The sequence below is a fragment of the Chamaea fasciata genome, unplaced genomic scaffold (genome assembly GCF_029207755.1).
Source record: "Chamaea fasciata isolate MVZ Bird 193981 ecotype frontalis unplaced genomic scaffold, bChaFas1.0.hap1 SCAF_1, whole genome shotgun sequence".
In the NCBI taxonomy this organism is placed as follows: domain Eukaryota; kingdom Metazoa; phylum Chordata; class Aves; order Passeriformes; family Sylviidae; genus Chamaea; species Chamaea fasciata.
In genome coordinates this window covers 102,684,937-103,819,140 of record NW_027094086.1, presented here as the reverse complement: position 1 = coordinate 103,819,140, position 1,134,204 = coordinate 102,684,937, and the positions used below count along the sequence as shown (strand labels likewise).

The 1,134,204-nt window shown below is 37.3% G+C and overlaps 6 protein-coding genes and 1 long non-coding RNA gene across 16 annotated transcripts; 2 read left to right on the top strand and 5 right to left on the bottom strand.

Annotated features, from left to right (window-relative positions):
* Nucleotides 1–6,988: 6,988 nt before the first annotated feature.
* CRTAP (cartilage associated protein) lies at nt 6,989–26,930 on the bottom strand. The gene is made up of 7 exons (XM_066191539.1): nt 26,414–26,930; nt 22,807–22,956; nt 22,019–22,190; nt 19,449–19,577; nt 18,345–18,490; nt 16,258–16,341; nt 6,989–7,691 (listed from the first exon to the last, which is right to left on the bottom strand). Exons 1-7 carry the CDS (start codon nt 26,849–26,851, stop codon nt 7,632–7,634), a joined length of 1,179 nt encoding a protein of 392 aa, XP_066047636.1. The 5' UTR covers nt 26,852–26,930; the 3' UTR covers nt 6,989–7,631.
* A 4,695-nt stretch (nt 26,931–31,625) lies between these two features.
* LOC136294076 (serine/threonine-protein kinase PAK 3-like) lies at nt 31,626–45,491 on the bottom strand. 3 transcript variants are annotated; one of them, XR_010722303.1, is made up of 13 exons: nt 42,579–43,097; nt 41,933–41,970; nt 41,375–41,494; nt 40,664–40,814; nt 40,266–40,329; nt 39,526–39,574; nt 38,414–38,526; nt 37,709–37,826; nt 37,025–37,124; nt 36,396–36,592; nt 35,026–35,163; nt 32,490–33,520; nt 31,626–31,709 (listed from the first exon to the last, which is right to left on the bottom strand). XR_010722303.1 is itself a non-coding variant. In XM_066191529.1 (12 exons), exons 1-12 carry the CDS (start codon nt 45,424–45,426, stop codon nt 33,386–33,388), a joined length of 1,245 nt encoding a protein of 414 aa, XP_066047626.1. In that variant the 5' UTR covers nt 45,427–45,491; the 3' UTR covers nt 32,086–33,385. The 3 variants fall into 3 exon arrangements, 2 of the variants coding, with proteins under 2 accessions (XP_066047626.1, XP_066047614.1); XM_066191529.1 differs by lacking the exons at nt 31,626–31,709; nt 42,579–43,097 and adding an exon at nt 45,405–45,491 and having other exon boundaries at nt 32,086–33,520; XM_066191517.1 differs by lacking the exon at nt 31,626–31,709 and having other exon boundaries at nt 32,086–33,520.
* A 10,242-nt stretch (nt 45,492–55,733) lies between these two features.
* On the top strand, nt 55,734–68,680 carry PDIA4 (protein disulfide isomerase family A member 4). The gene is made up of 10 exons (XM_066191503.1): nt 55,734–55,889; nt 61,154–61,331; nt 63,047–63,252; nt 63,917–64,055; nt 64,574–64,779; nt 65,454–65,612; nt 66,523–66,674; nt 67,088–67,244; nt 67,339–67,572; nt 67,997–68,680. The coding sequence occupies exons 1-10, from the start codon at nt 55,787–55,789 to the stop codon at nt 68,410–68,412; spliced, it is 1,950 nt and encodes a 649-aa protein (XP_066047600.1). The 5' UTR covers nt 55,734–55,786; the 3' UTR covers nt 68,413–68,680.
* A 47,149-nt stretch (nt 68,681–115,829) lies between these two features.
* On the top strand, nt 115,830–166,134 carry EZH2 (enhancer of zeste 2 polycomb repressive complex 2 subunit). Of its 8 annotated transcripts, XM_066191488.1 has the most exons (21): nt 115,830–115,934; nt 117,499–117,564; nt 136,889–137,012; nt 137,507–137,635; nt 140,432–140,548; nt 141,913–142,051; nt 144,196–144,339; nt 144,893–144,995; nt 145,563–145,726; nt 152,237–152,328; nt 153,269–153,509; nt 153,923–154,092; nt 154,472–154,566; nt 160,300–160,340; nt 161,473–161,598; nt 161,971–162,149; nt 163,015–163,110; nt 163,739–163,820; nt 164,614–164,694; nt 164,807–164,891; nt 165,790–166,134. In XM_066191488.1, the coding sequence occupies exons 3-21, from the start codon at nt 136,896–136,898 to the stop codon at nt 165,848–165,850; spliced, it is 2,262 nt and encodes a 753-aa protein (XP_066047585.1). In that variant the 5' UTR covers nt 115,830–115,934; nt 117,499–117,564; nt 136,889–136,895; the 3' UTR covers nt 165,851–166,134. The 8 variants fall into 8 exon arrangements, with proteins under 8 accessions (XP_066047585.1, XP_066047559.1, XP_066047568.1 ...); XM_066191462.1 differs by lacking the exon at nt 117,499–117,564 and having other exon boundaries at nt 115,858–115,934; XM_066191471.1 differs by lacking the exons at nt 115,830–115,934; nt 117,499–117,564 and adding an exon at nt 131,109–131,127 and having other exon boundaries at nt 137,507–137,608; nt 141,913–142,033.
* Nucleotides 166,135–168,135: 2,001 nt separating this feature from the next.
* CUL1 (cullin 1) lies at nt 168,136–221,929 on the bottom strand. The gene is made up of 22 exons (XM_066191412.1): nt 221,846–221,929; nt 205,060–205,352; nt 192,626–192,800; nt 191,790–191,957; nt 190,665–190,715; nt 189,655–189,745; nt 188,780–188,943; nt 185,353–185,515; nt 181,595–181,725; nt 178,861–178,968; nt 178,654–178,760; nt 177,466–177,514; nt 176,945–177,076; nt 176,265–176,382; nt 175,245–175,321; nt 174,344–174,475; nt 173,414–173,506; nt 172,190–172,237; nt 172,018–172,100; nt 170,451–170,556; nt 169,594–169,707; nt 168,136–168,688 (listed from the first exon to the last, which is right to left on the bottom strand). Exons 2-22 carry the CDS (start codon nt 205,197–205,199, stop codon nt 168,608–168,610), a joined length of 2,331 nt encoding a protein of 776 aa, XP_066047509.1. The 5' UTR covers nt 205,200–205,352; nt 221,846–221,929; the 3' UTR covers nt 168,136–168,607.
* Nucleotides 221,930–261,781: 39,852 nt separating this feature from the next.
* CNTNAP2 (contactin associated protein 2) lies at nt 261,782–1,027,638 on the bottom strand. Its single transcript, XM_066189178.1, has 25 exons — nt 1,027,584–1,027,638; nt 1,027,398–1,027,427; nt 973,615–973,725; nt 944,580–944,773; nt 843,581–843,728; nt 802,268–802,471; nt 799,800–799,984; nt 796,479–796,622; nt 790,389–790,653; nt 720,297–720,446; nt 665,542–665,713; nt 616,311–616,417; nt 589,045–589,164; nt 567,107–567,307; nt 452,218–452,374; nt 427,907–428,034; nt 372,100–372,270; nt 352,236–352,454; nt 349,470–349,706; nt 336,476–336,721; nt 334,893–335,026; nt 322,212–322,305; nt 282,668–282,898; nt 268,090–268,161; nt 261,782–267,063 (listed from the first exon to the last, which is right to left on the bottom strand). Exons 1-25 carry the CDS (start codon nt 1,027,636–1,027,638, stop codon nt 266,864–266,866), a joined length of 3,975 nt encoding a protein of 1,324 aa, XP_066045275.1. The 3' UTR covers nt 261,782–266,863.
* Nucleotides 749,842–754,795, bottom strand: LOC136294039 (uncharacterized). Its single transcript, XR_010722288.1, has 3 exons — nt 754,626–754,795; nt 751,055–751,093; nt 749,842–749,956 (listed from the first exon to the last, which is right to left on the bottom strand). It is a non-coding gene; the product is annotated as an uncharacterized lncRNA (long non-coding RNA).
* Nucleotides 1,027,639–1,134,204: the final 106,566 nt, after the last annotated feature.

Here is a 1,134,204-nt window from a genome sequence, read left to right as displayed (position 1 = left end):
CTTTTAATGCATTCTACACTATGAAATAACTTAGAATTTCTGTTGTAAACTATTTTTTTAAAGCAGTTAAAAAAGAAAAACCCAACAATGGATTTCACACCAAGCAACTTTATGGAGACTGTTAACTAAAACATATAATCTGTAATCCCATGGAAATATGCTGAAAAATAAACACAGGAACATCCATTAAAAATATTGCTCAACTGAAAGGTACAAGTAGGTGTTACAGTTCTGTGTAGCATCATTAAAACGGAAAAGTCAATTCTATTTGTCCCAGGAACTGAATGTGTAAAAATGAGACTCAAACTATAATTAAAAACAAATTGTACGAGGATCTTGTTTGAGACTTAGAAACACTTGTTATTCATAAACCAGAAGAAAGTGTACATTAACATAATGCTTTGGAGGTATTTAAATAAAACTCAAGTTACAAAAACACAAGGAAAGGAAGTGTGTGTGTGTGTGTGTTCTTGTGCAAATCATCTGGTTTGCCCATAAGTTTATGGAGAAAAGATAGGCCTGTTATTTTTATAATTCTTGTAGAAGACACTTTGATAATAAAAATATTAGCTAAAAAGTGTTTAGCTTAAACTGTCAGCCCAACTCTGCTTTAGAACATCTACTCTCCTTTGCAGCATCATCTGTTTGTATTCACAGTATTCACTTCAGAATGATTCAGGGAGTTTGGAAAAACTAATAAACAGATGGGGATAAACAGCTCTTCAGTGATACATTTGGCTCAGACTTCGTCTGTGTGTGAAACCTGGCTAATCACAGATAATGGGTATGGCAAACAATATATACATTATACGATGAATACAAAATCTTAACATGATAAGGTAAAAATAGAGTAAGAGATGAATTATTTAGGAATCAAAGCTGAAACTGCCGGCTGCATGCTGAGATCAGGAGAGGAAAAAAAAAAAAGGGGGGAATATCAGAAGTGCTTTTGTGATGGTGACATCCAGCCATTGATCTGTTATTCTGTGATAAAAACATGTATCAATCGTTCCCTTCTAAGGAAACCACATATTACAACAGGCTGGTCAGAATTTGCCCACTGGGGTCAAGACTGAGATATGATCTCCCTTTCCTCTCCTTTCCTTTGTTAACCTATTAACTTGGCCCCCATTTCATACAGACCTTGTGCTATGGTGTCCGAACAGACTGTACAAATTCACTTCAGCAGGCTGAAGAGTGACACAGTGGGGTGTAACATCACAGCTACTGGCAGTGTTTGGGGGTTCAAACCCAGGCAACCAAAAGGAAGTTGTTCCCCCTTGTACAGAAACACTGGGTTCATGCATTTTAGGTGTTTGCTAAGTCCTCAGGCTGAAATCCCCTCAATTTCTGTGTTTGTCCTAACAATATATGGTTATTGTGTTGTACTGCCTTATTGCTTACTGTACCTCAAAAGCTATTATGCTGGAGATTAGTTGCCACGGGCTTTAGACTCAGCATAGATAGACTTTTTTCTTCAATGATTTACCTTTTTTTTATACCAAATAATTTGCAATCCCAAGATACAATCTGTGAAAGATCAGAGTATGTAACTATGAATGATTCATTTAAAATTACCCTTAAGAAGAAATTATTACACCATCATAAGACTTGGCAAACCATAGGGTTTCTACCCACTCAGGATAATACTTAAGTGTTTAATCCTCTTCCAGATAAGTGATAGTGAGAACAGGACAAAGGCAGAAATGCCCTTTTTATTTTCCTTTAAAGTTAACAGTCATATAAAATTACTTTTCTGACTCCTGTATTTCCACTTGAAAGTAGGTAAGTTCCATTACTTTGCAAAAGAATCAATCAGGAAAAAAAAGCACATTTGTTACTTCATGATGTTGAAAAGACTTACCATGAGATATATCAGTGGGAAGAAAAAGTTAAAAATAATCAAAGAAAATTTAGAAAGTTTTTCTACAGGAAAGGTTAGCATTTATAAACTTCAAAATTTGAACTCTCTATAGAATTTCATTTCCATATAACATCAGTACTTTAAGGAGAGAGAAGAGGGGAAGGAGGAGAGATGGGTGCCTAAACCACTGAATATTTCCTGGCCAAAAAAAAAAAAAAAAAGTATCTATTTATTTTAATATATTCTCCTAGGCACTGAAGAGGACTTAAGATACAAACCTCTGATTCGCTGGGATGCGCAACCCAACTTACTTCGGCTATTTCTTACTTAACCCCTTTTTTGTATACAGCTTAAACTCTCCACACTAGGTCATTCAAGTCTTGAGTCACCAGGAAAAAGAAGTCGCTGTTTAAAGTATGGCAGACGACCAAAAGTTCAGACAGCTGCAATGAAGGATTAGTTGTGGGTTTTTCTCACTGCCTTGCTACAAACTGCATCACAGCTCTATGTTCAAACATTATTAAATGGGAATGTTTTCTCTGGCACTGACTACTCCTCCCCACAGTTTAAGTATTGAACTTTTTTAACTGAAGTAGCTTTGGTTTACAGCTCACATTAGATCTTAAAAACATATTTCCATAGTAGCTGGCATATGCAGGCAATTGTTTATTCTCAGTACTAGCCATAATAAACACTTGTACTTTTATAATCCAACAAATCTTTGTCTAATCACAACTACATTTTCAGAGCTGTAAAATTTGCATGCTATTTAAACTGTTTTTCATGCAGACTCTCTTGAAATGGAAAGATCTTCTAAGTGTGCCTCCTTTATCAATACAGACCAATAATTCACTTAAAGGATGTGAAGATGAATAGTGGGTATTAATGGCAACAGCCTGCTGAGAAAGAGCTTTATAAAGGAGGACATGCTATCAGATTTTCAGGGGGATAGTTTTTCTGGAAAGTATGGAGAAATGGCACCTCGTTGGTTGGATGGGCTCTTTGGGTGAATTAAGAACAGCAACTGACTGACTTTTGGGTTTATATTCCAGCATTCCAAAGCAGTAAAACTCTGGAAAATGCAGCAATTTGAATTTGCTTTTGGCTCATGCCTTGTCAACAGAAGTAATGAAGGTCTGCTTGCAGGATTGCTACAGCAAATGAAAGGGCCCAGCAGGACATATGTATTCCCATTGAATTTGCCAGAACTGATCATTCTAAAAGTATTTGTTTTTCATAGCTGATTTTACTGGCAATAGGAATTGCCAAGGCACAGAAGTATGGAGCCTGAAATGCTCTTTTATGGGAGCAAAGTTAAGGTTTGAGGAGAAAAATCACTACCACCCTTCTTCCTTTTTTTAATGAATGTTGCCATTTTTGAGGATGAAGTCACAAGGAGCCAGTAATAAAAAGAATTGCTATCAGTAAGAGTAGGCATTAATTTGAAAAGGATTATACTCTTAGTAGAGTCTGTGAAATGCACTGATCTTCAGCCTGTGCATGTCCTCCCTTACCCAAGTTTTAATTTTTACATAAGAAAGACTTCCCTGACAGCCAGCGGTTGTGTTTTTCATCCAGACAAATATCCACCTCAGTGTGACACTATTTCTGACTCAGTTTTATCTTCAGTTTCCAAGCAGTTCCCAATCATGCAGGACCCTATTCGGCAAGAAAACAAGCTCAGGACTCACATGCATGCAGCCCCCTGTGCTACAAATCTGCCAGAAAATGGGCTTCACCCACCAATTGCCTCTAAGTGGTGAGGGAACGACATGCAGATGGAATTATTGCAGACTTGCTTGTGAGCACAGACAGAGCACCAGAGGCCAGCAGCAGTTACCAGAATAGTCAGCTTTGTTATTAGAAATGTGAGTAATCATTAAAAGGTGTAGCTGTACAGCTCTACAACAGGCAATATACTACCGCCAAGGTAGACAGAGACACAGTACCTATGCTGAATTCAAACCTGCCACATGAACACGGTGTATTCAAGAGGATGCTTTTCCCATGAGCATCAGTGTCATACTGCAAAACTTGCCAAAAGTGGAGACAAAGCTAAATATTCCATTGGGTTAGGCAGAAGCTGCTAACATCTAAGGCAGACAACTCACAACTGCAGGAATTTGGGGTGGCAGAAGGGAGGCAGAAATATTCCCACTGCCTCCCAAGAAGAGTTGGCAGGATCAGAGAAGTGGAAGAAGAGACACTAAGTTATTGCAGTCACATGCAAATGTTGGCATTTAACAATAGCAGCAGGAAAAGAAAAATCAGTTAAAAGAACCTGAGAATACTGAAAAAAGCCACAATAAATACTGAAGAACTGGAATAGGAGCTATTCCTCATTAGAAAAGAACAAGGGTTTGAGAACTACTTGTACTTATTAAGATGGAACTGGCTTGGGACTATAAGTAGTGGAAATTAAGGAAGCCAGAAAAAAATCCACAGACACTTAAACGAAATGAAAAAAGGATCACGATGCCATCTCATGAGGCCACAGGAGTACCAGTTGCCTCCTCAAGTTAAACTGAATGGTAAAGCACATCAGACTTACTTTAAGGAGGCTTAAAAAAGTAAATTGTTGGCTAATGGACATCTTTGAAAACCACAAAGTCCCCACCTGAGAAGGTACAAGGGGGGGGGCGGGAGTTTAGCTGCAATTCCCCTAAAGAATTACAACACAAGATCAAGAGCTGAGGAAATGAGTGAATGTGAAACGGGATTAGCTATGGAAGCCTTGAAGATCAAATCACAAGTTTGCCAGAAAATTGGTCATACCTGAGAGACTTGCAACAACCACTGAAAAATTGTTTGATGAATAGGAAAAATCAGGGTTCATGGGCACCAAATGTATTCCCACTGTAATCCGTGGAAGTCAAATGAATCACAAAACAGGTAACTCTGGTGTTTAGTTTTGACTGGTGGAGAGGAAATATGGCAGTATTTTACCATGTCCTTTGCTCTTTAAAAACAATAATACAAATCTCGAACAATTCATGCTGGAAAGGGGAACAGAGGTCTTTAACTGGAGAGAAATAATTCTGAGTGCAAAACAAAGAGGTCCTGGAAATTATTTTCTCTCATCTTGTACCTACTGCAGTCTATGCTACTTGCTCCAACAACAGGCAACACCTGACGAGGAGCTTTATGCATGTGTTATTTCCACAGGGGATGCACAGTCATGGAACACTTTGGGCTCAGGAACCTGAATTACAACTATCGCTCTTGGAGCCTTTGAGGCTTTGCACTGCAGTACCTACAGACAACAGCACACAGGAGCTGGGGCACCACAGGGCAGCACAGAAACAAACAGCCAGGCAACAGCCAGAGCTTGGCAGAGTTCTGAAGTCAGTTTGGTAAATGGTGATAGCAAAAAAGTGAGCTAAAAATGGTGTAAAACAAAGGCAATGTAGATGGATACATCCATCTCCAACCACCTCCACATCCTTTGATGGTGGGATTTCTGGATTTGAATGCTAGAGTATCAAAGATGAAGCTATTGGCTATCACGGAATCATGGAATCACAGAATCACACAATATTATGAGCTGCAAGGGACCCACAAGGATCATGGAGTCCAACTCCAGGCCTTGCACAGGACACCCCAAGAATCACACCATGTGCCTGAGAGCACTGTCCAAACGCTTTTTGAACTCTGTCAGGCTGGAGTTGTGACCACTTCCCTGGGGAGTTGCTCCAGTGCACAACCACCCTCTGAGTAAAGAAATCTTTTTCTAATATCCAACCTAAATCTTTCATGACACAGCTACAGGCCATTCCCTCGGGTCCTACCGCTGGTCACCACAGAGATCAATGCCTGCCCCTCCCCTTCACAAGGAAGTTGTGATTGCAACAAGGTCTCCCCTCATCACTGGTTGAGCTCCTGAGGACAAAACTTGGAGTTGTCCATGCAGGCTGAAAGGCAGAAGGACAAAAGGGGACTACTCCAGAGCAGTAACCTCTCCTTTGAGCATACCTGTACCTCCAACAAGAGAAAACTAAGGATAAACTGGAGAAGCTACCCCAGTAGGATATTACACGTATTTCATGGGGTGAAGTGATAGTTTACAATCAACTGCTTGTAAACAACTTCTAAAAGCAAATGTCAACTCTTACACAAAATTCCAAGGAGCGGAGTGCTAATATTGTGTAGAACAAAACCATAAGGAAATGTGATACCTACAACCCTCTGTCCGTTCAAAGCACACAGCAAGCCAGATTCTGGTCTCCTTACCACAAGTTGAACTGGGCAAATCTCCTAAAGTTAAAAGGCTCTTGATAGATTTTCATTTTGAGATTGAAACAGTCTGCCCACCAACTTCAGTGGATTAGTTGTGATTTATATTAAAGCAGTTAGAAAAGCCAATCTGATCTTCCAAACATCTTTCACACTCAATTTCAAATGATTCATTGCTGCCATATGCTGAAGGACACAAACCTCATCCTATGGATTCTCCTTCTTATTCCCTGTAGACACTCAATAGTGTAGACAACTACAGCTTATATAAACTATAGCAGCAACAACTTGGGAAGTTAATGTAGATCACGCTTTGCCTTTTTAAAAACTCAAAGCAAATTAAAAGTCTGTAATTCACTTTCATTCAGCTGAATTACAGTTCCATCACAGGAGGTGAATGCTCACCTGGATGCTCATATGCACTGAATGCTCATCTCCCCTTGATGCAAGCAGGATGAAACCACTTGCATGACTTGATCCTTGAAAACAAAAGAGGAAAGCACAGGATGAAATTCTGTATCCTCCTCTGAGTTCAAGGGGATTTTTTGCTCTTTAGTAGACTTAGGCACTAATTCATTACTCTTCTCTATCACATCTTTTTTGGTCTGTGCCAATACTTCTGTATTGGACTATGCTGTACAGTCAATAAAAAGGACAGGAATTCACATGTAAATATTTTTCATTATTCCACTGAAAAATCACCTGAGTTTCCACCTGTACTTACCTTTGGACGAAAACTATGCAGATAGTCCCACCAGACTAAAAAACCCACACAAACTATTTTTTTTACAGAAGAGAATACTAAATACATCAATCATCAGTATTTCATACAAGACTGGTCCCTCCTCAACAGGGATCACAGGCTGTTTCAACAGAAAGAGTAAGAACTGGTTGGAAGAAAAAAATATTTTTATTCAGTTTCACATAGTGGAATTTAATTTAGCATTCAAGAAAGATCGACACTGCTTTCAGAATTCTTAAAGCAATGTTTACAAGATCATTAGTTGTGCTTTGTTAATCACCTTATTTCAGCTGTTTAAATGTACCTTAATATCTTTCAGGTGCACTGGGATTCATTATCACTTTATTCACCGTCACGTAAAAAGACATATATAAATAATACAATTCATAGCTCAGAAAGAGGAACTGCAATGTCTTCCATAATTCATAACCCGACAAAAGTTCTTGAGAATTTAGCTGTACTGCTACAACTTAGTAGAACAGCACCGAAATGAGGAACCTTAGTGTAATCCCAGAAAACAGAAATAGTCTGTTTTGTTGTGTTTGTGTAAAGGAAAGAAAGCTCAAGGGGGAAATTCATGTGCACCAGTTCTGCACAGTGAAAAGCCATGCTCACAGAAGAGTCAGTGCAGCACGGAAATGACCTTTCAGGAGTGGATCTTGGGACAAAAGGTGCAGCTTAAAGAAGCACCTTTGAGGTATATCTAACTGGAACTACAGGTGATCAAAAACAATAGTAAGGAGCAATGGTGAGTCTTCACTTCTGTAAAATACTTTGTGGTGGTTTCACTCATCAGGATTCCTTCGTTTCCTCCACTTCTAACAGATCATCAAGGAATTCCACAACTTCACCCTAGAAATGATTAAATTCAACAGAAAGAAATTAACCCCCAAAATTGGTGGGAAATTTCTGCTATTTTAACCAAAAAATAAACTGTAATAATAGGTGTCCAGATATTTTTAACACCCTTTATACAGACACTAGTATAACAAACCTATAAAATGTAGGTAAATGGCCCACACAGGCATAGCACATAACTTGAAGTGACACAGACCTTTAAAGGAGAAAATGTTATACACTTCACAGTAAATCCTCTCATACTTTTATAGGTTACTTAATTAGACAATGAAATCCTCAGAGAGGAATAATTGTTTAAAGCACCTGTTAAATTAGGAAATTGTTAGAATATCTTAAAACATTAAAAAATTTTAGAAAGTTTCAAAATCCATAGCCAAGGCATTTTGTAGAACCATAACTTTGCCTTTGTATGTCTGCTGTAACAGTTTATGTCCCCTGTCACACCCTTCAACACACACCTTCTCCATTTTCAACCACAGATCCTCACAAGCCATGCTTCAATGCAGCAAAAATGTGAAGAGCCAGAGATACTAGAATGTTTTCCATACTGGAAACAAATATATTGGATGTAGATTCAGACCAGAAAATTTACACTCTGCTGACACAGGGCACCAACACAATGTAACCATCCAACTTTATTTAAACTATTCCTAACGTAGTTCTATGTCCTCCTATACCTTAGTAAAATATCTTCCTTCTCATATTTAAATTAATGAGAACTTATACCAGTTGTTGAAAGCAAGTCACCCTTGTTTGGATGATCATTTTCCCTTTTTTCTTCACCACCCATTCCAAGTCTCTGTGAACTGTATTAGGCTTCTAATTGAGTCTGTTCAATTGATGTTTACAATCGCAATTACACTTATAGCACATTTTTGTCTAAATAGGCATTCCTTAGAAAGCCAGCATCTTCTAGACATTTACATTCTATGACTCAAAATTTTACTGTTTTCTATTCTGGTGAGAAAAAGGGCATCGAAACTCTATCAATGAAAACAATTAGAGAAATTTTGTCTATTTTGAATACAATAATGGTATTATGGATGTTGTGATTAAAAAGTATTAACATCACACATTTAGGAAGTATAACTAGTCAGGAGTGAAATAATGAAACTAAGCAAACAAAAATAAAAGCAGGAGGAAAGCTGGCTGAAATAACTGCTGTCCTTGTTCCCAGCTTCACAGTTCCATCTCAAAAGACCACTGAGATTTTGCAACTATGAAGTGATTTTAGCAAGTCCTGAAGGATGGCAATTTGTTGTGCTTTGAATTTGTACAAAAGATTTAAGTATCCAAATTCGTATTATTGTCACACTCATCACTAAGATAGAATTTTTCAGAAGACACACAACATACAGACAAAATTTAAGGTTTTTATTTCTGGTATGCTTTCAAATCCAGAAACATGTAAGAAATTAAAAAGGATATTTAAATGCAACAATATTAGGAAAACACCCCAAACTGAAATATGAAATCTCTAGTGTCTGAAACTGAGGTCTAAAGGAAAGCATTGCAGAAGTTGTTGCGGTCTAATTAGATGTACTAAGGAATAAGAGAGGTTGAAATATGGCAAAAATATAAAAACAGTGGCGGAAACGGTGTACATAAAATATGATGCAATACAAGTGAGTAATTGCCTGGATGTTGGTTATTTTGGAAATGGCAAAACATCCGGATTAAAGACAAACAAAACCCCAGATAAAAGACTTTTGCCTGTGCCTTCACTATCAAAATATAAAACAGTTGCAAGTTGTCAGGAGAGTGGCTGGCCGCCCAAGGAAAAGGTGATAACTGCCTCAGTGGCAGCCGTGACCAGTTCAATCACTGCCCTTGTCCCATTAGCACTCGCTTCACACTGCACTAGACATTTAGCATGGCTGAGCTCACTACATATTCCACAGGTGTTCATTCCAGGGAAAAAAAAAAGCCTTCTGTCTGCTGATATCTGGTAACTTCGTGCTGATCTATGCCTGCAGACCTGGAGTCTGAAATGAGTCTTTGATACGATTTACTCCCTCGGTGAGACCGAGACCCTCCTGGCACCTGCTGTGCTCTTTGGCTCCTCCCTACCTTGACGGAAAGAACATCCAATTTTCCATGCAAAGTCGGCTGCAAACCCGTAATTGTATCCGCTGCCAGCTACTCGAGGGCACAACAGCCACCAGCTCCGAGGCAGGCAACATAAATACAACACAAATACACTGCTCCAGCCTGGTGCTGATGTGAATCGTGGTGAGCAACTCATGACCCAAAGGGCGATGCAGACGTCTGGCTGCCACGTAGGAGATCAGGACATGAAGTCTGGCTAAGCTTGGGAAGAGAAGAGTTTGCTGCCAGACCAGGACATGAGTGATAGTTGGGCAGCCAACAGGCAGAAAATACACACACACACACACACACACACACACACACACACACACACACACACACGGGCTGCTTGGTCAGCTGCAGGGAACCATTTCCTCTGCGCCTGGCCCACAGTTGTGTCCTCCAGGTTTGCCAGGTACAGGTTGAACAGCTTAGTGGCACCCCACAACCTCTCTCCCTGTGCTACCAACCTCCTCCATCCTCTCCCAGCCCAAGCATGACTGTCAGACTAAGGATATATGGGAGAAGATGGAACAGGTATAGCCTGAAATATGGGAGGTGTGATACTGAGCAGAAAAAGGGGAATGTTCCCAGACTTGTGTGAGTGGTAGGAGGAATCAAAGAAGCTGATCTGTCCAACTGGAACCTCTAATTATCTGTTAGATATGCAAAGTGAGCACTCTTGGTGTAGATTAGCAACTGAACAGAGGCACAGACAGAAAGAACAAGTTTTGTGCCACAGTAATTAATTCAAGAAGGTTTTACAGAGGGTATGTGAGTAGGTGGATTATAATAATATTAAAAAAAAACTAAAACAGAGTTCTTGGTCCATTCTGAATAAGCTAACCCAGTGAGATTGTGGCACCATCATAAGAGAAGCTAGAGCACTGGAAAAAAAAAAAAAAAAAAAAGACCTACAAGGAGAAGAATGCAAAACTCCTCCCTTAGTAACTCAGAGTACTGAGTGTCCAAGACCATGATATACATTGGGCCAGGCCCTTCCTTATGCAACATTAAATGTTGCATTCACACTCACAAGAAACAACTTTTTTAGAGAAACATCTGTACTTTGGAGACTCCTAGCCAACTACTAAAATAAAACTGCAAAGAGAAAGAGCTACGACTACCTGGCTCAGTGATGGCACACTTGAGGCTGATGGCGCAGCACCAACTTTTCTTTCAGCAGCATCATTTAAAAACAGCGGCAAGCAGCACCTGCACTGCCCACTGACAGACCCAGACACTTAGCCATTGCTTGCAGTGATTGCCTTCTGTAAATGCAAGCATTTATCATTCATGGGTCCTTGCCTCAACCCTGTCTTTTCTCAGTGTGGATTGGAAAAGTTATGGGAAACAATTAGCTTTTTTGTAATAATCCATTTGGAGATGGGATATTACATTAAATTCCCAACGCAGATCTGCTGATGGCCTCTCCTATAGGGATTCTGTACATACTGCAGGGGGATAGGCCATTCTTTGAGGAAGCAACAGAGAAGATAATAAAATATAGTGTTCTAGAATGAATTAAGATCCACAGAAAATTATTATTCTGGACATGCTTTTATGTGTAATGACCAGTGAATGAATACGAAACAGCTTTTATTCTAACTCATCCAACAAAGAGCCTTAAGAGACAACACACAGAGCATGAAGAATTGGCTGGATCTTTGTTTCCTTATAATCTGTGACCTAGAAGGAAAATAAATATCTCACAAAATGTCCCTCAGTTGTCCTTCAGAGCAAAAACTGAAAATTTTGCTAAAGTTTGAAGACCTCAATGATTGAAAACTTTTTCAACAGTGAGAGCAACAGATTTGATTCCCTCATGTACTGGGTGTAGGTCATCAGGTTGTGGTAGTGAGAAGGGTGGCCTCTAGGTGAGGATGTAGCTGCCCTATAATTAATTATTGTCCTGTAACTGCCCTAGTAATTAATGGGAGTAGTCACAAGGATTAGGCTATGAAACCAGCAGATTTTGTTCAAGAACAAACAATCACCTTGCAAGAATGAAGACAAAGGTTTGATACAGATGACTCTGGAAGACATATGCTCCATGGACCTGACAGAGCCTGCACACACACACCACACAGCCCACTGGCCAGCAATGTTTTGAAGGGGGGAAACATTATTTCAGGATAACAGTAAGGCATGTGTCAACGAGTGGCTCAGCCTGAAAGGTTTATTCAGCCTTCGACCCAGAGAAAGTTTCTTGATCTTTCAGTTAAAACCTGAGAGTTCACTGTAACCACCTCAAAGCCCCGCCAGAACTTCCATGAGCTGTACAGTCCAGGCTGGACATTCCTCACATTCTAGCTGGGGAAAAAATAAGAAAATCCCTCAATTCTTCGTGCAGAAAAATTATTTGGCCCTTAACTTATTTCTTTTTCAGATACTTAGTCCACACTGTGACCAACTGCCACATGCTTTTAGGGCTTCTTTTTTTTGTTTCAATATTAAGAGAACTTAGTTGTTTTTTACACGAATATTAACTACTTTCTCAAATATTTTTCCATTTCATTTTAACGATATATTCTGAACTTTTAACTGGTCTTTTCCCATCTATTATGGGAGATTACAGTACACTCCAGTTATTACAGTAGTATTTTACAGTAAGTCAGTAAATGTGCTTTCCTTTTAACATACTTATAACGCCCGTAAAACATGAGTCAACCCAACTGCAGAGGGACTTCAACATCGCTGCAATTGCAATGCAAGCAGAAGCCTTCCAGAGGCCTTGTTTCTGAGCTCTGATTATGCTCTCTTGCCTGCTTTATGCTGCATGCAGAAGCTTAAGAGAATCTGGGCAGTAGAAGCTCTACCTAATGCCAATACCTGCAGCCTGGGGCCATCCTGCCATTTAAGCCCAACCATGCTGGCAGTTTCCCATGCAAAGTGGCATAAATGAGAGGGGGAACACCAAGACACACATCCAGTGGTGCAGAAGCAAGAGGAGAAAGCAGAAAGACCCAGCTGTATGGGAAGAATCTCCACTAAAAAAATGATAATGGGGAAAAACAAAACCTCATCCTCTTTTTTCTTTAAAAAAGTATATGTTGGACAGGGACCATAACACTGCCCATTAGCTGGCAACTCTCTCTGAAACAGCTGCCCACTGGCTCTTCTCAGGGCAGCAGTGCTGTGGAGCTGTGCTGCTCTGAGGTCACAGGCAGGGCAGGGTTTACAGGTCTGCACTTAGAACTTGCTGTTATAAGCATACTTGTGTAAATCATTTGAACATATGCAAGGAGTGAGTTAATAAAGCTCAAAGTACGTTGTTAGCAATTCCCAAACAGAAAAATAGGCTGAATTCAGATTACTACTTGTTATCAGTACTCCACAGGAGTCCTTGTGTTTTGATGCTATTCCATATGTCCTCTTTCCACCAGTCACATTAGTTCAGTACTTACTCTTCTTTGCATTACATGGATGTGATGAAACACAGAGCGTTTTAATTTCAGCCACTACACAAATGGAACACACACTATATACAAATAAAAAGAAAGATGTCAAAAAAAGTGGGTCAAAGCTGCCAACAGCTTTTCACCTACTGATTAAGTACAAACAAAAATCACATTGTAGGCTCATCCCCACCAAGTATTTGTGGTTCTTATGTAATTTAGAACGACTAAGAAGCTTTCCCCCAAAAAAGAAAAAATTCCATAAGAACACTGATTTTATGGGCCAAAACCATGTCCCATACAATTAGTGTGGTGCAGGAGTTACATCTACACCAGCTGAGTGTCTGACTCTTAACAGCATTTCAGTTTGCCACTTGAATCTGTGCTGTACCAGGAGCTGTATCCATGATAGCCTCGATGCATTACACATCTGAACAGAAATCAAGAAGCTTGTCTATCCATGGCCAACTAAGATGACAACATTGTAATGTTGTTTTAACTTCCCTGTGGAAAACTGCAAGGATATTTAAGAATAATTACTTTTTCTTAAAAGTAATTTGTAGCTAGCTGGCACTAATATTCTGTCACCTCTACTGTGTTAAATGTTTGAATTAAGAATTTTTCATTTCCTTGTGGAAAAACATTAACAGGGTAACACAAGCAGGGCAGTATTTCTTGTAGTAACATATGCAAAAATCATTACTGCCAGTTCCAGCCTCTGCAGCTACTGCTATGTATTCCTGAAGAAGCCAAATGCCTTAACTCGCTTTGCTAATGAGATTTAGAAAGACACATGGATGATCTGGGATATGGGAGCGCTGAGAAGTCCGGATAAAATGAGATTCTCCACTTGAAAATAATGACACTCACATAGGACAGAATCCTCTTGCCACATCAATCCTTGTGCTTCCATCAAAGAAAAAAGATTTTTTTTTTTCCCTGCAGATTATCTTGTGGGCTACCTTACTGGCCCACAAGCAACTTCACAAACAGCAAACACGGACCAGAGAAACTCACAGAAGGTATGGCCTAAGGCCCAAGAAGCACATGGTTTAAATAAACAGAGAGCACTTAGAAGAGAGCTTGCCTCCATCCTCAACAATTTTTAATAAAGTTTTTACTGTAATGCCTTATCTGGGGTTTTCATCAGTTTTCAACATTCCTATGGAACAAACTTTTCTATCCGTGCTAGAAGAAATATTAAACAAAATAAAAAATTCCACTTATACTACCAGGTCCTGCCCATAGAGCAGAAACTGCACGGTAGTGGTTTTACCTTTGTGCTATTCCTGCTCTGTCTGCACTCCCTGGAAGTCTTCTGCAGTCAAAGACAAGTTCTGGTAGCCAGGGATTTATGAGTTCACTACCAAAAGCCAGAGCCAAGCCAGAGGTATGGGCAGCCTCCATCCCTCACAGGTTTTTGGGCCCTAGCAAGGGAGGGCACAGAAGTCCTACAGCTTTTCCTCTGAGAAGAAGAATGGTAACTTTCCTAATTCAAAGAGAGTGTGAGGTAGGAATATCTGTGGCCTAAGCAGGCACAGCAATTTTGGTTGGTTAATCCAAACATATAATCCAGTGTAATTTGACTTCCTTGTCAGCCCAAAAATTTAACTGAGGTTTACACTGCACCACCCTCCTGCAGATTGCAAGGTCATTTGTAATCGCCCTGGTGAAAGGGCTACAGGAATGAATGCCAGCAAACGAATAGTTGTTTACTCCATGCACAGTGCTGGGGGCTGAAGATTGTTCTGTAACCCCTTCTTCTAACAACACATGGGGAAAACCCTCAAGATGGACTTCTTCACCCCCTCCTTAATTACTCATCGCTGTGTTTTGAAGCAGCAGATAGGCATCAACTTAATTTGTACTTTTTTTCCATCTTTCCTAACGTAAGAAAACATCATGGACTAAGCACGAACCAACAAGGGATTATGAAAAGTGCTCAGGTATTTCACACTTTGATGAAAATCCATAAAGACTAGTCCTCATCTAAGCTTAACCTTAAAGCAAGCTTATTAAACTGTCTTTCAGGGGGTTTTATCACAATGGAAAGTCTTCCTGAAGTCTGGTAATCTTGCAGTGGAATTTCACATAGAGTTGCTTTCAGACCACAAGAATACTGAAGGCAGCACAGACATTACTTCTCTGCTGTAAAATATTCTCTCTCCCTATGTGTTGGATAACAAAAATTGCAAAGGTGTCTTCATTTTTTAACATAAACCATCTTCATCTTTTCTAACTAGAAAAAACCTCAGCAGTGCTCATTACCCAAGATACCTTTGGCTCATGTCATAACTGAGCAGAGCTCTTTCTTTGTCAGTGCTAGCATTGACATTTCATCATTTGAAGATTTGTTTAAACCTCTAAATGAAAGAACCCAAAAACAAAGCAAAAGGCAATCCAAAACCTCCCATGAATTATACTTAAATTTCAGTTGTGGAAGGAAATGCCCTTTCAACAACTAAACTACTTTTCTTGCACCAAAATAAAAAAGCCCTTTTACATATTTTTCAGTGTCAATAGTAGTCATTATATGTTATTTGACCATGAATTCCAACCATTTAAAAAGCATGACTAGGTGACCAAAATGCCACTGAGCAGAAAAAAAAATAACAGATAACAAGACTTCCTTTGGACAAAAATTACAATTTAGGTGGTTACTTCTGGACAAAATGGTAATTTAAACAACATTTCAGAAAAAAAAAAAATCCACCCCTGCCTTGGCCCCCCTCAAAACATCAAACCCAGAAAAACATTTGGTTTAAATATATACACCATTTCTCTGCCCCCTGGTGTTACAACTCAAAAACTGGGCTTTCTTTTTTTTCTGTAGGCTCAGTGCATTATATATTTACCTTTCTGTTAATTCTGTCCATATTTTTTAAGTGGTACATGATGTTCTTTGGGTCTGTTCTTATATTCCACTTACCAAACAAAAATTTATTATAAATTGGTCGTGTTTACAAGAAGATTTTTCCATATTAGTGAAATCCTGGAATTACAGCTACGTATCATCTTCACTTTAAATGTGATTGCTGCTTTTTTGACAGTGATTTTATTTCTATAAAACTCACCTCATCATCATCCATCAGATGTTCCTTTGCGAATTCATACATTTCCAGCTGGAGTGTGGTAATGTTGTGGTATCGAACTGCCTCCTATCAAAAACCCCAACATTTCTGTTACTTTAGGGTAGCAAGACAGGGGAGCATCATCACATGCCTCCTGAAACCATCCCAGTGAAGACAGACCCAGAGCTAGCAAAGGTAGATCCCAGGTAGGGTTCACAGTGTTTGAGAAAGGAAACAGCAAAACAGGAAACAGCCTATTCCAAACTCTTCCGTGGATCTTCCTAAGCACTGGCTCCCTCATTGCAAGAACAAAGCACTCTCCTCTTTCTCATGTTTCAAAGCATTGGCGAGTCTGAGAGTAAGGAATGAGACTGCCAGGGCTGAGTAGAAGCCTGTGCCTGCATTCCAGTGGGCTTTGGACGGGAGAAAGCCTGTCTCCCTGTGCTGGCGTATGGCAGCAGGCAGCTCTGGGAAAGAGACACACTGAGCTGTTTTGCATGATAATGACTCACCAGCCCGGCCTGAGCCTGGGCTAGCGACACTCTGCAATGTCACTCACCTGTCCCTGCTCACTCCCCGGCTGTGTGCCCTGACAGCACAGGGCAGCTCACTCACATACTCTCCTATGTGAGAGTACCAACTGTCATCTGCTTGGATTATTTAACTCCTTTTGGGGAAGAAAACAGGAGACTCACTCTTTCACAAGAGCACCTAAAGGTTAGTGCCAGAGCCAAAGGTTGCTGTTACTCTACTACCACCTTTTGAAAATAAACCAGAGGCATTATGGTTTTCGAGGCAAGTGATTAGGACAGCGAGCAACTTCTGTTTATAGCTACGTAGATCAAAGTACAAGAAAATACAGCTGTGTGCATTTAATATTTTATATTTTAAAATCAAATTATCTGTAGTCCCCAGCTCCAGAAGTTATCAATGAAACATTCAGAGTGCATGTGTAGGGCCCTTGTTCTGCCCTCTCTGCACACATATGCCAAATTGTCTGCGGTTTGCAGTTTCATACTGTTGCTACCCCTCACTCTCACCCTACCACCAAACATTGTCTTCAATATGGTTATAAAGCACCATTCTGTTCCCAAAAGCAGTGACAAAGGAGTAGTCCCCTTCCCCTGTGAGCTCAGACTTGCTGCTGCTGCTGCTGCCTGAAAGAACCAAATGCATTTTTGCTGGCTTTTGTCTCAGTTGGCCCTGCAGGGCAGGCCGGGATTCCAGCTGTGCCAATAAACTGTGTCCTCTAAGAGGCATGACTAGAAGGCCCTAAATTTAATTTGTGGAACATGTATTGCTAATGACTAACTGGTTGTACAGCCCATATGACTGATGCCTAAGCAGTCACTGAGTGTCACAATTTAGCTGCATGACTTAAATCATGGTAACAAGAAACATTGGAAAATCCAATTTGATGTCACAGTCCAGGCTGTAAAATTTCCTTGGACATGGAAATTTAAGAACAGCATGGAAACCCATTTTTAAAATAGTTTTCCAAAGCCAGATGACAATTGTTGCTGGATGGACTGGTGCCTTCTTTGTGGCAAGCATTTTAATTTAGATAATTAGATGCAACACAGTCCTGAGCCTTTTTCCATCCTCATCCACCCAACTGTGTTCTAAATGGAGTAAGTGGAAAGTCAGTTTAGCTGGAGTTCCCATATTCAGACACATTCCAATGCCCACAGAACCTGAAATAACAAGCGAGTGGGCAACTATGTGTTGGCAAATAATGATTCACAAAAGCCTGAATGTCACTCAGAGATTTCATCATCAGAGATTTCAGAGGCCAGCTGCTTTATTTATAGAGGTACATGAAGATATAAATATGCCTAAGTGTCAGAGAAGTACTAGTTACTTCTCATCATATATTATATGCTATCGTAGTATATTTCAACAGAAAGGGAAGAGTTAGATGACATTCACTGTTTACACGACACACTACACCTCTGTGTACAACTTTTTATATGATTTTAATAAAACAGGACGTGTTAAACTCCAGAACCAGCAGATATTCCACATTTTCCCACTGAGTTTCAGAGAAATATTTGAATGTGTCTAGAAGGCATTTTAGGTAATTCACCTACCGATCTGGGCTGAAAATCCTCCTCTTTAAGTCCCCATTTGTCTTTGTGGTACTGGTAATAGACCATGTTCTGTTTCATTACTTCATCTTTCTCATCAAACAGAAGGTAACTAGCAGCACAAGAAGCTGCATTCTTCATGTCATTCACTAATTAAAAAACACACACCAAAAAAATCCAGGTAAGGTAAATGAACAAATTCTTACTATCATCTAAGCTCTGGAAAACTCAAATGGAAATACAGCCCGTACTCTACCTCCTCACCAGCTGCATAGAGAAAAAAAAATTGCTCCCCAGAAATTACATGCTATTTTTGTGTTCAGAAACACATAAGGCCATGATTCAAAAATCAACTCGTTATCAACCTCTGTAGGTTTTCCATGAAAATCCTAACCAAATGTTCCTCCCAGGTACCTCAGTATCACCACAAAGCTTGGTGATACACGCTGGGGCATTTATTTAAAACAAACAAACAAACAAACAAAAATCTATTAAACCTCTACCTACTTCTCTCTACAATTAGGATTGATAAAGAGGGAAGAGTCAAGGTGTAAAGTGTGTAGCCAAACAACTCAAGCAAGAGTCATTAATGGCTTGATGCTACATGGCTGATGTGTCTTCCCTTTGATATTGGAGCCTGCGGGAACAGCTGTAAGGGCTACGTGTGCTCTTTACAGTGCAAGCAGCTCCTCAAGAAACCACAACTTCCACTGATTAATTTACCCATCAAATATGCCATCACTGAGCACTGAACACTACCATTTCTGTTCAGTGGTCCCCTCTTTCTTCAAAACCCATTTAGCCCCATTCTAACAGGAGGATAAGAATCCACTAGGAAAAAAGCAAATAGTATGAAATACTCTGTAGGTTTGTCTGTGGAAGAAATCCTGTCCCATGTCTGTTAACTACAGTGATAACAGGGAGCAAAAGACACCAGGAAACTTAGGTTTTCTGTCCCGGAACAGTTTAAAATGCAGATTCTGGAGGCATTCTGAAGCATTCTACTTACATTTTGAAGCATAAAATTAGAGGGAGAATATTATGAATGGAATCTGTCCCACATCATCCAACATCAGTGTTACTTAAGCACAGTAAATCACTACTTACATTTATAATACGCAAACTGCAAGTAATGGTACATGGTGGCCACAAATTTTTCAACGACAAAGCCTCCTATAATGGGTGTCAGATTGCTCTCACACTGCACTTTGCATGCAAGGACTTCAATATAATGATCTGAAAGGAAGGAAACAGCAACAGAGGAAGGATATGGATGGCTCAGAGTGAATTGTTACAATCCCTCCCATTAGTCACCCATTAAAATTTGGCCCTATAATGCTCTCCTGAGTCCTGTGCATCAAGATCTTCCTGCTTGGAAGTACTGAGAATCTACAACTCCATCTGATGTAGGAATCAAGTGTTGGTACTAGGCCCTTCTGTAAAAATCTGTGCGGCTGACTTTTAAGGCATCAAAGTGGGAATTCCAGAGAACTAAGCACTTAGGTTTCACTGACACCTAGAGGCAGCATGTGGTGGAGGGTTTTATGGAGAATTACACAGTACTGCATTATTTCCTAGCTGTAAACTGAACAGTGCATTCTTTCCTTTTCTAAATTTTGTAAGCCTTCGTAATTTAATTACATTATTGCACAGATAAGGTCCCCACGCTGCTGAGTACAGTTGTGTCACAGACAGATACAGCAGGTAATTGCAAAATAAACCTCCAGAGATGGCTGCATTATGGGCCCAGAGTTTGGATGTTTTCAGAGAGAAGGAGAATATGCTGCTCACCACAGAAAAACTTTCAGCCAGGAACATGTAAGTTCACAAGCTTATCCAGTCTAAAAATTGCTACATATAATGCAATATAGGACTATAGGTGATTTTATCTTCAAGAAAATACATTTCAAGAAAACCTTTCAGCAAAAAGTTTCAAGCATTTTCTGGATATATCACATTCATCAACAGCACAGAAAAGAAATATTTTGAAGTCTTAGTTCCCTGTTAGCCACATTTGGCAGGTGAAAGCGAGTTAGCTAAGCTTGTGCAGCAAATTTCTGACCAAGACGAATACTTTTCATCCCTGACAACTCCTAACATGAAGAACAATGAGGTTAACTAAAAATAACTGCTGAAACTAACTAAAAATAACTGGCCAAATGAAATTACCAGACCCATCTTTTATAAGAGCAGTGGAATCTCCAGACAGAGTAGTGTTCAGTTGCAGCCTGCAGTTAAAGCCAGAGATGTCAGTCCCTCAGTGAAGTGATCCCAAGCAATGAGGACAGCTGGCTTCCTAACATAAGTCACTGCTCAGTGATAAATACATCCCTAGTGCAAGACCCAAATACTTCTGTGCAACACTTACTGCTACATCTCCTTCCTGCAGACCCTTGGAGGTAGAACATCTCTCCCTGGAACATGAGCACAATTCAGTCCAAGCAGTGCAAATAAATTTGAATGTTCTTACCTCAAGAGCAAAATACTTGCAATGCATGAACATGGCCATGGTGACATCATGCAGTAATTCCTACCTTTCCTTCCCATCGCTACTGCTGGGAATTGTCCTTCCCTTCCAAGGAGGAAGAGGGAGGGTGGCAGTAAGTGTCAATCACAGCTGAGCATAGACACTACTCTTTACAGTGGCTTGGGGATTTTCCTGATGTCAGAGTTCTGACCCACTGGGGAATAAAGTCTGTGCTTCTTGCTTTACTGCCTGTGATTTGTGTTTCACTCCATATTTGGTGTCCTGGACACCTTCCTGTTTTGCCCAAGAGCAAGCCAAGGCTTGAGGAATAGCCTGCAATAGCTGTTCCATGTCAGCCGTACTGGTGGATACCAGCTGCACACCATGAGAAACTGAAGCTGCTCATCTATAAACATACTTCACAAGTTCCCCCTCACCAAGACATACAATGGCTTTAGGACAAAAAGTTGGTATGTTTTTCCTTAGGGAAACTAAAAACATAAAAAATGCAAGAGAATTTCTAAGTTTATTGAGAAGACATGCAGGTGTTCTCCACAAAAATACTGTCAACAAGACTGAGCTGTCAGAGCACTGGAGAAATTAATTACTTGTCTTTCACTGCCAAAGAGCATAGGAAATGTGTATGTGGCATCTTGGCAACAATCCAAAAGGTTGATGATCCTTTTCCTCTGCAAAGCAATGGATTTATGTTTGGCTACAAACACAAAATATAGATGTTACCTACTAATAAAACTCAAATGTAGGAAATATTAAAAATAACCAACAGAACCTTGTCATATTTATGAGAAAGGAGATACAGACCACCACACCTACACAAACCACAAAGCTGATTTCAAAGGCAGGCTAACCATTGAGCCTCAAAGGTGGCCAAACTGATACTGAAATGATGGTCAAGAGACCTGGCTGGATGGCCACTGCTACCCAGATGGGGCAGTTGTTATTTACACATCTATGTTGCTCTGACACAGAACTTCCATGCTAATGTAAGATCTCTGTTCTGATTTCCTGATAGATCTCGTTCATGTTACCAAAGAGAGCGAAAAGGTAAAGTAGAATTGAAGCAGTTTTCAGTGAATCTAATAAACTCCTATTGGCCTAAACGGAGGAATAGGACTTGAGTAACCAATCCTACAAATAAACTGAAATGCACTTTGGGGACATCTTTCTTTCATGCTTCCTAACCACTCACCTGCAATGGAAAGATAGAAGTCTTTAAAATCTGTGATCTCTCGGGAGCCCTCACAGGCTGCTATGCAGTCATCGTAGGCTTTGAAGAAATCAGGAAGAGCCAGTTCCATGTCCGAGATGGATGTCCGCCAATTGTCGCCATTGTACGCTCTCACAGCCCTGACAAAGAGATTCTGAAAAATTGGCAGGAATGAATCAGCAGTAACTGACCCGTGAGAAGAGTTGTGTAAACTCAAACAGGGTATGTGATGTCTCCACATTTCTGGATGACTGTATGAGCTGCTCTCCAGATGATGCAAGAACAACAAATACAGGAGACCAATGGATTTTAACAGGTATTTCCTAGACAGCAGAGTATGTAATTCCATTTCCAATCAAAAGAAAAGCCTGTTGGAGAGAAGTAACGGTGAGAACCTAAAGCACAGGCTGTGACAGCGGTTTTCAATGGACTCTTAAAGCCAAATGTCTGAGCTATTTTCAGCTGTGCCACTACAGCACTTATGAATTTGGATAACTACACACCTGCTTAGCTCCAGCAGTGATGTGCATGTAGCAGCTTTCAGGTACAACACCGTCTGAATTGCTGTGACTCATTTGTGGAACAATGAAGTGCAGGAGAGGTGAGAATTACTGAATGCATCAAGAAGGCAGAACAAAGACTACTGAGATGACAAAAAGAGGGAGATTAAGAGCTGAGAACACATAAGAAAATTAGATCCCTGAATCTCACCCAATAAAAGGAGTAATTGAACAGTTCCAAGAGTAGACTCTCCTGAACAAAAAACATACCTCATAAGGCTTTGTCTCCAAGTCTTTAATATGCTCCTCAGCATCAGGTATGCTCTTATAGTAGGCCATATTTCTTTGCATCATTTCATCATCTGGATGCTTCAGAAGAAATGTGTGAGCTGCTGCAATAGCTTTTGGAAGATTATTAGCCTAAATAGGGATAAGGAAAAGAAGGTGCTAAAAAAGACTAACTGGAGAAAACAAACAAACAAACAAACAAAAACAGTTCAAAAGTTCCCAGTTTTGTCAATGAATTTTCCTACATTCTCTATATTCACAAATTTACTTCTACGAGAGCCTCAGCAGATACAATGGTACAGTAAAACTGACATAATTCTTCTCAGTTTTACTCCTAGCTGCATCACTAAGAACGATTTTTTTTTTAACTTTAGAAGTCTATTATTTTTGCAGAAAGCATAGATGATTGTTGTAAATCAAAAAGATTAGGGTTTGTTTTTTTTTTCCCTTGCCCTCCCCTGTTAATAGAACTGACAAGGCAAAAGTCTATACCAGGGCTCCTGGAAGGGATTAATCTCACAGCAAGTACTGATGCTAACCTAGAGATGCTGGTCAGGAGTCATCACTGTTTAGATATATTTATGTCACTTATTTGCCTAGCAGAACAGAGGACATTACTACAATAATATATTTTCCTGGTGGCATTACAAAGCTAGAGCATACTGCAGAGACTTGGACAAAAATTGTGTCCTAAAGCAATTTTCTGTGCCCATTTTTAAACTAACTTTAATCCCTGTTAGATATCATTTGTGAAGTGCACACTTCTCATTTACAACTGCTTGTACCAAACACGTATGTCCTTCTGTATGTATGCATGCCATTAATGACTTTTAAAAAATTTATATATAAACACACACACGCATATTTTCATAAATTATATATATGCACATATTTAGGAAGAGTGAGAGAGAAAGCAAAAGTGTGGGGTATTTGTGAAGCGTTAAAACCTTTTTCTAGGCCAAGATCCACATGAGCCTGTTCAGTGTATTGATGTACAAGCGATACAGAGCTCCACCTCACACGTGAAATATCTCCTGGCAGGGCATATTTGAAACCAGGAGCAAGAATCCCAGGCACGAATGCACACACACCCTTCTGCTCGCACCCATAAAAGTTGCCCTCTCATTTCGAGAAGGAACCTGAGGGACAAACGCACAGAAGCAAGACTTCAACCCACCCACTGCTGCTGTGCCGCTAGGAGTGTCCCAGCACTGGAGCTCTGCCAGCTGCCCTTCCTGCCTGTCCCAAAACTGCGTGTTTCCAGGCAGCCCAGAGCGTGCTAAATGCAAAGGGAAATCTCAGCTGCACTTTCGTCAAATGCCTGGCTTCTTTCGTGCTGCAGCTCTAACCCTGCTTCTTTGATAGGCTGACAAGTCTCATTTTTACTTAGGTCCATGATTCACTCTTGGTTTCAAGTTTCACCTCTCAGGAAAAAAATAAAGAAAGGTTTTGTAGAAACTCCTAAGTGAACTCAGTGGCTTTGAGAAAGCTCCCTCCAGAGGAGCAAGCAGCAGCGCAGGAACAGCTACTCCCAGAATCTTACAACGTGGCAAATTTCTCTGTGGAGCCCACCTGAATACACACATGGTCACTCTAAAAAATTACATAAAGCATTTCCCTCCCGCTTCTTCCTCTACTCTAAATGCTGTTGGGAGGGGGGTGGAGGGGTGGGGGAAGGGAGATTCCTTTAGCAGAAACCACCAGCCAGGAAAAAGTCCTTTGGATGCAGCAGTTTGTAGCTCTAGAAGGCCCATTCAGAGCTCCCCAAGAGAGAGATAAGGGCTCGGAGCTGGACTACAAATCCAGTATGAAACACGATTATCAACAACAGACACTAAAGCCAAAGCCACCAAACTACGCTGCTCAAACTTAATGCAAATGTGATTGAAGAAAGAGGTTAAAGGGAGGGGGAGGGATTCCTCTAATTTCTCTCTCACACTCCAACCTGGCAGTTACTTGACTGCATTCGAAGTGGTAAGAAGAAATTATATTTGGCGTTATCCGTACGTTGCAAACTTAGTATGTGCCACAAGGGGGGAATTAATAGTTAAGATAAGAAGAGGAAACATTTGTGGTGATGTCATTTTGGTATCCATACATGGCTTTGAGAACTCGAGGAATTCCTGCCCTCAGTCAAAAGAAAAGGCAGGGGCTTTAATGTATTAAGTTCTTTTGTATGGTCTTAGAGAAGGCATTAGACGCCAGTGTGATCCTGTGCATGTGGATACTGTTCTGGTTTTATGAGAACACATTTCCCTGTGTCTGTCTGGAAAAACAGCTGAGAAAACAGCACTCCGAAAAACAGGACACAGCAACAGTTCTTTAGAAGATGTGTTTTCAAGAGGCAATCTCAAAATAATGCACAAGCATACAACCCTATGTGATGTACACTGGGATACATTGGAAGTGAATTCCTAAAAGAGAAAACAATCTAACCAAAGAACTCAGCTTGTTTCCTCCCCACAGAGAGGCCCTGTTTATTTCAAATACTTGCAGTATCTGAGGGGATGGCAGATACATCCTTCCGATGGACCCTGATATAGAGAACAGAAGGCAAAGGTGAGAAGGGAGAAAATAATCAATTAGATCCTGGACAGAAGAATGACAAGAAGCTGGAAAAACAGGATGAAATCTGTTAAGAGCAAAAGGTAAATACCATTCCAGGGTTAGCATTACAGTGCCCCGCTTCAGCAGCCAATTTTTGCTTTGTTCCTTCTCACGGCTGTAATGAAGCTGGAGTTTTCCAGGCATGAGACTACCTGCAAGTCACAGGCTGGGGGTTGCGAAAGAGCTGGACCAGAAACAAGCAAGTGAAGAAGGTGGACACACTGAAGGAGAAGAAGTAAAGATCGTTTGAAATAGCAGAGCTGTGACATGAAGAGTCTGAAAAAGGTTCCAGAGAAGGTTAGAAGGTAAGGCAGATGGAAAGATGAGAGAGGCAGGAATGACAGCTACTGGACACAGAGGCAGCGTTCAGTGGCCAGGTGTTTAGGAAGAACTGGAAGGGCTGATTCTAGGGGACATGCTGGATGATTTGTAAAAAACGGGTGAAGAGTGAGCTGGACGGTGTGTGGGTAAGCAGGGGGAAAGACAAGGCACATACTAATCCCACTGTGGGTTACAGGAGTGGGAGGAAACAACTGAAAGGCTTGTCAAGGAGAGGATTACAAAGTGTAGGGTTGGCAGCCTAGCGGGGCAAGGACTGACCACGGGACAGGGAAGAAACAGAGGTGAGGCAGATGGCAACTGGTGTGGAGGAGGTGATGAGGAAGGAGCTTGGGGCCCAGAGTAACCTGCTCCGAGGGCCAGGTTAGAGTTCGGCCTGACAGCAGGTTTTTGTAGCGTTGGGTGCACCAGGCATTTGGGGTCTGTCGAGACTGTCCTGGGACACGCCACGTGCAGGGACACACCACGCTGTCCCCCTCGGCCACGACACTGACAGGCACGCTTGGCGTGACTGGAGGGTGGCGCGGCACCAGGCGTGACTTTAAGGAGGAGAGCCTGCGACAGAGGTGGGGGAGCGGAGGCAGGGCAGAGAGATGGGAGGAGAAAGGAGGAGGGACCAAGGAGCGGGGCGGGGGGGCCTCACCTTGAAGTAGGCGAACTGCAGGTACTTGTAGGGCTCGCGGCGCTGAAACTCCTCGAGCAGGTCGCGGCCGGGTTGCGCCTGTCGGAAGGCGGGCAGCCCCTGCTTGCAGCGCCGCAGGCACTGCGCCCGCCGCAGCACCCCGGACAGGAGGCGCAGCTCCTCCAGCGCGGCGCCGGCGGGCGCGGGGGGCGGCTGCCCGGCCGTGCTGCAGTTGCGGTGGCAGAACGCCTCGCTGTCGCGCAGCAGGCGGTACAGCCGCATGCTGACCTCCAGATAGCTGACGCTCTCGGGCCAGTTCTCGGTGCTGTACTGGTCCAGCCCGTAGCGATAGGCCGACTCTAGCGGCATCAGTTCGTCCCGCGGGAAGCTGCGGAAGCTGTAGCGCTCGTACTGCGCTCCCGCCGCCGCCAGCAGCGTCGCCAGCGCCGCCACCCACATGGCTGCGCCTCCGCCAGCGCCGCCGCACAGCACCACGTCGCTGCCGCCGGCGGGGCGCAAGGCCGGGAGAGACGGACCCGGGGCCGGGCGGAGGGAAGGGAAAAGCGGGCGGGCCGGGGCGAAGGCAGGGCAGAGGCGGTCCCGGGGCCGGGCGGAGGGAGAGGCGGCCCCGGGGAGGGGGCGGGGCGAGCGGGGAGCGGCGAGCGGAGCGCCGGCTGCTCCGGCCGCAGTCGGCGCTGCTGTCCGGCTGGAGCCGGAGCTGGTGCCAGCAGCAGTCGCGTCTGCAAGGAAACTTTTCCTTAATGTGTTTTCCCAGTGTCCACGAGAATTGCTTTTGCTTTTTCTTTTTTTTTTTTTTTTCCCTCCATCCACAATTTAGAGGTTTTGTTTGGAAAATATATGTTCTAAATCAATCTCTTGTACCCTTCAAATTTTTTGGGGGTGTGTGTGTTTATCTACAAAACATGTGGCAAAGGTTCACCCATTCATATTGTGATGAAGAGCAGTAAGTACGTTGTTGGAACGCTCCTAGAATTCTGGGGATTATTTCCCTTGAAATTGGAGTTTTAGATATGGTGTTGGAAGGTGTTGCAGAATCGTAAGTACTATTTCTGCCTCTTGTTGCTGTTTGATGTTTGGTTTCCTGAGAAAAAATAATGTGGAAGATCTATAAGGAAAACGGTTTTGCATTTTTTTGGATACTTGCCAGATAAGTATACTTCAAATGTGAGCCATAGAGCTATAGAATGCCAACAGTGCATCCTCCCCTTGATGCCTTAAGCTTTAGCTTTCGTATTTGCAGATTCTATGTTACCTAGGGATGTAGCTTTGAGCCTCATATTAAGTGTCAGTAAGCTTTCTTCACAGGGTAGGTAGACAAAACAAATCCCTTTTTGCTGAACACCAAGGACAACTCTCAGGCTCGAAAAACATAAACAATGGTGGACTGAAGGGAGGAACAAGAAGGATGAGACCTCACAACCTGAAGCTGTAATTGAACAATTAAACCCCAATATGCAAGGGGACCAAATCTGATAAAAATGTAAGACCTCGTGCCCGGGCGGGTTTTTTGGTGTAGCGTTTTTGTAGTGGACTCGGGGTGCAGCTTTGGTTGGGCTTCGATTGTGTTCAAGGTGGATCCTGGAGGCCTTTCAATAAATACCTATTTTATTCTCTAGCTCTGTCCGGTCTCTGTTTCAGGTCAGCCTTCTAGGCAACACCCTGATTCTGTGCGGTGCTTTGGGGCATTTTCTGATGTCCAGCTACATTATTAATAATGATTAGTAAGTGGGAAAAGCTGTGGCTGTAGATCTAAAGAATTTAAAAGTTCCTAATCTAATCAAGCAATTCTTTAGAATTGTTCTTTCAGTCTGACACGTAGAGATTATTTGCATCATGACAATATACAACCTCCCAGATTTCACAGAGTTGGACAGCTGCTCCCTCTCCACTGCTCTTGGTGGACTCATGTGCTGATCAGTGGTGATCTTGGGGCTGGAGAACCCTCCAGCTTGGAAAAAACTTGTGTAGAGCCATTCAAAAATGCTAGCATGGCTTCAAAACTAGAAAAATAGCAAAGGCCCAAATCTTTGTCTACGCTTTTTATTTTTAAACTGAGAAGTTACAGATAATTAAAAACAAAACAAAAAACCACACCCCACAAAATAACAAAAAAATCCCCAAGCCCCTGACAGTTGCAGTATTTACCATTCCTTTAGATGACATTTAACCCTGTGCTTTCTAGATCTAGTAAGAATAGTTCTCTATTCCTTTGCTTTCTTAGGCTGAGTATCAGTGCTTATGTAGGTGTGTGACTTAAATGACCAATCATGAAGAAAATGATTCCTTAGAGACACTGAATACTTGGACTGTTCATTTACATTTCTCAGCAGAGGCAGCCACAGGATGGAGACTGGTGAACTGCTCAAGAATTCTTCATTACAGTGGCTGCCTCTACAGCAGGGGCTCTCATAAGCTGAGCCTGCCCTTCTGAGCCCAAAATCACCTGCAGGGTCAAGTGTTGGAAATGTTGTATGTATGTGGTTGTTTTTATTTCACACTTCAGGCTTGAACAGCTGAGAAACCTGGAACGTCAGATCCTCTTTCCTGTGGGAAGACAAACACCAAAAGCTAAAACTACATCAAAATAAAATATCAAGGGTCACTGGTGTTTGGTTCCTTAAAACAGGAGGGCTGAGCACCAACAGGCTTTGAACCTTGGCTTGTTGCCAGCCTTTTGTGTCAGCTCTGCCAGCCTGGACTCTGCATTTTGTCTTTGCATGGAATAGGGATAATTTTCCTGGCAGATGGCTGTAAGCACCATTTTTAAACCTTCTTGGGTAAAAAAGATGCAGTTGGGAGCTTACACACCACGGGAAAAACCCCCAGGAGGAGGCAGAGTCTGACAGTCTGGTTTGCGTGTGCATGTGGATGTTGCTCACTTAGCCATCGTTCCTGCTGAATGCCTGTTGTCCTGCTCCCACAGTAACTCCTGCTCTTACTCACTGACAGTTTCTGGAGTTTTGCTGCCAGCTGATTCCCAGAGACTTGCCAGTATGTTGCCAAAAACGTCAGGATGAATGAAACTCTCTAACACTGTTTTTGTAGCATTACGGAGTAGGCATTAGTTTATTCCAGGCTGGGGTGCTCCACCAAGATGCACACGACTTTCAAAACTTGTCACTTATTTATACATTTTTAGCAAAGAAGTTAATGTTCATTATATCTAAATTACATAATTTTTCACATAAATTATTATCCTAACTTCTACTGGTTATTGATTTCTCACTTCTCATGCTAATTAGTCCATATCTTTTAGTTCTTTTATTATCTTTTTCCCAGACAGGGAGTCTCCAGCACATGTTGAATCATCTTTGTTAGTCTCTTCTTTAACATCTGGTTACTTCAACATGTCCTTGGAGGGCTGTAAATTCTGGATTCCAGGTGTCCAGCCTTTAACTCCCCAGGGCTTTGTTCATTGAAGTTGATCAGGGTTAGCTCATCATAACTTAAAGTTTTTGGGGATCTAATAATCACACTCTAAGAATAACAGTCTGTAAAAAAAACTTAGCTACATGCTGGCTAAAATGGAAATTTACACTGCTAAAGACTAATGCACTACTTATGGTTATTAAAACAATCAAAAAGTTAATTAAAACCATTGATTAGGCAAGTTATTTCCAACAAGTATAGGCAGGAGACCATGGATGGCACAGTGGGATCTGGGGCTGACTCATTCTGTCTTGCTGGACTAAAACCTGCTGCTTGTCTTTGGAGGGCTGAAACCTGAGTGCCATGTCCTGCCAAGTCAGATTCTCCTGAGTGAGGGGAGCCACAGAAGCAGGGGCTGCAGCACCACAGAGAATACTGGGAGCAGCACAGGGTGGTAAAATAAACTAGGCAACACCCTGGCATCCACCCCCGGGGAACCCCATGGCAAAATATTTGAAATAGCAAAATGAAGGAAATGTTTACATTTGAACTGAAAAGCAAAGGAGCTTCCATGCAACAGCAAGTTAAACCTGGGTCAGTCCCCAGGCTTGAAGGGTTTGCTGTTTCAAGCTTATGTTTCAGAATTCTTAGGAATAAATGACAAAATCCCACAGGTTGGAGGAAGAAGGATGCACCTTCACACTCCCCAGCACCGAGCAAGGGGCTGGGTTCTTTCCAGAGGAAAGAACGTCAGTGCCTGCATTTTTTCCAAATCAATGCTGCATTTGGAGCATAAAGGAAGCAAACAAATTTAGGGTTAACTAACAAAAAACACATTATGAAACTTAATAAAACAAATAAAAGCCATAGTAAACCATATAATAAAACATATTATAGAACATTATAAAAACACATTATAAAACATAACCAACACCAACCTTCTTCCATTCATTATTCAAAACACAATTACATAACTTAAGTAGAAAAAAGAAAACAAATATTGAAAAAACAGGGCAGGTGACATCTGGAATGTGGCACATAAGTTTGACAAAAGCAGACAGTAATACTCATTAATTTCCCTATTCCATCTTTAAGTCCTGTTAGCCCCAAAATTCTTCTTTAAGTCTTGGCAAAAGACTCTTCCTTGTCCTGCAGGTGATGGCTTCTCACAGAAGTGTGTTCCTTCCTCTCATTGTGGCAGTCATCCTGGAAGTGAGAAAACAACCCAGGCATTTTAATTCCTTTATTTCTAATTCAATTGGTCAGTTCTACTTTTCTGAATTTCTGTCTGGTTTGAGTGTGACATTTTTTAATTTTATGATTTAATAAAGGCAAAAATACCAAACATAGCAACCCCTAAACTCTTACATTTACTAATCAATAAGCCTTGCTAATAAACTAAGTAGAAAAGCAATCTCATGAGTTTCCCTATCAAGCTCTTTCTACCCTCCAGTAAACCCCCAAATTAAGCTTTAATCTTGGGGTGAGACCCTTCCTCCTCTCCCAGGCAATGGCTTCTCATGTACATGTTCCTTTCTCTTGTGTCAAACACCCTGGAAGTTAGAAAAAACAAACCTTCATTCTTAATTCCCTTAGTTCCATAAATGCTGTTAAACCCAGAAGCGTTATTTTGACCTTTATGAAATGTTGCCACTGTGGGTTTGCCAAAGTTTCCTTCTGAAGGTTGAGCTTTCAATAAGATGTTTGGGCTGTGAGAGGTGATCCTCCAACTGCCCTCAGCATCATTCAGGTGGCTTTGGAAGTTTAAATCTGTTTCAAGCCAAAAGCAGCAAGTTTCTAGCAGAAAGAGGAACAACTTCCATATGTCTCAAACATCCTGCAGAGAAATGAGGGGCATTCTTTGACCTCTTTGTCTCCCTGTTTTCCTTCCTCGGTGGATGGCAGCTCCTCTTTAGGCTACAACAACCTGGAAATCAAAGTCTTTAATTATTTTGCCTTCTGTTCAGAAAGGGGGAGAACTAAAGGAAGAAAATAAGCTTGAAAACTCTCAACAGCCCATGCAATTACAACATCCAGCACAAACCCGGATCAGCCCATGCCAACTTTCCAAACACTGAACAGTTGAGAAAGAACTTGGATTTGGCCACAAGGATGGGCTGTGAACACCGAGCTTGGAAGAAAACCCCCCTGATTTGTACTGCACTAAGTGGTCAGATAAATAGGTAAGTGTATAGATATACAGTTGTATATAATGTATGACTACTCACCTCCTCCTGCAGCTCTGGCACTAAATGGAGGAGTTCCTGAGCTCAGCTCCCACAGCTGTGCTCACTGCTGCTATCTGGGACTGCCCTGAGAGCAGGGCACAGCCTGCAGCTGACTGCCGGGTGGCAGCAGGATCCCACTGGAGCTCTCTCCAGACAGCTTGTGTCAGTCCTGGTGGGTGCAGAGCTTAGAGAGGCTGTGGCTTTCTCCCCATGGGGTACTGCTGCTCCCTGGTCAAGCTGGCAGAGCTACAGTGCCCTTCCTGCATGCACTTCTGCATGATGTGCCATAGCCTGTTTTCCTGCCCTGGATACTGGCACACCCCAGGAGCTTCTTACAGGGCTGGGGGGATGGACACTAGGCCACCACTGCTCCCGAAACATCCAAGTCCCATCAGCCACTGTCATGCCAGCTGCAGGCTCCTGGCAGCTCCCTCAGCTTCCCCTGGGGATCCCCTGTTCAGGAAACCAGACCTGCTCACCTCAGCAGCCATCTGAAAAACCAGGCCTGTTATGCTTTCCAGGAAATCCAGGACAGTTATTTAATATTTAGCTCCAAGTCTCCCAGGAGAGCAGCCTCGTCAGCAGTGACACCACCACTCCTCTCCCTTTGGCGCTTCTCTACGCCTGCACAGACTCAAGGTGGCCAATCCCACCAGGCTGCGCAGTTCACAGCACGGCTACGATTTTCCTTGGGAGCAGCCCACTGCCAGTTTGGCTCTGATATGGGATGAATGGTCTGGCTCCAGGAAGAGGCAAGCATCCAGGGCTGGTCTGCTTCTGCTGCTTGCTGCTACAAACTCCTTCTTCCGGGCTGAGAATGCTGAGGCTGCTCTGTGCTCTGCCAGGGCTCTGCTGCGGCTCAGCGCTGGTGTGGCTGGCCCCGCTCTCACCTCATGTTTACTTTGACAGCTTTGCATCAGATGGGCCCTTTCAGAGCACACAGATTGATCTTGCTGCTTTTTCATTTGAGTAAGACTCTCATCCAAGCAAAGAGATTGATAGGAGTTGTACAAATCCAATGGTTGAGAGCTGAAACCCTCCAGAGGTACAGTTGAAAGCCTGCATCTCCACATGATATTCTGTTGGTCCCACTCTTTATTCATGTCTATTTGGAAGTGCAAATGTGCTTTCTTCCTTGTCTAGGAGGACCATGACTAGGCAAAAACCATCCAGTGGGCTGTATTTCAAAAGCAGTGCAGTCTGGAGTTTAGGAATGAAAGACACCCTTCTCCAATCCCAAACCATATCAAAAACCCCCATAAATGGGACTTTGCATCTTTAAGAAACAAGTGACAATTAAAAAGGGGATATAGAGCTTAATCACAGGGTGAGAAGGAAGGCTATCTTCCAACTGAATTGAGGTTTTAAATAGTTTTTATTCTGAGAGCCACCCATTGCTGGCACTGGAAAAAGCAGTTCCGTCGCGTAGCCTGTCCTCCCTCAGCTGTCTTGCTGCAATGATCAGATGGGTGATGCTGCAGAGAGGCTTCGCTGAGAGTAAAAATGGATGCTGTCCAAAGGAAAAGAAAACAAATGAACCACAACTTTTCAAACTATTTTCCTCATGGTCTCAAGCCCTATTCCTTGCGATACCAGAAAGATGCAGAAATAGGTCTGAAGGAACTATCTGCACCTCCAGCTTCAGGTACCTCACTATCACATGTCCAGTACCTGGAATACTTGGCCCATAATTCTATTAATCCATTTATCAAGGTGTCTCTAGCTTGATGCAATATTTGCCCTGCCAAGACTCTGGGAATACTGCTTGCAGTCCAGGAGTTTTCTGCTTTCAGGAAACACAAAATATTGACTTAGGGGATCCTCTTTCTTGTAGGCATGGGCTATTTTAGTTGTCAAAAGAGATGAGGAGCATAAGGTGCTCTTCAAGAAACTGGAGGACAGCTAAGAAATGTTCATCCCAATAGGATCTGGGTCCATGTATTCATCTGAAGACCACTGAGGTTTTCAGCACCAAGAGCAAGGAGACAAGGGGTGGAGCATTGATGGACTCAGCTCTGGCTTGCAGGGAGAGCAGTGTCAACCTTTGCATCTCCTGCACCTCCTATGCTGGCTGGCACCTTCACAGCAGGGACAGGCAAGTGGCGCATTCTGCAGTTCCCAATCTGTCACAAAACCTGGCAGCAATCCTGCAGCAGATCTCATCTACTCAACTGTGCCAGGCAGCAAAAAGGGCTGTGACAAGTCCCGCTCAGCTGTCCCTGTTTTGGTGTCAGAAACCTCTGAGAGTGGGGTAGGAGGGACAAGCTGAGGCCCTTCTAATACTCCAAGGGAGCCCCCCAACAACCCCTTCCTGCCCACAGCCAAGTTTTGGACCCCTTGGCTGGAACGGCTTCATTGGTTTCCTTCACCACAGCACCATTTCAGGCCTCCATACCTGGGATTATCCTACTGCAGTTCTTTTGCCACCAGAGAAAACTGAACATGCTACCAAAACACAGAACAGGGCCACAGAAATGATCAAAGGATAGAACACTTCTCCTGTGAGGAAAGGCTGCAACACTTGGGGTTGTTCAGCCTGGTGAAGGCCCTGGGGAGGCCTTACTGGCTTCAAGGGGGTTCTAAGAAAGATGGGGAAGCATTTTCTATCAGGGCCTATGAAAAAGGAGAAATGCTCTCAAATCAAAAGAGGGTCCATTCAGATTAAGTCTGAGGAAGAAACTGTTTATGAGGAGAGTAGGGACACACTGGAACAGGTTATCCAGAGAGGTCCTACGTGCCTAATCCCTGGAACCATTCAAGGCCAGGTCAGACAGGGCTCTGAGCAACCTAATATACTTCCTGATATCCCTGCTCATAGTGGGGAAGCTGGACTACATGACTTTTAAAGGTGTCTTCCAACCCAAACTGTTATATGATTCTACTCAGTTTTCTCTTGAAAACCACCCAGACTGGGCATTAATAGGAGAGGAAGTTCATCTGATGCCCTTGAGTTAGCTGACGAGAAAAACCGATCCATTGGACAGCTGTTTCACTTGCAGCTGCCTCATACTGTACCTGCAGAAGCTGCTCAGCAGACCATCGAGTGTCCTCATCGAACTGCAAGCAGCAGTTCAGAAAGTCCTGGAACACAGCAGACAGCTGCTCAGCGTTCTCCAGCTTCGGTATCCCTCTCTTAGCTATGAGATTCAGGGCCTAGAGAAAAAGGAAGCACAAGACTCCACCTGTTTCTTTCATATCCTAACTGCTCATATAGACCCCATTTTTTAAGCTCCAGCCTCTAGTGCCAGTTTCTGCCCCAGTGGAGGGTTAGACATGATTTTTTTCTGTACCAATAAAAAGACCTCACAAAATAGCAGCCATAGCTATTCCAACATGCAAATGATCTTGCCTTGACAGTTGATTTCATGGGCTGGCCAAGTTAGTAGGAACTACATCAGCCAAAAGCATATTTTGCTGCTCTGAGGATTGACTTTACAGGATTTGCAGGCTCTTTTAAAGAGTGAATTTGGTCTAACCACAATTTCCATGCACTGTTACATACAATTCATCTCTGCAGTACTCACTGGTCTCTAAAGCACAGCTCCCATAAAAAGAAAAAGAGTGTCAAATTTTTTGCTCTCTTCCTAATAAAAATGGGAACCAGATGTCAAAAAGGAAATCCCTCAACTTGCTAAAGGACCTGAAACATTTGGAACCTCAGTTCAACACAGACACATGTAGTTACATCCACAAATATTTTGACGAAAATGGCTGGTCAGGCAGACAGGAGCCATCTGCAATTATTTTATCAGACTCCAAATTCTGAATCAGCTTCACTTCCACGGTCAAAGAAGAACCTTTAATGGTCTAATCAGAAAAAGGAACGTAACTCTCGAGGTAATATCCCCATGTTAACTCTCTGCTAATATTGATACTCAAGTGAATGCATTAGTGAAGCTAATCCTAGTGCTAAAACATACTTTTAGAAAAGGATTTGGTAATGAATAATTAAGGCATTCCTAGAACCAGAGGCACTTCCTGAAAGGCTCAGGTAAGCAACTGGCACTGTTGCAAGACTGAAAAGGGTTCTGTGTCTGCAGACACAGTTGAAATGCTTTTCATACAAATTCCCCAGTTTGAGAAACTTGCCACTGAACATTTCTTGTCATTCTAGGACACAGCTCAAAAAGAGTTCAAAAAGTTCAAAGAGTTGAAAAGAGAAATTTGAAGGCCAAAATGGGACATTTTTTAACAGGAACGTGTCACTCCTCTTCTGAGGTTCTCCCGTTGATGCAGCCAAACCTAGACCAGATGCTAATGTGCTCCAAGGACAGTTTTTGGTAGATGGGCCTTGGTTTAACTAGTCCAAGCTGTTGTGAATGGGATTTTGTCTTATGGGAGACAGATTAGAGAGACAGTGTCATCTGCTAGTATTTGCACCTTACCTTGAGAGGCATTTCTTCGGAGTAAGGTGGTTCTCCTTGCAGCATTTCTATTACCACAATGCCGAGGGACCAAATATCTACTTTGGTCCCATATGCATCCTTATTAATGAATTCCGGTGCCATCCAGTGAGCTGTCCCAACCAGTGAACTCAGCTTGCTCTGCTCAGAAGTCATCTGAGCACAGAGGCCAAAATCGGCTGAGGAAGAAACCCAGTGCTGTTAAAGCCAGATTGAATTAAGAAACCAAGTTAAAGAATTTCCCACTCCAAATCTGAGAATGTGGTGTTGAATCTAGCTGGAAAAGTGGCCATGCTCTGTTTCCTCAGGGCTGCAACTGAGGAAATTTGGAATCGGTCACTTACAGAAACTTACATATTTCATTCAGTGGCTTTTATTCACTTGAAGTTTAAGACTGTAACTCCCACCCTCTGGAAGGATCACACACAAACCAAAGCCACAAAGACACCTAGCTTCTCTCAAGACTTCTCTGCACAGGGCAGAGGCACTCCTAGCTTGCAGCAGTGGACCGTGCATTCCCACAGGCACTGCTCTTGGGGAACTGGTGGTCAGTCTTAAGCAGCCCCACACCCCACATCCCAGGAATGCTGTGCCTGACCAAGAATACCTACCCAGTTTGACAGATCCATCCATTCCAAGAAGAATGTTGTCACTTTTTACATCTCTATGAATCACGAGTTTGGAGTGAAGGGAATTTAGTGCTTTCAGGCACTGAAAGATAAGAAGCAAATAGGAGGGTAAAAATTAATGACCTGATTTCATCACCAAGAAAGGAAATGGCTCTAAAGGACCTCAGTTCTAGCTGAAAGGTGAGTAGTGGCAGAACATGGTGTTGTCAAGAGGAAGAGTCTTCTGCTTCATCAGTAGTAGAACAATATCTTTCTAGGTGAAGACATACTACCTCTTGAAAGAGAAATGGCAAGACTGTCCCCTGCAAACACAGACAGAATGACTGCTACTGCAGGGCATGGGCTCTCTCTATCCAAGTGACAAACAATCATTTGCTGTCAGTTAAAAATTCTGCTACCAGCATGTTGCTTTTACAGGCAAGGAATGCAATACAGACAGGCAATACAAGACAGGCTCCAGGCAAATGTTCAAAGAGGCAAAGTAAATAATTTTTTTAAAAAAGAGAGTTGTACTGGTGGGCCCTCCACCTAAGACACTCTTGCTTCCCCATACCATCAAATCAACACAGAAACAAAGTTCTGAACATGAAATCACTCCTGTTCTTACCATCTGTCTAGAGGTACCAGGCTGCCCAAATAATCAGAAGCACCAGTGGCATCCCTTACCTCTCGGCAGATGGCTGCTATCTCTCCTTCAGCCATTTGGACTTCTTCAATGACACAGCTTAAAGGTCCTCCATCCATGTATTCCATAATTATCCAGAGTTTATCCCCAACAAGGTAGCTGAAAGAAGGAAACAAGGGCATGGAGATGAATGTGCTTAGCTAAATTACCTTATGAAAAACACTAGTTTATTTCTATTTCCAGGGCACATGTAAATGAACATGGAATAAAAGGAAGAAGCATTCCTCCTAGGTTATACAGTACTTGGAATTTGGGCAGTCTAATGAGAACGGCCCATTCATGAAAACTGAGATGTCTTAGATGGCAAGAAAGTGAAAAATGCAGGGAAATAATTTCTATGATGAGTTACCAGCACTTATCATAAAATACAGAAAATACAGTTGACTTAAAAAAAGAAAAACCCAAACCAACCCCAAACCAACAAAACCACATGGAGGTAGTGAACTTAAGGACTGGTGTTTTAGTCAGATAGGGCTGGCCCAGGTTTTTCAAAACAGGCTTCCAACAATGCATGCCAGAAAAGACTAATGCAAACAAAATTCACACTCCTCCCATATATTGTATTCAAATAGATAAATAAAAGTAAAAAGCTCAATTCTCCAGCAGTATCTGTAGAGTTGTTTTTTTATAACCTTTGTCTTGCAGAACATAAATGAACATTCATGCAATTACACAGAACTACTTACCTGTCTAAATAGTTAACAATATTGGGGTGCTTATTGTCCCTTAAAACTAGGAGTTCATTGACAATTAGTTCCTTTTGGGACTGTTTGTGGAGACTCACTTGCTTCACAGCCACCTAAAATGACATTGAAAACCATTAACCTGAGAAATCTGTTGCACTTGATCAGAATGAACATGGAGTGAACTCCCCTGGAATGAGATCAGAATGAACACGGAGTGAGCATTTCTGGAGTAACAGAGCCCAGCTATGCCAAACTTCCTTGTGATTACACATCACAGTTTAGTCATTGATAATACAACAGCCCATGTCTCTGCCAGCTCAGGTGCTAGTTAGGACACATGGCCATAAACAACTTTTTTGCCTTGTCAACTTGGTTAAAATGGTCTTTCTAGGCTATCAGTCCTAGAGCTCTAACAACACCCTGTGTCTAAATTCTTTTCCAATGGCCTTAGTTTATCACCACTATAATCATTCACACATGGTTTGCAAGCATAAAGCAGTTTTGTTCCTGTGAAAATAATACAAAATATCTAGGAATCCTTTAGGAGTTCTATGGAGTTTGAAAAATTTTTCAAAGGCAACTGTTGCTCTTCTTGATGGCAAAACAAAGCAAACACAAACAGACATTATGGAAAAAATGCCATCCTAAAAGGATCATTAAGGTTATCCCCCAAAAAACAGAATCCTACTACTTCCTAACTTGTCGAATTTTGATTTTACAACTCTAAAGAACATTCTTGAGCAGTTTAGATTTGCAGCTGTTTCCTGGCTTTAAAAATAAGTAATCCACTCAGTGGCATTTGACGGCTATGCCCTAAGTCCCTTGTAGACTTCTGTCTAAGCACAGTTACAAAGCATGGTACTCCAAGGGGATTAGAAGCTACCAGGAAGAATCAGATGTATTTGCTGTTAGACAGATAGGAGCTTTCAGAAATCTTAAACTGTAACCCCAAAGAGCTGTCCAAACTGGATTGGGCTGGATGATGCTAGTCTGTGATTTGTAGGAGCAGCCTTCACAGGAGAGATCTCCTGGAAACCCAAAGCTCCAGCCACAGCTCACATCAGAGGGAAAGGCACTCAAGAGCTGCAAAATCTGGGATTACTGGCACTTACCACTCCTCCTGTGGCAGTATTGGTCGCTGTATAGACTGTTCCGAAACCCCTGGAAACAAAACAGCACGAAAGAAAGGAGAAACTGTTGAGTTCCGGCAAGTGAAAGCCAGCCCAGACAGGAGGTCTCTGCTGCCTGAAGTGTTTATAAAACACCTGGCATCACCTACTCTTCAGCCAAGAGCACAGCAGCCCACCAGCTCTCTGCCATGTAGGGTATCCAAAAGAAAATTTAGGTGCAACAAGAAGGTCTAGTACAAATCTCAGATGCACACATTGGATTTATTTTAGTTCCAAACCTTTGAGGGGCCTGGGGTGGGGCATGGAGCAGGTCTACAAAAACTGGAAAGTAGTATCTTTCATTCTTTTTCCATTTTACATTGCTGAATCCTCAAGAATTCTTATTGGTCTGCTCTCAGATCTCTTATTTGAATCCATCTAGGGTCCTATTATTCTGAGGGGAAAAAAATTGATTTCTCCTAAGAAAATAAGTAAAGATGTGCCAGGAACTAGAGGGACAGGAGATCTTCCAGGTCCTGCTCCTTGCTGAAGGCAAGACACCATATGAAGTTCTTTGACAACACCTTCTGATCACAGTTATAAATTCTGATCAGTACTGAGAGACAGAAGGATCTAAACCCCGTGTCTGAACATGTTTGGAGCTTGCCTGACTTCACACTTGATCTTACACCAGCAAAATAACTGGCCTGTGGTTCTGGAGAAGGAACTGTGGTTTGACTTACCCTTTGGCAATTTTTTCCAGTCCAGCATATTTTGTCACAGGGTTTCCCACACTCACAATGCCCCCTGAAAGGAACAAAATGAAAGATCACTTCAAAATGAAGATATAACCATTCAGTGGAACAGAAATGCAGCCCCACTCTCTGGGGCTGTGAGCTGTAGTCATTTGGGTAACAATAACAACAACAACAACAACAAGACAGGCAGCTCCACAGCATAGATGGCCTGCACAATGATTGGTTTTCTACAGTCCTTTGAAGAGTTACCTTGACAGGACACCAGAAAAAGGGAGAAACATCCAGAGGAGACAGATAGAGGGAAACAACAGGTACCAAGGCAAGTGTTTGTTGTCTATGAATGTTAATACAGCTCTATCAGACAAGAACTGCAGAAGACCTACTTAGTTTCCCTAGACTCTCCTCGTTTATCCGGTTTTCCTCCTGCCTGGTGCTGCTACACAAACCGCTGGTTCTGGAGTTTTCAGGTGTGGGAATGTCTTTTTCAGAGGATCCTGATAAAGCGTCAGCTACTTTTCCAGAGGATGCATGGATCTGTGACAAGAAATCAGTTTGTGTCAGAATGGTGGCTGGCACAGATACTTCTCACTAGTATTTCAGGCTTTAGGAAGTGTCCATGAGGAACCGTGTTTCAGCCCTTCAGAGGCCAACCTTCTCTTGACAAGTGAGGACTATATAGGCTCTCCTCATCAAATTTTGGTCACATTAAAGTTACAGGTGCAGTCTAAGCTGCTCATTTAGCTACTTAGTCCGTGGAGAGAGGCAGGAACCTCCTGTGCCTTTGGACTGTTGGCTCTGCTGATGACCGGGAGCCTGCACAGATACAAAGTAGCTTCTACACAAGTAGCATTTAAAGACACAATGCTACCTCTTATCCAATGCTAACATAAAAGTCATGGTCCCTAGCAGAATGCCAGGAAAATGATGACTAAACTTGAAAGTTCAGAGCTGATTTTCCAGGTGTCAGTGGCTGGGAGTGGAGGAAGCACTTTGTCACAGCAGAATTTTCAGCCATGAATGACCCATGCTGCCTGATTAAAAACAGACAGGTCTGAATTATAACAAACACAATGCTAATCAAAGCTGGCCCTTACTGATTCTGGATGCTCAGGTTCTGGTCCTAAACCAGGTGGAGCTTGGTTGTCTTCCTCTTTATCATCATCTTCTTTAGAAACAAAGGGAGCCCAAGCACCTTCTGATTCTGGTGTTTTGGTCTGTGGACAGACAGCAGTGTGAGTGATAAGGCGTTACACATGATTAACAATCTTATTAATATGCATCAATCTATGCATCTTTCTCTTAAGGAGAATCATAAACTTGGATAGAAATGGGATTCTGAGTTGCTAAAACTAACTTTGAGTGGGCCAATTAGACAGCACTGCATATTGTTGTGAGCTATATATTCCACCATGCCAAAAAACAAACACCAAGCAACTTTCTGTCTGCAAAACCAGACTTCCATCTACTTAAAAGCTCCTCAAGAGAAAATGAAAAATTACAAAAAATAACAGTGGTTTTTTTGCTGATGCAAAGACACTGAAATGGACTTTCTTTCAGCCTACAAGGCTGGCTCCTATTATAGCAGGCAAAGTTCACAGCTTGCTCCATGATTCTGAAATGCTTGGAACACTAGAGGTTTCTTTGCCACTCACCAAAGCATGGGCTTTTCTGTATCCATGTGCAACTTCACCTGTAATGGGCAAGGGAAAATAAAACAGATGTTGTTAGAAGACTGCCTGCTGTGGGGAATCCCACAGAATGAGCCAACCCAAATAAAGAGCATTTTTCTTCCAGGATGTCCCTCCAGTAGCAATAATTCTTTTATATGGCAAGCAAGAAAACAGCCCAATATACTAGGCTATTCTTTTTCTCCAGCCAGTGTAAAGTCAGACCATCAAATCTTTTAATCATGAAATTTAGAAAATAAGTTGCTTTCCCTCAGTTCTGGCGATAACTGCAGAGTCTTTAGACTGACTCCTCAGAAACTCTGCCAGTCTGCATTTTGGAAATTGTCTTTGTTGAACCAGAAGCTGAGGAAATTACAGACCCCACTGCCACAGGCCAACCCGTGCAGGGAAAAGAACCCCTACACGGTTAATTACAAAAGCTGCCCACACCCCTTGGGAGAGCTACAGACATCCCCTTTTTGGCTGAAGCTGTTGACATGAGCTTTACCCAAGTCTTAGTATCTTAATGGCATTTTCATTTCAAAATCAACTCGGTTACTAACGGATGGCAAGAACAACACATGGATACAAAAGCCAGCTGAGATGCACCTAGGAAAAAACCTCTACTTACTTGCTAGGTGAGTCACCAGCCAGACTTTGTCTGGGCAAGAATATAAAGAATATGCCAGTGGAAAAAATTTACAACCAGCAGAAAAGATTTGCTTGAACATCTTAGTGATGTGGTGCAGCAGTTTCACAGACTGTGCACTGAAAAGGGAAAATATAAAACTCCTAAATCCAAGGGGCAGCCTGTCAGCTGAGAACCCTTGGATCAGGAGAGCCCTCTTGCAACAAGCACGTCAAAGAGGTGCTCTGGACTGCCAGGCTTCCCATGCACCACTGCAACGATCTGTTGGCAGTAACGATCTGTTGGCAGCAACGTTCTGTTGGCAGCAACGTTCTGTTGGCAGCAACGTTCTGTTGGCAGCAATATGGCGTGACACCTTTCTGCTGACATCTCAGTAGAAGCCGTTCTTGGTTGGTTTACAAATTCATGCATGGCAACTGAATCTTCTGAAAAGCTAATGAAAAAAAAAAAAAGCATTTCTGAAAGGATCCAAGAGTGTTGGAGGTTAGGTTTGTTCCTTCTTTCTCTAAAGAATTTTTTCCCCATAAGTTACCAAGGAGACCAAGTGTTGGATACTTGAGAGTACTTAACCGAAACAAAGAGGTGGACAAAAGTGGAAGAGGGAGGTAACGCAGGTAAAAGACAAAGCTTGAGGCAGCTGCGGGCTTTTCTTTTTTCCGGCATTCGGGGAGGGAGAGAACGGCTGTTGCTGGCTGGAAGAGTTTCACTGTGGCCAAAGGGATCCAGTCCTAGGAAATCTACTATCACCGGGTCGGCCTGAATCCTGAGTTTTCTCTGCCATCCGTGGGAGCTGGGCCAGGCTTCGCCGCGCCTTTGGCTTCTTCGGCGCTGCTCCTCTTGCTACAGTGTGACCCTGCACACCCTGCGCTGCCGGGACATCCTGCCCCTGCCTGCCGGGACACCCTGCCATCCCAGCTACCAGCCCGGGACTTTTCCACTGTTTCAGCTTAGTGCTCTGAAGATCCTGCAGGGACACCGAAACCAAACAGCCCTGGGTTTTGTGAAACAAAGCCCTCAAGGTTCTTGGTACTGTTTTCGTTTGTTATTAATGCCGTAGTTGTTTGGTGGGGGTTTTTTTGTGTTTGTTTGCTTTGTAATACATACTAGTAAAGAACTGCTATTCCTATTTCCCAAATCTTTGCCAAAGAGCCTCTGATTGTAATTTTACCTGGCAGATACCTGTCTTCCCAAACCAAGACAAAGAGTACAACACACCAAACAATTATGCTCTCTACACCAATCTGAACACTGAGAAGAAAGAAGGACATGAAGGAACAAAAGTAAACATAACTTTTGGTCACTAATGCTTCCAAGAATAGGAATGCTTCTCCCATTTTTGTTAGTTCTGAAAACAAGCAACAAAGGAAAGTCACCATTTCAGTGATATTTAGGGGCCAGAAGGAGAAACAAAATTTATTTCAGGAGTATTCCACAAGGTGGAATGGTGTCAATTTACTTCTTGCCCACTTTGATGTTGAACTTTGCTCTGACTGCCTATGGAGCCTTTTTGGCAGCAAGATGTACCCCCTGACATAAAGCCCCCACATTTCTGATTGCTAACTCATTCTTTTTTAACATTTGAGAACACCCAGGACTGCAAGATTCTGCTACAGTTTTGTTCTGTTGGAGCTCTGTAGCAGCCTGGCCCACTGCCCCTGGAATGCCCTGCAAATGTCAAGCCCAAAGAAAGCAGGTTTAGAATAGCTAAAAGTTGCAGCCTCACAGATCATTGCCAAGACCCCATGCTACCTTGTAAGATGACTTGCAGATATTTTGGCCATCTGCTTCATACCCAGACTGGCTGGAGAGCCACAGAAATGGAATCCATTAGGTGATTCCTACTTAACAGGCATTGGAGTTCAAAGAGTGAGGATTCTTTTAAACCTGCCTGTAGTACACAGGGATAAAAGCAGTGGAGTCACTTGCCCTTTATCCTGAAAATTCAGTGGATTAAAAGAGCAGAATTCCAGTGCTGTTGAAGCACTTTGAGTGGATGTTCCACAGTGGATATTTGTGATTAATTGTACCATTGTGAATTATTGTGCTCTTTGAAATAACTGTACTATTTTGAAGGTGGCTGTGATTTTGAGTCATGTGTCTTACTCTACTGCTGTGAAGTGTGAGTGGAAAATGTCGGAACAGGGAGTGAGCTCAGTTTTGTAAAAACAAGGATTGAGAATCACAAAGGATTCCTGCTCTGGGCTCTCCCTGAATTGTTTTTCCTTAAGAATCATTTGCAAAGGACTTTGAGGATCTTTTGATTTGTTTTGTTTTGTTGGGGGGGAGAGTTTTGTTGTCTTTTTTATTTGTTTTTCACAGGAAAGAGGACCTGGTCTTCCAGGTTTCTTAGCATTTCAAGACTGACAGGTGAACTAGTAACTACTAGCTACATTTACAACACTTGGGTCTTGACTGTATTTCAGTTCTGCCCTTTATATTCTGCTTTCCCAGACAATCCCTACAGATTCACTCAGGACTGCCAGACAGCACCAATAAAGATTATTGGACAGTTTCTGTGACTGCAGTTCAGTGACATGTAGAGCAAACCCTGCATGTAATTTGTAAACCACCTGGGGATCCTTTGAGTTGAAAAGCAGGGTGTGAATTGAAAATATTTATTTTTATGATTATTACTGCAAACAGACTGGACATGCATCCATTGTAACATTCACGCTGTCAACACCTAGACCAGCAGTTATTTTAATTTTTTAATATTGCCCCTTTACTTTTCAAAGTGTAGAAGACTTCGCATATTTTCAGGAAGCTTGTTTTTATTAAAGACTGCATCAAATTACACCAAATACCCACCCAGTCTGCCAATCTCCAACATTCATGCTAGTGGAAGTTGTAAAAAACCCAGGCACCTGTAACAAACAGATATGCTCTTGTTTCAGTTCCTAACACAATTAAATTTTACAGGAGCAGCAATGAATTTAGACTTCACGCACCTGTATGCTTGTGTAAAACTTGTCCATGAACAAAACTAGGATCTTGAATTCTTATCTTTTCAGAACTGTCTCAGATGTTCTAAATCTGCTGACAATCTGACTAGGAATAATAAAAACAAAAATACAGCCCTACCATGTCAGACCAAAGAACTATGTGTTCTATATCAAGCTCTGAATAATATCTCAGTCACTGCCCAAAACCATATACTAGTAAAAAGCTAAAGAGGCTAAAAATGATCAAGAAGAAAGTGAGCTGTGGTCATATTAGAGGTCCAGTTAGTCAGGATATTAAATAGGCAGGTATATGCATATGCTGTGATACCAGATTTTGGTTTGAGAGCTGCCACTAAGATTCCAAACCCTGCTCCAGCCCACTAGACAGAGATGTAAGTAGAGACTCAGCTTGATGTTGGACCTAATTATCAACAAAGCAATGGCATCAATGATCAAAAGAGATCAAATCCTCAAAGAGTGGAACTGGAGCTCATAGCCATTTCTTTAAAGGATTAGCTGAGTGTGACCTGAGGCTTGGCTGGGCCCTTGGCTAAGTTTAGTCAGAAAACTTTCCTGTCAATGGTGCAAACTAAAATGAGCAAGATAAGCAAATGAAAAAGCCCCAAAGAAAGAAGCTGTGGAGTCAGAAAGAGTCATGTAAACATTCCTGAGTAATGACAACCAAAAAAGAAACAAATTCCTCAGAGAAATGCAGAGGGTCAGAAGATGGACACCTGGATCAAGGACTGACCCACTCCAACAGATGGTGGGAAGTACCTCATAGCTGCACTGGGATAGGGAGCACATTAATGCTCAGCTCAGCAGCAGGTTACTCCCAGCCACCCACTCTGTGCCTTAGCCAGCAGGAAGGATCATTGTCTTAAACACAGCCATAAACTGTGTATACTCCTGCCTTCCAGCGACTACATGTGGTTAAGGATACAAATCAAAAGTGACCTGAAGAGCTGAGGTTTTTAAACACAAAGTGTTCCTGCTCTCACACCTTTTCTGCCTTGCAACACACACACCCAGCTCGTTCCCGTTTATCTTACAGAACCCAGCTAATAGCCTCATTAAGTTCCTTGCTGATTCCAAGTAACGTTTCTGCTGCAATGACTCCAGTTAGCACCATGCAACAGATTTGAAACAGGGCACAAAGAGCTTGACTTTTACTGTAAAAAAAAAAAAAAAAAAAAAAAAAAAAGCGCACTATTCTCAAACGAGCAAAGGATTTTTTAATTTTTTTTATTGGGGGATGGCAAGGGGGATAGGTGGGGGGGGGGGGGGGTGTGGGAGGGCGAGTGGGCAGGGAATGTGACCCTTTCATTGCGGAAGGGAATAAAAAAAAGTTGTAATATGTGAGACCCCCAACAGTGCCATTACTTGGACTCACTTCCAGGACACAGGCTGCAGCCTTGGATATGTTTCAGTCCAAACGGTTTACATTGTCAAAGCCAGACTTCTGCCCTAGTTCCTTGTCCAGGCTTCTCTGCACTGAACCGATATCCCAGCTACAAGCACTGCCAACGAGGCAGTCCGAGTACCAAAGCTTTACCACCAGCCCGCACAGACCTATCGCGGCCCCCACCTCAGCATTAGCCAGGATACAGTATTCGTCATCATTCGCCTCCAACAAAAGACTAAAAATTCTCCGTTTGCCGGATGCTCCCCGTCCACCGCCTTCCCTCGAGGCTTCAGCACAGCGGACAGCGGCGGCCGGCGCGGGGGTCCCAGTGGGGTCCTGATGCCCGGCCGGGCCAGGGCCGAGCTGGCGGAGCCTGTTAGCAAACTGCAGCCTGATACCCCACTTCTCCCTTGTGTCTGGAAAGAACCCTCTCCTTTCCCAAGCAGTTCTGTTCCTCAGTGCTCACTGCTTCTTTTGTGCCCTTACAACGAGATCCAGAATAATTGCAAAGCTGACTTAAAAAGCTGTGAACGGGAATTTACCTCCGTAATTGTTCAATTCTTTGTTGTTGTCTCCGTGTCTCTACCTGTATTTTTTTCCTTGATTTTTCATGCAGGGAAATTAGTTTCAGCACAAAGTAGCAAGTTAAGTTAAAAATGCCTCACTCTCCAGTGATGTTGCTTGATCAGGAAGGAGCTTCCACAAGAACTAGAAGAAGGGACTGGAAATAAAAAGCTTTAGCCTTTCTTACAGAACAACCTTCTCTCCACATTTTCTCCATTTTCTGTGTGTAGAAGGTTTTACTTAAATATTCATTTGCAAATAGAGAATACTTAAAATTGAAGGAGTAAAAGTATTTGTGATGTACAGCATTGTAAGACTGAAATACAGCCACAGAATTTTAAGAACTGCAAGGCACTTTGATGGCCCAACATGAAGCCAAATTAGACACAGGCACTGTATTTGCATCTTTATCTGTATGATCTAGTGTGTGGTTTTTATTTCCTCCTGGCATCACCAGTAGGCTTGAAGTATAGGATTTCCACACAGTCCCTTCAGGTATCTACAGATCCTTCCTATGCAGGTCCTGCTCAAACAGCCAAAGAACAACATAAAATTTGTTCCCAAGCTGGACCATCTCAGACTTCAAGCAGGTACATGACAAATACTCAGTTTTGATGAATCAGCAGTTAAAAGCTGCCTTACAATCATGAGGCCAATGTAACAGCAGGTTATACAACGCCAATACTATCACAGATGTTTGCCTCCATTCCTGGCTCATCCACCAAAACAATTGGCTCCTCCCATAGATGCCAGGTGAGGTGAGGCTGGGGCTCCCTAACAGGAAGCAGGCAGGATTTTGAAGAAAGAACTGTTTTCAATAATAGTCAGAGAGTGGGAAAACCAAAAGAAAGGAGAAGATGTACTGCAGGGCACTTTCTTTTTGAAGTGTAAATGCCTAACACTTCCAAGCCTACATGTGACTGATTTTAGACACTCTCACTCACAATCCACCCGAGAATACTGACTGCAAATTGGTACCAGCTGCCACTCACAGAACGAGGTGAGAGAGCAATATGCTTTCTTATGGAAATAAACATAAGAATGGCTTTTCCACCTGTATTCACATACAGCCAAAGTGTTACTGAAGTCTGTTCAATTACAGAGGATCACTCCTACTGTACTGCTCTGGTAAGAGGCCCTGAAAAGGGAGAAGTGGAAACCACTGGAGCAACAGTCACATAAACTATAGTGTACAGTTCTGCAGGCATGCAGGGGAAAATTCAGACTTGCTTATGCTTCCAGTAGCTGTAAGCTGCATGGTGTTGAATCTGGATCAGGACAAATTGCAGAAGCCTTGCCAGGGTTTTCACACTGGCAGTTTCTCAACAGCTTTGTCACTGTTGGTACGCAAAGCAGTGAGCTTGGCTATGCCCATATGGGCTGGAACAGCAGCTCTGGATAGCAGGGAGGGAATTCTCAAGGCAATAATGCAACTTCTACATATTTTGCACATATATTCTACATATATTGCACATATTTGAGAAAAAGGATGTAAGCTAGCCAATGTAATTCTTTACGAATTTAATTTTTCAGGATAGCTTATCCCTTGATTTTGTTTGAAAGCAGAAGACTAAGAAGTAGCATTTCCTGGTGCTTTTACTCCTAAAAAAGCTAGAAGCAACACAGGAATGATGTGGCTTTTAAACATATAATATACAACAAACGACAAATACAAGCCTGTGCTTGGGGACAGAAATAGGAGGAAAATACTCTAGGTTGAGCCTTTAGAAAATATGAAAGTAAGAGCATCTTGGAAAAAATGCTAATTAGAAAACAAATATATCTCACAGTTCAAGGAGTCTAGTTCTGATTTGCTATAAATAGAAGGAATTCTTGATCTATAGCAGTGCATGTTTTGTTACTCAGCTTTAGTCAGTGGTAGAAGAGAGAGAATTAAGACTTCTACTCTTCTTTCATAACCCTTTTGAAAGGTTTCTCACGGAGAGAGCATCTAACTGAGCATCAAGGAGACCATATCCTAACTACACTTCTGAAAAATTATGTTTCAGTGGAAACCATTAGTTATCCTGACATGTTTTTCTTTCTGGAAAACAGCTGCTTCCAGAAGCTCCTGGGAATCCCAGGTAGGATGGGCCAAAATCATGGTTTCAATAAACCAATATAAGAGTGGGCTTCCCATGGCCCCACAAGCTCCCCTGCCCTTCAGTCCCATGCAGCAGTCTGAGATGAAAAAGCTGTGCCATGTTGTACCAGCTACACACAGCAGTGTTTGCAAAGAAGTATTTCCACCGATGTAATCTGGAACAGACCACAGCAAGCCAGATCAGTCTTAAACCCCTTGCCTCATGATCCTGGATAAAAAAAATACAGGTTGCTCTTTACAGGTGACAACCTGGAAGACCTGTGCTTTGACATGTCAGCTGAAAGCACAAGATAGATGTCCAAGGGGCAACAGCCTCCCCCTCCATCCAGAACCTGCTCCTGCTCTTAATCCTATCTGCTTCCTGCTTCTACCTTGGCTCAGAAAGTTCTCAGCTTTCTGCTGGGTCTATGCACAAACCAAACCAAAACCACTCTGCAAAGAGCTGGAAAGATTCCTGACCTGCACTATGGCATCAAGCCCCAACAATACTGCAACGGTTTCCAATGCCAGGGGCCAACGCAGCAGATGTTCCCTGCAGCATTCCCAGAATGGGGAACTGGGAGATCTCAACTTCCCAGGCCCTTCACTCCAATTTGCTCTCTGACACTGACATCTTGTGACCAACTGTGCATATGACAACTCACTCTGATGGAGATGGGACCTTCACTTCAAGGGGATGCTCATTCCATGTTACATCCCCTTCTTTTTTTCCTGTAGGATCAGTGGATCTCTTTGCAGGCCAAAGGATCAGAGTAAAGACAAATTAAGACCAGAGACAAATCCACTCAGGTGTTGAAGTGTAAACGGACAATCTTGGGAAATCTGTATTTCCATCTGTTTCCACTAACCCCCCAAAACCCCCAAATGAAACCAGTGTTTCCAGTGACTGGTGCACAGCACCATTAGCCCAACTGCTCCTCCACACATCCCTCACCAGCACCTTTGCTGAGATAAACACAGTTCCTCTTCTCCTCTACCACCTGCTTAAGATGCATCCTTCAATACTTGCTTCTCAGAGCAATGTTTAATTGTCCTTTACAGGAGGCAGGACATTCTGTCACCTGTACAAAAAGTGAAAAATGATAATTGAAAAAGTAAGGTATTCTAGCAGTCACTGTCAAGATTCTGTTACATCCACCCTGTTACATGAAAGCTGTAAGAACCCTGTAGGGTTGGCACTGGTAAGACTGGGTTTGCACACAGAAAACACTGGAATGTGACTGCTGAAAGTTCTGAAGTTTGTTCCATGTTCATTTACCAATAAACTCCACGGAAGTGTTCTATAGGTGTATATTTAATCTGAAGAAAAGAAAAAGTAGATATAAACTACAGTTTAGATATGAACTATACACTTACACAGCTGTATTGGATAGGTGGTCATCCAGATTTAGGATGTAACTTCACAGACATCTGAAGTAATCTCATTATCCATTGGTTCTTACAATGTAGAACTCTAAGGAGAATATAGTAAGGGTCAGCATTCAGTCCACTTACCTCAGTGAGTACATGTTTTCCTGCGTGTTCTCTGCTATTCTTGGCAGCAACTTACACATCGCTGAACTGCTCCACCTATACCAGTAAATTAGGCATGTCTGGGATATTCCCAGGCACTCAGTCCAACCAATGTGGAGGTGCTTGTGCCTATGCTAATAAATTCTCACATTCTCCAAGCAGGCTGGCTGCACAGAAACAACTTCCAAGAATGTGCCAGCTCCAGAAGAATGTTCAGAAGTCCTTGGAAGTGCTCTGCTTGGCACAGGCCAGCATTGTGCCAGCCAGCATCTCAATTCACTGAGAATAAGTAATCACATCCCTTTGCCAGGACCTTGGTTAACTTACTACCACAAATGCTGCCCAAATCCTCCCAGCAGGGAGGGTCCAAATACACTTGATATGCCAGAACGACAGGATCCTATCCAGAGGGATCCCCTTTCTTTGCCATGGTGGCTTCACCTGAAACACTGTGTCCAGCTTGGGAATCCTGCTCCTTTCTTGGAGCACAAAAAAGACATGGACCTGTCACAGCAACTCCAGAGGAAGGCAACAGGAATGAAGACAGGACTAAAACATCTCTCCTTTGAAGAAAGACTGAGAGAGTGGGCATTTCTCAGCCTGGAGAAGGCTCCAGGGTCACTTACTGCAGCCTTTTAACATATGAAGGGGTCTTGTAAGAAAGATCGAGAGAGAATTTTTACCAAGGCTGGTAGTGACAGAACAAGGGGTAACAGAGAACCAAGAACTAAGAAGCAGGTCCCTGAAAAAAAAAAAAGGCAAGAGAAAAGGCAAAAAAAAGAAGTCATCCAGACAGACACTCAAAACCATTGCAGCAAAACAAGAGAGCAACACAGGAATCAATAGTATTCATAGTACTGTGACTTCCCATATTTAATTAACTTACAAGAATTCAGTAGGATTGAAGTGGAACATTTACACATCAAACTTTCTATCATCTTTCTACAATGATGACTGAAAATTATTGAAAGGTATTTTAAAATAAGCATCATAGTACAGGAATCAACCACTGAGCAAAAAATGACAAGTTTTACAAGTGTATCTCTTGCTCTAAATTGTTTTTAGATTTAGGTGAAATGCAAATCAGGATGGATATTTTAAGCATTGTTTTGAGCTTCACTGAAGTAATCTACATGAGGATTATGTGCAAGGCAACTCAACATCATGTGAAAGTTCAGCTATTATGCAAACAAGACAACTGAGGTTGACAAAAAAACTACCAGAAAAATCATTCAAAACACTTGCGTGCCACTGTGCCATTTTAAATATTATATTTTTACCTCAAATTTACTCTTCGATTCTTGCTGTGAGTTTGTGGTTGTCCCAGCTGCCTGCCTGCGTTGACTCACAGCCTGTGAAAGGCCAAGTAGGTCCACATTTACTTTTGAGACGGCAATACATTTTAATAGCAGAAATTGCACCTATATAGCTTAGTCTGACATGCCTTACCATTTTCATGATTTTTGTGGAAGAACACTGGCTTTTTCCTTTTTTATATTTACTGCTGAATATGCCTCTTCTAAGACCAACAGCTGTACCCCACAGAATGTGCAGAGTAAGGTACAGGATTACTAGTGTCTGGGCTAACTTTTGAAGGAGAAAAGTACAGTGTGATATAAGGAGAGATTTACACAGTCAACAACTTAATGATGTTGGAGAACACAGGTGCAACCTGTGAAGACTTTAAGGTAGCCACTGGCAACTTAAACCAACGGGAAAAAAACTTGCTGAATATTCCTGAGGAGAAGCACATTTAAGAACTACAATCATCCGCTTGTTCCAGGTCTGCCAATAGTGATGCTAACACCTTATCAGGATATGAAAGCACAGCATCCACAAAATGTGATCCACTTTCAAATAACCAGTGTGCACTAATACCTGGATTTTTCTGCAGCAACAGCAGATGTTATCAGGTAGAAATGCCTTTTACCCAGAAAATACACCATAGGTGCTCTCTGAGGCCTCATGCTTTCCGGGCCCTCCGGAGTGTCTCGGGACAAGGGATTTGTATGGCAAATTTCTCACAATCAGACAAGCTGCAAGAGACCTGTGCCATTCACTTTTCTATGCACCTAACCCATAGATGACTCTATTCTAGGCTGTATTCCATCTGCCTTCTGCCCAGAGACCCTCCTGGCCAAGAGGAGAGTGTTTCTGTTATTAACTTACATAAGGAATGAGCACTCAACAAAAGGCAGCAGTACTCTTACCAGCAGTGCTTAGCCCAGAGGATTTTCAGTTCCATATGGCCAGTCTCATAGGTAACTAGCCCTTTAGAGAGCAGGAAGGAATCCCTTGGAAGAGCTGCACAGCTGGCACACTCTTCCAAGTGCCCAGGATACTTCACAATTTTCACAATTTCAAGGAGCTGGCACCCCAGCTGGTCCCTGAAGAATCACATATCTGCTTCGTGTCCCATTTGCAGCTCTATATTTGCTGTGCCATCCTGTGCAACCCTAATCTAGAAAGACAGGCACAGCCCTGCTGGTTTGAAGACAGACCAGACTATGGTCTCGTGCCAAGGCCCTGTTTGTCTAGTGGGACATGCATAAAATCCATCCGGGCTACCAGTCTTGTAACTACCCACACAATGAACTGGCGATTCAGCAAATTTCTCAGTCAGGCTGTCCTTGGCTGAACAGGGATCACAGGGGTTCTACCTTCCAGGCTTTCTTCCTGCAGCTCAAATCAGTAATAAAAACCCCACTTCCCCTATTTTTGTACTTTCTATTCACTGTCTGGCAGGATGTTGGTACTTGGCACCTTTGACTGCCTAGCAAATTTACTGATCTCCTTTTTCAGTTGGTTAACCTGGATAGACAGAAACCACAACAACCATAAAACTCATCATGAAAGAAAAAGCACTTAATTAAGGAGACAAAAACAATACTGACACCACTTCCCCATTTTACATGCTCACTTTTTCTGCAAGCTATTTTAACCAGTTTTGCAATGGCCTAGAAAATGTCTGTCATGAAGAATTAGGCCTGACAGTACTCCTCTACCTTGACAGATCACTGTCAGTTGGAAAATCCACAACATAAATTAGAAAAAAAAAAACAAACCATGGATTACAATAGCCACTATCTCTCCTATAAACTCAGAGGACAAAGACAGTAAATATTTCATACACCAAGATGATATTCAAATGAAGGGTTGTGTTAAACAGTGGATGAGACTAAATAAAAACCTTCCATACTCTTAATTTTCCCACTGAGAACACCGAGTGTCCAATCTGATTATGTGCTATCATCAAATTAGTGAACATCAATGTTAATCAGACTAATTTAAATCAATACCAACACCAGGATCGGAATCAGTATTTTGGCAGGATCCAGATGGCTTTAACTTGGTTCAGATCAGGTCCCACTCCATTCTGGCGATATACCAAGTAGGCTAAAAAACTGCCCCTGTATCAGCTGCTGTATTTTCAAGATAACTTTTGTGGCAGCTGAGTTGAGGAAAGGCACTCTAGGCTATAACCTAAGAATGTAGAACACAGCATGCCTTTTAATGTGATATTTTTACAACCTGCAGACCACTTACAAATGCCAAACTGCAACTGATGCAACAGTGGCCTTTCAGAGCAATGCAACATCTTAATCCTCTAGAATTGAGGAGTTTATATTTTAAGCTGGCACTTCAAAACCTTGATGATATTTGTTTATCATAAACTACTACTACTCTTTTACAGCGTAACTGCGGCACACTGAACTTCGCAGTGCTTTATGATTACAGCCTACCAACTCAAAAGTCAAAAGTTTTGTAAAAACTAAAATAATTGCCCCACGAGTCTATGAGTAGCTGTGATTTGCCCAAGCATGGGTAAAGACTGGTAATTCTAGCACCAAAAGCCCAGGTTTTAGCGCCGTCTTGTTGCATCTTAGACGTTCACCAGATAGGGACAACCACGGACAGAAAAGGTGCCACGACACCTTCCCGTGCAATCACGGCGCTACGGGTGGGCTCGCTGCGCCACACCCTCCCCGGCCCCGTCGGGAGCCCCCAAGGACGACGCCTCCATCGCACCCTTCCCGTCCGCAGCAATTTACCGAAAACCCACTCCCACAGAGCAGGAATTCAAGCAGCCCCAGCGCTGCCCTCAGACCGCCCTCACCTCCCCCCGCCCCGCCGCACGCGGCGCGCCCTGACAGGCTGTCGCGGGCCGCTAGCCCCGCCCCCCGGCGCCCGTCCGCCAATCCCGAAGGGCGATGTGGCCTCACTCGCTCGGGGCGGGACCGCCCCGTCCCTCCCTCCTCCCGCCCCGGGAGCGGCCGCGCGCTCCACGCGTGGCGGCCTGCGGTTGGCGGCGACGGGGCGGCCAATGGCGGGGTGGCACCTCAGAGCGGCCGAGCGCTTCTGCGCGCGGCGGCGCCGCCGCCTTTCCGCCGCCGCTCTGGCCGATGGCGCCAGTGCCGCGCGGCGGCGCCGCGGCCGCTGCCGCCGGGGGTCCCCTGGGGCGCCGCGGATCCCGCGGAACCCCCGCGTCCCGCGCCGGCCGCCATCGTGACGATTGTTGATTGGCTGCCGCGCCAAGCACGTGTTGGGGCGGCAGCCAATCAGAGGGCGCGGCGTGCCGCCAGGGGCGGGGCGGGCGGCGGGAGCGCAGCGTAGGGAGCGGACGGGCCGGGCCGGACCGGACCGGACCGCGAGCGGCGGCGGGATGAGGATGCGCGGGCTGTGGGTGTTGGTGGTGCTGCTGGGGCTGGCTCAGATTGCCCTCCTGGCGCGGGCCGCTGCGGCACAGGAGGAGGATGGCGACGGAGGTGAGCGCGGGCAGGGGCCGGGCCGGCAGCGCACGCTGGGTTCCCCCGCGGGAGGCGGCGGCGCGGCCCCGGCGCTGGGCGCTGCGGGGAGCCCGGGCTGGCGGGCGGCGCTGGGGCCGGGGTGCTCCTCGCAGGCCTCTGAGCGAGGCGCCCCGTGAAGGCGCTGAGGTCTGTGCGAGCCGCTTGTCCTGGCGCTGCTCGTCCGTCCTGCGCCGTGGGGCGGCTCTGCCTCGCCTCTTCCGAGCACAGTTAGGAGTTAACAGCTAGGTATCAATTAGCCATGTTGGCAATGCCCGGCTTTTAAATCTCCGGGGAATTTGCTATTTCTTTATTCCGACTCATATCGGACAGATTGCGATTTCATTATCCGGAGAGGGGTTCTTCATCGGGAACTGTGGTGATAGCACGAGGAGTAATGGGTGCAGATTGAAAGAGGAGAAATTTAGGTTCCATATGAGGAAGAAATTCTTTACTCCGAGGGTGGTGAGACACTGGAACAGGCTGCCCACAGAGGTTGTGGATACCCCATTCCCGGCAGTGTTCAAGACCACCAAGCAGTGATCTAGTGGGAGGTGTCCCTTCCCATGGCTGGGGAGTTGGGACTGTGAGATCTTTAAGGTCCCGTCTAACCCTTCACATTCCATGATTCTGTGATTGAGCACTCTCTTCCTTACTCCTTTGCTCAGGAACTCTGTGCATTCTTCGTGTTTCAGACTGATTTTTTTTCCCCTCACAGAAGGAAGGCCCACTGTTACCATCTTCTTGGCGTTTCTTCCCACCGTCTTTGAATTTCACTTATGTGTCTCCTCTTTTCCAAAACTAGCTGAAACAAAGCTGCCCAGCCTTATTGAATATAGTGTCTGTATGTAGGAGGCAGACATTTGAAGGTGTTTCCTTTTTTGGTTTTAAGTTTATTTCATGTGGATTTTGGTAAATTATGCATCTTTCATATTTCCTACATGAACCCTGCTGTATTTTAAGTATGATAGGGCTTTTAGAGTGGCTGGATTATGGATGACCTTCTGAACTCATGTCCTGCACCTTCTTGCTCGCCTAACGGGGCACTAAAACTTGCAGAAGCATATTTGAATTGGTTCCCCTATTTGTGTAACTAACTGTGTGGCCTGTAGGATAAAGGTGAAGAGATTTGTTTTAAATGATATGGCATCTGCAGCAAGGAGATGGAGATGCAAAATCTTCCTGTGAAGCTCTTTTCTTTTTTTCCTGTTGTAAACTGGAATGCAATTATTATGCCGCTTCCTCTGCTTTTAGCTAGATAACATGGTTATGGTTTCTTTGTAACATGTGACAAAGCCGTGTACTGATTTCACCTGCCACCTTCAAAGGGTGAAGTAACACCTGTGATGTTACAGTGTTACCTGAGGCTGGCAGCGGTGGCTCAGCTTGTTTTGGGCCAGGCTCTCATCAGTATTTCCCATGCTTGCTGTTCTTCTCATTATAGGAGTTCTCAGGATCAAAGGTACACAGTGATAGAAGTATCTCCTGCTGTGTGGAGTTGAGCACTAATCCGCTACCCAACTTGAATCGTTTTCCAGGTTCTATTGTGTATCTTGAATTTGTGTATAGATCATGAGCTAGGCTTTACAAAGCCTTTGCCTTAAAAGTGCACATAGTTGGGGACTTCCATTTTTTGCCCTTGGAATGCAGACTTGGGTGAAGTGGAATAAATTTACTTGGCAACAAGGGAGTAATCTTATGCACATTAATTTTTGGGGAGATGAAAAGTTCCGAGCAAACCCAGCTCGTTGCATTGCATGATTTGGGAGGTGAGGGTTGAGCAGGACAGGGAGGTGAATATGCTGGAAGTGAGGTTAGCCTGGATCCTGACCACTACACTCTTAACATCCTGGTGATGGGAAAGGAGGGATCATGTAGAGGATCCTCCACAGAAAAGGTTGAGGTGAGTTGATATTATTGAAACTCTTTTGAATGCTTTATTAGCAACACATGATGGGTTCTGGGTTTCTGAAAACTGTGCCCATCCAATTAGGGAACATTGTGCTCCTCAAAAGGAAACTTTCAGGCAGAATCCCAAAGTCATCGGTGTCTGGATGCAGCTCTTTTATACCGGATCTGCTTTGTTTTAGAAAATGTTACTAGGCCATATTTCTGATAAACGCTGAGTGTTCAGTGAAGTTACTGTAAGAATTAATTTCAGAGTAGCTGTCATCCTAATGAAGGCCTGCCAGCCAGCATCATGTACTTCAAGTCTTTAAAAAAGTACATTCTTGATCACATTTTTTGATTTGTGTAGTAATGTGTTGAAATTTGTGATTTTTTTTTTTTTTTTTTTTTTTTTTTTTTTTTTTTTGGTAAAAGCAGGTTATCCACATTTTACCAGAGGGCAGGTTTTAGCCACCGTTGTCGCAACTGTTGGTTTGTCCACTGGCTTTGCAAATCACTTGACAAAACAAAGACACTTCAGTTTGGGGGCTGTTTTATTTTCATGTGCTGACTTATACAAGTATTTATTAACTGCTTCTGCCACTTCAGGTGTCGCAGTTAGACTCATTCTGTTCTCTTTAAATTGTAAATCTTTAATGCAGAGGAAAATTTCTTGCTCTTAATGGGCAAAAAATGTCCTGCTTGCTTCTCCCGTGGTTGGGTCACTGAAACAGGTCTTTCAGTCCCAACAGCAAAAGGATGGCACCTATGAGAGCCCTAGGTGCTGGTGAAGCTGGAACCTACACAAAGTATGTCTGCACACTTAAGGACCGATATCTAAGTGAAGTTAACTTTTTTTTATGCACTCCCTCCTTAAGCCACTTATAGGAAAAGGTGGAGTCCTGCTGTTCCAGTGCTGTTGTCCTGCCTCCATCTCCAGGGAGGAGGAAGTGGGTGTGTGTAATGCCCATGACAATGTGTCACTGTCAGGGAAGTTTTACCTTGGCAGGCTGTACAGCCACTTGCAGGGAAAGATACAAAATTACTTCAGTGAGGGATGGTGAACCTAATGGTTACGTTTTCTACTAGTGCTGGATGTTTTTGCAGGTGATGCCTTGTTCTTGGTTTTCTGAAGAAAAAAAGGTGTTTCTGTAGCTGCTGTGGTCTTTGTCTCTCTTGGGGGTGGGTAATGAGCAGAGTGAGGGGAACAAAGGTCAAACCTGGTGGATAGTTTGAGGTGCAGAAGCAAAACTGGCCGGCTGGTTTTGCTCACATTCCTTTGTGTGAGGAAAAATCATATCTGAAGTAATTTGCCAGGAATGCAATGGCTGGGAATTCAGGCACAGGCCAACCAGGAAGAGCCTGCAGTGAAACATAGCCCTCAGAGCTGCTGAGCACCCATGTAAGGCACGAGTTTTGCCTGCTGAAGGCCCCTGAAATCCAGCTGTTTCACCAGGGTGGTTCTGCAGGTATGTGATGGCCTAGATTCATTCAAGGCTGAGCAAGTGCTGCAACACAGGAGGCATTGTCTGCTTGCAAACAGAGCTTTTAGCTGCTTCAAAGATCAGGTGGAACACTAGTACTTGTTAAAGAAACCTAATCCAGCTGACTACTGTTGTGTGATAAATGATCTCCTGTGATCTCTCCCCTCATCAGAAGCTTTCGTATTTTCATGCTACATAAAGTTGACCTTTAATTAAAATCAACATATTTTCACCAAGTGCTCATACTGTTTCCTGAGAGCATATAGGCTTGTTTTTGTATGCTTTCTTCTAAAATAAAAATAGCTATTGCAATTTAATGGCATAACTATCCGTCGTGAGGTTGTTCCTATTGTCTGCTGTTGGTCTGAGAAAAGTGGGCTTTGTTTTTTTGGTTTTTCATGCCTGCATACCACATATTTATCGTTCTTAGCTTTCAAGTTCCTGATGAAATCAGAGTATTTTCAGAATACTGTTGCAGTAACCCCTCTCAGCTTTGTCAAAAGCCATTTAAAGTTAAATAGAAGATCATTTTGAACAAGAAACCTTAATCCTATTTCCCTTTCTTTAATTTTTTTCCCCCATCCTGCTCCTGGGATTCCCACTGGTCAAAAGGGACCTAAGCTTCATTGTTTTACAGTTTTCATTTGGGTTGAGATGTTTTCATTACTTGTTCTGTAAATGAAATTCTTTTAAAGTCCTTCAGGAAGGTCTGATTTCCTTGAAAGAAAGCAGAGTTTAAAAAAAAAAAAGTTTAAAGGAACATGTGGAAGGTCAGATATTGAAAAAACATTTCAAATTCCAAGCCAACAAAGAATGAACCAGTAGAAATGTCCTGGCTTTAGCTTTCGCATGCTAATTTTGCTTTGGTAATTTAACAAATCTGCTTTCTCCTTTAAAGGCCTGCTATGAACTAGTGCTTTTGGTCTTAAATCAAAGGTCTACCCAAAAGTTCTTTGAAAGAAGAAGCTTTCATTCCCTTTTTTTTTTTTTTTAAGACTAGTACCTGGCATCTGCCAGGTGCATAGGAGTGGGTTTTCATGGCACTCCTGCTGTCAGTTTTGATTTTACACTGAGATGCAGCCTGGTGCTGATCCAGAGCAGAGTGATTGATGCTCCTGTGAGAGGAAAGACTCCTCAGTGAATAGCAGACCTGGAACATCACTGTAACTGAAAGCAAAAGTGGCAGAGGTGGATGGAGCAGTCAGGAAAGAAGCACAGTTTTGACGCGCTGCCTCCAAACCACCTTGCTAGTAGAGAAATGGTAACATTTGGGTTTATAGCAAGTGTGTCTGTTTATTAGACCTTCAGACAGGCAGCACATAGCTATTGCTGTGGCGTTACAGGTCTTGTGACTAGGGATACAAGGGAAGCACTGGGGACAGATAGCACCTGGTTTTTTTTGGTGTAAGACACTAATTTTTCTAACCTCAAGTTGGCTACACTCAAAGGACAGCTATTCTGTTGCATGGTGAAAGGATTCTGTTGGAAGTTCAGGTATCATTTGTGTGCCCTTCATGTCTCACTGCCCACATTTCAACAAGATGTTCACCAAACCTTGGTGGCAACTGTTGCATAGATTTCTGTGCTTTAACTCTTCTTGTGTCCATTTTGTTAGTTCACCCTGAAATCTCAAATACCTGTTGATCCTTTACTGAAATATCAATATTGTTAGCTGGTGTAGTGTGAATAAAATTGAAATGGTCAAATATCTGAGTCCAAGCTCTTTGCAAACTGAGATAGCTGTCACTGGATGTGGAGCAGAAACTAATTAGTGTGGGTACTTTTCTTAACCACAGAAATCCATCTTTAATCTGGTACTGTCACTAACATTAAACTTGACACAATCTAATCTGTGTCATATCCTTACTTTTCCAGAATCTGTTACACAAGAAGCTGATGATGATGGTGATGATGATGACGATGAAGAAGACGACGAAGATGATGACGATTCTGTAGTTAAAGAAGAAAATGGTGTATTAGTCTTGAATGATGCAAACTTTGACACCTTCACTGCAGACAAGGACACCGTGCTGCTGGAGTTCTATGCCCCATGGTGGGTTCACAGCAGTACCTCCTCGGGTGCAGCATCAGGGAGCTTCTCAGCCAGGACAAGCTCCTAAAAAGTGAGCTTGGGTTGCCATTTTGAAGATGACAGAGGAGTAACTTGCCTGCAGGAGATGCCTTGGACTCTGCTATAGTCCAGAAAAAGAGATGGTTCTGGTGGTGGGGAAGAACCTTTGCTCCCACCCCTGTAGCATGCAATAACCAACAGCCTGCTTCTGTCCCACAGATGTGGGTCATACTGAAGGATCCTATGCCAAGGGGAGCACAAGCCTGATTCTATCCCTATTTTATGTCTGTCAGGGAACAGAAATGGTCTCAGTGAGGCCCAGAAAAGTCATGCAGTGTGGTCTTGCAGTGCTGGACCACTGAGAACGTGTGTATTTGCTCATCTAGGTGGGGTAATGAAGGCTTCCCTATCAGGGGAATTGCCAGAATTCCTTTCCAAATTCACATTTCTGTCCTTGCCAGAAGGGTGTGGTGTGATCAGGGACATGGCTTGTTTGTATTATCAGTTTAAGCAGTGTCTCATACATCTACCTAATGATGGCAGTTCTGCTGGCATCCCAGGGTATACAGCACCACTGGTCTGCTCCAGGGAGCTACAATGGACTAACCTGCCTATAACCAAGACAAAGGATTTAGGCCAGGATTTGTCTTCTCTTGCATTCTTATGTTCAACAACATTAGGGGTGGTTACTGGGGAAAAACAAGAGTAGAAGATATTTTCAGTAGACTTATTGAGTTGGTGTTGCAGCCAGAACCTCTTTTCCTTTGTGGCTCAGTGATACAAAAATGACTTACTCATTGGTCCTTCTCCAGCCTTTGGATAGAGGGGGAATATGATCTTGCTTGAGGTGGAGTTGCATTTTAACTTGTGCCTTTCTTGTCACACAGAATCCCATCCCTGCTTGGCTGTAGGCACTAATTCTGCAGCTGTGGTTTGCCTACATGAAAGCTAAACATGAAGTTATATTCATCTGAGCAGAATGATGTGTGTCATTGTAGACTAAACACCTCTCCTATTTTTCTGCTCCCCCTCCTGGCAGCTGAGAGGCTAAGAAACACAGGCTATCTGCCACACACTTCCTTCTGTTTTCCTACATTTTCCTGTTCTCATCTTTAGCTTGTCAGGCTGTATTTAGCATTTCTTATGCTAGTATCCTCTGTCATGCCTGCTTTTGCAGCAGGAGACTGTTCTTCCCAGAGAGTTCTGGTGTGGCCAGAGAGGGAGCAGATGCTGTGTTGCCATGGTGGGTGAGAGATTTCATTAGGCCAACTTAACTGCTGGTTCAATTTCTCTTTAGTTCAGTTTAGGGTACTGGGAGAGAAGGTGAACCTTGGTTAGGGAGAAGCTGGAGTTGAATTGAGACCATATCTGTGGGGGGAAGAAGGAGCATAATACGCAGCTTACAGCTTTGTTGTAAAAGCAGTTGTTGAATTTTTTTACAGCGGTTTTATAAAGCATATGGCAATACATTGCACATTAAATGAAGATTAAGGGAAAAAAAAAAGGTTTTAATATGAACGAGCAGTACATTAGCTACAGTTGCTCTCTATCTCTCCATGATCTGAACATGCAGCAAGACAAACATTTCTGTGTTGGTGTGAACATCTGTCAGCAGGCATCCTGGAAATGCAGAGCAGCAGAGCACCTCTGCGTGTCTGTCGTGCATTCACATACCTACTTGTGTCTTCCTCTGACAGGTGCGGGCACTGCAAGCAGTTTGCTCCTGAGTATGAAAAGATAGCCAAAACTCTGAAGGAAAATGATCCTCCTATTCCTGTAGCCAAAATAGATGCTACTGCAGCCACTTCACTGTCAAGTCGTTTTGATGTCAGTGGCTACCCAACCATCAAAATACTGAAAAAAGGCCAAGCTGTTGACTATGATGGGTCTCGGACGGAAGATGGTAAGCACTAGTCCTTTGCAGTTCCCTGTAAGACAGCAAAGTAGCATATGATCTTGTTTCTTGATATGTGACTGCTTTGAAGGACTCTGATCTCAAGTTATTTATCTGAAACTGAATAATACTATGAATGCTGAAATTTTCCCTCGTTTCTCAACAGGCTTGCATGCTAGAGGACAGTTTTGCAGGTAGTGGGTAGTGCTGTTACCGGCAGAAGGTTTCTAGAAATATGGCTTGACTAGAAGAGGAGGCAGTCTCAGCAAACTCTCAGTTTGCTGAAGGATCAGCCAATAAACATTTGATCTATATGTTGACTGTATAGAAACCTGCTTGTATTTTGTTTAATTAATATGCCCAGCTCCAGTCAGAGAGGGAATAAAATACCTTTTCTGTCTCTTTTGAGATGGAATTCAGTGCTGTTGAGTACAGATCTGTGCTCTGCTCTATGGGGTGAAGAGAACACCACCTTTGCAATGCCAACAAGGGATAAGGATATGGCATAAAGGAGCTTGATTAAAACAGTGTTCTCATGTAAGCTTGATGTGTAAGCAATGGTCCAACACTGTGCTTGCTGCTCTGATTCTCTGATTTCAAATTCTTGTATTTGACATGCTACTGCTATGATAAAATGCATGCTTGGTAATTGGGTTATTGAACTGTATTTCAGCTATTGTGGCCAAAGTCAAGGAGGTTTCCGACCCCAACTGGACGCCTCCACCTGAAGCTACTCTGGTATTGACCCAGGATAATTTTGATGAGGTTGTGAATGATGCTGACATAATCCTGGTGGAGTTCTATGCTCCATGGTAAGCAAGAAGGCAGTCACCTGTATTTGTCTAGCCTAGATGGCCTGAACACACTTGGTGAACCTGTCTTGTGTTGTTATGCCTCTTTACACACCTTTGGCTCGTGCAGGTGTGTGTAGCTATGGTGTACCTCAGCTCTTGTCTGCACCTAGGAACATGCTGCAAATCACTTGCAGACTAGGCTGGATCTATGTCTCAGCAAGGGGTGTGGTGTCCAAATCTTCACTGGAGGTTCACAATATTTACTAATTTGGCAATACACTGAGATACTGAAAACTAAAGAGAATTGCTCCTTAGTTTAAAAATAGCGTCTAAAAAGGAAGCTACCTGTACTAGTGTGAGGCCACAGAGGCCAGCTTCAGGTTGCAGAGACGCATCTTCCTAGGCTGAAGTGTCGTCTGTAGATTCAATGATCCCATTTCTGCATTCTGGAAGACTTAACTGTTCCACTTCAGAGACAGAAGGTACCTGGCAGGCTTAATGGCTCGTAGAAAGTGCCCTGTCCTCTCCCTCCCTAGGTGTGGACACTGCAAGAGGCTTGCTCCAGAGTACGAGAAGGCTGCCCAGGAGCTCAGCAAGCGCACGCCTCCCATCCCCCTGGCTAAAGTCGACGCCACAGCTGAGACTGAGCTTGCCAAGAAGTTTGATGTTACTGGCTACCCAACGCTCAAAATCTTCCGCAAGGGCAAACCTTATGACTACAGCGGGCCACGGGAAAAATACGGTACTGAAGCTTAGACTTTTCCTTGTTTTCCAAGGGCTTGGCCACAAATATTTTTATGTATCTGTAGGCCTTGCAGACTTGTTAATATCACAGCTGCAGCTGTTGGGGAAAACTGAAAAATTCTGCTCTCATACCCACAAAGGCTATTTAAATTTGTCTCTAGTCTTTATAACATCTTTTGGTGGTAGTGTCAGCTCCTTTCAATATCAAGTAAGTTAAATACACATGGTGTAGCAGTGGCAGTATGAATAGATGGGCAGGTTTTAATTGTACTGGAATGCGCCTTGAGGGCTGGCAAAATGCTCTATCAACTTTTTATAAGGAGGACTTAAAACTATTCAAGTAGCATTTTGGCTCATAACAGGTTCAGGAGACAGTGAAGAGTCTGGAATTTCAGAAAGGAGCATTGCTTGCAAGATCAACTGATATCCATGGATTGTGTGCTTGGTCACCTCTTCTGAAACCAACCTGAAAGGGAATATTCAGAACAACAGATTTAAAAACTTGGGCTGAGGTCTTGCTGATTTGGTCTTTAGGTTATTGTGGGAGGGCTGCACAGGAGGAAAGCTGTCCTTGAGAAATGTGTTATTAAACAATGTTGTAGATGGAATGCCCGGATCTCTTGGTGCAATAAATGTTCTAAGCAACTTTTTGGGGGCGGGTTTGTCTCACAGGTATTGTCGACTACATGATTGAACAGGCTGGTCCTCCATCCAAACAGATTCAGGCTACCAAGCAGGTACAAGAATTTCTGAGGGATGGGGATGATGTCATCATCATTGGTGTCTTTAGTGGAGAGAATGACAAAACCTATCAGCTCTATCAGGAAGCAGGTAAAGAATGTTTTAAAATATTAATGAAATATTTGTTTTATTTGGATTCTGCCTAGGACTTTGGGCATGGGGAGATCACTTATTTCTGCTCATAGTTCAGTAGGGAAGGTTGGAGAGAAGAAGGAGTAAGAAGAGGAAGGGTGATCTTCTATTTGTATTCAAAAATAAGCTTACACCAGATTTTGAGGGTGTAACTCAGCCAGTCATTGAATATATCTCTGCTTGGTAATTGCATCCCTAAAAACATGTGGACTAGAGAGGAGAAAAAATTCCTTCCTGTGAAACAAACCACAATTTCTTGGCTTAAAGCCTAGATATGTTTTCTGTCTTTTACTCTTGTTTCATATCTGGCAGTCCAGAGTTAGTCGTCACCAAACTCATTTGGGGTGAGAGGCCTGGAGAAAGAATCATCACCCACTTCTGGGTCAGTGTAGCTAGACCATTTCTGGCAATCTGTCTATGTCTTATTCTGGGGCTGCTGTCATTGTTGGATTAGGAGCTGATTTGTTTGCCTCAGCGTGACAAGGTACAGAACTGTTTCTCAGGCTGCCCCAAGGCAAATAGTTTGGCTAGCTGACCTATTTAGGGGGAGGCCAAGAGGCAGGAGATGGATAAAAGAATAACTGTTTTGCTGTATATGTTTTGGAAGCTGTTCAAGATGTTTGAGTGTGTAGAATAACTCGTCAAGTGGATGGGTTGTTGAACAGCATTCAAATAGTACTACTAGAATTGTATGTATATTCAAATTCCTCTCACCCCTGGATGAGAGCTGTTGTCTAAGACTGGGTTGTTCTGTGTCACTTTGAGAACAGGAGGAGAGTTTCCTTGTAGTTACAGTCTCAAGATCTCAGTTACAGGCTGTCAGTTAATTTCTAATGACTTTTTCTTCACCCTAACCCTAATTTTTCAGCTAATGGTTTGAGAGAAGATTATAAATTCCATCACACCTTCAGCAACGAGATTGCAAAACTATTGAAAGCATCTCCAGGAAAACTGGTTGTCATGCAGCCAGAAAAATTTCAGTCAAAGCACGAGCCCAAGATGCATGTTCTGAATCTTAAGGTGAGTAGATGGTCCAGAGCTAAAAAGTATGTGTGTGGGACTGAAGGTTCTCTTTCTCTGTAATTATGATCAGTTGGCATCTTCCTGTTGGAAGTACTCCCACTAGATATTTGAGTCAACCTATTTGTCCACTGAAACTGTATTGCTTTGTACAAAAGGACTTTATGAAATTAGTCTAGATGTTATGTTTTCAAATAATAACTTGTCGTTACAATATTCAGTGCTCAAAGGTTTGAAGAATGTGGTGGCAGCCTTGTTTTTATAAAGTGCCCTTCCCTCTTTTGCATTCATGTGTGTACCAGTATTGGGTTTTTGGTAATGTGTAGCAGAAATGCTGCTTACACATTACCAAATGCTTAAATTACACATGCTTAAATCTGTTTGCTTGAACTTCTTTCACAATTTCTTTACAGGACTCTACAGATGGATCTGAGATTAAAGAGCACGTGGTAAAACATGCTTTGCCTCTAGTTGGTCATCGCAAGCCTTCAAACGATGCCAAGAGATACTCCAAACGTCCTCTAGTGGTTGTCTACTATTCTGTGGACTTCAGTTTTGACTACCGTGTTGGTAGGTTTGCTATGGCTACCCTTCTTCCACTTTGAGAGGAAGCAGGCACTAAGTAACTAGAAATTACCAATTCTGACCTGTTCTGGTTTTTCAGCTACCCAGTACTGGAGAAGCAAAGTCCTGGAAGTGGCTAAAGACTTCCCTGAATATGTGTTTGCTGTTTCTGATGAGGAAGATTATTCTTCTGAAATAAAAGACTTGGGCCTGCTTGAGAGTGGAGAGGATGTCAATGCTGCCATTCTGGATGAAGGTGGCAAGAAGTATGCCATGGAGCCAGAAGAGTTTGACTCTGATGTACTCAGGGAGTTCGTGCTGGCATTCAAAAAAGGTAGTGTTTCTAAAATAGGGTTCTCTAAGCTATATTGTTTATCCTTCCAAGAATTCTTTCCTGAGGCAATGGCTCCAGTAAACAGAGTCTGTTTTACAAGCCTAAAATGTTCCTGTGGCTTTGAAGTGTGAGCTGGTCATTCATATTTGGGACTACTGTATTAAATCGTGGGTTAGTACTTTGTGGATGGACAGCCATAAAAAGAGGAGAAGGGTTCTAGGGTATTGCTGTTGCCCATATTTCATGAGGTTATTGGGCCTAAAGGTCACCAGTTAGCTAGCCTGTGTTTCATGCTGAGGCAAGTTCATTTGCTGGTGCAGTGGTTTTTCCCTGGCAGGAGGATGTACCTCTGCCCTTTCTTAGTGGAGATTGTAAGGACTGCTCTTGCCATGTTCTAACGGTGTTGTGTTTTGCTTCCTTCTAGGAAAACTGAATCCAATTGTGAAGTCCCAGCCAGTGCCAAAAAATAACAAAGGGCCTGTGAAAGTGGTAGTGGGTAAAACTTTTGATACCATAGTGATGGATCCAAAGAATGATGTTCTCATAGAGTTCTATGCCCCATGGTGTGGACACTGCAAGAAACTAGAACCAGTGTATAATGAGTTAGGTAAAAAATACAAGAATGAGAAAAATCTGATTATAGCCAAGATGGATGCTACTGCCAACGACGTGACGAATGACCACTACAAAGTGGAGGGATTCCCCACCATCTACTTTGCTCCAAAGGACAAGAAGAACAACCCTATTAAATTTGAAGGCGGGGACCGAGATTTAGAGCATTTGAGCAAATTTATAGAGGAGCATGCAACAAAACTCTCCAGAACAAAAGAAGAGCTTTAGATAAGATGAGGGTGGAGAAGAAAAATTGTTTGTACGATGTAGTTAAAATCAAGTTACTGACAAAACTTTTTGAGAGAAGAATTAAGCAGTTTTGAGCAAAGAGATTCTTGAGCAGTAAAAGCAATTGCAGTATCTTTTTTTTTTTTTTTTTTTATATGGCAGATGAGTTTTTTTCTGGACACTGAACTTAATACTCTAATATGAATGTCTTATGTTAGTTACGGTTTTCATCTTTGGAGAAAAATACATCTTTTATTTTTTGTGACTATCTTGAGCTTTATTCTTTGACTCCAATGCAGCTGTTTTTAAGTTAAAAGATACTACCAAAAAGAGAGAAGCAGGTCCTTCAGACAAACAGATTTCTCTTATTTGTTGTTATGGTTACTGGGGGGAGCAGTCTTTTCAGCTAGTCTTTTCTGTTGTGTTTCTGTGTACTCTATCACTGTATCACATCTTCATGTGACTCTATCACTGTATTCCTAGCTGAGGGTAAGAATGGAGGTTTTCTAAAGTGTGGATGAATTATGTGGTCCTACTGAGATAAGACACAGGGACTTGCTAACTAAGTATGCTCTAGATCTGTTTTAGCTTTGTACCTCTCTGTAGAGAGGGTGATGCTAAAATAGCAATTTTTTCTAATGTACTAGTCTCGTTACTAGTCCTTATTGACCCATTTACATCTTAGTCTTCCTAAATATGTTTTGGAGTTACTGGAGTATGGCAGAAAAAGAGCATCTAGTGGGTGGAAATGCTGGGTTTCTGGTGTTAGATCTATGTGTTACTGTCTCCTTTCCTTTTGCAGAGAGGAAAGTTTGATTGTGATTCTTCTTTGGGTGAGCGGACTGAGACCTTCTAATGGCCTTTATTCCTCTAGCAGGTGTTACTGGTACAAAGAATGATCACATCCTTCCTGTGCTCCCCTTGGGAGTATATGCATTTAAAAATGGGTTTTTATCTTGAATGGTCCAGTTTAGATAGATCTATACATTTATGGGCAATGTTGAGGTTGCAGACTTAGGTGCTCTGGAAGCATTGTCTGCCTCTTCTCAGAGCTGTGATGCTGTGGTGTGTGGGACTTGAGTGTCCCTGAGGCAGTTTTGATTCACATTTCATTTTACAGGTAGTTCTTCTCCTAACCAGCGCCATTTTCTGTCTTGCAAAATATCACCAGTCTTCCTTCAGTGATTGCTTGTTGCATTAGTTTTTAGATTTTTGGAGGGTGTGCAAATCTAAAACCACCACCCAATCTTTTTTTTTTCTTCTGGCGAGACCCATGGTGCATTCTTCTGCATAGCAAGGACAAGCCCATGTCTAGGAGGTGCTGTTCAGGTAGAGTTTGAGGACCCAAAAGGAGCTGCAAGGGAGTACTTAGTCCTTATACTTTCCTACTGCACTTGGCATCCCTGTTGAAGGGATGTGCTTCCCTTCTGCCTTAACAGGGGATTGTCTCCCATTGTTAACACCCCACACAGCAAAGCAAAACTATCAGATTATTCTTGCAGAGGTGTATGGGACTGCATGAAGGCTTTCCCTTAATTAATGGTTTAGCCAAAGATAGTGAACAAAGCTCACCAGCAGATTATGAGTGAGAGGGACGATATCAAATCTCCTGAGAGTGCTGGGGTGTGCCTGAATGCTATTCAGCTCCTGTTGTTTATCAGCAAAAGCTGGGAAATGCTAAGCAACTAAGTGTTAGAGCAGTGTCATCATTTACCTCAGGCCCTGGCATTGTCTCCTCTTTTCACATTAGAGGGCTTTGTTTTTCTACGGTTCTTAAGTGGACAGATACCTGTTAAGCTTAGGCAGTATTTCATCTCTAAGACTCTTACCAGGTAAAGTGTGTTATCTTCCCATCTACTGTAATTTCTATTTGTAGCTCTTCTGTAAAGCTTTCAAAAGCTATAATCTATTCTAAATGTGTTGTGCAGGCAACAAGAGTGAGATCAGATTTAGCTGAGCACCAGAGGTGATTTTTTTTTCAACTTTAGAAAATATACATACAAGCCAAGTAACAAGTTCTGTCCTGTCTGCTAGTGTTACCAACTCTGTTCTTCAAAGAAGTAGGCACAGGCTTTTTAAATCAGACCTTAAAACATAGTTGAGGTTCTGTGCGTGAGCAAATACCTCACACAATGCTGTGGGGAACTAAATTTCTCCTCATTAGTTGGTTGCAGGCTTAAAAGGTTTTATTCTAAAACAGCTGCTGTCTAACTAACAGGGGGATATGAATAAATATGGAACATGTTAAAGGGAGGGTGAAGAGTCCCTTATTGGTGGTGAAGGAGTACAGTGAGGGCTGAAGCACCATTCTCCTTTGGACAGTAAGGGTTAAAGTTGAGCATAAGCATTTCTTGCCTCTCTTCTGACAGGTGCTAAATTATTAACATTGCCAGTGCCATACTGATTCTTTAAACTGCTTCCTCCCAGCAGGAACCAGCACGTGTCTGGGTTGAAGCCTCTCCAGCCTCCAGGGAGCTCCTGTGGCAATAAAAGATACAAGGCTCGGGAGTGTCCTAGATGTGCTTGCTCAGTGCTCCTGCCACCTTTCTCTCTCTTCCTTGCCTCCACAGGTGGAGGCAGCCTGGTACATAAGCAGTTACTTCAGTACTGTGCTGAAACACCTGACTCTTGCTCAGGAGCAGTAGTGCTTAAGTCAGAGCTGAATAAGGAATAGGAATACAGTAAATGTAGTACTGCTTTACAATTTCTTGACAACAGTGAGCTGCAAGAGCTGGTAGTGTTACCCCAAGTAGGTTTTGGGTTTAGGTTATTAGCAGTAGAGGGAATGAGGATTTGTTCCATCCTTACACTGGTGTCACCTGGCCACATTTACTGTGAGTCTTTGGCTGTGCCACTACCTTGACACCTGCATGTCATAATAAATGCATTTATAACTTCCCAGCAAGATGAGGATACTGCTGCCTCTAAGCTTTGGGCAGAGTCATAGTGGAAAGCAAATTGATTTCCTTAGTTCAAGTATCCTATCATTTGTTGTGTGCACTATCAACATCACATGAACCCTCTGTAAATCACCAGGGTGGATACAGCAGGAGGTCTGTCATCTCTGTACAGAAAGTGGTATTAATATGATTGATGCATTCTAAGGAGAACAGGTCATACCATCTTTTGGAATTTGTTAAATGCATTATGCATGCCTGCGTTTTTCTTCCTGAGGCATTAGGATGCTTTCCTAAACATCCCAAATTCCTTTATTAAAGAGTTACCTAAATGCTGCTGATTAGCCTTGGTGTTCCCTCCTTACAGAAGAAAAAAAGATGCACAGTGCAAGAGAATAAGGAAGCTCCCTTCACTTGCTCTTGGCCACAGCTGCATGAATACATGGCATAGTTTCTGATTATGGTTCCAGGTGGAAGAGATCTGCAGTTTATGCTTCAGCACAGGACTGATTTCTGTAATATTAAAAGTCCATGGAGCCTGGCCTGGTGTATCTCCCACACATGCATCCTCTTGAAAGCAAATTTATTTCTGTAAACTGTAGTACATCTTAAAGTAGTGAGACTTGGGACTTTTTCAGGACCCTGAAGGGTTAAGAACCAAGGTAGGCAGCAACTGTAGCACAGCTGGTGCTCCTTGAGGAATGAGTTTATCTGTACTGTGTCTGTGACAGTAAATACTGGCCTGAGATCTTGATATTGCACTAAGTGATAGTTTTTTTGGTACTGGAAGAGATTTGTTAACAGCAGAGTGTTTGCAATCAAGGCTGTTACCTGGTTTCTACTCTCTGCAATTCTGTATGTCCAAGCTGCTAATTATGGTAGTGCCTGGGTATGGCCCAGGATTTGACTGGTGGCAAGCAAGAAAGGCATTGCAGAGCTGGTGCCACAAAGTTCTGTCTGCCCTCTTGTACGTAAGGCTATGTGCTGAGGAAACAGGCTTCTGGAAAGTAGAACATGAATAAATGATACAGGTTAAAGGCTTCTCAGAAAGTAGCATTTCCTGTAGTGATCAGACTGCTGTCCTTTCTTTTTTGGTAGACAGGAGAAGCCATGCAAACTGTTGGTGCTCCAAAAGGCCTTTTGCTGACAGCCTGCATTGGTAATGGACACTGGTCAGAGGGTTGAGTGTTACAGTCTGTATACTCAGCCCTTGCTGTGAGTAGTGAGTAAGTCAAGCCCTGTGCAAACTGTGTAATCTGCTTAGTCAAACTGGTAGAGACCCTTGTATTTGTTATGCAATTTTGGCTTTGGTTTCCTGTGCTTGAGTTGCAAAACTCCCTTTGTCAATGCAGATCAGGGATCTATGAGCAACCCAAGGCAAACTAAATGTGGTAGCATCTTGGATCAGTTTCCAGACATTTCTAAGACTTCAGCACAGCTTGAAGTGTCACAGGAATCACTGCACATCACTGCAATATATTTGCCAGGGGAGGGCTCTCAGTTGCTGACTACAAAGGGCTCCCCTTCTTTTCCTGCCTGGACCTGTGGTAGCTTGTGTGAAGCCATGCAACCATGGGCAGAAGAAATGTTCTTCCACCATGCATGACCTGTCTCCATATCTGCCAAGAATCCCACTCACAAGTCAATTGTTTTCCTTCAACATCCTTGGAGGTTGCTCTGCACTTGAAGCCAGCCAGTTCCTTTGGATAGAGCTCTGCCTGCTCTCAGGCCACAGACTGATGTCATGTTAATTTTCAGATTTTCTCTGTCAGGAGCAGCTGGTTTTATGTGAAGCCACTGTGCTGTAATCTGTCTGAGCAAGCTCCATATGTACCATGAAAACTAAATTATCATGTCTTTGTAGAGGCTAGATGAGGCTGCTTGGGTCTGGAAGGACATAACCACTCTACAGTTTCATTTTTGCATCCAGAGAGAAAGGCATCTGATCCGTGAACTGTTACAAATCCTTACATTAGAAAGGTGGGAGTTTCAGTTTCAGAAATGTGGTTCGCATCTCAAGCTCTGTGTGACTTGGTTAACAGAAACATGGAGGAGATAAGCAATATTTAATCCAACCATGCAAATAAAATCCTTATCACAATCAGTAACCCAATCTTCTGAAGGATTTCCACCGGCTGGGGTTTTGAACAGCCAATTGTTTCTTCATAGTGAAAGCTGACACTTGACAGCCTGGCCTGCATTAATACCCTTCTACTTGCCTTTGTCTAAGTTATAGTGGCCTTCCTGAAATCTAGGATGTTTTGCCTCACAACAGGAGAGAATTGTTCTGCAATACAGCCTGGTAAAATGCTGCTCACAATGATAAAAGCAGAGTAAAAGAAAAATACAGCAGAAGGTGATCTTAATGGAGGAGAAAAAAGTCATAAATTTCCCTAATGATAGAGAAATCAATGCCAGACAGGGGCCATTAACTCAGCTAATCTTGTTGGTTTACATATCCGACCACAAGTTCTCAGCTCTTTGCCTTCCATATTCAGCCTAATAACTTGCATTTAACCTATGGGCCTATTCCAAACAAAGTATGCAACACAAACAAAGCTCCACAGCTCTGCTGAGTGCTGCTGCTGCACTAACACTGGTTTCTGAACCACAGAATGCATTCAGGAAATGGGACGTGCCACTAGAAATTGGTACTACTGCTTTGAGTAAGGAAGGCAGTTTTGCGTTCACTTGCCGTATTTCATATGTAACTTTTGCTGATGCTTTTGGACGGTGGACTTGAGTGGTGGTGTTTCGTGTGGGGGTTGGCTCTTGTGTGATTTTGAATTGGTTTTGGTCTTTTTCAGTCTCAAGATAGCTACTAAAAGATAGCAAGTAGAACTCCACTAGTTTAATTAAGTTGTAGCTTTTCCCAGCCAGCAGATTTTCACAGAGGGCCTAGTGACCAGAGGGTTGATTAAACTCCTTTCCCTGAGCCTGAAGGAGCAGTAATAGACCACCTGACTTCAGCAGATGCAAATCAAGAGAGCTGTTTACTGGTGTACTAATGAGTCCAAGGAAATGTAAGTGGCCTTACTATAATCTGCCTGCCTCTTTATTTTTCTCAGAGATCACCCTTAATGTTCAATTTGGACAAACCAACCAATCTTTAAATAGAAAAATCACATTTTAAATAAAAAGAAGGGTCACAATGGGCTTTGTTTTTTTTCATTCTTTCACTCCCAAAGTGCACTATAAATGTTAACGATCTCCTTGAACCATGCTGTTTGCCATAGCTGCACAGCAGTGGCTGTAAGAGTAGTGCTTGCTCACACAGGAAAATGTCCAAAAGAATGGTAAGGATCAAAAAGTCCTTCTTTGATCACAGTGCTATGGTAACAGCTTCAGTGGTAGGATAAAATCAGTGTTTGTTTGCAGTTATTTTCCTAACAATGCAGCTTGTTCTGCTGAGAATTATAGAAATGGTCAAACTTCATTGTCACAAGACATCCAGTACTTGAACACTTCAGTCTGAAGAGGAACTGTGGATATATAAGGAGCAAGTTATCCTCTTGTGCATGAAGCACTGCGTTTTCAAAGGCCAGACCTAAGTCACTGGTGGAAAACATACTCCTTGGAAAGGAAAGAAGAAATTAGGACAATGTGTGAAGATTACTACACATGTGTAAATGAATCACAGGCAGTACCAGGCAACACAGCCAATTTATGTGTATTTGCCACTAGTAAATACAGATCAATAACTATATGAGAGCAAAAAAAGAAAAGAAAACATTTAACCTGAGACATGCATCAGCTCAGATATAAAATAAGTAGAACTGTACAAAAATGTTCTAGTGAGAATTGTAGATCTTGGGATATTGTTTGGAAGGGAAAAAATAACATTGCCACAAAATTTTGGTTTGAAACATTTCTTGCTTTCATCTGGTGACTGGCTGAAATCAATAACCAATTTAGACCATGCCCTTTAATAGTGATAAAATGATGAACGTTTTCTGACTCAACAGAGTCTAACAGCAAAATTTAGTTTTTTCAGGCATTGTGACTTCAGAGAATCTGTCAAATGCATTCATCAGTATCTTGCTGTACTCGTTTGCCACTAGAAAGGAGTGGTTGTTATATGGTTCTCTGCTGTCTATGACATTTCCTTTTTCCTAGATCAGCTTTTCTTCCTTCTACTAAATTGAATCCAGTGTTAATCTTTCAGAATAAGCAAGATCCATCCAGCATGCAACTATGCATGCAACAAAGTTTTTCTCATCCCAAGCCATGATTTATTAATTCCAGTAAAAGATTCAGTATCAAAAAATTAGGTGCCTGGCACCTCCACTGGAATGTAAAGCCTGGAGTTTGGTATCTGGGATGCACATACAGAGTAAAAATCTGCCTGGAGGGAGAGAATCGGACAAGATCCAAACCAAACAGGGTGGTGAGTAAAGCCCAGTGAAGCTCCAGTCTGCAGAAAAGGGACTGAAAACCATCCCTCTTTCAGACTTAAACGCATTTCTTGAGGTCACAGAACTGCTTGCAGTCTGTTGTGATCATCAGCATAAATCTCCCTTTTGGAAAGCGAGTGCCTGACATGCTCCATCAAAGAATTTATCTTTGAGCAGCAGGTGTGGCCTTCCATGCTTTTACGACAGTGGTTAGACCTTCTGCCCAAGGCCAAGGAGATGCCTCTCTCTTCCCAAAAATGCTAAGATGTGCACCTTTTCAGACATGTTTTAGCTCTGTACCCATCAGAGACAGCCAGGCTCTCCCTTCTGCAGCCTCTGCTCTGCTGCACCTGTCTGACCAGGTGTAGTTTTGAAAATGAGGTTCCTATACTACTCAAAAATACTTGGCAACACTTTTAATTGTGCTAAGTGGTATGTACTTACAAATGCATGTAGCCGGTCCTATCTCTATGGGACACCTGCTCAGAGCACCCTGCTGTGCCTTTGGCACATCACCAGGTTAATCTAAATCAGCCAGGTTCGGTTCAGTGCTTTGGAGGCTGCAGGGAGCGCCTGGCAAGCTCGACCACCAAGAATTTTGCTGGAAGTGTGGATATCGGAATAGCAAGCACCGTTATAAACACTTTTAAGAGGTTTGAGGGCGGGGGGGGGGGGGGGAGTGTTGGTGTGCTTTTCCTCGCACTGAAACTCGGAGAACTGGCGGCGGTGATGAACAAATGCTGAACAAATGCTGCGGGAGGGTCTGCTCGGGGTGCAAAAGACTAGTCAAGTGCAGTAGTGGGAAGGGGGGAAAGAGAGAACGAGGAGATCAATCTGTAACTGACTGTGAACAATCAATTGAGATACCCCACTACCTTCGGACCAGCCGAAGTACATTTGCTACTCCAGTGCTATTTATACCTCCCATGAAATCACACTTTCCAGTTATGGCTACCCGTGAAACGGTGTTCTTCGTTTTCTACTGCACCAGACATTCGGATCTCTCTTCCCGACAGCGCGGTGAAAGCCGCCGTTGCAGAGACACACTTTTATGGACCGGAAAAATCCTTTCCCTCCCGCTGGGAGGCCCCGCCGCATTCTGGGAGAGCAGTATGGAAATCGCTAATCCCGCCCCTGGTCCCAGCGCCGCCTCCCACAGCCCTTCCCTGGGATCGGCGCCGCTCTGCGCAGTTTCTCCGTGAGCCTCCTAAGAGCCCGCTCCCCACCCCCCCCCGCCGCCCCCCTTCATCTCTTTGCTGTGTTTTCCGAAGAAAATTGAGCTTCCAGTTTATACATACAATGACCGCTCGCTCGCATCTCCCTCCTTCGGATTCTTTTAATGGCTTTAATCGGTAGAATGGCAAAACTAATTCCATTTCCGACAGCTAAGGGAAAACGGGAGGGAGGAAGGAAGGAGCGGGCTCCTAGGCACCCCGCAGTTTCCAGCCAAGGTGTTTCAAATATTGGCCTGAGGACAAGCTTCAGTGATTCAATGTGTCCGTGCTTCGGGGCCAATGCTGAGAATTTGTACAGCTCGCTGAGAAATTTGATGAGCACTAGAGGCAGCCCAAGGGGAGCACTGGCAGCGCATGTTTAGGACAAATTAGGAAATGAGAGTATCCCCGCGTGCCAGAAGTAAGCTCAGCTACGGAAAGGAACTTCATGTCTGAGACTTTTCCTTCAGACTACTTTTCAGTTTCTTCTGCATGTAATGAATGCGAACATCAATAAGCATTGATTCATCTGATTTATTTTCCTTGGAGCTTCTCTCTCCTTCCTCAAGAGGGCTGCTAGTGTTATGGAATTCAGAGTCTCTTCTGCCTAGGAGAACCTGACCCAGGCACAGGAGCATTCTCTTTTTAGGTAATAAGCAGAAGGAACTGGTAGTTAAACTCTCTGATTGCTACCTTTTTCCTTCCCCAAAGGCTTGTCATTACTGAAGGAAGCTAGGTTTTCTTGGACTTGGAGGAATTCTTGGGTTTTCTCTCAAGGCCTGTGGGTACTTGTCTCCATAGCTGTTGGTATAATTCTTCATTGGAACTGTTTCCAAAAAGTTGGAAACAGTTTGACTTTGGCAAATGTTTTGCAGTTCAGTGTCTCTTCAAACTCTTGAAAGTTTCCTTAGTGCCATCACACATGCTGGGGAAAATCTGTCCTGGTTAAATAATTACCAGGGGAACATAGTTTTATCCCCATAGTCCTGCTGTGGTGAGTGTATAGTGAAATGTAACATGCTCAAGCTGTGTGAGATTTTAATGCTCACCGCAGAAAAGACACAAGTATTTGGTTCTTGAGTTTCCGAAACATATGCAGGAGGAGACTATCTGTCTCTCACCCACTGCTGTGTTTCCATCACATCTCCTCCTTAACCCTTCCCAGAGACATGGCATCAGGTGCTCTTTTCCTCCAGTGGCCTTGCCATACTGTCGCTAAAATTGCTACAGTGTGACCCTTGGGGAGAAGCCCCGGTGAGAGTGGTGAAATAGGTTGGGAAACAAACTGGTGGCTGCCTTGGATCTGGAGTGACGCGTGATTATGAAACCTGAGATAGGTAAAACTGCCTGTAACAGGAAGGAAACTCATTACTCTGTCACAAAGACAGCTTTTAGAATGGTTCTGTGTCACCTAAGGAAATCAGCTAGATGCACTATCTCAGCAGCAGTAAAACCTGAAATACAGAATGTGTAAAAGCAGAGAGAAATCCTCCGGGGGCGTTTTCTCCTGAATGTTCATTTTTTGTAATGTTGAGGATACCCACCTGTAAAGAGGAGAAGTAGTGATAGGGTATGGATTAACGAAGGATAGATGTTTAAATGTTTGGATGGATTGCTGGTAGCAATGTTTTTTCTTGTGTTTTTTTTGGGGGGAGGGTTTTTGAGGGTTTTTTTTTGTTGTTGTTTTTGTTGTTGTTGTTGTTCTGGTATTTTTTGGGTTTTGGGGGTTTTTTTTGTTTTGGTTTGGTTTGGTTGTTTTGGGGGTTTTTTTTGGTTTTTTTGGGTTTTTTTGGGTTTTTTTTTTTTTGATTTTTTTTTTTTGTTGTTGTTGGTTTGTTGGGCTTTTTTAGCAGGAACAGCAGCATTATTTGTTATCCAAAACCTAAAGCCTTCCTATCTGATCTTTATCTTGTATTTTCAGAGCATGGGTGACAATTAAATATGGTCACAGATGATCGCTGAGATGTTGAGTTCCTGCTCTTTGATATCAATTTATTCTTTCTATTTTTTCATTAGAAGATCATGGACTCAGATTTTTGTGTGATCATCTTTCTCTTTTGGAACCAGTTAGAGAAACACAAAGAAGATCACACTTGCGGCCTGGTCCTCCTGCTTAGGGTGAGAATTCTAGAACAGCAGGAAGTACTGAAACTTATTTGGAGTCCACAGTGCCATTCATTGTGGCTATAGAAATTTCCATGAAAAAAGAATTGTTTGCAAAATGGTTTATTTTATCCATAGTTTGGCTTCTCTGAAACTTGGGGATTTTTTTCAAGGGGATGTTCTACTGTACTGTAGCTGTTCTATTCTAGCTAACAGATATGATAAGTTTCCATTCCATTTTATTTTTATGCTTGCTGATATTTGGGTCCATGCCTTCAGTAAGTGTGAGAGTATTGCTTTATTAACATCAACTACCGTTAGCTATTATTCACATCGAAGAGCACCCACATGTCTCAACAAAACCAGCTCCCCCTCTGACAGATGAGAGTACCAACAGCAGGCAAGAGACATTTCCCTGCAAGCTCCTTAAGGCATAGAATTAATGCATTCTGATTTACAGCAGCTACAGTCCTTGGAGTATTCACGGGGCTAGGATAGTGACAGGGAATGATATACACTTATTACAACACATGCTGAAAGCACATCTCCTTTAGATGTGTAACCTGATGTTGTTTTAAATTGGTTGGGAACAACTTCTTAAATTACAGATCTCTTTTTCAAGACAACAGAGAAAATTATTTCATGTGACACTGTTAGCAGCACTTCCTTCTGAGGCCGAGTGAGGCATGGTTTTCCCCTTCTCAGGGTATCAGTCCTAAGAGAGATAACCTGTATCACCAGGAAAACATTTTGTGTTTTCTGGGGTGGAAAAAACTGTGAAGTATCTGAAATTACACACCATGTCTCTTTTTTTCTTGCAGAGCTTCCATACAATTTAGACATTGGGAAGACTCTCTCTTCCCTTTGGGAATTAATTAAAATGACTTTATTTAATCTCTGCAGACTATAGGTATTTGTATATTCAGTTTTCTAACATTTCTCCCTAGGGAATGCTTGCTAAAGAAACAGCTCAGCTTTTTCAGCAGCGGTAACAATGTTGCATATTTGCAATTATTATTTCTTACACTAAGCATCTAAGTTAATACTTCCAGAATTCATTTTAAACAATAAAGCACACTTCTAGTGAAAGGATAGCTCTGCCCAGAGAGAAGATACTATCTCTAACTGTACTTTGAGCTGTGTTCTCTTCAAAATGTTTGTTTAGCTCTAATGAGAGAATGTTGCAATCTGTTAGCCTTACAGTACTTTTGTAAAACTCAGCTAAAAGAAATTGAGCAAATTTCACAAGAAACTTGGTAGTGTTGCAAGGAAGATTATTTTTATACACTTTCATTTATCACGTTTGACTCTTGCAGGTCTATGGTATAGATGTGGCCAAAATGATGGTGTTTGTTATCTAAAGACTGATTTGGAAGCTGGGATGGCAACAGTTTTTGTTTTGCAGCTTATTTTGGGGACAATCCTCTTCCCTACTGCATAGATGTAAACAAACTTTTGACAGAAACACAGCACTGTTTCTGTCACAGACTGTCCAGCAGAAGGTAAAGGTACTGTGCCAGGTGCAGCAGGGGCCACAACTGTGCAGGGGGACAGGGATGCATGGAAAGCATCAGCTGCATGTCTGAGGAACCCATCACACTACATAAGGGCTTCCCCCAGGGAGTTACTCTCCCAGCAGGCAGAGTGGCTCTGCTGCAGTGTACTGCAGCTCCCTGGTGCTACAAGAGGCAGGATATGTCCTCTTCTCCAGAGGGAAGGAGCTCTCTAACGTACACCACTGGGAGTAATTGCTGATAACTGGATTTTGTCTTCCCAGTGGAAATTTCATTGGTCATAATTACGTTACCTTAATCTTTCTTTCTTGGTCTGTTGAACTCTGTGGGCCTGAGACGTAGAAAAACAGTGACTCCATAGAGAAGCTGCTCTGATCATAAAAAAGAACTATAAGCCTGGGAGAAGTGATTAAAAATTCCTAATGAAAATTCCACTTGGGTGATCCAACTAAGAATGGATGGCTGCTATCACTGTCACTGACCTTTCTATCGCATTCATTTATGTGAGACTTGGCTGTTGCAGTTTATATCACATTAATAAAAAGTTCACTAGAATTTGCTTTACGATGTTCTAGTAACTAATATTCTAATAATTGATACCCTGGATGATTAATAAAACCAGCCTATAAAATTTCATTTGAAACCTAGCACCTTTATACAAACCTCGTAGTTAAAAGTGGTATGAAGACAGGGAATCTTCTAGGAAAAAAGTCATCACATGTATACAAAAGTACTTGACGTCATTTTTACTTCCTCACGTTGGGTACAGTGTTTTAAAATGTCTTGAGATGAGACTTGTATTTAGTAGGAATTTATCTACTGATCTAATGACTGCAAAGCTAGCCAGGAGACATAGCAGCAGAGCTGACTGACACATTCTTATTGGACTCCCAATACTTCAAGTCAGAAAGTCTGCTGAGTCTTGCTTATTTAAAAGCTTTCTTTAAAAATGATTGTGTTTGCTTGGAGGATGCAGTGAGTGGTAGGAAGAAGTGGTTAGAAAAGAGAATCAAGATTGGGTTTCCAAAGCAGGAAAACCGAGAGAAAACTCCTCATGAAAGCAGAGCAGACTAGGATCATATAATGTAAAATAATAGAAAAATAAAAATGTGTCTGGATGAAGTGATGAGTAATGGAGGTATCTTTCATGCAGGACTGTGAGGAGTCAGGCAGTTCCTCAGCTTGGACAGGCCCCAGCCAGGGTCGAAAAGGAAGCTGAAAACTGGGATGAGGCAGGGAAGAGAAAACGGCATCGAGGCCTGGCTGCCCAAGAACAATAGGGGCTGCCAGCAGGACAGGTGGGCTGCTGGCACAAGCAGGGAAGAGGCACGATGGCAAAAAAGCCAGGTCCAAAAAAGAGATGGACACTTCCTGCAGCTCACAGAGAGGCCCCTCAGCTCCCGGCTGCCCACATGTGGGTCTGGCCATCGGGCCCTGGCTGCCGGCAATGCTGGGGTGAGGAGGGGCTTTCCCCAGGCATGTGCAGCCCTTCCTCCCCAAAAACATGCTATGCTGAGTTTGGAACCAGCGTCAAAACTTGTGCCCACTTGGCAAAATGCCTTCCAGGACACCTGTTAAGCAGAGGTGGATGTCCCAACACTGAAGAAACAGGCAGGCTCTCTGCTGGGATCCCAGTGGGAATTTGTGATGAGTGGTTTGGCAGACAGATGCCTCACATATTAATTCTCATAATTTAACCCAGCTTTCATCGTTCTCCCTGGTGTGCATATCCCTTGAGATTTGGAAGGGCTGTGTCCCTGTGGTGGGGATGGGAGGGCTCATTCTGTGATTCAAACAGAGCTGAGTGTTTGCAACCATCACACTCACTGAAAGGAAAGGGAACACAATTAGGAAAGGGAAAGGGAGCACAACTATTACCACGGTGATTAAGAGTGTTAAGTTAAATACTAATATGTGACAAAGGAGCGTTATTGGAAAGTTATGTTTAGTCCTCATTAGGAAAATGCTTCTACACCCTTGGAAAAGTGCTGTAGTAGCATACGTGTACCAGGGAAACTTGGAACTGATAAAGAAAATCCTGGGGGAAAAAAAAATTAAATCAATTACAGCATGCAAGTTTATAGTGGCATATTCATATCATTTGGGTTTATGGAGTGGTAGATGGCTCTCGATTTCCAGAGCTGTGCCTGCAGGTGTGGTGCAGCGGCAGTGTGTGGAGCACAAGAGAGTGGTTACCGCCTTTTCATGTTCAGCCTGTGGGCATGGTTGGAGACAGGTTGTGGAGGTGGTGATAGGAGTACACAGTACAGCTTTGCCTCTGCAGCTCAGTCCACAAATGAAGCCTTTCTTTAGAGGCTATGTGTTGTGGGGCTGTAAGGCATTTATGAGGTAGCTGTAGCTGAAAGGGAGGCAGTAGAAAAAAACCAAAGGAGAATGGAAGAGAAAGGTCAAGAGCAATAGCACTTTACCCAGAAGGATTTAATAGTTAAACAATAGATGCAGATTTCAAATCGATAATAAATGTTGATTAAAGAACCTACAGGAAAATGAATCTGTGGTGGCTGAGGATATATTCCTCTCAGCAATTAATATCTCACAGCTGATTTAAAAAAATCCACTGCACGTTTCCCCCCAACACGAAAGAGGGGCTTAAGATGGCTCAAGAAAACCAGGTTTGAGCCATGACTTGTGGGAGAGATCATTAAAAGAAATATTTCAGGCTCACAACAACAGAAAATTAAGTACCTTTCTGCACAAAACAAGGACCTCCACCTCGTTCAGTTGCTGTGTTCTCCAGTAATCAAATAGCATGTTGGCTTAAAGCACCTAGAGCAGAAATTCTTGTGTTTTATAGGTGAAAGGTTTAGGCAGTCATCATGTGTTCTTGCAAAAAATCCTTTTGACTCTTTCATTAATCTGTGTATTAGAAATGAAAACCATATACTTAAAGCAGAATCTCAGGTAAGTGACTCTTCTTTCCTCCTCTGCCCTCAACAGTGAGTGTTGCACAAATGCCTTTGAAGCACAGTGCCTGTGTTGTGAACAATGGCAAAAATCGAGCAAGAAGCAGGTACTGGCTGTTCTGTTAGGCATTAAGATTAAAATACATTTGCTTGACTTGATCTGCATTTATTACAGAAAATCAGAGGTTAACAAAAGAGACAGTCAGCTTGCAAGTTAAAGGGATGAAAAAAAAAAAAAAAAGTGGACTTTCAGCAAGAAAAGACTAGTCAAGTGCAGCAGTGGGTGTGGAGAAAGAACAAAGAAATCTGTAACTGACTGTGATCAATTATAAATACCACTGCCATCGGACCAGCCGAGTGTGGCTTGGGCAGGACAAGTATTTATAGCTCTGACAAAGACACACTGTCCATGTTATGACGGTGGTGTAAATAGTCTAAATCGGCAAAACCAAATGTTTGTGAGTTTCTCTTTCGAAAACCACGCGCTATATCGCTCCTAACGTCCTATACGTGTTGAATTTCATGGGGGAACTGTCCTGGAATCATGCCCGGGCACCGCTGCCTGCTGGGTAAGCTCTATGCAGATGAAGCACGGAAATACGCGGGGGCTGCGGGGGGAGGCGGCTGTGCTGCGGCTCTTCCTCCCGACATCGCAGCTCATCTCTGAAACGGGCAAAAAGGCTGCTCACAGATAATCTTTAACAAGCGAAATGTGCAGAGATTACTGTGTGAGTTAACTGCGTGGGCAGAGACAAACAAGCCGTCTCGCAGATATATCTGAACTATCATATTTTTTCAGTTGCGTCTGCTGAGGCTCGGAACAAACAGCACACACCTTTCTCTGTTCGAGAGGGTATGCCGAAGCCTTGGCTCTCTGCTGCACACCACATCGATGCTGCAAATGAGGTGATCGAGGGGCCAGGAGCAAATGGGCATGGGTGGGATCCGGATCTCAACAGCTACTAAGAAACTGATGTTGCAAAATTGAACTTTTATATTAGGGGTAAAATAAACACATTATAAAAAAAAAAAAAAAAAGTCGTGTTGAGTTTTTTTTTGTTTGATTGGTTGTGTTTGGTTTGTTAGTTAGTTTGTTTGCTTTTTCTTTTCTGGCAATATTAGAGCCAATAAAGCATCAGTGAAAAAGCAAACACAAAAGGTAGAGTTTCAGTGTAATGCTTCCCTTGCAAACAAAATCACCTGAAGAAGACTCTTCCTCCTGCCCCAGGCATTTCCACATCCACCTGTCCCTCAGCAACTACTTCTGCAGCAAACCCTCACACCCTGGGAGAAAGCAGTCTCAACTTTGCACACCAAAACCCCCATGTAATATGTGGAAGGTCCTGGTTAGTGCAGACCAGCTCAGCCACACAATTTAAAGTCCAAAAGGACACAACTGCAAGGGCAATGCACTGCAGCACTGGGTGTAAAGGTTTTGATTGGGATAGAGCTGATTTTCTTCCTTGCAGCTAGTACAATGCTACGTTTTGGATTTAGGATGAGAATAAAACTCATATTTTAGTTGTGGCTGTCCAGTGCTTACCCTAATTCAAGGACTTTGCAGCTTCCCATACTCTGCTGGGGAGCAGGTGCACAAGACTCTGGGTGGGAGCATGGACAGGACAACTGACCTGAACTGGCCAAAGGGATATTCCATAGGATAGAATGTCATGCCCAGTAAATAAACTGGGAGGAGTTGACAGGGAGCCACTGACCACTGCTGGGGGATGGGCTGGGCACCAATCACTGGTGAGTGAGCAATAATGTGCATGACTTCTTTCTCTTGGGCTTTTTTCCCTCTGTCTCTCCTGTTTTCCTTATCATTAACTTTATTTCAATTATTAAGCTGTTCTTACCTCAACTTGCGTGTTTTATTTTTCCCATTCTCCCCATCCCAGGGGAGGGGTGGAAGGGCAGGGGGTGAACAAGCGGCTGTGTGGTAGTTAGTTGGCATCTGAGATTAAACCACAGCACTGGGACAGAAGCTCTTCCCCCTTCCAAAATCAGCATTTCACTCACTGCTGTTGCATTGTGCTGCTGTTCTTTTTGCTGTCCCCTTTCTGCTAACCTCACAAAGGAGACCTTTTGAGCAGCTCTGCAGCCTCTTCTGCTGACTTCCCTCTGAGGTCCTGAGGTCACTCACACCTTTGGTTCCAAGTTTCCCACCTGCAGTCCCACCCTCTCCCTCACATTACACAGCCTACCTTGGAAAGTGATACAATGGCAAAGAGCAGTTCAACTGTTACCTTTTCAGCCCAAGAGCGCACAGCAGAGGTGAGGAAAGAAGGAATCTGGAAAATCTTCAGGAGCCTGATTTTAGGTTGTCTTCAAATTACTGTGTGCAGTAGCTCACTGTCTCATCTCAGGAGTAGGCTTAATAATCCTAGAGAGAGTAAACGTTGAAACATTGCTCCTAATGACTTCAGAGAATGGCTTCAAGTATTCCAGAGACCCAATTCAGCTTGATATCTGTGATCTATCAGGCTTCTTTGGGCTATAAAAAGGGGAAATACAGTCATTCTTTGCTCCAAATGGAGAAGAGAAAATGGAGGTATTTTCAAAAATTTGGAATAATGTCTGAATTTCAAGATTTGGGCTATTCTGCCTCTGTATTTATAGTTTGGAATAATTTGGAATCAGAAAAAAAAAGTTTTCGTTTCATTTGTTTGTTTGTCTGTTTTGTGGTGAAGGATTTTTTGGGTTTTTTTGTTGTTGGTTTTTTTTTTGGTTTTGGTTTTGTTTTTTTTTTTGCTTTTGGTGTTTTTTGGGTCTTTTTGTTTTGTTTTGTTTGTTTTTTTTTTGGTGGGGGGGGGGGAGTGTTTTGGTACAATACTGGTATCCTGATGGCACCATGATATATGGATGAATTTCTTCAGAACAGTGCTGCAATTTCATTCCAATGCCCATTGGGTGTCAGAATTTTTATATTCTGAAACCAGATAAACCAGGAAGTGAAGAGTGAAAACTTCATCCAGTTTGTTTTTTGAAGACATAACATTCTGTTGTGCTTGAGACTCAGCAGGTTCAACCTGGGTCTGAGAAAGCTTAAAATAAAACAAGTTAGGGGCACCAAAGCAGTGTTTCTTTCATGGGAATGTAGTTTCCAGCCTGCAACAACAGCCAAATCTCTGGTCTTCCTCCTCAAACTGAAGACATTATTACCTTTCCTGATTTATCAGAAAATCAAAAGAGGTGTTTGGATTTTTGGGGGGGGAGGGGTTTGGTGGGTTTTTTTTCTTTTTTTTTTTCTTCCACACCCCCTCCCCCTTTTTTTTTTCTTTTTTTTTTCTTTTTTTTTTTTTTTTTTTTTTAATCCTGCAGAGTTCTTTTTGACTGCATGAACCTACTGAGCATAAAGGGACTCAGGGGAAAAAAAAAAGAGCATGTCACTGTGGAAAATTAGTTAAAATGCAATGCAAGGGGTGCACACACAATTTGGAATGATTCCTGAGATTATTTGCTACCTCTCATTTTTGTCAAATATTTTGGTAATGCTGCAAATATGTTTGGTTAGGGATTTGTTTATACAACTCTGTCTGTTTGCACATGTTTTACATCAGTAATATTGTATCCAGGCTTCTTCAAACAAGTTTCTAATCTGTCAACAAGTTTTTGGACTTTATCACAGTTGGAATCCATCTCACTTGCTACTACTTCAAAATCTGTGTAGGGTTTTCATGGAATTTATTTTCTTCAAAAAGTTGCAAAATTGGGCCACTCTCAGTTGTCTTTCAATGCTTTTTGCCATTGTTATAATGAGTTTAGCCAGTGAATATAACTGGAAATTATCTCTTTTCCCCCTTAAGAGGGTTTGTGTATTTTCCTTGAGTTATCATACCCCTTTTTTCATGTGTATTGTTTTACAACAAGGCCCTACCTTCACAGACGCATCTTTTACCTATTGTAGAGATTCACAAGGGATGAAATCCTTGAATCTAATAATCCCCTATCATGGAAAAAACCCAAAATATTTGTAAACCCTGGCAGAAAATGGGAACTTAAAATCAGCCCACAGGGTTGTTCCGAGGCTTCATCTTTGTCCTCCTTCCAGCCACATCCCTCAGGCCTCAAATTTGATATTATTTTATCAAACTAATTAGATACCCAGCAGTATGAGCTGGGCTTCAGGGCTAGACTTTGGGGTATGTGTCCTCTTCTATACCACCTTTTCGAATGTACGCTTGGAAAGCCAGGCTGGAGCCTTGCTACGTGCTCCAGAAGAGCCCATCTAGAGTGAAGACCCACTCTGAATGTATTAAGATAGGGGTTTTTTTGATAAGAGCTCAAGAGGATTTCTTTATGTGGCTTGTGTAATTTGCTTGCTGCTAACAACTGCTCCTCTGAGGCGCCCTGTTTAATGCTGGCCTCTTCTCTCTTGTGACCCAGTCTCTCTGTGTTTAGCTGTGTCTAAAATATTTGACATGTTAAGTCAGAGGGTTAATGTTGCTACAGGAACCTTTAGGAGCACTTCTGTAAGGTTACTTTTAATTAATTTTAACAGACTGAAAAGAAGGTGACAAAGATTCTACAAAGTGGTTTAAATACAGTGTGCTACACAGCACTCAAAAACCTAATGTTAGTGATAGGGGTACAGACATTTGCTAAAATTACCTCATTTGACACTTCAACACACACTGAAAGCAACATTCCTAGGAGTGTTTGAGGAATGCAAGAAGACACACACTTCAATGAATATATTCACATCATCTTTACACCTGCCAACATAATGAATGAGAGGTGTCTCCTTGCACCATGTAGGAAGGGAAAAGTAACCTGCATTAGTCAAAGCATTTTCCTCAATAAAAGTAGATGCTTGAGAAGAAATGCTTGATGAATATTGCTGATTTTAGCAAACAATAGTACAGCTGGTATCTCAGAAAGGAATTCTGTTAATCAGGATACTCATTCAAAGCACTGAGAAGTAAAACTTCCTTGATTTCCATACAGCTCTAATCTATCTAAAGAAAATAAAGGAGTCAAATGACCCTGCCAAGGGATTTATTCTGGATTTTTCCAAGTGAACTGATCTGGCAGTAGTGTTGCACTGGGTGGAGATAAGGTCCCCAAACCATCTCTTTTCTCCTTTACCTTATAATTCCTAAGAGAAACACGGTTCGATTTGTGGGTGGGTTTTTTTTTTTGGTTGGTTGGTTTTTTGTTTGTTTGGTTTTTTCCTGAATGTCCCTGGATTCATAAAGTTTTAAAAAACATCATAAGTGTAGCCAGGAAGCAGTAACAAAATGAATGTTTGGTGATACAAATTTCCCACTGATGGCTGCACTTCCTGGTTAAAATCAACTAAATATTACAGTATGACACTCATTTTCTTTGAAAGAACTTCTCTTTGTTCTCTGTAGCATAAGCTCTCTAATTCACTGCAGACTTGCAAGTGCCCACTGAAGACAAAGAGATTTACTGAATAACTTAATTTTTGCTAGTGTATACTTGCCTCTGCCTTCTTCCCTGGGGTTTTAGTCAGACCATAACACTACAGAATCATCAGAAGCCATATGTAGCAGCAGAACAACTGCTCTGCTGTTCTGCTTTTCTTTGTGTCTATGAATGCAGTAGTAAATGGCAGGATATTTCAGAGATTGAAAGAGTGATCAGACAGGGGCATGATGAGTTATGGGGGCAGGGTTTGTTGTTTCACCTAAAGGAAATATGTGTTAATTGGCATTTATGTAATTAGAAATTTGAATACTACTTTTCAAGATTTTTCAGACATGGGGGAAAATTATTTTCTAAGTTCTCTCTTTCTGTTTTAAAGGCACACCATAATTTAGTCAGGTGAGTAAACGAACTGTTGCAATTTATTAAGAGTATTAAATGGAGCAACAAGTTTTTCCACCTCTACAGGCAAGAGATCACAAGCAAAATATTTAAAGGCTTGTGATGTTCATGATTATTAGCTACTAGACAATTATCTTCTCAAGGATTAAACCAAATTTTCTTCTGTCCAGGCAACTTTACAAAATGTCACCTGAAAGTTGGTTTCTATCAATTTCAAACAGGAAAATGATTTTGCTCTTTATTTTCTTCTGGCAGCCCTGGCCAAGTCCACTCAGAAATTTTATTGCAGTTTAAACTGCCTATCAAGAAGTCGCTTGTTAGTCTCCATACTTCATCTTTCTAATCCAGCTTGTTCTTCCAAAGCTAAATTGATATTGCAATTTCCTAATTTATGGTGTCATGTCATCTTATTCAGGAACTGACAGATGCTGAAATCTCAATGTAGTGGTAGCGTTATGCCCTGTATAAACTGGTACACCAATTACATTTGCCATTTGGAACATCTCAGCTGAATTGCTTTGGGTGGGCTTGATCAGGGAATAAGACTCTGTTGTGGTGAGAATAGGTATTTAACTGCAAAAAATATAAATGATTGGCAGGGATGCTAATAAAATCATATTTCAAAATATCTCTGTTCCAGCTAATTAAGGTTTAGGGCTGTCCTTGAGAAGTGCTTAGTATATAATGGTTTTAACTTAATGTTTCAAATAATTTCCACTATCAGTACTTGGCACTCAGCTGGCTTTCAAGTAAAAAAAAATAAAATGAATGTCTCTTTGCATTATTTACTTATTTATTTACTGTTTTATTTACAGTACATGTTCTTATTAAAGTTGCCACCTTTTACTGTACAGGAAGCTTATGACTGTATGCAAACCCTTCAGTGTTTATGGCAAAGCATTGCTTAATCAAATCTCATTTAGCAACAGTGTCAACTGAAGTCAGCAAAATATTTAAATATTGGCAGTATTGTAAGCATGCATCTATTCCTTTCAGTTTTGAAAATATTGTGCATGAGCTTAATCCTGAATCAAGGCCTAATAATGTTTCCTCTGTGTTGGTTGTCTAGACTCTGTTACAGATGTTTTCCTGTGAAGGCTTTGGCATGTTGCATATTTGTGCTACAAGTGGAAACCAGTCCTCCTCCTGCCATTTTCACAGCATCCCCTCCCCAGAACCATAGTGTTAGAAAAGGCCAAAGTTTAGACACACAAGAAAATTAGGATAATTCAGTCCTTAGGAGGCAGGTGTGGAGTCCCTCCTAAATTTTGTTTGTGTAAATGTCTCTGCAAAAGTGGGTCCCAATGATTTCCTGAGTAGCTGTAATGTAAACAAAACAAAAATAACTGTTATTTCTCCTTTCCTCTTATCTCGCCTTGCAGCTTAAGTTTAATGTTGACATCAAAAATAAAACATCCTGTATTCTAGAAACCTAAATTACAGCTACTTTCTACATTTCAAAAATGCACTCTGGAATATGCAAGCAGTTTATTTTGACAGACGGCAGTGCACTAGCAAGGAAGGATTCAAATTTTTGGAGGATATGAATGTGCTTTTGTATCAGGGGAAAAATAATAATCAGTATGTTACCCTTAAAATAGCATCTTCATTTTAGAAGTTTTTATTCCAAGGAGTCAGTCAAGGCTAATGAGGAAATTTAACATTTGTTGAAGGTCCCTGAGAAAGAGAAAGTTGTGTGATCCTCGAGTATGTACTTTAATAAGGCATTGAATGGCACTGGGCGAGCACATAGAAACACATTACTGCATATATTCAAGCACAAGTAATGTTTATGTTGCGACTACACTCAGGAATGACCTAAGGAGGCCTCATTTGGATTCAGTTTACTTTTATAGTAATGTAGACTGTTATCCAAGTTTGAGCGAGAGATTCTTACTCTGAAGGTTTTCCTTCCAGACTTTCTTTCCTTGTATTGTAAATATTATTTTTTTTCCAGATCAGTTACATTAAATAGAACGAGGAATTGAAGTCTCTTTGGAGTTACAGGATTGTGATTTCTGCTGTCTTGCACCACTGCAAGGGGAAAGAAAAGCCCCCAAAACTTTGAGATATTGGATATGTTTTAGATTACTCACCTCAAGTAATTTTCCTTTATGTGTTTGTATTTCATTTCCCCCCCCTACCTAGCAAATGTTACCTGACACTCAACTGCTGTGAGGACATCCAAGTTAATTAAATAAATATACTCAGCTCATTCTACTGATGGTTGGAAATTTTCATTAATTTTACACAGTGGTCCCTGAATCTTCCCAACTTCCGGAGAACAATGTCAGGAATTCTTAAATGCTTGCATTCTTAAAGTTTGAGGAATTTTTCAACTAAAAATCACTGGGAAAAAAAAATCAAGATGTGTCTGAGAAAAGAAAGATATTGAGAAACAAGCAAAGTTTTTCTCAGAGATCTGCAGGGAACATTTATCTCATATGGTAACTCATAACCCAGGAAAATAATCTAGAGACCAGTTCCTACAGAAGCAGGTAAGAATCTTTAATCATTTAAAAGATTTTTTTACAATCCTCAGCTTTTTGTTGTTGTATAAAAAAGATTATCTTCTGTGCAAGATAATTACCCACATAAACGCCAGATCAGTACCATACCCCTGATTCTACTTTGGTCACAAAGCCAGATTTATCATCTCTGTTTTTAGGTAGTCTCCTTTACTGACTATTAAGGCCTAAGTACCTAGAATGATCGAGTATTTACTTCCACCAAAAAACCCACAGAAAGTTGGAAATTCAGTGCTCCTTGAGCCATATGAAGAACTTTTATTTGTTTTTGTTGGAAAGGCAAAACGTATAGTGAACTTCTGCATTCTGTAAATATCACAGTAGGTAGTGAGACTTGACACTGGCAGCACAGAATTTACACCTGAGAACGTACAATCTCAGTAAAACTACAGATTGATAAAACTGCCCTGCAGCTGTCGGGAAGAGTGGGTGTCTGGAAGGCTTGGAAAAGACCAGTCAAGGTTAGCAGTGGGGTGGAATATAGAAAGGTTAGTTTAACTAACAGCGATAATTTCTGTGTACCCACTACCAGCGGACCAGCCGAGGCTTGGGCTGCACTGGTGTTTATATAAATCCCTCAAATCTCTGTTCCTCTCTACTTAGGATGATATGTGCAACTCATGGCAAGCAAAGAGAATGATCAAAGGTGAGTATATCCTTTGTGTCCTGAGCACCGGTAAACCACGTCTCTGTCCCCTCTCCTCATTTCTTTGGCAGGTCAGAGAGCAGAACTTGTTCTCGGCTTGCAACAAATTTGCATGATGGGAAATATAAGCAAATGACTGAGTTGTACACTCTCCTGTCCGTGCTGCGGAAATATCGTTTGGGTTGGAGCGAGGTTTAGTTACCGAATTAAAAAGAATACAGGCTGCTTTGAAACTGCTGCGGAGAGACGGATTTTGTGGGGCTCGTTCTACTTTCGGAGCTCTTCCGCGCATGATTAATGCAAAAAAAAAAAAAAAAAAAAAACCAACAAAAAAACCCAACCAAACCGAAACACACTCCACGAGCCTGCTGATGAAATGCAGCAGATGGCAGCAATGTACAAAGGAAACATGGCCCTCGGGTTATCTCAGGATTACTCTGAGCACACAGACTTCACCCTTCCTCACAGCGACTGCCTGGCCCTAGAGCTGCTAAATGTCTCCATTTTACCGGTCTGGATTTCAGCTCGCCCAAGTCTATTTGTCAGCAAGTGTTTTAAATCAAGAGCCAGACAGGAAGATACAAAGCTGAACGCCTTTACATGTTCAAAAGAACATCACTGAGAAGTTGTTATATTATAAATAAATAACCTGAAAAGAAGGAGCTGGTGATATCAAGACACACCTACTTGGAAAAAAAAAAGTCATCTTGACTTCATTTTAGTAATATTTTTAAAGCACCTGGACCAGCAATTAAATGGGTGAAGCAGATAAATGCAATTTTATGGCTCTTAAAAAGCAGTACTTCATGAATTTATGCCTATTTGAAAAAGACCAGTACAGCTCTCTTCAACGCTGTCAGTTACAGAATTTCATCACATATTTCCTGCAAAAAAAAGTATAATAATTTTCAGCAAAATAGGGTAAGTCTTACAGAGAAGCATTAAGTATTATTGACAGGTGTTAGGGAGATTATTACATAATTTTTGGAAATATTTAACTCAAAATGAAGGGAGAAAAAAAAAATCTCTTTTTGATGCCACTCAGAAGACCTTCAGCAGGGAGGTGTCCGAAGGCATTCCCACTCCCAGTTTCCATGCCGTCCCTGCTCATTCTGTATTCTGTCAGATTAATAACTCTGGGGTCCACCTCGCAGCTTGCACTGGAGCAGCACAAGGCCCAGCTTTATGTGATAAACAGGTTTGAAAGAACTAGCTGAATGGTGCTGCATCTGATTTTCAGCCACTGCTGAAATATGTATCAAACCTGAGATCAGTGATGTTCTGCATTTAAATGCCAGGCTGTGACCTGTGACAAGGGCGTTGTGGCCACCCTGGTGATTTGGCTGTGGAGAAGGCAGAGCCAGCCATTCCAGAGGTGATGAGCTGCAAAGTAACTTGGATGTGAGTTGTGAGGACTCATCAATTATGGGCTTACGTGTCCTCAGATTTCAGCCACTCTGTAGCAGCTTTTTCAACCACCCACGATTTACACCCTGGCAAATCTCACAGCACCTCCGACCTCATTGCACATGGAGGCATTTGCCTTCAGCACAGCGGTGCCCAAAATTTCCCACAGAGGGGTCCCTGCAGCCAGTCCCAGAAATACAAGCATCACAAATCTGTCTCAAAAAAAAGCTCAAGCATGGCTTTGAAATCAGGAGTTAGGAAGGAAATGGGTTAACTGTATATACTGCAGTTTTCTGACCTCTTTGACCCAATGATTTTATCTGCGTTAAGGATGGAAATAAACTGTTGTGAGCTAGCAAAGCCCAGGCAAAACGTAATGCAGAGTTCTGAAGCTCCGTTGCTTCTTCTCAATGAATCTGCCCTTGATTTTAACCAAGAGGTCAAGAAATGAGCTTTAAAAAAATAGGCAGATGAGATTCACTGGTAATCGCAGCTCTCATTAAAAAGCACCCACGAGGAGTTAATTTTCCTCCCTGCCTCTCTTCAGTGTTCCTGTGGCCCAACTGCAGGATTTGCTTTGACTTTCCTCTCTTGGGAATGCCATCAGTTACCAGTGTTTGGGTGAAGTGTCTTAATACCTGGAACTGAAACCAATTTTGGTTACTGTCTTTCTTGAGAAGATTTTTTTTTGTTTTTAAGGAACAGTGGTTCCTCTTTCTCTTTTATCAGTGGTCAGAAAAGTAAATGAATAGAAAACAAATGGACAGTAAATGAATACTTAGTTTCTTTTTCTTTTTAAAACGATATCCAGAAATCTTTGCCTCAGCCAACCAACTCCACTGCAAAATACATGAACTAATTAAAATCACTAGATGATAACACTCATCTTCTGCAACCCAGTGGTGACTAAGATGTGCTAATAGAAACTGTTCTGCAGGTAAAACTTACGAGTATGGAGCACATTTTCATTGGCTTTATCAAGGCTAGTAGGTGCAATGCTTACAATTAAGTATAAGCAAAAATATTTTGATGGAGAGAAGCTAATCTGGAATAGTTGTGCAGAATTCAATGTCTGTCAGAAGGGAACTAAGCAGAACCCTGTACCAGAAACTCCAACACAGAAAACCATGTATCTTCCCTGGCTGTCTGACATCAGCTCAGCTCACTGACACTTCAGCTTGTCGTGGAGTGTGGACACTTTCTTTATCACAATAAAATAAAAAAGGTGTTCTTAAAATGAGTCTTATTTTTCATAGATCTACATATTGGTTGCAACTCATCAGGAAAGCAATTTCTGGAACAAATTAGTCAATGAAAATGAAAGTAATTATTTCATGACTCTAACAATAACCTGGAGGCCAGCCTGTTGGCATCCCATCTAATTACTTCATCTAACATCTTTTATTCTTTGGAGGTTATTTGCTTAAAAAATTCACTGTAATGTTATTCACACTTAGAGAGAAGCAAAGCTCTAATTTCTTCCACTATTGTGAGAGACGTAAAGCAACACTACTGGCTGTGAAATAAATTAATTGAAATTATGTACAACGCTGTCTTGTTCAGAGCTGTATTCAGAATGAATATCTAAGCATTTATGTAAAATCATCTACAGGCTTCACAGTAATTAAACAGCAGCTCTTTAGCCTTTACAAGAAAGATATTACTATACCATGTGTATCCAACAAACACAGAGAGGATATGAAAATTACTCACATAACCTCAGCTATCTTGGATATGTCCTTAACATAAAATTTACTCTTCCCATTTTTTCTAGCCAGCGAGGCATATAGAATATGATCTGCTGCTGCTAGGCAGAATGCTGAGGTACATCTGTGTTAAGAGAAAATGCTCTTCCCGTATTTTGGGGATTTTAATTTCAAGTTATGCCTGTCACTTAACTTTAGTGTCCTTTTATGGCCTATTTTTTATTTTTATGAAGGGTATGACATGATATTTTCTCAAAACTCCAAACCAATTATATTCAAAGAGGTATCTGAGAAAAATTCATAGTCTAAATGCTCTCAATTTTTTTTTTTAATAAAAATTTCTTAATTTAAGCTTTCTTTCGAATATGGTAAAGCAGAAATGATCTGCCAGTGATAAGCCATACTGCAGAGTACGTTCTCTGGGTCATTCATTGTGTACAAAATAAGGCAGTGCTCAATTTCCTCTGCAGATGAAGGCAGAGATACTAGAAAGGATAATTACAAGAAATGGTGACTCAAAGAGGCAGAATATATTCTCCTAAATACAGCAAAATACCAAAAGGACAATAAAACCCCCCAAACAATAAAACAACGCATGTCAAATAAACAAATAGGATTCTGGAGTGTATATTCTTCTTGTATTTAAAATTATTTATTCCCTCTCTGCAGGAAGCAGGGAAAGATAATAAAAAACAGGAAATGCATTGGCTTAACGGGAGTTTGTTCTGTGGGTGTAAAAGGTAAGCATCATATGAAAATTTTACCTGCTTATTTTATTACTATTTTAACTATAAGTTAATTATTTTAACAATTTTACTTTAAATTATGGCATGTATTATTTATACAGGCTTAAACAGAATATTAATCAGAAGTGACGGTTAAGCCTGAATATAAATCAAGATGTTAAGTGAGTAGTCTCAGTGGACATTTATAATTAGCATTTGAATGTATAAGTAGATATCAATTGCAAGGGAAGAACTGCAAAAAAAAAATCTATAGTTTTGAGCAGGAAGGGGGTTGGATTTTATACGACTGCGTTCTCCCATGCAACACATTGGGATAAATATGGATCCTCTCGGCTCTCAGTTCCCCCGAACCCGCAGCCAGCAGATCAAGACAACGGCTGGGGCTCTCTCTCAAAAGAGAAAAAAGAATCCGGCCGGGATTCCCTCCACCCCAGGATGCTGGATGGCCTTTTCACGAACGCTGCTGTGAGCGCAGCTCTGCCTGCGCCAAGCGGCATTCGAGCGGCACGTTCCGATAGCGCCCGCCGCGGCCGGCTGCGCCCCGAGCGGAGCCCGCAGCGCCCCGGGCCCCGCACGGCCTCGCCCGCCGCGGCCTCGCAGGGAGCCCGGCGCTCTCCCTGCCTCCCCTCCTGCCGCTGCTGGGGAAGGCACGGGGGTGGAAATGGCAATTTCATTAGGGATTCCTAAGTCTCGGTTAAGCCCGGCTGACCCTACGCTCTCTTAAGTGCTAACACGTAGTTAAGGGTGTAGTTTTGTCAGCAGTACAAGCATGCACAATTCCGGGAGAGATGAGATACCCCATGTAGTAAAATACCGTTTGTTTCAAAATGTCGGAAACAAATACTTAAAACCCTTTATATTGTCTAAATACCTATATTATAAATACAGTATTAAAAAACTTATACTTTAGTTATAAATACAAACGTTTTAACTGCATTTTTTGGAAAGTATTCTTTTTCCAAGTAGAAACGTGCTTCCCAATCAATTTTTAACACTATATTTTTGTCTGCACTAACAGAACTCAAACCAGAAAATAACATTGTTATTAATTTATTCCCTTGTCATTATTGCAGTAACTCACTGTATATGTTAAAAAATCTACTTAGTATAGAAGGAATAGATAATACTGTTCTGCCTAATTTTCCTGAATAAACTAGTAACCAAAATTTATATGAAGACAGTCTGAGCATTTGCATTCTGACATGTATCTAAATTTTACTTTCATTTAAAATAGACAAAAATAGCACTAGGAAAAAAAAATTAAGTGCAGTGAGCTGTGAATTTTCATCATCATCATTGCTATTACTACTACTACTACTATTACTACTACTACTACTACTATTTTTGTAGGGTATCATTTGGTATTAAAAAATCATGTTGGAAAATTAAAATTTTTTTTTAGCTAATAGTTCAGCTAATTTTTAAGCTAATTATATTTCTGATGTTCTGCCAGCCAAGGTTTAGGAGGTGTTTTATAAAAGTCTGCATTTCATTGGTATTCTCTGGTTAAAAAAAATAAAGAAAGAAGTGTTAAAACTGCGAATTGCTCCAAGAGCCAAATTCGTCTGGGAAAGTGAAGAAAAAACTCAAAGCCTCTTGACTTGCATCCATCTCCTTTGTTGTGTCAGCAATGAAACAGAACACCAGTGAGAGATGAAAAGGATATGCAGGCTTTACCTTTCTATGAGTGAATTTGAACAGGAAGTAATAGTAAACTTATTTTGCTGGAACTTATTTTCTTTATGCTTGGTAGATAAGCTGGTAGTTTTCTTAAGGGCCATCAGCACAAGCATTTTATTAGCTAGAGAAAATGAGACCGAAAGCAAAGAGAAAAAAAATCAAGCAGTGCTATACCCCTCAAAGTAATCCCCCAAGACTGAAGTGCTACTAAGATGCTGTACTTAGGACAGAAGTCTTCGAGGTATTTTCTAGCTCACCAGGTCTAGCAGTGACTACCACAAGCACTACAACCTGTAATTGATATTTAAACCCTAGCTGACTCCATAACACTTTCTCCTTTTGCCTATTTACAGGCTACATAATATCTCAATGCCTTCCCTTCCCCGTTTTCTGCATGCTCCCTGTTCTCAGGTTTTCACTGATTTACACTCAGCTAGCTATTTGAATTTCCTTCTTCTTTTCCACACTGACTTCCTGACAGGGGTGCAGGGAAATCCCTCCCTTCCTCCTGCTTCTTACTTCTCTCTTTTGTCCTTACCCCTTTTTGGTTGCACCAGGGCAGCTCCGTTTCAGGGAGAGCTTTGCATTACATTTAACACTTCAATGTATTTGAGGAATACCACAGTCACTGAAAAACGCTGAAGCAAACTGGAACCCTGGAAATTCCCAGCTACATAGATAATTCTTAAATGTGTATTTGTACTAGACAAAACTTAGGTGGCTTTCCTTGCACACCTTGCAGCTGAAGTGACATCTCAGCTACCCATGGGCTCACCAAAGTAGGGGTCACTTCACATTTACCTCAGAAGAGAATCTTATGATTTATCAAATGAATTAATTTACTTTTAAAAAGAGTTTTATTCCATCAGTTAGACTTTATTTAGAATTTATTTGCATTCATACTAAATTAGAAACTGGACTGCTAGTTTATCTACTAATTATAAAAATAGGGCCTATAATAAATGTCCTTTACTGTTTATACCTTCACTGATATATGCAGGTACACAAAAGCATGGCTTCTGCTAAAAATAACTTCTCTCTAACATTAAGACCCAAGTTTTGCTATTGTTCCCTGATGCCCTACAAGTATGCAACTTTCCTGTCCTCTCCTGATCAGTTTGGGACCAGCAGAGATCTGGGCAGCTCTCTGCTTCTGGAGCCCAGAGTCTGGGCATGTGAGTAAGGAACTGGCTGGCCCTTCTTAAAAAAGGGCTGAAGGCAAACAACCTTGATTCTGTAACTTAGAATGCAAATCAAGTGGTAAATACCTCTTCTATTCTCCAACCAAATCTGACAGTCTCCAACTGTTTTACATCCTCTGCACAGCAAATGTGTGCTTTATACTGCAAATAATCTTTACAGTTTACACACTTTGCAAAATATCAGAATTGACCAGCTGTACTACAAACATCTTCAACCCTTTCTGGTCTATTATACATTTTATTGCATATTTTGAATGTAACAAGTAATAGGTGTTGGCTTCTTGTTTCAGGCCATGGTGTAATCACATCATTGTGGTCCTGAAGGCCTTGCTAAGCCTGACGCGCAGCGCTTAAGACCTGACTGTGAGGATGCTCTGGCAAGAGAAAATGAATTAATCTATGCTCATGTAAGCTTAAGTAAAACATATCAGAAAACAAAATCAGGGAGAAGTAACTGGAAACCAATGATTACAAAGGACAGTAATTCAATAAAATAAGCAATCAGTGAAAAGTATCAGTAACTCTAACACTCTATCTATCATCTTCTTTTAACACTAGAATTAAATACTTCCTGAGATCATCATATAATCTGACAAAGCCATAGCTTTCAAAGTTTCAGACCAGACTGGTTTTGTAAATTGTATTTTTAATGATAAATGCTGTTCCTCTTAACTCTTCCTCTGGTACAAAACAGTGTGTGTGTGATTTGCACAGGTGTGACAAGTCTGCCAGGAAAAGGGTCTAACAGTGAAAAAGCACTTGAAGAGATTAGTATATTAAACAAAATTGTCAAAGGGTAAATCCTATTAAAAATACTTTTATTCATAACTTGGAAGATATTACTGCTTGCTATCCAAAAATTTTAAATTAGTTAATACTTATAAAACAGGCGTAGGCATTAGCACAAACCACTTAGCCAATAAATCCACAAAGCATTTGGGTGAAGTGAAGTATTATATTCTTACAATATAAAAATTCCTGTGACATATGAAGAAAGACAAGTATTTTATATTGGACACAGAATGCCTGTCATTTTGCAAATTTTGACATTTCAGCTGGTTGATCTCCTTCAAAAACTGAGGCATTTGGAAACAATCCAGAAAATTATTAGGATTGCTCAATTTACACAGCACTATGGCTTAATTGAAGCAAGGCAGATACCAATAATTAAATTAAATTTTGAAAGATGTTGAACTTAACTGCTGCATCTACTCTTTTCCAGTAATATGGAGGTGCACAGTCCTTTCCAGGGTTCGTCTTGGTATCTTTGACTAACAAATATCTTGCTTTCTTTTTTTTAAAAACATAGGTTCTGTAATTAGAAATAAGCTGCCCCTTTTATTACAAGATATGCAGGCTTCAAAAAATTGTCATGGACCCTAAGGATAGAAAACACGATTTTTTTTGATTATTCCCAGTGTTAACATTTTGGTCTAATCCATTTTAGATTGCTGGCGGACATTCTTTCCTAAATTAGGACACTAGCAGCTTATGAGGTAGGATCACATCTCAGGGTCACATGCGATGCTAAATGAATTTAAAGTCAGACTGTGATTTCATGACAGCGTAAACTTGAATTTAACATGTAGACCAGCACTGCATGGAAACCACAGTGGCTACTGCAATTTGAAACACCAGCCCAATATAAACTCTCCCAATGTTTCAAATGTGTTGATGGTCTAGGGTGAAGAACTTTGCAGTGGAAGGCTTTTGTGCCAGAGCAGGGCACCAAGCATTACAGCACAGTCAGATGATGATAAAGTTATGGCTGGGCAACCACTGCTTCACCAAAAAATATACTCAGTTCAACTGCTGCTTTTCTGAAAATAAGATTACAATCTCAAGTGATTGCAAGTCTTTCTGCAGCCTCTGCCAAAAATTGCAGCATTTGGGGAAAAAAAATTGTTTACTCTTTTTTTTTTTATATAGAGAGGAAAAAAAATAAGGCCAACTGAATACAATCTGTCTGGAGTTAAATTTTGCAGGGCAGATGTTCTCTGCCCTCACTGGTTTTTACTCATGACAGACAGCTTTTTAATATAACTGAAAAATGGAAAAATATCCTGTAAAACTGCAGACTACTTTCTGCAGGCCTACACTATCTCTATATTGCATATATTACATATGTCTAATGTGGCAGATGGTTCATAAAGAAGTCACAACAGGGCCCTCTATAATTTTTCAATTGCACCCAACTATCCACTTTTACACTCATATTTGATATTGTATATATACTATTGATTTTGTATGGCACTGGGACTAAGTCTGAGCATTTTTCAACCCACCAAAGCACTGATGATACAATCTAAATTTCGGCTACTCAATAACTGGGACTAAATCCTCTTCTGATCCCTCCTTCTGCTATTCTGTGGATAGCAGGAGTACTGGCTTTAGTTTTCTTTTCTTTCAATAAATGTGAATTCTAGATGTTCTTTCTCAGGGAAGATAAGATTAAAAAGATCAGATTTCTGAAATGAAACAGAGAAGGAATTGTTGTTGTTGGTAAATTGGTGTATTCCATAGCTTGCACGCATTAAAAAAAAGGAACTGACTCCTTTACACACTCATCACGTTTTGAAATATACAGGTAATTAAAACTTTAGAAACTGTATATATGATGCCTAAATGGAAGATAAAGTGCTCTTGTACAAACTCTGACATTACTAATCCCATGGGAAATGATCAGGGTTCATAAACATTTTTACTGCCATTGGTTATGGGCAATGAATACCGAATGGCCAAACAACAGCCACTCAAGGTCTCCACTTGCTTTTGCAAGCTGCATTTTTCTTTACTCAGCACTCACAGCAGACTTACACAAGAAGCTTGGGACTAGCTGTTAATTTGAAACATTCACATTTTCAAGGTAGGCTTATTTGCAAACTAGGTTGCAAATCCAGCTCTAACATATGACTTTTTCTTCTAAGCACATCAAAATTATGTGATTCTTGGCAGACTTGATTTCAGCTAGAAGACAGGACTGTGAGTAGGTTTTGGGATCAGCAGAGCAGTGTTTATCCTAATGTAATTGGGGAATTTTCGTACATGGTATTTCTATTCGTCCTTTCAGTCAAATGAAATATGCACTATCAAATTCAAAATAATAGTAAATAGTAAAGGTTCAGGTGTTTAGTCTCTTAAAAAAAATTAAACCAAACCAGGGACCACAGTCTCCCAGGGGGCACCCTCCCCCCAGTAACTTCTTATAAATATACAATATGGACTGGACTAAGCCAGTTTAAATTGTTTGTATACTTAGGATTGTAAAATATTGGTGATCAATCATATTATAAACATGCTTCAGAAAGATTGTTAACCAGTTAGCTTGGGTCTCAAACATTTATTTATACATTATTGTGTTTGAAAAGTTGTTCAGATAATATATTGCCAAATACCATACATTTTAAAATGAAGAACATGCTAATTAATAAATGTATTTCAGCAGTCCTTAGAAGGATATATATTTTGAAGTTTCTTCAGCAGAGAGAAGTGCTGAAATTCCTCTCTTTATTAGTAACTAGCTGGATGTTGGTCACTTTAGGCTAATGAGTAGAAGATAATTAAAAACCTAAATCTGACAGCACGGAATTTTTCTCTAATTCACTAATGCAGGATGTTAGCAACCACAAAATGCAAATATCAAGCTTCTACAACAATATTAATTTGGTCACAATGTACATCTGGTATATTTTATGGCACATGTTAAACAGCAGAAGTATAGCAATTAATGTATTCAGTTAATTTTATTAGAGTTTTGTTTTATTATTAAGCAAAGGCTTAATCACATTTTTACAAACAAGTGGGGGCAGTCTACTTGGTTTGATCCAGATGTTACTATCTGTTTCTCAGAAATCATGAAGTTTCTGCAGTTTGAGAGGGGCCACAATCTTGAATAAATATAACAAGGAAAACAAGAGGAGAAAACTGTCTCCATTCAGTGCAGTATTGCTAACATAGGAATATCAACTTTTGCATTCCCTGACTTCTTGCATTTTAACTAGGTAACTGTATGTGTGTATGAATGTGGGGCTTCATTTATTTATTTTTGCATGCAATTTCGTAAGTTTGATTTTTTTTTAAATAAGAAGGAAAGCAAATAAAACCACAAAGCCTTCTGTTTATGCAGTCTAATGAAGCTGATTTGGTGGTTTTGATGTGGTATTCTCTATGTGCTGGGTAAGGCACACAGGAATAAGTGTTTCTCAGCTGTGCAGTTTAGAAAAGCCCTCTGAACTGCCAGTGTCCTTTGAATACAGCTTGAAACCCAGGATAAATAAAGTTTTGCTTTACCTGCCTTCTTTCAGTTTCTCAGGAAAACACTGTACATGCTATAAATGATTGAGCTGCAGCTCTGAGAACACACAAAAAAGCATGAATCTGAAGCTGTTTGCACTGGACATTCCTGCAGCATTGTACAAATGGGCTTTAATGATGCAGCTTCTGTAGCAGTTTTCTTGTCCCTCGACTCTATACACAGAGAATGGCAGCAAAAGCTGGTGAAATAAATTTGGATACTCATAATATGTGTCAATGAGCAGCTGTCAAATGACAGCAGTTCTTTATTATTGATCCTCTCTATCTTCACAGTGATGTGAACTTTTTGACCTGTGATAGGCACTTTGTGAAAGAGGGTCTGCGAGAGAGTATGTGATGTGCAAAGCCTACGCATGCAACTTCCACACTCTGAGAGAGCACGAGGAGAATCCTGAATAGGCTCCATGAAGTATGGGCTAAGAAGGTGGGAAAGTGCAGCACTTCCAGATGGTAGTCCATAATCTTTAGTGACCTCATGCACAAAAGTATTCATGAGGTTTTGTGCAAGCAATAATATAAGGCCAAATATAAAATACAGAATTAATTATTCCGATTTTGATTTATTCTTGTCTATTAGTCTACTTTAAGAAACAGAGTGCAATCTGATAGCTTGTCACCAGAGGGGGAAGTAACATGTGTTGGAGAGGCCCCATAATAAATTATCTGCATACTAAATTACCAGAAAGAAAGAAGCAAAATGCCCTGCTTACTGATGAGTCCTGTCATATTGTAGGGAAGCATCAGAGATGGAAAGTGGTTGTAGGGAGTTCCCTACGACAAGTCACAGAAACTGCTGAAGGAGAAGGTTTGCAGAGGTGAAAGCTATCCAGCTGGCTTTAGACATTGCTGAATGAGAGAAATGGCCAGCATTTTATCTCTACGCTGACTCATGGATATTAGCAAATGCCCTGTGGGAGTGGTTGCAGTGATGGAAGCAGAATAATTGGCAGCACTGCCATTGTGGCATTGACACTGCAGTGGCAAGATACTGATACCTGGCTGGAGACCCTGGGTTTGAAAATACATCATACATATGCTCAAGTATCCAAGAGCTGGGTAACTGAAGAAAATCAGAATAACCGGCAGATGGATCAGGCTGCTAAGATTAAAGTATCTTGGGTGGATCTGGATTGGCAACAGAAGTGTGAACTATTTTTGGCTCAGTGGGCCCATGACACCTTGGGCCATAAGGAAGGGATGTAACCCACAGACAGGCTCACGACCGAGGGTTGGAACTTCTCCATGGACACTCTCACAAAGGTTACCCATGCATGTGAAACATGAGCTGCAATTAAGCAGGACAAGCTTGTGTGCAGGATGGTGCCTGCAGTATAAACACGGGAGGGCCTGGCAGGTTGGCTGTAACACACCCCCACCAACCCACCAGGGCCAGGGCCATGTGCTTACAGTGGTGGAAGCAGCCTCTGGATGGCCAGACACAGATCCTGTGTCCCAAGCAACCATCCAGAACACTGTCCTGGGCCTTGAAAAGCAAGGCTTATGGTGACATGATACTCCAGGAAAAAAGTGAGACAATGGGACTCATTTCTGGAACAACTTCATGGACACCTGGGCTAAAGAACAGGGCATGGAGTGGCTGTGTCACATCCCCTACAATGCACCAGCCTCCAGGAAAATCTACTGATATACTGGACTGTTAAAGATAAAGCACAGCAATGAGTGGATGGGTGGTGGGGCCTTCAAACATTGGGAGCTGCTGATCACAGCTGGGGGATGTGCTGGGCATCAGTCAAGAGGGGGTGGGCAAATATGTTGTGCATCATTTGTTTCTCTTGGGTTTTATTCCCCACTCTCCCTCTCTCTCTCCTTTTCATTATTGTATTATTTTTACTATCATCATCATTATCATCACCATTATTATCAGCTTTATTTCAATTCTTTAGTTGTTATTAACCCACGGGGTCCATCTTTTTTTTTTTTTTTCCAATTCTTCTCCCCATCCCACCAGAGAAGCAGGGGAGAGTGAGCGAGCAGCCGTGTGGTATTTAGCTGCAGGCTGAGGTTAAACCATGACATAACTGTATGAAGCAAATGCTCTTCAGTTAAACTCCATGATCCGTGGTAGACGTCAAACCACGGCCCAAATGCAACCTTTTGAAGATCTGCAAGAATTACATGCAGACAAACTTTTGATTGCTCTGTGGTGTAACATTGCCCTTTCTTATCTGAAAAGTCAATCCAGCCGTGGGCAAGGTTTCTGTCTCCATGTATTTGGCCACCCAAAATAAATATGGCATGATTTAACTCCTACTTATCTTCCAATACTGTATTTCAATATTGCATTCAAACCATCCAATATGGAATGTACTTTGAAAATAATTTAAATGTTTCACAAGTAAGTTTCCACTCTAACAATCATATCCTGAGATCTAAAGCCTCCTTTTCTCTTGGCATGAAAAGCACTTTATGAACACTCATTAATCCCATCCTTATTTTGAAAATGTGAGAATTAGCTCATGCAAACGTAGTCGCAAAAAATCACAAAGTAAACTAAATGAAGAGTAAATCACATCTGTTCCCTGGACAATCTACTCCTCACACATCAAGTTCCCAGCAGTTAATCATAAACTGAAGGACTAGTTTGAAATAACATATAAACCCTGTTCTTTGAAACACAGGACATTTCATAAAAATGTTGTTCAGCATTTTCAATTCAGTAGCACTGTCTGGAATTGGCAGGAAGAGACACTTCTCTCAGAAGAACATTAGACAATTTTCAGTTCTTAATAAAGTGACTGCTAACAGTAGCCTTAGATAGGAATACATGTTTTGACTGAAGAAGGATTTTAATACGTTTTAACCAGTTTAAAACACACACTGGCATTGGGCTTGAGCACACATCAGTGATAATTTTGCTTGTAAAGTCAGATAGCTCTTTTGGCCAGGAAAACCCACAAAAATCCTAAAACTGTTACTCTCTGTAAAGCTAGCCACATAGTCTAAGGCATTCAAATCGAGACCAATTACACTTGGAAAAGATGGCAGCATATGCAGAACATCAGCATTTTGCTAAATGACTTTGTTTGCCAAATCATGTCCTTCTCTGGAAGACTGCCATCCAAACCTGAAGGATGCAAAAAGCAAAGGGTTCATGCTTTTTAAAGAATGGCAAAATGTTGTCAGATCATAAGATATATGAAAAAAATACTGCCAGCTGCTCAATTTACAGAAACATTCTGGGAGAGTGTAGTGCAGATGAGACGGCAGAAATTGGCTTAGGATCAGGAAATATCTTCTGGAACTATCAGCCAACATGCATGAAATAGCCTGAAAAAAGTGTAGGATTAATTAAGTAATATACATATGTTTCCCATAAACTTGACTTTCAAATTCAGAATAATTTACAATAATTAAAAGCATTCTCCAACTCAGGTCAAGACATCAGAGCTGTTGAAATACTGGTAACGACTAGTGCTTGATATATTTTCTTTGACCTTTTCTACTACTGGAATTTACGTTTTTCCTTTTAAAAAAAATTAAATTTTTTTGAGAAAAATGGAAATATATACAAGTCTTCAGGAAGAAACAAAAAAGCCCTGGGGGAAAAAACCTCTAAGTTTTTCAAAATTCTAGACTATTTCTTTATATCCCTGCATCACACCTACGATTTGATTGAATTTTAGCATAGTGTTGACTAGTGTTCACTTAATTGCATGCAGCTACTGAATGAAAAGTGACAACAGAACATGATTTATATATGACATAATAGAACAAGGTTTTATTCTGCTTCTGTTTGTGCTATTTGAAGGAATAAGCTTTTAGGGTGCCAAAATTACTGCTAGCCTTGTTAACTACTTTGGAAGCAAAATAGTTGACATAAGGATAGCCAAATCTGTTCTTTTATGAAAGTGTAATAAGACAGAAAATCATTTCATTGTCAGATAATGCTTCAGTTTATACGACACAATTAGATTTGCAATAAACTACGAGCAGATTTGATAATGTCACTTACAACAATAACCCTGGAAGAAGCAATAGTGTGGCATTCAGCTCCCTGAAGCTGATGAGCAGGAAGCAACCTGCCAGGGAGCAGCTGATTACCCAATCCAGAGTTACATGTTTGAAACCTAAAACAGACTTTGACAGGCTATAGATCATATTTTTTTAATTTGTCTCCCAACTACGTAACAAGTTTAGCTCTACTCTACAGGCATTAATATTCCAAACACTTGGCTCATTAGTCTAATCAAGGGATGGGAAGACCACACAAATGTATGGATTGTTCAGCAACCCTGACCCCACTCATTCACACTCATGTAATAGCCCTGCCATTCACTCATGCATAGAAATGATCACAAAAGCAAACAATGCTGTGCTCACTCATTCACTTAATTAGTTAGTCACTGTTTCACTCACTTGGTTGACTCAGTCCCTCATACTTACAGCCTTAGAATCTCATCTCACTTTCCCAGTGAGTAATGCCAATTAAAATTCACTTAAGGCCCACATAGATTGAGAAAATCAGAATTACACCCTCAGTCTGACAGATACTCAACTTCATGAAGCAATCCCTCAATGTGGCTTGGAGCATTTTAAGATCTTAAGTAGAAATTTAGTGCAGCACAGGCCTTGCCTAGCCTTCTCTTTTTCTCCTCTTTAACTCTCTTGCTTTGAAAGCAAAAGACAGGTTACTGCCCTCAGTATTATTTAAGCTCTATTGAGAGCAAAATCTGACTTTTTAAATGTAAATTATAGACTAGGTTTCAACACTTATGTGGTTGTCTATCTATCCCTCAAAAAACATTTCCCAGCATCATAGACACTCAGATTATTTAATAATTTTCTTGGCTAAGGTCCAGTTCCCTTAATTTCTCTTAATTGTATGTTTCACACCCCTTATGAAGGCTTCAGAGAGGAAAGTGATATGCAACATTTTAAAATTGTTAAACCAATGACCTTTTTTATTCTATGATACAAGTTGGATACAAATTCAAATTGGTCATTCTTTCTATTACATATCTGACCAGCATATTCAGCTGACACCTAAAATGGAATGTTGTCTGTCAATCTCATGACCAAGCCTTGCATCACGGCATGACAGAGTTTAATGTACAGGTCTGTCTGTATTCATACACATGAATCACTGCAACGGTGATCCTTTCATAAAGCATGGTCATAAAGCAGGAAAAGCTTATCATCTTCTGATTTTAGAAATAGATTATTTTCCCAGTAACAGCTTTCTCAGACCAGCAGCATACTTTTTTTTTACCATTTTGATCTTCAGAGATGTGTATATTACAAAGAACTGCATATTTGGCAAAAAATAATTAGAAATAACTGGAAATCCTTATAACCTAGGAAGTAAACTCATTGACACAATGTCACAATAGTGAATGGGTCTGGGTAATCCCTTTTCTAAATTTGCATTGATTTGTGGATATTTTTATCGAGGGCTAAGACCAGAAACGAAAAAGTCTGGGGTGCAAATGTGATAGGTATTTTGTACTTTGTACATCTCCATAAACTTTTGTGAACATTTTATTTTTATGGCTTGCATTAGTTTATTTAATGGGTGGACGAGTATCATTATCTTTTTACTTTCACTGTAAAGTCTTTACCATACATCTTCTTATACTGATTTTTGACAATATAACTTACCAGTCCTGGCTAGATTTAACAGTTTGTCAAATACACTTTCAAACTGTGGGTATTCCTAGTCTTCTTCCATAAAGGCATTCAGTTTTTCATTCAGTTTAATCAAGTCTATGTTGACAAACATTATTTTCATTTTTACATTTATGAATTTACTGACCTTGAATACATCAGATCTCATGTGTATATACTTAACATAATATGCATTACTTCAAAACAGGCATGTAGGGTTGCCTTAAGTGCAAACACCTCCCACTGTTTTAGATGTCAGGACTACATAACTTTAGGACAGAACAGGACAGGACAGTACCTTTTCAAAGAAGGAGCTGAAAGCAGACATTACATAAATATGAAAGAGAAAATGAGGAGCGGTAAATGATGCTAAAAATGGAGGCATATGAACGGCAAATTCACACAGAGATGGAAGGATGGTTACATTTGAAGGTAATCCTTTGGAGGGGAAATGATGAACAGAGGAAAGATATTTCACAACTGAATTTGCTTTTGCAAACAATCTGACTTATCGCTATTTGTCTGTTGCACGTGGATGTCAGAAGAAGTACCTTCTGCAGCCAAACATGAAGATTTGATTCTAGTCAGTGAACTCTGTCCATCTGCTAGGGTAATTTAGCCCCTGCCTCTGGAGAACTTCGACATATCAGAAACACAATATTCAAACAGAGCTCAGGCTTTTAATCTCAGATTGGGCCTGATGGGAGACCATCATCCATCAACACTGATTGAATACCCACTTGAACATTTAAACTTACAGCAAAATTCTCCCCTGTGAGTGGCACACTCAGCAGTATCATACAGCTACATTGCCAAACCCACCTGGAAATGGGGCCAGGGCTTTGCAATTTCCGTTTTTAGGCATATGTCTTCATGGCAATTTGTGATATTATACCATTTAGACCTTTAAGTCGTTTGAATATAAGAGTAAATGCAGGTCAGGTAAGGAATAAAAAGAAAAGGAAAATGCAAACAGAAAAGGAAGAGAAAGTATTACTCTCACACAACTTAAGCAGCTTCTGTGACCACAAAAATAATCAGAAGTGAATTACTTGAGGTGAAAGAATTTCCTATAGATAGTTTTAAAGACAAGTTCATTTCCTGTTGAAGGTAGGGGAAGTCAATTAATCCCTTTCACAAATTGAAATGGATGATCACATGCAATAAGCTTAATCTCTGCATGTTAGAGAAAGTTAACGGGAAATCACACTGCTTCAGCTGTTGTATAAAAACAACACTGGAGCTTTCCTTTCAGCAACATTTCTCCTTAGGCAAAAAGATATTCTCCTGCATTTAATACAGAACCACAGTTTGTGTCAGTCATTTGCATCACTCTTCCTCCCATCTTTGTCTTACCCCCCAGTAAAATGTCCTTGAATACAGTGTGACAGAGCTGAGGTGGCCCAGCATAGTGAAAACACTTATAACCAGTATAAAATATACTACATACCTTTGTCATGACACATGAAGCAAACACTCAGTGAAAAGTCAGGTAGCTTTCTGTTACTTGGGGATGTGTGTGAGATGTGTGTGCACGAGACTGATGCATTCGCAGAGCTAGGAACCAGCTGCATGTGTTAAAATTCATGACACTAGATGAAGGCAGCCCACAAATGGTACAGAAATCTGTGCATTTTCCAGTAACAGCACTGCATCAAATCCTGGCTATGTTTAGCAACGTACTCTCTGTTACACCTTTTTTTCCATGCATGCAGACTGTTTAATTGTCATTGTTAGACAATATACCCATAGTTGCCACTGAATGTGTTCGGCACCTAAACTGGCAACATCTCCTTTGGTTGGGTGAGTTTCCAGGTACCGGCTCTTGTGACAAGTGCATCAATTGAATTGGCAGCCACTCCTTTAGTTGCACAGCGTGCAGAGTCCACAGCAGGAGTAACTTCTGCTGGCAAGGGACCCTTAAAGCACAGTGTGCTTTAAGGTGCTTCTTTCGAGGGCACACCTTTGGCAGTGGGTCTGTGCTGCTGTCCTTTCCAGCCCCCAGGCCCTGTGCCTTCAGCCCACAGCACACTACTTCTGAGTGTAAGGGAAGCCTGGAAGGACAGTGCAGGACTCTCAAGCACCATTCCTGAGACGTGGCAGGTCTGACAGACATGGTTGTATGTGTTATATCTTGCAATGATTCATCTCCTCCTCATTAAACCTAATGAACACCATACCCAAAGTTACATTGGCCTATTTTCTGATTATTAAATTCAATTCTGCAGAGAAGCATATGGCAAATGGGGAAAAAAAGAGGTCAGAAAGGATGTGCAAAACAGTTCATAAGGTTGCACTTCTTTCAGGGAAATTGGTCCATAAGTACCAGTAAGATATTAATGTAAAACATTCTAAAACATAGCTGATCTTAAAGTGGCTAGTTACCAAGCATAATAATTAATTGCTTGTTAAAAGTTAACACAAAATCTCTGCTTTTTTATAATAATGTCTGTTACAAGAGGCCAATACTTTAAAAAGGGTAGGGCATATGCCGATTTCTTTGTAATCATTGCTATGCATAAGAGATAAATGTTATAACAGATTTAGACTGTACCTACTTTAGATTTTAGATTGTACTTACATTTTCATGTATGTAAACATTTTGCAAAATCTCATTAAATTCACATGGATCAAAATGCAGAATTTCAGACACACAACGAGCTGGGGTCTCAGGAAAAGTACAGGGTTAGGAAATGAATGATTAATGTATGGATGGCACTTCTTGAATAAATAAGATATATGAAAAAAACAAAGGAACAAAGATGACGCTCGTAAACATTCTGTTGGATGAAACATCACTTGCAGTGCTACCGGCTTTGTAGGGATGGGTGCAACCAGGACAGGGTGTGCATCCTCCCTCCCTCCCCTTCAGCGAGCAAGGGAGCTCAGACACAAGCAGGCTGAATCTCTCGAGGCTGTGTGTCTAATCCGTGGAGCCCACCAGCCCGGCCACAGAGGAGACCCAGCCCGAAGCTGCACACAGCTTTGTTACGCTGCCATTCCCGAGCACAAAGGAAAGCGACGCTGCCATCAGCAAGTCACCAGCTTATCTACAAGAATTACAGATGCAGCTACCGGTGTGTCTGCTCCGGGCTGCTGGTGCTGGGGGCAGCTTTGCTGTGCCTCTCCTAAAAGAAACCGGGTGGGCAAGGGGAAAACGGATCAACATCTCTCGTTATTCCAGGCCAAGGTAGTCCCCAGACAGGTCTTGATTGGTTCCCCCAGTCAGATGGATAAAATACCATATGATTCTGACTATAAGGAAATCTTAGGATAATAGTGCATAAAGAATAACCTGTACTTTGGAAATACCACCTTATTTCAGATGTTTAAAATATCTAAAATAAACCACTTAACTATTAATTTTGCTTTGTAGCAAAATTTTGTTCGCGCCTTCTTTTTCCTGGACTCAAATGCCACTCTTTGAAGGGTGAAAAGAGGCACGTAAGTATTCCCCTATGGAAGCAATCATAGTTAGGAACATTCTCTGATGCTGTCAAACAATTATTTTTATGTCTAATTGATGCTGGTGATCTAGCACTGACAAATCCTTATTCTACTATTTTAGTCATAAATACAATATGAACATACACGCTACATTAATGTGTTGGAAACACGGAAAAAGCTCTTCTACAGTGTGTTAGCTATAAAAAAAGGGCAAATGCTTTCAACAGTTCCAGAAGGGTTTAAAACTGATACCTTTCTCTGGAGCCTGATTCTATTTCATTGTCATGTAACACGTGCATGCTACTCCAGTGTTAGCCTCTTTTCTCAAAAGCACTGTTCCAGGCTGCCACCAGAATTCACTCCTTTCAGAAGGGATCCTCAAAATACCAGGTTTTGTAATTCTTTCAAAAATTGCTGCAATATTTTCACCTAAAGATCCAATCTGAATGTCTCTGCATAACACAGATCCTTGTTCAAATAGCTGTTCTTTAATCACAGAAGTACAGCAGAAACAGAAAACCACTTGGGTGGTTTATTCTGTGAGAACAGAAAGTCTGTATGGAGCTCGTTGCAACATTAAACTCCTATGCAGAGAATCAAACAGTTGCTAAAATTCTCCGTGATGTTTGAGACAGCCTGAACTATGGATCAGGAAATCAGCACCTCATGGAGTTTCTTGACAGGAGTTCATCACCTTAAGAGCCTAGAATGGAGCCTTGCTGGAGAGGTTGTTTTGTACAGTGCAAAGGAAAAAGAGTAACTCAGTTCAAAGCATGTGAAGTTTTCTAGTAAGCATCAGTTTCAGGTATAGCAGATGAATAATCTTCTGTGCAAGAGAGGAAAAGGATGTGATCAGTGCTGAGGTCTAGTTCAGAGGGTAGGTTGCACAACGCAGATCTTTCCACCTTGCGGCTGAGTGTACCTGTTACAGTAAGTTACCTCACCCTTAACCAACCATTGTTATTTTTCTTGTTGACCAAAACCAGATCTCATGAAGTGCAACTTGAAGGATCAAAATAAATTACAAAACCTAAATTGTGAAGGGACTAGGTAGCCATTTTGGTGGTGGCAGCCATCTTGGGGCAGAATAGATTCAAAATAGCTGAATTTCCATAAATGACTAATATTTTTCAAAGGTAATATTTTAAAGATCATCTTCCCAATTATCTAGAATTAGAGGAAGGTTATGGCTATCTACCATGATATGACATGTAACCACAACAGGAAATAATTTCTGGTGCATGTTTTTTGCTTGTAACTCATGAAACCCCAGAGATTTTTTTTTTTTTTTTTAATTAGCTACTATTAGAAACCCCTTTTCAAAGCCATAAGATAAATCAAGAACATACAGTACAGGAATGCCCACACTTGAGACCTCACTCCAAATTTAATACACAATGAAGTCTGGAAATTTTAAGTAATTACATATAGAAAGAGACTATAAAAACACACAAGCATGTCGCCTTTAAGTAGAGGAACACGGACCCTCACTTGACACATAAGCCAACTGCATTATTTGGGAATGAAGGTGCATTTGTGATTTATTTCCCTTCAAGAGACTTTGATTACTCAGGACCTCATTACAGTGGCCGCTGCTCAGTTTTTGAGCTTTGACCCTGAAGAAGCACTAAGGTATTCACAAGGAAGAGCGGAGCTGATATTTGGTGAGGAAGGATGACGGAGGCAAGGATGTGTCGACTGCTCCAGTGCACATCGGAAGTGTGTCCGCACTCGATGTGGGACGAATGGGAAAGGGATCTGGTCACAAGGGAGGTGCATAGTACCACTAGTTAACTTATCTTGGCAATTTTATTTTTCCCTGCTGAAGAGGACTAAAGGCAGGACGACAGCAGAGTAACGGTGCACGAATCCTCAAGGTTTAAATACAACCTCGGCAACAAGATTGATGAGCACGGCTCGTGCATTAGAAACGAGGGAAAACGATAGCAACCTTAGAGGCTGGAGACAGCACATAGCGAGCAACAGGATACGAGCCTGATGCGGAGCGAGCACTTTACTGCCGCTGCGATTTATGACATCCCCCCACGACAGGGGGAAACCGCGCTGGATGCGGAGCAGCGAGGGAGAGGAAGCCGCCGGCGCGATGCACAAAAGGAGAGCTGGTGGCGGTAAAGTGTGGCCAAGCAAAGGTCAAACACGCGGACACGAGGCAGCAGCGCAGCAAAGTGACTCAGCCGGCCGAGACATCCGCCGGGGAGCGGCGGGGCTGCCCCGCGGGCGTGGGCTGTCCCCAGCCTCCAAGGCTGAGACATCCTCGTTTTTCCCTACGCGTCAGATCTGTGAGCCACCCTCGCAGACCTGACACGCAAGCCCACGGCATGATTTGGCAATGAGGGAGCGTTTGTGATTTATTTCCTCCGCCAGAGACTTTTACCAGTTTACAGCGGCCGCTGCTCATTTCTGCCCCTGAAGATGCTCTGAGGTAGCCACAAGGAAGAGGGGAGGTGATATTTGGTAAGGAAGGATGCCGGGACTTGTGGAAGTAGGGATACGGCGACCGCTCCACCGCATCTCGGAAGCAGCACTCGATGCGGGACGCATCGGAAAGGGATGCGGTCACAAGGGAAGGGCTAAGTACGCGCTAGGAAAACTTATCTTGGCAATTTTATTTTTCCCTGCTGAAGATGGAGAAAGGCTGGAGTGACCTCCAGCGGCGGAGCTCCCACGCCGGGGCAGCAACAGGCGGAGCGGCGGCGGGGACAGAGGGCCCGCTCCGGGCATTCCCGCCCTCCGGGACCGTTACGGCCGTTATGCCTCTCCCGCTCTCGGACCGATTCAAACTCGGCAGCGGCGCCGAGCGGGAGCGCGGCCCCTCCCGGTGCCCGCCAATCCTCTCGCCTGCCTCTCTCGCCTGCCTCCCTCCCCTTTCCCCTCCCTCTCCCCCCTTCTCCACGTGAGGCGGCCGGAGAGTTTCAAGCCTCCCCGGCGCGGCGCAGCCCCGGGCCCGGCCCCGCCGCGCGGCGCGGGGGGGCCAGGCGCGCGGGGGGCGGGGGGCGGCGGGAGCGGGGGGAGCGCGAGCCTCCCGTCCCCCCGCGCGGGCAGCGCGAGAACAAAGAGTTCTCCCCACCCCTCCCTGCCCCCCCCCCGCACGTGGGGAGCGAGGCCGCGCCCCTCGCCCCGCCCCCCACGGCGCGCGATTGGCCCGGCGGGGCCCCGGCCGCGTCCGGCCGTCCAATGGGGGCGGTGCTCGGCCCTCGCCAATGAGCGCGATGGCGATTGGGCCGGCGTGTTTGGCGCTCGGTCCGGGAGGGTGAATCCGGCAGCCGGAGGCGGAGGGAGGCAGAGCGGGAGCGCCGAGCGGAGCTGGCGGCGGCACCGGCGGGAGCGGCGGCGGCGCGGAGCCGGGGCGGCGGGGGAGCGGGTGAGTGAGCGGGCGAGCGAGCGACACCTCGCGGGCTTTAGGCGGCGGCGGCGCCGGGAGCGGCTATTTATACCCGGGTCCTTTGTCATGGGGGAGGGGAGGAGGGGAGGGGGCGGCAGGGAGGGAGGGGAGGATGGGGGCAGCGGCGGCGGCTCCTGAGGAACAGCCGCCCCCCGCGTCCCCTTCCCGCCGGGCGCCGGCGGGCAGACACGCGCGCTCCCGGCCGGTGACAGCTGGAGGGGGGAGACATGGAGTCTGGAGTGCCCTTTGTCTAAGTTGGCTCCGTCCAGCCCGGCCGGCGGCTCCGATCCCCGCCCGGCGCGGCGCAGACCCGGGCTGGGGGCGAGCTCGCCGTCACTCCTCCGAAGGGCGGGGGGCGGCGGGCGGGTGGCGAGAGGGAGAACAGGGGGCAGACCCGGCGATTATCTTCCCCTCCTCTCCGCTCCAGCCGGCGGCACGCGGCGGCGGCTCCGGCGCGGGCAGAGGGAGGTGTGTGTGTGTGTGTGTGTGCGTGTGTGTGTGTGTGAGCCCGGCCCACGCCGGGCGGGGGAAATCCCTGTGCCCGCCGTGGGCAGCGCGGCACACAGCTCGTCTCTCTCCTCCCGGGTGGCTGGGACAGGTCCGCCCGGGCTCCCGGAAGCCGGGGCGAGCCGGACGGGGAGGCTGAGCGTGCCCCGGGCCGCCCGCCCGCACCCGCGGCACGGCGGGGCTGGGCTGGGGACTCCCGCCCCGGCTTTGCGGCGCTCCGGGCTCAGGAAGGGAGCTCAGGAGGGGCCAGGGGGGAACTCAGTCTGGCGGCCGCTCCGGCGAACTTCCTAATCGTGGAGGACACCGTGCGATCCCGATCTACCAGAGCCCCGCGAGAAAGTTCAAAAATAGCTGAAAATTCTGGGGGTTTGGGTCTAATGTCGCCAAGCACGGCGATACGGAGCACCTAAAATCTAAGGTGTCTGGGGAGGTGCGAAGGAGGGTACTGGGCTGAGCCGTCCGTGAGCAACAAATATGTGGTTGGATCTTTATCCAATCAAAAAAAAAAAATTGGTGTGTTGTGGCATCATGCACATTTATTTAACATTGCCAGGTCTTCGTGGTGATTCCAAAATGGTTATTCTTACACGAAAGAAAAGCAGTGCTTGCACAAATGTGCGGCAGGAATGGGATAACAAACTTGTACATTACTCGAGGTGCTTATTTCTAACTTACAAAGCACCACACTGATTTTATTGGAGCAAAAGAAAAGTGTTTTACATTTTTAAAGCTGGAACTTCAGATTCTTGTTCTCTCTGATGAAAAGCATTTAACAGTTTGGGGAAGGTAATTTAATTCTAGCAAGATAGGTTTGTCTTTGCTTAAGTGTACCAACTCTGGTTTCAGCTATTGTGAGTTTGGTTCTTACTAATACAGATTTCAGTGAAGAGTTTTTACCAGCACGTTTAGTGTAATCTTCACATCTAAGTGAGGATTTTTCTCATAGATAGGTTAATATTTTTTTTTAGGGGCTGGCACATTCAGATCCTCTATGCAATTTATGAAAAATTAAAGGTCATTCTTTATTTGTCCCCAGTGTCTATATCAAATTGAGAGTCCGGGGAGTGTTTATTTGTGGTAACAATAAAGCATCTGCAGAAGGGTGAGTATTTCTTGTACATAGTGTACTATAACTAGTCTCATTAGTGATTATTAAAATATGAATATTTGAAAGCGACAAAGTTTCAGAAAACACACTCCCAGTATTTTAGGAGATGTGACTCAAAAATTTTCTCTGATGTTTTGAATGTTTTTAAGAGCTAGTACTTTATGAAGTACTGGATAAAAACCGTCGCATTTCGTGTTCTGGAGTTTCCTTTACAAGAAAAAAAAAAGAAAAAAAGGAAAAATATTTTTTTCCTTCCTCTGCCTTCATGAGAAATGAAAGTAACAATTAAAGTTAAACAACCTGTGAAGAAGTCTGTGACAGTATAATGTTCTCTGAGATACCAACTGCTATTTTTGTCTAGAACTTTGGAAGGATTCAAGTCTTTAATTTAGGAGAAAAATTGGGAAGAACTTTTGGGTTCTTTCATAGATTTTTTAAAATATGTAATTTCACCTTGAAAAGTGACAGACACTGGAAATCTGCACCTTCAAAAAAGTTACAAAATGTCGCCACTCAGTTTAAAATGAGCCAAAGTAGTGGTGTGTAAACTTAGGCCAGAGACTTGAAATTCAAGCTCAACTCTTTCTCCCCTGCTGTGTTTTTTCCTTTCTTGCTAAAATTGCCAACAAGCTGAAATATGGTGGTTTCTTTGAAGATGGTTTCAAGATGGTTTTTGTTTGTAATGTTGCGACTTTCATAGGTGAAATGTAAAAATGTATCTGTAAAGAAACTGGCTTAGGGAGAAGGGAATTTTTTAGTGCATTATTGAATGCATGAGCTGTATTAGATGTAGAGAGAGTGCAAGCCCCTTTCTGTAAAGCAGTTTATGTCAGAATAAGCTACATCTAGAATCCAGTGCAGGCCACCAGTGCTCCCAGGAAAGTTGGTGCACTCTAAAATTCCTCTTGCAATTAGGCAAAAGAAGGGTTCTGTCACCATTCACAAGACAGTTCATCTCCCTTAGCTGTATAGATCGTGGATGCATTTTCATAAGTTCACAGCTGTAATGTTTAAACTGAAGAACAGTTTTAGGTGATGGTTCTATATTTGCGTGATTGAACAGTGAGAGTTATTTTTAAAAATGGCTGCAATGCTGACAGAAGGCACATTTAATAAATGTCTGCTTTACGTTGTGTTTGAGCAAAAGTGCTATGGAAAAACTTTAGTGTTGGCTGTAATCTGGAAGCTCTGTAATTCTACTGTTAGTACTTACAGATGGATCTTAGCTGACTTGAGGAAAAGTACCCGTGAAGCTTTAGGGGGAATAACGTTTTCCCCAGCAGGGATGCTGAAAATCTCAGAAACAGAACCTGGCCTTTGCTAAGCAAGGAAGTTCACTGAGTCGATAAAGTAATTTTGGCAATATTACTTATCCAAGCAAAATTCACTTTACCAGATTCTTTTAAAGAATGAAGGAAATGGGCTGCATACTGTAAATGCAATTCTTAATGATTTGATGGAGGCGTTTTGCGTAATGCTTACATTAACAAACAAGACCACTGTTAACAGAAGCTGTGGTACAGTAACAGGAGGTTTATTTTAATGTTGAAGCTGCTTCCAACCTTCTGTTCCTTCCGTCAGCAAGGTCCATGGAGAGCTGTGCTGGGCCCGTTGAAGTGGTGTCTGATTGAAGACAGCATCTGTAAATGTATCTATCTTTAAATGTATCTACACATTTAACACCTAAGTGTATGACTTGTACAACTGTTGTGGAGTGGCTAAGTCAGTCTTTAAATGGATGAGTTACTCCTGCACTGACTTAGTTTAAGGAATAATTTTAGTTAAAGTAGCTATGTCTGCGAGGAGAACTGTGAGGCAAGCTAAACTCTTGTATAAAATGTACCCCAACCAGCAAAAACTTGTATAAATTGTATGCAGAAGACAGAGGGATGCTTCACAGGAGGGTGATGACAACACTTGTTACAAGTTAATCAAATGCTCAGGTTTGTTTTTCAGCTCTGAGTATATGCCCAAGGGTTTTGTTGAGCTAAAGATTAAAAGGAAAACAATGTACAGAATTACTAAGTAGGTATCCTATCTGTTCTCACAGAGATCAGTTAAAGACTTTGGGATGATGCTCTCTAGGTCTGTTTATGGATGAGGTTAAACTAAAAATAAAATTTATTGAGGGATGGTTCTGTTGAGCTCCAAGCAAGAAACAGGGAAGTTTTCTAAAACATACTGCCTTCTGTAACTGATAGTAGTAGGCAGTTTGATTGTCACAGTCTTTTTCTAACTGTACACCTAGATTTCCACTGAGATGGGTCAGACTGTGGACTTGGTTCTGAATTAAGAGGTAAAGTAACACTAGTAAACTTGAGTAGAGGCAAGTATTAAGAAGAAGACTGAAAGGTGTAATTTGCACATAGAATTGACAAATTAAGCTTCTCTTAAAAATGCTAAAGAAGAAAGGAATTTCTAAATATATAATGAATAATTTAGCCACAGGTTTGTAAATTGATTGTAATTTAAAATTATTGGGAGAGAAGAGGATGTCTAATAATGTCCCTGCTGTGTCCAGACAAAAATATAAACAAACAATGCTCACCCCCAAATTAGCATGGATCACACTCTAATTTAAGAAAGCTTTTGGCTACCTGGATGAAGCTTGGACATAGGATTTTTCATTTAATGTTCCTCTGCTCTACTTGTGAAAGCTGCTGTTGACTTGGAATGATTTATAATGCCTTTTCTGTTTCCTATCTAGTGTTAAAATCAGTAGTACTCTTAAGGTAAGAAGGCCATTTGGACATTTAGATAGATACTGCGCGTGATCTGAATGCTGTGGATAAAAATAACAGTGTAATGATGTGAGTGGATCAGCACCATCTTGTCATTTGCTTGAAAATGTGATGTAGTACTTCTAAATGTTCTAATTGGGATATATATGATTTCATTAGCAAATGAGGTAAAACTGGTGCCTTACTGTGTGCAAATAAAGACTTCCTTGATACACAATTACAGTATACTCCAGAATTTGCTATTAGTTTTCTTTTTCTGTATATACATATGGTGCCTGCTTGAGTAACATTGTATGTATAATTATGCAAGCAAAGTAGTACAAATTGCGGTTCACATCCTAGGCTTTTTTAGATATGAACTGAAAATAAATCTTTACAGGAGGGTATGATTTCTTTATATTTTTAAATTGTTTTTTGATCTAGAACCAGGCCTATTTCCCTTGTCAGTTTTTTGTTGTATCTGGCTCCTTTCCATTCTGCCTTTTACATGGTTAGTTCAGTTTTTCCTGCCATGCATTCTCTATTCACAGCCTGCATGTTCAGTTTAAATCCCAAAGCCATCAGATGTAATTTAAAGAAACAAAGTATTTGAAAGGAAGGAAACTCAAATCTTATAACTCGTATATAATTTAAATTTTTTTTTAATGTGTGCTGGTTTCCTTTCCATGTTTCTTAGCCTGAGTGGATCTGGCAAGCTTTATGTTTTTGGTGCATAGTCTAATTTCGTTTTTACTAATAAGATAAAAAATTCTAGAGCTGGAATTCATTTTTCTGCTTCTGTAAGAAGTCGTTTGGATGTGTGTTATAGATACTTGATTTACCCGTGGAACTGCACCATGGCAAATGGATTAAAGTCATTATTATCGTCTCTCTTTTCGTGTTACAGTATATAACCAGGACAGCATAAATTCTGTCCTTTGTGGTAACTTCTTCCTGTTGTACGTCCACTAGTTTGTGCTGTGTTTCTAGTGAGTATTTATTGCCAATGTATTTAGTGCAAAGCTAAATCCAGTAATTATTGGAAGAAGAGATCGACATATGTTGTTTTATTCTTAACATAGTTTAACCATTCCTGGTGTTCAGTGCATGGTTGCTTTGAAACTGGGAGGCATAAAGTCCAAAGACCTTATTTAGTATTTGTAGTTCTCTTCCACAGCCTAAGGGAGATGTTTTCTTTTTCACTGAAGGGTGGCAGTTTTTTGGGGTTGCATGGTGGGGTTTGTTTTGTTTTGTTTTGTTTTGGCTTTTTCTTTGTTTGGTTTTTTTTTTTTTCAAGATAAACTGTTTCTAATTAGTTTTCTGTATTTAGTCAAGCTTCTGGAAAGGTAGTATCTGTGTATTTTTTTTTCCTTTTTAAGCAGCTCCTAATACAATGTGCAGGTGGATTTATTGCTGTATACCTTACCGTACAAGGATGCTATACATTAGACCCAGTTATTTTGTGAAATTAAAAATGATCGTTTTTCTAATAACTCTTATGGTTACTTTCGTCATTTGAAGCTCATTTTGGAATTATTCAGGCAAATGGCAAATACCAGTTCAGCTTCAAATTTGCCAGACTTCTCTACAGTAAGCTCTGCATATGTGGAAGTGTAATGTCTTTTAAAGTTTAGGCTATTTGACTAAGCAGGGAAAGAGTATGGAATAACTATAGAACCTAAATTGTTGTGCATCAGGGTTTTTCCTGTGTGGAGTGTGTGTTGCTTTTGCAAGTACAGGTTGAACAGAAGAACCTGTGACTATTTTAGTTTTTAGAGTATAAAAGGTGTGTCCACAAAACAAGTTCAGGTAGAGTAATCTGTGCTTTTACAATTTACATCATAAATTATTTTGCCTGTGGAGACGTGTCTTAAGTGTTCCCAGCAAGTGTTACTTTTTCTGCCAGATTTATCCAGGATATCAAAAAGCTAAGTTTTTAAGAGATAGAGGTGTTAGGCAACAGAGGTTAATTGGAATGTGTGTGGGAGTCATCCAGCTCCTCTGGGTGTCTGTGAATGAGTGTGAAGAGAAATTCTGGAGGTACGCATTTGAGCAACTCAAAGGTGAAGCTCGTTTTATGCATAAAACTCTGCTTTCTCCTGACAAATAGCCAGGCTTGGTTTGCTGTGAGGAGCGTGGGATGGTTTTAATTGTAACTTGTAAAAAGTATGATCAAATTCGGGCTTGAAACTTTTTGTTGCTGTGGTTGCTGCTTGGAGTTTTTAAATGTTTTATTTGTTTTTTGAGCCAAATAATCTTACTCATTCATCCAAATGTTAGAAGTATTTATAGATGCAGATATTCAAGTGAAAAGCAAATAGTTGCATTACCTGCTGCATGGTGTTCTGCTCATGTTGCCCAAAGTGAAGTGAGATGTCAGTCAGTTTCATTACTGCCACTTTGGTTCAGTATTTAATATGAAATATTTGGTATGATCTCCTTGTTCTCTTTCCCCTCCCCCCACCCAAGTGGACAAGTACTTGAACTTCTTATTTTTATTTCCAAACCGGTATTTTTCTAAAAGTATCAAGTGTTGAAATGTGCTGGAAGAAAGTGGTAATATAGGGAATTCGGAAGTTTTTTTCCTTTAAATGGGTTACTCTTACTCCTTGAATGGTATTCAGTAATGATTTCATGTCTGGTTTTATTTCTCTAAATCCTGAAGTGGGGACACAGAAAGATTTTTTTTTTCTTTTTTTTTGAAGGGAAGAATAGCTTTGAAAGTTGCAGGCTTGCTTATACAAATAGAACATTCCAGTACAGATTTATCTTTTTCTTTTAAGGACTACCGCAATACAAAATATGTCGAGTTAGTTACTTTTTGTATTCCACTGTTGTATTTGTTTAAGGAAATGTATTGAAAAACTAATTATTTGTATTGAAATCTTGTTTTCTTATTAACAGACATAACATTTTTTTCTCTGCTGAAGAGAATGAAACTGAGAAGCATCCATACCGGTGTTTCTTGATGAGTAAATGTTCTAAATGAAGAACTCCCACAAAATGAGATAATGTCAAAATAAATCTGAAGGCAGTGTGCTATTAGGAAAAAAGAAGTCATCAAATTGATGCCCTCCTTCTTTGTCTCACAGAAAATCTGAAATAAGCTTGATTTCTAGAACAGTGCTGTTGTGGGATCTTGCTCAGGTACTTCATGTTTAAATCAACCTGTAATTAGTTACAAAAACTTTTAAAATTATTTGGGGTTTTGTCATGACCAGATAAGTTCTTTTGTCTTTTCTTAATTATTATTATTCAAATTTCTGAAGCAGATTGTTTAAAATTATTTTAGATGTTAAGGAACATAAATTTGATTATTTTCTGAAATGCTTCTGGAAGATCAAGAGTTACTTATAAACTCTGAGCTGCAAAGTTTTTAATGTGTTGGCAGAAAGAATAAGCGGTGTTGAATACTGGCAGTTGCTTAGCTTTGCTGGTTTTCTAATGTAGAAAAATAGAAGATTCTCATTTTAAAAGAGCAAGAAGATAAATTAAGATTTCTCATGTTTTTCCAGGAAGCAAAAGGGAGTGAAGCACCATTTCTTTCTATTTAATATCCAAGAGCTTCTTGACTCCTCATTCTTTCCTTTCTTTCTTTCTTGTCTGTGGGAGTTTTTGATATCAGCCTGGTCAGTATATAATAATGATAGAAACTCCTGAGAAAGATTTTAATGCAACAGTGTTAAACTATGTATGTGAATGAACTGTTAGGGGAGAAAGCAAGAAATAAAATGCTGTAGGAGGTAAACTAATATTTGTACTTAAAAAAAGAAATCAGATGGGGAGCATGATTGAAGAAAACTTGAGTTCTGTGAGCCCTCGAGCTGACATGTTTCCCTCCTGTCTTGTATGTCAGTAAAACTGAACTGCTCTGGCTTACTAAGTGAGGAGTGCGTTTCAAATAATAAGTAGTATGAACTGAGCACATCCAGAAGCTGATCTGCAGATGTAGGCATTTAGTACTGTCACAAGGAGCTGAAAATTGGAATGCCTAAGGCCATGGGTCAGTGTCTTTAGGTGGGGCCAGAACGACTGGATGCTCACTTTCTTCAGTCAAAAGCAGCAAGGTATTTTCAGCCAGAGAACTTCCTTGCTTCTGTCAATGGCTGCAAAAATGCTCCTGCTGTCAGGAGGGAAATGATAGCACAGGTGCAAGTAAAAGGGCTTCTTTTTGTAGCAATGCCAGCATAAAGTAGGGGTGATGCTTGAAAGTCAAAGCTGGCAGTTTTTGTCTGGTAAGTTTGGGCAGTAATGAGGAACTGTGTTTGGAGAGATTACTTCAACTGTTAAAAACAGACTGGAAACAATAATTGATGAAGGAAAGTACATGTTGTGATCAAGGCAAGCCTAAGTCAGGAGTTAAATATACAGAGGGGAAACAGGTGCTCCTACCAAATCTGGCATGAAGGTTAGAATTCCTAATATCTAAGATAGGAGCATTCCTTAGCAACGTCTAGGTGTACAGTGCAGGATTGTAGCTGCTGTAAAATACGGTATGTAGTTATGTTACGTACTGGAGCAGAGAGCAGTGACAGTGAGTTTTTGGAAGGATGGTTGGCTGCAATGGCATTACTTGGGTAGGGGCTCCTCTCTGTTGACACAGCCCTAAGTGGTGTTTCTCCCTAGTAATTTTCTTTTTAATGACTTCCCTAATCTGTAAGGTTTTTATTTTTTTACAGAATATATGTACATACTGGAGCTTTTCATAATACCAGAGCGCTTGTAGTCCTTCATGAATCTGTTGCAGATCATACACATAACTTAGCAGACAGTAAACCATGTCACATTTGGTTTGTGTTTGCCATTTGCATCAGATGTTCCTGTAGAGTATATATGCAGAAGGGTTCATCAGCCTTGTTATCACAGGCTAAAAATCAGCCATTTAGAGGAAATTCTGACACACTGCTTAGCTTAGATTCAAGGCATTGCCTACGTTATAATATTTTAATAACCCCTCCAGTGGTAACTAGTTTTGGTTTGGGAAATATTCTTGCAAATAAAAGTAATAACCCTTATAGTTTATAAGCTAGTTTCATAGTAGTACTACTACAAATAAGTAGTTTAATTGGATTAAATATGTCATGAAACTGTACTCTTAGTTCACGGAGATGGCCACTCATACATAGCTGTAAGAGAGAAGGCTGTACATAGTCATTTTGTATATGATAGATCAAGGTAGCACATCATGGCCAGGTGTGAAATTGCCACGAAATGGGGATTTTTTTTCTATAAGCCTGTTTTGAAATTAGCTGAAATTCTTACTCAAAAGACACAGGAAATTATATCATTAGTCTTGAGTATCTTGAAGTATCTACTGGGGGCTATTAGCTTAAAGAGCTAGTGGGGTAGTAACAAGGCCCAAAAAGACAGTGTGTTTAGGAAGAAATAAATGAGGCGTCACATGTTTCAAGTTTTGGGGAAGCAAATCATAGAATAGTTGCTTATTGTGAATGTGTGTACCACTCGACTCACTTAGTGGTTTCTTCTAGAATATGTTTAAGTTTAAAAATGAAAAAAAAGGAAGAAAAAAAAAAAGCTAAAACAAACCCTGAACCAAAAGACAACCAACCATTTGATATACCAGGGTAGAGAGCAGCCTTCTGATCTTAAGTATGCCAAGTGCAAGCTAAGGCTGTAGTGACTTAAATGGCAGAAAGTAAAAGGTCTGAAAAGAGTGACGCTTCAAAGGCGCAAAGGTTGGGCTGTAAGAGAAGCAGAACCCCATTAGGATAAGAAGACAACTAATTTGAAAATAGCGGCCCTTATATGTGATCTTTTTATTTATTTTAAACATAATGTTCAGTAAAAGCATTCTAGTTAGACTGCTTTCTTATTTAGTGAAGAGCTTTCCTATCTGTCTTTTTAAATTACAGTTTCCAAGAGAGAGAGCTGAAAGTTCGAACTGTACTGTTAACAAGACAAGGCATCTTTCAAATGAACCTACACATGGAGTAGTAGTGGAAAGGAGTGTGTGAACTAGCTAGTTGATGGAGTTGTTCAAGGAGACTAATGTTTCTATTGATTGTAAGAATCAGTGGTTGCACACCAAACTCAAGAGTTTAGTCTGATTAAGCCCTTAAGCATTTTAATTCACAAATTATTGTTCCTTTCATGGTAATGTTTTTCACATTGTGTCTGAAGCAGATTAAAATACTAAGAGTGTTAGCGCTGATTGTTTTCATCTTTTGAATATTAACTGAAATTTAAAAGGCAAACAAACCTCTCTGGCATGAGCTTTAGAAATAGTGTGGTCCTTGTTTTGAGATGGTGGGCCCAGCTGAGAGATGTGTTGACTCGTGGAATAGTTTTAGACCTAGAGGTCACCTGATCCAGTCTCCCACTTGGGTTAGGCCAACACTGAAATTGTATTTTCATATCATAGACCACTTTTAAAGTATTTTCAAGAGTAGAGATTCTGGCACTTCTGTTTAATACATTCCTATGCTGGACCACAGTCACTGGGAAGAATTTCCTTCCTATATTGAAATGAAATCCCTTACTGAGTCTTATCTGTTGCCTCTTGTATTTTCATTTCAGCATAGATTAGCATGTTTCAGTAGAAGAGCTAGAACGGTGCTCAAATTCTGTGATTGTCTGCGTTTAGCTCAAATTTGTGTAGGAAAAGCAAGCTATTCTGGGAGTTAAATCCATTATGTAGGGCTTGAAATTCTCTGAGTGACTCGTCTAATTTTGTTAAGGCCCAGAACCAGACAGAAGTATAACACATTCTTAAGAGTGTGCTCAGGAGTTTGGGGAGCTTACATGTGGTATTCTAAAAGAATATTTGTAAGAATGAATAGAACATGCCTTGATGCCTTCGGCGTGTGCTAATACTCGTTGAGTGGTTGTAGTGGGATGTGAGATGTATGAGGCAAAACGCAATTGAAGGAACCTACAGTAGCTTTTCATTTGTCTTGCACTGGCAGGTGATGTAGACAAGTTTGCTGCTATTGTTTGCCACTGACTACATCTTTTCAGAGCAATCTTTAGTTGATCAAGAGATAGAAGGAAACAGCTTCCTGAAAGCTATTCCTGTAGAAGTACTTAACACATTAACTGCATTGATTGTGCAAAGTGCTGTAAAGAACAAAAAACTACAGTGTGACCGATATGTTTTTACATGGTGTGGAAGATAAATGTTGTAGTCTTAGACAAGTGGATGATATGCTGGAATGATTTGCTTGCATTGAAGAGAAGAGGTGTTTTTCTGCTTTCCCTTGCCTCTGGTTTCATGTTTCTGCTTCTTGCTTGCCAGTTCGGATATTTATGATGCCAGCATGAACAGCTTTGGCCCAGTTAGATAACTGTGCATCCTTTGAGTGCAGAAAAAATATAATTTGAGGTAACTGATGAGCACAATCAAACTTACCATATTTGCTATGTAAAGTCGATCTGAAATGCTGACATAGTGTAGACAGACAATGAAGAGAGGAAATGAATGCCATTTTAAGATCCCACTTCCTTTCCTGGTTTTAGTTGAGAAGTACACCGGGATGTATTTGTCATCAGCTTCCAAAAGCAAACAGGTAAATGAATGTGCTGTTTAGTTTTGGTTGAAATGTTGTTCTTCAAAGTGAAATTCTGTTAGGTGATTGCTAAGAAGCTAATAACAATTGTTTGTATCAGGAAGGAGAAAGTACACTGGCCTTGGATTTAACAGCAGTTCCAGTGGAGACAAAATCTTCAGGTTGTTGGTACATAAACAACCCCACAACACTGTAGTGACAGGGTAGTGTAGAAGGGATTCTACTAATTGAAATGTATTTTAGTGTTGCGTATAGCAATTACAGATAAATAGCTGTCACAATAATAGGAGCTTACTTATAATGAGAGTGCTCATAATAAAAGCATGCCTATTTATAGCAGCAGACCTTCTGCTTTTTGGAGCTGCATATTACCTGGAAAGCCTATAGCCACCACCAGTTTGTGTTGATGTGAGGGCTGGCACTAAAATGTCTTGGCTGCGGTTGTGACCCACACTGCAGAACAGGTTTTTAATTCTACTTGCAAGCCAGGGGTTTTCTGCTAACTTGAGGTGGAAAAAGAGGAAATATTGTGAATTTTCACACACAATCATTGCTCCTCAGTTTGGGGCTGGCATTGGTATGTCTGAGGCTATTGATGGTTCTCCTCCTTCCATCAGATTAGTTACAGTTAATAGTTTTGTCTTGATAATAGCCTGTAAAAAATTCCACCTCTTCAGTGATCAAGACCATTCTTGCCAAACATGTAATTGTCAGAGCTGATCGTGAGTGTTTTGTTAACCTACATCGTCCACAACCACTGATGCCTGTCAGAGTGAGGAAGAACAGATGAAATGTTTGGGGTTACCTGCTTAGATCAGTTAACAAACTGATCTTTTTCTTTTAGATACTTCCAAAGAGAACCTGGTACTGGTTAAGCCTTTGTAGGCAAATACAAGCTGCTGGCCTTTATCTGCACAAAGAGTGGCGCAGCTGGCGTGGATGGCTTAATAAATGTTTCCTGTTTCTTTTTTTTTAACAATATTTTTTCTGTACCAGCACAACTGAGTGTCAGAGAGATGGCATGGTTTGACAAACACTTGTGTTGAAGCCTGAACTGTTGCATTCTCCAATTTTAGTTCTTTGCCTCTTGTTTCTGCCCCAATGTTGCCCTTCTGCCCCTTGTGTGGATTCAAGAATTCATGGCTTGAACAAATTGAGCAAATCTGTGGCTGCTGAGCAAACCAGCATGTGGAGCTGATTTCGTTGAAAAAATGTATTTAAAAACCAAGTACGTTCATTTTCTGGGCTGTTCAGATAGATTTTTTTTTTTTTCCCTCCTGACCTAGTTTGATTACAGAATCATAAGCACTTAAGCGCTCACAGTAGAAGGCTGTGTAGAAGTAGAAATAAGTGACCACTGATACAGTGGACAGGTGATGTCTTTTCCAGGTCAAACTGACACCAAATAGCATTTAAGGAAGGTGGTTGAACTGATGGTAGCATTTGATGTAAGTTATTTCTTGAAATTTAAGCTGCCTTTAATGATATAGTACTTCAGCATATGGAATAACAACATGATTCAAATTTTAAAGCATATATATAAGTATTTTTAGATATTTTTTCTTTAAAAAGAGGTTGAACTGTACTACAAACTTAAAATACCACATTTCTGTGGTATAAAATAATAAAAACCCACTACAGTTTATTCCCATCTGCATTTCTGATTATTTCTGTAGAAGACTATATGTGCTGTAGTTGTTTTTGTAGTGAAATATTATTAATAAACTGTATTAATCTTGTCTATGTTGTATTCCAGAGATTTTTGTTAGTTGGTCTAGTTTGGGCTCTGAAATACCCAAGCTGACAGTGGCCTTGGGAATATTTTTCTTCCCATGGAAATGAGAATGTGGTATTTTACTTAGATAAGTTTGAAAGAAAACCATGAGGTTTTTTGCTTTAGAAAATCCAGAAAGCAGAATGACAACTATAAAACTTCTAGTCATATCTTTTTGTGTGTTTGCTGTAATAGCATAGGTAAAAAGCCCTTTGAGCTTCTGTAAGTGTCATTCCTCTCCCCCCCACACCTACAGCTTGCATAACTTAATGTGGAAAGACATAGCAGCTCTGAAATCACAACTAAACAATTTTTCTTACTTAATCCAAAAGAAGAATATTGGGTTTCAAACTTTTTTTTTAAATGTATCTTTCTGTGTTATTAAAAAAAGTGTGATATACATGCAGAAGACAGATCTGATAGATTAGAGCATTAATTTTCAAGTTAGTTTTTTTGAAGTCTGGTTTTATGTATGTGTTTTATTGGTTTATTGGATTGTTTTTTTTTTTTTTCAGGTGCTTGATAGTTGTAGTAAGAGTTCTGGAAGCTGCTTACTCTGGAAAGATTTAGGATAGGTTCATGGACTGTATTAACTTGTTTTGCATTTAGGGACACGAAACAGAATACTAAAAGGAAATTTCTAAGAGTTTCTAAGCAGTAAAGTTTAGTTAAACGTATCTGAAAAACAGCTGCAGTTGAACAATCGTTTTATTGTATTGTGCTGTGTAAAATCCTGTAACAAAAATATGAGTTCTTTGTGAGGTAGTTTGGTAAAGTTAACAACTTCAGGTCTAAGCTTAGCTCATTGAATTTTGATACTTGAAGTGCATTCTTTGTGGGGATATTTGGTTTTTTCCTGTTTTCTAGCAAGTACTGTACTTTTGCAGGTGGAAAAATGTTGTTAATCCCTTCTGTTGCTAAAATTCTGCAATTTTGGGTTGAATGTGAAAGTTGTCCTAAATTCTGCTGCCCAAGTAAAATTTTTTTTTTTTGTTTGTGAAAAAACATAAAAGAGTGTGGTGGGGTGTGGTTGGTTTTCTTTGGTTTGGTTTTTTTTTTTTCTCTTTAAGTTCTGTAGATGCTTGAAAGAGTTCTGTGTTGACTTCAGGTAGGGTTTATTATATAATAATTTGTCCATTAGTCAGGTTACATAAGCTCAGGCTGAAAGACTTGTATGCTGTCTGGATCTGATAATGGCTTACAGCTGAAGAGCATGCCTGCCACTCCAGAGCAAAATGATGTACAAAACCAGTGCCTGTTTGTGGTTTCACTGCCTGCACTAATTTTTCTCTAGTGTTGGCCTGATTTTCTGCAAAATTCTTCCTGCTTTATAGTTGTGCAGAGGATGCCACAGCTGTGGATGGGTTCGTGAAACTCATCTGTGTTTCTGAAAACAATTGCAATTGTGAGTTTTATTTATCATTGGTCAGTTGAATCTAGTTAATGAGCTGTCCTGGGGTGAAAATAAGGAGTTGGGAAGGGTGGGATAGTTGGGGAAGGTGGGTTAGATGCCATTGCTGCTGAGGAAGTTACTTCGGTGAGTACCTTCATGATGTAATATTGATTCTAAATTAGTGAGGGTATAGTGTTTGACATGACAGCGCAGGTGCAGGCTTTGAGCTTTCCAGTCAGTGGCAGCAGGTCACTGTAGACAGGGCTGTGGGCATGCTGGAGGTGAGCTGGAAGGAAGATGAAGCAGCACTGTGGGATCATCCATTGAGCAGGGTCCTGCAGTTAAATACATTCCTTTGGACCTCCAGCGTGTGTGAAAGCATTTGGCTTTTTGAGAGGTAGAAGCAGTACTTCTCCCCTGCCCGCTCATGCCCCCCCATCTGAACTATTTTATACCTTCATTGCTCTCCCACTACTTTAGGCATTAAAAAACCTCATGATTACTTATTTCATTATTCTGTTTGCATCAGATTTCAAATGCAGTTTCTCCGCTGGGTTTTACATTCTCCTCGAATGTTGCTGTCCTCCCACCCCCTGCACTGAAACTGGTGGTTAAGAGTGCTCTGAAGTGCTGTATTATATTAGTATATATTTAAAGTATGTGAATAACCTTATGAGTGTAGATTAATTAATTTAAAAAAAAAAGAACTTGTAAACTATACTATACTGTACAAAGTATATTTTTACTCCTAAATATCTCCAAATAGGAATCCTGAGTAGTGGGAAGATAATGTAGCATTTTTACAGTTTAAAATACTGTGTAATATTAAGCACAATTACAAACTAATAGTGTTCTTTTAAAAGGGCAAGCTCCCTCATTTGTTCTCCCATGGTTCTCAGTTGAAAATTTTCATTAATTTATCTTTTTTTCCTGAAATTTGGCATGGTAGCCAGAGGAGCTTAAATATAGTTTTTGACAGCCGTATGACTGTTTGAATAGGCTGCCTAATTTAGAGAATTATGTGTGTTCTTGTCTGTCACTGATGGATATTGCCAGAATGATCAAAGAAAAATAGGACGTTGTGTTTAAATAAGGCTGTTTCTATGTTCTGTAGGCAAAACAGGCGCAATTTGAGCTGAAATTGTTCTACACTTCTTTGTCTCATTGTGAATCCTAGATGTATTGTACGCAATTTGTCTGCTGAAAGTAAGGGTTGCCTGATTTAAGCATACGGGCATGAATTTTCTTAAAAACTTACTGTAAAGATGTGGGTCTTGTAAAGAATTATGAAATGCTCAGCAGGGTTTCTTTAAGAAACAAATGTATATGCTGTAAGACGTGGCCATTTTTTGTTTATAATTTCCAGATATGCAAGTATGAGTAGAAACTGAAAAGAACAGCTATGTCTTTGTTTCTATTTTCTTGTAGTCTTTTCTTTTAAATCAGTGTTTAGGTGTCTTTGTTGTGTCTCATTCCTTATACCCCCTTATTGTTGTTACACCCCCTTATTGTTCTCCTTAAGAGGGGTTAGCTTTGTTAGTTTTTATTTGTTACTTGGTTCAGGTCTGCAATAACATTCGTCCACTTGTTAGTATAATTATTTCTCTTTTTCTCATGGCATTGGGGTGGTTGCCCAGTGTGGAATGCGGCAGTTCTCAGCTTTCCCTCTTCTGCAAAGAGGATGTGGGGAGTTTCCCTCCCTACTGTGATGCCAGGTGAGATCAGGCCGGGCTAGCTGAGGTTTTGCTTGGAAGTCATAGTGAGCTCTGGGAGAAGAGTTTTCTCTAGAAACAGTATCACTGCTTTGGAGTTTTGCCTGCTTTCTTTGTATCTCTTCTGGAGAGGCAATATTCTGCCCACAAATAACTGAGTTGTCTGCTACATAGGTGGTGGGTTTGTGGGGTTTTTTTTGGGTTTTTTTTTGTGTGGATACAACTTCTCAGGACTTGGCTCTTTGGCAGTTAGATGGTTTCTCTGGGTCATTTTAATCAAAAGAATTAAAAAAAAAAGGGAAATAATAAGATTTTAAAACAATACAAACAACTGGTGGGATTCAGAAGGGGAAATGGGGACGGAGAAGAGGGACAAGGCCTAGGGGCTCTCGGAATCAGACCATTGAGCTAAGACAATCAGTATCATGTTTTATTTATTAAATGGAAACGATTTCAAACTGTGCTGTCTTAAGACAGGCTTAACTATTCTCAGACAAATGGGATTTAGCTTGTGCCACTTCAGCTGCTGTAGGGAATATTCTGAAACTTTGTATGAAAAGTTGACTATTTCTGACAAATTGATCTTAACATTCACTAGCTTCTCTACTCTGCAGTCCTACCTGTGACTCTGATACAACGTAGTTTAAGGAAAAAGTGCAGGTTTTTTGTCTTATCTAGCAAAGTGGGAACTGTGTAGTGTGTTACAGTTCAGAGTACTTCCACCGGTTCTACTGTTTATGTGCACAAGAAAGTGATTTGGGTGGGGTTTGTCTTACACACAGGTAGCAGGCAAGTAGACCACTAGTAGGCTTGAGATAGCATCTGCAGCCCTGAACTTGCCCCAGAGATTGAGTTTATATTGACATTTCCCTGAATTATTTTAATTCTCCAAATTACTTTTGCTGTCAGAGATGGGAAGTAGTGTACAGTGCCCTACTTTCATAGTTCTTGATTTTTGCTCCACAGCACTGGCTTTCCTTGCCTGTGAAACTTCGTATCTCAGTTTCTCAGGTCTAACTTCTTAAATTAAAAGTTTTGGGGACAGCCTTTGAACTGACATGAGGAATCATCAGTGACATTTGTCTCTAGTCCTAATGTGAAGATGGTAGATCAATTGCAGTATGAGAATTAACTCTCTGAATATGCTCTTCCTGCTCTGGCCCCCGCTTTGGTTTATTTTTATTCTGTACTTTTCTTCTTAGATTTGGTACACAAAACCAATTGTCTCCTACCACAGTACATGTAATTCTACTTTGGTTATGTTAGGCTGCCCAAAAATCTGTAAACAAGGTTCACTTGGATCTGCTGCTCAGAGACCAGCAATATATTAATTTTGACAGTCTCTGAAATTTTTTTACAAACATGCATCCAGGACACTTTTTTTCTTTAGATACAGTTTTTCTATACTCTCTGTGCATATGTGTCCTTTCCACAAAGTGCTTTTTCTCTTAATATGGGCTTACCATTTCAGATGTAGTTTCTAATTTGTTTATACACATTGGACTTAATGTATGATGTATATTCCACTGACTGTTGCACATTAACATCATGGATTTATGTAGGAGAACTTTTTCTTGCTGTAACTTAATGTAAGCAGCAGAGGGATGTTTTTTTTTTTATATTTTATTTTTATTTTCTATGTGGTATTTGGTGCCTTGGTCATTAAGTTGTCTGTGCTGTACCCCAGATAGCAACTTGAAAGTACTGCAAGAGGAGACTGTTCTTATGTTTGTTTTCAGATTAATTACCCAAGTGTAAGTTATGCTGTTTTAAAAGGAAGTACTAATTTTCTTATGAAGCACTGTTTTATTACCATTTTCACACAACACATAACAGTGATTTTCATTACTGGAAAATTGAATAGATTAGATTTTTTTTTTTTAATGGGGATATATTTCTCTCAGGTCTTAAATCCCTTGTTTGTGGGGTCTTCTTGAGGCTGTACTTAAGTTGTAGGAAAGAAAGATGGAAATTCTGTTGGGTTTGTCTGTTTGTTGTTTTTAATCCAATTATATGTGATTTCTTTATAGATCTGCTTCTGATGAGCAGGGTTTATCTGGCAATTTAATTTCAGTTAAGAAAGCTCTTTTTAAGCCAGTGTCATTAGTTATTTTCCAGGAAACTAGAATAAGAAGGGCTGTGTTTGGGACAGTATTAGAGTAAGTAAATGTAATTTGTGTTTCAGTTTTATAGGCTATGTTACTTCAGTATTGTCAGCTGAGCTTTCATTTATCATTTGAGTTCATTGATACTTTTTCCATGTCCTTTGGCTGAATAGTAACTGAAGCAATTTTGAAGATCTGTACTGCTTACAAATTGAGGTTGTCTGTTCTTTAATGGTAGTTATTCTATTTCTAATTTATTTCCAGTTAACGGGTTGTTTTTCAATATTTTTACTTTGCTTAGTTTAGCATATGATGCAGTGTATTTTCTATACTTTATAATGCTTTTATGCTGCTCTTTAATCACTATCATAGTGCACTTTGAATCACTGATTTTCTTGTCTGAGTTCTAACATGAATGGTCCAGGATTTTTTTAAAAGTATCATTTTATTTATTATCTTTTGTAACCACTAGGGTTGTGCTGAATGAGGTACAGGTGGAATTTACTTGCTGTCTTGTGCATGGAAGCAGGGTAACTGTGTTTGATGCTTTATTCTAGATTTATCTCCTCATGGTGGTTCTCCATCCCCACCCACTGTCTAGTCAGGTGCATTATGTAGCTATTTGTATCCTGTGTCTTTTTCCTCAAAGGATATTTCCCATGATTTGGGTTTGCAATTCTGCTATTTGTTTGTATATTATGTTTTCATCCTAAATCTAAAACCCCAACATTTTTTCTTGCAAAATATTATTATTAAATCTTATTAAGTCTTGCATGAAAATGGGTTCAGGCTGTTGTAGACTTAGAACTTTTTTGTTCACTGTAAATGAATGCATAGTCCTGAGAATAAACAGGTTCTGTATTGATTTCTTCCTCTCATCATCATCATCATCAAGTCGAGTGGAACTTAAATCTGACCTCTGCAGAACTGCTGAAAATAGAGCAGCAAGCTTCGAGTAACTTGCAAAAAGCTGTAGTTATGACTGTGAGGGGAGCTTTAGTGTGGGGCAGTGAAGGTAGCACTGGGCATTGGATTTGAGCCCAATGATGACACTTCTGTTCACTTTGACCTGCCTTGATAATTAGGAGGGCTGGAATTGTTTCTGCTGAAACTGATTATGCTTGTTTGAGAATGTATTAACCCTGGACAGCTGGATGTTTTAGCCTTTTAGTCCATGTGAATGATATTTTGAGCTATTCAGTGGAATATTGTAGGTTTTACAATGCAGCTCTTGAGAAGGAGCCAGTCTTTGATGTAGCGGTTTAGTTTCAGGATGCTGTCAAAATAGTCATTGCCAGCATAACTGTAGCATACGGTCCTTTATTTTGAAAAATACGGAGCAGATTGGCATATTCCAGCAAGGCATTTGGATTATAACATAAAAATACAACTTCATTGCCAACAGTCCTGTAACGTAAAAATGAACCGCTTGGCACTAGGAGGGTGATCAGTAAAGTGGAATCAGTGGGCAGCTTGCGGTCTTATAGAATACTTGAAAAAAAGAGCAAAGTCTCTTATTCTGGCTGTTTCAAAACTCATTGTTTGAATTTCTACAATTTTTTCACACTTGAGGGGCTGGGTGGAAGGACTGAGTACTCCTTGGGGGACCTCTTTCTACTTGACGTCAACTCCAGAAGTCTATTGTAGGAGTTGGTGTCTTAGTGAAGGGGACCCTTCATGCAAGGAGGAAAAGGTTTGTCTGCCCTGAACATAGTTCTCCAAAAGTTAACTTGCAAGGCTACTTGCAAGGATTCCAGTGTGTATCTTTGCAGTGGGAATCTTGATTTATTCCTCTTCACCCCTTTAAATCCATCAGATACCTTTTTGTATAGAGGCATTAGAAGTGCAAATGTGAAGGGTCCACTGATTTGCAATTAGAATTACTGTTTGGTGGTTCCTATCACTATGTTTTCCTTTTTTTTTTTTTTTTTTTCTGTTGGACTGGGATGATGTTGCATGTGTGTGATTGGAAGGAATTAAAAGAATTGGATATGAAAGATCTTTAAGGAATGTTGTTTTCCTATCTAACTTCTTCTGTAAGCAGTGGCGTCAGATTTGGTAATATAAACGTGTCATTGTCTCTTGTAGGATAATCATGGGTCAAACCGGAAAAAAATCTGAGAAGGGACCAATTTGCTGGAGAAAACGTGTAAAATCAGAATATATGAGACTGAGGCAGCTCAAGAGGTTCCGACGTGCTGATGAAGTAAAGGTACTTTTTCTTTTGATTCTATTGCTTATAAAATTTTGAAAGTATTGATTATTTTCTGAAGTATGTGTCCTACAGTTAACACTTGCTATAACAATTTCTTTGAATACAATGTCAACCTACTGAGAACTTGTCTTAACTCTGTGGTCTTATAAACAGGTATGATCACATTTATATGTGATTGGGTCAAGAATGTTAAGTATCGGAAGAGGTTGTGGAGAGCTAATATGGTAACTTCTTTAGCGGCATACTCTTCCAAATTCCATTTAGAATTTAGTTGCATGCTAAGTGTGTGAGTCTAAATGCGAGAACATGGTATGAATTGAAGAAAGGGATAATGAACTATATTGCACCTCACTGACATTTAAACTAAATTTGTATGTTTTGAGTACTTTTTTTTGTTATAATGTGTCTAGTTAAATATGAGAATGCCTTAAGATGCTAACAGATGAATATAGAGTTTTTAATTCATTTATAATGTTGTGGTTAATTTTTAGAGTATGTTTAATTCTAATCGTCAGAAGATACTGGAAAGAACTGAAATCTTAAATCAAGAATGGAAACAACGTAGGATACAGCCTGTTCACATCATGACTTCTGTGAGCTCATTGCGCGGGACCAGGGAGGTTGGTTAACATGTGTTGTGGTAATTCCACTTACAAGGTTGTTAGCACGTTTTCGTTTTATTACTGGAAAGTTGGCTGTTCTTTATATTTTTTTTTTCAGCATGATATGACTTGGCGGCTCAATGTGTTTTGTGTGAGTGTCTTAAAGAATTTATTTATTGTGTACTTTGATCGTATGACTTCTGCAAAGCAATAAATATGTAGCAGGCTACCTGGCTTTGAATGACACACAAAAGTGAAACTTCTTTATTTCTGATAATGATTGGATCATACCTCGGCATCCTTTAATCAAACTGTTCTGTCTGCGTGGTACTGGGAGTTTACTCTTGCTCTTGTTTGAGTTAGATTAATGAATCCTTGCGTTGCACAAGCAGATTGGATGCTAAATTTGTGAAAAACACTTCCATAATTGTGGCATCATTTGAGCACCTAAACTGGTTTCCACAGAATTGCTAAGGTTGGAAGGGATCACTGGATCTCATCTAGTGCAGCTTTTCTGCTCAAGCAGGGTTTTTCCTAGAGCATGTTACTCAGGGTTGTGTCCTGTGTCATCGTAGCTTCAACAGTCATTTAAGCCCATTCCAGCTTTCTATATTCATCTCAGCTTGATTTACCTTATTTCTAAGTTGCTCTTTAGGCACTTCTTCACACTTAACAAGTTTGAAGATGTTTTATCTGTAATCTGAAAAGTGTATTCTTTGCAGTAGGGTGAGAATGAAAAGACTTTACTGTGAACAGGTTAAAAAAGCAAGCCAAGGTACTTTATCCTCAAAGAAATTTGCAGCTTTTTCCTAAAATTTTAGTGGCGAACTGGGGAGTTGGGAGAGTGTCACAGAGGTGCATTTGTGTGCATGCATGTTCAAATGCAAGGAGTTGAGGACCTTCGGGTGTTCTCTTTTAAATGTTCTTGAATATGCAATTACTCATGTACAGCTCTAGCTATTGTGTGGGATCAGAACTGATAATAATTGACACAACTGACACACAAATTGTACACATCCCATTTTCACTTTTTTTGTTAGTAGAAGATTGTTCCTCTTTCTTTATTCTTTTCTTTCAAGTGTGGTGTTCACTATTCTTCGTGTTCATTTCCTGGCTGTATTGATAGAGCACACTAATTACTACAATCAATCCAGTCTCTGTCTCATGAATCAGAACTCTAATGCTTGATTTGAGGTTGCCATAGTTTATAGTGAGAGAAGTGAGATGAAAAAATGGTGGAGACTTTAAAAGATTACTTTTAAATCTTCTTCTCTCAATATGCTGAATTTCTTCAGAGTTGCATAAGACTCTGGCTAGAAATAGAAAGGTTGTGTGAGAGCCTTCCTGTGTTTGGTGGAGAGTGCAGGGCATTGCTGCTGACAGTCAGCATCAAGTGGCGAGCATGCCCTGTGCAGGCCTACCAGATACTAACCTGAGTTCCATACCAGAACAACAGAGCAGCATAACTGAGGCTTAGTACCAAACACTGAATCACTTCGACATAGTCCATTTGTCAGCCCGAGACTTCTAGTTCCAAAGATAAAAGAAGTTAAAGCTTTTACTTTGGTATTTTGCTTTAAAAATGCATGAAAAATATGCTAGGTGGCTGCTAGTTAGAAAATTAAACATTAACCTGAAATGGGAATGAAGTGGTAGCATAGGACGGTGTCTAGAATATTAATATACACAGCAGAAATCTAATTTCATTTGCTGCAGATTAAAAAGAAAAGAAATAAATCTGGCTTGTGTCATTCTGCCAGAGTACTGTCTCTGTATATTGTTTGTTACATTACTTTGTGTATTTCTTTAGAAATGTGAAGCTCTGTTCATCTTTCCCTTCTGGAAAGGAGAAAGATCTTTTGTCTCCACTTCCTTTTTTCCTTTCAGGTAGCTATGATAGCTGTTCTAAACTTTGTTTTACCTATCTCCAAATCTTTGTTGTACTTCCTCTAGCTTTGTATGTTCCTGTCTGCTTTTGCTTGTAACTTTTTTTCCTGGAGTTCTTCATACTGCAGTCCAAGTATTTGAGAAAAGTTGATCTATGTTTGTTAACCATTGATTATTAGATGCAAGAATAACTGACTTGTTGTATTTCCATGCATTGTTTATCCTTTGGAGGCTACATAAATCTCTGAATATCCAAAACAGAAGTGCTGTAACTGAAAAATTCATTGATGTATCCAGTGTTACATGTTAAGAGTTAATTTTCATTTTTCCTTTGCAAGCAGTGGACATAATGAAAGGCCTGAGGATAGATAAACAAGACAATAATTGGGAAACAAAGCAGGAATTGAAAAGACATGTGGAATTTTTATTTATATAAGGTGTCTTGCTGGCATTAAAGTAAAATTATATTTATTTTTATAACATAAATAATATGTGATTTCTGCAGTGTATTGATCTGAAGCTAGGGGAATTCACTTGCCTCTCAGATGGTCTGAGTAAATACACTAACCTCAGAGTAGCAGCAGCAACAGGTACTAAATCTGTTTTGAGATACCAAATCTAATTTGTACTGCAGTTTGAATAGTCTGAGTAAAATACTATCACAACCACTTATTATTAAATGGAAAAACCCCATCGTGATCTATTAGCAAAGGTATTGACATAGAAATAATTTTTGAGGTCCTTTTCTCTTGCTAAAACTTATTTTCCTATTATGCCTTAAAATTTTGATTCATTTGTCAAAGGTTGGTATGGCTAATTTTGAGAAACTCTTTGAATTTTGTACATTGTAGAGTGTTCTGTGTTTATTTTGTTTGGTTTTTTTCCCTGACGTTGCTATGTAAGTGTAACTTCAACTTCTTTTTTCAGTGCTCTGTTACCAGTGACATTGATTTTCCAAAACAAGTCATCCCACTGAAGACTCTCAATGCTGTTGCTTCTGTGCCTATAATGTATTCTTGGTCTCCCCTTCAACAGAATTTTATGGTAAGTTTAAGCAAGTGTAGGGAGAAGAAAGGTGGGGAGAAAAGGGAGGTGTTAATTTTAGAAGTATGCCAGCGAGATCTTTTGCCAGTTACCCTCCCTACTTTAGGTATTGGTAATAGGGCAGTAATAATCAGAAATAAGCTCCCCCAAATAAAATAAATAAAAACGTAAGTTTGCAAACTGAATCTCTGTCCTCAACGTACCTAAGTATCTCTAAAATCTTGCTGTAAAGTTTATGTAATTCAAGTGACCTATTGTCTTTTGTGGCTATTAACAATTAGAGCTTTATGTGAAAGTGTTTAATTAGTGTAGTGAGAAATTATTTCTGGGGGATATGAATGCATTAATATAAGGCAATCAACCAATGTAACTGTAACAGAATAGTAGTTCTTGTGGAATAAAGGGAACTAAATCCTGAAATAGTCTTCCCACATAATGGTCATTCTCATATCTGAGTATCCCCTTTTATTTTTTTCAGATTAGCTTCACTAAACCATAACATTTGATTTCTGATATACGTATTTGACTTTTTGAAAAACTCAGCTTATTGCAAATCTTTGTCACATCATTTTGTATATGGCCACCTTTGCTGACTAGTTATTTTGATAATAATTGTTACAAAGTAGTTTAAACAACAATTTTATTATCAGTATACATACAGAGCGTTTCCACGCATTTTTCTTCTTGCTTTCTTTCAATTCAACAGTGTTTGGATATTTTGGATTGCTACTGAATCCTGATCAGCAGGAAAGTTTGTTTTCTTAACAATAAAAGGTTCTTTTGTAGCATTGGAAGATGCAGCTGAATATCAAGGTCCAAAAATTCTATTGATAAAACATTGGAGTATTAATGCATTTAGTCTCTATGCAGTCATAAAAAAGGGACAGTGGAGTTCAGATTAAATTGTCAGGCATGTTTCTCTCTTTGCTCTTTAAACAACTGTAATTTAGAGACGTTTTGCAGCATATTTTCTTATCTCTGGCCAAACAATGAAAGGGTGGTTCCTATTGTGGTTTCCTACATTACTGTAAGAGAGAACCAAGGGGGGACAAATGAATTTACCAAATGCAAGCTTCCCAAAGCCAGGTAACTTAATGGGTTTCCATATAAGAAACTTCATGAAAACGCTCTGCTAACCTTAAGATTAGGAGCTAGTGTTATTTTGAGCTAGCCACCAAGAATGCAAAAAAATTGTTAAAAGTCATTGAGGGATTTGTTTTTCTAGTTAATGGTAAATGGGCTAAAGCAGTGAAGCTAGTTAATTTACTGTTATAGGCAGACTCCTGTAGATAGTGAAAAACAATGCAGAATTGGTCACTTGACAACAGAATTTAAAATTGTTTGCTTATCACTGTTGTGCCCAGGTAGAGGATGAAACTGTTTTACATAACATTCCCTATATGGGAGATGAAGTGCTTGACCAGGATGGTACCTTTATTGAGGAACTGATCAAGAACTATGATGGGAAAGTGCATGGAGACAGAGGTGAGCCCAAACACTCAGGTATACTAATCATTTCTTCCTATATAAATTATTGTTGTAGTGTTGCTTAAGGCCTGATGTGTGATTGTTACAGTAGTATCTCTACAACCTCTACATTGTGTAAACATTGGGTATAACAAGCTTCCTGATTTAAATGTATTGTTCTGCTTTTTCATTAGGCTGCTAAGTTTTGGGTAGTAGTGTGGAGAAATTTAAACATACTAACTTTTTTCTTATTCCATACAGTGATTTGTGGTCAATTTTGTGCTTAGGGCTTTGGAATATGATACTGTAATGTCTGTATGTTTCCTGCCTAGCAGAAAGTGGCAGGAGGATTATGCAAAACTCTGATAATGACAATATTTGCAGATGTGGTTCAACAGAATAACCTCTTGTATGTTTGTGGGGTTTTTTCCCCTTCCTTTCTTTAAGGAACTTGCTAGCTGTTAAAAACCCCCTCTCTGTAAATCAGCTTACAGAGCAAAGTTGTGTCCTTCTGTTGGTACAGGAGTATTATATATATTTATTCTGAGGTGTAGTTTACCTGTTCTTCTGTGTGGGACTACCTGCAGTATAATCTCTCTCTCACTTTGCTGAAGTCTCAGTGAAGTGGCGACCTTTCACTTGCTCTGTGCTCCCTCAGAACTGGTTTATACAAGCCTCAGCTTCACAGTTGTAGAGGTTTTTCTTGACTACCGTGATTCCCCTTTCACAGAAATATTACCCACACACTCCACCCCTTCACTCAAACAGAGAATATCTTCTTGAAATTATTCACATTCCTGTTTATGCTGAAGTGTCTGAGAAAGGGAACCACATTTTTGAGTTCATCGTGTACCATTCATGGAGGTTAAACCTATGATTCAATAATAAATGCTATTCAGCCCTACACTGGACTTGTTAATGTCCTCAGTATAGCTGCTGTCTTTGTATTTCATAAGAAACATGGAATGCTTCGTTGGCTTTGGCCTTTGGATAACTTTACACATTTACTGATTGCTGATTTTCTTGTCAGAAAACTGGATATGTCAAAATTAAGACATTAATACTAAGTGTCTTCTGTTATTGATTTAATTTATTGTTAAAGGAATTCAGCTTTAAAAATAATGCTGTTTGGGCATCTTGAGATGCAAGTTTATGATGGCAATTACTATGTTAGGGGTTCTCCATAATATATAAAATATATTAGAAGTAGAAAGACTTTTTTAGTCTCCCAATAACTAGTATTGTGTGACTGTAATTAAATGTAAATACTGTGGGAATCTGCAATCCAGAGGCATTCCCATGAAATAGTCAGAATTCTAAACTAGCTCTGTAATTACACTTTTGGGAGATCATTTGTACTAACCTGTGTGTATATATTAAGAGTCTGTTTAAAACATCTGAATGCTATTTTTATTGTCTACATAGTAATAAAACTATTATTTCCTGTCAAGTTATTTTGACATCCAGACCAGTCCAGGTTCAAAAGGATTGTAATAAGCACTACAGTTCATGGTTGGTTTTTTTTTTTGAAAAATAGTCTCTATCAGCACTAACTATGACTTTTCCTTTGTGCAGAAACGCCTTATTGTTTAATCTGTTCTGCCATCTGAATTTCACAGCAGAATATAATTTAATAAATAGATATATATGCCATTGTATCTTTAAATTTTCTCTTGAATTTTTTGTATATAACTATTCTTTTTTTATCACCCGGCCAGTGGGGTCTATTGTGGGAAGTGGATACCAACCAAAAATCTCTCTGGAGATTCTGTAGTTGCCTAAGGATTAGTTTATAGACCATTAGCATGAATTTCCAGACTGGCTTTGCCGAACCATGTTGGAACTGGGATTCTGGCATAAAATCTCTTAAATAATGTAGCTGCTAGTATTTTTTGTCTTCTAAGGAAGAGAGATTTATATACGCATGTATCACAGGGAATTGGGAAAAAAATCGTTGGAATTTTTCTTCTTCACTTCCCAGTTGTCAGTCTAAGAAATGAATAATGAACATTTTTAACTTGTCTTGGTTCATACACTGCAATTTAAGAGGGGAAAATGACAAAATTGCTTTTCATAAATGACGGCATTTGCCCTAATTTAATTAAAGTGTAGAGAGGATTAAAAATATTTCATATACAGCTTGTGCTTTTCTGTTCACTCCCAATTTTGCTGGATTTCAGAATGTGGATTTATCAATGACGAAATATTTGTTGAGTTGGTCAATGCCCTTGGTCAATATAGTGATGATGAAGATGATGATGATGGAGATGACAATCCTGATGAAAGAGATGACAAGCAAAAAGATCGGGAAGGTAACAGGATGGGTATGTCTATCTTTAGATAGACTTAAGTCTTTACAAATTAAACCCAAAACTTTTTTTTAACACTCAATAAGTTTGTTCAAACCCATCTTCCTATGTGATGGTTTTGAAGTCTAAAGTAGCATAATTTTCATAATCTCCTTTGTCATTTAGTTCAAGATTTGTATTGAGAACACCATGAAAGGCACTTTTGCTCATTTTTGTTCATTGGCATACTGAGGCAGTCAAATGCACCAAGTATCAGTCAGGTATCTGTCTAATAAATGCTTTGGTACTCCTCAGAAAATGATGTATCATTATTCTAAAGCAGGCAGAGTCTTGAATTTCCATCTCCATCTGCTGGTGAAATAATGGTTTCTCTGAATTTTACTAGTAGATTTTTTTCTCATCAGGAAAGATCACTTAAAACAGTTAAAATTGTAAGTGATTTAAAAATAAACTTCTTTTTTACATTAGAATTTTGGCAAACTCCCCCTTTCTCTGAACACCTTCTTGAGGTAGCAAAGGAGCGGAAATACATTTTTTTTCTTTTCCAAATTTTTTACTTCCTTGACAGATAAAGAAACCCACCCACCTCGGAGATTTCCTTCTGACAAGATATTTGAAGCCATTTCCTCAATGTTTCCAGACAAGGGTACAGCAGAAGAATTGAAAGAGAAGTAAGAACATTTTTCTTAGGGTATACTGCTGTGTTGCTTAATGAAACAAAGATTCCTCTATGAAATAAATCCTTCATTAAATATTTGTTGATTAAGAATGGTCCCCTTTGCAGCTAGTTCTGTGGCATTTGTGTAACTTCTGGAAATGACACTGAAAGGCTCTTTCCCTCCAGTCAAACAATACAGAAGTGTTTATTGGCCTTCCTTTTAAACTGTTGAAAAGTGGGTGCTTGTATGTCTCTAATAATCTGGGTGTTTTTTTGAGGTGATAAAATAAAAGCTACTGCTAAAAAAAAAAATCTAATCTCCTTTTTTGGATCTAGTGATACTATGTATGAGGTCATGATGGTCTTGAAAACAAATGCATTATTTCCTAGTCAATTTGTATTAATGAGCATGGAATTAATAACTTGTCATATCACTAACAGATTGGCCTTTTTAGCTGGCACATATTTCTTACGGTTTTTTTTAAAGTTGTCATTAAAAATGCAGAGTGGTACTGGAATAAAAACCACTTTTATAAAAAAAATTATACTTAATAAATAATTCTACTATTTTTCTTTAAAGATACAAAGAACTCACTGAGCAGCAGCTTCCTGGAGCTCTTCCTCCTGAGTGCACACCGAACATAGATGGACCAAATGCTAAATCTGTTCAGAGGGAGCAAAGCCTGCACTCTTTTCACACACTCTTCTGTAGACGCTGTTTTAAATATGATTGCTTCTTACATCGTAAGTACAATTAAGTGTACTTGTATGTATCTTACTTTTTTTTCTAAGTCAGAAAACTTAAAAGTACCATAAGATCCAATGCAGAAGGAAAGAAAGAGGAAAAAAAATAAAAGCAGGAATATCTCTAAAAAATTATGAAAACAGCTCATACATGTTGACATTTTGCAGTGAAAACTATACCTCAGAGAAACAAATGCACCTGTGTGGGTAGTTTGTTATCCTTTTTGCATTTAGGACTTTGTATAGAATTCCTGACTTGGACCAATCTGTCACATCTCTTCTCTTTTTATATAGTCTGCAAGAAAATGGTATTATTTTCTACTATTGTTTCTGTGTTACACTTTCTTAGTTTGTGCATGGAGATTGGGATGTATTTTTCCGTAAAAAATCCTGGTTATTCATTAGACTTACTTCATTTTCCAGTAGGGAGAATGAACACTCGTGAACAGTTTTCTCTTTTATTCTGCCATGTTACTTTCAAATATTGGTTATTTGAAGAATTGTTTCAGAGAGTTGAGTTTTAGAAATTGTGATGTCCTTTCCCCTGAACTGCTTTCATGTTGCCCCATTGTTTTGGGCCAACAAGCTGACAAGAGCTTAGCAGTGATGTTGGCTTTCACTAGCAAAGTGCGAAGAGATTCTGAAGTGCTACTTGAGACAATTATTCTGGACAGAGAATTAAATGTAAAGGGGAAGCTAACAGTCAAATATGAAGTGGTTTCAGCTTGTAGCAGTATACTGCTACAAGTATACACTACACTGGCCCTCTATATCCAATTAATTTTTGCTTTTGACTGAGCTGTTCATTTGCATGTTCCACCGTGAGTGCGCGTGCATGTTCATTTGGGAATCCTTGTGCTTTGTCAGCAGCTCCTCATCCAGCACACATGCAATCTGCCTGTATTTGTACTCCACACTCAAGACTTTGCACAGTGCTGCTGTTTTTTCATACCCCTTGGTTGCCTTTCAGTTTGAGGAGGAATTGGAGTTGTTCTCAGATGATGGGGAGGGGGGAAGCTTTTCATGTTCCTAGTTCCTTTAGTACTTGAGCATTTTGGAGTTAGGTCTGTTAGTTTCACTTTCTCCTTATATTCTGTTGACAGGCCTTGCTAGAAAATACAAAATAAAAAATAAAAGGGAGCTGTTACTTCTGCATAACGTTTAAGAACAGTAAGTTTCTGGAGTAAGTTGCTGCCTTGACCAGCCAGCTTCAACACAGTATGTTCTGTGAAGCTGTTGGTCTTATGGTGTCTTAGTTGCCTGGACACTCATTCCAAGAAGTGACCTGTGCAGGCCTAGTCTGTAGGACAAGGAAGTGAAGCTGTATGCTGATTCTTGGCAGTCCATTTGTCTGGCAGGGGTTTTAGGAGTTCCTGACACTCTCAATAGTCTAGCAGAGAGATTGGGTGCCAATTTCGATTCTTAAGTCAACAAAAAAGCATTGTCTGGATGTAGTGAGAACAGCCTTATTCTAGTGGCACTTCTGAAGACTTCAGATATGTCTACTGCAGTGATTTTAGGCATTTGTCTCAATGATTTTATAAACTTTTAGGAATTCTTCAGTGGAGATGATGGTTCCTCTAAAACACACTACTACTCTGTTTTATTAGTCTATGTAGATTTGCCTATATGGTCATTTTTGCAGACTGACAGAAGTAGAACTGAAAGGTTTAGCTGACTACATGTTGGGTACCTGGTATTTTACCAGACTACAGTTTAGAAGCACCATTTCTGAGAGACTTTTTTTTTATATAAATGCTGTGAATGGGTTCACAGTCTTGGACTTTTTGTCATGTTCTTGGGTGCTAGAGTCAGTCAGTGAGAATGTCCAGAGCCAAGTCACTGCTTGAAGGACCTCAGTTCTCACATGAGCGGCATCCTTTGAGCCAAAAGCACTGTGCCTCCTTTTTCTGTGTTTGATATCTTGAGATGGAAGACAAAGTGTTTATGCTAAAAGATTACATAAGTTCTTATTGCTGGTGATTTTTGATATGTCCCTTAAGCAAGCTGGTGTTCTTTCCAAAGGGGTGTATGTCCAAGGCTTTATTTAAATTGTGCCTCGTACTTAAAAGTGCTCAAACTTCAAATCATCCCTTCAGGATTTCAGAGCCATGATAGAAAGAGGGATGCATAGCACTCTCACTGTGGAGGCATTCAAGATGTACTATTGTGTCAGATGGAGGGTAAAATTACTGGTTATGACAGTGCTCTTTGTGACAGCCTATGCAGCACATTCATTGTCTGGTAATAATGTATTTGATATGTAATCACTGCAAAGAGATCTCTTGACGTTCACTGTGTGGGCTCAACACTGGACTCTGAATGTAGTAAACTGATGCTTCAGTTGCTATTCCCTGAAAATATACCCGAATTCCACTGCAACAGTGACTGCTCACTGCTTTGGATGCATTACTTCCTTTTGCTTTTGTCTGTAGTTACACCAAGGAAAGAGGATTGTTTTCTGCCTGTGTGTCTGTCTGTCTGTGTGTCTGTCTAGAGCACAGAACTTATTTGTTAAAAACTGAGTCAGTTGTTTAGCCTCTATGTTTTCTGTGAAATCTTAAGACTGTTGGTCAAAATTCGCCAGGCTCATTGCTGGGAATAAGTAACTCATCAAAAAAAAAAAAAAGAAAAAAAAGAAAAAAAGAAAAGAAAAGAAACCAAAACTGCTTTGGTTATTGGAAGGCTGCAGTAGCAATTTTCAGTGTCTCTGAAACAATTTAACAATTTAACTTTTATTGCATTTCTACAGTTGCCTCTATGTTCTCTTTCATGCACTTGCCAAGTGCTGTGGGATGATGTCCTGGCTTCTGCAGATGACATTTTTGATGAATTACTTTGGTAATATGGTGGGCTACAGTGATCAGATTTGTACTTTGAAAGGTGTAAATCTCTCGAGAAGACATAGTGAATTAAAAAAATACAGGAATTCTGTTAGGTGTGGTTTTGCTTCTTGTATTTCCCCCTCTTAGATTCCATTTTTGTTAAGATTAGCCTTATTTTGTGGAGTTTCCAGTCTTTGTTCTAGAACATTTGAGTTAAATATAGGAAACGTTATCATTAGATTTTTAACGTGTCAAGTCCCCTTGACGACCTGGCAATCCCTTTATGTGCAGGTGATGACATAACTGAAAAAACTTGTGTACCGACTTCATTTGCTGACAGCAAGGAATTATGCCTAAATGTCTGGACTAACAAAGAATTTAGAAGAAGGAAAAATATCAGGTAGGGAGAATTTCCCAAATAGCTTGACTGTGAAGCAAATGTACATTTCAGGCTAAGCTGTTGCCTGTGTACTTTCACATTATTGAAAATGAGAATTGAGCCCATTGGGGATGAGACAGATAATAAATCTTGAAGACAGAAAACATGCTTAGTGACACCATTTTAGAATTATTTCTCTGAAGGAAATCATTAAAGATATACAGACTTCAGGTGTTTAGGAAATTCTACAAAGTTTTCTGTGTTTTTTTTTGAAAAAGATTACTACCAATATTTTAAAAAATTCATAATACAGCTATACAAATAGTTTTATTCTTGGCCTGGGTCCTTTCTTTATAACAAACTTCCCCAAAAAATACCTTGCTATAGAGGTGGTAGATTTTGACTGTAGTTGTCCTTACTGTACCATGTTTTTAATTAGTTGAACACAAGATATTATTTTAATTTTAAGTATCAGATGTAGCTTATTTTTGAGGTCTCACAGGTTTAAAAATAACAAAAGTTGGTTTGGTTCATTATATTACAAATTAAGCATTTCTTCATTTTCTAAAGGAAAGCAGGTTTTTAAAAAAAACACTGATTTTAGGACCTTGCACAAATGAATTTGTGAGAGAAATGATTGCATCTGCAAGTGACATAAAAAGAATAGCTTTGATTTTTGTACATTGCAGCAGTCTGGTATAGATCATGGCTTGCAAATGTTTACTTTTCTTCTGCATTGCTGAAAAATTATTTTCCTTTATGGTATGAAGAGAAGGTAAAAAAAACCGGTCAAGTGGAAAAAACCCTGAATGAAATGGTATACTGTGCAAACTTAAAGATGCAGTGTTGAAAAACATGAGAGTTTTCCCACCCCCAATTTTGGGCAAAGGGCTCCCATCATCTCATTGTTTCTTAAAAGGTGGAGTAACTTGATATTAAATTGCATGGTTTCTTTGTTATTGTAACAAAGTGTAATATATTTTACCTACAGAATATATGAACACTTGAAGGATCTGTGAAACATGAGAAGTGACGTAGCAATGAAAGCTTTTGACTGGAATCTGGGGAAAGAAAGAGCACTTATGGCAACAATATACATAAATTACATTCCTATACTTGATTGTAAAAAAAATTTACATATCTATATGCCCATATATAGCAAATTAAAGCTTTTTTGTGATTCCAGATTTATAAAATAGAACATAGTTGTCTGGAGAAAGGGATATAATGTTTACTTAGTGTTGCTTTTATATTGTTTATACCATTTTGAGAAAGCCTTGGAAGAGATCATTGCTTTCCTGGAGGGTTCCCATGTGCTGCTATCATTAATACAGGCACAATATTATAGAACTTATGATTTGATTTTTCTTATCACCCTCCTTTATGGGAGGGAAACATGAAGTGATGGTTCCAAGATGGAACTGGTCACCCTTCCCACTGGTCCTGAAACAAGTGTTTGCAGAGCCATGCTGCAAACCAGACAACTGTAATGAAGTTTGCTTTTAAAAGCCTTGTCTGTGAAGACATGGGCTCTGCCCTCATGCTTTAAACAGGGAAGGAACTGCATTTAGAAAGCTGAGTCTTTAAAGCATAGTGGACACAGAGGGAGAAGCCTCGAGCATGATCTGGAAATAAGATGCATAGGAAATGGATTAATGAAGGAGAGGTGTGAGGTGTTGGTATGGAACAGCCCTTTTAGATTAATAGATTTCTTTAATTTTGAACATATTAGCACTTTTTATTCACTGAATTTTTATAACCTTCACTGTCAGTTACAGTTGCCCAACTACAGCTGTGGTAAAACTGCAGCATAAGTGCTTCTGCATAGTTTGGAAATTGCACATTTTAAGTTGAGCATCTTCATGGAGCATTAGCAAACAGACAGCTAACACTGAGTAGTCTCTTCTTTTTTAAATTTCAGTCCATTCTTCATTTTTGTTCCTCGCAGTTCTGTATGCCACTGTTAACACATTTAGAGGGAAAAGGTATTTATTGATATCTATCTCTCTCTATAAAAAACAAAGTAATTTTTTTTCCTTGAGCACAGATGAGTTGTTTTTAAAAAAACAATTGCAGAAAACTTATGAAAATATCTCAAAAAGCTCCTAATATAATGTGGGAGCATGAGTGTATGAGTTTTGGTGAGAGTCTAGTGGCAGGGTTCAGAAGAGCTCTCTAAGGGGTACAGAGGAGCTCCCAAGACTTCCAGCAAAACTGTGAGAAGTCGGTCTCTCTGAAGTCACCCTGCTGGGAGACAGGGATTGCCTGGGAGGAGAGCTGGCTCTGGCAAAGAGAATGGGGAGGAAACTCTGCCCTCCTGTTATCAAGATGCTCGTGTTGCATGTGTAACATACCCAGTTCTGCTCCTTTCTGAGTCACTGTCCTGCAGCTTTCACAGAGCTATACAGAGTCTGTCAGGGACAGGAACAGACACTTCTCTGCAAGGTGCAGACTTGGCTCACTTATCCAGAGTGACTGTGCAATGCTAACTTATTTTTACCCTGCAGCTGGGATACAGGAACTGAATTCTTATATCCTGTCAGCTTAGCTGGAGTGCTGATAAACTAATAGAGCAAAAATGCTTATGTGTCCTTCTCACTGATGAAATGTAAAGTGGGTACTATTACCTTTCCAAAGCGTGAATGGGGTCAGATTTTTTGACAAGATAGAAATTTAACAACTGAATCTTAAACATTGAACAGATGATCATTAATAGGAGAAGCCCTGAATAATTCTGTTTAACACGACAACAAAGTCTGTTCTTTTGTTGGAAAGGGTGATACACCAAATCTTCCTTGATACATTAAACAAATGTGATGGTTGTCTTTGCTGATGTAAATAGGCATATAATGGCTTTCAACTGGAAGAGGATAGGTTTGCATTTGATGTAAGGAAGACATTCTTCACTATGAGAGAAGTGAGACACTGGAACTGCTTGCCCAGAGAAGCTGTGGCTGCCTCATCCCTGACAGTGTTCAAGGCCAGGCTAGCTGAGGTTTAATCAGCCTGGTCCTGAGGAAGGTGTCCCTGCCCATGGCAGAGAGGGGTTGGATGGTTTTTAAGGTCCTTTCCAACCCGAACCATTCCATGATAGGTGAAACTGACCTATGTGCTGTCTCTGTGTATTTAAATGGTAAGTTCTATGTCACTATATGGGGTTTATTTTATTTTATTTTCCATTTGTTTGTATTTTTATTCTGGTTTTAGTAAAGTCTTGGTAACCTTATGTTTTGGATACAGTTTGAGGTTACATATTTAATGTATTTTCATATGAAAACTTAAAAATGTGATGTTTTGATTCAACAGCATTCCATGCAACTCCCAATACTTACAAACGAAAGAATACAGAAACAGCATTAGATAATAAGCCTTGTGGACCTCACTGTTATCAACATTTGGTAAGATAATTTTATATGTCACAATTCATTGAGTGCTAGTGCTGGCTGTAGTATAGTCCTTAATCTAAGGACAGGCTGGATCTAGGATAGTGCATCTGGATGTGGGTCATTTGCAGTCAAGTATGTTACCTTCAGATGCTGCAAGAGAGAAAATTTAACTTCCAGTCACCTTAAGTAGGAATACTTGTAGATGTAACCTGAGATATTTGTATGGAAGAAATATTACTATCCCCTAATAGTGGTGTTGCTGCTATTCTGGCCAGTCTAGTCACGGAACTGCAGACTTCACTCTTTTGTAAATTATATCACAACTAAAACTTAAAAAGGTTTTTTTAGTTTGCCAAAGGCTGATTCCGTCCAGGACTTGTGATCTTAAGAAGCAATAGGATGGAAGCTAATAAAGTGAAGTCTTTAGTAATATAATTTCAAATCTCTCTCATAATTCTCCTAAATTTTTTAGTATGAGAAACTAGGCAACTTTCCCATCTGAAAACTTGCTACACTATGTCGTATCACTAGAAAACAAGTTACCAGTGGTAGCATTTTAAAAAATGCATGCCATTTATTATTTAAGTGCCATGTGCAAGAAGAGTTCTTGTATTTTTATGGGTGCTTTCTGTGGGAAATTTTAATATTTTTTTGTCATCTAGGAAAATAGAAATTTTCAACTGAATTATTTTTCACTTGGCAGCCAAAGTAAAAGGTGAACCGAAATACTGACATGAGTACTTTGTAAGTGTAGATTTTTTTCATGGTAGCATCAAAAGTACTTGTGTTCATAGTTGGAGTGCCTTTAACTGGAATTTTGGGGCACGTAATTATTTTGTAGAATGATGGGAAGCTACTCAGTGTGCAAGTAGAAGGTGTTCTCCCATCAGCCCTGAGTGAGTGAGGACACTTCTCGATTGCTTTGCTGTAAATTGGGATGTTTTGTGTTCAGGAAGGCGCCAAGGAGTTCGCGGCCGCGCTAACGGCGGAGCGCATCAAGACGCCGCCGAAGCGGCCCGGCGGGCGCCGGAGGGGCCGGCTCCCCAACAACACCAGCAGGCCCAGCACGCCCACCATCAACGTCCTGGAGTCCAAGGACACGGACAGCGACCGAGAGGCTGGCACTGAGACCGGCGGGGAGAACAACGACAAAGAGGAGGAGGAGAAGAAAGATGAAACGTCCAGTTCCTCTGGTAAGGCTGGTCGGTGCTGCTTCGCTCAATGAGCTGCAGCGCTTGAGAGGATGAAAGAAAATCAAAACTGCAAAAAACCCAACGCAACGAAAAACAACAAAAAGCCAACGCGAGTCAAGCTGTGCAATCCTAGAAAACGTGTGTTTGGAATGTATAGAACTGAGTGAAACGACAGAATAATGAGAGTTTAATCAAACTCTAAGAGAATGTCTCTATTTATGTGTAGGTCATGTAATTTGAGTAGCTACTGTACAGTAGCTTCTGTAAGAGGCGTGTGAAAAGTGCTTATTTTGTCTGGCACTTAGGAAACAGCAGAAAACCTGGGATATTTTTTAACTGCAGTTAATGATTTAACATTGTGAAGGGCAATGTAAATTTTGAAACGTAGCCTTACTCTCTATTATTTATTACAGAAGCAAATTCTAGGTGTCAAACACCAATAAAGATGAAGCCAAATATTGAGCCTCCAGAGAACGTGGAATGGAGTGGTGCAGAAGCTTCAATGTTTAGAGTTCTTATTGGCACCTACTATGACAACTTCTGTGCAATTGCCAGACTGATTGGGACCAAAACGTGCAGACAGGTAAGAAGGGAAACTACTTGCTAAGAGTCATAGTGATTAACTTTTAAAGCTAAAGTATACAAATACTAGTATTGATTACTAAAAGGGAAAAGTAATTAATTTTCTTGGTTTTCCCAAGAATGCTATGGTCCAGAATTCATACCACAAATACATAAAAGTTAGTTTTAAAATTGTTTTTAAATTAAATTTACAGGAGGTTTAAATTAGAGTATCACTTCTTAAATGACAAAAATAATCAACTTTAAATGTATTGAAAAGAGACTATGACTGGATATAATCTGTAAGTTGTTGGTTGGAGGAAATCATACTAACTTAGAATATGAGCAACTTTGTACTAGTGAGAGATTTATCGTGGATGTGTTATGGTATCTCTTGTTAGGTGTATGAGTTTAGAGTAAAGGAATCTAGTATTATTGCACCAGTCCCTGCTGAAGATGTTGATACTCCTCCCAGAAAGAAGAAAAGGAAACACAGGTAAATCTGTTACTAAATACCCTTAGCATAACAATAAAGTGGAGATACAGGGGATCAGAACAGAAAGTGTTTTGGAGGAAAAGTTGTGCAGCTCTTCTTTTGCTTCCAAAACCAAAAGTTGCAGCAATAAAACAAAATGGTGTTTTAGTTTCAGACAAAAGTCTTACTGCTTTGGCAAGCATGCCTTCCTCTTCTCTTTCCCTTTCGTTTCTTTTTGAGCTCTTTAACAGGCAGGTTCTTGTAGGTGCATTGATACAAGTAGTCAAAACTCTGTTTAGATTAGAAATCCCCTATGCAGCTTGGTGCAACGTTCAAGGTAGTGTGGTATAATTATTTTTTACAGCGATAAACATTAAATTTAGAAGCGTTTCAATAGGACTCAGTAATGATTAGATGGCATTTTAAAATAAAGTTACGGATTTTTTTTTATGATGAAGTGTATTCTAGTAAGCTTCAGGTAGCAGGCTAGTAGGCTTGCCTTGTTTTTCTTTAGGAGAGACTATTCCTTTGTAGTACCCCAGTTCCATTAGCACCTAGTACACCAACTAAAGAATGAGGTTAACAAGTTTATTATTTGAAGTGAAGCTGCAATGAAGAACAGAATTATGCTTTTCTGGAGCCACAAAGATAATTTGACACAATTTCTATTGAAATTGCAAAGCTTGGTGGCTACTGTCTGTCATTGAAATGCTTTTTTCTTTGAGAATTCCAAGGTTTGGAAAATGCAGCTTTGCTCTTTTTTTTTTTTTTTTTTTTTTTTTTTTTTTTTTTTTTTTTTTTTTTTTTTTTAAATTCTGAGGGATAAGAACATAGGAGATAAAAGCTGACTGAAAATTTGAAAAAACGTTTCTGTAGCAAGCAATAAGTACACTTTTTTTTCCATATAATTTCCTATTTCTCCCTTTAACTTTCTTTAATTTCCCTCGAATTTCTCCTTCCAGTTCTTCTCCCATAATACTTCTTGCTTCTGTCTTAGCTTGTCTATTTATTATTTCCAGGCCTAGTGAAATTCCTGAACTGGTTCAAAGATCCTGTTGACGTGGAGTAGAATATTTCTGTTTTGTAGCATAGAGGCAGGCAATGTGAGCTGGGAAAAGACTGAGTGAGCATCTGGAAGAGATTTTGTTCTCAGCAAAAGCTATTGATTTTAATGCTCTTGGCACAGTTTTCAAGTGTTTGGGCATTTGGTGGGCTTGGCTGTTTAAATTTAGGTTATTAGCCATGGTGCAAGTTTGGAATATGCAGCTGAGAATTAGCTTGCTGTCAGATTCACACAAGTTGCTGTAAAAATGGTGCCACTACATCTATTCAAAAAGAGCAGCTAAAAGGCTCAAACTTATTTTTTCAGCTGAAATGGATTGTATGATTACCAGGCTAACATTGTTTTGGAGGAGTTCTCAAGACTTTTTTTAGTTTAGGAGTTTGTTTTTTTTTTTTTCCCAAGTAAATGAAAGCACACTCAATTGCATGGGGTTTCTTGACTTTATTTTCTTTTTTATTAGTTGCCAATATAAAAACTTTAAGGATAGCAATTTAGTTTTGAAATGCCCTTTAATTCTTTAAACTCTCATTGAAGGAAGGAGATAATTTCACAAATTTCATGTCCCAGAATAGGTGGCAGTCGAGCTGTCTCCATTCTTCTATGGCAGTAGCCTTTTTAAAAAGGAGGGCAGTTTCGGCTGTCTACATCCTGCTGTAACCTGAGCACTCTGAAGATCTCCCACAGCCAGCAATTGGGACAAACATCTGGGAATCTTTCTCTGTTTCTTCCCTTTCTTTTAGTTGAGTTTACTCACTTTTGGAGTAAATCCAGTCCTAGAGCCAGGAAGGCCCTTCCTTTCCTTTTGCCCTTTTCCATTGCAGGGCTCTTACCTGCCTGCAGGTTTTTCACGTGTGCGTGTGGCTTTGAGCTAAAACAGTGTCACCAGAGAGAGAAGCAGCAGCAAAAGGCTGCTTTTGCTGGCCTCTTGTAACTGATTTGAGAGCAGATGAAGTCTTCTCTTACAAGATTTTGCCTATTTCCCATGTCATCTTGGTGCCCATTTGGGCATACTGAGCAACTAGCTGGCAAGACTCCACCCCTCTTGGACAATGGAATGTCTTGTCTCCCTCCTACCTGTGTCATTTTTGTTAAGATAGGTGTAATATGGCTGATCAGTGGGAGAAGTGGACTTCAAATATAGTTTCTTTTTGGAGATCCAGTAAGTGTCAGAGCCTGGGCTATGTATCAGATTGACCTGTTATTTTGAGAAAACCCTGTCTTGATGAGAAGTGAGTACTTTGCGTAGTAAAAAAACCTGATTGAAGAAAGAATTCTGAAAAGCATGGGTGTTTGCTGGAGGGAGAGTGCACTTCAGTACTGTTCATTCTTCCATGTGTACGTTTTCTTCCATTGCTGGGAGCTGAGTTGAATTTGCTTTAACTAATCAGCACTCCTTCCTCTATTTCAGTACTGATTTTAAGGCCATATAAAGCTACTTCTTTATTGTTTTGGTTTTCCTCTTCTCCCTCACCCCCTATTCAGAGGCCAGTTTGTGATTTTATTTGAAAGTATTTTCCCCCCATGTTCTCATTTTCTTTCCCCTGTACTTGCCTTCTGCTGGACTGGTGCTCATTGCATGTGTTTGAATAGCTTATGTAGTTTTGCCAAGAGTTCAGGATGACTTTTTGTTGGGATTTAAAGTCTCACTGTTATCAGGCAAAAGGTGCACCTGAGGCATTGGTGCAGATATTCTTATATGCTACCTGGTTGGAAGGCTGAGTCTTGGAGTGGTGGGGAGGGGAGGCTGTGGATAAGAGAGACAGAATCTTTGAGTAATGCCAGAAAATCAAAGACTGCAAAGACTCAACTACATATTTGACATAATTGGCATGTATTTTGAATTTTTAGTGCTCTTTCTGATAGCAGAGTATCCCTGTGCAAAGCAAGAAATGCTGGAGCAGGTTCTTCCGAAGTGTTTTTAGTGCTGGGTTGGCTGACACTGCTGATGCCTAAAACCACTGGCAAAGTCTAGTAGGTTGTGAGGAGAGAAGAGCAGTATCTTTGGCAGCTTCTGTCATGATACTTTTGGAAACACTTGTTTTCTAAGCTGGCTCTCCTGCAGATGTCAGCAACAAGATGTACAAATCCACTGGCTTGCTTGGAAACCTGCCATAGAGTTTGCAGTTGGCTTTTTTTAATGAAGCAATGAAGCTTCAAGTTGTGAGTGCTTTCTCAACTTTGTCTTTTCCTTGCTTTTGCTTCCTGCTGCATGGGACCAGGTCTTGCCTTCAGTTTCTGTTTGAGATGGCAGATTTATATAGGGCAGATACAAAAATGACTCTGCTTTTAGTATGGTGCTTGCTCAGGCTTTAGCTTTGTGCACTAACCAGGGGAACTTGCAGTGCTTTGTGGCAGTTTTTGGAAGCTACAAGGCAGTGAATGTATTGGATTGTGCCAGTCAAAACTCCTGTCGAGTTGGTCAGAGTTGGCAGCCTGCTTCCTGTTGTCTTGTGCCATTCCCCACAGTTCCTGTCACTGCCACTGTCTCCAGCCCTGATCTCCCTCCTGTGACACCAATCTCTCCAGAAGAGGGGCAGAGCAGATGGATGCCCTTCCCATTGTGACTGCCACCTGTAGTGTTCTTTCTGCTTTGACTTGTTACTATTAATGGTTTGTTGATGTGTGTGCACATTTGTGTACATTTAAAGTATTAGGATAGGGCTTACCTTAGGAGAAAAAGTAGAGCTGCTAATTGCTAATGAAAGAGTATTTTAAGAAGTCTGGCCACAGAATGCTTTTAAGGATTTGCTGTGCTAGACAGTTCGTATTATCTTGGGGTGACAGACAGTTTCTGTGAAAGATTTGTTCAAAAATATGGTATGTTTCATCTTCCAAATACCAGGTAGACAAGAAAGAAAGAAAGTAGTTTGGTGTACATTAGAGTAATTTAAGTCAAAATTATACTCCTTTCAGGTATATGGGAAGTGTCTTCTTCCAGAGCCAATGTCTCATAATTCATAAATATATGTTGGTAGCATTTTCTTCTAGAGTGAATCACTCTTAATAGGAATTTCATCTATTTATTACAGTACTCTGTGTTGCTGGGCTTCTTCCTTCCTCTCAGCCTTAATTACTTGGACAAATCTGCCTTTGTGGGTTTCTAATTCCTATGGGGTCCTTCAGTGCTTTTAAGAAAGCTGGTTGTTAAGTTAAATCTCATAGTAATGCTTTAGAAGGGCAATTTCATAGAGAATCTTATTTACCTGAAGCTTTTGGAGGGCGCTGCACACCATTTGGTTGAAGTAAAAGCTGCTATCCTTTTATGAAAGAAGCAGCAGCTAAAAAGTTCAATTAAGTAGTTACAGTGGGAGATATTTTTTCAGTGTGCAAACTTCTAAGGAGTGTTGCATTCACTGGAAGGCAGAATAGCTTTTGTAGGTGCTCTGTGCTGGGGATCTTTTAGTACCTTTGTGCATGTGTGTTTTGGGCAGCTCAGTAAATCTGCAGAGAAAGTGAGGTTGCTTGATGCAGCTGGCAATGTTTTATTTGGCCAAGGAATGAGGCTTCTCCCATATTGTCTTGATGTTGTTACATGATATAGTAAGGAAGTCCAAGAAGCAAAAACTTTGAAAATCCTTAATCTATTTTTTAAAATATGTGTTCACTGAAATACAAGAGGTAACTAAAATGCACAGAATTGAAGAAAAAAATAAAACAACTGAAATTAAGTCTGGTTTTGCTTTTTGGTACTAAAGGTCCAGACAGATGTTTTTGCTTGATTGTATCTGTATTTATGGAATGACTGACATTCCCTGGCCAAAGAGCTTGCAATCTGAAATGGATACAAAATAAAGGGGTAAATGTAACTTGCAAGAATTTTCAAGTATAGTGAGTTGTTATATGCTAACCAAAATCATGTTAATCTTAAAAAAAAAAAAAAAAAAAAAAAAAGCACAGCAAATGCAAACAATAAAATCTACCACGCAACAGAAATACCACTTCTGGCAAGGGGTATGCTTGGCTGAGCTACCTGAGAGAGGTGACACAGAAGGAGAACTGTAAAAGACAAAAGAGAAAGGAATGTAGACTTAGAAGCAGAAGGGGAAAGGCTCAGTGCAGCACCACCAGCCAGGACAACCGGGGAAAAGTGTCCAGCCAGAAGGAATACTGAGGTCCCATCAGTGTGGCCGTGCCAGGCAGACACTGTCTCCTATCAAGTACTTGGAGCTCCTGAGGTGAAGAGTAGGACCTGGCTGTGATCTGTAGGTGACAGCCAGAGTGGTGCTGGGGCCAAGTCCTGAGAAGCAAAAGGCTGCCCCATTTCAACCCCCCTATTGTGGCATGACCCTCCAGGTCTGCAACTTCGTATCCTTCCTTTGCTGCTGCTCCTGCCTGCCGGCAGCAGCTCCAGCAGCCTGCTCTCGGCAGGGCTTCCTGCAAGGCCATCTGAATTTAGGCATCTCTAGGCTGGGCTGGGTGGGGACTGCTCACCTGTACAATCTTGGGACTAGAGGAATGGTGTGGGGAGCGGGGGGAAGCAGCCTGCAGAGTTCTGGTCTTGTCAAGCCCAAGAGACTGGGACAGGGTGGTTGTGCTGCAGCCCCGTTGACTTGTGTGCAGTTAGCAGCTGTTCATGTCTCCAGAAACTTTCCCGTCTTAAGTCAAGTGTGGGTGCAAGATGCAGCTGCCTTTCCCAGCCCACTGCAGGAGGAGTTCCTGTCAACCTTCTTGTTTGTTTTGTGTTTTTGCAGGTTGTGGGCTGCTCATTGCAGAAAGATACAGCTGAAAAAGGGTTAGCATCTTTCCATTCAATTTATGTCCTGAACTTTTAAGATTCTACTATTGCTTTTTTTGGTTTTGGTTGTTTGTGGGGGGGCCTGGTTGTTTGTTTTTTTAATGTTAGGCCATTATATAAGTTCTGTGGGAAACTAGAAATTCTAGGGGAATGAAAATTACAAAACATTGACTCTCGCTACACGTATTGTAGGGACAAAAGGTACTCTTTGGTTTACATAGCTGGAAGAGCTCTGTATAATACCACAAAAAGGAAAGGAGGCTGAGTTTACAGTCTTTCCAGTATGGCCTCGTTGAAGCACAGGTAAAAGTGGTATTAAGAATAGGAGCTGCAGTAAAAAGTGCCTTTTTTTTTGTAAGCCAGCTTAATTTAGAAATAGTTCTCTGAAAAGTTGTTGAGAGCCGTTGGGACTTGTAGCAACATAAATAATTGATCAGTTTGCCTCTCTCCTTTTTTGTTGCTGATTGCTAACTTGAACATTTTTACAAATTTGCAAATTCATACAAACCCAAAACAAGCTCAGGAGTATTAATGGCAAATATAATTTATATAGCACCAAATTCTCCTAGCTGCTCTGTGGGTAAAGCTCTAGACTTGTCCCAGGTAGTTTCTTTCTTGCCTAGAAGATTTCAGCATTGTCTGTACTGGAAAATTGACGTGGGAAACCACAATGGTATAATAATAAAAATAAAAATAAAGGAATTACATGGCCAGTGTTCCCTGTTTGAAAGTTGACTTGTTCCACATTAAAAATTGCTTTGAGTATTTAAGCAAATTTACTTTGCTGAATAATATCAGTGCTATTCCAAAACATGTTCAGACAGGAAATTATACCATGATTTTCCACATAAGCAACTTTCAGCCCTGAATACTCAAAGCAGCTGAGCAATGGCAGAGTGAGGTGCACTAGGAAGGCAGGTAATGGTGTAAAACACCTCACTAATGTTACAGTTCTGGTTTTGTGTCTTTTGGGTTTTTAACCCCATTCGTTGTAGGTTTGGGTTTTTGTTCATGTTTGGGCTTGCTTAGTTAAATGAGTAAAAGGGAATTTCTGCCTTGGAGTGAGGGGGAACTGTATGTGGTCTGTTTGCAACTTTCAACTTCACAAAATGTTGCTATTTTTATTCAGATGGGTCATCGAATCACGTTTACAACTATCAGCCATGTGATCACCCACGTCAGCCTTGTGATAGTTCATGCCCATGTGTAATTGCTCAAAACTTCTGTGAGAAGTTTTGTCAGTGCAGCTCAGAATGTAAGTAAAACATTTAAAAGTTGTCTATAAACTTTTGTTTCACTGTCCCACCATTGAGCTGTGTACTACCACTCTGTCTGTACTGCAGACAGTTACAGGAGCAGCAAATTGTGTCAAACAGTGCGAGCTCATTCAGTTTAATTGGCCCCTGTAATTGGCCATTGCATGAAGTCAGAAGCAGTCTTCAGACTTAAAATTGAGGAAGAGTAATTAAAATCAGGGAAGGAAAAATTTGCAGCACTTCTGAATGTCCTATGCAGATATCAATGGCTGTGTTACCAATATTGTGATATGCTATAACCTGCACAGTCTTAATTTTATGCTGTATTTTTTCATACTTGCTCTTTTTCTTTCCCACACATTCCTTTGCAGGCCAAAATCGTTTTCCTGGGTGTCGTTGTAAAGCACAATGCAACACCAAGCAGTGCCCCTGTTACCTGGCTGTCCGTGAGTGTGATCCTGACCTCTGCCTGACTTGTGGAGCAGCTGACCACTGGGACAGCAAAAATGTTTCTTGCAAGAACTGCAGCATTCAGAGAGGATCCAAAAAAGTATGTCCAGAGTTATACAACTTGCATGTCTGTTGCCTGGGTTTTGAGGTGTTCTTGTATTTTCAAGTCAGAGAATGGAATTTCTTTGCCTTCGTGCTGTCAAATGGGAAAACAAAAAAACCCAAACCAAACAGCAAGGAAGGGAGCTGTCACTTACTAGCTTGCTCATGTCCTGCTGTTAATCTCTATCTACATTTTGTCATGTACCAATTAGTGTTTTCTGTGCAGCACTGCAGCAGGATATCTCCTTTTCCCCATTCAGGCTTTGCTTCTTAATTGCAAATAGGCTGCTGTTTTAAAGTGATACCTCAGCAGTCTTTCCCCAGATCAGCATAAAGAAGTTTATCCCAGAGTCTAGAAGCTGTTTCTTCAGTTGTTGATTCTAAGGCATAAACTTCTATAGAATCTACTAAGTCTTTACTTTTCTTTTACTGAAAGCCCGTTCTGTTCTAGCAAATAAATAAATCAATGAATCAATAAGCCAAAGTTTATTTCTACTCTGGAATATCTTCTCACAAAATAGTTGATTACTGAGCTAATCAGCAGTGTCTGCAGACTTTTTGAGGTTGAAGTCTTTAGTAAATGAATTTTTATGTAACCCTCTCATTTCAAGGTGTCTTGGGGTAGTTAAACTAAAATTTTTAGTAGTTTTCAAGTATTTGGTCATTTTTTTTACATACATCTTCTGATCCACAAGCTGTAATTTTAGTGTGTGTGTGATCATTAGAAGACTCTGGATTTGTCTGCTCTCCTGGAGTCTCAGCATATACATTTCACTAAGTGATACAAAACAACATGGGGAAAAAAACCTGAACTCAAATCTATTTGAGGCATATTGAAACTTTTTGGGTTTTTTGTTCTACAGCACTTACTATTGGCACCTTCAGATGTGGCAGGCTGGGGAATTTTTATCAAAGATCCTGTACAGAAGAATGAATTCATCTCTGAATACTGTGGTGAGGTAAGGATGGAGAGCACTGGATATGAGCTGAACTGGTGAAATTATGCATTGACAGGGCCTGACCATGGGATACCACTGTCTGTAACCTGGTGTCACGTTCAGACAGAGCCATGTGGCTGACCAAGTGTCACAGGCTGTAACTGCTGTCACAGGCTCAAACTCCAGGAGCTACACAATTGAAATGTCACAAAAATTTTCAAACAGATTCTTGTGAGAAGGAGAGGCTGGAAAGTGCTTTTTCTTTTAGATGGAATTTCAGTTCAGACATGCATGGAATTTGGTGGCAAATCATTTAGTATAGTACTGAAAATAGGAGCTTTCGCTAAGCTATAATATTCTGTAGCAGTAAAACCCAGAGTTAGGTATGCAGTCCTGATTTTGAGAGGAGAAGCAATTCTTGCTTTCCTTCTGTTCTGAAAGTTTATTTAAGCTAAGAGCAAAGCATGGATGTTTGGTAAGTGCAGAATGCTTGCTGAAAACAACACTTTGTTTGGGAATACTTTGAATCCCAGAGAATAAAAAAACTCCCGCCTGTCTTTCAGAAGGTTGGGGGGTGGTTTGACATTAAGCTGCTATGGTTACACAATGGAGTAGTGCTTCTCTTTTTCACAAGTGGTGTTTCTTTCAGATTATTTCTCAGGATGAGGCAGACAGAAGAGGAAAAGTGTACGACAAATACATGTGCAGCTTTCTGTTTAACTTGAATAATGGTATGTATGCATTAGCTGCAGCCCTTGGTAGCATAAGTAAAGTATGTATGCTCAGCCTTTTGTTCAGCCCTGTTCTTCTGCAGACAGCAGGCAACAATGAGAATTTTTATCCACACATCTTTCCCTGTCAGTGTCTAGATTCATCCTGTTGACAGCTAGTCTTTGGGGTTTTTTTTCTCTAAATGCTAGTCAGCTAGATGTAGTGATGGAGCCTGTTGCACAAGCTATTATACAAGAGGAGTAGAACTTCATGGATTAAAATTATGTGCAGATATTAAGTAGACCGAAGAATGTAGAAGCAGGTGTTGTCTCAAGTAATTTTACTGAATTACATCATCAGTAAGTTATGATAGTAATTGCATTTGGCGGGGGGAAAAGCCACATACAGATATGTGGTCGTGTCTGCTGCCACTAGAAGAGAAAAATATAAACTGCACTGCATCAAGCATAAAATACTAGAAAATGGTTGAAATGAGGGAAAAAAACCTGCTGCTTTATGTCAGTGTTGGCTTAGCAGATTCATGGAGCTTATCCTTTTGGAATAAAGGTAGAGAAGCTTCAAGGAGAAGCTAAGGTGGTGCCACTGTGGCGGGAGGTAAAGGAAAAGCAATGTTGAACAGCGGAGTTCAGCTGCTGTAGGGCAGTGGGCCAGCTCTTCCACCAGGGAAGCTGTGCAGTTACCTTCTCCAACTGCTAAGATCCAAGCATACTAGAGCACATTAAACTCAAAAATGTGTTTCTAGGTGACCCATCCATCATTTGTCGGTTTTGTTGTTTTTTCTGCCCCCTGTAGATTTTGTGGTTGATGCAACACGCAAGGGCAACAAAATTAGATTTGCAAACCATTCAGTAAATCCCAACTGCTATGCAAAAGGTAAGTCTCACATTTACTTTCCTTTCATCAATGTATGAAATACTGTGAGATATTTCTTTAGCATGCATTTTATCAGTATTTGTACTAACATACCTAATTTCTTTTTAAACAGTTATGATGGTTAATGGTGATCACAGAATAGGAATATTTGCTAAAAGAGCCATTCAGACTGGTGAAGAACTGTTCTTTGACTACAGGTGGGTAGATGGATTTCAGATGGGATTAGTTTTCAGTATCTGTGCAGATCAGAGTTAATTCCTGGGCGTGCCTGGTCCCTGCAACCTCAGGTCTCAACAGCTGAGAAGCAGCACTCCCCACACTGGTTTTGTTAAGCCAGATGTCAGAGCAAGACTGATTTGAGCTAAGCAGCTGGTTAAGAGCCTGCAAACTTGGAACAGCAGCTCCTATACTGCAAAGTGTAGTGACAAATGGGGACAGACTCTCTGGTTGGGTTCCCAAGTTAACTCCCCCATCATTCAGAAATAGGCAAGAATTTCAGAGAATGAAATTACAGAATTACTACAGACAATTAGTGCTTGCAAAGAATGTGTCCTTTCCTCTACCATCATCTCACTTGACAAAAAGTAAGCTGTCCAGTGGCAATACTGTGTATGTCAACCTTGAGAAATGCAGTTTTCCAGTACTGAAAATGAACTTCAGGACTGTGAGATTCAAGGTGAAAAAGTACGGAATTTTAGTGATTCATCTCCTCTTGATCAAACATCTCTGACAGTAGATTCTTGAGTGGGTCAGCAGTGTTATGCACCTGCAAATTCACACAAGAAGGAAACACCCCAGCTGGTGAGGAAGTGATGGGAAATCTGAGAATATAATATAATATAATATAATATAATATAATATAATATAATATAATATAATATAATATAATATAATATAATATAATATAATATAATATAATATAATATAATATAATATAATATAATATAATATAATATAATATAATATAATATAATATAATATAATATAATATAATATAATATATATTATAATATATATTATAATATAGATGGTTGTGGTGCTGAAGCTGAAATGTTCCATGATACTGGATTGTGATTTTTTTTTTTTTAATTTCAGATATAGCCAAGCTGATGCCCTTAAGTATGTGGGCATTGAAAGAGAAATGGAAATCCCTTGACACCAGCTACCTCTTCTTTTAAACAAACAGCTGCCTTATCTTCAGGAATTTCTAGTACTGTGGGCAATTTTAGAAAAATAAAAATGATGCAATTTGAAATTCTGTATTTGCAAAGTACTGTAACAGTAATTTATAGTAACAAATTTTAAAAAAAACCCCAACTTTTTATTGCCTTCTCACCAGCTGCAAAGTGTTTTGTACCTATGAACTTTTGCAATAATGTGGTGTGGTACATTTTTCAACCTTGAATAAAGGATACTTGAACTTCTTCATTTTTACTGGAATTGAGTTGGAATTTTGTGTCAAGCCCCTTGAGAAAGCAGTGTGGATTTAACCTGTAACTTCTGTGCAAGCAAAGTCAGCTCCATACTTGCCTCCCTATGTTACTGTTACTTTGGGTCACATTTAACATCAGTGTGAAGATGCAAACAGTGTCGCTCTCAGTCAGGTGATTATGGTGCTGCAGTGCCTGGAGTGAGAAAGGAGTGGTCTTGCAGCTTCTCAGCTCCCTGGGCATGCAGCTACACCCATGTTCTCTGGAGGAATGGCTGCAGCCCAGAAACTCTTAAAATTGCCAGAATAGCTGGGATTTCTGTGACAAACACTACTTTCAGGACAAAGCTGTGCAACAAGCTGCCCTCACTGTGGTTCCTCTGAACGATGAATACAACAGTAATTACACATACATTTAAAAAAATAGGAGATGCAGAAGAGAAATGTATAGTTTTATCCAGATTCATTTAGATTGCAGCTGGATGTCTGTACAGGGCTACCACATTTATTTCTCACTTGCTTGTGGATTGTGAACTCCGCAGCCTCTTACGAAGTAGAACACAAATCAGCTGCAGTGGGAGGGCAGGCACAGGGTGAGTCCAGTAAATTCTGTCCAGAGTGACCATTTACCTGCTGGGCTGCGGGGGCTCCAAGCCTGGGGCTGAGTTCAGATCTTCCTGCTTCCACACTCCATGTACAGCAGGCAGCTGCCACATGCCCTCCACCTTGGTGGTGGCCCAGGTAAGAACTAAGAGTTCATGAGGAAAAGAACAGTCCAAAAGTAAAAACCTGATTTTCTCCCTCCCCAGGCAAAGCACAGGTCCTGGTTCACAGTACACAAAGCCCTGCTTTAAGCAGCCCAGGGCTTTGAAAGGCAGCTCAGATCAGGTGCAGGTGATTTCTGGCCTTCCAACTAAGAAAGGAATTCAGGCTACTTCTTTGTCATCATAGCACACACATCCTGCTAAAAACTATTAGCCCTGAACTTCCTGCAAGAAAGGTGAACAAAGACAAAACAGCATCTTAGAAAAAAATAAAAAATTTAAGAGGCATCACCAGCTCCACTCTTCTAAATTTCCAAATGGAACTTCGAGCAGCGAGATGCTTCTATTGCCCCTAATGGCAGTCTTTAGCTCTCTCAGAACAGAAATAGCAAGCATACAAAATCTCAAATGCGGATGACAACCTTCCCTTTTTCCAAATCAGTTTGGATCACATCTGGTACTGCTCCATAATGTATTTTTTTAAACCCAGAGTTCAACTGTAACCATTAGTTTCCCTCAAGAGGGGAACATTAACAACACAAAACCTGTCTCCTTTCCTGCAAGAAGAAACACTGAACAAATCATAATTTCCATAAAGGGTAGAGTGGCTAGGGAAGTCCTTTTCACGATCAAGATTAGAAAATAGAGATTACCAAAACCCAGACCTGTGAGGATGACAGCATTTTGCCTGTAGCATGTGAAAAACCAACAGTCATTTCATAAAACGTGAGAACAGAATGAGGCCTGGTCAATCAAGGTATGTGTAGTAACACTTGAAAGTATTTTAATTCCCATCACAGGTTGCATTTAATGGGAACTGTTCTTCAGGAACACACTCAATTTTCTGCTCCAGTCAAAGAAATGGGCAGCCTAAACCTCCTATATTCCGCAGCATTTATGCAAGTGTGATGCACTTTATAGCACCATGAGCAATATTAAAACCAGCTCAAATTTCAGATGACCAAGCATTGCCACATATATTCTGAGTAGTTTCTGTTCTGCGTATCTTGTGAAATCATCACAAATTTCTTGTATTTTCAAAGCACAGACATTTCCTCTTCAAAAAGAAATAACATGCACAGATAATGATAGATGACAGTATCTTCAGAGAACAAAATGTTCTTAAAGCACCAGAAAATGGGGAGGAAAAGCAAAACGAATATCTAATAGCTTTCATAACCATTATACCTTTTATTTACATTTAGAAAGGTAAGTCATGAAACTTAAAACAATAAAACCAAATGCAACTTGTACAGAAATCTTTTAAATTTTTTTTATTATTTATCACACATTAAAAAATGAAACACACTATACAAATGGTTTTTCATAGCAGATTACACATGGGTCCATTCAGACTCGCTTTCCAAGTGCTGCCAACATGTATAAGTGCTGCCTGTGATGGCAGCTGTTTATCATATAGCCAATGTATTGATTTAAATGCAGTAGCATGCAACCCTTAAACGAGAAGGGTCTGATTCCTTTCTGTTCTTAAATTAGGTTAAATGGCATTGGTGTCCATATTTACATACTTGAAATGTATCAATCCTGAGCAGTTCTGATGTAAATCTGAGACTGGCTGATGGAGTCCTGGTCTCAGTCATTAAAAAGGGAGGTCCAAATGGCAGCAGGGTGGCTGCTATGAAGTTCTGTCGCTTTCATTCTTTCCATCACATACCTACTTGCTGAGTGTCACACAGTCAGGTAATTGCTAATAAAAATGCTAAGCCAAGTAACTGTAGGTGTCCTTCTCACCATCTACACGTTCCAAGTACTCCTTCTCAATGAGGATGTCGATGCATTTCTGTGGGAGGAACAGAACACAGCCAAGTGGTGGGACACAGGTGTAAAACACCTCTGTGGAGTTGCTCCAAACTTTGATTTTGACCCTCAAGGGAGTCCCTGCCAAGCAAAGGATGGGAGTGGGCAAAGGACACACCACAGCAGCTCACTCTCCTCCTGACCACATCCAAGCAGAAGGCTTTGCTAGTCCACTAAACTGAATTACACTGGATGCCATTCCAGGGGTGTGACTGGGAGATCATCAGTATGCTGAGCAACTTCATAGTAAGGCAGCAAATAAAGAATTACACCAAGATGCAGAGAATTTATGTAAGGTCATGGAAGACAGCAGCAGCAGTGAGGAGCTGCCTGTGTCACTGCCCAGCACTGGTGCTAGTTCATGCAAATGCTCCCACTGCCTGTCCTTTGCCCCACCTACCCTTGGTTGTGGATGTAACTGCTGGTGAACTCACTTAAACAAACTGATGAAGAAATTAATATACATAAATGATTAATTAATATAATCAATATAATGATGAGTAAATAATTAAATATAATGCTCCCCTTCCCAACGTTTTTACTGTAAAGGAAAGCAAGAAAAGGTTTTATCGAGCCAACCCCAAGACTGACTCCTGTCCCAGAACTGGGAGAACAGGGACAAAAGGTAAGCCTTGGGCTATGGTAAGCTGACACTGATGTGAAAAGATGCAATCCAGCTACTATTTTACCACCAATGCGAAGCATGGACACTACCCTAAGAGAAATGCAGTATTTATGGTTAAAATGTTTCCTACTTGCAACTCAAAAAATCTGTCCTTGCCCATCCCATCTCCTTAGCTTTCCTTTTTAATTCAGAAGCACGTGTTTTATCTGTGTATACATCCTCACCTCCTGGGATCCAGGTTCAGAGATTAGGGTCTCACATACCTTAATTACAGGAACTCGTGGCTTGAACCTTGAGGACAGCTGTGTTAGCACTTCTCCAAGCAGTTGCTGGTGTTTTAGAACCTTCCTCATTTTCATGATTCTCACAATAGCAGCCTGCACAGCAAAGTTGGGAAGGTGTGTTTAGGAGCAAAGCACTTGTCCCTCTGCATTTAACTCCCCTAGATCATGTCTGCCCATGCAGAAGCACCACCACAACCAACTCAAGCACCAGCTGGGAAAAGCTTGCCCATGTGTGTCAGCCACTCACAGAGACTTCAAGAACTCAAGAGTCTCCATAGCACAGAGCAAAAGTTGTTTTGACACATGAACTTTTAGAACTGTGCTTACAGTCAGTCATAATAATAGCACCAACTGGTAACAAGAGCCACACAGAACTACTTGTGTAGCAAAAAGCCTTCTTAATATATTTAACCTTACTGCGACACTCTCTTAGTGGTAGATCTGTATCTCCTTCCCCTGCCTCTCAAGTGGATTCCAAATGAACTGATATAAAACCACTGTTAATTTCATACTACTTGGGTTTGACTAGTTTTTTATTATTCAGTTTTCACCCACGACAACGTCTGGTGAACGTGTGCATCCGAGGAACCCACTCATCAACATCAACAAATGTGAAGAACACATCCTGTCTGTAGAAATGACTTCCTCCAGTTTCTACTACAGACTCCAATCACCTTTAAGAACATTTTAAACACTTTTTTTAAACTCTTAACGTAGTGCACTGCTATGCCATGTTGTCTTCTAAGAAAACTTAGGAAAACCCTACAGTAAGCTTCATTAAATGATTACAAAGTTGTGGTTCTGAGTTCATGACCGCATTCTGCAATAAAACTCACCTGAATCAGTAGTTTCCTATCTTCCTCTATATTTTTGTGTGTAGTTTCTTGCTCCTGCTTCTGTTCAGTCTTCATTGGCACATTGATGTTTACCCTTAATTTTTTGCTGTAAAGAAAAGCAGAAGTTAATGAAAAATTGACTGTTTAAAACCCAACGAAACACAGAAAAAACTCCAAACAAAACCCAACTCCAAAACAAAAGCCACACCACCATAATTACTTTACAACAACATAGGACTTTGGCTCTTCTGAAAACTTTAGACACTCTTTATTCAAGTTTAGAAAAATTAAAATAAGACCAAAAAATGCCCACAACCAACCAACAAAACAAAATACCTTTCTGGTGGGTGGCTGTGTATTTCACGACTTACTGAATCCATCCTAGTGATCTGTGAGGTCTAACTACTGTACAGGCACACTGTATTCAAAACATTTCTGTGTAGTAAGAAGCTTGGAGTCAGTGAAGAGAACAAAGGAAGTCAATGGAAACAGAATCACCTTTCTGGTTTACAGACTGGATTCTGACCATACTGTGGAGAAATCTGTTTGTTCTGTAGGACTGAGCTCTGCCTTCCTTTCACACACTCCCTGGCACTGATGGCTGTGCTGAGGTGAGCCCACTACCACACGTGGCCACTCTCACGACAAGGTCCTGTGTCACAAGTGGGGAGAAAACCTCAGCATCAGAGCACCAGGGAGCACAGGGCTCTGCTTAACCTCTGAGCTGCACTGGGGAGAGGATGTATGAGTTATTTAGCACAGTGCTCTCCATCATAAATTGGGAACGAGCAGCTGCACAATGCAGCAGCACTGAGCTGTTTCCATCACTGCATTAATGCAACAGACCATGAATTCTCAAACCCTTAATTATTGGTAAAGGGGGATAGAAAGCAGATAAAGGGTGAGGTAAAGGAAAGGTTTTAAAATGTTTCTTTCTCTTGAGATCTTATCTTTGGGAAGTACCGAACTCCTCACTGAATTTATGTGTGTTTGTATGTATGCTCTGGTAAGCATGATAAAAACTACCACAGCGCTGTAAACAGCTTAAAATACACAACTGTTTAATGTAAGTAATAAAACCTACTGGAAATTGTTTTTATTAAGTCTTCAAATCACTGTATACTCTGTGGTTATAAAATGAGCCTGATCTTCTCGTGTTGGCAATAGTGGATGAATATTTATGCCTTTGACCTTTGCTGGTCACTGGACACTACTGTAACCTTATGAAATATCATGGATTTTGCCGAGTGCATGCAAGTAACACACCTTGGCAAAACGGCAGCAATTGAATCAATTATTCAAGAATTAGACAAGAATCAAAGAACAAAAAGAACACAGGAAAATAGGTCAGATTTTGACAGATTTTATGACAAAGTCAAAGAGCTGAAATCATCTCCATCTCCCACCACTCGCCAGCCCTCTTCTCTAACGCTGGTACACACTGGATCTACATTTGTATTGGTACTTGAACCCTGAAGCTTTCATCCCAAGTACATCAGGTTTCACCCAGATTTTCAAAGCAAAGGAGGATGCTACCCATTACATCTAAGTGATATATGCTGCTTACTTTTTGTAACCAAGATACAGTTTTATTAAAGTATCTGGTTTTAACTCCACTTCATCAACATTTGCATTTTCATCTTCCAAAACCTGCAAGAAATGAACAAACAAATAAATAAATAGTCTTTAACATATTTCACTGTACGTTAAGCAGGTCATAAGAAAGCAAGAGTACTTACAAGCAATTTTGATTTCAACAGTATCTGTAGAACTTGTGCCAAGATATCCTACAAAATTACAGAAAATATTATCAGAGCAGATAGACAGCACCTTTGTCTAACTTAAAAACTTGAACAAGAACGCACATATTTAGACTAAGAACTAATGAGTGCACAACACTGCAAAATGAAGGGGTAAAAAAAAGCAGTAAAAACATAGTTCACAGAAATAAAGCAATGTCCTTTTTGGGTGTTATGACATATCCCCCTTGTAGTTGGTCAAATAACATAAAATTCTTAAGAAATACTAATTCCAAACAAGAGATCTTTCCAATAGCTGCTTTAGGAACTATTTTGCAAGCAGATTTATATGCCTAAGAAATCATTTTCCCCAAACCATGCAAATGTATAGACCATGGCAAGCTTAAACTTCAGAAAGCAAGTACTCTCTGTTTTCTGATTAACATATTTTTGTTTTAATGGGGATCCATTCTGGTTGCTGTTGCTGGTTGGTCACCCAGAAGGCTACTGGCAATATCCTGTGCAGCCTGTAAAGCTTCTGTTTTACCACAGTCTGTAATAAAGGGCAACCCCCTAAGATTTCAGGATTTGCTGTAATCCATCAGCAACAGTAACTTTCTAGATATGCATTTCCAGAAGTAAAGATCCTACTGAATAGGAACACCTAACTTTCCTGAAGTCAGAACAGACCTGACTCAAACCTACTACTAAAGGTCAAATAAATGCCAAATTGTGGGCCATAAAGCCTGCTTGGAAAGAAAAGGAAGGGAACCTTTTCCACAGGAGAGAGTTAGCCAATGAACTGCAGATTTACTATGTTCATGTAAAAAAAACCTTGAGATATAAAAGAATGACAGATGCATGGATCAATCATATAGGGAAAATGCTGTTTGAGCTAGAATGTTGTTTTTTAACATTAAAATATATGCATTGAAACACAGAAATCTTCTAACTAGAGCTCAGCAGGAAGCTAGACAATGCACTCCATTCATGAACAGGAATGTACATGCACTAAGATTCATCAGAAGACCAGGCAATTATGATTACAGGAAAGTAAACCAGGAAAGTGAATTGACCAAGAATAGAGCACATCTGTCTCCTTGGGGACAGAAACTGATCCTGGCTCCAAGCAGGTGTAATCCAAATTTCTTATGATAGCAGGAAGAGCTCTGAAGACCAAAACACTTGTTCACAAGAGTGTGCTAAAATGTGCAAAGTCACTACCATTTTTATTTGAGTACTGTCTGTCAGCTGCTGCACGGTGTAGGCATCTTCTGTGTTGTACTGCAGTAAAATCGCCATCTGGAATGTGGATGCCTGACAGATCCAAAAACAGAGAACACAGGGGAGAGGGGGGAAATCAGAAAATGAGAACTTACAAACACTTTCTGAATCTGAATAACCTGAAATCAACCAGTTAAACACACACACTGGAATATTTGGACAACAGAGAATACCCAAGTGGTGCTAATAAAAATAAAAAAAAAAAAAAAAGAAACTAATGTTGCTTTTACAATCAGAACTCCCCCTTCCAGCATTATCTAAACATAAATCCCAGGATTAGGATCATTTGGCATGCTTCAGACACTCCATCAAATCTTCTATTATAGTATCAAAGTATTATCCTTCTACTTGCTAATATAGTTTTGTTTTCCTCTGTCACTCCAACTCTTACCCATTTAATCTTCATTAAACCCAACACAGACTACTGAATTCAACCTCACAACCTTCCCAACTTCAGTAGAATAATAGAAGTAAATTTATACACCAAGCAGCTATCAGTGGCTTATCCATGTCTATCACTACAGGGTTAACATATGTTGATGACAAGGTCAAAGTCTGACATTATCTTGTTTCTTCTCACTGTAGTGAACTCCCCATCCCATCTACTTTTTGAGAGAAAGCAGACAGGAAAATATAAGCAGCATGAGGTCCTAGGCAAAGAGGTGGTATTTGTCTCACAAAATGCATTGCAACACCTCTTGAAACCACAGGCAATGTGTTCTATTTTTAAAGTTGATTTTCTTTTAAACACATATCTTCAGTATCAATACAGTAAATAAAATAAACATACAATAAAGATTCTACTGGCTGCATCCAGTCCTCTGAATACAACCATCACCAAGTGTTTCTATTGGCATGACTCCTCCTTACCTGTAACGTGTATCTGTTTTTGAAACAGTTGGTAACCAATTCCCCTTTGGACAGCTGATACAACCATGTTAATTTTCTTCCACTGTGACGACTGGCATAAAATGCAGTAAATCTCTGGTAACTCCGTTCTAACTGTATTAAAATATCAGTAATAAATAAATAAATAGATATTATTTACCTTCATTTACCCTTACTAGAACACGTTATGGAAGCAACAGAGCATCATCAAATCTGATCACGCTCAACCGCTGTGTTGTCTAAATAACTCAAACAGAAACTCAAAGTATTCAAATTCAGCAGACTGGTTGAAAAATTTCCCTTGGTTATGAGTTTCCCCTTTAGAGTATCATTAGAGTACAAATGTAAACAGGCATTTAAGGTTCATTCTTGCTTTTAGGATACATTAAGCATGCCTAGAAAAGTGATTTGTTTTAACCACCTTCATCCTCCAGGTAACATCATTAAACTTATTTCTCATGTTAAATATTCATGTCTCGTCTTTTCTGGATAAGCACTCAGCAGAAAACAAATGATTTAATATCTAAAGATTTTACTGGGCAAAGCTGAAGCAATGTATACTTAAAGTGTACTTAAATTAAGTATACTCAGAAAAATGCAATATCAAAGATTTGCTTTAGTTGCTGTTGAGTATTTTGAAGAAAGATCCATTAACCAGCGAGTTTTCATGGGAAAGATACAAAAACATGAATTACACACAGTTCCCTCCTACTACCTTACTCAATTATCTAGTTCCAAATATCCTCAGGCCAAATAGGCAAATACCAGAGACACTTACAGTCCTCTGTGATACACAACAGAACAGGAGGAGACACCAGCCTTGTAAAATAAATTTCTCTCATGATCATTCCATGTTCAAATGAACCAAGTTCGAGTGCCTCACCTCAGATGGCAGAGCAAACGTGCAGGACTGCTGGAACGGCCACGATCCAGAACTCAGCACCTGGATGCTGAAATCCACTGAAAGAGAGGTGAAGAGGATGAGCTGCATCATCCCACTTTCTTCTAACCCCCTCTTGAAACACAGTCCCAGTTCTAACACAGAAATACTTCTGGCCTTGTGGTCAAACTAACATGGCAAAAAAACATTAAGTACTATTTTATTTTTGTCAGAGCATAACCAAAGCTATTCATAGGAGATGTCACTGCAGTTGGAGAGCTTTAGATTTATTGTTACAGGCACTCAATCTTCTCTCATATGGAGAAGTTACTACTCTGTTTCTATCCCTACAGTCGGTTTCTCTTTTAACAGAACTGTGAAAATTTTAAGTGTTCATCCTCATTCCACAGTACACAACTGCAAGAACAGACCTTTCACACCTATACTCATAAGGCATTTTAGTCAAGTCAAGTACAAATAATAGAAAACTAAGTAAAATATAAGCCTGACAATACACAACTCTAATTATAATCCAAGAAATAACTATCAATTCTTGACAGAATTTGACTCAACGTGCTTCAATTGAAAAGAAAAGTATAAAAAGGTGATAGGGGCATCTAACAACCTGGAACACAATACACTTTTATCCTTAATACTTTCACATAAGTCAAAGTATTAAACAGTTAAAAATCAAAACTGTTCAAAGAAAAGCATCTCTCCAATCAAACATAAAAAAGGAAGAAAAAAAAAAAAAGACAAGACAGTATTGAACTTAGTTATGTACCTAAATGCGAGCTGCAAAAATCAGGAGGAGGCTACTCACAAATACATAAAGAGCTACTAGAAGACAAAGAACAGACCTAGAAGACTGATTTAAACATCACAGCTATCACAGTCAGAAGAACACTCACCCTAAGTTGTGGCAGTTTGAGTAAGTCAAATACTTCCCTCACACACTTAGTTCTGCAGAAATAAGAGGAAGCCATACTATGCAACAGTAACTTAAGTAAAGGTATCACTTACAGTCTAGTGGTTCTGAATTGGTCAGGTGCTTTTTAAATTGCTCATTCAAATCCTTGCTCACACCAATATCTTGGAACATCCGCTGCAGCTTGGAGGTATACTCAAAACCACACGCTTGCTGTATTTCAAAAGCACAGATATATCAGCAAGACAAATTTTTGACATTGGATAATGAGAAGAACAAAGTGTTGGAACTTATTTTCTTAACAGAAGATGTACAAAGTTCCAGATTTCCCTCACTCAAAATGCTGATCCCACTGGAATATTCCATGGAATATTCTGAAGGAAAACCCAAGACAATTTTATTTAAAAATTAAGCAAAACACAATGAAACAGACTACTCAAAGGGTAGTTGATTGTATTTTGCTTAACTCTGCAAAACTATGGGTTAACAAAATTAAGTAACTCTCCCTTGCACAATTAAGTAACTCAATCCCTTGAATAATTAAATCCATGTCATTCATTTGGTTAAGAATAATTAAGCTTAGCTCCATCAGACAGATATGCCATCGGAACTAGAACTTCCTATGATTAAAAAAAAACAACCCAGAAAAAAAGAAGTAGGTTGTGTATTTTTCTGTGCATAAAATAAACAAATGAAAGAATGTACATCAGTGCTTTCCAAAACAGTGTGAAGACTTGCATGGCAGTAGAACATTGGACAACCATGGAATACTCACTTTTAGTTTGGAGATCATGCTTGCCTCAGCATCATCACTAGCACTGTTTTGATGTACAAGTCTCTTTGCCAGCATTTTAGCATAGAATTTTTGAAACACATCTTTATCCTCAATGTACTTGAAGACAACCATCTGGAAAAGCCAACATAATTTGTAAGGAAAAAACAGTTAAACATTCGTCTGAAAAAAGATGTAGCAGGAGCTTCTTAATTTGCACCTAAACTTTAAAGATTAGGGATTTTGTTTGGCTTTTTTGGGGGAGGGTGGAGGGACTGGTGGTGTGTGTTTGCTTTAAATATGGTTACTATTTTAAAACAAGAACTGTATATTCCACATGTAGAGCATATTATATGTATGTGGATATATAATGATATAAAAAGATGTAGAAATGATGTATTTTATATGTATATACAGATTAAGTAAAAGCATAGCATCAACACAGTCACTTTAAATCTGCTGTAAAGGGGTTTTTAATAAACAAAATATTTTTTATATATTGTATGTATTTATAGACATCTTACCACTTGATTGAGTGTATCTTCCAATTCTGCTTCTTCTGGATTCTTTGAGCTGCAATTAAAGAAGTGCATTTTTAATGAGTCCCAAACAGGCAAAATTAAACCAACATACGGATGCAAATGGAAGCTTCAGAAATAATGGAATGCAAATTTCAGTAGTTCTGGGATCAAAGGCTCTTTAACGAGGAAACAACGTAATGAAGTGAACAGTTCACTGCTCCACCTTGTCAGCAATTCTGAAGTTCCCAAATGTTACAGGTTGAAGTCCTGGACCATGACTTGCTTGGGCCTTGTTGGTAGCCTGGCACTTCTCAGGATTTATGAGCTTAAACATGGAGCTCCCTCTTCCTGCTGCTAAATGCTATCTTTATTTCTTATCTTAGATAGTACTGTGAGAAGAAACCAGCTCACAGAGCTAGGACTTGACTGGGTGAAATCTCAGGCGGCACCTGAGGTTTCCTGTTTTCCTCCATTTCATGCTTGTCCAGCAGGCAAACCCCAAACCTACCCTGCACACAGTCAGTATTTGTAAAGGAGAAAATAAACCCTTTTCTGAATGAAGGAGGGGATAGGAAAGGGAAAAGTGAGCAAGTTCTCCCATTTTTGGGCTGTTTGGTGTGGCTTTTTTCCTCCACCAAAACCACTAGAAATGTTGCCAGGGACAAAACTGACACCAATCCAGTATGAATTGAACTGATACCAACTCAGCATATGAGCTGCTGAATCATTTAAAGCCAAATACCTTGAATTAAAATATGCGGTATGAGTGGTTAGAAAGCAGTTTTTTTCCTCCTCCCAGATGAAAGAAGGTATAGAAAAAACAATAGGAAGAAAGTAACAGCTTTAATGGAAAAAGGGAATGTGCATCTCTTTACAACATACAAAAATTTAAGTGTTTCAGTGTAAAAAAACCCTACCTAAAACCCCTCCTTCAGTTTTACTGAAAAACAAAAACTTGCAATTCCCGTAAGGCAAGAAAGGTTTCCTTATTTCCTCCACTTTTCCTTAAAAAGAAAAGCAAACGACACAACCTGTAGGAATGGGCCTACTGAAATTTTTATATCCAGATTTTGATACAATTAATTTTGTGCAAAATGAAGTTCTGTTTCTGAAGTCACTAGAAAACTTCATAGGCTAAACCTTTTAAAATAAAAGCCAACATGAAATAATAATTTGTCTTTGAGGACATACCTTTTCTTTAGTAAAGAGTCACAGTATCGTGCCAGTAGCTCTGGGGATTTACTGGATGATTGAGCCATTTTCGTCACTGCATTGTTATTTATAAATCGACCACAAGCCTATAAATCCCAAAAGACAGTGAAATTTTGGGAGACAATTTTTTTTTATTTTGCATGGAGATAAAAAAGAAGTCCAGCATCTGCCACTACATGCACTTACTTTGTCTAGTGCAGCCACGAAGCCAGCATCATTGTTGAATGCAGACATGACTAAAGCGTTGTATTTCTTATGGACATCCAACACTGTCTGTACATACATTTTTGGATCCTGCAATGAGGAGAGACTGGATTTTGTAACTTGTTGACATTCTGCTTTCTACTTTCTCCAAAATGGAGCTATTCACTGGCCCAAGTAAATGTGTGTGGGGAAAGTCTGTGAAGTGTTAGAAATATTTTAAAGGTAAACTAGTACCCAGACTGATTCAGGTCCTACATGCTACTGCAAGCTTTCATTTACAGCAACCAGAGTGCAGAGTGTACCACATAACACAAAAGAAAACAAAGTATTTACTCAACCACTGCAAACATTTTCAAGGACTTAAACTTATTTCAAGTCTCACCTGAGAGAGCTGGACAATCATAAAATGGCAGCTGCTATAAAGGAAAATCTCTGTAGTAAGGATCTGACTGGTGTATATCCAGTAGGGACAACTTAGTACAGACATCTCAGTCATGGGCAGTTCTTAAAAATTATCTGCTCAACACCCAGTGGCAGCCAAATGCCAATAAACATCAAGTTTATTGTACTCAGACTGAGCTCTATGTGCAGTTACTGATCTTTGCTTCTCAGTAAAGATGGAGTGGAGTCAAGGAGTAGGGACAGTGATGGGCAAGTAAATCATCAGGCACACAGGACAGCTACTACACAATAGACTAAAAAAGGCTGGAAGTCTTCAATTTGGAGATCAGAAGGTCTCGTTGGCAAGAAGTGATGGAATATGGGCAGGGTTTTATCAGAATACTGAAAAAGATTTCCTGCTGCCACTGAGGACAGACATAGACTACCATGGACCACCAATCTAATGCCATGCTGGAGATAAAGAACTGAGATTATTGACAACTTCTGAGACAAGGAATCCAAGTGGATTTGAAGGACATTCAGAAAAGTACTGATTACAACGACTAAAAGAACAACAAACCAAAGGCACAAAAAGCAGCAAATCTCCTGACCGAAAAGCAATCTTGTTAATACAGTTAATGGAGACTAGAGCACAACTCCTTCCGCAGTAAAAATCTAAAATAGGTGAAATGAATCGAGCTGGCATGACTATTTCTGCACTGACTACAGAGAAACTGAGAACCATTTGTTCAGCTGATTGTGTGTTTAGACACAGTACAGGTAAATGAAGTTGGGAAGAATCAGTGTGACAGAGGACTAACGATGAACAGCAATACAGTAGTGTGAGGGATATTGGAAGAAAAGGCAAGATGGTTCCCAAGGGAAACAGCCAGAGACACTGCTATGAAAATGAAGAACAATTGTGTGGAATAAGGAACAAAAGAGGAAGATGAGGAAACAAGAAAAAGTGACAGAGGCATGAAGAGTTTTGTAAATGGTCGCAGTCAACTAATACATACAAATCTTGGACCTCCCCTCTCCGAAAGATGAAATAATTCCTGGAGAAATGGCTTTCTTTTTTTTTTTTTGGCCTAATTATTCAAGGCCTAAACAGAAAAAAACCTCAAGAGTGACAACCACTAGGGGTATGTGCCAAGTGTAGACCAGATCTGATTTCAAAATTTATGGAGACAACTACAAATGAAACCGAAGATTCCTGAACTTGCTTCATTATTACTTTATGATTCACAGAAGATCAACACTGCTATAAAGCTATGCACTTAAAACTATAGAAGTGAACAACAGACACTACACCCTTCAATACAGATTACTGCTTTAGTATGAAGGGGTCAGGAAAGCAACAAGTTAAAATAAACTTCGTCAAAAATCAAAGTTAATCATAGAATCATAGTGTATCCTGAGTTGGAAGGGACCCACGAGGATCATCAAAGTCCAACCCCTGACCCTGCACAGAACCACTCTAAGGATCACAGTGATGATGCTATTATCAGTGACAATGCCTGAGAGCATTGTCCAAGTGCTTCTTGAATTCCACTTAAAGTAAAATTTACCAGAATCTATATTCTATCCTGATCTTGCTTTGTGCAGTGTTTCATTCTTTTTTTTTCCCCCGGAAAACATCATATTGTCTATATAGAGAAGAAGATCAGCAAAGGATTTAAACAACTTCATCTTGCCAAGATGCAACCCTAATCAATACAAAACTAGGTTTGAAATTACAATTATGGGACAAAAATAAAAAAAACAGCCTTTCCAAAGACCTGATCTCCTCCTTATATTGTGACCTTTCCAACCATTTCAGTTCTTTCTTCTTCTATTTCTCATGGTTTTCTAAACAGAATGAAGACACTATTAAAAACCTGAAATCAACAGAAACTTTCTCTAGAGAGTCCCATCCAAGTCAGAATTCCTTAAGACAATGAAATAAAATACAGTAGACTGGAGATAATGTTTCTTGAAACAGTGGACTTCCAGGTGTACCTGTGTTGTTTAGTTGTTGGGTGTTGTATTTGCACAGCCAGCTTCCCAAGCAGCATGACATGCTGACAGAGAGCACAACCTCAGAAGGAAACTCAGCCTTCCCTCAAAACCAAACCAATCCAAACCAAAAACCCCACAACCTGCCCAACCCAAACGAACAGAGTGATGTAGGTTTTAAGCCTTCTACCAACATCTGAGAACTGCCAAGTCCTTACAAATTAAATTAGTGAGAGAGGAAACAAGCAAATTGGAAGTTTTATCAGGAAACATTCACTATCCTCTAATATAAAAGTGACAGCAACCACACAGAGACTCGTTTTGATGGGATACTTGCATTTAGTGCAGCTTCTCCACATTTCTCAATTGCAGCTAGACCCTGATTATGAATGTGGGTTTCCAAAAGTTTTTTCAGCTCTCCAAGGCCATCCTGGATTCGAGATACAAGGTTATACATCCGACCCAAGTCTGTAAAAGACAAAAAAAAGGAAAGCTAACATCTCTCATCTGTACTGGCTATTACTTCAAATTCTCATTTGCAAGTTGTCAACAGGCGCTAAACATCCACTGTCAACAAAAACACACATGAAACTGCTCCTGTAAAAAGCAAGGAAAAATGACAGTAAAAGATTATACAGTACAGCAAACCTTTGCACTCACCTAGAAAGCTAACACTAGTTAAACAGAAATCATTCTGTTACATTAGGATCTATTTTTTACCTTCACAATGCAACAAATCTCAAGAGTAAAACCCCACCCTTTGAATGGTAGAAAATTTACTACTGATTTTTAGTTTTCACAGGTTTAAAGCAATTATTTAAAAATGGTGTTAAACCTCTCTTATTTAAATAACATTCTGAGGCACTGCCATGAACTTGAGACTGTTATTAATGTTACTGCTGGCTGTGCTACAAGCATTTTATTTTCCTGCTGACCAGACCACTGTCATTTAAATGTTATTCTGAACAGGACAGTACCCAGAGATCTAACATTATTTTTATCCCTTTGCATATTAACCCTTTTACTTTGGGCAGCATCAGTGGTAACAGCTGGAAATTTATGGCAAACTGTTATGTATTGATATGACCTTAGCAGATAAATTGAAACATTATATATCTAATTTCCTTCAATAAAGCACTGCCATTAAAAGACATCTCTTTGAAAAAAAAAAACCAACTTTACGTGACTGGTTACCAGAAGTAATAATTGTATCAGAAAGAAAAAAGAGGTTCTGAAAAGCATTACAATAGAACTAACGAAGGTAAAATAACTTGCATGTTATTTCACATATGTTAAGGCTTCATATTAAAATCTCACCAGTTTTCAGTCAAGACTTTCCAAACCAATTAGCAATTTTGGAAAGTCTAATACCAAAGAGGGGTTTGGTTTCTATTATTTAGTTTCAACAGGATAGATGCTTGGGATTTTCTGAGAGCAAAACTCTTTAAAAAAAACCCCACAAACTTTGAATTGTCCATAAACCAGGTCCACAAAGCTACCAGTCACCTCCTGCAATCTTGCCCTACTGAACAGGCAAGTGAAAAAGTAAACAAGCAGATTATTTACTGTAAACGAAGGAGGATATTTCACCTTGTGGAACCTATCTAGAGGTTGACAGCTGCATCTAACTCTTCTGAAGTGCAAAGACTTCTCTGAAGGGCTTGTGTGCAACTTTTTACCACCAGAGGATTACCAGAATAAACAAAACAGAGCAATCAAAGAGCTGGTACTCTACCTAACTCCAAAATACAACACAGAGAGTTTGATGCCTTTTAATACTGAAGGGATGACATTTCAGTTCAGTTATGTTTCTGTATAACACTCGTCTTTCCTTAAAACTTTGTCAAGCTTAAATTTACAGATTTGAAAATGAAACTTTTTTTTCTCTCTGTGAAAACCACAGACTGCAACCTGATGTTAACTTTTATAAGAACATAAGAATACCATACAGAACTTTAGAAAAAAGGTAGGAAAATAATGCCATGCACAGATACAATAAGCTGCTGCTCTATCTACCCACAAACGAGTGTTCACAAGTTGGTTTACCAGGATGTCTGTGTTAGGTAAAATAAGCAAGAGATGCTACAAAGTCTCATGGAAGATTTGAATGGTAACTCCGTCTACAACATTACAGTCTTCTCCCAATAAACCCAATTGTTTCCTAGAGGTATCATATTGATATATGTAACACATGAGGAATGTGTCCCACAACCTTTATAACCAGTTTATGTATTAGCTGCACAATAGATTAAGAAGTTACAGAACATCAAGAGGAGTGGCCTGTAATATCATATGCTCAAACACAGTTTGCATGGGAGGACCTCAAAACCAGTGTACTTTCAAGAGCAAAGCAATAAATATTTTAATCAAGAGCAATCTTTTATTGTAAGTTTAGGATAGTCTACCAAAGGCTATGTTAGTATATCACAAATTGGAGAATCAATTTATTACAAAGAGTGAAGTATCAGGCTATTATCGAAAACAGATTTTCTAATCTTGAAACTTCATGAATCTTAAAAAGAAAGAGGAAACTGCTACAATTTCCGTAAGTGAAGCCTGATAACAGCAGAGAAAATATTTTGAAAAAAAAAAAAGAGAAAAAAATTCAAGTGTTTAAAGAAAGTCTAGGTAATCTTAGAAATAACCCACATGAAAGTAAACCCAAAGATAAGTAACTAGACAGTGCCCAAGACACAGGATACTAATCTTCTTTTTTACCTGGACAAACTTATGGACTTGTATCACTATGGCAAGTGATTGCACTAAGGGCTCACATAACTCATGAGCTTGATAAAGTAGGAGAAAAAAAGAAAATTCTGTGAAGGCATCCTAAGTCCAGAAATAAAAGCTTTCTTGCTTGTTCTATTGCTATTTCAACTGGCAGAAGTCATTTAATCATTTATAAAGTCATTTCACAAACTAACACCCATTAAAATCTCTTCCAATTACAGAGTAAATATTTACAAATACAAACAACATCTGACTCAAATACTAGTACAGATTATTTACATTTGAATCAGCTAACTTCTGACCTACTAATCACGCTGAATTGCCCTTTTTGATTCTGAAGCATCTCTTACTTATCAACACGACTATTACAGATAGTAATAATTCATAGTTGCTATTTTAAGATTGATATACAATGAGACAGAATCACAGTTACAATTTAAAACTCTCAAACAAGCAATTCCTTCATTAGTAACTTAACCACAGCATCTCTTGCATTCTGCCACTTTCATAAGAGCAGTATTTCAGCTATACAGACTTGAAATACAGATTTAATTAGCTCCCCAACGGGGAAATCACAATCATCATTCATCGTTATCATCTCTATGATCCACAGGAATTAGTTCTGGCTGTTATTTTGTGCTTTCTATTAACTCCTGAAGAAACTCATACAAACCAACACAACTGACAACTCCTAAACTGAAAATCTTCATTTATTTCAGAGGAAGTGTTGAAGAAATCTTTATTCTACATATTGTCTATGACAACATAAACTTGATCCATTAGCAACACTTAATCATTTTCGCAGCTAAAATTAACTTATCAAGTAATATTCTCCACCCTTCCCCTGTGCTCTGTATGCAATATTATGTATTTTATATACTTTATTTTAAAAGCTACTTATTTGCAACTATTCCTCTTTTAACATTTCCTATACATACTTCTGAACACTTTGGATTTTAAAATTCTCAGTGCTGACTCCGGAAGATCCACAGATTAAACTGAAACAGCTGGAGAGAGTACTGGCTTGTTTTTCACCTCCCATCTCTCTCACACAACCTTCAGCTCCTGCTGGAAAGATGGCTCAAGTGTTCTTGAAACTTTTCCAGACACATTAAGCGAAATCAAACTAGGGCTGTTCTGCCTTAATATCTGAGACTGGGGTAGGGTCCTTGTAGCAGTATCATCAGCCATCCTGATTTCATCAAAACCTGCTTGTCCATCAGTGTCCATCAGTTTAGTGACTATCTTCTTTCTTAATCTAATTCCTGAACAAATGACATTTAACTAGCACCAGATTTTACATCATTCACATATCATCAGGGAGGAGGAGCTCTAAGCCTAAAGCCAGTGTTTGAAACTCCTTACCTTCATTTTTGTCAGCATCCAACAAATTCTGAAATTCTGTATGAAATATCTCCAGGTGTTTTTCGATAAGTACTTGCTCACACTTTCGTGCTAACTCATCTTGTGTGCTCTCATGGAGATACACCTGAACTCTGCGCTGCTCCTCCAGAAGGCGAGCTTCAGCCTACAGAAACACAGAGATAAACATGAAACCTGCAGGGGAGGCAGAACAGGAATCCAACAGCAGAGAACAGGTGACTGTACAGTAAATTCTTCTAGAAAACAACAACAAGTAAAGCTGTCTCTAAGTTTGGTGTTATGGGCCAACTACTTAAGCAGTTATTTTTCCAGAAATGATAATATACATTTGAAATTGATGTTTAAGTTGATGAAAACACTATGTGTTATTTAAATGGTGGGGGAGAATCACAGCAAGACTGTTTTCCTGCTGCTTGTGAATAAAGAGTTTACAGATGAAAATACGCTGTCAGAAAAAGAGAAAGCCGCTGACATGAGACGCTGGCAGTTTTAGGATCAGCAAGCTCTCCAGCTACAGAGGTAGTTTTGTTTAAGACAAACATGAATATATTTCATAGCTCCACAAAACTAAAAGGCAGGAAACTACAATTTAACACTATGCCCATGACAAATTTATTTGAATATTCTCATCTACATTCTTACATGGAAAAGCTTCCCAATAAACTACAGTAATTTAAATTACACTAGCATTTAATTTGGCATATGAAATGCTACATACGCATATCTTCCTAGCAAACTAAAATTCTAAATGTCACTCAAGGAATAGAGCTTATGCTGAAATGTAAAACTGAAATTGTTTACATAACAATTACCTCTATTTTGTTTGCAAAAGTGTTAAGGATTCACATTATAAACCATTTGCAACTGCAGCACATTACTAGGAATAAAGGGTGTATATCTTCTTATAAGCCCAAATTATTTAAATTAACAACATCATCAAGAAAATGGAATTAAGTTAATTCATTTTTCTAGTATGCCAGAGTAACAAGTAAGCATGAAAGGTCATATTCCGGACAATAAAAAAGGAACAATTACACTGCAAGTGCACTGCATCATACATAGACAGCTTTAAATCATCTCAGCCACTGTTAGCTTCACTCATTCTGTAATGATTTTGCACTTAGGTTTTGTGAAATGGTCCTGGATTACTGTCTCCTAGAGCCAAACCAGTACTGATCAAAATATAGGAATGAAATCAGCAATTTGAGAAGGGATAGAAGGTCCAGCTCCAAAGTACTTGCCAGTTTCTTACCAGTACAGAGTAACAATCAACTTCCTTACTGACAGCAAACAGCAGCAAATCTTTCTTATGAACACTGGAACTACTTATCCTGTATTTAACCAATTCTGTATTTCTGTAATTCAGGAGATTCTGCTGCTTCTAATGCTGCTTCTTAAAACATCCTTAGACCTACACTTTTAATCTTAACAGTCACTGTGAGCTCTTTTATGAAAAGAAATATTTACTCTAACTTCATGTTTCCTTACACTATTTTTTTTTTGTACTCTTATAACTCCATTTTCCTTTAAAGCCACATGTCAGAAATAAGGGAAAAATAATTAGTACACACAAGAGTATCTTCACTTGTTTCTACTATAAAGATGAAAATGTCAGTGTAAGGCTATATTTCAAGGCATAGTCTTAAGAAATACTGACCTTTTTCCCTACAGCACATCAGGCTATGCCAGCTTTACTCATGAGGTCTGGCCTGAGAAGAAAAATTCACAATCCTTCTAAAAACTCAGTAAGTCTGCCTATATAACTACATGCACAAATCCTAGTTCTAGTTAAGATTTCATTGACTATTCTACAAAACACTACCACAATTCTACTGCAACACGGTAACAGTCATGCTCTTCTGGTGTGCCCTGGGATACTCCAAGGTTTCTTTTTATTTTGCAATGCTATTTATTGCCAGACAGAACTCGAAGTACAGTGCTCCAGTGAGAATGTCAAGGAAGTGTACTAACAGCAGACTACTCTGTTCACAGTTCATGCTTCCATCAGATTACTTGTAAGATCTTACAGCCACTGGTCTGTAAGGAGATGCCAAGAGTGCCCAAATGGCTTGTATAAATCTCTAATACATTAATTTGAGCTGATACATAAGGCTAAACACTTTCCTGCTGAACATTTCCCTTGCTGTCTGCCAACTTTGTATGTGCTTTCACCTTCAGCTTCAAGCAAAGCAAGTTGCTGTTTTGTGGATTTCTGAAGCCTTGAGGATTGTTTGGGGTACTAATCAGTTATTTCTACTTGCCCATAATCTCTAGTTCTTGAAATAGCAATGACCTTCAGACAGCTTCTTACTGTCCAGTACCAAGAAGTCTGGATGAGCCAGTCCTTCAGGTTCTGAATGACTGAAATTTCCCTACTTTCTCTTTATTACATAAGGATGAAAGTTAAAACAAAAACTTGAAAGGGAAGTAGAAAAAAATAATTAATTCAGTAACAGAAAAGTAAACATAGGTTGGGCCTAGTAATTATTGGGAAACTACTAAAGGCACAGTTCCTTTTACTGTGTTATTGCTAGGACTTCCCCTCCCATTATTTTTTTTTTCTTTTGGGGTAATTCATTGACTTTAATGTCAAGAGTTAAGAAAGTATATGCTCTCTGGTAAAAAGCATTACACAAAGAATACTGCAGGGAGGGATGTGTATCTATCTGCATATTGCATACTTGAAAAGCTCTCTCATTTTTTAACTAAACTGAAAGGGAATAAACAAGCAGCAATTCAGAAAGTGACGAAATTTGCTGAGAAAAAAAATATATAAAGCATCACTTGTCCAAGGTGGAAGATGACCTATCTACTACTGGGAATGTAAGACTGACCTAATAACCAGGCTAGAAATAGCCAATGTTTATCCTGCTTGCTCTTAGTTGCCCTGTCTGGGAACCCCAAAACCTGAGACAAGTTAAGAATTTAAATCTGGCCTCTATGATGAGAAGTACAGTGTAGGGGTTCATGACACTAAAATATTCTGAGAGAATTAAAGCTAATTAATGATGTATTTCCTCAGCCGGCTTGCTCAGGAAGGTATTTCAATAAATGTGTCAACACACTGTTCCTTGCAGGGGAATGGTAAACTTGTGGTATTAAAGCAGAATTATTGTTTGGGTGTCTTGAAGTCTAAAAAAATCTGAATTTATTTTAACTTAATCTTCTGTTTTGACTGTTCAGAAAGTTCCATACTTTCACTGTCCTCACTGAAATGCAGTAAGGAGACAAACTTCAGTCCAGATAAACACAGAAGCAAATCACTACAGGGAAAACCAGATATCTGTTTCTGTAAAATAACCATCATTTTAAGAAACTGATAATAAAACCCTAGAATTTATATTCCTTACCTCGAAAAAAAACAGTATCCAGAAAAAAGAAAAATCACAAAGCAGATTAAGTAATTTACCTTCTTCATGTACTCTGTGACTGGGTTCTGTTGCAAGAATTCAGTACTTTCTCGTGTATAAAATCTCTCTGTGTCAGCAAGAAACTGAGATTCAAAGGATTCTTTATAGACAGTTAGTGTAGGCCCTTTTGCAAATGCATCATCTTCATTCAGCCCCAGCTCCACTAAAGGAAAAAAAACAAAACCAAACAAAAGAGACCAAGAAATTACAAAATTGGTTTTTATGAAGTGCTCTCCCGCAAATAAACAAGGACACCCCTTCTAACTTAGATGAAAGCAATCAATTGGGACTGTATCAGCACCATTTTAAAAAAAGTACATTTATTTTGCATTTAAAAAATATCAGTACAAGACATTACTAATGTCAACTACACTTTTAGATACATTTCTAAAATGTAGGATTATAGGATTTGAAAATATTCACTATCTCAAATGCTAGTTCAAATTCTCCTTTCATTTTTCACTCTTAAATGTTCCAGATTATATGCTTTTGTTTTTATTAATGAAACTAGTTAGTAATTTGGATGGTAATGCTCTCAATATTATGCAAAAGGGAAAAAGCAACCCCACTCTGCTATGCAAACTACCATCCTTCCCCACTTCCAGATTTAGCTCCTCAATAACTGATTTGTACATGTTGAATATTCGTCTATCAACTGCACTCTCAAGATTTACAAATATGGTATAATCAACTGTTATTGTATAAAGTATCAGTATAAATGTGAAGCTAAACAATATATAACTGCATTTATGTGACTAAAGAAAGTCTTTACTGGACATCTGAGGAGGTGGGATGTTACTTCTAGGCTCTGATAGGGTACATAAATTTATTTATTTTTAAGAAAGTAACAAAATCTTAAAGAAATCACATTTACCATAGGATTGTACAACTCCACTGATCAGCCTTGTATTGATAGTCTCACCATTTCTTTCCTTTTCAATCAATTTCAACACAGCATTTGTTACCTTAGAAAACAGGGATTAAAAGTTAAGTCAAGCACAGAGAAAGCAGCTGGTACATCAAGCACCATACTTAATTAGGAGTGTATTTCCATATTCAAGAAAGTCAGGCATCTTGAGAATAACTTTTAAGGAGATCTGAGCATATAAAGTTCCTATAGAGAATGACACACCTTTAAGTTATACAACATAATGACAGTCTGATTAGTGGCAAGCTGTATATGGGTATCAAAGTGCTTAGTGTTTTTTTTTTTAATTTCAAAAAAACCCCCACCTTCTAAACCAAACCTCTCTTTGTTTTATACCTGAAATACAAAACACTGTAGCAAGAACTGAACTAACCACCTGTTCTTTGGACAAATGATCTGCTGCAACTACTTCATCATGAAGTACTGGTAAGAAGCGAAATCAACATATACACGTACCTAAGAATTGTGATGGAATGCCTTTGTGCCAATTCACTAATTTTAAACATTTGACTGACCTGAGTCTCCCAGGCATCAGTGTAAATGTAACAACTTACAGTAACATTAGAAGAGACCAAAATCCCAGCCTTTCACTATCTGTTTTCATCCAATCTTGACTCCCAAACCTTAAGGTATGACTGTCATCAGCCTGTACTCCTGCCTAGCTTACTAACCACTGAAATTGCTACTTCAAGTCCCCTTAGCTTTTTTTAAAAAAAATTAAGGGTCCTCTCAGCAGAGAGAAAACAGAACAGTCTTGGTACCAAGGTTCAATCACACACACAAAAGCCTATTCCTTCAAATATTTATCTTTTTTTTTAGTATCACAAAGGAGAAGCAGAAAGTTCCAGGTCTGTGCACAATGCCCCCCACCCCAGACTCCTTCAAGTAGTTACTAACAATATATGAAATCAACCCTATAAAGTAACACTGTAGTTGTAATATATTAATGTATATACCTGCTTATTTAATGGCCTGAATAAGCAGTCTCTCCAGGTCACCAAGGCAAGCTAGAAGTAAAAGAAGGGAGAAGAAAGATGGAATAAAGAAAATATTTACATATACACATACACATGTAGGGTAACTCCTTTTAAGGAAAGCTGATGTAATATGCTAACTAATCAGAACTTCTAAAACTATATTTTGGCACACATTTTATCAAGAAATGAGCAATGAGTTGTTTCACATCGACATTACAACCTGCTTTACCATTAACTTTACTAAGTTGTTCCTTTTTCTACTAGGGGATCCACTGCCAACTCTGGAAACTAACAAAACCCACTTAGAGTTACTTTGAAAACATACAGCTATTTTTGTTGGCAGTTTCCAAGCTGACATAGTCCCTTAGCATCAGGCTACTAAAGAGGAAGGGAACTAAGGATACCAACTGTTTTTCTACCATATGCAAAATTATTTTAGTGAAACAGGAAAATAGCATAGCACTTCCCTAATGCTTCACCAGTAAGGACAGTAATTATCCTTTATTTTAAAAAAGCCCTTTTAGTTATCTGAGATACAGAAGTTCCGTTAAGTTCTTATTTATATTACTTCACATTAAAAAAAATTATCAAGATCACATATTAATCTTTCAGAACGGTACAAAAATAACTTACACTACAAACCAAATGTTGTCTGAATCTTAGCAGATTGGATGCTAAAAAATTTTTAGGAATGTATTGAAGTCATCAGGAAAAAAATACTATTTACGGCTTCATGTGGTGTTTGAAACGCTTGGCTGAATTCTAAGTGGGATGACAAGGCCACACTGAGGCACACAGATAACATTAAGCAGCAAATATTCAGAAACAGACAACCCTCAATAGTCAGAAACAGACAACCCTCAATAGTCTATTACTGGAAGTACCAACACATACAAGGCAGCTTAAACATCTCACAGACTTAAGACCTTGAAATTTTTACAAATATACTGGGGTAGGACTAGGGAAAGGAGGGAGAATACCACTTTGCTCACTTCTTCAAAATTTCTATGAAACTCCTACAAGATTCAAGGAGTGATCTGCAGGATGACTACGCAAACATAGCAGATGGAATGGACAAACCACTCACTTCAAAAAGCTACTTACTGAATAAATTTCATATATTCCTTTACGACCTTCATCGCACTCACGACGAACCCAATGTCGATTGAGGTAGGCACATATCCCATTCAATACTTTGCTTGAAAACCTATAATCTTCCCACTGTTGAGTGTAGAATTTCAGCACACTCTCATCCATCAAATCTTCACCATCCTGAAATTACGAGTTTGCCAGTACTGTTACGCAATTTTAAGGTACAACCAAGACATACCAGGGCATACAAACTACGTAATAAATCCACATCATGCAATGTATTTACAGGTAACATACTTCTAATACATTTAGTTCTACTTTAATAAAGAACAAAGTCAGTATGAGATTTTGAAATTAAAAGGCTGGTAAAAATGCTCAGCACAGATAAAGCTCCAGAAGACATCCACATCCCTCAAGACAACATCCAGCTCTATTAGTAGTTTATTTATTAAACTAAAATAAAGGCTACTGTAAGGCATTTTCAACATTAAAGGCATCTGTTTTTTTCAGCATTCCTAATATGCTGTTTAATTGCTTGCAAAGTCTAGGTGTTCTTGCTCAGGTACAGGACAGCTTAAGATGCCATGTAACATTACTTCTTTAAAACACAGGAATGTTGTTTCAGCCTGAAGAGGAAAAGCAGCTCACAGGTACAAGCTTAGGGACTGATCTCTGTCTGAAGTAAAGCCAACAAAACATTCTAATGGCTATGGAGACAAAAGCACATTTTAAGATCATTCAGTTTACTTTCAGTGGCTGCATACACCTCTAGGCTTGTTGACACAGCTTTTCTTCTCAGCCCAGTTTATGTTAATACAAGTGCAGATTGATCTCATACTCCATCTTACCTTAAGGAGATTTGTCAAGTAGTTCTTCAGAAATTCTTTTAGCCGTTTGTACAATTCCAAGCCAACAAACTGAGCACCTCCAGGTGCCTGGCCCTTTTTCGATTTAGAAGGAGGTACTCCAGCTCCCCGTGCTTGATTAGACTGGTGTACACTGGTACAGTAGTTATAAACATGACTGACAGCAAAGTTAAGGAATACATTTGCCACCACAAGACGTTAAAAAATACAATGAAAAACAATGCTAATTTCAATAAGCTATTATTTATACAATTGTGAGTGACTTAAACATAATGCATTACAAGATGCACCAGCCCACATCAAATCAAACCACAGCTAAGAAAATTAAGAATTTTCAGCAGAATTATCTGCAGCAAAATTATGTCACACTGCAAGTACTGACCGCAACAACACCACCAAGAAAACAAAGCAGTGGAATTTGCTGATAAGATTATTTAAATTGAATTTATTTGATCTATTATATTGGTTTTCTACAAATACATAAGCCTTAATTGAACAGAAAGAAATTTCAATACTAGCCTCAAGCAACATTCAGTAGTTGAAAACACAAGAGAATATTTTTGCATTCTCATTCTCTCAAACACCATCTTCTGTAAAAGATTTGGTCACTTAAGACTGGCACACTGGACAAACCTGGAAAGCAGTAACGGTGAGACACACACATTTCAATGAACACCATAAGATGTGATTCACTAAAACCCAATTGTAGGCTACAAGTTGATCCCAAAATTTCAGTGTAAAATCACAGAGTCATAGAATTGTTTAGATGAGGAAAGACTTCTAAGATGAGTCCAACCATTAATATAGCACCACTAAACCAGCACCCTAATCCCCATATCAAAGGGTCTTTCAAATACCTCTAGAGACATTGATTCCACCACCTGGGTGTACCATTCCAATGCAGGGTAACATTTACAGTAAAGAAAGTTTTCCTAATATCCAAACTACATCTCCTCTGATGCAACTTAGGGCCATTTCCTCTTGTCCTGTTGCTTATTACATGGGAGAAGAGGATGACCCTCACCTTGCTCCTTTCAGGTAGTTACAGAAAGCAATGAGGTACCCCCTGAGCCTCCTTTGCTCCAGGCTGAACACACACAGCTCCCTCAGCCTCTCCTCATCAGCCTTCTGCTCCAGACCCTTCACAAGCTCCTTTGCCCTTCTCCGGACATGCTCCAGCACCTCAATGTCTCTCTGTAGAGAGGGGCCCTAAACTGAGCACAGGATTTGAGGTGTGGCCTCACCAGTGCAGGGTACAGGGGACAATCACTGCCCTCGTCCTGCTGGCCACACCATACAGGCCAGGATGTCACTGGCCTTCTTGGCCACCTGGGCACACACTGGCTCATGTTCAGGCAGCTGTCAAACAGCACCACCAGGTCCTTTACCATGGGGCAGCTTTCCAGCCACTCTTTCCCCAGCCTGTAGCACCGCCTGGGACTGTTGTGGCTGAAGTGCAGGACCCAGCACTTTGCCTTGCTGAACCTCACATCTCGGGCCTCAGCCCACAGGTCCTGCTTCTTTGGACCCCTCTGCAGAGGCTACCCACACTCCAGTAGATCAGCACTCAGCACTCTCACTCAACACGGTGTCCTTTGCCAAATCACTGAGGGTGCACTTGATGCTCTTGTCAGAGTCACTGCTGAAGAGATTAAACAGAACTAGCTCCAGCACTGAGCCCTTGGGAAGAAGGCTTGTGACTGGCTACCTGCTTCCTGCCTGTGCTGCATGCATTCATACAGATGCACTTGGTTGGGCTGTTGATCCCACCAGCTTTTTTTTCAGCTAGAAGCCCTAATTTCTATGTGACCAGGTAATTCTGTGGTTTCTAACACAGGGACCCTTTTTTATTTGCTGCCACATGGATCTCCACCACCTACCTCCACTGAGATACCAGGCTGAAGGATCTCACTAGCACACCATCCCTCAAACACTAGCACACCATCCCTCAAACACTGGCATGCTGCCCTCTGGTTTTATCCCTTTTCCTTTTTAAATCTAGTTTAAAGCTCCCTCTACAAGACCTGGTAACTCTGGTATTGCAAAGGTACTTCTCCCTTTTTGAGACAGGTGTACCTTGTCTATCACCAGCAGGCCTGGTGTGATATAAACCTAGCCCTGATTAAAGAAAAAAAAGAAAAAAAAATCTGCCACTGACACCAGGCTCAGAGCCAAGTATTGATCTGTCAGCTCTTTCTGCTTCTTCCTTCATCATTCCTTGCAACTGGAAGGAGAAAGGTGAAAACTACTTCAGCTTCTGATCTCTTAACCAATTATCGCAAGTCCCTGAAGTGTCTCTTGATTACCTTCAGAGTTCTTGTTGCAACTTCACTGCTGTCTACCTGAAAAATCTGAGAACTGTACCAGGGTAGGAAGTTTGCTCTTTACACCTTTAAGCCAGGTATCAGAGAGGCAGCAGACGACCGTAGCAAGTGGCAGCAATATTTTTCCTCTTATTACTACTACAGCCTGGAAGACTTGCTGTAACTGTTAATGTAACATTTCAAGAACACATTCTGTTTTCTGACCTAAAAAATCAAATATTCAGAATTCTTCCAAAATAGTAAGTGGAAGTCACCTTGCCCCAAACACTTCAGAAGGCAACCTTAAAGAAGCTGCATTCCACAAGCAAGAAAAATAAACTAGCTAGGTACCATCCAAATTTAACTTGATGAGGACTCAAATGTGACAACAAAAGCCACCCTAATGACTCACACAAACAACAATCAGCCAACAGGAATGAAGTTACTGAGCAGTCACTCTTCTACTCACAGTCCAAGGACAGGCTTTTGAGTCACATCCCTTCTTAGAAAACACTGTATTAACCAATCCAGAAGGTTTAATTTGGCTTTGTGTTTTCACAGAATCACAAGGTCGGAAAAGACCTTCAAGATCATTGAGTCCAACCCATACCCTAACACATCAACTAAACCATGGAACTGACTGGCACATCCAGTCTTTCTTTAAACACATCCAGGGATGGTGACTACACCACCTTTCTGGGCAGATCATTCCAGTACTTTATCACTCAACACAAGTGGACACAGCTTTAACCACTAGACAGATTTCCTCCGCAGCACACCATGAACTAGGAAATTAATATATTGCAGAGACTTGACTTTTATCATTCCCTTCACAAAGTTCAGCACAATAAAATGGGAATACAACAGCACAAATAAATACCAAGAGAATTATAAACCACAAGTGTATGATGCATTACAGTCATTATAAACAGACTTCCTTCTAAGTAGTAAAGCTCAAGAAGAAAACTGTCTTCAAATATCTAGTTATTTGTAACTAGATATTTGTAATTAATTTTATAAAACATTTCATAGACAAAACATACCCTTAAACTGGGTTTAATGATCAGAGTATCCTGCATGCTACCAGGATCAAGGCTCAGGGTCTTCACATCAAACTGCAAGGAAAGCTTACTCACAGTCTGTATTTACATGCTTGCTCAGAAAGTCATTGCATTCTGTGCAAAGGAGTAACGCTCTTTGCCTAAGACTAACCCTTTTTGAAAAAACACAGTGTACATTTATTTCTAATCTGTTACCTCATCCAGATGCCAAATAACTAAATTTCCCACGATGTCAACCAGTAACATAAAGCCTTCATTTGTATTGAACTGAAGCAATTGAACTTTTAATCAGCCTCTTATCTCAACCAGCCACTGATTTCCTGGACATTAATGATTTCTTCCACCTTGCAGTCATTTGTTTGTTCAAATTCCCTGGCATTGTTGCTACTTTTACTGTCTACACTTTGATTTCAAAATTCCCTGTTCAGGTCAAGAACATCACACAGCACAACCATTTTCCTCTAGATATTCAACTTACTTTCTTGCCACAAACAAGAAAAGCAGGTTTACCTCACAGGTTAATTTTAAAATAGCTAATATATAAATTTCTCTGAATTGTTTATAGAAAGCCTCCGCATCATGATACTAGGAATTTAGGACTGATTAATAAATAGCCCCTTGACAGTCTTGCCTCCTTCCTGTAACTCTCTTATCCCAAGTGGCTTTGAGCAAGCCTGAAAACATGAAGATTGTCCAGATGAAGGGCAATTCTTGCAGTTTTGCGAGTGCTACCTGACAAAAACATTCTATTCATCTCTACAAACAATCACAACAGCCTTCAGAAAAATAAAAGGCCAAGATTAGAAGATATAAGCCTTTTTCTTACCCCATACATTTTACTATTAAACCCAGGATTCGTTGTAAAGTAAACAAAGAGACTGAGACCTTTCGTCCATGCCTGTCAGCAACCACCTCAGAGCGGCAACAAAAGTAATTCCAGTAATGCTCATCTTTATCTTTAATTCTGGCTTGAGATTTGCTAGCCAAAGGGTCCAAGACAGCACAAGTGCTCTAGTTTCGTTGTTCAGTACAAGTCAAACTGAAGTTAGCTTGCAAGTGTAACTCTTTGACATATTCCACATAAAGCATGCTCTCTCACACTTTGTTTACAATCTGTCCCCCCATCTGCTAGAGCCAGCCACTGAAAAAAAGACTGACATATTCAAAACAAAATTAGATTTGCGTTGCTTACAACAAAGTGTATGACAGTCCATCTGAGAATCACAAGGGGAATGCTATGAAAAGGATTCTTAGTTGCAGAAGGCAAAATAAATCCCTCCATGCTTTGTATGCTGGAAGCTATATGCATATGCCAAACAGCTACCAGGAAACATTTCTGGGGGCGTTTGCACAATTCTGTACAGCAATTTGCATACCACAACAAGCAGAGAAGTTAATTCATCAATAGGAAAGTTTGAACCACAGGGAAGCTATGCTGATCCCCAAGCTTTGGGCTGCTGAACTTCAGATTTGGCCCAGGAAACAAACCATCCACAGGAGGAACAGATCAAGACCAATCTCCTCCAACCTCTACACCTTCCCTACAGTGAAGGAGAAATTTAATTTACTTGTTTAAAATAAATTTGAGGTAGAAAACTGCAGGGAAATTTATAAAATAACTCAGCATTGTGCTGTTCAAGATGAAAAAACCTTTTCAGAACTTTATTGTCCTCCAAAGGCTTCAAAACAAAAAACTGGCAAAGACAAATTGATTTTACCACCTGTTACCAATATAATTTACACTACTTTTGACAGCCTTGGCTCAGTTTCTAACGATGGGCAACATAAGAAAAAAAATCGTGGACTGCCACACCCTAATGGATTCAAGGCCTTGTATAAGATCACTTTCACAGAAGGAAATGGCCCTAACACACAATCCAGCTGGAGAGCTTACTTGCCACCTGGTTTCCAGTAGCATGGGAGTTCATGCAGGCAGTCAGCCATGTGGACTGGGGAAGTAACGAACACTACAACCAACTGTGGTCCCTGTCCCCAGACCCTTTGGTGAGCAGATCTGAATTTCTGTGTCCACACTAAGGAAGTGAAACAGGCTCGCTCAGCAGCACTGCATACTTTTTTTGAGCAAGTATGCCAACAAAACACAAGTTTGAGCATGCCATGGTCAACTGTAATCTACCCTCTGCCCTCAGAAAGTACCGAAGTACTTCATACAGGTTTTCTCCTCTGGAAGCAACTGCAAACCTGAGTTATACAAGAAAAATTATAAGTGCTGTAATTCAACACACAACAAGAAAGCACTCAGCCTCTACACTGCTGAGTGTAAATCGTTCAGTTTTGCCTATGTTTTTAAGTTTTTAAAAGAAAACAGTTCTGCTAAGGTGATAACTGATTCACCTTTCAGCAGCACAGCCGGGTCCCCAGAGTTCTTCCATTTTGATATGAAAAATTAACATAACTGGAAGAAGTCTGCGTAAGGAAGAGAAATGTAAAATTAAAGGAACTGAAAGGGAAGCAGAATTAACACAACACAGCAGAAAACTATAGTGCAGAGATGCCCACAACACAAGCCAAACAACTGTCCAACTACAATTTTTCTCTCATTATTTCTAGTCTCCTTATTATAAAGATCAAATTTAGACATACATTTGTTATTGCACAGATCTTAAGCAGTAATTAACTTCATGCTCAGTAGCTGGACTACAGGACTAAATCGAGATTAGTTCCACTTTTGTCAAAAACCTGTATTTTCCTAGATTACAGCAAAGGTATTCAAGAACATCATATAGAGTTACTGAAAACACTGATATAAAAATTGCTGGGGAAGATTATAGAAGCTTTGTATTATTGTAGAACCACTTTTAATACAAACAACACAGCTAAACTACTGAAAAACAGCTTTACATATCTTCTTCAGAATTAAAGCCATTCAAGTCCTTTTGCAATCCAGAAGACTACGCTGGATTACCCCAGACATAAGAGCAGCCACTAAGAAACTCGACTTTAATATTTTGTGAGTCAAATGAATGAAAGAATTTTGCATGAGTTTTTTGAAATGATAAGGTTGTCAAAACTTTTCAGAACAAGCGCCTTGAGCTCGCTTTAGCTTTGTAAGGAGCAGCAGTAAAACAATCACTCCAGAAACTTTCCTTTTTTTTAGGGAGGTATCAGTAAGAGAGCTCATGTATGTTCAGTTCATCATCCAGTAAGTAAGGGTTACCCCCACAAAGCAATTCAGAGAAAACAAACAAAATTAAGATCCTGTACCCAACCCCACACATTCAGCACTTGTGCTGAAAACCGATTAAGTTTTAATTGATACATTTAAGTCTTTAGATTTGCTCTGCTAAATCACTTCATTTTAGACAAACCATTTCAGTCAGGGGAGGACTGAGGCAAGAGAATGAGGAGCTATTACAGCATCAGCCATGCAGCTGCTATGAAAATCCAGGCATAACTCAGCTCAAACATGTTTCTACAAGTCTGAGATCAGACACACTTTCAGCAAAAGCCAGATGAAGATTAATAGATAAGTTCTTGTTGCCCTCTCCACGGCATAAACTCAAGAGAATCACAGAGAAGCTCTGAGTCACAAGGAAAACACAAACTTTCAAAGCCAAATTCATAAACAAAGTGTACAGTCTTTATGCCAGGGAGTGTAAGAACCTCTGTAACTGAGGTTGCTTTTAAATTTCTTTCTTTGCATTGACAGAGGTTGGTTCTGAACAGAATATTACTGGTTACTACAAAAAGCAAGTAGAACAGCAAGCAATCATTGTGAAAGAGTGCATAATGAAAGGAAATGATTGCACAAATAGAAACATATTCTGCCCTTCTTTCAAACTGAAGATGCAATCTTTGTAAATACACACAAATGCATACAATTATATGTACCTTTCCACACAAAAAAAGTGTATTATATACCCTTCAAACATGTCAACAAATACACTTGCTTCTATCTCCATGTTTCACACAAACACTAACTGGAACATAAGAAGCCCTATGAAATGGGATATTGAATATATGCAGGACTAATACTAGCAGACAGAAGAAGCTGCTGTGATGTATTCAAAGTGACCTTAAACAATTTGACATTGAAGTGAAAGGATGGCTTAGAGTGACAGAATCTTAAGAGAAAGTGGAACAGTGTCTGAAATGTAAATAAAAAGTGCATGCTCTAACACCTCAGTATCTTTTCTGAATAGAATCTGTTCAGAAAGAAAAAACAAGAACATACCGTGCTGCCTGGTAACAAGATTCATGTGATTAGAAAAATAAGACATTTTCACAGTTTTAATATGCGTCTGCTGATCTAAAATCCTACTAAATTACAGGAATTCAAAAAGCAAAAAGATTGCAAGAGAAGCAACTACAAAAGACCTTGGCAAATGGATGCCAGGAAAAGGACTTCATGGTTTTGCTTGGTCAAGATATACTACTGTGCTGAATCTACTCACAGAAAAAAAAGTTAAATATATTTATACTTCCTATTTTATGAACAGACAGATTATTCTGAGTCATCTGGTATTTTTAAAGTGTAAGCATACTACATGTAATTATTTAATGTTCAACACAGTATTCTCCTGCATCACTTGCTAATATGTGAGAAAAAAATTCCCATTTTATAAAATGATAACAGTTACCTTTTCTGATATACAATTACTTACATTTGATCCAATGGACATTCAGTAGCCACCACTTTGCTAAAGAAGTGAACAAAACTGAATCACAACGAGCAAGGATTTTTCATAAAATAATAAAACGTGAAAGAACAGCCTAGCCATTACCTATCCTCGAAAAACTTCAAGCAATTATTTTGAACATATTTACTAATGATGACTAATAATGGAATAATATAAGAAACACAATTGTAAGGTCCAATTTACTGGTGTAAGACTTGGGCAAATTTTACATCATAATAAAGTCAGTAATTTTCTTCAAATTTCTACATAAGACACCTATATGATAATGATGTCAATCAACTACTCAAATGTATTCTAGGAATCTGTTGAGATCAACAGTGTAATTTTCATGTATAAAACATTTGGAAGACTTTGAAAGCCAATCTGAACAATGCAATTTGGACATTTATATCCTAGGTAAACAACAACATCATACCTTCCACGGTATTATAAACTCTTCTTATCAATGAAAACATTTTACGATATCCTCATGCATATATAAATCTTAGTTGTTACAAATTAATAGCAATTGGAATCTTTAAACTCGTCTTATTTTTCTCAAATTTTCTTTAAATATTAAACTTGGACAAAAAGATTAATCTATTCTGTATGGGCGTAAATTAACTCCACTGTTAAAACAATCCCTAAAAATGCTTCTCAGGTTATGTTTTGTAAATCAGAGCAGTGAAAGCGTAAGCTTATGTCAAAATTTTGGCATTTCAAATAAACAATGCACACATTCAACAGAGAAGCACACTACTAATCCTTCCATTCACCAATGCCATCTGAAAATTGTTGATGTGTGCTTTGACGAAAAAGTAAGTATGTTAGGAAAGTTACTCAGTTCTTTGTCTAAGTCACTGAAAAATTACACCACTTTGATACAGCGCAGCAAAGTTTTATGATATTTTAATACTTGGCCTGAGAATCTTCTTAAGATACATAAAACAAGAAAAGTAACAAAACCCTTTCATTCTCTCCATTGAGTTTCAATACAAATGTTGAGTAAACCCCAATTCATCCACTCATACCATGAGGTCTGTAGAAAATAAATCACAGGCTCGCCATACAATTTGTTTGGAAAATGGACATTGATTTCTGCCAAAGGAGAAGAAAATTGCACAAGATGTATGAATATTTTATCACTGTCAAATGGAGTATGAAGAGGTGGCTATAAAGACAAGTGGCCTACAGCAATATAAATAAGTTGAGTAAGAGTAGTTCTAGTAAACCAAGTAATAGGTTTTCAACCAACAATTCAAAACAGAAACTCAAAACTTGCTACACTAAAGTACTGATCTCTCTTGAACAGACTAATTGAAGTTTCCTCCAAACAGACTAAATGCCACCAGGAGATGTTCCGTATACATATACCACTAACACTGACTTTTACAAGCGAGTCCTGTGGATCATAGCCTCCAAACTAATAATCACTAAATGGAAAACAGGGTGCACAGCCCTTCCCTCACAGTATTAGCAGTGCTGTTAGGTCTATTGCTCCTAGAAATCTAGTTAATTTTATTGGCAATTTCTCTTTTTGGCATAGTCAATCTTGGCATGTAATTCTGAGCTAGCTTGTAATACTCGTTGTCAGATGATGTTACTGTTGTAGGAACGACTAGGTTCTTCAGTATTAGAAATTACATAATATCTGGGTAGGAACAGAAAAACACCATAAATTTCATTTTCAAGAATCTCACATTTGGGGGAAAAAATGAAACACCAAAACAACAAACCACACAAGAAGGAAATACATGATCATCTGATCTCCAAAAAAAAGTTTCCTTGTAATTAAAAGCACAAATAAATCTAAATTACAGGAAGTATGGAGGAGAACTTGGTAACTACCATTCAGAAACAAAATTTTTCTTTTACCTCTTCAATAGCCTCAGACCTAGAAAACTCCTGGAATAATCAACTTGTTTCTGCTCCCACTGAAATGAAGGAGAATAAACCCACCTTAAGCACAGGCTCCAGCCTGTACTCAAGAGACTGAATTTAGTGTTTCACAAAAAGATACCCTCTGAACAAAGAAAACGAGTGCAGGTGTGACAGAGGTCTGAACCGCTTGAATGGCGTAACTATTCTAATTCTTTTCCAAACAGACTTGACCAAGGCACAACAAAATCTTCTACATCTCCAATCAGTTTAGATTGAAGAATCTATAGCATCTATAGTCTGAAGGCAGGTTTGCTTGTATGCACAGTTCCCCTCCTACAAATTAGAGGGACGAAATAAAATCTACTTTAGGAGCAATATCCTGACAAGAAAAAAAAAAAAAAAGGGGTGGGTGGGGAAAGAGAGAAAGAAGACAAAAGAGGATGAGGAAAGACTAAACTCTCAATTGTCAAGACTCTTCTAAGTAGGGCTGATCTTCAGACCAATTACAGTTGCAGCTGAAATTCATCTGCAGCTGTTCTGTTTTCCAAACTAAGCTGATTGATAAGCAAAGCCTCCTGAAATAAAAGTCCACCAGACTACAAGACTTGCTGTACACAAAGACTGAGCAAACATGTCACAGTTACTGCTTTGAAAGGGGTGTAATCTTATAAGCACAACTTCTGAACACATGTACTTGGTACAGGATGCAAAATGCATTGCTATCTTCATAGCAGATTAAATACTCAGCCTAACCAGTATCAAACATTCTGAGTTATCAAACTGTTATATTAATCCAAGTTGACCACCAAAATTATCCCCTAAACTAATTCACTTACAAAATTAACAAAAACAGTCCTTATTTTCAAACCAACAACTCCTTGAAGCAGAAGCAAGGAGGAAATGAGTAATTAATAGACAGCACACCCCTTTTACAGCTCTATTCTGAGCATCTTTGAGAACATCAGGAGAGGGAAAAAGCCAGTGTTTTACCATTACCATTATAATCAGTACTTATAGTCTTCATCTGCCCTCTTAACGGACTTCACCAACAAGAATATATTAAAGCCACTCAGAAGAAAAAACTCTCAGAGGTTCTACACATGTCTAATTTCTACCAGACATTCAATTTTTATAAACTTGTTTCACTGAGTCAAAACCAATGTTGAACCTAGTGCTGCAAGAAAACGCTGATTTTAAATCTCAGAAAAGTTCTGACCCTAAACAAATGTTATTTCATCTTCCCATCACTATTAAAGAAGTATCCTAGAAACACTCAGCAGGCTACTAAGGGCTTCTCCCACCATGCCCTGGAGCATGGATTCTGCAGGCACAGATAGAAAAGACTACACATTCATGCTAGGATTACACATACAGAAAAACTTCTCTACCTCCTTAGAAAGTCCAGGGAGCTACAGAATTGAGTGGTTTATAGCCTTCAAGCTCCTCTTTCTTTTATAAAAGCTCTGTCCTTTCAAAAAAATTAATACAGAGTAAAATTTTATATGCTGCAGTTCCAAATCAGTGCCAGCAACAGCTATAGACATTAGTTCAGAATAATAACCTCATTAAAAAACACAACTCTAAATTTTCTAGAGAAAACCAGCAGAACTACTTAATGACTGGAAATGTATTCAGTCATCATTTCTATCATATATCCAGCAATGTGTGCAGATCACCACCCTCTTAAGCAATGCTTTCCTGAGCAATACAAAGTTACAAGAGGCAAGGCAGAGCGAAAGATGCAAAACAAAGGTCACCAAATCCATTACGTGCCACCTTATAGGCGAAATAAAAAAGAATTTCCTATCTAAATGAAGTCCGAAAGACAAACACCAAAGTTATCATATAACAAGAGACACATTTCTCTTTCAAATTAGTTTTAAAAAAAATCCTTACACACTACCTGACAGAAACAAGTTTCCTACAAACTTCCAAACTCAGTGCATTTGTACAAGGAGGTGAACCCCCTTCTGACATCTTATAACAACACCCAGAATGGGGAGATGCTGGAAAACAGCTCTCCGATGCAAGCTAGGAATTAAAGCAAAATCCACTGGAGACAATTCTCACTCCAGCTGGAAATTTACACAAGCAAGTAAAAAATTACATAGAGAATGACAATTGAAAAATTTCCAGGTAACTGGACACGATTATCAGTAAGATCTGAAGCATATTGTCAGAGACTAACAGAAAAAAAAAGAAGAATTTCTGTTTTCTTTGGGTGCATTGTGGACTCAAAATTTGACCTATTATTAAAATCCCTTTAAACATGTGCACTATTAAAGATAATAGTAATTAAACCTGAAATACAGAGGTAGCCTTAATAATTATGGAAGCCAGTTTTCCAGACAACAGAATGTTCCTGCTATTTGCCAGTAATATTAAATTGAAAAGGCCAATCTTCAAAACAAAACCATGCATTCTTAAGAACCATTAAGTGAAATAGTTACGGAGCAATTCTGTGTCTAAAAAAGTAAAAAGCTATCTCTAATCTACCAGCAGTGAAAGCACTATCATAGGCACTAGGATACGTGTAGAGTTCCATGTATCTGGATTTTGCCATACTTTGTCTGGTGTAAACCTGTTGAATTCCAGCTCTTAGGTCATCCCATATCTGGTCAAGACCAATCTGTTTAAGTCCATGCGGGTTCTGACTCCTATTCGATGACATTTTGTATTTCCTGTAAAGTCTTCCAGTGCAGCAGCCTGAGCTCTTGTTATTCCTCCATCAGAATCACAAGTCAAGTAACATTCTAAACTCAGTTGCAGCAAGTCAGCGAGATACTCTTTACACACAAAAAGTGATGTTTCCCAGGAAGATAACCTGCAATAGGAAAAGAAAACATACACATTATAAAATGGTCCAAATTTATCCATACTAAAGATACAAAATTTATTATTTCACTGAAATATTGTCGCTTACACAGATGAGAAATCCATCTTAAGATGTGAAATACTAAAACCAAGAACCATAATTTTGCAACTCAGCAATTCACTACAAAATGAGACAGTTAGTACCCAGAGTTATCCAAAGGCTGTAGGTACTTAGACCAGCACAGCTGACAACAAAAACCTAATGCTAACAACAAAACATAACAGCAAAAAAGCTTTCCAAGCAGCAGACACTATCAGCAAAGGAAAACAGTTTCTTTCCATTCAACAGTAAAATTCTAGTACTTCTGAGCAACTCTGGGCTCTGTGGTAGCTCATTGTTTAACAAAAATCCTTATGGGTATCAAAGATTAACCAGAAGATACCAAAAATAACTTTTTCTTCAGTTATCAGTAACTCTTCCAGACTTGAGATTCTATTACAGGTAACCTGAAAGGCCAAGGCATTTTGGTAGAAGAGATTTTTTCTATCTGGCAAGCATAAGCTTACATTAATTTCTTTGCTAAGTAGAAGAACACCACTTCCTTCAATGTCACTCTACCAGCAAGAGAACGTATAGTCAATAATGGTGGGAAAAAAGAACTACTAATAGGAGTACACAGAATAAATATTGAATGAATTGTGAATTAAACAATCAAAAAGTAAGAAAATGCACTACTTCCATGAGTTTTAGGTGCACCAAGTTTGAGACATCGTGAATAGATGGCTACCAATTCAACAGCCTTGTGATATAATGGAAAAGGAACACATTCACCTGGAAAGGCCCACTGAAAACATCAAGCAGTGAAGATCCATTTTTACACAAGTCCATAAAAACATGTTGGCAATTTTAACATATGCTTTGATAAGTGACAAAATTAAGAACATATCAGAAAACGACAATGTAAACAATTAGCCCACAAACAAGACAGTTGTACTAAGTCACGACCAACTTAATCTTACTAGAGTCTTTCCATTCATACAGGAAGCTTATAAAAAAGATGGAGACTTTTTACTAGCAACTGTAGTTACAGGAGAAGGGTCAATGGTTTTAAATTAAAAGAAGGGTAGATTGAGAGTGGATATAAGGAGGAAATTCTTTCCTGTGGGGGTGGTGGTGAGACACTGGAACAGGCTGCCCAGAGAAGTTGCACATGCCTGACGCTTAGCAGTGTTTAAGGCCATGTTGAAAGGAGCTTCAAGCAACCTGATCTAGTGGAAGGTGTCCTTGCCCAAGACAAGGAGACTAGACTAGATGATCCCTTCCAGCCCAAACCACTCTGTCATTCTGCACCCCAGAGCTCACTGACTGGAATACTCAAACCACAGTGAAACATGGCTTTCTATTCTTCTACAGACAGCCCAGCTTTATGATAAATCTGTCATCCAAGGCTCATATGGGCCCTTCTGTGATTTCAAGAATAGTATAGGCTAAGACCAAAGAAATCCTATTATTTGTTCTTGACCTCTGAGCAGCAGAAAATAAAATATATTCCTTCAGGACCTACTGTTAAGTCATACTTCTAAGTTACTCTGTGTTCCACTCCAGGCTTCAAAGAGTTTTGAAGATTAAGTATTTTGTTATACCCTCTCTGACCATCACCCAACTTTCTGAAGTTCTTTTCTGCCTCTTCTTCTGGACCCTAAAAAGACCAGCTGAGATAGAGACATTTTTTTCATTCTTTTCAGCCAATGACTGTCCTACTACAGTAACACAGAAATTACCACTCCTCACAGCCCTTTGCTATCCCATCATCCATACACATTTAAATCTCAAGCTCTAAGTGAAAATACCAAGAAGTATTTTCATCATGTAAGTCTCAGCAGCAAATACTGTCTCATTTTAATCTCACATACAACTGATAATGTAGCTTGTTTTCTTTTTTACAGGGTAAACAGTTACTCAGAGGATTAGGTGGAAAAGCAAGGATTCAATCAATACACATCTTAGAAAACACATGTCTAAAATTCAACCCTGCCATTTTTATTTCACTGATTAATTAATAAGCAAGCTACTTATTAAAGACACATGACAATTATGCATCATAATACTGAAGTGCAACCTAGGTCATACCTTGCTTGTATTTAACTTCACTAATTTCTGGAAATCGAACCTGCTGCAGTACTACTGACGATGGACTTTCAGGACTGAGCAACAAAAGCCAGGAAGAACAAAGGTCCACAAGTGGCCATTCACCTCCACTGCGGGAAATACTCTGTGCATGCTACACACCCACAGTCTTGGACTGTGATCCTAAGTCAGCATTGCAATAAAACCAAGAAAATTAACTCAATGTCTACAATCCAGGACAGCACGAACACTTTGATTCCTTAAATCTGCTACTAAAGAAGACATGGTTCTGGAATCTGCAACCCCATGACAACTGCAGTACATGTAAGAATTAACTGACTGTCGCTTATTGATCTGCCAGTAGCAAGCAGCCTGGGGTTAGAGTACATTTGTGTAAGAATGTGTTGGTGCACCTAATACAAAATCCTTCATGGCTGTATAAGAGCTTCTAACAAAAGGCCAACCCCTGGCAAGCTAGTAGAAAGCATAACCAGCACATGTTGAGTTTCCCCCTCTATGACGATGGAAATGTTTACCTCTCTAAGTAAACATCTCCTAGTTTTTATGAACCCTGGCGCATCTACGAATACTACCTTTCCCCAGTATCTTTTCAATTCAAGGTGTTCCTCATTCTTCATTAATTTTCCCTTCACTTCCCCTAAAGTAAACCTCTGTATTTAAGTCCGGATGTAGCTACTAAAAACAACGCAATGAAAAAGAACTTAATTTTGGTTTTTATTTTCTCATGCAGTCCACTGTATAAAAATATTCTTCGTAAGTCACAAATCCACTACACTTGACACTACCTCAATATCTTCCAATTTGAATTTTGCAATTAAACACATGAACACAGAATGACAATACGATCTCACTAACCTCCTAGACTCAAACAATTTACTTCTTCCAGTTAATTACTGTTTAACAATCAGAAAATAGAGCAATAGATGAATAATTCTATAAGCTACTCTCAATTTTTTCCAGATTTATTCATGTGCAGAAAAACAGAAAGGTAGTTATTAATACATTACTTTAACAAGAATAAAATTTCAAAACTTGAGAATACTTTAACTACAAAAGCATATTTATGAAAAGATATATTTGTACTTAGTGGTTAAACTAAACTATGGTATTAAATTTATAGAAAGAGCAGGGGTAACACAAGGCTTTGTTACTTGGCACATTGGCTATTATATGTAAACATACGAAATTCTATTTCATGTGAGAAGTGCTATTCTGATTCACACACAAAAAACCCTCAAAGGTCAAATTGAGTCCACAGCAGTTACACTGCATCTCTTCACCCAACATCCCAACTGCTAAAAAGAGGGAGAAAGAGTCCCTAAGCCAGATTTCTCAGTGCTCAGGCTGTGCGCAAGCGCCTGAATTAAAACCTCACCATTAAGTCATGACCTTTAAATCAGTGAGATCCCTCCCTGGCAAAGTGCTCTTGGCAGGACTGTGCACAAGCAGGTCTTGAACTGACCATCACTGCACTTTCTCGCCCAAACAGATCAGACTTGCTGCTGACCTGCTTCAAGGATAAAACCAGCTGCCTGACTTGTAACATCCACTCTGCAGCTTTGGACCAGGGAACCCAGACTTCATTACAGCTTCAGAAACAGCAATATTTGCATGAGAAATATTACCCCTGTAGTTTCCAGACAATATATGCACAACTTGATGCAGCAGGATGATAGTAATGTTCAATACCAGCCAATCTTTCAACCTTGCACTCAAGAACTGCAATTAAAAGTCCAAACAAAAGGAAGTAACACTTCTGCCAAAACTTTAAAACAGCCTCGAAGGCTTTCTTCAAATAAATGTTACTCCCCCTTTTTTCATTACTTGGGGACGCACATCATGATAGATAAATCTCCTATGCAAAGAAATGCATTGCATTAAAAAACACTGGGCTTGTTTCTATTGATAACCTAATAATAAAAAATATTTTTTTAGATATCCCACTTCTTTGGAAAATAATGTGCATGCTGGAAGAAGTCTTCAGGAAAATGTTAAATTAACCCTGTGTTTATCTAAAAAACATAATAAATCTCATGAGAATTTCAGCATCCCAAGTCATCTGCTGGAGCAAATACCTAATTTTTACATCCAAACACTTTCAGTAACAACTTTACAGCTCCAAGGCCTGTGCATCACCTGTTGTTCTCCCACAACCCCTTATTTCTAAATTACATACTTCAAGAGAGTTTACTTCAGTAATTACAGACAGAATTTGAACTTGTCAGCCTCTTGCACAGTAAGAACTTACAGGTTCAGAGCAAGGTTTCCCAGCTGACGCAAGAAGTCAGATAGCACCGTTTTAAAGACGCAATAAAGAGGCACAACCTCTAGACTTATTTTATCTCTTGTCTAATTTCAAACAGGAGGAGAACATTCTTGTCATGTCTAACAGCATGGGTTTAAGTGACCAGATTAACCATACTAAATCCAAACCCATTTGGGAAGAGAAGCAAGTTTCACTAATGAACTATGGTGGAATGAATGTCACTAAAAGTGACATTGAGCATTATGAAGTTTCCAAAGTTTACAAGTATAGGTATTACAAGTCAGAATTTCACCTCTGTACACTGCCTCAAATCCATTTTCTAAAACTGAATGCAAGCTCTCCAGTAACAAGAGTACATTGCTAGCTCATTTGGACAGGGGCTGCAGGTTGGCATCTTCCGTAAAAATTGATGCAGTGACCATGCTCACTTTTATGGCCACTAAAAGCAAAATATCAGCTGTCTGGACTAAGAGAATAAAGCATAATAAAAGTTTAATCTCTGGCTTTAAAAGTGACTAAATTTAGTACAGGCACTCTCTTAAAAATGCAGTATGAAATTCCTCTTGTTAAACTCTTTTCTCCACATTTTTCCAGCCCAACTCCTCTTACTTTATTCTGCTCTCCTGTTGCTGTATTTCAGCAAGTCTCATCCAGAAATTCAACAGATGCTCTGGTGTTCACCAAACAGCAACACTCAATAACGTTCCTGACCAGTTTCACTCCCTCAAAGTCTCTTCATGGAGCCAAGGCAACTACTCAGATTACCCTAGATATTCAATACAGATTGAACACCATATGACACAAGCACACAAGTATTTCAAAAAAGCTGAAACAGAAGCACACTAAACACTACCTCTGGTCTAGCACAAGCTGTGTGCTTATTCTTATATTTTTTTAAAAACAACTTAAAACACTGCATGCTAGTTTATACTCTAGCTGACATAAATTTCAAAATGGCTATAGTTGAAGTGACCCTTAGGTATTACCATAGCAAAATATTCGGTAAGTTTTTGCCTTGCAATACCCACCCAAAGGTACACCTATTTTTTCAGCATTAGGCTTGACACAAAACATACCAAAAAATAAACCAAACCCCTCTTGCAACCAAAGTAGTCAATTCAATATTCATATATCCTTACCAAACATGGACGGTTTCAGAGATAGGAAGGATACTGCCAATGATCCAGCCTACAAACCAGGCTTAAGATTCTTCCTGAAGGCACGCAAACACCTTTTGAAAAAGGCATCCAAATCGTAAGTACAGAGCTAAGAACAATATACCTCTCTCCACTGCTGTGGAGTTAGCTTGTAAGATACAATCTACATGATTATTTAGATATAAGTGCTGGGAGTCTTACATAAGTATATACTTGTATACTGATATAGGTATATCCTTATATAAGTACTTAAGTATAAGGTGGGGAGAGATTTAAAATTTGTTTGTTTTCACCTTTTACTTCTTTGCCTTTACAATTTACAAGCTATCTCTTTGACATTTTTTCCAGGTTAAAAAATGCCTCCACCCCTAAAGGATGCAACCTCCATTCCAGCACGTATTAGTCTGATAGAACTGAAAGAGACAAGATAAATATTTCCATTTTGTCCCTATAATCACTTGCAGTCACAATTTATTAATTCAAAGATACTTTTCATATCCATGTACCTGCAAATTAATTTTGTACTTGCTAGACTTCAGTTGAGGTTAGCATTATGAGCTCTAAACTGTAACATTTCTTAGTTGAGCCATGGTCCTGCATGCAGCATTACAGGGCACTCACATTTCCTTCCAGAATTATTTCAAGCTACTAAATATAACGGCTATAAGCTAGGGAGACAGTTTATGCATTTCACATGACACAATCCGTAAAGCAAGACTAAGGAACAAGCATAATGTCTGTAGCACTTCACATGCCACAAATGTGTAATTAATCAACATCCAGAGAATCTGCCTATAGCAGACACTTTCACCGTGCCCCAACAAAATGAGACAACTATTGTAAAAAATAATTACTACAGAAATCAGTACCAGAAGAGAAATATTAGAATTTTTTCTCCCTTTTCAATAAAGATATTTAAGAGACAAATTACAAACTTTACAATGTTCAGTTCCTCTGTATTATCAGAAAACAGTGTTACATATAGTGTGAAAAGCTTTAGCTCATCTTATTTTCAAGGGAGTTAAATTCAGCTCATTATGAGAAAAGGCATTTATGCATGCACTCCTCTCTTCCAAAAGTTGTCTTTGGGCGGTAAAAAATTCTGTGCAGCATTAAAAAAAAAAAAAAAAAAAAAAAAAAAAAAAAAAAAAAAAAAAGCAAGCAGAAGCAAGTACGTGTAATTTGGCAGTAATTTAAGACAAAGTTGTGTAAATTTGATGTAAATTTTGGGTGGTTAATACTGTATCTCCCTAACGATGACTTCATTTAGGGCTTCAGCGTTCTCCCCACATCCCCTCCTCCATGTTTTACAGCTCTGATCGATGATATCTAAAGCACTGTAATTAATACACTCCTACATTACTTCATGTGCCAATGATACAGTTGCCAGCTGAAAAGATAAAAAGCCTGGACATGTTCTTCACAGCTAGAAAGACTCTAAAATTCACTTTTATGTTCAAATTTAAACACGATATGCGGAAGTAACTTGGAACAGCAGTTTTCACACTTTTCTTATTTACTTAAATTATCCATGAGTCTGTTCACTAAAAGTCTTTTTAACAGATGTGGTTTATTTGGATGCCTGAATACAAGGACTTTCTAAAATATCAATAACTATTCCACAGAAGAAAACCAAGAAAGTTGGAGTGTGCCACTTTCCCCCTTCTCTTTGCCTATTCTTTTACCAGCTCTTAAACATTCTTTCTTTATTTCTTCCTTTCAGCTTTACCTCTGTCTTCCTTGAACAAACAAGTCCAGCAGCTTTTGACAGATATCTCCCTACAATAATGCTATAGCTAATACAAAAAACCCCAAACAATCCACACCAATCCCCAACACATACAGGCTGCCTCATAAACAAAGGCTAGATCTAGACTCAACAAGGTTTGTTGTTGTATTCTACACCAGCAAACTCTCCCTTTTCCAATTCCAGCCAAAGTAAACTCTGGTCAATATTTAGACTCCCACCAACAATAAGCTTCATGGCCATTTTACTGCATCAATTTTACTACATCAATCTGGAAAACAGTGCAAGTGACTACATCCTTAAGTACTATAGGTAAAACTTTTTAAGTTTTGCTTGGCCATCTTCAGAGAGAGCTAACTTTGCTGTTGATGAAGTAATCCTTACGTACAAAGTTTGCAGATTGCTTCTGAACTAAATGTCCTTTCTAACCTAAGGTCTTGCATATTCCTCTGTCAAAAACAGGATGCAGACCCTACGATATTTTTTAACTGAGCCTGCAGTTAATGTGCTTCATAGCTTCTTCAAACACTGATTATGCTCAGCTTTTACACCTTGGAAAAAGGAATGCTGCAGATTAGGAGAAGAACAAAGAGAATCAAGTCAAGATATGGGGGCACTGAAGAGAAGTAAGAAAGTTTTATGGAAGTGTAGCGGGTTTGTGTGACCAGATTTTGGTAGTGGCAGGGGGAGGGCTACAGGGGTGAGTTCTGGAAGAAGCCAGCTGTAGCTCCCCCCAAGTCCAAGAGAGCCTATGCCAGTTGGCTCCAGGATGGATCTGCCACTGGCCAAGGCTGTGCCAACCAGAGATGGCAGTAACATCTCTGTGAGTACATATTTAAGAAAGAAAATACATTATTCCACAGATGTAACTGCACTCAGAGAAGAAAGGAATGAGAACATGTGAGAGAAACTCTGCAGACACCAAGGTCCATGGAGGACAAGGCACTCGAGTGGAGATTCCCCTGCAGCCTGTGTGAAGACCGTGGTAAAACAGCTGTGCCCCTGCAGCCCATGGAGGACCACAGGGATGCAGGCATCCACTCACAGACCATGGAAGTCCACAGGGGTGCAAATTTCCACCTGCAGCCCATGGAGGAGACCCATGTCCAAGCAGGCAGATGCCTGAAAGGAGGCTGTGAGCTCCTGGCAAGGATCTGCAGACCCATGGAGAGAGGAACCTAGGCTGGAGCAGGCTTCCTGGCAGGACTTATGAGCCTGTGGGGAACCCACGCCAGACCAGGCTGTGCCTGAAGGACTGCACCCTGCGGAAAGAGACCCACATCGAAGCAGTCCATGAAGAGCTGTAGCCCATGGGAAAGAATGATGCAAGCTGAGTTTATGGAGAGCTGTCTGCTGTGGGAAGATCCCATGTCAGGGCAGAGCAAGGACTCTTCTGCCTGAGCAGTGGTAGAAACAGCCTGTTGTGAACTCATAGTGCCTCAGCCCCAGTCTCCCTGTGCTCCTGGTGGGGAGGAGGCAGAGCCCAAGAAGGAGGGAGACAGGGGATAAGGTGTTTTAAAAATTTATTTTACTTTTCATTAACCCCCTCTGATTTCAATTAATAATAAATTCAATTAATTTGCCTATGTCCAGTCTGTTTTGCTCATGACAGTAATCAATGAGAGATCTGTCCCTGTCCTTGTCTCAACCCATGAGCCTTTAATTGTATTTTTCCTCCCCTGTCTACTTGAGGGGAGTGATGGAGGGGCTTTGGTGGATACCTGGCATCCAGCCAGGGTCAAGCCACCACAAGATAAAGAACCTTGAGTACTCCCACTTTCTCTCTGGCTTAAATAATGTATATGATACAACCTGCATAATAAACCCAAGCAAAAATCAAAACAAACAAGAAAGCAAAAGACTAAGCAAAGCCCAATGAAACCCAAATAAACATAAATAATGAAGGACAAGACACATGAAGATGCACTTCTTGAGTCAGTCAGGAAGATGCAGAAGAGGAAAATGAAGGAGGACAAGCCATGAAAATTGCTAGATACCCAACATGCCAAGCAGAAGACAGAATAATATACCTTGTTTTCTTAGAAAGGGAAAAATAAAATAGAAAAAAGAAAAAAAAACCCAAGAAAAAAAAAAGGGGAAAAAAAAGGAAAAAACTCAACAGCAGCAGGGAGTTAAATCCAATGCAATTCAGAAGGAACAAGCACAGAGGGCTGGAAACTCTGAAATACCTTGGGCCAGTTTGGAGACCTTAATGATCCTGCAAGGACAATCCTTACACATAACTGTTTTCCCAAAAGATCTTACCAGACATCACAACTCCAACTAAATCCAACTTAATCAGCTGAAACATCATAATCCTACTGATCTCCACCAAGAAAACATTAGTTTTGTCTTACAGTTTGATTCAGACTCAGCATGACCTCCAGCAGAACATCGAGGGCAAGCCCCTGAACCTTAGCACAAATCCCCCAACATTATAACAGCACTCCATGCACCACAACATACACTTTCATATTGTCCTGTTAAAGACGCAAATAGAAATTTTCACCTACAGTAACATTTCCACACAGAGAATTTTTTCCATGCCCTTGGAAGGCAGCAGTTCTTACCAATAACTTTAAAACAACCATTAACATGCTGCTAACAAGCAAAAAACAATTCTGGCTGGAATCTCTTCCCAACAGCTTGCTAATTTTACAACTTCTTCCCTCTTGTTACTTGTGCAAGAGCTTGATTGGTCAATGCAATCCAGTTTGCCACCTCAATTTATAAATAAAGATGACGGTCACACTGATTAATCTTGTGAACAGTCTGTATTTTCAGACGTCCAAATGCACCACAAGAGCACAGCTTAAATACTTAAGAGCTTCCTCCCGTATTCACCTTCATACTACTGTTTCATTCTGAAGTGGCAAATAATGGATAAATCAAGGACTGCTGCAGTTACTTACATTCATCTCCTGCATGTAACAAAATCATGACCTGTGAAAGCCACTCCCTCTGTTTTCTTATTTTCCTTTTAAATCTGTATACATTAAGTTCACAGATATATGTGCCTGTGAACTTGATTCCTACTGTGGTGTAATGCTGCAAACACTGTTGGCAAAGAACAGTAGACTTCTCATATATTTCATTCCAGATCCCTAAATACAGTCAGCCCAAAAAAGAATGAGAACTTTCTCATTAAAATCTAGAATGGGATTCCTATGTAATTTTTCTGGTTCAACTACAAAGTCTGAATTCTAGCAGCCTTAACTTAGAGCAAAGAATTTATACCTCACAAAAAGTTAGTTCTGCTTAAATTCAGTATCACTTTCAGCAAATTTTTAATCAGTTTTGATCTGTAGTGACTGCAGCAGGCACCCCTGGTATAGAAGTGAAACAATTTAACTTAATTTTGTAAAAGTTAAAATTGTCACACACCCCTAACACCCACATTTAAATCCTCGTTCTTGTTGATTAAGCTTGCACCATTAAGTTTTAAAGCTAAGCCTGCATTAGAATCTAACAAAATCAATTTAACTACTTAAGGATATAAACTTCAATTTTATACAGCTCCTATTAGTGATGGCATCCTAGCATAGGCACACTTTCAGAAATAACAAAACTTTTTCAAAGTTATCTCTGAAAAAAAGAGAGTAAGAGAAGTAAGTCTGTTTTCTTAAGAAAACGCAAACATTCTAAAATGCATTTTCAATTGTACAGTGAAAAGCTTACCCTTTGGCTACCCAGAAGCAACCAGAGCATTTGCCCATGAAATTATTATCATGAAAAGCAAGATGAAAAGACTAACAGCTAACAAAAAAAGGAGCATTTCCTAAAATCTTCTTTTTTTCCTGTAATTCAGTCCTCCTAACTTTAGATAAAACTTCCAAGTGACAGTCTCCACGGTCTGTGAGACTAGAGGAGCTTGCAAATTTACATATGAAATTAAGTTTAAATTACAGAGCAAAACAGGGTGAACTAAGGTCAGATCACCAGCCTTAGTTCTGAACTCTAATCCACATTAAGACATTGTACAACCTGAAACACAGAGCAACAAAAAGCCAAGTTACACCAAATGCATATTAAAAATACAAGAAGTTTCTGAGTTCAGTTATGGCTGAAACTGCCTCACTAATAACCCAAATTTTTGTAGGTCCCCGTTTCAAATTCAAAAACTTCACTTTTGTCTACCTTGTATATTAATGAATCAAATATATTTGGGTCCTAGTACCAAAGCCACCAGTTTCCAATAAAATGGGAGAAGCCTGTGCATGTCTTCAAAAGATAAGTACATTACCAGAGCAGAGTGAAAAGCTCCCTGCACTGCAGAAACTTCACATCATCATGATCCTCACCATCCTACATGTAAATCCATTTCTTCCGCACAATAACTCCAAACTTGAGACCTACAGAAACATAAACTAGAGGAAATCTAATGAAATCCAAAGACAAGGAGAATTTTGTATCACCTTTAGGTACTTCTAATTTAAAGAAAAACAGAAGTCAATAGTATTGAACTGATATTTAAATCTAGCATATAACTAAAAAGATGTCAGAGAAAATATATTTTCTTAATCCTTTATTCTTAGCCTGGCTGTCAAGTAATGCCTTGTATCCACTAGACCAAACTAACGCAGTGAACCTTTAGACTCCAAAACCAGAAGAATCCAAAGGGAAAGAAAATGAATATAAATTTTTTCCTGAGATTTTGGAAGACCATCACATTGAAGTTACACTGTTTATTCAAGAACCATAAAACAGTTTGGGTTGAAAGGCACCTTTAAACATCAGCAAGTATAACCACCCCTCTGCCACAGACAAACATCTTGCACTAGATCAGGCTGCTCAAACCTGGCCTTGAACACTGCCAGCAATGGGGCATCTACAACTTCTCTGGTTAACCTGTTCCAATGTCTCACCAGCCACCACAGTAAAGAATTCTTTCCTTATAACCAATCTAAACCTGCCCTCTTTCCACTTAAAAATTATGTCCTTTGTCCTGTCACTACAGGCCTTCATAAAAAGTCTCTCTCCATCTTTCTCTTAATGCCCCTTTATGCACTGAATGAGAGCCTCAATAAGGTCACCCTGGAACCTTCTCTTCTGCAGGCTGAACAACCCCAACCCTCTCAGCTACAGGAGCGGTATTCCATCACTCTGACCACTTCTCTGGCCTTCCCTTGGATCTGCTCCAATAGATGCAAGCCTTTCTTGTGATGGGTGCCACAGAGCGGGATGCAGTGCTCCAGGTACGGATTTCACAGAGGGTGAGAATCACCTGCTTCTTTTTTACAAGTTCAGGATACAACTGGCAAAGAAAGTAGTGCAATTTTGGAGAGAAAGAGACATCAACTTTGATAAAAATTTACCTATGACTCTATACCCATTCCCTGAAGTGCAAAATGAAATTACTATTTTCCTATTTTCACAGTAGTCCTCATTTGCTTTTCTACCGCTCATAGATGAAGAAGGATTTGAAAAACACTACATTAAATAAAGTGGAATGCAATCAATGTTCGATTCGGTTAAAGAAGAGGTTCTGTGGGTAAAGAGAAAACTGATGGAGAACCACCCACTGGGACACAGATCATTACTTAAAACAGTGCTCTTTCCAGAAGCTAGGATAATGCAAGGAGTGTTTAAACCTGCGGTTACATTAAAGGCTACAAGTTACAGCACTACAGCAGGGCACATCAGCTCACAGCAATTTTATTACCGAGTCATTTAGTCATGTCTGTAACAGGTCTGGACTGCAGTGCTGTCGAAACACGAACAGTCAATCTGCTCTTGTTCTAGTAGTTCTTCTGTTGAAAAACCTACAACTCTTACAATAAAACAGTAAGTTACTCATGTAGACAAGCTCAACATGTCTCTATAGTTTTCCAATCGTTATACTTTCTTACTGAAAATTCTCCTTTATCAAGCAAGGGAAACAGCGGTCTCCATAACAAACCAAAAAAATAGTAGTTTAAGTTTGCATGCTATATAGATCATAATCTGTAATCAGACCTCTAAATGTTGGTTCCAACAACCACTTGTTTACATGGAGATAAGCTTGAAAAATACAGTTAACTAAAATTTTTCTATTAGTGTACTCGTACCTAAAAAACAAGCTAGCACCTAAGTATTCTGTTTAAAATGAGATCATGCATTCCTAAAGCACATGCAGAACTTTCAAGGCCAAGTTTTCCATGCTCTTCTTTTTTCCAGGTCTGTGCAGCAGAAAGACTGTATCAACCTGCAGGCTGCTATGACTGCCAGTGCACATCCTCCTGATATCCCATCCAAGTGGGACATCTGCCCTATTTTCCTTCTGATGCACAGGGACAGACCCTGTTGGACAGCATGGGAAGTACAACAGCAGAGTTGGTAACATACTGACCTCCTACTAGCAAATCCCTCACCTCATAATACAAATATTTGATGTTGAGAGTGGTGTAAGTGCAAGTGGAACATCTTTAAAGCTGTTTCATCCACTAGAATTTTGTGGGGTTTTTGATTAATTAAAAAAAAAAAAAATCAAACTTCTGTGGCAAGAGAGAAGATTCCAGGTATTACCAATTCACGCAACCACTGGCACCTCGGATATGACTCATCATTAAGTTGGGCCCTACTGAAATAATTGTAACTACACAAAACTAGGCACTACCTAAGAAACACAACAGATGAAAAGCAGTACTCTGAGATCTTAACATACAAGTTGTAGGCTAACACTTTTTAAGTTGAGTATCTGAGAACTTTCTCTAAGGGCTCAGTATTGTTTTCATAACAACACATCTAAAATCCAAGAGCTTGCACCAAGACTACAAATAAGCTAAATCAAAAAAGAGGCATCCCCCAAAGCAGTAACCAAAGAAGGGTGTGCATCCCCTTAGCTCAAATGAGTTTAGATTATTTAAATTAAAGCAATGCCATTTTCTCATGCTGACAGTTCAAGTAACAGGCCCAAGTTTTAAGGCCAGTTCAAACCAGCACACAAAGGAGAAAGGTGGAAGAAGAACTATTTCACTGAACCATCATCACTATTTTGTCAGCCAAGGAGCAGAACACACGTGCCTAATTTAGGTGCCCAAACTAAGACTGTTTTTTACATGATGCCTAGACAAGCAATGGAAAGTTTCCTCCAGAGATGTTGTTAACACAAGGCACTGAACAGGGATTCTAGAGTTAGGTGTACAAATTACTCCTGAGATTAAACATGTTCACCATGCCTCCACGGGGCAAGTGTGTCCAGTGTTTAAACTGCACCTCAAATAAGTGGTCATGAGGTGACTGTGAAATGTAACCAATCTGAAGAACCAAAGCAATTAAGACAGACACAAAATAAGAAGTTGGACAACAAATACTGAAAACAAGAAGTTACAAAGCAGACAGAAAAGACTTCTTTCTGGTCAGTCACCATTAGAGACACGAAGTGCCAACACCACAGGGACACCTAACCATCAGCACAAACCATTACAGCAGTTCACTGTGAGTAAAACCTACATATCATGGCAACTGTATAGTGTCTTACTGCTTCCCCAAAGAGGAGGCATCCCAAATACACTTCATGTCAACTAAGTACCAATTCACAATATGGTATTACAAACATGATTTGGCCTAATTCAAGCTGTGGAGCCCTCGGGTATTTCTGGCCCCCGTGAACTATTCTTCCCAGTCCTGCCAAAAGGATTTCCAATACAGAGTTTTTTCTCCCTGAGTAGCATCAGGGTATGTGTCTGTATTAGGGCTGAGGTATGTGACTATATACAAACACATGTACCAAAGGAAAGGTTGCTGAGGAAGTCAGTAAAAAAGCAAAATAAAATAAAACAAGTAAGTCATCTCTGCCTTTTCAGTGTTTAACTCTACCCCAGCTGAAACCAGAACACAAGCATTCAGATAACCTAGGGTAAAATTCCTTTCTCCTCAAAGGCATAGCTAGAGGATTTAAATACAAAGTGGGGGAGATAGCATATGAATCTACAAAGGAGTATGTGGAAAGAAAAGAGCATTAGGTGAGATCCTAAGGAAGGTTTTAATGACAGGAAAGTAAGATCAGAAGAGCAAAAAAACATGAAAAAGGAAATGGTTACTGGGAAAAAGAAAACTGGAGGAGGAAAGGTAACAGGAATAATGATAGTGCTGGAATAAAACTTCAAGAGGAAACAAGAAGGATGGGGAAAGGATCCAAAAAGGACACAGTTAGGTTACAGTGGCAAAGCTACCAGGAAACAAACGAGCTGGTTATTCGAAACAACAAAAAATGCAGGACTAGTCATCTGGATAGAGACAATAAATACACAAACAGGCAAACAAAAGGTTACAGGGGGCACCTTCTCTGGTAAGGCCACAACAGTAGGTGGCAACAAGAGGAAGCCTGGTGCACAGTCCTTGAGAGCAAGAGCAAGCTAGAAAATGTGACAAAGACGAACCGTAGCAAATATCCCCCAGCCACAATGGTACTGGGGGCACTAGGGAATTTCTCTAGGTACAAGCAAAAAGCTCCTAGACAGACCTGAGTATCACTAGGGCTATGGGGATTGCTGGGATACAACAGGGTGAAAGCAAGCAGCACAGAAAAGGACAGGGAGGACAGTGAGCAGGTGAACACCCCAAAACAGTGCCCGGTAAGGTTACAGACAAAAACTCACAGGGAAAAAGAGGGCAGAGGCGTGGGACGAGCAGGATCTGGGATGGCTGGGGTGGGCAGTCCCGGGGCCGAGGGGCACAGCGAAGGCTACGGGAGGACGGCCCGAGGTCTGAGAGCCACCAGGGCGGGACGGAAAGGCTGGGGCAGCCACCGAGGCGCCCTGGCCATGCGGGGGCCGCGGTCACGGGGGAAGGCCGGGGAAGGACGGAGGGAGGGAGCGGGCAGCCCCGCGGCGGCCGGGCAGATCCTGCGGGGCCGGGGCAGGCGCCGGGGCGCTCCCGCTCCCCGGCGGGGGCGATGCCTTCTGAGTGCGCAGTTCGCGGCCTCCCCGCTCCAGCCCGGCCCGCCGCTCCGGGGCCGGATCCACGAGCGGGCCGGGCAGCCACCACCGCCGCCCCCGCGCTCCGGGGCCGGGAGCGCGCCCGAGAGAAGAAAGGCAGGCAGGCGGGCAGGCAGGCGGGCGGGCCGGGCCCGACCGCCCCTTCCCCCGTTTCCCGCGGCGTGACTCAGTGCCGAGCCCCGCGCCGCCGCCTTCGCGACCTGCCGGGCCGGGCCAGGCTGGGCCGAACCTCGCTGCGACACAACGCCGCGGCCTCCCGCACTCACCAGCATCGCGCGTCCCGCAGAGTCAGGGCCACGTCCGCCCGCCCCTTCCGCCTCCGCCGGGCCCGGATCCGCCGCCGCCGCCGCCGCCTCCCCCCGGCGCGGCCCGGGGATCGCGGAGGCGCCGCCCCTCGCAGCCGCCCCGCCCCGGCTCACGGTGGGCGGGGAAGCGGGGTTGCGGCTGCCCGCTCCGGCGGGGCCCGGTGGGGCCGGGGTTCGGCCTCGGCCTCTGGCGGAGCCTGCCCGCATGGGCTGCTCGGCGGGGGAGGCCGGCCAACCGACCGCCATCTCCTTGGCTGCCGGGCCCTGCCGTGCCCGAGGGCTCGTTGCTCCGACCCCTCCCTAGGCTTAGTCCAGTGCCAGAAGAGCTGAAGGATGGGCTGAAAGACTTGGGAGCGATGGTTGATGGAAAACTCAACATGAGTCGGCAAGTGTGCGCTCGAGGCCAGAAAGCCAGTCGAACTTGGGATGCATCAAAAGCAGCGCTGGGGCCGTCAGGGTGAGGGAGGGGATTCTGCCCCTCTGCTCTTCTCTGGCAAGACCCCACCTGGAGTGCTGTGCACAGTTCTGGTGTCCCCAACATAAGGACATGGAGCTGTTGGAGCAAGCCAAAAGGAGGCCGCGAAGTTAATGTAAGGACTGGAGCACCTCCCGCATGAACACAGGCTGAGAAAGCTGGGCCTGTTCAGCCTGGAGAAGGTTGTGTGGAGATCTCAGCAACCTTCCAGTATCTGAAGAATCCTAGAGGGAAGCTGGAGAGGGGCTCTTTGTCAGGAACTGTAGTGATAGGACACAGAGTAATGGGTACAATTTCAATGAAGGGAATTTTAAGTTAGGTATTTGGAAGAAGTTCTTTACTGTTCGGTCGGTGAGATGCTGGAACAAGGGAATAAGTTGTCCAGGGAGGTTGTGGATGCCCCAACCCTGGCAGTGTTTAAGGCCAGGTTGGATAAAGCCTTGAGCAACCTGGTGTAGTGGGAGGTGTCCTTGCACATGGCAGGGGGTGTTGGGACTAGATGATCTGTAAGGTGCATTCCAAACACTTAACATTCCATGATAACATCCTTAGACATGATAAGACTTTCCTCCATCCGTAGCTAAGCAGCTGCTTCTGTGTTTATGAGAAACATGGGTTTCTGAAGTGTCCTGGATGCAGTGAATGGTGCCACACCAAGTCTGGGAGCCTGAGTGGATGGTACAACGGCGCGCTAACACTGTGTCTTTGTCAAGCGAGTGTTAAATCAAACTCTGGAGCTCCTCTTGAGTTATTCACATCAGGAGTTATTGCCTCTAAGTGTATGAACATTGCCTTAAAAACTTCAATTAAAGTGTGGCTTTTGTAAGAACATAGAAATCTTTCTGTAATTATGAGTTTCAGCGTAGTAACAAGACAACTTGGAAACAAGACTGGAGAGAAGAAGAGGGTAGAAGTTGAAAGAAAGGGTGTCATATTGTTCAGCTGTAAGCTGCTTGGAAGATGTGTTAAGGTATTTGGTCTGATTTATTGAGGGATAAGAAGTTACATGAACACATTTACAATCTGCAAACAAATTTAAGCAAAAGTATCTACTGTAGATAATTTTAATGTATGATGATAGAACATAAACCTCCAAGTAAATTTGTGTCTCTTATATGTGGATTGAAAGTTATTTTTTCTTTCTAAGAGTATGAAATTGATGATACGAAATCATACCAAAATTGGGACAAGTTTCAGAAAAGTAGTATTTTGGAGTCAGTTCTGTCTTATTTATTCCTGAAGACTGGAATTGTATTGCTGGACCAGTGTTGTGAAGGAACAGATCAAGATTTGTAAAAGATGTCATAAAAAGGTCTTATCCTTTATATTAGTATCAAAAGTTGAACCCATGAAATTCAGTAGCTTCATGGGAAAGAGAAACAGGGAAGCAGTAGGAAGAAACAGAGGATTACTTTTCTTTGCAAAATGCTTCACTTGCATTCTGGTTCTACCGGCTGTTCACCTGTTCTGAAAATTTGCCTTCTCAAAGCTAATGGTCCTTAGTCATGTTGGTGCTGGAAAAATTATTTCCCTGTGTAATAATGCCTTCCTTTGGCCCAGCCTGCTGAAGTGGACACAGGCAAAGTCAGTGACACAGCTCTTCCAATGAAACAGTGCTGACTAAGGAGCACTCTCTGAGGAACTGGTTTAATGTGGAACAGGGACACTGTCTCAGTGGGCTGGGTGGCATCACGACGCTTACATTAATTTTGCCTATGTAGATATACTTTGCAAATACCATTCCTGGGCATGACTAAATTTCTGGTTTGCTGGCATTTGTGAATTGTACTACAGGAGCGTTTGTGTGGGTCAGCATCAGCATGGCTAGTTCTGCATGATGTGTTAAAGACTGGGACAGTGAGGGCAAACAAAATAGTTTGTGGGGGACAGGAACCAAATTCCAAGGAGGGTGGACTGATTATGAAAAATAAGGACTGATTTAAGGACTTGTCTTGGAAAATTAAGTTGTGGTGCTGTATTTTACAGCAGTTGTCTTTGCAAGAGGTAAAGGCATCATTGTTTTAAAGCCTAAAACAAGGGGACAGTAGAAGTATGGATAACTAGGAAAGTGGAAGAGAAATTACAGGAAGGGAACAAAATAAGGGGAAAAGGAAGGCCTGAATTGGCACCATCTTCCACTGAACTGTATTTTTTTATTTAGCTTTTGTGATTAACTGCAGTACAAGCCTGAAATCTGACAGTTTGGAGTGTTGAAATTTGTTTCTCTTTTCTCCCAGGGTTGCATTATGATTTGTGTTCATTTTCTAGAGGCAAGTCACAGTTCTCTGATTTTATTCATGGTAGTGGTAGCTAAGTTGACGCTGAAAAGGTAGGCCATGAAAAAAGCTTCACTAGACAATTGGGACATGGTGCATAACATGGCTCCATATATCCATTGAAAGAATTCCAACAGCAGGGTAGGTGGTCACAGAGAGAAAAGGGAATTGAATGCAGGGAATTGAATGCCAAAATACCTATTGCCAAATTACTCATAGCAGGATGGCTAATGCATTTTAAATTGTCCGGTGGAATTTATGTACTTTGCATGAAAGGAGAGAAGCTTCCCCTAGAGACTGAGGCAGCCATAATTTCAATGACAAACTTCATGAGAGAAATCCACTCTCTTTTACTAAAATGAGTTTGCGGTGCTGCTGAGAGAGGCCTGTTTTCAAAATAACTTGCAGGTCTCACACTTGTTGCATCAGCAGTGAATCAGCATGCACTAAGCAAGAAAATTATCATGACAATGTTTGCTGTCAGTTTAAGTAGGTAGCTCCCTCAGCAAAGAAGAAAAGCCTGAGTCATTCAAAGACACAGAGTTGCAGCAGCTGCTAGTTTATTACTACTGTCAGGAGTCTGGGCTGATCTGGAGGGATACTTTCCCTGCTAGTTACATATGCACTGATGGTCTGAAAACAGTAATTATATCACCCCCTCCATACAGCCAGGAGGACAGGCTTGGTATAGGCAGATTTGGCAGAGGTTGCATGGCTGTATTAACCATCTCTTGCTTTTTTCTGGCAGATCTGTTTTCCTCAGTGTTTTGGTCAAGGATGTTTGGCTAAGCTCTTAACTGGTAGTTCCCCATTTAAATGCTTTATTCCTGCTTTTTAGCTGAGCACAGTTTGCTCCCTAGCTCTGAGAGCCTCTGGTTTGAGCTAGTGAGAGGCTGCAGGCATGTTTTTCCTCTTACTGTTTCTTCTTGGGACGGTTGCAAGCTAAGATACAGGAAATAAAAAACAACATGTTTGGGAAAGGGATATATGATTGTGTACAGGATGTGAGCATACTAACAATTCCTTCTGCTTTTTCGTTGAATAGAAAATTTGAGTTTCAAGATTTTCCATGATTGCTTGTAAATCAGTCTTGGGCTCAGTCTGTCACGCACATTTGTATAAAGTAACTGAAAAGATATCTTCTGTGCTTCCAAATTCAAAGGTGCCCAAAAGAATCTGTGAATGACAGATGATACTCCACTGCTCTGCTGCTTCTTGTGCTGTGAACCTTTGTGAGAAGGTGAAAAACATTTTGTAGAGATCAAATTGTTCTTCACAAAGGCCAGTCTCTGCATGTGTCAGACAGGTAGTGCCAGGCTCCTGTATTTAATAAAAAGGCAGCCTAGGAGCGCTCACAAACATGGTAACCTTTGGTTAATCTGCTCCTTTTATAAGCACAGGCCAATGTTTTTATTGTTGAGCACTCTGGCTGTATCACCAGCAGGAGCAATATGATGTGTATACAGATGTGTATAGAGGGCACATGACCAGCTCTCCTCAAGCCTTCTGTTTTTTTCTCTTCTCTGACAGCTTGTCTGTCACCTGGACAATTGATTTTTTAGATGTTTGCAGCAGTTGGAATTCCAGCATTAAAGCAGAGAAGAGGAACAGAGAAAAGTTGGATTAGAAGGGAGCTACAACCGTATTTTGCTCCATGAGCACTTTGGCCTAATCACTTCTGGCTGTTCTGACCTCATATTGGGATGTGGAGATATTGTGCAGAATAGGATCACAAGAAGTGAAGCATCATTATCTATACAGAGCAAAGACAATTAATGTCTCTTTGGGTCGAAGATGAGCAAATATTCACCTTGTTCTCAACTTTAGGATATTTAAATTACAAAATGGCGAGTATTTGTTCATACATCTGAAGGCACACACATGCTCTGGGAATTCATAATAGAAAGAAGATGGTGGTAGTTTGTTTGTTTGTTTGGGTTTTTGTTGTTTTGTTTTGTTTTTTTCTTTGCAATAATTTCTATACTAAAAGCTTTCAATCAAAAATGGTCTCCTTCTACTAATCCCTCTGCTATCTACTGTTGCAAATAACACACTGAACCATTGCCTTTTTTTTCCCCATCCTGTTCTTCATTGGGTTGAAGGTTTCTCTTGGGCCTGACATCCAAAACTTGGCATTGGTTTAACTCTTTAGAGCTCTTTCTTTGTAGGAGTTTTTACAGACTGAGAGACAACCTTGGTTATGCTTCCCTTTTTTATTTTTTAAATTTTGAGTAGCAGCTAATCTGCTGCTAATGTAGCAGAACTCTAAGTTTCATTGATCTTTAGGAAAGCTAGTATTTCTTTTGTTAATTTTCTGTAGTTATTTGATATCTTGTGATGATGAACAGGCAGCTGTTCACAGACACAGCATGTGTAACATAGGAAATTTATGTTCTGTATGAACATTTTTCATAGAGGAACACTGCTCTTTGGGCTTAACTTGTTTCTCAATGTATTTTTACCTGAGGGAAGAAGAACAAGGAAGTGCAGTGTCACAGAAGCAAGCCACAGCTCAGCATTTCACACTCAGCAGATTCAAAACCTGAGTTTATCCTTATTGCATTCTTCCTCAGGCTGAGACTTCAAAACTTCCAAGGCTCATATTCCTTGGTTTGAGCCCACTGAGATGCTTCACAGGACACATTCTCTCATAGGGTAATAAGATTCTCTGTGATCAGCATTAAGTCTTGCCTCTGTGCACAGAATTCCTAAAACCAGGAAGGTCTAGTAAGGAACATGGCAGGAGATTTTTCATAGTGTATTTAAATACTGACAAGCTTCTGATTTTTCCTGCAGTGCCATGATACTTCAGAGTTTATGTGCTTAAACCTTATGGTTTAGGTCTTGTAGATCAAGATCTACAAGATCTGTCAAACTAGTGTAGATCTCACTAGTTTGACAGACAAACCTAGTGAATTGTAATATATTAACTATGTGGGAACATATATGTGGGTACTTAAAAAAATTGAAAGAGGGAAAATTTCAATGAGGTATAAGGAAAAAGATCTTTTCTGTGAGGGTGGTGAGGCACTGAAACAGGTTGTCCAGGGAGGTTGTGGATGTCCCAACCCTGGCAGTGTTCAAGGCCAGGTTGGATAAGGCCTGGAGCAACCTGGTGTAGTGGGAGGTGTCCCTGCACATGGCAATGGGGTTGGGACTAGATGATCTTTAGGGTCCCTTCCAACCCCTTAATATTCTGATTCTAAAGCAATCCCAAAGAGAATGATTTGTAGTAAGGTAATGTGTTATCTGTACATGTCAGTGTATGGCATTGATGTAAGATGTATGTTGGCAGGAATGGTAAGAAGACAGGTGTTTTGTGTGGTCAGGAAATTGGATGATACCTGAAAAGCTGTCTGAAATGTAGCCTTTGCCACAGAAATCTCTGCAAGTCCCTGCTTTTAATATTTGTGGTGTGGGTCTGTGGGTACCTATGACAGTGACAGGAGCTCCAGCAGCTCCAGGGGATCTGCAGGCTTTGAAGATTGCTCTTTCCATGAAAAGACCCTTGGTGTAGGACTGACAGTGGTGGTCACAAACAGGCACGTCAGCCAGTGCTGGAGGACACTGGTCCTTTGCCTGGCACAGCAAAGCTCAGCAGTGCTGCCCTTTACTGGGCATGCAGTGTTTTTCTCTAACACAGAGATTTCAATCCTTTGCCTCTTTTCCCCAATGGCCTGGCTCTTCTCCCAGCTAGGGAGGTCGCTATTTCTTCAGCTTTTACTTCTAGGGTTGAGTCTTGCCTTTTGGTACCAGTTCAGGACATCTCACGAATTGGAAGCAAGTTGCTCCTTCACGGCTTCTGTTTCCTGCCTTTGCTTATGAACAACTCTTGCCCAGAGCACTACTGCTTGCAGCTTCCTCCAGTTTTGCCTGGATGCAGCTCTGCTGTCTCTAAATGGTGTCCTCAGCACATGCCCTCCATTGCACTTACCAGTGCTGCTGGAATGTGAGGTTTGTTTGCACTAACTCAGGAGCTCACTGCAGGGATAGATACAGGCATAGGTATGAATGTGTGCTTGTGTGCCTGCATCTTTTCTTCCTGGTAGTTTCTAAGAGATCATTATGCTTGTTTTGTATCAGGAGTGGGCAAAGGCAGTACCATTTTCTGCTGTTTTCAATGTGAATATTGGTGTTTTGCTTAAAAGAACAGTTTGTCAGACAGACGCAGACATTTTCTCATTTGAGACAGGAGTCTGTCCATCTTCAGTAGCTTACACCAACATCTCCAAAGACACACTGGCTGGCTTTCCCTTTTCCCTCATACACCACTGAAGAAATAAGCCTTATAGGGGAGAGACCAACAGTCCTTCTGCATTGCAAGGGTGTGTACAAACTGGCTGGGATGAGATGTTCTCAAAGTCTCAGTCTCTACCCTCTATACAGGACCCTTTCCTTCAGTGATACTTAGCTGAGGTGTTTTAAATTGATGTACGCAACAGAGCTGGTTATTTTTTTTTTCCCTGAGTGTTGCAGGGAAAACCTGTTCAGTCCACATGACTTCAAGCAAATTGGTATCCAAGTGCTTTACTGATCTGTCAACAACATGAAATTAAGCAGCGACCAGTGAAGTGTTGCATTTGAGATCAGCAATAGTAATACAACAGGTAAACTCCCAAACTAGACATATACTGATGTTATTGAGCACCAGAAGATTTCTAAACTCCCCTCTGTAACAAGAGCAGAAGAGATTTCTAAAGTGTTCCAAGCCTTTCCATAGGAAAGATACAGACTGTGTAGAGCCCTGGTGAGAACTCATTTATACCCATGGTATAAATTCCTTTCTTTATATAGTCTTGATGTCCAGATGAATTTGCAGGGATGCCTTGCAGCTGTACCCAATGCATGGCCTCTAAGGGCAGGGACAGCCTTCTGGGCACAGCACTTTGTCTCTAGACTTTAAAGGTCCAGTAAAGTCAAAACCTTGAATTAATTTGCCATATTGAGGTAGTATAATCACTAAATGTCCAAAAATAGTTTGTGTGATTCCTGTCTAGATCAGATAGATTTTAGTGATTTGCCTAATGAGAGCTGCCAAAAGGCCTTAATGTTCCTATCTCAGAAGTCTGAGAAAAACATGATGAATCTTTCTAACTTGGAGACCTATTCTGTAGGCTAAAGGCAACTACCTTCACCCCATTGCAGAAAAAAGTAGTAGACTTAGAGCAACTACCTTCACCCCATTGCAAAAAAAAGTAGTAGACTTAGAGGAGCAGGGAATCAATTTTACCCTAATTCTCTTGTGTTTTTTTCAGAGTGAAGTACACAAAACCCAGATAGTAACAGATGATGGACATTTTTTTCTTAAAAGGAAGGTAATTCACAAGCCAATTATGAAGGAATTAAAATTACTGTTGTAAAGTAAACCAGGTACATTGTGTTGTTTATGACTGATGCTCTTAGTTATTTGTCATTATGTTTGCTTTTTTGTTCAACAATGTACAGTGGGTTTTCTGCATATCATTGCAAAACTAGCCCACTTTGCTGGATAATAAATACTCTTATCTCTTTGCTAAACAAAAGACTACATAAAATGAATAATAGTGGTATTAGTATGTGAAAAACCTAGTGCTCCAAAAAGCCATTATAAGTACACTTGAGCAATAATTACAGGCAACAATGCCTCCACTCCTTGAAATTTACCATAGAAATTGTGATAGCACTAAACTTGATTAAAATCTGGGGCAGTTTAGAATGCCATCTACTTAGAGATATTACCAAAAACACATTTACCCCCGTTAGAAATAAACACAGAAAAATAGCCCCAAAAGCTGTTTTCATGTTTTGGTTTCTGGAAACAAGGTATTCCCACGTAATAATAGTTATTATTATTATGAATGCACCTATCTGTAGGAGCCTCATGGACTTCAGTTATACAATGCAGCAAGACAACAAAAGAAAATGTTTTGTCCAGAGCTACATGTAGTGTTTGGGCCCAGATGCTGTATCCACACTAAGTGTTAGGCCACTACACATGCCCCTCGGCTCTATGCAGATCAGTTTTTAACTCCTGTTAGCTTTATTTTTTCTGCTGAAGACACAAAATAGCATAAATGTTGACCTTTTAACACAAGCTTGGCTATATGCTTGGGAAGGAATACTTATCTTTAAAATCATGGCAGCTTTGTTACATCAGAGTATGAGACTGATGGTCAAAAAGTACACTACCCCCTCATCTGCACCAGTTAAGGCTATCAGTGAAGATCATGCTATGCCAGTAAGGAAAATAATGGTAAATAATACAAGTGATTCCCAAGGCAACTAATCCCTGGGGTACAACATATGAAAACATTTGGAAATCATTCTAATGACATCAAAGTCAGTAAATCATGCAGGTGCTTCGTACACCCTCACAGTACGCACTGTGAATGGTCAATTCACAAGCTGTAGAGTTGTAGGCTGAACACAGACCAGCTGCTGGACTGCAGACATCTTATTTTTCCTCCATTCTTAACCAGTAAATATGATACTGATTGTTCCTTTTGTTTCCATGCTGTGTAAGATGACTTGATAAAGCTGGGACTAATGATTACCAGGATGCTCTAGACAACATGTGCTGGGCTTGCTGCTCAGGGGGTTTTTTTGTTTTTGTTTTTTGTTTTTTTTTTTTTTTGATTTGCCATGTTCAAGAAATGTGTCCAGTGGATTGTCTAAACTGGAATATTTACCATGCTTTAGAACACATAGGTGAATAAAATGTTAAGTGTGACTTGGTTTTCCATGTGAATAACTTTGGTTTTGCCAAATATTTAACATCAGTGTCGTTGGTCAATGTCTGATAGTAACTGATGCATCACTGCAGCCAAGCTCCACCACAAAGGTTCTGTGTACTCAAGGAGGGCAGCTGGTGTAAACATGCTTGAGATGCTAAATATTACTCCTTTTTGACACAAGCGTGAACAACTTTCCATTTAATTTGAAACATCCTGAATACCATTGCTTAGTATTGGAAATGCAACTGAGATTTATTTCAGTGGCAGAAGATTACCATTGCCAATATACTACACCCTATTCCAGAAATCACCAGAAATGCTATTACTGTCCAAATGAAGGAAGTACACACAGAGAGATTTTTAAGTGTGAATCTACATTCTTGCACCTTATTTTACTGAAGTATAGTTAGGTATTGATCTGGTTTTTGAAATATTCAGAAACTAGCATTTAAGAGAACTATTAGTTAGTATTTGTTAAACTGATCTCTAGTGAGCCAGAAATTTTAGGTTGCTCATTTAGTGACTCAATCACTATCATTAAAGCCTCCATTACTTCAGAACTGTGATCTGTTCTCAGTTTACTTCTGATTAAATAAACAGTAAAATTATCCTAACTTCTAATAAAGTGATTCATATATTAGTTTTTAATATTTTTTTCAAAGCCATACTGATCTCCCTTATAAAGATCACGTAAAGTCAAGTGTTTCCTATTTTGTAATAACGTCTCAATTTTTATGGATTTAAGGAGCTCTATAAAACTATTATTATTGTAAATGTCTTGTATTAGCCCCATTTCTTCTTGTTAAGACTTTGAGAATTTACTTAAAGGTAGGAGTTACAGACCTCTACAGATCTTCCCCTATTAAGTTTGGGCAGCCATTTTTACAAAGCATTACAGATTACTTTGAGACACTCGGGGCCCTGGCTGCTTCACATTGCTGAGGCTGGTCAGAGGACTTGTGGGATCTTCTTCAAGGACATATGGTGGCTGTTGTTTTTGTTTGCTGTCCCTGACATTTCTACCCTCCAAAATTCCAGGCATCAATCATCAGTCTCATTAAATTCTTGCTAAATAAAAGCTGTAAATGCAGCAATGGGAGGAGATGACGGGTAGGTGCTGAGCTCTGGCTCCAGCACAAAGCACAGTCCCTGTGTTAGTTAGGCAGTGTGATCTGCATGCATGTGAGGGAACGTAGTGAAGAAATGGGACTCCTGCCCTCTCTGTTTCTCCCATGTGCTGGTTATTAGGATATTTTCATCAAAGAGGTCATTAATGGACCAGTATTGCTCTATTGGAAGTCAGTGGTGCCCAGAATGGATGGTGTCTGTGTTTCCAAAGGTAGTGGATTGGTTGAAGGGGAGGAGGAAGGGAATCTTTCAATAATGGTATCTTAAGAGGCATAGTTTTCTATTTTGGTATAGCTGGAGAGTTTTGAAATGTCCCACTTTTAAGCTGGAAGTATATTGTATAGCATAGAACAACTCTTCAGACCTGGGTTAGGTATGTTGCCTCATATTTGTGCAGCCAAATTGCATGTAGACTGACTTCTAGAGGTGCTGAGGAAATCTAAGTTTCTATGCCTGCTGTTGGTATTCAGCACTGAAGGTGCTTTATGGAAGTGCTTAACAATTATGGCTCCAAGTCTGAAAATATGATCCGTTATTAAAAAAGCACAGAAATTTAGCAACATTATTCTTCCATGACTTTGTGAGTGTAGTCCTTGGTTGCAGTGTGCTCCATATAGCTGTTGTGCCTTTTCAGCTCTGAGTATTGCTACTGGAAAGTGGAAAATTCTATGAAGCAAGTTTTTCACAGCAGCTCATGATGGATTGAAAAGATTTGATTTCTCTTAGGAGTGTGTGCCAGAGAAAAACTGATCAATGAAGGAGTCAAATGCATGGTACTAGTTGCAGGTGCAGTCTGAATTTCTGCAGTATTAAGTATAAAACACCAGAAGTATTTACAGAAATATTGCCTAACAGAAAGCAATCAGCTGGTCCGATTGAAGCCATCAACATACCAGAATAAACCAACAGCAGGAACACCACAGCAACTAAAAAAGCATGCTAACACCGCTGTTTAATTTATAAGATCCTGACGAGAGAGTCTAAGAATCTTTCAGTGATAATTTTGTGCAATTCTCTTCGAAGTGCATCCGTGTTGTAGGGAGGCACTATTTTTGTAAGAAACTGTAAGAGGCGCTGAAATTCTAGGATTCTGTTTTTAACATCTAAAGATGAAGGCAAATACACTGCGAGATTTCCCAAAGCACATAGGTTCCAAGCCCCTCATGCACTAGAGAAGTTAGGCATGGACATGGTGTTAAAAATACTACCTGAATTGTGATTTGCAAGTTGAAATAGATAAATTCCCTTTCAAAGGCCTGCAGGAACTGATTTCCCTCATTCTCATTTGTTTCTTTACTAGCTCTATGGAATTTGCTCTGGGAAAAAAAAAAAAAGATACAGAGAAACCTTCAGTACTGAAAGCATTTGAAAAAATACGGTGAGTCAGAGGAAAAATGTATTGCAACCATTGGCAAGTGATGTACTGGTGGATGGAGGCAGCACAGAGAATGCCACATATTGAAATAACAAAGAACTGTCCCTTTGCCTGAACCATAACATGCTCCCAACTGGACAGAGATGGACAGGGAGCTACTATTGAACATCACAGGCCTTTCAGTACCTAATACAGCACCAGGACCTGTTCACTACCTCTGTGTTTAAGTGTTGGTCAAAAGCAAATATTTATGAACTTAAACACCACAACCCATGCAGAGTTTACTAGATGCAGGAATGTATTTCAGCAAGGACTTAGCTACTTTGTGAATTGAGGTTGTTCTCCATTCTATAGCTGTCAATGAATTGGGTAAGTTTTCTAATCTCTGTTCTAGCCAGCAGTTGCTGAGAGTTTTAGGGAAACAAGTGCCAGTGAAAGCTGAGTGTAGGTGCAGTGTAGGAGAGGCAAGGCACCTTACCTTCATGCTACTAAAATAATGTAAATCCCACCAACCCTGCCCTGCAATAAACGTGCTTGAGCCCTGCTATTCTCATACCTTGTCTCCTCTTCTGTGAAATGGCATCAAAGCCAGGAGTAGGAAGGGCAGTTCCTCACCAGAACAGGATAGATATTGTTGGCTGTGAAGCCACTCACATTTTTCATTTTCATGGGCAATTTTAAGCCTTCTTCACTTGGGTATGAATTCTGTCTCTTGTGCTGTGTCTAGCACAGTCAGACAAGAAAACAGGGAAATCTGGACATGCCCAGGGAAATAAATATGCCCAGGGAAGAAATTAGTTTGAAACAGAAGAAGATGAAAAATTATAAATTTTTCTCAGAAAAAGACTTTTTCTGCATTAATATATTAAATATTAATGTTAAAACTATGTAGTAATATTATTGCGTTAATAACTATTAATGTCAAGTTTCTGCATTTTTAAAGGCACATTTGAAAGTTATTAAATTATTGTTGCACATTAATCATGGAATCTCCTGCAATTGCTTTATAGTATTGTAACCTTCATAGGTACTGAGCAGTGAGGATTTTAGCTATGAAAAGCTGAGGAGTCCCAAAGCCATTACAGCTAAACTGTGTAGGAATCGTGACCTTTTAAATAAGGGCTGATGTCTTTCTTTGTAACTTTCTCAGTCTTAGCATTTCTATCATTAAAAAGCAATGAAAGTCACCACAGACATTTTCTTTTTCCCTTCTCTCCATTTTCTTTTGTCTTTCTTTACTAATCTTTCTATTTCATAACCTTTTTTTTTATTACCATTTAAATCCTAAGTGTTTTAATAGGCTATATGACATTTACTATTGAAAAGCAAAGCAAAGCGAAACAACAAAACTAGTTCTGGACATTTCTCCTTGATTTTCTGGATATTTTTCATTTCTGAACTTTTCTTCTCTGGTATTTTGTTTCTCTTACGAAATTTGAAATTAACCTTTTGCATTTCACTCATTCATATTTATCTTTTCCAGTTGTCAGTGTCTTTTTTTTTTTTTACTGCCTCTTTAGTCTTCCAAACTTGTTTAACTCTGTCTTCTGTCTGGTTTACCTTTGAGAATCATGAATCATAACACTCAGAACACGACAGAAAATGTTCAGGTTGACTTCAAAGACTGAAAGACAATCCTTGGAACATGAAAAAGGGAAGATATCATTGGTGTGAAGGATAGGCTCAGGGGACAGTTTCAATTGATCAAAAAGTCCTTGATCTTGGAGAACCTCAAACAGAAGATTAGCAATATACAAATTTAATGGTTGTGCTTATTAATGCCTTTGGTGAATCAGATTAATAGCCGTAACTCCGTTTTACAATTAAATGCAGACAAGAAAAATCCTATTCCTGGTCCTAAACTTGATATTCATCTAGGCTTTATATGCTTATATAAGATTTCTCAAGGGCAAATTTCATCAAAACAGAGAACAAGGTTTACAAAGATGAATTTCTAATTGTGCTGAGATGTATCTCAATTTAGTAATCTAAAAGAAGAATGGCAGCCTGATTATCAGAATTATTGAGTACCCCCAGTTTGTGCATAGCTTATATGCAGCAACTAAACTCGGTGGCTCTGGCAAAGAGACCACCTTTATTGGACTATCTAAAGTCAGGCCACTGGTTTTGAAATATTTATCTGCAAGAGATTGGTACAAGTTGCATAGAAAACCTGGGAAAGATGTTATTCAGATCTTGGGCATCCAGATGTCAACTCTGTTCATTAATCATGGGTCATCCTTGGGTTTTTTAAATATACATAGTGCAATGGTACTATAGGTATTCTTGCAAAATATACACAGGCAAATAATTTTGTATGTGGCATGAGCAAGTTTTCATAGGGTGTCTCTGTCTCTGTTTCAGCTTGCATTCCTGCAGACGTATCATTACAGAAGCTAAAGTAACATACCTGGCAGAGGCCTATAAGGATGTGGCTGGGTCTGTTTTCAGGTTAGCTCCATAGCATCTGTAAGCTGGATTCAGCCGATGCATACACAATAACCTCTTTTGGCAGTGCCTATAGCTGTCATCAATAACTCCTTCAAATTCCTTCCCAGATCTCAAAAACACACTGAAAAGACCACATCTATTTGTGAAAGGCAGAAGTGAGGTCTGGAGGAGTGGGGTGGTTGGCTTGTGCTGCAGCCAAAAGCAGATGCTGAACCTGCTTGCCCTCCTGCTGCTGGGCAGGTCTTTGGCTGTGGTGCCTGACCTCAGCAGGATGGCTGCCTGGATAAGGGTGAGAAGCAGCAGCAGGAAAGACACCAGTATGGAAGCAGGAAAGCTCAGTCAGGGCTCACCTGCTTTTGATGCTGCAGCCTCAGGAGAAGAGGTGTTGCCTTTCCGGGGCTCAGCAGGGACCTGTGGGAAGCCTACCTAAGGAAAAGGAGGGAGAGAGGCAGCAGAAGTGGCATCCTTGCTGTTCAACAATGACATGTCTACTGGGCCATAGCAGGTGTGGAGTGGGAAGGAGAAGCAGGCACAACCTGAGCTGATTAGGATGTGTAGGGGGATTGGGATTGCAGGAGGTGAGAGTGAAAAAAGACTAACATGTCAAAATAACATCCTCTTAATTTTAACTGGCTTTCTACGCAGATTCACTGTAGAACAGAAGGAACACATTCGCTGCTTGGGATTACCTTAAATCAATTAAAATAATGCTTAGAAAATACTAGCAAAGATGCTTAAAGGAACTGAATTATTCTCCTGCAAGATTCCTGTCTGATTTTATTTTTTACAGTGATATCTGCATTATGATTTAGAAATGGAAAATTATGGATTTGCTGTGATTTAGAAATGGAAAATTATTAGCATAAGCTATATATGATCCACCAGCTATGAGGATAAAACTGATGCCTGTTCTGAGGTGCTTGTTTTCATTAGCAGGAGTATTTTGTAATAACCCAAGCATCCTAAGCAGAATGCTGGGGACGCTATCATACCCAGGTAACATGGGACGGGCTATGACTGTGATCTGATTGCCACTCTAAGCCTTGGCTTAGGCCATGTCTTAGGTATTGTGACTTTGGTTTTGTTCCCCCACTTTGGAATGTTGCTGATAGAAACAAAAATTATCTTAAATACAGATAAAAGCTAACACAGAAATACCAAGATCCTAAAGATTTTATATATATATATATATATATATGTATATATGTATGTATATATATATGTATGTATATATATATGTATGTATATATATATGTATGTATATGTATAGGTATATATATGTATATGTATGTATGTATGTATGTATGTATATGTATACACACACACACATATATATATATATATATATATGTATGTATGTATGTATATGTATATACACACACACATTTCATACAATCCTTCATGAACATTTTGTCCCCACAAAGGCATGCTCCAGCTTAGCAGGAAGGCCACACCTGACTTCTTCAGGAAGATTGGTCTGTTTTTTTTCACATAGATGTCAACATTTTAACAAGCTTGTGTTTAAAAGGTTTGCAGACAAACTTTTTTCTTCCCCCTTGCCCTTTCCCCCCCTGCCCAGCTGCTGCATTTGCTTCACAGCAGGCACGGTGCTGTGTCCCCAGCTGGAAATGGGAAGTAAAATGACCATTTTAAAGGGGTGAAACAACCCACAGACTAGACTGTCTCCAAAACTCTGTGCTCCACAGTGGTACCTGAGACACTGCCAGTGTCTTGGTCCAGCTACTTGTCAGCTTTTTCAGCTGCTTGGTGTTTCTAGGTCAAGTCTGGCTAAGCAGAAGAGATTGCACTGTCACCCATAGTGAGTGGTGATCTCTTACAGGCAATAGCCTGGTATGTACATCTATTTTAATAGATCTGGAAAGGTCCTCAAGTGAAAGAGCTCGGGGAGAGGGAGGGTATTCCAGATTGTTTTGACAAATGGTTCTCATTCTTGAGGTTTTGCTAAATCTTACACTGACCTTTTCAGTTCCCCAATTCTAATGGCATATATTATAACCAGCTATGAATCTGATCCTCAAGAAGAAAAAAAGAGGAAAACACACTCATAAAACAGAGAGCAAATTAATGCCTAAACATTTTAAATAAATGCCATGTTAAAACAAGCAATTTCAGGTATCATTCTCATGGAAAAGTTTTTAAAGAGTTCAATGAAATTGTAGTGTTATCTCACTAAGTAATAATTCAGTTCAGTTCTTCTCAGTATGGAAAATCTTTTGAACATAGGCATGTCTCTTCACACTTCTAAGGAAAAATTAATAAAACTTAAAAAAAGAAAAAAAAAAAGTCCTCACCCTACACAGCTCTCAAAAAAAGGAATTTTTAATCTTTACTGCGCAGACTTTGAAATGTATTTGCCTAGCAAATAGCTAATTCATCCAGTCTGTTGCACAAGTCAGGTAAGTGCAGTCCTTTATGTGATAAGTGCACCAGAAGGTATTAACAGAAATGAATATGCCCCAGTTGGAGTAAAATGAAATCTCTATCTGGTCACACTTTATACCTCAGGGCCTTCAGTTCCTTAAGTTTGTTTCAAGGTGCTCTAGAAATTTCTGTGTTCATATCTTAGTTGCATTTAGGAACAGACACCATTTAATTTATTTTTTCAGTTAATTTGTTCAAGAATCACTGCTCCTTAAGTTTATATAACATGAGTACCCTTACATCAATTAATTAATTTATTAATTAAAACAGTACAAAAACCATTATATATTGTTTTTACTGTTAGCAAATACTTGGTAACCTAAAATTTTGAGATCTTAAAAAAAAAAAGCCAACCCATCATCCTCATCATCATTATTTTCTTTCAATCTGAAGATTATTAGCTGTTGATTTCCACACCTTAAACCAGGTGGACATCCTCTGTGATGCACAACTGGGTAGTAGAAATCTTCTTTCTTTGTGTCACTTCCAGATACTGATACAGGAAGGGAAGCAACTAAAAATGTTCCGGTGAAAATATTAGATTAAAAAGTCTTCCTGTTGACATAGGGATGGGAATGAATCAAATTCACTGCTTTTAAAGTGCTGTCAGAAAGTGTACCTGGTTAAAAAACCACGAGCCAGTGCTCCATTAAAGCAGGACAGTTTGGGGAGGAATATTTTCAAGTCTCCATACTTCATGTTTGGTTGTAATTTAATTTAATTTCATCATTTAACAGACACTAGGAAATATAAGTAATGACCTCAAGTATGTGTCCAGCCAGCCCCTGCAAGATGCTGTCTGCTCGTGTGGCGAAGACCAGCTCCACGGATATACTTTCACTGTCTCTTCCTGACTTCTGACTGGAGACCTGTCCCCTACAACTGCTAGGCACCTATAAAAGGTCTTTTTTGCCCCATAAATTCATGTTACTTCCTATCTGGGAAGATAAGAGGTGGGCTTTTTTTCTCTTTTATCCTGAAGGGTGAATTCTCAACAACAGGTATAGGTAAAGGTGAAAAAAAATTGCAATTTTCATAGCACTCCCAACACAAGAACTGCTTCTTAGGACACTGTGTAAAATAAAAACAAATTACCAGCAATGTTGAAAAAATAAATTTTAATGCTATATATAGAACAAGTATTTTCAATTCTAGATGCAGGGAAAGACTCTGGTATTTTTCAGACAGAGATGTGGGTGTGTGTATATGCGTAGTTATCAGTTAATAATTTTTTTCAAGGTATTTTTCAGTCTGTCATGAGAGAATAGAAGATGAATAGAAAGATGATCAGCAGGGAAAGGCAAACATGGGCTGACTTCCAGCTGTTTCTTGTAATAGCAAGCTGTCGGTCAGATGCAAATAATATATCTGTATTTTGCACATGCACTTCCACAGAGACAAGCAGGATACTTTTGGTTTAATTCTCTCAGACCATAATCTCTGTTCTGATCTGCTCAGTGTCCTTAAATGCAACTTAGGTAAATACAGATCACAATGATTTTTTTGTTAAAGTTGTTTATTTATTTATTAATTTATTCATTCGTTTATTGCAAGGGGATATCCTGGAAATATGTTATTAAATGTCTTCTTCTGAGGTAGAAGGAATAATGAAGTCTTTCATTTCCTTGGGTAAATTTTTTGGTCTGGCAACACGTAGAAAGAACTTCTGCTCACCCTGCAAGTACTCTGCACAGCAAATATTTGTCTTCAGAATGAAGTGGCATCGGTGCCCGGTGCTTTCAGGTCATCGTCTGCTGCAGAGGACAGGAAGAAAATCCAATCCGTGGGCCATTCTGCAACCCTCTTCCACCTTTCCTGGCTTCGTTGACACGAGCTAGGGCATATACCTATAAAACGTATATCCTGTTTGCAAAATCCGTCATGGTCTCTTTTTGGATACTGTTGCTTGGAAGAAATAAACAATTTCCCCAAACCCACAGGAAGCTTCTCTGTGAGGAACCCAGGGCTGGGTGAGAAATCAGAGGCATTTTGCTGATGTCTCTTGTTTTGTTGGCTACTCATTGTTACTTCATCATGCTTAACTGTTGTTTATAGACGCATACAGAGAAACTATCCCTAAAACTACCTTAACTAAGTACACAGCTGCCTGTGTGATTGAGAAACAGATTGGATTAGCAGCAGTGTCGTTTGGTTTAAATAAAGCAATAGGATGGATGCAAAGTATTTGCTTAAGATATTACCTGCAGTTTTAAAAAGAAAGCTTGACTGTGCTAAGAAAACCAGAAGTCTGGGAGTAATATTTTTAAAGTGGGTAAGACTTGCCTGCATTGTATCTTCTGGCAGAGCAAAAGCTGGTTTTGAGGGTCTTTAATGGGAATATTGCAGGCTCCAGAGTACTGTCCTACAAAGTGTTTTTTTCATCACTGATGAATACGGTACTTTGCTTTTGTTTGTAAGATCATCTGCTTATAAATTCTTGGCTGAAATAGTCCATTCTGTATCAAATTTTTATGTACATGTATTTTAGTATACACAAGTGCACAAATCTTAATGCACATGTATTACACACACCATAGGCATGTTCTATGCACATATGAGGACACACACAAGCTCACATTATAGACACATACACACGGAATCACAGACGGTTTGGGTTGGAGGGAACCTTAAAGGTCATCTAGTTCCAATCCCCCTGCCATGAGCAGGGACAACTTCTACTAGACCAGGTTGCACAAAGCCCCATCCGATCTGCGCCTCTGATGGATTTTCAGCCCGAATATGTTGCTGAGGAACTCCATGTTGTTACAGTATAAGTGGCTGTACAATTTAACAACAGAAGCCAAGCTGATGAGAGAACATCATGGGTCACATCTTGGGCATTGATGGAGATTAGACATACTGTAGATTAGCTAAAAGTTGTCCAAGTGCCAGGAGTGCCTGCTGTGTACACTACAACCCTTCTGTGAAAATAGGGCACTACCACTTGTTTGCTTTCAGGTGTTTTTTATCAACAGCCCTGGTCTAACGCACTTATCAAGACTATCACACATCAGAAAAATAGCCATCAGACCATGGCTGAACTACTATGGTATTTGCCCAGAGGGTTCTCTCATGCATCATATGCAACGTTTAAATAAAAGTCTAAGAGATACACATTGTTCACAACCTTTTCTGAATTTTTTTGTAGCTGTTTGAAAAGTAACAACGGCCTGATTACTTCTACACCAGCCCATCTTTTTAACCCCAAAGGTTATACAATTTGCATGAGAGTTATCTTTACAGAATAGACTAGAAACAAAGCATTCCCAAACAGCTGATATTATCGGGACAAAATATCCCTGCAGTTCCTGAAATGTGAAAGGCAAGTTACTGTGTGCTTTAGATCTTGTCTTCAAAATCTTGTATTTCACTTTCATTTGCAACCCATTCCCACAGGAAAGCACTGAGGGGATGAACTTTGTGCAAAAGTTGACTTTCTCTCATGATAGTGCATGTGGTTCCTGCACCTTCCCTAAAGATGATCCATCCAGAACAGAAGAGTACTTATTTCTCAGAAAGACTGGTCCAGTAAAAGAGGGCATGTTTGGCAGGAAACAGGGTGAAAAAAACTGATTCTATGAATTTCTGGACATTTCTAATATAGTCAACTATCAAAGAAACTTTAAAAGACAGTAAGTATATCTATAAATAATGTAACATAATGTAGCACAACATAACATAGCAGAATCCAGAGTATGTATTATATTCATACTATATAATATGTAATGTAATATGTGGTATACGTGGTATACAACATGCTATATATCATACATACCCTCTATCACATACTATGTTTATGTGAGTGTGTATATGTAATATACATAGATATACATATTTAATGACAGAATCAGTCTTGATTACCCAGTGGACCTATCACTCCTGCCCACATCCCTCTTTTCCTAGCAGTGCTTCCATGTTTTCATAATGCACCAGAGCTCTTGGTGCTATAAGTGTGAATTCAGCCATGCAATTGTGATATATAGCAGGAAAAATTCTAATATTTTCTGTAATATTAAAAAAATACTCCTAACTGAATTTTATGCTAATCTTAGATGTCCATATTAGCAGTATAACTGGAAAAAAACCCCATACCCAAAAATATTTAGGGATTATCAGGTGCCTGTGTGAAAGCTAAATCAGGTATTTTTTTCTTCAGCTTATTAGCTCTTCGTCTACAGTTTATAGTAGCTGCTTTTAATTTTTTTTTTCATCCCCTACTAGTACTTAACCTCCATCCTGTAAATTCTCTTAATTCTTCCAGGGCAGAGAAATAAACCTTTGAATGTAAGACAAGGATGGCACCTTTAAAAGCCAAGCTGCAGAAGAAATAATTGAATTTAGCAGGAGCTACAGTTTTTAAATTATTGCGTGACAAATCACAAAAAACCCCATGATAACTGCTCTATAATTCATTCTTTGACTGCATCCACACAGCACACAAAATATTTAGTTCATGAGATGGCCACAATATCTCATGATGTTTGTAGAGATACAGTCTAAACTTACATAGTTGGAAATAATTTACAGACTTTGGAAAATTTGCATTACAGAATAACTATGTTACAGATTTAAAAAAAAAAAAACCCACACCGTAAAAGTATCTGTGCATATGCAGGCTTTGAGAATAATCTCAAGTCCCTCTCACTTCTCTGTGTGTTCCCCTGAGTCCCAGGTCAGCTAACCTGGTCACCACCCAGGTCAGTGGTGATGCTACCTATAATGCAACCTGTAAGTTCAGGATGACTGTAAAGCTTTGATACACTCTAAAATTATTAAATTATCATAGTTATTAAATGATTACAACACTTTTGTGGTGGCTGGTGTATATTTACTTCTGCATGTGTAAGAATGTGTTTTTATTAACTCTCAGTCCTGTATACTTAGGCAAGGACGCTGAACTCTGCATTCTTATCGTGCTTTTTGTTGTTAATAGCCATGCTCCAGACCAAAATAAGCCCTCAGCTACACCCAAACACCTTTGCTCTCTATGTTAGCTTTGCACACACCCTGGCTGAACCTGCACTTGGGCAATTGCTTGCAATTTTCCTGAGGAGCCGCAGGAGAAAGTTAATGCCCAGCTTAACTTTGCCATTGAAAGCAGTAGGTGTGATTTAGCATTTAGGATGCTCTAGAAACAAAACAGTTGCCGAGATTTTTTTGTGCTGTCATTTTACATGGTTGAACACAGGATAAATCCACACTTTTGGACAAATTTTGGTATTGCCATAATCGGTTCTCACTGCTTTGCTTATGCAAATCAGTCATCACAACCAGTTCAACCAGTCCCTTGAGAAATCCCTTTACGGGATATGGAAGCGAGAGTCTGTTGGTGCATTTCCACATCACTTAGTTAAACAATGCTCTGGTCAGTGTCACAACTCACCTGCAATGCCTCTCACTTACCATGGCTGCTTCGCTCTGCCACCTTGCCCAGGGCTGGATCTTGAAAACAAGATTCATTTGAACATGAACACAGACTGCACTTTGTTTATATTGTGCAAGCCAAGAACATAAAATGCAACAGCTCATTTCCATAGCCATCAGAGCAATTGCTTGCTTGATAGCTAATTTTGCCCAAGTTTCTTTGATTGTTGGAGAGAAAAGATAGTAAGTATATCTTGTGCTTGGTGAGATGAATTTGAAACTCAAACTTCCCTGTGCTGGAGATGAGAGCAGGGTGGAGTAGGGGATGAAGCAGCACTGCAATACTTGATGTCATTTCTTTCTGCAAGGAAAGGTGATGGCTGGAGAGGATAAGCTGAACTTGATAGTTCATTAAAACCTTTTAATATTGCAGTGTTTTAGAAGGTGTAGGGATGAATAGAAGGAAAAAATAGAAGGAAAGTGAAGGAAATGGGCTTGGGCATATGCTGCACCTTACTGTGGCTGATGCTTTGGACATGAAGACTCATCAGCAGATGCATCGATCATTTGTACGAGTCCAGTCAAGGCTCCAAATATTTAATGTCATGCTGTGGATATCACCCAGGCTGGGGACAGCTGTGTGAGAACAGCCCAGGAATTCAGGACAGGTAACTTCATAGCTCCCTGCAAAACATCATGTGGATGTGCCCTATGACTTTGCTGCTGGTAACCAGTTTATCAATGTTAATGGCTGCTCTAGGTATGTCTGCACATACTGCCCTGTAGGTAAATAGGAGAATAAGAAGGAGGGGGGTAGGAAGAGGAGAGCTGGAAGTAGCAGAAAATCAACTGAGGATTTTTAAAAATGGATTTGTGTTTCAGAGACTTTTGTTGATGATACAAGAGAATATTCCCTACTGTGGTGTTGCTATTTGATCCTGCCCACTTGGTGGAAGCATTTTTGATTCCTGTAGGCCCCCCAAAGACCCAAGTCTTCATATTCCACTTGAACTTATTTATATCAATTGCCTGGGACATTTTTTTCTTTTCATTTACTTTTCTTCTCATTTAGTTTTCTAGAGCAACGAAACTCATCTCCCTAAGGTTTAACAAAACATGACTCCTTGGTGTCTCAGAAAAAATCTAAATGGCAATTGTGGGAAAGCATTATGTAAAAGCAACTCAGATTGTATTATGTTCCTGTTTATGTTACTATTTTCAGTGGGGATGAGCGTTTCTAAAGACACCTAATCTGTGTATTCATCTCCATGGCTCATTAAGGCAAGTCAAGGAAGAGTCAGCCATACCATTGATTTGCTTGGGATTATTGGTCTGAGGAACTCAGAGACAGCAGTCCCTATAACAAGGAGATAGAAAGGATGTCCTTCTGAGCCAAAACAAGCAAGTAAAGCTTTCATCTTCTCAGGATAGCTGAATGCAATCAGAAGGTGCATGTTGTGACAAGCACACAGCAGCTCAATCGATGTGTGTGCAGGATAGCAGTGGAGCGTTCATTAGCAGTTTGTAGATGGTTCAGAGAATGGCTTACTTCCTTGGGAGGTCCCTCTTCTTCTTTCCCACCATTGCAGGTTTCCATCTGCAACTAAGACACCAAATACTCTTGGGACAGGAAAAATAACATGGCAATTTCATCCATAGATGCTTGTGGCCTCTGGCCCACTCTGTGCTGCTTCAAATATTGTGAACGAAATGCCATATTTTCCCCTCAGAAGATATTATTACCTGAGGGACATGGGATTTCTCTCCCCATCCAGGCTGGTTTTCCTCCTGTTGTAGCCAGCTTCTACCAGTGGTAGAACTTCAGAGTCAAGCCTGTAAAAAATTCACTGCTTAAGCTGCCACTTTCTTTCCCATCACTGTGTGCCAATGAACCGTAATCAAGAAAGCAACACTTGGTGCTGCAGGGGGTAATTGCTGGAATGAATCATTGTGGGCTAATTCTGGGGGAACTGTTTCCACCTTTTCAAATTGTGAGTGTTGTGGGGGCAAGCAGGAAAAAAAAACAAACCCCAAACAACCTGCCAATGTAAACATCCATATACTTCCATGTGTGCAAATACCAGGTTTTTGGAAACTGTCAGCTTCTGAAAAGTTCTTGTAGCTTTAAGACAAACTGAATTTTCTGCCTTCATGGCTTTAATGAGGAAGGGAAAAAATACCTACTCCCTACTAGTCTTAAATCCCCCTAGATTTCAGAGCTGAATGCAGTTTGCTGTGTTTTATCATGCCTTATCAATTATTTTGATGAAAATTTTCTTTCCCCACAAGAGGCACAGTCATCTGCTGCTCGGATGCCCTGGCATTTGTCCCAGCAGCCCTGCAGGTATTGTGGGAGGAGGTCAGCTTCCCCTTGGTGGGGACAAGCTGTGTTGGTGCTTCCACATGCTTCTGGCAGAAATGCAACTTGTAGCTTGACAGAAGGGGCCTGTGGGGCTTGTGCTCTTCCCCAACACCAGCAACCAACCTGACACAGCAGGCATGTATGGTGGCAAGGGACTGCAAAGAGATCTGCAGGTCTGGAAATAAATGTGAGAGATGGGGATATTCAGCTCAGAAAGTGGGTCCTTCAATTTTTTTTCCCATAAATAAGGCTTCTGTATATTTGACCACAGCATCAGCAGTCTGGTTCTTTGGCTGCTGCTCCTGTCTTGTCAAGCTTTTCACTGCTGTTCACTTTTCACAGCCTGTACAGAAACATCTGACTATGAAATCTGTGACTAACATCTTATTTTTTGGGTACACAGTGCCATCTAGCCCCTGACTAAATAAGCTAGAGAGGCATTTTCAGAGTTCCTGGAATGCTGTTCATTTTACAGGAAAAGTTGCAGGAACAACTTCTGTTCAGACCAACATTCAAGCCTTGCTGCACTTTTCTCCTGTCCATAAGTCATCCACATTCCATCATCTGCTGGCCTGACTTCTACTTCTTGCAGGTTACTTGCAGAAAGTGAGAGTTCTTTTCTCTTTCTATATATCTCTATATAAATCCTTATATCTCTATGGCATCTCACTTCAGTTAGTGGCACACATTTGACCAAAACGAACCACTTCAGCTGCTTGGATGCCCCTTCCTACCTGACTTTACATTCACCCCTTTTAATCCTCCTCCCAGGACTGTTACTGTCTTACTCCAAAGGAGAAGCTGGCGTGCTCTGGTGGCTGCTCAGACAGCAGTTGTAATGGGCAAACAGGTTGAAGCCTGTCACATCTCTCAAAAAATATAGACCATGTCTTCTCAGCGTGCAGCAGATAATCATCAGGGTGATGGCCTGTGGCCTTGTCATGGCATGGAGCTGAATAGGTGTGCTGGGCCCTGAAGCAAGAAACTATCAAAGAAAGGAAAAGGAGGGTCTTGCTACCTGCTGCCATTCCTCCTATGCCTTCCTGCAGCAGCCCAGGAAAGCCTGCCACTCAGCAGGGATGCTCCTACTGTGGCCAGTGCCTTGGGGACCTTTCCCATGGCACTCTGCTTCTCTGCTGGAGTCCCTAAGAGGGAGAAGCTACCCTCCCCAGTGGAGCAGCCATGACTCCATGACTGTTGCAAAATCTGGGAGACCTGCCCTGCTAAGCACCTAAAGAAATTTTCATTACCATGACACTGAACCTGGTGAGGTTTTTATTCCTGGGCAGATGTCAGTGGACTTTTGCTACGTTTTTCTTCCAGAGATTTTCAGTGACAAAAGCTCAAAACATTTAATGGAAACTGAACCTTGTCAAGAAAATGCTGTTTTGATTGAAGCTGGCCTGCTTGGAAAATACTTTGAATGCCAAATTCTGCCTAACTGAAAAAGTTTCTTTTCTGCCATTCTTTGATAAGAAATGTAGTTAGCATTAGTATCTGATATAAACTACTTACTCCTGGATTAACATCTCTTGAGGTGAACGGGGCAGTTCACACATCTCATCTAAATCAGGATGTGTGAAAAAATCAGGCTGGCTTTAGCTATAAGCGAATAATGCTAATAAGTGCTAGTGCCGGTTAACAGCTCCACTAAGGTGCCTCTTGCTACTCTCCACCCAGTTCCCCAACCAGGCACTCCTTGCACAGGAGAGCAGCTTTGAAGAACATGGCTGCACAAGAGGCTTTCGGTCACATGTGATGTCTTCTTTATTCCTTAGGTCAATAAACTTTGATATGGATACTTATTAGGTTTTCTAGGGGTTGATGCAACTCAAGGTAGCAGAGACACTGGTGTGTTTCCTAAACGGAGCCCAACTATTGCGCATGTAATGTATCTGGGCCTGAATGGACCTGTTATCCTCCAGGAATGAATATGCTATCCGTATTATAGTGTTATGTTCTTTGGGCTGACAGGATGAGATAAAGTGGTTATTTATGTTCTGCAATATCATGGGGAAGAAAGAAAACATCTCCATCTGAGTATCAGTGTTTCAAAAATCATATTTTAGGAACTCTAAGGTAATAAATCTGGGCCCATCATGATTCAATAACAGCATGTGATATTTCTGATATGGCTGGCATTTAGTTTTGTTTTCAACAATTGCTCATTTAAGGGCAACGGTATGAAATCTCTTTTGAACAGAGGACACAGATTATGCTGATTTTAATACACAATGATCCAAGCTTTCCAGTTAGGGGGATAAAGGACATTTTAAGATCCCCCTTTTTGTATTTTCTCAGACATCATACAAAGATTTCCTTCTCTTTGCTGGAGGTGATCAGCAGTAACACCCTCCCTATATGTGAATGTAGAGTATTTTACACACATAGCTCATGATCTTGTACCATCACAGTTGCAACAATAAATGTGTAACAACTACTAAAAGTACTCCAGGGCTAAGTGAAGAGTCACTCAGTGCCCAGCCTGAGCTAGTCTGTAAAACAACCCAGACCACAGAAAGCCACTTAGTGGTGCTTTAACATACGAACAGATATTACACAAGATGCATTTATACATGTTTCAGTTTGTTATTTGCAGACAGACAGTAGCAACCTTAGTGCAACACCCTGGAAATGCCAGTAGGTTTTTTTTTCCCAACCAACAAGACAAGAGGTGTAATGATACTGTGACAAGCCTCAGAACTGTGACTAGGGAAGAGTAATGGGGGCCCAGAGGTAATTTATGGTCTTTAAGCTTGACTGCAGCCTGCTATTTGAGCAGCGTACCAAACAGCTATCCTGAAGCCTCCCCTTTCATGTCCATGCTTTCAGAAAGTCAGTGTCCTGAATGGTGTAGGTGTACAATCACACAAAGTGCATCAGTGCCAGTTTGAGCTTGCCTTGGGATGATAAACTGGAAAGTAACCTGAGAGCAAAAAAAAAAATCGTTTCCAACATTGTTGACAGGAGAGCTATGGTACTGCTGGGAGTGCTGGCCCCTGTAGCAGGTCTACCAGCTTTGGATTAATCCCAAGAAGGGTCTAAAATGGTCTGAGATGCCTGAAATCCTCATATCATAAAGCCATCTTTGTGCAGGAAGCCATATCCAGCACCCAAATTTGCTGTGCCTTACGCATGCAACTTGTTGTTGTGAGCAGTAGATGGCACTCTTTGGATTAAATTGCTCTAAGAAATTTTTATATTAATAAAAACAGGCACGCACACACACAGATATTTGGTTCTCAGAAAAAAATAGATAAAATAGAAATCTGTTTATCTGAAATTTTACTTTAGGCACCATTAAAAAAAAAAAAAACAACAACCCTGAAGTGAGAACAAAGTCTCATCTAGTTTCCAAGATTTTGCCATTGTACTGTGTGATTTCCAATGTTCCCATCTCTCTTTTTAACTCCTTAGTGTAAACAGACACCTTCTCTTTCCATCCTGCCTTCCAATAACACCTTTCAAGGCTGCTAAACACAGATGAACATCCAGTGCCAACATGAGAACCAGGCATTCTTACAGCTTTTCCCCAACACATTCCCAGTATATTAATGGGACGCGAGGATAAATTTCCTCTTATCCTTTTTAAAAGTGGGAAAGCACAAACTCACAAAGGGCTGCCTACATAAAGCCTGACCTGTTTGGTCTCTGCTTTCCCATCTCCTGTTTTGTCTTCCTTTTCTGGTCTCTTCAATGAGCTCCATGGAGGCCCTGCTGTTTTGATAAGGTTCAGGGAAACTCCAAACTTTAGCTCTTGTTCTCTGTGCTCATAGAGGAGCATGGTGCTTGTTAGAATTCACAGCACAGGAAAGTAAACCGTGTGCTGCTTTTGCCTGGCTTTATTTGGTTTTGCTGTATTTTTTTTTTTTTCAATTTTATTTTCATTCCTGAAATTCTCTTTTAAGGAGCTTTTCTGAATTCACAGCAAGCTCCACCTGTGGAGCCTTCTGACTCTGCTGAGGTTGTTGACATGTTGAGATATGCAAGTGATGCACTGTAATTCCTGTAAATCCCAGAGAGCAGATGGCCAGCCCAGTTAATTTCTTTCTGTAGTAGAAGCTGCGGATTTCTATAGGAATTGTTATACAGTAATACAGCAATGAATATTTGTGTGACAAGGTTAAGGAAAACCCTTATCTGACACTGCAGCAAATCTTTTAGGCACATCAGCCTGTGTTGGGGATAGCAGGGTGCCAGTCACACTGTGTTCTGGGGAGGCAAAGAGCGTCATGACAGTCCAGAGAATAACTGACTTGGCACCTTGTTTCACTCATCCTTACACCAGGTCACAAAAGCTCACATTCAGTTGGTCTGTTGTACAGCAGGAAATATTTTGCAAGAAAATGATTCATGGTGCTTCTTCAGAGGCAGAGTCTGCTTAGAGGCTCTGCTGGCAGTGTGAATCCACAGGTTTTGATTCTGTCACGCAGATTTACAGAGAGGTAAAAACCATTGAAAAGAGAAGCTGGCCAGTATGTTTTATATACCAGGTTTTACCTCTTTTCTCCTTACCAACTCTTGCAGGAGATGGGAAGAAAGAGGACTTTGTCCTAGATTGTAGCCAGTCAGTCAGTGCATAAAAAATAATACTCAGTTGTTGTTAGCATATTAACTTCTTATGGTTATTTTTTTACTGGAAGCCTTTAAAATACTTCCAGTTTAGACTATTTTTTAAAAACAGCTCTAATTACTTTTATTCCCCATTCCTTCAGCTTCCAGTAATAGAATGCAATTCCTGACATAAGTCCAAAATGCCATTGCTGTTCCACCATAAATCTCAAGGGCATCCTCTGCAGCAGATGGAAGTATTAATGGAAGAAGTGTGATGTAGAGAACAAGCTGGTAATGTTTATTAGAGAGTTTATGTTTAATAAGACTGAGTCCCTAGTGACAATATCAATCATTAGCACTAGAAATCCTACCATTTGGTGGATATGAGGTGTCCAGTTGCATCGCAAGCCTCCTAAACTGACTCCAGGTATTTTGGCATTTCTGTCTTATCTTCCCTGCCCTTTTTTTCAAACCTTTCTTATTGCTTGTTGTATCACACTGAGTGCTCCTCTTGAGGTTGAAAAATACCTTACACTGCCATCCACAGCGACCTCTTCATCCAGGAAAATGGTTGCCATTGTGTTTTCCCATTCTTGATGCCCTTAGAAATGAAATGATGCTCACAACTTAAGTGGTACTTGGGCTCACCTTGCCTTCCATCCTTGTCTTTCTCTGACCATGAGCTGCTGGCTGCATTGCCTGTGATGAGTGCCACTCTTCCATCCTATGTGCTGCCTTTCCTTCTTTCCCCTGTCTCTGCCTAATCACATTTGTGACAGGCTACAATAAGACTTTTCACCATTCTTTTAGATCAAGTTCCTGCCTGTGTCCCCTTGGTGTACCCAGCACTGAATTGCCCTAAAAGCAGTTTCAGGTCTGTAGAAAAGAAGAGAGATATAATGTTCCTTCACAGAGTTCTCCCTCCTCTAACCCTTTTCCCTTAGGTACTTCAGTCCCTGCTGTGACACTGTGACTGAGTTGTGATTGCATGCTTCATCCCAAAATCAATTGTACAAGTAGCAAAAGGAGAGAAAAAAAGGGGAAAAAAAGTCAATGCAATTTATTGCAACTTATTGCAGTGCATCAGTGTAATTCTTCTTTCTGTCAGCGTGAGCGAGTCCTTGTAGACTTCACAAATGAGAGAAAACTGAGAAGGTAGAAGGAGGGGAGTCTAGAAATTTGTTCTGGACTAGGGAAAAACACCTTGCTAGGTCTGAAAGCCCCAACACCAGTCAAAAAACCCATTGCCCTTCTGCATGGTGCAGTGGCTCGGGCTGGCGCCTTGTTTAAACAGCTCTGGCCTTGGCTGCTCTGGGAGCAGATGCAATTGCACCTTCAGCTCACAAAGGTGTGTTTGCAGCTGCTATAGTTCATTCATTGCCAAGTGAGTTGTGGGAAGCCAGCAGCCAAAAGCTCCATCCTATTACCAACCAACTGCTGTGTGGGAAAGCCATGCTAGCCTAGGGAGCTGGCAGCCTCGCTGGGGCTGAGTTAGAATTGGCAGCAACCGAGGAAAGAAAAATGTATTTTTGCATGTCAACAATATCACTGTCCACCTGCAAACCCTTCTTCTGGGTGGCAGGAAGTGTCAGCAAGGTTTTGGCCTCCTTGCTTCCCTTCTGTTGTCTACCTGCAGGGACAGCCCCATTTTAAGCTGCTGAGGTGTTCCTGCTGAGGTGGGAGCTGGGAATGTGCCTGATGGTAATTCTCAGGACACCCTGCTCCCCACATTCAGGTTCCTACAACGTGACACACAGGTTCACCTTTTTCACAGCTCTCTGAATGCAGAGGACAGAACAGCTTCCACACAGCCCAGTGCTTGGTATGAAGACTGGTAGCTGGAACAGGGTAGGGGACTGACCATGACAGTGTGAGCACCTGCAGGAGATTTCTTACAGCTCGTCTTCATGGACCACTAGAAGAATCATCTCTATAAACTAGGAGTGTGTCTTAATCTCAGAAATACTTGCCCAGAGAACTGACATTTCCCTCTTAAAAAAAAAGAAAAAAAAGAAAAAAAAAAAGGGAAGAACCCCTCCCCCCAAACCAAACCAAAATAACTTCACCCCCACCCCCAAATAAATAAATTCTACAGCTTGAAACCCTGCTTTTTTTAAGCCTTCTTTCAGCACAGTAGAAAGTATTCCCCCCCAAATCCCTTACACACAAAAGTAGCACTTTCACTTTACTTCTTATCCAGCTAAATGTGCAGGCATCTGGAAATGGAGAAAAGCCAGTAAGGGTGACCTGCCTACAACATCCCATCATGAAACAAGTAAAGGATTTGGAGATTAACAGGCTTACACAGCACAACGCTGCACAGGGATATCCTGTCTCATTGACTTCTGTAGCTTCGTGTTTGATGGGATTTAAAATGCTTCTTTGCTATAGCCCCTATAAATCAAATCAAGGAGCTAAACCCCTTAGTTCTACCCTTCCCATCTCTGTATCTGGCTAAGATACTTAGCAGATTGAACCTGCTGTATCTATGCAGTCCTTTGCCTCATCTTTGTGCTCAAACCATCAGTACAAGAGGGTGTGGGAACCCTTTTTTCCAGCTAGTGACGGTTCCCTTCCTAAAGCCCCTGGAATAAAAACCTAGCTGACCTCCCTAGAGGAGCAGACATTGCAATGATGTATTTTCAGCATTGATGTACCTCACACTCTTTGGAAGAGAGAGGAATAGCTGAAACTCTTTCAGGATCTTTAGGGTTTTTAACTGCATCCTCTAAAGGTGGAAGATGAGGTGCATTGTTCACAGTTTGGAGAGAAGCAATGTTTAATCTATTATGTGCTTGAGGATACTAATGAAATGGAGACATATAAAACACTGTGAGAGGTGTGAGGGAGTAGCAAAAAGGCTGGTGGGAGAAATGAAGCAGTCAGAGCTGCTATCTTTTGCTCTCCTCCTGGGGCTTTTGAGTCTACAAACCCCACAGTGCACTGTCATACCTGAGGGATTCAGACAAGATTGGTCATCAAGATGAGGCAAACCCCTCCTCTGGGAAGAGAGTGCTGCAGAAATACATCATGAAACATCACAGATGTAATCCGTGAGGAGGGAAAGGTTTAGAGAGGTCAAGTGCCTCTGGCTTTTTTTGGTTTACATAAGCCAGGACCCTGAGGTATCAGTGCCAGAGTTCTCCCTGTGAATATATGAAAGGTGTACATAGTTAGGTTTCATCTAAAACCAAACTAGCACAAGGGAATTTCTCAAAACGAAGAAAAGCAAAACCAAACAACCTCTCACCTTTGATGGGTGATTCAGAGGAGAAACAAAACAGGTCTTTCCCTTGTCTGCATCGCCTTCCTAGGACAGTCCCTTTCTTTCATCCTTGCTCTCAGTTCAATGACTTCCCAGGCCCTTCTGGGTCACAGCAAAATTAACAAAGCCTCTTTCAGGGCCCTAGGAAAAATCTTTCTTTCTGCCATCCCTGAAGCTTGTTGTCTTGCTCTTCCTCCAGGAAGGCTTCCAGCCCTGATATATACTGCCTCTCCCTGCTTTGAACTCCCTGAACAGGTCACCTTGCACAGAAGCCCCCTGTCCCTCTGCCACAAAAGCTGCTGCTGCTGCTGCTGCTGCTGAAGATGGAGTTGTCAGGGTCAGGCAGTTTGCAGCCATGCTGCTGGGGCCTGTCTTTAAACAAGGGAAAAAAAGCAGAGTGTCTTTCTGCCTGCCTCTCAAACAAGCAACATGACTTTGCATGAACACTGATAGTTGAGGAAGTCACAGATAAAAAATAATTCTCTAGTTCATGCACAATGTGGGATCAAGCTATAAATCTTGTTAGGTGGTGACAGGAGGTATCAGTCAGAAGTCAAATCACACAGGGCTGCAGATTTATCTGGGTATCAAGGCTGTGCAGTCTGTGCTCAGTGTAACATTACAAAATGCAGTGATCTTTATGGGCACGTGCAGAGATATAATTGGAACTGTGCAGAACACGAATTAGATTTGAGAGATTTCTTTTGCATCTCTGCTTTAAGTCATGGTGAGGTTGTTTCATTAGCAAGCAGACATAAAGAAAAAACTCCCCTTCTTGCTCAGTTGCTGGTGGGTTTTTTAAATTAAATAGCACAGCGATTTACAGTTTTGAAAGGACTAGAGCTGTGAGGAGATCTCACTTGTTCCGCACAAGCACATGGCAAGTAGGTTTTAAAGAGATGACTAAACATATAAAAACACTTCTAGCCCCAAAAGTCCTTCAGATGCCCATGGTTGGCAGCTGAGAGGCTCTTCTGAGGAAGTAGAACAAGTACTTTGTGCTATGGACTTGCCTTGTTATCCTTGTCCCTAGACATATGCTTCTGGGCATGGCAAAACCAGGCCATGACCTGAGGTGCACCTTTGATCTGACCAACACTGGGCTGCATCCTTCAAAGGCTGAAGGCAGCTCCTGAAATTCCACGAGCAAACCAGAGGGTTGTCAGAGATGAGAATCCCTCTCCCCTCAAATCTCCAGGCAGACCTTCTTTCTCTCACTGAGTTTCAGGGAAGGGCTCACATAGAGGCCTGAGGAAGGAAGAGTTGCCTACAATTAGGAGCCAGTGGAGGAAACCCAAAAACCTTGCAGAGAGAGGCAGTGGGCCATGGCATCATGAGTACTACATTGTGGTTTTCTGTTCCGTGGGAAGCACTGTAAGCCTTCAGTACTCGCAGCCGGGCTGCACACAGAGGGAGAACTGGCAGGAGAAGTAGGAGTAGCAGCCCATTGAGTGGCAGAAAGATGTCGCTGGTCTACACAGGGCCAGGGCAGGAGGATGATTGCAGGAAGAACAGGCTCTGCAATGTCTGTTCCCCTAATGAGTACCTCCATGGGCAACACTAGTCATTGTTCAATGACCACGTGTCTGCAGCCTATGACACACCAGCTCTTGCTCTGAAGGGGCCTAAAGCTTCCTGAAATCTTTCCCCCATTAAATAAACAATAATTTGCATGTGCATTGGTCTGAATTCTTTCTATTGATGTTAGGAAACCTTTAAAAAACCTCCAGTCAGTGAGTCATGCTACCAACCATTTTTGTTTCCAGAAGAAACTGGGTCCAAATTATTCAGAAGATTCACCTGTTCCCTCCATGGATTCACTGTATGTAGAAATCTGAAGAGCCCTCTGCACTTAACTCAGGCTGTTATACACCTGTAAAGGTTTGCTTTGGTTTTGGTGTTGGTGTTTTTTTTTTTTTTTTAATTTTTAATTATTTTTTAATTTTTAAAATTTATTTTTTATTTTTAATTTTTTGTGTTAAATGAAGATGTCAAATATTCCAGAGGAACCACACATGCACACACACAAAAAACCCAGTCCTCATCTGGCAAGGCTCTTTTAATGTTGTACTTTTACCAAACCACAGTACATACTTCAAATAAGGCCTAACAGATTATACTCTTTATAAATTTACAAACAGTTTATTCTCCTTAAAGAGATCATAATACTTTTATCAGTCTTGTGTATTTCAATGAATTATATGTTTATTCAAGCATAACATAGCAAATGTAGCCATAAATCTTGTAGACTAAGTGTCTATAACAGGAATCTCAGATACACTATACTTTCAGATTAGGATTTTTTTAATATACACATTTTTGTTTAATTAGGGTAACCATCATCTCCTGGTTATGCATCCTATGGGAAAATTGTGCTCAAGAAAGAAACCTGTGGACCAGAGTAACTGCAAACAGAGAAGATCTTGGTTCACCTGACAGGAAATTGGGCCAGCTTTGTAGGCACAGAACCCTGGGATTGGCTTTCTACCTGGTTTGGAGGGAAGGGGTGAGAGGCTGCTTTTGCTTTCTTAATAGCTGATGGCCCATGTCTTTTTCTGGGTACAGACTGCTCCACAGCAGCAGGAACTAGATCAGTAAGAAAGGACAACTGCATTTCCATCCCTAACCAACATCCCAGGTTGTTGAGAGCTGGCTGGTTGGTAGAGATGAATTACTCAGATGAAGCATACAAACAGTACTTATAAAAAAAAAAAAACAAAGAAAGAAAGAAAAAGGGAGTAAAAGAAGAAAGGAAGTAAAACAACCTGCCTCTGTAGCAATTTTCACAATCTTTTGCTACTATTATGTATATGAATCTAATTCTGAACCATCATTCATGTCCTAGTCTGTGCTGATCCCTTTTTCTGCTCTCAAGGTTATACCCATAAAATTAGCTGTTGCTAATTTGCTACCTTCTCAAGCAAAGCCAGCAGAATAGGATCACCTCACCATGCTGTGAATCCCCCAACAGACTGCTAAAGAAACTGTGTTTTGAAGACCTCACACTGAGCAACACCACAGGCTGTGCAAGGCAGGTGTTTCTGAAGTGTTATATGACACCGATGGCTTCAAACCATCCCTCAAAGACAGAGAAGTAAGTTCCTGCTTGAGCCCAATATGTGCCTGCCAGAGAACCAGAGAGGAAAGAAAAAAACCCGACACTGAGACAAAACCCAAATCCAAACCATGCAAATTATAGTTGAATAATAAAAACCAAAATCCAAGCCCATACCCCAAGTGTCCCTTGCAACAGAGACAGCTGATTGCTTCCTAAACTGCAGAACCAGCCATTTCTGTAGCTCCTAAATAACAAGTTTGGCAATAGTTACCATGCACAAAGTAAAGGCCACTTATAAAACATCTCCATAAAAATATCTATTTATCTCTATATCTCTATTTATATATGTCAGTAAGAAGCATCAGACTGAGCACAGCCCAAGCACTCCTTGATGGGGGGGGAAATCTTTAATCTCCATGAAATTAAGCACTCTTCGTTAGGATTGGCATCACACGTAGGGTTAAGTCAGTACAGGTAATTTCCATCAGGCTTCTCTTAGTTAGCACTAGTCAAACAGGGTAGCAGAGTTGTTGGGGAACTGAAGCCTTTCAGGAATACTGTGCCAAATCACGCTTTTGTGTCAGAGGAACTCTCTGGACTCAGGCTGGTCAACATGTGAGTCAGCTCATTAGGACTGAAGATGATTTAGGTGATACCGGCCCAGCCAGCCCACTGATGGGTCTTGATCCACAGAAGAGCAGAGGAAAAATTCCCCATGGCTCATGTATGACTAAGACTGACCATGCAAGGCAGATCTGTGGAAAGCCAGTTCTCTGTGCTTCAGAGTTAATAGCAAATGAGCGATGCCTTAGCCTTCTTTATTCAAGTGACTCTGATCCCTTCTCTTAAGCAGCCGGAGCTTCAAAAGATCAGATATAATTCAGGAGTTACAGTAGGGCGAGTGTAGTATCTCAGGTATTCCACATACAGAAGCATTTTTTCCTCTCCGAGATGCTGATCCAATGAAAATAAAATATTTCAATAACCAGCGTGGAGAGTTTTCTCAGACATGTTCATAACTGAAACCTGTAGGAGTGCTGACTTGTCCGCCCTGTTGAGCTGGACCTTCAACTCTCCAAGAGACTAAAAACACTAGAGGCTTTTGTAATACAATTTTTTGGTGTCCTACTTTGGAGATTACCAGAAGCCTTGTATAACTGCTAAAAAAGCACAAGGGAAGGGGTGGCTGAGAGCTCAGTCTGACATCTTGTGGCCCTAAGAAAAATAGATGCTGGCTTTTGCAAGGCTTTAATTTTATTATTGATATCTCTTGGGAAAATTTGAACCAAGCGTGCTGAATGGAATGAAGTGCAGCTGCCTAATTTGCAGACTGTCTTTGCCAGGCAGTGCTGTGATTTTGGAGCAAATACAAACAAGTTATAAAATAATGCCGCAGATGGCAGAAACCAAAATTGAACTTTCAGGCACTGAGTACTATGAACAGATAAAAACCTACTGCAGATATAAAAGATGACAGGAATGGAGTGGCACATAAACCTTCCACTACAATGGTTACATTTTAGGAAGGTGAAAAGCTTCACCTTGGTCAAAGTATCAAGCACTGCTGAAAAGGAGTTTAAAGGTGACAGTGAAAGGTAGTAAATTTGTCAGTGAGAGGAAGCACTTCTAAAGTAGAGAAAGAGATGTGAAAAACCTCAGAACTGTCAGCAATTTTCTGTCCTTGGAGTGATGGGTAGAGGGGTTTGGAAAAAAAGGAAACATTAGATGTCTACAGAGATCTTACTCCTTACTCTCACCAGGAACCGTGAAATGAAAGGGACTTTACGCTGCGTTTCAGAGTGTGCAGCAAAGACAATTTCTCTTTGTTACCTTGCCCTGTTGTAGTAGTTTGTGCTTCAGGGATAAAGGTCTCATTAGTGCAAGACACACAAGAAAACTCTGCAGACAGATCTTGATTTTACAACAGAAATAACTTACAACTAGCTGCTAATACTGTGTCCAGTGTTTTATGATGGCAAATCACAGATCTGCTTTTAAACATTTACCCAAAGGAGTTTTTCAAGACAAGCAGTGCAGGCCTATTTGTCCAGTTTGTGAATGATTTATTGACTGTGGTAAGGTCAGAATCCTTCAGTGACACAGGCACTGTGAGCGTGAGAATGTGCACTTCAGAGAACAAACATTAGCATACAAGGGATGGCTAACTTGTCTTTGTTCAGCCAAGTTTATCTTCCATACTTCCACATGGAGTTAGAAAAATAATACACAGACTTGGCTGGTTGCTCCACTGCTAACCAAAGCCATGATGAAATGAAGGAGAGCTGTTAGGCTGGGAATGCTCCAGATGAAGCCTGCTTCCACCTGACATGAGTCATCTAAATTTACTCTTTTCTGGCTGATTCAAGAGTTTGCTGTCTGCTCCAGTGACTCTATCTGTCTTAAAGAGCCTGTTGATAGCCTACCACCCTGGAAATGGAGTCAGTGGGGAAAAAAACCATGACTGGACAGGATGCTAGATTATCTCATCTAGGTTCCCTTTCCCACAAAATGTTGGACCAGAATGTCTTTGGTGGTCCCTTTCAATCTGTGATGTTCAGTAAGACGGGAAAAAGGTGACAAAAGACAGGGACAGGCAGCAACACATCTGAAAATTGTCTTCTTAGCAGGTAGAAGATCTTGGGTCTTGTTCTCTTACCCCAGAGCTTAACTCTGTACTCTCACCAGCAGCCTAGAGCAGCTTAAGTTTCACATCTTCAACTGTACTCTTGCAATAGCCTATTTCAAAGCATGCGAAAGACAGGAGCTCAAGTATTTTAGCCAAAAAGGCAACAAACACATAGCAATATATAGCTGGCCACAGCACTGTACCCAGCCCAAGCTCCTGACTGGAAGGGAAGAAATTCTTTCTGGTACAGTTAATTTTTCGGCATGCTAAACATTCCCTCAAATAGTTCCTACTCTAGTGTCATTCCAGTTACTTATGTTTCTCACCTGTCAGAAAATGTCATCTACCTGCTTTTTCAATAAATCAGATTTTTTTAGAGCAGCTCTGTGCTAGAATTCAGAATTCTAGTTGTTGAATATTATCAGTATAAATACCTCTGCATTATCACAGTTAATATGGTGATAGTATATCTCTGAGCCTTGGAGACAGCAGAATTAATGCTATGGAATCTGAGGAAATAACAATTTGTTCTTCCTTAATATGCTATTACACACCAAGTGAGAACATTAATCAGCGGCAAAACTAGAGGTACACACTTTTATGTTTGTTGTTTAATCCAGATGATTTTCCTTAAGGAAACAACAGTAGTGGGAGTACAAAAAGACATTATTGGAAGCTGCTGAATCACAGAAGAAGCAGGATGCACTAAATTTGTTATTTGCTTATATATATATGCTTGTATATTTCCACACTATATTTTACCCCCTGTTCACTGAAGTGGTTCTGGTTGTGCTTAAATAATTGCTCAACTTTTCTCACATGATATTTTGAAAACAGAAGACTAGTGAAAAAAATACTTCTTTGTGAAAGAACCTGTTGATACCAAACTTTTTTTTTTTTTCAGTAAGTGACTTTTTAAAGAAGGCTTCTTGTGTAAAAAAGCCACAAATTGGCCCCTTTTCTTCCTGACTCTTAAGCTGTTGGCATAATCAGGGTTTTGAGCATAGTGCCTCAAGAAAAATCTGCTTGTATGTGAAAGTCAGAATTAAGAGAACTGTGTAACAGACTGTTAAATAAATGCTTTTCCATTGCCGGGTCTAAGTCTTGTCTCATTTGAGGCACCATATGTGCCTGCCACTGTAGGGCACAGCCCGAGTTTATCTTCAAAATTGCACTTAATTTCAAGAATGAGTGATTTTGCTAGCACTGCAGACTCATGGATTTGGAGCAAGTCTGGAGCAATCTCATCCACCCACACCATGGCAGCCATTGCCCGAGTGGTGCAGGCATCCCACCCCCAATAGCCTCAGGTTTTGGAGGTGCACATGCACACCCACTGGGCTGCAGTGAGATACACGTGGCAGCAGGAGGGAGCAAAGACTCTTCATGTCACTGTGTTCAGGTGTCAGTTGGGCTTTACACTTGAACCTTCACTCCCATCTCTTTTGTCCTAGAGCTTTTCTATGTGAATGAGAAATATTCCTGCATAAAGCGTGGCTCTCCTTTTTGGGGTTGCAACAGTCAGCACAAAACAATTGTCAGAACGTGGCATGACCATGTTCTGAACACAGTATCCCACCAGTATCCCACCAGGACTTTGCCACTGTTATATTCCACAGAGGAAGTTAAGGTCTTGGACAGATCCAGGGATTTGGTGGGTGGTTAAGGCAATGCATGCTGCAGACAGAGCAACAGTGCCTCTGACTCAGGTGGTTGTTGCACTAATCCTAGGCTTCACACTCTTCCATTCAAGTGCATTTAACACAGTTCTTTTATAAAATGCTTCATGTCATAAAGCTGCTTTAAAGCCTGATAAAGTAGTTTATTAAAAGGAACAGACACAAGTCTGTTGAGTTGGGCATACATATTTCTTGATGGTTTCAATAAAAGGCTCTCATTCACGAAAGAAAGGACAGAGTTATGATAGCAAGGCAAACCCACACTCAGTCATTTGTAGGATGTAACCCTTGTGAGACTGGCAATGCCACAGATGTGAACAGAATGGAAAGCAGACTGCTTGCTGCTGTCTGCAAAGTGATCAGAAAGGGAAAAAGCAGAAAGGCAGTCATTAAATTTCTATCAAACCCTGCTCTCAAACCCTCTGCCCACCTCAACAAGTACAGATGTACACTTTGTTACAGGTAATGCTGATGCAGGAGGAATACTTGCACTTCAACAAATCTTCCCTGGTTTTAGCACCCTCTCTTCTTATGTATAACTGCATTCTGAAGTACCTTTTTTTCATGTACAGGAGGTCTTTTCTTAAGAGGCCTTACCAATTTCTGTCCTTTCCAAATCGATTTCCTGGTACTAGAGATGATAGTTGAATGAAATACAGACGATGATAAGAATATACAAAGCATGAGGAAACAGCTGTTACGGTGATTAAAACTATTTCAAATGTCTTTTTTCTTTTTTCTTTTTTTCCCCCTCCTTTTTATTTACCAGTCAGGTTTCTAATAGAACTTTAGTTAAAAGGAAAGACATTCACAGAAGATATTTATGCATACAAACACACTGCCCTTCATTCATTCTAAATTGCATGCTGTTGCTGTTAGAAGGCAAGATTTCTGTTTAATTTCTCTAGGATGGATAATGACATCTGATTACCAGAATTTAGGTTCTGCTTTTCAAGAATGGCACCCTTTCAGGATTACCATGCTTGATGGAATGTGAAATCATTCACGGGAGAAACCATATTGAAAGCTATTGCTTGTCAAACTTAGCTTCACATTTCAATACATACCCTGGAAATTAGATACATCTGCCATTAAAGGACATTGTTTTAATTAAAATGAATTCTTATCAGTACAATAAACTTGTACATATACACCACTGCTTCGGCAGTCTTACTAAAATATTTGTGATGACCATCTTCTCACATGCATCATGCTGCCTAGAGCATGACCTAAAATGCTGCCATACCTTTGATGTGGTAACTGCTAGAAGAGATATAAAAGGTACAGGTAAAGTTTAAGACACAAAAAATACAAAGCAGAAATGCTCCAGTACAAGTTAAGATACATATTCCTATTTCATACATCTGAATTTTCTATCAGTAAATATGGAATAAGCAGTGTGTGAAAGACCTGATTCAAAACTGCCAGACTGGATTGCGGATTTTCCTTGAGGCTGGGTTGACATCAAAGTAAGTTTTCCACTGTTTTGGCTCTTTGGAGCTCCATGTCTCATTACCTGGTGGTCTGCAAGACTTGTGAATGAGAATCCAAAATATTGCTTACATTATTTCACTAACACTGGGAGCCCTGATCTCTAGCCCAGTCTTGCTCTCCGCACTGCCAGTGGCAGTTTTGCCATCATTTCTTGTGGTGTCAGGAATGACCCTTTAGAAACACAACTGGGACACTTTGGTTCCCAAACCAGTACAAGAAGCTACATTTTTCTGCACAGTTCAAATAGGTGAAACAGCTAAAAAACAGGTCATAAAAGACTGGTTATTTTAATATTCTTTGGGGAAAGTACAGAGTTTTTTATAAAAGCAGGATCCACTCTCCCCTCAAACAGATTTTCCCACATACCTGTTAAACAACATGTATTTTTGGCACAAGTAAGAGTGGGTGAAATAAACTATGGATGTTGTTTCAGTCTCCAATGATAGGCTTGCAGCAGAAGAAATTCTCAGAATAGATACAGTGCCAGCAAAATACACAGGCTACATCTTTGAGTCTGCTCCTGCTTCACTGCCAGGATGCTGAATGATCAGTGCCTAATAATTAAACATACACCATTCTCAGAAATGAAATACAAAACAGACAGGCAGGAGTTTACCCAAAGTCACCAAATCCCTATACAGCCACAGCTGCTTGTTGATAACATGTCTAAGGACCAGTTTAAGGAGAAACAAGATTTTTCTTGCTTCTAATATTTAAAGGTTTCTAGAGTTATGAAAGTGGCTGCATTTTAACACAGCACTAATGTATTCCACAGAAAAAGGTCCATGGTGTCCAGTCAATTGAGAGGCGCAGATGCCCCTGACTTGATTTCAGAAATTTAAACGGTTTTTCAAACTTAAGACACTAATTTATAACTATTGCTTCTGCAATGGTCAAAGGTTATTTTCCAGAAGTTCTCATCTAATCTCCCAGGGTTATGGGAGATTAGCTGGTAATTTTTTAGAAAATCAGTGAATAGATATCACAGGCCTCACTACCATAACCAGAGACAACTGTCTCTTGCTTTGCCAAGAACTTGGTTAGACACGGAGAAAAAGCCATCCTTCTCTTCTAATGTCATGCTGAGGCATTTGGCAATTTGCACTGTGGCTGTTAAATCTGTCTCTCCCACATAAAGTATCAGAGGACTCTAGTCTCTCAGGATACATAAGTCTGATCTTCCTCACAGACATTAAATTCAGATTAGGAGCTTTTTTCCTGCAAATCAAATGCCAGTCTATACAAATGATGCTCTTCTCCTGATAACTTGAAGTTGCACGCAAGAATGTTTTTCAGAGTGGACTAAAATACCATTAAAATAAAATGAAACAAAATCATAGAGAAAAGATAATGCCTTTTCAATCTACAGAGACATCTGTGATTGCTACGTAGTTTGCTGAGTGGTGGTACAGGGTAGATCCATCCCCTGCTGATATTCCCTAAGGAGAGAAGACTTATTTTACACCCATGATTAAACCCAGGACTCATCTGCTTGATTACAGACAAGAGAGAGAGAGGTTAATGTTGGAGTCAAGGCAAAAGGGTGCAGAGCACAAGAGTGACAGAGGTAATTTTTATGCCTACCTGAACCTCTCTGCCATTTAAGTTACCTGAGAAACAGTAATTGCATTTAAAACTGGCAACTTTTTTTGTATGCTAATTCCAAATCCATAAATAGAAGAAATTAATGGGCTGGATTTGCTCTGGTATCTATGTTTAATGATAATGTTCCTCCAGAACAGGACTTAAGGCTACCATCCTTAAAACTCAAACTATCTGGCCTGCCTTTCTGACAAATTGTGCTTATCAATGTCTTATCTGGTAAGACTCCAATATTTTCTTTCCACTACATGATTTTTTTTTTCATTTTAAAAGTTTCAGTTAGAATAATGAAAGTTGCAACCAAAGAAATATGGAAATCAAAAATGCCAGCATCGCTCAGTGTAGTAGATTGCAAGTTTGGGTGAAAAATAAATCTTTCTTGTGCAGAAAAACGAATTAAATCTGTGCATACTAAACCCAGAAATATTAAAGACAAAGCAAATCTAGGGCTGTCATAAGAATAAGTAGTTTTAAAGGGAAATTCCTGGTATTGTCTCTGTTCTTTTAGCACATGGCAAAGCCCTGCAGTATGTTCATTCCTTCATTCTGTTCCACTGAAAAACCTGTCCATTAAGGCCTTAAATTCCTATCAGTTCAGACCATAAGAGAATCACGCTTCTCTACAGAGGGCAAGCTAAAGCTTTGTTATTGCCACTAAAAGATATTAAGTCTTCAGGCTGCCCCTTTTTCTTTCCTTCTAGCTGCCAGCCTGCTGTACAGGTGACACCTACAAGTCCTGATCTGAGAGGAAAAATGGGACGCAATGCTGTACTAGGTATTGGCCTTGCTATTAATAAAAACTCCTTACAAAGACAGTAAAATAGTTTGGGTGAATCTTTGTATTGAAAAGTAACTCTCCCCTGTGTGTTGTGTGTTCCTCACATGCTCTGGAGGCAGAGTTTTCAAGCCTCCTTTGCCTCACCTTCCTGACTGTGCAAACACTGCCAGCGAAGGCTTTCCTTGCAAAGGGACTGAAACAAGGGATTTAAGGAATAAATTGCTACTCTCAAGTTGAAAATAAAGAAGGATGTGAAGTGCGTGGGTTCAAATGCATTGACTAAAGCTGTACTATTATTTCTATGACAGACTATTAAGAAGAAACAGAAGCAAACGAAGTCTGGCTCTAATTCCCTACTACAATGTACAGTATATGCCAATATGCCACAGGCAGAAGTGAGTTTAACCTGGCACATGCCTCGGGTGGTGACCTGGTGCCATAGACAAAGACACAGGAACAAACTAGGTCTACAGACTCACACAGCATCATCCTCCCTCAGAGATCAACAAAATAATACAAAAACCCTTTAAAGCCTCCTGTGCTTTATGATAATCCTTTTTAGTAATAGTAGTAGTAGTCATAATAACAGTATTTTTACATTGTTGATGAGAATTGCACACAATCAATCAAGTGCCTGGGTCAAGAAGATGGGTCCTGCCAGGGCTGACATGGGTTGATGAGATGTCGAGACACTGGCGAGTAAGATTTGCATTAGTCCTCACTCCCTATCCCACCCCCAGCCCAAACCCCCAGATCAATGTCACCAAAATAAACGGTGATTTATAAAAATCACCAAAATAATTGTCAATGTCACTGAAATAAACGGTCAAGGTGTGGGGCTGAGGGCAGCTGGTGGGGAAGTGGCCAGACAGGAGGGGACACAACGCTGGGAAGAAAGGGCTGCCACTTGCTCTCAGGACAGAACTACCCACATTCTAAACAGCTTTTAAAAATATAAAAAACCAGCCCTGTTTCTTGACACAGGTATCCAGAACATCTCTAAACACACACAGAAATAGACAGGTATTATTGAAAATTGTAACCAATGCTGAAGCTGCAAGACTGCTCTTTGTTGTAGTTGTTGGGATACAGAAGGGGAAATTTGCTGTAAATAAATATTAAAAAGTATTTTTTCTTAAATGCTTGAGATATTCCTTTTTTTTTTTTTTCCAGTCTCAGTGGTATTTTCCTGTCACTTGCTCCTCCAGTTGTGCTGATCTTTTTATCCTATGTGTGCTCAAGTGTCCGACACAGAGTGTTCTCTCTCCACTGCAAGAGTCATCCCGGTCCCACCCTGGCCCAGCTCAGATCCCACCCCAGGCCCCGTCCCTGTAGGCTTAGATAAGCCATTCCTTCTTGCTCTCGTCTATGGTCTCCGTGAAGTTGGGGTCATTGTTCATGATGGCGGCGTCGGCGCTCTCGGCTGACTCTGCCCCTTTGGCCTCATTGGTGTGGTAGGTGCCCTTGTGGCGGAACATGTAGCGGATCAGGAACACCAAGGTGCACAGGATGGTGAAGATCACCACTGCAATCACGCCTACACACAGGAGGAAAGAAAAGACGCCCCTGGTGAGACCAGCTGCAGACTTTAACACAAAGAAAGGATCCCAAAACTCCTCTAAGCTGACTTGGAGCTACTCAGGCAGCTGGGAGTAGCACCACAGTTGCTTGGTTTCTACTACTCTAATATTTATATATTGTTTTCACTATATACTAAATGCAGCTTCATGAAGTCTGCTGGTGACTCTCATCCCATGGGTAAAAACTTCAACATTAATACGGACTTACAGACCCAAGCTTTGCTGACCATGAGGTCATAAGCTTTGCATGACCGTGACCAGCACTCCCAGAACCAGTGGGGTCTATTGGTGAGGTGTGGGCAGCTCTTTGAAGGTGGAATCTCTGATGTTCACTTGCTACTCAATGGCAGTAAAGACTTACCATAGCTCCTCAACATGTCCTTGAAAACTGGCTTGGCTCGCTGCTGGCTCACACCACCCACTAAGCACTCCACATAATTGCAGATGTTCCTGATTTATCATCAGTTCTAGCCTTAGACTGCTCTCCCTGCAATGATCTATTTTGGGTTCAACCCTGCTATAGAGAAGTCTCATGAATGTTATCCTCGTAGGCATAGGTATCTATGTGATAGAACCGTACTGTAACTGTTTGGGGCCCTTCTCAACAGGCAAAGGAATCTTCTAGGATGAAGATGTTATAAAATTTTCAGGTTAAGAAAAATCTTGTAATGAGCCAGAGTTATGTTATGCCACCTTATGTTAACTGATGCGTTGGGCAGGTGAACTGAGGCTGTTCAGGTGTGGTCTGAATTTTTCTGAGGAATGCAATGCTATCCATCCAGTATCGTAAAGTTTCAAAGTATAAGAAAAAGTTATAAGTAATAATAAAAATATTAATTAGGAAGGAAAAATTATACAGGAAATCAAAACTAAAGCAACAAACCTAGACCTGGGTATGGAAACACACACCCTTGCTAACAACTGCAATTCAGCCATCAGAGTCATATTGCAAAGTATTTTGGAAAAGTAGACAGTTTTCTTACCTCCAATAATAGCTGAGTTTCTGTTAACTCCATCTCCTATAGCTTGACCATTGTATGGAAAATCAGCACTTGCTGTAAATAGAGAAGAAAAGATTCATGTTGTAATAGCAGTGAAACTTCTGTAAAAGTTTCAACATTTAAGATGCAACTTAAAGAATGTGATCACTAGATATTCACCTATAGATGAATAAAAACAAAAAGATCTGTTAATATTTTATAATCCTTCAGAACTACTTCCTCCTCATAACAAAAATAAAATTAAAATAAAGGAGATGGCCTTGGTAAGCATTGCTGTTGGTACAGAAGGACATTTTGTCCTTTACTAACATAAAGTCAGTAAGTTTTGGGTGGTAAAACAGCACAAAACTAAACAAGCCCCTCTCTTTTAAAAGTGTGTGATCATACTTATTATTACAGAGATTTTTGCCTTTGTTACTGCTACCTATTAAAGGCTTTGAAGCTTCCAGGATTTTGTGACCACTACTGAGTACAAATTCAAGGTCCTTGAAACAAAAACTTGAATCCCTTTAGCTGCTGCACATTCCAAGGTAAGAGAGGATCTGCAACTTCTGTTGGTCAGAGCCATAGAGCAGCTACCCCACAGAGCACATGACAGCATTTTTGGCACTCTGGGAGAAAGCCCAGCATGCCAGCTGAGCCACTGCTGGAGCTGCTTTGGAGGTGAGGAGCAGGACTGTGAGCTGGAGGAGCTGAGGCATGGCAGGCATGGGAGGCTGTGGATGAGAAGAGCCTCCAGCACACAGGTAAGGAGGGGAAATACAGGCAGATGTGCCAGCATTCACTTGCTAGCAACCTGAAAAGGGGAAGTTCCTTGCAGGAATTCTCCTGCAAGAGGGAGAATTCTTCTCCTTCTCCAATTTCATTGATGAAATTGGATGAATTTCGATGGTAGCCTTGGTTTTAACCTCCAGAAAATATCACAGAGGCTTTTCAAAGGCAATCTCATCAATTAAACTTACCAGCATTTTCTTTATAGTCAGACATGGCAACTAGACACTGCAATGACTAAGCAAGCCTGGGGAGCCAGGTGAGCGGTTGCAATAATTTCCTTCTTTGCCACTGGACTAAGACATTGATTTTGAAATAGAGAAAATGTTGTTAAAAGTGTGTTAACTGGAGAAAGTTAAAATAATCAAGGATATAAACTGCTTCTTAGGGCAGCATTTAAAAGCCAGCTGTATTTTCCTGGCTTGATGGATTAGGTGCTACTGTACGAAAATAATCAGTTGCCTTTGCAGACCAATGATGTATTCAGTATACCAAAAACTGGCTGAGGGAATTCAACTGTCTTTCTGTTATCATGGACTAAAATCCATAATAAAGTTCCTTTTGTATTGTAAAGCAGCTGCACAAAAGAATGAATGGTTTCAGCTTGCCACATGGCCTGAAAAGAGGTTTGGGGCTAGAGTAGCCCTCTGTGTATCTACTCTGGGAGAGAGTTGAACCAGCTGTGTGTTCAGCAGCTAGTTTTTGGCTGGCCCCCCGGGGGACAAACAGGAGCGCGCTTCTCAGAGCTCAGCAGAAGGGTCCTGTCCAGCAGTTTCTGCCAGCAGCACTTTGTGCCTCTGACATTTGTTGGTGCTCTGGCTTCTGAAAATATTCTTCTGCATCCCTCTGAAATGAATCAAGCTATAAATTGTAAAAGATAAATGAATACCTGGTTCCCTATCAGTGGATTTTGCTCCGAAGAACTGTGCCGGACCATTAATGAAGACATTTTGGCACAGGATCCATAAACATACCCTTGCAGTGCTAAAAGGGAAGGGCTGGCAGTGGGAAATCCTACTTTTAAACTTGCCCTTCCTATATCTCAAGAAAAATCCTAAAGTCAAACAATACTGAGGGGAAAGAACAGTTTGCCAAATCACAAGGAATTCCTCTCTGCCATTCTAACCCAAAAGGAGCCCCCTTGCCATCTAAGCAGCACCACAGGCAGTTAACAAGTCCTACCACTTGCCACTTGGTTGAGAGCTGGTCTCCTGCACCCTCACACAAGAAATCTGAAAATCTGCAATGGTCACAGCTCCTCCTTCCCTTACAATTGAATATTATATTTTATCTTCTTTTAAAAGGTTATTTCAAGGACGATGGCACCAATGAAGTGTGAAGAAAGAGGAAAGCTGCTGTTCATGGCAGCATCATCCCTCCTGAGCTGCAACATCACAGTGGCTATCCTACAAGGGATTCCTGGCAGATGGAAGCCCACAGCCTATGATGCTCAACAGGCACTGAAGCCCACTGCAGGATAAGGAAGAACATGATGAATGATGTGGAGCTCCATCCTTAATCTTGTCTGAGAGCTGCTGCTAGGCCTGGACCTGATGCCTCCACACACCAGCTGCTCTCCAGTGCACCCAGTCATCTTACACACTCAGGATGAGCTGTCCATCGGAACAGGCACATGCGTTTCACCCTGAGACTCTCACCTCTGACAAAAAGGAAACAGGAACATGTGTGGGAGCAGGGGACACTGTACTTCAGCAAGAGCCCACCACCAAATTGGCTAAATTGTGCCCTGCTGCATCTGCTGGAGAATCAGGAGTGCTGAAGAGAAAAAAATGAGCTTAGCCTTTCATGAATCTTTTGTTTGAAGCACTTGCAGCAGTGTTGGCAGAGATTACTGCCATCATTCATGAATTCCTATTCTATTATTCCCATGTAACTGAGCAACCTGCCTGCGTATTATAGCGGGGAGGTGGGGGGGTTTGACTGAAAAATTGTACCTAAAATCTCAGCCAAATGTGGGGTTATAGAATATATTTTGTTGCAAAAGAATCTATGCAATTATTTTACCTAGTGTATTACTACAGATGGATAGAGGACAAACAAAACAACTAATTAGTTTCCTTTTTTAATGGGAAGTTCCCTTGAAATTCATCAGTAGCTTCTCAAAAGAACAGAAATAGCTATAGACCAGAGGTCTAAGAACCACAAAAGGGCAATTCCTGCCACAGCAATTAGGCAGAAAAGAACCTAAGAGGGTACAGTCCTTGACCCTCCATGATGAGCTTGACAGAGTACTGTCCCCAACAGGTACCAAGTGCAGGTATCTCACACAGGAGTTACATCATTCAAACACATGGGGATTCCTTTCTGACCTTACTACAGTCACATTCCTTGGCAATATTAAGCAGTTCTGCCAAAAAGACAACTAACAAGAGTTTTTCTTCCATTGCTGCTGAAATTCAGGAATTAAAATAGGAAAGAACACGTGAGAGCATGCCAACAAAGGGACAGCAGTAATGCTGATCCTCTGGTAAAAGCACAGAAGACTATATAAAGCACTGTTCATAGGCTGGAAAGAGTAATTCCTAAAATGAATCTTTCCTAGGTTTCTCCAAGTAGCCAGGGTCTCATGTGTGTGATTCAAAACATGAAGAACAGAGCAAAGAGCTTTTTAATCTATCCTGGAAAACAGAAAATCTATCCTGAAAAGCTAAATATTCACACGAGAAATGTCCTGCCAGCTGCCTGAAATCCTCTGTTCACGCAGCTGTGGCACAGAGCCATCAGTTTGCTGTCACGGCACACCAAAGACCTTTTCCTAAAACCTGCAGCTAGGGCAGGGACAGATTGCTCTGCATCAGGAAATGCAAAGCTCCTCTGTGGCTTAGGAGCATCACTTCGTCTGGTTCCCTTCCAGGATCCAAGCTGGCTGATGCTGTTCTTTGCACCCTGCCTTTCCACAGCAGGTCATCAGGTTTGCTCCAAACACCACCATCCAGAAGCCAACTTATGTAAAGGGACACAGTACACTTTGCCTTCTCTTTCCTTCATGGGCTGCTGCTTACAAGGCCGTAGTTTCAATAACCACAGAGTAAATCTACAGAGTCTGTACTTATGTGTTGCACTTTTCAACTTTCTGTTATTAGGCTCAGGGTAAGTGGGGTTAAAAAAACTTTGCAGCACTTAAAAGGGTGATTAAAGACTGACTGCAGGCAAATTCCATATTCTGGCCATCATTTTAATGACATTTGAAGCTTTAGATGACCACAAAAATGCAATAGACCTACCATCCTTCAGCATGCCCAGCATGGTCATTGCCACAGTCAGATGCAAAACAGCAGCCCTCAGTGAATGGGGAGGGAAGATGGGACTGGATAAACAGAGCACAATTAGGATTAGATGTTAAAGATGACAGATGTGCTTGGTTTAGCTGAGTGAATTAATGCTGCTTCATTATAACAGGCATGATTTTGCATCTGCCATTTTAGGAGTGAAAATGTTTTACCATGGATCCCACATAAAAGCCATTTGCAAATTCACAAAATCGAGATAAAAAGATGACCTTGGCAAAGTAGTCCAGAAGGTGAGTGTGGGCTGAGAAATGAGCAAAACGCTGTACAGTAAAGCCAAAGGGAAAGTCAAAACCAGAGGGGGGTAGGGATTTTCAGATAAAGAGCAGTATCAAGAGATTTTTTACACAGTAAAAAGGCAAATTTTGTTTTGAGATACCGGAAGTGTTACATATAAGCCATTGAAAGCAATTTTTTAAACTGAACTTTTTTACTGAGTGAGCAAGTCTTGGTGAAAATATAACACATTACAAAGGAAGATACAGTTTTAGATTTGCCCCAAAAAAGGAAGTGTGAGAGTTAGCACGGGCCTAAAACAATTGATGAAATGTGAAATGCTGGAAAGTGAGTTTGCTCAGACTAGATCAATGTGTTGCAAGACTTCTTCAGCCTTTCATCTTTACAGATTGTCCACAATTTTGAGAGGTGTTCATCCATTATTAAACCAGATGGGTTTTCACACAAGTATGAACTGGAGAAGCAACCAGAATAATGGGATCTGGTGATCCCAAGGTATGTAAACCCCATACCAATCAAGGCATTGATTAGAACAGTAAGATAACAAAATAAAAGATATGAACTATAACTCCTTATTCCTAATTCTATTTTGCAGCCAAGCATCCAAGAATTGACTTTGCAATGAGACCAAATGCTCACTTACATGTTAGGATTATGAGAAAGTGTTGGACACTAGATCCATTCACTAATCTGGTTCTCCTTAGGACCACTGCATGGAGAAAAACAAAAGCAAGCTCTCTGGTAGCATTCTGTAAATTATGTCAACTCTGCTGATTAGACGAGACTGTACTGCTGTGGTTTGAAATTACAGAGCTCTCCTTATTACAGACTCTAAGCACAGAACCTAATTGCTTGACTCCTGATAGTAGAAATTAATGTGCAGACGCAGCCACATTCCCCTTCCTGAAGGGACTGGATCACAAGTGAAACTCTAAACACATGCACAGAGATGATAGAGCAGGAGTAAACAAGGCCATTACACAGTCCTACATCAGAGGTGAACAACACAACCCTTAGAGTGCCCTTGTGTGCTCGTCCCACTAGCCGCGCCCATGCCACCCATTCTCTCCTCCTGAGTTTGGATCTGTGAAGAGCACCCACGACAAGTAAACCTGAACAGTTCAGGAAACGAAAAAAATCTGAAGCAGTATTAAAAGAACTGTCGCTTTTCATGCACATTTTCATGTGTTCTACTTAATATTGAAAGTTCGTATCTTTTTATTTTTTAAATTAATACATCTTTTTTTTTCCTACTTCTCTAAGCTGAAAACTCAGAAAGGAGGAAAACTACCCCTACTCCTGCTTTTTTAGGCATTTGAGAGAATGAGGGAGGACTGTTTAACATTAAACCCTATTAACAGACTTTACTTGAAGTCCTAGTAACATCAGGTTAAGTATGGAACCAAGAATTTCGCTGAAGACATTTTTAATATTAAGCACCTCCAAGTTTTAAAAAAACCAACCTCACACTTACCCCCGCTATATATTTAAAAGATATTATTAACCATGTTGTTTGTAAAAGGTCAGGTATGTTCTAGCATACTATGTGGGGTCAATCGTCACTCCTTGAATTTTTAGTGATGCCTCAAGTGTAATATTAGAGGGTTATATGTATGTCCCTATTATGAAACATTTTCCTGACTTTATGGAAATAGAAATCTTCACAGTCACAGACTTAATAATTTTTTTTTTTTAGCACCAGTTACAGGATATTGGAAAAAATATACCCACTTAGCAATTCTGTAACTACCAGAACAGACGTGCAGCTTAAGAGAGAAAATTTGGGCTTTTAATTTTAAAAATGCCATCTTCTTCTCTCTGCTGCCAACAATGCTAATTATTTGGAACGTGAAAATCTCCATGTTGGAACAAAATTCACTAATTTCTTCAGCCTTTTACAACCATCTTGATTTGGAGGGATAGAGAGGGAAAAACCCTAATGTAAATGATAAAAAAATCCTCCAGTGCATTGGTACCTTTTGGATCAATTACTTAAGCTAAGATTTGTCACGTATGTTCTGTTAGATCAAAAATATTTTGAAAGGTTACATTTTATTTTCCCTATGAACTTTTCATTGAATCTCAAGAAGTTTTTATGTCAGTTTCTGGTGAGCTCTGCTGAGAGATACGCATGCACAGAGATAACGGAGAACACAGAACCTGTGGGTTTACAGTTTTAGTGTGAAGGCTCTCCAATTCTGTCTTTTTATTCCAATACGAAATGAGTATAAATTAAAAACTCCCTTAAATGATGGCTTAATAGAAACATTATCCTCTGAACACCCTTCCGCATGCAAATGCCTGGGACAGTGGGAAAGGAAGTGGGGATTACAGAAGAAAAGTGTTGCTGGATGCTACTGTGAAAAAAAAGCCTGAATTTTAGAATGAACAATGGAAATGCTAACAATGAACAATGGCAGTGATGGGAGAAAATGAAGTGAAAGCTCCAATGAACTGGGACAATACAGACTCTTAACACCAGGGAGCAGAGAACCCAATCAGTGAAGATGGCTGTTTGTGAATTGCTGTGTTACCAGCCCTTTAATTTCCTTCTGCAGGTGAGCTTTGCTGTCCATATTCTTAAGGAGAGGAGAAAATGGAGTTTTATCAATGGCTTACACTAAGAGAGTTGTACAACATTCTTTTTTTTTTTTTCTTTCTTTTTTTTTTTTTTTTTTCTTGTCTTGAAAGGCAATCTTCCTAGCAAAGGGACTGAAAAACTTGTGCCTTATTAGGAGACCCATCCTTACAGCTCAAACTCCCCCAGTCAGTCCTGGATGAAATACCAAAATAGGGGAAACATTCCTGCACTGTCTTTTGGGGATATGTTAGGTGATTCTCCCTTGCTTCCCTCTTTGTATGATTGTTTCACACCATCTTTTGCACACAAGCAAGTAATTGTACAAAGTAGTGGTAAGGCAAGACACTTCATAATACTAATATCTGGTACTTGTAAACTACAGAATTTTATTCATTTAAAAAGGGGTACAGACATTTAGCATCACTTTTTAATTTTGTTTATCTGCAGTTGAACTTCAGCAAAATGGATCTCAGAATTAGTATTTTGAACATTTGCTCTGCCAGATTTCCAATTGATTTGCAGTACATTAGAGCACCCTCATCCATCAAAGACCTAAACTCATCTATCTTTTAATTCCTGGTAGTAACATCTGTTTGACACTGAGTCTCACTGTGACTCCAGACAAGAGTCATGCTGGCCTAAGCTATCACTTCCATGAAATTTTTATGAGCAGTGCTTACATTTCACCTGTTAAGGAAGATACACAAATACTTCCTTTTATAATTAATGTAGAAGATGAAGGTCTTTGGTGCTCCCAAAGGAACAGTGGAGTTAATGCTGGTCAAATCCTGGCTGTATATAGCTAATCACTGCCAATGGACCCACAGGGAATATGTGAAAGAAACACCCCTCCCTCCCTCCCTCCCTCCCTCCCTCCCTCCCTCCCTCCCTCCCTCCCTCCCTCCCTCCCTCCCTCCCTCCCTCCCTCCCTCCCTCCCTCCCTCCCTCCCTTCCTCTCCCCAGAAAAAGAAGAAAACCCATCCCAATGACCAAGAATACCTAACAAACCTGTAAACCTATGACAGCTATAAAAAGGGAGAGAAAAGGAGAAAGGCTTGTCCGGGGGATAGGAAATGGATCCGATTGGAGAGTTTAAAACTAAAAAACCCCATAATAGCTGTAATGACCTGACTGTAATATAGAATAACCTCTTACACAGGAAATAAGCATGTTTCTGCCTGAGGAAAGGTAAAAGAAAGCAGTCACATGAAGAGCTCAGGCATCTAAATGCTTCCTTCTCTACTCCATTTCCCCCCTAATTTATGCCATCTTTATGTTCCTAGTTAAGATTAGTACTTGTGTAAAAAATAAAGTCTTTTTCAGAGGATGAAAAAGACTCTCTTTTCATTATTAGCACCTTCTCTTGACATTAGGTAGCAGCATTAATATTCAAATTACTGCTTATGGAACAGCTACAATACTGGTCTGTCAACGAATTTACAAGCTTGGCAGTCTGCCAACTGTCTGATACACAAGACAGAGTGTCAGAAATCCCACACTGAAATTATATAGTCTTAAAGTTAAGAGAAAGCTATGCATAATTGTGTGAAGGAGGTACATGAGACTGAGGCGGGCATTTTTATTCCAAATCAATAGAGAGATTTGCAGTAATTCAAGAACCATAATTAAACCCTTTAAAGATGAAGCACTGATTGTGCCACATTTCAGACAGATGCTCTTCCTAGTTAGCTGTTTGATGGGCAGGAGAAAAATAGAAACTGTTGCATTTAAATGCTTACCACTTACCCTCTTGTCTGCAAGAAACACTTGGTGCTTAGAAACTGAGCTATGAGTTTCTGCTAGTCTTAATCCCTCCTGACTGTCTGACAAAAAAATGCCACCTTCCTTTTGAAGGTAGTTTGAAAAAACCTCAGGTCAAGGCCATGGCCTTCTGAGACAATATTTATATTGGGAGCATGGGGAATGACTGCTGGTCACTCTCAATAAAATAAACAATCACAGAAATGCACCAGACTGGCAGTGGAAGAACCTGTTGACCCACACGGCAGGTCGCAAGTGCATCTTCAGTCTCTCGTATAAAGAGTGTAAATATTAAGCTACCTTACTGGCAGACAAACAGCCTCCCAATGTTTACATGCTATGTTAATTTAAAAAGACCAAACCAGCCACCTTGAGTAATCAGTAACCCTGAAGAGACAATCTGGCATCATTGTCTGATTGCAGTACTGGTTTGCTATGCCCGAAAACAGAAGGAGCGTCATTTTATTCTAGCAAATGCCTTCATATCTATTTCTAATTTTGCTAACACTAGGAGATCAAATTTAGATGTGTAAGGCTGCATCATGAACAAAGGTGGTGCAGCTCCTCTGTGCCTCCTGCCTGGACTTCCGTGCTCTTGCAGGAAGTCTAGGGAAGTGACCCTGCTCCCCTGCTATCCCTTAAAAGAGAGAATGAGCACTATGTCCTATGTCACCATTGACTTTAATGCTCATGCTCTTGGACTCACTGATGTGTACAGGACTCTCTCAGTGTCTGTGGGCAATGTCTGTCTCAAATGACATTGAGAACAGAGTTTTGTTCAGGTGTTTGTGACTTCAGACCACTTTGTGGGCTGCACTGTCACCCATCAGCAAGTAACGCCTTTGATTCTTCCTTCCCACTCTGTCATTTGTAACAAGCCCTTAACAAGGGCAAAAGCTATTTCCCATCTTCCTAGCCACACCAATACCAGCACACATCTGACCCAGCCTCTCCTCAGGTGCTGCTGCTCTGCTCTCTGAGATGTGGTACCAGTGGTCAGGGGGTGAGATGCGATGCAACTGATGGTGTCTGAATCTGGAAGGTGACCTTCAGTTACAAGACTGACACTTTCTCTTAGTGCAGGAATTGATTGCTCTCTTTCACTTGACAAAGAAATTAGCTGGCCACATAGGTGAGCTTGGATGTATGGCCAGTGCTCAGTGCTGTTGCTCCCCTCTCCTGCCATCACTTGTGAAAGGAAGAGGGATGAATTCGTAACAAAAAGAGAGTAAACCCTGAAGAAACTGTTTTAATCTTGATGACAGTGGTATATGGTTTTGCCAGACATGCTCGATACAGATTTCAAAGTAAGCTATTGATTCATAAAAGGCAAGACCTTTCAACTTCTACAAAAAAATAAAGAGCATTTAGGGTTTAAACATACACAGTCAGAAAAAAAGTCACGCGACATGGAAGAACACTGCAGATGTAGCATTTAATCCCTCTCCATTTAATTTGTAATATATTGAAGCTAATAAAGGTTTAACTAAATCCCATGTTAAATACTCTAGATGCCATACTGTTCATGTTCAGAGTAAATCTTGCAGCTACAGAGTGCTATGACAGCTTAGAGCTGCTAAAGCATAGTTTGCCAACTATTGTGTGTACATTGCCTTTCTGAGATCTCTTGCTTTTAATAAATTCAAGATTGGGTGGTTTGGCAAGCTGGAGCACATTTTACTTAAAACAGAGAGGTATATCCATGTAATAGGTTTCTTTTATCCCTTTTTTATATAAGTAAGAAAAATTTGGAGGTGAAATTTCATTATTAATTGGCAGAAGCTTAGGTAAAAGCACCCGCATACTGAACAACGTCACTACAATATGCAACTTCTAATTTTAACTAGAAGGCATTTTAGGTGTGGAATTTTTTTACTACAAAAATAATAATGTTTGGGCTTTTGTTCGCTTCTCTACGATGAGCAAGGTGTCAGTTATCATTCACCCATATCTTAGCTAATTTGAACTGAGAGACATTAAAAACCCCTTGCGATTAGCTTTTTTTTTTACACAGCAGTAACAGATATTTAAATGCACATCAATACAGTTAAAAGCTATATAAATTAAAACCTGTGATTTGAATTGTATGCCAGACAGGTAATTCAAAGGTTTGGACAATATGTAAAGGTAGAACATGTAATTTTTTAAATACTCTCTTCATCGATCAGGCTCTTTTTAGCCTCTTTTCTACACTCCTATTGATGTAACAAAGGCAAATTGGATTGTCTGACATGAACTGAGATAATACTGATGGGAGGAAAACACATGAAGTGAACTACACTGATGATCTGCTTGGATGTCATTATCGACCTTTTTCTTTTAAATCACCAGAAAGTCATGTTCCAGAAAAGAATGACTTGTTGAATTCTTGTGCTTCATCATCACTAAGAAAGGATCACCATGGCAACAGGAAAAGACTATGCACTGTGAGAATGCTCACAAGCTGAACAAGATCATGGTTTAAGATAATGTCCCATGAGCATGGCAAAATGCCAGCCAGGGATGGGGAGGGAGGGAAGTGGGACTTCTACAATGACAAAGGAATTTAAAAAGATCTAATATTGTAAATCTGAAATATATGTGTATTCAAGGCTAACAGAAAATGAAAGACAGTGAATCAACAAGCTGTACGTCTTATTTGTCTGGGGAGAAAATCAACAGGGCTTCTTACTGATAAATCCCTGAACTAGTTTTTAAAGGTCAGCTGCCAAATGGCTGATTGCGTGCCATTATGATTTTCCCTTTAGCCTCTCTGTGAGAGCACCCAAAATGTTTTGCAGCTAGCAGGAGATGTCCATGCAGTAACTACACAGAGTAGGTCACCCATCAGGCAGAACCTGCTCAACTTCTAGTAATTATCTGCAAAGTCTGATCCAGCACTGCAGGAGAGGTGAAAGGATCATTACATTTGTCATCTGGTGTATCTGTTCTATTTAGACACTTTGATCCCCTCCTACAACATTTTTCCATCCTCTAAGTTCACAATATTTGAGAAATAAAGCTAAAAACCTATGCTTAATTCAAAATATGAATCAGGATGAGTTCAGAGTATGTCACTGGATGAAATTTAAGCCATATGATACCTCCCACAATTTTTTTCCCCAACTTTTTTATTTTCACTATGAAACATCTATCCTCAGCTCTCATGTTTTGTTAAGAACTATTTAAAATTAAATAGGCAATATAACACTAAAAATTACAGATAAAAACACGTTTGAAATGAGAAGTGCTGCATATAGTAGTTGCTGCTTTCAAAGCCATGTTATTTGCAACCATTTCTTTGTGGCAAACTGAGTGGCTTTTGCTTTAACATCACTACAAGTGCTTCTGTGAATTTCAAAGCTGCTTTTTGTCTTTGTCCCTTCAGTCAGTTTAGTAAAGGAGTAAATTCACATTGAGAGAACTGAGACTATTCCAGTTCTGGAGCCAATAATTTGTACCTCTGATTCCTCCGTTTTCTCTCACGTGATTGTGTAGGGTTTGGGAAACATAAAAAAAAACTCAGTGAAGACTGCCAATGTACCAATACAAAGCGACACTAAACCCAAGCATTTTAATTTAGATGAAGATCATTTTGGTGACTGACAGGCTATGACTTTGATGACTCAAGGTTACACAGTCTACAGAATATATTTTTCCTGTGACTGAACTACCTGTGTCAGATCACCACTGATACTTTCACAAAAACCCAGTTGTTTTGTACTGATATTGGTAAATGAGTTGCTGAGATACCTCTTCTTTGTACCATGGAAATGCCACCCACAGTAGGAGTCAGACCAGTCATTGCTCACCAACACCTGAATATCCTTTTACTCCTGAAACAGTGAAACATCACTCCTTTGCTGTGAAATTTATTTCTACCAAAGGTCACCTGACATTGTTGCTTTCTTTGGTGTACAGCAGTCCCTCACTAGAAGTCTTTGAAGCAATTTGATCTTTCCCCTCTACTGCTGTGGATCACTGGAGACGACAAGAAGAGGGGTTCCTAGCTCCCAGACTTACTAAAACTAGTCGTTACCAAATATGAAAGTGGTTCTTTTGAGCTCTGTCTGCTCATGACTTGAAACAGTTAACTCTGACTATGGCAATGAAATTTATTTTTTATTGGCAGAAGTTAACGGACAGCTTGAGCCAACCTACTAGCATGCTGCGTGTTCCCTGATATCCTTCACGTTGCCCCTGTGTCCAAATACTACAATTTACCCAGAAGAAAAAAGTGCAAATTGTAATCTGTCAGGTCAACAAAGTTTACATGATGCGATTGAGGCAACACAAGGTCAGACATAATAGCATGCGCCAAGGACAAAGAGGACCTCTTTCTTTGAACTGCAGGAGCTATTAGGAGCAGTGCAAATATCCTGAGTAAAATCCCACCATAGTGGGATTTTCTTTTGCTAGCTTGCACTGAAATGAAGTGGAAAGAAAAGTAACCAACAAAAATTAACAACCAAAGCCCATTAGATGCACATGATTCACAGCAGCAGCACATCCTCAAGAAATTTATGACACACTTATTAAAGACATGAGCCAGTGAGGAATCCTTCAGGAAATGAGTTTGTATAGAAAGAGGAGTACAGACCTTCAGGTACAAACAGGTCTAATAATTTCAGAGAAGAAAGGGACTACTAATTTATGATAAAAAAGATTCAGGTAGAAAATTGCATGTTATAAGTGGGGAAGAGACATACTGAAATGTTACAATGGCATGGCATGGCAGCAAGGAGGGAATGACAGATTTTAAAGAATGATGCTGTTTGCATTAACATTTGGGATCCTCAGCTCTATAAGGAGCTCTGTCTCTCCTTAGAAACAACTGCCCTACTTTCTGGTGAAGAAGAGATGAAAGGAAATGCTGCAAGGAATTCCTTGACACTTCAAGGAAAAAAACCCTAAACAACAACAACAAACCAAACCAACCAACCAACCACCCACAAAAAAATGAACCTCAAAGGTACGACCTTCACATGTACTTCTGAGAAAGACATATATAACTGCCTCCTGTCATATAAAAACTGGCATATGGATATATCCCCAAACTCAAAGACTAATCATTATCAAAATCATTATGGACCAAGTTTTTCCTCTAGCATTTTAATTTTATACCACTTCAAACAACAAATTTGCTGGGACAGGTTCTAATTTACACTCTACAATTGAAATCAGAATGAGGATAATTTGCAAGGGAGGCATCAATGTACACCTGACCCTATAAATCTAAAGGTAACCTGATCCTCAAGAAGCAAAAGAGAGAAAAAAATCCTCTAAAGTTAGCCACAATGTATATTTTCAGGGACCATCAGTCACAAAGTGGGGTGAGATTCCTGGGATCTACAAATTGTTTTGGCTTCTAGCATTTTCAGCACAGGATGAATGCCAGCATGACTAATAGGATTTTCTATTAAACACAGCCTACGGAAGGTAGACATTTCAGAAAACAAACCAGCACTTTACATAAATGCATTTATGCCTAAAATTAAATTTACTTTTTTTAAACTTTTTTTTTGTATGAAGCTGACTGCAGTATACTCACTTATTAGGAATACAGCATAAGAAATGCTACTGTACCTTATTTATACGCACTTGAAGCTTTTTGCTGACTACAGAAAAAGTGCTATCAGAGCAGTTAGGTCAAAACTCAACATTTAAATACCCTAAGACTTAGAGAAAGGGAAAAGAAAGCAGAATATTAAAAAAAAAAGGCAAATCCCTCCCCCCTGTGACTGCTTTTAAAGTGGCAGCAAATCTCTGTCATTCCAGTTTTGCATTTCCTACCATGATTATAGTCCTACGGTCACCTATCCATCACTTAACTCTCATTTTTGCTTTTCTTTACAGAGGAAGGCAGACAGGTTTCTTCTCTGAACTGGTCTGCTGAGTTAATGTGGCACAAACCCCACCTTACCTGAGTCTAAGTGCCAAGGGTCAGTGGCGGCCGACATTGGTGGGATGGTGAGTGGAGATGCTCCGCAGTTGGATTCCACCAGTTCTCCTTGGATGTGGACGTGAGAGGAGGTGTTGGTCGGTCTCAGAGCTGCTTTGAGTGGAGCAATCTGGTTGAACTGGACTCTCGATAGGCAGCCAGTGAATCCTGGGGTGTTGTATTTATAGATATCTTGGTCAATCTTCCCAATTTCTATGGGAAATTGAAGATGGAAAAGAGTTAATCAAAATAATTTATTGCTTTGGAAAGCATGGTTGGTCTGAACACTTGATACCCAGAGCTCAGTTCCCAAGTCCCTCTCTGAAGGAGACTGCAATTGTGCCAGACCCTGACAGGTTTCTTTACATTTCATTATAGATTAAAGCTGGAAACCTTCAGGCCTTAACGTGACTCAGTTTCACTGCTATGCTATCATTAAAATGAAAGGCTGGCATGAAGGAGTCAGTGAAGGAGTCATCACAGAAGAAAAGGCCAGGAAAAAAAAATCTTTTCTGAGAAGATTATTGGAAGAGAAGGCAGAAGGCAGGACAGTCTTGGCCAGGGTCTATCCTCTCAGCTGAAGCCACTGCTGTGAGAGATACCCCCTCCTTAGCCCTGGCCTGTTGCTCTCTTGATTCTCCTGGTGGGGCTGGGACCACCTATGGTAATTCCTGTCCCTCTCCTGTCCCTTTTCCAGGAGACCAAGGGTGAAAGGACCTCCTGGGTCCCTTCTCCTGGGAGCCAAGCATTCCTCGCCAAGGGAACCAAGCTTCCTTTCACCAGCAGGCCAAGTGTCGCTGTGGCCTGAGGTAGAAAACCATCCAACTCCAGTCTCCTTCCTTTATTCCCCTGCAGTGCTGAGAGGTGCCAGGATCTCATCCAGCCCTGCTGGAGGCTGAGGGAGCAGAGACGTTGCTGCAAGTAACTTTGCTGCTGTGGGCTGACAGACAAGCTGGCAGCTGGCATCCATGAGCTGAGCACAGGGCTCTGCTACCACTCTCTAAAAGAGCTGTTGTCTCTCAAAGTTGCCCCCCAGATAGCTTTCTCCCTTCTAAAACACCAGCTAAGATGACCCCAGAATCATGTAAAATGCCCTTATTACCCAGGAACCTGGCATCTGCTCCCAGCTGTTTGATTTCTGCCAGGACCTGTTGGAACAGCCTGAGTCACAACCAAATCAAAACTGTCCCTCTCTGTCAGCGGTCTGCATTAGAGGGGCATTAACATTTCAAAGCCTCACTGCAGAGTCTAGTACAACATTTACAGGACAGTGGGGAATTTGGCTTCCTTTCTTCTGTGGTAGTGCAGGGTGAATGAAAAGGACACATGGAAGCATCATGTTTGTGCTGTATCAGGGACTATTGCTCCAGAGGACACTTCCAACCACCTTTCCCTGGGTAGTTAGGTTAATGCCTGCCCCTCGAAGTCAGTGGAAAAAGTCATACTGAGCTGAGCAAAGAAGTAGGGGGACAGAGGGAACAGAAAAAAGGGAGCAGCAGCACGTTACACAAAGCACCATGTTGTTCAAAGGCAACCTTTTCAGATAGGAACAATGATAAGCATTGAAAAATTTGGTTTCTGTAGAAAAAAAACTGCCTGTAAGTTACAAGATTGTGTCATAAAAAAGAAAGGAAGAAAAACAGAGGTGGGAAAGAAAAGCTTCTGAGAGGTGTGAAGAGGAAGTGGGAAGGGGCTTTATTTTAAGAGTTAGGGGTTCAACTGGGAATAAAAGTACATCTGGGTTTGAATTTTGCTATAAAAAAAGAAAAAAAAACCAACTAAAATAATTAGAAAATGCATTACCAATCTTTTGGAAATGTTTGTGTTCAGATCTAACCGAATCAGGAACAATTATATGAGGTCTGAGCTGTTTAGTGTCCCTAAAAAATAGCATGGTATGTCAGTGCTATATTCCTAAGTGTACTGAGGGCTTGGCATCAGGGATACATACATGGAGTTTCAAGGCTATAAACCAGACAAACCATTTTATTTTGGGGGTTTACACTTTAAGCACGTAGAGTGAGAAAACTGGTGGAATCAGGTCAAATTCAGAGCATGACTAAAACAACTTCCTGGTTTTCACACAGAACTAAGCTACGTTTTCTGTCTTTGCAATCGTGTTAGAATGATAAACAGGCAACATTTAAGTCCCCCTCATACCTAGCATAAGGGCACACAACAAAGATAACCAGAAAATTACTTGCATTAGATCATTATACAATCCACTATACAGGAACGGATTTTTTAGTCCCTGCATTTTCCATTTTCTTTCTCACTTGAGAATGTATTTTCTTTGCTAGGGTTTATCCAGCCTGTATTAATGTTACTGCCACACTTCACGAGCTGGCAGTGAGCAGTGACTCTCACCTCTATGAAGTGGACACATCCTCAGGACTCAGCTTAAATGCTCACAATAATTGGATTAGTCACATCCAGCTCTCCTTCAAAAAAGCAGTTTGACCAAACCATTAGCAACATCTCCTTTAAAAATTTGATAGCAAGTAAAAAAGCCTCATGCACACATGGACATTTTCCATAGTTAGTAGAAAAGCTGCACAAAAGCCTGTTCATACATTTTAATGCTACCTGCAGACCACGACACTCAAAGTTCTTTCTAACCGCAATACTCACTCTCTCTTGCTTCAATAAAATATTCATGGCATATTCAGTGAAGAGCTACATTTTTGAATAATCCTTATAATCTAAGAAACAATTACAAGACTCTTCAAACACCGTAACCACTGTTGCTAACAGCTTAGTGATTTCACTGACATTTTAGCTATTCTGTGGAACTTCATGCAGAAGCTAATAGCCTCCCACTCACAATCCTGACTGACAAGAACAAAGATCCATGAATATGACTGTGTTAATTTAGCAATTCAGCGCCATGCTTCTCTAACTCCATAAATAAGTGATAGATACTAGATACTGGAAGAATTAAAAAAACCGGAACAAAATCCCCCGATCTAACAAGGCACCTTGCTAAAGACCTGCATTTTCTGTTTAAAACATTCCACAAGTGATGGCTGTGCAAAACACTCCATGCAGATTTACTGCCAGCTCACATCTCATCAGTGCTAGAACAATATAGATCAGCTTCCATGACTGTGAACATGTTCCTGTCCCTGCATGTCCCCTGGGGCTCAGCACACCCGTACCCTCTGATGTTAGGCCATTACACTTTGTTTCCCTGTGCATTTGAGCCTAATAAACCAATTCCTGGGGAGTGCAATGATTGCAAAATGAAATATGTCTTTGTTCTCATGACTAAAATTCATTTTTCTCCCTGTAACAAAGAGGGGAGAAAATCAAACGATGATTGCAAAGACATTATTTAAAAAAAGGAAATGTACAATGCAACTACTTTGCATTGTTCCAATTGTCAACGCATAAGCTGGTGCAAAGTTATAGAAATATGACAGCATACAGTATTATCATTACCCAATAGCAACATTTATATTATTGCTATCAGATCTGATGCAGCAATCTCCGGCTGGCAACTTGCCCTTAGGTATTTATGTAATGAAAGACTGGAAAAAAGTCACTTATAGGCCCTTTTTTTTACTTCAACTGCTTTTAACCATTTTCCGCCTTGACCACACAACCTTCTTACTTGAGATGAAGGCCACAATTACACAAGACCAGTCAGGTGAACCCATTCTAGCACAGATGCATTGCAGTGTACAAATCCTTAACACTAAGACTCTCACAATAACTGCCCACCCACATTACTTAAACATTTTTAAAATCTATATAACTAGCACACAGTATGCCAAGAATCTCACAGATGTTGTACCATGTCTTGTGTGTTATCATTCACTGAAGATATCTTTAACATCAATCACTTATTATTTGTGTTTTGTTACTTATTTAACAGTAAAAAAATACAGGAATTGGATCCTTAGTTACTCATTTTGAATTCAGTACTTATTTCTCATGGTTCTCTATTCTCTATTATTCTCTCTCTTATTTCTCTATGTGGCAGAAACATGCCACATAGCGATGAAAATAATACTATTTCCCTCTTGAAAATTATCTGCCACTACTAAAGAAGCTCTTTATCCACTAGGTGAAAAGATGTAAAGAACATCTATTTTCAAGCATATTTCACAGAATCACAGAATATTCTGAGTTGAAAGAGAACCACAAGGATCACTGAGTACAACTCTTAAGTGAATGGCCCATCAACCCACAACCTTGGCATTATTAGCTCTAACTCAGCTCTAACCAACTAAACGTATCTCATCTGCGACACAAGGCACCATTAATGAGTACTCAACATGCTGAAATTGATTATTTTATGACTCTAGAAAAAAAAACCAAAACAACCAAAAATAAATTATATTGAGGAAAAAATTGTGGCCAGACCAGTGCATAAATGACAAATGTGTAAGCAGCACACAGCAATATCAGTCAGTATAATTAGGTTATCTGTTTTTTAAGCCTTTTTGCCCCCACTGCATTACCTGGAGGTGCAGAGTTGTGGCTCCTGCCTACACGCCATTACAAGAGAAACCAATAAACACTTTGATTCTGATTATTACCCAAGTTGACCTAGTCAACATGCATCTGATGAGCTACTTGTAGAAGTACACACATCACCAAATACACTTTTTAATCTACTTTCTCTCTCTTTTCTACTTTCCATACCTTCCATTAAAAGATTTATAGAGTAACTCAAAGGGCCATAGGGCTTCTAATATCACAAGAAGTTACTGCACTGCTGGAGAGGTCTGGCTCCACTTAGTTCTACCATCTATTTTCTATACATTCTTGTAGCATCACTTAGAAAGACAAGAAAAAAAAATCAACAGCATGATGTAGCAGAAAACAAAGATGATGTGTTTGGTCCCACAGCTCTGAGCAGGTTTTGCATAGATGAAGTACAGCTTTCTATTTATATAAAGTTCCCTGTGTGAGGGTCCTAGAATGTTTCACACTTACAAAAGGCTCTGCAGCACAAAGCTGTGCAATCCAGCACAGGACTGTGGCAAACCAGTATTGCTGTGCCACATGTGGAAAGTTGGCTTTGGACTGTGTCACACTGGGAAAGTGGCAGAGGAGAGAGAACCAGCCACAAAGGAAGTAAACGTACAGAACATGTTTTTATTAAATGCATGTGTTGAGCATCTTTGCTCAATACCTTCTTGCTGTGTAGCTGATATGAGCATTTTTTTTTCTTGATGGGCTTGCAAATGCATATCAATACAGAAAGTTATAATGAATTCTGAACCTTGAACAGTGTTTGTGACAGAGGGATCAAGACATCTATTTATAGTAAATTATGCTCCATTAGGAAGGAAGTGTAACAGAACTTGAAGTACAGTTTGTGGGTAAGTACTACAATGTATGAAATAAATATCCTCTTATGAATTCCCTTGGAGTTTTCCAATAGAGCAAAGTAGAAATAAGGCATAACCAAGAGTACTTATTCTGGTTCAGAAAGGCTCTCAGTAAACGCTACAGCCATCTAGCTCTTCTTTCTTTGTTGCTAGTGGGAAAGCTCTGCCCAAAGTAGCACATGGAGGGTAGGAAGAAATAAAGCTCTGTGTACTGGTGTGATTTTGGTCTTGACAGAAGACACCTTTTAAACAAAATAAAGTCTCAGAAGCACAACCAAAGCCCCTTTTAGTTCAATTTGCTAAGAAGACTACTTCTTACACAATTTACACAAGACATCATTTGGGTTTTGAAAATGGTGAAAAATCCATTTTGTTTGGATTTAGGACAATGACTCATTTATATGTGCCCATTTATGCTCCGAAATACAAGAGCTTAATGGTTTTGGAAAGCAAGGAGCCACATCAGCAGTGGGAGAAGTTCAGCTTTGCCATATGGTGGTATTTCTGGCTGAACTACCAGGCTGCTCTGCTATTTCACTTAAGAACAAGCATCCCCTCAGTGGGTAGACAAAATGTAATCCATTATCAATCTCTACAGCTCTTCTGCCAGTGGTACTAAATTGATCCTAAACTGTATAATATTTTAATAGACTGCACAGGTGAATTCACCAATTCAATTAAATGAACCACTTATTGCTTTTGGGTCAACCTTAGCAATAGATTTTCTCCTAGAAATAAAGTACCATGTGCCCCCTTGTCCCCTATACTCAGAAAGATACCTTGTTATGTTACCCGCTGCTCAAAGAGCAGCTCAATCAGCATCTCAAGCATCTCTCTGTTATGGAATCAAGCTCCACATAATAGAAAGCAGTTTGAACTCTACTGAAAGGAAGCTATTGATTTCAAGAATTCACAGTCCCCAGAGATTACTAAAGCAGTTTCACTTACTTGAGCCATTCAGTGCAACATCAAACCATAGCACATGCCAAGACTTGAGAACTGGCACGTAAAAAACCCAAGAGAATAAATTAATTAGTTTGGACCTCAGTCATTGGGAGAACCTATCTGGGGTGGCATACATCTGCTAGACCAAAGCCACAGAGCTAAAAAGTCCATGTCAGGAGCAGTTACTACACATCCAAAAGAGGGATAATGCCAGGGAATGGGAAAATGACATTCTGACACACTGTGCAGGTCTTCTGGTGAATATCCTCTAGTGTGGAGAGGGATCATCCACTTGCTATCTGGCTGTTTATATCTCCTCTGTCCTAAGAGCAGCAATTTCTATATTAAAAAAAAACCAAAAAACCAAAACAAGCTAATAGCAATTAACTGTGTAGATAACGTGTGATTTTAGAGATGCTAGATACTCCCAGTACAAAGGAAAGAAGCTAAACTCTCAGAACTACGCTGAATGAGCTGTACTTAATGTAAAACCTCAAGACATGTATGGGGACTGAACTGAGCTACTGTAAAGACTCTTCATGGCCCTCAAACTTCCCTGGCTTTTAATTTCAGTCTCTGATGTAAATTTCAGGAAGTGCTACAAACTAAGTATAGAACAATAGGGACTCTATTTCGTCCATTACTCAAAACTGAGCTAGTGCATGCTGCTTTCTGCACATTCATTTCAGTGGAACATGATGCTCACTTATGGAGAACATGCTCAAGGGATGCTGGGGGCACAAAAGGGTGAGCAGCCCCTGAACACGAGCATCTGAGCTTCACCAGACCCAAGTGCAAATGGCTACCAAGTGCTCCTTATACAAAAATTAAAATCCTGAGCAGCAGATGCACTTTTTTTTTAGTTCACAGGTCTGCAAGGGCCAGGTGGTATCCAGGTGCCTCCCGACCTGACCCCTTTCCCATCAAGTTAATACAGTAAAGTGGTGGGTGGCCTCCAGCCCCCAGTGTGTTAGGAAAGCCATCTTGTCACACCCTCTTCTGGCATGCGTCATGAGAGATTCATCTGTCCCCTTCACCCTGCAACCATGATCAGACCCTGAAGTCAGATGCCTCCAGATATGCCTAGAACTGATTGCTTTCCAGAGCCTTAAGGTGCTGTTCACAGCATGGCCCTATCCTGTGACATGATCCTTCTGTGGCTGTTTTAACTTTTTCTTTGTGAATTTATGTTACTTGTCGTAACTCTTCTGTTTTCCTTTCATAAGATGTTGTAGTTTACATGGAATAATTCTGTTTAGACATTTATATCTAGACTGGCAACCTCACTGACCATGCACTGAAACACAGAGAGGATGCTATTTATGATCGATGAAGCACTGCGTCAGAAACCGAAGGATTTAACATTAACCCAGCAGTGCCAGCCAACAATGCTGCACAGCATATGCATGGTGCTTTCATCTGCTGTCTGACACTCAAGAAATGGCCTTTCCACCTACAAGCAAGAGGAAAATTACTTATGAAGACTGTAACAGCTCAGTGCACATTTTAGTTGCGCCAGTGACTTTATTAGAATTGCCTAAACAAAGGCCATTCCTTTAGGAAACATTTCTGATACTTTCTGCACAAGCTGAAAATGATTGAACTGGGTGAAAAATACACAAGATTAGAGAATCTGAGCTGGCCTGGAAGCTGTGCTGCAGCCCTGGAACACTTCCAAACCCCAGTCCCTGGCAGAGGAGTTATGGCTTTCAGGTCATGCTGTAATAGAGACAGTAAATCACTGACATGAAATACACTCCTATCAGAGTCCCATTATTGCAGGAATAATAAAGACTAGTGCTGGACTGCAGCTCCTCTGTCAAAAAAGGCACTGGGAAGAATGCTATGAAATGGAGATGTTATTTGACAGCAGTCTGTTTTCACATTGCCACAAATGTTAAGGGTTTGAGAACAAACAGGATTTTTTTCCCTGCTCTTTTGTACTGATGATATAATTACTGAATGTTTCAATGTTTTATATATTGAATGTTTCAAGATTTTTTTTATTTTTCACACTGGATGTATGATTTCCTGAAATCTTCCATTTTAAAATGTCATGTGTTAGCCAACAACAGTTATCATTTAGAAATTCACACCGCTTTTTTAAAAAAAGGGAATCAACTGATGCTGTAAGGTTCAATATAGTGCAATAGTAATTGCACTATAAATGCCACAAAAGTAAGGTCAAGAGTAAAACTGAACATCCTTTTTCCAAGGAAGCACGTAATTTTTCCACATTTGGCTACTGACTTGCTGTATAACCTTGATTGAGCCACAACAGATATTCATGCCAAACCCTGTCTCTCCCTCCCAGCAGAACACAGAAATTCTCCCGACTTCATAGCTGAATCTTTCTCAAAGTGTTTTGAGACCTAAGTAAAAAAGGTATGGGCACTGCTTTTAAATATGAAAATAAAATGAAATGGTTTTCTTTTAAACACTCTTCAAACTTCTCATGACTTTGGAAAGGTGACTAAGGGAGACACAAAATTGTACGGCACATTTACATACATAGAAAAGAAGCTTGTCCCAAGGGTAATAAAACAATGCAAAATCAGAGCAAAAGAGAAGAAATATTAAGTTTCTAGAGATCCTTTGTTGCCAATGAACTATACCCAGTATGCAGGTGTCAGATGAAAGTCTTGAATTTGGCAGAAGTTTTCAAATGTTTCCACTCAAGAGTGGCTGCTGTGAAGTGTTCAGCTGGGGTCAGAATCTCAATAGGTGCAAACAATCACGTCCATGCAAGTGGGACCAAAATTCCCACCGGTCTTGTGGAAGGAGTTACCTCCCTGTACATCACTCTTTAAAACCCACTGTGGGAGCTAATACAGTTATTTCATAAATTTCTGTAGCATTCTAGTCTCCTCTAGAGCACTAATCATTCTCCTTGGGCACCAGAGGCAAAAAGCTCAGGCTGTTGTTTTAAAGGAGGAGCCCCAAATGCAGGGAGAGTTAAGAAGAAAGGCCATTCACCCAGATGATGACCTGAGCTGGCAGAACAGAACACTAACATTGTTCATTCAGGCTGCACCACATACCTTGGCTGAAAACCCTCCTGAGAACTGATGGAAATCTTTTGATCGAGAAGCAAAGTGCTCAGCACACATGGGTGTAACCCACCAAGCAGCAGAAATCAGCAGCTCTCAAGGCAAAACTGCCTAAGTATGACAGTTTGCTTCAAGAACAATTTTCTTTTTCTACCCCATCCTCTATCCTTTTGACATGAAGCAAGAGCAATCAGATCATGAGCTGAGGCCAGCAGAAGAGCCACCACCAGGTGTTTCATCCACAACAAAGAATTAACATGTTTCATCTGCCTTTTTTTTCTGTAGGCAGGCTCTAAACAGAGTGAAGGGAAGTGGATGATGGGGGAGGAGGAAAAATTATACAGACAAAATTTCTTTAAAAAAATACTAACAACAAATTTAAATGACTGACAAAATAACTAAATAATTTTGTCATCATAGATAGTGCTACAAAAAAAGAGTTGTTATTACAGACAGAATACCCTCAGAATTAGCTGCTACACTGTATTTCAGGAGGATTTATAAGCCCATTCTAATTTATGCTCATGATAAATAACCTTGGCAGCATCCTTCATAACCCTTAGAGAAGGATATAAAATACATACATTTTGCATCACTATGCAAAAGAAATATGCAGTTTTATTCATGTAATTTGTCTAAATGTGCTTGTATGTCTTAGGGAAGCTGGCTGCAACATAACACAGAAAATTCTTTTCAGGCCAGAAAGTAAAAAAAATAATCAAGTAAGTCTATTGCAGCCTGTAGTCAAATGTAATGTGTCTTGGCTAAAATCCAGTGCATTTAGTTATACTGTGCTTTTGTTACAACTCTATTAAAATTAGGTAATTTCAGACCGCCACTACTTTGCATTTTAATGGATATTCTCCTATGACTACCTGCAAATGACCTTATAATATACTTTTCATTCTGTATCACTAGCCTCAAAAATCTTAGTAAAGCTGCAGTGTCATCAGAGTGGGTTGGCTGAAATTCCCTCTCTTGCCTCACTTCCCCCTTGTTGATCATAGTCTCACTTGGAGATGGTAAAATGCTAGAATAAGAAGATGTGAAGAAGATCCATGGTATGCAACCAAAAGTAGAAAATAATTTTTCAGTCGGATATTATTTTTATTTGTGTATCATTCATGCCTCATTTTAACCTTATATATTCCTAAAAGTTGTTGAGGATTTTTTCTTTTTTTATAATAATTAGAAAGTTAAAGTATCTGTAATCTGTTAAAAAACCACTTTTAGGGATCTGAGTATCACAAAGATAAAACTTCTTCAACAGTTTCACATAATTTTTCTTATTTAATTTTAAAGAAATCCATTGCTATTGCACTTATGATGTTGGATTTCAATCCAATGTAATATATAAATAGAAGGTTTTTTCTGGAAATGATATTTTTCAGAAGATATACACTCTGCCACATTATGAATAAGTAAAGATGTTTTGAAGTAGTGGCAATTTTAATTCAGTTACCAAAAGCCTGAAAGTAGCAAGCAAATGAAAAGCAGAATGACAGCAGGAATATGAATGCTATAACAGTAGGTAATTTTTTCTTCCAACGTTTTCCTTTTTGTTTGCTTTACTCCTTCATTTGCTCTTTAATTTCTCTCAGATCAAAACACCCACTTTTTTGTGAAGACAACACCAACCTAGCTGTAGTACTGAAAACCATTTTAACAATTCAAAAAATACTGTAGGAAAAAATAATATAGGACAGTCCAGGGAAAAAAGAATCAATTTAATTTCTTAGATGAAATTTCTTTTATGGTTAGGTTTTTTCCCAGTATTGTATGCTTCAGAATTTGAAGCTGAACAATTTATATTTGAACAACCTCTATTATGTGCTTCTTCTCTCTGTTACAAGTATAAAATGCACTTTTGTATTTCCTCCACTGGAACATGCTTATGTGTAATAAATTCACTTCTGCAAAGTATTACTATTTGATGCACGGATTACCATAAAAATTTAACAGCCACATTAGATAGATCAATGACTTATCTAGTTCATTGTTCTCTCTCAGAAATGAAAAGTGACTGATAGAAGCTGATGCACGAATAGTGCAACAGCATGGGGCATGTAAAACGACCCTCTCCCAGGACACCTTTTCAACTTCCCATAAACATGGGCTTTAAACCTTTCTCAGATGAAGGTTGCATCTTGCCTTTTGCATTTAGCTACCAGCAGAACTGTATCCCCTGGATGTGCCCAATCTTTTCAGAAACCGCTAACCCTGCTGACCCTCTCAGCTTCCCACACCAGTGAGTGCCAGTGCTGAACTACTCAGCCTAGGACAAAAATAACCTCCTGCAGGTCATTTTAAGCCTGCAGCCTGGCAAAGGTAATTGAGGGTCTCAATTTCTTGTGTTGAGAAAACCACTGCACACCTCCAAGTACTACAGGACTGTCCTGTATCAAAATTTGGGTTGACCAGCTATATCAATTAAAAAGAGAGCTCTCCATCTTTGGTTTAAAAGAAACTTTAATGCACTTCAGTTAAGAGTGTCAAAACTCAGCATAAGACCCTCTTCACCTTTAAGCAGTGGAAAAGATGATTTCATAAAGAATGAAATGTAAAAGCATTACACTACGATCTGGAAACCAAAAATACTCCCTTATTCAATAAATACACTGGAGATGACAGAGAGAGGTGCAGTTTGATGCCAGCCTACAAATTTCACTCCATGAGAAACAGTAAGGAATATGTATAGTTAAACTGGACCTTTACTGCTTTTCAAATCACATCCAGAATATTACATGCCAGGCATGCTCAGTGTACAGAGCCTTTTCAATTTATATGATCTGCTCACCCAGAGTCTTATTCAGCAGTAATGATAACAGACCCTCTGACAAAAAGACAGAGCTGGGTGTATGGAGTGATGATGGACAAACCTGAGGAGACAACATGCAAAGATTAACTCAGAGACTATCTTTGCATCACATCAGATGGTGCAAACTGAACACTTCTAGCTGGGCTAAATCAAACTGTGCACTATCAATATGCTTTATCATTATTATTACATTGCATCCAAGCACAGAATGATGTGCTGGAGTAGTATCCGAGGACACGATGCCTTTTGCAGTATAATGGCTTTGTTAACAGCTCTAGCATGTGCTCCCACCCAAATACTGAAGCAGAGCTCGGGGTGTTTCATATCCCAAATGCAGTTGATTTCTTTAGAGAGCTAGGTAAACCTTTGATCAAGCTATAATAAAAATAAATATAAAAATATTGGAATTCTAGGATCTTATTATGCTTGCTCTTGCAGAGAAATACATTACAATAAGACATCAAGTTCAAGATGCTATACTGATAATATACTGTCATCTGCCTAATTTTCTTCAATGTTGTACACGATTAAAAGCTTCGTGTCGCATCGGCTGGATCAGACAGCAGACATGTCTAACACAGGACTGACTATTAACTTGCTTCTTTTACAAGCAGACCGTATAACAAATAAGAAAAAACTTACAGGTGGATGGCAGCACCAGCGCCAGAAGACGATCTGAATCAGATCTCCCTTCTCCGTCCCTTCGAGCTGCCCCTCTCTCCTCCCGCAGCCCCCGATGCAGCGGAACCCCACGCAGACGCGAAGCGTGCAGGACAAGGTCGGGAATCCCCAAACCCCCGTCGGGCACCTCGGACACGCCTCGCAGCTTTGTTCTGGCACCAGAGGTGCGCTCACCTGGCGTGCAGGCGGCTCCCGGCGCTGCGGGACCGCGTCCCTCCCGCCGCCCCCCGCGGACTGCGAACCGGCGCCAGCTCCTCACACGAGTGCCCCAAGCCCCCCGGCCCGCAGGACAAGCTCCCGGCCCGCAGGACAAGCCTCCCCGCCCGCAGGACAAGCCTCCCCGCCCGCTCCGCCCCGGGCTACCTGCGCTGTGGGCCGGCCCTGCCCGCCGGGCACTGCCGCGTCCCGCCCGGAGCTGCGGGGCAGCGGCGGCTCCCGCCCCGCACGGCGCGGCTGCGGGGGGAGCGGGCGGGGAACGGAGCCGAGCGCAGCCTCCCGGCCCCACTGCGGGCGGGAATACACGGACTGGATCCAGAGGGGGAGTGGGCGGGGGCGGTGGGGGCTCCCGGGCCTCCAAGCGCCCGTCTCGCTACAAGATGCTGCTCACCGTCAAGGTCGGCGGTGTTAAACAGGGAAAATGTAGCTGAAGGTCATTATTTTGATAAGTTTTGAAAGGTACGGTTCAAAAATATTTTTGCTTTTAATTTATTCGCATGGAGAAGTAAGATGACTTCTCTTGCTCTCTTTTCAGATGGCAGAAGGGAGATTAAGCATCCTGCCTACAGGACACTGGAAAAAGAAGTGGTTAAAATCCATCTATTAACGCAGAGATTATGACACCACCTATTATTCATCTATCCCTATTAGCCATTTAATACAAAGATTATGATACCACCTATTATCCAGCTATTAAGACAGACATTATGAAACCAGCTCTTCATTCTCTCCATTTGGTCTCACAAGTGCCTCCTTGCTCTCTCCTCCTCTCTCAGCTGCACCGCCACCTTCCTATCTCTGCCCCTGCTCCATCATCACTCATGCCACCAAATGGAGAGAGGGCCCCATGTGCGGAAGGGCAGGGAGAAAGGCGGAAGAAGCAGATACAACTTTGGGATTGACATAAACCCTGAGGAGTCAACAACAATGCAGGCTACAGCTCACTTGGAATGGCTGGGCTTGGCCTTTGCTATCTGCTGCTCTTCTCGCTGCTGTGAGCCCCAGTCTGGAAGCCGGTGCTGCATGGCTCAAGGGGAGGGAGGCTGCCAGCACTGACTCAGGCCAGGAGTATCACTGCAGCCAGCAAAATGCACTGGCCAGAGGGCAAATGGGGCCTGCTCAGCTTTTTCTCCAGTGAGGTGCCAGAACTGAGTGAGTAAAGCAAAAAAAAAAAAAAAAAAAAGAAAAAGGCAGCACTTTACCAGAAAGAGGCCATAATGGGAATAAATTGGTCTTGGAGGAACCAGGACAGAGGAAATGTAGGACCAGAGTCTCAGATTACAAGTTGTGCAAGTTGTCACTGCAGAAGTAATAGCACTCTTCAGAAGGACCTCATCTAAGGCCTTTATTCAACTAGCATGGCATCACAATCACATCAATTTAACTCACAATTTCAATTTCAGTATCTTGTCCCTCTCCTGGACTCTTTCATTTTGTCCAGAACAGCAAAACTTTCACAAAGTTATGGCTGGAATCATTCATTATTTCCTGCTAGAGAAACAGCCAGAGTCCCTGAAATAGTTTAGACAGAATTTTTTTAGATACATTCCAGAAGAAAACAGCAGTTTCTCCTCTCCATATTTCCAGAGATACAGTATTGCTTACATATTCCCGGTGGGACTGGTTATCTATCTTGGTTCTATCTTTTTCTGTGGGTTAAAAGGGGAGCACTCACAGTTTCAAGTGTGAATTATAATTTATAAGTGTTTTTCTAAAGGACCCTCTTCAATATGATCTGTTCCCCTCCCCTCTTATTTGTGCTGTGTCAGTAAGGATGTGTCTTGAGCAGTGTTTGCCATAGCGTTTCATTAACACCACCACATGCACCAGCAGGTACTTTCCTCACTAAATGACCATAGCATTATGGTCCATATATTTAAAATTCCATGATGCTCAGCTCTTGAATGGAAACTCTGAGAGAAAATAGCAGCAGCTTGACAGAGGGGCTTTTTCCTATTTGGATTTATTAAATGATAATGTAGAAAAACTGGTGGGCTTTATTGAACAGAACCGGTATTGACTGTACATACAATCTATGTATTTCTTAGGAGAGTGCAATCTGAGACCTGTAAACCAGCTGTCAGCACCATTCTACTGAGGTCCATTATTATGGTTGTTCTGAACCAAGCCAGGTTTGATGTCATAAAAATGGATCCTATTCTGCACCAGCGCACAATGTCCTTTTCTGTTTTGGTATTTCACATAGAAAACTCTGAGAGCTCCCACAGTGCCCCACAAGTAATGCATGAACCTGCTAATTTTTGTAAAGGAAAAAAACCCAAAAAAACCCCAACAACTCAGTAAATGAGGGCTCTCTAACTGGTGAATGGTCATTTGTAATAATTCTAGCAGAGACAATATGCAATTTGTGTGTGCAGTAGTTCAACTTTAGGCAGTGAAGGCACTCAGAACTCAGCAGAGAGCTGAAAGCTCTCTCAGCATGGCTATCTGCAATTTAGAGATATTCAGACTACATTTAACTGAGCTGGCCCAAGTACTAGAAGCAGTTAGCTGCAGAGGAACAGAATTCAATGCAGGGAATTTATTCCACCTTTAGCTGAGAAAGACCCTGCCAGAATCAATTTTTAATTGCCTGTATTCATAAGCTCTGAATCTGAGATACAAACAAAGGGATTGGAAAATCCTCACTTATAATTACATTCTTGAGAGACAATTTTCTTGACAGGAATGTTAATTACAGAATGCTGAGGACAGCTTGGTAGGGAAGAAACACATCACTCATCAATTTCTGTTGGTGTATAACTCAAACCAGCATGATCTTAAATGTAGGTGTCCCAACATATGTGCTAATAAAGTTAATGAAAAGGGGGTGATAGGCATGTCTGAAGTGTGTAAAAAAATTGCTCTCATTCTCATTTCCTAGAAACTACAATTTGGGATGCTTGTGCTGTGATCTCATGTAGATCAGTCAGTAGTAGAGCATCTTTAGATTATTGAATTTTTTTTCCCGAAAGTTTTTACTGACTATGACATAAGGTAATTAGTTTGGACTTCATTATGATGAGAAAAGAGGACTTAATCACTGGCCTGGAAGATGGTGGTTGCCTAGGGACCAACAATCATAACCTGATTATCTTCAATATGTGATGTATATGCTTTAAAAAGGCTATCTGGTCAAAGCTGAGGGAAATAATGAACAGCAGGGAGAGGGAGGAGAGACAGGAAGAACCCTGTGGATGGAAGGGGATGTTAAAGAATAGGTTGTATCTCAAAGAACAAGGTTCCACACTTTATGCTTGTATCATATGAAGATGTGACAATTCCTTTTAATCAGAAAAAAAAAAAAAGGCCAAGTAAAATCAAAACCATACATCAAGGGTCATTCTTGGGACCAGTACTGAAGATGCTACTTAGCATCTTCATTAATGCCATAAATTAATGGATCCAGTACATCTTCAGCAGATTTGCAGATGACACCAAGCTGAGTGGTGCAGTTGACACACCTGAAGGACAGGATGCCATCCAGAGGGACCTGGACTAGCTCAGGAAATGTGCCCTTAGGAATTTCATGAGGTTCAACAACACCAAGTGCAAGGTTCTACACCTGGGTTGGGGCAATCCCCAGTATCACCACAGGCTGGGGGATGGACAGATCGAGAGCAGCCTTGGGGAGAAGGACCTTGGGGTGCTTGTGGATGAGAGGCTGGACATGACCCAGCCATGGGCACCCACAGCCCAGAGAGACAAACATGTCCTGGGCTGCATCCAAAGCAGCGTGGGCAGCAGGGCAAGGGAGGGGATTCTGTCCCTCTGCTCCTCTCTGGTGAGACCTCACCTGAAGTGCTGCATCCAGCTCTGGGGTCCCCAGCACAGGAAAGACATGGACCTGTTGGAGTGAGTCCAGAGGAGGACCACTAGGATGATGGGTGGGATGGAACGCCTCTCCTACAAATGCTGGAAGAAATCAGTTTATTCAGGATGGAAAAGAGAAGGTTTTGGGGTGACCTAATTGTGGCCTCCCAGTGCCTTAAGGGACCCTACAAGAAAGATGGAGAAAAACTTTTTACAAGAGCGTGTATTGACAGAATAAGGGGAAATGGTTTCAAACTGAGAGAGAGTAGGTTTTGTTTAAAAAATAGAAAGAAATTCTTTGCCATGAGGGTGGTGAGGCACTGGGACAGGTTGACAGAGAAACTGTGGGTGCCCCACCTCTGGAAGTGTTTAGGACCAGGCTGAATGGGACTTTGAGTAACCTTGTCGAGTGGAAGGAGTCCCTGTCCATGACAGGGGCATTGAAACTAGATTATCTTTAAGATTCTTCCAACCCAGACCATTCTATGATTCCAAGATTCTGTGCTTATTTGGATGTATCTGTTAGTGTTCTCTAAGAACTTCTGAGTGTAAAGTGAAGAGATTAGTATTCCTACAGCATTCCACAGATCTCTAAGCACTGGAGAAGGTACAGAAGACTGGAAGATTCCTTAAGTCCTTTCAGGGAAACTGAAAATCATATGATTAGCTATTGGATAATAAGCCTAATAGCACTTTTCATAAAAGTAGTGGAAGAAGTATTGTAGAAATCTGTAAGTAACGAATACATGAAAAAAATTAACTAAACACAGGAAATCTTCAAATAAATTAACAGCTAAAAATGTTTCCTTAAATAAATTTCAAATTTCAGATTTTCAAATTTCAGATATGTTTCATCAAGCTAAGTAACTGTATTTTAGAAAGGTGCATGTGTCTTCATGGCATGTTGAATTAATGAAGTTAGAACCCACAATATCAATAAAGCATGTGTTTAGTGGAAGCAAGTCAGGGATCATAAGCTAAGAAGGTACAAAATGCTCTTTAACCAAGCCAAGAAAGGCACAGCAAAAAATCAGTGTCTGTCAGCAAAAGCCAAACACATTATGGAAATAACTGCAATTTTTGAAAGTGTAGCAGACTAATTGCTAGAAGAAGCAACCCAGAGAAGTACACTGTGTTACATTGTGGTTCCTGTTCCAATTTGCACAGTTCTGTTGTGCTGCAGTACAAGCCTTAGAGTTTTGTGATACTATTTAGCTAGGTTACCTCTCACTCCCTATATTTAAACTGATGGCTGCCCTAATTGAAGGGAGTGGAATTATTTTTGGGACTCACCACAAGAGCTTAGTCATTTTGCTAAATGGTCCCGTCATTATTAAATTATGAGTACCCTGTAATCACCTGATGTTGTGTTGCAGTTCCAGAAGCATGTTCAGCTTTTCCATCAACCATTTGAATGTGAGCAATACAACCTTGCTTTCAGTGTTATTTTTGGCACCTCTTTCACGTTACTGGAGTATCAGTGCCTGTCTCTGGCTAGCTCATTACCAATCTTTGTTGCTTGCTTGGCTGGAGTTGAAGAAAATGTATGCAAATTTTCTATTATTCCATGTGCCATGCATGAGGGAAGGTGCCTTAACTTTTTATGACAACCTGATGGAAAGACACCTGCAGAGGAATGCTTCAAGCAATACAGCCCCACCACCCTTGCAGAAAAGCTTTGCAAACAAAGTCCTTGAGACACGCAAATTCAGCTGATGCCAAAGGGCAAGGGCCCATTGGCTTCACTTTTAAGGGGCTTTTCTGAGGACACCTCCAGATTGCCCCCTCTTACCCCATCCAATACCAAACACAGTCAGTGCACCTGCCTACTAGAACTAGAATTGCTTTTGGTAACTGCTAAATGGTCAGTTTGAGGAAGACAAGTTACTTGAGCCAATCTCCTCTAAACAGGTATAAGAATCACCTAACTAATTTACTATTATTCAATAAAGAAACCCAATTTACTGAAATCCCAAGAATATTGCCATTATTTTTATTATGGGTATAGAAAGTTAGAAAAAAATAAGGAAATCTGTAAAAATTGACCAAAAAAAAGCTGCACGGATAGCCCAGTTAATCTGGGTTAACATAGCAATATCATTGTTAAAGACTTAAACCTAATCCATTCTCTGTTGTGACAAAGGAAAAAACAGAAACATTATCTTTTTCTATTCCACTGGATGAAAACAGTGATGCTTTACCTCGGCTCATTAAGTTAAAACACTAAATTATATAATAGGATACTGAGCTGGAAATGTCAGCCAGCTCTTGCCTGACAAATTAGGAGCAATCTTTGGATATTTATAGAGATGAATACCTTTATTACTCTGCTATCTGATCTCAAAAAGTAATTTTCAGTATTGTAACAAGACTTATTCAAAGTTTATCACTAGCTGGTTGAAGCTCTCCCAAAGGGCTATCAAGCAGCTGGGGTGTCCTTGTGCTCCCATGCTTTAGCCTTTCCTGGGAAGCATATTTTCTGAGGTCTGCAGCACCATGGACAATTAAGCATTTTTACTCTAGGACCATGTAATAATTGAGTAACACAAGATTTCTTGCTATTTTGTGGAGAAGTAGTCTGCAAAAAGAGACACAGAAGACATTGGAAAAGATCTTTAAGGAAAACATCTCCCTGCATTACATGTGGCATATGCCTCCAGTGTTGGGGAAGATGAATCAGGAAGACCTTATAAATATGATTGTTTAGCAAAAGATTCTGAAAATATGAAACCTATAATAGAAATGGAAGCTTACTTTGAGTTGTAGGATACCGAGTCTTAGTTACTATATAACCTGAAAACAATAGCCTAGCTAGCTGAAGAAGAATCCCTTTTGATGGAATGATACCCTTCTGCTAGCTAAGGAACCAAAGGTCAATGTAGCAAAACAGAAAAGTCTAAAGAGTAGTTTTTAGAGTTTAAAATATAACATAGTATGGTAATGTAGTAGTTCTTATAGGCTATATGCAAATTCTATAGGATTTTGTGTCTTGTATTGATTGGTCACTCAAAGTTAGAATATTCGTCACAAAAGGAGATATAATGCATTATAAGAAGGACCTCACTCTCTATTCCTGGCTCTTACTTCTACCTCTCTATTCCTGGCTCTTACATCTATCTCTCTTTTTCCCTGCTCTCTTGCTCTCTTACCTCTTCCCCCTGCTCTCTGTCCCCCGCCACCTTGCTCCCTCGCTCCCTTCTCTCTTAACTCGTACCCCCTTGCTCTTCCTCTCGCTCTCTCTGGGACTTTCCTTCAGCCGAGGCTGGTGGCTGAAGGCAAGGCCCTTTTTACCCATGACCCTTTCAGTAAAACCACGTATTGTAGAATATCTCAGGTCAGCAGAATTCCTTCTCCCTGCCGTCCGCGGATGATCCTACACTCCAGTAATTGTTTAATACATTAAAAAGAGAATTCATCCATCATTTTGAGCACTGGTGTTGGACCAGCAGTAAATCCTCTTTGCAAATACAATATTACTATGGCAATTGTGTTGATGTTAAGAGAGCTGATCCTAAATAATAAACTCAGATTCAGGCAGCCTCCTTTTGGAAGCTATGGTCTCATGGAAATCTTGAGCAAATTATCACTGATTTTTTTTCTTTTTGAGCACATGCTTGTTCCAAAACCAAGAACTGTAGGTTGAAGGCTAATTTTGTGGATGAGGGGGTGAATGTGAGAATACTGATACATGTGGCCAAACTATATTGCTTTTGGCACACTGAGGACAGTTTTGGTAGCAGAGAAGGCATACTTCATAGTAGAGAAAAAAGTATGAAAAAATCTTTTTGACCTACAACATGTAGGCATTCTAAATAATACTTAAAAGGTGGTGATTTAGCTAAAACATTTTAACTGAAGGCTTTCTAGTACTTGGTTTCAGATCTTCAAAAACTTCATCACTAAAATCTGGAGCCAGATAAGGAGAATGTGCATGTTACCTTACCTCCAAGCCTGCTCTCCAACCTGGCTTTAAATTTTAGAGATTAAGCAAATCATCAACATGAAAGATACATCTCTCTTGCTTGATTATGTGTATTAGTCACTGAAGAAACTGTAACTTAAAGTTCAGCAAACAGGAAAAAAGCAGCAGTCGCCATTTCTTGTTTCAAGAGTAAACACGTGGACAAGAAGGTTGGCATGATGACCATGGTACAAAAGGCCCAGAGGCTGTGAAAAATCAGTCTATTTCTATGTTTGCAAGAGAGCGGGGAGTGTGCTTCCATTCCTTCCTCTATCCCCTCTCAAATAAATGCAAATAGTTATGAGACAATTGTAGAAAGAGTTTGTGCCTCTCCTCTTGAAACACCTGCTCTTCCTCTGTATGTTAGGAAGTGAACACTACAAGCATAAACCCTATTTTGTTGTTGAAGGACAAGGCCGTAAGTGAAGGAGGAAATTCTTTTGTCCTCCTGAAGGGAGGCCCTTAGTGCCAGCAAAGGGACTGGGAAGGCCTTTTGTGTGTATTTCACTTTGCAGATCTCAGGGCATTTATTCCACTTAGTTATTTCTGCCAAAGTTTCAATTCTACCACTCTTCTCAGGGGCACTGGCAGCCTGGTGGTCACTCTATTGGCAATGCTTTCATTGCATACAGTCTTTGGTGAAAGTCCCTCTCTGAAATGAGTGGAGCCCTAGGGCAGCTGGTTGAGCTTTTTATTATTTGGGAGCAAGATTATTCCTTGTCTCCCCCAAAAAGTAGACTGCTGCTGGACTTAATTCTTGACTGCAAAGGTTATGAATAGAAATGCTAAAAACAGGTTTTACACATTTCACCTAAATTACTTCTTTAGCCAATGCCCTTTTGAATACATGGTCAGTGATTGTTTGGAGTGAGCTGTGCACTTAGGGAACTCTTACGGAGCTCACACTTTATTTTGGGAAATAAACGTGATTACTCTGTCCAGCAGAATTTCCTGGCATCACCTAAATAGAAAAAAATAATTTGTTCCTTTATAAACAAAGTAAAACAATTACAGATTATCATCATTTTATTGTATGGCTTTTAGATTTTCTAGCTCATTGCTAGACCAGTAGGCTTTACAATACAGTTCCAATGTACTTTCAGTATATACAAGTAAGAGATCTCAGTTTGAGCTTTTAATGCACTTATCAGGACTCTAAAACTGAATTACTGTCATGGCTGAAAGCTGACGTGTTATTCATTATCCAGTGAGATATCACTGTAAATAACAATTATTAATTGAACCGAACGCAAGAAATATTCCATGAAGTTTAGGATATATTTTACCCAAACAACAATAATGTTAGTAGTCACTGTCTGCATCCTGCAAATACCAAAGGAAGATACACTAGAGAAGGAAATTCAGATCTTAATTACTGGGACATGATGATCCAAATTGCAATAATCACTCCCCAAAAAGAACTTCCAGAGATCTGCTGCAAGAATGGAAAGTCAGCTTGTCATCGTCACCTGCTAGGAAGTCGCTTGTTTTCTCACCGCAGCACCTGTTCAGTTTGCTATTCTGCAAATCACTGAATTTAGAACAATCAATCAGTTCAATTTTGTCTTCAGAAGCACTCTGTGTTTCCCTCATATGGGGTATTGGTACGTCAGAGAACAGATTTTTCAAGAGATAAAAGGAAAACAGCAGCCATCATCTATTATAGGAAACAGAATAATGTGATACCCATTATATACACACACTTTACTGTTTTATTTGCCCAAGAATAATTTTCATGAGCTAAGATAAATCAGTACACTGAATTTCTTTTGCTATTTTTGGCCTTAGTGCTGTAGCAGTGAACCAGAGGTAAAACTCTTTGTTCCTCATGCTTTGAGCATCATAGTAGAATGCTGAGTCTTGAGAAGTTTGCCCCTCCTGATGGAAAGACATGCCACATTATCTATCCAAGGAGTGGGGCATGTGTACAGAGTTCACATTGCTCAGGCAACTTACACAACAGTTTTTCTGCTCTGCTTAAAAAGGATTTTAGTATTTAAACTGCAAACCAGGTTGCCTCTATAAATAGAAGATAAAAGAGCCAACAAAAGTGTATCTATAATCTATATGCATAGTTCATAAAAAGACACATATTTGGCAGTAAACCAGGAGTTTTCTTTATGCCATTCCTATCTTGAGTCAGAAAAACTGAACTCCAGGGATCTCTGTCTATGCGGAATGTTGAAAAGTACAGTAATGAAATGTTCCTCCTGATTAGAAGCTAAGAAAATCAAGAATTTTATTATATCAAACAACTCATTAAAATAACTATTTCACATCCTATTTAGGTAAAATTTATCTCTGAGACTGACAATGCAGAACATTGTTGGAATGGAAGGATGCTTACAAAGCTGCTGTGGTGCCTCCACAGCTCAGGCCAAATGGGCTGCATATTTCTTTGGGCAGCCAGAAGACTGCTGCTGCCATGGTCTTGTTACTCCTGCTACCTGATGGTTTGTACAAAGACAAATGGCACTGTGCTATTTTGAACCATTTCTAAAACTCTGGATCTGAAATTCTAAATTAGCAGGCTGGTTTATTTTCCACATCATTCCAGTTGACACTTCAAATGCACTGCACAACTGCCTTCAAATCCTGCCAGCAGAGTCTCCAGCACTGTCTGTCTCCATCCTATTGAACATATGCTGTCTCTGTAACACGTTTATCAGGACAGAGACTGGCTGATTGTGTGGATATTTCAAGAAGTCATTAAAAGCCCCCTAAACAGCCTGATTAAAAGGCTTTGCATCTGGAAAATAGAGCTGCAACCACGAAGGTTTGGATTAAGCTGCTGTATGGGCTATGCCCCAGTTGTACAGTGGGGAAAAGGAGAAATAAAAGCAGTATATGAAGGTGTAGGGGGCCTAAAACTGTGAAACAGTCTCTATATCAAATGCTGATCAGGCTGTGAACCACTGCAAAAAGCACTGATACAAGATCTCAGAGCCCTGCTGAAGCACAACATTTGCCAGGACTCAAGACCAGCCTGGTGGTCAGCTGTCCAATGGCAACACAGGGCATTGTGCAAATACAAGAAGCTTTTGCCATGGATATTTCACCAAAAGAAAAGCTGATGAAGAAAAAAAAAACCCGAAAATATTGCCCAAAAGCAGAAACAATGGGAGAGGTAATGAAATGACAGCTCCTGGAGTACAAATATTCCAGCCCCTTCCTGAATGTCCAAATGAAATCCATAGAATACAAATATTTCTCTTTGGTAAAGTACAATGTGGAGACAGAGTACAATCTACTTCATTTGGAGTGCCTGAAATCTCTCAACAAGAATAAAAATGCCACAGCACCATGTCATGAAGAGATGTATTTCCTGCTGATTTTTTCTTCCTTGGAATAATTTTTTTTTCTTGACACCATTTAATGTAGTTGTTGGTGATATGAACAGTGGGATGGAGTGCACCCTCAGCAGGTTTGCCAACAACACCAAGCTGCATAGTGTAGTTGACCTGCTGGAGGGAAAGGATGCTATCCAGAGGGATTTTGACAGGCTGGAGATGTGGGTCCATGGTGGTGTGGCCAGCAGATTGAGGGATGTGATTCTGCCTCTCTGCTCCCTGCTTGTGACACTCCAACTGGAGCACTGTGTCCAGCTCTGGGGGCCCTGACTTAAGAAGGACATGGATCAGGGAAGGGCCATGAAGATGCTGAGAGGGCTGGAATACCTCTCCTGCAAAGACAGGCTGAGAAAACTGGGGTTGAGAAGAGCCTGGAGAAGAGAAGGCTCCAGGAAGAGTAAAACAACCTTCCAGTACCTAAAGGGAGCTACAAGAGAGCTGGAGAGGGACTTTTCACGAGGGGCTGTAGTGACAGAAAAAGGGGAGACAGCTCCAAACTGAAAGAGGATAGGTTTAGACTGGATATCAGGAAGAAATCCACTACACTGGGGGTGATGAGACTCTGGAACAGGTTGCCTTCAGAAGCTGAGGGTGCCCCATCTCTGGAAGTGTTCAGTGCCAAGTTGGATGGGGTTTTGAGCAGCCTGGTCTAGTGGAAGGTGTCCTTGTGTCCTTGCTCATGGCAGCGGGGCATGGAACTAGAGGATTTTTAAGGTTTCTTCCAATCCGGGCCATTCTGTGATTTTATTGATGCCCTTTCAATTTTAAAACAATGCACTGAGGGTAAAAAAGGGGTAAAGGATTATTGTGAGATACCAATGAGAAGAAAATTAGATAATTAAAATAAGATTTTATTTTAAATAATGAATATATAGGACAGTATTCCCTTCCCCAAGGAATGAATTTTTCTGTCAAAAGGGTAATATTGACTAAGCTGGAAAAACATTAGATCCAAATTGGAGACCTAACTAGAAAATTAGATATTTAATTAATACATACAGAAATGCATGAACTGTAAAATCTCTGGAATGGAAGAATATTCAGATAAGATTTCACTGGAAAATGAGAAATAGTATTTGCATTGATGAGTTAAATGCAGTGTTAATATACTGAAGAAGGCACACATTCTAGGAGGAAATCAATTTCTTTCTACATTCTGCTTGGCATCATTGTACCTGAAATTTTTTCTATCTTATATATTGATATAAAAAGAATAAACATAACCATGTAAACCACAAACCCTTTAAGATTAAGATTAACAATTAATAGTAACACTCTTTAAGACTTTAAGATTAATGTGGTAACTTTCAGTTGCAAAATACACATATGTTAAATCATTAGAGCAGAGAAGCTAAATCCTTGCTGTTCCAAGGTGCTAAATCATTTGCAGTATGACTAAGAGAAAAACACCAGAGAATTAATATTAGAAGAAAAAAATCCAAGACCCAAGGAATCATAGAAAAAAGCTCTCCATCGAATATGCAGAGATATTTGCTAAATCGGCTTAAGCAGTACAGATTTTAAGTAGAATTTGATGGCATACCTGGAGTAAAGGTATTATGATGTCTCACTAAATGTTTGGCATCCTGTGTTTTAGGGGCTTTCTGTTCAAGTATTTGATGCTGATTATGTGATACAAGTCATCACCTATCTATTACAGTTTTCCATTCAGTGTTTTCTCCCCGTCCTCCTTTTTCACCACTGTTTTTCTGTATCTTCTTTATTCTTATTTCAGTTGTTTCCTTCTTCCCTGTTTTATTCCAAATATTATCATCAGTTGTATCTTTTATTGTATTGTTACATCTACCAGCTCCCCTCTACTGCTTTTCTGGTGTTTTGTTCTGTTTTTTTTTTTTTTTTTTTTTTTTTTTTTTTTTTTTTTTTGACAAACACTTTTCTTTGAGACATTCAGCATCGTGGTTGTTTCATGCCCCTGGGTGTTGTGGATTGGTAGACTGAGGTGAAGTGATAAAACAGTTGTTGTCAAGACACCTGTCACAAACCACAAGAATTCTTCACAGAAATCTGGAAATTTGCCTTGTGTGAGAAGCCTCAGGTACTCCAAAAACATAGGCACGTGTGTGAGTTCCTGTACTAGGAAATCTTAGTGTTGTTCATCACGATCTCTATGTCGAAGCATTAAATCCTCTAAAATACAATAGTTTCCTCTAATTCTCAGTGCACTATTACTGGTTGAAGCCTGTTGATGTAAGCTGAGGAAAGAACAAACCACTAACGATTATTTTGCCCTAAAAATCTGCACTTCTGTTTCCTCTTCTGAAACTGGTAAGAAGAAACAATTTAAATATTGCTGGTAGTTTGTTCCAATCTAATAGTGAGCTTTGTGACAGTCACACGTCTGACAGCATTGAAATGCACAGAGAACACTTAGTCTGACACATCAACAGATGTACAGCGAGGCTGAAATATTCTGGATATGCTGAATTTGCTGGGCATAAAATTTAGCTGGGCATCTGTGCATGTAGCCACAGCATGCTCCAGTTCATGGCATGTGCAAAGCCAAGTTTAATTATACAGGCACAGTGGTGAGTTGTCCAGGATTTCTGAATGACGAGCAACCCTCACAGAGTGTCTGCTGAGCGGCTGAGTGGATGTGAGTCAGAAGAAGAGCTGGAAAAAAAAGAATGTGATAGGTGACCTGTAAAAGCAATTTGTGTCTTTTAGCAGCTGCCAAGCTGGTAGGTACACGTCTGCAGAAACTCTATACATGGACTGTATTTAAGCATGCTCAACACCAAGCTCTGCAAGAGGAGCTGAATAAAGGCACAAGAAATCTCCAACATCCTTTAGAAAAAGTACTTGGGATTTTTGTGGATGAGTCCATCTGAAAACTGGAAAAGATTTAAATGGATATTTTTCATTTCATTTCCCCCTGTCTCCAGTTCATTACTAACAGGAAGAGTTTGATTCAAGCAGCAATGCAGGTAATAAAGATGAAGGCAAGATTGAGATTGCAGGAGTTTAAGATGTAGAGAACCATGTCCCTTTGTCTCAGGAAATCTGTGGCTAGTTGGCGTGTTTGCCATAAGAGGCTGGCTGATGTGTTTGTCAATCAGTTAAACAGCAAAGTAGTGAGGTTGCTGGTCAGAGAGGGGCCTTCTCTCAGCTGCTCAAACTGAGAAGGTCACAGCAAGGTGACTGATCACACGATCCTGTCCATCAGCTCATCCTTACATATGGAGAGGGAGAGCAATGTGCTGCTAATTTTGTGCCTGACACTGAATTACCGTGACTGGAGGTCCAAGAGGATGGAAATGAGCCAGCCCAAAACTTGATGTGCTCTGTTTGAGATCTGCGAAAGCAGCACAGACTGAAGCCAAACTGCCACACACTCAGCTGGGATAGTTGTGCATTTTGACAGGACATCTGACTTTGCTAGGGAACAGATGCCAATCCACAATAATTAAGAAGAAGCAGATGGGTGAGGTAAAGATATATGTGCTCATTTCTTTGACTCATGGTCAGGCAGTAAGAAAAACTCGAAGAAACAAGAAAAACTGGTACCTCCCAAGGACAGGTGATCAAGTGCCATTTCCCAAGCTGTCTATTCCTCCAGTCTGGCACCAGAGAAGCAGGACATCCCTATTTGATCTGCATCTGACATTAGCCATCTTTGCGGCTCATCAACACTTGATTTGTCACCACCGTTTTGTTCCCTATGTCTGTGTTTCTCACAACTTCTTTTGTGCCAGTCCTTAGACCCTTTGGATCTTCTTTTTTTTCCTACCCCTCCAGAAGCATTTACCCAAATTCACAACAAGAACTTGAAATTCAGAAGGCACCCGAGCTTTTTAAGTCTCACAGAAAGAAAATCGTCTAACCAGTTGATAGTAATTTCTACTTTCTTTTCAAAACATAGACTTGTTTAATGATTTCCATTTGAGCTCTGGAAGGAAGAAGGAAGGGTATACAATGTGGTCATGCTGAGAGCCTGTAGAAAGTTGACCTGCAGAACTTTGCCATGTCTTACAGCTAGGGCCACTGAAATGTGGATGAGCAGAGGAGGGAAGGAGCTGGGTCCAGAGCAGCAGAGACACAGCACTCTGAATCCACCTGCAGCAACAGGATGCAGCCTGACCTGAGTATTGCTGAGATAAAAGCTGCCTGCTGCAAACTTAGATGTGAGCTGCAGCTAGAGGGAACCAGGCAGAACAGTAAAGGGAGTCAGAGGATGAGAAAGGGAGCAGAAGGGAGATAAGGGCTAGACGAGAAGCCTATAACAAATGTGTGCATGAGAAGAGCTCCCCAAATTATTTTATTTTGGAGAATGATAAAGTAATTGAAACATTACTGAAATGCAGCGCAATTTTTAGTTAAAGGAAGTGTCCTAAGCCTCTTGTCCTCACATGGGGCTGTGGGGAAGCTCAAAGGCAGGCAGGCTGGGAACTGGGAGAGAAATGCAGGGGAACTTGTGTACCTCTCTGCTCTATATTATGATTTTGCTTGTGTTTAACATGGCTTTTAATTTGACTGAGTACATTATTTTGATAATTATATACAAAGTAAATTTCTTTAAAAAAAGCATAAACAAACAATCCTAGGTGAGTCTTAAGGAAGGACTGGAAATGGCCAGCTTGGAAGTTAGAGAAATTTAATTGTTGTGTAGATGCCATGCACACCACTGGAAAGCCACAAAATCAGTTGAGAAAGAGCTGGTTGTGCAGCACTGTTGGTAAAGGAATCACATTGAGAATAGAGGATAGTGTCTGAATGCTGTGATGAACGTCTTACTAGATGAGGGAAACAAGAAAGAGGGCAGATTCAGGGCTGAACACAAAATGGGAGTTTGTCAAGCTCATCATGTCCCACTCTTCCTCCCTGCTTTCCACTCCCTCTCTGATCCCCTCAGAATAAAGTGAAAATGCATCACAACTCTAATATTTCCCATTCATTTATTTTCCTGCATGAGGTCAGGGTGCAGCCTATTATTCTAATTCAAGAAAAAAAAAAAAAAGTCCTTAATAAATTTAATGCTCTGGTTTCAGTGCATCCCTCAGCAAAAAGGATGTGGCACACCACAAACAGCACCCAGGAACCAGATGAAATGCAAACTGAGCTTCCAGCCAGGCATTCATTCATCCCTGGAGGGGACACTATTACAAAGCTGAGATAACAGACTTAAGCAATTAAGATATGATCTATGCATTAATGGAGAGAAATCTGTGGATTCCTGCAAGCTTGCAGGCACTTAGTGGAGAGCTGCTGCATAGGCTCCTTTCTCAAGGTAAAGGAAGTACCGGAAAGTATGGCAACTATAAAAACCCATTTGCTCCAGCTGACATAATGTTACAACGCCACTTAAATCCTGCCTTCTCATGCTGGCCTAGAAACTCAGCAGGGTCTTGTGCCCCCTGATATAACCACGTCAGTTCCTTTGCTCTGAGAAAGATAATGCTTGGGTTTGCCTGAGGAAATGTAAAATGCTTTGAGAAGCTGCATTTGAAGTTCTCTCCCTCTCTTTCTCCTGTAGCTTTTGCAATCACTAAGCTGTACTTCTGGAGTCAGATCAGTTTTAGCCACTGATACACTGCTATTTTTTCTTGATATGCTCTTTTCTCCAAATGTTGGTTTTTCTCCATATGCTCTTTTCATATATAGAGGATGGGTTACAGAGATCTCATTAGCCTTTGCAAGTCCTTCATAACTTCTAACTCCCATCCTGTGATGCCTGGAAGTCAGATTTGGCAACTATCTTATTAAATGCATACTTTTGTCTGCATTTATACTAGTGGAAATCTTAAGATACTACCTATGAAGAATGTAAAGGAAGCCTTTAAATCCTGTTTGAGTTAATACAGAAATAGTAGACCATTCCCAGCTTCATTAGTCATGTTATTGGCTGTTTTGCAAAGAATCCCATGTGAAAGCAGAAGGAGGAAACCATGAGGTTGCCATTGCTCCAGGGAGACTGACAAATATGCTAATTTTATGTTAAGTGAGCTTTTACTGAGTGAAGAAAGTACATATTTTCAAGGTGCTAAACTGAAATCAAATCAAATTTGGCTGAGAAAGTTATGACAGCTTGATGAATTACATTAGCAATTGTAATAGTACTTTGCTTTGAAGATGTCTCACAATATCGGTATTTCGAATGTCTTGTCACCTACAACCCAAAAAATTCTCCTCAAATTATTCTGAAAGAAAAAGGGTTTTTTTTTGGGAGGAGTCATTCTAGCTGAAGTATTTTAAACAATTAAATTTTTCTGACAAATGAATTTCTCTCTCTGGACATTTTTGAGACAACTGTATGTATTATGGTGCAACCTTTACACAGGTGAGATTCTGCAGCTGATAAGAAGGATTGGGAGACAATTTTTTGATCAATAAGCATTTTCATGTAACAATGAGACAGATGACAATCTCTCTCCAAATAAAGGAGAAGGAAAGACTGGCAAAACTCAGAATACAGCCTGAAGAGGACAGAAAGTAGGAAGGAGTAACAAAACCAGTGACAGTATATATTATCTTGCTATCAGACTGAACAAAAGAAAAATATTACCTTTTGGTGAGAAACTGACTGTAACCTTACTCAACTGCTTCATTTGCAAGTGGAGTACAACCCTGGTGGTACAGTAGCTGGGAGTCACTGAGACAGATTTGTGAGTTCATATAGTCATAAAGGAGAGATTTCTAGGTAGTGGTCTACATTTATGGGGGAGAAAACAGGCCTCTCTAAAAAGAAAGCTGTAAACATGTGAGTTTATTCCTGTTGTATTTAAAGGAGCATTTTATGAACTAGTCACTGTACCACAGATTAAATACAGTTTTATTATGGCACATAAATCTGAGAATCAGTGACTGTCATGTTCAATGCCATAACACTGCTACTATTGTGTCAGATTTAGTATCAGAATAAACAACCAAGTTGCAGCACAAGGAGCCATTAATGACATTGACTCTACTGTGAAAAACCTCTGAGTCTAATTCAGGAAGCTATTTAAAAACAATGCTATCCCCAGTACTGTACTACCCTACCCTACCCTACCCTACCCTACCCTACCCTACCCTACCCTACCCTACCCTACCCTACCCTACCCTACCCTACCCTACCCTACCCCAGTACTATTCAGCATTATTTTCTTTAAACTTCTAAAATTTTTTGCAAAACATTCAAATAAGATACCCTAAGACCCACCCCCACCAAAAAACCCCCACAACAAAACAACAAAAAACCCACAAAACCCCACCAAACAAACAACAACAACATCATCAAAAAAACCCAAAAACAACAAAAAACCCACAAAACCCCACCAAACAAACAACAACAACATCATCAAAAAAAAACAAACTGAAAAAACCAAGGAAAAAAAAGATTTGACAGAATCATTTCAAACAACCCATTCCTGCTGAGTGGTGTCAACTCTGTTGGCTTGCCAAGTTTTTTACAACCACCAACCAAGTGCCTGCTATTATTTACAGCATGGGTGTAGCTGAAGCATTGGGAATCACACAATCTTCCAAATGAGTTCCTTCTCCATGACAACTAATGGTGTTTTAAATGTTCCCTGAAATATGCAGGTGGAGAATGCATTACTGTACCTATGAGAAAGGACTTATTTAGAGAGTGTATATATATAGCTGTGAAATTTGCTGAGCAGAAACACTTGAAATCAGGACATTAGCCAGGTTTTGGCTCTGTAATTTAAGCAATGAGCATTTCTTTTAAAAGAAAGGCTTAGCCTACAGCCAAAGGTCTGGCTAAAGAGGAAAATGTAGAAGTGTCTTTTCATAATTTATATACTTATCTTTCTTTTTGTGATAGTGGGAGTTAAGCAAATTATTCACCATGAATAATTTAGTCTATGAATTTATAGTTCTATATAAAGGTCCTAAAGAAAGATTATCCTATCTTCACATTTATTCATTACTTAATATTGCTTGAGGAACATGTTTATTTTGCTATGTCTTGAACATGCTCATGCAGAACAGGTGGTTTTTTCTTCTGCAAAGAGCAGCAGCACAATATAAACTTAATTTACATTCTATATCCATTCTACTTAAGCAGAGTTTAGTAGTATGAAGATTGTGTTGAGCCTTTGAACAGAGATAAATTTCATCTTAAGAAGCTGGACAGCTTGAAACCACATGTACAGACCCAGGCTTTTCTGAGAGAATGAAACGTGTCCAAGCCTAAGGCACAGTAGCACATACCATGAAATTCCTATATAATTCATACTCTAGAAACTCCCACATCCCTTGCTCTTCCCTAGGTTCTCCAGCAACCTGAGCAAACTTTCTCCAGGTTCCAGAAAACTTCTGGTGCTTCTGGCATAAGAGGCCACTGCAGATCAGAGGAGGACACAGGCACTTTCAAATTATCAATGGTGAGAGTGAAGACTAGTTCAGTTCTTGAGGGAAAGGATTGATTTGATCCCAGTGATCTTCTAAAACATGGGACATGAGTCACTACTTTCCTTTCTGTATGACAATCTCTGCAATATTTTAGTCAGGCTATGTGTTGTTTTGTTATGATATTTCCCTAAATGAAACAAGTGTCAGATAAAACCTGAGCTTTTTTTCAATTGTCAAACAATGAGCAAGTTTTGAATAAGGCATAGTTTCTGTACCTGTTCTTACAAGGAATGGTATGTATATAATCTGCATCCTCAGCCAAAATAATATGGCCATAATGCTGTTTCTATAGCTATTTCTGATCAAATCATTAGTGCATGTTCACATTATTTTTGAATGTTTTATATCTGGAACTATGGGCAGAGGTTGCCCAATCTGGGAAAAGTAATAAAAAATTTTAAGACTTGTGTCTTGGCTTATTAAAGACAATTTTTTATCAATTCTGTCTGTTACCTTAGGGGAGTTCTAATTTTTGATTTTTCCTTTGAATATACCTGGAGGAAAATTATAAGATGCTATACTTTCAGCTTCAGGAATACCTTTAGCTTTTTCAGACTGTGCAACCCTTTTTAAAAAAATTATTTATAAGCCTTGAAGGTGCTCTGAGCTTTTCGATTTTGCTATCTGTGCCATTAGAATTTTATGGGGCCAATGGCAGGTTTTATTGATGCCCCTGTCATGTTCAATTCCTTTCTTTGACCCTTGAAAGCGGCTGCATTTGAAATAAATTAGTATTAGATATTACACAGTACAGGCAATATAGTTCCTGTCTTCCTGTGGTAGGGAAAAGTTGTAGAACCAAGATATGCCACATTAACAAAATACAGAAGTTAGGAAAAGGTCAGTCTCATTACTGGAGTTTAAGTTTTCATTTTATTCAATTGCTTTTAAATAGTGTTATCAGTGTTTTGAATGTCAGGTGAGTCTTCTGCAAATACTCTGTTCAAAATGGCACTAACCAAATTAAATTGCCTTACAATCTCCTTTTTTTTTTTTTCCCTTAGCAAAATTCTGTTGAGGATTTATATGAAACAATTTTATGAGACATGTTAAAGCACAAAGGAAATAACTTTAGAATTTAGGAGACTCCTGCATCCTGTTAGAGGCTGGTATGTGTGCTAGAACACCATGAGAATAAAAGGTGACCTTCTGGAGCTGTTGAATGCCCATGGATGATTTGAAGACTGGGAATCAGTGAAGTCTTTTCACAGAGGACAGTGCAACAGGAAATGAAAAGGCAGCTGCCAGTAAAATGTAAGAGGGGCTGAGAGGTGAAGAATCACCTGAAGGGTAAGAGTGAAAAGTGTGTGAGAGTAAATGACTCCAGCTAATTTTTGGAAGAGAAAAGCTGGCTATACTTATAACAACTGAGATTACCTAACCCTCCAATTCAATCCAGTTTGTCTGCCTTTCTGGAGCTGCAGCAAATCCTGCAATATTCTGAAAAACAGAGAGAAGATGCTGCATGGGTGCTGAGAGGAATCAGTGAATATTCTTGGCTTCTTTTCTTCAGTTTTGTTCTCAAAGGACAAAATTCCCTTGGGCTACCCTCGTTTCTGCCTCAGAAGTTATTGGGGTCGAACTGGCAAATCAAAGTGTTTATCATGTCCCTTGGATGGGAGACCTGTAGATAGGAAATGTTCCCTTCTGAATATGGTTTGTAGGTAGGATTTCTCAGAGGAAAAACAGACAGATCAAAACCAGAGGTCTGAAAGAAAAATTACTTTTGTTTTGGTCAGGTTTTTATTAAAAGACCTGTGGAACATTTCTGCCTTTACCAGAAACACTTCAAAGAGTGAGTTTGGACAGACAGATCTGAGATCAGAGAGACAGGCAATATTAAATCCCAGAAGGATTTCAACCAGGCCGATAGCATTAGAGAGGAGGAGTAGGAGAATTGTCCAGATGTTATATTTTTGTATGACAATTCATACATAACTCATGCAGGGGAAAGCACATCTTTAATATTCAACTGCTACCTGCTGTAGCAGGAGGGCTCCCAATACAACGAGATGCATTCTGAGTGAGATTACAGTACTGAATGTTAATGCTGGTGCTCAGAAATGAAGCAGCAGGCAGTTAACTTTGAAGTAAGCTGGTGGATGAATTTACTGCATGCTATCTCTTTTTTTCCTCATTATCAGTGAAAGTACGCTGAGCTCCCCTGCACTCAGAGTGTCTCTCTGTGTTGCAAATTGAAGGAGAGCAGCAGAGCTCAAGCTGTGCAGGTCTGAATGCCACACTCCTAACATATATAATGAAGTGTTAAACTCATTATGATCATGAAGTAGTAGTAGATACATGTCAAAGATGTGTAGCAGAAAAATACTTTTAGATTATTCATGTTCTATTTACAGCTCTGTGCTATTTGCTAAGATACAAATTTAAAAGATGACAAAAAGTGGCCTACAGTATAGACATCTAATTCTAAACTGGCATTTTATATATTAACATTAACTTCATATCAGATGATGTCAATGTCTAAAGCATACCCAAACTGAGCACCTATTATGACTATGCCTATATCCTTTACAGAATTTTTTTACAAAGGCCATCAAAATCCCCTTTTTAATGATAGTAAATGCTCTCAAAGAGATAAAACGTTCATTCTTTGACATGAAACAAACCCTCTAAGTGATAAAACTCTGTGGTTGTGTGGAAACATGGATACTGAAGCTGGTTTTGAAAAAGTGTGATGGTTTTGATGGGATGAATTACATTGTAGGTCATTGATACTTTTCAGCTACAAGTATTGAACCACTGAACTGCCAAGCTTTTTCTGTAGAAAAGAAAGTATCTTGTCTAGGAGTAAAGAATGATTACCTCTTGGAATAATTGCCGTTGTTCACTGTTAGAAATTCAAAGCATTCTGAACTTTTGCCTTCTATTATTTAGTATCTATTTGTAGACAGATGCCATGCAAGAAAAAAAAACAGTCCTCTCTGTATTGTATCTAAGCAATGAAGCAATATAATTTATCTCCTCCTTTTTGTGAAGCTTGTCTATGTTCTCTCTTTTGTACATTTGAAAGTAACTACTTGGCTAGATGTAAGCTGGTCTCTCCTCCCATCAGTCCAAGGTGCTGAATGTCACAATGAATCTAGAGAAATGTCTCTTCACCAATTTTAATTTTCACCACAAACACCAGTAAAAAACCAGAAACTCCAATGAGGAAAAAATGAAAAATTTTTGCATTAACATCAGGAAAACCCCACCACATCTAGAAACTGACCTTCTACCACTTCTTCTCAAGGTAACTGCTTTTTGTGTAAGGAATCCAGGCCCTTGGGGTTGATTTCTAGGACCTCTCTTTAGCTGTAGAGTGATGGCAACTGCTTTTGTATGAAGGAAGGCAGACCTGAAAAGTATTTTCCTTTTGGTTACTATCACTAGAAGTCCCTGAAGAGCACTAGCTTGAGGCAGAGACAAAAATGGAGCCCACAGAGGTGAGCGGAAGGGACATCTGTCAGTTCTCAAAATGATTATCTGTATGATGATGACTTGTATTATGTCAGTTGTTTCCAAGTGGATATTTATTGAGGAATGGCCACATGACCAAGGCCCGTAGACATGAGAGAGCTTTGCTGAGATCGCTTGCATTCACAGGGGCCGGCGAGGTCAGCATGACCTTGAATGCAGCTGTGTTACAATAACAAAGCATTGGAGTTGAGAAGTCTGAGGGAGAAGCTCGGTGAAAACAGGAATGGATCCAAATATAATTTTCTTAATATAATTAATTAGTATAATTTTCTTCTTAACCAATCAAATATTAACAAGTATATAGTTTTCTTTTACTGTAACCAATTAAATATCAACAAGTGTATAGTTTTCTTTTACTGTAACCAAATATTAACAAGTATGCATAATAATAAGTAGCCTCAATATAATGTGTGCCTTTTGAGCAATAAAGTGACGCTTGCTTATCAACCATATTGGCTGTGCAGTCTTCCTGGCGAGAAATAGCAATAGATATTTAAGTATTTCTGAAAAGAGACAATTTAATTTGGAGTGGTTGGTGGAAATTAAGACAAGAAGCGCATTTCCTTTACTTCCCTGCCACTTTCTCAAGAGCAACACTTGTCTGATCTTGGTGTTTCTGTGCTCAATCACATATCCTGTTAGACAAACTCTCAAATTATTTCTGTTCACCACAATGATACTTTTACAAAATCGTGTGTAATTATGTCTAGCTAATTTCTTATAAATACATATTAAATGCCAAAGAAATGTTCCACTTTTATTAATAAAGTACAGACTAAGAGAGTACAGGTGTAGTTCTCTGAAAAGGATGTGAAGACAAAGATGAGTATTGCATCCAAACCCGCTACACTTAATGGAAAAATCAAACCTTGCTCTATTTTACCTCAGTAATGAGTTACAAATTGCAGCCTACATGAAAATGTAGATGCCTGTCACATTGTCTAATTTTCATTTTTTTGTCTTCATAGCTTATCATCCAGATATCCTGGTTTTCCCTCTCTCCTTGTCTGTCAGCCATCAAAGCTGAAATACATTTAAATAACAGATTAAGGACTTCCTTGAAACATTAACAATACCTTTCTATCATTTTTTGTGAAATCCTGCATTTCTCTAGTGCTACTATTTTACACACTCATGTAAAATAGGATTTTTCATTTTTTGTGTCTTTCAGCTTTATTTCACACCTCAAATCACAATCCATTTTGCCTAGGTAAGAATCATATACTAAATGCCTTTACCTCCAGTTTTCCAAAAGGCTAAAATTATATCAGTATTCTTCAAGCCAGTGGACAAATGCATTTTTAAAAATACTATTTCAAGGAAACAGAAAACATCACAACTTAAAGAAGAGAAGTTCTCCCTGATTGCAACTCAAACATTTTGCTGCTGATCTGATGTGACCCTTCTGCTTTACAGGAAATATTCTGAGTAGTTTCAAAGCAACGTTTTATTAATCAGCCATATTGTTGTAACACCCAGAGCAGAGAGAGGTGCATCATTGTGGCAGATGTTGTACAAGGGTTCATTTCTGACGGGGAGCAGATGAACTCTATCACAGCAAGCACCACTGTGGCAGAAGCGGCTGCTCCTATGCAAATAACACTAATAAAAATAAGACAGAAGAAAGACCAGTTTCCTAGTAAGGTTGTTCCAGAGTGCTCTTCAAAAACTCATCTGTCTTTAAAAATAGGGCCTTACATTCACTTTTGCTGACAAATAAGAATTGCATAATATGGGAACAACAGAAACTGAATGCAATTGACACCAGAGTGGCAGTGAAATGGGAGGCTACTCCCATATTGCCCATTGAGAGAATGTAATTGCATATGGGCACAAATTGCAACTTGATCTATGTATCCAGATCTTCTGTTGGTTCTAATCCCTCTAGACCACTAAAATATGCCTAGTCATTGTGAGGTGACAGCTAGAGGCTTTAAAGATACTGTATTCTGTGTCTACTTTGCCCTTCAAACTGCTGCACTTGGGCAACACTGTTAACTGAGCTCTTCCCTTGTCCAACATGATTCTGAGAGCTGCACAGTAAAGCCCATCAACAGACATGGTCAGCTGTACAACAATATTACACCAGGAAATCCACCACTTTTCAGTTAAGTTCAATTTCTCTTTGGTAGAAAGAGTAAAAGTTTTTTTTTGTTTGTTTGTTTTGTTGTCTTATTTATTTATTTATTTATTTATTTAATAGGGATATATTTTTTTCTGCTTAATAAAATGCCCTATTTGCAAAACCAGTAACAAACAGAGAAGAAGAAGGAAAAAAAAAATCATATTCTCAAAAGGCTATATATATAATATAATCCCATGTTATTAAAAAAATTGAGTCAGACCATCATCTCCAGTCCAGTTGCCCAAATTAAATGCAATAAGGTTGGGATGTACCCAGATTCTAGAGACTGACCAAAATCACATTGCACCATCTTTTGTACTATCAGCAGAACTGACTTGGAAAGTATTAGAAAATAGTTCACAACTCTCCTGGTAGCCAGTCATGTAAAAGACTTTTCGTTTCCTATTCCATGGAAGTTCTGCATGTTAAAATTTAAAACCAAAACAAATGGGAAAGTGTATCTACAAAAAATCCCATTAGCTATGTGGTCAATTTCTTTACCACTTCAAAAAACGGTGCAAAGGGTTCACAGATTAATGCCTTCACCACTTAACAAAGAAAAGCTTGTAATTTTCTGGATTAAGATCTTCACTGAGTTCAAACAACCATATCTCTGTATAAAGAGCTTAGAGGAAATAATATTAATTCCCCTTTACCTCTGAAAAGGGGAAAAAGCCCTCCTTACAAACTGTAAATGTTGGGAAGAATTGCTTCTGGAAATTCATGTAAGAAGCCAGTAGCAGAAAAATTATGCAATGCAATGTAGGATGGTCTGAAAGTGAGGCCAAGGCATCTGTATTTCCCCTTGAGTTCATCTGGGGAGCTGACCAGGAAGCTGCTGCACTGGAAATAACCATGAAATCCATAAAATCCATAGAAAATGTCCAGATGGGGGTTACTGCAGGTGTTACAGGTCCAAAGGACCTTGCTGGTGGGGGTCAGTGGGACAGTGGTGGTTTGCCAGAGTGATGAGGGACAGTAATGCCACAAGAGGTTGCTCTGGGATAAGAAGGCAGTCTGCATGGATAAAGACATTGTACGAGGCACACAATAACTTCACAGTGAATGATAATATTCAAAATAACTTCAGTATCTTCTAGTAGAAGCAGTGGTCTCAGTAATTTCCTTGGATTGCCTTCATCTGACACTAAGAGGGTAATGAAACCTCACAAAGACAATGTTACAAGGGTCTCTCTGCCCATAAATTTTTTTTTCCCTGTGCATGACAGAAAATTGTTCATTTGTGTGCTCATTCGCCTTTGTGACAGGGTGAACATAACTCCTCCTTTAGGGGTATCACACTTGTATCGCATGTCCAGAATGCACCTTCCTACACACACATCTTTGTCCCAGGTAAAAAATGAAATCTTACCTATAACTTTTCCTAGGAATAGTGCCTTTGGGGAATTGAACTGAATGTCAGATGTGGCTGGCAGGCTGTAACTTGTTGGAGGATAGTGATCAAGCTGGAGAAAGAGAAAAGAAATTATGAGTATTTTGAACTGATCTGCTTATTACAGTTCTGATCAATCAGGCCTACTTCATGAATAGTATGCCATCTTTTTTAACTGTCTAATACACTCTGCATTCATTTTCATAAAGGGAAAACCATAGTAAATACCCTTCTTTCCATATTTGTCATCTCCACACCCAAGGCCTGGAAATACCTATAGTTAAAATATTTTTGTTCTGATTGCTGTAGAATGACATCAATTTTTGCTTACGTGCTCTTCAATTGCTAAATATAACAACATCATCAATAATAAAACAACTTTTTCTTTCCATAGAAATAGATTTCCATTTGGGACCTATGTTACTATTAAAGCTAGATTTAGATATCTGGGAATTTGAGACTAATTCAGGTGTTGGGTATTTTTCTTTTCTCTCAGAAAAGTCATAAATTAATAAGGTATTCTTTTTTTGCACTTCATGCTTATCATTTTCTTGCTGAAAATGTTGTTCAATCCGATTGTGATGACTCCTACTGAAACCTAAATAAATTCAAGAGTAATCAACTCAGCTAAATAGTTTAATCTATAGGAAAATCATATTATCCCTGATATGGCACAGCAATCACGTTACATTAGCATATTTCCCCCTGGCTTTTAGCTATTTAACAGAAAAATGTGAAGAAAGAGAGCAATAAAACGAATTGCCTATGCTTAGTAATAGTGGTATTTACATAGTTTAATATAGCTCAATAGCTCAATAGAGTTTTGATTCCACATTTCATAAAGGTAATTGGGATGAATTTTTATCTTTCCTGTTGTTATTTATTTCCTCAGATTTACATGTGTATTGCACAGGCTTAAAGAGGAAAGAGCAGTAATAGTTTATTTTATTCTGGCCTTGCCTTGGCACATAACAGGATAGAAACTCATATATGTGATTCAAGACTTTTGCAGGGTACCATAGACTGCAAAAGTAATTCTCAAGAAATGGCAGCTCTATGGGGCCTGCAATATTTTCACATATCTTTTTGCCATATTTCTAATTTCAAAATGCAATTATTGTGGATTACTTTGTTTTAATGATACTTAAAATGCTCAGTTCAGTGGTTAAAAGTAAATGAATGGCAGGTAGCATAGAACTGAAGGGCTGAATCCCCTGATTTCCTGGAATACTGTGAGCACAGGTAGTTGTAAAGCCTACTGGTGTCACGAATCTGCAGAGGCAACCATCTCAAAAAGCTCTAACAATTGGAGGAGTCCTGTCTTTCTTATAAAACCCCAAGAAGAAAAGTGTATATGCACAGTAGACAGGAAAAACAGTCTCTGCAGTTTGCAAGAAAGGTCTAGCAAGTCTTAATGTTCAGAAATGGTTTTTAATTTATCATAACTAGTATTCACACCGATTATTTTGAGATAAATACATGGAAAAACATAGTTCCATCTTCTTACTCAGAAAATAAGGAGCTTCAGTTTGTTCAGAATATTGTGAACGGTTTTTCCTTAGATTTTTAATAAAGGGTAGAAATACATATTTTACCTGAAATTACAGTTATATAAATTCAAATAGAAAAGAGTTATTTTGGAAAGGGTGTAGTCAAATGAATACAAAGGGTTAAAATAGTAAATGAATCCCAACCTCAACCACTTTAGGCCCTACTAAGAATACAGACTCCACTTGAGTGCTTGCTATTGGTTTTCCTCTGATGGATGGGAAATGTTCCAGCATCCAACACTGCAAGTGACAGACCCATTTTCAATGGGAACTGCAGGTATATCAGGTGAAAAAAAGTCTCTTGTTATTTCAGGACAAAAAATAGAAATGGCTTAGATCTGTTATGGTATTTACCCTTGAGGTTATTAAATGAAAAGTTTAGACTTGAGAGAGATGTATCAGGTAAAGATTGGTGAAAACTAATCCACAAAACACTGATTCTCCATCCTCTCATAGGTCAAGAAGTTAAGGTAATGCAACTTCTTTGTCTGCTGTGGAATTGTTTCCAATACATACGCAGGATTCATCCTCTAGGTTTTCTGTTTGTTAATTTGACTTAAAATATGCTGAAGTAACACTGATAAAATAATTGGGCATACTACTACTTACATTGGTGTCTGTCAGTATCATCAACATTTGGGTTCTTGCTTTTTCAGAATCAGTGTGGAGCAATTTTAAAATATTTCTTTTTATTGTGATCTGGAATCTAGGTGTTGATCAGACCATCATTAATCAGATAAAATACAAATAAATTAAGTATCAATCTATGTCTGTAATCAATTTATCAATGTATGCTGGAGGTCCTAAAGCAGTAACCATGTGTCCAATGTCAGACTAACAAATAATTACTAACAAGTAATAAAAAAGTCACCTCTGCCAAATGTACAGAGTGCCTCTACCTATGTACACGGGTTGTGTCTGCAGGATATTCATTAAAATGAAAAGTCAATTTAAATTATGAACCACTGTGAACATTTACATGGACAATTACAGAATATGAAATCCTGACAGCTGTGGTGCGATAAGACTCCCTTTGTGTTCAAGTAGCGTTCAGGATTGGGAAAGGCCCTCTCCCCATCTTGGAACAGATTAGTTAGTAGTAACCTTGGCCAGATTTAAAAAAAAAACAACCCCACAGTCCTTTCAGTGACCTCACCTTCCCTTGGGACTTTAGCATAGCAAAGCATTCCATCCCGGTACAGAGGCAAAAGGGATTGCAACAATGAGAGTAATGATGTGTTACATTGCAGGCTCTAACAGGGACACTTTACTGCTGAGGTTCACTCGTTTAAACAGATCTCATGTTCTGAATAAAAACCCGAATCTAGCTATGCACATATATTTTTCACATCTCGTTGAAGTCAAGGAAAGATATACCAATGGGTTCAGCTGTGGATTGTTTTAATGACAGTTTTGGTTTGCTCTGATTCCTAGCAAAAATAAATCTCTATTTGAAAGCTGTTGACACCAAGTTTCTGGAGCAAACATTTCTGATCAATGATAGAGACAGCTTCTCCTCCGCTGCCAGCTCTGAATTCTCTTGTCAGGGGACACCTGCATTGCTTTCCACAGCTTTGAGCGATGCCTTTCTCTAATGCTGGCACCTGGAATGAAATTATGCACCACAGGACAGTGGGTCTAGGGAGCAGTGGCTGAGGATAGGGAGATTTCTGTTCACTTGCTTTTATTGCATGTCTTTGTAATAAACTAGAAGTACCTAGGAAAAGAAACCGGCTTGGTTTTTTTTTTTTTTTGGTTTTTAGAGACACTCGGCCTAGGGTTTCTTTACAGGTCTGTGAGTTAAAGCACCATGCTGAATTCTTTCCAAAGCTGTGTGTGACTGCCATCCAGTGGGGGCTCCAGTGTAAGCAGCTGGAACGAAGCGGCCTGTAGTCATGAAATACTGGCCTATCAATTTAATAGAAGACACATAATAAAAAAGGAATTACTAGTGTCAAATGATATTTGAATGATAACTTGATTTCCTTATTTAGTGAAAATTAAATAGAACCTCTGTATACACAGATGTCGATGTCATGATTTTGTATTAAATTACGGATTTAAAATTGTATTTAAGATTTTTCATTACAGCTACTTTTCTTTAAAAATTCAATAATTTCATTTGAGCTTCATATAAACATACAGTGTGGTTCTGAGTGTCACACAGATGAAAGTAGGTGGCAGTTTCTGAGGAACTTGCAGTTTAAATTCTCAAGTCATGTCATGCCAAGGCAGATTGCCTTTTTCTGAAGTTGTTTGGATTTAAGCAGAAGTTCAATAAAATGCTCTTTCTTTAAAATTACTGTTCACTTAGATAATAAAACTAATCTTGATGGGAGTTCTGAGATTAACAGAGATATCAATCTAAGGGCAAACATAATGTCTGCATCACCTTAGTAGTCTTGGGGAAAAAAAAAAAAGGTATAAGCACAAATACATACCTCATATTAACCCTGTGGATATGTTTACATCTGAACCATTGTCAACCCAGCCTGTGTACTGCTGTAAAGTTAGGGTTTTTCTATATGCTGGAGATGTTTTATGAAAAAAAATTGTAAAATCAGATGGAATGATAATGCTATGAGGCTTAATCTCACACCATCTGATATCAATACAGCTCTGCTACTGACTTCAGCAATAGCAGGATAAAGAAGGGAGTGTTACCATCATGATCAGTGTAGTATTTCTCTTCTGAATTATTACAATGATTTATCACTTGTGTTGCCAACTTCTCTCATCCTGGAAAAGGGCTTTTTGTGCTAAGTTCCGTAATAATACATAATGAAAAAGGGTCCTACTCAAAATTGCCAACAAAGTTAGAACAGACTAGGCATGTGACCCCAGGAAAATAACAAGGTGGTATGTAGGTGTTTAGCTAGAGCTCCTCACTGGTATGATAGCAGTGTATGACAAAGAAGGAAGTTGATTATGAAAATCAAATGCAAGATATTATGACATTCTTTTTTTTGGTGTAATATAGATGATTATTCACCTACTAAAAGGTTAGGAAAAAAATTAAACCCAATGTTTTTAATTTCATGATATTTTATTTTATTTTATTTTATTTTTCCTAGTACAAGAGGAAAGGAGCAAATTGGAGTGGTAATTGTGTAATTGCCTAGGCTGATCATGGCCACTCTTACTGCAGTTCAGCTCCTTCCTTAGTGTGGCACTGGTGCTCTGCTGATCTGTTTCTGACGGGTCAGGTCCCTGACCCAGGTTCGTGCAGTTCAGATCAGAGCCAGAGCAGGACAAGCCGTGGACTGTAAATGAGTGCTGGATTCAGAGAAACAGGCAGGACCATAAACCCTGCATTTTTTACTGCCTTGGACTGTCACAGACCTGCAGCCTCACTGCTCATCTGGAACAAAGGCAAACTAAAGGCTGGCACTGTGCTTTGAGTTCTGCAGATGAAATTTCTATAGAGGTATAGTAAATGCTATTTTAGGAAGCAGCCCTAAAAATCTGTTTTGCTGGTGTAATGCACTGATTTAGCCTTTAGCAGTTGATTATTTGAAATAAAGGTCAACTACAGTATTTTATGATAAAGTCTCCTTTTTTGCAGGAATTTATATTAAAAATGTGATTAATGTGATACAGGCACAGAAAAAAACAAAGACACATTGCAGAAAAAAAAAAAAGGCATTCTTTTTCTGGTTTAAAACTTGAATCCTTTATGTGGAGAAAGCTTGAATATATACCTAAAAGCTGCTGTTGTTCCCCTAAATAATGGCAGGGATAATTTGTGTCCCTCTAAAAACCTACAAAATTTTGGAAAAAGTTTAAATGGAAATATAGAAACATAACTCAAAATGTAACACAAGCACTGATAAGGAAAGGCACACTATTTTGTTTGGCTACCTTCAATTGAAATGATTCTCTAATGCTTCTTTCACTTATCTGTTGACTTTTTATTGCTCTCTTTAGTAGATGAATTACAATAAATGTTAACAGAAGCAAAAGCAAGTCATATAATGCCAAGTCATTAAAATTAAACGAGGTCTACCTCAGGTACCTAAAGATGACTTTCACAGGACATTAATTTGTCCAGTGTGTGCTTCCATACAATGGAAATCACCTATTTCATGGTAGGTTTTGACTTTTTTAGCTTTGTCTTGGACTCTGGGATTACTTAATGAATTTTTTTTTTTTTTGTTCTTCCCTTGTTTCTTTAATTCCAATAAAATTATATAAAACCCGCTATCACACAGGCCAAGGAAGACACACACACGTTTATTACTGAAAATACATAATAGAGGAATGAAATAGCTTCAGCATAGCCAGTGTAGGGAACACATCTGTGAGGTGGATAAGCCTGCTGATATGCTCTGCAGACCTTTGCTCTGCTCTCATATGCAGACTCAGGAAATACCAAACTGCACCATGCTCTCTTCTGACCTGAATGGCCTTAGCTTCATTTCCAAGGAAAATGGGGGTGTAGGGTGAGGAAGACATTCCACTTCTGGGTCTTATCATGATACGTGGCCTAGACATGGGTAAAGCTTAGGACAAGGCAGCTGAAACATGCCTCTGAATTCAGCAGCACAAGCTCTGCTGAAAGGATTTGAGAAGAATGGGTATGTAAAGGAGTTCCTCTCCTATGGAGGGGTTTTACACAGCAGAAAGTAAAGAGGACTATTCTTCCAAAAGCTTTCTAAGTTTGAAATTATCTCATCTGATGCAGAGAGGGTAAAATTTTAAAGAAGATTTTGGCTTTGTCATCTGCATATGCCTTTCTGCAGCAGCTACAGGGAAACCACAGGGAGCGATGGGGTGTACGGATGATGTTTTTCCCGCTGTTTCACTATGTTTTTCCAATAAGAGAGAGATATGATGCCATGTCCTGATGTTCAGAGTGAGGATATTCCACCCACTCATTTGTTGATGAGTGAAAGGACTTCTAGTTTTGGAAAACTTTTTGTCTGTCTTTCATCAAGCTAAGATTCAATGGCCATGTGCTGGCTTACCCCTGCAGATGCCACTAACCAACACTATTCACACACAGAAGGGGCGTAGAAGTTGTTCATTTATGAGGTTCCTGTCTACCTATTACTGCTCTCTTTAACTGAAATACGGTGTGTCAGACTGTAAAATTAAGAAATTGAGTAAATTCAGTGAAGGTTTAAATCAACAAAACTGCTCAGAGCTCATGGTCATCCTGTGAGCACAAAAGAACAGCTAAAAAAAATAATGATCAGTGAATTATTTGCTCATTTCTGATTCTGATACACAATTTAAATTCTGTTCTGCTGTTTCTCGCTGTTGTTTACAGACACTTTTCAGTATTGAACACCTGGTCATTTGCAACATCTAACAGACTTATAGTCGGAGCAATCTTGAATTATGCAAAGATCAGGGTCTATAATTGTTTATATTTTGGAAACCAGATGTTTTTTAGGGTTATAGGCATGATATACTGTATCAATAAAAGACTTGTTTTATTTTCAGAAGTTTATTGATATCTATTGATAGTTTTTTATGCTACATTGTAAAAAAAAAAAACCCCTATATTTTCAGACCTGAGTAAAAACCACTTCCTTGCAACTTTTGATTGAAAAAAGAGCTTAGCAGTTATCGCTAATCTAAGTGCTAATGCATTAAACATGCAGATCTAATGTATGGCTCTGGTGTAGAAAATAGTCTGAGTTTGCCTTTCTGTGGCACTAGCATTTTGAGTAATACATTGCCACTACAGAAGGGCAATACATAGTGAAAAGAATGTATCCCCAGGGATTTTAAATAATTCATTTCACCAGGAAGGCCTTTACCATTGATAGAACAAATGATTTTTTTTCTCCTTTAAGCAAAATGTGTTTGGAAATTCATTAATTATTCTTTCAATGCAATAGAATTACCTGGGTATTAGGAAACAAAGCAGAGGGTTAACTGTTGCATTGATGTTAACCATGGTTTACATGTTTTACCTGTGATTAAAGTCCTGGATACTTATAACATGTTTAATTCATGTCAGTGGCTATGGAATTTGTAAATACTGTCTGACTGGATCCTTTCAAGTCATGAACAGTACTTCCCCATTCCCTACCAGCTAAATGTTAGCTAAACCAACCTTCAGATTAATCTGGTGTCTAGACAATTTATGGCACTACCCAAAGGATGCTGAGGCAGCATAATTCCCAGAAAAATGAAGGAAATAAATAAAAGTGGTATTTCTACATCATTTTGATGGCATAACAACCGTTACCATTTCTAATCCTAGGGTAAATATTTTCAAAATGTGACTCATAAGGGAGAGTTTTCAGAGAAAAGTTAAAAAATTGTTTTAAATCTCAAAAACTGTAGATGGATGAGGGTATACTAAAATAGATCAGTTTATCTAGCATCTTGCAGACAAGATGAAAAGCTGTTTTAATCAGCATCTCTAAGAAAGTGTGAAGGGGAGTGATGCCTGACACTAAGCATTTCTTTCATCTATCAAGACTAGACAGAAAGATCCCAAAGTCAAATGTTGAAGTCTGCAGAATTCAAACTGTAAATTAGGTGCAAATTCTTTACAAGGATGGTACTTATGCATCGTAAGACACAGACAAAGGATATGGTAAATTTTCTATCATTTGAAGTCTTTAAAGCTAGACAAAATGTCTTTCTACAAAATTTGTTTTACTGCTATAATTATTTTTGGGTTAGCTGCTGAAAATAATTTGGTGATTTTTAAAATGGCCTTTCTTAAGCAAGAGCTCAAACAGTGATCATTTTCTGTTGAGGCTTCAAAATACAGAACATACCATATTTAGATATGATTCTACAGCAACAATAATGATGGGAGATGACATTATAGTCTCATTGAAGTCTATGAGAAAGTTCCCACTTGCTTCAATGAGAACAAAATTTAATCTACAATTATAATATCTTTGATATATTAATTTCATTTAAGATGGGGATCATATGCAGACTGCTTTGCTCCGCTTCACCCATTTTATTTTCTTGCTATTATGTTTACAATTTTATTCTGTAATTCAGATTAGTTTTGGATTAACTTTGTATGATTTACATTTTTAAAGCATCTAGGAGTTTGCAATTGTTCTTTTTTCAAGTGCAGAGCGCAGAGGTATAAATGGAAATGGACTTGCAAAAATTCTGTTTCTTCTTGATTTCATTTGGGTAAGTGCCAAATATTTCATAAATCATTTTTCACAAAGATGGGTGTATACTCTTGCTTGCCTCTGGTGGAGTTGGAAAATTGAGATTTGTACAAATACATTTTCTGTATTTTTATCAGCCTCAGCTGAGTTCAAGTCAAGATTTAGCCATAAGGCCTCACAATTTAGCTGATTTTGAGCAGAGTCAGCAATTAACATTGAGATTATATGGCATTGTTGTGTATGACCCCTCCACCACATTTTGACATGTTGTCCAAGGCTGAAACAAAGAAGTCAGCCGTCCTTCTGTGTGGCCTTCTGAGGAGATGAGCAGTGGCTGCTGACACGTCCTGAAAGCATGTTGAGAGTTTAGGACAGAGTTTCTTCAGAATCCTGAAGAAGTTTCTCCAGATTAATCCTTTTCAGGAACAAAGAAGGTGTTATAAACTGTGACTCATAACCCATTACCAGAAATGGCTTTAAAGTAGGGATGGAGACCTGGAGACCTGTTGAGAATGTACATGTAAGGAAGCTGACAGGCCCAGTCTGAGTCCTGCTGACTATCATCTTTATTCCACTAACAATCAAAGCATATAATACTTTTTTTTTCTCTTTCTTTTACTTTTTTCTTCTTTTATTTTTCCTTTGTTGCAGACTGATCTACCTTTGTGCAACAGAACACAAAAGTCTCTGATTCAGATTCCATCCTGATTTTACACTAGGGACATGCAAAGAAACAGAAGGTATGAATCTTGCACTCAGGATGCAACTATCACAGTTCTTTAAGGTAAAATCTAAAGCCTGCTGGAGGCAATGGAAGGTCTTTCATTACTTCAATGGGCTTTGGATCAGAACCTCTGCTAGGGAGCTTTTGCCCTTGGCTTTCTTTAAAGAACATTTTACCGGTGTGTGAATAGTGTTAATCACCCATGAACACTTGGTAAAGAGTGATCTGGCTTTTATGATATGTAAAATACCCTGCTGAAGCATGAAATCTTCAAATGAGGTCAAACAAAGTAAAACTTGCCCTCCATAACCTAAAGCTCAACTCTTGAAATGTCATTTATTGAAATTATGCATTCCCCATCTGTCAGTTTGGGCTTTTTCCTGCCACAGGTGAATTTCTTCTTGCCACAGGAGCTCCAATAGAACCTTGGAGCTGTGCCATGGTTACTAGTATCTGGTATTTTACTAGAGGGGAGGGATAGAATTGTCACTATCAAATGTTAATTTTGTCCCCCTCGTGGAAATGAAAAAATAAGCATACCTTTGTCCCTGAATTTATGTAATTTTCTTTTTCTGACATTTAAATTGACTGTATATCCTTAATCTTATCCTTGAGAAACCACTGACAACACAACTGTGAGCTTGTTATTTAATGTAGAACTATTGATTTGTCTGCAGTCAGTGAACGTATAAAACTGAAATATTAAAACCATTTAACAGAGCCTTTGCTACTACCTTCAGTCTTGAGTGCCATGGTATGTTAGGAATAGGGATACAACTATAATAAAAGCAATTCACACTAAATATTTGTTCTTGGGTTTATTTTGTTACCTTATGGACATATAGTATTGTGGATATGCTGATTTCAAATCCCATCTCAAATTCTGATTTAATGTAAGTAATCTGTGGCCTCCTGTCTGCCAGCATGAGGTGAAGCCTCATAGAGTTCACTAATGAGTCTTTTTTCATATTTATATGTAAGTGAAACTCCTGAGAACCATGATAAAACTCTGATTCACACAGTTCATATGGTACCAATTTATTGCCTGGCTTCAGATTTTTTAAATCTCTCTGGCACTACAGGGTTATTACAGTAAGTTAGAAAGACAGGTACTCTAAGTATGAACTTGCTGTTAAGATCTCAAAAATACTGAGTGCTCTTGAATTGAAGCTTTGATGAGGAATAAATCCTTCTTGTGACACTTTTATGCCCTGTAGAGATGTGGAAGTGTGAGCAACAGCACCTGGCAAGCAAGCTGTCTTCTTTAAAAGCAAGCAAACCAGCTGCTCATCAGGTTGGAGAAGAATTTAGCAGGAAATAAAAGTCTACTCTAATGTTCATAGCTCAAATCTGCAAGACAAAACTCATACTTTATGATTTGTCCTCCAAATACTGAGAAAAACTGTATTTATATCTTCTGTATTTTCAAACACTGTGAGGAGTTCAGTTTTGAGCAGGAGTAATTTTCAAATGAACAATCCACTTAGCAGATTCATTCCTGTTCATATCAGTTCTCTCATTTACAGAAGGTAAGCAAATAAGTAATTAAATAAACTTATGGAGGAAAACCAAAATTTGATAGAAATAGTCTCTTTCAGGATAGAGTAGGGACAGGATTTCTGGATTTGCTTTGTTTGGGACCCTTCTTTCCCTATTCTTGCATGTGCATCAGACAGATCATCTCATGTAATAAGTCTCAAATGTATCTGCTTTCTGGTTACATTAATCAGTTGTATTTTAAGCAGATCAAATAGATTAATTTTTTTTTACCCCAATAGGGCAACACTAACCAAAATGTTTCTGGCTCCTCAAAGTTCTAGACAGACAGTGATCTCATAAAACACAGGGAAAAATTTGCAACCAAGTTCAGGTGAGTTGATGCAAGGCTGGAACATTTCACTGTGTACATAACTGCCAACGGAGCAAGGTATCTCATCTGATCCCTTTGGAAAATAATTTATTTAGTTTTACAGCTGCCAAAATCAGACAGCTAGGACTTTATAGGCAAATCCCCCAAAATAAAAGTACTTAACACCTAACTATAGGTCTTCCTTTGCTTCCATCTAACTGTAGGAGAAATAAACGTAACAGCATGCAAGACAGACACATATATCAATATATATGCCTCCCAACCTCCAAAAGCCTGAGAAGAGTTTTGATATACCACCTATATATTTTTTAGGTTGTTTGGAATTTTGTGAATAATTTTGTGACAATTCTACGTCAATGCAGTCAGTGTTATTCTGAGTGCTGTGAGCTTCAGTAAAATGACATTATAATGCACTGAAAAGTTTCCTTTTGATACCTTGAAACAATAACTGTCAGGGATTGATTTTAATCTTTAGGTAGATAATGCTGTGATGGCTATCATCTTTCACCTTTTGGCTTGGTTCCCAAGGAAACTTCCCCTTTTTGTATTTTATTTGTTACTGGTTTTGGTTTGCTTCTTCTGAACTAACAAATCCAGATTAATGTCTCCCATCCACCTGACTCTCTTGCCAACAAAAGTATTCTTACACCCTGCTCACAAATCTCCATTTTTGCAGATGTGACAACCAGGGAATGAAAAGAGAGTCCTGTGGTGACCACAGAGATGAGGCTGCCTAGAAACACTGTCTGCTTCTTGCAGTGCTCCCCTCAGTTATTTAAATAGCATTATAATATCTCAAAGTTTTGTAAACTGGGATATACGGAGAGATGAAGTTCCTATCTGTGCTGCACCAAACCCTAAATAAGCCAGATGTACGTGCCTTTAACAATACTCTCTGTCTCAGACTCATGTCACACAAGCACTGAGGCATCTGCTCATCTTTGCAAAACAGCTCTTGCGATTTCACTGGACTGCAGGGTAAATTTAAATTTAAAGACATCCTCATTTGCCGACTCAGGACTTACAGAATGATACTATTTGCATCAGGCTTCACTACCATTTAAGATGCTGTAGGGTACCCCTCCTGGCTTCCAGCTGCTGCTCCAGAATGGCACAGGTTTATCCTAAGTCCCATGTTATCTATCAGCCCAGATGTCCCTGATGCCCTCGAGCTAATACAGTGACACCTGTATTAGCCCAGATGTCATCACACTAAAATGAGGATTTCAGAACAACGTGAGTTGATGCAGCAGAGGGAGTGAATAGCTTTTATTAACTCCTAGGAGTGTGATCTGCAGGCAGAACCCATCTACTGTATTTTCTATTTTCTAAATAGCACCGATCTTTTCAGAGAACTGGGGACCTATCAAGGAACAAAATGTTGCAAGATACGAGTAATGGAACCAAACAATTTACCTGCAGTATGATGTCCCGCCCATTCCGTGTGACATTAACAGTGTGGGGCTGCCCATTGGCCATGTTTCTGTGGTCAATGTCAATGTTATATGGCTCCTTGGTGCCCCCGAGGTTGTATCGAATTTGCAGATTCCCTAGTGAAAAAGAAAAAAAATGTGAAAAGCACCCTCAGGTATTTTGATCTTTATTCACCAGCTATTTTCCCGTCTTTATTTTCACATACAGCTGTTATCATTTCACACTTAATTGCTCTCATAGCTGGTCTCTGCAGTAAGAGAAGAGCTGGCGTTTGAGATTATAAAGTTACTGGGCTGAAACTGCCTCTAGTTTATAACCCAGAAGTGTGACAATGGCCAGCATTTCCAAACCACAGTGTTTGTAAACACTCTGGACTGCAAACCAAACAAATTTGAGTTATGCCTTGAACAATATGGACAATTGGTACAAAATTGAGCACATCAAGTAACACTTTATTGTTGAGATTATTGTATTGCCACAGTAAAATTCTTTGAAATTATACAAAGCATAGCATTTTCTAAAGAATAAACCATTGACGTGCATTGAATCAAGGCAAAATTACAACAAATTAGCACTGACACATAATTCACACAAGAGACTTTCTTGCTCTCACGTTTAATTTCTGTTGATGCGTGACTGGACTTCCATGGAAATTTAGTATTATATTGTGAAATAAAAACTTGAAGTAATGTTGTTAGAAAAGTATAGTCATGAGTGGCTAATTGATATTCATGACATACTGCCAGACAGATTTTTCTTTTCTAAACAAAAGTGAAGTGTCTGCTCTTCGTAACACATTTAAATATTTGATTAAAAGGAAGGATGTTTGAAAAAGGAAATGCAGCCCACACTCTTGATGGAAAATGGAATTATTCTGGCCCAAAAGAGCAGACTTAGACCTCTATAACTATAGTTTAGTTGTGTGATGTTAGATTGCTTTCATGCATGTCCTTTCTTTCCCATGAAGAAAAAATGAGTGACATGTACAATACTCATATTATCCCGTAGAAGAGAACAGTAGTAAAATCATCCTAATTATGATTTTCATGGGGCACTAAGGCACTATTTGGAATCACAGTATATTTAGTTCATAGAGAGTTTTAATACTGTAGCAGCAAATGGTCCATATCCAACCTTCATACATCACCGAAATGTTTAGGACATTATATACTATACTGCATCCATATTTTAGTCATCTCAGTGAGTATCCAGATTTTCAGAACAGTACATGACACTTTCTACTGACTACTAGGGATATTGCCAGTTCAACTGTTCAGGTGCCTTCGTGTGGATGTTTGCTTGTCCCCACCATAGTGCTGGGTCATGGCAGGGTTCTGACTGTTATAGCAGGTTTTTGGTTTCTTTTGTTTGGTTGGTTTTGTTTTGTGAGGGAGGATTGGCTGAAGAAACACCACTAAATGGAACAGTTACATCAGTGCCAAATCTAGTAGAAGCAGTGTGACAAGGGTGAAGAGACTTTCTCATTAGTTCAGAGCTTTCCCTGAATGTCAGCCTGGTGTTATCAATTGTACCTTCAATGGAGAGAGCCCAGAGCAGCTTCTTACCATTGGGGTTCACAAGCACAGCCATGAAGTCCAGCGTGTAGGAGCTGACATACAGTAAGACACAAGGGGACTTGGTGGTGCTGAAGCTGAAGCTGAGCTCTTCTTTGTTCAAGCTGAGGTCAGGTGCTGTGATCTCAGGATCTGCAGAACTCAAAAGTGTTCGGCTAACTAAATCCTTCACACTAGTCCCTGGGGAGTGGAAGTTGTAACGAAGCCACATTCCTTCTTCGAAAAATGCTCCCACATCTTGAACAGAACAGGAAAAGGATGAAAAAAAGAAAGTTAAATTAAATGTGATGACACCTTTTGGTTGAAACATATTACTGTGACTTGATCAGTACTAATCTGTGCATATTTCTACTTCTGTGTTATTTTAGTACAATATTTAGGTCAAGAGCCTCACTATTTTCCTATGGGAATGAAAAGAACAATCTCCATTTTATTGGTGGGTACTTGGATGCACAAAGAAAAGGAAATATTTCCTTTGGGGTGCACAGAAAGCCCATGTCTAAGTCTCATATCAATACTACAGACAAAAATAATTATGATTTAAATTTATTCTTGTTGAAATTTTGCGGTAGGTAATGCTCCAAAGAAGCAGATACAGGGAGTAGTGGCTTAAAGGACACAGTAAACAAACAAGAGTCAAGGAAAAGGCAAAACAGCAGTTCTGGCCAGGAAATTTGAGTGGATTTGGAGGAACCTCTCAAAGGAATGATGAAAATTCCAGCCCCTAAAAGGACTGGACACAATGCTTGTAATTTATCCACTGCTAGTACAATCCTTCAGAAGAACTCCATAACAAGGATGCCCTTATGGGAGATAAAATTAACTAAGAAGTTTGACTCAGCTGGTAACACTGCACTATTGGCCACCACTGGTATCATCTGCTCCACTGGGGATCACTTGGCTGACTTCCTATGACAGTCATTCATTTAAAGACATCATGGTACTAGATCAGCTGTCCTGTCTGGGACAACACTGTGAAAGGAAATTTTATGAACATTTTGTAAGATATTAAACAATGATTAAAAATATTATAATCATAACATATGAGTACTGTATTCAAAGAAGGGCTATGAGAAATGCTTAAGGCCATAAACAGTCTTTAAAAAAAAAGTCTTTCAGTGTCTACTGCCTTTCTACATGATGCAAAGTTGCCACAGTTTTGTGCAAAATTGCCCATCTAAACAAGAGTTTTATTTTTATTCCATTTTGGCATTTTGAGTCTTCACATAATTCTAAGCAAAAGCTTTATCTCAAAACACACAAAGGAAGATGCCTATTTTCAAAGCTTTACACAGGCACAAAGCAAGTCGGGAAAGAGCCTGCAGAATTCATTCAGAGTAGCTGAGCAGAGAATAAATAACAGGATAGGTAAAATTATAAAATTATATTGATGATTCTTTCCAGAATTTTGCTAAATCTAATGCTGGAAAAGCTTTATATTTTCTTGCTATCATATAAAAATTCTCCCAAACTCACAAGTGGACCTGTAAAACACAGAGCCAAGCTCTGGCGCCGAAGTGCTATAAATAATTTGATCATTCTGATGGATTTGTAGCTGCCATTTTATAGGGGAAAAGTTAAATCATCCCGAAAAAGTTATGGGAGAGGCAATTTCATTTAACAACTATATTTTGCAGTTGTCTCAACTTTAGTGCTCCTGGAGTAAAAGTGAAGATCCCTGTCATGAAAAAAACTTCCCCAACTTGTGATGTCCTCTGCCTTCAACAGTGGTGTAAGAAACGAGAGTTAGCATGAAAAAAGCTAAAGCTGTAGCTCCAAGTATTTGCAAGATGGGCCTAAAAATATCCCTGTGACCAGTAGTTTATTCTTCAGCCCCTTCTTCTGGGTCATGCAAGCTGCTTCTGGGGCAGATGCCCTATCAGTTATGCTGGCAGAGCTGCTGGCCGTGCTGGGCCTTGCTGCTGCCACTGCTGGTGGGGAGTGTAGCGCCCATGGAGGCTCCACACACACACAGAGCACACTGATGCACAATTATGTTCGCCTCCAGCCTGTTTACTGCTTGTCATGCCTTTCATTTTAGGAGTAATCTTTGGAATTGACTGGTGCCGTGCTTGCCCAGGGCCTCACGCTCTGGGAATACTGGGACCTTCAGTCCAGACCTCAGCACTGCTCTGAGGCTGAACTGGAAAGCATGTGAAACATTTTTCCAGAGCTGTAAATGTTATAAATTGCTACCTTAAATGTTCATTACTACAAAGAAAGCTTTAAGTAAATGGTGCACTCCGAAATAGTATTCAGATTATTCTGCAGTTCTGTGAGGTGAATTCAATCATCCTTGTGGGTCCCTTCCAACTCTCAATACTCTGTTCTGTGACTTTTTATTCCAAAAGGGTTTCATGATGGAGCCGAGTACGTTCTGTATGTTTAACTTGATTTGCGCTGAGAAAATAATTTTCAATGTAGCTGTATTATTACAGGCATATAGGGTATTGTAATAAACCTTGAAATTCTCCTCACATGCACATCACCTCTTTTAAAAGGCAGGATAAGAGGAAGGTTCACTTTGGCTTTGTGAGTGTATTGGGCCTTCAATGGGAATATATTGAATTCTCTCAAGTTCCAGCTCATCAAAGAGGTCGATGCACGTGATTATGCTCTTTCCTGAAAGAAGCTGAAATCCTTGCAGCAGGACTGCAAAGTGCTCAGCAACTCACAGAAGCAGGCTGTTTAAACTGTTAGGACATACTAAAAATAGCTAAACGATAATTTTCTCTATCTTGAATGCAGGTATAAGACAACTTGGAAATGCTGAGGGGTGACCAATGAAAAAGGTATCTACTTTTTAGATCACAAGTGGTGACCTTGAGGTTTACACTTCAGGTCAGAAGTGTAGCCTCTTCCTGAAGTTGTGCTAGAAGGAGTATGGAAGTCCTTCATCCAAGAAAACCATTCGAGCTCCTTGAATAAAGAGGGTCAAATGCAGCCCAAAACCTGCTGCTGAAATGTGAGGGAAGTTTCCATGCACAACTCTCTTTTCTTCTGTAATATTTGAAATGCTATCTGAAAAGCTGACTCTTGGGACATCAGGTACAATATGTAGTAAAAGTTGCTCTGCAAACTGCCCTTTCAAGGCAGAGGCCTTAGGGAAATGAATGTGGTGGTAACAGATCTGTTTTCTTCAGAAAGTAATGCCTATTTTTACGCCAATATACAGTGCAGTCACTCTCTGTTGACAGACTTTTCAAACATAAACACTTTGGACTGACTTTGTAGAAGAACCCAGAACAGGAATTGTGGATCGTTAGAAACAATTTTATCAAGCAAAGGTGCTTGTATCCAGTGTGAATTGCACATATGTTACAAAATTGTCCAACTGCAATTTGGAAAGGTGATCCAAAACTTACACAGAAAAATGCACATGTGCCCAGAACTGACAATGTTATTTTGAAGGTTATGATTCTTTTGTAATCTCCACAGTCTCCCTCTCCCCACTCAGCTACTTTTATTTTTGTACACTCTCATTCTATCTGGTATCAGGAGTATTGAAAGACTGGAGGAAAGAGCCAAATAGCAACAAAAATCCCCATTTCTCTGGCAAAACTTGCAAAGGCTCATGACATTTCTGGGCTGGTGCTGTAGACCTAAGAAAATGTAAGTAGGAATCTGATTCTCCTCTACTGCTTTTTACATCAGTGAAATGTCAATGTTGATTCTTCTGTTCTTGGGTAATTATAATGATTCTTTTAGCCATACAGACACAGAAAGAACTTGTCTTCTTTCTCCATAATCTTTTCCTCACCTCTGAAAAACACTGCCAGCATGGCATAGGTGTGGCGGAACACAACTTCAGCAAGATTTTCTATCTGGGTGCAAATATATAAGAGATACAGAGCTCAGCAGTCTTTACAGCAGTTGGGTTTGCTCTGTGCTGACAGTTGGGATGGGAATGTTAATAGGAATTGTCATGAATCAAGTACCAGATATTACTCTTAATAAATAAAGAAGCTGTAGATCTGTGGATCTACCAAAAAGCCTCCAAACTACAACACCAAACCCCACAGTTTCAACACCAAACCTTTTCAAGGGTGGCATCATAAGAAGTGGAATCTCCTTTGTTTATTAGGACATCTCTCACTGACTCAATTTGCCATCTCATATTTTTCCAAGTAAACTGGACCTGATTTCTGTCACTTTTTATGTGGAGACCTGTCGCTGTTAGGGACACGAAAGAACCACACTCACTCAGGTTCAGCGGTGAGCAGAGAAAGAGAAAGTTTATTATCATTTGTGATTTAAATAGGATTTGGTCAAGGATTGGTAGATGAGAGGAACACCTTTCTGACCCTAGTGGTCAGTTCATCAGTCCATCACAGACTGGTATGAAAACAATCTACTTGTTTATGTTACCTTTGTGAGAGACTCCACTAAAAATATGTAAACAGTCATCAGAAGGCTAAAGAATCAGGGCGACAGAGACCAAGGAAGAAGTAGTGCTGGTTATTTACTTACTGGGCATAACAGGGTATACCTGCCTCACAGAAGCTGGAGACAAAATCCTGGCAATAGGGGAGCCTGGTAAGGACATGAGAAAAGGAGAAGGAAAATATTCTCTCCTCTCTGCTTCACAAAGCTGACTTCTTACAGCTGTAAGCATGTCCCATCTGGAGGCCCTAAACCCTCCTTGGCCCTACTCATATTCAGTGAATTAAAATTATCACTCTGTGATGCCCCTTGCCAGTGCTCAATGATATGTCTTTTCTGGATTAAGTTCTGAGTTTGAAAAGCAGCTTTTACAAAATCCTAAGCAAGGACAGTCACTGGAGATGTTCTAACACTTGATGCATGTACAAAGATTCTTCAAACAAGGTAGAGGGCTGAATAGCCCCTCTTTCTTTTTGCATAATTTCCCTTCTTTTTTGGTTTTACATGTAGTTATGAATATTGAATAAAGATTAACCAGAGCTTGCTTGTTCATCTTACGGCTAAAGCTGTGCTAGGGAGCACCTAAAATTGCTGCTACTTCCAGACTGTGGTCACAAAGACTAGGACTTATTTGCTGACCTTCTGGTCATTCCCTATGACCTTCTGGCCATAGGGAATTAGTAAAGGATCAGAACCTCACAGCTGTTGATCTGGGAGAGAATTTGAAATCTCTGAAGGTGATAATGCTTATCATTTATCTAATCAGCTCACTCAACATTTTATTCTACCTTCAGGCACATTTAGGGTGTGAAATCAGGAAGTGGGGATTTGAAGCTAGTATTCTACATTCTCAAGTCTCATATTCTGGCTGCTCTTACTCTAATAATTTGTGCTGCATGTTGGAATTTTCCACCAAAGTACAGAAATTACTTGTGGACATTAATAGAATGTGAACCTAGTGAGGACTTGCTTCTTCTATATGAATGTACTCAGTATAAAAGAGGCTTTCTTGAATTATCAGAATCAGGGGATATACAAAATAATGTGCACCAGTGAAACTATGGGGTGTGATCATAAATCCATGCAGAGATTCCCTCTACCTTCAGTAGAACAGGAAGAGTGCCATGGGAGATGGGGTTTGGCCACCTGATTCATTACACTTTCAAGCCTCCCTAGTTGATGCCAAATGTAGATTCTGCCAGGAAGCAGTTTGATATGTTAAGCAAGGCTGAGCTCTGAAGATACTTTTGTACTAGGCCTGCAAAACAGGGGTTTATTCTACATTTCTATACCTGGGCAGAAGTGTGCACACTACAGAAAGCCTAAAAATGTCAGGAAAGTTGCATTTGCAGTTCATTCTGTACTGATTTGAAAGTATTATAGATATTTGATCTGATGTCTGGGACAACAGACCCAGAGTAAGGGAATGGAAACAGGTGCCATGTATTTTCTGTTGAATCTAAATGACAAGTCAGATCCATTTCTAGTGGAAATATCCATAATGGTTAAAAAGAAAAAAACTGAAACACCCATCTTTTTCCTGCCATCAAATAAAATTGGATGGATGAAGAAAATGTGACATCAAGTGCACAAAGGAGCAGATTTCATGATTTCCTGCCAGGGAGTCTATGGAGGTGCTCTTTAGGTAACCTTAGAGAAAAACTTGCATCTTTGCAAGAGCCATTCGAGAAATATAAGATACTGTCATTTGCTGATTTCACAGTATTCAGAGCAACAACCTCGATAGGTGAGAACTGGCTTCAATTCTTTCCTGTTCTACAGGTATCCACTTTAAATCTGAGCAGATCCTTCCTGCCTTTGTTTGCTTTCTGCATTACCACAATAAAAACATCTTCTTGCATCACAGAGCTACTGTATGCATTAATGCCCTATCGTCGTGTGAGGTGCCAAAACTACTTCAGCAGCATGCAGGTGTATAAATCTTGCACATGGTGTCTGGTGTGAGACCTCAAACCTCTCAGCTGGCATACAGCAGCCAGCAACGTTGCTGAGGCTGCTCAGCTTTCACAAAACATCTGCATTCAGTGAGCAATGGCACTAAAGCAGGCCCATTTTAGTTGTCTGACCAAGAAAGTTAATCACGTTTTCTGAGCCAGGACTAAGTATTTTTCTTTTTAACTTATTCCCCTGATTTATTTGTTTTCTGTGTATAAAATAAGGAATTTGGTCTTTTAATAAGTAGTTTATTATGGATGATAATTGAGCTAGAAATGATGTAATCAGGTTGATAATCAGTTTATAACCATATCTCCATATATCTCCTTAAGATATATAAGTACTATTGGGAAGATTTGTTTTTCTTTAAAAAGAAAAACACGGTGTTTTTTTCCAATGAAAGAATTGTTGCACTGAAAAGCAACTTTCAAAGCACTAGAGCATAAAATAGTGGATGTTTAATAAGGCAATATTGACAGGACTGAGGAATGGAATAGTTTTTGAAAGCATATCTATTTTTTGTGAGTATATATATTTACCCAAAAGAGGCTAAAACCTGAGTCCTGAAGTATGATCTATATGTAAAAAAGCCTGACTGCAGCATTCAGACTTACCAGAGTGGGAGCTTAACATTAACAACCTAAAGAAAATTTCTTATGTAACTTTCAGCTAACAGATCACAATCATGTTGCAAATAGCAGAATTTTTTGGAGTCTGGGAGGAATGTTACCTCAATTTTTTGGGTTTTGTGATTCTGAACTATGAAAACTAAGAAGTTAGCTACCTTAAAACACTCTAACAATCACCTCACCATTGCTTTCAGCAAAACAATGTAATGTTTGTACAACCAGCAAAATTAAGGCAATTAAATGAGTATAACCAGGGCAGAATTTGGAGGTGATCGAGTGTCAGTCTGAGATTTGGAAAGGTGGAAGGGTGCAGAGCTGCTGCCCCTCATGTGTCTTGCATCCACTCAGCCTAGCAAAAAGCTGGTTTTTCTCTTTGAGACAGAACGAAGCAGGAAAAGAAGGAAAAGAAGGAAACCTGACTGTGACAATACTACTTGTAAGTGCTTTCAGGGTTCATACAAATTTAAAAACAAACATGAAGGAGTTCATTTTGGGCATTGTCTTAAGGACTGCAAGAATTCACACTGTGAATCTGAGCTTTACGCCAAAGAAGAAAAGAAAAAAAGAGTATAGCATCTCCTATAGCTGTTTGTTAATGCCAATTGAGTAACTGCAAAGAAACTGGAAAGCTTTGAATTTACCCTTCCAGCATACCTGAAGGCACATAAGTCATAGCATTTAATTTTTTTGTTTTGTTTTGTTTTGTTTTTTATGTTTTGGCCTCACTCCTGGTGGGTGCAATTTCTTCTCCCACTGTTGTTCCACTGCATTTCAATACCAAAGGAGGAATGTTTTCTCCCTGGGGTATGTCCCGCATCAGAACGCTGCCACAAGCCCTGCATTTGACCTTTTTTTTTGTTTGTTTGGGGTTTTTTTTTTGTTTTGTTTTGTTTTTTGTTTTGTTTTGTTTTGTTTAAAGGGAGGAAATAGATTGTTTTTCAGGGGAACAAAAATTAATTATTTTCCAAGAAATGCTTTTATGATGATAGGACAGCAGTGGGAGAAAAAAGAAAAAGAGAATTTATGCTTAAACAAAGGACAGGGAAAGGTCAGAAAGCAATCTGCAGGATGGCACAAACACTTCAGCTATTCCTCAGTGCAATTTCTCTGAGCAATGAAAGAAGTAAAACCAATTGCATATGCCTCAAATACGAAGCAAAAATACAGTTAAAATAAATGTCAGACTGCATTTTCATACTTCTTTTTGTCCTTGTAAAAAATTAGTGTAATTTCCAGGCCACTACAACGTCATTCACATTGTGATGTGCTGCTAATAAGGCTGGAGACAATGCAATTTCTTGTCAGTCATCAGTCAGTGGGTCTAAGGACAGATTTCATCAGCAAAAGAATCCACAACATGTGAGGCCTGCTTGTATTGTGTGGCGTATTTATTACTCATGAACCATTGTATGGTGATTTCCTTGTAGCAATTTTTTTTTTCCTTTGATTTTCCCATCTCTTCTGCTAGCACTTTCAGTATGTAACCAACCCCAAAAAGTTCACTGCAGGCAACTGATTTCCATATCAACATAAAGCTTTTGGGTAAGGCAAGTTTCCTGTGGCAAATGAAAATCAATGGGAAGAGGAGTCTGTGCTATATTGTAAGGGTTACATTGTGCCACCTTTCACTCCAGCTGAGTAGCATTTTCTTCTGGTAATATCTCATACTGGTTTGGATGGAATGTCAGGCACTACTGATTATCAAATCAACAGACCAATTTGGCCTGGAATATTTACTCAGAGGAGTGAAATAATGAAACTGAGCCCTAGTCTATCCCGCAAAGCACTAACCATATTATATTCTGGCAGCCAATGTGAATTCCTAGTGAAGATGACGAAAATATTTTTGCTTGCCTCATATTAGACTTACCCAGTATTACAGCAACAAACAGCACACTGTGGTGCAGGTTATAAAAGTGACAGAGCAGTATTCAACTCTGTCATTATAAAGAACAAAATTCATTGAAAACAGATCATACAGTATTTGAAAGCATGTTCCTAGATGTTTCAGTGCTTTTGCAGAGGGAAAGTGTCAAAGTGTTAATGAAAAAATGGATTGAAATATAAGAATTACAATCTCTTCATCAAAATAAATGAAAATATAATTTAGGCATGATTTTTATTTTACAGAAAAAAATCCAAAAACCTTTCCAATTTTTATACACTTTTATAAATTTTTAGAATATTTTTTTAAATGAAAACATAATTGGCTGTTTTGCCATTACTTATTTTGCAGTTGTTATATATGCTTGCCCTTTCTTTCTAGGAAATACATTCATTTTTGTCTCACAGACCAAGAGGACACACTGCAAGATTCCAGGAGTTGCTATTGGAAAGAAAATGTAGGACTCCCTTCTTTCACACATCTAGGAAGCTTGACAACACACATAAGTTGTTCCAGTGCTTTACTTGATTTAAAAGGCTTAATGCAAGTTAAATTAACAATGTAAATGTAATGGGCTGTAAATGAACTGTTCTAAAGATCTCATTATCAGCATTGTTTGTTACAGAGATTTGACAATTATTTCAATCACAGGATGCCCCAAACCCAGTCTATTTTGTGTAATTTATCCTCTAGCTTTTCCCCCAGTGTCCCATTGTTCTTTCTGTAGGGAAAGCTCATGAACTCACCCACACTAAATCACACTTGAGGATATTCTAGAGGAGTGCAGCAGTCTTCAGCAGGAACAGATAGGAAATCGGCAATATGCACCTTGTATATAAGATCTAAAGGATTTAGAGAGCCATTTTTAGCCTGCAGCAGATTTGATACTGAAAACAGAGATCTGATATCATGTTTAAATGGCACAGACATCCCTGCACTAACTAAAAGAGTACTTTTGCATGAGCACCAGCTCACAGCAAGTTTCACTGCATGCCCAAAATATCCCTGTCAGAGCTCCGGGCCCTTGGCTGCACTGAGAGACTGATAAGGAAAAGATTATAACATAGCATGGTATTACTGCTGTTGCTATGGAAGTGCTTACAGGCCAGCCAAAACCAGGGTTTGCCTGAGTTAGGTGCTCAATTATTCCCCTAATGGTATGTTTTTATTCTGCTAGCTCCACATCTGGGAAAAATTAAACACTTCAGCTTAGAGCTGGTTTTGGTGGAAGGCTGGGGCTTACCTATCCCTAGGAGGAACAAAACCCTCACAAATAAAAGTCAATGTGATGAGTTCTGGCAATACAGAAAAAGCTGTAAAGTGAATTCAGTGACTGTGGCATAGCAATAATTATCTTTTTTTTTTTTTTTTTTTTTTTTTTTTTTTTTTTTTTTGAGCCAACACATTCGGTCTGTAAGAGATTGACCCAATTCCAGCCTGAATGGGTTTTCTCTACCATATAACTGCATTAGTGAGCAGAAATACTAAATATGCATTACCATTATTCATGACAAACCATTTGCTAAATTAACTGAAATTACCGTATTCATATTCTCAGGAGTTGCTGAATATACAGTCCTGAACTGAATGGACATGTTTTATAATTTGCTTTTGAAGCAACACAGCATGGTGAAAGCTGTTGAAATTCCTGCATGCAAGCACAGTGGAAGCCATTACCTAGAGAAGCAGCTGCTTCCCTTCTGCTGTGCTAGAAATACATCGTATTTATTGGAATTTATAAAATAATCATGCCAGAGATTTGTCCATATCTGGTGAGATATGAAAACAATCCCTTGGATTTTAGAAAAAAGTGGTCCAGTATGTGAGCAACATCAGCAATGGACAAAGCTTTCCTGTGGCAGAATGAAATGAAAGTGAACATACTTGGATATAAATGAAAGTGGCTGAAGTGTGTGGGGAGGAAATGCAGCCCATAACACAGCATCAGGTAAAAAGACTGACTATTTCTGCTATAAACTTCATGCTTACCATCAATGTGGCTAAAAGAGAGCGGGGTATAGATATTTGCAAAATAATTCTCAGATTTTGACTTGGAAGAGAACCCTGAGATGTTAAGAAAAAAATTGAAAACCAGAACATCAAAGGTCAGGTGCTGTAATGTCCCCTACATTATTAGCTTCATGAGGTGACTCTGGTGTCTGGTGACCTAGACTGCCTGCAGGATTCCTGGTTCAGACAGGATTGTAAAAGCAGAGGAAACACTTTATGAGGGTACAGGTTTCTTTAACATCAGGGGTACTGATGAGAAGACTTTTCACACTTTTAGCTGAAACGTTGAGAAAGCTTTTAAAATCATTAGGAAAAGCAGTGGATTAGACAGTCAAACAAGAAAAAATAATTTATTACTTTTCTTCTCAATTTTTGTTGAATCCCTCTTTCTCTTGCTCCTTGCCTTTCTTTCTCATGCAGACCTGCGCATCCACAGTATATTGCTCTCTAACAATCATTGCTTTTGAAAATCCAGAACATATTTTAAGCATTTCCAAAGGACTGACCTAAATGTGGGAGCTCTATGCCTTCCCTTATCCTAGCAGGTTCAATCTCAAGCCCAGTTTGAGGCACTAAAAGTCTTGATCTACTTACGGATGGATAAATTTTTTAAGCCAAATGCTGGCCTCCCAATATATAAGATATTCAACCCAAATATCATACCTATATGTCCGAATGTAGCTTTTGTTTAAATCCATGTGTTGCACTGCACACCCACGCCCAAGTAAATGTTTCCATTTTAGGAAAAGAGTTTAAGTTACACCACTGAGACTTTTAAGGGAGATGAACCAGAAACTTCTATGCCCTTCTTGCCGTAATTGGTTCAGTGCCAGGACAAAAACATGAGTTGGTCTCTTTAGCTGTTCCTCAGAAATGTAGCTATTTTCTATTGGGCAACTTGCCAAAAAACTCTCCTGAATTGATTAGTACTTAAAAAACAGCACGAAGCTTCTTGGGGCTTTTTGGGGTGTCTTAGCAGGTGCAAAGAGCTTCCCTGCACTGTGCACGGCTTTTGCTTTTTTGTTTTGCATCGTTTGTTATTTTCTCTTTAAGTAAAACCTTTTGCTTTTTCATAACACACCCTGTTGTGGTGTATTTTGGGTTTTGCCAAGTTATGCATGCTTTTATTCCTTGCTTTAAAATGGTTCCTCCCTGTACCCCCATGTTAAGCCCTTTGGTCTTTCCCGAGTTATGAGTCCATCATCCTGCAGCCTCACCCTGAGAACTGGAAAGTTCTAGTGGTACTGCAGAGTGATTTGGCAGGTTCTCAGTTCCCCCACTCCCCTTTTTATGCATCTAATTGTCCTACTGATGGTCCTTTTGGCCCAGGTCACTCTCCCTGCCTTCCAGATTGGTTCCAAGCTGTACTCTTCCCCTGTCCCCACCCCCATACTTAAGGTGAGAACAGAGGGAAAAAGGGGTTTTTTTGTGGGTTCCCGGTCTGGTGAATAAACCCCTGTTCAAACCCACAAGAGTCTGCTCCTGATTCCTCACCGTCGCCACGCTTCTGCCCAAGGCAAAGACCCACTGCATCAGACGGTATCTTAGCATACTGAACTGTATCTTTAATGCGAGTTCGGTGCAAGAGATAGCCGGAGAATGAGACGCGAGTTCCCCGAAGGCAGCACCGAACCACCGCAACACCCGATCAGCTGTCTCGCTAATTATTATTAAGCCATTTCTGGGAGGTTGGTGGTCAACCCTCAGAGCCTGATACATCTTCGAGGGGCTCATAACATGCTGGCACCATGCAGAATTGTATCGTCCATGTTTTTCTGCTAAAGAAGTTACCATGACATTCGGCTAGCTGGAATTTGTGGTTCTACAGGTCAAGACTATGGAATACCCTCTGCCAGACCTGCTACTACTACAGGCATTCCTGATGCATTTTGTTGTTGTGTTATTTGTTTTAAACGGATAACATGTAGTCCTCATAAGAGAGGTGGTTTTAAACAATCACATTTAAATATACACATGGGTATATAATTTGACTTGCTAGCAAGAAATGTTAAACAGGATTTACTTGCTTATTTAATGAAGCTAAAGCATCGATTCCATTGCTTTTTTTTTTTCTCAGGCAAATAGCTCCCCTCTACTCTGCCTCCTGCACTGAGGCATTTACCTTTTATGCAGAATGGCCCATCGTAGGCAGTTCTGGAGCAGTCGCAGGAGTAGCCGTTGTATTTCTCCACACACTTCCCGCCGTTGGCACAGTACATCCCATAGCTCGTGCAGTGGCCAGAGCAGCCAGGCTTCACCCCGGGTGTCACCTTGGCTCTCTCTTCCAGGTCCAGTGTCACCCCGTTCATCCTCAGGGAACGAATGCAGCCCAGGAAGCCTCGCTGGCCTCCTGCAGCACCTGAGAGGGAATGTTGGACAGTGAGACAGCACTGAATGGATTTCATTGCTGCTGTTTCACATGAAATATCCTGCTAACTTCTTTATAAGGGCAAGGAATTGCCTTGTCCTAATGACAATAAATCAGTGTAACCTAGCCCTTTCATATCATACCATTAGCAAGCATAAATAATAGTTTTTTATCAGTGCTTGCTTTATACTGATTAGACATTTGAGATTCTAGCCCTACAGTGTAAGATTCTCTCTCATCTCTAATGTTTTTAGAGATAACAGTGGAAGAAATGGGCTTGGCTCAACTACTGAGGTGTAGCCTTTCTCTCCTAATGATTAGTAATGGTGGGTGCTAATAATAATGCCATAATACGTCATGCGGTGTTACATTTTTCAAAGCCACCATGGGCAAAGAAAAAAGGAGTCAATTCCCCATTCTTAGTTACAACGGGAAATATTCACGTTGATTTCCCAGAAACATCATGTATACTGTTTACTTACCAGAGCAAAGACTGAAGAATGGAACACTGAAAAACTAAATTTTACAATCTGGGTTGAGATTTTTTTTTTATAGCAGGTAATAAGAATGGTCCTTTTTCACCCCTAGTAAACACTCACTGAAAAAATGTGATTTCAGCTAGGAAAGACTTACCCGAGGCTGGATTAGAAACAGCAATCAAAAAAACCCCCGAACAAAAAAATGCAAGTAAATAACAATGAGTGCTGGCATCTTTTCTGCTCATCCCTCCTGTCTTTGATTACTGCAGTGCTGCAGGTGCCAGAGAGTCCCTGAGGAGATCTGGATGCTCATCCCCACAGAGCACAGAGGCTGATATTTACCTGAGTGGGGAAGAGGACTAAATACAAACCAGAGAGGGCTGCTTCAAACCAAGTACTGGTAACTGGATGATTTGGAGTAGGAACAGTCACGGCTTGGTCTCTGCTGAGTGCTCATGGCAGAGGGTGTTCTGGTGTGATTCCGTTCTATGTAAGCTCATATACACTGCAATGATGAAAAACCTCCTTTCCCCTCTCAGTGACTAGTCCCTAGGACACAAAGTCATCACCCCTCAGTCCCTCCTGCTCACCCAAAGAATAGATATTTATTCTACAGAAAATGGAAAAGGAGGCATCAAAACAATTATTCAGCATCACCCTCCAGGGCCCTGATATTTAGGTATTATTTTGGGCACTCCAACTCAAATCCATAGTTTAAAGCTGTTCTCTGATACATGTGCTCCAATCACCAAGTTATATGAAATAGATGTAATTCAGAAAGAAAAAAAAATCTGGTGCAGATTATGACATTCATTTTTTTGGCAATAGATGTGCTACATAATTCAAAACATTGCTGGTGTTACAGCCAATCCAATACTAAAAAATAAAATTATCATTATCAACAATTCTCAAAGAACTCTGGCTAGGAAAAAAATTCCAGCTCTTCCTGTTAAACAGCAAAAGGCTTGTTTTTTTTTTAAAGGTTAAGTGTTCCTCTTTTAAACAAACTTCATATTTCAGCTTATTTTGAAACTGCCATTTACTAGGATCACAGCAGCAAAGGACAACCTGAGCTTGTAAATAACACCTGCACATCTGGTGACACATTATGCACAGTTTACAGTGACACTGGGTTGATTACTAAGGCAATGAAGGCTTTAAACATCATTTTAATTCATTTGAGTTGCTGAATGCTGACTAACACGGAGAAAAAAGATTTTTTTTTCTCATTTCACTTCCTTCTTCTCTTGTAACAGATATCTAGAGAGGTATGAAAGTGCTTCTTTGCTCAACATTTCATGCAGTTCTGATTCCAGCTAATGACTCTTGGCATGTCAGCTCTTTGCAGCCCTGTGGCTAACAGTTGGAGAAATACAAATGCCACTGGAATAGCCTGCCCCAAATGTAGTGGAAACTAATAGCTCCAGAATGCAGCAGGACTAACTTGGTTCCAGGAAATGCATTTGTGTAACACTGTGTGGTGCTTTCTTACATCGAATGAGTAAATAGCCCATGGGACTACAGGGAAAAGACTGCAGTGAGAGCTGTGAATGCAAAAATACGGCCAGTGATCAAATCTAAAGAGGCTGGAAGTGCTGCCGAGGCTGGGATGGGCACTGCAGGCACATGAGGTCCTGACAAGGACTCAGCAGAAGTTTCCACTTCTGTGGTGAAAAAGTATTTGTGTTTCTGGGAAGAGACTCTCAGCAAAGAAGAAGTTTGGCACTGCAGTCTGCTGGAGGCACTTTCAGCCAGGAGATGCAGGTGGAGAGAGACAAAAAGGACACGTTTCTAATGCACATTATTTTTCTCTTAGTTGATTTTTGTATTTCTGTAATTATGGGCACGTTTATCTTTTTACTTTCTTCCTCTTTTGCCCCCGCGGCCGCCACCCCCCCCCCCCCCCCCCCCCCCCTTTGGTGTCACACAAATGCTCAAGGAGCACAGCTTCTCACATTCACCAACTGCTGCTGGCAAGACACAAGGCAAAGACTGCTCAGCACTGTGAGAGCAAAGCCCAGCTGCCCCCTCTGCACCTTACCAACATAGAGCTGGCTGTACAATTCCAGCCGCGTGTGTCCTTCTGTGGGAGCTTTCCTGACCTCCAGGGGTAACTGGTCCACCTGCAGGCTGGCCTGCTTGACATTCCTCTCGGCATTGACCCGGTGCCACTGGTCATCGTTGAGTGGGTTGGGAGATCTCACCACGATTTCCACCGGCCCGTTCCCAACATCGAATGAAAAGGAGACCTCGGTGGCAGCTGGGATAGCAAGCAAAGGGTGTCCACAATTTGTTAGCAGTTTCATATTGTAAACACGTTCACTTACACTTCCCAAAGGGTAAGGAGTCATACCAAACTGAAATGGGCGCTGCTAAGTCATCTTTCTAAATTCATAAGCATGTTCAGTTCCTTCTGACTTGAGTTCAACTTTTAGAAGAAAGTATCAGCTGACCCTCAACCAATTGCATTAATCTTTGCAGCTTTCCAATTTATATATATATATATATATATATATATATATATATGAATAAGCATTTTGATAAAAAAATGGTGGAGAAGTCTAATTTTTTTTTTTGAAAGGCAGTTAATTCTTGCAATGAACTAATGTGGTTGCAAGATCTATACAAGATAATGTGGTTAAGATCTATGTGACATTTTATGGCTGAAAAAGAAATGGGTCTTCAGCCCTACAGTGCTCTGTTTATAGTGCATGATTAAAACCATGTCTAGAAATTTTACAAATATCGATTACGCCCTACTAGACATTCCTTCAGGTCATCCTTGGCAAATATATAATTGATAACTGTTACTGAACGTTGAGTGTGATTATTAATATATAAATTATTTCAATAAAGTAGTATTATTCCTTTCCTATTGAGATTTAGTTTATTTATCTTTGGGCTGCAAATTCTATTCTGGTGGCAAAACATCAGATGAAAGGGTTAAAAGAGAATGGATTATCAATTACAGCATTCACAAATGAGGATACCAGACAGAAGTAAAGACAACCGAGAGTTCAATTTAATTTGGTTTTTCTACACACAAAATAAAAAAGCCAGAGCTCCCTTTTAATTCCCTTCAAAGATCTCAGATGGCCAATTAGGCTGTATGTGTTCCAGTATAGCTGTGGTTTCTGGTTAGGTTGAATTGATAATGCATTATTATAAAACTCCTATTCAGCAAGGGTAAAAGCACCACTCCATGTTCATTATCACCAACAATGCTGATAAATAGTGGAAATATTTTTGTACATGGCTTAACAGATTTTCACAAGGTTATATCAGATTGACTAGATAGCATTTTTAAGAAAACTGAATAGATAATAATGAATTTTTTGCAGAAAATGTGCTTTCAGCCCAAATTTACTACATAATTGATTTTTTTTAAAATTGGCTACTTCTAAAAGAAAAAAATTGAAAAGCTGTTGTTCTTTCTGTTCCCTGCTGAATAAAATAATTTAATTTGTTGAATGAACTGCCTTTTATAAGCCATGGATTTAGTCTGTTTGGCCTTTTGCACTTTACAAGGCACAAAATCTGTGTAAGCCAAAGCTTGCTGTTGCAAAAATAAAGATGTTTAGTTTCAATATTATTATGTTTCGTAACTTCAGTGGTTCTGCCAATAAACCCAGGCAAAGTAGGAATTAGAGTAAAATATCTCCAGTATTTAAACTGTGTGTTGTGTTCAAGTCTATTTTCAAGCATGTGTTTATAATTCTCCTTTATTTTTGCTTTGAAGAACTGCCTCAGATCTCTTCACTGTCAGGCTTGAATAGCTTCCCAAAAGCTGTCTGTCAACAAGGCTGTAAAATAAAGACCTCCTAGCAGACTTTTTCTCTTACTCTGAGGCAGCTGATGACATTGTCCGTATTGCTACTGTGTACCTTAACTATTATCCATTCAGAATTTTTGAAAAACTCCACAAGAATGCTTCTTTGTTTGCAAGATTTTGGTTTTCTGGATAGAAGTATCCCTAAGTTTTTAAAGGAAAGTTATTCTTCTTTTAAAGGGGAAAGTGAAGAAAATTGGCAAATAACGATATTTCAAGTAAAAGCTCTGTGCCTGCATAGTCTAACTTTATGCATGGCTGTAAACTAAAATTTGTATCACAGCCTAAAATATATGTAATTAAATTTGTAGTTTTTGGAGAAGATTGGTCCCTTTGAAATGAGTACCAATTGTAAAAACTTACATTATATTGTTATATTTAATCTTATAGTTAAGGAAAGAATAGCTTTCTAGCAAAATCTTCTCATCGTAGGCCATTTTCAGTGCATGTACCTACTGAGATGCTGAAAGTTAGAGGAGATAATTCTGCATCTGTGGACTTCCTGATCCTTCCTCAACCAACCTAAAAACGTGATTCTCATACCAGAGGCGAGGAAACATATTTGCTAGCCTGATGGACTGAAAAAAACTTGAAATACGTCAATGAAAAGAGCTTCACAGATGGGCAGAGGCTGCAAACAGGTTGTTTCACATGCAAGTTATTTTACTGGTTCTGACTCTTCATTCTGAGTTCCATTTTCAGTCCATGGAATAAGTACTTTCCAACCAGGGACATCTCTACGTAAGATGACAGGTCTTAACAGGAATGGATGAATATCTGACCACAGGCAGATTACTCAGAAAATGAAGACAAAAGAAATTTCACAGCCCCAAAAATGAGACAGGTGATCAGGCAGAAGGCTGAGGTACTCAACATTCTTTTTGTCTCTATTTTTACTAGCAATTGTTCTTCCCATGTCTCTTGAGACCCTGAATCTCAAGGCTGAGGGGAATGAAGAGTTCAAGGTTGGGCTTGAGCACACTGTGCTGCCCCTACTCCTTCTTTTTCCTATATGCCAGCTTTTCTGCTGAACAAGGTGCTCTTTAGGTCAATGATCAACTGTCCTGGCTGTGTCCCTTTCCAATACCTTTGCCACCCTCAGTCTCCTGACTGGGATAGAGAGAAAGCTTTGGCACTGTGCAAGCACTGCTCAGCAACAGGCAAAACACTGGTGTGGTATCAGTGCTACTCTAGGCACAAATCCAAAACACACCACCATATGGGCTGCTGAGAATATGAGCTCCACCTCAGCCAGAGCCAGTACATCATCCAGTTTGTTCAGAAGTTCAGTGTAACTTCTTATATAGCAATTATTTAGCTTTTTTCTCTAAGTATGTTATACTTTTCAGTCTCTGTCTACACATACAATCCTTGCATGATATAATCTCTTTGGCTCAAATACACCTTTGATTGATGTGACAGTAATACTATTTTGTCAAACATTTGAATAGGATGATTGAAAAAATATCTAACACACAGGTGCACATGTGAGTATTTATTCACAATGACTGACCCAGTACAGCATTTTTTCAAAAATATGTAGTAAATGAGCTGCAAAAAAATGACCAGAGGTTTGTACTGGTCACTTTTCAGGTAATGAAATATAGAAAATAATAATAATAATTTTATTTTCTAGTCTACCAAATACTGTAAAACTCAAGCCAGTTTTTCTAAGAAATGAAAATAATGATCAGACTTTGAACAAATGTCTAAAATTTCCAAATTATTAAGGAAAAAAAAAGTTAATGTGGGTTTTAATTTTTTCAGTCAGTATGAGGTTTTGTGATGAAAACTTCATAAAATTGAACAAGGATGAATTTTTTATGTACTCCTGCCACATAAATTCACTCAGTACACTGAGGTTTGTGGCTTAGTTTTACCCTTTCTGTGCCTCGCACAATTACACATAATTAAATCTGAACACGTTTCTTTCATTGATTCAATTTTCTAAGGTCTCAGGATGCTGTCAGCCATCTGTTCAGAACGCAGAAGAGCAACTTTGGCAAACAAAATGCCCTTCTCACTCTTTGTTCTGTGTTGTTTTTAGCTCTATTCAGGTCTCACCATTTCATCATCTTAAATCTATGAGACATTTGCCTGTAAAAATCAAGTGGTACGACTGAACCACTGTGCAGGAAGACCTGGATAGTTCTGGAAGAATCTGTCAAGTTCAAGAGAGACAAATATAAGAAGGTCCACAAAGATGATCAAATTACTTGGAAGCCTATTGGAGGAAAGCCTGAGAAAACCATGTTTGTTTAGCTTTGAGAAAGAAGACTTGGGGGACAGCTTATCACCATTGTTCTGGTATTTAAAGGGTGGCTACAAAGAAGATGGAGACATCCTTTTTATAGGAAAAGATCGAAGAAAAAGATGAAGGGTAATAGGTACAAGTTACACCTGGGGACACGTGGGTGGGAAATTTTTCACAATGAGAACAATCAGCTACTGGAATAATGTCTCCAGAGAAGTGGTAGGTTCCTCTACACTGGAAACTTTTAAGATTCAGCTGGACAGGGTGCAAGGACATTTTGTCTAGACTGCGCTTTTTTAAAGAAAGGTTGGACTACACAATCCTTGAGGCCCCTTCTAACCTGGCATGCTATGATTCTGTGATTCTATGATTCCATGACTCTGTGACTCTATGATTCTGTGATTCTGTGACTGCGTTGTCTGTAGGATTCCATGTTTCTTGGGTCCTTTCTTTCAAGGCTTTCTGGTAGATATGCTAAGTTCTGAGGCTCAACTGCAGGGGAAGCAGCACACACTTCTATGTCCTTTGCTATGCAGAAGGCAAGGTTAAATGAGCTAATAGACATTTCTGGCATTCAAGATCTGTGGACAGTTAGATCTCCCATTTTCCTTGAACTCCTTTTATTTCAAGTACCTTTTTTTCTCCCCTGTTTTCTAGTTTGATCTTTGTGGACGAATTTCAGGCTAGGATCTCTAGTTATAATAAGGCTGCCAGCAAAAAACGAGATGATAATGGATGGGTGGCTATTCACTAGATGCTAAGCAGTAGGTGGATGTTCTCAAGACACATAAACTGGGAAAAAAAAAAAAGGAAGAGGGATAACAACATTCCTCTCAATGATCTCTCCAATGTACACCCATCTCTCTATGTCTTTCCTTCTTCCTTATTATCCTTTCTTTGAAACACATAGTTTAATGTCCTCCCTTGTACTTTGTTTCTCTTACCTCCCCTGATGTGTTCTCACATTCTTCAAATGGGGCTGACTGACGTTTTAGTTGACTTACGTCAAAGGGAAGAGGATCTAACTTCCTTAGAATCCTGTTGAAATCCCATTCTTAGAACATAAATGCTGTGTTACATCTAGAATCAGAGTTCACTCACTTGGCTGTAAAATAGTTTACAACGACAACGATAAGCTATAAACTGTAAACTGAATATGCCAGACAGGTATCTGTTCTGAGAAAACAACAGCTTGAAAATATTGTGTCTCTAAGGACATCTGCCAAAGTTCTTGGACAGTGTTTTTGTAGATACACCTCTGGCAAAGGGTTCACTCTCTGAACCTGTATACAGAATTCAGTGAAATGATTGAAAATGAAAGAAAACTTAATCAAAAGAGAGATATGATAGATATTTCTAGAGTCTATGCATCTTTATATGAAATCTACCAAATGGTCAAGATCATCAAATGGTCAAGATCAGGTCTGATATATGTAGTTATTGGAACCTTTCCCACTGCCTTTAATAGACTCTGGATAGAAAAGAAGGCATTCTAGGATTTGAAAGTAATCTTGTCCATCTTTCCCACTTATACTCAGATAATTGAGTTTAAAGATAGTTTCACAAAATCATCTCTAAATTACATTCCCTGGTGCCCTCATTTGCACAGGGCTGAGAGAGGCCCTGCCAATGCTGACATGGAAACAACATTCTAGGTTGTTCCTGGCTGTCAGAAATAGGTGGAAAGGGCTAGAGATGCTACCCTGAAGTGCCATATTGGAACACAGGACCTGCTTTGAGGAGGTCACTTCTCAAAGGACATGACTTAAAATTAAAGCTACCAGAGCAACATAGCAGAGAAAAATTGTTGATCCAAGTTGCTTGACTGCAATACAGTAATTACTGTGTAGCTTGGCTATCTGTTAATAATCAGGTAGTTGTCAAAAATCATGACTATATTTACAATAATGGGACTTAGCATCTGGATGGCTTCATCATTTATCTAATTCCCAAATGAAAAGTCCGTTTGAACTAATGAGCAGAAGCTTCATTCATTTGACCAAATGACAGTGCATATCCATGTCCAAGACTTCAGTGATCTCTAAGCTAAGTGCCAAATGAACCAGCTCTGGAAGCTGCACAGCTGCATCAGCATGATGCTGTGCCAGCAGTAATTAGTTCTAATGAGAGACTGTACTGCACCAAGGATCAATCCCAGCATAGCTGAGTGCTGATTTATGTGGACATGCTATATCTTTCTCAGAAACAGGTATCTCTGTAACATAGAGGCTCATTGTACAGACTAGGCACGCTCTATATTTGCTGTGGGTTACAAGTAAAATAAAGAGAAATAATGAAACTTTACATTATTTTGAATCTTATGGAGTCATTTATGTAAGTGCCAGAAGGAAAAAATGGTGAGTAAAGCTATTGTGTTGATTTAACATTATAAAAGACCCACTTCGCATGTGTGAATCTATCCACAAGATACAGTAAAAGTGAGGCTTAGTGTCTCTCTGAACATTTAGAACAAGCTGACATTCTGTAAGGAATGAACAATCTGTCTGGATTTAAGGATCACTAGTGTAAGTGAGTGAATTTAAGACATCAGGATTGGAGACAGCCTGGGCTGAAGGGATCATGCTCAGATGGAGTTTGCAGTCTTGGGATATAAGGATCAGGTAAGGAGTAAAGTTAGGCAAAATTTAGGAAAGCAAACTTCCAGCCCTACAAGGAGATATTTAATAGGATTCCCAGGGAGACTGCCCTCAGGGACAAAGAAGCAAAGCAGAGCTGGCAGATCTTTAAGGAAATCTTACATAGAGCACAAGAACCAGCAATCCCTGGGAGCAAGAAATTAGGTAGGGAAAACAAGAAATGGGCATGACTGAGTAGGGAACTTCTGGTCAAATTAAAAGGAAAGAAGCAAATGCACAGGCAGTGGAAACAAGGACAGGAAACCTGGGAAGAGTACAGAGATGGAATACAGCAGTGTAGGGAGGGGTGAAGAAGGCCAAGGTGAAACTGAACCTGAGCCTGGCAAGGGATGCAAGGAATAACAGGAAGGGCTTCCACAGGTATGTTAACCAGAAAAGGAGGGTCAAAAGAAGGTGCACCCACCCCCAATAAACAGTGGTGGAACACTGGTAACAATGGATGAGAAGGCTGAGGTACACAACATCTATTTTGCCTCAGTCTTTAATGACAACCTCTCTTCCCACGCCTCTCAAGTGGATGGACAGCAGGATGGGGACTGAGGGAGCAAAGCACTTTTCACTCTAAGTAGAGATTAGGTTCATGACCATCTAAGGAACCTGAATGTGCATAAGTTTATGAGACCCAATGAGATGTTCTCCCAGAGTCCTGAGAGGATTGGCTGATGTTTAGTCAGGCACAATTTTCTCTTGGTGAGGCCTTGTTGGCTGTGTCTAATCACCTCCCTGTCATGCACATGCCTTGACATAACTTCCGGGAGATCTGTTCTATGATCTTACCAGGCAGAGAGTTAAGGCTGACCAGTAGTTTCCAGGGTTCTCTTCTTTACCTTTTTCCAGTCACTGGGGACTTTTCCTGAGTATCATGATATTTAAAATATCACAGAGCATAGCTTGGCAACTACAGCAGCAAATTCTCTTGGGACCATGGGATACACCTTGTCAATCGCACAGCTCTAGATTTGTACCTTGGGTGATCTTGAAGCTGAGTTGAGTTGCAACGAGAGAAACCTTTTCCTCCCAGCCCCTGCCCTGGTATTCAGGGACTTGAGATGTGAGGGAAGAGAGATTACCATATGTATTGGTAAAATGCGACTTCCATGTGAAAAAGAAGTGACTGCTATTGGCATTAACATTTTGGTGATATAACTGTAAAGTTAATTTTAAATATTAGTGATTTCAGACATTCTGTAACAGAATTACTGATTTCTCTCAGTGAAATTCTTGCTGCTTGGAGCAAATAATTTTAAACACATTTTATCTTCAGTCATAGGAAGTCTAGAAACATGTATAGAAAGGAGAAGGGAAATTAACTTATAAATGAAAGGTAGAGGAATGAATATATGTGTAGCGGTGTGAAATTATTAGTTTGTAATTTTATGTAGAATGGTTTGTTCCAGATTACCCCGGGTTCTAACCCCTTTGGTTTTTCCCTAGTTGTGGGTCCTGTCCATCTCCCTGCAACCCTGCCCGGACTCTGGTGAGAGGCTGGGGTGATTGGCAGAGCCTATGACTTCTCCACCCTGTATCACGTGTCAGATGTCCTCTGTATTGTCTTTCTGTCTTGGTCACTCCCTCCTTACCTGGTATTGGTTATGGTTCACCCTTGCTCCTCCCCACACCCCCCATACAAAAGCTGAAACCAGAACCCCAGGAGACACTGTCTGGACGTGGCCCTGAGGGAGCAATAAACACCTAGCTTCAACCCACGTGAGAGTCACTCTTTCTTCTTCCACGCCCTCTCTACGCTTCAGTCTGAGGTTCAGACCCACCGAACCTAAGGATACAAAATTGCATGCAGTCCGGTGAGTGAACAAACCGGTAAAGGACTCCAGACACCACCACATATATGTATAGCTGAATGGCTTTAACCATTAAAGTTTTGGAAGGAAGAATAACATAATGTTTAGAAAAGATATAAATAGTAATCCAAGGGTGGTTTTTTTTTTCCCCCCAAAGACTAAGGAAACTAATTTCTAGTGAACAGAATTTATTCAATTCCTGTCCAATTTCATTAGAAATACATAACTCTTTAGAATTTCTGAATCTTCTTATGACCTTTTCAGTTTGTTTTTATTGTGAAATTTTCAGAATATCCTGTGCGCGCACACACACACACACACACACACACATAAAATCAGAATGAAAAATAAAGGAAAAGGCTTTGTTGAATGCAGGGAAGAGCATCCTCTAAAGTGTCTATCCTCCTGTTTTTGATCCGCATTTTCTCCACCGTTTGGTCTGCAGCCTGAAGGCACTTGATTCGGTCTCTGCTGTGTGCAGTATCTACATCTGGCAGCTGTAAACTTGCAGTGACATTTCTTTGAGAATGGACAGGGAATCAGATCTACTGAGAGACGGTGACCTGATTTAGCAAGAGCTGCTGTTTTCTTATGCATAATGACTATCTTGTTACATTGTAAGACAAGACTGCATACAAATAAATTGTTTTGCTATATATTTAAAAGGAGTGAACTTTAATGCATTATTGTCCTTCTTCCTTCATGATACTTTAATATCTTCTTTCTAGTAAGATTTATGGTAATTTCAACAACTGGACAGGCAATAAGTCTAAATTCTAGTTTCAGTTTACAGGAACAAGGCATCTTTGGATTAATGGGAATCAAATATGTTAAAGTAATTTTTTCATAATTTCATTTTATGACTGTTCAAACATATTTTTGTCTGTCTGAATAACTAGCTGCTTGTTTTTTTTTTTTTTTTTTTTTCTTTCTTTCATTTGCTATGTTGGAATAGAGTCTCTCTACTGTTACAACCTTTGCTATTGTATCCATACTGACCCTCGTTATCCTCACCTGTGGTTTTAATCTTAAATATACCATATATACCAGTTGACTCAGAAATACTGTACTACACTGCACACAGGCTACCTGAAACTGGCTGAAAACTCTCCAGGTGCAAGGTAGTAAAAAAAAAAAATTCCTGGCTTCTTTCGCCTTGCAGACAGACAGCAGTTCCCTTTCTACTGGCAGAGAAGCACTTACACACACAGCTTGCAATATTTTGGAAAGGCACAGCTATAATGGAGCTCAAAATTAAGGGAAATCAGAACTCAGTACAACACCTTTACAAACAGCACCTTTACCTTACATCATGAGTAAACGTCTGTGTAGGGACAAAGATAAGGAGGGAATTTGATTTTGATGATAATCAAGTTATTTTATCTCACTCTAAAATAATCTCGACCGCCAATGAACCACTCAAACATAAATATGTGTCTTCCTACACAGTGCATTAGATTGCTTTGGGGGACAAAAGATGTGACTTAATGGAAATACCAAGTTTTCTCATAAAAGATCATGCAAAGGCCAAATATGCCCGAAGAAGATTATTATTATCATTATTTATTAATTTCTTCAATTAGTTATGCTAATTGCACTGCAACTGTCTTGTAGATAAGCACTTGGAAACAACTTCCATACTTTTATGGTTGTATTTTAGTTGATACAGCAGTTTTCAGCCATGGGCAGTAAGAAAAAATTGCAGTATGATTAGTCCTGCATAAACAAGAAACCAAAGAAAAGAGATGTGAAAGGACTTGTTGAAAGTCAAACATTAGATGGTTAGAGCAGGACTTGAAAAAAACCCCTCTTTCTTTAATTCTAAGGCAATAAATACAGTTTCAGAGAGATGTTACCTCCCATACAGCCAGTTCTCTTCCAATAGCTACTTAGCTGCCTGGAAAGAAGGAAGGAATGGGAACGGTGACTCATTGAAGGTCTGTTGATTCATCTCATGAAAGTTACTAATGCTTAAAAAAAATACAGCAGCAATATCTCCTGGTCTCTTTTGTGACAGATGATTCACACAAAGGGAACTGTAGTCAGTGCACTGAGTGGAAAATGGGAGATGTGTGTTCTCCTGTCTGTAGTGGCTTATAATATACTTCATTATATCCTTTTAACTGCAGCACTTTACCATGAAACTGAATTGCTCCCATACAGCAGAAGGCAGCACAACAAGGGGGAAGCAGAGACATCAGAACAGAGCTCTCCCATGCAGCATATAAAGGGTTTTGTGTAACTGTTAGCCTTTTTTTTTTTTTTTTTTTTTTTTTTTTTTTTTTTTTTTGGATGAAAGGGAAAATAAAAACAGGCATTAATGTTCATGAAATCAGATTTTGTCTGAGCATGGTAAAGCATCAGAGGTTTTTGGAGAGGGGAGTGGCTTATTTTGCTATGAAAAATTGTTATGAATTTGGCACAGTTCTGAAGCTGCTGAGCAATGTAAGTGCTTACAAACAGACACAAGGATATCAATGCCCCTCTCAAATGTCATATTTGACTGCAGTAAAAATCAGTCAAAACTGTAAATTGTGCATCATACTAAAAGTGGTAAGAACCTGGTAGACGTTTGAAAACTAGACATCCAGACTGTCACTCTTCTGCTTTTATGAAAGCACATTCCCTGTGCCCTTTTCTTTCTCTTCTGCGGTGCTTTTCTTATTCTGTAATTTGTTTATTAGCTGTAGGTTCTGCTGTAGACAGTGGCTAAGACTTGTAAGGGTGTTTAGGTGCCTGGGTGGTAGCTACTGAAAAACTTTTGCATCAGAGCAGGGTCTCATGATGATATGAATTTATTGATTTTTCTGCCTGGCTGTGTAAGGTTTTGTCATTTGTAGTGCCTCTTTTATAAGCAATTTTTCATGGCTATTTATTTCTCTGTGGCTGTCCAGGGTCACCATCAGGCTAAGGACTCTGTTGCACTATGCACTTTACTACCACAATAAAAAAAGGCCATCCACAAATATGACTCAATTTTGTTTTTACTGCAATAACTCTGTACATGAAAAGGGCGTGTGTGAGGGGGTGGGGTAGATGGACCCAGTTAACTGTGTCCCTGCTTACTCAAAATTTTATCAAAATTTGAGTCAAAGATTTTCTGCTCTGGAAAATATACGTGTAATAATTTTTAGTTGCAAAATCCAGGGTAGATTTCCCAAGATGGAAGAAAATATCTTTGGTATTTTTTGCTTTTTTATCCTGCAGCAGGAAGAAGTATGTTCTAAAAACCCAAACCAGAATTATCACAGAGTGGTACAAGTGTAGGAAACAGAACTGAACTATTGGAGGTAAAAATATGTTCTCAGACTTCATGGTAATTAGAGGTCGAAAACTTGATGCAGTACGTGAGTGAGGGAGCTGCCTGGTTTAGCCTTCTTTTGTGAACTATCTTTCTTAAGTATGCATGAGTCTTGGGAAATGTAAAGCCAACAGGAGACCTGTTCCTGTTTCCTGCTGTAGCAGTGGAAAACATAAAAGGGTGAGTGAGAGGATTTATGTATTTATAAAGCATTTGTTTCTAAGATTTCATAGTAATAGAGAGCTGTCTGCAGTACATGATTTGAAACAAAAAGCTCTATTTTAAAAACAAAGTCAAGACATTAAGATCAAGAGGGTATAAAAAGTCTAAATTATGGAAGATAGTGTTATGGCAGCCTTGTGATAGTAACTGCCTTCACGCTCTTAAAAAATAGATTACCATTTTATCAACTTTTAAACAAAATTTTACTAGAAGTTTTTTTTCCTTTTAAAATGTAAGAAATTATATGTGTTCAAAGTTTCTAAATTTCACAAAGTTGTGAGCAGAAATACTAATTTTCTTTAGAACAACTGTAGCAAGGCAAGATAGAAAGGCAGAGCCCTAACTGAAGATGATTTAACAATGAATTAATTTCCACCATGTTTGAAACTGATTTTTTTAAACTATCATTTAAACTGTAATGAAATGCTGCAAAGTGTTAGGAAAATCTGTGGCTAAAACTCTGTATGAACATTTAGCATCTACGTACAAACACCTAGGGAGAAAATAATTGCATTTACTTGAATAGGTCTGTTGACATTATTTGAATTAATCATCTGCATAAATATTTTAAGCACCATGGATACAACTGTATTGTTATTACAAACACCTCCACTTTCATTATATCTAATCTTCTAGTCACAGAAAATATTTTTTTACGTTAAAACTGAATAGCCTTGGGAAAACAAAAAAAAGACTGATTTAGACTTTCATTAGCCTAACAGAACAATTGCTAATACTTTATCTAAAAAGCTCAACTTACAGAAAAAAGTAGTTTTCAGAGTACCAAGATTCTGTTTCTCCACTTAGAAGAATGATTCTGAAAAATATCTAAATAATTTAGGCCCAGTAGACCCATTGAATTCAGGCCATATAGCCTCAGGAAACAATGAAGCTTGGTTGGACTATTCCAGATTTCCTCACTCAAGGCATTTCAAGTTATGGAATGATGTTGGTGAATGGGATTGAACGGAGGAGTGACAGTGACAAAAGATGGTCAGGTCTTCATGTGCATGCTCCCCCTCTCCTCTCTGCTCTCTCTGATGGGCAAAGAGGTTTGTCCCAAGAGGAGAACACCAGGTGGAAATTGCAGGAGGAACTGTCTGGATGCTCTCATAACTGAGGTATTCTGGAGATGGGGGGGCTGAGATGTTTGTGATTTGCTTTGGTGCACATCAGCCAGCACAAGGGTATAAAATGATGAGAGTTTTCTGGTGACTTTTTACTTCAAATTACAGGTAATTACAAAGATTAGTTAAACTAATGGAATTACCATATCTTCAGTGACTTAGTAACCAGGTTTTACCCTGCAGTTGATCAAGGTAAGAGTGCATGTCAAATCAGCAAATGAAATAGACATCATTGCCTAATGTGAGGAAGACACAAACTATATGAAAGCATATAATGGGTTTACTAAAGTCAACACAATGGATATCCTTCTTTGATTTAAAAACCCCTCTGATTCTTGGAAGAAGTGAATTGTTATGGGTTAAGAATATTTGATTTTTTCCCTAAAAAGAACAGAGATGGAAAACAGGATTGTAGAGATTGTTGATGAGATGGGTGAAGTATAGGTCATCAGAAAATTAGAGGACCTCTAATTTGGTTTGGGTCAAGTCATATTTGGTATTATAATAAATATATTTGCACAAGAATTAGCATACGTCTATTTTTTAATTTTTTTGCCAGTAACACAGGGTTGGAGAGGTCAGAAAATAATACATGACAAACAGTATCCCAGTGCAATCAGCCAAAAATTCCTAGGACAAATGGGCAGCACAAGAATTAATGTCATTTTAGAGGGCACTGGTGAACCATTATCAGAATTAATGTGGATAGTTTGAATTACCTGTGTTTAAGAAAGAATTCAAGGTGCAATGAGTAGAGGGAACCTTATTAGCATAACCAGAGAATGGAACAGGAGAAAATGTCTTATGAGAAGAGATTGTGTGAGTTCATCTTGCTTAACACAGCAATTATAAGCTGAGAGAAGATATGATTGCACCATAAGCATACGAGGGGAGAGTAAATGCTAGGAAGTGAAAATAATTAGTTCAGCCAAAGTACAATACTGAAACAAGAATGCATGGCTGTAAAGAAAAGATGCAAATCAAAATGTGAGGAATTAGAAGACTTATTAAAAAAAAATAAAAAAAGATGTGAGTCTGAAACAGTTGTCCAGATGGCAAAGATTCAAACTATTTTCAAAAGAGATTTGCACAAATTTAGGTATCTAGACATAGGTTATGCGTTTTTGTTGTCTGTAATGATCTAAACTCAAGGACCCAGGAGGTTTGTTTCTGTCATATGCTTCTGGTGTCTGGCAATTCTGTGCAGCATAGTAAATATTTACTTTCTGCATAAAAGTGACTAGCACACATGAAGAAGGTAGAAAAACCTCTTCAGTGTCAGCATGTAACAGGAAGTAGTCTGGAAATAAGGACAAAGACCTGAGATGAACAACTGGGTGGTAATGCCAGCAATGGTTTGCCGTGTGTGGAATATTTTTAGTGCAAAGCAAAGTCAGGGGCAACTATGCTTTTTGAATGCCAACCAGTTCCCACCTTGAGCTTTGTGTGAGCTGTAGCTGATTTATAAGATGCTGCACATAAAGTGACTTTTAAAGTGGCATTTATGGCAAGAGAAAGGCATCCAATCACCCTTGAAAGGAGAGGGGTAATACTGAGGGAGAGCACTATGTAATGTAGGTTCATGAATGCCATACTGACATTGAGGGACACCAAAGCAAAGCAACCTGTAAATATAGTCTGTCAAAGTCCAAAGCAGTTACAGAAGAGTTACTGATGGCCTTAATTTCCCCGCTGCCCTGTGAGTAAGATTTTCCACTGGTCAGTTTTAGCCTGTTCCCCAGCTAGATTGTTCATTTGCTGCCTTTGGCTGACTCCCACATGCCAGTCTGGACCCCTATCCCCATCTGCTAATTCGTAACAAGGTAGAGGTGAAACTGGTCTTCTCAGATGAGTCATAAATTGGTTTGTTTGAATATCAGGCATTCCTGCATCACCTGCCTCATCTGAAACAGAATCTTGTCTTTCAAAGAATGGTTCTTGCAGTTTTTCAGACCACATTTTCTTTTTGTTTGAAAATTTCATGTTGTCTTGGAATAGGATGAGAGTTTGCAAGTACTGTTGTAAAAAACATTTGGGTCATAAATTTCCCTGAAGAAATGTAATGTATTTCCATTTAATTTAATAACTTCTTGTGGGCCTCTGGGATGCAGAGGTTCCTCAGTGTCCTATGCATTCTTTGATATGTGGCTAATGCAACATGCTTTCCTAGGGGGGTGTTTTATGGAAAAGTGACCTTCTGCTAGGAAAGCAAAATAACAACTCAATTAAAAGAAACAATGAAGGTCACACCAGTTTCCCTACTGAGGTGAAAAACCAAGCTGTAAAAACATAAGCTGTATTTACTTTAACATATGGGACTTGGGAGCATCGTGTGGAAAACTCATTGATATGGTAGAATTGTGTTGTAGGATGCCTCTGGAGAAAGATATGATGGAGTTATTAAAATCTGCCAGAAAATATATTAATCAGTCATGTGTTAGAGAATTCAATCAGGAGGAATGAAGGCTGTCTGGGCAGAGCCCAAACAGCCATGGGAATCACGGTCCCTAGTCTGCCACTGCTTCTTGTCTGATTTTAGAGGAGTTACTTATGTCTCAACTAAGTAGCGTAGAAACAGCTGAGCACCAGAAGCAGCGCAGGACTTTCCATGTGCAAATGTCAGGTGTTAGAGTGCTGCGAGTATTCCCTGCCCACAGAGCAAGCACACCCATCCTGAAGCCATGCCACTGCTCTCATTAGCAAGCTGCTCCATATGATCCCTTTCACAGCTGCCAAATTCAGTGATCACTCTTTGGGGAGACTTTTAGGGCACCTTCAGGGATTATCAGCCAAGTGACATCCCTAAAAGCAGTGGTTATAAATGTTTCTAGCTTTTTCCAAAAAATAATAGGAAAGATCTTTCCTCTCTTACATGTTAATGCCAGGATCAAACACAAGCTGACCTTTATCTCTAAGCCTCATTTTTTTTTCCTGTTGCAAAAGTGACTTGCTGTTTACTCACTTCAGAATAGTAACAGTGAGACACAATTCATTAGTGTCTGTGGATTGCTTGGAGGTGCTGGGATGTGAGGAACTACAGAAGTGAGTAGAATGTCTTTTTCATTAGAATTATATGACAGTGTCATTGAGAGGTATTTCTGGAAACAGTGATGGTAGATGCTTCTTCCCAAATTAACATAAATATGCCGCCTTCAAAATTTGCTTTCAGGAATACATCTTTTCCAAAACTTGGGATATCTCTTGAATGGAAAATTCAAATGTGATCTATTTGACAAGCATCTCAGGTATGAAGTAGCTACATTTTCATAGTCATAACTCTAAAATCTTCAGTCCATATTTCATAAATGTACAAAATCATATAGGAAAGCTCTAAAAGAGAATGCATCTTCTCTTTCTCACTCTAAAAACCAGTTTTAATTTTAAAATCATCAGGAAATTTTGACCAGAGATGAAAGCCCTGCCTTAGAGAAAAATTAATACCTTATTCAACTACTACCTTTCTAAACAATCTTAGCCATTGTCAGCTGACCAGCCAGCTATGAAAATAATAGGGTTCTGTAGATTTACTAGTGTACGTAAAAATTGAAGCTTCAGGTAATTCTACATCTCTGTCAACTATTCCATGCCTGGTGACAACTAAAAGCCTGCCAGAGGACTTTCTTGATAAATGGAATAGTTAAAGTCTTCAGCCACATTCCTGGTAGCATTTTATCCCTGTTTTTTTTCTTGGCAGCCTTCCTTATCAGCTGTTTGGAAAACCTATTTCTGAAATCAAAGAAACATGGTCTTCCCTTCCTTCCTCTGTTCCCTCTCTCCTCAGAGATGGCAATCTGTGGTTTTGCTGAAGGCATATGAGGTTACTCTTCAAGATACTGCAAATGTCACTTCTTTTTCATATGAATCTGGAGAGTTAGAAAATCTGCACAATTATTAGACCATAAGACAATATAAGACTTAAGAATTATTAGACTCAAAGACAGCATGCAGTAAAATAATTTAATAAGTGCTCCTAGTAACAGCTTCTGTGCTCAGAATAACACATGCAAACTCCTTTCCAAAGACTCGAAGCTAAGAATTTTAATAGACTGAATGACTTGTTTCCCTAATGCATTCACCAAGTGCAGCAAGCTGATTAAAATACTGGATACTGTAGAACCTTTAGGTTTCTGGTCTATAGAGCTGAGCTTATACATCATTAACCATGTATTACAGGTACACACAGGTATTTTACACATAAGGGAAAAAGAAAATAGAATTTGCAGGGTGCTGATTTTAACATTTTCCTTTTGGAATGGTAAAAACTAATGAAATTGAGAACAGGCTTTGTAGGAAGTCATCCTTCTCCAGTTAGAACTGTAGAAGGCAATGAACAGACAAAAGCCATCTACTGGGTAAAGCAAAACAGCTTTCAGTAAATATGTGGTGATGGTCATTATTCAAAACACCTTTAATACAAAATACCTGTTCTATTAGAGAATGTGATGTGTAGCTAAAAAGCAGCTTGCCAAAGGAAAGCTTCTTCAGAGTTTGGGGATAATTCTGTAATTACCTTACCAACCTAAATTTATGTTCCTATTAAGGAACAAATTCACATATTAATTTTACAGGACTTCTATAAAAAAGGAAACAGGCTTAAGAAGCAGCAGATTTTACTGTGGAGCTGTGTAAGGTACTTCTGGAATTCTGAAACTTTACTCTTCATTTAAATGAATTCCAGATAAACATAAGTTCAGACTAGAACAAAACAAACCTAAGAAATACGTAAAACAAACATTCATTAATAAATGTGTAATTTAGAAGAGGTGAGTTTCTCTTTATTACTGAACTCACAGTATTCAATACTTTTTCATTTGTGACCTGTAGAACACTAAAGTCACAGAAAGGCCTTCTCCTGGGGCTCTGAAAATTTCGAACAATATTTTCCAGAAAAAAAGGGTAGCGTGAATGCAATTACCCTGAATGAACTTCTTTGTACTTTTTAGCAAATACAGTCTGCATGGTTCTTACTCTTGTTTACATCTTTTCTAAAAGATGATATTTCAACTTCTTCCATCAGGAATTTATAATCTAAAGTTTAGATTCAGGGACATGAGGCAGAGGTTAAATTTATGTATATGCCGGGTCTCAGCAAACTCAGTGGACCTCAAGCATAGGTTTAAAATTAAAGTCCTGTTTAATGATACCCTGAGCACACTGCCACTTTCTTGAACTGGTACACCTATTCAGCGAGCCACTGCAGCATGATTATTATTTACCCTGAGCCAAGCTCAAAAGAATTTTAGTTGCTGTCAAGTCACCTTTATACACTGACAGTGTCACTTTTTAGCTGAGTGAACAACAGCATGGTTGGTCTGATTGTGTCTGTGTCTGGGAACACCTTCCATAAAGTAGAAGAGCAAGCTCTGAAGTTGCCCACCTCAGCTGACTGTAAGTACTACTTAAATTCAAAGGGAAACGAGAAATAGCTGCCACTTTATTATTAAAAGGCTTTGCCCATTGGTAAAGCAAATAAGACTATTCCCTGTGACTCCATAGGAGCTATTTTGGTTCATACAAGTTGCAGATTAGAGAAATTGGATTAAGCAATGTGAACTAAATTTGTTGTAGAAAGAAAGAAAAAATGTCACCCAAATGGAACTCGGCATTTTATTCTTACCTGGAGGGAAAAATTTAAATGCATTTTAAAGGAGCCTCTTGTTGGTTTCTAAACGTCTACATTCTGATTTGTGTGTTTAAACTTTGGGAAGTGTTGAAAATGGCTCTTTGCTTTCAAATTAGATGTTTGTATGTAAATCACATGGAATCTGCATAAAAATATAGATTATTTAGAGTCCACAAGCCAACTGCTTCTCTTTCAACATTAATGACTCACTGACTTTGTGCATCAACATTTAGATCTAGGTCCTTGGCATCCATGAATAGCTCCTGCAGCAAAAGGAAGCACACATTCTTTTCCCAGTGCCCCAGTGCTGGAGTGCAGGGAGTCTGTAACATGCTGCTAGAGGCTGTAATAACAACCACACATAGCACAGAGGGCCTCTCCCTGCTCCTGTTTATGGCAGGGTCAGGGGAGAACAAAGGAGACATAAAACACCTTTCCCCCTAATTTAACTGCTTCAACTCCACTAAGCAGAATTCAGGTGCGGTTGAGGATTTCAGCACCTTCCTCAAAAGTTTGCCCCTGGGCCATTAAAAATGGTTTGAATAGTAAAATTGACTTGCTTCTTGGTGTCATTATACCCTCTTTTTCAAATCAGCGATTTTATTAACAGATAATGCTGATCAAGATTTATTTTTATGAGATTTTTAATGGCTTTTAAATATCATATGCAAGTTTTCAGCTCTTTGGCTCCTTGCAGTGCTGATTAGGGTGGTGTCTCTTTTTTCCTTCTTTCCCCTGTTTCCAAAGCAACCATGAAATAAAATGGAAAAGCACACGGAGCTGAAGACATAATTTTTTAAGAAATAATTCTGACATGCAATTTTGAAAACCCCTTTCAGGTCAGTGTCATTTTTGTAATTGATGTTACCAGTTTTATTCTTCTTTGTATTTTCCCCTCAATAAACAATTCAAATATACTTCAAGCACTCCTTTCACAAAAGCCAACTGGAAAACATGTCAAGCAGCCTGGCTTGTGAGTTTTTCCAGGATTTTGAGAGCTTACACATTTTACTAAATGGTACACATTTTTTGAAACCTACTATTCAACATAATACTTAGCTGTGGAGAATAGTAATAGGAAGCCTATACTTACATTTCAGCTCCAGTTTGATGAAGTCAGTGTTCCCCAGATTCTCAAGAAACACCCCATCTGAGGCCGATGTTTTGAAGTAGAAAGAGATGTCTGCACTTGTTTCCCCTTGGAAGGTGGAGAAGTGGAGGTAAGATGATGAAGTAACGAAAGAAGCCGCATTCCAGTAATTCCCTGCAGAGGAGAGACAGGAAAGACGTGTTTCAGTGCTCCCTTGAAGCTGTTGGAAAAGTTGAAGATTTCAAGGTCCATCTATGCCACAGTGCTGCCTGTGCTGAAGAAAGTGCCCCAAGTGCCTTGATTCTTGCTACCTCCATTTTGTTTTTCTGGGCATGGTGTTTCAGGTTTCAGAAGACAGAGCATGTTAATGGTAAATTTATCTTCAAGCTCTTAATTTATCATATCCAGTCATACTCAAATGTTGTAATGTACTTATTATACTAACACTGAACTCATAGGAGATCAGACAGAGGGGAAAAACACTAATTTGGTGTCTGCCTCACCTCAGGCACATGTTTTGCTTTCATATATTGCTTCATGTGTGACTTACCTGTCTTCAAAATTGTACTACACAACTACGCCAAATGCAGCCATGTCTATTAGAAGTCTATTAATTTAAATCACAGGGAAAATCCAATAAATGAAGCTAATCAATACAGACACAATTAACATATGCACCTAATAGTCCCCTAGTGCATTCCTACTGGAGAAATATAATTAATGACATCCAAGAACTATTACTGTACTTTAGCTGGAATGACAGTCAGATTCAGTGCAAGGTAGCATTACAATGCAAAAAAAAAAAAAAAGTCATAAGGTATTGGAACAGGTAAGATCCTCTTAATAAGAAGATCATAAGATTCATAAGGGAAGGCTTTGGGGTGACCTAATTATTGCCTTCCAGTACCTGAAGGGAGACACAAGAAAGATGGAGAGGAACTTCTTACAAGGGCATGCAGAAACAGGGCAAGGGGAAATGGCTTCAAACTGATACCCAGTAGGTTTAGATTAGATATTAAAAAGAAATCCTTTAATTTGAGGTTGGTGAGGCACTGGAACAGGTTGCCCAGAGAAGCTGTGGATGTCCCATCCCTGGAAGCATTCAAGGTCAGGCTGGATGGGGCTCTGAGCAATCTTGCCTAGTGTAAGGTGTCCCTGCCCACAGCAGGGATGTTGGAACTAGACAATTTTTAAGGTCTCTTCCAACGCAGGCCATGCTATAAAATGATTCCATGACGATGATATAGGTGATAGAATAAGCCAATGAGAGACTGTAACAGCTCATTCTAGTTTCATCAGAATGCTTATGTATCCAGTTCCAGACATCTGCTACAATATCCCTCATGATGTCATCACAGATGAGTTCTTAGTATTCCAGCTTATGAACACAACAACAAACTGCTTTCCATTCCAGTCAAAAGTTCCCAGATATTGGTTTTCCATTGTTTGATTACTGAAGAAGGTGATAATGCTATTATTTGTCCAGTTAGCACTGGATGAATGTGAATGAATATGGCTGAAGCTTTAGAATATCAGCTATGATGATATATTACACCACTTGGCCCACAGCCAAGTCAGAAGTTTTATTATTTGAGTAATTATTAATCTCTATTCAAATTTAAATTGAACATCTGAATTAACAGATGTTTTTAGGTATAAATACATGCATACCATTGCTTTCCATAGTGCTGTTCCATACCCTCCATTTAATTCTGCCTCTCTCCAGGATGTAGGGTATTTGGAAAAAGGACACTTTCCATTTACTTCAGTGCATCCCAGGAGGAAAGTTGTAATTGAGATTTTGTGCGTGTTTATGTGTAAATGCACATTTGGGCAGTGCAAATGAGAAGAAATAGGCATTCATGAAGCAGGTATGGGTTTGTGAATTAACCAGTTAGGCTAGATGAGCTAGTTTTCAACGTGTATTACTATTTACCGTACTTTTACAAACCAGTAATTTCCAGGTTGAATGTTACTGATGATTTCTATAGAAATGTCAATAATCTCCATATCATAAATCTGCCTGGGCAAGAAATATCTGCTTATTATTTGCAAGGTTGTTCTCTGAAAACATACCTAGTGCTAAAGCAGCACAGATAAAAAAGGTCTTGAATTTTATTTTAATTTGTGGTCTCAGGTCTCTTTCTCTCTCACTTTTCAAAGTGCTCTCTCAGTATTAGGGTTGCTTATGGTCTAGATGCATGAGTGCTTTATCAATAATCTGTTAATGCAGGGTCCAGATGGACTTTGTATATGCTTTTCCACTTGCAGATGTACCTGGACATCTTTATTTTCTTTTCCTGAGACCTACAGATACGCTAACTGTTGGCAGACCCTCAAAAGAGATTTTACTTCACTTGCTGAATAAACTCACATGAAGTAAGTGATACTCAGACAAAAAGCCAGGAATATATTAACACAATCTCTGTTCAGGAGCTAATTTAGCTGCCCTGAACAACCTTGTAGAAATGCTTGCATGTCTCTGTAACTTAAATAAGTATTTTAGATCCCTAGCTTTACTTTCTTTGAATATAACCAAACTTGTTAGCCTAAAATATGAAGAACTCATGACAAGTAAAATTGCTGTGAGCGTGAGAGCTATAAAATTCAAGTACTACTGGAGACAGACCTCTCTTCAGCAAGAAAGGTGTCCCAGCCATCTCACTTCACCAAATGAGACCAATACGGTATATTATTATTATTATTGCAATAAAGGAAATAAGACTAGGAGATACTATATGAAACAGCTATATATTCTGAATTATTGTATTTACATACTTTTAATTATCTTGCAAACCTGAAATCATTAAATGCAATTTTACATAGGCTTAGCCTAGGCAATGCTGGGACACTGTGGGTTAAATCCTTAACTATGAGAGTGCATAACCAAAGTTCTGGTTTGCCTTAACAGGGCAGTAGTTTTCAGTTGTATGTGACCAGCTGGGGATTTCAGAGTTTTCAGGATTGATATTGTTTGTGAGTTAATCCAGCAGGGTCCAGCCCTATGGCAAAGATCTCCCACCTTTACCAGCGCATGCTTGCAAGGACTGCTGCTTCTGAGTGCGACAGCAGGGTGGGTTCAGATGGAACCTTCATTACCTTCTTACTGAAACAAGATGAATCAATTTTTATTGAGAGCTACATCCAGCCTGCTGAAGAGGTCCATCACTAAGGATTTTACATTTAATTCAAAATGCTACAATTTGACTGAAGAAAACCTTGGCTGCAGATGTTATTGGTGTGAGGATAAATACGAACAATGCAGACAGAATGGGAGAATCTGCACCTTGAGAGAGACATTTTCAAAGACTATTCATGAGAAATTCCTCTAAAGATAAAATAATTTTTTTGCATTCTAGTATACATTCATCTCAAAGCACTTTCAGGGGAAGAAGACTTTTTATTAAGAATACAACAGAAATGTTTTGCTAAACATAAATAATGATTTTTATCATAAAGTGATATCTTTTGATAAGAAACGGGCTCCCTGAGGAAATACTGTATAAAAATCCACTTTATACACACATTATCACAGTTTCTTGCTAGGAACTTTTATCAGTCACTATGCCTCACAATTTCTTTGGTACATTGTCACAGTTCTTTCCTCAAGTGGTTTGAACGTATTGATCCTACAGGCATTTTTCTCCTACTTCAGGCTTACAAGCTGTAGATGGGGGAAACTGGGACTGGACCTTAAACCACAGAGTAGAGGTATGGCAGCAGGAATATCAGAAGGTGGGAAAGGGAATTTATTTAGAAAGAAAATTATAAATGATAAGTTTTTAATTTATAAAAATGCCAGAGTGTAAGGATGATTTTTATTGTATTATCTGAAATATGACATTATAATTTTACTTTCTTCTTTGTAACCTCAACTATAATTCTGTAATGAAGACCACAGCCCTGTTGTGCAGTTTGGCTGTTTTAAACTCACTTAGTGTTTTAATTTGATTTAAACCAATTAAACAGGTACAGAGCATGCTGTCATGGAAGCACAAATACAAATCAATCAAGACACCAGACAAGCCTTTTCAGTTGTTTGCAACTCAAGATAAATGTGGAGATCCCCAAGACACAGCTGTGTTTCTCATAAAATTGCACATTTCTTGGTGATGGCAGTAAGCATTAGGAGACAGGGCACGCAGAGGCGGGCAAGGGAATTGCTGACAGCAGCGGCAGAGGAAACTGCCATGGATGTTTGCCTGGATCCAAGCAGGAATCAGAGCCATAGTTGAGACAGAGGTACTTCAATGCACCAAGTAACAGTTTGTGATTCTGTTTTCAATTTGTATCAAGGTTGCTCACAGCTCTGCTTCTCTACTGTGAAAATTAAAATCCAACTTGTTAAGCTCCTGCAAAACACTTACTGCTTTCTCATTAGTTTTCCTAACTTTGAGTTGCAGTGTTCTTTGTAATTTGTATGGTACAAAAGTATCTCTTCTACTGCTTCATGAAGACTCAGCCTCAGACAGAAGGCTGCTCTATAATTGCAAAGGTATAAGTTTTACAAGAACAGCAATAGTCTGTAGCCACAAGAAACCATCCCTACTACAAAAATTAATGAGAAGGGACATCTTAAATCTCAGATAAAAAGCTGAACTAAGACTTGAAGATTTTCCCCTGAAGTCCCACCTCAGCAAGAAGGAAGGAGACTCATAATACTGACAGGTACAAACACACATTGTCCTGAGTTTTGCAACATGAATAGGCGTTTTTTAATGTGTAGCAGCTCTGAAACTTGAAAACATAGAGTCACTGGCCTTATAGTAATCAGCCTTTCAGCTTCTTCCTTGCAATATTTTTGTTCAGAGCTCCCTTGCTGACTCCCATCAATATCTTCTTTCTTAGCAAGATTGAAATTCATGCTTTAACACCATCAATTTCATTTTTATATTTAAACCCCATTGAAATGGATAATGGCAATACCAGAACTGTAAAAGACATCAGTGCTTTTTAGCCCTGCTAGGCAATCGCACTAGAGAACGAATGCTGCAGTGTCAGGCAGCTCTTATGTATTACAATAGACCAAAAACCTCCAGGGCCCTCATCTGCAGCAAAACAGATTTTCTATCAAAATCATTATGTGAATAAAATGTAAGAATAGTCTTCTATTTCAGAGGAGATGGATGTGTGAATGGAAAACTGTTCTGTGGCACAAAGTAATGGATTGAGATTATCCATACAATTATGCTCAACAAATCAAGTTGGTGGGGTTTTTTTTCCCTTTCTTCTTTTTCCATTCTGACAGAGGAACCTATGCATGCACACAGAGCAGTTTGGGTATCAGTACAGCAACAATCACACCTTAGACTCAAGTCTTCAGATCCATTTCGGAGTGGAACTGGCTGTAATGAAAACCAAATTTGCTGTTGGACTTTCTATTTGAAAAGTCAAAGAAAATTGGCAGCGTTTCTTGCACTGAGTTGCCCTTTATTTTGAAAGATGTAACCATGAGCTCAAAGCAAGCCAGGCACTTTTCTGCCATCAGTGCTAATCTTAGGGGAGCTGAGATCACAGCTTCAGCCCGAGCTGGAGTGGGGGTGTGTTGGGGGAGAGGAGAGCAAGGATGGCAAGTTGTCAGCATTCTCTCCTTTGCTGGGAGGACTGCAAGGCCAGTGGCTTCTTCCTGATTGAAATATCTGCTTGGTGTCATTTTTGATTGTGCTAACATGCTTTTACAGCTTTGGTTTTCTCTTGTCTGCAACTCCATTCCGCATCTACTATGTTTTACTCTACTACATTTACTGGACATATAATTCATTATGTATGGTAATTTTTGCATATCTTTGATTTCTTTGGTACCCCTCGAATCAGTTTTGACCCAGCCCAGTCCTGAATTTATTTGCTTGGTGAGTTGTTCAGAACCCTCGGGTCCCCTGTATCAATCAGTGCCCCATCTTGTATCCTCCTGTGCCTGTACCCCTTTGCCCAGAAGCCCATGTTCCCAGTTTTCAGGACTGCTGAATATATTCCAGTTGTGCATATATTCCCTGCCCACTGCCATTATCCTTATTGGTCCTGCCCCTGGGCTGCAGCAACGCCACACATTGCTGCAGGGTGGGGGAGTGCAGCTGGAAAGCTGCTCAGGAGAAAAGGATTGGGGGTTGACAGACAGATATACGATATGAGCCAGCAGTGTGCCCAGGTGACCAAGGGCATCTTGGTCTGTATAAAGAATAGTGTGGCCTGTATGAAGAATAGTAGGAGTAGGAAAGAGATTGTCTTGCTGCACTCATCACTGATGAGGTTGCACCTCAAGCACAGTTCTGTGTCACTCGCTTCAAAGAGGACACTGAGGTGCTGGAGCATATCCAAAGAGGAAAATGAAGGTGGGGAAGGGTCTAGAAAACATGCCTTATGAAGAGCAGCTGCAGGAACTGGGATTGTTTAGCCTGGAGAAAAGGAGTCTCAGGAGGGACTGCCTGAAGGGAGTTTTAGTGTAGTAGGGGTCAGTCTCTTCTGCCATATCTGCCATCATTTAAAAGAGTGAGAGGAAATGTCATTAAGTTTTGCCAGGGGAGATTATTATCGGCTCTTACCAAAGGTGGCTGCATGTGGCACTTGGGGATATGATTTAGGTGATTTAAGTGATTATGGTGGTGCTGAGTTGACAGTTGGACTAGATGGTCTTGAAAGCCCCTTCCAGCCTTGATGATTCTGTGATTATGTTAGTTGTCAATATCTCATTCTGCACAAAGTAACTACTTTTTACTATTGTCTATACAAAATGGGGTTGTACCATACAAAGATAAGCCAAGGTAAAAGAAACTAGGTATAGTACTCCTGCCATTAGAAAAAAATAAAAGGTGTTTTGTCTAAACAAAGGTGGAGGCAGGGCTCAGAATAGTCCATGCCTGGAAAGTCTGTGGCCTTGCATACTCCCTACCATATCCAAAGACTAACTAGAGATAGCAATAATGTGTTCTTGTGCTATGGGTTAACAATTTATCAACATCGCAGCAGAATATCACTTCAAAAGATGCATGTAAATTGCTACTTAATTTAAAATTAAGATGGTAGTGTCCTGATTTACTCAACCCGAACCTGAATCAAGAAAAATAAACCAGAAGGAGCTGCTACACATGATGTAGCCCTAATAGCAAAAAGGTCTTTTGACAACACACACAAAAAAACAATCCCCAAGTGAACAGATGGGGAGTGTATTAGCACTGTATAACAGCAAACTGACTTACCCCCTTTCAGGCTAAATAAAAATATAGGTTAGATTTCAATTTCCAAGCAAAAACTAGCTGTGTATCTTTCAACAAAGTAACAAATTGCTGGAGGTCCAGAACAAAACCTGCTGAGAATATCAATACATGTAGAGAAGAGCTCAGAGTTAACAAAACAGAAAACTTAGCTCATGTGAAAGACAATTCAAATTTTAAAAGATAAATTCTAGGTTGTAGATTTTTTTTTTACATTGACTTTTTTATACCTTGACCTTTCTTTTTTGTTTTTTGCATTCATCATCTAGTCCAAATGCCTGACCATTTTAGAGCTGACCAAAAGTTAAATCATGGCTTTAAGAATGTTGTCCTTAAACACTCTCTTAAACACTGACAGGCACAGGGCAACAACCACCTCTCCAGAAAACTAGTTCCAGGCCTTGACCAATTTCTCAGTAAAAAAAATTCCTGATATCAAGCATGAACCTTCCCTGATGGATGAAGCTTTTAGCCATTCCCACGTGTCCTGGCTCTGGGTGATGGAATCTTGTGTGGGGTCAGATGTGATAAACCCCATGAAAGTCTGTCACCTCTGAGGGGCCAGCCCTCATAGACAAATGGTTTAGAATAATAGTGAGACAACTTCTCTGGACATGCTTTGTAAAAGAAAAGGTTTTAATAATGATAAAAATAACAAACAGTATCAAACAAAAGAAACATAAGCCAAACATAGTACAGAGAAAACTCTTACACTGGCTAAGGCAGTCCAGAAAATCCAGGGAAGTTCTGTGCAGTCTTTTAAGTGTAAGTAAGACTTTTAAGTCTTTTTAAGTCTTTTAATGGTCCAGGGCTTTTTGGCACCTTGCCCAATAAAATTGGCAACAGGTTTTGAGGTACAGGTCCACATGTCCAACAGCCGTCTCTGCTTGCCACCTGACTAATTACTGGAAAAAGAGCATCAAAGTTTCTGGCTTTTACCATACGAGAACAGCAAGGGATGAATCTTAAACCCTTCCCTATATAGAAACAACTGCTCAGGTGTGGGGGTACATTCCTACAACTGGGTTCTGGGGAGAAGAGCTCAGCACCTCCCTCTGCACTTCCCCTCCTCTGGAAGCTGTAGGGAGCAGTGATATCACCCCTCTTCCTCCCTCGCTCCAAACTACACAAACCCAGTGCCCTCAGCCACTACTCAGAGGACATTCCTCCCAGCCCCTTCCCCTGCTTTGGTGCCCTTGGCAGAACACATTCAAGGACCTTCACATCCTCCTTCGATGGCAGGATCCAGAATTGCACACAGCATTCAAGATGAGACCAACCATGCTGGATACAGCTGGATAATCACCTGTTTGGACCATCAGTCTTGCTGTGTTTGGTGCACTCCTGGATGGGGTTTGCCCACCTGGCTGCCAGGGCATACACTGCTGTCTCCTGTTGAGTGTCCTGTGGACCAGCACTCCCAAAAAGCCTCTCTTCAGGGCTGTTCTCCAGACACTTCTCTCCCAGGTTTGCGCCTGACATGGCTCCATGGGGCAATCTGGCATTTTGACTTATTAAATTTCATCCCATTAATCAAGCCTAATGATCCATTCTCTTAGATTCCTCTGCAAGGGCTCTTGTCCCTCAAGAGAGTCAACAGCACCTTCCTAGTTTGGTTTAATCAGCAAACTTGCTGATGATGCATTCAACTATTGTATCCAGATTGCTGATAAATATATAACTCCTTCAATTTCTATGCTACATCTGAAACTCAAAGTAATTCCTATAGGCTTCTCTTCACGAAGTTCACAGCATGAACCTTCTTTGAAAGTGAGATCGTGAAAAGGTTCACTGTCTACTCATTTGGGTGGTGACCTTCCACTGATGCCCTTGCCTCCTCCAGTTGTGGGGGTTGTTTGATCTTCACTTACAGACCTTTGCCACCTCTCCTTCTGCATGCCTGCCATTGCTGTGAAAATTATTGAGCTGATTACAGAACTTATCATCTTTTCACATGGGCCCAAGGTCTAAAGCTCCAAACTCCTTTACACATAACAAGATACTGAGGAGAGAGTAAGTGTATTTAAGAAATTACAAATGCAGGCAAGCCTTAAATTAGTTATTTAGAAATTAAAGAGTTTCATCCCTATTTGTGGTCAGCTTGAGTTCTCTGGTCAGCAATGAAGGACATAAAACAACTTATATTAACATTGCAGTAAGATGGATAGCAGTTTATCAGCTGTCATTATAAATTATCTGTTTTCATAAAGATTCTCAAGTGACATAACAGTTACAAGACACTGATCAATGGATATAAACACAGATGCTAAAGTTTGCTTTACTCTACCAGTCACTATATTTGCTGAGTGAGGGGAAAGTGCAATCACATTTATCAGTGAAATATTGGAGTCAATAAAACAGATCCAGTGATGCAGAAATGTTTCCAGCACCTGCTGTGTTTCCTGCAATCATCTTTGGAAGATCATTTTTCAAAACTCTTGCCTCCTGGTCATAATGCCTAATTACAATACATACCCTGTCACTGCTGGCATCATTACTTTCATCCATCTAAAGAATGAAAGGTCCTGATCTGGCCTGGTTTACAACCTGGAGCTGTGTAATGTGCTGATGGAGCTTTAATGATGCATGTAAACTGGTGTCCTTTCAGGGGAATTTTTTTAAACAATAACTGACCTGTAAACATGAGCTTGCTCACCACTGTGCCACAGTCAAGGCAGTATGTAGGAACCCTGCCATGGTGCCAGAATGGTAAACATTAAATACAGGAGCCTGCTGCTGTCCACAAACCATGTTGCTGTGAGGGTCTGATTCTCTGTTGTCCTGTATATACTGGGAGGTATTTGTAGCTGTGCAAAACAATTCTGAAGCTTTCCATTCCTGCCTGGTAATGCTGCATAATCACCACATGCTCAGCAAGTGTCTGTGCAAGATGGAAGGCAAAGACACAAGGACAAAAATGAAAAAAAAATTTTTTTCTCAAGAATTCAGTTCCCCTGTGGTACTAAATTTATTCCTTGTGCTGTGGAGGTGAACTGCAAGAAATAGTAGCTCTCTGCTCTCCAGACCCTTGGCTAGGTGAGTGGACAATGAGATGCAGCTCTAGGGCTCTGCAGAGTCAGAGCAATTGCATTGGCTAACACCATGTGGACAACATGATCCAATATCCATTTGTTCTGCCATTCCCATTTACTCTTCCTGGCATGATGTTTTAAAAGAAGAATGAGCTGGGTAATCTTCACACAGCTCTACCCCTCTATATTTTCTCATTTTCTCTGCTTAGAGTGACATTTTTGTTCCTATTTGTGGCTTTAAAATCACTTGTGTTTGGCTATGGATATGGACTCAGGGTCCTGGCTCTTTGGTCACCTGGTTTGTTCTCCTAGACCAGCTACATTTTCACAATGAAATGTTTTTCAGAATTAAAATGTAAGGTGCAATTTAATCTCAATATAGTGCATTAACTATTCTTCATGCCATTGATTCCATTGTTATTCACAGAGATCATGAAATTATTTTGCTTGCTCTTCTATTGCTGGATGGATTTCAGAGACTTCTGAACTAAAGCTGAGAATATTTAACTCACAAGATATGACTAGGTCCTTCGGTGAATTGTAGTCCTCTAACCTGATGAAACTTACAGCTAAAATAATTTTCTTGAAGCAATCATTTAATTCAGCAGGTGTATTAGTACAAAGTTGTGCTGTTCTACTGCTTATTTGTAGAAATATACTTTCAATGACTCCTTTTTTTATGTCCCAGTTCCCAGAAATTAATCAAAACTTCAGATATACATCAAAACTAGAGTTGAGTAAAACTGTCTTCATTCTTATGGTGCCACTCCAGTTTTATGTCACTGTAACATTATTCCAAGTCAAACTTTTTATAATTTTTTTTTTGGCATATAGTTTTTATGGACAGCAGCTATTTTTATGAACATTTGCCAAGAATTTGAATTATAGAGATGGACGTCATGTTCTGAATTCAAACAGCTAGTAGCTTAACACTTCCATGGCCTCCCAGTCCTCAATTACTCTAGGAACTGAGAGGAACGACTGGAGTCCATGTTATGGTACCATTCCACCCCAGACACTGGTTCCTTGACTAGAACATCTGCTCTACTGTGTGCTGTGGTCCTGGAAATGCTGCTTGATATGCCTATGTTGATATAGACTTGCCTCCTTCTGACTTGGAAAAAAAAGGTCTTTGAAAAGTAATTTCACAGTTCATTTCTATATCATCTATGGGAGAGGAACTTTGCACATGACTGCACTTGAGCATTTGTTCCATTCCCTGCCCATTCCTGATATTTAGAATAACTCATTAAGACTATCACTATGTCCAAATATCTTCCTGTGATCTTACTCTCAGCAGTGTTCTAAATCCAAGAACACAAAGAAAAAATACCTACAAAATTTAAATCTAAAAATAAAAGTTTCCTAGTCTTAACATTACCATTAGTGCCACTTTTAATATTGTTATCAGAGAGCGCAGTTATATGGGCAGAGGTGGGCTCCCTGTAGAAATGAAAATGCTAATTTTAGGCTAAATAGATTGTCATATGGAGAGAGAAAAGTTCTACTGAACTCCTGTTGCAGCTTAGTGGTAACAGCACTGAGACCAAGAATCTTAAATGTATATATATGTTAAAATACCTTTATATTAATTTAAATACTATTAAACCAAACAGAGTTTACAGATGCATAACAAAGACTTAAACATAGCACATCCCAATTAAAAAAAATACCAGCTTTACCATTAAAAAAAAATCTAGCTCAAATAACCCATGGTAAAGGTTTAACTTCCCTAGAGACCCCCTTCCAACCGCAACTATTCTGTGAAAGTACGAACAATGCTTCTGGCTTGCATAAAAATTACAAGAAAAATCAAAAATTGAAAATGAAATGAAAAAAAAAGAAATTAGTATTTTGGAGGGGAAGTAGTTTGTGAAGCAAAACACAATTCTGCATCTACAGGAGATGTGATTCTGGCCTCTTGCAAATCACTTTGACATACCTCTACTGTTCGTGGCATTACACTCAATTTACACAAATCCGAGAATATTTACTCAGTTTTTACTTCCCAAATATTTTCCATTTCAGCCAAAAGACTATGCAGTGAAAGAGAAATGGGTGTTAAAAAGATGTCTCATAAAGACCCAAAGCTCTTTTTCTTTCTTTCTTGCATGCCTGACTGCCTGCCTTTTGTAGGCTTTCCCATCCTAAATGTCTGTGTACTAAACAGTCATCCAGAAATTTTGACTTTTAAAGAATGTTTCAGCTGGCTTATAACAATAGCAGATTGCAGATAAAAACTGCCTTTAGACATTGCACAAAGCATGGCACTGAATGGGAAAAACATGAACGTCTTAAAACTAGACTTCAGAACACAAAAGGAACCCCTTGCAGTGAAGATTTTTATCTGAAATGGAAGGTGACTCGGGGTAAAGGCATTGTGCCACAATTTAGTCATTCTAAATTCAATTTCTTGGCTCTGACATTCGTAGCATACATGACCCTGGCCAAGTTGTTTATGGCTTATACCTCCAGAGTCCAAGATCTCTGAGGTGGACAAAATACCATTTCTCTTTCTTCCTTTATAAAATGTTTTTGAATCTTGATCTTATAGGATTGTCAACATTTGCAGCAAGTCATGGTTAAAATCTTAGGCTGCAAGAGGCAGCTTTTCTACTTGAAACAGAGTACAAAACTTGGCTGGAATTTGAACATGCCCCTCTGATACAAGGATTGACACCAATTTTCCACAAATTTACTTCTTACTTTTCACATTATCCAAATGCATCAGTGTTGGATGAAGTCATTAAATGAGTGTCAAAATAGTTTGAAATTGGAGACCACAATGTGGCAACATTATTTATGGATAAAAATATAGAAATGCATAAATATTAGATTTAGCAACACTTAAAAAGCAAAGATGACAAATATTTTAATATTTGTTTAAAAGCAAACATTTCTTCACAGTGTTTTGTAACCTTGCATGACTGTAATTATCTCACGATGACCAAGATACCCATCATGGTGCATTACTCATTATGACATTTCTTTCCAATATAAATACAAATAAGGGTAATAAGGTTCTTTGAACGTTCATGATTACTGGTGATTTTTACTCACACTTTGCTTGAACCTCAAAAGCACTGTATCACTTGTGCTATCATGGAGCCCAAAGCAGAAGTCCTCCTTAGGACTCCTTTTATAAGAAGAAGAAATAAATACCTGACATGGCAGATCTAAACTTTTTGAAAGGGAACATCACAGTCGTGCTTATTATCAGAGCTACGAGATCAGACATTTGGTGTTGGGAAAGTGTTCAGGCTAAACTAAAGAATCAGAGCTATGGTCTGTATTTCGCTAAATAAGAAACTACTCACAAGCTGTGAAGAGTTTGGGCTGCTGACACCAGAGGTATACTTCACTTTGATCTACAGTCTTTCTTCTCCTGAAAGAGGGAAGGGCTGTATTCTGACACTTGGCTTTACAGTTTCCTTCATTGGGAAAAGATAGTATTTGTGCACAGCAATCTCGATTCTCAAATGGAGAGGAAGGGCACAAATGGACCAAAATATACTTGTATTGATCAACTGAGATGTCAAATATACATTTAAAAGGCAGTCTTGGAGAAAAAACGTGCCTGCACAGAAACTGATATGAATTGGGATCTGATTTAGGGAAACCACCTAATTTCACAGGAATTTGTTACTGCATGACAATCTCTGTTCTTGGAGGAAACTCTCCCAAGGACAAAAACGAATGCAGCTTTTGTCTAAGGAAATACTGACATGAGTCAAGAAATGCCTTGGAACAAAACCAGAGCTAATGCTGGAGATGGAAGCACTTGAGCTTGCAGGTGTACCTAGGTCACTGAAGCTCCGACACCTCTCCAGGACTGGGATGGAGGGCTGGGGAGCTGAGAGCAGAAGCTGGCCTACACAAACTCCCCATAGCCAGCACTAAGACAGGCTCTCTGCACTGTTCTGTGTTCTAGTCATTTACTGCCTGTGCTTGGCTGGAGTTCCTTGGTATAGACAGCTTTGGACTGCACATTGTACACTTAACATATGCCTATGCTAATTACCTCAACTGCAGCTTGACCCTCCAAGTGTGGCTGCTCTGTCTTGGATTCTGCCTTCATGTAAGTCACTAGAATGGAAACTAATCTTAGTCCTCCCTTTTCAGACTATAAATAGGCAGCCTGTAACCAGCATTGCATGTTTCCTGTGTAGTCATCCCTAACAGACAGAACAGCTGGTGAACTAGGCTCCTGACAGTGAATCTTTGTGATACCAACTCTGCATGTGATGGTGGGTTGCCTCAGCCATCTTATAATGTTTGCTTAAGAACACACCAGAGCACTTGGCTTCAGCCATCACTAGCTCTGATTTGTGGGTACTTAACCTGGTCTGCTGTTGTCTTGTGTTTGTAACCATTTGTTTCTGAATTTGTTTAGTATTCTATGGGAGCTTGAAGTACAAATAAATACAGGATAAAATAGAAAATTTGATGAGAAGGAACCAAATGGAACTCTGTTTTGCAATGAAAGCAAAACTGGCACCTGTGTTTATTATGTTGTCTCATTGCATGTGAACAGCTTATGTACATATTATTATATACGCATGCCAGTATTTGTCAGCAATCCAGGCTCTTACTGTTTTTTCTCTAGAAACTTACTCTTTTATTTTTCCAGTGACAGTGCGGGAAAATAATGGAGTACCACATAAAGATAGCCACTCTCCCCACACATGCCCTCTTCCTCACTCCTTCCTTCTCAATCTCTCCCCCAAAAAACACCCCAAACAAGCAAACCAGGAAAAATAAAAAGAGTACTAATTAACAACAGATTCAAATTTGATTTTTTTTCTCAGAATTTGAATGAAAACCAACAAAGGGTTAGCAAAAAATCATCTCAGAGCTTGGTCACTGCTGAGTTTACCTTGTAATTTCTGTTTTCATTACTGAGCTTCTAGCAGAACAGTTGAACCTGCAAAATGTTCTTTCTCTCCCATGTGCTGAGCACAGTAAGCCAGCTGCTGTGAATGCTGAGGCAATGAGGGCTGGGGAATAGGGTGGCAGTGAAGTGGATTACTCCAGCTGCATCTAAAAATATATGAATTCTGCAGAGAGAGAGTAACAGGCCCTGCTTCAGAAAAGGGCTGATTGTCTTCTAAAAAAAGGTCATGGATCAGTGAAAGGCTCAAATTCTCATACGAAGGAAAGAAATATTGTCTTCATGTGAGTAGCATAAGGACAATTCTGTCTGTTAAATATTTATTGAGAAAAGTACACAAATATCAAGGATTGAAAGCTTATTTTGCAGATTAAACCTGGCCTGTCAGGTTTCTTCTGTTTGTTTTTTTCTGTGTTTGTTGGAGCTATTTGTGTGCTTGTTTTTCTCTGTGTTGAATGTGTTGTTTGCTTTTATTTATTTTTTAGTTGGTTGGGTTTTTTCCCCCATCTGATGAGTAATTATGCAATTTCTTTGGGTTACATTTATGATAGTACTGCTTATGCTTTTACTGAGAAAAATAAGTCTTATTTTGCAAGCACATACCTGCACTATTTTCCTTGAGAGACACCATAATGCTAAGGCAAGTTTTTCAGTTTCAAAGGCAGTTGATAATGCTTGCCCCATCAGAAGACAGAGGAACTTAGAAGTATCATAACCAGGTTCAGCACTCTTTACCATTTCATTGACTCTGCAAACAGTGTTAGTAGCTTCTCCCTTCAGGGAATGAAAAGCTACAGGTTAGCAAATCAGTACCTTTCTGTTCTATTCTATTCTATTCTATTCTATTCTATTCTATTCTATTCTATTCTATTCTTCAAATAACTGAAAGAGCGAACAACCTGCTAGTCAAAGGGTAAATCTAGGTAAAATATGATTATTTTAATAGTTATTTGGGTTTTTTTTCCCCCTGTCAAAACCATCTGGTAATCAAAAATCTAGCCTTCATCTTTATAAGCTTCTATCTTAGCATTTTTCCTCTTCTGTTACCACTTTTTTAGTTTTGAAAATGAGTATCAGTGGGAAGTTTTTGTGTCTTTACCCCCCTATCCCTCTTTCTACCCCCAGTCTCATCCACAGATCTGTATATTTTGGCTTGAGAAAGAAAGAAACCAGCTTTAATCAGATGATTATTTATCTGCAGACTACTACAGTTTGGTAATCAAACTCATGTTACTCTTGTGTCATCACTTAAATAGAATGCTTTTTAAAAATACAGAATAATAGGAGGATTATGTGCCAGATTTTACCTTTAAGGGAAGATGGATTCCTCCTCTACTGAGGTGAGCCAGTATTTCATTGCATGAAGATTACTTTTTTAAATGGATAAGACATATTCTGCTACTTATTGTAGATGCAAATCAGGAAATGGTGTACTGACCTTAATAGCTTTTAGCCCTTCTACAACTTGAATATGCCACTGTTCTAAAATCTCTTAAGCTTATCCAACATAATGTCATAATAAATTTTATCTGATACTATGACAGTTGAAGAGAAAGATGGTTTGAATTAAAAGCCTGGGCAAAAAACCTGCACACACACAAAGCTTTTTAAAGCTCTGTACAGATTTTCTTCTTAAGCTTTAAAACAACATGGCAACCATGGCTATTCCTCCTGGATGTAAAGCTAATGCCCAGTTTTCTATATGTCTTAACTCCTGTGCGTATTTCTACTGAAAAGCTTTAGCAGACCAGCCTCTCAAAGCAAAAGATTAAACCTTTTCTCCTGTTCCCATGAGTTTTAGTCCTGAGGAAAACACAAATCAAAATGACTGAAAAGGAAACATGATGAGTCATATCAACTCAGGGAGGGTAATAACCGGGTAGAGAAAACTTAAGATATTGACATGATCTGATGTTCTGTTCGAAGGTAATTTAATCACAGGTTTCTGCACAGAAAGGATCCAGACTTCAAACAATTGTGCCGGGCTTGCTGCCAGGAAGCCTCATAACTAAGTGCTGCTATCAGCCCTTTCAGAAAGGAAAAGCAGAAAGGAAAAGGCAAAAAGGAGAAGTTCTTGGCCGTCTAATATGTTTGGCATGCTAGCATGCTTGTCAGAGAGGTACCTTGTCCAAATACTGAATTTCGCCTTAATGTAAAGAAGAATTCTGGCCTTAGGTCCTCATGTGACCTAAACACAGGCCTGTCTGAAGGTAAACACTACTAATCGAATGTGTCAGTATTTTGATAGGTTGTGCCTTCTGAAAAAAAGGATGAGGAAAAGAAACTGGTACCTTCCCTAAAGGCCATTATCCTTTTGAGCCTCAAACAGGGCATGTCAGATACCAAGGGGAGGGACAGAAAAAGAGAAAAACTCAGGAACAATTAGCCCAGAGCAGCAAAACAAACAAACAAACAAAACAACAACAAAACCAACCAAACAAAAACCAACCAACCAACCAACCAAAACCCCCAAAAAACCAACCAACAAACCAACCAAAAAAACCCAAAAAACAAACCAAAAAACCCCCCCCAAAACCCCCCCAAAAACTAGTGCTGAACAAAAATCCATGCAGAAAACCTTCGCTTTTGTGAGCAGAAAAATTCACATCAACAAAGTTAGCTCTTAGAGTAAATATGATGGCCCTCAGTCTTGCTACTTTTTCTTTCCTCCATTCTTGTTCCAAAGTCTATCTCATTATGAATCTTTCTCTTGTCCCAACTTCTTCATCACTTTATGTCTTACTTGTTCATCTACCATTACATCAGTTGCCTCAGTATGGACATCCCAGGGAATGTGGCAACAGCATTTTGATAGAAATTTGTATCAGAAAGAGTGTTTGTATCAGAAATTGCGTGACCAGAAGGACTAAGAAAGTGATCACACCCCTGTAGTTGGCACTGGTGAGGCTGCACTTTGAATCCTGTGTTCAGTTTTGGACCCCTCACTACAACAAAGACATTGAGGAGCTGGAGTGTGTCCAGGGAAGGGCAATGGAGCTGAAGGGTCTGGAGCACAAATCTGATGAGGATCAGCTGAGGCCGCTGGGGGTTTTCAGTCTGGAGAAAAGGAGGCTCAGGAGAACATTGTAAATTCTTTTTCTTCGGCCTCAATAGTAATTTCCACCCTCAAAAGCTGGCACAGTATAGAAACACTAGAAACAAGTTTTTCTTGGGATCTAAAATTAAATCTCATTAAAAAAAAAAAAGAAAAAAGAAAAAAGAAAAACAAACAACAAAGTTACTGTGTTGTTAGGGAGAAGGAAGCTTGTACCTCTACTGGTTGTTCAGGTTCCTGAATGTTAGCTGTCTCTGTCTTCCCAGCAATTTTTGGATACTGTTGATTTCTCCAACTGGTCAGAGACATCAAAAACATAACTTAGATATTGAATAGCAAAGTGTTGGAAATCAATGCTTTGCAATGGCATTCGTCTGGTATTTGTGCTGTCTGCAGTGTTTTCTGTAACAGGCCTGAAATTTTTTGTTGCAACTTCAGATAAAAGTGCTTCTCTCTGCATAACCTACACTGCTGCGTCTGTGCCTATTTCTCCAATCTTCATCCCACAAAAAGTTGGAACACTGATCCACAGAGCGAGTTAAGCTATCTTCTATACATTCATTCCCCTGTTTGTTTTGACTTCTTTTGCAGCCTTGTTACTATTTCTCATATCACTGCTGGATTGCTGCCCATCTAGGGAGGCGTCAACTAATCTTATTGGCCCGTAGAGCTGCAGCCACGTAATATGTCTGGTCAGTGTGAACCCACTCTCTGGCTTTGTCCCAGAGCTCTGGCTGGGATTTTGGCTGAGCAGAGCCTAACACATCCCTAAGAATGTGCTCTCTGAGCTGGGGGAAGCAGTTCTTACCTGTTGGCAGGCTGCTAGTGAGCTCCCTGTGTGTTACAGAAACAAAACGACAGTGATGTGAGAGGAGAGACAATGAAGGCATCAGCTCATCTGCACTACACTTGAAGAACTGCAGAAAAGTTAGTTTAGGCCTTCACCCTATGCTCTGCAACAGTAAGTGTCATGGCTGTGAGACCCTGAAAGTCTTTTTTGAGTTTTCAGGAATGTATCCCCATCAAGTCTCTCCTTTCCATGCCACGTCCATGGCAATTTCTCACTGAAAAGGATAAAGGTGCACAAGTGCCACTATAGTGAGCAAAGTTGTATGGAAGATACAATTTAATTCAAATTTGGCTTTTCAAAAGAGTTGAAGCAACACTGTGTGGCACTTCTGAGGCCAAATTTAGTATGTACAGCCACAGTTCTGTAGCTTGTTCTCTGTAAGTGTTTGTAATAAAAAATTCAATTTTAATTAACATGGGATATAACAACTCTTATTAAATCTCAATTGAATGCATGTTAGGGAACTTAAATTTGTAGTATTGCCCAATACAAACCTCCAGAAGTGGTAGCTTCTGTCCCATTACTCCAAGTTTTACCACTATGTTAAAAATGACCAGCTAAATTACTCTCCTGGGTAATGTGTAACACCATAAAAATTAAACACTAATTTATTACTTAAATAAAAGGCATCAGACAATGTCAGAGTGTTAAACATCAAGGCTGGCTTGTTTTGCAAACCATATTTTATGGCAGACCCAGCTGGTACTCCTTAAATGGTGCTCAAATAAACAACCTTTTTTCTAAATGAAGGCAAACAAAAGCCAGGATGGGGTACTGGCTCTGAGTATGGGATTTCAAACTTTTTTTCCAACGTGGATCACACAGCAGTAGAGTGACTATATCTATGGCTGCCACTGGTGACTGAAAATATCATATCTTCAGTAAATAAACCCATTATTTATATATCACCTCCTGGGACCAGAGGTTTAACAAAACATCCTGTCTGCAGTGTTGTTGGTTTCAGTTCATAGGTTGCTGTTCTTTATCACTGCTGCTTTGTGCCAGCTTTGATAGCCGGATATGAGACTGATAATAACCTTTCTAAAGATTCAGTTGCAACTTTCCCATCGACATAAAATGAAGCACAAGCAGGAATGACACCACTTTCTCTTTGATGGTTGTTTTATTTCATTTCCTCCTCCTAGAGTTTGTGCAGAACTGTGGCAGATCAAGCATCAATCTTCCCTCAACTCTGTTTTTTAGCAGGAAGAATAAAGCATACAATACACTATATTGCTGCAAAATATTCGTTTTTCCCTAAGTGCTGGCAGTTAATAATGATAATAAACAATTAGCTCGATTTTCAAAAAGATTAGAAGGGTGAGGTAGGTGACTGCAGACACGTCTCAGTGCTGAGTTTTCATTTTCTTGTATGATCACTCAACTTCAGCATCTTGCAGAATCCTAGTTTCTCTCCTCTGGCACACGTCTGGGTACCTCAGCAATGCCGTCTCCTTAAAAAACCCCAGCAGATGGCAGCAGGATACAAGCTTTCGGGAAAAGGAGACGCGGCGACAGGAGTTTTACCTTTGTATCTAAGAAGTGTGAACGAGTAGTTCAGCTTTTCTTGAATTACTTTTCCCCCCAACACTCCGTTCCCTTCCCTGTGTGCAGAGCAGAAGGATGGATAATTCACTGTCCTCTCCGTGTTTCAAGTGTCCTGTAGCTCCAGTTACTCCGCGGCTGTATGTGCCCTTGCTTTGCAGTTGCCAAGTTGGTCTTGCATAAGGAGGGCAGCAAAGAAAAGCCAGGTGGCTTCTCAAGGAGACTCAGCCTTGTCTCCCCTTTGCTTTCCTTGTCGCAGTTCTCCCTTTATGACACTGCCTGCATGTCCCACTGCAGGGAGTTTCCATCCTTCCTGAGCCCCTGTGGCCCTTTGGAGAACTGCTTATCAGTTTGTCTGTGCACTTCAGAATTGAAATTCTGCACTCCTCGGTGCTGGCAGTCAGGCTCTAGCTGCCTGCCAGTCTTTTAAAGACAAAGGCTATTCCTAAAAACTACTAGCTGCAGGTTTTGGAGCTGAGGAATTGAGCACAGTGAGTTCAATGCCTGCTGAGATGTGTGTTGTGACTATCCAGACACTAATCACCAGAAAGCTTCACTCCTCACCCATGACATCGGCGGCTAATGGTGTGGCACTGTAATCGACAGGTTGCAGAGAACCAATAAAGGCAGAGGGTCTGACCAGCAGCACAGGATGAGAGCTGCTCTGCCATCATCTCCTGACACCTCTTGCTCTGTCAGTAATACACCCTGACTGTCCACACCCCAGCCTCTGGCACAGTGCCCCTTGCCAGTGCCGGGACTCAGCACTCATTCTGCAGTCTTCCTTCAATATTTGCTTTCACTCTGCCTTCCCGGTGCCTTTCAACTGCTCTGTCTTGAAACACATTGTAACTTCTCTGCAATATAGACTGGCTGCAACCCCTGAAATGCAGTCGTGCTTGCTGCCCCACAATAACCACAAACCCCAGTAAAACAAGAGAGTTTCTGCTTCTTTTGAAAAACACACAGATTGGTTTCATAAGCAAGGACAAAATGATCACCTAAGATTGCAAAAGAGTAATAGGGTCTGTGGCAGGTGAATAGGAGACAGCTGGAGGGGAAAGAGGCTGGCTGGATCAGCAGGTGGTATATTCCAACAGCCTGCTCTCTTCCAGGAGCAAAAGGAAGAGCTCCAGGCAGATTTCGGCTCTCAGATTGATGTTCTGCTTTCTGCTTTCTGGGCTTCTCCACTAGTAGCATGGAAATATGCTGTCTGGAGGATCTCTCTGCATGAGTCAGTGTGAATGGCAGGGATTTCTGTCCCCAGGTGCATGCTATGCCAGTTGGGTTCTGTGTGCCAGGCTGATGTGGGAGCAAGAGACACTCTGATTAATTGTACCTGACATAGCATTTCCTCAGATAATATGAGCTGGAACACTGAAGCTCAAGATGTCTGTATGGACCAAAAGAAGATTTCCAAGATAAAATACAGCATTATGGCTTGATGGAAATTTTTTTTTTTTGTGTAAAGCTCTTAATACCAACCACAAATGGAATAAAAATCAGCCTTCACATTTTTATCACAACAAGGGTCTGCATGACTTTCCTGCAGTACATCCATTAATTTCCACATTTCTTTAGTAGCCTCCATGTTCTATGCAATTCCTTTTCAGTATTTCCCTAGAGGCAAAAATACAGTATAGCCACCACGTCCAGGAGAAAAGGTCCTGTCTTTGGAAGGCGTTCAGTTGCACACCTTCTTGCTTACTTGTGCAGGACACAGGACACCAAATGTGCCAGACATACTCAAGGACATGGAAAAGGACAGTTCATCCCATTTTTTGCAGATACTCTTGAATATCTTAGGTAACTTTCTTTCACAGCTCTGGAGATCCATACATATGCAATAAACATAAAAAGCAGGAGCAAGAAAGGTATGAATCAAATGTCTGATGTTTTCATCATTATCCATTGATGATTTATAATTGATAGTGACTGCTTGAAAAGTTTTGTATAAATAGTAGTTTGCAATAAATAAAAAACCCCCAGTCTCTCAGACATGCTACTTTGAAATTTTTCAATCACACCTGGCATATTTATCACCTTCAGAGATGTGTAAAATACACTGCTTCTCTATGAACAGGGGAATCAAGAACAAAATCAGCAAACCTATAAGACTGAATATGTTTCCCTAATTCCTATTCTTGAATATTTTAAGAAGTAGCCAATTTGATAAAAAATAATGAAGTGGTCAAAAATACTCCTGATGAACAGGTTTAGTAGTCTGGTTTTCCTGGATTTCAATTCCAGCAACCTTAATAGGTTTTTGTTATGTTATGTTTTGTTTTAACATGCTGAAATCAGATGAGAATTATATTTACAAATACTAAGAAGTGAAAAATTTGCACCTCATAGAGAGATGCAGGGAGACATCTTAACCATCCACAGATCCATAAAACTTCTGACAATTGTACCTTCCCAAATGAGCAGTGTGGTCTGCAATGGCAGGAGGAGTTTGTTTTTATTACTAGCTTTGCTCACAGACAATGGCTTCAGTGCACAGAAGATATTTTGTCTGCAGAAAGCTTTCTGAATTTCAACAGCACTGAAACAAGGTTTCCCAGTAGAAACACAGGTCTGCTAATTCTAACCAAATATCCATAATGATCTAAATTGGGAAAGACAGCACTTTGGATTAGTAAATGAAAGCCATTATTAATACCTACAACCTTGTAGTCTGCGTCTCCTGACCATCCCTAATGTGAGAAGAGCAGCCCCACTGTGTGTTGGCTATTATGAGAAAAATCAGCACATATTTACAGTCTTATAAATACCACAGAAAGCATCTGCACCATTCAAATAATGCTTAAATTAGGGAATCAGCAAGCCAACTCATTTTATTGTAATGAAAGGGCAGAAGAAAAAATCTGGATAGATCTTTAGAGAGGTTTCCGGGTGAAAGAAAGCCACAGTCTACAGAAATAAATATTCATGTGAATTTACAAGCACAAGACAAAAATATCCCTCTACATTGTAAATTGGACAAGAAAGTCCCTGTTGTCTGTATTTTCCTGATAGGGTTATAGTAAATGCTTCACATTCATATTTTATTCTTTATCTGCAACAAAGCTTTATGATGTTTTCCACTGGTAGCTGATGCTATTTGAATATATGGGAACCAAACTGGTGCAAAAAAAAAAAAGCAGAGAAAAATATTGCATTGTAATATGCATAAAATTATCCTCAATGGCAACCCTAATTTTGCTATTATTTTTTGATTCAGGACTTTCAGAGGGAAGTGTTACAGAAGTAACAGAAAACCCCACACCTATTTTGAGAATCCCTGTTACATTTCCAACCTTCTATTTTTAATGAAAAATCTCCCCTGTAATTATTCTGCCTCTTATTCAAACACCCTCATTCTTTGGATCAAACCAGCTGATGCTGGTTCTGAGGTACAGAAGGCAGGCTTCTCTCAGTCCAGTCTCAGTACTTAGAGTGGATGAGGCACTAAATTCCTATGTAAGCACTTCAGATCTTTTTCATTTCAGTGAAATACTCCAAATCAGGGCTCTGCCCACTGCTCCTGCTAGATTAGAACCCATGAATTGCTACTAATTTGGAAGGATAAGTTCTTAAACAGGAATAAATTACTCAAACATCTCTGGGGATGTGAGCCATGGAGCAGGATATGGGGGTCTTAGAAAGTTGGTGCATTGACAAGGAAAGTGTGCAGACCCTTCTGAATGCAGGGTATCAGTATGGGAGCTGTGTGACTCCTTGTCTGCTCTCCTGTCACTTTTTTCCCCTACCAGCAGGAAGCTTCCAGCTGCAGGCAGTATTATCTGTTCCTCAAAGTCTCTCCTGGTGTGTCTGTTTCACCAGCTTCATATCATGTCCTCCCTTGATTGATTTCCTATCATTTACACATTGCTTTCTAAGCTCTCTTTTCCAGCACCTGATCTTTGTTTTTAAAAACAAGAAACCTCCTGTTCATAGACCACATGTTGTCTGTGATCATTAGCCAGTTCTGGGAGTGCAGCAAACTAGGCGACAGTGGGACAAGGAGTGATGGACTCACAGGAAATGTCCCTTCCTCCCATCCCTGTGCACACCTTGGCAGAAGGGGAGCATCAATACCTGAGCTGGAGGAAGGAAGCTAGTAAGGAGGGAGGGAGAATGAACAGATTACACAAACTTTGAAGCTGGTAGGAAAGGAATGTGTTTCATATCAGCCTTTTCAGGAACTGACCATCATCTTAATGGTGAGTTTTACTACAGTGGACCAAGTAATTTCCAGCTCAGATTGTGGATTTTTCCCTGACCACCTATTTTCCTGATGTTATTTTCCGGACTATATTGAATTCTAAGCCTATTTTCATTTCTTCATTTCCTTTTACTCTCAACATTATGATCCTTACAAGCTCCCTGCCTGACCTCTTCACAAAGTCAGGGAGCACAGTCTCCCATTTTTCCTAGGACTGTCCCTAGCCACTCAGTTATTAAAAGTAGCTCACAAAACACGAACATTTACAAGATTGATACATTTACAATAAGGGTAAAAATGAATAATAGGGGGAAGGTAATTTGAGTTAGAGACATTTAAGAGGAAGGCAGTTAAAGACATTTAATTACTTCTTTATTGTCTATAATAACATGGTGGCAATGGTTTCAGCCTATTTTTCTTGAGCTGAGAGACAGTTTGTTATATGCTGTCTCCATGAATATCTGCAGCATGCAAATAGAATGCCTTGTAACTGCAAAAGGCAATTACTCTTATAACATATGCATAATGAAATCTGACTGCATTATCTTTTTGTCCGTAATAAGAACAGTTTACATTTTTACAATTTGTGATGCATCTTTTTCTTTTAAGATGTGTATTTGCATGGAGCTTTTTTTAAAAAGAGGGAGGAACAAAAGAGAAGTAATACAGTTCAAATAGCCCCCCAAACACACATACATTCAGAGCGTAATGATGGCATTGCTAATTAAGCTGAAGACAAAAAGGAAGGACACTTCTATACAAAGACATGCCTTCCTCACTAAATCAAAGAGGAGACATGTGAGGAAGGGGGCAGCTTCTGACATTTTGGTCTAATGACAGCTGCCCCCAGAGAACAGAGCTGCACAGGCTGAAGCAACACCCAGGACTTGTGCCTGTTCTTTAACTGATGGGCTACCCACCAGAAACATGCTCTGAGCCTGAGAGCTTCACTGTCCTGTGATGAAGTCCTGGGAGATTACAGAGGATCAGTGTAGGCCTCAACACAGTCAATGGCTTGCAGAAGTAGATACTAAAATTTGTAAGTGCACAAGCATATCCATCTACCTGAGCTTTCAATGACTCCCCTTTTTCACAGGACCATAGAAAATCCTTCAAAGATCATCAAGTCCAACCTTTAACCTAATATTGCCACTAAACTGTGGCAATAGTGCCAAATCCACTCATTTTTTTAACATTTCCAGGGATGGTGACTCCACCATTTCCTTTTCATCATGACACACTCTGATGTGATGGAGATTCTTTTACTGGATATTGTAAATAAGTAAGATCGTGATACTGAATCTGGCTCAGCAACTCTTGCATACTGTAGTCCAACAGTGTGGACTTCAGAGAATCCTAGAATGATTTGGGTTGGAGGGAACCTTAGAGATCATCTAGCTCCAAACTCCCTGCCATGGGCAGGAAAACTTTCCACTAGACCAGGTTGCTCAGAAAAACCTGGCACTGAGCACTTCCAGGGATGGGGCATCCACAGCTTCTCTGGGCAAATAGTTCCACTGTCTCACCACCCTCACAGAAAGAAATTCTTCCTTATGTCACATCTAAACCTACCCTCTTTCAGATTGAAACTGCCCCTTGTCCTATCACTACAGGCCTTGGTAAAAAGTCTTCCTCCTGCTTTCTTAATAAGGGCCCTTTATATGTTTAAGGGTTGCAATCAGGTCTCCCTAAAGCCTTCTCCAGGCTGAACAACCCCAACTCTCCCAGCCTACATCAGGTCCTCTGACCATATCCGTGGCCCTTCTCTAGACCCACTCCAACAGGTCCATGTCCTTTTTCACGCTGGGGACCCCAGAGCTGGATGCAGCACTTCAGGTGAGATACCGGAAGTGCAGAGGGGCAGAATTGCCGTCTCAACCTGCTGACCACACTGCTTTTTATGCAGGCTGAGGTCTGATTGCCTTTCTGGGCTGCAAGCATCGACTTCCATACAAGTTTTTAGGGAGTTTAATGGGAGTGCTGAACATTCAGACAGGTAGTTAATTCAGTTCAACATGAATAATACCTGGGTCTCTCTGAACAGACATGAACATGTTAGTTGAAATAATGCATTTTTGTTTGGTCATAAAGAATTACAGGTATACAGATAACCTGTTTAATTTAGGTAATTAGCAAACTGTCTTTATGTGCTTGGTTTTAAATAGATGGATAGATGATGGTGTAGCAAAAAAACTTTAATCCCAGCCAGCTAATGCTCATTGTTCTACTGAGTCACATTGAGCTCTGTTTCAGTATGTCAGAATGATGGAAGATGCAGCCCATCAAGCTGCCAAAAACATGAAGTGTGGAATATAAATAGATTTTTTAGTGTCACAGGTGCTGCTGAATTGTCTGGAGACATATTATTCAAATTTGCAGGTAATACTCCATCCATAGAACACAGTGATCATGTTCTCTGATGTTTCTTGAAAGCATTGTCCTGGAAATCATTAAAAAAACTAGTTTCTCGTGGGGAATGGCAAGTTTGTACAATCCTGGGTCTCTTTTCTTCCTGCCAATATAACCCTCCTGGAACCTAAAAGAAGACTTTCATGCTATTAGATTATGCTTGGTGCATTGCATGCTTTTGTTTTTTCTAGTGTTGAGCCCTCTCAGGCAGAAGAGATTATTATTTCTGGGTCATATACATATGTATTTGCACCATCATGGTACTTGACTTCTTTGTTCAAGTGTGATAAAAATGTATGGGTTGGGATACTGCAAGCCAAAGAATAACTTGTGAATGCAACAACAAAAACTATTGCTACTAAGAAATTATTGTACTCTGTGTTTCTTCAGTTTCCAGGTTCTGAAGTATCTCTTTCAAAACGTGCTGGCCACATGGAAAGGTCTAATGTAGCCCTGGTCATTCCTCGAAGAGTTCTCTTCAGGCTGAAGAAGATTCTGGTCTTTGCAAACACATCTGCACTGCTTTGAAAGTCCACCATGAAGTGCTAGAATTTCTGGGCTTTTTTCCTTTCCCAGGTTCTTCTCCACTCTAGTAACTAGGCAATATACTGTTCAGCTATCCCTGGCCCAGGTTTTGGTCTTCAACACACTTCCTGAGAATCACAGCACAGAGGTTTAATAGAGATATTGTCTAATGTCTCCCCTTTAAGCTGAATAAGTATTGTCATCCTAATTCCACATTGTGTGGAGGAGGTAAATGATGCAGAAAATCAGAAGTATTTTGACATCTAAGTCTGTGACAGAGTTGGCACCAGGGTCTCTCAGGACATTCCAGTCAATTTTCCTAGCATACCTCTTTGCCTCCTGGCATAGCAAATAAACACTAGCCAGTAAAAAGGAATCTTATTTTATGAAACATAATAAACTTTACTACAACCTCAGGATGGTGTCATATTGGTCCTGAGTTTTGAAATTTCAGCTTTCATCATGGCAACATTTTAATGCAATCTTTAGAAAAATAACAGAAAACAACCAACATTTTTAACAGCCTTATCCACAAATACTGTGCAGGAAGTGGAGGCATGAGACATGAATTACATTAAAAGAAGAATCTTGTTATTATTTTTATTTTGAAACTGCATAAGAACATACAGTCTTTTCACTGCATTGTAATTATTGCAATTATAGAATTTTAAAAAAGTCCTATAAGAGCATCTGAAATCTGAAAGTAAATCTGCCAGCAAAGAGAGGCCATGTATATTATTCACAGAGAATGAAATCAGAGTAACTAAATGATGGAAAATGGATTGCATTTTTAAAGGTGATGTTGTAGCATTTAGTGTTATTAGTAACAGAGACAAGCGTCTTCTAAATAATGCCCTTAGCTGCAAGTCCAACTCACACAAGCAGATGGTTATGCCCACATGGAATATGACGGCAGTTTGGATTTTCCAGGGTGAATCTGACTGCAGGACTGGGAGATAATTATCAGAGGATGCAATTCAAGCTATGGCAATTCACCATTTTCAAATATTTCATCCACATTTTGCTTGTCACTCTGGGTCCCAAAACTTTTGTATGTTTTCTTTTTTCAGTATGTTTTGTGGCAATTCTTGAAGTCTATGAAGGCTACTGCAATCCCATCAACTGTTCCTACTAAATAACTTTAAATCTTATTTATATTGTGACTCTGAAGTGGCTGTGTGTGTTAGTCACCTCACACCAGTAGTTCTCAGTCTAATATTACAGAAACTTCTTTTGCAATAACACTAGCTTGCTGCTACACAATCCAAAGGCTCTCAAGTGCTATATTAATAAATGTAGACTTTTATGACATTCTTTTTAAAGATAGATCATTCCAAATGGCATATTGGTTCCATGCTTTAACTCTTCAAAGCCTTTATTTCTAACAGTCTGACTTTAACCTTCCTCTCACAAATTGTAGAGGTTAACTTGAGTGACACTGTTGAAATACATGGCTTGTCTGTGATTCCTACAGATTAGGTGTAACTTAGGTAGCTGCAGTCTGGCCTTTAATAACCTAGAATCATAGAATATTCTGAGTAGGAAGCGATCCATCAGACCCCACACAACATTCCAAAAGAGTCACACCAGGTATCTAAGAGCATTGTCCAAACACATCTTGAACTCTGTCAGGCTTAGTGCTGTGACCACTTCCCTGGGAAGCCTCTTCCCATGTCCAACCACCCTCTGTGGGAAGAACCTTTTAGTTATATCCAACCTAAACCTCCCCTGACTCTTCTTTATGCCATTAACCCACTACAATATTTTACAATTCCTCTGGGAGAGTGAACAGTACATATGCTGCACACATTGGCAATAAATGGCAATAAAGACTCTAGATGACGAGATCATGCAAAGGTTCAAGACCTCAAATTCCCCAGGACATTTAGATAAAAAATGACAGGAGAGAAAATAGTGTGGAAATCCTAGATGTTTTTCTGGGATATGTACGCCATTAGTGTTTCAATTTCTCAAAATCATTTCATACACTGTTTCTATAGGATTCTTCAGGGATTCAATTTACCCTACGGCTATACATACCCGCTCATTTATTTTTCCACAGTTTTCTTTGGAGTGCTTCCAAACTTAACACTGAGTTTCAAAATCAGGCATTCCATCTTGCTAAAAGAAGACAAACCCCTTTCCTTTCTTTTCTTACCATAGTGTGGCCCAGGGAAACATAGGTAACTTCTCTCTGGCTCAAACTCTGTAACCAGCTGTGAAGCCTGTGGATGGCTAAATCAAAGTTTGATCTCTGTGTCCCTATTTCTATTCATGAAGTTGCTCAGGTATAATTAGAGGCTTATCCATAATTACAGAGTGGCTTTTTGTCCCCACAGAATGAGGCACACAGATGGACACTATAATGGAAATTAGTCAGCAGCCTGTCCATGATTGATGAGTCGGTGAAGTGCCCAGCTCCTACTCTCACTGGAGTGTAGGTGCTCTTGGACCCAGGCAGCAGGAAGGATAGCAGACGGCATTCCAGTGTTCACATTAGCAGGTGGTCCTGAGCAAGTAAATCTCCTGAGCGAAAGATTACGTCCTTACATAATCAGTTTTCAGACCAGAATTGCTTCTAAGTAGAAAATATCTCTCAGATAAAGATGCAGAACTGAACTACTTCTTTCAGCTCTTCTTTTTGCCTTAGTAACAGAGAAAAATTGCAGACAAATGAGCCAGGGACAAATGCAGAGAGACTAGTCCTGTATTTACTTGACTCACATTACTAAACATAATTTGAACATGGGATCTGGCCACATTCATGATTCATCGTCAGACTCAGCACACAATGCTGAAACTCCTATTAGTTCTCCGAGAAAGCTGTCAGGCTCCATTTTGATCTCATGCCTAATGAGAAAGGTTTGTCATGCCCTGTGAAAAATACTGGGCAAGCCTTACCGGTGTCTAAAATCTCATTTTCATTCTCTTCCTTTCTGACTCTGCTGGGAGGAGCTCAATGCCACTGTTCAGAAATGGATGAAAGGGATACAAAGCGATGCAAGTGTGAGCTGGCTTGAATCAATGCCTGCTTCACTGCAGCCAGGAGATCAGCATGCAGGAAACACGCTAACACCTGGGAAGTGTAGACTGAGGCACAGCACCAAGGGACACTGGGATAGCTGAATTAATGAACCTGTGCTGGAAACTTCGTGTGGGAATCTTTTTTTGTCAAACAGGGAAAGGGAGAGAATGGACGAAAATGAGTGGTAAAAGATGAGGAGAGTAGAAAAATAACTTTAATCAGTCTCTTGAGATCAAGTATGAGAAAAGGAACGCACGTGCTTCACAAACGATTGTATTTAAAGGCATATTCTTTTGCTGTCAATCTCTTGCCCTCTGATCAGTATAAAATAGTACTACTGAGTCTAATCAGTGCAGGGTAGAACTCCTTATTGTCTGAAGTGATGTGCATGTAGTCCTGCTACACAGTAACTAGGGCAGAGAGTTTCTGACAAATGTATGATCGTTTCTGCCTCGTTTGAATGAGACTATCAGTTTTAGTTGCCTTGTGCAGAAAGCCAGAACTTTTACTGTTTCTGGCTCTTGGGATCTGATCATTAGTCTTTTGATTGTGTAAAAAAATCCGCTTTTAAAAGCACAGAAATATGTAAAAATTTTAGCTTCCCTCAACTCTGCCTCCCCACAAAAAGCCAAGCCCCAAACTGAAAGAGAAGAAAAAAAAGAAAAAAAAAGAAGAAAAAGAAAATGGTTCTAGTTTTAATGATTGCATTCATTTTTTTTTTTTTAACCATGAAATTCATACTCAGAAACTAGAAAGCAGTGAAAGGAACCTTAAGAAACCCAGAATCCCATGGAGTATTATAAACACCTGTAATTACAAAACAACAATGTACCAAATTGAATGCCAGATTAAAAGTGTTTATGCCATGTGTCTGTAGAAACAAATGTAGAGAACAGTTTCATTTAGCAGCTGTAGGTACTGCATTGCTGCACAACATCAGATCTTTGCCCTCTGGGAACTTTTAGAAGCTTTTCCTAAAGCTGATCGCTATCCCAAATGGAATTTAATACTTCCTATACACTGAAACTGTAATAAGGTACATTTTTACATGCTGTTGTGAAACTGTCACCAGCAAATACTGCACACAAAGAAACTGTAAACCACTAGCTAATATACTGCTTAATGCCATGAAAACCAATTAGAATGTCATTATTAGAGCTGCTACTTCATCTACATGGGATAAATTAATAACTGGCATTAAATATATACTTTCAAAAATTTGGAAATAGCCCCACATGATTGCTTTGCACAGAGCTCACAATTACCTTCAAAAATAATTGAAAAAGAAAACTCACAAAGGCTGTAGGAATCACTAAATTAACTTTTCCTATCTACTACCCAAAAGACTGTTCAAATCCCCTTGTGTTGCCCAAATCCCTTCAAAAGAATACATGATAAAATGATAAAATGTTAAATTAAACACAATGCAGGAAGTGATGAACTATGAGTAGCCATTGTTTTTGTATACTAATACTATGAAATAGACTTCCTAGAGTTCTTGGTTATTATTTACTGACTCCTACTTATAATCACATAGTAAAAACAAATGCAAAAATAATTTTTGCAGTATTTCAGCAAAGAACAAGTAAATTTGTTCAGATTCTGGGATGTGGCCTGTGTTGGGCAGGAAAGGTATGGACAGCAGGGCTGTCTTGAATACTGGATGAATAGATGAGTTTGTCCATGCAGTACCATAAATTAAACAGCTCCAGGGCCTGCTGCTCACATCTCCCCATGAAGCTCTTCCAAATCTCCAGTTAAATCTCCTTCATTTCTGCTGCTGCCAGGCTCATTTGCCAACTTTGGAGGGAGCAGTGGGGAGACAATGCAGACTCCTAATATCTTCCTTCTAATACTCTGTCCTATGCCTTTCCCTCCAACCATGGCCCAAAACTAAGACCCTATTATGATGAGAAAAATTAAGTTTCCTATATCGGGAAAAGTTTACAAGATCACAGTTCTGAATGGAAGGGTAGGATTTACCCATGCTAGTCCTGAAATGCAGATTTCATCCAGTTTTATATTGCCCAAATACTCACTTAACTTTTTAGAGTAGGACTTATTGAAACTCCCTTGCATTCCACTTTACATGAACACTATGAAATGAAGAATGTTTTGGGATTATATACATAATTTTGTTATTTTCACTCTTGCTCCACTTCAACTGCATAATGTTGCATTTACTCCTTGTAAATGTTGCAGGTTTTGTGACTTACAAGTTGCATTAGAATATGATTTGGACTTGCCCCATTTGAATAATGTTTGAGCAAAAATTCAAAGTACTTCCCTGTCTGCTCCCCTGAAAAATGACTTCATGAAGTACCATTATGGGGTTTATTTTCTTGAGAATTTCAATATCAAATATATTCAGCTGAAGTACATAAGAGTAAAAAAAGTGTGGGTCTCTTTCCCAACAGTCAGCTCAAATCCAAACTTGAGAAATAAAGGTATCTTTCCTCCTTTGGGTTAAGGGAGTAAGGAAAACATAGAAATTCAGCTGATAGCTAACTGATGCATTTCTCCTGTTTTCCAATTATACTTTCACTGTCACTCTCATTAAAAAAATCACAAGATTTTATTTGATTGGCACTTTATTTTAATTGCTTGGGATGGTTTCCATTCTTAGTGCTTTGCCAGGACACAAATGCTTTGCGTTCCTATGCAGCAAGCATCACACAAGCTAGTGTGATTTAGAAATGAAAACTGCTACTGTTAGCAGTGGAAAGAAAAGACAGAGGATGAAGTTGGGGCCTCCCTACAGTGGAGAAGATCTGCAAGGAACATGGTGCAAGAAGGGAAAATGTAATAGGTATACTGTACAGTCCTAGAAAGCTACTTGTGTTCACAAAGAAAACTGAAATTTAGGGCAAACATTTCAAGCTGTTGTCCTGAAAGGATAACCTCAAAATGCTCTGAAAATGATAAATTTTCTTGACAATGAGAAGTGGAAGCCATGTCAGTAGTGAAGCTTTATCCTGAAACACATCCACGTTTCTCTCCAAGAGTGTTTTAGAGGCAGAGTGGATAGGGGAAGCTCTGACTGTATGGATCGATTGGTAGATCACAACTCTGTACTATTTATGTTGGTAAGGGTATTGTAGACAGCAGTGGGCTACTCTTTAGGTTGTGCCACAAAAGAGACAGATTATCTGTCTTCCCTCATTATTTTTCTCCGTACAAAAACCCCTTCAAATATTCTAGAGAGCAAAATATTTGGTTAGAAAATTAAAAGTAGATTGTGGATATGCTGAATGGCCATGGCCATCAGTTTGTAGGGCTATTAAAAGTATATTTATTCTAAATCAGTAAAACTTGACTTTAAATTGAATTTCTGGTATTATTAGATATGCAATTTTAAATGTCCTATAGAATAAGCAGAAAAGTTATAGCTGTCAAAATATATGACTCTCTAATGTCTTGCCAAAAAAGCTTTGAGTTGCATACAGAACAAATGATACTCTTCATGTAGTAAATTTGAACCCCATTAAAATAACTGAGCACTTCACAGCAGTGTGACCTGAAGCCGTGAGCCTGAGTAAGAAGAGTCCAGCAAACCAAAGTCAGCTCACAGTTTGGGAGGAAATGGGGTCTTCTATCTGAAATTTTGCTACTAAACCTGTGGAATTGGTATTTGACATTGTAATAGTTATATCAGCAGTTGAAAAATGCTTTAGAACAGCATTAGAAGGTGCAGTTTGAGTTGTTGCCTTTAAAGCAAGCTTTAATATTAAGATCTTTGTCCACTGCAATCATTAAGGTTTCAGAAGAATGTTATCTTCACATAAACATTAATTAGCCTAACTAATTCTGAATAAGGATGAACCTAGCACACAATCTGTGCTTTGATCAATTACATCTAAAACTCTTCTAGTACTTTTTAAGAAAGCATGCTGGTTCACATATCTAAGAAAAATGTTGTAAGGAGGGAGCCTGTGTTCTGCCTACTGCTCTTTCCCTCCCTTAATTTCCTAACTAACTTATTGTGGGGCTCTTACAGCTGACAGTTAAACCACTGAGAGGCTTCTCAAACTGGGTTTGAATACAATTAAGGCTGTCTTCCTTTCCTGTAACCTATTCTTCTCAGATGCAAATGAAGTCAGAATTTCTTGGGTTTTCCACATAAAAACTTGCAAATAAAATCTCCTAGAGATTCCCTAAAAAATCCTCTGAGTGCAACATGTTTCAAATTCACTAATTTTACAAATAATGAGAACTCAGTGTCACATTTTATAGGAATCAGATATTTAAACCAGAGATACATAAAGTGTTTTTTAGACTTTGTCTGTGCTCTATTCTTTCTTTCTGAATAGCAACTGATTACTTTTTGCAGAAAAATACACTGCATGAATATATCAGTGGTATATTTCTAAGAGCTTAGGTAGTCTTTGACTTTTGTGTCTAATTGGTATTAATGGACAATCCTTGACTCTGGAAATCATGACAAATCATGAAGAAAGACGCAAAATATTATTACACAAAATAAGTCCACTATACAAACACTTTCAAACATGTTTGTGATTCTGATATCAGAATTCTCCTTCAGGGGGAAAATAAGGGATGAAAAGATGGGTTGGGCATAGCCTCAAAGTACCCCTGATATCACTGAGCTGGATGGATAGAAATGTTCAGTGTTTTGCCAGCATTTTTTTTTTTCAAGTGTACCAGGTCCTGAACTCATTTTCTTGCTTTTTTCTTAGGGAATACTATTTCATAATTTTGCTTGTGTTATTATGTAGAAACTATGAACACTTTCTTTTGATTTAATGGCTTTTATTTTGAACTCCCCACTGGACAGTTTTTATATACTCTCCTCATATCTGACAACCAGCAAGGCTTCCATGGACTTTTAGTTCCGTCTCTCAAAATTATAAGCAATCTCTTCCCTGGTGGAATGAGAAGAGAGCAGTGGGGATATTTGAAGAAATTATAAGCCTTGCTATCTCCAGGTGGCCTAAACTGATCTGTTTCTTTTCTGTATGTCTGAACCTGCAACAAATATAACACTCCCTACCTATGAAGTTGTCTGCAATATGTTAAATGAGCTCCTAATCATAGCTGATGTTCATAAACTTACATAACTTACTGTAATTTCCCAAACTGTTTTTTTCCCAGAGCTTTTGATGAGGAAGGTGTTGCTATTTTCTTTCATTATGGGAATGATAAACTTTCACAAACTAAAATTAAAATTAGAGTTTGTGGTCATTCTTTGCTATACGTGGTTTTAAATTATGATGACAAGAATATCAAATTGTTTATTGCTAAGGATGGTAGTTGAGCATATGTGCAAAAGAAATAACATTTAAACATGTTAACAGCTTTAATAACATTAAGCTTCACAATCTGTGTTTTGATCTAGTAAAATTAAAATTGCATTCCAAGTTCCAATTTTAAATTTCATTATCTGATTATGCCTATTTTGTTACTAACATGAGCAAAACAAACTGCAAATTGCCCAGAGCTTGATATCTAGGAGGTTTTAATCCAAAGAATTTGGTGAGGAATTCTGGGGGCAACATTTGTAAGAACTAGTTGAATACCGTGGAGAGAAATCCCTTGTCCTTAGCCAGGGAATATCTTTAAAAAGATCCCAGAATCTCTAAATCATCAGCCATCAGCACTCACCCAAGAAAACACTGCATTTCTACTTTGTGAAAAAGAGTATTCATTCAGTTCTTATTATTCTTACACTGCTTCTGTTATCTACTCCCAGTTTTTGTAATCAGGACATGTATTCTACAGTGTCAGTGGCCAACCACTTCTCCTCTATTGCACAGTCATGGCTCAGCTATTTTAGCAGTGAGGTCTTAAAGACAGAAAGAAAAGAGGAAAGAAACTTCCACACCATCTTCGTACAAAAAAAAGGAACAGAAAAGAATACATAAACTTAACTACAACTACGTGATGACACATACTAGGGAGAACTTAGAGTTCTCTCTCTGAAATGGCTCTCCTGGATATACAAACTTCTTCTTCAAAAACCCACAGGATCCATGGAAACAGCCTCTCCTGCAATTGCAGACTCAGTCTGCAGCAGGTTATATCATGATACCCCATGCTGTCCCACAAAGAACCAACATGACCCACTGAATATCAAAATCTTGGTGTATGTGCATACATGTCTTCAGGGGAAAATAAATACAATTATAGCATGTCTTCCTAGACCTGGCCTTGCTTTCACACCACAGTTGTAGTGCTGAGGCAACCGAGGGAGCTACATCCTATATCAGAAAATAATATTTTGTGCAGCACAACTGTAACTGACCAAGGCATCTAGTTGTTTTACTTAGAATGCAATGAGTGTAGCACTGTCACACTCTCCCAAGGGAGGTCAGCATTCAAAAATTCCTAAAAATTGCTTGGGAGTGTTAGTAATTCACAAAGTTAAATTCCAAGTATTATTCTTAGTGTTATGAAGAAATTTTTCTAGGACCATGGAATTTCTGGTCATTATCTGACTCAACCAACAGATTTCACTGGCCATTTGGTAAAGACCCTTGCCTCACCCCTAGAAGAAGACAAAATCCTCAAAGTCTCAGTAGGAACATCAGAATGATTAATGGTGACTGTGTATGCACAAAGTTCCCTCTTCAGTTATGCCATCTCCTTAATGGTGTATAAGCAAAATATGTTTTAAATACATTGATTTTGTTGAATGTTATCCATTTCTACTCAGTTTCTACTAGTTTCAATTTAACTATTGAAATAAGTGGTTAAATGCCGTCTTACAGTGTTTCAAATTATAAATCTTTAAAACTACATTAATAAAAGGTGTGATTTCCTTTGTCTGGGAGTAATGCAGCTGCCTGTCACTGAATTTGAATTGAAAAAGAAAATTAGCTTTGTCAGCAGGAACATCAGGGAAAGGTAACCTGGTACCTAATTTCGATCAAATATTCATAGTGAGATTACAAATTAAATTGTTCATTTAAACTGTTGCTCTGTTTCTGATGGGCCACAAAAAACTGAAACAGGGAGATTGATTTATTTTCTTTTTACAAATTAAAATATTGGTGAACATCATGAGATAGCTCATGTCACAGAAATAATATGAACTGAAGATATAATTTCCTTTGGAACTATACAAAAATTATTCTCCCTTTGCACGAATTTTACTTTCACATCTATTAAGCATATAATTAAATGAGCCAAAGAAAAGTTATTGGCACACATGAAAAGGACTATATTTTTATTATTTATGTGGTAATGGTACTTTACAGGAAAAATAATTAGAATAATATTATTATTATCACATCACTAAATCATGCTATTCTATTTTAGATTATGGCATTTAAGCATTTGCTTAATGTTGAAAATGGCCATTAATTGCTCTGCTGTGCTGGTCCCAATATCATTACCTTTGAGGTATTTGATCTGGGCTGACCTCCCTGTAAGAATTTAGTTGTAAAAGTTAAGAAGATAATGTCACGTTGAAGGTCCATGCAGCTTTCTTCTGCCCAAGATAATCGTGAATGTCTAGGGAAGAGTACAATGCCAGGAGAAGCAGATATTAATACTTCCTTTCAATATTTTCTGAACACTCACAAATCTGTACCTCAAATATTCTGTGATACAGAAGTGTCAATATATTTAATAAATCTGGTTGTTATTTTCCTCATTGTATTTGTCAGTACCTTTATGAACGATGTAAAATTTGTAGGGTCCTGTGACAAGGACTTCCCATGCAAAATTATATTATTTTGTGAAGAAATATTTTTGCAGTTGCCTTTGCTGAGGGGACTGAAAATGTTTTCAGAAAGAGCAGCGTTTGTCTGTTGTAAAGGTAAAATTTGGGCAATTGCAACCTACCTTCCTAAATTTCCCTAGTAACTTCATGAAACTCATTTGGGTTAAAGTTTTTCATATGCTGCTGAACACTGTATCCTACAGCCCTGTAAGTCAGCAGCAAGTAAACTTGTTTATGTTTAAAAAAATAGCTTCAGAGTATCTTAGGATCAAAAATACAACTCAAAAATGTAAAACTACAGCTATTATACTGCTAACAGTCTGGAAATCACATGGGATGCATTATGGTGAATATGCTGTACTTTTCGTTCTTACAATGCATATTGAACTTGAGACTCTGGTATGTTTCAGGAAGCTCTTGTGTGGGGAAAAAATAAAAATACTTGTTAATCTACACTTGGCATAATGTATAATGAAGTTCATATACTACCCTGGAAATACTTTTGGAATAGAAACAGCACTGCTTTCTGAAAGCAGTCTTAAAGCAGCACTGCTTTTTTTTAGCATTTAAAATTTTTCTGCATTAAGATAAAACCTGGAAATTTACATTCTTCTAATTTTTTTCATGCATCCCCCAATCCCAAAACAAAAGCAAAGTAGAATCATGACAATGAATGATTTATTTTCCTCTCAAAATTTGAGTTCCAACAACTTTTAGAATAAATTTGTATTTAAGATACATTGATGAGCATCAGAGTTGAAGAAAGGAATTTTGATTCCCAAAGTTCTGTGCACAGCAGGGCTGATAGAACCGCCTCCAGACAGCTCATCTCTGATGCTCAATGAACTGAAAGTCAATTTGATGAGGAAATGGTATGGAGAGACTTTGTCTTTCCTGCTGGAAACAGCAGAGTTCTAAAGGCAACTCCTCACCTTCTGGGCATGGCAGAGAGCCAGGCAAGCTCTGGCACACTGATATGAATGTGCTTTTGAACCACATGAAGCTGGTCTCTTTCTGCCCCCACTCTGCTTCCAGCAGTGTATTAGTATCTCTGGGAGATATTAACTCTGGGAGAAGGAGATGGGAAAATGAATTCAGAATATAGAAAATAAAAACCCCCAACAAACACTGCCCCCCCTCCCCGAAACAATTCCAAGAGGCCAAAAAGAAGTTACTTTTGGGGTGAAAAAAAATCAACAAAGATAAAAATATAAAATATATATGTTAAATTTTAAAAGAGCGTATCCTCCCTGTAAGACCTAGGATCCTTCCACGTTATGCTTGTAAAGTTTCTTTTTTCTTACATTCTCCATTTCAAAGGTACAAAGTCTTGAGTATTTTGGATGGTGAATATTTTGACTGTGGACCCTGACAACAGGGATTCAGCTGAGCCTGAGGTGAGTGTGTTAGCCCTTTACTGTTGAACATGTAAAAATCTGGCTCAGTCAACTGTCCATAATGCTGATTTTTTAATGACAGCTACATTGTTTCCTAGTTGTATGTTATTTCAAGTACTTAAAAAAAAATTGCAAAACAGTACTCCAGGAATTTCTAATTCATCAAGTGTTACAGCTGGTAGCAGCTCTTGATGCTACAGTGTCCATTTGATTTGAATCAAATAGCCTTGTGGCAAAGGATTTCTTGAAACAATTATTGGAATAGGAGGAGACCTAAAATACTATAAATGTGAGCAAGGGAAAATACATTTAACTGATTTTTAAAAATATGACAAAATCTGCATGGAAATACTTTTTACAAGAACTTTTTTTTTTAATTTATTTATTTATTTATTTTTTTATTTTCTTTTTTTCCCCTGGAGTATATCTTTTATATAAATTGTAGATGCAGCTGCAGGAAGCAAAATAATGTGGATAAGACCACAAAAACACCTCAACCATTATATATTACAATATCAAGTCTAAATTTACACCTGGTAGTCTTAATCTGTCTAAGGAAGTTTGAAATAACTTCTATTAATAACTTATCCAGATAAACGTAGTGCTGAATATTTGGGTGACATATGCCTGTCTTTCATAAATGCAGAGGTAGAAGGAGTAAGACAGTATGTATTTACAGGCAGCAGAAAATAAAGCAGGATTTTGTTTCCATCCAAATTCAATATTATTAAATGAAACAAAGTAACCTGGAACACACAAGCAAGCAGGAGCACACATGATCAACTGTCAAGTTATTTATATCTCCCTTTCTGGAAATCTGATGGATTTTCTCCATTTTATGGAACCAAACAAAGCATAGGCTACCAGATCATGATCTGGGATAGTCCAGGATAAATGCCTTGGGTAAAAGGAATAGAATACATCCAAGTGTCAAACAGAATAACAGAGTATCTTGGTTTTTCTTTTATAGTTGCCTGCAGGCATGGAGACTGTGAAGTTCACTGCAGAAGGCTTCCAGCAGTTTCAAGGACAGTAGCTACAGGGGATTCAGAGGTACCTGTAAGCCAAGAAGCTGGTTATTACTGCAGCCAGATGTCTGAACTCCTGCTGACTGGATCCCTCCATCTCTCTGCCCCTTATAAATTTCAAAAGGGCCTTAACACTCCAAGGAAAATTAAAAGTATGAATACCTGTGAGCACAGAAATATAGACTTAGGTAGGCTTAATTTATAACTGACTCCTTCTCCCTGATCTCACAAGTAAGAATCAAGAATATGCAAGCTGTATTTCCTATACAAGCCACACCATCTTCTGATAGAAGACTGGATGTCATAGAAGTGTTTAGCAATCTGTACCACCAATGGCTAAGATGGTAGGATTTATTATCACACTGATGCATTCAAAACTGTGCATTCAACTTCCAGTTTGGTGATAAGCATTGGCAAACTTAACTTGAGCTTAATATTGTTTTTCATCTAGTAAACAGCTATTTGAGTTCCCCTAGGAGTTCTTCTCTATCTGTGTTTTCAAAGCTCATACGTCTTTTGGCTTTCTTCATGACAGGAAAAGTGTTTTCTCTGTTCATTTACAGACTGCTGTGCAAAAAGCAGCCTCTGGAAATGGCTGGTGTGCAGCATATCGTAGTCTACAAACCTGATAAAAAAAGACAACATTAAGCCTTTTAAGAGCTACAGATAGCCCTGCCATTTGCATCTGCTCCTTGCAGAAACAACCTCGTCCTCTTCAAATGGTGAAGTTGAATGTCTGCAGTACTACTCGATGTTAATGGGCAGATATTTCCTATCACTCCTTGGTTACCCTTTCTGGGCGCTCTCTGGCACCAGTATGTGAAATATCAGGAGTGCTGCACTGGTGAGTGCCCACAGAAGGATCACTTGGCTGGAGGCACAGAAGTGATGGGTAAGGGAAGGGGGTGCAGAAAGAAAAAGTCATTCAAAGCCTCTTGTTCAGAGGGTCAGACAGGTCTGTGCTCCTGTCTGGGGAATGCATGAGAGACTAGGCAAGCATTGGCCTGCTTTTACTGTTCGAAAGCTGCAGGCAGCACCGGCCCTTGTGGTGGAAGGCTGGGAGCTGCAAAAGCACCATTGCAGGGGCTCCATTTGCTGATCCTGCTGCCTGCTTCCCACCTGTAAGGATAGTCTGCACTTAAAAGCTTCAGGAGAGCTCTTACTGTTCAATTTACTTCAGTATACGTGATAATTTACTTTCCCATCAAATATAACAGGGAATACACATATTTGTGCTAGCTGGTTCTACCCACAATAATGTGTGTTTATTCATTACCCACTCAGCTATCTGTCTTTAATTAGTTCCTCAGCTGAGTACTTCAAGCTGTTCTGTGCACGTCTGGAATGTTTCTTGTTTTACTAATTCATTTAATTGCCTTGATCATAGCTCAGTCACTATGAACTACTGACTCTTCGTCTGTAAATAAGAGGGAGGAGATGTGGAGGGCCCCTGGCTTCCTTTTGGTGATAAGTGATGATGTTTACCTGCCTAAGTCTCTTCAAGGGTGTGACTACCACTAGGAAAGAGGGTACGAGTAACTAGGTGGAGAGAGAAATCTTCAGCACAACCCACCACTTCTCCAAAGATCTCAGGGAAAAGGTCAAGTCTAATAATTCTTCCTATGATGCATATTTAATACAGTCTGCAGAATTCAGAATCCCTGGAGCCCAGAAAAATGAAATTTGCAGGTGCACTTTAGAAACATTTGAATGTTATTCAATAATAATTTTGGTTCTTACACACTGAAATCACAAAGGAAAATAAATTGTGTGGAAAATCATGGATTATTTTCCTTATTTCCATGCATGGTACTGCATAGAATAAGGCTGATATAAATTGAGTTTGACAGTCTTACATGTCACATTTTCTTTCAATAGCAAATGTATTTTTTGGAGGCAGAACACTGCCTTGTTTTACCCTGGTAAGTCACTACCCATATATGCAATTTCCTATTGGTTAAGGATATTTCGTGGTTTGGGGTTTTGCTCACGTATTTTTGGATGTGAGTGGAGAGTACTTAATTACTTGGTCTAGTAATTACCTTGGAATTTTCAGGATTTTCACAAGTTTTTGGAAGTGATTGCAGGAGAATTGATGGAGACAGGCAATGCAGCTCCTGATGTATATCCTTGGGTCTCTGGTTTGTTAGGATGTCCACCAGCTTCTAAGCCACTGAAGATCAGGAAGGAGCTGAGGCAATTTTTTTGCCATTTATATTTTGTTTCTCAGAACACTACAGATTTTGGATAGCTAGGCAGACACAAACAAATCACACTCGTCTCACAGCTGCTTGTCTCTGTGGTTAGTACCAGCTAAATAGAGCCACATGTGGAAAGGCATTGTTCACGTGTTGGTTGAGCTACTGCATCAGTACTATTAGCAGGATTGTTCTGTAAAACCTAGGAGAAATAAAGGCCTGACTTAAAGATCCTGACTCATTAGAACAGTCAGCCTGTGCCCTTTTCCTGTTTAACCAGGTTGCATATATTTAACAAGCATGTGAGGACTGTAGGATGTGAAGTGTGAGAAGAGCCTGAAGGAACTGGGTTTGCTTATTCCCCATCCTCATTTCAGAAAACATTTTCATTACAATGTGAAATAAATTTATCAGTTCAGGGATAAAGACACAAAGAATTACAATAATGAAAGCCTACACATTTTTGTTATTTAGGGATTTCAACAGTTCACGGATTCAAGCAAAAAAATCAACAAAACACCTTTCCTTTTGTGTTGCCATGCGAAATTGTTATTGAACTCATAACAGTGACACACTTCTTGGATGTACAGCTTCAGATGCTGGTTCACTATTTTCTCAAAACATTTCCTATTGCTTTAAGCATCTTAATTTTATTTGCTTGTATCTTGCCCTACACTACTACAAATTTTCTGAGGCTGGGATAGCTGCAATGAACTGTATGATCATAACATTTTTATTTAATGACTGGCTGTCCTTATGGGATCCTAAAATTGCCTAATGATATTATGGAGAACAATCAGATTAGCCACCTGAAATACAGCGTGTGCACAGAGAATAGGGAAAAGCTCTCTCTACATGGTGATATAAAGAGACAACTTCAGGATAAGGAGGGGTAAAATAGCAGTTAATCCCATTATGATTTAAACAGGACTGAGGATTCTTCAGGAATGTTTTATTTTACCGAAGTGAAATCTTCAAAATCTCTGTCTCAGCATAGGGAGTTATTTTGCATTTATAGAAAAGAAAGAAGGAGTGCCTCTCCCATGAAGGAAACATTAAATTTAGTTTAGTTTTCTAGCAAGACCTTGTAATTTTTAGAAAACATTGAAGCTTTTGAGCGTTTTGAAGGAAATTGAAAGTTTCTTGAAACCGTTAATGAAATGTAACTACGCTGACCCAATTGGTTTGAAAATTTTACTCTGATTTGGACATTTTAAATGGGCATTTAATTCAAAACTTTATTTGTGAAATACAGTTAAACAGTGATGAAAAAGTTCTTCTGTAAAATGTTGGAAGTGAAATTCACAATGATGCCCTTCCATTGGTGAGAACTTGATATAACCAACATGTTCTGTGTCAAATGACTTCTTATATTTTCAGAGTTTACATGGCAATAATTTCAGAGAATTTGCTTTTCTTTTGGGATGGCAAATTAAAGTATTTCCTGGAAAAATAACTTTTCTACATTTTTGGGAACATCTTAACTTTCCTGGAAGATATCCCACCAGCTGCGGATGAAATTTACATCTGCCTCCATCTGAAATACTAAGACACAAGAACAGTTCATAATAATAAATTCTTTTACATTTAACCTTGTCATAGCTAGTCTATAAGAAATGATAATGGGAGTTACTTGAACACAGATACATGAACTATGTTCTGTGTGTAGTAATTGATTTACACTGATTTAGTTTCTCAGTTTTCAAAAGCAGATCTTTTTGGAGTGACAAGGGAAAAGTTTTCCAGCAGCAGGAGTTCATGAAACCAAGGATAAAAAACAAAAGATAGATACAGTGGGCATACTGGAAATTGATTAGCTAAATAACAGGCTGAAAAGAAACTTTTGAAACCATAAAACACTACTGGCTCTTTCCATAACTGCTTCTTTGAAAGCTGCTCTCATGAAAAATATTGCTCCTCTGAATTAGACCAAATCAAATGTGGAAATGATTCTTCACAAATGAAAGTTGAAACACAGGCATGCAAAAATGTTAGAATTTGCTGCTTAATATTGTAAAGTTGAAAGCTTCATGATTCTGCAAGCTTAGCTAATACCTTCGAAGGACAGATTACTGTAAGCTTGTAACAGGAAATGGATAGAACTGCTCTGAATTTCTTTAATGACAAAAAGATACCATTTTGTAAGGTACAGGATTTCCCCCTCATCTCCTTTTAATTCTATCTGAACTAATTCAAAATTAATGCCTCGACGAATATTATCAGCCTTTTCAAGTTTCTTCTTCGTTTGCCTTGAAGAACCAAGTTGGCACCTCACAGAAGGTAAGTTTTCAGGACAGAAAAGAGGAAGAATAAAGGGGAATTTCAACCTTTCCTCTGAAACCTGCTCTATAAAGGTCTAATTTATGGCACTTCACAGGTTTTATCATTCATTTGGAACCCAGCATATTTAAACTCAGAAATTTAACAGTGGAAGTTATCCATAGCATTATCACTGGAAAAGTAAGTAGGCAATACTTCATATTTCTCTTACAGTTTTCTAGCCCTGTCTCTCACACATTTGCAAGGGTTCCATAGAAGACAAAGGTCAGAAAAAATGTTAAAAAATAGATCAGAGAAAAGAAATAGGAGGTTAATTTTTAATATATGTATTCCACTTCTCTTAAACTATTATTATATTCCCTTTTAACAGTTCAGACTTCTAATCGCTTGACAAAAATGCTCAACTTTGCAACTCTGTGTTAATAAGTACTTCCTTTGGGAACTGCATCATAGTTCTACATGAAAATCTAGAATGACTTGCTTCACTGAGAGAGAGAGAAGGATCAGGTTACTTTCCTTCAAAAATTCTGGAAAGCATGTGTGTAACAATACACATACCTATGTAATGGGACTTGATTATGGGAAGGTGTTGAACTGAAGCTGTCAAAATTCAGTCCTACAGTTAAAGGATGAGGAGAATAGCCTGTGGGATGAGAAATCATTACAAAAAGCAGCTGTGATTGTGGAATACATCCCTGACCTTTCCTTTTATTCTATCATTGGATAGAAAAGGTTCAGCTATTGTAAATGCTTGTATTTAGACATAATTAGAGTAAGCTTGGCTCCCTAGCACGGAGATCAGTGGTGTAAGTTTAACGAGCACCAAAGGTCTCCAACTTCCTCTTACTAGTTTTTCCATCTTGGTGATTGAATATTTTAAGTATTACTGAGACACTTAGCATTGTGTGTCAGATACTGGGTGCTGTGAGGTTATAGATGGCTATCCTCCGTCCTGCTGCCAATCACTTATCTATGTCCAAATGAGACTGAATTTGCATAACTTACACATAGGGATGAATGACACTGACCCCACTCTACCTCACCTTCAATCATTCTTTGCCTTTTTCTGTTCTTTCTGCTCTTTAAATGTCAGTCAGTGCTGCAGGAATGTGCAGGCCAAAAGTATTAAAGTGAGAAAGAGTTCAAACTAAAAAAATAAATATAGATAATTCCCTTCCTATTATACCTAATTTCTAAGAAAACTCAGGCTTATGGGGTGAAATTTAAAGGTGGCTGCAAAATTGTATATGTAATAGACAGGATTTCAGCAACTTCTCAATCTCCAGTTTAGTCGCAGGCTTTCCTAATTCCTTACGGCTTTACTGACATATCCTTCTCATCACTTTTCTGAACACTATGGGAATTCTTTCATCATTTCATTCTTAGATTTTGTTTGTCTCCTGCACAATTGCTTTTCTTATTTTGCTACAGGTAAGAGGTAAGATAGTAATATGCATTACAATCACAGACATGGTAAAATGTTTGAAATTATAATTAAAGCATAACTTCAAGGGGATTTGAGTTTAATGTGAACTGCTACTGTATGTCATCTATCAGACTAACGATGCTTGCTTAGATTCCCTAGGAATCTAGAGACAATACATGAAATGCTTCAGATACTTGTTTTTTGCATGAAAAAAGAGAAAATTAACTGCAGTATGATCATAATGATGAGGAGAATTTGAATAAAATTAGCCCTTAATTGCATTTGAATTCTGTATCTCTGAAACATAAAGCTCATAACTCCCCTAAGGAACTTCACCATTTTTTTGTTTTATGATCAGCTGGAGAATTGAACATGGGCATTGATTGCGATATGTTTTCATTACTTCAGCAGATATGTAAAAAGAGCAAAATTTATTAGTTCATTGATATTTGAACGAACTGTCTTGTGTAGTTTATACCAATATACACATTTAGATAGAACTGAATGCATATGAGAATTAAAATTATTCAATAAGAGGCAGGTAAATTCCTATCTTGAATGTTTGCTGTCAGATTCACATTTCATGATAGATCTGGGAAGGGTGGAGATGTAAATTGTGGAGTTGTATTATTCTTTGTACCTTCATTCACATATTCACTTTCCTTTTCAAAGGCAGTAGAGGATGCCCAGAAAAAGTGACTAGAGGAAGGTAAACAGTAAAGATGAACAGGCTGAAATGCATTTTCCATCAAAACAGATACTCAGAGCATACTGCCTTCATGACCTTAAGGAAAAGTCTCCAGCAATGTAAATTGCATTCATAATGAAAATACACAGTGAGTGACAGTGTAATCTATAATACTTTCATACACTACCAGGTACTGGGCAAAAGTGTCATAAATCTCACTCTTTTGAACAAAGCACCTGGGCTCTACTGGATCTTTGCAAAGCTGGAAAAGGATTTTAAAAAAGGTCTCAAACTGCATCAAGAGCCATTGCTTGTGGTTAAAATTATCTCTCCTTGGTCTATTCTAATGGGAACAAGTCCACATTTTTCCTTTTTACCTTGGGTTACTGATGTTCATGTGGCACAAACTGTACGGGACATTGTTTTTCTCAATGTGCCAAAATTAAATCTGATTCTACTGTCACTTTTTTTTCTCTTGAACTATTTGCAGGCATCCTGTTGCTTCAGTCATGCCTAAAAAGACATGTTCAATAGGAAAATGGTTAAACTGTGTGTGGTCTGTGCTTTTTCCTGCTCTGTGAGATAAGTAGCTCTCATGGGTAGGATTTGCTCTCAGTAAGGAAACAGAACAAAACCTGACAGTGAGTGGGACACAATAGAGAATATTCATATATGACCTATGAGTCAATATGTTTCTATGCTAAAACTGTGCCATTTTACAAGCATTTATTCCATGGATACACATGTATTCAAAGTTTGAACTGAAAGAGAATTTTATGGCCGTGTAATAAACCTCAGTAAAGATCATGTACTGTAGAAACTCTGAGAGCTTATAAATCATTAATGTCACGAATTCCCTGTGGGTTTTGAGATTATATAAAAAAAGAAGCAAAACAGAGCTTTATGCAGGAAGAGCACTCACAGAATCTTACAGTCCTATGGAGAGTTATTTGTCCCAAATGTCTAGGCCAAAATATCTCCTGTTGTACAAATGCAAAGGAGTAGGAGAAGAGTGTCTAGAATGATTAGCTAGGTTTAAGTATTATCACAAAGAAAGAAAATATTTTTGGTACTTAAATAATTCCAACCATACATGTTCAAGTGCTATTCACACTGCCTACCACTCCCCATTGCCTAAATTCAAAGACAGTTCCAGCTGATTTGCAGTTTCAGAGATATTAGGTCTTTTTATTTCGGTACTGTCTACCATCTAAGGTAGAGCTTATCTTGCTGAAAACATACCTAACAGGAAGTTCTAAATTAGATTCAAAAGTTTTTGGTGTACAACAGCAGAGGATCACTTTTGAGTGTAATTATGATGCTTCTGGGAACTGGTTCCAATTAAGAAGGATGACAAAGCTACCAGCCATAATGCCAACACTTGGAGTACTTTGCTGCTTAGGAAGGATATGAGAACACATGAAGAGAAGGACTTTATCCCATATCCACCTTTAAATTTCCTGGCATGTTTCAGCATGACAGAGAAATGCCCTAAATTCATGTGAGCAATGGAGGTTTTCCAGCTCCTATTTTCAAGACAGGAAAAGTTTTATTTACCTGGCCAGAAACAGCCTATATTGGTATGAGATAACGGGCCACAGTCTAAGCTTTCCTGAGAGGTGAGAAAATGAAAAGTTCTCTAAGAAACATTAAGACTCCACAGGAGGGCATTTAAGCACTGCTTCCTAGAGGAAATATTTCTGCATGAAGACGAAAATAAATTCTAGTTAGACTTCACAATAAATTTAATTATGCAGTATGAAACAGGGTTAAAGGTGAAGGAAAAGTGAAAGTCTTAAGAATGAGAAATGACAATATTTAAATTGGAAGTTAAGCATCTGCAAAAGAATGGATTTTTTTTACTTAAAAAGTTTCAGAAAAATGACCTAGTAGGTCATTTTTTTTCTCTTGGGTGTCTGAGGAAAGCAATTTTATATGAAGGATAACCACAGCAGTTTGATTAACTAAAGCATAGATCCCTACTTGAATCTGAACTGAATACTGTTGTTTTGTCACCCTCAACATAATCCACTGAAAAAATCAAATGAGTCTCAAAGAATACTTCTGGCAGTACTTGCTTGGCAGGCTGCCTTTACTGAAAGGACACTTTTCTTTCTCCTGGTAGCACTGAAACAACTGTGATAAGCAGTGAGCACAATGTCTTGATGTTCTTTGGATAAATCTGTATTTCTTCTTGAATTGCACAATTTACAGTCCAGTGCAGCGCATAAAGACATGCTGTGGTAATAGATGTGGAAATACAGCAGACTAGTCTTCATGTGTACTGAAGGCACCTATAGGTACTGGTGAAAAAAATTTAAACTCTTAAATGGATCAAGTTTTGGCCTGCATTTTCCTTACTGAACATATCATAATTTATTTGAAAATCTTAAGAAATTAATAATAATAATAGTATAAAAATGTATCTAGATATATCTAGCAATACAAGCAAAAACAAAGTAAATGTAGAAAAATCTAGAGATTTTCACTGGTTTTCTAATCTTAGTGGCAGAGAAGTAATTAGCATCTCAAAAGGGAATTGCCTAAATTTCAGGTATGCAATCCTATCTCACAAGCCTCTCACAGAATTATTGCTTCAGGATTTTCAAGAGACAGATTTTTGTATTTTCCTGAAAGCACCCTGGCTGGGTTTTGCTTCTTGGTAGGGGGTATCACTGATGTTAATTTTCATTTGATCCAGTGTTTTCACTTCTATTAGCCTGTAAGACAAGTCACTATATAACTGAAATGTTGTCTAAGATAGAGTAGGAATAAATTGTTTCTACTTCCAGTAGAGTATTCAATTCCAATTGAATCTTTCAATAATTCAAATATGTTGCTTTTTTCGCCTTTTTTTTAAATTTTTTTTTTCTTTTTTCTGGGATACTCTCCAGCTTACCTATCAGTAACAGCGCTGCAGATCTGTCTGAGTTGACACACTGCATATCTTACTAGAGAATTGACCTTGGACATAGGTTTAATGTGTAACAGGAAAGAGGACTGTAAGGCTAATCTATTTTTTAACCCTGAAACTCAGGTGGTACCCTTGAAAAACAAGTTCAGGGTGTTGAAAGAATCCACAATTTGCAATGTAATGAAAATGGATTTAACATGCACATGAAACAGTTAATTTATTTTCATTACAAGTGACAGTTCTGAGTCACCAACCTGCACATGTGATGCATAAGAAGTACTTGAGGAATACAAACCCAGACCTTACCAAGGATACCAGCTTCTAAGATGTGACCCTGGAAGTGGCTGTCTGGTTTAGATAACTTCCCAGTGGTTTCAATGCAAACCCAGAGTCACAAAAAACATGCATGGCCATACCACTGTCTGAATAAATAAGCAAACTCTGCTGAAACATTAAAAGGAGTAAAGCCAGAATTGATAAGAGGAAGGAAAGAAATAAAAAGAAGGAGAGAAAGAAGGAAAGAAGGAGAGAAAAAAGGAGAGAAAGAAAGAAAGAAGGAGAGAAAAAGGAAAGAAGGAGAGAAAAAAGGAGAGAAAGAAAGAAAGAAAGAGAAAGAAAAAGAGAGAGAGAGAGAAAGAAAGAGAGAAAGAGAGAGAGAGAGAGAGAGAGAAAGAAAGAAAGAAAGAAAGAAAGAAAGAAAGAAAGAAAGAGAAAGAAAGAAAGAAAGAAAGAAAGAAAGAAAGAAAGAAAGAAAGAAAGAAAAAGAAAGAAAGAAAAAGAAAGCATCAGTAATGAAAGGAGTAACGTACATTCACAGTCATATGCACACATGCTCAAGCAAAATCAATGCACTGATGGAAGAGCTGGGTTTTGATATCTTCCAGAACTTCTGTCATCTCTCAAGGGGACATTTTTTGTCTGTCTCTGCAGGTTCTACAAGCACACTGCTGATACTGGTCTTCATGAAAACTTAGCATAGAAAGAACCACAGCCAATGCAACTCTTTCCTCCTCCACATTTTGAAGATTACAGATAATAGAAGTAATATACAAGAAAATGATTCATGGCTCAGAAATCGAAGTCTTACTGGGAGGATAAAAACTGCACAGCAGAGGAGATGGAAAAAACATAAATCTGAGCAGTGTAAAAAACATCTTCCCTTTAAATTCTGTCTTTGCTATAGAGGAAATGGGACACAAGGAAAATAGACTCAAGGAGAAAAGCAAATACAGAGCAGAGTCTTTCCCCCTCTGGGCTAATAAAGAGCAAACTCGAATCAAAATCTTTGGAAGTCCTTGGGAAAAGGATACTCTTAGCAGATGGCAAATATAGAAGCTTTGTGAAAACCAATATTTTCCTAAGGGGAATGAAAAAATTCTTCAGAAGGTTCCAGAAACCAAAAAAGTGATTTTGATTCAATATGATTATTGATGAAATCTCTGTAACCATAGCCCCACCATGGCAATTTAAGTTCTTCAGCTTGGTTTCAAAACAAATTACCAGATCTGCTTTTGAAGCCTTGATCTACCACCTTGGGCTGAACATACACACAAAAACCCCCTCAGCACACTTGTGTTCTTGCTAAAGGGAGAGGGCTCAAGGTGCCCCTTTACATTACAGTGAAATAGCATAAAGAGATGGACAAGGTCTTTCTATTACTGGTTGGCAAGGTTAAATGCAGGGCAGCTGAGTCCAGGTCAGGACTAGGTCCTATTGCATGAGTATTAGTAAAACTGTAATAGGTCTGCAAAAGGGATTTTCATCAGTGTCTCAAAGTTAACTGAAGAATAAAAATTATTAATTTGTCATTCTACAGTGCCCTTTTTCTAGATCCTGCACAGAATAACTTTACTTCAAGGAAAACAAGAGTTGTTCCCTTATCCAGTGTTACTATGGAGACTAAGGACTGTTTTTCTTTGTTTATACTTTGAATTCCCATTCTGCTAAAAGGATATTGAGAATGTGCTGACAAATGACAAAATGTCACTGTCATTCTGTAAGTACAACACTCACACAGTTGTGGTCAGCAAGGACAGCTTTGCTTTAAGTCTGTGTAGAGTCAACATTTGCTGAAAACCCTTGCTTTGATCTTAGCATCATTGCAATACAGTGTCAAAACCCCCACCAAATTCATCTCCTTTTTGTGCACCTCTTCTCCATGAAATTGGAGAAGTTTGCTTCCCCAGTAGACCACCACTTAGAAAAATCATTAGATGTTAAGAAAGCATTCCTCAACACTAAAATAGCAAATAGGAAAGAGACACCCTGGATATTTAATCCAGGGTGCAGAACAGGCCCCAGACCAGATTTATGGGATTTTTGCCACAGTGACTAGATGAGTCTTCATCATTCTGATAGAATACAGCAACTTAAGCTGATCTTTAGAGGGGTAGTAAAGGCCCTTTTAGCTGACTTTTCAGAATGCAAGTAGTGTTTTTTGAGCTGCAGTTAAATATGAAAAATACTTGTGGAACACAAAAATGTGTAATCATGCATAAACCAGTTTTCTGGTCTTTATCTCCAACAATAGCCACTATTCAAGAACAGCCTTAATCAGGTAATAAATCAGGCAAAAAAGAAAAATGCAATCATCATTTGTGGGACCAAAATAAAACCTGTATTTCTGAAAGAAGAATATAGTTATTTTTGGAACAGGAAAACAGTTTTGATTCTGCAATCTTCCTTGGTTTGTGTCAAAACAAATGCACTGAGATGGATGATTTTCAGATTTACTTTGATCAGTCAATAGTGTAGAAACAGTTAATTGCTGTGGCCTCTGCTGGTTAATGGATTCTTAAGAATTTGATGAGCATGGGAAGAAGTGAATTGTATGAAATGACAAATATCTTTGCTTTCTTTAATCCTCTTTGCCCTCATATTAAGCTTTCAGCTGTCTCTTTTTAAGGACTGCAAAGGCCATCAGTTCTGTGGTACTCTTACTCCTGTACTCAGGCACAGCTGTGAGTTGGCCTAGGTGACATGTCACTGTCACTAAATGTCACACGGAGTTAGCTATGAAGTCTGTGGCAAATTATAATATAAATCTGGTGGGAAAATATGACTTCATATGATGCAAAATATCACTGGACTCTGGGTTAATACAACATTTGGTATGGACAACCCTCAGGGCAAGACAAGATAAGTTGTCACGGTATTGGCTGCAACCACAATGAGAAATTCTTGTAAATGGGTAAATTTTTATTTGGCTGGTTACTTTTTCCAGCTTCCTTGCAAGCAAAACAAAAATCTGTATTTTTTAAACGGTTTTCATGATTATAACTGTGTAGCAGGATTTCTCAGATAGAGAGAGGGCATGATTTATATTTAGATTGAAGTTGAGCTACTCCAGCCTGGGCCCCAGATTCAAGGCCTCTGAAGCTTGTGGTGCAGTTAGAAAATTATGTTAAGGTGTTAACATGGGACAATGGGTTTTCTAGGTATTAGTAGGTATAGTTGTAGTGTGAATACTTTAGCCACCTTAAGAATAAGATAGACAATGTTTGTTTGCATTTTTTCCTATGCTGTGTTACAATGAGAAAACAGTTGTAACTGTAAACTATTTCTAAGTGTATATAAGCTGCCCTTTTATATATAATGAATGGAGAACATTGCTCCAGTCCAGCTTCCCATATATTTTGAAGGTTTCCCTGCTTCATAGGTGAATTTCATTTACACGTGCAACTGAATTTAACAGAACACATGAACTGTGCTATGATGACACTCAACATCTTTAGTTCTAGTAATGTTGGTTTTGATGCATGTAATACACCAGAAAAGAAAACAAAAAAGAAAAAAACACAACAAAACCCCAAAAACCCCAGTTGGTTAGTGGTGTTGTTGTTTCTAATCCTTTCCCAGAAAATTACTACTTTGGAACTTAAATTTGGAACAAAAGCACAGTTTAAATTTTTGGCAATTTGTCTGGAACAAAAACCCTGTTTTCCACAAGGTGAAACAGCAGTTGCTGTATACATTCTAGAAAGAATACAAAGGGGAATGTTTACTAAATGCACTGGGAATATAAAACAGGAGCTTTGCAAAAGACTGGGGTTTATATTATCTCCTGTGAGAAAAAATTATACCAGATTTTTGACAATAATATATGGTCATGGGAGGAAATTCAAATTTATTCATAGGCAAAGTTTTTTAAAAACTACAAATCATATCTGTCAAGTCCATGGAGATAATGAAATTAATCAGGATGGTAGGAATACACCCATTCCGTTTCCCAAAAGGTTGTGTCACTCAGTCACTCTCTAATAAAGGCTATTGCCTGCTCAGATGAGGTTTCATTTATACTAATATTTTGAAATGGCTGACACTTCAGAGACTAACATTTCTAGAAGCACTCAGATCCAGGATATGAGGAATATGGGTGCAAGAAAAATAATATTTGTTATTCTTTGTCATCTTGTTGTAAGAGCCTATTACAAAAAAGTTTATCAAACATAGCTGAGACACAAACAAACAGAGTGACCTGTGATTGGTCAAACACCATAAATAACAAGTAACAAATATATTATGTAAATATTTCTGCATCACCTCAGTCTTACAGACTGAGTTATAGTAGTCTTTACTGTGGATGGATTTTGTATTATTTATAGTTCACACAAATATTAGTTATTTTAAATTAAATCAGACAACCTTTCCTTACTGCACCTATTATAAAAGAACTGCCTTAAAACCCAGTGGACAAATAAAACATGTGTGTCAATTGCACAGAGTTTCAATTTTTGAAGTGTGATTTAGAAGGGCCTTAAGCAGTTGCTCTGCCTTTGATAGTGAATTTCACCTCCTGAAATGCAAACCAAACTGAAGCGAGACTACAATTTTCTTAAGTGCATTCCAATTTTGAGTGTGTCTGCAGTGGAAATTTATACATGATACTGATTTACTCTATCACTAGATGATCAAACTGGAGGATGTACACCTCTTATCATCACTAAGCCTGGAAACCAGAGACTACAATAAAAAACTCCCAATGCTTTACATGGAAACATCTAGACCTGATACAGTTGATCTGATAACAATCTTGTCAAATTTTTTACACCTACAATTAGAGATTACAGTGATGAGTTTTGCCATCATGCTACCACTTATATCCTATAAGCACAGTAATGATAATGATACTGACATGAGTACCCAACAGAAAAACAGATGTTGAGAGATATTATTATGCAATCTGTATTACCACTCATCTACATAAACTTAGTTGAATAATCCAAATTGCCACATTTACCATAAAATAAAGAAAGCCTGTTGCTATTTTAAATGAAAAGGTAAGCCATTATAGGTGTGTTTTCATAAACCAAATTTCTCACATCATGCTTTCATAGCAAAAGGTCTTTTGAGCAGACAAGCCATAAGCTCCCATGGGGTCCCTCCAAAGTTACTCATTTCTGACTGAGTTTCTACCCAGGAGAAGCAGAAGAAAACCAGAGAACTTACGATCCCCTTGGCACCGCACGGGACCCACGGACACCTTGGCCTCAGACCCAGGCCGGTCTAGGTCTCCAACCACCACCTGGCTGACTGGTAGGTGCTCTTTGTATGACAACATCCCACTGTCTTTCCTCCTGAGTTACAGAGACACAAAAAGAAAACAGTTGTGAAGTATTTGAAATTACTTTCCTTGATCTTAGAAATAAAAGAATAGGTATGCAACAATTGCATGCAACTCAAACCCCATTTTAGTTAGCAAGACCACAAAAATTCAATTTATAGTCAGGTCTTAGAGCTCCTTGTTCCAACTGCAGCAACTAACCCAGTGCTTTTTTCATGCTTTGACCAAATCACTGTGCACAGTTACAATATTTTTCCTTTATTATTTCAAGAGGTGAACCCAACTGGCATTGAGTGTCCTTTCTTCCAAATAGAAAATGAAATAAGCAATATTTAATGAGGTACTTCATCTCTCAGGTGGTTTGCCTCTGTGGATTTTTTGGTTGCAATATTTTTTTTTGTTGGTTTGTATTTTCGGCTTTGCTTTGTTTGAGCTTTCATTTGTGTTTTTATATAAACACTCATATAAAAGGCTAAATTATCCACACAGGAAAAAAAGCCCTACAGGAAAAAAAGCCCTATATATAGTATTAAGATTATATTTTTTTACAGAAAAGCAAGAGGAAACAAAGTAAATCCATCTATTTCTCTCTCTTTCCCCCCCGTCTCTTTCTTTTTAGTTCTATCCTGCCATATAATTTGGTATCTAAAATAAGGAACTTTTTGATCTAAAAAATAAATTCCTTTGTTCAAAAATATCACAGGATGTAGGATGAATTCAGTATCTAGAAAAGTTAACTGAACCACACAATATGACTATAACTGAGAACTTGTAATGATTTCAGGAAAATGAAAGTCTTTTTCATCTCTGACTTGGATGACTCCAAGATTGGACTCATTATATTGCTAATAACTGGGCAGCGCAGCAGGGATCTGTAATAATGTTCAGATCTGTGGTAATGTTCAGAGTCTTCCAGTAGCACAGTACTGTTTTCCTGTAGATCTCCAGTCATCAGCCTTATTTGGTCCATCTGAAGAGATGGAAAGCAAAACATTCTTTAAAAAAGAAGCACAACTGAATTAGTTAAGAAAATAGCCATCACATTTTCGAGCAGCAGTTCTTTGGAAGTAGTGTCTGTTCTCTGTGATGAAGAGAGTAATTAGAGATTTAATTGCTAGAGTTTTTCAAATAGCAGGTGACTGTTTTACTTAATCTGTGTGTTCTTCCCCTTCAGAGAACTTGCTCCTTTGTGTTATGTGACTCTTTGATTTGCTGAGATCATTAACCCTCTTCGGCTGGACACAGCTACACCAAGTGCTCTTGTCAGTGAGATTGCTACAGGACATCGATAGAAAAGGAGGAAAATGGAGAGCAGGAACCCCAGCAGGCTGCTCCGGCACATTGTGCTGGCTTGTGGCATACTGCTTTTCATCCCCAGATCGCCATGCCCTTTACAAAGGTATCCTTTTCATCCATTTGGAGACAAGCAGTTTAAGAAATGAAAGATTAAAGGACTTCTCATTTAAGAAAGAAAAAGTGAATCACAAAGACAGGTATGTAGACCTAATCTTCATCACTGCTAAAGACTGCATCCATGGGACCCACTCCCTTCTAATAGAGGATAAATGTAGGTCATCACTTTACTCTTTCTGAGGTTTTCCTCTGAGACTGGCTTTCTCTGCTGATTTTTACTCTTTCAAAGAACACTTTAAAGTTGGACATATCTATTTAAAATAAAGCATTCTTCGAAGAGCGATAAAAAGAAAACTATTGACATTTTTTTTTCTTTCCTGTCTCACAAAACCAGATAATACTTCAGCTCCAAATAAGGACATTAAAGGATGCCAGTTTTCCTGTCACCAATAACTTTCACCTTCCTTGAAGGAAATTAAAAGAATAAATAAAATTTATTCTTTTAAAATTAAGAGAAGAAATAGAATTTCCCCCCTCTTTACTGATCATTTTTTACTAATTTTAATATTTTATGAATGCACTTAGTGATATGGTCACTTTAAAGCTGTTGCCATGACAGTAAAAGCTAAATGTTACTGTTCTTTTCAGAAATAGCCTTATTTTCTGGTCATCGCTTACTTGTGTCGTCATTGTAGCAAATGCATTTTCCCCTGCACTGAAATTATTGAGGACTGGGAGTGCTGAACTAAGAGCTGAGAGAGGTGAGTTGCCTTTTCAACAGCAGAACCTGCGTAGTTTTTTTGCTCTTAACAAAAATGGGATAATGATGATTTTTGGCCCACACATGTGACAATAAGACAGATAGAGACTGAATAGCTCTGTTATGCTTTTCTAACATACTTGTATTTCCTCTGGACATACTAATCAGTGCTGACAAAATCAAAAAAGTTCTAAACCAAAGACTGATTATTACGCTTGACTTTGTACAACACACTTAGAAATAATCACGGCTCAGACACTCAATTCCTGCAAGTGATAATGCTTCTGACAGCATTTAAAAACTTTGCACATTAATAGGGTGGAGAAAGTCTCTGAAGTTTTTCCTCACCAAGGAAAATCCCCTCAAGAGAATAAAGATTGAATTCAGAGAGTGTCATATTCCTATTAATAGCCAAATGGGAGATGAATGAATCTGATCAAATCCTGTAATTATTACCAGGAGATATTGATGAAATCTCAGCATAATTTTCTATTCCTAATTTCTTTTCCTATATATAACAGTCTGCGAAGTGCTTCAGGGTGCCTTTGAATGAAAGTAGCAGATATTAGTGTGAGATTTATCATTATTTTGATTATGATCATCTACTTACTCTTTAAAGGCATTCAGTGGTATGTAAAAAAGAAATGAATTATATATGTATCAGCAAACGACATATTCAAAGTAATGAAAAGATTCTGTATCATTATTAATTTGTTTATATAATGATTTAATACAACCAGACTACTGCTACTGGAGTAATTTATTTTCTCCAATTTTGTTAGACATCACTTAACTATCAGCCCAGCCATACAAAGTAAAACAAATAAAAAATGTATTACAGGTAGGAATGGACTCAATTTTAAAAGATATAGTTTCCTGACTTGAGGAACTGAAGTTATTTCGATAATACAAATAAAACACTGACTTGACTGAAAATGTAGTGTTAAGCATATATAATTCATTGATTAGCAGTGGTTTGAAGAATACAAACTCCAAAGTATGACAATTTCAAAGGTATACAACTTTCCACCTCTCACAAGACCCATGTTTTTATTTTGTGAGCACCTCTGTACAAATCCCTGCATTTCCATAATCTATCTGGGGGAGGTATAAAGCAGTTTAGTTCAGCTAGGATCTGGAAACCAATGCCTGTGAAAACATTGTGAAGGGCACAGACATGCTAAATACTGGTATTTTCTCTCATCCAAATATATCTGGCAAGATTTTATTTATATTAAAACCACTAAGAAGAATAAATATTACAGACAATTTAATGAACAATACTACTTTGGCAGCAAAGGTAATAGTCTGAAATGAGTAACTTGGAAATAAGCAAGATCTAAATAACAGGATTAAAAATAGGGTGAACAAAAACTAGGATTAAAGCAAAACTAACTCTTGAAAGGTTTTGATAAAATTTATCTAACTTTTTAATAGACATACTATGCAGCACAAAAGCCATGCTTTTAGATTCATTCTATACCCAGGGCTCTACCCTTTGGAATTATAAACTGCAAACCATATACTCTAGGACAAAAGTTATTATTTCCACTGGATTTTTCTGTTCTCAGGGATTCTTACAGCTCTTTTGTCCCTTTCCTACATGTCTTGTCACCTCAGATGCCCTTATATGTTAAGTTGGAGCTAATGACTCACCCTTGATTTGTCTGACATGGGGTATTATGGAAAATTTCTCATTACTGTGCAGAGTCATAAAAACTGACAGACGATCATAACTCAATTTAAGTTTTTCTATACTCTGGCACTGGACAGGATAAGATCCTAGGAAATATGTGGTTCCTAAAAGCAAAAGAAGGAGGAACTCTTGCAGTTAAGATTGATCTTAAGGCAATTAAACTTCTCTAGCATGCATGAAATATTTTTACTTTTGAGAGCACTCACCTACTGAAAGTCTAAACAACTTGATGAAAAATCATCTAATCCCAGCACCCAAATTACTAACGAAAAACTTTGCTTTCTATTAATAAAGATAAATTATACCAAATCATGAGGTTCATGGTGCAGCATTCACAAATAATCCCTGTTTATAAATTTCAAAAGATTGAATTGACTTGATTAAATTAACTTAAGGAGAGATACACTGAGAAATTGGTCAGAAATATGTCTCATTTAAAAAAATGCATCATGAAGGACACTGAGACAGTTGACACTGGCTCTACAGGTTCTCTTGCCTGAAAGGACTTCTTGACTTTCCTTTCAAATAGGAGTTTGTGAGAAACTGAAATACACAGAGAAAGGTGAATAATGGAGATAGCAAATGGGGCTCTGCTTTCTTTTGAACAATATGGAACCAGTTTCCAGTGAAAATCTGCCTTTTCTTATTATTTGCTCATATTCTCCTTATAAAAGACCAGTTGAGCTAGAAAGCCTCTTCAAGCAGAGCAGCTCCTCTTAGAATCTTCATTTCTTTAGTGTTATTTTGAAGAAATAAAGGAAATTTATGGATTCTCTTCTTTTGAGGTCCAGCAACTCATCTGACTTGACTTTTAAGTTTTCCTATTAAAATACTGATATATTTTAAGAACAAAATGTAGGAATTCTACCGTGCTGTAATTGATCTTTGCATCTGTCAACAATTTAATCAATGTTATCTCGTAGTTTAAATTTTTTTTTTAAGTAAGTCAGGGAACATATGTGACACTTCCTTTAGAAGAAATGCTAAATTAGGATGTCCCTTTCACCTTGGGTAATTACAGAGACAAGATTACTTGGGATTCAGCTGAAGCTAAGAAAAGAAACTTCTGTAAATGTAGAGCTGAAAATGGATGATATGGGAATTTTTAAAGAAAAAATTGACATTGTAAAAGGGCAATACCTTTCTCAAATAATTTTTTTCTCTTAGTTCAATTTCATTTGGCATTTTAAAAGAATTATTATCATTAAATCTCAAAATATTTCAAAATTAGAAAATTATTTAAAAAATATTAGTTTATAAAAATATTAAAAATATCCCACAGTTAACAATGCCTGAAAAGTTTTTTAGTCATCCTGAAGTTTTAAATGCTGTTTTTTATGACAGAAATGAGAAAACTCTCCTCTGAACAGGTGTAATCAATTGAAGGACAATAAAAGAATGCCCCACTCAGCTAGTCAACATGCCCCAGAAAGTTAAACGTCTGTCTTCATATATCATTTTGACAATGAGAAACCTATATTTTTTCCATTATCCCCATACTGATGCTGAACTTTCCCTGGAACAGCAGGCTACTGTAGCTCTGAGGGAAGAAAATAATGAAGAACTCAACTATTTCCACCTGTCATAAAAATTACCTAATTTAAAACACCAAGAATTTTAATTACACTTTTGTGTATCTGAATGCATTACAGTGATGGTAATATTTTACTGTGTTTAAAGAAGTAGTTATCTAATGAAATGTACATTTTAATATCTGCACTACTGAATGTGCTGTTGCAAGGTCCACACAGATAAATCATGAATTCTTTGCTGTGTCCATTCTACTGGCTTGCCACAAGCTTTTGGATCACATCCTATCAAACTATCAGACCAAATGTACTTTTGGCAGGATTTTTAGGGCACAAGGATCTGTATTGGAAGAAATATTAAACATCTCAGAGCAGCAGCTCAGAGGCTTCAATTCTTGGAGTTCTTGACAACTTTGACAGTTTTATTTTGTATGACTGAAAGAGCTAAATAAAAATAATTGACTATGGCACGACAAAATAACAGATGGCTATAGTTAATGCTGACTTCAGCCCCTATATGCCAGTTGAGTTCAATACAGTACTGAAGTGCATAACTTTGTATTGAATTTGGTCCAGAAAACTGAAAGAAGTACGGCACTTACTGCATCCAGAAAATGCCAGTAAAACCCAGTTGTATAAGCATCTACCGCTACTCCCACCCTTCCCACTGGTACTTCCTGCAGTGTTCATCCTCACATCACATATCTGCATATATCTCATCCAAAACTGAAACCAGTCTATGGCAGGCACACTGGCAATATAAGGATTCTGTGATTTAGCTCATGTCCTGAGTTGCTTGTATGGCTTTGACACCAAATATTTTGGGAAAAAGTTTATACTGATCACATCCTGGAACGAAGCACTTGATTAGATAACCTCACAAAATCTCCACACATCTGATAAGCGTGACCAAAACAGAGCAATGAAGCAGGTGAGAAGTCTGGAGCACAAGTCCAATGAAGAGCAGCTCAGGGAGCTGGGGTTCTTTAGCCTTGAGGAGAGACCTTATCACTCTCTACAACTGTCTGAGAGCAGGTTTCAGAAAACTGGGGGCTGCCATCTTCTCCCAAGTAACAAGGACAAGAGGAAATGTCCTCCAGTTACATCAAAAGAGCCTTAGATTGGAAAAACATCACAGATTTGGATGACAGAAAATTTAAGTTGCTTGCTAGACATCACATAGAAAAAAGCGCACCAGCGCCCCTCTACTAAGTAATAATCTAAGTAGCCAATAAAAGACAAAATATAGGAGAAGAAGTACTGTCCCATATTATTAAAATTCCATGTTACTTTTTGACTATTTATTTCCTTTCTGTAAAGGCCCCTACCACATCTGTATTGATATTTAAGAAAACTTAGGTATTTGAGCCTATTTTTCATCAAGCTCTCTCCATTCTACCTGACCTCAAAGTTTAATCGTACAACCACAACCTCTTATTTTCCATGTCTATAATCAGTTCACATTTTTAAAATACTACATTTCAAGGGTGTTTCACGTAATTTGTGTCCCTTCAGAAGACCTCAGTTTCAGTCCTTAGAGGCAACTATCACGTTGTACTTTAATTTTGTCTCCAGTCTCAGCCCCAGAAGATTGCTTCCCATTTTACTTTCATGAGTGTGTGGAAGAAGGCAAATCCCCAGCAGCGATCCTTCTCTCAAAGTGGCACTTATCCCATCAGGACAGATGACCAGTTTTTTTTTGCCTTTCTTACATAGCACACAGCTTGTACATCTGTAGCTCTTTTCTCCTCAAAAGGATTTCTTAGCCTACTGCTGTTCAAAGCTGGAATCTGTGATCCTACAAATTATTATTTTTTTCTTTCTGCTTATCTAATAAATAGAGATGTTGTTTCTAACTGGAAAATGATTAGTAAAAGTAATCTAAAAATGAGTTCTGCATCAGGACTGTAATTTTTTGATGTTGTTGTAATGATTTGTTAGACCTATGAAAGGTAGACCCTTTAAATGATCCAGCAGCTGGTGAGTAGATGGAGGATAAGCAGCTATTTAAAACATGTCAAAGTCAAATGGAAGAAGAAATTCGTGACAACCATCACTAAACAAACACCCTACCAAAATGAAATCTTTAAAGATTATCTACAAATTGTGCTATAAAGAGCATGAATGATGTTTCTGTGTCTACTGAGGAAGGAAAGTGGGGTCTATTATCAGGAAAGCACTCTAGTTAGAAGAATTAAATATCCCACTACAAAACATTTTAAATATACATCCATTCATCAGAAATAATTATCTGAAGCTGAATGCTCCAAGATATTCAAGCACATTTAAAGCAATGGTGAAGCATAGAGGTAATTAACAGATGTCTTTATTCATTATGTAAACACTTTGCTATCAAGCACAAGAAAAACTAGGATACTTTTCCTCTGCTAGTAAACACCCACATATATCTCTTAGAATTGATTTAATTTCAATTAGGTTCCTTTTTTAGTGCTTTTGCTAAGAAGATGGATGACCTTGGTTTGAAATGATATGCAAATTTATCTGTAGGTTAATTTCTTCCTGACCTTTTTGTGTTTTTGTGATATCATTACCTCTTGTCTGTGTGTGTGTGTATCTCCACACACAGTGGAGTAACTGGAAAAATGAGAAAGGATACTACACAAGGTACTTACTGAAGTTTTTAAAAAAACTATTTATTCTGCAATGTGTACAACTGTTTTAAGTCCAGAGGCAGCTGGGTTCTGTTTTCTGTACACAGACATTCTTTCACTGCATTTACTCAAAGCATTATGAGAAAACTGAGTGACAGAGATTAGCATTTGAGCCACAGGGAAGGCATGGTATGCCACACTTTGTGCTAAATATTAGGCCAAATGCAAATATTAGGCCCTTGTTCAGAAAAATCTGTTTTGCTGCACTGACTGTAGAATGTCAAGCATTTTTTTAATGTTTTGCTGATCACACTTATACAGGATTAGTGACCTATTCACTAGCCAGATTGCTCCACTTTATTGCTCTGGTGGGTTTCCATTATAATTTCTGTTAGCCTTTGAGTTCAACTTTCCTTACACTACATATCACCACTTTTTTTCTCAACAAAAGCCTGGCACAAACTTATCAGAACTCACCATTCATTTCCTAACACAATTCCATCTGAGCTCAGCCTGTCTTTTCCTAGCACAATACTTGATGGACTCCCCCAAGATTTTTTCCACCAAGTGTGCTGTGACAGCCCTGACTGCATGGACTGAAACGGCTCTGCACCTCACATTTCTAGCAACATGTGACAATACAGTCATGAACAAAGGAGGCCGATGATGAAGTGAGTGAGATTTCCCCTCCCTCTTATCTCTAAAAATGGTGCTTTTTAGGTCTCCAAGCAATTCTGGATAGATTTTACAGGGAAGCGGATCCTGAAGCAATCAGGTTGTACTTCTCTGGTATTTCAGACTGTGACATTTTTTATCAGCATTAGGTGAAGACCGAAATTAAAATATAATATAACATAGGTCAAAAAGCCTAGGGCTCACAGTATTCAGAGAGGGTGCACTGAGAGCCTTGCCAATGTTGAGGTGCATTTCAATGGCTAGGCATGTTAATTTGCCAAATGTTGATTCATCTTTTCTTTTCTGACTGCTTTAATGTAGTTTACTGCAGATGCTTCTTATCTTAAAACAAGCCTATGTGATAAACATTGTCTAATGGATGTAGGGATACCAAGAAGACTATCTCTCCTACCTACAGCAAAGGATATGCTTGCAATGCAAGAAAGGTTGCAGTCACTGATGACAGCTCTCTGCTGCTGCAGGCAGCCACATCAGCTAATCTGCAGAATCTGAACATGTCTGTACTAGTTTAATCCAAGAGGAACCTAATTATCTTTACAGTAACTCCTGTGGTGTTATGTTTTGGATTTGTGACCAGTACAACATAGGGATGGTTTTGTTACTGATCAGCAGTGCTTACAGGGTCAAGGCCTTGCGTGCTTCTCACATCATCATGTGGCGGAGGAAGGTGAGATATTTGGAGTGATGGCATTTGTCTTCCCAAGCAGTCTTTACACATGATGGAGCCCTGCTTTCTGGGATTAGCTGAAGACCTGCTTGCCCATGGGAAGTGGTGAATGAATTCCTTACTTTGCTTTGCTCAAGCATGCAGCTTTTGCTTTATCTGACAACCTGTCTTTATCTCAATCCAGAAGATTTTTGACTTTTCAAAAAGCTGAAGACCTGCTTGCCCATGGGAAGTGGTGAATGAATTCCTGACTTTGCTTTGCTCAAGCATGCAGCTTTTGCTTTATCTGACAACCTGTCTCTATCTCAATCCAAAAGGTTTTTGACTTTTCCAAACCTCTCCTTCATCCCAGTGAGGGGCTGTGAGCAAACTGCTGTGAGGAACTTAACAGCCTCCTTAGGAAGAATTTGTCTGTTCTTCCCCAATACTCTTACCTAAAAGCTATTCCAGAATGACATTCTTCATTGAAAATGTTACAGGGTGAACAGTACTTGCAGCATCTATTTATAGATCTGTTTTCCATTACTCTGTTAAATCTTTTCCTGAATGTGTGTCTGTTTGCACAGCCTCCTTTGGCAGTCTGTTCCAGAAGTTCATTAGTGTAAAGTAGTACATTTTCCCCATCTGTTTAAATCAGGTCTCATCCCAGATAGCAGGCTGGTAGCAGCTTTTGCTGTCTCTGTGCTTTGTTTGCGTGCACTGTGTAACAGTGTTCTGCTGCATGTGAACTTCCCTTCATTTCTTTTCCTTTGGGAAAAGACAAGAAGTGGTTCCATGAGTGTGTAACAATACCCCTGTTCCTTCTGAGCAAGGTATTCCACTGCTCTTAGGGGCAAAAACCAAAAACGGGGTCAGCAAGGAAATTATGTTCACATTAACAAATCACTAAATCATGGAATGTTTGGTATGGGAAGGGGCTTCCAGAGATCCTCTACTCTGACCCCCTTTGTAGCTTTCCAGAAAGGTGTGAGTTAATAGTTTTAAAATATCTTTTTCTTTAAAAAGTCCCCATGTTTAGAAACAATAATAATCTGCTTTAAGATTATAGAGGAGTCACTGATAACAAAGCAACAAAACCTGGAGGTTTGCTGGTACATTCTTCAGTTGTATCAGTATAATTTATACTGAATTTACGTGTTTTTTTACAAGATCATAAGTTGCAAGCATTAATATATCAGAAGTGGAAACTGAAATTAGGTAAGAATCATGAGGAGGTGGGTGCTATAAATTTTCAAAGTAAATCACTAGAAGGTTCTCAACAAAGTTGAATAAGTTACAAAAGTTAAGCAAAGGCAGGTCGAGTTGATAGGCTAAAAAACCAAGCACACAATTTTCTTCATTTTACAATTAAATGAAAGATATAACTAGAGATATAATCGTCAGTATGTCCATTTCCCCTGACAAACATGAACCATTTCAGTCACACATTATGTTTGTCACGTATAAATAAGTGCTCAATTAAAAAAACTCTCAGTTAGAAAACAGAATCAGCATAAATATTGTATGTAGTAAAAGACAAGATTAGCACATACATTCAGAAAACACACAACTTATTTAGCAACTGAAGATGAACTACTACTGTGATAATGAAAGCAAAAAGAAAATCATGTATTGCCTACATACTGATTCCTTATAATATATATTTCATCACATTTTGCAGATGGCAAGAGCAAAACTGACATTGACTCAGAGAAGAAACAGATCCTGAATTTTACAAAGAACTGCAGCTTGTTCAGACTGCCTACCCGTGGAAAGTGAACCCACTCATAATCCACCATAAAAGCGCTGAATTTGTCTAGGAAACAAAACCAGCTGCCAGAAAGAGAAGAAAGTGTTTCCAGATGCTATTCTTGTCCCTGTTTACTGAGGAGTCTTTTTAACTGATTTTTTTTTTTTTAAATTTTTTTTTAATTGTTTTGTTCCATCCCCAGATAAGCAAAAATATGTCAACAAACAAACATATTTTGATTCACAGAATTTTCTTGTTTCAGTATTTCTTTCAAAACACTGAAAATCTTAGGTCTGTAATTTTACAAGGACTTTCTAGCCAATCATAAAGATTGTTGAACCATTTTGCAACTAAATGAAATCCTCAAATTTCAGGGAATGCACATAAGCCAGAAACAGCACACCACTTAACAAATATTAGTAGGAAATAACTGGAAGATCTCAGTATTATCAAACCTAATCCCTGCAAGCTCTGCAACTGGGCATTTCACTATTCAGCTTGGACAGCATATTGGGAGTACTGGAGTCAAAAACTTATTCCTTACCCATTTCCTATAAATGAAAGATGAAATAAAAATCTGAAGTAGGCACTAGTAGTGAGCTGTAACTTTACTTCAGACTCTTTAATCCTCTCTATAACTACAGTGCTCTTTCATGGCAATAGGAGAGAAAGCTGATTCTTCAAAAAGTTGTTAGAAATACCTGCTTTATTCAGCAACAGCTGGTTTATATCAAATGTTCCAGTCTTTGAAAAGGAGCCTGTCATCCTTACATCGCCAAATGACATCTTGATAGTGGTCAAACACTGGCACGGGTTCTCTGGGGGGATTCTGGGATGACCATCCCTGGAGGCATTCTGGGCTCAAACAGACACAGTCCTCAGCCAGTTTGATTTCACCATCCCTGAGCAGCAGGTCAGAATACAAGAGCTCAGGGGGCCACTTCCAGGCTGAATTACTCTGTGATCTGATGAGTGTATGTTTAAATGAGTATAGAGCGAGACTGAAGCACCCTCGAAGAGTCTCCAAAATTATCTTTCTGTAGGAAAAATATTTAATAAACTTTTGCTGCCATGCTCAGTTTCCCCAATGATTATCTCAGTTCCGTAGCTTAGAGTTAAGCAGGTCAATATCTATCTTCATTCTAAATACTATTTTGCTTTTTTTCAGGTTTCTGAACAGAAGATTACATTTTTTCCTGTTTATCATTTAGGTTTGTTCTGCTTCACAATCCTCACATATAATTTAACAGTCAATAATAATAATAACGGTGATAATAATGAAGTAAGGTAATAATCAATATTTCTGAGCTTCCTGTTCACATTTGTCATCTTCTAGCTGCTCTCTTGATTCAAGAGATTTCCATCAGTTGATGTTATCTATGTTGTTGACTTTTCAAGGTCCTTAAAGGAACATATCAGTTTTCTGTTTATAATGTCAGGGATTAATAATTTCTTTTTCTGTGTTTTGGGCTTTTTTATTGAATGAAATGGCAGCAAAACATACAGTCAATCATAAGAGCATGGTTTATAAGTATGCTGTGTAAATCAAGAGTTCAGTTTTGATTCCTGAGTCTTAGGAAATCCTTTAAACATTTCTAATACAATTTTGTTTCAGGAAAAAGTATCTTAGATTTGACATGAGATACTTGAATTCATTCTCTTTTCCAAAATGCTTTAACTGAACAGATGAACTCCTGACCAGTAAATGTTATGATGACATTTTATGTCATATCCAGTAAATAACAGGTTTTAGACATGCAATTACATGTTTAGTGATAGCATTTTAAACATTTCTCTTTAATAGAAATAATAGCTACAAATCCGTTTGTGCTTTTACATTGCCAAGTAAAAGCTTTTGCATCACAGATACAGGTTTTTATATTTGCTGTATTTTTTCATCACATTTCCTAACACTGCCAGCAGATTTCAGTTTATTAACTTTATATTGGCCTTCCTGTTTGAAAATTTGTTTTTTCTTCCTTTTCATTTCACTTAGCTTTCTCTTTAATAATTTTTATATATAAATATATATACTCCAATACTTTCATAAAGGCAATTGTATAACTTAAAGAACCCCAAGTCATAACTTAAGGAAGATTTTGTTTCCCTAATCTAAATTTAACATAATCCTGTAATCAACTTCCACTTGACCATAAGTTGAGCAAAAGATAATATTTGTGATAAAGGAATACCTATGTAACTGGCCTGAGATATTGGTTAGAATCATTTCTTCCTAGTAAACCACTTATTTTTCATCAAAATATGAAAAAAAAGCCATCTGAATTGCATCAGGAAGCTGGCTCATACAGACACACTTCTACTGTAAAGACTCCATGTAGTATTTTAATTTCAGTTTAAAGACTGTTGAAAAAAACTTGAGATAAAAATGCAACAAAGTACCTTAGACCTGATTTACTGAGTCTCCATTGCACACTCAGACAGCTTGTAGAAACTTTGTGGGGTCTCCAGGGGCTGTTATTTATCCTAATAATTTTCATAAGTATAGTATTCTGCATGTGAACAGGAGACAAGGAAAAGAAAAATAGCTGAAGGAGGGAAGAGGGGGAGGGTTGGGGGATGCAAAGAGAGTTGCAGCTGGGACAAAATATCTAGCCATAGTTAATTGCAGAAAAGTAGTAATTTTGAATGCTTAGGGCAAACCAGGAGGGAAACATGAATAGTAACTAAGATAAACCCACACCTAGTCCATGAGATTAAAACAATTTATAGAATTTAAGCTTCTTCTACGAGCCTAACTACGGATAAAAAAAAGGAGAAGCAGTCCCCCTTTTCTCTAAGTGTTAGAACCGTTGCCTTTTTTTTGATCAATTTCCAGACTTCATGAAAGGTTCCTTGATTGCTTTGAGTGTTTTTCACAGACAGTGAAAAACTCTTTAGTAAAAACTCTATTTTACTCTTTAGAGTAAAATAATGCATTATGTATATAACAATCATTCCCAGGCAAACACAGTGCTACAGGTGAGTCTTATCTATTTTTAATTTCTGTTTCTTTATCAGGTCTTTTGGAGTGGTAAGAGTCTGCTTGGCAAAATGAGAAAAAGACAAGAAACAATTATTCCTGCAAATGCTGAGGTTTTGCAACTACTTCAGTGTTGAACTGACAGGATATTTTGATCAATTGCTCTGAAGACAATATTCCCATCAAGTCTGGGACCTAATACAAAAAAGTATCTTAAGGGCTTCTCTCTTCCCCAAGACCCCCAACTCTCCCCCTGCCCCATGATTATTTCCATTCTTCCCCTTATATGTGTATATATCTCCTGGCACACCGAAGAACAAACAGTGAAAACAGAGATATCTTCTGTTTACACTGGAGGCTGAACACCTTCAGCTCGATGGACTCCCTTGTGATTGTTTCAGCTAAAATATGACTGCTAATAGTAATAACGGCTAATCATGTGCTGCAGCTTTCATCTACCCTAGAACACAGGTTGTCATGTATTTCAGATGTCTTTACATCTGGCTGCACTGATTCAGAAATAAAAAAGTCAGGCGACTTTTAAGAAGAAAATTTAAGAAGAAAAGCACCCTCTTCAAGACTTAAGCAGTGTCAGGTACAGAGTGAAATACATTGGGCTGGTCAGCACTGGGGTGATTTCATCTTCATAGCATGGCACTGAGGGCAGAGTTATTAGTCTTTAAGGTAGCCCATAAATAAAAGGTGGAGGAGGAGAAAATAATTGGCAGCTGAAAGTTCTGCTGTGCACAATGCTCGATGTACTCTGCCCTTACCTGACAATCTGTGACAGTAAGGTCATTTGCTTTAAAGCTAGGACTACAAGCTTTTCACTCAGAATAGAAAGTCTGCATCTTTTTGTGCAAATTGTAGGAGACAGTTTTGTTCTTGCTCACCTGATTTGTCAGTCACACTAATCATGATGTTTAATAACAAAAAGTGTATGAATGTTCTGGGAACTCTATACCAATCATCTGCATGGTAGAATTAAAAATCTTGTATCTGGCTTTTCACCTGCTAATTCATGATTCTCTCAGAAATTTCTAAGTATACCCTGAGAAAGATAGGACACTTTTAATAACAGCAAGGATATTCCAGAGAACAATAATTGCAAATACCTAATTCTGATAGTTTTTTTTTTCAGTGCTGCTGTTGAACAATTCTCTAGCTTAAAAAGCCCTGGATGACACCCTGTGTCTGTGACTAGCTGGAACTGAAGACAAGAAAACCTGAACAACAACACTCAGAAGTGAGGTTGGCAGCAGGATGAACATTCACTTTTTATCTCACAATGATTTACAGAGAAAACTAATAAACAAGAATAATGTCTCATCATCACTCTCCCCCTCAAGTTCATTCATTACTGCTAGCACCAAGAAATGAATGAACTCAAAGTCAAATAGGTATCATCCTCATCCTTAGGAGGTTAGAATTTGACCATTTCCACATTTACAGCAAGGTAAAAGACTGCTTATGATGCATGAGGCAGTGCAGAATCTTGTTTCCTCATTCTTAGTTTTATACTGATTGCAGGAAGAAAAATTATCATAACTGCACAGTAAGTACACAGGACAGAATAAATAACACTAAGTAAGTAAGAAAGGGGTATTTTAACAAAGAAAAGGCAGGTCGCCAAGAGTTTTTTCATGTCATATCAATGCCCACATTTTCCTGTGTTTTCAGATTTGGAGAACCTTAAGACTTTGTTCCTCACAGGTCTAGTCACTCCCATGAGCCAGAAGTCTTAAGGGAGATGTTGTCCTTACCCTCAGTGAGTAGGATGATAGCTAAAGTCCAAGTAGGATCAGCTTGTTATAAACAAGGCCAGAATCAAGTCCCAGAGGTGAATAATACAGAGAACAAAGAGAGAAAACAAAGCAAAATTTAAAAGTTTCATCATTCATTGAATCTTGAAACTCCCAAACCCCTCAATTTTTATCAGTTTAAACTGGAAATCTGTCAGTTCCTGTGAGCTAAATACCATGCCTGTTGTCAGTACTTGCATGGAACATCTCCAAAAGAGAAAGAGCAATCTATGTGATCCTAGGTTTGTCTGGATCCTGGACTAGAGCTGCCAACTCATTAGAAATACAATATAAGCATTAGGGGCAATTCCAGACAGCAAAGTCCTTCAAAGTCTACATGAAAGCAATAGCCTGAAAACTTGGAATGCAAGAGATTCTATGCCCTTCATAGGCCCTTGGATTAAATTTTAAATCACTCATATCAGTCTTATATGCGCATTTATGGTAGTGAATGCAGAGCATTGAGGAAAAAAAGAACAGTCCTTTTGTGTTTGTAGACAGCTTTGTGTAACAAAATCCTTGGTTTTGGCCAGAGTTCTGTGGTGGTACTAAGGCACAAGTAAAGGAGAGTTTGAAAGGTGCTACTCAGAACATTTGTAGCATGACCAAGTGCTTCACTTCAAAATTTCCATCTCTCTAACTTTTAATCTGTTGTTATCATATATTTAATATATGGTTATTGAATGATAACAAAATCATTCCGCCTTTTCTTGTGGAAGAAGTAAAAAAGAGGAATGCATAATAGACAAACACAAGGTATATATAGTTTTATTAAAAAACCCATAGAACAGGTTATAAAAATAAGAGGATGAAATTAATTTAAGGAAGATCTCACATTTTTCAGCATGCAATCCCTGTTTCAATATTGCACACCAGTTACATCTGATGAGCACAGCTTGCAAACACAGGACAGACAGTAGCCTATTTAATACCCAGTCACTTGACCCTTTTCCTTACTGGAGTAGTTTTAATGGCCAAATTGTAACTAGAAGGAATGAACTTCATGGCTTCTTCTATCTGCTTGTCTGCTGGTGAAAGTTTCAGCTCAAATCTATCACTCATATGGAAAAGAAGCACTTCCAGATGTATTAAATCTATTATTTCCTAAGGTTTGAATGCTTGACTTTCTGTCTTTAATGTCCCTCTTCATGCAAATTTTTATTCCATGCCATTACATACTGTCAAAGTGCTAAATTTCAACTGACTGGAAATATATAACATTGGGTGTCAATGTCAATGTACAAAGGAACTCTACAAGGTAACCCTAAAAGACCTAAAAAAGTCTATCTGGACTTGTAAGAGTACAAGAGAAACAACCATCTGAAGTAGTGCAATTTGTCAGCTAAGTATCCCTGCCTTCATCAACAAAATAAATTCATTCCTTAAGCATAACTAAAAAATAACTTTTGATATTTCAACTTTTATTTGTATAGGAGATGTAATTACTGAATTACTGCATACAATCACTAATAGTGTTTTCTTGTGTATCATTTCAAAGATGGCCTTATAAGTTCTAAAAAAATGTTGAATGAATGTTTTCAAAGGGCTGTGGCCTAATTCTACAAAATTTCCTAAATTTCTAAGAAATTGTGATCGATCATCTGATAAAGACTTCAAGTAAAACAGCAGCACATTATAAATCTTACTAGATTATTTTCTTTTTGTTTTATTTTGTTTTCTGATTTCCTGTAATGCAAACCAGTGTGCTTTCTTATTAAATACAAGCCTCTGTATTTTAGCAAAAATGCCTCTTTTGCAAGTTGCTCTTTAAATTTGAGGTTACCATATATAAATGCTTGATTTTTTATGCAGCCAATCTGTCTAGTTTTATTGGAATTTTTTGTTTGTATATATCTATAGTAGTCTGTATCTATCTATATCTATATCTATCTATATCTATATCTATCTATATATCTATATCTATATCTATATCTATACTATATCTAATCTATCTATATCTATATCTATATCTATCTATATTATCTATATTTATATCTATCTATCTGTATATATATCATCTATATCTATATCTATATCATCTGTATCTATATCATCTATATCTATATCTATAGCATCTATATCTCTATATCTCTAGAGGATGTTTCTAGTTGTGTGTTTTCCTCAATATTACTTTTGTAGTCCTTTAAGTTCTTTTAGATATATTGAAAAATGATCCCTTGTACCTATTTAAGGTTTCTCTACACAGTGCTAAAAATAGTAATTAAATTTAAACAAAGTGTAGCCACATAGAACCAATGACAAGTTCTCAGTTTGGTTTTGTTTTTTGTTTTCCACAGAGAATGTGTAGCCCAGACACTTCTGGTCATGGAACACCTCCGTGGAAACTCCAGTTGCTGCCTAGATGGGAAAGTAATGGAAAAAATTTACAAAGATAATACATTGTTAGCAGCCCGTAACAAAGCACAGAAGAAGCCAGTGTCTTCTAACTATCCAGCTCTCTGCATCAGCAGCTCTGTTACTGAGAGCACACAAGGTTAAAGGACAGATGGATTTCAAAAGTGCCTAAGAGAGTCAGGAACTGAAACATCTTTGATTTCGATGGTAATTATTACATACTAAACTTCAGCCTTGATGTCTACCTATAGCTCCAGGAGCCTTTAATGTCCTGTTAAATCTGGCCACAAATGACCTAGCCATCATTTCCAGAGCTTCAGGCCAGCATTTTAACATCCACCCATATTTCTGTCATTTAAACAACTCATGTCATTCTAAGCTTTGTTTAGTCATCTTTTCCCAAGACCTGAAACTTTCTTTTGAAACTGCCTTTGTAGGAGAAGAATTGTGAAGGGAAGAGTGATGCGTCCTGCAGAGTGTTCTGTAAAATACCTCACAAAAATAAACCAATTTGACAGGCTCTGGAGAAGGAAACTTTAATATCCAAACTGTGAGATTATAAATAAGGTTCCCTCCACTGATTTTCTCCATTTGTCCAAAGCACTTTTTTCTGCAAATTCTGCTTAAATCCTCTTGATCATCTTTTGGGCCACCAAATAGTTCTTGAAAGATTAGCAACCACATCAGCAGTCCGCAGTGAAGTCTATGACTGACTTTGTAACCTGAAGTGCATTCACATCAGGAAGCGCTAAATGAAAAAGCTTCTTTTGTCACCTTTTCTGAGTAAATCCTTGAACAGCATCATACTGTAGGTCTTCTGACTTATTGTGACTTCTCTGTAATAAAAAGCAAGGACTCTGTGGTGTAGAAACTTTGGCCAATCTGAGTCTTAACTGAGTCTAGGCTCAAATGAGAGTGGGAATCAAAATTTCTTTGCAGCGCTTTACATTTGTTATTTAATTAGTACAGTGTGCCTATCTCTACAATGCCAGTAATTTTTTTAAAGAAACTGCCTAAATTATAATAATAATGTTTTTATTCAAATAAGATTATTTTTTTCAAAATGTCTTCCATTTTATCTAAAATTAATCATTTGATTATAATTTTGTTTAAATAAAGCAACACAGAGAACTTCTTGCTACTCATAACAGCTACCTTTGCTCTCTCAAGATTGAAGCAATCTGACTTTAAATGTCAGCCACATGCACTGAAAGAAATTATCTTTATTAACAAGCAAATCTAACCTTTCTTATACAATCTGATCCATTTAATTCTGAATTAATTACATTTTGGACAAAAATCATAGATAATTTGGGACTAAGGATCATTTTGGCAGGATTACTCTGGGTGAAGCTCTTCCATCTGTTTTTTTTTCTTTGTCATAACAAAAATGACTACTTAATACCTACATCGCAGCAACAACACAAGTTCTCTAAAGAATCAAGTTCTATTTTAGATTATGTGTGCAAATACACATAAATCTGAATTCAATATCTTATAGTCCCTGCCAATATCTACCATTTGGCTTATTTACCATCTAGGCATGGTAATAAACACATTAGGCATGTGCTGAATAGTTCTACAACTATTTTATTCAGATAGACAAGGTGTGATGTGAAATTTTAAAAATCAATACTAGAAAAAACCATAGAGATGTAAGGTTTACCATGTCCATAGTATACACTGATCCCTGGGAAAAATTACATTGTAAATGAGTCCATAATTAACACAACTGGTTCTGTACTTACATAGTACTTACACACTTGGTTTAAAAAAAAAAAAAAAAGAAATGAAAAAACCAAACATGAAATTTTGGAAAAAAAGAATTTCAGGTTGCTTAACGAGTTTTTAATTAGTCCCCTGTTCCTTCCACCATAATAAATCCTTGGCTGGTCCCTGATTATTATTTATTCTGGAGGGCTTCAGCATCACTCAGTATAGGATGCAGACAATACTCATTTAGTATAACATTGCCCACTCTCCAAATTTACTCTAATGTTTCAATATGTGGATCCCATTGTATATCTAATGTGTTACTTCAAATCTTTCTATAAAGGCCACATTTTCTCATTGGATTTTTTATGGTTCTCATTAGAACAGCAGATGATTGCTTCATAAATCTACCTATCTTTGCCATACCTCCATGAGGGAGTATCTGGCATAATTTTCATTCTTCAGATTAGATGTTGAGGCTGAAAGATGTTAATGTTAAAAACACTCATACTCAGTGCTCCATCTGAGATTCCTACATGCTTTTTTCTGTGGGTGGTGGTGTTTATTTTTTGTTTGTTAGTTTGTGTTTGGGTTTTTTTTTTTTTTTTTTTTTTTTTTTTTGCTTTGAATGACTTCTGGGTTTTCACTAGGTACCCAGAAAATTAGGATCAGACTAATGACTGTTCTGTGAAGAAATGGTTTATAAAACTGAGGAAGCACCATGCAGGAATGTGGTTCCAGAGGTAGGGTTCTCCAGGGAAGCATTCTCCTGCCTTTGCTATGAAATCATTCATCAAACTGTTATTCCTTTCTTCATGTCTAACACATTTTTGAACTTCTACAATAAAAACAGTGAACAACATTCTACTTACACTGCATCATTTTGTTTCAGCCTGACCCATTCTTCAGTGGCTCCCCAATTTCCTTTAAAAATTTTTCTCCTGAATCTTGGTCTTCTTCTTCACCTTTCATTCTCACAATTTCTACAGTTTTTCTTTCCCATTTTACTTCCTTACCTTTTCTAATGTAGTTATTTCTCTGGCTACTGCCTTCTCCCCACTGTATATTACCCCTGCAACCACTCAAAAAAACCCCAAACAATTTTTCCAACACAGTCTGGGCAGTAGCAGAACATCATTGTGGGCACACCACAACCCAGTGCAGTGCTCCCAGCTGTGGACAAGATATGCAATAACTGCAAAAGCCCCATCTGAGCTCTCAGCCACAGTTTGGGGTTTACTCAGCCCTTCTTTTTTAGAGGACTGTAAATCCTAAAATAAGTTGTGCTGGTGAGCTACAGTAGCAAGTTGTGGCAAGCTGCTTTGTTAATATATGAACTGAGACTTGTCTGCTCATCATAAACTCTTGCATATTTTATGGTCCAAACCAGGAGCTGTTTTGCTGTCACCAAAATTGGGCACAGATGTGTTGGAGGCCCTGGTTGAATTCTGCCCCAATGATTGAAGTCATCAAGGTTTCCAATCCTCTGGGGCTCACCTGCTTTTTAGGTATTGATGAAGCTGGCTAGATAAAATTCCTAACTAGAACTCCTCAAAATAACTCTCAAAACCAAAAGATATGACTATGGAAAAGACTAGATTCTGCCAAAACCAAACAAAAAAAAAATGAATCTTGAGCAAAATATCCTTAAAGACTGTAATATAGCTTTCATTTCTTCCTGTGATTTACACACAGCACAGATTAAAATATAATATGCAGTGGTATAATTGCTCTTCATAGAACATCCTGAAATAAATAGTAGTTGTCCTGAAAAAATTCTGATACTTATCTAAAGAAGTATTGTATGAATATATTTTTGTATGGAGTTTCGAGTAAACAGTTGTAGATCTTTTATGATAATAAGCCAATTCTAGATCTAAAACTAATAACCATATGAATCTGTTTATTAGTAGAAACCACATAATCTTAGTGGTTATAAGGAGTTCAGAGGTTACAAAAAATTTATTGAGTGAATACTGCTTATTAAATTATCACCTGTGACTCTTGGGGAATCTTCAAGAAGAGATCAAAATCGAGTGCCATTTTCCCCATACATTTCCTTTGGTATAAAACGAAACAATCAACATATGGTACAGAGTCCTATTATTCATGGATACGCATCCAGTGCCACAGGCAATGAAAACTGTAAGTGCTCCTAATTCTACCATTATTGTAATTATTATCACAATATCTTCCTTTTATTGTTACCATTTTGACACAGAACCAAACTTACATCCCTCCTGCCACACTGCTCTAGTGCCTATGATTGAGTTGGAGTCATCTGACTATATTCTTCAGTCTCTCTATTTAATTCTATTTCTGAAGTTTGGCAGCATGTGTGATTACCCTACCCCTAAAACTGACTCCTCTATATCTGTGGTGTTCTGTAGTTCATCCCTTATCATAGCATACTGTCCTAACAATGAATAAGTTTAGGGTGGCAATGTCTGTGGCAATATTTGATTTTCCACATCAAATTCCTGCAAAATCTATAATTTTTGCAGGGTCTGGAAAGTTTCCTTTATGACTCTTTTTTTGTGTTTTTTCTTACTTCATTCTTGCAGATGACACCAAACAGAGTCCTGCTGCTATCCAGAGAAATCTTCATAAGATGGAGAAGCGGGTTCACAGGAATACCATGAGGTTCAACAATGAAGAGTGTAAAGCTTTTCACCTGGGGGAAACAACCCCATGCACCAGTAAATGCTGGGAGCCACCCAGCTGGGAAGTAACTTGGCTGAAAAGACTCTGAGGGTTCTGGTGGATGGCAAGTGGAACATGAGCCAGCAATTTGCACTCGAGGCCAAACAGGCCAATGGTATTCTGGAATGCATTAGGCAAAGTTTTGCCAGCAGGTTGAGGGAGGCCATCCCTCTCCTCTGCTCAGCACTAATGAGGCCACATTTAGAGTGTTGGGTCCAGTTCTGTGGCCCCAAGTAGAAGAGAGAGATGGAATTACTGGGTGGAGTCAGATGAAGGGCCACTAAGATGATAGAGGGACTGGGGTATCTCTCCTGTGAAAAGAAGCTGAGGCAGCTGGGGCTGTTCAGCCTGGAGAAGGTCAAGAGGGATGTCATCAATGTCTATAAATACCTAATGGGAGGGTGCAAAGCAGATGGAGTCAGATTCTTTCCAATGGTGCCCAGTCCCAGGACCAGAGACAATGTGCACAGGGAAGCTGCAGAGTCCATCCTTGGTTTTATTTTAAAAAATGTCCAGAAAAAGTACTGGGCAACAGTTTATACTCTGCTTGAATAGATGGGTTGAACTAGAGGAACTCTGAGGTCCCTTTCATCCACAACTGTTCTGTGATTCTGTTGTTCTATGATTCTACCGACTCTGTTTTTTTTTTTTTTTTTTTCTGTTTTAGACCCTGATATACCACTACAGTTCTGTAGCTCTACATTCATTACAGCTGTAGAATTTCTCAATTTATCTCAAATGGTTTATGAGCCAGTATTGATTCAATTACCCACAGGTTGCTATTAATGGGAGAAATGTTCATAAAAGTATGGTTTCAATATGTCACTGAACATTGCATAGCATGTAAAATATAATCCTGTCATGACAAAAGAGAAATATGATTAAGGCTCACAGACCAAGTGTTGTAAGACCACAGAGGGGATCTCACTCGAAATGATGATGAGCTTTACGCAGTCTGTTCATGTTTATGGGGAATATCATAGATGCAAGTTTATTTCTTTTTTCTGTCCTAATTAATTAAATTGTCTCATGCAAAGCCTGGTAGCTTCCTCTGAAAGACAGAGCCTCATTCTGTAATATGTGTTGAGTCTAGTTCTTAACATATTTTTCTCTTGAAAGACGGGTAATGAGAGTTGCAGGCACTAGATGAGTGATTTCACTACATATCACATTCAAATGCAGCAGCAGTGCTCTAAAAAGGAGAAATTCAGTGAAAAAACCATGAAGTTGCGGAGATAAAATTAATTTTGTATTGCTGTATAACTGAATCTGATGGAGAAAAAATTGCGTGGGTGGCCAAAATGCTGATCTTTCCCATGAGGACTTGCCTTTGCAATTTTAACATTCTTTTCTATAGCTCACTGGGCTATATGGACATCATAAATACAGTCCTTTTATCTAACAGTCATAGACACCAAGAATAAAATGACACTCGGTTCATGGGTCGACATGTTGCAGGAGGGATCACAAATATAATACTTTTGCCTTTGTTCTTTGGTATGAAAGGAAATACAGAAAAAAGATATATTCAAAGTCATGGCAGTGTTGTATAAGTTAGGAGATTCGGTCGTTTTCATCCTGCCTTCTTGTAAAGCACTCACCATTGCTTATAATCAGCATCACAGTTGCAGTAGTACTTGGGATCAGTACAGTTGCGTTCGATGCCGCAGGCACATTTTTGGATGCCAGGTCCTGATCCGCCCCAATAGTAGTGCTTCTCATTGGCCTTTCCAACCCACCAGGTGTACGGATTCCCTTCTGCAAGGAATGAAAATGCAAGGTTATGATGCATCAAAGAGGTAGAGCTCCATAAAGCATGAACTGAGCTCAGATGTTTAATACACAAATGCTAACATTATATAACCGGAGACATCACACATTGCTGGCAAACAAATGAATTCATTATTACTAAAGATATTCAAAGGATCTTACCAGGTAAACAGAACACATTTTCTTTTTTGTATTCTCACAACTTTTGATGACTGAAATTAATTATTTTTTTATCTTATATACTCTTTGTTTAGCTTTTTAACTGTACTCTGTACAATGAGAATATGTGCGCAGATTCCATAATTATTTTCAATTCATTTCAAACTCACATATTAAGCTATCAGATGGATTATTTAAATATTTGACCTTGAATGCTGCACAGGAAAATGTATTTGTTTATTTTCTCTCATTTATTTATTAATTTATTTTCTAAACAACTGCTTTTAATTGAAAATTATTCTGTTGTCACTGGAAAGCAACCATGTTCATCATGCTCTTTCCAGCTGGTTCTAAACAAAGCATAAAGAGATATTACCAAACTCTAAAAGCAACTTTATCAGTTTTAAAAAAAGATATATATTTTTAATGTAAAAATTAATAACTTTAGCAAAGGTGTTCTGAACTTTGATGCAATCATATATCTTCACACTGGGTCTGCAACTGGATATTTTCGCATACTGCTCTTACCTTATTTCTAATCCTTTTGGACCAACTAAGACCTTATGTGTAAATAAATAAATAAACAACCCCCCTCCACTCTAATTTCTAATTTGAAAAAATGCTCTTACTGGAAAATTATTTTTTATTCCTTGGTTCAGCAAGACACTCAAATATGAACTTAACTTCAAACAAAAATTAATAACTTAATCAGTATCAATATACTTAGTGATTTTTGACATTGAAAAATAATGATTGAGGTCAGCATATAAAAATGTTTTTTAAAATGTCTCTTTTCCATCATCTAGTCTGTTGCTGGCAATTTTATACTAAATGAAATTAAACTATGGAATTCACTGATTAATACATTTTACCAGTAAAATCCTACATAATATACATTCTACATCCATAATTTTTTGTTTGCACATCTCACACATCCCCCCAAAACTACAGGCATAATCCTTAAAACGGCCATTTCACAATTAGATTCGATCATCTAGACCAATAAGGTACTTTTTACAGACAGAATTTGAAAGTAATTCACACCAAACTCTAAAGAAAGTTAAGTTCTGGAGATGAAGAGAACAACCAAATATCTACACGTGTTTAAAGAGTACCAAACCCTGAAAATGCTCAGCTTCTGAAAACACTTTTTTTTTTTTTTTCTCCAATGCATTTGAATTGTTAACATCATATAAGATAACAAAAATACAGTAATGTGAAAAATTCGTGGCGGCCAAAGATATTTATTAGATGTTGCTGTGCTGCACTGTATGGTCATTCAGCTCTAGTGCTAATGCAGAATAAAGTGTGACTTTATTCTAGACTCTGAATTGGTCATTTTAGCTTCTGTGACTCAATTATCACAGAACTAAGTGCTGCAAGTTAGAAGAATGTGCCGGTGGATGCTGCAGCAGCATTCCCAACCAGCAATTCAATCTAGCAATTCTGAGAGTACATAGCCCTGGATTACAAAAGATTATTTGAAAAGCATTTAAGGGTAAATGTTATCTTTCCACAGAGAATGACAGAACTGCTTGTATTAATACAGGATCCAACTACACAACTAATGATATCTGAAACTCCTATTTTGTGGTGGTTTTTTAATCTCATCTTTGAAGTTAGTTTTTATGATGTGGCGCCAATGCTGCCGTTTTGACTGTTACTCAAAATTCTCTTTGTTTACATCCTTTCTTTCAAGCAAAGGACTGCATGATTCAGTCAGCAAGTAATTTACTGGGAAGCAAGACTGCTAAGTAAAGCACTAGGAGAAAAAAAACTACTTAGAATTGTCAAAAAGCAGATCAAAAATTCAGAAACAGGTAGAATGATTAAAGCAGATGAATGCGATGGCAGAACAGTGATGGCTGTCACGGACCACTATGACAAACACAAATGGGGCATGTTTGAACTCATTTAAATGACAACTGATGTACAGTTTTAAACCATGAGTGTATTCTAAAGTAGACAAAACTGGTTTTCACGTCTATTGTTTTTAGTGTGTATTTATATATACTGGCTAGGCCCCATTTGGACCCGTGGTTCTTTATTCTGAAGAAAAGGCCTAGCCTCAGGCTTAGGAACAAAAACTCAGGAAGAGACTAATTTCCAGAAATTTTCAGAAAGGTCAAGAAGGTAATATATGATTTTAAGGGTTTTCCATTTAGCACATATTCTGCTAGACATCCCCACAACCAGTAATCACAGCACTGGGGATGTCAACACCACCCAAGACTCTGCTTGCCTGGCATATTGTACTAAGGCTTGTGACAGAGGAGATCATAGTAGACAGCTCTCATTAGCTGGCATCTGTGCAGTGGGACATTCCCCCAGGCACAGGAATAAGATGAACCTCAAATCAGAGCATTTTGCACCACAATGGCCATACAAGAGGTTCTGGAACTCTTTTACAGTCTATGGTTGATAAAAGGTGTGGAGACACAGCTACGTCTCATCTGTTTTGTGTCAGTCAAATCAGATGAGAGCAGCCCTTAACAGTCTTCCTGCTTCGTGTCAGCCAAGAAAAAGTGATCAGCCTTTTGTCTAACGTTCATATGCTTCAAACTGGGAATGCTATGCAGTTATATTGCAGACAGTGCTAAGACTGAACATTACAGAGAGTAAAAAAACCCTGCAAATGGAGAGATTAAAAAACAATAGAAAAGAAAGGCTAGAAGGGAGAAGGATATATCATGCAAGCAAAAGAAAATTTTTAGAAATGGTTCACTGTTCCCCTCTCACACTTCACCCTCCTTTATACACTATATATAGTCTATATAGACTATATATAGCCTCCTTTTAAGGATGTATGTCTTTCTGCTCAGGAGCCCTTTGCTTTTTTTGCTTCTGCTTTGGAAGGTTTTGGAAAAGGCTAATCCAAGTAGAATAAGCAGTGTAGTCCAGTGTGAAGAATGATCATTAATGGATGTAATTTTATGTATCAGACTATTTTACCAAAAATTATTATTTTGCCAAACTATCAAAAGTGTTGGTCTTATGGAATTAAGAGTATATAAATTCAGTTTAAGGACAAAAAGTAGTTTTCTAATGTATTGCAAAGAGAAGTAATACAAGAAGAAATTTCTTCTATTTTTTAAACTACCTTTTCTTACCTTAAATATAAATTTTGAGTCATGGGAAGCTTTTTAGTTGTCATTGATTGAGTGCTTTTCTCCCCCCACAAGCTTTTGTGGATAAATAGCATCATGAGAAGATGGAGGAGGAAAGAGGCTCTGCCTGCCAAGCGATTTTGATTAGAAGAAAGCCTCGATGCAGAACTGAATTTTGGGTACAAACCAGCTCTCCTGCCAGGGATGCTGTGGGAAGTGTTTAAGTTTGTGCATACTGAGTTATGTCCAAGATGCCTTTCCACATCCATTCTTGAAGAGAAGCCCCTTGCAAGGTTTTGTGTGCTCAGCACTCAGTGAGTTAGCAGAAAAATAATGATGTTATCAGAGTAAGGTGTGGATACCAAGAAAGTGGATAAAGATATCCAATTTTTAAGAGATTCTGTAACCTCACAAAAAAGAACAGTGTTCCAAGATGGCCAATATGATTCTATTGGGCATGGCCATAACATCGGACTCAAATCATATTTGTAGTGATTAGAATCTCTCTCTCTCAAACACACACACAAGCCTTTTACATGTAATACATTTAACAGTGGTTGCAGTGTCTTTGCAGTGCTGGACTTTGGTTAAAATTATTGCAAAATATGGGTCCTTATCTAAATTCCTGTGCAGTAATAGGCCAGAATTGCAGTTATTAGGTCAAAGTATGTAAAGAATCTGGTCACTGATGTTTTCTATCAAGTTCTCCTGTACAGAATATTCAAGAAAAAGTAAAGATTAAGGAAACTTTTCCATGTCCTCGGAGATCACTTTGTATTCTCAGAGTGTCATAAAAAAGTGATTCCTTTTTCATCTCATAAATGTATCTTTGTGTGACCCATTTAATTTAATATAAAACCATACCCAACAAAAGTTAATGTAGTATGAACAGAACTTCTGAGTCAATAATATATTTATTTCTAATATAGCTGAAGTCTCAAAAATATAACTTTTTAAAGTGCACTTTAGCTGAAGTCTCAAAATGTACAACTTTTGAAGGTACACTTTATATTCTACTGAGCATTTAATATAAACAATTGGTTTTATTATTTTTAAAGGCAACTGATTAATTAAAATGCTGCTACTTTCAACATTAGGACTCTTATTTCTACGTATTCAGTACTAGTAACCGAACCAGCAGTACTGAGAGAATTCAGGAAAGTAAATTAAGTGGACTGATGCTCAATGGCACTCTGCATTCAGAGGGCTCCATTCAAAATACAGCCCTCAGAATGCTGATGAATGTATTTATTTGTAAAATACCTGGAGAAGCTAAATATGTCTCTTTCCTTTGTTCTGGAAGTTTCCCTGACCTCTATTTGGTCTTAAAACTAAAGGAAATGGTTAAAAAGAAAGGCTAGGAATTCTCTCAAATGGAAGTCAATAGCTCAGAACCTCTGAAAAACAAGACCAATGAAAATTACTTGGGGGACCCTGTCTAACTTTAACAACTACATTTAGCTATTCCCTGGAAGCAATTAGGTATTCATTTACAGAACTGGATAGCTTTGAATTGAAATTTTAAGTGTTTTATTTTAAATGGGTCCTTTCCAGCTTCCATTAGTATTGCAGATCCCATAAGGAATGCCAACAATAATTACAGTACTTGTATAATTGTTATTATTTTCAGAAAATATTCTTTTGTTTAATCTTTTACTTCTTTTTAAATGGAACAGCTTGAATTAATTACCCAGTCACTGTTACTGGCTGAATAGGCCCAAAGACATTTTTCAAAAACATTCTGCAATTTTGGACACCAGAATTAATCATAGGTAGAAATGAAAGCTATTTCCCAGGGGCAATATATGATGCTGAAATTAAAGACAAAACTTAAAAAAAAAATCAGTTTGCACAAGTGGAATGCCAGGTATAATTCTTCTATTTTTGAATAAAATTCTTTCTTTAAACATGCATTTTGCATTCTGCTGCACTATAACACCCAGTACAATTAGCCTCACACAAGGTCAACTTGATTTAAGGTCGTGGTTCATTAACATCTGTGCAGAAATTCTATCTTCTATTGCAGTGAAGAAACAGACGCTGAAAGAATAATTTTGTCACTGTTTGAAAAGTTCAGCATGTTAATATGGTTGTGCGCTTCAAAGCTTTCACCTTGCTTCTTATTGCCAGCTTTTTTTCTTCCCACCATCAGCAGTATCTATTCTACTCAGTTCTTCTTAATGAACACTGTGAACCATTTATCTGAGCTTTCGAAGACTTAGTATTTGGAGAAAAATAATCAAAAGTGGTTCAATGTCACTCACACATCAAGTACATCCACATGTTCCAGTTTAGGATTCTTAAAGTCAGTGGGTGTCAAAGCTGGGTAGGCTTTGTGTACCTAGCTTATTCTGTGCTGATTTGATTTTTCCTCATCTTTATTATAATGTGCATGCTTGGGACCAGCATGAAGCAAAGTAGACACTTTGCAGGTTTGCCACCCCTGTCTCATGTCTTGGGGAGTGCCCATCTAGGCTGAAAACCCAGCAGCTGAGGAGTTTCATGGCAAGAGTGGATGCTGCCCACTGAAGATGCTAAACTATGAGAGGTTCTGCTCCTGCTTGAAACTCAGGCGGATTATGAGCAGGTTCTGTCAGTTTGATATCCAGAAGGCCGAATTAGTTGAAACTGAGAAAACAGAAGTCAGAGAAGAGTCTGGCAGGTTGCACTTCCACATTTCAGTGACAGTACTTGTACAGAAAGTGACTTTGAATGAATCTTATAAAATAAAAGGATAGTTCTTTTATATGTGGTTATATTGAGATTATTTTTTTAAAATAACATTTTACTGATTTTCCATTCCTTCCAGTAACACTTCTTGCTCACTAATGTGCTGTGCAACATATACACATGAATTTAATATGACAGTTGTAAGCAAAGTCAATTCTTATGCTGTTACTCTCATTTTGTTAACTGAAAAATAATTTTTCTTTGCAAAAAAAGAGAAAAAAGAAAAAAAAAAGAAAAATATAAGGAATGCTTACTATTTGTGAATAGAGTTTGCACCAGTGGTCACTACTCTAATGACTGAGACTTGAGATTAATCAAACCCTCACAGCAACATGAATGAGGCATTTGAACATGTTGGAAACTTGGGGCATAAAACAGATATTCAAAACCCTACCAATAAAAGGAAAAGAAACTAAGGCCACTTAGTTTCCCTTGGCCACTTCAGAAAACTAGGAACACTGAATTTATAGATACTTGTGCATTTAAAGGAAGTATAACCTGAAACTTTTAGTTTGCTATTTATGAAAATTTTTGTTTTTCAGGCACTCACATCTGACTTCTTTTTTCACAGTGCTAATATCAAATGACTTTTTTTCTTTTACTAAGACTAGTCTCAAACATTTGTTTCATTTATAAGCTCACTGAAGTGGTTTGTCTATTTGACAGTACTATTTATTTGCAAAGACTGTTTAAACTGCTTGAAAATATAAGATTTAAAGACGGACCAGAAAGAGAACTCTGAAACATGCCTTGCTTGTTAATATAAAAATTGGTGTGATGTCTGAATTCATGGCCAAAGCATTTTAATTCAACAGTCCTTGGAAAGAAGTGTTTGGTTTTTTTTTTCCTTTGTAAGATATTCAGAATTATTCCATACCTCAAAGGTAATCTATGAAAGGGAAATGTTCTTAAGATTTTAATAGAAAATTAAGATAAAAATTGGAAAATAGTTGTGAAAAGTGTACAAAATGTCAGCAAATGTTAATACAGCACACTCTTATTTACTGTTTTCTTAAGAGCATGTTAAGAATTAATTGCTATCTCCTTTTCCTCCACAGCCATAAAGCAGTGCATTTTAAAGTGAAGGTAAAGATAACTATCTCCATAACCTAAACTAGAAGAACTTTCATGACCTTCAGTACCAGGAACTAAAATCAGACGTTAGCTTTCCCTCCAGGAGCTCTGGCTTTCCCACTTATCCTGGAAGAGAAGACCCCTGCAAGCAGTCCTCACTGTACTTCTTGGGCTTCAATTATGTTTTGGTGCATAAAAAGTGGCCAGACTGAGAAAGGCCCAAATTTTCTCATCTATGTCCAGTAAAAACAGAAAAGGAAACCAATTCAAGTGCTTGAGAAACAAAATTACTGCCTTAATGATGATCATGCCTCAGGCTGATGGCCATGGCCATATTCTTCATCTCATCAAAGTATTCTCATGTGCCTGTATGTTTGCCTGTTAATTTTTCAGAGAACTTGTTTCCCACATGTATATATCAACCTCAAAATATAAAGCAGCAAATACAGTATCTTTTCCTAGACAATAGGTATTTAGCTAATGCATCTTTTCAGCGAGGCTATAGGGGTACTCCTGTGTATTGAGTCTGTGTTTTTGTTCTAGTATGACTCCTTCTAAAATGTCAGTGCCTGAATCCACAAATATGTAGGCAAAAATGACTTTTCTTTCAGAATTAGCAAGCTAAAAAAAGATCAGGAGGGAGAACTGTCGTATTGATGTCCAATGGCGTCTTATGAAAAAGCTGTCTGACAGCTTTATTTTGCCATTGGAGAGATTTACTCCTTGCCCCAGCTCATGAAAAGCTAGTACAGTACAAATGATTTTTTTCCCTTGTCAAAACTCATATTCCAAGCTGCAGCACTACTAACCAAGCCTGACTTGTTATTTTTCTTGGAATCGAGTCTCAGTGGTGAGATTTAGCTGGGGAAAGCAGCTGTCAGATGTCCTTGTATGCTACTATTTGCTGAGATTTAGAGTGAATTCATTATACAGTCCCTGCTATCCTTAACAGCATGGTGTGCCAAACTTGCTACTGTTGCAATTAATTTTGTACTGTAAATTCACTGGATCATTTAAGGCCTTCCTCTTAGCTTGAGGAGGTGCTAAGGAGAAAAGCAAGTACTTTCAAACAACTAAGTGTCATTTGTGGAATAAAAAGAACACCTACAGACATAAATACTCAATAAAAACCAGTTAGTTGTAATTTTTACTATGTGTTCTGAAAGAATGGGCTTATGGCACTTCCTCTGTGACGAGAGTATACAGGAGAATCACAGTTAGACAGTGTAACTGTAGTTGGAATAGACTTTTCACAGCTAGGACTACCCGAGGTAGAGCAGGTGCCAGCAACAGCAAAGCTGGGAAAGTCCCAAAACAAACTTACACCTCACCCTAGGGTCTGCCCAGCCAGGTCATGACAGAATGCACATGTCCATGCCGTAGTGTTGCAAAGAACATACTAACAATACGTCAGAGGATTCTGTGATTTTGCTGTGTCTTTTTGTGATCAGTTGATAAACTTATCTCTACCCAAACCTGATGGATGGGTAAGCAGCATACACACATGCATGCAGACATTAGCACAGAAATTCTGCTGGTTAATACAGCAAAAGACCCTTTAGCTGTATTAATAAGTTTATTAACCTTTAAGTTTTATTTACCTTTAAGGTTTATTTACCTTCTTAAAAGGATACGAAAAAGCCTAGGAACTCACAAATGATATTTCAACAGTGAGGGGATGCCTTTTGAAGTTTTCTGTACAGAAGTTTTCTACAGCCTCATTTTATGGCAGAGTCCCATTGGAAGACTTTGTGAGAATCATAAATTGTCATTATTAGCGCAAAAATGGCTACTCTTCTAAGTAGTCTGTTTTATAGGGAGTGTAAAATCAATCAAACTATTTGATCAGACTGAGAGCAAAAAGAGGATCATTTAAGGTGGCGTTCTATACACTATGTGGCAACAGGGCAAAAGAAAAAAAAACCTGTTCTGTAAAATGTTATGTCAGTGATAGTGATATCACAGAATTGTATTCATGATCTTATTTGAATTCCCTTGCTTATTAATATATAATGAAGATAATCACAACATTCCTTAAATAAGCTAAAAATAGCGAAATAATTCTTGGGATTTTGCTTCACACACCCACAAAGGAGTGCCTTTAACCTAAACAGAGAAGAAAATGGGTAACACTCTTACGTGCACCTACATCATTCAGCCTGGAATATCTTGCTGCTCCATTTTATCTGAATTGCAGTAATAGCCTACATGGAACTAAATATGACAACTCCCTAAGAGCCAATGCTGTCATTTTACTAACAAATGAACTAAAACTAACAAGATCCCAAGGTAAATTAAACTACAATCAACATGAGCAGAACTGATGCAAGCTTTTTGCCAAATGGTCTTTCCTTTGAGGTCCCATACCTCTCGCAAGTAATTTTCCTTTTGAGATGTTGCTCCTGGCCCCCAAGCAGTAGTTTAAGTTGAAAGAAAAAAGCCATTATAAGAGACAGAAGGACTTCAGTCTTCTCTCCATCCATGTGAACTTAATATCTGGCACTTCATACAGAACATGGACTGTGACATGGTTGGAAATTGGTTTTGGGAAGCACAAGGGTTTTCTTTTGTTGATGAGACTGCTGTAGTTGCTGCTGCTGCTGTTGATTTTCTTTCCCCACTGACCCTTGAGGAACCTCAGAACATTCAGCTTTACTTCTTCTGTTTCCTTGTTCCTCCAGTGCTATACTGGAAGCCATGAATTCTTGATAATAACACTGATATTTCAGTAAAAGAAAATTTGTCTTTTTTGGTTTTTTTTTCAATTACATAGTGTGCATGGACACTTTTGAAGCCAGAACTAACATTAATGTATGAATACAGATATTACCCTGTTTTCATGATAACAACACCATTCCCAAACTGCCAAGTCTGAAGGGTATCCCATCCTTCAGAACTAATAATGACCCAAACAGGTATTGCCATGACTTGCATTGCACCATGTTTCATAAAATAGCAAGAGATTTCAAATGAGGAAAAAAATGACACAATGAGCCTCATCACTGAGGCTTACAGCAGGCTGACTATCAAGCATATCCAAATTGAAATAAAGGAAGCTACACTATGTAAAAAATGTGAATCTTGGACAAATAAAGATGAAAGCTGGAGGCCCAAACCCAAATCATCTGCTAAGGAAAGGCATTTGAGACAGAAATGGAACACAGTAAAGAATAACCTTCCCAAAGAAACCCTCTCAGAAAGCATTTTCATGTTTTCATGTTTCTACAGTTCAAACCGTTTCTTCTCAAAATGCTTTTGCTGTTTAAGATCAACCTGTAAATTATTGCAGACTATTATAACCTCTTATTAGACTTCATACAAATGTATGAATAACCTTTAAAAGTATATATGTAATACACACAGATTTTAGAAACTAAACGCGACATTAGTAATGATGCTGCTACAGAAAAGTTATTTAAAAGGATACAAATTCAGTGTGAAAACGAACAAGCAGGGGACCTCAGATATGTGTTGCGTTATCTACAGCTTACTCTGGAGAAAACTATCTTTGCGTCCAGTGCTGGGATCATAAATAAAAATAATCAGAACTCTTTTTTAGCTGATCATTTGTCACCTGTCGCCCTGATTTTTTAGCCTTCTGATGACTGTTTACATATTTCTAGTGGAGTCTCTCACGAATGTAGCATAAACAAGTGCATGAACCATGGAGTGACTCAAATGCAGACGACACGACTGTTACCTCCAATGGTCCTTCAACAAGACTGAACATTGTTCATTTTTCTTTTTTCCTATTTCTTTTTTTCCTAATGCAAAAAGTGTGAGATGTTGCCCTGCTTCTTTGTACTTCTGATGACTGTTTACATATTTCTGGTGGAGTCTCTCACAAATGTAACATAAACAAGTAGATTGTTTTCCTACCAGTCTGTGATGGACTGGTGAACTGACCACTAGGGTCAGAAAGGTGTTCCTCTCACCTACCAATCCTTGACCAAACTCCAAATCCTATTTAAATCCCAAATCATAATAAACCTTTCCTTTCTCTGCTCACTTCTGAACCTGAGTGAGTGTGGTTCTTTCGTGTCCCTACCGGCGACAGTCACCCTTGATAATGGGCTTGTGTTTTGCTATTTAGATGATTTCTCTTACAGGTCAGGCTGGGTCTCATGGCTACTGTAAAGAACTATGTCTCTATTGATTTCTGGAAAACAGAATATTGATCGAGACTGACAAACAGAAATGTCAGGTGATGTGTTTCATGTTGTCAAGATACCTCCTCCTACAGTTTGTGCTTAGGGCAGTCTTTTTCCTTGCTGAAGCTTGTTTCATCAGTCCATTCAAGCATATTAATTCTCACATGTGGGTTTCACATTTCTCTATGGGAAAATTGAAATTGGCTAATGACATACTTTACTGAAGACTTAATAAGATTTTATGATAATATCTTATTCTATGAGTCAAAATGACATTTCTTAACTATCATTATATACTCACAGGGCAGAAAAATTATGCTGGTGCAGTATATGGAGTTCCAGCTGCACTGTTAACTGTAGAAACAGAACTCCAGTTTCCCTTGCTTCTGGAACACTTGACTTGAAAATCCTACATTACTGCACTGACGTGATGAATGATTTCTCCTGCTTTGTGTGACAGAGTTTAAGCTCCACACTCTAGAGGGAGAATGACATTTTGGTGAAGATAACAGCACCAGTATTATTTCCTGTAGTCAATTCTTTGGACTCCTTTTGCTGCAGGATGCAGTTTTCTTTTGGGAGGATCAGGAGTGTACCTGCCTGCCTTCAAGGCCAGCTTGCTCAAAGAGGTCTTTTAAAAGCCTCGGCTGATTCTGAAGCTTCTCCAAAAAAAGCTGTATGACGCTTCAGCAGAGGCTTCCTCCCAAAAACTCTGCTAGGAAACCTCGTTGGGGCCCCCTCCCTTTCCTGGAGAACTCCTTTCCAGAGTGTACCCACATGTGCAACACCGCAGACATTGTAACCTTGTGCCTCTCCAATTCAGACCTAGGCCAAATGGGTTGCCTTCTGGCCTGACCTTGAACATCCCTTGTCACTGTGGACCTACCCAATGGCTTCATTTGAACCCGGAAATTGTCTCTGACCATGACTTGCTATGGAAATACCTTCTTCAAATACTGATATTAATGGGAACCCTTGATGCACACAATGCAGAAACTACACTGAGAGAAGTGTTTTGGATATATTTGGCCTATTACATGAGTGTCCTGGTTCTGGCCAGGACAGGGTTAATTTTTGCAGTAGCAAAAGGAAGATCATGGTTGGGACTTGGAGGTTGTTCTATACCACCCCAGGTCATTGTTGGGGCTGTTGGGGAAGGGGTCGCTTTCATCTGAGTAAGTGTGGCAGAAGGCATGATGAAGTAATGCTGGTTCCAAGCTGGAGGAAGAAATTGGGTAGTGCCAGTTCCAAACAATCTTGTGTGAATTGTTTGCCTCTCTTGTACATTTTGTTGTTGATTCTGTAGTTGTTATGGCTTGCTTTCTTATCTCATTCTCTTTCCAGGAAATTGTTCTTATCTCAATAAATGATCTTTACCTTTTGTTTACCTCCAGCTCTCTCCAGCCTGCTTCTGAGGGAGGGCCAGGGGGAAAGCGAATGAGTGGTGCCTGGTGTGGAGTTTCAGTGGGAACACTAAACTGGGGAATACCATTCCTAAACCACGACAGAGTGTCAGTGAAACAGCATGTGCACCCCTTCTTGCCATAAAGAAAACATGGAGGAAGATTAAAAATAGTGGAATGAAAAAGCTGGTTTGGACTGATTATATTGAAGGACCTGAAACTTTATCATACAGAGCCTCTCTTGACTTGTGAATCACAAGCATTTTGCAAGAGGGCTGTTCTGTTGAATTCCAGCTATCACACAAAGTATCTCCCTCCGTGAACAGGCTCCACAAAGCCCTGAGTACTGCCAGCTATAGGAGTGATGTTTGGTATATAAGTTTGAAAACCCTGGAGTAAATTGGTAAAAAGAAAACTTGGTTAGATTCTCTAAACACCTAGAGAGAAAGCAGAAGTTGCAGGAGTTATGAAATTTCTCACTGCAGCAGGCAAAGCATAAAATAACCCACTGGTAGAAGATGAAAGGAGGCATTTTTAAGCTAGAAATAAAGTTCAGTGAAGTTCATTAACCTTTGGCACAATTTGCTGCAAGTTATGTTAGATGTTTTAGAACTAAAAATTTATATAGTGAAAAATAAGATCTTTTCTAAAACATATGCCATGCATGCTTTAAATTGGAGGTCAGAATAAATAATTGTAAAAATCTCTTCTGGCATTATAATCTTTTCAAATAAAACAAAAGTTGTTTGCTACCCTTGAAAACTACTTGGAAGATTTAGTGATGGAGAATGTGAGTGATTTTCCACTTGTACTTGCTATATAATTAATAAGATGGATACCCCGTCATTTCTCTGCAAACAGCACTGCATTCTTGTTTAATTTTGAAAGTGGAGCTTAGGGTTACTATTTTCATGCCATGATACATTACTGGATTTCTGACTCTGAAAGGATTTTTCTCTCATATTCCACTGTCATAATTTGATCACTGTCCGGTGATGCTTCATCAACATGTGGCATTGCCACAAAATTCTCTCCTCAGTCTGCTAAAGTTTCATTTACCCTTCAATTCCTAGTCAAATTTGGCTTCCTGCATTAGTCTCAAAAAACAGAACAATTTAGAATGGAAGGGACATCCAGAAAACATTTACTCCAAACTTCTGCTCAAAATAGTGTAAACTTCAAGCTCGAATCATGACATTTACAGAACTGAAAAATCTCCAGAGTCTGGGATTTCACAACCTCGGCAGCTTGCCACAGTGGATCACTACTCTCACAGTGAAGTATTTTTTCCCTTTAGATCAGCTGGAATTTCCTCTGTTGTACCTTTTTTCCACTGCCTACCTTAGATAAAAATCTGTCCCTGACTTCTACAAAACCACCCCTTAACTAACAGAAGACAACATTTAGTTCCCTCTTTAGGTCTCCCTTCCCCGGACTGTACAAGCCCAGCTTTCTCTGCTTCTACTTGTATATTATCTTCTCCACTCTCGAAACCATTTTCATGGCCCTACCTTTGGACTGCCTCCAGTTTGGAGTCCAAATTTGATTGTTAAACTATGTAAGTATCCAGCCAGACCATTTGTACAGCATATAAAGCTTCCTCTGAGTGACAGTCGAGCCTATTGACCACTCTGGTATTATCTGTGAAGTAGCTGAGAGCTCATCCTGTACCACCATTTCTGACATAAGCATTAGATAGCATCAGTTTCAATGCTAGTCCCTGAAGAACAGCAGGTGGGCTCTGAACCACTGGCTGAGACACTCTGAGGCTGGCTTTTCAGACAGTTGTCTGCTCACTTTATAGACCAAAGGACTGATGGTTTTCAGGCAAGACAGTCTGGTATGAGATTTTCCTGGTTTTTATTTCAGATATTTCCAGTTGATCTGACAGATTAATTCATGTTTGAAGAGTCCTATGTTTTCACATGTAATATTTTCTTATGTTTTACTTCTCTTGTGACTATTGACATGTTCTGTTTGGAAGAACTAACGCTATAAATCAGGTTAGATTAGAATGTACACGTAACTCTCAGTGTTACGTGGAGCACCTTTTCCCAATATCTTTCTCCTACAAGTGAATGACTTAACCAAGTTTATTGTGTGACACAATATCAAGATTTTGAAGTATTTCCATTAATATGAACACAGATAGATGTACTTCCATCTAGCTTTTAATTCTCCATCTACACTAAAATTCTGAGAAGAGAGCACTAAAATTGTTTTTAAGAACGTTTGGGGGACATACAGAATTATCTCTGAATTAGAGGCACTTGCAATTAGTTAGTCTACAGTTAGTCTATGTCCTATCCCATTCCAGAACAAAGATGCAATTTGAGAGAAGTGTTAGAATTTTGGACCAGTTGGGCATAACATACTGCTGCTTTGTAGATAGGGGCAAACCTTCAGTGAGAAATTGGAAAAAACTACAATTTTGATGCCCAGAAGGAAGCACTAAACCCAGCTGTACAGTGTGGACTTACTGGGTGAGATCCAGCAAGATCTGCAAGCTGTGGACCTGTTAACGAGCAACTTAAAAAATTGATTGCACACTCTGTGTCAAATGTATATTTTATTTATGACTTACTGTGTTCACTGAGTCTTATCAGCAATGACCAGCTGCTGCCTCTTCTTCAAGTCTTAAACTCTGTCAGACTCTGGAAAAATAGAGGCATTGTACAATCTGACCTAACAGAACTGGCAGCTGTGAGTCTGTTTTATTGATGGATGATCTGAACAAACTACTTCCAGGGAAATCCTGGCTTCAGGCTGGACATATTTATTTCAGAAAGGGAAACAGACTGAAGGATGGGTGTGAAGAGAGGCAGCAAAAACTAGTTTTGCATTATAATGCAGAATTTTCAATTTATTCCAAATAAATAACCTATTGCTCCAGTAGTCTAGTTCAGTATTTCTCCAGTTGTGAGCCACATCCTCTTAAGATGCTTGGAGCTGTGTATGAAGCAGAATACACTCTTATCTCTGTACTATCCTGTGATAAGGTATGAAGAGACAATAACTGTGAATGAGCTGGAAACCAAACTCATCAAGAATAGTTTTATTTATAATTTTTATATAATCCATTTCAAACTGCTCAGGTCTATCATACAGTAAGAATAGCTTTATGGCTCCTAATACCAAAGCAGAAATAGTACAAATGGATGATGGAAAAGGTATAGATTTGGTATGAACTTACTCTGCCAGTTGCTGTGGTTTGTCCACAGCTGTTAACTAGGTACCACACAGCTGCTTTCTCACACACACCACACATGGAGTGGGATGGGGGGAGAATGAAGAAAAGAAGTTAAAACCTATGGGTATGGGCTGAGATAAGAACAGTTCAATAATGGGAACAATAACAAAACCAACAACAATAATAGCAATAATGCAATAAGAAGACAGGAAAAACCCCAAAAGAAACGAGTGATGTACAGTACAATTGCTCATCACCCCCTCACCAGCATCCAGTCTGTCCCCAGGTAGCAACTGGCATCTCCCAGACAACTCTCCCAGTTTATACACTGAGCATGATGTTCTATGCTATGGAATACCCCTCTGGCCAGTTTGGGTCAGCTGTTCTGGGCTTTCTGCCACTCAGTTTCTTGTGCACCTGCTCCCTGACAGAGCACGGGAAATGGAAAAGTCCTTAGGATCAATATTATTCTCATAGTAAAGCCAAACCAGAGCACTATACCAGCTACTAGGAAAAAGAAGAACTCTGTTCCAGATGAAACCAGGACACCAGTCCAAATTGTCCAAAGACAATGATGGATTAACTTAGTCTAGACAGGCTTTGTCCCACATCCAGTATTGCCTGTCTATGCAACTCCAACTCTGCTCCAGCTGAGGTATCACCTGGCATCTGTTCTTCTCCAGAAGACATCAAACCAGCCTGAGTGCATGAAAATGGTCACTGGTTTAGCATCATCTTCAAAAAATTCAAATGAGATTCAGTGATGTTCACCTGCCTGAACTAGATTAAATATACATTTCTGGCTCATCCAGTACTGCACAGATCTGATATTAATGACTGTAAAACAGCTACAAAATGATGCTTTGTCAAGTTTCCAAAACTCTGTCCCTTGATCGAGACAATGTCATCAATTCCTGCAAACATAAATGATCTAAGAAAAAGTATAATCAAAGCTCAGGTGTGTTGTTCCAGAAGCATGACAGATGTTTATTTAAAATTTTGACTGACAACATAATTAAAAGAATGAGAGGACTATTTAAGGCAACACCTTTCTAGGAACATGCTATGTTATAGTGACTTTATCATGCAAGACACCAAACAATAGTTATCTACTAGAATATTATAATGTGATATTTTGGTTTTCTGAGCTCATAGTCTTTAAAGAAATGCTCAGATTGTTGTGATGCTCTATTTTCATAGAACCCTGTAACAGGAAGCAAGGAAATTCCATTTTTGCCCTATTCTTTCAATATTGCATTTACTTTTATTGTAGAGATGATCTCAAAATGAACATTAACACTTTAATTAAGCAGAAATGGAACAAAACCTTGCCATTGTGTGAAGAACACCTGGCAGGCAAAATCAATTTCTTTTCAGGGATAGGGCAGAGGCAGAACACACAGATGCACAGCTTATGTCTATTATTAAAGGGATCAGAATTCTTTTCCTCTGCAGTCCCTACAGCCAGCCATTCACCATGGGTTTTCTGCAAGTGGAATTTCAAGACATTTCAGATGAGGCACTAGTTCCCTCTATGCTACAAGGAAGATGACACAAATACCTGCATGATGAATTACAGGGTGTTTCCGACTCCTTACTGAAAAAATCTCCATATCACTGAAGCATTTGAGGTAGGTGATAACAAAAGATCAATTTCTTTGGAGGAGATGATATTTTCTCCTCTATGCTACTCTGCAGAATAAAGATGGAATGTAATATATACATTTTTCTGTACAATTCCTGTCCAGTGAATTGGCAAAATCTAACAGTCAAAGCACTCCACTGTTATTTATAAAAAAGTAGAAAATAAATTTTTTAACTAAGGGACATAATGAGTGAGACATGAAAATATGCATTTGAATATATAATGACTAAAAATATGGTACTGGATCATACTTAACTGAAAATTTATACTTGGAACTTTGTTCAATTAGTGTTTGCTTAACATTTATTTTCCTAGCTCCACCCTGCTTTGGTCACTACTATTCAAGATTCATAGAACTTATTGTTTTTACAATTGTCACCAACTGCTAGGATTCAACCGTGAAGAATGTTATAATGGGCTCAGACCAGCCTTGAAGAAAATTAAGAGATTTGGCCCTGTGGCTATAGGTGTGTTAGGGAATAAGATGATGGTTAGAAAGTTCTCTCTGGTAAAACTGTGCATTCCTTCAAAGCTTTGTCAAATAAATGTTTATTTTCTTTATGAGTTCTTCATTTAACTCCAAATTAACTCTTTTTTTCTACTACCTTTTATCTGCCTTACCACATTTTACCTAATTTTTTTTTCTTCTGTAAAGCAAGGGACTGTTTAGTTAGAGAGAAAAACTAAAAAGGAGAATGGTGGTGAATAACACAAGGGAGTGCCAAAATGTCATAGTTCTCTGCTTATCTATTTAGGAAGCCTCATAAGATGGCAAGGCAATCAAACCCAAAATGAAGTAATTCCATATCAAGAGAAACTCCATGTGTCTCATTAAATTTATGTACATATGTACCATGTTCAGAAACAAGGCAGACAAAAAAAGAATCCAAAATGGATCCCTGCTAGCTTAATGGATTCCAAAATGTCAGATGTGTAGGGATGAATGTATATATCTATAGGAAAAAAAAATGTATTCATACCCTGTATACATGCATATACAGCTATGTATGTAGATCCATATGTGTTTGCAGGTACTTGTCTTTTAAACTTACGCACCTCTGATTTATTTCCCTTTACCAGCTAACATGTGGTCTATTTTATTAGGCAAGAAATGTCTTTCCTTTTGGTAATTCTGTGCTGTGTAATAGCATCTGTCTGTCTTTCTGTTCTGGCAGCCCCAGTCTGACAGCACAGTGAATGACATTTCAGTTACAATGTTCAGCATGAATAACAGAAGGGTAAAACAATTTTCTGAAATCTCATCCCACCACACCTCCACCAGCCCAGCTCAGTGGCCATCTGGAGCCCTTTTGTGACAGAGGAGAGAAATGCTTGCACTTCAAGGAGCTCATTCTAATTCCTTGTTTCACAAAGCTGCCCAGAAAGAACTGAAAATCAATAAATGATAGCTCTGTAGTAAGTATTATGACTTCAGTCTACAATTACTTTAAATAACTTCTAATAACAGGAGCATCAAGGAAATGCTAAAATCTCTCTAATAATTCCCAGGCCTCTGAAAGTGAGGACTTGCTTTTGTGCATTGAGCCCCAGCACCATATGATTCTAATTCTGGTGCACAGAAAGGCTCAATGCTTTGATAAATTTCTTCCAGGCTTTCACTGTGTCAGCTACCACATACACTAATCTTATAACTTAATTGACTTAAAAGTTCACTGCAAATTAAGCTGCAGAAAAACATAAACTATCATGATAGTGCTACACGTTGCTGAGTAGGGACAAATGTAATGTACAAATGCAAGACAGAGAGCTGGAAGAGTCAAGGGAACCACAACTGAAATTTGAGTCACCACTGCCATGAAAAAAACAAACGTCTCGCACAGAAAGCTTCCAAGAGATTCATAGTGGTTCTTTCTGTTTCGACTCCTGGATGTTTCATTACCAACTAATATTCAAAACCAGAAAACTAGCAAAGGAAAGAAAAGGGAAAGGAAGGCAAGCAGGAGAGGTTGACTGGACAGGGACTGCTAGATAGCCATGAGAACAACCAGAGGACCAGAAAACATGACATACACAGAAGAACAGATAGTCAGGATTTAGCTTAAGGAAGAAAAGACTAAGGGACACAACAACAGTTCTTGCTCTCAAAATAGACTTCTGCAAAGCCAGGACAGCAGTCTGTATTGCTTTCTCACAGTGGGAAGACAAAGAATTAAAATTGGAGGAAGGAAAATCCAGAAGCGACCTGAGTGAAACTGCCTAATGGTAAGGAGAGTGAAGTTCTGGAACAGGTGACCTGGGGAGGCTGTGATGGCCCTATGTGAGTTGTGAGTTCTGTGTTGCATCAGAGAAATATGTGTCAGGAAAGACAAAGAAGCCTCTGTCACTGGAGGTACCAAATGAGCTCCTAGAGGTCTCTCTGACATAACTGTTCTGTACCTTATTACCATACTGTAAGCATGAAATAGAGGAGAGGAAACATATAAATCATGAAGCTTCTAGCTTGTTTGGTTTTTTTTCTTGATTAAAGACTTATTGACTGCTTGAGAACAGATGTCAAACTGAATGACAGACATTGATTCTTACTTATTCAGAAAAAACTTTCCAGCTGAAATCTACATCCAGATCTCACCAGAAGGCCTGTCCGTTCATCTGTGTTACAAGGCTAAAAGTAGATCCAAAGCTGTCTAGTCCTGAGGATTCTGCTCCTTCTTGCAAAGCTTGAGACACATTGGCTTTTTTGTGGCTTTGTTTTCTTTGCTATTTTCCATTTCATACTAACCACTTATCTTCTTTACATTATTTACTGATGATGGATGGGTGATCTTTGAACAAAGTCAGTCACACTAAATATCAGCATCATGACAGAGCTACATAGGTTACGCTGCCTGATCTTTGTACTGCTTAACATGCTGCTCTGAGAATGGCAAAACTCTCTAGTCATGAGAAATCAGGTTTTTCCTAAAGCATACTACATCAGAGTGTTGAAAACACCAATGTTATACACTAAGCTCACTCCCTTTCATCCACCGGTAAATTGGCAGAAAAGGTGAATAAAATACAAAAGGCAGTCCCTGATTTAATATGAATATCTGAGCCTAGAAGGGTCACAAGAAAAACCTCTGAGCCTGTGGTCATGCATGTTCACCATTCACCTGAGATAACACCCTCTTTGCCAGGGTCTAGCTACACACAGCCACTCAATGACCTCAACAGCCCTCAGAGATTTCTTGTTACAGGGTTCTTATTCAGCAGTTAGAATTCAAGCCTATCTGACCAATGCAAATTGCCTCCTCAAAACACCTTTAAGAATCCTATTTAGAATTTAATGGAAATGCTGATTTTGATGAACTTTGAATAGACCCCAATGTCAACTGCCTTTACAAAACCGGGAATACGGCTTGGCAAAAGTGACTTGCCTGTATTTCTTGTTCTGAGATAAGCTTCTCTCTGGACTTCCTTACTTTCATTACTTAGGAGACAAGATAGACCAAGACAAACCCAGCAGAGTGTTTTTACAAGCACACAGAACAATGGATTTCAATGTATTATACAGAGTAGTTAACAACTTAGGAGGAGATTGGACCAGACAACCAACCCAAAGTATCCTTGAGCCCTATGACAACACATAGTAGAAGTGACCTGTCTTTTCCTGGACTGTTATAATACCTCTTGCTGTAAACTTTTCCTTGTATATCCTGTGCTATTTATCATTACATAATTTTAAGTACTGAATGACAGCATAGACAAATACCACTTGCTGTTTATTTCATTTTGGTATTATTAGTCCATTATTCTTAACATACTGTATTTTACTTTTCCAAAGACAGACCATTCAGATTTATCCTTTATGCAGAAATTCCTAGACTACATTCTTTCTGAGTACTTAATTACAAAATTTAATTATTATAATTCTGAACATAACACAGTTTAGATTCTTATTCCTGAAGTCTTTCTCCTTGATATTTTCAAAGTAAAAATTTCTAAAGGCCATTGCAATGTTTAAATCTAAACTGAAAAAAATCTACTACAATTTCAGGTTTTATAGCATGTATTAAAAACAAATTATATTGGTCAGAATTATGGGAGCATGCAGTTAGCTGTGCTCTCAGGATAAAATCACTAGAACATCAGTGACCATGCCACAGAGAGATTAAAGAGGGACTGGGTAAAAGAGTAAAATCCACATTGACTTGTCCTCTATAAAAAGTTATGAAAATGAATACTGTTGTATGAAGATAACCAAACCCCATGTTAAATCAAATAGAAGATAAACAAATTTTCCTTATGTGACAAATTATGAGGAGCTGGAGAGGAAAAAGTAATGGAGCAATGGCAGAAATGGATGAAAGGTTCTAGTCATAATAGTTGACCTGTAAAAATGTTAAAAACAACCATCTAAAACACTCTAATGTTACCAATTCTGCACTTCACAATAATGGAGGGAAATATTATACATCTCAATTGTGAGGGTTGAATGTTTTGAAGGATGCATTTTCCTATGCTGTGTGCATTTGGAAGTATGCATACTATTCCAGACCTTGCAGTCTACTTTAAACAGAGTTCATATTTAGGGTCTTGGAGAGGTGACACAAGAGTACCCAATGATGTATTTTGCCCTTTCTTCCTCCCTAAACCACTATGGATGAAGTCCACGCTTATTTCTGAAAAGGATTATCTCAAGTGTTATACTTTGCTCTTAGCCTTATACAAATGCTGCTCTGGACAAGCTGCACTTGGGGGCATTGCACTGAGCTGCTGCAGAGGGGGAATGATATCATCGTGATGCCTTAATTCCTCATTTTATGTTCCTGTCCTCTCACAGAGGGGCTGTACAAGTAGACAAAATGTTGTTCCAAAATTAGATAAGTCCCTAAAAACTTGAGGAGTTATGGAGTTCCTAAGGTGGGCACGGTACAGTCACTGTGCAGGATTACTGAATACACAACAGCTTCAAAGACTTTAGAGTTCTTTTGGAGCAAAAGACAAGTAATACTAAAAACACTGCTAATTGAATATGCAAATGGATTTTGAGGAAAAAGTGCATACTATTCTCACGACATGCAAAATTTTATTGTTTGAAACAGACTTTCTGTTAGTAGGAAGATAATATTTTTTTCTCTGGAAATAAGAAGAAGTAGAAATTATTTGTCTCCTTTATAACTATAAATGATTGAAAAGTGAGTGGATAAACTTCTCCTGTTTCAGAAAACTTAGTTAACTTTTTTCACTTGTTTTATTGTCTTGCTTCTTAAAATATGTACAGAGTGTGTTATGTTCTTTTCCCTCTTTTCAGTTCAGTAACTCCCTCTGGTATTTTTAGTGATCAGTCTAGCATGTCCAATCAGAAATGGACTCTAGCAATGCTTTGATCAATGGATATTTGAAGATATCAACATACATTGCACATAACTGAATTGTTTTTTGGTACATTGTATTTCAGTAACTGCAAGGATTTTATAGTGCTGGTGATCCACTCAGATGGATGCTAAGATGTGGGTAAAATGACTCATGTGCTGCTAGACACTTACCCTAGCATTAATAGGGGAAAATATTTTAGGAGACCCAAATGTAAGTCACTGCAGACTCTTCTAAGATAGTTTTATGACAGAATTTTGACTTGAAGAAAGTGCTCCTGAAAAAGGGCTAAAGCTTGAAGAATCAATAATAAAATCTCTACATACACCATATGCCATTAGTTCTTTCCTTCACATTTATCAAGTTTGGTTCCAAAATATCATTTTGCCTACTACTGAAATTACCCTCAGATGCAAAATATTATTACAGTGCTTCCATTTCATAAGCACAGTTGAACCTCTGTTGAAATAATTTTTCTTTTGCTGAGGCTAGTCTTTTCCAATACTAAAACTCCCTTCAAATCCTTTCATCAAAAGGTTTCAAATCCTCCTCTTTTATTTTTGGTTGCAATTGCAGTAATAAGTATCATGCTGCTCTTTTCACATGTCATTTTTTTTCCTTTCAGTACACTCTGCTAGAAGTCTTACTTTTCTCTACACATTTCCTATTAGAAGTATTAGGACTAATATCTAATCCTTTGCTCTGTGCAGAAAAAGCATTTCACAAATCTAGATGACTTTTAAAGGGGCATTTTACAGAAATTGTCATGTCTAGGCCAGTATAATTTTATCATTTTCAATAATTTGAATGATTTCTGTTCATTAACACTAAATCTTTGTGACTCAATATTATAGGGGGCTCAACTTTCTAAGATAGCTGAGGTACTAAAAGTTTTGTGAATTCCAAGTAGGAGAACATAGATACAAACTTATGCCTGTGTTGAGAAAAAAGCCCTGTACCTTCTACTGGATATCAAGCATCCCTGCTATCACTTGATATTTATCAGCATATTGAGAGTATTGTGCTTGCCTCTATATTATTAAATTTATCACAGGAAATGCAGTGGAGGAAATTGGAGGAGGTAGACCAATAATATATGACACAATCCCATCCATTATTTGCAGTGTTTACAGAATTGCCTGTTAATTACTATTCAGCTAGTATTTACTCATACATTTGTCACTTTTTTGAAAAAAAATTCAAGGTTACAGAGCAAAAAATCCTAAGTTACAGTTCACCTAATATCTTTCCTGAATGACAAAAAGGCTACTTGGACAACATAGCACGAAACTTAAATATAGCAGAATGAAACCCACAAGACATGTAAGGGATATCATGCAATTTGAAAATATTTCCACTTGTGCAATGGATACATACTTTCTTATCCATGCAGGTAGAGCATACAACCCTTTAAAAAACCCCAAAAGATACAAAATCCTTCAACACTTCAGCCCAGTGACTATCTATACAATTAAAAGTATTACAAATTCTTAGTAGAAAGAAAGCTGTTAACAAAAAACACCCCTCCAAGACCTACAATTCTATAGGTCTTGCAAAGGCAATTTGCATAGTAATCACTTTGTAACCTCTTACAATCACTTTGTAATTCTCTTACAGGATTTAAAAGGCAAGTTGATAGTCACTACCGATAAAAATCTATTTCACCTTGGCTTCTAAAACCATGTTAGGCTTTCACTGATACAACAATCTTATTCAATGTAATGCACTTTTGCCTGATGAATTACAAAAGCAGAGATATTCTTCAGAGTATTGTTTTGTCTCACTTGTCTGACCCAGCTCAGTGAATCCCACACACAAGTGAAAGGCCAGAAGCCCTGGTAGTCCCTGCAAAACAAACCATAGCCCTTTGGATTAACTGAAGGTGGGAGAGGAAGTGGTGCAATTTTTAACCTTTAGCTGTAGACTGATGTGAGAGAAGCAAACAGTGATGAGAAGACAAATGGAGTTCTAGGTGGACTCAAGACATATCAGGAAGAAAAGCTCACCATGAGCACCATACTTTATCGAGAAAAGGACCTGGGATTCTCATGCCCATTGTGAGTCTCTCTACTACAGTACCAACTTAGGATCCAGAGGAATGCTGAGAAATGCAAAGGAGGAAAAGGAAAAACAGTAGAAAGTTTTCTTAGATAATAATTTTAATTATATTATCAGCAAAACATTTCTTTTTGGCATTAGTTAATTTGAATTGTCAGGCTGTCAAAACATTACTTGTACTAACAACAGATCCTTGCCTCCACATATGAGATGTGTTCTCTTTTGCTCCCAGAGTGCAATGAGCACTCTGAGTGTAGGACCCAGCTCTTGTGCAGCAATAACTTACTGCTGTCACCAAGGCACTGGCTCACTCCACACTGCAAACTGGGCTGGGGTGCACAGGCACTGTCCATTTTATACACGTCACTCTTCCTTAACTGCAAAATGGTATTTTATGTAGGAAGAAAAGCTGAGGCTTCTTATGCTCATGTATGAAGCATGCTCCTAATTAAGAGACTTAGCTAGAGTTCTTTGGAGCTGGCTAAATTTTATATATCTTTGTTTCAACAACAAGACCAACAGATATCATCTGAAAGCAAAGTCATTACTCATTCAAGTTTTCTACCTCCCTCCCCCTGGATCAAATGGCAAACCTCTATCCCCCCCCTTTTTTTTTAAAAAAAAAATTCTACTTAGTTATAGGTGTTACAATGTCCTCTCTGGATAAAAAAATATTGCTTTTATTTTAGCAGCTGACTTCCTACCCTGTGATCTACTGATGAACTACTTTTCACTTTTTCTTTCCTGTCTGGATCTGGCAGACCCTTTTACTATCTTGTTTTCAAAGACTAATTTAGGTCCAAAATATTCTCTTTTCATTTAACCTTTCTTTTTCCATTCACTTCCAGATTTCCCTCCCATGTAACATTTATACATTTATATGCTACTTTTCAAGGAAGACTATGCAATCAAACAGTAACTTTTCATCTCACACTACCTCTGATATGCTATTTGATAGCTTTGTTTCCCTTTTGAAGCCTACATGCTGATGTAGAACTTATCTTCCAAATATAATGTAAACACATTAAATTTCCATTAGATCATATTTGTAGGAAGAATTATTAAAATCTTTGCTTATTTTCAGTGTCATCGAGCTGTTCTTTTGGACATTTGATGGGGTCCAGCAGAGCAACAAAATTAGTGAATGGCAGAAGTTTTTCTTACTATGAAAGCACCTTGTCAAATTAAACATACATAATTTATAACAAAGATTTTCTTTGCTGCTCAGGGGTAAAAATTTCATGCATCTGCAGAGTTTCCAGTCCTGTATTATCAGAGTATAAATTTGAGATACATGCCTGATTAGATGTTGTATCAAACAAAGGTGTTATGTATATGCAGTTGGTGACATCCTCAAATAAATGATTCACCAAATCCATCAAACTTGCACAGTGAATACTGTCACCTAAAATGTTCTTAAGAATCAGATAGAGATTAGGATTTTATCCTGGAATAGGTAGCATTCCTAGGATTAGAATTCAAGATCTGACTGGAAGAGGAAATTCTGCAGATACAACTGACAAGGCTATCTAAATTCTAATATCCTCTAGCAGTTAAAGTGGTGAATTGTTTTTGGAAATTTCTTTTTTTTTTCATGATAATTTTTTCCTTTTTATTGCCCTACATGATATGGTGATAACTGGCTTTACACTGGCTCAGGAAAGCAAAATTATGATCTCACTCTTCAGGGAGTTGTTAGTAAGGAACTGTTTTTGTGGGCAGCTTTCTTATTTCTTGTTAACTGTACAGGTTTTCTAGCTCCTCAGAAATTAGGGATATCATAAGTGGACCCAGGAGACAGGTATTAGAATAAAATCAAGGGCAGGAGCACCACCTCCTATTTGATTTGTAGTTCAAAGCCTGTAATTAAACTATTTTAACATGGGCTTTTAAAGAAAATCTCTTTCCCAGGACTCAGCTTCCTAATAGCTTCTTTCTATGCTATTTACTCTTTCCTCCACATTAAGCAATTGTATATTTTGAGACAGAAACCAATTGGACTTCAATTTCCTCCCTGGGTCTGAATTGTTTTCTCTTGCAACACAATACAGAGTCTAGAGATTATTTCAATTTAACAAAAGGATTTCTTCCATGAAGGGATAAAGTGAAAAGGAAATGAATGTCTCTGATTACTCTTCCTCATGTGCATTTTTAGCCAGGCAGATTCCTTCAAATCTCTTTAGAATCAAATATTAGTGCTTAAAGTGACATACCAGGAAAATACTAGGTTATTCATCCCATGCTATACTATAGAATTAAAAAACCTGTAAGATCTTACTGTGACAAGCTCAATTATGACTGAGGAAGATGGTGTAAACTCTGCACAAATGCTATCCTAGGTTCTCCAGGGTTGGCCATGAGGCAGGGACACAGCAGGAGTTTTTAAGCTCTGTTTTTACACACATGACTGTATAACAACATGAATCCTATATTTATGCTACTAACAAAGATAATACTGCCCAAATTCCCCAGGTTTTTTGTTGTACCACATAAATACATTGTAGAACAGATTAAGGGACTATGGTTAAAGGGGATGATGAGCAGTTATGTCCACACACAGATGAAACTACAGCCAAGTTAATACCTGTACCAGACTCAGGAAATTTTTTTGTTCTTTATCAACTCTGTCCCTTTGTGCTTGTTTTTAATCCACTTCTTCTGTGCGACATCTGCTCCTGGACCTGTTTAATCTGTCACTAGCAATCTGTTAAGACAAATGTTTAGGAAGAATTCTGTTTGCAACTTTGGTGCAGTTGTGCCTCTCACTTCTGTGAGGGGACTACAAACTACAATGTAGGGTAACTCATGGCTGTGCCTTGCCAGGTATGGTATCCTAATATTTTCCTGACTTCAATGGAGAAGCACCAGCCCCATAAGCAGATGGTTAATTGTTACAAAGCTGTACACTGGTGATTTCAAAACTTGTGTGTACTATCATTTTCAGGGTAACATATGGCTTAAAGAAATCATAGAACATTTATAATAATGCAAGGACAGAAACAGCAAAAAAAAAATCCCAACATCTTAAAATATGTCGGGCTTTTGTGAGTCACATTTCTGCTGTTGTGGCACAGCTTTTCAAAGATGATAAAACAGAACAAACCTTTCCAGTGAATGAACATGGTACCATAAGCTACTGTGAGATGCTGCTGAATATTTAAAGAGCTGGCATTTTCCTAACTAGGAATTTTTCATGTTGTCTTTTTTGAGAAATGAGCCACCAATACTCAAATTTTCATTTCTTCCTTAAAGATCCTGGTTTTTTTTGTTGTTGTTTCTGACACTGTACAGTCTATCTTTTAAAATTATCTGGTACCATATTTTAACACCCCAAAGCAGATCATTATAAGACTTTCTTCCAGTCATGCTAATAATAGCATGTTAAAAATTTATTTACAAATAATTTTTGTAAATAGTTTCTGATGCTACACCTTCAAGAATTAAATACTGCTTTTTGTATTTCTATTGAGTTTTTTACTAATTAAATACTAATGGATAGAATATGTTGACAAACCCATTGGTTAAAAGTCATTGTTTGGTCAATATTTATAAATTTTCAAGTCATAATAATTATAATTCCAGGTTTTCTTTATGTCTCAGCTTGATGTACCAGTTTAATTCTAACTTCTCACAAATGTAACAGTCCATACTAACAATTCACTGCCAGTCTTTCAGTAACAATAAAAATTCTCATCTTTGGTTTTCCAAGAATCATTCAGTGCTATAGTTTTAAATTCTAAACCTAGCAAGAAGCATATACTTTGCTATATTTATTTTACAGATGAATGTTTGAGAATATTCCAACAGAGTTAAAACTGATGGAAAACGGCATTAGGAAATTATTGCATTTGAATAAAAAGATAATCCTAAACAAGCTTATTCTATATAGGACTCTGATAAAATTTTATTACAATATAAGAGGAGTGGTATAGAAATTGAGTTTTGAAGTATTTCTATTTGCTCATCTAGTTGATGTTGAGCCTAGCCCATTAGCAAGAGAAGCTCATGACCTCCTAAATACAAAATGAGCTATTTCAAATGGTTTTATTTTCATGAAATTAAAACCTCCCACATGCACATAATAATGTGCATCATTATTTTCTTTGTCAGATCTTGTAACTGTATTACTCCATGTTACAGACTGCCCATACAGACAGCAACAGTGCTTACTCAAAATGTGATTACTTATTGAAGGACTTGGGCTTTTAAAAGGCTATTCCCTCTCAGTTAAAAGAAACACGTCCAGCCTTAGTTAAGAGAAACAAAACCAGCCCCATAATAGCATACTTTTGTCTTGCCCAAAATTATATGGAACTTTGTTGTTGTTTACAGTAAAACAAAACAAACCCTCAAGGAGTAAAAAGAAGCACTCCCAGGTGTGGGTTTTTTTAGTGCAAAGAGATACATTTATCTTTGGAGAAGAAAACAAACAGGAAAAAAAAAGGTATTTTACTTCTGAACAGAAATATTTGTTTTATAAAACATTTATAAAGACACCAAATTACTTGACCTTATCCACACTTGCAAAGGACACAGTAGGTGTTGATTCTTTTTCTTTTCAAAAAAACCAGTCACCTTTTTAAAAGTGCACAGCTTGGAAAAATACAAAAGAAGATAAATTTGCAAGTGAGAGTTGGTTTTGGAAGAACTCTACTGGACGGATGGATTCAGAGGAGAACAAAGAAGAAAAAATATATATGTCTACCCAAGAAAAATTTGTATGAAACCAAATATTTATGCTTGTGTGTGTGTGTAATAATTCTTAAAAGTATGTAAAAGTAGAAAAAAATGGGAAATGTTTCAACCTTAGTCAAAAAGCTTGAGACAGTCAACACAGATACAGCTTGCAACTTTTAGAAAAGATACTGCTATGTGATGAAGTAGTTGGCTTGTGTATTTTCTCATGTGATGTGTGATGACATCTATTCCCAAGTCCTTGGATCCCAAAGTATTCATTAGAAATGTGATGGAAATCTCTGTTGAATGATGAATGTAAAAGATCTGCTCTTGAAGCATCATTAATCTTTCTAGGCATAGAAATCAGTCTACTGTCACCATCCATTCACTATGATAGATAAAATGAGGGTGGGTTTTTTTTTTGGTTTTGTTTTGCTTTTGTCTTTGACATATAGAAAACAAAAATGATTTTAGAAAATTCATTGTGGTCATGATTCTGATCAGGAGGGTAAGCATAATTCATGTGTTGTTTAAAGAAACCTGGACAAACTCAGTTCCTTCAGATTTTATTCTGTGCTCATCTTCATGAACCTCCTCCCTATTCTCAGAACATTTAAGAACAACTAAAATCTTGAGAGGAAAAGCCACAGTTTTCTGTATCCTGGAAATGTACTCTCAAATAATGACCAGTGGGATTTGGAGGCTGTTGACTGCACTATGAAAACAAGAAAATATTTCCTCAAAAATCTAAATCAAGACTGATTTTAGTTTGAATAGTTCATAAGTCATTTTCCTCTATCCCCTCAGTAACTGTCAGAGACACCTAGAGGTAAAATATATCTATCTTATCTAAGACAGGAAATATTTTCAGACAATGTGCCCTGCTGATTACTTGCAACTACCACCAATATAAATCTACATGTTTTCAATTGATTTTTCTATTTTTAAAAAAAATAAACAGAAAAGATATATATCTGCTATAGATGAAAAAGAAGAGTGAAGTTATCATACATCATTCTCATTGGGTTTTTAGGACCATTTCTAACAATCTGAGTAATTATTAATTTTAAAGAGAAGTGGAAAAAGTACAAGGAAGAACAAGAAATTAAGAAGTTAAAATGAAAAGTATGAAATTATCTATGATCGACTGTAGCATAGTAAGGTCTTGAACATTCTAAAATCTTGGCTCCTGGCCTCTGCCCACATTATTTGGCCCCTTATTAGTGACTACTGCAAATAAAATTAACTAATTACTTAATCAATTTCCTTCAGTTACAAATAATCACAGGCATATCAAAAAGTGCAGCTGACATAAAAAATAAGCAGAAGTAGAAACACACTTCAGCTCTACATCTCTGTTTCTTCCTACTTTCTTACTCCTAAGCTTCTTTTTTGAACAATCAACCAATCAATCAATCAAACAATTATGTTGTGTATGGTGAGACTCTTTGGTGCTCATTTTCTTCATTTCTCATCCCAGAGTAACTATGATAAGCCCCTGTTTTGGCATAAAGTCTGCATGAGACACCTCTACTGCTTTTGGATCTGAATGTTTGTGACCTAGATGTCCTCTGATTCTCAATTGCTCGGACTCATTCAGAATCTGATACATGTCCCCTTTCAAAGAATGGAGAGCTCCAGGAGAGCTCCTTTTCTCCTTCCCCAGCACATCTGCTCCTGTTTCCATCACCCACTACTTCCAGCTGTGTGGTTCTGCTGCAGCCACAGCTCTGTTCCCTGACCTGGGCTCACTCGCTTGTCTAGTGGCACTGTAAAACAGAACACAAGAATAACTTGATAACACACAAGATAAAGATAACCAAAATCTCAGCTGCAAAGAGCTGTTGTTGGACTTGGAGTTGTTTCAGTGATGATAGGTCAACAATAATTAACTATGTAATTATTATATAGACATGGGGACTGTCTTACAGAATACACTCTGTAGTAAGATAGCTGCTGCAGGCAGCATTCCTTGATGAATGTTAGGTAAAAGGAGGATTCATCACAGCAAACAACACATCTACAGTTCTTTACATAAACAACTGTTTGTCTTCTGCAAAAATCATTTTTCTACTAACTTTTCAGGAATTTGGAAGTGAAAAATTTCTACAGCTGTTTAAATAACACATTTAATAACACATTTTACAAACTCTCAACCTCTCCTCTCAACTCCAGAATATTCGAGGTATGAGATTTTGAATACTTTGTAAACTAAACCCAAGCCCCCAACTTTTTAATAGACTTTAAAAACCTGCAAGCTAGGGCTGTAACTATTTTGACATTTTCCACCCATTTCTATCTGGATCTACAATACACTGACACATGTAGTACTAAAAGAACTGTATCTGCCACGGTCATGTCTAGTGCAAAGCAACATTACAGAATAAGTTGAGATTCATTTAGCAATCTAACAATGAGAGTTAAAGCCAAGTATGTATTATTACAGTTCAGTAATAATGAAAAAACGAAGACAGTAATATTTCAGTGGATGACAGTCTTTCTAAGAAAAATGTCTGCCATATAAAAATGTTGTTGTCAGTACATCCTTATATAAAACATAGGACTTTCATAACCCAAAGCTTTTTGTTATGTGCTTATTAAAAAAACCAAACCCGCATAAGATATACTACAAATACTTACTGCCTCTGAAATCCAGATACTTAGGGCTAAAGGGATATAATAAGTAAATATAAAAACATGAAATCTATACTACTCTGGAATATCCATCCAAAGAACATGAGAGAATTCATAATTCTGTAGTTACAGGGTAAGTCTGTGTCTACATATATTAAAAAAAAAGAAGAATGTAGTTAAAGCCCAGTCTTGTTTAGATTTCATGAAACTGTCTCATGAGCGGTAAAACAAATAAAAAATAAGTCATAAATTAGAAATTGCTTTGAGAAAAAAATAAACAGATCTTCAGTCAGCTCTCAGGAAGAAGACAGGAAACAGCACACACTATACCAGAGCAAAAACATACCAGAGGAATAGCAGCAATCTTGTATCTGCTGACAATATTTGAGTTGAAATGGAACCTGTAGTAATTCAGAGATACTCCTGCTAGAGTGCACTGCATTATTCCATTTAGCTATATGTCTTACTGTTAGCGTAATGCTTTTCAGTCATTATTTTTTGAAATAAATTGGCTGTGGGAGACTTTAGAGCACAAACATCACTTCGGTAAACACTGTTGCAACCTTCTTTCAGATTCGCAATCTGAAACATAGAATCAGTGTGAATAATCATTCAAGAAAAGCCCTAAAATTATGGTCTACTGAGCTGGGTTTAGTATATACTAAGCTAAGTTTAGTATCCCTTACAAGGAGGTAGCTTACCAGCAGCAAGGATTTTTCTCTCGCGCAAAGTTATCTATGAATAGTTTGAAAGAACTGAGTTTTATTCTCAAACAGCTGCAGCACTTTTAAACATATATCTCTTTTGTCATATTTAAAGCATCATTTATTTTTTTATGATTGAGCAGCAAAACTATGCTAAGTTTAGCAGCTGAAATGAAACTTTATGTGTTTTGAACTTATTGTGACATCTTTCATAAAGGGCACTACTCTTATATTTTAGGAGACATTTTCTGCTACTGGTGATATCCAAGTGCTTTGTAAAGCAAGGAGGGTGAAAGAATGACAGAATCCAAGAAACACTACGAATTAAGAGTCATTTATTAATTTCTAGAAGTAACTTTTAAAGAAGATATGAGATTTGAAAGAAAGCTTTTTACAAATCCTCCATCTTTAGATGTGAAAAGTCAGTAAGGAAAAACATAAGAAACAAGTTGTTCTGATTGCTTCATAATTCTGATTTAATACTTGTATTCATCATATCCAAATCAAAAGATGTACATGGATTTGATGCAATGAGATTTGAATACCATTTAGAAAAATATATATGTAACATATTTACTCAAAATTTAAAGATGGAGAATTTTTTATATATTTTTTTTTCCTTCATATTAAGAAAAATTAGGAATTTGGGAAAGAAAGGGTGGTTAGTAAAACTTATGAAATGTTTTAATTTCTTTAAAATTCATAGCAAAATTTCATATCAGTTCTTTTTCCCCAGAGAAAAAGGTTTGTTAATTTTTAGCAATTAGTGAAGGCTATATTATATAGCTTCTTGATCCACAGGTAACAGTGATTTGTGTCTTCTTGTATGCTAGAGAGATACTGCGAAATAATTTAAAAAAAATAGACTTTTTTAGGTTAGAAAACACATTTACGATTGTGAAGTCCAATCACTAAAAGTGTTGCCAAGTCTACTCCTAAACCACGTCCCTAAGTGCCACACCTATAGGTCTTTTAAATCCCTCCAGGGATGTTCATGCAACCACTTCCCTGGGCATCCTGTTCTGATGGTGGGAAAGATTCAGATTAGGATAAAATCTACCAATGAAAGGTAGTACCACTAAAAAATATTGGAAAAGTCATGGAACTCAGTGGAGATTTTTATTAAAATGTGAGAGGTAACTTTCTATCAGGGATAATAAAGGCATTATTTGATAGGGATATGGATTAAGTGAATCCTTCAATTCTCTTCTAGCCCTCTTTATAATTTTGAGAATCAGAATGGTTGATTCTCTTCAGAGGCTGTGCTTTCAGTCACAGGCAGATAAGAGTGTGGCTTTTATTGGGATTCCCCCATGTGCAGGAACCCACCAGGCAGCACAGTCCCAGATGCTCTGCAGAGCTGCAATGTCCCTCCTGCTCCAGGCCTTCCAGGAGTTGGCACATCACAGGATTAGAGGCTGACTGGAACTAACTAGAAGTGTCACAGAAAGGAAAATTCAACAGTCACATGCAACAAGTAAGAGGGACTTGTCTAAATCACACCAACAACCACCTCTTTAACAGAATTTTTACAGCATCAGGTCATTACTTCCTTGGGTGACAAAAATGAACAAATATCGGAGCTCTATGATCGCACATCAGTTGTCACTAGCCCAAAATATTTCTTGTATCTGTCAGCTAGAAGCAACAAGTTTACAAGTTCAAGGACCGAGCAAATCTGCCATGGTAAAAAACGTTTAATTTCTTTGCATCCGAAGTATGAAGCCATTTGCACAATGCTCAAACGTTTGCCGTGAACACTATTTCTGCTGCAAAGAATATAAGACCAAGAAAAAGGGAGAAAACCTCAGTGTTTTAGCTTTATTTTTATGGTCCCAACTAAGCTTGCTTTTGCAAGCTGTCTGCACACCAAGGCAGCTCTCTTGCCAAGGTCTGGACACCTTGTACCACCACGCTGGCCATTCAAAACAGTTTGCAGGTGAGGCAAATGGACAGCTTTCAGGGGCATTCATGGAGCTCTGTTTCACCGGAGCAGCAGCAGCATTAGCGTGCAGGGGGAGACAGGCCTGCTGATTTTAAATTCTGCTGTCTGATGTGCAGCCCACATCAGACAAAGGTGGTTGCCGCAGGTCTAGCCCCTGTAAAGGAGTGATTGCCTCGCTCCCTCCTCGAATCTTTGAAGCGGTAATGAGAAAATGCTGGTTTTGTTCAGCAATATGCTCAGTTCTTCTTCTCAGCAGACCACAGAAACAGAGGCTGTCAAAATTTGCCTGTCACTTCTGACCTTCAAGGATCATTTTTGTTAGTAGTGACATGTTAATTATGGCCACATAAAAAAGCAGGATGCAAAAACATGGTTGTATCACAGGAGGAGCCACAATCACTGCACTGCGTGTTGTACTGACAATATGTGCAGTTCTGCTACTACACACATGATGCCAAGGAACTATTTTTCACTGTAGCCCATTTCAAATCACAAGAAATATTCCTACAGAAGGATTACCCTGTTTTTACACTGGAAAGGTACATACCCAGACACCAACCCAAATCAACCACTTCCCCAGTGATTTAATGTTAGCACAACTCGCCAATCAAAGCTGGGAAGAAGCAATTGATCCTTTAGCTCTAACCTACCCCAGGACCTGTTCCCCTGACTCCCCACCAGCCCCCCTTTCCTTCACTGTGATGCCAGGATTATTTGCCAAAATGAGGGTGAAAATGCCAGGCCAGCAGGCTCTTGAGAACAGATGGGAGCGGGAAAGTACTGCAAGTGACAGATAACCCAATGATGTAAATTCTTATTTTCATGGTATGGCATTTTTAAAGGGATGGCATTTTTCCGCAGATCAGGTGATTTGTAGGAAACACAGAGCCATGCTTTCCCAGGTTAGGAGAGCTTTTACTGTTTATCATTAACAATCTACCACTGTGAACACTTTTTCCATTGAGTCCTGAGGGGATGGTGCAGTGGTTTATCAATAGTGGATGCTTTCCTCCCATCCCTCCCTTGCTGAGCAGCCCCAAATGCTCCTTGGATTCCAAATCCTTATTCTTGGTCTTTCCCTCCAGAAACAGAAACAGACCTGCCTCTTCTGCCTATGGCAGTTTAAAATGAAGTGTTTATGAGTATAAATAGGGAAGTTTGACATTTTCACCTTGAAACAGATGAGTCTTCGAAAGCAATGATCCATGAAAAACCCACAGATAGCACTGTGGGGAGTGGAGATTTCCTCTGACTGGGAGATTGAGGTGCTAAAGGGAAAATATTGCCCAGGAAGGATAGGCAATGAATGGAAGGGTATGATGCCTTATGTAGAGAAGACAGTAAAACCAACCAAATAGCTCCATATTTACTAGGGAGACAAACTTCATTCACCCAGGGAAGCTGGATATTTAAAAGCTACACCTTTTCATTATTCATACATTTATTTGTGGTTTGTAATTGGTTTTGGCTCCCATTTTTCAATTGTTGCAGAATGCAATAAATTGTTACTAAAATTTTTAAAACCCTGAAAAGAAGGATGGAAAACCTGGAAACCATTTTGGAGGCCTTCCAATCGTTTTAAACTGCATGTGAATTTTTGTATTGAAAATAGCTGTGTAACTTTTGCTCATACTGACTTTGCTGGTAACAGGTAATCTTTTATTTTAAGTCTTGTTATTTTGTATTTTTCTGTCTTCCACACACTCAGGACACAGTTCCTATCTCAGTCATATCATGTCACCGATGGCAGTGAAGACAGAATTTTTTATCCAATATAAGCAGGATCAGGCCTTCAGTCTGGGGAAGAAAAAGCTTTTCAACTCAGATACACAGAAACTACCACTGACCAAAGTGTGAGCTCTAAGAGTTAGCTCTCATCGGCCACAGCTTCAGTTGATACAGCTTCTGTGTCAACCTCTAGCTGAAAGACTACCCTCTAGTCCAGCACTACTGCATTATTCAAATATAATGCATAAAATTAGTTGGGAGCTGAAGTACCCAGTTATCAAATATCCTCATGCTGTATGATAAAATAAAGAAGAAAAAACAGTCATAAAAAGATAAAAATCAGTAGGCAATACTTTTAAGAAAAAGCCCTCAGGAGAAGCTGAGACCAGTCCTTGCTGCTAAGTCCGCACATCCTACCAGATCAGTGATTACCAATGTTGGCACTAATACCCTTTGGTACCATGGCAGCATGCTGGTATCAGTTGGGATTCCTGTGATCGTTATTGCAGAAGGAAGGAAGCAGGACTGAAATTTGCACAGATGGAAGAAATGGAAGGAAATAAGTGTTTTTGAGAGAGAAAATAAAGTTTATGGGCTAGAAAAAGTGACAGGTTTTGAACTAAACTAGCTCAAGTTTTCAGCTTCTCTTACAAATTTCCTGCTCTCAAGCATATCACTGTTAAAAAAAAAAAGGAAAATGCACTTTATTTCATGGTTTTAAAATAACTGACCATTTTAAAGAAGAGGAAAACTATGGCTTAGGAAACAGCATCTTTAAATCCAAAAAACCTTGTAGAGCGTAGTTGGAATATGTCCTAGGATATTCTTATAATTCACTTTCAATTAACACAAATGACTACTTTCTGTATCAAGTGTCATAATCCTTCTGGTCACTCATAAGAGAAAAATGAGCATGTGTGGAGTGGAACAAGGCTGTGGGTGACAAACCTTGTGAAATACAAGACCCAATTTCACCTTTAGCAGAAGCATGTGAAAAAGTGAATAATTGGTGTTCAGCAGTGGTAAAATGAATGAAGATTTCCAAATGATTTCTTTTTGTTGGCATCTAATCCATTGGCTTTTCATAACACTTTGCCTTAAGCACTGCAGAAACAAGTTTCACATAATACTAGAAACTTGAGTCTAGAGAGGAGGTAGCTGCTGAGAATGGAGCCAATTTGATGACATTTTTCTGAGGTATTGTGCACCTTTCCTCTAAGCAGAGGGAAATTTTGGTGCAGCTGCTTAATTATTTAGGTTAGCAAAATTTAAAAATTATTCAGTAATCTTATGCGACTGAGTAGCTGGTAAATAAAAAAAAATTAAGTGTTGAAAAATTTGAAGCATCATTTGTGGAAAAAAAATCCTCATGCACAATAATATGCTTTGAAAATTCCCACTGAAATACTCAGGACAGAGATACTGGTGTAAGAGGCATTTCTGTAAAAAGTTCAGTAAGGCACTTTGAGCACTAGGAATTGTTAAGGCAAAAGTAGACAGCAAAACTGCAGACATCATTCTGCTACTATATGAATGCCTGTATTTTTGAAAATTATCTGCAGTCCTAATGTTTCAACCAGCTCACTAATTTAATGAATTAGAAAAGGCACTGAGGAAGATGGAGAGGATGTAATGGTCCCTGTACAAGGGAAAAAGTGAGTACAGAGAGTTGCTAAAGCTGCATTTCTCCACACTGGAAAAGGAAGTGTAACAAACAGATCAAATACTAGCTTATGATAAATGATAATGGGAAGCAAAAATATGGATGCTTCTGGTAATATGATAACACTGGGTCATCAAACTTAACTATGAGGTGAGTGACTGGAACCAAAGAACCTATTTTTTACATGCAGACTATTTATAATGTGAAGTTCACTCTATGATGACATCGCAGCTATTCAGATTTAAAAAAAATGGCCAATTTTGAAAAAAACCCAACCTAATTCATGGATGAAATGATCCAGTTAACTGTTAGTAGTACAAAGATACTTCCTGCAATTCAGCAAGTCCTTGAGTCACAGACTGAGGAAAGTTACTCTCAAACACTTGCTGTATTTCTATACCCTTGTCTAGGCAAATGATACTTTTGTTAGAAAAAAAATGCAAATCTGGCCATTTGGCTTGATTCAGTACACCTTTCAATATTTTCATGCCCACTCAGTATTTATAATTCATGCACTAAAGCAAGCAAGTGAAAAATTAAATTACATTTGAACCATATCTCCTGGATGGCTGTATTTTCATCAGCCTAGAAGCCAGTTTTATAAACAGTCTGAACTAAGAGAAACAATGGATCAAGTTAACTGGTGCAGCTCTGTAGGCTGTCATTCATAAACTATGGTCAATCAGTTGATATACTTTATACACAATATATATGTACCCCAGAAAGATTGTTCACAGAACTGTGTCACAAACAGACCTTTTCCAAGTCACTCTGCAAGTGTTCTGCATCACCTTGACATTTATAGTCTTACAGAAAAGAAAGAGCTGATGTATACACTCTCCAAAAAATAAAAACCAGGTCAGACTCATTTTAGAGAAATATGTGAAATCACCTGTAGTTACTCTTATCCCTGGTCAAATACTACCTGTATGCAGCCTTTCAAGCTCTGCATATAAATAACTAGCACAGACCTCTGTCTACACCTTTCACATACAAGATTTAGAACATGATTTAAAATTAAGTACAGCAGTTGAAAGACAATCTACAAAAAAGTAGCATTAGATATTTCTTTTTATTTAGAATGGGTTCAAAATGTCATGAAGAGGATAAAAGATGAAAAGGGTACATGAAGAGAAATAAGACCTTTCATTTACTTCTAAAACTGTTTTGCTAATTGCTCCCTCTCATAGGTGTATCTCAGGAAAATGAAACAATAAGGCAAAAGAATAATAATGAGGCATCTAAAAATGAACAAAGGTTTGGATTAAAGGCCTCTGAAAGGACAGAAAATTGAAGGTGATGAACAAGAATAGATCAGAACAATCAAGACAAGAAAGTCTTAGAAGAGGACTTCAAAACAGCCGATTCTTTGTATCCACAGACTTTTTCACTCAGAACCATACAAAATAATTTTATAGAAACTGTACCATTCCCATTTACACAAAGAAATTATTCATCTCTTAATATCAAAAATATCAGGTTTTTTTTATGGCAGAATGTTGCCTATTCATTGATCTAAAATTAATTCAAAACTATTCCTGCTGGGATCCTCTGAGATTCCCTGAAGAGAGCATCCACAAACACTTGCATCTGAGGATTCACAGACACTACAACTGCATTTCCCATCCACTTCCCTACTTGAGTTTAAATTACATAGCTTCACTTTCCTGATTTGAAATGCAATAGATATAAAAGAACAATTCCCCCTGCAACCACAGTTCACCACAATTGTGTCATATTTAAGAAAAAAGAAAGAAAATTTAAGATAACTGAAGAGAGTTGGATTCATCAAATCACATTAGGAAGAAAAAATAGATTTGGTGAAATCCCCCTTTTTTTACATAGTCTTCAGATATTTATATCCAGACAGGATAATCATATACCACAGAAAGAAAATATTACTATGGTTGGGGAAACACTGTTTAGTTATTGCATTTAAACATAAACATTCTGTGCTTGAAAAGTTAACAGCAAAATGTGGATACCATTCTTCTCAAATGTACTAATCTTAATAATAAAATAGATTTGGTCAGGTACATATCTGTAAATATAATGAACATAATTCTATTTCATTTTGAGCTCATGAGGCAAATCTCTGTGCACACATTTTTAGATTCACAGCATTCTGCTGACACTAGTGAGAGTTTTGTGCTTATCCTAAAAGTACGATACCTTTTATATTTGGGATTTGCAACAGCCTTTAGATTCCTATTTTTCTCTAAAAGTGAGTGTCAGTCAGTTTATCTTGGCCCTCTTCTAAGGCTGAAGTTGTTTGTTTGGATTGAGATCACCTTGGCAATCAAAATCTAAACCTAGGTAACATTTCTGAGCATTTCTCACACTTCATGATATTTGGCTATTTTGCATGAATGCCCGCTATGACACAAGTGTATTCAAAGTACTGGAAAAGACTGGAAGGTCAAAAATCTTTTGGTACATTACTAAAATACATTATTACTGGTAAAACAAATTGCATCACTTATCTCTTCCCAAGTAAGAAAACTTAAAGTTGCCCGAACCAGAGCTTGTTTACAGTATTGTGTTTTTTAATTGTGATCATGCCACCGAAAACTTAAGCGAAATGAGGATGTTTGTGGAACTGCATATGCATTGACACAGACTGTGCTTTTGAATGCAAAGTCCAGGAAAGTCCCAATCTCACAGCAAGACTGACAAATGCAAAAAGTAGCTAAATGAGACTCAGAGCAGCAACACATATACGGGCCTAAAGGACTCTTTGCATGGTTTGCTGGTTTTTGCTGGGGTAGAATTAGCCATCTTCAGGGTGGCTGGTGTGGGGCTGTGTTTTGGATTTGTGCTGAACACATGGTGGATAACAGAGAGATCTTTTGCTATTGCTGTGCTGGGCTCACACAGAGCCAAGACCTTTTCTACTTTTCCGACTGCCACGCTGATGAGGAAGCTGGAGGTGGATGGAAGGTTTGGAGGAGACAGGACAGCCGGGGCAGGTGACCCAAACTGACCAAAGGGACATTCCAGACCATTTGACATCATGCTCAGTATATAAAGTGGGGGGAAGAAGGACAAAAGTTTGGAGTGATGGCTTTTGTCTTCCCAAGTCACTGTTGTGTGTGATTGGGCCCTGGTCTCCTGGAGATGGCTGAAGATCTGGCTGCCTATGGGGAGAGGTGAATTAATTCCTCGTTTTGCTCTGCTTGTGTGTGAAGCTTTTGCTTTCTGTATGAAACTGTCCTTATCTCAGTCTATGAGTTTTCTTTTACCCTTCTCATTCTCTCGATCCTGCTGGTGGGAAAGTAAATGAGCAGCTGTATGAGGCTAGACTGCTGGCTGGAGCTAAACCATGACACACAGGGAGTAAAGATTTCTCTATAATCTTTGAGTCTTGGATTAGAAAAATAGAAAAATTATCTGGAGGATACTAAAGTCAATAAGTGTTGCATCGGGCTTGGATTTGATCCAATTTACTTTGGTTTCTCAGTGTTTTTTTTTTTCCACTTACTTTCAAAATTTATTCTTGCGTTGTCATCAGAATTCAGACATCATGTGTGTAACTAAATTAGAAGCACACATCTCTCTCTTAATATGCCATTGAGTTCTTTACCACATCAAAGTAGGTCTGGTATCTTAAGCACTGAAAATGGATTGCTTTAAGAGGCAATATTTTTGGCCTTACCTTCTGAACTATACTCAGGTAAAATTCCTCATGCAAACCAGCAGGGATGCTGCCAACAAGGAGACTTATGCAAGGCTTAAATTATCAAAGTAGTAAGAGGTAATTCTACAGGGGAGCAATCACTCTGTGGAGGTAGCCAATAATTTAGTTACAAGAAATGTATATTGCAAATAAGGATTAACACTCATTCACCATATTTGGAATGTGAAAAAATATATTAGGTATTAATTCAAAATTACAATCACAAAAGTTAACAGTTGGAAAATGACACCCTGGGACATACAGATGTGATTAAAAATTGTAGAATTACTGTCAGAGCACTTTTTACATGTGCTTAATGAGTTTGAGATACCAAATTAAAAAAACAGAATATGGAACATAAAAGATGAGAGAATATAAGCTGAACACTGAGAAGAAGATAAATACAATCTTGCTAACCAGTAACAAAAAATATTTACTACATTACAGTTCCAAAGATATTCAAGATCACTAAACTTTCAAAATTAATTGAGATCATTTCACACCTCAATGAATTAGAAAAAGCTGAGACAAGCAAGTCTTTTTGTTAAAAATATATGAATTAGAAAATTCTAATCCCATAAAATGTATTCAATCAAAATAACTTCACGGTTTTGTGGAGACATTACCTACTAAAAGAATATAATTCAGCAAAGTTTAACATTCCTGGGTGTTGTGCTTCCCCTTCAATTCTCCTGCAAGAATGTGGCAAACTCAGGCACCATGAAAATAACAAAGAAATTACTAAAAAGCAGAAATTATGTTAGAACAATCTTCCTGTATTTTATCATGTTGCTACTAGTACACATAAAATTTTAATGTTACAAGCACACATTTTATGTCTAAGTCCAGTAGGATGTTTCAGATTGATATTAAATTCAGTTGCCACTCATTCTACCAGAAGACAGAGTGATTCCCAGCTGTGCAATTACTAGGAAATTTTGTAGGCTTAAGACTCATCATACAGAATAACAAATATATCCTTTCTGAATAACTAAGATAATCCTCAAAATGTGTTTCTGAAGAAGAAACTATGAATTCAAGATGTTTTTCAGGGTAAACCGCAAAGGCACAACAAGTATTAACTGTTGTGTCTCCTGACCCTTGTTCCCTCAGCTTCCTCCTTAGCTCTTGTGAAGAGCAGCTGTGCTAAACAGCATGTCCCTGCTCACCACACCGACTCACATCATGCCTTTGATTGTCTCTGCCTAGTTGCATGACTAAGGTAAATCTCCACTGCTTTATAGTAGTACTTTGTGCATGATAACACTGGCACAGAAACAGGAGACTGAGTGAGGGGTGTTTGTTTTTAGTACACTGCAGAGAGTGCTGCTTACTAAACCCTGCTCAGTAACACCTATGCAGGCCCACAGCCAGTAGGCAGGGATGATCAGTCATCCAGAAGCCATCACCTGAAGAGGATCAAGTTGCTGAGGAATTACTGATGGTATAATTTGATCAACAGAATTTTCCTGGGAGTGATGGTGTCTGAGAAAAATACCCTTATATTTGACTTTCTTACTTCAAATTCTCTGTTGAATCTGCAAGCCTTTTAACAAAAGCAGAACCAATGCCTCAACAGCTTGATCATTGTGAAACAGCCACATAAACCATCACATTTAGCACCATAACAACTAGAGCTACAACTTCTCTGTGCTGGATAAATTCCTTAATACTGCTACCAAGTAGAACTAAAGACAAAGACATTTCAATGCAAGCCTGAATAAAACAGAAGTATTTTAATTCAATCAGATGGGCAAATCAATTCATGTAAATGTCCCTTACAATTCAATAATCAGGTTTGCAGGTTGCTGCATTTTGTGGAGAACTTTTATAGAGCTGTTAAAAATTAGGAAGCACATAGGCAGAACGCTATTTTCATTCCTAGCTCTATTGCTACAAGGATTTGTCTACAGAATGGAAGTGCAATCCTGGTGTTGTAAAAGTCCACAATGTTTTAGAGACAAAATATAGGATTTTTAAATCTGCATACACAAAATTCATTAAAAATTATTTAGTTATATACTTTTTATTTTTGATCCTATTGTAATGACTTACATTTCATGAATGGAAAACTAGACCTAAGAGTCTTTTTGACAAATACATAGATTTTATTCATCACTTCACAAAAAGTTGAGTCTTAAGTCTTAAAAGTTATAGTGTTGAGTAGAAATCCAAGTATCATATTTGTTAAGGAAGAATGCTTTGGCTGTTTTTGTCAGACTATTTTCTGTCCAACAAGAAAACACTAGGCCAAACTGTAAGAATTTTATTATACAAAGTGCTAAAAAACACTTCACAAACTTGCTCAGGGTAGCCAAGTGAAGTTAAATTCTACTATATTAGAGTACTTATGAAAAGCTTAAAAAAACCCCCAAAAGATTACTTATGTTTAACACAGAGGACATTTCCAGACTCTTCCCAGAGCAATGGCTGAGCACTCCATGTCAGCTTACATCTATCAGGATGCATTAAGATAAACAATGTACTGCTATACATAATGTACAATCTGTAATTAATGTTACATTTATTTCTTGTTTTCTGCTTTCACAAATTTCTGGCATGGTAATAGTTGGAGTTCACAGATGGAACTAAATTTAGCAAAGATAAAATTTCTATATTGAAATCTATAAAAAATATAATAATATCATTAATATAATATAATATAACATATTATAATATATCATATATTATACCTATTATATATATATAGATGACACCATCTATAGTAAAAAAAAATATTGTAATCCTGATCTGTGTCATTGCTTTTGCCTGGAAGACCAGGCTTAGATATAAGATCCTTCTCTCAAAAATTATAAATGAATATAAATAAAATGCATTTGAGTAGTGGACAATGGACATTTATAAAATATTCCCATATTATTTCAATTTCGAATGACAGTAAAAACAGATTGGAGGAAAGGACTAACAATATATGATAGTCAAGTCACAAGAAGCCCTTATAGAACATAGAAAGATTATCCTAATTCTACACCTACTTTCTGTTTAGGACAGTTGAGGTAACTTTAATGAACTGAGCCAGTGCTCTTGAAAGCAAAGGAAATTCAGAAAATGGAAGCAGAAGTTCAAGTCACCAATTTTCTATATTAGTAGATTTGTCCTTAAAAATACTCATGTATAATTTGTCATTCATGGCTTCTTATTTATCAGAATAAAAAGATTTTTAGAGAATGTAGTATGATAAAGGCTTGTGCAATATATTCTGGCAATGTCACATTCTATATTCCTTAAATGCACTGTAGTAATATTTGGGAAAAATCTTAGTAGCACTGAGAATTCAGAGGTGAGAAAATTAATAGTCTTCTCCGAATTTCTAAAGACTTGATTTACATCAGTCCTGAGACATCATGTCAAATGACTGAGTAGAAATGAGTGGAGGTTCAGGTCTACTGAATCTGCTGAAGGTATATCACAGAATACTAAAAACCTTTCCTCTGAAAGTCTTTGCCTACTTTAATATGTGTAGACTTGCTACCATTTGACTTAATCAACTTTGGCTTTTAGCTGACAAGACCTGCACTAATTCTATTGTAGTGTTATCTAACTTCTTCATTAGGTACTACAAACACTGTATTTCTAAGCTTAGACACAGACTGTGTATAATAGTATATAAATTGTTGAAGGGACTGATTTTTTTTTTTTTTTTTTTTTTTTTTTTTTTTTTTTTTTTTTTTTTGTTCAGCATGTTTGAAGAGGCTAGTTCTGTCTAAATTGGAAGGTCTACATTAGAAAATGCAGACGAAAATCAGAGTATTGAACAGAAGAATTCTGTCATGGAATACCAGCTTAATCAGCTTCAAGGCAGCTGAGGCTAAAGAAAACCCATAGGTCTTGGTCTAATTCTTCATAAGGGCGTTGCTTGAAAAAACACTTATGGGAAATACTGTTCAAGTATTTTGTCCCACAAGACAATAGCAGGATTGATAACTTCAGTCACCAAGGCACGGCTTCTAGGACATATTAAATAATTATAACAGAATCACAGAATGGCTTGGAAGGGATTTTAAAGATCATATAGTTCTAATCTCCTGCAGGGAGGGACACGTTTCACATGACCAGGTTGCTCAGAGCTCCATTCAACCTGCCCTTGAACACATACAGGGATGGGATTTCCCTCACTTCTCTGGGCAACGTGTTCCAGTGTCTCACCACACTCACAGTAACAATTTCTTTCTAATATCTAATTAAAACCTACTCTCTTTTCTCTTTTACTTTCATGCTGTTCCTTTTTATCTTGTCATAATATGCATTTTTAAAAAGTCTTTCTCCATCTTTTTTTTCTGTGCCCTGTTCATGTACTTCAGGCTTCAATTATGTCACCTTCTCTTCTCCTGGCTAAGCAATCCCAATTCTCTTTATCTTGTAGGAAAGGTGCTCCAATCCTTAACCATCTTACTGGTCACTACACTTTATCATCAGTTTCAAGACACAGAATTTTCACTGGAAAAAAAATCCATGTTTATGGATTACTTCTATGCACCATAAGTTCAGGACACAAGTAGTGTCTGTATAAATCCGGCCTACTTCTCAATGCATTATTTAGTACTACACAGGGAAGATACTTACTTTGCCCTTGTAGTCTTGTAACAATGTTTTTCATTAATATTTGATTATTACTATTCTTTAGATAGGCTTCTCAAAGATTGTGTATCAAAAATGCAGATCAAAGACTTATCAAAATTGATCAGCAAATTATTTTATTCTCATGCAAGTCCTACACTAAAAGAAAACTGCCATAATTTATGTATGCACAAGAATGAATAGTGGAGAAACAACTGTTCTATAGAAGTTCATGCATAACAGTCAGGATATAGTAATTATCTTTGGTTTGCAGAGAACATTTGGTTCTGTGCAGAACTTTTACCTTTTACATATTCATTAAGCTGTTTGTATTAAATGTTGTTTTAAAATGAGTCCGGGCTAATTTTTGGTGATAAAAATATGATTACTAGCTCTCATTATTGTTTAATGTGGTTGGCTAATTACTTGTTATTTAGACTAAACATGTTACTACTAATGTTCTGTTAATAGCCAGCACTCTTGGCCAGGCTTTTGGGAAGAAATCTGTTTATGTATGTACTTGGTTATATCTCTGTTCTGAAGGCCCTTGCAAATTACTGCTCAGTCTTTTCCCCCATATTAAATATTTTCAGTGAGAGATATTTATGTGCTGTACCCCATTACTGGGTATTTTTGGAAGTTCCTGTATCTGCATGCACTTGGATGGACTGCATGTGACCAATTTCCCAATACAGACTCCTGGCAAGTAAATGAGAAGAGGTGAAGTTTTTTTCTCAGAAACAAGGTCCATTATATTTTAATGAAACAACTTCCTGCAGTTGCTGGGGTTGGTTCGGCTCATTTGTATGCCAGCTCCTGCAAGCTGATGTCTGGTATGGATCTACCTCAGATAAAGCTGACTAAAAAACATCAGCACCGTTTTTCACCTGTGAGTTGAAATTATTCTGAAAACAGATTGTGGGCTTTGGTGTGGAAATAGGCAAAATGGCCCATTCAATTTCTCTAACAATTACTTTTTAAGCAAGTTTCATATGTTGGTATGGAGAATCAAATGACATCACATTTGGATCAGCAAATAGGATTGTGAAGGACCATTTACACTGTCCTTTGTCATGTGAAATGGATTTAATATTTTTCCTGTAAACTTCCTTGATTTAGTTCTGTGTTATGGTCATAAAAAAGATGATTTTTCAATGGAAAGATATATCAGATAGTACACCACTCTTGAACACAACATATATGTAGAGCAGCTGATCATATTAACTGTATATATTTTTTAGACTGGATTGTTATTATATGAGATATGAAAGAGGAATAATAAATATACCTTCTGAGAACAATACATTTAAAAGTAATTTGTAATTCTGAGAAAATTTACTTGTGCATTTGGTGAATGCAAAACCATTTAAATCTTATACAGATAATGGCTTAATTATATATTAATACAATACAGTATATAATTAACTATTTATTATAATTGCATAATGGGTATATTAATCTCTAATTATTAAAATTCATTTTTTTCTCTTTATATAAAGAGACCAATGCTAAGATTCTATGTACAGATTTAGAAACATAAATGAAACCATAAGGTTTTAAAAATGAGGAATAATCTAGTTTGAACTTTCTTACAATTCAGTCCTTGTAATATTTCACTTGCCTGTAGATTTGGAATATGAAAATCCTGCCAAATGTAGGATGGTTAGAATGACACTGTTTCCCTGGAAGTTCTTTTTTTAAACAATAGCCTTGAGAACATTTCTGTACAATGAAAACAAAGACAAGCACTTTGAAAACCAACCATAAATTATGTATGTGTCTTAGATAGGTGTCAAGCAGCCAACCAATATGTTTAATTGAAAAACAAACAAAAAACTACAGAAGACCACTTAAAAATGCATGCTTAATATAAAAATAAGTGATGTTAATGGGAATAAATATGTTTGTAGCATAGCAACTGATGCCAATTTTCCTCAACATCTCTCTCTACTGACAGCTCTCTGGTTTTGGGTACTAGATGGGTTTTCAAGCTGAGAAAGGCAATCTTCTAAAATTGGCATTTTGCTCCCTTGCAAACATAACTGTGGTTAGTGATTTGCTACGTTGCTTTGCTTCTCATGAATTATCCACAATTGCTCCTTCTCCTTGGTCTATCTTTAAAAATAGGCTACTATAAATCAGTACTTAGGTATGTGAATGGACAGCCATTTGTGAATTGCTGTAAACTACGTACAAAATAAAGCTAGAAAACCACAATTTGATCAAAAAATTGCTCCAGATTAAAAACATTTTTTTCTCTGTGATGTAAAATTCTTCAGATTTGTATTTATGTTTAAAGTTTCTGTATAGAAGAGAATTTTATCAGCATAAATTTTATCTGCTTAGTTCAGACAGAATATGAATTCACAGTAGCATGAAAAATTTAAGTATTAATGTTGCTAGTAAAATAAACTGTGCTTCATAGATGTAGTGTCATTTGGCCCTACAAATTCAAAAAATCTGTGTGACATCTCTCACTTGTAAGAATCCACAACTTAATGACATGAAATGAATGCATGCCAGGCTTTGCTACAGCTACAGAGTTTCTGAAAACATGAAAAACTGACCTATTTATTTTTATATTTTTGGTAGGAAGTTTTTCAAATTAATAAAATAAATCTAAAAACTGGTCATTCAGATTGTGGATGGCTATGGATATTAGTTGGCCTCAGCAAAGAACTTGGTATATTTGCTATTTCACAGAATAAGCTGAGTTGAGAGGTGCCCGCAAGGATCATCGACTCCAACTCCTGGCCCTGCACAGAACCATTCCCAAGAATCACATCATGTGCCTGAGAGCATTGTCTAAATACTTTTTGAACTCTGGCAAACTTGATGCTGTGACCACTTCCCAGGGGAGCCTGTTCCAGGGCCCAGCTACCCTGTGGGTGCAGAATCTTTTTCTAATATTCAACCTAAACGTCCCCTGACACAACTTCAGGGCATTCTCTTAGGTCTAGTCAATGGGCATCACAGAGAGGAGATACAAGAGTGGAATCTTATTGATGACTAGTTTCTGGATTTCATTTTGTTAATTAAAATCCCCTGTTTATTTGCCTCCATACTATACTCAACTTCAAACTCAAATCTAACTCAATTCTGAGCAATACAATCATACAAATGTAAACCCAGTCAAATAAGAGTTCTGCCCTCAAAGACTCTACAGTGACAGCTGGAAGACCTTGCAGTATTCTCTTTTAACTTATCATGCAAATATAGCTTGTCACCTTGGATCTAAAAAAACAAACAAAAAATTAGAATTGACCATCTAAGAAAAAATTGTTCTTCCAAACTACTGTTTATGTAATATAGTTTGTTAAGAGTAACGAAAGGATACATGGAACTGATCAAAGGATCTGAATGAAAGTCAATTAAAATAACTCGGACACCTAAACCACTATGGATAATTGCTGCTAACTGAAAAGATCAGTCAGAAGGTTAAGGATGATTACGCTTTTTCTTCTTTTTGGCAACTTTTGAGTGTGCAATCTGCATGTAGCTTTGGACTTTCATCTACTGATAGCTGATTAAATCTATGAGTCTGAAGGAAGGCTACCAAGCTGATCAGAGGGATGGAGCACTCTTCCATGAGGAAAGGCTAGGAGAATTGGGATTGTTCAGCCTGGAAAAGAGAAGGCTTTGAGGTTACCTAATTGCAGCCTCTCAGTACCTGAAGGGAACTTACAGGAAAGATGGGGCAAGATTATTTCCAAGGGCATGCAGTGACAGGACAAAGGGGAATTACTTCAGACTGAGGGTAGGTTTAAATTAGATATTAGAAAAAAATTCTTTACTGTGAAGGTGGAGAGGCACCAGAACCGGTTGCCCAGAAAAGCTGTGGATGTCCCATCTCTGGAGGTGCTTCGAGCTGGGTTGGATAGGGGTCTGAGCAACCTGATCTCATTGAAAGTGCCCCTGACCATGGCAGCAGGGAGGTTGGATGGACGAGATGGTCTTTAAGACCACCTTCCAGCCCAAATGATTAAAAGATTTTACGATTCTATGACATAACAGGTGTTTGTACAAGTGTTTTATTTTCTTAATATCATCTCCACCTGGACTAAACAATGTGATTTTGGGGTCGAGGATTTGATAAAATCTTCTATTAGTTTTTAAACTGAAGCCAACATTCAGTGCAACATCCATTTACTAATTAGCACTTCGTAATGTACAGTGCTTGAAGATTTATGCTGATGAGCTGACGGTAATTAAAATTAAGTACATGGGGCAACAATAGAAACCCCATTGTCTATGCACTTAAGTCAGCATATTGTATTTTCCTCTAATTGATTCAATTAATCTTCAGCATTGCTTTTTCCTCTGATGTTGAGTTGGAAAACTCATCTTTTGCCTAGAGCAAGAGGGCTCATCTCTGACTCAACCTCCCCCAAAATACCAGATAAAATACAAAGCTAAGCGGAAGCACTGCATTAGGGAGCAGGATATTAATAGCTAATGCTCATCACCCTGAATCTCTCACAAAGGTGTGTCTGGAACGTATGACACTCACCTGTAAGTGTTTGGGAAATAAAACAACAAAAAAGATTTGTCTTGACAGTCACTAAGTATGAAGCTGCTCAAGAGTTACCTATGTAAACAGTGCTCCTGCACCAGATTTATGTTAACATTGCTTTGTTAAGAGCATAATTATCTATAGCCTCAGAGAAATTACCCGGTCATGTGAAGTCTTAGCTCAAAATTCTTTGTGGGGAGGGGAAAGAAGAAGTGTGTATGTGTGAACTCTGAGAATTCTAGATCCACAGAACATAGAAGCAATTATTGTGGTGAGCAGCTGGAGACAGAATATGTTATTACAATAAAGTTGTTAAAAAAGATAAGTTGCAAAAGAGAAAACTTGAGGAAGACCTATTAAAACCTTTTGTTGTGATAACATATAAAGGAAGGAATTCAACTTGGGTTGTACAAAGAGCTAGACTCCCACCTCAAGTATCCAGAAAATATGGCAAGAACTCAAGTAATTTCAGGAAACCTAAATATTCTCCTGGAAATTAGCATGGACCAATACCTTACCTCTGCCTGTGTGCATTAGCAAGTAGCAGAGAATATGTAAGTGCAGACCTGGAGTGAAAGAGTTATTGGTAAACACCTGCACTCCATCATTGCAGGTATTTTGGATAAATTTTAATCTAGTCTTGTAGACTTAATGCTTATTAATTGTTGGGTTCCAGAGTGCACAGCTGTGCTTTGCTTCATTCAAAAGGGATTAAATGCATGCTACAATATGGTTCAATGATCCAGAATTCAGGAAGAGCAATGACTGGCACTTCCCCTTGAAAGTGCATGTCTGATCTGTACCATATTTATATAGATGCTTCTGATGCTTCAATCACTTATTATTTTAACTGAAAGGAGATTAATGATGATTTTGAAGTATATCAGGTCTACAATGATGAAAACTACCTCATGTTGTATGTACCAAGTGCTTTCCTTTAAAGTCCCACTTTGCTGGTGCAGTGTCACTAGATGAATGCAGTTTTGAGAAGGTCTCCATGAGACAGCTGTACAACAGCATTTCATACCATGCAAACAATTTAGGACCAGATACATCAGCAATGCACTCCAGCTGTTTTACAATATTCCCACAGCACAAAGAGGCCATAAAACCAATTTAACTAGTCTGTTAAGTCAGGTTCATGGCTGCTTTGTGCCAACAGGCACAAGGCTGCTGAAATGTGTTGGTGAGCTTGTCCTGTATTCTGTTTTCAAAACAATAGAAAAGCTTTAAATAGTCTCACCTGAAGTGGTGTATTATTATACATGTCAAAGTATCAGCCTACCCTGAAATCTTTTAGCAAAGTGGAAACACAAATAAAATGAAATTGCTCATTCCATGAAAAATCATGAAAATAGCATACAAAATAGGGCTCATTCTCCATTTTCAGTTCACTACCATTGGTGTTCAACAAGAGAGATAACATTCCCACCTGTCACAAAGGCATGTAGAGCCATGAGAAGTTAAGACAGACTTTCTCAGTTCTACCAGAAAGTATTTACTGAAGCTATTAGAATTCAAACAGGCTCTGCTGGGCACTGAGTTTTATTCTTACTTGTTTTAAAAGTATACAGCAGGTGGTCTTGAAAACACAGATACTTTAACACTGTTGGAGATATTTCCTGAAGTCTACTTTTTTTCCCCAAAGAATATATAAAATGCTGTTTTATTGACTGAGAAAACTTTATGCATCTAGTGTTACAATATATTGAGGCCTTGCATGGCAAGTGCAAAAATGAGCCCACTAAAATAACAATTTCTGCAACCGTTTCTAAAAAAAGTATAACAGCGATGTCATATGCTTCCAAATGTTCTTTTACATCAAGGTAATTCAATTTCCTGTTCTTAAGGTCCACCTAGGCTAAAATAGTCTAGTTTAAAGATGCTAACTCGGTTGTTCCTAAACCATACAAAACTACTGAGAAAAGCGTCATATTTACTAGGATAGTATAGGCTTGCTGTAAGGGTAGCACTTATTACAAATGGACCTAAAGATACACAGTTAGTAGAGACAATTTTTCAGTATGAGATAACTTTCAGGAGAAAATTGTATCTATTTTGATAGCTATATGTCTGCATTCCACCAAACAAATGCTGTCCTTGTCTGCACTCATATGATGACCAAGCCAAGGAAGCTTAAAGAGTACTTGTGAGCTTGCCATATTATTGTCCACCTTATTCCTGACTCACCACTCACTTATCCTAAGTAAATGACTTTCTAGTAGAGAGGTAACATCTGCTGTTTTTCCTAGTTGTCTAGATCTCACAGGAAACTTCAGTCAGGAGCAGTAGCTGTAGCAACCTTAAGCTACCTCCACATGTGTTTGTAAATCTAGCAAAAGAAAAATGACAGAAGGGGAAGCTGGCCTTCATCTTTAAAATAATGAATCTGGCTACATATGATGCTAGACTTAAATAAACCACAAATTTTAGTCTCTGACTTGGATGATACAAACCTTCTCTCAATAATTGCATAAAGTGTTATTTCAAATGGCATGTGTTGAATATATGTGTCTTGCTTCTGTATTTTATATCAGTTGATAATTCGTGGACAATATGGGTAACTGTTACTAAACTCCTTGTGATGTTATCTGGAAACTACAAGTCTTTTGTTTGTACAACATGAAATTAAACTGCCTTCATATATTACCCTTTTAATATTTTTCTGTCTAATTGGCAGATATACAGGGAATGCAGAGCCTATTACATGCAAGTTTGGAGATCCATAACTTGGAAATTATAACAGCTACTAATTAATCCATTTTGTAGTGCAGAAAATACTGTTTTCTGACAGTGTTTCAAAATCTAAAGACATTATTTACTGTGGTTTCCAAGTAAAGTGTTCTTTACCCGGCAGTAAGACCCCAGTTGAGACCACTACATCAGAACTCAGGTTTCAGAAATGTGAAAAACCATAGGAAGGCATAACCTATGCGGAAACTTGGCCAGCCACAGACAAAAGGTTATATACACTCTTTAGGTGAATGTGAGTACCAGCATTTAAACTGGATATCAGTTTCAGTTACAAAAAATAGCTACATAAAGTTGTCTTCACCACACTTTGTAAAAAAAAAAAGTATATTTTATCTTAATGAGGAAAGGATACCTGTCCTCTCTGTACCACGCTAAATTCAACCTTCCTATTCAATAATTAAATAAAAAGAATTTATAGTCCTTATGAAGCTAAAAGGCTGCAAGGGATGAAAAAAACTTATATTCCATTCACTAGTGCTGTGTGAGAGACTTGGAAAAATATCTGCTAGCACCCCTAAATCTCAATATTTATCTCATCAGCTGTATAAGATTTTCAACAAAATCATGTGGTCTTAGCTTAGATATGGGAAGCTCTTGAGTAACTGTGCTTAAGAAAGTACAAATCCAAAGAGAATCAACTGCCCAAAACTTTACAAATAACAGTCTTCCAGTAGTGGAATGATTAATAGTGTCCTCCGGTGACCAAGTTCAAAATAAAGAATATTATAAAGTGGCAGAGATTGAAGAACTAGGTTATTCTTCACTCTTTTGCCAAATGAAAGAAATGCCCTCTCTCTCCCTTTCTCTCTTCCTTGTACACACACAACATGTTTTCCTGTTATGTACACTCTCCTGGTTCTTATCTTTCTATATGGTTTTTGTCACATTTCTTTTATTTTCTCCACGTATTGATCTAAACAAGTTTCACAACAGATTGAATTTTTATTATCACTTGGTTTATAGGTATCTACTTCCTTGTATATACCTCTCCAGTTTAAATGTCCAGTTTAAAATCTTGACTTCCTATTTCTCTTCTTCCTGTGGTTCTTCAAAACCCAAAGACCACCCTTCTTAATTCTTCTTTAATTCATGCTTCTGTAAATCATATGATTCATATTGTTAGGAATATTTTTTAAGAGATGGGATACACCTCTATTTTAAGGCGTGGTGGTTAAATGAGGAATATTTTGAAATTATGTTTGGGGTCGTGTATTTCAAGACACAACCACATAAAAGGCAGTTAACCCTGTCTTTTAAGGAAAATTAGCAATGACAAGATATAAAATTGACAAATATGGTCTCTCAATCTTGAGATGAAAAGACTGATTGTGAAGTCTTTATGCAGTAATCTTTCAAGAACTCTGTTAGTAACATAGAGTTTCCTCAGTGATTAAAATGGATACTTCATCATAATGGAATGATAGATCTATTTACATCAGCCATTACATCTGTAGTCATCCAGGCTTTTATTTTATAACTCAAGGTGTTTTGTAGTTCTGAGTTCAATGAAACATTTTGAAATATTTAAAATTGGCCATCTTTAATTAATGTCAATCTGACAGTGGTAATGTAAACTTCAGGATACATTTAAGAATAAAAGCTCTACATCAAACCACCCTTTAGTAGCAAATGTAACAGGAATAAAGAAAATTTTTCTTGGGACACAACCTGAAACTAATTTTAAACCAAAATACAAGATGTTTTTCCAAAAAACCCCCTTAAAAATAAACCCAAAAATCTTCAGTTTTCTAAAATATTAGGATAAAAATTTTCAGTTTGATTGAAGGATAACAACTGTACTTCATGTTTAAGTATTAGTGGGTGAATGAGTCTGGTGGCAAAAGAAATGCCTGGACTTCAAGATTTAGGGCATTGTCTTAACATGTGGTTACATTCCCTGCATGCTTTTGTTTGAATAATTTGGCCCAAATTTTTATAGATAATTAGATATATCACTCCTTTACTGTCATATTTGGTATTGAACCAATGAGAATGAGGCCACTAAATGCTTTTGACAATCTAGGCTCTAGTAGATTATTGTTCTTCAGTTCCTCCATCTTTAAGAATGTGCATTAACTAATTATGGTAGACTGCCTTGTTCCTGCAACAAATGGTGGTTGAACAAATATGTAGAATATGTATTTTGAAGATATTTTGAAAATGAGAATTTTGAAAAACCTTTGGAAGGATAAATGGAAATAAAAATTTATTTTTACTATTAACTTGAGAACGATTTTAAGATGTACTGCAGAATTTTATTATGTTAGATGAGCTATAGAACAAAGTAAGCTATCATAAGGCTGACCATGATCATGAGGTAGAGAAAGAAGCCCATTTTACACTGGATGATTTAATTATGACAAATCTCTGGTCCAAGTTCAGATTAACTATGACTGATGTAGCCCATCCTCATCTACAATGATTACAAAATTCTGGTCAGTGTTAAATTAGCTGACTTAATGTTACAGACATGTTTTACTATGACACTTTTTTGTACTGAAGATAAGGTCAAAAGATTTTTCAAAAAAAATTACAATAATCTGCAGTCTTCTAAAACAAAGATAAAAATTTTCCATTTGACTGAAGGATAACTCAACTCAACTTTAAGTATTAGTAAGTGAATGAGTCTAGTGGAGGAAGAGAGGATTAATTAATCTACAGATCAGTGTTTCAGCTATAAGGAATTACTTCCCTGAAGTTCTTTTCCCGATAAAATGAATGAAAATAGGATTGGAGGCAGTGAATGAATGAGCTTTGTAGGGAGATAAAGAGTTAGTCTGAATTTCTTTTAGCCTTGGATTGATTTTAAGCTTTTTGTGCTTTCAGCCTAATCCTCCAGGAATGTAATAAAGGTCAGAATGAAGGTGAAAGTAGCATTTGTGTCCACAGGATTAAGAAACTTCTGCTGTTAGACTCCCTTTTTCATATTCTCAGTTACAATCCACAACTTATTTTAAATTGACATTATGCAGTATAAAAATGGATCATAACACTCTATGGCCATCAATATAAAGAAATACAAACAAAAGCCAATGTATCAGCAGAAAAATTATGGCAAGTATTCTGTTGGTTCAGTCGACAACAACTACTAACCTAGTGTACCCCAGTATGCCTGGCTTTGTAAACTCACAGAAATGACAGAATTTCCAAATGCATTGCCTCATCATACATTAGTTGCTTGACTAATAAGTCAGTCCTTGTATGACAGGGTGACCTGCTCAATGGATGAGGCAAAAGCTGTGGATTTAGTAAAGCCCTTGACACTTCTTCCCACAGCTTTCTCCTGTATAAATTGTCTGCAAATGGCTTGGATGGGTGCACTCTGCTGGGTAAAAATCTGTCTGGAGAGTGGCAGTGAATGGAGCTGAAGGCAGCTGGGGGACAGTCACAAGTGGTGTGTCTCAGGGGTCTGTGTTGGGGCTGTATCTGTTGAGCATCTTTACCCATGTTCTGGAGGAGGGGAAGTTCTCTCAGGAAGTTTATGGGTGACTCTGAATTGCAAGGTGACTTCAAGCTGGGTATGATTCCAAGGAGTGTTGATCTGCTGGGGGGCAGGAAGGCTCTGCAGAGGAACCTGGGCAGGCTGGGGTGATGGGTGGAGGCCAATGGTATGAGGGTCAACGAGGAGAAGGGCTGGGTCTTCTGTACAACAAAGCTGGTAAAGGGTCTGGAGCACAAGCCTGATAAGGAGGGGCTGAGGGGGCTGGGGGTGCTCAGCCTGAAGAAAATGAGTTCAGAGAGCACCTTATCACTCTCTACAATTAGCTGGAAGGAGGTTGTAGCCACGTGGGAGTTGGTCTCTTCTCCCAAGTTACAAGTGATAAGACAAGAGAAAATGAATTTGTGTTGGGGCGGTTTAGATTGGATGTCAGGGAATTTCTTCAATGAAAGGGTTGCCAAGCATTGGAACAGGCTGCCCAGGGAAGTAGTTGACTCACCATTCCTTGATGTATCCAAAAATCCCAAAGGTGTGGTGCCTAGGGACATGGTTTAGTGGTAGACCTGGAAATGCTAAGTTAATGTTTCGACTCAATGATCTTAAAAGACTTTTCCAAGCTAAACGATTCTATGATTCTATTCTGTAATGCAAATATCAAGAAGAAAATGTCTACTACAAATCACTAAATGTGGTTTAGAACAGTAATAATCCCTTCAAAAAATTTTCATTACAGCATTTAATGACTTGCTCACTGGAACATTATAGACTTTCAACATCATATTGGTTCATTAGCTGTCAAATTGGCCAACAGCGCTGGCACTGACCAACCCTGTAATAATCTTTGGTTATCCTTTCTACACTACCCCTATAGAAGTCATTACTCTGAAGAAATGGTTATCATAGGTTGGAAATATATATTTAAAGTATATACTTAAGGTTTAAACCAAAGCTTTGCTCATAACATTGTAACAAAAGTCTGGCAGACCTCCATTGCATTCCAGCAAGGGCAATTTGCACCTGTGTAAAGACACAGCCTTTATTTTCACAGAGGCAACAGGGTAATGAAACCTGATGCAATCAGCAGAAAGTTCAGTGAAATCTACAAGACCTGTTTGGGCTCTGCAAATGCTGACCTCCATATCTTGTCAGGAACACTGTCTTGCCTCAATCACAATTTTATCAATATTTAAGACAGCTAATTTATATCCAAACCTGCTCTACAGCAGTATAAATTTCAGCATGTGCAATGAGAACAATAAAAATAACAATAATATAGCAATTATAACAATGATATCAATAATTTTTATAATAAATATATAGCAAAACCCCCAAAATAACAAAAAATAAAGGTAATAGAATCACATATAGAATAAAACCTAAAAGTCATTCTAACTAAAACTAAGTAGAAATCACCCTTGAAAAATTTTACCTGAGCAACTGAAAGTCTAATTATTTTTATTTCAAATAAGAATATTTTTGTTAATGGATAAAATATACTGTTCTTTTGATCAATATTAAATGCCAAGGAAAAGAATAGGATGTTGTCATTTACCTAGGATAACAATTTTTTATGGCAGCTTTCAGGATAATGAATCCAGTTTTCAACCTACACAGTTAGCTCAATATGCCACTAAATAAATAAATATTGTAAAAATCATGTGTTTAGAAATAATCAAGGAAAGAAAGCAACCCTTAACAATTAAGAGGTAGGAAATGCTAGTGTACTAAGACATGGAGCTTTAGGTTTGAATGCATGTAAAATCAGAATTACACTCAAAAGAAATTAGAAACTTGTGACTAACCAGTAAACCCCAAAACAGAGGAATGCTCAGAGGAGATCTTCAAGGACTTCTATAACTTTTCAGTGATTATTGCAACACTATAATTAAAGTACAAGTAAAGTCATAGGTCAGAACTTTTCCTCCTCTGAAAATGTTCTTGATGATGTCAACACTGGTGAACTTTATTACAGAAAGAAAACACCTGACCTCAGAAAAGGGGCTATTGAGTTACTTCTTCTAAGGAAAATGTAATAAAAGGGCATTACTTGGTATTAAATGCTGTTAATAGACTCCTTGCAATCTTTCCATATTGTTGGAACTAAAAAATGGGGACTTTGGTAAGAGTAAAAATATAACTCTGGAGGAATGGTGTTCCTAATTACACCTCAGAGGATAGGGGACAGGAGATGGAAAAATTGTTATGAAAAAAAGGAGCATGAGGGCAAATGAAAGGTGTTTGTTTCATTACATCCATAATCTCAATTAATTGTTCTTAACACTAAGCAGCAGGGCCTCAAGAAGTTATATACATATATATGTGTGTGTGTATATATCTATATATATAATGATAGGATAATTATCTCAAAGTTGCTCCAGAGTTTTTAGAAGTAGTAAAGTGAATACAATCATCTTATCCTGAATTTTTATGCACAAATCTCTCATCTACAAATTATAGTCAAACTAGTGATTTAGTTAGCACACTCACTACTTTGGAAAAAAAAATGTAATAAATGTGACAGAAGTTTGTAATTTTGACATTCACACTTTTTTTTGCACAATTCCCCTCATACTCCATTTTAAGGAATTCAACAAACTCAATAAGGTGTGTAAAACACAACTGTAAGGTTATTGCTATAACTTATAGCATATACCAGAACAAATTTAATAAATGTTTCTTTTAAAGGAAATGGTTCTGAATGTGTCACTTGGGATCCTTACGGTCTTTTTAAGAATGTTAGGTGTTTTCATGGCATGGTTTTCATGGAGTTTGATAACTGCATTACCAAACCAGTCTTTTGAAAATTGAGTTCACACCTAAGAAGGTCACATAGGAAGTTTGTTACGATGACTTTATATTTAAGTGTTTCTAAGCATTAATACAAACAAACATTTTAGACAGTATAATGGAGTTATAAGAAACCTTAAGAAAACCCTAGTACAAACAACTTGATTTTGAGATTTGGCAAACACCTAAAATTCCTCCTCGTTTTAATTTGACAAGCAGCTGGCAAATAGTTTTGGAAACGGGGGGACTTAAATAATTTTCTTTGAAATTGGCTAGGAGTCTAACCCTAGGTAAGAAAGCAGTTTTAAATTCTTCAGCTTGGGTGTCCCAAATTCCTAACCTCTTAGACGCATTCCTTTAAACATTGCAATTGAAATGTGCCCAAATGTTTCATCACCATCCTTTATTTCAACTTATCAAATAAAGCCGTAGGTTTTCTGTGCTCCACAACTAAATTTTAACGTGACCTGATTTTTGCATCATAGCACAGTCCCTCCAGCAGAATCCTTGCTTTTCTCAAGCCTTTTGACATTTGTCTGTTGTGGAGCTTGCTGGGCACAACCTTGCACGTCAGAGAGATGCCTTAGTGACTTCACCAGAGGACAGAGAGCACACTTCCTTGGGCTGTGTGCAGCTCAGCAAATGTCAGAGCTCACTAAGTTGTCTCAGGTGGAAATGTGCACAAGCCATGGGAAAGGTCAGGCAGCTATGATCCTGGATACACTGCCAATAACAAATAAAAGTAAAGAATCATTTAAAAAACATTTTTGTATGCTACAAATGAGTAAGTTTTTAGCTCATTCTTTAATGTAATACCACTGCAGACAGTTTCAGAATAGTAAATTAATTTCTGACTGATCTTTACTAGAAGATTTACAGCTTAGAAAAACCTGTGATCTGAACGCTGATTCATAACTCACTGACACATAGCAAATGGAGAGTATTAAGATTCTATTTGAACATAAAAGCATAGTGCAAAAGGAGCCTCTTCAGACACAAATACAGAAGTTAGAACAGACACTATGCTCAACCACACAAAAACTCTGCCATTACATAGCACTCCTGGGATTAAAGCAAACAAAAAGGTGACCCTTCGTAAAGCATTAGTCATTGCAATAATGTACAAGCTGAAGATAAACTTGGCCAAGGCCAAAAAAGATACTTAAAATAAGATAAATACATTTCAAAGTCTGGGGCTTCAGTGGCTGCAGCCTAAATACTCAATCCTCTTGGAAAAAATTCCCACCAAGGAAGTAGAGAACACGGTTTCTAACTGAAAGATAAACATAAGTAAATGGAAAATAACATTTACTCAAATGGCAGATTGTTTTTGATCAAGGAAATTATATCTAGCATGGATAAAAATTAACTGACAGCAAATTAAGTAATATGGGAGGTGTACTACTTTTGGGAAGATTCTTGCAGTTCAACAAAAAATGACTTTGAGAACTACAATTCAAGTTTAAAGTAAAATACTCACACTCTGTTGTCTTAACATTAATTTATGTGCATTTTAGATATGTATTTTGTATTACACTATGAAAAAGGAAAGAGAATAGTCATCCTACAGATATTCTAGGTGTATTTTATATACACATATAAGAATTACTCTGAAATTCAAGTGATTGTTCAAAACCTCTCTCTCAGTGGTAGTATTCCGCTAAAGCAGTATAAATCAATTATTGATTTATTAATTATTATCAGCAGCAAAGGCCACACTGGAGCAGGTTGCTAGCAGGACCTGTGTACCACGGAGAGAGGAGCCCATGCTGAAACAAGTTTGCTGACAGGACTTGTGACCCCATGGAAGGGACCCACTCTGAAACACCTAATGGAAAACTGCAGCCTATGGGAAGGACTCATGCTGGAGAAGTTTGTGGAGGACTGTCTCCCATGGAAGAGACCCCACACTGGAGCAGAGAAAAAGTGTGAGGTGTCCTTCTCCTGAGGAGGGAGGATCAACAGAGGCATGTGATTACCTGACCACAGCCCCTATTCCCCATCTACATGTGTGTGCTCCTGGGGAGGAAGAGGTGGAAAAATCATGAGTATAGTTAAGCCCAGGAAGAAGGAAGGGATGAAGGAAGGTGGTTTTAAGATTTGGTTTTACTGCTCATTACCCTACTCTGATTTTGATTGTTAATAAATTCAATTAAATTTCTCTAAGTCAAGCCTATTTCACCTATGATGGTAATTGGTGAATGCTCTCTCCCTGCCCTTAATCCTAACCTATGACCCCTTGATTATATTTTCTCTCCTCTTTACAGATGAGGAAGGGAGTGATAGAGTGACTTTAGTGAGCACCTGGCATTCAGCTAGGGTCAATCCATCATAGTGTTAAAATCAATATGACTTCTACAAAAAACACCTCTGATTTATGCCATGGAAAAGAGGAGTAATCCAGCCTTAATCTCTTTAATTTCTTTAATGGAAGACTGTGTGAAAAAATAATTATTGCCTTTTTTTTTTTTTTTTTACTATTCTAGCTATTTTCTATTTACTGGCCTATTTTAAGTGACCATGACAGTATAGAATATCTGGCTAATTAAAACTCAGTCAAACAAACCAGCACTGTAATCCTTACTTGTCTACATTGTTCTGCTCCTGTTTGCATCAAGGGATCAGGAGTGGGTACATGATGCCTACATCAGGTGTTTAAGCCTATATTTGTTTCAAAGTGCTTACCTCTGAGTCTTAAAGTTAAGCAAAGACTTATGGAAATGAAGATTTACTTTTAACCATTCCATAACATTCCATTTTAGAGGAGGCTTTTCTCTTTGAAATTCTTACTGGACATAGGGCATATTCCATATCCCTTAAAGTGATGTAATATATCAGTGATCAAAACACATTTTGTCACTAAATTAAAGAAGTAAGAAAATGATAGAAGTAGAGAAACTTAAATTTCCTCCTTCAGGGAAGTTCTTACCACTTCTTATTAGTGATGTATTAAGTATTTCACCTGCATGCATGTGACATCTTAGAATTACTGTTTAAGGCCACTTTTGAAAGCTCTAGTTATGCTTCTGATGATACTGCAGCACAGAAATTAGAAAAGATAAAGATTAGGCTAAATAATAATTATCCCTTATTAATCTATGAGCAAACAATTAAAGTCAGCAGTATTACCATGCTGACTGGGAAAATAATTACCAATGGTAAAGATAAGACAGAAAGTTACCCAGGACTGCAGCATTAAAATTTTACTTGCTCTTCAGGACATCTCCTACCCAGATAGATAAACCTTATTGAGTTAGTGCTTGTTTTGGTAAAAAAAAAATACAGACTAAACACTCCCCTGCGTCATGCCAAAACCAAAAGAAAACACCACCAAAAAAACCCTAATAAAGTAAATAAACAATACACCCATTAAGAGAGACTGAAAAGTAAGGCTCCAGAACTTGTAGCTCTGAATGACTTTTCATGCTGTTTGGTTTTTGCTTTATAAGATATTAAATTCTATGTGCAATACTGTTCTTAAAATGCTTAAGCTGAGTCATCAGTTGCTACCAGTTCCTGAAATCCCTACCATCATCTTAAACCCTGAATCGCACAGCACACCTGTTATTCCCTCTCCCCTTAGAGACTGACATAGGGCCTCAACCTAAAACCTGTTGATAAACACTGAAAGGGGGATTTTCTGTCCCCTCAATTCATATAGCTTATCTTTTGGGACATATCTGAGATACGTTCTGTAGCAGTGATTTTATCATTTCCCGCAAAGATTCCTGTTTGTGCGCTCTGTCAGTGATCCAAGGTTTGTGCAGCAAGCCCTAAATTCTCTGCCAGTTAAATAATCTACTGATCAGGCGGTCTGCTTGATCCATAAACTGTGTCATAATACTTTAGCAGGAAAAGCAGCCTTTTCTTATAGCTGTTGACTTCTTTGTCTCCTTTAACTTTTCTGAAGTTTTGATTGATAGTCTTTTTGCTCAGATAAGAGCAAAGAATGTGAACTCAATAAGGAGTGGAAAATTCAATGGCAGTTCAAATGAAGCCTCCAACTTGTTTGCTACTACCCACTTCAAATAAAAAGCTTTTTGTAGAAGACATGTCTTGGAAACAAAATGAATCACACACTGTGTTCGCTGGACAGTCTCAGGTATCTTGATATTTACCATTAATGGAGCAGTATGGGAGTGTCTGAGTACACCCCCTTGATCAAAGTTGTTCAATGTAAAAGTTAAAAGAACCTAAAAATCTGCTTACACTTGTAAAATCACATTCAAACCACAAAGACAACACTGCTCAAGACTGCTCCTGTTTAATATTTGAGAGATTATAAATTATTCAAAACATCTATTTTTTTTCCCAAGATGTGCCCTTCAAGCTTCATTTTGAAATCTATTTTTAATGGAGATTAATTCCTTTATTTCTTGCCATCGTTTTCTTATTATGTACTTGAAATTCTGATTTTATCTGGCATGGTATCAAGAGCTTGATCATTAAAATCCTCACTAAGCAGGAGCTAGTAACTGGCTGCATAGCAGTAAATTTATTTTTAGGTACCATTGTTTAGGATTTTCGGAGAACTGAATCACAGAATAACAAAGGATGGAACGAAGGAACCTCAGAATGACTACTTGTCCAACTCTTCATTCAAATCAGGGTCAATTTTGGTTAAATCTCATAATTTTTATTAATGTGTATAACTTCTTCCTCTGAAGTATGAAATCCAGAACTGAGAACTTAAAAAACTGGGCAATATATTTCCATTTATTGAACTTAAGTATTAATGAAGGTATTTTTGTTCCACCTGCAATGTAAAGCTTTAACACTTGAGCACTGAAACACAAAAGAGATGCAAAATATATGGAAGCAGATTAAATTCAAGGAGAAATATTTAGTTTTTTAAAAAGATAGAGGGTATGTTCAAAAGCTTAACAAGTGGACATTTGTATTTTGGAAGGAACAATGTAGACAAGATGACTTATAATCTTACTTCCACTGTGTTGCCAACTTGAAAACCTCCATAACTCAGATACCAATTGAGGCACAACAAATTTTACAACAGTGTATATAAAGTATGCCTATTGTGATGACACCATAATATTGATGAATCTCCATGTTTCCATTTGTAGACAACAGTTTACAGAAAACAGCACATGCAAGGTTTCCAGCAGCCTTAACAACACAGCTGTCTTCCACCTTTCCTTCCATGCAAGGCTTGAAGATCCAAAACTCCCAAAGGAGACTATCTGGGGAATCTCATATCACCTTATACCCAATAGAATACACAAGATTAACTAAAATCACATTTTTTTTGGCAAAGAAAATTCTTGCTAATGTTATTAGATAGAAATTGTATCTACTTTACCAGAAAATATGAGACTTAAAATGATTTAATTTTTTAGTAGTTTGTTTCATGTGTTTGAGAATTTCCAGATCTTTATTTCTTACCATCAAGAAGGATGAGGTTATGAGAGATGATCTGCCTCTTCCCAATCCTACCAACTCAGACACACTGTCTATTAGAAACCAAACAAAGCATACTAAAACCACTGATAAATGGAAATGAATGAAAACTTGACTTGTTGCATGGTTTTCTTCTCACAGTAGCATTCATTTTTCTCATACTAGCACCAAAAATTATTTTAAGTGGACTTAGTTCCCTGCTAATGTTGCTAACCTGAACATAATCGATATTATCTCTCTCTGTTGTACTTTTTGCCACTTTTCTCTTTTCCAAATTTGAAAAAATCCCAAAACATCACTGTAGTATTAAAACAGTTGCGGAGAGCTGAAAAAAAACACCTCTCAGAAAGATTCAAAGTTATTTCCTTTAAAAACAGAATACAATATCCCAAAATAAGCACATGCCTCTCCTTCCCTGCAAAAAACCCCCCTTTAAATAACAGTTACCGGAGACATCACTCTAAACACCTCAAAGGTTTTAATATCCCCATTCTAAGAAACATGAATAGAATTTGGATTGGAAATCAAGCTGTCCTTACAAATCTTGCATTTAGTACCTCTCTTCCTATATACAAGGAAGCAATTGAAGTTATGTCAAAACAGACTTACATGATCAAAAGCTTCACTGATGATAATGTTTTGTTAGTAAAGAACTACCGCTTGAAATAACACCAAAAGCTTTAAAGTTACACATTTCTTTCTCTACAATTCCTTCCTGTTGATACTGATTTATTAGAACAAGCAATTATCCAATTATCTTCACATTTAAATTACCTAAATGTCCACATTATAATTGTATTCATTAGTTACTGAAATTGTACCTGCAAATGCTATATCACAAATATAGCTATGAAACATTTATGTTGTTTTTCTGGAATGGATATTTAATAATTTAATTTCATTATTAATACTTCCTAGTACTGTTGTAAGCAGCTTTGTAAAAATACTCTTTTCTGTAGAGATTCATTTTATTTGCAAAGGAAAGCAACCCTTTTATTAGGGCTTTTTTCCCTGTCTTAATCTGTGACAAAGGTAATACTATGGCAGCACTACTACCAACAACAGTTGACTTTTGCCAGTGGTCTGCTACACTTCCCTATAGCAAATGTATGAACAACAAGAACAGCTAGCAGCAACCACCTTAAAAATAAATTTTGTGGGTTTGAGTTTTAACGTCTGTTTCAGCACAGAATGAGTCTTTTACTGTTTTTTTACTAAAGTCTGTCTACTTCTCTATGGGGTTATCCAGAGCTTGAAACCATAATGTTGCTTTTTTGTTACTAGTCCCCTGTCTGGGAGAATTTAGGAAAGGAGAAGAAAGTGGGTTAAAAAAAAAAAAAAGGTCACAATTAAAGTGAGTTAATAGGTACATGCCTATTCAGCATGTATAAAATCTTCTTTGAAGTATAAAACTCCCACTGAACTTGTTTTACCAGTTGGGAATTTTTGTTTATTTGTTGGTTGGTTTGGGTTTGGGTTTTTCTTGCAAAACACTCACCAAACTATTTCTGGAGATAAATTAGTGAAATATCTGGTATGAAGATGAATTACATGCAAATTGAATGACCTTGCAGGTATAAAAATACAAAATTTCTCAAATAGTTTAACAAAAGGTGTCAATGATTTAAAACTAAATTACAAATAAAAAAAAGTAACCTCACCCCAAAGAAAAAAATGTGTTCTGAGCTCAGTTTAAGAATATGAGTCGGTAACAGTGTTGAAAAAAATCCATGGCACAAGCCTATGCAGTAGGATATATTTTGCTGCTTATTGAGAAACCAGTTTCAACTGACTTTCTTCCCCCCCTTCTGGTTCCCACTGCACAGAAACAACAATTGTCTAAAAACAAAACCAAAAAAGAGACAGCTACTAAAAAAGAACTGACAAACTCTCTGCTGTTAGAGATGCATGCTATTTTTCAAAAGCATTTCTGGAATTGAAATTCTATGTGTTTTGACACTGATGATCTACTTAATCATACAGCAGTCTGACACATCATGAAACATCTACTTTCCAAAACCAGTTGTACATTTAAAGCTGATTTTTTTTCTCCTATACCCTGTGTATGAGGATGAATTGGCTGCCTGCTACAATTATCTCAAAGCCCTTACTGCACTGACGACACATCAGAGAAGGCCCACATTGAACTCAGCCTTACCTGATGGACTCTTTCATTTCTGTAGGGGAAAAGGGAGTGGGATTGTTTATTGGCTACTGCAATTAAATGGGCTCCACTGTCTTAATAACTTCTAGCAAGAGCACTTAATCTCAGTCAAAAGAGAAGCTTTAGAGCTTGCAGAGGTTCAAAGAAAACATGTGTGAACTAAGCAGGATTTCAAATGAGTTTAAAATCCTGACTGTTTAATCTCAATTGCTATAATGCTCATTGTATTTTTACTTCAAACCTTTTGGACTGTTTTACTTCCCCACTATATTCAATTCTCTATTTCCTCATAAAACTAAGTGCTATCCATGCAAATAAAAAAAAATTGATTTCAAGATTTTATCCTTAGTTTAAGGTTTTTAGACTAAGAGGATGGATAGTCAAAGATGTGGCACTGGGTGTCTGGTAACAAAACAATTCCCAAGAAGTTGAGAGTATTTACCAAAAGTGAAACTCTAGAGCTTTACTCCTGGCATTCATCATGGGACAGGGTTACTCCTGACTTGTTCCTGTATAAATAGAAGGCAGGTGACCACCTGACCCAGCTTCCTGTAAGGCTCTAGCTATTACACATTAGAGCAGGAGCAAGAAAAATGAGCACTGCTGAGTGAAAATTCTTCTGTACTATATTAACTTCAAGCACAGCACGGGAACATATCTTGGTACCAGAATATGATCATCTAGACCATTTCAGCTAGCACTTGAACCAAACAATTCCTAACACACTTTGGCAGCTGGAAGAGTCCAGATGCCATTAGTAGCAGAGATGAAGGATGTTTCATGTCAGAAAGCATCAGTGCCAGGCAATCCATCCTGGTGTTTGCTAAATCAGGAAAAGCATGCCCTTAAAGGACCTGATTCTTTGGACTGCTTTTGGAATGCAGTAGCAAGCAATCTGGTTTCTGTGTGATTCTTACCACTATCACAAACTACAGAAAATCCATGAGAGTAAAAAAAAACCCTGAAATATTTGTTGAATCATTCTAAATATGAAAAGAAATCAGACATGACAAAACTTTAACAAAGTAATTGTCATATGGAATATCTATAGACATGACTACTCCTCACATTATTATGGCATTAAAAAACCTCAAACAACGAGATATGGCAGCTCAGTTTAGGAATTCAACCCTTCCAGGTGAGAACAGGATAACAGTGAACAAATGAACCAGATCTTCAGTAAAGCATACACTTTATGCAACTGTAGTGAGACTATTTTGCAGATAGATTTTTTTCTCATTAAGAATTTTTCTTCACCATACTGCACTACTGAGCAACCTACTCAACCTCTACAACTTCTTTCAGCTTGACTAAGCTTAGCCAGAAATCAATAAGAAATAAAAAACTATCAGCAACAAGCCCTTGATGTAAGAAACCCACTCCCCCTTGTACACTCCCCACCACCCCAAACCAGAGCAAACTAGATTTAAAGAAACCTGAAAAACAGAGCTCAAAAAGCTTCAAAGTGAATAGGAACAGCTAGAAAGGAAATACATAGCTGGTTAACACTATCCAATCTGGAGTAGTTTATTCTTCTGAAAACAAAATCTAGGCAATGAAACCCTTCATGAGATCATGAAAAAAATTTCAGGAGACCATGGTTACTATCCAAATGAAAGAAACAAATTAACCAATGCAAGGTGATCACCTTTTCGTTTGTAAAAGGAATGCATCTCAATAGATCAAGTTTATAAATGCATTTTATTATAATAAGTACACAGGCTCAAGCCTAAGAAAGACCAGGAAACTCTTAGGAAATATAATGACAAATATGGAAAAATCTGAACTTTTGTTTCACTGAATTTTGAAGTGTCTCTGTCCCTTGCTGGTATGTGATTTCTGTCAATATAACAAGCCTTAAACTGTCAAAAGAAGATAACACATTTTTGGCCACAAACCTAATTTCACATCCAAGTCTGATAAGAACATCAAAACAAGGATTTCATGCTGAGAATCAAAAAGGTGTTGTCTTAGGGAAGTGTTATCAGAAACCATGAAAAATGTGATTCTCTTGTTTGCAAAAACAAGTTTTTGGTAGAGATGCCCACTGAAACAGGAAAGAGTGGCTGCTTCAGCACAGGTGGGTACTGGGCATTTGTTTCCAGACCTTATGCAGCAAACCAGTGGAACTGCGTGTCTACTGTCTCTTCCTCACCGTCCCAAAGCAGCTGCATAATACCATGGCTTTCCTTAAAGATGATGCAACTTTAAAGGTGAAGTTGAAGGATGATTCAAGTGCAGAGAGACTGTTTTGAGAACTAAAATAATTCTAATTTCACACATGATGTGTTGCCAGACACTGGAGTGCTCACACTGATGAAGAGATTGCTGTTCCTACTAAAATGTAATGAAATTAAAGTTTATCTCCAAGACTAGACTGAACACAGAACAGAATTCAAGACTGAAACACTCCTGATGTGCAGGATTTTCCATTTCAAGGACAAAGATAGTTAAAACTCAGTTGCATATGCACTGAGAGTATGCATATGTATATGCTAAAGGTGTTATTAAGACAACCTTACAAAGATGATTAGCATTTAAAAACACTAAAGTTGTTAAAAACCTTGCTGAAATCTAAGAGAGGGTTATCTTTTTTATGCAATTAAGATTTAGAAAGAAACTGCTATGTTTTGCTTCAAATTGAGACAGCAGCCACAGGCACAATCTTACCCCATATAACACTCCCCCTGACAAAAGCCCCAAAATCCCAAATAACCCTCTCTCCAAAAGACTCATACCTCCTTGAAATGCTAACAGACAATCCTGTGAAAATATCAGCTTGCTATTGTTCACACACACACACAAAAAAAAATCCCCATCATAATCTAATTATTAGCACTTAGTGTGAAAGAAACAGACAAGGCAGAAAATCCTCCTTCTTCAGTATAGAAATAGAGGACTCATATCAGTAACATCATATCTAGTTTGTCCTGAACCTCACCCTGTGCCCACATCCTAAAAGATGATAAAGCTGCAGAGCCATTGAACAGTGACAGGATGATTAAAAGTAGAGAACAATTTCCTGGAGGAAAATGCCTACACAGTCTAGGGTTTTTCAGCCTTGAAATAACATAAGTGAGAGTAGATTAAGTGGAGGTATATAAAAGTCATGAGTACTGAAAAGGGTTAAGTAAGAACTATTGATTTATTAAAATAACGTCCTGATCCTTTATCACACAAGAGCTAACATTATGTGTGGGGTTCAATGAATTGCTTAAAACCAAGATTAAAAACCCTCCTTGACATCACAGTTCTTGAAACCATCAAGATATTCAAAGCATCCCTGTACAAATACTGAAAAATTTCTAGTCAGGTTTTGCGTGTCTGTGTCAGCTGAAACATCTACTCATTTCATTTTTGTTCTCTAACGTACTTCACTCAAAAGAATAATGGTGGAATCCTTCTGAAATGAATGAAGTTCCAGAGGTCCTGTTACAAGGTCCTGCTTCAATGACTGTTATTTACAGCAACTCGAGTGTGACAAGAGGACTTCAGAGAAATCTTCAGCAAGCACTAATGGCTGGGACAGAGTGCTTTAATGCAAGAGATCACATTTTCAGTTCAGTCTCCAAATAAGCATGCAAAGAAAAGGGCCATAAAACCAGTTTTCACAGCTGCTGTCATAACCAAGGAGCAGATATTTTGGTTAACTTTTCTCATATTTACTAAAAAAAAAAGAAACCAAAAAACCCAACAAAAACTGCTTTTGTGAGATGCCTACCTTTACTGTAGCTGGGAAACTCAGGCAAAGAAACTGTTTTTCCATCACCTTTTGTAGAAAAATTTTTGCTGGCTGCCTCAGCTTAGCTACAGGCTTCATACTTTTGGATGATGTTCTAAAAGTCCTCTGCAAACTGAGTCTTTGGGAACAGCAAACTGCAGGGGTGATTTTCCTGCATTTTAGAGTAAATTCAGAGATTGTGACTGCAATAACTGTTACTTAGGATTGGTTGTTTTCCTGTCCTGTCATATGGAAGTAACAACATGTAACACTGCCAAGTGTTCTCGTTCACAAGCACCAAGACTCCAGCTGTCTTGTCTGCTCTACTCAATTTTTTTTTCCACTTTAGTCTATGAAGAATACAGGATTTTCTGTGTGACAAACAAGAGTGGCAAAGACTAACTGAGGTTCAGCACAAATTGACTTTGACAGCCCTGTCTCCAGCACCCAAATCTTTGCTATAATGAAAATATTGGCATGGTATGACTCCATTTACTTAGCAATGACTAAGGAGACATGCCAGGAAAATGAATTATCTTACTTCTACAAATTTTGTGGGTATTTAAAGATGGACTTATTCCACTTCCCCAGATATTCTTGTGGTCAAAGAGCCTGGAAAACAACGAGAGAACAAAATCTGCTCTGTTGATGTGCTGGATACTTAAGAGAGTCATATAAGCTGCCCTCCAGAGCTTATCTGACTATCAATTGTTTTCCAAAGTCCTGCTAAATAAAATTATGTATAAATTGAATCTCTATACATTACCCACTATAAATATTTTATCACTCTTTCATTCTCACCTAGTGCTTTAAGTCTTCAGGGTCTGTACTGAACCACTATACAGCATTTAAATATGGCTTTGACAGGGTTTTTCTTATCAAATACAGCCTGTCTACATCTGCTGTCACCTAAGAAGGGTGGTGCATATGCAGGAGTGTGCAACTGGTGCTGAAAGGTGTTTGTAGCGTGCTGGGCCTAAGCTGTCTTTACAGTTACATCTATAAAAAACAGGTGGGAGTAAAGGCTGTATACACAGAGTAGCTTTTAGGTTATTCTTTGAGGTAGGGTATATCAATACAAGAAGCAGGACAGGGAATTTCAAACCTTGGGAAATCTTTCCTGTGATCAAGGGTAACTGAACTGAAGGAGTTTTCAAAATCTGGGTAAACTTCTCAATGCCTTAAAGGATCAAGCCCACACTGACTGCTAGACTCACATGTATCTTTTTAAAATTTCTTATTTGAATAGATTCATTTAATAGTAAATTAAAACCAAAAACCCCCAGAATTTTTAAACTGTTTTGCTATTTAGTATTTGCTCTAGGTAGAGCAACTTGATGGTGACTATGAAAATATTTGTCTTAAAACACTCATTCAGGTGTTCTAAATTAATGTTCTCTAATGAATATCTTGACCAGAACCAGATAATCCTGAAAATTCTGTACATTGTTTCTTTCAGCAAATTCCAAGAACATTTGAGCTTTAGTCTGTTAAAATAAATACTATCATCATAAACAAAAAAAAAGAAAATGAAAAAGAAAGCTAAATAAGCACAAATAAGTCAACATATCTTACAAGGAAGATATCTTGAGACTGGTAATTAGCACACATTTTGGTGCGAAAATATTACTGAAACAGACAGTTTAGAAAGATTTTCTGATCTTTTGAAGAGCAGTATGTAAAATGTTGAAGACAAATTTCCCCTAGAATGCCTGAATCTGACATAATGTTTGGTCGTGACTACTTTCTTCATTAAAATTTTGTACCTTTCAGAATTGGATGCAGTTTCAATAAGCAGGATGTGGTATGTCAACAAAGTTTTCAGTGAACTTAGGGATTCTTACACCTTACAAGTGTATGGATATTCCGGCTGTGTTGTTTCTATAGTCTCTCTCTGGGCTTCCATTATGCTATTTCTTAGTTCACTACTTCAAATCTTTGTTTGTCTGGCCATTGAATATCTTCAAGTTTGGGTTTTTTTTTTTTTAATTTTTAAATTTTTTTTCTCCTCTTAAAGACTATTGCATTTAAAATATCTAAGCATTTTAATTTTATAGACATCCTAAAATCATCCGAAACTAAATGGTGAATTTCTTGTCTTGGAGCAATAAAGTAAAAACCCCCATTCTTCAAGATTAAAAAGACCCCAGAAATGTTGATAATTTATTTCACTTCTAAACTGATACTTTTGGGGCTCCTTTTGTTGCCTTATATTGCCCTGTCAGTACATAAGACATATGCTTAACCTGTAAACTTCAATATCAATGTTGTACTACAATTTCTCTGTTTTCAGCCTACTGACAAAACTTATTTTTAGCTCTATTATTTTACAATGAGTAAATCATCATGAATTTATTGCCTTTCTTGATTCGAAAATTCTGCAGTAGTTGATTTTTGCAAACACATTCATTTCCTTAAAAATTCACTGACTATTTCAGATGAAAAAATCAGTAGCTTGTGTGTGGATTTTTCTCCCCAAGGTTTAGTACAGAATATATTATGCAGTATCATAATACAAAAGATAATGCTGCCTCTGTCTCCCTGACTAAGGTGTCCACATGCTGAATATAAGCCTAATGAACACTGATAGTTTTGGAGAGAATATTTGTTACCTGAATCTTCTGGTACCTTTCATTAGAAGCAGATATGTTGATTTTCTGAATATTTATTTGAGGACTTCAGGGTAATCAAATGTATGAATTTGAGCACATCTATGGATTGCTGAAACTAATTTATCATTTCTATACCATGCACCATTTGCAAATCAAATTTTTCAACTATTTAAACATAAATAGAGGTTATAAGAAAGGCATCTTCATCCTCCACATGAAGTCTCTGCATATATAACTATTTTTTCAGTATATCAATCTGAAGTAGCTGACTATGTTATTATTTATGAATAGAAGTCCTGTAGATCCCATGTAAAAATCAGTGTCACTAGTTCTGAGTGCAGGCTTTTACACACAAAGTAAAAAAAAGAGTTCCTTATCTAAAATTTCAAATACAATGGTTAAAAGGTGGTATTTTCCCAAATGATCTCTACACCACAAGGAGTTTGAAATAAACTAAATGAATTCTTGTGAAATCTGTGACAGAACTACAGTAAATTTGATTTTCCACCTATACAAAGAAATTGTTAGTAAAAATGTTTTTAGACACACTTCACTCTATTTTGGTGCAGTATGAATTCTATTTTTAAATTTATTTCAAGTCAATATAAAATATAAGTAGTGAAAACTACAGGCAATAAAAGTATTTATTTCCATATTACATTCTGCTCTTTCTGGCTTTTTGCTATGTATCTCCACAATGTGACTTTCTGTTTACCAGATAAGATCACCATGCACAGTCTTGGTTCAAAGTTTTTTTGAAAAGCACTAAAAAATCAGCATGAAGGCAATAAGAAAATATTAAGCAATACTATCCAAATCAAGCAAGGCTAAGATCATAATAGGCTAAAGAGGATTTGCATGAAAATGAGTGATGAAAGATTTGCAATGCAAGATGAGATCGGTGATGTCTTCTCACTTTTGAAACTTTGTTTAAAATTCTGCAGTTTGAGACTAAATTTGTCTATGTCTAGCACACTGCTTCTTGAAGAACTCTGGGAAGAATCTTGTAAGATTTTTCTAAGGGGAAGCATGTGTTCTGCTCCAAAATTTTGTCCCATCCTGCTACTCAGCTGCAATGGCCCCAGCTGTACAAGGAAAACAAGTGTCCTTCCTTTTTAACCACAATCATGCATCAAACTCTTTTGTTTGATTTACTATAATCAAACATCATACAACAAGCCACCCTAGTCAATAAGAACTTTGAGTGAATTGTTTGAACCATAAGCTTTGACATGGATAACTCGAAGTGCTACTTCATTTGTGACACTGATCACATGTCAATCTGAAGAGCCTGATTTCATAATAGGACACCTAACCCTGCTTTCAGTAACATAAACGCAGCTGTGTCTTGAAAGCCAGAACCAAGCTTACACTCCTATAGAAAAGGGTAATGCAATTGCTTGCTGGTTTACAACTCATTTTTTCAATCTAGGATTATAGAGCTGTTGAGCTATGTTACAATCAGATAAGATCATTTAGCATGAAGATAATAACCTGTCCATTTCTAACCTGTTTTCCTCAATCCTGAAAGGCCAACTCCTTTGGCAGTCTGTATATATGCTAATGCAAATACACACAGTACCTCCCTAATGCTGGCAACAGTACTTCAGAGACTAAAATAAGACAAATAGACTCATTTTGTCTGTGACAGCAGTGCAGGACTCATAAGTAAACATTCCAGTAAGGCAAAGTCAGCATATGTTAATCACATCGAACATCTTGTTTCCCTTTTCTTCTACGATCAATTAACAAGCTTTAATGTTCCTCTCTGTTCAGAGAGAACAAAAAGTAATTATTTTAATTGTGGATTATTTTTTCCTCTTTAAGTAAGTGCTGTCCTTAAGACCAGGCTCTCATGTAATCTGTTTTTGAGAAACAGAACTGATTGCCACTACTGATTTGCTCATATATCCTTATGGAATGCCATCTTAAATAGATTTTGGCACTCCTGAGCTAGATTCTCACAGCAGTTGTCTTTAATGTCATTTATTCAAGTGGTTCAAGGTCTTAATCTATAATTAATGTTTAGCAATCCATTGCAGTGCTGCAAGATAACCACTTTTCAGCCTTTAATTTCAAGTAAGTCTTGACACTTTCATTCAATGAAGATAATACAGATAACTTTACACCTATGAAATTGTAAAAGCATCTCCAGAATGAACATAACAAAGGAAAGACTTGTATCTATAAAAAACATCAGTCTGAGGAATCAGTTTTCTAACTTGTCCTTAGTACAAATGAGAGTGCAGATAGAGTACTTATGCTTTTCTAAGATCTGCAGAGAAAACAAAACTTTTAACTCTCTGAGTAAACAGAAGGTTGGCAAAGTATAACATACCCTTCTGCAAAAGATGTAAGTTTACTATGAATAACCAATACTAACCTGAAAAAGCTCTCTTCTAACTTGGGTCACAGTGGAATGCATTTTACTGAAGCTTAAGGCAGACTAGTGAATGTTCAGCTCCAAAGGTATGTGAGTCATTATGAATATATTGCAAGTCTTCCAGGCTGTTGATATAATTATTTATTATTTGCATTATGTAGTGCTTATAATCTCCAGTAAAAGATCCCCCATTGTGCTAGGTAAGTATTGTAACACTAACGTGGCATGACAAAACCCTGGAGTGTTGTCATTAGAAAAGAAAGAGCTAGAAAATAAATGAGATAATACAGAAGATGCATGATCAGGCAACAGTAGCCATTATAGACAACATTCACTATTCAAATACAAACCTGGATCTTCCCAGGCTTCAAGAACTACTGTTTTTTAGATTGACATCAGTGATCCAGATCTGACCAACCAAGACTTTGAAGCAGTACGGAGTAGGTCTCAGTAACATTCTCTACTGAAACACATGTTTAAGAATGAATGAAAAAAAAGATAGAAAAAACTCAACAGGAAAAGTATTTCAAGCCTCCTGGTTTGGAGATCTTTAAAATACACTTTTAACCATTTATGAAGGCTGGCAGAAGTATGATCTTACATACTGATTTAACAGTGTCTGAAACACAGCTAGAAAAAAAAAATCTTTTCATTGCATTGCACAGAAAGAAATGTGTGCTGAGAATGCAGCTCATCACTCACTAGAGAAAATGTGTTCAGAACTTTTTAGTTTTGAACACTGGGACTTGTAACAGAAAAAGACCATCTTTACTAAGAAATGAACAAAATTACCTCACTGTACTTATTGCGGTAAAAAATTCTTTCCATACCTAATGTACCAAAATGATAAAAATACACTTTAAAAACAAGAGTTGGTCTATCAGATTGTCTCTTCAAGAAAATAAGTATTGCTCTAGTTGATTAAAAATAACTATTTCCAAGCCTATAATAATATTTTCCAGTCCAGGAATGCAGTCTTGGATTAAATTCATCATTTCAGCAACACAAACCAAACCCAACTCACGCTAGCAGCTCTGCTGGTATCAAGAGACCTATGTGTCCAATGTAGGACCATGAAGAAGGCATCCAAAGTACTGTGATGATTAAAAATATTGTGCTGCTTGCAGTGTCAGGATAAGTGTGGGACTAATGTTTTGTTTTGTATAGAATAGTACAAAGATATAAACAAAGGAGTGAATACAAAATGAAACAGAATACCCAATTGCTCTTGTACAGAGAGTAAATCTGATTCAGATGTAATGTAAGCACAGAAAATTTTGATAGGATCTGGTTGCTATTCTTTTCTCTATGTTAGGTGCAAACATTTGAGCACTGTCACAGCACTAATGTGAAAGACTACCTTAGAGAGATATTTGTCCCAAAAGTAAAAAAAAAACTACCCATGAGCACCACTTAATTTGTAGTGTTTTAGACATATTTCCTGATAGACTTTGGCTTTCACACTGTAAAATAAATTTCAATGAAGTGACTCACTAAAACAAAGGTGGTTCTAAGGAATTTGTGATGGGAATATTGCTTCTGAATCAGTCAACAAAACCTTAAAGAAGTCAGTAACTACTTTCTCTCCTTTTTTTTTCCCCTCAACAATTTTACAGAAGCTTAAAAAAGATTCCTTTGTTCCAACTCAGATTTTGACCCAGATTTTAAACTCTGTAGGCATTGTCCTGAACTTGCAAGGCCTCAGGAATGAGGCTTGTTAGGTTTTTTTTATGAGCTGCTGTTGATCTGACTCAGCCTCTGTTTTAACAAGGCTTTGTCATAATGACTTAAAAATAAAAAAGAAACAAAATGTGAGTATGCCTAATTTACTTAACTTTTGGTTTTCTTCTTGAGTTATAACCGAAGTGTTTTACAAGTAGTGGAAAAAATGTGGTTATTCTGTGCAGAATTAAGTATTTATGGAAAATGCACACTGCAGAGGAATACAGGTCTGGTATGATAAGAGGCATCTTGAAAAGTAGGGACACAGGTACAGGATGCAAGAGTGGAATGATAAGAATAATGGGATATGCTGTCCCTGGTGACAGCAAACCTACAAACCAGAGGTCAGGTAAAGAAAAGAATGCTGGGGAGCTGGGAAAAAGTGGCTGTGGGACAAAGAAAAGAAAGAACGAGCATCTAACCTGAATAAAACATCATATAAGGAGAACTCAGAAGTAGTGTGGGCAAGCTGGAAAACACAAAACTAGTCCCAAGTAAACCTTAGAGGAGATTAAAAGAAGAAACCCCACTAACATCCAACTTTTCCCAGCAAAGAACTTGGAACATCAGTGACTTGAAGTCAAATGTTCCTGAATAAGGAAGGGTGTTGGTATCAATGCTAAAATCCAGAAAGGAAGAGAAACGGTCAACATAATGCCAGAGAAAAGGGTAGATAGTGGGAAGTGTGTGTCTAACAATTCTAATTGATTATTATCATTGTCACTTTATGTGACAAAACTCTATTTTCCTGGTCTTTAATAATTACATCTGTACTTACAATAATTCTCTGACTAGAACTGTTAAGATTTCAACTGTTTTGACAACAAAGCCTTGGCTTTAAATATGAGCTGTGTTTCCTTTATCACTGACAGCAAGATTTGGAGTGCAACAAAGTATATCCAAGAGTACAGTGAAAAATATGAATTTACATGTTGGCATAAAGTTGATAAATAAATGGTATTTGTACATAATCCCTGGATAACTGTACTTCCCTACTTGTACGTCTGTTAGAATCAAGCAACAGTGAAGCTTCCCCTTATCTCCTAGGATAGAAAGAAGAGGAAAGATCTGAAGATTCAAAAGTGTGTGTATGGTTTTTGAGAGAGTGGAAATTGGGAATGGTTGCATACAGAAGAGTCTACAAGGATGCCGAGGTAAATCAGAAGAGAGAAATACTAACAGGGAGTTGTGGAAGGGAACTAGGAGCTATCAAACCAGAATGAACATAAACTAAATGGCAAGCTGAGAGGGCTGAGAGGGCTAAGAAGGCCTGAAGTGACACGGCCAGCAGAGGAAGTAATGGGCAAGAGAGAGAAATTGACAGTGAAATAGTCAAAGGAAAAAGGTTTGGAAACCAAACCAAAAAACCCAAACTGGGAGCATGAGATTTGATAAAGAAACAAGATCAACATGAAAAAAATCTAAGAAGATGGACCCGGTACTGTGTGAGAAATAACCTTCACGGTACCTGAGAGTCACTGTGCAACCAAGAATTTGTTGAGCCTGCTGACCAACACATCTCTTCTTTTGGTCATCTCTCCTATTCTGCTTACCAAAACTGAGGCTGATGTTGCATATATTATTTTATAAAGTAACTGTGCATCTTTATTACTGATGTAGTATGGTTATCTTACTTCGTGCATTTGGTATCTTGCATAAATTCTATATACTTGTCAAAAGACTGCTGTTGTGATGGCCAAACAAGACTTAATAGAAATCCATGAAAATCATAACATTTTTTAAAAATGCTCCATTATGTTAAAAGAAACAAATAAACAAAAAAAATCAAGCAAAAACTGAACATGCAGTTTAGCTGGCTGAGAACACATTTCAAAAGTTATTAGCAGCAGAATAACTGATGTTCAATTAAAACTTTTCTTGGCAGCTCATGGAAGAAAAGCAGGGAGAGGGGAAAAAAATTAGAATAGTGTTTTTCTACATTTAAACTTCCAGGAATATGCCAGACACAGTTTAATTTTTCTTGTATGCTTAACACAGTAACCGTGTGTGCCAAAACATAACACACAGCCCCCTGGAACCAGTATGCTATAGAGAGCTGACGCACAAAATTGATGCAATAGCAGATGTGTTATATTGCTAAACAAACATACTACATGCTAATGTGAGTTTTGTGCTGTATCAAGTGTAATTGAAAGAAAAATAGAAAAAATATTAGAGATTGTATTCTTTGCTCTTCTCATGTTATAAAAGCAATTTAGTCTCCAAATCTGTACAATGTTATGGCAGCAGCTGGATCACCTTTTTCAGTTTTCATTTCCTCTCACTTGTCTATCATACTTCTAACTTTAGAACTCTAATACAATAAATGTTTTCTCTAGGAGAAAATTAATCAGTTTATTGCAGAAAATAATACCAACTCCTTGGCAAATAACCCTCTACATCATAAATTCTTCAGAATAACAGATAATGTAGCTTTCCATTGTATCTTCTATACTTTGTCAGAGGAGTAAAATGATGGGGTTATATCTCTGCTCAGTTACAAATCCTAAATATCAATGAGACAAATTCTCCATATATTCTAAGCACTGAACTTCTGACTTCACTCACAGAACACCCTTTCCTCCACCCTCCCTACCTCTCCCCCCCAATTAGATGCAAAATAAAATAAAATATCTCCATACAAGCTTCCTCTGAATTACCTAATTAGTCAATGGTAATCAGCCAACCGGAAAATTAGAGTACAATATAGACAGGACATGACTGTATTTTTATCTCCTGCTGTTTAGAATGGTTTGTTTGCATCTTAAAAGAGTGTCAACAGTGCTTAGCTTCAATTTGAGCCGACTCTAACCTGAATAGCTACAAGACTTCCTTAAATAGCCTGCAGAAACAGGAACTCTAATAGAAGCCCATATGTTTGTAACTATCTCCTTTAAAACTGCTATTCTTGTTCTGGTGGTAAAACAGAACCAAACACAATAGTTCTGATGTCTTAAATTCAGAACTTCCTATAAAAATATGTGATAAACAGACCCAGGGTATTTCCTGTCAAATATGTTTTATAGAGTATCTTCAAAGAACACATCTGTTTGGATACGGAAAAGGCACAAGAAATAACAATAGCAGAGACTCACATTTACTAGTTATATCAAAGGCATTAGCATTAGACATCACCATTCTTCCTGTAAGCATCCTGACACTTGGTGTCAATATTGTGAACCAAGTACTGCTATGCCTTGCTTTGAAAATACAGAAGTAATATCAACATCCAGATAAGACTTAGGTTTTGGAAAGTCAGATAAACTATCACATGGATACATAAATCCTTTGCAGGTCTAAGAGAAAACCAAATGCTATCATTCTTTCACATTAGAAATATTTTAAGTTGTTGGCATCCATTTACCAACCAGTTGAGCAGACATACCAGTTTCATTTTACCCTGAGCTTCAGAGTAAAATACTGGCTTTACTAAAAGTGACAAAGATTTTGCTACTGAGAAAAATCATATTTTATCTTCTCTGTTTCCTGTGAAATGAGAGCAAGGAGCATTTAATAGCTAAAAACAACAAAAAAAAAAGAAATTAAGACAATGCTCAGTAAGAACATCAGGAAAATAAAGATGCCAAAAGCAAGAAAAATTTTTAAAGATTTTCTGCTTTTGTTTTTAACAGATGCAACACAAATTTACTATATTGTGTAGAAAATCTCTTTCCCATCTTAATTTGTAGAAACACATAGTTTAGTTTCTATAGTGAGTCTTTCAAGGAAAGAACAAGCTCAGCAGCGACTGGGCAAGTAGGTACTGGATATCCCTGCATCACACTCACTGAAATGAGTATCACTAGGGGTTAAAAGCAGTACCAATTTAATTTCAAGTAGAAGATGGCCTCTTTGGTTAGTCTTTCAGAAAAGAGCTAATCTCTTGATAAATTTCTCCTGTCACATCCTTTAAAGAGGTTGGTCGTCTGAAATAACAGAATGACCTTATTATTCTTTCAGAATTTTTTTATTTAGAGACCAAAGGAAAATACATCCTAGGTATATTAAAAAATACTCAGGTACGTGTTCATATAAGTCTAACATGTATCAAAATTTTCTACACCTTATAGAAAATAAAGCAACAAATTTACACTAGAACTCTAAAATATTTTTAAAGCTTATAAAAGTTGCTTTCAATAAGAAAGAAGAGTTTGACTTAATCTTGTACATTTTTATTGTGTATTTTTATTCCAGCTTACAGATAGTTTTGAAAAAATTACCTGGTTCAATTCACATTTTCCTTCTCCCTTTCTTTTCTCAACTTCTCATTTCAGAAAGGTCTGCTCTTTAAATCAGGCAGTGTGGTACTTCATTTCTTTCAAACATTGATGTTGACTGTTTTATTATTCTTGAAGCAGAAATGTCAGGTACTATCAAGAAATGCACTACTGTTCACTGCAGTCAGGAAGATTTTAACCAGGCTCTGGGTTCCTTATTCATGATTTGTGGGAGAAGTACATTATGTTGCCTTGCCAAAATAACGTTGCTTGTAAGGGGCTAAATACAGAGCCCACCCTATCTACATGCAGTGAGGATTTCTGTATGAGTCTGGCTCAGAAGTAACCAGGAGGTTGCTGTAATACTCTTACGTGAAAATACTGGTAATTTGAAAATAGAAACAGGACACAATCCTCCACCTCTTGTGTTTACATGCGACTGTTGACAAAACCCCTCAAAAATGGTCTCATGCTGTAAACTCTGTGACAGGAGGTGACTGAAAACGCATCCTCCCTGATATTATAATTTTTAACCACCATCAATATGACTTGCAGTTCAACCTCTGCAAGGTATATTAAATTAAAGCTAACGAATGTTTAATTCTCTCAATTCACAGGTTAAAAAGTGTGGGCCACTTTGTGTGGTAGCAAAGGTGCCAAATGCTATTTTCTATCACCAAGTGAAACACGCAGTGACCCATACACAGATACCCTGATACAAAGTCAGAAATATTTCCACTCTGAAAAGGAAAGGTCTGATTCAAAGAAGTTACAGCAAAATATCTTTTAAGTTTGATCCATAAACTTATATGAGAATACAAGCTACCTTGCTGATGGAAACAATAAAATGAGGATTTGTCTATGACTGTTAAATGTCTCACAGAATGAGATTTCTTACACTAGAAGATAAGAATTTCACTTCCCATATAGTGACTTTGTTCAAGCCACCTCACACTTCAGTTGTACACTTCCCAGTAAACCTTACCTGCAAGTGTTACTCAGCGGAAAAACATATGGAAACTTTTCAAAGATAGCGTACATGTTGAGAGAAAATCAGACTTTGGAATTCCCAATGAAACTGGAAAGCACCAGGACTGCTTGCAGGAACTCATCCTTAGTCTTCCTTTATGTCTGCCTGCCAAAGGCCAACAGCTTCTGTCATCAGTTACAGCTGGACTTCATTCTGCTTTTCCCTTTGCTGTTCTCTGTGTAAGGCTAGGTTTGTTTCTGGCACTGTTGGTTCCTGCTGGATTTAGCCCCCAGAATTAATAAAAAAATCTATGTATTACCATACTATAAGAATTTTAAGAGACAGCTATTGAATCACACTATTATTTCATGAGAAAAAGTTAAAATTTCTACATTCTTTTCATATTATCTCTATATCAAGTAAGTAGTAGTATTTTTTAAGATAAGCTGCAGTTTTCTTTCATCTTACTGAAGCAAATACACACTATAATTAGTTTTTTTCTTACTTGCATATTAGCTTCATAATACAAAATTCTATACACATGTAAATTAGACCTAATTGGACTGGCTCATCAATCTGTTCCCCAATTACATAAGAAAAATACATTAACTGAATGTGATTTATGTATAAGGTACTTGTGAATGTTTGTGATGGAATTCATAAAGTGCTCATTTGCATGGTCTAATGAGCAGTTTATTAATATTAAATGCATACAGAAATTAACAGTATTTTAATCTTCTAAAGTGCAGCTTTTTTTATCCTTTCATTAACAACCAACAGTCTTAGTATGAGACAATCTTTAATAGCTTATGGATACAGATTATGAGTGCCTATGTACATATAAAAATGTGCACACATCTTGTGAGCAATTTTGCCTACCCTTAACCCTGAAGAATTGCCACAGGAGTAAGACTTTAATAAAAATAAATGATGAAGCCCTTCCAAGTAGCTATATGTATTTATATATAGAGGAGAGCCCCTTTGATATGTGGTCTCATATTTTAAAACACCACAGGTTAATTTTCCTTTTGGAAAAGAGATTGATTACATGAAAGGTGGTGGTGGTTGTTTTTTTTTTTTTTTTTTTTTTTTTTTTTTTTTTTTTTTTTAGTTTTTATAAAATGTACACAATATATTTAACTGGAGAGGGGAGGCCAGTTAATTAAACATCCTAAAAGCCAAATACCAAACATAATATATGTTGCATAATAGTGAAATTTTTAACAGCATTGAGAAAGAATTTTTTTCCATTTTTTTCTGAATCTCAGTTGAACACAGAATGGTAAGAGCTCTGTTCAGCAAAATATCAGGCAGGTGTGCTTTCTAATTTTAAACTGTAGTAACAGGTCATTGCTGATTGCTGGGCAAAGACTCAAAGCTTTCAAATTCTTCAGGTTGCAATTTGCTTTTGTAAATATGTTATTTTCTGTTCCATATTTTGGATTAAAAGTTTAATGCTTACAATACTTTTGCTTTCTTCCCCTTCTTTAAATTCAAGTGCAGACCAATAAAACATCTAGTTTAGTTATATATTGAGCTGTACCACTTGGAACCTACAAGCAACATGTAGCAATAAACAAATATATATAGCCTTTGAATGAGACTAGATACATTATTACAGGGTAATGGGTGTTCACTTATTGAAAAGTCACATAATATTCTTAGGGAGGAAGACTAAGGTCGTGGCACTGGCACTGATAACATTAGTTCCTTCTGTAGGGTCATAGTAGAGTACCAAAAGAATGAGGTAAAAAAGCATTTTAGTGTACTTTAGGCAGGTGTTAGGGGTTAGGTTTGTTCCTTCTTTCTCTAAAGAATTTTTTCCCCATAAGTTACCAAGAAGACCAAGTGTTGGATACTTGAGAGTACTTAACAGAAACAAAGAGGTGGACAAAGGTGGAAGGGGGAGATAATGCAGGTAAAAGAGCTTGAGGCAGCTGTGGGCTCTTCTTTTTCCGGCGTTCGGGGAGGGAGAGAACGGCTGTTGCTGGCTGGAAGAGTTTCACTGTGGCCAAAGGGATCCAGTCCTGGCAAATCTACTATCACCGGTTCTGCCTGAATCCAGAGCCTTCTCTGCCACCCACGGGAGCTGGGCCAGGCCCTGCCTCGCCTTCAGCTTCTTCAGCACTGCTCCTCTTGCTACAGTGTGAGGGGGTTTACACTCTCCATTCAAAAAAAAACTCCAGCTTTTTTTTTTTTTTTTTTTTTTTTTTTTTTTTTTTTTTTTTTTTTACCTGGCAGGTACCTGTCTTCCCAAACCAAAACAGCAGGGTAGAAATAATCTTCCTTCTTTTCATCAGCTCCTGCTCATTTATCAGTCTGAGCTGATGTTAGTCACCCTGTAGTGACAGTGGAAGGTGGACACTTCTCTGTCACAGGAACAGGCTTGGTGACATATGCCCACATCTCCTAGACTTGCTGTTTTTATTGAGGTGCTTAGTCTATTACACCCAGATCTCACTTCCATCAAGAATCCAACATAGTGACCACAGGGACCAAGCAACAACATCAGTGCCTTTAGATATAACTCTCTAAAGGATCCCTTGCGTAAAACTTCACCATTGTTCTGCTTCAAGAAAACTACAGGAGAGAAACCTGTTACCTTTTTCATTTAAAATGTATATTCAAAGCATAAGTGTTTTCTTCCGCTCTGTTGTTCAAAATACTTTACAAAAGTGAAGAGTTAGAAATATTAGTAATTGTATGGGTATGAAAACAATAAAAACAATTTCAAACCCAAGATGCTCTTATGTATGTGTCTCATTTCAGGTTTTTTTTTTTCATATAATGTCCTAGGGGTGGTTGGGAGAGAAGGAAGCTCTAATTTTAGAAACTTCTAATCTTTTAATCTGGAAATAAGGTTCTTTTAAAGTGATTCATCAAAAATAGAGGTCTTAAAAATCACAAGTTATTTTAACAAATATTGCACAAAGTTTTAAGTGATCTGAAGCTGAAACCCTCTCAGAAATAGAAATACTTGGGTTTTTGGCTCCCAGTTCAAAGCAAAGATGAGAAGTTCAGTGTAACACAGAAAAAAATAAAAAAATAATAATAATAAAAAAAATAATCAAAAGTAGGAGATGCTGTCCTTGAAACCGGAGTATCCTTTTATCAGTGCTTTGGAAAGAAAGGCTCCAAGAAGAACAATTCATGTCATGCTGTATATAGAAGAGAAATTTCTTTTTCTGAGTTTAGGTATTCTTCTCAGTTTTATCCTTTCTCCTTTAAAACACATTGTGCTTACATATAGAACTTCTATTTGTATGCTTGTATTATAAATGCCTGAAAACACAGAAATATTACTTAAAGTACATATTGGTTTGACACTTGAGGTTGAACATTCTGATTCAGTTTATAGATACATAAGTACCAGCCAGATGAGATGCAAATGGTGAAAATAGTACTGAATTTTAAACCGAAGAATATTTAAAATATGAGTATGAATAATAAATAGAACTTGTGATCTAAGTCCAGCTGTCCTGACAAAATAGTATGAGTATACAAATGTTAATCCATGTATAATGCATCCTCTCGACTACAATTGGTAAAATTTCACGTAGATGTGATTAACTACATGTGCCCAGTGTATTCACAGACCAACATACTGTCCATATTATCCTGGATTTGTATTCTACTGCCTGATCAACATGGAATTAAATCAAAATAACATTTCCCAATACTAGTTTAGTTTGACTAAGTGCTTTGCTTGTCTACTGTTTGGAATTGTAATATACAATAAGACAAAGTAAATGAAATTCAGGAAGCTAAATTTTAAAAATTGCCAGGATCATACATGAGATACAAAGTAATTCATCAGTCTGAAATTAATAGTTTCAGATGTGTATTGTCTCTGAGGTAGCAATCCATAACTAAATCCTTTGGCAGTTATCCATCAGGAAATGTAACATTGTGTAAAAAGTTAAAAGTGTAATCATATGTCATTTAATGCCATACTGTAAGCTCACAGGGAGATAGTACTCATTAAACTGAACATAAGAAAGGCAAAAGAAAAAAAGTTTGTTACCCAGCTTCTTCAGACAATTACATCTGATACAGAAAGTCTTCCTTGATTTCTAAAGATGTATCGTAATCTATTAACCAGGGCAATAAAAATAATGTTCATCTTGGGTTCAGAATATACCTATTATCCTTGTGTTAATTTTTGATATGTGTGAGTTTGCTGGATCTTCAGCTTGCGTTAGAAAAAACAGAATCTTGAGGCAAAACTTGAGCTGAACATAAACTCAAAGATTTCAGTTAATTTTACATTGATAATTTTTCATCTATTATTTCATTTCATAAACATTTCAGGAACTCACTCGTAACGTTTAACTTTTGAAAGGACAGAAAACGAAAGAATTCAGTCCAGTCCAAAACTTAAAATGAAAACCATTGGTATAAACTAATCAAAGCTGAAAGTCAACTTTTGACTAGATGAGAATATTACATGCATACATTTATATGTATATATATTTTTATATATATATATATAAATATATATATATATAAATATGGTGTGTGTGTATTAACCATTCCTAATTTTGATTTCTCATTAAAATTAAAACAGGAAGCAGAAAATAGATACTAAATCCAATCAAATTTCATAAGATTCCAGTGGTTTTCCTGAAGGATTTCTCGTTACAATGGAAGATGGAGTCAAACTTTTTGCAAGATGAACAGAAACGATAAGGATAGTTTGGGAGTTTGTGAATCACCACTTAGAAACTATTCATTAGGCTTTGCCATATTTGCTGGTTATGTTTGAGTTAAATGTTCTGTGCTCATCTCTGTAAACTAGCACAAAGCAAAGAGCTGAGTACTGATGAGATCCTTTTGACCTGAGTGCATTTGCTATGTGAATTGGATGGAGATTTTTCATTTCCTGTATCATTCACTGTAACCCAAATGATTCCCCAAAGCTCATCCATTCACTACTCTTGAAAACTCAATTAAAAAAAAAAAAGATAGAAAGAAAAATATTCTGTTGATTATGAACCAAAAAGTAGAGATTTTCCACTTAGAATTGCAAGTTATGTTGACAGGCATGTTCGCTGTCTTGTAACAGCAGGAAAAGGAACAGGTACTTTCTATTTGCATAGAAACTTCAGCACCAAAATAAAAAGCAACCAAAATCTCAATAGCTCCCATACTTCCTATGGAAGTTTCAAGCAGTAAGAAGGGCAACCCACTAATTTCAGATTTATCCTCAAGGTATGAATAAAGAACCTCTTCTCCCTGTCTTGCATTAGCAAACACTCCCCTCCCGATGCCGGAATCCTGCACAGCACATAGTTACAGCATACAGTCTGATGTACGGTTTCTGCCACAGGAAAATGCAAATCACAAAAATCCTAAACATCTACTCATCTAATCTTACTGCCGTAAGGCTCAGAGAGTATCTGCAAAGAATTTTAGCAGCTGCAAATCTAGGTTGCTCTGCCCATGGGGTCCGTGTAACAATGGGAAGAGGAGAGCCCAGTTTAATGAGCCAGCTGTGTAACCAGTCATCCACAAGTACATCTTCTCCATTATTGAAGACCAAATACATCCTTTTTGTGTGCTGGACTCGATGACCTCCAGACACCCCATAATAATAAAGAAATTATTGTGTGATTCTAATTAGAACTTTTGTAGTAGTAACAATATACACTGTAAACTTGATTAATAAAAACTGTACTAACAATCCAAGCCCAAGGACCTTCCCCACTGTGGTTTAAAGTTCCCAGGCCTATGGTGACAGCACAGAATGATTATTAAACCTGAGAAAATGTTAATTAGATAGCATTGAATTAAAATATTAAAGATTAAAATAATAGAAAGCTTTAAAGAAAAATGAAAGCTGTCATTTCAGTATGAACTACAGTGGACTTATCCCAAGACCCTATCCTTAGAGAGAACAAGAAGTGAACATTCCTGAACTTTCATGTTCCACATCTAAGCCAGAAACCTTGGAATGCATCTGTAATCTCTCTCTTCCCAATATAGTTTCCTTCCTCCAGAATACTGAACATTTTCTGAAAGGTTCTAATTTATGAAATTCCTTCATTCACATATAGAAGAATTGCCTTCTATAATTAGAAAAATTCAAAGCATCTCTCAATTCTTTCCATTTGCAAGAAGTAAATTTGCGAGAGATTTTGATATTTTTTCTCTTACTGAAATCCACGTAATCTATCTAAATCTCTCAGTCTACCAGAATGGTAGATGTGAACAGGTAAGTACCAAGCATGCTTTGTGATATCAAAATGCTTATGAAATTAAAGATAGGTGTTATGAAGTAACTGATCAGGACCATGTGCATGAGTGCATGACAATGGTAAACAAGAAAGCTAGTATGGGAAGCTACTGATTTTTGCCCAAACTGTCTGACAAAGACTGAAGAAAAGTGAAATAAAGAGATGGGAAGGTAGGCTTTCCAGAACGGCTCTCTCTCTGAGAAAATTTTTGTGCTAGGCAATAAGAAATACTTGCCTGTCCCAGTCTCAAGAATATGCATGATTTAGGACAACTGAGATGGGATATCACATTTAAACTGTCGAACTACAAGGGCACTGGATGACTTCCTTCTCAGGCCAGTATGGTAATTGAACCTTGAGAGTGTTCACATGGACCAAATATATGAACAATAACATCTCTTGGAGGTTAAGCCCATATACCAAACATTGATGTTATTCTTTTCAAAGCTTGTATGGTTTAAGGGATCTTTTCTGCCACATTCATATTCCAAGAATAATAGCTTTTACTAATTGGTTCAATTTATTTCATATGCTTATTAAAATCTCCTATAAAGGGACAAAATACAACAAAAAATTTTACAGGTTTTACAAACATCTATTGAATGGAATCACATAGATGATATCAAACTTCCAGGTATTGTATTGCAGACACCAAGAAAGAGTCTTACTTTTTGTATGGTTTGCTCTGTTTACTCACTGTTCTAACTCAAACTTGACTTAAAAGCAGGCTATAAATTGGTTCCCCTAAATATTACAATCCCTGCCTGAATCTATTTCTACTCTTTCTTCTAGGTCAAAAATGGTAAAAATTATTATTTTAGCAACTCTTTTTTCATTTCTGTTATAATAGAAAACACTTTGACATATTAAATCATGACAGTCTTTGAACTAAAATTTTATAGTATGATCACTCAAAGGGATAGCTCATAAAATAATGAATGACAATGCAAATGGGTCACTTTTATGTCTCTCATTGTTTTATTGAGTAGTTATACCTTTTGTAGCTGGATTTTGAAATCATAATGAACTTTTAAGAAAGTAGTGAAGTTCAAGGTTACTGCAGAAATTCAGCACCACCCTGTGCCTGAACGAAGTTCATTGAGCTAGCTGGCAGAAACATCTCTGAAGACTCATTTGTAAAAATCTCATCATTATAATGCTCATTTTATTTTTCAGAAAAACAGAGCACTGCATGAAGCTCCAGAAATTCAGCCACTCTCTCTTGCATGTAGCCTTCAGATTTATATCATGAACCTGCCCTGATGTCCCATTCTGTAAAAAACCGGCCTGGGTTCCATAGAGTCGGCTGTTCCCCAGGCAAGATCTCACTAATAGTTTACGTAATGCTTTCCAGGCATGCAGTGCAGTCAAATACATGCAAATTTATTTTTTTGTGGAGGGACAATACAGCTAAATTCAAGGTGTCACAATTCAGGTCTGGCATCAGGCACTGCTTTTGCATTTCAACCTCAGCGAATATGAGTTTTTTCCCTTCCAGAGGAGTTGGCATATGACTAAGCTAGGTACATGGCAGTACCTGGGCTCATTAACCCAGGTTTAAGAGCAAATTCAAAAGGAAGCTGGTGTGACTGCCACCCCAGTGGCCACTTGTGGCATGCTAAATGCTAGTACTCCTTGCAAAAGTCCTCGAGTACTCCTGTCAAAAATTATTTATGCTTATGGTCATAAGTGAGGACAACAGAACCTGGCTCCAGATAGGCATTTATGAGGTATTCATCACCTCATAAGAAGACATAATTGGATTACCTTGTGGGCAATTTCTCATTTCTTTGTTTTTCAAAACTAACATAGGAACAAGTGCAATTGAAGCACTACTTTAAAAGAAGAAAAAAAATTAGATATATGTTGCATATGGGTGTCTATGTCCTTTTTCTTGAAAGTAATAAAATATTTGTCATTCTAACCACCCTTTAAATTTAATAAAAATGGCAACATATGGATGTTTACAGAGATCTAATTAGTCCATTTCCCTAAATAACCTTTTACACTCCAAAATAATAAAATTGAAATGCAAATTATAGCATGCAGATGAGAACTAAGGAGAAATTATTTCTGTTTAAGTGCCTGAAGACAGCCAAATCCTCCTCCCATCTTTCACCCTCCCCTTCAGTTTAGCCGAAAGGTACATTGAATAAAGATGATATTAATGTCAAACCATCCCCTTGTTTGCTTCTGAAACCTTCTTTATGCATACAATTCATCATCCAAACATGAACTATCTACAGTATCTGTAACAATGAAAGAGGATGAAAAAAAAAATCCAACGGTTCACCTGCTCAGGTCTGGAAGGCCTCCAATCCCACACAAGAAATGTTTACCGTGCACATTGATAAGAGTAAGATCAAGCAACATTCAAATCCCTTTTACATTTGGCTGGATATCTGTATGGAATACTGTATGTGACCTTCTAAAGGACAGAAACTGCTGTGACCACTTAATAGTCTCCTATGGTTTGTTCCTCTGGTCTATAGCAATGGCAAACACCAAATGTTTTGGAAAAAGTTGTGGAAAGTGATAAAAGTGATTATGTATTTCTGCAAAACAGTGGGATATTTAGTCATAACCACCAATGATGCTTGCACTACGTTACAACATAAAGTAGCAGACTGTAAGTTCTTCTTTAACTAGTACAACTGCTGACAGCTTTTATTCATGCTATTTAAATGACCAAACCCCTGCCTCATTACAGAAGTGTGCTGTTTCTGTATGAACTCAAGGTCTATTTCCCTAAGAGTCAGCAACATGCTTTCTGGGAAATATCAAATTATCATGACAGAAGCACTACTTTTTTTTTATTCTATATCTAGTGGAAATAAAAAGGAAAAAGAAAAGGAAGCAGCTTACATGAAGCAATTAAAATATCACAGATTTGCCGTAGTAGTCAACTCACTCTGCCGTAAACCTATAAAATCAAATATCTATATTTGGGATAGCAAAAGCCTGACAAGGCTAAAGAGGGGATTATTCAAGCTGAAGACGTTCCATTTTAAACAAAAAGTGGTGGAATGGAATATACAAATGCACACGTATAACAAATGAAAGAATACAATCAGATTGAAATTACACACAGACACAAAGGCCACCTCCATGTTCCTGGCTTCTATCCTGTCTGAAGAGGAATAGCTGCTGTCAAAGAGTGGTAATGAAGTCTCCAAGATTCATTGTTCCAGGAGATGTCAATACAGATACGGGCAGTGCCTCTAATGCCTTCAATTAGCTTGTGTCCATCAGGAGAATCACAGGATTGCTCAACATGTTGTTAATCTTATATGCAGATATAATGGATTTAATAATTAGAGTCTTCCTACACATTCCAAATGGAGGTCAAAACTCTTTCACTTCTTTGTCTAAATGGCGATGTCTAACGAGCAATGACATGGATCCAGTAAGTTTTCAAAACACTTGGAATATTTCACCTCTAGCTGATGGTTTGGAGAGAAGATAAAGCTCTTTCTGCATTTCTTTTAATGCTTGGATCTTCATAACTACTTTATAAGGAAAGTAACTTGAAGAATTTTAGTTACTTGTAGCATAATGTTAGGTAGACAGGATGGCAGGGAGGAAAAATTATTTTTGGAAACAATTAAATGGAATATGGTGTTCACTTGATGATCTTAAGAATCTGTTTCAGCCTAAATAACTCTATGATTTTATGAAAATCAAAAAAGTCCAGATACTTGCAAACTAACTCTGTTGTCAATCTACTCTTTCCCCAGAAACTACGAGCTTAGGGAAGTGCACTTCACATGACATTTCCCTGAAAAGAACAAACAAGTCTGCAAGAAAGGACTGCCTTGCACCTTGACAGAGTGTTGTCGCTAGTGTTGTTGCCTAGAAATGAGACAAGGGATGTGAGGTAGGATTTCCCCAGTTGCTGCAGGGCAGTCCCTGTGACCTGGATGTTGGACAGATATGTGGCTTATCTAATAAAACACAAGAAAGAAATTTATGTGAAAAAACAGCAACAGACAGCCCCAGCCAACTAGAAATATCTTGATCTGCAGTAAAAGCAAACACAATAATAGAAGTACCGACACTAAAAAAAGCCCATTGGAAATATGCTGATGAAATTCATAATTAGATCTTGCATGTGGGGTTTTTGTTTACAGATTTAAAAAAATACATTTTAAGGAGTACATTGTCACAAACCTCAGTCTCGTGGATGGAGGAAAAAAAGGGAAAACCCATGATGGGTACCCAACAGCATACTGTGAACCAGTGGCAGGGTTGAAAGTGGAAATCCCAGACATCCAATTCCTGCATTTATTCTATAGTCATTATACATTCAAGCTCCCTAGCCAGGATATAAGCCATGCTTTAAATGACAGACAAAGGAAGATCTCTCTGTGAAAGAAACTGTATCCTTACTTAGATGATGAAAGGTTTGAACAATTTCACAGACAAATTATGATAAAAGACTGCAAACGAAATCATGATCCTTATCTGAACTGTAATTTCCCTTCAATCATGAAACAAAATACTTTCTCAGAGGAGAAACAAGGATTTCTGATTGGTATGCAAATGCATTTGGCTTCAGATACTAATAGGGAACTACTTGAATAAGGTGCTTACACTCAATAAGCAAAAGTAAGTCAAACACTATTTTCCTTCTGCCTCTGCTCTTTGGTTCCTACTCTGGACTTCATATCTATTTTTACTTCTGGATTTATCTAGGTGTGTGTGGGTTGCTTCTTATTCAATAGGGAAAAACAAAAATCACACATATAGTTACCAGGAATGTTTTACTTCATCAAACTAAGTCTGGTCATGTTAGTAATTGTTGGGGAATATACTCAGTTCTATTTAGCTGAGATTGATTTTTTTCTTTCCTTTCATTAACACCAAGCTGTTTTAAATGCTGTAGAGAATTCCGAACCCTTAGTTTCATGGAAACAATAAAACAAACAAACAACAACAACAACAACAAAACAAAGTGAAGAAAGTAGAATAATGATTCATTCACCATGCACTGGAAAGAATAAATTATGTCAATGATGAATTAATTTGCATAACATCTTTAATTTCATAAAGATCTTGTTGTGATTTGACCCTATGTGCTGAGTGCATAAGGGTGAAACATTCACAGGACTGCCCATTCGCAGCTTTATATCTTTGGTTGGAAGGAGAGAGGTGAATGAAAATCAGTTTGAGCACTGACTTCACTGTCTAAACAACTGAGCAATGCTTGAGTACTACTTTGGATTCCTTCCAAAATTCTAGGTGGCTCAGCTGAATAAACTCAGCTGTGTGCGGTGACAGGCTAAGCCTAATGTCTTTCAGAAACATCCCCAGAACTGGCTCCTCTAGCACACTGCATGCAGTATCTTTAACCCATGAGGAACACAACTCACACAGAGGCACTGCCTACTCCACATGGATAATCTAGTCCTTCAAGGAGTTAATGCTGGTCATCCAAAGCCTAAATTCTTTCAAGCTGTATGTACAGCTTCACACAGCTGCGATGCATTTTTAATTTTATTAGGAATTTAATAAGTCAACATACTTGGTGACGTACAATCCCAGAGACCAACAAAAGTGCTTGATTAAATGACTTTAAAATGCATAAAGCTAAGTTACAATTCATGCAATCAAGAATTTTTGGCCACATACACCCTCCAGAGATTTTAAAATCCATAAAAAGACAAATAAGACAAAAAATGAGGACTTTAAAGAAATCCACACTATTCATGTTTCTGAATAGGTTCAGCTTTACCACCCTTATATTGGTATCTATCCCTGTTATAAGCTTTCATGTAAAATGCCAATGTACCATAAATTCTTCAGAAATATCAAAACTGTAATTACAGATGCTACATTCCCGACAATTTGCTTGTATTTTGACATGAAAACACCATGCTATCAGACAACCCTCACTCTATTCCCCTTTATAATCCAGTGTGATAGGTACTTGTTTAAAAAATTAGCCAGCTGGAAAGATGGAATGATGGGGATTGAACTACCCATGAAGAGAAAATCATTGATTTAGAAGCCCTTTTTAGACACAGTATATCTATTCAATTTTTTGTCTTCTGTTAAAGAAAGCACACAGAAGAGTATCAGAGAAGCATCATCATAATCTATGACTTGTACATTATTGCCAAAATAACAAAGGATGTTAGATGAAGAGAATCACCTTTGACATTTCATCAAGAGTGCTAAGTCTAGATGAAAAATAATGCTGCTATAATACCTTTTTCATTTTGCTATGAATATCCCAATAAAAACCTCTCTGGTCTATTTGCAGATAAATACTACTACATTTTTTATGAGTGCAGCTGATTGATCTGCAAGGTTAAGGCCATTTTTTTCAGAGATCTATAGTTTGAGGTGCTCTTTTTGTGCATTCAGGCTACAGCTTCTGAAAATTACATCCAAAAAAACTCAATAGCACTGTGTACTATTCAATCAGAAAAAGTAGTTGGCGCCCCATTCATTAATTCTAAAGTACAATTTATAAATAATATTTTAGAAATATATGTATAATATAAATAGGGAAATAAACTTCTACAATACATTTTTTCACATACACACAGAAGCATTGTCAGAAAACATTATAATCAGATAACGAACTTAAACAACTGGAGAATTCTCAAAAAGGGTAGACATATAGCATCTACATTACATTTAGATGGAGAATTTTCATCTGCAGCTAGTGCAAATGCAAAATAAACATCCTCTTTGGCAGGTTATTGTACTTTTTTATTATTATCTCAGAAGAATTTGGTAGTAGTCCAGGTTCCAGAGCAGATACCAAATTTGATTATGTGGTCTGTTTCCAAGAAACTAATTTCTCACCAAAAGACATAACATGGTCGTTGGAAATTGCTCCATGATCTCAGTGAATGATCATAGGTGGTGAGAGCTGAGATCAGAGTTGAAAGACATCACAGAAGAGTTTGTGCTTCAAGGCGCTTGTCCAAAAAGTTTCATGTCCCTCTAGGTGGCTTATCCTTCCCATACGGAAATTAAATCCTACTTAATAGTGCATGCAAGGAAAGGGCCACAGACTGAAGGAGGAAGTCCACTTATGAGCAGAGATCTCTACTCATCTACAGATGAGTCAATTGCTCTCTTTTCCTGATGTGGCTGTTTTAAACAGGGTCTGGATTCAATCTGTCCTTCCTCCAGATATCCCTATCAACTGCAATAAAAGTATTTTTCCTCTTTGAGGATTACACATGAAATGTTCTTCCCATTAAAGAATATCTAAGAGGAGACTTTACAGTCTCAGTCAGCCTTGACTTGAGTTGGGCACTCTTAGATTCCTCTTTACAGAAGCATTTTCAGAAGCCTTCCTATGAAGCAGTAGTACACTTAATCAAAGGAAACATTTCTGGTAGAAAACCAACTCTCATTGTAATGAGTCTTTTGATGTTGAAACATTCCCTCCCAAGCTTCGTTTGCTGCAACTTCCAAGTAGGAAAGAGCAAGATGAAGACAAAACTGTGTAATTACATAGAGTCAAGGACAGATTTTGCAAATTGTGGTAGAAGCAAAAGGAATAAAGGATTAATTGCAATTACAGTAAGAACAGAAATAGCAGCAATCAAGTCAGGTAAGCCAGGCAATAAGGGAAAAAGAGAGTTACAATTATCTTAGGAGTTTCTTCTCTTCTCAAAAAACAGATGTTCACGAAACAACAATTTAACCTCCAAGCATTTGAATCAAAGTCTGGTATTAGTAACAATTCATAAATATTACTTAACTGAAGCAAAATATGCACAGAAGGATTTATGCAAACCTGAAGTAACTTCTTGGGAGTAGATCCCCCAGTCAGGAAACGGTATTGCTGTTCTTCAAAATAACTCTTTTCCATGTGTTTTATTTTAATGTAGTTTCTCACCTCAGTACCACTACTATGGAAAAGCTATGGAAAAGCTAAACTTGGCTCAAAAAGGCAAAATAACCAATGTGGATTATGAATGATGTATTCAAGCATCCCATGCACTAAGGTGAAAATACAATGAAAAATTATAAAACTCAATGATAATTATACTAAGTTATATAACTCAATGTACTGATGTGAAAAGATATTAATGTTACATGTTGGGTGGTTCCATAGAAGATATATTCATTCACTAACCGTCCTCTATTTTTTGCTTTCAAAGCTTCCTAATTGTTCAGTGTTCAGTTGTCAAAATCTGTGTTTTTTTTCATTGAACTCTATCCTCAGCTATAACTTCTCTTTAGATGAGACAGCTGTAAGTACTTGCATTCTCCTTTTTGCCTCTCCTTGGGGCAAGCAAATGAGGGTAGAACTATCTCACCATATTTAAGGATTTTCACTCTACTGATAACAATAGTTAATTAGCTGGGATACAAAAACAAAGAAAAGAAAAAAGTCAAATTAAGTCAACAATAATTAAGGCAGAATATAATTACAGTACTAATTAGAATAGTTTTCCAGTAGGAATGGATAATTTAAATATGAACAAAACACAATAATGAAAGACTTTGCTGCCTCAACATCTCTTTTACTTTCCAGTACTCTGAGAACAGAACTGATAACATTACAGTGATTTTTTTCCCCTATCTGTGTTTCCAAATATTTTGTTTTACTTGAAGAATGCTCTTTCATGCCATTACCAATCTTCCTTTCAGCTTAAATCCCAGGACTACTGCTTTTCAAAATAGAAAGGGTGTTGTTTAAAAATTCATCCTTGAGAGTGTCCCAAAAATAACTAAAAGCCAAGTAAGTAATTACCTTCTACATTAAACAGTTCTTAATTAATTTACTAGACTATATATACACTCAATGTGTATTTCTAGGGCAACAAGAGCAAATGATACAGAACATCTATTTGTACAAAGGAATAATTCAAGGCTACTTTAAATAACTCTGATACCTTGTATATTCATCCTCCAAAATTTGCATATTGTGCTACCATAAACTTAGTGTCTTCTGAGTGAAATCAATTCAAAATGTTAGATAAAGATATGGTACCATTTTCACAATCAGTATGGAGAGACCTTCAGTCTTCCCACAGAATGCAGGTAATTAAGTAATCGAAAAGTTGAAATTCAGGTATTTTCACAGAATTTTTCTTCCTCAGATATTTTATTACCACCACAATTAACCAAACAAAGTAATTTTAAAAAATCTGTTTTTCAATATAATGTGTTTAAGAAGAAAAGAATATAAAGAAATACAGTGCTGCCATAAGGAATTTAAATGGAAAAGCTTTAAAAACACTGATCTGAGAACCAACAAAATATTCAGTGAATTTTTGAATGTATGCAAACTGGACAAAAATATCTGTCTCAAGATTGGGAGATTTTTAAAATTAGCTGTGAACAGGAACAACAAACTGTCTTGTTTGATCTTGAGTTCAACAAAAATAAACCTATCATGAACCAGAAAGCCTTTCACATAATTTTCTATGTCCTCACAACATGGAAAACTAAACAATTCTGCAAATTTAATCTATAATTGTTTTAAGACAGTTTTATTGCCTGATTTTTGCATATGGAAAAGGGAAATACAACCTCTAATTATGATAAGAGAAAAACTGAAATTGTACCATATGAATTTAATTAAAGTGGATGGTTCATCTGAAGATAATTTTTTTCAGAATTCATAATGATGGCATTAGCAAGTTATTAAATATGAAAATTAATTGAGAATATTATGTTTTTTAGGGTTATGAGGTTGACTAATAATTTCTAATTATTTTCTGGGTAATGCTTTGCAGCAGTTGTCACTGTTGCTGTACATATATTCTTCAGCTATGTATTTGGTTTTGACAAATGACTATTTCCCATCTCCAACAATTCAGTATCTATCAGTATATATTGTAGCCTGAATGTTACAATCAGACAAATCAATCTTCTGATTGCAAACACCCTCTGGGCAGATAAACAGTGTGCTTAGTGAAGGAAAGGGAAAGCAAAAAGAATTCAAAGGAAATCACTCCCAATTCCCTTCAAGCAGACCACAGCCCAGCCCATTCTCCATGCAACTGTTAAGTTGAAAATCACACCCCACATTTTCTTCCTCTGCCCCAGCATTTTTACTCATGATGCTTTATGATATGGAATATGCCCATGGTCATTTAAGGTATACATGTCAACATATGTAAGTACCTGAAGGGAGGGCATAAAGAAGAGGTTCTTTCCAGTGGTGCCCAGTGGCACAGGAGCAGAGACAGCTGACACACACTGAAACAGGAGGTTCCCCCTTCACATCAGGAAATGCTGTTGCACTGTGTGGATGACTGAGCACTGGTACAGGTTGCCTAGGGAGGTGGTGGAGTCTCCCACCTTGGAGACATCCAAAAAGACATCTAGAAATTGCCACAGGCAACCAGTTCCTTACCTGAGCAGGTGGTTTGGACCAGGGACCTCTGGAGGTCCCTTCCAACCCTTTTGTGATTCTGTGATTCCATGAATATTTACTTTTCTCCATTGTATTTATTATTCTTGGTTTCAACCCCTTAACTGATTTTATTTTTTGAATGCACCTTAAAAACATAATTATCCAAACCTGCAGTGTTTATGGAAAGCATAATTATCTCTCTAAGCACTATCATGTGTATCACAATTTCTTTTTCTTTGTACAGCATGCCTTGTCCTTTTTTGAAGAAAAGATGAACACCATTCTGCCAACGCATACTGATCTGAGGCAATGATATTGCTCACTGATTATCACTTCACTATTTCATATCTCCTAATTTTCCCATAAATTACCTGAAGATGTGCTCTATGTTAATGCACACTTCTGTAGCAATCAACCATTTGCATCAACCCATATGAAGAGCATCAGATCGATGCTTTTCACACTATTATTAACGCAAATTGCAACCTTCCTAATACCAGTTCTTATTTACAGCTGACAGAATGGAGGAATTTTCTATGTGTAGAGTCATTCCTGATCTCCATATTTAACACTGTTTAAAAAACATTTTCCAGAAGTATATTGAGCTGTGGTTCTGGGCCCAGCAGCAAATTCAAACAACAAAGGAGAAAAATGCTATAAAATAAATTGGAAAGATAAACACTATAACACAAATACTGAAATATCTGTAATGTGAAAGAATCATTTTGACTTTCATACACTTAATATTGTACTGACCAGATTGAAATATATTACCTCTTGTTTATAGAAATATTCTTCTAAACCCACCAAACATCAGAGCAAGTAAAATAACAGATTTCCTCTCATCCCTATTATATATACTAGGATATGAAATCACTTCCATTTCCAAATTTGAAATATAAGTTGCAAGCAAAATTTAGCAAAATCCCTGGTCCTTAAAAGTCAATCAAGTTCCCATTATAGCTGATGAAGTAAAACTAATTGGCAGATAAATAAGATCTGTATTTTGTTACTTGGTGTAAAAAGTCAGAACATTACCAAATGACAGCAATACCTCTGGATGACTGCAGGATGAGGATGGTTGTGGTTGTGCTATGCAAGAAATTATTTTCCTCTGAAATACAGTACACTCCAGTACATCTTATTGACAGAAATAGCCTGTATAAGTCATATAATAAAATATAACTGTAGTAATTTCACCTGGAAATTAACTTATTAAAAATAAATTACAATAAAAACAGTTAAATTCTTTAATAACTCTGATGAAAGTTATACATCTTACAAATAAATACATATCAAGCAGAAAGTATACAAATGCACTAACAGCACAAGTCTGACCACTGCAACTTGGAACAAAACAATTTTAGTATCTAAACATTTTTCCCTTCTGAAAACATAGCTTTGAGCTAAAGAAACTTCACTGTCAAACTCAGCACTTTGGCTGCTTAGACTAAAAACAGCCAAAGGAAGAAAAGAACCCAAAAAACTGAATTATTCATTTATATTTTGAACCAATAATACAGTTATTAATTTATATTGATTAGTTGTAAAATGTGAAGCATATAATAACTTGACCTGAAGAAGCTGATCTTTTAAAACTAGATATTTAAAATATTTGTTCTGTTTTTCTTATTCTTCTCAGCATTCAGCCAAGCAAAAATAAATTGCTCACACAACTCTGTATCAGCTGTTGTAGGAGACTGCTGGCCATTTGATAGGTGTCAGATGATGCTTATATTACATTCAGCATATGACCAGGATGAAGTAGACTGAGACTTTCAATTCACTTAATTTTGATAGCTGAGCAGCCACACAGCAAAAACAATTTTCAAACACTACTGTTTGTATGGAATCCAAAACAGTCAGAGCAGATTCTGAAACTCTGCATTTCAATATTTTCAAGATTTCCTATAAATACCAGTTTTCAATTATTAAAAGCAATTCTGATGCAAACCTTCCAGCTGCTTTATGTTCTTCAGTCACAGGTCTTGACTTAAATTGGAACATGTATTTAAATGAGAGTTAATACTTAAATTGATCAGATGCACTTGGTTGAATCTTCTAAGCAGACTCTAGGAAACTAGCTTCTTGGACTGCGATTCCTTTTTAACTTTTATTTTAAAAAATTCATATCAGAGAGGAAAAAGTGTACTGACCTCAAGAGCTTATGAAGAGATTTTTACTGCATCCTAAAAGCAGAACTCAAGAGTTGATAGCTATTTAAGGGGCTAAGTTCAATTTCAAAGCCACTTTAGATTAGGACATATTTCTATAAGTTTTATTTTCATCAAAGAAAATGTGGATTTAATACACCACAGAAATCCTGTGATGTTTTGTATGAAACTGGAAAGCCCTTAGTTCTAAAATGTTTTTGAACGAAAGCAACAGCAGCTGCTTTTTGTCTCACTGTCCAAGACATGTCCAGACACTCAAAGCCATTTTGTTATTTTTTTGGCTTAAAACTTCTTCTGCATTCTCAAAAGGCTTCATTTTTAAAACACAGCAAATCTCATTCAAGTTATTCAAAACCTGAAAACAGCTTGTGTGGGAAATTGAATTTTCATTATTCTACTGACCTCAAGGAAGTTACACTAGATGTAACTTTATTCAACTTAGAACTTTGAAGTACTGTTAAATTTTCCAGCTGCATAAAGCTATCCAACCATTTTTAATATTCTATATTTTTATTATTTTGTACCACCTCCACACTTTCTACAGTCCTTTCATGGCACTCTTATCTTAATTTCCCCAAGCAAAGATAGTATTAGCACAATAGTTCCAATTAAACTAACTCCAATTTGAGAACAAAGAAATTAAGGTCAACAGTGATCCCCTCCGTATAGTTTCATTGGCTTCCAGAAAGCTTTCATCTACTATATACACAGTGATTTGAATTATCCATCATCTCCTAAATATTGCACTATGTTACCCTCTTCCCAAGCAGCTTTCAAATTCCACAATCCCTCTAGAGTAGTGCTGATATATAGTTTCTATATCTCCACCTACTAAACTATGATCCTCTTTCGCTGGCCCCAGTATCCTTTAAACCCTTGCCCATCTTCTACAGAAGAGCCTGAAAAAAATTTGAAGGAGAGTAACATAGAAAGAAGCAGTATCTCAGGACAAATTTCCATGGGTTGAAAAAATTATTAGTAGAAGCAATAAGCCTCTTACACTTACTAATGAGAATTATTCAGTTATACAGCAGGAACAAGAGGAAGAAGAAAGGAATCCAAACATGAAAGAAAAGATGTAAAAGAGAATGAAGGCAAAAAAGGCAGGAAAAATCAAAAGGTAAAAGTTAATTAAAACAATTGCTTTTCTTAGTAGTGAAGCTATACATTAGTATAGTTCTTTCTTCTTTACAAAGTTACTACTAAAATGCTTATATAGAGTTGAAAATTTAGACTGTATATTGTGAATATTTTGAATATTCCTGACCTTCTGACATGCCTGTTTTGAAGAAGTGATAACTCTTATAAATATTTGAACACATTTTACCAAAATAGATATAGAAAAGAAACAGCATTCTAAACTGTCTGAAAATCCTAGTAATAATAAAGTGTAAGAGTAAAATAGAGTACCAAGCTATGAGGAATAAATCATGAAAGAAATTGATTAAGTTAAGTTTATAGAAAGAACATCACACAACATGACAACAGAAGAATCATTTCCCTTCAATGTTAAAATGATCTATTTGTGTAAATATCTATATTTCAGTCAAACTAAATACTCAGAAATAAACAGCAATATGTGGTTTTGATAATCACAGGATTGTAATCTGCATTTAAATTTGACACCTTTTTGTTGTAGGTTATAGCTTTTTTCTTATAGATAATTACAGATATCATAAATTTCTTCATTAATATAGGAGGAATATTGGGAGATTCCCATTTGGAATTTATTATGAAACTTTTAATCATAGACTCTGGCCCATTATTGCATATTTCTAAAGCCCTATGCACAGACGTGCAAGTTTAGGTATCTGCTCTGGCAATCGTTGGCACTACCAAGTTTGATACATTTTTTTCTGAAATTTTTTCACATTATTTATTTATGTATAAGAAAATACACAACAGAACAGAGCCCTACTTTTTGAAGAATTATGGTAATCCCAGTCATTACCATTTCTTAAATTTCTCTTTAAATAATGAATAATTCCCTAAAGTGGATTATTTAAAAGCCAGAGAGATAGAAAAGACAGAAAAAGTTGCTTGCTGTAACTCCCTTTCAAACTTTATTCATGAAACTTCATCTTAATTACAGATTTTGCTCTTTGATACAGATCTAAGCAAGCTATTACTTGCTGTCTTGGATAAGTTATTATATCAGGAATACATTCTCAAGATGTTCTGTGACTTGCAAACATGCTATTCCTTCAGTTTGCAGGATCGCAAGTGATTTAATAAAAGCTTCTGCAAAATGAAATATATTCCTCCTCCAAGAATCATGCCAAGCCATGTCCATACAAGAAGAGAATGCACTAATGTATGCCATTTTCTATCTGCTAAACCTGTTGCACAATGCAATGAAATCTTCTATGTCTTTGAGAGAGGGCTTGTACTACCCTTCAGCAGAGCTGAATAGAGTTAAGAGCTCCTAGAGTCCTGCCCCAGTACTCACTCCAGGGCATGCAAGTCCCAGGAGCCCTGGCTGCAAAGGAAAGGTACTTTCTGGAGTACTTTGACACTTTGGTCCTTCTTTAATTCCCATTAGAGAATCTATAATAACTATTATGCCTGCCTAACAATGCCCACCCATTTGCCTCGGAAGGATATCCAGACAGGCAGGAAACAGGGCATATCCAGGTTGTATTTGGAGAAATGGGATCTAAAAAGCAATGCAAATGTCCCCTGTCATTAGTGTTACTCTCCCTAAGTTCACAGACAGATCAAGGCTAGTGCTATATGATTAATACTTGAGAATTCCTCGTATTTAAAATCTAATTTTATGAATCAAAACACTTTTTAAAATTAACAATAGAGCAGGGAGACTTATAAATATGAAAAATGACAACGTGAAGATGCCACCAAATTTACTGATGAAATTCAGAGGCATTGGGAATAAAACAGCAGCAAGAAGATGCTCACCACCCCAGCCTAGTGAATTGCTGTTAATAACCAGTCCTAATACAGGAGATAGGATTTCAGTGAAGTCCATGTTTCTTCCATTAGTGTTCCAGTACAATTAATCTGAGAGAAGTCTCAAAGAACATCCTGAAGTAGGAGAGAAATAACTTTAAAACTTGTTTTGATCCTGCTCAACTGATTTATTCATGATTTTGTTAGCAAGAAAGCATTGCTATTTTTCAGTCATTGACAAAGCTGAGAAGCTATTCTATTATCACCCTTCAGTCATAACTCCTAGCAAGGAATACAAAGTTTGAGAGACAGAGAAAAATTGTTCTTTAATGCACTGAATTGAGAGGAAATTTTTTCAGTGTTTGTTCTTAAAATATAGGTGGAGAGTGAATTCTTGATGAAGAGATATTACTCCTAATGAAAGGATTACTGAAGATAGCATGACGTTAAAAAATTAGCAAACTTTTTTTCTCATTCTCTGAGCATTTGTTCCGATGGTTACACTACCTTAAATAAAGGTAAATCTGGACAATAGTAATACTATAAACATTGGAATTGCTGATTATTTTTCTTGGAATCCATACAAGATACAGAACAATCAGCTCACAGAGAACACCAAGTGATTTGACAGAATGGATTACCTTTCTTCTGTCCAGATTCTACTGTACTACACAAAATCTGCATGTGAGTACAGAGAAAAGTAGACATTGACATTGGGATACTGCATGTAAACCTGGGTCATTTATCTATGCACTTTTCATTGAAATACATGAGCATACTCAGCTGCTCCACTTTGAAAATGAGCCAAGTGGCTGTTAAGAAGAAGTTGTGTGGGTAAAACCTTACTTTTTTCAGAGGAAATACCATTGGCAGACTTTCAGTTACCACTCATTATCCTTTCTTTACTCTTTCTGCACTCAAAAAATCTTGCTGGTCCTACAGATTTCTTGTACTGGAACATGACTGTGAACAACAGAATTTGCCATCAAGCCAAAAATCAAGGTCCAGTGCTAATCAGAGCAAGGGTCAAGATGTTTTAGTTCAGTGAGTAGTTTGCTCGTTGCTCAGCATGGTAAAGGCTGATCTGCACTGAGCACTAAGTTGTGCCCAGCAATCCTCAGTTCCTCAGTACTGCTGCATTCCAAGACACTTTGCACAGAAAATATGAAACAAACAAAACCAAATCTGAACAAACCAAAAAATCCCTAACATTTGGATACTTTGTTATTTTTAGATCTGTGGGTGAAAAAATTGGCATAATGGGACTGAGCATCATCACAAATGGATTCTCTTATATGTTTGACAATTTTTTTTTTGTCTGGCTTGCAATTTCAGGTTTTCAAAAAAAAAGAAATTGGCTCAGCATCTCTTCCAAACATTTGTGCTACTTGACACGGTGCTTTGCAAAAAACCCTAAAAAGACAAAAATGCAGTCCATGCCATAGGGGACAGATGATTAAAAAGAAGGGAAGCTTTGATCTCTTACTCTTGTGTCATTCAACATCAGCACCACTGTAAATACTATTAAGATTTTACAAAAGCATATATGAAATCAGATTATGTTACAAATAGAGAGACAGAGACAGACATCAAAGAGGAGTGAGTAGTGAAAAGAGAAAATAAATATTAAAAGAAATTTTGAGATGGACCAATGCTAGGAAAAAGCAGATTATTTGTTCCTAAAGCGATGGGAGAAAAGATTCCTTTAAATGATACATAATGCTCCAAAATACAAATTGTTTTGTGAATACAATTTAATCTTGATACAATACACTCATTACACCCATGAATCCATGGAAGTGCTACGTCATTTTAAAAATAGCTTGACAAATCTTATATATATCTTGAATTAATGAATTAGTAAGATCGATCCTCTAAGTAACATGTATCTAATTAGACAGCTGTAGTTTAAACAAAGCATATTTTTTGCAGTCATGTTAATGCACAGGACCTTAAAAAGCTGGAGGTGAAACCCCACTATTAGCTGTGGAACGTATATTTGCTTTACAGAGTCCATGTTGACTACCACAACATTTCAAAGCAGCGCACACTTCCAATGGAAATGAGGAAAATAGGTCCTTTTTATGGTAACTGAGACAGTAGTATGCACTGACTTGCTGCTGCTTTCTGAAACTGATTATAGTTCAGCAGCTAAATTTGTAACTGCTTCCAAATGTTTAGCTGCTGCTTCTGGACAGCATTTCAATCTTTTCCATCTTGTTAGCAGCTCTATCATTGCGCTGGACAACAAATGCCCAGATTCAAAGTTTAATTTGCACCAGTAGAAATGGTATCTTTTCATCTGGGTTTTTTTTTTTTTTTTAAATCTGCAGATCCACTTTTCCAGAAAATATGGTTATTGATTTTCTAAATCAATAAATCCTATTAATCAAATTAAGTATCTTTCCCACTTATTCTAAGAATCTTAGGAAGTGATCATGAATCATTTTTTCTGGCAACACAAATTTCCTGGAAACAGAATTTATTGTCCATATGTCTTTTCAGCAAAGTGTCTATCCTATGGAAAATCAGAGGATAATTAAGCTTTTTTATGTCTTCTCACATTGACTAATCTCACATAACAAAATATTTCAAAATATGTATCAGAAAAGGATCTTGCTGAAGTTGTTCCTTCTAAAAAGGAGGTAATCTATTTTTATATAAACACGTATATGGGCATAGATCTCCACAAAGAAATCTGTAGGTACCAACAGCATGTGCAACAGGCAGAAAAGTTCAAGAGGACAATGGACTCTCCTCCCCCAGATTAGAGTAGCAATGACGCGGTGTAATTTTATTATAGGCTGTACTTTTTCTTTTCTCATGCTCCCTTTAAGCTTTAGTAAACCCACATATACACCCAGGCAACATTGGCATTGTTCTATCATTCATAAATACATGCAGACTGTGTACAAAGTCATTGGAGGTGATTCATGGAAAGAATGTACATTCCAAAGAAATCATGGAAAAATAGAGAAAATGCATGTGGAATTGTTCACAAGGTAAAAAGGGGAAAGCATTTCAGGCACTCTGTTTCAGATGCAATCCAGAAAAACATTTTAATAGACTGATTTGATAAATAACATCTAGCCAGAACACATAAAAAGTACAGTTAAAGAAAATACTCTAACATACTCCTGGAATAAGATGCATCTGGGGCAGTTAACACCTCAAATAGTCACACATATATTAATAATCATACCATATCCATGCTCCAAATTCTGTTTGTATGCATTCTGCTGTGGTCCAGAGGTTTACCTGAACTCACAAGGAAAAGCCTGTGTGAAATCAGGGGTTGGATCTGGCAGCATTACTAACAACAAAAACCAACTTACAAAGTGGTCCCAGACATTAACTGATGACTGTTTAAAGAGGGTAAAAAATTTTCCAAATACACAGGTTATGGATCAGTGCTCCAGGCTGTCAGGGTAGAATGTAGGAAAGCCTAACTCTAACCTTCAGATGAAGAGTGAAAGCCCCAGCCTCAAGAAAGCAAACATTACTACCTCATCCATGAAAACAGGGCAGGCAATGTTTCAATTATAGTCGAACCCTCGTCATCTTATGATGCAAAACACAGGGCAATTAATGAAGAAAAGACCAAGAGAAGACAATAACATAATAGGGAATGGAGCTCTGTTTTATGGACTAGAAAATGCCATTTTAACTATGTATGTATAACTGGATTATTCATACAGTTCTTTCTGACACATTCATCTCAGGAATGGATATTTTTATTGCATATTTGCACAGGAAAACATACTCAGGGTAATGCAAATGCATTCAGGATATGGGTGAAGAAAAATTCTTGACAAGACACACAATACACCACTCAGATCCATTTTGTCTGAGAAATTGATAAACTAATATGTTTTAGTCATTCACTAGGAAAGACAACTTTCCCCCAGAACAACCTGGGTTTGTGAAGAAGCAATGTCTGTGTTCATTTCTGTGAAAACATGAACTATGAACGGTTTAAAAAAAACTTTATAAAACATGATACAATAAAAGCAGTGGGGAAACTATTGATTTCCTCTAGCTTTATTTTAAGAAATAAAAATAATGAATCTTTTCCCATAATAGGTAGATTGCATCCACATAGAGAGAGGGTATTAGAAACAATTGGTTTGAAACATTCTGCTAGAATTGCCAGGTTAAAACTCGTATGCATAATTTTTCTTAAAAAGGCATGGCAAAAAACCTAGAGTTCACTGCACTGCAGTTACAACTTCCATAAAGGATTTCTAATATTCACAAAGCTCTTATCAGCTACTACTATTTCTAACAAACACCAAACCAACATGTACCCTTTTTCACTTTAATAATACTGGATTAAATATAATTACTACACAACAGCCATGTAAAATTAGAAAAATAGCAGAAATAATTCACCAGCTAAGAGAATGATGAAGATTGAGTAACATTTGGAGACTCAGTTATTACACTATCAAAAAAACTCAAAGAAATTGGTAAGAGACAAGCAAAGGGGCAGACCAGAACAGAGACGTGAGAAGGGTGTATTAACAACTGTCTGGAAAAAAATGACATCAAGATAATCATTTATCTGTCTACCATTTACCTAAGACGACTGATGTGTATTTCATGAGAAACATTTAGCATATGAATTATTTTCTGCTTCTGTTGTGTGGCAACATAATGATGGCTAAAGGAAAAAAGAACTCCCCAAAAGTTAATAGTTTCAACTTTTGGGACAAGAACATGTAGATCAGAGTGGAGCAAGTTTATTTATCCTGCTATTCTTGTGCTTTAAACATCACTAGAAGTTGAAATCAGCTTTTCTAGAACATTGAGAAGAAAGGGTAATCAATATTATTAGGGCTGGATGAGATACATGACAGCTTGGGGGCATGTTTTCTGGAGGAAGATTGAAAACAGAATGATGGAGCCTGAGCAAGTTTTAGAGAGACCTCCATTCATCACTGTAGTACTGCAGAAATCCCATTCTTCCCTCAGACTCTATTTCAAAAACTCTTGTTAAGCAGGAAATATATCTGCAACGAGCACTCTAGATCAGTTAATGGGTAGTGATGGCAAAATTAATAAGTTCATTAAGTTCTGAATTGGACAGCTACTGAGGAAAAAAGAGTGTATTGCAATTTTGAACTTTGTTTTTATCTCAGTCTCTGCATATATCTTACTTCCCATTGGTATTATGATAGCTTTATTGTAACTGAAACAACAAAACATCAAATTAAGTTTTCTATTTCACCTGTTTAGCTCCTAAATTCATAAAGCTGTGTCTCATTTCCTCCAGAGACAAACAGGCATGAAACAGTAATTCATGTACTGCAGTAACTCTGCTATATGTTTTTCATATACTGCCTGCAGGCACAGTGAATAGGAATAAAAACTGGAACAAAACACCAACAGATCTTGCTCTGTTCTCTGTATCTGTGCTTTTAGGTCCCACTCTCTGATTATTTGTTACAATTCCTATAGCCCTGGGAAATGACAGGCACAGATTCTTTGAATGCAACAGCGCTTCTCCCTTCAGGGTTTCATTCCCAGGGTAAGAGGAAGAATGGCAGAACCAGCATGCTGCTCCCTTCCTTTTTCCTAGGCAAAGATCAGTGGCCCATGGAAAATTTAATACCAAGAAAGTCACAAGTGGGTATTATTCAGAAGTCTCATGAGAAGAGTGGATGAAGAAGTACAGTTTTATTAACTAACATTTTGGATTCCATGAGTATATTGCATCACTGTTCTCTGTATAATTTTGAATCCTATAGCAAAGAAGGGAAGCTTCTTTCTATAAGAGCAAATTGATACTGTATATTGCACTGCCTCTTTTCCCCTTTTTAACCAGGGGGCACAAAGGACTTCTGCCTCCAAGCTCCTGTTTGCAAATAAGGGAAGTGTCCCATCACCTCCCATATCAACTAGAAAGTATATGGGCATCTAGAACCCTGAAAAGATATGGCTTTCTGCATGTCCTCAGCACTAAACATATTATTATCATCACAAAATGGATGTTTCCAAGGGAACAAGCAGAAACGAGGATATGAGAAATGTAATTGGAAAAGAGAAAAACAAGCCCTCAAAATCTACACTTCATTTTTTTTTCAAATTTACATATATTTATGCAGTTATTAGGTTGCAATTATCATCCCTGGACTTACTATTTCATTCATTTATTAACTGCCACAATTACTTGAATTGCCAAGATCAAGTTTGCATCATGGTAATAACTGCATACTCACAAAGGAATTACTATTCTAAAAAAACCATATCTAAATAGACAATAAGCAGCATCAATCTCATGCTGATAAAAAAATCTAAACCAACAAACAACAACAACAAAACCTGCTACAGTCAGAACAAATCTGTACCAAAGTCAGGTGCATAAAGGCTGTGAGACAACTGCAACCACTGCAGGATCCCTGCTTGAAAACAGTTTTCTCAGAAATTTATGGTGCACCCATAATTTTACTGTTTCTTGTGATAGTACAGTATATTTTCAGCAGAGGTGTCTGGTTTTGCACTTCCTTAGGAAAGTTGACAAGCTATCCTGACTAATTTTGGTTTTTTGGGTAATCTTTAGTGAGGCTTTGAAACTGACCCCTAGGTTTGAACATAATTTATACCACATAGGGTTGTGCGTTCAAAACAAACTTAAAAACCCCCAAAGCCAAAACAGTAAAGACAGACAACTGCATTGTAGTCTTTGCTTATTACTAGACAAGGACAGTTGATTCATCTTTGAGCAGAAAATTGAACCAGATGACCTTGTGCAATATCTTCAAATCTGAATTATCCTGTAGCCCTATGAGATTCCTAGGTATATTTTCAGAAGTCACTTATAACTTCATTTACGTGGAACTTCTTATTACTATCTTGCCTCAGACTAAATAGAAAGGCAACAGCATTATTACCTGTAAAATCACTTCCAATCCCTTTTGTCAGCAATGATTTTAAACTGTTTGCTAGGATGTACATGCTATTTTGCTCAGATGAAAGCTCATTATTAAGAAAAAAACACATGGACATGAACCAATAAAGTCTTAAAATCTAAAACTCATAACACAAGAATGAGAATTCTTTGTACAGACTGATTTTCATATATCCCTCTGAAATCACATGACAGTGAGAATTCTTTGAGTGCTGTGCCTCCAGCCAAAAAAAACCAAACCAAACCAAACCAAAATAAAAAAAAACCAACAACCCCCCCACAAAAAAAAATCCACAAAAACAACAAAAACCCACAACAAAACAGGCTTATTAATATGAAGGCTTTCCTCAAACACAAAATTTTGATGTAGTTCCTATTTCATACCAAAAATATTATTTAAGCTATTATTATTAGCAGCAGAATCAATAGAATTGTATTTATCTCTAGCTTAGTAGGAAATGTCACAACAATAAGCAGCAAAATCTGTAGTCCACTTATAGCTAATAGTTACCTGTCATTAACAGGTCAATAAACAGCTTGAGTCCTGACTTTTAAAATATTTTAACTGAAAAAATTCTCCCTGGGAAGGAACCATGTTGTAAAGCGACAGGATTCCCAAGAGACAAAAAAGTGAAAACGTTGAATTGTTTAACTATCTTCTCAGTTTTCTCAGTTCTCTGATGCACTTTAAAACAAAAGGACCTTTTTATCCTAAGTGGTTATTTAAACATCTGAAATATGTGTGTGCAAAAGTCCCAGCCTAGAAAAGCACCTAAGGTCAAGGCCACAATTGCTATCCTGATCCCATGATGCTAATAGAGGTTTTACTATTGGCTAAAATACCACCAGGTTCTCACTTCCTGAGGAATACAAAATCTCTTTTTTTTTTTCCCTCCTTTTTTTTTTTTTTTTTTTTTTTTTTTTTTTTTTGTCCTATTTCTTTGTGTGGGAATCATACTACAATGATTTATACACAAAGCTCAGTGGTGGAAGATGCCACATGAGTGCTTCAAGCTGTGCTGTGAGATGAATAGGGTGTCATAATATATTCAGCAAATATGGCAATCCTCCAAGACAGAGAAAGGTATGAAAAATTAGTTTCTTAGTTTAGAAACCATACACTGAAGCCAAGAACACATAGAAAGAAAATGTATTGGCCTCTTTCCCACTAACACACAAATCACTGTGGTTCTAGGTGTACAAACCATTACAGGTGTTATGAAAACACTGCAGTGTGATTTTTTTGTTACTGTCTAGGTAAAAATAATCTTTGTTGCTTCTTTCTCTTGCTTAAAAGAAAAAACCAAAACAAACCCACATTATAGAACATCTATAATGTATATAGTTGAAACTCACTTTGTAGACCAAAAAATGGCTTATAGGGAATTTCTAAGTGAATTTTTTTCCATATAATAGGTGAAAACATGAAAAAGGAGATACCTGCAAAGTATGCTCAAAATTTTCTAAGAACATTAAAATGTAAATAATTCCAACTGCTTGTTTCTTAAAAAAAAAAAAAATCAGCGAGTTATTATTTTGTGTGCTGTTTAATTGTTATTTAAATCTAGAAGCTAGAGTAAACACCTGCAACTACAGTATATGTTTATTTTATTATAATATAAACATATACTAACAAGTACAAATTGGTCCTGAAATAATAGTCTTTTATATATCAAGAAGAATCTAACACTTCACTCAGTGCAAGCTATAAGCTTTCTGAGCAGAATATCTCCAGCTCTACTACAAAATAAATTTGCCTTCTAAATATCTGCCAAAGCTGCATTCGTACACAACATTTCTGAAGCTTATGCAAGCAGGGAGCTTGTATCCATCAGCAGAGTCTAACCAGAACACTTCTAGTTATGAACATGATTCAGGATCCTATAGATTAAGGCCCAAGAAGGAACAAATCATTTTCCACATTGCAGAGTCTCTGTGCTATGCTAAATTAAGCAAAATAACAGCAACAGAGACAAACCATGCATTAGAAATAGTTAAAAAACAGCAGGGAGTATGGGGAGGAGTAACAAGCATTACAGTCTCTATTAAGTAATGGAATGCTTATGAAAATAGGAATAAGGCATGCATTCCAAATGAATGCTTATCTACAGCACCACAAGAAAATATACACACCAAAAAAAAAAGTGGGGGAAAGCAACCTAAAGTATTACACTGTAAGCATGCAGCCATAAAATTAATCTGGAATGCCTTTGAATTGCTCCTGTCACAATGAACTCAGTTCACAATCACAAGAATGTGTTATATGTTTTCACTTATAAACCAATCTTCCCTAAGCAGCATTAAGATTTATTTAACATCTAAATCTATCATACACAATTCGACCATATATAAAGTACTTGATGCATAATAATAGAGCTTTAAAAATACAATTCCTTCTTTGTGTGCTAATTCTGGAACAACTAATATTTTTGTCTTTATTGGTTACTGATTGTAACTTTTGTTGAGGAGGCACATACAGAAAGGGTCTTTTCCAGTAAAGCTACATAGCAAAAGAAGAATCTTCTAGTCTTATGACCTTGCCATTCTCTACAATGTGTAAGGAATCTGGTTACCCATAAATGCTGGCCATTTAAGAAGCGGTTTCAAAAGTGTTAGTGGAAAAATTCTAACCTTCATTCAACTAGTGCCCTTGCTGACTGTAGTGTATGAAAACTGACAACCAGAAAAACAGGATAAAGTTCAAAGCAATTTTTCAATGCCTCTATTGATTAAGCTTTAAAAGTTACTGTGTTTACCAAATGCCACCTGCTTTGAGGAGCAACAGATCTGAGAGAAGAACACACAAACACTTAGTGCAATACCCATCATTTTAGCAGTGAGCAAACAGATAAATTTTTCCAAGAATATAGCATCTTCTGTATTTTCACTGTCTGTCAACTTTAAGAAAGGAGAACAAAGTAGTATGTTCAATGAATGGACTTCTCTAACTGCAATACCTCTTATATTGTTGAGATAAATCTCCTTAACACCATATTTGATGGATATCGCATTCCCAGCCTACCTGGTGTATTCAGCAGCCGGGACATCTTGCAAGAATAGGAGATGAACTGCTCACAGTACTCAGCACTACTGGTAATGGCAGAAATCTGGTCCATTGTTGCACTGTAGTTGAGCTGCAGCACAGATAACTTCTCGGGGCTGTTGCCTCCCACAGAAGTCTGCATTTGCAGATCATGGTACACAGTTGTCCATACTTTATCCTCTGAAAGAGAGTGCAAGAAAGAAAAGACTGGTAAAAGACAGACAGTGGAACTGAATTAAAATAAATTTAGGCCTTTGATAAATGACACCTTGATAAAAGTGTTCTGCAAGATATTTGTTGAGGTGGTAGCAGGGAAGGAGGACACTGCATATGAAAGGTTATCATGTGACAGCATAGTTCCTACTATGAACTAATGAAGGGCAGAAACTCTGATCACCTTTATGAAAAGATACCAAATATACCATGTGAGAAATCTTCCTTAAACAATTGATGCCTACAGTTACATATGAACCTAAAAAGGATTAACTTTGTTCAGAAAGACAGAAGCCTGGTGCCCTAAAGATTTAAAGTCTTTATGCGAAGAACATACACTGGGCATGGTAAGTTGCTGTGGGCTGGAGAGCAACACTGCTTTACTAAAGTAGTAGTAAAGTAACAACAAGGATGCACTAGATTCTCAAGTGTTACATCATTTAGTAATTAATACTGAAAAATGTTTCAACATTTTTTACCCAGGATGTGTTCTAGGATAAAACAAAATTACTGCTTATTGAGACTTAAATATTTTAAAACAGCAGCACCATATAACTTAACCAATTCTGGTTATGGTGTAGATAGCACCATGAGAACTAGTCAAAGTAGGATGGAAATCCAAAATCTTCTGTACAGTTGAGAAAAGGCACAAAGAAGGAAGAAAGACAACTTCAAAACTTTTGATAAGAAATACAGCAATATTGTTCAAATCTCTACACCTCCAACAAACTTTTTTTTGCAGGGTCATGCAAAAAGTGTATTATATCCAGCCCAGAACAATATCTGTAATGCATTATATTTCTTTAAACTATTGAAGAGCAAGTAACTAGAAATGTTACTGTGAACCATTTGTCAGTAGTTACCAGAGAAGATTTAAGATGAGGTATTGTAATAATAAAACAACACATTTCACACTCCTTTTATAGCAAGATTTGTTGAAGTTGGAAGGTAGTTTAGAAAGGAAACAAAGCCAAGGCACAGAAACTTTGCTGTTATAGACCAACGATTTATTTTTCTTAGAGGGACGTTCCACTGAAAAAAAAAATATTACCTGAGTAATATAGGGCTTCAAAATGAAAAGTATGAAGATTCAGTCAATATTATTGATACTGTCTTCCTGTAAGAATGCTACTCTATCACTTAGGTGTGAAGAATTTTGAAATTTAGGTTGACTAGATATCACTCTAAAAATCCACTATTTCAGCTGATATGTTCTACTCCTATTCTGCCATCTCACATAGACGTGGAGTGAAATAGGTCAATTACCCTCTGTAAATAAACCACAGAAATTCTCTTTTCTCTATACATTAACCTGAAACACATCACCACAAAACTTCCTAGAAATGCATCAGATTTTGTCAGTAATATTTGTCATGTAAGGTTCTTTCACTTCTTAAGTTTTCTGTTTTTCTTTTAATTTGTCTGCCTTATATATTTCTACCACTGAGGGCAAAGTCAAAGAAATCTGCCTTGGAATAAAAAATGCGGAACCTTAAAAAACACCACTATACATCTACTCCGGTGCCTTAAACTGGCTTGTACAAAGCCCAATTTCCCAAATGGGTCAGGCCTTTGCCCCAGCTGTTCTGTCAAGCAACACCACTGACCACAGTTGTCCTTCAGAGATGCAGAAACAGAACACACCAGGCTAACTTTGTTGTATTTGTCACAAAAACAGACTCTCCAGGGAGATCACTTGGCATTTTCTGAGTATACTAATTCACCTGGCAGACATGCCTTACAGCGATAAACCCCATAAAATGTAGTGCTTTGCAATATGTTCTCAATTCCTCTATGTAAATCTCTTGCCTGTTTAAGCAAATCTCAGTCATTCTTAAACTTGTGGCCTGCACTTCAATATTTTAACTGCATGGAAACACTTTGCCAAACCGACATATACTCAAAAGTGCTTCAGTACTTCCTCACCAGGTTCACAGGAATGTGCTCTTATACATTGGTGAGTTTTGGTGTGATCCAGAGTAAAGATATCTCTCCACATTATGACTATCCTGATCTTCCAGAGTCTGTACTCTGCCTTATTTTCCAGTCTTAATTTTTACTGCATAGTGTCAGGCTATTTTGGATTATATGGAATCATGTGGACCCATGTTTTTCAACTGATACAGTTTTAAGTCTTTCTAATCAAACGTTCAGAGATCAGGTAAGCAAAACAGACAAATCCTCCATAGGTTGTACACATCACTAGCCAAATGAGATTAAATTCAGCAGGTGATGTAAGATGGTTATTATTTTAATATTCATATCCTTAGTCCAAAGCTCTTTACAAAAAACAGAAATATTCCTGCAACGAGAAAAAGAAATTTAAAAATCAGGAGAAAGGAATCCCACATCCTAGTACTAATAAAAATTTATAATTGTCACTTGTCAAATTATATAGAGAACACAATCCAGTTTTATTAACAGCCTGGGATGGAAGTTTACTGCAGATTCATTTTCAAGAAAGGATTGAGATAGTTTACACAGTCACTGACAGAAACCTCTCATTTTTTGGCAGAAAACACCGTACATATAGGAACACAGAAGTGTCAGAAAGGAATACACTAGGACAGTTAGGACCTCATATTGGATTTTTGATCCAGCAGAGACTCCTAGACTAGGCACTAAGAAGGGACAGGAACATGACTAGCGATAAGAATTGTGTTAGGCAATATGTTTGAGAAGGAATTTTCTTATGAATAGCAGATTCTAGCCAATATACAGTCACTTCCCCTGCAAGTTAGGAAGTTCAGTCGTTACTGTGGCACACTGTATTAAAGATGATAGAATCATACTCCTATCTGTCAAATGTATCCTCAACTTCAAGACCTTTCCATTAAAATACAAAATACTACTAAAAGTTAAGCACCTGTTGCACATTGTAATAGATCTTTTTATCAATATACATATATATGTGCATAAAGTCAATAATCTTTTACGGAAAAGCAACTCAATCTCTTCCTGCTGTCTAAAAGATGATGGGAGGTTGATTAGGATACACCTGGTCAGATACTGAAAATAAACCTAGGCCTTATTTCACTTGCAACTAATTTTTTTGTAGTCTGTCTCAAATGACCCATGAACACATTCAGCACGCTGTCTTGTCCAAACTCTGGAAGCTGAAGCATCTGTGCTTGCAGGTCAGGCACAGAGAGAGTGTGGAGCAAAAGTGTATAGGAAGGAAGATCCTTCTCTGGGTAAGGGATTTTATGCTCTTCAAATATTTTCCTGATTTAACTGTAAAGGACAGCCATGACACGGGGACCAAAACTGGAATGGTAAGTCCTTTCCTGGGCTGGGAAAACACTTTAACAGGGTAATGTGGTCACAGAAAAAAATCCATCTCTCCTCCTCACCAAAGGCAGACTCCTGAATACATAAAGCTCCCCACATACATAGATATGTGGGGCTGGCTTCAAGATGTCTGGAAAGACTCAAAGGAGACGCCAGGCAGAAATCTCAACCTTATCTACTAAGTGCTGAATACAAACTGCTTTTTTGCTTTTAGTCTTAAAAAATTTAATGTGTTTATTCTTCCCATGGAAATCAGCTAGGCATTTATAACTTGAAGACAATGTCAATATCTTCACTCATGTTTTCAATTTCTCAGAAACTCCTTATTTCTTGAGACCATTCTTGAGAGAGATGGAATCAGTACCCTGCTTGCAGCCACCTTCTGTTACAGAAAAGGTAATTCAGATAGTATGAACTATCTCAAACACCTGTATCCTCACCATTTATGGCATTGTCTCTGTGTAGCTGAGAACAGGGTATGGTATTCATAGTTAAAATATCCTTATTTTCTGTCAATAGTACACAGAAGTCCTATTTAAGGAAGACAGAAGTGAAAAATCTGTCCTAGTTAACAGTAATTTGATACATATTCCTGGCAATTACTGTCGCCACAACACGAGAATGAGTATTCCCCTAATACAGGAGCAGTTATTTGAAGAACACCTGGCATATGGGTAGTGCTAACCACAAGTGTTTAGAGACAATTTGTCAGCCACAGCTGTGTGTATAAATTATGCACCACCAATATACACTTCCCCTACACATAGAAGTATATGAGCTCCTACCTGGAATTACTAGGCTGATTCTAGCTTTCCCACTGGAGGACAGAGTACCAGCACCAGATAATTGCTAACACTTCAGGAAGATAAGGGCCTCCAAGATGACCACTTCTTCATTCAAATGCATATCTTAGAGCTTTTTTTAATGGTGCACAGCGTGTTGCAGTTGCACAAGTAAAAAAAAAAAAAAGGTTCTTCCATTATTTTGTTCTTAACAGTGAAGAGGAAGTATAATTTTCTTTGAATAGAATGCTGAAAACCAGTAACCATAGATTCTTAATAGAATTCCTAATGGTTTGCACTAAGAACAATGTAATTCGATCCAAACTGCTAATACATTTGATGCAATTATAGAGAAAAGAGCTTCCCTGCAATTTAGTCTATACATTACTCTTTGCTGAAACAGTTCCTCTTTAGCAGATACATGTTATACTAAGATTAAGTTCCTTAATTTAAGATTTTTTAAAGAAAGGAGATGACCACCTGTTTTCTTAAAATGACAATAAAGTGACATAATTTATTTTGCTGAAAATAATTTTCAGTTGCAAGGACTGGCAAAATTCTGCCCACTCACAACTCCTTTTTCCAATAAAAAGTGAAGCACGTGGCTAATAAAATAATCAATAAATATTAGTAATGGCTCACTAATAAAAAGAGAAATTAAATTAAAAATTTCCTTGATCACCAGCTATTCAAATGATCAATTCAAATATTAACATGCGATTTTCCCCACTTGAATATTCAACTCAAGTTATTTCACGATGTTATGATGATATTTAGCATTACGCAATTGAGTATTTTGCAGATAGTTTCTTCTATTACTGAACTTCCCTCACTCATTTTCTTAGTGCTCAGTTCATCAAGAAGGCTTGCTTCTGACAAATAAATTAAGTAATCTTTTGTAATGATAATTAACTGATAAAAAGTTTTAAAAATAAATTTCAGAAAACATAATACTTATATTCCACAGCTGTGAATACAATTTTCCCCTTTTGTTTTTATCTACAGTTTTATCCATTGCTATTAGAGGGTTTTTTTTTGTTTGTTTTTTTTTTTTTTTTTTTTTAATTAATGGACTTACATGTGTCCTGGGTTGTAATATAGGCTGTGCACAAAGTATTCTATCACCATCTTCATGAACTGTTGAATCCAGGTGGGGCAGCATTTTTCCCAGACCCCCTCCCTCTGGGCCATTATCTTCTGTTAATGGCCCATCAAATGCCTTGTCCATGACTCATAGATGACTCCCTCCGGGAGTTATCTCTGTTTAATGGGCCATCAAGGACCCCCTGCATGACTCATCATCCCATTGTGAGACGCTCCGCCCAGAGGGAGGAACCAAGCATTCTCAACTGGATATAATCTGGGGTTTGGGACAGTACAGGGGGTCTTTACCCACTGGATTCCCAGAGGACCAGAGCTACTAGATCACTGCTTCAGGAAGACCACCTCATCTGGACTACTTCCATCACTCTGCTCAGGTTGTATTCTGACTCTGTCAGCTGTCTTTTGTATTATTGCATCTATTTTATTTTACTTTCTTTCCTTTCTTCCTATTAAATTGTATCTCTAACTTAGAGCCTCTCATTTGTTTTGCTTTCAAACCACTACAACATGCTTAATATATTATTTTATTAGGTATTTCTTCAAAGTCAGAAAACAGTTTGATTTCTCAGGAAAGATCATCTGCTCTCTCTCTCTATCTCCCTCAACATATCTGTGGCAGGCTTTTTGATGGATGCAGTTTCCTAACCTAAAATTTGGCTGATGTACGAGAACACCTCAGTTCCTGATTGAAATCTTGAAGATGATTTTGAGAATTCCTGAGCATATAAAAGCCTCGATGTGATTCTTTAATAGACATCCTGATTTTTACCATCATCAGGGCTTTTGTCCCTTCAAATTAGATTACTGCAGCATGCAATATGCTGCACTACAAATCACTCAAGAAAATAGACAGGATAACCTACTTAAAAGTGGACTGCTTTCTAGGGAGGACAAAAATTGCAATTGTAATCATCTCATAAGGCTTCCAATTTTATTTTCTGATGAGAGCCTAGTTGGTATTGTTAAATTGTGTGGGATGGTAACACAAGTAATTAGCAATGCGAATAAACTAAGCACCTTTTTTGCAACAGTGTTGTAGACATGAGACCTGATGTGGAAAAAAATCAGAGCAGGCCATATGCTCTTCTCCATCCTTATATATTTTTCTTGGCGTGTGCTTATTTATAAAGCTTAAAACTATATATAGCAATTTAAAATTAATTCTGCTATGGACTTCAAAGGAACTACAGTTGAGTTTATAAAAAATGAAAAATATACATTGGTTTGAAGTTAATTAGTGTTTTGACAGTCTCGCCTGAGATTTACAAATGTCAGTTTTACAGTACAGCTACTCCGGTGATATGAACTGCTATCATCTTACTAATGTAGAAAATGGGTTTTAGACCAGAAAAATCTAATATTCAGGAAAAAAAGAAGAATAATTGAAGAGTATTCCTATGAACTGAATTCTATCGAGAGCAAAGTCAGTCAGTCTCTTAATCTATTTAGGTGGGGAATAGAAGCAATCCCAAATTACATTTTGGGATTGGCTATTCCTGCACTCATTTTCTATGTCTACTCCTTTCATTCCTTCCTTTTGTTGTTTCTTGGTCAAGACCATAATGAATCCTCAAATTTAACTAAGACTCCTATGGTTTTTTACTTATGATGGTGTCTCGTGAGGCAATACACTTCCCTTGTATTTACGTAGTCTCTTTCATAACAATTCAGGAAAGAGAAAACTTTATTTATTTTGTGGACTTACAGTGATGTTTAATGATACCATTTTCTAATAATTTATATATAATAGATAAATTCAGATACTTTACAAAACAGAGAGTAAGGAAGTGACCAAAATACAATTTTCAGGAAACCAAAAGTTTCCAGAGAAGGGATAATGAAATGGCCGTTCCAAAGCAACTTATTAGAAATCTCAAGAGACACTAGTGAAGTAGCAAGTAGAGGAGGAATTCTCTGGATTACTAGAGACAATTACTAGAGCTACTCAGCATTGTTGTATGTGAAAAACTAATGACAAGAGTACCTTGAGAAACAGAATAGAGATCACTTATGCCTTCAAAGAAAAAAAGACTTTAACAACAGATACTGTTATGCTGAAAAGCAGTGCCTGGGGGTAAAAAAGCTTAAATCTGATTTGGGCCTAATGTAAAAAATTATCTCCTATGGGTGTTATTAGAAGCATGAGTCTAAAAATAATCCTATATTGAAAGGAACAATAAATAATGAGATACAGAGTAGCCATATGAAGGAGGACTCGGATCATTTAAGTGCCTGGTCTAACAGATGGCAATTGCAGTTCAGTTTAGATTAAGGAACATTAGAGTCAAGAACAAAGGACATAAAAGAATTAACAGTGTGGTTGTTTTCAGCACAGTGAGAAGAATATGGGCAAGCACTGAAAACTTTTTTAACAGTTCAATAACTGAAGAATCAACAACTGATTCTACTTTCTGAGGAGCAGTCTCATATATAAACAAGTATTATACAAACAGAAAGATCAAATATGTCTCACTTAAAGCATCTTTCACTTCATTCTAGCATATCAAAGGAGCATATGCACTTGAAAAAATCAACTACCGCCTGATTTTTTTCTTTCACAGAGCAACATAGCACAATGCTTTAGCTGTGATCCCAAACAGGTCTTCCTAGAATCACTGAAAAAAAGTAACACAGTTTTCAAAAATATATTTCAAAGGATATCCTGAAGAAAAGGGCTATTCAAAGCTTTCACTGTGTTAGCTTGGACCATAAGAAACCATTTCCTGAGCTGTTGCGACTGACTTTCTATTCTCATGGAGAGAGAGACTAATGCAGGTCTCAAGTGCTACCACTAAAAACTCCCCTTACCTTTCATTCTGACATCAGCTAAGTGCATGAATCCTCACCATATTGTTCCCTGGTCTAACTTAGTTCTCTCAAGGAGAACGTAATCCACTGTCCTCTCTCACATCCTCCTAACCCCATTCCATAGACAGGAAAAGGAATATAGTGTGCTGAAGTACCCTTTCTAATTATTGCATCAATAAACTGAATGTCAGGCAACCTCCTGAAAAACTTGGTATTTTACTTTCAAAATGTGCCTCCAGATTGGAGAACTTACACTTCCAAGCTTTAGTGCATGTTTTGCAATTATTTCATCATTATTCTGAATCATATTGGTCACATTTAAGTTTAAGAATTCCATTTTCATTACTGCATAAACCTAAGCATTGCCTAATTAAATAACAAAAACTACCATTATGTATAGTTTAATGCAAAATCATGTTTCCTGTATTTTTTGACAACCATACTAAAATTTCTTTAGATAATTAAAAAAACATTGATATTGGATGGACAAGGTGGACAGTAGAATGAAGTTTAGTTTTGTTGTGACTGAGAGAAGAACTTTGATATCTTGGATGTCTTTATTTGTAATCTTTCAAACCAAGCACGACTTGAACTCTATACTGAACTACCATGCCATGCATTATTTTAAAAGATATTCTATGAAATTTTTTAGTACACCTGTGGTTTGATATGTGGCACAGAGTGACATTAGTAGAGAAGAAAGAGTCAGACTTCATAGCAAAGTCACCAAATTTAGTCAAGTATGCTTCAAAAATTTTCCTATTCTAAATGCTATGACTTCATCCTGTCTCAATTCAAATTTGACAGTAGAAGAGAAAAAAAACATTAATTTCTATGCTAGTTTACGATAAAAGACAGCAGGTCCTGATAGAAGACAAATATCCCATTTGCACTTGTGAGTAGTAAAGTTCAAAAGTATAATTCTTCTAATGGAAGAATTAAAAGTACTATAAGAATGGGGAATAAAGATCATGCTGGACCAATAAGAAACTTTTAACTCCTGCAAATTCTTAAATGTTAAATTTTTCACTTCTTTGTAGACAAAGGATGCCTTCTCTTTCCCTCTCATCTCAAGACTACCATTAAAACACCATAACCCATTTCACAGGACAACTGTGCAATGTTCCTTTTTTTCCACCTAAAGGAACAGAATGCTTTCATACAAACGTTTCTTCTAAGGAAATAAAAATTAGCTTTTTCAGAAGCTCCAATTCCCCTTGCAGTACACATCCGTAAAAGTTGTACCCTAAGTGTCATACAGCTCAAAGACAGTGCTGAGTTAAAACAACACTCTAAGAAAGCCCAGTGCTGCACCAGCTGCCTCATTGGCTTCCTGCTAGCAGATATCGAACAGATTCTTGCTTTCAGGAAGCTCTTTCCAGCATAGGGCTCATTAGAAGTAATGCAGGAATATGTCTATTTCCATAAACCTAGTGTTCCTGAATATTCTTTTTATGCCTCAATACAGAAATCACAGCATACACAAAGCACCACAGAATTTGGAGAGGAGGGTGGCATATGTGAAAATGAGGATGCTTTTTTTTACTAGATCTAATACTGCTTTCTTTTTCATCAAAGGCTTGCATATACTATCCTATATCCAAAATCACTCACAAATATAACGCCAACTATTAAAAGAATACATATCTACATTATGTAGAAATAATATATTTTAAATTAATAATTTTGAGATGCTGAAAAATTCACAATTGTGCATAAGTGAACTTTATAGTTCAAATTCAACAGAACTGAATAGCTAAGTATTTTTGTATCATTATCTGGAAAAAGAGGTATATTAAACTGTCTCTGTTCCTATTGAGGTACCAAATATATGTGGAAACCAACAAAACCAGCTTTTGTTTGTAGCATTTTTTTCATTCATGAAAAAGGACTGGATCCCAAAAACAAAGCCATCTATAAAATAACTGGAATTAAAATGACAATGCTAAAACTCAGTGAACGCTAAATTCAACAGAAGCAAAAGATCAAAAAATTAAAGCTTTTAAGAATTTTCTAATAGTGGGAATATCTTTGTAATATATAGAAAAGTGGTGAACAGTCCCATTTTATTCAGAATCTATTATATTGCTGGCACTTGGCCGATATTCACTCAGGCATAAGAATATGTTGCCAATAAATGAAAAATAAAGATCCTTCTGTAGTCTTAAAAAAAAAAAAAAAAGAACAAGCAAACAAAAAAATCCAAACTTAAACATATATACCTAAAAGAAATAAAACATTACATAAACCCTGGAGTTTCTTACAGAGAAAAAAAGACCATTTGAGAGAACTGAATGCCACAAGACATCTGCAGGTCCGGGCCAGGATTTAAGTTTACTGTTTAATTTGCTCAAAAGCACATGGATAATACTGACAATTGCTCCACATGCAGTCTCATTCATGAATCTGAAGAAATAAATTAGAGACCATATGAAGCAAAAAGTATTATTGAAAAGGGAATAGGAAGAGACTCAATATTAATTTTGATATTAAAATAATAGTTTAAAATACATTTTAACCAAGTGTTAGCAACTGACCTAATAGAAGACATTTCCCAGGCCTGAAAACAAAAGTACAGGGGAGGAACAGAAGTAATTTCAAGAGAAATTATCTTTGTTCTAGCTGCACTTTCAAAAAACATTATGTGATTTGAAAATATTAAAATTTAATCTTGAAAAACTGTCTTGTTTCTGCACTTCATGTACTACTAAAACCCATAAGATTGATTAGTGACTTCTACCCAGGAAGAAGGCTGAAACAGCAGCTACTCTAATTTGATTTTTCTATCTCTGATGTAGCAAAAAATGTGGTTTCCTGGTCTCTGGCATGTGCAATGCTTCTTTTTCACTGCAGATGCCACAAAGCCCTGCAAAGCATTTGAAAGTATAGGTTTGTGATACAGCTGGGCATTAAGTAACACATTAATTAATATTTTATATTATTATGACAGTTGTAGCAAAAATCTGCAAAAGCTATGGCAAAGGTGTCAGGCAGAAGTGAAACAACTACTCAGAGCTCCAGGACACAATGATAAAGACTGCAGAAATGTCAGAGAGCCCTCTCTGAATATTCGCAGTAATTAAGTAGGTTAGTGCCTTTTTTTTCTTTTGGTAGTTTTTATTTCCCATAGATCTGTAATTTCTAAGTAATTTGGTTTATGCAATGAGATAAGCCATGAATATTCATGCCAGTGCACAATGCAAGTCCATAAGTCTTTTTGCTAAAAGCTCTTGACCAGAAATATTTACAAATCTACCCCAGTTGTTTCTACTCTGCCTAGTAGAGATGTCAGTCATCTGAATAGTCTTAGTACACTTTTTGGTTAGCATCCAATTGGCTCAGCTGGTTGTTCATCAGATGCTCACCATACAACACAAATAAGATTGACCATTTCAGCTTAATTCTGTAGTAACTCCGGAACAAAATTAGCAATAATGCATTTTCAAATAAAAAAATGCTTCTGACAGAAACACGTCTGATCTACACCCACAAATAATGCACACTTGGGCTTTGGAGAGCCTAAGTCAGCTTCTATGGGATATCCATGTCTCTGTCAGAACCTATTCCTGTCCACTTTTTCCTAAGAAAAAGGGAATCCAATTGAGTAGTGATGGTCTTAGGTAGCCATGACAATAATTTACAACATTGCCATTTCCAATCATTTGGTGACAGTATCTTTTCCTACTACTGACATGCTATTTAACATATTTATTTTTTTATCACTACTGATAAGCTTATTCCATTGTGGTCAGCAAATGCTGGTCTGAAAGAAAATCTACTTGATTCCATTTGTGATGCACAAGTGCATCCTGAAGTGAAGATAAATTGCTATTCTCTTTGGAGGAGTATCATCTCAAGGCTTAGAGTATTGTTTTGGCAAAACCCACAAAAATAACTTTAGGAAGGTAATAATTTCTTCACACCAATTTTCCTAACTTGCTTGCTATTGAATGCTTCAATATGTGCAGAGTTAATTTAATAAATCCCCATACGATAATGGAAGATTATTACCTCAATAGCTCTCACTCAGGGAAGCATATCCTGAAAAATACTAGATAAAGCCAATATTTACAGGCCTCCTGAAGAAAGGAGAACTTGGGCTTGGCAAATAGAAAAAACTCTAAAGTAGGAAGTATAAAAAACATGTAAATTCTCACAGTAATGTGAACTCTGAACATAATAAAAGTGAACCCAGACCCCGACACTGAAACACCTGGCTTCCAGCACACAAGAGGATAGAGACTCTTACACCTATCAGTTAAGACTCTCTGAAAAAGAGACCTGGTTTGCCACTGTATCTTTCCATTCCAAGTCTAAAAATATTCTCTGGAAGCTGAATATTTTTCTGGCTGTAGGTGTTCTCTACTCACTGTACAAAGTTTCACAGCTCATCCTATGGTCATGTTGGCTGGACTCTTCTCATTAAACCATATGGAATACTAGAATTAGTTTGTTCTTAAGTTGTATCCTGTTTATTTCAACCATTCTTCACTTTCTGGTGCTGTGGAGCAAGGGATAATAATCTCAGTAGATTGCAACCAAGTCTGGTTCTTCCAAGAAAACTCCTCATTTGTTTTAATGGATCTAAGTGGTCTTTTCATAACATTTTCTGATTTGCTACCATATTTTCAGAGGAAGCGCTACTTTCTGTGACCTTGAAGTTAAAAAAGCGCCAGTTTTCAGATGATATCAAATTTAAGTAATTTTGGCCCTTATTGCTATCCCCCTTCAGTCTTTTTCCCACCACATGGAGGGGAGTTTACAGCATACTTCTGGTGCTGCCTTAAAATGTGTACTGAGAGCCTATACTTGAAATTAGTAAAAATATTGTCTGTAGGTTCACATTATAGTTACTGTACATTTGTTCTCTTTTGTAAAAAAGCACTAAGACTAATTTTAAATGATAAAATGCAAACATATAAATAATCTTAGGGTCTTGTAGGAGCGTTCAAAGACAGCCTTCACACAGAAACTTTGTGACACTGTACACTCATATTCTTATATAACCTATACTAATTCACTTATTAGGAAGTTCTGGCAGGGAGACATGGGAGAATCATTCTGTACATCTGCCTGCCGGGGGAAACTGCATCAGCAGTAAATTTCCTAGATGTGCAAGTGCAGATCAAAAACCGATATCTTCTGCAGCTTATTCATTGCCCGAGTAATTTCTTTTTAAAACTTGTCTTTCAGGTCATGAAAGAAAGCCTGAGAATTTTTAGAAGCAATAGTGACAACACAGCTTACTTGCCCTTCTAGGGAAATTTATTTAGAAAATTACACGTCAGGGTGGCAGCACTGCACCCTGAATGCTGTTTGGAAATTCTAGAGTAGAATGAATCTCTTTTCACTCTTAGAAATTGCCTGTAATTTTTTCATCATTTGAGTATCTGTTTCAGAAAAAGGTGAACTTAATAGACCATTCGTGGTCTGAACAGGATTTTAGATGTTTCCTTTTAGCTAATCTGCTCTTTGAACATTTAGCTACATTGATTTCAGTTTCAGAGAAATTATCAATAGCAACAACACTCTGAACAAGTAAATGATGTTCTTCCTAGTCCCACTGTCAACAAGACAAGACAGTAGCAGCAGTCAGTAAAAAGCAGGCTTGGATAGGATTTGATGAGAAGATGTTATTTGTACTGTTGATTAAGGACAAGGAAGCAGTAATGGAGAAGCACATATGGGAGAGCATTTCTGTATACCACGAGACCCACCTGAACTCGGTGACTTACCCCTTCCAGGCTTTGAGGCAGTACAGCTCAAAGCCCACAGAGGCATAGAGAAACTTTCCCAGTGATATATGGAGTACACAAAAACACACACACACACAGATCTCACATCATCTGTACCCCTCCCCACAAACAACAGAAAAACTCTGTGAAAATATTATCGTCACAATAAAATAAAATTTGCAAACCACCACCTCTACCTCCCACTATTTCAGGGGTAATTTAACTGTCTAGCTCTAACTTGACCTTCATTTTATGACTAAAAGCAATAATAAAAGTTCTACAGGAAACACAAGTTTCGTTTGGCCTTTCAATAATATTCTCTACAGGAGCAATTTTCTAGGGATAACTGAAGCATATCACTGGCCTGAAGCAGCTTGTGCCAAGTTCCTTACATCCCCAGTAGGGAACAAGTGTGTGGGAGTGAATTCAGAGCTAAATATTTACTTCTAACAGTCACAGTAACAGTTTGAGGTAGATGGTACCGATCATTATTTTATTTCCAACCATCCCTTTTTTCTACTCTCCCAGTTATGAACGTATTTCTTGAAATATAGGCTTGTGAGGTCTTGCAATGCATAGAATTCTAAAAAGGATTGCTGTATTCTAATTTCTGAGAGCTTGGTTTCCAAGAAATGATTGGAGGTGATGTGAGGATTGTTTGTTTCTCCTAGATCAAATAATTCAGCAGAATGAAGATTCTGCTTGATTTTCAACTAAGTCTGCTATGTCACTCTCAAAAGCAATTTGTTCTCATGCTTTAAGGTCATTACACATTTAGCCATCTTATGCGTGATGCATGGATGTTTGCTCCAACTATGAGCATCCATTAAGATGATGACATGACATACTTTTATTCATGTATATTCTTATTTGATGCTTGAGAGTTTGAAGTAGGGCAGAGAAAGAGAGGGAGAATTACAGGAATGTAGTCAGACAGCCAGAAGTGTTTCTTTTACTTGGTGACTTAAGCCACCTTGAGTGTCAATGGCAAAGCTTGTTCTCCTCTGAAACAGAGCAAATCAAGTACTTTGTCCTGGAGGCAGACTCCACATGATATTTTTTGCTGTATAGCTTAGATGTTTTTTCGGCAGTTGCAAACTGGGGTAGCTTTTTTCTTTCTACACACGCAAGGGTGACTACAGAAAATATCTAGAGATATTCCAACATTATTTAGGATTATGTAAATTTAACATGATTAACTCAATCCCTATAATTATGACATCACATTTTTATTATTACACATTTTTGCCTAATGAAGTTACCAGGTGTTAATTCACAACCTTTTTACCCCCCCTCCAAATTCTATAATTTTATATTATGATGAGCCCTGAAATTATTAGAACCTTCATCTCTGCATGGAGGCTGTTTCTATGGCAGTGTGTGTTTAAGTTGTGAACATTATAAAAGATAAGTAAAAAATAACCCTCAGAATCCCATGGCCCTTAATATCAGGCTGTATTCCTTTACTCTTCCATCCTTAAAAAGCCTGAAAATATGACAAACTCAACCTGCTGTCACAGAACACAGCAACAGACTGCTCTCACTCATTCCTTGCCAACTAGACAGTGGCTTTAACCAGTCAAACTCAAATAACTGCCAAGCACAGGGGTGCCCAACAACATTACATTTTAGTGATAACCTGAGGCAAACCCAACAAACCAAACAGAAAAACATTCTGATTTCTTTCACAAGGCTCCTAGATAGAAAACTCCATCTAATCAAGATGAGTCCAGGTAAAGGCTAAAAATTGCAGTCTGTCAACTGACTGAGGCTGAGTGGAAAGTTGTATTCAGATGGAAAAACAACCAGGATCACTTTTGTAGCAAGTCAGTACTGCCTTCCACAGTACAGGAGAAAAATACACCAGTCAAATTTGCTCAGATACATTTAAGTACCACAATGAGCAAGAAAGCAACAACAAGAAAAGCTGATTAAAAATGAAAATATGTACCAATGAAACCTAGAATAAAAAGGCCATGCCTTGTAATTAAGAGCAGATGAAAAATATAATCAATGAACTAAACCTGAGATGCAGCATGCTTCAGCCAGCTTGGCAGGCAAAGATGTAAACAGTCTGTTCTGTTTCCAGGTTTCTCATGGGTCTGTTATTTTACTCTGACGCTTGGAAGATGAACTTACTTTAGGAAGAAAACTTGCCATCAGAGATACTGCTCTAGACACGATGCACTGATGCTTCAATGACTATTTTCTTCTTTCTCAGTACATTTTCTCCTTTTTTTTTTCAGAGATTCTATCTTGATAAGTCAAAACAACCAAAACCAGTGTCCTAAATTCCTCGATACTTTTCCTTTTTTTTTTTTTCTATGTTTTTTTCGGCTCTTGTTTCATCTGCAAGGAAACAAGCTTGGATACCCAACAGCAACAGCCCCAATTAATTTAAAATATTTGTTCCTCTTTTTACCTCTCAAATGTTATTTTAACTTGCAAAAATGACTGACAGACTATTAAAAAGCCTCCCCAAACCCCTCTACAATGGCAAGAAAAGTGTATGACATGCTGTTAGAAATAAAAACATAATTTCATATGTAAGAATTGAGACACTGAAGCTATCTTTCTTCCTCAATGTTGGGCAAGGGACTCAAATATTATTATTGAAAGTTTCCTGCAATGAGATTACACTAGGTAAGGTCTCTATAATTGTCATTAAACAACACGCACTGCCCAATGACAAAATTTTGTATATTGTCTTTAAATATGTATCAATTCATTCTATTCTAATTAGCAACTAAAATATAATACCTTCTTCCTAAATCTTTACTTTATTGAATTAAATTGCTCAGCATTTTGTTTCACATATGGATTTTTATATACATGTGTATATATATATATACATATATATATACACGCATGAATCAAAATTCTGGTACCTTGGAAGTTCAGCAACACAGTTTTCAGGTAAGAATTCTTATCTGAGAGCTGATATGAGCAACAGAATCAAACATTTACTGCTTCTAGGACACTTTTCTTTAGGATGTAGTGATGGCACATATATATTCATGCCATATGTTTCAACATATATCATAGTGTAAAGCACTCTATTGACCCACTATTTAGAGAGAAGAGAGAAAAGTCACAGGATATAACAGTTGTGGCTGCTTAATGTCTGCTCACAAAGCCATTGCAGTAATTATCACATGTGCCACTTCTGTTAAAAAAAATGAGGAGAGAGAAGGGAAGGAGGAGAGTGGGTAGAGAAGTCACCTCGTACATTTGACCTTAATGAGGCAGGCTACGAATACTCATAATGATTTCTCAAACTGTTTGAAGATGAGCAGCTTGAGGCAAACAAATTGTACTAGAAAGGAGATAGGCTAAGTACCACTCAAATGGAGCCATCATGCTTGCAGCTATTTGGATCCTGAAATGAGATAAAAGCTGCATCATGGAGGCATAAAGACTTCAGGACCAATAGAAAGAATTAACTAACATATCTTCTGGTAAAATACATTAGGAAACCTTTCAGTTCTACTTTGCATCAGTAGTCTAAGTGATGAAGCACTGGAAACAGCAGGCTATGATTTTCCTCTCCTCAGCTTAAAGCCTCAAGCAACCACAGGAATGCTGATCTGTCTCTCCCACTGACATCCCTTACAGCCATTAGGATAAATAACTCGGCCCTTATGGTCCCTCTGCATTGTTTCTCTACTTATTCCTCACTCTAAAAATTCTTGCAGGACAAATTCACAAGGTAAGATCTTAATAATCTTACTCATCTGACACTTTTTTTCCCCATCCTCCTTGTACCAAACAGAGAAAAAGAGAAACATTGAAAACAGGGAGTAATCAATTTATTTATTATGTCTTTTTCAATGGGATTGAAACTAAATCTGTCAGAGGAAAAGGAATCAGGCCTAGAGACTCAGAATTATTATATAGAACATAGAATGAAGCTGCAATATAATCAAAATTTGCACTAACAAATTTAAGATACTAAGATATTCTAAAAAATACCTTAAAAGAGCAATTCTTTCTACTACAGCTACTGCTGTAATGAAAATTAAGGAGAAAACAGCAAAGGTCAAACTGGATACTGAGAGATCAACCCTCCAACTTTGGAAAAAAGAGTTTGAATGAAGAGTCTAGCTTTGTCTTGTGGACCTGCCTCTGAAAGAGAGTAAGATGACAGAGCTTTGAAAGAGCTCCCTGTTGACCTTAGCCACAAAAGAGGTTAACTGAAAAGCAGTCTTATGGTTAAACATTGTGCAACAATACAGCATCAAGGAATACTTTTTCCATAAGTACATCACTTTGAAAAGTTCTGAATTTCTACCTCTAAACATTTCCAATACTGCTTTTCAGAATATATATATATATATATATATATATATATATATATATATATATATATATATATATATATATATATATATATATATATATATATATATATATATATATATATATATATATATATAAAACTTCCTAAAATTTACGTAGTTCCTACAGACAATTATTTGGAAAACTGCACAACGTGAACAGCAATGCCCTAGGTTTTAATATTTTATTGCATTGGAAATAGATTGAGTGTGATATCTCAAACATCTTCATTCCACTATGAGGACAAAATTGGTTCCTCTTCACTATCAGAACACAGCTCTGAGTACAACCTATATTTGGAGAAGACAAGGACAAGAGAATTGAAAGGAGGAGCTTGGGGATTTCTTTGAAAATAGAGTTGCTTGTAGAGACCATAAACTGCTGTGAGGAGAACATGCAATTACATATTTCTGACTGACTGCACTATTGAATTACCAGCACAATTTAGGAATCAGAACAACTTTTAGTTACCACAGCAACATCTGTGAAGGGGGTGGGTCTTGTCATGACACTCGCCAGTTTACTAAATTAAGACACACTAAATTTGCATATGGATTATGCCCAGAAATATGCCCAGAGAGCTGTCTTCTGCACCACAATTCTCTCTTCTTTTAAAAAAAATTGTTTGGCAAATATGTGTACATTAATGCTGACTGTAGACTCTGTAGGTGGAATGCATATATTATGATGAAATTATTAATTTTGTGGCTCAATATTTGCGATACAGTATATTAAAGGGCTAAAGACAATTTCTCAACAAACAATTTCAGTGGTTTTTCAGGATATTGTCCTTGTACCAGAAGGCTTACAGTCAAGTGTGAGTGAAGCTTACTATCCAACATTTTGCTCCAGTAAAATTATACTACAGTAGTTGTGAAAGTAGTACATAGGTGTTAAACCACCTTGTTTTGCCAAGATTGATATTGACTTTGTGGATTTGCTTTGTCAAGGAATGGAACTAACAAGTTACACTTTATATTTTTAGTCATTAAAATGTTCTCTACTTGCTGGCTTCACCTGAATAAAAGAAGGTGAACTTAAAATGTGCATTAGTATCTTGAGTAGTAATTTAGAGATGTTTGTTTAACATAGTGGAAAAGTAGGAACATTTAGATCTGACTCTCAGACTAGAAAGGAAAATATAGTTAGGAATCTCTATTAAAATAAAATATCACTACCTTGCCATATTTTTTTTCATTCAGAATACTCCACATACCAACCACTATAGCTAAATTTGTAGGTTAATTAGTCTTATGTTTACAAAAAATATTTAATTGTAATCTGCTAGTTTAAGGGTTTTTCTTTCAAATATAGTTCTAGCAAAACCATACTAGCACAAGCTGGATACTAATTTTTTTTGAGAATTTTTTTTTCTAGCATGTTTTAGTTTCTTTTGTTATATGACAAGATATGCATCATTGCTTCAGAGTTCTACAGAACGATGTTATTGATGAAGCAAGCAAAGTCCTCAAGTAACCTCTTGCTTTTCATAAGTGTGCATGTTGCTGATAATACCCTATATAGATTCAGAAAAAGATGTGGGGTGTTGTAAAATTTCTCCTAAATTTGTAACTTGTTACCCTCCAGTCTTAGTGCCTCAGATGACCGCTAATCAAAAGAAAACAAAAACTGTGAGTGCTGCAATGTATATGAATGAACACAGGTGATGAGCTTTACTCAGCTGGGAACAACTGGCAGATTTAGAAGCACAGATTAAAATTACTTTCATCAATTTTCACATATATCTTGCAGTCATTTGGATTGTAATGAAGAAATAACTGTTTTGGGTTTTTATTTTTAAAATTGAAACCTCTATATGGGTATTAATACAAATTGCCTTTTTCTTGTAGCAAAGAGCTGCTGATGAAAGCAATCCAGTTAAAACAGAATACTGCATGTTTCCGCAGCATGCTTCATATCCAAGTGAATTAAATCATGTATCCTAATATTCACAATCTCCTGGCACTGGTTAGGAAAAAGTCACATTTATATACTCTGAATTTGCTTTGTAGATGAGAAACATGAGTAAAATGAAATAATTACTTTTACTTTTCCCTTTTTCCCCCCACAGTATTGACGAGACTACTAGGACCTTCTGTTGTACTTTTCTTTTAGCACAAATGAACAATGCTGCAGTACTGGACGCATGTACTTTCCTGTGCCTAACCCCACTAGGGTGGTATATTTTTAATTTACAAATTTACCCTTGAAGAATGACCAAAAGCTATAGCTAGCACAGAGCACAGCAGTTCTGAATAGCAGAAATCATTTAAATGACAGCATTCTTGGCCTTGTTTCCTGTAGTGCCTGCTTGATTAGTTACTGATGCTGTTCAAGGTACTAGTTATGATTTAAAAAGCTCTACATGGCTCAGGATATGAAAGAGTGCCTTTACACCTGTGTCTCAGGACAGACTGCTTGGCCTGTCTTTCCAGTCCAAATAGGATTAAGAGGACCAGCAAGTCTTAGATCAGGCTCCTTTGTAGGCATGCATTTATTATACAAACACAGGCATTAATGGCAACATGGGACAGTGGGATTCTCTGTTCTGCAACAGGCTGTCTACCTATGAGCACCTGATCTGGTGCCTGAGGCATGTGCCGTGCATCCCTCCCCATCTCTCCCATCCAAGTTGAGTAAAACCCATCCCACAGGCCCAGATATGTCCAGGTTTCTGCCTCCAGAAGAGTTGTGGGAGCTTCAGAACCTGTGATCTCTAAAGAGCCTGAGAGAACATTTCAACCTTTGATGGCGCCTTCACCTTCATGTTGCTGATGACAGAGTCTGAGGACTCAGGCACAAGCCAGATTTCCAGAGCAAAAAAGAATGAAATTCAAACTTGTTGTGCAGACGTTTGGGGGAAGTCAGAGCACATATTTGTTTTATCGGCTACCCAGTGTTTCATATCAGAAAAAGTGCTGAGACAACTGCTATGCATTAACAGAACACATCAATAATATATTCTCAATGCAGAAAACTGCCCTGTTTTTCATTAGCATATTTTCCTGCCTCATCATGGCAACACAGATGACTAAGATTGGATACTTTTGGTGAGAATACAAGACTAGTCTTAAAAGCATGAAACAATACATTCAGCAAAATCAAATCAAGGTATTGTAGTTATATATGTTATCTCCAGAGTTTAACTAGTGTTAGAAGGACATACCTAGATTAAAAGACAAAACAGACAAAGAAAACACAAATGTTTTGCTTCTTTTGTAATTAATTGATAATCTCTGCCTGTGGTGGTGAGCTGCCTTCTACTACACCCCATGAAAAACATATTACTGAACTCCACTAGGCAGATATACAACTGTTTTGGTAAATAACCATATCTATTGATTTTTTCTTTGTGTATGTTTTAAAAAAAATTTAATGATGCAACACGGAGGATACAAAGATCTATTAAGACTAATAGGTGCAATTCAAAAAGCTTATTAAATGTATTAACTGCTGTCTTGCTCCATCTACCCCGAACAGTGACTGCAGATTCGATGATCTCTGATGAAGAGCTCTTAGTAATTATTTTTCTTTTAACAAGAAATATGAACAGTCTCTTCAGCCAAACTACATTTAGAAAGATCCCCCCCCCAAAAAAAAAAATCCCACCTTCAACCAACTTAATTAGTAAATACAATGCAGTTACCTGTCATGTTGCAGTAAACTTTCAAAGGTCCCAGTGCCCCACTGCCATCTGGATCTATCCAGTAGTAATTTGAAGTCTTGCCCAAGTGTTTGTATGCTTCACAAGAGAGTTCATAAATAGCTGAAATGAAACAAAACAGAGCAATGAGAATAGTTGTATCTTGGGAGGAAAAAATTCTTAGGAAAATTAATGGATCCTGTTTATGTACAAAGAATTGTACCTTTGACATTAAAGCAATATAACTGAGGTATACAGAAAACAAAGCATCTTTCCAAAATTACAGAAGTGATTTAAAGCTTGCAGCACATAATTTCTGCTTTTGTAATGTGAGGAAAAGCCAGAATAGGAAGAAAATTCTAACAGCTTGGAGAAAAGGAGGAAAAACCCAACTCTTTCAAGAGTAAGTCTAAACCATTTTTTACAATATAGTTCATAACTTTGTTTATATTCTTAAGTTTTTATTACTTCTATTGATACAATATACTTTTACACTTAAGCTTTTTTCCAAAAGATACTAAAAGAGCTTCTGAGTTTTCTCTGTGTAAATTTCGTAATTGTGCATGTTATACTTCAACTCAGAATTACACTGAGTTTCAAAATAGTGACATTTCTCATTACATGGAATGCCTGTTTCTATACAGCTATGCAGTTTCTCCATTACATAAATACAGAACGAATTCTCTGGTCCAGCAAGGTCTGAAATGTCACAATATTTGCTGAAATACGTTTAATTGATTTAGCAGACAGGTTTGTTTCAATTTTTCCTTGAATACTGCTTTCTATTTCAAGTCATAAAATGATTTGTCAAATTATGTTATGATGAATAGCTCAGACCTAATAATAAGCATTGTAGATGAAACCTTTTCTAGCAACACCCATATTTTCTTACAAATGTAGAATTTTTGAAAAATTATGTGCATTGAATATGAAGAAATAATTTTATGCTAAGAAAAATTAAAACTGATAATTTATATAAATTGTTCTGTGTGTATATATGTATAAAAATGGTGATTTACATAAATATTATCCTATACAATTCTTTAAAAAGAAATATGTATTGCTGCTTTGTTTTTAAGGACCAGATGGCACCGCTTTTTTGTTTGGAATCAATCAATCAGCTGCTAAAAGAAATGAAATGTTTGTTTAACCAGACTTCATACCCACTCTAAAAATTCATCTAATGTGTTGGCAATTCTTGCTAGCAATCTCTTTGCTAAGACTGGCTTTATTTCAAATGTCCATAAGGACGAGCTGTTTTCCTGGGCTCTGATGATGATGACTGACTGATCACACACAAGTGATTAAAGCCCTCTAACCAAATATCAAGACATGGGAAGGAAAGCAGAGTTAAAAAAAAAAATCAAATGTTCATGTGGCACAAATGCAAGGCTAAAGGCTGTTATCTACCTACAATTTCTCTGTGATGCTACAAGAGAAAATTTCCTGGAAATTTGTATGTGTTCATTAGAGGATATACAGTAAATTTAAACAAGTAGATGACACTTTAATTAAATTGTGAAACATGCTAAGCCATTTCCCTTTCTCCACAAACAAAGGTCAACATATTCTTCCATTATCAAGAAGACTCTGTATCTGTTTTCAGGCACTCCATACAGAATTCATAAGGAATTCATAACCTATTTTGTTCAGAAGTATTTTCCACGCTCTCCACACACAACCTAAAAAAAATCATAAAGTACTAGCTCCATGAATGTATAATTGTTGTGATACCAAGTGGAAAATTTTAACAGATGCACTTCAGATCAAGTCAAGAAGAAAAAAATATTGTTTGCAATCTCACTAAAATTTTGTGTTTTCAGTTTCTTCAGAAAACCAGGGAAGCTTTGCCTCTGAAGTAACCAGATCTTTCTGTAAGGCCATATGAGATTTTTATCCAAGTTTGCAGCTTTCAAGAACACAAGCCAATATTTGTACAGAAATACTGCCACAACTCAGAAAGCAACATTAAAGAGGGTCATATGGAAGTCAAATGCTTTTCTAGAAAATTAAGGGGTTTAGATTGGACACCCTTCTTTCTATTCTTCTGGAATGGAAGAAATAGAAAGTGATGTAGATAATAGCTTTATAGCATAGAAAAGGCTGCTTTTTAATACATCACCATTGTTAAACTTCAACATTATGTTGAGCACTAAATAAAAGAAATTAAGACTCTTCTTCAAAGGCAAAAGACTGGGACATTGTAAACAATTTCAACTTGTGAAAAGTGTTCTTATGTGTGGGACAGTTTTCTGGGATGTACTATGCATACGTATAGGATCCAAATATACAACATATGTAGCCTTAAGGGACTTCAGAATAGTATTAAACCTCATTTCCATTAAGCTTGGAAATGACCTTTATAATCATCATGTCCAACCATCAACCTATGACCACCACCATGTTCACTACTAAACCATGTCCTCAAAGTGCTGAATCCACAGGCTTTGTTGAAGTGTTCCAGGAATGATGACTTCACCCCTTCCCTGGCAGTCTGTTCCAACGCTTTACAACACTTTCTGTAACTCTAACCCCCTGCACAACTTGAGGCCATTTATGCAGATGCATAACGATTTTAAAAGTGGGACTCAACAAAAATGAAAATGTAGGTACCAGTGCAGTGAGCAGTACATAAACCACAGGAACATAGGAACCAAGTTAAGGGACAAGTGAATTTCACATACTGACAAAATAACCAGTAATTAAAGGTGCAATAGGAAACAGCAGTCACGTTCTGGTGCATGAAGAGAATTGATGACAGAAAGAGATCTTATTGTTGATCGCAAAGGGAAGCCACTTAAATAAAGAAAAGAACAAGAGCAGCAAGCATCAGGCAGAAGGCAACTCAAGCAGAGGAAATTAAGACATGAAACCAAGGTGCCAAAGTGGATGATGACATAGAAAGGAAGACACCACAGGATTGCCTTATCAGCCACTACTTGCTTTTGTAAATGTTACACAAAAAGATCAGTAGTGTGTAAGACAGAACAGGTGAAAATAGAAAACAAGAAACTAAAAAAAATCTTAAAGTAGATTAAAGGACTAACATCCTTTCACTAAAGGAAAGCACACTAAAACAGAGAAGAAAAAACAGAATACAAGGAGGGACCATTGCAGAATCAAATCATCTTAAATGAGAAAACTAGTAAAGGTTCTAATAAAAAAGCAAAAAACCTAGCTGAGCTGAGAAAAGACAAGATTCAGAATGTAAGATTTGGATATAAAGTTTACAGTGTTCACATGAGAATAAGGAGGAATGGTTACATAAATCTACATACAGAGGAGGAAGAGAGAAAAGGACTTTATAGTGCTGATTCCATCTGGAAAATAGGAAAGAAAAATAAACAACAACAACAACAAAATGGGAAAAAAAAACGGGAAAAAATGGAAAAAAACCGTAAAAAACCAAGAAAAAACAGAAAAAAATGGAAAAAACGGAAAAACATGATAAAAACCGGAAAAAAACTGAAAAACACAAAAAACATGGAAAAAAACCCGGAAAAAACTGGAAAAAAACCGGAAAAAAACGGAAAAACACGGAAAAACACGGCAAAAACACGGCAAAAAAGGGAAAAAACAGAAAAAACGCAAAACACGGAAAAAACCAGAAAAAAACCGGAAAAAACGGAAAAAACCAGAAAAACCTGGAAAAAACGGAAAAAACTGGAAAAAACCGGAAAAAACGGAAAAAAACGGAAAAAACGGAAAAAACCGGAAAAAAAACCGGAAAAAAACCGGAAAAAAACGGAAAAACACGGAAAAAAATGGAAAAAAACGGAAAAAAATGGAAAAAACAGAAAAAACGGAAAAAAACGGAAAAAAACGGAAAAACCGGAAAAAAACGGAAAAAAACCGGAAAAAACCGGAAAAAAACGGAAAAAAACGGAAAAAAACGGAAAAAAAACGGAAAAAAACCGGAAAAAACAGAAAAAACCAGAAAAAAACGAAAATACCCGGAAAAAAACGGAAAAAAACGGGAAAAAAACGGAAAAACCGGAAAAAAACGGAAAAAACGGAAAAAAACGGAAAAAACCGGAAAAAAACGGAAAAAACGGAAAAAACGGAAAAAACGGAAAAAAACGGAAAAAACCGGAAAAAACCGGAAAAAAACGGAAAAAAACGGAAAAAACGGAAAAAACCGGAAAACCCGGAAAAAACGGACAAAACGGAAAAAACCGGAAAAACCGGAAAAAAACGGAAAAAAACGGAAAAACCGGAAAAAAACAGAAAAAACCGGAAAACACCGGAAAAAAACGGAAAAAAAACGGAAAAAAAATGGAAAAAACCGGAAAAAACGGAAAAAAAACGGAAAAAACGGAAAAAAACGGAAAAAAACCGGAAAAAACCGGAAAAAACCGGAAAAAACCGGAAAAAACCGGAAAAAAACCGGAAAAAAACCGGAAAAAAACCCGGAAAAAAACCCGGAAAAAAACCCGGAAAAAAACCCGGAAAAAAACCCGGAAAAAACCCGGAAAAAAAAAGAAAAAAACCGGAAAAAACCGGAAAAAAACGGAAAAAAACGGAAAAAACCGGAAAAAACGGAAAAAAAAATGGAAAAAAAAACGGAAAAAAAACCGGAAAAAACCGGAAAAACCGGAAAAAACCGGAAAAAAAGGAAAAAACGGAAAAAAACGGAAAAAACGGAAAAAAACGGAAAAAATGGAAAAAAACGGAAAAAACGGAAAAAACGGAAAAAAAACGGAAAAAACCGGAAAAAACGGAAAAAAACGGAAAAAAACGGGAAAAACGGGAAAAGAATGGAAAAACCGGAAAAAACGGAAAAAAATGGAAAAAAACGGAAAAAAACGGAAAAAACCGGAAAAAAACGGAAAAAAACCGGGAAAAAACGGAAAAAAACGGAAAAAAAACCGAAAAAACATCGGAAAAACACGGAAAAAAAAACGGAAAAACACGGAAAAAAACCCGGAAAAAAACCGGAAAGAAAATGGAAAAACATAGGAAAAACATAGAAAAAACATCGGAAAAACATCGGAAAAACATCAGAAAAACACGGAAAAAACCCGGAAAAAAACCGGAAAAAAACGGAAAAAAACGGAAAAAACTGAAAAAACCGGAAAAACCGGAAAAAACGGAAACGGAAAAAACGGAAAAAAACGGAAAAAAAAACGGAAAAAAAACGGAAAAAACGGAAAAAAAACGGAAAAAAACAGAAAAAAAAACGGAAAAAACCGGAAAAAAACGGAAAAAACGGAAAAAACGGAAAAAACGGAAAAAACGGAAAAAACCGGAAAAAACCGAAAAAAACGGAAAAAAACGGAAAAAACGAAAAAAAACGGAAAAAATGGAAAAAAACGGAAAAAACGGAAAAAACGGAAAAAAACGGAAAAAACCGGAAAAAACGGAAAAAACGGAAAAAAACGGGAAAAAACGGGAAAAGAATGGAAAAACCGGAAAAAACGGAAAAAAATGGAAAAAAACGGAAAAAACGGAAAAAACCGGAAAAAAACGGAAAAAAACCGGGAAAAAACGGAAAAAAAACGGAAAAAAAAACCGAAAAAACATCGGAAAAACACGGAAAAAAACCGGAAAAACACGGAAAAAAACCCGGAAAAAACCCGGAAAGAAAATGGAAAAACATAGGAAAAACATAGAAAAAACATCGGAAAAACATCGGAAAAACATCAGAAAAACACGGAAAAAACCCGGAAAAAAAACGGAAAAAAACGGAAAAAAACGGAAAAAACTGAAAAAACCGGAAAAACCGGAAAAAACGGAAAAAAAAACGGAAAAAAACGGAAAAAAAACGGAAAAAAACGGAAAAAACGGAAAAAAAACGGAAAAAAACAGAAAAAAAACGGAAAAAACCGGAAAAAAACGGAAAAACCGGAAAAACGGAAAAAAACGGAAAAAAACGGAAAAAAACGGAAAAACCGAAAAAAACGGAAAAAAACGGAAAAAACGAAAAAAAACGGGGAAAAAACGGAAAAAAACGGAAAAAAACGGAAAAGAACGGAAAAGAACGGAAAAGAACGGAAAAGAACGGAAAAGAACGGAAAAGAACGGAAAAGATGGAAAAAAACGGAAAAAACCGGAAAAAAACAGAAAAACCGGAAAAAACGGAAAAAACCGGAAAAAAACGGAAAAAAATGGAAAAAACCGGAAAAAACGGAAAAGAACGGAAAAACGGAAAAAAACGGAAAAAAACCGAAAAAACATCGGAAAAACACGGAAAAAAACCGGAAAAACACGGAAAAAAACCTGGAAAAAACCCGGAAAAAAATGGAAAAAAAAAACGGAAAAAACCGAAAAAAACCGGAAAAAAACGGAAAAAAGAACGGAAAAAGAACAGTAAAAGAACGGGAAAAAAACGGTAAAAGAACAGAAAAAAAAACGGAAATAGAACAGAAAAAGAAGGGAAAAAGAACGGAATAAGAACGGAAAAACCAGAAAAAAACGGAAAAAAACGGAAAAAACCGGAAAAAAACGGAAAAAACGGAAAAAAACGGAAAAAAAACGGAAAAAAACGGAAAAAACGGAAAAAAACGGAAAAAAACGGAAAAAAACGGAAAAAAACGGAAAAAAACGGAAAAAACGGAAAAAAACGGAAAAAAACGGAAAAAACGGAAAAAACGGAAAAACGGAAAAAAACGGAAAAAAACGGAAAAGAAAAACGGAAAAAACGGAAAAAAACGGAAAAAACCGGAAAAAAACGGAAAAAACGGAAAAAACGGAAAAAAAACGGAAAAAACCGGAAAAAACCGGAAAAAACGGAAAAAACGGAAAAAACGGAAAAAACGGAAAAAAAGGAAAAAAACGGAAAAAAACGGAAAAAAACGGAAAAAAACCCGGAAAAAACGGAAAAAAACGGAAAAAAAAAGGAAAAAGAACAGTAAAAGAACGGGAAAAAACCGGAAAAAACCGGAAAAACCCGGAAAAAACCCCAGAAAAAAACCCGGAAAAACCCGGAAAAACCCGGAAAAAAACCCGGAAAAAAACCCGGAAAAAAACCGGAAAAAAACCGGAAAAAAACCCGGAAAAAACCCGGAAAAAACCCGGAAAAAAACCACGGAAAAAAACCCGGGAAAACCCGGGGAAAAACCGGAAAAAAACCGGAAAAAAACCGGAAAAAAACCGGAAAAAAACCGGAAAAAAACCGGAAAAAAACCGGAAAAAAACCGGAAAAAAACCGGAAAAAAACCGGAAAAAAAACAGGAAAAAAAACCGGAAAAAAAACCGGAAAAAAACCGGAAAAAAACCAGGAAAAAAACCAGGAAAAAAAAGGAAAAAAACCCGGAAAAAAACCCGGAAAAAAAACCCGGAAAAAAACCCGGAAAAAAAACCCGGAAAAAAACCCGGAAAAAAAACCCGGAAAAAAAACCCGGAAAAAACCCGGAAAAAACCAGGGAAAACTAGGGGGAAAAAAAAGGGGGAAAAAAGGGGGAAAAAAAGGGGAAAAAAGGGGAAAAAAGGGGGAAAAAGGGGGAAAAAGGGGGAAAAAAGGGGAAAAAAGGGGAAAAAAGGGGAAAAAAGGGGGAAAAAAGGGGGGAAAAAGGGGGGAAAAAGGGGGGAAAAGGGGGGAAAAAGGGGGGAAAAAAGGGAAAGAGGAAAAAAAGGGAAAAAAAGGGATAAAAAAGGAAAAAAAAAAGGAAAAAAAAGGAAAAAAAAGAAAAAAAAGAAAAAAAAGGAAAAAAAAAGGAAAAAAAAAGGAAAAAAAGGAAAAAAAAGGAAAAAAAAAGGAAAAAAAAGGAAAAAAAAAAGGAAAAAAAAGGAAAAAAAGGAAAAAAAAAAGGAAAAAAAAGGAAAAAAAAAGGAAAAAAAAGGAAAAAAAAGGAAAAAAAAAAAAAAGGAAAAAAAAGGAAAAAAAGGAAAAAAAAGGAAAAAAAGGAAAAAAAGGAAAAAAAAAGGAAAAAAAAGGAAAAAAAGGAAAAAAAGGAAAAAAAGGAAAAAAAAGGAAAAAAAAGGAAAAAAAAAGGAAAAAAAAAGAAAAAAAAGAAAAAAAAAAGAAAAAAAAAGAAAAAAAAAAGTGTGGAAGAACTGAGGACACGAGGGCAATAGATTTTTGCTTTTCAAGCCAGTAGAAGTGAAATGCCAAAAAAGTATATTTGCTTTCTTGTTACCTGGTTCAAATACACAACATATGTAGTCTTAAGGGACTTCAGAAGAGTATTATACCTCAAAATCTTCCAAGCTAAAAGTAAAATTCACATGCACCCTGTTGTCCAAATAAGCTGCTTTTAGCATAATAAATCCAAGTGTCAGTTTGTTAGAGTTTTTCAGAGGTCACTTATATTCTGAGAAGAAAGAAACCCCTCCCTTACAAACAGCTTCTTCACTCTTTACATGCTTTCATATTGCATCAAAAATTGTCTACAAGCTTCAAGAGTTGAAAACCTGGTCAGAACAGTGATCCAACCTCCTAGAGTCAGGAAAAAAACTATGCACAAAATTAATCAAAACTAGAAAGAGAAGGGCACCAAAAATGAACTTTTAAAAGTTTAATCTCATGAATAATACAGATCAAACTGAGACCACCAGATCCATTTCATGATAAAATTTGAAAGAGTTTTCTGTGTTCCAACATGAAGATAAAAAGTTTTAAAACCGTAAACATAAAAAATATATAAATTTCTCTATATCTCTTGATGCAAAGAATCAAGCTTCTCTAAACTTCTGGGTCTAGGCAGAAAATCCAGTCATTTTAATTAACTAACAAATGCAACTATGAATGTAATTTGAAGATCACCATTAACTAAACTAACATTCACAACAGTGGATTTGAATGAGCATGGCTTGAGGGGAAAGGTATCTTCTCTTAGAAAAGCTTGATTAGGTAAGTAGGCTAAGGGAGAACAGCCTAGAGTGAAACAAATTCTAACAACAAACCTTGTAGCTGCACAGACTTTAAGAGCATTTTCATCACTGCCCTTCTTCATGGCATCACCAAAGGGGATGTGGTGATGGATGGGGAAGTCAACACTCATTACTGAGTTTTTAGGACTCTCTATTTTAAACATTAGAGGAAAAAGAAAATAGTTCAAAAAAGAGTTTACAAATAGTTTTTTCCAGCCAAGACTGTTAGTCAAAAGTTGGAAAGAATCAACACCTCTTAGATTCCAGTGGCTCCTAAGTGATTGCGGAAAGCAGATGTTCTCTCTCCTGTTTTACTTTCTGACTGGTGTAAAGATCAAGGGATAGTTATCCTGCACAGGTGGCACAGCTGCTGGCTATCTCCAAAAAGCAGAATAGCTTAATGACAAAAAGGATTTAGAAACTCTGTGGCCCTGTATCTTCATCCCCATAAAATTTCATTAGCACCTTGGCGAACTAAAGTTTTTCCATCACTATGTGAAAAGGCAGCTTTAATTTTAGGGCTGACAAACAGCCTCCTTTTATAAGTGCAAAGCTCATTATAGATAGATTTCCTAGCATGACAGTCTGCACTATGTGGCTCAATGAATGTGTTGCAATATGTTTTGTTTCTGTCAGTGAATGTGGTTGCTGCAGGGAATAAACTCCTTTAAACACGTGCTAATATGGGAGTAAATCTCAGCTTTACAGGAACACGGCAAAGGTGTAGATACAGAAAAAAAGGATGGAATTAAATGACAGCAAAAGTGACAAAAACAGGCAATGCATCAGAGCCACAAAGTCCAGCTATGTCTCTCCAGCACTTTCAGCTTGGAAAAGTACTGAAAGCTAAACAGACTGTGAGGTGCTTAGGTTTATGTAACTCAAACTGGTTTCAACTCTTGAGCCCTGAAAGCTCCAAGCTTTCTAAGAAATAGCTGCACACTGAAATGCCATACCTGAAACTTATTTGAAAAGAATAAAATAAGATTTGTTGCTTTATTATAACATATATTCAGAAGCTAACTGGGAAATGGAAAATGTTAATAAAATTTTTTTATACATCAATGCATGCATACTGAAAGTTCCTGCTCTGTCAGCAGAATTTTCTTTCTGTGCACATCCACATTAAACCTATTCTCATCATTTACTCATTGCAAAGCTATATGGTGGAAAAATGATGTCTTACAATTCCTTTAAGATAAGTTAAAAGAACTAGGTATTTAATCATAGTCAAAGCAGGATATATACAAGAGAAAAATACCCTTCTGTATTCTGATGGAAGGAATACACTCAGCTGCTGGGTTGCTGTACTTCCTCAAGTATATTAAAAAGTTCCTAAAAAGCTCCAAAAAAAGCCAACATGATTCAACACAACTTCAATGTTCTTCCTGCTCTGTAGGACAATGTCTGTACTGGTCAGAACCAAGCCTTACATCTGCCAGTTTTTTTCAAGTGTGGAAATAAAAATTCTGTAGTTTGGAACTCAACCTTATAATGTCTAAGAGCAGGAAAAGTAAAGTAAATTTAAAAATTCATTCTCCAGTTATGGTTAACTTAAAATAAGCACATGTACTGTTAAAGTCAGACAAAAATAAGTGTGAACAAGTATATACATTTCCATCTCACACTGTGAGAAGTAACCCTTTCAGATATGACTTTGAGATGAAATGTTTACTGATGTAGCTTTTACCAGTTCCCAAATATTAGGGGGTGCCCTTGTTCATTTGCTATTGGAAAAGAAAGTGTGGTTGGAAACTTCTGCTGAACACTCCTGGCTTCACCCTCTCCACCTTTAGGCTGCCAGTTTACAGAAGCTTACAACCCCTTCAGCTGTGAAAGCTGAAGTCAAAAATTAATCACAAATCAAAACCCAAAGACAATCACCCACTCCCAGCACCCCCAAAAACTCATTAGTCAAACAGAGACAGAAGGAGGAAATGAAATCTAAGGAAGAAACCATCACCATTCTGACAGAGAACTGCATATGTATCTAAAATTCTTTGAGCTATTGGAATATACTTCTATTTATCATCCTAAGTGTATGCACACCCATCTGAAAAAAAAGCTCCAAAATATTATGAACACCTAACACCATCTGATCCTGCACAGAGAAGGTTCTAAAGTAACCATGACCTCTGTTTTAGGATCTTTTTCTTGTCATTTTTACTCATTACACAATAATCTTAATGTAAAAAAACCAAAAGATAATGAAACACCTGGTTTGCTTTCTGCATACAGCCAAATACCCCTTTAAAAATATTTCTTGATTAAAAAGCATCTTGAAAATATTTGCTACAATAATGCCCTCCCCTAAATAAAAGGTGGCAGAAGAACAAAAATAAAATCCTAACAGGAAAAAAAAATTATCTTGCAACCCCAATAGTAGTTCTTCACACTAAATTTATGATGGACTCTAAGAGCAAGTTCTGCATGACCAGAAGTTGGATCACCACAAGCCACACACTAAATATTAGGTACTTGCAGCTAGGATGCCTCTGTAAAATTAGGTTACCTTGATGAGGAAAAGCACAGGAAGCAGCACTTTTAGCAAAATATATCATTCTAGTAGGACAAAGCTGTAAGACTTTCAAGGATTCTGGCCCTCACAATTCAGGAAGCAGCTGTGGCTGCTCAGTGTGCTCACCTGGACAGGCCAGAACAGTCGGAATATACCAGCATACCCAGCTGGCTGCAATACTGAATTTCTGTGCCCAGTCTATCAGCACTTGGACACTACACTTGGATGTGTCAGCAACTGCAGTGAAGTTCATGTCCAGGAAGAAAACTTAACTTCTCAATGAGCTGCAGCTTTATGCCTATCCTAAATATGGTGTTTACATAAACTGTACATAAAAAGACTAATTTTGTCATCTGAAATAGATCTACTGTAATGCCCAAGGAAATTCCAGAAATTGCTTTCTGAAGAAATCTAACTATTCTTGATGCAGTTACAGTTCATTCAGTTACAATCAAATTACTTTCCAGGTAAAAAAATGAGGACTAAGAAAGTGTCCAAATGTGACATGCCCTTGCCATTGCAATGTCACTTCATTATTAAAGACAGTGAAAAACAGAAAACCTACCTTTCCTGACGTCATGCATAACTGAAAATTTGAGTAAACAAAAACCTCCAAAGTCCTGAGTGTAATACAATTTGTGTGCTCATATTGCATCTGCAAGAAAACTAATTTATTCTGTTCTTAAAAAAACATTGCTATACAGCCACAGAGCAAAGGATACAATTTTCACAAATAAGTGCCATTAGGAAATTGGTAAATTTCACTGTATATAAGAGAATTGGAGAAAATTAGAAGGTATCATGAACAAGTCCACCAAATTGCAGATATGTATGACACAGCCCATGTTTTAGCCACTGATTTTTCCACTTGTAGTACAACTTTGATCACGCACCATTTCAGCCATGACTAAGTTGCCTCCTCACCCATAAGTTGAACTGAGCTACTACAGCCCCAGATGTACAAGCAAAAACAACCCCTGGCATCTTTAAATGCCTTCCCAATGAAACTGGCATTTGTTTATTTTGGGTTACCATCATTGGTTTACTCTCACAGCTAGCTAGGGCAAGCACACGAATTCTAAGGGCTCAAAGCTTCATCCTTTCACTGTCATCACATGACATTAGCAAGAGTCTTTTCCACACCACACAACTATTTTGATCATGACAGTTTAAACAAAGTTAACCTAAAGCCCAAGGCTTCGATTCTGTTACCCTCAACATCCTGTTAAACAAATACTCCATTCTACAAGATTGTACCGCCTTTTCCAGGAACAATTACTCAAATTATATTTGAAGAAATAGGTGCTGAGATAAAAAGCAGGATCATTTTATGGTCATAATTAGTATACCAACAGTATCATGTGACTTTTGTGAACCTCAAAGATAACGTAATCTACCTCCCTCCAAAAATCTCAATTACATCCATGCATTATTCCTGACACAGATGAATTTAAAAAGATGCAAATTCCTTGATACACCAGGGCAGCCTATGGCTTCACCAGCCCTTCAGGATCAGCATGTTTCCCTCTCTACACTTTGGTGCTGTTCTGCTGCAACTTAAACGCATATTTTCTCCTTCTATTCACAATGAATTTGGAGGATAAGTTATTGCATTCCTCCTTGCAACCATCTTTTTTTTTTTTTATTTGCAGAGACAAATCTCATCTCTGCATTAAAATGGCTGAGTTTGTTCATTTTGATCACTGGTTGCATTTTCTAGGTGCTATATTACTCTCTCTCTTCTTTGGATTTTCCAATTTTTTCATTAAGCTTAGCACATGAAAATGGAAAAAGGCCAGACTAATTTGCACATTCCACAAGTTTTACTTCTGTTAATTCATCCCTAAATGATGTTTTTTAAATTCTCGGAATCATAAGCAATCAACTACAAGGCAAATCAGCCATCAATAACCATGACTTCTACAAAACTGAATTAAAAAATTGAAACACAAATCAGCAGTGTTTCCTCAACCATTGCTTTTACAATTTGTTAAGCCCCCAGCATAGTCCTTCCCAGTGCTCAGTAGATTTGCAGTAGACTTTAGATCCCTAAAATAGCTTCCCAAAGGAAAAACATTCTTACATTTTGCATACTTACATAATCGTACACATATAATATTAAATACATATGAATCATAGAAATAAACTATAGAAATAAAAAATATAAATAGAAAACACAAGGTGGGTTTTTTGTTGCTTTTGTTTTTTTTAATTTAATCAGGAAGGTAAAACAACAGAGGTAATTTTGGTGCTTTTTATCTGGAATAGTGTTCATTTCTGTCCATGGCTGCACTGGCTGTCATGGCACTAAAACTTTCCAAAAGTAAAGATCCTTCATGACTGAGCATAAGCCTTCTTCACACTGGCATTGGTCTAAGCTTCAGCCTTCTAAAAGCTTCTATATCTTCCTCACATGCTCCCTCTGCCTTCTACTGTTAGCTAATGAATTTATAAAGTGTTCTCACCATTAGCACAATATCCAAATATGCCCCATAGAAACAGAAATGAAATTAAAAGCAGTAAAAATAAAAACAAGATATATGGTAGCTTGCAGATTTTGTGTCAAGTTTACTTGAGGCTTAGTTATGTCAGTGATAAACATGACAATTATCATTGTTTGTGATGTTCCGAAAAAGGGAACAAAATAGAGGTTTTGCCATCAGAGTGAAAAGGAGAGCAGAAGTTTATATGCCACTGGGGTAATAAGGAAAATTACTGCTCTAGGGGTGAAAGCTGCAATTTGAGCTACTACACCACAGTAGCTCAACCCAGGAATTTACTATGAATACAGAAAAAGGCAACCCATTAATGGCAAAATAAAAGGTGCTTCTGTTTCTCTCTCAACTTTGTTCTTTGCTTTGGGCTGGGAGAGGAGGGGGAAGAGAGAAATTAATTTAAATACAAATGACTGAACCAAAATGGATTTTTAAACAAATTTAGCAGTGACTTTAAATTGCAAGCCATAGATTAGACAATTAGCATCTTTGTAACAGTGTCAGCCAACAGATACACAAGAAAGTATAATTAGACACCAATTTTTAACAAAGTTCTTTTTTGAATTAAGTCATCCAAGGACACACAAACACAAAACCCACAACCAACCAAAAAACCACAAAAACAACCCCCCCAAAAAACAAAAACTAAGCATGAATTTGGGACTGAACAAAACACTGTTCAGGATAGAAAGGGCACAACTTCATTTTAAATCTAGATAGTGTTGCACATTTGTATAGCTGTAATTCAGTCATAGGTCCTACATCTGAGAGGGAAGATTGTCAGAGAAACTCAGCTATTCACCATACTTCTGCTGGTCTTACACTGGGCCCAGCCACAGAAAGCTCTGGAGCTGCCTGGAGCTCGTTTGAGTCTCGTCCAGCTGGGAGGTATCAGGAACACTGCCAATAACATCATGTTCCTTTCCTCCTCCCATCCCTCTCTTCCATGCAAAAGGATTCAAGGTTGGTATAAAAAAAATTTTTGAATAATCCATATCCTTAGAGAAAAAGTATGAGTTCTATTTCAATTCTTGCTTACTTTGTATTGCCAGGGTAATGGAAAAAAAGTCAACGGCCAAACCTTAGCTTTACAATTTCCCATCTGTGTAATATGAATCCTTGGTTACTCTCTACAGTGAACACAGATACTCAAGTGAAAACCTCAGCAAATTATGCCAAGGCCAAAGCAGGGGAGACAACTCCCATAAAGTCAGGTCAAAGATACAGATTATCTGGAATCTTATCTTAACACAAGTTATCTGTAAATGGCTACACATAACAAAGACACTGAATAAACCAAGGTATTTTCCCTCACCAAGAATATACTGGTTCTTTTCTGCCATGGATATCAGAGCATTTGATCCCTCTTCAGACCTGAATACCCTAATCAATGTTAAATGATGCTCAGACAAAGAGGGATATATTCTCATTCCACACCTTTGAAAGAGACTGTAGTGTCAGTTTTTGTTTGATCACAAATATTAGTGTTCACAAAATCCATTACCTGCATGTTCATTTATAGGACTGCAATCCAGTTTTAATCTTACCAGCCTCAACAGTTGTTTGTTGCAGCAGTCCTCTCATTAGGGATGGAAATGAGTCAAGACACAGACTCTCATTTAACAACATGAAAAGGGTCCCAGTTTACTCTTTATAGCTTAGCCATCCTGACTGACTACAGCAAATGCTTACTGTAGGGTCCAAATGCAAACTCTGACTGCTGGTTATTTACTGCTGGAATAGGACTGTAAGTGTTTCCTTTCCACCTCTGACCTCACAGCAGATCTTCTATAGCAGCAACTCTCTTCCCTGCTTCATTCCTCTTTGTGTTTTTCTAGATCATTCCTTCCTCCTCCAGGTCCTCCCCTGACCAGCCACCCCACCCCTTTTTTCACACTTGTCTTTATTAGTCACAGCTATGACCCATTAAGGGCAAGGCTGCTCCTTTGCTTTGATAATTAATACAACTGTGTCTTATCAGGGGCGAGATCTCCTATAATCCTTTCTTCTACACCTCCATTGGTGTAATTGTCACTATTTGCTGCCCTTTTCCTTCCTTTTCCTCATCCCAAATCCCTAAATGTTTTTGTATTTGACCTTCTCATAACCAGCAATCCTGTGAAGGAAATTATGTCTGTCTTTACTGAGCACAAGATGTACTTAAGGGAAACTACAAGTTATTGGAAAAAAATCCCAAACAAACCAACAACTGGTTAAATAAAATTTCATAAAATCTCAATTGAAAAGCTTATGTTTGAAAAAAACCCGAACAAATAAACCACAGAACAGTAGCTTGCTTACAAAACCACTGCTATGCACACAGACTGACAGACACCTAACAAAATAGTGGTTTTCCAGAGAAGCTGGGCACCTATTTTCACAAACAGAAAAGATCTATAGCATTATGAAAACAAATCCTCACATCAGCATTTACATTATCTCAATCAAAATGTCCTCTATCAACATGACACCAATTTAGAAGGAATGCATCATGTTTGTCATTTCCATTAATCACTAAGCAACTTGCACTGCCAAAAGAATTCAACCTTTTTAACTGACATAAAAATATCAACAGAAACATCTGCTCCATATCCCCCTTTTTCATGCTTTCCCTCTGATGCTTTCAAATGAGAATGACTGTGTCCTGGCAACTTCCTAGAAATCACGTTTACATCTTTTTTTCACATAATGGATGAGCTGTGAAATTAGTAAGATGTTAGATGGGTACCTTGGGGGCTGCCCTGGTTGGCACACACTCTATTTTGTCAGTATCTGTTTCAATAGCAGCACTGTAGACTATTAATTTAGACTATTTACTGAGGGGATGAGAATATAGAGAAAGTGTCAGGTTCTGAGAAAAAATGCCTGTCTGCAGGTCTGCAGAGGAGCTCAGAGAACCAATGGCAGGGCAGGAGCCAGAATAATACCCTGCCAGGCTGCTCCCAGGCCCACTACAGGAGACATCAAACCATTCAAGCCCATCTGACTCAAATCAAGGATGCACACAAGTAACAAACAACCTGTCTGGAGCTGTCACAGCACAGCCTCAGCTCCAGCATGTGGGCATGGAGCCCATCGCCCCCATCACTATGAGCCACTCGTAGCAGCTCTCACCAAAACCTTTCAGACCAAGGAATTCTCTGCCTTGGACAGTGACACATCACGGAATGCATGGAAAATGTAGCTCAGGATTGCACAAGACTTAAGAGATATTTAGGGATGGAAAGGCAGGAAAAAGCAGAGGGCTAGATGTTTTGGAGGAGGAAAAAAGTGCAGAAAAAAAGGAGGGATAAATATAAATAGTGGTGTGGTAAGTAAGCTTGCCTGATTGTATCATGCATTGGATCAGCACAGTCTATTCTGCCTTCTTGTTAAATTCCTGTCCAAATCTTTCCTGGGCATGGTGCTCCTGCATGCACACGTGTGTGAGTACGTGGCTGTGAAGACTGACTGAGAAGGAAAATCATCAGAGCAATGATTAGAGAAAGAATGATGAAAGGTGGAAACAACCTGCTGACATTGATAGGAAAGCACAAAGAAATTGAGAAACCTTAAAATTGGGGAAACAGAAGAGGGTTTGAAAAGGGGAGGTGTAGTTAAGAATTTCAGAAGAAGGTAGCTCAGTTAGCCTGAGCATGAATCTGAGAAATGCAGCGATATTTGTAGTGCTCTGAAGTAGCAGTGGAAAATATAAAGGAAGAAAAAAAGGTAGTTGCAAAGAGAACATTATGTTTTCCTGTTTTAGAATGTCTATTAGAACGCCTTCTGAACCTAAAAGTATACTGAAAATACATCCTATAAAATAGAGCAACCACAGACACAAGTAAATTTAGTGTCTTATACACAAGTGGTTAGGCCATTAGGGAATAAGGGTGGGATGAATGAGCTGGTGTAAAAGCTACATAGGGATACACGGGCTTGAAAATTTGCAAGCTGAGAGTTAAAGGAAGACTATGCTTCCAGTAAAAAAAAATTAATACTGCTAGATATACAGTTAGGTATGTGTAAGTAGTATAGTTAAGGCCTCTACGGAGCAAATGAGGATCTACAAACTTAGTCAACACATTCCAGTTGTTTTATTAGCAAACTGTATTTATGAAACAATAGTGATTTCCATGTTTTTGTGAAGTTATGTAAAGGTAGATGATTCCTCCAGCTTCAGTAAAATATTTAAGAATTCCAGTAACTAGTAATTCCAGTAATTCTGTCATTACTTCTGCTAAGAGACTAAGGCAGGCAAGATAACTATTGCCTGTCCTACCCCAGGTGAAATTTTAAAGTGATAGTTATGGAGCACGACTGATACTGAGCATCTACTTTTGCTAACAGATTTTGGTCCTAAAATTTTCGCTGCTTTATCTCCCATTTAAATTACAGCACATTGGGAAGGAGAAAAAACCTCAAACTCTCTCCAGACTAAAACTACAAAGAAGCATAACAGCTCTTACCCCTGAATGAAAAGGGTTAATGTAGACATTTGATTCCTAAGAAGGGCATATACAGGTCCAATATATTTATGCTGCAGAATAGTGAAAAGAAATATTATAATGATGTTCAAGAAAGGTAGTGTCCATAAAAAAGAACCAAACTGAATCAGAATCCCCACCATCTGGAACACATATCATACACATGCAAGTATCATAGGAGAACTGACAATAATTATTCTTTATGTTTATTTACTGCAGTAGCCATACACTTAGTATTAGAAATATTGTTATACTACCTATTAAAACAAAATATGGTGTAGAATGCACAATAACTATCTCAGGGCTTAACTTCATTTCATTAATTAATTTTTTTCCTCAACACACACTCCTATTAGATTGATCATACAGCCTTCAACACATTGGAAAATTCATTGTAAAGTTAGAATGAATCAAATCTTTCTGTGCTAGGTGATGTGCATAAAAATGCTACAAACTCTGGATAATGTCTGGTTATCCACAGCTGCATGTCTTTTAATAGCAAGCCTAATTATACCCATTATGTTCCACTATTTTGAATTATTAAAAAACTTTTTAAAGAAAAATTTTATGTGGACAGATAAAAATATATCTGCATGCATATGTGAAGAAATACTTGTTACTTTGACTATAGTACATCTTTTACAGTTGATATTTGCATTAACTTCATTCTCTCACATCTGAGAAAATAGGATTAGAGTGACTTCAAAACATGTTTTTTCTGTCTAATGGCTGTCAATGGGATTTTAATATAAGCACCTTAAAAAACTTTAATTGCAAAAAAGCATTAAGAGTGAAGTATGCAATATGTTAGATTGTCTTAATGGAAAAGTTTAAGGAAAAGCTAATTAATTTTGAAGTCTTTATTTGCAGAGTTCTTTTCAGGCCATGAATTAATTCTGGCTTTGATTTTATGGTATAAATGAGCTGCTTTAAAGTTATCTATTTTTAATTACATGTTCTCTTTTAACTATCCCTTCGAAATAATATTTGTTTGTGCATTGTGAACAACAATAGAGAAAGGTTACAGTAGCTTGCAAAAAAACCTCAGCTAATACCCAAATTTTCCCAAATGCAGGCTGCAATTCAGGAAAGTTACTTTGGTAGTTTTACAAGAATTAGCTACAACTGAATTAAGAAAGTGCTCTGAGTTAGACTTTGACTTCATACTGTTCTTCCACTTGACCCCACAAGGTAGAAATTTAGCTTCAGAACTCATGACACTTGATTCTAATGAAGAGCTATATGTAAACAACTCAACTATCCAAACAACTAAAACCTGAAGTCCAGTTTCAGCCCTTAAAGTCTCTCTCAAACCTCAGCAGGTAGAGTCATTTCCAGATGATTTTTTAATTTCAGCAAAATTACTGCTCGTTCGTTATTCATATTCTACTCTGCATCCTAATGTTAATTTTCTCCACTTTACCTTCACCAAGTAAAGTTGGAACTGCATGTTGGAACTGCAGCCCTTTCTGGCCTGAGCACAGACCACATCCATTTACTTACAATAAAAATGCAAGTTGCCACCAATTTATTGCACATTCTGCATTTCATAAACACCTGGTGCAGAGCAACTCTCAGCTCAGCTGATAATAAATTAGTAGTAGAACTATAGTTTATAACACTGAAACTAAGAACAATCTGATTTTTAAACAAATATTGGAATTCAAAACCAAAACACTTGCAACCTCAAAAAAAAATTAAAAATTGACAGAGTAAAAATCTTGTCTTTTCCAATTTTACAGGGATAAATGAAAAATGCAACAATTTAGGGCTTATATGTTACACATGAAAAATTATTAAAGAAGATGAAACCGACTTCAGTCTTGTTTTAAAACTACATTTTAATAAAAAGAGGTAATTTAGTAGTCTGCATTTGAAAAGACATGCATTATGTTAAATCCTTTGAAAACACGTAATAAAAATATGAATCAACAAGGACATGTATATATTATGATGACAATTTCTTTGAAAAGCATTATTGAAAAAAAGGTTAGCCTCCTTCGAAAGGTAGCATATTGATTATATGATCCTTATAATAAACCACTGTAAACAAAAGTCTTTATAAACAGGCTTTGAGAATCTCTATTCTCAAAGGAAACAATCATCTGAGAAACAAGGTTTTGCAGAGCATGAATAAAATTTTAACATTTGATTACTTCAGATACAGAGTGTGCAAGAGGAGAAGAAAAATAAAGTGATAGCGACATAACAGGCAGAGAACTATCAGTAGCTGAGAGTGCTTTCTCAGGATACTGTGAGCAGAAGAAAACAAAAACCTCTTTCTAGAGATTTCAGAAATTTTAGCTTTTTTTTCACCCTCTATTTCTCCAAGATCAGCATTGCTCACACATCCGTACTGCAGAGTTTGAATGTGGAATTAGTCATCTCTTGGAAACTACTTAGACTCTGCTCTCAAGTAAGTCTCAAATCAGGGACTCAAAGAAGCAATTCAAAAAGCCATAGGGTTCATCAGGGACACACAAACAGCAGCTCACAAGAGGATGAGGTGGTAGGGTGAGAAACTATGTTCCCTTTTCTTACAGCATCTCATACAAAAGAGTCGTTAATATCAGTGCTAGAAGAGCTGATAACCCTTTCCTCATCACTATGTCCAGTGTTAATTTCATAAATATTTCCTCTAGGCCCAAACCAAGCAGGCCTGTCAAAATAATTCTTATCATTTCTCCAGCCTCACTTTCCACAGAGTAACGTCACATTTCACCTCCCTGCAAAACTCCTCATTCCCATTAGTGCATCCCACAGCTGCTGTCCTCTCTCAGCCCAAATGACTCAAATTATGCCCAACATATTAGGATGGGGGGAATGGGAGCAACTCAGATTTTTCCCTATTGAAAGCTCCTCTTTCATGTTCTTAAAAGTAAGCAGTTTGGATTCCCAGTATTATTTTTCCTTCTTCCTTTCACATGATTCAAGCAATCTAGCTGCCATGAACAAGTCTAATCAGCAATGTGGAGTCTTACTGCATTTCTTAAATGTCAGCTTTCCACACAGAAACTCAACCCAGAATGTTCTGTTGCTGTTTCGTACATTTTGTATGTTTTTGGTCTGTTCTGTACTGTCTGGTGCTGTCTTTCTACAAGTTTACTAATGGAAATTCTTCATTTGCTACTGGGAAATTGTTCAGGCTTGTGCACTGTGTTCAGTCATATGGGTGCACAACTTGTGCTAAATCTCATTGAAATCAGATGCTTACATGTCCACAAGTGTGTAGCATATATCACTATTCTGCTTTCTGCAAAAAAGCCAATTCTGGAATCTAAGATTTGTTTACGCAAAACGCTGCTAAACTAAATGACTAAAATATCAAGGTTCACTGGCAAAGATTCAGAAATGTCAAGGTGATAGTTTGTAACAGCCCTGCACATAAATGCCCACAGGACAACTGAAGGGCAGACAGCTTTATGCCAAGTCTTCTCAAAATATAGGACATTTCTGACTAGGTTGTATCTTCAACTTCAGATGTATTAAAAATCAACATTCTTTCTGTCTTTGGATCTGAACAATCTTTCACAAGAATTTCTTATGTATCACAATTTCTGAGCGTGGAGGTATTTATTGTATTTTTCCTGATAAAATAATGCTTTAATATGCTTGTGAAACTGCAAGGCATCTGCTTTTTCTAATAAATCAGTTTGCTATCACAAAGATAACAATGTTTTCCTTATAATTCCTCCAGCCTCCAGTGAAATGGAAACACATTCTCTTCTTGTTTGAGATGACTAGAAAAATGATGGAGCTAATTTTTTTCTTTTCCCTGAAGTAAATTTCAGTGCATCATTTTGCCAAATTATGCATTTATTTTTTCACTATTTCCCAAATTTCTGACAGGAGAATACCACTGCCATGACCTTCTTTCCTAGACTCTAAATGCATGAAGTCTAGTGTTCTGTTTGCTTTCCTGTTTATAGAAACACATGAAAATCAGATATTACAAACTCACTGATGGAAGTCTTGCTGAAGATCAGAACTTATGCAGATTAATTTCCTGTTGCTGACTATTAATTTTGGCAATAGCCAGCAATGACAGCTACCGCAGCTTCTACAATGTTTCTTGCTCAAAGTGTGTTCCTAGAAAATATTAAACTCATTATTAAAGCAATATTTTGTTTTAGGGAGATAGTCAATATTCCTTGGAAAAATATCAATGGCCATCCAGTGACATTTAAAGTACTGATCATTTCAAGACAAGTTTTATTTGTCATTAACTTTGAATCAGGTTCCAAAATACAGGGTAACATTTATTCCCAATAAGCTATGAGAAGACAGAGGATTCAGAGGTCAAGTTCCCTTATACGGAAACTAAGAACCTCTACATTGTTTCCAATAATCTTTTTGAAAAACCGCACAGCAAGCCACCAATCTAAAAATGTAAAAATCCTGTATGTTCTTCCTCAGCAGAGTTGCATTCTCTGTATATTCTGATAAAATTAGTGCCACTTCTAGGGATAGAAGAAATAGTACGTAAAGTTCTACTTCTCCTATTGTGTTACAGAACCAACAGTCAAGAGATGTGATCTGGGTGCTACTCCCTCTAACTGACTAACTGAAAATTTTTAAGAAAACCTTTTCCTGTCTGATATTCTTGAAGGAATCTCTACAGCTGTAAAAGCAAGGACAGTGTTTGAAGGTGAAATAAAAGAAAAATAACTTGAACAAGAACTTGTCTTTCATAAGAGAATGCTCTGGAGAGATCTTATAGCAACTTCCAGTCCCCAAAGGAGCCTACGAGGGAGCTGGAGAAGGACTTTTTAGAAGAGCATGTAGTATTAAGAAAAGGGGGAAGGGTTTTAAACAAAGAGGGCAGACTTAGATTGGATATTAGGAAGCAATTCTTTACTCTGAGGGTTGTGAGATCATGGAACAGGTTTCCCACAGAAGCTGTGGATGTCCCATCCCTGGAGGTGCTCAAGGCCAGGCTGGAAAGGGCTCTGAGCAACTTGGTCTAGTGCAAGGTAGCCTTGTCCATGGCACAGGGGTTCGATCAAAATGATCTTTATGGTCCCTCCCAACCCAAACCATTCTATGATTCTATGACCATTAGGATTAATCTTTTGAGTGGAAATTGAATATTTTTATTACTGAAAATCATCAGGAGAAGTCATATATCATCAAATAAGGTGCTTCTGGCTTTTCCCTAAATCTAACGAAGTTTATGCAGGAACTGGAAAGTAGAGACGTCACCATCATGGCAAACTCTCTAAGTCCTTTCTTGTGATTATCTTAAATGCAGATTCTAGAGAAAGTGTGTTTTGACCTATATTATAAAAAATCTCAGAAAAGAAGCTTGAATTAGCTATCTCAATACACAATTTTTAAAATTATACCACCTTGTTTTAAAGAAGCTGTAAACAGCAGGAAGAATATTAGAACATAAAACTAGATTAATAAACAGGTGCAAAATGATGGAGATGAAAAGTAATCAGAAAAATGAGCCCCTGCTCTCAAAGGTTTCAGGAACCATTTATTAATAAACTCTAGAAAAGTATTGCTCTAAGAACTCTGCATGGGCTAGCCTTTGGTAGGCTGCAGAAGTGAATTAGTCAGGGCTTAAAATTTAGATAATACAATAAGGCCAGTAAGGATGATACTTGCTGTTAATTATAACTCAATTAATTTTTAAATAATTTTGTAAATATTACATCACTGTAAATCATTATTTTTGAGTAAATACATTCATTTATCTTTCAGACTTGCCTAATGGTAAAACCAATGCTCTAGTCTGATACTTGCCAGGCCACAGCATTTCTTTGGGCATGAATGTTAGTTAGCGGAAAAAAATCTGGTAGATTCCTAGGGTATTTAACATGCAGTGAGAAGTACAACTTTCCAGTACTTTTGGTTGATTTGCCATTGGACTCCAGGGACACAGCTATAGTTGGATTAAACAAATTATCATTTCCTCTAAATGGCAGCTTAAGCCACTGAGAAATAGCAAGATAGTGCATACATAGTTTGGAGATTCTGGTGTATCTCTGAAAGGTGAAGAACCTAAGAGTGTCATATTCCAAAAAGGAAATTATTTCAAAATATTAAAAGAGAAAACAAGTCTAACTGATTTCTACAGCTGGAGAAATAATAAGAATCAAAGGTTTTATTTCAGATTTATTTATTTGGAACTTTTCTTTCTCTAGCTGATTATTTCTGGTTTATAGTCCCCACTACGTCTCAGCCCCACAATACATATTTCTCCATATGTCTCGAATTTATTTTCACTATCACATGATATATTATGGCTGGACCTGTGTGAAACAAAGTCATTTTGATTCATAAGGTTTTCATGAAAAAAACCCCTTTTTCTCTGTTTCACTTCGAGGAGTTCATCCCATGAGTTTGTCTTTGAGTTTCAACTTCAAAGGAACCTAAAACTGCAATCTGAAATCCAGTCAAGACTGCAAAGCTTTGCCTTGTTTCAAGTCAAAAGCTCAGAAAAGTATTGAATTACCTGACCAAAGGAAAATCAATTCACTGAAAGAAACCCTTCAGTAACACAGAATTATCTTGTTCCTTTTAGTTCAGCATAACTCATACTCATTAAAATCATCAACTACAGAGTTACAATTCCCACGAACATAGTCTTGACTACAACCTCTTTGAGAAATGCTGTTAATAAGCCCCACTAAACCATACATTGAGAAAAGAAAAACATATTTTACTGTGGCATATAGTGCAATTTCCTTTGTAAAATAATATTATTTTTAAGTAAAATGGTACTGAACAAGTGCTATCTGCACTTAAACACTTTCCAGCCCCACGGAATCATGACATCTGCCACATTTTTCTTGCAAGCTGCAATACTGTTGCAAAGTGCTTACAGCTATTTTTACACCACACAACAGCTATGGTTCCAACTTCCCTCCTTCCCTGGAATATCTTTCATCCTGCTGCCACAAACTTCAGAATTCAAAAGCAAAAGGCAGCACAATAAGTGTGTCTGAAAACACACACACACACACACACACACACACACACACACACACACACAGCACAAGTAGGAAAGGACAGTAGGGTCAGCATCAGCACAGCAGAGCTGAGGTCCCAGACCTCATGACAGCATGACTACGACCTTTGGGAAGCTTCAACAAATCCCCTCATTATTTGCAGCAGTATCTTGAACATGGTCCTGTTAAAACTGAAAGCTACTGCCTGCTCAATAAAGGAAGAGTTAAGATTGTCTCAGTCTGTAGCTTGACACTGGATTTTTTTATTTTTTGCTCATTTTTGTGCCATTAGCTTCAATACTCCAGAAGGGCATAGGATTTCATACATTCTGACAGGATATCTATCAAGTGAATAACTTTCTGCTCAACCTTGTTTTGCAAAGAAAGAAGACTTCTAAAGTATAGCAGCACATAGTAAAAATAAAAATAACGTTCTTTAAATGAAAAAAAAAAAAGTAACAAAACTAAAGCTTACACATCTAAGTTAGAAACTTTTCCTGAACTAGAAAAGTAGAAGTTCTTGACCTGGAGAGTGTATGTAATCCTCATACACCTTATCCATTCCATAAAGACAGGACAATATACTTGAAATCCCTCTTTTAGTGCTGCAGTTCAGCAATGCTTTTTACCTGCTTTATTGCACTGTTTTATCCATAAAAGGCAGGTGAAAGTCTTATTAAGAAAAATGTCACATCTCCTTGGATTATTATTTCTTCCCTTTGTAACAAATGTGATTTCAGAAAAGTGAAGGCATCCATTTGTCCTTGCTATTTCTCTTTGGAACTCAAGACGGAAGCTTAACTATGTTCAGCTATGTCTTAAAAGCTGGTCTGCACACCACAAAGGAGCACAGACAGACAAAAAAAAAAATCTGTGTTTTCTTTCTGCAAATTACACACAACCATGCCATCACTGTGCACATTCCCTTTTGGTGGAAAAAGGGCTGTCATGCTATCTCTCCTACAGTCACTGGTACCATAAATATTTCTCTTTAATCAAAATTAATTTGCTATTTAACTCCTACAGTTTTACAGTTTCAATAGCCACATAACAGAGAATTTTGCCACTCAGTGTATTAATCATTATTACATAAAATATATCCCCTCTTACATTTATATAATCTTTTACCATAAATTAGGTTTTTGTTTTAATCCAGACAACTGTGAATGGTGAAAAATTTTCTCATTGGTTTAGGGCTTTTGGTTAAAACTGAAAAAAAATCTGCAATTATCGTTGTAAAATTATACATAGCTGTATTTAGCATAAACAGTTAAGTAATATAAACTTGTGTCTCTATAAATCCTGGCTTCAATTTCAACTGATCATCTGTTCAAAAGCATTTTTACTCTCTTCTCAATATTAGGAGATTGTTGGCAAAAGGAAGGAGTGTACAAAAGTAAGGACTGGATATTTTTTCTCTGTATCCTTGATATTTTTGCAGATGAAAATCCCACTTTTTTAGTAAATGAGGGGAGGAACGGGAGATGCATGCCACTGACTCGGCATGCATTATTCAGGACCTACAAAAGGGCAATGATACCTTTCTTCTTCCTGTGCTTTTATTGTGTAAGGCATGTGGAGCTCATAGGAAATATTCTTATTTCAGAAACTCATAACCACAGAGCCAATACTTAGATTTTAAGCTGGTTGATAATCAGTGTATAAACAACCTGAACCAGCACCTCAAGCAGCAGTCAGCAGCTCTCCCCAACAGTTCAGGGCAGATTTGCTGTTTCCATTTGAAACTGTGCCACGTGTGCAATTGCTGAGAATGTGTTTGCTCAGTACACCCAGCTGCTGTTGAACTGCTTTGGTGTGTAGCATGGTGCAGTACAGTGCTGTATAAATACATCATGATGCAGGTAATGTAGAAAGCAATTAGGCTGATACCTTCTTTCAAAAGAGGCTTTAGGATTTTTAACAACCAGAAAGGAAGCATGATTTTTTTTTTTAATCTCAACCAAAAGACATGTAATATTTCCCTACTCCACCAAAATTTTGAAACTGCAGGGTAGCTTACAGTTGTGACAAGTGGCACCACTGTAATTAGTTCCATCACAAGTGCACTTGAAGCTGTCCCACGTCTGGGTGCATTTTCCATCGTGTTCACAGTGATTGGGCACACACCTGTCAGGACAAGATGCAAACACAGAAAGAGAAACCAAAATGAGCATCAAGGTTTACACACAGCAAAAATTTGAGCTGCACAAGCAATGTATCATTTCCTTGTCTAGTAATTAATCCTTGCTATTTTAGGTGTATTAACAGAATTTCTATCTGAACTAAAAACTGCATAAAAGATTCATCGAGGCTTTGCTGAAGCCCTTTTACAAACAGTAAAAAAGCACATTAAAGGTGGAATAGATTAGTCATCATAAATCAGGGCTCCAAGTAACATAAGACTGGTACTCAGCTTTCAAAACAAAAAGAACATCACAAGTCACACCTTCTCCTGCTGTGCAGGTGGTGTCACGCCTCAAGGAGCCCAGTCCCGCAGCTGACTGGACGTCAAAAAAAAAAATGCCACTGCCTTGCTCTTCATCTTTCTGTTGCCAGCAATAGGATAAAAGGAAGACAGAGCTGCCTGCTGGCTAGGATGGAAGGAAATTAGTGAAGCTGCCTTATTAAAACTAACTATAGGCTTTTTTTATAAAAGTTGTGTAAGTTTTTCTCTTCACAGGGATTTGTGGCAAGAGTTGTTCAACTCTATCCCATGCACTTGCTTTTCTTCTCCAGCTACACTGAAATGCAAAAGAAAAAGTAGAACAGCAAAACCCCAAAGTTATAGCAGAACATATATTTATTGTTTGAAATTTTATCTAAATGTGATTTCAAAGATTTGAGTTTGGCCAGGTTCTTTTCTATCAAATGTAGTAAAACATGGGAATTACCATTTACTTTCACCTGTGAAACTATTAAACTTCTTTTCCCTGAAAGGGCTTTGAAATACCATTTCAAAGACTTTTTTTTTTTTCTTATTAAATTAGTTACAATCAGACGCAGTACAGGTTCTTTCTTTTTGATCAAGAAACAAAGGAGTTTTTCTTTCATGTTTTTTTTTTTGCTAAATCTATATTAGAAACTATAACTAGGAGATGCCCTATTAGACAATCTTTTCAGTAATGCATTAAAAAAAAAAAAAAGAATTCTTATCTCTGAGATAAATCTAAGGTTTATCATATTCCTGTGGGAGTTAACTATACTCTCATAAACAAGATCCAAGGAAGGATTTGCTTTCCTATGTAGAAACTTATTGAAACTGGAAGGATCTGGGCCATTCTTCTATTATAGCCTCTTATTTCCTCAATTTCCAGTTAACGGCATTGGCATGCATGGCTCAACAGCCAAGAATAATTCGTGTCACAGTATGCATTGGAGGGGTGAATATTCTGTACTCTCATTTAGAAATGATTTTTTGATTTGTGCATGCCAATACACGTACCTCAAAATATACAGAATATAGATTACTTACATCCTATATCAGCTTTCATAACTCAAGGCTACCCATTCTTTTCCAGAAAGATCAAAAAATACTGGCATGGCTAAAAGTAGTTCTTAAGGAAATGCTCTTCAAAAGCAAGAAACAAGGCATTTAAAAATCTTCTTTTCTCAGTAAAATACAGTGAAACCACCTGAGGCAATTATCACAGTTCAATAAATTATGTCTTCAACATGGTTTAAATGGATTCGTTTAGTTTTATGAGTGTGGTAGGCTAAATGAATAGATAGAACTGATTAGTGCTGTTCAGTTGTGCTCTCAACACCGCAGAAGAAAAACGAGAGCATTTAATAACACATTTCTAAACACACAAACAATTAACAATTTACATGAATCCATAGCTCCTGGGTACAAGAGCAGGGAAAGCAAAGAGCAATGACATTTCAAAAATAATCTCATAAAAGTAACTTCTATTCAAGGCTGTAAATAACTACAAAAGTTCCTAAATCTGTATATGGTTTTGTATTTTTCCCGCTTTTCAAAATAACTTCTTTTTATGTATTTTCTTTCTCATTTACATTTGAACATACATTACTTGAAAAGTAATTTTCCAATGACCAAACCAAACATTTTTCTTTGTGAATTTTACCGGCTATTTATATGAACTCTCATATGTAATCCTTGCAACTGGTTTCACATTTTAGTGCAGTATAACTTACTTTTATTGCAACATAACTAGTAAAGAGACTGCATTACTGACTATATAACTGAGGTAAATGACTTAATCTTCAGAAAGATGAAAACTAGATATTTATCTGTATCATTTAATGGAGCGTATTAAGTCATAAAAACAGAGATGTTCAGCAAACTCCTTGATGTTAATTTTATGCTTCCAGTATGATGGCTGGATTAGCGTAATGGCTTCCAGTAGATGGTTGGATCTGCATTTGCAAAATTTCTTTTTTACTCATCTGTTTTTTGCTGTTCTAAAGATGATGCATTTAGAAAAAATGGAGTAAACAACATTTTAATGTTAGTGCACACTGAAGTTTTATTCAGACTATAGGATCATCTCCTGATGTTCTCCCTTCATCCACTTTTATGTCAGCTTATTTTATCAGATAGAATTTTAAGATTTATTTTCTAATGAATCCATTAGCAAACTTCTGTGACATAATCTGGTGCTCATCTTTCCACATTTTGGACAAACCTTACAAACTATAATAGAGTTTACAGGAGTTTCTAGATATCCATAATGCAGTAATTACCAAAAAAGCCCCTGTTTGAATTCAGTAAACAATATCATAAAGAATAACATTTTTCACTGTAAAGTCCATTATTTTTCAAACACATGCTTTCTATAGAATAAGAATAATCTGCAGTTTTCAATATAAAAACCTTTAGCTAAGAAATTTGTATTTTGAGCAGATACAATCATTTTGTTTATCTACCTTATGCTCATCATTTAATTGACACTCAAAACCTCCAAAAAGTTCAATGCATGCATGATTTGCAAATTATCAGTATTAAAAGACTATGTTTCTAAGCATCTCAGTTCTTTACTATGTTTCTGAGCATCTCAGTTCTTTCTTCTGCTTTAGGAGTAAGGCTTCATTACATGAAAAGCAAAATAAAACAAAACAAACCTTCAAAACAGCACTTCCCTCCTAAACCAGGCTCTGAAGTTAGAAACCACCACAAACCAGAACTGCAAGTAAGTTCCTCATCACCAAGTTGTGTCTCTTCCCATTGTGGATACCTATATTTCAAGAACTTGCAAAATGTTGCAGACCCCATTTTGAGAGCTTCCTTGCTGTATGGCTCCATCGAAAAGGCAAGTCTATAACTTCATCCCTTAAAGTATGATACACTGTCTTTTAATTTTCACCCCAAAATTTATCCATAGAGAGTTTACAGATGCTGTTTGGTTTGATATTTTATTTGGAAACTTTGATTTTTTTTATCAAACAGTGTTTGTTTTCCTTTTGGATTTACATCTCAATATTTGCAGAGAGCAATCATAACTTCTTTTAGTCTTTAGTTTTGTGAGATGAAGTCTCCTGTTGGAAAAAAATATTTTCCACAGTTCTTCCTTGTAACTCTGCTCCTGTTTGCACTTGCATTCTGCTGATTGTTCTAGAGGAGGCCTTGTCAGTGTTTTGTGGTTTCAGAGCTGATCAAAATTTTCTGATTTCTTTACTGAAATTATTTTGCCTAGTATATAGCATTTTGCTGACAACCAAATAGTGGCTCAAAGCCATCCTGAGATTGTTCAATGTGTTAAACGCCTTTAATAAATTCCCATTCTTCTTTTCATCACTTCCAACCAATGACTTCCATTGCAAACAGAAAATCTTGCTACTGTTTTCAACAGCATTACACTGTACTGTAACTTCCATTGTGCCATTCAAATCATTCAGGTGATTTTCCTAGGCTGAAGCTGGATCATCAGCATGTTTCATGAAGTTATTCCTAATTTAGAGCCAAGGTTGAAGCATTAAATAGGACTTTTTCTGGCAGTGATCTCTGAGCAACTCTCATCTCCCAGCCAGCCATTATCCCATCAGAATAAATTGAGAGGCAATTCCATTTGACAGTTCGCAACTTACTTTGCAATTCCTCTCTCAAACCCCATCTTTCCTGGTTTAGCTAATAATTTCTAATATATCAAATATTTTACATATTTGACATCTAGCAAAATAGATCTATTACTTTTCGCCTGTCTGAGACAAAAAGTACTGTGCTTTATCAGAGGAGATCAGGTTAATCCCGAACAATCCACTGTTGATTCTACTCTCTCTGCATTCTACTCTACCTTGCATTTACTTCAAGACAACTCCTTACTTTCCTCAAAAACATAATAAACATAATAAAAACTACTAAAGGCAGATTATTAGGTGTCTGGTGATATGGATTTCTCTATTTGCTAAATTATATCAGGTTAACTCTGTCACCTCATAATAAAAAATCATGAGCTTTTAAAAAATTTGTTTTCTTTTTTGTTGTTGTTGTCTGGTTGGTTTTGCTTGGTGTGGTTTGTTGGGTTTGTTTGTTTGTTTTGGGGTTTGTTTTGTTTTTGTTTATTTGGAGGTTTTTGTGGTTTTATGTTTGATTTGTTCCACATGTGGTACGGTGATCCTAAATGAGCCCAACATACTATTGACAGCTAGAAAGAAATAAAAAGAGAAGATGAAGAAAATGTATCTTGTAATGTTAGTATAAGCAGAAGAATGATATCAGACCCATGGAGAAATCCTCACAGCCTATTCAGCAGAAATGAGCGAGGGCTGATTTTCAATTCAGAAAAAGTTATTGGAAACGGAAAGGTTACAAACTGTTAGAAATGTCCACAGGGGAAGGACAAAGATGCAATGAGGTTCATCAGTGGTAGAAAGCATTTTCAGAAGCAACTCAACATACATCAGGAACGATTTAAATATGTTTAGGTCCGTCTGAAGGCAGCAGAATGAGCTCAGAGATCTCTCCAGACACCTTTTTAATCTGGATATTTTCATATTCCATAAGAAACAGAAAGCATTTCTTTCACTCTTTTTTCTCATTATGTGATTATGTTTTGTTAATGTTGCAAATATGCCATTTATCCTCTGTACGTCAACAAGTCGCTGCCTCAGTCTTTTTAGAGGACCATATTCCTCAGGACAGGGTTATTTAAAACATTAACTAGCTTGCCTAGATATATTGTGCCCAAAGTGTACAGTATTTGACTCCAATTTTTAGAGATCATTTGAGCAAGAAGATAAAAAGTTCTTTTGTGCAGAAAGGCAGATGTCCATATGGCCATGTGTGGACTGTTAAATAAAGTCTCTCAGTACTAAAGAGACATCAAAAAATCTCACAATTCTCTCCTGTAAAACACAGACCTTTCCTTAATTTTCCTGCCCTTTCCTTTTCTGCTTCCCTTTCACACTTCCTATCGCTAGCATAAGTGCAAAATCCTGCTTGTGTTTAGATACAACCTAAACCACCACTCTTTATATATACATTTAAAACAATCAAGCCAAGAAATCATCAAAACAAAACATTCACCCATGCAACTACTCCTCCACCTAGGAGGTCGAAAGGAACACACACACACACTCCCCCAAATATTTGATATGCACTGCCTGCAACTGTGGTGAAAAGAATTCAATTGCTACAGTGATAATGACAGCATGAGAATTTCTGTTGAGCAGAACAAAATGTTAAAGGCTTTTTGCAAAGGAAAATAACCCAGGCTGAATTATGCTTAACATGAAATTCAATCTTTTTCTTCTCATCATCAAATCCCTATCTAATCTTCCTCGTGCTCACACCTCACCTCTCATTTCTCTCCCAAATTGCTTCTGTTCTGGGTTTCTGTCCATTTCTCTGCCTCAGAACTAACCACAATCAGTTTGTTTTGACTGGTTTTCCAGTATTTGCCCACTAGTTGCCCTTTTTAGAACCTCCAAACATATCCCAAATCCATATTTTTTATCACCATTTTTTGCAAAGACCCTTCAAAATGCATGCTGCTGTCCTTCTGAGTGTGTTCTTTCACCATCTACCTTTATTCACACACACAAAAAAGACTATTAAAACATTATAAAAATTTAGAAGTTTTTTACTCTTAAGGATTACCTGACTGCTCAAGAAGACCATGAAAGATTACACCTATATAATAAAATACAAGTCAAAGAATTTGTAGGAGCAATACGTGCTTTCAGCTGGTAACTTGAATCACTAAAGATCTGTTTGTTTGTTTATTTAAAAGACATTCTGTAAACTGGTAACCACACTACAAAAAACATTCTAAACATATGTATCTGTTTGCAGTGATGTTGCTCTTTAATGCAATAGGAGGCATTGCACTCATCATGGTAAAAGCATACTGAAAATAAGATAACCCAATTAAGGACACAGTGCTATTGCAGAGTCCTACTGTACCAACATTAGGTTAAAACTAACCGTTCCAGGGAGAGCCCATGTTTTTCAGAGTATCCCAGATGAAAGTAAAACCAGCTGCTCTGCCTGCAAGATTATTTCTTATTTCTTACAAGGCAACAACTGCTTAAAATGACCTTGAGATTTTCAGCAACAGGATTTAGAACTTCTACACAAGGCAACACAAGGGGCAGATGGAAGGCATTCTAAATTTAACTTAGATTCACAGTAATTCCCAAACTAGTTTAATTTGCTGCTGACTCCTAAGCTAATTGTGCACACATGCATATGATCAACAATGGCAGAACTAAATAAACATGAATCAAGAAGTACCTATCCTTTCTTTGTCACTGACAGGAATACAAAGTCTGCGTGTTTCTTTGGTGGACATTATCAAACTTTTTCTGTTATGAGATCAAAAAAAAATTCTTGTCACTTTTAAAGACTGTGATTTACAAAGGAAAACTCAATTTTAAAATATGCAGTGACATTTGATTAAGAAAAGTTCCTTTATGCCAGATTCCCAGTAAAGCGTGTCAAACAGTTTTTTTGGAGTTATCTTCAGATCTGTAAGGTTCGATGCTAAACTCTGCATTAGAATGATTAATGGAGAACTTAATGGATAAAGTACCACAGTTAACTCATTTAGATTAAATGATCCTCTTGGATTTATGCAGTTTTTATTTTGTGCACAACAGTGTAGACACTACTTTTACTTTCTTTTCTACTGCTAATTTTCAGAGCACTTTTCAAACTAGTTCCTTTAAATTAAATCATGATGGTTCCTCTTTAGCAATAGCAGGAACTGAATATACCATTTTTCTGCATTTGTTGTAGACAATTTCTTGTACCTGTACATCACGCATAACCTAGACTATTGTGTCTTGGCTGAAAAACCTAGACTCTATTGTGTGATGGCTGAAAAATGACTCTTGTCCAACTCTAACTGTTGCCCCTTCTGCTGAAGCAAAGCAGAGGAGGATGAATCTACAGCAGCAGATAACAAGAGGGAATTTCACAGCCCTAGAATCCCTTCTGTAAGCTCCTACCAATTGTTTCACTACGACAGGAGAGCATCTCTGTGTGGAGTTGAAGCAGGAGGAAATGGTGCATTTGGCAGCACTTTCCTCAGGTGTTTTCTATCTTCTCTGGAGGAGGACAGGGCAGGGAAAAAACATCAGGATAAAGTGGATGTAAATGGCCTATAGGCTGCAAGTAGTCCAAAAGCTTCAAATTGGAGTGTGCTGTGATAATGTTACAGAGCTAGATGATAAACCCAGAAATTCATAAAATGGACTAATCAGGCTAGATAAAAATGACAACTTCTGTTGCACAATGTTTTAGTCAGAAAACTCAGGCTTAGGTCTTCAGCTGTTGTAAATAAGAACATTTGCATCTATCTTAAGCCAGTTAAATGAGTTGAAACAAAACAAAGAATAAACCTTTCTAAAAGGCCACTATGGAATATTATTTACCTCCTAGGGGTTTGTTTTTAGCCTTTTCCACTACCTTGTGAAGACCTTTACCTAGTCATTAACCAGGTTAAGGCTTTCTAGAACAGATGAAAACTACTCTGTATAACAATTAATTTTGGACTGGTGTGAGTTTATTATTTGAACAAACATGCAGGAGTGGCAGTTATTCACTAATCCAGCTATGCCATGTTGGCACAGCTCAGACCTCTTGGGAATATGAGAATATGTGTTAAGCACTGAGACTCTCCAGAAGAATCTCATGGGTTTTAATTACTAAGTTTCTGAAGAAATGCCCTGTTCAAAATCTGACTGGACTAGTTTTGTATTCATCTAATCACCTCTCTTTTGCTACTTCAAACAGGTAAAGTAGAACATACTAGCTGAGCTTGAAAACAAACCATAAAATAGATTCTTTGGTGTCCTGTTAATTCTTTTTTTTTTTCTTCTATGTTCGGCTTTAATTAAATACTGCTCCTGAAATTTTATGATGTCAACTTTATAATCCAAGTTAGAAATTTGAAGAAAGTTGCTCTTTTTTTTCAGAAGATCATAATTATCAGGGCATATAGACCAGTGAACTGCTTATACAATACAGAAGAGTGACTACAATATTCCCTGCTAATAAACGCAATGGACCATGCATTGAATCACCATGCAAATACAGAATTTATAGAGCTCTGTTTTAAATGAGGTTATTCCTAAATTTGTATTTTGGGGAATTAAGAAACTGGTAATTAGAAATCTTTATTTTTCTTCCCATTATGTAAAGAATTACTCAGGAATAAAGATGACTATAATACTGATAGATGATTTTGTATTAAAAGCCTCTTGCTGTCAAACCTGGATATGGGCTGGCATAGCCTTTGGCTATGACAGTTCTCCACTTCCCGGTGCACAACATAGAGGATCTTATATTTTTCATTACTTGTTTTATTGCCAGCCTCTTAATCAGGGACAACAACGATCTCATGTTGATCTTCAAATAGGTGACAAAAATTTTGCTGCATCATATGCAAAAAGCACAGCCCATTAAATATCTCTTGCTTGGCAAATGTAGAGCATATTAACCACCTTGATGGTTGTGAAGTTAAGAGATGCCATCAGCTAGTATTGATATAAGTACAGTCTTGGCTCAGCATCCTAATTTACTAATCTGGCTATGACATGTTGAGGTGGAGTTGTATTTGTAGCTGGTAGGTTTTGGGTTGAACGCATTGAAAGTCAGTATCCCAATTGCTATGGCATTGTGGTTTAAAGGAAACTTGAGGTGAAACGTGATTTGGTACTACCAAAGTGACCCTGATCTTGTAAAGTGCACATTGCCTTTATGACTTCATTTAAAAATACTAAACAATAGTGCTAGTCCTAAAAAAATCACTACAGCAAATGGTCTTTTTACTTGCCTGGTACAACTAACTTTTGATTTTTATTTGATTCATGTAAACTACCTTTTAAAATTATTATAATTATGATTATTTTACTCTTTGCTATCATTACTATTAGGAATCTGGCCACCTTCTTCACTGTGGTAGAGAAAAACTGGAAGGTTCCCTCAGGAGCCATTTATCTTACAAATACCAATTTGATGGTAAAGTTAAGACAAGTCCAGCTGTCTTGACAGAAGCTGGATCTTGCATTACCATTCAGATTATAAATGGTTGATTCCAGTGGATTTTTCTAGTAACCATGCAACCAGAGGTGTGTGTTCTGTAAGAGTTGTAGAAAACACTTTCTGTCTGAGCAGTGAAGGTTTTCCCCTTCAAAACAAAAACATAGTCTTGGCAGTAAAGCAAGACACACAATCTATGCAAGAAAGCAAATGTGAGATGGAAGCAAATGTGATTTTTTTCTGAGGCATTTATTATTGACAACAGGTAAAAATGCCAGTTTCATTATTAAATCCCTAGTAGAACACATAAGTCATGGACACTAATTTCTCCTACCTCTGAGAGAAACTCAGATCTTTCTTATTTCTTGGTGGAGAAAAAAAACCCAACTTTAATTATCTCACTCTAGATAAGAGCTGAGGTCAGCAGGCTTTCCTTGCAGTACATCCTTGCCAACTCCTAGTTTGCTCAGTCTTGGCAAGGGCATATAGACTTGTTTTCTGAGTCATTAATTTAAATTTGACTTGGATCAATCATGGGTGAATCAGATGTAGACAACCTTCACAAATTATTTACTTCACATGGATCACTCTCCCTGAGCTGACCTGTAGAGTCACAAAGCTTAATAATATTTCATCATTGGTTGGAGGCAATGTAATGTGCATATTTATTTGTAACCTTTTCCCCCCTTTCTATTCCCATTTCTCATCTTTCTACTTTGTGAGATTTTTGGATCAGAAAAAAGGGTTTAATTTATATTTGCATAGGATTTTACCCTCCTCCCTATAATTGCAGTCATCATGAACAACAATAGCAATAAACAGTAACACAGAAATGAGTTATCTTTTTGCACTGCTCTATTCTCCTCCAAATTAACATAGAGCATATGCTAAAATCCACACAATCTGGGGTTTTTTTTTGCTGTATTCTGACAATTCTGCCATCCACTAGAAATGGCAATATGCTCAGCTAAAATATCATGTATAAAACATGAAGTGTATAGGTTAAACTGACTTATTCCCCTGTCTCTTATCTCTGTTCTTAGTGCACAACAGTATTTTATTCTTTTATACAAGCCCTAAAACATTTTATAAATTGAAATATAATGAGTATCGTAGTCTAAAGACATGAAAAGCAAGGATGTGCCAATGAATTTGCAGCTCTACTGCAGTGCGGTCACAGCTCTGTGATAAATATACTAATACAGTGCTCTACTCACAACCTATTATTCAATTCATTTCCAATTTGCTGAAAACAGATATGTACTGTAAGTAATAAACAATTCATTTATTACCTTGAACTTGTGCAATGAACTGCTTTGGAGCTAGGAGGCTTCCTGTTGAAGTAATAAGTAGGTGTGAGTGCACACACACAGGTGCATTTCTGTTCTCACACCTAAATTCAATATGCATAAACATATACACATGCTTTTTCTGAAAATGATGACAATTTCAACCTTCTGAAAATGGAACTCCCTTCAAGAAAACAATTCATGTTTAGAGCAAATTTGTTTTTAAGGAAAATGTTACTGAGGATACAACAGCTCTAACAACATGTACTTGACTGCAAAAAATGTAATGACACGACCCTGGTATGCCTAATTTTAGTTACAAATAGCTCATTGATGAGATTCTATTATTCTACCAAAATAGACTTGTGATTGCCCTATAGAACAATTGATAGACTATAATTTGTAGTACTTTAGAGGGCCCTGATTCTGTTTTTCTGCATTTCAAGCACTGCAATTTGGGAGCCATAGTTTAGGGTCTGTCTGCATTTCAGTTTATTATAAGCTTTGATTTCTCAAGGGTTTATACTTCTGTTACAAATTTTACTTCAGAAATTCAGCAAACAAAGCCTAAGCCAGAACGGAAATAAATACTAGCATACTGCCAGCATTGGTTCTGAAATAGTTCATGCACTTATTACTCCAGGATAGTAAGGACAGGCTAGTAGATAGTTTTAGAGGTTTTTATTCAATTAGAAGAGGAAAATAAAGAAAAAAAATCCCTACACAATATTTTGCTTTTGCCTTCCAGACATTTTATCATTAAATCTTTGACACTTCTTGAAACAGATTATTCAGAGGAAAGGGCCAGATTTGATCAATATGTCAACTTGAAATATGTTGGAAAACACATTGAAGTTCTTGAAACATATCATTTCATATGTTCAAAATGAAGACTGTGTTTTTAGTTTAAAATTATATTTAATTTTTAAATGTGATATAAAATACACTATATGTACCAAGCCAAGTCATAATACCTTCCAACACTCTGTTTGAAATTGAAAGCATACCTCCAAATATTTTCCTGAGGGAAAAAAGGGTTGGGAGCCATTGAGTGAGGCAGTGTGCAAGAAAACTATTGAAAGAACCTCTGCGGCTTTGACAGTTCTGCTGACAGTCGAACTGAGAATATGAAGTTAGCCTGAAATTCAGCAGATTTGATATGGGAGCAATCTAAACTGGTTGTGCACCATTGGCTGCATCAATGCTAAGAAAGGAATTTAAATGGAAAAAGGAAAAGCAGATGCTGAGAGACACTGTATGTAGAAGACAAAAGTGAGGGAGAAAAAAAAAGTGAAAAAAGTGTTTAATCACAAGTGTGAGCACTGTTGGGGGAAGTATTTCAAACTACTTGGAAAAACAGAAATTGGACAGTTGCTTGAAACAAGAAAATAAGGAAATAACACAGACTCCAAGGACAGGAAAGAGATTAACTATTGTAACCTCAAGTGCCAAGTAAATTACCATTTTGGGAAGCATGAAACAATATAATCAACCTCTCATGTCAAGATACTTGCACTTGCACACTGACACTGAAAAATATCGAAATGTCTGTCCTTTTGATACTTATTCTTTTTAAACTGAAGGGATTTTCACTGATTCAGGGAAATCTAAGGCCTTCTTTTTACCTTATATCCAAAGGGATGTGGTGATATATGTACAAAACAAGAATGCAACCATGGCCACTGCTTCAAAAATAATATATATTTTCATTGTTTAACGATTTCAAAATGCCAGCTACATGATATACAGTTTTTTCTTCTAAAACTTTGTTTTCCCTTTTTAGTTAGTGCTTGTCACTTAACTTTAGTGTGTCAAAAACATGTCAAAAATTCTGACTGCTTCATCCCCCTGATATATGAGAGATTGGAAAGAAATGCTGAAGCAACATCTTCCTCTGGTCAAATCTTTTCTCACTGAATGTTGTTGACATCAAGAGCTTTGATGCTCTTCCCTTTTTCTGGAAGATCTGCATTTAGCAGATGATGCAAGAGTGGTTGATGCAGAGAAGGAGTATCCCAGATGTTCAGTCATGATTATGCTGATCTATGCTTACAAAAAAAAATAAAATATGGTGAGCTCTAACAAAATGTCCCAATTGCAATAACCTCTGGTCAGGAACCACAGGCATGAACATGACTCTTTTTTCCCCCACTTTACCTCCAATACCAGCCAACTTGGTGTGTTACTTTAGGTTTGTTTTACCCTCAGATACACATCTCTTCTTTCTACCTCTCACAGCTGTGAATATTTCTGCTCAGAAAAGGAATCCTGAATAACATCATAAACCTTTATGGAACCCAAAATTTTATAATGTCTTTGAATGTTTGCACCTACAGGGTGTCATATGTAGATTATACTCATGTTAGAGATGTATGATTTCCTTATGTCCTTACAGTAAAGGAACAAGTAAGCCTTAGAGTGCTAATGCTTAGGCTGTAGCCTGCGTACACTTTGCTGTAGTTAGAAATTTAAAAAAAAAATTCTAAAAATTTAATGACTTCTGGATCATGAAATAAAGCAAAACTCATGAATCAGCATTTACAAATCTGATCTGGAGAATTTAAACTAGAGTTTATGTAAATTAGCCCAACAGGAATAACTCAATAAAGCTTTGGAAGCCTCATGTGGAATCCACAGTCACACTGTAAAGCACTGCCAGAAGAGGCAGGCGCCCTGGTAGACATCTGTGGACCCTGTTTTTTGATAAAGCAAGACCTCATCCTGCTCTGTGAAGCAAAGCTAAAAAGACAAATAGGGAAAACATTATTGTTTTTTTTTTTTCCTTCTGAAATGATAACTCAGAAAACAGTCCAAAGCAAAAGGAAATGCTCCAACTCTGAAAAAATGTGATTCTTATTCTCTTCCTCATAAGAATTTTACATTCAGTGTTTCATGGGAAGATATTTTTTTTCTCTCCAGTGTTCAGATGTACGGCACTGGAATCAAGGCTATACAAAGTACCTGCATAGAGTGGTATGGTGCAGCCATCCTTTATTTTACCATGTAAATTTATGAAATGAATTATATTTGAAATAGCATCAGATGAATTAGGATCACTTAAACAGTCAGTACTTAATTCTTAGACTTCTATAAACCCTGATTTTTGGTGGACGGCTCTTCACCTTAGAAATCAGGGATTTGACCAAACTATGTAAACCCAGTCAAAAAGAATTTCTCATAATTCAACAGAGCCCAGGACCAATGGTTATGATATTTAAAGCTTCAGCACAGAAATACAGTAAACTAAGATTTAATAACTCTCTATATTTATTTCTCTAATACTTCAAAACAAAAAATAGGGAGCAATGGAAAGTGAATGAGATGTGGAAGTGATAGCCTGTGTGACTTTCTTCCAGTCTATCAGATGCCGCATCAAAGTTGCCATGCAATGCAATCACATTCTCAAAATACTATTAGTGATATTCCCTGTTAACTTATTCTAATAACTTAAAAGACTTTGTGACTTTTCCCCTAAAAATGGAAAGACTTCTAAAAGTCTTAGCTGTTTATTTGTGAATAGTGATTTCTATTTTAATACTTTATATATACAATGTGTTTATTCAAGTTATATGAAAAGTGAAAAATTGTTCCCTCTTATTTACAGAGTATTCCATAGTAGTGTTCAATGGCAACAGGGTCAAACTAAAATTGCCAGTAAGCCTAGAAAACTTGAAAAACATAATTCTACTGCTCTTGATGATGTGTAAAGCAGAACAATCAATGTTCTATAGAGAATTAGACAAATGGCATGGAAATTATCCAAAAAGGGAGAAAATTCAAAATTGTTAGATGTGTATTTCTTTTACGGAGAAATACTACTGCATATGCTCTCAACAGAGTTATACTGTGGCTGTTCTACTTGATTCATTCAAATAGATATTTTTTCTAGACAAATGTTGAAGAATATGTTTAACTATGCAGTAAGAAGAATTTTTGTATTATTTAGGCCTTTACAAAATTCCACCTGCATACAGTTGCTGTACAAATACCAAGTTTATGTATGTCTGATAAACAAAAAAGTAGATGCAATTGGAAATAATACCATTATGTGAAAACATCCTTCTTTATCTTTCCATTTCACATATAGATGCATAGCTAAAACTTGAAATGTGAACTTTCGGTATAGAATAAATGCAATGTAGCCCACAGACTGCCTTTTCGTTCTGCCCCACAAGGAGGGCTTATGGGGCCAGTATGCAGGTAATTTGAAAGCCCTTAAGTACATGCTCTGGATTTACTGGATTTACATTGTGCTAAAAAAGGATCCAGATATCTTCCAAAAAAAGGTCAGGATTTACCCTAAATTTGTCTCATCTTTCACTGGTTTTCTCCCTCTTTTCTTTTACACATGTCAGTTTGGGGGAAAGATGGATGCAAGTTCTTCCCTTCAAAGTGTTACTGGAAACACAGATTCACTGTCTCATTTATAGCTCTTAAGTGGTATCAACAGGACACTGGATGTAGCTTCCTTTCACTTGTCACTTTGTGCAGTATGGTCGCGGTGAAAAATACCTATTTAGTGACAGTAGAGAATTAGGATGACCTTACTGGTGTTATTTGATAACAAACACAGTTTAAGAAATGAGCAGCTCTTTTTCTTTGCCCATGCAATGGCTTTAATCCTATGTTTTTAGATGTTTATTTTGACAATGGGGCAAAGTACTTTGATACTTTACAAACTGTAAGGATCAACACCACCAGGACTATAGAAGTGGAAATTAACTATGTCAATCATCTTTTCCACCAAAGAAAACCTATCTTGTAACTACAATGCTAGGCTCCTGATTTTAGAGCATGATATTTTAGCAGAGCCCAGGTTAGTCTGATTCTCTGGTGAGACATTTCCTTTCATACTAAGGGACTCTTAGCAGTTTTGGTCCTCACAGCACTGTCAAACACATAAAAGGTAAACCTTCACAATATGCTATAGATCAGAAGAGATAAATCAGCTACCAAAATCTGCTTGAAGTTTTGAAGCTACTCAAAAAGATCTTTATAGTGAGTCACCAGTCTTGCAAAGATAGGTCACATTTAAATTATGAACTAATGCATTATTTATATTGGCGAGATTGTAACTCAGAAATCACTGTTATAAACAAGGGAAAGGTCTATGCAAGAGCAGTGAAATTATACTGTGATTTGCTCAGCTACAAAGATAAATTATTTCTAAGCAATATATATTATAAATAGGAGTGCTATACAAATAGGCTGTCCCTGAATTATAGTGGAAGAGGACAAAATGCTACCAATTTCTGTGCTGAGTGTGGTTTACAAAATAATGACAGTCCCTACAGACAGAAGAATGCATGCTTCCCAGTGGGCTACAAACAACAATCAAAACCAGAAGCTCAGAAAAACCTGTTTCCTAGAATTCTAAAGAAAGAGTTGTAAAATCATCAATATATATTAGATATTTTTGGTTTTAAATTAAAAAAATCTGTAATGTAAGAAAAGGAAGTTTGTCACACAAAAGAAAGAGAAAGAACATTAGTGAATATGTCATCTAGAAAAAGATAGACAACGAGAATTCTGTTCTATAATAACTTTCTTATTCCACCTGCTGCAAACTTTCTTTTCTCTAGGCTGAACAGTCCCTGCTCTCTCAGAATCTCCTCACAGGAGTGATATTCCAGTCCCTTAATCACATTAGTGGTACTTTTTCTGGACTCTCTCCAATATGTCCATTTCTCTGTCTCTTTACTGGGAACTAAAAATGGACACAGCACTCCAGTTGTGGATTCACTAAGGTTGCACAGAGGGGCAGGATCACGTCCCTCATCCTTCTGGCAATGCTTTTTCTAATGCACCCCAGGATACCATGCTGGCTTACTTTGGCACAAGTATGCGTTGCCAATTGGTGGACATCTTGGCATGCACCAGCAGCACCAGGGCCTTTTCTGCCAAGCTACTTTCCAGCTGGTCAGCCTCCAGTTGGTACTCGTGCATGGGATAGTTTACCACAGGTTCAGGACTTTTCATTCATCTTTGTTGAACTTCATGAGGATCCTGCCAGCCCCTTTCTCCAGCCTTCTCATGTTCCTTCCTGATGTCAGTAGAACACTGATATGCCACGTATCACCATTCTTCCCAGTCATGTATCATCTGCAAAGTTTCTCAGGGTGCACTTTGCTCCAGCATCCAGGTCATTAAGGAAAATATTATACAATATTGGATTCATTATTGATACCTGGGCATCAATCAAGTCTCACTTGCCACTTGCCTTCAACCAGGCTTTGTACCACTGATTACAACAACCAGGCTCAGCCCTTGAACTGGTTTTCAACCAGCCTCACTACCCACTTACCAAATGCACTTTTTCAGATGCTCTGTGAGGATGACATGGAGACAGTGTCAAATGCTTTATTGAAGGCAAGGTAAAGAGCATCCAGTGTCCCCACCCCCTAATCCACCAAGTCAATCACCTTATTGTAGGAGGCTTTAGGTTCATTTTCTCTTCATAAATATGTGCTGACTGCCCCCAATAAGCCTTGTATTCTTCCTGTGCTTAGAAATGGTTCCTTCCCAGGCACTGAGACGGGGCTCACCAGCCTGTATTCCCATGGATCTTTTTTTCCTGTTTTTCTTTAAGATAGGAGGGGAATTTTCTCTCTTCCAGTCTTCTGGAACATCTCCCAGTTGCCACAACTTTTCAAAGGTGCTTGATGCTGTCCTTGAAAAGGTATCAGCCCATTCTCTCAGCATTTGTGGATACAAACCCATCAGGTTCCGTGGACTTAGGTACGTCCATCTTGTTGGAAGCGCTTCCTAAACCCAGTCTTCCTCCACAAAGAGTAAGTCTTGCCTGTTCCAGGTCCCTGGCCAGAGGGGCCTCAGGCTCTTGAAGTCCAGTTTTACTGTCCAAGACTAAGGCAAAAAGGTGTTCAGTACCTCAGCCTGTTCCATGTTACTTGTCCTTCGTTTTCCCACCCCATTCAGCAGTAGGCCCACATTTTCCCTAGTCTTCCTTTTGCTGTTTAGGTACTTTATTGCCCTTACTGTTTATTTCCACAAATCATTTTTTAAACCTACTAAGATCTGTAGTTATTTTTCTCATAGGTTGGAAAGGAAGTTCTTTTTTTTACTTTTAAATCCTGGGAGACACTCAGGTGAGGGTCTTCCATGCCAACAAAACTTGTGAGCCTTTTGCAATGTATGGGCCTCATGTGAGCCAGGATTCCTGCTAGACTAGAAGCATGGTAGGGTAATATTTGAGTACTTGTAGTCAGTATTTGAGAATCCTGGGGTTACCCAACAATGGAGCATGAGGTCACAGTGTTTACACCAAGGCTCTCTGTGGGATTTAATTGAATGAAAACGATGTAGCATGCGCTGCCAAACACATGTTTTGACTGTATAGTAGAGCCCAGGATGCATGATTAATTTTACCTGCTAAGAAAAATACAGATAAAGAACTAAAAGTACAAGAAATGTTTCAGACTACTGAAATGCACATGGGGAAATAAGAATGATAGGTAAGAGTTACTGAAGTTAGGACATATAGCATCATTATGCTATCCTCATGAAAAAATACAGCAAGATCATTAGCAGCCAGCAGGGATAAGTATCTCAGTTTTATTACTCACAAGAAACATTCAAAATATGTGAACATATGCTTTGAAATGTCAGTGCCTCATTCTGACCTCTTCTTGGGCTGTCATAATTTGTTACTCTTATATCCTAATACATTTTAATTTCTGCCATCTTCTGGAAACTTCCTATCGCACAACACTTGCAACAAAATTGTGAAACGTAGATGGTGTCAAAGCATCTCACATCAGCTCCCAAATATGCTGTTCTAATAATATTTAGGACTGTAATGTAATGCATAGGTGTGGGTTTTATTTCCATCTCACAACTATGAACAGGGTTAGGAGCCATAGGATGCCCACCGGCCATTCTGATGCTGCTGCTGCAGTAGCCTTATGCTGTGGGGCTCTCCAAGAACGTGTCCTGAGTGCAAGTGTTCAAAGCAAGCATTTAAAATGGCTCCATTTCCCACTGTTGTGTAAGGTGTGCCAATGCTGCACTTTAAGCGGGTCCCCCTCTGTCCCAACATTTAACCTACAAACCAGTGGGCAATTCTTCCCTTGTGTGGGACATGCATCCCACTGCAATACAGCACTTTGGAGTGGTCAGCTGACATTCATTTAACCATGGCAGCATGCTGGAACAGGCTGGCAGGCATGGTGCACTGGCAGGACAAAGGAGGCTTGGAGGAAGAGAGCAGTGATTATCAGATGTGACACCAAGCACCCAGCTCATCTTACAGACTCTGATCATAGGTGCAGTCTGCAATAAGATCTGTAACCCGTATATGGGTACCTGATGTTTTCCAGGTGCTGGCTGCGCAAACACTTCCCAACCTCAATTGAAAGGGTGAGATTTCTCTTCTTTTCAGTTCCTAGTATCTAACATTCACATATAACCTGGTTTTTATTCCAACAGTAGAGTTTTAAATAGAAAAATCTGCAGCTAAAAGGGGCAACCTTGTTGTATAAGCCTAAAAGGTTAAATTCACCTTTGAGAAATTTGTAGATCCAGAATAACCTTTTATTTGCCAGCTGCACCTCCCTCCTCCTTTACCCTCCCATTAATTTTTTTACACTCACATCTTGGTACACTACAGCTATGGTTAACTTTTTAATAAAAAATATAAAAATCTAGTCCACCAAGTTATCTCTTACTATAAGGCAGAACTATTTTTTGTGCATAGCAATAAGAATAGCTTCACACATAAAAAATCATGTATCCTCTTTTCTCTCTTCAGTGGAGAAAGAAAGAGCTCACTTTGCTATCCTCTGCTTTGAAGAAAGATTGAGACTTACATTAGAGTACACCACACAGAATATAGTGAACAGAGATAGATGAGTATCCTAAGACCACATTACATTATGAGCATTTTCGGTTACCACAGCCCCTTTGCAACGTTTGCTAGACATAAGATAAGACATTGGAATGGAAGGTGGAGAGTTATCCACAGAACTTGAAAAATGTAAAAATGTACTAAAGGATTCTGCATTAAGCACCCATCATATGTAACTGCAGTACATTTTTATCTTTGCATTAATTTATAGCCTTTCTAAAAAAGCAAGAAGCTGAATAGGCACCATGCCTATAATTACCTTAAGCAAGTGATATCATGCTAAGTGCTTTACTTAGTGGAGAAAATGAAACTGTCTCCTTAATTTTTCTTTTTTTTTTTTTTTTTTTAAACTGTAAAGCAAACCATTATGTGCTAGGGCTTTTTCAGGGATATCTTAACTGTAAAGCAAACCATTATGTGCTAGGGCTTTTTCAGGGATATCTTAACTGTAAAGCAAACCATTATGTGCTAGGGCTTTTTCAGGGATATCTTAAATCTGTACCACATAAAAGACCCCATCCAGAGGAATAACTTCAAATAACTTCTCTCCTGGAGGCTGATTAGACCAGACAGACTAAAGAAGCAAAAAGAAAACCAGACTGACAGGCCTTGGTACCATCTTAGTTCTGGAGGAAGACAGGGCAAACAACTGACCCTGAGATGGACTCAGGTGTGGTGAAAAGCCATCCCTACCTGCTAGGGATTTTCTGCAGGGTGAAATTGGGCAGGCGAGCTCTAAGTATAGACAAATGAATCCTCCACCTGGCTCCAACTTTAGGAAACCAGTTGGCCAGAAGACAAAGCATAGCTCTTGTGGACGCCCCATTTCTCTCATCATGAAGGATTTATCTTTTTTTTTGGTGGAAGGATAATAATTAGATCCCAATGGATTTGGATGGTACTGCAGGAACAGATACCAGGACAAGAGATGGCACTACCTCTACATAAATTTTATGCTCTTTCATTCAAATCTTCAGAATGCTGCTTGGAAGTTTTTCTCCCCACCATATATTAGCTGGACCTTGGCCTCTCACCTGAAAATTGACAGCAAAATTTTGAGGCCAGTGCTAATGTAAATAAATATCTTCCATTTTAGAGGACAGGACCATTTCTTCAGCATAAGAGGTTTTCTCAGGGATATTTCCTGTCATCCTCTTTTTCAATGACCAAATGAATAGGGGATCATGCAAAACAATTACCTTTATATCTTCTCTTATAAACACAGTCCCTGACTTCCCCAGATTACAGCACACATACAGAACCTAAGAGATGAAACTTAAGAAGAAACAAACAAAAAATTGTCTTCATTTGAAAAAAACAGTGGAAGTGTTTAAGGAAAAACTGTGGAATTCTGTTGGGAACATAGGAGACCTCCTTATCAGTGAAGTTCACACTCTTAGTGCAATGACTAAACCACTGCTCTCCTGAAGTTTGAAACGACATGAGTCCTAGCTCTAATTGATTTCTCTGATTTATGCCTGAATGACCCACTTCTCCTTTATTATTAAACCCTGCAAGAGATTTGCTGTTTCACTACAATAGAACTAATTTCAACATGCTGTCAAGTGGATTTGCTGGAAAATTATAAGTAGAATTTGCATAGAATGGAAGGACTTGTTTTGTAAGTGGGAGAAGTTATTCAAGTACTAAAAAGCTTCTGAAAAAACCACAGCTCTATGACTACACAATAAAGGGCAACAAATCAGTTATTCCCTTGGAAAGTTGTCTTGGAAAACTTCCTGCAGGTAACAGCTCAGTGTTCAAAAGCAGACAAAAAAAGGCAAGAAGGATGCTTAGACTTATTATAGAATGAAATAAGAATCAAAGATTTTGAAAGTAACAGTTGGCATACAGATGTGCACGTTGCCTCATGTTTGATTACAGCATGTATTTCTTCCTATCTCATGTCAAAGAATAAGAGGCTAACATGGTCTTGGAAGGGAACAGCTAAGAGCTAGTAAAACACAAGCTTTTAACTGTGTGATAAACTGGCACCATTAATGAGTAGGCAATTGTTCTTGCAGTGCAGAGGTAAAATTATTTCATTGCCACCACTATGTAGCAGGGCCAAAACAAAAGGAAATCCTTCCTTCTGTTTTTCCCCTATAGAAATCACTACCTTTGGGTTTTAGGGCAAGACAGGAGAATATAAAGGAGAGAGTTCAAAGCAGAGTAGAAAAACTACAGGCAAGATAAACATGACTGCACCCTCTCAGTCAAGAATTTCTTAAACTACTGATGTTTGGAAAGTAGACCAAGAAAATATTATCCTGCACTTGTCCTGTTCTTGAATGTTTTCCCATGGCATCTGATGGATGCCATGAAACTTGAGGACTTATGCAGGTCTCACCTGGTTTTGATGGTGCCCTTTTTAGAAAGCTATTGCCAGGGAACAGCAAGAATGGGCTCCTCTGTCAGGGAGGAGTTCCTGGGAAGCTAGAGAGAATTAAGGCAGACAGGGCATGAAACTCACAGATAAGTCCCACAATACCAAGAAAGACGAGCCATGCCCATCTGCTGCTCTGCACCATCAGCCAAGGCAATAAGGCAGGTAGCAGATCAAGCCAGAAGATGAAATCAGTGGGTCTGGGCCTGAACTAGTGAGGCATATTGCCAGACACTGGCCAAGCTGCAGTGTAGCTCGAAGACGAGAGAAGAAGCCTGAAAACAAAAGGTGGAGAAGACATTGCTTCCCATGACCCTTTCTTACAATGCTCTCCACACACCTCTCTAGTACAAGGACAGGCTGCTGCACCAAAATCTGGTCCTTAGCTGAGGCAACCAAACCACTAAGGCTAGTGAGAGGTGAGAGGCTGCACTTGACCCTGATAATTGTTTGTACACGGTTGTGCTTGCTCCACCAATACATTGACTGTACTATGTAAGCTTTCTGATGCATTTCAAGCAAAGGAAAAAAAAAAAACAGCTTCTTTTTAAGGGTTGAACTCTATTTACCTTAGAATTAGACTTTCTTGTATTCAGTGCACACATTTCTGCTGCACTCTCATTATAACACTAGTTTCAGTAGAACTTTTCACTTCATTTGGAAAGAGCGCACCATGATAGTGGCTGATGTGTTTCCTCTTATCACTTGTAGAATATTATTAAAATGTTCTATACTGTTGCTTGGTGTAACCTTTGAAACACATTCCTTTCAGAAAATTGCCAGAATTCAGTGTAACAAAATTTAGGTCACAATATATGACATTTTGCATTGGTTAAACATATAGTTAATTTCTATTTCAATTCGAGAATAGCAAACTCAGGTTGCTGTTTAATTTTTACCCCATCTGAGGGATATATTTTGTTTTAATTACATCTTAAGCTGATAGAGGCAGATCTGTTATTGAGATGATGGCTGCTTCAGCAAATATTTTAATGTGCATTTACATTCATGTTGGCATTCAGATTCAAAACAGAAAAGCATTCTCATACCCAGATTTCATCATGAACTCTGTCTTTTACTATTAGCAACTGCCCTCTTCAAAGAAAGCCACAGAACTAGAGTTTGAGAGATGTATGGTTCATAAAATGCTTATATTTATTAGAAATTTCTTTGAGTTTTTATGGTGCCAAAATATTTTCAGAATCTCCTGTTCTTAATAGAGCAGCCATCTTAGTTTTAACATGTGAAAATTTCTTTATTCTTTATGTGTTCTGCATCCCAATTTGGTGTTTGGCACGTATTTTAAAAAGTACCGTGAGGGTTTATCTTTGGAAACAGAGTAAACTGTGTATTATTTGTACCTTAGCTTCACCTCTCTTCATACAGATACGACTTTTCTCATGAATGAAGAACATCTAACAAGACCTTGTTACATTCTTCTTACCCCAGGAATGTGAAACAAGAATGAGTAGGAACTGCACACAGCTCTGTGTAGCAACAAAGCGATGGAGGAGACAGTTAAGTCACAGAACCTACAAGGTTGAAGGGAAGAAAAACAACCCACCAGAGTTCACTGTGTTGGAGATAGCTACCATATCAAAGAGGTTGAGAATAAAGTTCTGCCTCTTCATATTTGATAAAGAACTAAAGGCTTTGAAGAAAACAGTGTCAATACAATATGTAACATCCTTCAGCCTATAGCATTTGTTGCCTCTTACTCAATCTTCAAACAACCGCCCCATCTTCAAGGAAGAGTGTAAGACAAGGGCAATTTAGAGCAGAATTGCCTTCTTAGCTATATTGTTCTACAGAAACTGTTGTTGAAGTCCATGGAAACTAGCTGGCAGATCTGGTTATCTAAAAGAAATTATCAGATTTGGTGTGAAACATACCTCACTGGACCACACTGGAAAGAAATGAGAATGGGAATGGGGAGAGGGAATTGCAGGTAACTTTTGGGAAAAAATTGTTACAATGAATGACTTGAGAAAGGAAAATACACTCTATAATTCTAAACCGCCTGTCGGAAAAATGCTGAAAGAGGTCAACGATTTATAAGAAATTTGTATTTTCTCCTCTCATCTAAAGCAGTCTCAGAAATTTCAGTCACTGAAAGTAATTAGTGAGTACCAATCTGCTCAGTATTAGCAGGGATAAAAATGACTTCTGCATTTATGTGGATCAAAGGTCTTTTATATGGATAATAATGTATACTAGCCTGATAGCAAATCACAAAAAGAATAGCTACCATTTTAATCAGATTTGGAAATAAAATACGGGAAGCTGTGTACATCACAAGATCAGGTAGATTTTACCACTTTAAAAATTTGAGTGAAATAGTGTATATGCATCCTATATTTCTCACCTATGAACACAGATAAGGCTGGATATAACAGGAGAGATTGTACAGTAAAGATTTGACACAAGTAATTTTTAAATCATAGAGGAGTAATGACTAGAGGATTACATACCTTTATTTCAGTAAATATGAGGATGATGTAATCTGGATATTTTATCGTCAACATTATAAAAGTCATCCACAGGTTATCAGCATTAATTCAAATATAAGAGCATGATGCAGTTATTGCCTAAAAGCATCAAGATCATTATAAAGACAGATGTTGGGCTGAGAGACATTTAATTAGATGAGCTGACTACATTGCTAAATGAGTTACTATTTCTGCTTGATTTGACTAACAAATGGCCTCAGAACATTGCTAACCACCCATTCTTTTGCAGGTTGCTTTTGGCAAATGCTGCATTCGTTTGTAACCACCAGTGCACTCGCTGTTTAACTTCTAAGGCACTAGAACCTGGCCTCTCAATACGACTGGTAGTAGTAATTGTGAAAATTACAATTTTCACAATTACTACCAGAAAATTCAGGTTGTATTCCATCTCAAACAAAAATTAGAGAAAGCAGTGTTTTAGTCACAATAAATTTTTGTACAAAGGTATTTTTGATGACTATCTTCAGGAAAGACAGAATCAGAGAATCACAAAATTAATTAGATTGGAAAACACCTCTTACCTAAGTGCTTCTGACAGCAAACACTTTTATGATGCAAAGATACCTTCAGCCCCTGTAGATACTATTCCATTACTAAGAAGACTTACTGTGTACACATATAAACTTAGGCAGACAAAGTTGCAAGAATTTTTGAAAAGACTACCTTGACTCTTGAAGACTATTCTAAATAACATAATTTGTGACCGTTATCTTAATGTTTTATGACTGTTTTTTTCAAAGAGAAAACATATCCAAAGTGAAATGATATAGGCTAAAAAACTTAGGAGCACAGAGCTCTGCTCCACTACAGCACTTCCTCAGGTTTCAGTAAACCTTTTCAGCCCCATGTCAGGAAAGCAGATAAGGTTAATGGATGATGTATTTTCATAAGCATGTTTCTCAGCTTGTTTATTCTGCCCTTTAAAATATGAAGCAGACTCCCTGAAGTCATATAAATAATAGTTTACCTGAGACCTTCAAAAGGGTGGTTGATGCCCTTGCCTTTGGCTGTATTTTCTTTACTGTGTCAGATAGGAACAAGAAGAATTGCTCTGTGAACAGGTGATTAAAACAAAACAAAACAAAAGAAATCAAAAAAGGAAAAGGAAAAAAGTGTCTACCACCCCTTGCCTGAGCTTTTTCCATGAATACAATTGAAGCTGATAGAAACTGCGAGTGATGGGCAAGGGTGATAAACCACTCAAGCAATGCACCACAAAGTGTAAAGTACAGAATAATGCACTTATCACCACACAACTTTTGTAAATTTTCTACAGAAGCCATATACTGTTCTGTCAGATGAAGTCAAGATTGGTTTTTAATTTTTCTCTTTACATTTGCCAGCTGTTAAGTACTACCAGATATTAATTATTCTTATTCAAGCGTGTTTTGAACTTCACATGGGGTAGTTTAGCCTTTATTTGTATAACAAAGTAGTAGCCCTTATTTTATTTTTGAGCTTTAATTCTTGCTTTTACTGTTATTGATGCTAGTTTTAATAAGTGTCATTCCCTTGGTGAAGATTTTAAAGTTTTTCATAGAATTACTTAGTAACTTAGTTCTGTCAATGAGATTTTCAGGTATGGGTATGTGTATCAACAGATTTTTTTTTTTCCCAGATTCTCAAGTAAGCAGAAATCAGATTAAAAAAACCAAAACAAAACCAAAACCAAAACTAAACAAAACCCCAAAAAACCAACCAACAACAACAACAAAAAACAACAAAAAACCAAACCAAAACAAAAAAACATAACAGAGACCGACGTCTACTTTAAAAATACAAACTGAGTCATCTTTCGTGAATTACAGCCATCCTCTCTGCCTGTTTCCTACCCTCACACTGTGCTATCAAATCAATGTAATTTACATCAGAGTACTCCTCTGACATTTGATGCCATTTACATCACAGTACTACCCAAATTCCTTGGGCAACAAAAGTGATGGAACACATAGAAGTATCTCCTTGCTAGTACCACCTACAACAAGTAGTGAGAGAATTACAAATACATTAACCCACAAATATATTATCTATATCTACACCATGTTATCTATAAGCTACAAATGCATTCATTTTGTCAGTTAAATTGAAAAACATCACTTATCTAGTGAGTGGAAATGAGTTTTCAATCACTGAAATATTCCCCCCACAGCCCCCCCCGGGGCTAGCTCTGGAGAGGCTTTGGAGGAATATCTCCGAAGAGACAGGACAAAAGATTCCAATAGAGGCTCTTACTCCCAGATTATTCCAAGACGTTTATTCCTCGAAGGGGTCCAGGGGCCAAAAGAGCGAGAACAAAGAAATACAGGGGTCTTATCTAGTCTCCTATTTTGGTAGGGTCCTGGCATTCAGCCAATTAAGTATGGACATGTAGGGAGGAAATTCCAGAGGGGTCTAAAGGCGAGAGACCATTCCCCTAAAGAATTACAACAAATCATGTTTCATAAAATTTAGGATCCAATAAGACAATTTGCTACTGTGCAGTGACCATGACATCTTAAAGTTCATATGAACTAATTGAAGATGGGAGTGATTATACAGAGACCACATGTAAACTATGATGAGATCTTTGGGAATCTCAAAATCAACAGCAGTAATTTGGCAGAATGTGGAAATATGTAAAAGAAGGAACACCTTTTTACAGTAATCAACCAAACAGAATCTGGATATGCACCAGTCTAGTAACAGAAAAAATAATTTGCCTAAAGGAAGTGTTTCGTTAAAATAACAGTCTGAACTGAACATTATTACATTGTTATTGTGGCTTTATTCCTTACTCTGGGAAAGTAGCAATCCACAGCAAGAAACACTGGAAAGACAACTTCTATAAATGATGGAAATTTGTTTAACTCTTTAGTGACATTTATGCAAACACATGACCAATAAAAACACAGCTAAACCTTTTGGGAAAAAAAAAAATCTGCTGGATTTCAGGAATGTTTTCCGCATTCCTAAGCCTCTGTTTTCCAACTGATAGCTCCAACACAGACATGGAGATCACTATCTCCTCTGTGAGGCTCCTCATTGCAGAGACAACTACAAAGTGGTGGTGGAGAGAGTTGCCTATAGAAGAAAAGATCTGTAAAAACTTCAGCTCTCAGGTGAAACTTGATGACTTCCACCAGCTCTGCTTGCAGTACAGGCTGGAGATTAAATCCAGCAGTGCATGGAGCCTGGGCAAGGAGGCAGGGAGTCATAGCTGAATGCTTTAATTAGGAGATACAAAAAGTGCTGACATGGTCTTGGAGTGCCTAGAGCTGTAGCCAGCTGAAAGGCCTCCTTCAGGAAGCTCCACTGCTTCCTTGCACAACAGGTCTGGGTCTCCCTGTGCCCTGTTCCCTACTCCAGCACTTTTTGCTGGGAAACAACTTAGCTAAGGTATCAGTAGAAAAGAAAGAGGTGGTGTAGAGGAAAAGTGATCAGGTCCTCCTCTGGACTTCTGTGAGCCCACTACATTGAAACCAGTGTATATTATCTATCAGTGGTGGTTACCTATACTCTTCCCATCATTTGTGTTTTGAAAACACAGTAAGAAAATCATCAGCTTATGCTAAATGTTTCCGTGTTGGAAACTATGCTATTGGGGATCACACTGCAAGGCAACAAAGGCTCCTAAGCAGAGGGGGAAAAAACCTCGCAAGTAAATGGGCTAACAACTATGGCTTTGTATCCACTAACCTCTAAGGATGTACTTTCCTTCAAATGGATACATTTATAAGAAAGTTTTAAGAATTTTATCACAATTACCTGTGAATACATAACACATGGTACTTTAGATCCAATTTTACTTTCAAATACCAGAATATAGTTCTCACAGAAAAAAAAAAGAAAAAACCAAAAAAGAACACAAAAACCCAAAAATACCCAAAAACCTACACCTGATTACTAAAAGAGAAAATGGGTAAAATGCTGAGAATGGCTAACATTGCTGAGTTCAGTGGCTAACATTGCTGAGTTCACTAGCTAACAAGGAGAGAATTTCACTGAGCTTATCTCAGCTTCCTTGACTTTACCTTTTAGTTGAGACAAAACAACCTATTAATTCTCAGTTATTTCCCTGTTCTTTGTTTATTGAATATAATTTTTTCTGTTACTGCAATTTGCTGCTTGCTAGGCTTCCATCATACCCTTTTACATGGGAATAATGTAATATATCTCATCACTGATAACATCAAAATTCTTGCACCAGTACAGATTAGATTGGAAGGTATTTTTGTTTTCACATTATTTGCCTTTTTTTCCTACGACGGTAAGGAAGCATATCATCACTTCATTCAAAAATTATGCATGCAGTAACCTACATGTTTAATAGTTTTCACTGCTCTGAGGTTATGTAGAGTGCAGTGATCATCCATTGATTTAACTTATATGGACAAATCCCATTGTGTATTTTCTTTGCTTTCTGTTTCAGCAGAATTCTGTGGATATTAAAATTGTCACTATCTACCCACAGGCAGTTTCAAAATACCTACAGGCATCTTGCTTAGCTACTGCTTGAGGCTTTGGAAAAAAAGTAGCGCCATGCAAGGCTACAAAACCTATAATATATATGTAGAAAAAAAATCTGTCATTTTGTGGTATTTCAACCTGTTAGACATATGCTGGAGGTCTAAAGCTGCCATTGGTAAAACAGTCTTAATGTTCATATGAATTCTACGTAAGAACTTACTAGCAGAAACACATTGCTTAAGGCAGTCCTACATAAGACAGCAGGATGAAAGATAAATGGGTTCCTGGGCTGAAACTGATGATTTTTCTTAAGTATGAGTGATTATAGCACAATTTCATGGGCTTCTAGCAAAGACTTTACAGTGCCAACTGGTAATATAACACCACTGTGGCTAAGTGCATGCTGTGGCTTCAAAAGTCCTGATTCCAAACTGGGAAGAAAATTATGAACGCATCTAAGTATCAAGCAAGTATTTACAAGATTATTTAAGGTAAGAGCAGAAGGAGAGTCTGCATCTTGCATCACAGGATGCTCCCAAAGAATACAGAAAAATGGTGCTGGGAAGTTTCAGAATGCTTGCATAATTGTTGAGAGAGAGCACAGACTGTGTTACTTATTACCTGCACTAATATGAAATTAAGGACATCAATTATAAGCAAACAAACAAGCTATTCTTTATAAACTTAGGAAGATATACTGTGGTAAATGAAATCTTAGTGATATTGAACATCTGACACCAGACCAGAAGGGTAAAACTAAACTCTAATACCGAAAAATGTGAATTATTGAATTACCATTATTCTTCACTACTTACACAGAAGCAGAATCACTCATGCTAAAACAATAACAAAATACATTCTATTGAGTAACTGCTTCAGTGATGTGAAGTAGTATCTATCGTTGTGATCTTCCAAACTTTTTAGGAGAGGTAAATTGTATCTGAGAGTACCAGAAAAATTAGCTGAGAAGACTGTCAATTTACATTCTCATACACTTCAATGCAAGTTCTTAGAATAAAATCTTTAGATAAAAGGACAGTACTGTGGAATCCAGAGAAGAAAACTGATTTGAAAACTGATGTTTTGTGTAAGAAAAGAAATGTGAGTCCCATGAAAATAACAGAAGACAAGAGAAAGAAAACCATGTGCCTTATCGTATTAAGGATATGGATTAGTGAGACCTTTACTTATAGTCCTGCTCCTGTCTGTCTACTACACTCAAAATCTTGCCATGAGCAAAAACAACATATATGGCAAGTGGAGGTAAAAATTCCATGTCAGTCCAGCTAATGCTAACAGAATAATCATTCAAATTGTCTAATTAATAGAGGAAAAAGTCTATTAATAATAAAGTTAAGTCTGTAGCCCCTTGTGCCTACTTTTATACATTTCCAACCACAGTTCTTTTTCTTTATTCTCAGCCTGAAGGTTGCAAGTTGCACAACAGCCGTCCATAGCTGCAGGTCATGTGAAGGGCTACTCTTTGTTACTTGGGGGCTTCATCTGTGGAATTCACCCAGAGGGTATTCACCCAGAGGAAATCCATCCAGAGCAGGCACCGGTCCACACATGGCCACTGGCTACTGTTATCCAAGGTAAAAATAGATCAGGCCAAGGCAAACCCAGATGTGTCCTGGGACCCTGTACTCTCAGGCCAACACAAAGCCTCTATCATTGCTCCTGTCACTAGTAATGACAAAAATCATGTGTCTGGGATATAAGTTTACTTTTTGGAAAAAAAAACCCCACAATGAATTCCAAAATATTAGAAAGAACTATATGAGTTTAGTAAATTCACCTGTTTATTCACAGAACCTTTTTGTGTACACAATGAAGAAATTTTTGAGGAGGACTTCATTTTTTTTGCTTTAGGTTGAAAACTGGTACTGAGAACTGAAAGCTCCAAGATGAAGCTACACAAACTCAGGATCAAAATAAGATACATATTTTTAACTCAGAAGAAAACTAACCACTAGTGAGCAATTATCTGAAGATTTAGCAGCTTTCTATATCTTGAAATAATTAGATGAAAATTGTCCTTAAAAAAAAAGAAAAACAAGAAAATAAAATCTAAATAGGAGAAGATATCACTTATGAAGTATTCATGTAGTAAAATTATTTATTTTCTGTAATACAAGGTGCTTCAGCTAAGTGGTTTTACTGGGTTGTTCTGACTGTAATCCATGGCAATCTTTTGTTTGATTCCCACAGAATGATTTAATTTGCCCATAATTCTAATGAGAGATGTCTTGGGAAAGTTAGTGAAAACAAAGTCTTCAATTAATAGTTTTCCTGCTCAGAACTTCTAAAGTACAGGTTGAAAACCTTAGAAACACAGACAGAAGGGACTATAGCATGAATATTCTAATGCACTGCTGGAGAGCACAGTGCTTGCTTTGATAAATAGCCATTCACAGTTCTGAAAACCTGCAAGAAAGGATAATTGCCCTAAAAGCCAAAATGCTATGCTCTAAAAGCTACAAATGATAGGTAGGTTATTTTTCACCTCATTACAAGTTTTCTTGTCTTATTCAAAAATCTCATGAAGATACCTGCATAAATCCCTAGGACAGACTTTTGTCATAATTTATTTCCACTGAGTGGTATCATCAGGACATTTTGGCAGGGAGCGTTTTATGCTACTTTATCAGTTACACCACTACAGTTAAAAGGAATTAAAGTAAAAGGCCTGAATAATCAGAACATGAAGAAAATAATTACCCAGAGGATGATGGGACTATATCATGAGTATGAGCCAAAATGTTTTCTTTTTTCTGTGTTCTGAAAACCAAGGTAAAGTAAACTTTGATAAATCTCAAGTTGATATTTATATTTGATTTCCTGTTTTATAATACCATGAAGTGTCTGGGACCATAAAAAAAAAAAAAATGGATGCATTGCCTAGATGCAGTTTTTTCTCTATTTCTATTAACATGTGTTTTTATCTAGTATTTCCAGAATGCCATGGCAAGAATCAGGAAAAGTATGCATTATGTAGAAGTTCTGACACATCACTATTCCGTTATTTTAATTCCTGACAGTCATTTTGAAGGCTAAAACATGATATCATAAAAAAAAAATTCATTTCATAGCATATTTGGCCTTTACATTTTGTCTCTGGGTAAAGGGGCTTCCTCCTAAAACTTTTCTGACCCAAGCCTTCTATTTGTCTATAATTACCATAAAATTAAAATATTTAGAATTCATTCCCACAGGAGCTGAAAATGGCTAATGAATACTCTATGACCACTGATCATATAACCACCTAGCACATTCAGCAACACAAAGAAAACACTTTGTAGCCCCTGTCATCAATCAGTTACTCTTGAAGGGGGGAGAAGTTAATCTAAAAATTCCTTTCATTAAAAAAAAAAAAAAAAAAAAAAAAAAGAAAAAAAAAACGAAAAAAAAAAAAAGATTTCTTATCATCAAATATCAGCACTGGAGCTCTAAGTATTTTCTACTTTGATATAGCACTCACAATTTGTCCATATGCTCTACCCAATTAAAACTGTAGTAGAAATAACATGGACTTAGAGAGTAGACTATTTTAGACATTTTAGATCAAATCTAAAGCAACTTGTTCCTTTATAAAAGTCTAGGAGTTGTGTGGAGGTCCAGGAGCAATATTTGGGTTTGGTATCTGGATCTTTTTTTCCTCACTTAAAATAACACAGTTATTGATCATATAGGATTTACTGATGCAGAAAGACACTGCATCAGTGGCTTTTTTTTTCTTTTTCTGTGTACAACTCTACGCCCTCTGCCCCAAGGATTTAGCTTGTGCTTAAACCATTAGAACAGCTATGTGGCTTATATGTCTGTCCAATTTAAAAATCTAGTTTCCTATTTTAAGTCAATTTACTCTTCATCCTGACCTAAGATTTCTGTAGCTACAACCCACTGTCACTTTTTACAGCAAAACCAGTAAACTTTGTAATAAAAGTAGCAGCTCTGCCAAGAAAAGATAAAGCACTGTTCAAGACCCTCAAACCTTTTGTAAAGCAATGTTTATAGGTTACACTCTTCTCTTCTCTTCTCTTCTCTTCTCTTCTCTTCTCTTCTCTTCTCTTCTCTTCTCTTCTCTTCTCTTCTCTTCTCTTCTCTTCTCTTCTCTTCTCTTCTCTTCTCTTCTCTTCTCTTCTCTTCTCTTCTCTTCTCTTCTCTTCTCTTCTCTTCTCTTCTCTTCTCTTCTCTTCTCTTCTCTTCTCTCCCTCCCTCTTTTTCCCCTCTCTCTCTTTCTCTTTGCCTGCCTGCCTTTTCTTTCTTCCTTTTCTTCCTTCCTTCCTTCCTCGTCTTTTTTTTCTCTCTCTCTCTCTCTTTCCTTTCTCTCACATTCTAGGATAATAAATCACCTATTTCGATAGAGGTACAGACTTTTAAAGAAGTATTTCACATTACAGTGATTAGCAACCGCATTTTCCTTGACTGCTTGTACTTTGGTAGGATAAAATAAATGAGCCCAAAGGTATACATCTGTGAAGTTTAAATAATACATGAAAGTGACTGGTGGCATTAAAAAAGGAGAAAACATATTTTTCAAGGACAAAATACTGTGTGTTCAAATGTATTTCTAACATCAAATACTAGCATGATACACTTAAATCAGGAACTTTGCTTCTTTCAAAACATAATTATAATGTTCAAAGAAAACTACTGAAACTACTGTGTACTTTTATGAAATGATACAGTGCAACTATGCTTTGCAGAGCACATTTCATACAAACTGCATTATGAAATGTACCACAGAGATAAATAATAGTTACACAGTCAAATAAGAAACAATAGCAGAGAAAAAAAAAAACAACCCTTCAGTTATGAGAGATGGAGAAGAATATATTCTACAAAATTTGAAAGGAAGATAGAGTCAGTAAGACATATAAAGGCATTTCTAGGAGGCAACAACAATAAAATGAAGGCTTTCAGAACAGCTAAAGTAAGTCTGTATAAATAAAGATACAGAAGGTCGCTACTAAGATGAAGGAGTGAGTTACAGCCACAAAGTTAGTCATCATTTATTTTCTGGCATTTTCTGACTAGTGTTCATATGGTCAGTGAAACATCAGAAAGTTGAAACATGCTGACAACCACCAATGTAAAAGCATGAGAAATTGGCATGACAAGCCCAAATAAGTGCTGCCAATACTAAACATGCAAAATAAATGTCAGGGGGATTACTTAAGTAAATGCTGGAGTAGTTAACCTTTCATGCTATGATTGATCTTGAGTGAAAATCAGAAACCACCAGAGCAAAGCCAGTATGTTGAAAAACTTGTTACTGTTTGTGGAGGTCATGAATCAAAGGATCAGATATTAATTAAAGAACAGACATTATAGCTTCTGGCCCCTTGAGCAATGCTGAGTATGATGAGTAAATTTAATACAATGGGCGCCATACCATGCAGGAGCGATCTTATCATAGTATTAGTGCAAAATATAATTTTAAATGGTAACTAGACCTTTAGAGGGGATAAAGGAGAAAGAAACATCAGTAAATTTTACAATGAACAGTGCTGAATGTGAGAAAGGAGTAATTTTGTTTGTTGAGTTAACAATTTTGAGAAGGTCAGTTTGTGTAATAGCACCAAGTTAGTGTCTGGCTGGAGTTTATTGAGCAACAACAGAGCAACAGTCAGACAGAAGAAAGGTGCACAGTACTGTAAAAACTGCAAAAATTGTGCTATTGAAAAGGCAGATCAACCCCTTGATATAGAAGAGAAAAAGAGAACACATTGCCTTTCATGTTGAAGTGGAAAGAAACATTATAGGAGTTGGATTTCTTCTTTCCCCCAGAATTCTCTGTAGGTTGGTATTCTTTTTACTAGAAAAGTGAAAAACAGGTGAAAATAACAACTACCTTCGCTAAAACTGACAATGAATTTCCAGCTTCCTTTTGCAGAATAGGAAGTTAATAGATAAGGTGCATCAAAAACCGTCCTTGTTCTTGTGTACAAATTGACTAGCACGGTCAGCTTTAAAATGCCTAGAAAACTTTTCAGCCTTTTAAATTTTAGGAATTTGATCTGGAAGGAATCCAGCCTTTAATAGAAATCCAGGAGAATGGATCAGTAACATCCTTACACAAGATAAAAACATCTTAAGGGAAAAAATTGGAAGCCCTTAAAAATTGTGAGGCTGAATGAAATGAGCACCGAGAGTAAGATAGCATTGTTATTTGACTAATATCACAGGTCTATTGTTCTATACTTATTTAGGACTAATTTCCCTTGTTTGCTTCTTCATGAACTGTCTGAAATGAATGAAGTAAAGACAATTTTGCGTGGTATTTCAATTTAGAATAAATCTTCCCTTTAGACTCTCCATATTATGCAGGGGCTATTTAATGATTGAAACTTTGAAAATCAAACTATATTATATTACATATTATGCACCAGTTCTTCTCAAAAACTCTGAAAGCATTTCTCCTGCAATTACAATATAGTAAGCTGTAGTTAATCTATCAATCACAGTTGAGTCAATATTTCTGAATCGTATTTCACAATGTTGCCTTAGAAATGACCATGTAAATCTGTGAGAAAATAAGGATGAAAAGATATAAATAATCCAAAAAAATCCTTCTACAAACTTGTTTGAATCAATCTCTGAACAATGATCTACAAAAGCTAGCACTGATTATATGAAATCCATACAAGGTCATACAGATTAATCACAACAATCACAACGTTGTGACATGAAAAATTGTAAGAAGGACCAATGAAAGCTTCTGCTTAGATTAAAAAAATTCTGGCTGATAGAGTAACTATTTTTTTTGCCAAAATAGAAAGTTGAAGTCAAATTAACTGCTGCTCTGCATCAAGTCTGTCTTAACAATGAAACTTATCACAATGACAGAAAAATAGAGATGTTATTGGCAGAATGCATGGCCACAGATAAATGCAACAAATGTGCTAGCAACAGTTCTTTCAAGAAAAAAGAATCAACAGTTACCTTTTCAAGAAATAAGAATCCGATTTTTTCCAAGGCAAAAAATTATTTCCATAGGTCTGAAGTTCTATAATACTCTAGAGAAATTATCTGCTATTTTTTGTTATATCATGTCAGTTTGGTTTAAATTCTTGATCCAAGGGTCCTTGCAGGCAGTTGTAAAGGCTTTTGAATCCTAGGTACAGTTACAAACACATGATGTTTTTCACATCTAAGCACTTATTTTTACTATGGGATTAAAATCTCTTCTCCAACTCACCCAGTGGAAAAATGTTGTACTAATTGGCATTGGAACACTGAATTTCTTATTCATCAGCATTGTTTCTAATAAGAAAAATATATAAATTTAATGAGTATTCCACTGAAAAAAACCCCACCAAAATATCTGCCAATGTAAAATGCATAGGCATCATTTGTACGCTTTTTCTAGAAATCAGAAACTAGACTATGATAGTTTATCTCCCTCACTTGCCTTATACCTAATAACAAATCAGCAAATGACAACCAATTTAATAGAGCCTGACCAGGCAGACATTTATGTTTGGATATGTTCTCTGAGACAGAATCAAATCTGTTTCTCCTACCACAGTCACTTGAGATGGAAAGGAGGACATGAGAAGCCTTGCATGTTACACTGCTTCTTCTGCTGCCAGTCTTACTATTGGTCACCAAAGTGGGACCCACCACAGATGGGGGACACTCACTTGAACACACAAACACACATGGGAGGAATTCCAGAGATACTAAGCAACCAAACTGGCTTTGGCTTCACTAAGAATCTTCTAATAAATAAATGTCTTATTTTTACATCTCATTACATATATTATTTAATATAGCTTTTTTTCATCATAAAATGTCTGAATTTCTTAGTCTCTCATAATAACATAATGGCAAATTTTACTGGTGCTTCAGAATGTTATCTTAACTAAAAACTTTAGAGCTCTGATGGAACAGCAAAAACCGTAGCCTAATAATGAAATAATAAAAATACAGAATAGCTTGGGTTGGAATAGGCATATTTCCCTCTTTTTATTTTCATTACTGTTTTATAAGAAAGTTCCACAGAATGTAATCTTACTCCTCAAAACTGAGAATTTTTTGTAACAGAAATTGAAAGAACTAAGTGTCAGTAAAAAATCTGTAGTAAATATACAAATATAGATTTGATATAAAATTCTGGAAGAAATGTTATATCTACAACTTTTTCTCTCTCTTTTTTTTTTTTTTTTTTTGTGATACACTTCACCGCTAAAAAGTCTTAGAAATGGTAAATATAAACCATATTTATTTTACAGTTATAAATGAAGCATTTCAGCATTAAGGATTCCTCTCAATTAACAGGTCTTGTAAAAATAACTTTACTCTTGGGATCACTCAGGTAAGGCTTGGCCTAATGTTATTTTTAATCTTTTTTATATTATACAAGGGAAAATAGAACACATTTACTGCACAGATTAAGTATTTTCCTTCTGGCAAAACCCAGTTCTCTTCATATCTCTCCTAATCTAGATCTCCATTCAATATTAATTTCCTTTCTGCACCCTCCTTTTTAAAAACACCTAATATAATCTAATCCAGTGGTGACATTTACAGGGAATGAAGGAAGACCTGTTTACTGAAACCTTATATTAGTTAGTTCATTTAAATTATCCTTCCAGGAAGATATCAAGGATTAAGCAAGTAGCATCTGACACATATTCCTCCAAGGACTTTTGTTCTTTCCAATTTCTTAGAAGAAATTTGGTTAGGCTTTAACTCAATTTCTCATCAAGAATTGCCACCTGCTTTTAATTTGATGCACAACAGAAATCTGCAGACTCACAAATACTAAAATGCATCATAAACTTTTTGTGCATTAGCATAGATTATGTTAAATCTATTCAACGTAATGCAGGAAGGAAGATCAATTTATCTGGTTAGTAGGTTTGATGTGGAACTGGAGAGGCAGAGTTCAAATCCTTGGTCAGCCTCAATGTTCATGTATCAACCTGGTCAGCCACCATGTGGACCCAAAACTGCTGATGTGCCTACAGAGAAACTTTTACAGAAAAACACCATCTGGCTGCTCCACGACCTGAAGTTTACATAACAATCAAGGGAAAAACTAAACCTCTCTTCACTTTCTTTGCTGTCAAACCCTTCTGCATCCTCCAACTAATCATATCATGTGCTGAAGGACAATACAAAGATTGTGCATTAAGCTCTTCCCTCATTATAACATACATTTATGTTCTCATTTGAGATATTTCTAGGCCATAAAATTCTACCTACATTCATCCCAATACCTAGCTCACTATTTTGTCTGTTGTTAGTCCCATTCTTCCATGCTTATGTCTGCTTATTTAGGCTACAAAGAATTCAAGTCCCTCCCTCGTGACTTCATGCCAGTCCCAGAGGCAGAGAGTGCCACAAAGCTTAGGAAGCAATAGCACATGTAAATACTGCAAAGAATCTAGGCTTTAACCTTTCTCTGCATTTTCTTTAAAGGAAGAGGTCATGAGAAACACAACAGAAATACTGGGATACTCAGGAGTTTAATATTCCTGGCTAGAGAAAAGCAGAAAACAACTAGGGTAAATCTGTTCTGTCCAATGTGTTAGTAGGAGAAATGGATTTGATCACATTTATTTACTTTTAGGTGGCACTGCATTGTTCTGCAAAAGATCAGTGAGATCAATATCTGGGAGAAATATGATATTGAACAGGAAATAGCACCTTCCTCGATGGATAGCAGTCATTTTTTGAAAGAGTCTAATCATTAGCAAACACTCACTACCAGCAGAAATATTGAAATAAGCATTTCTTTTTGAGAAAAGGAAACCGGAGAGATTCAGAGACAGTATTAAGCCCAATGCATATATCTAGACCTCATTACCATTACTAATGATTTCCAACGATGGCATAGTAATCTTTCTTTTCATGTGTTGAAAAGCAACCAATAACTACTACAAGACTACTTCTAATCTATTAGACTTATAACTCTACTTCTTTAGGCTCTCACCAGTATGAATATTCTGCATGAGTTCAATATGCTCATTTTAAAATTATAATGATTTCTGAAGGAAAAAGAAAGAAAGTAAATTCAGCAGGAGCTGTACCGTGAGGCAATCTCTGCTAAAAGTCAGGCTCCATCCACAAATAGCTATACTTATTTGCAGCAGTGTTTTATGCAAGATAAACTACTTATTCTGGAGATTTTATTGCTTGCCTGTATGAACAAGAGATGGACCCAACATTTTAGTAAGACAGACATTTGTTCAAAATTGTTACTACTTAAATATATTGTCTGATTATGAAATGCTTGTTCTGTGGTTTAACTTCTTTGTAACATATCCAGTGGAAATTCTAGCAATCCAACAAAATTGGCTCTTGTCCAGATGAACATACTTCTAGTGAATGGGCTAAATTTACTCATAGCCTGTTACAAATTCAGAGCTGCAGTCATAAAACTGGTCATAATTATAAATGCACTGTACAGATAGAAAAAGCCAACAAAAATTTTTTTTCTACTATCTGGAAAATATTTAGAGCATATGCCTTTATTACTTATTATAGCATTATGTCATACCTATCAAATATTAACATGCCCATCAATTACAGAATAGAATCAAATCTATTTCAGTCAGTAGTAGACAGACAGTCTACTTGTTTGGATTATGATTATCCATTTTTTTTACAGGGGAAAAAAAAAGTAGAAGTATTGATATTCATATCTGAGAGATTCATAGTTAGTCAACAAATGGAAATGAGAGGATGATACTATTTTAGTCTTATTTAAAGATTAGTAGTAATACAGACAGTTCCTGAAACTACTTTACATTGGTTAAATTTTTTGTAAACTTTAAAATTGAGAAAACAATCTGGTTTCCCTTATTTTTGAATGTGAATATACAGAGACAGTTTCATTCAGAATAGCAGCACTATTCATGCAGGAGAAGATGTCTTAATCACATGAAAATAAGCACTCTGCATGATATGTTAACTTTTTCTGTTATGAACTGATAAGGAGCAAAAAGTGATGAATAACTTGAGAGTCATCAAAGTAGTCTGACTTCAGAACTCAGTTGAGTAAACAGAGAGCTAGTTTCAACAGTTTTATTATGGGATCAGGTAAATATTTAGCATCCACTCTTGTGAGAGTATAAGTTTCATGTCCAAGAGAGAGCTTTGTGGTTGTTTGCTCAGTGCTCTCATCTTCCCCACAGGAGAATGAGAATAAAATAATAATTACTCATGAATGTAATACAAGCTGCACATTCAATCAAGTCCCCTGAGCAAACTAATGCATGTAAGAAAAAGCAAGAAATTAATTTCCACACAAAGATTTTGCCCACGACTTTCATAAATTATAGATTACTCCATTTGATTAAGCTATTCCTTTATTAGTTATGTTGTAGCAGACTGCAAAAAAGTGCAAAGATTTTTCCAAAACAACTTGTAACATTATCTAAATAATGTTTTAAAAGCTTGCTGCTGTAATCAACTTTTCTTCACATCCTTTCCCTGCTAAGCTTACCAGATTTTAAACATTAGCAGGTGTGTGCCTTGATGGCAGGAACCCCTGTAGCTGTGGCCTCATCTTTTAAAAAAGGATGTTAAAGTACCTGAATGCATCCCGAGAAGGGCAACGAAGATGGTGAAGGGACTGGAAGACAGAGAGCCGGAGAGAACCAGGGCACAAGTGGTGCCTATCAGGTGCAATGCAGGCAAGAACAGAGCCATGGGGACCCAGAGGAGTCCTGACAAGGACCGTGCTCAGTGTCACCAAGGACAAGAAGCAACCCATGGGAGACACCCCTGGGCTCACCCTGGAAGTCTAGAAAGCTTCCTCCCACCAGATGGGAGGCCCAATGGAAGCAGGTGGTGCCTTAAGTTTTAGCTTTCATGTTTTTCAGATTCTGTGCTGCCTAGGGGTGTAGTTCTGAGCCTCATATTAAGTGCTCATAGGCTCTCTTCCCAGAGTAGTTAGACAAAACAAATCCTTTTCCTGCTCAAGACCAAGGACAATGAGTACAACTTTCAGGCCTAAAAGCATAAACAGCAGTGGATTGAAGAAGGAAAAGAAGAAGGATGATACTTCACAACCCAAAGCTGTAATTGGACAATTAAACCCCAATATGCAAATAGACCAAAACTTATAAAAGTTTAAGACCTCATGACAGGTCATCTATTTTGTGACCATTTTAATTTCACCTTGGGCATAGTCCTGGTCAGGCTCTTGTCCGGCCCAAGGTGTATCATAAAGGCCTTTTAATAATATCTACTTTATTCTCTAGCTCTGTCCAGTCTCTCTCTGTTTCAGGTCAGCCTTCCCAAGGCATCACAAGCATCTGGTCAAAATAGGGCAAAGGAGGCCATGGGCTGGGGTCAGTGCTGCAGAGGAAGGCAAAAGGCACTGCAGGGGACAAGAGGCTGCTCATCTTCATGGGGCATGAGCAGCAGGCAGCAACCTAGCCAAGAACGTTCCGAGAAAACCTTAACATCACATGCTTGATACTGCAGAGGAAAGCAAAAACCTACCAAGGGCCAGTGCCAGTCTTCCCCAGTGGAAAATTCCTTCCTGATCCCAAAGGTGGTAATCACCTATTCCCCAATACCTGAACAATACAAGACCTGCCTCCTGATCCCACACACTGGGCATGCCTCCCGAGAGAAGCCTGACTTCTATTCTGCCCCACCTAGGGCAATGTTGAAGTCTTCCAAGAATGAACAAATGCCCTTGGCCTGATCCACCTTGGGAGCAAGAATCCTTCCTGTACCTGGCAGGGCACCAGAGTGTGCTCTAAGCACTGGGATGCCTTGCATCACACCTCTGCACCTCTTTTCTTATGACTGCTGCCCCTGGCTCCACACAGAGTAAGAGGACAGGGTGTTCTGCAGTGTTCCTTAAGGCACTCCCTTTGTGTTGCCATGGCTATGGAGCTGAAAAAAGATTTCAGTTCCTCAGGTAAGCTTTTAAGGGGACCCTGTTGGGAGCTGGTTTTGTAGGGGAGCACCACCAGAAGACCTGCTCAGCCTCGTGTTCTCCCTCAGCTTCAAATGATCCTACCAGCTCCTCAAGGACTTCTCTCATGTATTCGGGCTGGTTCCAGGCCAACTACCAGATGGGAGGCGTGATGGAAGCAGGTGATGCCTTAAGTTTCAGCTTTCATGTTTTTCAGATTCTGTGTTGCCTAGGGGTGTAGTTCTGAGCCTCATATTAAGTGCTAGTAAGCTCTCTTCACAGAGTAGGTAGACACAACAAGGGTGACGGGGTCCTACACTCACAATTCCACTTGCAACAGCCTCATCCTCCATCCAGCATCCTTAGAGGAGGAACTTTGGGATGCTGGCCCCAAGGCAGTCCCTGTGCCAGGAGGCCCAGGGTTCTGTCCCTCTCCTTGGTGGGTGACTGTGCACTGGGAACAGCTGCTGGGCGACAATGATGCATTTTCTGCCCCTTGGCTCCCAAGAACAAACCCCGTGCTGCTACCTTTCTTTCAGGCTGTGGAGAAAAACAATCCTGCAGCTCAGAGGCTACCTCTAGTATCTGTCAAGTTATGCAGAACTCTGCATTACATAATCCTCCTCCTCCAAAGTATACCTAAATATTTACTAACTTAGCTCTTGTAGTACTGTAAGAGATGGTCTGAAGATCCCTCATCTGCCTCATGACCATCGTCAAGGACAGAGACTGAAACCCCTAAAAGGGACTTCAAAATCTCAACGCAGGAGTTCTGGCCTGGCTGAGGTGGGATGTTGGCCAAGTGCTGCCTGCAGGTGTGTTTGATGGAAAAACCCAGCACTCATATCGGAACATCAGAACCTGAGCAGAAACAATGGGCAAGTCATGGTGAAGTGACTGTGCCTGCTGACTTGTACTGGTTGACACTGTACCTGCTGATGACCGACTTATTCTGAGTTCTCTAGATGAACACACTGCAATGATTTCCCCCACCTGTTTGGCCAGCTGCCTGTTGCTTCAGTGAGGACTATAAGAACCTCTGAGTTAACCACAGACTTTGTGATCACCCTACTGGAGAAACTCACGTCTATAGGCATCTTCAAAAGCCTCGAGGACTTGACCCTCCACGTTGGTACCTATAATCCCCTTCCCCTCTTTTTCTTACTTACTATTCTCTTTTCTCTCCCCACTATCGCATTTGTTGGCACTAAATAAAGGTGCATTTGTGATTGAATAAACTGAATTTGTCCCCCACTGTGTCTTTTGAGCTCTGAGATCCCTCAAACGAACCATCACGAACCCTGCTTGTGTGAGCGGATCGTGACAAGCACAAACAAGTATTTTTCATGACCAAATAATCCACTTTCTGAAGAAAATTATTTCACTGGCCTACATTTTTAAATAATAATGATAAACAAAAATAGTATTCCTTAGAGCTAAAATGAAAGACTTTTTTCCTCTCTGTGCAGAGCTTATATAGGACTAAATAGAAGACAAAGAGCAACTGAGGATATTCTGAGATTTCTAAATGTTTGGGCATCCAGCTACAAGATGATGTACAACCCACATAGTTATGTGAAAGAGTCTCATAATAATATTATTGACTATTGTAACCTGTGTAATATAGGGTAAAACTGAAAAAAACCTCACATGGCAAAGGCAATAAAATAGCATTCAAACCATCTGCATCTCAAACTATTCCAACTTGTTTAAAGAGTTATTGATTACACTCTTAAATTATTTACCAGTGCTTTTTTTCTTTTTTTTTATGCTTCCATGACCTAATCACCATCTTATTCTGTCTTTCTGTTGTTGTCTTGGGGAGTCCTGTTCTAACTAATGACAGCTGGAAGGTCCAGCCAGTTTCTCAATGATAGCAAAGTACTGCATAGACTCAGTTAAATTTTCCAAGTTATTCAAATATTTCCAGCCACGTGCAAGGGACAAGGTTTGTTAACACATGGAAAACCCCAGTTTATTAAATTTTTAATATTCCTCAAACTTTATTTTCCCTGATTTTTACAATGTTCCCCACATCCCCTTTTTTGAGAATGGAGATTTTTTTATAGCAAAAAAATATTGCAAAAAACTAAGGAATACTTCAAAAAGAAAGCTAATTCAACTATTCCTATTTTGTGGTTAGCTCTGTAGAATTTGTAATGTCCTAGCTGTCTACTGATCTGTGTTAATAACGTGGCAGTTGTCTCTGTGTACTCTGGTACATAATGGACAAGTGCCACAGTATTAAAAGCCTTATCATCTGAGGTGTAATCTCTGCCTACAAAGCCACCTTTCTGGAATGAGATGGACCATTATGTAAACACACTTGAATCTCTCTCATTGAAAGGCAGCTTTCACCTCAATTTCTACATAAAAATTTTGTATGATTACAAAGAGATGTGGGAAGAAGAAGAGGAGAGGGAACAGACACAGGTGGGAAGTGCCTTCCAGCCACATAGCCAAGAATATCTGCAGGCTGTAGTTATGGCGTAGTTTCAGCCCTTCCCTAGTCCCACATAACTTCCTTTTTGTGAATTTGAATTGTAAAGACCTCAGCTGCAAAGGGGGTTTTGCTTCCAGTCAGGACACTGTTATAACATCTGTTCCTCATGAGGAGCACCGCTGGATAGCATCTGTCTGTCTGTCTAACCACTGACCTGGCAGAGGGAGTGGAAAAGCAGCAAGGAAGGGCAGAATCCTAAAGCCTGTGTAAAGATCCAGAAATTAAGAATTTTAATTCTATTTGTCATGATGATTTTTAAGTCCAAAAAAACTGTCTTGCTGTCAGTTACATTGTGGCCATATTTATGTACCAATTAGCTTCCTATGTTCTGTTATTTAGATGAGTTATTTCAAACTTTGATTGGCAATCAAAAATAAATTGACAGAATGTGGCTGTATGGGATTAAAGCTGAATGCTGGCACTCTGTGATACAGAGTGTATCCCCACAGCAGGTAAGTAATAATCACCCAGAAATGTTCTGCTGCTTGTATCTGATTGCTTAAATTAATCTTTAGTGTGAAATTATACTCAAATACTGGCATCAAATTTATCTCACTGTGTTACAGAGAGAATCACACTGTTTACACATTCATAAAACAGCCACGTTAAAATTTTTCATTTGCCCCCCCCCCCCCCCCCCATTTTTTCACATGGAACACAGAAATTTTCATTAAAATTGGCTTCTGTGCTGCATAATCTCCAATGGCAGATTTTACACTGTATTTTGAAGTCCTTTTAGCATTCCCTCATTGTGATTTTGTGATTAAAATCCATAATTCTAGACGTAATAAAGTCAGGAAAACTTTGGAATTCTCCGAGACTGCCGGGATAAATTAGCTGTGAGTAATAATTCCTGTTCAATGTCCTGTGCTTAAATCTGAAAGTACAACAGTACCATCTGGACTGTAACAGCGAGTTAGGCTGTAAATGTTAAGAAGGTGAAAAGGGACCTGTGCTGTCACAAGCAATGCAGCATGAGGATCACTGTGACGATGCAACTACCACTGCTAATGCAATTATAGGTAATTAAGAGACAGAAAAAGGAATGAATATTATTTTTTTTATCAGCAGCATTTTAACTGCCTATAATTATACATACCTGCATGAAATTATATGCATTTATACAATTCAACTACTGGTAAAAAGAGAATGTTCCTTAGCATTGGTGATCCCCTGTAATTAGATCTCAGCTTGCAATCTTTGCAACAAAAAAATACTCATGTGAGGAGGGGAAGACAAAATAAAAAGACACTGGTTCAACAGTTGTATCTCCCAAGTACAAGTATAATACTCTAACATCACTGTTCTTCTCATATTTTTCAAAACTGCTGGAAATAAAATTCAGAACTGCCTTTTCCACGTCAGGCCAGAGTTTAGCTCTGCAGAACCTGGGATTTTGGACGCAGTTACCCTCTGGCAGGTGCAACCTAAAAACTCAACAAACCCTCACTAACTTTTGTTATGTTCTTGCTGAGACAACTCTCCCCTCCTTACTAACCGCTCTGCCTATTGATGAAAAACAGCACCATTTACAACTTCACCTTTTGTCCCCCGAACCAAATGACTGAAGCCTGCAGTAGGAATAATTCAATGTGACAGCTTATCTTTTTGCCCAGTGGGGGTCTTTTCTGAAGTGCGGCTATGAAAGCAATTTCCATGTTGATTATGATGACTGAAGCCTTTATGATTCAGATCCAAACTAGTTTATGAAAGCGGGAGGATCCCACTATGACAAGCCACAAGTATCTTCCCCTTTCAAAGGAAGTGAAATTGAGTTGATATATAGCACACATGGTACTTGGATTCTTTAAAAGAAAGCCACATAAAAATGTTATATATAACGACATATTGTAGCAGAAGTACTTGTAAACTCTTATTTGCAGATGTTAATAAGACAGCCATGAAAATCCAGTCTGATCTAAAGCTTGGCATTGTAACCTCTCAGCCAAAGTGTGAAAATCCAGTCTGATCTAAAGCTTGGCACTGTCGCCTCTCAGCCAAAGTGTTTGTTCTGAAGTGCAGAGTAATGAGAAATAAACTTGGTCATGGGAAAACAACAATCTTGACTACATCTCAGTCATTGAAAAGAACAAAGCTAACCCTAAGAAACTTATTCCAATACTATTGCAATTTCCTGTGACTATGCAATTGCTACTCTGCTTGCAACACAATCTTCCTGAGCTTAAAAAGCATAAATGTAAGACACAGTTTTAACTTTTACGAGGATGATATCAGTGCCCAAGGTGGTAGAAGACAGAAACAGACTGAGATTATGTTAATATTATATAAGTATAATATATATATATATATATGTATATATTTATATATAACATGCAAAGAAACTATAAATACATACATACGTAAGCATAGGTAACACACAGTTATTTATGCTAAACTCTGTTATGAATACAGATGTGTGTATATATATATATATATATATGTATAATAAACCTAATATGTAATACGTAAAAATTTAGAAACCATAGTAATATTTTCATATCATAAAAGACCACTACATGCAACTTTTATGTGGCACATGGAATTATATGCAATATTTGGATGTATATTACGCATTATAAAAAGAAATTGCTTCTAAATAGTAACTTCTGTGAGAAGCTAACTTCCAAAATAAGCTGCTCAGTGTATAGGAAGCCTTAAGTCTTGTATTTCATAAATGTATCATAAAGCTTTGATGCTAATTAACTTTCATTGTAAGTTAATTGTAATCACATCATAATATATTTAAAACCTTAATTCTGATTAACTTCACCATAATAATGGATCTTTTTCTAATAGAAACTGGCATAAATGGGTTCAATCACTGAGATCAATACAAATTGTTGTATAACCTTAAATGTATCCATTGGAGGAAAAGCAGAGACTTAATTGGCTGTATCTTCACATCCTTTTTTTTCAAGTCGGTTTACATTTCCAAAACCAAATATTCAAAATAAAACCAAGTAATACAAAATGACAAATACTGACCACAGAAATTCTTTATAATTTCAGATATGTGTGAGGAGACAGAACAAACTTCATCCCCACGACACCAGCTTGTCACATGCTCTTTTCATTATGACTTCAATCTTCAACAGAATCAATATAAATTGGCCTGAGAGCAACTCACTGGTACACTGCAAATTACATCCTTTAACACTGAGACTACTGCAGTGGTATACTGGCTCTCGCTGGGGTGGGGTCACTAAATTGATCTTCTTCTCAGCAGTCCATGGGTGTTGTGTTTCCCAGGTGTGCTTAAACCACGCTGGTACCAGACCACTCTCGGCTGCAGCTCAACAGCACTTGGGCAGAAGCATCCAAGGCTTCTCTCCACATCCTTCCCTTTAAAGGCCAGGAGGAGGGGCAGGGTAAGAGGTTAGATAAGGACATAGCTGGGATAGCTGAGCCAAACTGAGACTTCAGAAGCAGGGATTTGGAAGCAGTTTCCTGTGGGAAATCCCATACTGTACAACAGCATGCCCAGAAATAAAACCTCAGAATGGAAGAGGAAAGAAGTATGTTTAATGTTATGGAGTTTCTCTTCCATAACAACCACTACATTTGCTGAGATGAGGCTCTGCTTTCCAGGGAACAGCTGGACATTTGCTTGCTGATGTAAAACAGTGAACAAAATTCTCTTTCTGCTTTGCTTACACGTGCAACTTTTTCTTTTCCTATTAAACTGTCTTCTTAATCCATCAGTCTTTTTGCCTCTCTTCTGTTTTTCTCCCCGTCTCTCAGGACAGGGAAGAGAGCTAAAGGTAGGGTGGGTGTTTGGCTCCTGGCCATGGTCAACCTACCACAACTCATTTAGTGCAAATGGATGCCTATATTTCAGGAAGAGAAGGCATTTTGCAAGATCAATGTTATATTTTGTTTTTTTCACAGTAGCACCTATCTCTGAGAGTCTCTTAAAATGAAGTAGGAAATTAAAAGAACACGCATTTCTTTACCACAGCTATGCAGATATTTGCTGATGATATCCAAAAGCACTGAGCCAGCAGAATATCTGTCCTTGGAGATATACAAAGCTCAACTGGTCCTGAGTAACCTGATGTAGCTTTGAAGTTGGCCCTGCTTTTAGAGGGTGACATGTACATAGGTAGTTGATTATTACCTGAATTTTTCCAGGGTTCTCTGATCTAGTACTCCTTGCTCCTTTCAGAGCCACTATTTGAAAAAGCCATTTTCAGCTTTCCAGCAGGCTTGCAATGGCTTTAATGTAAAGTAGTTTTCATGATAAGCCAAGCCACCTGCATTCAGAAGTTGGACTACTTGGTTTTTCTGTCTTTCCTGGTATTTTCTTTTTTTCACCGACAAAGAAACCATTAATCAGAAGCAACAAATATGAATACAGGTAAGTGCTTGAAAAGATAGTGTCAAAGAAAAAGGCTGCCCTAATTCTCAATAACTCTTCTCACAATGGAAAAAACCAAACCCTGTAAACATTAATTAAGTTTGAGCATTTATTGCATTCACTGGTGCGCAAGCATGCAGACCTGCTTTAGTTCTCTGAGGAACACAGGGAAGCCAGAAGGGGCTGAAGGCAGGAACCACAACTTCTAGTTGCAAAAAGGTCTCCATAACAGTCATCTAAGAAGCAGACAAAATGAGTGAGGAGTTTCCTCTGTTCAAGGCAGCCATATATACATATATAGGCTGAGCCTGACTTACAAGAACTTTTCACCTCCTCCTCTGCTGATGAGTGGAGAGATTTGAGAGTTGCTTTGCACTGCACCCTACACAGTCTACAATTTAAAGCCATCATCTCCCTCACCCAAGAATGGTTCCCACTGCTGAAAAGATAGGGCCATCTTGACATGATCACTGGCATTGTCAGGACCCTCTTTTCTGTATATTTTCAGAATATGAAGGATGTGTCAGTGTACCAGAGTATGGGTGATCTCTCCACAGCTTACCTGTCAATAATGGCACACATGTCAATGGTGACATTGGCAAAGCTTCCCAGCTCGCCTTGCTCCACGGCATGCAAATCCACCAGCTGATCATCCACATGGATACTCTGCATGCACCCTTGAAAAGAATGCTCAAACAGCGAGTGATCCGAGTCATTCATCTGTACAGGAAACCCTGCAGAGAAGCAAAGTAAAGAGCATTATTAACCTCATTTACCATGACTTAAGCCAGGATTTTTTCAAAGGAAAAGAAACACAGGTTTCCTGGATGAGGGTGGGAAAAAAGGCAACGTATTAAGGAAGTATTAAATAAAATAAATATTAATAAAGTTATTAATTTACATTGCAATGCTATTAATTTAAGTAATTGTCAACTAACTGAAAGAATTTATACAGTACAGCTGATTATTCTTTTTTTTTTTTGTCTAAAGGATGGAAGTTTTCTGCTACTTTCTCCTCGAGTCCTCTCTGCTGCTTCTTATTCCTTCTTTCTCATATAAATATTCTTAGAGTAGGAAAAAGATTTATCTTCTTGCTATATTTTAGAACTCACATTCTAATTCCTCTGATTTTTTTCACTAAAAATGCAGCCTTGAGGGAAATTTCCAGTTCAGCCTTCTCTAGAGCTAGGTTTCCAGTCTTTGTTACTTTGTCTTTTTTTTTCATGGGCAAAGAATACTTGTGCTGGAATCTTTCTGTAAACTTGAAAGCAGTCCTAAAATCTAATGTCCTGAATCACTTCTGAGGAATCTGAGGACATTCTGTAGCATTTTCAGTTTTTTTCTGAATACATTCATTTTCTTGTGTATTTGGAGGTGGTTTACAAGAGATGAGAATGACTTAGTGTCTTGCACAAGCTAAAAGGCAGAGATACAGAGCATGTTTGTATGCTATTGTTTAACTGCATGCCCTTCAGAAGTGCATGTGTCAGTTTATTTGAGAAAAATGTCCTTGATAAGACAGTGGAGAGACCCATTCACTACTTATAAATCTTTAACAATGTAGTCCCTGAAAAAGACAGAATCCATTTAAGATAGGAGCAAGAAGGAAGAGAGAGGGAGGAATGACAGTTTATTGAAAAGAAAAGAAGGTAAAGAAGGTAGAAATCCTGAAAAAATTGTAATGGTGTTGCAGATTTCAGCTAGGTAGATGGCCAGCCATGCAATACTTGTCTGACAAGGGTAAAATATCACATTTAAAATAACACATTTGCTGTGGTGGCTAAGACAGATTTTACAACTCCCATTCCTTCTCCAATTTTTTTATCCACCTTGTCAATCTCCAATGCCTTATGGCCTCTTCAATAGCATTTATGGAGACAGGATAATAAAAGTTTATCAAACTGACATTATTTGAACAGAAAAAAGTGATGAACATAATTTTATTTTTTTCTCCTGAATACAGTTTTTCACATGCCACATAAATAGTTGAATTGCCTCAAAAAGAGGGCAACAAGTGGAGAAACAAGCAAGAGATGCTTGAGGTCAGATGATGACTAATACAGCACCTATTACCAAAAAAACCCCACAACTCATTACACATAAGTCCTTGCCAAAGTCTAATAAAGATACATTTTGACTAAAAGGCTTTTGCCTAAGAGATTTCATATCATCATTAATACTTTTTAAAATTTTCTAAAGTGATGCTGCCCATCGGCTAAATTTACTTTTGGTAGCTTCTAAACTTCCCTGATTCATTTAAGTATGGACTCCAGACTTCACTGGCGGTGGCACAGAATTTATTAGGGATGCTATTAACCTGGGACAATGCTAAAAGTTCTGACAGGTATCAAGGAAGCTGGGCTTGCCTTGAGGTTGTATCACCTCTGGACTAAAATTATGACACTATTACAAGGAGCCATAACCTGCTATGAGACATACATATAACCACGTCACTCTTGGTTACACACATTCGATGCAGAAGGAAAAGCTCCTTGGGGATCCCCCAAATGCCTAACTAGCACATAATAAGCTCTTCAGATCAAATGCCCAGAAAACCCCAGCCAACCACCCAGCCAACCAACCAACCAAAATTTCTAATCATGGACTGTAGGAATTGTTATTTTGGACAGGCAGAAAAATCAAGCTGTAAGGACATGACCTAAATTGTCTTTCCAGCATGGCATTGGCTAGTGACTTATCTGATGAAAATAGAAGCGGGCTTTCAGAATCCTGCCACCTACATTTTTTAAGTTGTTCTTACTAGTGACTGATTAAATTGATTTATGTGAGGCTTTACAGACAACAGTAGAGAGAGACAAAAGTGCAAGTTAGTTCTGTGTTGTTTGGTGGATGCAAGCCCAATATTTGTATGGTCTTACCAGGCACTTTCCTCAGTTATATTTAAACAACTTACTCTTTCAGTATAATTTTCTTAGTTTTTAAACTATTACTGAACCCTAGAAATCCTCCCAAGTAGGAATCTCCCAAATAAAACAAAGCATATTTTCATTTAGATCTTTAGTACAGTACCAGAGCGGGGCAGGAAACCCGCATATCACCTTTGGGTTCAGAGCAGTTCCACAATTCCTTTGGTTTAAATATTAAATTCAAGTTAATCAGTACTAGAGTAAACAATAATATTCATGTAAACCCTTCAAAGCCAAGGAAATTATACAGATATATCTGAATATAAGGAAAGATTATCCACCATCCTACAAACACTAACTGAAAAATAAGATCAAAACTGAGAGCCACAATTCATTGTTCACATCAGAAAGAGTATGAACCAAATATCTTATTACAAATGTATTATTTGATTCCACAATTTGAGACCATTCCAGAACTGACTGCAGAGGTATTTCAATATTCTCTGCCTCACTGCATCTGAAGTGTGCACTATATTAGTGCACAGCTATTATTGCTCTCTGACATGTTCTGGTTTGCTACTGGTTGAACCTGGACACAGAAAAGCAGTAGCTGGGTCCCTCAGCCTCAGTGGAGATCCCATGTCATTGGGTTTCCTGACTGGGGCAGAAGGGAGTTGTGGGATGGAGTGGCTGGAAGTGGCAGCTTCTCCTCCCCTAACTACAAAAATCAAGCTTTTGTCCATTATCCAAGAGAGTGGTGTACACTGAGTATTAAATCAATTTGGGATTCCGAATGTTTCTGTATCTATCAAAACTATAATTTTCCCATGAAAATGTCTTTGTTTGCCTGTCTTGCTGCTATTCCCTTTGCTGTTTCTAGTCATGTAAGAAACTGAAAGAGGCAGGAGTTTTATGCCCTAGTACAGCACATTTCATAACATGTCTGTGGGGCTGATTGAGTGTCAAAGCATTTCAGTCATGCTATACTCTAACAGATATGCTAAGAGGTAATTTCAAAAAACAATTTCCACTCCACAGGGAATAGAAGAATAGGTTTTTTCAACCATATGCTTCTCACAAAAAAGAAGAAAAGCAGCTAGATAAGCCTTACCCACATTGTTTTTGAACTATCAGGTATACAGTCTAATGTCCATTAATTAAGTGACACCTGGACATTTAGGACTATTCTGGGGCAAGAATCATTTGGGACAAAGCTTCTTCCTCAAATGCAAACCTCAAAATGACCTAGTACCTTGTGGTTTTAATTCAGTATACAAGACAATGTCTTTCCCTTCCAGATTCCCATTATTGAGACATGATTCACTTTCTCATCCTTCCCACAGTGAATGAAATTTTAAATAAATGAAGTTCTCTAACTAAAGCTGACAGTAATGCTGACACTAGGAAGGCTAAGTAATGGATGAACAATTTGGACAACGCTTCATTGATCTTCTTGTTGACAAGAAACTATGTACATTTTCAAAATGCACATAAAATTCAGTTTGCACAGTCCAAAGCAATGTTCATGCTTATGCTTACAAACACAACTCTAAGTCACGTAGACTCCATTATCCTGTAATTTCTGATGTAAAGAATCTCTACATTACCTTTTTTTTAAAATTTTTCATATTTAAAGACCACAAAGAGAGGGAATATACCTCAAAAGTCCATACATGGATGAAATCTGAATCTGCCAATGTTCAAGAAAATTGTTTCCAGGACTTCATTCTGATGTACTGAACACAGAACAGCCAAATTACAGATCCAGCTCCTGATTTTAGTTCAAACTTTCAATAAAAATCAGAAAAGGTAGAATTTAAATGAATGCTTTTTTTTTGTTAAAAATCACTTTAATATAATAAGATAAATGATTAAATAAACTATTAGAAATACAATAAAACCTATGAAATTAAAAACATATCCCTTTTTCAGTGTGAAGATCTATTAGGTATCTTTTTGAATCAGCTGATTAAGGTTCTACCAAAGGCATTCTAAAAAAGGAAGTTGAAGGAAGAATACATTCATGGTATTCGTACATTCAGGTTCATGTTATAATAACAGAAGAATGTATATGTGCACTACTCATTTCTGAGATCTGACCTAAGAATGAAATATCACACTAGATTCTGGATGTACAATCAGAGATTATTTTGTACCCCTATATTAAACACTCAGATTTTCTTTGAAATGTAATGCAAATTATATTGAAACAAGAAGGCAGTTCTTCTTTATGGCATGATGGTTTTGTTCCTTTTATATTATTTGTTAGTTAATGATGGGCCAACAATTTAATACAGATGATATTTGATTTTTTTAGTACAATAAATACACTTAATTCTAAAAAATAGTAACAAGTGTCTTTGATATCTAATCAGTAATCCATGTTTTCTTCAACTAGTTGCATGGGTAACTGGAGGAAAATCAATTTAAAAAATGACTGATTTCAAGTCTGGGGTTGTTTTTTTTTGGGGGGGGGTTTCAAGTATATGCCCAGGACTCCTGCTATGTAGGATGAGAGAAAGGAAACAAAGCTCTTTACCTGTCAGGATAAATAGCAGCACAGTATCACTGAAGGGTTAGTAGTCAAATTTTATATATATATCAAACATATATATAAGATGTTATTCTGAACCCACAGAACAAAATTCAAATTCAGTGCCTAACAATACTTAGACTGAAGATAGAGCTGATGTTTCAAATGTTAATAAATAGGAAAAGACTCTGAAAGAAAAGCTTGATCCACCCTCCTTATCCAGATTTACTGTAGTATTTTATCCTTATTTCAGTCAGACCAGAATGGAGCCCTAAGTGTCAAGTGGAAGACAGGCAGTACCTTTGGAAAACTAGAAGATTCCTGCTCCAAGAATATAAAATAAAAAAAATGCAGAGGGGATGAACAGCATGAATTAAAATAGTATTTTTTTTCAACATCTGCATTTCTGTAAAGATTGTTTTTAATTGTAGTTGTCTTTCTGTATTAGGAAATACAAGGACTAAGGATGGAGTTTATAATGACATTGGCATCCCACATTTAGCAACCATAAGAACTGTTCTGATAATCATAGAATCATATAATTAAAGATGAAAATAAACATGACTTTAGCATCTTTCAATTTGGTGGAATGTAGAAAGATAAACAAGAATAGGGACTACAGTTTGTATCTGTGTACTAGAAAGTCATCAACTTCTTGAATAAGTCATTTTCTAACAAATTGATCTTTACTTTGCTGTCATTGTTTAGCTTACGGAAATACAGAAGTTTATAGCAAGGCAGTGCATTCTATCCCAGAAAATCTAAATTGCTAACCTAAGAAACCCAAATGTGTCTCAATACACAGAGAAAAACAGAGTTTACTAAAGCTGGAGTTTAGAACAAGAAGATGATGTGCTTCTAGCACTCCTGGGGCACACGAGCCCCTTGGTAAAAACAAGCTAGCATTAATGAAGTCTCTGGTGGACTACCAAGAATCTTCTCTGCACATGTAATTTGTAATATGATGAAAAAGTTTAACTTGATCTCACAAGACTTGGCAGCACTCTCTACCAGTGGTATGATTCCTGATTTTTTATCTCACTTGGAAATCTGCTCTTCAGCCATACTTTCTTCTCTAAGAATGTTTTATCACCAGTTTTCTGCTTATTAATTGGAGCCAGTTCTGGAGAAACATTGGGATTCTGCAGTCTCTTCCTACACTATCACTCCTTAACTCCCAGCTACATTTCCTTTGGTGTATTGACACCGATTCAGCACCTGCAAGTTCTTGATAGACAGATTTTTTAAAAAGAAGCTTCTAAAATCTCTCTACTTGAGGTATGAAGAATACCAATACAGCATTACAGATTTCATTTATTGAGTGCCAGAGAAAATCTTGGGTTATGTGACCAAGCCATAGATATAGATCATGTAGGGCATAATAGGTTATCTGAACACATAATTATACTGGTATTGTTTATAAGTAGTCATTGAAGAAAGAAACAGGAAGATAAGAAAAAGTCCAAAAGATACTCAGATGATAAGAGCTGAGCAACCAGCTGTGAACAGAGTATCTCCAAGCCACAACACAACTTGCACAAATACTATTTTACACGATATTAAAAGCCTAGGATGAATGCACAAAAAAAAAAAAAAAAAGGTAGAGGAATATAATTTCGAAAGCACTGACAAAAGCATAATAAAAAGCCAGGCATACTGTCTTTGGAAGCAAACAGGGAAATTGCTGCCAGTAACAAGGGAAGGGTAAGACTACAGTATAATTTTCTCTTTTACCTGCTTTATTGATTCTGTGCTTCTCACAGATGACTGTGGATCTTAGTGTGAACAGCAGTGGACTTCTTAAGAACTGTTTTGAGACACTTTTCAAAATGGCTGGCCACGAAATTCAAGGCATACAAATATGTTTGGGGCTTCCAATCACTGTTGGGAAATGGCAGGTTTGCAACCCAGGTTGTATTGTGATGGTACCAGTACAGTTTGAAATGAACTGTCGTGGGTACTGAGGTACATCTCACCTTAAATTCTGATATCTCTTTCCTTTCCCTTTATTTTCCCATGACAAAGGAACTCATTTGTTTCTAACCTCAGTTAACTACAAATTTAATACCTCTCCTATTTTCAAAATCGCTTCCTGCAAAATACATAGACCATATAATTTCCAAATAAAGTGATTATCTGGAAGAATGTACCCAAGCACAGGTCTGTTCCCAGATCACATAGAAACTGGACTACAAGCTAAAAAAAAATTCCACGTGTTATACTGGTACTGGGAGCAAATCTCAACAATTTAGCAGAACACAAGCATGATTTTCATAAACAAGGAATTATTTCAGTCTTAATAAATACCGCAAGACATCCTAAATTGCTGTTTAAGTGGGTAAAATTCATATGCTATTTCAAATAATATTTAAATGGAAAAAAAAATTATGATAATTCAGAAAGACTTCTGCATTCAGAAAAGAAACTACTTATTAGTGTTCTCAGATAAAAATATTTAATGGAAAAAGACCTGTTTCAAGCAGGTATGACAATAGTCTATTTGAAAATTGCTGCTGAAGACTTTGCTTCTCTCAGAACCATATACCTTGCAAACCCAAGTATATACCAACAGTCACCAAAATATTTAAGATGAACCACCATTTAGTGGTGGATGAGAACAAATAAAATTATTGCATGAGACTGGTTTTAATGATTTTGTCTTAGACGTGGAGAAGATGAGCCTATCTCTCTCAGCTCCTCGATTGTGTGAAATTTAATGACTTCTCCCTCTTTATAGCTGTCTCTGAAGTTTTTTGGTTTTCTGTAGGTTGGATGAAAGCAAGTTTTTGCCCAGATATTTGAGTGTTTAAAAAAAAAAACAACTCAAAAACTTCTTGTCTAATGAGAAAAAAAAAAAAGACTAGATATTACTATCATGGTATGGTAGCATCTAGAAATGGGAGCATAAAATTAAAGACTTAGCTAAAATAGTGTCAAAAATACACATAGGTGTTAATATTTTTGAACACATAGGTGTTCAAATCACAACAGAAATAAATCAGATATTATCTACTCAATGCACAGATAAGTTTCCAGCTTTTTTTTGACTCGCTGTTCTACTTCCCTTGTGTTGTGTTTTTTTTTTTTTCCTTTTTCTCCAGAAACCACTTCATTTTTCCGGTTGTTAAATACTTCTAATTCCTGCCTACTTCAATTGAGTTTTAGAGTAGTCAGCCACTAAGGGCATAAAAAAAGAGTTCTCAGTAAAAGGAGAATAAAAAGACAAACAACTAGCTTAAAATAAAAGAGAAAATTTGACATACATTTAATCCTTTACTTAGAAAATAGCAGTGAAGAAAAAAAATGAGGGCACTGAGATTGTAATAAAGTTAATATAAATAACACCATTAAATGGGAAACAAATGAAAAACAGCCCATAATGTTTGAAAAATTTCACTTATTGTGAGGCATTTAAGCACAGCTTTATGCTTTTAGTACAAAGCCAATTCTGTTTCCTGGCAGAGTAACATTTAAATAAATTAATAAAACATTTTTTATTTCATCTGACAAATTAAAAACAACAAAAAATGTCTTCTGTTGTTTTAAGATGAAGGTTTTATTACCTTTATATGTCAGTTTCCATTATTAAAAATGTTGTGCGTGCATGGCTGAAAACATAAAATATGAAAGCAGAAAGAGGACTATTTTGGAGTAAACTCAGGTGTTCTGATAGTCATTTTTAGATAATTCTTCAAATAACATAAGATCAATGGCAGCAAGTTTCAATTATCACTTTCTGACTTGCAGAGAAATAAGAATGATGACTATTACCAGTCTTGGCTAATTTAAGTCAATCTAACACTTTACTGCAATTTCCATCTTATTTTATGGGATATGATAAAAAATACAGAAAGCCACATAATGATTAGATTGTAGAAAATTTGTACATTACTCATACAATACATCTATCATAGGCTTTCTATTTTATAAAAAAGAAAATTATTGTACACTAGATTTTCAAAGTTGCTGCTACTTCACTTAAACCAGCAATACCCAATGAAGAAAAAAATTTAGATATTTTCAGAGATAATTACAGTTAGGCAAATGGAAGCAGCATAAAATACTCTATCCCTATTTACTGCTTTTAAGAGCTGTAGAGTGTGGATATTGCAGTGTTGGCATTAATTGTTGTTGGGGATTAGGTTTGTTCCTTCTTTCTCTAAAGAATTTTTTCCCCATAAGTTACCAAGGAGACCAAGTGTTGGATACTTGAGAGTACTTAACCGAAACAAAGAGGTGGACAAAGGTGGAAGGGGGAGATAACACAGGTAAAAGACAAAGCTTGAGGCAGCTGCGGGCTTTTCTTTTTCCGGCGTTCGGGGAGGGAGAGAACGGCTGTTGCTGGCTGGAAGAGTTTCACTGTGGCCAAAGGGATCCAGTCCTGGCAAATCTACTATCACCGGTTCGGCCTGAATCCTGAGTTTTCTCTGCCACCCGTGGGAGCTGGGCCAGGCCCTGCCTCGCCTTCGCCTTCTTCGGCGCTGCTCCTCTTGCTACAGTGTGACCCTGCACCCCCTGCGCTGCCGGGACATCCTGCCTCTGCCTGCTGGGACACCCTGCCATCCCAGCTACCAGCCCGGGACTTTTCCACTGTTTCAGCTTGGTGCTCTGAGGATCCTGCAGGGACACCAAAACCAAACTGCCCTGGGTTTTGTGAAACAAAGCCCTCAAGGTTCTTGGTACTGTTGTCGTTTGTCATTAATGCTGTAGTTGTTTGGTGGGGTTTTTTTTGTGTTTGTTTGCTTTGTATTACATACTAGTAAAGAACTGCTATTCCTATTTCCCAAATCTTTGCCAAAGAGCCTCTGATTGTAATCTTACCTGGAAGATACCTGTCTTCCCAAACCAAGACAATTGTGTAATCTTATTGGTTGCTGCTACACTAACTTTTTTGGTGTTTTTAAGCACTGCAAAGTTGTAGCTACAATATCATTAATGTGAATTTACTTCAAAGGAAATTAGTGGTATAGAAGGCATTGAACCAATTCAGCTGAAAGATTAACATGATTTACTTCCACCTAAGATATTTATATTTTAATCAACAATTATTATTTCATTACAGTTAGCAAAGGTGTCAAAATGAAAACATTTAGTGATGAGTAGCTAATCAGCCAAGCTAAATCCTTGAGAGCTATAGTTATTATGACCACAGTATGTCACTTTGGGGTAAACTGCAGCAGTTTGGAATTGAGATTTGGTTTATGTACCTTAGCCACTATTTCTAGTTTTATGTCATTCATTGAATGCTTTCCAGTATTCCTAATTTTATCAACTTAGCTCCTACTACCCTGTATCAACTATAACTACAGACAGTACCAACCTCTTTACCGAGAGATTTACCAAGAGAATAATCTTTTGATTCCAAAGACTTTCTTGGAACTTGGTTGCTAATAAATTCTGATTTATATTTAACACTAGAAAAGTGATTCGATTTGAAGTGAATTAACATATTCAGTGCATCTTAAATGTCCATTCTGACACTTCCATTTGCAATATCTTACAGGCTTTAAACACCTTTAATTTAATTTTTCAGACTTCCAGAACTACAGTAAGCATATCAATCTATTTACATTCTATTTATGTACTTTAATAATAATCCATTTCAAATATTGCCATATAGATGGTCTCTATGGGTCAAAACTAAGGATGCCTATTAAATATGCCAGGTGGCTTTGAAGAACAACACTGCTGATTTTCGAAGGGAAAACTGAAAAAAAAATTATTTTAGGAGTCATCATAATAATTTTCATTTTTTTTTAAGCTTAGATTTTCCTTGATTAATCATATTTTTGTACACATATTCACATACAGTTATATTGTCTGAGTAATTAGGTACCTAAAGTTATGTGGTACTTAATGAAATTCCTATAAAATATCACTAAATTGAATGTAAACACTGTCCTTATTCTTATTAGAATCTTGTACAAAAGATACAGCAAGTAAATTTAAAATCTTAGCATTAAAAACTACAGAACTGATTAACAATTTTTTGTTCTTCTATATTTTCAGTTCATAACAACTTTAAAGACTTATGATAACTGTAAAGACATATGAATCAAAAGTGTAAAATGGTACTTTTTTATCAGTTGAATTTTTTAATACATATTAGATGAAGACAAGAGGAAAGAAAGGCAAGAAAACTGCATGATCATTCTAACACTTAAAACACAAATACAGCAATTAGTAGTTATTAGTAGTGCTTGCTCTTTTTAATAGACTAGCTATGCCATTTGCTTGTATTATGAGATATTTTTAAACTGTCCAAATTACATAGACATTTGGGCAGACTGACTGGTTTAACTTAATAAAGTCTTTAACTCAGTGGTAGTATAGAACTTTATATCTGGGTTTTTTGATTTAGGGTTTTTTTTGAGGAGGGGGTTGTGACTTCTTTGTGGGGGTGTTTTTGTGTTTTTTTTTTTATTTTGGTTTTTGGCTTTTCTTGTTGGCTTCTTTTTCAGATGTTCATGACTTAAAAATATTTAGCTTTCTTATTCCTATTTAGAAACACAAATGTAGAAATCGATTGCCAGTGAATTGTCTTTCCATATTTAAATAAAAACATCAGAGAAACTACAATGTAAATGCACACATTTTTCCTTTCTGAATCTGAACTAATTTATCTGTAGCACGTAATTTGTAATTATTTCAAGTGAAAAATTATCAACCCTTAAAAGTATTGTAAGTGGAAACCAGTCACATAGCAGAGCATATACAACTTATATTAATCTTAGAAAGAAATCCATAAAATTAATCATAATGAACTCTGGGCAAAAATAATAACAAAAAAATTAATTTTCTGTTATCTCCATAAGTTTTTAAAGCTCTTAGGAGAGGGAACATTTCACTAAGCAGAAAGAAACAAGAGTGTATTTCTCTCTTACCCCTAGCACTTGGATGTTGGAAAGGAGTAACATTCCGTCACATTTTCTTTAACTATTTTTTTTCTAAACTGATATGTCTCAAAAAAATATCAATTTTAGAAACTGATCTTTAATCTTGTACAATTAGGAAATTAATGAAAAATTTCCAGCTGTTGAATAATGGTGCATTTCGTCTTTCTCAGCTCATCCAACCTTTACTCTATTACAAGTCTGCTCACTCTAAACAAGGAATGTATACAGCAGAGAAGTTGCAGAGAATACAATTCAAAAATTAATTTAACTTCAATCTCCTGTCTTTTTAATAATGATAAAAAAAAAACCATCAGGCAATTTGTTTTCAGAGAAATTGAATGAAAATTCAAACTTAACCCACAAAATAATCCTTCTTTTTTCTTCCCTGGAAAAATATCAAATCCAATGACGCAAAGGAGATTTCTTAAACACCATGGCTGACTGTTCAAAAGCACAGCAGGCATAGCAGCAAAGCTTCATAGAGTAGTGACTCAACACAAAGTCAATGAGAATCTTTTTGACTAGAAAGTTACAGGACTTAACTGTGATAAATTGCTCTAGCCTTATTAAATCTTCTCTTGAAAGTGCTTTAGGATGCATGATATTGATTGACTTGCAAAGGAATTGTTATTTTCTTGAAAGAAAGTTTTTTTCTTTTCTTGGAAATGTACACTGTAAAGTACTCATGAAAAATAATGTTATTTATATACTGCATGCACGCTGGATTTCCTCCTCCTGTAATGCTGAATGACTCCTACCAAAACAACTTAAGCAATTCAGTGCGTCAAGGAAAGTGATGCAAAGAATATTACAGCTGCCCAAGTATAAAGGAAATCTTAACTTTTTAAAATTTGTTAGGGGGTTTTGTGGGGGTTTTTTTTAGGTAATATTTTTACTCTTAAATATTCAAAATAATCATAGAATTTATGATATATGAAACTACAAATAAATATTTTCACTAGGAGTTCAACTAAGTCAACTAAAGTAGCAGGTATCAGGGAGTTACCTTCCATTGGTATGGACACTGGCTTCTTCAGTGAGACCTGAGAACATGAAAATGAAGGCCAAAATTACAGGCCAAAACTTTTATTTATGAAAATTAAATTTTTTCATAAATTTTATTTATGAAAAATAAAATTATGAAATCACAAACTATTTTCATTTTAGGTGATCCAAATTGCTCTTCAGAGAGCACCAAATTAGGACAGGTTGCTTAAGGATGTGTCCAGTCCAGTTCATTGTCTGTGGGGATGGACATTTCAGAACTTCTGTGGACAAACAGTACATACATTAGATCACTCTCATAGCTGAGAAATGTGTCCTTGTATTTAATGTGTCCTTGTCTGTCACCCTTTATTTTCTTACCACATTCCTCCAAGAAAAGACTGGATCCTTCTTCTCTAAACTCTTGGAGTTTCAACAACCAGCTGAGCTTTGGCCTTCCCAGTTTCTGCTCTGAACTACAGGCAATGGCTCTATACTCCTCTTGGGTAGCCAATCCCTGCTTCTGCCTGGTGTGTTTTTCCTTTTTGCATTTGAACTCTTTTGGGTATTCTCTTTTCCCCTATAGCTATTGATAGCTTCTTTTAAACAATACAAATTATTGAAATAGATCTGTTAAACTATTCAAAAAGCCCAGAGCTGTATGTATGGCGTTAAGTTCCAGCTATTTATGTACAAACACCCTTTATTGTTTACTGAGAAAGAACAGGAAAATAGATTATAATGTAAATTGCCCCTATTGTCCTCCTCCTTCCTATTATATCCTTTGCTGACTGTTAGAGTGACACTTCACAGTATTGCTTTGGTAGATCTTTGTGGAAATTGAAGCAGGGGAGGCAAGAACTGTGGATGATATTTTTTGCTCTTTTCTATGAAGAACAGGCATTTTGAGGAAGCTTTGAAAAAGATGAGGGATTCGACTCAGGATGAACTCTGCTAAAAGGTAGAGCACAGGAGTTTCAGAAGAGTTGTCCTGTGTTAGACCAGGGTGCTTTTGTTGTCATTTGGACCATAAGGAATTTTTGCAGAGGAGGTAAGGGAAAGACAAAGACAATAAAGGTTATTATGGGGATGCTGGAATTGGATAGTTTGGATAAACCAGCAAATTAATGCCTAGGGAAGAGAAGAGGGACCAAAACATTTCAAAAAGATCTTATTCTAAACCAAAATACAGCTGAGAGGGAACTAGGAGTTTTACAAGGATATTAAGTATTGCTAATTTTTTCACTGACTGTGCATACCCATCTAATTCATAATTTTGTATTTAGTGAAATAACACTTAAAGATTCACTTGCTTTAGAAAAGAGACAGATAAGCACAAGGATTTTCTCTGATTATGGTTTGGTTTGTCTGAATTTGCTGAAAGTGAAAGACAAGCCTTCTGAATTTTGTGTATAAAGTGACAAGAACAGTAAGTATATGCAATCAAACAAGCACAAAGGAAAACAAAAATGTCACTTAACTCCTTTTGGTAAAGTAATAAAGATGCTTAGGTAATCTGAACTACACTACTGACAATACAGAGTTACATGTGTCTAAAATTATAGACATCAATTAAAAAAAAGAAAAAAAAAAAAGAAAAAAGAGTGGTTTTACATTTGTGGTTCAAGTCCACAATTCCTTCTTTAGGAAAGTATGTCAGTCCATGTATACAGAAGTTCGATACAAAAGACTTATTCTCTCAAATTATTTATCTTATCTTGTTGGTAGCATTATCTTGGTAATATGGCTTTAAAGAGGCAACAGAGCAGAGGAGACCAGTTGCTACATCCTACATAACTTTATTATCAGCAAATTTTGTCTGTGTTGAGAAGGTGTTAAACAGTGAAGTTCTTGTAGCATGAGTGATTGAAAACTAGCCTTGAGCATAATGGCTCAAACAATACTTAGACAAATCACCCAAACAGGTGGCAAATGACTGTGCATATAATTTCTAGGCTCTGTCAGATCACATACCCTGAATTCTAAATTTTTTCTTGCCTCTATTTTGCCTTTTAACTTAAATATTTTGTAAGGAGAATTTGAAATGCAACTGAAAAACTGGAAATGTACCATCTCCTGGATTCCTGAAAAATAAAAAGAGGTTTTCTCTTGTAGTCAGAGATCAGGCGTGAAATGACAACAACCATATAATGCTGCTACATACAGAAACATGTTTGCATTTCACTCTTCTTTTTTCTTATCATCAGAAATCAACGTGCATTTGGTATGTACAGTATCAGTCACAATCAGGTCCAATTTCTGTATGTCCACATGTGGTATATTTAATTTCCATGCTGGCAATCTGCAGAAGTCAATGCTCATAAAACTGTGATTTTTGGGTATGAATGTGTGGGGCACATTCTGTAAGCAGGAATATTTTGGTAAATTTTTATGTTCACTCTAATATTCACAAAGGAAAAGAACTAAATTAAGTCCAAGTCTAATCTGGGAGACACCTTTGGGAGTACATGTACTCCATTTGACTTCACATACATGCATGACAGGAGTAAAAAGCAGGGACAAAAAGAGAGAAAGCAGGATATTGCTAGAATCAATCAACTGCATGTACAGCAATTTTTGGAAGATGGTAATTCTCTAAGTTTGATTGTGCAGTATGTCTGAGCAAAATGCATCTCCAGAAAGAAACCCGATTTACCAGTCCTTAGTGTTTAATACTGAAATCCAAGGGCACTCAAACACAGTGAAGAAATGTTACCAGAGGCCTATCTTTATAACAACAAGGGCAGAGAAAGGCAGTAATTGATAGCTCTTATAAGAACAGAAAGTCAGAAATTTCTTGACATGAACTCCAATTTAGAATGATCAGATTATAATGTTTAAATGACTTTGCCTTCTGTTACCCAGAGAACAGACATCTGAACTCTTCTAAAAGAGTCAACTTACCTTATATATAAAGAGAAATGAATGTCTTTTGGAAAGTTAGGTTTACCTTAGAACGTGCTTAAGTGCTTCTACTCAAACCATGAAGACCGTGAAGGCTTCTGTGATTCACAGGCACTCAGAACTTTGTAAAAACTGAAAGCTTGCTTACCAGACACATACACATGCATATCTACTTAAATAGTAAAGGGAAACTGCCTTAAAAAAGTTACGTTATTGTCAAAGATCTTTCACATATCCATTTTAGAGTAAAGACAGGCGTTTATAACCGGAAAACGCTGAAAACATGTACAAAATTATGGTAGTGTCAGTCTTCAGGAAAGAGAAGGGAGCTTTGTCAGGATGCATTTTTATAAGTCATGTCAACTAGATTGCACTGAATTGATCTGATTGGTAGTGATAAAAAGCAGCTACTTATGTAATTTTGGTGGACTTTGAAGTCTATCAAGTAAGGCATTACAGGCAAAATACTGGATAGCAATGAACCCAAATAAAAAATCAAATTTAATTATGAGAACAATAAACAGTGATGCAATGATACTGATGGAGAGGTACGACCTGCTCATTTGCAAGCTGACCAGAGCTATCAAAGTTACCACTGATGATTTATAAGCAGAATCTGTTTTTTCACTACATCATTACATTCTTAATTCATGTTCTCACAAGGCAAGAAGTCACATTGTTCACTTCTGTCACTTAACTCACAAATGAAAGATAAGCAAATATTCTGATAAACACAAAATGAGGAAAACTTGGCTGGAGAGTGAGAGGTAGATCTTCAACAGACAGCAGAAAGTGCAATAAAACAATATTATAGCTACTACTCAAGAAGTAAAACCTTGGAAAATAATATAATTATTTGGAAACTACGAACTTACCTAAATCAATTACCCCAATTTAGTGATGCAATTTTAACCATGTGTTCTGACAAACTTAGGTAACTACAGCAAAACCTCAAAACAAATTATCAAATTTACTACAGTACTGTCTTCTCATACAACAGTGCATTCAGAATTGTATTTATAGATTACAAGCATCAGCTTTTAGAGAAAAATGAGCAGAGATGTTCCCTACCTTTTTTCCCAACTCTACTGCCTTCACAAATATTTGCAAGGCAGAAAAGCTATAGGCAATACTTACCTTGAAAGTATTCAATCAAATTACTGAATACAGATTTCTATGCCAATACAATCACTCAAAATATGATTCATATTCCTCTTTTTGACAAGGGCTTCTTTTAAATTCAGTGCCACAGATGTACACCTAATATACATTTGCACATATTTACTGGGCTCCCTCTCCCTTCCATCCTCTATTTTCAGGAAATTAGAAAGAGAGGATATTTCCTAATCATTCAAGGCGAGAAACTTTGGACTTAGCAAGTCAGATAATAGGGGAAAGGGATTTACACTGTTTTAAAATGTTTGACAAATGAATGGAAGAAATCATATGGCGGCTTAGTGCGATTATCAAGTAATAAATCAAGGTTGTGATATGAGCGTTGGTGTGTGAATGTTTGATATTTCTAAGTAGAATTGAAAAAGAAGGATTGCTCCACGTACAATACTACTATTGCATTAATACTGTGGTTCAAGGCTTCTGTTGGTAACTTGCAAAGGCATATTTAGACTTTTTTTTATTTTTAAAAAATTCTTGATGTATCAATACTCATTTGATGTATTTTCACCCTTTTGTGAAGCACTGAATTGCCACAGCAAGACTGAATCTGACACAAGGAAGGCCAGTGCTCCCAGATGCTTCAAACTCTTGACCTTCTCATTTAGCATTCTCAGCTAACTGGAATGGCAGATGTGTATGGAGAGGCTCAAGGTATTCCTCTGTGAGTAGGATCCTTTTACCTGGATGCATGGGAAATTTCAAATATAACAGTGGCTTCTGCAGGATTAGACTATTGGTGCTGCCACATGAACTTTTCAATTCTTCTCCTGTGGTTACAAATGTTCAAAGGCTTTTCTTTAATTTTCCCTGTGACCAAAAGTCAGGCTTAGGTGTTGGTGATAAGAGGGTGTATGTAGATAAAATGGTTCAAAATCCATTGGTTGAAATATCTACTTTATGGATTGAGAGAAACAGAAGACACTAACTTTTCAACCTTATGTTTCTAAGCCATGTTTCAGACACAGTATTTGGAAGTACAGGGTATATTTAATAATAAATATACATTTTAACGGTTTAAATTTTTCCTTCCATGCAGAATCACAGTATGCAGATCAAAAAGGCTAAAATGTAAGGTTTTGTGCACTTTTATATTTTTAGCAAAATTAGTAGAGCATGGGGGAGGTTTTCAAGGTGAATTTCAACATTGTAGCTTTGGAGTCATGTCCTGGCAACTTATAAAACTTAGGAAGACATGCTTAAAATTTTTGCTGAGGATTCTAGATTGCAAAAAATGACCAGTTATTTCCCTTTTCTTCTCTGGCATTCTACTAGCCATTCTTTGATAGAGCAAAACATGGTAAAATATGCAAAAAGTCTAATTTTAAATAAATTTCCATAAGTAAGTTTGATTACTTCTATTGCCAAAAACTGCAGATGTTTTTTTCCTAATTAACATCGGGAATTTGATACTGGCACTGACTCTGCTGTCTTTTCCTGAAGGAAATTGTGTACTTTTGCCCATTAACTTGAGTGTGTAAGGAGTGTCAACATGCACAACCAATCTGTTAGCCACATTTCTAGATTGCTCTTTTTTATTGACTCCTTTCCCTCAGGAGTCTACAGCTTGTAAAAGTCTACACTTTGCTACTATTGTGAAATCATACTGAAGATGTAAAGCATTCAGACTTCTGACTTGACACTAGTATTGAATTTTAACACTATTTTTTTTCAATATATTTCACAGGATGGTGTTAGGAGACATCATTATGGGATGTCTACTGACTTGACTCTGAAGAAACCACTGATTGAATATTGAATCTGTGCCTGTTTCCTTAGGCAGGCAAGTCTTGAAACTTCTGATATCTGGAATATCTGGTAGCAAACATGGACATTGCTAAGACGAAAGCAAAACTTCTAGCCTTTCAAAAGTTTTTTCCCCTCAATTTACCTTTTCCATAAGCTGTCAACTTTTTGTTCTGGCATATTTCTGTATAAACACTGGCAAATTTTACTGACAAGGTGTGTGCATAGTTGCATTTTAAGGGCATTTGCACACTGAGTGGGAAATGCATCTGTAGCATATTTGATGTCTAATTATTTGCACATTATTGCCCTAATTTATGGAACTCTGTGTTGGAAAAAATTTTCATATCTCTTATCTGCTTTAGACATTCGGCTCAAAGTTTGTCTTTCAAGCTCTTTTTAAAATAATTTGTAGTAATTAATCACGTACATATTTGCATAAAGGGTACACTATCAAGGCAAACGACTGATCTGTGAAAAGGAAAAGTACACTGACATTGCACCTTTTGGTTACTGTGAATTGGCCTAGTCTATTAACTTTAGTAGAGGAATATCAGTTTACCATGTGAGAACTTGCTTCTTTCTCCCCTAAGTCAGAAAGCTTATGTTGACTTCTGATAGCAGTTGACACTAAATTGTGAAGAAATTTCCATGGCTCTAAGGGCTATTCCCTTATGCACTTCCATAATGTAAATAGCAAATGATGTAAGAATTAAAGTTAGTAAGAATTTTAGAATAAAGGTCTTTCTCAAATTTAAAATGCAAGGTTTGATTACAGATAATTTGTAAAGGAGTTACCCTATGAAGAGATAGATGACATTTTTGTTTTCAGATGAGTTACTCTGTCCTGAATCTCATGTTAAATCTAGAAACAGAAAGATTAATAGTAAGCAGCTTTGATCTGAATACATTTGACACTGTTTTAGTAAATTTGGCAGAACCTGAACTTTAGAAGTGTCTCTAGTTGTCCAGAAACACAGCTGTTTTATTGACATCATGCTACAAGTGGAGTCCCCTGCATATAAATGAATAGCCCTGACTGGAGATTAGGCCCCTGAGCACATGAGAAAGCAATCACCAAAGTGTCATAGTCTCTTATTAAGGCATGCATAAAGTGCTACCATATCCAGGTCGCCTGGAAAGACACTGGATATTATTAAAAAGAAAAAGTAATGAAAACTTTTCCCCATGACTATGAATATCCACTATTCAGATATACAAGGTTTTCTCCCATTTCCACTATCATGCATTAATTCACCATTCTTTGAAGCTCCCACTCTCCTTTGTGTATATTTCATCTTTTTCCCATCTTGCAAATTCTCCTTTCCCAGGTTTCATTCCATTTCCTGCCACAATCTCACTTTCTACCCATCTGTATCTTTCCTCATTGCTTTATCAAGGATCTATTTCCCATGGTTCACTGATACGTTTCCTTTCTGTTTACTCCCTGCCTTTGTCTGATATCAACCTTTTTCCCACCTTTCATATTCCTGTGGAAATATAAAAATACACGTATAGTCTCTAAGACCAGAGTAGATTCTCAGGAAAAATATATGAACCCAGCAAGGACAGGGTGATGCATCCTTTGACATCCTCCCCTGAATTCCTGTGGTGTGCATTAAAGTGACCATCCTGAACCAGTTTTCCCACCTTATTTGTAATTAATAGTGGAAAATTAAATTTGTATTTAATAGATGGACTTCTGTGAAGGGACATAATTGTTCTCTGAAGCCAGTTATGCTGGTCTCATCTACAGCAGTGTTTTGCATTTGAATATACTCGCATTCAATTTAAACATGCCATTAATGCTTGCCTTGTGAAAAACACTGAATAGTCATTTCCTATGCATGTTTTCCATGCCATTTATGACTGCAAAACCAGATCACATCCTTCCTCATCCAAGAGCAAGATGAGGAGCCTTTTCTGTTCTTAATCTCTTCTCACACAGAATCCCTGATCTGCTTTATCACCCTTTTCATAAACATTTTCTACTTCCAATACATCTTTGTGAGATGAGTTGATCATATCAAAATGGACACAACATTCAAAAGGTGGGGGGGACATCATTAATTTATATAATGATACTAGCTCCCATTTTTATGCCTTGTCAGCTCAGTTTCTTAAAGAACCCATGATAATGAACTTAGTCTAAAGCGTTTTTTGAAATTCAGAGGTATGGCCTGCAGTTTATCCATATACTTACTGACTGCTATGAACAGCTGTCAGTCCTCTACAAGAACCACATAGATGCTTTGTTTTCTTGCATAAATCACTTCTATACTTGATCAGATTTTTATTCTCTTGCTTCAGAAATCAGATTTATTCTCAGACTCTTCCTGTTATCCTTTAATAAGTGTTGTCATTTTTCCCATCTTCCATACTTCTAGAATCTGGGTTGACAAGAGAGCTAAGTAATCAGTTAATAGTAACTTATTTTTCATACTTGACTGCCTTTAGAACTCTCTGATGAAGGCTATCTGATTCTGTCAACATTTCTTCACTTAGGTACTCAAAATGTCCCTTCACTACAGCAACTGGGTATTGCTGGATCTCTCAGCTCCTCCTTGATTCAACACAACCCTTCTGGTTGATGCATATCCACACTTCCATATTTTTGTTTGTTATCTGACAGATTCTAGTATGAAATCCGAGTTCTGCTAGCCCAGCTGCTGGCTAAGTCTCCTGAGTCCCAGGTATCTCCAGGCCAGAGATGCATCAGAATACATGAAAGCTTCTTATCTTACCAATATTAATTTATTCCCTTTGATGATAAAAGAGGATACTCTCTCATTCACTTGCTATAAAAATATCCCAGAAGAAAATATTTATCCAGTTTTCAATGTACAGTCCAAAAGAAGTTCTTTAAAATAATGTTGGTTTGAGTTTTACATTTAAAATATTGTTAGAATTTTTTAATCAGACAACCTTACAGTAGAAAAAACATATTATGGCCAAAATTGCAATGTTATATTTTAGCACTTTTTTCAGTTAAGGTCCATGCTAAGAATGAGAGAGGATAAAAAGAAAGCCGCAGGCAAAGAAAACTTAAATATGGATAAAATGACTTTTAGCTATATATAAATATATATTGTGTTATGCAAGTATTTAGGTTTCTTTGAAAGCACCTCACAACAGCTATAATTTCTTTTTAATCTCATTCAAACTTGCATTTTTAAAAGTATCTTGGTTGTCTAATACTAATCTATAGGGTGAAGACAAAAATCAAGGGCTTATTTTAGGGTTCAGTTCTTTTCTGCACTGAAACAAGAGACTCGGGTCTTTAAAATACAGCAAGGAACCATATTTTGTAATTTCTCTAATTTCTATCAGTGCTGTAGGTGCTCATGATACAATCACTGTAGTAGCAGAAATAAACAAAGCTTTAGCTTCCACTAAAATGGAGATAGAATAATCGAATGCAATAATGTATGGGCTGTGCCGTGTGATGTGTGTCCATCAGTGTGAACATCATAACTTCCATTTTGAACTGAAACTAGGAGAGAGACCCAAACAGCAGCTGAAGGTTAGTGGTTTCAAGTTAGCAAAACTGTCACGGTCATGGACAATCCATCCTGGAAGCTTTGACAACCGGAGTTAGTCTTAAAAAGCAAGGTTATTGCAAATGGAAATTAACTGTCATGAAAATTGTAACTACCTTACTGCTATTTTCTCTTAAATCCCTTAATGCATTAAAGGAAGAGCCTTGACTGTAAGATCTTCCTGGAAATGGCTTTGAGTCTGTTTACCTAATAATACAGAACCATTTAGATTTTGCTGTAAATTCATAGCAAATTATTTCAGAGAACAAACACATAGTTCAATTTTTTTTTTTTTTTTGGAAAATTTCATTTTACACTTTCTAATTAACCTGTTAAATCTGCTTATTTTATACAAGGTATTCATATTGTATTTTATACAGTATGTTTTCAGGTTTGCTTCTAGTGATCAAAGTAAATAGGCTTTGATGTTTATACTACTTCAGTGACACCAAAAGTAGGATGGCTCTTATTTTCAGTCTCAGCATAGTTTGTAAATAAAATATTTATGTTGATTTTGAATCATACATTAGAAGGCACTTGAATGTAGAGGCCTCTTTCTGGGTTGGACATCTCAAATGTTGACTAACTTGCATTTTGTTCTACTGTAACGTCTTATAAAAGCTTCTATCTAGAGAGAGCAGGTAAAAGATAAATTGAGTCCATCATCCTCAATGACAAATTCATAACTGTAAGAAGCATGAAGGTTTAATAGTTACCTTAAATATACTTCTTCACAAGCCTTTGATTTTGGAAGGCAGTTTACTAATGCAGGTATCTGCTGGGTCAGTCTGAGAATGAAAAACATTTTCAGACTATTTGAAATAGCTAAGTAACACCGTGCCACTCAAAACTCCTACTAAACATGAGAATCATTGTGCTTCTGTGACCTTGAAAAGTAGGCAATTCTTTTAAATGCATTTAGACAAAGTTGAAAAGGAGGACAAATTTCAGTAAACATTACTACTGGCAATTGTGACCTTGATAGCATGAGGAAGCAGTGGAAGAGAAAGGAGAATAAAAAATATCCAGTGGCATTTAGCTTAAGAAGAGGCTGGACCCATTGCTTGCACTGACTGGTTGTGCAAAAGTCTGAGCCACCACCTTATCTTCTATAAACATATGCTTCCCCATCATTATTCTTGAATACAACAGGGAGATTTTTCTGAATACAATTTAATTGAATCTATAATGTTTTCTTCACAAGTTCTATTACTTTGAAAATTGAAAATCTGCAGGGGAATATTCCTTGCTTTAGAGACAGAGGAGGGAATTGCTGTTGCAATGACTAAACCAAGACACTCACTTAATAGAATTATTTAATATTCAAGTAAATTAAATGCAAAATCTAGAGATGTTACTCTGAGTATGCAGTTTCCGTGAAGTCTTTAAATTATCTCACCAACATGATTTGCACAGAAGCCAAAACTTCAAGTCTTTTATTAGGAAAAGTTTTTACTGACCCCAAGGACCTAAGAAACAATTTAATATCAACAATGCCTTTCTGGAAATACAGTGCAGCTTGATTTTGGAACACTCTTAGTAGAATGTCTTAGTCAGACATTCAGGGATCGCTATTTGCATCTCACTGTCATTACAGTATTCATTCTGCAGCATCAGTGCAGAAAAAAAGCCACAAAACATAAGCAATGAAAAATGCTGTAATAGCATTTTCTCTCTTTGAAACCAAGTCTTCCACTGACTTTAGACCTATCATACTGTAAAAATAAACTAGTGCTCCCACAACTGATTTAAGTCGAACTTAACACTGATGTAAGCAGGGAGAATTGGACCACATGACCTCAAGAGGCCTCTTGCAATGAAATTATTCTATAATTTTATGCACAAATCGAACTTTATAATGCAAGTTTTGAATTTGGAATGCCTGAGAAGGTGCAGATTTGAATGATATAAGGTAGCATAGTCTACTGATGAAATAGATCAATCAGCAATGACAAGCAGCAAAGTAAAACCTGGAATCCAACATTTGGCAATGAAAGAAATACTGAATATTAGAAATTGCAAATTACTATTACTTACTTACAAATTACAACTATTGCAAATTACTAAAAAATCTAAAAAAACCATTAGTATATTATTACTTATGTCTTTGAGAAACACTACTTACTGAAATATTTCTCATTATAAAGCTTACATATCCTTATTTAAAATTTTTCAACAATGAATGATCATCCTTTAGCTTTTGCTGTTTTTGGGAAACATGCAGATGTCAGTTGGTTGATTTTTTTACTGTAAGTTATCATGAATAGGCCCTTGATGCTTATTCAATCTCCAAATTGACTAGTTAACAGCTACTAGGTACACCTTCTGGGAGTGAGGCCTCAGAATATGCTCCTTCCCTAAAATGCTTAAGACCAAGTTCCAGATTACTTTTGTGACAGCAATAATGACAGAAAGACATGCAAATTTAAGCCCCTCCCTTGTCTTTGCTGAAGAAATATACCATTGGGAGACAAACTTTAAAATTATTGACAAGCTGGCTGCATCAAGAATAATTTTGAAAAACTGGAAAACAGACTTCAACCACTTATCACCTTATTTTCATCTCTGCCTTATTCATCTATTTATATATGTATAGAAAATTTAATTATATTCTATTTGTACATTTTGGACTTATGTTTATTGAATTCTTAATCACATCCATACACACCAACACTGAATTTATTGCTACTTGAAAAAGCTCATATGTTAGATATGAAGCAAACTCCTGTTTTCTGTATTTGAAATAAAACTGGTTGAGAAACACATAATTAACACTCATTGCTGACATTTGCATTACAGTATTACAAGAAGTTTGACAAAAATATCCTATTACAAAAGCAGGATATTGAATTACTCCTAATTCCTTAAGGGAATATTTCTTCCCCTAGAGAGAGATCAAAATCCTACTTCAATGTGGTCTTTCTGCCTCCTTTGTTTTCCCATGTGTGCTAAACATGAACTGAAGTCACCATACCTGGGATTTCAATCTGAAAGACACATTTAGTTTCTACTCTCACACAGAAATTCCCTCTGCCCTTTTAGAATAGTTATGTTTACAGGCCAAGGTACCTAACTGAAATCATTACCCTCCAATTAGTTGGGTCCACAATGCATTTTGTGCTTTTGCCATTGTTTCCAGCTGTTGAAATAGGGAGGAATTTGTAATATTGGACTAAAGACTGATTAAGTCCTTTGGAAATTGTTGTCATTTGATCAAACTAAAGCAAATATAGAATTAGATACTGTCCTGGGTTGAAGTATATTCTATCACCATCTTCATGAACTGTTGAAACCAGGTGAGGCAGTGCTCCCTGCCTCCTCCACTCTGGCTTATCTTCTGTTAATGGGCCATCAGCACCTTTGCTACACAGCTCACAGATAACCCCCTCCTGGACTACCTCCTGTTAATGGGCCCATCAGGCCTTATCACATGACTCACCATCCCATTGTGAGATGCTCCGCCCAGAGGGAGGAACCAAGCATTCCAGCCTGGATATAAGCGGAGACTCTGAACACCAGAGGGGCGCTTACCCACCGGATTCCCAGAGGACCTGAGCTACCAGACCTTTCTACAGGATCACTGCTTCAGGAAGACCACCTCATCTGGACTGCCTCCATCACTCCGCTCAGGTTGTATTCTGACTCTGACAGTGGTCTTTTGTATAATTGCATCTATTTTATTTTACTTTCTTTCCTTTTTTTCCTATTAAATTGTATCTCTGACTTGGAGCCTCTTATTTGTTTTGCCTTCAAACCACTACAGTACTAATAACCAGCAGGACAAAGTCACAAAATCTTCCAAATCCTACTATTTTTTAATCCATTTTCATTATTTTATCAGGAAATATTTTCCTATTGTAAGTGCTTTAACTAGCTAAAGGATACTAACCATCAGCAAACAGCCTAAAACTGTAACAATTTCTAACTATGCTTCTTGGTCGTGGCACTATAATTTATCACGAGGCTAACAAAAAACAAAACAAAACAAAAAAAATATCAAAGACTCTGCTTTGTTTACAGGGACTCCAGCTAGCACTCAGTTAATTTCTGCAGCAAAAATCAAAACCACAAGGGCTTCTTTGTGGTTTGGATTTCATTATGAACTCAGTCCATGCCAAGTGCAAGATCTGCTAGAAGTCTAAAACCTTTAAAGCAAGATCAAGATCAATACTGTGCTAACAAAATAAATTTAATGGTTTTACTTCAAAATCATATAAACCCTCTGGTACTGGTTAGAAGTAAATAGAAGACCATTTTTGGAATTCTGAGAAATCATGCATAAAGGATCCAGATAAGGTTTGGGATTGCCAAGCATTTATTTAAAATTTCAGAATCTTACCATCAATAATTTTAATGGTAATGATATTTTAAAAAGCCATAATCAATAGCCTTTCAGTTTACAGACAGACGAGCCATGAGGTATTTAGGCCGTTTATCTCTCATAATGGTGTCTATCTGAACTGAAAATATCTGAATGAAGTTTAAAATTTTGCAAAAGTAAGCTGATTTAATAACCCACTATAGTGAGATGATTGCCCTTAAGCCCTGCTTAAAAGGAATGTTTACAAATAAAATCATCAAGCACTTTTCTTAAATTTCCTTGCGTATTAAAGCAAAACAACCTGAATTCATGTTAGAAACAGTATGACTGAAAGACCTCCAGCTGATAAAATTTGACATAAAAATTTTTATTTCTAATTTATTCAAGATGATCTAAGGGACAGAGTTACACAAACAGAGGTTGTGCACAATTTTAGATCCAGTGTGACCACAGAACTTTCCTTACTTTAGGTGAGCATTTCATACATGAAATTGTTGGCAGATAGAAGTTTACCTTTAAGTGAAGATTAGAAAGACTTCCTGTAGGCTTCAGAACTACTTTAAGAAAATCATATAGGAAAGGAAGATTCAGACTACCTCCAGATATAGATTTTGCTCTACACTATATTAGAAAAATTCTGAAATACTCCTCTACTGAAATGTTTGTACATAACTTTATTATCCTAATTGAGCTCTTGGTTTCAAAATACTTTATTTTGTATTTTTGCACATTAATTGAAGTTCCACTGACTGCTTAGGAATTGGAGACTTATTCAATCAGTTCTATGACCCTTTAATGGATTTTATTAATAAAAGAATATATTTTATTTTTAGTTTTACACAAAACAGGATTTCCAATTGCATTTCTGAACATAATTAGAATGCTAAAAAACTGCTTTGAAGACAGTTTAATTTATTTATTTTCCCTGTTATCTTGCTATCAGCATAAAGGGAAACAAACAAAAATAATAAAGATACACTGACCACTGAATTTAAGCAAAAACAAAAGTAGAAAAAGTCAGTAACTTTAAAGTGAAAAGCCCCTCTAGAATTCACACTGAGGCTTTCACAATGTTACAGCTTTTAAAATAAACTGAATTTGTGACACGTATCTTTCTATGAACTTGTGTATCAGGTTTCCTTATCCCTCAAAAGTCAGTATATGCTTCTTCACTTAGATTTACTGTTATTGTGTAAGTAGTCCCTGAATGTTACCATATTCATAATTAGGTTACTCAATGAATTAAAGAAAAGTATAATTGCGGTGATGGCATCTTTTCCAACTAAGTCCTCTGGAGAGAGGCCAGTTTTTACAAATGTATTCCATAACACTTACAGGTTTAGGGATTCTGACTTACATTTCAATACAAAATAACCTAGTTTGTCCTTGAACTCTAAAGGTCTTAACAGTCACTTATAGGAATGTGCACCAAGGCTAATAAACAAATGAAAGACCAGACCACTGTGTATTCAAAACAAAATATTAAATTCCAACAAACCTTACTACTGTATGAGAAATGTAAGCATGTTAACCTTCTCTAAATCCAAAATAAATACAAGTGAACCTGATGTATTTTATATAAAGTGCTTTTAACCTGTCGGACAGATATTTAAGTCTTGTTCTTTGCCTAGAATTTCAGAATTCACATAAAAGGACAGAATAAAGATGACTCTTGATAAGGAAAGAGAGTTTTAAGGAAAAAGAAGAGAGAAGTTAAAGGAAAGGAAGTGGATGCCTTTGCCAAGAAAAGCAGATAAGTAGTGTCCTCTTAGCTCTGGTTATCTTACAGGTTACATGGATTTTTAAAATGCCTCTGACATGTCATCTATCCAGAAATGTAAAAAAATTTGCAACACAAACGACTAGGCTCCTTTCAGACATTCATTTTCAAACAGCTTTCTGAATCAGAGATGAAAAAAAAGAAAATCATTGCCAAGAAACCCAGATCCCCCACTGAGAGATTTGGCTAATGAGTCCTTATATCCAGAGACACATGGAATCACAGCTGAGGTAAAAACACACAGCTGACTTAAATTAACAGTGGAAAGTGATTTAAACGGGCAATTGAAAAAAAAATTAGCCTTGATCCTTGATGTTATGTGCCTTCATACATCAGTGGCCAGCTAGGTTAGCACACGAACAAGCCTTAACAGTCAGAAGACTGGCCAGAGCAACCCAGAGTAATCAGCAATTCCCATGGAAACAAGTGACTGGGACATCTAGGAACTCATGTGCTTAGTTATAGATTTACTTGCTTTTGTCACTCTTGATGGAAGGGTTTATTTTGTTTCAAAACTATTCACTAAGTGGTTTGTTGCCATGTCAAATATCAAAAAACCACCAAAACTAGCTATGACTGAGTACTTGTGTGATAACATCTAAACAATTTATTACACAGAATTTAGCCATACTTTTATCTGTTACAAATGAATTGTTTGAAGTGCATGCTACTGCATTTCTTTTTTTCTTTCTGTCTGGAAAAAAAAAAAGAAAGTATTAATTTCCTCCATCAAGCGTGCTATATGGGGAGAGAAATCTATTTTCCAGACTTTGGGAATGCATATCACGTCTCCAAAAGGCTTTAATGGAGATAATTTGCTAATTTGCTCAGGTCATTATTTTGGATAATCCACCTGTCGATAATGGTCTGCCCAGGGTGATCTAAGGAAATACATTAGCTGTGACCCAATTATTTTGGAGGTAACTGCAAATACTTACACATCCAGAAGAAATTCAGTTTCTGTGAGGAAATTGCCTCAAATGTCTAAAATATATTTTTGTTCCCCATTTTTATACATAAAATATAAAGGAGAAAAATGCGATTTCTCCAAAATAAAATGTAAGGCATAATTTTGCAATATGAGTAAAACAATTACTAAATATACCGTATAAAAATTTGCTCATTCTTCATTACCAGGCTTTCTTCCATTAAGAAGTATAAATGTACATCTGTTTTCTACTCACTCAAATTATTTTAAAGCTGGGAATCCAAATATTTTTTTTTTGTCTTCAAAATATGAATTGAGAAACACTTTTAAGAGAAGAGAAGTGCACACATCAAAGTGTTTATGTTCAGCCTGCATCCACTGGCTTTCCTATGCAGCAAAATTGGGAAGCTGACATGAGAATATGTATAGGGCTTGCTTTTTTATGATTCTAGGAGCAGAGGGAGACATCAATCAGAGCACAGCAGTAGGAAGAGAGAGTATTTTACAGATTAATATTTTGCATCTGGTATCCAAAGCTAATAGCTGTCTCCAGTACTGCAACAGATGCAGGACTTTAAAAACATGGACACTACGAAGAATTAAATTGACATTTGCTGTGTATTAGAAAGTTCCAAAAGAATGATTGTGCCTCTACTTCTAGTGCTAAGCTTGTCTGAGTGCAAGGCAGGTACGTCAGGTAAATAGGTCTGACAGACGTCCTTCCCCAGAAATCCTCCAAGGACATTTTGAAGTGCCTATTTGTGTGAGAAACCATCAAAACTACAGTGAGGAAGTTCAAAGAGATGGCCTTCCTCTGGAGTCACCAAAGCATATCCAGAGGCACAAAGCTAATCTACTCAGCAATTACTGCTATAAATAAGTCGGCTCCTCTAACAGTAGCAGCCAAACTACAAAAAACATAAAAGTCAGGTGCTTTTAGCAGTAAGCCCCACATCTTCCTTTTCCCCTTACATAAACAAGCAAGTGCTTAGACCACACCGGGCTAGTTTCCCAGCCTCAGTACTTGCTGGGTAGCTCAGCTGCCGCTTTACTAAAACTGAAGAGGCAGCACCCTGTAGCACAAAAGCTGGGAAAAAATATGTGTATCAATCCAGCCCCCATAGAGCTGATTGCTAATGCTTTGCCATGTAGTGTGAAAACAGTTTCTTGCTTTTTTCTTTATGATTCCTCTGTAGTATTTTTTTCCTAAAGTAAGATATGTGGAGCTGAATGTTAGATGGAAGGATAAAAAGAAAACAGCTTGTTTTTTTTCAGACAATGTATATATATGCCCTGGAAATCATGGTACGGGATGCTGTGTGGGTAAAAAGAAGTGACTACATAAATATCAAATTTATACTTAACTCTCAAACACTTGCCTGTAATCCTCAAATCCTGATGAAGACCACTGACTTAGAAGAAGTATGGAGGCAGACAGGCAACAAGATACTAGAAAAAACACTACAGGAATTCTGGAGAACCCATATCCTGTCCAATCTAATTATTTTATTCCTGGAGGCCACACACTTCACAGATGAACAGAAAAGCTCAAAAAGCAGACAGAACCCAGAGTGGTACACAGGCACACTGCCACACCACACTGAACATCCAAGACCAGCCAGGGAGACAGAACTGAGGTTCTACAGGACCACATGTTGATGAAGTAGAGAACAAAAACTGTGATACCTGGATAATGGTTGCATATCACTATCATTATTTGGTTTTGCCTGGAAAAACAGCCCTGGAGGAACACCAGGACTACAGTCCCTGTCTTTGCATAGCATGACTTTCACAATAGCTGTTCTCTCAGAATGGTGCATTCTCTCTCCACCTTTTGTATTTCCATAAGTGTACAAAACTCACAGTGCTTGATAAGCTGCTTATTTAGACAAAGTTATATTTTTAGCACCTGGAATTGGCCTCATTTCCTATTTATTTGGAACTTTCTCACTAGTGTAAATGCCATGTGCCAGATGGTGTGATCAGGACCTTTCTCTTTCATTCATATGTTTCAAGTAGGGTCTGTCACATGCGATTCAGGTTATGAAATACTTTGCATCCTTAAATCCACTGACAATAGTGGCAATATTAGCTATTTCGACAAAGCATAAACCATGGGGATATGTTTATTTTTCTCGTCAGACCTTTTTCTCAGTCATATGAAACACTTTAATCTGGCCTTTTTGATGTACCAGAAATGAACCATGACAGATTCTCTTCTTAGAAGAAGGAAATAATTGTCCACTGAAGTATTACAGAAGAGGACCGTTAGCACATTTAAAATCTTATCAAACTCAAAAAATTTTAAAACACTGAAAATATGCAATATTGCTCTGCTAATATTTTAGAGTGAAAAGTAAAGACAGCGTGTACGATCGTTTGGCCTAATAGAGTGCGTCTGAGAAGGACATACTAGATCATTCCTGATTATGAGTACACCACTTTCACATCATTTCCAGTAAGCCCACAAAACAGAAGTATTTGGCTTTTGTCCACTGAAATTTTTACATAGCCAAGAAACTCCATACTGGTCTTCCCATCCCAAACCCCTTTCTTTGGCAGCATTTAGCTGTGCAATGACACCTCTCCATAAACCACTCTTGACCTTCAGGAAGTTGCTGACTAGAGAATTCCTGAGTTGGAAGTGCTGTCTATTTTTTAATAGCTCTCAGTGGGAATAAAAGGAAAAAAAATACAATTGCTTTTTTGGTCACATTTTATCATCCCCAGCATTTCATGACATGGAGTGCCATAGCTGGACTATAGAACATAAAAATGGTCACCTCCTTTTCTGTGTTTTGAGGCAAAAACCTGGTAATCTCATGTGATGCTTCCTACTTTTTGTACTGAAAGAAAATGAAACCAATTCATTTTTACCCTGACACTTCTGATTTTAAAGATATCTGTCGTATCAGTGACATTTTCCAGCTTTAGTCCATTTTTATTTCTTCTTGTGCAGAAAGTATCTCATAACTCTGATCGTGTCATCTTCTGTTTTGAAAATATAGATGTTTTACAGATTTATGTAATAATGTTCTCTAATTTGTTGTGTGTGCTTTTCCTGAATAATCATGTCAATTACCTATTTAATCACTACAGAATTCTGATTTGACATTTTCTACTGTAACATCAAGAACTAAATTCTAAGTGGCTAGTCAGCTTAGACCCCACAAATATATTTTCAGATGGATTTTTCTGCATCATTGAAAAATTTATTCTGTATCAAATTTTATATGTGTTTCATCACAAAATGATTTGGATTGGAAGACACCTTAGATGCAATGCAGTTCCAACCCCCTGAAATGGGCAGGGATACCTTCCACTAGACCAGGTTGCTGAAAATCCCATCCAGCCTGATCTTGAACACTTTCAAGGATAGTGTATCCACTATGTCTTTCGGCAACCTTTTCCAGTGTCTCAACACACTCCTCACAGCAAAGAATTTTTTCTTAATATCTAATATAAATTTATCCTTCTTCAATTTAAATCCATTTCCACTTGTCCTATCTTTTTATGGCCTTGTAAAAAGTTCCTCTCCAGCTTTCTTGTAGGCTGCGTTTAGGTATTGAAATGTTGCTATAAGGTGTCCCTAGAGCTTTCTCTTCTCCAAGCTGAACTGCAACCCTTTATTATTTCATCAGTCTTTTGAGATCCTTCTGAAACTCTTAATTGTTAAGTTTTTGAACAATTTCACTACCTAGAATGTAACAGGACTGAAAGCAAAATTCATGATCTTGTTATTCACTCAACTTGTCAATTTACTTTTTAAGGAAACATAAAATTCTCTGTACAGAGTTCTGTTGTGACTACACTAGCAATCTCCTCCTACCATAGCAATGACCACATATTCCTACCATGTCTCTCTTGCTACCTGCACGAGGCAGATACATCAGTTCTTACTGCCTTGTAAGCAATGCTGACAGCTTTTGAATACCCATTTGTGTCATGCATTATGTCACGTATTATGTCACGTATTATACCAGCTGAAAAAAAAGCGTTTGTTAACAGCAAATTCAGAGGGGAATAAAAATGGTTTACGGTAGATCCAGATTTGGAGAACCCAGATTAACACTTGCATGTACCTTGTCCCTAGAAAATTGAAAAATAAATAAATAAATAAACTATAACCAACATGACAGGGAAAGTCAGAAAGCCCAACACAAAATGGCATGATGAGGATTTTACTGCATAGCCAGCAAACGAAAAATGTGTGTTCAGGCAGTCTGTAGAGCCTTCAGCTAGGCCACCAGTGCCTATAGAGTTGAGACTATTTTGTTGTTCTTAGATAAAATTAGATGTCTTGAATAAGTAAGAAAAGGTACTGGCATTCTATTCCTGCATCTTGTCATGTATTTATTAGTATTCTTACACGGAACAGAGGGGCAGGGGAGAGTGAGAGAATAGTGAACAGAACGGCTTCTTTTCCTGTTTGTTTAGTCTGCCGCTTGGGATTAGCAGAGATGACGACTGCCAGCTGTGGATTTTTCTTTTGCTGCTATGTTCAGAGCTAAATTGGGTACTTTTGCATAGAAAATTTCCACAGGAAGCATATGTTGTGCTAAATGTTTTGAGCATTTCAATCCCTGGATGTGTATTGTCACTCCCAGGTACGAGCGATATCATTTAGCACCTTGTGATGTTAGAGAAGATAATACGTATGGTAATAAAGGTGATAGACTAAAATGAAACTAAGACAGCGCAATTCACAAAACTTTATGCAGGACTGCAGCTGGAGTCATGAAAAGCTAGTAAATGCATTAGCTAAAATATCTTCCTCTTCAAAGTTTTTGCCAAGTATAGGTGCAATTTCCACTTGGTTCCTTCCTGTTTTCAATTCCTAAAAATTCTATTGTTCCAATTCTGACACCAAGAATATCGTCACATAAATTGAGTAAACACACTCTCTTACTCGTATTACAATTTAGGCCTATCGACATTTGTAAGGGACAAGATGTTCATATATAAAATTCAAAAGGTTAATTTACCCTGGACTGTAGGAGTATCTTTATTTAAACTCCTGGTTGCAAATGTCCACAAACAAGACTTCTCTAAAGAAAACTACTGTCTCAGTGAAATTCTTAGGTATTGTTGAGTTGCAGCTCATCCTACCCAGCAAAATCATGGAAAAACTATACAGTAATCATCCCTATTCAGTGAAAAGGATCTGTGTTATGGAGATCCAGAATCCTTGAAATCCAACAGACCTAGTGTTGCTCTTTTAATGAAAGGTTTTAGTGAAAACTAGCTCGGTAAACCTAGTTTGAGGTTTAGTGTAAATACTCCACCATGGCTGAATATGCCAAAGATGCTTTGGGGTTTAACCCTCTAAAAGCATAATAACAAACAGACAATCAAAGTAACAAAACAACCAAATCAGAGCTGTTAAGATCATTTTTCTGTCTGCTCTGGTGTCACAGAGTACTTGCTCTTGAAATCTCTAGATTTTGAAGTATGACTTTCTTCAACCATTGAATAAGTTAGGAAAAATTACTAACTTGATACTATTGTAAAACATGTAACTTTAGCCACTGTATTTTTAGCGGTGGTGGTATACTTTTTCTTTTTAAAATCAGTGTAACATTATCCCATCTGTGAGAGACAGCTGAGTCTAGTTGGAATGTTCCTTTTCTTACCAACAGTACTCCAAAAACTGAGCAAAACAGTCAATGTCCTGTTAAGTACTGTAATAATAATAATAATGCCAAAATGCATTCATAAACAAAGGTGGAAAATTGTCAAGACTACTGAAAACCCACTTGTAGCTGTGTAGGTTACAAGACATTAGACAGTGCACTCAGGACATGAGAATCTGTAAATGTTTTTCCTTCATGCAAGTCAGACTAATGAAGGTAAACTTCATGTATGCACAAGTGACTATAGCTAATTTCTTAATCTAACTCTTGAATAAAGCTAATACAGATTGACCATTTTCATGTCACCTTCCAGATGCTACTTGAGTTTATTCCTGATAGAAAGTAATGGTCTTCAGCAAAAATAAACATTCATTTGGGACTTTGTCTTTACTAGTCTGTGACAGACTACAGACATTGTTAAGAACTTTTCATTAAATCTGTCAATGAAAGAATGTCAAGATAAATCTGAAGGATTTCTATTCATTTCAGAGATGATACTAACCCACTTTAAATATATACAAACATTGTCTACAAGCTTCCTTCCACTAAAGACTGAAAACTGCTAATGGAAATCTAAAATATACAAAATAAACAGCCCTGGAGGAAGAGTTTTTTAAAGCATGTGAACAGGATCTGTAGGGCAGATGTACATGGGAGGGCAATATATGTTCCTGAAATCCAATTTTAAATGCATTTGATTGGTCCAATTTGACAGGACAGCCATAGCCTAAGATCCATCTGATCCAGAAAAAACAGGAGGAAACAAAACCAAAGAGCTATTTCAATTATGAGACCAGAGTAACATAACCTAAGATCTTTATGCTTTCTTTATACCTCCTATGTCACTCTCAAAGTTTTGACAAATTCCCCTTCATGTTCAACTACTTAAAACAATTTAAAGCAGATCAAAATTATCACCAAAAAAAAAAAAAAAGCAGCATTAGAAACATAAGAATTCCACTTACAGAGAAAGTAGAGTAATGGTAATGCAGAGCAGCAATCTTACCAGATTGTTTATTCTGTGTAATTCATTAGAACTATCCCAGGCTGGTGGTGGTTTAGAAAGTCTCTGCTGCTGCTATCCATGTCCTGTCTAATTTAACCATCTACTGCTTTCCTTTAACATATGGACACCTAGTAATGTATTGAGAAAAATTATAGCGAAACTGGGACTTCAGAGAAGTTAAACCTAAACTTGTTGAGAATATATCTGCCCATCTGCCATGCAGTTTACACTGATGCAGCCCAAGAATGGGGCTCAGAAGGGCACTTCACCTCTTTCCTCACTGGTCAGAGACTGGAGTTGCACTTCTGCCACTTCATCAGTTCCAAAGAAGAGGATTTTGAAAAGAAAGATCCTGAAACTACAATTAGTGAGGGCAAGTGATGGGTGAAAGAGAAAGTGGGCACACACACTGATGAAAGGAACAACTCTTTTTTCCTATTACTTGCTGGAAGATCATACAAGGTTTCTATACAATCCTTCCCAGGATTTGTGGAAGTTTATGGAAGGCAGGAAAGTGACAACCAAAACCACTCCTTCATTGCATGAAAATATTTTGCTGCTTTCCTATATGTTTAATTTTCAAGACTCTCTGTTACACGAGATGAGGCATCAGTTGTCTGAGGGGTCTCCATGTATTACAGGTTTTGCTGCCTGGCAAACAGTGATTCAAGAATACCAAATTGCCTGTGTCAAATTGTGCAGCTGACACGAGTGCAAATTGTGGGCCAAAAGACATGACTATTTGTGGGAGTAGAGCTGAGATCCAAGAAACAATTCACGGGTTCCTGGTAGCCAAACAGATCTAGCCCAGGCTGAGAAATCTGCATTCATTTTAGCACTACAGGGTGCAGGCACTTCAGGGAAAGAACCACTGCTGTGCTCAAAAACATGTTTCTTTGCAGAACGTGATCCAATTTTAAAGGCTTTCAGTGCTATTGCTTGACATTTAAGCTTTCTCCCACAAGAGACACGTAGCTGAGATGATTTTTCATATCTCTTTGGTCTATTAAAAAGAAAGGCTAATATTCATGAGCTAAAGAAACATTAGACCAAGGTCCCAGCTGAGGTCTAACCAGAGGATAGAAATACATTAACCCCTTCACAAAAAAAAGAAAAACCTTTCATAACTATGACTAAAACCATCCTTTTGCTTGACTAACCTTTAAGCCAGGAGAGATATGACAAGCACCTTTACTGACAATATATCCTCAATGATTTCAAATGAAGTAAATACTCTGGAACAGAATGATAAGAGCCTGAGGCTTGGTTTATGTTATTGTTTGCTACCCATAGGGAGCACCTCTTTCACATACGGTCACAGCCCAGGGAATCTGATCTGTTCCTGGAGTTTTAAATAATATATTTCTTTTCTTCAAAGAACAATTTTACCGTATTGAAACAGCCCACTGTCAGAACACCAGGATGTTTTGTCAAGAAACAAGAACATAAAATCAATTAAACATAATGCAAAGGGTTATTTAAATTAATCCAATCCAAGCTAAGATGGTAGCATACTTAGGAATAATTCCTTTTATTAATCAAATATATGTTAAATTTCTTGGGCCATCCTCATCATATTCAGACATAAGTGAGGAGCCTATTTGTTCATCTCTCCTATTTGCAGCCCTAACTTATGAGAGGTGTAGGATACAGAAGAAAAGCAAACATTTTAGGACTGAAGTTGTGAAAATGTTGCATCAACCTTAAACCAAGAAACTGCAGAGCACACTCAGTAAAAAGCAATAGTTAATTTACTATTTCAGAGCACTGCAGTCCCAAATTCTGGATAAAAGGCAATGTTGGCAACACTTTTGAGAAGTCCTGATGTCTGGCCTTTTCCTGGCTTGTATCTCGGTATTATCTTTTTTCAAGAAAATTAACTGGAAAAGTTAAAAAAAATGAACTAATGCTCTCAACAGAGCACACAGGAAAGAGAATTAAACTCAAAAAGAAAACTAGGAACAGAGAAGAGTAAAATACAAGCTCAAAAAGCATATCAGAAAATGAACACTTAAACAGCAGCAGGACTCTGACTTTCTTACTTGATTTATTGAATACTACACGGGAGTTTTTCTCTCTTATTTTGTTAAGAAGCTGAGCACTCATTCATCTTCCCTGCACTATTTAATAATGTGAGAATGAACCATCTCATTTTCACTAATATCCCAACTTTTATTTCATCAGCCATTTTCTTCAGAGCCAGAAGACCTTTCCTTGATTCGGTTTACTAGGGCTACAGACTAGTTTTACTCCATGCTGACTGAGCAAAAAATCAATGGATGATTCATTTGCATCTCAATGCATCCAAAATTAGCTGCTTTCTAAAAATTACATCAGTTAATTACATAAAACCTTTTCAGTAAGATTAAATGATATCAAATCCACCTTGCCAAGAAGATTCTTTACTTTGACCACAGATCACTGCTCTCTTTATTCCAAGTGTATTTTCTATCATGTAGCTATTGCTCATCTATGGAGACACGAATATGAGAACCATGTAAGCATGGTGGTTTATTGTGTGCACAATTAAAGATTCCAAGGAGGCAGGTTGAGGGATTTCAATGGACATACCCTCACATGTCTCAGCCCAATTACATGAGGATGATGAATTTAGAGTAGCTTTTCAGCAATTTATAAAACAGGTCTTCTTTTTCTGACTATTATGGATTGTATGAACTGTGCATGTTAAAGCAAAGAAAGTTGTCTGTGGAAGACAGGAAAGGATAAACTGGCAAAAGTCTCTTCCGACCAGGTAATTGAGCAATATCAAGAACAGTACCAAAATTATTAACTTTGATGACTTTGCCTTCTGTCCAATCAAGCTACAAAATAACTTTTGCATAGAATATGAAAAGCCCATGAACACAGATGAACAACTGGTAGGATGAAATGTGATAAATCTCTGAAAACAGAAGCAGTTTCCTTCACCCTGAGAGAAGGCAACATCTCTGTGAGGATATAATTTAAGAAAAACAAAGTAAAGAACTATTCATGTAATGTATTTTGTTTGCTTAAAAACCTTTGCTAAGGTTTTTAAGGCCTTCCTTTTTCTCGAAAAACTTTTATTTTACTGACAAAAACCCCACATGATGTCATTTACAATCCACTAGTCTTACCTCCAAAGAGAAGACTTCAAGAACCCAAATTCCATCAGATCTGATCAAAGCTTCTGTGGCCAAGGGAGAAATTGGAGAGCCACACTTACTCATGCTCCTCTTTGTAAAAATTAAAGTATGAAAGTGGATACCTAGAAGTATACCCTCAGAAAGAGATTAACTGTCAGTTTTCATTCTGATGTTGAACTAATAAGATCCATTCTGTGAAAATTTTGGCAATTCATTTACAGATGATTTACAGAAGGAACATCTCTTTAATTTTAATTGTACTTTACTGACAATTTTATTAATGTATAGAATATATATTCTAGGGGATGTGTATTCTTATGACATTCAGAGGAAAATGAAGTTTAACAACAGCAACATTCCACATTATGATAAAAGCCCAGCACAGCCCGTTTAGTTCTTTCTTCTATGGCATCCTTGTCAATCCAAAAATATCAGCCCAATGTATTTTTATCCTCACCTCTAGGGAGTGTCATCCTTACATCTGACCTTTTTTTGGCATTTGCATTTCTTTCTGCCAGATCACTGTATTCCTGGGACAGACTAAGTTAAGGAAAACAAGAGTTGGAAACAGGAAATCCAGATTTATTAAGATTACCCTTCAACAAAAGACTGCTTTCTGCACAGAAAACATTCTTCCTATGTGCAAAATCTCTACCTCTCTTTTTTTTGTTTGTTGAGCCTGTATTTGCCTTAATGCTAAAGAACTTCTGTGGTACATTTGTGCAGTACAGAAATTATTCCTGAGGTCTTCAGAACTCTCTATAATTTATTAGGGAAATAGCCCCTATTGTAAGTGTAATTCAGCCATTAAATAGTGCAATTAGCCATCATGACTCATCAGTCTTGGTCCAATTGTTTAAAAGTACAATAAAAACAGACACAGGGAGAAACGACTCCATTTAGATTCTAAGCAATACCTGTGTTTTCCAATACACTTCCCACACGATTTTTCACTATGGTGAAGTTAGTAAAATCCCTGCTAGTGCCAAAGTGGTCAACTGTAGCTAAATCTTTCAGGAATCTTTCCTAAGTGGAGCTGTAGCCCATTTTTAGAAGCAAAAAATCAGCCTGGATTGAAAAGTATTTCTACACAAAGACATAGAGAGGATGACAGACTAAAATTAGGTGTAAAGTATATGTTGAAGGAAACATGGGAAAAAAAAAAACCCAAACAAGATAGATGAGAGAAGTTAATTTAGGAATTTTGGTGACAAGACTCTGTTTGCACTGACTAGTTACTCTCTCTCATCTAATTCTCAGGCAATCTTCTCTGACTCTCATGACAAATGTGTGAACTTTTGCTTCTGGGTCATCATTAGCATTAGTTCTTCTGACCCATACCGAAATGCAATTTTTAAATTCTAATGAGGCTGTGGTATGCATTGGTATGCTTACCTGAAAGGGAAGTTATTTTGCCTTCATCCAAACAGAAAGGAATAGTTCAGTAATATATTTTACACTTTAAATTTAATTTATATTGACATATGACATGCCTGAAAATTCCTGTATTTGTGATAATAGGTACAAAGTTTCTGTCCATTTTAAAACAAAGAGGAGCTGACACTACAGTGTGGACCTAAGTTTTAGTGCCAGAAGTAATATGCTATCAGTACATACCCAACCAGTCCCTGAGAACTTTATGTTTTCATTTAGCTTTTTTAGAGATGAGAAAACATGATAAACCTATCAGAGCTACCATCCCTCACCCTTGCCTGGCAGGCTGGGTGATAGACCCTGCTTCACATTCCGACACAAGACAAATTAGAGTGCACTGTGCTCAGGCTTCATGCTCTCTTCTTGCCAAGGAAGTAATTCATCTCCTCACGTTGATTGAGTGATACTGAGGAGTGTGTTGGGAAACAGGGGAGGAGGATGGAGTTAAAAATCGTGATAAGGGAAAGCAAATAAGAACAGTAGATAGGATTCTGACTAGGGATCTGATTAAGGAATTCAGGGCCTCATAACCAGCCCCAGGTAAAAAAAAAACATGATAATGTGTAGAGGCAGAATAAGAGGTAAAGACACATTCTCAAAAATGCATTTCCATTAATTAAAAATTCAATATGTTTCTAGAAACAGATTAATGCAGATAATGAAGGGGAAAAAAATTAAAGAGGTAGGTATATAAGCTCATACTATCCAGAGTTATATCTAAGTAAGAAAAAGATGTCTGAATTGATTGAAAATTGAGTCTGAGAAAGGACTCATCTAGCTTATCATTATTCAAACCGTACTATAGACAGCTGCCAAATGAGTAAGGGTATGGCACTGTAACCAAGAACTTTGGACACCACCTCTGATTTCACTAGAAATTATGAACAACCTACCACTGACAGCTTTGATTATCTTATCGACCTCCAAAAGTGACGTGTACATACTATTCTGTCATCTATATTTCAGATGTGCACAAACATTCTAAACTAGCATCTGCAGAATTCAACCTCATTCACACATCACAAAATACTTTGAGTCACTTTTCCTTCAGCTTTCAAGATAGATTCAAAACACAGACTTATTAAGAATTGAAATAATTTTTAACCTTCAGATTTCATGTCTCACATAAGGTAACAATTTTATTTAAAAGAAATGCAAATATGTAGTATGCAATAAAATAATAAAACCAAACTGGCCCTCTAATCATTCCCTAAATAATGCATTATCCTGGCATTAGCATGAAGTTAGAGGACAGCAGAAAGTGGTGTGTATCCCCTCAATCATACTGTTCCTGTAAACACAGAATTCGCTCATACTGACCTGGTAAGACAATACATTAAAAAGCTATCATTTATTTCCACAGCATATATTCTGTTTTAGAATCTAGATAGTGTTCTGATCACAAAGAGCTAAGGATTTTTTAGTAAGCTTTAAGCAATTTAATGCAATTTCTATTATGCTGCGAGAGTGAGCATTTGAAGACTGTCAGTTTTCAAATAATTCAAAGTGATGTTTTAAGTATGACATGCTTATTTTCTTTCCCCAGATATTACTTCATCATGTATCTCTCATATTTTGGCAATGATTCTATGAAATTTGGCAGCATCAGTATATCATCAAGCCTCACAGTAAAAGGAAGGTGCAACCCTTGGCAATTGCTAAGGTTAAACGTGTTTCATTATTGAAATACACAATACAACACATTTGAGGTCTTTCATGGCTGTTACTGCTACCATCAATCAATTTGCAAACAAGATCTTGAGATATACAAATATATAACTTCATGACACAAAAATCCTTAGAAAAAATGCATACTTTGTTTTTCTTAAAGTTTATCTGCCTTTATACATTGTGAACTAATGCAAATGAAACATTGAAGTACTAGCACTCTGTATACAACTGCTTTTAGGAGAAAGAGGAAACTTTCAGGAAATTAAAAGCACCTACTTTCTATTATTTTATTCTACTTAGGTTAAAAAATTAGCCTTCTCTTAGTTTAAAACAAAGCTGTTCTTTCCTATTAGTAAAACAAAAAATTATTTTATTTTATGTTTATCTAAAATTATTTCATGCTTGAACACAACACCCTTTTAACATTATTAGATATTTCATTAATACAAATCTCCTTCTATAATCTCTGTACTGCTTGTCAAAATCATACTAATAAGCAAGAAGATTCAGTCACATTACTCTTTCAAGAATATTAATTTCAGTTCATCTTCAAAGCACATTCCTGGATTTGTCATCTTTATCCCTTATGCATATGATGATTAATTTTTAATAACACTAGTATCAATAACAATAACTGAAAATTTGATTTGCATTGTGTCATAAATCTAAACTGACTCACAAATACCCTTTAAAGAAGTCTAGTAATAAGTCTCTCAGATTGTAATTTATGTAAATGAAACCCTAAGTAATTTATCAGAAGACATGTATGCAACAACTGCTTTCCATGGAGAAAAAAATCAGCAAATTATTCAAAAGGATGTGATAAAATTCTTGAACTTACTCATTATATTAATTATTCTGATTTTTTTCAGTAAATGAGTGACTACTTTTCATTTCACAAACTGAGCCTATAGTAGCAATTACAAGTTCATTGTGTTTTAGTTCCATCCATAAGTTACACTGTAATGTCCTTCACACTGCTGGTTCTTTTTTTGTAACTAACTCATCTCCAACTCATCTTGAAATCAAATTATGGTTTTTTATACCACACACACACTCATATATATATGTGTGTATGTATATTTGTATATATATACATTTGTATATATATATGTATATACATATATATAATTTGCAATCCATGATTGGAAAGCACATAAGCCTTCTAAAACGGGACAAGTAACATTAAATATCATTCTAAATCTAACAAACAAAACTGACATTTCGAACAGTATGCTTTTTTGTAGAACTTGTCCTTTTTTATGCAGAATTATTTTTAAAAAAGCTCAAATTTTAAAATTGATAGAAGAACATAAACCATCTTCAGTAAATATGTAGTCACTGGGGCTTCAAATGAACTATTAATAATTATTTTTAGTAAAAAATAATTAGGACTTGAATATTCAAGGCTAAGTAACACATTAATACTGGGAATAGAGCCAATTGTATTGTCCACAGTCAATTTTTAATTAGTCACCCTCAAATTAGTACTTTTAATGCAATTTTGTAGTTATCTGAACTGAACAGCAGATATTTAATAGCGTGCTAAGGGTCACACAGAGCCATGCTGCAATATATAGAATGCTCTCCAAATCTCTAGCTTTATTTCCACTGGGGTAGATTTTTAAGAGCATAAGAGGGGAATCCACATTTGTTTTTCAGTTTCTGATTTAGATGAGAAAATAAGTTTTTAGAAAAGTAAAAAAACCCACTTATTATCAACTAAGATAAGAATAAAAGTTTTTCACCAGAGATAATAAATACAAAGTGATTCCACTATGTTAGAGAAGAATGTTTAATAAGTTTGAATTTTAAAGATGGAATATAATAATTTAAAAATTATAAATAGTGCTTCACTGTAAAACAATAAATTGAAGAGTAGTAGGGTGCATTAAATGAAGAACAAAAACTTTGCAGGAGAAAGTTCATGCAGACTGAAGCATTCACCTCAGGGGGGTCTGACAGTGGGATGCAGGAAAAGGGAGTGGGGATACACTCAGGCAATTCTTTTTAAAATTGTTTATATTTTTTTCTTTCCAATATATATTTTTAGTGTAAACCCTACACATATAACAATATAATTAGTAATAAATTTTATTTTTGAATGGTCCATGCTCTTTGTAGAATTCCTCTTTTATTTTCATTATAAGCAAAGTATTTTTGAAACAATTTTAGGGTGATGAAAAGAAAATACTGTTTATTTCACTAAGCAAGAACACCTTACATACAGTTTGCAAGATTTTGAGATGTTGAAAGTTAATGAAACTGCAGATCAATAGGATTAGAAATGTGAGTCCCAATCATTGTGATCTGTAGAGCAGTAAACTCTAAGGCTGTTTCTGAAACTGCTAATAATCAGATTCTTCCTGCTCTTGAATCTCCTGAAATAGCAAGGCAGAAAATGGATTGAATTTTTTAAATGAGACTAGTTTCAGAGCAGTTTCATGAAAAATTATGGATAAGGAAGAATGTTCTGGGTGTCACACTCCAAAGAATAAAAAAGACATAGGATGAAACAAATTTCCTTAAGAATGGTCTCTGAATGTTGGTATCACCCTCTTCAAACAATTACCGTTTTTTTTCAGCTCAGTAAAATCTGAGTTAGTTCTGAAATTCTATCAGAGTGCATATACATTTGTTCTTGACTGTGAAAAAAAATCTAAAAGGAGAAATACAAAGACTTGGATAGCTGCCTCGCTGTAATGACGTGTTAAGAATATATTCATTAGTCAGAATCTTTCTCATATATATTCAACTAAAGAATAAAATATATTGTACAGTAACTGCTAATACATTTGCAATAGCAGTATTATAATGAATACTTCCAAAAGATATTAGAATCATGGCAAACTTCTTTGACCCAAATAAGGAAAGTTTTACAGCAAAATTTCCACAGAGATCCTTGGTTTCAGTACTTTTCTGCTTTCTCAATCAAATGTGACTTTTGAAAATCTGTCTTTATCAATTTTAAGTTACTGGGTCATTCAGATGCCACAATATTAATTAAACAAGGTATGCATGCAAACCAAATCAATTTTTTTGAGTGTCAGCTACAGTGTCTGAATATAACTCCAAAAGTCATCAGCAAAAAGCTAAAAAGACCTTGTACGTGGCGTAATCTAGTATGTACTTGCCTACTACAAGTCCAAGCACGGAACAGAGACAAATACAAAACTCTTAAAATTTCACATGCTTGTATGACATTCAGGAGTTTTTCCTGCAGGTGGAATGTACCAACAATGGATTTTGCATCTTTGTTTGAACTTCAAAGTGCCGAAGCACTAAATAAAATTAATTCTGTGGGACACATTTTTAACGAGTGCTCATGTATGCAAACATGGTAGTGTCATTTTGTAGAACCATCCCAGTGGTTGATGGCACATTTCAAAAGCAATTTTTGACTAAAAAAGAACTCCAAGTTGCTAAATGATATGTGGATATGATATTTTTATATATCTGATCACTAACATGAGATATGACATGGTTTTTTTGCTAATATTTGTAGGATTCTTGAAAAGATCACTCACAGCATTTATAAAGACCTGTCCTATTTGACTTTTGTTGAGATCATAAATACAATAAAATCTCTTTTAAAATGAAATAGGAATATATAACTGACAAAAAGAATCCCACTATTCTCTGAAAGATTTAAGCTTCATTTATTATTCCAGTTGTATAATTCCTCAGCAACCTTTTTTCAACATGCATCAAGATATGAAGTATTCCATCTTTGTGCTATCTCAAGATTTTTCATCAGGCATCTACAAAATAACTGAGTCACTACCAGCATAAGCACTGCTTACTCACTCCATGATTTTTAAGACATTAAAAAATTAAAATGCTTTTCCTTTCCAGTTGTGTTTTCCCCTGTACTTCAGCCAAGTTCTTAATAAGAGGCAATAGTGAATGTGCAATCCAAAAAAAAAGGAAAAAAAAGCAATGCGGAAAAACTCTTATCAAGTCAATGGGGGACAAGAATTGCAAAGACAATGAGTATAAATAAGAGAGTATAAAAATGCAAGAGGGTCAGACTCTGTGCAGCCTGTTCCTATGAATGAAAATCTTGGGAATATGGGATCAGAACATCTTGTTTCAAAATTCTACTCCATTTAATTATAATGTAAGTGAAACCACAAAAGGCCTAATTAATTACAAAAAAAAAAAAAATCATTTACTCTGAAGATACACAGAAAGCTCCAAACTTACAGAATCAAAAATAAAAATCAGTTTCCAAAAAACTGACTAAAAATGCCAAGTAAGTACAGAAAGTGTTTTGAAAAGTCTGGTCTGTAAAAATAAAGAAATTAGGTTTGAGGAGGAGATGAAGCATTTTCAAGTACCACTAAAGTTTGCTTCTTTTTGAGGCACCATCTACTTGGAAAAAGATTCACAAGGAAATATACTTGGTGCCCTCTAGAGAGTATGTTTGCTGTTATAGATTAAAGCAAAATACTTTCTACACAAATACAAAAATATCATGCACACAGCTACACATAGAACCACTATTTCTTTATTGATAGATAGAAGTTTGCTTACCGAAGGATTTTCAGTCATTGTATATTACTAGCCATAGCATCTAATCTCACTTGGATTTGTCGGACAAGATAGAATGATAAGCATGCAGGTCTCACTCCAGAGACAGAAAGTCTGTAAAATCACTTCTCAGGATCAGTTGAATTGTGCATACATTTTGTATGATGGGCAATGAACTCAAAGACACTAAGAGTATTCTTTATTTCCATGGAAACAGATCTAGTTTCTCTTTTCTCCAGTTTGTAATATAACCTTGGCAGTGACCATCATCCCTCAGAAATCTCACATTTCTTCATGCAAAAACACAGGATTTTTTTAACACCTGCATGGTTAGTATTTATGCTAATTCTCTTCTTTCAGAGAAATTTCTCTGCCTCAAAGAAAAAAACCAGCCCCCAGCCAAAAAAAAAAAAAAAAAAAAAAAAAAAAAAAGGCAATGTCTTTGACAGGACTTCATAACACAAAACGGTCTAGCAATTTGCTGGTTAACCACCAATTCCCTCCTAAAGGTATCATCAATATTAAATATTCAGTACTGCATTATCAAATCTTCTCCACCCCAAGTTAAACTCAAAGCAGACATACTTTGACACTTACAAGGTAATTTAATGCAAACTGGGAAGTAAGCCAGTTGCCAACAGTGATCCACACTGGAGCATCTCCAACTTGTTACTTCCTGCGGCAAAGCACTAAACAGGCAAGTTCAGTGCTTAGCTGGTAAGTGAAAAACAAGACTTTAAACCTTCTCTTTCAGTTTCATGGTTCCATTTTGCTAATTTATGCAGAAAAATCAGCTTGACATCACTGACTGTGAGATTCTATAAAGTCCTTTTTTGGAAGATATAAGCCTTCGATTTCTGCTTCATGATTTTAAAAAAACATCACTAATAAGTGTTCTTGTTAGAGCTGTAGACTGCCACTTTTATACAATGAGATTTGTTGTCTTCAGTAGAAGGTGATAACAACCTGGGACTGCAGGCATGCAAGGATTTAATTGGCAGCCCTAGACACAAAGGGATACCTGCAGCTTGCTCATATAGTAGAAGCAGCACAAAGTAATTAGAATTGGAGCTCCAATCAGGTTTCATATATGTGACAGAATTTACAATCAGCACTGAGAAACATTCTCCACTCAGATCATACAAGAAAGACAGGCCTTTTTCCAAATAATATATTTTTGTTCTGTCTCCCATTTTTACAAGCACTACATTTGGTGATATCTGGTTTTCTTTCTTCTGTTATGCATTTATGACTCATTAAATCAGATTTCCAAAGTTATCCATGTTTGCAATTATCTTGATAAGTAGATTTCTTTGAATCATGAGTCAGTTGCCTGACTATCATCAGAATCAATGGCATTTAGGCAACATTTTGCCTAAGGTTGTTTACAATATTAAGAGGTGCTCTTCTGCATACCTAAAACATTGAAAGGTGACTGAAATTTTGACTTCTATTTAGAGGTGTGGAAGAAAAAAAGAGTGGAGGCCATCAAGATGATCCAAGGGATTGGCCAACACTTGCATGGGAGAAGGGTAAGAGAACTAAATTTTTCAGTCTGGAAATAGAAAGCTTAGAGGTGACCTAATTGTGGCTTTCTGGTACCTGAAGGGAGCCTACGAGGAACGTGGAGGGGGATCCTTTACAAGGACGAGAAGAAAAGGCTTCAAACTGAAAGAGAGGAGGTTTAGATCACATATTAGGAAGAATTTCCTTACTGTGAGGGTGGTGAGACACTGGAACAAGTTTCCAGAGAAGCTGCGGGTGTCCTGTCCCTGGAAGTGTTTAAGGCCAGGTTGGATGGGACTCTGAGCAATCTGGTCTAGTGGAACATGCCACTGCCCAGGACACAGGGGTTGGAACTGCATTGATATTCCCTTCCAATCCAAGCCATTCTATGATTCTATGATTTGAAAGAGGAAAATCTCAGATATTTCAACGGAAAATCCACTGAGGAGAATCAGTAAGTCACTTCCCAAAGAAAGGAAACCCTCTGACAACACTATGGGTTGTTGATGGCGCCTGGAATTTCTCTTTCCTCATTTCTGTTTTTTCTTCCTTGTGTAGATGTGTTGAATTGTGGCTGTGGGCAATAAGCCCATGCATACGCCTGGAAGCACAGCCAGGATACTCTTGAGAAATAGTTAAAGTTGGTAGAAGTGTTATTCCAGAATTAATTAGCATTCTTCACTATTTTGATTATTTTCATACAACAGCAAAGCATATGTGTTTGTCTTTCACATCACTATTCAGCACACACACACAGACTTATTTGTGATTCCTAGTGCCATCAATAAACTACATTGTTTTTAGTGTTCTAAAACCATAGAACTCAAATCAGTATTGACTAGTGATCAGTACTAGTTAAAATTCCTACCAACTTTCACTGCTTCTTGAAATGCCTGCCCTTCCTCTCCTATTGGTACTTTTTTCACTTATTGGTACCAAAAACTTCGTGGCTTGACCTTAAAAAGCTAATAAAAGCGGGCCATATAAAATACAAGGTATAATTTTCACTTTTGAATGTGTCTCCAGTAGCTTTCTCCTGAGTCTTCAACAGAAATTTCCTTCTCCAAAAGTACGGATAATTTTTATAAGTCCTTTTCCTTTCTGTCTGGAGTCAAGATCTATACTAGGTAGGGAATTTACTGTATTTTTATTTGAATTTTCTGGAATATCCAGAGGCTGGAACAATTTGCTTCAGACTAAGACTCAGGCAACAGTACGGTTGTTATACTTAGTTAAAAAGGAAATAAATAATATACTCAAAGAGTTAGAGACAAGTGAGTCTCCAAAAAGTCAATTTACTCCTTCCCCTGTCCATGCAGGTTTACTTTCTATGGTACATATTCTTCCTTATTCTTTGTTCTATCTTGGTTTTAAATGTCCATAGGAGTAAAAAAAATGTATTGAAAAATTTGATGTTCTCTTTTCTGCTGCACACAAACATTTGCTTTAGTGCTTCCAAGAAAATAAAGTAAAAAAGATTAAGTTCCTATGCTTTATTTTTTGAGAAACTTCTAGATATATATTCTGTGGCTAACATCTTCAGCTTAACAAGAGATTTATGTTGTAACAAGGAGAGCACTTTTCAAGACTTCATCCATTTATATGTCAGTGGATAGACATTTCTCATATTTAATAGGCCTTTGCTCAAAAGCTGAAGTTATTCCAGCAAGACTCATGTCCCCGTACATACATTCCTAAACTGCCATTACCATGCATTTCATCTTTTATTTGCTTGCACATTGTACCAGCTTTCTGCCTGCACCTGTTTTTCTTCAGGATATCAATCTATCTCGAGTATTTCTGCTTGTACTGTTGTATAAAACGTGCTGGTGGATCAGCACATTGGCATATTATAACAGCACTGACATTACTGAAAATTAATCACAGAAAGTCACCATTATTTTACTTGGTCTCATTTGTCTAACCTTCAAGTTATCTGAATGAAATAAACAAAACTTCAAACATGATGAAAAAAAGCATAAATCTCAAAGAGTTAATGGGACATGATCATCTCCCTTTAATTATGTCAGTTGTATAAAAGGAATGTGAATTCAGTCGTGTTTCCTCATTCATAGTATAAGAGGTCTGATGAAATAATAAAGAATTTCAATCATGTACTAAATACAAGAGAGGTTTATAATTGCCTGCCACACAATTTTTTTCTTTTACTTGCTACAAAAGCACTTCTTTTCTTTACTTATGTTTATAAATTTTGCAGATCTGTATTCTTTGCTCATGTATTGACTTATAAATATTCCAGATTTAACAAGGTATGAGGGCTGTTAAAATATATGACCCATTCCACTTATTTTATTTCCATTTCATGTATTTACCATTATTTCGTAGGTCTGACTTGGGATAATACCTGAAGATGAATGTTGAAGACACACAAAAATCACATTATATCCTGTGTTACTTAGAATTTCATCTGTGTTTTCCTCATGGATTTGTATTTGAGTTTATAGTAGTTACAGTCATGAAAGATTTCAAAATGCATTCATCACTTTTTCCACAGGAAATGCAAATTGGAGCATCCTGTCTTGTGGTCATACGTGAAAAAGAACACTCAAACCCCCACAAACAATAAATGGACAGCAAAACTGAAGCCCAGACATACTAAAAATCTTCAGAAAAGACCAGCAAACATACAAATACAACCAAACATCATTGTTACTTATTTATATGTGAGAAGTTTCGGACTTGCAAGAATGAAGTCAGCAGGGACTTTATTCTTATTTTTTAGGAAATAGATAACATGAATTGCCATTAGCTGGGTCTCATTTATTTGTTGTGACACCGAAAACCTCAACTTTGGTTTTTTAAACAAATTTGAATTTGAGCTACAGAAACATCTCTCCCCTCCCCACAAAAAGGTGACCCCTTTCTATCTGATAATACTTGCAATTATGATACTTCAGATGCTTTTTAAATGCCAGTGACACTACCTAGGAAGTCTGGCCATGACTATAACAGCTGCTAATGAAAACAATCCACACAATTGTAACAATGGATAACTTGATGAAAAATTTAGACGCATCACACAAAGATCTTTAAGAAGGGAAGGTTCATAGAAGAGTCCAGGAAATATGAAATTCAGGAAGGTAATTTTTCTCCTAAAATTCCCTCCTCTTTCCAGCACCTCTGGTTTTATGGATTTTTAGACCACCACAACTTTTCAAAATGAATTCTCGTCCAGGAACAAGACTTCACATGTTTTGCAGAGAACAGGAGGACTTTCTATACACCTGTGACCAGTGTCCCATAGGAAACTTACTGCATATTCCCTTCATCTTTGCTTGTCTCCCATCCTTGAGCCAGTGAAAAGGAGAGGGAAAGTAGGCACAATTAAAAAGGAATGCCATAGAAACCAGTCAAAATTATGTCTCTAGCGAAATATTTCCTATGGACATCAGGGAGGTATTAGGTGGTTTGGTGAAAGTTTAGGATGCTTCACAAAAGCCCTTTATCTCTAACAGTGCAAATTAGGTTAATGGACTCATTTTCACTCTGTGATTCACTTCCTCTGTTCTATTTCTTTGTTTTATGCAGATAATTGGAAACAACAAAGAAACATCATTCTCTAGAGCTTAGTAGGGAAGGGAAGATCACTTCTTTCGAAAACCACAAATTTAAGAGAAGAAAAAGAAGGAAAATAAAACCAGTGGGCAGAAAATAATAGTTATACAGAAGGGTAATAGGCAATTAGCACCCACCCTCCCACATTCACACAACCTACAGAAATGGCTTATTTTACACAGCTTCCCTTAACTCCTTAGTCTTGAATAAAACATCCCTACTGTCTGCCCCTTGAGAGGATCTCAGTACTGCTGGGAGATGGCACTGGAGAGGCACAAAGCAAGGGGAAAAAAAGGACGTTAACTGTACTGAACGTAATATTATCTGACAGAGAAATAATACTCTTATGATTTACTTACAGTTTTTCAAAAATAGAAAAGTTAGTTCTATGAGCAGAAGTCACAAAATATTCTAATTTCCACACCTCCTTTATTCACATGTTACTGCATGTGTTGTAAAAATCTGGCTCTGCTAGTCAATGACAAGCATTTTTTAGAAAATATTGTACTGCAGTGCTAAAATGCAACTTCTAAATCTTTTCTTCAGCAAAGACAATAACATTGCCCATAGTATACATTTTGTTGTATTGACACCAGGAAACAGGAAAATAAAAAGGCTCACTTATTTTGAAATCAAAGAAAGGGAAGGTTTAGAGAACAAAACACTTGCATACATATAGTAGCTCCTTCAAAGATGAAATAGGCCATCAAAGACTGTTCAGAGCATGCTCGAAAGGCTGTACAATCTCTCCAAACACAAATTCAATGGACTGAGCTTTCTCAGCATTTTGAAAGGTCAAGAAATATAGCATTGGGATTGGATGAATATCAGAACACTGCTATTTTTAAGTCTCATCATTTAACTTCTCTATCTGTTATATATGTTTCTATTTACTAATACAAAGGTTTAACAGTATTAATATCTGCAACTATATTTAGCCAAGAAATCTAGATTCATTTTCCCAATGAAAACATATCATCACCGAAGAACTGATAATTATTTCTGCTGGCCACCTAGCATTGTACAGATGGCTACTGCCCTCTGCATTCAAGAAGCTCACTTCCTAACCAACTACAACATTGCTGTATTTGCAGCAAAGTCTCTCATGCTTTCTTATCTGAACTTATTCCTTAGGAAACTAATGAAAATATCTTTGTTGACCACCGGGCCCAAATGTTTGAGGTTCCCCACTATTCTCCTTCTCTGCATCCTCTTCTTGCAATTGTTATTTATTAAAAGCCATGACTTGGAGTGCTTCTAAAGACAAGCAAAGAGGACCATGTACATTTGGAGGGAATAGAACTAAAGCACCTTTGCCTTATAAGTTGCAGCTCACGAATATAAAGGTTAGGTTTCTAACATGCATCCAAAAGACTACCTTTAAGTTGCAGTCTTTAATATAGTATTTATATAGCAATATTAGTGTGGGAACATAATATTATAAATGGGTTCTAGAAATTAAGCTTTCTCAGATTCACAGCTTCTGACAGTTAATGTGAGTAAGTATAGCATTGCAAATGCAGATTTTGAAATAAATTTGGGACATGAAGGTTAGGACACCACTGTTCTTTTGACATGCCTTTGGAAGACTTTTCAGAGGATGAAAGATACTAAAGAAAAACAAACGCCCCATAGTTTGTGTAACAGGACCGTGTTTTTGCATGAACAGATGTGGGAATGAGACTGCAGGGAATTCATGATTGACTTCCACATCCCACTAGAACAATATCTGCATGCACGCTTCTTTTTAATGGGAAAATGGTGGAATTTTAAAGTACAGGTCAGCAATCGCAAATCAAGCAGATTTCATAGTCCAACTCAAATGACAACAAATCGTTCTGGCTTTTGACTGAGAAATGGTATAAAAACTACCTGAAAGAACTAGACAATCTATCCATCAAAGACAAAGAAACAGAGATAAAAGACATTTCAGATGAAATCAGTCCATCAATCTGTCTCTAGAAATGTAATAGTGATCTGGGGATTTTACCTATCAAAATTAACAGAATTTAACACTTGATGTATTAGGTACATCAAGTACCTTCTCATTGTCTCCTATGTGTGCTGAATAACTTCCTTTGATTACAATGTCACAGACTGTTCTGACAAACTGAACATACTATGTTTTGACAACAAAATAATTTTCACACTTTAGCATGTGGAAACTAGCTATACTAGAACTCTTATTTGAGGCAATTGGCTAAGAAAACCAATATTAGCTGAATTGCAGATATTGGAAAATATGCATGTTGCAGCAACAGGGAGTTCAATCTTGTGACAGACCAACTTTGATTTGATAACAATGAAATGAAAATAACCCTGAAATTACTGTTTCCTCTTTCTAGTTAGAGTACTTCATATAACACTAAATTTTCCATTCCTTGGTAATGTTATGACTATTTATAGCATCACATTTATATTTTATTTTTATTAGACATGCACCTTGTAAGTTTAAAAGAAATCAATTTTTAACACTGATAAATTCTGCTTTTAAAATTTATGTTCACTGTCTGAAGAATTCATATTCAATGTTAAATGTGTGGCACACTTCAGAAGTGCAACCAGCATTTTTTGGATCAAAAATATTTTTGACACACAAATGCACTTTTTATTATAGAAATTTAAATTTGAGCTTTAAAAAACTAAGAGTTTTGATGGCCTTTTATAATTTTCATAAATTTTAACATAGAAGACGAAGCAGAATAAATGTTGGAGGCAAAATTTAGTACATGGACAGACAAAACATACAAAAACACTGAGCAGTCTAAGGCTTCAACCTATGAGAGCTTCTCAATTATCCACAATTACGACAGCTTAAACATCAGCAAAAGTTTAAGACCTGTCCTGAACAATGATTTATTTTTTTTCCTCTTCAGGATTACAAACTTAAAAAGTTAGGTTTATTTCTCCACTTGGTGCCTTTTGTTTAAACTATTAAGAGACCCCTTTCTCTGAAATGCTCAGAGATCTAAGATATCATGCCAATCTAGATTGAAAGTGATATTAAACTTAATGTTATATTCTTTGATGAACAGCACCTAGACTTTTAAGCCACAATAGGATCCACATACATTAATTACATCCTGAACTCCATTTCATCTGTTATATAGATTAAAAGACAACAGCACTTTAAGCACATACTTGTTTTGATATTTTTTTTACCTCCAAAGAAGTATTTTTCTCCAGTCTTGACTTGTAGAGGGCTGTTAGTTCGAACAGCTGAAGCTTCATCGCCATCAATGGTGAGGACAGCAAAATTTTCCTTAGCCAGGAATCGAACTTCATGCCACTGCCCGTCATTAAGACCAGAGCCTGTGAAGGACAAAAAATCCATTGCAACATTTTACTTACTCCAGTATTTATTATCTCCAGTTGTTTTGTGTGTCTCTCTCACAGGCTCATCATATAATGTTTAATAAAGGCTACTACAGAAACAAAATCATTTTAGCGGGATAACAAGGTATTGTTATTAAAGTAACTACTACAAAGAAATCCACATTATATCATAAATACAAGTCATGAAACTACTGAAGTGTCCATGCTTACAGGCATAACAGTATTTAAGTACAGGTGTTATCACTCACTTTTCCTAACAAAAGGCCATATTCTGCATTTTACTAATAAAGAATATGTCTTAGTTTTTTCTATGATCAAGCTCAGAAGAAGATATAGATTCATCCATTTAATTATAGTGAGTAACAATGCCAAAGGGCACATTATGCACATGTTAGACATATATTAAGTTAGATATTTCTTGAAAGGGAAAGGAAAAATAGGAGGGGAAAAGGCTCAAATAGGTGGTGAATTCACAGCTAATTGGGATGTAGAGCTACTCACAGAAGAGGAAGACACAGGAAGACATCATCACAGAGGAACTTCGAAACCAGCAAATGTCTGAAAACCCCAAAATTTTACAGGAGCATTGTCCTCCAAATACCAACAGCAGAGAAGCACGTGGAATTGTTCATTCATTCAGATCTTTTAAAACCCACAGAATTTATATGCTTCTGATATTGTCTCCAGCAGCTGGCAGGAAGCCAGTTTGCCTGGCACATTAGGAACTGCCAAAGGGTGCTGGTTTGTTCTACTTATTTCCGTGCAGACAGATTATGCTGGGTCAGCAAGTAAGTAGCTCTGTAGTAAAAGCAAATTCCAAATTATGGCACCTCTTGCAAGCAACATTTTCTCCACCTAGATAAAGTCACCTTAGCAAAATGTCGTTTGCCGAAATAATCCACCATGCAACCTAATAAGCTGTTTCTAAAATTAGGTGGCATGCAAAATGTCAGCAGAAATATAATGCAAGAAAACTTTTCAAAATATTTAAGAGAATGTTAGCTTCTATGAACAAGGAATACTAGTCATGGAAAACATATACCTAAACACTTGATGGATATTTTTTCCTAGTGTTTTAACCCCTTTGTTTAAAATATGAGATCAAGCTGAAATAACATAGGTAGCTCTTAGAATTTCTCAGAAAATTCATTAGAATGAATAAAAGTCGCAGAAGTCTCTTGAAAATGTATCAGTAAGAAATGTTACTACTGAATCTTGTAAACTTATTCAATCTAGAGTATAGAACAGATGAAAGACCTAATACATCAAATATTAGGGATTTTTTTCTTCCCGTTTGTAAGTTCTTTTCCTTTTACATTACATTTGAAAAAGAAGAAACTGAAAAACACAATTATAACCCAGATGAAGATAATTTCCACTGATAATATTAAATTTTATTTAATAAAATAAATAAACCTAATATTAAAAAATCTATTTTATATTTTTTTCAAGGTATTCAGTACTGCTTTGAACTGAATAACAATGACTAGGGACTCCTGGACAAACTGGCTATTTGAAGAATTGGCTATTAAAGCACAGGGTACAAAAGCAGTGGCATGAGCTGTTCATCACTACGGGAGGTATATCTAATACAGTCTCTGGAAAGGGAGATATTGCAGAAACCAAGACACAATGATATGAGACAGGAAGGTGCACAGCTGAGCACAGCCAAGACCCTCAGCCCCAGATAGGGAGAGGTGAGGGGAAACGGGGCAGAAAACCCCTTTCAGCTCCAAGGGAGAGTGAGAGCAGGGAAGGGAGGAGCTCAGGCCACTGGGGCAGAGGAACAGCTCAAGAGAGCAGAACAGTTCTGGTCTTACCCCTGCACCCCCTCTTGTGCTGCTCAGGAACAGGATGTAAAGAAGTTGTGACCGAGGAAGCTGAGCTTCAAGAAGAAGGAGGAAGAAAGGTTCTGTTTTAATGGTTGTCTTTGTTTCTCACTACCTAGATCTATTTTAATTAGCAATGAACAAAATTTTCATTTTCACAAGCTAAGTCGGTTTTGCTTGTGACTGTAATTGGTACATGATCTCCCTGACTTCATCTCACTCCATGAACTCCTTAGTCTTATTTTCTCCCCTTGCCCTCTTGAGGAGTGGTAGTGAGGGAACCCACCATGAGGGAACTCCCAACTTATGAAGAACTAAAGACAGATGATAGTGCTATGAAATTAGAAATTCATTGGGTTTCATACAAGAAGGCTAAGTTCACCATCCTCACCTCTTTAATATACTCCTTTGTAAAAGAATGAACTGAAAGTACTAATGAGGAAAGTGTTTTAAATTAAATATGGCATCAGATGCAAAATAATTTAGTTATTTTAATTTGTATTTTTGTATTTTGTGTTTGTACTCTACTCTCCCCATGTGCAGTGAAGGGAAACACCCCCAAGCTCACCAGCAGCACAGTGAGAAACTAAACATTGCCATGACTCAAGGCAAAAAGCAGGTGGAGAGAAGGTGGATCAGCAGAGGAGGTGGTTCCCCTGAGCAGATCGGGAAACGAGAGCATGAGGAGAGCTGCAGGTTAAGAGCAAAGGTGATTTCATGCATTCCTTCGGCGTGCACAGCAATTAGTAAGATATACTGTGGGAGCACATTACTGTCTGTAAGCTGCTTGCTAGAGGCATGATTGAAGAAGCATTGTTGTTTTCACTGTATTAAAAATATCTGCCCCTACAAGCTGGCATCATTTCTGTGAGTCCCTGAAAGATGTCACTGTTTCTGCTTTATGAACTCTTCAGCATATCAATACAAAATAATGATGAATTAAGGCTATTTTCTTCTTATCTAAAGGTATTAACCATTCTCATGGAGCTTTGCAGTATGACAGTAATACTACCAGCTGTTTTGGCTCAAAGTTGTCACAAAAATTCTTTTGCAGTTTTATGTTTTCTTAGAAAACTTACTGGTACATTTTTTTCTATGGAGTTAACTGATGAACGCGAATGACAATTGCTCATTATACTCAGCAAATACTCATTGTCTTTACGGAATTGTGCTCCCCAGTCAAAAAAACTAAAAGCACCATTTGTCTCAGCTACTGTTTTTTTTCTGATTTTTTATTTATGTGTATTAGCAGCAGTAGTGTTAACCCTCTTTTCTAAGCGAGACACTGATTTGTGTCAGGAACTTAAATTATTATTATTGGGATATATGATATATTCTATATAAATATATATATATTATGGGGGATAAATTCTATAGCTGCATGACCTGTTCCTACTGTAATATTTTATTACAAGCCTCCTGTATATTGAGGGATTATTTTTGCTTGCTGAGATTTTTCTATAAACCAAGACTCATTAGTAAGAGTAGATTATGTCTCCTTATAATAAAAGAATTTTCAGCTGAAACGTTCAGGATGGCTTCCCAAATGCACAGTGATGATTTCTCATTGCAGTTTAATTTCCTCATCTGAGCTGATACATATTTTTATTTGCATTCCTTTTTCTCTTACTCTTTTTTGGTATGCAAGTTGAGAGAAAAAAAGAAATACATATTGCTGCCACCACAACTTCCCTACTGAGTTCTGGAAAAGATGGTTTCATATGCAAATTAAATATCTTAATGGAATGCATTCTCTCTGTGTAGGTTTTCTATTTAAATGACATTATTTTAAAAGTAGGACTCTTGAGTTAGGCACTTTGATTGAACAAGAAGAAACAGATGTTTTGCTTATTACAGACATGGAAGAAGAACTAGATTAACGAATACCAAAAAAGTACAAGGGTTTAATACATAATGGAGAATTCAGAAAGATAACACCTGGTCGAGTTTTGCCTTGGGGAAAACTGTAGCCGCTAAAGTCTCAAATTCTTCTACGAATAACCTTGTGTGGTCAAATCTTCCTTTAAAAGGGACTGACCCACGCAATGACTATCAATGAGTGCTGGCTTGTACAGTCTGCTGATGTGCATGGACAAAATTCTTCTGAACTTAATAGCATTACATCTGCTACATCACAAGAGAACCTTGTCTTAATTTTGATCTAGGACTGTAACCTAAAATACATTTTAAATGTTAAAGAAGAAAACAAGGAAAATATTTTTTATTATCTCCATGAAGCACTGGAGCACTGCAAGGCTATGCACCTGCATATGGATCGTTAGTTCCCACTGATGCAGTAAATATTTTGCATTATAATTTCTTGCATATTCTAGGAGGAGATTAAGTCCTCAATACTCAGCCTGAAGGAAGAAAGGTTTGTTTGTTATTGCTTTCACTTTAGCCGTGTTGGGGGTTAGGTTTGTTCCTTCTTTCTCTAAAGAAATTTTTCCCCATAAGTTACCAAGGAGACCAAGTGTTGGATACTTGAGAGTACTTAACCGAAACAAAGAGGTGGACAAAGTTTGAAGGGGGAGATAATGCAGGTAAAAGACAGAGCTTGAGGCAGCTGCGGGCTGTTCTTTATTTGGCGTTCGGGGAGAGAGAACGGTTGGGCTGTTGCTGGCTGGAGGAGTTTCACTGTGGCCAAAGGGATCCAGTCCTGGCAAATCTACTATCACCGGTTCGGCCTGAATCCTGAGTTTTCTCTGCCACCCGCGGGAGCTGGGCCAGCTCTGCCTCATCTTCACCTTCTTTGGTGCTGCTCCTCTTGCTACAGTGTGACCTTGCACCCCCTGCGCTGCCGGGACATCCTGCCCCTGCCTGCCGGGACACCCTGCTATCCCAGCTACCAGCCCGGGACTTTTCCACTGTTTCAGCTTGGTCCTCTGAGGATCCTGCAGGGGCACCAAGACCAAACTGCCTTGGGCTTTGTGAAACAAAGCCCTCAAGGTTCTTGATACTGTTTTCTTTTGTAATTAATGCTGTAGTTGTTTGGTTGTGTTTTTGTTTGTTTTTGTTTTGTTTGCTTTGTAATACATACTAGTAAAGAACTGTTATTCCTATTCCCAAAATTTTTGCCTAAGAGCCTCTGATTGTAAATTTATAATTGGAAAAAAAGGGGGGGGGGTGGTTTACACTCTCCGTTCCAAGGGAAACTCCAGCTTTTACCTGGCAGATACCTGTCTTCCCAAACGAAGACAGCCAGACAGAGCCACATTTCAGGATGGTGTTGCAATTGTTATTCCTGGCTAATCCCTCACCAACGCAGCACAACTTTGCACTAGGATTTCTAAATATAAGAAAACAAGCCAACAACGTTTTGTTTGAAACATTCAGCAATGTTCAAATATACAGCAATATATGCCATGAATTTTCAATCAGAAAAAAATAAAAAATGATCACCAGATGTAAATACAAGAGCCATGCCTTTTCTGTATTTAGTTAAACGTAATTTTTGACTGGAAAAGCAAAATCACAACTCCTCCTAAAATAATATTTTAGATAGTTTCTTCAATAAGCTATCTAAGTATATAATCTCTTTTAAGACTTTTGATTCAGAAATTATATTTTTATTTTAAGTTTTATTCATTTTTTAAGCAGTAAGACAAGACAGTGGCAAATGCAGTCCTTGAAGGTATTTTGATGATGGAAAACCTTGTTCTCCAACAGAAACAAAACAGCTATGTTAAACTTTGCTCTCATGTTTTAGCTCAGAGCTCTTTTTAAGGTGAGTAGGTGGAAAAATGTTCCAATTTTGCCAGTTGGTGATATCTCATTTACACTGAATTTGCTCTGCAAGTTAATACTAGAAGAGAAAAAATGAGCCTTTAGTTTTATATGCATCTCTAGCCTTATATCTATAGGATGTATTTTTGAAAAGGCAGGTAATTTTCTTGTTTCCACAGTTAATACTGTTGCGCAGGAAACAGAAAATACAACAAATACATAAATCTACAATGCTGCAGAGTCTTTATAACATTCAAACATAATCTTATAAAAGGCTTGACTACTGGTGATTTTAATGTAATGAACCATAAACCTGGCAAATTCATAAAGATTCATATTAATTTAGATTAATAAAGATTTCTTTTTGTTCTGTCTTTTACTGAAAAGTAATAAAGAAAGATAAAATGTTTGCATTTGAATAACAGAAAAAAAAATTTGCAAATTTTAAGTTAAGACACTTGTAGAATCTTGAGCAACTGCTGAAACAATTTTAGCTTTTTAAGCATGGGTTTTTCCTCACCTCTCTCTTCTGTTTTTCACACTTTCTTTATTCTCAGTAAAAAAATAAAAATATTTTTTTCCTTAGATATGAAAATAAATACACCTGGAAATTAGAATATTGATATGTGCTTCAGCTTGCAGAAAAAGCACTCTTGTTAAAGATCAAACACAACTTTTGCCACTGCCCTCTTCCTCTGTTCCAGTCAATGTCACATCAAAAAATGCAGGTTCTCAAAATGCAATCTGTGCCCTGGAATTGCATAAGACACCTGCTCAATGGCAATCATCTCCATGAATGGCTCCTGGATTAATCTTTATTAAGTTACAGGCAATGGTCACTCAGTCTCTATGAGTGACCAGTACTAATAAAACTATTATTTAGAATAACTGTTATGCTAACTTAGCATATTACTCGTTTTTTATGTAACTCTTCTGAACTCTCCAAAACTATTTGCATCTACCTTTACCTGTCTTTTAGATGACTACACTATAATCACCACACAACATTGTCCCCTGTAACCAGACAATCATCATTGAGACTTGAAAATATTTGCCCACATCTAAGAGTACGTAGAACAAAATCAACTTTCTTAAAATGATAGACATGCTAATGCAAAATATGATATATTACTAGGATTCAAGAAATTTCAATATTCATTAGCAATTCTGGCAATTTAACTTTGTTTTATCCTACATACACAGTTTATAAAAGAAAGCTCCAGATTTTTTTCTGGAAAACCGTAGTTTGGTTGGATTTTTTGTTCTTGTAAATTACAAGAAATAAACTTTCATAGAAACATCATTCGACTTATAAATCTTTAACCTCATTTTATAATTTTAATCATCATCTGCTTGATAACATACTACTCTGAATTATTATTTTTATATGCTAAGCATCTTAATATTTTGATAAGTGAGCTAACCAGTACTTTCCATCTTCTGAAACTTTAAGATACTTGTTTTGTGGCTATTATTCTGTCATACTTTGTCTAATTTTATTTGGGAAGACCTTTCTGAATTTGAAACCCTTTTGGATCACTACAGTTTTTTTAATTTATTGTATATTTATTTATGTATTTATTTATACTAAAAGGCTAAATTTGAAAAGAATAGAGTAGGTAAACTTCAGTATGCTGTCTTATTATTGGACCAATCAAGTTCAGATGCCTACAAAATCATGACAGAGGTTTTTTTCTTTTTTTGCAGATTCATGCTGGCTAAACATCATAATAAAATAAAATAAGCAGGTATTCCAGACAATGGAGAAAAGTCAATATGTAACTTTTACTTTCACAATACTGAAGTATTCAGTGTAAAGAAGCATAGATTAGAAGTATTTCCCTAGATTTTCTCACTTTATCCCAACTGAAACACTTTCACTTTGGTGTAAGCAACATAGGTAATTGCAAACAGAAGGGAACTCTGTGCGGAGGGTTTTGTTGGTAAGAAAAAAACAGGTACAAAAAGCAGAAATACCTCTATTGAACTAAAAGGAACTTGCTGTTTTCTGACCAAGAGCTAAAATAAAGTGTAACTTTATTTCTATATTTTAAATGCCTGAGACAAGGTTGCCAGCCTGGGCTCGGAATCAACAAGAATATTTAAAAATGTTTTTTAGTAGGAGATTACTCAAGGGTATAAAAGCTGTGCACATCTTAAAGTTCTCTGGCAAAGTGAAGTCCAAGTATGTCTCAGATATCTAAACAGTTCTTTCAATGCATATTTTGTGGCAGCCATCAATGCATGACTGAGAGTTTGGAGCATATGGTGGGAGAAGTGGTGATCGAGCTTTATCACTTAACTTGTGGCACACTGAGACAGCTTTTATGTTGCTCATTTGGAAATTGTTTTAAATCAGCACCTATAGCACTGTCATGATGCTCCTGCCTAGAAGATATAGAAAGCTCTAGGCTCAAGGTTTTCTGAACAGAAATTTGCATAGCAGCCCTCTTTGTGTCTTAATACAAAAAAATCTGTTTATAGTCATATCTTCATTGTACGTAGGTCCCATACAACAAATAGGAGAAAAATTGCACTTTTTCCTTGAAATTAAATATAGAGCTTTTTATGAGGATTTGTTCATACCTCTGCCTCTATCTCAGAGGCATGAAGTGTAGAAAAAGCAAACCCACTGCTCCCACCAAAAAAAGTTACTAAATGTTGGCATTATCAAGAAAATACCAATGATTAATTTATTAGTGTTTCTTTGTGATCTGTTTTTAATTAAATTCAAACTACATTAAACCATTTCTCATCTAAAGCCATTTATTTTTTTTTAAACCTGGAATATTCTACTGCCAGAACCAGAGACAGCTACATATGAAAAAGCTGCTTTTCTTTGAATGACTTTCCATGGGGTGGTTGAAACCCTGTTAAAGACACATTGAGGCTAGACTTAAACTTGCTACAGAGCAGTTCTGCAGCCAATAACACAAGCAGAGAACTCCGCACAGCAGGAGGCAGTTTTGTGCATGAACCAGGGTTCTGTAGAGGTGGAGGCAAAGGTTTACATGTAAACTGAGAATTGTGGTTTTAGTTTGTTGCTGAAGTGCGCGTATAAAGAAAACCTTGCAGTTATCCCCACATAGTGGACTTTGTTTTATACTAGTAAAAGTCTCCATGCCTGAGGGCTGTATTTTCTTTAGATGAAACTAAGTACAAACTCACAAACTCCAGCCTCAAGTGCAAATGACTTTGCATGGACTTTCAGGCCTCAGCGTGAACTGTTCTGCTCTGTTGTTCACTCCTATTGTGCTGCACTGCTTGCTACTGAAGACAGAACCAGTTCTAAAACACTGAAAGCATGTGCTTTGGACACTGGGATCATGATTCAAAAAGAAAACAGCCTGTGCTCTTCTATCAAAAGCCCTAATGAAAAAGTGATAAAACACCACCCTGGGGCAGCACACTGTGAGCAGAGCTCAAGATGCTCCTTGCTCCAAGAAGAAAATATTTTCTCCATAATTTGCATGTATTTGCTGTCACAGATCGCTATTTCTCTTGTGTTAAGTAGGTGTATGTTTTTCAAAACCATAAAGTTGACAGAGAAAAATAAAAATAATGGTAATTTCAACTGGTCCACTTTCTTAACTAAAAGGTCTTTTTTAATAGAATCATTAAGGATGGAAAAGATCTCCGAGATCAAGTTCAGCCTTTGACTGAACAGCATCGTGGCAACAAAACCAAAGCATTAGATACCATTCTCAGTCATTCCTTAAACACTTCCAGAGATGATGGCTCCATCACCCTGGCAGCCTGTTCCAATGTATAACCAGACTTTCAGCGGAAACATTCTTTCTGATATCCAATCTGAACCTCCTCTGGCATAGCTTGAGGCTATGTCCTCTTGTCCTGTCTGTACAGAACAATATTGTTATTATACATTATGTTTTCTTTGTTAGCACAGTGGCAGGTAAACATAAAATATACTCTGCCTCAAAGGGAGACACAAAAAATGTATTTGGATCTTAGGGAACGGTTTTCTAAGGAAACCACAAAAACATAATTAAAATGCTAGCATTGTAGGACTGCTTTACATTTTACTGAATATTGCCTTTCACAGACTACTGTTGAACAATGCAAGTTACATCTCAAAGTCAAGACAGCCTGTACTCCATGTCCATTAAATCTGTCCTCAGTTTTAAGAGTGTATTTCACGTGTCCATTTATGAGGAAGTATCTAATAAAAGCCTTTCACCATAAAACAAGCTCTAAGAAGTAAAGACACTTGAAAATGCCTCCAGCTCCTCTGCTTCCCTGCCAGTTTGATATGGCAACATTCCCTCTGCATTTTTCACTAGGGGTTGTCAAAGACCAATGTGATGTTTAAATGACTAAACCTCACACCTTTGAAAAGGTATCAGATCATCCATTCTTCAAATAAATAGTGTCTTATTTTGCTGCTCCTTAACACAGCATTAGATGAACTGTGGATTTCAGCAGAGTTTCCCCAGACTCCTGGAAAATGAGGAATGACTTCATACCCAGTGAGAGAAAAGGCAGTTCTTTCAAATACAGCCACACAGCAGTGGATCTTTCAGCACAGCAGTGAGATCAGTGCTGAGCAGTTACAGTGCTGGGTCCTAGAAGAGCTACCTTTGAAATGCAGAATGAATCCAGCGGCTGTAAGGGAGGAGAGCCAGGAACAGAGCAGCCCTGTCAGTATGATTCATAGGACACTGGGAAAGCTGATATGGGAGAAACAGTGATACTTACCCATCTGCTCAAGACAAAATCATCTGCTAGTTAGTACCAGAGGGATTGAGAGATCTGAAACTGTAATGTTACCATTACAACTATAAAATAATATGTCTCAGAAAAAATAATATTGATAATAAGTATTAAAGAGCCACACAAATAAATCTTTGTCCTTTCGGTACGGGGAGTTCAGCTGGGATTATTGTCACTGATGAGGAAATTGCAATGGGGAGCTAATTAAAAATACCTCTGCTGAAGTCCTGAACCTCTTGCTATCTTGCACCAGCTGAGACTTTAGGCCAACATACAGAAAACCCCAAATTTTCATGGAGTTGGATTAGATGAGCTGCAGCATCTTTCACACCTACCACACTGTGATAATGGAAATCCTTGAGAGGCACTCACTTTTCCCAGTCACCATTACTACTAGATTTCAGGATAAAAAAATTGCTCCCAACTAAATTTATGTAAACTTTACCTACTCATAATTACTGAATGTGTTCCGACAGGGAGGGAATTAACCTGCACTAAATTAATAACTCCTGAGCATCAAGTAAGTTAGAACAAATTTCTGCCTTGAAATGCAGCTCCACTGTTGCATCTGCATTGATCTTTGTGTGCATAGAAGGACCAGCAGTTTGTAGAGTAGGCAAATTTTTATAGAATTTCTGTTTTCTAAATTTCTAAAGAAGAAAGCCAAAGATTCTAACCCAGGTATGAAGGTTGTACATAGACTGCAAGTTTGTTTTCTGTTTCTTTTTCCTACAGGCATTTTGTTAAGGGGAATAGTGATCGATTCTAATAATTCCACACTTTTCCTACTGTGAAATACAGTACTAACACACATTTCAAAAGCTTTTTGAGCTCTTTGCTGACCACACAATTGTAACAACCACTTTATTATTGCTTTTTTACTTCACCAATGTCTTTATTTAATTTTGTCTTTGCTCTAGTAGGCAAAAGAAGAAACAAATTTTACCAGAAAATTTGTCATATCTGAAAAGATTAGGAAATGGATATAGTCTGTCTGTGATACATAGGAATAAGGTGACACTTCTTGAATTATCAATAATTTTGGCATATTTTCCAATTTTTTTCTGTCCACTCACCTGTTAATTATTCCATTAGTTTTTAAATAAGAAGTGAGATCACAATGGAAAATAAAGAGGTTAAAACCTAGTAGATTTCCCCCCCCACCCCTTCTGCAGTTTTATTAAAAATTCCTAATGCACATATGGGTTTTTTTGGGGTCAAAAAATTTTCTCTCTCCTTACTGTTAAATTTCTTTTCAATAGGAATTTGAACTGCACCGCTATTATAATTTTTCATTGCAGGTTTTCTGCTGCATTTTATGCATTAGGTGGTCTGTCATATGCATAATTAGTAATTACAGGACCCACAGGCAATAAATCATGCAAACATTATCTTTGCATCATACTTTACTTGGGTTAGCAACATTCTGATGCACAGTAGAGGCTGTCACAAGCACTTTATGAAGACAGATGATTGAACTATGCAACTCATAAGCTGAATTGTGATAAATCATTCAGTTCACTCTGGCTAAAGGCCTTGTGACAGCATCCGTTAAACACAGCTGAGCACACCTCTCTGGCTGAGACAGGAACACATGCACCCATGCTGATGGCCTAGACACTGGTTAGGGACCGCTGGGGCCAAGCCATCTTAGAGAGCCTATTCTCATTCAGACAATCCATGATTAGCTCTTTAAGATCTGTTGATAAAACCCTTCCCTCCCCAAAAACAAGACCAATAATATATTGCAGCAGCCCACTTGTTAGAGGATAGAAATGAGCCAAGACACAGACTTCTTCTTTATTCACAGCATGAAAACGGTCCTGGTTTATTCCTCTTTACAGCTTAGCCATCCTGACTCCAACTATTCACTGACCCTGCCTGCAGCAAGCTCCAACTGAAGGTTTCCCTTGCAGCCTCTGACTGCAGGTTCATTCCTGCTTAACTCTGACTGCATGTATTGGTACGCAGACTCTGAATGCAGGCTTTTACCTAGCTAGACCATGACTGCAGGTTCCAACAACAGGTTGGGACTGCAGACCCAGACTGATCTTACAGAAGTGATTCTCTCTCCCCAGGATCCTGCTTCCTGATTCTCTCCTTCATGCTCCTAAAGGTTTCTCCTCCATGATGATTCTTCCCTCACCAGCTAACCCACTCCCTTTTATCACACTTATCTTCAGTGGATAGAGCTGTGACTCACGAGTAGCGAGGTCACCTGTATTCCCTTCTCCTAAACATTTTTTTTTTAATTTGAGTGTTTTTATAGAACATACATGCATCACAGAAAAGTTACTAGAACTAGTTGCTCTGCTGTCATTTTTGAAAGACCAGCATGTCAAGAAATGCCTCTGTGAATGGATGCTACTTTTAAAAAATAACACACTACAGAACTATCATTAAGTGTTCTAGTGAGGAACGAGGAAAGCAAAACCTGAACACCTAAATTATGATCTAAAATGAAACTATTTTTAAGATAACTGCCACAAGAGATTTGATGCAAATATTAGAAAATAAAAAGCAAAGTAATTTGAATATGAAATTAATTCTATTGGGTACTTACTGTGTTTTCCCAAATTCCCTAAAATATCCCTTTGAAAGGGACAGTTTGAGAGACACATTCATATTCTGACCTACTAAAAATGTGAACATGACAATTTTATTCCTTAAATTCTACTTGTTCATCACCGATAAAAAGCGACTTCAACAATAAAATGCACTATAAAACAACAACAGCTTTGCAATTGTCCTAAAAATCCACAGTAAATAAATAGGTAAATAAACATATTTACCATAGTAAATCTGTTGTTTCATGCATGACTGTCTTCGTATCACAGAGACCATCTGGAAATGGATTTTTAAACAAAACTCTGAAAATTTGACGGTGTAACAAATGTTGTTTTGGTTTGATGAAAAAAACACAATAAAGCCCCATCTCAGATTCCAAAGCATGTAAATGGAAATCAAATACCGTTACTGACAGGGATACTGATAGAAGTCAAAAACTTTAAATAACAGTTACTGAAACAATTTATCTCTACATTGCTTTTTAAGTCATTCAGCATATGATAATTTAGCCAGCTGTTTATAGAAACTTGACATGCTACTTTGTTTAGGATTGGGTTAAACAGCACAGAAAATAAAGCTAGCCTGATAAGCCTTCTTTTTCGGAATTTCCCAACTTTTTTAAAACTTCTAAGATGTGTCAAACTGGTAATTAAATGTTGATTTATTGCAGAAGGCTGGCAATTATTGTAGCTCATTTGCTAAGGACTTATGATTTACTTTGCAGTATAGAAAATCAGGAAACACACAAAGTCCTTGGTGGCTAATTTCATTCTCTTAGGAGATGGTAATGGGGAAACCATTTCAGCTTCACATACTAATGTCAGGCTTACAGCTTGGATCACGCTCAATCACTCCTCATGTAGTTTATGTCTTTGCAATGTTACAATTGTTCTTATTGTTACTGTGCCCTAGAAATCACCAGTTCATTCAGTGCTTCAGAAAAGCACTTCTAAGCCAGAAGGAGGAACCTTCTCCAGGTTTCCATAGAAATGTCATGCTTTGCGAGAAGTTTCTCCAGCTGAATTAATGAGGTTGGTTATGATAAAGCTATTCAGGTCTAGCATTGAGAAAGTGCAATGAGGCTTGCATTTTGATGGAAAATCTGGGAGTTGACTCAAATGAAAAGTAAAAGGAATTAATCTGGATAACAGTTTGAATTCTGATGCTCTTCTTTTTCCGACTGCAGTCATATGGAACAAGCACATGCACTGCTGGTACTGCTGATAGAAAATTAAACATCCTGAGCCATTACACTTCTTAGAATCTGCAATTCCTTAATGTGAGTATGGGAGATAATCTCCTGTCAAGCAATTTGAAGATCTTGATTCAACTTCAAACCCTTCCCTCTCTCATGAGTTTTTGAATCCAAAATGAAAGAGTAAGCTTCTGAGTTGAAAACAGAGAATCCACAGTAACAGCAGGAATGATGGTTTGTTTATCAATGATGCGAAAGGTCTTGGCCCCTGTTTTACCAGCTTTTAATGGGTTTAGTATCATATAGCAGTGCTGAGGGAATTCCGGATTTTACTTCTCCTATGGTTTTGCCCTTACATACTTGGCATCTAAGTGGGGCTATTCCAGCAGAGAATGAGTACTTCAAGTTGCATTTAAAAATACACAAAATTTACTTTTATAAAACATTGTAGACAAGGCAAATTCATTATACTGTGTTACAGTTTGTTTCTAAACATTTATGACAGTTGTGACTATAATGCAAATACTGGATAGCTCTGGTAGTTCTATAGGCATGTACAGGGGATAGAAAGTATCTAAAATATACACATGTTCTACAGGCCCATGGCTTTCAACCAAGCATGTTTGTATCTTCCAAAATGATCATATAAGTAAGTTTCAGAATTAAAAATCAAAAATAGAGGCAAGTCAGCCCTCGGGAAACCTTTGGTCTGTATAGACTTGAAATGACAGAATCATAGATATTAATAATGGGTCAAAGTAAAAATCCCTAAATAGTAAATAAAACATTTTTTCCACATTAAATATCACACTATTAGACATGACTATGAAAAAGCTAAGAAATTAGAAAATGTGGGAGTAAGTGCAGAGCATATTTTTTAAACAAGGCCCACTGACATCCATAAAAAGTTTCTACTGGCTGGGGCCTAGGCAGGTGCAAAGCTTTTACAGTGCAAATAGTTTACTTTGAATCTATTTTTCAGTGGTGGCTAAGTCTGCTTGTAAATCTACAGCCTGTTCCAATGTTGCCACCAGAAACACGCTGAAAAAAAATCTCCAGTGAGACATGTTCTTATTTGTAAATGAAGTATGATACACACTTAAAGCAGAAATTTCCAGCTGCCTTATGCCCATGAGCTAGCTTTCACGCCAGTGGTACAGTTTTTTTATTTGGGTTTTCCTATCATGAATCCAAAGATATTGTATGAGGAGATTATGTAGACAATGGGGCAGACTTCTTCATGATACTCTAGGCTAATAAGCAAGGTATTCAAAGAATGCAATGTAATGGGACTAAGCACATCATAAAATGTTCAATCAGTTAGCAGGTTCAAATGATTATTTCAAACTGTGCTGGTTTAGGCTCGAGTAGAGTTAATTTTCTTCACAGTAGCTAGCGTGGGGCTGTGTTTTGCATTTGTGCTGAACACAGGTTTGTTCAGAGAGGTTTTTTTTGGTTCAGAGATGTTTTGAGATAATACAGAGAGTTTTTTGTTATTGCTGAGCAGGGCTTGCATAGAGTCAAGGACTTGTCTGCTTTTCCTACTGCCACACAGGCCAGGAAGCTGGGAGTGCATGGGAGGTTTGGAGGAGACACAGCCGGGTGTTTGTCTTCCCAAGTAACCATTACATGTGATGGGGCCCTGCTCTGCTGGAGGTGGCTGAACACCTGCTGCCCATGGGAAGCACTGAATTAATCTCTTGTTTTGCTTTGCTTGTGCGTATGACTTTTTCTTTCTTTATTAAACTGTCCTTATCTCAACCCATGAGTTTTCTGGGTTTTACATTTCCAACTCTCTCACCCAGTCCCACCGGTGAGGAAGAGAGCAACTGGGTGTCTGTGGCTTGGCTAGTCTCTGGGATTAAACCACATTAGACACATACATACAGCCCATGGAAATTTTCTTTCAGTAAAGGCCTTCAGATTAATGTCAGTGCTGAGATCGGGGTAGCCATGTATTCCATACAATGGGTCTTTTCCCAAATTACTTTCTCAAATTTAATGCCAATTATGAAAAAGAAACTTTTGTTGCCTTTTCTCTGTTTTCATCTTTGCTGATCAGGTCAAGAGGTTCTGAAGGTTGTTTTCCTAAGCTTCCCTCCAAAGGCACCCAGAGGTGACACTTGTATGACACTGGCAGCTATTGGCAGCATCAGTAGAAACAGGCTGCTGAGACAAGTGCAGACTGGAGATGAGAAGAAGAGGCCATGGAAATGCAGGAAGTGAAAGACCAGGACAAAACTGGTAGATGTTAATCACATGCATTAATGCTCTGCAAAGTTGGGGACATTTTCTTTCCTGTCCCCTCTCTTCCTCCAAAACATAAATGTAGTTTGCTCTGTAGGTGTAACTTGCATGGTAACTTGTTTAAAAATTAACATCTACATTTTCAGAAGGAAGAGAATATGCCAAGCCTTTATCACACACTATTTTAAAATAAGGAACATTTTGCTGCTGTAGAAACATGAGTTCAGAATTTAAACAAGGACCAAAGGACAGAAGGAGTAATTTTTTTTACGATTAATGTGTTAATAAACAAGTACTAGTTATAACTACAGCTCTCCCCTGCCACTTTGCTACAAAATAATGATAATACTTAACAAGAATAACAATAAAAACCTTCCAAATCCCTCTGATTCTTTTTGTTTATATTAAAGGGTTTAAAAACTCTCTTCATTAAAGCATACAGGGTTTTTTAAGGAACTAAATTGTAAACTGCAAGGATATGTAGACATGCATCCACTTACAGATGTATCTTTGTTATGGCCATTGGTACACTATACCAGGTATCCTAAGCAGGAAATAAAGAGTACTCAGCCTAGCAAACTTAGTCTTGCTGTTTCCCTCAGCAATTTCTTTCTTTCTTCCTCTCTAACCAGTTTTTGTATCACATTTGTAGAAGCATGTATGGGAAAAAAATTATTAAATGATCTTACTATGTGGAAGAGAAAAAAAATCTTCTGATCTGTTCATTCATAAGCCAAGTTATAAAGAACATTGCCAACCAAAAAAACCTGATTTACATTAATTTAGCTGCAGAGCATTTATAGAAACCAAGCAAAGTCACGCTGTTTCAACATACATTATCCAGCTCTGCATACACTAGCTTCTGTGCTCTCAATTTTCCTCTGTCTTCATCTATTTCCTGTCTCTTTTGTTCACATCTACTGTCAACTTATGACAGAAATTATCATATTTAAATTACTGGCAGTTTGCTTTTTCTCCTCCTCTATGATCAAGGAAATGGAATTTTCCAAGAATTTAAATTGTCACATTCTTTACATTTTCAAGGTCTCCTCCATACTTTACCAAAAGTTGTTTCATGGCACAAAGCATAAACACAAATCAGCTCCAGGTAGAGTTGTGGTGTTTTAACGTATCTAGAATAAGCTAGGAAATTCAAAATGAACATCAGTGCTCTTATTCAATTAATTAAACATTGGCAAGGTATGACTTGGCTGCTGAGGAGACTTTGCGACCTCCGTGTATTTAGGTTGTAGCAGAGGCACAATTGTCAGTAAGGTCCTCCCCCTCCTTTTGCTAGACTTGGGCAAGCATGAGCCTTACAGCACATTATAATAGCAGCTAATCTGCCATCTCAGGAGCAACTCCTGGTAAATCCTGAGGAATTATTAATTCAATTAAAAAGACAGCAAGCAAAAGACAGTGCAGAGAATGGGTACATGTGTGTGCAAGGGCTATCACTAAACTAACATAAATGAAAGACAAACCTCTCATAACAAATCATAGTGATCTGCTTTTTCTTCACCTCACATTCACCCCTCCTACAGTTCTTCCTAAGCATCAGTTAATACAAATACTTTATCTTCTAGTAAAACACTTGAATTACTTGAGAAATTAAGTCAGGCTGTAGTATTTATGTAAAAATATATTCCTACTTCCAAAAATAATCTCTCCTCCACTCAGATCAGGATGAAAAAAATGACATTTCCAGCTCTTTCACTGACGTATTAGAAAAAAAAAAAAAGGAACTTTGTGATCAGTTTCTGTAAAACACAATGTTTTGTTCCAAATAAAAAGCTACCAGAACTAAGTCAGTATCTTTGACAATTCTGGTACACAAACACAGATGTCTGAACATCAGGTATAACATAAATGAAATTGCTCTTAATAAAACAAAAGTGGAATTTTTCACCTCAGCTATACACAAAACTCAGTAAAAGAAAGGGATCCTCGTGAAAAATATTTTTTTGTTTCAAAGGCACGGTCTCAGGCAGAAATCCAGCAAAGAATGGCAAGGGCTTCTTCTTCAAAACTCCTTTTATAGGGTTGTGTACAGATTCTTAACTATTGTACCCAATGTCTTACATGCAAAACTTATTCTTCATGGTAATGAATTTGCCTTTGCTTTTCAGTGTTGATGTAGGCCCCACCTACCCCAGACAAAATGGGTCCTTTTTTTCCCTCCATCTCAATCTCTACACATTTAAAAAAAAAAAGTGTAGATTATCCTAACAAAGGATAATGGTGTCCCAAGATGTTTGTAATACAAATGTATATGATGAAAAAACAAACAAAATGAAACATTATCCCTGTCTTACAAAGAAGCACTGTGGAACAAAATTACTTAATTTGCTCTTTTTCACTGATGTGTAGGAACAAAAAAAAAAAAATCTAATACCTTTACTACAAGATTATTTACTTTCCTAATTATTTTCCTTTTCCTACTCTAGTGTCCAAAGCCTTATGCAAAAAACCCCAGGTCTTTTGAGTATTTAAATTATTTTTTTTAAAAAAACAAATAAAATATATTATAAGCAAGTTATTTTAAGCTTGTGATCTATCTTTCTTAAACAGAATAAATTAAATTCAATAACTTAAATAATTATTTTTTCATTTTGCAATTAAATATATAACTTCTGTTTATACTGAATGAAAATTTAGTTAGCTAGCAGAAAAGTGAGAGCTTTATGTGATTGTCTTTTCTCATACTTATCATGACACCCATGCTCCATTATCATGAAATATATCATATGTGTAGCAGTCCAAGACTGATTCACATTTCATAACAACACAAAGTTTTAAATATTGATTTAGATGACTGAACCTTCTGTTGATAACCTAGAGTGAAGTTTCTTTCTCCAGGTGACTAGTAAACAGAATTTCCAAATGGAAAGAGCCTTAAACACAGTAAAGAAAATAGGAACACTTGCGCTAATGTGAGTTTCTCCAGTAATACCAGTGATCCAATAAAACCCTGGTCTTGCAGGCTCCCAGAAATATACTCGGTGCAAGCCCAGCACTGCACCTTGTGTTCTGAACCTCCACAAACTATTTATTAATTGGAATCTAATAGCAATTGAGGTTCTTTTGAAATTCTGTTTCAGACACTGGCAATTGTCAGGCTTTTGCTGTGTCTGAGACTCAGGCCCAGCCAGTTCACAACCTGTATATAGTAACTAACCATACTTCTGTATACTAAATAACGATGATGGAAGTCAGGCATTCTGTATGAACAGTTAACTTTTCCAACTCAGGCTGTTTATAGACTGTCAGATGAACGAGAATAGCTCAGGAGGAATTATCCAGCCAAGGCATTTATCTAATTTTACAACGGTTTAGATACAACTGGTCAATTGATGGGTAGAAGAGAAAAGTAGATTGCTAAAACAATACCAAATATATGAGAAATTTAAACCCATTATTGTCAGCTACTGAGGACTACCCTAACTACTGACAGCCCATTTCTATTTCTGCATACACTGGGCAGAATCATAAATTTTCCTGGAAGGGGGGAAAAAAAAATTATGCTGATATTATGTCCACAGTAGCTATATTAGAAAGACTAGATTTTTTTAAAGATGAGCAAAAAATAATTATTATGAAAAATTAAAAAGATTGCAAGAGCCCACGAATCTCTTGATCTTTTGCCCTTCTCTTGTATAAACCAGAATAACTGCCTATTTCATTTCTTAAGAGTATCTCAGCAGTTGAGTAACTAACCTTAAAGAACATACTGAATACATTATTAGTTCCATTAATATTGCTTTAGGTAAACACAGTGCTCTGAAATTTCCCAGCACACGACCTTGGAAATCTCCCAAGGCAGTTGCAGGGGTCTTCTAAACAGAGCCTAACAAAGCTCAGAAAAATACACTGGAGGGGAACGACGCTGCCATACATACAGAATTCAGCTAACTGAAAGTTAATAGACCTTCTAACTTGTGTGGGTTTATGAAAACATGTCACTTAATATCTTTGCAAGTCTTATATCCTATATAAATTATTGTATCTTTTTCATTACAATTCTCAGTCTTTCAGAAAAACCAATCACATAAGCTTTTTTCCTGAAAAAACCCCCAAACTTAAAATAATATTTTGCAATAACAGTTAAAATAATTTTTAAATAAGAAGCAATCATAGAGTCTACTAAACTGCTATTCACCTATTTTAACTTTACAGTAGCCACTAAATAGGCCAATACCAACTGGTCATGTGAGTGATCGAGCTTCCAAAAATATCAAAGCTAAGAAGATCAGGAACTGATTGCTTTTTGGTGGGCAGCACTTGAGAAAAATCTCTATTTGTTCTATGTCACAGGAACTCAGCAGGAAGATCAGTTCTGCTGTCCTGCAATAACAACTTTTCTGAACCCATTTACAGGCTACCAGCATATTAATAAAGCTGCTGTTGCTTAACAACTTTGTTTCAGGCATCTACCCACCAGCAACTGCATCAGTGATTACAGACAGGCCATATTTACATATTGACATATCATGAGAAGCCAAATTAGATCCTTAATTATTCCTCTTCATATCCTAGGACATATTTTTGACAATTTTAATAGTTTTTTTTAAAGTTTCTTCATTTCATTTAGGTGCCTTAGATGTTAAATTAAATAACAAAATCATGATTTGCAAGATTGAATTTTGTATTGTCATGGGATTTTCTGGAAAGTACCCAAACAAATACCATTGTACTTGAGTACTAATTTCATATATGTAATCCTCTTTCACTGAGTATACTGTAAGTAAGACATAAATCAGAAGGATCTTTGAGTGCAAGCACATATTATTTTATTTTCCCAGATTTCATAAGAATGCAATGGCCCTCCAAAATTTTTGGTATTTTCAGTATTTTAAAAGGATAACAGGACCGCATTTTGGATTTACTCCAGGAGAAAAAAGTATTCATGTCTTGTCCAGTGCACAATGACCTAGAAATGCAACAATATCTATACATGTCACTGATCTCTTAAGACTAAATCCAATTATGAAACAACAGACATGAATTAATAAAGTACTTTCTGTCTCTAGGCCTCATGCAAATGTTCTTTTATCAACACACATACCTAAGTTAATCTCAAATGCTTCCTGACTTTTATAATCACATTGCCTGTCCCTTTTACCTATCCCTTGTTCTTGTGGGAGACTAAGCTGCTGTATGTCTGCTGAAAACTAAACACAACAGAGAGGAGTCAGTCTAGGAGGTTCCTGGAGTGTGTGGAAGAGAATTTCCTTCCACAGCTGGGAAGAGGGCCTAGCAAGGGTTGGTGCCCCATTAGACCTTCTGTTTACAAACAAAGGCTGGTGTGAGGTGTGGTGGTCAGAGATTACCTGGGGTGCAGTGATCATGACATGGTAGAGTTTCCAATTTCAGTTTGGTGAAATAAGGAAGGAGGTCAACCAAACCTCAACTTTGAACTTCTGTGGATGGACTTTGGCCTGTTCAGGCCACTGATTCCAGAGAGCCATCTGGGAAACAGTCCTTAACAACAAAGTAAAGGACAGCTGAACACAATTTAAGGACGACCCTTAAAGGTGGAGGAAGAGGCTGTCCCTATGTACTGAAAGATAAACCAGCAGCAATGAAGACCAGCCTGGCTGAACAGGGAGCTTTGGCAATAACTTAGGAGAAAAAAGATTTTATGACCTCTGGAACAAGGGACAGGCAATTTCGGAAGAGTACAAGAATGTCCTTAGGTCATGTAGGGAGAAAATTAGAAAGGCAAAGGCTCAGCTAGAACTCAGTCTGGCCACTGCAATGAAAGATAATAATAAGCATTTTTATAAATAAATGAAGAACAAAAGGAAGACCAAGGAAAAACTCCATTTTTACTGGACGCAGAGGGGAACAATGTCACCAAGGATGAAGAGAAGGCTGAGGTATTTAAGTGCTGAACTTGGTAAAACAGAGAACTTTAACCTTCCAATCTCCATATACTGCAAGAAAAAAAGAAAATTCCATAATTTTTTACAATTATGCTAGACAATATTGTTAAGTAGGAAGTGTTAGTCCACAAGTACCTATTTCTCAGGCATGACTCCTGATTTTAACTATAGATGTATTTGCCTTACCCTACCCTTATGTTCCACACCATGGAAAATTTTCCATTGCATTATATTAATTCAGAGTTCTCTATAAGAATATATTAAGTTGAAGCCAAAATAGTGCATCACCCATGAGGTTCTACATGGCTTAAGCAGATATTATCCTATAAATAGCTTATTTTCTTGTGTTATACTCTAGCATTATAAATCCAGTGGGTAAAGTACAACAGCATATTCACAGTTACTAAGGAGAAAAAGAGAGATTGATTTTCCAACATACTTTCTATCCCAGTTCAGCAATATTTGTAAATGCTGACCTCACAGGCAGACTGCAGAAAACTACGCAAAACTATGTCAGGTTTTCCTGTTTTTCCAAAAGAAATATTGATTAAGCTGTGTTTGAGGATTCGCTGTGTTTACCAAAGATTTATAGCTGCCTGGTAGCCCAGCTGAAGTGTGAGTTCTCAGGCTACAGGAATATTTCAAGTGTTTTTGTATCATCTAATGAATGATATGAGAACCAAGAGATTTTGCCATTCAACCAAGGTGAAATTAGTCACCTAATATGTTGAACACCAGAGGAAGGGTTCATATTCTAAAAAAAAAAAAGCCTTTTTTTTTAAATTAATCATGGCATTAAAGGACTGGGCAGTAAAACGTAAGTTTGACATTGATGTACTCTTCCTACAGTCCATTTCTACTTCTTGACTGCTATTTACTCCATATAATATAACTGTAAATAAATTTATTTTAAAAACATGAATTGAAATCTTGAAAATAAAGAAAACCACCATTTGATATGATCAATGAACATTGAACTGTCCTCTTAAATAATAGATATCCATGAGAAAGTTTATGAAATATAGCAGATTCTTGCTGATATTAACTACGTTTATCTATTAAATACATGGAGATAAATATCAATGTTGTTCAAAGTCCATTTTAATCATTTTCTACATGAACAAGTAAATCAATGAAACCATTTATCTGAAGCTCACCAATGTTTGAAAATTCCTTTTTCCTCCTGTTGAAACCCTTTTACAGGAATCATGCATAAACATGAAAGATTTGTAAAGGTGTCATGAAAGACAGAGTTATGGATTGCCTTGATCATTTGTGCAAAAATTATGTTTAGTATTCATAAAAATGTTTTGAACTACAAGATGAAGCAAATTAAAAAAACCCCAACCTTGAGTCCCGTATTAAAATGTGCATGAATTTACCTTTTATATTTAATAGCATTTATCCTAATCTCTTTTTCAAATCACATTTTTAAAGGCATCTAGGTGGCAAACCTTTAGATCAGCCTATATATTCATATGGACTTGTTAGGGACCATAGATATATGAAAAGAGTACGGAGACAACACATTTCAAAATCACTAACCCTGAATTAAGGATAAGTTTTCCCATTTAAGAGCCAGGTTTCCCAAACTCTGTGACACAAAGGCACTAAGGTAGAAGTCTCTACTGAGTAACTTATACTTCAGAGTCCCCTAGTACCCTTGACTGACAAGTCTTGTGTTTTACTAGGGTGCATCGACATACATACACATAGTCTAGTAATATGTATTTGAGTATTTATGAGGGACCTTACACTGCAGCAATTTCACAGGTTTCATTTAGTCTGGGCAGCTTCTGTGCTCACTGAAAATTTCCAGCTGTTTAAGTGTCATTAGGACTTGCACTACTTCAATTTTCATTTCCTTGGGAATTATTTGTTAAACACATATTTCACTGTCCACAAACATGACTAGCTGTTTCTTTACATATTTGTCTTCATTTGGATAATGCCACCTACTCACCAAAAATTCAGTCAAACACTTGAGGCAGTTACTCTGCCTTGCTAAACAGATTCAACACACAAAACTGGTAAAGAAATATGTACCTTGACCAGAGATATATCATCTCATGTAAAAACAATACTTATTTTTGCTAATTGTGTTCTTAGTAGAAGTAGACATTTATGTGTAGTACATTACTGCTCATGATTCAATAATGTAATCAAAAATACCACCTTTGCCTAGGCAAATTTTATTAACAAAATTTTTCTAGTCTTTGGTTAGATGTAATGGTGGTGGTGTAGCTCAGACTCCTATAAATAAGAATAAAACAAACGTAATAAAATAAATAAATAAAACCAGTCCTATGTAAGGATGGAAAAATGGGATTTAAATCCTCTTGGATAGATAAAGAATTTTAAGAAGACATAACTTCAACATGAATCTAGAAACAATGTGCACTTTCAACTTTACAGTAAAATCATGCTTTAAATAATTCAGGGGGAAAAAAGTGTTTCTTTAACAAAAAGGGGACGTTTTAGAAGAGAGAGAGACTGATTGTTGAAGAAACAAGGTGTGAAAATGAAGGCATTTATGGTAAAAGGCTGAAGAAAAGGGATTTGAAATGAGTGAAATTAAATAGATTTCTGAACCATGTTCAGTTAATTAGATGATAATTAAGCTTCTAAAAAGCAAACTCCGAATTTTGTAATAGATTTTGGAACTGAATTCAGAACACTAATCTGCTACAGGAAAAGTCATCTAGAACAGCCCAAATCATCCTCACTGTTAGATAATACTACTACAGTAACATATGTCCATGGCCTTGGTTTAATGGAAATATACAGCAGTATTATTATTAAATAATTTTAAAAATTCTCGAGGAATGACCACAAGCCACCTACAATGATCAATATTAGACCTGAAGAGTAAAGGACAGAGTTGGGTAATGCTAGAAATTTTTTCAAAGCTGAAGACAATTTCTCTTTGCAGTACAAAGAAAGATAGGATCTTACTAATTCTTAGTAGAAAACATCATTGAAGGAAAATAGACAGCTCTGAAATTATTTCATTATGTTGTCAAGTAGCCAATAAGAAGATTAATTCTGAGTTGCCAGTAAAGCTTGAATTGTACAGTGGATCAAAATAATGACAATACATCTGTACCATGGAGATATGGAGAGAAAGAAAGGTTTGGGGGAGAAAGAAACATTTAAGGCTGACTTCACAGTAAAGACAAAAGGATTTCTGACCTCATAAAATAGTCAAAATAAAACTCTAACAATGAAATAGCACATAAGCCAAATGATCTCTACCCTACTGTGGTGGTTAAAGCCCAGACAGAAATCAAGCACCATGCAGCCACTTGCTCAACCCACCCCTTTCTTCCCCACCTACCCCAGTGGAACGGAAAGGAGAATTGAAGTGAAACTTGTATGTTGAAATAAGAATAATTTAATAATTTAAATAAAGTAAAATACAATAATAATGGTTAATAATAATTATAACAATAAAAAAGGAAATAAGTGATGTGCAATGCAATTGCTCACCACCTGCTGACCAATGCCATACTTCCCAAACCCAGACCAGCCTTCCTGCCAGGAAACTTCCTCTTTTTTATATGCTGGGGATAATGTTCTCTGGTGTGGAATAACTGTTTGGACAGTTCAGATCACCTGTCCCAGCTATGCTCTCTCCCAGTTTCTTTTACTCACCTCCTCACTAGCAGAGCATGACACAAGGAAAAAAGTCCTTGACTTGGGATAAACACAACTTAGCCAAAGGCAAAACATCAGCATGTTATCAACACTATTCTTATTCTAATTGAGAACACAGCACTGTAACAGCCACTGAGAAGAAATTACCTCTATCCTAGCTGAAATCAGGACACACGTACACTTTGAGCTGTTGAAGAGCACAAATTACATGGAATCATAGAATGGTTTGGATTGGAAGGGACCTTCAGGATCATCTAGTTTCACCTCCCCTTTCATAGGCAGGGACTCCTTCCACTAGACCAGGTTACTCAGAGCCCCATCCAGCCTGGCCTTGAATGCTTCCCAGGGATGGGGAGTCCATAATCTCCCTGTGCAACCTGTGCCAGTTCCTTATCACCCTCACTGTGAAGAATTCCATCCTAATATCTAATCTAAATCTAACTTCCTTCAGCCTAAGACCATCTCCTTTATCCTAGCACAACATAACCTTGTGAAAAGTGCCTCTCCAGTTTTCTTGCAGACTCCCTTCAGGTACTGGAAGGCCACAATGGGGTCTCCTTGGAGCCTTCTCCTCTCCAGGGTGTACAGCCTCAGGTGTCTCAGCCTCTCTTTGTAACAGGTGCTCCAAGCCTCTGACCAATTTAGTGGCTCTCCTCTGGACTCACTCCAATAGGTTAATGTCTTACTTGTGTGGAGGGCCCCAGAGGTTCACCCAGCACTCCAGGTGGAATCTCACAAGGGCAGACTAGAGAGGGAGAATTATCTCCCATTAGAAAAATCACCTCACATAAGAATGCAATTCAATATCAATATACTGCATTTAAAATTAACACTGATTTCCTTTTAATTACATAAACCTCAATTTAAAAATATAATTATCAATTGAAAAGGAAGAACATCTTCAAAGTAAGAACAGGATGACCGGAAAAGGGATGCTGATTATCAAATAGACAGTTTGATCACAGCAGTTAGCTGCTATCAAAACTACCTTTAAGATAAAAGAAGCACTGATAAGACATTGTGAGTGCCTTGAAGGATAACCTCTAATTAAGGTACTGCTTCCTAAGGATACTATAACCTTACTTTGGATTTATTACAAAAACTAAGAGATAACTTAGTCTTAGTCTAATATTAGTCCTAGTCAATGACCTGTCCACGTACATCACATTTCAAGATTTTAAAACCCTGCTATGGACAGGTTTATCCTTTCAGTGAAATGTTCTCCTCATTTTAAAAGGTAATTGCACTGGAAAGATAAGATTTTTATCATCTATTAGTTGGCTTCACTGAGTTTAGTGTCTGTGTCCTAGACTAAGACATGCATTAATCAGAGGAACATACCACATATTTACTTCAACTGCAGTAGCCACTGAAGTGTCTTTTAAGACACCGGGCACGTAAATTCCTAAACATCTCCAGTTTAGGACCTCTTCTTGATAATCCCCTATTAGTCCCCATTAAAGCTGACATTTTAATACATTGTGTATTACTACCCTGTCTTCCACTATAGAAAGGCTCAAACTGAATCTTTTTAACTAAAGATGTATGTACCTATTTGTGGTGAATTTTTTTTTAATCTAGTACACCAGGGTACAGGTTTAGTTCAGCTGAGAGCACACTGCCTGTTTCAGTATTGAACACTCAGGCCTCGGTTATCTGCAGGTAATATCTGTTATTCCTTTAAGCAACTTGGGCTCTGCTGTGATATTGGAAAAAATCCATACCTTTTAGATAGGCACTGCAAATACACCAGGTGATAATGAAGATCTAGCCATCCAAATAGACCCGACACTAACATTAAACATTAGTGTTAATTACTCTTTTCACAGCAAGAGTAATAATTTTTTTGAGTTAATTACAAAGAAACATAGCTAAAAACCAATGAAAAATAAATAATGTGGAAATAATTACAGGAGTTTATGTGAATATATGATTAAACTGCTAATGTGACCTTAGAAAAAATGAACTCTAAGAAAATACTAGAGGCATGAATGGAAGGGAATACTTTACCAGCATATCAAATTTCTTGCTCTACAGACCTTACTAGCTTTATTGTTACTTGAACCACTTCACTGCAGCCTTAGCTTCTGAGGTTTTTGCTACCCCTCAAAGTTTAAAAATGCAGTCTGGAACTGTGATGCACCCTCAATCAGCTCCTAGAGGCAGTTAAGCAACTTCCGAGTCCTCATACTTCATGAGATCTTACTTCAGAAAGACCATATTCCTCCAGAGGAGTGATAAGGAATAATACATAGCAAAGGAAAAACAAGTGGCATGAGATCCATCTTGACTAAAGGAAGTATTGAGGTCCTCAGCAAAACAGGTAGCAGACTATATGTAGGCAATGTTATATAGGGAAAAATGCATGCATAGGTATGGGAAAATGCTAAAAGTCTAATTAATTTTCATTATCACATTTGGGTAAATAAGATGTACATTAATCTAGATTAAACAAATTGGGCTAACAGAGAGCTAAACTGGGAAGGTTAATGTATCTATTGAGAGCTGCCTTGAGTTCCTATTATTCTTCCTAACTGGTTCTCATTTTAATACTGAGGTGCTCAGTTGCTGTCCTGAACTAAAAGGGAGCATACAAGGCATGGCTGGAGAGACCAGAGGCTCTGACAAATAGGCTGCATGCATGCTAATGCTTGTCCACGTGAATTTGATGTTGTAAGATAATGCATCCTGTTAGTACATAAGGTTTCATTAAAAAATTTAGTGTTACCTGTTAAAAGAAAAATGAAAGACAAAAACACTAATTCAAAAACCCTCACTTCCTATACCAGAGCATTATCTATGGATTAAAACAAAATCTCTGTATGATATATATATATCATTAAATGGCATTGAATTTGCCCAGGGAGATTTATTCTCTAATACTACCTCAAGGTCCTTTTCTACCTTTGAATTTAGTCTTTTAGTTACTCTAATACATTTAGGTAGCTAAGTAGAGATAGCCATCACAGTCACACCACCATATTATTGCTCTGATCCTTTGAGATTGGCGCAGTTAACGTTTTTCAAATCTCATTCACTAAGAGCTTTATGTAATCATAATGCTACTGCATGTTAAATCCAGCTAAGACTGACACAGTTTAATGCTTCAAAAATTCTTCAATTTGCCAGACAACCTCACATAGGAAGCATCTCTGACAAGGTGATCTGTACATCATTGCTCAGGGTGATTTATGTTGAAGGTTTGTAATTAAATTAATTTCTTTTAAGTATGCTCCATGACCATCATGCATAGCAACATGCCATCAGCCCTCAAGCTTCAGAGCAATACTAATTTTGTTTTATCTTTCTACTGACATAGTAATAGGGAACACACAGTAGGTGCTGATAGTCCAAAGAAGAAAAAGTAAACGTGAAGTCTGCTTTACACTGTGGCTCAGAATTCATACCTCCAATCTTTTCATGTTAACTTTTGGGGACCTGGAACTCCCAGGAAGGTATCAAAAGAATAGAAAAGTAAAAAGGGGACATGCCTTGAACAAAAGCTTTATATTCAAAGTATATATTGTCTACTTGTTGCCACCACAGATTAGGGATTCATTGCCCCAGGATGCCTGTCTCTGACCTGGTGTGTGGTGCTGTCCTGATTTTCTGTCTCCGTGAGCAGGCTCAGCTCATATGTTTCCTGTTCTGTAACAATAACAGGAGTTTCACTTCACTGAAAAACATGAAGCATGGGGCAAACAAAGGAAAATTCCTCTCTAAAGGAGAGAGGTACAGGTTCTGGAATAATAAAATCAAAAATTCCACTGCCAAAACCAAAAAAGAGCCTACATCATGAATTTATTTAAGACAAAAAAAGTTGTTAATATAAATTTTTAAAGAATAAAATATTATTAAGCAGGCTGCTATGTAAGTCAACAAGAATTGTATTTGTTCATATATGAAAACAATTGTAATTATACTGACACCAATTTATTAATGTTTTGGAGAGAATGTATGAATTCATGTAGAATTTATAAAGGTTTGACAGAGATGTTAAGAAATACTCATTAAGTATCATAGTTAATTACAGGTTTAAGTAAGTTGAAAGGTGCTTATTGCAATCATAGAGCTCCTAATGTCTCATATTTTCATATCCAACATGCAATATGCTACCACATCCACAAATCTTTTATAACACCTTTGCAAGCTGCAATTTAGAAATGAATTATATCCACTACATGTTGTCTGCTATTTAAACCCAAGGAAACATTTCGAAAATTTATAGAGACTAGATTTTGGGGTTTAGACCCGTTTTGTTGATTTTTTTATACCAATACTTTTCATTTCAAAACATTTATGTTAGCAGAGATGAGTTTGAAACTCAGGGCTTCTCATCTAAAAATGTGGTCTTTCAACGGTAAAATGGCAGACAGTCTTTGTCATAACTGCTAGCTGAGGCAATTTGTAAGAAACTCATATAAAGGGGTATTCTAAAATCTGAATTTGAATTTTGTTTTTGCTAAAACAGACCTTTGGTGACACGTTTCCATCATATTGACAAAGTTTGCTTACTTTGATAGAATGTTGCTTCTTGCTGTAACTCAGCTGAAGTTTGAAGTACTATATAAAGACACTATGCTATACTCAAGTATCTCTACCAAAATTTTTCTGTTGATACAGTGAGTCTCAAAAAAAAGAGGAAAGGTTCCTGTTCCTAGATTTTAAATCAAATGCTAAAAGTAAAGATTCCAGAAAGAAAACTTCCAGAGAGATGAGAAATAAGATTTGATCATCTTTCTTTACCTTGCCCAATGTTCAAAACAGTGAAGATGTGCAATCCACCTGTATAATTTCAACATTTGATATGAGTTAGAAATGTTGCATTGTTAAGTGATGCCTTTGTAAAGATATGAGCAGTTTATTAATATGAGAGCCTTTGTGTTAAGAAACATTAAGTCCCGGATTAGGCTTCATTTTCTGCCCCAATACAGTGTTGAGAATGACATGTGAGCAGTTGACAAGGTGAAATCATGGTTAAAAACACAGCAAGAGAATCCAACAGTCATAACACACAACCTCAGTTGTTACAGAAGCTACAAGTAAACACTAAAGGTGTGGATTTTCCAAAACTCCTCACCTGTCCAGAGCCTAAGTTTAAAAAAAAAAACCTTCTCTGATCTGCACAAGTAAAAACCTCCTCTGTATTTTTATTAAATTAGATTAAATAGAAGAGCAAATAAACCCAGCACCATTTTATATGACCTTGCTTGTCCATAAGACTATTTTATTTTTCCTGGCAAGTTTCTAAGAAGCTTTCCTTAGCAGTTGACAGTTTTTAGCATACAAAATGAAACAAGACTCTATGTAAAGTACATTGAAAGGAAGATAAATACATAAGTAGAATGAATAGTTATGACCTGAGAAACACTGAGAATGGAACCACTTTTAGCAAACTTCAACATGAGCTGTATTTTAGAGACGACAGAAGTATTAGGGTATCACACTTTCATATGCAAAGTGGGTACAGAATTGTTCAGAACTGTCAGTTCATATTTCCACCTGTATCTATTTTTGCATATGTTGGTACAACTGCAGGTACAGTTAATAACAAATCCGAAAGATGGAGAAGTTTGGGGTTTTTTCTCTTTCCCTTAGAAAAAGATATGAAAAATTCATGTTGTTGTCAAGACTCTGCCCCACTGTGGACCAAACAGCATTTGCTGGGAAGCATATAGCACTCACAAATGCTGCAAAAAGAATGGCAAAACATTCTCAGCCACAAGTATATCACTTTCAGGATGTAATTCTGCAGGGACTTTAAGAAAGAATGGCAGAAGAAATTTTTTTTGCTTGTTTCTAGCAAATAGTAGGAGGGATTTTAATTAGCTCAAAACATGTAAAACAAATGCAATCCACACCCCCCAAACAATAACCCACCATACACAGAACCCAAGTGCCTGTTTTTCCACAACAAGACCAGATAACTACAAATATATTTTTAAAATTAGATTTCTGTTTTGGAAGTAAAACAAACACAAAAACTTTCACAGAGCAGCATGGCCAGATAAATTTAGTCCTCATTTAGGTGAAAGAGGAATTACAAAATGAGTTCTGCTCCTTACCTCCCTCACATTCAGACTCCTTCATCTCTGCTTGAAAGTGGTTGTTATTCTACCTTCAGACTGATATTGGCATATTTCAATAGAAGCTTTTGGTTTTTGTTCACCTGTGAGACCCCATTTCTGACTATCAGATATTTTGCAGGCCTAACATAGTTCACATTCAAGTGTTAAGAAAAAGAAAGAGTAAAGATGATTCATCTTTCCTTTTAAAAGTATTAGCTCCGCTGAATCTTCTAAATATTCAAATAAGCATAGCAACAGCAGAACCTCAGTTATGAGCAAGGTTGCTGAATACCCCAAGCATCTCTAATGTCATGCAGCCTGGTCATATTCTGTCCCCAAATCCAGTTTATTCTGCATGCCAAAGAGTTTGTATGACTGAAAAATATCTCTATAAATACTGAGACAGTCTCCCTTCCACAGAAGCTGATGGGATATTAATCCAAAAGATCTGACTGCTATCATTTAGTTCCCTAGCTGGAGCACAGTTCAACCAACATAATCCAACTCTATAATTGTACCCTGATGCTGAGGTTTGTAAACTACATTTCAGAGGATTTCTTGACAAGCATAAAGCATTAACAGTTAAAAAGTCAAAGCTTATTGAACGCATATATGCCATATGTCATAGATCCATGCAGACTCATTTTTAGGGAACTTTGGAAACAGTTTTCTGCATTCCATTATGATCTTCAAAAGCAGAAGCTTAAATATGAGTTATTCATGCCGAGTTAGAACTCCTCATGGAAAGCATGAGTCTGTATGATTTTATAAGTACTTGCTCAAGATTAAAAATCAGGCATGAAGTCTGATATGCCCCTAGGACATGGCTGAACTCCAAAGTGATATTTTAGTCAGAAGAACAGTGAACTGATGGGTCACAACAATTGCGTGGCCTGTGTTTATTGATGATGCACATCACCATGCATAGCAGTGAGCCTGGAATTTATAGAAACAATTGCTTATAAAATGAAAGATCAGTCTTTCCACTCCTGGCTCCAAAAATCCCTCTTCTACCAAAAAAAATAAAATTAAAAAAAAAAATAAATATATATATATATATATATATATAAATAAATAAATAAAGTCACTAGTCCTTTCACTGAACTAAAGCAAAAAACCTTCTGAAAACTGACCAAGTTGACAGGACTTAGCACTGAGCTCTGATGTTACCTGCACAATTACAGAATCAGGCATCCCCAGACAGACTGTCCCACAGAAATCTGTTTTGTTGTGGAAGAAGTTTTGCTTTCAGGCATCTTGGTAATCCCTGCTGATGATAACATAATTTATGGGCTCATATAGAGAAAAGAACCACCATTCACCCTGACTGTGCCTTGGCAAATGCATACTGGCTGGGTATACAACCAAATATTAATATTGTTTTCTTAAAGGTTTTTAAACATTTAAGTATTTCATAAACACTGAGACCAGAAGAAAAGCATTATTTGCAAGGAAAGGAATTAAAACAGTCAACAAGCGCCGAATTAATTCTTTACTTGGAGGCCCTAATTTAATCCTCACTACATTTACATGTGAATTCACCATGATATAAGAACAGAGCTTCTTGGCCCCAGGGTTGAAAAGTACCTTCCAGAGAATTAATCTTTATTACATGTAAAGGGAGAAAAAGAATATGAAGTGACAGAAATGCTATAGAGCATGCTTCTCCAGCTGAAAGCTGGGAAAAGAAGGATTAAAGGAGTGCAGTATTCTGTATTACCAGGAGACAAAGCATTTCCCTCCGTACCTATACTTCTACAGAGAACAGGCACACCAGGGATGTAGGAAAGTTCTGCTTGGCAGGAATAATCCAAAGAGTGGGGAATCTGCAGAGACACTGCTTGTCTCTAGCTCACCTCATCACTCAGCTCCTTAGAGAATCCTGTTCCTAGAAACTACGTGACATCCTGAGGAAGCATTCAGAATCCATCTACATCCTAAATACTGTAATCTGCATTATAATCAGGTGCAACCTCTAAGCACTTCTAGCAGTGTTAGAGGAGATTTTTTTTAACCTTCCATTACTGCTATCGACAGCAGAGATCTCAAGAGACCTTTGGCTCTCTCATTTTGTGGATCTCTCATGTCTATGACTAACTGTTATGATCACCTTAGAATAGTACAAAAGAAATCCCCTTCTAATAGATCAGAATATTGTCACCCACTCCTCACACTGGGCACCATTTAAGAGTGGACTGACAACTGACACCACCACCAGTCACTTATTATTATCTCAAGAATTCTCATACCTTTACTCTGCAGCCTTCCCACAGGCTCCTCCTTGCAGCACTGGATCTTTCTCTCTTCCTTCTGCAGGACTGGCTAGCTCCTTCCTGTCCCTTACCTAACCACCTAACCCTTTCTGTCCATTGCTTGGCCTCCTGACCCTCCCTCCTCATAGCACAGCTAGCAGACTCCAACTACCTCTGGGCTAGCTAACTCACTGTTTCATAACTCCCATTCTTATTGGCCAAAGCTGTGAGAGCAAGGCTGTTTCCACTTGTTGGTAATTGGCACAGCTGAACTTTATCAGGATGAGATTGCCTTCAGCACCATCTCTCTCCTCCCACATTGGAAAAAAATTTTAGCTTCAGAAATTTGAACTTGTAAATGGGATTGATTGCAAAAACATACAAATGTCTTCTGTGACCTCCACAGGCTTTAGTTTCCTTCTGAGTTCAAAGTTCTGCTCTTAACTAATAAAAGGTTAATGGGTGATTATAGCAAGCTTCCAATTTGCAGTTATTCTAGATGATTTGAAATCAACATAGAAATATAAATTAAATACATGTACAAAGCAAATCTTTTGAAAAGAGATTATAAATCCTCATTTATAAATCTCATCCTTAAGGGAGATCAGATCCCACAGGAAAAAGCAATTTTAAAAATACACCTGGTTACAAGTTATTAAAAAGCTAAAAGGAACCAGTAGAAGTTTAGAATCTTAGCATGATTCAAACATGAAGAACAGGGGGTTTGTTTTCCTTACAGTTTTCATGCTGCACTGAACTTGCACACTTCTTATTCACAGCCTTCAGGATTCTGAACTTTAAAAGACTGAAAGAAGCCTTGATTGAAACATGCAGCCTCAAGAACTTTATTTTTTTTATTTGGGTTTATGTCATTCAGCTCTGGGTCTGCCAGCATAAGAAAGATATGGACCTGCTTGAGTGGGTCCAGTGGAGGGCCATGAGAATGAGCAGGGGCTGGAGAACCTCTGCTTTGAAAACAGGCTGGGAGAATACACCTCACAATGAGACCTTAAAAACAGCTGTATACTGATAGATTAATTTAAGGGGTTAGAGACTGAACTGCATGCTAACTTTCCATGTTGGCAACCAGCCAAACATTGGCAGATGCAACTGAAATATCTATCATGTCAATAAAACAAATTACAGGAGTTTTAAGATCACAATCTGTGTTTGCTTGTGTTCCTTAAAAACCTGTTTCTTATGCTGTGGTAAGGTAGAAGGGCAGAGCAATAGCAGGAATGAGCAACATGGTTATCTGTGCAAATTTTCAAATGTTCCTTTGGAGCAGTAACATAACATACCAAGTAACACAAAAAGCCTTATTTCTTTTTCCCCCTCTACCTTTATTGGGGTATTTCCCTACTCTCTTTTACAAAAGCTTTTTAAAATTCTTCGATTTTTCCACTCTCCACGATGATGACAATCTCAAGTAAATGTAACAAAGACATGTAAACAAATAAAAAATGTGGCTAGATAACCCAAAAAAAAGAAAAAAAACACCCCACATTTATTAAAAAAATCTGTTGCAGTGAATTTTTTTTTTTGGATTTTATGTTCTGTTGAAAAAAAGAAGTGAATAATAAGGGCATACAGAATACCTTGAATACTATCCATATATATACATATTTATGAAAAAAAGCCTTTCTTAAAGGATATTGAAGGATTTGAAGATTCATAGAAAGACTTAATCTGAGACAGACATTTTGGATATTGATTTTCAGTAGATAAACAATCAGGACAATTAAATATTTCAAAATTTTCAAAGCAGTTAAAATATGTCAAGTTTCTTCATGCTAAAATTTTCATTCCAGTTGTCTTGAATGTTATAGAAACACTTTTGCTGTTTCACAAAAGAATAACATAATTTTGATCTGCAAATGCAGCAGTAAAGGTTTTTTCAAATTTGACTGCATCTGTGTAACAGAAATTTCCCTTTTTGGAGAAGATCCTTTCAATATTTTTAAGACTTCAGGGAAAATGAAATGAGAATTATTTTTATGTCTCTATGACCTAGATTGTAATGCTGGAGTGGTTTTGAGTTTCTTTGACAAAGGAAAAAAAATCTGTGAGAGGGAAATTACAGAACAGGAAATCGCTAACAAGGTTTTTGTATTTTTTCTGTCTTCTGATAACAATAATCTTCAGTTATTTTTAACATATTAATGTGTTTAGAGAAAACAGTAGACAGTTAATATACAGATATAGCGAGGATTAATATTCAGCCTACTGTATATTTTATGAAAGGGACAGAGAAGGAATGAAAATTATTTTTCGAAGCAAAACTGCGTGGTTGTGACCCAGAAGGCATTGATTTTTTCTATGAATTGCTAATGACACTCTCAAGAGTGAAAAATCCATTGTATGAATTTAGAATAAGTCTATTTTTTATCTTTGAAAAATGTAAACTTGTATTTACTTTCCCCATTTTATGAATGGAAAAGTATATGTGGGTAGTCATTATTTCTACATGAAACACTACATAAATTCCAGAATGAGATTATGGACATACCAAACCACAAGTGGTTAAATGTCATGCGCCTGTATTCTTGCTTCCACAAGCTCACAAGTTTTTGATGGAAAAACCTTTCTGTTTTTTGGTAAATGTTGAAGAGAGTTCTAGGTTAACACACAAAAGCAGAAGGTATTAAAGGAAAACAGAACTTTAGATGTTCCTCTTTATTGAAAACATTCCACAAAATAAACTTCTATTTATAAATGTAGACCATGTGTTTTATTTCAGGGTATGCCTTCTGCTTCAGTATGGATGACAGCATTGTATGTAATCTTTAGTACAGGAGCAACCAAAATAATTTACACAGGAGTGAAAAGAATCTCCCACAGTATTAAGTCCATGTCACCAGTGTCACAGACAACTTTTTCACGCATTACAATCTCTGGCTACCTCAGATCACATCATTATAAATTTGAAATCAACATCTATATTTTCGTTCATCTTAGTTAACTTCCAGCATTGAATCAATTTCCTAAGCATTCTTCTCCTATGCCCTCCTTTGCACTACAGTTTTTCCTGTTTTAAAAAGATACTAGGATCCGTCTGTTTTTTCTCTAAGTCAAGACAAATACTCTTCGAACTCCCTAAATAATCTCCCTTTACTCCTTTTTTTTTTTTTTTTTCCTTCTTTTACAGATTCTCTTATCTCCAGTTCCTGCTAAAAGTCGGACACCAAGCAAGGAAATACAATAGAAATAGCTTTAGCTTCATGAAACCAGCAAGAAAATGGGGTTTACTCTCTCTGAAATACCAAAGATTCCACTTCAGCCTTAGAATTCATCTTTCTTTCAAGTTTTTAATTTGTGTAGAGCTGGTGAGCTCTATTTCCAATATTAGAAAGATAGATTTAAATCTACATTATCTGCCTTTTCATGTACAAGTTTTCAACTCACTGCTGACTTGTTATATATATTGCATTCCTTGTCATATGATCTTTCACATGAAAACATCACTATGAAACCTGAGTAACTAGAAAGATCCATCACCCACTGCCATCCAGGCATGCATCAGAATTACAGCAGGAGAGCAATTTAGGAAAGTGTTCTGTATTGAGATACTGGTTTTATGCTGCTAATATCAGATCACTGATCACACCCACACAGCTCAATCAAAATAGTCTCTTATGATTGTGTTGCAATTTCAAATGAATGACAAAATTTCTAAGGTATGAGCCACAGAGCACTAACAATGACATTGACTCATTCTTGTGCATTGAGATTTATGCTTAACATAAACTTGCAGAAACAAAAGAAAATTATCTGAGAACACAGTCAAAGAAACCACCCCAATTCTGATTACATTATTAAGGAAGATATAGAATAAGAAAGTAGTTTATCACTTAAAATGGAACAAAGAAAATGATGAGAAAAGGGGCCTTCTAAGCTAAACTTTCCTAGGTAACAAAAGATATATACAAATATTGCATTTTCTACTTAGGTTTCTGAGACATTCTTGTAGCTAGTATTATGTGCACAATGTTAACCCAAGAACCTGAAGCTCAAACAAAAGGACATATTGAAATTATTATTCTTATATAACTGCAAAATGCTTCACTTTTCAGACCATCATGACCTGTATGTCCCTTTCTTGAAGGTTTTTTTCTCTGTGCTAGGATTACCTTTCCTCAGCTTTCAGAAGTGTGTGGGGGAGGGACTTTGTCTCCTGAGTTCTCTACTGTTTGCCTACTTTGGTTTGACCTTTTACATTCATTACTGAACAAGTATGATTCAGGAGATGCCATCCTTCCCCCAGAGCAACTAGTAAAACTTTATATTTCATGAAAATGTAAAGGGGCTGTTTTAAGAAATAGAGAACGGGTTTAAATCTCTCACCATCATTACAAATCCTAGTACAATTTTCACAAGACTATAGACCTGTATAAATTCTCTTTGAGCTCTTGAAACTTCTCTTGCATCCTCTGAATGTAGTGCATTTTACGTTTCTGTCTCAAAACCTACAATATTGGAGTTCATTTTTTGTATCTATTCAGTTTCAACTGAAAAAAATGTTCAATATGCTGAATCAAGAATATATACGATGATCAAAGTATTTTATCATTGGTCGCAACTTGCTGTTCAATATTAATAGACAGTTGCTAAATAATTTTAAATTCTGTCTCTGCCAGGCACAATCCTTGTGTTAAATTTTAAATGAACAATATAAAACACACAGCTGACTAGCAATGTCAAAGAGATGTTTTAGATTTATTGGTATGTCTCCTTTTGCAGTTCATATTTTAGTGTCTGTTCAGGGAACTTAGAATAACTTTTAGCTTTCAAAAATCTCTCAGGCTTGATTGCACCTCTGTGCTGTTAGGGGTGTAAGAAAATGAAAACACCCATCTGGTACTCACTGAGGTTAGGCTAACTGTATAGGACATAGAAAAATGCTGGATATGACATAAGAAATTGTCAGACATGTTTCTCATGAAATGAGAAGCTGACAAAAGTTACAGACAATGCCATGAGGGATGGCAGAATTTCATCAGCGCATAGGTGGAGTAAAGCAGAAATGGTCAGGCTTCACAGACCACTGATGGGAAACACTGGGTGCCTTTGGGGAGTGAAGTCCTGCAAGGGCAGCAGAATTTTGGCAACTCTTTCAGTAATACCACATAAGCAAAAATCATCTAGGCAACAATATCAGAAATATCAAATATGGATGTAGATGTAGCAAAAAGGGAAAAAATAGGGGGAAAAGTAGTTACTAAAACATTGCCTGACAGGAGAGCCGAGCAGAAAATGGCAGGTACAAAGGCAGCAAAAAGAGAGAGTCAGAAAAAGGAGCAAAAAATGCAAACCATGTGATTGATACTATTTAGGTTTACTTGCTAGAGAAGTCTGTGCAATCTCAGTCAGGACAATAGAGCTACCCCTGTTCTGAATGCATTGCATAGCTCAAACCTGCTTCCTTGTCCAGCAGGGGAGGTAAGAAGTTGTTAAGAAGGGTCCATGGTCAGCAGGAATACCCACAGACAAACAGATTGAACATACTGCTATTGCTGTGGGTGCCTGTGGCAGGCTTGATAGCATCAGCATCTGAGCCACCACATCCTAAAATCTATGGATTCACAAGAAAATTTCAGGCATCAGAGTAGTTCTGTGACTTTCAAGGACTGTTATTATGAGGTTTGGTTATCAACAGGATCCCTACACATATCATGTAAGAGCAGCATTCTTGACTCAGGACACAACATTTCATGAGACTTACTGAACTATTTCCTCATTTGAATCTGTATATTTCCCAGCTCCAGGAAGTATAATTATTAGATACTTATCCTTTAATGATATCCTTAAGGAGCCCGACTATTTGCTAGGAAATGGAAGTACAGAAAACTTTCGAAGTACAGGGAAATCTTTGTCCATACTAAAAAATCCAAACCACCTCATTATCATAACATTTTTCAGCAAGACAAAGGCAGAACTGACCAGTTTTTTCCAAGTTAGTAGGAAGTCAAATGTAACAGCCTCAACCAGTCCAGATGCATACAGTGAAGTGACATGTTTTATCTTTCTTACTATCTGCTCCTTAACATGCCTTAAAAGCACAGACCATCTCCAAAATTTGCAAAAGTCACTATGAGAAAAGGTTTAATCACCACCTCTGTCTAGGTGTGATTCCTACCAGCCATTCTTACACACAACCTTTGATGTCTGTGGTGAGAGAATGCAGGGTGTTTCATCAAAATGGTTTTCGTTGCTCCTCTGTAACAAATTCCGTGTGTTTTGTAACATCACTGAAGAAATTGAGAAAGCATGCAGCAGAGGAACAAAACACAGGATTTAGGAGAGAGAAATAGGATTAAGCGTCTACTCATGAACATAAATGGACAGCTATTTTAACTACATTTCATTTATATTTGGCTTCCTATTGAATTACACTGATTAGTGCCTTGTGAGACACACAGTGCAATTCGAAATACAGTCTCTGTATTTTGAGTGTAAGACAAATGTCATCTAAGCAAGTCAAATACATATACCCCTATACTGCAGCAAAAGAGAACTCCAAAGGCACCCCCATAAATAAATAAATAAATAAATAAATACTGATTTTTTAAAAATGGTGTAAATACAGACAAATTTCAAAGTCAAGAACAGGCAACAGCCTGTTAAATGGAAGTATAATAGCCTCCTTCAAAGTTTTCTGGCTAGGATGTTAATTGCCTGTGAGACCATAATGGGATGAAAATAACAGCAGAAGCAGGCAGCGTGATGTTAATATTGCTTATCACATAGATAATTTCCAAGAAAAAGAGAGAGGCATAAATAGAATCACTTGATAAATTTTAAAATTAATTTATGCCTTCATGAAACATAAACAAATTATGAACAAAACTGAGACCATGTAAATGAAAATTAGTTTTGGCATGGAGTAGTATAAAGGCAGTATAAAGGCTAAGACTTGGGGATACTATTAATGAAGCCATCATGCAAATCAGCATATAAATATATAAAAAGGTGACCTAACTAGACATACATTTAATTTACACAAATAATTCTAAAATGAGTGTACAACTAATGTAATTCCAGAGGTCATTCATGCAAAATCTATTATTCCTTCTTTGTCAACAGCTCATTATTCAGAAGACTGATACTGCTTTAAATTGTGTTTTTTTCCTGAACAAAAGATTCTGCTTTAACAAAGTTATCACATTAGTTTTAGAAAATACAACTTTGCTTTCACTCTCTGTATGTGCAATGTGTATAAAATCCCATTAGCAACCAGATCATACAAATGACATTAAAAGAGTATGTATATATTTTTATTTTCTTTTATTTACAGCTAGAAAGGAGGAGTTGTGCCCTGTAAACACCTAGCTTTCCACAGAATGAATGGGTAACATTTTGAAAAGCATTAGAAAAAAAGCATTTAAAATACCATTTACTGTACATCTTGCTTTTTTTTTAATAGTCCTACACTCTTCCACCATTTAGCAGAAAAATATATAATGAAGAATTCAATATATAATTGATGCTCATGTCATTCATTAAATCTGCACCCTGTAACTAGAGCATTCATTGCTATAATTAGGACATGTAGAAAAGCTTAGACTACTTAAATGTTGAACTGCTTCTAAGTCAAGGGAGGTAATAGGAGAGCTAAGGTGGTCAGAAGCTGGTTAGTGAAGCAACTGTAACTACAGCTGACACTGTTTACTCCTTTCCTGAGAATATTGAAAATGAGAATGGTTATTTATCAGTACAGTGATAGCTGGGGAAACACTGACTGTCTCTTGCCATTCACTAATCATGTGTCTGGATAAAGGCAAAAACTGGTTGCTGTGAGACTGAGGGTTACTAACTTTACTTTTCACCCTCAGACACAGGATACTGTATGGTCTACAGTCTCCAGGTTTCTCCTTTGTGCAGATATGCAAGTCCAATTCCATTGTTTTTTAAATCAGAAACAGAATAACTTCTGTATTTTTCCCCATGTTATTCGGTTTTTTATACACTAGCATACTACCTGTGGAAAAAGAACAATTCTGACCAGTTAGTATTTAAAGAGGTCAAATATTTCTGGAAAGTATTTTCACTGTAGTCTTTCTGCAGGAAGAGAGACTGCCCTTTCCCTTAAGATTGCCTATTAAAATGTTGCCTGTTCTCATTCTTGAAAGTTAGCATGCCCTAAAGACTACAGCTGCTTGGTATTCTGCAGAAGGGCTACTCTGGCACATTTGAAATGCACATTGGGTTTTTCATTGAAAATAGTATTTACTTTCATTTTTAGGTATATGGTAAGGACATAAGTTCCTTATCAGCTATTCCTTCAGTAAGATCCAAATATAAGGAACACTTATGAGGATTTTGAATAGAAGGTCAATTAGGTTTTTTTAATTATAAAATCCTTGATATAATAAAATTCCATTTTCAATTGCTTAGACCATTTACAAATTTGTAATTATTTTCTCAAAAATGTTTTCTGATAATTGTTCACTTCAATTTACTCTTTTTCTCTTAAAAAGGTTTCAGGGAAAACAAAGATTTTTAGAAGGACAAAAAAAGTACAAAACATGTCTGCTACAATAGGGGAGAGAGGGGTTGTAGTGATTCAGAAACTTCTGAATAAAATTAAAATTAGGTAGGAAATTACTTTAATATTACATATACAATTTGTTCCTTAAGTTTAAACATTTTTTTCCTACTTTTATCTGTAACCTATTCTTCAGAAAAAACAGAATTTGTGTATGACCAGCAAGACTTGATCGATATTAATGCTAAGATTTCAGAAAAATTTGTGCAAATATACCTGGTAAACCCAGAACCCACTATACACTATACTTAGAAAGAACAAAGCCATCCCTAGAAAGCAAATTGATGATCGCATGAAGCATGAGCATGAAGACTTTTCTTTTTGTTTTTCATTTTGGTTGCTGCAAGACAAGAAGTCCATCTCTCTGCTGTCTACTTTTTCCAGAAAAGAAAACTGACTTATCCATGTACAGAAAGGAAGGATTGGATAAACACTTTGGAAGGAGAATGAAAAAAATAGCATAAAGTTAAACCATGATTAAACTGAACTTGCTGGCAGCAAGAGCAAAAGTGTGAGTGTGGAAGGAAAGATAGAACTGACTAAAAAGAACTAAAAGTGAGAGTTAAATAAATCAGGGGAAGCTAAGAAGGAATGAGTGTTGGAGAAGGGATAGGTCTTTTAACATCTGGCCAAGTGAAGGCTGAAATTTTAGAACGGTTATCTTGATGAAGCCATACCAGCACTGGAGGTGAGGGAGATGGTTACGGGACAAATAAGAAAAGAATCTATAGTGCCAGGAGAATGACATCAACTAAATAAAACCAAACAGTTAATTAAAAAATCAAACCAAAACAAACAAAAACCCAAAAGGTTTCTGCTGGGGGAGAAATATGTTGAGAAAATTGATTGAGAGCAGATAATAGCAACATATTTAGGAAGGAACTGCAAAGCCATGGAGAAGAACAAGTGGCAGGAAGATAATGTGCCCAGGAAGAGCCGAAGAGGGAACACACACCGAGCTGGAGAAACAGCAATCTAGGTAAGAACTCAGCCTGGCTAGGCAGGAGGCTACAGTCAAATGGGCAAAAATCAGAATTAAGGATCTGTTTAGCAAATGGGGTAGCAGAAAACTAACTCAGGTGGCAACAGAAACAGAAGAAAAATATCTGGACAAGTCAAAAAAGAGATCAACTAAAATGATTAGCTAAAATAGGAGATACCACCAGAATTCCAGAACAACCAATGACTTCTGATTTCTCTCTGAGCTTTGCCTGCACACAAACTGAGTATGTACAAGATTTGCTTAGTTTTGTTCTGTAGGTTGGATGCAAAATCTTTAATTCTGCTTATTAACCTTTCTGAAGGGTTATCACAGTGATTCCTTTTCATTGTTTTTCCCATGTGTGTCCAGAATGATGTCATGGCACAACCTCAGATTATGTAGCTGTAGCACAGAATTTTCTACTTCATTGTTTACAGAAGTAGGAAGGCATATGTAGGAAAATGGTAAACAGGAAAGGTGAGATCTGGAAGTGAAAAAATGCTGCCTTAGAAAAATGGATAACTTTCCTCATACTTCTACCAGAGATTTTTTACTTGATGATACCTAGTAACAGAAAACAAACATATTACAATCGCTATTTTCAGAGCAGCTTGATAGGCCAGGGATTATATATCCAACACTGCCAAGAGATGCAAATCAAGACACAAAATGCCACATCACAGGAAAGGCAGCTGACATTACTGGACATTTTTTACCTTTTACTTATGTGCTTCAGCATGGCATGTGCAGAAGCAGATGAAGGGGACTACAGATGTGAAAAGAAATGCAGAAATCCTCCTAAAGCAATCTCATAGGCACCATATGGATGGCCACATGTAAATGGGCAGTTTTGTACTTACAGCAATCAATTAAGCTTATGGCTACATTTCTGAGTGACAAGAAAAAAAACCCAAAACATTGAGTAACCACTTTTTAAGTATGCATAGACCATTTTATGCACTAAATGAATTCTTGCAGGGTATACGGGAAGAACCATTATTTAATTTGAGAGCTTCTTACTGCCTATATTAAACGGTGCCAAACAAAGTTGTAAAAGCCTTAGATGCCTTAGATTTCCTGATGTTTAACTTTGGAGTCATAGCAGAGTTTTAAATACCCAATAAAACATAAAGTGTGATCACAACTGGAAATACAATAGTGGTAGTGCATTGTGCTGATAGCCTTATTGGACAGAGAGTGCAGCCTCAGTGGGTTTTTTCCTTGACTGAGCTCTTCTGTCAGTTCTGGAGAAAGCCATTTGAAATCTCTTATCTGTTCAAGACACACAAACAATTTTAACAGTTAATGGGTTAAAAAAGAGCAAAGGTTCCTCCAGACAGACTTCAGTCAAACCACAGAAAATCCCTAAGTGAAAAATATAGGTCCCTTTAAAACAAAAATAATAAAAATACATGTTGTGCCATTTTGTACTGACTTGAAATCACCTCAATGGAGAGAATATTAGTTGTTCTGCAAAATACAAGCTTCTCACTAGTGCCCTAAGGACTATTATTTTGACCATAAAGTGTATGATATTTCAGAGCAGAAGCAGGTTAAATTTCTTTAGTGAATATCCTGTAAAGAGCTGTACACAGCAGGAAGTCAAAGAAGACACACACACATATATAAAAAAGATTATAGTCTAGAAAATAATTATATTGTGATATTGACACATAAGACAATAATGGACCTTTCACCTTGAAATGATTTTTTTTTTAAAGGGTTTTGTAGCTTTTTTGAATCCTATTCTTCCTATGAATGGAACCCCTCCCAGTCACCTGATCTAAAAGACAAAAATGAATTTTTTTTATTTCTAACAGTAGGAAACAGTGATTTAGCTAAGGGCAATTGTCTTTCTCAAAACATACTCAGAGCACTGGAAGCAGACTAGCCTTTTTACAGTATTCAGTGATCAGTGGACTAAGCCTCTAAGATTCATTTCAGTTTTTGTTTTATTTATATGAGTAAATATTTAGATGCAATAATTGAGGTATGACTATTTTCTAGTTCATTATAATGAACTTCTAAGCTATGATTCAATGACAAATTATTTAAATCTGTATCAATTAAGCTATTATTTTAGTGTTTTTTTCTTCCCTCTCACTTTTTCTCTCCTGTGCTGTAAAACATTAACTCATCCATTGGGATGAAACATCTGCTGCAGAAACCACAGCTGGGAACCTGATCGTAGAGGAGTTCCAGAATAAAAGAATATTTTCTTTATTATTTTGACCAAAAAGTATTTATTTCAGAGCAGGAGAAATTTAAACTTCTTTGGTAAATATCCTGAAAAGAGCAGTAGACAGCAGGAAGTCAAAGAACACACAGACACACGGTTCTTTTTAAATCTGCAGCTTGAATACAACAAAACTGCTACAGAATGATTTTGCAATGTAAAATCATGGACTGAATCTTCTTGCCACAATAATGATCATAGAAATGTAGAATGCTCTTTCTCTTACAAGCCACAAAATTGTTCAGTCTCATGGAGAGCTCTTTGCACAATGAAATCAGAGGTTACTCTTTATCCACAAATACATCTGGCTGACCTAGGGTAGCTTTCTCCGCTCTTCTTTGTATTTGCTTCTCTGTGGTTAATGCACTTTCAGTCAGGTCCTTGAAACTACTCATGAGGCTGTGCTCTAAATCAGATGAACAACAGCAGGTTAAAAAAAAATCCAGATTATCATTCATATCTGGGAGCTCACATAGAAGATGGTTCCACAAGCAATTCCATTGTTAAAATGATGAACATGACCTGGAACAGAATAGAGACATCTGCCTTTGCCATCATAAAAAATGGCAAGACTTTTCCTTAAATAACATATGAAAGCACACATGTATTCACTAATTTAATGACTATTATGCCGGTGGAAAATCAGGCAGTGTGCAAGCCTGGAGAATGCACGATGCCTATAGTCTACTTTCTTCCATCCATGAGATTTAGCCTAGACAGACAGAGGTTCAGTTGCACAAATATGTCTTCATGTGCCTAGGAAAAGCGGTAAAAATACACTAAAAAGGAAGGGGGGAGCACACTGAGGCAGTCAGAAAACACTTTAAAGATGACAGTGATAAAAAGTCAAAGGAAAGTAAGCTTTTGTCACAATTCTGATTGAAAGAAACTTGAAAATGTAAGAAAAGAAACCGTCTCTTGTCTGGTTCCCACTGGGCCAGGGCAATGGGCCTCTGGCCATTCAGAACAAACAAAAAGGACTGCACTGGAGGAGCACCAGACTGAATCAGTAAACCACAGCAACCATCTCTGCTATGAATGGAAACAGACTGTAAGCCTCTAAATTTCAGCCAAGCATCAGGCCAAGCAGGAGGGTGAGGCTTTTTCATATTTTTAACAGCAATATCTGCTATTTTTAAACAACAGACAATAGTATTTAAGTGACATGATTAGAAAAAATGTGTGGAATCTGTAAGCAAAATTTTATCAGTACTTTTTATTGCAGAAGCACATTTCATGAGTTGCTTTTAATTTAACAAATGAGAAAGTAAACTTTCTTTGGTTTTAATTTTATTGATTCTCTTTTTTTAATAAAACACAGAAAAAAAAAAGATGCTGGAGTCCTTCATACAGCATTTAAAAGAACCAATATAATATTTCAAGTTCACACATCACTAAGATAATGAGGTGACTTTGTTACTGCTGCTTTGATTTAGGTGAATTGAAACATTTCATTTCTCAGGTATGGAAAACAAACATAATATAATCTTTAAATTATGTCAAAATGAAATCAAAACAAGCAAAAATTTCATGAATGTTAAACCCTTATCACACACAAAAAAAAGTCAAGAAGACTTTGGCCTGCTCATTATAGGCAGAATAAAATGGATACTGAACTTACAAAGATGAATAATTTATAGATTATCAGATTTAAAGGCACAGCACAGAATGCAGAACAAAGTTATTAGAGGGTATGGCTACATTAGCAAAAGCTGGTTCATCTCTTCAGTTACAATGATTTCACAACACTACAGCAATGGAGGAAGCAAAGCAACTACTACTGATATGCCACACAATCGTATCAGCACCTGTCCTTTCCATTAGTTGTATATGGTTTAGATACCACAGAATATTCTGGGTTCAGAGGGACCCACAAGGATAACTGAGTCTAACTCCTGGTCCTGCACAAGACACCCCAAGAATCACACCATGTGCTGGAGAGCACGGTTCAAACACTTGGCCACTGTCAGGCTTGGTGCTGTGATCACTTCCCTGGGGAGGCTCTTCCAGCACCCAAGCACCCTCTGGGCAAAGAACTTTATTCTAATATCCAACCTAAACCGCCCCTAGCATGACTTCAGGCCATTGCCTCAGGTCCTGTCACTAGTAACTACAGAGAAGAGATCAGTGCCTTCCTTTCCTCTTCTGTTCTTGAGGAAGTTTTAGCTGCAATGAGGTCTCCCCTCAGTCTCCTCCAGGCTGAACAGACCAAGTGACCTCAGCTGCTCCTCACACAGCTTGCCCTTTGGATGCTCCCTTATTGCTTAATCTCTTTTTTCTATTCAAGTGACCAAATATGCTCTTCTTTAAACCACTAGAGGTATTTTTTCTTGTGGAATCATAAAGAAAGCAGAATGGGGAAATTAATCTATGATAACAACACATGATGCAGGAACTCTGATGTCTCAAATAATACGATAACACTACAGCCTCTTTTCAAAGTTTTTATCTTTTGCTCCTAAGAGCAATTAAATCCCAGTTTCTGGGTTCAGTTCATCAAATCTCACATTAGCATATCTTATTCCTCTAAGAATAAACCTTAGAGTTAGTTATATTAAGGTTTAGGATATTTTTTTTTTTTTAAGCCTTAGTTTGTTGATCGAGAATTAGTTGGCCAATCTCAGCCCAAAGGGACCTCAAAAGTTGTTACTTATTTTCAAAACCAGAGGACTGGAATGGAACTGCTGACATACTGGTATAATTACCAGTAAAGAGTGGGATATGATGCATTCAGAGATGTTCATCTCTTCTGGCAGGGGAATTGCTTGCTGCTTTTGACACTGCTTAATCTTCTAATAATCATACGGTAACAACTGTAGATATTGTCTATCTTTCTTTCTAAAAAGCAAATATACACCAAAAATAGAGTTTCATCTTCTAGATTCAAGAAAAACAAAAAGACAGAAATAACTAAAAGCAAAGAGAGTCTTAGTGAACTCTTTTTGGTCATACAGACTTTGGAAGAAAATCCTCATTGCTGTAGAACAGGCTGCAAATGACAACATTTTTCCTACTGCAAAAATTATCAGCAAAACACAGGAGGAATGCAGCATGCAAGGAAAGATCTGTGCATACATGACTTGCATAGGGAGCAATTTTTTCCTATTCTGGCAGCAACACATCTGCTTTGATGGAAGTAGAACAAAACTGAAGGACAGGAATGCACCATGAGAAAATATGTGAATACAGACTGTACCTGGCAAACACGTAGGTATAACCACCAGCGATTATTTAGAAGCTTGTTTCCCTTCAGTATTTGCAACAGTGGAACAGCTGTGGTGATTAAAAGATGTAAAGACAACAAAATCCATATGCAACGATACTAATTTTCATAAAGTGATAAAATTAGAGAATTGGACACAATTTCAGGCTTGGAGCTTGAAGAATGGACTCATCTTGAATTTTTGCATTTTTTGTTTGTTTGTTTTTCCCAGATGAAGCAGATGTTCTAATTTGAAATATGCACATTTAAACAAGTACGGGGAGGGATGTTCTGTCTTTGTCAAGCAGCCTCTTCCTGGTATTATCCCAGCAACTCCCTGGAACTAACCCTAAAGTTCCTATTCCTAATGACTCTGCTGAAGGACACAACAGGAGATCATCCAAACAATCTCTGATCTCATCTCTGTCACCAGCTGAGCTGGATTTCTCTTGTGGCAAACCTACTCTCTCTGCCCAATGTGGTGGGATAGCTAATTAAACGGGACTATTTATTTGGCTGGTGCAGTGAGGTTTCTACACATCCAGGGCCAGAATTTCCTCAAGTCTACAATACAGTTCTGTTTGAAGTTCATTCAGACCTCATCATTTTCTAACAGAGCTTATAGAAGTGTGGAGTTCAGAGTAGGAAGTTTATAGAAACTACAGTTATTCTATCACTTTACTAAATAACCTTTTCCTTACTAATGTATCATTATTAGCATACTAATCATAAATGAAACATTTTAGTAAAAGCCACAGTTCATTCAGGTGATATATATGATTTAATTTTCCCAGACATGTCATGAAATTGTTGGCTATTTGGCTGCAGGTTTCTAATTTACCTTACATGTGTAATTGGACTTCAGCAGAAAACAGGAGTTAAATATTATATGGACAATATAATTCTTTCTATGCCAAAAGACTAATATCTATTTTTAAAAATAAAATTCATTCATAGGTGAAAATCTGACAAAAATTCATTCTAACTCTAAATAATGATAAGAAATGCAAATTATAATTTGTGTTTAGCCAAAAAATGTAAACACCTAATTTTACCCAGCACTGGATTTACATTTTCTTTTGCTTAAACTTTTTTTTTAAACTTTTTTTTTAGAATATATAAATAATTTATATTGTAAAGACATATGTAAAAATATGGTAATGGATTAGTTTTTAATGAGCTGTTGAGACCTAGTATACTTGTATTTGAGATATTCACTCTTTGGAATACATTGAGTGAGATAGTAATCCCCAACATGTATTTTGCAGTTAAAAAGAAGTGAAACAAGTCTGAGGCAACAGAAAAATGTCCATTTGATTTTTCTAAACCATTTAGGAGTTTGTGCAAGCTCATGCTTGTTCACACGAGCTCTTTTCAGACAGGAAATGTGATAGTATATGCTGTGTTGTGCCTGTGAGTGAAATCTGATCTAATGAATCAGTCTACTGTGAGAGAAGGAGTATTTTTCAGTAACAGTGAAGAGCAAATTCAAAGGTAATTACAAAGAATTTCTAAAGGGAAACCATGGTGTGAGATACAAAAAGACTCTTGAACATGAATCAAAAAAGAAATTAATTTGCCTAAGACACAGTAAGCACTGGAAAATTTAGAAACAGTGTGAGCCATGATCCACCTCTCCATGATAACACACTTGTCTAGGAGTTGGCTGCACTGTGCAGGACTCTGTGGAATGGACCTGCTGCTCCCTAAGGAAAATCTGCCTCTTACTTTTGTTATGATGACTTGACATTAAAACTTATGTGAGGTTAACAACATAAAAAATATTCCTCTATTTATGGGAACACGATATATCTACTACTGGTTAATAACATTTAATGGACATTATTTTATTGTTATTTATAACATGATATATCATGTTATTTATAGAAACATGATATATTTGTTACAGGTATTTGCAAGCCAGTAGAGCTATATAGCTGTTTTTCAGCTACCTGTAACATCTAAGAGAATTTCAGTCCCATCTTCACCCATCACTACATCCTAGATAATAAATGTGTAAACCAGTGTAGTAAATCTGGGTGAAAAAGTCCATTGTTTTATTTCTTACCTAGAAAAAGAGAATAATTTGTAGTGCTCAAATATTTAAAAAATCCTTTTTAACTTTTAACTCATCTTTAAAACCTCAAAAAATTACTATAAACTTGTCAAACATCAATTTTAGTCTTTTCCATATCCTTGTTACAAATAAAAAGGAAATGAAAAGGACCAAAGAAGCAAAAACATACTAAAGATTCCTGACAGAGAAGAATTACATTTGCTGGACAGAAAATAAAAGTAGTAATGGTAAGAAACCTTAAACACATAGAGTAGATAAAAATATGGATTTTAATGACCCACATGCCCACAGAGGCAAAAAGATACAGTATGTGACAAAAGATCAATGGATGTTCATATTTTAAGACCTTGCTAACTGGACTGGGTAGAAGAGATAAAAGAATTTATGCAAGGGATGAAAAATCTGGCCCAAAAGATAGGAAGCCCAGCCTGGCAAGAAAATTGAGGCTAGTGAAAAGATCTGTAAGCAGCACATAGCAGCATATTGCTAGCTGAGCTGCAAATAGTATTTCTGAGGAAACATGCTTAAGTAATTATAGCAGGATTTTTTTGGGTTTGTGATTGTTTCATTGTTTTGACTTTTTTTCCTCAAGTACAAATCATCAGTGAATAAAAACTAAGACACTAATGCAGCATGAGCAGGTGGGCAAACTTGACAGAATTTGCCTCTAAGTTTAACTTTGCCTTGTAAAAATAAATCCAAACAGTTATGCCGCAAGATGAGTTTGCCAAAAAGAAAAAGGATACTAAGAACCAGCATAATCTTTTTCTATATTACAGTTGTGAATTCAGTTCTGCAGGAATACACATTTTTACATTCAGGACTTAATGGGACCCCTCCTAGCTGCTACAATCTGGACCCACCAGAGCATTATTCTACTTGTTCTGTTTTATTCCTCTGATTTACAGTCTGAAGTGTTTCATGGCCAGTTTATATCCCCTCATTACTATCCAAATAATTATCCTTACACTTAAAATGCTGTTATATCTCCCTGATGGCTACACTACTGAAGTACTCTCAGAAAATTAATATACTTTTCCAAATTTATTTATGCCTGTGAAACCATCCTTGCTGTTAAAATTAGTATGTGTCTTTATATTTTCAGATCTCTTCTCTCTTAGTTCCCATAACACTGCTTTGGTTGGTTTTAATCTCCTATACATACATAAAATGAAGAAGACAAAAAGTAAAATACTATGAGTGGAGAAAAGCATGGAGAACTGAATGTTAGAATAAGGTGTGGCCCACAAACGGATTCAAAAATAGATTTTAGTAATTAAGGATTGAGATACACGTAAAGATGAAGAGAGATTTTTGCGGGAAAGTGAGCAATCAAGTCATCAAAATTGCATCATTAAGGATAAAATGCTTAAGAGTGGGGTTATTTATTTATTTATTTATTTATTTATTTATTTATTTATTTATTTATTTAAAATTGTTTGGAAATTGAAAATTTTGTAAATTTATCCACTACTGGTGATGTATTAAAACCACTGCACTACATATTGGTCATAACAATGCTGAACGTTGTGTCCCCATTCTGAGTACCCACACTAAAGACAGATTACAAAAATAATTCAAGCATATATGACTGCCACAGTGCACATCCTGAACCAAGAATGTTCCAGCTATTCTAGCATCTGAATCTGCAAGAAGTATGACACAGAAAACTGTGATGAAGAGAAAGGTACAGCAAGACTGTAAGTTTAGGGAGTGTTATCTACAACTTCATGCATGTTTTTAGAAGAACATGCATTCTTATAATTGTGTGAAACTAATTTTTCTTTTCAATCTTTGGGCAAATCTGTCTGCCAATTGTAAGCTGTTTCCCTCCTCATAGCTTCATAAAATATATAGACAACTTGTTGTTCTATAATTCATTTGAGTCAAACAGAAAAAAAAACCTAGCAGTTTTGGACCAGTGCATCCTTACTTTAGACACTGAAGGCATGGCTGCACTTCCAAACCCAAAGTTACTTTTGTCTGTCATACAGTCATACATGAATGACATGAACCTGCTAGACTGCTACACATCAGTGTAACATATCATGAAGCTCAGGGTGGAATATCAAAATTATCCCTTGACTTTGGTAAGGAATATAGGCCATTTGCCTATGGTTAATCTAGCACTCCTATATCATTTCAGTATTCCCATAATACACTGATAGAAACACACAAATAACAATGTAGTGTACCCCTTACTTTGAGTCAGGAAATCTGCCATTATCAAGTAGCAACAAATAGAAATAAAAAATTCCACCTTGGCCTATTTGTAAGAACACACAACTTCACTGTTATCTACAAAGAGATACTCTGATTCTACTTATTCCATCTTCCTCCACTGCTCTCCACAAACACTTTTTCATGCTGTTCCCTGCTGCTGAAAGAAATAGGCTTCCTTTCAGCTTAGCTTCCAAAGGATACTCCCTCCTGATATCTCAGGTCTGTAATATACAGCTCTTGCAGAATGCTGGAAGTGGCTGGTTACATTATCTAGCCTCTGCTACCCAGAGCTAGTTGCCTTCTCTTCATCTTTTCTGAGGCATGAACTTCTTGCTTTCTTTGCCTTTTGAAGAATAAGGAACCAGCAGTGGAAAAGGTAGGTTTCTCTGGAAACTTAGCAGTAGAGACATGTAATGCTTATTCCTCTTAGCTCTCACAACAGACAGAAATTCATGCCACTAACTTGTGCTTTTATCACACCCTAATGTATCTTAGGCTTTGCTGAAGGAGGCAATTCCTGGAGAAAAGTGATTATGAGAGGATCTCAGCTACTACTAAACCAAAATATGCTGGAAAAAAAGCATGGTACACTAGAGTTCTCAGAACCTCAAAGGACATGAAAAGTCTTAAAACCAGTTTCAACCTAAAAGGCCATTTCACAATGTGCAAGAACTAGGCTCATGATTTTTAAAAACATATCTTTTTGTGCTACTCCTCTTAGTATTGATTCATAGGATACTCAGTTGCAGGCACAGATTTTTGTCATTGTAGAATGTATTATCTTAATGTCGTTACATTCATGAGGTTTGCACAGAAACATTCTGTGACTTTTGCTTCCTGTCAGCTTCATAAAAATTCTGAGCCTCTAGATGATTTCTCTACCACACAGGCAGTTGGAATATTGAGGCTGAAGGGTTAACAGCTTGCGGATAAACTCATCTGATACCTTCACAATCTAACTGAAGAGAGCTGAAGTTTTTAATAAACACAATTTATTAGACTTTGGTATGACTCCATTCATATTCCCCCACCTTCTACATTTTCTTTGCTTGAGTAATCACTTCGGTTTTCCTGATTTGTTGCCAAACTGACTCAGAAGAATGACACTATGTCAGGCTTCAGATGATGGATGAAGTAGAAATGCAAAAAAAGATGCTAAACAGTAAACATTTTGTTAAAGTCCACTAAAATCTGGAAGATTTTTCAGATATTCACATTCATAGGACAGGTTTTCAATTGATGTATTTCCCATCTGCCTGCATGTTTGTACATTGCAAGAGTCAAAATAAGAAGCATTTGATTATGCTAGTGCTTTTTGATATATTAGTTAATTACAACAAAATCATATATAACAATGATCAGTTTGTGAAAAGCAAATTAATTATTCTCAGCATTATTTTTCAAAGTGCCATCTGTTTCTCATAATGATAAATAATAATGATGAACCTCTGTGTTTAATTTATTTATTTATACTAAATATTTGATTCTGAGGGACAAAATCTAGTAAAATCCTAAAAATATTCTGTCTCCTTGCAGAGATATATATAGTAAACCCATCAGATTTGGCTACATTATGCATATGGTATGTGGCTTTTTCCATCACAGTTACTAACTATTCCAAAAATAATTTTAAAGACTGATTATGGTGGCATGGGACAAGAAATGTAACTCAGCATATTTTCAATGAGAAAACAACTTCTTAATGTTTGCTTTTAGAACATTAAATTTTGATTAAGGTCATTCCTAATTTTAAAAACCCAAACAAACTCAGCACATCTTTTTAATGTCCTTCGACAGCACAAAACATTTTACCAAAGCTGAAATACATAAGGATGGGCTAAACACCCAGAACCCTGTCCCATTTCTAAGTAGGGTGGTGTATCATGCATTATTCCCACAGTAATTTTATTAGTACAACAGAATTTGAAGTCATCCATTCATTGAGCCATAAGGAATAAAATTGTCAGATCTCTGAGGTGTAGATTTTTTTTTCCTTGCCTCAAAACAAAGGAGAAAGGAAATGAAGTAAAGACTGAACAGATTCTTATAAACCTTCTGCAGAGCTACAACTCTTCCACACCTTGTATTTCAGGAGCTTGTATGACAAAGTAAGGTATCAAGGGATCCTGCTTGCTTTGATATTGATTTTAAATTAAGTAGGGTGCACATTGTAAGGACTGTGTGATTGTGCATGCCTGGGTGCCCTCATGGAGATGTAACTCTTGGAGGGCTTGAACAGATTGAGAATGAGAAAAAACTACAGAGTTTTCTTTTAACATAAGAACATTTTTATCCATAGAAACCAAGATATTTATTCTAGCAATTTTTTGTCTTGTATAATGTCCTCAACGGCCCTTGCAGGCTTGACAGTTTAGTGCCAGTGACATCTTTTCAAGTGTCCTAAAATACTGCTCCCCCTCCCTTTAGGAGTGGGACAGGTGAGAGTCCTAACACATGAGAATGAATGACATGTGGTATTTCCTTGTAACCTGCCAGTCAGTCTCAAGAGCATAGGTAGCAGAACTCTGCTAGATTTCAGCTACTAGTCATCTACCCCGGGAAGTGTCAACCTTTTAAAATGTTCTATTTGCAGAATTCCTGGCACAAAAAAACCTGTATTAGTTTAATGAATCTGTAACACTCTAAATAAAAAGACACGATATTTTGAACTCCTGTTTAATCTGAAATGAATAACAGCTTCTATTTTTGCTGCTTGGCCACAGGAACATTCATAAGATACGACCTGTCAGAGCATGTACATCTTTTTCTACTGAATAGCACTAATTTACATGTGGAAAAAAATATATATGCTATATTCCTTCTTGAAGTAGTAGTACTTCCAGCTCCAAATTAACTTCCATAATAAAAATAATTAGATTGTAAAGAGAATGGAACTGCAGACCTTAGTCAAATTTTATAACCCCAACCAGCTCTCTTCAATGCAAAAACTTCAAATACTGTGAAATAACGTTTTTAAGTTGACAGGCTAAATCTCAAAGGATCAAATGATAGCAAGTAAGGTTCTGGAGAAGGGCTTTTTGATCCCTGTTGTCACTCCCCCTCACCTGCCTGTTACATTAAATGAATATGGAATGAACTGAAAATAGAACTTCCAGAGGCAGGCAGTGAGTCCTGACAGTGCTGACAAGCACCAGACAGGCATCATTGACACGGTGTGAGCTGCTGTGAATACTCGGAGGAAAGGACTTTGCACATTCTTGGACCTTTTGCTGCTGTGCTTAGATAATCTGAAGAGTAACTTTCAGATAACTGGGTTCTTTTAAAAAAAGCTGTATTGCAGAGCCATACTCAGAAGCAGATTCAAATTCTCATTGGATTTAATTTGGCCAGAGATTTTGACTGATTTTGACTTCAGGACTGGAAGTGTCAGCATCATTGCCTTTCTGGGCTCTTAATTGCAATGCACAAATTTCTACTGTTTCCAGTGTGAACTGAGGATACATGGCAACTATTAAAGATCTCAACAACTCAAAACAACATAATACAAATTTTCCTATGAGTCTGTACTGGTTTTGAGCGGAGATGAGATGTTATTTCTGGCTTCTGTATGCTACGTGTATGAACCATTACATACAATGGTCAAAAAATTGATTTACTGCAACGTTTCATACCCCATTGCTAATTCAGGATTTCAGTGCAATCAGAACTTTAAGTCAATAAATTTTCATGTTTGCTTATGATTATGGATATTTAAATTCCTGGTTAAACTTAACACATGACAAAACCAGAGCTGCGTTGCAAGTTTTGATCCAAACTAAACCTGAGCTAATGAATATGATGCTTTTTTTCTGCTCAGTTCTGTTGTAGTGATGTCAATGACACACAGAAAATTAGGAATATTATTTAAGAATACAATTTCTGTTAAATTATGAATAATGCAAGTGCATGTTCTTTAATTTTACACCTACTACAGTTTGCTCATCACTTTTATGACAATGTGTATCCATTTTTTATAAATTAAAATGGATTTCACAGAAATTATTAAAATTATTAAGAAATAATTCTACTTTGCAACACTTGGGTGACATAACTGAACATATAAATGCCTTTTCCAGAGATAATTAAAATGAAAGGAAATTTTCCTCTTGTGCATGTGAAGTATGATACAAGAAAGAGCTATTTAAGGTACTATTAATATAAAAGCAACATCAGTACTGAATGCTATTCTGTTTATCATTTAAAAGAGATTTCCAAAATATTACAAAATTATTTCAAGCTTTTAAAAATTGTCTTCCATCAGTATTTGATGAGGGTATATCCTTATGTTTTATAAAAGTTCTGTAGAAATTGAATTTACTTTTTAGGAAAAAACTACAGAGCTATTAGTTTAATATAACTATTGTTTGAAAACCAAAAAATAAAAAGGGGGGGAAAAGAGAAAAAATCCACTACTATTGAGCCTTTAGTTAGAACTGTATAATTCCTTTTCCCACTTGTACCTTTGTATTCAATGTTGATGCTGAAATTTTTCTGAGGAAAAAATTTAGGTCTACCATATCGGACTTTAGACTATTTCCATAAAAATAACACATACTAAATAAGCTAAAAATAGTTAAGCTATTTTCTTCACTTGTTTTTACATGGCAAATGCCTGTACATTAGCAAAGCTTATTTCCTCTGCATATTTGTCAATGGGAATTTAACACCATATGGGAGGAAACTTCTAAGGAAGATGTAGTAACTGAGGAATAAAGTAGTACATCTGTGTAAACAAACCAAAGCAGAATAAAAGATTCCATAAAGAATCGGTAAAATCAGGAAGTAGTAAACTAGCATATTGCCTTCTAGCTACTTGCAGAGCTACCAATATAAGATATAAAACAATTATAAAATATATATATATATACCTAAAAAAAGCATGTTTGCCAAAAATCTTTATCAAACATTAACTCAAGCCCTCTCCCAACCTCTATCTGCCTCAGTCTACAGTTATATGATACGCCTAACATCTCTTTCCTTGGTACAACACTTTTCTGCTCAGTCTTACAAATAAGGACGGCCAGCAGCACAAAGTAAGACATGAAAATCCTGGTAAAAAAAATTCTGTTTGGAAAAATCCAAATTTTTTCACAGACCTGCTGCATTCCCCTATCATATGACTGTTCAATGGCTCACCACTTACAAAAATCCTGGTTACATTGCCTCTGATTCATGATTACAGGAATGGTAAGGAGACTGAAAATGCCTGATGAAGCCTTCAAAAAATGTAATGGACACTCAGTCTTTCTGCCAAAAAGAAATTTAAGATGTATCCCACTGCAGAGAACCTGGAGCAACAGGTGAGAGCCGTGTCTGCTTAGGATGATGTATGTAGATTTTTCTTGTTGGATGATCATATTTCAGTTATTTACTGCTTCTGTAGGGGCTTGTTTGTATTATTTAAAAGCACAAAACCTTGTTCTAATTATGATACAGCCCTGTGCAAACTAATAACCTGTAAAACTGATAAGAGATTCCTGACATGGGGAAGAAATAACACTTAAAATGCTAAACCAGCTGAATGGTACATGGAACAGGCCAGACTATAATGCTTCTAGTAACATAATAATTTATTATGAGTAGCAAAATTAGCTAATAGTATTAACATAATGTTATTAAAATCCTTACTTGCAGTAAGAAATGGAGCTTTAAAATGCCAGACTTATGAAGATAAAAAAAAGCTTCCCAAAGATAACAGCCTGCTGCAGGAAATATTATATTAAAAGAAAGATGAAACAAAAATCACATCCATAACAGCATTTTCCTGCAAACAGAATCAGAAAAGAACACTTCATACTGTACCACTCAAAGTTAGAAAGAAAAAACAAAAAGGTAGAAAACATAAATGCATTCTTAGTGCTCCGAGTTCAACAGAAATGCAACTCAGGGTCATCCTGCCAAAGAAAAAATGAAATGTTTTAGTAATTTCTTTGGGTTTTTTGTTTTGTTTGCTTGATTTACAGGGGGCTGTCAATAAAACATCATCTCTCTCTCTCTCTCTCTCTCTCAGTGTGTATACATATATATATATACATATATATATATATATATATACATATACATATATAAGTTTCACAGGCACCTGGGAAGGTACAGAAGGCAAAGGTGTGTTGTGCTCAGTTCTGTGCCTTTGGAAGGTGCTTTAGAAGATGAATATCATTCCCCTGGGACCTGATATTCTTGCTTAGCATACAGCAAATCTTTATCACACAGCAAATTTGATAAACCATCACTTGTTTCCAATGATATAGCAACCAGCCTAAGCCTCCCAAAGATTCCTCTGCATCACATTATTCTTTCACAGATTCAGTACAGTCAAGAGTACTAGCCCTGTGTTGCAAAATCCAGAACCAAGAGACATGGCATGAGCTATTACTGTTTTCACAGGTAATTTTCTAAGTACTAACACCAGAATTAAGAATGTTAATTTCTCCTGCTAGAAATCTCCTGTCAGTGCTCTGGGAAAGTTGATTCCATTTGGCAGTTTGTTTTAATGTATGTGCTAATATGCAGAAAATGAGCTGTTACAAAAGCTACAAAAGGTCAAACAATGAATCCCTTATACTTAAAGGCATGCAATATATTGTTCCACTATTTTAAATCTGCAAAATGAGAGCAAAGTTATTTTTGTATTTTGAAATAATGAATCCCTCATATTCATTGTAGATTCATAGATTTCTTGGAAAAGACATAGGGGAAGTCATGACTCTAAACATGTTTTTCTTTAGTAAGGAAATACCCTGTGAATGATATGTGTAGAACTTTGTTTTTCTTCTTAGTGAAACTGTGTGTGTGTGGACACTGGTTACTGCTAAAATAAACTATGTATTTTACAGTGGTTGCCTCACAGTAAGAGAATTGAGATTTTTTTTCTCCGTATCAAATATATAAACTTAATGAGTAAGACAATATCATCTTCCATTCAGCTTACAGAAACCAAACTACTTTTGTTGCTCCGTTTCACCTCAGTGCTCATGTGATGCTGCTTCAGCAACATTTGGAAATAAAAACAAACAATGTGCAAAAATGCCTGAAGGGATGCACCATCTTTTACAAGAACAGAGTAAAGGCAGAGCTAGCACCCTACAACTAGAAAATGTTTTTCTCTCCAAGTCAATTTTTGCAGCAGAGTTACCGCTCCCATAAAAAAAAAAAAAAAAAAAAAAAAAAAGACAATACAGACTATGCCTGATGCCATTTCAGGAAACTATTTTGATAGGAATTGCTTTTAGTTCTGTCAATGTCAGTAGGAAATGCCAAAGTGCCAAAATACACATCACAGTTGTGCATGACTGTGCTAACAAAAAAAAACCAGTAAGGGCCAAGCTGACTTACAAGAGCTGCATTTCTTGTGTAAAAAACCTGAATTAATCCTTTGGGCTAGACGCCATTCTGTGTCATTGAAGCAAGCCTGGAGGTCAGCAGAAGAAACATGAATTTACAATAGCATGACTAAAAACAGAATCTTTCCTGTAGCAGTTAAGTTTTATGCAGCATAAAATATGTATGAATGCTTGACAACTTTTCCTTTCATTATATACAAAAGTGACTTTTCTTCTCTCTAAAATAACACTGTCAAACCAAGAGGGACTGCCAGAAACCTGTCACAGATAATAATCTATTTTCCAGGTTCCTGAATAGCAATGAAAAAGAAGATATTGAGTGTCAGCTCCCAGCACATAAATTAAAGTTCCATGCCTGTAATTAGGTCATGTTTCCCCCTGAAAAAGGATTGTGCTTAATATAACAATGAATTTTAATTATTTTCTTGTAAGTAATAGGCTAGAGATGCTGTGGAACACCTACTTGAGGATTAGTGATAAATAAGATTAAAAATTAAAAATTACAAAATCTCAAATTACTTGCAAGGGCATTTCCTCTAGAAAGACTATAATTCCTGGTTTTACTTAAAGTGCAAATGCTGCAAATGCTGACTTTAAAAGTAAAGAAAATTCTCCTTTCTTTCCCTTGCATTTGGATAAGACGAAAAGGTGAAAAGAGCACTAGCTGGTTTAATTTTCATAGGTGATAGCTTCATATCACAGTGTTCTGCATACTGCTTGAAGATTCTGTGCCATTTCTTTGGAGCACTGTTACATAGTATATGTTCAAGACCTTTGATCTCCCAATCTGTCTCTAAACGTTTTTCTAAATTTACAGAAACTGAATTTCCTGTGTTCTAACTGGAGACTGAGATGCCAGTATTTTTCCTTCTCCCCTCTCTTTTTTTTTTATTTTTTTAAACCATAGAAATTACTTTTTTGCACCAGCAAGGTTTTATGCCCACCAAAGATTTTTCTAAAACAACAAACATTGAGTAAATGAGGTGATGGCAGACCATTTTTCCAAGTCTGAGAACTTTCCCTTTGTTTCTACAACCATAAGCCACCTCCTATTCTTCACCCTCTCTGTTGTAGTTTCTTACTTCTGAAACAAGGCAGGATGTGTCTCTACTATCTTTGGTAGAGGAATGATCCATTTCTGACCCCACCACAGAGCTTGTGGAGGTGTCTCTGGAGCAGCACCCTTGCCCTGGGGCTTCACCCTGTTGATCCAGAGGCCCATACTCTGTAAGCCCCGCGCAACATTGACAGCTCCCGCCTGTCATATCATTAGCATTACATGGCCACAGCTACAGCAGCCTTGTCACAACACCTTGGCTCTCCCCCTGACCCTGCGTGTCCTTCTTTGGGTCACAGACACTTTGGGAATAATATGATCCTAAAAATGGGCATCTCTTTGTAAAGTGGTGAATATTAATAAGCTTACCTCATAAGCTGTGATTTTTTGCACTTTTAAAGTGGTGACAAACAGCATATGTTGTGTGTGCAGAAGGAGGAGGGGCAGGAAGGGTGGAAGGAAGGAGCACAAGAATCTGTAAGAGGACAAACTCTTGCAGAGATGTGTTGGAGGACAATCTAGGCTGGCAGGGTAGGAACTGTTTTGTCCATACCGTCTATTGTAGTGGACTCCAGAATAGTCCAATTACTGAACTATTCCTGGATATTAGTGCTGACTGGGGAGAAACTATTGATCTTGTTGGAAGATGATATCCTAGAAATGACAGAGCCTGTGTCCAATGGGGCCAGTTATACCAACAGGACCTTGAGATGAAACAAGGAGCACCCTGGGTCTCCTGAATCCAATCAAATGGTTTTACTTTTTTACCAAAAAAGTGTGAACTTCCTGCTTGTTGTAGTGGGCAAATGAACTGAGTAAACTCTCTGACTGACACATGGCTATGTGCACAATGGTACATTTATATATGTACAGTGACTGTAATTTATACTATCAATTAAAAAGTGACTGCATTCCTTTTACCTTCTGCTACTGCACTTCGCCATTTACAGAAAATCATAACAACCAAACTAAATAGGCAGTAGTAAGATATCTTTAAGTTATTAGAAATGGTTAATCATGTGCCGGATTATCACAAGATGTGCTTAGTCAACTACTTCTCCCTCCAATAGAAGCAAAGTAAAAAACATTCTTCAAATAGATTTCGTACTTTTTCTCACTAGTTTGCAGTAAAAATTAAATCTGCTACAAGTAAACAAAAAAGCTAAGACAGCACGAAGTCCAATCACATTTTTCCAGTAATACTAACACCTACAGAAAAGTTTACAGGAACCACTACATCCTGTCACTAACAGCAGTCCATGATTTTCCACAATTAGGAAATTTAAATGGTGCTGGAAGTTATTTGTGCCATTGCTGAAAGGCCTGGCTGACCTTATTGTATGGTTGCCATCATACTGCCATTTTTGAAAAACCTTGGTAAGCATAGGCGTGGGAATCCTGGAAATAGGCTTTTTCCAAGAACCACCTGTATGAAGGAAGAGGCAGAGATGGCAAACTAGCATATTGGGCGAAAGAATATAATATTTTGGATATGCAGTCTTTCTGATATTAGAAAACATTCCTTTCCTTTCCCGTTATATTATATGAATACTTTGTGGTGTCTTGGGAATATTGTTGTTGGGTTGTGCATAAACACAACAAATACAGCTATAGCTCCACTCTCTATTGTATCCTTTTGTTATTTCTTTATCATAATCTAAAAGGAAAGTAATAATGAAAAAACCCCTCCCACATATTCACTTCAATCAGTACATGTAAATCCTGGAAAACTTTAAAATGTAAAATGTAAACTTAAGTATGTTTTATAATGTCTGTTTCAACAATACCATCTTTCCAATCCAAGAGGTAATGCTGGTTTTAAATAAGCTTCTTTGGCTTGATAAACCAGTTTTTAGAGACAGGTCTCTTCATGCTCTTTTGCATTCAATGAAAATATGCAAATGGAGAATTCAACAAAGAAAAAAATCTATGTTCTTAAGGTAACTGCCAAATATTGGGAACCTCTGTAGCATTCAGAGCTAAGGGGCATATCTTCCACTCATCAAAGCCAAAACCAAAGATTTCAGACTTGACTAGAACCAGACTAGCACTAGCAATAACTGATGCAGGTGTAGTAAGAAAAAGCAACATGAAAAGCAACAAAAATTGACTCCACTTCCTGTTGAACTTACTGAATTAAAAAAAGAATTAGAAGGGAATTAAAAAAGGAATTAGAAGCTATTTCCAGATAGTTCTGTCCATATCTACTCACATAAATTGCGCTCCTTCCAGCAGCAAGTTAGGATTATCATTTAACCACTGACTATTTCAGGGTTTTTGTCCTGAAGGAAATTCAGTGCAACATAGTGAGTGTTCAAACAGTAGTTGTAAAAAACCTTATCTCATCTTTCATGCTAAAATAGGGATCAGCAAAGGTCTCATCTAACTCTGTTCAACAGCCCAGAGGAAATGAGACAAAATCAAGTAAACTGAACATCAGCCTCCTGTATAAATTGAGAAAACTTATCATGGACAACACCCTAGTTTATTGATTCTTGAGTTCTTCTGTGTCAGTGCAACCAATAAAGATTTCCATTGTTCTCAGGGAAATAGCGGAAAAAGGTACCATCTATGCTTTAGAATGCACAGCTTGTGCTTTTTAGGGAACTCTTCAGTGAAAATCAGTGACTGATGAAGCAGAGCTCACAAACCCCTGAACTAAACTCTCAGGTTTCTTAGACAAAGAAAGCCTGCAATCAGGAACTCTATTTCTTGATCTGATTGGTTTGAGTCTACTATACCAAGATGTTAAACCAGACTACAGGGAAAATGTGTCATAAAAACAATTATAACTACTACAAGTATTTCTGTGTTTCAGTTCTGTGAAATTCAAACTCACAAATGCCTATTCACGTAGCTGCATTCACTGCTTAAGGTCAACAGTCAAAAATTCACAGAGAGAAACAGAGGGACAAACCTGGATATCTGTGAACATTCTAAGTTTTAATATTCAGACTTGTCTGATGCTAAGTCATCATTCTGTCTTTCATGGACAGAATTTCTGTCTCTCCTCTCAGTGCTGCTGACAAGTGCCTCAGGGGTATTTGCTTCCACTTACTAACATTCTGTGTATAACCTAACACCAGTAATATGAGAAACACCTGGTGGGAAATGTTATCTTCCCACCAGAAATGCACTCGTGCACTGTGTATACACATTCCCTATACACACTGAAGCCTTTATTTAACCACCAAGGCAAAAATACTTCTTGATTCCCACATAAAGTGCCCCAGGGAATTGTCACTTGAAGAGTACCACTTTAGATCTGTCAGACGGAGACATTTTATTACCTGAAGGATGCTATCTTAACCCAAGGTCTAAAATATAAATGAACCGCAATTCAGATGACTTGAGATCTAGCAGCAAGACAGAAGGGTGGAAAGCTTCCCAGGGATTCCACAGGGAGAAGGCTGATGTATTAAATACAGATAAATATGACAAAAAGATACTCATATCCCAAGTTTTAATAAGTTTATACTTGACAGAAGGAACTGAAGTCTTGAACAGCAGCTAATACAAGATGTTAACTAATAGAGTTGGAGGAGGAAAAAAGAAGCTTCAAGCAGATGAATTCAAGTTAAAGGCAGGAAATTTTGGACACTGAAAATTTCTCTGTTTTTTATGGGCTGAAGGAGATTATGTCCTTTTTGCAATGACTTATCATCTGTACTGTAGGGTAAAATCCAAGGGATCTTCATAGACCATCTAGTATTTAAGTAGAGCAGAAAATGCTTACATATGAAAGGTCAAAATTGCCTATGAAAAAAGGAGTGAGAAAATAAACAGAGGATATATCAAGAGATTATTTTTGAATCTGCCATCATGAAAACCCAGCCTTTTCTCAAGAGGAAGAGATGGTCTATTCTATATTGAAACAGGGATTTGAGGTTTGCTTTTAAAACACATTGTAAAGCCATTAGATGTTTCCTCAGGGGTGCTGTTTTGAAGGTTACCATTGTTTCTTTGAACAAAGCGATATTCTCTGTGTCTTAAAATGTTATCCATTTTTTCCCATGTTGAAAGCTTCAGAAATTTTGGTTTCACTAAGAAGGAATTTGGTTTAAGTTGCCAAAGCAGGTAGATAAAACTAAGTGGAAAAAAAGGAGGCAACTGGGCCACAGGCTTAACCCTGCACTGAACTGCATTTGCACATGGCTTTGGGAAAAAGTTTCATAAAATGTTTTCATAGCCAAGAGACACTTGGGAGTATGACGTTTTCCAGTTGCTGATTTTTCTGTGCTCAAGAAAGAAGACATTATCTTATTGAAGCTTATAAATAAATGCAACTTCATCAACAACTTATTCTAATTGCAAGATAACAAATACTGAGTAGCTTCTTAGTATGCATTCAAACTAAATTACTTTTTAACTGCAGCAGAATATCAGAATCCTTTAATGTGCAAAATTATATTGGACATCTGCTTCCAAAAAGTTCTAAAAGCAAGATCACATCTTTCTTCTGTCCTGTCAGCCTAGCATTACTTCCATCAATCCCTTGTGTAAATCCAACAATTTCTAGAAAGTTTGCCTGAATCTCATAATGGCAAAACCAGAATTCAGTCCAAAACTCTACAGAGCAGTAAAGATAAATCTCTCAACTGTATTTTGAGATTATCACGTATTATTAATCCCTATGCTGGGGCATACACAACTGTACAGATATTAATCAAAGTTTGCAGAGAAAAAGTCAATAGGATGTTTAACTCTTGATTTATACACAGGCATTAAGTATTTCACCTGTGTAATTCTGCACAGTCAGTAGCTTATTTCTTCTAATTAATTCTTTATTTCAGCTCTCAGTGGGCCTGATTTTCCTCTTACTAACAGCAAGTTTATTAATCTAACTCCTATCAATCAAATGCACATTTTAATGAAACTAATGTAAGAAAAAAACAAAAAGTTATTGACTTCGTACAAGAGTTTTGCCAGTCTGTTCACAGATAAGCAGTGCTTACTGGATGCTTTACAGTACGCTGGGCAGGGCAGGGATTATTTTACTGTTTAGAAACCTGTTTTGAAAGTACAATTGGCAAGATGATGAAAAAAAGAAAATAATTTACTCAGGAAAAAAATCAGGCAGTAAGTCTAACTACAAGGGCTAATTATCTTTGTCCTTCTCATATGTAATACAAACTTAAAGTTCATATGCATATCAATGTATAATACTCTGTTACACTCAGCATATTGTTATGGGCATCAGAGTGTACACCTTACTAACACAGTAAAATGTTTATTACTGTTTTTTACAGGCTCTTTATTGCCTCTATCATTTACCTCTCTGAAGGCCAGGACAGGTCATGGACTAGTAATTTGGTCACTGTAAAACAACTTACAGCCAGGTCAATAAAAACCTGAAATTCTGTTTTGCCAGGTCAACACAAAGGTCTGTTGCTTTTTAATTGTGACACAAAAATCGTACCTACTATATAGTACAATATGTATAACCATCCCTGCTTCTATTCAGCCCAGGTAAAATAAATATGAAATGTTCATATATGGATAGATTTAATTATCAGATGTGTAGAGTTGAGGTTGTGGTTTGAAAGTGACTGAAGGCATGAAAGCAGCAGCAAGATAAACAGTATTTGGCATAACTGAAGAAGAAAATAAAATATATTTTGCCAAAACCAGAAGTTATCTATAGAAAATTTTCTTGAAACTGCTGATGCATATATCAACTATATGTGTTTTTTTTTAAAGTAGTAACAACATAATAGAGAGGTAACTAAGACATGAAAGACAGTAGGAATGTCTCATACTAAAGATAATTTTGAACTCCAAACAATGAGTGAAGAAGCTTCAGATACACAAGACCATTTCAATAATTATAACAATATTATTTTTTCTTTTACATATTCCAATGAAGTAGTGGGATGACTTACCCTGCCAGTTAAGATGAAGAAAATTGATCAACAGACTGAGAGAATTTAATGAAGAATTGAATACAGTGTCCAGCAGGTAGGACATGCAGTTTAATAAATGAAGGAACAATTAAGTGCCTTTTTGAAGACCGAAGGATAACATGAAATGAGACTCTAGCAGGGATCTGTTAACACTGTGAAAAAATGATCCCTGACAAAAACTGAACAGACAGCAGGGAGACAAAGAAAGCTGCTAAGAACAGACTACCTGATGGCAGCTCTTCATTTCTCTGATTTTAGATGCAAAGCAATGTCTGCTTCATGATTCCAATGAATCACCTACTATTATCCAAATGTTTTCCCACAGCATGCTATGTAACCTCTCATGATCACTGTATTTACACAAAAGTTAAACATTTTCCATTCCTGCTTTTTATTTGATCATTTTAGGGTATTGTATCCCTTCATTCACTAGTACTCATTTTAGAGTATTCATATCCCTTCATTTCTATGCATAATTATTTCATTTTCACTCTTGCAAAGTGTCATTAAACTATATAAAATTGCAGCTGCCTTTCTCTCCCAAAACAAAATGCTTGCATGAATTACATATGAAAGTTCTGTCAAGTCAACAAGAAAATCTTTTTTCCTACTGTCTGATCCTTCTTAGAGGAATCCCTCATCAAGAAGCACTTCATAAAGCAGTAGTTATGTAAGGAGGTTAGCAGTATCCAGTTACCAGTGAGAAATGTGGGAAGCCAACTGTATTTGAAAAATCGGGAGGCTAGACTCTCCTGTTTATCTGGAATATGTGCCTGCTAAGTTAGAACTGAGTCAGTACACACAACTTCAAGGTATTCAAGGGAAATTGTGACAAATAAAACCAGACAAACCAGAAATCTGTTCCATAAAAATACCTGAATTGCAGAGCTGTGAAGGAACAAGACTCTGCCACCTGCACATCAGCTTACAGCTCTCTCATGCGAGTCCTACCAGTCAGTACAGCTACTGCTTCTATAACCAGCACTACACTGTGACCCAGAATGAAGTACTTATGTCCCCATGTTAACTCAAAAACTGACATTAAAGCTGTCAATGTAATCAAGTTTGTAAATTATGAGAAGTATATAGAATAAAGACTAAGACACTTTAACTTGCTCCTGGAAAAATATTGCTATTACAGGTGACAGGAAGAAATACATCAGATATGGAACCCAAACCAGATTTTGTTATTTGCTGTTTTCCAAAAACATTTGTTCGCTGTTCCCAAAACAATTTTTGAGGTTTTGGGAAACCCAAAACAGCATCGAGGCTGTGGTTTTAATTAGTCTCATATTTTGTGATAACTAGGCTGCATTCCTCCCAGTAGAATCTATCAATAATACCCTATAGAATCATTCATATCCCGCACATGCGGAAGGCTGCACACTTGATTATGTGAAATTCTCCCTTGTCAGCTGTTAAAAAATGCCAGTGAAAAAACTGTGCACCTTTTATCAATAGGACCACAACGGTCAGAAATCTTTCTGCCAAAGGCAGACCATTTTGACTTCTAGAAAACCCAGTAGGTTTATATCATGACATCTGTTAATTCCCTGCAGAAGAAGGGAAAAGAAATTTGCTGTGATATTTACTGTAGAACACCAGCATTTTTCCTTCAGCCTTACCTGACAGATGCCATATTTTCCTTTTCTGTGTTCACACACACAATTAATTTTACAGGCACTGAAATGCCTGTTGCAACAAAATAACAATGAAATGTTGAAATAAATCTAAGTTTTTGCAGGATAGCTATGCAGATCTAAAAAATCCATAGAAATAATTATGGTATGAATAGATTTATTTTTTTTTATGAGAGATTCTCCAATTATTGGAAAATATTAGGAGCAGCTTAATTATTAGACTACACCTAAAAAGGAAGTACACTCTCAATTTGAAAACAAATATTTTTTGCAGAGAAAACTGCTAGACAGAAGGAAGGAACAAAAAGGAAATGCTGCCTCATAGATAAAAGGTGATTTCGGACAGAATTAGATAATTTTTATCTTTTATTTTTACCTAACAACTGTTTCAACATTCTTGTAACTCTTACTCAATGAAACAGTAAAGGATTTAGTATCGTTGCAATGTATTTTCAAGTTTGTAAAACGTTTTTCCAGTCTTTAGGCACATAATGATTTTAAACAACACCAACCAAAATGACACCAAATTAAAAAAACCCAAAACACACTTACCCGATGAGATGTCTATCCGGTTCCTCTTCACTTGGGTGACGTTGATATGGACACTGACTTTGCCCTCATTTATGTCAATCTCAACATTCCCCAGGTCATCTGCAAAGTTGCTGAAGAGAAGAAGTCCATTTGGGTTCCAGGTCCGGAAGAAGAAACTGACTGAAAACAGATCCTGGCTTGGACGACCAGGAACCTCAAGGTAACTGGTGGCATTGAAAAAGACAGGCACTGTATGTGGCTCCACACAAGAAAAACTTAAATTTCCCTAAGTAAAACACACACACACACACAAGATAAAGAAGAAAAAAAAAAAAAGAAAAAAAATGGTAAGATTCTACTAAATTCATAGCTACCTCTAGAAAAGTATTCTAGATTTCATTCAACCTAGTCTACTCTGATCAATATACACTGCATGTAAAGATGTGCTACTAATGTTATCATTATTGTTACTTTTAAATTTTTGGGGTTTTTTTTTAGAAAAACAGATTTTTCTGTTTCTTTTCTACCAGTGGCCCCATTATATTTTTTACTGTACACACACAAAATAGCATGCAGTTGACCCTGAAGAGTTGTAGTCTAAGAACAAACTTAGATGAAATCATTAATATTCCTGGTTAAAAGGCAAAGAAATTAATCACAGATAAACTTGTCTGTAGTCCCCATAGAAACCTATAACAGAACAGTATAAAAAATGATTGCGGATTTCCAAATACCCTGATATTCATGTGTCAATCAATACAACACACGATGATCCAAAATAATGATGTATAATACCTGAACATTCAGACTCTTTCAGGCTGTTTTCAACTGAATGATACTACACATGCTAATATTTCAATTCATGAAGGAGAAGGATTTGGACTAGTTGATCATGAACACCTTATAGATTTGTGTAGTAGATAATTTTGTCTGTAAGAGAGACTGCAGTTTCTACGCTGTAAAATATTATTCTTCAGGAAATTGGCAAAAGATCCAGTCAACTTTATTGATCTACAAGGCTTTAAAATGGATATGTAAACAAGACTAGAATTAGGGACATGAATTTTTCTCTCTGATTGTCATGTCATCTTTCACAATGAAAGACCAAATTGGTAGGCTACTACCATTTGGTAATATTGGTAGGGTATTACCATTTTTTTTTTTTTAACTTAGAAATCATACTTTGTAGTAATCTATGTCCAGAATTAACTTACTGCTGCATGAATGCAAATATAACAGGAAAATTTCCTCTGCTGAAAAATTCCTGTAATATGTGGCAAAGTGGATCCTGTCTTAGGATTGGGCTTTCTTATGCACAATTGCAGGTGGAAATTATGTGGCAATTTTAGTTCTACTTGGGAAGAAAGAATTTTATCTGATGCAGTACTGAAATTATTACTAAAATCAAGATAGCAATTCCTCTGATATTTATTTGTACATAAAAAATATTAAGGCTAGAACAACATTTTTGGAGGTATATTGATGTTTAGAGATGTGGTCCACCTAAGCAGTGTTTCGAACTCCAGTAGAAGTCAGTCATCATCTGTATTGCATAATTATTTTTAAATTCCATATTGCTGACTTCCTTATTTAAGCTTTTATGTCACATTTCTGTACTCCTAGTGTATAAATGAATCAGACAGTTCATCTTGAGGGAAAGTAGAGAATTTGGAAGCAAGATAGGAACTTTCTGTCTGAAAAGGTGTGGGAGGAAAGACCTAAGTAAATTTTTTGGAGAAGTAATTATATTCAATTGGAGATGATGGATGACATCAATAAGCAAGTTTTAGCACTCATTTGCTGATGTCCAAACCCATCACTTTTTAAAAGAGCATCACATCAGAGAGCAGCTTATCTGCATAGTAGAAAGATACAACTGGTCTGGTAGATTCAGCTTCTTGTATTGGATTTCCATGTAAAAAACCAAATGAATAAAAATAATATTTTCTGGAGCACTAGTATAAATACTTTGATTACTCTGCATAACAACCTCTTGTTCCTGCAGAACATCAGAAGTTGCACAGAGTCTACCTTTAAAAGCCAGAAGAATTAGTAGTAACTGTACTATCTAGTTGCCAGCTTCTGTGATCAATTAAGGAACATGATGTTTACCGTAATCTGGAATTAGAGATTTCTTTAAAGTGATCTCCTAGATTTGTTCCTAAATTTTATGATAAAATCTCAGCATTAAAACTTTTCCTTTGCCCAAGTTCCTTGGATTAAAAAAATAAAAATAAATCCAAAGAAATTAGGAAAAAAACTAATTTAGTTGACACAACTAAAGATAGCTTTTAGATAACTATATGATGAGAGAAATTACAGCTACTAGATGAATAAAGACTAAATACTCCCCTGCTAAACTGCTTGCCCATTCTGGGATAATTTTTTGTGGCTTTACTTTGCTTTCTGTTTTGTTTTTCTTGGGGCAGTGAGGTTTAAAAGTTCCCTAGAGATTTTTCAGTTTTACATTTTTACCCAACTAAGCATGAAATTAAAATGCTTAAATAATTTGTTTGAGTAGTTTAAATCTAAACATTTCCGCAGTTTACTACAGAATACCTGTGCTTAAACCGCAAATTTTGCATACAGTAAAAAAAGGTGGAGAGTGTCTGAAATGCTCTCTGTAACCCTTGGCTATCATTTTCAGTGTAATGGTCACCCTACACATAGGAGCAACTTCTGTTACATAGTTAAGGCAGTACCTCGTAGGCACAGAAGGCTACATCATTTTTTGAGAGATGTCACCTCATGGTTAAGCCACAGATACCAATCTAATAGTGCTCAGAGAGCATTCTGTTGGACTTTTTAGAAGTCCCTTTTGCTGCCTTGTTACCAAGAGGTACTAACAATTTCCTCATTACAAGAAGGCTTTTATACCCAATTGACATTCTCCTGCCATCCTGATGTTTTGGATACTTGCATGTATAGCACCTATTAATGTTAATGGCACTGAATGCATTCAAATCTTTTTTCACATCAGTGAATGCATTTCCCACTAACAGACTAGCTGCATTAAAAATTTCTTGAGAAAGTAACAGACAATTCTGATTTCCCTGCTAGTTAGCATTTTCCCAACAGAGCTATTCAGAATAATATGAACTGGATTATTGATCCCTTCTATGACTGTAGTTCACAAGATGACTCCTCTTTTCAGTACAGCCCATCTTATATAGATTGCTCACTAGTTCTAGGTCAAGGGTTCGAGTTAATCTGCAGCTTGTCTCTGTAATAGCCTCTTCATTTTTCAAAGAGAATGAGATTATTTTCTGGAGATTCAGAGTGACTTGCTGAATAGTTTTCTGGGCAATGACATCTGGAAGTCAAATATGTACTGTACATTTATATTGAAACGCTTGATCTTGAGAATTTTTCATACTGCTTTGACAGGGAAAAGGTAAAAACAACTTAATTTGTGTAGCTTGAGATGTACACCATGATCTTTCATCAACATGGCAAATTAGATTCATGTTTACTTATAAATCAATTTTGCCTATCCTCATTCAAACGTAATCCTTAGTGTAAAATACTACTGTAAATACCTTTCCCAATTAAAAGACCTACTGGCTGAATAGGAAGCTCCCAAAAGACAGGTAATAAGTTTATTAAGACTATACTACCTGTTAAATCAGGATGGATCATACAGTATGGGCAATGAGCTATACGCTAATGCCATCTTAAATATCACAAAAGAATCAAAATAATTCTTCTCCTTTACCTTCTGAATCTAAATCAAATATTACTACAGTCAGGATTGGACTTTATCTAAATTTAAAACATTTTTGTCTTTTCATCCTAACTCTTACACAAAGCAAAAGGTGCTTGGTGGTGCTTTTTTTGTTTTATGAAATGTATGTATATAAGACATAAGTTTTAAAAAATTTAATTTTGTTCAGAGAAAAATGAAGATCATCATTTTCTTATCATCTCTGATTTTCTGAGCCTCCTCATTTTGCACAATTAATTTGTCAAGTTCCATTCACTGTGTGACTTCTGAAATTCAACTGTCTTCATCTAGGAATATTATTTTCTTTTGTTTCACACCCTTTTAAAATCCTACTTTTCTCTGATTTTATCGTTTCTTTGTAATACTTCTCACAACCACACTGATTACTTTGCTTGTATTCAGCCTCATTATATTGTGTGTGTCGTGCCTTGTAAGATAGTGCACTCTTTGGGGGAAGGTGTGTGTCTCCTGTTATGTGTCTGTAGAGAATCTCCTACAATGGAGCTTTGATCCCTGTTGGATTGCTTGAGTGCCATCATCATAAACATGCTTAACAACATAAGTAGTTTCAAGAAAGTCTATTTCTCTTGCTAAATCAGGGCAAAAATTAGGAGAAAAAATGGTTTTGTAAAAAAACCATAAAAATGCATGTTGATTTAGTTAGAGAAAAATTGATTTTGAAAAGCTGAAGACATTTAAAGTATTTCTACTGAAAACTAAGGTCATTTCTATTTTTTCTAGTCAGTCTCAGAATTTGAAATCAACAGAACCATCAAATTAAACTGGCATATCACCTCTTGATGTGGCACTATTCCTGCCAGAGCTTCTTGTGAGGATTTTACTTTCATGTTATGGGCAACAGAGTTTTAAAAGAGAAGAAACAAAGAAAGAAAAAAACAATTAGAAATAGGATTTTTCAGAGACTTTACATGTCTGCTAGCTATGTCACACTTTTGAGAGGCTAGGACTTTAAAGGACAGGATTTGCACTATTGGAACTTCTTAAGCAACATTTCTGTTCAGAAAGAGGCTTTACGAATGTGGCCTACTAACTTGCAGTGGACTTGATTTCACAAAATGGAAGGATTGTTCCTGTACAAAGGTTCTTTCTTAAATCAGGCATTAATCTTTCAAAACCACGGTTAGGTTAAAGCTGAAAATGCCCTGCAGGAAGGAAATCTCATGTAATTATGAAAAAAAAAATTAAAAAAGGTTAGTTTCAGCAGTTCATTTGATTGACTTGAAAAAATTTTCAAAGTGGATCTTAATGAATGGAATATATATAATATTCTTTGCCTTTGACAATACTGATGAAATTTATGCGTAGAAAAGGTTATAGCTGTGAGGCTGTATTACTGAGTTTGTATAGGCGAACATCACATACTCATGATTATCCTCTGGATTTCCTTGACCATTTAGTCATAATGTTGATACAGTGACATGAAACTTCAGTTTTACTATCCGAGGATAATCAACCCTTTGAATGACATCATCACTGCATATGTATAGCTTTACAATTTATTACATAAAGGCAAATGAAATTGTGTAAACCTACATATTGTTAGCAGGAATTTGTGAACTGTGTAAGCTTGTACAGAAAAAAGCCTTGAAAAGTTATTAAACCATCTCAAACTCATGGCAATGAAACAATTATTTCCTATCCATATTGCCTTTATATGACAGCAAGCATTTTCAGAGGAACACTTAGAACTTTAAAAACACGGAAATAAAAGTACATTATTCTTAATCAACCTGCCCATAAAGCCAAAAGTCTGAACATGAAAGCAGTGATGAACCCTTAAGCCACAGCAAAAATAGAGTAAAATGCTTATAACCTCTGTAATATTACTAAGCAAATAATGATTTTCAAGTATAGTATCTTGAGGTTTTTCAGACGTATCAGAAAAAACTGTAAAAGCATTCTTATCCAAAGACTTTTGCACTCCAGCAATCCAACTAGCTCAGCAGGGATGGAATATTACCAGGATTTAAAAGCCACAAGAAAGCTGCAATTCATTCAATAATAAATCTTGTCTGCACTAGTTTTGGACTACAATAATTTGAGAAGAAAGGGAAAAAGCACTTACTGGTTCAGTTGATTTTCTTTAAAAAAACCCAAAACAAACCCAAACTATCTGACTGACACTAAAGGTTAATTTTTGAAAGATGAAACAAGAGCCAAGAAATAAAATGCTCATACAGGACAATATTTTTTTTAAGTCACAAATGTATATGCAATAAGATCCTTGGGTCTGTAGTAAAATTTGCTTTGTGTTTTATATTATTGCAGTACATCACAAGAATATCAGCTACACACCCTCAAAAATCTTCTAGTCATCTTTAGAAGGAGAAACAGAAGGGTAGATGACCATGAAATTATGATCTTACCACATTTGAAGGTTCCAATTTCTTCCTCTTGGCAAGGTCAGTGATATTATTGCCATTGTAGTTGATGCTCTCCATGCAGCCTTTGAAATTTTTTCTACTGTTAGAACTCGGCTTGCCAGAAAAAGGCATGCCTCCAAAGGTTATCTTCAAATGAAACAGAAAAATGGTAGATAGTTACTACCACAGGAAGGCAAAGACTTTTAAAGAGTTTTGTTGTACAAGTATTTGCTTTCTTTGAACATTCAACCATGGCAAAATAGAGAGTTTGCAACACTGTTTACAGAAAAAGGTTGTGTCAAAATAAATACTGCAAAAGCAGAAAAAAATATTGTAATTAGTTTTAATTATTTATGGTAGCCAAACCCAAGTTTTATTCCAATTGTCCAAACAGTGAACAGACACACATCACAGTTATTCATATGTGAACTGCTCTTCTGATTGCTATCTGAAAATAAGCACTACAAACAAAGAAATTGGGACCAATTTCCATCAAAGTATTTTTCTAAACAAAAGTAGATGTGAAATTAGCCTAATAATCTGAATCAAATCATTCACTCAGCTCTAACAGTGTGCCAAAGCTCAGACAACAGCACAGCAGTGGTGGGCTCCAATGTCGCATGTTATTCTGCCTTAATGCTTATATATCTACTTCATCCAGAAGTATTTACAGAATCACACAGTTAAAGATGAAATCCCCTGGTAGACAGAAGGACCAAGAACTTTGGCTTTTGTCATGTAGTTCTAGTGAATGAGGAGCTACCCCTTGATTTATCTGGTCAAATCATCTCCTTAGAGAAGACCAAGGCAAACACTGCAAACACTCAGTCATCAAACTGAACTAGGAATTTGTTTTTGTCTTACAGTTGAATTTCATTACCCTGGGTAATTTATTCTGGGTTATCTATGATCTATAGTGCTAAAAAGCTTAGAAACCCAAATATTTACAAACTAAAGGTGTTCATCTTTGATGAATTCTTTCTCTGTCACTCCATAGAGATGCTACAGGTCTCTGCCACATAATGGAAATAATTTGTGGAAATGATTGGAAGTGAATAATATTGCATATTTTCATTAATACTTTGCAGCCCAAACAAACAAACAAACAAACAAACAAATAAATAAATGTATAGTATATTTAATAGTAATGAAACCTTGTTTCCTGCCCCACAAATGTTCAGAAAAATATCAATTTGTAGTCTACTGCTGAGATTTGGCAGAACAAAGCTTTTAAACATTATTCATTGTCAATTCCATTTGTTATTACCAATAGCAAGAAAACAGAGCTCTAGGGTGACATTTTCAGTTTTGAATGCATGTGAGACACTGGTTTATACCACTTTGTATATACAGAGAAATAAAACTGTATGGCTTAAACCTAAAACCTTTATAAACCACACACACCAGCTTTTGGTGTGTAAAAGGGTTGTGGGGACATTCTAAGGCATTGTAAATGGACATAACTTGACTTTAGAGAAGATACAGGTCTTCACATGGAGAATGGGAACTGTAAAATTTTACTGGTTGTTAAACATTTTATGCATGTTATAATCCTGTATTTGGATTAAATCAAATGTAAAAATTAAATAAAAAGAAAGAATTTTGAAGAAAAGAAGAAAAAGCAAAAACCCACGTGAGTTAAGAGGAACTTCGGGGACTATTTTTCGATCTCGAAAATGCAATGAGAACTTGCATAAGTTCATAAGCATTTGTGTTTACTTAACTTTTCTGAAAGAGATTAATCTAGAAACTATTTTGTCTGTGGAAAACTGTTTTGATCCTTTTGGCTTTATTCCATGTTAATCACAAAGACAACACCTTTAAATTTGTGGTGTCTAGGTCCAAGATCTGTGATATAATAGTGAGGAAAGGAGGGAGAAGAGATTAGTTCTCTTGAGTTTATCCAAATCACAGAAATGTATACTCACACATACTAAAGTAAGTTCTATTAACCACAAGGAGATCAATGTACATGGAAAATGAAATGCATTTTTGAGAACTGACAGTGAGGTCTCTTTATGCAGATAGGGTGGGAAGGTGAATGCACTGAATTCAGCTCTTATAGGGATACACTTTTTATATGCAATATTTTTCTTATGTAAACATTATGCATATATATATGTATGTATGCATGTATGTATGTATGTGCAAAAATTGCACAACCCTGGCTTATGGCATTCAGCCTTTTTCTGTAGTTCATTTACTTGAAAGCCTTTAAAAAATCTATTTATGTGAGTTTTAAGTACCTCAGTGCAGATCTTCAGTGCTCATTAGTTAATAGAGGCACAGGCAAATTTGCTTGTTATTTTCTCATTAGAGCTGCCAGCAAATAATGCATTCATAAACATTTTTTTGAATATAATCAAATATTTGACTCAGAAGCATTTACAATTATAAGTTCTTGTCTCAGACATTCATATATTCTTGGTCAAAAAATTGTAAAAATATAAATACACAAGTTAATTCAAACTTTTTTCCATGACATCATTTATATTGACTCTTACATCTTAAAAAGTTGTAATGATGGAAATTACATATTTGGTGCGGCCAACCAAATTAATTCTCATTAGAAACAGTAGAGAGTGTAAGAAAATATTATACAAAGATTGCACTAATGAACGTGTTGAACTTGTTGTACAGATTAGGGGAGCTGAACAAATTCATAATAGCTGAAGCTGTAGTGTAATCAAACAACAAAACCACATTTAATTACTACCAGCATTTGTATGGATTAACCTGATTGATTAAACAAGTTTTCTTACAACTTTCCTAACTCTTCATTACTTCTTTCTCAAAAGAAGCTACTGATGCTATACTTGTGATAATACAAGGGATTATCTACCTACCTAAGACAGGACAGGTGAAGATTTGTATTAATAAAAAGGTTCTAACCTGCTTCCTTCACTAAAAATAAATACTAACACCACAGATTAAGGCTTTCTGATTCAAGAGCAAAATTATCACCTGAGTGGAACAACAGATTGCACCATACTTTTTGAAATATACTTCCTGAGTAGAGCAACTGCTTTTAGAGATTTTTTTAAATGGTGTTTGCTTGTCTTGCTAAATAACACAGATCTCCCACATTAAAACAAAAGGCTGAAATGATTGTTTCACCACATGGGACTTGGTAGACTAATTAAGAGAAACATAATTTACACTTAACAGAGAACACTGTTGGAACGAAAGTTTCAAGAAATTTAAGGGAATAAGTAATCAAAACAAATGTATGAAAAATTAAGAAAACAAATTATGTTAGCTTTCTTCTAGGACTTATCTTTATAAAACAAATTTGAATGAGAAGAAAGAAATTTCACTGTCTACCTCATAGTCTAGGTCCAGGTAATCAAATTCTCCATTCGTTCTGAAGTGCTGCATGTGTCTGTCAAGAGTGAGATTGATGTTCCTCCCGTGGCGTTCGATGATGATGGAGTGCCAGTGGTGATCATCCAAGAGGCTGCCTGTCGTCACAGATGTGTGGCCAAAAATAGAGCCAAGCTGGTTGCTGCCTGAGAACAGAAACAACAGCAATTCTCACCTCATACTAGTTAGGCAAACATTTTCCTCTTTCTTTGTCAATGTTACACCTGAATCATACCAGACATGCAATAAACTGGAGGAAGTCAGTCTGCTATGAAGACGAGATCTGCCCAATGGAGAGTTGCTGCCACCAATACAAATAGCTAGACTAAACAGAGTAAGCATCTGATCACTGAACTGCATAAATTTATGTATAAATCCATAGTAGCAGTTATTTGGAAATGACCCTGGGAAGCAAGACCAATTTCCAGTTGTAAAGACGGTTTTATAAAGGGTTTTCTGCTCTCACTCCTATACTAAACTCTGGGCCAGATTCTGAGCTGTGTTGGAACTATACTGATTTATGAATGCAGTGAGGGACATGGAGCCTGATAACAGACTCTAGCAAAATAAGCCTTTTCACTCTTGAGTTCTATGCATTCTGGCCTTTACCAGTATCATTATACCAGTGAGCAGAGGGGAAAAGGCTCAGTGTAGACTGAGCTAACAACAGCAAAAAACCATCTTCTGCTAATACAGCTTATTTCAGTCTGTTATCCTGAAGCAATCTTCCTAGTCTAGAAGTCAAACTACTAGCAAGAGTACAATTTTGCAATTCTCTGCTGTATTATCCAGGAGGCTTTGCCAGTGTAGCTGAGCTAGTCAGAGATCACATCTCATTGCCATCTGACTGACACAGCTAAGCCAGCAAAAGTTGATAGCACGGATCCCAACTGAAGCAGCAAATGACTAATTCAGCAGTAAGTGTAAAAAATTGCTGCACTGCTCAATAACTCAATGCAATCTTCCATGTTCTGAATGCATGGGGACCTAAAGCATTTCTGAGGCTGAGAATTTCTTACCCTCAAGAGTGCCTGCAACTGAGATATTGAAGTCTGTGCATGCTGAAAACACATTCTGGCAAATCACACTTTCGTGGCTTATAACATTACTTCCCTACGAATGACCATCCTGCCTTTATGCTGAAGGCCAATGGTTTTGTTGGTTAAAAAATAAAATAGAATTGCATGCATGTCATTGAGCCTCAGTTTCTTCAACGCAAAGTTGAACACAGTGCAAAGTGAAACCTAAATCCACTTGTCTCCCCATCCTTTCCCCACCCTCTGGTGTTTGAAATTAAGTCACTGGATATCACCAGGCAAGATGAGCATCTTTTTCTACTATGTCTGATGCAAAGACAATACCCTCAGACAGAGGAATAAGAACACCATAAAGCATTACATCTGTTTATCGAGAGTGTGTCAAAGGGCCTAATCCCATTTAGCAGCCTAATGATTTAAGAACATCCCCCCCAAACTCACATATGGAAGTTTAAATAGTTTATAAAGACAGTTGGTGCTGAAGAATGTAGAGGAACAGGAATTGAAAGGGTTACTACTGCAATTAAAATTGCTGAAAACTGAAAATAGGTAACTGCTATAGGAAGGTGTGCTTTCCTGATCATCTGTTCATGTTCATTGTTAGAAAAAGAGCAGGAGAAAATGCTAGTGGAAATAAGTACTATTCAATGTAAATAACAAATGGAACAATTTACTCTTCATGTGTCTATAAGAGAACTAAGGAAAATTGCTTGAAATCTTTTTCTAAGGTTCTTTTGTTTGAATGGAAAATTACCTGAAACCAGATAAATGTGGGTCTTTTTCATAATAAATGTACTTTATAAATCCAGTCACTTATGAGCCTGTAGTCCTCTACCAGATGGACTGGAACTAGAATAATATATATACAGGATTTCATCATAAGATTACCTGATAAAACAATCTGTCTCTTTCCCTTTCCTACCCTTCCTTCTCAGACTCTAGGAAGGCTGCTGAACTCCAACTTCATTTGGCCTGTAGCTTTTAGACTGATACTTTTTTTTTTTTCTGCAAGGTTCCTAAGGGTGACCTTAATTCCTCCAGAAGTGATGACAGTGTCTTTCTCTCACACAAAGCCACAGCTGAGGCCAAATATAATTCTGGCGAGCTATTTTATTTTTTTGTTTGTAGTAATGACAATATATTGCTGATCTTGCTTTTCTGTATGATCTTCTTTTTGTAGTATATCACACAGAGCAAAAGGGACAGGATGGAACTAAACATGCACGCACACTCCCCCCACATATAGAAAGGGAATTTACAACATTTTCAACAAATTATCTGAATAAATGATGTGGCTTATCAAATTACTGTGGGAAAGAGGATGAAGTGTTTAACCTAAAATTTTTGTGGGAGAGCTAAAAATTACTGCAATGCTTAACAATCAAAACATACCTAAATTTAAATTTAAAACAAGTTTGGCTTTCTTTAGTTCCAAGGTGATATAGTCTCCTTGCTGTCCTTCTCCATGGAAGATTACACCTTCGTTTTCAGAGGTCTTAAATTTCAGAGAGATTACATCTTTCAGTGTTTTCATTTTCTTGTTCCTGAATCTGTATGGTAGCACTACATGGCCATCAAAATTGATAACATCAGACCCTAAAAGAAAAAAAAAACAAAATCATTAATGAGATTATATAATCATATGGCCTCTGGAAAAATAGGCATGCCATACGCAGATTGTACCTGAACAGAATAAAAAATGTGCAAATGTGATATGCATTGTAAATACATTTTCTTTTGACCACAATTTAATACCATAAAAAGTAAGAACCAGGCAGAATACAAATTTAACCCACATAATGCAAAAATAGAAACAAGTCAGATTTGGGAGGTAAAATGCTACGGCTGTGCTCAGTGACTTTCTGTTTCTCTCAAATATAATTGCTGCCATGTACATTTTACTAATTAGAGCTCAAAATGAAAGGTAAATGTCTGTGTGGTCATTAATAAAGCATTTGATACTTCTTTAAAATTCACTATAGGTATGTGTAAGAACTGTAAACAATAAGACACGAGCCCAGAGTAACTGCCTGGCAATTTTAGATTTTATGTAAAACAGACAAAAGCCTTGTCTATTTCAGGAAAAGGCAGGTAAGTTGTGACCTCAAATAATGTTGAGAAGAAAAAAAACCAACTCTGTTATTTGAACTAATTTTTTATCAAGTTTGGTTTTGTTCAAAATATGTGGAAACAGGAATGCAAACATTTAGGATCAATCCAATATTCATATAAATATTTCATATTAACACTACAAAATTTTGAGTTGTTTTATTTTCATGACATAATCTCTACTTTAAAGAATGAACGCCAATTTTCCACATTTTTCTGAGTGCTAGATCCACGGTAAAAATAGCTGCAGAACTGGATTCCATACAGCAGATGCATTTATGCTGAATATTGAATCTTGTCACTTAAGCTGACTTCTGTAAAAGATTTCAAACCAGTATTTATCACTGAAAATTTACACATATTTGTTTAAGAAATCCCCTATGCAAGCTGCTAATAATCAAATCAGCAGTTTCTTAGCTACTATTTGTATGAACATTTCATTCTCACTGTTGACAACTAACAATTTGAATAGTCATTAAGTAAAATTCTTCATGTTCTTCAAAAGTGTTCATACACCTTATTGATATACCATATTCATTTGTGCTCTGAATGAAGAGAAGAATGGCATTGTATCATATATTCTTCAACCACATCTGATTTTTGTCTTCTTCTGTGGTCTTCTCTTCAGTGATTGCTTGCAACTTTTTAAAATTTCTAACTTGTTTTTGTTAATATGGTAGGAATTAATTTAAATCTTCCATCCCCTCTCAAAAACACAAACACAATTCTGTTGTGTAATTAACACAGAAGACTGTTTCAAAACTCCTTTAAAACACTATGTATGCTATGCTTAACTGCATATATTTCAGTTTGAATTTACATGGCCAAGTCTTCCTAAACCTGTAAAGGCTTCCTGTAAAGAAGTGATAAACTGTGATCCCCTTATTGTTTATGCCAACTAAATTGAGCAAGCTGTCAGGAGACCTGAGAAATTAATTCTTGAGATTTTTATATGTAGTTTATGGAAGAAAAAACAAAACCAACTTTCAGAAAAACACTAAACCTATTTGCAGAAAAAAAAAATGCAGCATGAAAGGCACTCTTATCACCAAAATCAATCTTTTATGTTAAGCAAATTTGCTTTAGAGATCCTGTTCTTTTGAATCTACATACAACTGCCTGGCACAAGTGTTATATATGAAAGAAAATTGATGGCCATTACACCTTAAGTAACCTTCAAACCAAATATATATATCATAAAGAGATGATTTCCCATGAAATGTCTGAGATTGTCTTCCAAAAAATTTCTTATATTTACTGTCTGACGGTTACAGAAACTCCTGTATGGGGTATATCAGTTTTCCCCTAAGGCCAGCTGGTACCACTATGTAACATCTGAAGAATTTGGCTTAATAGGCAGGGATCCAGAGCTGATCAGGACCATACAATTTTGTGGATTCACAAGATATCCATGATAAGACAAGTACCCAATCTGTTCCTACAGGCGTTCTCATTCTTTGAAGAAAATTCATATTACACACTTTAACAAAGATGAGTAAAAAGGCCATATTTTTCCAGAATCTGTCCCTGAATTTCCATGTTTTGAAAAGAATTCAATTAAATAAAGAAACCGCAGTAATCTTTGATTAAGTAGATTTTTTTTTACACATGGCTGTACTGTCAGCATGGGTCTGAATGATAATTCAATCACCTGAAGATTACATAGCAATTACGTTTAAGACTTATCATATGTAGACTGTAGTAATGACTTGTGTTCTTTCTATGATGACATTCAGCTATTTAATATCATGATAATTACCACAGTGCAGAATGCTGCTCAGACAGTAAACCATATAATTCCTATAATTGCAGTATAAATATATAATTTTTCTCATCTATCAGCATTAGTAAGAAAGAGACCTAAGCCATCACATGAAGTACGTTCACCTGCAGTCAGTGATTGTTGTCAGAGGCTACTGCTGCAATGGGGAAAACCTTCATAAGAAAAGATAAAGTTAAAAAAAAGAGGGAGAAAGAGAAGAAAATGAATAAAGAAGGGGGAAAGAAAACCTGAGTTTTTTTCTTTAATTACATGGAAATAGGAAGTACAAACCCGATTACTTGCAATTTGATTTCTGCCCCACTGGATTTCCTGTTATAGGGATAGGAAGGAACATACTGCTAAAAATGAAAAAATATAATACCACTTTCCTTTGACTAGGGAGATGTGTTAGGCCTTTTCCCAACAAATGTCTGAGACCATATTAAAGTCCTTTCATTAGTAATGAAGCATCAATTTTCCTCTCAAAATATTTCAGAAAGCCTTGCAAAGATTGACAGGACAAACTGGGTGACACATGTGGCCCTGTTCACAAATCTCAAAGGAAGCTAAACCCTCAGCCACAGGTTTTCCTACCTATGCTTTTGTCCTGTACTTTTGGCTACATGCAGGATTTGGCAAAATTTGATCAGGGACTCAAAACTATTTAATGATATTTTATTTGATACTCTAAAACAACTAATTAAATAATTATAAAAAAACAGCCCCAAATCAGACTCAAGCTCCAGAACACCTCTATTTATTCCATTTCTTCTGAAAGAAATACAACTATCCTCAGTGCCAGCACTTTAAGAATGAAGTGCTCATTCACAAAGACTCATGAGATACTGAGACTTCTTCACAGTGACTTAGCTACTTTGATCAAAGTACTGCCTGGAGTTACTAAAAAATCCCTGCTTCCTGGCACAGTAAAATAACAGCGATCAAAACAAAGCAGAACAGCAAAGTGCTTTCCAGAAAACTGTTTACCATACAGTGAACAAAAACCATGGCAATATGTTTCTCCTCCTAAATTACAAATTTACTATGTACACATATTTTTAAATTGCTGCTGATCTCTGAATGATTGACTCTTCAAAGCCTGCACAGAATATTTCAGTGGGATTAAAGATATAGAAGTTCTGTACAACTGACAGGCAGCGACCTTAGGTGAAATTTTCTCAATCTGTAATCTCTCCTCCATTTTTTCACCTGCTTAAATTGTCTGTTTAGACAAAATGAGCTTTAGGGAAAAGATCCTCACTTTTAGTATTCTTTTCTTACTCCATAGTTTGAACCTTAGATCTGATGTGCTGTTAGTATAAAAATACATGGCAATAACAGTACACTGAGCATCTACCATCTAAAAATATCAGAGATACATCAAAGCATCTTTGACTGGCCCAAACTATTCCACATCTACAGTTTCACTTATATTAGACACAGGTACTAAAATATCATTATGGGAAATATAAGCCCATAAACACTGTATTTTTTATGCATTTTAACAGCAAAAAGGGAATGTTTTCTTCTAACAAAGCAAGGGATAAAGCTCAAAATCATATCAAGAATAATTTCATTTATTTCCGCATTTTGTTTATTGCCTCATTTTGTTATTACTCACAAAAAACTACATATACAGAAATTTCTTCAGAAAATCCTAATCTACTTTTTCAGTAGTTCCATATGCTGTCAACATGATAGCATGTTGAATTTGCCACTGGGGTCTTTGCAGCTCGAGCCTCAGTGGAACTAAGCTAGCTGAACTCATGTTAAAATGCATTGCTACACCTCATTTCACAAAAAAAAAAAAAAAAAAAAAAAAAAAAAAAAAAAAAAAAAGGAAGCCATGACCCAGCACAGCAGTCAAAAGATTGCCCCCTCTTTTATGTTCTCTTACAATGAGGCAGAGAGCCAAAGGTACCATGTTTAAGCACTGCCTTCAGGCACTACAGCCCAGCTGTAAAGACATGGGCAGCTCTTGCCTGAAGTCTGCTGCAGCCAAACTGACACTGCCTTTACTCCCTTTTTCAAAAGGTAATGCACCTGCCACAAAGGAATAGAAAAAACTAATACAGATACAGACGCTCATTGCATATACAATAATGTGTACTTATTCATATTCTAGAAGCACATGGTGAAGTAAAATCAGTCTCATGTTTCTCTTGCCTGCTTAGTTTCCACTGCATTGAGCCTGAATCCTGGTGTTATCTGTCAAGTGATGAGGACATTTGAAAGAGAAAAGATACCTTTGCAAGGAGGTGTGGAACTTTTTAATTTTTTTTCTTTGCATTACATACAGTACATATACGGCAATGCAGTATCAAAGCAGTAAGAGTGTGTTTTTTCAAGGTGTATTTTTAACTCAATTCTTGGGTAAATGACATGAACTTTACTCTTGTTTTTTATATGCCTGCCAGAAACTCTGCAAATAAATCTGTGAGGAAGTATTCCCTAAGGTAGTGAGAATGCTTTTCCAAGTTCTGTGTGCAATATCCACTGAAGATACATAAAAAACACTTGGTACTTTAAATTTTTTTTCCTGAATTTCAAAGCACAGATATTTTCCCCAATTTTTACCCTAATATAACATTCCTATTAAAAAAAATAGTTATTATAATGGTGGTCTTTACTATTAATTTTTCTAACTCTTGGGAAAATGTCTATAAATATGTTGCTTTTTGGGACACGAAAGAATGAAGCAGGCAGCAGGAAGGTCAGCAGGAAAGTTCTATTTTTAATTTTCTATCTTATCTTTTATACAGTTTTTTTCAGAAGGCAAAAGATTGGCTACATAGGTTGCCACGTTTTTTACCTCGTTGGTGAAGATCATCATCAATCATATTTCTCCTCCCAGAGGAGAAATAAGTAAACAAAATAGATAAATTCTAAAAATATACATAGTTTTCTTGAAGCTGCGTGAGAACAAAATGCAAACACTGAAAAGCAAGCAAAGTTAGGGCGACATAAATACATGGCTTTGTCATAATTTTCTTTCTAATAAGAAACAAATGTGACAAGTGAAATGAAAAAAGAAGTAGAAGCAAAATTTAAAAAGAAAGAAAAACAAAAGAACATAAAATATATATAAAGACATGTAATATAATGACCATGGCTAAAAGTTGTCCTGTGTCCTCAAGTGTACACACGTCCTCCCGCTTTTGGTTTTTTTTAAGTAGGAAAATTGTGTTCTTTCTGTTGCTATTATACTAAATTTTTATACAAGCTAATTGTTGCTTAAGATGATAATTTTGTGACAAGTGTACAAAACAAGTTCTGTGAAGTTTCAACTAACTTGCATTAGTTACCACATACACAGAAGAAAACACTGAAGCATTTGAAAATTTTTTGTACTTAGATAAGGCCTCCAAATACACTACACAATTATTTTCTTAAGTGTGTGTGTAAATAGGATGATTTTTCAAGAACTTAACAATGTAAAGTTAATGACTTTTGGCTGATTATTTTCAAGCAAATTTTCTTTCATTGATTCTCCAAATTTCATAAAGATAATTCACTTAAAAACTAAATGGGAACATTTTTATTTATGCTATGTTTTTACTATAAGGTGAACAAATGAGAAAATGAACATATTTATAATGTACTTTGCAATTCAGTTTTAAGCTTATGCATTCTAACCACAGTTCATAAAATAAATTCTACTGAACAGTACCTGGTAGTCTCCTAGAGTGGACTACAATTGCCAGAGAGAACTAAGACTGTTAGCCAAGATAATCTTCATCTCAGACAAAAACTATTCTTTCCCTAATCTATTCTGCTTTATGACTCCAGAAAGTCAATTACAATGCATGCTAAGAGATGCAGTCTACTTCAAGGAGTTTATTCCTAGGGAAAAAAAGAGATTCAGCATCAATAAAAATACTGCTTTGATGGCTGTACATGAGTTTTTACACATTGAAAAGTTTTCATATGTATAGCTTTATATGATTCATTTACAATCGTGAAAGTTAAAATTCAGGCACCTTGCAACTATGAACCATATGTAGCAAAATATTCCCTATGATCTACTATTCTCTGGATATGGTATTTTAATATAAATCAGGTAAAAATATACTTATAATTCAAATAGTCTAAAGAAAGTCTGCTTTTTTTGTATTTTATCATGCTGATTTACAAGCCAGAAGCATTCCTTGCAATCGTAAATATATTTAGTTCTGTTCTTCATTTTGAAACCCATCATTTGATGTTGGATCTCAATGGGAACATTAAAGTACATAATTAAACTCTAAAACCAGGTACAGTAAAGAACTCAATTTACTTGAAAACATCTAGCCTCTAGTAATGTTTTCACTGTTTATTAAAAAGGTAAATCACAAGAGCTCCAGGTCAATAAAAAAAGATAGCTCTGACTCTTGCGTGGTAAATGGCCAAAACAGGTCTCAATCCTTATTACACTGCTGAACTTATTCATTACTTATAAAAAGATCTACAGCAAAGAAAAAAGTTGAACTGTGTCTCACAACATTTACACTCTATTTACACAGTGAACAAATGCTCTACAAAATGGACAAGACACTCTATTAAAACATTAAGGAAATGGATGACTAGCTGGAGCTTTAGTTTTAATGTTTACAGCTACCTGAAAACAGGAAGACACACAGTTGACCTAAAAAAATATTGGTTTTGAAGCTCTCTTTTTGATTTCTTTTTGAGTTGATGCCACCCAATTTAATCATCTCCTGGTATATCATCTTTCCATGTCTTTTAATATCTGGATGCTCTCAGAACATCCATTACTCTAGACCAAATTCTTCTTTCTCAATCATGTTCCATATCCTTTATTCACAAAATCACTCTCAAACGCATATTCTTTACTTCTTCCAGCCAGGAAGCTTGAATTTAAATTGAACTCTCAAAGTGAGCTGCATAGACAACGATTAAGGAGTAGGGAGCATGGACCATTTCAAGCTCCTGTGTTCAGTGAAGTCTCAAACAGTAAAAAATCTCGCAATTGTCATTCAAACTTCTGCAGTAGACTGTAAAGAGCACAGAGTGCAAGACTTAGACAGACCTGGCCATGGGACACTCACATTTGTTACAATGAGTAACCTCACTATTGCCTAAGGGCAAAAAAAAACCAAATTTCAAACAGATGTGTAGTCCTTTCTTGCAACTGTGAGTCTGCTGCTGCTAATTCCATCTTGGTGTATAAATTAATTTTATGGAAACAGAAACTAGAGTTGCTACTTTCAGCTACTGTATTTCTATTCAAAATGATGAGTTAATAGAGGAAAATTCTTTAGTATAAACGATAGCAGAACAACTTTGTGCATTTGTACAGTTCAGTTTCACTGTTTTATTTCCAAATTAATCAGAGGTAAATATCTTGTGTTTACCACAACATAGGAAAAGCAGACCACTGGAACTTGATTGTAGACAAATAATTCCAAATAAGTAATTAAGTCAAATTATTTTTCCTCTCCTGCCTAACATCCAACATATCTCAGATCATGTATACCTCTACTGTACTCCTCACTCAATGATGTCTTGCACATTGTGATGTAAGAAAGTGTTTGCATTCCAAACTTGCAAGCCATAAAATCTGAACCCTAAACTCTGTCATGCATAGATCAAGGATAAATTTCCTGATGGCTGAATCCACTGTTTTCTATCCTTTGTATTTATTTTAGTGTGTTCAATTTAAAAGCCCCACACATACTCAAGGTTACAAGTCAAAGCTTTATTTTCAGATGATCTACATTTGTTAGATTCTGCCTTGGTTCAGTGAAAGTCTATTATATAAATCATATAAATTTAACATATGAACAGCCTCAAGTGATAAAGGTGCTACTGTAAAAGGGCATACAGTTACCAATTTTAAGTGAATGAGTGCTGTATTTGAAAAAAAATTAGAAAAAATGTAGGGATTGATGATACTGTATCACCATCAATTGCAAAACTGCTTACACTCTGGGAAAGCAAATCCCAGAAGGATTCAATATACAGCAATGTGAAATACTTAACTTGCATTATATCACACATATAAAGTGAGCTATTTCCCTGAGAGGAAAAAAAAACATTTTTGTTGCAAAAACGTTCTCCATGACAAGAAATACATCAGGTAAGAACACAGAGTCACAAAATCATGAAGGTTCAAAGGGGTCTCTAGATTTCACCTAGTACAACACACATCTCCAGAGTTTATTTGTGCATTTAGTTCTGCCAGGACTGAGTTTCAGATAACTGGGTTTTCACTTTTTTCCTTAACTGAACAAGGAAGCAGAAGATTTGCTTTACTGGCAAGTGATTTTCCTTGTGTTTATCAGGCTGCGCTTTCAAATGTCAGTGGTACATCGTGTGTCCCTCCCTACAGCCAGACCTGACTTATCTATAACTTCTAGCAGAGTTTACAGTTCAAGAGTTCCTGGTGTTGCAGAGCTTAAGACCATCAAATTCCCCACTTGCCAGAACAGTTTCTCCAGCAGGAGTTTGCTTATGGTACCTCAGCTGTGTGACTGTCTGTTCCTCCCCGAGGAATTGTACCACTCATTTCAGGTTTCCCTGCTCAGCCAGTGCCAGCAACTGAATTTCCTGAACTTTGGACTATTTTCCATCACTAAAAGCTAAAAAAATACAGTAAGATGAGAGTTTGTTCTCAGGAAAACTGTAAGGGATCTGCCTACATCCAGTTGAAATAGATTAACATGCAGCAGGTTCAATACTTAAAATCACAAAAAATCACAATACTTACAATCACAAAAATCACATACATTACTCTTATAATTTCAGCTCTTCATCCATGACGACTGATTTACTTTTTCTGAACTAAGGGGTTAATTTCATTTAAGTCTTCAAGCTCTAAAGTCAATATTATTACTGGAATCTAAAACTATTGTTTCACTTCAAACATTTTTTGAGTGTTTGTCTCTAAATTTATAGGCTCCTGACAGAGAAATAAAAATTAAACCTGTTGCTTAGTAGAAGAGTCAGATTTAGTAAGGAAAGGAAATGGCATTTTTGGTTAATCAGTTTGAAATGCCTGGAAGGCTCAAAATATCATAAGACTGTATCTTCAAGAAAAGAAATTTCACCAAGCCTGTCAAATTCTATTTTTTTTCCAAAAATAAAGGGACCTTTTTTTTTTCAAATGGGAGCATTTTTTCTTTTCATTTATCTGTTAGTAGAGGCAGCCAAACTATGTTTACAAATTATTTGAAAAAACATTTTCTTTCAGTCTTCAAATTGTGCAAGATTTTTTGAGATGATGTAATTAACAAAATTATTTTTCAACAGTAATTTTCAAAAACCTGTATCTGATTCTTAAAAATAATTCAACCAGCTCTGTATGTAAGGACTGCCAATACAGCAAATATGCAAATTCACACAGTGGATGAAATTTCATAGCCCCTACTTAGGCTATAATTGATTATGTTTAATTAGGAAAGGGAGGATAACAGTCAAGATTTTTCCAAGTATGTAAGAAATTCATGTAAGTCAACTCACTCCAGCTTCATAAGATGCTGCTATTCAATCATGAAGCAATAAATGCTACACATGAATGAAATGGGAAAATGCTTCCTTAAAACACAGGTTTGGAGAAGTAAATTTTATTGCTTAAAACTGCCACATTCCATTTTTTAAAGTTTCCTCCTTTATGCTGGAACAAGGCATTCAGAGAAATTTTCCCTACAGATTTGGCTGTGATGAATCTGGCGTTTGAAAGTTATTTTTCACCCTTTATCCAGACAACAAATCAAATAAGTAAAGCACGCAGCAGACGTTGTCTTGGCTTGCTACACTGGAATACAAACTAATATGTAATGTGATAGCCACATCTTGGATTATATATCCACACATGGATTTCATTTGCAAAAGGAAAATTGTTTCCTTTAGGGTTTAACAAGTTATTGTTACAGGTATATGGGAGAAGACTTTATCAAAACAGAAAAATTCTAACTAAGGTAACAAGTAATGGACACATAAGCTTTTGTGAACTCTTTCTATCTATGTAGCAGCATCCTAAAACAAAAAATCAATGCCAATATAAATGCAGATACTACTGTCAGTATATTTTAAAATATAAGTCTTCAGTAGAAAAAAATCTATGAAGAGGTTATTTACCTGACAATTCTTGTTTAGTTTGTGCATGCAATATCTTGTTGTACAGCCAGTGCTGCTCCTCTTGTCCCAACATTTTCCCTAGGGAAAGTATTGCTGAACCAGCAGATCATCTCAAGTCAGTTTCTGCACTCCTGACTTTCTAAAGATGCTGTATCAGAAATCATGTTTTTCATCACTAATATCAGTGAAGGGTTAGACTTCCACCTTTTTAATAAAGACAACTGACTAACTCCCCTGTTATGTATCAATTCACTTTTAAGGAAAGAAAATCTAAACAAACATTTTCCTTTTTCACCTTTGATGAGGTTGAATAAATTGTGAAGTAGTGGTTAGGGGGTCAGCACATAAGTACTTACAGAAATGTGTCTTTTATGTTCAAAAGCATTAAGAAAATAATCTGAGTCTTTCTCAGAAATCAATGGGAATAAAATAAGCCATTTTATGTAAATGTTTAAAATTGTAATTGGGTTCCTATGCATTTACATCAATTTGAGGACTGCTGACTAACTACTGTTATCCAAGTAGATGTTTTAATAACAAATACAATTCATTACAAGGAGCCATCTTATGAGACAATGGAGGACTCGTGAATATTAAATACCCCCCCCCATACTATGTCCACTGCTTTTTTCTGCTTATTAAATCCTAGTCTTGAGTAAATTTATCGTTTGCTATTCGACTGCAATAAGATAATTTAATTAGGAAAATTACAAATTCTCTTCACAACCCACTAAGTATAAGTATTTTCTCAAAAAATCACACCCTTAACCTCTACAGAAGTACTGAAATTATTTTTAACCTTTAATTTTTACCTATAGATTACAGCCCATTAATTTATGGACAGTTTCATCAAAATGTAAGAATTGCTAATTGAAATTTCAACATCATTAAGGCAGTGTTGTAGATACAAGAAATGCATAAAATACTTAATGTGTAGCAAGTGAAGATGAGCTATCATTTTTACACAATGACAAATAAGGAGAAAAAAATTCCTAACTGCTTAAAAATTCTGCTCTTGTAACAAATGGCTCACACTAGTTTGCCTAACAAAACCAAAAAGCAACTTGCTCTGATGAGTAATAAAGCACTACTCTGATGTGTACTAAGGGCATTTTTATACAATCTGTATCTTCCTTTTTAATTTTCATTTTCAAGTCAAACAAGTAAACGCACTCAAACAATGCCAACAAATGGTGTACATTGTACTCATGAACAATGAAAATTTTTCATGCAATGCTGTCCACGTGTAGTTGTACATGTCTGTGTTTGCAACTTGGTAAATATGGAATTATTCTGGTCCAACATTATTGCTGGTAGCTTGAAACTGGGTAGACTGGTGCACATTAACAGGATTTAGAGAATGAATTAAAAAAAATACTCTCTTATAATTTCCAAACTTGTTTGAAAAGTGCCAGTTCAGTGCCTTCTAGCAGATACAGTCTGTACAATACTGCTTCACTTTTTTCTTTTTTCAGCCCGTGGGGTTCTTCGCCAGGATTGTGTTTCCTTCTCTGTTATCGTGCTTGCCTGAGCCACTGCATTAAATAATAGAAAGACTGTCCCTAGTGTTTTATAGGAGATGTATCTGGTTAGAAATCAAATCCCAAGGAGAGAAGACACCCAAACTACAAATCCTAAAACTGCTCAGGAAGAAATCCTGAGTTTTTGGAGGAAGAGGAAAAATAAGGATATAGAACTCCTTATGTTGACAGCATTCATTTTGGAATGAAATACGGATTTTTTTTTTCTTTTTTGATGAGTGATTGTAACCTCCCAGGGAAATCAGACACTACTCTTATTGGTGTGTGAAAGCATTATGTCCCTCTCCACACAACTGAGCTTCAGTGGAAAGTCAGACTTGCTTGCAACAAGCAGGAAGCACAAAGAGAATGAAAGTTAAAAGGTAAAATATATGCAGGCTTTTTTATTATTATTTTCAGGATTCTTTAAGGATTTTGCAAGATGCTTATGATAATGAGGAAAGAATTTTGCAGAGACACTGCCTGTCCAAGCTAATTAAAGAGTTTGCAAATCGCTGCTGAATCTGAGATATCACATCATGTGGAATTCAACCAAAACTTTTTCTGCTCAGCCTTGCATACACCAAGCTCCTGTTTGGACAGTTTTGGGGAGTGAACCTTCTTCAAAGGATTACGCTTTCAGTGCAGAGCAATGTTTCAGTTACTTCAAAAAGCAGAAAGAAGACACCGTAGAGGAACACCTGGGCCTCTAAGAACTTTTTGACAGTCATTGAACTCTATGTTACAACAGTAAGGTGTGTCCCCATTACCTGATGGCTTTGGGAAAAAAAACTCTAGCTATACTGAAAATGATAAACTTATAAGATCTTAGGCCCCCAGTCCTTATTGACTTTTATTTCTTGTTCTACTCCCCCCAATAAAGTTCTTCATTGAATTTTCTAACATATTTAAGTAAATATATTTTCAGCATTTTCTTTTAACAATCAAAAACCCTCAATCCATATCCCTTCCACGAATCTATTTTAACGAGGATGGGTCCTTCTGGCAGTAACTTTTTGAATCCTTAGAATTGTTTTCTTCCAAAAATCCTTGATCCTTTAGGGCACTGCTGTGCAGGCAGCTGTAATTAAAGCCAAAGGGAGATCAAATGGACTGTAAACTCTTTTCATTTAAAGGTGCTTAAACTGCTTTAGATGACCTTGTCTACATCGAAGAATTATTACAAGAAAATCCCACCACTACCAATGCTATTTCAGCTTCAGTAGCATCAGTATTGCTTTGAATTTTAGAGTAGATCACTCAGCAACAGCAGTACTTTCAAGACCATCTGCTGATATCCTATCATAGTATCCATGTTATGGAAAATTTTGTTTGTTTAGTGCAAAATGGTGTCACCAGAAATAACAATTCTTATACTCCAAATCCTTTGGGCAAGCTTCATTCAGTCTTCTCTTCTAAGGAACTCTTTTAAGGAACAGCTGTGCATTTCTTCTTACCAGATGAAATAACCCACTTAATAATACTGATATTTAAGTATACCTTTACAGAGACAATAAATACATTGTCTCATTTACCACAGCCAGTATTGTCCAAATTATCTATTCTTTCTTTAACAGGCTTTGTATACACTGATTTGGCAACAGATTTAGAGTTGGTTCATACTGTAAGAGCTGCAAGATAAACTAAACTTAAAATAAAGACAGGATTTTCCAGGTTCTTTTTAACCTCAGTGAGGGAAAACAGATTTCTTTTTGCTTCTTCTAGATGTGCTACATATCTTCAGAGCATCCTGTACAGGTCAGTTCTGTAGTCTGTTTTCTCTCAAGGGATGTGTGAAAGTGTGGTATCCAGCTTTTGAGTTAATATTTGCCAGATTAGCTCCGCATTGCCTGAGCTACTAATGGCAAAAATCTCACTGAACTTAACGGGCATTTCTCAGCTAGTGAATGTCCTTCATGTACAGAAAATGTTTCAGGCACAAGCCTTTTTCATTGAACTTTAAGCAACAAAATACAAAAGTGGAACAGTAAAACAATATAAAATAAATATACAACTTGAAAGTGAAAGTTGAAATACCCTGAAATAAAAAAAAAAACCAAAACCAACCTATTCTACCAAGACCAGCTCAGTTCTACAAAATGAATAGGAAGAAACATTTTAACTAAATGCCTAAGTAAATAATTACACAGCTCTCATCTCAGTTAAGACAACACAAAGACAAAAATTTGATCCCTGCTATCTCTCTTTAAGATGCTTTTCCTAAGAAAAATGGATTACTTTAGCACTTATCAAATATGCTGAATATAAATCTGTCATAATCTCAGTGCAACTCATGGAGCAGTTAGAGATCACTAAGCATAAATGGTGTTCAGGTTTGGGGTTTTTTTATCCCTTCTGTGGCTCCTTTTCTTCACTGTCTACCAGCATAATGGGCCCTCTTGCCCTTTATGTTATTTTGTTGTGTTAGTTGCTTTTCCTACTTCATGCTGAGAGAGTTGCCTAATTAGGAAGACCAGAGTCAGCTTCTAGACTATTGCTGTTTAATACTGTTAGTTTATCTGTTAATTAATGTGCTACTCTTTGCAATCTAATTAGATTTTTTTACTGCAGAGATAAGTCAGTGAAATTACAAAGAAGTGGAGGAGGAGAGGGCTGGTGGGAGGCTCAGGAATATTTATTGCTAGAATTACTTATGTGTGATGTTCATGCATTTGTTAATGTCTCATCTTATTCCACCCATGCCCACAAACTTATTAGGCTTTTGTCAAGAAGGATGTGGATTATTTCCAGTAAATAACTCTTATTCCTGCCAGTGAACTGTTTCTCTTCCCCATCTCTCTCTCTGCCATGTCCCTTCTTTTTCTTTCCCTCCTTCTTCCTCAATTTTACTAACAAGGCTATCTCTTTATACATGTTTGCATTTCACAGTGAAGCGCCTTAACTTATAACTTTTTTGAGGTCGTACAAAAATGGTACTTTGAAGCGATGCTTCAATAGGGTGCACGCACTCACAAGAACTGAAGTCATAAGTCTTGTATGTCCTCACAACACTATACAAATATGAAAAAAAAAAAAAAAACAACCAAGAAAGACACTGGCCAAGCCAAACTTCTTCAGAATTTAGCACTCATTTTTCTGGTTGTCCTTTCACCAGTTGCCTCCCAGGGACCAGGAAAGTTGAAAGCCTGGTGGTTGTGGCAAATAAATTAAGGTCCCACTGATCAGTAGTGCTCACAACTTTCAGGACTCACTCGACAGTTTCTCTGAAAGCAATTTATATTAACCTGGAAATTACTGAGAATTAAATTACTATGACCAGAAGAATTGGTGCTGTACTAACCAGAAGATTCAAAGGACGCATCGGATCAAATTATTTTACTTTCTATATTTAGATATTAAAAATAAGGGTTTTCTTATTTTAAACTGAAATAAACCTATTTGTACTTTTTTAAATACTGCAAGCAACCATGTAGTCTGATTCTTCTTGTAAGCTGTTGCCTATATCACAAATAACAATTTTGAACCTTTGTTAATATTCTTATGAAGGAATCAAAATAATATCTAGAGGTTCCTTTTGACATCCAAAGTTATGAAATGTCCAAAACTTAGAGGTATCTTACTTTTGTCATTAAAATTCATAAGCACTTTAAATATGACAAGCATAAAAATTAAACAGGATCAACAAAATGCAGTATTCTTGTAAGAGGAGTTGATACAGTTTGGTATAAGTCTTTGGAATTCCTAAGGCATCTCATATATCAAAGTATAAATTATCATGATGAGCTGGGAAATGGGGCATTAGTACATCTTGACTAATTGGAAACTAAAGTGTTTCATGGTATTTCTTGATTCTCTATCACTCAGAGCTGGTTTTTCTTCTGTCTTAAACAGATTCCATTTCATGGACAAAATAAGAATACTGAAGATTATAGAAGATGTCCTAAAATTCAATTTCATCATTGCAATGGATCTTTATTACTAGTAGTAAAAAAAGTAAAAACACTTGTCATGTGTGATTATATATTATTTTAAGCATTTTTACAGAGTTGGTTAATGAATTAGATCAAATTTCTAATAGTTTAATGGGAAAAATAAGATAGCAAGCAACTGGCACCACAGTCTTGTTGGATTTTCAGTAGCTTATGCTTCTGGAATATGCCAATAAATTCTATATAATTTTTTTCTAAAAGTTATTTTTGCTCATTCCTGCCTACTAAGAGAGCTTTTTTTTTTTTTTTTTTTAGGTGAAATTTTTTTAAATGACAGACTTAGTTCTGAAGCACAATTTTTTGATAAAAAACATTTTAAAAGTTTAAGGCAAAATAATGGAAAGGTATAAAAAACTAAAATTATCTTCATATCTCTGTAAAAACCAAAGTATTATGCCAAATATACTAGCTGATTTCACAGAAACAAAGAAAAAAGTTAATTTCTTTTTCTTAATTTTGTACTTACATATGGAATACTTTATTTTGAATTTTAACTCTGATAAAATGTGGTCTTGTAAAATCAACTGTAACTCATCTCACATCTCATTTTCTGATTATGGAAAGAAAAGTGCTTCTTACATAACTGAAAATTATGTGCCTTACTGCACATAATTTCTATTATCATGGGTGGCATGTAGCTTATTATGGAAAAATATTTCAAACATAACACCAATACAAATGATAAAAATTACTTTTCAAACTATCGGACGTGTAAGGTTTCTGAAGTCTGGAAAAAAAAATTGATCTAGTTGTTCTAATTAGCAGTGGTCTGGGGAGAGACATATCTTTTCTTTTTCCTAATTTGTAGACCACATTTTTAATAGCACTGCAAATCCTCAAGATCCAGAATGACAGCTAGAAGGGTTTTCAAAATAATGAAAAGATACTCCCATATATAAGATTAATAAAAAAAGAATCTCTAGACATCTGTGTGGCTTGTAGATGTATCCCTAAGTACTCTGATGTCAATAATTCCATGAATTGTAAAGGACAGTTTAACTTAGTCTAAAATAAATATTGCTGTCAAAGACAATGATCTCATCAACTCCTCCAATAAACAACAAAATGCCTCCAAACCTCAGACCACCTTGCCTCAAATTCTAGAGGAAAATGATGTACTTTTCAGTCTGATGTGGTTATTAACATAGACTCACCTTGGGTATAGCAACATTTACAGAAACAGAAAAATTACTGACATTAGTCTGCACACCTCTTTCTGTCATTTTACCTAAGACAGTTATCCTGTTTATAGCTATCCTATAAATATTGCCCTGGAATAACTTCTCCATAGATATTACATGGAAGTTGCTGTCCTGCTGAAAAAATTATTCATGTTGTGAACTATGCTAAAACTTCCAAATTTTAGCACATTTACTTCCATTCACTGACGGCTATAAGTTTTGCCAGAATCTACAAAATTCTTCAGAGCAGGTGAATTTTTCTGACCCATTCCAAACACAATTGCAATTTCAGCACTGCATGAATGCCTTGAGGTATTGGTCCATTTCTAAATGTCATTTAGTAGTCAGGAGCCCAGTAGGGCTGATATACAGGCACATCCCAAATGCTCTGTAGTGGGAAGCAGGTTGCCAGCAAAGCTCCAAAGAATGACAAAAAATTATCTTGTGCTCCAGCATTTTGCCCAGACCTCAGCCACATTTCAGGACTCTGAGGTATATTTCTCTCTTCCCAATTATTCTCACACATAGCTACATCATCCCTTCTCCTGGGTACACAGACTTGTGCAAACTCATTCTATGGAAATTTGGTATGTACATTAGCATATACCTTAGAATCAGAAATACAAGACAATGAGACCTTCCACAATCAGAGACAAAGATGACTGTCTCAAACTGCTGAACACATCATTATTTGTTTCAAAACCCACCATGGAATATACAGCGAAATGATGATTTGAGTCCCTCTCTAACTCCTCCTCAGTATTCTCTATCCTTACTAAGCTAAACTTTGTATCCATTTAGGCATTTTAACATTTCATATCAAAATAGCACAGATCATTATCTCTGAGTACTTTTCAGACATGAATATCCAGAGACTGGAGGCCCTATAATAATATTTCAGAACAATTGCAACGTGCAAGGGAAATGACTGTTGGCTGAAATATTTTATTTGATAACATTACTAAATTATCTATTGAATTTGTTGACTCCTAAAATAATTTAAAAAATCTTAATGGAATACTTGCATTTAGTTTCATAGGGTATTCTGATGCTATGAGATTCACAAACCAGCATGCACTGTGCAGTGTTATACAAATAGGTTCTGACAGTAGGGAAAAGAACTCTAACCTACAACCCCATTCAAAGTAGATGAATGACAAACAAGACATTCATTATTAGAATAGGCTATATTATTAGACTGAAAAATAATAAATGCATTATAAATTTATTCTGACTTACATCTCTTACGTTCATCCTACTGGTATGATAGATAAGTCTATCATAGTAATAGATTAACATACTACATTGATTGCATACTACATTGATTACCTGTTCAGGGTGATTATCAGAAACAGACTAAGAAAAATCAGACAGAAAGAAATACCTGCATCTTTGAAGTTTTCCAAAATTATCACTTGAGTCTGTCTCCACATACTTGCCACCCCCTAATGTCAGTGGGTGGGGAGTGGATAAAGGGTTGGGAGGGAATGTAGCCAAGATCGCTGACCCAAAGAGAGGGATACTCCCTCACAAATGACATCATGTTCAGCAATGACAGCCCAGTGAAAGGACATGGAAGGGGTAGACGTCTGTGGTTATGGCATTTGTCTTCCTAAGTTAGGCATGTTGAGCCCAGTTTCCTAGACTGGACATCTTCCTACTGGTGGGAAATGGTGAATTATTCCTCTTTTTGCTTTGCTTGTATGTGTAGATTTTTACATTCCAACAAACTGTCATGATCTCAGTCACATGAGTGTTTTCACAGTCCTTACATTTTTTTCCTCTTCTTGCAGAAGGGGGAGGTCAGAAAAAAGCAGAGTAAGTGCACCCACCACAGTCTCCAACCAATCTTCAGTTTTACACTGCAACTATTTTTTTTCTGAGAAAACCTCATGTGCTATCAGATGTTAGCAATCTGATAGTTATGTTTTTGGAGGATTGAAGTCAAAATTCAAAAGAAAAAAATAGATATTTAGGTGAAAATTACCTTTCTTAGAATTAGATTATTAGAAACTATTTGCACAGCAATCAGCATAAACACAAGAAAACTAATACCCACTTTAATACTTTTCTGGGAGTCTGGCCATGAAACAGGGCAGAATTCTTCTTTCCAAGAGGGGAGCATTCCATCTTGTGAAGAGCCTTCACTGTGTCTTATACAATCCTCTTTTCTTTGTTTCTTTCCAGACCTATCCTTGACAGTCTGTCTAAGGCTCTGACCTCTGCCCTCATACGCCATTATGGCTCATAGTACAAATTTAAAGTGGTTCATACCACATATGAACAAGTAAGTCCATGTACTTAGCTGTCTGTCAAATTTATACCCTAGGCAGACAATTTTCAACTTTAACAAGAAGAACTAAAAGGGTAGAACATTTAATATGTGCTCGCAAGTATGCATGGACAGGGTAGTATCTCTTCTTAAAATCTTCAGAAATATATATTTTTAAAAAGCTGTTCACCCTGGAACAGAATGAAACAGTGTTTCTGATAACAACCGGGAATTGAAAAAGTGTGCATTTTGCCCTACTGTTTGCCTTAGGGTGTATATATATACACACACATATATATATACATATGTACAAGTATATATATCCGTGTGTATATACATATATATATTTGGACATAGACTCAGGAGGGCAGATGAGAGGAGGTATTTGTCATATCTTAAATGCCATTTCTTATCATGCTTCAGCAAGATTCAGGGTACTGTACTCTCTGCTTTTCTAATGACCAAAGGAGGATTCTTAATAAAATAGTAGATGATAAGTTTATAATTTAAATATAGAAAGAGATTTATCCTGCAACATAATGAAAAGAAAAGCATCTTTCCATTGCCTGTTTCTCTTTCTAAATTCCTCCTTTGTGTAGTCTAGGCTACACTCAACCAAGATCCTTATCCCCATAAAAATAACTACCATCACCACTACTTCTAAGCTACTAGACAAAATTAAATCTTATAATTTATATATTCTTCTTTGAATATATTGATCCCAGTACAACAATTTCTGGCTCAATCTATAGTTTATAAATTGCATCTTTATCCTTATTGTTCAAAATCTTATTTTTTTCTTGCTCTTGAGCCACTACAGAACATGCAGATAGTTGTTCTGACTCCAACTGATAATACCTGAGGCCTGAGAATATGAATATTTTTTATAGCTTGATGATTTATTATATGCATGACTTTCTTTGCTGAAGTCAGTATCTAACACTAATATTTTGTATCAGAAACATTCAACTATATATACGTGAATTGAACATCAGAATAGCTTTTTCCAGTTTGTCTCTTTCTCAGGCTTTTATGACCACACATCACTTGAGAGTTCACAATACAAATGTCCATGAAGACATAAATGAAAACAAAATAGGGTACAATAATTATATCAAGCACTGGAGTACTACTACCGGAGGAAGACTGTATCTCTTACAGACTATTGAGAGACTGCAGGTACCTGGTGGATGGCAAGTCTTCATTACCAAGGAACACTCAGGTACCAGTGATAGGAAGTTTTTTTGGCTGTGTTTGCTATATGGATGCAAAGAGACAGGCACATTCTTAAAATATGCTTTTTAAACCATAGAATCATCATACATTCATTTAGGATGGAAATGACCTCTAAGATCACCGGGTTCAGTCATTCATTAACCTAACACTGCTATCTTCACCACTAAACCACATCCCTAATCACTACAATTACAGGTCTTTTAAATCCCTCCAGGGATGATGAATCAAAGACTTCCCTGGGCAGCCAGTTCCAGTGCTCTGTAACTATCTTGGTGAAGAAATTTCTCCTAATATCTGATCTAAACCTCCTCTGAGGTAATTTCCTCTTAGACTATCACTTGTTATTTGGAAGAAGAGACCATCCCCCACCTTGCTACAGCCTCCTTTCAGGTTCTTGCAGAAACCACCCCTCACAGTTTTTCCCAAAGGAGAGTTTAACTGTGTGCCTAAGTTCCTCTGTAAGAGGGACAAAGCCCATCCTGTTCAGCTGTTTCAGCATAGCCATAAACAGATTAAACTGACAAGTGTTCCCTGACATAACCTAATAGTACAATTTTTTAATGAGTACTTCAGTTCTTACATGCTTTCCTGCATTACATGTGTATCGTTTCATTTTCTTTGTAAAATTCATATTACTTTTGGACAGCTTCCAAATGACTACACTGGTGTTTCAGTAACAAAATATCTTAAGAGTGTGGATATTGCTATTACCAAAGGACATACCATAATAAATCTCATATCTCTGATATGACTGGTATTGAGCTGCTAGAAAAGAGGTAATCCTTTGTATAAATAAGCTTTTTTGATTTCTGATTACACAGTGCACACAGTTGAAGGATAATGTTATTCTTAAAACAAAGGTAAACACCAAATCTCTCATGCCTGTTGAACAATAATGTGTTATTTTTTTGACTTTTTTAATATTTATCTTTCCTTCTGAGCAATCATAGGAAATAGCAAGCCAATGATTTCTAATACATAATATAGTTTAATTGAATTAGTACTGATTATAAGAAAAAAAAATCTCTGAATATTATCAGAACTTCTTTATGCTTTGACACTTCATTCATAAAAATAAAAAGGAATATTTTAAAACCAGTTCCTTTACACTGTGCAATACATAATAATATGGCAACACACTCAAACTTTCATTTTTGTTTGTGAAAAGTTTCAAGGGTTTAAAAATGCTCATTCACTTTTTGTATGTGTACACCTGGTGAACTTCACAGTGTTTTTAAAGCAGGGGTCATTTGCCTGGGTTTTGTGACGATAGGGAGCACATAAAAGGGAGTCCTTTGCTTTGCTCTTTACAGCTCCCTTGCTAAATACCAGAAGCACAGGGACCCTGGGAGCTCTGTTTCTTTCAAGACAATTTGCCAGAATTGCATAGATAGTAGAGACAGCCATGATGTAAATCTAATAGAAGTATGTACTTATCTCATGATAATGACAATCACTCATTCTGTGAAAAATGCTTCTGTATATGAAGTTATGGGTAACTATACCCTTTTTACCAAATGTTAACAATTATACATTTGCATTTCAAATAAGGATATGACTTCTTTTTCCACATAAATAACAGCAGCCATCAGAAGCTCACAGATCCTGCTGAGGATGCTCACACATCTGTTCAGAACAAAGGTACAATACTTAAATGACCATGTTTTCCTACTTAATAGAATAGATTTTTAAGATGAATATTACTTATAGAATATGCTGCTGTTTCAGCAAAGCATAGCATTGCATTTGAGTCTAGTGGAATCTGCATCTGGCTGACTAATTAGAAAATTATTAAGAAATTTTACAAAATTTGAGTATTTTGTGAAATCCGAGGTTTAAAATGAAGTGAAATGAAATTGTTCGAGGATAATCAGACAAAAAACCACACCAAATTGCAATTAAAGCATTCCCTTAAAGCCATATTCAATAAAAAGGAATTTTGAAAAACAAATCTATTTTTGTAAAATAAACACAAAATCTGAGAAAATTCCTCGAGAGGAATCAGAATGTTTTTCTGCATTATTATTCCATGGCAGAGATGAGTTGCTAACTCTGTACAGCCTGGGGACAAGAAAAAAGTACAGGATGGGAATTGTGATCTGATTTAATAACATATTTTGCTAGCAATGCTAGAAACTACTTCGGATTTTTCAGAGAATACAGTGGTTAATTTCCTAAACGTTGCTGTTCTGAACATTATTAGGCATTTTTATGCTGCTTCTCTTTACCTACTTGCATCATCAGTATAATACCTTAAAAATTCTGATTGCACTGAAAAATTGTACTACAAAAGTAAGAAAAGTTCCAAGGAAGTGCAATAAAGCACATGGAACAGTTTTACTTCTCTGAAACATTTCAGAGGAATGCTGAATTCCTTCATCCAGAGGAAGTGCTGAACACTCTGGTCAGGCAGTAAATGTTTAATTATTGTTATAAGCAAACTGCAGTAAATAGATGTAAAGGGACCAAAGACTCTTCAGGTTACCCAAAACACTACTAAATTTCTGCCAACAATGCCTCCTGTGAAAGAAAATAACTTCATTATGAATTCTAAACTCTCTCTTTCTGTAGGGCAAATTAATGGGAACTTTTATTTTCTAAGAAATGCTAAACAACTCTCTTCATTCATCAAATTCATAGCTCCTAAGTAGAAATATGGAAAACCATGAGGAATATTATTAGATACACAGATGCAAGAAAACAGAAAAGAGAATAAAGTTACTCCAAATTTAACTTTGTGTCATGAAATTATGGTTAATCCAAAATGAAAATCAACTGATAGGAGTACTGAATGAAGTGTATGAGGCTGTCAGACACAAAGAAACAGAACCTCCAAACTGTTCAAAAAACAAAGAATATAGTTTTAGATACTTCTTTTTAGGATCACTGTGATGCTGTACTAACAGCACAATCCTAATTGGCACAGTACTTAACTTTGGTTTGGTTCAGGTTCCTGTAAAGAAAACCTTAGGAAGGCGAAGAACTAAACTCCTATCACTTAGCAGTAGCTTATATAATGCCACCAGGAGCTTTCTTATAAGCTTTTTTATTTCCAAGAGTTTCAGTATTTAAGTTTTATTTTCACCTCTAAAGTGTGAAGCATTTTCATTATTTCGTGCTTTACTCATGTTGGATCAGTAACCTTGCAGGAGACAAGCTGGTCCTTTGGCCTCCTTGAGGAAGAGCTGATGGCTCTGAGGAACAAACACCTTGAAGGTGCTGCTAATGCGCGGGCACTTCTGTTTCACTGACACTGACAGTCAGGCAACAACGTAATTAATGGATCCCATTTTAGTAGCTGTGTGGCAGTCACTCTTGGGCTCGTGGTCAAAGCGTATCACAACGGCTTGTACAGGCTGTACAGTAACCTGACAAGCCATGCTGATGTCAGGGTAAATGAAATTTTGTGCAAAAAAAAAGAGATAGGAGAAACAGGACAATGTTACATACAAATCTTTAAAGGAATTAGTGAAAACACAGAATGTAGCAACTTCAGAGAGATGCAGAAAAAATCACAGTGCTTCCATAATGCAACTTTATAGATTTCAAATTTTATGCGGTTAATGTGCAGCTGGCTTTAGAACAATCCTGCTGAACATTAAGCTGCATCAGTAATTACTATTGCTCCTACTTTGATGGCTTCTCTTGCAAAGTAAATAACTGTCCCTGTAGGTAACAAATGCAGGTCACTACAGTAAAACCTCATACAAAAAAGGGCTTTTCTAGTAATCTGGGCATCTTTTTAGGCTATATAGGCCATAACCCAGGTAATCCTTTAATCTGTGACCCATCTGACACCAAAAAACAAATGTTGCTCAATTATTGCAACAATATGGAGAAACTATTTTTAGTTAAGGATCAAGAGAGTCAGAGAAATCCTGCTCCTTTTATATAGGCTGTAAAATTGAAAATATTTAGGAACACTTTTTCAATGCAAAGTTCCCCAAAATTGATTCCTAAATGCTGACAACTCTTTATGCGACTGTGTGAAATGGCCCACATTAAGTATTCAAAGTGTTTAAAGCAAGCGATATGCAATAATTACATTAAAGCTTATAGGCACAGAGAGCTTTGCAAAAACTTTTTTTTTCTTTTAAACGTAGAAAGATTAAGAAATTTAAGATTAGGCATGTAAACTGATAGCAACATTATTGTTCTCATCATGTAACAAGACAGGAAGATTAAGAAATTTAAGATTAGGCATGTAAACTGATAGCAACATTATTGTTCTCATCATGTAACAAGACAGGAAGATTAGATCTTGTTATGCTGGTCTTCATGCTGGAAGGGAAGGCCTAGACATCATGACAAAAAATAAAATACTCCTCCTTCACATTATGGAGTTTTGGAAGAGAATTCTAATAAGTATACCATGCAAATTTCAATGAAATAAATGGGATATAGAAATGCTCTCATGTCCCTACTGCTGTGAAAGACATGAACCTGTCAAGTAAAGGTAGCCAAGAACTGAAAGGTCCGTCTGTCTCTCTCACACACTAGCAAAGAATGCAACAAAGCTTGATTATTTCCATCCACAGAAACTTTCCCCAGAAGCTGGACAACGCAGCCCTCTCTCAGTTCATCCATGGATCCCTGTACTACCAGTTCTATTTTACTTCTGGGAAGCATTTGATCTCATGTTGTTTGAGAAACTACAGCATGTACTGGGATATTGTGAATTGTAAATTTAGTTCTGAGACTGAACAACAAATGGCCAGCTTGGTTTTCTTCTGTTAATTTTAAACCTGTAGCTCCACAGTTTATATGGCTTTAATATGACACGCACTAATTGTTAGTATGTTTTCATTATGGCATTATTGTAATACATTTAAAGTTTTCAAGCACTAAGCAAGTAAAACACTCTTCTTATGTGTCATTCTAGATTATTTTTATAGACAAATAAGCAGATTGATTCAAGGGTCTTTCTGCAATGACTATACTGATTCCTTTGCTTTATTTCTGATAGCGTGTTTATTCTGGGTGTATCCTGAACAAACAAGTAGTTACAAAAGCTGGTCACTATTTTTTTTTTTTAAGGAGATAATATACCACTGTAAATGTTCAGAATTGCATAAACTTTGTTTTTATCTTTTCAAATTAGTATACTGTCCTCATTGTAGATGGTCATAACTTGTTTTACTGTGTAGCTTAAAATCAAAATGTTCTTTCCTCAGAAAACACCAGCTTCTTTCTCCACCTCATCTCTTATCCATCAGGAAGAAAAAAAAAGAAAAAAGATTTGCAATGTTAACAGTCATAAATTAATAACAGGTATTAATGTCAGCTTTATGGCTTTTTTTAATCTGTAAAAAGTCTAATTAAATTTTTAAGGTTTGATTAAATAAATCAAATAAATCCAAAATTTGAGAAATAAGATTCAGAAACTTTAGTAGTGTGTTTTTTCTTATAAAATTCAATATAATATTGAGTAAGGTGTTTATATATATATATATATATATATATATATATATATATAACAATATCTAAACAAAGCTGATGTACTGTAAAAATCAGAAACTTTGGGGAAAGCCTAAACTTAAAATCTTTGAAGACAACAGAAGTCCAGATCACTTTGTACTATAAAGTTGTTCGCAGAAGTACGAAAAATCTTGAAAAGAAAGAGCAGAATCTAAGCAGAAAAGCAGGACACCAAGTGAATATCATATCTGACAAAAGAAGGAGCTGGAGACTGAAAATCAATGGACCTGAAGAGGGAGATCAGAAATCGGAACTACCTGATGGGCAAGATCATGAAGGACTCATATCACTTTTCTTTGGAGAACCTAGGATTTAATGCAGATGCTGGAGGGAAAAGGAAGAAATAAAGAACAACATTTATTTTAAAACCATGTATTTATCTTCTCGGGGTCTAACTTCTCCCTTATCCCCAGAAGCTACATTATCCCCACTGGTTGCATAATTCTGACCCTGAACTGGGTATGGACCATATGGCCACATATATTACAAAAGTTCTCCAAAACCAGCAGCAGTCCTCAGGTACAGCAGGCTCATCATGAGTCTCTTCTGGTATATCAGGACAGAAATTCCAGTGTTAATTTCTTTAGAGTAAATGCAACTTATAATCATATTTACAATACTGATTGCATAGACAGTTAATTCTTGAGTTCAGAAAACTGAGTCGAGAAGAAAGTAATTCCAGAAAGCTGAGAGAAACAGACCGATACCCTGTTATATACAAAGAAAAGAATTAAGATACATTCTATGCCAACATTCCCAAACAGGTAAATTGTATAAGCTCTACTCTTGAGCTCCCCAAAGCAGGAGAGAGAATGCATCGAGCCATTAAAAAAAAGAACTATTGCAATTTTCTACAAATGTCCTAAGTAATTTTGTTTGTGATTTTAAATACTATATTTTTTGTTAAGCTATCAACTACAGTTTTACTATTGTTCCCCTAAAGTTAAGGCAAATGGAACCTTAGTAAGAACAAGGAAAAGTTCTTTGAAAGAAACTATGGCACAAATTTAAAAGTATTTTGTTATTACTGGATTTAATATGGACGGATGAAAATTTTGCAGCAGAACGTTTTTCAGCAGAACCTGACGATTTGCTCATTCTTTGACATAAACCATCAATGGAAAACTGTAGAAAATCCAAAGATAAATTCCATCAAAAGCTGTTTGTAAAATTTGTGACAACTAGACGATTTCTTATTTTACAGGAAAAGATTACTAACCATTGAGATTTCTTTTTACTTTCATACTTTTACAAATGAAACTTGGTCATGCTAAGTATTTTCAACTTTTAAGATGCAAGAAAGTAAAACAAATTAAAAAACAGGAATTAAATTTCTAGGCCTTTCTCCCATGGCTGAACAGTAAATTTTTTCCAAATTATCAGAATTTATTAGGAAAGGAAAACAACTTTCAGCCTGTCCTAATTTTGGAGTGGTGCTTTTCCAAGGTTCAATGGGACATGAATTGCTCAAAGTATTTTTCCTTCAGCTCAGACTAAGGATTCTATTAGAAATATAGAAACTTGCACACCCAAATACAAGAATAATGCTTGCTTTATCCATTTACTAACATAAAACTCAAAGTACATGGAAAATATATATGAGATCTCTCTTGGGTGAAATAACCTGGGGGTATGTACTTGCCTAGCTTGATAAAGTTCCTCTCTACAGCTGGATTTAATAAAAGGAAGAGGCTGGTTTATTCACAACAAGGTTTTAATGTCTGCCTTATGACAGATGATCAGTCGTTCAAATTCCCCTACTTCATCTGTGGAAAATACAGTGCTACAAAGGGCAATTTCATTCACTGTGTCTGCAGCTATCCTAAGACACAACTGTCAAACACAGAGTCAGAATTAAGGTGGAATAATGCAAAATTAAAGGTTTTCAGTAGAATTGCCTCATAACTCAGAGTTGTGTTTGATTTCAAGTCTTGCCTGCACATAATCCATGAAAATAGTGTAAGCATTTAATCATCTTGGACAGAAAGCCTTTGGTGAGATGCCACGAGGTCTTCCTAAAAGAGTGCAGTGGAAAAAAACTTCCAACAGACTTCTTTTCCCTTTGTTACCTCCAAAATTTACTTCAAATTACTAGAAATCTCCAGCAGTGTCTAGGACATGGTACCACCTTCTTTCAGCTTTCAGACTGGGTGGCTTCTATTAAGACCTAGTTTGGGTTTACAGAGGCATACTCAGTGCCTGGGAAATTAATCTGCCAGTTTTCCTCCAAAACCAATGCTGCATATGATTAATATTTGTGATAATTTATATTAGAACTAATGATGATAAAAGCCTCCCCCTGAAGTTGCTACAAATAATCATATTCCTAAATTTATGTAAGTCCTTTGTTGAGTTTTGAACGGGGTGAAACTCTGCCAACTGAGTTTGAAATTTATCATATATTCAGAGCCTGACATTTCTAAAAACATCCACTGTCTCATATCCATGTTATAGAAAGAATTTAAATGATACTGAAGTACAAACCCACTTATTAGGTAAACAGTTCAACTGAAATCACTCTAACATTTTTCCACAAGTGAAGACTTCCAGGCAATTAACTTTTACTCACATGCTGAACACAAATTCATTACCTTAATCCATGAAAAAGGCTGTGCATTTCGACTGTCATTCAAAAATTCAGAAAAAATCATGAATATTCCCTTATTTTTCATGCTGTACTTATGAAAAATCAGACAAGGAAGGACTGGAATCAGGAAACTACACACAATTAAAGTGATGAGACAGAAGTCATAGTGGAGACTTCTGGAGAAAACAACTTGGAAGAATGGAAGAGAGAGAAAAATTAGGTCAGTGAGGGAAAGGTTACAATGATAAACAGCTGAAACACGGGATTTACTGTATTGCTTTTGACTCTCCTGGAACAGTAGTCAATAAAAGGGTAGTACTGAAGATGTTTATTAGAACTGTTGCCTCAGATTAAAAACCATTTACTGTAAGACATAAACTCAACAGACTTTTCTCCTATCACATTATTGCCAACATCCTCTACCACAGATACAAAAGCACCCTCCCACCTTGAAGAAAATAAGCAACTACCTTCTCTGGCCCTACATGTTTACTGGAAGTGTGCATCTCTTTACTGACTCATTACCACTTAACAAAATACCCTGGGTCTGACTCACTGTAAACAAAGCTAATTACCAAAACAAATCACTAGAAAAACAGCATTGCCAGTCTTGCATAAAGGTTTGGTACAAAAATTGCAGTTCTTTCTAATCAATTTATTGGGCTTTTTTTAGGTAAGGAAATTATTGACCCTCCAAGGATTTTTTTTATAGCTGTGGCTTTAGAAACCCAGTTTCTCAAGTTCTTAAATTTATTTAAGACCAAGAAGACAATTAAATACATATGATCTATTAGAAAAAAAAAGTTATAAAGAATATGTCCCTATTAAAAGAATTAAACCCAAATTACCTTGTCAATCTGCAAACATAAAGATAGAAACATTACTATGCAAGAAAATTTCTAGAGGATTTGCAGGATGAGATCCTATCCCATAAGTTATTCATTATTTTTTAAATTTATTATTTATTATTAGAGATAGTAATTATTTTTAACAGTAATCCATATGAAGCTTTCAAATTCTGCCTGATAAAATCTGAGGAATATACAGAATTTAAAGGAGTAAAAGTCACTTTTTTTCTCAGTTTTGGATTGACTTACATTATTTTCAAAATTTCTACAGCTCTCTTAATTAAGATTTTTTTTTAAAATTATATATTTGCTAAGCACCTATGTAAACAGCTTGGTTTTCTAAGTTTCTAGACAGTATAGGAATGGCTGCTGCTTATTTAGAAACAGGTCAGACCAAGTACCTGAAATAGGTATGCCTGCACATTATTATGGTTCATATAACATTACTTTATGTTCTTTTTAATGAATGTACATCTCAGAATTCAAATCCCCATTAAAATACAAAGACTACTCCCAAATTTGAATGTGAATTTTCACTCTTTGTTTACGGTTGCCATTTTAGCTTGTACTATGTCATTGTTTGACCGAACATTTGCAAAATGTAAAAACAGAATTTCCAATTGACGTGCAAAACTAATGAACACATTTAAGGTTTTCCTGGAGTATTTAATCAGTTCCACCATGAATTCCTAAAGGATAGTCAAATTCTAAATGTTCCATGAATTCTTAATCTTTAAAAGACAGCTAATTTAATTTTTTTCTTACATTTATGCATCTATATTACTATTATTACATGCACTATAATAAAGAGAGGGCACTATAAAGGCTTTAATCATCTCTGATGCAGAGTGGCATTTCTAAAAAATCACAACTATTGTTGTTTAAAGGTTTGTCCTTCACCTCAATCAGCACCAAGTACAAACAGGTACTTAGTAAGTAAACTCTCTAAGCCTTTTCTATTCAATGAGCAATTAGGAAGCCATCTAAATATCCAGATGAAACCATATACCAAAGTACTTCAACTTGAACTATATTCAAGGGAAAAAAATTCCATTGTTTTGCTGTACAGTCAGAACAAAACCAGAAATGCTCTAACATCATGGAGCCTAATACATTTTATCAAATCTTCTAATGAAGAGGGTTACATCTGAATAGAGACAATATTTTTCCATATGCATTGCATGGAACACTTCCTCTGCCGTTGTGAATTAATAACGTCTTGTGACAGCCTTAGACATGCTTAGACTAAAAGAAAAGCAGCAAAGAATCCAATCTCAGAAAGCTTGTGAGACATTTGTTGCCCTTATAACTGAAGCCCTTGAATGTTGCTTAGTTAAGCCAAATATTTGTTATTATAGTATCATTCACTGATAAAAGAAACACACCCAGAAGTTTGTTTGTTTTCTTATAGGCTTTTAGCAAAAGAGCATTTTTGGACTGGATAGATGTCATCAGGACACTGCAGGTGGTTTTGTCTCATTCTCCAGTTAGTTGCACCTGCAGGAGAGGCTGGAGAGAAAGGTAAAGTTCCTTCTTTGGATGGGGATACCATCAGTAAAGTTGAAGGTAAGGAAAGGGTGGGCAAGACACTGTCTTAGGGTGGAATTGCTGTTGGGAAATTTTTGCTGCTCCAGGGAGGTCTAAGAATTTAAGAACACTTCGAAAATGTTTGTTCACCAACAGAAGTAGTATGACAAACACATAGGATAAACTGGAAGCTCTGGTCTTGTCCCAGAGCTGTGATGACACTGGCCCTGTCTCCTGGATGGCCCTGCCACCTGCACTGCAGAGGGCTGTTCTCCAGGGTAGGGCACTCAGACCTGGGTTGTTTTTCTCATGCAGAACTCTGGGCATACCAAAACATAGCTGTTCAGTTGTGTTCTATTGTGCTCTATTCTATTCTGTTCCCTTCTGTTCTAGTCCATTCTATTCCATTCCCTGTGCTCACCATGAGTCAAATAACAATGCTAATATTTGTCTGAAATGCCAGTGGTCTCTGAAAGGCATATAACACAAAGGTTACAAATGGAAACAGGATTTAATTTTATTTTTTTGACTCTGTTTCAGAGATGATGCTCACAAGCATTAACACAATGTCAATGTACAGCCAGGAGCGTTCTTCAGTTTAGCTTCAAAAAGCATCCCTTGGAGTCTGGTGAGGGCAATTAACAGAGCTACTGTATTCAAGAGGCATTTGAATAATGTCTTTAATACTATACTTTAAGTTCTGTTCAACACTAAATTGGTCAAGCAATTGGACTGTTGCAGGTTCCTTCCAGCTGTTGTTCTTTTGTTCTTTTGAAGGGTAATAGCAGCAGTGAGTGAAAGGTGTGGGGACACATATTGTCCACTAGAGAAGGGCCACGCAATGACACCTTTATGAGATGGAAAAACCCAAACTTTTTCCCTGTTTTAGAGGATTCAGGGAGAAGCAGGCACCACAGTGACCTAACTCTCCAAAGGTATGCTCATGAAGATGAGAGTCCAGCTTTGAAACAGGACTTTGTCTAGAAACATAACTCTGTATAAGGATATGCTACATGTAAACACAAAGGCTCATTTTAACCTTATAAAAGTATTACTATGAAGAAGTTTTGGGGTTTTTTTCCTGTCAGCAATGTTGACTCTTTGATATGTGCACTTTCTAATCAGAAAACACTAACCTTTGGCCGAGAGGAAATAAGAATTTACTCACAGTAAGACTCCATTTGCCATGCCTAAAATAAAGAAATACAAAATGTGTCATCTTCACCCAGACTTCTGAGAAGAAGCAGAATAAATTGAACTAGATCTGGAAGTAACTGCATTCTTAACATATTTTATTCATTCAAGGAAACAAATACCAGTGAGATCCTTCAGGCTTCAAATCGATGGCATAGAATCAAGACCTATAATTTGAAATCTGCTGAATATTTAGTTTCAAGAGAAAAAAAAACCCTACCTGATTTTTCAAGTAAATAAATCACCATGGACAAATGGATTAATCACCACTTACAGGAATGCAAGAAAATAATGCTGGGCATAGCCATCATGAGCCTTCATTCAGGCAAAAAAAGATTAAAGGCAAGACTATTGTGATTAGACTGGAAGTTTTTGACTGTAGTTATCTAATTGCTATCATTCTTACTCTGTGAAAAACACACTCTAGCTCTGCTTCTGGTTTTGATGTTTTCAGATGGTTATTGAAAGAAATGTTTTAAATCTCCATCTTCCTATTAACTGGTTACAGACCATTGTATGAAAGATTCCTTCTGTGGTGTATGTGGGCAGTTGCTGGAAAATCGATTAGAAAACATTATTCTGCTTTTTTTACACAAGAGCCAGATCTAACTTTAAAAGCATTCATCAAACCCTGCAAGATTTTATCAAATTTGGCCATAAATTCCCTTTATATACTAGGGAAAAGTTTTCCCTCATTCCACAGCAAAAAAAAAAAAAAAAAAAAAAAAAAAAAAAAAAAAAAAAAAAAATTTAAATAACCCTTTCTACCAAGCCAGCTGCTTGCATCCTTCTAAAGGAAATTATGAATGATTAAAAAAATATTCAAGTGTAACGAAAAACTCCGTAGGAATACTACTGAACAAGCTGGTGAATCATGTATTCCTACAAAATATACTTGTTTTTCTCTGACTGATTATCACGGTTTAACCCCAGCCAGTAACCAAGCCCCACACAGCCACTCACTCACTCCCTCACCAGCAGGATTGAAGAAAACAGTGCCAGAGTAAAACATAAAAAACTCATGGGTTGAGGTAAAGATATTTTAATAAGGAAAGCAAAAGCCACACACACAAGCAGAACAAAACAAAAAATTCAATCACCACTTCCCATGGGCAGGTATGTGTTCAGCCATCTTCAGCAGAGCAGGGCTCCATAACGTGTGATGGTTACTTGGGAAGACAAACACCACCACCTCAAACATCACCCTCTTTTTCTGTCTCCCCACTTTAAAAATTGAACAAGATGCCACATGGTCTGGAATTTCCCTTTAGTCAGTTTGGGTCACCTGTCCTGGCTGTGTCTGCTCCCAGCCTCCCTTGCAACACCAACTTTCACCTCAATGTGGATGTACAAGAAACAGAAAAGGCCTTGGCTCTGTGCAGCAACAACAAAAACATCTTTGTATCATCAACCCTGTGCTCAGCACAAATAGAAAATAGAGCCCCACACTAGCTACTGTGAAGAAAATTAATTCCACCACTGCTGAAACCAGCACACTGATTGTATTTTCACTGCCAGCTAACAAATGAACCTGTAAACAATGTACACGGTTGTTGCACTTCTCAAAGCTGTGGTGCTTAAGAATATCTGCCAGTAGCCTCATCACAATTACAAATAGAAAAAAAGGATTTTTCATTTTTGTTACCGGATGCAAAAAGTTTAGAGAGGAAAAAACTCATATTGCATCAGATTAACAACAGGTGAAGAATAAAACATAAACACTTTTTTACTAAAAATTCCTTTTATGTCAAATCTTTCTAAAACATTTGATTTAGAAAAGAAAAAATTCAAAATTAAACCATAAGGTATTAGGAAATTTTATACTGTTTCAGCCTGAAACTTCTGATTTTAGAGTTTATTTCTTAATGCACTAAAAAAACCCAAACAACAAAAGGCACCTTTTTTAAAATTATTATTTTAAAACTGAAGTGATATCTACTACCAAAAGAGGCCTATGTTTGTCAATGATAACAACTGAAGGTAATAATTGGACTGAAGCCTGTTCTCACTTATTTTCATGCCAAAATGTATGAACATGTATACAGGAACAATCACAACTGCTCTCTCCTGGAGAGGCCATAGAGAAGAAAAATTTGCACTGAGAATACTTATAAAGACAGACGGTATTTTTGGTCTTAAATTACAAAACTAGTTAAATGATGAACATGACCTGAGACTATCTGGCAGATAAAAGGTGTCCATTTTCATGACCTTAAGAAAAAAACAAACCTCTTGTCTGACAATAAGGTAGGAAAAAATACACTAACAAGGAAGCAAACTTACCAACAAAGCACAAATTCAAATAGATCTTTAAAAGTTTGCAAAAAAAAAAAAAAAGTTCACAGCTCTTTTCCCTCACTCTCCATAGTTTAGATATGAGTATTCATCCATGCACCTTTGATGTCAGAAGGAGAATATCAAGCTATGTTTGCCACTGATGAGCTCTGAAGATGAAGGCTAAAAATCAAACACATAGGCCTAAATAGGTATAGAAGTTCCCTGGACAGAAATACTGAAATTTGAGAGAAAAGGGGAAAAACAGTTGTATGCTTAGCAGAACTCTTTGCTGTCCAAACCACTGACACAAGGAAAGCTTTTGTAGCTGTCCTGGGTTGTAGTATAGGATGTGCACAAAGTATTCTATCACCATCTTCATGAACTGTTGAATCCAGTTGGGGCAGTGTTTTCCCAGACTCGCTCCCTCTGGGCCATTATCTTCTGTTAATGGCCCATCAAATGCCTTGCCCATGACTCATAGATAACTCCCTCTGGGAGCTATCTCTGTTTAATGGGCCATCAAGGACCCCCTGCATGACTCATCATCCCATTGTGAGATGCTCCGCCCAGGGGGAGGAAGCAAGCATTCTCACCTGGATAAAATCTGGGGTTTGGGACAGTAAAAGCAGCTCTTACCTACTGGATTCCCAAAGGACCAGAGCTGCTAGACCTTTCTATGGGATCACGGCTTCAGGAAGACCTCCTCATCTAGACTGCTTCCATCATCCTGTTAAGGTTGTATTCTGACTCTGTCAGTGGTCTTTTGTATTATTGCATTTATTTTATTTAATTTTGTTTTACCTTTTTTTTCCTTTCTTCCCATTAAATTGTATTTCTGACCTGAAGTCTCTCACTTGTTTTGCTTTCAAACCACTACAGTAGCTCACAGAAGCCTCTGCTAAATGATTCTTTGAGTTCTGATTTTCCTCCACATTACAATCCCTGTATATTCAAGGAACTGTCACTTACAGCAAGTTAGTAAAATTTCTAGCAATATTGTATAATTTCACAGAATGAAAATTTCAAAATTATTCTTCCTTTATGACAGTTGATATTTTTATGAAGTTTCATCGCTTAGATGGATGGAAAAGTCTGATCAGAATACTTAGTGGCACATTTATTGCAAGTAATAAAATATCATAAAAATAGCTAGGAAATTTTGTAGCAGAATTTCTCAGAGAGCGAGGGCATGATTTATATTTGGATTGAGGTTTGAGCTACCCCAGCCCCAAATTCAGGCCTGTAAAGCCTGTGGTGCAGTTAAAAATTAGGTTAAGTTGTGAACATGGGACAATGGGTCTTCTAGTTATTAATAGGTATAGTTGTAGTGTGAACATTTTAGACACCCTAAGAATAAGATAAACAATGTTTGTTTGCGTTTTTCCTTATGTTGTGTACCAATGAGAAAATATTTGTAACTGTAAACTATTTTGAAGTGTATACAAGCTGCCATTTTAGACAGAATAAAGGGAGAACCTGTGTTAAGCGTATTGGTTTGGATCTGTGTTGCTGCAGTCCAGTTCCCTGTATTTTAAGGGGTTCCCTGCTTCAAAGTTTTATGGAGATTGCTGTACTACATAGGTGCCTTCACCATTTAGGCATATATTCACACACGTACCAAAAGTGTAAGAGAAGAAATATGTAAGCGTACATTTATTAACACATGTTATTTATTTTATTTATCACAGGGTATTTCAATAGGAATCATGACACTTCAAGGGACTTTGGATCATCCTTTTTTTTTTTAATGTTATATGCTGGTGAAACAAAATATCCAGGGTACACCTTTGAACCTGTACAAGTGAAAATTGATAAAATTCAACAAACGGGAAAAAAAACAGGTTTCTCATCTACCTTAAACAGTAGTTTTGTTATTTGGACACAACAGATTATTCCAGACAATACAGAGGTTTCTCTTTCAAGTGTGTATGGCAACCATGGGAGACAGCTAGTGGGACATGGATAGTTAGTGCCTATAACATGAAACCCAGCTGAGCAGATTTCAAACAAGTTAATTTCCTAGCAGCTAAGTAGAGCTAAATGCAGAATTAACTGTCAAAGGAAACAGTGTTTTAACTCAAAGTCACCGCAGGCAAACAAGATTAACTACAACAACCAAAAGATCTGTTCAGCCCACAGGTTTTACCACTTCAGTACTTCCTAATCAGTTCTTCCAAATATTCATTTGGCTCACCCCTTAAGAGCACCTCCAAATCTTACTTTAGTTCTTGTAACATGATTCCATGACCAAAATTTTGTTCACTTTACTACTTGTAGAGTAAATGCTCACCATAAAAATATTAATTATTTCATGAATAACCACAGGACTGTGGTTACTATTTTTCCTTCTTTTCCCTCCCGCTCTGAAAAACCCCCCAAACAAACAGTCATCTATAAGAAAACTGAAACAGTAACATTTGACATAGCAGTGCATGTAGTAGAGCTAATATTTGAAAAAGAACAGATTTGCAAATACAGGTCATGTGACATTTTTTCAGTCCCATTGCTTCCTAAGTATCAGCAAACAGAGCTGGTCAGTGAATGTTAACAGCTTGGATTGCAGCCATTTATGGAGCTTTATAATTGTACCTGCCACCTATTTGCCTTGAGTATACTGAATATTTGCATGGTTTTCTGACATCTCCAGGTGTTGTTTGGTTTTTTTTTTCCCAAGTATATCCTACAACTCAGAAGTGAGTCATCTGGAATTTGAAAGTTCTTACCATCAGATGTGAAATTATATCAAAGAGATACAAATGTACTGTTTAGATCCAGAAAATCAGAACAGCCATACAAAAACTCCTCTGTGAATAAAGGTGTCATGAGTGTTTTCCACTCATAGGACATCATGACCCAGAAGCCCTCATACAGTTACCCAGAAAAGTGTAGCCAAAGCCTATGCAATAATATGCTTATTGCCCCTTTTTTGTAGGCATTCATCTTCTAAAGGATGGAGATTAAGGGAACAATTCATATGGCAATGATCCTGCAGGAGCTTATTATGATCTTCATGAATCAGTAGTAAAAGTACTATATTGTAGTTTTCATGGCCTCCAGATGCCATGCCTTTTTGCTGCTCGTCTCAAAAATTCATAAAAGTGAACATGATGGAAGATCCATGTCATGTGCCATTGCTCTCTACCTCCAAAGGAGCAGGAATAAAATCTGTCCATCAGTTTTCATTTAACTTATTTCAGTGGCTATTTTGACTTTGGCTATATTACTTTCTTCTTTGTGACTTGCTTTTAGATATATGGTGTTACTTCAAGTGTAAAGACTCTTTTCCCCTCTATGGTTTATGAAATTCATAATTTTAAAATAAAAGTTAAAATTCCCATTGACTAAAACATGTATTTTTGTTATATAATAGTCTATTTGCTGTAATTTTCAAACTTATTTTTCTCCATTAATTTAATTATAAAGCAAGTTCTTTACCCAATTTTAATACCTTTTTTTTTTTAAAAAAAAAAAAAAAGCTATAGTTTTCCATTATAGAAAAGGAAACAAAACAAATTTCATTCTGAACCTTGTTGTAAGGCCCTAATTCTTTTTCAGTGACTTCTGTGGGCTCTTCTATTAGAAGCAAGCCCACAGATGTCATCTACATAAAATACAGACATGAAATTTGAAAGACAGAACAGATTTTAAATTTTAAGCAAACCAAAACTAAAAAAAGAAGATTTAGTAATATTATTAACTCCGTCAGGGTACAGATGTGAGCTCTAACTGCTCTCTGGAAAGCACACCTCTTTGTGAAGTTGGGCAAGGGAGGACATGGATTTCACCCCTTGTACAAAAAAGTTAAATGTGTATCTTATATGCAAACAAAATAGAAATCAGAAATATGGCCATTAGTGACCTGATGCTTGAATAAGCAGTTCAGTATGAGGAAGCATTTTTCTTAAATGTCTGAGGCTAATGACCAGGTTGCAGCAATGTGCAAGGAAAAGGTTTTTACAGTTACTGTGCATGACTTCCCAATTAAACCTTGTGTGCAACATGAGAAAACCTGATTTTTGTATCTGAAGATATCTAAATAAAAAAAATGCATTAATTTATTAACTAAAAGAAAAATTAAAATGGTGATATATCGGGCAGACTTTTATTTAGGTAATAGTTCCAAAAATTGGGGCAGATTTGACTGGAAGCTTGTCTTTTAATCAGCCTTTTAAAATTAGTGATTATCTAAATGGTTAGTTTCTTAAATGACAGCAGGATTAATCTGCAAATCACACTGGTTAATGGCAGTGCTTATATTTATATGCAAATATATGCACTTCTAATCATAAGGTTAAAAACTTGGCCTCTGCCAAAGGACACATCTAAATGGAAAGGTGCAGCATTTACACCTGGGTCCAAATAATTCATTTGAAGACAAGATGGGAATTTGTAAACAGTACTCCCTGGTTACAGCTTCCATACCAAAGGGCTACCTTCCTCTCTCTTTACACAGTGATATTTTAGTTTTGTTCTCAGCTGCTCTGCTGCTCTCTACTGATACCATTTTGGGAGCTGCCCAATTCCTGCATGTAAAAACCACACTGCATTGTAACAGAATTGTTGAAAGAAAAATCCCTTTACACATAAAACCAGAATATAATAATTTTTTTCTTACATTAACAAAAAAAAAATCTCTAGTGATTAACTGAAAGAATTTCTAATTCAAACGGACTGGTAATACTTCCTCAGTAAAATTATGGAATTATATTGGGCCACCTTAGTTCTTCTGTGAAGAGACATTTTATCAGTATTTTTATGGTTCCATACATTGTGTCCTTGGCAGAGACTTTTTACTCTCCTCCAAAAGTTCAGCAAGCAAGCAATTTCCATCAAACAACTAAAATAATTGTCAGCAAGCTGTGTTTTACTTTTTCTTACATTTACTATAAGCCTCTAAAATTATCTTGTTTTGTACCTACAGCATTTTGTCTATTCATTTCATCAAAATGTACCATTTTTATGTGTAAATACTGCAGCAAATATCACAGCAAATATTATGGGGTTTCTTGTTTGATTCTGCTATATTTTATTCTGTGAAAGAGTGTTTTATTTGACAGTAAACTAGATGTTGGTTTCTTCTATCAAATTCCTGAATTTGTATTTGATGTACAAGCAAGGAGATATACTCAGAAGCAAGTATTTATTATGTTGGAAAATTAGCCATGCTGTAATGTTTGGTATAATTAAAACAGCATGTAAAACATTTTAGTGGTATGATGGTAAACACTTGCTTATTGAGACCTATGTACTGAATAATCAGAGTTGTACCTAGAACTTCAGAAGCTCAAATCCCTTTGAGTAAGAACTAACTACAGTGTAACATACAATTTCTCAGGCAACAGATATCACAGAAACATAGAACAATTTGGGTTGGAAGGCCATTTAGTTTGGCCGTTAAAGGCCATTTGGTTCAATCCCTCTGCAATAATCAGAGACGTCTTCAGCTAGGTCAGTTTCTTCAGAGCTCCAATCAGCCTGAGTTTGAATGTTTCCAGGGATGGAGCATCCACCACCTCCCTGGGTAAATTGTTACAGTGTTCTAACTCCCTCATTTTAATAAATGTCTTCCTTATATCTAATATCAATTGACTCCCTTTAAGTTTAAAACCATTGCGTTTTGTCTTATTGCAACAGGTCCCGCTCTTGCATTTTTGCAATATTTCTAACAACTAGGTGTACCCCCAGTACAGCAGCACCAATACCACAGCAAGTTTGATTTGATTTCTCAGCTAAGTTCATGCAGCTGTTGGGAAATTCTCTTTGATTAAATTTAATTTTTAAAACCTTCATTGTATGGAAATAAGCAAAATAACATCAAAACTCTATTCTTCATGGTTCTATTGGTGTTGAATTAAAGAGTCTTTTGACTATCTAATGAAATCAAAAAAATAACTGAAATCACAGCTTCTTTTCCTAGTCAGAATGGCAAAGGGCTCCAATAGGTCTTATGTCACCCAGTGAAGTCAATGATGAGTCTTCCTCACTTTATCCTAAAGTCTGGTTATTAAAAGACAAATTTAAAATAACATCTTCCAGTTAAAATACCAACAAATCCAGGATACTGCCTAAAAGGTACATAGAGATAGGATATCATAAACTCAGTTTTGCAGGTTTGCAGACTTAAGCACTGGCTGGGTTGAACCGAAGGAAGGGCATTAGAAACTAATTTCTTAAAGCATTATCAGTTCTGCTTTTATCTATAGAAGTACTTGTTCCATTGCTCACCTGGATTTCAGAAGAAATTCAAATACTCAACAAAATATCTCAGAAAACATGTTGGCTATTCAGACAATCTGAACTATTCTGATAGAATTCTTATTTATTTGTTTAATTTTATCTCTTGTACCAGACAATAAATTATGTCATGTTTCCATTTTATCTCTCAAGACCAAGCATGGCATGGCAAGTTTATACAATAGCCAAAGCCTTCTACAACAGAAACTATGAAGATGAAAAGGAGCAAATTCAAAGTACTATTGTGAATCCCAATGTGACATCTTCCAGAGAAGAACAAACTATCAACTCAGAATTAAAGTTCCAACAAATATTTCATGGAGCCCCGAGTGACACAACTAGCAATTCTGGAACTAAGCTAAGAGTCTTTGATATCTGGATTTAATCCAAATTTCAAAGTGAGGTTTTATTTAGGGGAGAAAAAAAGAAGGATCATCATGGAAAAACTTACAGTAGGAGCAACCGTAGACTTCAATTCTTAACCCAATTTGTCCCTCTCCATTCCAATCCAAAGGAACTATCCTTACGTAACGAGCAATAACTGGATGTTGTAAATCATGCCGGACCACACTGTCAGAGTTTGCATTTCCAGGAAATGCCTAAGGGAAAGAAGAAGAAAAAATATAAATTCTAGTGCCTGTATGGTTGGCATCTGAAGAAATACATATAAGATCCTATAATAAGTATCAATAGTGGAACAAAAAACCAAAGAATAAGGACTACTATTGCAAACTATAGTCATCAAAATATTAAAAGAGGTAAAATTTAAGTTGGTCTTTTGCTTACAGTTATAGGAACAGCTAATTACATGCTCAGATTCTACTTTTGCAAGAAATATATCTTAGAAGAGTAATTATTTTGTACCATGCATAGTCGACCCGCGTGGTTAGATGTAAGGAAGATGCACTGGAGTCCTTCCTTGGTAGACTCACAAAATTATAACATGTAAACAGTTACATTCACCTTCATTTTTTTGTTCTGCAGCTATTGATGTGCTAAATGATGATGATGGCACTCGTCACTTCATAGATAAGTTAGTGAGAGACATTAATTAGTGTCTTTGAAGTACTCATATATTTGAGTGGTACAAGGAAGTGAACAGTTCTCTCTTCTGAGCTGAAGAGAAGACAAAGGAAATCATACACTGAACAACAACAAAAACTCCTGCTGAGCACCTGCCTGTTTTCTTAATCTTGTTCTATGAATCATAGAACTTCATGGAGGGAATAAACATTTTTATTCCTTTAAAAATGTATATTTTACTGAGCAAGCAATGTAATGCTCCATATTTCAAGTGCAAATTCCATTTGGAAATGTTTTAATTTTATGATGCTCAGTATAATCTTATCAAAACCCTACTGAATGTAGAGGGTTTGGCTGTTGTTTTGGTTCAGCCTTTTTTTTTTTCCCTTTTTTTTTTTTTTTTTTCTTTTAATTTGCCAGAAGTGTTATGGTCAAAGGAAACTGTCTATAGGAAGACATGATATTTTCTACATAATTTAATTAAATTATTTATGGTAAAGATTCTCAAAATCAAAAGCATTTTCTGTAGCTCTCCAAACTTTGTACCCTGACTTGCGCTTTACCAGTTCTTTGTCAGAAAGAGAGCTGATCCCAGCAGGCACTTGGCATTTCAAGGGTTCCTATTGCTATATGAATCAGTAACCTCTGTTAAATGCATAAACACAGTGAACAGAGAATAAAGCAGTCTCAGATTAATAAAACACATTCCATTTAGTCTCCAGCAGAACAGTATCTTTTAAACACAGACTTCATTTAAATAAATGGGGAACAGTAATACACGCTTTGTGGATAATTCAAATACCAGGCCAAAATCTATTATTGTAAGACTGAAAAATCAATTTACAGGACCTTGAAAATTATGCACAATTGTTGAAAAATCTCCTTTTCTGGCCAATAGGATTTAAAAGTATAATTTAGACCCACATCTCTAGTAGGAGATTTTTTTAAAACAGGGAGAGAATCTCTGGCTAAAAAAATAAATAAAATATAGAATTTTACAATAAGAAACCTCCTTGCAAACCTATTTTTTTCAGAAAAAAATGTAAATACATATATAAATTAAACAAGTTTTTCAGATTATTAATTTCATTTAGTCACTTAAATATTGTTGCCAGATAGCATGCTTTTTCTTTAACCCAAGCTGGGAAAACGATCAAAATGGCTCACTTATCTGTAAAACTCTGTCTCATGAGCCCAACTCCAAAATTATCTGTTCTATAAACCATTTCTCTTCTTGTATTGGATACTCACTTCTGTAAGCTGCTTCACATTTCAGCTCACATTGCAATAAAAACACTGGGAATGTTATTAGCTACAACCACTTTTCTCAAAGGTAGTGCTCCACAGGACAGCAACAGAATAAGAATGAAAAAAGATAAGAAAACAAGTCCTCAAATTCTTTCTAAACAGTGCTTTTGAGAATACATTGAATGAAGCTTTCAAACACATACACCAAGATTTTTTTCACTCAGTTAGAAACTCTGTTTAGTTTCAAGTAATTTTCAAAATTTAACAGGGCATGTGTATATGACAGATAACATATTTTAGGCCAACTAATGAAGTTTAAAATTTATTAAGTTAATAAATAGCCAATCATTCAGCTGGATTTGCAGCAAAAACTGTGTGATTTTGAAATTTCACTTTGGCTTTACCAATATGCTTCATTCACCCCACTGTACATGGGGACAGTGGAGAGGCATTCAGTATAATTCTCTTTGCATAGCTAAAGGAACTGGTGAAAAGTGAAGGTAAGGGTTTGGCAAATTTGGAAGCAAAGCCATGGAAAGTTAAGATCAGACTCAATTTTTTATCCTGTACTTAAAAAAACCCTACATTCTAATCAAGAATTAAAAATGGTAGAGCTAAATTAGAAGTTCATATAAGTATTGTAATGAAATAGCACACATCTTAACAATAGTGTGTAAGTAAAACTGGCCAAAATGGTTTTGATTTCCTGTAATAAGACAGTTTGCAACAGTTTTACAGTACTCCTAGGGACAAAGCAAAAACATTACAAAATCTCCTTTTTGGAAAATGCTTTTTACAACAAAGGATTAAAAAGAAGTTCTCAGCATTAAGGAATTTATCTCTGAAATAAGGAGCCACAGAAATGCCTGAAATGTTATCAAATGAACAAAAGAGGAAGCTTTCATACTTTAACCAAAGCGTAAAATAATGGAAGGATGGTGGTCAGATCCCCAACCAAATAAACAAAAAATGTTTGCTATCTCTTGGCTCTCTGTGAAGCAGAGAAAAAACCCCTGTACTTCACTGAAAAACATCATCACATATATACCAGAAAATCTAAGTTAATTAAGGTGAAAATTAATTCTTCACCTCACTTAATTCAGGTGAAGAATTCTCCATCCAAATTAATGATCTGTTCAGAGACAAGTACTAAGATTGCTTCAGTGTAAGCTCTTTCTAGGAGGATGTAAAAATAGGGCAATGCATGGAAGAGTATGACATTTCTTTTCCTGTATGAGGAAATACCAAATTTTTTTTAATAACTTTCTTTAATTACTAGTACTTTTTTTTCACCACTTTGATTTTATACTCACGGTTATACTCTTGATAGTTACCTTTTGCCTTTTAATCAAAGGAAGAAATAATTTATGTCCATAAATTTCTGAAAAAGAAAAGTCTATGCTTCTAGCTTAATTTTGACACTGCAATAGGAAAAGAAATACAGAGTCTGTGTTCCATGGTACTATTACTCTATAAACTGCAGACATAAGAAACAGAAATTCCATTATAAAATATGTAAACATCCACAGGCAGGCAGAATATGTCTTCAGGACATATAACTGTTTTGGTTTTTTTTTTTTGGGACTCCAAGGTGAGCTAAGCATGAAGCTAACTAAACCTTGAACTTTTATTTTATAGAAAACCCCCCAATTTCCAAACAAAATAATTTTTCAAAAACTAGAAAGATTACAAAAGTGAGATGTTGGAAGTTTTGGTTATGGCTGCCAGCCCTCTGACTGCACAGGAAAGAAAATCTGGAAACTGTTTTTCACTTGTGTTTTCAGGAATCCCCACCATCAATGAGGAGAGCAGGGCTGGCTGGGTGCTGGAAGCTCTCAACCAGCAGTGCAGTGGAATGATGTTTGGCATTGCAGGCCACTTCAAAACCAGGGGCCCTGGAAAAATTCACATCACAAACTGGTTCTGCACAAGTTGACTGAAATCCACAGGAGATTTCAGAGAAGACAAGATGTTTCAAAGATTTCCTTCTTTACCACATGGACATTTAAGAAAAAAAGACAAAACCTGAACTTCATCAATTCCTCTTTCCTGGTGAAATATTTCTTTGCTCAATACCTATGAAAACCCAGCCCAACTGTGTCATACAAACTCAATCAGCAAGAATAAGAGGATTGAGTAAAGGAGAATGTAAGAGATTAACTTCAAGAAGAAGGGAGGGAAAAAGATATAAAAGAAATATGGTAGGAAAACAGGTTGCAGAAGGAAAGAATAACAGCAAATAGAGAGAAAAAAAAATAATGCATCAGAAAGAAACACCTAGGTTATGTCCATTTTAGCTCAGTTTTGACAGGTTGCTGCATTTCATGTGTACTGTGGGAGTAAAATAAAGTGATAGGAAGCAGTAATCTTTACTTGAAGAAATATTTCATTTTCTCCATTGAACAGCACAATCAGTAACACTACAATTTGCATACTCTTCTCTTTCCCTGAAAACAAACATCACCAAAGCAAAACAAAGCTTCTACAGCATCCTGCCTAATCACCTCACACAGAAATGCATAGGAAATGAATATGAAAAAATGGTACCTGAAAGTAATTAAAAGCTATAACAGGTATTTCCCTTATCACAAATGATTAAATCCTCAAATGATTCACCAGGTGTTGAATCTCATCATTGAGATTTGTGGTTATAAAATGACCAGAACTCCTAAGAGCTCAGGATTAACAAGTGGGGATCAACGAAACACTATAATACTGATGATGGTGAACGCATATGAACTTGATTCTGTTACCAGTGCTAGCAGCAAATCCCAGTTTCAGTAGCTATCCATATACTTCCGTCAGCCACATTTGTCTGTTTAACATAAATGTGTATGTGTGTATATATATGTATATGCACACACACATATGTATTTATATGTATACATACACATTTTTAGAAATATAACCCCTGTGTTATTTGTGCAGTGCTAAAAACATCTGGAAAACTGCTCACATACTCAAAGTAAGGAACATCTAGTTGCAGGCTTTCACGAGAACTGATTACACTTTTTTTTGTTCTGTGCTCAAAACATTTCCTAGCATTTTTTAATCAGATCTATCTTTTTGTTCACCTTACATCCTCATATTCTCTACTGATTCCTAGGAAGTTTACTTTTAACTTCAGATTCTCTCTTTGTATGCTGAAAACATATTCTAACCATGTATTCATCACAATTTAACGAAAAACATAATGGAACTCTCATTACATGCAAAGACTAAAGCCAAAAGCTTATTTTCTGCCTTTTAGCCTTTCACATTTCCAAACAAAACTAAATGATTTAGCAACATAACATTATTGATCTTTATAACATATGCAAACATTTTATAGCCTGATATAGCCTGTTTTACTTAAAAAGAACTCAATCTCCTCTACAGGAATTTGATTTTTTGATATTTTAACAAGAACCTTGAGAAATCTGTAACTTTCAAAAAGTTTTTAAGGAACATTGTCATTTTCTATTCACAGATAACTCATTAAGATTTCAGTTCTGCATAATGTTCCTAGAAAATGTTTTTAAAATTTAAAGACAGAAAATTGAAGAGCAAGTATCTGAGCATAATTTTGGATACCTGAAAGAAAAAATTAAAAATGTGAGCTTCATTACCAAATCTGTGAGTTTTAATGTATTGATGTTTGCAGTTTTTCTCTTAAAAACAGAAACAAATGAAACTCCTATACAAAAGCAAACAAAGACAAACCAAAAATCCCCACATCCTCCCAGCTACTGCTTCCAAAGCATGACTCAGTTGCTGGATGTAGGTGAAACACACTTTTATCTTCTGGCACTACTGTAGGATATTATCTTTGTTTAATTTACTTTGAGTAATGAAGCCTAAAGCCTTAACAAACAAGGAATTACCTATCCATCTTGCTCATATATTCCAAACACAATAATTAATTGCTTTTCTAATACTTCTATGTACAGTTGTTCATCCTTTATTTATGCACAGAAATATTACCAAATTATCTGAATTTTGCTATGGAAACTGACTTCTTTTCAGGACTGGACAGCAACCCTTTGTTGACTTTGTATTATTGGAATATTGGAGTAAGACATCTGACAATGCACATGTGTGCAGACTGGAGGCTTTTGTTTGTTTTTCTTTTGCCCAGAACTCCATTTGGTAACCCTATTCCCCTAACCTTTAGACTCATGAACAAAAGACACAGACGTATAGATACTGTTAAATTTTACTTTTTGGGATATGACAACATCAGAGCATCACAGCAAAGGCACCAACAATGTCACATTTCTCTACATCCTGAAATTAAATACAGTATTCCAGAGATGTGTGAAATATCTCACTGGTAAAGATATTTTTCCCTTTTGGTGAAGACATCAAACATATCATGAAAAATTTCTAAAACAGATATTCAGAAAAATCCTAAAATATTTTCAGGCCTGTATAATGAAGAAGATATTTTAACCTCTATGCTGAACCATATAGGTTTTGTTCCACTTGACAGAAAACAGGAACAATTCTAAAATTCTTTAAAATCTAAGCTATACACAAAGAATATTAAAATATCATTAGGGTTGTAAAGTCAACACTGCTATTAGAAGTTATGTTTCCTGCAAGGTCTTAATGAATTCCTGAATATCATTATGATAATAATTTATTTACATAATTACCTGATATTTATTCCCCAGAGATTCATACAATTCCCAGAGAAAAAATTGTGATTATTCATCCTGATACACTAAACAACTGAAGCTGAAATACCTTGAGGCTTTAGGGCAATTTGTTTTGTTTTTTCATTTTTAACCAGATCTAAATTCAAGAGGAAAAACATGAGCTTGATTTGGAAAATTTTGCCAATGGAATTCTTTCGTAATTTGTTCCTAAGATTTAGTATCCAGCATTTACACTTTGATTTAAATTGAAAAAATACAACTTTTCCACCACTGAATAACATCTCATCTTTTTTGTTAAGATCAATTGATTGCATTATTAGCAAAAGCTTCTTAACACATTTGGTAGTAATCATTATCTTGCTCTTAGTCTTAAATAAACAAAACAGATTTTACCACTTAGACACTGCAGCACCCACTCCAGGAGCAGCTTGGGGTTTGATAATGAGTAAGACTGATTGTTGACTTTAAGACAGCTCCTTTCTTTACATGAGAGAATGAAGTATGTGCAGTGTCCAAGCCTGTTTGTCTTAGGTTGCAATGCAAGATGTAACCAAAAGTTATTACCATCTGTTAAAACCAAGGGAGGCAGTGTTCTTTATCTGTACCATGACCCATCCTCCCTCCAGAGGGGTATCTTCTGTTAATGGGCCACTGAGTGTCACTGCATGACTGATAAAATTACATCATCCCATTGTGAGATGCTCCACCAAGGGGGAGGAGCCAAGCATTCCCCCCTGGATAAAATCTGAGAGTCAGAACACCAGGACAGCCTGTTTCCACTGGATTCCCAGGAGGACTGCAGCCATGATTTAATTGGACTGATATTGGACACCAACAGGGTGTCAGGTTGTATTTTGACTCTGGCAGTAGGAATTTTTGTTTGTTTGGTTGTTTTTTTGTACTACTGCACTTGAATTTAAATTTTCCACATAAAGAACTGTTATTACTATTCCCATATCATTGCCTGAGAGCCCCTTAATTTCAAAATTATAATAATTCAGAGGGAGGGGGTTTACATCTTCAAGGGAGTCTTCTGCATTCCTTAACAGACACCTGTCTTTCCTAACCAAGACATCTGTAGACTGTCAGATGGGAATGGGCCATCTTCCATGAAGGTAACAGATAGGCTGTGCCTTACAGCACAGGTGCTGGATTCTCTTTGTGATAGTTCCCATGTGATGCTAGACAACTAAGTTGCAAAAATATTTCAGTGGCATTTAGTATAGTTTGAGGGAGAAACAAAATTATTAGGTTGTTTTGACTTAATCTTTCACTGTCTCTGTTCCACACATAAAATATTGAGTAAAAATTAAATTATTTTATGGGGTTGTTAAACCAAAATAATTCTTATTAAGCACCTAATCTCAAGTATTCACATGGGTGTCTAAATTAGAAAGCTGAGCCTTTTGTGGTCAGTGAAACACAGTGGGACATAGGAAGTTAAATTAAAATCTTGCCACTCTTCAGTTGCTGCACAGTGAAATAGGAATTTTCCTGTGTACAGTATAATATTTTAATATATACAATATAATATATATTAATAATATAAAATATAATAATATTATATTTAATATATATATACATAATATTATAATATAATATGTTTTGTATTCTACAAAATAAAGAATGTGATCAACATCTTAGTTCCAACAGTTGCCCACTTCATGTTAAATGAAAAACAATACAAAAATCAGTGTGAAATGGTTGTAAAGAGAATAAAACCTGCTTTTCTCTACAGGAGTTGTGAGATTTTATTCATTAATATACAAAAAATTGCTTCTGCTGCATCTTCTGTAGAATGAAAGAGAGACAGGAAGAATGTGTTTCCAAAATACTTAAGTACAATTGCAATCATTACTAAAATAATAACAGCAGCAGTTCTCTGATCACTGGCTGCTGGTCCACAGAGCTCACCTGTAAAACGAGCTCTCATGTTGAGAAGAAAGTCAAATACAGAGGAACTCAGAGTGGTCCTTGGTTTCTTTCCCTCTCCACTACTGATGTATTTAGAAATTTTTGCACATTTTGATGATTTTAAAATAGCTTTTTAGTAATTTTCAGAACAGTGTTTACTCCTTGTGCACCACTCTTGTCTCAAAGCTTCTTGTATCTCTTCTGCACAGCCCCACTACTTTAACTGGGTTACTTGCCACCCAAAGAGTTGAAGCTGTTACCAGAGGGTGAACTTAGGAGAGGAAAGCACAAACTCAGCAGTGTCATTTCACACCCCCTGACTTAGTGCTTCAGATCAAAAAACTAAAGCTCCCCGCAGGAAAAAGTACAAAGGCAAAATCTATTTTAAATGCTGTAGAGAATCATCTATTTTCAGTAAGGACATAGTAACTAAAGAAAGCCTTTAGCTCTTAATTAGGTACATATCAATCTAAACAGCAATCTTTGCTCATAATTGAAAATAATGATTTGTGACTTCAGTTTATAACTATAAATAAAAGTTACTGCACTTGCTGATTTTATAGTCTTTTCTCTTGGGTCATATATAAATCAGGATGGTCAATATTTCAGATAAACTTTTCTCAGTCATGAATAGTTTTCATTCCTATGTTTCATTCACAGAAGAGTCCAGAGATTGCTTTCCAGATCATTGCAATTCTGACTAGACTAGCATGCAAAAAATAACTGTGCATATCATAAACAAAACTTTGCATATCTAAAATAGCCGCAAGGGTACAATTGTAAATCAATCAGCGAGGAATAAATCTGGTTATTCTGTATTAATTGCTTCACGTATAAAGTTAATATTGCATACTGAGATAAACTTTGAACACAAAATTTAAATAATCAGGTGTTTTTCTTGTATACTCTCAGTATCTATTTAATTCTGGGATTTTAGTTAATTGCAAATAGCACTTATATTCTCTATAAGTCAGATAAGCTTCCCAGTAATGGGAAGTAAGACTAGATTAAAAAAAAAAAAAACAACCCAATAAGCTGTTTTAAACATGTTTCAGCTGTCCTTAAATAATATCAAAACATTACAAAATAGATTTAAAATTATAGAAACACAAAAAGTATGCATTTGAAAGATTTTTGAATCTGTTTTGTTTTTGCATGCTTCCAAGTTGCAATGTTCATGAAATAAATGAAATTCACATATAATATTAAGTCACAATTTAGCAAAAAATTACTGAAGAAAAAAAAAAAAGGAAAAATAGGTCTATTGCCATCTAACAACTTACATGTTTCAGTTTCTGGCTGTAGCTACAGTACTCTCTGAATACATCAAGATGAAAGAAAATAAAAGTAACTTATCTAAAATACTTCACATACACTAAAGTTAAGAATTCCAAAGGGTGAGGCAGCTTTCAGTGTCAACTATGATACAAGAAATCATTAATCATTTTCCTTTCCCTTTCTTCTGTTCACCCTAGGCAAAGACCATACTCCAAAAATTATGATCTTCAGTTAAGACCTTCCTGATGAAGGTTCACAAGTTTAGAACCTTCCAGTCAGTGACCCAGGACAAGAGCAAAAAAAAGGGACCAAAATGTAACTGCGTGAAACATCAATGAAAAATGTGTAGATCCTTTTTATAACCCAGTCTTAGGCTAAAAGGGCTTTGGATGCAGAAAATCATAAGCAAAATGACGTGCAAGCAAACACAAAATTCTTGTCTGGGAAAGAATACCTGGAGTAGGATACCTCAGAATAGTCCTTTCAAACTGATCAAAGGAATATTACTAAGAAATCCCCAAAGGCAGAATTACAGTATGTGACAGGCTTCAAACATGCCTGCTTGTCCTTCAACATGCATTCAATAGCTGCTCATCTTTCTAGGGAAATAAGGACAGTTTTAACCACTTGACTTTTTGAAATGATACCAAAAAGCCACAAGAATATTTTACAAAGGAATGTGGAAAGAAATATCTGAATTGTCAGAAGCTAATTCTTTCTTCAGCGGTTTCAATTTTTTCCCTTTTTCCTGCTAAGATGAGCATGACTGAAAGAATACTGAGAGAAATGCAGAATTCTTGTGTTTCTTCTCAAGTCCATTCTGAGTCTCCATACAAAAAGTGCCTGATATCCATATGAGAAGTTCAGAGTAAGAAATAATCTTTGATTTGAAACCCCTGTGAATTTACTAAACTGTTAGATGTCTTAACAAAAAAAGACAATAATGGAATAAGAAATGCTGAAGGTCCTATTTTTGTTTCAAAGTGTATAATTTGATTTAATTCCATTACCTATTTTGCAGCTGTATGTGTTCAGAAGTTTTTATTTTTCCCTATTGCAGAGATAATATGCGTCTGTAATTTTCATATGATGCTGTTTGGTTCAGGTTTGCATCAACTACTACTCTGAAGGTGACCGTATAGACATCTTTTAGTTGAAATGCCTTCAAATGGCTGCCAGCATCTGAAATAAGAGGACTTCCATAAATCAAAAACCTTGTTTAATAATCATCAAAAGGAAATCTAGTTTGAAAACAATAATTGAAAGAGGAAAGGGTTTTAAAATTTTGATCAGCTGTCCACTTCTTTCCTTACAATTCATTAAACAAATAGTAAAGTGATGTAATGGACTAATTTTCTTTCAACAGAAACTTCCTAAATTTAATTTTAAACTGTGCCATAAATCTTAGGGGATAGAACATTAGAGCCAATTGATTATTAGTTGCGTGCAAGTAACTTTTTTTCGTCACAGGCACTGGAAATTTTATCTGATTCAGATATTTCTGGTTTATTTATTTTTGGCATCCAGGATACAAGTTTCCCTGGCCAAGGAGGCAGTGACATTTTGAGTTTAGCATAACTTCGTGGCAGTTCTTTCTGTCACTGGGCAGGATCGACAGCCTCCAAAGCAACTAACTCCAAAGAAGAGTTTGATGTCAGTAGAGCAACATTGTTATTAACAGCTTCATGTGGTTTACTACTCTTGTACAAGGAGAAGGTGGAAACTACAAAGATCTTCATTACTTAGGTCCAGTACTTGTCTTACATGACTCTGATTGCCTGTGACAAGGATTTGCTCCAGCACAGAGAAGATGGCTGTGGTTCTGTTCATATGCAAAGACCCAAACTGAGCAGGAAAATCCTGGAAGATACTCATGGAGTCTTCTTGTATGTTTTGTTTTTTTTTTTTTTTTTTTTTTTTTTTTCCCCCTGAAGCTATGTCGTACTAACAATGCTGTTTTCCAGTAAGGGAAAGTGTTTGTAGCATCACCGACTTTAGTAGAGTGAAGACACCATTATCTTATTGCTATTTGTTTGTTACACCCCTTTCTCTAAAACTAATACAAGAGAAACCAAAAACATTCTTTTGTGGATATTTGTAGGAAGGAGGAGTGGAAAGACAAAAGTACCAGGATCTCCCTATCTTTCCCTTTCCCTGACTTCTAGACTTATTTATTTACTGCCTGAGAGTACTTTGAAAACATGCCTGTGAGTGCTCAGAACCAATCTGGAGCTCTTCAGATGAAAGAGGACATCATACTGTTACTCTGTTTCTCTACAGGATCACAGAAAGCACCTGCAGGAAATGCCTTTACAGACATTTGATAAAACTCTGTAAATACTTGTAACAGCATAAGCACAGCAGCCAGGAATGACTGCTGGCAGTTGTATTTGCTGCTTACTTACTGTGTGAACTTAGACTGACATCCCAATGCCTCTGACACTCATCCTGTCTGTAAGACAGAGATAATTCTCTCAGAAGTATTTGTTGAGAATTAATTAGCTATTATTTATGCACTGATCCTTTAAAAACAAAACCAATCCATTCACCATTTTTTACATCCCTTCTCACTATAACAATAACAATAACAATAACAATAACAACAACAACAATAATAATAATAATAATAATAATAATAATAATAGAGATTAATTGACTTTGGTGGGCAGAGGGAAGCATTATGGTAATCTGCTCTAGAGTTCAGTAGACACAATGCCAACTCCCATGACATAGTTCAGTTAACGAGTTTGCAGTCTGAGCTATAGGGCACCATTCATGAAGTTATCCGGTCTTGATCCCAAAACTGAAAGTGATAGAAAAATCAAATTTATCACACCTCTACAGAAGCTTTTCCACACTTATATTCAGTGTTAAGTACATGCATTATTTCTACTTGGTTTGTTCATCCAGTAACTGGATTTTATTAGGTCTTTGGCTCTATATCCAAGAACAGTTCACTATCACGGATAACTTCTTTTTAAGAACTTGGCAAACTAGGATGAGAAAATAATGACTTTGTTTCTACAACATCAAAATAATCAGGTAATTAAGAAAAATCTGTAATTTGTCTGGGACAGCTTGCAAAATGACACCATGATCAGGCTTGCAAAACCCTTACAGGATTTCTTTTAAAATCACTAGCTTCCCTCCTCCCTTCACACAATTCATGCAAAAAATCAGACTAAAGTAACAGCATGGATTTCCATTCATTTATTGTGGAATTCATTGTTATGTCCCTGACTTCAATGCCAAGATTTAAAACAAAATCACCAAAAGGTTTCCAATTATCACTCACATTATGCATTATAATCTAGATGGGATTGTTATATTGTACAATAACAGAAAATTTTCAGGCAGTCTCCTGAAATGTATGCTTCATGCAAACTCATCTGTGACTTTATAATATAAGCAATATGGTAACACAATAGCTGATACTTCCATTTAAAAATTGTCAATATTTTTTTTAAGATAATCTCTCTGTGATCAAAACTGATGACTTACAATAAATGATGGAAATATTAAGTAGCTGTCATTAATACATTGGAGACCATGGTTAATAGCCAGTTTTTAGGAAGAATGCAACAAAAAATTTTTAATCCATCTTTGAATAAAGATGTTTGGGATTTTTTAAAGAGATCATTTCAGACTCATATATATACACAATATAATTGTTTAGCCTTGTTCAGATAGACTTTCTCATGGAAAAATGAATTAAAAAAGTATACTTTAGACAGTGAAGAGCAAAGCAAGGTGGGAAGAAAGCAGCAGTGACAGATCCTTGTTTTCAACAGCTTTTTCATAAATTCTCTTGAGAAGCCAACTGAATTTCATTGAAGAGAGTGAATCAATGGTCCTTCATAAAAAGAAAATCAATTAGAAAGTCATTACCTGAAAATTAGCACTCAAAAAACAAAATTCCATTTTAAAGCCAATTAGACTGCATGTCAGTACTAAGTTGAATTGCATTTGCATTGATGTATGCAAAATGATTTACATCCTCCACGCCTAAGAAATGTAGAGAGTTAAAAATTAAAGAACGTGTTTAGAGATGCTGCTGAATTTATTTTTTGGAAGCTATCTATCTCAAGCAGCAGATGACTAAGCTGGGATTTTAAACAGCTTTACATTGTATATCTCAAGTACTGATGCTATTTTTGGAATTACAACACTTGAGGAAACCTTACTTCTGTTCCCTATAACAACACACAGGAAAACAGCCACTAATGTAAAAGTCAGAGAGGGAGCTGAAGGCAAGTACCCCAAGAGCCCCTTTCTCCCAATAGCTTCCCAGAGTCTTGGCATGATTTCTGTCTTGAGACTCACTGGAAGGACAGTTTTAAGTGTAAAGAAGAAGGAGTAGATGACATCTCACAGAAGAGTTAAAATCTCCTCCTGGGCTGCAGCTGGACAATCAATCCATCCTGCTTATAGTGATAGGATTAATCCACTATGCCTGGGTCTGCCAGCATAAAAATATATGCCAGTATATGTCCTTCCCTCACATATATGGTCTGAGTAAAACAGGAAGCATCAGAACCCAGACCCTGAAGGTGAAACGTTGCAGCTTGCAATACTGAAGTATGATAAGTATGGCTCAGGACATTGCATCTTTGCAAGGGAGAGGGCACTGCATCTACATCTACAAACAGAGATTTATCTTAAGGACAGAAGATGAAAATAGAAGAAATAAGACACAGAAATATGAATTCATTACGGAACATCAAGCACACCTTAATCACATACTTCACATCATGCACCCACTTATGCAGAATTAGGTTAAATGGCTAAAATGTTAAGTGCCATCTTGAAATGAGACACTTCTCTGAGCTGGGGTAAGTGCTCAAGAGTCAGTTGAGGAGGCAACAGCAGAGACATCAGTGGCGACTGAGGTCAGTCTTGTGGGGACTGTTGGATTTTGCTGTATGGGAGGATCCCAAGCTCAGGAACATCTGATCAGCTGCCCAAAGGCCCCTCAGGCCCCTTCAGCCCTTGGGAGCCCATCAGGCAAGGAGGGGGCATTGCCAGGCACCCTTGCTAGGGCATTGCCAAAGTGTTTCCAGGGAGAGCAAGCAACCATGAGGGCAGCAAACAGTGTGGGCAAACAGGGTGTGGCATGTGAGAAGGGTGTGGCACGGCAGTTTGCACGCACATGTTCCTACAGGCAGGTCACAAAGGTAAGGCACAGAACCTAGGGAGTGAGTCATCACCCATCAAAATTTCCATTGGAATGGAAAGTTTTAGGCTTTTTAGGAAAGAGAAGCTAGGGAGGCAAGTAGGGGGGTGTAGCCCTCCATGTCAATGACTGGCTGGAGGGTATGGAACTCTACTTAGGGAAGGATAAAGATCCAGCTGAGAGTTTATGGATGAAGATTAAAGAAAGGGCAGCGTCATGGGATGTTACAGTGAGGGCCTGTAGCAGACGAATCAGGAGGATGGTGCAGATGAAGCCTTCTATAGGCAGACAGGAGTGGCTTCACACTTGTAAGCTCTGGTCCTCATGCAGGATTTCAGCCACCTAAAATCTGTTGGGAGGGAGAACACAGCAGGGCACAAGCAATCCCAGAACTTCCTCACATGGGTTAACAACTTCCTCAGACAAGTGATTGAAAAGCCAACAAGAAGGTGCCACACTGGACCTTGTGCACACCAAGAGGGAGGTGCTGGTGGGGAGTGAAGTGCTTCAAGGCAGCCTTGACTGCAGTGACCAGGAGATGGTGTTGACGATCCTGAGGATAGTGAGGAGGGCATGCAGCAAGCTCACTGCTCTGGAATTCAGGAGGGCAGGCTTTGGCCTCTCCAAAGACCTGTTTGGTGGAGTCCCATTGGATAGAGCCCTGGAAGGCAGAGGGGTTCAAGAATGCTGGCTGAATTTCAAGGATCTTCTCCTCCAAGCTCAGAAGCAAGGTATCTCAACAAGGAGGAAATTGAGCAAAAATGCCAGGAGGCCTCTATGGAAAAGGAGCTGCTGTGCAAACTCAAAGCAAAAAAAGAAGCTTTCAGAAAGTGGACATGAGGACAGAGGGCCTTAAAAGAGCAGGGTAATTGTATGGGAAGCTAGGGAAGGTTAGAAAAGCCAAGGCCCAGGTAGAACTGCATCTGGCCAGGGATATTTAGGATAACAGGAAGGGCTTCTATAGATACACTGCAAGCAACAGAAAGACCAGGCAAATGTGGGCCCTTTCCAGAAGGAAAAGGGAGACCTGACTACTCTGGACAAAGAGGAGACTGGGGCTCTCATTGACTTCTGTGACTCTGTCTTCAACGGTAAGCACGCCAGTCACACCACACAAGTCAAGAAAGGCAGATGCAGGGACTGGGAGGATGAAGACTCTGAGCCAACTGTAAGAGAGGATCAGGTTTGAGACTCTCAGGTTTGAGAATGTGCACAAGTCCATGAGACCCAATGAGGCTCATCCACGGGTCCTGAGGGAGCTGGCAGATGCAGTTACTAAGCTACTACCCATCATTTTTGAAAAATCATGGCAGTCAGGTAAATTCCTTGATGACTGGAAAAAGGGAAATGTAAGTCTCATTTTTTAAAAAGGGAAAGCAGAAGACCTGAGGAACTACAGACCAATCAGTCTCACCTCTGTGCCAGGCAAGGTCATGGAGCAGATTCTCCTGTAAACTGTGCTAAGGTACAAGGAAAAGAAACACGTGACTGTTAATAGGTGCCTTCACAAAAGGGAAATCATGCCTGACAAATCTGGTGACCTTATATGACAGGGCTACAGCACCGGTGGACAGGGAAAGAGCAACAGACATTGCCTATCTGGACTTATGCCAAGTGCTTGATACTGCCCTACAGAACATCCTTGTCTCCATACTTAGATAGATATGAATTTGATGGATGGACCATTGGGTGGATAAAGAACTGGCTGGATGACCTCACACAAATCATCCACAGTGACACCAGTATCGAGTTTTGTTCCTCTGGGTCAGTACTGGGATGAATGTTATACAACATTTTTGGCAGTGACATGGACAGTGGGATCAAGTGCACTCTCAGAAATCTTGCCGATGTCAGCAAGATCTGTGGTGGTGCAGATGGCACACTGGAAGGAGGGATAATGCCATCCAGAGGGACCTTGACAGTCTTGAGAGATGGTTTGATGCAAACCTCTCTAACTTCGACAAAGCAAAGTGCAAGGTCCTGCACCTGGGTCAAGGCAATCCCAGACGCACCAATGGGTTGGGCGGAGAAGTGATTGAGAACAGCCCTGCTAAGAAAGACCTGGGGGTGACAGGTGATGAAAAACTCCACATGAGCCGGCTGTGTGTGTTCACAGCCCAGAAAGCCAATTGAATCCTGGGCTGCATCACAAGGAGCATGGCCAGAGGGTCAAAGAGGGTGATTCTGCCCCTCCACTCTGCTCATGGGAGATCCCACCTGGAGTACTGTGCACAGTTCTGGTGTCTCCAACATAGAAAGGACATGGAACTGTTGGAGCAAGCCAAAAGGAGGCCACAAAGCTGATAAAAGAACTAGACCACCTCCCCCATGAACAGAGGCTGAGAAAGTTGGGGCTATTCAGCCTGGAGAAGGTTGTGTGGAGACATTATAGCAGCCTTCCAGTATCTGAAGAATCCTAGAGGGAAGCTGGAGAGGGGGCTTTTGTCAGGAACTGTAGTGATAGGACACAGAGTAATGGGTACAAATTGAAAGAGAGGAAATTTAGGTTAGCTAAGAAGCAATTTTGTATTGTGAGTGTGGTAGGCACTGGAACAGGTTGCCCAAGGAGGTTGTGGATGCCTCAACCCTGGCAGTGATCAAGGCCAGGTTGGATAAGGACTTGAGTAACTTGGTCTAGTGGGAGGTGTTCCTGCACCTGGCAGAGGGCACTGGAACTGGATGACCTTTAAGGTCCATTCCAACCCCTTAACTATGTCTATTTGTTTATGTCTTTAATTCTGTGATTCAAGAGCTTAACTTAGGTGGTAAATTGAGGTGACAGACATGCTAGACTACGAAGAGAACCCTACCAGCTCAGCAGATGTGGCACAGGAGGTCTGATACTAACCAGCAGCTTGTGACCAGGCAGCATGCCTGAGGTGTCTCAGCTGGTGCTGGGTACCTAAACTCAGGAAATGGATTTTCACAGCAAGAGCCTAGAACATGTGAGATTAATCCTGCCCTGGTGTTCTCTACTTATCTTCTACCAATAGAAACTTAGTTCAGTGAAGAGGCTTAGATAAAAATTCTGCCTATTCTTGTAATAGTTACTTGCACAAATAGATGTGTTCTAGGTATTCTATGCCATAGAAACATGTAGAGTAGAAGGTTCAAATGGAAATTCATATATATTTCTTCAGTTATACAGGTCATTGTGTTTGGGTTCAGTTATGTATTTAGGATCAGTGTATTTTGGGCTCAGTTTTGACAGAAGGCTGTCAAACTGAGGAACAAAAAATACCAAAAATCATATTAGATTGCATTTAAGATGAAGTAATTTGTCTGGATGGGCAAATTCAGTTCTATGTTTAGACATAATAATTGAGTCAAATAATTGCCTCATATCACTTTGCCAACAAACCCTGATTGTAAAATCTAGCAAAAAGTCCCTAAAGTGTTAACCTGGATCTATGGAGTGGTACCATAAACAGTAAAATGAACAAATTGCATGCCCAAAATTAGCACAAATAATACTGAATGACATTGTTTGATTTTTTTTTTTAAGAATATGACTGGAGTTCTATATTTACAAAAAATAAAATCACTATATAACAGGCTTTTATTATTCCTCATTTAATCCATAGCTAACAAAACCTACTTTTAAAACAGTGAAACTTTACATTGCTCTTTCATGCAGGATAAAAGACTGTTATAAAACAAAAATATATCAAAATTAGGTATCAGTGCAAGAGTATAAAAAAAAGTTTCTAAATGTTCATTTATATTTTACAACTGTAGCTCTGGTTTTTACCTCTACTTCCAAATAACCCCAAGTGCATCTCAGCTGAATACCTAGACATCTAAGTCACTGCCTGTGTTTAGGAAGGTGATTTGCTTGCTCATGAGAGGTCCTCCTTAGAGGAAGTATTTTAGAACTTTTCTCAGCAAGGATACCGAGTATCTTATCTTTTTCTCCAACAGGTCAATCAGTAAGTCAGCTTTGCTTTCTTTGCACGTCATCTGTAAGTTAGAATGCTGACTTCTCACGTATTTTTTTTTTGTGTTAAGGGAAAAAGAGCTACAGCAGTAAATGATGAGAATATATAAGAAGTTGGTTCTAATCATGGCTATGCAATGCTGCACTCCTGAAAGTAGCATTAAACCCTCAGGGCTATGCTGAAAATTGTTGTGTGGAGCTGAAACAATGCACTTGCCTTTGACAGATACATCTTGACATAATATTTAAAAAATTTGAGCAAGCGACCTGACCCATTCTGGGCCCAAGTAAAGCACATTTCTTTTCAGGAGAAAGGTTATCAATTCAGACATCTATAAGATTTCTAAACTATTTACACTTCTACCTAAATTATGAATTTAAAGTAAATATGTCTTCTCAGATTGTAAGTGTACTGATGCATCTTAAAGGCCAGAAAAGTCATGAATGAACAAAGTTTTGTAGAAAGAGCAGAACATTAGGTACAGTGATATTAGCATTGAGCTCTCAAAAGCCTTAAAATGGGAAAAAGAACACAGTAGGGTAGGGAAGAAGAAAGAACAGAAAAAAAAAAAAGTAATTTGCAGTTATAGATCCAGCAACTACATGCACATTTTTGTCAACTTCTGGTGACAAAGGCCTGGGAACAGCAGAAATCTGGAAATCAGTGGTTGCGTTGGGCATTTTCTGTGACTGATTAAGTCTCTGTCTCAAGCTGATTTAGTGTTTCAGGAACAGCAGAAACTTTAAGTACTGCCTGCTCAACGTGATGAGACACTCCCAGATTGCAAAGTAGTGCTCTGCATAGGCAGAGCCTTCCAAAACACCGTCCAGAATTTCATTAAGTTTGTACAGTGAAGAAATAGTATCTTTTCAAAAAATCCTTTACTATTGCTCTTAGATGGAGTTGAGTTTTTAAAAACAGCAACAACAAAAAAATTAATAATTTAATTTTTTGTGCAAATTATTTAAAAGGAATTCATACTTTTCCAAACTTTTCTAAATAGGTATGTTCCTAACATTAATGAAAAGTTCTTCTGTTAGTGAAAATCTGTACAATTCTGTATCCCTTGCTTATTCTTTAATGAAGGCCAAAACATCCTCTCCTTACGCAGCAAGGCTGATCATACTGGATCACAGGAAAATTTAGATACAGAGGACATGTCATAGTCAACATACGTGATGTGATATTCTCTCTTTCCACATAGATCTTCCCTAAGTAGAACCTCTTATTAACTTACAGCCTGAAAAGAGAGGGTGATTAGAAAATGAAGTTTCAGATAGAAGAGAGTGAATATTACTCATGGATTGGGCAAAAAGTACTAAATAGAAAAATCATCTTGCCACATGACAGAAATTATGAGACAACATGAAAAAATACTATGCTGTGATAATTGAGTAGAGATTTGGTGTTAGAAAATGAATACTCAGGTGGCCTTTTATTTCCTTAATGTAGACAAAAATGGATGTGAGCTGCAAAAGCAAAATAACTAATAAAAAAGAATGGTTTGAAATGAAAATGATCACATCAGAAACAAAACCTGTATACACAATGTCTGACACAACTAAGACAAGATAATGTTTATCCAAAGCAGAATGGAGAAAATTACACATGAAGTAGTAAATCCTTCTGCCAGGATTTATGAATCTTTCAAATTTGGACAATAGGGAGTAAGGAACAAAAGATATGGAGAATGGCAAGTGTTTGAAAATAAGCTACGTATTTGTCAAGTTCAAGAAAGGCAAAACAGCTGCCTAAAAACTACAGACTGAACACTAAATATATTTTTTTAAGCAAAGAAAGATGTATAAATCTTCGTGAAACAATAAAATCAATCAATGCAGAGCTAAACTAACCCATCTGATATCTCTTCTTCCTTCTTTTTCCAAAAAAATTGGGTGGGTTTGTTTTTTGGTTTTTTTTGTTTTTTTTTTTTTTTAAAGTAACAGATATGAAATATAGGCAAATTTCAATGTACTGTTTGTTATTCACTCATGGGACATTAAAAATTGAGATAGAGAAGATGGCAAATAGTGTAAGCTTTGGAAAGGAGTCAAGAGAATGTGGTAAGTGAGCCAAGACAAGAGAATTCTTTGGTCGAGTTTTCCAAGAATCATTTTTGGGGTTTGCATTATTTCACTGTTAACTCTGACCAAGAAAGTAAAGCATGCGATAATGAATGCACAGGTGACATGAAGCTTGAAGTTTCTTCTAAAGTCAAGGAAAAACTATCAAACATGAACAATGCACGAAAGTTTAAGAGACAGCAAAGCCAAAGGACAACACCTAGGAACCAAATGATGACTTCTACTACATGGGGCAAAAGAAGGTAATAAGTGAGGTCTATGAAATGTATTACCAGATACCAAAACAAAATGAGTAATAAATATTTTTTCAAGCATGTCAAAAGAACACAGACTTCTAGACAGTTTGAAATACTAACAGAAAAATAAGAAGAATATAAAGGAAAGCAATGGCAGAAAAGTGAAATGCATTCTTTGCATTCTCTGGATGAAACTGGGGTTATGTCCCTAATGTCCCTAGTAAATTTCTTCTTTCTAAGGGATTTTGTAAATGATTCAGTTTGAAGCAGGTTTTGGAATAGAATGAAAAATAACAAACCACAAAGGCCAGACAGTATTCAGCCATGTGTTCTAAAGCAACTCAGGGATGAGACAGCTGAATTATTAAGAATGGTGTATATAAATTCTCACCGGAAACTGCTTTGGTGCCTCACCATAGGAGGGTGTCAGTTTTAAAAAAGAATCCATCAGGGAGCAAAGTACAAAACCAGGTTGCTAAGATTGTCATCTATGTTAGACAAAATCTTATAAACTAGAATAAGGAAATTACTGCAGATACACAAGTAATTATGATCTACTCAAGGAGAATAAGCTTGGCTTTTACAAAATAATCCATTTTCACCAATCCACTGAAATCCATGAGAAGAGCAAATGTGCATATGGTTAAATGTGATGTGGTTAATGTAATCAACGAAGTTTTTGGTAAAGCTGTGGAAAATATTCCTCACCAAAGGCTTTTGAGGTGATGAAGCCTTATAGTGCATAGAAGGCCTTTAAATGGTTAAAAGAGAAGTATTAGAAAATGTTGAATTGTAACGGTGGGAATCTGCTGTATAATTGTTCTGATACCTGTAATGTTCAGCACACTCTTGAGCCATATGGGAAAGAGGGTGAGCAGAGAGACAAGAAAGTTTGCTGGTGGTACTAAATTATTTAGAGTGGTAAGGATGAGAGAGTTCTGCGAAGAACTGCAGTAGAATATGTCTTATGAACCTGAATGACTGAAATTAAGTGTAGATAAATGTAAAGTGCCACATGGGGAAAAGAATATCCTAATTTCACATAAAAATGATGCACTCTGAGCTAACCATTACTATTCAGAAGAGAGACCTTAAGATTATAATAAATAGTTCAATGAAACAGTCATTTTAATGCTCAGTAGCAGTTAAAAAGTAAATTAAATGCTAGTACAGGACTACAGAGAAAAGAGTCATGCCACTGTAAATAGTGCTTCATCTACAGTTTGGACATAACTTAGAAGTCCAGACCCTCACCTCAAAAAGGATATAAAAAAGAAACTGAAACTTTTGTATGAAGAACAATCTGTAAATTTTTGATCTGAAAAAGAAATCAATTTATTGAAATATGAAGAAGCTCTATAAAATAACAAGAAATGTGGAGAGAATGTTAGAGGGATCAGCTTTTCACAGTGTCTTTCTGCCTGAATGTATCCTGGGAATCAAAAGAATGTAGGTTCAACACATTTAAAAAGATAAGAGGCTCAGCAAAGGGGCAGCAATTTATAATATTTATTACCACAACCATAGCTACTACAGACCTGTGTGTTTGTCTAACAATGAAAGCTGCAAACACAGTAGGAAAGGATCCACTGAGGATTGCTAAATACACAATACCAGACGTGACTCAAGAAGTCTTTCAGTTGAAACTAAATATAAGATAGAAGTGCTTTACATGGAAGCATTATATATATTGCCTCCAACTTTATTTTCCCCCAGGCATTTCCTTATGAACAATGTGGGAGACACAACAGAAGGATCTTTCATCTGATTAATTGTGGCCATGCTTAAATCGTTCTTATTCTGTTCTATGCAATACAGGCACATATCATTGAGTCCCTGCTATTTTGCAATAGGAAAAATAAACTTAATCTTCATATATCTCAACTTCATTTGTTTCAAATTCTTTCTCCTTCATCAGAAATAAGTGAATATTAATGCTATTTTACGAGGCATTAGAAAATTTCCCTGTTCATTGTATAGGCAATCAATTTTTACAGTCCTAAAACATGAAAGGGATATCTAGAAAATACACTCAAACAAAGGAGGGAAACAAAGTCTGTCTTACCAGAGAACCACAGAACACAGGACATAAAGCAAAAAAGAAAATACCTTATGACTATTGTTTCTAAAATCATTGAATAAAGTAAATGCTGGCAAGAAAAAGACAAAGTTGTGATAAAAAATTGCAGTGGTTATCAAATATTCATTACTAAAATTATGTTAGAAGTTAGGAAAATGTTTCTTACCAGCATCAGGGGGAAAATCATGACATAAATTTCAAACAGTTAACAAGGCTAGGAAATCTTACTCAGAGGCAGAGCCTTCATTTGTCTAAGCTCTTACCCAAATGTAGCTGCTACAGAAAAAGGTCACACAACCAGATATTACCTACCTAAGAGGTCTCTTTTAGATCCCTTTCCTATGCTTATATCACTGGGGGTTTGTTTCAGGTTTTGGGGTTTTTTAAAAACTGAAAAATAAATTTTAAAATAATTTATAATCTCACATTGGTGAATTTCAAAAAGTTTTCTGACCAGATTGTGTCAGAATGCCTTCACAAACTAGGAAATTTATTTCTGCCAGACTGGTAGCCATAGTTTCTATCACAGTTACAGAAAATTAAACAGAACAGCTGTCAAATACCAGGTTTCTTGATGTTTAATTCATGTGCAAACACCTACTTCAGCAGTTTGATGCACTAGAAACTGTTTCCCAGAAGTGATCTCTATTTACTAAGTGAGACAAACATTGGAAACTTGGTGCCTGAAAATGACTTGGTTTTTCTTGAATAAAAATAGCTGATACACTGAAGACAAAACTACATGTTTTTCTTGTGATTAACGTGATTTAATTTAAACAATGTTTATAATTCTTCTTGGCTAAATCCCAGAAAAATAATTCCCTTTAATGTAATATAAACTACAGCACAGTTCTCTTCAGTGAGGAGCGTTTCCTCTGTGGTCTGTGAGACAATGAGCACTCATAATAACAGAGTAGATTTTCCACTCTATTTCATACGAATTCCTCATATTCAAAATATCCATGTATGTGTCAATGAAAAAATATTATTATTATTGGTAGTACAATTCTTTTTTTCCTTATGGACTTTTTCCTATGGATGGAGCTTTATTCACAAAAAAATCCACTTGCCAGTTTGGACCAAGGATGAACTGCTGTTGACATGAGCAGACACTGGGAATTCTAACAGAAATAATAATTTGGAAGGATGTTTTCACTATTATTTGTTACAAGTTGCCTAACAATAAGAGGACCACTCTAGGTGATCTAAAAAATCCTAGGTAGACTGTGCAGAGAGCAGCGTGAAATAGAGAAGTGTTTATAAATAAGAAAAGGCAAAACTTCGCAAAAAACCCAAGACATTTTAATCAAATATTTGAAACCAAAAAGAGGATTCAAAGTGAAATCTAGGGTTTCTGCATCAGCAAATATGGAAGGTGATCTCAGTAGCAGTATCACAGTTCAATTAGAGTGACATTTTGTGTGTCAGAGAGGTGAGATGAGCGAAGTAGATCTCTAATCAAAATGGAAAATCATTCATATAAAATAAGATATTTATTTACAAATCATTGAGGATCAAGAGCAGCCTAGACATACTCTGTTCTTAGAGGATCATTTTCTTCACACCTTAACAACAGATCATGAAGCTGAGAAGGGATGTCCACAGCCCTTAATGAAAGGCCTCTTGAGAAAAGTGCAAAGAAGGTGCAGTTATTGGGAAATGAAGAGAGGCTGCTGCTGAAGGTAATGTGTATGGCTGAAGGAAAAAATGGTAAAAAAGGAGATGTCTCAGTGAATTACTAACAATGAGGTTGTAGTCAATGGGATGACATCTGCAGGTAAGGGAGAAGAAAAAGCCACCAACAGTAGGCAGGAGAGCTGTCAAACAAGGACAAATACTGTGGGTGAGAAAACTGCTGTGATATCGATGGGAATAATTAGGAATGAGCAGAAAGAAAACCCTTACTGAATATGAGCAGGAGATCCACTGACATAGGAAGAAATTAACATTTTCAATTAAAGGACGGAGCAATAGGAAAAGATTGTTTAGAAGTGTTTTGTACACACACTCTTTAAATTTTTATATGCCTTAGACAATGATAGAGAATGTTGCAGCAGAATTTTTCATTCTTATGCTCTTATTTTTGGTATTATTTTCCTACCCAAAATTTTGCATCCTCTCAAAGATCTGGTTCTTTAAATGGAGAAGATATTAAATCTCTACATGCAGATGAATTTTTCTTGACAGAGGCAGATTCTATTTTTTTCATACAAATCTGGAAGAGTAAGTAGCACTTGGGTGTTTACTTTCCCAGGTGTATTTCCAGTTCCATACTACACTGTGCATTACAAGGTACTTCAGTACATGGGTGGACAACAGCAGTTTTACAGAGGAAAATAAAAACCTCTTCAACTAAACTATTTAAGCTTACTTAAGCTTTTTTTTTAAGGAGAGATTAAACACTTGAACAAGTTTCAAAACCACTTCAGGCAGTATGATATGAAATAATTTTAACATGTTTCAGTACATTAGGTTTAAGGAATAATACTCATTTCTTTGTTATAACATTGTCCAAGTCTCCTGGCTAAAATAAACCACTGGACATAAAGAAGATTTGCTATTTCTGAAATAAAAGGCCATATTTCCTACTTACATCCATGTCCCCCCCTACAGCATGCAATCGCAGTGGTTGTACATCCACATATATGTAGCAAAATTCATAAAAAATCCTGAAAGCCTGGTATTCAGGAAAAAAAAGTGTAAAAATAACAGGGAATTCCTAGCTACATTTTTTTTTTTTTTGAAGATCAGATATTTATTTTATCATTGCGTGGAAATTGAATTGAAAGCTTTACAAAAAGGAAATAACATTTTTAAATAGTCTTCCAGACCTTGTCAGTTGAATTTCATGGAATTTCATGGAATCTTCTATAACTTGAAAAATGAAATAATTTTCTCCATTTTTACTCAATTATACCAAGAACAGAAACAAAAAGTTTAACTATATTTGTTCAAGTTCAATATCATAAACTACTTGCATGTTTTGTCACCCACTCTATGCTTTTTTTTCTAGTGTTTCTGAAATGTAAAGTTTCACACATATTTCATACCTACACTTTTATGTTTAGTAAGATGGAGGAACCCCTGTGTATCAATAATATTTTGTTGATACTATAGTTTCTGATTTATTTTCTTCTTTCTCCATAGATGTCCAACATGAAATGAAGCAGCAACCACAAGTAATAACAGTTTATTTCTATTTTAGTATCAGAAAGAATTTAGGCAAAGGCAAGTGGCATCCTGAAATGCTCTGCGAAATTTGTATTCACTCATTAGGAAGATGAATCAAAAAAAAAAAAAAAGTAATAGTCTCCTGATTTGGCTAGGTCACTCTTTCATTTTCCTACTAAGTCTTCTGAGTAGTTACTGCAGGGGATGAATTTTTGAAGATAAATCTTGACTAAAAAGAACTGATCTATCATATTATATTCAGTTTATTATCAATGAACTAATCAAGTAGTTTTATATATATCACTTATATCTCATTATTGACCTACCATATATTCATATCCAGCTGTAGACATTTTTAGAAGGATATATTTATAGTTTTATCTGTTCCACTCCTTTATACACCAGAAATACATTTTGTGAGTCATCAAATCAATATACACCTAGTAATTACATTACAATTAAGAGATCTAACTGGTGCTTTATTGATACACCTATGACCATTGACTAGTGAAAAAGGGACTCCTGAACTATTAAATTGCTCAAAACTTACTTTTGTGTGATGTATCATCTATCAGAATTTATAATTACTTTCTTAGGTATTTAAATTTAAACTTTGGCTTTTTTCATTTTTGCTAGAGTAATAAAAAACAGAATGACACTACACTATCCTTGTCTTGAGAACCTACAACAAATTCAAATAAGCAAAACTAAGTCTCATTACGTTATTACCTTCTGCTCTATTCCAGTTTTTATAGATGTGATACAGCAGCACTACTTAATAACTCCAAAAAAGCACACAAGTAGCACCCTGAACTTAGAGAAAAAATATTTCCATGTTTATTTTAAAGAAATTTTAATAAGTATAAAATACTAATCATTTCCTGTATAGTACTCTTTATGTCATAAAAAATGATGGCAATTCTTTCTAAGTGTTTAAGGCATAACAAGCAAAAGATATCGAAAGGTCACAGGATGTCTAATATTGCAATCTACTGTTCAGTCTATTTCAAACTGATTGACTTTTCTTTAGCTACTGTCTGTCTTGTCTATCCTTTGCTATTTTCTCAGCCGTGTTTTATAGATTGAAGTTATGTCTCCAGTGCTAAATTATTTATGAAAAGTGTACAGTTTAACTAGAAGACAGTGTTTGATTTCCTTCTATTCCAAACAGAGTCCTCAGGTTGAAGGGAAAAAAGTTGATTTTTTCATCTCTTTGCACCATCTGATCATTTTGAATACCATTGTAAAGGGAGACATATCTACTCCACCCAGATGACTGTTTAATACTGTCATTAAAAATGTACACAGAGATAATTTTATATGTGCATGTGCTATTTCAACTTTAATAATCCAAACACACCTCATGGACTCTTTGAATTTCATCTGGCATACAGCAGTGCTGTTTCTCATTCCTAAAACAAGAACCAAGTACAGAGACAGCAATTAAACATAACCACAACAAAAGCTGCAGCAGAACTTGAAGTAGGGGAAGTTGAATCACATAGAATATCAATCAGTTAATCAACTTTAAGTTTATTGCCCTCCTCTAGTGATCAGAACCAGTGGATTTTAGATGGTGATCTACATTGCATATATGAGCAATCTGGTTCATGTGAGACCTAAATGCCCTAAAATTCATAAGTATTTTGATGATGGCAAAACTTTTAAGATTTATGATGGAAGTGTTCAGCCCCACTGGAGTGTTACTGCTGGTAGAGACCGTAAAAGATTTGCTTCTACATCAGCAAGATGTTACAGAATATCCCACTGATCCCACTTAAATAGTCCAAAACAGAAGAAAAATCCATTTAGGTTAAACTTTTTTATGTGTTCGTTTGAGCCTGCTTAGAATATCTGACAAATATCTGTCCCAGATAAGAAAAATGTCTGTCCCAGATGAGATGGCTTCAAAACAACCAGGCAGGTCTACTGATCCAAACATGTTCTGTTATTATCCAAAAAATTGTGCAAAGTAAGCTAACAAAGCAGTGCGCTAACTTCAGGGCATTCTGTCACATGACGGATATCTCACAGCATGAAATAACCTAATTCATAGTAACTGCTGAATAATTGGTAATTAATGGACATTTACAGAAGTGTTGGGACTTAGAGATGGTCCTTTAACCTTCAAAACCAGTCCAATAGCAACAGTATTTGTGAGATTTTATTCTCATGAAGCACAAGTATTTTCATGTTTCCACATCAAACACATTAACAACTGCTTTTTGTCCATGCTTCTAAGTAAAACATGGAAACACAGTAAATTGTTCTTTAAGGATTTTAGCTTTGCTCTAACACTGTCTGCTTTTTCTCATGCTTCATTTTTTTGCAGTAGGAAAACAGAAGAAAATTCTGCCATTTACGCTTTTTAAGTTGTTTTCTTTAAGCCCCATAACATCACATTCACTCTTGACCAGCTTAATAGTTTTCTCTAGTGACTATCTTCCTTGTGGACTATCCAGTATTTTCTATACTAGCAATTCAATTTCTACTACTTTTTCCTTGTTTACCATGTTTTTTTGTTCAGAAGTTTGACTTTGTATTTCTAGTGTTTGGTTAGTTCTTCTTCCTAATTCATAACTCCTACTGACTGTTGTAACTTTTAAACAGAGGAAAACTTTCAGAAGAGTCTCTGAAATCACTTGACTGCATTTGGTGCACTTTTCCTTCCAACTCTTCTGTGATTTATACTTAGTGTTCACTAATGGTTTTCAGAAATGCTGCAGTGTCACACAAGATTATTTTTGGTTTATTTGCTTGCAGACTGATGTCTAGTGCAAGAAGTTGTTAGTTACAGTGGTTCAGTCAAGAGTAGATCTCAAGTGATGAAATTAACCTCCTGCACTTAATAGGAGAGTTTTTCCATTAATTTGAGGAAGAGAAACTTGGGCACAGAATCATAGAGCAGAGAGTCCTGCATGCTGCATCATCCATGCCACAGTTAAGAATGTACATCTTCAAAGTATCTTGGGTTTCTGAATATGCACCTACTTCAAATATTTTTCTGTTTTAACTGTTCCTATTTTTCCCCCGCCTCATCTTTCTAAGCCATTTGGATGTAATTGAAAGCTTATTTCTAGGAAATTAGGACTATATATATATAAAAAGAGTATATTTATACATACATACATACAAACTTAGCTATCTATCTATAAAAGCCAGATGGATTTATTCTATTGGTGTTTTAGTACCTCCTAAGAAGACAGCTAAACCAAAGAGATTGTTAAGTCTTTCTTTTTAGGAGGAAGTCCAGTGGTTTATAGACTCTGGGAATACTTATATCCAGAAATTTTAACTTTTTCTGTTATTGTGTTTACTGTGTAAAATGATTGTTTATCCTCCTTCATTCCCCAAAATAATAAGGTGAGTGCCTTTTCTACTGGAGGTGTATTTCAGCCATACATCTATTTTCTGCCTCCATTTAAAGGGAAGGCACGGACTAGAAACTGTAGGATGAAACCTAATAATTTGCACACAAGTTCTTATTATAGCTGTGATATTTTTTTAGTCTTAGTTATCTATGTCTGAATGTGGTGGCCAGGATTTTTCTATGGATTGGTAGAGAATTCCAGGAAAAAAGCATTTAACTATGACCCCTTGACCAAGAAAAACCATTCTCATTTCAAATACTTAAATTTTTCTTTTATGCCCTATTAAAAAAAAGTAAAAATAAACCAACCAACCAAAACACTTCCACTTCTATCTTTGTTTATTTTACAATTTCATTATTCAATAAAAATTATTTTTATATAAACATTTGTTTTATTTTAAATAAACAGTATTTTTGGAACACCCCCATCTTGATTACTTGCATTATTTTCCCTTTTCATGTATTATTTTATTCAAATTTAAAAAAAATTGTTGCAAAACTATCAAAGTAGTAAGTGTAGTAGTTAAGTTCTAGACGTATGTGACAATCTGGAAGCTAAATTAAAAACCCTAGCTATACTACAATTCATTAAAAGACAACATTGCCCCTTGCCAAAAGCAATCATCATTTCATCTTGATCTGCTATCACCTCTAATAAGACATTTTGGTGTTAGTAAGTAACACAACAATAATTTAATAAATTTAATGGGCTATATAAAATTCCACTAACAGTATTTTAGAGAAGGTTGTAATAAGCTAAATGCATAGAAGTAGCTCATGAGAAAACTCATTTGGGCTATGGGGGCAGCTAAATTTAACTTGGCAGCTTACTGGGAAAAAGGCCTTGCTCCTAAACTGTTCCACTTGTATTATTTCTTTCTAGCATCTTCTCTGCTCAAGCATCTGAACCTCATGTGACTGCAATTATCGACCATTTGATGCACCATTAAAAGATCTCCCAGAGCATGTATAAAGGATTTTACACAAAATTTATTCTTCATCTGGCCAGTTACACTAAGAAAGAAAATGCCCCTGCTTGGAAAAGGATCAGAGACATTTGCTACAAGATGGATATGTTCAGCATCCTGACTTCTACTGTCCACATAAACACCACCACACACTGATAAACAGACTTAAGTGTAAATCCTGCTTTTCCTTTTTTTTTTTTTTTTGTTTATTTTCCTGCCCTTCTTTTAGTGCCTCCCAGCAACTTCAGAACAAGCTAACCACTGCTGACCACGCTTGGGAGAGGCTGAAGGGTTTCAACATTACACTTGAATTCCTTCATAGAACACAAGTTTAACATGGCACTTATGAAAGTTAAGTAGAGGGATTCGAATGTAGTCTTAACTCAGAGATTATTTTTTTCAATTCTTTTGTTATAATTGCCAGTAGATCATTCAAGAAGGGCATAGGTAGTGATATCTACCTCTCTGCCAATAAAGCATTATGGTGATAGGTGGGCAGGGAGCACATTATGGGAATGGATGTCTCAGGGGGAATGAAGGTCACAGGGAAGAGAGGGCAAAAGTATAGGATAAAATATATAGAAAACTAAAACAGTGTTCAGCTGCGTTGATGGGGAAAATCAAATAACTCAAAACATAGTATGATGGACTGCTTTTTCCATACATAAAACCAGACTGACCTAGCAATATATTTATAGTTTTTCTGACCTCATTTTAGTTGGGATCTTTACATTCAGGCAGCTGTGCCAAGAAGAACAAAAAAAACATGTCTGTGTGAGAAATCACTGTAAATCACTTTTTATATTTTCATTTAAATATGTGGCTACCCTTGATGATAGCAACTGGATAGAGCTCTAAAGCAAGTAAAGAAAAACACCAATAAACCACTTCAGCTCTCTGACTGCACCTACTTTACATGAGGCACTCTGTATAAATTAAGCAGGGATATGAGCTAATGTGGAAGGTTTTCATCATCATGAAGAGAGGACCATGCCATATACAAGAGATTCAGCCTTATGGTTTGGGCACCTTAAGGAGGTGATACTCTCACGTGCCAGTAGACCTTTTTATTCCACCAGTATCCCTAAGAATGAAGAGAGGTTGGAAAATACAGCTTTTAACAGTACATTTTTCAACCCACTTTTAAAGAAAAGATCTTGTAGTTGAGATGGAAGGACATTATAAAGCAGAACACTTGATTTAAATTCCTATGTTTCTTTGAGTGCATGCACTCTAAACTGCTTAAAACACCAGGGTTAAATAGAAGTGATTATATTTTGAAATCACTGGAAAAAACCCACCAATTTTTATTGTGTTTTTATTTTATTTTAACAATTTTTATTTGTGTTCTATTTAGAAATATATCTCGAAAAAGGTCCCATTTTTCCAGCATCAAACAGTTGCTTCCCATCTGGACATAAGTAGGAGGATGGGACCATATCTGATGCTACTTATAAACAAATAGGAAGCAGGAAAAAATAACAGTAACACTGTTCCCATAGAAAAGGTTAATGAAGAAGCTCCTGAGATTTCCAGGTTAGACAGATTCTTTGTGTGGGTGGTGGACTGCACAGACACTGTAACATCTTTTCTTTTCTGTGACAAGGACCACAAATGGCACAAGGTAATATTAATTGCTGCATTCTCTTATCTTTTATAGTATGCAACACCTGTCAGACAAAGGCATGAAGTAAATTCCCTACAAATAAGGTTCAAAGAGTGTGGTAACCTTGCAAATCAGACCAACAAACAAGCACCTGAGAAAATTTGCTGAAGAAAATGGAGAGGTCAGAAATATTTCTTCACTCTCCTTTAAAAAAAAAAAAAAAGAAAAAAGAAAGCCACACAACAAAACAAAAACAAAATAAAAACAGGGTTTGCTGGTTTAGTAATACAGAAATGAATTCAATATCTTGCTATAAGCATTGATAATATGTACCAAAAAGCCTTAGGTTATGCTTTAGTTTTACTCCCTACACTGCTTTGTTTGAACTATTCACATCAGAAACTCAGACTCTACTTCTTTGGACTCCAGAATCAATTAGCCATTTTCTCATGAGGCTTGGTATGTGTCATTCCAATGGTCAAGCCCTGTGCCTGATTCTTTTAATTCAGATTAGGCTAACCTAGGGACAGTTATGTTCTGCTTTCCTATTCCTGGCTTCTGCTTGGCCACTTTCCTTTCTTCCACATTGCTTTGTATTCCTTTAAAATCCCTTCACTTTGGCCGATACTGAGATAAGCACACTTCCAAGAATCATCACTCAGTCTCAGAAGTTATCAAAGTGACTACCAAAGCACTAAAAAAATCCAAGATCTATCTGATGTTTGAAATCAGTAGATATGCAAGAGCTCTAGCAACTACCCAGTTAGCTTTTCCACTCTTGTGGAAAAAACGGTGGAATTCAGTTTCTGTTAAATGTTAAGAAGGACTGGTTAAGATACCTGGGACACTTTCTTTCTGCCCCCCTCGGGCTTATTTTCTGCAAAACCGGTGAATCTCTGAGCTCTTCTTGTGGTTCCAAATATAATTTTCTGTTTCTGTGTTTGACTTTTTTTTTTCTTTTTCAGTCCATCTTGTCTTACAGTTTCTGCTCTCATTTTGATGCCCTGACTTGCCCACTGAATTATCTTTGCATAACTGTTTATGTGACTAAACAGTAAATAGTCTTCACTATATAGTTTATAAATACACTATAGACGATACTTAGACTATAAAGAGTATAAATTTAGCCCAAACTACCTCACATACACTCACACTTAAGTTAAAGTTACATTCAAGCATATGTGTGGATATATGTCTATTAATCAAAACAGTTTATTTTAAAATAATTTAAATATAAAAAGGAACAACTAATTTTGTTCCAGAATGCCACGGTAGTTTGTTATTAATACATTATAACAACAGAGCTATATTTTTAAAATCTTCTTAATATAGCAAAAAGATCTTGTTTCAGACCAGTTAAGAGTACACTTTCATTTTTTTCCCCCTGCTTATTTCAGAAATATTCAAATGTACACAAATTTTAGAGCACAGTGCACCTCTACCTTTCATGCTAGTTATATTTGGTATTATTTGGAAGTAATAGGCATGCATAAGTACTTCTTAAATGCTGTCAAGGTTTAAATAAATTATTCATTAGGCATTCCTTATTTTCAGATAAGATTTAGTTTCAATAAGCAAGTAATTACTGTAGTGATCGAAATCTTTCAATAAGCTAGAAAAAGTACTGCAGTAAAAAAAAGAAAAGGAAAAAAGAATTCTAGATTTTTTCATATCTTTAACCTTGCTACCCCTTCATCTTCTTCTGAACACTAATAATTATTGCTTAATTCACCTTTCACTGTGAACAAATACAATGCGTTTTATCATACTCTGGCAAAAACATATTATCACACTCTTTTGCAAATAAAAAGCAGAAATAAAGGCATATTTCTTTTATTCTGTATTAGCATTACTGAAAAATTACCTTTCTTTCTCTAAAACAGGAAAACTTAATTTCTATAACTACTTTATTTCTTCCTCATCTACCTAACAATTTGAAAAAGGAGTCATTCCATGAATACCAAAACTTTCTCCACAGGAAATATTATTTTGCTTTTTCCTTATTTTGAAGGAGATGCAAAAGCAAGAATTCTTGCATGGTTACCCACACCCAGCAACACATAGTTAAAAAAAAGTTAAGCAGTTACTAGATTCATATGGAAATCAGAGTTCTAACACAGAGTTACTTTTCTATGGGGGAAAGTATTAGGATTGCACAGGAAGTTGTTCAAACATCTTATGAGGGCTTGGGCGACCAGCCCTTGCTGTGGTGAGCATGAACAGAAATTTTCACATTGTTATAATTTGGTTTTGACAAAATCAATCTCCCCCTGTTAGCCATGTATTAGCATGCAATATTTTTTTCTAAACACTCACCATCAGAACAGATGGACAGTGTGTGGGCACGTAGTTGACAGACAGTGCAAAATTACTCATCCTTTGAGTATACAGATCTAGAATTAGGAAGCCAAATTTTCCACTTCAGCAGAACCAAAGAAAGTTGCAATCAGGGTAAGGACTGTCATCTCCTGTTTCAAGATCAGGCAGTGCATCCTTTGAGACCTGTTGGGTTAAGTGCTTTAGAGAAACCAAAGATAACACTGACCCAGATGAGAAGGGCTCACAAGTTTCTTTTTCCTTTAAACTAAAAGCTTTCACACAGTAATTGTGTTGAGAAATGTACTGTCCTTGATCTTAAATGAAATAGCAAAGGAAGACATTCAGATGAGAAATAATCTCTAGTGGCCTGGATACGACCAGGACACATCACAGTATTGTAACACGTTGTTCTTGGGAAGTCTTGCTTTCCTTGGACACTTTCAAAAGGTGCTCTGTTGATGTGATGTGTGCTTAGGCTGATTGCTAAGGCAGGGTCTGACTGACACACAGGGCCTCCATTCACCCTCATCTTTCACGTTGGCAAAGGTCTGCTATAGCTCATTCCGGCAGGCTGAGTGGAAGCAAAGCCCAGGCAGACCCTGCACTGGTATCTGATGTTATACAAAAAAGGCCTTTGCATTACATTTGAATATTTTAAATCTTCCTCTGAAATTGTTAGGGTTTTTTTCCTCCCAGACTAGCCTTAATTCAGACACCGAATTAATATTTCAGAAATTCTAAAGTTTACCTGAAAACTCCACCCTTACATTATTCAGTATTTCCCTTTGAAAATTCAAAACTTCATAAAATTAGGAGGCAGTTTTCTCAAGTAGAAATGACTTGATGTAAGTCACTCCTGTTCCTGATTGATCCTCAAAAATAACATATAGTCAGAAGTCTTTGACTGAGTAGTTGAACAGAAACATCCTACCTTAGTACACATCTGAGTATTCCCTACTAAGACTATGGGGGAAATTACAGATTTTCTCCTCTATAAGTAATTGCTGAAAAAAAAAATATCCAAAAAACAAAACCAAAACAGAAAAAAAACCCAACCCAACAAAACAATATATCCAAACAAAGAAAAAACACAATAACAACAAAAGACCTCTAACCCACTTCTGAACTAGTATATGCTGCCCCAAAATTCCAGTGGATTGACATATGGCAGAGAAGGGATTAGAAAGTTCTTGGGAATTCATGCTCACAAATTCTGAATTTACAGAAGGAAATTTCTTCAGTGCTCAGTTTGTGTGTGGTGCATGCTCACACTCAGAAACCTGGGTGTTGCACCTTCTCAGTCCAGCAGCATTTTCAAAGAAAACATTTATAAAAGAATTCCATTGCTTGAAGATGGCAGCTGAGCAGGCTTAGGGAGCCAAGATGACACCTGTACTTGGCCAGAGTCCTACATCAGCAGAACTCCTTAAACACTGAGAATTGTCTTGTCATTAATTCATATGCCTTAGCTGTGAGAAAATTTGAAGTTACAGTGCTAGTTAAAGGGGACCACTGTTTGTTTTGCTCTTCTCTCTCCTCCATAAGAAGAAAACTAAATGCCTATATTAACAAGATAACAGAACACACCCTAAAGAAACAAAAGAGCTTGCATGTGTGGGCCATATTTTTCACTATTTTTGTGAAACAAACTGTAGATCTATGTGATTTTTACTTTTTAAATAAACTCTTATTTTCTTCTGCAGGACAACAGCTTCCTCTTCTAAGGAAACACTTCTGCTGCCACGGAAATTTAGAAGACTATGCCCTTGTTTTGACACCAAACAAACAAAACACCACAAACCCACAAAATAAAAAGTGAACACTGAACAGGAGGATTTCGTCCACTTCTCCCCCCCCCCCCCCCCCCCGCCCCGAAAGAATTCTAAGAGAGGCTGAAAAGTCAATTCAGTCATTTCCATCTAGGTAGTCTTAACATATTTCAAATATACTAAGTTTGTATGTCTTATCATTGTTCCCCCTACAGCTCACAGAAATTGAAGTTGTTCAATTTCTATACATCATTCCCAGGTAGCAGCAGAGCATTTCTACCTGCTTTCAAATTCCAATTCTGAGTGAAAGAGAAGTCAGGTGCTCCCACTCAAAAAACAATAACCTTGTCAAGGCACCTTTTGTGCCTGGCGTGTAAAATCGAAAATGCTGACTCTGGTCAGCACATCAGCATGCAAAATTAAGTGAGTCCGATTGCACCAAAACTTAAAACCAAGAACATGCTCCACTGAAGAACTGCTCTTGCTCAGAACTAGACAAAACATGAATATTATCCTTGCCACTTAAAAATACTGCCAAAAATGAATTAAGATAAATTTTATACTAGAGAGCAATGAAAGATCGATGACTATTACTTGGACTAGGCTTCTTATTTATTTTTTCTAAATCAAAACTTCAAATCACCAGGTTTGTTAAGGTTCCCAAACATGATCTCAGGTATTTCAATTTAATTAATTTTCAATAACTTTTTCACTATTTCAATCCAGCTATTGTCTCCTGTGTTCTTGCTCTACTGTTTCACACATTACCAATTCTCAAGGTTAATAAATTTTATTGATCAGATAAACAATAGTTACCTTTTGAAAATTACAACATTTTTCCATGTATCAAAGTAGGTATTACAAAACAAAAATTGCTTTTATTTCTGATGTCCAAGAACTAGAATGAAGGCCCTGACCACCAAGAAGACTCAATGAAAGAAAAATCAGGATTCAGCCATTTTTCCTGTACAATAATCCAGCTGTAACTCTGACTGAAAAATACATTTGGCAGTTTTTAGTAATCCAAAGTTTCTGTAAACAGGAGGGAAAATCGCCACATTTATTTCTTAAAGTAATTTTAATAGGATCATGAAAGTGAGGATTTTAAGGCATTAACACCAACATTGCCATCCTAGTCCCTAATATTTTAGCAGTGTGACTTCAAGTAAAAATATAGATAAAAACCAAAAGTTTATTGTTTTCCCACGGCAGTCCAACCAAGTGAAAAAAGCAAAATTAAATAAAGAAAAATGGAGTTTAAACTCTGTGTTCAGCACCAGAACTTTGGGAATAGCTTCAATATTATAAAATCATATGTATAATATTGTCATGGAGACCTTAGAAGAAACACATTTTTTAAAATATGTAGGTCAGAAAAGTTGATTACTCTGTATGTATTTGCTAAATTAGTTAGGCCTTTGTACCCTAGCTGAGCAATTTAAATAAAAATAAAACATTACTTATTCTTGTAAAATCCTGAAATATGCTGGTAGGTGGAAACCTAAAGACTTAACTACTTGATCAACATATGAAGGATTTCCATAGTTCCTAGAAATCCATTAACACAGCCCATGTAGTGGAATTCTTTAACAAATTGCTAATAAATAGGAGAGAATAAATTTAAAGATAATATTTATTTAATAAGTTAGTAATAAAAAAATCAAATACTGCAAACATAAGATTTAAAAAGTAATTTGATTTTCTACATAATTACTTCTGATTTTTTCAGGAAATTAAAACATGAGCAAACCTGTATCTATCTGTCTTCCTTGACCTTTCTGACATCTGCAGAAATACATTCTGGAATTTGTTCTGTCATCTGTGAGGCTGGAAATGAAATGCTGCATTTGATCATATGCATCCAGCAGTATGTCAAGCAGAAGATAAAATAAGCACACAAGGTCTATTGCCCACTGTGATCGAGCTGGGGAAGTATAAAAGCAAGAGCCTGGTTTTATACACAGCATGAACACACACAGCATGCACAGAACACAGAAAGGCCTCAAACAAAGGTACCTTTATTTCAGGGAATCTTTTGTAGTGTTTAATTTGGGTTATTTGTATATTTTAAAAAAAGGCAACTGAAATGATAAAAAAGTCAATGGCACAGTAAAAGCATTAAGAAACTGAAAGCCCATTTCCTTAATGTGGGCCTCCTTCAAATATTACTGAAATACATGCTGCATTCTGTTTTCATGGCACACCAAAATACTTAAAAATAATTCCTTGAGGTTGCAAGAAATAGATAATTACAGGTATGAAACGAATTATTTCATTTATTTATTTTTTTCCATAATATAGTTATAGATCATGAAAACAATCAGGTAATTATTTTTCATATTGAGATATCTTATAGTTTCATAGGTTCTTTAAATTTAAAGGGGACCTGAGGCAACAATTAGTCATTTTTTCAAAGGCAGAAAAAAAGTCAATTGCTCATGAATAGACCAGTTATATCTCTAAAGCTATTCAGTTCCCATTTAGTTACTCTTCCATAATAATTTCAGCATTTCTTGGTCTTACTGGGATGGCTTCACCTATCATCTGCTAATCAACAGCTGTCCTTCATGCAAAACTTCGCAAAACAGGTGATAAAACTAGGTTGCTATGGACCATTCCTTTATTTCCTTTCCTGTATTTGAGCAAGTCTCCTTGAAAAAGAAACTTCTTTACCATTTGCCTTTAAAAACACGTAAATACTATGTCTACACTTATCTCTGGACTTCATGTCATGGGTTTAATCAGTTGCAGGTGCCTTCTGTAACTTGACATATTGTATGTTATCTATTTGCAATAAATTGCTATTAATGCTACAGATTTCTGAAGTTGAGTTATCTTTTTATTAAAAAATCCAAATACATTTTTAGGTTATTGAAATTATTCTTCATCCTATTAGACTGTAAAACTGAGATTCTTTAGAAAGTGCAAGATTAATTATAGAGAACGGAGAAGAAAATTATTTAATTCATTTGGCAAAACCTCAAATATCACACAAAATCACTCTTATCATGAAAAATAAAAACATCAAATCTTGCTGGATAACCAGATAGTGAATGATGGGTAGTTTTCATGTTTGGAAACTTGAATGCTGTAATCGGCTGAATCTGAGCAATTTAGGGATAGAATATACTATTCCAGGAGAAGAAGAAAGAAGTGTTATTGAAAAAGATGGTTGAAAAAGGATATTTTCACACAGAATCGACCTGGTGGCTTGAAATGTTAGAGACTGGTTCACTACTGTCTTTTACCAGATTTAGTAGTATTAGATTTGAAGAAATTGAGTGCAAAACACTGAATGAGATCCTTACACAGCAGGTTATGACACGTGCCTTGCAGAGGTATAAGATGCAGGAGGCTGGAAACGCATTTCAGATTTATAAAAGAAATATGGGTGACCCAAGTATAGGTGAGGTTTTCAGACAACAAAATATTTCAAGGTTTATTTAAAAAAACATTAAAATTCAACTGGATATTAAGTAGATATACTTCAGCCAGATGCATTTCTCTATTCCTTTTTGTATCTATAGAGATGTGTGGATGAATACAGCAAGGTCAATGTATGGAAATAAGTCATCGAGACTTGGCACACAACTATGAGTTAGCAGTGAATACTAATAAGGAATGAATGTGCAAATATGTAAGGAAGGCTTCAATTTTTTCATGTAGTAAAAAAAGTTTGCACTTCATAGGAAACTACTATTTGGAAATGTGTATTGAAATCCTGGAAGTAATCTGGACAAATTTTTCTCCCAAAGCCACCTGAACTAAGATGAGAACACTTAAGAGGATAAGCATTCCACTCCAACATAACCACTGGGACAGTATTTACAGAGACTCTGTTAGTCATTTCAATATCATTTATTCAGGCCAAAATTTACTAAGTACATGAGCAATTTCTTTACATAAACTATTTTTTTTTCTGCCTTTATCCATGAAAAACTGATCTCTGGAAGCCAGATCTAGTATTGCTCTCTTTGCAAAAGAGTGTAGAGAAAATCTTCTGGCCATTACAAGTAAGAGCCCCAGACAGGTTGTGTGTGAACGCACAGCTTCACACCCTTATCAGCAGAACATTTTCTCACGTGCAGATGTCTCACATGTTTCCATGCAGAGGCCAAGGCGGATGAACTCAATCACACAGGTTTGGTCAGGTCCCTTTTTAACAGCAGCAGGATGAAGACCTTCTAGCATTCAACTCAAAAATGGGAGAGCTGGCACAAAAAATTACTGTAGTTTGCACATTAGATTGTGTGTGCTGACTGCCTCAGGGAGTCCAGCGGACACCTGTCCTGACAGCAGAGTTAACACAGCTTGTACTGAGCAGTGATTTATTGCTTTTAGCGACAAACATTTAAAACTGCCCTTTGGTTATTTTAAGTATCAGCAACTTAGCTGAAAGCTCTTTCCAACTTGCCCAGCTCAAGAAACCCCATGAGAACTTTCTAAGGTTGGACTTTTTCCAAAACTTCCAGGGAAGAAGCTAAGCTTTCATAGATATGCATGAGTTTTAACTCATTATAATTCTTCCTTCATAAATGCTGTGCTCATCATCCATGCTACTAAAAATAGAATGTGCAACCCTTTTTTACTCTTGGCAATTATGTACCGTATAACTATATTTAACAGAGAAAGGAGCCTGCAGAGGAATGCTTACACAATGAGGTATATATAAAGTGACTGAATGATCAAATTGCCTGTTTCAAGAGTATAAATATTTTATGTTTCCAGCCAAGGAGTGTTCAGTTGAAGTTGTTTTCCCTTGAAGTCTAGGTGACTTTTGCAAACTCCTGCCACATTCTAGCAACGTTGAATGTGACAAGCGACACGGATTACTTTTGTAAATGCAAAGGGCCAAGCTACCAGTGGGCTCTCCTGAGCAGAGTGTTTGTAACAGATGATTCAGTAAAAGCAAAATAAGCTGAGGGGAGCAGCTGTTCACACTGACAAAAATGCCATCCACCATTCATATAGTTAGGTGAATATTTTAAAGCAATAGTAGGAAGCATTTCTGTTCGTGGCTGCTTTCTTTTCTCCCCAGTAAATGCAGTTTTTGAATATACTCAAAACAGTCCAATCTTCCTAGCTGGAAGGTATGCTCAGAGGCAGTCCCTGAAGCAGCTCCAACACTTCTGTCCTAATTGCTTTTCCTTCTCAATATTGTGAAGGGCAGATCTCCCCCAGAAAACACAATTCAAAGAGGATCTCATACAATCATAAAATTATGATTTTCTCATTACAGGCAGGAACACCTTCCACTAGACCAGATTGCTCAAGTCCCATCCAGCCTGGCCTTGAACACTGCCACAGTTGGGGCATCCACAGCTTCTCTGGATAATCTGCTCTAGTGTCTCACTACCCTCACAGTAAAGAATTTCTTCCTAATATCCAATTTAAATATACTCTTAGTTAAAAAACATTCCCCTTTGTCCTGTCACTACATGTCCTTGTAGAAAGACACTCTCCAACTCTCTTGTAGGGTCCCTTTAGATACTGAAAGTCCATAATAAGGTCACCCCAGAGCCTTCTCATCTCCAGGCTGAACAGCCTCAACTCTCTCAGTTTTTTCTCATTGGAGAGATGCTCTAGTTCTCTGAGCATCTTCCTAACTCTGCCCTGGACTGTCTCTGACAAGTCTATGTCTTTCCTGTGCTGGGGGTCCCTGATCAGGCCAAAGAACACCAGGTGGATTTGCATGACAGTGAAAGAGAGATGCAGAATTCCCTCCCCTGCCCTGCTGCCCACACTGCTTTGGGTGCAGCCCAGGATACATTTGTCTCTCTCGGCTGTGAACATGTGTCCAGGTCATGTCCACCAGTACCCCGAAGTCCTTCTTCCCCGGGCTACTCTCAATCTATTCATTCCCAGCCTCTATTGATACATGGAATGATAAGTGTGCAACTCCCCCACTGTAGGAAATCATTTACTGAGGTATATGGAGGCTTCACAGACATTCTCTGTAACCAATGATTTTGGGTCCCTTTATAACAGAACAGACTTCTAAACTGTGTTCTTAATAACTCATGGCCTGCTTAGAAGAGATTTTCATCCAAACTTACTTGGTTCTTCAAAGTAGCAAAAACGACCTATGTATAGGTAACAAGAGATTGAGATGAAAGAAAACATACAGGCATTGATGAAATGCTACCACTCACCTGGGCCAAGAGACTCATTCAGATTGAAGATTTCTAAAATATTTGTAATCTGAGATCAAATATATTCTCTTCCATTCCAGATGGTGAAGTTGTAAGTTAAATGGAAATGGTACCTGATAATGGTACCATTGTACCATGGTACATATTTTCCCCAGAAAATGCAAACAGAACTATAATCAAAGTACATCTGTGTGTAAGTTTTATGAAGAATTATACAACATGAGATACTCAAAGTATTCTTATTAAGTACAATAATGGGTGTGTAGGTAGGAGGGGGTGTTTGAAATAGTTAGCAGTATTCAAATTACATAACAAACTCCAGATAAGAGGACTTGAAAAGTGAGGAAGAGTGCCTAAAGTACTTTCACAATATAAGCAGAACCTTAAGATACGCCTTCCCGAACTGCCAATTAATCAGGTTTTCTATAAATTGTGAATGTAAAAGGCATTATTTTCTGTAAGGCATTATTTACAGGACTAGGAACCAGGAACACAAGTTCTAATCCTACCTTTCCTTTACTGTTCTAGGGTCAAATCAGTTTACATCTCTGGATTTGCCTTTATTAATAATTAGTTAATAGACTATTAATAATGCTGGTATGGCTTTGAATGAAGGCAGCTAGTCATCTTTCAAACAACAGCCCTGTTTTGGAGATGGAATGGGTCAGATGGCATTCCCAATAACCTGTGTGGCTGGTGTACTTGAGCAGCTAAGAAAGTATGGTTGTGTGGACAAGGGGGTGTTTAATGCCAGGAGGCCTCATTGCTTACAGAACATACATTTAGTTCAGCTGTAGCAAACACTGCTTCTGCATTCTGTTCTTCTGTGTGCGCAAGTGGAGATTTAAAGCTGTGGAGCAGACGGGGGAACTAGTGTTTGCATAACCTTTGGAAGTGGAAGGAGCTCTGAAAGCAGTAAGACTGTATTGGACAAACAAAGAACAACGAGAAAGAAAAGAAGGTTGAAGAACTGCCCCTCGTATCTAAACAAAAAGTGCTCTGGGACGTAAGGCATTTTGCCAAGGATAGCTAAATAAAAATTCAAACAGAAGATAAAGGGAGGAAGCATGATTTACTTTATGTATACATGAAAGAATTTTTTTAAATCTTTCCTTTTTTGTCAGTTTGATCATACCACTGCCTTATGATGTTTTACATTATTTCATACATTTGTACCATCTACTAAGTTCAAAGGACTGTAGCTCTAGAATGGCAAAAGTCAGGCTCATTAGACTGTGAAATGGGCTTTATGGATAGGATAGACAAAACACTAGCTTGATACTTTTATTAGCCTTGTGTTTTAATTCGTTTACCCTTTCTTCTTATTTTAAAGAAAGTGAAGCTATATGACCAAAAGGGCAGGAGTATAAAATCAGATTCATATTTTAGTTACTGCCATATCAGTTTGAAGTTAATATAAATTGAGAATGAAGTTACATGAAAGCACTGCTAATACTTTAATAAACCTACAGAAGTTACGACATAAACACCTAGATATAATTTTGTGAGCCTGATAAGAGCAGTCTAAATGTAGGAAAATGGAATGTTAAAATGGCTGAGGACACAGTACTACGGCTTGCTCACACACAATTGTGCTAGAAATATTTCTACTGTCCATACTGAAATAATTGTATGGTATGGGGCAATGGCATAACTTTTCTCTCTGGGTTACAAAACTACTTTTTGTCCAGAGCTCGAAGAGAAAGATCTCCCCCTTACTGCATTGTAAAATCTAAACTGAATGCAATACTGGCAGGGTACAATGACATCATTGATTTAGCTTGTTTTTGTTACAGACTAAATATTTTGGGTTTATCTCTATACCTAAGTGGTATTCCTCTCCTTGCAGGCAATGATCTGTATGAAGAGATTTATCAGCACTTCAAAGAAAGCTCTCTTCCATACTGCGATTTTGAGACTTCATTAACACAGCAAGCATTTTTCAGTCCTTGTCTTAGGAGTTGCTAATCTCCAAGATTCATACTGGCTAAGAAATAACAACAGAGCTTATGTAAGCCACTCAGCTAGGAAGCTGCAATGGCATACACCTTGGGGCATAATTTTATTGTGGAACTGGTTGTGGAAGTTATGGCAAGGTTTGATCACCCTATAATTATCCCAAGAAACCTATGCTTCCAGAAGTGAACCACAATTCTTAAGTGTTCAATCACAGTCTTTTATGAAAAAAACAACAATTATATTACATTTACCAAGGTCCAGGGGAAAAAAAGATGCTTGAAATGTTAATTAAAAAATAAAAATAGACAACTGATGCACACAATACTGATTTAGTGTTTCAAGGCAGGGGATTAATAATATCAGGTAAGGCCCTGACACAGAAAAATAAATTGTTTCACTTTCAAAGTTTTACTGTAAGAAGAATTTCTATGAGTTTTATATTAATCAAATATTTTCTTCCCATTTTAAACAAGTACCATGCATAAATATTGTGCATGAAAATTCCACTGAATTGTTTAAAAAAAACAATAAAAAAGGTAATTTAGATAATCCTTAATTTGACAGAGATGTGAGTTGGTCTTGATGATGTAACTATAACTGCTTAAAGAAATTCTATGAGAAATTCAACAAGAAATGCAACAAAAAGGAAATTTTATAGGATTTTTTTAAAAAATCAATTTTGAATCGAGATAAATATCTAGTTCTGAAAATATTTAGGTATTTCTGGGTTAAATATATTTGCCATCTACATTAATTTAGAATATAACTTTTTATATTTAGTCCAAGTTTTATTTTAAAAACATAAATAGGCTTTTTAAAAAATGTTCTTCAATTTTTTGTCTTATTATTTAAATATTTTATTGAAATTGTTGTACTCCCTCTTTCAACAACAAAAAAAAAATTGTTATTTGAAACTTTTCCACTGGATTTTTTAAATACTATTTCAAGGTTTAAATATTCTCCCTAAAGGCAAATAAGTGAGGGTGACTAAAAACGCAATAGTTATTGCTCATTAATAGGACCTGCAACAAATACGGTTTTATTACCAGTGTAATGTACCAAATTACTCTCTATACTAACAAGTTGAAATAAAGTGGATTGCCTATGGGTGTACGTTTCTCTATTCAGTTGTCACATCAAGTGACAAAGGAATGTATGTGCTCATGCAATACTTCAGAAGATTTTTTTACTTTTCCTTTTTTTTTTTTTTAACAGAATTAAGATGAGTCATTGAAGCACTACAAGACAGGAGAAAATTGAATTTTGTGCTCTGGAATAATGCATGTGGTTTTCAGTGTGACAGTCAAAGCTGTAAAACAAAAAGCAGGAAGCATAAAATCTTGATTAGACTGAAAAAAAAACCCAAAAGAAGTGAAAAGCCTTTATAATTTAGATTTTCTGTACAAGAGATGAAATGATACAGAAAGTGGCACCTGCTCAAGTCTCAAGAGATGGAGATATAAGTATAAGCAATCCTGAGGTAAACTGAACAAAATGTTTTATTTATTAGGAGCAATATTTGACCCATGGCCATTATAGCCACCTTTGGGGAGAACATGGGATAATGTTACTGTGTTCCTAGAGAGAAATGTTATGGTTCCTTCAGAAAATTAATTATGTCATCCATGTATTTTTATTCCAAAAGGCAAAAACTGCTGCCTCAAAGACACTTTAAATTGTAGGGAAGTCAGAATATGTGTCCATTGTAGTCCAATATTCCCCAATGCTTTTCCCAGTCTTACAGTTCCCTAAATTAAAGATGCTGCAGGGGCTTCCAGAGACTGAGAAAGAACCAGTGGGTTTCCCAAGTCCCTGAAATCTCAGCAAGGTTGCCAAGAATGGTCAATAGACAAGTAAGGCAAGACTTATTCATATTTGTAGGGTATGCCTGAGAACATCAATACACTGATTTGAGTATGATCTTGTGCCTGCAATCTCGTTCTGTGTGCCAGCCTTCTGCACAACCACTACTCATCACCTTCCAGACCTGATTCATTACACAGACCTGTACTAATTGGACCTTAACTTTTCTTAATATACATGCATACATACATACATACATATATATATAAAATTTTATATGATATGAAAAGCACTAAGTTTGTAAAACAATCCTTAAATATGTGAAAAAGGTTGAAGAGATGGCAATGTTTAGGTGAAACTCACCTCTGGAAGTCATGGAACTACTGAGAAATAAATAAAATTATATCTGTCTATCTATCTATCTATCTATCTATATATCTTTATGTATATATGTATCTCCATGTTGGCAACAACCAAGCTAGAATATACAGTGTGGAGACTAGGCACATGTGTACAGCACTAAAAAATATGGCATTATTTTCAAATTTGAGCATTAATGACTATCCTCTAATCTCTCTTTCAGTGCTCTGTGGAGGACACATATTCCATAGTGTTCTGTTCAACTGCAGGCTGCTATGGAGTTAATAAGATTTTAGAACATGGAATCTCCACTGGGAGCTAGTTAGAGCTGTAGTTCTGCCAATATTTTAATCAAAAGTACAGTTTTGAAACACCCAGGTTGCTGAAAAACTGCTCTCAAGTTGCAGCATTAGAACATTTTCACTCCTGCATACTTAGGTCCTTTAATTTACTTCTCTTCAAGCTCCAATTGAAACAAATGCATCCACGAGCTTATGGTGAAAGCCATACAGCCTAAGAACTTTTAAAAACAGACATTTTCTTGCTACTTTCATCTTTCCTACAGAACTTATTATTCTCTCAGATGAAAAAACTACATCTGTTTTGTAGCAGAACTGCTTTTGAGAGTACAACTCTTAATGACCAACCGTACCAATGTAGTAATTAACTCCTTGGCAAAAAGAATAAAGAGCAATCTATTCATCCCTCATCAAACAAACTTTTTCATTCAGTTAATTCACCACATTGTTCACTTAAAGAAGAAGAATTTTCAGTTTGGCAAAAAAAAAAGAAAAGAAATGTAGAACAGCCATAAGGCATGGGGGTACATAAATTTTCTATTTTTTCAAGCGTTATTAGTTAATTTGAAAAAGTGTATCTAATTTAGGTTTTGGTGTGTTGTTTTTTTTTTTTCCCCTTGGATCCCAAATGCACACTAAAATCAACCATGATCCTGTCCCCACTCACAAGCAAGCACATGATATAAATAAAAGGAATTCTTGTGGCCCACAAAATTCCTCTTAAAGCTACATATTACATCAGAAATCAGACAATGGACACTTTACAAGAACATGATTTATTTCTAATTGTCTTTTAACTGAGATAAGAATTAATTAAAACTTAAAGATAAGACTACTCTCTCCAGTAACAACTAATTTTTAACACAAATATTTGCACTCGCTGTTTGTGCCTTCATTCTGAGGGAGTTGGGATGAAAATGTGAATTCCCTGGAAATAATAATTTTATTCACAGTTAGTACTTGTTCAGGACAACAAAATTTATCAGAATTAGCTTTTATTGGCTACTTTAGCTCTTCCATTACAGATCATTTGATAGTTAGAAGGAAATGAACTTTTTTCTATGATATTTCCATTTTACTGATGTGTCTCCAGCTCAGTAAGGAGGAGATTTAATTATTCTCTTTCAACCGTGTATCACAAGTAAGTGAAATGAGACTTCATGATTCTCCCCTGGATGAGATATTGATCAAAAAATAGGTGGGCAATCTAAGATGGACAGTAGCCAAGAGAGAGGGAGAGAAGATATTTCTCATTGTAATTCTCCATTTTTCCATTTTTCTAATAACTACTATAATTTTCAAACCTCAAGGAACAGGCTGATTTTTTGTGGATGGAAAATAAAACAGAATAACCTGCTTTGAAATGAGCCAGTCATTTTCAGACTTTTTTTGAAAACAACAGGTCATACTATGGATAAATACTCCATAAAGTACAATCAGAGACTACAAAAAGTTACTGCAAAAAAGGCAAATTTTACAGTTTTTAGATCCCTAGTAAACATATATAAGCTTTTGTCCTGTACTAAATTCCAGTTTATTTGCAACAGAGAATGTAAATTTCTATTTTAACAGAAAACTCTGAATACTGGGAATTTTTCTTCATACTCCTATCCAGGGCTGAACAGTACTGGCAAGATGGAGTTTATTTCTGATAAATACCCAAACATTTTGCAGTGAGTGTATGCTGTAACCATTTGCATTGCACATTATCATGCAGTGGGAGGAAACCTTTGGATAGAATTAGTTCACACAAATATTAGAAAAAATGACAACATTAACAGTTGCATCTTTTTTTGCTTTGCTTGATCTTTGGCATTTTTATTTCATGCCAGTAAACTGTGAAGAAATACCAAGAAGTTCTTTGTTTGTTCATGTGTACTTCCTAAGATTTACCTAATCTTTCAAAAAATATTCCAAATATCTCCAAAGAAAAAAAAAATAAAAAATAAAAAATAATAACACCAGCCACAAGCACACAAAAGTGAATGTAAGCATTCAACCAGAATGTTTTACATTCAAAATCTGGTGGGCCACATCCACATCCTTTCATTCTCTACAGTTCCCAAGGAGACCAGCAGCTGGATTTTCCTTTGTATAGAGATCTCACTGTAGGCCTAATGCAGTTATTGAAGGGCTTGTGCTTAGTACTCAGTGAAAAAGTAATCTGATTATGATTCACTCATGCACAGAATGCCTTTTAGTCATTGTATGTTTTACAGATCCTACTTTCTTATTAGATCCTTGAAGCCCTTGAGTTTGTAAAAGCTTTTCTATTACAGTTGTTGGCTTTCTTACTGTACTGAGCAAAATGAAGACGAAATGAGTCAGCAGAGGTTGTCAAAATACACAAGATGCAGAATCTAGTCCAAAAATGGAAGGAAGAGCTACACAAATTTCACCTGGAAGCTCAAAGTATTTCTTATAAGTTAAGGTAAAAATAAGGTTGTGGTGGTAGGGGTGGGGGTTGAATAGTTCTTTTTTGGTTTTGTATTTGTTTTGTTTGGGTTTTTTTAAGGGTGGGAAGAGGAGACGTGTTTTGGGAGTTTTTAAATTAAATCATTAGATTGCATTAACAAATCACTAAACTCCTTTGTGCCTTACAGTCTAAAAAGCCAGTTTGCCAGCTAGCAGTAATACTGCATGGCTTCTTGTAGTGGTGTGTTTTTAGGTTTACCAGTTTTCTGTATACAGGTGTTCTTTGTTTTATACTGTTTTATATAAGGTATGGTTTCTCCCATGTACCTCCATGTTGACCCATTCTTGGTTTTCCCCCAAGTGATTGTCAGGTGTCAATCATAATTATGGGTCCTTTCCTACACTTCACAGCCTCACCCTGATGTCTAGAAAGTTCTAGTGAGGATGTCGAGTGATTGGCAGGGTCCCTGGTTCTCCCCTCCCTTGATTTATTGATTTGGTCTATGGTCTGTCATTTATTTTCAGGGTCACTCCCTTCACCTTTTGGATTGGTTCCAAGCTGTGCCCTTCCCATTTCTCCACCCCCATACTTAAGGTGTCGTACAGAGAGGAAACCCGCTTTTGTGGGCTATCTCTCTGGGTGTGAACAAGTCCCATGTGGGCTTAATAAACCCCAGTTGAGTTCCTCACAAGAATCCTCCCTTATTCCTCGCCACTGTTCACGCTTCTGCTGAAGGCAAGAGCCCAGAGGATTGGCGAAGTATCCCAGGACACAGAACCGTACCTTTACTGAGGCGTCGGTGCCAGAGCTAGCCAGGAATGGGACGCAGGTCCCTGAGAGATGCACAGCACCATCACAGTTTCTCTTAGGACTGTGAGGCTAACACACAAATGAGAAACTTCCACTTCAGACTAATATAGGCTTTCCTTAATTAGAAACAGTTTACAAGATTCTCAGTGTTGCATAACCATGCTTCAATAGAAAATTATTCTCTTCACTTAAAATGAGAGAATCAAATATCTCAAAGTCTACCTGCAAAGGATAAATGTCTTTTTCCCTTAAATTAGTAATAGGAATGCAGTAATCACTGTAAATACCAGTGCTGCCTCAAAAAGCATGCTTGTTTTACTCACTAAATTATCAATAACTACACCTCAAATCATTTAAAATAATCTAGAGATTATTCACCTGAGTCCACCAGTATCCAAAAAGCAAGCCTACCCCCTTGGGAGACTGAGTTGCAGTTGTGCAGGGCTGATATTTACACCGTGTAATCTTTTTTTGGATGGGTTGGATCTCGCCAAATGCTTGTAAGCATATATCAAAATTCAGCAATCTGTTCATTGCCTGAGATGGTGCTTGGAGAAGGTCTGATTTCTGGAGGGTAGTCAAAAAGAAGCAGGGATAAGAGAGGTGTGTTGCTTAGACAGCTGAACTACTTTACACTGTTTATCTGCATTCTTCCCAAGCATATGGAAATAGGCAGGGTTAGCCTTTGGGTGTGAGCACAGAAGTGGTTGGAAAGTGAACCAGAATGGGGTGAAGCTGTTGGCTGCTGTAAGCTGAAAGAAAGGTCCTCTGATTCCCCCTCACATTGCAAAGTGTCCCTGATAATTATTTTTGCTCTAAAAAATAAAGGAGTTTCAAGCCATGATGCTGAAGATGAGGGGTGGGCAAAGACAAGATGGGAGAAACATTCTTCTGTCTCCTTCCACGTGATCTGAGATTCTACCTGAGGAGTTCACTGGAAAATCTGATTCCAATTATCATCTGCTTAGTAGCTTTTATGATCCTTATGGAATCCAATCACTTCTGAGCCTGTACTTCTTTTTTTCAGGTATCTCTTAGGGGGCACTGATTTGTAACCTCCTGTCATGCACAGGTATCCTATTATATTTTCTGACGTGAAGAAAACTGGAAAAAAAAATTATTTCCTCAATCTACAGAAAATAGAAGATAGTGGTAAATAGGTTCTTAGTCAGTGGCAAAAGCAAGATGTGTGCCGTTGCTACTGAATGCACTGGTGTATTTTCTTTCATTTTACCTGTGTTTTAAAGTAGCTGGCAAGTGCAATAGAATACACTGGGGTTTAATGCTTTTTGTTGTTGTTGTTGTTGGTTTTTTTCAAAGTAAACTTGGAATGATGATTAGGCAAATAGCAAAATGCAAACTTTTTTTGCCTGTTTTCATACTTATAAAGTTGGTGTTTCAAACCTAATTTCCTAGATTTCTCTGATTATATATGAACAATATTTCATCCTAATTAGAACCATCAATGAAAGTGTGTTTCTATAGAATCATCATGCCTGCTTCAATTCCCAAAGTTATCATTTTTGTGCACCTTTATTGTTTGCAACATCATCTGTTCTAGACCAATACATATTTTTTTGATCTAGCAGGATAGCCATAAGATATAGTTAAAAGACTGTTTCTGCTTTACTATTATATATCCTTAAAATAGCATAAAGAACCATAATTTTGATTAACTGAGACTCATTTCTGAAAGATTTTCCCCAATATTAGGCGCAAGAAATATATAACAGTGAACATATGGTGGGAATCTTACAAAGGGTCAGAATCTGCCAGTTTTACTTGTATGGGATAAAAATCAAACATTCATGAGTGGTCCTAACATCAAGGGGCTACCTAGCAGAAGAGGCCTTAGGTTAAAAAAGAAAATTTATATCAAGCAAGCAACAAATAAAACACTCTGTTTTCTGCCTATGCAGTAGTTTGGGACTTTGCTGGAGTCAACCAGTGCACTCCAATAACTGGTTAGTGTATTCCTATTCCTCTGCCTTCCACAACCAGCTGACTGAGTTTTATACAATTTTGATCCATGCCTTTATGTACTTTTTAACTTACTCCTTTCAACTTTCTTTCTAGTAATCCCAGCTCATTGTTTTTATCTTACTCTAACTTGTATTAATTTTTTCTTTCTTGCTGCTCACTTTTAAGACTCCTTAAGAGCCTTAAAGTTCATTTATAAAGTTTGTCTCATTATCACTTTACCAACAGAATAGAAAATGATTTTCTATTTTTTCAGAGTTGCTGAGAATTGGGCTTTCACCCATATTTACAAACAGATGCATATAAACAACGATATTGTATACACCAATGCTTGCCTCTCCCATATGAAGACATGAAAAGGCAGAATTCCTGTGTGTCACAATATTCTTGATACAATAGATTGGAAAACAATTTCATCAGTTTCATCTGTTCCAATCTTTCTGTTGAAGGTAGCTGTTTACCGATAATGCTTCAAAATACAGCTGTTTACCGATAATGCTTCAAAATACAATTTTCTTCAAAAACTAGGTGAAATATTCTGGGCAGAGATGGGCTTTTCCATTCTGAGACCTGTTTTTGCTCCCTTAACACATTTATGCTTCACTGATTTCAACATATTTATCCTCTGCTTACACTGATGTGAGAGAAGATTCGTTGTCTTTAGCAGCTTCTTCAGACATGCTGATTTAAATTAAACCTGGCACTGTAACATGTCGGGAGGAGGAGGTTGGCAACTAAGAACAACATTTCTGAGCTCATACCATTCTAACCAGTGAAAAAGGCAAAGGAAATGTGAAGGCAAGGCAAGGCAAAGTAAACTCTTCTAATATTTAGAAGAGAAGGGTGAAATTTCTTCCAAAGAATACTCCAAGGAGGTTTGGGTATTATTCCTATTTCCATTTCTAACTCTCAAAAAAATCTATTTAGTTGTGCTAAAACTGAAAGAAGTCACTGTCTCTCCATCTAGGGAAGAATCCAAGCCTCCTAATACTATTCTTGAAGACTTATATGTATTCCACCTAAGCCAAACTATATGATATATAGGCCAGGTTTGATAAGGCCTTTAACAACCTGGTCTGGTAGGAGGTGTCCTTGCCCATTTCAGGGGGTTTGAGACTAGATGATCTTTAAGGTTCTTTCCAGCCAAAACCATTTTACAATTGCATTAATCAATAATTTTCATTAAATAGTGATGCTGCATGGAAGTATTTAGTAGAGTTATAAGACTGTAGAATGTTAAGGGGTGAAAGGGACCTTAAACCCACGTCATTAAAAATCTTTAAACCTGCCTAGTTCCAGCACAGCCTTGTAATATAAACTATCTGTAGTCAAATTACTACTGAGGGGAGCTTGATTCCCTGTTTTGGATGGGATTCTCAAAAGAAATAGATGGGCTACCACAAGTAAGAAATGTGGGGAGAGTAAGAGATTTGGAATCTTTGTTCCAGGAGTATTTGAGGAAAGTGGAGGGTATGGAAAGATAATTCTTAATTAGATTTTTTAATTTTTTTTTTCAATTTTGGGGTGCTCCATTAAATTCTTAAGATGTCTTGTCTAACATTCTTCATCCTCTATTCTATTTAGGAAATAATCTAATTCTTTCCTGTCAGTGAAATTGGCAACTTTGGAGGTAAAAGAAGGAAACATAATAGTATGACTGTTTCTTCCTCATTTTTATAAAGACATTGCAAAAGTACTAGATGTAATTTGGACTTTGAGGGCTGTGACCATACACTGCATTGCAAAAAGCTGCTTCTGATGAATATAAATGAATGGATTAAATTTCCCAGCCAAACAAAAAAGACATCACTGTGCTATGCAAAATTACCTTTGATTGTTTGTGTCTAAACTGTAAGCTCAAGTCAGTGTTAACACTTAAAATTGGTTTTCTATTAACAAATACAAAATCACTTAAATTTTACTAAAAGTCATCTTACTGGAGGCAATATTGTTCACCTTTGTGAACAATTGTTCCTTAATAATTCATATTGTATATCCACCCAGTAAAAACACTGTTTTTTCTATGATCCTGTGCTTTACCATTCAGAGTAACTCTCTTGCCATCTTATTGTAACATGGGAACATCCAAGCTGAGAGCGTTAACTGGCAGATAGCTGAGGCATGGCAAGATGAAAGATGAAATATGAAATTTGAAAACAACCCAGTGTTTCAGCCTACTGTGTTAGACTCCCAGACCTGCTAGCTTTGATTCTTAGCTATTTCTATGAATCATTTAACTACCATGAACCTAATCTCTCTAGGGAACTGGGGGGAGATAAAAAAGGAAAGAGAAAACAGAGGGAAAACATTAGTCAAAAAAAGATGTAGAGAGAGACTTGGGAATAAAGGGAGTGAGTGAGAAAATTTAATGGAAACTTTTAGAATTACTCATGGACTTTCTGGACGCAATGTCAACAAAGGCAATATTTGAAGCCAAGTTGGTGCTTCTGATATCAAAGTGGCTTCAGAAAAACCTTACTTTTTGTTCATTGGAGGTGAAAGGAATCTCAAAACTCATTCTTTTGTAAAGAGCTCTCAGAGACGTGTGAAGTGTCCAAGATTCATTACATTGTTTTCATATTCACACTTGTTTCGCCACTAAGCATTGTGTTGGGCTTTTTTTTTTTTTTTTTCCACATGGTTTCAATTTCATATCTATATGGTTATTCTAATATACAGTTTATGACTTTGGTAAAAAAAAGTTCTTCCTGTTACATCTTTCAGCACTGTCTAGCACCAGAAATCCTTAGAACGTTGGGGTCTGAAACAGTCTTCCCTCTTGCCAACACCTTCTGCTTCTTACCAAAATATTGAAACTTTAGCAGTCAAAATGACCATGAAAGTAATCAAGAGTGCTACAGTAAAGTCTCAAAATCTTTGAAATATTATGAGTTTGGCCAATGAGAAGAAACTTTATGACTACCAGAGATAAGCAGAACTTCATATTTTGCATGCTATTTCAGTCACCATTTCAGACTGATTAAGGGCATTTATATTTAGCACTGAATGTATAAAAGGATGTTACTACAGCCTCAAATACTACCCCTGAGTTAGCTCAAACAGCTCCATGAGTTCAGCCTTTAGCTTCTCACCAATATTCTTCACACCATTACATTTTACATTGTACTGCAGTAAACCATTACCACAAAACCTCTGGAGCAATGTAATTTGCTGAACCAGAAAATTGAGATAACCACTTGTATAGCACATTTTGACTGAGCTCATCACTTCTATAATGCCTGATGACAATGAGTCTAAGGCAGAGAATCTGGTGGTAGCCTGTGAAGAGTTGCCACAGACACTGCGCAGATTGAAAGCAGACACTTTAATGTCAATCTGATAAAAAAATGGCACTGATGTAATCACTCCTTGTATTACTGTATAAAGGCTATATCAAAAAAACTCAACCCGCAGAAGTTAAACCAACAAAGAAAAAACTATTTGTAAATATCTTCACTGATGTGAACACTGGTGCAAGATTTCAGTATTGTATCTATGTGAACAAATGATCAGGTGAAATTCCTGGTCTACTTTCATCTCTCTCAGGCCCTGGGAGTTTAGGTAGTAATAAAAAGTCATCTATGTCTGTTTCCATGCAGGCAGAGAAGAGACATGGAAAATATCTTATATGGGTATGAATAGAGCATTGATTCTTTACCTGTTACAGAGAAAGTTTCATTTTGGAGATAGAGTAAAACTACTTGAAGCTTTACAGCCAGATTAGACCATTAGTTCAGTAGATCTGGAATTGAGAGAAGACAAGCTAAGGGCAAGAGATTCTTTGGGGAATCTGTGCCTTGTACTGTGCAGAGGAACGATGTGTGAGGCAACACTTCTTGACCTAGCTCTGGTTAGCAGACATGTCAGTCTGACTTAAGTAATCCTGCTTGCAGTGACATGGCCACGTCACTTAGAAATATCTGAGTTACCTTTACTAGACTGTCACACACTGCAACTTGTACAATTGCCAAGTCCCACCAGAAACCAAAACTGTACTTGTCACCAAGCCAAAGGCCAGCAGTAATTGGGTGTCATAACTTTTGCATTCAGGAGCATCTTCCTGATCTTCCTGTTATAGGAACTAAGGAAAAGTCTGTTGTTCTTCAAAGGAAATCTGACTTATTCACTCTAAGTGCACCAAAATTACAGCTTTTTCGTCCTTTGCAATAGGCCAAGGTGTAACTACCACCCAAGTTTGCAGTTTTACTTCTGAGATAGAAGCTGTTACTTTTATCACACTCTTAGTTCCAATGAGGATTTGTGAGAAAGCTAGATGAAAGAGCATAGCACCAGAAAAGGTGAAAATATCACATCATATACACATAAGTCATCTTTACATTACCCATTTTTCCAAATTAAACATTTTTAGTTTAAAATGCTAGGTTTTCCAAAAAGCTAAGATTCTAAAATGACCTATTCATGATTATTATCAAGGGCTTCAGGGAAAAAAAACTTAACAGGTATTTATCTGCTGAGACACTAGCAAGTTTTGACTCCTAGAAAAGAAATATCTACAAAGAAATTGTGACATTGAGATAATCAACTACAGCTAAATTTAAATGACCCTGTGAAATTCCTATTGGGATATTTCTCTATGACTAGCAAGTATTTTTAACTTTCATAAACATTTTGTGATGTAAGAGTGGGATCACTTCTGTGATACACTGTGTGGATAAAGTACCCATTTATGCACGAGGACATTTATGCATAACTTGTCTGCAGTTCTTGCTCAGGCAGCCATGGTAGTCTCTTAAATTGAATGATTCAAATGTGAAGGACTTCTTTACTGTGCCTTGGCTCCACCAGGACCTCATCATCTTGTGTCAGACAAATTGCTAGGATCTATAAACCTCTCTTTGACCAATGTCACATTATGAATATTAGTTGGTTATGTAATTTTTAATGATTCAGGCATATGACACCAGCTGATGCCAAAGACGAGAGGAAAAACTGGTTGGATCTATGACTGTCTGGAAATTCCGGCAAGTCACTAAGATTTATTACATATACAACTTTTTTGTCCCCAAACTAAGATTATTCACAAAACCTTTAGTGTGATGCAGGAAACATTCCATTAACTTCTTGAAAATATAATTGTATAAAGAGAGCTGAATACTGTATTCACATTTGCAAACTTTGTTTTACCATGTTGCTGTTATTCTGTTCTCCCAGCCTGAGCCATAACATTTTCAACCAGAGTGTAATTTAAGAGGTTGTGAAAGAAACCCTAAGGAGATGAAAATATCATTGATGGCTAGAGTGCATTTAGTTTGTTTGTCGTTAACTTTTCAGTACCACAGTTTCTTGCCTATAGACAATATTGTAATGATTACATGTGCCACAGCTTCACATCAAGTTCCAGATGTTCACAGTAACAACTGCTGTCTGAAAATATTGCGACACTCCTTACAAATAAAATATATGAGGTTTTCAAGCACCCAGTGCTTTTGAAGATAATAAATTCAAGCTAGGAGGAGTTTTCTAGCACCTTTCTGCTCTTTGCATGTTTTTGACAGTAAGTCTGAATCAGGAATGTGGCTAAAATTATCCCTGGATGAATCAGCTTCTCATTATTTACCAAGCTCTTTTCAAAGCATCATCTAATTATAGACAAGACAACAAGACAAAGACTTCAATAAATCCTGTTTTTTAAGAGAAATTTGGCTTGAGGTCTTGTTTTAATGGTTCCTCACTCTCAAAATGAGTTTTCTCTGCTGTGAACCAGTGTAACTGATGCAGCTACAACACACACATTCCAGCCTGTTTGCTTGAGGCTGGAAACATAAAACCATTCCTGACAGGAGCTACAGTCTTGTGTCAGGTATAACCTACGGCGACCATAAAGGATTCCTGTGCAGTTGCTGACACTTGAGGGTTTATTGCACAGCGGCTGATTTTTCAAGATGTTCCCTGTCAGCACCAGTTGCACTTTGTCAACTTCTGTCCCCATTTAGCACAAAGTGTTCCTGGGAAATTTTCGTTCAAAAGCACTTGTGGATCAGGCTGCAGTTGCTCCTTGCACAGTGGTCCAAGAACAAAGCACCTAACAAGGTACATTTTCTGCTTTTCTAGCCACAGGTATGAGTTACATCACCTCTGTTCCTACTGATGCTCACCACAATATGCACCAAAATCTTGACATCATAGACTTCCAGCATTTCTTGACTACAGAAAGCACATTAAGCTACCTTTGCTTTATACCTCCTGAAAATAGTTGTGCTAAAAACTAAGTAACCTGGCAACAGGCTCTAGGTAGAAGGATAAAAGCTGGACTACAATAGCCTAGGCCAAAGGAGAGTTATAATCATATGGAATTTTAATGGTAAATGGGCTCACGGACTGCAAGGGATACTGTTCTACAATCTGTGAGAACCTAGGACAATTGATTGCAATTTGTGCGTATTTAAGGGTGCTCCAAAAATTCTACTTTGCACTCACACATCACAGGAAGGAAATTATAATATTCAATCTAGTACTCAGTAACTTGGTGCCAGAGCAAATCCATTCCACATAATAGACAACAATGTAAAGAAGATATAATGGATGTTATAGATTTGTGATAAATTAAAAAATGCCTGGTGTCTCCTCCATTGGCAAAGAGAATATTTCAATACAAAAGACCTCAAAAGATCATTTGTTTTCAAACAGCTGACTTTTCCAAAATTCTCTTATCACATTCCAGAATAAGATAACATCTATGAAGATACTCAATCCAGTAGCACTTACTGCTTTAATCAATACATGTTTACAGAAACAGTAAAGAGAAAACTATTAATCACCAGCTGTCTGTAGGAACTCATTTAACATTTATAGAACAGTATTAAAAGCACACTGTTCCGCACCAGTTATCCAGCTATTTGCTACACCAATTCCACCATTCAACATGTATATTCAATAAATATTTAAATGTTATTTTCTTTTTACAATGCAAGCTCTGCAGGTAGGGAAAAGAGGGAGACTGCTCTCAGGATTTTGGAGGAAAATTGCATCTAAATTATCAGTATTTGAGTAGTAATAGCAACAAAGCACATTTATGATACTTTTAGTGATTTAGAATGAAAAACATCAAAGATACTCACAGTATCCATATATTCTGAATTAAGACATGAATATATGAATTGCACACAGTCAGTTTAGAATTTTCATTTTCTTGAATTCTGGGTTTTTTTGCTTTCCTTTAAGGGCTTAGAGTCTCTGATTTTAGGTTTTTCCACAAACAGAAAAAGGAGAATAAAGAGTTCTCTCCTGAAGAAAAAAAGGATCTCTCCAAGTCAAGGGAATCTCCATATATTTCACGTTCATTTATAGATTATGTCCATTTCCTCAACCCAATAGGATCTGTCTAAGATTTGACAAGATACTGACTTCAAACCTGAAACTATTGGACATTTCATATTTTGTCCTATGAATCCAGGATATACAGTTTGCCATACTCACAGGTTCCATTTCATGCTATCAGGCTAGCAGGCAAAAATCAAAAAAACTCCTTTACATTCAATGGCAGCTCCTTCGTGAAAGTAATTTTGTATGGACTGACACTTCTTCCACATAGACCTTCTGGTGATACATATCAAAAACTATCAACTTTGCAAAAACCCACCCAGTTTCAGGACAATTTATTAATTATCTCATATAAGATTCCTCTCATGACCTGACCAATATGTTTGACATAAAGTGACATTACATTTGGGAAGCTCTGAAAAATCATTTTTCCATGGCTTATTATAAAGTGCTCCATTTTCACTGAGCCTGTGCTAAGACTGCCTACAGGAATCCCTCAAAAAAACCTAAAAACAAAACAAAAAAACAAACAAAAGAAAAAACAAACAAACAAACAAAACCCCAAAAGCAAAACAAAACCAACCCCCAACACCCCCCCCCCCAAAAAAAACCCCACCCAAAAAACCTCCACTTTTTCAACTTAAAAACCTTAAGCAGTAATATTTTCCTGAATGTCTATCAAATGAGATCTTGAAAGACTGGTTGGTATATAATATTTGGTGTTTGTAGAAGGTTAATATTTTTTTAAAAAAATTCAGCTGCCAAATTTGTAGGCAGAAAGACAAGGAGGCACTTCTATTTCTGGGGGAGCCCTTGTGCAAGGACTGAAACCAGGATTGTTGAGCAGCTCCCCATCTGCAGGTGGCTGTGCAGCTTCCCACTCAGATGTGTCTGCATCCCCCATCCCTTGACACACCACTAGCCTTGCACTCTTCTTATATCACAGAGACACAGTATTTGTGATTTCTCTTTGGTCAGTATTCTCTGCCAGCTAAATCCCCTGTACTCTCTAATGAACCTCTCCTCTGGCAGGGAAAAATGGGGAAGAAGCCTTTACCATCTGACTGAGAATTGCTCCACATGGCATAGGGAGTACCTATAGTTTCAGATACTGGAATAGAATTTGGAAATATTATTGCAAATCCAAGCCAGTTTCTTTCAAATTTATAGTGATTTTTAGATAGCACCACCATTATCAACATTGCACATTACACTTAGCATAGATAGCATTCCTCAAATTCTGGAAATAAGAAAAAGTAATCTTTCCAATAAAACATGCAAAGACAGTTTGCAAGAGACAGTAAAAACCATTGATAAAACAAGTAGTCATCCAGCACTCTTTTTTTAGATTTTGTCTCATTTCCTCAGAATATATAATAAAAAAGTCATAAAAGTTAACAACGCATATGTCTATTTCTTTAGCTTTTCCCCATTACCCTCAACACTTCTTGATAAAAGTCAGAATTTCATAAAACTAAACACACTTTTGGATAAGGATGTGCTCTTTACAAGCAAGTGATGAAGGTGTGTGTTAAAAATAAATAAATAAAGTTAAAAATAAAAATAAATAATGCCCTAAATGGCATCTGTGTGCTTTATACTTGATAATGTTTCAGAACATCTGCTGGATGTTCCTAGGGAAAAGAGCTTCACAAAGACACAGAACTGTACACATCAGCAAATCATCTCCTGAAGACCTTCAGGCTTTTTTTTTCTTTTTTTTTTCCCTTTGAGGAAAACTTGCAGTTTTCTCCATTTTAGCAGTGTTCAAAGCAGACTTCCTGCATTACCATTCACAGATATCAGAAACCAAGCATAAACAACAAAAGTCTAGGACAAGATTGTTAAAAATCACAGAAGATGCTTGAGAGGTAGGGAGATTTTTATGAGGTTTCTTGGCACTCAGGGTCTGCTGTTAGGTCTTATCCTGACAAGGAAGTGGCCTCCTTAAGCCTATTGAAATTGAAATAAAAGATGACAAATGACTGAATGTAGAATTAAGCTATGTAGATAACCAAGCTTCTGTCTTCCATTTTCTCTTCCACTTCAACCTGGCAGCATTCTTTAGAGAGGAGACCCAAGACCCAAGGGTGGCAAGATACGGGCAGCTTTTCCCTATAATAAATTTTATCAGGAGGACAACACTACAGGACATGGCAATATTCTTGAACTGCACAGAAGACATCTTCTCAGAGGGTACCTCTCTGCCATTCAAACTTGGTAAAATTTGCTAGGAATGAACCAACCCGGCCCTTTCCTTTTTTCATTTTTGGGGGGTTGTTTTTGGTTTTTGGTTTTTTTAAACTTGTCTTCTATAAAGAAGAAAAGAGTAGGTAAAATGTTAGAGCATTAGGAGAATGCAGACAAATGTTCTTCCTTATAATACTTTTGATAATTAAATTTATTCCTATATTGGCCCGTCTGTACTGTGACAAAGAAAGTAAGAGGATGGGACTTAAAGGAAAACAATTCCAAAATATATATCAAGTAAGAGTTTTGTGTGCTTTGGTTTTACACATTCCTCTATTATATGATGCAAGAGAGGATTTTTCAAAAAGCTTGGTATGGTTTCAAATATAATACTTCTTACTGCGTTACTTTGGCTTTAAACACTTTCATTGTACAGGGTTACCTAATGGCAGGTAATTTTATCATCCCCGCTTTACAAGGAGGAAAACATGAGTGTTGGAGATGTAAATGTTTTTATTCTCAGATTTTGCAGCAGAAGAAGAGCAGTAGAAACAGAAATATAAGCTAGGAAAACTCTTCTGCAGAGTAATTCCCTGTAACTGTGAAAGAAATTACTAAATCTGGGCTTCTCTAGCAGCTCTTATAGTAGAGTTAAAATTATTTGTATTCACAAGAATCTTAGAAAGGGATGGATAACATAACTATTTATCAGATGATCAAACACATGCTTTTAAACAGTAAAAATGAAGCTTGAAACTGTCAAAGTGTAGGGTACAAGAGTAGAAAAAAGTAGAAAACTTCTCCTGTTCCTTTTCTTTCTTTTTTGAGAGCTAAAACCAATTTCCCTAAGGATTTGTTTGTTCTTTTAAATACATTCAAGGTGTCAAACTGAAGGGATTTTGACACCCATTCATTCTTAAAGGGAAACAGCTTAGCCAGCAAGAGGATAAAAAAGAAAGGATTACTTCTCCAAAAGTATCATTTAAAATCTTGATTATACCCTAAAAATGAAGGAAATGCATTCCACTACTTTTCAAATGTAAGTAGCTCAAACAATGATGGAAAAATGAAGTGACTTAATAACAATTTCAGAAAGCAGAAAATGTAATTATTTAAATTTTTTTTTGTATTGCAAAATATGCTCATTCTGTAAGTGGTTGACATAATAGCAGAGAAATGAACATGAATTACTAATAATTTAGATAAATGCCGGGAGATTGAATACTGTGAGTACTTTGAAATTTTTTTGAAACAGTAAAATTCATTAGAAAAAGGCTTGGGTGGAAGGCAAAACTATCTCTGTGGCTCAGTTCCCTGCTGAGAAAAATAATTTATCAAAAGTTTAAAAAATCCACTAATGAAATCAATTTAAAGACCATTATGTACACTCTGTCTTAATGAAATCTATACCCTTCACCTACATTGGCCTGTGCAAGCAAAAGTCAAACGTGCAAAGCGTCCATTGGCATATTTGGAGCTCTTGTCTCTCCACTGACACGTTACACCAGGGAAAAAAACCTAACCCAGGAAAGTAAATTCTTTACATTAATAGATTAAAAGCACTGGTGAGAAAGAATTGGACAAGGAAATGGAGGAAAAGACTGTGCTGTATTTTATGCCATAATTCAGTCCTTAAGTACATTAATAATCCCCAAGAATTTGAGAGACTGAAATTTAATTGCCTCCCGAGGAGATCTGCAGCTGCAGTCGATTGGCAGATCGACTATCAGACAAAATATATTCTGAAGTACGTGATGCTCTGTGTGGCTCAAAAAGAGGGCTTTTCAGCTTTCATCTTAACTGAAGAGTCACAGGAACAGATGGTTGGTACATGATCCAATTATTGTGTGCAGGAGGTGCAGATAAGAGCAGAGAAGCCCATGGGGCTACTGCTCTGCCCCTCAGCCTAGAGTGTCACTCATGCCTGCTTCTGTCTGTCCATCAGCCTGTTCAAGTATTGTGTTCAAGACAGAAGGGCTCCCCAGCAGGAGAAACCAAAGGAGGCCCATCTTAGACCACTACAGCACAGTTTGGAAAGTCTTGGACAGTTTGGAAAGCTTTGCAGCAAGTGGCAAGTTTGAAGAAGATTTAAGGCAAGCTGCTAGATAAAAGTGTCAGTGAACCCATTTCAGCTTCTTGAAAGACTATAGAAACCACTGAGACATAAAAGGAAAAGAACTTTTCTCACATCCTTGTCATGTCTGTGCTGCTTTCTTCCTTTCCAAATGAGAGGTGGGGGTGGACACAACATATTTAACACCCTGACAACTGATTTGAGGTTTGGGGAGTTTTCGGTCTTTTTGCTTTATTTTGTTTTAATTGCCACTTAGTCAAGAAAGCCCCAGAATCATGCAGAAACAAGTTATGATAATCCATAGTACATGCTCATTAGTAACATAAACCCCAGTAATGTTTCTGCAGTATCATATCCTAGGATTAAGGCTAAAAAGTGGAGAGAAACAGGGAAAAATACACTATGAGTGTAAGCGTAGGAGTTTGAGGATTGTTATCTTTTATTTTGCCACAAGATACAACCACATTATGTTGTTTTCTCAGTCAGCCTAACAGCTTTTCTTTTTCCCTCCCAAAAAAACCGCATTTCTTCCCCAACACCCTATTGTGTCATTAAAAAGAGCACTTTCCCCACTGAAAATTATCTCTCCTTCATATCAACCAATGTTTAATAAAATATTTGAACTCTATTATACCATAGAAAAATTATGCTTTTACTTTTCCATTTTTCAATGTGCCGAAATCAAAAATCTTCTTTTTTCAGTAAATGACATGGGAATGAAGAAAATATTTCTCATATTATCTAGATTTTAAATGGATTTGTAATTCACTTTCGTTGTTTAATGTCAAAGTTCGGAAGCCTGTTTCTTAAAAAAATAAATGTACTGTTCACTGTAGGAGTGAGTCTATTGAATCTTGATAGTTGTAGAAGTAGGCACTGCCCTTATGGGTTTGTTAAACACTGCTGCATATGCACCTGAAGACTACAATCCAAAACACTCCTTATTTCACTTGTATATCGTTATACAACAGGATTTTGGAAGAGTTTGAGACAGCCAAATTCCTGCAGCAACTGGGAACCAAGAGAACCATAATCATTCCTGTCAACTTAACTTGATCTATTCTTAGAGTTTGATGATCAACGGGTACTTAAGGATTATACTAGAATGTCCAAATATCTACACAGATAAAAATAAATTCCTGTGTCCTTTACTGCCACTTATGATTTTAAGTTCTCTTCTGCCTAGTTAACACAAAAAGAGTTTATTTCCTTCTAATTCATATATTATTTTACATATTTGAAGATCTCTACTGCACCCTTAACACACCCAGTTCTTCCATTTTTTCCCCCTAGAGCTTCTATATTGCAAACTTTGCCTCAAACCTGTTTCTAAATAAGCACATAAGAAAATGTCTGGGTTGGAAACAGCAGTGTGAAAGCACAGAAAACCTCATGCAGAGTGCTGGCTCACAATGGAATTCTGATATTCTTGGAGGTAAACAGCTTGAAAGACTTGACTGTCCCTCTGCTGGAAGCAGCACAAACTCTGTTTTTTCATTAAATTCTAAATTAAATGACACCTCACGTGCAGAAAGAGGCAGATTTTCTTTCCAGTGTGTAGGGGGTGAAAAAAAAGAAAAAAAGCCAAAAAGGGAACAATCAGGTTCTTCACGCTGGAAATACAGAATAGTGAAAAACTCCACAGGATTTTCAACACACTTGTGTGTCTTCTGAGGTACATGGATTTAAATGCTTTACATATTCATTTTTATTTATGAAATGAGAATATGTATAAGTATAATAAAAAATTAATATCTACTGTATTATTCAGATACTTAATTGGGACATAGAATGGTAAGATAAAAGATAATGAAAATATATTATCTGATTGTTCAAAGTTTGTTTTGTAAAGCATGCTGTTCTACAACTGTGAATTGAAACTGGTACCGTAAATAAAAATGAAAATGACAAATAATTCATTTTAGTAATTTAATAATCCCTTCTACACCTGCAGAAAATCTATTTTTGAGACGCACTGCAATTCTGTAATAGATTGTTTGCTTTAAATCAATAACTGACTACAGGGTGTGCCTGTAAACAGCACATAATTTCCTGCACTGTAACAATGGTGGTGGTTTGGCAGAATTTGTGATGCAAGCAATTTATGTACAGATTATGAATCTTAATAAATTTCTGGAAAATTATGTTCTCTTACTGATTTCACCAAAATAAGTCTACATGAAAGGCAGGTTCTCTGTCCTACCCTCATTGAGAGCCTTCATAAGGCTTTTGAAACTGGTACAGGTAAACACCGGCTCAATTTCTAATAGTTTATGAATGACGTGGTATTTCCTGGCTGTCTGCAAACTGCAGGGCACGTGACTTCCTCAGCACACTTCACCCATTCTCAGGCTGCCTGCCCATGGTGGTCATGGGTCTCTCCTAGGGGTGGGAGTAATTCACAGGTGTCCTGCAGGTTTCTTGCCTTCCCACCCAAGCTTCACAGACCTCCACACTGAGGCTTTCTCACTGCCCATGCACTGGGTTTTCTGCTGACGAAACCAGGCACACCAAGAACTCCTGATGTACTAATACAGATAATATCTTAAAACTACTTCTCCTTTCCTGTCCTGTCTGAGAAGTGGACAGAAGTGTGGAATTGCATTACAATGGCAGGACACAGTAACTTTAGTTTTCCAGCTGATGCTTTAATCCCAAAATAGCATGGTAATGCTCAAATATTTGTTCATGATTATGAGGTTTACCACAACAGTGGAAACACAGCTGCAAGAAATTAGTTTCTTTCCTTCCCTCTCATTTAGTAAGGAGTTAAAAATTATCGATATTTTCTCTTACTCATTTCTTGATATATGCACTGATCTATTGAAAAAGACCACAAACATTTTTTTAACAAGATCTTGATTCCTAGCAAGTATATGTAGGTGGCTGTCACATGTCATGTCCGTTTTCCCCAGGGGATGTTCCTACCAGGTGACAGCTTCCCAGCAAAGGGCTTATTTGCTTCAGCTTCCCCAGAGCCAATTAATTTATTTCAAAGGTCCCAGAACAGGGAAATCCAGTCCCACACAGACCTGCACAGAGTAGATATACATGCCACACACTAGAGGACCACCAACATGCACTAGGCAAGTGTTAAAAAAGACTTTTCCCCTTCAAAGCCTTTTACTGGGGAAGGTGGAACAGTTTTTTCTTCCTTAATCACATCACTGAGAAAGGCTGGTGAAGCTCAAAGGGTTATTCCTGAAATCTGTTGCAGCTTGTACAGCAAGCTGGCATATCACATCTTATAGCATATTTCACAGACGTATACCTGAATAACAATTGCTAAATCAGGGGAAAAATTCAGCAAAATGGACTGTTAAAATGTGAGTTTCAGGAAAGGAAATGGAAACTGTGCATCTGTGCAGACAAAGCCTTTTGATTCCAGCTAGATCTGATACAAGCAGGAGCCAAGGAGCCACGCATCCATAACCTGGAAAAAGCAAATGCCTGCAACATGCAACCTTTCCACACATGTTATAAACAGAAGCTGTGTTTATTTAATTCTGTGCATTTGCCTTGAGACAGAATCAATGTAGCAGATACAAAATTAGAAAGTAATTTTTACTTACATTATTTTTACTTATCCCTGACATTTTTTGTCCCCCTGCATCTCTGATGTTCTTATGAAGTTTGTTTATGTCAGTCTGTGTATCTAATTCTGTAAACATTTTCTCATCTGACAAGTCCCCTGAAATAAACTTGATCCAGTAAAGCACTTCAGTGCATGAAGTCAATAGAGCCATTCATTGCTTAGAGGTAGCCAAAAGACCTAAGTGCACGTTACTGTGGGTGCCTGAGAAAGAAATGACTATTCATGACAGTAAGTGCTTTTCAAATCGTTCCTACCCAAAAAAGCTTATCAATGCTACATTTTCAATCTGACTGTTCTATGAAGATTCAGGAGTGACTTCAGCATCCATTTAAATTCACATCTAGAAACCTTATCGGAGAGAGTTGCAGATGGCTTTGTCTGTCTGAAGTCCTGAACACTTAACAAATAAGAAGAAAAGATCACAGAATATTCTGAGTTGGATAGAACCCACAAGAATTAACTAAGTCCAACTCCAAACCCCACACAGGACAGCCCTGAGAATCACAAATATGAAACTTTAGAAGTTTTGTGAATACTCTCACAATGCTGAAGTATTAATTGTGGGCAGTAAGCTACGCCAACATAAATTCTCGTGACTCACACATAGCATCTATTACTACAGAATAACTAGGGTCTTCCAACATTAGTTATAAAATGCATACAAAATGCCTTGTAGAGTGGTGAATTAGGTCTCAAGAGCAGATTAGGTCTTCATACTGGCTTCAGTTCCTACTGCATTTGGATGAGGTTGCTAAACAAAAATTCAAATTACAAGCTGTATTAAAATAAACAGTGAGGAAGATATCAGCTTCCATAGTTTTCTTTCATCTAACATAATTCTTTTATTGCACAGGTAAATCACATTTGAAATCTCTTAGCTCCAAGTATATTCATTTTCCCTGCCTTTTTTTTTTTTAAATAAATTAAAAAGCAGAAGTACCCAGTTTCTGCTAACGACATAAAGCAAAATCTCTTGTCCAAATATGACACAGAAAAAATACACTGAACTGTTCTATCTTTGAACCTCCAAATATATGGTGAATGGGTAACTCCTTTGTACCTGCAAGCATTTGCTCTTCAGCAGAAGAGAATAAAAATGACTGCATCTTCCAATTTTATAAGGCATCCTCAAGGCTAAAATTATAGATGTTTTGAAAGCCTGAGAGGTAAGTCACTGGGTTCCCTTGCTGCGTATTGATTAAAAAATAAATGGGATCGTTAACTTGTTAGCAAAGTATCATGAGGAGAAGCAGGCTCATGGAATTTTAGGAAATCAATTTCATGTAAGAACTAATTTCTTTTCTCACCTTTTTATGGAGAAGAGGAGGTCAAGGTCTAGATCAAATGGTCTGAGGACATGATGAGGAATTACAAACTCCAGAGTTCAGATTCAAGGCTAATACTGAGCCAGGGTATGGCCATAAACCAGAATATTAATATGTTTGTAAACAGGGAATACAAACCTATTTTTTTTTTGCTGCTGCACTATGAGAGCAGTTGAACTATCCTAACCCCGTCACTTCGAAGATGGCTGGATGTTTGCTGTTAATTTAAACTGGAGAAAAACTAAGAACCTGCAATTGCACGATGTTTTGAATGTGAAGATTGCAAGCATTTTTCATAATTATTGATAACATGAAAATACAGGACAGTATCAGTTTTCCTACATTTTCCCTTTCAGAACAAGCTTTATATTAGATAAGCATAAAAGCCCCCCTACATCTTCACTTCCTTTTTTTTTTTTTTAAATAGTAATAAACCTACCCACAAACAACCACAGTTTATAAGATTAAGGCTCCAAATACTGCTTCGCTGGCGTACTGAGTCTCAGAGGTAGCTAACAAGCACCTTGTTATCAGAGGGTTGGTAAAAACCTGTTTTCCCAGTCCTTTCAAGGCTCTGTGATTGTGCTACAGCAAGAACAGGTATGTACACAGAATGTGCTAAGTAGTGCTTTGAATCACTGGAACTTTTCCAAGCTGGGTTCCAAACTGCAATCAAAAAAATGATCTAAACTGTATGCTCCTTTTATTTTTTATTCTCTGATAGTTTTGTGATATACCAGTTTTATCACTTTTAGTCCCACACCTTTCCTCAGAATCACAGGTTTGGTTTTGATCTATTTTAAGGGCCTGAAACATCTGACAAACAAAGTTAAAAATATACCATCCCTTTCTCTATTTTATTCTCAAAAGATTAGGATAAGAGCAATAATTTTAATTTAAGCAAGGCTTAAAAATGAGGAGGCATCCTTATGAATTTTTAATGATTTTGAGAAGTTTTCTATATGTATCTTGTATTAGTTGAACCTTTACTTTTAGAGATACTGAAAAGTACTTGATTTTCATTTCTATTGTTTTTGCAAGAAGTAGCGAACTGATCCTTTGTACTGTACAATACCTAAGTAGTTCAGACATTTGTAAAAGGAATCCTCAGGTGTTTTTTAAATTGTAATTTAAGACATTATAACAGGACTGTATTCATTCCACGTATAAGAATCCCACACACCAAAAGAATAATTAGTAAAAGTTAGCAAGTAGTCGAGCAAATTTCAGAATAAGTCTCAACAGCAAATTTAAAATCGTTGGTGAGGGAAATCCTTATTCATCTTGAAAATAGTAGTTTTTTAGCATTTTGAAAATATAATTCCCAATAAATAAATAAATTTCCAATATTTCGGTCATTAGATGAAATGTTTATGTTATAAAGAATCTTTTCTAAGATCATTCAACCCTTCTTTGCCTTCACCAATATGCAAACTGCTTCTTCCACAAGATAAATGAAATAGCTTTGGGCTTAAAAATGCCTAAGGCTTACCATGAGTGCTGTTAGAAAAAGCAGTAGCACTATCAATAGTATGTTTTTAGCATAAAGCATATATCAGTCACCCTCTGATTTTAATTTCTCTGCTTGAAGATTCCATACATTGTACAAATACTTCTCTTAGGTAAATTCTTGTGTTCAAATGCCAGATAGCTCTACACAGCTGTGTATCAATTATTCCCCAATGAGTGATTTCTGTTGAGATGTACACTAAAAGTGCTAACGATCTTCAAGACAGATACAGAGATTTAGCATATTCACACTGTCTTGGACAGGGTGAGAGATGCGGAATGAAAGTACAACTCTTGAATTGTCTCAGGGCTGGTGCCATTCTCTGGGTAAGGCAGAATCACCACAAGTCTGCTGTAGGCAACTGCCTCGATGGCATTGCCCACAATTTCCTCCAATTACAGGAAACAGCTAGAGATACTGCAAGCCACCCCTCAAACCCAACGGGGGTTACCACAGCTAGTTTGTCCTTACAATCATAACATAATCTTCTAATTTATTCTAGTGCTACACTGTCCTGTCCATTTCTGTCCATTTCCTATGGACATTTCAATTTTCAATTTCATTTCAATTTTCCTGTTGTTTCAACCAAGCCCTCATATGACCTAAGGCTATTACTTTTATATATCCTACTACAAAAATCCAGACTTACAGAACAAAATATAAAATATCTTCCACAATTTTAAAATATAAAACATAAGAAGAGGACTTCTGTGAAGTCTTCCACATTAAGACCACCATCAGGTCCAAGTCATCCATATAGGAAAAGCTCCAGTTGCTGTCTCTTTTTCCTCTTTATGAGTAGCTGATTATGTTGTTTTCATTGGCTTCTTGTTAATTGCTTCAAAGCTTCTTAGAAATTCAAATCCCAAGAAGAAATTCCATTCCTCAACTATAGAACTATAGACTCTAGATGAAGATATTTTCTCCACATTTAGCAGTCTGTACTCATGTGCAATATCTATTTAGCTTCTCACCAGACCAAGGTCTGGCAAATGTGGATTTTTTTTTCTTTTTCTTTTTTTTTTTTTCCTTTTTTTTTTTTTTTTTTAAAAATTTGGCATTGTTGTGTGGTTTGGGTTTGGGGATTTTCTTAAAAATGTGTTCTTTGTTTTATTTATTTATTTATCATTATTGTCCTAGATCCTGATAGGTATCTTCCATTGAATTACCTGAATCTGTTCTATTTAAAACTTATACTGTTTTCTCACTTCACAATGTAATTGAGAATCCAGATTGAGAGCACTATGAGGCTTTTTTCCCCCCAGGTGGTTCTTTCTTCAGGATTTCTTAGGTTCTTTTTTTTCCTAGAGTAAGGGGACTTTTGCTAGGAAAGAGACAAAAATTGGGAAATGTGACCTATACTGATCATAAAAGAAAAAAAAAAAGACCTATTTTTTTCAGCTTGCCATGATCTTTGGAAGGTTTATATGCACTTTGAAAATGTTTCCAAACAATTTGACAAGTACCTCTTCCTCCTTTCATTTATAAAAGGCTGTTTTTTGGAGTTAAGCATTTTAATTATTTTTAGTAACTCATTGTAGAGTCCATATGAGATTTCAAGTTAGGCAATGACAACTAGATGTTCCATTTAGAACATTATGAATGTATTTTAGCAAAATAAGGTAGAATTGCCTGTATAAAAATGCTTGCAGCATGTTTTATGAATATTCGAAACTGCTTTTCATATGTAAGGAAAACTGATTCTTAGCTTACATGTTTAGCTTCAAAAGCTTTTCTCATAAAACATGTAGGTTGAAACTATCATGACCGTAAATTTTGTTTTGAAAACATATTTTAAGATTTTAAAAGTTAAAAGCAGTATTTCCTATTCACTCAGCCAAGTCATGCCCGGGCAAAACTTTCTAGTGTCCTGATAAAAGTCCTGTGACCTCAGAACCTGCAACATATTAGATGGTTAATCATGAGCATAAACCAGCTTTGTTTAAAAAAGCAGTAAGTTCGGCTCACTGGAAAAACAGCAGGGCAGAGACCAAACATTCACCTGAACAGGGAATTTGACATGACCTTACAAAATGCTGACAGTAAAATACATAGTCGAGAAATGTGCAGGAATTTTGTCACTGGACTGTATGGTGTTAATGTTTCCTCAGCATATCGCACTCAACTATTTCCAGAAAAAGTAACTAGGTGAAATAATCGCAGGAAAAGCTCTTGAACAGAGAATTAGAGTTCTATTTTATTTTCTTTTGTTTCCCTGTCATTTTATTTTCAGCTGACCTTCCACCTTGCCTAAGCATTCCAGTTTCTCCAAGATATACGGGTTCATTAGTGTAGAAGCAGATATTGCACTCCTAAACAACAGCTTCAGAACTTAAGAGTCTGCATTATCTTCTTCAGTTCCTCACTATACATAAACTGATGACTGGAAAATTTGCCCCACTGCCAAGAAGCCTCTCAGAGAGTGGCTGTATGAAGCCCACATGGTGAAATTCTGTAAAATATTTATTAATGACACAGCAACATAGGTTTCCAGACTTTAACTATGGGAATAGCTGATAGCCTTGGGAATGAGCTTACGGTTCTGGGTTGGTCTGCACATAGGCTCCTGTAGATCCTATTCATCTGCGCAGGAGAGGTTTTCATTTCTTGTGCATATTCTGAAGGAGTTTGGAGGCCTTTAAGCATAAATATCCCTCAGTCTGAGAATCTTTATTTCTCAGCTGGCAAGATCCATATTGTCTTTGACTAACTTGATCCTTGGCATGTTATGCAAGCTTGCCAGGAACTGAAACCCATCATTTATTGGGCTTTTACTAGTCCATAAGTGCAAAACATTTGTGATGATCTGTATTTTTGAAAGCAGAATACAGAATTTCCTTCAGAATACAGCAGGATATACTGAAAGAACAGCAGAACAAGGGAAAGCTTTCACCTTTGGACTGTTCTTGAGCAAGCAGAGAAACATGAGATGAAGTAAAATAAAAGAAGAGAAAGATCAGATCCTTTTCTTTCAGGAGGAGAACATATATTAGAGAGATAGACTAGCAACAGAAGTCTTCTGCAGCCTCAGATGATCTGATTTACTGCCTACAGAAAATCAAATATAATCAGCTACTTTCAAGAAATAGCACTTAGGCAGTCATCTGTGCCTGCAGGAATATGGTTAGAAAGCCAATAATTATCAAAATTAGGAATCTACTTAAAGCTCTGGTGGTCTATGGGAAATTTTTTTCTGTTGTGAGCCAGCTGATGTCAATGGAAGCTGTAAGAGGAAACACTTCCATTGGGGTTGTGACATTTAAGACAAACTTTTTGTTTTCTTAGATGTTTGATGAATCTTGGTTCTTTCTGAATCTGGAAATTTGCTTGAGGAAGAACAAAAGTCACAAAAGTGGTCACAAGCATCTCATCTGTACTTACCTTAGCTCAGTGAGGGAAGAATGTAATTAGCAAGATGGTATAAAAGAACATCTTAAAATCCTGCAGTCAAACCTTTAAGAAAATTATGTCCTTTCAAACTCTCATACAACTCATTCCTATACTCAAAATGGCTTTGTAATCATCTTTCATGTAGAAGAGTTATGAAAGAGTGAAAACAGATCTCAAGATTATTACACTGCCAGGATAATCGCAATTATTCCATGTACAAAGAACAAAATGATTTTCTTATGCTGTCCCTGCTATATCTGTAGCCAAGTAATTAATTGGTCAAAAGGGAAAAAGGATTCTGTATGCAAGAATTAATTTCATGCTCTGAACACGCATGTCTGCCACACCCAAGAGATGACCTCCTGGCCTCAGTGACAATATTGGCATTGGTTTTCTGCCCAGTGGCATGAGAACAGCTACCTGAAGTGTCTCCCATCTTTTCCTGCTGGACTGCTGCTGTATTTGCAGAGCAGTGCTAGGAAGAACGACTACCAACCAAGAAAGGGCAGTGGATTTCAAGAGTTTTGCAGAAGAACATCATTATAACAGGTTCTCCTGGATACTCATCGTGCTTACGATTAAACTTCCCCAATTAAAAATGTAATAATATATTAATCCTATAATAACCATCTGATAATAGATCAGTCAAGTTTCATATTAGAAGAAACACTAATTCTGATGTTATTGTTCTTTCAATCTCTCCCATGGGAACATGTTCTTATATTGAGCCTGTTGATAGCTGGTGCACTTGACCTGGCAAATAATAATATACTAAATACACAACTTCTTCTATGCATGGATGAAATGTATATGCATGAAGGACTCACAAAGATGCCAGTTGCCAAAAGAGATGTTTTCCCACAAAATCCCAACATATCAAATAAAGAATGCTTTGCATTCCTACCCCAAATTTACCTGCAGTATTTCTCCAACTCCCTATGACATGTTTTCAAGAGTTTTCATGAACTTACACTTGCACTTGAAAACAAATTGCAAATTTTGTAGTAACTTCCTTGTTAACACGATGCAATATTACTTTTATAGCATAACCTACAACAGAAATATTTTTACCTTCTAATTTTGTCTTCTTCCTCCTAAAGAAGCTTTCGATTTCTGAAGTCGTACCAAAATATCATTATTATTCATTACAGCAATACCTTTCCATTCTGAAATAAACACAAGTATTGACATGCTTTTTCTTGGAATGTTCTTCCAACAGCTAATAACTAAGATACCTACACATATGGAAACCCAAACCAAACAAAACACCAAAAAAACCACCTAACCAACCAACCAAAAAACCAAACAAAAACCCCAAAAACCAATCAAACAAAAACCCCACAACTCAACCAAAGGAAACCCAAATAAACCCAAAGATCCAAGTGAAAAATTCCTAAAACAAGTGAAACACAACAAACAAACCCAGAATAATTTAATGAATAAACAAAACTATGGATAGAAATGAAGACCATTATTTTCATGCAGAAACTGTGGTAAAACTGAGCACAGAGAAGTTCAATGCAGAAAACAGGCTTGTGGTAAAACTAACTTTCAATTATTTTTGGTTTTACGCATGGAAAATACCCTTTATAATAACACTATTGACCAATAAGAGAAAGATATGCCTAGGATTGGGCTTGAGGCTTTCGGGTAGCAAGGGTTCTGTGCACCCAAATGAAGAAACATCATCCAGCTATAGGCTGCCAAGTTGATGGAGAGTGCAGAGGCTACAGTCCTTTGCAAAAATTGTCCTGGGCAGTCAAGGGCAGCCAAAACCTGGACTAGGACAAAGCTCTGTTTCAGTTGGAAGTTGAATCAGGGTGCAAGTTAAAAAGGGCAGAAAAGGATGAGAAAGGAGCATCCCTTCTTTTGCTGATCGCTTTGTTGACAATAAAAATAAGTGTTTAAATATAAATAATGTTATATGTGTCTGTGCTAAGTCCAGATATGCCTCTAGGCAACGCTGGACTCCTGAAATCTGCTCCATACATGGAAATGATAAAATGATAAGGTTGCAGTTTTAGTTGTTCCCTCCCTCTCTGATTCTTGAGCTGAGAGGAGCATTTCCAAAACAGCCTCAGTCAATACACTTAGTTTCTCAGAACTAGCAAAATATCTGGGCTCTCTGGAGAAATTTGCTAAAGTTTTGTTGTGCCTCACAGGAGCAGAGACCATTAACTTAGTTGAATCATACCAAGTTACTTGCAAAATCCCTTTGATACGAGACACTGCCCACAAGGGAAAACTTCAAACCCATTTGAATTATGAATGGAGATGGATTCCAATACATGCCTTTGCAGAGAACAAAGAATTTTTTTTTTTCCCCCAAACAAGAAATAACCTGCCATTCTGCTATTATTAAGATTTTATCTGATCATTTGTTTTCAACTGGCATGGAAAATGCAAATAACCACCCCCTGCCTGGAACCTGTTATTGCTTTCTTCATATGTCTGAAACAAACTCACATCAAGAGACCACCACTGTACTGCATAGCACATTTAATTTCCTTACTATGGTTTACAAGTCTATTTGGTGCATTTATCATATAAAATAAGTCTTTGGCAAAGACACACCAACAGATTTATTGGAAATCTTTTATGAGGCTTTAGCCCCAACAAAAGTCTGGTATTTACTGGTACTTAGTGACATTTTACCTTGTTTATGTAGAAAGCTTAGGACTGGAATAAAACTTTTCCTTTTTCAACTTGCTCCATGCTTCAGGATTGTTTTCGGGAAAGGACAGAGGAGCCTGGTTCAAGCAACTGGTCCACTACCATGCTATCACCATTCCCTGTCCTTTTACACTGAGAGAAAGGAGCCAGTTATAGGTAGAAGGCTTCCAACTGCTGCTTGTGGTAGTCCCAGTGATCATAAACAGAAAAGATAAAGCTTCTCAGTTTCCTAAGGATGTGCATTTTTCACTGGGGAGAAAAACAGACAGAACTACAAATGAGATTCATCAGGGCTACTGAAATCCTACCACAACCAGGTGTTTTATTTTATACTTGGAACCCTCGGCTATGAATAAGTAACTCCTCATTTTAATCCTACTTGTTCCTTGTCATTTCCTGTCATTCTCGTATAGAATCAGAAAGCCTGATGGGTAACAGATATAAATTGACACAAAAACACCCTTGCAGAATGCATGAATTTGGACTGCTTGTCAAGAAATTAATTTAAATGTAGTGGGAGCACATGCATTAGCAAACCTTCACCAATATAACTTGGTGGTTCACAATTAGCTACCAAGGCAAACTGATCTAAACTGTGTCAAGGTATTTTCAGGGACATTTGTTATCAGGAAGGTGTTAATACTGTCTTAGGTGACCTTCTAGAATATTTCTTATGTGCTGTTGTAAAACAATTCCATAATCCTCTATTACAACAGATACATTTATGTGACAAAGGAAAGACAACACCTTTCATTTACTTGAGCAAAAACAGTAACTGTTTTCTAATTGCATTGAGCATTCCATCTCACCAATGTCTCCATGTAACTATGCTAGTGCTATTCACTGTTCTATTTTTAATCCATTTTCTCTGCCCTTGAATTTACAAACTATTTACAGTGAAAGTCAGTCTCTATGAACCCCCAACTTTAATGAACAAATTAAGCATTACCAGGTATATACATTTATTGATATTATTATTTTAATCAGAATAATGAACTTGTTAGGTCATAGGAAAAAAGGAAAGATAGTGAACACTATTAAAACCTGACTGACAAAGGGTGTAGCTCAATTTAATCATGTGTTGAGCTGTGTAGTTAATATGCATCTCTGTTGTATTTTACCCTTTGGTAATCCAACGATTAACCTTGTGATTCCCTTAATTAAGTTCCATTCATTAGGACGAGCACTGAATAGTATTTATTTTTGCTACATCAAGAGATGTTGAAAAATGTTTTTGTGCACTTTACATCAGCTAGAAGGCTTAAAACTGCTGCCCCTGCCTGCCTTCCTCTCACGCTCCCCCAGCATTTACCATGGTGGGCGTGGTGATTGCTGCCAGTAACACCAGAATGCAAAGCTTTTATAATCAAAATGGACAACTGGCTCATAAAATACTAATCAAGCCTAAAAATGGACAAATAAAATACGAAGTTCTAGGGAACCAGCCATAAAGGCCAGAAGGCATGTTAAATCTGGCATTGTCAGACCCAGTGTAAATATATCAAGAGTTTTTGACAATCTCTGAAGGATTTCGAGACAAGATCTGTGAGGGATTTGAAGACATTGGTTTACTGGATTTCTTTAAATAAAGATTGGCATAAAGAAGTGATACTATATTCTGTTTAAATGACAGAAGGCTTTGGGCTGTTATCAGTATTGTACACTTCACAAGGTGTGTTGGTTATTGCCTGAGCTCAAGTTTAAACCTCCAAATAGTTCCAAAAGATCATGCCTGTGCTCAGAAGTAAGTTTTTCTGTGAAAGCTGATCTGTGCTACTGACGTTGAGGTCAGCATAGCCTCTCTCATTACTCTTGAGGAAAATGGGAATTTCACATCCATAGAAACAAAACGATAATTTCCAGCTGTGTTGGAACCCAGTCAGGCACTGCATAGCTATTAAGCTGCATTACTAAGTAGCATTTCTGACAGAAATTGCAGAAAAACTGCCATTAAGGTTACAGATCATATGTTCTAGTGAAAACAGTTAAGAAGTAAAGATATTTAGAAGAAATTGCTTCAAAGAGCTGTTAATTAACATCACAATTCCTTCAGTGAAGCCACAAAACTGCAAAACAACTGTCAACATAAAAAGACTGACAAAAAAGCATGTCTTCAGGTGTGATTTTCTGTTTGCTTATCCGCTCATTTGTTTTAGAAGGAAAATGGTTTAGAAGAACAGGAGAGATTTTGTTCTGTGTTTCTATAGCAGGTAGCCCTGCAACTATTTCTTCTGCTTTCATTATAATACTATTCATATTAGTGGATTAAGGTTATTGTACTCACATTCCAAATGAGTAAAAATGAAAAACTTTTGACATGAGGCAAATCAACTTCCCCATTTTCATCAAGTTAGATTGTCAATTGATGTTCCACACCTTGAGCTTTCGTCTACCTTTTCCACTGAGAGTGGTAAAAAAGGGAATATTTTCTATTTCCATAAAAACTTTATAGTCCAGAGATGCTGTTGTAGGAAAGCCTTAAAAACAAGCAAATTTAAAGTCTCTAAAGAAATAAGAGTTATGAGAAGTAACATATCTCAAAGTTAAAATTTGCTCCCCGTTTGCATCTGTCTCCATAGAAAGACTAGCCTATGTATCATGATATCCCACATGCTTTGGTTTCTTCCACCACTTTTCCAAGTCTCCCAGTCATTTTGATTGTGGAGGAAAAACATTTGAAAAACACATCCAAAATATATGTACTTAGTGCCAGGGAACTTTGATATTTCTGCTGATGCTCCCAGTCAAGCATTTCACTAAAAGACTGGTAGGACATGGAGTCCTGGGTAAAGTAGGAGAGAACTTCCTTGTTAATTGAGTTTTCAAATCTAGTGAATAGCAAAAACCTGTATTTTGGAAAGTAATTCATGTTACTCTACTATGCATTTCAGTCAGTGGGCTGCAACTTTCACATGTTACAAAAACTGCTCATGTGGAAGGAATGTTATTTCCCCAGGTGAGAGGGAATGCTAGGTAACTGCATAATTTCTGTTCACATCATATAATCCCATCATCATTTGTGACCTTTCTCTCTATACTCTCTTTTACTGTCTGAGTAGGACAAAAAAGAAATTTGCAGATGCTAAAAGCCCATTTCTCTAAGGTACATAACCTCAACTTACTTAGATGTCTCCAAAAAGAAATGATAGGATGACTAATACTAAACAGTATAACTCAAGTAAAAAACCTCATATATGAGCACAAATCTACTTTATCATTATGGAAAAATTTAGATGGTGGATTAGCTATTAATGCTGCTTGCTTAAGTTATAGCAATTATGAAATTTATTTTGACAGGTAAATGAAGAATAAAAATTGTCCTGTAGATTCACATAGCTGTCATTCCATAAACTACAACTGAACCAACTTGAGATTGTAAAAGGCAACTTCATTTATGATTAACATCAAATGGACCACCAGGAAATGTTTTGACTCCCCAATAAATAGATGTTTCCCTATCATTAGCCCCCAAGTGTAATACTAATATTTTGTGCAAACAGTCTGAGAGAAGATTCTGAAATAATAACAATTTATTTTTAAAACACATACGTAAAGTGATTAGTTTGATAAAGTTTGCCTACAAAAATAAATATTACTCTTCTTTACATGTTATGCTTGGAAGCTTTTAAAAAACCCAAAAACATTCTGTTCATCATTTACATATTCCAGCTGGGCTCCAAGCTGGACTTAAGTGCTAGTGAACAGCTCAAGGTTATATGATGAACAACTTCCTTCTGAGTCAAGAAGTCAAGATCGCATAAAACAAATATGTCCATAAATTGTGGTAGTAACTCTGGGAACTACTGTCATCTGACTTCAGTTTTCTCCCTGCAAATTGAATAGAAATGACAGTGACTCTCAAAGACCATTTTGACTCTGCTTTATCAGAAAGGCATCTCAAATGTAGGTCTTAATCTGCTATGACACAAATTTAATTGTTTTTACATGCTTAACATGTATTTACTACTGTCACTTGGTGACAGTTTTTGGTGGAAGTTATTTAAAGACCCTGAAGTTCTCTCAAATAAATGAGACTAATGTGTAGCATCTTTCTTAATGGAGTCCAGCCTCCTCAAGTTGTGCAGCAATTGATGAGCTGTTCTTTCTAGTCTAAGTTACATCAATCTGTTATATCTGGCTCCAGTAGTATATGAACAGATTTGCAGCATTTTTCCCCTCTTGCTGTATTCTTTTGTCATAAAGAATCATCTAGTTTTAGTATGACCTTTCCAGAATATTAATTTGGTACAAACATTGTCCATGCTGTTTCTGAGGTTTTTCCAGCATGAACAAGTGCAGAAGTAACAACACAGAGCATAAAACATGCCAAAGCAATAAACCCCATGGGGGTGTTTTAGACATGGAACGAAATTTTTTTCCTTAGTGGAAGAAAAATCTTCCTTTTTAAAAGATTAATGTCAGATTCTCTCTTCAATAACCTGTCCTGTACTGAATGTTCTATCTCAGGTTCAGTTTCAAAATGTCTCCCATAAATCAAATTCACTCAGTGAATGTTAGTAAAAATATTTTTTAGTATAGTCTGCTCCTCTAGTTGCTGATTTGTAACATGTGTAAAGATGGCTCAGAAAAAGCCTTGAAAAGTCATTATTTCAATAAGAAAATATCTTGCCCTTGTAAGTGGTCAATACCAATATGTAATTTCTAAATAATAAATCCCACCAGCAAGAGTGTATTTTGTCAGTGCATCTCTCAAGCAAGAACAATACAACAACTACTTGAAGACCCATCCTGTAACTAAAAAGGAGTTTTAATCCAGCATTAAAATCCTGACATCAGGTCTATTCCCGCACAAGCCATCAGAAATAGAATTTTCCAGTCATTTTTCTAGACTCTTGCTTCTGTTTATGCTCTTTTGATACTTAGGAATATTAAAATTCCTCATTAATATTAGACTTTTAACCCAACATCATTCTACACTGTTAATTAAACTTCTTGCCCTTCAGGCCAAAGATCGGTCTTTTCCAATTAGTATTAGCAAATCACGTAGTCTCTTCTCAGATCAAAGGGTTATTTTGAAAGCTTCATGTGGTTTCTGTGAATACAGCATTAGAATTTTCTCCTTAATGCCCCCAATTTCTTCCCAAAAGCTATCACATGTCAGCTATAGTTTGAATAAGCTTTCCCTGTTGAATAAGGGTTGTTAGCATTTCAACGACCTAATCTCAACCAACTTCTTTGTTTCTCTAACTGAACGGCTGCTTTAGCTAATTTCTTCCAGAATATATCCTGAATCTTCGATTCTTTTGTAATATTTTAAGTTTATGTAGGACAATCGAGACTAAAATTATTACAGGAAGGTCACAGTGCTGAGTGAAATAAGACATAAAAGAGAAGATTAGATTAGAAGATCTAATTCAACAAACACAAGGCTCAGCTAAGAAATGTAATCCAAATCTGGATCCAAATAAATCTTTTCCATAAACTTTGTCTAGTCCAATTACACAGTACAAACTTCTGTAGACTTATCATTCAACAGCAAATAGCTTCAAGTAAGGAAGTTAACATAAGTACACGCCATTACAAAAATAATTTAAAGTTGGAAATTGAGATTATTTCACGTAATGCATAATCTGTACACTTTAAAAGAGATGTTTTCAAGAATAACATAATCAGCGTTTTACATTCCTTTTCCAGTAAAAGAATAATGAACTCTAAAACTGGGAGATCCAAACAGAGAATCAATCAGGACAGCTCAGGACTTTCAGTGAATATCTCAACAATAACTTAGATTTTTATATGTGCAAGCAGATGTATTAAACACTTCTTTATTCAAAATTCTATTTATTCTATCCATTCAAAATTCTATATATCTTCTGGAAGATTGCCTTTAGGTCTACAGGTATTTTCCTCTTTTTCTTTCTATTTGCTAATATAACACCATAAGAATCCCAAGAGATGCTACATCTGAAGTCACAGCAGGTTTATTATTTTAGTCACAGTCTGCTGACAAAGTTTGATTTAATACCAATATTGATTTAGTACCAGTAATAGCCATATACAGAGCATAGCACATGCAGCAAGCCTCACTGTCCTCCCTTCTTCCTCCCATAGCATCAGTGAAGGCTCATTTTATGAAGATTACAGTGTAAATCTCTGGAAGTCATTTTTCAGGCCAATTATTTGGCTGGTAAAATGGGGTTTCTGAGTAGGACTGTTTGATGTATTCTGGCAGTGATGTCTTAGTTAATTCATTGTATAAAGGGTCTATCTAAAGGATATCAAAATAACCCTGCCAAACAACTCCCACACACTACATCTTCCTCAGATTAAGATGACTAAAAGGCAGTATTTCCACAAACTAGTGTTAGAAAGGACAGAGTGAAAGTGCTTTCACATTAGTAGCACCTAAAACAGTTGGTAAAGACCAGATATAAAAGGCTTGCATTTGGGGTGAGAGGAGGAAATAGGCTACAGATATTGAAGTATTTTTCCATAGTGCTTAGTAGTTATGATCCCTCTAATTTGGTCAACAGAAATGGATTTAAATTTAGTAGCCTTGTGGAGATACTTGATAGGGATAATGTCAACAGTGTCATTCAGCAGTGTATAGATTGATTTCCTACAATGACTCCAGCGATCAGATAACTTCAGAGAGACAAGAGTAAAATGAGAGGCTATGTGACATGCACTTTTCATTATCAGTGATAAAACATGAACTCTGACTCTTAGCATTGTGATGTTGTTATCATTGTACTTGCATCGTTTTTTTTTTTTTTTTCCTAGAGACTTGCATTTCAATACATCAAAAATAATTTCATTTTTAGCTGAGTTGCCTCCAGTTAAATATTGTGAACTGGTCAGTTCTACTTCCATATCACTTTCCTACAGGTGCTATTTCTGCTGCTAGGGATTTAGTTTGTGGCTTTATAAGTCACCCTATCCTCAGCAAAGGAAACAGTCCTAATGCAAGACTATATTTTCTTATCATTAAAAAAAGTGTTATGTGATACAGTAGCATAGAGACAACATCCTCTGCAGATTAGACTTCTCTGAAATGAACAAACTACAGTCCACACTGTTCACTATTCCAAGCAATGAGTGTGCACAGATTCTTACTGCATTAGAAAAAAACCCCTAGCAATACATAAGCCAAGAATGATGGTTCACAGATATGACAATGACACTAGTTACAATGACTACATGAGGCAAAATCATATCAGGTCTCAGGGTCCTGTCACCTTAAGATGTGGAAGACAGACACAGGATGTGTCATTAGAGAAGGAGAAACAAAGTAGTCAGGTTTTTATGTTCGGCTAAAAATCATCCAGTTTGGCTTTGCTTAAGAATTTTTCAAACCTGTAGCACACTGAGACTGATCACTGAATTTTCCTTACCCTTTAAAGCACATATGTGAGATGGGAAGAATATCTACTCTCTTGAGCAGATGCACTGGTGCTGCCTTGATTTGATGAGAGGCTGGCTGACAACAGGATATGATAGGAAAATACCAGACATGTCCTACTATGGGAAAACAAGCAGCTGTTATTCAAAAGCTCTGTGACTACATTAATGCAGAAGGTGAGCCAGATCTAACACAGCCTGCTCACTATGGACCAAAGGAAAACTGGCTGTGATTGCTAGATGGAGACAGGGGAAGGCAAAGGCAATAGCACACAATGAAGAGTGAAAGCAGGAGAGATTGATATGAAGAGCAGAGTGGGAAAAAACAAATGACACCTCTGTTTCTCAGTTTCACAAGAACTTGTGTTTACAGCTAGGTAAAAAGAATGTGAGGATTACCAGACCTTTCACTAAAAACTCCTGAAAGTTGCACTCCCCTTGCAACTTACTTTCTGCACTAGGCAGTCCTGTATAACCTGTAGTGAGTAGCGCAACATTATTTTTTCTGCAATGCGTTTGTTACATGGTAGTCACTTAATGGCTTCCTGAGTGCTAACTCCCAAGACTAATTTCTTGAATCGGCCAAAAGATGCATACTAAGCAATGCAAAAAATTGCTGGAAGAAGGTAATGTCATGATTAAGGAAGACAAGTGCCACTCTGGAGACTACAGACTGCTTCTACATGTAAAGCTGGACTTCAGTGCAAAGCTGAAGTTCATACTTGCATTCAAATATTCTTATTTGCATTTATCTCAAACTTCAGATCTCACAACTAAATTCTTACACAGCTTGCCAAGAAAGCCTAGTATGAAGATGTTTGCTTTTTTTTGTTAATAAAAGGCAAAAGTGAGCACCATTTTTTGCAAAAAACACTTAAAAATATTACCCATTGAATACCGCAAAGCTTTGCAGGATTGGTATAACGAAAACTTGGCACATCCATCTTTACAAACACTACATCAGAAAACTGTATCTTCTATAAATGTATTTCTAAAATCTTCTGTAATATTTATAATAGGATTTTTTTGCTTTTCATAACAACATAGTTCTTTGGGCTCCAGCAAGAGACAATTGGGCTGAGCAAAGAGACAATGCTAACTGGCAAAGTAGCACCAGAAAAACCTTCAGTACCAATAACATTACAAATTGTCCATTAACATCAAGTGTTTTAACACTGTTAAAACAACTGAAATCTCTTGACCCTGCCACTAATCCTACAAGTCTCCCTCTTAAGAAGGTTATGGATACTTATTTTTCTGTCTCTCTGCCACACACTCAGGTTTTTAAACAGATCAAAATATTTTCATGCTGAGCCATGCTCCATAGTGCACCCTGTTCAGCATAATAATGCCATTGTTTGGAAAAAAAAGTTATATCAAGAAAGAATGACTATTTCAAGTATCACATTGAACCACTTATGTATTACTATTTTCCTGCTTTACCCTTTAAATGCTTCAAGGGCTAAGGTCCATTCTGATTAGATGCTGCATAATTTAGTCCCTACAACCATATTTTGGAGCAACTCCTTAGTTGCTGATGGTTTTATGAAGTATGAATATTCAGTAAATATCCTCACAAAACCGAAAATTTCAATTTTCCTATTTGAATGTATTCCATTATGCTTTAATGCTGGAAGGCAGGTGATAAGGGAAAAAAAAAAAAAAAAAGAAAAAAAAGTAGGAATGTCCCCTGGTATTCAGGCTAGGAACACCAAGACACTAAAATAAAATTGCTCACAATCCCTTTTTTGTGTGCTCCTCTCCCTGTGAAAAAAAAAAATGTGTGTTTAAAATCTTCTGAAGAGTCAAAAAAACCCCAAAGTAACTAAGGTCTCTTCTTATCTCCAATGCAGAGAGAATACAGAAAAAACTGAGAAAAGTCAGTGAAAATCGCCACAAGAAAATAATATTGGCAGCAATCGGAATCCATTACAATGTATTCCGGCATATTACACCCAGTATCATTTGTTTTGACAACAGGAAAGTGGGCTCAAACTAGGGGAAAGATCAAGGGCAGATTTTGTTGATAGAAGAATGTTGCTTTAATTAGTGTAAGAACACCCCGGAAGAAAAAGGCAAAACAAAAAAAATCAAATCAAACAAACTAGAAGTTAAGTACAACCAGATGAAAAAATGGTGTCATTATGCAGATACCTTGATCAGGAAGAAGCAGTGAACATTGTTTACCTTTAACAGTTTTACCTTCCCTTGGTAAGTCACACATAGAGTTGAATGTTAATCAGAAGAGGAAGTCATGAACTCCTCTTAAGCATCTCTTCAGAGAGAGCAAACTACTTATTCTCTGCTGCTTCCAGGGAGTGGGCCAGTGTTGATACATGCAAATTTCCTACAAGTGTTGTACTTTAAAGCAGCAATACATCAGGGTTTTTTTTTTTGTTGTTGTTGTTGTTGTTTTTTTCTTTTTACCTTTATCGGTAGTTTGTTTGACTTTAACCAGTTGCTTTGTATGACAGGGCATGCTTTCATGAGTTACTGATAGGATAGAAATTTGATGTTCCTTTAGCCAATGTATCCTGCTTTTCGTATTCACTGTACTTACATATGCATGTGTGATAAGTATGACAAGTCATTGTATAGAAATTAGAGTCTTTAGATAAATAGAAACTGTGTGCTCTAGCTACAATATTAATGCTTATATCCCTTATTCAGAAATTAATTAGTCTTTAAATTGGATTTCAAAGACTAAGGCTTTTTGACCTTCAAACTGTGACAACAGTACTTACTTGAATACTTTTAAATCACAATTATTTTGGATTTTACTGCTCTTACAGTTATCAGGGGAGAAGGGAGACTGCACCATTACTTAAAGAAAATTTCTCCAGCGTGTAGTATGTCAAAGGATTTACATCAGATATATTAATTCACCAGTTCTAATAAAAGTGCCAGAGATCCTAAGAATAAGCAGATTATGTATTCATCTCCCCTTTCAGTCCTAAGATATTCCTTACATATATCAGGCAGCCTAAAAATAGGAAAAATGTTGTATATGTGAGAGCTAAGAAGCCATGAATCAGTTTTTTATGTCCTAAAAAAAAAAAAAAAAAAAAAAAAAAAAAAAAAAAAAAAAAAAAAAAAAAGTTACCATCATGAAAATCTAGCTATAATATGAACAGGATTCTAGCCTCTTAGTGGCAACCTATATCAGGATAAATCATGTTACAGAAGTCCTGAAAAGGACAGTGACTTTGTTTTATCAGTATGGCATTTCTGGGCAGAAACTGTATTGTAGAGCTCTTGGTGCACTTGGTGCTCAAAGGAATTCTATTCTGAAGTGACACAATATCTCCAGAAATTGGGTCTTCATCAGTGAAAGGAGCAGTATTTAATAGTTTTCTATAAACCTAACCTTGAAAATAATCGTAGAATAATAAACCCGAAGCTGTTCAAACTAACATACCTGTCAGTAACTTCATGATAAACAACAAAAGCAATAATAAAAGCACTCCACTAGGCACACACTTGAATGAAATATGGGGAAAAGATCTAATCAATAGGTTGTCTAGTAAGATCGTCAAAAACAAACTCTTGTTATTGATCAATTTTACTCTCAGGTTTTTTGTGGGATTTTGTGGGTTTTCTTTAACCTTACACAGACAGCATGGACATGTCAGAAAGCTATTACAGAGTTCAGCTTGAGACTTGTCATTAACATCTGCTTTCATGCACAAGAAATTCTTTCTTTCCTGGCTTGTTTCTACTGATTAAACACTCAAGGCTTGAAATGGTTATCTCTTCCTTCTCTCTGCTAAGTTAAAAAACATATTTAACTTTTTTTTTTTTAACTGCACATAGTAAAGTTTTAGCTGTGTAGTGTCTGCAGAATTCTCATGGTCTTCTTGTCTAACACAGTACAGTGTTGATATATTTTCTTTTTTCCCCAATACACTGAAAGAATTTTACCTCTGCATTTACTATTCCAGTGTTAACTAATATTAACCTAGGCCCTTAACTCTGCTGAGGTAAGATGCTTACCCATCTTTTTTTTGTATCTACACACACACAAAAAAAAGGTCTGAGTGTAGTTATCATGATCTCTAAGTATCAAAGCCTTAAGTCTGTTTTACAGTTACTCCCAACCAGAACTCATTTTCTCTAAGGAAATTTAACAACAGTGCCATGTCAATAGCTTCTCCTTATTTCTTTAAGCACTGGTACTTACTCGATTTATGAATATGAACATTTTATTGCTTTGAAAATGCTGCTTTAGAGAGGCATATCCTGAGTATGTTTGTCCAACAGTGCTCTTCCTCCTCTCCACCCTTTTCTTCTGTCTCTCTGGTACTTCAGTAAAATCTGTCATGAATTAAAAAAGCTGGCTTGATGGGAATAGGAAAAGTGTGCGTACGAAACTGTGCTGGGTTTCCAGTAAATCTATTATACAGAAAATAAAGCTGAAAAGTTGGGGGTTTTGGTTTTTTGTTTGTTTGTTTGTGGTTTTTTTGTTGTTGTTGTGGGTTTTTTTGTGTGTGTGTGGGGGATTTGTTTCTGTTGTTTTGTGGGTTTTTTTTCATTTGCTTTGTTTTTTTCTTAAAAAGACTCAATCTATTCTCAGCTGGCACAAACTTTTTCCTACCTTAGCAGTGAAATTCTGTACCGAAGTATAGGGATCAGATGAGAGTCTGATCACATTTTCCAAAATATTTCAAAAGAATTAAATACCTAAGGTCAGGAAGTGATGAGATGATCAGAATACTTTTCCTCTTCATCCAGTCAATGTCAATGTATTGAAGTTTAAAAAGATTTTGCTTTGCAAATCGTTCTGTACAAGGAATTGGCTGGATTTGGAAAAGTGTTTGTGTGTTACTCTTTCTAGAAATATACACTTTCCTATTTTTCTTTTAAAGTAATTTCCTCCTAGAATCTACTTAGTTTATAATCTAAACAAGAAAATAAACCAACTTCAGAATAATGATGATTCATTGTATAAACTTTCTTCTAGTACTATCAGTGGCTGGACCTGAGAGTAAGAAACCTGTTATACTTTTTAGTTTTCTGAATTTGCAAGATGAAGTCAGAATAATACTCTGAAAAAACAGTTTGCAAAACAATTATTTTGACACTCCCTAAAATTTTGACAGTGCATCTAATCCTCCAAACAGGAAGAATTTCTTCCTGTGGGTGGTCTCATTAGGATGAATCCACAGACAAATGCTCACCAAGCATTTCTTTAACTAAGCACACTGGAAAACATGCTAATTTAAAAAAAAAAAAAAAAAAAAATGGCATTTAACACAATCCAGCATCCAGTACAGCCAGTGACATTTGTGCCAGTATTTAAAAACAAAAATTATCATTTTCAGCTGATCACAACTGGTAAGGATATGAACAAGCACACTCAAACTAGTTTATACTATAGCTAAGACAAGACTTTACAGCAGTTGAGACTTGTTCCTCTGCTGTGGTATTTTGTGCTGAATTCAAGTAGAGTTGGGAGGAATGGTTCCACATTAGGTTTTAAAGATCAATATGAACCAGTTTTTGTAGTCTGTAACTGCACAAATAAAAATCCAATTATAGCTTTGGAAGTTTCTATGATGTCAATTTAGTCAAATTTATGTATGTAAAAGCAATATAACAGACACATTTCAGAGACTGGAAACAAACTAAAGCAAGTTTTCCACTATTCATCTGCAAGAAATTAGAGTTGCAGCACTATTAATCTACATCAATGCTTCACTTGAAAACGTTTGTTGTATCTAACACTGCTGTATTGCAGTTCAGAAAACTTACGCAGTTTATTTTTATTTTCATTTACATTACTAAAACAGATTTCAATAAAGATTAACTCATAATCTATGTGCATAAGAACATACACTATAAAAAGTAGTAAAAAATACTCTCACAACTAAAATAGCAACTATTTTTTAACAAATTGTTATATAAAAACAATTTTTAAAAATTCTACCAAGAGTACAGTCTGTATGATGATAAAAAAGCAACACTAGTCAGAAAAATGTTAAGCACATATTTGCTCTCATTTTACTTCATGCTCTCTGTTGAACCCAATTGGAGTTAAGTTCCACCTAAAAGGTAAGGGCTTCTTTATATTATTGAATAAGATAATGTGCCAATAAGCAATGTCTTATTCTCTATCTTAAGGAGTTTGAGGATACTTTTAAAAAATAAAAAGTACATGGCAAGAAGAAAATTTAATAAATAGGACAGTGGAATGTTCTTAGCCCAAGTCTAACTTTTTCATATTTTTTATGTCAATTTGCCACTCATGGAATGTGTCAGATTAAGACCCCTCAGGCTGAAGTTATCTATACAGCTACAGACACACAGTGCATCATCAGTAGCATTGTCAAATTTCCCCATAAAATTAATTTCTCCTCTCAACATGATCATAGTTCATACACTTCTAATGAAATTAGGGTGTTTTCTTCTTTTTACCTTGTTTTTAAAATTTTATTTTTCAATATCAGAAAAAAGGGTGGAAAGTGATTTTCATAAAGGAAGGAGTCCACTTTCTAGCATTAAGGGGGCTTCAAGTCACATACATTTGTGAAGTAATTTTTTTTTTTGCTGATCTTACTTGAGCAACTGTGTGATTTTAAAGTCAGACACTTGGTCTTAAATTGTCATCCTCCCACAATCTCACCTTCTTTTTTGCAAATCTCAGTCTCCAGTCTCCCAGTAAGCAAATACCAATTCTCTAGGGAGAACCACAGGCTAAAAGTACAATTTCACGTATGGACAAGCCCAAAAATATACATTGAAAGGAATGTTCACTGATTCAAACATCACTTGCTCCCAGGTAATTCTGATCTTCATCTTCAGAAGAGCGATAACACCTAATAAGCCAAGGGGCAAATGGGAGACAACTTTTACAAGCTCTGCTCTGTTCATAACACCTCTCCCAGGCAACAGAAGTAGTACAGAAAAAGGCCTTTGTTTCACCCAAATTGCCACAAGCGTGTCTTTCATGTGCTAGCACAAACCCATCTATTCTGCCAAACACGCATACTTACAGGGCACATTACAGAGAAAAATAAAGTGCTGTCTGTGACCATCTCCCAGTATAAGGATTTTAGTATTTGCAGTGTGTAGCTGTCTCAACCTAAGAGTTCTCCTGATAGGAGTACCTTTCAGTTTAAGTAAATAATAATGAATTAAAAAAGAAATTAATTAATTAAAGGAAGAACCAAAAACCTTTTAAAAAGTCCATCAAATAAGAACCAGACTTAAGTACTGCAGCTTTGTACACAGTTTCATTTTTGCCAGGGCCCAGCAAAAGAAATCTGAGAATGTTTCCTGTTTTCCACCTGCCTAGCATTTAACTAAGGTTTTTATCATGTCATATGGTACTGCAGAAACAATTTCAGTCAGATCATTGCTTCTTTTTTTTGTGGATATTATACCAACACACTTAGACATACGCTCTGGCCATGTAATCTCAATTGGAAGTTGGGCACAGGAGTGTTTCATGGATCAGAACTGAAATCACTTTTCATATGCACTATTAGAAGGAAAATGAAGACTATTGGTGCTACTAATGGGGTTTGCCTTGAATTTAGAACTAATATCTGAAGTTTCCTAATGTTTATGGATATTTTATGATGCATCTCACCACAGAAACTGAATCCAGCTGTAAATTAAAAAGATAAATAATAGCCATACGTATCAAATACAGAATATATTAGAGTGTATTTGCTTTTCATTTCAACAGTTAAATGTTTGGGCAAATCTCAGAAATCAACCAGAATCAAAAGGCTGTAAGGAACTTCTGCATGTTATTTGGTTCAGCTCCCTCAAAACCTCTTTGGGCATTTTCTTGAGTTTCATGGTGAAAAAACTAGGAAGAAGCTAAGGAAATTCTTTACAGATCAGGTTTTCAACAACTATGTAGAGAAGTGGATTCAAAGAATCACAGAATGGTTTGGGTTAGAAGGGACTTAAATATCATCTAATTCCAACTCTCCTGCTGTGAATCTTCCACTAGAGCAGGTTACTCAGAGCTTCATCCAGCCTTGCCTTAAGCAAGTATAGGGCATTCATGTCATCTCTGGGCAACCTGCTCAAGTCCCTCACCACTCTCGCAGTAAAGATTTTTTTTTCCTAATATCTGATCTGAACCTACTCTCTTTCCATTTAAGACCATGCCCCCTTGTCCTGTCACTACATGCTCTTGTAAAAGGTCCCTTTCCATCTTTCTTATAGGCTCTTTTCAGGTATTGAATGGCTGCAATCAGGTCACTCTGAAGCTTTTTCTTTCCCAGACTGAACAGACCCAAATATTTTAGCCTTTCCTCAAAAAAGATGTTCTCCATCCCCTTAACCATCTTGATGTCTTCCTCTGGACTGGCTCCAACAGGTCCATGTCTTTCCTGTGCTGGGGACCCCAGAGCTGGATGCAGCACTGCAGGTGGGGTCTCACCAGAGAGGAGCAGAGGGACAGAATCCCCTCCCTTGCCCTGCTGCCCATGCGGCTTTGGATGCAGCCCAGGACACATTTGTCTCTCTGGGCTGAGTGCACATGGCTGGGTCATGTCCAGCCCCTCATCCACCATCACCCCCAGGTCCTTCTCCCCAGTGCAGCTCTCAATCTCATTATCCCCTAGCCTGTGTTAATAGCAGAGGTTTCCTCAACCCAGGTGCACCCCTGCACTTGTACTTATATTATGCAAGGCAAATACATTGCAGAAGTCTTTTAACATAACAAAATATAATGTCTGAGTTAAAAGCAAGACTCAGGTTATGTAACTACATTTTCTAATTTAATTTAAGGCAAATTGAATATATTTATCATGACTCATTTGGAGTCTTTTTACATCTGCAGAGATCACTGGAACTCCTATTTCTAGCCATACTTTTATCAAATGAGACATTAGCTACACTACACTGGTGTGACCTTTTTATCCCATATGTGATATAAAATTAAAAATCAGTATCTATCAACAATAAAAGTGCCCTAAAGTAGACTTTTGGTCATATGCTGTCCTTCTTCTATAATAACAGTCTCATAAATTATTTGGTATATTCATACACTGTAGCCGAACAAGAGGGCTGCCAAGCCACAAGGAAATCACTACAGTACATTTCACTTGGGCACATTCAGTACATTTATTCTAGACATTCAAAAGTGTTTCTAGAGAGAACCTGTAAAAATGTATAATCTTTGAAAATTCTGGTTCTATCATCTCAGCATGTGTTCAGGCTTCCTGGAGGGGATTAAGGGTGACCTAGATAACTGTGCTTGGAGTTTTAAGAGACAATTGGTGCACTCATATGTTAGCCTAGATGTGATGCCATGAAGCAATGACTATGACTATTGTCATCGCTGAGCTTATTAAGTACACCATGTAGTCTTTTGGGCTGGCTTAGGGACCTGTGCATTGTATTCATTGTGAGATGATGACACTCTTAGGTATTTGAAAACCAAGCCATCTGAGAACTAAAAAATGGATTTAGGTGCCTGCCTTTAGACGTCTGTGTTTAAAATGGGATGGTTTAACATAAACAGACAAGTAGTCCTCAGGCTAAAAACAACAGATTAGAAAAATAATCCTTTAGAATGGAAATATTTATCAGGCTACATTTCCTACCTCTCATATATTATCCCAATTTTTTAATGGCCTGTACAGAATTAAGGGAGGGCTAGGATGCTGTCACCCCACCAGAGGAATTTTGTCTTCTCTCTACCTGGCATACTCTGTGATGGATTAAAAATAATTCTGCTTGTGCCTCTGGAGATAGCCTAACTATAGAATCTTTCTTTCAATAACAGAAGTAGCAGCTTAGATTGAAAATAATAACTTTCCATCTGATCAAATCAGTTTCCAAATGCCAGCTTATTTTCCATTTATAGATGTTATTTAAAGTTATAAGCAAACTCACAACCCCATGTTTCTGCTAAAAATAACATAAAAGATCTTTCTTCCTGCAAAAAAATATGATTTCAAAGATTCTTAGCAAAAATATGTTTAGAAAGTCTTATAAACAAGATATAGCTTCATATGTAAAATTATTAGTTAGAGACACATAAGTGTCCTTTTGTTTGTTTGTTTTTTCAGGAAAAGTCAGTAGTTTAAACTAGCATTACTGTTTAGCCCAGTTTGGTGTTAATCATAGTATTCCAACATTTAAAAGGCTATCAGATTTTCTGACATTTTAATACAAATACAGTCTGTGGCTGTGACAGCATTTGGCATAGATATATTTTGCCATGATATTTCAGATAACCCCAAGTATGTTTCTCTAAATGCATTTAAAAATCTTCACAGTTTCTCTTAACAGATTCCACGTGGAGAAGAGTAGATTAGGAAGCAGACTTCATCAGGATAGCACTGATGCTTATCTGCAACTTTCTTTTCTCCAGGGCTTCTAAAAATTCCTTTTCAGCAACTGCCTGAATTTCTAAAGGTGTCCCACCAAAACTTTATGATATTTAAATGACATAACAGTGGAGACTATTACATTAGATCTATAAGAGAATTTAGGTTTACTACAGCAAAATAAATGTTTTCCTGTATCCATATCAGTCAGAGGCCCTCAATGTATAGGTCAGCAATGTCCACTAAGTGCTGAGACAAAATGACTTGAGTGGGAGTTATGACTCCTTCCTCTCTCAACACACCCATAAAGGTGATATTGGCTGTTGCAAGTGAATGGACCAATCTTTAAAAGATAAAGTTATGGGAGACAGGTACTCTGAGGCATAGCATCCAGGCAAGATAAGGCATGAGGAAATTAACACAAGTCACATGGGAAATTCCAGGAGAAAAATGAAAATTTTCCCCCTTGCTTTGCCCACCATGAAAGTGGAAAAAAAAATTTTTTTAGTAATAAATTACCCAGAGAATTAAAAGCCAGTGAATATGACACTGGTAACCTTGAGCCTTTCTTAAGGAGACAGCAAGATACCAGACAAAATCCTTCCAAATAGGATAAGTCAAGGACTCATTAGATAGAAAACAATATTTCCAGAAGACTTATAAACACTAGCCAAAACTTCTGCACTGATTAATATATCAAACCACTCTGTCATGTTTAAATAGGTCTGCACAGTATCTGATATTCTAGTAGCAGCTCAGAAACAACAAATGGCAAGTTACAGACCATTCTAATTACATTTCATATTTTCTAAATGTTCTCAAAGTTATAAAAATATAATGTCATGTAAACTAAATTAGTTTAATAAAATCCTGTAATTCAATAGAAGTACTTAAAAAAAAGGAAAAGATATCCAGCCCTATAAGCCCCTTAACCTTGTAAATCTTTCTATGATGTAAGTTGCCAGTTAAGATCTTATGAAGTAAACACAAAAAAAGGAAAACAACATTAAATATTGAACTCAAGAACTGTTTCATGTCATCCTTCATTAATATTCAGTTTAGGATATTGGAAATAAGTTCCCTCTTAGGGGAAAAAGCAGTGACAGGTTTCACAAAGCAAATCATTTTTCATGTCCTAACATAGTGGGCGTATGCTAGAATTTATTCATCTTCAATTGTTGTTGCTATACACAAATCATTGTCCTCTAAGATGTACGCACTAAGTCCTTGGTTAGCTGAAAATGTTGCTCTGTAGAGCAGGTGGAAAGGACTTGAGAATGTGGTAAGGGTTGCAACTTTTTCTTGGAATAATCTCACCAGAAATTGCATGCCAGTATGAACAGAAATTCTGAGCAGATGGCTCACACATAATTTCAGCAAGGTAGAGCTGCGTACAATTTCCTTATATCAATCTAGTCATTAAATGTTACTTTAGGCCTGTCTGATGGTTGGTATTTCCAAAGGCACCCAAGAGTATCAAACATCTGAAGTCTCACACAGCTTGAAAAAGTTAATTATCCAACTCACTTGAGCTTCTTTCACAATGACTTTTGGCTCAATCCAGTAGCAAAATATTCTGAAATGCTGAGAGCTTGTTTTCCTGTAAAAGCTAAACCCACTGTGCTATAGCAACGTGCTTCAATACCAAGGGGAACCATGTAAATTCCCTTCACGTAAATGAAGAGAATATATTTCTCAAACAGTAGTTTTATTCCTCAGTTCCCAGAGAAATGCAAAGTTCATTTTACAGTTAACACAGTGGATGCCTGCCTGTTTCACCTAAAACATGAAGAGAATCAGAAGTATTAAAATTTTATTTTAAAAAAAGGGTCTAAAGCCAGTTGGTAAGTAGATAAATTAAATTCCTTTCCAAAAATCCTTATTTTTAGTGAAAATTATGTACTCACTCAATATCTTTTCAATAATAAAAATAATACCAAAGCAGATGTTATGCATAAAACACCTCGTTTAATTAAAACTGAAAGACAAACAACAATAATATCAGAAATACATAATGGCTTTTAATTGTAGCAGCATCCACTCTGTCAAGGTCTAAATTTTTTGTAATAAAGCAAAATCTGCTTTCATTTACATCTTTGGAGCTCCACTGATTTTCACTGAGGATGAAGAGAAGAATCAGGTACAGAGTAAAATTAAGAGGTCATGTGCAGAGAGTCTACACTCTATCTTGCCCATTTTTTAAAATCTTTTTTTCTCAAAAAATGCGTGGTCCACAGCTGGATAAACACATTATGTGACAGGTGAGCAACTGGCTTACGGGTTGGGCGCAAAGGGTTTCACTGAATGGGGTGACATCCAACTGGAGACTAGCAGGGATCTGCAGGGCTCCATCCTTGGCCTTCTACTCTTCAGCATCTTCATAAATTACTTGGACACAGGACTGGAAGGGACAAGCAAGTTCACAGAGGGTACAAAACTGAGATGAGCTACTGACTCTGAGAAAGGCTGAGAGGCCCTGCTGAGAGACCTGGACAAATTACAGGGCTGGGACATCATGAACCATATGAAGCTTATCAGAAGAAAGTGCCAAGTTCTGTAACCTGGGAAATATGGACAGACTGGACAATGAAATGCTGGAAAGCAGCGCCGTGGAAAGGGACCTGGGGTCCTGGTTGATGGCAAGCTGAATGTGAGTCAGAAGTGCCCGGGCAGCCAGAAGGGCCATCCCTGTCCTGGGGTGCACCAGGGACAGCATCGCCAGCCAGGCAAGGGAGGGGATTGTCTTACTCTGCTCTGCACTGGGGCAGCCTCACCTTGAGTGCTGGGGGCAGTTTTGGGTGCTACAATACAAGAAAGACATGAAGGTATTAGAGAGTGTCCAAAGGAGGGCAACCAAGATGGTGAAGGGCCTTGAGGGGAAGTGTTATGAGGAGTGGCTGAGGTCACTTGGTCTGTTCAGCACAGAAGAGACTGAGGGAAGGCCTCATTGCAGTCTACAACTTTCTTGTGAGAGGAAGAGGGGCCAGATACGGATCTCTGCTCTGTGGTGACCATTGACAGGACCCTAGGGAATAGACTGAAGTTGTGCCAGGGTAGGTTCAGGTTGGATATTAGAATAAGGTGAGCAGGCACTGGAAGAGGCTCCCTGGGGAAGTGGTCACAGCACTAGCCCTCACAGAGTTCAAGAAGTGTTTGGACAATACTCTGGGGCATATGGTGTGGGTCTTGAGGATGGGGCTGTGCAGGGCTAGGAGTTGGACTCTCTGACCCTTGTGGGTCCCTTCCAACACAGCTTATTCTCTGATTCTGTGTCTGTGATATCTCCAATAATAAAATGATGAGATGGATGAGAACTGATATCAAGTTCTACTAGAGTAATCAAATTTTTGAAGACAATATTTTGTAAGACCTTTTCAATTCTTCCAAGGATCTTCCAATTTCCTTTAGGAAAGATTTCAGTGTTAGACATGCTGAGCCTCTGCCATTGATGTGTATAATTTGATTCTCAATATTTCAGAAGATGTCAGCAGTTTCTAACAGCTACAGTGCATATTTGCAATATGCTTAACATGAGACATTTATAAAATCTATGTCTGAGTAAGCAAATAGAAACAGTATTTTATGTAGAATCATGTCTGGTTATGTGTTCATTAGGCAAATAGATAGCGCTGATACAAAGACCAAAATAAGCATATATTCCAAAAATAAAGATTTTTTTTTTTTTTGTGTACATGAAACACTTCAGTGGATTGACATATAAAGGGAAACCTCATGACCTATCAAAATTAGAATCTCAGACTACAAGAGTGAAGGTAGGAGAGGTGATTAAAATTCTCTAGTTGCTAGGCATTTTATGGAAAGGGGCCACATTCACTCATCTTATTAAAATTCATGAAAATTGAAAATATCCAAAAGCCCAGGAGGGGTGGGGTCACAAAATCTATTTCACAGAACTGGGAAGCTTACTCTAAATTCACCTTGAAAGCACTTTCCCCATCACAGACTTCCTGAGAGCTTTTTGATTTCTTTCCTACTTAGGAGGTAATTATAGAACTTCTTTTCCTCCCTGACTAACACATACAGAAAGAGTTCACTTCAGCCTTTTATGCAGATTAGAATGGTTCGTTCCTGGCTAGATATCTACTGCAAATTATTTCTCCTTTGCTCTCTCTCTAATTCAACTATTTAGCTTTATTTTTATTTCCCTCTGTTTCTCACGTCTCGTCCTCTGTGTCAATTGATATAACTTCTGTAGTATTAAATATTGTTGAACTTTGCACTTCTCTTTTCTTCTTTTAATTTACTTTTGCACTTAATTTTAAATTTACCATTTTCAGAAAACAATGACATTCAGGCATAGGGATGATGGAAGAGGGATTCTAAACAAAGGCTATATAGTGTATTTCTCCTGTGGGCAAATATCTTAAAAGGTACAACTCCAAAGGTAAAGAATAAAATCTTTCTAATAAGATTCCTTAGGGCACCAGAATCATGAGATTTTTAAGATCACCGCAGTCATTTCAGTCAGGAGGAATCTGATTTTATAAGTTTAAAATGCCTATGATAGATACTTGGCTTATGCAATCTAGTCTGGTCCTAACAGCTACACTGCTTTTAATTTCTTGTACAAATTGATGCTAAACGGAAGATTTGATGGGAAATCTACACCATTCTGTTTTCACATTGGGGAAGTCTGTCTCCTTGTAACACTGCTACTGCAATAGGACCACAGAATTTCTCTGTGCTCAGGCTCTTCCCCTGTTTTGGAAACATATTACGATCAATATTTATTAATGACTAAAAAACAGTGTTTCCACGGTAAAACCAAAGCTGAGACATCATGTAACCACCAAAGAAATACTATTTTAGGTAAACCAGAATTAGAGTTAAGAACCATGCCCTTTTTATTTTTTTGATAGCAGCCCACTTTTACTCTTAAATAAAGCAAGGATAAGGTAGCATTTATTTTTTAATCTCCTTTTCTAATATCTGGTAAAAATTTTAGGACATGAACAATAGCAGTATTGAAGCAACCAGCTTGCTAAAATATATCCAAAGACAGCATTCCAAATAAAAGGAGCAGACCTGCGTGGATCATCACACTCTTTTGCCAGTGATGTCAATGGTCAATAACAGACCAGTAGTATTCCCCCTGAATCCATCAAGCATACGTAAGTGCTAATAAAGAGAAAAATAAATGTTCTTGCATGAAGAAGCTATCAATATTTTTGTATTAAGTGAGGGTATAAGCATAAAGACTTACTACAAAGGCCTCACTCAGAAAGCTGGTCTGCTTTGGAAATTAGCAATCACAGCCGTGACTAAATCAACCAAACTAGGCATAACCAGAAGTTATTAAGAACATATTTTTCCTCAGCCTAACTCTTCTGCTTTATATATTATTCACTCAGCCAGCTGCAAAGCTCTCTCCCATTCTTAGTGATTTGAACAGCTGTTGTTGGAGAAGTTTCTATACATTTAGAATAGGTATATAAAAATATTTATAGCATTCAGTGTTTACAGTAAGTTGCCTTAAAAGAGAAACTTTTATATTCATCAAGCTTAAGCATAATTTGTCCCCTACCTTGATGAATAACATTCAAATCTAAGTCCTAAGGAATCTAAGACAAAATGCAGTAATTTTTTTTCACTTCAAGGTTGTCTACCTCCCCAACTTCAAATTCTCCCTCTTTCAAAATCCTATCTGGTACATGGAGGATATTTCTTCAATAAATAAATACTGTAATAAAAAAAGGACTGTTTCTATGCACTCCACATATTAACTGAGTTTCTCTAATACAGATAAAATCATTCACCTTAAGCTCTGTATTTGACATTCATTTTTAATAACAGACCTTAATAAAAGAAGCACCTGGCAAAAACATGAATGTAAAATATCGCTATGTGAAATCTTGTCTGCTTTGACATAATAGCTAATCACTTAATTTGGTTTCAGAAAGAATAATAACATTTTGCTGCTTTCAAAGTATACTTTTGAAAAAGAATACCATCTGAAAAAAATACTATGAGTATAGGCATGTTAAGTAATAGCTATCATTTTTTTGTCAGCAAAATGGAAAGCTACTGTTTTCAGCAAGAATGAAATTAGCAGTTTATCCATGGAAAAAAAAAAAAAGTAAAAGCCAAAGCCAAATTATATGCTTTTTTCCTAAGGTCATTATGGCATAAATATCTCTTGTCATGGTTTAACCCCAGCCAGCAGCTAAGCACCACACAGCTGTTCACTCACTCCCCCAAAGTGGGATGAGGGAGAGAACAGGAAAAGCGAGAAAACTAATGGGTTACGATACAGCCGATTTCATAGGTAAAGCAAAAGCCACACTCAAGCAAAGTCATAAAGGAACTCTTTCACCACTTCCCATGAGCAGGCAGCTCTCTGGCCATCCCAAGAAAAACACAACTCCATCACGTGTAACAGTGACTTGGGACAAAAAATGCCATCACTCAAAACATGCCCTCTTCCTCCTTCCCCCAGGATTTTATGGTGAGCATGACTCCACATGGTAAGGAAAGGGATATCTCAGTGGTCCATTGGAGTCAGCTGCCCTGGCTGTGCCCCCTCACAGTTTTTCTTGTGCACCCACAGCCTACTTGCTGGAGAAGGGTGAGAAGTAGAAAAGGCCTTCAGGTTGTGCAAGCAGTGCTCAGCTTTGAGGAAAATATCCCTGAATTAGAAATGGTCTTCCCAACACAAATCCAAAACACATCCCCATATTAGCTACTGTGAAGAAAATCCTCTCCATTCCAGCTAAAACAAACACAAACCTGTAGCATCTGTTTGGAAAACAACACGTACATCATGAAATTGCTCTCCACTACATGTACACATAAGGAAAAAATTACCTTCCAAAATTTTAACAGAAAAATTTTCAAATCCCTATTTTTTCTTGCTCCATGAAATTAGTTAAAAGGAAAAAGGAGGTAAAGCATTAGAGACTCATTGAGCAGCAATCAAAAAATATTTGCATGTTCTGCTAAATACCATCATTCCAAAATGGGTTTTCTAATCTGGGGATAGCCCTCCTGACAGCAGCTACAACTTGAATCACTGTGTTTTGAGCAAAGCTCTGTTCTGTCCCGATATAAACACTGAATAGTCGTACAAGTCGTAGAATTCCAAAAAAACACTGACAACACCATTATGAGGACACGCCCCCATTTCGTAACAATTACTTACCCAGATATTTCCATCTTGGTGGTATGGTTTCCAGTTTCTCCCTGTATCGCTGTAGAGCATCCGATATTGAGTGACCCAGTCAGAGCTGCTGTACCTGCCTTGAGTTGCAACAGCACTGATCTGCTTCCTGTTCCCAAAATCCACTTGCAGCCATTGGTAATGATCACTGTCTGATGGAGACCAACCTCCTGCACCTGTTGTAAAGCAGAAGGGAGATTTAGGTCTCAGGCAGTTGCTTTGATATGAATTCATTGTGAAGATGCTGATTGCTGGAAGTCAGCCCAGCTGAGAGGAATAGAATACCAAAAATATTTGAACACATACAAAGGAAATACGAGTTCCCATTAAAAAAAAAAAAAAAAAAAAAACGGAACAAACTTTAGCACAGTCTTTAAGTACATTAAATCTACTGCCCTAATCATACTTTTATATAATGATAACGATTTAATGGGATGCCTGTTAACCTATCAATGCCTTTATAATGCTTTAATCACAGCTTATTACTTTCTGACAAATTGTAATTTTTCAAGGGTTGACCAATTTTCCATGAAGTTCTTTTTCAGAGTAAGGCACAAATCAATAAATTTTTTTTGGATTTTCTATGCTTTTTCACTAACATTTCAAGCTGAAGAGATAATATAGATTAAAAAAATGAGGAAATAAGAGCGAGTGCTCTGCTTTTTTATGTTTCACTTTAGAGCACAAACTGAAAGATCCACCAGAAGAACTGAGAAAGGAGCAGGTACAGCAGGGCTAGATCCAGTTTTGATCTGCTATTGTACAAGCTGTCACAGATTACATTGGCAGATGCCTTACACAAGTGTTATTGCTCTTTATGGGTCTATGAATTAACTTGACAGTAATACTATTAATATTCTTCTCAGCCACTAGACTGCATTCAACTGTTCTAAATAAAGAAGGCCAGTGGTCCATTGATAAATGTAGTATTGAGACATTAATTAATGCAATTTCTTATTCTGAAATAAAAATATTAAGGGGGAAACTGTATTATGATTCTTCAGAGAGTAATAAAACTTCTCAGATAGATATTATAATGGTAAGCATTATGAAATATATGAAATAAAAACCCCTTATCTATCAAAACAGAAAAAAGTGGAGTATCATTCTCTTTATAATCATAACAGACATTAATACACAGAAAACAAAATGTTTACAGACTTGATGTGATTTACAGGGGTTTTATTTTGCTTTTAGCTTTGAACCAAATAAATGTCTTGACACACCACCAAATCATGTAGTGCAGTCCATGGGCCAATTTTTATTGCTTTTAATTTCACTTATAGTCTTCAACTGACGTCACAAGCCTCTCCTGCTTGCCAAACAAGCAATTTTGCTATACTGCATCTTATGTACTCCCATCATTAGGCGGCAGCATTGCCTCAGTCTTAGACAACCCTAAATCTCATTTAGCTGCTACAGGTGTTAACGTTTGCAGGTCATTGGATATTTTAATGTTGTCATATCAACGGGATGATCTGATGTCTTATGTGGTTGTTTTTCATTGTAATTAGAAGTGTAGCACTACACCAATGACAACTAATCTGTTAAAATTCTCAAGATTGGCAATAGATGCTTTCTCCCTGCTCTACCTAGTAAAATAAACAGGATACTACAGCTGTAGGGAATAATTTAATGTTATTTAAAACAAATAAACCCAAAACAACACCCTTATTGAAAAGCATTTGCAGGAAAAATATTCCCAAACATTCCCAAATTCAAACTAGATCTAGTTTTGCAGAGACTGATTATTCAAAACAGAATGCAGCTTCTTCATACATGCATGGAGATTGGAAGAGTTAACTCTACATACATCTTGTAGTAGCAGAGATGATGTTTTCACTCCCTGTCCTAATATCCTCATCAAATTCATGTATCTGAGACTGATGACACACAAAGATGAGAAGCTGGCACTGTACAAAAGCCACCTTTGTAAAAAATACCCTTTGGTGGCTACCAAAAAAAAAAAAAAAAGGTTCAAATGTGAGAATTTTTAAAAAAGTTTTATGAAAGACAAAGTTAAACAGTTAATCAATGAAATTTCCTTCAACAATGCAATTGTTGAAAAAGTGTGACGTACTATGATGCTATGAAGGTTAAAATAGATATTATGGTTTTACCATAATGCAGGAGATTTACATTAAACCAGGAGATTTTGTTAAGCACCCTTGAAGGAAAAGAATTTGAAGCATAAAAAGATATAATTTCTCTATTTAGTACATTCATATTACTGAGGCAAGATTTTGGCCTACTGTAATTGATTAAAAAGTCATTGTAAATTTCAACTAGGTTTCAAAAGGTCACACCTACAAATCCTTTAAAAAGTTTGTAAAAATTGAGTGTTTATTTTTATGTAAGAAGAGTTGGAAAGGATTTTTCACATCATGCATAAGAAAAGTTAGAGACATGACACAATACTCATATCTAGGCCATGAGATGGAAACACTACTTTTTCAAGACAGACTGCCCTGTAACCATTTCTAACAAGCAAGAGACAAGATTTTAGTCAAGGTTGCAAAGAGCAGTGAACAATATTATCTTATATCTCAGTTTCAGATTTTTCTTTCTGGCTTTTCCAAGCAAGTAAAGAAATAAATAGTTGGAAGGATGAAAGAGAAACACGCTGCATGGCAGCTAAATGCGCTGCTGAGCAGACCAGCATGGTAAAGGAATGGTGGTCAGACTGAGTGGGCAGGGCAGACATCAGCCAATCATCAGAAGCAGCCAGTCAACATCAATCAAATTTGTCCTCTTCCGCTTTGATTCTCCAAGCTGCATAATCTGGGGGAGATGACTACTTTGTTCACTTTGTTGCTGATGCATATAAACCTTAGTGGTCCAAGGATCCTTTTTTTCCTTCAAATTCTTTTTTCAAGCGCATGCTCTAAATAAGTTATGAAAATGTTTGATTACACACAAATTTCCCCACTGTGAAATCTTGAAAACAACCTGAATTCATTGGAGGAATTTGAATACATTTTAATCTCCATTCAATCTCAGTAGGTCCAAAAATTTCACATCCCTATAAATGTGTACATGCTCACAGTTCTGCATATCATTAAATATTTTTCTGAATAAAACCATTCTTTTTCATTGGAATTCAGAATTTGGTTTGATACTGGATTAGAAAAAGAAGAGCTACTGATAAATAATATATTTTGCCTTTTTGAATGAATGAGGAATTTCAAAATCACACCTAATTTACACAATATGGCATTATTTTTGAAGTGAACAGAACTTTATGGCCAGTACATTATGAAAGAATAATGAATTATCTTTAGGGAAAAAGCAAAATAACAGCATATTAGTAGTTTACAGGGAATATTACGTCATACTGAAACTAGAGTAGTGTATTAAAATTGCTGAATAATTGCTATTCACCTCAGTGTAAACTGTTTATTTTTAATAGTTATAGTCTATATTCTGAATTTTATTACAGTTGTTATTTTCACTTTTTATTATGGCAGAAAAATAGGCAGTGGATACATGTTTTTTCACATTCTTGCCCCTTTTAATTCATGTACTGCCTTTTAACAACAAATAGCGCAATAGTCTATGAAACCAATAGACACAAATTAGAAGGAGGTTAGAACCAAAAAGCTGTATTAAAGATACTGAACAGATGCATCTAATACAGTTTACATTCCCTAAAAAGGTGAGGAGCATTTAGAGAGCTTTTTGGTAGTAGCAGTGCAATGAATTGGATTGCAGACCATATCTGCTTCCTATTTTTATTTTTTTTGCTGCTCCAGAATTTAATGTGATTAAACATATTCATGCAGTCAGCAGCCAAAATATTTGACCCAGAGACATGAACCAAGTGAGTCATGAGATACACTGATTTATACCACATAGCACTCTACACCACACACAGGACAATTCATTTAAACTTCAGCAAGAATGACTGTACCTGAACTTTGTCAATAGAGAACTCCAAGTTCATCAACAGTAAAGTCAACACTGAGCATGTGGCCCAAATAGCTTTGAGCACCCAAGAATCTTTCCTGTGCATAAAAGTCTGTAAGTTTAACCAGCACAGCCAGCCAGTGCATACTTGTGGTAAAAGGTGGCTGAAAAATTTCATATAGCATTATTTTCAAAACAAGTAATTTGATCTGCTGTTACTGCAGACTGACCAAACCACTGAAAAAACCACGACATGTTTTATGCAGAAGACATAAAACTATATTCAGAATGCTAAGAACTTGTAAAAGTGGAAATTCTTAATGATTTTACACCAAATAAAAATTATTGCTAACAAACAGTATTAGCTTCATTACAAGAGTTGAAGTTCAAAGGCTTAATTTTTTAAAATTATGAATATTCCAACACGTTTTCTGTTTTTATTGCATTTGGTTCCATTGGTTCATTCTGTTGAACAGAAAGCAGCACGAAAACCAGATAATCTCAATGCCACATGCACAATTTATTTCTAGGAGTATAAAGAATTTAATTCAATATGGGCCTATTTTTTCATGTACAATACCTTCCTTTAAATTAATTACACATTTCAGCTCTGTATTCAAAGTTGGGGAGTGAGTTACCTCACATTTACTGCACACAAAGACAGCCAACATGTTATCTTTCCTTTCTTATTCCCCACAATGAATTGTCAGTAAGCAGCAAAGTAGGGGTAGGCTCACAGATTTTATATTTTTACCCAAACTGTCAAAGGATACTGAGTTTTCAGACCTATATGAAGGGGGACACTGACGATTTTTGAAAATGTCTGTTCTGTTTCAGTTAGAAATCATTCTTTTAAAAATTTGGTACTTTCATGTTCATTCATGATGAAAACTGGAAACATTAATTTGCATGGGAAGAATTCTTGTTTCTACTTCAAATCACAAAATTAAAAATATGAGTACTGCAGTAAGTCTAGTGTCCTACTCTTTCTAAATCAGTAATAAAAAAGTTTCAATGACATGAATTAAAAAAGAAGAAGATCCTTACTCAGAAATTTCATTAGAAAGCAAATTATGGATGTAAGATGGAGTTTTTGGGGTAGTTACAATTCAGTGGATTATTTTATCTAATCATAGAACAATTCTATAGCCTTTCAGCACAGAAAAAATATGGTTTTTTAAATAATTACGTAGTAATAGCCTGAAACGTTCTTAGAGTTTGTATAATCTTATTTTTATGGGAAAACCGCAACATAATCTTTCAATGAGAAATAACACTTTCTAGGTCACTGCAATACCATGAAATCAATACCGTTTGACACCTTGCTATTTTCCAAGACATTGCTTGTCATTCTGCTACATAAAAGATAAATCAAGACCAAAAAGAAATCTTTGAAATACTGAAATCATGCATTTACTGCACTTCAGAGAAAATATGGGCAGCCATTTTCTACAGTACCTAGAAAACAATATAAGAGACCCAAACTCCTAAATGGCTTAAATCTACATGCACTCTTTGTCACCATTGTAGTTAAGTAGGACATCAGTGGAGGTTTTCATTTTTGCCTTGTCTTCCTCTCTCCATTTTATAATACAGTGTTGATAAAGACATTACTCAGAGAAAATAAAATACTTCCAGCTGTGAGGACCCCGACAAAGGAAGGATGTGAAGCTATAAAGGACTTCTAAGGTCCCTTCCAATCCTGGAATGCTACAGTGGGTCTAGTCACACTGGGAAAAGTTATGCTTATGCAGAAATCTTGGATAATTAAAGACTCCACACTTCAAGTTTCTTTGAGGGAAGGTCGCATTTACCATGTACTGATAGAGTCCTCCAACAAAGACGCTTCAGTCCTCTTACAGGTCTTCACTTCTAATTGAAACAATTTTTCTTGATACTAGCATGCACAAACATTTATTTCCTTATCATAAAGAGCATGCATTTGTTCATTTTTTTGTATCTGTTTGCTATTCTAGCTAAATTTGGATTTATAATCCATTTCCTATCTTCAGGGTAGGGATTTGCTTTTGCATGTTTGAAAAGCTCTTCTTTTTAGCACATAACAGCAGGGTTGCATCTGCAGACAAGACCATGCAAAGAAAACACCAGTGATGGGCCAATAATGAACATTTGGCTTCAAGAGAAGAAAAGATTGATATTTAGAAGGTAAAAAATACTGAGAAAATAGCAGCAGAGAAAAAGAGAACACAAATGATGACTAGATATCTTCTTCTCTAGAATTCATTACTAGGATTTACCCTAAATCAAACCATATTTACTAAAAACTGGCAAAAGAGATCCAACCTTTGCCATACTTCTCCATGAGTTTCAACAGCTTTCTGAAAGTTTAGCAAGAATTAAGAAACAGTAAGCTCTGAAGCTCTAAGTTCCCTAAAAAATACATCTAATAAAAGTCATTTTGCAGGGGTAGAAGATTAGAAAGATACAATATTCATTCCTCAAATTAGTCTTCCTTCTTAGCAGCTGAAAGATGCAAGCCTATTAAGGAAGCATTTTTATAGATGAAAAATACTTTCATTTTTTAAACTATGTAAAACAACTTTTCTGCTATTTTGGTGGAGGAGAGTAAGGATCATCCCTTATTCATTTTAGGAAATATTTTCTGGACATTTTTAGACTAATTTTAGAAGGCTTTCCTTCTAGTAAAAAATAGACAGTCTGTATGTGTAAAAACTCCCTAATTGTATTTCTTAAAATTATTTCATTTTCATTTAAAAACCTGAGAGTTAAAAGTAAAAATAACCCAAGGGATAACAGTAGTTATCAGGATATAGTCCACATAGATCTTTTTTAAAAGAACATAAAAATCACTATATTATTTTTTAAATCCCAATAGACCATTCTTACAGTAAATGCAATTAAAATAAATCCCTTGATGTAGTGTCTGCTTCTTAATACCCACTGCTTCCTAGTATATCTTAACTGAGCACACACCACATATGAGGGAATGACCATCAATCTGCCCTAAGGAACAGTGGTGATATCTAACAAAAACTGATGCAAAAGAGATCTCATTGTTGTCATGCACAGTTGCCAGACTCAAAGTAGGGGGGAAAAAAGTCAGAAACCTGAGGAGTCTCATATCCTGAATTCACTGTTGGGGAACAAACACTTTGCAGCTTTGGTTATTTTAATGAACACATCACTTTAAACGATGCCTTTCCCATCTGTTCTGCTCTCTAATTACATATGCAAAAAGAAGCTCATTCACAACTGCATCCTAATGGAATCTTAAACAAAACTTGGAGGAGATTTAAATATTCTGTGTGCATCATCTGTATTCAAGGCATCAAGCAGCTTCTTCTCCATGAGATGTTTTCCTGTTTTTTAGGCAGAAAGTTGAGGCAAGGCAATGGATCGCTGCACCCTGGCATACAAATCCCTTGCATACAAAATAGCCACAGTGGCATACAAAAGATGAGGTAGAGAGTAGAGAGATCTCCCTTTCCTCACAACACCTTTGCAAGTACCACGACACAAATCTCTCATTGTCTGTTTATGCATTGCAGCACTGGGGTTTTCCTGACAACTCAGGTCATATCCCTGGCAAGGAATAGCAAGTGTATAGTTAATGGAGAACACATACTACCTCTGAAGGGTCTCTGCTGAGCAGTTGGGCTCCGATTAGTAGATTCCAACATTTTAATGATGGCCAGATCACAAATAGCGAAGTTTTACTGACTGTGATTGAATAGCATGTACATCACTTAAAAATACAAATACAACCTCATTATGACACTTCCTTGCAACTGCTGTGATCCTTCCTTAGTAGAGATGCCAGAGGAAAAGGAATTAAGGCATTCCAGCAACTGATTTATAACATTTCAATAGCAATGAAATGCCTAAACACTTTAGTCACCTAAGTCATCTCCTGTTCCCATTAGCTGAGCCCACAAATTAATGGAAGGCAAAGCTGAATTACTGGAAGTTATATCATGGTATTCCAGCTTATCTTGATTAATATTTTTCTCTCAAATGATTGCACATGAAAAATGATTAAATGATGTAATTCTGGCTTACATATCTTGTTCTGTGACAGGTCTTCAGCCATAAAAGACAGAAGCTGAACCTCCAGTCTTACAGAGACTTGCTGTGTGAGATCCTGTAGGGAACATAGTTTCTGCCATTCTGCTTAAGTGTATATCAGTGTTCTAGTTGTGTGCAAACAACACTTTAGTGAAATTGTCACTGTGAAAAAAATAGAAGCCTTTTTCAGGCCCTTAAAGAGTCTTATCCCAGCAAGTAGAAAAAAAAAAAATACCTGGCTCCTGATATTAAATACTGTAGTTCTGAAGTCCAGCTCCCATAATGATTGCCAACAGTCAACTTTTGCTGACTGCTACTGATATTTGCAACATCCACTTGGACTCAGCTCCTGGACTGCTACAGAATCTGAAGACTGGGCACTTTTTCCTCTGTTACTCTTTTTACATTTCTACCAGTTTGTTATTTGTACTGCTGTTGGTGTGGTTTGGGGTTTTTAGTTTGCTTGGTTTTTAATAAGTTTCTTTTTTAGAGACTGGCAAGGAAAAAATCCATTCAGGAATATATTCAGGTTGAAGACTCTTCCCTAGTGTTTCCTATCTAGGCTAAACCTGCTTTTTCTCTATACACTTTTCCATCTGCTCAACATTTCAAACTTGAATTCCCATTTTACAGGAATTTCTGAGCAGCTGGTCTCAACCCAAATGGTGGTGATTTCTCAAAGATCAAAATTGTTAATAAAGCAGTCTGAAATATTGTTTCCTTCTTGAGTGGTAAAATCACTGTACATTTTGATAATTTTCCACAAAAAAATGTAAGTGAAGCTAATGAATTTTCATAAAGAGGGACAAAATTATTGAAAGTAAAAAAATCAGCCATTGCAACTGAAATTTTCTGAATAGCCAGAAATAGTTTTGTGAATCTTTTCCATATGTTAATTGCCTAGAAAATTAACGTTAGAGGGAGATACACTTACCCTCTTATTTGTGTCAAGGTGGTATCGACCCAATACAGAGAACAGCACTTTCCCTATTTAATTGATTAGCCACTGCTTCCAGATGCTTCTGCAAATCATACCTTGCTCAAGATAACACAGGAGCTCTGATAGCACCAGGGCCATGCATGAATATCAGCTACTGGTGCTGCTCAATCTGTCCCAGTAAAGGTGCTTCATTCTTCTGGTTTTCCTTCAACAAGCAGGAGCACAGAATTGTGAACCAGTGAGAGATGACTTTTGAAATCCAATATACAGTTGATTCAAGGTGCTTGTGGCATTTTCTGTTTTAGCAAAGATAGAAGATAAGTATTTTTTCTTTAATGCATCTATTGCAAGCAGTACTGAGATCCTTATCCTTTCTCTCCATTAAGAAAATACATTCCATTTTTAAAAATTACTCTGTACTGCATCCATTTTGGTGATGAAAGCTCATATTATGCCTTTTATTTTGCTAATAGCAAAACATTTATTAATATCATATGCAGAGTCGCAAGAACATCAGAGAAACAATTTTCTTCTTTATTTTAATTTTCAAAATAATAAATTCATTTCAAGATAGAACTATACTACAGTAGAATTAAACTTTGTAGGGCAGCAGTCTGCCTGAAGTCTATGGTAAACTACGAATAAACAATAAGGATTCCCTAATGAGTTTATGCTCCTTGGAGCCAAAACATAGCCCGGTATACAAAAATTTTTATAATCATCTAAGACTATATGAGGGAAAAAAAAAAAAGGGCAGCAGAAAAAGTTATAACGCTAATAAAAGTATCAGTGCTCTTATCAGTGGTATCAAATGTTAATTTATCCTCATGGGATTAACTAATCTGTTACATTTTAGACACTAATCAGGGTAAGAAATTCTGCTAGGATTTTTATTCAATATAAATTAATGAGAACTCAAAGTTCATTCAGCAGAGCATTTCAAAAATTACACTATAATAAATTAAAAGCCCCAAATGCACACTCCAACCTTTCTTTTTTAAATTTTAACCCACAGAAGATACAAGAATATGGAAATGTTAGCTTTAGAGTAGGAAGGTTCAACATACATAGTCTGGGAGAGGATTCAAAGCAGGATTTAACTTCAGGTGTCCTGAATCATCCCCACTTCTCCCCCTTCCTCCGTTAGCCCTCTAACACTCAGGATGGCATGGCTCCCTAGGCAGAAATTAATCTCTCTGTAGCTTCCACAGTCTTCATTTTAAGCTCTTCAGGCTACAGATTGAAATACTTGTTCTGAATGCATTTTTTTCAACTCTGTCAGTCAAGACTCAACATTGCTGAGAATAAAAAGGAACTTTTCCATGTCTGGACTAACTGAATATCCCCACTCCCCCAACAAAGGGAAAAAAAATCCCACCGCCTCAAATCTGCAGCTAGACTGCAGATTGGACCTAAGTAATTTCTGTTGGTATAGAACAGCAGTTGGCAGATGAAGAAACACCACCGCAACAAAAGAATACTCAGGAGAGAAATCATCTAACCTGGCAGAAGCAATGCCCAGGGGGAAAAAAAACCCAAAAAAAAAAAACCAAAAAAACAAAAAAAAAAAAAAAACAAAAAAAAAAAAACAAAAAAAAAAAAACAAAACAACAAAACCAAAAAAAACCAAAAAAACACAAAAAAAAACCCCTAAGTGAGCTATAAAAATAGCTTTAGTTTGTGTGTGTGTAAGCCCCTGTAATGCATCATTCACCTCACACAGACAACTGAGAAAATAAGCAGTATTCTGAAACTTTATGAGGAATGCTGTATTGCTAAAGCTAGTAATTTCTCCTACTTCACCATAAATGCACAACCCAGGGTTCCATCCCCATAGAGCTTGCTGCTCTGATCTCACAGAAGTTACATCATTCTCTTCTTGAATAAAGGTCACGTTTTTCCAGCATGCTGAAACAAGAAAGTCTTTGAGGAAATCTCCATCTGCTGAGCCTGGACAAGGAATCAGCACTGCAGCTCAAGATAAATTGTCCAGGAGCATCCATGCAACTGTATGACAGCTTTTCCATGCTCTCCTGGTTCACTTCTATATTGCAGAAAGGCACTTAGCACAGAGTTAGTATTTCTCTGTTTTTAGGTACATTGATATGATTCTTAGTGAAGACAGAGGGATTTTCCTTATGGCAGAAGCCCAGGAAATAAGTATGTAGAAAGAGATTCCAAAGCACTAAAGTAGATAAATCACTACTTCTGTAAAAATTTAATCCCATGATTATTGTGCTATAAAAATGTTTTAAACAGGCAAAAACACACGGCTTAAGAAGAGAAAGTGAGATATGATCATTCTATTATGGTTAGAATATAGATTTAAATACAGGTTTTTGAAAAGAATGAATGAGAAAAAAAATGTGCTATTAATTGTGGGTATAAACTTATCCCATATTTTAGCTTCTGATTTCGCAATGTTAATTAGCATAAAAATCAGAGTCATGTACAAGACCTAGCCAATGCTTATGAAGCTACTGCAACTATTTTTCTCTTTTATTTTTATTACTAAAATGATTTTTTTTTTCATTTGTAGAAGCAAAGTATCATTTGGAGAGTAAAAGTTTTATTTGCCATAGATTTTACAAAGCAAATTTTTTAGAAAGGTTACTCCAGTAAAAGTATTTATGTCTATAACATATACTAATTTGATCTATCAAAATGTAAAATATATCATGAAGTTATTCCTGACACACTCCAGAAAACTGGGCTGACTTCATCCCGCTGTACTGCCCTTCCGCAGCTGTCAGAGATTAAAGTTTTGCATGAGAATGAAGGTATTCAATCTGGAGATGTTCTTAATTTGTTCAGACAATATGGCATCCCCTTTCTCATCCTAATTTTGTGGACTGTAATACATTCCTGCCAAAATTTCACCCCCCACCAGTTTCTCCTTGGATCCTGACACACAAAAGTCTCAATGACAGGCCCAGCTGTACTTTCCCAGTCTGTGTGTATTTGTGCGCATCACTTGAGAGGTATCTCTTTGCTCTGTTTTTCTCCTCCTGATGTCTCTTGTTTTTGCAGCTTTTGTTTTCCAACCCCAGACACCACTTTCCCATTCAACTGGGGATCATAATTTTCCCTGTGCTGCTCTAAATTCAGTGGAGGACCAAAAATGTAGAGAGCAGGAGCATTCATCCTGTGAGGAGAGACTGAATGACCAGGCCTTGTTCAGCCTTGAAAAGAGGTGAGATGAGGAAATACTGTATCATCCAACTGTCTTACATGGGCTAAGGTATGTATTTCACATTATTAGGATCATAAAAAAAGGGCCCTACTCCCTAAAAGCTTTCCTATTCTCCTGTAACAAGAATCTCTAATCTACAGGGGCTCAAATCTTTCCTGAAATTCTGTTGCTAAACTAGCCAAGGTAGGTAATATTTCTGCTCTAGAAAACAACTCAGTGATAAATTCTCATAATTTCGCACACTTGCTTTTTTATTTCACCTTTAAAAAAATTGCTCTGTATTGCATAATCAGCACTAGCAACTATTATCTGAATCAGGATAATATATTAATTTTCCTTATGACATTGACCTCTACTTATTCATTGTATCACTTTATATTTCTTTAAAATTCTTGATATTGGGAAATCTTACTGCCATGGAAGCGGACTTCCAAAATTTTCATATTTTCCTGCCTGATATCTCATGGTCAACAATCTCCACTTTTTTTTCTGAATAGGTATTTTTGAGAAGTAACAGGGTTGCCCCAAATAACCCCCCAAAATACACCAAAATTTCCATGAGCCCCCAGAGACTGAGAAACATAGAGTGAATATCTTGAATTCATTCTGGAAGTAGAAATGGGCACAAAAAGAGCAGAAAATTAGAAAATTAGCTTTAAAACTCTTGTCTTGTAAAGGAAGCTATGGATCAATGCAATGGATTTGAAGAAGAAAAATTCTCATATATTTAAAACAAAGATAATCACAAAACATTTAGTAATAGTTTCACAATGAATTCAAAGAAATGGGACTAGAAATTTTTTCATCTTCCTTCAGCTGTCATTTGCTTGCAACAGTGCAAAAAATACTATAGTCACAAAAATAAGAGCTGCTTCAGCTTGCCCTAAAACAGATGCAACACCATTTTGCTATCTTTATCAAGATTCTGCTGCAATACTGAATACTGTGCTTATAGGTCATTGCATTGAGCAGTGTCAGTATCTGCAAAATGACCTTAGAGGAGACACAAGTGTATCTTGTGGAACCAGACAACGAGATCAGCAACATGCAAGATCAAGTGCTGGGTTTACAAACTCGCTTAAAAATCTGAAAGCCAAGATAACTATGATTTAATAGTCTTCATCAAAGATCTGGAAGGAAAAAAAAAATCATACTTGATTCTTAATCAGCCAAACAATGTGAAGTTTTTTGGACACTACATTCCTCAGTCTAAGGTTTCTTCCCATCTTTATTTACAGACTCCAAGCTCTCAGTTACATCTCTCCTGGTACAATGCAAGTTTGGATCACAGCCAACATTTTAACATTCCTAGCTCTTATGATAAAAGGCCTTGAATCCACAATAAATGAAATACTTTTAGTTGCCACCGATTTTCTCCTGATTTGTGCAACTTTTCCTGACAAATTCATGTTTAAGGCTAGCATTGCCAAGCATCATGGAAAATGATCTAAAACAGTAGCTTGTGTCACTTCAAAATCCCTGGAGCTACACTCATCTGCTGAGGTATTACATGCAAGTCAGAACATATTGTGTTACACTCTATCATGCCAGATCTGCAGTGACAAGTTCCTTCAACACTAAAGCTGAGTTTCTGAAGTGAGAAGCCTCAAGAATCAAGCATCTGTAAAATCTCCATGTACATTCCAGAATTCCAAAAACACAACAATTTTTATTACACATTTTTTAATCAGGCTGATGATCACTGTCACAGTCTTAACAATGCCTCTGCCACAACCATCAGCTTTTTAATATGCTACAACCTCTCAAAACTTAGCAGTCTCTCTATGATGTGACATGGTTTTCCATGAGCCGTGAATAATTGTTGGTAGAATTTGAGGTCATGGAAATAGCTGTGACACAGAAGGTACCAGTATTGCAATGGATTAAACACGTCATTTTCGGTGAAGTTAAATTACCACACAGCATCAAATGCAAACAAGTTGCTAAAATCTTCTCACCTGTGAAAGATTCCTTTCCATGGGAACAAGCTTTGTGAGAAAGCTGAGACCCTTGAGCTCCTCATCCAGAGAAGGGAATTTGTTTTTTGTATCTACAAAGTGCAAGAATCTTTATACAGCCTCCCCATCTCCACCCATATGCAAACTTTATTTTGCTGTTAAACTGAATTTCTGTGTACTTCCAGGGATTTTAATTGACTGTGTCAAATCACCAACAAAGATCAAAATTTTTCATGGAAAAAAATCATTCTTTTTATAGGGAGATAATTTTTATAAAAGGTTAGCTTTATCATGTGGAGTTTACCTCTTTTACTTGGCATGAGCTCTTCTTTCAAAGGAATTCTTAGTGAATTTCATTTATCTATCTATCTGGCAAAGGAAATTTGATGCTCAGATGCTCAACTTTATATTGTAGAAGCACATTATATACTTTCAAGCAAACATAGTTAAAAAGAGCAATATAATCCCTCTGGGAACAAAAAGAAATCAAATGCAGACATGGAACATTAGCTTAATAAAATCTAGGAAAGACATTTACGAACTCTCTGGCCTGAGGGTCCCTTTAGGAACAAGCACAAATGATCCTGCTTTTTACATAATCTTCCTTCACTAGACTATCCACAGTACAACATATCCTTTCAATTTGAACCAGACAGTGCTGTGACAGCTACACTTAAAACTGCGTCCTAATTTGTTGAGAGCAGTTTTCTGAATTAGCTCTGTAGCCACTGCATATCAATGTAGCTTTGCTTGAACAGATCTGAATCCATGTTGCTCCTACCTTATGTTTTCCATGTAAATTATAAAGAAAAAAGACTGACACTCTCTCCATTATTATTAAGAACAAAAATGGATTTCTCTTCTAGACTTGACTGGAAAATTAATGAAATTTAGGGACCCGGTTTTCTAATATACTTTTACAAATCTATCTTTTCTCCTCTTTCCAATTTCATATAACCATCTATAACTTAGGTCGTTCCTATTCAATTTTCCAAAACGTTAACATTTATTTTTTCATTTTTAAAATCTTTGGTTTTCCTTTGTGTGGAGTAAGAAGTGGGAGCATATTTAAAATATAATTTTGTCAGAGAGTTGCATATACTCATTATTTAAAACTCTGTTAATACTTATTAATACTACTACTATTGATCAAACTCAAAACTAAATCTAGCCTTAATTTTTTGAATTAAGTCTTTTGTAGACATCACATTCAATGCATTCAAAAATATTTTCTTTGGCTGGTACTGTTGATAATTTAAGCATTAAAGCAGCCTATATTATATTTCCAAGATTAACATTATATTTTAAATTATGCTATCAGCATCTTTTGGGACACTATCATGGGCTTTGCAGGTTTCTGTATCACAAGATGGAATTAGCAGCATTTGTCTGATACAAAAGGAGAAAGCAGAATACTTAAGAGTACCACCTCTGCTGGGCAAAGGCTTTCTGCAAAATATTAACAATGAGCTTCCAGTGTTATGAAAAAAATAATGCCTATATTTAATTGAAAATTTTGGAAATAAACCAGGCAATTTTAAATTGTTGTGGATAATAAAGCACATAATTAGAATATTTTCTGTAGAACATTCTAGCACCTTGACCAAAAGCTGAAATCTCACAATGCTTTTTATTACTCTGATCAGCAGCATCTTGTTCCTTAGCTGTAATATTTAGACCTCTTTAAAGTTCTTAGGGAAAATTTGCAAGATAAAAGCCATGATTACAGTCTTCAATTTACTTGCTTGTAATGTGATATACTGTAAGTCTCTGAAATAATTGTAAGCACTTTTATAGCTAAGCTTTCAGCTGTGTTTCATGAGGCATGTTAGACTATAGAGACAATATATTTTGCTGTTATGCACCAGCTAAAAAATGTGGCAACCTTCTAAACAAGAAAAAGAAAACTTGCTATTGACAAAGGCCTTAAAATGAGAAAAATTTCTCATTTCAAGGAATAGAAGATGGAGAGAACAGGGAACAGCTCTTTTCAGGTGACTAGAAATTATATGGCTTAATGATTCTTATAACAACTTGTCAAACTAAAGAATTATTTTATGTAATTTTCTTATCTCTGCTTATTTAGGAATTTGTTTGTACTTTTTACTTCATAACCCCAACTCCTATTTTCCAATAAGCTTTGGACCTGTGCCGATAGGTTAAATCTATTTATTTTGAGGTCTCTCCTGTCTTTTTTTCTCATTTGCTATCAACTTCCTCTGTTCTTTTAAACTTCCTTGCCTTTGTAGATGAGTCTGAGAGGCTGAAAGTGTTGCAGTCATCCATAAAATTGGATAAGCCTGTAGATCTCCGCATCAAACCCTGTCATTGTGACACCAGTCTCGTGGAGGGACTAGCTGTAAGGGAACAAGATAAGAGCAGGGGAATTGCCATATCACACCTAGTGAGCTGGTAAACTAGCAGCTTTTTCTCAAAGGGTGCCTATTACCACCTACTTATAAGCAAGGTGCTCCAGCCTCTGCTCCAACTGAAGAAAAAAACATTCCCTGTGAAGGGCTCAATACAATTTCTTAATTAAAGTCTAGTGGTCACCTGAGAACTGCAATATTTAATAATACTTTTTGCCAATTGCTACCCAGTTTCTGGTGTCTCTACTTTGATCCCCAGGTATGGAACTCCATCAGCTTTTCCAGATGATTTTGGACATGGCTCACTGAACAGCCATTGCTGGTCAATGTGTTGGTTGCTGCCTTGGCTGAATTACACACTATTTACTGTTTCAAGATAAGGAAAAACCTAAAGTATTATCACCACTGTGCTTAACATCATATATTCCACGCATAATATGCAGAATTTGGTTTTGCCTAGGAACTAGAAGTTTATTAAAGCAACTTTTAAGGGTTGCTCATAATAATTAGACTTGTAATTAACAGCTTCTCTGGTCTCTCAAAACCTGTTTTTTTTTTTTAAACTTAGCATTCAACTTTTTCTTCTTGATAGCTGAGCAGCATTATTGCCTAATTGAGAAACTAGTTAATCCCATTTATAAAAAAAAGAATATCCCCCTCTCCTCAAAAAAAAAAAAAAAAAATCATCCCACCTGGAAACTAAGATGTATAAGAAACAATCATCTCACAAATTGTGTTATGGGGGACGTTGCTGACCAGCTTCTAAAATCAGCAAATCAAATATTCCAGTACTGGCTTTTATTTGGGATTTTTCTCTACCATAGAAAACAGACAATTTGATACTGAAGAAGGCAGTTCAAGTCTCCTCTCCCACTATATCTATTAAACATTTTGGCTTGTTTATTAAAAGAAACATCCAGTATGCTCTACATTTGACAGAATGTCAGCTAAAGTTGTCTCAGTACACCACTATGCAATACCCAAGCTTTCCACCTGAGCAATAATCTTGTTTACTTATCTTTTTACATTACTTAGTGCCACCTGATTATTCCTTCAAAACTGAGTCATCATCATATCATCCTGTCTATACTAGCAAAAATAAGGAAGGGATGCCTATAAGATAACTTATTCCTGATCTATAAATATTATGTAATTATAGACATGATCAAGTGCCTTTTTTTAAAACCAGAGGACCCTTTGATCCTTACAAAAATCAAATAATTTCTGACAACTTTCTTAACTAAAGCAAAATTAGCTCACTGGGAGCTGAGTTTCTAAAAGCCCAGCAGGAATGGGCTTTACAGTCAATACTGTAAAGCAAAGACATCTAAAAGACAACTTTTCAAAAAGCAGATTTCAAGCACACTAGCTTTTAATTCCTTTTCCCCATTGCTTATCACATTATACAGCCCCATGATTCACAGCAGAGACAATTTATCTAGCATTGAGTGACTTGGAAAATTGACCATTCAAACAAATTTCGTCATGAAGAATAGAAGTCTGTCCTAAAAGAAATAAAAGAATTTGTCCTAAAAGCAGTCAGAAAAGTTTAGGGCTCTGAAAAGGAATTAGGTCATTGTTAATATTTATTTGTTTCTTAGGTGGCTGACAAACTTTCAAAGATGTTCAATATAGAACAAAATTTTCCTACATGAACTATACATCAAAGCCAAAAAACGGATCATTTCAGAAGACAAAATCCAGTGCAGATAGTAGGAGGAAAGGGATAAATCGCTATTAACGTTTTGTTCTGAGCATTGCTTGGTCCTTAACTGAACTCCAGCACATCAAATTTTCATGCAGAGAGCAACATGTAAAGTGCAACTTTTTCATTTTATCTAGAGCTAAAAAGATAACTAAACTGTATCAGCATAACTAAACTGTTGCTTCCAAATCACACAAACAGTTTATCACCTTGCAGTGTTATAGTCACCTGACAATCACAAAATTAGCTAGGTTGAAAAACACCTTTGAGATCAGCAAGTCCAACCTATTACCTAACAGCATCTTGTCAACTGGACCATGGCACTGAGTGCCACATCCAGCCTTTTCTTAAACACCTCCAGTGGTGGTGACTCTACCACCTCCCTTGGAAGCTCATCCCAATGCCAAATTATCTCTTTTTGTGAACAACTACTTCCTAATGTCCAGCCCAAAAGTGTCTCCTCTTATCCTCTCACTTGTTTCCTGGAAGAAGAGACCAATCTCCACCTGGTTACGACCTCCTTCCAGGCAGCTGTATAGAGCAATGTCTCTCCTGAGCCTCCTCTTCTCCAGGCTAAACAACCCCAGCTCCCTCACCTACTCCTCAAAAGATTTCTGTTCCAAATTCTTCACCAGCCTTGTGGTCCTACTCTGAGCATGCTTCAGCATTTCATTGTCCTTCATAAACTGAGGGGCCCAGAACTGGACACAGCAGTCAAGGTGTGGCCTCACCCGTGACAAGTACAGGGGAAGAATGACCTCCCTGCTCCTGCTGGCCACACCATTCCTGATTCCAAGATGCCGTTGGCCTTCTTGGCTGCCTGGGCACACTGCTGGCTCACGTTCAGCTGCTGTCACCAGTACCCCAGGTCCGTTTCTGCCTGGGCAATGTCCAGCCACTCTGGCCCCTGCATGTAGTGCTGCAGAGGGTGGTTGTGACCAAAGTGCAGGACCGAGGGCTTATACTTATTAAAATGCATGTTACTGGACTTGGCCCATCTCTCTAGCCTATCTGGGTCCCTTTGCATCTGCTCTCCTACCCAGCAGATGGACACATGGTCCCATCTTAGCGTCATCTGCCAATTTACTAATGGCAGACTAAATCCCTTCATCCAAATAATCAATAAATATATTAAACAGGACTGGGCCCAACACAGATCCCTGCGAGACACTGCTGGCCATCAACTGGATGCAACACCATTCACCTCCACTCTCTGAGCCTGGCCATCCAGCCAGTTCATAACCCAGCAAAGAGTGCTCCTGTACAAGCTTTGGGCTGCCAGCTTTTCCAGGAGTGTCAAAGGCCTCGCTGAAGTTCAGACAGACAAACACTCACAGCCTTCTCCACATCCACCAGGTGGGTCACCTGGTCATAAAAGGAGATCAGGTTGGTCAGGCAGGACCTGCCCATCCGAAATTCATGCTGTCTGGATCAGGTGCTGTAGGTCCTTTGTGGTTGCACTCAAGATGAACTGTTCCATAACTTTGCCAGGCACCAAGATCAGACTGACAGGCCTGTAGTTTCCTCCTGTAGTTACACCCCTTCTTATGGATGGGTGTCACACTAACCAGCTTCCACTCATTTGGGACCTCTCCAGTGGGCCAGGACTGTTAATAAATGATGGCCAGTGCATTAGTGAGCTCTTCTGACAGCTCCCTCATGAGCCTAGGATGGATTCCATCTGATCCCACTGACTTGCAAGCATGTACATGGCTCAGTAGGTCACTAATTGCTTCCTCCTGGATTACAGGGGGGCTATTCTGTTCCCTGTCTCCATCTACCAGTTCAGGAGGCCTGTTGTCCTGAGGAGTACATCTCTTATTGTTGAAAACTGAGGCTAAGAAGGTGTTAAGTACCTCAGCCTCTATCGTGTCCAATAAAGAACGAAGGTTTTCTTTGCCCCTCCTTTTCCTATCAATGTATTTATAAAAAAAATTTTATTATCCTTCACACAAGTGGCCAGTTGAAGTTCTAATTGCAGTTTTGCTTCTCTAATTTTCTTTTTACGTGAGTTAACAACATCTTAAGCAATTTTTGAGTTTCCTGCCCCATTTTCCAAAGGTGACAACACCTTCTTTTTTTCCCTGGGTTTTTTGCAAAAGCTCCCTGTGCATCCAGGCCAGTTTTCTTCCCTGCTGACTTGTCTTTCAGCCCATACAGACAGCCTGCTCCTGCACTTTTAAGATTTCTTTCTTGAAGTATATCCATTCTTCCAGCACCCTTTGTTTTTTAACAGCTGTTTCCCAAGTTACTCTCCAAATCAGTCTGTTGAATAAGTCAAAGTCTGCCCTTTGGAAGTCCTATGTAGAAGTTTTGTTGATGCCCCTTCTTGTTTCACTGAATATTAAGAACTTTACTATTTCATGATCACTGTTCCCCAGATGGCCTCTGACCACCACATCTCTGTTTGTAAACAGTAGGGCTAGTGTAGCCTTCTCAAATCTCAGTTACAGTGATAACTTGGTAGAGAAAAATTATTCTCTCTCACTCAAAGCAAATATTTTCTCTTGCTCAAAAAACTCTGAGAGAGATCTATACAACACCCCTGAACTGTCATTAATCCCCTTCCTTTCCATCTTTACTGGAGAGAGCCTGTGTAAAGCTGAAGATTTCTAAAGAAAATTATTTTGTTCAGTAAAAGTTGATATACTGCTTCAAATGAGGGCCATTTTTATCAATTTTAAAGTGAGTCTTACACACAAAAAGAGTTAAAAATTAGTTTCATCTAAGTGAGAGAAAACAAAGAGAAACCACCAGCACATCTAGGATATGAGACTGGATGCTAAGTCAGACTCTTCCAGATCCAGAGATATTTTTTGTGACTTATATAGTAACTTACATACAGAAAAACAAGTATTAATGTTCTGTCTCTAACTGTAGCTCAGATTTTCTTGTGAATAATCTCATTGTGAAAGCTGAAACATGAATAATAGCTGCACTCTCCCATCCTGCAACAAATAGCCTCATTTTATCACATTATTTCTTTTCTCTCTTTCAGCATATAACTGTAGTGGGAGGTTATAATGGTAGCCAAATAGCTCCCATTTCTACCTGCATTTATGCTTGTTTATGACTTATTTGGGAAAGGCAATGCTCTGGCTCAAATGCTCAAAGTAGCAATCTATCAGTTGCACTACACCCATCTGTGTAAGGAAAACGTGAGCTTTGTGTGCAGGAGAGGGTGAAACACTCACAGCATCTGGCAGGAGGCACTGACCTTGGGAAAAGCTGACACTGCATCATCTGCACACTCACTACACATCTTTGCCTTAATTGCAGAGCTCTGTACTTACACAGCCCTTTATATTGACGTATCTGTAGATAGAACCTAGTCTAGGATATCTAAACTCTCAGTCTCTGCTGCTTTTAAGTATACCAGACTTGTCAAAAGAGGTTGGTCAAGTTTTCCTATATTGAGGTGTGGTGTGTGGTGTTTTTTTGTTGTTTTTTTTTTTTTTTTTTTTTTTTTTTTTATCCTGCATGTTCTCACTGTTCTGTGCAAACAAAGTAGCCCCAGTGTCTGAGGAACAGGAAGTTTTCCAACTTACTTGTTCAGTGTGCCAACTGGTATGGACAAGTTCCTTGTGAGGCATTGGTTTCAAGGGGCATCTAGCTGAACTCTAATATGTCATTACCGTGCATTTTTTCATACAAATCTCCATTTATATTAAGTCAACAATTTAATTGTAGTGTGACAATTTTTTAAATAAAATCATAGAATATTTTGGGTTGGAAGGGACCTTAAAGATCATAGAGTTTCCAAGCTTCCTGTCATTTGCAGGGACGCCTTTCACTACTCAGTGCTCCATCTAACTTGGCCTTACACACTTCCAGGGATGGGGTATTTAAAATTTCTCTGGGCAACCTGTTCCATTCCCTCACCACCCTTACAGTAAAGAATTTTTCCTTAATATTCAATATAAACATACTTTCATTCAGTATAGAGACATTTCCCTTTTGTTCTGTCATTAACATGCTCTTGTAAAAAGTCCCTCTCTGCCTTTATTGTAGGCTTCGTTCAGGTACTTGAAGGTTGCTATAAGGTCTCCCCAGAACCTCTTTTCTAAGTTTAATTTCCAGCTTGACTTAAACCATAGCAGTATTCTGAGCAGAGCAGGAGAGCCAGTCAGGTCTGCATTCAAGATGAAGCCAGTAAGAACACCAAAAGAGATTTCTTAACTATTTACTTAATGCCCCAATGCTGTTTAAGAAACTGTTAAATTAAACCGTCAAAGTAGTTGAAAGGTCAAAATTTGGCTACTCTGGGGATAAACATCCAGAGCTGCACTGGTACCCTAAGGACATGGGAAAAGTATATTTGTGATATATGGATCCAGTCTGGCCCTCTGTGAGGCTGCCTCCTCTCTGCCACCAGCACAGCCACCTTCCTGCCAAAACCAGCTGCCCATTAGCATCAGAAATAATTAATGAACTTAGCTAAATTTTGTCTGACAAAAGCTAGCTGCTCAGTAAAGCCAGGGTGATCTGCTGTCCCTGTCCGTGCTGCCTGAGAAAGCTGCCCATTTGCCTCATGTCTCTAGCTGGGATTGGAACTGCTGCCTCTGCAAATGATTGCTGTGAGAAAAAAGTATAAAGTTGCAGAGCACAGTGGTTTTTGTTTTTTTTCCTCCTCTCCATCTATACATGTATGAAATAAGCCAATTAGGTATTCTGAACACTTTAATTAACAAATTAGTTATGAACTGCAAAAAACGGTCATGCTTTCTGTATTCATCAGGCTATGGTAAATTAACATAAGCTAATGATGCTTTTTTTAATGCAATTACTTGAGCTTCACTCTCTACAGACTTTGTCTCTTGGAATTTGTTTTTTAAAAAAAAGGGTGATGCCTTCCTTTCTAAACTTATTTTTTCAGTGCATAAGTGTGTCCTGGATATACACTGACACTTTTCTTTCCTCTTTGTAATGTTTTGTTTTCTTGCACCTTCACAAAATTCACTATCCTCTTGCAATGAATGTTCGAATGTTTCTCAGAGGAATGAGCTAGTGCAAATATTTTAATTTTTCTTTTTAAGAACTCCTTCTACAACTAATAGGTATTTATGAAAAGTATTTCATTAGGCCAGATCGTTAAAGCACAGAAAACAGCTTCTGAGGTCAACCAAGTGACAATCACAGTTACCTTCTAAAGGGGGATGTAAGTGTTTATGGAGCTGAGATGGGCTGTGGGTTACGTTACAAATCAAAGTGGTGTGGAAAACTATATATTTTGAAGGTGAAGAATAAACAAAACTGATTATATGGTAGGATGTGAAGTAGATAACGACAGAGAAAATTTCACACTTTTTTTTGATGCAAACAATGAGCTGAACCCAAATTCTTTATGGATTTTAAAAGAAAAATGAAAACAAACTCAGAGACTGAAGTTAGCGCTACACAAAAATTTATTATGAGTAACACCAAAAGGACATGTTACTAATAAAATGAAAAGGTTTTCATTTCCACTCACAGGTAACAGAGCTCCTAAAGGAGCCATGTTAAGATGAATAAAAAAAATTTTAAAACACAAAAGCAAAACAAAAATCTCCTCAAACAACACAGAGAACTCCCCCAATACAAAATACCAGTTGGTTGTTTTCTCCTCAAAGCATTACAGAAATACCGTTTATATTGCGTGCAACACAAATAATGCTATGTCACACCCAAACATGTTTTTTGGGGTCTATTAATAAGTGAACCAATAGAACTTATCTTTTTCAACCTTAAGTAACTTTCCATATTTTTAAATGAATAAGTAATTATTTAATAAATAAGGGCTATCAATTTGTCCTGACTTCTGAAAACTTAGTTTGGTCTACACTGTTCTTGAGATGGTTTTAGCAAACATACTGAAGTGGATTGTAAAACTTAGTTTTATCTAAGTTTATCTAAAGCATATATTTATAGAAAGAGAACTTCAGTTTATTTACTTTTTAGAAGGCAACCATATTTTAATGGTTTAGGTCAGCAAGAGCTCTCTTATAGACATAAAAAAGCTAAGTGGTATCATCCTCTCTTATGATTTTAACAGTTCTCTTATGCTACTCTGTTCATTACTTTCAGGATCTTGTCTACTTACAAAAGTCAATATATACTGTAACCTGGATAATGAACTTCCAAACCACTGGCAACTCCGCAACTTTTTTTCTTAAGAGGGTTTTAATGAAAAATACAAGTCGTGCTGTGTACAGGTATTCTTAGTCAGCTCAAAGGTGTCTTTGTCAACAGAAGGAGATCACAGTATTAAAGGTGATGATCTACAGTGTGCATGCTAACTCAATACTGTTCATTTGGACAAATGTTAGTTCAGAGGGAGCACCTCCATACTTTAAGGTTCATACCCAAACTAAATTCCTGGCAAGTTCTGTGAAGGTACAAGCCCAGACTGCTCACACAGTCCAGGGTGATGCTAACTGCCCCTTCCACATTCATTTTGCCAAAAGGAAAGCTATATAAAATCCTTCTTATATTCCATTGTACAATAGCAATAAACAATTGAAGTAGTAGTGATATTCATTATAGTATTAGAGATTTTAAAAGTGAAGGCAAAAAAAGCCTAGGCTAGATGTCCCTAGAATCCTTGAAAGGCAAGGCTCTAACAAGCATTTTTACTTTTTTTTTAGTAGAACTATTGCCATAGATCTGTTTGACTTACTGGAAATGATCTGGGGAATAAAAGGATCATATCCCATTATAGATAAATTCTTGCGTCTTCCACACAGAAGACAGAATTTTAAACTCCATTGAGAAAAACAAACCAAACCAAACCAAACCAAACCAAACCCTGTCACAATTACACCTATGCCAACACTTAAAATTTCTGATGCTTGTTTTATAGTCACATTATTAACTCTGATAACAGGCCAAGGTCAGCAGACTGATTAAAAGGTAACCTGAAAGCCTAGATACCAGTTACACAGTGGTGTTAGAAGGGCTGTTTTTTGGACATCAATTGCTCTACAGAAACTTCCTTTCATATTACATTATCAATTTCATTGGTAGCATCAGATTCCCTGCTAATACTGGACTTAAAACAGAACCCCTGGGTGCAAAATTTCCTCTTTTTTATTCTACTGGGCAAAAGATAATTTCCACATATCCAAAAATTCATTATGACCTTCATACTTTCACTGTCTCCTGAGATTACTTCTGAAGTTCTGTGGCTCTACTCAGTTTCAAGCAGCTTCCAATTATATTATATAACATTACATTATGTTGAAATAATGTAGAATTTCTTCCCTAAATTAAAATGGTATGAACGTATGATAAGCAGCATTAATTCGTGTACTAGTGAGAAGTATAGGGTCCAATAGCTTGGGAACCATTAAAAGGAGGGCTGATAATGCATTATATCAAATGTGTGCTCAGAGTCCTTCTCACGATGTGATACAGTGTACACTTTAACCCAGAAGTTCTTGAAGGCTTACAGAGTCTCAGTAGATAGATGTGGAAAATGCAAAATATTTTCACAAACCAACACAGAAACTCACCCTACATATACATCCTGGCACTCTCCAGATCAATGCTATTCCACAAACATTTAATTCTATTTGCCTAAATCACTAGTTATAGGATTTGTAAATGAAGTGTTATCAAACATTAGAGTAAATTCATGGATGTTTCTGCTTTTGAAGCCTCCTAAAAACTGCTGAAAATATTAAATTTGTTTTGATGTGCAGCCTTCCAATTGCAACATTTATAGCAGGAAACTGAACCACAACAACTATAGTGACAACTCTAACCTTCTTAATAACATGATGTGGCTGTTCAGTGAATCAGTGTCTTAATTAATGGAATAAAAAATGCTATCTATTCAAATAAAGTGTTTTGCCAGTATAGAGTGAAGTGCCATGAAAATAGGAAAGAAAAATAATTGGGTTGGAGAGTAGAATTTTCAAATGTACATTTCTTTAATTTAAAGGGTCTGAGGCTAGAGAAGGGGGAGTTCTTTCCATTTAATGACTTGAGCACAGTGTGGTTTAAATAGCACATTTGATTTGGGAATCTATTAGCTGATAATGACTCCTCAGAGAGAAAAAAAATGGATTCGCTTATTACTGGTTTGATTAGCAATATCTGTAATTCCATGAAGTTGTAAAATAGCTCACTATTAAAACTGAGCTATTTTCTATCACTTGCAGAAGTAGAAGCATAAACACAGACAGGTAAGTTCCTATGTTAAACACACTCCTGAATTCTGCAGTAATTTTACTGCCACTAGGATTAGGAAAATGATATTTGTTCACATACATAGACCCTGAGTTTTGAAAAGTATTTGTGCTATGCTCCATAAGTACTAAGAGATGGATAACAGCAATCTGACAAAGTTGCTATTTAAACAAAAATATGAAACTGCTATTTAACAAAGAGGTGCTACTAAATTTCCAATGAGGAAATAAAGCCAGTGTTTGATTAATGATAACACTGATCTATATTGGTAAAGAAACATCATTAAAAGAAACTGCACTTTAGTGATTATACGTGTAAGAACAGGAAGGGTAAATATAATTAAAAGAAAAAATTAAAATCCAAATGTCAATCTGCCTTTTACTTAGAACATAATAGGTAGTCTTGCAAACTAAAAGGAGAAATACTCATCTAAAAACAAAGGAAGATCCTCCCAGACAAACTGATGCTAAGTTGTATTTTATTGAAGTGGTTTTAGCGATGTTTTCTTAAATTTAGAACAGGGAATAGAACAGAAATGGACATAACTATAGTCATACAAAGGAATTCAACCTAAACAATGAGCAGTGCTTTAGAATTGAAGCACCACTCCTTTCATCTGATGAACATTTAAAGACACAACTGAAGGGACCTGACAGCCTATCAAAACACACATTTGAACACACTGCAACAGAAAGTTCTGAGAACTGAAAAAGGCATGTGACAAAATACATGGAGCACTGAAATAAAAGCCTGCCACCAGAATAAAACAACATCTATTCTCATTCCGAAGCAACAAACCGTGTTATCTACTAGTCTGCAGGGCTAAAACCAAAGAAATTGCCAATGATCCTGTCTGGCCACAGGCTTTGCATCAGATCTGCAGGCCTGCAGCACTAGAGGTCATCAATCATATTTTCTCTAAGCTAGTCTTTGCCTTCTATTTAGCTTGCTTACTTGCAATAGCAATTCTTTAACAACCAGTAACACAGCCATCTGTTTTACACTTAACTTAGCTGTGTGATTGTATGGGCTAGGGTTTACCAGTATAATAATTTTGATATATTTCTGTCCCTATCATACCTATTCTGCAGAGAATAAACTGTTTTTGGATAAAAAAATTAGGCTAGGTGACCACAATCATGGGATGATAGCAGAGATATTAAATGTACAGGCACAGGTTGACATCAGAGGAAGCAGGACTATAAGTAACTCACTACGTCAATTACTACTCATTAGGAGAAAGTAACTCCAGGGCCTGGCTAAAGCTGATTTTAGAGAACAAATGAAAAAAACCAAACAAAAAACAAAGAAGGAAATGAAGATATCAAAGAACATTAATTCTACACCTGTACAACACAAATATACAGAGAAGTTGCAGACCAGTAAACTGAGATCAGTGTCAAGGCTCTGAAAGTACCAACAGGCCATAATTGCATTACCCAGTGAAGAACCCCTCGCACTGCCAGTGAGACTTCAGGTCCCATTTCAGCCTCCAGGTACTACCTGAGCCACATCACAGGAATATCCATGCCTGGGCCCAAACCATATTCTTCCCCACTTACAGATTATGCTTCCTGGCTTGACAGTAGACCCAGCTCATCTCTTCCTACATGATGACCTCCAGACAACTGGCAGAGCTGGCGGTGCTACCAGCACTACTCACCCTGTTTGTGTCTAAAGGGGGGAAATGATGCCTTAAGTTTTAGCTTCCATATTTTCCAGATTCTGTACTGCACTGGTATGTAACTCTGAAATTCATATAAAGTGTTAGCAAGTTCTCTTCACAGTTTAGTTTGATAAAATGATTCTTTTCCAGCCTGAGAACCAAGGACACCACTGCAGCTTTGGGTCCTAAAAGCATAAGCAATAGCAAATTGTGGGGAGCAAACTGAGAGAATGGCACTTCATAACCTGAAGCTGTAATTGGACAATTATCCTCAATCTGCCAATGGACCAAAACTTATAAAAGTGTAAAAATGTGACCCGTTGGCCATCTAGGGTGTAGCCTTGGCCAGGCCCTTGTACTGCCCAAGGTGTATCCTTTGAAGGCCTTTTAAATGAATACCTACTTTATTCCTTTAACACTGTCTAGCCTCTGCTCCAGGTAGCCTCTCAAGGCATCAGGATGATGCCTCAGTATCATTGAACCAGGTAGGTTAAATCAATACAGGTGATTTAATTTAATAACAGGTGCCATCAAATATATGCACCTGTTCTTCCAACCACTAACTCTGAGGCAGCTTTGTTATCTGAACAAAGAAATATTACACATACTTATTGCATTACAGATATATATGCAAAAGCCAAAGTCCCAATGGTGACAGAAAAAAAACCTGAATGACAGCAGTCATTGCTGAGGTGGGAACAAATTACATCCACAAATCACATCAAAGCTGTTTATTTTTGCTCCAACCATGACCTAGGAAATGCTCATTTACCCAGCGAAGACAGGTATGCCCTTTTATGTGAAGTCAGCTATGCAGCTGTACTGTATGTGTCCATCCACATCAGGCATGTGGCCCAGGCTGCTACACATTTCTGGTAGTACCCTTCTCCCCGCAGTGAAATTACTGTCCCATACAATGAAAGAGAAATTAATTCAGTTCATAAAAACAGTCTGTTCAAACAAGCGTAAGCAATAGTATTCCACATAAAACACATTTTCACATGAAAAATATCATTCATCACTTTTTGAAATATCTAAACATTAAGGTGGAGAATGTCCCTTACCTCCTCGCTTGTTTAACTTGGCATACCCTGGCACATAGCTGCTTGTCATGGATGATGAACTGCTGAAGGAGGAATGGGGTAATGCTGAGACCAGAGGTTCATCACACTTTTCTGAAACACAAGAAAACAGATTCATTTTATGCTTTTAATTATTCATATGTTTTAAGTGATGATGATTTTCCATCTGGGTGATAACACATCCTTGCTATTTTTGTACATGTGGAATGCATGTAGCTACATCACAGCTTTTCAACAAAAACCCCTACAAACACAAACCAATGATACAAACAATAACTCACCTTAAAATTCACAAGAAGGCCCACAAAAAACACAGACAAACACACTGACATGAGAAAAAATAAAGACTTCAACCACTGACAAAATAAGGTACTGGTAATAACTAACTATGAATCATCACCCTCCTTAGGGATGCAGTGTTGAACAAAAAATCCTACCCTGATATATCTGGGATGTTTTTGGTGACACAAAAATCTGGTGCTAAAGAAAAGTATTATCATGAGAGCTTTCTAAGAAGTAGATAAATTACGTGTTTTCATTTCTGTAATAGAAGTGCTGATAAATCTGATATATAAAAACAAAGAAAATAGGGAACATTAACGAATGCCTATGAATTTTCAGATACAGCAGATTCACTGAAAAAAACTATACTAACTAATCTCTATAATTCATTTGAGTACTTCACTTCCATTTTACCCTGTTATAAAGAGGATTAAATTGGTATTAGCATCTAAAATGGAAAAAAACCCCAAAATCAGTATCTTAGACTTCCTAATGAAGAAAAAACTGTAAAATAAATCTCCTTCTTTTGTATGATACAAATTAGAATGAAGAGAACTGGCTCAGGATTTTTTTAATACTTAATTAAAGTACTACCTTTTGTGGAGTTTTTGTAGATATTTTGACAGATGGGGGAAATATGTAGCTTAAATTGCTCATTTTCAACACAGGTAAAACTAAAAAAAGCCTTAGCATACACCAGTTAGTCTAACTAATCATTTTAAACACATGCACTGCTGCACAGTCTCTGCTGTAAGTGGAAATATTCTCTATTTATGTATCTAGAAAGCATTAGGTCACCATAGATGGTCCACAATAGCTCTAAATATGCATAAGCAGCATATTTAGTGCTCAGCCACAACACCTAGTTTTGGTACAATTAAAAACCAGTAGTTTGGTCAGACTGGATCACACGTGGAGACCAAATTAATCCTACTGTCTAAAGAATTTTATGAGGAAAAAAAAAAAAGGATTTTGAGTGCATCAAATAATATATAATGCAATTCTCCTAAAACGTGCAGTCTCACGTAGTGAAAAATAAAATTGCTTTCACTGAATAGAAACTGAAGTACAGAAATACAAAAGAACATTCATTCAGGAATCAGCATTTTGACATTTAACAAAGAAAATAAGTTTCCTTTACGAATCTTTGAGTAAACAAACATTATGGGAAAAAAAAAATCCACAGAAGCACATGCAAGAGTAAAGGGCAGCTGCTGTGGACTGAATTAAAGAATAATTCCAATGACTTTTAAGTTCACTACCACAGTATTTAATGATGGAATTTTGACAAAGGAAGATAAATGGTTTGAAACGTTATTGCTTTTACCACAAACCAGAAAGATTGATTTCCTCCTGGCTCTGCTCTGGCTGCAGCAGAACAGCACATTTGGTCAGAAGCCTGGAGCCGGCTGCCCCTGACACCACATCTCTCCAGCAGCACACACCTCCGCCAAGGCATGTGTATAGCACATAGGAAAGCCCTGTGTTTTCAGATCTCAGGTGCCAGGTTGCTTTTTATTTCAGTCAAAGGGGTACAAGGTTAGAGCTAAGAATAGAAGTGAGCAGCAGACTTCCATAATTGTCAAGTTTTGTCCTAAGTGCCACAATTGTATAAACGCAGATCTACTTGACAAAGTTTTTCTCAAGCATTTCTTTATCTATCAGTTTATTGTCTGTAGATCAGAATAACTCTTCAGCTTGCAAGGTTCTTGCACTGCCACTTCTTTTTTACTGTTACCTAGATAGGGACTTGAAGGCATTTGCCATTAATCCTGTTTTCTAGGTAAAAATGGAAATGAAGCATTTAAAAGCAGAACAACACACAATCAGAAGTTTTTAAAAATACACAATAAAATCACTTTGTATCACTTTTGTATACTTATATTACATGATATTTACCCTTAAAGAAAAAAAACATGTTCTCATCAATAATGAAAGCTAAGATTGAACATGTACCTTTGTTATGTTTCCTGAGGGTTTAAAAATATATTTTGTAAAGCAAATTGTTAGGTTTATACAATTTTCTGCCACCCATAGCTTCAAATTGGGGTAGGAGGAAAAACCTGCATCTTCCTAGAAAAATATTAGAATTATAAAATCTTAGTTACAAAAAATGTGTTAAACTTGTGCAATTTGATTTATTACTAATATAATGGGAGGCTACTGCTTACTGTAGTCTAAAAAAAATTGAAATAAAAGATCTGTCTTAAAACACAAATAAACTTTTAACAGATTATTTTAAAAATGTGAGTAAGCTTCATTTCTGCAACAGAAATAAACATAAATTTTTGACATTGGGCTAAGAAAAAACATGACAGATGAAAAAAAACCTCTCCCAACAGTAGAAGCTCATCAGAACTTCAGATCTTTTACTGTTTCCAGTAAAAGAATTTTTAATAAATAAATAAAAAAATAAAATAAAATAAAATAAAATAAAATAAAATAAAATTTTCCCAATTTTATTGAGAAAATCCCCTCCTTTCAATCTGACAGCTGTTATGCTTGTGCTACTACTGAAGATGCACAAAAGGAAATATGGAAAATTTGTTTGGAATGAATCCTAATTTCTAAATCATTAATAGTCTGCCTTGCCTCTCCTTCACTAACCCATATTCTTGTCTTATTCTTACTCAAAAGAATAAGACTGAGAAGCTTGACTTAGTATAAATAATATTAATAAAAAAAATCCCACAGGGAGCATCCCTCTATTTGCTGCTGTGGTCACAATTTTTACAGACAGTCATGAATATACTTCATGCGATGTATATGTGCTTCTGAAGTATTTAATCTGAGCCCACTGATTTTTTAATTGGGTTGTAATCATCAATGCTGTGGTGGGGGCTAGGAAAAACCCCTGAGCTGATACCATTTGCCTTCATTGTTGTTTAGAACTGTAATCCTGTCCTATGTCTATTTTGACATACCAACAAATAGGAAAAAAAAAATCTCACTTTTTCATTGTTTTAAAAAACAAACCTCCCAATCTGCCTGCTCATTTAGGATTTACAATATGGGAAATTCACCATAAATATGTATGAATTATAGGGAAGGACTGTATTTTAGGTTAATAGACTTAAAAAATTATTTCATCTCATCATTAACTCATGACTTTAGGTCCAACAGAACAAAAGTTTAAAGACTGCTTACGTAAGCTAATATTTCTAGCCCTGTATGAAAGTTTCACTAAATATATTGCACTATTTAAACTTCATCAGAATATGAAATATTGTTATACCACAGATTTAAGAGAAAAAAAAAATCCTTGGGAACCTTTTTTTCTTCCAGCAGTTTTAGTTACTCCCTGCAGAATCCAATTTTTCACTTACTGTAACCAGAATCATTTATACCTTCCTGTTACTCAGATATAATAGCCTTCCCCATATAAGTCCATGCACTGTGGCCTGTTAATCAATTACAGAGCACACTCTCCTGCCAGCATCACAGCAGAAAAGGAATAAACTCTCCTCCATACCATTTATCTCAGTGATATATTAACGGCCAAGGCACCTTAGGTCCATTAAAATGTTAACTTTTTGAAGCAAAAAGACACTTCCACTCAACTCTATTCTGTTTAGATCAAGTGAACTGACAACTTTGTCATAGGTATGATGACATTTGCTACTCTGACTACCCTATTCAGAGGGAAATAACAAGTATATATTCACCAAAAAGAAGTCCTCTTAAGATTCTACTAGTTAGATGAATGGAATGAAGGCTACCTAATATCATTAACACAAATGCAAAACATCTGCAATCCCCAATCTTTAAATTCCTCAAGACCTAAAGATCATTGAAACAAAAGTGTGCTGTGCAATTGCTGTCTTACGTGTTTTCTCAGGCAGAGATAGAAGATGAGATGTACTTTATGTCCTGTAGTCTCTCATATTTCTGGTGCTCACACTCAACACAATAAAGAAAATACATCTGCCCATTATTTCCTATTTTACAGTCTATTTATAGCTTATTTTTATATCCTACTCATCATACTGGATAAAATAAAAAAGGGCCTGTGTCCTATTTTGCCTGCAATTGCTTTAATTTCCACTTACTAGTCTGTGAACTATTTGGGGAATAGGGACCACTTTATTTGAAGGGACAGCTGTTGATTCCAACACAAAGCGGACCATATATACACAAACTCTCTTATCAACCCCATAGGTTAATAAAGTTTATCCTCAGTATACCAGTCACTTCAATGATTTTTGATGGGCAAAGCAGAGTAAAATACCTTGATGCTTCACTTCACAGAAGTCTGTTCAAATGCTTCCTGATCAATAAACAGGTCACCTGTAAAGTTGCTGACATATGTTATCAAAGTAGTCTGAGTAGATGAAAAAAAACCAATCTGCAGTTCATCTCTGTCTATTTGACATTTGTATCTAGCAGTAGGTAAGAATGCATACAAACTAACTAAAAATACTAAGAAATGGAATAATATACATTTATAGTCACAGGAAGATTTATGAATAATTTGGAGCTGCATCAGAGGGTATCGCAGAAGTTCTTCCAAAGAATCTGTCAGCAAAGTAAAAAGACAGCTATGATATGTACAGTGGTTCTAAAAATGAAAAATGTTTGCATACTGATAACAGTAATTCAGCAGAAATAAGTGATGGTGAATTTGTATTTAAAAGTATGCTTTTGAATAAGAAAGGCTTTTACATCATATGGTCCAGTGTGTACTGAGGAACATACCTTTAAATAAATACAAAATCCCAAATCCAGTGTTCACCCCTCCTGCTTTAAAATCTTCAGTCAAGATTTTCTATCAAATTTTAATCTAGGACTGCAATTTTTCTGAAAGATAGATCTAAGACATAAACATGCCACCAATAAAAAAAAAATATTAAAAAAAGCTTCATATGTGTGTGTCTCAAAATGAAGAAATGAAGAACTCAAAAACAGAACAACTTAGATTCAAAAAGGCAAATGACTTGCAATATCAATATTGTGTTCTGAATTAAAAATAACCATAATAAATCACAGAAGATGAAAGAGATGACTGAATCTGTATCAGCACTGAAAAAAAATCATAGCCAGGAAATATCCAAAGCCCTGACACTCTAACCAAAAGTCCTAATCAGTTCTCTTTTACACTAGACAAACAGAACATCTACAATACAAACCACAAATCTGAAAGATTAACAGTATATACAACTCATTAATTATACAAGAATGCCTGTCAAGTGTAGAGGGAAAAAAGTTATAAGCAATTTCAATTTTTGCTTGTAACTCAAAAGACTCCTGCTTTAAATATGAATTTCAAGATAAATGGTAGGGAGCAAGGGAGAGAGTCATATCATCTGGGTTTAATTTGTACAGTGTGCTAAATGGTAGTTATCCTAAACACATTTTTCTCTTCCAATTTGAATATGTAATTTCACTGTAGTGTGCTAAGGAGGAAGAATAAGCCACCAAGCACTTCTGAAAAGCAGTCATGAGATTGCAAGGGCACTCTGAAACGTGGGTAAGTACATGTGGGAACTGCCATATCGCCAATGACAACCAATAGAAATATTAATGCTGCTGGTTTGGATTGCAGTGTATTATTATGCTGAGACAGTCTCAGTTTCTATATAGCATAGGCAAGTTTTATAATCCAAAATGAATGCTAGAATTCACCAGGTTTAATTCACAAGCCTGTGTCTCCCCAAAGAGTAGGAAGAAATAAGCACAAGTTGCTAGAATATTTTATGCACTGTTTCAAATGAACTTTTAAATTAATGCAAGCAAAAATGCAGGAGATACTTCAATGAAGCTCATATCAATGGGAACCCCTTTAAAAATCAAACTTAGCAGCAGGTGTTATTGAGCACAGGCTGTTACAAGTTTAATTTCGTCCTTTGCCCTGTGTCACAACCCTGCTGCCTGGTATGGTATGCTTCTGTCCAAACTTCAGATCATGTGTGACAGCAATGCAGATAACAGCTGAAAAAAGCCAGGTGGGGTGTACCTCATGCTCTCAAGTACTTAAGTCAGAAGGAAATCAGTGAAGAGTTTATCAAAGACAACCTTCTCCTATGGGGAAAGCAAATACTTGCCTGTCAGGTGCATTTGTCAAAGGTACCAGCCTTTGATACATTTGGGGTGGCTCAAACAACCAACCCTCTGCCTTTTCCATGTTTTATTGTGCTTCACTTGGCTTGGAATGCAGTTTAAAGAAAACCCACCATATACTGCTACTTTATTTTTCTCTTAGGATAACAAGCTAACTTTACTCCTCCCCAAGTTTCTTGGGCCTCTTTATCTAGATAATAAACAGGGATGATGGTTTCTAGAGTAAAAGCTTATTTTTTCACCCTCTTCTGTCCTGCCTATTTTCCATATTGCGGAAGCTGGTGGGTTCTCCACATGACTGACATTTCACACAACACTCTTGATGGACTGTTTGGGAGTCAATTTCATGTTCAGCTTCATGGGCAAATGAGCCCAAGTGTCACTGAAGCTCTTCTGCAAGTATTGCTCAAGCTCACCTGTAATCTAAAAGATAAGAGCAACTCATATTGATCACCCAGGATGTTTCAAATTGGACTTCAAGTTCCATATAATACATTGTTGCTCAAAAGGTGAGCTGCTCCTGGAATGGAAGAAAATGTAGCAGCTCTTTTCTCCCCCTCCAAGGTGAAGCAATAAATTACATTAATTTCGTGGTCTTCACACAAATCTTGAGCATTAAGGTTACTTGTTTTGACGTTTATATCAAGTCTTTCTTTAGAGCTCTGTGAGGAAATGAACAAGTCCCAGAGTTTTTTTTTTTTTTTTTTTTTTTTTTTTTTTTTTTTTTTTTATGGTGGTTACTTTGCAGAACAGTGAACAGGAAGAGGGATCTGTTTCTTCGTTCTCGTTCTGAATCAGGAATTCATCTTTAGGCAATATTAAATACATCACCAGGGCCATTTCCAAAAGTGCATGTGGATGCCCAAAGACAGATAGTACTTTACAAGATCTTCCAAACTTCATTTCTGATACCTACTGACCAATTTTTATAGTTGCCAATGACTTATGAATCTGAAAGGTCATGGTATGGCTACAAATTTGATTCCTAAATATTACCATCCTATTCCATCACAAGGCCCAGGTTATTAATAGGTAAGAAAACATTCTTGGTTTGAGGAATTTTTAATAAACTTTTTTAAACAGCCCTGGGAAACATTGGAAATGAAAATATTGTAAGAATTGTATCAATGTGCAATGTACTACATGACTACTATGACACATTTCTGGATGCATTGTCATTATCAAGTAGTATACAATGTAATCCACAGTACTGTCCAAGCTTCTGCCTTTAACCACTGAAAACGAGAAAAGGGTTAAAGCTATCATCATTAATTACTGTGATTTACAACTTAACCAGCGATATTAGGATTTATTTTTAATTAAATTATTCAGTATGGAATCATTATAAGTATAAATGTATACAAAGCAGCCCCCTGAAATTAAAATTTATTAAAATTTCGACTTCTCACAAAGGAATAGTTGAAAACTGTATCAATAATTTGCCTAATTCAATTTTTCAGAAAAGTATAATATTAAATTCTTCATTTACCAAAATGCATATTTGCTATTTTACATTCACAAAGAACAAGGCACATCAAAATTGAATGTATGCATTATTTTATCATTTAGTAAAATTCAGTTTTAAATTTTTTTAAAAAAAATATGGGGGTTTTATAGTGCCTCAGCTTGCCTACAATAAGCCTACCTAGGCAGCTGGTGGTGGCTGGAAGTTGTGGTTTGATTTGTTTTGGGTTTTTTTTCTTGGAAGACAGTGGATGGCAGAATTTTTTACATCACTCTAAAGCAACAGCCCACCTGGATAACCTTGGGTCTACTTTAGAGTCTACAGTCCACTGGGAATTTATCAAGTGTTCCCACACTTTTTACTGTGTTTTTATGAACACATTTGTAAACGGTTTCGCACCCTGTGAAACTCAGTTGTATGAAAAACCTGCATCATTTATTTCATTTAAATAATCTTCACTACTCAGGTCAATGGCACCTGGAATAATTGAAAGCCAATCAATCTGGTTGTACGCTTGAGCTTTCCTTAAATTGTCTTTAGTGCATAAGCAACAGTAGACTATCAACTCTATGCAAAATAAAAATCATTAATATTTCCATATTTTTGCATATCCAACCCTTGTTGCCTCTTCAGTTATTAACCTTCTGGCATGCAAATACAGTTCTTCACCTTTTCACTACTGAAAACACATGAGAATTTTGAAGGATTTTTACAGCAAACAAAGCTCCAGCTTAGGTGCCTTTACAGGTACATGAGATTTTTCACAGCCTGATACCTGAGTTAAGTATGAAGAAACCTGAAGTCAGGTCACTGAAGTTTTAGAGTAGCAGACAGAAGGACCCACAATGATGATAAAAAAGATCAAGAAAAGATTAAAATCTTCACAATTTATTTTGTCCTTTCTCATTTAAATTAGAATAGTTTAATTAATGAACTTTTTTCCTCCTCAGTCAACTTTATATCAACTAGAATCTTTTGTTTATGTTTATGTGTGTGTGTGGATGGGATAGTTGGGGTTTTTTTGCATGAGATTTATTTTCGGGAGATTTTTTTTGTGGGTGGGGCTTTTTTCTGTTTTTGATTTTATTTGTTTTTTCAGAACCTAACTACAAAACACTAATTGGTAACAACTAATTTTCTAAAATTTTTCTCAAACAGCTTTACTTTTCATCGTTGCTTTAGCAGGTTTCCATCTCTAAAATTAAGCTTTTATCTCTTGCAAAAACAAAATATGTTGGTTTATTCCCTCAAAGTCCTACTTATTATAATGGTCTCTTTACTTTTAGCGGTTCTTTATCAACGTAATTGTTCTGAATTTGCACATGGTATTCTAGACTTTATCTAATTTAAGCAAGATCAAAGCAAACAGTCGCTTTAAAATTGCTGGACACTTCAACAATAAGAGCACTCCCACAAGAAAGCCAGTTACTGGAATTCTCAAACCGATGTATCATAGGTACAGAAAGCCAAACAATAATTCTCAAACAATGTATCACATGTACAGAAAAATAGATGTTTTAGTGTATAGAATGAATATCATATAATTAAAAAAAAAAAAAAGTTCAAAATATTGTATTATCTGTAAAGAGGCTATCTACCTACCCACATATTGCTTTAGATGCTTAACACAAGTCTTGTGAAAAAGTTAACTCAGAGAACAAGCTACAGATTCCTGTCTGAAGGTGTTACAACAAAACTGCACTTTTCCTATAAAGGCTAGGGAGGAACCTCTGTTCCTACCAGGCAGAAAAAGTATTCAATTCCATTAAGAATGCAAAGCACATTTGGCCTTTGGTTAGATGAGGACCAAAATAGAAATTAGCAGGTTTTACAAAACACAGCAGAGAATGGTCTCTCAATTTGCACCGCAGAAAGCAAACATCGCTTAAGCTTAAAATCAGAGTTTTATTCAAAAGGATTATTAATTACATGTTTGTCTGTTGTTGTTTATCCTCATATACCCTTTAGAGAAAACAGATATATCATATTTATAGCAGAAGATATTAGTCCACTGTTTATGAGTTGTCTAATGTTAGAAGTGATGAGAGAAGCAAAAGCCAAATAACACATGGTAGATGACTGCAACCATACTATACTTATATATTATTCTTTTCCTCTGTGCAAAAGACAAAGAAGGTCTAACTTTTATTTCCTGCCTCTTCTTTTAAGATTTTCACCTCCGACTAAGACTAAAATACATGCTTTCTCAATTCCTGTCACTGGTGTATGGGAGGATTAACTGATGCATTTTACAAACTCTTGTTTAAAAGCACTCTTTCCCACATTTCTGAAGTAGTATCAAGTGACTAAGGAAATTAAATTGTCATAATTCATTGATTTCACCTAAGCATCACCAAAGTGTTCTAAAAGGTATTTTTGCAGGTGAAAGAAGAAATACTTTTGATCTTTTTCCTTACTCTTGCATTAATATAGGGTATATATGGTATATGTTTAAATCACGTTGGTCTTGATTTGATTTCTCAATACCATAAGCATCCAAACCATGCTGGTATCTTTTTCAGTTTTTTAGGCCCAAAATCCTGGCTAGAACTGTGACTAGGAAAGTAAGATCAACAACAAAAGAAATTGAGGAACATTTGATACTAGAAAAATGTGAACGTAGTTTAGATTTCTGAACTCTCTGTATTTTAGACCAAAAAGATCAAGCTGCATTACAGCCAGCCTGTGAGACACAGCATTCTCTGAAGCTTGTTATACATACTTGGAAACTCAAACCAATTATAGAACATGGCTGTGAATTTTGACACTAGAGCCCCAAATTTCTTATACTAATACCTTGAAGGAAAGAGATATAGAAGTCAGAGAAGGCTAACAAATGTTTTCATATGCTGGTAAAAAAACCTGCAAGTTGATTCCAATGTGTTCAGCATCCTTAAGCACAGAAGCAAAAACACAAGGTACAAATCAGTTCAGGACAGCAGCTCCATTGCACACCTTCATAGCACGCATTTTATGGATGCACTTTACTGTATTCTCCAAAGTTTGAAAGCATCTAGCATTTATTAATTAAAGGTAGAATGATTATTTATTTCCCTAGAAACTAAAAATATATCCCACCATTAAGACACGAAGATACAAAGATTTGCATAAATTTGTATATCTGAAGCTGAATGGAACATTTTTCTTTCTGATAGGCTTACAAGTTGGATAGATGAGAATGTTTGATTCACAGGTGTAAAGTATTTATAGGATTTCTGCTTCTGACACAGGTCAGGACAAGAAACATCACCAGCAAACTCCTCATCAATCTGCTTGGATTCATGGTTTTCTAGGAGTAAAACTTGGGATTAAAGTCAACATATAAACTAAGTGACTAAATGCCAGAAGAAGCAAATTGCAAACATTTAAAAATATCTGTATGAATGATAGGTCAATTTTTTTCTGAAGTGAGAAACATCAGTCAAAAGTGCAATCTCCAGTTTTGAGATGACAGCCAGTTTTTAACTCCAGAAAATGTGGTGTACCTGAACTCTAGCTGTTAGTTCTATATTCATGGGAGACAAGAAAATCCTGGAGGGGATGGTAAAAGTCTATGATGATTTCATCATTAGTGGGAGGAGATACTGATTTTGAGTGTTTCATGTCTATGTTCTTTTTAAAAAGGAATTAAATTCCAAAGCAAAGAAAGCCAGGGTCAGCTGTTATTAATCCCTAAGAGGAGGATAGGAAGTGATATCAAAAATTACACAATCAGATTCAGAATTCAAACAAGTTTAAGTGAGATTAAAGTGCATAAACCATGACACTTATCAGGAAAATATGTATCCAAATTTTAGAGTAGCACAGATTTTTGCAAAAGAAGGAATAGTAGTAAATGACATGTGGGATCCAGCTGTAGGTACAATTTTACAAATAAAGTTACCATGAGATCTGCTCTTTTTTTGTATTTTTCTTTTCATTTTTAGGGAATCAAAACTAGTCATAGCTCTAACATCCATTAATAATTTTTACCATTTGGCTTGAGCAGGGTGGAAAAGAGGAATAGATAACAACCAATCATTGTATAGTGGTGTCTGGGTTTTGTTTTGGTAGTAGGATGATGTCCACTCAAAAAGGCACAACTTCTACTGATATTTCCGAGAATACCCGAGCAAGTCATGATGTCAAATGAAACAGTGAGATGCAAACACAAGAGATACAGAATAACCCAATATTTTAAGATGCACACTCAGATTAAACTTTCTGGCTGTATTTTCTCTCTTGAAGCTATTGAGAGGAAACACTTCTATCTTAAGCTTCTCTGCCCCAAGAATATCACTGGAAATGTACAACTTAACAGGTTCCTAACGTATACAAAGAGCATTGTGGTTAAATCAAATTTGCTTCTTTCCAGCCTCCTCCCCCAAAAAAGCAAAAGTGTGTATGCATTGTCCTGTACAAAATAAAGAGACAATGTGAGCATTTCCAAAGAGCTGCCGAACTGTAAAAAGAATTTCTGCCCAGACTATAAAGTGCAAGTCCGAGAACATGGGCTGCCTGTATTGATCAGTGTTGATAATTCATATCTTTATGGTTCTGTCATACCGGCTAAGCTTGAAAAGAAAGGGTGGAAGGATGGTTCTGCACTTCTCCTACATCCAGTGTTTGCATCGCCCCAGGCAAAATTCACCTTTCTTTGGTAACTAAGCATCCAAAAAAAAAATATTTAAAAAAAAATCATTTTTTCCACCCATATCAAAAAGAGCTTTGCCTGACTTGTGCTTGTCTGGTGCATTACTGGGACAAGAGGAAGAAAGCTTTGGATAGAAACAGAAAAGAAGAAAAAGAAGAATTGTAAAGTAAGAAAACCTGTTCTGAACTTACTGCGCATCAAAAACTATTTTAAAAGGGCTTAATCAAGATCAGGGTTAGTATTCCAAAGCTCCCTTTCACGGTGCAACTATTACAATCCAGGTAGCTTCATGTGCTCCCAAATTTTTTTTTTTGGTTGGTTGGGCTTTTTTGGTTGTTTTGTTTGTTTGTTTAAAAAGTCCACAAATTTTCCTCATGTACTTTTTGTCTCATCAGGAACTCATGAATTAGGAAACACTCATTGAAAAGAATTGTAATGTAATTAGTCTTAAAAGCTGGCTAGAAAGTTGCTATATATATGGGTTTAAAAAGACATATTTTTAGATGTGGTGTTTCACTGCATTCTTCTTCCTGTTTTAAATAACCACACCTACCTTATTTTAATGCTCTGTGGAAATCCAAGCCAAAATGTTTTACAATGGCCTTAGCTATACAGCTTATCTTGCTGTTCACATAGCATTCTTTACATATAAGTTCTTAGGTTTTTCTAATCATCAAATGCAAACAGTATTGACAGCAGCAGCATCTATGATTGTATTTTCATTATCATGCTCAGCTACAACGGAGGCATTTTTAAGGGCAAGAGAATGTGATAATTATGCTTGGTACAACCCTATTCTTACTACATGTTTAACATGTCAACAAAAGAACACAGCACAGTTAAATTAGCATATCTGAAAAATGAAGATGTCTTATAATTATAGCCAGTTCCCTCCAATTTTATTCAGATATCTGAATATTTAGTTCCTAACATTAGTTTACTACCTTTGTCTGGGTCATGAACTCCCATTATGTTCAAAGTGAAGGATGCCTCCTGTAAATACATTGAAAAGTCTGTGTATGTACATAAGTACTGCAATGCAGGATCACATGCAGGACTTTCCAGTCATACCAGCTGGAGCTGCCCAGGTCTTGGCAGGCGTCTTCTGACTCTGTGGCTATCAAGACATTGGCCAGAAGGGAGGGATGAGGCAAAAAAAGGGTGAGAAAGGGCCCTGTGAGCCCCAAGGGGAGAACAGGAAAAGGGACAAGAAGATTCTGGCTGCCAGATTCCTCTGGAAGGTTCCAGTCCCATGGAGAGGAACCCACAGTAGAGCAGGTAAACAGAGAGAGCAGGTGCAGCAGAAAATACCACGACCCCATCATTCCCTATCCCCCTCTGCCACTCAGTTGGGAGGTAAAAGAGTCAGGAGAAAAAGAATGAAGTAAAGACTAGGAAAAAAAAGAGGGACTGAGGTAAGGGGGAAGGCGTTTTATATTGTTAGCTTTCAGTTCTTTGCGACACCCACCTCTATTTTAAGTGGCATAAAATAAACTCGTTTTCCCAAGTCAAATATATTTTGCCCATGAGGTAGTTGGCAAATGTTCTCTCTTTTTTTATTTTGCCCCACAACCATCTTCATCTTATTTTCTCCCAGAAGGGTGGGGGCACCTGGCAGCTGGCCAGGGTCAACCACCAAGCTGCAGACATCAGAGACCTGACTGCACTGCTCCTCAGCGACACCATGGTCATTCACACCAATGGTATTGACTAAATGCAGTGTAAAAGCATTAAGTGTTGGGGTGTTTATAGATCTATTTGAGGAGAACTAAAGAACCTCAAATTAATTTGTAAGATGACTTCTACAAAGTTAAATTTGAAGCTTTCTACTTCAAGTTTTAACTGCCTGTTAAGGTATAATGTTTAACTGTATGTTGATGTTGACATTTTACTGTATAATATTCACACCCAGAACAAATCTGTGAAGGACTGGATTTTATCTCTCTTTGACACAGCCTCTTGGGACCCCACTGAAAGGAATCATGGGATTCTAGTGGAAGGCATCCCAGCCTGTGGAAGGGGGGTAGGAACTAGGTGCTTGTTAAGGTCCCTTTCAATTTAAACCATTTTATAATCCAGATAGCATTCCTCCTCTACGAAAGAAATAGGGAAGAGATACCAAAGGAACTCAAATATGCCGTCCTCTTAGGAAACAAAAAAACACTGACAAAGGCCCGATCTTAGCTTAGTTTGCCCCCTAATGTGCACAGAAGAGCTGCCAAAATAGCTGTATGTCAGAAGAGGAAAGACCTCTCCTAACAGGCATATTTTTTACTTGCCTGTTCTAGGCAGCAGTTCTTCAAATTTGAGTTTGGACTGCAAATCCAATATCTGGCACCAGTGCCTGAAACCAATGGCAGAATTTGAGGATTCACTACTACAGTTTGTGATGTAAACTTTTCATAGTAAGTATGGTAACTACCCTGAATTCTCATGCTATTCTACATCACTTAAATTGCTATTCCTGGCATATATGCATCAGCAACAACATAAATTCTACTGCTTAGATGAAAGTCTCTTCACGTATGTATTTTCAAAAGTGTGCAGGAAAGTTTAAATGTACTATGTTGTCAATCACCATAAACACGGTGATAATGCAGCTGTGCAATAAGACAGTCTTTGCATGTTGGCCTCTAACAGGATTTGAAAGTTTTCATCAAACCTCAAATGACTTACTCAATACACTGAAGACACTATGCCTTGTCCTTTTACAGATTACTAGACTACCCAGGGTAGTTCTGGATAAGAAGTAGCAAAATAAAGATCAGCAAAAAGCTAAATGTTTTAATCCTTTCATTCAACTATGAATGAAGAACAGCCAGTGAGGATAAAGAAAATGTCCAATAATAAAATTTGTAAGATCATATGCCAAGTAAAATGGTGCTTCTCAAGTCTTTTTCTCTTCTGTTTCTGAATTCATAAATGGTATGTCAAAATCACATATGAGTAATTTAGATCTTTAGTTCACAGAAAAGTGAATTCGCAAGGTATTGAAAACAAATAGGAAATAATCAATATAAGTGAAATTCAAGCAAAAAAGACAATGAAAAAAAATTAAAATAATTTATGCAACAAACCCCTAATTTTCCTCGGTAAATTCTCCTGAAATTGAAAAGTAACAGAATTCGTATCTATTAATAGATATGAATTGAAAATGAAATTGGAAAATTAATTTTTGAATTCCTTCCTTAATTGAAAAAAAAATCCACCAAAAAAAGAGAAAATCATATACTTCTTTACTTTTGTTCACTTTACTTTCTGGATTAATTTCATTAAGCCACCCTTAATTTAATTTACAAAGATAACTTTTATACTCAATACAGTTTTCCAGGATAGTAGGCTGAGTTTGTGAAGAATTAATTTTCTCTTATAAATGAATGAACAAGATTGGAGGAAGATATAATGAATGATTAAGTGATATCAGTTAACCAAAAAGTTTCATTTTGTTCCCTTATGGAGAATGATGGAATATCATTTTATTGAAATCCATTATCCTAATGAGAAGATACTCTATGCTTGATCTTAGCCAAAAGGCCGGTGAAGATATTTTAATGACTTACTGCTTCTGCTTAATAGGGAGATTTCATAATTACTGAAAGTACATCTGTTTGATTAATGAGCCTTTTCCAGCATCCATGCATCTTCTTTTAGTTTTGCTGATAAAATACACTTGGAAGCACATACACATAGGAGTTTTTCTTCCTGTATATGTGTACCAGTAATATATTCCTGAGAAAAAATATAGGAACTACCTCAAACAGGGCAGTAAAATTCTGATTTTTATTATTGTAAATAGAAGTTTGCAATTTTCCCCTCCATTTCTGTTATACAGAAAAGTGAAGTTTGCAATAAACATTTAAGTAAAACTTGCAGTGGGTTTTATGGCCCATCTCATGGATACCTTAGGAGGCTGGCAATCAAGAGAAAAAAAACAATCAGCCCAGGAAATATATAAACAAAGGCCCAAACGCAATTTGATGCTATGAAGTTCTAAATGCAGTACCCACAAATCTATTTATGAAAATGACCGCAATTATTTTCAAGTTTGTTTTCAGAAGTTGCTCAAAGACTATGAAAGTGTGGTATGACTTATACCAAAATACCTCCAAATAATTTCCACTTGAAGGCCCATCATGTGATATTTGGAGCTTAGAAATCACAAACAAAGACCTATGAATTAGGAAGAATAGTTTTAAAAAGAGTATCAGAAAAATAGTACAAGAAAGACTGATAGAACTTTCCAAAGACAAGAATTTAGAGGAAAAATGTTCATTAAATAAGGTATTGACTATGTTTCTTAGTTATTCCTAAGAAGAAAAGATAATATAGTCACATCTGAATAGCTGATATAAAGGTATTTTGTATTATTTACAGAATGAAAAGGTATTATCCTGACCTCAAATCAGTCCTCATTAACAGAGTTCTCCTGAAATGTCAAATCATTTCTTCACATCTGTGTTTTACTGCCCCCGTTGCTAATTCTTTATTAAGGGTACTAAAAAGAAAAAAAGCCTCTTGTTCTCAAATAAAAAAATAAACTTTAAATACATTGGTATATTGTATTTTATATTATTTACAACTCATATGCACTGAATTACTTTTTGTATCATGGTAGTGCAAAAATCTGTCTCATGTTATCTGTTCTGCTATTTCTAATATGATATTAAAATACAGATGTCAATCTGTTTGTGTGATAGTCTGTGAGCCAGCTATTCTTCTTGTTACTTCTCAGCTAATATCTCATCAACATGAATACTCCCTTTTTGTAGTGTTGATAATGGCAAAACACACATGTTCAAAACATTTTGGGAGAAAATATACTGTACTTCAGTACAGGCAGCAATAAGGCACAGAAAAATCAAACCTAGGTACCACTTCCAAAAACTGTTCTACTCACCTGAAAATCCATTTAGCATTCCTTTAATGTTTAGGAAAGAAAGTGCTTACTGTGGAGCAACATGCATTATTGACTATGAAATATAATTTCTAGGTCACAGATTGAAACTCATGAAGCCTATGCTCCCATTTTTTACCCCAGAAATCATGTCACTAGTTTTATGGTACTTTGGAAAGCTATTGCACCCTTAGAAGGAATGCCAAGAACACAACACACACCTCTTCCAGAATTACAAGATGGCAGAAGAACACACCAGTCACATCGTGCTCCAAATTTGTTCAAAACCCGAAATGGTTATAGAAATATTTTCTGAAGAGTTCTAGGGGCTGTTGGGTAAGCATATGCCAAAACCCCCAGTAAAAACTTCTGTCATTAAATTGTCTGACTTTTTTCTAGCCCCAAATAAAACAAGAATTTTGTTGTTGTTGTGGGAAGACTTCACTGTTCCTTGTGTGTGTCTGTGAGCATTTGTGTTTAGGGATAATGGTCAGCTGCTGGCCATAAAATAAAGTTCTGTAAATGTATAAAGAGATCTATTATTTTCTATGATCTATTGATAGTGCTGGAAGCAGACTGTTTTACCTGAAAAAATTAGAGCTTATGATTGCAATTTCAGCTGAGGTAAATCATCTCCACTAATCAATTTCTTTCTGTGACCAAATGTGATAGTGTATTGACTGAGAAACAAATTTTGTGTGGTATTTCACATAGAAATTCCAAGTTAAAACAAAACAATATGGGAGACAGCAAAACTTTGTTGCTTTTATTTTATCAAGAGAAAATTCTTAGCCTCAACAGGTGCCTCCCAAAACACACCACATCTTCAATAACTGCATAAGTGAAATACTTGGAGATACTGCAGAAAAGCCAAATTGATTGCTGTCAGCTTCTAGACTAAGTTTATGAATGGGAATGCTGCTTGTCTGGGATAGTGCTCTCTGCAGCTATATTGAAAGACGGACATGAAGAGCACTGAATTCCAACTGCAAAACCAAAGAATTGTAATTGGCTTCAGGGGAAGATGGCAGTTTATCTGAAGCCTAATGAGAGCAGATTTTAGCCTAGTGCCAATATTGCAGTTTTCAGGCATGATTACGTAGCAATTAGTTCATGATCTTTCTCCTTTTCAGTTCTGATCAGTCTTTATGAGAATTTGTTGTATTGCCTGTGGATAAAAGAAAATTACTCTGTGTAATGGAAAATGGAAGGCAGAACAGGTGTAAGCAGGAAGCAGACCAATAATAATTGAACTAATAAGCTCAGAATATTACTGTTAATACAGTTATACCCTTTAAGTTTAGAAGCACTAAATAATAATTCATATTTATTAAGTCTCATGATTAAAATCACTCTGCTGTTTCAACAGCATGAAGATGTGATTCTGTCACAGATGATACCCTTTCAAGCAGAGCAAAGCAAAATCATTGAAAAAGTGTGGGATAAGTTATCAACAGAAAAATACTTATGCACAGGAGTTGGATAACCCCCCAAAAAGCTAAAAGTTCCAAAATATTAACTAACTAGCCTAGACAGTTCAGTGCATTACTTCCAGAGATGCTTAGTATGATAAAATGTCTGCTGATATAATTTGTGTTTGAAAACCACAATAAAAAAAAACCCCAAGCCAACTAGGCATTAAGATTCACATTCTCTGTGGAGAGGACACAGAAGAGACCAATAGGCCATATTTGCAAGTGAGTTACAACTGCAACAGGATTCCCAGCTGGACATTTTTTCCTTATAATTATGGCAGAATTAAGCCACAAGATTGTTCCATTGGCCAAAGAGAACCTGAAGGACTTGGGACTCACAAGACAGATAGTTGAGTTTCACCACGATATTTTCTAAAAAAATCTGAGAACTAAAAATCACAAGAAGATTAAAAATTTTGCCGCTTGCAAGATATGGAGAATGGCTGATATGGATAAAGTATTATTAACTAAAATTCTGCCATAGAGAATAAGAAAAGTCACAAAAATGGGTGAAAATATAAAGAGGATAAGACAGCAAAAGAGAAAGAAAAAAACAACTCTATCAAGAATTATTAAACTCAAGAACTTAGTGTACTATTTGAAAGTCAGAGCCAGGCTTTCTCCCCAGCTCATTAACTTCCATAAATCAAAAAAAAAAAAAAAAAAAAAAAAAACAAAACTTCAAAAAGACATAATTCACTGATACTTTATCCATGTTATGCACTCATGATTCATTACAGTCAGCTGTAAGAAGCAGTTTTCATCGTTTTTGCCCTTGACAGGCTGCACGGATATAATCAGTAAAAGCTCCCTCTAGTGACACTACTTGTTCAAGCCAAAAAATGATAAAGCATTTTAATGGGAACTTTAGTAGAGCTCACTTTTATAGAAGTTGGTCAACAATTCAGTATTTAGTAGAAAGTAATTTACATGGCAAAAAAAAAATCCAACAAAACACTGTAAAATAAATTTTTATATTAGAATTTTTTTCTGAAAATATATTTAATTCTACATTGTTTTTGCCCATATTATACTGTAGTATCTTCACATCATGCCATCTTTCTCTTTTAAGGCATTTCATTTTACATAATGGTGAAAACTGACAGCTAGTTTGAAAGAAGTAGTGCAGAATGAAGAATTTATAAAAATGTTAGAGGTAGCATGAGGAGGATGAGTACGGAATTTTTTGTTTTGTTCCATGGTCTCTGTACCAATACCAAATTAAGAAACCCAGCTTTGTTCGCAATCCACAAACATAACACGGGGAAAGTGATTCTCCTTTGTATACTGTTGGGAAGAAAAAGAAAAAAATAATACACCATGAAACACTGCACTGGTCATTAAGTATTGGTCAGAAGACCATTGTAAGAATGGTTACACATGAAAGTTCAAGGGAAAACAACATTTGCTTTAAAATCAGTTCTGGAAAGCTGGACTGAAAAGTTTAGAAATCAAATCAGAAGTCGCTATTAGGAAAATAATTCCCAGAAACTGATCAAATGGGAGTAGAAGTGTTGAGGGAGAGTGGGTGGGGTGAATTGTAATAATAAAATAGTCAATGAGATATGTGCTCAAACTAGAATAGAAAACACAAAACCGATTAAAGAGCAAAGGGAAGCAGAGACGTTTTAGTGAAAGAAACTTGCACGTGATATGAATCAACAAAACAGAGAACCTCACTGGAAATAACTTACAGTCATAAGAGAAAATGACTTAATAAATGTACTTTGATAGGTCCATAAATCTCTGCACTCCATAAGAGTCAACAGTTTACTTATTTATTTAAGGAAAACAAATGTTTGTTTTGATTTGGTGGAATCAATATGGGGGTTTCGGAAAGTGAGAGGCCACTGGGGCTATTAAGAGTAAAAGCTAAAAATTATCCAAAGAATATCACAAGCTCAAGAGTGCCAGCCTACCAATATTTGTGTGATTAATAATACTTTAAGAAGCAAAAGCAAGATAGAAACTGGGGCTGTGCAACTCTTCCAAGCAAAGGCAGATCTCCCCCTCAGTGGGAGCCCAAACCCAGTCAGAAGTAAAATGATGGCTGCAAATGAAAATACAGAAAGGAAGAAAAAATCCCTGAAAACTGGGGAGACCTTCAAAACACTTTGAAAACAGCATATTCTTGTTTGCCTTTACACTGCCTGCAAAAACTACTGTCTTTTTCAAGCAGAGAAATGCTTTGTATTTGAAGCTCTGTCACTTTCAATGCTAGAGAATAGAAAAGCCCACAACACCCCTTAAATATCTCTCTTTTTTTTTAATTATCTCAGAGTATATTGTTGGAGGTATTTTTCTGACAAATATTTGGTTTTCAAAGGGCAATGAAAAAAATTTTGTTCTTTCTGCATCTCTCAATTCTAATGCATTTACTAATCATCTGTTTTGCTACAACACACCTGCTACTTCATCTGGGTTAATTTATTTTGACAATGAAAGGAAATCATAATCATCAGTAATCCAAATTCTTAAGTTTTTCAGAAGTCCCTAATTAGGTGCTTAATGAAAGAGCTGTTTGTAACTTTTTATCTGTAATTTAACAGAAAAAAAAAAAAAAAACCAAACAGGGTATTTTTTAAGAAAATGTTTGAAGAACCCTTTCACTGTTTCTCTAACACACCTAGAGTCCACAAGCAGACATTTTTAGTGTCAGGTGCCTGAAATTTTATATGAAAGAGTACAGCAATCTTTATACCTACACACCAAGCAACAAGAGACCCTCTCCAGAGCATTTATGATTTATGGTGTTATGAGACAGACTTCTCCAAAGCAGAGCCCTTCAACCATCAAGGCTAAACAGTGACATTGTCTTTAGACTACTGCATCTGCACATTTGCTCAAATCATAATCACCCCTAAACACAGGACACCTAAAAATGGCCTGTCCTCTGGTAGATTATCAATTCTCAACACAAGCAGTCATCAATAACCAGTTTTGGCAGAACAAGCAGAGTTCCACTTACTTTCCAAATTACAGAAAGACACCAATCCTTGTACAGGCAATGAAATTTCATGTTACCAACATAAGCTATTTCTCAATAGAATTCACGATTCATAATGGTAAAAGTGAACAAATTACATGGTGACCTATCTGAGGAATCTGAATACTATGTGTTTCAAGATTTTCCTATGACTGAAAAGGAAAGAAAAAAAAAGCTTAAATTTGGACAGAGGAGTCTCTTTAACAGCAGAGATTTTATCAGCAAAATGAGGTATTTTCATAATGCCTGGAGAGATTTTATGCATAAATGATTGCAAAGGCAAGCATGGAAAAGACCTTTGGGATAAAATCTCACAGTGTTTTTGTCAAAAATACTAGTGTCCCAGCCCAGTACCTACATTTATTGTGATCCAAAATGTGCAGCCTACCATTTGCAACAAACAGAACTCAAACACTTCAATTAAAAATTAGAAACTTGCCATGCAAAGCAGCCAATTCCATTTCATTCACCTTGACTTATCCTTGACAGCAGTAATATGCAGTATTTTAATCATTGCAGAAAAATGGGCTAATTTCACCATTTTGCTGCCAAAAAGTCTTCAAATTAGGGGAGGAAACAAGGCTGAATTGGAACAAACTACAAACAAAGCAGGTTGAAAAGTAAAATCAGGTTAATCTTTAATCTCATTAAGTATAATTCTAGTCCAAAACAAATAAAAATTGTACGTTCTTAAGGTTTATCATGCTTCCTTTGTAGTTTTCATTTCTAGTAGCATTGCAACCAAGAGCAACGAAACATGACCAGTATCAATATTTAATTTATGCAGTATGTTGTAGAAACATTAACTAGAGCCCAGATTTAATAAGATTCTTATGAACTAAATTTAAGCAAGTTTCAGCTATTTTTTTCCCCAAGAAATAAACACCACCCCCCCCCCAAAAAAAAAAAAAAAAAAAAAAAGGCAGTGGGATAGCAAACACACTAATTCTGATTTCAGAATTTTCTATTCTTAGTAGGGTATTTGAGCCAAAAAGTCATCCAGCTGGATACTTAAAGCTCTGGCAAGCAAAAAACACCTTGTCCAGTTTCACACAACTGTATGAAATTTGGCATAGGGAAAACAAAAAACAACAAAAACCACCCACAGTTTACTTTAATCCCATTATACCGTTTCTGCAAAATATATTGGAGGTGTACAGGAAGTAAAGCACGTGGCCTAATTTCAGTTGTAGTCCAAAGTAAGACATTCTCTAGAAACACTGAATTTGCTTGTTATCAAAAGATGCTAAAGCACCAGAGCTTCATTTCAACTTTGAATTAACATGTCAGAACTCTATAGTAAGTTTTATTTAAATTAAAACTGTGTTCTGATTTGGCACACCACTACCTTTTAAAATGTGTTGCCTGTTGATAACAAACCTGCATTTATAAGTCTGCTTTAATCCAAAATCCCAGTCTCTACTAAATGATCATGCATATTATTTATACAGAAGAAACCTCACTGTCCCAAGCAAAGCAGAGCCATGGGAGGAGTAAAACGTAGAAGCTGCTCAGCAGAGCACAACACCACTACAGGTTAGGAGAGGAAAGGAGGAGGAATTTTAAGTTTATTTGCTTTGCCTTATAAATAATTAAGGAGGAGGAAAGATTATCATACACATTTAGTTTTTAAGAAATTTACATAGATTATTTTGTTAGCACCACATAGTACATGGGGAAAAAAGGAACAAACCAAGTAGTTTTCCTTATTCCCAAAGGTCAAGGAAATAAGTAGACATACACAACTTCCTAAAGGTAGCTAAATAATCAAAGGGCATCATCAAAATTGTACTTGCAGTCATTTCTCTCTCCTCTGTATTTCAGAGGAATCACTTCAAGCACCTTTGTCACTTAGCAACTTCTGTTCAATGGGCTGAAAATCAGCTCTCAGGTACAGGATCTGTCATCACATCCATGGCTGATAAATGGGGATTTTACACAACAGAAATCAAGTCAGCAAATGCAACGCCTGGCACCTTGGTTTCATGTGCTTTAGCAAGCAACACACACCACAAATCTTGCTTTCTGAATGACTATAAGGAATATGATTTCATGAATACAATCTCAATTTCAGTTTTCAGTCAGAACTGTTATCTGCATTTCTCACACAAAAGCAGTCAGTTTCCCAGTTGAAAGGGATTTTTAATGCAGTGTTTTGAAGAAGGAAATAGGGATTTTTTTTGGAAGTGCACAGTACTAAAAAAGTGTAATTTTTCTTCTTTGCCCTTCTTGATCATATTAGAGAAAGTAATTCTATTTTGTTCTAAACTGATTTTTTATACTATCTTATGACTATGCCATACCAAGAAACACTATTTTAACAATCATCACTTGCCTTTTTTTCATTCTTCCCCTAACAAAAAAAAAGAAACCAAAAAAACCCACAAAAAACTAACCCACTCCTCCAACCAGAAAAAAACAAATAAATAAACCAAACCCCCCTACCAAGACCAAAACAAAAACCAAACCCAACCACCACCAAAAAGAAACCCAGACAAAAGCCCCCAAAAAACTAAAACCTAATGAAACAGGATGAGCCTAAGATTGTGTTTTCTCTTGGTAAAATTTTCATTTCACTCAAGAAATAAGACTAAAAATAAAACCTGGCAAATAAGAAGCTAACAGCAGAAGGAAGACCTTTGATTTTAATGCCATGGTTCACTGATTAGCAGTGCATAATCGATGACAGAATAGATGCCACGGTGGGATACTCTCTGTCATGCTATGCCACCTCTAATGAGAGGACTGCTTCTTTCAGTAACACTATATTATTGACTTGGACTATAGTTTTAAAAAGATCAAACCAGCTCAATTAGGATGCTCATTTGTATTCAGGCTCCACCATCCAGGGTTCAGTTTCAAGCACTTTGTTTCTGAGGATAACAAAATGTTTGTGCATAATGTATCTTTTCATCCTTTAAATTGTAAAGGTCACTGGATGGGAAGGAACTGCTGTTCTGACTGCTATTTTTCTAGAGCTGTTTCATTTTAATCCCCATGCATCTATCATAAGCTATTGACATAGGAAAGCAAGGTAAAAGGAGCTGCTCTTTTTAAATCCCCCTCCCACTACTTGTGTCCAATGCCATAGCAACAGACACATCATTCCCTATTGGAAATAAATATGGACTCATTCACAAACTTGGTCAAAATTTTTCTACCTATAAAGTGATTATCTCTGGGAGAAGTGAATTTATAGGTGCTTAAATTCACCAGGAATAATCTTCTTGGCTCTGTTTTGCCTAATCTTAAAGGTAACAAACACCTATTCTGATTAGAAACATATTCCTTCACATCCATATCTCCACATCCATAGAGATCAAAATAAAATCTCCATTTAAAAAAAAAAATAAATAAATTACATGTTTCCAGAAGACTACTTATTTACTGTTGGGTTGAGGTGTGCAAATATTTGGGAGAAGAGCATTGTTTCATAGATTGAGCTACGATTACGGTCTAAAAAATATTTCAAAACATTTATCTGAGTTACCCCTGTATTAAAAATAATGTTCTACTTACTATAAAACAAGCTGCTACATACTTTTTGGGGGGCAGACCTGACATAAGCACACACTATTTTCTTAGCTGTGAAGGTTGAGGGCATCTTTTGTTCTCCGTCAAGGGGCTGTGGCTATCAGTTCAAATAGCCTTGCTGCCAATTTCAGAGGCAGGACTCAAACTTCAGAGTTCTCATTACAAAGCGTCTCATGGCACATCTTGTGAGCTAAACTCACATTCTCTCTGCTTTCCCAGGGTGGGACTGCTCATGTAATTCCAGTTCAGTGACTAGTCTCATCCCTGTTGGTTGTGCCATGGATACATAGAGAAAGTGAGCCAACCTACAACCCTCCTGCCTAACAAAGGCTTTCTTGCCCAGCTAGCCCTGGAAGCAGCTCAGAGTGGGCCAATTGAAGCTTGCTGGTGGAATTTTTCTGGCCATTGAGCCCAAGATTAGTCAGCCATCAGAACACACCTTTAGTTGTAGTATCAAAGTTACAGGGAAAAAGAGTGCCCAACAAAAAGTTTTGCAAGTGATATTGCTACATGCATACCAGTGGGATATTTCCAGAGTGAATAAAAAACAAAGGGAGATCTTTCCTTCCAATATACAAATTTTTTTTTTGGTACTTGCTATTCAAGCATCTTCTTGAAGCAAGGAGTTTCTAGACATGTCATCCTGATGTTTATTGACAAGTGTTTTGTCTCTACCTAAAACATCCTCTAAAAGGAATCTGTATTTTTTTGCACCTGTGCCTCAACATCATAATCTGTAGCACCCTGCTTATTGAAAAGTAAACCTGGAAGTCTGATCCTAAGTAATTTCTTGCAAAATAATCTCATATGGTTGGATGTTACAGTGAAATTGGAAGTAGGCAGAGTAAGCATATACTTACTGGGAGCACTAGTTGAAAGGACACTTGCACAAGCTAATCTGTGGAAAAGAGTTATTCCTTAAAACAGGTTATCAAGCAGATTTTTGCTGACACTAGGAATTTACATCTATGGTTATTCTCAGTAATCATATGAAAAAATCCCTGTTATGAAATAGAATGTGCATCATGTAAATGTGTTATATAGCATAAAGCATGATAAGACTAACTATGGAGTTCAGTAATTTCTGTAATAAAGCAAGAAATATTGCCCATTCTTCTATTTTAAGTGAATTTGGAAAGTAGAATATGGTTCACAGCCATCTATACCAAGGATAAAAGGTACTAGATAAGACAAGAATATGGAAAGACAGAAGTGAAAGCAGCTAAAAATTCTAGAAATAGCACTTCATATTTCCTGGGACTGATTAATTATCCTCTTTCCTTTGAGACCAGAGGTAGCTGGGGTCTGAAGATCATTTAAATAAATGAGACTTTCAATTTTAGATTCACTCTATTCTCCTTGGATATTATTATCAATAGAATACACTTTTATTTATAATATATTTATTTCATTATTTCATCTATGTTATTTTTCTTATGGATCTCTATTTTAATATTATAAAGTTGAAATAATGAGTAAGTATAATACTTTATTAAAAAGTCCTTGACCATTGTCATTGAGGGAAACATCGAATGGCCAGACTGCCACTTTTCATACAGTGAAATTGAATTTCCCTGCAGCCATTTATACATCCCTGTATTTCTCAGGAGAGAAGTACATTTCCATATTATATTTATATAAAATACAGCACCTTTCCAGGATATATAAAAATTATATCAATATATCTTTCCGGCCATTTTAATGGCTTTTTTTGTTCCTAATCACTAGATATTTTATTATGCTCATACCCAACCTATTTTAATTGTTTTATTGCATCTTATTAAATATTTAATTAGCTGATTGAAATTAATAATATGTCAATTTTATGAATTAAAGACCTTACAAGTGATTTGTTATCCATGCTTAACATTTCATACAGCTTCTACATTCTTCTACCCCCAATAACTTGAATACTAGAGATTTGGGAAAAAAAATAAGCAGCTATTTATGATGTTAGACCTAAACAAAGTTCTTCATACATTTGCAAGTCATAGCTTTTATGAAAAATGACCATCCTTTTTTCTATCTTTTTCTTGGTTTCAGTCACTAGTTGCACCATAAGTTAAAACACTACACCATACCTTCAAATTTGTTCCTCAGACTACAGTATCAAGGGAGTATAGTAGTTTTAACTTCATCCACTGGGAGCTCAGACTGACCTGACTGTATGGTACCATAACCACTGCCTTTATGATAATCCCACATCCTATGATAACACCACTGTTTTCCTACTGAATTTATGATTCATTTGGCTAAAAATATGCTTTTTTTTCCCCCCAAAGACAAGTCATGATTTAGCATAATACCAGTAATTTTGTTTCATTTACAAGTGTTGCCAACAGTAATGTTAAAATTGTCTGTTTTCTGCGGCAATCTGGAAGATGACCATGAAGGCTTACTAGTCTTTCTATGAGATCCTATTGGAAGTATCCCTCTTCCCACCCTTATCTCCAGATTATTCAGTTATTGCTCTCACATGGAAAGCATCTTTAAGACCATTAGTCATTTAGGTCTTTAAGCACTAAATAAATATTATATTAATAACTTACATTTCTGTGTATACTGTCATTATATAAAGTTCAGCATTTTTAACTTTCTGGTTAGACCACCACAAGTACCTTAAGGTAGATATACATTGTAAGAACTGGATGTGATGAAGATGTTACTCGAGCAGGACTGATATCGCTGAACAAGCAGCTTTGGTTTTAGTAGAGGAAGAAATTCCTATGTTATCATTTAGTTTTTCCTGTGCACAAGCGGTATTAAAAAAAATGATATCATTCTGCACATGGTACTCACACATGTGAGATCCCCAGCTCCTGGAGCAGTTGGTACAAATTGGGACATAGAAGTGACAACTAAATGTATTTAGCAACACATTTACTGAAGGACAGCAGTTAGCAGATCTTCTGTGGCTTTCTCTGGCTCTAGCCATTTTTCTTTTTAGAGCCTTGCATAGTTTATGACCTCCCTGCCCGGGCAATAATGTTGGTTAGCACAACCAACACCCTTTACTAAGGCAAATGGTGTCACTATGTAACCATGCTGATCATGTATCAAACCACTTAGGTCTTCCCTTTGTCACTACTGACGCTGTCACCTAGATGTGATGGCACCTGTTACAGAGCAGACAAACTCTGTTAGCACTGCAATAAGACTTTGCCACCAAACACTCTTGCCAGGATCTGGTGGCACCAGTTATAGAACAGGGAAGGGTAACAGCACAGGAGATACTTAACAGTATTTGTCAAGAACAAATCCTAGAAAAATGTTTTTCTAAGTGTGACAATGTATCTTTTGTCTTCCTTTCTAGAAGTAGTAGAAAAAAGTTTAAACCAAGACTCCAGTTCAGCTTTTACCACTCATATAATATTTTCATAAGTATCCTGGGAAAATAGCAGCAGAAAATAGGAAAAATGGTTAGAAGTGTACGTACACCTCTGTATGGGTAGTTAGTATGGACAAATACTCTAAATGAAGTTCAAGGTTCTCCCCTACCTTAAGAGATATACATCACTGTCAGAGTCTGTCCAATGATGTGATATGCCTCACAACTGCCTCCAATGATTGGGGACTGAGACCCCAGACTCTGAAATGAGCCTCTGACCTGGCTGAGGTAGAACGCTTGCCAAGCATCAAAGGACTGGCATGCATCTCCATGAGAACAGAATGCAAGAACAATGCACAATGGACTGAGCCCAGGCTACCTGTCTGAACTGGTCTGTCTGTACTGGAGGTATGGTTTGCAGCTTGTTCCTGAGCATTCAACTTTTATGCAGGTGGTTCCTGCTTTAGCTCAGTGCCCCTCACTTTGGTTCCTGCCTTGACCAACCTATAAAAATCCTGGAGACCCCCGCTCATTTTTGTGATCACCCCACTGGAGAAGATCACATCTATAAGCATCTTTAGGCCTCAAGGACTTGTCCCTCCCTGTTGGTAGCTATAATCCCCATCCCCTCTTTCTTACTATTTTTTATTTCTCTCCCCACTATTACATTTGTTGGCACTAAATAAAGGTGTATTTTTGATTGAGTAAACTGAGTTGTCCCCTGCTGTGTCTTTTGCACTCTGAGATCCTTAAAACAAACCATCAGGTTCCCTGCGTATATTTGCAGATCCTGACAAACACCATCACCAATAATAAGGATAATAAAAGGAAAAAGATTGCTCTTAAATTCAGAGGTGTTATAAAGCCAGCTTTAGCAAATCAGTTGGAGGGAAAGACTATTGGAATCTAACTGAAGAAATTATCTAAGAAAAAAGACAGGTATGAGAGTTACATATATACATATATATATGGAGGATTAATCTGCAGCACAAACATAAGTTGGGAAAGGACTGTTTAAAACCAGTTGGCCAGAAAACAAAAGTATCACAGGCTATGTAGGAATTTAAATTTTTATCCTCTCAGGTATAAAACCAAATCTGATTGGCATACATGAATAGCAGGATTACAGCCATTTCTCTGCCCCTTCGATTGGCAATGTCTGAACAATACTGCTGTATCTCACTGTGGGACCGTGTCTCAAGGGAGACCTGAAACATGAGAATGACAGCTGGAGAATGGAGCTGCAGAAAATATGGTCTGTGTTGGGTGACTGAGTAAAAGAGGCTTGCTTAGCTCTGAAAAGGAGTGTAAGGCAGTTACATCTTTCTTAAATCTTAAGGGACTGATGGAAGAGTTATTTCATGTCCATGGTAACTACTGTTAGTAGTTACTTGCTTCAAATGGAGAATAATGCCAGAGAAAAAAAAAGTTAAATGTAAGCAGTGATCTATTCCACAAAGGCAGACTGTTTGGGAAGGCCTGAAGAATCCACCACACAGTATAGTCTTACTTAAACCATCTCAAATTTCATAAACCATAAATTAAATGGATGAAGAATTGATGGAGTGTATAACACTTCCTTAAGTAGACATAAGAGAACTGGATGCAATCTGCAAAATTATGGCCAGCACTGACATAAGCGCACCTTGATCTTCACAGTGTAATGGAGTAACTTGCTGGTTTCAGTCACATTTCAAGGGGTGTCTTGTCACACCACCAATTTGGTCTTCTGTTGACAGTTTCAGCAGAAATAAGTAGGTCTGAGAGAGCTAGATTTTTTGCCTTACCATGCTGGAGATCAGGGACATGCCATTGTGAAGGAATTCACATCAGCAAGTATAGAGCAGCAATCCTGTCCCTGTCTAGGTCACTAAAATTTCAAAATTAAAGTAGGTTTCAGAATATTTTAATCCTTAAGGCCTAAAATAACACGTGTAAAATCCCCAATAATTTTGATGGGGGGTGTGTGTGTAATCAACCCTTCAGACAGAAGCTGAGCAGAACTGTTCTTGAACTCACTCCTGATATCCAAAATTAGCTAATGAGAAGTGAACTGTGCATTAAAACAATTAGAACAGGAGGTTTAAATGCACAAATGCAAGCTAACCCAATGACTGCTCTCCCCACAACCTCACCTCCGTAATTCTGCTTTGGAAGGAAACCTGTCTCCTATGCTGGACGTAATTTATGACTAGGTAAAGCTGCTTTTTCTATGTTGAGCATTCAAATGATGCAGTGAAAAAATATAGCTCAGCTCTTTGCTTTTATGTTAAATAGTTTGAGAAAAAAATCCAAACAAGAATAGTGCTGTTTATATCTTTTCCTTAAATCAGCAACTTTAATTCAAACTGAAACAAAGTACCAAAAGAAGGCAAATGCTGAAAAACAACATGATAAAAGAAAAACAAAAAGGCCCCAACAAAGCAGAAAATTCTTCATAAACTCTGCATCACAAATAAAACTCACCTGAAAGACGAGTCTTGTTATGTATCTATAAAATGATAACTTATGGAGGGAAAAAACCTAAAAATAAATACTAGAAAGCAAGGCATTCCTATCTGCAACTTTGAGAACAGGCTGCCACTATGAGATCAATGAATAAGTTTTTTGTTTGCCACACAGGAGGGTGATCCTTATTTGAGTATCATTAATACTATGGGGAAAAGTAAATGAAGAAAAAAAGATTCCATTATTAACAAAGGGTGAGACAGAAAAAACATCTGAGTAGGAAATAAAATCAACACAACTCTTCCACATTATAGACTGCTACATGAAGCCTTCAAAGCAAGTTCAGGATGAGGGGAACAAAAGGAAAAGCTATTCCAAACTAGAAAGTTTTATTCAGATTATAAGGTCCCTGTGGGGACAAATGTTAGCAGGTAATTAACTATCAAACAATAAATTTAACATGAAAAAAGGAGGAATATTTATGGGGGCATTTATTCCCAGCAAAAAAAAGAGCAAGTAAGCATTTGATCAATAACGAAATGCTTTAGTTTCTCTCCCTATGGTATAAAAATCTCCCCTGGATTCCACTTCAGTGTAACAAGAATCAGACAGAAGTGTAAAAGGACTCAGGTGTTTTCATCTAGACTTTTACGCACAGCATCTGAAATTATAAAAGTTGTTAAATTTCAAGATTTTTGTCAGTGGATTTTACAATCAGAGAAAAAAAATGTGCCATAGTCTTGAAATAATTTTTACTCCGAAGATTTTGCCAACAATCAGCCGTGAAGATGCATAGCGGTTTTAGTTCAGGAAACGGCAGCTAGAGCTTTCATTACAATACTACAGTTCTGTTAAAATAATCAAAGCATCTCAAGATTATGAGTTTTCAAGGGTGCCCACAGTGTCAAAGCAGTCACACATATGTACATGTATACATGTGCCAACTATGACAAGGATCTACAAAGTCCTGATGGTTTTTGACACAATGGTGGGTATGACAAAAACTAAGTCAAAGAATAATGGACAGGGGGAACAGGGGTACAAAAGCTTTTCCAATGAACTTGTATATTCATTCTGATTTGTTGGGATTTTTTTAGAAAACTCAGGCAAGACGTCACTTTGCCTCTAAGTTTAAATATCCAAAACCATTTCCTGAAGAAAAATTGCTGTAAACTCCTCAGAATAACAAGGGGGTGCACTAGGTGTGCTACAGCTCTTCTGATTGGGTCTACAGAGCAAGGAATGCGAGAAAAGAGAGGAAAGGGAAAACAAGAAATGCATTTTGCGAGCTGAAAGTCAACACTGAGCAGCAGCAAGATGGTTGAATATTCCTTCACCTATTACTCCACTTTTCCTACCTATGCTTATAGGACAAGAAACCAATCCTAAATGAATATTAGGTCTAATTCCAGTAGCTCTGCCAAACTAATTGGTCTCATTTCCTTCATCTGAGTAAAGTTTCCTGTAACAGACTGATATGTGAGGCATTTCTTAGTGCACAGGTGGTTTATTTGTCTTTCAGCTGTTTGTACCTATTAAAAATAAACAATATGGAATAGCAAGGGAACAGCTAAATATTCTCTAACTAGCAGAACAAAAGAACAGTCTATTCCAAACGCTTAAACTCTTGATCCTGCCTTTCCATTTCTCACTCTATACCCTATTAGAATACATTTTACACAAAATGAAAATTTGTTTTCAATTCTCTCAGTAAATTTTAGAGCAAACATACTTGGAACAAAAACAAGCAGTGGGTGTTGGGGGAAAAGAAGGAAGTCATCTTCAATCTGTGCTCTTTTGAGGTAATTGCCACTACATTGGGAAGGTCAGTATTCAATTCACAAAATCAAGGGATCACCAAATAGGCACAGGTGGAAAGAGCCCATCAGAATCACCAAGTCCAATGCCTGGATCATACTGACCTACTTTTTTCAAGAAATAATTGAGAAGAATCCCCCATTTTCCTCATTCTGTTGTAAAGGAATCACAACTGTATCAGTGTGTGTGATATTATATTTAAATTGGATACATTGCCAGGTTTCTTCCTTCCTCTGTACATATTATTATTTCTCTAAAATTAATTCCCATGGTAGAATGATGCCATGACAATACTAAAGCATAGCAAACAGTGCCCTAGTTCCCTGTGCAAGTCCTCAAAATTCAGTTTGGATGAGACTAACTCTGCTGAGTTTATGTTTGTCACAGTGTTTACACTGAAGAGGTTTAGGTAACTGTGTAACACAGAAAGATATTAGTGCCATGATGCATTCATATTAGTCAAGAAAGCAACTTTGCCCTGGTACCACGCGTGTACTAAACTTGCTTTTGCTGCCATGACTACTGCTCAGTATTTAATATTCTATACATATATTGCCATTGTTGGTACCATGTAGGCCACTAAATGACAGTGAAGATTTCTGCCAAATTTATGTTAAACACTGGAGTGGCAGCCCACCCTGCAGCCTACACTTTCTGGGTAGCCTGACACACAAAAGGGCATCACAAGCCTGATGAATCACATCACTTTAATAACTAAGTAAATGAAATGTCAGAGAGGTGAGGCTATTGATTGAAATTTAGTGCAAAAGAGAGACTACTAATTAATAAATACAGCTGCCTGTGAAGAGACAGCAGTCCCTTTCCATGTAGATTTATTCTTTTTGTTCTCATTTACTTTAGTTTTATGGTATGTTTGATGCAATATTAATTTTCTTCCACTTGCCTCTAGGCCAGGGGAGCCTGCCTTATTGCATTAGGGAATGCCAGGCCTTAGTCAACCTCCACAGTTTTTGCGGCCTTCAAACCTTTTCGGTGTCTGGAACTAGTATTTGGACTTGTTAATAGTGCTAATAATTAAAAATAAATAATGCCATCATCCAGTTCAAGCCTTCATTCTACTTTTGAAGAAGGTTTCCTTATTACTAAATGTGTACCCACAGCAAATAGAAAAAAGGAAAAAATCAAACCAAACTCCATATTGTTAAGAGTACACAAACAAAAAAATTTAAAAATGAACACTATTCAAAAATGTCAAATCTGTTTTAAAATATTCACGCAATTAAAAAAAAACCCAAACAACTAAACCTCAAAATAATAATAGCTTTATGTTTCATTTAGCTCTAAAGGCATACAGATAGATTCTCCATAAAATAATGTCTTTTACAATATTACAATCTATGTTTCCAAGATTTTTTCTTAAATTCCCAACTCACCAATCCATTAAACAGGACCTTTCTGTTCAGCATTGTTGTCTTATCAGGCGTGGCTAGCAGGTAAGAAACACTTCCAGTAGAAACACAGGTAAGTAGAATCACAGAATCACTTGATTGGAATAGACCTCCAAGATCATCGGGTCCAACCCAGCCCTGACACCTCGACTAAACCATGACAGTGAGTGCCATATCCAATCTTTCTTCAAACACGTCCAGGGATGGTGACTCCACTACCTCCCTGGGCAGACCGTTCCAGTACTTTATTATTCTTTCCATGAAAAACTTTTTCCTAATATCCAACCTATATTTCCCTTGGCACAGCTTGAAATTTTTACCTGTCTTTACAAAAAGAAGTTTTAGCGACACTTCTTTTCCAAAGGTCTGAAAAAGAGGAAAACTAGGCAGAGTTGGTACAATTGGGCTCACAAATCAGCCCTGAAATGGTTGGAGGGCACACTCAGCATTGGAGCTTCAGGGCAGACAGCAGAAAGCAGACACTCCACTGTGTGTAGGGCAGGCACACAGCTATCCTGTCAGGAGTTACAAAATATAGCACAACACATGAGCAGTGACATGGCAAGATAGCAGCAAGCTTTTGCCTCCTGTAAATATAAGTAGAACCCGTGTCACTGAATTAGATAACATTTCACATTTCTTAGCACTGCTGGCATTGCTCTCATATCATCATCGGCCATAAATGTTATATGATGAAACTTCTTAAGAACTGAAGATGTAGTTTACATTTTTCTTCCCCCCCACCACTTCAGAAAATTTCGTTCTAGGACAAAGAAAATGAGACTCAAGGCAAATTAGGAGCAATGCTGACCTGGAAGACCACCAGCAGCAAGCACCCACCCCAGATGTCTGCTACTATGAAGGGAAGTGGATTTGCAAATACTCAATGCTCATGAGGAATAGTGAAAGAAATCCCTCCTCCCAAGCACAGACTCAACTTGCTGTTACAGTACCATGATATTGACATTTGGGGTTGCATCTTTGAAAGAAAAAATTTTAGAAAAAATTGAGTGACTTAAACCAAATACCATTAACTTCTAAATTCTTATCACTTTGTATTTTATAGGTTGTTAGAAACAACTAATTATTATTTATTATCTCCTTTTTAATTAGGTAGTTATGGGTATTTTTCTCTCAGTTGATGTTGGGAGCCTCTGTTCTTCTGCAAATGCATCACTATAGGGGATAATGTAAAGATAGGTGTCAAGTATGAGAGCCGCAAGCTTGTTTTTCCCTCAGAAACCCATCAGGTTTCTGAGAGGTAAACAAGTGCCATAAATCAAAGCTACTGATGCATATATAATCCAAATAGCCTCTTTGTATCACCAGCTGTCAGCATGGGCCACTGGGCAACTGCTGTACCTGCATTCATACATCCCTTTAATTTAATAAGGCTTTGTTTAACCTGATAGATTGCTTTACACTTCCTAAGGATTAATTTCAAAATTATTCTTCCCTCATTAGCATCTTTTTCAAGTTATTTAGCTCAATGTGATAAACATTTTCCTTTCTCACCATAGAAGGAATTAGCAAAGCTAAAAAATTCCCTGTAGTGGACAACAATACATAATTCCAGTTACACTTGAGAGGTTTTTTTAACACCAGAGAAGGTAGTTTTGATTAATACAGTATTTTAAAAACGTTTTCGAAGTAGTCTTCCCAAGTTCTTTTCTTAAAAAAAGAATTGAACTGCATTGTTGAGGCATCAACAGCTACATGGAAAAAAACCAGTGACTTGAGTGAGTGAACACCAATAACTAACGGGTCTGTGTTTGCAATGCAGCAGCTCACAAAAGGAGCTCTCATCCAGTCTGTCAGCTGCATCTTCTTTTCCAATCTAGTCTTACCTCAGATACCTTCAGAAATCTTCATGCCAGACAAGAGAGTGTTTAAATAGAGAAAAAAGAAAGTATGTAATATTGGTATATTATTGATAATGTATCTCCATTCCTATGCACAAACAACAACAAAAAACCCCAAAACAACAAAAAAACAAGCCTTCTGAGTACTTCCTCTGAGGAAAGGTGAATGCCATAAGAAGAGACATAGGCAAATGACCTTTAGTACCTATACTACCTGCCAAAGAAATAATAATAATAAAGCACATCAGTGGTTTCATTGCAGTGTTACAGGCAGCTCCAACTAACAGTTACAAGCAGTTTCTGTGCTCTCTTACTCAAGTAACATTTCATAATGGTTTATTTCTGCAAGCTTGTCATCAGCTTTTGGTTACTTGCACATGTTAGAACTTTGACTTTTTCGAGGTTATAATGCCAGTGACATATTTCTGGGTTAATTCTTACTTATAGAGCTTAACTCAAAATACACTTATTTGGGAATAAAGCTGGCAAAGACTAGATCTGACATCTAACATTTAAGTAGCTAGAAACTAAGAGAATCATGCTTATCTGCAATGATTTTCATTAAGATACCATGCTCTTCCACAATAATGAGTTATTTTTTTTTCAGCTAGTAACTAAGCCCTTGACATAGGAGTAAAGCAGCCCAAACTAATTTGTCACCTTCACTTCTTTCCGTTTGTCCTTTCAGTCAACTGATTCAGTGTACCTGCAACACTTTTAAATTTGGGGAGAAAGAAATGAAAATTGTAAAATATAAAGCCATTAAAAGAAAGGGAGCAGGGAGGTATAATAACACTAGCAAACAAAAGAGATTTGCTTCTGCAGTTAGAAGATTCCCCTGAAGTTCTGACCTGGCCCCATGACACTCTGTCCTGGGAAAGACAAAAGGAGCTAAGCTGAGCAAAAATTCTTCTTTCTGGAGACCAGCACAAAAATCTCTTAAGTACCTGCCAGCACTAAGAGGGCAGTCACCATCTGGGTGTTACAATGTACAAGCACATGATGTTTGAGCTCACAAGCTGCATCAAGAAGCTTCGTTTCACAGCTGACAGATTGCCTGCCTGAGAAATTAAGACACTCAGCTTCATTGTGGCTGACAGATTTCTAGGCTCCAAAGGACATTTAGAAGTTAGACAGGTATGTATATTGTTCAAAGGGAGCTCTGTATGGCAGTCTTAGTTATCCATCACTGGTCCATTAGAAAGTGATATTCACAAAACCAAAAATGCAGAGCAATAACGTGCAGAGCAATAATGTGCAGATCAAAGCAACTTAAAGTAATCAAGATCCATGATCTGATAAGTATGTCAGATCATAGAATATAATTTCTTTCTTGTAATTGCATGACAGGGGCAGAGTTTGGTCCCTGTCGCATGCTGTCTGACCAGTACAGCTAATAGTGATACAGTTATAGGGACAAATTGTTACCATCTAACTGAAAGCTCAGTTTTACATACTAATATTACACAACAATACAAAATTAAATTATTAGTATAAAATATAGATCTTAATAGAACTGATACGAAATGCTGGTATTTGTAAAAGAAAACAGCACTTCATAAAAGTTACCCTACCTAATATTTTAACTACTGAATAGTTTGAATTATCCAGTACAAATATATATATATATAATACAGGTAAAATACTTTCAAATCTTTGCTTCTTCCTCTGATGTAAGCTCACCCTAGCAGTGGCCACCTGGGTCCTGTGACTAACAGCACCAATTTTCTTTGAAGAAGGATGTGCAAGGGCAGGGTTACAGGCTGTCATTACACTGGGGTTCTTTCCCAGAACTGGATATCAGTGATGAGGCTTTCTCCCTTCTCAGTTTTGATTCATCTTAGGGAAATATACAAGTTATTAATTTTTATTTCTTTAAAAATACATTTTTCCACCACAGTCTGGTTGCTTGTCCTTGCTTCTCAAGAAGATGTCGGGAGTTGCCCTGCCTCCCCGTCGAGCTCTGTTAACACAAAGATCTTTCATTTTTCATGCTGTGACTAGCAGGAGTCTTCAGACCTTCACTGTCTTTGGGATTCACAACTTTTACAGGTCATCTAATTTGGAACAGGGATCTGGATGTCTTTGAGAGCCTCAACAAAGACTATGCTGTTGATTTACGTGTTATACTAATCAGGCTGCATGAGGTTCCCACAGCTTAAGGCAAGGACCTGGCCCAAATTTGCCTGCTGAAAATTGATAGTTATGTTCTCCACAAAAAAAATTGGCTTTGACAAAGGGTCCTGTAATTTCAGATTAAAAACAATAATTGCACTAGAACACTTCTGGGCCTATCTGACACCCTAGATGATGTCAGCCTCCAGCCTGAATCTGGCACAGAAGGTGTTACCTAGAGTTGTTCAATGATTCTTCAGGTTCTTGACTACAGATTAAAGAGTGAGCCATTTCCTCAGTACATGCTAAGAACAAGCATCTTCCAGTACACAGTTGTCTAAAGCCTTTTATATCATCAACAACAGCTGTGTCAAGACCTGGTAGGATCACAGCAGAAGGCAATTTTGTGGAGTTGTAGATATTTTGTATTCTCCTGCTGATATGAAGGATTTTCCTCACCAGTAGTCACAAAATCCAAACAAACTTAACTGGTTAGTCTGTCCTATTTCCATCATGGATCAGATTTCTTGAAACATATATTTAATCTAATTAGGGTCCAGTTTACCAAAGAGTCAAAATTGGATAGTGTTACATGTTCCCTTGTTATCTTTATTTCAACAAATCCAAAACCCAAACCAAAACAACAAAGAGTAAAGCTTTTCTGTAATTTTATTCACCTGAGTTGTGGTCTTCATGGGAAGAAGAAACATGCAGGATAGCTTCAACATGAAATACTGACACTACTAACCCAAGTGTTGCCACCTAAACTTCCCAGAGACTTGAACTGACCATGTCTTGTCCCATTTTTCCCATTTTCAGTTTGGGCTGTTATTTAATTTCATTTCATCTTCCTTAGAGGTGAATTACGTGTTTCAATAAGCAAATCAAATCAAGGACTGAAAGATATGAATTACAAAAACTCTGTTGGCCCCATCCAAATTCCCTCATCACTCTCTTTCCCAATAGCCTGGGCACCAAATAAAAGCTTTCCCTGTGAGTGTGCATTCCAATCCTCCTTTCCATGCAAGAACTTGTACTGCTCCATTTTGGTAAGCCACTCTGTGATGTTTTAGGTTTTGATCAGCACCAACTTCCCCTACACCCCCAGTTTTGGGGTTTTTTGTGGTTTTTTTTTTTTTTTTTTTTTTTTTTTTTTTTTTTTTTTTGTTATTAAACTGCAGGCTGCAGTTTAAACAGACAGCCCTCCAAGAGACACTCCCAACAATAATGCAATTATCTTGCTCCACTTTTTGCCTTAAAGTAAATCTGGCATCATCTTATCTACCCCCAACTTTTCTCTGATTATAATGTGTTGTTTAATGGAAAATATTTGTTTGAAGAGAGACACTGCTTGATGCACATAGCCTGCAAATTATTTCCCAGTAGCCTTAATCCCACTAATCTCAGCACTTCATACCCTTGGATATTTGGAATGATGAGGAGACAGAACATTCCTTTTTTTTTTTTTTGGCATTTGCTTCATTTAAGGATATGATTATATTACCAACACTTTCTCATCTTTACAATTTACAGCTTTTTTTTTCTTGTTTTTTTTTAGACCTCCATTTCCTGTGCGAGATCTGCCATCGGAACATTCTTAAGGCACACACCTGAAGATCTGTCACAGGATTTTTCAAAATCATTCAAGAAAATGTGTTTTCTTCTGTTTTAAAAAAGTCATTTTGATTGCTAAAAATAAAAGCCTTTCAAAGTTCTCTAAGAGACGCAGTTATACACTTGTTTTAGTGTATCCCAGTTTTACAAACTCAAGTGTCCAACACTGTCAATTTTCAGCTCATTTTCTGAAGAGAAATTGCTTGTAGTTATTATAGTTTTTGTTTTAAGGAAAATAAGGTATTGTCCTTTTTTTTGGTGGGGAACTAACCTTGTTCCCACCACTTTAGTTTAAAAGATGAAGCAAAATTATAATAATAAGTAAACACTTCTTTTAGCCTGGTATATTCTCCCCAAAATGAAAACAAGTTACCAGTCTGCCTACCACTGTCAAATGTCAACTCTCATTTCATGCAGAGCACTGGCAATTGTTTTTTCCACACAAAATGAACTATTACCAAAAAAAGTTAGACATTAATTGTCTTTTTCTAACCTTCTACAGGAGTAAAACATAAGACTTTATAACTCAGAAGAATTAATATTATATTAAAGAATTTAACATAATATTAGTATTAAAATAATAAAAGGAATATTGCAATATTCTTCCAAGGGGCACTTCTGCAAGTACCCATTACAAGGGTATTCTAATTATTTAATTTACAATAATAAATTAATTCATCACCAATAATGTTAATAATTAAAGAGAAATTGCAGACACAACAACCATTCATATCATATGTGTAAGTAAGAATAGTCTGACTGAGATAAATTCCTTCTCCCAGGATATATTTTAGGCCTGCATTATGAATTCAATAATGTGTGGTTGCATCTGCTAGCCAGAACTGTGCTATTTTTAATATTTCCCTGGATAACAAATGAGGAAGTGCTTTGACATAAAAAGCTAATGCAAGCAAACAAAAAAGTTACTGAGAATTCAGAGTGGAAACTTAAGGAAAAAAACCACTGAAGTAGAATAAAGTGTGCATTACTGTCAGATGAATTCATGCCATTAAATAGCAAGAGCTTTGAGAACGCTGGCACTGCTCTCCAGCAGCAGTCTTTACCAACACTACCGGTGTAACCTTGTCTGAAAGCATTCATGTTTCACCTTCTGCTCTATCCTGCTGTTGTTTAGTGTCTAGAGGGGAGGAGTAATAAGGGCATTCAGGCATACAAATTCCTGTTGTCTTGCAAAACTGTGATTTTATGTTTATGAGAAGAAACATTTTAATTAGGCCTTAGGAAGAGGAAGGAGCTGGCTCCCAACAATGCCTGCTAGTGCTCAGCTATGCTGGTCAAGCCCATGAACCCTCCCAGGGTAACATGAAATTTGAGCTTCAGGCAGTTTTTTTGCCTGACTTCTGGAGCATCTCAAGTACACAAAATGGTTCTGAAATGCCACGTCCTTCACAGATCAGCTAAATCCTTACAGAAGTTCAGCTGCAGGAGGCAGGTTTGGAGTTTGCATACCAGCTCCTCTGAACTGTGAAAGGCTTTCCCAATTCTCAAGGGATCAGGTTAGTTTTAATAGCAAGCGTTCACATGTAATAAATAAAGGTTTATTTCATCCCACCCACAGAGAAATAACATATGGCAAATAGCACTTCATGAGAGTCCCACCAAAGATCTGTTGCACATATTTTAAGTGATAGGCAAGTGATACAGGAACCTTATGACAGTACTCGACAAACATAGCCTTTAATGTTAATGATTCCATCTTATATTCACACATAGTTTAATTTCTAAGAATAATTAGGCAATTGATATCTCCATCTGGCTCAAAATGCTTGCTGACACTTTTTAAATCAAACATTCTCATCAGTCTTCAAACTGGATATTTCAAAATTAAAAATATTTCACATTCAGCCATCAGTTATGTCAACTGATGGGTGTTTGGGGTTCAAGATGACACTTTTGGCAACTAAAGGAGGCTATGACTGCTGCTAACTTGCTGTCAGTCACCCTGCAAAAAGAAACTCAGCTAAATTAGGAAAACTGAAGTTGAAGTCATTCCACAGAAAGAGCTATACTTTATTCCAATTCCTTTGAATAAGGACTTTGGAACCCCGAGATGACATATTGCAACCCTAACCACCATTAACTATGCTGCTGTATGCCTAGTTCATGACTTGGTTTTGTCAGGGACTTCTTGAAAAATCTTTGAGTAATCCCTTAACAGAATAAAGAGAATAAGAAGAGCACATGATCATACTGAAAATCATATGTAGTTTGGGTGCTAACTTTACTAAGTAATTCCTCTTTAGTTTGATCCAATACTGACACTGTACTTCACAATAGAAATCCAGGCATGAGCATAAAGACAAGTTTCCTTTGACAGCAGACAGGGGCGAGTCAGAAAAGACAGATCTTTTGCCACTTCATGAGACCTTCCTCCTCAGCAAGCCACCACCTATGGGAGTATATGGTCCCCACCAGTTTGAGGAAAGGGCTCAGTTACAACCCAAGCTTATCACTTACTCCCTGTTCTCAGAAATGTTTTTCCTCTAAACGTGAAGATTGAATTCTTTTTACTAGACACCATGCACCATCACCTCTACAACTCCAGGAATTACTTTCATTTTCGTGACATTGTTCTGAGTATTTCCAACAGCTCTTTTGGGACCTGGCCAAAAGTGTACTTCCATCCGTTACACAAAGTGGGTGTCTCCAAAGCAGAATGAAAAAAACATTATAAATCCATTTTAAAACACTGTCATCCTTCCCTCCATAAATGAAAGATTCCAATCAGTCCTGTAGATACTCAGCAAAGACATGAAAAGGCAAAGGTGTGTCTGAAAACTCAGCAACTACCAATGTCTGTTCTCTCCATCATCTTTTTCCCTAAACAAGAACTCATCATACTGCATTCCTTCTTTCTCTCCCAACTTTCATAAATATACATGTACCAATAAAAAAAAAAAAAAAAAAAAAAAAAAAAAAAAAAAAAAAACACCAAAGCATATCAGAATTGGTACAAAAATATACTGCATAATTTAGTATCTGCAGTAGCAAAGAAAAAGAGTAGTACAGTAGTAGCATAAAAAAGCAATATTCATTTATGAGACAAAGTGAACACAGAAGAAACATTAACAGAAATATCCCTGGTACAACATTTCCTTTCCAGCAGAGGGTATCTTTATAGCTCTTACATACACTAAACCACAGCTCTGGTTGCATGAGAGATTTTTTTATTGCACCTGAAATGATCTTTATGACTTGGGATTCATGACAGAATAAAGTAATGAAAACCATACTGTTACAGTGTGTCAGAGTCTGTGCAGCATTATCTATTAGCATATCAGCTTAAAACTTCTCAATATTTCCAATTAAAACAGTTCCTTTTTGATTTTATGTAGCTAGAGGTGAAAAAATAATAAAATAACATTAATGCTATTTTTTGCAGAAATACATAAATAGCAAAGTTAAGGATGGAAAGTGGAGGCATAAAGGCTAGAGTGAAAGGTATCAAGAGACAGTTGTGGCAGTTCAAAAATAAGAATAGAGAATCCTGATTGCTCTTGGTTATTGAAAAAAAAAGTAGTAGTTACTGTTCATCACATTTAAATCTCGAGTTAGAAACTTCTTTAAAGTTAAATTAAATATTTATACAGGAGAGCTATTCTGTGATGCAAATAAATCATTAATCCTAATGTCAATAACAGAATTTTAATCCCATTAAATAAAGATTTTTTTGTTTCTCAGATATGATTACTAATTCATAGTGAAGATTAATCCGTTTCATTTGACAGTAGAGATTTCCCCAGATTTTGCTAAATCTGTTCTGGAAAAAGACAGAGAAAAACAAATCCTACAGGATACACATTTGTTTCACTGTCATTTGGGTAACCACAAGGACTAACTTTGGCTTGCGCTTTTAACACTTTTAAGAGATCCCATACAAAAATTAAATCCCCTTGCCCACACTCCCAAAAAATTCAGTGTAAGCCATAGCTAAGAATATTACTTACTGGTCAGCCAAGACCACACACAAGCTGCTTTTATCCAAAGATACTAAATACAGGCAAGACACGATAACATTTTTTAACATAATTTTAACTTGTAAATCTCCCATTGCAAATGAGCCTTCCCTTTTTTTTCCCTTAAAAACAAAGAATCTAAACTTGAAATTTGTTCAGTAGTTAATCCAATTAAAATTTTCTTTTGTAAGTGTCTAAGACTCCTTGCATTCCAAAACCTTTTAATTAATATCGAGCAAGGGCTTTGTTTACCCTCCTGGATTAGAGCCTCTATCATATCTCTGCACTGCTTTGGTACTGGAAATGAAGAGAAAGATGATGCCCTTTTTGGCATTGTGCCTTTCTTTTTCTCAGGAATTAAGGTCCTTTATAGTCAACTTGCATTCATTTAGAGAGGCATTACAAGTTAACACTAGGTGGGAATGTTTCATAGATAAGCAAGTTCATTACCATTTATCCCTGTGAAATTAGATTAAAATGTTGTTCTTCCTTTTTGTGTGACATGGAGAGTGAAAGATATTCTCCTCCCTCCCTCTAATCCCCTTCTTTCTGTAATCTTCTCCTATTTAAAACTGAGAGAAATTGAAAGGTGTCTAGTTTTAATTAGATCCAAATTTGCTGACTTTCTGGTTCTTGTGTTCATAGCCTTGATAAACTGAAGTGGTATCTACAGACCATAAAAACAATTATTGGGTGATAACATGACAATTTATATGAAATTTATTAGTTAATAAGTAGTGAAAGAGTGCCAATAGTCTCTGCAAAATTTATTAAAAACAAATTAATTCAGTTGCTGAAAGTTGGGGTGGTTTTTTTAAACCACAAAAAAAAAAAAAAAAGGCTTCTCTTACAATTATATTTTTTCTTTTTTAGGAGAAGTTTCTGTTCCCAATACAGACGATATTGCACACACAGAAAAGCCTCCTTCCTAGTTTGCATTACAAGTTCTTGCACTGTTGATGCCAATGCTGTATGCTTGTAAATGTTTATAAAGGAAAGAAACTTTTAACATGAGAATAAGCAAAAGTTACTGGTTCAAAGATTAGTTTCATGTTTATGAATGAGAATGCATCTGCTGTGCTGCTTTTAAGAAGCTCACATCAGTATGAAATACTATACAACTTTGTTTTCAAGAGACCAATATCGTGCCTACAAAATAAAGGTTGATATAAGACAGGTACAGAGCCAGCTGCAACAACCTGAAAGTCTCCTCAGCAACTGTCCGAGGCCCAGCGGCTTTTAGCACTGGTTTCACCAGCCTGGGAAGAATAGCAATCAAGCTACACAGATTATGCCAAGATAACTTTTATCACTTAATCAAGTCATATTTGGCCAATAAAAGCCACAAATTATAACACAGTGAGTATGAGATGCTGACTTTGGCCCACAGAGCTGAACTGTGGGAAGGAAGATAAAAAGCACTACCTTCAACGACTTATAGTAAGGTGGTAGTAGTCATGGAGATACTAGATAAAGTAAAAATGTACTCTGAATATGAACCACACTGAAAATGTTTTGTTTACAATGCTTAAGTTTAATTAACTCTTCTATGACAACCTTGAAAAACCATCTAAGATTAGATATATTGTAGAAAAGAGCAGTCATGTTTGCAGACAGACTTGAATCCCCCATTAATCCAACCCTTTCTGAAGTCCCAAATGAGCTAGTAGCAGCCATCTAAGAGGCCGTAATCTTAAATGGTCCACCAACATCTTCTCATAGCTGCTATTACTGTGAGTATTTAATTCAAATGCCAGAGGTGGACACAAGAGTCAGTGTTGAAGGCAGTCATGTTAAAACAAGGACAAAACCCCCACATCGGAGTACCAAGCTCTCAGAGCAAACTCCAGTTATATCACCAGGTGGGGGGAAAATTAGGTACAGACCTCAGCAACAAGCTGGCTCCCCTAGCACAGACATTTGTTTCATGGACTTGATGGGAAATAGCATTTACACATCTGGAGGAACCAAATACGGGTGCTTAAAATCTTTTGGCTGAGATTAGCGTATCAGTTGATTCAAAAATAACGCATTGGTCAGAGCCAGAAATTCCTTTAAACAAATAAGAACTATCAAATCTTTGCAAAGTCACAAGACCATGTCAAGAATTAATAAATAGGCTTAGTGTGAAACTATACTCACCTGTATAAAAGCTACAAAAATGCTGAAAAATTGAGTGCGGAAGGCACAACATAATTCTGCAATGTCAGATTTGATTAATCTCAACACATGAGGGGAAAAGACTATATACTGCTTCTACATACAATGAAAAATTGCAGAATAATAAAAGGCTACAATTGCATTTTCTTATGGCAATCATCTTTTAGAGCAGCCATTGACTCCATTAAGAAAAATTCTATGAATTCCTAGCCCTCATAGTCTGATCTGTTTTCTACAATCAGGAAAGCAAGATCTCATGCATATTGCAGATACATACACACACAGACTGTTAGAAAAGTACTCCAAGTAAATCAGAAATGACCTTGCTGTCATTTTAAAAATAGTGGCAAGTACAATGCACATTTACATTCCTGGCCTTGACTATCAAGATTATCCTTGTAATTCATTCCTCCTCCATCAGAAATGATCTCCTGATATCCTTTCTTAAAGGCGGGCTTTCTTATGCTAGTCCTTCTGTAAAGTCAAAATGACAGCTATACATTTAGACTTTAATTGTTTGGAATATTTCTAAATCCATGCATATGTTTTATGTTAGCAGCAGACTTCTACTAATTATTAGCACCAAGCCGACTACCTAGAGCTGAAGGTTAAAGACAATCAGAACAAACAAGAAAACAAAAAGGAGAAGCAGTTAAATCAGAACAGACACATTAATATTTATGAGAAAAAACAATCTGCCAAAAGGTGATCACTTCCTTTGATTTAATTTGAGGGTGAGGAGAAAAACAGCAGTGCAATGGACATATGAGATTTTGAGTATCTGGAAAATCTCTAAGTATGGTTGCTCATGAGCGCTTATTAAAATCACAGTGGTTTTGTTTGGAAAGGTTTACTATCAGACAAGAACAAAAACAGAATAATAACAGAGAAAAAAAAAATTAATCTATCACTAAATGAATGAGAAGTGACAATTCCAGATAAGGAAATCACTGGAAGCAAATGTCCTAAGGTCTAAAGAAACTCAGAATCACAATGAAGACATTCATATTTAATAAATAAATATTATTTTGGTGAATGCATAACAGTTACAAGAAACAGACCAACCTTTCAGGTGGTGAACAGAGGGAGAGTAACATTCTGGGCAAGTTTTTTCAGAGAGTGAAGTCTGTTGTGCAGAAATGACATATCATGCTCACAAAATAATACCATAAATTGAAATCTAATATTATTACCATTTAATGCTTGCCAGGAATAGAGGAAAAAGAGGAGCAAATCCATCCCATAGCATAATTCTCTAATCAATTCATGGACAGAATTGTCTAAGCCTTTGGAAAGAGCTGTACTTGCAGACCAGAAAATATTTAGTCTCCAATTTAAGATTATGGTCTACTGGAGTTGACACATACATGGAAATAAAGACCGTTTAAAGACCCTATTACATCCAAAGCAACACCAGCTTGAGCTATTGTCTCTACATGAAAATAGTAATACGGTAAAATTGGAGATTGGTTATTTCCCCTTTTCCCTGGAGACTGGAAAAGCTATGCAAAAAACTATCAGAATAAGTCTGCAAATGTACTCTCCACCTCTAAAAGTAAGTCAAGCACCCATCCTCCTCTCTCTTTCTCTCCCCCTTTTTTCTTTCTCCAGTTCACTCTTTTTTGCCAGGACTGAAAATGCATATTGCATTCTGGGGAAGACAATGTTTAAATTTTTCTTAGTGAAAGAAAACCAGAAAATACTATAAATCTTTTAAGCATGCCTTGTGGTTTTTTTGCATTTTAACACTCAGCTGTCAAAAAAGCTGGAGCAAACACTTAAACCTTTCAGTGCTTCTCTCAACATAGCTTCTGAACTTGAACTACCCATTCTGTGAAGGGAAATATTATCTGAGAGATTTCAGAACAAGCTAATATGAATAGAGACTTTGCTGAACCTGTAATCCAGCAAGTGACTGGGCATCATCTGGGGAGCCGTAGCCATTATCACTGGTCAAATATTTATCCACTACACTCAAGAAACCTTGGAAAGGGCTCAGACCTGGAGCTGGGACTTAAGGTATGAACCAGAAGAGAGAATTCAGATCCCTTGCTCATGCCTTTATTTATGTTTCAGCTCTATGACAAATGCAAAGCAGCAGAAGCTGATCTGACATAAGAAGCTAGTGGGCATTTGACCTGATTTTGCCCTTTAACAAAAATGAAAGGAAGATAAGTTTAATAGGGAAACGACATTTTATGCAGCCTCTTTTTCCTCAGACTCAACAGGATGCATTCAGAAACACTCTTGTGTTCCTAAAATATAATTAATCTACTGCATTTAAATAAGAATATAAATTTATATTAATGATCTATTAATATAACTCTCAAATGAAGTTATTATGCAATAATTTTCTGAATAAGCCCTATTATGTAGAAAGACGTGAAATATCCAAGAGATTTACATTTAAAAAAAACTACTCCTAAACTTACTTTAAGATGTGGAAGTAAATTAAAATCAACAATTGTTTCTAACCATTTATTTTTTACAATGGAAGTCATCTTCAAAGTACCTTGTACTGCATCCAGCAGGGAAGGGAAAAGGCGTTTATATTTGTATGTTCATGTGTATGCAAAATTTGATTATATGTTAACTACAGAGTGAAGTTTCTTTAGATATACTAAACTGAATGAATAAAACCAGCACCCAAAAGTGTTAAATTATGCAAAAGAAAAAAAAAGTCAGCTGCAGAATATGCCTCAATAGCAGATGGTACTTATACAAATTACTTAAAAGCTTAGAGTAGACAGCTAAAAAACAAACTCCAAATCATACCAAACCAAGCAACCAAAAAAACCCAAAAGAGCTTATATGAAGGATCAGTGTGGAAAAACAGGAAAAGTCACTGGAATAACCCAAGCAGAGAAGTTGACTCAAACTTAGTCTGTTTCATTCCAGTGGATTGCTAGGAAAAAATACCTTAACACAAATCCAACTAAAAACAAACAAAGCAAACCCGAAAACAAAGGAAACACGGGAAGGGTGGGCAAGCAAGGGCAAATAGGGAAAAGCTTTTGTGATTGTTTGTTCAAAGTCTTTTTGACAGAATAATTTTAGGGCAAAACATTAAAACTTGCTTTCCTTAAAAGCTTTTCAGACCTGACCATAGTTTGGAATATTTGCAAGGAAGAGTTACTGAACTGCTATTTTAATTTTCTCATTGTCCAGGAGTTACACAAATTCTGTTCTGGAGGTGCTATATTTGACACAAGACAGATAAACTGCTTTTTGCAAACCCATGTTGAGGTTCCAAAGAGCAGTGTTGATCAGAGTGAAGTATATTCCTATCAGTACCACTCCTAAGATCCTTTGTCAAATGAAAAAGCCTCTCCCAGTTACCTTCCCCTGCTACCAGTCCTATAAGAGAACCAGGATCCAGCTCTTTTCATGTCTTGTCCTAAAAAGTCATCAGTTCACCATACAGGAATAAAGATTAAAAAATTATTGCCTATATTCCTGCTGGTTGAAATTTAATGATGATCAGTTTATGACATTTGCCTAAGAAAATGAGATGCTCAAAGAGGAATTTTAGAGAATCAAAGAATTACTAAGCTTTGAAGAGATCTCCAAGATCCTGGAGTCCAATCTTTGATTGACCTCCACCTTTTCAGTGAGACCAGAGCACTGAGTTCCATGTCCAGTCATTTCCTGGACATCTGGAGGTTGGTGGCTCCATCACCTCCCTGGGTACCCCATTTCATCTACCTAAATGTTTATCATCATACTGTAGAATCATTTTTAGGGGTTAAAATTGCAATATTGGCTGTTGCTTTTTTTTTTTTTTTGGGGGGGGGTTGGGTTTTTTTAAGCAAGCAAAAACCCCCCAACACCATTAACAAATAAAAAGTCTTTGATATGTTAAAGTTGAACAATGACAGCTGGTGAGTTTTTGTTGAGTTTTTTTGTTTGCTTGTTTCCTTTACCTCCATATAGCACTTTTTCAAGATTACATTTTATTAAGAAAGTTAACGTAACATGCACTCATTCTGACTGTGTAGGAGTGAGATGAACAGTCATTAAAATGGCTCACAAAACTGCAGGAACCTCTTTTTTCTTATAGCCAGAGAAAAGAAAATGTGACAAAGCCTAAGACAACTCATGCCAAATTCAATTTGCCAGATTCTGTTAAAAAAAAAGAAACCAAAAAATTTAAAAACCAAAGCCAAAACCAAACAAAGCAAAAAAAAAAACAAAAAAAACCAAAAAAACCCCAAACCAACAATAAATTAAAGAAAAAAAACAGAAAACCCCTCAAAACCCCTCCTGATTTTACTTCTATTATCCCTCTAAGTCAAGTAAAGAGATACATTTCCTCAGTTAAGGGAATTTATGTTCATAGCTCATAATGAATATTTTAACTGATGAGAAAACTTCCCTTTTGCTCATTAAAGAGAAGGTCCTTATGAAAAAAAAAAAAAGTTCTGAAAATTTCTTAACATTGACTTAGCAAGAAAAATGCTGGAAAAAAAAATCTCTCTCAATTAAACTACTCTTCAAAACTAACAAAGCCAAACGTCACTAAAAAAGCCAAAAGCCTGCTTCTTATTTCAAAATACAGTAGCTCATGATTTTTCTTCTATAGATCTGCATGTTGAGGCTGTCAAGTCTCATTCGCTGTCTTGCAAGTTCACATATTCAGTCAAATGAATTTTCCATCTGTTTCACTCTAAGGAAAGTACTGCACAGAGTTCTTTCCCTTTTCTGATGTACTTCTCCAGCTGTGAAGCTATTACCAACTCAAAAGGGATAGATTTCCATTACAGTGATTTGAAGTTGTGTTCCAGAAGCCCCATTATGTCTAAGTTCTAAATAAAAGTAATTCCTATTTATATGATGATTTAAGTGGTATCTTTGCTTTCCATTTATAGGCAATCTAAATTTTGTATAGCAACATGGAAAAAAAAAAATCTTGTTTTCACACACGCACATCCAAAACCCCTCAAACAAACAATGACAAAGCCAAACCCTCAAATCAAGACCTATATTATATAATGCTCCTGATTCCTGTTCATTTACCCACCACTCAGATTTGCAAACTGGTACTAAATTTCTCACCTTCAATTTTTAGGAAGGCTTTCCAAGTCTTAAGATTATGCTTATGCACAACCAATGATTTGATTTAGCTCTCATCTCCTCCTGAAGCCATCTCCAATTCAAACAGAAAGCACAGTCACAACTTCCATAATCATCACCAATCAATTTCGTTCCCAACTGAGTTTCTAAAACAGGAAGACAGTTTCATAATGACAATATAACATAAAAAGCACTCTAGTCCCTCTGATCCACCCATTTCAGGCACAACCATATAGCTACAACTCCTGTTCTGTCCATCTATTTGACTGGAAATCTCTCCTATCTGAAAATTATCCCAGGACACCACTAAAATTCCCCTGTCAGTAGAAGAGAAAACTCTGCTTTAAGGCTTAAGTTATGGTATATTTCAATTGTAGGTGGTTTTTTTTTCTAATTGAAGGGAAAAAAAAAAAAAAAACAAACCCAATGAGCCTTTCAAGAAAATTTAAGAGACACTGAACCACACCCACACAAGGATGGGTATTAGAAAGATGGATTAATAGAAAAGCATTACCTGGATTAAAGACTAATACCAAGAGAATTATTTCACATGACCCTAGGGAAACACTGTTTTGTTTTTCCTACTTCCAGTGTGGTTTATTCTTCCCAGATTAACAATCTTCCTGTTATACATTTTAAATCAGTTTAGGCACAGTAAATAAGTGAGCACAGACTCAGTAAAGTCAATGATGCAGATCTTGGATTTGACACAGATCACCACCAACTGCATCAATTCTTGGCCTACATCTTTTCTCTTTAGACCCATTCTCCCAGATGCAAGAGCTTGTAACTACTACACGTTGGTTGGAACTAGGTTTATTTCATTTTTTACTACTGTTAGACTAAAATATATTCGAGTAACCAAAAACATTTTCTTCCATTGCAATTCTCCCACAAAGTAACTTCATGTTTTTTTGACTCACAGCATTGTGTATCAGAAGAGATTGGAAGAAATACAAAAAAAATTTCTTTACTGAAATGGATTATAGTCTGATTGTATTTTATATAATATTGCTGATATTTCCTTATTTATAATCTTCCGCATTTCAAAGGGAAAGTGACCAAGAGAACTTGTCTAGAACAGCTTAGACCTTAGTAGGTCAGCTTCTCAAGTCCAAGATAGGAAATTTTCTGTCCCCATCCTACCCTCCCCCATTTATTTTATTTAAGCTCACAGCTTAGATCAACATTTTTAAAACTGTAAACAAAGGAGACAGAATGTAGAAGTTGTGTGCTTGAATATGACAAGGCTGATGATGACACCAAGTCTTTTGTCTCTAGTTTTACCACAAGGATTTCTTGCCATTTGCGCCATGAGTAGCACAACTCTCATTAAGAATCACCAATTTCAGAAGTTTAAAATTACACTCCTGGCCAAAAAATATTTAAAAAAAAAAAGTGTGCTGAATTTTATACCAATTTAAGCACACATCCAAACCATTCTCTTCATCAAATCCTAGCTATGCCAAGGGTATGAAGTCAAGGCAGAAGAATCTTCTTGCTACATTTTTCTTTCCCACCCTAACTCAAAACGCACCCTGTTCTGCTTCCTGCTCCCTTTCCTTTCCCTTCTTTCAGCCAAGAGTCACTGAAAATTCAATGCTACCAAGAAGCCTTCAAATTCACAATTTTATCACAGCTCACACAGAACAGGGGAAAAAACCCTCACACTCCTAAATATACTGTATAAAGACACTAACAAAGTCAAGGAGTTAATGAATCCTCCTCAGTTTCACATTTGGGCTGTTATCTCTGCAACTGCTGGGTTAAAAGGATCTGTTTTCCTCAGCAAGACTGAAACTCTGAAAATCCAAATTTGTCACACATTTTGTAGGTCATAGGTCCCTCGTTGAAGATAAAGGCTCTATGCCCTTTCACACCTGCTGCAAAAACATATACTCAACACTTGCTTGGCAAACCTTAAAGACTGTTAAAAAAACACATGCAGAAGACCATATTTATTTATAGTTTTTTGGCAATTCATCCCCTTGATGGGAGCTACTCACTGATGGAAGCATCAGTGTCTAGAGTTTAGCAGAGTGTGAGTTTGCAACCACCCACCACAAATCCTTGCTCAGTAACCAAAATGCTTTTTTGTGCCACTCATTTCCTTTATTTTTCCTTCTACCCTTCTAACAAATCTTTTGCAGCTCCATTGGGCTACTGTTTACCAACCTGCAGAGCCAAAAGTATGGGCAACACACCTCTGCCTCTGTCCTGCAGAGGAAAGAGCAGGACAAGATTCCTGTCCCACATCCTGACCACCTCAGCCCCTCACCCAGGTAGTCTCTCCTAGCATTGGAGAGGCAGAAAGAACAAGTAACAGAAGGATTTTATGTTCTTAGATACTTGTATAACCATGAAATTCAAGTTTATATTGAAATATTTAAAGACTTACATGACTTGGGTGCAAATTTCCTCTAGTAGAGTGGGATGCAACAAAAGTTCCACCTTCAAAGTTAAAAGAATTTTCTCAAAAATACAAATATTGGGGTTTTGCTTTTCATTCTTTTTCAGACTGAGGGTCCTAAGTTGCTCATTAGGGATCAGAGCAGCATGAACAGCAACACAAACAACCCAGACCACAAAAACCAACCAGAAACCTGAAGCCATCCTGGCCTCAAGCTCCAAATACCTGAGTTCCTCTTACTCTCCTGTTCTCTAGCTGCAGTATATCACAGCACTATCAGATCAAGAGCATGTTCATTCCCTTTTTATACTCTCCCTCTACTTTTCACCCCACTACTTAAATGAGGGCTGTGTCTCTCCAGGTGTGCTTGCTGGTAGTTGCTGTGATAGCAGAAGCAGTAGTGAAAAACACCTGAGCACAGTGGCTCTGAGAACTTCTCTTCTTCCACCTCTTCCTGCCTGTACATTGTTAGTCTAAAATTGTCTGAAAGACAAATAAATCAAAAGAGAAAAAGTCACGTTGAGCACTTAATGAAATGGGAGAAACATGAAAATCCAGCCACTAAGAATTAGTGTGTATGTGGCCATAAAATAGAAAGGCAAAAAACTGCTTCACATTTACATCTCCACACCTTCTGAGTGGCTATTCAGCTAAGAGCTTTATCTGGTTTCTCAGAGATTAAGCTTTCCTTGGCTCTGGCTGCTATTGCAACCACGGCAATGTTCGGAAAGGAAACAAGAAATTGAAGTTTCATTTTCTGGTTTTCTAAGTCTTTAGCAAACAAATTTTAAGATTAAGCTATGACTTTCATTTTTTCCTGTATCTCCTACTCAGAAAGGAACAAAATATCCCTGCTTGTCTCATGCTCCTTTTGGAATACAGGCATGTATTATCTTACAACCAGCAGGTAAAAATAGAAAGAAGGATGTCTCCTGTTGTCTGCTTTAAATTAACTCATTTTCTTCCACTTTGAATCAGTTCTTGTAATTTTTAATGCAACTACACAGTGTTGCACTGTATTTAGTTGAATTATTTACTGCTGGCATTGAATATTTGTGTCTTTGTGGGAAGGCTAAAGGAAAGAGGATTTCTCTTGCCTCACAGCTGAATGCAGACAACATTTCAACTTGTTTGTGATCTCAATTTAAAAAGAAAACAAACACCTAGCTGGCACCAAAAAAATTTTCACATACCTGAAGACTGATCCAGTGCAATTAACTCTTTGTATTCCAGTCATAGTTGAATTTATAATGCTTATGAAATACTTCTGTTTTTTCCAAAAAGCTCATATGGAAAAGGGGACAAGGGAAACACTCTCTATTTCAGAAGAAAGCCCCTTCAAAGTCAAACTCTAGATCTTGTCACATTTTTGTGAAAAAGAGTGACATGACACTCTAGTTCCAGAAAATTTCTTGCATATACCGCATCTAGAATGTATCTGGCATGTGACATGCTGCCCAGACAACAGCATGACCTAATGATTGAAGTGTATGATGGACAAGAAAAGTGGTCTGCTTTGCTTCATGCTGTCAGAAAACCCTTATTACATACTGAAAAGCAAGTTTCTCTCACTTGTTCATTTACTTATGATATCAGAATGATGTTTTTAAAAGTATATTTGAATGTTCTGAGATTAAAGAAAAAACCTTGAAAATCTTTTAAAATCCCTACAGCAATCAAGTTTTTCAATGACAGGTCAAGACCTGGGACTCATTCTGTTTTAAAGTACCCCAGACAGAGAAGGAACTGAAACATACATACTCTGAAGTATAACCTGATTTTGACCATGAAATATCAAGACTACTGATGTTTTCCTGTTTGAACCCTTCCAGTTTGAAACAAATCTATGTTTGGAAATTAGGTTAGCAAAAGTACATATGATTAAAATGTGAAAATCAGGCAATTTGGTATACAAGATTTTCCTTACATGCACCTTTTGATTAGGAGCAAGCACTGACATGGAATTTATTATTAAAATAGTGACAGATGTAGGTCAGAAATGCAGAGGGGGCATATCTATCTTAGATTACATAGGGACTCACCATATATCAATTAGAAGGAATTATTAAAACTGTCCCTTGGTGTGCCACACTTCTTTAGGGCTTTCAGAAAAACTTGCTGGTGCTTGGGGTAGCTTGGAGGCACTTTGAAACTCAGGACACTGCCCAGAAGATGCCTTAAAAAATGGTTGTTCTGTAAATGGCACTAAAATAACACTAAAAATAGTGTAGTGTCTAGCAGAATGTAATGAAGATAGAAATTTATTAGCTTTTCTTTATGTACTTTTTTGAGCAAAGTAAGAATTAATTCCCCAATGCTCTAAATAACAAAAGAGTAACTAGCATAAAGGCATATTTTCAATTAATGGAAAAGTTTACATCTACACTGTCAAATTCTGATTGTTCTTTATGGATAAAATTCAAAGCCTCAACACTTTTATTCAATTGGTATGGTTTACATGAGTCTATTAAGTATAAGAAGAAAGATACAGGCAGCTACAGGCAAGTTAGCAAGCCTCATTCCCCGGGAAGGTGGTGGGTCAACCAATCCTTCTAGAAAGCATTTCCAACACATGTAGTGCAAGAAGGTGATTGGGAGCAGTCAGTGTGCATTTATAAGCAAATGTATTTACTTAGGGGTGTGGCAGAGGAAGTCACCTGTGTTTCTGCAGTTACTCTGGATTTTAAAAAAGAAGATACATATAAAAGCTCATTCTATGAAAGAAGTTAGTGTTTAGACACTGCCTTTTAGCTCCACTCTTATGAGACTCCACCTGGAATGCTGAATATAAGAAGGACATGGACCTGTTGGAATCCAGAGGAGGCCACAAAGATGATCAGAGGGCTGGAGCACCTCTGCTATTAAAACAGGCTGGGAGAGTCAGTGTTGTTCAGCCTGGAGAAGAGAGGGCACTGGGGAAACATTGCATCATTCCAGTACAGGAAGAAGCCTAGAGAGGAACCTACAAAAGATCTACAAGGACTTTCTACAGGGGTATGCAGTGATTAGACAAGTGGAAATAGCTTCAAACTGAAAGAGGCACTACCCTGAAAGAGGGGAGATTTATTTTAGGTACAAAGAAGAGATTTTTCACTATGAGAGTGATGACGAACAGGTTGCCCAGGTGCCCTTTCCCTGTAAACATTCAGTGTCAGGTAAGATGGAGCTCTGAGCAACCTGATTTATTTTAAAATACCCTTGCTCATGGCAAGGGTGTTGGACTATAACCCAAAAATTCTATGATTCTTTGATTACTAAATTACAGCCTGTGTTTGTGCACTTTAAAATAGGCAAATTTCTAGTACCAGACAAGCTGTGAAAGGCATATTTTCTCCCGGTACTTTTAAAAGTTGTTCAAAAGCATCACATAAGAAAACCGATGTAATTTTCCTTTGTAGAAAAATAAATTAATAACTGCACAACCCCAAAATGAATGACATAAATTTGATTAATATAAATAAATACAAGATTATGATAACCATGGGACAACCATTCTGTTCAATCAATTTTTATCTACTACAAACTGCATGACCAGAACTTTTTCAATTTAATGCAGGGCACTGTGCTAGAAACCAGAGGAAAAAATGAAAACAATAGTGATGATGCCTCCTATGTCCAGTTATTTCACTGTTATTTTCTCTGTTAATGTCGGAAAATATTTTTCCTGGGTTTATCAGTTACTACAGCTTCCTTTGAATTCAATGTAATAGTCCAGACTAAGGATAGTACACACATTCATCAAAGTAAACACTAGTGACCTAAGTATGTACAGCCATCCACCTGCTGCAAGTTTCCACCCTGCTGTGGTCAAGACAGCCTCCTGACAGTAAATCTTTAGCACATTACTTATTTCCAGTATTGACAAGACACTTCCTGCTGAGAGCAGCTGAATGTATCTGTATTAGCACACTCTGTCCCTTATCACAGCTACCGGATTTCCAAGTCCCTTTCATGGGTAAAGGTGAACGTTTCAGACTGAGCCAATGGGGAGATGAACTCGTTTTCTGGTAGAGATCTCCAGAGATGAGCACACCCAGAGCAGAGGCAGAAACATTTTTATTCTCAAAAGAATAACAGGATGATGTCAAGATGTTTTTTACCAGATTGTGAATATAAGCCAAGAAAGCAACATGTTTCACCAGATCTGGGCCACATTTCCCTCTGACTCATGAAATGTCTCCAGGAGCCCATCACAAACTGACAGCACTTTTACTTCCTCCGCCCACACTGAGGAAAGCTGATGTCTCCTACAAGCCTAGAAGGCTGTCTCAGATATCTAGTGTAGCTTGCAGTTAAGGTTTTGGACCTTATCAGGACTAGTATCCCAGGACATTATGAGCTGAAAGTAGAAACTAGAATAATCTTTTCTTCCACACTGAACGATTCTATGCATATCATCCTCTGAGCGACTTCAGATAGTTCACAGAACTGTTTACAAAGGTCCCAGCTAAAACCTCCGTGGACAAAAAAGGCCACATCTGGGGAAAGGCATGAATTTGCAAAAAGTTTAATGGAAGAGTAAAAGTAAAATTTTAATATAGGCTATTGTGCAGTTAGAAGATAACAGTTCAAAAGAGAGAAGGCATGAAATACAATTATATAGTGTTAATTTGGTTCCTTCCTTCTTTAATGATTTATATTTCTGTTTGCAGTCCTTTTCATATCAAATTTAGTTTACCTGTACCAGTACCTGAAATTCCACTGGCAATTTTCCCAGCCTTTCTTTTCCATCAATGCCTCATCAGCATAGCTAACTCTACTACCCTGCAAAACTCAAAGAACTTTTATCTCATTTAGAAAAGCATGCAGAGCTTGAGTGAAGTTCCTATCTACTCTCCAAACCATCAGCTTGTCATAGGAATCAGATTCTTGACAACCTGTAGGCCTGACAAAATGAACAAACCAAATAAATACAAATAACGCAGAAAAAGTGAAGGTGGTCACCTTCACTACTTTATATCAGTGGTAACCTCTCAATTATACTGAAAAGATTCAGTTTCTAACTTTAGCTCTCATGCTGAGAAGACGACTCCTCTGTGCTATGCTTTGCTGCAGAAAATGTAAATATTTGGCCATTTTGCACCACAATCTGTCTCCCTCCTTCTGTTCTGTTTATTCTGTAGTCACATACTGTACTTGTAATCCTGTTATTCACTCTCCTGTCTATCTTCTTAAGCCCCTTGCAAGGAGTAATTAGCAAGGATGAGTTGCACCAAAATTCAGAAGTCCATAAGTTATATTGTTTATAGTCTAGAAGGGTACTAGAGAAAATATTGCTGAAAAATAAATTAAAAGTCACTGAAATGGGTCAGGTATCAGAGAGGTCAATTTGTTCTTTAAACAAGGAGACTTAACCTGTCAATCTTAACAAGTGACAGTGTTGTTATTAGTTTTGATGTATGCACACCTACTGTATATTGCTATATTTTCCTTCTATTCATTTATTTTTAAACTTTAGTTCTGGTCCACCACAAGGACAGTGCCCTCAGGCACATTTCATGTAAAGGCTTACATGAGACGTTGTGCATTGAAACTCATCTTTTTGAATTAAAAACACTGGAATCTCTAAAGCCTTCCAACCCATAGTTGGTACCGTCCTCTAAAAATAGGTCTCCTTTCTGCCCTGTCAATGCAGTGTACACTTTGTGATCCTAAAGATCTCTCAGTCATGTGAATATCAAATCTTTACTAATACATACCACTTTCAGCTTATCAATGCTTTAACATTTTTTTGTGCAACTTTGCCACCGCTTATGTGTTCCAGTGTTCTCAGTTTAAAGGAGGTAGTAATTGCTGAAATGTGTGGAACTACCACACAACGCTCTGCAGGACCACATGGGGTGCTAATGTTGCCAAATCCTCTGAGGGTTCTAAAATGCGTTAAAATTTATATTTCCAATACAGCCAAATTTAAAACATACTGTAATTCTTCCTTCAGCTTCAATGTATTTTATAATGCTTCCTGAATACTTCCCAGTTGGGGTCTTGAGGCTCAGATTTTTATACTCTATACCAGTTAAATTCTTCCTAGGGAAGAACTGAAAAAGCGCTGTATTAAGGATGAGCAAATTAATTGCCCAAACAGCCCCCAAAGAATGAAATATTTCTGAATAACAATAGCAATAATAACACCATCAGATAATTTGGAACAGGGACCACTGGTTTTGCTGGGGACTGGTAACTGTTTTATCCTTTTGTTCCTAACTGCATACTCCATGGCAATATCAGGTTAATGGTCTCCAGTGCATTTTAACTGTGGTAAAAAACACAGGTAAATTAGATTGCTGAGATTAACACAAGATGATTTCCTTTTTTAAGCCAACAAAGATAAGGGCACCACAGCCTTCTCCTGACACCTGAGGATTCCCAGCACACATATGCACAGATCTTCTCATAATATTGCAGAAGAGTGAAGTATTCCCAGAGAGGAGGCAGAGAAGACATGCTGCCTGCCTCCTCTTGCTCAACATCCCCACCTTGAAAAAGAGAAAATCCCAGAGGACATCGACTAGGACAGTGCTCACAGGTACTGCAGTGCTCTTTGTTGTGGTATCCCAAGCACATTTAGAGTAGAAAATAGAAATACAACCCTCACACCAAATTACTGCTCACCCGTGAGCTGCAGGATGCTGTACTAATGAATCATTACATTATTTATTAATTTTATAGCACAATACAAACAGCCCTCAGCTTCCTTCCCTCACAAATCAATACCATAAATATGCAGCCTTTACTGGCAGGAGCTGATCCCTATTGAATTCATGATCAGCATGAGAAAAAGCAAAAAGCAATATTTTTTTTGTTATACCAAAAAAGTCCCCAGCAGGAATGATAAAGAGGGCAGAGATAGCAATTCTGATAAAAGAATGTACATGACATTAAAACTTCATGCAGCTTTAATTAACTCCATGCCCTATTACTTATTTTAAAAATAAATGCACATGTATATTGATTTGCCCTTTGAGGTGGATGCTATACGAACAAGACAGAACAAAAAGGCAGGAATGATGGCCCATTATACACTTGGAAAGGAAAAAAAAGTCTATCTCAAATGTGATTCATTACAATACTGGTTTGGCATCCTAATCTAAGACATGTGATTTCTGTTTCTATGCCTAACTGCACAGTGTTCAGTGGTTTTTCAACCAACAAAGGGATTAGGTTAGTAATTTTTTATGAGCAGAAAACATCCAGGCATAAGATGAAATTTCAAAACAATTAAAAGTGACAGGAAGAAGCAAAAATGAACAAATACTCCTAAAAAGTCCTAAAAATTCAAAATTTAAGTTTTCCTTATTTAAAATGCTTCATTTTCTTTAAAATTTATGTTAGAAGTTTTTTAACAAAAGAAAGATTAACTCTTTTTAACTTAAGAGTTTTTAGCATGTATGTGCACTAGTTATCTAGTGTATCTCATCTGGAAAAAAAAAAAAAAAAAAGAAAGGTTCAACCAAAAAAACCCACATACATACAGCAGTATTATCCTGGTGAATTCTTAAGATTGTTGCTTTCATGGGCTTATTGTGGCCATTCTTCCCATGTCTTGGTTCTCAGTGTTTCCAGTCACTGAAAATAGGATCCCAAAAAGAACTTAAAGCTGCAATTTTGACTTGATGAGCAAATTTAAATTTCCTTCACCTGCATGTAGAAAACCAGAATTTTTATGCACTTGTTTGCATCCTGAAATGGAGTTTAATTTTATCTAGCTACAAGTTTTTTCTGAGGCAGAGTTTGGTTGACATTAAAGTAGATAAGCATGGAGTAATTGAACTATGAATTTAATATGTCATAAAACAAAATTTTGCACTATGTTTGGATTTTGTGATCTAGCACATCTCCAAAAGGAGGAGAAGTTTGGGATTAGGATTTCTGTTCCCAGAAATCTAGCTAAATACCCTGATCAAAACTTCTAAGTATGGTCTCTGCTCCATGTTAAGACAAATGTATTATTCCAGAAAAAGTACTGCTCAGATAGTGACAGCACTAATTCTTTCTAAATGTGAACTCTCAGGACTCAAAAATTCATGGAAAACTTACATAAAAGCCATGCACACATAATTAAAGTTTTAAACAAGCAACAGAAGAAACAAATAAGTGAAAAGAAAAAAAAAATTGGAATTACATTCATAATTATGAAACTTACAAAAACACATTGAAAACATCTTCCTAGGAACATTGAATGGTTTGTTCTACAAATAAAGCACCTTTGTATGATGTCGATTTGGATTGCATCAGCTTATTTCCATATACTTCCCTTCTCTAAATTTACCTGCTACAACAAAGTAGAAAATACTGTCCCATCACCAGTCTAATAGCAATTAGGATTAATGTAATTAAAGTGAGAAACATCCCAGAAACTTAGACGTTATCTGCTTTATTTTCCTTTGTTGGTATGTTCTAATCATTTATTTTTACTTCCACTTTAATAGTTATTTTGCTATTTCATATTAGTTTGCTTTTGATAAATTAAATTCAGCACACCAGGGGACCTCAAAGCAAATTAGCTGTTAGCTGCATCAGGCTTTAAAGATCCAAAACAAGATATTGTTTTTCGCTCAGTGGCCTCCATAAATATACATGAAACATACTGTGAAAAGGCTGAAACTGGCAACTCCAAAGTTAGATTTCCATAACCAGAAATATGTTTTGTCTTCTGTTCCTCTTCTTCTGTCCCCTTGAAAATATTTAGAAGTCTTGAATTTAAAATCTCTCAGGAAAAAAAAAATCCAATCAGCAATTATGTACCAAGGAAATTATATTAACATGTTCTTCATATTACATGGTCTTCACATGTGCTCTATGGTCTTTAGATTACATGGAATGACTATTACATAATCTTTTTTTCCAAAATCAGCATTCCTTATCTTTTTTATATACATTCCATAAAGATTTCAAGTTTTAATTTCAAGCAGGTAATGGAAAAGAACTTCACAAGTGAAGTTCTCTCTAAAACAGAATGTCAGAGATGGCAAATATATATATATTTTTTTTGACAGTAGATGTATTTTAGCATATTTTTCTTTTAGTTGTCCTCAAGTTCCTGGTTTATATATATATATATATATATATATATATATATATATATTTAGCAGCAAGACAAAACACTTGGCTTTCACTTCACAAGGGAGAGTCCTAATGATCAAAGCAGTTGCTCTTTCCCTGGCACCATCAGTCTCACATTGAGACTCATGTCACAGTTCAGTTCAAGTCATGACTACACAAATCTCAGACTCATCTGCAGAAAGGGAAACACTGGAAAAACGTTCCTTTGGGCTGTAAGTCATATTTCTAAACAGCCACAGACTCAGAATAACAGAAGATTTAAAAAAAACAAATAGAAGAAAAAGAAAATTAAAATAGAAGTTCCTCAATTTCTTAGGGAAGTCTATTAGCCAATGTATTAACAAGAGTTATCCACCCATTGCCCTCTACTGCTTAAAAAAATTGCATCTGTGCTCTGCTAGAGAGAATTTTGAATGGCATGGAGATTCCTGACACAAGGTGGCCAAAGCCATTTGAGCAAAAGAGAGATACAACTTCAGGCATATCTCTTCCTTCAGAATTTCCAGTTCTCCTGTTTTTAGACTAGGTCTACATTTGAGTTGCAGTCCAGATCAGATGTTGGTTTTCAAGTGACCCCCCAAGATCGTCCCACTCATATTGCAGCATGGTCTTGCACCACACAAACTTACTCTCAGACTGGGCTACAGTGAAAAGCGTTTCACCAATGACAAATGGTTGGTCATGAGGGCAGTCTCAGGCCAGTCCACGATAAAAGTCACAGAATGCTGACCCCAGCTGTTCTGCTTTCTGGTCCTATGTATCTGGGCCAGCCCTACCTGCCAATGTCATTTCCATCCTCACTGGTTATTCTAGTACCCCTTCTCCTGTGCTTAACATTCCCCATCTCTTCTTGCATTGAGTCCATCAGATTTATGATGGCACCACTTTCAGGGTGACAACCAGCATGCCAGAGGTCACCCTTCAGCCCACCACTGGATCAAGGATCAATCTTTCAGAGTGCCAGTCACACAATTACACATCTGAAGAAAGCTACTGCTTACTTCTGTAAATTTATACATTAGTGTTAAGCTGGTGTAAACTGGAACTGATTTTTAGGATTGTTCTCAGAAATTCTACTGTAAAGAGGAAATATCAACATATCACTTTAGCTTTCTGTACCTAAGTCAATCACATATAATTTAGCTATGCCTTTGCACTTTTGTCCTTGTCTCTGACAACTAATGTTTGCAAAGTGCCTTCAAGTTTCGTAGTAGAGGTGTTATTAAATTATTATTACTATTTGATTTTCAATTAAATAATTTAATCTGTTTGAAACACTGTGAATTCATTTCCTCTTCTTCCTTCCACCTCCTTAACTCATAGTAAAAACTCATCAAATGCTACTGTTGTACATAATAAGTGGGACTCCTTCCAGAATGTCTATTCAGCCTTGGACCACTGGGAGAAATTGTGCTGGGGTCACAAAAGGCTTCCATCCACCTGGTTGCAGGCAAGATTAAAAATACTGATATTCGAATAAAGGTGCTCACAAGTGAAATCCCAATCACCAATCTGAAATAAACTACGTGCTGCATTTTTAGGTAAAACTCCACCTGTAATTTGTTCACTCTATATACATATATAAATATGTTAAAAGAATGGCAAAGCTTCAGCATTGAGAATACTGGCATCACCAGATAATCTATTTTTCCATGTACTTTGAGAGATGATCTATTAAGTTCAGGAAGAAAAATGTGTAACTTGGCATCTCTGCACAGAAGTATCTGACAAATATGCAAAAGATGACCTTATGGCTCCAAAGAGCTCTTGTGATAATTGATCTACAAACACACACATTATCAGACAGTAAAGCAAATTATAACCAGCCTCTAAAGGCACCAGTGGCTCAATAAATGATTTCCTGACATTTCAGTATATTGCAGATGCAGTGTATCTTTCCTTTGAGGTTCACATCACAGCAGGTCTATTTACTTTGTGAACTCTAGATGGAGATGTACAAAAAGAAAATAGGAAAAAAAATCTAAACAAAGCCATAAATATAATGGCAGGTTTGACTTTTGAAAATAAAAATGTCTTTCTAGGCTATTTGCGCAAAATCTAGACCATGGCAACATCTTTTGCAGGTTTTCCTGTGTGGTACTTAACGTGATTATGTGGTGCAGTACTCTATGTATTACCCAGAAAAATAGGGCATAAAAAGCCCTACATTTCAACTGACAGGATATGATTAAAGTAGCTTTTTCTCTCTTTGACATCTATCCCTACAACAAGACTAGATGAAACCTCTGAGTGTTCAGATTGTTATTCTTCCTTCCTCTCCAAACAAGTACAAAACCGCCCCAAATCCAGTTCCAGAAAACTGAATGGCACAGAGCACTAACAATTCTGAATGCACATTTTGACCTCCCCAGTCATTAACTCAAATTTATTCCAAGTGAAGAGTGACTAAAAAAATCCAAGACTGTGCATGGCTGAATATGAAAACCTGATGATTTCAAGCACAGTCCTTGTGGACAGCTGTCTGTACAACCAAAACTGGCAGTTTCCAAACAGGTAAGAATGAATGTTCCCAGAAACTGAGCTAATATCTTACATCTAGCGGCACACAGAGCCAGCACGCTGATGTCTGAACAACTACTACAGCGAGTACTTACACATTTCTTTATGTCAAAGCACTCTGGGTGATATACATCTGTAAACTAAACTGTGGAATTTCAGAAACTATTCTGAAAAAAAACAAACCAAAACCCATTCTGGATTTATCAGTAAGATTGGTTCCTTAAATGAGAGTACATCAAGTTTTCCAGACATCTCCTAAGAAGTGGAAAAAATAGAATATTTAGAAGCATCCACTAAAATTCATTCACTTGAGATGAAATGAAGAACCTCGTCTCCAGGCTTTAACATACTTTTTCACCCGACTGACTTAATCAGCATAGTTTCTCAACACCTGGACTAGAAGCCATGAGTCACAGTGGCTACTCAAGAGTGGAAAGCTCTTCAGATGAAGAACCTGAAACAAAACTCTGCGCACATTTCTGGTCTGTCACTTTAAGCCTACTCAGGGTCACATGATTGTCAGAGGAAAAACAGCGACTGACACTACCACAAGTGGGGCAGATCCTCTTTTTCATTCTCTGAAATGAAAGAATGAAAATATGTCTGTCTAAAACAGCTACAATTAATTATGCGTGCTTCCCCAGGGAAAATTAGTGTTAACAAAATTCCACGGAATTATACCTGTTTCTGATTTGTGAATGAGATGCTTCTCTTTACATGCATATTCTTACACTGCCTGAATGCATTTAAAATCCTTCCACCCATGTAAGGAAAAAAAAAAAAAAACCACAAAAACAAACAAACCCCCCCCCCCAAAAAAAAACCACACACAAAAAAAAAAAAAAAAAAAAAAAAAAAAAACCAACAAAAAAAACCCAAGCCAGGCAAAGCCAATGGCAACAGCAGTGCATGGAACCAAAATATAGGGAACTGGTCTTATTCTTGCAAGCAGATTTGGGAAAGCTGCACTTTGGACTCCGGGATACCATTTTCAATCATTTCCTTTCCTCACCCAGATCTGCTTTAATTTCTTTTTTTCATCATCTTCTATTTCACCTAAAAATTGCACACACATAATGTAAACCTAAATAAGTAAAAGTAGGATAACAATAAAAACACACATGGAACTCAGTTGACTCATTTACTAAGTATTTCTAAAAAGGAAAGAGAACAGAAATAGAACACATCCCAGTGTTTTAACACTGTGATATGGTATTCTTTCCTTGTCTTGCCTTTTGTTGCTTATTTTGTAGTATCTTTGAAAATTAGTTTTTTAAACAAAATTCACTCACTTTAATCTCATTTCTGGCTCTGAATAAAACCAGGAAGAAAATGGCATGTGACATAAAAAACACTGTTCACAAAGAAAGAGACAAAAGATTTCATAATCAGCCACCTCTAAGTTCCTTCCTTGGATTTCTAAGCTAGCAGAATATTGTGTTATCATCATTGAAGATGATCCATGCACATGGAAGATAATCCATTCACAAAAGGAAATAGCTCAAAAACTTTTTTGTTCTGGGTTCTTTTCTACTCCCCCTTTATTACTATGTCTTATGTATTTCTTCCCATAAGAACAGAATGATACTGAGATTACTAATGACTTTGCCTGTTTGGGTGGGATGCCTCTTTACACAGGAAAATTTTCACATTTTATAATCCAATACCTGCTCATTATTGCTAGAATATATATTTTGCATTCAATTTTGAAAGATACACTAAATAAAGACCTTTCCAAAATAATCCTTGGTGGCAACTTGACATGTCTCCATAAACAGATAATAGAGAGATGGATTCTGGAATACAATTTTTGACCTTGAGTGACAGAAGAGACAAAGCCTCTTCTGCCAGTAGGGAATGAATATAGCTGATTTACATTGCCAAGATCTCATCTGGGCAGCAGATAATGTTTAGCAAGGATTTCTATAGATTATTTTTACATAAACTGACAGGATGGGTCAGGGGAGTGGAAGAGGAAGATTAAAATCTACTAACTTGGATTTGCACCTGCAGCAGTGTTGCAGAAGTGCTAGTTCATTAGCAAAAGGTTTACTTTTCCTTAAATATGCTTATTGTCAGCATTTTTTCATTCTTAGTATAGTAAATCCAATGTATCTTTCTTATACTGAACTGGATTCTCTTCTGCTTTATGTGTTAGTAACAGAATGATTTAGTAGTGTCTGAGTTGTATTGAAAGATTCAGAAATTTGTGTGTGCGGTATATTTTTGAGAATAATTTGGACTAGAGATAAATGATAATGACTTGATTTTTTTCTTTATTTGGCAGGATGGATATTTCTGTTTCATTTCACAAATCATTTGTGCTGATCAACAGGTGGTCAAAATTTTAGCTTAGGTGCACATGGTAAACAATATTATACAATCAGTATGTGGGCAAATAATCTATTCACTTTGAAAACAGCAAAACTGCATACAGAACTGTCTAAATGAAACCTAATGAAATGTCACATTTACTTCAGGAAATGAATTAGAAATGAAAACATATTGTGTCCCCTTTGCAGTACTGAATTAGGTGTGGGTACAACAACTCCTCAACTTATCTGCAGTGCCATTGATCAGCAAATGCTTGATATCAGCAAATGTGGAACAGCTTTCACCCCTCCTTCAGCAGCAACACTCCTTGCCCTGAGCAAAATGCAGCATTTTTACCAAGGCCATGAAATGAGAGGGAAACATAGCACAGCCTTCTGAAACAGGTGCTTTGGTACAAACAAGCATCTCTGATCAAGGCAGGGAATTCTTATCACTACCATCCAAACAGCATGAACAGCAAATGCTGGTATAACTTGTCTGCTGGAACAAATGGAAGGGAAAAAAGCCACAGAAGTCTGTGGAGACTTGCAGCCTCTTAACACCTCTGGGGAATTCTGCATCTGGTTTATTACAAAATGTATGTTTTTCTAAGCTATAACCCAAAATAAAACACAGTTTGAAATCCATTCATAGCTGGTTGAATAAGTATGTCTCATATATCTATCTATAGGAGTGTTGCGTGTTTAATGTGTGCATCCATATCTTCAAAAGACGTATGTAGTCACTGGCGGTTTTCTTCCAGCTCAAGCTGAAATAAATATTCATTGTAAAACTAATCAATTTCTGTTTATCTTCTGCCAATCTGCCGATTTTGAGCAGTAATGATAAAGTTATAAAATGAAAATAAGACACTAAGTCATTGAAAGCCATTCCTTCTAATAAAGAGCAGGACATACTTCTTTAAGCCATTATTTTCTTCAAGAGGTCAGATTTCCTAATGTCTCAATTCAAAGCACCACAAAGTAGAAAAGCCTCTTGAGATTATCCATGATAGAAATATTTCCATATGGAGCAGCAAGCAAAGCAAAAATAATAGTTTAACTGTGGTTCTTTGGTGTTTGGTTTGTATTGTTGTTGTTGGTTTGGTGTTTTTTTTTTGTTTTGTTTTGTTTTGTTTTGTTGGTTTTTTTGGTTGTTTTTTTTTTAATTCCAAGAAATCATAACTTGGAATTCTTTTTTTTTGGTATCTTGGAGCCAAACATATTCATTATTCCACACAGAGAGACGCAAGGGAATCCCTAGAAATATAGCTATAAGTAATATCCAATGCATGACTGGAAGATATCTTCCTCATCCATGTTCAAATATATGGAAGTCAATCCAACCTAATGACATACTTTCCGTATTCAAGCCAATATGTTATTTTTTAAGCAATATATATTTTAAATTTTTCATCATACTTTTTCTAAAGAGAATCAGTGACTATGAAGAATCTCAGTGACTATGAGAATGCTTCTGGCTTGAGTTTGAAAATGCAATTGTTCTAAGGAAGTATCAGGAAAATCCTCTCTCTTCCTCTAACCTGCTGATTGATGTTGAGAATTATGAAGCACAAATAATCTCAACTGAAATAATGAGAGCCAGCTACCCAGAAGGCTTGAAAATGGCATTCTTTGTACATTATATGCTTAACATATTTATACAAGTTATAAGCATTTATTATTTTATGTATACACTCAAACATCAAAATAGGCACCTTAAAATATTTTTTGGCGAGTATTTGTTAAAAGTCTTAGTGCTATCAAGCAAATGGCATTATAGATTGTACAAATGCTCTTAAAACTCATAAGTACGTAGGGTGTGCTTTTAAACTGTTAGTTTTGCTCTAATCTTATAAAATTATTTGTCAAATAAAGGTGATTGAAAGTAGTTGTTCAAACAATACACTAAACAAATGAGAACATAAAACGCAAATTAGTGTGAAAAAAACCCCCAAAAACCAAAAAAACCCCAAACATTTTCTCTTCTATTCTGCCTTTAAACATTGATTGAAATTATATTCTTCTTAGAAGAGAGACACAAAGGAGAAAAGGGATATAGTGAATACTACAATGAATTTTAAAAAGTATAGATTCCCTCATTAAAATCTGTTGATATTCTTTCTGTATCTTTCTATAGGCAGATAAACAGATATATATTTACAATGAAACTATAAACCTTCCTATATTTGACTGACAACCCACTTGATCCACTGGATGTAGTTGCCAGGATAGCATGAAAGCCTCTTGTTTCTCTCTCAGCAGTCTGTAAGACCTACATACTGTGTTACACATGTTCATCTTTAATCCTGTTGTGATTTTTATCTGACCTTTTGCTTAGTACAATTTAAGTAAAAAAAGGATGTTTATTCATGAACAAACCTATGTATTTGATGATCTATATTCAGGTCACAAGCTGAACAGGAAAATCTATGTGATGAAATTTCATGCCAAACTGTACAAGAGAGTGAGCAGGATCATACTGTTTAAAAAATTCATTTTCCTATTCAAGGGTTTGCATGGAAGACAGAGATGATGATCCTCAGTTACAAAATATATGTCAATAATATCCAAAAGTTTCCTATAAATATTCAAAAACTGAGGGGGAAGAATGAGACAAAAGAAGAGTAAATTCTGCCGCAGAACTCCAATCATACCAATAGCCGTATGCCTATTAATTAAATCAAGTTGCTCAAGATTATTTGGAGAAGTGTTACCTGTTAAACACAAAGTTAATTATCACCTGAGAAGGAGAGCACAACCCTTTAGTTTTCTAATAATTAATCAGAGTTCCAGTGGCAAGAAAGAGAGGATGAAGAGAGGAAGGAGAAAGAATCAAGTTTATAATCTTTGAAATCTAAGTCTCTTGTATATTCCTTTATTACTATGAGATTCTAATATAACTCTTATATAATTCTTACACAATTCTTACACACTTCAGACTCTCAATTTCATGTTAGGTAGTTCTATCTATGGCCAGTACACAAAAAAACTGATAGAATAAATAAGAAAATTATCAATCTCCAAATAAAACATATTAAAATTTCCAAATATAATTTTAGCTCCTCATTTTCAGGTATTTATTGATTAGTGAAACTGGATAAAGTCTGACTAAAATGGATAAACTACATTTCTTTGCATTTGTAATAGAAAAAAACATCTCTGGAATAATACAGCACCGAGTACTTCAGAGCAGGACACTAGAGCTATCCCTAAAGGATTAGTAAAACAAAAGCAGTAGTACAAAAGTAGAAGTAGAAAAATATCCTCTAGTTAAATGTATTTCTCAAATGTTTAGAGAAAGCTTCATTTAGAAAATACCTATTTTTAATTACTTTCTCTACAAAGAGAGACTTTGCTCAAGCTTTCCTTGACATCCCATAATGTTGAGGTAAAGTTAATCAGCAGCATTCAAAGATCTGGTATGTTGGACATACCCTTGGTGGTAACACCTATTACAAACTGAATCTTATAAGGTGATTCATTACAGTTAATGCAGTTTATCAAAGATACTGGTAAGAATGGGTGAGAAACAATATTGCCTTTGGGAAAACTGAGCATTTGAAAACATTTTCAGTCTCAGAATGTCTCAGATCCCTCGATTTACATGGAGAAATGAGTCCAAAATGTTTTGAATCATCCTTATTTTTAAATTTCTGTTACACTCATGTGGTATAAATTGGATGTGAGGGATCTTAGAACAAAAACAGACTTCTGGCTTTGATGAACTGATTCTTCAATGATGTTGGAAACAAAACAAAAAAAAATCTAACTGGTTCTTGCAAAGCCTTGAAGCTCTCTATGCTAGAGCTCAATAGCATTCCAAAGTAAAAACATGGACAGCTACAACTTCTATGTCATTCTTTGGCAAGAAAACCTCAACTTAGGTAAATCTCTTTTTAAGTTTCATTCACCAAACATTGAGCCTGTAAGGCACTCTGACATTATACCAATTTAAAGTAGATGTATCTTAATTCTAATATCTACAGATACTCTATACTTATCCTCTGAAAAACCATGAAAGCAGAGAAGTTTTGTTTAGACCAAAGCAGAGAATGACTAACCAGATAATTTTCCTGTTTATTACACAGTTTTTGTAGCAGTAGGGAAGTAAAAGCTTGAGCCTGAAAACACTGGGAAAAGAGCTTCCCACCCTTTAAGATTTTAAAGAATTTAATAGTTTTTTTTTGGGGGGGGGTTGTAGAATTCTTGGATTCTGTATTTTTTTTAGTAAAAGTATTTTGCATTTTTCTGTAACAACCTTGGAGAATCCAAAGTGTACAAATGAAGCATGCCACAAAGCGATATTTGCATTTGAGGATGCTACTCTCACCGCTTCTTTCTTTTAGGAATAGCATGCTTAGGGTTAAGGTTTTACTTCCCTCTCCTACTCATCACTCTTCCCCAGCCCAAGCCACACCCTGAATATTTATGGTCTGATGTGTTTGGTAGGTAGTATGGAATTTGTAACACATTTGTTACTATGAATGTCTGCTTTGATGAGACATCCTTTGTTTGTTGCTGATACTGTTTGTGAATGAAAGAATGAGGGTAAGTCCTTGAAGTTCTAAAACTGGGTGAATAAAAAAACCTTATTTTGGAGAAAACGGAAAATAATTTCGCCATTTTCTACTTGCTGTATGACTGACAAAAACCCACTCATGCTTCAACATGTAACACATGAGATGCAGATGCAGCACCAGCCTGAGTAAGACATGCTTGTTTTAATCCTCTAAGTCTTTGCTAGTACCTCAGTGTGTTAAATATTGAGATATAAGATAGTTTTTCAGGTGGAATTCACTACTAAGATCTGAAAACACACACCTGAATTACCAAGGCATTCAACTCAATTACCTATTATTTGAAACTTTTTTCCTTTAGACCTATTTAGAACTAACCACATTTTTCCTCTTTATCAGTTTTTTTGGCATAGTTTTTCCACATACCTGCAATCAAAAACAAAGGACAGACTGTTTTCATTGAGAAGGTACAGAGTTTAGGAAACGAGTCTATATTTCTGATTTGAATAATTAAGATGAAATACTGTGATATATGTATATCTGTTGCCAGTCCTATTTTTAGAACAATATCCTTACAGAGATGAGTCACCACTTAGATGAGATAGTTGAACTTAGCAGTACTGCACAAAATTCACATTGTCCATACTTGTGTTGTACATTCATCCATATTTTATCTGCAAATTTAAATTCATGCAAATCAATCAGTATCTTTTACAGATAAGATGACTTACAGCAAGGTGTATGTAATAACTTTGCTGTGTGAAACTGTGACAATTTTCAAGATCAGGAGGCCAAAGACTATTTCCAAAAACAAGGAGATCATTTATTATCTTTTACATATTGCTGCTCTCAAGAAAAGATAATAAAGCAAGTTTCTAAGACAGTTTTCTTTAGTAATTTTGAGATGATTTTCTTTCTAAATATGATTTGCCATTATTTCAGTGGAGGCATAAGCTGCATGAGGAAAAACCAGACAACCCATTGCTGAAGAAATATTATCAGTAAACAGGTCACATAATAGCATTATTTTGATATTGTTTACTAATAATAGCTTTGTGGGTGTTTTCCCTACTATAACCTCCTGAGTAATTTTAAATAATTTCTTCTCCCGCTTTAATAAAAAGAGCAACAGAGATGAGTTTGAGAAAATAAGTATCAATAACACACAGATCTCTGCTGCCTGTCATTGCTGAAAAGCTCCAGAAAAACAGTCTTGTGTCTCGAAGAAGGCATGATCTCCAAGAGAAGTGTTAATGGCCATAATTGATGCTGGGAGTAACTGTTCTTGCTCCATGGCAGCTGCTATTTTATGTAGGTCTGCCAAAGAAAGCTTTTGTGATAATCAAATAAATAGTCTTTGAAAACTAACTGAAACACTTCGAGTGATACTTCACAACTTGTATATTTCTACCAAAACGTGGACTGAAAAAGGCAAGTATCTGAAAAATTAGAAACACAGGAATGAAAATTCATAAGAATATAATTTTTAAAATGACAAAACACAATATTTCACTCAGCTCCAATCAAAACAACTCAACTGAAATGACATTTCTCAAGCCAACGTTCTTTATTTCACTGAAGTGATAAAACTTTTTCACTTGAAATTATTTTATTTTTCTATAGAAGGGTTTCACGTGGCAAAAAGATGTATTTCCTATATCTGTTTCCTTAGAGATCAGCCTACCAACCAGACTGTCTTATGTCTTATACCCCACAACTTCCTTAGAGCATTCTCTATGAAATTATGAGATTTGCATGGAGTCCAGCCCAGAGGACAAAAGAGAAGGCTGAGTGCTTTGCATGTGCAGACCATGACTTAAGGGGAATCTTAATTTGGTATTTTGATCATTAAATAACACATGAGGCATTTTCATGGAATTCAGACTGCTACTCCACTCTCCCCCCCAGTTCTACATAGAATATAAAATTGGTAGGCAAGACTGACAAATCTTGAACTGCTGACAAATTCTTTTTGGAAAAGTTTTGGTTTTTGCTATAAATTATTTCCATGTACTCCTAAACAAGTATCATCACCTATTTTCAGTTCAACACAGCTTTTTACTTGCTTGTTTTTTTGGGGTTATAATGGCTTCTTTCTATTTAAAACAAATAACACTTTTTTAATTCAAACACATTCATACAGGAATTAGAAGTTTAAAAAAACAGGGAAAACTAAGCTTCCCATCAGTAAGATATAAGAAAGTGCTACACTATCAATAATTCTCCTTCCTTGATGTCATCTCCCAATGTTCATTCAGAACTTTATAACAAAAGTGACTCAAAGCTGGATTTGTAGACAAACAGTTTCAAGTCAGAGAAGAAAATGTCTGTCTTTTGCTGACAGACGTATTGGTTTAGAATCATAAAATTATTTGTGTTGGAAGGAACCTTAAAGTTCCAACCCCCTTGGCATGGGCAGAGATACCTGACAACCTGGCCTCGAGCACTTCTAGGGATGGGACATCCACAATTTCTCTGGCAGCTTGTTGCAGTGTCTCACCATCAGTAAAGGATTTCTTTCTAATAGCTAATCAAAACCTACTTTCTCTCAGTTTGAATCCATTCCCCCTTGTCCTTTCCCTACATGTCCTTGTAAACCCTCCCTATCTTTCTTGTAGTTCTCTATCTTTTCTGTAGTTCTGTAGCTATTTAAAGGCTGCACTTAGGTGACCCTGAAGCCTTCTCTTAGACTGAAAAACCCAGTTCTCCCAGCCATTCCTCGTAAAAGGTGCTCTATCTCACTAATTATCTTGGTGGCCTCCTCTGGATGTGCTCAAGCAGATCCATGTCTTTCCTGTGCTGGGGACCCCAGAGCTGGATGCAGCACTGCAGGTGAGGTCTCACCAGAGAGGAGCAGAGGGACAGAATCCCCTCCCTTGCCCTGCCGCCCACGCTGCTTTGGATGCAGCCCAGAACATGTTTGTCTCTCTGGGCTGTGAGTGCTCATGTCTGGGTCATGTCCAGCCTCTCATCCACCATCACCCTCAGGTCCTTCTCCCCAAGGCTGCTCTCGATCTGTTCATCCCTCAGTGTGTGCTGATACTGAGGGTTACCCCAGCCACCAGTACCTTGCCTTGGTCTTGTTGAACTTGCTGAGCCTGCTCAGATCCCTCTGGATGGCATCCCGTTCCTCAGGTATGGCAACTGCACCACTCAGCTTGGGGGCATTGGCAAATTTTCCAGGGGTGTTCTCAGTCAATTCATCTATGTCATTAATGAAGATATAAAATAGTATTGGTCCCAGTACAGGCCCCTGAGGGACACCGCTTGTCACTGATATTCATTGGCACTCTAAGCGGTTAACTCTGAGTGGACCATTATCCTCTGGATGTGAACACCCAAGCACTTTCTAATCCATCAAATAATCCATTCCTTGAACCCATCTCTCTTCAGTTTAGAAAGAGGGATGTTGTTCAGGACCTTGTCAAAGAATTTGCACAAATAAATAAATAAATAGGTAAATGATATCTATAGCTCTTTCCTTGTCCACTGATGAATTTACTCCATCAGAGAAGGCTTTTAGGTTTATCATTGCCCTTGGTGGAGCCATGCTGGTGTCTTGAATCGTGTTCTTGTCCTCCATGTCCCTTAGCACAGCTTCTGGGAGGATCTGTTCCATGATCTTCCCACGCACAGGGGTGAGACTGACAGGTCAGTGGATCCCAGGGTCCTACTTTCTACATTTTTGAAGAAGGGTACAATGTTTCTATATTTCTAGTCATCTGGGATTTCACCTGAATGCCAGGACTTTTCAAATGCCATGGAGAGTGGCTTGGCAACTACAACAGTCAATTCTCTTGGGATTCTGGGATGTATCTCATCAGGTGCCATAGACTTATGTGCATTCAGGTTCCTCAGGCAGTCATGAACCTGGTCTTTACATGGAGCAGGAGGGACTTTGCTCCACCAGTCCCCATCCTGCTGTCCTTCTCACTGACAAGACATTTCACTTATCTCTTCTTGTTTTATTATTATTCTTTCTTCTTCTGGTAGCACTAATAGAAATTGGAATTCAAACTCAGACTTATTATAAAATATTAGTCTTTTATAAAGCTCTTTTTATTACAGATTAGCTTTTGGAGCATACTAAAGGCAATCTCGACAGTTGTTCTCCATTTCACAGTGCAGGAACTGGGGTGTTACACATCAGGTGTAGACCAGTTGGGAAATGAGAAATCTTTGGAAACAAATCTCATGGCTCAAAGGCTTAGTATATTTGAAGCTTAATTTGAAACTGTCAACACTATTCTAATCTCACATAATGTCAGGATGTTTGGGGCTTTGCTTTGCCTTTTTCTTTTTTGTTTATCACTCTTTCTGACATTTGATACAGTTCTGTACAATGCCTGCAGATCTTGTCTTTTTAGATAGGAGTGACTTAAAATGTTCCCTTCCCTACTGCACAGGAAATAAGCTCAAATATTTAACCTACGAAATTATATAATCATATTCAAGAGTTCTAATTTTAAACTAATCTATTTGATGGTTAGAAACTAGACTGCTTTGTATCTTAACTTAGATTTGGTTAGCCTAAGCTGTTAGAATTTGGAAAGATGACTTTCTTTTCCCCAGGGGAAAATATCCCTCTGTTAACAATTAAAATGATAATAATTAACAAATGTGTGACAAATTAAATAAAAAGTATGATGTATGTAATGACAAACCAAAATGAAAACCATATTAACTACATATCTTCATATTTAATGTCTAAAAACTTAAAAAAACTAAATATTAGGAAATTTGAGCTAAAATATTTGAATTTTGAAAAATATTGTTTATTGTTTACCTTTTATTTAAGTGTAAACTAACATAGAAACATAATGTTAAAGAACCTAATCCACAGAAGATATTTTTTCTCAGTTCTTTCCTCATCTTGGTTCAATGTCCTTTGGATTTGCTTGGTTTCTAAGCAGAGAGCATGGGTTATTTATTCTCCTGGTTTTTTCTCCCCTGAGTGTCTAAGGTTAACAAGTTATTTATTGATTTTTTGTATTTATGTGATCTTCTCTTATATTAAATGGAAAAATTCTGTATCCTATTGAGCAACTCAAGACATTTGGTTTTATACAGTCCACATATCTTTCGGCTAGCACATTTTAAATCTCCCATCCACCACAGAAAATCCCTCAGTTAGTATGAATAATATAGGTAATGTAATTTTATTTTAATTGAAAAGAAAAATATAGGATTATTTTGAGCTCAATCTTGTAAAATACAATTTCTTCATAATAGTTGTATCGTTGTATTTTAAAGAAGTCCTAATCTATGCCCTACCTGCTTATTTGTATGTGTACACTACAGAAATCTGAACTGATTTGGGATTCCATGTGATATGGGACCATATCATCTTTAATGGTGGGATGATTAATAAACTTCTTTTATTGGTCTGGGATTTTCATTAACAAGCAAAGTATCTCCCTGTTTAGAGCATCACTGTAAGAACTCCTATCATCTTGTATAAATTAGGTTTCTATAAATTAAGTTTTCTCAGAAATATCAGAATGGTTACTCCACCCTGCAGCACCCCTCACTCCTGACTCTAATGGCTTTTTATTGCCTGGAGAAACCTGCACATTTCCACATTCATAAAAATGCTCCTTAAGGTGGAAAAGGAGTTCTTCAAATACTGATTAAAAATAATGGCCTGAGGCCTTGAATAGGGCTGCAATGCTGAAATAAGCATTCATTTCAAAGTTTTTGAAGATGTGAAGAGAAATAAATTCACATCTCTTGCACACTTGCTGCTAAATCACAGACCTGTACACTGATCTCACTACGTGCTACAGTGCAATCACCACAACCTGTAGAAACACTATAAAGTACAGCAACACTAAATGCTTCCCATAGATACTCTTTGTCCAAGTATTAGTGCTTTCACAATACCTCACTGATCTTAATGGAATGAAGTAATTTACATGACACAAACGTTTGGCCCCCAAATATGGAACTTAACGTTCATGCCTTTATACAGAGACACAAATGCAAATCTGAGATCTTGTTTGTATGATTCCTATTCCAGACATTGATACTTAACTTGTTATACAGATCTGTTTCCCACCTAAAATCTCATTTATCTTTCATTTTTGTCACTGAAGTGACAGAAATTCACATAGATTCAGATATTCTGTACAGTTTGTGCTACCCCTAATGCAAAGAAACTCTGGACACATCATGCTCATTGACACTGCTGGGTTTTGCCTTTCCTCACGGAGGGCAGTCTTGTAGTCTGCCATACAAGCACTACACCTTTCTATCAAAGACATGGTTCAAGCAGCCTTTTCTGACCAGTTTGCAAGTGCCTTGCCCTCCACTAATACTTTAAATTACCATGTAAACTGCAACAAATGAGACTTTGGAACTGTGTGAAATGATGTAGAACATTCAATTACAAAGTCTCTGCATGAGCCAGTGGCAGCCTCTCAAGGTTTCATTTTGCCTTGCAGGACATCCCAGTTTGACACCCATTCATGGCTGCATTCTCAGAGACATGTAGCATAATACAGAAGCAAATGCTGCAGAGGCAGATGTCCTACTCGCTATAGAGCCGCTAGGTAAAAGAAAAAGTGTGTGTTTAACATCCAGTGGTATCCTGTGGGAGAATAAAGTGCAAACAGAATCTAAAAGAAGAGTCAGGCAGCCAGCCAGGACAGAAAGAATAATCACATAAAGGTAAAAGAGTGAAGAAATACAGCAGATACATGCTGGAGAAAAGGGGGAGAAAGGTGAACAATTTCTCAGTAATGGTTAGCTGAAACATTTTTAGGCACCTATTTTCACCACATGCTTATTATTATGCAAATTCTATTTCAAGTCTGAAACAAAGCCCTCCTTTCGTTATTTAAACTCTTGAGACAGGAGATCTCTCCATGACTGTCAACATGATGAAGATATGTACCAACATGACAAAGGACAATAATCACTCCAAACCAAAGCAACAACAGTATGCTGAGTTTTTAAAAATAAGCTAAAGATACAATCACAATGTGTAAGTACCTACAGATTGTATCTATCGACTGGCACCTTTTCTTGACAGCACAAGAAAGATGAAACATTCTATGGCTATTATTATTTCTGGGACAAATTAACGGAATAGCAAAACATTGACCCAGGCGTGTGAGCATGGGCACTGCCAAGGACGGGATGCAGATATCCATAAACGTCACAAGGTGAGCATCACTCCTGACATCTTTAATAAAAAAGTAATTGCAGAATATCATACACCTGTTCTGCTCAAATAAGAGAAGTTTCAGAATGCTTGTAAAAAATATCCAATAATCACATCAAAAATATGGCTCATTAACACATTAAATATATTCAGTGTTCAGAATTTCTAAAATGTTATGATTTTCTGATATTTTTACAACACAAACTTTATGACAATTTTAAGGAAGAGTTGCAAAATAAGGAAAAAATAATTAAAGTAGATAAGTTCTATTTAATCTTAACCAGAAATTATTTTTCTAGTGGCAATAATTCTCCTTTTAAATGTAGAGAGCTCTACCTTAAATATTTTAACTATAAAATTGAAATATTATTATTCCAGGGGAAAAAAAAAAAAAGAGATTTCAAATAGAAAATCTTATTTGTTGAATTTTTTGGGTTTGTTGGTGGTTTTTGCTGCAGTTTTTTTGAGAAGGAAGACCAGGAAACTAGACAGTGTTTTCTTCCTCTTTCATTTTTTCTGAGTAATCCAAATTGCTATTATTTGTAGAACTTTAGCAAAGGATAGTGGCTTCCATGCTAAAATCTAAAGTGATTAAAGGTCTCCTTTACAAGGTTATGTCTAACTTTTTCGTAAACACTGTACTCAACACTATTTATAGCTGACAATGTCAGAAAAAAAAATAGATTTTTTTCTCCTTGTAGCTGAAACTCTTAGTTTATAAAGATAAAAATATGGCTTTGCTTATAATTTCCCTGGTTACAATTTAAACCTCTGCAAGATGATTAAAACTTTTATTTGCATGTCTGCATCCAGTGTTTATTGCTCTTTTAGCTGAATTCAGCTTCCTAATAATAATCACTTCAGTTCTGAATTTTAAATTTTAATTAGAGAGATGTGATTCCTTGGGAAATATACAGGATACTCTCTAAAATAATGTATAAGCATCATAGAAGTGCTTGAGGCTCATGGAAGCTACAGTTAGTCTAGGGATACAAAAATTGCCAAAAATATTGCAGAAACTCATATACACTAAAAGAAATTTGAATCCTTAATATTATGCTAACAGATGATTAATAATATTCCTGAATCAGTATTAAATGCTAGAGGATATTAGAGGTAAAATAACCAATGGTGATTTATAATACAAAGAAATAATATTCAAATTAGAAATATTAACATACCCTCTCTGCTCACAGAATAGTTTTATCTCAAACATTCTTGGTATCAACCTCCACAGAGTTATGAAATTATGTATTATGTACTACCAAAGCAAAGTTTAAATGCAATAGAACAAAAAAACCCCACAGGTTATGCTAGATGTTCTTTGTGTTCCCCAATGAACACTGCTTTTTCTATACAAAATAACAGCTGTTTGTAAAAATAACTGTACACAGTGTATAGTTAATAACTTCAGTTGCAACTAAAAGGGTTTGGTTTTTAGCCACTTAATTTACACTGTTTGAAATGCTGGCTATGACTGTGAAGATACCTCTAGAGATGTCAGAATTTCTTCTTTGCATTTGATTTTCACCATAAAATACTTTCTATCCCTGAGAACATACCATTTCCAATACCTTGTTCTGTGCATGTGTTAAACCTGTAAATTATCTATCGTATCTGTCATGCGTCTTTGAGAAAATATCTCTTTGGCTGTAAGGTCTGATCATAACAATAAATTTTAAGGCCATTTTCACCTCTACCTTCAACTGTTAGAAAAAGAAATATCCCAACCAATCACCATCTCTTTGGATTTTTTTTTTGTTTTGTTTTGTTTTGGTTTGGTTTGGTTTGTTTGGTTTTTTGGTTTGGTTTTGGTTTGGTTTGGTTTTTTTTAAGGAAGATTATATTCATTCATGAAGAGTTAATAAATGATCTTGTTACTCCAGGAGATATTCTGTGGGAAATTACTAATATTGTGGATGACTGACTAGGTAATGTTGCTTCTTTATTTATATTCCATGCATCTTTTCTTAGAAACCAAATTCTTAGCAATTATCATTCCCTATTTAGCATTCAGTTAACTGTGAGAGTATTTCCTTGCATATTTATTTACACACCCCCTCATAAAGCCTGGACCACAGATTTCCAAGAGGAGTGATTTCCATTTTAATTTTTATTCAGACCATGCTGCCTTAACTGCAAATTTGTACTTTTACTGTTCTTGATACTTATACAAAAAATTAAAACTTTGTGTGTTGTAAGCATGAGGCCAGCATTCATATCTTCATCAGCTTAAAAGTAGCATTATAACTCATTTATGTAGGTCCTAAAAAATGGTACAAGAAGACAGTGGAGAAAAATATACCCACAAAATATTAGTCTTAGTTTCACCCTACGTTATTGGGGTAGCTATTGTGCATTGTCCTAGATGGCACCCTTATGAAACTGTTCCCAATGTCTTCTCACTTTCTAAAGAAGACAGTCAATAAGATTACACCTTGATAAATATCCCAAGACTATGAGTAAAAAGGAATTTATTTGTGAAGTTAAATGTTAATGTTTTATTAAATTTTGAAAAATGTCTGTACTTATGGCTGTCAATTAGTTTAATACCATACATTAAGCCTATTAACCTAAAGAAACATTGTGCAATTTATAAATATTTCTTCTACCATGCAGTGCCAATAAATTTTGCATTGTTAATTAATAAGTGTTGGGAATAGTTGTATAATTATAGTGGGGTAATCAGACTGGCACATGTACAACATGGCTTAGGCAGGGACTGAGGGTCCCAGGCTGAGCTGGGACACATCCCCTGGGCCCTTGGCAGGAGGTGGTGGGGCTGGGGGTCCCAGAAGAGGCCAGTCCCAGCCACTGAAGCACTCCCAGGACCCTGACTGAAGCAGAACTGCACTGGTCAAGTACTCTCCTTGAGACATTGACTGGCTGCTTTGGAGACAGAGTATTAGGATGGACTTTCCCCTCTGAGGGAATGCTGCTGTTCTCAGGATATTGCACTCTAGCATGTTTTCCCATTGCACTCTAGCAAGCTATTCCCATGGGCAATAGCTTGGGCATTTCTAAAAATGAGTAAAGAGAAAAAAAATCCAATCCATTCTTAAAACCACTTAGTTGAGGAGCATGTCCTGCATCAGACTCAATATTTATCTCTGAGTCTCACTAGTGTCAGAGATGGGAATTTTGCTATCCTGTGGGATGCCAAAAAAACTGGATGAACACAGAAGACTTTCAAATGTAATACATCAGATCTGATTCCTGCAAATTTATTCAGATGGTCAAATGACCTCAAATGACCACAGCTCTCACCCCCATCAGAAAGTACGTCTTCTTCTCAAAACATGTCAGAGTCCATGCTCAGGCTGGGACATGATTGTGGGTATCCAATGCCTTCTGCTAGTTCAGAGGTTAGGTTTTCTCCTGAACAATACAGCTCTTGGACATTCCCGTGTGTCCTGGCACTGGGTACAAGGGAGAAGAGCTCAGCACCTCACATTCAACTTCCCTTCCTCAGGAAGCTGTAGAAAGCTGTGAGGTCACTCCTCAGCCTCCTCCTCTGCAAATCAGATAAACTCAGAGTCCTAAGTTGGATATTTCAAACTCATTTTGAGACATCCACCTCTTCATAGAGAGCAGTAGGACAAAAATACCGAAGTCTGATGACCTGCAGGTTCTCTAGAGAGAAAACACAGATACTCTTTGATACCACCTACAAAAATTCTTTGGATAATATTTTGAGGCAGATAATTAAAATAATTTACAAAGCTGCTATCAAACCCTGCCTTTCTTTTTGCAACTAGTGAGCACCACAACAATTAGATTGCCGACTGCTCTGGAAAATAACATACATATAATTCCTTTATGGAAATATCTTTAATACTATTTTTTTTAAAATATCTGTAAGTAAAAAATAGTACACAATGTACTTTTTTATGAGCATGCCCCATTTAATTTGAAATATGACCTTCTTTATTCTTACACACGGACTGAAAAAATCAAGTTTTAAAACATTCATATTTCCAAATTGATAATAAAATGAAACCAGGGTCAGATGTAATTTTTTTGAGGATGGAAATGCTGAAAATCAGTAATTACTATACTTGACAATTTAGTCTATCACTCCAATCTCTGCTCAGTTAGCCAATAATTACCAGCTTCCAGAAAACTGCCATGAAATAGATAAGGGTAGGTTTTGAAATGCGGAGGAAAGAACTCCACAACTAATAATAGTTGTTAGAGTGGTGTGTAGTTATTGATGTTGAGATGCGTGGGAATAATTTCACCAGAGACACGAATACCCACCAGGGAACTTGCCCCCCTTATTATTCTCTGAGGTCTTACATATGCATGACATTTCATGTTCCCCCTTCATACGTATTAATTCCCTGAGCCCACCCATCCTCGCTTGGTATGGTAATTACTCCATGCCCTTCTGGGCATGCTCAGTCCTTGGTGGTGGTGGTCTTCAGACGTTCACCTCTTCACCTTTATCTCTCCCATGTGTGTTTTGGCCCTCTTGGCATGTTTTCAAGGGAACATAACATCTTAGAGTCTGTGTTCCTTTCTTTATCTGCACCCTTAGCCCTGTTATTCTGCTGTTTAGGCTAATTCTTCTAGTTCTTCTGAGTATGCCGAAGATTTCCCATACTTGTGGTGCTTAAATATATGCAAAAGAGTAACAGACACAGTGTTTGGTGTTCACTAAATGACATCTAATATATTCTAAAATACTACTTGGAATACATTCTAACATACAGTATATGTTCTTTAATCTACTATAAAGGATAAGGTGGAATTTCTCAAATCTATGTCTCAGGTTTTTGGTGTTTGTTTGTGTGTAGGGGAGGTGTTTAAATATCAGACAGAACAAGTGTACCGTAATAAAGTAGGTAATCTTTTACTGAAATGCAGATACGTCTGTAGTTTGCTATCACTTGAATTCTGTTTTCAACACTGTTTTCACATAAAGACAATGTACTTTATGTGTATCAGTCCAGTGTAAGGTTTGTATCTCTGACAGTAATTTGTTATTACATTAAAAAAAAATACTTAGTATTCAGCAGCATGATTCAGGAATTAGTCAGCATTTTCCCAAGAACTAATTTCTTCAATATAAGAATGACGGAGATTAAATATTGCTTTTAAATTAAAAACATGGGAATTCTGAGGTAAAATAACACCTATTTTCGTTAACACTGGAGGCAAATCAGTCTCAAATAATATTGCACTGCAAAATATTTACTCTTTGTATTTGAAGAATACCTTCAAAAACCATCTGAAAGGTATCATTAGTTAAGCACATGAAGACTGTAACAAGTCAGTGGAACTGGTGGGAAAAAAATAGGCATCAAACACGAGCCTTTAGCTAAATCATCAAACCAGCCTAATTAACTACTACTGAACTGTATATGTATGTCCATACATGGACTCTGGAAATGGTGTGATGCACATTTATATTCTAAATGATTGAAAGGCCTTTATTTGCTTGTGTTTGTCTGTCGTGTCTGCATAAGAAGTAGACTCCAGAATATAAATTTTATTATTACAGATATGGACATAGCAATTCCAAATTATGGAACTAGGACAGAAAAAAGAGATCACCTACAAGAAGCCTGACCAGTTTTTAAACGAACTTAGAAATATATTTATTCATCAATGTGGTCATATAAACTTCAGCTAAATTTTATGACATAAAAGACTGAAAATCAGAGGATTTCTGTTTGGAAACTTAACATGGTACACACAAAGTTTTAAATTTTTTTATGGGTAAATGTTCTAGAATATAACTGTGGGCACAATATTATTTGACAGATATTTTCAAAATACATTGAATGATACCATATTAAATATAATGATTAAATTTATTTCAGTTGCTTTTATACTGAGATTGATCATACTGAAAATAGAGGACAATGAAGCAAAGTGAGAAAGTTATTACATTAGTTTAAAGAAGAGCAGAAGTTAAATATTCAGAATGACCTTTTTTCTAGTTGATCTGTAGACTGTCATCAGGCTGTCAGAGTACTAGGTGCTTGCTCCTTCCTTTCTATTCTACCCTATTACTAGGGTAATCCATAGTTGAAAATAGCAAATTTGTGTAGAAAAATACAATGCTGTTTCTCCTACTCTCTCCACAGAAAACTTTGAATTTTATTCAAAAAAAATTCTACAGCCAAAAAGCACTCAGAGTCCAATACCAAAAATTTATATATCAATTCTTCAGAAAAAAACCCAAACCAAACCAAACCAAACCAAAAAAAAAAACAAACAAAACAAAACAAAACAAAACAAAAAAAAAACCCCAAAAAACCAAACTAAGCATCTCGATTAGACAACCTAGGTATCTGTTACATTTATCTGGGTTTTCCTTTACATCCTCCCTGAGAACACAGATTTAATTTTTCAATCTCCTGCTGTCATAAATTTGTCCGAGGTTAAGTATTTTCTAGTAATACATGTATTTCCTTTGCTAATAGATGCAAATGTCTTCAGGGAAACTGTTCCCTAGCTTTAATAAGGAGAGAGTTGAAAGTAAAATAATCAGTTTCGATAAAAGAATTCTGATTTTTTTTTAACAGAAAATGTACTAGTTCTTGTGAAGATTGTATCAAGTTTAGTTGAATATATTAAACCAAACCAACACACAAACTACCTTATACGGCTTCCTTTTCCTTTTTTTTTTTTTTTGGTATATGCTTTGAAATATGCTTTTTCAGCTCCTTTTGCAGTTTCTGCAGAAAGTCATCTGTTTCCAGAAAACTGAAAAACATCTCAACTTCAATTTCTCAACTCCTTTGTGGGAAGTCCAAATAAAGATGCTGCTGGGAGCTGGGTGCAAGGACGCCACTGGCCTCAGCTCCCTTTTTGCAACAATATATGCATGAACTCATATTAGGTTACAAATTAACAACCAGAGCTCAAGGAGTCAATTAATAAAGCCACAGTTGTTACTAACCAGCCTTGGAGCCTTGTAGGACTTCTATTTAAAAATTGATGGAAAACCACACAATCTAACTCCCTACAGTTTTCAGGACTAGTCTGTACCACTCTGGCCTGCCCATCCAAAACTACTTCATCCAGTCTGAGATATTACTGCTCTGTTAAAGGGTGGTTTGTTTTGTGGACTTAGTAATGTATCAAGTGCTTACTTCAGAGACAAAGAGCTAAAGAAACCACAGTGCATATCTTTAAATGCCTGAGGTCAGAACTGGCATGTACCAAACATTACAACTCCAGAGGTATCATGAGCTAAAGACTAAGCACTAAAGTGGCTTTTTTTCCCAAACACCAGGCACAGGTATTCTGGAAGAGCAGGTGTCTTCCCACTGCACACAGGTACCATTGCAAACGTCCTACTGCTTCATTACTTCAAAATATGCAACACTGAATTCCTGATTACAATGTATGCAAGCATACTACACTGGTAACTGAACTATTTCAGCATTTTCATCTACAAAATGTATGCGTGTGCACCAAAGGATCAAGATGCACGGATTTGGAGGGATGAACCAGATTAACTCCCTAAATTAGTCTTAGCAAATATGTACACGCACAGCTGAATATCATGTGTACTAAACTCACAAAAGCTTATAATTCTCTATCCAGATTCTCTTTTCTTGGCTAACAATTTGTAGAGAATAGGAGCATCAAATCTTCAAAATTATAATTAAAATTTGTTAATCACATTGCTGGCATTGAAACCTTTTTGTCCTTAGATCAATGCTCCCAGCTGCAGCAGAATGTATAAAGAGAGGTCATTTAGAAAAAGGTAAACCATGTACACAAGCAATCCAAAACTAAATTTAATTCAAACACTAACTCAAAACTGAAAAAAAATGTTCATGAGAAAAAAAACTAACGGCTGGAAAAGTGACATTCATATTCCATTCACAGCCCCAGGAAAATAGTTCTAATTTAGATACTAGTTTGTGACTTAACTTTTATTTCTCATGTCTTTCATTTTCTAGGAAGCATTTTTGTGGAAGAAAGCTCATTTGATTATATTTAAGTATTGCAGCTTTACATCCAAAATTTGGGTGAGTCTTGTGTACAGAAAATATAAATTGAGAGGAGCATACAAATAAATTAAGATGTCTTTAACATAGAAAAAAACATCAATATAGTCAATACTTCTGTGTAAGTTAAGCCTTAGAACCACATCCAATTATCTGTTAATAAACAGGACCAATATTTTCTGTTAACATTATCAGGTGTTCAGCAAAACACACATAGTTTTAATTAGTAATTTACAAAAAAAGTGCTTCAAATTAAAGGTCCCAGAATTTAAACCTTTGGAATCTGCTACAGTATTCAGTGAACATCATATCTGGCAAAAATTATGGGACCAGAAGAAAACAGATAAAATATATTGACAGTTGTTAACAGGTCAGTTCTGTACCACAGTATAAGGTTGGCCTGGTAAATACAATAGTATCACACAGAAAATTTATGAAATAAAAAAAAATTAAGTATCTAATCATAAATTAAAGCATACACAGTCATAGATATTTACTAATTATTAATAAATATTTATTTAAAAATGAATATACATTTCATTTATTTTGAAATGTTAATTTCTATTGGAATAAGGAAACAATACAATATTTGTAGGGGCCTGTACCTCAGAAGTACTAAATTTATGCATGTATTCTCCATAAAATTAAGATAAATCAAAACAATAGATTGGTCTTCTGAGTAGATGAATGTGACAGCAAGTGAATTGGTCCTGCCATGTATCTTCAATATTTGTACACACAAAACCTATCAATGGTTAAATATAAAATCATCAAACTCAGTTAGGATTAAAAAACCCCAAACTAATATCATAAGTGAAAAAATTAGAGGTGGGACTAATGTTATTACCAATTCAATTGTATTTTTCCTAAAACTACTAAGTGAGAAATGAATAGGATAACTGTCTTGCTATCCACTTAATTCTGAAAGCTACATAAAATGGAGTATTCGCACGATCATTCTTTATTTTGTTTCCATTTTACAACATGAGTATTTGGCTCTAATGTATTGTGCAATAACATACACTATGTACTATAGAATATATGAAAAGTGACTCTGAAATGATAATATATCTAAAACAATGGAAGGGTTCTGAAATATACTCATAACAGCACTAATATGTTTGATTAAGTGCTTGTTTCAGAAAGAAAGATGGTTGAAATAAATTATTAATAGCAACAGTCCCAGCCAGTAGCACACAATCAAGATCTTATTGCCAGAGTTATTACAAAAATGCATAGCACTCTAAAATCTTTACTAACTGAGAAAATATACTTTTAATAGTTGTCCATTTATGTAAAACTACCATACCCCAATTGCTGACTACTGTGGTATTTCTTGAACAACAGTTTCTATAGAAATAATCAGCTTGTCTTCCAATGTATTATTAAGTTTACCTTCCAGGGAACAATATGAAAAATAAATTATTGGTTTATTATTCTGGTTAACATAAGAATAAAGATAAAATATTCAACTTCAAAACAGTGTGATTCAGTTTGTTTTTTAAAAACTTTTACTATTAAAAAAAAACCTTTTAATAATCAGATAAGATGCTATAGAATGAATTGAATAAACCCAACTACCAACATTTTTTGGGTAAATGTAAGCATTTCCTTGTCATGACATGTGCAATATACATATTATTTCAGTATCAAGAAACAATTTCAGTCTCTTCTTATGCTTCAGAAGTAACCATGATTTTGCCACAGACTTAAAGAAATAAAAACAGCATTCTGCGGAAATGTGCCAGCATAATATGAGCCTCAGTTTTACTGAATATAAAAATAAGTTTTACTCTTGATTTTGTGACTTAAGTGCCTTAAAATGTGGTTCTAGCAGTGTTGGAAAAAACCTAACAAGCCAGAGTCCTTGCACTAAATTCTGCCTTTCTTATTCAATAACTCCAAAGGCATTGTTACTTTTTAAACTCATGTGGCATTTTAAAACATTTCAGACCAGTTTTACTTAGAGCCTTGTATTATTAAAATATAGCATATATGAAGAAGGCTCATTAAGTGCTAACACAAGCAAAGCACACCAGCTATTTGATGCTTCCTGAAGTGCATGACTATTTACAAAAATGGGAAATGTGATGTCAACAACAATGCACAACTTTTCAGGTCCAACTGCTATTCTGAAGAAATTGAAACATAAAGCACATTTTGGCCAAATAAAGTACATAATGTAACACCTTTGGTTTTTCCTACAGCATGAAATATTTAAAAAAACCTTGATAAACAGTACTGTTGGTGTGCAGAGAGCCAGGAAATTTTCAGTTGTACTGAATGGCCTTCCAGTGTCCTTTTTCTGACACAGCACTTTTTATAACTGCGCAGAAGCTGTCTAGAAAAAAGGGTCTCCATTTTTAATTAAAAAAGAAGGAGAAAAAAAAACACAAACAAGGAAACCTTGATACTCTCGGCTACCAAAGCTATTTTTTTTCCTTTTATTTAATGGAAATATGAAAAATGCAAACAATAAAACAGATATGGCAGACTTTAAACCCTTTAATAAACTGAAGGATATCTATTATATTATGTTTTAAAAAGGAAATACAAAAACACTGAGAGCCATGTCTCTCCACCTTCACAAGCTGTATCATAATAATGTTTAAAACCCAACTGTTCTTTCCAGAAGATAAAAAGCTTTTGAATGGAAACAGTGAAAATGTGCCATGGCTTCTGCATCCTGTTTTCTCTGCCCACGTCTCAAAAAGATTTTCTCACTATGTACTAGATCAAACAGTAGACCAATTATTCTGACCTCTTGCCTGCACACCTATTTTTATTATATTATTAAGTCTTAGGGTGAACAAGATAGCTGAGACTTCCTGTACCCTTCCTCCAGCAAGCAAAGCTTTAAACTAAGCTAGAGCTTGGATTTGTATAGGGATAGACAGGGTGGGATGCGGAAAGTTGTGTGGTTTGGGGTGTTTTGTTTTAACCGTGGATAGTTTTGCAATTTAAGTAGTACTCTGTGAGGCACTTCCCCAAGTCTGTATGTCAAGCTTATTAAAACCATCCCCAAAATGAATAAGGGAGGAAAAAGACGCAATATTAATAGCCTGTCTCACAAGACTTAGCTTCAAGTGTGTTGAAGTCTGTTGAAGTTGGGAGTATAGGGCTTTTGCTGCTTCAGGAATTCTCTCAGGACACTGCTCTCACAGACAGTTTGGCCTGCGCTGAATTCCTTCAAGAGTGTCATGTGAAGTCTTTCAGAATCTTGCCCTCTTGTTAAAGCAGAAAGATATGCTAATAGTTCACATTTACATAGTGTTTTACATCCTTAAAAAGCTTTTTAGACATTAAAATATTCAGCCTGAAAGCAGCATTACACACACATTATTCTCTATGTTATAGACTAGTGAACAAACATAAAGCAGTTAAGCTTCTGACTTGTGCTACTTATTCTCTTTAGAAGTTGGGAGAGAAAAATCAGCAGTGCTGGAGAGGAAAGTCAGATACAAAGAAGTGCCTCTGGTGCTGTGGTCTTTTCTTCTCCCTGTCCCTTTGGATTTTTACCTTTGTATAAACTCATTATTTGTGATTTCAGAGCTGCAGTTACTGTACCTTATCTAAGAGTAGTGTTGTGAGGAAATCAGTAACCTTGTCAGCAGTAAAGCACAGAAGATGGAAAGAAGGCTTGGAGATACCCAACTGTAACAGCTGAACTTGCAGAAGTCAATTCCTGTCATATTACAAGGTATTGTTATGTGAGAAAAATTTTCTCTAAACATTCTATAGTGAATGTCAGCAAATGTTTATCTGATACAAAAGACAGCACCAAGACACAGGTTTAGTCCCCAAACACTATGTGTTGCTACATTCTTTCTTATATCTCCTTAACCTGAAAAACGAACAGGGAACCTCAGGGTAAATCAAGCAATATCCCAGGGGAAAGACATATGAAAACAATCTGCCACAAACATTCCTATAGTCTACAGGAGTAAGAGAGGGTGTACTTGGAATTGTTGCTTGCCCAATCAAGCAAGCTCTTTTCTTCTGCTTCTTATAAATAACATACAAACACATATGCATATATATACACACAGATTTTCTGTGCTAGACTTGTAACCTGATTTGTGAATGATAAATTTCTGAGGCCTAATGATCAAACATGTATGCACAATCCAGAACAACAGACCATTAGCTCTAAGAATAAATAGGTCTCAGACACGTTTTGATTGAAACTGGCTTAAACCCTTAATATATCCTGTCTGATCTTAGCATGAGCCAAAGGGGAATGGAGTATCTACCTAGACATAGTTTAAACACTACAGACTTTTTTTCAGAGCAAAAGTTGAGAATAAGGATATGTTTAATTTAAAAAATATTAAAACTGATCTCACGCAGTCACCTTATTTCTTTTCCTTCTTTTTTACCCTTTTGCATAACCCAAACACAGTCTTAATTATTTAGTATTTAGTTTCATTTACAGTTATATAGTATTTAGTTTATTTTAGTTAGTCTGAGAATATACATGCAATGGGTGTTACAGTTACACAAGAACATTAAAATCTGCATACTTTAAATCTGAGGATAATAATAATTATTTTTAATCTCACTTGTAAAACTTTTTTGCAGATGTCAAAAGCCTGTTTGCATATTGAAATAACTGCAGTTCAGTACAGAAATTCTAGGATCCAATGGAGTTCATGCTGGCAGTTTTAATTGTATTATTCAGAAAAAAAAAAAACATTCCAGAAGTCAGTGAGTTTGAGCCTGGGCAAAAAGGACGTCAATCCCCACATAAATTGATATTATGAACCAAAAGGCTACATCCCAAGTAGGAAAAAACTTACAATAAAATTATGAACAGTTATAATGATACAATGCAAGGAATTAAAAAAAAAACAAAACCACATGGAATGGGAATGCCTGAATCTTGTTTTCCAAGAAAATATTGAGCCAGAATTAAAGTAAGGAAGAACTAAATTAAAAACTTAATTGTTCCACATCAGTTTATACAACTATGTAAAAAGTATTTACCTCAACAATGATCAAGGTCCAAAGAATTTAAAAGTTATTAAATAAAATAGTTCTGACCTACTCCAGGGCATAAAAGCATCTATGGGTTTTTAACATGTGAGATAAAATATCTTGCATGGTAGAATATGCTCATTTGTTCAAAACAGGAATTAAATATTTTCCAGACAAAATTATATTGTATTGAGAAGTAAGGATGAGGTTCTGAAAAGAAGGTCTTATAATGAAAATTCACCTTAACACAAAACACAGTTTAACTTTTACATTAAAGTGTACTCTGCTGCATGTTTAATTCTTTAAATAGAAGGAGATTTTTCTGTAAGCTATTTTCTTACTTCATTTCCAGTTTATTTACTGTTAATATTTTACTAATTTTCTCCAGTAAACAAAAAGAAATTTCTTTATCAAAATATACATCTAAGGAATTTCATATTAGCCAGACTTCATTGGTAGAGATTGTCATGACACAACAAATTTCCACTTAATGTCAGAAGACTAGCATTAAGGTACTTAAATCTGTTGTCAGACTAAGACCAAATGCCTTACCTGATAAACTGATAAAACACTGACTACGGTAGTAACAAAAATTTCTGCAATTTCAGAACAGATCCTCAATCTCTTCCTTCTGTAAGATTTTCTTTAGGAGGTATTATTTTTCTGCTCAGAACCCCTTAACATCTCATTGTTCTAGCAAGAGCTCTTGACAGATTTGAAGTGGGCTAAATGATTTAACTTGAAAACACTCCACCAGTGACAGCCTGTATTTGCAGCTCATTGTATGGAGTATGTGTAAATGCTGGTTGGTCCTGCATGTTTTTGAAAAGTAATCTCTTCGTTTTTTGCTTATTCAATGAATTTTATACTTTGTACAGAGAAAGTAACAGCAACTCACTAAATATTGTCATTAGGGGGTAAGAAAGGCATCTTCTCAAAATGCTGCAAGTGCTGAGCTACTTCATATCCAGAAGCATAGAAATGTGAGAGAGTTTTCTTTCTCATTTTATGCCCTTCTGCTCTAGGGCAAGCAGCAGTTCAGGTTCTGGCAAGGGCTTTTTCTCATTTGTTACTCCATAAAAAGGAGGGAGGACAAGAGACAACCCCTGGTCACAGACATTTGCGAGCCTCACTAAAGATGTTATCATAAAATACCTATTTTCTAGCTTTTTTTTTTTTCTGATTCCCACTACAAGTACCTCCCTCAGCATGTCCTTAATTCTCCACCCTTAAAATCAGCTGAGTTAACAGCAAAATCAAAATAAGTATCAGTTACCTATACCTCTTTTCATGTTTCCCAAGTTTGTTTTCCTCAAAAAGTGTCCATACAATTCCACTTTTAATAAAAAAAAATGGTTTTTATTAAAGACTTTGACTGGGATGTTTATGAGCAGTTAGCCACAAAAACATAATGAAATTTTTTTTGGAACCCTGCCTGTATCAAACCTTATTTCACCAGTTTCTTTTAAAGAATTTTTCATACCTTGACAAACAAAACAAATAAGTCCCAAAACCACAGTTACTCTAAAAATTATCCTGATTACTTTATTTGTGGATAACCTCCACTGCAGTTTAACAGGACATTTTTAGTTTAGAAGTAAGGATCTGGAAGATGCACAGATCTTCAAATTCTGTATTTCATTTACAAACCTATTGTACATTTTGAGGTGTATGTTTAAAAAACAACGACAAAATGTACCTATTTGTGCCATTATATGAAGCAATGCATAACCATTTCTCACATAAATGAAAAGTACTTATCTTTCCTAGAAAATCCCATTACTATAAAAAAATAGACCATGTATTGGACCAAAATTCTTCCCTCACTATAAATGACTTAGAGCCTGATTGCTAATTATAATTCTATTAAGTTCATACTTGCAGGAATCCCTGCAATGGAATGATTGGTAACTGTAGCACACCTACTCAATTATTAAAACTGTGAAAATGAAGACAGAGGCAAGCAGGAATCCTAATATAGGACCTATTTTATAAAATATGAAAGCCAAAATTCCACCAGAAAATGATAACATAAAATAAACAACGACAGCATATTTTTTTTTTCCAGATACTTTGGTTTTTTTATTATTAAGCTTCAGATGATGAATCACCTGTACCATGAAGGTTTTGCAAGGAGAGAAAATACTTGCAATTACTGTTAAATTCCTATGGAATTGAGAAGACTCACTTGATAGAACGTTAAACATGTCTGCAAGGTTTACTAGTTAGCACTATAAATGATAAAAAATACTTTGGCTAGAATTTAAATAATACTGAATTATAATGACAGCAGAGGTTTTGTTTTCTCTCAACATTTTTTTGCATTCCATTAATTTCAAAATTTCTTTTAAATAGATTCCCACCACAATTCATCTATTTCCTCTTGCTGCTCACTTTTAATTTAAGGAAGAAGGCAGTGTTCTTTATTGCATATTATTTTTCTCACAGAAAATATAAGTTCTTTTAAGTATGCTAAGCATCATCCAAGAACATCAATGACACTACAGGTTTTCTGAAGTGTTTGCTAAGTTTGAATTGTTGTATTTTTGGATGAAGACATTAGATCTCCCAGTTCCATACCTATGATACTCATCTATAACATTTATTCATTGTCCTTATTTCTGACAGCTGTCAAGGTTGATACTGCCAATTTCAGCTACAGACAACTAAAAGCTTTTGTAAATAAAGCAGTTTGTACCTTTTTCAACCTATTTTCCTCTAACAAAGAATCAGGTCCTTTTTTTTCCTGTGTCTATTACAGCCTTACAAAGCCCAAAGAGTGTCCATTTGAAAAGGACAAAATTATTTTTGAACAAGATCCTGCTTGATCAAGCCTTGATGCTTTGGCATAGAGCCTGAAATAGCCTTTTATCTTCAAATATAAAAGACAGTATCTGCTCATGCATACATATCTGATGGGTGTGGAGGGGTACAGGTAACTGGACACTGGCTTGTCAATGCCCAGCTCTTACACAAGTGTCTTTCTGAGACCATGAGAAAAGAGTGAACAAGACTGACCCAGGGGTGTCTTGTGTTGCTGCATGCCTTTTTTTTACTGCACCAGTGTCCAGGTACCAACGCTGGCCATAAATAAATTAATCCCAGAACTAGAAACTGTAGAAACATATCAGTGTAGTGCTGAGGTTTATAGAGCTAGAGAGCCTGAACTAGGCAGGCTCCAGAAGTAAGAGCTCTGGATCCTAGAGCCTCATACTGAATGGTTTGGAATTAGTGTTGCAATTTTTAACACAATTCTTAATGGCCAATATGGCTGAAGACCACAAATCATTTTCTAAAGCAATGTGCTGTCCAGAAACTGGTGCTCAACAGCTTCAAAAATCCTAAATGCCTGAGACACTTGGAAAACAAGATATGAGCTGAATTTCACAGGTATCTTTGGAAAATATCTTTATAACTTTATTTCCCACCTAAAATGGATAAATGAGTATATGGATTAGGTAGAAAATGTGGCAGCGAGACAAAAGCTGCTTCCAAAATAGAAACGGTTGCTAGGCTTTTCTTTCTTTTCTAACTTAATTTCTGAGCAGATCAGCCCAGATAAACTAACTTGAATGTATCCTATGTGGCTTTTATATTTTACTTGCAAAAAGAAATGATGTTACTGGTGTTATATTTAAACCTGTGTATTGAGGAAGCATTACCATCTGCTATTGAAGTAATCATGCAAAAGTTCATTCTATTATTTGGAAGTAGTTAAAGAGAAGATAAACAGTTTTGGGTTTTTTTCCTGTTTTCATGCATATGGAAATAAATAAAAATACTGTTTTTTTAACCTCAAAATTAATTTTAAAAAATAAATTATATTTTTACAAATTCTATTTTTATGCAAGCTCAGGTACTATTTGGGAGATATATAATAGAGGTAAATTTGAGCAACATGCCCATAAGCAGAGGAAGCACAACAGAACGGACTAGCAAAAAGCAAACAGTTTACAAGAGCCTCCTGGTGGCATTTGCAGATCAAATAATTTGAGTTCACAGAAAGCAGATGATTTTCAAAGATATCCAGCTTGAAGTTCTACAACTGGAAAGTATCAGTGCCAAAAATATTTTTAACTTACTTTTTTACAAGCATAACATAGAGCAAATACTAATTTAATAAAAAGATGGAGGATGGAAAGAAACTACTACCACGTTTGAAGGGAAAGGCCACACCTAGACCTCTGGTTTTGTGTTTAGATTCTCCCAATTAAGCTGCTTTAAATAGAGGAAATTATATGCTTTGCATCCTTAGCATTCTATCTAAGGAGCACAGACCTGAAGGAAAAAAAAACCCTACCCTTTTTTTTATATGCCCACAAATGCATCGTATGAATCTCAGTGATTAAAAATAGTGATTCAGCTTCAAGATGTAGAGTTTAAATTATTTCTTGGCATAATATGTTGTGCAGTTCAGTGAAACTTGATTCTAATAAGTTTTAGCTTAGTTATTTACTATTACCTTATAAAAAAAACTTATTTACAAAATAATAATTAAAATATCTAAAAACATGTTTGTACCTTACTTTATTAGATGACTGGGAACAATTTCACTCTCTTTTGTGGCTAGACAGCATGTGGCATGGACCTCAGGAGGAAAAATCAGGCAATTTGGCCAAAAAATGCTTTTCTCAGGCTTTTTTAAAATACACCATTCAAAGTCTGGCAACAGGACAAGAGTTGTTGGCTTCTACATTACTATCTCCACTGATGACATAAACTGTGAAGCTTAAAACAAATAATCTCTTGCTGGAAATTATTAAAATACGTGTGTGGGAGTTTTGGAGACTCCACAGTTATCTTTTGGTGTTGATGCTGTTCTACTATGAATAATATAGGAAGAATTTTGCCTGTGAGAAAGGTTGTTTCCCTACCTACTACACATGAACACAGACTGTTGTAAATATCTAAATAACTCTTTTTTTTCCTTATCTGACAGGCATAAAATGCCAAATAACTAATAAAGTCAAATTAATAAGTAAAATTTGCTGAAGTATTAATTTATTTAAAATGAAATAAAACTTTCCATTAAAAGGAATTAATGTTCTTAAAAAATACACAGAACATTTTTATGAGCAAGGAAACTAACACTTTCAAATGGAAAAGTCACAACTTCAAATGAAAAATATCTACAAACACAGTGTAAATGAACTTGTCTTATGCATTTAAAAACATTATAAATATTTCTCCAGAGGCCTTACACCAATCTTGCACTTTGGTTCCAAAGTTCAACACCCATTAAAAAAATCAGTTCATTAATCACTTTAATGCTGTTGTAACACATTGCTTACATCAAACAGATGAGATTTTAAGAATAATAAAACAAGACCCAATATCTTTAGAAACTGGTAGCCTGTGAGTTGAGTACTGATCAGAATCCATGGAAAGCTATTCCATAAAAGCCAAGTGACCCCTCCATTAGCTTTCTATATCCTAAGTGTAGCTCTTGGCCTTTGCTCTGGTTCTCAGTTACCAGCAGGAAAAGTTCACAAGTTTATTCTGTTGCTGCTTTCAGCACAATACAGGTAAGAAGTTCCTGCTTAGCCATAGAAAAGAAAATAATAGCTGAGACACCTGTTTGCTTTGAAAACTTCAGAGAAAAAAAGGACAGTATCTCTGTGTCCCTGAGTGCATGTCCCTGGGGTTTAGCCTTCAATCTTTCCTTTCTCCAATGCTCTGCAGGCAGAAGATACATATTTCAGGTGCAGAACTAAGTAGTAATCCATACATATTCCTAAAACTACATATTTTCCTATGCATAGGCTTATTTTCAAGTGGCCCAACAAAACACAAGAAATTAAATAAGGACATAAAAAGAAGTATTCCTCCAGAATATATTTTTAACATTAACAGTAACTTTGTAATACACTACATCGATAGAAATTTTCATTTGATTTTCAGTGCCTACTAAGAACAGAACTAGGTAAGGAAAGAGTATGTAGAGCTAAAAAAAACCCTCCATCTTTTTTAACATAATTTACCTAAATATGAGTTTCAAAGAATAGGACCAAATAAAACTCATTACCTCTTTAGTTAACCCCATTTTTTTTTTAAAACAAATGCATCTTTTCTTTGATGGAAAATGCCTTTCCCCAAAAAATTCTATACATTTTTGTCAAGGCCTCCATAACTAAAAAAACCCCAATTTTTTTTAACCAAAATTATTGGGAATTGTTAAGTGTCAGGTGTAAAACATAAGAAAAGCTTATAAATATCTGGAAGTAATAATTTGTTAGGAAGTTTGTTTCTGTTCCTTCTCCATAGTAGAAAATTTCTAATTGCTAAAATGGAACAAGGAAAAAAATTGGTCAAAAAAATCAAGGGACTGCAGGAATTTATGAAATAAAGATAATAAAAATCAATATGGCTGGTAATGACTGGCTAAAACTGAAAAGAAGACAATTTTAAAACATCTATAAACCTCCAGAACCAACAAGAAAGTAATGAAGTAGGAGGATAACTGCATAAGGATGCAGTATGGACTAGCTTATGACAAAAAAAATGTTATTTAAAGGAACAATTCAGAATTCTTTAGGAGAAAAAATAAGATTAATTATAAGTCTTTAAGAGATATCTGCTTTCTGATTGTATGCCTCTGACTTCAGAACAAAAGTTGCAACAGTTTTAATTGGATCTTTTAAGCCCATACAACCTTCTAACAGAGATTAATTTAGTTCGCTTTTAGCTTAGGTGACATACCAATGACTCAGTGTCTAACCTAATTTAACCAGTGGTCAAGCCTTCTTAAATGCCTTTATGCAGGGTGTGAATACTAATTTAACTAGTTTTTTGTTTGTTTTAAATCTCAAAGAGAACTCTTTTTATGTTAAAATGGTATCATTCCACCATAATGATTGCTAATGAGGCATTTAAGCTGCATTTTTAGTCAGAAATGTGACTTGCAGAAATGATAAGTTCTTACTGAATAAAATTTCTTCTGTGTACATGATACAATATCCATTGCCTTTATGGGGGAATTAAGATTTTACCACTTAACACAGTCAATGAAGGCAAGAAAGAGGTAATAGCAGGATATGGTTGTTTCAGAAGCTTCACAGTAAAACCAGCAAATCATTCCAAATGAACATATCATTTTGTTATCTCATATAGCTACCCATCATTAAGGAAGATAAAGTGATTTACACAGGTATCTGCAGGTAATTATTTTGTATTAGCCAAAAGGAACTCAGCTTTGAATTCAGGTATCAGATTACAGGCCTATTGTGCACATTTAGTATCAACAATACACAGTGGAGTGGAAGAATGCTTTGTCATTGTTTCACCATATTTCAGAGAAAAAGTTAACAAACTTTGTTAAAAAGAAGCACAAATTGCAAGAAAAAAAAACCCCAAACAAAATTAAAATTAATTTATTTTTTCCCAGGAAATACCTTTGAAATGTTTTGTTTCAGAGCTTTGCCATGACAGTCAATCAAGCAGAGTCCTTTAGCAGACTTGAGTCCTTGAATTTATATGCAGTCAGTGAAGGCTGGGAAGAGTCCTAGAGGATAATCTAATTACCTTTCAATATAAGGCTGCATATTGGCAGTAAGAGATGAAAATAAGAGTCAAACCCCTTCAGGAATAAACTGCAAATGCCTGATGTTTTATTAGAGTATCATAATAATCCCACAGGTAGGTGAAAAGGCGAGTGCACAAAAGAGACATTTATTAGACAGTGTAAGGGAAGCTAAAATCTAATCTATTAACATGCCAAGTGATCATGAAGGACAAGTTTGATTTAAGAATCTGCTTTGTGACTTGCAAAAATGTCACATCACTACAATACTGTGCCCAGGAGCTGCTGTGGACTGTAACTATACTCCACAAAAAAGGCATCTGCCATCCAGGTAGTGCTGCAATCCTACTCCTGCTATCTGGGATAAGGAGTAATGAGGTCAGTTTTAAATTAAACTGTTCACTGGCAACTCAGGAACAGAAATAATTAACATAGCCTAATGGTCAGGGCACTGCACAAAACAATCTGTCAGTATCTGAGAGAATGATGCCCTAAAAATATTACACCTCATTCTAATAAACAACTTCAATATTAAACCTGCAATGTCAAAGGGCAAGTGTAACATAAAGTAGCAATGTTAAAATTTTCATGTGACTATTAATTTACCGTAAACTCTGATGAAAGTGATTATTAATCTGATGGTGATAAAAGTATTATATTGTTGCTAGATGTTGCTAGTCACATGATTTGTTCTTCTGTCCAGAAAAGTATTTCTCATTAGCCCTTATGCTCCAATTCTTCAATTTACCATATGAACCCTAAGAAGCTGGGGTTTGTTTTTTTAGTGTATACTATGAAGTTCCAAATGTAGATATGACACTAGCTAGATAAAACAATATACTTAGTCAGAGTATTCATTTACACACTCCTACCTTTCTTGCAGGATTGCTGGATGCCCAATGGCTTCAGTGTGCACTAAGTGATACTTTAAAAATGCTGCTAATATAACCATTACAACCAACAGCAGTAATACCTATCAGTGTTATTTAAGACCTGCAATTTTTTGGTCAGGAATTTGCATTGATATTTGACCACAAGTGCATCACAGACATCCATTAACTTGCATTATGTGAGGCTACTGCAAAGTATTTGCCATTTATTCTGTGTTAACTTCCTTGAAAGTCCCCCTTAAATCTCACCTGGTCTCATCTCTTGGATCAAACTCTCATCAATGGCTAACACTCATTAAATTTTTTCTTGTGGCAGCTCTGATTTATTTGAGGAATGTCCTCGTTCAAAGAACCTTCTGGAAATGTGGGGAGTTGATGCTCAACAGCATCTCACTGTGACCTGAAGTTCAATTACCTTTTACCATCCTGTTTGGTTTAGCAAAAAAATGACAAGTAACATTCTAAGGTCAAATGAGTTTGCTTCTGCTTTCCTGTAATCTTTGGCTATGCTGAATGCCTCTTTCAAATTGCAGATCCCAGTTTTTGATGAACAATGTATTTTAAAGAATTCATTTAATTACTTGTTCTAGAAGTCTGGATTTTGAGTACCTTAAAAAAAGCCTGTTATGCCTACTGTTGTGAACTAACCTTAATTGTTACCTCAGAAGCATTCACCTTCATTCTAATGAGTTGATATTATCCATTCTGCAATGTTCTTTATACAAAGGTACAAAACTGACAGATGGCTGGGCAAATTATGAATATTTAAAAGCAAAATCTTTTAAAGAACATCTAAGTGTTTCTTAAATTGCTGCCATAGGTAACCCTTTGACAAAGCAGAAAGTTATTTTACTTTCACCAAAAAACAAAACTGAAGGTTTTCACAAAAAAAAAAAAAAAAAAAAAAAAATCATCTAGACTGACATATTAATTTTGAGAAAGCTATCAACACCAGTGCTCAACTAGGCAAGTGTCATGTGTCATAAAAGGGTTTGGAATGATACGGAAATCACAGCAGTAAATAACTACTAATGTAACCTCAGCCTTACTGCTAGGAGTAATTTCTGATTATATAATCACAGAACAGCATTCAATTCTGCCCTAAATGATGAGGTGAAACAATAACTGGTAAATCCATTTCTTGACTGGGTAACACAGCTTGCACAATGATTGTTCTCTAATCAACAGATAATATTACTAGAGTAGAAGGTAATTATCATAAGTTAACTATCTTCTGTGAGCACAAGTACTGAGGATTGGCTGCATTCAAGTTGTATTACAATCACTTTGTATTATACCATGTGGTTTTAAAAATAGTAATTTTATCTTGTGGGTGTCATTACAGTAGAGAATAGCACAAGAAGAAACAGAATGAAAAATGCCAGGAGGTGGAGATACCTCCCCCAATCAGGGACTAATTAATTCATTTAAGCAGAGTGTCTATAAATATGCAGCAACCACATGAAACAGCTGACTTCCTTTAATGATGCTTCATTTTTCTAAATATTTATTACAAACTAATAGCAATCTGACAAGTTGACTGGCTCATACTAATGTCATATTTACAGCAAATTCACTTCATATGAGACAAGGATCACAAGCCATTTCATATGGATCATAAATTACAATACTCAGTACAGATTTGCAAGATGAAAAGGCTACCTGATCTGTAGAACAACAGATCAGCTGTCTGATGGTCAGATCAGATGGTCTGCTGACCATTAAAAAAACCAAAAACACAAAACCAAAATACCTTATGCTAGCAATATAATAATAAAAGGCTTTGCTGATATTCCTGCTTCTCACAGATGAATCAGAGGAAGAAGACATTTACCCAAAGTCCAAGTGAGACTGAGAAAAAAATGTCTAGAATCAAGGATCTCTAACTCAGTCAATGCAATTACTCTTCCTTCATCAATAGTTTGCTACCAGTTTTTGAAGTAATTTGACTTTAGGTTTATACTTCTAAAGTATTTTTAGCACTCTACCAATTACTTTTCTTCACTGTTACTTCTTAAAATCTGGCATTTTTGTTTAATACACTAAAATAGCATCTTTTCTCTGTCTGACCTTCTCTTTCATAAAGAATTAACTGTTCTGGAAACTAATTTATTTGACTGGGGCATTCATACTTAGAAATTTGTACTGCTTGCCAAAGGTCAGCTCTGATCATCTCTCTTCACTCTAATGCTGCCCTCTTTCTGTGTAAATGTTATGCTTTATTCCCTGAATAAATCTTTCAGGCCATGTTTACTGCTGGTGTTTGTTTCAAGCAAACATCAATCTGACAGCCATGATTAGAATTTTTCCAGAGCTTTGATTCCATCTTAGAGGAGCTGAAATTTAACTTAAAGCTCAGTAGACATGGTATAAGTAAGTCAGCTGATCTTCTTCCTACCAGAGAAAACTTTGCACATCTCCCAGACACCATGATACTCCTCTTCAGATTCTTTGCACAGAGAATAAAGGATTGCTTCAAAGTTACACTGTTCATTTGAATCCATAAGTACACACAGATTCTATGCACAGAAATAACAGACTCAAAGGGACTGACTGGTACATTCTCTACTCTTGATATTTCTATTGGACCGCAGATTCTTTAAATGCAAGTACAAAACTATAAAGGAAATCAGCATCTGCTAGCAAAATAGCAAGAACCTTCAATATTCAAAATTATTTTAACACTTATGTGCTTCATCATAGAGCACAGAAACAGTACTCACAAAACTACATTTCTGTATATTAGACCATGTGGACTATTCCTATGTGATCAGCCCAAGTCATGTCTAACCACTATTTTGGCTACAGACAAGATTCTGCCTCAGAGGAGCTCATAACAGTGTTCAGGGAGAAATGAACATTTGCAGTGAAAGAAATATTTAGATATTATGTGTTAAGTTGTGTCCAACATTCACTTTCACAGCTATGTTATACTTGTCCTGATATTTTTCAGTGCTTATTCAAAAGAAACAAGAGCAAAAACAAGGAATGTTGAGAGAGATATTTCCTCCCACTGTTTTATGCATTTTTTGTTCTTTATCAGAAAGGACTATTTTTTGCATATAAATTCAGGAATTTTTAGCCAAATACTCCACACATCTGAGAAATAAAAAATTCAAAACTAAACTTCCTTTCCCTGAAAAATGTAGACAAGATGATTCACTGCCACCAGTTTATGAGTTACTTGCCTTCCTATTTCTACAGTTTTAGTTTCTTTTCCTTCCATAGTTAATTAAATATTCTTGGAGAGAAAAAGCATAGAGACTAGTAGTCTGGAAAATCAGCAAGACTGAGGACAATGTAAAGACTACATCATTTGCATAAAAACGCAGAACAATTTAGAATGGGAAGTCATCAATCAGAATGGTTTCTGTTATGCCAGAGCTTTGCTCTGGCTATGCTGTTTGTGTGAATATGTGCACGTGGACTGACATAAAGCTTAAGAATGCTGGTATTGAACATACTCTTTGTGTATACATATTCATAATGAAGGCATAAAGGTGTTGCACTCGTAATTACTCTTGTACATATCTGTAAAGTACTAGATATGAAGTACATGGATTTAGACATTAATTGATACTAACTTTCATGAAAATATTATCAATACAACAGTGTCATATTAAGCATCAGCATGTATGTTGCTATAACCTAGAAAAGCCCTTAGATGTGTGTGAGCAAACTCAGAGGAAGCAAATATTTCACATTCATGTCTACGTGTCATCTTAATGAACCCAAATATATTCTGAATGGGAAACGTTTACCCAAGCACAGCAAATGTATTGTTTTCTTGAATATAGACTTTGCTCAATATACCTCCAGGAAAAGAGTTTCAAATGAGTACCAAACTCATCTATGCCTTAAAACTTGAGAATCATAATGAAGTTGCATGTATTATTTTCAGAATCAAGGAGACTCCAAAACACAGAAAATTTGAAGCTTAATTAGATGAGCTTCAAATTCCCTGGTTGAGACTATTAAAAAAAAGAAATAGCCACTTCCTGGAATGGAGAGATACTAAAGTTGAATTATTCTGCTTGAATAGCTTTATAGCCTTCATCACCTTCATTTTGATCAGCGGAATATTCATTCTAATAAGATTTTAGTCTAGGAAAACAGATTCATGTTTTACTTTTTTATAGGCCTGACCTTGTTTATAGTCCATGCTTTTTTTTTTTAATTGTTTTTCAGTTTAACCTTGTTGTTCTGAATAGCTGTAAAACAAATGCTGTTCTTTTAACAGAAAAAGTAAGTTACTAATGTTAACACTATTTTCCTGTCAATGGAAAAACATTATTAACATTAATCTTGTCTCCTCAGAAAATCTTATTAAAAAGTATTCTAACTTATACTGAGATAAATTGCTCCCTTTACTGTCTGAATCCTGAAATATTAATGAAGGGCATAACACATAAGTAATTTTTTATCATAGTGAGTGATCCATACCACTGTGGTGTTCCAGCTGATCTTCCCAAACAGTCAGCATCACTCACTACTGAATTTTTCGATTTATACTTCAGTGGAAAATGTCAGTTTGGTTAGCCAAAAAAGCAAAAATATATGTGACCCAGTTACAATTTTCATTAATGCAGCTTAATGTGAGGTAAAATAATATTTACCAATATAATTGCAATTACAGACATATCATTGGTGTATTGTAAAGGTGGCAAACCCAAGAGCTGCCTTAAATGATCCAATTGTTTAAAGAGATATGTGTGATTTGCCCTCAATGTGCCAACATGGCACAAGCAAGAAGACAAAGATTATGAATGTTCCAGCTCCTGTCGATACTTGTGTGGACTTTGTGCCTGCCTCATCAGCCACTACTCATGAGTGGCCAGCCACACCTAGACTGATGAAAAGTAGCGATGCTGCAGGGGTGCCATCAAAGGATAAGGTTAAGACTGGAGTCCTATTTCCAAAGCAAACACTATTCTGTGAGGTATTTCTTGTACAAATCTTAAACTCTGCTAAATAATGATAAAAATAACACTGCTTGCTAATGATCACAGCAGAGAAACTTCAGCAGTCTGTAAAGGGTGTTCATGGCCTACAAAGCCCTTAAGGCTCAGATGGACCCTTGGTTGGAAGATTTAAGAGGTTTTTGAACCATACCCACTTGCCAAAGTACCTTCTCTGTCTCTGTTGTATCAGGCTCCCTGCTTAACCCCAGGACTGGGTCACCTTTCTGGAGAGCTCAGGCCATCCTGAAGAGGAGGGAGGATGGCCCCCCCATGACACCCCTCTCTGCACCGCAAGCTGAAAAAAAATCACTCTTCTACTTAAATAACCAAATGTGACCCTACACATAAGGGTCACCCCAGGTCCCTCTTTACCATGGTGTCCTAGCCATGCACTCCCAATCCTAAAGCAACGCTGCACCACTGCCTTCCCTGGTAGAGGGGATGTAAGGCAGAAGGGAAGAACAAGTATTCAGGAACTCCATTTCCCCTTCCATAGCCACCTTTTTCTGTATACCATTCCTTACAGCAGCAATGGGGGGGAAGCAGAAGCTGGAACAAGATCTATATTACTCTTACGAGGACACATAAACAAAGAGTTTGTTTCTGAATCTTCTTTGCCTTCAGGGTCATAAGCAACACAGAGAAAATGCTTCAGGCAGTGTCTAGACCTACTTGCAAGGATACACTGGAGACCTGATATCCTAATTCTCCAGGCAGCCTGCCAAAAAATACCCATGTCTTCAGCTGAGCCTGCACATCTAGGTATTTTTTCATGGATAAGTAGCCTGCTCAGAATGGATCAAGATGGCTCAGCATCTACTCAGGCTTCAGGTCTGAGAAAAGCTTCTGTGTCCAGTAACAAATATATTCTGCGATCCTTATGGTGCTGTCTCTGCAGAGTCAAGCTGAGACTGCACACAAAAATATCATGAGTCTTTTCCTAAAGGCCAGTCCCATTAATATGTTACTGCAGGCAATTGCCCGTTTTACTTACATCTTAAACCAGGCCTGTTAATACTGGTCCTAACTCAGCGCTCTTTTCTTAGCTACTAGAGAAAAATCATTCTTTGGGTGCTAGAGCTTGCAATTCAATGCCTGTTCCTAGCCAATATGCCATGTAGGATTTGTGTTGATTTTCCCAGAGAATCATTATTTTCCATGCAGTGAGATTTCAGTGAAGTAGAAAACAGGATTTCTGACTATGTACACAACACTGACCACCCATCAACATTTGTAGGACTCCTGTGCCTCAGAAAATAGCTACAAACAGATAAACATACACCCAGACACATTCAATATCAGGTATTTATTTGCACGACACCATGCAGGCCACTGAACATTGCAAATATTATTAGTCCTATTCAAGTGCTTGAGTAGGTACATATTCATCTCTGTAATGGGACTGAAGATAATGGGAATACTTCTGCCATGGGATGCTTCATATGGCAAATTAAAGTGCACTGCTTTAAGTAATGTTTCTAATTTTTTAAACCACTGTGTTTCATTCTCTAACATAAAGAAACTATATGATGTTATACACTATTAGTTTATGTTCCTAAGTTGCACTTCATTAGCAGCTTCCTCCTTTTAATTAAAAATGTATTTTCACTGCTTTAGTTTAGTTCATTTTATGAATTTTCCTTCAGGTGAAGATGTAAATTAGATTTTACCTCCTCAAATTGTATAGGAAGACAGATTTCTAATTTAAAAACCCTCTAATTACAAACTATTAAATTCTAATATTTGAGCACTTAATTATAAAACACATTTACTGATTCCCCTAAGAACCCACTGAAACAAATTCATAAGTAGAACTTAATTGGAAATGTAATATGATTAATAGAATGACTAGAGATGAAATATGAAGTGGAGATGTGGCTGCTGCCACAGTTACAAGATCATGAAAGAAAGTTTAATGTTTTAAGCAAGAAAGAACTTAATCGTCTTAAGTCCAAAATCATCTAATAGTGAGCAGAGTCAGAGCTAACTTTTGACCTCATAGTTCAGCCAAACATTCCTGCTGAATCTAATATTTTGCAAAAAAGGATGGGATGATTGTATTCATTGGAAAATAGTGATCATGGTGGACCAAGGCAGAACCCTTAAGTTCATGGGCTAAATCTCCTTTAGGAAAGTGAGAACTGTCTATGCTATTGTTAAAAATATTTAAGTACTCTCTCTAAATATTCTAACCATCTTCACAAGCAAACAGTTCTAAATTGATGTACCCTGTGTATATTTTTTAAGACTCAAAATGAAAATATCTACATGGACTAAGGAATAAATTGGATACCTGTGGCCACCACAAAAAAGAGAAAAAAGCAAAGCAATTCATAATAAATTAATGGAGAAAAATTAGCCTTCCATTTTTGGCAACAGGAATGCTAAATGTGATAATAGTTTAATGGTGTTAATCCATCTCCCAGGATACTTAATTCACAAAAATTACCATACAAATTATTCTCTATGGGTTTGTAATAGAATAGAAAAAGTGAAGAAAGTGAGCCATAAGGTAGAGAATAAAATTATGGAAACGCACACATGTGGTACTTGAAAGGTCCTCATAGACTTTCCCTAGACGAAAACACACTAAACGCAAAGTCTATGTTGTGACATCTTGCCACAGTCTCACACTACTGCCACCTTTGTCTTGCAGTGTTTGTTCTACATCACACACTATTTTCTTGGCCCCCCAAACTTCCTTGAAAGAGCTATCTGCTGCTCAGGGCTTTCACACTGGAGATTAGCAGAAGCAAAGAGATGGTACATGGAAAGACATTAGCCTATTTGTCAGCTACTACTAGAAATATGCAAATAAAGACAAATACACCGTTTGTTCAACCCATTTACTCTTGTCTTTAGTATAAAGAATTTTCATATGCTTTCTTCCCTTTCACCACCCTTCACTTGATTTCTTTAACTGAACATAAATCATCTCTCCCTTTCATCCAAGTATTTTGCCAACAGTTTAATGAAAGTCTTAGCTGTCATACCCAACCAAAATTATAATGCATCCTCTTTTAAAACATTCAGACAGAACTCTTCCACTGTATGCTTCTGACTCCAACACTTTAAACAGCCTGTGGGATGTCACAAGATGATCTCCTCCTTGAAGAGTATATCTTGTCACAAAACTTCTTCTGAGAAATGGACAGCCTGTTTCCTGACATGACTGGAATAACCACTATTGCTATAGGCTTCACAAACAGCGCTTTCCTGAACAATGTCTGACACCAGGATTCTTACCTGAAGCACTTAATCAGGTGTTAATTGTATTGAACCTGCCCTTTTTTATAATGTTCTAATAATCCCTTCATGAGAAATAAATTTGCCAGGGTTATTTCCACGCTGAAAAAGGTTAAATTGAGTTCCACTCATAATGTGCTTACTGTCGTAATTTTATGTGTGGGCACTTCTTACAATTTAAAAAAATTGTCACAGTTCTTTTAGAGAGTAAAATGAGTAAAAGTTTTGCAATTCTTTGCTAGAAATGGATTATTTTTTTCTTCATAAACTCCTGCACCAGCAGGCTCAGACAAGGTTTGGAAGAAATTGTTGGTGTGTACTACTTGTCTCAGATATATCTTTCATACTACTCCATTATGAGGAATAATAAAATGAAGCAAAACAACTCAGGTAATAAGCAATCCACTGATTTGATACTAGTTTTCATAGGGTGTTATTTAAGTGTGTTACCTCAGTGAAGCTCAGAATTGCAAAGTTCTTGCCCTTGAAAATCCTTACCAGAGACAGATGGTCTTGGGAGTGGCATGCAGTGACAATGTTTACTCAGACAAATCTAGTGCTACAAGTATACCTTAAATGTGCAAAAGAATAATGGTATTTCACACGAATTTTAATCCAGAGTATTAATTATACTAAGTACAACTGTAATTGTTACAAAGTAGTGATCTGTCTTCTTATAACTGTTCAATTAATTTGTGCAGACAAAAAAAAGTTCTGTTCCATTAATCTTCTTTTGAAAGAAGATTACACTATGCCAACTCTGTCTAAATATGCACGTGTGTCTGGAGAGACATCTGTTACTACAACAAAAGTGCTGCTGTAAACCTAAATGCAAAATTTGTAATACAAAAAAGGTACTTTTAAACACTGGAAGGCCGAGATCAAATTCTGTTGTCTCTTTTTAAACCTCTGTCCAGCACTGTGTTATTTAGAATGGCTGTCAGACCTGTTCATGAACACTCTGTTCATGGTGCAATCCCAGTGGAGGGACCAGACAACCCCAGGGAAATGCTGAATAACAGCACAATAATCAGAAATGGTCCAGATGCACTGGTAAAACACCTGGCCTATAGACAAAAACTGCCTGAAGAACAGTTTTTTATGAATCTAGAGGCATCTTGCTATGGCTTTACTATAGATATGCTATTTCCAGCCCTCTTAACTGCTTCACATCCAACTTGGAATTAATGACCAAGGGATATGGGCCAGTTTTAGTTTGAGAGTTAGAATTCAGAGCAAAAAGGAATTACTGAAAAATAGGCAGAGATGATAATGGGAAAGTCCCTGCAGATGAAAGGTTTTATCTTTCTTCTGCTTTAAGGTACTATAATCTACTTTGTATTCAAAATTCACCAGATTTTTCCACATGGGCAATTACAACAGAAACACAAAATATGTGGATTTCATCAGGGTTTAAGACACAGCCGTTTTTGCAGGAAAACATGGCATTTCAGAAACATACACAATAAAATGTACAAGTAATTAATAAGAAAAATCTCTTCCTTTTGCTAATATTTTAAGTCTAATATTAGCAACATTGTGCTGACAAATAGAATGATTTTTTGATGCTGAAATTGTATTTAAATCCATATACTTTTTGTACAGACATACTGTTCAGTTAGTAGCATTTTTTTTTAATAAAGAGGAGAAATGGAGAGATGGGAAACCTTCAAACATAATTAAAAGTTTGGGAAGAAAGTATAATTCTCCATACAATATACTTATAAAAGGTATAAATAGTGTACTGCAAAGAATGTGTTTAATCTTAAAGATCTTGCAGCAGTTTTAATCAGAATACATCCATCATTCTTTCTGCCAATGAATTCCTCGTATTCAGTACAATAATTGCTTTATGAAGAAATAATTTGCCTCTCTGAAACTTATCTTTAAAGTAAAATAAATTGAAAAGATATCCAAAGGTACCTTTAGAGGAAGGAGCTCTTCCTATTTGCTGCCTTAATTTCTGCAGTCAGAATTTTCTGAGGATATTTTAATTTTTCCAGATAGCTTGTTGAGGTTATTAATTACATGGGACCTTCAGGAAAGAGATTTCTAAGTTGAAGATGCATCTAATCACCTCTGTGTGCTGGCTATGCTTGAAAGGCTTAACCTTTTCACAGTTATTCCAAGAATGAACAAATTGATAATATCAGACTACTGTGCTTCTGCTATTGAAGGTTAAGACAGAACCATGCAGGCAATTTCTTCCTCATTTTAATCTGTGTTCTTTATTGAAACTGAGTAATTCAACATAATAAAATGTTACAAAGGATCAACCACCCATGTGGTAGTTTTGCCCTAGTGATGGCTACCAGACAATGCAAATTTAAAATAACAAAAGATTTACCATCACCTACAACTCTTGGGCTACAGATCTATGCATCCAAAAATGTAAGACATTAGACAACTTTCTAAAATTGAAGAATATGGATTATAAATATAAAATAATTTCTATTTTTTTAAAGAAAGGGAAAACGTACTAAGTATAACACACATTGCAGCAGGTCTGGATTCTGTCTCAAAGCCAGCAGCAGTAAACTTCATCCATAATTCCACTGAAACCCACAGGGCTTTCTGATTATAAAGACTGGTTTTTAAAAATACATAGATTCAAAAGTTATGTGTATTTTAACAGCAATCCTAAATATATATATATATATGTAAAGAAACAGAGAAGACACAATCCAGCAAAGAAAAAATTAATACCTTGCTCTTACTGCACATATTGTTAATGCCATTATAAACAAACATGAAAGACTTCAGGTTATCACTATGTTTCTCCTCCCTCTGGGTTTAGTGCTTAGCACACCAGTGTCCCAATACTTCAGGAAGGTAAGTCCTTCCACAGCAACTGTCCAGAGTCCCCAGCTGCCCTCCAGCACATATTTTCTCTAGTGCACCACATCTAAGATCACATTAGCTTTCTTATCTCAGATTTGAGTAACAAGGGTAAGCTTCAAAATACCAAAGCAGTTTCCTGTCATAAGCTGATAAACATCCAAAGTCAATGAATACAGTACAGGACTATACCTTCAAGTATAAAACAGAATATATTTTTGAAAATAAAAGGAAAACTAATGTAGTGTTGTTACTCAGAGAAGCATGTTTTTGTTTTTACTATACTGGATGAGAAGATAGTTAAAAGAAAGAAGACTTTCATGTTCCTCTTCATTCATGAAAAGCACTCAGATTCTAACTTTGTGCACACCTAGCATCAACCTGTAATAGACTGGGTTGCCTAAATTAAGTATCATTTTACAGTGTTGAACTTGCATCATTGAGAACAGCCAGTAACATCAGATCTTTAACTACAAATAAATTCTTTAAGGTCATAGTTTGGTTGTTCACAGGGAATCTGCAAAGCCTTAGGGGTTTTTATTCCATCAGAAAAAAAACCCATACATTTTCTCTTTTCCTCTCATTAAGAAAAAGTCAAATTAGGCATGATATCTACTTTAGACTTTTTGTGTAAGTTTTCTCTTTTCTGGTAGTGTCATTTGATAAAACCACAGAGAAATTAAACTAGAATTTCTTTTGCATTACAGAGTGTGAAGAAAAGGCTAACTCTAACATATAATTAAATATATAGCTCCTAATCATGTAAATGCACTAAAAATAAAATAACTTTAGAAATAAAATAGTATTCAGTGTAAAATAAGCATAAAAGTCTCTGCTACTACACACAAATTTCCCAACATCTTCTTATTGATTTAATCTCCATTGAAAACCAAAATTAGGTAAGCCTATTTCTTTAAAAGGAGAAATAAAAGAATCGTAGAATCATAGAATAGTTTGGGTTGGAAGAGACCTTAAAGGTCATCTAGCTTCTACCCCCTTGCCATGGGCTGGGACACATTTTCCTAGACCAGATTGCTCAAACACTCACCCAAAACAGCCCTGAACACTTGAATCACTTCACGATTCTATGAATCTGTGAACTCTTAATCTAATTAGGAAGGATCTTCTTGCACTTACAATGATTTTAAAAAATTGACTTTTCATTTCAGCCCATGTAAATGAGAATAAAGTCAGACAGCGTGCTGTGTAACAAGAAATTAATTCAAGCGTATCATGAGTATCCAGATACTCATGATCTTTTGTCAAATGATACATATAGAACACCAGAGAAAGAAATAGATTTTTAAGCAGTCATGAAAAAAAATTAAAAATTTGTTTTATCATTGACACTTTAGGAAACAACCTCTAATTAATTTAGATGGTTGTCAGTATGCATGCTGCCTCCATCTCCATATATGTATTCCATGCAAGATCCAGAGGACATATTTTCATCAATTAACTGGAGAGATTTTTGAGGAATTTTTATAAAAGCTTTCTTTTTAGCAGCCACCTACATGCCATTCTCCAATGCAAAGAAGAGTAGAAGCAGTATGAGGACATCCTTTTTTAAAAAATTTGAGAATGTTTCCCCCATAAATCTTGCCTGACTCTTGAATGGGAACAAGGGAAAATATATTTCTGCAGACAAGAAATATTTTCTTAGAAAGTAACCCCTAAATATTATTTCTTTATTCACATGAAGAAAAAAAAACATAACATAGGGAACGACATAAAAGTTATCTTAAAAGCTCTTTTTAGGTGGTTCTTCCCTCTGAGCCTGACTTTCCACCTTTCTTGGTATCCCAAAAGAATGCTGTGCCTGCTGAGAAAAGAAAATTCAGTTACCAGGTCAATGAATTGCAACTTTTGGCCTGCATTCAGTCATCAGGAGATCTGAATGTCACAAGGAAGAGAGATGAAAGTCTACTGGCTCAGCAGTGGCATGAATGACACAGTTCCTGAGCTTTGTGGCTGGATATCATATAACCATAGGCAGAACAACTACCTCCCTTGTCTTTGCCTCCCCTCTGTAAAATGAGCCTGCACTGATTCTCATTAGATACCTATACAGAATGCTGAGGGCAAGTGCAAATAAATGCTCTGTGCTCAGAAAGAAAATTTGTACTAAACAAATGCTCATGCAACTGGTTTGAGTTATGTTTACATGAAGCATTTTAGTCATTCCTAATTCACACTGAGCATGTCTTTAAAGGCTCAATAAGGTCCATGCCTGTGTAGGAACGGACTTTGTATTACTCTTGTAACTGAAAAGGGAAAAGTCACTTCCTATAGAAAATTGATTTATGGAAACCTTAAGGAGCAAAGTGCTTTAGGATTGCATAGTCTAAGAGTTTTAGAAGCCAAGATCAATGTCTGCACTTCTGAGAATAGTTATCTTAATTTATAGCAAGTATTCACAGAACGACACTTTCGACGTGCAATGTTCTTTAAAAAAGAAAGAGAGAAAAAGTGACACATTGCATTGTGTTTCCAAGATACTGCAGTTCAGCTGAGCACATCTTACTCATCACTAGCCTTGACAAGGAATTAATGCCAGAGGATTACTTTTTTGTGAAGTGGTGCTGCTGCTGGTTGGAACTGTGGTTCTGTGGCAACTTTCCTTTCCCTTTAAGTTGATATATGATCCTGCTGCAGACAAGGTTAGTTCTCCCACTCAGCTGAGCAGACATTATGATGCACAGGGCCAGCACACTCTAAATGAACTCTGATCCAGCAGTGCCACTGGAAGATCTTACAGCATATATTTGTCCCTTATCCATGTGGTTTGTGTTGTAATGTAAATGAATGAGAAAGTAGAACTTCTCCTCAGTCAGAAAAATTCAAGCAAGCTCTGAGCAGCATTTTAATAAATGGAAGTCTGCTCTGACTTGTCTCTTTAGTATGAGAAGTGATTTTACAAAACAAAATAAGCCTGTAGATCTTGAAAAAAACAACCCCAAACAATCAAGACGTGAAAGCCTTGAAGATAATGACATTAATATGGACTATGTTGTCTTCCAGGCTCAGAAAATTAGACCAAAAGCACTGTGAGAAGCTATTTTCATCTTATCTTAAATATCCAAGTTCCAAAAAGAAACACAAGCTTAGAAGAAATAAAATTATAGGGGTGTCAATCATGCACCTTATCAACATTCCAAAAATTGCCTGCCTCAATTAGGGCCTCTCCCCAAACTTGCTCTGAAAACAGTATGCTTTATTCAAATCTGCAATTACTGAAAAGTACTGTCAAAATTTCTGACCTCATTAATAAAAAATTTGAAACTGAAGTAATTTTACTACTTCCAGTGAAAACATTTTAGATTTATGACAGTATATCTGACAGCTGAATATAGCTTGATCTCTATTGTGCAATTATAGAACAGACAATTGAAGGCTCAAATACAAAATTTTAAGTTTACATATTTTCCCAAATCACTGCAAACTACAAAATCATTTTTTGCAATCTCAATCAGATGTGCAGTTAAAAATCTTAAGACACTTTTCTTCTCTAAATAGATTTTTAACCATAAATTACAAGCATAACAAACATAACTGTGGTTATGTTAGTTTCTGTGTGACAATTACACCAACCTACAAACCTGAACTAACACTAATACCTTATATCAATGAAACTTAAGATACATTGTGATACTCTGTATCACTTATATGCCAGTGTTTGTAAACCAAATAGGTAAAATTGTCTCTTTACTGTGCTTGAAAGTGTGAAATCAAAGCATTTATTAGGACTGCGGGATGGAAATAAATGGATAACAGAAGATTGAGTGGAGAAGTGAAGACCTTGCTGAACACCCACTCGTTTTCCAGGAAACCTGGTGGGTGACAAAGAGGGATAACATGCAAAAGCGGAGAACTTCATGAACTGCATTGTAAATTTTATGGTGCTGAGACCCAGTCAAATATAAGCCCCTGTTTGCTTCACATTAGTCAAGGAAGCCTGGAATGTGAGTTGCAAGCTGACATCAATCCGTACTAAATTTTCACAAATCATGAGCTGTTATCAAAGTCAGCAGGAACTCAGTACTGAGCCAACAACCAGCCTTAGATTAACATCATTCCATGGAAAGATTAAGATTTATTTAATGCTTCGGAATCTTGTTTAAGCTGCAAAAGGGAATGAAGCTGAGAGTTAGAAACTTGTTCTGCCACTCACTAAATTAGTCCTAAAAGGATTTCAGCACCTGTTCAACAGAGAAAAGGAAGGGGAAGGGCAGAGGTTGCAATCAGAGTATCTGACAAACCACAGCAATGACACACTTTATCTCTGCTTTCCAGCCTGGTGTTCCATGTCAACATTAACCCCAGCTGAAGAATTCTGGTCATAAAGATGAGCTCTCATATGGGGAAACTGAAAGAAACAGCAAAACACTGGCTACTTTTGCTCTTTTCTGACTGCATGATTTGGGATTGGGAAGGTTTAGGCTCCCAGGCTCAACTTCTCAACACAGTTGGAAATCAATCCAAAATAATTTGTGTAGAAAGGTTAAATGCTGAGGGGGAAAAAGTCCCATGTTTTCTAGAACAGACATCAGATTTGGATGTTATTTCCCCTGATGTTAATTCCTTTGGATTCAGAGTTATTTCCCTCCCTTTTGAAATATTCAGCCTTTGAACTACAGTCTTTGTCTATCATGATGGGATACTCTAGGGAGTATCTGAGAGGAAGAAGTATCTCAGTTCAAGAATTTGATATATTTAATCCCAGGAGAGCTTTTATTGTATTTAGTGGGTTGGGATCAAAAGCAATAAAAAGAAGTTTTTACAGTTATTGGTTTGCTTCCAGGCACCTGTTTCATACCCTTCTGAAATCCTTATTGGTATGATCAGAATGGCAGCTCAAAGTCTCCCAAGCTGGCATGTACCTCTAGATGTCCTTTCCAGCAGAGGAAAATAGATAATATGGATTAATTTGTTTAAATAACCTGTCCTACTCCCATATAGCTAACAGGTAGGTGAATAATATTAGCTACATAATAATGTGCAGATCTCCAAATCTTATGTTTAGAATTAACAAAACATGCAACAATTCAGGCTGAAGGGGATCTAATTACCAAGGGATGGGAAAAGTAAATTACATTGGTGTAGCCTAGCAAATTAAATTAAAATTCAGTGACTTCTAACAGCTGGAGATGGGAGGGGGCTTTAAAATCTCAAAGTCCTTAGATGAAAATAAACTAAAGAAGAAAAATGGTGACAAACCCATTGCTGCAGTTCAATGGCAAACAGGTCTTTAGTACTGTAGTATCACGCTGTAACTATTAAAAACACCTGAATAATTCTGTCTCAAAGAAGGCAAAAGTTTATCTCCACTGCAAATTTGACAAGGCATTAGCCATTACAACTACAGCATCCACTTAGGGCATCTTGTGCATTATCAAACATTGATTCCTTTTGCCCTTTGCCTTCAGTACACCATAAAAATGAGCCTTGACAAGTCTACAAATTCTTTTTAGGCAGACTTGATACTAGTCAATTTTAAGAAACAAGACATTCATAAATATTTTTTAAACAATACATGATGTATTAGACAGGCTACCTATGTTATGAGGGGTTTTTTTCATTTTTAAGGATAAATAAAGCACAAAATTTTTATAGAAATGAATATATGTAGTTTTTTTATGAAATTCAATGCATGTCAAGATTTTCAGAGGCCAAAATTCAGCACCTGAAGTAACTTTCATCCAGATAGATGAATTGTATTTCTAGAGATGCCAAAGTGTTAGAAAAATGCATAATAAAATTCACTGAGGTGATTGCTGAAGTTCAACTAAAATACCTCCTTAGATCTCCTCATGTTGTAACTCAGAGACTGATAAGTGCAAGCTTCCAATATGTAAAGGAGGAAAAAAAATATTTCCAGAATTAAGGGATATGTCAAATCACCACCAGTTGCTCAGCAGGCATGTCGTTTTCCTGCTACAGTGTAAACAGAAGTCAAAAGAGTAGGGCCAAAACTTCACTGACACTTAGCCAAAAACCTTACCGTTTAATTATTTTGGCAGGAGCAGCTCTGCATGCCCTCAGTCTAAATATGTTACAGTTAGTAACTTGCAACACTAAGCAGCTGACCCCTCCTTTTAGAGATTTGTGGTTTTACAACAGATTCACCACCCAAGATTGCAATTCTGTCACAAGGTGCCCTTCTTGGGTTGACCAGAGCATCTACTTCAGTTTAATCACTTTTGAACCTCCACTGGTTCTGTAGTGACTGACCAGACACTGATTTTAAGTTCTAGTAGTAGGAATCTTGGCAAACCTTGGGAACTGCTGAGATTAGATATAGGAGGAATATTGAGATATAGATGGAATGGTATGAAATTATGACAGTCATTAAAATCACAGTGAAAAAAAAAGAATCCTGTTTTCACTGAGAGTCAAGTGAAACAAAATAAACACCTAAAACTTAATGGTGAAATAAGAAACAATTTAAACAGAGAACAAAAACTGTGTGGTCAAACATAGTCCATAAACTGAACTGTATTCACTAAAAAACTGAAGAGTATCACATGCATTCCGTCATATCGTTTTTTAGACATAGTCTCAACAATCAAGGCTGAAAAAAAGAGAAAAAATCTATGTAAGTACAAAAAGGTTTTGATTTTAAGGTCTAAACCTTTCTGTAGATTGCTATCTCCCTTTCCACATTGCTTAAATAACTGGAGTTTTTGTTGGTTTTTTTTTTCATTTGAGTTTTGGTTGGAATTTTTTTTCTGTTGTTGCTGTTTTTGTTTTTTGGGTTTTTTTTTTTGATAGACTAATTAGCTGAGAAAATATTATGGGGAGAAAAATCCCCTACATAATTTTATACAACTTTTCTCTCTACATGTTCTTCCCGCAGACACTTTTCTTCATAGCATGCTTTGTTCTGGATCTGTGACTAAGACAGTGTACGCAACACATCAGTAGGTGTAGTGAATAAATTCCTCTTTTTGCTTTGCTTGTTTTTGCAGATTTTGCTCCACTTATTAGACTGATGTCATCTTGATCCATGATTCTTGTTGCATCTGTTGGTGTTTTCCGTTCCACAGGATAGGGGAGTAAGCAAGTGATCATGCTGATGCCTGGCTGCTTGCTGGGGACACAGTACACAACAAAACATTACCACAAAATGTGTTTTGAAACACCACCATCCTCTGAATAAAAAAAAAAAAAAAGAACCCCCCCTCCCCCAAAGAAAAAAAAAACAAAAAACCCCCAACCAAGCAAACAAAAAACCAAGCAACAAACTAACAAACAAACAAACAAAAAACCAACAACGCCTACAAGGAAAAAATAGAGGTAAATATAAGCAGCCTTAGCAATGACAGAGAAAAAGAGACTTTCCTTAGAAATTAAAGCAATTGTACAGAGTTTGTTGCAACCTAGAAAATTTCTTGTTTTTTCCCTTGTGAACTTACTTGCTTATCCGTCTTTCACTGTTTAACTTCAGATACTAAATTAACACTGGATATAAAAAAAAAAAAAACTACAAAAAGAACAAAAAAGATTGTTAAAGGTTCACATAAGTGAGTAAGAAACTAGCTAAATTATGATGTTTAGGCAAACTTAGCAACATCGTGCAGGAAAGCAGAAGTCCTCATGGCTAAGTATATAAATATATATATATAGTCTTATATATAATGCTTCCATTAAATGGCTTCAGGGAGTAGACTTGCTATGATGAAAATGGATGCCACATGAAGCTGGGACACATCAATATAAAGGAGGAACAGGATATTATCCACGAAAAATTAGGTGGCTTTGAGGTTTGCAATTGAAACGGAATGAAGTATAATAGAATAAGGGCAAGGGGCCATTAACATGAATCCGTGATACAGAATGAGAGTACATCAGTTAAAAATGATAAAAATGGCCTGGCTGTATTTATTGATCACAGGCTGACTATAAATCACTGGCATGATCCTGCTCTGAAAGAGGCAAATGCAATTTTAAGATGCATTAGGAGAAGTTTTTTGATAGAAGAGCAGAGTTATTAAAGCCTTTTTACAAAATCCCTTGTGTGGGAGTGCCTTCATCTGCAACATGTCATCTGGTGCCAATTATTCATATTAAAAAAAAAAAAATTAAATGAACTCATACCAGAAAACATGTGGAAGGAAGTTCCAACAATGACTAGAAAAACAAATTGCCCATGTTATAAAAGAAGCTATGACAAGAAAACTGGTTTGGTTAGCTCAGCAAAACAAGTTGGGAAAGGTAGCATGGTTATTCTTCAGAAGTACATGGTTAGATAACATCAAAGAAAGGAAAAAAGTAGAAGAAATATACTGACACAAGGACAGAAACTGATTAAGTGGGAATGAGTAAAATGAGGCTGAAAACCTGAAGACAGTTCTTAATGAAGGCTCTGATAAAGCTTTTCTGAAGGATGGTAGGAAGCCATAAAAACCAGTTTTCTAATGTGAATTGCAAAAATGTGTAGATCTTATTTTTGTGTATTTCTCAAATAGCAAGATGTTCAATTGACAGTCCCTTGTTTTCTACACTCTTTCTTCTAAGTAGTGCTTGACTTCCACTTCTAGTTGGTCTTCTAGGCCATGTCATGATCTGTAATGTTATTATTCTAAATCTGAATCTATAGCATTTTATCAGAACATAGGATTTTTTCATATCACTAATATTTTCATAGAAAAAAACAATTTATTTTCTTATCTGCATTTCACCATCAAATCTTACTATAGCTCTTGTAAGAAATGCAACACAAAAGGAAGGGTGATTTTTAAAATAAGTCTATAAAAATATGTGTATTTCTACTAACTAAACTTGGCAGCATGCTTTTTCGAAGAAAGGAGAGGGCAAAGAAAGGCCAATTAGTATGAGAAATCATTTGAGGCAAGCCATTATTAATTGAAAATAATCGCAGCCTATTGAGAGACATTTTGCTAAGACCTAAGCAGCATATCAATCCAGCCCTGCAGAAACACAAAGAAAATTTGTCTAGTTATAGTTGCATGACAGATTAGTTGCATATGAGTTTTTTAACACATTCAAAAAATCAGTAGAGCAAATTCCTCAGCTTGACTTTATTCATGTCGATCTGATTAGACATTCCTACCTCAGACAAAATACAGCCTACATTTGACAGACCTGGTGCAAAAGATGAGAGCCTTGAACATGTAATTAAGACTAGCACTAGGTATTTCCAGCTCCTATTATCAGTTTAGGAGACAGCTGTTAACACTAAGCAAATTTTTATTTAAAAGTATCGAAAAGGAAAAGCAGGAAAAAAGCCCACACTATTGCACCTTAATATTTTCCAAAACACACCCCTACCCATAAACCCACCATGGCTATCACCCCACAAAACAATCCATAATGGTAGTAAATGGAGTAATTGAGCTGCTGGAACACAGAAAATGTGGGTTTGTACTAACCAGGAGAAATATGGCGCATTTTCTCTAAACCACTGCATTTTCATCAGAGAACTTGCAGTCCACCAAAACTATTAAATTTATGATCACTTGATACAACATAGTTGATACAGTAAAATCTTATAGTGGGCAACGAATTACTTGAGCAGTAATTCCAGAAGTTTGCTAGAAAATGTGCATTAAATGTATTCTCAATCCTCATTAATTCCAATTCAATAGACTGATGGTAAATGTGACATAAAAATAATAAAGCACATAAAACATGGAGTCAAACTCTGACCCTTAATGCTGCTAAATTGCAAAAGCAACATAATACGAAAAATTAATACAGAAATGCTTATTTTGTTTACTCTAAGAGGCATCAGAGCTTTATGGTTAAATGAAATTTAAGAGTAAAACCCCCATAAATTAGAATGCTGCTTGATATCACCAATCCACAAAAAAGAAAAATTATGGGAGAAGATGTCGCTACAGGAGAAACAAAAGCTGTAGGTCCCTTTTCCAACCTTCAGAGGAGCCAATGGTTTATGGCATGGCAGAAGAAGAGCCTAAAAGAGTCACTGCCTAGTACCTGAAAATTAGATTGAAGCTGTAATGGTATTCAAAGATTTGATGTAGAAAAGATTGATTGTGTGGAATAAACAGTTCCAGTGGTCCCTGAACAATTTGTAACACCATGAATATCACCAATGTTTCCCTTCAATTTGAAATACAATAGGGCAATATTTCCTCATTTTTAAATTAGAAAATAAATTCAATTTTCAGGAATTTGTGAGGGCTCGGTCTCAATAATTTTCCATTTTTAACAGTGACAGCTGTAAAAGCACCTTTTGTTCAGAGCTTTGTCAGACACTAGAGAAAATTTACAAAAATTATTTGATTCAGTTTGTTGCTCCTGCAAACGCTATGATAAATTCACACTAAAAACCTTGTAGACGAGAAGTACAATCTTTCCCTGACAAATTAAACTGAAGATTCAAATCAAGCAACAGAAGTTCTCTAAGCCTCTGTCAGCTGCTAGTTGCAAGCTACTAGCAAACTGGGGATGCAAATGTATGTCAACTTGTTTCTATAACTTTGAGCTTTTGGAGTAAAACAAGAGAAACAAATAGTGCATCTACATTCTAACTTTTTTGTTCAGGAGTGTGCTTTTGCAGCCTATCTCCTTATCATCCTCTTTTTTCATGATGTATTTTACACTGTGAAACCTCTTAGGGGGTGTGAACAGGATCCCAGCCAAATGAACCAGCACTGGAAGTCCCACTCCCTGACCATCATCTAATGCAAGCCATTCTGCACCTGGAAGAGGTCCAAAGGATCAGGTCAGAGCTAACCCACAGTACAACTCCCAGAACCCCAGAATTCTAAGGTGTAGCAGATATGGACTATAACTGAATCACCCAGACTGGGCCGACTGGGCCTCAGCACCGAGGCCTGTAGAGAGTTGTGGCACAGATAGAAATTCAGTCCCAAGTGTGTGGCACAGTTAGAATTACAACTTAAGGTGTTAACAAGGGTCAGAGGGTTTATAGTAGTTAGCAAGTATAGTAATTGGTGTGGACACAGTAGCTACCTTAAAGGTTTGGTAAACAATGAGTGTTTGCATTCTTCCCTGCTCTATATGCCAAGAAGAATTTACCTGTAACTGTAAACTATGTAGAGTGTATAAAATCTGCCATCTTTTACACAATAAAGAGAGAAACGTAGCATTAATCATATTGGTTGGATCTGCATTTGCTTTGCCAACTTCCCTTCATTATCAGGGTTCCCCTGCGACTTCACTAAGGGTCAGAAGGGATGTCTGAAGATCATGCAGTCCAACTCCCCTGCCAAGGCAGGGTCACACAGGAGGATTTTGAATTTTTCCAGAGAGGGAGACTCCACGACCTTCCTGGGCAGCCTGTTTCAGTGCTTTGCCACTGTCAATGGAAAGAAGTTCTTTCTTGAACATTGAGGTAGAGCTCCTTGTGTTTATTTTATGGACATTGTTTTGGTTTATGGCCATTGCTCCTCCTCCTATCACTGGGCACCACTGAAAAAGAGTCAAACACCATGCTCTCGGCACCTGCCTTAGAGATATCTATCTGCATTAATGAGATCCTCTCTCAGTCTTCTCTTCTCCAGACTAAACTAGCCCAGCTCCTGCAGTGTGTCCTCATAAGAGAGATGTTCCAAATCCTTGATCATCTTTGTCGCCTCTGCTGGATCCTCTCCAGTAGAGCCTTGTCTTGTACTGAGGACCCCAGAACTGGACTCAGCACTTCAGATGTGGCCTCACCACAGGTGAGCAGAGGGGGAGGATCACCTCCCTCAACCTTCTGGCTGCACTTTTTCTGATGCACCCCAGGATACCATTGACTTTCCTGGACACAAGGGCACACTGCCCGTTCAGGGTCAACTTGTTATCCAGTCTTGGTGACTCCGAGCTCCATCTCTGCAGTGCTGCTCTCTAATAGGTCAGCCCCCAGTCTGGGTTGGGGGTTATTCCTCCGCAGGTTCACGATTCCACACTTGTCCTTTTTGAACCTGATTAGATTTCTGTCCACCCAATTCTTCAGCCTATCAGGATTCCACTGAGTGGCAGCCCAGACTTCAGATCTATCAGCCTTTCCCCCCAGTTTCATATCATCAACAAACTTGCTGAGGGTACATTCTTTCCCTTCATCGAGGTCACAGACAAACAAGTTCAACAAGACTGGAAGCAGTATGATCCCTGGGGGATGTCACTGACTACAGGCCTCCAGCTGATCACAGCCCTCTGAGGCCTGCCACTCAGCCAGTTCTTGGTCTGTTTATCTGACCACTTTTCCTGAGCTTACCTATTTGGATGTTATGGGAAACAGTGTCCAAAGCTTTGGGAAGTTGAGCCTTACTCTTATTTGAGGTAGACAACATCCACTGCCTTCCCCTCATTGACCCATCCTGCCATGTGAACATAGAAGGCTATCAGATTGTTGACACATGATTTCCCTTTGGTGAATCCATGCTGACTACTCCTGATGAACTCCTTTTCTTCTCCATGCTTGGTGATGACCTCCAGAATGACCACGTTCCATCACCCTTCCAGAGATAGAGGTGGCCTAATAGATTCCTGGGTCCTTCTTCTTGCCCCTTTTGAAGATGGGAGTAACACTGGCCTCCATCCAGACACCCAGCACATCTCCCATATATACAAATGCTGTGTCCTGGGAGCCCACGGATTTTCTCTACAAATGTATTCCTGCTGGATGCAGTTACTTGCTAATGCAAAGGTGGATAAAGTTAGAGTATGACAGGGAGAAAGAAGACTATAGGCTGTAAAACATCCCACACCAAAGTGATGCAGAATTGGAAATATTTGCAACAGAGAATTTGTGAAGAATCAGTGGATCTGTGCTTACCTCTAATAACTCTCTTAGAATTAGAGGGCATACAACTATAATATACAAAAATGCTCAAAACTTTATCATTTGTAAAAACAGCTATTTGGTGCAAACTCTGAAGGAGAAGGGGTCCAATCCATAGTGGAGTTTATTTCAATACAGAAGTCACATGTACAGGATGACTAATCAAATTATATCCTTAATCGATGTTTTTAAGGTATGCCTGAAATTACAAAAATCTTCAAAGTTCAATCTGTATTTTTATTGTAGTTAACTGTTTCATAACCACACCTGATTCACATTTTCTCTTAATTAAAAGAAAAAAGTGAGAACTTTGTTTTACATCTCAACAGCAGCCTAAATGCCTTTCAACTATTCTATATGTCAGTATGAATCAAGCAATATGAAGCACATGCTAAAAATGAGTTGAGAAATTACATTGAACAGGAATGTATAACCATATTTACTAAGCAAAGGCAATTAGGTAGTTTAGCTGTCTTTTCCAGGACTGAGAAAAAAACAACCAACCAAAGAAAACACCAAAAAGCCTACAAAAACACAATCTTAAAAAAATGAAATTAATTTCAAATCTTTATAGATTCTTATAGAATATGGAGAGTCTGACAGATTTATCATCCATCTTTTCCTACATTAAATCTTTACAACCAACCTTCAATATGAGTTTCAGACTTACTGTTTAAAACATGAATTTATTATGCAGGACTCCATTTTCAGCAGTGAAAGACAAGCAGCTCAGACAGAGGAAACAATGTCTTGACAAAAAGAGACACAAAGGACAAAAGATGAGATGTAGTTAAGAAAACTTGTCACTCTCTTATTTACATTTATACTTGGGTATCAAAACTCATATTTCTGACTGTTCCTGCAAATTCTTGTTGTATTCAACTCAAAATCTTTCGGAGAGAAGAGATGGCCAAAACTGATTCCCTTTAGTTATGTTTATAGTATGGCACTTAGTCATCATACCTCTCCAGGAGGGCAATGCAAAAGCAGAGAACTCAACCTCTTTCGAATAACCACTTATAAGTAAAGATTTTTTTTTTTAAATGCAACTTCAACAATCATTTAAGGTGTGAAAGTATTTTACTGGAGTAAGAACAGTGAAAATTCAATGAGAAAAGGTCACTGGATGTTTCACGCAGCTATTGTTCTCACTGCCATGTAATCCTGAATATTACACTGTTGACAGAAACAGGAAAAAAAAAATATCTCAACGATATGAGGACACACTTCTCTGAGTCTATTACATAACGATGACAGTCAGAGCAAGTAAATAGGCAGATTTTTTTTTGCAGTTCCTTTTCAGACTATACCTGAGGTTTGTTTGTCTGTCATTCAAGCTGTAACTAATTTGTAGTTATTGACTGTTGCACACTTGCAAAATAGATCATCTTCTTGAAGTTTCTTTTCCTTCCCATCATTCTCACTTCACATTTTCTGCTATCCACTTGAGTTGCATTGTCTTATACTATCCAGCAAAGACAAGTCTCAATATGATAAATTACTCAGTTAAAACTGTCCTTGCACTTTTTTTCTGCTATAATCATGAAAATGGAGGGAAAACACAAACACCCAGGGTTATTCATCTGTTCAAATCAAAACCCTTATTATGCAAACGCATTCCTAGGCAAAGCACAGCACAAAAAATTCAAAGACAGGGATCCTCCAAAGAGGAAATAAAAAAGGATTCTGATGAATTTAAGAATGCAGAGTTGTTTATTCAAACTAGCTTGGTCATTTTGCATTATGCTCTGTGTTCTGAAGCTGATATTAAGAATATATTGTAAATGCACTTGAAGATATTTTTATAGTAGCTTGCTAAGAAAACAGATGTAAATCTGACAAAAAACAAAGGAGGAAAGAATGGACCTAGAGAGGGGTAGAATAACCTGTTATGGAAAGTTACAGAAAGCATCCAATCTATCAAACTATCAGCAGGGAGACTGTCAGCAACCTGAAAAATGAAAAGAAAAAAATTCAATATTTCAGACTTCTGAACAGCTTATGAACGCTGCTATAGTATTTCTTAGGCTTAAATATAATGGGAACAGATAAATCACCTCATGTTTCATGCTGTTGTCCATATATGGGCTAGAAGAGCATGACCCAGGGCCAAGACTTGCAGACTTTGTTATCCCTTCATATTTCCGGGCTTTGAGGTGCTCCTCAGGACCTTTTGTTCCATTCACACTGAGATTAAATAGCACTACCTCAGGGGAAGACTCTTGTTTGCAGGTAATTGTGATACTTCTGAGGACAAACAAGACCAAATTAAGGCAGGATGATTATGCTGTCTAGGTCCCTGCTTTCTTAGAGCTGTTTGCTGTGTCCTCTGGAGCTCATCAGACTTCCAGAACAATATCAGGGGCAGTCAACCAATAAGACGCAAGTGCAGCAGTTATCTGACATATGTAGCTACTTGACAGTTTATTGGAATTTAGTTATTTGGCCAGCTATTTTGCCTCCAATGTACTGGGAGACAACTGGAGCTTCTGATCCAAAACAGAGATACTAGAAAGATGGCTGAAATGTTCTTTTCTACCCATATAGTACTTCTGGACAGTATAGATAACCTGGTTGTTAACCTGAGGAAGAGTGCAACAGCTTTTGTTACAACACACAATGAAGTATGTATAGAACTCAGCTCTGGGCTGTACTCCTAGATTCCTCTTCCCGCATTCCTTCGCAGTGCGAAGGAAGTAGAGTTGTCAAAAAACTTGCTCTCCAGTGGGTACATGCTGTAAGGGCAAGCTGAGAGCACAGGGTACTGACCATCTGCAAAGATGTGCTTGGGTCTTTACATTTCCTTAGTTGAGGGTGGCAAATTATGTTAGATTTTGTGTGTGGTTACACACAGCTAAAACTGCTGTCTCAAATACAAGAAAAATCTCAGTACTATTCTGGCAAACATGATCCTAAGATACAATCTTGGGATGACTCTGAGAATGAAACTGGTATAAGGACTTCCCAGAGACTGGTAATAGAATTATAGAATAGCCTGGGCTGGAAGGAATTTTTAAAGGTCATCTTCTCCAACCCCCTGGAATGAACACGTCCAGCGATGGGACATCTACCACCTCTCTGGGCAACCTGTTCCAGTGCCTGAACACTCTCATAATAAAAAATTTCTTCCTTTTATATTTGAAGTTACTCTTTTTAATTTAAAACCATTTTCCCATATCATATTGCTACAGACTTGGTTAAGTTTGTTCCCATCTTTCTTATAAGCCCCTTTCAGAAGCTTTTCCTCTACAGGCTGAAAAACCACAACCCCCTCAGCCTTTCCTCACAAGAGAGATGTTCTAGCCCTCTGATTATTTCTGTGGCCCTTCTCTGGACCCAATCCAACAGGTCTGTGTCTAGCATTTTAAGGTAAAGCATAAATCTGAATTGTCAGAAAAAACAAACATAGGAAGGACATATTAGTGCTATAAAGGACAAATTCACGTGAGAATGAAGGTGTGGGACTAAGCAGTCATCACCTTTTCCTGCTGTGCAAGGGGACACTTTTGCAGAGCCACAGTCAGTACTGAACATCAATGCGACATAATACCAAAAGTAAATGATGAATTTGCAATTCAGTATTTTGCTTATGAAAAATGTCAAGTCCTGCTCTTATAAGTCTTGATGTAAAATTATAATATCATTGATTAAAGTAGAATTTGCTGGATTAAAACCAGCATAAGAGTATAATTTGTATCATGTTGATCAGTTGATTGCGCACCTACTGAGCTGCAGTTATCAACTTCTTGAGTGTTCAGATACATTCCATGAAGAATCTGATTATAAAGTACTGTTTCAAAATGGCAGCAATGTTATCTGTGGATCAGTCTGTGATTTACTCTTAGAAAAAAAAGATGAGATTTTACTATCCTCCTTTACATAAAACTAATAAGTTTGTTTCCAATCAGCTCAAGTTGTTGAACTATGAATATTAGAAAAAGCATAGGCTGAAACTGCAACATGCCCAGAACAGAGGTACTCCAGCTAAACTAGACCGTCTCACGTTTAGCCTTGGAATTCAAAGTATTATTAAGCAATCAAGTAAGAGAAAATACATTTTTATAAGCTATTTAAATTTTCTCACTGAAAGTTATTATGTTAGAAGCTCACTGTTCCTCCAACAGTGATAGCACAGCTTGCCTGGTAGATAAAGCTGGAGATGCAAGTTAACAAATATTTTCTGCAGATAGAAATCTGAACAGATAACAACTAGGTTCCAAATCAGCGGAAAATGTTTTATTTCCATTTTTATTTGCTTTCATCATTGGTTCCTATAATCTATAAGATACTTAAATGAATTTTTTTTAGTAAAATTTTTTAACAAGAGACTCCCCCAATATTAATAAATAGTAACAGTAATATTAAAATGATTAAATAAACTGATCAGTACAAATTACCATTCTTCTTAAACTTTGAATAAACAGCAGAAATTAAAAATAAGGGTAAAAAATACAGGAGAACTCTATACTGTTGACAAAGTTACAAAAAATGGTGAGGAAAGGGAGCACAAAATTTAGTTGTCCACAAGTCAATTTATGATGACTTATTAAGCATCAATAAACAAAGTGAGACAGAGAATTTGAAAGAAATTGAACAAAAAGGAGATAAAGAAATGTATTGTGTGCCTAGTCTATTTTAACTGAGATTGTTTTTCCCTTAAAGAAAGCACATGCAAAGTGGAAGAGAATCTTAATTTCTTAAATGAAATGTAGGGCGACTTACAATGTCCGTAATTAAGAGAATTATTATTTTTCTAGAGAGCTGGTAGACTAATCACATAATGCCTCTTACCCAGTGCAAAGATGCTTTGGATGCACCTTGATGTATACCTGAAAGACAAGATGACTTGTGAGGCACACAAGCAACATCGGGCACACCATACAAAACACCTAGAGAGGAATACCTATTCCATTGCTCATTGCAGTACTTGATCGCAACACCTTTGAAATCAAATCAATTGAACAGCTTTTGCTTTCATTATAAAAATAAGGGGAACATGTTTTTGGAAAAAAAAAATCAAGTTGGATTCAAACAATTCCTAAGCTAAATAAGCTAAAAAACATTTTATACACTATCACTGGTGGTGAGTCACAGCAGTCTGATGAGTCCAGTAAGAGAACTTTTAACCACTGTTCAAAGCACACTAAAGGTAACATGCCTGGATGCCAAATGCAGCTGACCAGAGACACACCAATATCATCTGTGGTTTTGGAAGGAGCATTGCTGAAGGGCTACCTTTCACTTAAGCACATTTCTGGAGGACGCAATCATGAGTAACATTAGGAATTTTGAAAAGGCTACATGATCATTCGGAATGTTTCCCCAGCCTGAGGGTCACCTGAGTACAGCCAGAGCTGAAGTTTCAGTGGAGAAATAAATGAACAAGTTTTTTTTTCATTTCTAAGTTGATTTTCAAACTAGTCATGGATATAGTCATATATTATTTCATTCATCACAGATGAGGGGAAAGATAGAGGAATAAATGATGAGGGATGGAAATTTTCCCCATCACCTTCAATAAAACAACAACATACTCCTCCAAAAACATTTTCTTTTACAGTTGCATTTTGAATAAGGGTTTACATTTACAAAGCCAAAAGAAAGCCAAAAGAATATGACTTTAAAGTTATACAGTGAAAGTCATAAGAAGTTAAACTCCATCACTGTTAGGGTATTCTACTCAACCATGAATTCACTTTTACTAGTGTATATAAATGACGCAATTTCTAATTGACTGCCTTTGCCCTCCCTCCATCCCAGAACCCCTGTAACATTGATACGTGTAATAAATGAAAAGGTATTAATGATCAGCTAGTCAATATTTGCTGAAAACTGTTAAAACATATAGCAAACCTGTTACATCTGTTCATTTGTCTTGAACCAGCACAACTTTCTATGGCACTTCTCAGAACAGAGGACTGCTTCACAAAACTTAACCAATCTTTAAAATGGCCAGCAAAATGAAAGATGATATCACTCCATTTTACAAATAGTTGAGTGAGGCATAGACAGACTAAGAAAAAAAAAATCCTATTAATTTTCACACCTAACTTGATAACTTTAGTGAATGATTTTTCAGAAGGTGATTGCTATGTGGTACTTCATCCATTCAAAATAGCATTCCCATTGGCATCACAGTTATAAGCACTCAGCATTTCTGCCAGACAGTTCTATAAAAAATTCTGGTTCCTACTCTGAAAAATGAAAATTGCATTTATTAAACATTTGTAAGAGTAGGTCTTGAGTAACCACCTAGTGTTGCAAAGGAGTACAAAGGCAGTAAGAAAATCCTTAGGGCAATGATCAGATACAGAATCCACCATTTTGTCCACTACATAATGACTTTCAAGAAAGACAGAAGTTCTATGACAACAGCACTCTCTTACTTCTATCATAGAATGACTAAAGCTTCACTTTGTGGAAGAGTTGGTTTTAACTTTTCAGAACAGCAGAAGGAAACAAAATAACTGACCAACCAAAAATCTGCCTTAGGGAACCGTGTGGGAATACTCACATTATCTATACAGCAAATTTATTGATTAGATAGCTTGCCAAAAAGAAGTTTGAGGAAGTCGGAAAGAAGAAAATTCAATGAACCTAAAGACATTCCAAGTGTCCAAACTTTCATTGAAATACGTATAGTGACAGGGAATGATTGTATTATGACAAACAAAAATCTGACAGAGAGGATACAGCTATTTGCGCTATAAAATGTATTGAAAATATAGCAGAGGGATCAGAAAATCAAAGGCTGCCTTCAGTCGATGTTTTCTGACTACAGAGGAATCATAAGTTTCTGAAGTCTTGTAGTCCATTCAGAGCTCAGAAAGAAAGTGAACTTTGGTGGATACAACCCTTCTGCACATTCACCACGATTCTGCCCTTGCCTTCCTAATCCTATTTTATCTGAATACACCATGCAGGCCACATCAGCAGGCAATCTGCACATCCTCAGCTACCTACTTTCCCAGTCAGCTGTCAAACATCTGCCCCTTATCTTTATTCCCAGCTATATTATGACTAGCTTTAACCCCAGAATGCCTGCTCTCCCCCATTTCTTCTTCACTTTTATAGTTCAGCTCCCTAAATTATCTTCTCCATCACTCGGTTTTCCTCCTGCATCTGCTCTGGATTTGCAGTCCTGAATGCCTCTCTTTTCTCTGGTTAACTTGAGTTTCTGTCTGTCCCTTTTGCTTTTAATCAAAAGCTTGTGGCTCTCTGCAGACTTCCATGCTGTGTCTGAGCAGTGTTGAAAGGATCTAAAAGTTCCAGTACACTCAAGGGGAATCAAGTGGTCACAGAAAGACCATTGTCACTGTTACTCATCTTTGTTATTCTCCTTCTTCTTTACGTTTTAGGATATCTTTAGGATATTTACCTTATTTAAGGATATTTTAAACTGAAATTAATAACTTCCCCACTTGAATATCCCTGTGAGACACTGTACTTATCTTCCTGTTCTCCAAGTATGGAGTTCAAAACTCTTGTGTTTTCGGGCAATATACACAAAGAAGCAATGTTTCTGTTTTTGTTTTAATGCTTTATAAAAGATCGTATAAGGGAAATTAGATGAGTTGATAATAATTTTACATTTGTGGCAAATACTTACTTTACTCAACCCAGTTAAACTTAAGTAACTGCTCCTGTTTTTAAAGGCTTCCATCATTAAAAGCTCTGAGACAATGAAGTTAAAGAAATATATAAGGTCTACAGCAAACAATTAATACATTGATTCCTTTAAAAATCAGAAAAAAGTGTCTTTCAAAAAGCTCCTGACATTTCTAGTTTACCTTAGTTCTTCCTATCTATAGTAACACAATTTTTAAGGAGCTCACATTGCAGGATTATTGGGGCACGTAACTGCAGGAGAAATTAATTAGGTGTTTTGTTTTAATAAATATGCTATTCAAAGAGTCTTCTATTCACCTACTTAAGCACCATTAAATAAAAGAAAAAAGTCTGTCAAAAGGAAAGATAGCAATAAAAAAAAGACAAAAACAGTATGTTCTGAAAGAAAACAAAGGCAATTTTCTAAGCACTGATGACAGTCAAATCCAGGAGAGAGACTTTTTTTTTTTTTTTTTTTTTTTAATGTAAAAGCATGGGACTAAAAGCACGCTGCAATTCCTGAGCTTCAGAAAAACAACATAAGCAACGAGACTGAAACAGAGTATTTATTACAGCTAGAAATTACTGTAGAGAGGATTGAACCCCCCACCACTATCAATGAGCAAGTTTTCTTGCTCTCAAAAGAGAATGAAGAAAGCCCAATATTATAAACTGAATACAGTGGGGTTAAATAGAGAGTGAAGTCTTGACTGCTGTGCAGACAAAAGAAATAGGATGCAGATACACTGTGTGGACAATGCACAGTGAGAGACTTTCTCAAGACTACTCACAAGCTTCCAGAAGCTATGAAGCAAATTAGGGACATTATGGGAATGTCATTTTTACCATACAACAATGTGCACTTTTAACTTAAAAGGTGTCTGTTAGTGAATTTCCTCTCAGGCTGGGAATATCTATCTGCTCCTCTCACTTCACCCCTGCCAGAATGAAGGCCTCAGTAGCAGCCATAATTCCACCTTCTGTGTTCTTTATCAGCACACCACCTTTCTCATGTGATAGCAACACTGAAAAAGACAAGTAACCAACCAATCTTTTTTCAAAAAATCAAGATGAAAAAAATCCTTAATGTAGTCCTCCTTCTCTAGCTTCTGTACAGAGTAAAATTTGTAGCAATGAGAGGATGTGAAAAAAAAAAACCAAAATAATATGGGCTTTCACTTGGCAAAGTGAAAGTGCACATTTACAGAAAGGAAAGTGTGCTTTAGTTCAGCCTTGAGCTTTGACAGGAACCAGTGCCCCCATCAACATTTGGTTCACTTCTCTCACTAAAACCAAAGGCAAACATGGGCAGAAATTGAAGGCAATGTATGGCTCTTTCATACAGATTTACAATTTTCTACTCAGCACTTTGGTAGTATGCTTTGTCTCCAAAAGAAGTTTGAAATAGGGAGAAATGTAATAAAGAACAAAGAAGAGAAGAATATCTGTAATATGGATTTTTCACCAATCTCAGTGGAGAATGAAAAAGAAAAAAAAAAAAAACCAAAAAAAAAAAGAAACAGAAAACATTCTGCAGCTAGTTAAACTAGGAGAATTATTTCCATGAAATTATCCTAATGATTTCCACATACAATTTATTGAGCAGGCAGCTCAAGTAGATGGATGGATATTTAGGAAAAGATGCATAGTGTTCATTTGAAATGACAACCACATTTAACATTATCAAGAATTACCTGGAAAACCATTTGCCACAGTCATCTTTTGCATCTGGCTGTCTAATGGTGCCTTTAATGAAAGAGACAAGCATAACTTAGCTAATTACTTAGAGATATTGAAATCCATCGTGTCAGTAACTTCTTAGCATACATTTTCTTGGAACCTCACTTTTTTTCCTATAAAGTGGAAAAAATTAGATTTAGGCAGCTTTCAAAGTTATGAAATATGAGGTCATGTTGTGATAAAGTATACCACTCAAGAATGAGAGCATTTTAATTAAAAATCCATCTCACTTGGAAGAGCAACTTTCTATCATTAGAAATTGGAGATTCCAGTGAGCAGGATTTTGGTAAGTTGAGTAAGAAGATGTTAATCAAGATGTTTATTAGTTTAAAACATAACATGAATGTTTCTGGGTTTTGTACCATCATTCCTCCCATTGCAACATGAGGAACAAAGTTCATGTTTTTGTTTCTCCTCCCAAATATCCTCCCTATGTAACTCCAAAAATCTTCTAGGGTTCTATGACTGCTTTTCAGTAGAAGAAAATCCAACTCAACAAACACCTTCTTGGCAATTTTACCTGGACCATGCTCTTAGACATCAGATATCATGTACTCATTGAATCACAGCACCAGAAAACAGGTGAGCCTGGAAGGCACCTCTGGAGATACTTGGCTTGTTCAGAGTCAAAATGTATTACTCAGGGCTGTGTCCACTCATGTGTTGAAGACCTACAAGGTTAGAGACTCCCAAACCTCCTTGAACATCCTGTGCCAATGTTTGAACCCATATAATGAAAACATTTTTTCCTTGTATTTAAACAGAATTCCCTGCATTTGAGTTTGCATTTTCTTGGCCTTTCACTGAGAATAGTCTGTCTCTGCCTTCTTTGTACCCTCCCATCAGGAATTTACACACATTAACAAGATCCCCAGTGCAGACTCAGGGTGAACAGTCTTGGCTCTCAGACTTCCCTCATCTGAAATATGCTCCAGCTCTTAATCACCTTGGCAGCCCTTTGCTGAACTGACTCCATGAGTGGCCAGTACTGGACATATTGCTCTGGACTCAGTATAGTCAGTGCTGAGTAGAGAGGAAAAACCTCCACCTTTGCCTTGCTGGCAGTGCTCTTTCTACTGCATCCATGAAGACCATTTGCCCATTTTGCTGCAAGGACACATTTCTGTTCAGCTTGTCCACCAGGACTTACTAGGGTTTTGTACAAAGCTGCTTTCCAGCTATTGATCCCCCAGCATATACTGATGCATGAGGTTAGTTCTCTGCAGGTGCAGGACTTAGAATTTCCCTTTGTTGAATGTCATCAGGTTGGATCATTTATACATCCAGTCAAGCACAAAAATCTGGAGTATCCCTGTTGGATCATTTATACATCCAGTCAAGCACAAAAATCTGGAGTATCAGCCACGCCTCCCAGTCTTGGGTTACTGTGTATGCACTGTGTCCCATCATCTAGGTCATTAACGAGGCTGTTAAAAAGAATTGGACCTACTACAAACACCTGGGAAATATCAAGTAACACTCTAGTCCCATGCATTTGTATGTATAGATACTCTAGGTAATTTGCTTACAATATTCAGATGCACAAAAATACCTAAGTCACTGAAAAAGTTCTAGAAAATATGCACAGAAATAATCCAGTAAGAATGCTACTGAAGATAAATGAGGAGAAACATTTTATCCAGTTTGTCTTAAAGTGCCTCAAAACCTGGTTTATCACCATTATTAATATAAAGAATTAGGGACAAAAACGGTTTTTTTCTGACAATAGTATCTTGTTTTGTTTCTGTCATGCCTATTAGTATGTACAGTTTGAAAGGCATTACTGATGACCTCTTTTCCTCTGTTTAAAGAACAGTTGTTCAAGGACAAGTTTTTCAATTCTAGATAACTTATTTCTGAATCACAGCCTGCCTTCTGGTCAGAGTTGTGCTAAGGAACAAATATCTTTGCAATCACCAAGCTCAACTTCATAGTAGCTACTGAAGTCTTCCTATGCATTATTTCTTATACTTTCACATCTTATGAAACTACATTCCTCATTCAGTCAGGTTTATTCACTACATGCAATGGGTGTTCCCAAAATGTTGCAGATGTTTGTTCTTCAGCCAATTCTGTGACATTAGACCTTCACCCTTGACTTGAAAAGCAGGTTTCTTTATGTCCACAAGTGTCCAGTGCAACCCGTTCCATTCAAAACATCCAAGCACAGACTATAAATCTAAACACATAAGTTTTCCCAGGTAGTTATCTAGCTTTACAGAAGTATGAACCAACCTCCCCCCCCCAACACGCCCATTTTTCTACAATTGTTGGGTCATGTTCCTGACTAAATATTTTTTTCTAGCTCAAGGAACTGGACATTTTTTCTTTACAATCTCTTGGGAAAAACAAAATTTAGCCTTTCAATTTTCAAGAATACTGAGAAATTGTGTTCCATTACCAAAGACATCTTTTGAAATTCTGAAGTGGGCAACAATGACAGCAATTATACATTTTTATTTTCCAATGTTAGTTTTATGTCTCACTGTCTTCTTTCAGTAAAATTATAGGTTTGATTGTTTGAAAAATCTTTAAGTGCTTTATGATTAATGTTGATTCTGAATACTAATACACAGCTGAGAGCACCAAACAAAAATGAGAGGTGAAAACTAGTAGTTTTCCTTCACAGGTATAGCAAGGTTTATTACAGTAGCAGATAAAAGAATTTAGAAAATTTACAATAAAATAAGACTCATCAAAACAGATTGTAATATCAGTTCAAATAATTTAGTTTTAACTACCTGATTTCGAAAATGTTATTTTTTAAGTAATTCTACCAGAAAAAAAACCCAAACCAAACCAAACCAAAACAAAAACAAAACAAAACAAAAAGGAAAAAAAAGTAACAAGAATTAATACAGCTTTTGTTAGTATTATCTTTTTGTAGGTATCTAAATGCAACTCCACAAATGCACTAGACCACAGTATATAAAATAATTTAATGACAAACATGTTTTTCAGTGTGCCTCATCCTATCACAGAAAATAGATTTCCCAACTTCCTTAGAATCTTTTTTCTTTATAAAATGAGTGAACCTTTCAGATTGCTGTCCTCAAATGTGCTGAGCCCATGTAGTCTTCAATTAGACCAGGGAGTTCATTGCCTTAGAGGAGGCTCTCAATTGGTTTCATACGATGTAATATTACTCATGTTTCTGACCTCATCTGTCAGTATTAACCACTGTCACCTTTCACACTCATTGTGAGAGCAAAAGATGTAGCCAAAAATTCATGAGTACTAAGTACAGGACTAGTGTGTTAAATAATGTACATATGTCCAAAGCCAGCAGCCCATTTTTAAGGCAAAGGTTGGGGCTCAAAGGTATTAATATAAAACAAGAAAATAATGGAAAAAAATTCCTTGCCTAAAAAGTGTAATGCAGATTGGCCTCATATGCATTTTCTGACCTCTAAAAAAGGTCAGAGTGAGAGTGACCAGCATGGTAATTTACATCAGATCTTTCCCATATCTCAAAAAGACCATTTAAAAAAAAAAAATTCTAAAAACCCCTTGACATGAAGCAATGATACTAAAACCAAAGCAAACCCTCAGTCTTAACCAGCATTTTTGTTCTATCACATGAAGATAAATTGAGCCAGGAAGAAAAAAGAAAATAAATTTTAAAAGTGTGGAGAGGGAGGTGGGTAACCAAGAGAAGAGAGTGAGAGAGCTGAAAAGTTCACAAATCTGCATCTGCAGACAAAATCACTTTCTAAAACTGAAAACAATAAATTGCTAATAATACCCCAGTGAGAAGCATCTACTTCTGTACATATTTATGCAGAATGGAATGAGTGATTTAGTGGTGGGCCAGTGTCTTTTGTCAAAATTTCCCTGCATAAATTCTTAAGAAGAAATACAAGTTTTTAAAACCAACCAAAATTAAACTTTATAACGGAGATCAACTTCTGGATTGAAGCAATGCTGAAAAAATACTAAAAGTTAACTAACTGAACACTTCCAGCTATGAGAATGACAGACAGTGAAAAGAAATTAAACATAAAGCTTTCTATGACAATGATCAGATTCTCAAGTGCTTGTCCAAAAAGGCCCCAGATACACAAGGAGTACCATCAATCTTCAATCAAAGCCTGTCACTGCAGACAATCTCATTTCTCTGTATTCACTGAAGTCATCTGTAGAGAGTTGGTCATTAAGTACAAGTTCTTATGTACTCATAATTAAAAAAAAGGAAAAGTTGAAGGAAACTAGTGTGGGATTTTTTTACAAATAGGGGATTAAAGGGTCTGCATAAGGTCATGGAGGGATTGCCAACACATTAAATATATGGGCATGAAAATGAAGAATATTACAGACAACAAAAAACTGCCAAAATAAAACAACTCTAAAAATTGTGTAACAGGATAAAATTATGGATATCAGTGTTGTTTTCAATAAAATGTTACAGATTGAGCAAAGGATCAGATTTTAAGCATAGTTAGAAGGAAGCTCAAAATTGAAATTAACAGAACTAGTATTATATTGAGAAAACACATGTCATCCTATGTAATAGGAAGTAAACCTACCAAATATAATTTCTTTATTATTTATTCCTGCTTTGAAATCAGGGAATCAATTCAAAAGTATCCATTAAGCACTGCTACACAGAAGAAAAACAATGCATATAAGGTCAATATCAGTTAAGGCCAAAATTTTAAATCCAAATTAAGTAAAACCAGCTTGAAGTCAAACACAGCTATCAGCTCTAAACACTGAAATGTACCAGTCTGGTATTTACAGCTGTGATTATGACTAGGTACTTTTCCCTGCCATCACTTTGGATACACACTCTCAGTACTGAACTCAGCTTCGAGGAAAATAATCAGTTGTTTCTGTCCTACATCCTACTCTTCCTTCTCTCCTCAAAGTCACCCTAGCAGACTGTAAAGACTGCAGTGAGAGTGTGGACAGGTAAGCATGTGTAATTGACTCTGACTCTGCGGTTGCAGAATGGGCCCAAGAAATGTGAACTTTCTTTACCGGTGGCTTTAGCTTTGATTTTACTCATTTTTCTCAGAACCTGCACCATTGCAGCAGTGGCAGGTTAACTACCCATGCTTCGTTTTAAATGGAGCATTCAGTCACACAGCACGGCAGTGTCTTCACACTTCAACAGTGTGTTTAGGAAGGCGTCAATCAAAGCTTCTAATCAACCCTCAGAACAAAGGAGACACCTGGAGCAAGGGCTATTCATGTTATTACTCTTTGTGTTTCTATACATATTTCCCCTTACAAATTAACTGTGTGACCATTTTGTCTTCATTTGGTAACCTGAAGTCAGCAGCTTAAGAAATAGACTTTTATGTTCCTTGTGCCATCTTATAAAGCACTGCTGTCTCTGACAGGGACCTGCTACAAAATTTCCTCTCCAGACTCAAACTCATTTTGCAAAGCTTGACATGTCCCAGGATAAAGAAAGACGTAGGACACAGTGCACGGTGCACAGCTCAGCACAGTGCTAAGAGGCACACAATAAACCCTTGGAAATCCTAATACCTCAGCCAGGAAGTGACAACGGCAGTGCAATGTGGCTAGAGTCATCAATCAAGAGCTGCTTAACAAAGCAGATTCTCCGAATCTTGGCTGAAATGGATTTCCCATCCCAAATTACTACACAGTAAGCACATCTCGTTTGAGCAGCTAACTATATTTAAGTAAATAAGGCAGAAGAGTTGTTCCATTTCTTACTATGTCTAATAATGACCCATAAGGTAATTAAGAGAAAAATATAGAAAAAAAGTATCTTGTGAAGAAGAAGCAGCAGATAGCACCGGCCACCTTTCATATACAAGAGCAATAGAATCATCTTCTACAATGGGATGAAGCCACAGTTTGGAGTAAAAGGAAACACTAGCTGCATAGAAAACTTCTCACTTTTTTATTACCACAAATAAGGATCCATGAATGGCTATCACAAATTATTATTTATAACCATGCTGGCCTGCTTTAAGTGGACTGAAATTTTGATTTTCTGAAACACAAAACTATGTAGGAAGGAAATAATGGACCCACTGTATCATGGAAGAAAAGGAGTAACCCAAATAAAAATCCCCTTATGCAAAAAGTTCAGGGTTTTTTTATTCATGTTCAACTTTTTTTTTTTTAATTTTCCTAGTAATTGTGAGCTTAAAAAAATGAAGGTAAAATGCCAAAAGACACCCTGCTACCTTATGAATAACTTATTTCTAAAGATTTTAACTTTACAAGTGCAATAAACAAGTGAAATTACTTTTATTTTTTCTTAACAACAGAAAAACAAGTATTAGTGTAAATCTTTAGATATAAAAAAGATACTTTATTGATTATTTTTGAACACCCCAGTTTTATTAATATTTTAACTCTCTAGCTATTATTATGCTTTGCATATAATATTAGCCTTTTTTTACTCCATTAATTAATTCATTAATTTTATCAGTGAGTACAATAATGGCTTAACAGATAAAAAGTTTCTTCAACAATATCTAAGCATGTTCATACCAAAATCTGCTTCTTAATATTCCCTTTAACAGTAATGTACCAAGAGTACTTTGGTTAAATGGTAAATGGCAGCTTCAGGTATCATGAAATTGAACAATACCTTTTGAACTACATTTAATTTTTAAACAAAATCCCACAGTTCAATATGTGCTGAAAACTAAAGGTTTAATGCTTAAAATACACTAGGTAGCTCTCTTTTTCCTTTTTCAACTAAATCCAGAGGTGTGGAAAAAAGATAAAGGCCTTACCTAAACCATCATGCAGAGGTATCTACAGCAGTAACGTATCTGTCAGCTGAGAAATGAAAACAGCAGGAAGCACAGTCACAGCAGGCTAGCTCATGAAAAGCCAGGACTTGGTAGAACAGGTTCACTGCCACACAAATGAAGCCTTTCAGATCCCAGGTGATTAGTAGTGCTTTGTACAAACAGTAGTGATCAGCATGAGGTCAAAGATCTTTACAGCATCTCTACTTAAAAATAACATCTTCAGTGTCTACCTTTAATTTCCCTTTTCCTCAATATTCTGCTAAGCAGAATATTCTATTCAGCTAGAATCTCAGTCAATCAATTCCTCTTTTCTTTTTTTTTTTTCTTTTTTTTTTTCCTGGTCACCAGAGAGATTAGTTTTAACTCAGCTTGCTTGTCAAGATGCCGAAGCATAATCCCATAATATTAGGCATGCATGTTTAATTTCAGAAATTTATTCATGTATTCTCTATTCTCCCGTGCATGTTGCATAATACAAACTTGAAGTCAATGAAAGTGTGCATGTGCTTTATCTTGAAAAGGAAGTTAAATACATTATTTACAAAGTATTACTCCTTCTTTTCAGTAAACACTTTCCTTCACTGATTCTTCTTGCTCACTGCAGTATTTATTTATGTATGTAAAGGTGTGTTCTTTCAATAATAAGTAGTTATGTCACATCTTACCAAATCCTTTCAGGTAATTATGAACAAAAGAACTTCTCAAGAGTTGCTGTTTCAGAAATTCAGACAATTTGTCTGATTTTGCTTTCCACTTTTTTTTTCTTCTCTAATGACTTCTTATTGCGAACTTACACAGAGAAAACATTCTAATCTCTCAGATCCAACTTAGAATATCCTGATTCCATGTTACTTTGCAAGTGTGCTTCTTGCTATTAAGAGCACAACTTGAACTCCTACTGAATGGAAATTATTATACAGTTGGCATGAAACAGAATGGCACAATTTAGTCTTCAGCCAAGCTATCACAAACTACGTTGTGACAGGTAAAACAATTTAAGAGAAAAGCCTCGTAAAATCAGGCTTGCTCTGCTAAATTGCCAAAGCTAGTCTGTCACTACTTCTAAGTAATTTGCAAGTTCCCTTCTGAAACCATCTTGGTATGTAAACTTGTTAGCACAACAACCTATTCCTGAGTTGAAAAACAAGCACACCTGAAATAACAAGGGATTTGTCCCATGAGAATCAGTAAAGAAAATATATAAACAATCCAAGAATAGAGAGATTTGATGATCAAGTAGAATATCTTTTACTCACCAATAGAGTAATTGGCAAGAAAGCTATTAACCAATTAAAGTTGCCCACAAGGTCTGCAAAACTGTATAAAATGAGTTGTGATAATAAAGAATTGGCTTTTCCTGAGTGAAGATAATGGGGTCTCGACTAACTTATTACAATATCACTCTACAGCAGCTGGAAGGGTAAAATATAATTAAAATCAAATGCACATATCAGAGGAGCAGCCTTTTCAACCTAACCCAAGACTAGCAAATTACAGGGGTAACAGCCCCTACTGAACACCATGAACAAGATGCTTTCTAGTTAGGCTGACTGAGACATCAGCATACATAAGGCACTGCAGTGACTGAGCACAGAGCACCACAGGGTTCGCAGGAGCATTCTGCATTGACACCCTTTTCCTGGCAATTAGACACTGACAGTAAACCTGTATTTTACACTCACTCCTTGTGAGTGTAAAATGTATTCTTTGATCAGGTAGTGTGTCCGTCCCTCACTGCCCGGCCATCAGCAGCGGACTGGGCACTCCTGCCATGGGCAATCACTCAGGTACAGCACACAGCACACGTGCTGCCTGGCTGAGGGAGCAGCGCACGCTGAGCCTCTGAGCTTCTGAGCTCACTCCAGTCCCTGCATCAGGCACACTCTCATCAGGGACAATTAGAATCAGGCTGAAAGCTTGGTTCACTTTTCCCCAGGGCACAGCGCTGTTATGTAGAATCAACTGCCCAGAAGTTGGCTGTAATTTTTTACGGTTCCTTCTGATGGCCTTCCCAATTTGCCTTTTCAAACCAATTTTCTACATATTTCAAAATCATTTGCCTTGATTTATTCCAAAAAATGGCATAATTTATTCACATCTCAAATTTATATTATGTGATGAAGGAGTTCATAAGCCAGCAAATTCTTATTTCTCTCTTTACTGTATTGAATGAAATTGGTTTTTATTTTTCCTTTGACCACAACATTTTAAAATGCTTAAACCCTGAAACATATCTACATGTAGACATTTTGATAATGGGACTCTGTGCTGATCTAAGACCATTTTTCAAAAATTTTCATTTTAAAGGGTGTTTAGAAAAAAAAATTGATTTTCACTTCTAACATTATGCAAAAACCTAAGGCTAAGCACACCATAAAAAGAAATTAATTTATTTGAGAAAATAGCTGAATATTTATTTAGCTCTGTTTCAGAGATAAACACATATCTCCTAGTTTTAAAAGCATGTAGAGGTTTAAGAACAACTCTAGCAGTACACCCATAGATGAAACCTGTAACTTAGAAAAGTTGAAATTTCTTTTATTGTTTAGGTCACTAATATATGTTACTAACTTTTACTATCTGTACATGATCAAGTCTTTTCACAATTCAGGCTTAATTACTGGAAATGCAATTATTTTAACATAGAAAAGAATAAGGATAGCTTCCTAACAAAGATGATAGTTCCACAAATATCCATATGTGAGTATCTAACTTAATATGTCCTATGTTATTTCCACAAAATTGAATAATTCCAAATTTAAAATATAAATTTTTTAAACACAACTGTAACAAAATACTCTTCCATCTGAACAGTATGAAACTAATTTAAAATATGGACTTAATGAAGCATTCATTTCTTTTAAAGTCATTTTAAAAAGTTAGAGTTTTCATGTTTAGACACCATACATTAAGAAGAAAAAAACAGTCTGAGGGAAAAGAAAACCGATTTCATTTTATACTCTGAAAAATCTTAGAACGCCTAAATATTCTAACAAATAATTAAGAAAGGAAGCCTATCCTGGAAGTAATTGAGAATTATTCCAGAGAGATAAGATACTGCCATCCACAGCCTTGCAAAATTTCCTTACGCAAACGTGAAGAGCTGCTGTTATTTCTAAACCTCAACAGTGCAGAAGATTTGCTTAATGTTCTAATAAGGAAAGTGTTCATGCTGTGGAATTTCAGCAGCTCAAATCTCTAATTAAAGAATGGAAGTCATTAATAACACTAAAAATAATGTGTTACGAGGGTTTCTAAAAATATTTTGAAATGCAGTCATTTATTCCAATACTAGAAGGAAAATAAAATTGGTGAAAAACAAAGGTTTATTCCAGTCATACTCATTATAAGCACAAAATATTTCTACCATATTTTTATTTTGTGAATTTAGAACCAATATCACCTAGAGTGTAATACTCACTAAAACCCCTAATGGGTACTGTGAAGTTTATCTTTCAACTCTGTGAAGAATGGGTGAGCTTAGAGACAGCCACAGCAAACAACAAACATATCGGGGAATTACAGTCATACTGTCGTGCGAACTGAAGAGTTTCAGCTGGAAACAGTTTTTCAGTTCTAACATCATCCTCTGGAAGGCATTAAAACCATTGGTACACAGTTTTATTACCACAGTTTTTACCAAGTATCTACTAGAATATCTCAAATAATAAAGCATGGTTGTGGATATGTGCTACAATTAACACATTATCAAACTGATTACAGTTGGCATGCAGTGGTAATACCTTCATTAGTTTCCCAAGGAAACAACTGATGATTTGCAAAAGCTATTTGTTCTAGGTGAAACTCACAATCCAGTAGATTTACAAATCCACACATTAACAAATAGAATTATTCATTCAAAAGATTATCCCAAACACCTTTGACTTTAGGGAATAAAATATTTTAGGGGCTCTAAGGTATTCTAGGATGTGGTGAATGCATCCTTACATCCTGATACGTCCTTTGAAATCTTTTCTGTTCCCTTCTATTTTCTATCCTCTATAAACTTTCTCACTTACTTCACCCAAGTATCTGAAACAATGGTGGTATATATATATATATATCTTTCTGCAGAAAATCAACTCTTCTTGCTCTACTTTTTTTTCCCGACAGTGTCTTCTGCTCAGCATCAGCATTTTCTGCTAATGTAATGAAAAAGAATGTACAAAATATGAAAGCATCCTTGTATATGACAAACACTAACTTGTCACCTTAAGGAGCTTTTCATAAGAAAACCCTCATCTAGCAAAGCAACCAGTCATTCATCTTGTCAATCACAGTGTCACTTTGAATAAATCAGACTTAACATTTTCATTATCACACTCCCACTATGTTTTCCTCAAGGCTAGGAAGTTATTAAATGGTATCAACATTTTCATCCATGCTCTGACTAAAATAATTCAACTGACTTCCATCAAAATGGGAGGAAATTTCATGTTCAAGTGTTTAAAATTGCATCTTTGATGATACATCATTGAACGTCTTTTATTCTTATGTATCTAATTCATGAAAGTCTAATCTTAGCACCTGTATGTTGCATTTTTTGGCACATCACTAGCTAGACTAGTTACATCTAAAAGTGTGCTAGCCCTTAAATGCCTCTTTCAGGAGAGAAGCTTAACCTCCCAATTAAAAAAAACAAACAAACAAAAAAAAAAAAAAAAAAAAACCAAACAAACAAACAAAAAAACCCCCATAGCATTAGAGTAGAATTTTTGTTTGAATTTAAGATATTTATCCTATATTGCATTACTTTCTAGGAAAAGAATTCCTCTTTATTAAAAAATTTTGCTTATTGGAAGATAACGTTATCACTCATGAAGACCATGCTAGTTCCATTATGGATTCCAATATGACATCCATTGTGCAATCCCTGTGGATAAACAAGACTGTATTGTTCCTAAGATTTGAGATGCACATGGTCTAAAATTCTACACCCACACCTCCTCTTCACATCAAGGATCTTATGCCTTAGATCTGTTTGCACAGGAAATGGCCAAACAATAGAAATGCATTGCACACTTTTGAAAATTCTGCAACAACTGAGTCTCCACATAACTGGCAATAACTCTGAATGCGATAATCAAAAAATTACCTCAATAAATTATATTTCCTGGCCACATTTACTATTTTTGACTGTGAAATCTTCACCACGAAACAGATTTCACTTTATTAGTATGCTTTGAACAGTAAGCAAGCAAATTAATTATTTAAACTCGACTGCAAAACGATTGTAAATTTCTCTTTCATCTTTGAAGTTTTCAAACATGAGGTAGAAACACCATCAGATTTAGGCAACCTCATTACTTCAAATGGTATTCTTGGGAACAAATCTGTCTTTAGAAAAAGATTACATTTACATGTAAAATCAATTAATTCAGCAAGTAAGATCTATTACATCTTCTCTTTTAAAGGAACTGCATATTATTGGATTAATTTTGTTATTCACTGGTATCTGTAGAACATCAGATGCCTGCAGTTCTGAAATGCTAACCCTATTTTCAGGACAGTTTTCCCTAGGCAAATATGAAACTCTTATATATAAGCTTTTACTTAATTATTTGCCATAGAGGCAGTAATATTGTAGAGCTTAAGAACCTTAAATAAAAAATTATTCTAGCCTTGTGGCTAAAAGTGATGATTTTACAGTAACCATTTCAAATGCAAGAAAAAAGCGAACCATGAAAAGTTGATGTTCCTTTTCCAAAAAAAAGATAAACGGAAACCAGAAGAGGAAGCATTCAGACCTTTTTCATGGTAATCTCTGGCTGCAGATACTGACAGAGATTTCAGAGTGAGAGGAAACTCACACTAAGGGATCAGAATGGCAGAGGATTCCTGCCATTTTCTGACTGGTTTCCTTAGGTAAAGTCACTGAAATATCTGCTGGGAATCCAGTGATCACTCCTGTGAAAGAAAAGTTCCCATTGAAATCGAAAGCCCAAGAGTTCACTTATGTACAATATTTAGACTTAAAAAGGATCTAGCAGTAGGCACAGACTCTAGAAGAAATGAAGTATCAAGAAAAAGTATTAAAATCTCTTCTATAGGATCTACATAAAATTTAAGTGCAGTAGGGCTTTTAGACAGGAAATTATAATTTCAGAATGGAGCAACCTTAATCCTAAAGACCCTAAAGAGACACTGCCACTACATGCCATATGTTAGTTGTGATCACGTACATACGCAGTTGTATTTTACCTCTTTTGTCTTAGCAAGCCTTGAAGGGTTGACAGTCATGAATGAACTAGAGCTAGGCCTACTTTACACTTAAAAAATAAAAACAAAAAGACCATCATCAGGTTGTCAAAATACTCTGCCAGGTCCAGAATCTATCATCCATTAATATTATCTAAAAAATTAAACATTACCTTTTCCATTTTCCTGGGAGATATTAGTAAGAATATTTTCTCTAAACTTGGTGATGCTAAATGCAGTTTCTATTATGTAAAATGAAAAATGTTCGAGAACATTGGATGCCTTATGCCAGTATTTGCAAGACCTGTACAGCTAAAGAATGATGTAAAAAAAAAGGCTATATGTTCAGAGCAAAAATAAACAGATACCAGTACTCTGTCTCTGGCAACAAATTGAACGTGAAACATATAAAAAAATGAAAAAAAAGGTGGATATAATGCATATTTTAATTTCCATAGGTTTTAGCAGTCAGCAGTTTAAAAGCTCTTCTAGAGAGCAAACAAATTATTTCACCAAATTCTTGGCTGTTGTACGTGTTGTTCAGTGGAATGATGATGTGTGAGTAAACCAGACTTTTCATACAAAATTACAAATATTTTGTTTGGCTTTATGACAAAGTTTGTGTCCTTTTCAGGCCAATGACTGTAAATACGTAAAGGAAATCTAAAAATAGAAAATTTATGAGAGTAAGCAGGATAAAACATTAAAAAAAAACCCCAAAAAACTTTATTGTCTGAGGAGGCATTGAAAAAGTATCTTGCATTTCTACTTCTTTGCAAATTTAAGTGCTGGAACAGCTGCTAAGAGAATATATTTTATCAAAAATGTATATATCAAAATTCTCTTCTTCAGCTTGGGCTTTATGATTGCTGCACTTCATCCATATCACAGCCTAATTATATAATTAGCCCTTGTAAGACATGGGTTATTACATGATCTCAGGTGTAGCACAGACATAATCATTAACATTTCTATCTGTCTGAATATCATTTCTTATCAGCAATTATTTTCAGGGCCTGTAGCCAAAGGAGTAGAAGAAATGTGAAGGCAGGCAGGCAGAGATCATAAGTGTGTGTCTGATATATGTGCTAAAAACTGAATTAGCACATATATCAGACTGATATTTTAATGCTACAACAGAAATACATGCTTATTTCAAAAGCCCATATTTATAATTTCCTTCAGATTTGTCTAGCAGCCTGCCCTTGGAAAGTTGTACTGTTGTCAGAAGCTGGCAGAAAATAGCACTGTTAGACACAAAAGCAGAGATTATATCCAAAGGTTATGTTATACAAAATAGGCCTTGCTCATGAGCAAATAAAGGGCAAGGCTTGACAACTGACTAGCACCACTACAATAGGCTTCAAAAGAGTTGGTTCTGCAATATTTTAAGAGAGACAGCACTCTCAGCCACTAAGGGATAGCTCCTTGCATACCTGAATCATCTGCTTTAGTTAGCCAGACTGAATTATGATGCCATCTGGGGCTACAGTGGATCACCGCTAGCCTAAACCATTGCTCTGGCAGTCAGTAGCTGACTCCTGCTGCAATGCAACTGCTCAAGTTCATCCCCTTCAGTTTTTCTTCCAGGCTGAAGGACACAGGGCATGCTGGAAGGAAGCCATACTATTTGAGTTGTAGAGATGCACATCTGTAGTTCCAATTTTTTTCCTAGCCAAACTTTGGATAACAAGGTTTAAAAGTATTAAATCAAATGCAATAGACTGGAAATGTCACTCTGATATGCTGTTGTGCAATATATCAGACTATGTAGAATAGAGAGCTACTGCATTTCAGTTTCAATATCCCATTTTTCCAGAAGAGATGGGGAATTCTGAAAAATGAAATGAGACAGTTCAGCACAACTCATGATTAAAAAAAAAAAAAAAATCATAAATTTACATATGTAGACTTCAAGCCCATAAAGACTGATGAACTCTTAATTCCTAAGATTAGAAACTGCAAGTTGTCTTATTGGTACAGAGAAAAGCACACGTGTAAGGGGAATTTTAGCCTCCCACTTCTGGATGACCTAACTAATTCAATGCTGTAGTCTTCACAGAGAAAGCCTCTTTTAAGTCTGGAAGGATTCATGAAAATATGTAAACATTTGGCAGTGAATCCAACACTGTTTTCTCTCTGATCCATTTTTTATTTTTAAGGAACTCCACAAACATTCTCAAGAGGGAATATTTCTTTCCAACTGTCCTTCCACTACATTCACACTCTTTTTTCCATTATGGCCATCTTTTTATCTCATTCTTTCAGTAAAACTTCAAGCATTTACATACAACTATTTCACTCTTAACTGCTCCCTACTTATTCTTCTATAAATTTGTAGTTTAAACTCCCATGGTTTGAGGGAGAAGAAGGCAGTGCACCCCAAAATGACCATTGACAGTTTCTGTGAGGATGTAAAGCTCATTGTTTCCTCATTTGTCCCATAGGCTACTCCCATTTATCTCAGCTGTTTTGCCCTCTGCCTTTCTGTTCCTGCAGCTCTCTTCCCCATCTCTGTCAGTCTGGCACATCCTATAATCCTGGAACTGGAAACGATGGGGATACCTCGTGAAACGGAGAAATTCGCAGTAATACCCATTTTAGAGAACATGACGCAGAGGATGTGGGAAGAGTTAAGAAAAAAAATTACAATCTTTCAATTAATTGTTTAAGGGGCATTACTCCTGTTTCTTAGCTTCTTGTGTCTGTAAAGTATAAGAGAAAAGAGACACTCATAAGAAGGAATCAGGGTAAAAATCTGAAATGGACTCTTCCAAAAGGACACAAAACTAAAGAATCTGGAAAAGAGTGTATAAACTGGGGGCAGTTGGCCAGGAGTCACCAATCACTGCTCATGGACAGGCTGGGCACCAGTCAGTGAATGGTGAGCAATGATATTGTTTAGCACTTGTTTCCCTTGAGCTTTATTTCTTTTTTTCTTTCTGTTATCTCCTTTCTATTATTATTTTTGTTGCTTTTATCATTAATGTTATTGCTATTATAATGATTATCATATTTGTTTCAACCATTAAACTGACCTTACCTTAACCCACTAGTTCTACCTTTAACTGATTCTCCTCTTCATCCTGCTGGGTGGGTGTGGGTGTGTGAGCAGCTGTATAGTACTGATTTGTCAGCAGAGTTTAAACCATGACTGGCCTCTTAATAGACATTACAGAAATTTAAAAAAGTAGTATCATCAACTACCAATGTTAAAAGTCTGTGAGGGTCACTGAAAACCCCTGATTTTCTAATTCCTAGAGGCCCAAATAAACTTTGCTATTGAACAGATTCCATTTTTCTCCTGAGATTATGTGATTACATAGTATTCACTGTCAAAAATGAATAACTCATTGGAAAAAAAACCTATCACAATAATGGCAGCAAACCCAGAAAAGACAAATTATTGCATGGACCACATAGTGGTTTTGTAATTACATTCATGTTAAGCATCTTATTTACAGGATTAAGATGACAAAATCTGTACCCCATAGCCTCAGAGTATGACAATAACCCAAACCATGACATGATGTCTTGGAGTCATATTTCATGCATCATTCTGCAACATAAATAACTGCTATTGGAATATATAACAAAAGAAGTGTAAATTTTAATTGCATCCACTCTGTGTAATGTATGAATTAATAATGATGCTACTAAAGAGTGGAAATGGCAAATCAGTTCCCTAGTCATTTGGGTTTATTTTAAAATTCTACCCAGTAACTGTAACAATGCTCAAAAAGCTCTGATCTAATTTCAGTAATGAAATTGCATTGACAGATTTTTTGCCCAGTGCTTATCAGTCAGGTAACAAACAAGATTAATGCTTTTTTAATATTTATGAGGCAGGAAGAAAAAAAGAACTGTGCTCACAGAGAATGGACCACTTCTTTAAAGGAACTGAATGTTCCTTGATTTCAGCAAGAGAAATTTGACAAGGCTGACAAGAGAGGAAAGTATGTGGGTAGGAAATCTTGATTCACAGCTCTGTCAATTCATCCTCAACAACCTTGCTATGTGGCTGCATAAATGACAGTTTGGGATATTTTAAATAAACACCCCCATTGACTGTTGAAAACTATTTTTCTCCACTGCAGTGAAATCATTAAAACTCCTGTGAAGAAGCTGTCATGTTTTCCCACCTGTTATCAGAAAGAGCAAAAAGTCAAGCTCTATCAAGTCTTGAAGCTGGTGTAATTTCTTTTATTTATTTATTTATTTATTTATTCACAACACTTAACACAGGCTGAAGTGTTAGGAGATGGAACAGTAACAGAGTAATGAGCACCCACCGCTGTGTTGTTGCTGTCCTGCATGCCTGGTGCACTCTGGTTAAACTAGACAAGAAACAGCAGAGAACCTGGATGCTTATGTCTCAGGAAAAGAACTTTCTATTCATTGAGTTAATGACAGTCTGTGCTGACTGCTCATAATTTTTTGCAGCATGGAATTCAAATGAAAAGAATGAATCAAAGGAAAGGAAAAAGAAAATCCACTTTGCTACTACAGTGCCAAATAAGCTTACAGGCTGTAACTAACTTCATACCTTAACAGTCTCCAAATATAAACAGAAGTAATTTAAATCAAACTGGTAGCCTTCAGTCACAAGGAAACCCCTGCATTTGATAATCTCACAGGAATCAAAAACCTCAGCAAAACAATCCCAAATGACTTTCCTGCTTCCCCTGACCAATTATGCCCAAACCCAAAGCTGTTCCCTTCAGGTCCAGATATTATCATTGAAGCTTCTTGTTTCAAAACTGCTTTCAATATAATCCAAGTGATCAACACGAGGTATTAGGATAAAAATTACAATTTATTCTATCTGATTATGAAATACCCCTGAAGCTAAAATTTTAGTAATCAAAAGAGAAAAATAAAAAGCAAAACAAAAAAGTCCACACATGATTTGGTTTTGTTTAGTTTTAAAAGGAAGGGAAGGTGTTGGGCTTGGTAGATGGGAGGAGCTGATGTTTCACATATTCAAACCAATATTACCAGGACCAGAGTGAATTCACCACCCAAAGACATCAATAGTGAGTTTTATTTTCTTGGGCAGGTGCATGTACATACATTAGACACTTGAGACACATCTGTACTGCGGTAAGAAAGGTGAATGATGTCAAGAAACTACCTGAAAGGTTTCTTCATATTGCCATGAAGAAATGTATGCATTGTATCAATTTGGATAGGTGCCAGCATGAGGTTCAAAGAATCAAACCCTGAAGTGCACTTGGGAGGTTTACAGGCCTCATCCTGATCTCTTTCATCTCTGCTGTTCAGTACCTTTAAAAACAATTTTACTATTTGAACCTAAGTTTTTTAAACATATGTCCAGTTTGACATGCTGGCTTTAAAAGAAATTAAGAGAAATTTGGATTAATACACAGCAGCAAGACTTATGACTTCTGTACTTAACACTATTTTCCTGCTTCTCTCCTCAATTTCCTTGCACCTTCACTAGCCAAATCTTGCCAGTGTTTTTAAAACTCAATGGGTCTGGCTCAGTAATAAAACCAAAGCTAGGTAATGCTTATTTTGGCAGATGTAACAGTATGAGGGAAAATTTAAACACTCCTAACTTAACAGGATTCCTTTTGCCAATTCTGAGGACAGCAGTTTTGTTAATATCCCACCTACTCTGAGCATCACTCTGTCATTGTACAAACTCTGTACACAATTGGGAAGGAGCAGAATCAAACAGAGCAATATACATTTCTGCATTTCACAGAAACAGATTTTACTAAAATAAATAAATACATGGTGTAACTTTACAGAGCAGCATTACTAGTTTATCTTCCACTTCTGCTTGTATCTATCTTCCAATCTTTTTTTTCCTTACTTAACAGTAATACAAACTATTGTTTTCATTAATATTTCTCTGTTTAAAAAAGTTAAATCTACTTGATTAAGAAATGCAAATGGTCACAGATGAGAGCTTATGCTTCTCCTATTCCATGCCTGTAGTGCAATGTTGCACCCATGCACACAAATACAGTGATCTGGTCTCTGGATAAAATGGTGCTGATATGAATCTGGGTTTAGAACACTCTGCATCCCCTTCAGTCTCGTGTGACATAATTTCCTCTTCATCCTTTCACTCAAAACCTCTAGCTGATTTGGCTCTCATGGATATCAGGATGCAGAGTTCTACTTTTCCCACATTCTCTTCCCTTGCAAGAGCACATCTAACATCTAACATGAAAATAAAATGTAGAAGTAGCTTTCTAAACTGAGGCTCAGCATCTGAGAAGAAAAGGCAGCCGTTGTCCTGCTCTGTTTTCCCTGACAAGTGAATAGACACCATCATAAAAATTTTTCAAATAATTAAGAGGCAGTTTAGGTTCTTGGCTTTCTCTGCACTTTTCTAGGAGATATAAGCAATTAATACAAAGGCTGGAAATGCATACAAGTAGGCTGTTCTGATATTATACAGTTCTGAACTGTACAGTTCTGATACTCTTACAATTAAAATTATCTTTCTGAACTAGTCCCTCTGACTTCATTGAGATTTACTATTAGAAAGCTATCATGCCAGAATTCAGAGTTCCTGATTTAGAACACTGACTTAATAAATGTAGAATAAAAATATTCCAACATAGAAGAGAACTAAGAAAAAATTAGGAAAGCAGCATTTTCTGTTGCTTGGAAACATCACCTAAAAAAACTTAGATATGTTTAATGCATACAATGTGAAATATAATTCAGAAATTTTTCTAGGTGTTATATCCTGAATTCAAGAGTTTTAATTCCAGTAGCAGAGAGACAAGAGTATCTTGACTCGTGATATCTTATGGGAAAAGCTAGCAACACCCTCTATTATGATTACAGCAAAGAAATATTAATAAAAAATATATATAAAAGCATCCATTCCATTGAATATCAGTTCTGCTACTGTTTAAATACAGTCATATTAAACACTTTAGTGAACTACTTTGGATTTAAATGGAATAACTAGTGTAATGGGGTTGAATGAAAATCAAACAGTAAGTGCTCCCAGGGAGAGAACTAAACAGCTTAATTCTGTGCAAGGTTTTCCTGATGAAGTTCTTCTGCCAGCATTTCTAACTGTCCAAGGTCTGACTGTCCTCCTAACTTGAATTTGATCCCCTGTCTGAATCGCTGCTGCACACTTCTGTGCATCTCAGGATGCAGACAGAGGAATCCCTGCCTCTTGGACACAATTCCCTTTGTAGTCCTTTCACTTGTCAACCAAATTTTCTTTGGTAGACTGGAATGTAATTCTAAGATTTGGAAAAAATGACAATGGCACCCCAGGGACCAAACAGCTTTATAGTTTTTAGCTATTAAAAGTGCTTGAAAGAAAAAGAAACATGCAAGTAAATAAATAACTGAATAAACAGTTTTTAACAGACTTGAAATGGGGATCATGACCTATGTAAATTCTCTATTGATAGGTCATAACCTCTGCTGCCTGTAGAGTTTCCACTACTCTCCCAACTGTCTAAACACATCATTCCCCTAAATTCTTCTTGTACCAACATCTTAGTATTTACAATTTACTTCTAATCCCTGATTTAGTCAGGAAAAAGCTCTGTTGGGCTCTAAATAAAGAAGTCAAAAAGCTAATGCCTTCTCTTACCATAAAACTGCTATTATCCACTTTGGCTCCTCTCAATCTCTTCTCTGCTGCTTCCCAAGGCCCACTATAATACATTGAAACAATTAAAACAAAACAAAACAATCTAGGAATGAGTAATCTCATCATGCTAATGAAAAAGAAAGGTTGCTCAGAATTAAATCTGCATTCTTGAAAATCTGGTTTTAATACTTCTATATGTTTCTGTTTACCTCAATGTAAAGCAAGGATGATTAACAGAGCACACAATCTTCTTGGATTTGAGACAAAATTCAAGAATTATTCCTAGGTTATTTTTAGATCTTGTGGAAAAAAACATCAAGTGTCTAACCCAAATAAACAAATAAAGTTGATTCAGATTCAGCTCAGTTAATGAAAGCTGCACTGTCTTAGGCAATTTATGAAAGAAAGCATTTCCAAATTTCCTATTGTGACTGCATGTAAGTATTTGAGCAAGCCTGATAAACAGTGTCAGGGTGACTCTTCACCTTCTTGCTACAGCTGAATGATGCTGGTAGGAAGTGATGTCTGACAATTCCCTTTTCGCCACTAAGCCAGAAAAGTGCCTATAAATTGCCTTTCCCTGGGTGGCAGAAATGTTGCTTATCCCATTCTGGTTTTTTTTCTTTCATTCAGTTGTCATCTTGGATATCAGGCAAAACACATAAATATACAAGCACATCAGGTCTTCGGTGGCCTGCCAGCCTTGCAATAGACAATAAAGGACAAAACCACAATAATAGGTCCAGAAAAATACTGAAATAAAAGCTTTATTTTGCTTCTCTTAAGTCTGGATGAAGCTCTCCATTAGCATTTAAAAGGGATCACAAAAAACAGATTAAAAAGCCAAACTGACTTAGAAATTCAACGCACCTTCACTTTTAACAGACTGCAATTCCTACACTTTGTAAATATTTCCAATACTGTAACTTATTTGCTGTGTTAGGAAGTAACAAAATACTGAATTAATTTGGGTGCTGATAAAATATTGATGCAGACTGAAAATAAATTTTAGTAAAATTTTAATCTCTTATCTGAGAGAGAGGCCTGTCTGTAAGCACGTGTCTCATGCATGTACTTTGTCAAGCAGAACTCACTCATCTCTGATAACTGGTATTACTAACAGATGCTATTTCAAATAATTTCCATATTTCATTTTAAAGTCAATTTGGTTTTTAAAAAATCTGGGGTAAATGATAGTCTCTGATACTTTTCCCATATATACGTTTTTTCCAGTACTTCTTCATGTCACCTGACAAATATCAATGTCAAGCATCACCATCTGTCAGGTTTCTGGCACCAAGCATATGCTACATTGTTCTCAGTGGAGTTGCCTTCCCTAGTTGTATAAAACCAATTGCAAATTTGAAATTTTCAGAAGAGATCACAGTGAAAGCAATCAGTATCAGAAATATTTAGCTCAGTGAAATTTTCTTCACTCTTTAAATTCAGGGAGGGAAAAGGGAGGCAATTATCACAGTGGAACAGCTACAGAGCATTTACAGCAATGTTTATGAAACACCCACAGCAAGTTTACCTGGAAGAACACTAATACATTAAAAATGTTGGTACTATATTTATCAATGTACCTCTTAGGTGTTGCATGTTGTCCCACATACAGTGCAAAGGGACAAGTAAGGCAACTCTTCCTACAAGGCTCAATACCAGTGCAATGCAAAGAAAGTAGGGAGTGTGCTTGGGAAAAGTATAGCAGCAAATGAGAAATTATAAGGGCTTTGTAAATCAGTGTATGAGTGAACATGCAGATTAACTATGCTCCAGGACATGGTATTTCTATTGCATTTGAAGTCAAACACATAAGGATCACACAAAGTAAAAGATAAAAAATGAAAAATCCACAAAATAGAGAACTATGTAAAATCTCAGCTGGGTCGAAGTGAATATAACAATAGATCTTTTGCTAGCCCTTTTGTGATCTACTTCTGTACAAATCTATCACTTGAAAAGGAAATAAAATCATTATCCTTGTATAAAGCATGTTATATATTAAACTTCACATGTTTAAGTGAGAAAACACATAAAACCTCCCTTCACTATCCTTCTTTTTGGATGTCACTGAATATTTTTCATCCGTAATGTATTTTTAATAACATAAGCATACCCACAGACTAAAATAGTCTTCTACTAAGTTAAAACACCAGTATAAGCAGGATATTTAGCTTAAAGCCTTATATTTATTTCACATGGAAAAAAGAATTGAGGATCACAGAGAATTAATTAAGCCAACAGTAAGGGGCGTGGAATGAGCAGGCAGTTGAGAAGCATTCAGAGAAACAACAGCAAAGATAACACAACCAATCTCTTTCCACAGTTTTGTTTTTTTTTAATAAAAGAATGAGGTATTTATTTAAAGAATAGCCCCTATTTTCCAGATTTAATGCAGCAATTATTATATGAAGTATTTATATGTTGTGTTATGCATAAGGCAATCTAAGATAAAATTATATTTTGTCTTAATACTGACAAATCATTTTTAATGGATGCTTTACTTGTTAATTTACCAGTCTTTTTTTTTTTTTTTCTATAGAAAAAAAGTGTAATCTAAAATCTCAACTAGATATTTTATCAATAATAGGTTCAGTAGAACTTATTAAGGGGCAATCCCATGCAGGACATTACAGAGATGATAATAGATTTTAATTCAGTTTGTGTATAGACATTCACTTCAAGGAAACTTCATTTTTCCTGAACTCTTAACCAAAAATATTTTGCACATTTCCAGTTTCACTACATGAATATAACAACACTGTATGTTCATAATTAGATATCAGTCCTAATTTTCTAAGTGTCAGTAAGGTACAACTATAAAGAGCCAGATTAAAAAAAAAAATTACTTTACTGTAAAAGACAAGACGAGCTTCCAACATTTAAAGAATGTCACATTCTCAGCCACGTTCTCAAAATTCTTTGAATGAATCACGAGGAAGTCTTTCTATCTCAGAAAGTGCAATGTGCTGCACAGCAGGTGGAGTGGCAGCTCCCTGTCCTTTCTGCTGCTGTTTCACAGTAACTGGCAAACCAGAGCAGAAATAGGCAGAGCCACCAGCACCTGGGCATAAAATCTGATTCTAATCAATCTTTACCATCTTTAGCAGCAGCTAAGTACATATCAGCTTGTCCACATTGATTCATAAATTTTCTACAATAAAAAGAATACAGATCTCATTTGGAACAGGAATGTTAATCAAATGACAAAACTGTTTTCGTTCTAAAACTTAAAATAACTGCTTATCTGCATAAAAACTGTAAATGCAAATGAAATCTGTGAAATGCTTACTCTGTCCAGAGACTAAAAGGTAAAAATAAAATTAAAAAAAAAGGAAAAAAAAAAGGAAAAAAAAAAAAAAAAAAAAAAAAAAAAAAAAAAAAAAAAAGAAGAAGGACCTGGCATACTATTTCTAAAAATATATTTGAGTTTTGGGTGGGTTTAAAAATGCAAAATTATTCCCTCATGACAGCATGCAGGGGCAGCAGGAGTTCTGATCACTCAGCATGAGCACAGCCTATTTCCAGATTTTAAATTTCTCACTAAATAGAACTGCTGTAGGAAAACCCAAAGTGTGATAAGCAGGTGCCAGGAAAGAGTTCCCAAATCTTCTGCCAGGAAAGAGTTCCCAAATCTTCTGCTCTCCTGAGTTATTAGTTTGGCCTTCTTCTTTTCCTGATGGCTGGCATGGTGATCATGAAGCTGGAAGCATTCTGCACCACATTTCCTCAAAAAAAGTCTTTGTTACTGAACTGATTAATCACATTCGGTCCAAGTGCTGCTCAAAAGGTAACAGCAGGAATGAAAGCAATTGCAACAGAGGGTTGGTGCTGCTTACAAAACAGGATGCAGGTTTCTCAAAGGGATGCAACAGCTTTTTTTCATCTTGTCAGATAGACAACTTGGTAGCAAAACTGATAATGTGATGCAAGATGTTTCTTCACAGCACCACAGATTCAGAAGGAACTAACTGTAGTAAGGAAAAGGAAATCCAAATTGGATGATTTATGCTTAGATTTCCTACTTTGGTTGTTTTGAAAGTTTTAGAATCTACAACAATATCAGAACAACAAAATACTGCATAAAACAGGTGGGAAAACTCTCGTGGTTATGGCCAATGAATCATTATGATGCTTAAAGAAGGTGATATGCTATTTTGAAGATAATGATATGCTGACATTCCTGACAGGATGGATATTTCAAGACCTTCCAGGAATTCATGTGGAGGTGTTGGTGTCAAACATTAGGTTGCTAGCCAAAGTCTGCAATTTTTGGGAATTCATTCAAATTGAGTTTTTAGACACAATACAATATATTTTCAGTTGGAAAAGGATGGGAACAGTTACAAATCATAGCTGCTTTCAGTAATTCACTGCTTGAGAAGAAGAGTTGATGTAATTTCATTTATATCAATCATAAGAGTTTGTATCACTATGAAGGTGTAGGGAACCTCCTAGACCATCCACCAACTCTTCTACCTGCTCTAAGAGGGGTTCCTCCTCACCTGCTGCCATTTAGCCAAACTTCTCTGTTTCCTTTTTTCTTCAAGGGGGTTCAGAATTAAATCTGCAGAAGAACAACATTTGTTCTGTTTGATTCTCCTGGATTTAAAACAATTCACAGAAACTGTGGATTTTATTTTTTTTCAATTTGCAACTCTGCATTTAAGAAATTGTTCTACAGGAATATTTCATTTGCAGATACATGAAAATCTGTCGAAAATGCTTTCAGAATTATTTAGACTACTGTAAAAGAAGATTTGATATTTAACCAGAAAAAAACCCACATTTGATGATTTCCTAGGCAGCTGGAATAAATTATTTGGAGCTCTGTTGTCATGCTACAAAGCTAGAAGTTATGTAAATTAAGATTTCATGAAGAGAAGGTTGAGGATCAATTGAATTTCATGCAAATTTTTCTGTTCTAAAATTCTAGGAATCTGTGGAAATATCTACATCCACAGAAGTAAGTGAGGCTAGGAAAACCATTTCCTGGAGGCCAATCCTCACAGTACACAACAGGAAAATAACATCCCCATTCTGCAGACTCATCTCTTTATGCTGAAAGCCTGAGTGCATGAGGGGATAAGCACCACACCAGAGCATGTTCTCAGTTCCAAACACCTCTAAAGAGTTATAAAGCTACAAATACATGAGTTTAAGAGGGGAACTTGATTGCCGCATGGGGAATATACACAAAATAATGGAGAGTTACAAGTTATATGATGGGGACAGCAAGCTTTTCATTTTAAACAGAACACAGCAAAGCAAGAAGCAGAGTTATTTGATTGTGTCAGGGTAGTCTCAAGTCTGCTTTCTGTCCTATAGAAGGGTGTAGGATTAAATTACACCAAATGCTTCTAACATCTCAAATGAAAAGCAAAGTGCAGAATATCATTAAAGGTACCTATTCTTGACTCGGGGTTTACAAAAAGATTGTTCTACTATTTTTCTTATTATACTAACCTTTTTAGAACGTATAATTGCATTGCTCCTTGTGAATCTGATTATGTGTAAGAGTAGCACACCTAAAATAGGCTGCAGGCCTGTTTCTGATGTACTTATTACATACTCACAGTAAATAAGTTGCTCTGTGAAAAAAGACTGCAACTAAGTTTGGAGTTCCACGGTTTGCCTAAAAAACTTCCAACTCGATAGACCAAATACCTGTATTTGCTTAACTTCCTTAGGAAACCAGACTTAGGAAACATTGTTTTCTCTGCTTCAGAAAGAAGCAAAAATGACATCCCTGTCACTTACCCAGCCTTAAGCAACTGCATCTCTACATACCAGGCAGGAGTGTCACAGAAGCAGAACTGGACTCAGTGATATTTTGAGTTTTCATCTCCATCACTTAGGGATACAGAACAATAGAGTGACAGGTAGTGGCAGAATAACAAACAGCATGCCAAAAGACAGTGGAATAATCTTCAGTGTTTTCATATGTAATGAAGTTTAGCATCTGTAGAAATATTCTTACAGAAAATTAGCCATCAAGTTAGATTAAAGCCAACATAAATGATAATTTATGTTGGTTGTCTCACAGAAGTGGTCTTAGTTATTGGTATTGTGAAAAATGACCTTCATACAAAATTCAGAATACCCCACTACACATGCAAAAAGAGACCATTTCAGGTATATTGCATTTTAAATGATCACAGTTAACATGGTACTGAAGTATCTTCTTCTTCAAAAGGACACATTAGGACAAGCTTGAAAGAGGTTATTCACACTAATAGGCTTTTTATAATGTAATTCAACACAATTTATATTTATATGGTGTCCTTCATAGGAGTATATATAAACAATCTTTGCTGTCAACTTTAAATTGAAGTGAAGACAATAGCAGACAAATGCCATGCAAAGTTACTGTCC

What these genes read in the sequence shown, in the direction of transcription:
- CRTAP (XM_066191539.1), bottom strand. Translation starts at nt 26,851, where the DNA reads ATGTGGGTGGCGGCGCTGGCGACGCTGCTGGCGGCGGCGGGAGCGCAG. An exon ending in AGGATTTTCAGCCCAGATCG is followed by an intron (nt 16,342 to 18,344) that starts GTAGGTGAATTA and finishes GGTTTTTGATAG; the next exon opens with GAGGCAGTTCGATACCACAA. An exon ending in ATCTGATGGATGATGATGAG is followed by an intron (nt 7,692 to 16,257) that starts GTGAGTTTTATA and finishes AATCATTTCTAG; the next exon opens with GGTGAAGTTGTGGAATTCCT.
- LOC136294076 (XM_066191517.1), bottom strand. Translation starts at nt 42,678, where the DNA reads ATGTTCAAGCAAATCTTTTCTGCTGGTTGTAAATTTTTTCCACTGGCA. An exon ending in TAGCAGCCATCTGCCGAGAG is followed by an intron (nt 37,125 to 37,708) that starts GTAAGGGATGCC and finishes CTTATCTTTCAG; the next exon opens with TGCCTGAAAGCACTAAATTC. An exon ending in GGATGGATCTGTCAAACTGG is followed by an intron (nt 36,593 to 37,024) that starts GTAGGTATTCTT and finishes TTTCTTCCTCAG; the next exon opens with CCGATTTTGGCCTCTGTGCT.
- PDIA4 (XM_066191503.1), top strand. Translation starts at nt 55,787, where the DNA reads ATGAGGATGCGCGGGCTGTGGGTGTTGGTGGTGCTGCTGGGGCTGGCT. An exon ending in TGGGTCTCGGACGGAAGATG is followed by an intron (nt 63,253 to 63,916) that starts GTAAGCACTAGT and finishes ACTGTATTTCAG; the next exon opens with CTATTGTGGCCAAAGTCAAG. An exon ending in TGCATGTTCTGAATCTTAAG is followed by an intron (nt 66,675 to 67,087) that starts GTGAGTAGATGG and finishes ATTTCTTTACAG; the next exon opens with GACTCTACAGATGGATCTGA.
- EZH2 (XM_066191488.1), top strand. Translation starts at nt 136,896, where the DNA reads ATGGGTCAAACCGGAAAAAAATCTGAGAAGGGACCAATTTGCTGGAGA. An exon ending in CCCTTCAACAGAATTTTATG is followed by an intron (nt 140,549 to 141,912) that starts GTAAGTTTAAGC and finishes TGTTGTGCCCAG; the next exon opens with GTAGAGGATGAAACTGTTTT. An exon ending in GAACTGTTCTTTGACTACAG is followed by an intron (nt 164,892 to 165,789) that starts GTGGGTAGATGG and finishes TTTTAATTTCAG; the next exon opens with ATATAGCCAAGCTGATGCCC.
- CUL1 (XM_066191412.1), bottom strand. Translation starts at nt 205,199, where the DNA reads ATGTCATCGAATAGGAGTCAGAACCCGCATGGACTTAAACAGATTGGT. An exon ending in CAATTCAGAACCACTAGACT is followed by an intron (nt 175,322 to 176,264) that starts GTAAGTGATACC and finishes CCTCTCTTTCAG; the next exon opens with TGGATTTCAGCATCCAGGTG. An exon ending in CGTTTGCTCTGCCATCTGAG is followed by an intron (nt 174,476 to 175,244) that starts GTGAGGCACTCG and finishes ATTTTAATACAG; the next exon opens with TTAGAACGGAGTTACCAGAG.
- CNTNAP2 (XM_066189178.1), bottom strand. Translation starts at nt 1,027,638, where the DNA reads ATGTACAGGCAGGAAGAGGTGGAAGAAGAGAAGTTCTCAGAGCCACTG. An exon ending in CTCAGAGCCACTGTGCTCAG is followed by an intron (nt 1,027,428 to 1,027,583) that starts GTGTTTTTCACT and finishes GATATACTGCAG; the next exon opens with CTAGAGAACAGGAGAGTAAG. An exon ending in TGGTGCCACTTGTCACAACT is followed by an intron (nt 589,165 to 616,310) that starts GTAAGCTACCCT and finishes GTTTCATTTCAG; the next exon opens with CTATTTATGAACTCTCTTGT.